General features: G+C 39.4%; 1 protein-coding gene across 14 annotated transcripts; it reads left to right on the plus strand.

The window, feature by feature from the left end:
* The first annotated feature begins 98,470 nt into the window (after positions 1 to 98,470).
* MAGI1 (membrane associated guanylate kinase, WW and PDZ domain containing 1) lies at positions 98,471 to 726,299 on the plus strand. 14 transcript variants are annotated; one of them, XM_053669019.1, is made up of 25 exons: positions 98,471 to 98,812; positions 485,544 to 485,660; positions 595,219 to 595,338; positions 612,605 to 612,811; positions 617,478 to 617,679; positions 628,656 to 628,738; positions 632,603 to 632,641; positions 637,876 to 637,933; positions 640,284 to 640,426; positions 642,885 to 642,977; positions 647,537 to 647,719; positions 648,269 to 648,889; positions 681,725 to 681,756; positions 690,999 to 691,215; positions 695,314 to 695,397; positions 699,368 to 699,459; positions 701,472 to 701,664; positions 704,203 to 704,493; positions 707,367 to 707,570; positions 714,767 to 714,860; positions 714,993 to 715,053; positions 715,921 to 716,064; positions 718,596 to 718,734; positions 720,753 to 720,841; positions 722,706 to 722,854. In XM_053669019.1, the coding sequence occupies exons 1-25, from the start codon at positions 98,500 to 98,502 to the stop codon at positions 722,760 to 722,762; spliced, it is 3,876 nt and encodes a 1,291-aa protein (XP_053524994.1). In that variant the 5' UTR covers positions 98,471 to 98,499; the 3' UTR covers positions 722,763 to 722,854. The 14 variants fall into 14 exon arrangements, with proteins under 14 accessions (XP_053524994.1, XP_053524995.1, XP_053524996.1 ...); XM_053669020.1 differs by having other exon boundaries at positions 632,606 to 632,641; XM_053669021.1 differs by having other exon boundaries at positions 632,606 to 632,641; positions 707,370 to 707,570.
* Positions 726,300 to 1,153,433: the final 427,134 nt, after the last annotated feature.

The raw sequence follows: 1,153,433 nt of genomic DNA on the forward strand, positions 1-1,153,433 counted from the left end.
TTAAGGGCCAGGCCTTAAAAAATAAAATTCATCTTAGGAAGATTTCTCCTTTAAACCTCAAACTGTCATAAGACTGTCGATGCATTATATTTTAAATTTTCTTTTACTGTGTTAAGAACACTTAATATCAGATCTACCCTCTCCACAAATGTCTGCAGGTACAATGCATTACTGTTGACTGTAGGTTGACAATGTTGTAAAGCAGATCTGTAGGGCTTATTTAACTTAAAGAAAACTTTATTCTGGTTGATTAGTAATTCCCCATTTCTCCTTCCCCAGCTCCTGGAAACCACCATTCCACTCCAATTCCATAAATTTGACTCTTTAGATACCTCGAATAAGCAGAATCAGGTAGTATTTGTCTTCCTTTCACTTAGCACAATGTCCTCAATGTTGTTGCATTTTGCAGATTTATTTTTTAAGGCTAAATAGTACTCTCTTGTGTAGATGTAAGTGTATATAAATATATGTGTGTGCATACACACACACAACATTTTCTTTATCCATTCTGTCAATGGACATATAAGTTTTTCCCACAAATTGGCTATTGTGAATGATGCTGCCATGAATATGGGAGCACTAATGTCTTGCCAAATCCCTGTTGTAATTATTTTGGCTAAATACTTAGAAGTGGATTGTTGGATCACAGGTTAGTTCTACTTTTAACTTGTCAAGGAGCAGCTACAGTGTTTTCCATAGTGGTTATACCAGTTTGCATTCCCACCAATAGTGTGCAAGGGTTCCAATATCTCCACATCCTTGCTATCCCTCATTTCTGGGGGGGTCTTTTTTATAATAGCTACCTTGACACATGTGAGGTGATATATCACTGTGGTTTTGATTTGCATTTTTCTGATGACTAGTGATGCTGAACATTTTTTTCATATATCTGTTGGTCATTTGTATGTCTTTGGAGAAATGTCTAATTGAGTCCTTAGCCCAATTATCAGATCATCACTACTACTACTACTACTAGTACTACTAAAGTTGTAGGAGCTCCTTATATATTTTGGAGCTTATCCTTGTATCAGATAGATGGTTTGCAAATATTTTCTCCCTTTCCATAGAATTCCTTTTCACTCTGTTGATTTCCTCCTTTGCTGTGCAGAAAGTCATTGATGCATTTAATACAGCCCCTTCCAGCACACACAGCTTATTCACTGAGAATGGTGCAAAACCTGAGCCTTTCCCTCAACATCTGTGATCTTATTTTTCTCCCTCTTTTCTCAACTAAGCAGAGTATACCAGCATAGTTTGGCATGTTCACACCATTCTTGTTACTTGTGGCTGACAGGCAAAATGAAGCAGTAGGTCAGGCTGACCTGGACTGAAGAAGTCTCTACATCTTTGCTGCAAGGGCCACTGGAGCTAACATCATTACTACTTGACTCTCAGCACTTTGGGTCACACACCTTGGCCCAAAAAGGAGGTCATAATTAGTATCTGTTGGCTGAATAACCTAGTTCAGGTTCCTTAACCACAGTGATTTTCAGTTTCCTTGTCTGTAAATAGGATAATGATAGTACCTGCGTCCTAGGTTGTGTTATAGAGGTGACTGTGTGAGTGCACAGCACAGTGCAAGGCACATGCTGCGTTTCCCCCACCCCACACACAAATACATGCTCTTGAGTGTGCGTGCACGCGCACATACACATACAGGAGATCCCAAAGGAAAGATAGGATGAGCAGCTAATTCCCACCACCAGCTACAGTGATCTAAAACAGAGAGTCTATTAAATATTATCCAATAACTTTTGGATAATCCAGATGGTTTTGTGAGTGGATGAAAAGATGTCCTCACTTACTACTGTCTCATAGTCTCTGACTCAGTCTTGAATTCAGTCTGTTAATAGCTGCTCTTCTAGGTGCCATACACACTTTTAAAAAAATTCATACTTCTATCATTCTAGCAGCTCAAAAACTACCTTTTAACAAATTTATCTTTGTACTTTAAGTTCCTTTGGCTTGGAGATAAGCCTTTGTCATAGCCTGAACCTTGATCTCCAGTGCCTCTGTATGGATCCATAAATGAGGAGGCTATGAATCTTGAAAAGCTTTGGGTTGGGTCTAGACAAGACACAGATGTGGCTAATGGTCACTCTCCTAATTCTCCTCCTCCCTAACCGTAGAGCTCTGACAGGTGCTAGCATGTGACCTTGGATAAGTTACTCAACCACCGCATTTCAGTTCTTCGAACAGTAAAACATTGATCATGAGAATTATGGTAGAATGGTAAAGAGACAGGTGGACCCCAGTTGAGTTGGGGCAGTCCTGGTTTGTGTCTATTATTGCAGTGTCACTATAAAAGTGTTCTGGCCTAGCAGTTAAATTACATAGTTATTTTATTAAAAGCACAGGTTTTTGCCCAGACTGGCATAGCTCAATCAGTTGGGCATCATCCAGTAAAGCAAAAGGTCACTGGATCAATACCCAGTGAGGGCACATGCCTGGGTTGCAGATTCAGTCCCTGGTTGGATGTGTACAAGAGGCAACTGACTGATGTTTCTCCCTTACATCAGTGTTTCTCTCCTCTTTTTCTTTTTCTTTCTGTCTCTCTCTCTCTCAAAAACACTTAGAAAGCACAGGTTTTGCAGTTGAGCCAACTAAGATTTGAATGACAATTTAGTACCTTAGTATTGTTAGCAAGTAACCTAACATCTCTCTACCTCAGTTTGTTTATCTGGTAGATGGCAATAATAATATTACTTTCCTCAAAGGTTATTATAGAAATGAAAATAATATAGGTAAGAACACAAGGAACAGTAGTTGTCACCACCCTCATCCTTTCATTGGAGACTGGTCTTCAGGACTCTTTTGGTTTTAGTGTGAGAAATGCATCTCAAAGTCACATAAGCAGAAAAGAGCATTTAAACATAACACAGATGTCCAGGGGTTTTGCTAGCTTTATGTCTGCAAGGCTCAGATGCTAAATGATGTCATCAGGAATTTGTGTTCTTCCTCCGTCTCTTAGTTCTCTTTTCCTGTGTGTTGGCAATGTCACCAAAGGCTTGCTTAAATGGTAGAACAGGTAGCTGCTGAGAGCTCCAGATCTGGTGTTTAGAGTTCCTGATTTTAGAAGGAGAAAGAGCCTTTATTTCCAACTATTCATGTCGGTCCTTAGAAAAGAGGACTGATTCCCATGGTTCCCATGGGGTGGTTCCCATGGGGTCCTGTGTTCACTTAACCCCATATCCAGGGAGATGGAGCATGCCGATTGGCCAGCCTGGGTTACATGCCCATCACATGGCAAAGGAAATGGACACCATTGATTAATTTTTTCATCATGCACAGTTGGAGAGAAAATGTTCCCCAGAAGGAATGGAAGATAGACAAAAAACAGATGCCTAACATAATATCTTTAACAAAGTGTTGTTAAATTGCACTCAACCCCTAACGCTTGTTGAGAGAGTGGTCTCTGATATAGACACATAGAATTTATTTCAATTCCATAAAGAGCAAAATGAAGAAAATAATGGATTTGAAAAAGTAATTTTGTTCAAAATAGTGAAACCATACAAGAGAATGTAGCCCATAGCAGACAATGTATCTTTATAACCTGGTTGGTCTTGCTGCTGCTTCTCCATTTGTCCAGGGCATCCCTCATCCTCTGCTCTCTGCCCTGCTTGGGGTCTTGAGACTGATCCTTTAGGAGTGCTGAACCTGGTTTCCACTAGGTTCTGATCAGGGGCAAAAAAGCAAGGCTAGGTAATGTACTCAGACTCTGCTTCGCCAAGGCCCTGGCAGTCTCAAGCTCTCCAAGCTCTGGAATCATGTTCCCATCCCACTAATTGTTGGGCCCTGTTGCTCCCTTAACTCTTGTCTGCTTCTCTCCACAAAGGGATTAACTCAACTCCACTCTCCTTGTTTAAACTCTTGAGCATGCCATCTGTTTATGGGCAAGATTTGAACCCACAGTTTGCCTACATTCGTTTTCTATTTTTTCCCCAGTTGATATGTATAAAAATAATACATATCATTGTAGAAAAAGATGAAAATACAAAAATAAAAGAAAAATTATACCTAATCTTACCGCTAGATGTGATGATTACTTATATTTTGAGCTATGACCATCTATATTTTATTCTTTCCATGTAAATATATACAGAGTGGGGGAAAAGTAGGTTTATAGTCATGTGAACATGAAAGTGTTTATTCTTGTATTATTATTTATTATTATCTTATTTTCCATATGAACAACCTTAAAATTACTTTTGCCCCACTCTGTATACATACACAGATTTTTTTTAAAAAGTGGAATAATTATTAGGTTTAAAAACTTTTTAAAAGATTTTATTTATTGAGGACTTCCACCAAGATGGAGGTGTAGGTGGGAACACTTTTCATCCTCGCACAACCAAATCTAAAAACAATAAAGTTTTAACAATAATAAACACAACCAAACCACACAGAAAATCGAATACGGAGTCCAGAAACAACGGACCACTCAGCTAAACCCGTGAGAGGGGCAAAACCAGCAGTGGAGCCAGTCGGGCAAAAAAGATCCAGGCGGTGCACAGGTGACCAGGGGCGCGGATCCCAGGTGCGGGCTAGCTATGGGCAAAACCCAGGGAAGAGGTGCTGTTGGCTGTCTGCAGTCAGTCGCACATTTGCACACAGATAAACCAGTGAAGAGGCGAGCACTGAGAAGATCTCGCAGGCCTCAGCGACTGGCGCAGGGCAGCAGACTCGCACATTTGCACTGGGATAAGCAGGCAGGGGCAAGCGGTGAGGCGGGCAGAGAGGACCGCCATTGCTCCCTCTCTGACCCCGCCCCCACATACAGCATCACAAACCTGCCACCTGGGTGGCCCTGCCCCGGTAAACACCAAGGCGCCTCTTCTCATATGTAACAGGCACGAACAGATCAAAACATGGCTCAAGAACAACTCAGAGCCCCAGAACCAATAAATCTAAGTGATGAAGAAATAGCCAAACTTTCAGATGCACAGTTCAAAACTCTGGTGATCAGGATGCTCACAGAACTGGTTGATTATAGTCACAAATTAGAGGAACATATGAAGGCTAAACTAGTTGAAATGAATGGAAATGCACAGGAAACCAATAGTAATGGAAAGGAAAGTGGGACTCAAATCAAAGGACTGGACCAGAAAGAGGGGAAAAAAAGACCAAACAGAAAAGAACGAAGAAACAAGAATTCAAAAAAATGAGGAGAGTCTTAGGAACCTCCAGGACATCTTTAAACATTCCAACATCCAAATTATAGGGGTACCAGAAGGGGAAGAGGAACGCCCACGAGTGGAACACTTATTTGAATAAATAATCAAGGAGAATTTCCCCAGTCTGGAAAAGGCAATAGACTTCCAGGAAATCCAGGAAGCTCAGAGAGTCCCAAAGAAGTTGGACCCAAGAAGAAACACACCAAGGCACATCATCGTTACATTAGCCAAGATTAAAATGAAGGAGAGAATCCTAGAAGCAGCAAGAGATAAGGGGACAGTCACCTACAAAGAGGTCCCCATCAGACTGTCAGTGGATTTCTCAAAAGAGACCTTACAGGCAAGAAGGGGCTGGAAAGAGGTATTCCAAGTCATGAAATCCAAAGACCTACAACCAAGATTGCTCTATCCAGCAAAGTTTTCATTTAGAATGGAAGGACAGATAAAGTGCTTCTCAGATAAGATCAAATTCAAGGAGTTCATCATCACCAAGCCCTTATTATATGAAATGTCAAAGGGACTTACCTAAGAAAAAGAAGATAGAAAAGATGAACAGTGAAAGGACAGCAAACTCACAGCTATTAACAACCACACCTAAAACAAAAGTAAATTAAGAGGACAGCTAGATCAGGAGTGAACCATAGAAATGAAGATCACATGGAGGGTTAGCAACAGGGGAGTGGGAGAAGGAGAAGGGGGGAGAAGGTACAGAAAATAAGTAGCATAGACAGTAGATAGAAAATAGATAGGGGGAGGGTAAGAATAGTATGGGAAATATAGAATCTAAAGAACTTGAGACGTGTTCATGAACTAAAGGGGGGCGAATGGTGGGATAGGAGTGTGCAGGGTGGAGGGTAACGGAGGAAGGGAAATAGAAAAAATGTAATGGCATAATCAATAAAAAAAGTAAAAAAAAAGATTTTATTTATTTATTTTTAGACGGAGAGATGAAGAGGGAGAAGGGGTGAGAAACATCAGTGGGTGGCTGCCTCACTCATGCCCCAGACTGGGGACCTGGGCCACAAGCCAGGCATGTACCCTGACTGGGAATCGAACCAGTGACCCTTTGAGCTGGCACTCAATCACCTGAGCCACATCAGTCAGGGTAATCATTATGTTTTCCAATGAAAAGTTCTCAAAAGACAAAATATGTAAAAATAGTTTACTATTCCTGTAAAAAAATAGGTAATAGGAAGCTAATGTTTTCAGATTCAATACAATTGTATAAAAATTATTTCATGTTTGTCAAACATTATTATTAGGATTATTATAACTTCACCTTTTCCCAAACAATTACAAATAATTACTTTAAGAGTTCTCTCATAAAGAAGTGATTTAACTTTTGAATTTTACTCAGGCTAGAAAAAAATCAATGTGGGGAATTTTTTTGACTTGACCAGTTTTCCATGAATTTCTTTTACTATGAAAGTAGAGGAAAAAAGAGAATAGAAAATGAGATGGAACATTATCTAATTTCTGCTTCTATCTGGAGGTGTTATACTTAGCTGTAAATGAGAATATAACATTTTTCCCTAGGTATTTCACTTTGAAAGAATTAAAAAAAAAACTTGCCAAGTGATGATGAGTATTTTTAAAAACACAAAAGTTAGGTATTGCACACTGAATGAAATGTTGATTCAGCTATGCCTGTTAACCAGGAAAAAGGATCGGGGACTCTGTATCCTGGCAAGAATTGTCTTATAACTAGACCCCCAAGCATGGCTGGAACCACTCACAGTGTTCTCAGCAATCAGTAGTTCCACAAAGTCAATGACTGTGAAGGCCACTTCAGACTCTGGTGTGGACTGAATACTTGTGTCTGCCCAATATACATAGTGAAGTTCTACCCTCAGTGTGATGGGCAGAGAGACTTAGGAGATTATCAATTTATGAGGTAGAGCACAGATGAGTGGGATTAGCACACTAATAAAAAGAGACCTCAGAGTTCTCTCCCACTCTCTTTCTGTCACATGAGGGTACAATGAGAAGCTGGCTGTCTACAACCTGGAAGAGGATTTTCGCCGGAACCTGACCATGTGGCACCCTGATTGCAGACCTCCAGCCTTTATACTGTGAAAAATTAAAGTTTGTTATTTGAGCCACCCAGTCTATGGTGGTTTGTTGCAGCAGTGCCAAGTGACTAAGACAGTGTCCTTTAAAATGAATATGACCACATTTATAGATCCAAATTATGATCTAAGATGAAGTGTTTATCCACCAGAAAGAACTGGGAAAGATTTATTCATGCAAAGCTTGTGGAGCATTTAGACTCCCACGCAACCATTTCTGCAATCTGTTTTCTTCACTTTCTTCTTTCAGATGACACACATTGTCCACCTCATAGTTTCTAATACTGCTTGGAGATGACATGGTGGATATAGATTCTCCCCCTTGCTAATATACAGTCTTCAGCCCCATTAATTCAGTTTTTTTTAACCATTGATTTTACAGTAATTCCTAAGAGATTCCTTCTGGATTGCATCATCTCTCTGACTCATCCTCCTCTGGCCTCATGGCCCCAGAAAAGTCTTGGCCTAGGTGTATACCCTACTTCTTGGACTGGACCCTTCCATCTTACACAGTCTTTGTCAATGTTGTCTGGAGCAATGCTCTTCATATTCTTCCAGTTCCCATAATTTGATCAATAGTAGGGCTTTAAGAAGATATGCTTAAAGAGATGAAAAGACACAGAGGCATCAGCAGTGATTATGAAGCAGTGTCTGCTCCAGCTTAACAATATCTGGTGGTATCTACATAGTGTGCCCCAAACTTCCTCTGTTCTCTTGGCCTCAGTTCCACCTCCTACCCTTCATGCTCCCAGAAGCCCACCTTCTCTATGCACCCCAGTAGCCAGCCTTCAGGACTGTGCTGACATCATGGCATGCTTCCCATCATTCAGAAGCTTCATGTTGTTCTCCACATGCACCACCTTCAGCCAGCCCTCAGCGCATCATGCCTAAGATACTGGGTGTTCTCCGTTGAAGCATAGTAAATGTTACACGTTCAGCAAAATCTGGGGTCCACCTGGAAAGTACCTGGGAACACCAGTGTCCTGCTCATTGAGAACCATGTGTCCAGAGCCTGAAATGACCAAGACAACTTCATTGGCTTCATTCAGAAGAACAGGCCCCCATATTCATTGATTAGAAATGTAAAAGCTTGGGTGCCTTCTTCAAGGAGCATAATGGTAGAAATCATACTGGGACTCAGGCTGAAGACAGCTAGGATTAGCCACACTATGGCCAGGATCTGGCCTTGTTTGCTTGTTCTGGTTCCCTAGCCACACCAAGCACATCTACACCTGGAAGGCTTTGTTCAGACTGTTTCCTGTGTTTGTGTACTCCGCCCCTAGATCTTGATAAAGCTGTTTTTTATCATCCAGGTCTCAACTTCAACATGACCTTCTCAGAGCCCTTTCCCAAGCAGCTCACCCAGTCCCAGTGTTCTGTTATGTTACCTCATCCTGTGTCCTTGCAGGTGCCCGGGTGCCTGGCACCTGCAAGTACTGTGTTTACATTCTTGTCGTCTAGAGCACTTCAGGATAGGTGATATGCAGTCTCTCCGGAAAGGGTCTTCCATGTGCTTTAATGTCCTGTTATTGCCATCTTAAAGTTTAGAATAATAATGCTTTCCCACAGAGACCCACATTTTCATTTTTCACCACAGGTTAGGTGCCACACCTGCTCACTGTTTCTCTTCTCTTTGCTATTAGAGCATAAGCCCCAGGAGAGCAGGGATTTTCACCTCTTTGGTTCAATATTGTGTGGTCAGCACTGAGAACACTATAGGAAATATTGTAGGTTCTCAATAACTATTTGGTAAGTTAAATACAGGATTATCATATAACCCAACAATTTCACTTCTAGGTCTACTCCCAAAAGAATTGAAACATATATTCCAACAAATAGTTGTATACTCATATAAACATTATAGTAGCATTGTACCAAAATGTGGAAACAACCCAAATCCATCAACTGAAAAATGAGTAAACAAAATATGCTATATTAGGTAACAGTCTTATTCAGCCATGGGAAGGAAGGAAGGAAGGAAGGAAGGAAGGAAGGAAGGAAGGAAGGAAGGAAGGAAGGAAGGAAGGAAGGAAGGAAGGAAGGAACTGATATATGCTCAACATGGATGAACAAATTCCTTAACAACATATTATGCTAAATTTTAAAAGCCATACATAAAAAGTCATTATATGATTCCACTTATATGAAATATCCAGAGCAGGTAAATCTATAGAGATAGGAAGCAGGTTGAATGTTGCCAGAGGGGACAAGGGGAGGGGAGAGATGGTAAGAAGCTGCTTGGTGGGTACAGGTTTTTATTTCCAGGGCATGATACTGGAGAGAGATAGCAGTTGCACAACATTCTGAATGTACTAAATGCTGTGGAATTGTTCACTTTAAGTGGTTCATGTTGTGTTTTAAAATAATAAATTATATGTTATGTGAATTTTACTTTGACTTTAAAAAAATAAATATTTGTTGAATGAATACTTACTGAAAACTTGTTTTGGAACTCTTCCCACAGCTCAGTGCAGAGTGTTCTTCCCCCAGCCCAGGGCTTCAGCAACCTCAGCCCAAAGCTTTTGAGTCAGCATGAAGAGCACATTCAACCATTACCTGGAAAAACATTTCAAACATTTGCTTCCACCAAAATGACACAGGGCATTGTTATCATCACAATGCCAATCCTAGAACTATTTTTTTGGTTGTTTTCATTTATTGGTCTTACGCTATTTTACAATAAAATTTGAGACTATTTTAGATGCCTTTGCAGTTATAAAAAGTTATACAGAGAGATCTGTGTTCCCTTTACCCAATTACCACAATTGATAACATCTTGACAAACTATAGAATAATAATGCAACCAGGAAACTGACATTGACACCATCTATCTATCTCATTCAAATGTCAGCGGAATCATATGTACTCATCTGTGTGTGTGTGTGTGTGTGTGTGTGTGTGTGTGCGGGGGTGCCCTGTTTCTGTATTGAAGTGTAGCAACAGTTCCTCTTGGTATTATAGTCTGTTGACTGGTGAAAATTCCAGAGAGATCGAGAGTAACCACAAGTAAATGTACCCAAGTACAAGTTAAGAGAAACATTTCTAAAATAGTGAGAGGGGTTTTGCAGTCAGGAACCAGTTAGTTAACCACACCTTTTACACTCCCTTGACCCTTTCGGGGCCAGGATTCTCAGATTAGCTGCCCAGCATTTTGTTTAATTCAACACACTGAAGGATGTGATACAGTAACATTTTCTCCTGTCACTTGAGAAAATGGGAAACTTGAAATTTGGTAAACATAGAGCATTTAAGGGTACCAGTAAGATTGTTTTTACTTACAAAGAGCACATGCTCATACAGCCTCCTAATAAATGTAACTTAGAACTGGAACCTCAGGTGAACAAACAGACTTGAAGACACTTTCCAGTGTTTACTGTAGGGTCCATTCTATGTGTTAAATGAGACTGCTCCTTTCTAACCTGCATTCATTGAAGGGTTAGGCCTTCCTTACCTATTTGGCATCTATTCCACAATCTTCTGCTAATGGCATGTAGATTTTCGTCTTAGTCTAGCTGTTTTGATGGTGCTATCCACAACCTGCCTCGTCTCTTCCCCCTCGCACACACACTCATGGCCCACAGCATCATGCACGACTCAATCAACACATTCCATTCCTCAATACACAATGACTGGTTCAGAAAATGTGAAAAGGAGTGCAAAGCAAGGGGATCCCGAAATAGGAGATATTCCCCACAGCTCATGGGTGGGGGAAGGGGAAATGCAGATGATATGGCTTAAGATACTTTTCATAACAATGGCAAGGTGATAGCAGTGTCTTTCCCGAAAGGAAGCAGGCCACAGTCCCAGGCAAAAGGCATATGTGACTTCCAGAGAGTATTCGGGGACTCTTGACTCAGCCAGGGGTGTTGTACAGTGCCTGCCTGAGAGGCAGGGGGGTGGAATCCTGAGGGTCACTGAGTCACTCTTGCCCTGACTAAATGTGGAAGCTGAAAGAATATAAATGATATGGGGGAACTGGCAAATGTAGCACATTGTGGGAGGAGCTGGATAAGAGGTCACATAGGAAGCTCTGGGTCAGGATTTAAAATAAGGGTGGTCTGAAAGAAAAAGAGATTCTGCCATGCTGCCTATAGTGAGAGAGGTGCTCCTTCTGCTTCTCTGAGAATTCCACCATAAGGGCTGGTCCTCCATGGGAGAGAAAAAGATGCAGCCATGTAGTTTGAAAGAGAGGTAGCCACGAGGAGACACAGCTATGCAGGTTGTAATGTAAGAAGCAGCCATGTGGTCTGTAATAAGGAAGGAGCTGGAGTGAGAAAGAGGAGAGCCACTGGGACACCTGCCTGGAGAACCCAGCAGCAGAGCCAATGGAGCTGTGAGAAAACCGGCCACACCAAGCAGGGACTCGTGGGGGATGGCTGGAACACTGAACTGTGGCCAGGATGCTGAGACTATACTATAGACTTTTGCTTCTGTGAAGGACAAACAGAGAAGATGCTTTCTTGGGACGTGTGCCTTCCCAGACTTCATCATGATCCAGGGTAACACGGCACATGTTTTCCCAGATTATTACATGGAGGCCAAGGACAATGTACCCCAGATCCTGAAGGAGAGAGCTGCTGCAAGGAGAGGATGGAGACTTTGAAACCCACCAGTGTACTTTCCAGAGGGTGGAGAACTGTTTGTGCAGCTGGATTAAGAACAGATAAGGAGATGGGGAACTATTGGGCTTGGTTTTGATTTATAGCTTGGTGGGGAGCAAGGGAAGTGCTGGGTCTCATGGGAGAACAGAGCTCTGAGTAGAAGTGCTCCAAGACGCCTCAAGGTTGGAATCCTGTAAATAAAAACTTGTTTCCTCCAATGGTAATTGTTGTATCATGCATCAAGAATCCATGTGCATAGGTCCTGGGTTGCTGGGTTACAAATGCACATTATCTGAAAGAAGTCAGAGAGACTTCCGCCAAGATGGAGGCATAGGTGGAGACGCAGTGCTTTCTCACACAACCAAGTTTAGAGACAACTAAATATTAGCAACAGAAAACACAGCCAGAACACAGAAAATTGAACTTTTCGGAAGTCTGATAACAACAAATTCTTCAGCCTGACCGGTAAGAGGGGTGAAACCAGCAGCTGGCAGAGCGGGGTTGCACAGGAAAACTCTGTCAGACGGACTCAGGCACGCAGAATCCAGGCACAGGGTTGGACCTGGTGGGCAACTCAGCAAGCAATCACGGGGAAACAGCAAGGGAGCAGGGCTGTGGGTTGACTGTGGTCGCGCATTCGTGTGTGGATAGACAAGCGAGGGAGTGGGCGATTGGACAAGAGCCAGCAGCCCCAACTGCGAGCGCGGCAGCAGAGGGGGCCGCCATTTCCCCGCTCTGACCACGCCCCCACATACAGCGTCACATCCCAGCCACCTGGGAGTCCAAGGCTCCGCTCCACATACTTAAAGGGCCAGAACAGACCAAAAATGGCTCAAGAAGATCTCAAAGCCCCAGAGCCTATAAATCTAAGCGATGAAGAAATAGCAAAACTCTCAGACGCACAGTTTAAAACACTGGTCATCAGGATCCTCACAGAACTGGTTGATTATAGCCACAAATTAGACAAACATGAAGGCAAAACTAATTGAAATGAATGGAATTGCACAGGACACCAATAGCAATGAAAAGGAAACTGGGACTCAAATCAATGGAGTGGACCAGAAGAAAGCAAATAATGGCCAAACAGAAAAGAGTGAAGAAGCAAGAATTCAAAAAAATGAGGAGAGTCTTAGGAACCTCCAGGACACTTTTAAACATTCTAACATCCAAATTATAGGGGTACCAGAAGGGGAAGAGGAATGCCCATGAGTGGAACACTTATTTGAACAAATAATAAAGGAGAATTTCCCCCATCTGGAAAAGGCAATAGACTTCCAGGAAATCCAGGAAGCTCAGAGAGTCCCAAAGAAGTTGGACCCAAGAAGAAACACACCAAGGCACATCATAATTACATTAGCCAAGATTAAAATGAAGGAGAGAATCCTAGAAGCAGCAAGAGATAAGGGGACAGTCACCTACAAAGGAGTGCCCATCAGACTGTCAGCAGATTTCTCAAAAGAGACCTTACAGGCAAGAAGAGGCTGGAAAGAGGTATTCCAAGTCATGAAATCCAAAGACCTACAACCAAGATTGCTCTATCCAGCAAAGTTTTCATTTAGAATGGAAGGACAGATAAAGTGCTTCTCAGATAAGATCAAATTCAAGGAGTTCATCATCACCAAGCCCTTATTATACAAAATGTTAAAGGGACTTATCTAAGAAAAAGAAGTTAAAGAAACATGAACAGTGAAAGGACAGCAAACTCACAGCTATTAACAACCACACCTAAAACAAAAGCAAACTAAAAGGACAGCTAGATCAGGAGTGGAAACACAGAAATGAAGATCTCAAGGAGGGTTAGCAACAGGGGAGTGGGAGGAGGAGAAGGGGGGAGAAGGTACAGAAAATAAGTAGCACAGACAGTAGATAGAAAATAGATGGGGGGCAAGAATAGTATGGGAAATATAGAATCTAAAGAACTTGAGACACATGGTCATAAACTAAAGGTGCGGTAATGGTGGGGACAGGGGGTAGGGTGGAGGGGAATGAAGGGGGGAATAGAACAACTGTAATGGCATAATCAATAAAAAAATAAATTAAAAAAAAAACTAAAAAAGTAAAAAGAAAAAAGAAGTCAGAGATACAATCCCTGACCTTTTGCTAGGATGATTAGGAATGAATCTCTTTCGGTGGACTTGAATGTGTTAATATGTAGACATAGAACATCAGCGAACACCAGCAGGGACAGCACACTGTGAATGAAGCCAACGTGGAAGACAGCAGACCTGACAACCCTACCTAAGCATTGTTGAAAAAGTGACAACTGGCCCAAAATGAAGTTACTGATGCTAGGCCCACGTCATCAAACCAAGGCTTAATACCTAATCTAATTGCAGTTTTAGCCTCTCTCAGGAATGTAACCTTTAACCAGCCAATCTGGAATCACCTGGTCAGCCTGGTGAGGCGATCTGCCCGATACACCACTTCTGGAAACAATCCACTCTTCTCGAGAAACTTCCTTTTTCCGCCCTCTCTTATTTTGTACAGGTCTTTGGAGCTCTTTCCTGTTTGCTAGATGGGATGCTGCCTATTTCATGAATTAAACAAAGCCAATTAGATCTTTAAATTTACCCAGTTGAATTTTGTTTTTAATAGCTTCTAGAAACAGCTATATCTAAAGCTCTAAATTTGTTACATGAACCAACAAGATAATAAACTACCTTTTTGTGTGTGCTTAAACATGAATCGATTTTTGTCACACTCAGTGAGAAGGATCAGTGGCAAACAACATTTATTAGGTTAAGCTTGGGGCCACAAATCCTTAAGTTATTTTAGTATTTTTCCTCTCATCATTCAAGAATCCCCCTTGTCTTCTCATCTGTCTGCATTACTGCCAGCAATAATTGGCCTGACCCACGGCTTTGATGTTAGTGTAAAAGAAATACTCAGGTAGAGTAAATGAATGGCACTGTGAATCCACTAATGCTTCTGACCCTCTACTGTCATCTTTTTTTTCCCGATCATAATATTTATCTTTATTATATTTTTTCCATTACCATTTTCATCTTTTAAATAGGTTGTGCAACTGCACAGCAGTTGGCCATCTCTACTGCTTATTTAAGTTCGGTGATGAAGTGGCCCAGGCCTTCATTGTTTATTTATGTGATGCAGACAGCCTCTCTCTAAATCCCAATTCAATCTCCAGTCACTGTTTTGAGGCTAGGAGGTCTAATGACTGCAAAAGAAATGCTTGCCGCTTCACATGGTACTATTAAAAGAAAATTGTTTCCAAAGAAATTCTTACCTCCTGACTGGGTCGGGGGCACTAAATCACTATAAATTATGGAAAACGAAATTACAAATGTGCCTTTCTTTTTATTGGAGGCATTGTTTTATCACAACTGTCAAGTTGAGCATGCACCTATTTTTGAAAAGCTTTTTACATCTTCGAATTAAGCTCATATGGAGAGATAAGAGGTTGCCTAATTATAGGAGCTAACGGAGCTCTGCTTTGCAAGGCAAAGGCAGGATTTCACTGTTACTTTTTTATTCACAAATGCACCAGCAGGGGGTGGAGGGTAGCAAAGACAGTTAAAAAAAAAAAAGAGAGAGAGAGAGAGAAAAAAAAGCAACGGCAAAATACAGTTAAGAGAAATAACCAACAAGATCATGGAGACCTGGCAAGAAAATAATAAGAATCTTGAAAAGGAAAGCTGAAACTTTTAGAATTTCATTCCCCTGGGGCAGAGAAAAAGAGAAAGAGACCAGGAAGGGGTAGTGATCTCGGATTCTAGTTTGTTTCAACTAAATAAGTACGGTCAGTCCATCCATGTTGATGTAAACTTTGATGTTTAAATATTGCACAAAACTGGCTGTTTTTTTTTCACTCCATCACCGGTGATTTCAATGGACTCGGTTCCTGCTTAGTCAGATCTCACCCGGTGGATGTGCCTGCGAGGCCAGCAGGGGGAGCGCAAGATTAATGGGTGGGTTGCAAGCTTTGCAAGGCCACCTCTTCCCTGACGGAGACCTCCCAACACACCTTGTGTTGGGGAGGTTCTTTCTCCATTACTCTTCATCGACCCACCTCCCTTTTTCTCCCTCTTTTTCCCTAGCCTCCCCCCAAAAGAGCCATACTCCCCAAATCCAAATAGTCTGATTGGTCCTTTACCAAAGGGTTCACAGGGTCACGTTCTTTTGGTAGATCCCATGATGGAAGGGAAAAAAAGGCCCTTGTGTGGATCGAGCATTAAATATTATGTCGAGTGAACCCTGTCTGGTGTAGCTCAGTGGATTGAGTGCTGGCTGCAAACCAAAGGGTCACTGGTTCCATTCCCAGTCAGGACACATGCCTGGGTTGTGGGTCAGGGTTCCTGGTGGTGGTTGTGTGAGAGGCAACCACACGTTGATGTTTCTCTCCCTCTCTTTCTCCTTCCTTTCCCCTCTCTCTAAAAATAAATAAAATCTTTAAAATAAAAAATTATGTTGAATGAAAGAATTATGAAGGCCAAGTCAAAAAATCTATGATCTAAAGTTAAATAAAAATAACAGGTTATAAAACTGGTAATGGTAGCATCTCAATGTATAAAGATTTTTTTTGAATTACAGCAAAAATAAAAATTTGTCAAATTAAAAGTGGTTGACTTTGAGGTGTGATGTGTGTGTATGAAGATGGCATTTCAGGAATTTTTTTGCTTCATTCTGTATTTCATATGTGTGTGTGTCCCTCCTCCCCCCACACACTGTATGCAATCAGTGCAGAGTACACAGCTTTGATAATCACAGGGAAAAATGGAAGATTATAAGTGCTTGTGTATATTTCATGTGTTCTTATGCAATATTCTCTGCTTTAAAACACGATAGGAAAGTTCAGGTGACCATGTTAGGGAGCACCACAGAAGGAAAGAAAGAAACCGAGCTCTTACTGAATCCTGTGTGCTAAGGACTGTACTAGAAGCTGAGGAATACACAGATAAATTAGACACACTCTGTGACATCAGGAAACCTACAGTCACTCACCTTGTCACAATGGCTCCATGAAGTAGATAGCACAGTCATGCAGCACTGAACTGTGGGGATACATTTGAGGTATGCATCTTTAGGCAATTTTGTTTTTGTGTGAAAAGCTTAGAGTCCATGTACAAATACCTAAATGACATAGCCTACTACTGTAATTGTATGGGCTACACTTCTATATGACTCACAGTGCAGAAGGCTTGTTTACACCATCATCACCACAAATACACGAGTAACTCATTGTACTGTGGCCATCATGTCACCAGGTGACAGGAATATTTTGGCTTCATTATAATCTTAGGGGCCACTGCTTTATACATGGTTCCTCACTGACGAAAATGTCATTATGTGGCACTGTCTACAGGATCCTCAGTTTGACAGACAGATTCCTATAGGTAAGTGACCCAGGGTCACTTAACCATTACCTGGTTCACTGGAGTAGCCCGGGATTTTCACTTCCAAAGACTCTCCTCCTTCCCAAATTTGAGTCATCATAAGAGTCATAATTTTTGCTATCTTCTACCTTATAACTATTACCTGGGTTATTTAATTAATGTTGTTCTTTATTTCAATCTATTTTTAACTAAAATTTATTTTAAAAGAAGCTTTTTCCTGCTAATCTAAATATAAAACAGAATTGTGTTCCATAAATAAAAGATAACCATGAAATAAGCAAAACAACAAAAAAAGAAAATTATATACTGACCCTTCTGGGGAGGCTTTGAAGCTCTCTCTTTGTTATATAATAGCAAATGGCAAGTTCAAGTGAGAAGTTAAAGACACACTGCCACCCTACTGAAGCTTTCTCCTAGACATAATCAGAAGGTCTGAACAAGTGCTGGAAGGGAGGAGCTTTGTGTGCAATTTAATACATATTTTAATTGATACCAACCTTAATTTCTTGATGGCTTCAAGAAATTTGGTATTTGATGCAAAGCCAAGAAAAATATTTCAGCCAAAGCAGAACAGAGAAACTTAGCAGTCAGAAAGACAAGACTGAGTTTGAAGACTATGTAAATCAAATTTCACTACCACGAATCTCAATATTATGGGAGTATCCCTTTTTTAATAACAAATACCTTGAAACATCAGCATTCACTGGAACATGAAACTAAAAGCAATTTCCTTGAGAATAAAGAAGTATTTCTCATGTTTGAGAGGCATTCCATGAGAAGAGAGTGCATTGAGAGAGAAAGAACCTCAATTTAGGAACCAAGTACATGTGTACTCACACCTACTCAGCAGTTTGTTACATGTACATCATACAGGCTGGGTGTCTCTGGGCTTCCATTTGTTTCATCTATAAGCTTGGGAAAAGGCGTGACTGGCTTTCTATCATGCAATGGCCATCTGCATAATATCTTAGGTTAAAGGGTAATTTTATCAGAAAGGTAAAGTAATGACTCCCATATAAATATAAATGAATACCTGGTGAATATTTTATTTAATTTATCAGTAAAAATTACAACTCACTCAAAGGAGAGTTCAAAGAACAGAGACGTAGGTAAATGGGAATGCTAAAATAAACGTTCCACTGAGAGACGAGCCAGTCATTTATTTTGTTTACTCCAAAGTCTTAATTTTTCCTTGCACTTCCAATCAAGACCTGGTCTGCAGAAATTAACACAATTTTTGAAAATGGCAGATTTATAATATAAGTGAACTAGAACAAATTATTCTCCTTTAAAATATTACCAATGTCAATGATTCTGTAGTAATCATCTCAATAATGGAAATGATGGGACAGGAAAAGACTCTTCTAATTTTAAAATTGTAAGATTCTGTCATCTGGCAGATTATAATATTTATTTCTATTTTACTAAAGCTTAGTTTCAAAAGGTCAGGAGTAAATTGAAAATCAATCTGTAATAAAAGTAAATGATTTCTGAAATTAAAATGCAAGAAGAAATGAGTTGATAATAGAAAACCAGAAGTAAAGCAATTTTCAGTAAAATTTGAATTATATAATCCCGGTTTTCCTTATTCAAGAAATGCTGACAAAAAATGACATGACCAAAGGTGAAAGATGACAAAAGCTCCAATTCAATGTCCTGATCAATGGTAAGGTAATTTCTGAGAATTTCTTCAAAGTGACCTACATGATTTTTAACTCATTTTTTCCAAGTTCTTAAACAAAGAGTGTCATTTTATACAGTAAATAAGGTAACTGAAAGTGCACTTGCTAAGCAATTAAGTCTGTTTGTGAATGTTTGGAAGTTGATTTCTCAATTTCATTTTGCACTCAGATTTTCAATGAATCTCTGTAATTCTCCTAACACGTCAGCACTGCCCCTAATTTGGCTGGTGTTTAGCGTCTGTGTAGGGCAGCTCCCAGTGACAGACCAACAACTCAACAATTCTGTCTTAGCCGCTAGCACCCCCCAAGCCCTCCAATAAATTTAGCTAACACAGCAAAGGAATATAAATGACACTTCCTTCTATTCACATAAACTTCAATTTTTATGTTTAGTAATTAATGGCAGTGTTTAACTAGGATTGGAATTTTAAATAGGGCAGTTGTTATTTACCACAACCATGTAATAAAGTGTCAAAGGTCATCAGAACAGGATATCTGTGTTTAAATGAAAAAAGATAAAGGTTTTGTTTTCCAACTGGAGGGAAGCCTGCTAAAATAGACTTCTAAGTACCTAAAGCAGCCCTTAGCACAAATGGTGATTTTCACGTTCTAACCCTTCTTTCCTTTCTACTGTGGGTGACAGAAACAAACACTAAAATAAAACAATTCTGAGTGCCCACAATGTGTGGAAGCTTACCGGCATCTTCTTATGATCATACTACACGTATGCATTTTGTAAGATATGTATGCATATCTTACGGGAAAAGGGTAGCTGCTGTCTGGAAGTGCTATGACCCTGGAATGGTGAGCCTGTGTTGATTGTAGTTTGGGGGCCTGGGTGACATCAGGGCTTCACTCTGAACACGTTCTCTCAGTGTCCCATCTCATGACCTTTCTTTCTCACAGACTCCTCTATCACATTCTCATTATGATTCTAGCACTGTCATTTCAACCTTTGTCTTTGTATTTATTGGAAAAGGCATGACTTTGGAGAAATACTCATCCCTCTCCCTTACAGAAAAAGAGATATTGGAGCTTAGAGAGATTCAGGTTGCATATATAATAAATAATCAGTTGAATTTGAATTCACATTTACTCAGTTCCTGAGCCAGTGTTCTTTCTTCCTCATAAATTACTTCCCCACTAAAAAATAAATTCGTAGTCTTTTTAAAACTGATTTTTGCCCTGGCCTGTGTGTCTCTGTAGATTGGGTCCAGCCTGCGAGGCAAAGGGTCACTGGTTTGATTCCTGGTGTAGGGAACGTGCCTGGGTTGCAGGCCAGGTCCCTGGTGGGGGGCATGTGAGAGGCAACCACACTTTGATGTTTCTCTCTCTCTCTTTCTCCTTCCCTCACCCTCTCTAAAAATAAAAAAAGTTTAAAATGATTTTACATGTTCATTGTAAAAATAATGCAAACTATGTAAAAAAATGCAAAATAACAAAGTAAAATTTACTCAAATTCCTACCATACAGTGACTAATACTCATTTTCTAGTTTTTTAATGCATCTTATGAAATTGTACTCATCCAGTAATTACATTATTCTATATCTTTTTATGTTTATTCAACATGATACTAACACCATTTCTTTTTTTTAAGAATTATTTATCTCACTATTTTAAAAAAAATTTATTTATTTATCTTTAGAAGGGAAGGGAAGAAGGGAAGGAGAGAAATATCAATGCATGGTTGCTTCTGGTGCATCTCCTGCTGGGAACTGGCCCCTGCTGGGAACTGGCCTGCAACCCAGGCATGTGCCCTGACGGGGAATCGAACCGCGATCTTTTGGTTCGCAGGCTCGTGCTCAATCCACTGAGCTACACCAGCCAGGGCCCTAACACCATTTCTTATTAAATACTTTAATAATATGGTTGCTAAACAGAATAAAAACAAAGACACTGAAATAGAGAACAAGTGGGCAGTGACCAGAGGGGAGAGGGAAGGGAATTTAAGGGGAAAAATGGGGAGGGATTTTGAGGAACAAGTATGAAAGACACAGGGATGAGGACTGGGGTGGGGGGGGAATGGGAGGGAGGTGGGGAGATGGGGCGGGGGGGCTGGGGTGGGAGAAATAGACAAAAAACTGTACTTGAAAAATAACTAAATAAAATTTAAAAAAATAATATGGTTGCTCATCATTGTAAATAATTCCTCTATAATAATGTATAAGTTTATTTAGACCACTCAAGTGACATTTTAAAACAATCTTGATTATCAAAATCTTTTATCTTAGATATTTATTCCATAAATAGAGTTATTCTATGAACAAGATATGAAATTCAGAAATTAAGGATATAGGGTTTAATTATTAGCAGTTGCAAAGGGAACAGTATAAACAGCAGGCACTCCTTATACATAGAAGATAATTACTAAAAAATTTATATGTAATAAAAACATTAACAGTATCTGAATCCATCATAATATAAGTCTCTTGCAATTAAAAAGAAAAATTTTCCACTTAGGCAACATTTACACTGTACTGAATGTCCAGATGAAAAACACAAAGTCACCTCATTTGGATGTGGCTGTCTCTACAGTGTTGAGTGCAAGCATTGGTGATCTGGGCTCAGAGCGGGCTCAGAGCGGTTCATCTCCAAAGTGAAAGGAAAAAGCAGTCCCACAACACTGTAATCTTAAAATGATATGCAATGGAAGATGCTTTAAACATCTGTACACGAAGTGTAAAAAACCACTGGTACCTGTAACATGACGTGGTCTGTGTAGACTCAAAGCGCTCACTGACACTTTTCCACTCTCCTCTCTGTTGATTCTCATGAAAGTGGACTTGAAGTCACCTGCTGTTTCCAGTCTAACCAGGATTTTGAGGAGCCGCAAGTTACCAACTTGCACAAAGGTATTTCTGTCTGTGGCTATTAGATAAAGGATAACAAATTGTGCCATAAAAGCACTGGGGGAAAAGAGCTGACAGCAAGTTCTCAGCAGTCTCAAGAAAAAATAAATGCAGTGACATCTGAACCCTTATTGTGGCCAGCAAACCTCGCAGATGTAAAAATCACATTTCTCTGTACAGCTAACTTACAATCCACGAGCACTTGAGAACCATGCGAACACTCTGTGTGAATTAGGATGTAACCCTCAGGCTGACTGTGTCATTCAATGCCACTGACAGTCTCTTGAAGCCAAAACATCAAGCCCTCACAATGCATCTTCTTTAATAAAACCTACCTTCACTAGACTGGTGTATGAGGTGAACACACTGTCTCTACAATTTCTCCCTCTTTTATAAATTGCCCTCATCTGGCTAATTTCCCTGAATTTTTTTACATTAGACTTTGCCACACTTAAAAAAAATAACCAAAATGCTTCGCCACCCCTTTACCCCATGATCATGTCCTTGTTATTGCCAAGGAACAACATCAACTTGTGCTGTGTGTGTAAGAGAGAGGAGAGGACAGGAAAAGAGAGAGAGGAGCCTCAGAAGGAGAGAAGGCCCCATCACAACTTTGAGAAAATATTTAGGAAAAATAAGGATGCTTTATTCCACATCTAGAAAGCTGGATTTTGTAACACTAGGCAGACACTGTTCTCTTGTCCCGAATTAAGTTATAACCAACAAAGGATCAGCAAAATTGCTATTGATCTTGGCAAGGTTGCCTTTGTTTGTCATTCAGATTTCGGCATCAATGTCACTTCAGCAGCAATGTCAGAGAGCAGCCTCTGACTTCTAGGTGTAACTAGAATCTGAATTACTGTAACCACTCCCTTCATTTCACTCCTTGCACAGCTCTCATGGCTAATGGCACTTTCTGCAAGTGGGTATGTATGTGTAAGTGGGTATGTGCTTGCTTTCTGGTTTTCTGTGTGCCTGCACACCAAGGACAGCTTCAAGAGAGCATGGCGCTTATCTGTCTCACGGCAGCAGCACGGCAGGTATTGCTAGTGGCTTACTCAGGGATGCATTTAATTGTCCCCAATTTGGTTTCCACAAGCAAGTAGCCCATTAAAGGAAACAAACTAATCACAAAAATGCTACGTTTCTTAGCTCCCTTACTGCTAGGTGGCCAAGAGATGGGTAAGAAGATACAAGTAGGAATTGTTGGGTGGACTTTTCAGGAAAGAAGATCACAGGGTAAGGTATTTTCTGGAACATGTGTTTTCCCTTCCTGTCTGGAATGCAGGCACCGCTGAAGGGGAGCAACAAGCCTGGAACCACAGGGGAAGGTAGACTCAGAGGGGTCCCTGAAGAGTCCTTGGAGCCACTGTATGTGTGTAGGACTGCCCGCATCTAGACTGCAAATTACATGAGAAAAATAAAATCCTTATTTGGGCCAAGTCATTGCTTTTGGCGTTTCTATCTCTTGCTACCAAGTCATTCCTAGCGGATATATAGCCTATATATCTCAGCACAGTTCCCAGCACACAGTAGATGTTCAACCTTTATGGGAGCAAAAGGAGAGCCATTTAAGGCCTTTCATAATCAAGTCGCAATAGGTACATGTTGGTGCTTACAGATGCCAATCATACTTTTCATCTCTAAGGATTATAAATCTATTGACAAAGACATAAGAGAAAAATGGAAAAGTTCATTTTATTTTATCTTTTTTTTAAAGATTTTATTTATTTATCTTTAGAGGGGAAGGGGGGAAGGAGAGAGGGAGAGAAACATCAATGTATGGTTGCCTTTTGTGCGTCCCCTGCTGGGAACTGGCCTGCAGGGAACCGGCCTGCAACCTAGGCATGTGCCTGATTGGGAATCGAACCGCAATCGTGTGGTTCACAGGCCTGCACTCAATCCACTGAGCTACACCAGCCAGGGCCAAAAAGTTCATTTTAAAAATGAGCTTTAATTCACTCATTTAGTGTTCAATGAACTCCCACTATGTACCAGGCACCAAGCTGGGGAGTGGACATAAAGCAACACACATACAGACTCAAGTTCCTGTGCTCCTGGTGCCTCTCTTTGGTGAGGGAGGAAAGGCAATACACAAGATACCTGTGTGTGTTAGAAGCTGGGTGGCAATTTAAAGAAGGCAAATAATAGAAAAGGCCTTCCTAAGGTGTCATCTGAGTATAGATCTGAAAGGGTGATGTGCCAACATCAGGGGACAGAGTGCTTTAAGCAGAATGAACAGCAAGCCCACATGCCTCAGGTTACCATTTTAATGACAGGCTGAAGTCGGATTGTCAACATCCCAATCCTTTTTGCGTAGGGCTTTTCTCTGGGCACTGGTGCCTGCTTTGCTCCTCCACATACTCCATGCACATACGCTGACTCTCTGGAGGGCTAACACCAAGGAGCCTATTGCACACTGGCTCCCAGACTTTGCCAGTGGATGAGGTCAGCCTCCCACAGGGGAAGCTGGCTGGCAGCACAATTTTATTAGCCACCTTCCCTGTCCTAGCTCCCTCCCCAATGTCTTAGTCAGGGGTGTCCAACCTGCAGCCCACGGGCCGCAGGTGACCCAGGATGGCTATGAATTCGGCCCAACACAAAATCGTAAATTTACTTAAAACCTTTGTTTTGCTCATCAGTTTTCATTAGTGTTTCTGTATTTAATGTATGGCCCAAGACAGTTCTTCCAGTCTGGCCCAGAGACACCAAAAGTTTGTACACCCCTGTTAGAGCATTTCCTTCACTTTTCAAATAAAGGATTTACGCTCCAATCCTTGTCTCCAAGTGTGCTCCTGCAGGGACAAACTGAGAAAGGCCCCAAATTTTGGCATGTAAGGAGGCCCATACAGCTGTAGCTGAGGAGGGAGGTGGGGAGGGAAAGAAGTGGTAAGAGAGGACGTCAGAGAGTAAGAAGGTCACAGGGCACAGGGCTGTGGGATGCTCAGACTGGACACCAGGTGGGATGGAAAGCTACTGTATGTTTGCAATGACCGTATCCTGTCCTGTATTTTCAATGCTCATTCTAGCTGCTCTGCTGAGAACAGTTTGTAAACAGTGGTAGTGTTAGAAGCAGGAAGATTTCTAAGGAAATTATCACAAGCAATACAGGTAATAGATGATGAGGGCTTGCACTGCAGTGGTGGCTCACGGCTGTGAAGCTGAACAGAACACGGCCTAGACATGAAGCCAAAATGATCTTCCCATCCCTCTGCACCTCCGATGAGTTTCTCCTCCAGAGAGAGCAGCTGAATCATTGTGTAATCTTTTGTAAAGTATATTAAACATCAGTTGAATTCAATATGTATGGTGCCAACAATGTGCAAAACATTGCTGATGCTACAATTTTGAACAGATATAGCCAAGTAAACAGATTTGTAAGGCAACTATATCGGGACCCGACAGAAAGACATACACACGTGAACCAGAGCTCATGTTTGGAAGTGTTCAGAGTAATCCTATTATTCAGAGCCTCAAACTGAAAACCTCCCAAATATCCACCAGTAACAAAATGAATAAATTTTACCACAGGCATACTATGGAATAAATGGCAATGAGATTGAATAACTACTATAAACAATAACATATATAAATCTCACAGGCATAACGTGCAGAAAAAGAAGCCAGATACAAAACATAATTCCATTTATTGACATTTAAGAACCAGCAACACTCATCCATGCTGTTCTAAGTAAGGGGAATTCTCTCTTGGATAATAACTACTTGAGCAAGAGAGGAGCACTCAGGTGCTAGTCAGGTCTGTTTCCAGGGCTAGGTGCCGACTAGCTGGGTGTGAACGTGTTGTGGGAACAAAAGTTCACTGAGCTGTGCACTTTTCTGCAAGTATACTACCTATCAAAAATGTTTCAAATTCTGAAGTTCTAGAACATTTCTACACACACCTAAGTATGCATATATAAATGCAAAACTGACTTTGTATTAGGCAAAAAAGTGACAGCCAGATTACGCCATTTACTATAAAATTTTGTCTATTAAAACTTTATGCCAAGCAAAACAATCAACAGGTGATTTATTCTTTGGATCTTGCATGTACTTGCAATCAGAAATAACATTGAATAGGAAATAATTACTTTATTCTCCTTTTCTTTCCATTAAACCTGCCCTCCCCTGAAACACACATCTACACTGTGCGCTGAAGTATGCCCCCCACACAATGAGGACCCTGCTGCAGGTGCAAACCACTGCGGGAACACAGCAGAAGAAACCACCACTGCTGCCTGGGGGGTCTGGAGGATACTCACTGTGAAGTGCGAGACCAGTAGTTTCCAGCACAGGGACCCATAGTTCAGGGGGTTGGTTAATAGACAAAATAAGAGTGATGAACTAGAGGAGAGCTCACACTCTGGTGGGATTCTGTTACTATGAACATGAGTAAAGTTCTCTTATTATTTATGCTTCAATTTATCAAACTTCTGGTCATTTCCCCCAGCTCTGTAACAGTGTTAGGGGCTGAGAAGACTGAAATCTTCTTCAGAAAGGCCCAACCCTTTCTTCCTACACAACACGGTAACTTCTTTTCATCAGCTCTTACCTGTGTGGTTGCAACAGTAGGTTTACATCTCTCCACACTGTCTGTATCAGTTCATCCACCAGCTGAATACCATCAACAGACCCCCAGCTATGCCAAAGGGATCAGAAGAGTCACCCAGCCCAGCCCACGTTCTGTACCCACAAGACCATGAGATATAATAAAATGTCAGTGTTTTATGTCCCTATGTTTTGGTAAACAATAGCAATTTGATTCAAGTAGTGAATAATTGAAAGGAAATATACTGACTTTGTAGATCTGGGAAAAGACTGAGAAACTTATTACCCTCATGAGGCTTCCTGAATAAGATAATGGAAGTGAATCATAAAGAACCATTGGGATAAACATTCAACTTTAAACTTTGGTGATCCTGAGGCTCAGTCCTTGGGCCTCAGTCTTTGGTCCTCTGCTCTTCTTTAAACCCTCACTCCCTTAGTGACTTTGTTTTTCAATTTCATGGCTTTAGACATCTATATGCCAATAACTCCCAAATTATGCATGTATCTCTAGCCAAGACCTTTCTCCTAAAGCCCAGATTCACTTTTCAACTACCTCCTCAATTTCTTCCATCTGATATCTAATAGAAATACTAACATTAACAAGGCAAAACCACTCCTGTTCCTCTCCTCTACCCCTCACTGCTTGCATGTGCAGTCCTCCACATCTCAGCGAATTCTCACTTCCTCTAGCCAGTTGTTCTAGTCAGAAACTTTGGAATCATCCTTGCCTGATCTTTTTATCTTACTGTCCATATCCTATCCACCAGGAAATCTGTTGGCTGTACTGCCAAAATGTATCCATGGTCTTGAAACTTTTATGTGATAGTCAGGCAGGGGTGGCCACAAAGAGACACAGGAGAGGTTCAGAAAAACAAAGTCAAGGTCCTAGGAGCACAAGGCATGACGCACCACACAGAGCCCTGTGAAGAACCAGGTTCTGGTGTAAGGGCTGAAGACAGAGGTATAAGGGAAACATTTAGGCCAGAGCCTTTATTAGAGTTTCTGCAAGGGATGAAAGGCAGGGAAGGATAAACAGTTTGAACAATTTTTTCAGGCTTCAAACTACAACAGTAGTCTCTAGTTGCCAGGTATCTGATCTTGGGATGATTTATTTTTATTTTTTCTATTTATTGATTTTAGAAAGAGAGAAGAAGTGGAGTGGGGGAAGAAAGAGAGAGAGAGAGAAACATCAATTTATTCCACTCATCTATGCATTCATCAGTTGATTCTCTTATGTGCCCTGACTGGGGATCGAACCACTCTCTTGGTGTATTAGAACAACTCTCTAACCAAATCAGCTATTCAGCCAAGGCAGCATTGGGATTATTAAGTCAGAGGAATATTACCTTCTGGGGTGCAAGGGCCAGCTAGGTGAGGAGAAAGTATGTCTCTGGATTGGTTAGTTTACATCAATGACACGTTGAGCCCTTTACTATCCCTAAGAATTGATTAGTGTAAAAGGAACAGTACCTCTGTGCCAGAAAACTTTTTTTTATCATCATAGCTTTCAGAAAATAAAACATGTTAATAATGCAATCCAGACTCTAATCACTTCTAATACTTCTACTGACAATACCGTGGTCCATGCCATCATCATCACTCATGTGGATTAAGCCAATACTTGGAGCCCCTGGTGGATGGATGCCCCTCTAAGTAAATGGGAACTGGGCAGGGTGCCAATAGCACCAATCACAGTGACATCACACAGAGTTGCACCTATCACCCATATCATCTGACCCATATCACCAGAGTTGCACCCATATCACCCATGTTCAAGTGATTTCCCTTGCAGCACAGACTACCCACTCATTCAAGAAATATAACATGATCACCTATTCTATGTCATGCACTTTCCAGGCATTGTGGACACAGGGGTGAGCAAACAGGCTGGTTTCATGGAACTCATGAGTATGCTCCCCTCATAATTTAGACAGGGCTATGACAAGCCTGGAATTGGCAGTGACCAGATCAATTCTTTGCCTTAGTCACACATGACTCTTCAAGTGTGACTAAAAATTGCTTTAAGTTCTTTCTTTCTACTTTAAAATATTCAACCAGTCTCCAAATGAATAGGCAAATATATAGAGAGTATAGGCTCTGGTGCCAATTTTAGTTTTGGGAGAGGGGGTTAGTTCCTCACACCAACCAATTCTCTGTAATAGCAACTGGGGGTCCTTCAATTGAACTCAATTCTGGCACTCTGCCTAAAGATAGCATCTGATTCCACAGGTTAAGTGCTCAGTCTCATAAGTCTGACCCTCATCTTTCAGATGCTGATTGTAAGCCCATGTTGTGCTTCTGACTGACTAGCTACAAAGTGGGGGTGCCAACAATTCCTTCCAACTCAGGATATTGGTTACAAGGCCAGGAGGTCATTACCTGTACTTAGAACCTACTGGCTATACATCAGAGAGGCTCATAATGCCCTCCTTAGGTTTGATTAATTTGTGAGAGTGGCACATAGAACTCAAGAGAAACATTTTTCTTTCTAGATTGCTGGCTTATTATAAAAGAATATGATGAGGGTATATCCAGATGGAAGAGCTGCGCAGGACAAGTTATATGGGAAGGGGCATGAAGCTCTTCTGTCCTGTCCTGGTTTATCACTCTCCCAGCATCTCCACATTCACCAACTTGGAAGCACTCCAAACCCCATACTTTCAAGATTTTATGGAAGTTTCATCATGTAGACATGATTGATCATTAACTCCATTTTCAATACTTCTCCCTTCTCAGAAGAATCAGGGTGGACAGAAAAGCCCAAGTTTCTAATGATGGCTTGTCTTTCTGGTGACCAGCCCTCACCAACAGTGCATCCAGAGTCCCCTCGCTGGAACAAAAGATACTCCTTTCCTCCAGGAAATTACAAGGGTTTCAGGAGCCCTGTGTCAGGAATCAGGGTCAAAGACCAAATATTACAGTAACAGATGCTTTTAGTGTTCTTATCACTTAGGAAATTACAAGGGTTTTAAGAGATCTGTGCTAGGAACTGGAGGCAGAGACCAATATATATTTTGTATTAGCTCACAAAATATAAATATACACATATATGTATATGAGGTCTGTCTGAAAAAAGTAAAGTCATTGTTAATATAACAAGAACAGTTTGCATGATATCGATGCAACTTGGCAGCCAAGGAGAGTGGACTGGAATGTACATGTGTGAACAATGACAACTTAATTGTACTAGTCAATGGGGGCAGTACATGCTGTTGAGTGAGCATGTGTGCTGTGTGGCCATCACATTCAAAATGACTGAGTAGACCAAAGAATCTGCATCAAATTTTGCATTAAGCTTGAACATTTCTCCATGGAAACTATTTGGATGACTCAAAATGCTGCAGCTATGGCCAACTGGTGATTGGCAGCTTCATCACAACAATGCACCCACTCAAGCATTACATCTTGTGAAGCAACTTGATGGCAAAACATCAAGTCACCCAGGTGACTCTGCCCTGCTACAGCCCAGATTTGGCACTCTGCAACTTCTGGCTTTTCCCAAAACTAAAATCATCTTTGAAAGGGAAGAGATTTCAGACCATCAATGATGGGGCAGCTGATGGCAATTGGGAGAATTATGTGAAGTCCCGAGGGGCCTGCTTTGCGGGGAACTGAGGCGTCATTGTCCTACGTACAATATTTCTTCTATCTTCTTCAATAAATGTCTCTCTTTTTCATAGCACATGGCTAGATACCTTCTGGACAAACTTTGTATACATATATGTATATGTATGTATTTATACACATACGTATATGTATATGTATTTACACATATGTATATATGCACGTAAGAGTATTCATGTATAAATAAATATGTTTCCGGTTTTCTTTCTTTTCCATCCCACCTTAAGTCTTGAGGGGACTCAGGGTGGAGCCTATCCTAGCTTACCATGTTTTCTTCTTTCTTTATCTGCATATTTCTCTGGCTGATTTCACTGGATGTCATGGCTTTAAAATCCACCTATTTATTTATGGACAGCTCTTGGTGAAAAAAAAAAGGAAAAATGGTAATGAAATCACTTAGTTCTACATACTAGAAGTGAAAGAGAATATCAATTCAGATTCCACTTGAGGGTACAGTCTCATTCATGAACTTAGAGCAGAAATTAAAAAGCCTTTATCCAAAGTAAAGTCTCCACATTGAGTAAGTGGCCCAGGGTAACAAATTGATTATCCCATCTTTTTTTATTTACACAGAGACATTTCCCATGGGAAGAATTAAAAAATATAAATGTGCTCCACTGGCCCACATGTAAGATAAGGCTCTCTAGCCCCCTTGGGCTTCTGTGAAGTAACACAACCTTTAAATACCCCTCAGGTTAGGGCTGTTGCTCTCAGCTGGAACTCTTTTATCTCCAGGAGATATTGGCAGTGCCCAGGGACATGTTTCTCCTTAGAGCTGGAGGGGAAGTATCACTGCCCTGTATTGGGTAGAGGCCAGCGATGCTACTAAATATCCTAAAATGCACAGGACAGTCCCCAGCAACACAGAAATAACTGGCCCCAAATGTCAAGATTGCTGAGGTTGAAAAAGCCTGGGCCAAGGATAAGTACCTTGTCTTCTTCCCCCAACCCTCTCCATCCTCTGAATGGAGCTTTCATCCCTGCAGTGACCTTCTAAATTACAGTCAAGATGCTAGTAGCTTGTACAACAAGCTTTCAGTATAGGTCTCAGTTTCCGTAGGAGTAAATCTGCAAAGACTACCCCTGATAAAGCACACCATCTGGTATTCATACATTTGCATAGCCCTCTGCTCTTGAATCTAAATGGCCCCATGACTCACTTTAACCAGCAGAATATCACAAATGTGACACTGTGCCAGACCCAGGCCTACGCCACAGGAAGGCCTGGTTTGGTCTGAGTGAGGTGCCATGTAAGAAGCCCAGACTCCTGGCTAAGGAGACCAAACAGAGAGGCTTCCATAGAGAGGCCATGTGGACAGAGCTTTGCCACTGAGGGGAAGGACAGAGTGCCCCAGCTGAGCCAAGGGATCCTGTTCCGGTTAAGACATTAGCCAAGTAAGCCTGCTGAGCACCCAAATAACCAGCCCAGTGCATGTTGCGGAGCAAAACTGCCCAGCTGGGTGTAGTCAGCTCACAGAATTGTAAGAAAATTTTTAAAAGGCTGTTGTTGAAGCCACTAAATTTTGAGGTAGTTTGTTACACAGCGACAAATAAAACTGTTTCTCTATCCTTAAAATGAGAAGATGGGACAAGATTGTGATATCTCAAATTCTTTTTAGCTTCAGAATCTTTGATCTAAACAAAATCTTATCTGGAAGCATAATATGTGTGTTAAGAATGCCTTTTTTGCTTGCAACTGACAAAAACCCACTGAACTAATTTAGACAAGAGTGGATCGTTTCCTCACATGGCAAGAAGTGTGGAGCCAGATGTTTGCTGAAATTAGTTCAGTGGCTCATTGAGGTCAGAATCAATGTTGTTGTGACTCCAGGCATTCATTTCATACTTATGGCCACATGCTCACAGGGTTACTAATGTACAGTAGTGATGCACATAATGTTGGCCTTGAAAGGAGGAGGGAAGAGGAAAGGCAAGGTCAGTATCAGCCACAGGTGTCCCTTTTTAATAAGTCAACATTTCACAAAAACTTCAGCATCAAGGACTTCCCACGTTGCATGAGCCAATGCTGGGTCATATGCCGATCCATTACCTGCCAGCAAGACTGAGAAATTGAGAGACAGAATTGTCATGAATGAACATACTCCATAGCTTGAAGGTGGGCCATTACCATTGCACACAACATCAGGGTAGAGGAAGAAAAAATTGGGGTATAAATATTGAGCAATGAATACCTAGCTTCTGAAACAATGTGAAAAGCACAAAAATTGAGCTGATCGGACTGAATTACAGGAGGAGGGGTATGATTTCTGTTCACTCAGCCTCCCCTTTCTTCACTGTTGCCCTTATCACAATGAGACCCCAAGGGGGCCTCCAAGAAGACCACAGAACTTCAGACAACCAAGTCTAAAAATCACGTGAGTGTATCTCGATAGATCTTCCTGCTCTTACATTCTAGAATCTGTACAGCCAATTGATTTAATTTGTGTCAATATGATCACATTTCTGTTTTTATGGACTCTTTGAAAATAGAATTAGATGTTTCAAAATCCACTGAGGCTGTTTCTCATTGGAGATGAGTCTTTTAGTTATGTTTTGATTTGGTTGTATTTCCAAATTCACAGACTCACAGTAAACAAGTACGTCAAGCTCAGTTAAAGACCACCTAAATTATATACTAATTTGGTTGCCTAACTGATCATGTTCTATGCCATTTGGAGAAGTCAATTTGCACGTTGCTTTTTTTTTAAATGCCACAATGGAGTTTAACCTTTTTAACAAAACAAAAATAATCACACCTAAAGCTTTCATTTGGATTGGCAGATGAAAGAAAGGGAGGTAGAAAGAAAGAAAGAATGGATGATGGATAGGACAAAGGATAACCTCTCAGAGCATCCTGACTGACATCCAATGGGGAGAGAGCAGAAAAAGGAAATGATCATTTAGGTTCCTGAGGTGAGAAAAATATTCCTATATTAGGAGAGCTCTTGGCCAAAGGTAAAAAAAGGCTCTTTTCTACCCCATCAGCTTTTTTTTTAATCAATTGGCTCATTTTGTTAAATACCAAGCAACAGACTCAGAACTATGAGAGACAGTTTTTGTTAGAGCAGTTTATAACAACATCCCTTTTATTTTCCTCTCAAAATGACGGTAAATAATGTATTGAAACATAGATCTTACATACCTTCTCAGAGTCTTCTAACTGCCCCTTCCTCTTTCTCTGCTAGTGCCTCATTCACTGGGGTTATTCTTCCACTTCTAGAGAGGCGATCACTTCTGAGCAGATGCCAAGGGGTTAGATTTTACAAAAGGAAGAGAGAATTAGGTTCCCATGAGTGTGGGCCTTGGCCAGTAAGAAATGGGACTTGGTGACAGAGAAACAGATAACTTTCCCTCTTTTTCCTCACTACTACTTCTAAGCATGCTACCTCCATGTAACTCTTGCAGAAAAGTACTGTGTGCAAAGCCAACAAATCTGATGAGTGATCCACATGACTCTCCATGACTGGCTCACTGTGCAAGGCATCACAATGTTTCATATCTTTCCTTGCCTGGCTTCACTTTTCCCTCAGCATAACTTCCCTGAGTTTGAACCTTCTAAATCAAAGTTTTAGTGCCTTACACATGGCTGCCCAGCTAGAGATCAAAGCATTGGAGCTTGGTGCAGCTATTTGACTAAGTTCTTGCCAAGGGGATGTGAGTAGAAGGGCTATATACAAATTCTAAAGTCTTGTTCTTAAAAACAATTTAGTATACAGTTTCCTTTCACTCTCTTGCCTCCCTTCTTTTTCTCTCTCTCCATCACCCACTCCCCCCAGGCTGGGAAGTAGCAGCAATTCAAATAGTTTGGGAGTATACAAATCAGTGATGGCTGAGCTGTTATGCCAGTGTTGGATCATTCATCACGGGGGTTTTAAGTGAGAGAGAAATAAACTAATATATTTACAATGAAAATAAATTGGGTGCCTCAAACTTTGCCTCAGGCTGCCTAAAGAATTCAAGCCAAGACCAGTAATAATCAGATATCATCTACATTTTGTTTGCCAGCTTTCTTCTTATGAACATTTTCCCCTTAAATTATACTAAATGCCCTGACTGAACAGAAGGTGCTACTCTGCCTTAGAGGGTTGCAAAATTCTCTATATGCAGACAAGCATAGTCCATTCTGATTAAGCAAGTGATGGTCTAGTGTGCATCATCCGGGTTTAGTCATCCTGATTTCCTATCATCATGACTTCACATCATCCTGGTTCCGTGGCTGAAAGTCAGAAAATCTCCCAGAATTGGGATGCCTGAAGGTCAGGATCTATATCTTTTGAAGTTAGTTCCCGGGATTCTTATATAAACACACTGTTCATCTACAAGCTACATATTAGTCAGAGTCAGCACTTACAGAAACAATATCGGAAGAATGGTGGGGTGGGTTACAACTTCCCACCATTACAATTTTCCACTGTTACATCAGGAGGGTAGATACATCTGAAAACCAATTATTTTTTAAAGTATATTTTATTGATTATGCTATTACAGTTTTCCCAATTTTCCCCCTTTTATTCCCCCTCCACTCTGCACCCCCCAACCCTGCAGCATTGAACAAATAATGAAGGTGAACTTCCCCAATGTGGCAAAGGAAACAGACTTCCAGGAAGTCCAGGAAGCTCAGAGAGTCCCAAAGAAATTGGACCCAAGGAAGAACAAACCAAGGCACGTCATAATTACATTAGCCAAGATTAAAGATAAAGAGAGAATCTTAAAAGCAGCAAGAGGAAAGGAAACAGTTACCTACAAAGAAGTGTCCATAAGACTATCAGCTGATTTCTCAAAAGAAACCTTACAGGCAAGAAGAACCTGTGCTTTCATGGGTCAAGCACCCACAGCTGTAATTCAGACCCAGCTTTTCCCCTTCAGGGTAACTTTCTTTTATATCCAAGGTGATTGACAGATGACATCTAAATGCAAGCATTGATCTTTGGAGCACTGAGGAGCTGGTTTTCTTTATTTAAAAAAATGTAACAAATAAAGCATGCTCAAATTCTCATGCTATAGAGAAACACAGACTTAAGAAGCTTTCTGGCATCTATTCATTTCCTCTAATAAAAATGACTAAATGAACTCTCTGGAATGGACTAACCTATGCCTGGCAGTGCCATGGTCTTCTGTTTTCAACTCTTTTAATATAAAAGAAAGACTACATACAGTAAGACAAATGGCCAAGGTCTTGGCCTGCTGAGCAGGATCAGCCTAAAGTCCTCTGTCAAAATACAAAACCTAAGGACAATATATCTGGAAATATACAGGGGTATCAAACTCATTTTCAGTGGGGTTCACATCAGCCTAATGGTTGCTTTCAAAGGGCTGAAATAATTTTTGGACTGTACAAATGTAACTAGTCCTTAACTGCTAAGGAGTTGAAATTACATTCCGCCCTTTGAAGGCAACTAAGAGGCTGATGTGGCCCCTGATAAAAATGAGTTTGACACCCCTGGATTAGAGGGATTATGGAGCTAATATAACAAGGAGAAATCCTGGCCCTGGTTGGTGTGGCTCAGTGGATTGAGCACTGGCTTGCAAACCAAAGGGTCACTGGTTTAATTCCCAGTTAGGGAACATGCCTGGGTTGCAGACAATGTCCCAAGTAGGGAGGGAGTGTGTGAGAAGCAACCACATATTGATGTTTCTCTCCCTCTCTTTCTCCTTCCCTTCCCCTCTCTAAAAAAATAAATAAAATCTTTAAAAATATATGAATTTTTAAAGAGCATGTTGATAAAAACAATAAGATGGTGTCTATATTCTAGAACACTTGTTCTCTGATAGTGATCCCTGGACTAACAGCATTAGCATCACTAGGGAAAGTGCAAATTCTGGACTCTAACACAGCCAGACCTATTGAATCAGAAACTCTTACAGTAGATTCTACTAACCTGTTGTAATAAGTATTCCAGGTGATTCTAATGCACGCTAAAGACTGAGAACCACTCGTCTAGAAGAATCAGGAGGTTGCTATACATATTTATAAAGCATAAGTAAGAGCAATGTTTCCCCTTTGTTATTCTACCACAGTCCAGGGTTATTAGTTTACAATTGGCCAGTAATGGAAAAACCCAGCCACAATGGTCTTAGGCAATTAGAGACTATTACCTCTCAGAAACTTGGATAGGGCAGGTTCCAGGACCTATGGTGAAGGCTTGATCACCACGTCTTATGATTCTTTCTTGGATGTGCTGTGTTTTCAGCCTGGCTGTCAGGCAGATGATGCTGCTCCATGGATCATATCCAGATATAACACATCAGAGGCAAAAAGGGCCATTTCCTCTGGTATCTTGTCTCTGCAGTAAGAAAACCTTTTCTAGGAGCCTCCTAGCCCCTAGTAGTCCTTCCTCATTTCTCACTGGCTAGACCTGGATGCATGATCATTCCTCAGCTAATTATGCAACAGGAACAAAAAAGCCATGATTAGCTTAAATTAATCAGGACTTCCCCCTGAGCTGAAGATAGGTTCACTATCCCTGAAAGACAGGGGCTGAACAAAATTGAGGTCCTGCTGGTAAAGAAGAGAGGAAGTGGCTTATGAATAGGCAACAAATTGCTACACTGAATCTAGGCTAATAACCACTTTTTTAATACTTTTTTATAAGATGAAATTATTCATTACTGCCATGAGTAACTTATTAGATGTGTTAAAATGGGGCCTACTGTGCTTTGTTTGTGTTTTTTTTAAGGGAGTCCCTTGCTTTGGAAATGGCTTCTGAGTTTCAAGAGGAAGAATTATTGTCATGCAAGGTTTTTCTTTCTTTTTAAAATATTTTGAATTTATTTCTTCTTTAACTTTTAAAACACTATTATAGCTGAATATTAAAACAAAACACTAGCAGGTAGTGAGCATATTATGATTATAGTCCTACTCTCTTTTACTACTGCATATAAAATGCCAGCAGTAGTGGGTGTCATTCACTGGCCCCACTTAGAGGTCTGACATTGAACACCACCCCTAGGATGATGTTCATCATCCTCATATGCTTCTCCATTGTAATGGTGCCATCCTTCTTGATTTGGATCAAAGTCTACCAGTTCTGCCTGGTCCATGTCATCAGTCTCTTCTATGTTCTTCCTTTCAGGTAGAAGTTTTTTCCTTAAAAGATTGACAATACTGAGTGCTGACAAGACTGTCGAGAACTAGAAATATCAACCATTGCAGGTAGGAGTATAAATTGGTGCAAACACTTTGAAACACCATTTGGTAGTATCTACCAAAGCTAAGCATACACTTGTCTTATGAGCAGCTCAAACTGGAAGCAATCCATACGTCTAACAACAGAAGAATGGACAAAGCATTTGCTGCATAGGCACATAAATCAATACTACACAGCAGTGAAAACAGCAAGCTTCTGATACTTCCTACTTCATGGATATACCTCACAGATAAAAGATTAAATGAAAGCAGCCAGACAGAAAATATAGTTCCATTATATGAAGATTAAAGACAGCCAAAATTAATCTACAGTGATTGAAGTCAAAATAGTTTTTATCTACACTGAAGAAGAAAAACTTCATCATTCTACCGGGCAAATGGAATTAGAACAGTATAGTATTTTCAAATGAAAAGAAAAGCACATGTATAAAATAGAACAGAGTCTAGAAATAGACTCAAGTATATATGAAAAGTTAGCATGTGATAAAGGTGGTATTTCAAATCACTGGGGCAAAATACTTTAAAAAATATATTTATTTTTTAATTTTTTAAATATTTAAATAGTTTTATTTATTGAGAAAAAGACATTGATTTGTTTTCCCACTTATTTATGCATTCATTGGTTAATTGTTGCATGTCCCCTGACTGGGGCTTGAACTCCCAACCTTGGCTTATCCAGATGATGTTCCAACCAACTAAGCAACCCGGCCAGGGCCAGAAGAAAGACTTTTAATAAATGGTGCTGAGATAACTGGCTAGCCAATTCTGAAAGAAAAAAATTAAATGCATAATTCATACCATACACAAAATAATCTCCAAATGGACTAGGCAGCCAAATAGAAAATGGAAAAATGAAACCACAGAAGTACTAGAGGAAAACATGGGTGAATTCTTCATTAGCAATAGTGTAAGAAAAGGCTTTCTAACAATGACTCAAAATCTAGAGGCGATAAAAGCAGTATCAGTAAATGTAAATATAAACATAAATATATTTGACTATATAAACATTTTAAATTTGCATGACCAAAAACATGATAAACAGAGTCAATAAGACAACTGACAAACTGGAAGAAGATACTATCAATACATATCACATAGTTCAATATGACTAAAACATAAAGAACATTTAAAAATTCACTTTAGAATAATATAACAAAAGAAGGCAAAAGACCAAATGAACAGACCACACACACAAATAGCCCTTAACCTTATGAAAAAATGTCCAAACTCCATCATAATTAGGTAATTAGAGAAATGTAAATTAAAACAACATTGAAATATTCTTTCTTACCTATCAATTTGTGAACATTAAAAATTATGAAAACTCATTCTGTTAGCAAGACTGTGGGAACAATGGCTACTGCCATACATTGCTGATGGAAGTGCATACTGGTGCAAGCCCAGTGGATGGGATTTTGGAAATATCTAACAAAACTCTGTATGCACTTACCTGTGACCCAGAAATCTTTCTAGGAATTTGTACTGAAGACACCTCTTCAACAATACAAAAATATACATGCGCATTTTTACATTACTTTTGTAGTTGCAAAATACTGGCTAATTACTTACATGCCCAAATATAAAATGGTTGAGTACCCAGGGTACAATATATCACAAAGTAAAGTGCTATGTTGCTGTTAAAAAAAAAAGAGAGGAAGAATGAAGAAAGCCTTAATGAACAGATAAAAAGTGATTTCCAGAGTATGTTTTTAGTGAAAAGAGCAAAGTACAAAAGAATATCTGTATATGCCATCTTTCATGTAAGAAAGAAGGAGGTAGAAGAAAATATATGTGCATCTGCTCACTTCTACAAAAAGAAATACATGACAGGTAAAATGGAAACTAATGAAAATAGCACCCTATGGCAGATGCCCATGCATGGGGCGGAAAGAAAGGAGAAAGGGGGTGGAGGTGGAACAGATGCAGGGGGAGTGACCCTTCTGAGCAGAGTGCTGGAGTCTAGAACCATTTTCATGTTTGCATTCTCAGAATATAAATACATAATTGAAATCAACAAGGATGTGGAGGGAAGCTGGTAGAATACAAATAGTAACAAATGGACCTGTGTTACTCCTGAATAACAGAATGACTGGAGGTGAGAGGCACACCAATTTTTTTTAAAAGTAACTTCTAGAAAACAGTACCTTCACTATGTGTTATATAACACTAAAGAACTGTCTTAAACATTGGAGGCTATCTTATATGTATTCCAGGACTGAGCAATATGTTATAGATGAAATATGGGTTTCTCACTGTCAGAGAAAAGAGTTATAAATAAGAAAATGAGGCCCTGGCTGGTGTGGCTTAGTGGATTGAGTGCCAGCCTGTGAACCAAAGGGTCGCCGGTTTGATTCCCAAGCCAGGCACATGCCTGGGTTGCAAGCCCAGTCCCCAGTGGGGGATGCATGAATGGCAACCACACATTTATGCTTCTCTCCTTCTCTCCATCCTCTCCCCTCTCTAAAAATAAAGAAATAAAATCTTTAAAGAAAAAGGAAAGTGAGGAAGAATAGGATGAATGTTATGGTATTGGATTGGCATTAGAATCATCAGTATGGACCCATGATTATGTATTACATTTGCACACACACACAAAGCTACACACAGATAGATGTAGAAATAAATGTAGATGTGTGTTGTATACATGTATATATTTCCTAGTGCATTCTGGTGAGAGGATTCAGAGCAATGAAAACAATGACAAAGGTAGAGAATACGGAATACAGTCAATGATACTGTAATAACTGTGTATGGTGTCAGATGGTAGGTACTAGAGTTATCAGGGCATCGCTTTGTAAGTTACATAAATTGTTTCATTGCTATGCTGTACACCTAAAATTAATATAATATTGTAAGTCAACTGTAATTTAAAAAGAAAAAGAGACTTCCAGCCAAGATGGAGGCATATGTAGATATACTCTGCCTCCTCTCATAATCAAAGAAGAAAAACAAAACATTTAAAAATAAAAATTAACCAGAACTGTCAGAAAATGGAACTGTATGGAAGTCTGACAACCAAAGAGTTAAAAGAGAAACATTCACTCAAACCTCTAGGACAGACAGTTATAGGCAGCTAGAGTGGAGAGGACTTGTGGCAAGGCGGCAGCTAGAGGAGTGACTGAAGCAGCAGCTGGTGGAGTGGGTTATCCCACATGTGTGTGCAGATAAACCAGGAGCAACAACTGGGGAGCGAGACAGACCACGCAACCCAGAGTTACAGCATGGGGAAATAAAGCTGCAAAACCTCTGACTGGAAAAACCTCTGGGGGTTGAGGCAACAGGAGAAACTCTCAGCTTTACAGGAGAGTTCATCTAAGAGACCCACAGATTCTGAGAACACACACAAACCCACCCACCTGGGGCATCAGCACCAGAAGGGCCCAATTTGCTTGTAGGTAGCAGAGACAGTGACTGGAAGCTGAGAGCCGAGCAAGTGGCATTGTTCCTTCTTCAAACCCTCCCCCACATTCAGGGCCACAACACAGCAATGTGGGTTGCCCTGCCCTAGTGAATACCTAAGGCTCCACCCCTTATTACATAATAGGTGTGCCCAGACAAAAAAATGTAGCCCACATGAAAGAACAGATCAAAGTTCCAGAAAAAATACAACTAAGCAACAAAGAGATAGACAACCTATCAGATACAGAGTTCAAAACACTGGTAAGCAGGATGCTCACAGAGATAGTTGAATACGGTCATAACACAGGACAAGGGGAAGGCTCTAAAAAGCTAAATAAAGGAAAACGTACAAGAAACCAACAGTGAAGGAAAAGAAACCAGGACTCAAATCAACGATTTGGAACAGAAGGAAGAAATAAACATTCAACCAGGACACAATGAAGAAATAAGAATTAAAAAGAAATGACGAGAGGCCTAGGGGCCTTTGGGACAACTTTAGACATTCCAACATCTGAATCAAAGGAGTACCAGAAGGAGGAGAGGAAGAGCAAGAAAAGGAAACTTTATTTGAAAAAAAATAATGGAGGAGAACTTCCCCAATCTGGCAAAGGAAATAGACTTCCAGGAAGTCCAGGAAGTTCAGAGAGTCCCAATAAGTTGGACCCAAGGAAGTTGGACACAGTAAGGCACATCATAATTACATTACTCAAGATTAAAGATAAGGAGAGAATCTTCAAAGCAGCAAGAGAAAAGGAGACAGTTACCTACGAAGGAGTTTCCATGAGGCACTCAGATGATTTCTCAAAAGAAATCTTACAGGCAAGAAGGGACAGGCAAGAAGTAGTCGAAGTCATGAAAGGCAAGCACCTACATCCAAGATTACTCTATCCAGCAAAGCTATCTTTTAGAATGGAAGAACAGATAAAGTGCTTCCCAGATAAAGTCAAGTTAAAGGAGTTCATCATCACCAAGCCCTTATTATATAAAATGTTAATGGGACTTCTATAAGAAAAAGGAGAAGATCAAAACTATGAACAGTAAAATGACAACAAACTCACAACTATCAGAAACAAACCTAAAAGAACATAAACAAACTGAGCAAACAGCTAGAACAGGAACAGATTCACAGAAATGGAGATCACATAGAGAGTTATCAGTGGGGAGGGGTGTGAGTGGGGAAAAAAGTATAGAAAATAAGAAGCATAAATGGTAGGTAGAAAATAGACAGGGAGAGGTTAAGAATAGTATGGGAAATGGAGAAGCCAGAGAACTTATATATATGGACACATATAAGTTCTCAAACTAAGGTATGGACACAAACTAAGGTATGGGGATGATGGTGGGAAAAGGGGTACAGGGTGGAGGGGAATAAAGGGAAGCAAAAAGTGGGACAACTGTAATAGCATAACCAACAAAATATATTAAAATTAAAAAATTAAAATGAAAAGTTAAGAAATAAATAAATAAAAAGAAAGACAAAAGAAAGGAAAGAATGACGTTCTAGTGGCAATGAGTGTATGTCATTAACAGATCATGGTCTCTCTGCCATTCCCCTATAAAAGGAACTGGGAGTTTTTAAAACAATGATTGATTCCAGGGCTAGAGGAGAGAAAGCATGAGATGAGCTTGGAACTGCTCAAAAAGGTGATGGGGCACCTTGAATGGGCACAGGAGCCAACATGAAGGCGCTTCCAGTAGCCAAAGCTGGGACAATTTGAGCTGTAAAATAAATACTGATAGTAACGCATTATAACACATAGAATAAAGAAACTTCCATTCATATATAAACTGATATTATTTTAAAATTAAATAAAAAATATAGGGAAGGGGCACCTCTTCCTTAGAGCAGAATTCCAGTTCACAAATGTAGAAGGAATGATGAAATTAGACAACCACCTTTGCCAAACAGTAACAATGGATGCTAAAACTAGTAGGCAAATGTGTGATAAGTAATGAGATAGTGACATAGTCTCAAAATATCTACTAATGAGATATTTATTAATTAGAAAAGAGAAAATGATAGCTTTACAGTTGAGAAATCTGGCAGACAGCACCTTTGTCATGTGTTCAAGAATAATATCGGTAATTATCATAAAATTCCAGATATGTGGCACAAGAGGGGCACAATATCATTTCTGTGGCATCACTTTTAAAAAGGCATGACCTGAATTTAATCATGAGGGAACATCACACTAACCTAAATTGAGGAACATAATACAAAACAATGGACCAGCCCCTTAAAATGTCAGGAAGGGTAGGAAAGAGAGGCACTGTCCCAGAGTGAGGTGGACTAAAGAGCTATGACAACAGGATACAGTGTATGAACCTGGCTTGGATCCTGGACTAGAAGAACACTAGTGGAATAATTGAGATCAGGTCTGTAGGATAGTTAGTAGTATTTTATCAATTTTAATTTCTGGGTTTTGACAATTGTTCCATAATTAGAAAATATGTTAACACTTGGAAAAAGTGGGTGAAGTTGGTAAGCAGGAATTTTTTTGTTAAACTTTCGAGATTTTTTTGGTAAGGTTGAGACTATTCCAAAATGAAAAGTTACAAAAGACAGAAAAAAACACTGGTTGCCCTTGGGTACCAACTGGGAGGCATGGGAGGAAACCTGGGGTACCAGAAATATTCCCTATCTTGATCTAGCTTGGAGATCAAGCTAAATCAAGATAGGCACATGAACACTTAAATTTCAGTGAGCACTGCGGTTAAGATTTATGCACTTTGCTGTAGGAATGTTATTCCTCAATTTTTTAAAAAAAGTGTTTAAGAAAAAAATGAAATCAGCTTTGATCCAGAAAAACTGATGAACAAGCTCAGTGTTTGCATTGACTAGGCTCCTCATAAAAACTCAGAAATGTACTATTTACAGTCACGGTGCTGTCAGTGGTTATTGCAATTCCCAGGACAATTCTCAGATGTGATATTCGCAGCCCAAGTCAGCACTTTGAGAGTGCTTACAATTGGCAGATGCTGTGTGAAGTGATTTTTTTTATTTCATTGATTTTTCATGAGAAAATAGTGGAGATTTTAGTATCCACCCCGTTCCCCCGCCCCTCAGCCCCACTTTTTAAGATGAGGAAACTGAGTCTGAGACATGGGAAGACATTGACTACCCAGGCAGGAGCTGGCAGAGCCAGCATTTAAAGTCAGATGTGTCTGCTTCTTGGTCCTGGATGCTTCCTGCTACCCCACACTGCCTCAAACATGATAATTTTGACTTGTATTTAAAAAAAAATGAATTCCAAATCATTTCCATGGTTATAGTTGTTCAACCTGTACTATGGTCATGATTTCATGATTTTTAGCTGCACTATATCCAAAAAAGAAAAGTCTAATTAAAGAAAAGTTTGGGGACCTCAGTCTTTCTAAAGAAATGTGCTTTCAAATGTTTGGAAAAAGTCTTTAAGTTTAGTTTTTTATCAGCTTGATTTATTTTTCTTCTTTTGCTAACTTTTAAACTTCACTTCATTAACTTTCCTTTGAATTTAAGTTGAATGCCCATCACTAATCATAGTAAAATAATAGAACAAGTTCAGACAGACTCACTTTCAAGTCAGTGGGTGATGACAAAGTAAGTCCTTTGCAGAGTGCTGCTTTGTATCTCTTCCCCCCACATATTAGAGACTGGCCTATCGCACCTCCAACATCTCCTATTCCAATTAGTCCAGGAATCCTGAAATCATCTCAATCAAGCCACATTGTTTAGTGGGGCCATCTGTGGGCAATACAATCTGGTGTTTAAGACAACAGACCTTAAATCTGAAATACCTAGGTCAATTCCTGATTTTCTCGTTCTTTCAGTGGTATGACCTTGGGCACGTTATTTCAGTTCCTGAAAGTCCAGTGTCCTTATCATTAAAATGAGATGACTGCTGTGACTACTGCTGCTACTACCACTAGCACTGCTACTATTAGTACTGCCACTAGTACTGCTAATACTACCACCACTAGTACTGCCACTACTATTACCACTAGTATTGCCACTTCTACTAGTACCACTAGTGCTATAACCACCACTAGTATTGCTACTACATTACTGCATTATTAGTAGTAATGCTACTACAATCTATTGCTCTTGAGTTGTAGGAGTGGTAAACAAGGTCAGGCAGGTAAAACACTTTGCATATTCTTTGGCACATAATTGTTGTTAACTATTATTGATTGCTGGCACTAATTTAAGCTAACTGATATTCTACTCAGTGTTCTACTGCTCACCCAGGTATTTGTACTGAGAACCCATAATGCACAAAGCACTCTGAGGGACACAAGGAATGATCCTTTCTTTGTGTCGAAGTAAAATGATTTTTCCCTGGAATTCATTCTAAAGATACTTGATATGCATCTACAATGTGCTAGCCATTTTATCAGGTTTTAGGGAAACAGTGACGTATAACAGTCCCCACACTCTTGAAACTTAACATTTTATTGGGAGGAAACAGACAATAGACAAGTGAAGAAAGACCCAAGAAGATTGCAGGTAGAGCAGCAAGTGAAGCAGATTTGTGTGACAGAGTACCTGACAGAGCCACTGGTGGATTTGGCACCGCCTCCTGCTCCTTGCCTTCTTTCTGCCCTGACCTGTCTGATTGCTCATGTGCCCACAGAGCCAGAGCAGGCACTTCGGACAAAATGTGGATGTGGAAGGTGCAAGGTAGAGGGGCCTCCAACCTGTCACCATGCTGCCGAGCTTCTCTGGCCCTAGCCACTGCTTTTTTGTGTTTTAGTCACTCACAGCCAAGCTTAACAATACCCCAAACAATTACTCATTCTCTTCTGAGGACTTCTCTGCTTCCAACCTTATTAAATATGAAAATCTGGAACAAAAACTCATAAAAGTAGAGGGAATGCCATAAAGTACAAACTAGTAGTAACAATTTAGACTTATTTTGTATACACATTTTTATATTTATAGTAACCTGCGAATCTTTATTCCTATTCATAAACATCAAAGTAACTTGATGGATTATTTACCTCAAGCCTCATTCAAAAGATGGAAAATCGCAGTCCCAGTAGTCAAGCAGCTTCTTAAATAACTGGCCCTGCCAAACTTTAACCCAGGTGTGAGAAAGCCTCAAGTCCGCTCCTTCCCCTCCCCCTTGGTATCTCAAGGGTCAGCAGGAAAGCAGAGAAAGTGAACAGGAAAGTAAAGAGAACCATGTCACATGACAGGAAAAGCATTAAATAAATGGCTTACGATTAAACAGAGACAAAAGCAGGAAGAATGATGAAAATAAAAACTTGGTGGAAGCCCCACTTCCATGGTCCTCTTGGTGGCATCTAATTCTGTTTGTATGGGTGGAGGTAGTGCCCAGAGCAGGATCCCTTACCTAGGGAAGAAAGTTCTCATGCCTTGCTGTATGGCTGTCTGACCAAGTCTGCCCAAGTCTGACCACTGCTGTTATTATTTTAAATAAAGTTTTATTGGCACAAAGCCATTTCCACTCATTTATGTGTTGGCTATGGCTGCACTACAATGGCAGAGGTGAGTAGAGACCCTAAAAGCCTTATAGATTTACTTTCTGGCCCTTTACAGAAAAGTTTGCCAACCTCAGCTCTGTGGTGTGGCTACAGCTTAAAAATGTTCCTGATTCTACTATAGCAGCTCCCCTATCCCATCAAGCTAAAGCACTGGGAACAATACTAAAAATCCATTTCCAAGATTTTTTCTATTTCTGAACATATACATTCAAGGGAAATGCTGAACCTCTGTATGCTAAAGAAAACTTTAAATGCTCAGCTCAACTAAACTTGACTTCCCTTCCTGTTATGAGTGATCAGTCTATACACCAAGAGACGCCACCAAGGATCTTGCTAGCACATGCCCTTGAATGTGCCGGCTATGTTGCGTAAAATATGACAGTAGCTTTAATTAAGTTTAAATCCACTGGATTCATACTTTACTGAGTCACGATAAACTACAGTGAGAGAAAATAGAGCCACTTGCCATAAGAAAGATGGCTTTTGGAACACAATTGGTAAATAGAGTGGAAAGGGCATCTCGGCTCTACTTCTGAACCAACAGGAAAGTACAGTGATTCCATTACTCAAAGCAATATTCTCATACACTTACTCTTGGAGGGGGAACCCAGGGTTTTAATCATCTGGTAATGCACTTGCGTCACATCTTGCAGATTTGTCAAAGGCCATAAATGACCTGTGGTTTTATCTCTTTTTCTATTTGGGGCCAGCTCTATTTTTCATCCACAGGACAAGCAACTTGAAACGGAGAGCACACCTGGGAGGAGAAATGACCCTTCCTAAGAACCCTGAGCTCTGGGTGCAGGCCCACGCTGTTTAAAAAATAACTAGGTAAGGGACTCCAGATGCTGCCTGCAACCAGGATTTCCCTGAAACTTCCTTCAAAACAGCAGAAGCAGAGGAGCTGCAACATTCAGTGTTTTTCTGGGGAGCCACTTTTGGGTCAAGTTTGGTTTCTGCATTGGTTCACGGTGGCCACACACTGTGATGCCTGACACTGTGTAATCCTTTTTCTAGGTAAATTCAGCCACTTGTCATTTCTGTTTCCTCTCGGCTTCAGTTGTGTGGTGGAGAGGCTTTCCTAGGGGGTGCACAATCAATCTCCTGTGAATTATTCACTGGGTGGATCATGCCAGGCGTGTTTCTAATCCCAGCTGGGCTTCCGAATGCCACCCAGCAGGATCTCAGCAAAGCCCTTCTCTGTCATCTTGTGTGCTTGGGAAATGAAAGCCAGTTTGAATTAGTTAACTCTGCTCTCTACCTAAGAAAAAGAGTAGTATCAGATGATTAAGAAGAAAGTCTTTAGGAGTGAGACAAATTTGGATCTGAGCATCAGTTTTGCCTCTCACTGGCTATGTGGCCTGCAGTCAGTTACTTAACTGCTCTGAACCTGTTTTCTCATTATTAAAATGAGGTGGCAATACCCACCTCCCAGGCTTGCTGCAAGGATTAAAGAAATGCACATATAAAGAGGATTTAGCTCAGATCCTTAGAATAAATGTTCATAAATGAGAGTGAAGTTTCTGCCTAGAACTGTGAAGAAAATAATATCAACAAAGCAATAGAAATATGATCAAGAAACATTAACAGACAGCTCAAAGAAAAATAAATGTCTCTTACCCATGTGAAAAGATGTTTGGTCTCACTTATAATAGAATAATGCAAGTCAAAACTATACAAGGATATCATTTTTCACCTATCAAGTTGGCAAAAATCCAGTTCAAAAATTGCACAATGTGTTCTGTAATAAATAGTGGAATTAGGCACTTTCATGCATTGCTGGCAAGAAAGAAAAATAGTACAACCCTTTGGGAAGCTCATCAGCAAATCCTATCAAAATTAAAAATTCATTTACTTTTTTACTCAGTGATTTCACTCCTGAGATTTTTTTACAGCCCTACTTAAACTAGCATGAAGTAAAGTAATGGATAAACTCCATTATTGATTGCAGAGTTGTATGCATGTGTGAACAAGAGGCTGGAAATATCCAAGTGTCCATGTGGAGAGGAGCAGATAACATAAACCATGGCATTTTTACACAGTATTACACAGCTGTGAAAAAGAGAATGCAGTTCTCCATGCCTTGTGAAAATATTTCAGGACAGCTAGTACATGAAAAAGGCAGGATGCAGAAATAATCCACATAGTATTCTCATTTCAATGTACAGAAGGGTAAATAAAAATATATTTATAGCCCTGGCCAGGAGGCTTGGTTGATTAAGGCATTGTCCTGATGCCCAGAGGTTGTGGGTTCAATCCCTGGTCAGGGCACATGCAAGAATTAACCAATTAATGCATAGATGAGTGGAATGGCAGGTCAATGTTTCTATCTCTGAAATCAATAAATTTAAAAGATTTTAGTGAATATATTTATATTTCTTATATCTGCATAAAAATTAACAATGGGAAGCTGTGCAAATCATAGGAATGGTTATGAGTAAGAAGCTAACAGTGGGAAGTTGGGTAGGTGGGAGTCAAGAGTTAGAATAAAACTTCTTGCGATTTTGTTTTCGATCATGTGACTGTATCACCAACTCAAATATTACAATCAAAATAAAGAAAACGCTTAAAAATGTCTAAAATAAATAAGCACTTCCAAAATCAGAAGCTATAGTTAAACTTTCTTTAATTTTGAACATACTTCTGGTCCCATTATGGGTGGTAAACCTTGAAGACAGGGCATGTCCGTGCAACACTATGACCTGGATGGCCAGCTGTGTGTCTCACTCTCAGTCAGGTAATTAAATGCACACTTTTTACTGAACCAGTGAATCAAGGAATAATCTTGTTGATTTCAAGTACAAAGACGATGATCGTTAGTTGACTATTAAAAACAAAGAACCAAGGAATGACATGAAAACAGGGACATTTTTATTTTTAAGACAGGAAGTAGAAAGTTGACTACTAAAGTAAGAACTCAATGACCTAAAAGGGAAAAAATAAAACTATAAATGTATTGCTCTGTGAACTCTATGGGTTACTTTAATGCAGCTTCCTTTTAGAGATTTACATTTGAAACTGAAACATGCTCTCTCAACAGGCTGGGAAGGAGACACTTACCTCCCCCATCATGTTAAACCTGAGGGGAAGCCTGTTAGGTCGAAGAACATGTTTCTCCACAGAATGTTCCACTCTCCTCATGACCAATTCGTCCCCTAGGAGGAGGGGGTAAAAGATGCCCCAAACAAATGACTGATAAAATAACTTCTATGCCAAGAAACCAATAACAATGTGTTCATCCACAATTTTACTTCCTTGGTCTACAATAATTTATGTAAAATGCCATCTACCTTAGCACAGGGCTCCTGCTTGAGAGACTGGGCATCTGTTTCAAATAAAAGGCCCAAATAGAACAACAATCTGTGTTCTAACCAAACAGAAGAGTCCTTTCATAAATCACTTTCAACCTATCAGATACTTTATACTGAGTTTCTTTTAAACCCAGGCACATTCTTCTTTTCCCAGAGTCCCTGTCCTGATTGTTGCTATAAAGACCAGAAAAAGACTCCAAAATAGCCATAATAAGCCTAGTGATCAGTCTACTTCTCTCTCATTTCATCCTATAACACCCTTTCATAAATGTTTTCAGGAGGAAATATTTAAAGTAGCCAATGTCCTCAGAGCCTCTAGCCCGGGAATTGGCAAACAAATGGACTGGACGTGGTCACCCCTTGTTATCTGGCCCAGAGCAGGCATTACTAATTGATCAACTCTCTCCCTCTGAGCTTGCCTGAAGTCCTGTCATACTTCTCAGTCTAAAGTTTCAGGTGACCTCTGTTAAGGAACAGCAACAAACATGCAGGATGCAATAGCCCAATCCGATCACTTTTAAAACAATGCAACTGAATCACAGAGGGAAAGAGACTTGGCCATGGTCACACAGTGGGTTAGGGATGCACCTGAAACATATTCCTCAGTACTGTTCTTTACCTACACCAACACGTGACTTGCACTCAGAAGGTGAATTATGAGTTTGTTGTATTTGTGTGGTTTCCTTTTGTTTTTCAACAGAGCTATCTCTCTTTCCTTAAAAAAAACTTGCACATCAAAATGATTCTGATTAACTGTTTTTGAAATAAAGAATTTATTAATCATTCCAATACAAATGATTCAGAAGTTCCTCATATCTGCTATTTAAATATAGTTTTGTTTTAGTGATAATGAAAATCTTTTCCCGTCAAATGTGCTTCCTCCTCAGTGAAGAAAAGGTAATTGTTATTAAACAGGAAATTACTTCTCATCTGGGCTGACACAAGGACTGTATGATGAGCTCAGACACATGAATAACGCCCTCCGTTACAGCTGCACAGTGACATGGTAAAGCCACGGTGGCTCTTCAATCAATTTGTTGTGGTGTTTATTACATTTCAACTGGGTTTTAGTTTTTCTTTTGCTTCTGCAAAATTTCTTAGAATTATAGAATGTCAGAACCAGGTGGGACTTTACAATTCATCTAATTAACCAACAGTGAGAGAGCAGGAGAGTCCTGGAAATGATTTGCCCAGGGTAACAGAGAGGGCCCAGGTCTCATAATTCTCAGCTCCTTCTAACTCAGCATCCCACAACCCTGAAATCAAAATGAGCAATTCTCTGTCTGGCTGATAATCCAAAGCACACTCAGTTCACTAATCAAGCTTCTCATACTATTATGTGCATGTGAATCAACCTGGGGATTCTGCATTTCTAACAGCTCCCAGGTGACGCAAATGCTGCCAATCAGTCTCTTTAGTTGAAAGAGAACCATCTGCTCTTTATCAGATTCCAAACTAATAAACCACATATGATCATGGTGTCAGTCAGGTTATCTCAGGCTGTTAAAAACTAGAATATAAATATTTATTTATTTATTTAAAAGATTTTATTTATATATCTTTAGAGGGGAAGGGAAGAAGAGAGAAAGAGAAATATCAATGTATGGTTGCCTCTCATGCATCCCCTGCCGGGAACTGGCCTGTAACTCAGGCATGCACTCGGACTGGGAATCGAACCATGATGCTTTGGTTCACAGGCCCGCCCTCAATCCACTGAGCTACACCAGCCAGGGCCAATTTTTTATTTATTATGATTATTGCTTGTTAGAGATGAAGGAGGAGGAGGAGGAGTAGAAGGAGAAGAAGAAGAAAAAGGAAGAAAGAAAGAGAAATAGAAAGAAGGAAGGAAGAAAGAAAGGAAGGAAGAAAGAAAGAAAGAGAAGGAAGGAAGGGAGAAAGATCCATTTGTTCTACTTATTTACACATTCATTGGTTGCTTCTTACATGTGCCCTGACCAGGGTTAAAACCCACAACCCTGGCATATTGGGACAATACTCAACCAATCGAGCTGCCCAGCCAGGGCTGGGATACTGTTTACACAACAATGAAAACCTACAGGTGAAACTGGCTACTTAAATGAATTAGACTTGACGAGATACAGAAAGAAGCAAATTCATTTCTCCCACTGCTGTTTTCAAACCTTGTTCACTGACTTCTTCTCTCCTACCCCAGGTCAACATCTAGGACAGATTCCACAGCCTGTTCAGGAATAGTAAAGTCTTAACAATCTCATATTCAGGCATTAAAATGTACAATGCAGTTTTAATGTCAGAACTTTAGTGTATCATCCAATGTAAGCTTTTCTCTGCAGTAGTTGAGTTGTAACTCCAGATGGGAAAGCAGAATCTTTGCTTCTCTCCTTACTGGGCCTCCAATTCTAATCACTCTCAGCTATTGGATCATACAGAGTTGGGGCACTGAAAGGGAGAAGAGTTTATAAAAAGAGGACAATATTTTCTTGCTAAACTGCTAACATACAATCTCCAACTCTGGCCTTTTCCCTTTTGGGACAGTTTTATGTTCCTTAGAGACTCACTGCCCCCCTCACCAGCCCAGAACTAGGGACTCTGACAGCACCCTATTTTCTTAGTCACAGCACTCTTTCACCAAGAGCTTGTGTGTCCTCTCCTGGTCTGCTCTGGGCTACAGCCCATACTGCGCATTCTGCCACATTCTTCTTTGGGGAGGGGGGGTCTTTAATGAGATTCAAACAAGGTTACCAGTGCCTGTAGGCACCCACACTCCTGGCTCACAGTTCCCTCTCTATCTGCAAGAAGGGATGGCCTCTCACCTTAAGGCATTCTCATGTAAGTCAGGTTCTGCCCCCCACCCCTACCCCCACCTCCAGGAGAAACTAGTCAAGTTGTTCTAAGTACATTTCCATTACACTCCAGTAGGTAACATTTTTGCCTTTTTAAAAAAAGAAAATCACATGAAGAACTGTATAGTATAGAATGTTAATCTACAGGTCTTAAATCCCTAGAGGTGTGTATTTTAGACTGAAGCATGTTTCCTGAGAACAGAATGGTTTTATATTTCTAATACATTATTGCTAACCTTACTGGCATAAAGTTTGGGGAGATAGAATTGAATGATTTTTCCATTCAGTTAATTATAGCAATTGAGCACCCACTAATATCTAGGCACTCCTTGAAGAGTTAACACCCTACAATTGCTATGAATTAATAACAAAAGTACTATTGGAATTTTAGTACGTAACATTTAAATTTTTTCCATGAAAAAATGTATTTTATGGAACATTAATCTTATGAACCATTCATATAGTAAAACATCAAATTATATATTATTACAGAAAGAAGCCCATAATACATTTAGTGAAAATGTTTATAGAAGAGATTATATACAGTATGTATGTATATATATCACTTGTAAGAGTATAAGCCATAATGTTAACAAAAATTATGATTCTGATTATGGGAGAGATTTTGCTTACTAATTGATTCTTTCCTATATTTCCGTATTTAAAAAAAAACTATAATACATTTATAATCAGAAAAAAAGATGACTAAGAAACAAATAATGATGCCATGGAATTAAATCTCCAGTTTTTTCCTTTGTAGGTGCGTTTCTGAGAACCTGCAATATCACCCTATCCATTGGAAATACAATGTGAGCCACAGGTAAATTTTTATTCTGGTAATAAATACTCAACCCAATATGTCCAAAGACTATCATTTTAATATATGATCAATAAAATACCACTGATGTATTGACATTCATTTTTCCCCTAAGTCTTATATATGCACATGTTGTTGTGCCACATAATAACAGGACAGCCAATTCTGTTTTCTGGAACCTTTCCGCTAGCTTTTATACTTCAAACAGACAGCAAAATCATTAAAACATAAACAAACAAAAGAAAGACATGCCCACGAGTTAACAGCATTTATTTTTGGAGAGCCTTTAGTTTGCAGGTTTTTAATTTCTGAAGTTGTTTGATTCTATTAAAGTGGTTGCGTATACAGAAATCTTTTAAAGATTGAACACAAAGGACCATTGAACAAAAGACAGTTGTTGTTCAGTTTTTGTTTGCTTAAAAAAAACTGTGGCTCCAAGGGTGCTTTTCCCTGGATAAACACACGTTGGGCAAACCCTTACCTCTTACTCTTTTCGCTAATTTCATTCTCTCTTGTTGGGTCAAAAATCAGAATCTTCAGTAGCTACAGTTTTGGCTGATCTCTGGAAGCAGTGACAGTGAGACAGCAATAAAAATTTGGGTGTATCAGAGCTCACTTACTGCACCCTTGAAGAATGACCAGAATTATTATCAAGCTTCTCCAAATAATCATAATGACATATCTCAAAGGTCTGAATCATTCTAGGGTTACTTCGCTCTTTCTCTTTCTTCCCCCTGGCCACAGTAATACCTCCCAGAAGATATATTTATTGCATGGCCAGCAACGAGAGGGATGGTGTAATGTGGACCTCACAGTACAGTGTAACATGTGGGCCTGGGTTTGCTGTCTATGGGCTTCCATTTCCCCTGCTGTAAATTAGAGATTATAATATACAACTTACTTCACAAAATCATATCATGATTTTATGATAATACCTTGTATTATTGTACTGATATTTTGTATCAAGTATCTTATACACAGAGGAAAGTATACCCATCCTAAGTGCAAAGCACAATGAATCTTCAGAAATTAAAAATATACTCATGTGACAATCACCTAGATCAGTGCCCCAGGAGCTCCCTTCCAGTCTCTACCACCAAGATTAGTTTTCTCTTGCTGTGTAACAAACAAACTTAGTGCATTAAAACAACACAAATTTTTTATCTCAGTGTCCTTAGGACTCTGGGAATGGCTAAGCTAGATCTTCTGCTCATAAGGTGGCAATCGGGGTGTGAGCCAAGGCTTGTATCTCATCTGAGGCTGGACTCATTCAGTTTGTTGGCTGGATCCAATTCCTCTTGGCTGTATGACTACAGTCCCCGTTTTCTTGCTAGCTGTTGGCTGGAGAGTACTCTCAGCCCCTACAGGCTGCCCCCAGTTCTTGCCACGTGACCTCTACAGATAGTTCACACTGTTGCTTTCTTCCAGGCCAGCAGTAGCATGCCTCTCTGACTTCTGTCTCTGACTTGAAATGCTCTTCTGAGAACTTGCCTGATCAAGTCATGCCCACCCAGAAAGATCTGCTACATGTTTAGGGATCTTAATTAAAGCAGTGACATCTCATCAAATCACAAGTTCCACCTGTATTCAAGGGGCAGGGATTAAACAAGTAACACTACTGGCAAAGATCACGTGGCTACCTTAGGGTTCTGCCGCCGCTCCATTCTCTAAAGGTAACCACTAACTGATGTCTAACACTGGAGTTTTAGCAATTTTTGAACTTTATAAAATGGAATCATAGTTTTCCTTTTGTGTCTGCCTTCTTTGGTTCAGCATTATGTTTGTGAAATATACTCCTCCTTCTGCGTGTAATTGCAGATGGTTTATTTACATTGCTGCAAATGTGAATATACCATAATTTACTTAACTGTATAAAAGTTGACGGGCACTGGTATTGTACCTATCACTAACAATGTTACTATTTTTTGGTAAGCACCTGCACACATCTCTGTTGCATGTATATTGAGGAGTGGATGGCTTGGAAACTGCCAAGCAGTATTGCAAAGTGGCTTTACCAAGCTGTATAACCACCAGTAAGGCTGTTTTGTGGGTTATAAAAAATAGGATCATGATAGAGAACATAGGAGAGGACATAGGATATAGTAACAACTAAATAAAAACTAGTTTTCTCAGTACTTACTCAGACTTTCGCCAAGATGGAGGCATAGATGGAGACACCGTGCTTCCTCACACAACCAAGTTTAGAGACAACTAAATAATAGCAACAGAAAACGCAGCCAGAACACAGAAAATTGAACTTTTCGGAAGTCTAATAACAACAAATTCTTCAGCCTGACCGGTAAGAGGGGTAAAACCAGCAGCTGGCAGAGCGGGGTAGCACAGGAAAACTCGGTCAGACGGACTCACGTGTGCGGAATCCAGGCGCAGGGTTGGACCTGGTGGGCAACTCAGCAAGCAATCTCGGGGAAACAGCGAGGTAGCAGGGCTGCGGGTTGACTGTGGTTGCACAAGCGAGGGAGTGGGCAATTGGATGAGAGCCAGCAGCCCCAGCAGCTGGCGGCTGCGGAGGGTGCAGCCATTTCCCCGCTCTGACCCCGCCTCCACATACAGCGTCATAATCCAGCGACCTAAGGCTCTGCTCTTCACCCAGCTGCTGGAAACTGCAGAGGGGGCCGCCATTTCCCCGCTCTGACCCCGCCTCCACCCAGCGACCTGGGAGTCCAGGGCTTCGCTCCGCACACTTAAAGGGCTCGAACAGACCAAAAATGGCTCAAGAAGATCTCAAAGCCCCAGAGCCTATAAATCTAAGCGATGAAGAAATAGCAAAACTCTCAGACGCACAGTTTAAAACACAGGTCATCAGGATCCTCACAGAACTGGTTGATTATAGCCACAAATTAGACAAACATATGAAGGCAAAACTAATTGAAATGAATGGAATTGCACAGGAAACCAATAGCAATGAAAAGGAAACTGGGACTTAATGGAGTGGACCAGAAGAAAGCAAATAATGGCCAAACAGAAAAGAGTGAAGAAGCAAGAATTCAAAAAAATGAGGAGAGTCTTAGGAACCTCCAGGACATCTTTAAACACTCCAACATCCGAATTATAGGGGTACCAGAAGGGGGAAAGGAACAGCCACCAGTGGAAAACTTATTTGCACAAATAATAAAGGAAAATTTCCCCAATCTGGCAAAGGAAATAGACTTCCAGGAAATCCAGGAAGCTCAGAGAGTACCAAAGAAGTTGGACCCAAGAAGGAACACACCAAGGCACATCATCATTACATTAGCCAAGATTAAAATGAAGGAGAGAATCCTAGAAGCAGCAAGAGATAAGGGGACAGTCACCTACAAAGGAGTTCCCATCAGACTGTCAGTGGATTTCTCAAAAGAGACCTTACAGGCAAGAAGGGGCTGGAAAGAGGTATTCCAAGTCATGAAATCCAAAGACCTACAACCAAGATTGCTCTATCCAGCAAAACTTTCATTTAGAATGGAAGGGCAGATAAAGTGCTTCTCAGACAAGATCAAATTCAAGGAGTTCATCATCACCAAGCCCTTATTATATGAAATGTTAAAGGGACTTATCTAAGAAAAAGAAGATAAAAAAAAAAAACATGAACAGTGAAAGGACAACAAACTCACAGTTGTTAACAACCACACCTAAAACAAAAGGAAACTAAAAGGACAGCTAGATCAGGAGTGGGAACATAGAAATGAAGATCTCAAGGAGGGTTAGCAACAGGGGAGCGGGAGGAGGAGAAGGGGGGAGAAGGTACAGAAAACAAGTAGCATAGACAGTAGATAGAAAATAGATGGGGGCAAGAATAGTATGGGAAATATAGAATCTAAAGAACTTGAGACACATGGTCATAAACTAAAGGGGAGGTAATGGTGGGGTTGGGGGGTAGGGTGGAGGGGAATGAAGGGGGGGAATAGAACAACTGTAACAGCATAATCAATAAAAACATTAATTTAAAAAAGAAATGTAAAAAAAAGAAAAAATAGAATAAAATAAAATGTACTTACTGAAAAAAAAAACTAGTTTTCTCCATACTAATTAATTAATGCTGAGTGTTCTCTTCTGTTACACTATTAAAGTCTTCAATGTGTGTATATATGGTTTATTGATACGCCCTAGTGCCTCACCGAAATGTATCAAGTAGCCCAAGAAATACATCAATGTTGAATAGCTTCCTGATCAAGAATAGCTTCTTCAGACTTGCATTAATTTTCTTTTCCCGGCCCTGGCACCGAGGTACATAAGAGGGTTCTGAGGGATCCCCATTGCTCAGAACTGACATAGGCCCCACTGAGGAGAAAGTTTCTTTGAACAACAAGCAAGCTGGTGAGATTAATACAAAGCACCACAGTGCTTTTGCATACAATAGCTATTTCTGGAACAAAAATACACAGGTTGTGTCTTTGCAGGAAGAGATTTAAAGACAGGTAGTTCAGTTGGTGGGATCATCAAAGCGCAAGAAATACTTTGCTGTAAAACTTTGTCTAGGGCCCTGGCTGGTGTGGCCCAGTGGCCTGAGTGCAGGCCAGTGGACTGAAAGGTTGCTGAGCACAAGCCCAGGTTGCAGGCTAGATCTCCAAGTCGAGGGCTTGTGAGAGGCAGGCAATCTGTGTTTCCCTCTCACGTGTTTCCCTCCCTCCTTTTCTCCCTCCTTTCCCCCCTCCAAAAAAATAAATAAGTAAAATCTTTAAAAATCTTACCTAGGGTAAGATTTTTGTCTTAATTAAGACAGAAAACTCAGGCTATTAGCAGCAAGGAAATGCTAATTTTCTGTACTTATCTTTTTAATTATTGGTTAATCTTTTATTAAATCCAATATTAATGTAGTTTATACACCAAATGTCAGTGAATAAATACATAAAAGGGTGCATAAATGGATTTTTAACGAATTTTTCTTAATTTTTTATTGATGAAAGACTGACTTTTGTTGTTCCACTTATTCATACATTTATTGGCTAATTCTTGTATGTACTGTGACTGGGCATCAAACCCACAATCTTCGGGCATCAGGATAATGGGCTCACCAACTGAGCTACCCAGCCAGGGATAAGTGGATTTTTTTTTTTACTGTAGATAAAAACACTACAAAAAAACTAACCAAAATAAACATTGTTTTTTTTTTTTTATGGTAGTCACTAGAGATAAAAAAGATGAACAAGAAAATCTATTTGCAAAGTGGAAAATATTTTTAATGGTAGTCATTCAATTTCTGGCATGCTAAGTAAGGAAACCAGATCAATAGTATCCCTTAAAGCTAAACAGGTAAACTACTTAAATACATAGTATCATACACAGCATCAAATGCAGGCATGCCATGAGCCTTCTTGCTGCACCTTCACTCTAGAGTGCTTTACATCTCATTTTTCAGGTGATATTCACACAATTATATAACACCCACAGAACTTTGCTTTCTGGTTGTGAGATTCTATCTATCTATCTATCTGTCTATCTATATATCTATCTATCTATTTATCATCTATCTATCTTTTTTAAAAGATTTTATTTATTTATTTTTAGAGAGAGATGAAGGGAGGGAGAAAGAAAGGGAGAGAAACATGCATGTGAGAGAAACATCGATCAGTTGCCTCTTGTATGCACCCTGACAAGGGACCTGGCCTGCAACCGAGGTATGTGCCCTGACCAGAGATCAAACTGGTGACAGTTAGCTTCACAGTATGGTGCCCAACCAACTTATTCACACTCATCAGAGCTCTATTTCTTTCAAACTTATTACTGTCTCTCATACTTCTTATCTTAGTTTTGATGGTAAATTCCTCATTTTTCAACCTTATTACCTTAGTTTTGATTTTTCCACAGCTCCTTTTATTCTTCAGGGTTATTGAGAAATAATTGGCATATATCACTGTCTAAGGTTAAGGCATGGCTTTGGCCAGGTAGCTCAGTTGGTTACAGCATCATCCCCATATGCCTTAGGTTGTGGATTCACTCCCCAGTCAAGGCATATACAAGAAGCAATCAATGAATACGTAAATAAGTGGAACAACTAAACTTCTGGTCAAGATGGTGGTATAGGTAGACATTCTTCACCTCCTTGCACAAACACAGAAAGAATTACAACTAGATCTAAAACAAATAACACTCAGAACCATCAGAAAATTGAGCTGTATGGAAATCCAACAATCAAGGATTTAAAGAAGACACATTCATCCAGATGGGTAGGACAGGCAGAATTGTGGAGTTAGGTGGAGGGACACAGAGTTGTAATGTGGCACAGAGAGGCAGCAATGGTGGAACAGATGGTCCCACATTCACATGTGGTGGGTAAAAATCAGAAGGCATACCTTGGGAGTCAGTCATCCCAGCCCCAGGCCAGACAGCACAGCCCAGAGTTCCAGCACTGGGAAGATAAATTCCCATAACTACTGGAGGTAGAAACCGGTGGGAATTGGGGAATCAAAAGAAACTGATGGATTTTTCAGAGACTCCATTTAAAGGACCTGCATGGACTTAAAAGGTATGCAAACTCTGGGATTTAGCACCAGGACAAAAACTGGAAGGGTGCCAGTCACATATGGGAAGTGGATAAAGTGACTAGAAATGGGGCAAGTGTCAGGAAAAACTCGAAGAGCCAGGCAGCAGCATTTTCCCCTCTCTGAGCCCTCCCCCATACAGAGCCACAAGCAGTGAAGTGGGTTGCCCTGCCCTGGCAATTACCTAATGCTCTGCCCCGCATAATTTACAGGTGCCTTTTCTACAATAGGCAACACTACTAAGACAGAGAGTCAAAGCAGCTCTACCCAATACACAGAAACTAACACAGGGAAGATACCAAAGTGAGGAGAAAAAGAAATATGGCCCAAATGAAGGAACAGATCAAAATTCAAAAAAAAGAACTAAGTGACATGGAAATAGTCAACCTATCAGATGCAAAGTTCAAAACACTGGTAATCAGGATGCTCACAGAAATAATTGAGTATGGCCACAAAATAAAGAAGTGAAGGCTACACAAAGTGAAATACAGATACAGGGAACCAACAGTGAAGGGAAGGAAGCTCAGATTCCAATCAATGATTTGGAACAAAAGGAAGAAATAAACATTCAACCAGAACAGAAAGAAGACACAAGAATTCCAAAAAATGAGGAGACGCTTAGGGACAACTTTAAACTTACCAAATCATAGGGGTGCTAGAAGAAGAAGAGCAAGATGAAAAACTTATTTGAAAAAATAATGAAAGAAAACTTTCCTAATTTGGTAAAGGAAATAGACATAAAAGTTCAGGAGGCTCAGAGAGTCCCAGACAAGTTGGACCTAAAAAGAGCCACATCAAGACACATCATAATTAAAATGCCAAGGGTTAAAGATGAAGAATCTTAAAAGCAGCAAGAGAAAAGTAGAGAGGTACCTACAAAGGAGTTCCCATAAGACACTCAGGTGATTTCTCAAAGAAATCTTGCAGGCAAGAAGGGACTGGTAAGAATTATTCAAAGTGATGATAAGCAATGACCTATCATCTAGATTACTTTATCCAGCAAAGCTATCATTTAGAATGGAAGGGCAGAGAAAGTGCTTCCCAGACCAGATAAAGCTAAAAGAGTTCATCATCACTGAACTATTATTACATGAAATATTAAAGGGACTTATTTAAGAAAAAGAATATCAAAACTATGAACATAACAGTGGCAACAAATTCACAATTATTGACAACTGAAAAAACAAGCTAAGCAAACAAGCAAAGCAGAAACAGAATCATAGATAGAGAGATCATTTGGAGGGTTATCAGTTGGGAGGGGAATGGGGAAAAGGTGCAGGGATTATGAAGCATAATTGATAAGTACAAAATAGAGAGGGGGAGGTTAAGAATAGTATAGGAAATGGAGAAGCCAAAGAACTGATATTCATGAGCCATGGACATGAACTAAGGTGTGGCAGGGGGAATGCTGGATGGGAGGGGGTACTGGGCGGAGAGGGACAAAAGGGGAAAATTGGGACAACTCTAATAGCATAATCAATAAAATATATTTTAAAGAAACAAATGGATGTTTTTATCTCTCTAAAAATCAATGAAAAAAGATTAAGACATACAGCATGATGGCTTGATTTACATATACTGTAAATTGATTAATACAGTAAGTTAACTAACATCCATCTTGTATAGCTAAAAAGAAAAGAAAGAAGAAAAGGAAAAATAGATTTTTTTGTACTTAGTTTATTTTCTTATCCAAGAGTTCAGGCATGCTAATTGACTCTTTGTAACTGTTTGTCATTATTCCTAATAAGGGTGATGAGTCACCAGGTTCAGCTGCTTGCTGCAAGTCCTAGGAGGCCAAGTCAAATCAAAAGGAGCAGCACTGTGGAACTCTGCAAAACCATCCACTGGCTAAACCCAAGCTCCTGCCCAGACCAAAGCTCTTCAGAGGTGGGCCAGACTTTAATCCAGGGTTAGTTAAGCCCCTTTAAACTTACAGTTCTCCTTTTGTAAAATAGGGCAAATAAAGGCATCTATCTTATCGACATTGATAGATTTAACAAATATTTGATTCCTAATACTGCCAGGCTCTGTGTCAGGAAATTAATACTTATTAAATGTATCATGTATTAGCTATCATTATTTTCAACACTTAATTATTTACATATCAACTATCCACTTTGTGGGAAAGTATCTGAAAGATTTGGAGTCTCTGGCATCCTTCATGCTCCCCCTCTCAAGCTCACACACACACACACACACACACACACACACACACACACACACACACACACACACACCGAGGACCCCTGGTGTGAATCCAACTGCTCAAGCCCATGTCCTCAATTATTGTGGTCTGAAAATGCAACTAATTTTATGATCAGCGTAAGTGCTTCCCAATTAGAAAGCCAAATATGTCACATTTCAAAATCAGAGGGAAGTTTTAGGAATTAACTGTCATTTTGATTTTCTGCCCTGCATTTTCCCTTTTGCTGGTTAAGAACATTAGGAGGCAGATCACTAGACACATCTGAAAGTAGACATTCATTTCTACAGCAAAGGTTCTTATTCTCTTCTGTTCTCCTTCTCCCCCATCTCCTGTCCCCACCCCACTCCCTAGTTCCTAGGACTCTAGATGAGACTATTAGTGAGAAAACATTTCCAGAATGCTATTTTTTTCTTTGATAAAGGAGTCTTCAAATTTGCTACTGGGTTGCCAAATAAACTACAAGACACCCAGTTAAATTTAAATTTCATATGAACAATAAATACATTTTTAGCAAAAATATGTCCCAAATCTGCATCTAAGATACATTTGTGCTAACAAATGATTAGTTGTTTATTGGAAACTCAAATTTAACTGGGCGTCCTGTACTTTTATTTGCTAAACCCAGTAACGCTTCTCCAGTTAGTAGTTTTGTGACCTACAGCAAGTTACACAAACTCTGTGTTTCAGTTCTCTCATCTGTAAAAGAAAAAAAAAAGGAATAGTAAAGGCACATTCTTCATGGAATGGCTGTAGTAGTATTTGTATTGTTCAATAAAATGTGTCTGCTTCTCTTCCTTCCAGAAACCTGGTAGGACAGCCTTTTCTTTTCCATGCAGTTAGTTAGGTGAGCCAATGGAAAGTGAGCAGAAGGAATATGTCACTTCTAGGGCAGAGTCTTAAAGAACCAGTCACAATCTGCAGCTGTTTTTTCCTCTGCCACAGCGGCTTGCTATTTGCCAGGTACAGTAGGGGTACCTAAGAGTACATGGAAAGGAGGCCCCCCCCCCCCCCACGCTGACCCAAGGAAGACAGGATATGAAGGAGAAATGAGCACCTACAGATTTAAACACTTTTATTTGCTAAACCCAGTCATGCTAAAACTTGGGGATTATTTGTTACTGCAGCATAATTTAGCTGATTGAGTGTTGTTATGCAGATTTTGTAAGTAAATAATTGTTAAGCATTGAGACTATGCATGACACATAGTAGGCATGACATGATTACTTATTAGGTTAAGAAAAAGTCAGAAACAGTCTTTTGACACTAAAAAGAGATTGAGACAGGCCTTGCTTGCTGTCCAAGTTTTGGTAATAAACATTTATTGTCCAATTTTTTTCTCCAGGCCTGAGAAATCAAATCCCCCCTTTCTCTTCCACAGCATTGGGTAATAAACTTGGTAAAGTCAGCAGCATTTAGCTTAGGGAATTTCTTTAATCATTAAACAGAATTTTTATGTCTAAAACACTCTTGCTATGGGTCTGCTCAAATTGCAGTGTGGGTTGTAACAGAGCTGTAGACTCGATTGCAGCTGACCAAGGCTGAACAGCCTGCAGGGGCCAGCCACATGCACAAGGATTCAGAAAGGGCAGAGGCACCCGGTCCAAGGCGAGATGGCTCGGTTAATGAGTGTCAGATGTGTGTAATTCAGGCCGCAGTGCTTGTTCTGATCTCTCAGCACAGGGACTCGCATCCATAAACAGACCAGACTTGATTTGATGCAGCACTTTCAATCCCCAAAGAATTCAGGAAGTGTTCCGAAAGAATGCTCTTTACTGGCAACTCAGCAATGTGGAAGGCAAACAGGGGGATGTCGTGTGTCCGTAACTCAGGCTTGGAAGCTTTGTTACAGTCCCTGCCATCCAGAATGGGCTAGCTTGACTGGAATGCCAGGTGACTCTTCCCTGTTACAACAAATATATACATTTTTTTAATCTTTCAGATGAGAAGAAGTACAGAGTTCATGTCAGACTCACTACAGTGATATCTAAGTATATGTGGATATACATTTTCTTTCATACACAACTGAAATAAAATTTCACAAAATATTACTTACCCTTATATAATATAATCAGAAGTTATCTATTTAATTTTTCTTATTTTAAAAAGCTGATCACGATCCGATATGTCAATTTTACAAACAACTTGTGTGTAGGATTTTAAATTTTGAAAGATATTTCACTAAAAGATAGTGAAAGGGAAAGACTCAGAAACCGTGGCACTTCAATCATACCATATCTTATGACCCTGGGACAGCCACTTCACCTTGCTAGGTCATAAACCTGGATTCTTTAGATTTTAACTGGATGAAATTTTAATGTGTGCTACCTGTGTCTAGATAAATACAAAAATATGCTGAAACCATCTTTATGTGCTAAGACTATTTTGCTATTTCTACGTTCATTCAAAGTTGGGGATAAAAATAGAGAGAAAGGTCATTTCCCTTCAGTATACAGGTTTGGTGGACGCTAAACCAAACCAACCCCCCTTTTTGGTTGCGTGTAACAAAACCCTCCCTCCACTCAGATACATACACAAGAAATTACTGGTTTAAAAAGAAGACTGGCCCACAGGCTGAGGCGGCTCCAGCACAGTTGGCTCGGAATGCTGAGATGATGCTGTGGTAACCCATCATCTCCCACCTCTGGGCTTCACTTTCCTCTCTGCTGTCTTCATTCTCTTCTGTTATAGACAGGCGCCCTCTGTGTGGCCTGAGAAGATATTCATTAGCAGCTCTAAATTTTGATTCTTCAAGCCTACTATCCCAAAGAAAAAAGTACCTCTCTCCTGATTGTTTCAGCAAAAGCCCTAGGCGCCTTGTTATCCCAACTTGGGTTACATGCTTATTCCTGAAACAATCACAGTGACCAGGATAAGACAGCTCTTCAACTGGTCAAGTAGGGGTCACATGCCAACACCAGGGACCCTGTGATGATGTCAGATCAACCAAACTGCATGAACTTGAGAATGGCAAAAAAAAAAAAAAAAAAAAAAATCAAGGGGCTTTTTCCAAAAGTTAGGGGCAAGAGTTTTAAGTAGATAATTAAAAAAATGGCCACTGCTGATCTTTACCTACACATACCACCAATCTCTATCTCCTCCTCAGCCTTAAAGCACAGAGAAGAAGCTGGCCTTCTACCGCTACACTTAGAGAATACTTTTCATCAAGAGAAAAGAAATCCTGATATTTTTCTCTCCAATCACTTTCAGAAGTTAAAAGCAGTCACAAAAGATTCTCTTTAGTTTTCAAGTGGAAAATTTAATGTCCCATGAACTTCTGGTCAGTGGCCTAAGAAGTAAAAACTCTCTTTGGGTCTTTAGAAATCATCTCTCCAACTTCATGTCCATGGTTTATAATGTCGTAATTGCCTTCATGGTTGTACTGCAGCTGCCTCTGCAAACACAGCTTAAACATGCAGGTCACCTTGGATTAACTAATGTATTGTATTTTCAACCGATTGGCTGAGCTGCTGGAGTCTTGCACTGCAAAACATACAGAGGGAAAACACATGCACATGAAACAACTTTGACTAAACCTGACAAAAAGGAAGAAAGCACATTGGAGAAAGATGACTTGGGTGTGATTATTTTTCTGCATTATGCTGAATGCTATTTGTCTTCTGTTTTGCACTGTTTTTGGAAACAAAACAGAGGCTTTGGGAAACAAAGCTGGGGCTTCTGGACTCTGCAGACATCATGGCTGTGCATGTGAGGAGATTAACTTGCTGAAAAACAGAAAAAGACAATGTAAGCAGTAGGATAGACTCTTTCTTTTGGCATATTCCCTTCTCAGACCAGACCATCGGGGCCAGAGTTTTGGCTTTTGTTTGTTTGCTTTCTCTTTGTTTTCTTTCTAGTTAGCTTGGAGTAGCTGTGGGGCTTTTTTGTTTGTTTGTTTGTTTGTTTTGTTGTTGTTATTTCTCATAGAATACTTCAGTGCCAATGGAGATAAGGCAACCTTGCCATGGCACAAGCACATTTATCACCTCTGGAAATTGACAGTTTTGATTTGACAACATTGTTTTGCCTTGGGCTTAAAATACAAAATGAAATAATTATCACTTTATCGGTGCTACATATGAAACAAAGACACTAGTGCTTTTCCCACTTTTGAGAACATTGCTCCTTCTTTCTCTTTGGCTTCTTACTTTTTTCAGCCTTCATATCTTGGCTTAAATGTCAGACCATAGTTTCTTAAAAATTAAACATAAGCAAAAGTAAACAAAATTACCATACAACCAAGCAATTCCATTTTTAGGCATGTGTCCAAGAGAAATAAAAATGTATGTCCAGACAAAATCTTGTACATGAGTGTTCACAGCAACACGATTCATGATAGCCCAAACTGAAAAATATCCGAAGGTTTGGATGAAAAAATGATGCCGGTGTGGCTCAGTGGACTGAGTGCCAACCTGGGAATCCGAAGGTTGCTGGTTAGCTTACCAGTCAGAGCACATGCCTGGGTTGTGGGCCAGGTCCCCAGTTGGGGGCATGTGAGAGGCAACAGATTGGTGTTTCTCTTGCACATCAATGTTTCTCTCCCTCTTTTTCACCCTCCCTCTCTCTAAAAATAGTTAAAATCTTTTTAAAAGTGTGATATAGCCATATAATGGGATATTATTCAGCCATAAAAAGGAAAGAAGTACACATAGATGCTACTATAGTAGGCAGTTAGAGATAAATGTGAGCAGAGCAGGAAAGATGGGCCAGGTGCTAAGGGTCACCAAGGTGAGAGCCCTAGGTGTTGAGCAATGGGTAGGGCTACAAGCCCTTGCATGACCACTCCCTTAAGCATTAATCCCTGGAGATGACATTGAGGCCTCAGCTGTGTTTCAGCTTCAGGCCCAGAAAAGCAACAAAACCAGGCAGAGCAACAGATGTGGCTAACATGAACCAGCTGTGATGACTAATGACACACTCCCTTGGCATCAACCAATCAGTGGAGACCATGACCCTGAAAGGACACACCTGGAAAGCTAATGAATATTCTATTGAGATCTTCCCTTGAGACCTCCAGATAAAAGCCCACAGGATGCAGGACTGAGTACCTGGAGGGGCTCTCTCTACGGAGCATGCCTTTCCTCACCCATTTCTTTCCCAGGGCATTCTCATTCTCTCCTGCTCTTGCTCCAAAGGCCTTTCTTTTTTTGTAACTTGTTTCCTGAGCCCATTCTTCCTATGGCTCACTTATTCCTCTGTAACGTCCTAAGTAAACTTTCTCTTATAGTTTGAGTCTTGGCTCTGAGCCAGAACTGAACAACTGAAGTTGCTGAACTGAGGTTAACGCCTGGTGCCATCTTTCCACCAGCAACACTATAACATGCATGAAACTTTAAAAAAAATTATGCTACATGAAAAAAGCCAACAAATGTGAAATTGTGCACCTAAAACCCGTATAATTTCATTAACAAGTGTCACCCCAATAAATTCAATAAAAAGGAGATAAAAAGTAGATTAGCAGTTGCTCATGGCTGGAGATAGAAACAGGAATTCACTCTAAATGGGAATGAGAGATATTATTGGGTTTATGAGGATGTTCTAAAATTGGATTTTAGTGGTAGTCATTCAACTCAGTAAATTTAATAAAAATTACTAACTTGTATAATAATAATACCAAGCACCTACTTTAGAAAGATTCATTACACTTCACAGCATTTGAATTTGGTCTCAGACACAGGCGGGTTCTAGTCTCAGCTGTGCCACTTCTAGCACAATCTTGGACAAGTTGCTTGCCTTCCTTAAGTTTTTATGACTTCAGGAAACAAGTATATCAGTATTAAATTATTTTCCATAGTTTCAAAATCTTGTCTATGTTTGTGTCTTTTCTACCTGACTGCACCACACACTTAGGACCTATTCTTTCATCCCTTCTGCCCAGTGGGACAGCACAGGTCTGTGGGCACTGCAGCATTGTGGTAAGGACTCTGGAGCCAGGGTGCTTAGGTTTGAATCTGCTCCCCAGCTGTGGGACCACTGGCAAGTTATTTACCCACACTGTCACATCATTGGAAAATGATTGTGTGTGTGTGTGTGTGTGTGTGTGTGGTGGGGGATATGAAGATTCTTGTGAAAATTCAAAGAGATGATGCACATATATGATGTAACACAGGAGCTCCACAACAGGGAACTGCTCTCGTGTTCATGATATTCTGAAAAACACCCGGAGGACCAGCAGGTGCTGACATGCTGTGCACATGCCGTCTACTACTCATGTTACAGGGCAGTGCACCCACGGCAGCAGATCAGTGCCAGAGAGACTGTGCCCCACTTCCAGTCTTGGTGCTACTTACAGGGTTAGGGAGGGAGTAGTATGTGAAAATTCTACACTTTGGTGATAAACACAGTAGCCGTGGGGTACAGGGGCCTTGAGGGGGCTGGGACATCCAGATACAGACTATTTTCCTTGTACCCGATGGCTGCTGGGAGGGCATCCACCTGTTCTCAGAGGTGGAGGGGCCATGTCTTCAGTTACCCCCCCACATGCCAATACACACACACAGTGTTTAGAATAGTGTCTGGCCCATAGAAAGTGTTATGTAGGTGTCAGCTATTATCTGTATGCCCTATATCTAGACAGCTACAAATAACATACATCTGCTTTGCTCTTTACTTCCCAGAAGTGTTTGTGTTTATTTTACACATGCATTATCACCAGCCAGCATTGGTAACACTCTTCAACAGCAAGTACTCACCTCCATCTCTGAACAACCTGGTTGTCTGTGCTTCTCTCAACAGAGTCTTTAATCTTTCACCTCAGATTCTCATCAAAGTAGGTTTTCTTTTAATAACAACTCAACAAACTCTTTTGTACTAGCATTAATTCTATTAATTTATTCAAACATATATTTCTATACACTTGACCCTTTTTTTAAATTTAAATATATTTTATTGATTATGCCATTACAGTTGTTCTATTCCCCCCTTCATTCCCTTCCACCCTGCACACCCCTCCCCCACCATTCCCCCCTTTAGTTTATGACCACATGTCTCAAGTTCTTCAGATTCTGTATTTCCCCTACTATTCTTGCCCTCCCCCTATCTATTTTCTACCTACCATCTATGCTACTTATTTTCTATACCTTCTCCACCCTTCTCCTTCTCCCATTCCCCTGTTGCTAACCCTCCATGTGATCTTCATTTCTATGGTTCTGCTCCTGATCTAGCTGTCCTCTTAGTTTGCTTTTGTTTTTGGTGTGGTTCTTAATAACTGTGAGTTTGCTGTCCTTTCACTGTTCATCTTTCTTATCTTCTTTTTCTTAGGTAAGTCCCTTTAACATTTCATATAATAAGGGCTTGGTGATGATGAATTTCTTGAATTTGATCTTATCTGAGAAGCACTTTATCTGCCCTTCCATTCTAAATGAAAGCTTTGTGGATAGAGCAATCTTGGTTATAGGTCTTTGGATTTCATGACTTGGAATACTTCTTTCCAGCCCCTTCTTGCCTGTAAGGTCTCTTTTGAGAAATCCACTGACAGTCTGATGGGAACTCCTTTGTAGGTGACTGTCCCCTTAGCTCTTGCTGCTTCTAGGATTCTCTCCTTCATTTTAATCTTGGCTAATGTAATGATGATGTGCCTTGGTGTGTTCCTTCTTGGGTCCAACTTCTTTGGGACTCTCTGAGCTTCCTGGATTTCCTGGAAGTCTATTTCCTTTGCCAGACTGGGGAAGTTCTCCTTTATTATTTGTTCAAATAAGTTTTCTACTCATGACTGTTCCTCTTCCCCTTCTGGTACCCCTATAATTTGGATGTTGGGACATTTAAAGATGTCCTGAAGGTTCCTAAGCCTCTCCTTATTTTTTGAATTCTGGTTTCTTCATCCTTTTCTGTTTGGTCATTTTTTTCCTCTTTCTGGTCCACTCCTTTGATTTGAGTCCCAGTTTCCTTTCCATTACTATTTGTTTCCTGTGCATTTCCATTCATTTCAATTAGTTTAGCCTTCATATGTCCCTCTAATTTGCGACTAAAATCAACCAGTTCTGTGAGCATCCTGATCACCAGTGTTTTGAACTGATGCACTTGACCCTTGAACAACATAGATTTGAACTACATGATCCACTTCTATGTGGGATTTCTTTCATTGTATACTATAAATGTATTTCCTCTTCCTAAGAATTTTCTTAATAACAGTTTCTTTTCTATAGCTTACTTTATTGTAAGAATACAGTATATAATATATATAACATAAAAATATGGGTTTTTTTAAAAAATTGATTTTTAGAGAGAGAGGAAGGGAAAAAGAGAAACATCTATTTGTTGCTTCAACCACCCATGCATTCACTGGTTGATTCTGCAACCTCAGTGCATCCGGATGATGCTCCAACCAATATAGAGACCCAGCCAGAGTTACAAAACATGTGTTAATGGACTTTTCATGTTACTGGTAAGGCTTCTGATTAACAATAGGCTATTAGTAGTTGAGTTTTTAAAAATATTTTAAAATTTATTTTTAGAAAGAGGGAAAGAGAAGGAGAAAGAGAGTTAGAGAAACATCAATGTGAGGTTGCCTCTCATGTGGCCCCCACTGGGGACCTGGCCTGAAACCTAGGCATGTGCCCTGACTGGGAATCAAACCAGCAGCCCTTTGGTTTGCAGCCTGCACTCAATGCACTGAGCTACACCATCCAGGGCAATAGTTAAGTTTGGGGGAGTCAAAAGTTATACATGGATTTTCAAATGAACCTCAAATTATTCAAGGGTCAACTGTACATTAATTGAATGTCAAATATATGCCAGTGTGCTAGGAAGCGGGCATCTGTATCCTTAACAATATTCCCAGAGTTCAACTTACAAACCTGCTTTCAAGGACCACTGCTCTGAGTCACATGTGGCAGGGAGGGAGAATGGATTCAACTAAAGGCAGGGAGACAAGCTGGGAAGTAAGGGATGAGGACAGGGCCAGGCAAGGAATGCATGGTGAACAGAAACATAGCTCCCAGGATATTCACATTCTAAAGGATCTTGAGAGGCAGAGGCTGTCCTGCATTATACAGGCGGGCCCAAATTGTAATCACTGTACCCTTATAAGAGTGAAGAAGAGGAAGATTTAAATGCAGAAGAGGAAGATGATATGATTATGGATGCAGTGGGGTGAGGGGAGAGAAAAGGTGATGTGGTTGGAGGAAGCTGCCATGAACAACAAAATGTAGACAGCTTCCAGAAACCATAAAGGATGAAGAGATGGATTTTACCCTACAGCCTAAAGAAGGAACTAGCCCTTCTGATACCTCGATGTCAGACCTGTCAGACTCATTTCAGACTTCTGGCTTCTAGAATTATAAGATAATAAATTTGTGTTGTTTTAAGTCATTACACTGTTGGTTATTTTTCAAAACAGCCATATGAAATTAATACAGAGGATTTTAACAAACTAATACAAAAATATGTAGGAGTGAAACCATTAAGTTTTAGCACTTTATTAGTTATGCAAGGTAGAAAATAAAGAGTAAGAGAGAAGAGGAGGAATCAAGAATGAGTGTATAGCCCTGGCTGGGTAGTTCATTTGGTTAGTGCATCATCTCCATCATCTCCATAGGTCAAGATTGTGGGTTTGGTCCCAGGTCATGGCACATACAAGAAGCAATCAATGAATGTATAAGTAAGTGGAACAGTAGACTGACGTCTTTCTCTCTCCCTCTGCCTTCCTGTCTCTCTAAAAGCAATAAATTAAAAAAATTTTTAATGAGTATAGATTTCTAATCATGGGTGGTTGCTGCTGACATCAATATTGTTGTTAAAATAACCACTAATATCAGCTCAGGCTTAAGTGCCTTATAAAAAAGTGTCTCAGTTGGCTACAGAAAAAGACACAGACTAATGCAACAGTAAGTATTTCCTAAATGAGTAAAGCCTCATTAATTGTGACAGAGGCTCATCTCAAATTTATGTTTTCCTCTTTTTAAGGAGAGTTTGGGAAGCAAATGAAGAGTTTAACAAGATTGCCACAGGGAATATTTAAGCTGCTAAGAAAAACAAACTGCTTTTAATCACCTTCAAACACTTGATAAGCACTATTTGCAGTCCAACTGATTTGTCAATTGCAAGTCATTCTAATTCTTTATCAAACAAGTGCTGGGGCAGACCAGGGAATGCTTTTATAGCCTGGTTCTACTTCCTGGAAACAATAAAACTGTTTCTGTTAAAATATTTTATCATTCTAACCTTCCATTGATCCTGGCTAGCTTTCCTCTAACAAGGTGTCAGACAACTACCCTTTGATGGATCTTTTGCTTCAGAGCTGCTCCCTCACCATCTACCCTTGCCATGTATTTTGGAGTTCCCAAACCCAATTCCAATGTATGGATGTGTGTGTGAGAGAGAGGGGTTTCCTCACATCATCAAGCAGTCTCAGGACACCAACTGACTGTTCTACAATTCAACTCATTTTTGACACTATCTGCCTGGAGATACCATGGGGTTCACAAGTTAAGGGTTCATCCCACAAGTTTGGCCCCATTCCTCTTCAGATACCAGTCACAAGCCCAAGTTGTTACCTGTGCTTCTTACTAACCAGCTAGAAATCAATATTTCCCATATCCTCCTCCTTGGGTCTCATTAATTTTTTAGAGTGGCTCAAGAACTCAGAGAAACATATTACTTACTTGGTTATTGGATTATTATAAAAGAGTATAACTCTGGAACAGCAAGATGGAAGAGATGGGTAGACCAAGCATGGGGAAGGGGCATGGAGCCACTGCATCCTCTGCAAGTGGGTCACTCTTTCGGGTACCCTCACATGTTTGCCACCCTGAAGGCTCTCTGGACCCTGTCTTCCTGGGGCTGTTTATGGAAGCTTCATGACATAGGCATGTTTCATTAAATCATTGGCCACTGGAAAATGATTCAACCCCCAATCTCTACCCTCCTCCCCGCTACAGAGGTCACGAGTGGGACTGAAAGTTCCAACCCTCGAGTCACATGGTTGTCTCCCCTGGCAACCAGCCCCCTCATCCTTACTTGGGGCCCCCAAATCACCTTATTAACCTAATGAATGCACCAAATTTTTAGAAGCTCTGTACAAGAAGTGAGGACTACGATCAAATATATATTTCATACCTTATCTGGGAAAACCCAGGGCTGATCTTCAAAACTACCTGTCTCCCATGTCCCAATCCAATTCATCACCAAGATCTGACCATCTCCATCCACTTTCCTTTAATGCCACCCTCAAAATTCTAGTCCAAGCTACCATTAACCATTACCTGGACAGGGAACAGGTGAGGAAACTGTACCTAAAACGGTTCCTTCTCTGGTTTCCTGACTCCATTGAATGCCTTGTAATTCAGCCTTCTGACAGCTGCCAGTGAGGTTTATCAAAACAAGCTGTAGCTTCTAGACTAGAGTCACATTGAATGGGTTTATTAGCTATACAGGGGCTTTAGCTCAGCCATACTCTCTCTGAGCCTCATTGCCTTCACCTACAAACCCAATAGCAGTCACTGCCTCTGAGGTTTCAGGTGAGGATTAAGTGAAAGTAAAGTGCTTCCCTTGGTACCTGCAAATAACAATACTCAGTAAATACCAGGTGTGGTTACTATTACTACTTGGTTTGTGTACCAGCCAGTGAATTAGGACAATCTCACCCCAGTGATTATAAACATACGCAGGTTTAGTGTACAACACTCATTCATCTGTTTGTGTAGGTAAAACACAAATGGAGGTTTATGTCTTCTTTGCTTTCCCATATTTTTTGAGGCCAGCACAATTATGAGTAGATGAAACCAATTATATTATAACCAGTCTAAATTACACATATAAAAGCAGTATTTAAAATACGGGTAAGCCCTGACTGGTGTAGCTCAATGGATTGAGCGTGGGCTTGCGAACCAGAAGATCGCGGTTCGATTCCCAATCAGGGCACATGCCTGGGTTGCAGGCCAGTTCCCAGCAGGGGACGCACTAGAGGCAACCATACATTGATGTTTCTCTCCCTCTCTCCTCCCCTTCCCCTCTAAAGATAAATAAAACCTTAAGAAAATAAAAATAAAATACGGGTAAGTGAACCATTTCAAGATTCTTCCTTTAGCTCTGGCTGAGTGGCTGAATTGGTTGGACCAGGTTGCAGGTTCCATCCCTGGTCAGGGAACATAGGGGATTCAACCAGTGAGTGCATCGATGAATGGAACAGTGGGTTGATGTTTCCTTCTCTTTCTCTCTACTTTCATCTTCCTCCCTAGGATCAATAAATGAAACATTTAAATGATTCTTCTTTTAAGGAAGTTAATGAAATTTCTTTCATACATCTAACATACTGTTTCTTCTTATTCTATGGCCCCAGTTAAAAAAATTAAAGAAATAAAAATTCAACCATACATAGAGTGAGCTACTAAGTATTCAGAAGAGGACTTAATCAAAATGTTAAGAAAGAATTTAATTTTTTAAAGGTTTTATTTATGTATTTTTAGAGAGGGAAATGGAGGGACAAAAAGAGGGAGAGAAACATCAATGTATGGTTGCAACCCCCACAACCCCTACTCAGGACCTGGCCTGCAACCCAGGCACATGTCCTGACTGGAAATTGAACCTGCGACCCCTTGGTTTTCAGGCCAGCCTCGATCCACAGAGCCATACCAGCCAGTGAGAAAAAATTTAATTTTTAGCTGACCAGATATAAACAATGAAAAGTCAAAAAAGTAATGGCTACCCTGAAATCTCCATTAACTCCTGCTAAACACAGATGAGTACCTTTATCTCACAGCAGTTCTAATCACTCAAAATGTGCGTCCAGTTGAGTAATTCAAAAGCAAAGTCTCAGACTTCCAGCGAAGATGGAGGAATACATACATATACTTTACCTACTCAAACAACAAAAACAAGGACAACGACAAATTTAAAAACAAAATATAACCAAAACTTCTAGAAAACCAAACTGTATGGAAGTCGGACAACCAAGGAGTTAAAGAAGAAACATTCGACCGGACAGGTAGGAGGGGTGGAGACGAGCAGCAGCCAGGATGGAGAGGACTTGTGGCGAGGCAGTGGCTGGAGGACAGAGGTGGGCAAAGCAGCACTGGCATACAGATAAACGGGGAGGAACAACTGGAGATGAGACAAATACGCAACCAGGGGTTCCAGCATGGGGAAACAAAGCCTCAAAAACCTCTGACTGAAAAAACCTCTGGGGGTTGAGGCAGCAGGAGAAACTCCCAGCCTCACAGGAGACTTCACTAGAGATGCCCACGGGGTCCTAGAAGGTATACAAACCCACCCACCTGTGAATCAGCGTCAGAAAGACCCAATTCACTTGTGGGTAGCAGAGGAAGTGACTGAAAGATAGCCCACAGCTGATCTAGCAGCATTGTTCCCTCTCCAATCCCTCCCCCACATTCAGGGCCACAACACAGCAATGTGGGTTGCCCTGTCCTAGTGAATATCTAAGGCTCCACCCCTTACTACATAACAGGTGCACCAAGACAAACAAATATGGCCCAAATAAAAGAACAGATCAAAGCTCCAGAAAAAATACAACTAAGCATTGAAGAGATAGCCAACCTATCAGATGAAGAGTTCAAAACACTGGTAATCAGATGCTCACAGAAATGGTTGAGTATGGTTACAGAATAGAGAAAAAGGTGAAGGCTGTAAAAAGTGATATAAAGGAAAATGTACAGAGAGCCAGTAGTGAAGGGAAGGAAACCAAGACTCAAATCAATGGTTTGGACCAGAAGGAAGAAATAAACATTCAACCAGAACACAATGAAGAAATAAGATTCAAAAAAAATGAGGAGAGGTTTAGGAACCTCCAGAAAAACTTTAAACATTCCAACATCTGAATCAAAGGAGTACCAGAAGGAAGAGAGGAAGAACAACAAAAGGAAAACTTCCCCAATCTGGCAAAGGAAACAGACTTCCAGGAAGTCCAAGAAGCTCAGAGAGTCCCAATAAGTGGGACCCAAGATTAAAGATGAGGAGAGAACCTTCAAAGCAACAAGAGAAAAGGAGAGAGTTACCTACAAAGAAGTTCCCATGAGACACTCAGCTGATTTCTCAAAAGAAAACTTACAGGCAAGAAGGGGCAGGAAGGAAGTATTTGAAGTCATGAAAGTCAAGGACCTACATCCAAGATGATTTTATCCAGCAAAGCTTTCATTTAGAATGGAAGGGCAGATAAAGTGCTTCCCAGATAAAGTCAGGTTAAAGGAGTTCATCATCACCAAGCCCTTATTATATGAAATGTTAAAGGGACTTAGCTAAGAAAAAGAAGATGAAAAATAGGAACAGTAAAATATGAACAAACTCATAACTATCAACAACTGAATCTAAAAAAGCGAAAACAAAAACAAACTAAGCAAACAACTAGAACAGGAACAGAATCACAGAAATGGAGATCACATGGAGGGTTTTCATCGGGGAGGGGGAGGGAGGAGAATGGGGAAAAGGTACAGGAAATAAGAAGCATAAATGGTAGGGACAAAACAGAGAGGGGGAGGTTAAGAATAGTATGGGAAATGGAGAAACCAAAGAACTTATATGTATGACCCATGGACATGAACGAAGGTGGGCAGATGATGGTGGGAGGAGTGGGACAGGGTGGAGGAGAAGAAAGGGAAGGAAAAAATGGGACAACTGTAATAGCATAATCAATAAAATACATTAGAATTTAAAAATTAAAAAAAGCAAAGTCTCTCAGAATCATATTTTGCAAGAAAACCTCATTAAATCAATGCGCGGGAAGCTTTGTCCAAAGTAAAGAATATTTTGTTTTTTAAACTATTTACTTCCCCCTTCAAAAAAGAGATTTTATTTATTTTTAGAGAGAGGGGAAGGGAGGGAGAAAGAGAGGGAGAGAAACATTGACTGGTTGCCTCTCACAAGCCCCCAATGAGGAACCAGGCCTGCAACAGAGGCTTGTGCCCTGACCAAGAATCAGACCATTAGAACTTCTGTTTTGTGGGACGACACCCAACCCATTAAGCCACACCAGTCAGGGCCAAAGTAAAGAATAGTTTTCAATGAAACGCCATTTTATTACTTTTGAAGGACCCAGGCCTGGAGTTAAAATTTAAAAAAACTCAAAGGACTGAAGAGATTATGATGGCTACTCCCCTCTATTCCATTTTGTATTTCAAAATAAAAACAAGCAAATCGAAAGAAGTAAAAAGAAGACCAAAGTTTACTTTCCCCACAAATGCTACATTATTGATTTTTTCCAAATATTATACATTAAATAATTTTTCAAAAAAAGTTGTAGTGCATCTGCTTTGCTGGTGCCTGAGCACATTTGGTCTGCTGACCAGGGAATTGCAACTGTAGGGAACTGCACCTCTAAAACAAATCTGCTACAGGCTAGACCAGGATTCAAATCCCAGCTGCATTATTTACTAGCTGTGTAATGCTAGGCTAGTTCCTAGTCTCTATCAATCATCTTGTTTGTGATTGAAATGTGGTTGTGTGGGGATTATAACAAGTGAACAGAAACAGTGTCTCCTAAATTTGGTAACTAAATAATAGTATACGGCTCTTTGCAATTAACCCATCACCTGTATGTAAATGATGCCTAAGCAAACTACTATCGATTTCATTAAGTAGATGAAACAGGCACCCTTACAACTGTTTATTTTGTAAAAATTTGCTTAGCATGTTCAGACAACAGAGAACTTTAAAAAAAAACTTCACAAATTTCAATTCAGCAGATTTTAAGTTCATTAGTTTTTGGTATCCCAAAGTGTGAAGAAAAGGAATGAATAAAGAAGATAATTCTATGTGACAACCATTAAAAATAATGGAACATAACATCATGTCTGTGGATTTTAAGCATTTGGGAAGTAAACAAAATGTTCTTTCCAGGAGTACACTTGATGCCTTTTGGGAGAACCCACTGTCCTGAGAAGGTGAAGGCTGTCAACTGCTCAATGATTTCATACCCTGTCACTACATTGAGAGGATTAAAAGGGGGAAAAGAGGAGATGCTGCCATTTAACACACATGAGTACACTTCCTGTCCCTTGTGATGGTCATTTATTTAACAAACTCTTTGCTGAATATACTGAATACCAGGCCATTGTGTTAGAACCAGGGGTGTCCAAACTTTTGCTGTCTCTGGGACACACTGGAAGAAGAGTTGTCTTGAGACACACATTAAATACATCGTGACACATAATCACAAAAAAATCTCAATGTTTTATGTAAATTTACAGTTTCGGGTTGGGACACATTCACAACCGTCCTGGGCCACATAAGGTCTGCGGGCCAGGGGTTGGACAACCCTGTGAGGACACAATGACCAACAAGACTCATCTACAATCCTCACTCACACAGAGCCTACGTATGTGGAGGGGCAGAAAAGGTGCCTTTGGGCCACTTCCTGGGCAGCAGCGGGTGCTAGGCACTGCTTACACACATCACACGTGCATGGACTTCCCTGTGGTGCTGAGTCAGGCACCATGCAGTCCTCATCTCTCCTTTTCTTTTGGTCACCATCAAAAGCTGTTTATTGGAAAACAATAACAACAAACATAACACCTACATTTCTCAAATTTTTTTCCATGTAATCTGTTTAAAAGTGTACCTGTGTTCTCCAAAAATGTTAATGTCATGAAAGACATAGAAACGGTAAGGGGTTGATCAAAATTAAAGGGGAACTAATAATGAAATAGAATATGCAGTCTTGGTCTGAATCCCATACTGGAGGGGAAAAATGCAGTAAAGGTCCTTACTGGGTCAGTCAACAAAATTGGAATATGGCCAGTAGATGAAATAAAAGTACTGATCGATGTTTAATTATGTGAAGTAGATATATGTGCAGTGTTTATGTAAGAGGATGTCCTGGTGCATAGGGAAAAAACACCGAAGAATTTAAGAGAAAGGTGGCAAGGTGAATACAACTTAATTGAAAGTGGTTTGGGAACCAATTTATATAAGACACACGAAAGGGGCAAAATGTTTGCAATTGGTGAATCTAGGTAGAGCTATATAAAGCTTTTTTTGTACTATCTTTGTGCGGTTTCTAGATACTTGTATTTATTTACAAATAAAAGTTGTAAAATTTTGTAAATTTAAAATGGAGGGTCCCTCATAGCAGCACAAAGGTAGGGCAGAAAATTCCAAGCACACACTCTGCAGCTGGCCATCATTAAGGATGATATCCTGTTGTGACCAGATATTAAAAGTTTGCTCTGCTATAGTGAATTTCTATGGATCTGGGCAATAAAATGAAACATTCTTCCAGTCTAGGATTTTATTATCATTCCTCTGAGAATGTATGCTTGGTCAGATATTCTTTATTTTGGCTCCAGGTCACCAGTAATTTCAGAATGTGTTTTGAAGCCCATTCATCTCTGAGCCCGTGCAAATATTAAAAATGTCATTAAATTATGAAGTAGAACTGAAAAGATTTTTTGTCTTGAAATTCTTTGAGTCCATTTCCATTTTCTCTCATCACTGGGAAATTTTTATTTGATATCTGAAATCCCTAATGAGCTTAGTCTCTTGATAGCTCAAACATAACTGCCCTGATTTAAAGTTTTTCTTTAAAAATGTGATTTATGTGCTCACTTACACACATATCTCAGCAGGTAAGGGGTTCGAAGAGCAGTCATGACTTAGGACTTTGTTAGAAATAATTTTTTGTAGGCTCCATTATAAATGAGGAAAACAATTCTTACCTCAGAGGGGATGATGTAAGAAATAATTATCATTTGCAAAATGCCTCAAGGTCTTGAGATGGAAGGGCCATTTTGGCGTTTCAGATTCTCATTTGTATTATGGGCTTACATTTCTTTTATAGTACATAGAGCACGGTCATTTTAAATGAAGTATTTCCTTAGAATCCTGTGAAGGTGGTTGCCTCATTTCACCAATTAAGCAACTTCATTTGTCTTTGGCCACAGGTGGTGTTCCTATCAGTAGAGGGAACACATTCCTAGCCATGTTGCTACTCACTGGCTTACTAAATGAATTATGCTAATTTCACTTTACTATTTTACTTTTACCCTCATGTTGCTATTTTAATTTCATTATACAAACTACTCTTGCTTTAGTTCATTTTAATAATAAGAGCATTGCCCAATAAATTCAATTCTACTGTCTTACTTTTCTCAGGCTGCTATAAAAGTATAGACTGGGTAACTTATGAACAACAAAAACTTATTTCTCAAACTTCTTGAGCCTGGAAGTCTGAGACCAGAGGGCCAGTATGGTTAATTTCTGTGAGGTAATGCCTTCGCATAGCAGAAAGAGAGGAGAGAGCTCTCTGGAGCCTTTCCATAAGGTCATTCATCCCATCATGAGGGCTCCACCCTCATGACCTATTTACCTCACAAAGCCTCTACCTCCGAATTCTTTGGGGGTTAGGATTTGAAATATTTAGTCCAAAACATCCACTAATATTTCCTGAGCACCTGTCATGTGCTAGTCCCTGAAAATTGCTTGACAAATAGACCTAGTCACTGATCTCATGAAGCTTGGAATCAATCCAGTGGAGAAGAAAGACAAGACATAATAATATACTAAATATTCCATTTTAAAGTTTGACATAAGACAAATAGGAAATAAAAGAAAATACCTGAGATTATAAAGATGGGACCTGACAGCAATGAACTTCTGTGAAATCTTTCTAGTTCTGTTTGTAATAAATGTGATCAGATTTCCTCATAGGTAAACATTCTAATAACACGCTCATTTGTCAGAAGCAATGTGTCTAGGCCACGGAAAAAGTTCAGTCTCATTTGGTTAGTAATTGTTATTTTCTTAAAGTTTTAATTTTTAATTAAGTGTATTTTAGTGATTATACTATTACAGTTGTCCCGTTTTTCCCCTTTGCCCCCCTCCACCCAGTACCCCTGCTCCCTCCAGCAATGCCCACCCCCATAGTTCATGTCCATAGATAGTACATGTAAGTTCTTCGGCTTCTCCATTTCCTATACTATTCTTAACCTCCCCCTCTCTATTTTGTACTTATCAATTATGCTTCATAATCCCTGCACCTTTCCCCCATTTTCTGCCTTCCTCCTCCCCACTGATAACCCTCCATGTGATCTCCATTTCTGTGATTTGATTACTGTTCTAGTTGTTTACTTTGTTTGCTTTTTTTTAAGGTTCAGTTGTTGATACTTGTGAGTTTGTTCTTATTTTACTGTTCTTATTTTTGATCTTATTTTTCTTAGATAAGTTCCTTTAACATTTCATATAAGAAGGGCTTGGTGATGATGAACTCCTTTAACTTGATCTTATCTGGGAAAGCACTTTATCTGTCCTTTCATTCTAAATGATAGCTTTGCCACATAGAATAATCTAGGTTATAGGTCCTTGCTTTTCATCACTTTGAATAATTCTTACCAGTCCCTTCTTGCCTGCAAGATTTCTTTTGAGAAATCACCTGAGTATCTTATGGGAACTCCTTTGTAGGTACCTCTCTACTTTTCTCTTGCTGCTTTTAAGATTCTTCATCTTTAACCCTTGGCATTTTAATTATGATGTGTCTTGGTGTGGCTCTTTTTAGGTCCAACTTGTCTGGGACTCTCTGAGCCTTCTGGACTTTTACATCTATTTCCTTTACCAAATTAGGGAAATTTTCTTTCATTATTTTTTCAAATAAGTTTTGCATCTTGCTCTTCTTCTTCTAGCACCCCTATGATTTGGTAAGTTTAAAGTTGTCCCTAAGCGTCTCCTCATTTTTTGGAATTCTTGTGTCTTCTTTCTGTTCTGGTTGAATGTTTATTTCTTCCTTTTGTTCCAAATCATTGATTGGAATCTGGGCTTCCTTCCCTTCACTCTTGGTTCCCTGTATATTTTTCTTTATTTCACTTTGTGTAGACTTCACTTCTTTATTTTGTGGCCATACTCAATCATTTCTGTGAGTATCCTGATTACCAGTGTTTTGAACTTTGCATCTGATAGGTTAACTATTTCCATGTCACTTAGTTCTTTTTTTTGGAACTTTGACCTGTTCCTTCATTTGGGCCATATTTCTTTGTCTCCTCAATTTGGCATCTTCCCTGTGTTAGTTTCTGTGTATTGGGTAGAGCTGCTTCGACTCCCCAAGTGGGAGTCACCTGGTACGTTATAAGGGGCGGAGCCTCAGGTATTCACCAGGGCAGGACAACCTGCTTCATCACTTTGTGGTGCTATACTCAGGGGAGGAGTCAGAGAGGGAATCATGTCCCTTGTTCAGCTCTGGGTCACTGAACATGACCCATTTTCAGTCACTTCCCCCACTTCCCATAAGCGACTGGAACCCTTCTAGCTGCTGCCCTGGTGGCAATTCCATGAGTTGGTGAGCTTGTGTATGTTCTAGGACGCTGTGGGACCTTTAAAAGGACTCTCCTGAGAGATCGGCAGTTTCTTCCCCCCACCCCCAACCCCAACTGGTTTTTACAGCCAGCATTATAAGGCTTTACTTTACCTGAAATTCTGGGACTTGTGGTCTGGCCTGGGGCTGGGATCACTCGCTCCAAAATTGTCCCTTCCAGTTTTTATCTGCTGCATGTGAATGTGAGACTCCCCATTTCACTGGCTGCCTTGCCACACCACACTGCATCCTCTTTGCCCTGGCTGCCCATCTCTGCCCCTCCTACCTATCTGGATGACCATTTCTTCTTTAATTCCTTGGTTGTTGGACTTCCATACAGTTTGATTTTCTGGCTGTTCTGGATGTTTTTTTGTTTTTAGGTTGGTTGTTATCCTTTTCATGGTTGTGTGAGGAGGGGAAGCATGTCTACCTATGCCTCCTTCTTGGCCAGAAGTTTAGTGTTTTAATATTTTTGAGAATATGATGGGATTAAACAGTGCAACTGTAGAAAAAATGCAAATGCTGAGCCAAAATTGGTTCTTAAATACTTCATTGGTAAGATTCAAGAGGAAATTAAACATTTTTCAAAAAAAAAAATAAAGAACCCATAGTAATGAATTTAGGGACACAACATAAGACCTACTGTAGTCCCTAACAGAAAATCTAGTTATTTATTGAATACTTTCTATATATAGGTACTTATTACTATGTCCTATTTGTTGGGCTCATATTGTGGTAAGGACTTACTTAGATTAGTTCAAATAATGTGGTGATGTTGTAAGGCCCTGCAGAGAAATTTGGCAATCAAGAATTTTGGCTCTGTGGAAGAGTGATCTTAAAGGGATCCAACAAACAGAATACTCAGCCAGAAAGGTAAGAACAGGACCCATAAAGACTTGGAGTTGAATGAATAGAAGATTTCTCTAGAGCAGTAGTTCTCAAAGTGTGATCCTTCAATCACCCCATCAAAATCATCTGGGTACTTATTAGTATTGCAAATTCTTACCTCCTCCCACCCCATCCCCAATGAATCAGAAACTCTGGTGGTAAGACCAGCATCTGTTCAAGTTTGAGAACAAATACCCTAGAATGAAGGCCACTCCCTGACCTGGGTAGCCATTGGATTTGAAAACCTTGACTAGGTGTTCAATGGTTACACGACTCCGCTACTACTCTCTTTTGGTTCTGCTTTGTTAGCTGCCAAGTATGTTTTCTCTATGTCAATTCAAAAAGAGAATCTGATTGGTGAAACGTTGTTACCATCATTCCTATTGCACAAAGCTCTGGAGCTAGGCCTGCTCACTGGCCACCAGCCAACTTATAAAGTGGTTGCCTCTAGGTCCCATGCCCATGTCTGGTCTAGTCAGCCATATCCAGAGAGCTAGGGCTGCAGGGAACCTACATGGGCACAGACACTGGGTGAATGATGTGGAGCTGTGTCTTGCAGTAAGAGATTGTTGGAAAGGACTGTTGGTCCCTTGTGTCTTTTGCTTACAAATATTAAATGATCCCTTTCAACTCAGAAAGGACTTTTGATCCTCCCCCTTTCCTGCCCAAGAGATTCAAACAAAGAAAGCTGCTTCAGGAAGGAGATGTTAGCATTTTGCCTTAGTCTAATTTGAATTAAGTATGGTAAGCAAGAGAAAGTCAGGCAGGTATCTGTTAGCTAGACACAACATTCTCCCCCTGGGCCCCAGCAACCATGTCCCATTGTTCCTGAGCTTTCTAGCAAGGATTTTTCTGCCAGTATATGTTTCTGCCAGTATATCTGCTCTTCCTCAACTACCTGCAAATCACCCATTCTCATGTCTGAAATCTGATACCCTCTTCCCTCCCCTTCCTCTTCGTTAAAAAATACCTTACATACCCAATGTTGGGTCACTGTCTTTGGAATTTTCATGGAATATCCATGTTTATGTGAATTCCCCATGCCCATCTATTAAACTTTTATTTTCTCCTGTTAAAATATTTTAATTACAAAAAACAGATATGACCTTTTCCAAGACAGTCCAAGACTAGCTGGTTTGCACTGAAACAACGGTAGAGCTGTTACAGTTAAAGTCCTTTGACTACTAATGTGCGTAAATAACCACAGAGGATGGAATAGTCCTTCTTATTAGAAGTCCTATTACCTTCTCAAATAAACATGCAATATTAGGCTCTCAAGGTAAGAATCAGCACCCAAATGTTCCCTGGCACATAGTGGGTGCCGAATAAATATTTTTTGAATAAATGAATGGATGTATTCATGAATGAGAAAAAGGAGTCCATCTATTTGTAGGGAAAAAGAGGTTTAAGTGCCAAAGAAAACTAAAAAATACCCACCCAATTTTTGAATTATTTTCCTCAAGGTCTGAAATTTAATACTTTTGTTTCCACATTCTCTATTTATATAGACTATTGTTGAGAACATGTTATTCAGCTTTCAAACAAAGGAGCATAGACAACACTTATTGTAGCTTTGTATGTAATTGCTAAAAGCTGTAGCCTAAATGACTTTCCATAGAATTTTTTTAATTTGTTAATTTGAGGGGGAGGCGGGAGAGAGTGAGTTGTTATTCCATTTATTTATACATTCATTGGTTGATTTTTGCATGTGCCTTGACTGGGAATTGAACCTACAACCCTGGCATGTGAGGACAATACTCCAACCAATTGAGCTATCAGGCCAGGGCTCCATAGAATCTTGATTAAATAAATTACAAAGCCAAAAATGGGATGGTTTGGAGCTATTTCATAATTTTAAATGAATTTTCACAGAAGCCTGTGAAGGTGTTGACTAATGTTGCTTCATTTTACTGGTTAAACAAACTATTTCTGGCTCCTTTTTGCAGGTAGCAATGAAATGAAGAATTAAAATTTCCAGCCATGTTGCCATATTTAAGAAGCAGCTAAATATTTTCTGATACAAATCAGCCTCTGAGATTTATTTCTAAGCCAAAAAAAGCAAGGGGCTAATGGCAAATTAAAAGAGAAATCTGCCCTGGCCAGGTGGTTCAGTTGATTGGCGCATTGTCCCCTACACCCAAAAGTTGTGGATTCGATTCCTGGTCAGGGCACATGCCTGGGTTGTAGATTTGATCCCCAGTTGGGGCAGGTATGGGAGGCAACCGATGAATGTTTTTTTCTCTCTCTCTCTTCTCCTTCCTCTCTAAAATCAATAGACATATTCTCAGGTGAGGATAAAAAAGGAGAGAAGTCTATGTATAGAATATTTTAGGAAGTATACATGTGAAACTGTGTAAAGTAGTTAAAATGTTGCTTTTGGGAGGGAATGTTGAAGAGCATTGAGGAGTGGGATGAAGACCCTCTTCTCCCTGTGTGCCCCTTTTGAATTTTGGCATTTAAAAAATATATATATTTTTACTTAAAAATTCATTAATATATTTAAGGAATTAACTCTTAGAAGATTTCACTTATAAAATTTAAGAGAAGATGTCATGGAGCAATTCCATCCACAGTCTGATTTCCTGTATGTGCTACTAAATATAAATATAAATATAAATATAAATATAAATATAAATATAAATATATAAATATGAATATAAATATATAAATGTATTTATATTTATATTTATTTATTTGTTTGTTTATAATGGAATTTAGTGGGGTGACCTGCTATATTTTTAGAGAACAGAAAAATTTTCTGAATTGTTATTACCCTTACATCCAGGATGATTTGACCACTAATTACAGAAGTCTCAATTTAAACAATGAACAGAATGTCTGGGCTTAATGAAGGAGTCCAGAAGCAGGGCAGGAGCCAGGTGTCATTTGATTATGAGCTTCACAATGTTTTGGGGATTTCACTGCTCTTTCCCTTTAATTGTCTTAACTCAGGCCTCTTTTGAATTCATGATGGTTCCAGGCTGGTGTTCTGTATTGGTGGCAAAAATGGCCACCTCTGCCTTAGGCCCTATAACAGTCTAGAATGAAGGGAGCATTTGTCCCAGCATTCCAAGTTCAATAACCAAGGTTCATACCAATGAACCAGCCTGGGTCATCTATGCAGTGCTGAATCCATGACTTGGACAAGGTGAATAAAATGAGCTTAGAAGCTACACCCGAGATAACTTGCTTCTGTTTTGGGGAGGGAAGACTCGCTTCCCCAGAACCACAGGTATCTTCCAATGGAAGCTGAGGGCTGCGGAGAAAGAGGAAGGGGAAGTGGAGGTCTGAAGACAAGTGTCAAGTCTGTTACCCTAGTCCCAAAAGACATATATGATGCCCAGAAGGCTGATCTTTCATCCTACAAAATGAGGACTTGCCCAATCTCTGCACTTTGTCCCAGAGCTATGTTATACTTTCTTTTCTCTCACAGTGAAGATGGCTAGGCAATCAGTTTACTGGGTGGACAACAGGTATCTTAGGTAACACCACACATGTTCTGGAAACGAAAGGACAATGTTGTTTTCATATCTGACAGTTTTGCTCTTTATTACTTTGCAAATGAGCACCCATCCAAGAAGGGCACTGTTGCCTGGTAATGATGAGAACTCTGCTCCATTCGAATGTAGCCAAGTTTTCAAGGTGCTATGTGGATGCTGCTTCTCAGTGGGACGAGTTCTCTGTGGTCACATTCAGCTTTCATCTATGGTTCTTCTAATTAACTAATTTATTTATAAAATCCTCACCTGAGAATATGTATTGATTTGAGAGAGAGAAAGAGATGCGAGAGAGAAACATTGATTGGTTGCCTCTTGCATGCACCCTGACCGGTGATGGAACCTACAACCCACCTGGGATGTGTATGTGCCGCATTTGGGAATCAAACCCACAGATTTTTGGTGCATGGGATGACACTCCAACCGACTGAGCCACCCATCCAGGGCTATCTATGGTTTTGAAAGAGAAAAATACAGCTTTGAATACTGCTGAGTCTACTGGCCTTTTTAAAAAAATTTAAATTGATTTCAGAAAAATAGAGGAAGGAGGGAAAAGAAAGAAAGAAAGAAAGAAAGAAAGAAAGAAAGAAAGAAAGAAAGAAAGAAAGAAAGAAAGAAAGAAAGAAAGAAAGAAAGATCAACTTGTTTCATTTATTTATGCATTCATTGGTTGGTTCTTGTGTGTGCCCTGACCAGAGACTGAACCTGCAATCTTGGTGTATGGGTAGACACTAACCAATTCAGCTTCCTGGCCAGGGCCCTGGCTTTTTCTAAATCCAGAAGTTGGCAGACCAACTATTCATAAAATCCAAGCTGCAATTTCATTATTAGGGTTTCAGATGGATGTTAGGTGTCTTGAGATGTACACCAAGCAGGTAAATGCACCAGGCTGAGCCGTTGCTGTGGACCTCACGCACACTGGGCAGGAGGGATGCAGTGGTGACCAAGGCAGGGGCCTGTCCCCCAGGAGCCCGCTCCAGCACAGAAGATAGACTGTAGACATATTTACTGAAACAGTTACATAAATACAAACTGTGGAGTCCCTGTGGGATGTGTCCCCTACACACATCTTCTGGCTTATCAAGGTTGCTTCCCCGTCATTCCCTGCAAGGCAGATGCCTGGATCTTTTATTTCTTAGAACTAGCTCCATTTCTTTCCACCCCTTTAAACACGCACTGTCCCCTTTACAGGAAATACCCCACTGTTTCATTCTCCTTCACCAGATTAACCTCTTCTTTGGATTTCAGTTTTAAACTATGTTTCGGAAGATTGGATCAGATATCCTTTCTGGGGCTTCAGCCCCAACTGTGTTTCTCTCTTGGTACCTAGACACCTCAGAACTAGATATTTATTTGGGAGATATCTGATTACCATGTGGCTCCCCAAGCAGACTGCATGATCCGTGAAGCAGAGAGTCTTGTCTGTTGTTTTCAACCTTGTGTTCCCATGCCACACCAAGCACACTCCCACCCAGGGCCTTTGCCTTTGCTGTTCCCTCTTCCCGGAGCACTGTCTCCCAGAGAACCACCGGGCTCACTTTCTTTTCCTGACCTCCTTACACACAGTAGCAAATCCCACTTTGGGCATCACGGTTCTCTTTTCCCCCTTCATACCACCTATGCTATTGCTATTTAAAGACTATTTTCTCATTTCCATATTACAACACTAAAACGTAAGCTCTGTGAGAACAAACCTCTCTCAATTTTTTTTCTCTCATAGCTCAAATGACCAACAGGTATTAGATGTTCAACAAATATTTATTCAGTGAAAGGCTGAATGAATCAGTAATTAGTGCTTGGCAAATGATTAGCACATAGCAGGCACTCAGTAAATGTTTTTGAATGAACGAATGCCTGAATGAAGACATACATACACTACTAAAAAAAATATAGGGTCTTTACCCTAGTTAGAGGAGTCACATAAAATACCCAGAAGAATAAGTGGCTCTCAGACATTTTGATTGTGTTAATCCAATAGGCCAAATGTCAGTCAAACTTTGTTACAGTTGTGGTAAGTCTAGAATGCACGAGCAGGAATGGGAACTCTTCTAAAAATGTGCACTCCCCAGATCTGCATCTGACCCATTCCGCTGCTCTTCAACGTATAGCTATTCACTCAGCTGGCAGCCTTTGTCATCCCGCAGTTTCTTGCCAGGAACAGAGATTAAAAGTGTCCTATCCAGAAATTAGTGTCAGGGTTGACCAATTGGAAACCAGACCCTAAAGTTGTTTCTCAGCATTCCTCAACTCCCAGGAGAGCCAGAGAGGATGAGGAGCAGGGTTAGAGGGCCGAGTTCTAGAAGTGTTCTCTTACTTAACAAAGGCTGAGTTGCATGGGGGGAAGAACCGTATATGGTATAGAGTGGAGGGAGAATCCTGTGTCAGCCTTTTGAAAGATGAATTTCACTTGCCTCTTTAAACGTTTTGGCCTTTTGGAAACTAATGATACTAAAGCAGCTTCATGGTTTCTTTTGGAGCTGTGTTAGGATTTGCTCCATAAATTACCTAAGAATATGCCATATGCAAATACCAGAAGAAGTAGCAGTCTGGATATTTGTGGCAACAGCTGAGTTATCCTCAAGGGAAAGGGTAGAGTAGGAATCTTTTTTATTAATTAATAAGGTATTTCTTATTAGCTCCTAGATTCAATACCCATTTTTACTTGGGAATAGGTTGGGGCTGGCCTAGAAATTTCAGTAATAGCAATTTAACATAAATTTTATTATAACTTCACATAATAGTTATAGTGGATTGCTATCCTTCTGTGGAAACTATTTTAAAGACCTGTTCACAGTATCATTTTCCTGGATTGTAGAAAGCCACATACAGAGATAAAAATCTGATTATCTCCCCAGACCAGACCACTTTACTTTTAATGTAATGATCACTAGGAAGATTAACACCACTCTTTTACATACAAAGGAAAAATATAAGGAGTTAAATATTAGTCATCATCACTGTTATGCTAAGTAACAACTTACATAAAGATATTTCATCACAGCCCTGACTGCTGTGGCTCAGTTGGCTGGGTGTCCTCCCAGAAAACATAAGGTCATGGTTCACAGGTTGGCGCACGTGACTAGGTTGTGGGTTTGGGCTGGTCAGGGTGCGTGAGAGGCAACTGATCAATGTTTTTCTCTTGCTTCCATGCTTCTCTCCATCTCTCACTCCCCCCTTCCCCTCTCTCTAGAAATAAGTAAATAAACACTTAAAATATATATTTCATCACAATAACAGCAGTAATACACAGTTAATGGATGAGGACAGTGAGCGTCAGACACGTTATAACGCCTGCCTGAGGACACGGAGCCATTCGTTACGAGAGAGCATGAAGCTTTGGTTCCAGAACTACCAGTTAAGAACTGCCATGCTCTAAACAAGATGCTGTACTGGCACCATCATTTCCTGTGATATTTCGATTTTTTCCTGTGTAAGTTACCTTGTTCACCTCAGAACATTTTACATTTTTTATTATATCACAATTTTTTCACGGTGTTAGAGTGTTTTATATTGAATTTAGATTAAATTTGCATAACATAAAGTTCACCACTTTAACCATTTTAAAGTATACAGTTCAGCCCCGCCCAGCAGGGCTCAGCTGGTTGAGTGTAGTTCTACAAAGAGAAAGGTCAGTGGTTGGATTCCCAGCCCAGGCACTTGCCTGCTTCTGGGTCAGCACTAGGTGGGGGCGCATGTGAGTGGCAGCAAATCGATGTTTCTCTTACACATCAATGTTTCTCTCCCTCTATTTCTCCCTCCCTTACTCTCTAGAAATAAATAAATAAAATCTTTAAATTATACCATTCAGTGGTGTTTAGTACATTCACAATGTTATGCAACCATCACCACTATTTAGTGCTCTGGATATTCTGTATGTCCTCCTTGGAGAAATGTCCAAGTCCTTTGCCCACTTTTTACTTGGGTTGCTTATTGTAAAGATTTAATGAGATAATAAATGCAAAGATTTAAGAGTGCATGACATTGTAAATAAATATTACAATATAAATATTATTCTTCGATTTGTTTTTCAACCATTTGAAATGTAAAATCATTTTTAGCTCATTGGTTAGTCACAAAGAGAAAGGTTAAGGAATGGATTTCACTGTGGACCATACCACCTGGCACAGTGTGTCGCACACAGAAAGAACAAATATGGTTTCATGAAACTTTTGTTTCCATAATATGTATAGATGTGTAAGTGTGCTGGGTAGAGAAACAAACTCATTTCTTATTCTGAACAGCAATCACAAGAATTTGAAAACACTAACCTAGAGAAGGATGTTAGCTATCTGGAGAGCAGCGTCAGGACACAAGTTTTCCTGAGTAAGGGAATCACACGGCTTTGGTCATTTTAGTCTCTAGTGGTGTCCATTCAAAAAGTAAAGTCATAACAAGTAGTATGTCAAAATAAAATTAATAACTGAAAGGGAAATTGAGTCCACTCTAAAACAGAGTAGTCTAGGATTTAAGCTGAAAAAAATAGCTGTCTGTCCAATTTTTGCTCCCATCACTCAGCTGTGAGTGTTCCCAGCACTCTCAGGACTCTAGAGGAAAGGTCAAAAGAATAAGGTCAAATATCTGAAAAATGCAGATGCTATGAGTTTGGGAGCAGAAACATTCCCAAGCCTATGCCAGCTTGTGTATTCACTAAGGCAGAGGGCTAACTTAATAATTAAAACTGCCGTGTCTTCCAACACTTAGCTTAATTCAGCAGTTCCCTGCTGCATATAAAATCCTTGGGGTACCCAAATTCAGCATGCTGAAGTTCTCAGCCAGGAGTGTCAGGACTGTTCAGAACACAAAGATGCTAAATTTGGGCATTGACTTCACGGGGATTTTGCTCTTAACCACTCTGGGTTTGCCTAAGCCTCCCCTCACTTGGGCAATGGGCTATAAAAATAGGTTTAAAATTCTAGGAATGTGCTAAATCTGAAAAATGAATTATACATTTTCGGAAGTGGTTCCTCATATATTTACCTATCAGATTTTGTGGGGAACAATTTTCCAAAGATGGCACAGTTCAAGGATCAAGGTTGTACAGATTCCAGATTGAATAATCATCCTGAGTCATTTTCCAAAACTACCTAGTATTTGCTGGATCAGCTTTGTATCAAGAAAGTGTTGTGTTTTATGGAACCATGTATTTGCACTGTAGGTGACTGAGCACTCTATGAATGGCTCCAATAAAATACACCTTTGAGTACCATAATGTGATCACAAAACTGGACTTTGTAGTTCACTTTTTTAAAAAATTTATTTTAATTGTTGTTGAAATACAGTTTTCTGCCTTTTACCCCCATCCCATCCCACCGGCCCCAGCCCTCCCTGACTTCTTAAAATACTATTAAAATAAATTGGAGAGGGAGGAGGCAAGACTTTCTCCTAACAATGGTACCTTTAACAATCCTCCCTAATGAGATATCCTCCAGGATCACCCCAGACTCCCTGTCATTGAACTTAGCAAACACAATTGCTTTCTTATCTGAGTACCCAATTAGCAGGTAAACTTCCTCCAGAAACAAAAGTATGTCCTTTAGTTTTGAACTATCAATACCCAGTAGGAATTGATGAAATAAGAATTTAACCAACATTAGTTGAATGAATGAATGAAAATAATATGTTGAATGAATGAATATCAACTGTCATGTGCCATCTTGGTATATTTAATTTTCTTTTCTGAGATAGCCTCAGAGAAACTAAAACTCATTTCAAAACATTTGAAATCTGTCTTATGTAATTTAACACAGCGTCTGTGTTAAACAAGTAAAAACACTTGACTGGCCGGCCCCCTTTGTAAAGGGTTTGAACCTGAACAGTTGCCAGCCTCAGCAGATCTTCAAAATATCTACCAAAACGTGGCCCAACCACTGCAGCTTTGACTGAGATCAAACTGGCACTACATTTGAATTCCTGGAACTCTTTAACTATAGGAAACGTGACCACGATAAAAGCCTACAGAGGACTCACCTTGCTGGGGTTTCCCTGAGTCTCCCCAAGTCCACACATACTCAGCCAGGCTTGACCAGGCAGCTGATGTTGTTTGTGACATGTGTTTATTGTCAAAGCCACTGAAAAATAGGTAAATTCTACCCCTGCCCTCAACAATTAAAACTGAAAGCTGTAATACTGATTGAGCTTTCTCTATTGTTTTTTTTCTGTTAGTGATGATCTACTTTCTCCTGACATTGTTAAACCTGGATGGTGCAAGGTGCTTGTGGCTATCTATCCCGGTTGCCTGGAGAAGGCCAACCTGGACGTAGTGGGAGAGCATGAGAGCCACAGAGCAAAGCAGGGACTAGAGTTGGGGAGTGGAGGGCAGGGCCATGCTGAAAACTAGTTTCACTTCTAATGTGGACAGTTACACAGAGTGATACATTTCCTTTTGTGATACATTGTGATGTGATACATTGTGATACATTGTTGAGCCATGGAAAATGATAAATATAGGTCTATATTTATAAATAGGAAAACTGATACTATATTGGTGAGTAAAAAGGATGATTTTATTCCATGTATTAGCTATAAATCTTAAAAGGTATGTGTGTGTACGTAGAGAGATAGATAACTGTGTGTGTATTTGTTTTGGCCAAAGTCCAGGAAGAGATAATACCCAAATGTAAAAAGTAGATATCTCTAGCTAATAGAATTTTGAATATCTTAATTTAATGCTGCCTTTTACTTACATATTTTAAAATGGTTTGAGAAAAACATATCAGTAGGGTTTTTAAAAAATATGCTTATTCCATCCTTTGTTTCCGTGTGAATTCAGTCCTGTTTTGGTGCAATAACTTGTTCAAGGTATACAATAAGGAAGAAGAGAGATACATTCAATAATAAAATCCTGTATTCTTTTCTAAATTTTATTTATTTATTTTTAGAGAGAGGGGGATGGAAGGAGAAGAGAGGGACAGAGACATCAGTATGTGGTTACATCTCACATGGCTCCAACTGGGGACCTGGCGTGCAACCCAGGCATGTGCCGACTGGGAATTGAACCAGCGACCCTTTAATTTGCAGCCTATGCTCAATCCACCAAGCTACGCCAGCCAGGGCAAAAATCCTGTACTCTTTAAGCACCTATCATGTTCAAATTACTGGTGAGAAATGGAATAAAAGAGATATAAAAGTCCATAATCAAGAAAAATAAATGTCCTATTCTCAAGGAAATTAACAAGATTAACAAATATATTTTCAGTAGAATTATACAGGATAATATGGGATACACAGGTTTTTTTTTTATAGTTTTATTTATTGATTTAGAGAGAGAGAACCACGGATCCACTGATACAGGCATTTATGCCCTCACTGATTGACTTTTGCATGTTCCTGACCTGGAATTGAACTGCAACCCTGGTGCATCCAGACAGTCCTCCAACCAACTGAGCTACCAGGCCAGGGTGGAATACATAGTATTTTATGCAGCTTAATCATTTGGGAAATTTTAGGAGAGATTCCCGTAATAAATTCTTGGGTTTCTAAAATTTCAAATCTTCTAGTTCCCAATATTCATTTTTCCCATGGAAGTGAAACAGAACATAAGTCAAGATTAAATTCTCTTCCTGGAGTTCCCCTCTGGGGTATTAAAATAACAGTGTACGTGGGTTGTCTAGGATGGTCATAAGAATTAAGATTTCACTTATTCTTGCCTAGCTGAAAGTACTAAAAGGAGAAAGAAATACTGTGGTCAGAGAAAACTACCCAGCTGCCTCCTGTGAGGTACAGAACAAGTTACCAAGTGAATCATAAAAATGCCCTCACTGCCTGCTGTTTACCTTCTATCTGAACCAATGGCATCAACCTTCTCTTTTTCTAAACCACCAGTTTGGAGTTAGTTACCGTACAACATAATTATGTTGATATCTATAATATATGCCTCTTAATGGCATTTTCTAGAAAAATCATGAAATGATAATCAATTTATGTGTTCTTCTTTGCCTCACAGCTCACCAACTTATTTTCCATCCTCACATTTTCAGAAAAATGAGGTAAAACACCACTTAAAACTGCAAATATAAATTTCTTTAATCACAAATGGAGAACTTTGAGAAGAAACATATTTGGGAAAAAGAGAAGAAATGCACACTTTGTATTTGTACATTTTTCTCTTCCCCTTAGTGGAACTAGCTATATGAAAATAAGATTTTATGTGTAGAGTTACAGTTTAGTTCTTATCTCAATCGACTGTGCTTATTAAAAGTTCACTGTTGAAATGCTAATGTAGTAAGAGTATAAGAATGTTTAGCACATCACCAGTACCACATCCTATAGATCTCCAAACACTTTAGAAATGTTTGTAAATCAGTCCTGCTTATATTCCAGTAAATTATTCAATCATCAGAGCCCACAGATGGGGAACAGGAGATTGGATTCCCAAGTGGAACACTGTATTCATTCACATTAAAGGGAAGAGATAGGAAAGAGACTTAGTGTGCCCACACTGTGACAGATTCAAGAGCCAAAAAAATGCTGTTAGCCAAATATGCTACATGGCAGGAGGCCACAGCCAACACTCTCATAGTAGTGTTCTGGGCACAGGTTTTGGGTCATGCCTCTGCGTTGACGTACTAGCTTTGTTACTTCGAAACTCTTGAGCAAGTTTCTTTACTTCCCTAGCTTCACTTTCCTCAATTGTAAAATCAAGGTCATTCATGTAAGATCAAGGTCATTCCTACTTTACACAGTTGTAGTGATGATTAAATGAAATAATGCACTTAAGTATCCTGGCACAAATGGTAAGCTTCAAAGTTTGGTATTTTATGGCATTATTTTCCCCACTGGAATGTATTACCAAAGTCATAGCCTAAGTGAGAGAAGCCAGACCACTAGGATCCCGCTTCACATCTTTTCAAGAACAATGTACTTAAAAAGGAGATAACTATAAGCTCTTTCAAGAAAACAATTTGTAAATACCTTTGGTTCTAACCACCAAAGGTATTTACAGAGACTATCTAACTAGGCTTTGTATCAAAGGCCACATATCCTGAAGTTTAACGTCACTTTTCATCTATGTCCTCATGTATTCGTTCAACAAAATATGTATGGTGCACACTCCACACAAAGCATGGGTTTAGGTGCTGAGCATTGAAAGGTAGAATTGGACATATATTTCTGCCCTGAAGTTGCTTTGGATAATGGGACATGGGAAACGGACCAGGTGAAAAAGAGTAGACAGAAGAGGTCAGAGAAGGGGAGTTTTCAAAAACGTAGTGCCTGAACATTGGCAGTCTTAGCTGCTTTGGAGCATCAACATACTTGTGTTCTTGGATTCTAATATGTCTCTCTGTGCATCTCTCCCTCTTGGCCTCTGTACCCTCAGGTATCCCTTCTTGGCATTATTCCACATCTAAAATCTGAACTGTGACAAATTCATTCTAAGTTCTTTCCCCTTTTCAGCTACAGGACAGCTGCAATCCTAGAGAGGGAAGATGATGTGCAGTGGGAGGAATCACAGAACTCTTGGTCTTGCTCATCCTTTGGACTCCTGCTGGTGGGAGTGAGAGTGTACTGGGGAAACAGAGAGGAGGCCAGCAGTCCTAGGCAGGTGGGGGGCTCCTTGGCAAGCAGACTACTAGAATATGGAGCTGTGGAGAAGTAAGGTTTAAAGCTTACTAGTGAGTGATTTGTAGGGGAATCTGAGACTCCATTCTAAGGTGGTATGCAAACATGTGCTTTTATTGTGGGGGGGGGTTCAATTCAACCAAATTGTTCATTAACTAAGTACCAAGCACAGTTTCAGGAAATAGGAATATATCAATAAACCAGATTGCCTATGTTCTCTGCCCTCCTGGAACTTACACTCTAGAGGAAGATTTGCAACAGGTTTATTCTCCCAAAGCATCTGTGATGTAAAAAACGTTCAGGAATCAAAATGCTAGTTCTGTGGTTCTCAATGTTGTATATCAGCACCACTTAAGAGGAACCTTAAAAGTCCTTAGTTTCTGATGGGCTGGATGGTAGTTTGGGCTTGGGAAGGAATGTTTTGAAGCTCCCACTCATTTTGGTCCAGTCAGGTGTGAGATAAACTGATTGCTTCTGAGAAGAGCATGGCAATGAAATTTTCCTCACCAAGAAGAACCAAGAAAAACTGGCCAGTTCCTCCTTTGACAAATACTACAAGGCAATGGGATTTTCAGTTCTGGATATCTCAAGAGAGAAGCATCAAAGTTCTTTCCTTATATTGATTAGCTTAGGTATCCCCTTCCAACAAGTACTTTAAAAATATTTAAATGTATTTCTATATACTAATTTAAGCTTTAGAAAGGAGAGGAAGAATTATCATCATCATCTAATTTGAAACCCCCAATGATTTCCCAATTCCCTTTCCATATATTGTGATATGATTACTAATAGTATCAGTTTTGATTATACGCCACTTAAAAAGTATTCGCTTTACATGCTGGGCACTTCACAAGTGTTCGCCCATGTATACTACTAGAAACCATGTGAGGTATTGTGCTGCTCACTCGACGAAAGAAACGAAGGCTCCCGGGGTCTAGGAGCTCGCTCAAGGACACAAAGAGATGGACCAGTGGGAACCTAAACCCAGATCTCAACCCTGGCTGCTGCAGCATCCCACCCTACTGAGAGTCCGTTCCACTCACCTCCGTTATTGAGCACTTGGACTCTCTCCGGTGACCAAAGATAAACAAACAAGTTATAAATCACGGAGTAAAAATTTTGCTTGGGAAAATGTACTGCCCAGGCCGATTTGGGGAGTACTGGGGGAGGGCGGGCTTCGGGGGCAAGATATTCTTTGTCGGCAGCTCCCCAGCTCGGACAGAATCTCACTGTACCCTTCCCCGCCTTCCCCCGCCGCCCCAGGGCGGTACCCACCCCCGGGCTGCAAATTTCAGGAGGTGGCTGCCGCGTCTACGCCCCCGCGGGCGCCAGGACGGGAGTGCAGATCCTAAACCCGCGGGTGATCCTTATCTCCGGGCCCCGGAGCGGGTCTGCAGCCTTCCCCAGTCCGTCGGAAACTTGAGACCGACTTCAGAAATCGTTTCTGGAAGGGCATTTAAAAAGCCCCCAATCCACTATCACCATCTGGCTTATGTCCCTCGTCTGTAGTTTTCCCTCTGTCTTAAAAAGTTGGCCCCAAAGTTTAAGGGTGCGGATATCTGTGTGTGGGAGTGTGAGACGCGGTCCCAGAGGACCCCCGCCACCCCCACCACCTCTGGCCGTAGAAAGACCCAGCTCCAGGACCCGAACCCTCCCGCGCGGCGTGGGCAGCAGCAGACACCGGCCTCCGCGTAGGGCACAGGGGTATTGGAGGGAAATGTGGCGGGGTTGTGGGGCCGGGCGGTGGACGAGCTGGGCTGGGAGACCCGCAGCAGGGCTAGCCCACTGGCCGAAGGCGACTAGGAGGTTTAGGCCGGGGACCGTGTGTGAGTGTGAGGGTGAGGTGTAAGTCTCCCCCAACCCCCACCTGTTTGAAATGGTTTTAAAATGCCCAAACCAGATTAAACTGTTTCAAAAGTTGCAAACGGTTGGAGTAAAACTCGTGCTCGTCCCCCTAGCTCCAAAGGGATTTGCTGCATCCAGGGCACTGAACGAAAGGGGGTGATAAGAGGGGTGTGTGAGAGAAGGTAACTTGCCTTTCTCTGGAGAGTCGGTTTTAGGACCCAAAGGGAAGCACATTGGAATCTCGCTTATTGGGAAGGAGGGGTGGGGCGGGCTGGCCGGCTGGCGACCGCGGGGCGCATGCGCGCGCGTCTCCTCCGCCTGCCGCTGCGCTCCGCGGCGCGGAATAGAATGAACTGTAACAAAACAAGCCGAGCCTTTGTATCTGCTTAAAGGGGCCGCAGGCACTTCCCTCCTGTCCCCCACCCCCCACCCCAACTCTGCAACAGCGTCTCCCGGGCTCCCAGCAACTGGCTGGAAGGGCTTCCCTCACCCTCGGGAACAGCCCGCCAGCGAGGACAGGAGAGCCAGGCTGGAGGTAAAGAGGAGACTTTGCATTTCTAAGAGGCAAGAAAGAAAGGAAGGAAGGAAAAAAAAATATAACACAAGGGGCGCAGAGTGGACTCTGGTCCCGAGGAGCACGATCCGGCGCCAGAACGTGGACCGAGAAGCACCGGAATGCAAACAAAGCTCGCGGGCGCCGGTGCAGGGCTCGCGAGGAAGCCCAGAAAGTTTGTTTTATGATGGCTTGAGTGCGCGAGTGTGTGCAGGGGAGAAAGGCTGCCAAGTTTCTCTCTCTCGTGGCGTTATTTGGAGGGAGATGTCTCTCCCATGAACCAGTGGGGGTTTGGGGGCTGCGCTGTGGGGGGGCACCTGTCTCTCATTTCATTTTTTTTGGGGGGGGAGGAGGGATATAACTCGTCATGTCGAAAGTGATCCAGAAGAAGAACCACTGGACTAGTAAGGTTCACGAATGCACCGTGAAGCGGGGACCTCGGGGCGAGCTGGGGGTGACGGTGCTGGGGGGCGCGGAGAATGGGGAGTTTCTGTATGTCGGAGCGGTAGCAGCGGCCGAGGCGGCAGGGCTTCCAGGCGGCGGCGAGGGCCCTCGGCTGGGCGAGGGGGAGCTGCTTCTGGAGGTGCAGGGGATCCGGGTGTCCGGCTTGCCCCGCTATGACGTGCTGGGAGTCATCGACAGCTGCAAGGAGTCCGTCACCTTCAAAGCCGTCAGACAAGGTAAGACTGGACGCGCCTCGGGTTTGCTTCCAGAAAAGGGGAGCGGCCTGCGGAGTGTCCCTTCCCGCAATCCCCATTTAGATTTCCCTCTTAGCTCCTCTGAGGGCAGCTTAGGGGGGAAATTGAGGCTGTGCGCCCAATGGTAGGTTAAATACACAAAGTTGTGGAGAGGTTGCTGGTAGTTTGCCCACCTGTGTTGGGAAGAGGGGGTTGGACTTGCGCCGGGGAGCGGGGGGGACTTTTCCCCAGCTGGTTTGCCAACCTGTTATCTCAGCCACCAAGTGCAACGCAGCTACGCCTGCGCCTGGAGGAGAGTTGGGAAACTGAGGCTGGGGCCGAGTGGAGGCTTTCATGGCTCTTTGGGGGTGCGCTGCAGCCTGCGCAGTGCTGCGTTCTTTTGCCAATTGTCTGAGACCATACCTAGAGAATGGGTATGCACAAGGAGAGGATCTGTGATTGTTGGACCTCCTCCATTAGAAAATCGTTTTTACCCTGCAAACCTCCAGGTGGGTCGGGGTGCCGGATGTTCTTGAGCCAGCCTCCTGAAGATCCTGCACTCACCCCACAGCTGGATGACGCATGTGTCTCCTCCGTGTGGCTCAGCACCAAGGCGTGGGGGGTAGACTGGGGGAGGAAGAGGAGGATTATTTCCTACTTAGCTCGAATCAAGCCCCAGTCGATGCTGCTGCCACTACTATAGGCACCAATCACCATCAATGATGGTGATAAGGGTAACCACTATTCCGTATTAACTGCATGCCAGACTCAGTAAAAGTCGTTTCTTGCATTATCTTGTTCTGAGTCACAGCAATCCTGAGGGCGAGTTGTTCTTATAAATCCCATATTCCAGATAAAGAAACTGGGACTGACTTTGGTTAGGTTACTTGTCTAAGATCACAAAGATATGGAAATGAGGGTTTGAGCCCTGCTGCACAGCCTTAAGCACTGAGAAGGAAAAAGTGGGGAGCTGACCTTTGGGGAGGGGAGGGGCTGACTCGTGAGGAGGGAGTGGAAACAAATTCCTCTCAGAAGTGTGTAGAGGAGTGATTGCCTCTTTGATGGCTGCAGGTCATGGGGAGCTCCATACATCTCATACGTACAGGCAGGGGGTTATTCCTTTATCAGCAGTAAAGGCCTGCCTGGTACTATCCAGTGCCATGACACAGTTTCTCTCCTTAAAAGGGCTGGTGGAGGTGGCAGAGTGTGGCAAAAAGTTCCCATGTGTGCCTGGTATGCAGGGGTAACAGCAGCTGGAGGAACATGTCTAAGGAAAAAAAGGCTGGCTGGTCCTGTCTTGGAAACTGGCCTGTTCCAGATGACAGAGGAGACCAGGTGGAGTAGACCTAGCTTTTTAGCTTTGGGAGCTGAGGGGCTGACACTTAGCTATGGAAAGCTCCTTCCATTTATGTTCTCAGTTTCCACTTGAACACCTCCTTTAAGAAGAAGCTCTAGAGCAACCAGCCAGGGTGAACAAATCCTTCTTTCTCTGGGGTCCCATAAATGTGTGCCTTGTAGTTTTTCTTTATTTTAAACTGTGAGTTAGATCTCTTCTTGCCTCATTTGCATACAAAGTAGTAAGTTCACCAAAGGAAAGGGTGCTTCATTCATTGGTTATCTCCCCAGACTTTGCTTGAGGGCCAATCCCTGGCCTCACTGGAGACTATGTCCTCACAGCCAGCTGTAAACTGGCTTTCTTGAGGTTATTTCATAAACTGATAAGTGGAAAGTATGTAGAACAGTGCCTGGCACATAGTAAGTGTCCAATAAAAATTAGCTGTTATTGTTATATTTAAAATGAATTTGAGCAGTTATTTATTTCTAAGTCTAGCTTTTAGTGTTAGAAACTTGGCTTATAAGTTTCTTGTTGGAACTGTAGAGGAAATACTTGGTAAAATCATTTGATGGGAGTAGCTATAGGTCTCAGTTCAGAGCCATTTCTGGAGAAAGGACTGGAGGAAGGACAGCCAGGGGTACCTGGCTGTCTAGTGGGGGACCTCCAGGTGTCCATTGGGTTTTGTGTGGGAGCTGGTGTTCCACATCAAGATGCTGCGTGTGCTGATCCTCTTACACCAGTTATCAAAGATCTGAGAGGCATTGTCCCAGGGCTGCCTTGTCAATGAACTTAGGAAGGTTTGGTCAGATAATCAAGTGCCTTTGGAGTCAGACACCTCTGGGCTAGAAGGACATGGTAGTGTCTCCAAGTGTTATGTTATGTTATTCCCTTTCCCTGGAACCTTCGTACTGCACAGGAATGTTCACAGCAGGTGTGTGTGTGTAAAGCAGCTTGTCCGGTTTGTAGTGGGATAGAATAAAGGTGTGGAGGGAGACACTTAAACGGCCTGGAATCCACTACAAAATGAAAGTTACTATTTCACATGATAATTACATGGGCATAGTTAGCTCTTTAACGTTTTCATTACAGAAACATGGCACTAGAAAGCATTTTACTGGTCTTCTGTTCCTTCTTTTACATTGAGAATATAATTTAAATTATGACAGAATTGCTTTTACCGTGTCATTACTGTGTTTTAATCGTATTAGATAGTTTCTTACTTGGTACATAGTAAAAGAAAATGTTACTTTGGTGTTGTCTGCTCCCTGAGCTAGCTACTCCCAGGGACCTGGGTCACTGTGGGTGCTATCTATATGGAAATGTCATGGTCTTCTTCTGGGAGAAAATTTTGCTGTTTCCATTTAATGGCAGGCCTCTAGAATAATGCACACACCAAAATAGTCTATAGTAAATGGTATTACATGAAGCAGGATTGGATTGTAAAGGAATTAAGCTAAACGGATCTACCAGGTTGGAGTTGATTCATTTTAAAGGGAGAAGACAGTCTTTTGTCACAAAGTACCTACAAAAATTTATATATGTGTGTGTGTATATATATGCTATATAAATGTTATTTTAAATATAATAAAGCATATATGTATACTTTATATAGTTACCTATGGTAAAATGCACAATCTTAAGTATATGGTTTGCTGAGTTTTGCCCATGTATATGCTCATGTTACATTCACCCGGATTAGGATATAGAACTGCAGAGATTTCCCTCATGTTCTTTTGTCAGTTCCCCCCACGTCCTCCAGGGGCAAAGGCTATTTGATTTTTTTCCACCATCAATTACTTGTTTTTGATATTATTTTTAATTGAATTTATTGGGGTGGCCTTTGTTAATAAAATTGTATAGGTTTCAGCCCTGGCTGGTGTGGCTCAGCGGATTGAGTGCCAGCCTAAGAACAGAAGGGTTGCTGGTTGGATTCCTGGTCCGGGCACTGTCTTGGTTGTGAGTCAGGTCCCTGGTTAGGGACCTGTGAAAGGCAACATCACCTTGATGTTTCTGTCCCTCTGTTCCCTTCTCTCTAAAAATGAATAAAAATTAAAAATTTATACAGGTTTCAGAGAAACAATTCTATAACACATCATCTATATATTGTGTTGTGTGTCTACCACCTGAAGTCACATTTCTTTCCATCAACATATATTCCCCATTTCTGAGTTACTTTAGTTCCCTGTTGAAAGTCATGCAAATGAAATAATGCAGTGTACATGTACTCTTTGTGTCTGGCTTTTTTCACTCAGCTAAATATTTTTGGAGATTTCTTATTGTCGTGTGCATCATTGTTCTTTTTTATTATCGAGTAGTATTTCCTTATATATGCACACCAGTTTGTTTATATATGTATATATGTTTGACAGACTTTATTTATTTATTTATTTATTTATTTATTTATTTATTTATTGAGAGAGGGAGAGAAACATTGATGTGTGTGAGAAATACTGATCTGTTGCTCCTCACACTCGTAACCAGGGTCCCAGCCTACAACCCGGGCATATGTTCTGACCCAGAGTCTAAACCCAGAGTCTAACTGGGGACTTTTCAGTTTGTGGGACGGTACTCCACTCACTGAGCTGCACCGGTCAGGGCTGTCTGTGTGACTGTGTTTGTATTTAAATATTTTTATTTATATATTGTTTAGAGAGAGAGGAAGGAAAGGAGAAAGAGAGGGAGAGAAACATTGATCTGTAAAGGAAATATGGATTGGTTTTCTCTGTCAGGTCACATGGCCTGCAACCCTTCTGGTTTTGGGGATGACACCCAACCCACTGAGCCACACCCATCAGGGCAGTTTGTTTATGTTTTTGCTCATCAATGGACATTTGGACTGTTTATCATATTTTGGCTATTGAATAATAGCTAGGTGAATAAAGCTGCTATAAAAGTTCCATTTACTCCACATCTTTGCTAATCTTTTATCTTGTCTGATTTTTTGAATTTTAGCCATTCTAGTGTATGTGGAAAAAGAAAAAAAAACTAAGGAAATTTTGCTATAGGATGTAGCTAGTTTTTACTAAGCACTTGCTTTAGAATGTGCCAGGTCCTTGGCTAAGCTAATGCTGGATGGGTATTTTGTTCTTTTTTCCTCATAACCTAGATGTTGGAAACTAAGGTCCAGAGAGTTTGGATGGCTTTCTCATGGGTTGTACAAGTGGCAGAACTAGAGGTGGAACTCAGCTGTGTTAGATTCAGAAACTCATACTCCTAAATTACTGGGTCAGTGGGTCTCAGAGTACAGTCCCCAGACTACTGGCATTATTATTGGGTTGGCCAAAAAGTCTGTTTAGTTTTTTTCTGTAAAATAAAAAACAATTTTTTCATTTTCACCAATAACTTTATTGATTTGAAAATTTTGAGTATGTCGGCTATCTCCTGCTATTGGCCTCTAGTGGGTAGGGGCTGGGGTGCTTCTAAACATCTTCCAATGCATAAGACAGCCCCACAGCAAAGAATTATTTGACCAAAATGTCAATAGAACCAAGAAGCTTTGCAAACCACTTTTGACATGTTCAATCAGTCACAGGACCTTCTCCATACATTGCACAAATCTTTTTTTTTTTTGCATTTCAGTTGTGTTTTTCCTTTCTTTAAATACTAAATCATAATATACCAAAAATGTTGCATATTTTCTTCCATCTTCAATAGTAAAATGGCTGCACAAAAATTCACCAATTTTGATAAGTTTTTTTTAAATGCATACTGATATGACAGCTGTCACACTAATCTCTCAAAATTGTTTCAAATGAAGTTACAACTGAGCATGACTAGAGACATCATATGGAAAAACTGTAATGGGCTTTTTGGCCAACCCGGTATCTTCTGGGAACTGGTTACACGTGCACATTTCCTGGCCTCACCACATCCTCACTGATTCTGAAGCTCATGGGGGTGCAGCCTGTGGGGCGTTTTAAAGAAGCCCTTGGGTGATTCTGATGTATGTTTAATTTTGAGTACCACTGCTCTAGGTGGTACAGACTGACAGTGAGAAAATGACATCATCTGAGGCAGAGGACCTGGCTTCTAGGTTTGCCGGCTAGCACTGTAACTCTGGCATGTCACCCTCTTTGGGCCTAAGTTTCTTCTTACCAGAAAGAAGTGTGTTTGCCCCTTCAGGTCTTTTGCAGTAAAAATGCAACAATTCCATGAATAATGCAGACTTGAAAAGTTTAAGATAGTGTGATTGTAGTTTCCCAAACTGGTAATATTATAGGTCATGCTTACATATTTTTATAGGTGAATTTTGTGGTTTTCAAATTACCCAGGAACCAAAATGGTCTTTCCACTTTCTTTTGTGACAGAATGGAGGAAATAAATAAGACACAATTTAAAAACCACAGCACCACCACCTGGCCCTTCTCTTGCCATAATGAGGGAATTATGACCACACACAATTGAATATAGCTCTTTGTGCTTTTTTGGTTTTGTTTTGATGTTATGTGTTTATTTTGACTCATTGGAATATATTACAATAGTTCTGTAACAAAATTCTCTTCTTATCTTAAAATATAGTGCCTTGTCTTTCTTGGTTTCCCATAAATTCTGCTTCAGTGTTTTTGGGCTTGCTTTTTCTTCCCCCTAGAATGTCACAAGATTGACTCCTCTCCTGGTGTCCCTTCAGGGAGACCTTCGTTGAACTCCTTCTCCCAAGCTGTTCTGCTAAATGCCTACCAGCCAGCTCTGGTAAAGGGGAGGTCCTGCTTTGTGGCATCACTGAGTTGGGAAGAGCTGAGAGTACTCAGTTCTGCGAGAGTGAGCCCTTGGAAGACAGCTCCTGGAACCCCATGCCATTCTTCTACCTGTTTGTGTCTTTATAGCCTTGCCAAAATTTCCCGGTATCTTCTGTTCCTTCTCTATTGTCTGTCTCCCCTCCCACTGGAATATAAGGTCCAGGACAACAAGTAGCTTTACCGGCTTGTTCACCCCTCTATTTCCCATTGCCTAAAATAGTACCCATCAAGTCATAGGTGCTCACTAAAATTTCTTGGTTGTGTGAATGAATTTTCCAGTGTCGCTTCTTAGGTAAGTGCAGACTAGACCATCCACAACATATTTCATATTTTTCTCCCTATTTATCTTTTATTTCTTCTCATTTAGGAACATAGTATGTTCATTTTCTCATCACCAGATCTTCCAGTTAGCTGGTTTCCTGTGTCTAATAATTTAGACTGAGCTATAGATAAATAAATGACTGAGAGGCTTAATAAATTATATTTATGTATTGCTGTGTTGACTCTAACTGGACTTTATGAAGTGAAAATTCAGATGTTCAGCAGGCAGGATGATGAGGGGTTTTTCTGTTTTCTGATGATGTGGGACTGGCTGTATGTTAAGATCCATAAGAATAATACTGTACATGTTCTTCCTTGTAGCATTGTCTCTCTCTGTACAATTTTCCCAACCAAGAGCAAATCAGATCTTTGGTACAGAAAGTCTGATTTTTTTCCTTTCCTGCTCTTAAATTGCTTTGTTTGTCTTTTTTTTTTTTAACTTAAACTTTCAAAAATCAATCCGTTTTTGTTCTTAGTGCCAAAAGACCACTCTCTGAAGGATATTTTTGGGTTATACTTTGGAACATTCCATGGCTTTTACAAAAAATAATGCAAGGACAGGCATCTCAACTTGTGCATTGTTTCCAGGGGCCACCGTTGGCCAATGGCTGTGTTATTTAAAAATAGATTAACTTGACCTTATGATGCAACGGCATACAGTTGGTTCACTGCGTTTGTTGGCATTCATTCCCCAGCTAGTTTTAGATGGCAGAATTGATGATATCCACCAAGGGGAATTAAGTGGTTTATAAGCAAAAACATTCTGACATCTCCTTACCACAAGGGTTTATGCGAAGGATGTTGCTTTATAAACGATGGTTATTTAATGCAAAACACCCGTCTGTGTTGTTAGTGGTCTCTTCCTTGAGTTTGTATATATGTGTAACAGGATATACTGAGTTTGTATACACTGAGAATAAAGGCTGTCAAATTTGTTAAGGACTGACAGTGACATCCTAAAAAAGTAGGTTACTGCGTTCCTGTCTGTCTTCATGCAGCTCATATGTGAGATCTGTAACCTTGAAAAATCCCTAGTAAGTACTGGAGCTACGCTATACTGCATCCTGTGGAGGTCTGCATTCGTGTAGTATTTTTTATGAATTTGTGATGGTGTTTCCACAGCCAAACCCCCATGACGTCAAGGACACGCTTGTTATATTGATGACTTCTACTTTATAGTCAAGTGTCCTGGGTTGGGTCCAGTGTATTTTGTATGTCAGCTTTTCTGGGGGCACATAGCAAAATTAGAAAATGTAATTTAAACAATGTCTTCTATGATGAAGTCTTTTCTTTTTATAGCTAAGTAATTAAATAATGGAATAACCCATTATTTATAGTCACTTCTATAGTCCCTATCTCAGAGTGAAAGGCCAAGTCCTTTCAGGGACTAGCCAGGGCCCTCCCCCCCCCCCCGTGATATGGCCCATGACATTCCTCCTCTGTCCTGTCCGTGGCCTGCTCTTCCCCACTCAGACACGTCAAAGGTTTGCTTCCTCATTAAGTTCAAGTCTTTTCAAATGTCATCTTCTCAGTGACACCTCCTCTGACCTCATTATTTTAAAACTGTAAGTCCAGTGCCACTGTCATTCCCTATTCCCTTTCTCTGCTTTGTTTTACTGTATATTTGTAAATAATTTCAAAATAGGTAAGTTCCTTCTTTTGTTTGTCCCTTCGAAAACAAGCTCTGAGAGGGCAGGGATGTGTTTGATTCTCTTCCCTGCTGCCTCCCCAGCACCGAGAATAGTGCCTAGTGCATAGTAGTTGTTCAAGTATTTCCTGACTTCCACTGTCAAATTTAGAACTAGAATAAATCTTTGCCAAGCTCAGTTGCCTCTAAAAATTTCCAATATTTGAAAGTCTCTGACAGCTTAGGTGATTCATGATGGATCATGTTCAACTTGCTAAGGGTTTAGCATTTGCAGCCTCTGACTGGAGCAAAGTAGAGCTTAGCTGATTAACATAGACAATGAGGACTTGAATATTCTCGAAGACAATGAGTGTGGCTGGCCCCGTGTGCTGAGTGTCAGGGCACTTTGCAAACTCCGTCAGCCTCAAATGGACTGTGAGAGGTTCTTCTGGGACCGTCAGTGGCTGTGTGTATAGACTTTTCATCTTCAGTGTCGTGAGAACAAGTTACGTAAGAGAATTACATTCTTGCATCTAAGGTGTCTTTACCAGCAGTGGAGGCATTTGTTGTGCATTTAATGGGATGCAGTTATGTTTTCCACAATAAGGCAAATCTTTCAGCCCATTATGAGACAAGCTTCTAAGCACTCTTTATGGACAGTGGCTTGATGGTGCAATTAAGAAGCAATTACACCCTGATTATAAGCCATGTTTCAAAATTATTGCAACAGACAGTGTTAAAAGGACTGCAGTACTGTTTATAGGACTGTAAGGTAATCCACAAATATCAATTTCTCAATGTTTTGTAGATTCACGGATTTTGGACTCAGGCTGGCCAAGGTTAGAAGGCAGGCTTTTCCAATCATTAGCTCCGTGACCCAGGGTGAGAGTCTTCACTTTTTTGCACGAGGATTTATCCCTCTGAAAACAGGGAAAATAATGATACCTACTTCCTTGGGCTGATGGAAGAACATCATGAGATTTAAGTAAACCACCTGGCACAGGGCCCGGCACATAGTGAGTTCTCAGTAAATGTTGGATTCCATTATTATTTGAATGTTCCCTGTCTGAAAGCATTTAGAAGAGAAGAATTTCTTAAGAGATGGAGATTGTGGTACACAATTCTCTGGAGAGTGTTTCAAGTTTAGAAAAAACCCTCATTTTTCCTCCTGATTCAGATGCTGTTTTTTAAAAAGGCCAGGAGTAGAGTAGTTCGGATAAGTAACCAGGGAACCCCTAGACCTCGTCAAGCAAAGGTAGAGTTCTCAGCTGCCTGAACTTCTCCCACATTGTCGCTGGCGACAATTGATTCAAATAATTGTCATCAGGTCCTAGGTTGAGGTGAGGCATGAAGGAGGGACAAGTTCTCTCCCTATTTTCTGAAGGTCCTGGGCAATAACCCCCAGATGATCCTTGAGAATGTCCTTTGTTCTTTCTGGCATCATTCCAGGTTCCCAGAGCCTAGGGAATGGCTGGGGAGACAGTGGAGCTTGGGGTTATAAGGGTTTGGAATCCATCTGACTGGCTAGGTTCAAGTTCAGGCTCTGCCATTTCCCAGCTGAGTCACCATGGACACGTTAATCTCCCAGGACGTCAGTTCTTTTAGTTGAAAATGAGAATACTATCTACTTTATTTGGTAGTTGTGAGGATTCAATAAGAAAATGTGTGCAAAACAGTCCTTTGCTTGGCGCCTGATAGTGCTTACTGAAATACCTCCATAGTAAGTAACAGCTGTGATAATTTTCATCGGTGAGATGGAGACTCATCAGTGAGTTCCTCTAAAGCAGTGTTCTCACTAGGGGAAATTTTTGCCCCCAGGGGACATTTAGCAATGTCTGGAAACATTTTTGGTTGTTAACAACCAAGGGTGGGAGGTGCTACTGGCATTTAGGGAGTAGAGGCTAGAGATGCTGTTAAGCGTGCTACTGTGCACACTATAGCCTCACGCCAGAGAATTATTAGCCCCAAATGGCAATAAGGCTGAGGCTAAGAAACCTGCTCTATGGTAAAGCTGCGTGGTTAAGACTGGGAATCTGATTTACGAGTCATAAACTAATAATCAAAGTATTATTTGTTGATCTTCCTTTTTAATTTAAAATTTAAACAAACAAACAAATAAATAAATAATTTTGGAGAGAGGGGGAGGGAGGGAGAAAGAGAGGGATAGATACATCAATGTGTGGTTGCTTCTCGTGCTTCCCCTCCTGGGGACCTGGCCCACAACCCAGGCATGTGCCCTGACTGGGAATCAAACAGGCAACCCTTTGGTTCGCAGGCTGGCTCTCAATCCACGGAGCCACACTGGCCAGGGCGAAACACTTTTTTTTTTTAGTTAAAATCTTTTTCAATTACAGTTTACCTTCAATATTATTTTGTATTAGTTTCAGGTGTGCAGCTCAGTGGTTAGACAGTCATACACTTAACAAAATTTTCCCCCTGATATTTCTAGTAACTACCTGGAACTATGCATAGTTTGTCAATATTATTGACTGTATTTTCTATTCTGTACTTTATATATCCCTGTCTGTTTTGTAATTACCAATCTGTATTTCTCAATTTCTTCACCTTTTATATCTAGTCTCCCCCCCCCGCCACCCTCCTGCCCCTGATCTTCTAACATGTCATTAACATCCAGTTAGGGTTTCACTTGGGTAGATGAGGTTGGTCTCATTTTAGCCATGAGAAAATTAGCTGGAGAGGTCAGTGATATATCCTGGCCCCCTGGCAGTGACATAGGTGAGATTCCTGGTTCTAAAATTCGTGTCCTTGGTTTTGTCCAGGAAAAGGACCAGGTCCTGGGGCATGTAGTCTAGACCACCAGTGGTAGGGCCAGGTGGAGAGGACAAATATGTCCACCATCCTGGGTTCTTTTATAATGAGTTTGGAGAAAGAAGACATAAGTTGTTTTGAAAGAATTTGCATTGGGGTGGGAGAAGGTGAAGCAGAAAAAGCTCTGGGCCAGATGCATAGTAGTGAACTATTTGCTGCCTCTGGATTGGTTGTGGGCAACAGTCTGGAAAGTTCATGCATAAGCAAGATGTGGTGTCATCTGGTGGTCGGCTAATCCTGTTAGATAAGAACTGAAGTAGCTGCCTGGTAGTTGATTCAACGTTTAAATAGACATTCAGGTATGTGAGTGCACTGTTGTTTTGGGCCCGTGGCTGCTAACTGATTAACTCTCCTTATTTCTTCTTCCCACCTTCAGCCTGCTGTAATTTAATATAGGACATTTCAGACTTTTTCTCTGGTAAGTTTCTACATCAGAAATGTGTTGACTTCGTGTCCTTTGACTGTTGCAGTCAGTGCGGATGCACTTCTTAGAGGCTGTCTCATTGTTGCATGAGTACAGCATGCCAGGTGGTCCCACCGAAGACTGTTAGAAGTACAGCATTGATTCCTGAAGTATTTATCTGCTAGAACACACAGCGTGCTGGTCCCGAGTTTCAAGCAGTTCTGCTCATTCACTGTCTTCTTTTTCCCCTGATCTCCCTCCCAGTCCTGCCGACTCCTTCCTCTCTCTTTTTCCCCCCACAAACATTTGATTTCAAGAGTCACAGGAGGGTCTTGGATATAATTGCAGACTTGCCGCTCTTCTGTACTGGATTACATGTTTCTTGAATTCTTGAAGCCAGCATCCCTGTTTTTGAGCTCCTTGTCATCTCTGTCCTCAGTAGGAGCTCAATTAATATTTGTCGAATTGAATTCTTTTGAGGGTAACAAGTAGGCATAACTTTTAAATTTAAAAAAATTCTTGCCTGAGATCCTGTTGGCTAGAAAAATCCATGGCTTATTTTTAAGTCATATTAAATATACTTAGCCATATGTGTGACTTTTCTGTGAAGATTTAAGATGGTTGTGTGCCAGTTGTAGCATTTTGAACTGCAAAGAATATATTTAATTAATTGTGTTGAAGGTTGCAGAGGGCCTTTATTCTGGCCAGATGTGTTCAGTGATTGAACCTATTGCTTATGTAATGTGGCCACAGAAGGCATCACTTTTGGCTTGATTTAAGTAGAGTCAGTATTTTACCACCTGGATTCTTGGCCAAGCTTTATGATTTACATCTGATAGGGAAAGCCTGTTTGTTTCTTCCTCTATTAGCCTGTTGAAGTCTGTGTAACTTAGTTGAAAATTCAAAATTCAAGGTCAAGTTGTTAAAAAAGAACTTACTTTGGTTTGGAGCATATGAGTTTTTGTATTTTATTTTATTTTTAATTAAAGCATAGGCATCTAGATTACAGTTTCTCATCCTTTTTAAAAAACCTTTTAAATATTTTATTTATTTATTTTTTAGAGAGAGGACAAGGGAGGGAGAAAGAGAGGGAGAGAAACATCAGTGTGTGGTTACCTCTCATGTGGCCCCCACTGGGGAACTGGCTTGCAATCCAGGCATGTGCCCTGACTGGGAATTGAACCAGCAACACTTTGTTTCACAGCCTGTGCTCAATCCATTGAGCTACATTGGCCAGGGCAGTTTTTAATCTTTTAAAAACTCAAATAGTATTGTGACCTTGTGTAGCTGTCAATCACTACCCATAGTTGGTCTGTGCTTCCATGGCTTATGTTTTTTTCTGGTGAAATTTAATTTTGTTTCTTCATTTAAACAATGTGTGCTGTATAGAAAGATGTGAATATGAAAGAAAAATGTATCCCCATTGCTCATCCACTGCAGAGAAATACAATGTGTTAACACTATTTATATACACATATGTAAATCACACACAAACGTATATTAGATATGGTTTCCTGATAGACTTTTTCAGGGTCTTTTTCTTATGAAAATTGGATCATACAATATATGGTTTTTTAGTGGGATTTTTCTTTGTGCCTAACAGTACAGCATGGATATTTTTTATTTACTACCTATATAACTACCATTTCAGTGACTGTGGAATCAATTTTTGCTTGTACGATGACATCTTAAACCATGTTTTGGTTGCATTATAATATATTAAACCATTATATTTACTATATTATAATATATTAAAGGATGAACACAGGCTATTTTCAGTTCTATTTTTCACACACATTGATGAATATGCTTATACATATATTTTAGTGAGTTCTTTAGACATTTTCTTTGGATAGATGTCTAGGATTCTTGGCCCACATGAATTTTATCTTTTTAAGACTTAAATTCCTACCATTATAGAGCTCTTCAGAAAACATGCTAGCTTGAGTTTGTGAGAGTCTTATATTTCTTCACTAATCTCAGTTATAATAGATTCTACCTAATAATAGTCATCACAAACTCAAATACTGAGTAGGTATGTTAAAAGACATTAGGGAGCAGTGGGGCCTGTGGGGAACTGGAAGGCCATGTTTTGTTCAAAGAGAGCAGTTGCCGCTCAGCTTCAGCTTATTGCTGTCATGTGAGAACACTGGCCCAGTGTTGCCAGCTTTTTCAAATTTTCAAGAGAACCCAGGAACGTGAATTTGTTAAAAAATGAACTTTGCCAGTTTCAAAAGGCTGGTTCAAAGTTATTTCAAAAGAATGGATGAACCAAACAAAACACATCTGGGAGCCATATTTGCTCCTCAGGCGACAAGCTTGCAACCTCTTATTTATGTATTTGTCTCTCTCATTTGATGTCTCTCACACTTCATCTCTTTAAGAGCAGTGATCACGTTTCTTACCCTTGTCTGTATTCTCAGGCCTCAGGAGAGCGACCAGCTTGCAGTGAGGGTCAGTAAGTGTGTGTCAGAGTGCATATTAAGTTCCAGAAGTGGTCTAGTTTGTCACTCAAGTCCATGGAAATTTATTTGGGGCCCACCTGGTGGTAGCTCCTCCACTTTAATTGTGAGGAGCTGGGGAGAGGGTATAGTTTGACAGCTGATCATAATTCTTGGAATACTTTATCTCATGGTTCTGGTCTTCTGACTCTTAAAACAGGGTGCAAAGTAGCATCCTGATGATGACATTTATATGAATATGTACTGGAAATATATAAATATGTGTGTATATATATTTATTAAGGTGTATATATATATTTTTTTCTCTGCTCTTAAGTGATTTTACTGTGAAGCATGTGACCTTACAAATAAAAGAATTAATGAATTTTATGTACACCTTTTAGGGAAGTTTGGTTTTAAATATAGTAGGAAAGTTCCTAGTAACATGACTTGTTTGGATATTCTACAGATAAATAAGGACCCTAACCTTTATTCCAAGAGTGGATGTTTTCAGAACTTGATTAACCTCTAATATCAGTGGGCATCTGTTTTTCAGGGACAGCATTATATGGTAGAGTTTTGTTCCTTGAAAACCGATACAGCCCTTCTTGCTTCCCTGTCTGTATCCTGGACTGTCCTGCATAATTCATGTTGGGCACTGGGTCCGCAGCAGTGGGATGGCAGAAGGGACTCAGGTAATTCATGCCAACTTGAGTTTAGTCACTGCAGTTTGTCTGCCAAGGAGCCAAGCAAGGAAGGGCCTCTGTAAAATGAAAACTGTATACTTGGCAGCAAAATCTGGAATTCTATGCTGCAGTGAGAAAAGGAGCTACTACCCTTTGCAACAACATGGATGGAACTGGAAAGCATTATGCCGAGTGAAATAAGCCAGGGGTTGAAAGACAAATACCATATGATCTCACCTTTAACAGGAAGCTAAATAACAAAACAAACAAGCAAGCAGAAAAAAAACCAAAAAACAAAGACACTGAAATAGAGAACAAGGGGACAGTGACCAGAGGGGAGAAGGAAGGGAAGTTAAGGGGAAAAGGGGGGAGGGATTTGGAGGAACAAATAGGAAGGACACAGGGATGAGAACTGGGGGGGGGGTTGGAAATGGGAGGGAGGGGGGGAGCAAGGGGGGGGGGAGGCTGGGATGGGAAAAATAGACAAAAAACTGTACTTGAAAAATCACTAAATAAAATTAATTAAAATTAAAAAAAAACACACACAAAAAACAAAATCCCAACATGGACTTTTTATTTTGCTTGGTTTGGATTTGTATTGTGTTTCTATTCTCCTTCCTTCTATCCATACCAGACAGAATAAGAACATTCTAATAGGCTGTCTAGGAACTCAAAGTTTAGATAAGATATTCTGTATGTAATTTGGGACTTTGGATATGAGACAAAGCTCAGGACAGTTTTCAGGTTTCAATTACTGTATACCTGGATCCACTTCCTTTATTATAATCGCTTTTGGGGTACCCACAATTCCCCTAAGTTGGCCTGAACTTTGCCTTTTGTTTCTCTAAAATGCTTCAGGATAAGATATAGCCGGAGAAGCTTATATTCCATGGTATTTTAGTACTGGTGATCCCTGATAAAATTCCTGAGCTCTGGTCTTTGGTAAAGAGTAGAGTCTGGCCACAGTGAGTCATGCTGTAGTGCAAAGCTGTAGTTGGCCCTTCCACGTGCATATAAAAATTCTTCAGAAAGCACAGGTTGTTTCTTTCAATAGTAACATATTGTACACATCTAATTAGTTAGAAGAGAGAAGTCAGAGAGATAGGATGCCCAACAAGGAAAAAAATTCACGTAGCTATTGTCTATTTCTGCCTCTCTAAACCTGTGGGAAAATACTGCTGTAAGTATGAAAGGGCCTGGCTTTCATAAGGAGTGTGAATCTGTTTCTGAGGTTCATTTCACCTTAAACTGGAAGCTTAAGCAATTCTTGGTGAAATAATTATCTCAGAGGAAGATGATTGTGGGAAGGAGGCATTAGTGGGGGTATGAGTGCTGGTTAATATTGAAGTCTTTTTTTGGTGGAAGGAGCCTATCCATGGGGTTTAATAAAACATGATGAGTCACCCTGTTGCCTGACTTCCTGAGGGGAAAGAGATGTTTTTAAAAGGCATGGGGAACTTTATGACCCTGTGTACCTGTTACCAGGCACTTCTGTGCACCTGGTGGCTGCCAGCACATTGCAGGCAGAGGTACTTGGCAAAGATCAGCTTCAGAAAAGGTGGCCCACAAATTGGGTTTGCATGAAAGGAAAGTGTACCAGAATTACTACCTCGGAGTTTTCAAGCTGTGGGCGTCTGGGGGTGACTTTATGAGTGGTGCAGAGTCATGTTTCCCTGCCCTGTACAGCCTGATGCCCCAGCTCCAGAGAATGATCCACAAGCAGCCACTGACTCAGAATCATCCAGGTGTTTATTGAATATGGGGTCACCAGGCCCCTGCCCAGACCTGTGGAATCAGAATCCTTGGGCGATGGGCCCTGTGAATACATTGTTTAAAACAGTTCTGGCTGATTATGGGAAGTCCAAAGTTTAAGGCTCTGGGCCCTAAACTATTGGCTTTTTCAATTCCAGCTACCTAATAAATGATGGTAAGAGACTGTACTTTCTATTCAAATGACCACTGATTGAGGGTGACTATAAAGAAGAGAAAAAGTAATTGAGTGATTTGAGCTACTAGTTCTAGGGCAGCAAATACCGGGTGTGTGCATATGTGTAGGTGGAAGGTCAGTTTCTTGCTTCTGGATCCTGGCAGTAGTCTGTTAATTTAGAAGGACCTCTTCCTCAGCACCACACTTGTCTTTTTAAAAATAGCAAAGGGACGCTGGAGGAAAAACTGTACTATCCAATACAACATTCTGCCGTAATGGAAATGTTCTTTATCTCCTCTGCCCAGTGTTTTATCCACTAGCTACATGTAAAATGTAGAGATTGTGTACTTTTAATGTGGCTAGTGTGGCCACATTTCATTAGTCACAATACAGAAATGAATATTTTCATTTTCTTTGCATAAAATGAATTTAAATTTAACTATAATTAGCCACATGTGACTGCCTAGTGTCTGCCAAATGGAAAAGCACAGGACACAGTGCCATTACAAATGGTGAGGACAGGCATCTTCTTTGCTGTCATATTTAGGTTCTCCATGAAGAAGAGGCTGGAGTGACACTTTGGGTTGATGCTTGTTAAATGAGAAAGCTTGGGATAGGTAGTTTTTGAGTGTTCCTTTTAACTTTTTTATCAATGTGTTTACTGATGACAGTTTCCTTTAAGAAGCTCAGTGTGTGGAGTGTGCTGCTTCTCCCAAGTGAAGTAGCTTATTCAGAACAGATATGTTCTACGTGGGTCGGCATGATGTTTCTGGGGATTGCTTTGTCTCCAGCAGCTGATATAATGGATGATTGCATAAATGATTTTAGTTTGAGTATTTTGTACAGAGGGGGAGATTTTAAGTTACCATATTTTTCAGGCTATAAGACGCACTGTTTCCCCCCCAGATTTGGGAACAATAATGATTGTTAATGCTGCTGTTGAGTTCTGTTTACATTTACATTGGTGAAATATTATGTTATTTATGTTATTAAATATTTTACTACCTTTTTTACTTTAAATTTTTCCCTATTTTCCTCCTCTAAAACCTAGGTGCGTCTTAAGTCCTGAAAAATATGGGAACTTAGACTATAAACTATTTTAACTATTGGTTGCATAAACTATTTTAGTCACCTTGATGCTTTTGGTTAAAAGTAATACATAGCTGGCTTAAAGAACTAAGGGGATTAGGCCCTGGCTGGCGTAGCTCAGTGGATTGAGCGCGGGCCTGCGAACCAGAGTATCGCGGTTCGATTCCCAGTCAGGGCACATGCCTAGGTTGCAGGCCAGTTCCCGGCAGGGGACGCATGAGAGGCAACCACACATTGATGTTTCTCTCCCACTCTTTCTCCTTCCCTTCCCCTCTCTCGAAAAATAAATAAAGAAAATATTAAAAAAAAAATTTAGAAAAAAAAAAAAGAACAAAGGGGATTAGTTAATGCATGTAACTAAGACTTTCAGAAAAAAGCGGGAGCTTCAGGTAGGGTTTGATCAGGACATGGGTCATGTTTCTCATTTGCTTCAGAACTGCAATTAGCCCATATGGTGCCCTTGTTCAAACTAGACAGTACCTTTTACATATGTTTCTGGAGCAACACATCCCAGCAGGCCTGGATTTCAGCCCATACTTACCACCTGTGAGAACACAACCCAGATATTGTCAAGACAGTCTGGATTCTCTCAGTGCTGCACACTGCACTGCTGGCTTTGGCCTTAGGACAGCTTCTCTTGTTTGCAGATGGGTGACTGTGGCAAAAGGGGTGATGTGCTTGCCTATTTACAAGGAGGCCTAGAGTAATGACACATGCTGTGTGCTGAGTGGCTTAGGCCTGCAATCTCTACACCAGTCATTAAAGCTTATGCAAATCAGTGCTCACTTGCAGTAGGGGTAAAGTCAATTTTCATCTGGGCCCTGTGACTGTTACGGTGGGGGAGACAAGTAGGCTCTGTTAAGAAGGGACAAGACATGGGGTGGATGCTGGTAACTGATGCCTAGTTCTTTTTATTTTAGAAATATTTAATTTATTTATTTTTAGAAAGAGTGGGAGGAAGGAAGAAAGAGAGGGAGAGAAACATCAGTTGGTTGCCTCCTGTATGAAGTCTGACTGCAGACTGAACCAGCAACCCAGGTATAGGCCCAGAATGGGAATCAGCCGGTGATCTTCCACTTTGTGGATGACGCCCAACCCAGTGAGCCACGCTCATCAGGGCCTGATGCCTAATTGTTGCACCGGCCCCTAACGGGATGGTGAATATAGAGGGAGTCAAATTGGACAAATGCCGTGGGAAATTCAATTGTAACTGAGTATAAATGAGGCAAGAAAGGAGTCCTTGGATAGGAGTTCAGCTGGTGGATTCAAGAAGGGTAATAGCTCCATTTAGTCACCCTTTGTTATTGCAGCTCTGCTATGGACTCTACAGAAAATGTGTATTAGTCTGCCTGGACTGCTGTAACAAAATGCCACAGATCAGGTAGTTTAAACAACAGATTTTTTTTCATAGTTCTGGGCTAGAAGTTCATGATGAAGGTAATGACAGATTTCAGTTTCTGGTGAGGGCTCTCTTCCTGGTTTGCAGATGGCCACCTTCTTACCTTTGGTATCCCTTTTTTATAAGTGCACTAATCTTTTTGGTTTAGGGCCCCATCCTATAGTCTCATTCAACCCTAATTACCTCTTTTTTAAATTAATTTTAATTTTATTTTATCGATTATGCCATTACATTTGTTCTATTTCCCTCCTTTATTCCCCTCCACCTTGCACACTTCTCCCCCACCATTCTCCCTTCTTTAGTTCATGAACACGTGTCTCAAGTTCTTTAGATTCTATATTTCCCCTACTATTCTTACTTCCCCCCTATCTATCTTCTATCTACTGCCTATGCTACTTATTTTCTGTACCTTGTCCCCCCTTCTCCTTCTCCAACTCCCCTGTTGCTAACCCTCCATGTGATCTTCATTTCTATGGTTCACTCCTGATCTAGCTATCCTCTTAATTTGCTTTTGTTTTAGGTGTGGTTGTTAATAACTGTGAGTTTGCTGTCCTTTCACTGTTCGTCTTTTTTATCTTCTTTTTCTTAGGTAACTCCCTTTAACATTTCATATAATAAGGGCTTGATGATAATGAACTCCTTGAATTTGATCTTATCTGAGAAGCACTGTCCTTCCATTTTAAATGAAAGCTTTGCTGGATAGAGCAATCTTGGATGTACGTCTTTGGTTTTCATGACTTGGAATATTTCTTTCCAGCCCCTTCTTGCCTGTAAGGTCTCTTTTGAGAAATCCGCTGACAGTCTGATGGGGACTCCTTTGTAGGTGACAGTCCCCTTATCTCTTGCTGCTTGTAGGATTCTCTCTTTCATTTTAATCTTGGCTAATATAATGATGATGTGCCTTGGTGTGTTCCTTCTTGGGTCCAACTTCTTTGGGACTCAGCTTCCTGGATTTCCTGGAAGTCTATTTCCTTTGCCAGAATGGGGAAGTTCTCTTTTATTATTTTTTCAAATAAGTTTTCCACAGGTGGCTGTTCCTCTTCCCCTTCTGGTACCCCTATAATTCGGATGTTGGAATGTTTAAAGATGTCCTGGAGGTTCCTAAGCCTCTCATTTTTTTGAATTCTTGTTTCTTCATCCTTTTCTGTTTGGTCATTTTTTCCTTCCTTCCAGTCTGCTCCCTTGAGTTGATTCCCAGTTTCCTTTCCATTGCTATTGGTTTCCTGTGCATTTCCATTCATTTCAATTAGTTTAGCCTTCATATGTTCCTCTAATTTGTGACTAAAATCAACCAGTTCTGTGAGCATCCTGATCACCAGTGTTTTGAACTGTGCATCTGATAGTTTGGCTATTTCTTCATTGCTTAGATTTATTGGCTCTGGGGCTCTGAGTTGTTCTTGAGCTATGTTTTGATCTGTTTGTGCCTGTTACATATGAGGAGCAGAGCCTTAGTTGTTTACCAGGGCAGGGCCACCCAGGTCGCTGGTTTGTGATGTTGTATGTGGGGGCGGGGTCAGAGAGGGAGCAATGGCGGTCCTCTCCAATTGCCTAGTCCACCTCACCACTCACCCCCGCCCGTTTATCTGAGCGCAAATGTGTGAGCCTGCCGCCCTGCGCGGTCTGTCTCAATGCTTGTCTCTTCACTGGTTTATCTGCACTCAAATGCACAACCTCAGACAGCCAGCTTCGCCATGCCTTCCCCTAGCTAGGTCGTACCTGGGATCTGCGCCCTCGGCTACTTGCGTGCCGCCCCGGTCAGGGGATCGTTTTTTGCCCGACCCGCTCCGCTGCTGGCTTCGCTCCTCTCACTGGTTTAGCTGAGCAGTTCGTTACTTTCGGACTCCGTATTGTTCGATTTTCTGTGTGGTTTGGTTGTATTTATTGTTGTTAAAACTTTGTTGTTTTTAGATTTGGTTGTGTGAGAAAGCAAAGTGTTTCCACCTACGCCTCCATCTTGGCGGAAGTCACCCCTAATTACTTCTTTAAGAGTCCCATCTCCAAATATAGCCACACTGGGGGTTAGGGATTCGATATGTGAATTTGGGGTGGAGGGGACACAAATATTCAGTCTGTGACAACAGGTATTATTTTTCTTCACAGTAACTTTTAATGTAGATATTATTTTACCAATTTTACTGATAAGGAAACTGAAGCTTAAATTAACTAATTTGCCTCAACTCAAGAGCTAATAAGCAGCAATCCTAATCTTATTCTAATCCCAGAACTGGTGCTGTTAAACATCATTTCAGATCAGTGGTTTCCAACCCAGGTGGTTTTGCTCCCATCCTGATCAGGCAATGTGTGAAGACAGTTTTGGTTGTTACAGCTGGGGAAGGCTTACTAGCACATAGTGGGTAGAGACTAGAGAGGATGCCAAACATCCCACAGTGCACAGGACAGTCCCCTACAACAAAGGATTACCTGGCCCCAAACACCAAATACCAACCAAGATCTAGAAACTTTGGTCTAGACTCCTGTTACCTTCTCATAGGACTTCCCCCTGCAGTCACTCACCACTCTACTTTCATCTTAACACTCTTCGCCATCTGAGATGATTTCTTCTGTACCACTGGGGCGTAATTACCCTGAGGACAGGAACCTGAGTCCTATACTCTGTTGTTATTATGACTATGCAGTATCTGGCACCTGGCAAGTGAGCAGCCTAATGAGCGAATGAATCAACCCAAATGGCTTCTTTCTTGTGGTGGGTAGGTACTTTCAGATATGGTTCAGGAAAGATACAGCAATTAGCCAGAAGCTTTGAACAGTGTTGGTTATCTTTGGAGACATGCTGCATTCCTGAAGGGCAGAGTGAGAGAAGAGCAGACACGGTTTTGTTTTGCTGGTCAAACTTGAGAGGCAGAGATGTGAAGAGGGGAAAGGGAGATAAGTAACCAGAACAACCCACGTGGTGCAGAATGAGGTGAGAGACTGAGCTTGGGCTGCTGATTAGACCCTGAATGCTCAGAATGCAGGGAGATGCAAAGAAGGTCAGTATCCCATCAGTGGTCACCAAAGGCTTCAGCGGGTACACCTGGAAACCTGGCCACAAGGGACCATGATCCCTATGAGCTGGGATAGCTAAGTGGTTACAGTGGGCTGCCCTGATTTTAATTACAGCTCCACCCCTTACCAGATGTGCAACCTTGAGCACTCTACTTAGTCTTTCTGTGCCTCAGTTTCTTCACCTATAAAAGTGGTGATAATGATAGTGTTTATCTGGAGGCCACACAGCTCAGTGCTTAAAGAGTTTTAGAAGTGCAGACAGAGTTCAAATCCTGGCTATAATACTCTGGTGGTTGGAGAGGGGAATGGATGGTGTCTTTTGGGAAAGAGAGCCAAAGTCTGTGGAGGAAAACTGTCTGCTTTTACATCCCCCAACTGGTGATAGCAGAAAGTTACACATGTGGAAATATGCAGAAGCTGTGTGTGTGTGTGTGTGTGTGTGTGTGTGTGTGTGTGTGAGGGGTGGTTAAAGGTATTTTGCTAGACTTGTAAAATATAACAACATGAAATGTGTGTGCACACACACACCAGTGTCCTAACCTTTGCTTCATAGTTGTGTGTGTGTGAAAAAGAGAGTACAGCCAGTAATAATTAGGGACCCCATCTATGACCAAGGTGTAAGAAGGAAAAATAGATGAATGCAATATAATACAGCAATTTATAGATACTAACTCCCAAAGAAGAGTAAAGATTTTTTGCTTTTTCTTTTATCATTGCTTCCTGGCATCCTCACTGTTTGCTCACTGGCTTTCTCCCCTACTGTGTGGGCCTAAAAGTCCTCCTTTCTTGTCAACAGTGGGCGGCCTTCCAGCTGCCACCTTCTCACCTTTGTTGTGTCATCTGCCTGTTGGGATTCAAGTGTGGGAGTGAAAACCTGGGGGACAGCTTGGCTGGTATAGCTCAGTGGATTGAGCACGGGCCTGCGAACCAAAAGATCGTGTTTCGATTCCTAGTCAGGGCACATGCCTGGGTTGCAGGCCAGTTCCTAGCAGGGGACACATGAGAGGCAACCATACATTGATATTTCTCTCCCTCCCTCTTTCCCTTCCCTTCTAAGGATAAATAAATAAAAAATAAAAGGGTCCAAGCAATTCTCTTCTTAAAAAAAAAAAAACCGAGGGAGAAGACAAATATGGATGATGCTAGCAGTAGTGGAACTCAGTTCAGTGCTTGTCAGGTCAGGCCTGGCTCCAAGCACCACAGGAGATAATCTTTCATCCTCAGCTCAGTTGTGAAGAATGTGCACCATCCCTCCATTGTAGAGGTCAGGACACCGAGGCTTTTAAGGTACTCAGCTGATGAGGTGACAACGATGGGTTTTCCCACACCTGGAGACCCTCCGGGCTGTCAGCAGAAGCCGCATTGTTGCCTTACGGCACGTGGTGGGACCCCCTCAGACTGCACCACACCATCTTGTGAATTCAGGGTGTGGAAAGTTCCAGGTGTGGTCCAGCAGCTGCCACCCTTTCTTGCACTGGGGTGGGCCACAGTCCTTGTGCCTTCTGAGGGGAAGGAGATGTGTGTGCCTGGGTGGTAGGTGTGGACATTCACACCTCAGAGCTCCCGTTTGTCTATCTGCAGCTGTGCCCTGCGCAGGTCCAGACACAGTGCCTGTGTCCTCCACACCGATGATAGCAGCTGTCTCTCCAGACATAGCCTGAGGCCATGGGACTTGTACTTCATGGATACAGCAAGGTTCCGTTTGACTTTTTAAAAGATTTTGTTTACTTACTTCTAGCAGAGGGTAAGGGAGGGTGAAAGTGAGAAAAACATCAATGTGTGAGAGAGAAACATCCATCAGTTGCCTCTCTCACACCCCCCTCCCCAACCTGGGGACTTGGCCCACAACCCAAACAGGTGCTCTGATGGGGAATTGAACCAGTGACCTTTTGGTTTGCAGGCCAGCATTTAATCCACTGAACAACACACATCATGGCTTTATTTGACTTTTTAAAAAATTGTGGTAAAATATATATAACAAAATTTACCATTTATACTATTTTAATTGTATAGTCCAGTGGTATTAAGTATGTTCACCTTGTTGTACAACCATCACAACCATCCTTCTCCAGAACATTTTCATCATCCCAAACTTGGTACCCAGCAAATACCAACTCCCCTCCCCGATCCCTGGCAATCACCGTCCTACTGTCTGTCTGTAATTCAGACTACTCTAGGTACCCATGTAAGTGGATTATATAGCACTTGTCCTTTTCTGGCCTGTTATTTCAATTAATATATGTTTTCAGGTCTCACCCATTTTGTTGCATGTGTCTGGATATCCTTCCTTCTAAAGGCTGAATAATATTCCGCCCTATGTATGTGGGGTACTTGCTTATCCATTGATCTCCCAATGGACATTGGGGTTTTGACCTTTTCTGTTTGACTTAATCTTCTTTCCACCCTCAGAAGCAAGGGCAGTTCAATTTTCTCCATGTCTTGGCTTCCCTTCTGCTTTTCTCCCTCTTGCATGGCTGTGTCCGCCCTTCCCAGGTCTCCCAGGGCCACCGAATGCCTGATGTCTCTAGCTGTGAGGATGGGGAATATTTTCTTGTCACCTCTTTGGAACTTAGAGCAGTTTGGTAAGGGTATGGATGTGGTCATCTCATTTTAGAGGCTTTAATCCCACCATCAGCTTTGACCTGGCCAGTATTCCACCTTGCTGGTTCGAGGCATATGATCAGTAGTTATGCTCACAGGCTTGCATTTCAAGTAGCTGGGCTCAAGCCCAGTCCCACTGCTCACCTGCTCTGTGACCTTGGGAGCGTGATTTTCCTGTGACACAGTGGTAAGAACACACCTGGTATGGATTAGGGAAATGTTTACAGTAAAACTCTCAGCATGGAACATAGAGCAGAGGTAGTGTCGAATAAATGGTAGCTGTGAGAGTCCATTGGTCAGTTTTTCTCTTTCAAATCTGAGAACTTTAAATTTCTTTTAATGTATTGGCTTTAGAGAGAGAGAGGAAAGAAGGGCGGGGGGAAAGAGAGAGAGAGAGACAGAGAGGCAGAGAGGGAGAGGGAGAGAAACATTGCTTTGTTGTGCCACTTATTTATGCATTTATTAGTTGATTCTTGTATGTTCCCTGGCTGGGGATTGAACCCACAACCTTAGTATATCGGGACAGCATGCTAACCAACTGAATCTGATAACTTTTGATTTTAGGTTTGTGGAGGCACTGAACTGACTGTGTAATGGATTCAGAACAGTTCTGTTTAATACGCTGGGATTTTATCTTCTTTCCTGGCACTACCACCTCCTTTTAGATTTTATGCAGCTGAATTTGTTGGGCCAAATTATATGGAGCAGATTTGATAGAAATGCATTCTAAGTATACTAACTGTATGTCTTCATGTTATTTCCCTTAGTTCTCTTTCATAAGGTCTGAATTTAGTTACCACTAAATTTAAATGATTAGTGTACAATTAAGTGATTTTGGAGTCTTTAGAATTGTAGAGTTGATTGGTGTCAAGACAGAAGGGTAGCAAATGCACATGGGCATTTTGCAATAAACTGGATGCATGATTGGGTCAGTTCTTTTTTAAATTGATTCTTAAAGCTGTGAATGAGATTAAAAGGGAACAAGTAGACATTTATTGCTTATAAGAATTTATGTATGCTTTAATCTCATTTAATCCTTAATGTATGCTGTGCCTTGCTGTAAGTGCTCAAAGAACTCTATGAAGTGTAGGTACTATAATCATCCTCATTTTGCAGATGAAATTTGAGGCTCAGAAAAGTTAAGATGTTTTCTGTGCCTGCTGGTAATGGCAGAACAGGGATGCAAACCAGGTTCCAATGCAGGAATGATGGATGCACTTTTCAGCTGTGGGAGGTGATTGGCCGTGTCTTCACTAATCAATGAGCAAGTGGACTTCCCTGAGATCAACAGAACCAGAACTTTCTGCCCAGGTCTTTGATGCCATACTCCAAGCTGATTTTGATTTACCACAGCCATCTTCATTGTATCACTTAGTACATGTCCAGTACATCTTTCCTTTTACATTTTCCCAAACCATTTAGGAGAAGTCCTACAAATGATGCAGCAAATCAGTGTGGCTTTTGTGGGGAAATATTGTGCTTACTGGCAGTCCCATTTTATTTCTACTTTCAAGTGACCCAGGACCATGCCTCAGTTTCTTCATCTGTAGAAAGAATACTGTGCCATATTCATAGATGTGAAGACACACTGCTGGATTCAGTGAAGTTACCCCATGAAGATCCAGCCATCATGAGGATGTTGCCTCTCTGCTCATTGTGTGTGTCCCTGGGGAGCGAGGATTCACAGTAACCCACAGTGGGGCCAGGAGTTCCTAACAGGGTGGGCATATTCAAGACTCACTTTGACTCGCTGCCCAGACTGTTAGAGTGCCTGCTGTGTTTCCTCTCTCAGGGCAGTGTGCTGCCGTAGAATTGCAGGAGTATGTTTTTGGACCTGAAGGTTACAGTGTAGGTCAAGTACAGGATCCCCTTGACTGGAAGGACATCGGTTGAATCTGGCCTTGGAGACCTGAAATTTGTCCTCTATAGGATTGTTTCATTTGTCCTTGCCCTAGGGGCTCATTTTATTTTTAAAGTAAATACAAAGTGAGGCAAAAGGAGATTTACAGTTGTTCATATAGAAAAATAATACAATAATACAAATAATAATACAATAAACTATGTTGCATGTGCTCACAACCGTAAACCTACCTTGCCCCACCCTGTATTTGATTTCATTGGTGGGGTGGGGTGGTGAGGGCTGGGTGGATAAGGGATAGGCATACCTGAGTAGTGATTGCACTAGGTCACAGGATTTTTCCCCTCTGAAAATCCAGTCTGCACATATATAAAGGAATTATATTTTAGGAAAGAATCGGTATGTAAATAAGACTACGAGGTTTGAAGAATCTGCTGACTTCTGTCTCTAAGGTGCATATACTCAGGAATGTGTTAAGGGGCCTCTAGAGTCAGGCAGTTGTGGTTCTGAATCCCCTCTTTATCCCTGGCATTGGTGAGATTTATAACTTCTCAAAATCTCAGTTTTCTTATCTGTAAAGCACCTACCTCACAGAATGTTTGTGAGGATTACATAAGATGATGCACGAGAAATATTCATCAGAGTGCATAGTACATACTGAGTGCTCAGTACCTATTAACTTTCACTATTATTATTTGATTCAGTGAGCGATGGAAATTAGAGGCTCCATTTAACAAACATGAACACAGACCTAGAGGCAGGAAAATTCCTAGTACACCCATGGCTCACACTATCTGGAGATGAGGGAACATGCAAAAAAGGAATGGAATGAAATAATATGCTCCCTTTATCAGCTTTGCAGAATTTCAGATGTATTTATTAACTGTTGTTCTTGATATGAATTGTAAAGTCTTTTTGGAGAGCATTTGGTAAGCATCCATCATAAATGGTAATGTTTTCACCTTGCCATCACTAGAAATCTGTTCTCTGGAGATACTCAAGCCTGTTGAAGGTGGGTGTAGTGCTATGTTCTCTGTAGCTTTGCTCATAATGACACAAAATATAAAGCTGACTTATATGAGGTCTATCTGGAAGATATATAGCCATGTAATATGAAAATAGAGACATGTATTGAAGATACAAGATACGAGAAACATTGTACACAGGACAATGACATCTTAGTCCCCTGCAAGGTAGGTACCTCACACACTTCTCCCAATTGCCATCAGTTGCCCCACTGTATTTTCCTTTATCTCATCAATGGTCTGAAACCTCTTTCCTTTCAAAGGTGATTTTAGTTTTGGGAAAAGCCAGAAGTCTTAGGATGCCAAATCTTTGCTGTAGGAATCTGAGTCAACTGGGTGATTTTATGTTTGGTCAAAAAATTCTTTACGAGATGTGATGCACAAGCGGGTACATTGTCATGATGAAGCTGCCAATCACCAGTTGCCCATAGCTGCACCCTCTGAATTATACAGATAGTTTCCGTGAAGGGGTGTTCAAGCTTAAAGCAAAATTTGATGCAGATTCGTTGCTCTAGTCACTCAGTCATTTTGAATATGATGGCTACACAGTATACATGCTCAGTCAGACGCATCTACTGCCCCCACTGACTGGTACAGTGAAGTCATCATTGTTCATGCATTTGCATTCCAGTCCATTCTCCTTGGCTTCCAGGTTACATTGATGGCATGTTGTGCAAACCACTCTCATTATGTTAACAATGGCTGGACTTTTTCCAGACAGACCTCGTATGTGCTATGGGTGATTAAAAATTATGGCATCTCCCTATAGTGGCATATTCTGCTGTGAATTAAAAAGAATGAGGTTGATCATGTAGACATCTTTTGGGATATGTATTAAATTAAAAAAGCTAGAGATAGGGCAGCATTTATAGGATAATTGCACTTATGTAACTGTTCACTGAGCTAGGTGGGTACATTTTTGTGTGCAGAGAACTGTGCCCTTGGCAGCCTCTGAGTAGGGTGGCCATATGTTTGCTTGAGAAATACCCTATTTACACGTGTTGTCCTAGCCTAATTATTAATAGTGACTTTTTCAGTCTTCAGTGTCTTAGTTTGGATAATGAATCATATGGTTACCTGGCTTTCCTCTGAGGATTGGGATTGGGGCAAAAGTAATGGAGACTGACTGTTACACATGTGACTTGTTGGTATAGTTTATAGCAGACACATATTATTTTTATAAGGTAAACTGAGTATTAGTGCCCTGATACATTGTGTGGTGGTTGACTATTGAGCCACCCTATGTGGTTATCAATAAGGAAAAAGTTACCTTTTTTTTTGTGGGGGGCATCAGATATCTGAGCATCTACTTCGTTCTATTTAAATGTCTTCAGTTAACTCATTAAATATATTTATTGTCTGAGAAAAGTACTTAACATTCCACATTAATGTGCTTTTTTAAAGAACTAGTGGGGATTTTTGTATTTCCTTCTTTCATTTGGCTCCCAGGTCATTGAATTGAAGTTCTTCTTTAGAAAAACAACACACCTTTCTAAAAAATGTAGAAATTGTGGCCTTCCCCACCCCCAGGTTCCTCAAACATAAATTTAGACACAATGGGAGTCAAAATTATTAAATGAGCCACATGCAAACCATTGACTTAGATTGGGATTTAGAATTGGCTGGGTTCCCCATTCCTTTGCTTCCCAGTAAAACCCTAGAGGAAATGGGGATGGGCGGGAAATAGCGGAGTTAAAAAACAGCAGTGATTCACATTTACCAGACTTCGTAGACACCTTTGATGTGCCAGGCACTATGTAGGTGATTTCTTATCTGTAACTCTATTTTTCTTTACTAAAACTCTTGAAGAGTATTATGAGTACTATTTTATACGTATGGAAACTGAGGCTCAGAAAAGGTAAGTACCTGACCCCAGTATTTGGGAATCAAATCAAGCTTCTTCAGTTTGGAATTTTAATGTTCGATTCTCTCCACTAGTGTTTCTCAACCTCAGCACTGTTGCCATTTTGTGCCGGGTTATTCTTTATTGTTAGGAACTGTGGTGGGTGTTGTAAAATGCCAGCCCCCATCTCCACCAAGTTGTAATAACCAAATAATTTCTTTAGACATTGCTAGAAGTTCCTGGGGGGAGGAAGACTGAGTAATTCCTGGTTAAGAATGACTTTACCATACCAAAATTGAAGAATGTCGTAGAATCCAGACAAATCAAGATTTAAGAGTAGTCAGGCAAAGTGAAACAGACCCTTATATTTGGCAGTTTGTGTTCTCTTCCAGGTCTAATTTTCTTACTTCTCATTTTTGTTCAGTTCCTGGGGAAGTAGAAAAAAGTAGCTGAAAGAACAACTCAAAGCCCCAGAGCCAATATTTCTAAGCAACCAAAAGATAGCCAACCTATCAGATGCACAGTTCAAAACACTGGTGATCAGACGCTCACAGAACTGGTTGATTTTAGTCACAAATTAGATGAGAAAATGAAGGCAACACTAAGTGAAATGAAGCAAAATGCATAGGGAACTAATAGTGGTGGAAACAAAACTGGGACTCAAATCAATGGAGCAGACCAGAAGGAAGAAAGAAACATCCAACCAGAAAAGAATGAAGATGAAAGAATTCAAAAAAATGAAGAGAGGCTTAGGAACCTCCAGGACATCTTTAAACATTCCAACATCCAAATTATAGGGGTACCAGAAGGGGAAGAGGAACAGCAACAAGTGGAAAACTTACTTGAAGAAATAATGAAGGAGAACTTCCCCAATCTGGCAAAGAAAATAGACTTCCAGGAAGTCTAGGGAGTTCAGAGAGTCCTAAAGAAGATGGACCCAAGGAGGAACACACCAAGGCACATCATAATTATATTAGCCAAGATTAAAATGAAGGAGAGAATTCTAGAAGCAGCAAGAGATAAGGGGATAGTCACCTACAAAGGAGTTCCCATCAGACTGTCAGTGGATTTCTCAAAAGAGACCTTACAGGCAAGAAGGGGCTGGAAAGAAGTATTCCAGGTCATAAAATTCAAAGACCTACATCCAAGATTGCTCTATTCAGCAAAGCTTTCATTTAGAATGGAAGGACAGATAAAGCGCTTCTCAGATAAGGTTAAGTTCAAGGAGTTGGTCATCACCAAGCCTTTATTATATGAAATGTTAAAGGGACTTACCTAAGAAAAAGAAGATAAAAAATATGAACAGTGAAAGGACAGAAAGCTCATAGTTACTAACAAACACACCTAAAACAAAAGCAAACTAAGTGGACAGCTGTGTCAGGAGCGGAACCATAGAAATGGAGATCACACAGAGGGTTAGCAATGGGGGAGTGGGAGGAGGAGAAGTGGGGAGAAGGTCAGAGAATGACCTTCTCCCCACTTCTCAGAGAATGAGTAGCATGGATGGTAGGTGGAAAGTGGACAGGGGGAGGGGTGAGAATAGTATGGGAAATATAGAAGCTAAAGAACTTGTGACACATGGACATGAACTAAAGGGGGGGAACAAGGGGAGGGAGTGTACAGGGTGGAGGGGAAAGAAGAGGGGGAAATGGGACAACTGTAATGGCATAATTAATAAAATATATTAAAAAGAGTAGCTAAAAATTCAATTAGTTGATGAATGATGCTCGGCAAAATGTTGAAGGGGTTTAAAGTGCTAAACCAAGAAAACATTTCTTAGTTTATTATTTTCGCCCCTTTTTGTCATATATTACTTTCTTTTTGACCTGGTCAGTCAGGGATGTGCCATAACCATAGAACTCCATTCAGAATTATAGCAAGAAGCTTAAAAAATGCTGCTTAGAACATCTGGTGATATATTAGTAGTATTTGGCTATTATGCCACACAGTGGTCTATTTCTCAGATACTTCAAGGCTCATTCCCGGGAAATCCTTTTTAAGTGAATTAAAGTAGTTAACAAAGGCTCACCATTTGTTTTTTATTTCTCATCCATGCCTGCCTCTGCTTTTCTGTAATTAGCTGATTATTACTGAGCTTTAATATCTTTTCTTTGTGTTTCAAAAAAAGGCTGGTGATTGGCGACTTCTCATGCTATCTCTTTCTGTATTTATATTTGTAAGAACAACTTGGAATGAGTGTTTTCTACATAGAGTATAGTGTGTATTATTCAAATTTAGTGGATTATGGAGTAATTTGTTTGCCCTATGCTAAAAAATAGTTTCTAATATATTATTTGTTCAAGAAAAGTTTTAGTTAAGCTTTTGAGAAATTAAAGCCTTTATGCATTTTAAAGTTGGGTGTTTCAGGTTAGCCCATTGTTTTATTTGCTGTCATTCTTTTTAATTTCAAAGATAAAACTTTCAAACACCTACTTTGCTCTTATCCTAATTAAAACAAAAACAAATCTGGTGTAGACAAGTTGGTATGATGTAGGGAGAATTAGAGCTAAGGAAAAAGGAAAGATTTAGTGTCTGTTGGGTAGCATATCAACTCTGTAAAAAGTTAAGTCATTTTTTTTTCACATTTGCATATTACTTGGTAAAATGACAAGCCAAGTGGTATAGTACTATTTCTCCTTCCAGTATTTTGGTGAAGTATATGATTTGGATCACCAGAAAGCAAACCGAGATGGAGATTTGCAGACAGGACATTTGTTAGGGAATGCATAGGAGTCAGCCCGTACAGAGGGGCTGGTTGAATTGTGGGGGAACTCAGCGGAGGCCCAGGCCGACCCGCAGGAGCTCCGGAGTTGAGATGGTTCTGCAGCGTTGTCCTGAGTTGAGATGAGAGGGCCAACTTGTCAGGTCAGCTAACCCTTGGGTGTGGGCTGTTTTGGGACGGGGATGTGACCTAGGAGGACGATGCTCTCTGCAGTCATTCCTGGGGACCCTGGAGGCGTAGCACAGTGTTCATTGCATATGAGCACAGAATGCAGGCGTATGTGTGAGTGTTTGTATTAATTTAATTGACACTGTCTTTAGTAACTTGGCTGAAAACACACATCTGGGAAGTGGATTTGTTTCATTTTCAATTCACGTTTGACTAGTTTCCAGACCTCTGCTTCTGTTGCCGTATAACTGTTGGAATGTTAGTTGCCATAGAAAAGAGTACTTTGGTCAGGTCCTTTCATTTTCCATGTTGCTTTCCATGTGTCTGGTGCAGTGTGGACACCCTTGAAGTTTGCTGAATTGACTTTCTCCAAGATACTTTTTGTCACAGGTATGAAAGGAAAGGTAAAATCATTTGTCCTAAATAAGTCATCATCTGGAATAAAAGTCTGAACTCTAGCCCTCTATTATATTCCCCAGCCAGGGGTGACTTTGAGCAAATTGGTGTCTCTCCAATTCCCTGGGGCAACACTTGACTCAGGCTCTTTACCATTTAAATGCCACAGGTAACACTTGGCTTCCTCTGAGAAAGCTAACTCCTTGGCCCTGTGCTTTACAGCTAGCTGGCTGGCATTGTGCACCCCCTACAGCACTGGAATAGGACCAGCCACACACCACACACTGTTTCCTTGGTGCTTTAATCACTGCCTGGAAATCCTGAGGGCAAAGGTGTTTTGTAAATACCAAGTTGGTGCTGTCTGTGGTGTGCACAAAACAGAAGGATAGACAGTTAGTGGTTGAATAAAGCAGGGATTAGGCAGTTCCTCCAACTAGTCCAAACAGGAAATTCAGAAGAGGAAGTTACTGTACATTTTACCAAAATTTAGTCCTTAGGGATTTTAAGGTAGGTGGCCACTAAGGACACTTCAGTCCAGCCAAGCCATGTGTAAATGGGAAACTTTTATGAAGTCCACCTGTTTCAGCCTTTCTTACCCTTTACCTCTTCTACCCTTGGTCTAGGGGTGGGTTCCTTCATTCCAGCTTTAACTCAGTGAGGATTTGAGTGCACCAGGCCTTGTTGGGAATCAGTGAGCATCACCATGATATTACCATGTTTCAAAGAGCTGAAAGTGAGTGGGGGAGCCCTTTGGGAACTGCCAGCTTGCCGTATAGGGCAGTGCCCACTGGGGGCCCTGGGGAGTCAGAAGCCTGCTTAGAGCTGGAGGCACAGTTAGAGCCTGAGCAAGTGACTGATCCCCCTTGTCCTTTGTTGTAAACTGGAGTTAATAACGGCACTCACTTCACAGAGGTACTGTGACAACTTAACAAAATAGTAAATGTGAGGAGAGGGCTTAGCATTGTTACATGCCAATGATTATTCTTATTTAATAAAATTTTTTTTTTAGTTTTAAGAGTTAATATTCTCATGAGGACAGGTTGAGAACCACAGTGCTGGGTAGAGTTCATATCTCTTTTACTGAAATGAAATTATTTGTTTGACTTTATGAGAAGTTTTAAAGACTATAAAACTCTGGATAAAATTCTTGGCAATTTTCTTTCTTAGAAAGTGGAAATTTGTGTTATTTCACATTCATCAATGGCTCTAACAGTTTTCCAGTGTCTTGCGAGGTAATTCTCATTGGCTGATATTTTTTTGTGTAGTAGCAACATAAATGCTGTATGTTGGTTGTGGGTTTTGGCCTGCTGCATAGCTGATTTCTTATGACCCTTTGGTGGTGATGGCTGAATGACTCTGTATAGATTTTTGTTTACTGGCAGTGTGATAGTGGCAAGTCACTAACCTTAGTGACAAGTGGAATCGAGCAGTTACTTTCCCAGTTACTGACCTCTCTGAGTCTCATTTTCATCAGCTGCATAGAACCCATGCATATCTAGGGGTCCTAACTGACTGACTCTCGGAGCATTTCTCATTCAAAGAAATAAAGTCCAGGATCCAGCAGAAGCGATTCCAATCTTCTGCCTCTCAAAGAACATTTCGAGGAACTCGGGTGAATGCCTTCTGCAAGTTTTCCTACTCTACCTGTTTGTCTTCAGTTCAGTTCTTGGGATTCGATAGATGCCTGGAAAATGTCACTGTATGTTCCTCCTTCTACCAACTCTTTCCCGGCACCCTTCCTGTGTCTCTTCTTCTCTTTTTATTTATCCTCCAGCTGCTCCTTTCTTATGTCCCTTTGCTTTTCCCTCCTCTACCCTCACGCATAGGTTGCCTCTGTCTGCAGAGTAAGACACAGGGGAAGGAGTAGAAGGGGAAAGCAGTTAGGAATGGGGCTGATGCTGAGTGGGCAAGGCCAGATATTTTCTTAGCAGGTGAGGAGAGGCAAAGAGGTTGTGAAGATTTGATTCTTGAACAACAGGAGTGGAACTCTTATAAAATAAGCATATTAGCTTAATATCTGATGGTGATCGTGGTTAGTGATAGAACTGGAAACCTAAAAGATGGTCCTGTTATGTCCTTAAAATAGAAGAAGAGGCTGGGTTTTTAGGTTTAAGAAGGGGAAAAAAGGTACTGAAAACCAAGGTATGGGATGCTCAGTGCTAGCCACCTCCTCTGCCTGTCCTCCCCTCCTGTCCCCAAGAGCAAGACTGCTATGACATTATGCTGTTGCATTATTGAAGACTAAGGTCTCTTCTGCAACATGTCCAAAAGTCATAGGTCACATCAGCTGCAAATTAAACCAAATCCATGGCTTTGCATATGGGGCTGCTTTATAAACAGCTGCTCTCTGTATTCCATTAAAAATAAAAAAAAACTATTTAACATGACGAATTCATAGTTTCATAGATTTCATCTCAGTGTCTTCTGAACTTTGGAATTATAATTCAGCAGATGTTTCAATACCCTTGTACATTTAAATCAAATGTCAATGGGGTACAGACGGAACTAAGCTGTAATAAAACAACAAAGGTATGTGTGTTGAGGACCCTTCCAGTTGTTACCAGGACTAGTGTTTGTAATCATCACTTCAAAGGCAGGTTGGTGGAGTTCTCATGCTTCTAGCTCTGGGCAGTGATCTTTTGCCTACAAAGTGTTTGCTTTAAATCTGCAATAGTCAAAAATGCCCGGGACCCAGATTTTTGCACTCAACCTTGTTGAAAGGGTTCTTTGTCCGTGGTGGTGCCACATGGCAGATTGCATTTTCCAAAGATGGCTGCAAAACTATCTCCCATTCCACATGCTTATCTTACAATATGACCTTGACTGTCCTCCCCACATATTCCTCCTCTTGAACCTGGGAAGACCTTTGTAATTGTCTCAACCAACAGAGCACAACAGAAATCAGTCACACTGTATAACATTTGAATCAAGACCATAAAAATGCCATGTATATCTGCATTGCTCTCTTGGGGTATTATTCTTGGAACCCAGCCTCCATGCTGTGAGGAAGCCTGAATTAGACCATGCAGAGACCACGTGGAGGGTCCTTTTGTAGGTGTTGCAGATGATAGCCAGTGTTGACCTTTAGGCATGTGAGTGAAGATGTTTCCTGATATTCCAGCACCCAGATGTGAGGGCACCCCCAGCGGAAGCCAGAGACACCATAGAGTCCAACCTTTTCCACTGCAATCCACCTGAATCCCTAAACCCCAGAACAACAAAATGGTAGTTTTATACCCCAAAGTTTTGGGGTGGTTTGCTTTGGAGTGTTAGTAATGAGAGAAAGAGAGAGAGAGAGAGAGAGAGAGAGAGAGAGAGAGAGAGAGAGAGAGAATGAGAGACAATGAGAATGGATAGAAAAAGGCATTTCCTTCAGAGGAAATCTGAATGGTATCCCCCATACCCCAGTTTGCTTTTGGGGAGCATAGAGCAATACCTTATGAATGGTTTCAGCTTGCCTCTTAGGTATGAAGGAAGTAAACATTGTCAGCTTAGAAAGAGGGTAGAGGAAGATTATTGTGTTGTACTCGCCTTTTCTTGGTACCGTTCTATTATTAGAAACAAAAAAGTGAGAATTTGCTTTAAGTGGTCACCAGGTTAGCCTTAAACACACGAAGCATATTGGTTTCTTGATATCCCATAGACCTGCTGTGTTCCCAGTTCCTTCATAACTTCCTTCCCGTGATGAACTTTCTAAACCAGATTTAATGGATATGTGGTAAAGAATATTTTCTAGTAAAGAGTCTTGGGCAAGAAGGGACCTTAGAAGTCACCTGGTCTGTTACCTTTATCTTACAGAAACCCATGTCCAGAAAGAGTGGCTAGCCTGAGCTCACCCAGTTAGGTGGAAGGTCCAAGTTTAGGCCCTTGACAGTCATTGTATAGGTGGCTTTTTGTTTTACATGCATGAGAGCTAGGAAGTGGCAGAGCTTAGACAGGGACTGTGGTCTCCTGGTTCTCAGGTCAATGCTTCTCCCAGACATCACACTGTCCGTCAGGACGAGTGGCCTAAAGTAGGGCTTTGTGTCAATAAAGGCTCTATCTACATTCACACAAAGATTTCCTGGGAACTAATACATTCCTTTCCTAGCACATTAAATTTTTTATCTGCCCGTGAGTGATAGGAAGAAATAATCCGACATAAATTTTTCCTTTTTCTGTAATATCATAGTTTTCTCTTGTGCTTACTGCCCCTTTAACCTTAGGAATCAACTAGGCAAATCTGTACTTGCCATCACACTGTGATTAGGTGGACATTGCTGTCCTGTGTTCTGTCTTCACACACAGTGCCCATAGCTGGTGGGAAAGGGGACAGCATGGGAAGAAGAGCTAGAATCAGCATTGATGGTCTTCCTGTGATGCTGCTGTTCAAGTGGGAAGGTCTTTGCAGGTTTGCATCAGGGGTCCTGTTCATCTTCACAGTTTTACAGATATCAAAGGTATCATTTGTCTGTTCATCCTGTTTATGGCAGACAGGTCAAAGTAGTTCAAGGGGAAGTTTTGCCTAATATATGAAAGAGATTTAATATTGCCTCTGTGTGTGTGGTTATCATTAATTCCAGTCCTATACTAATTCTCCTTTTAGTGTCACTCATTAGATGTAATTTACCCACCTGGACAAGTAGCCCTTCTCATGCCATGTAAGTCTCAGAGAGGCAAACTTTGAAGTGTAGTGAGTCAGTTGCACCACTTAAAACATAGTTCTATTGATATGGGTGAGTAGTACCCGATCATTTTGGAGAAGACGCAAGTCTTCCTGATCATCAAAATGTCTTAAAAGTAGGCCCTAATTCTTGCCTAAGACCTATATCCTTACAAATAAAATTAGAGATCCCACGTTCTCTTCTGTATATTTGCATTAAAAGGAAGCAAAATATCAAGTGATTAAAATTGATAGCTTAGGGGATTCTTTATTATAGACATTTAACAAAGTGAGGTCTCACCTCACCCATCAAGACATTTTTTTTGCCAGTTTGCCCTTTGTTTCCAAAAATGCTAATTATAGATGTTTTATTTCTAAGCTAATTATTGTCTGAGGTGAACTAATGGGAGTCCCTTTACTGCCCAGCTCCTTGTATTTCTTTATGAGACTCACTCTATGAAATAGAGGCGGCAGCCTCACAAACGGCTTGCGAGGGTCTGAGCACCCTGGGACTCACAGGAGGGACCGAGGCAGGAAGCGGTTCCGTAAGCCTGGGCTTCTGTTGGGGACTAGGACAGAGTCTAGGGGAAGGTTTGGACCTTGAAAGTCATCTCTAGGTAGCTTTTTGTTTGATGTTCATATGTGGTTCCAATGTCCACTTTTTTCTATGAGCTTTCACAGTTTGGCTTGTGGGCAAGTGATTATTTTATTAAAATTGGCACATATGCCCCAAATTTTCCATTGTTCTTCAGACTACTTGTTTTTGATTAGGCAAACACATTATTATGAAATGGACAGGAAACAGAATCTGAAGGGCAAGTAGGAGCAGCCTCGAAGGTGCTGATCGTGTGAGTCATGCAGCAGTAGGAGAAGTCATCTTCTTGTCTTCCCCATGACTGCAATGCTTGGAGCCTCAGTTTCCTTCTTGCCCCCTGGACCATTGGGATGAGTAAATGAAATAGAGGGTGTGCAGCCCTTTAGACAGGGCCTAACATGGACTGGATTCTCACTGAGGTTGGTGAACTGAGAGAATAAACATTTGCTGACCTTTTATAGAGCCTGCTGTGGAAGGTTTAGCCCGTGACGTGAAGTATCGTCCTGTTGCTGATAGGAAGTGACATTCATCAGGAGCCCAGTGCATGCCAGGCCCTTGTGCTGTTCAGCCCCTGCAGAGGAGGCCCCGGGTCATGAGCCAAGTTCTCAGCCCACCTGCTTCCTAGTTGCCGTACTCCAATTTGAACACCTTTCATCTTGTCTGCCTTTGGATGTCTTATTCCCCACAAAGCCCATCATGTGCTTCTATTTAGAAGTATCAGAGTGTGTGTACAGAGCATATTTTTGCCTCAGTCATATTAAGGTTTTTCGAACCTACTTTTATTTCAGTAAGAAAATTTAGTTGGGGTCGGAAGAGAGAGAAGGGAAAACGGGGATTAAAACTGAACATTACCTCCCACCTCGTTCTCTGACTCTCTTTGGAGTCCTTAGAAGGCTTTCAGGGAAGGGATGTCAAGCTGTTTTCATTACTAAAAGAGAACAAAGCCCACTGGACAGGAGTACATTTTCTGAAGATATTGTTACTTAGGTTAACTAAGAAGTCAAGTTTTTTTACTTTTAGTTGAAATTATCTCCACTCTGTTGGTTACACTGGCTATCTCGGGCAGATAAGTTACTCATTAGTTCATTAGTGTAGTGGGGAGCTCAGACTTCTCACAACTGGGTTGTATTTTTGAAACATGAAGCTATTAGTTCTTGATAGCAAAAGGATTGTGGACCACTGGAATATCCTGTCACGTCTTAAAAGGGCACTTAAAAACTTGGTAAAAAAAGAAGGGAATAATACAACATTATTACATGCATCAAGAAATGATTTGAGCTTTCTGACATAAGAAAAATTATGGACTTTCCATGTGGCCTGGAAAACATTTTGAATTAATCTGATTTTAGGTCATTAAAATATGTATTAAAACAGACTTGTTTTATTCATTGAATATTTCACCATAAGGTTCTGGGTACTCTGTTAGGTGCTTCCATATATTTTCACGCTTGGAGGAGGGGAAGGCATTGATAGATTATAACCATCTGCTCACATGAAATTTTGGTATTTCATATGTTTAGCACATTCAGATTGAGAATATCAATACCGTAGATGGGAAGCACATTGGTCTCATATTTACTGGTCCTATCCCCTTTCTGTCTGTCTGTCAATCCACCCCCCCAATCTCTGTCTCAGTCCAATTGTTATTTCATTAAAAAGGGATTCTTTTTATAGCCACTGCCTTGAATAATAAAGGGTGAGAATGAAAAGGTACGTATGAACTATAACTGGGTTTTACCCCATTTAGATGTGATTCTGTTCTCTGCTAAGAAATGAAATAATTGTAAATATGAGATGTAAGTGAACTGTAGACCTACTTCCATTAAATGTTTCAAATACTGGGAACACATCAGCAGTAATCCTATGAAGCTATATTCCTTAAACATTTATAGCCTCATTTTTATGAGCTTCAAGGCTTTTTGCACTAGATGAAAGGAATATGACTGCCCTATAAAAATTGGTATCTTATGAGCTTAAAACTTTCACTAGCATTTCAAGAAAAGAGAGGGTAAAAACCCCCCAAAACAAAAACCCAACCGTCACTGGTTTTAGTATAATCTACAAATGAAGAAGTGGTTGTTTTCTTTTGGCTTCAGTTTCTGATCATGTTCTTTATTACACAAAGGGGTGTATTCCAAAGCAGAAACCAGGCTTAAAACTTTAAATATTGCAGAATTTCACAATTAATGGATTTTAGAAGTACTTAGTGAATTTTTCATGGTTAATTCCTTTGTTAATTTGTTGATAACAAATGAATTTGTTTCACCTGTGTAGCAGGTATTCCTTGAGCGCTTGCTGTATCAGTCATCTATTGGCATAAGAATGTTTTGGAACAAATCACCAAAACTCTGTGGCATTGAGCATTAAGTATTTATTCTCACACTCCTGGTTCTGCAGATTGGCGAGGGAGCTCTGTTCTGTCTCATTCTGGGGCCCAGGCTGGACTGGGCAGTGATATGTGGGGCAGGTTCTTCCGGTGCCCTGATGCAAAGCTCCCAGAGGGGAAAGCAGGTAGACAAGGAAACCTGGTCTTGGAGCTGACAAGACGCTGCCACTTCAGTGCACGTCCAAGGCACATCAGTGGAGTAAATTGCTTCCACAGAGGTTGGAGGAGCAGGGGGTAGAATCTTTGTCAAAAATAATCTAATCTACCACAACTACTATTTGCCATTTCTTGTGAGACTAGAGTTATGGTGGTGAACAAAATTGAAAAAGTCCTTCCTCTCATGGATTCTCAAGAGTCCATCCTCAAGAGTCCTTCCTCTCAAGAGTCCTTCCTCTTATATTCTTATTTTGGAGAGTTGGGCAGAGAAAGAAACAGTTAAACACATTAGTTGAACAAGATAATCACATCAACTACCACATTAGTTGATGTGGTAGAACATGACTGGCTAAGATGTAGTTATATCATGTTTTGTCATTTTTATTGAGTTCTTTAGGGCTGATGTTCTTCCCTTTCTAGTATGACATTGCTATAGTTCTATATAATTTTTGGCAAATCTGAGTTTTGGTCTGTGGATAAGGTGGTGGAGGTTTTGGTAGTTGGGATTTTCTGTGAAGTGTTGTACATGCTGGTTGGTGTAAGTGAGGATGTCTGATGTCCATCCAGGGGGAGATCTGTACAAACATACATTTTAAATACCTCCTAGATCAGACACTGTGGCCTAGAGTGTGTAAAGTGCTGCAGGCTACATAACCTGCAGAAAAAAAATCTAAGAAATCATACATACCCCAATTAAATCTCTTCTTTTGTTAAGCAAAATGAGGAGCCAACAGGCTACTGGCTTTTCAGCTGTGAGAAATTGGGACTAGAATAGCCAACAAGGTGTACATCAGAGATGATGTCATTGGAACTGTGTGGTAAAACAGGAGTTGCTTGTTAGGATGTAGGCAGGCTAGACACTTGATGAGTGAACTTTTACCCTGACTGACTGGGGCCCTTTCACAGTTTAGGGTTGTTGATACCATCAGAAATAACCCAGAAATAATGGGAGAAAGCTTCCTGAGCCCCCAGTGCTCTGAAGGTCCCAGCTGTCCCATGCAAGCTGGAGTGTCTCTTGCTTTACCTGGCAGAGTGCTTCTGGCTCAGAACAGGAAATGTGGGAGTTCTCCACCCAACCTTGACAGACGGGAGTGGAAAGGAGCAAAGCTGGTGGAAGTCTAACTTCATTTCTGGTTTCTAGACTGTCAGACTGGGAGGGTAACTTTAAGCTGGGGATTTTTTCCCTTAGTTTTTCATTTATAGTTATCACTAAATATATTCTAACGACGGAAAATTATGGCTTTTTACTTGCCATTTGGCAGCTGTGCCTGTATCTTTTTTTAAGTTTTTTTTGTGTGTATATTTTAAATTCAGTAAGATTTGAATGGAATGGAATTATGAGACTTAAAGTTGTCTCACTGTTAATTTAGGGTTAGCTGTAGTATAAAAAGACAAGTTATAATAGTAGCTAGCAATTATTGAGAGCTTATTGGGTGCCTTGTCCTGGAAGAAGCACTTGACAGACGTAGTATCATTTTTTTTTCTATCCTTCTAACCACCCTATGAACTGGGCGCTATTATAGTTCTCATATCATAAATGAGGAAGCTAAGGCTCAGAGAAGTTCAGCAGTTGCCCAAAGTTACCTAGCTAATGAGTGGAAGGTCCCAGATTCTAAGCCACCCCTGCATATTCCAGGGCCCAAATTTTTAGAACTCTGGTTATTTTATTTTACTTTTTGAAAGAAGAAGAGCCTTTTAAGTTGGTGCACAATCTTTTGTCTGAAAGAATCTATTCTCAGGCTTCCCAGAGCATGGACTTAGGTAGACTTGAGTACTATGGAAACGATCGCACCTGAATAATTACGAGTGGGAATAGGAGGGCCCAGCTGTGCAGTGCGTTCTCAGCTGGAAGAAATTATGGGAGGTTAAGTTTGCTGTTTTAGGAATGTGCTTGCTGGTTCTTTTATTTTCCCTCCTTTCCTGACTATAGCTGGAGTAGGATTTGAATTAATTGTTTGGGGCCTGGTAACAGACTTTGGATCTGACCCCCATCTTTAAAAAACCTTAAGGGAGCTATAAATCCCTACATGGAAAGTGGGCGAACAGTGTGTCCTCTTGTTTCTATCAGTGATACTGTTTAAAAGTATTTTTAATTTCTAATTAACTTGACCTTTCACTGGGACCAAATCTGTTTTTTATTTCTTGGTTCCCCTGTGTTGGGACAGCTCTAGCCACTTACCTACTAATGACTCATTGTAATTATTGACTATCGCTGAACCCCTCCAGACAGGCCCTGTCGGGTAGCCAGTCCATCCGAGACCATATTGCATTTGTTATTTATGTTGCTGCTTATCTCAGCGCCTTTATGGAAATGTGTTTCTTATTGTCTCTCTGCACTACAGAGAAGCCAAAGCGAAGTGACTCATAAGAGGATCATGGTTCCTTCCGTGTTTGTCTGGGGCCTGCAGTGTGTAAGCACTGGGGATATGTGGGGAACAAGGCAATATTCTTGTTCCCCAGAAGCTTATGTAATCGTCCTTCCTTGTCCATGGGGATATGCCTCAGGACCCCCAGTGGATGCTTGAAACCACAGATAGTACTAAACCCTATATATATATAATGCTTATTCCTATACATACATACATACATGCATACATACCTATTTTAAATTTTGGTTTGTAAGTTAGGCACAGTAAAAGATGAACAACAGTAAGTAAAAGTAAAACAGAACAATTATAAGAGTATACTGGAATGAAAGTTATGTGAAGGTATCTCTCTCTTTCAAAATCTTATTGCAATGTACTTGCCCTTGTGATGATGTGAGATGATACAATGCCTATGTGATGTGATGAATGAGATACTCAAAAAGGCAAGCAATTTAAAACCTATGAATTGTTTATTTCTGGAATTTCCATTGAGTGTTTTCGGACCATGGTAACCTTAAGTACCTGAAACTGTGGATAAGGAGGGACTATTGTATGTTAGTGAAGGAGCATCCTGTCCAAAAACTCCATGCCTCTCACATTTAGCACCTGACAGTTGAACCCTTTGTAAGCATCACTAATCAGCTTTAGCTGTGCAGGCCATTCTAGCTGGGACCCCAGACTTGGGAGTGTGCGAGGCATTTTGCTTGGATGCTCCAGCCCAGTAGATAGCATAGGGAGCTAAGACGAGCAGCCTGCCATTCGCTGTCCAAATTCCTACCTGAGAATTTTGAGAATTGTGAGAAATAATTAAATGGTTGTTGTTTGTTCTAAGTCACTTAGCTTTGCATAGTTTGGTATACCAAAGACAACAAAAATGTATTTGGGGGATGTTTAGCCAGCACCAATCGTGGGCGCATCACTGGGCTGGTCTCTCTCCCTCAGGGAGCTTAGAGTATGGGTAGGAAGAAAGATGTTTTTTTGTTTTTTTTTTTTTAAAGATTTTATTTATTTATCTTTAGAGGGGAAAGGAAGGAGAGAGGGAGAGAAACATCAATGTATGGTTGCCTTTCGTGCGTCCCCTGCTGGGAACTGGCCTGCAGGGAACCTGCCTGCAACCCTGGCATGTGCCCTGACTGGGAATCGAACCGCGATTGTCTGGTTCGCAGGCCCGCGCTCAATCCACTGAGCTACACCAGCCAGGGCGGAAGAAAGATGTTTGATACATTTTTCCAAGTATTTTGGAAAGGGTAGTGGGCTCTCCCTGGATGCTGAGTTCTAGAGCATTTTGTGTCGGAATTGTTCACTTTGTTTACCACTTACTATTTTGTTTGTTTAACTACCTCCCAGCTGTGGGCTGTTCTCTTTCTTTCACATGATGGATGATACACTTCTGGAGAACAGGTAGGGAGTTGCTACTGTCCCCTGAGAAGGGAGCACAGACTGGAAACTAAGACCATGGATCTTGCACTCAGGTGGGATTTGATTGGCATTTACTAGTTGTGTTATTTGGGAGAATTTTACTTAACGACCTCGAGAGGGGTGTATGTGTGTGTGTGTGTAAGCTATAGATAATGTTTACCACATGGAGTCTGAAAAGTATGTCAGATGATGTAGTACAGGGTCTGATGAGGTTATGTTTGTTGTTTTTTAAAAAAATACTTTATTTTTAGAGAGAGGGCAAGGGAGGGAGAAAGAAAGAGAGAGAAATGTGGATGTGGGAGAGATCCATCAATCACTTGCCTTTCACATGCATGTCCCCACCTGGGGTCCTGGCCCTCAACCGGGCATGTGCCCTGACCGGGCATCAAATCTTTGACCCTTCGGTCTGCAGGCGGGCACTCAATCCACTGAGCCACACCGGCCAGCACTGATGAGATTATATTTGAATTTAGTAACTCACAGGCTTGCTGTGATCAACTTTCATTGAATTTGATTAGAAAAATGAAGTGTCTCCCAGAGGAGTAAAGGCTGCAGTGGTAAACGGTGTTTGGGGACAGACGGTGGAACCTGGAAGAGTGCTTGGCACTGGTTAACACGCATCAGGCATTTGTTGAGTGATGACTAATGTGTGGTCTATTTCTTGGTCAGTAGGTGTTTAGTCAGGCTCATTGGTTCTTCTAATTGCCAGTGGGTTTTTAACATGACACAGCAGCTACCCGGGTTCTTGTTCTATCAATGTAGGCCTACATCCTGTGGGATAACAGGCAGAACTGTTGGTTCCAAGTGTCATGGGGAAACTGCCATCAGATGGGTAGTCAGTAAAATCATGTGAAGTAAGCAAATTAGTAATGTGTCATTATAACCAGCTCCATAAGGTCTGTTGCAGTGACGCTTCATTAAATGGGATTTTCACTTAGACATTTCATTTCCTTTCTGGAGCATCTGGGAATAAAGCTGAAATGATGGTCAGACTCTTGGAAAGAGAAGAGGATTTGTGAAAACCTTCCTTCCATTGGTCCCCTTGCTGGCCTGTAAGGTGTTGCTGTTGGTTAAGGTTTTGCTATTTAAAATGTCATCCATGGACTGACCAGTAGTGTCAGCATCTCCTGAGAGCTATTATTTTATTTATTTATTTTTAGAGAGGGAGGAAGGGAGGGAGGGAGGGAGGGAGAGAAACATCAATGTGTGGTTGCCTCTCAAGTGCCCCCTATTGGGGACTTGACCCAGGCATGTGCCCTCACTGGGAATTGAACCCGAGACCTTTTGGTTTGCAGGCTGGCACTCACATCACTGAGCTGCACCAGGCAGGGCTCCTGAGAGGTTATTAAATAAAGAATCTCAGTCCTCTTCCCAGACCTACTAGATGAGAATTTGCTTTTTATCAAGATCCCCAGGTACTACCTTGAGGCAGTAAACTTATGTTTGGGAGGGTGATTGGGAAGGTTTGGTTAGAGGATCCTGGTATTGAAGGGAAGAAATGCGGTGACTGTTAAAGAAAAAGTGTTGCTTTTAGGCAGGTGAGATACAATCGCTACTACACAATGAACTTTCATCACAGAGCTCTTCGTTGTTTTGGCTCAGGTTTTCTTCACTACCCAGTTCACGTTATTTCATTACGGTACTCAGGGTTCCTGGGGATAGAGAGCAAGTACTTGTGTTGAGTTACTCATGGGATGAATGTCTCTGTCAGGATACTGATGAGGTAGTATTTCCTTAACTGCATAACTGGCTGGGTTATTCCAAAAGTGACATTTATGAAGTGCCTGTTAAATGTCAGTTAGTGTATGAGGCACCTTCTGCACATTGTTTCATTCAGTCTTCTTAAACCTTCATGAGAACATGGAGGTTTTTTATAGGGTTAACTTGCCCGATAAAATGCCACATCTCTGTGGCACCCAACCCTTCTGCCATCCTCCTGCACACTTCTTTCTCATGGCATTGGGAGTGATTTTTAAAACTGGTGTCAATGTACGATTTAGGGAAGAATCTAAGCAAGAAAAGAGTCTACACCAGAACTCACATTTGGTCCATCAGAGCAAAGTCTGAAATGTAGTGGCTAGTAAATATTTGAATTTCATTGCATCAGAAGCAGGCCCTGAGGCAGTCTGCTAGAATGAGCTTTTCTAAGCTATTTCTTCAATTTCCCAGGAACGAGAAAAAGTGGTGTCTCATTCTGCATTTCCAACACCTGCATTTCATAAATACAGTGAAGTCGCAGAGAAACACTTTTACAGTACCACCAAAGAACAGTAAAAATGGCATGTGAAGCAAAGGCCTCAAATGTGAGTCACTTGGAAACCAAAGTTAACAATTTTTTGCCACATTTGCATATTATTTCTACAGGATTGACTTGTTTTTCTGTGACCATGTCACTTGAAAATTAAGTTTATAAGAAAACTTTATATCACAGTCATAAATGGAAACCCACACTGTTTGCCGTGTGTGTAACACACACGAGCCCAGGCTTCTGAGCCTGAATCCCGTTGTCTCCTCATTAAAGTGTGCAGTTAACCAACAGTGGTAGGTGACAAAACCCCTGCAGTTCCAGACTGAGACCTTCTGAGGTACATGGGTGCTGAATTCTTCTGCACATGGGTGAATGTGACTGAAGATAAATAAGTTTACACTGTTGAAATTCTTTCATTTTTAGTTTTTTAAACATAAATATTTATTTATTTTTGGAGAGAAGGAAAAGAAAGGGAGAGAAACTTTGATGTGCGAAAGATACATCAATTTGTTACCTCTTGCACACCCCCAACTGGGGGGTCCTGGCCTACAACCCAGACATGTGCCCTGACTGGGAATTGAACCAGCAACCTTTTCATCCTCGGGCTGCCACTCAGTGCACCGAGCCACACTAGCTAGGGTGGAATTCTCTGTCTAAAACCATCTCTTAGCAAGTTGTCCAGATGACAACACTTAGGCTTCAGGAGAGTTTACTGTACTGAAGTTCACATTTATCAGGTGTCTGTGTTAGGATCCAAACTGGCTCAAAGATCCCTAGTGCCCTGGCAGGCCCAAAATTTGAAGAATGAAATGTGAAGCATATACCTGAAAATGGCCTGACAGTTATGTTCTTATGGGTCTAGGACAGGGATGTCAAACTCATTTGCACTGGGGACCACACAGCCTCATGGTTGCCTTCCAAGGGCTGAATGTAATTTCAACTCCTTAACAGTTAAGGTGTAGTCACATTTATACAGTCCTAAAACTATTTTGGCCCTTTGAAGTCAACTGTGAGGCTGATGTGGTCCCCAGTGAAAGTGAGTTTGACACCCCTGGTCTAGGAGTTTTCAGCTAAATAAGGAGGGTCTCCCTTACCACAGGCCATTCTTTGGCAGGCAACCATGGTAGGTGGCACCATTTATAAGCGACTTGTACATCAGTCAAATGAAACAATCCTGAGCAGTTGATTGTGATGTTGTTCTTGCATCTGTAACCTTCTTGGCCTTTAAACTTTCCATTTCTGCCTTTGGTGCAATGCTTATTTCCTACTTACCAGGTGTTGGTAGTACTTGGAGCAAGATGCAGAACTTGGCTTTGTCCTGGTTGACTCCTGTTCTCTCTTTCTCTTCCCTGCTTCACTCAGGTCACTGCGAAGGTCCTGATGCTTCTCCCTCCTATGCCTGCTCCCTGCTACCCTGGAACCCTTGCAGCTTTCCTCATTAGAGAGCTAGACTTTGGTCATCCTTGAACTAATCTGTGGACCACCTGCACTATTTTTTTACTTATATTTTTTTAATCAAACGCCTTTTAAAGTTCAGTCCGTAAAAATAAGTAGCACTAAAAAAATTGTACCTTGCCCATGTACTATTGGGAGCAACCTTTGACCCCTAGCAGTGGTTCTTAGCTAAAGTGTAACATTAGTCTCGGGGGTGGAAGAGATTAAAAAATCCTGATGTACGAAGCTACATCAATTAGGTCAGAATTTCTGGGAATGGGATATAGGTATAGAGAATTTTTCTAAAAAGTTTCTTGGGAGACTCTAATGTGCAACCAACCAAAACTGAAAAACACTGAGCCCAGAATATGGTCAAATAGTGCTACTATCTTTAGTCTCTACCCATTTTGATGCATGTTTTACTCTATTTCTCTGTTAATCCCCTTAAAAATGTCTTTTTTGAGACTTACTGGTTAGATAGAAATTGTCATGGTGCTCTGAATAGTGCCAGCACTGGGGACATTTTAAATGTATAGTTTTGTGATACAGCGTCAGAATGAAAGTGAGGACACTTGGGTTCTAGGCTTAGTTCTGCCACTTATTAACTTGGCAATGACTACATCATCCTGAGCCCTGGTTAAGTCTGTTGTCAAACGGTCGATGTTTCCCAGAGCTGAGTATGGGTCAAATGAGAAAATGTATTTTCAGCATGTTCTGTCAACTTTCTTAAGGGCATCATGGCATATAACTATTATTAATTAAGGCTGGGGGAAGATTAAACAATAGGGAAGGATTTGAGAATGTATTTCATGCTAGTGGTGATGATTTAAAAAATGACTTCTTACTGATTATCATTATAGAATATGGCCCATTTTTTCACTTTGGACTGCTCACAGTCCTCAGAAAAGGACAGCTGGGCTTGTCTGAAGGCTTGTTGAACAGCTGCTGCTGCCTACAACTAAAACAAAAACACAGCCTGACTGCAACATCTAGAGGTTCGATTCCCTTTCCCTGTTGTTTCCATGTGTTTATTTGTTTTTACCAGTGTGGGTTACTTGGCTCTGGATTTGCCCTCATTTGTGGGCAAAGTCCTTGGAAGTTGCATGTTTCTACGTTATTGGCAGAAATCTTGCTTTGCAGCAGACGCTGGCTCCGATGGAGTGATGGGGGGAAGAGAGACATCACCCTCCCCATCTCCCCCTGGACTTAGGGGCTGCCTGGATCCCCCCTATACCTCAGCCAGTTGCTAACATTGTCCAGAACACAGTTATGCCTAATTTAACCTTCAACTTGAAAATAGCTGGCTACTTTGGCTTTGGGAACCATAGGCTGAAAAAAAAAAGGAGGAGGCATCTCATAGACATAAATGAATCCTTGAACTTTGGAATGAGTGTAGATTTCAGTGACTTGGAGAGAGTTCTGAATATTTCCAATACTTACTGACCTAGGTTTTTTATTTGATTGGAAAGTCATACGTTCACAATAGTAAACTGCAAAGTTGAGAAGTTTTTGGTGTCGTTTTTCAGACTTTAAAAAAGTGTCCCGATAATAACTTACACCTGTCTCATGTCGTCAGTGCGTTTTCAGATCCGTGATCTCACTTCATTTTTATAACAATATGAGGTCATTGGGAAAGGAATTTTCTTCATTTTATACAAGTAAATGGTGGTGGCAGGTAGGGTTCAGCTCTAAGGAAGGGAGTCAGAAGGTAAATGTTTTGAGTCCTGGCTCCTGCCAGTTGTTAGCTATGTGACATGGGGCAAATTACTTACACTCTCTGAGCCACATTTTATGGACTGTAGTAATACAGTTCATGGGTCCATGATTGAAAGGGTAATGTAGGGAGAGCCTGGTGGCTTAGCACAGGGTTGCTACTTAATAGCTGTGGTTCAGACTGGTTAAATGACGTGTGTGGAGGACTGGCCCACAGGACTCCTGCTGTCTGACCCTGTGGAAGGGCACCTGCCCCCACCCTCCTGAGAGCTTGCTGGCTGATTAGCGTCAGTGCTTACCCTCTCCTAAGTTTACGATATTTAAATTTAAATAATTAAAGTTATAGGAATTTAAGTGAAATGAAATAATAAATTTAATTCCATAGTCATGTTAGCCACATGTCAAGAGCTGAGCAGCCACATGTGGCTGATGGCTACTATATGTATGGGATAGCTTGGCTAGATACAACACATTCATCACTGGAAGTATTACTGGACGGTGTTGCTCTAGCAGGTAGGTGCACCAGGTGGCCCATAGTTTGCCTTTTGGAGGATTTGGTAAAATAGGGCCACAAAGATGATCTTGGAGTTATGCTGACTAATGGTTCTAATCTTGGCTTTTTCACAAATTATCTGATTGACAATAATAGCCCCCTTACAGACTTCTTGTAAATCTTATATGAGATATTGTGTGTAGTAAGTGCTCAAAAGATGGTATATATCTTTTATGCATAGCTTAGCACTTGTCGCAGGTCTTGTAGGTGGAGCATCTAGGTCTGCCCTAAGAGTCCTAGCTCTTTAAATACTACTGCATTGCAGCATCTCCTGACCTTGCAAAAAGGAGACCTTAATTATGCCATTCAAAACAAGCAAGTAAAGGGATATTTTTCCTGCAGTGCTGTTTTGGCTGGAGCTGGGTTTAATCAACAGACAAGTGCCTGCACTTCTTGGCCCACTTCCCTGGGCATCCGGCCTTTTTTGAGTGGTTTTGGGAAGAGGTCATGACTTAGGGAGAGGGTTTCCACGACCACTTCAGCCTGAGATCAGCCTGTGGGTTAATTCCCACCCTCTGCTTGTCTCAAGGATTAAACTTGGCTAAACTTGGGCAAGCGGCATGTTCCTTCTCTTGTGTGATATTTCATATGCAAGGTGCAGCTTCAGAAAGAAGGCAAATTTCTGTTCTGTTGCCCTTCTCCTCGCCAGTGAGACAGTTCCCCTCCCCCCAATCATGGGCAGGGTTTGAGACACTTGAGAAATTTCCGTGGTGTATTTGTACAGGGAAGACAAGCCAAAACACGGCTATAAAAGTGATGGTATATTTTAAATAGTTATGTCCAATAAATTAGTAGTTTTAATGCATACATAATGTGCCATGTGGACTGACCACCATTATTGGATAGTTATGACTTCATAAACAGTATTAATTATCAATGTCTTGGAGCATGTATAGTCCAGTAATGGGGCTCGTGTGTAAAGTTGTCATGACTGCAGTGTAATTTCAATCTAGTCAGTAAGTCAGAGTCCCGGTGTCTAAGCTTAGTATGAGAATTTGCCAGATATCTGTGGCTGAGAGGCCCCAGGACTAAAAGCTCTCAGAAGCTCTCATGATAGGCCTTGTGAATGCAAGGTTTATATTATAAAATATTTTGTAAAAAAAATTTAACAGCCAGCAACATGGATATTTTCATGTGTGGGGTTCCATAAAGAAGTGGGGGTCAGGAAGCATATAAAAAAAGCTGCTTGCTTCCTCACATGGACAGAGTTGGCAAAAGTAGGTTTTCAAGTTGTAAGTATGTGAAACAGTTTATTCTTGTATTATCCTTTTGAATTAACAAAGCTATTGTAATAATCAGAACCTGCATGTCTTTTTCCATAGAAATAACTGTAACCCTACTTTTGCCCACCCCTGTACTTCCTTTCTTTGTCTTTGTTATGTGGATTGGTGATTTATATCTCTCCTCAGCTTCAGGAGTCACTGACTTATGGGCCGCCTGTTGTCTGCTAGTCTCTCCTTTGAAGCTTTGAAAATTAAATGAAGTCCTTTTATCCAAAGAATGTAGAGTATAATTTGGCTCTCCAAGGTCTCTGTGAAATGACTGTTAAGCCACTGAAATTTGGGACTTTGCTGTCTCTTAAATTGCTCACATAATTTGGATTAAAAGATTTTATTTTTATTTTGGATTAAAAGAATTTGAACAGACAACTAGACTTAGATAGCATGATTCCAAATTTGAATCCACTTCTCTAAATAAATTTTCTTTTTAGATAAATATTGTGTTTTAAAAAAATCGAACTGACGGATTTGGTGGGCAGTCTTTTAAATGAATTACTTCCTTGTCCCTCCTCCCAGTTAATCTTATTATTCCTCAGGCCCTAAAAAGGTGGTTTTTTTCATTCATGGATTCCGAACCTAGCATTTACTTACTTTTTACAAAAGTTTTCTTTACTTTTTGAAAGTTTTCTTCACTAAAATGGGAAGTGTTTATTGAAACTGCAGTGGCCAGTTTTCATGCTTATATCCCTTTTACCCCCTTTTTGGTGCCCCCCTTTTAAAAATTGCCTCCTTTAAAAAAGTTTTAAATAGTTTTCTCAAAATATGCCATTTTATTCTCAGATTAATGTGCTGTGGAGAGGAGGAGGGGTTTTCCCTGTGTTTTGCAAATGGAGCAATTTGAGGACAGAATTGTGGTTCACAGTCAAGGTCAGAGTGGGGCTGAGGCCCAGGCCTTCTGCCTCTGAGTCCAGTTCTCTGCAGCAGCCCTTCCGACCTCATTTTTGGTGCTGATGGCAACCTCAGTGTTTCCTCATTTCTTGAGCAGGTGTCACTGTTGAGATGCTTTGTGAACCCCTTGAGTTCTGTGATGAATTGGGTTGCCTTACTCTTACTGTGAGCATGTAACTAGAGGAATGCTGAGAGTGTTTTAGGAACATAGGACAGGTTGTTCTTAACATTATCTATATTGCAGGTGGCAGGTCAAGGAAGCATTCAAGTTGAGACTTTGTTCATGAAGTTAATCTCTTCTAAGGTTGGCCAAAATGACCATAGTGCCCATTTCGGTAGCCTGATCATTTGGTCATATGCAGGGATATTCTCAGTGCCCAGTTTGAGCCAACTGATATTCAGTCACCTCCTTGTCGGAAAATGTACACGATACACTATTTGGTAAAGTTGCAAATGTATATCTTTCTCAAGTCTCTTTGAAAATTCCTGTAGATAGTATATTCCGAAGGGCTCAGTAGAATCAGAATTATAGTAGTATAACTAATAAACTGTCTTAAGTAGGACTCTCTTATTTTTTTCCTCCCTGGTACTTGGGAAGCTAAGTAAACTTCATTTCCAGTATTTGATTGTTTGTTTACTAACTCTTGGTTTTGGACAAAATGTCCTATTGTCTCAGGACAATAGGAGCTATGGTCATAAGAAGGCAGTGAGTTCAGACAGTGAGTTGGGATGAACCCAATTTAGCTCACATTTTTTGCATCTCTGAGATGAGCTGAAAGGGATAGTGATATTCTGGAAAAACCAAGAGAGGGTGGAATGGAAGGTCGAAAAAATTAAAACTAAAACAGTTAAAATAGTGCCCATTTGAACATGCTCTGTGACTTGCCTTAGAACCTTAGTCAAGAAAAATGTAGTAAATGTTGCATATATTTGTAAAGATACCTACCCTAATTCATAGAGTCTTTATTCTTCATTGGCTTTTGGATAATCAGCTCAAGGGCAAGGGCATAGGAAAGGGGGAGCAAATATGTTAGATGAACATACATCATTGGTCATTGACTCCCCATCTGGGCAGACATAGCTGCTCAGTCATGGCATCTTTTCCCACAAAAGGTAGATTTGTTTGCAAAGTTATTCTCACATGTAATTGGCACATGAAATGCAAACTGTATGCTATTTATGACATGACATTTTTTAATGATGTGGGCCAGATTTTACTCATATTAAATAAAACTTTTAAAATCCTCACCTGAGGATATGTTTATTTATTTTAGAGAGAGAGAGAGATTAATTTGTTGTTCCACTTATTTATGCGTTCACTGGTTGATTTTTATATGTGTCCTGACTGAAGTTCAAACCCACAACCTTTTAGTGTACAGGACAATGCTCCAACCAACTGAGCCACTTGGCCAGAGATATTAAATTAACTTAAAAAGAATTATCGCCTACCTTGACCAGTGTGGCTCAGTTGGCTGGGTGTCCTTCTGCAAACTGAAAGGTTGCAGGTTCAGTTCCTGCTCAGGGCACATGCCTGGCTTGTGGGTTTGGTCCGCAGGTTGGAGTGTGTGTGTGAGAGGCAACCCTTTGATGTTTTTCTCACACATCTATGTTTCTCCCTCCCTTCCCCTCTCTCTAAAAATAAGTAAAATCTTTAAAAAATTATTGCCATAGTAGAAGAATTAATATTTGCAGAGATCCTTAGGTTCAGCTGAAAACGTTCTATAAATACATTTATAACCTATACTAATTTTATCCATAGATGACTTGGGGGGTGCACCTGAATTTGTCTCTTTCATCTGAATCTGGGTGAATCTCTAAGCTCTATTAGCAGAAATATATAATTAAGGTAAAGGAATTCTAACAGGATAGCCAGTGCTAAAATTAGATCTTGCTTTGTTGCTCCCCAGGTGCAAATGCACACTTCCTTGCTCCTTCCACCTCGCACGAGCTCGATTTCTTTTTCTGAGGTGTGTGTATCCCTTACCAGGACTTCAGCAAGTTTGGTTCTGGCTCATATTCGGGAATTGAGATTGTTTTCTCCTGTGGTTCATTAGCCATATATGAAATGTCAGTTGGAACCTTAGAAACTTGTTTGTTTAGATAGTCTTTTAAGGATAAGTGTTACAGTATTTATATTTAGCTTATGATAGCCCAACAGGCTTTTTCTTCTTTCCAGCTGTTTTTGGGTTTACACTTTGAGTATTATGTTGTATTCATCAGCTGCCCTTTCTTTAAGTGAAAGTAGGCAATGCAGGGAAGGGGTTTTAGGCTTACCTGTCAAGGAATACCAGCACAGCGACAAATTCCACTCTGGCTGCTTTGGGACGGATCCCTGAGAGTCTCTGCTGTCACTAGCATGCAACCTGCCTTGTGCTGTAGTATCCTGAGCAAAGTGGAGGTAATAGCAGATGCCTACCTCATAAAGTTGTCATGAGGATTAAATTGAATAACATAGCAGAGATGAATAAATCAACTGCCGAATGAAGTTTGGGATGTGAGCAATTAATCCAAAGAGATGGAATGTCAGGGCAGGGACTAGTGTACGGCAGGTAAGGCACTTGCCTTGGATGCAAAAGTTAAGGGGCACCAACAACCCCAATAATCAAGGTCACATATTTTAAAAGAGTTTATATATTATTTTTCAAGAGAGATGGGAAGGGAGGGAGAAAGGGAGGGAGGGAAACATCGATCATTTGCTCCTAAGTGGGGACTTGGCCCGCAACCCAGGCATATGCCCTGACTAGTAATTGAACTGGTGAACTTCCAGTTTGTGGAACAATGCCCACGCCACTGAATCACACGGGTCAGGCCTCAAGGTAATATTTTTAAAACTCAGAATTAATGGAAAAGTTTATGATGAACAAAATATCAAGTTTTTAATGCAATCAGGGTCCAGCCCTGCATTTGCACGTCCCTGCCTTAGTCTTCAGACTGTAATCCCAGTCCTGGTGGTTGCTCAGGAATGCTCCTGTTCAGGGCCAAGGGCTTGGCAGCCTTTTTTAGAAATGGTAATCAGTTTGTACTAACCCACTTTGTAGGCCAGTTAATTTTGAGTCACCAGCACATACTTTCAAGATGACTGTCTGGGACCAGTAGTGCAGTTGAACCCTGGAGTATTGCTGAGCCCGCAGTTTGTAAGGAGACTGCTTCTGAATCCCTGGTTCCATGGCCTGCTGCCAGAGCCATAGAAGCTGGGCCACCCCAGACAGTGGAGAAATTGGCATATCCTATTAACACATAAGCTATTCACTTATTAAGAACCTCTTTGGACTCTGCATCATCAAGGTAAGGTATAGTTTTCAGTTCCTAAGCTGACCTGCATTCTGAAAACAAAGTAAGGACCAAGGGAGAGAAAGACTATTCCAGAAGAGGTATCAATTTTTGTTCATATTCCTGTGGATATTGTAAGGCTGTTGTGAAACAAAGGTGTGTCATTAAAATTCCCTGAAGTGAAGAGAGCTATGAGTTTTAGGAGCATATCACCAAAGAAGTTATTCAGGTTTCCATGGGGTTGCTGGGCTACATTGCTTTGAGGAAAAATAGTACTATCCTGAAGCGTAAGAATAGCTAAAACCGCACCTCCCATTGAGCTCTCAGCCAGCTGCTCCTGGAGGAACCCTTCTCAGCCACTAGAAAGGTTTTTGTTGGATAGCAGCTTGATTAAGCAACAGGCTGTTCTTTCCAGCCCTGGGAATGTGACCTCTTGAAGATAGAAATATTATGGCCCAAATAGAGGCTGGAATAGCAGGATGGGCTTTGTAAGTTGAGGTTGTGCCTTGCTGGATAAATTACTATAAGAAAATTGATCTGGGCTTAATGTTATTGATTGTTCCAGAGATCTTGAAATTTTTGTGTATAGCTGTGGTAAAAAACAAACAAACAAACAAACAAACAAACAAACAAACAAACAAACAAACAAACAAACCCTGGCTATTCTCTCTATCCTGACTCCTTTCTCTGTAATTTAAGAAAATGAGTAACACAGTGAAATGGATATTTGAATGAAGAAAGAGGTGCTTTTTGGATCCTTCCCATCATTGCTCTGTGAGTGAAGTGAGGTAGGGCTGAGTCACTGTGCGGGATGACTTCAGATTACACTTGCAGTGAAGAAGCTGGGAACCCTGGAGGAGGGTGGTGGAGGATAGGGTTCCTGGGCTGGAGGTATTTGGGGATGATAGGAGGGAAGAAAGTGGGCCTGGTGTAGGAGATGAGTGAGCTACTTCCTCTTGCTGTTCTTCCAAGTGCTGAGCAGAACAGAGAAGGTCCCTGCTTAGATGGGGAAGGCAGATAGAGGTGAGAGTTAAGAGCACAGATTCTGGGGTCATACACTTTGGATTTACATCCCAGTTTTACTCCCTAGTAGCTGTATGTTCGGCAAATTGCTTAACCTCTGTGGGCTTTAGTGTTCTCATTTGTAAGATGGAGCTAATGCTTTTACCTGCCTTTTTTGGGGGGGTTGTTATGAGAACTAAGGTGCTTGGAACTGTCCTGGCACCCCATAAGTCTTATATAAAATATAAGTCTTAGTTTTTATTAACTGTTATAATTATAGAGCTTACCTTCTTATGCATACCCATATGATAGATAATAGGCATGTTAATGAATAAATGCAGATGAAAATAGCAGTTGGCGATAGGGGTAGCAGGAGGTGCAATATTAGATAGAATGGTCAGGGAAAGCCCAGAGGAGCTGATATTTGACACAGGACCTAGATTCCAAGGATTTGCCCTATGAAGATGTGGAGCAGAGGGAGCAACACCAACAGAGTCCCTGAGGCAGAAAAGAAGTCAGTGAGTGAGGAAGAGCTGGAGGACCAGTGTGGTTCCAGTGGCACAAAAATGGGCGATGGCTCAAAGACAAGGCCACGGCCAGATCATGCTTGGCTTTGTGGATTGTGAAGATGAAGTTGGAATTTATTGTAAGGATGGTGGGTCTTCAGCTGAGCAGTGATCTGGTTTTGAAAAAGCTACTTTGAACCCATGCCTGAGTGTGGTCTCAGGATGAAGTCAGGTGGAGTGTTGGCAGGCTGAGGGCAGCATCCTTCCATGTACGGTACTGGGGCAAGGGGTGTCCGCACACCACAGGGCTAGACTGAGTGGTGAGCTCCGGGGTCCTTTCCAATGCTGAGATGTCTAAAGCACAGATTAAATGGAAGCAGACCTTATAGTACCACGACGACTTTTAAATAAGTATTGAGCATCTCTAAAAAGGTCCAAGGTTAAGTGCTTTAATTGACATTTTGGTTTCCTAGAATTGAAATTTGAAATATTGCCTGTTGGAGTGGTTTCCGTTTCTTGTTAACTTGAAATGTGCAATTGATTTCTACTTGAAAATACCTGTAAGAGATACTGCGAGAATGTTTGAGGATGCCCTCTCTCTACCTGTTGTTGCTTTTTAACAAAGCAAGTGTGAAAGTGTGAGATTTGATTAGTGCAGGTAATAAAGCTTCTGCTAATTTAGGATTATGCTAAATGATCCTACATTTTTTCCTCAAAGATTTATTTTTTCCTCAAAGATTTTATTTATTTATTTTTAGAGAGAAGGGAAGGGAAGGAGAAAGAGAGGGAGAGAAACATTGATGGATTGCGTCTCAAATACCCACAACTGGGTACCTGACTCGCAACACAGGCATGTGATGTGCCCTGACTGGGAATTGAACTGGGGACCTTTTGGTTTGTGGGACAACACCCAACCCAGTGAACTGTACCAGTCAGGACGTGCTGCACAACTTCTAATACTTCTTCATGGTTACTTGTCCTTTAAGCTAAGTGTGTTTTGATTGATTCTTGTATGTAATTAAGTTTGTTTTAAAAGAGTAACACAGTCAAGTGCAAGAATAATTAACTGTAGTTCATGATAATTTATTTTTTTACCATCAATAAGCTCCTCAGTGAGAAAGGTTTTTAAATTAAATTTTGTAGGGTTTACATTTTAACACTGCCCCTACCCCCCCACACTCTGTTTAAAGGTAGTCATGTACAGTAAATTCCATTATTTGAAGGTGTTAGTACTGATTTGCTTTTTTTTAAGTTGATTTTGTAGAGAAAGGAAGGTGGGGGGGGGAGAAAGAGAAAGAGAGACATGGATTTGTTATTCCACTTACTTATGCATTCATTGATTTTATCTTATATGTGCCCTGACCAGATACCAAACTCTCTCAGCCTTGGTGTCTCAGGGGTTGTGGGGAGGGGGGAGCAGTGCTCTAACTGACTGAGCTACTCGGTCAGGGCCTAGTGATGATTTGCTTTAATTGTGAATAACTATGACTCAGCCGCTCTTACATGATCACATATGGGCGGACTAGGGAGGACCAGCCAGGGAGGGGTAGGCGGCCCACACAGAAAGATGTAGTTGAGTTCACCAAACACTCTCTTCTTAGCATTCAGAGTAGAACTATGATGAAACACTTGCAAAGGGCAATTTGGAAGGAACCAGGAAGGGAAGCAGCCATAAAAAAAAGTGTGCCCTTTGCAGTAGAGGGCAAAAGTATGTCCATCTATCATTCAGCTGTAACATGTTCAGCCTGGCATTTGTTTCTCCTTAATTCTAGTTCAAAATTATAATTTGAGGTATTTTGTATTAATCCATGCCGCCTATTGTCACCATCGTCTGGAAGTATTTAAAACGAAGAAGAGTGTGCCAAGTAAAGTTACCCATGGGCTTGGTCCAGTCATGCAAGAGCGCCAACTCAGAGGAATCAACATCTGTCAGTTAGGACTTGAATTTAGTCCAAGTCTGAGTGACATTTAATTACAAGTGAAGGAGAAGAGAGAAATCATTGCAAAACTTTTTATGGTGTAAAAATCCATCTTTCAGTTCAGACTTGGATAAGATGGTGTTTCAGAAAAGTGTTTCCTTCTATTTTATGCCTTACTGAAGTGTTCTGCCTATACACAGGCTAGGGGTGACAGAGCATTTTGTGGTTTAAACTCTTTTTTTTTTTTGTCATTTAGGCCTAGCCTTTGCTCCAGAAAGAGAGAGGTGATTTGGAGAATTTACCATCTGGGCACTGTTGTGTTTGCTGAGCCAAGTCCTGAATTTTTAGCATGGAAATCAAGATTCCCATGAGTAGAAGTTAGGTAGCAAGAACATTTCAATCAGTTTTGGTATAGGAAAAAAAAGTTGATATTTCTCATGGATAATTCTTTTTTCATTTTCTAGATATTTCTATTTTTATCTTTGTGATATAACATGGATGGTTTGTATAAGTTTTTGCAGCTGAGCAAAAACAACTCTGCTTACGGTGCTGTGTCCATTTTTCATTGTCTGAGTTTGGCTCTAGGATTAAGGAGATTTGATTATTTCAAACTTTACAGCCTGCAGAGATGTCGCCCAGTGATTCCTGCTTCCTGTGATTCACACCCTTACACAGTCTTTTCTCACACTCTCCTAGATGGTCCCTGTGACCCCTAGTGTAGTGACAGGCAGAAGTGATGGTATACCACTTCTGAGATTGTTAATAAACTAAAAGACTGCCTTCTGTCCTGGGCAGTTTTTCCCTTCCCCCCTCTCTAAGGTCCCTCCGTTTGGGGGAAGCTCCGTGTTGTGAGCATCCTAGTGGAGAGGCCCATGCGGTGAGGAATTACATGCAGGCCCTGTCAACAGCCTTGTGAGTGAGCTTGGAAGGGTATTCTCCAGACCCTGCCAGCTGAGGCTGACTGCATTCCTTCCGACACTTGGGAAAGGCGTGAGAGATCTGACCCAGAACCACCAGTCTGAGCCTCTTGGATTCCTGACCCACAGAAACTGTGAGATAATATTTTTTAAACTCAAACAAATTGAGATACAATTGACATACCACATTATATGCTCATTAATTTCAAGTATACAGTATAACAGTTTGGTATTTGTATACATTGCAAAATGATCACCAGTTTATGTATGTTTCTTCTGTTAATTCTCACCAGGTGATACAATGATCATCCCTATTTTACTTGTAATGAAAGTAAGATTAAGCATAGTCCAGAAATCCATGAGATTTAGAGGTGAGTTTCAAACCCAGATCTCAAGGTCTTAGTTACTCTGCTATTCATAAATGTGTATATACTTAGGTACAGTTGCATAATATCATGCTGCATGTTTCTGCAGTTTTATAGTTTTGCCAGGATACATTTAGTTTCACTGTTTTCTATGTGTAAACAAAGCCCTTATGACATGGTTCGGCCAAATTGGTATCAGAGTATCACGTAGGCTGCAATAGTCAGAACTTTAAATGGAGTATCTTATAAAATTGTGGGTGACACAAATGAACTTTTTGGTGGTTTATTTATGAAGGTGCTGAAGATAAAAAAAAAAAGTAGGAGGAGGAAGTGAGGATACAGGAAGAGAAAATACCAGATTAGAGGCCTCATGAAAATGTACTTCATCTCATTAAATTTTAATCAGTGTTAAGACAGGGGGCTGAGATAAGTGGGCTGATGTCTCTGGGAAGGGTACCAATTCCATTACCTCTTGTCTTCATAAAGGTGTTTGGCACCTACCTGGAGGGCAGGATGCTAGTGACTTTGTTCAGAGAACAGGACTTTAATCCAAGCACCTCAGATACCACATATCTGGTAAACAGTATCTTAGGCCTCAGTCAAGAAGCCTAAGCACTTTTGAGCTTATTTTCCCATATATGAAATTAGAATAATTTAACAGGCTTATGTTGTTTTGAGGATTGAGTACATACATATACTTCTATGTGCTTAATAAATGCTAACCATTAATAGTTGAATATAAGATCTCTTGCTTGTCTGATTTTCCCTTCTCTTCCCCTTCATTATTTTCATCATGAGCAGCCTCTCTCACCCAACCCTAATCCTCCAAAGAGGTCATAACAATTTTAGCAGGAATACGTGATATGTCAGGCTGACTAGAAACTTTACATAAAAATTAGGGAACAAATAGTTCTGGGCAAGTAAAGTTCAGACAGTGCTGACTGCCCAGGAGGATATATAGCAGAAAGTAACTTAAAAGGAGTAACTACTTAATTAATTAAATTGCAATTTAAATTTAAAAAAAAACCAAATGTGTTTGTTATATGCATATGACATACACATTGGGCAATGGAATGTTACTGCAAAGGTTTAAAATTGCTAAGGTATAATCAAAATTTCATCATTTGGTGAACATTTAAAAAAAAACTTCACCGGAGGCCTTTTTTTATTGCTTTCAGAGAGAGAGAGAGAGACAGACAGACAGACAGACAGACATTGATTATGAGGGAGAAACATCGATCAGTTGCTGTTTCATATGCATCCCAGCCACGAATCAAACCTGTGACCTGGGCATGTGCCCTGGTGGGAAATTTAATCTGTGACCCTTTGGTCTATGGGATGACGTTACAACCAACTGAGCTACACAGGTCAGGGCTGGTGAACATCTTTCTAACAATAGCAATTTGAATTTTTTTTTTACAGTAGCTAACCTTTTAAATTTACAACAATGGGTTTGTCATAAATCTCACTCTTAATGGTCTTCTGTCTTTCACGTCTTTCTCTACCACTGTTGTGTGTGTTCCCACTACCTGCTGCCTTATGTCCTGCTGGTTTTCCAAACAAGTGATGGATCCACTTTGTCATGTGATGTGGCAGATTTAGGGATCAGTCAGGCTGCTGGGATGGGGGCAGTGGGACTGAGGGAGCCTTGACTCGATCCCCTTGCCTTTATTCCCTTGAGTCAGTGTTTTCTGAAGTGTTCTCCTCGGTCCCATAGGATGTTTTCCCATTTGACCCTGTATTTTCCTTCTGCTCCTTCTTGCTGGATACAGCATGATTATTGAGTGTGCTCAAGAGGAAGCTGTGTTGAGCTTGGGCCATAGTAGGGTAGGAAGTTTATTCCCTGGGGGGAATAAAATTTCAAACCATCTCCCTCCTTGGCCACTTGGTGCAGAGGGGTAGGGAAGCTGGGATTGGGCGTGGAGCTGTTTTAAAACCCAGGCAAGCGAAGTGTCAGGAGCTGGGCAGGGCTCCCCCTAGCAGGTTACAGGGAGGCATACTGTCCTGTGGAAGTGAGGGTGCCCCGAGTCAGCTTCACAAATCTCTGCGTGATGACAGAGCTCCTGTGAGCCCACAGAGTTTCCCGGGTTTGATTTTTTTGAACTGCATACAAACATGTGCTTGACTTGGATGCAAATTTAATTCCCTCTGTGGGTGAAGGGCCTCAGATTAGTAGAATATGTTGGCTGACAGCTCCGAGTGACTGCCAGGGGCTGCTGAAAGAAATTTTAAGAGGAGAATATTTTTTAAATTTTTTAATTAATTTATTTATATATTTTTAAATTTATTTTAATTGTTCAAGTACAGTTTTCTGTTTTTTACTCCCATCCCAGGCCACCCTAAGAGGAGAATGTTGAGTGAGGCCTGAAGTGCTTCAGAGGGCATTTGATCCTTTTACACTTAGATGGTCTCCAGGGACGATAATGAGTTTTGAGGGGTGCCAGGGTGTGTTTGCCTCAGGTTCAACACCACTTAAAACCATAAGCCACAGCCCCTTAAGAATGAAGCACAATTCCATGTTGGACCCACCTTCTTTAAGGCTCTGAGTCCTAGTGGGCCTTCTAGATTATGATTCATAAAAGTACATGGTTCAGGGCATTGTATTTAAAAGAACTAATATATCTGTAATTCTGGAATACACCTGATTCTTAACTGCCCTGGTGGCAAATATTCATTATTCTTTGATCATTCTTTTGGTGGCAAAGCCATAACCGTTGCAACTCATTGTATCAGGTAGCCCTTGCTATAAACTTGCTGTGCAACAAACTGCTTCCCAGGCCTGCAGCCTACAAAGATGTCTTTCTGTCTGTCATAACTTTGTGGGTGACTGCGTTAGGCTGGTCTTTGCTCTAGAGTATGGGGTTGGGTCGGGGTCTGCTCTATTTGTTTCTTCTTTCTTCTCTGACTAGCAGCTGCTCTGATGTATTCTGCTCATGGCGAATCACCATAGGGAAAGAGGGCTAGCAGACTACAAAAAGCACATTTGAAGCCCCTGCTTGTGTCTTGTCATGTCCAGGAACGTTCCATTGGCCAAAGCAGAATCCCAGAATGCATGTCAGTCCTGGGATTCACAGTGCAGGGAAGTGTACTCCATCCATCTGGGAAAGACCTGAGCAGTTGCGTGGCAGAGGGCATGGATGTATAATTTTAACACAGGGAAGGCATGAAGAACCTCGAGGTTCTGTTTACTGTACTGCGTTAGGCTTTCCCAGTTTGTTTCTTCTCCCTCCTTCCCTCATAATCCCTCCTTTTCTTCCTTCCTTCTTTTTTTTTTTATAGTAAAATACACATAATATTAAAATGGCTATTTTCACTATTTCTGAGTGTACAGTTCTTTCTGTGGCATTAATTACATTTACATTGTTTTGCAACCAACATCGTCATCATCCATCTCCAGAATTTTTTCAGACCGATACTATGTATCCAAACACTAACTCCCCACTTCTTGCTCCCCCATCCCTGGTACTGCCATCCTGCTTATGCCTCAATGAATCTGACTACTCTAGTTATTGCATATAAGTTGACTCATACAATATTTATCTTTTGACTATCTTGTTTCACTGAATGTAATGTCTTCAAGATTCATCCATGTTGTAGCATGTGTCAAAATTTCCTTCCTTTTAGAGATGTATAATATCATTATAAGTCTATGTCAGTGGACACTTGGGTTACTTACATTTTCTGGATTCTTCCTTTAAAAATATTTTAAATATTTTTTTTATTTTTCAATTATAGTTGACATACAATATTATATTAGTTTCAGGTATGTAACATAGTGATTAGGCATTTATATTACTTAAGAAGTGATCACCCCAATAAATATATTACCCTTCTGATATTCTACATCATTATTACAATATCATTACTATTTTTATTTGTTGATTTTAGAGAGAAAGGGAGAAAGAAACATCAATTTGTTGTTCCACTTATTTATGCAATTGATAAGCATATAATGAGCCCTGACCAAGATCACATAGAAGAAGCCAGGATCGAACCTATAACCATGGCATATTGGGACAACGCTATAACTAACTGAGCTACCCAGCCAATACTATAGTATTACTGACCATTTTTTCCCTGGTGTATTTAACATCCCCATGACTATTTTGTAACTGCCTATTTGCACTTCTTAATCCCTTCACCTTTTTCACCCATCCCCACAACCCTCCTCACATCTAACAACCATCAAAATATTCTCTGTATCTATTTGTTTCTGTTTTGTTTATTTTATTTTTTAGATTCCACATGTAAGTGAAATTATGTGGTGTTTGTCTTTCTCTGTCTGACTTACTACACTTAGCACAATACTACTGCTAGGTCCATTCATGTTGTGGCAGATGGCAAGATTTCATTCTATTTTTTATGGCTGAATCATATTCCATTTACACACACACACACACACACACACACACACTCCTTTATCCATTCATCTTTTGAGGGACACTTAGGTTGCTTCTGTATCTTTGGCTATTGTAAATAATGTCGAAGTGAACATATGGATGCATATGCCTTTTTGAATTAGTATTTTGGATTTCTTCAGATGAATACCAAGAAGTGGAATTACTGGGTCTTTCTTTGTCCCTTGTTATATCCTTTATTTTTTAAATATATTTTATTGGTTATGCTATTACAGTTGTCCCAATTTTTCCCCTTTTGTCCCCTTCTCCCCAGTACCACCATTCCCTCCATCAACCTCACCCTTAGTTCATGTCCATGGGTCATACATATAAGTTCTTTGGCTTCTACATTTCCTGTACTGTTCTTAACATCCCCCTCTCTATTTTGTACCTACCAATTTTACTTCTTAATCCCTGCACCTTTTCCTCCATTCTCCCATTTCCCTGTCCCAACTGTTAACCACCCAAATAATCTCCATATTTATGAGTTTCTGTTCTGCTTGTTTGCTTAGTTTGTTTTTTAGATTCTGTTGTTGATATTTGTGAATTCATTGCCATTTTAATGTTCATAGTTTTGATCTTTTTAAATAAGTCCTTTTAACATTTCAGATAATAATGGCTTGGTGATGATGAATTCCTTTAGCTTTACCTTGTCTGGGAAGCACTTTATACCTTTCCATTCTAAATGATAGCACTGCCGGATAGAGTAATCTATGTCCTTGCTTTTTATAACTTTAAATATTTCTTACCAATCCCTTTTAGCTCACAAAGTATCTTTTGAAAAATGAGCTGACAGTCCTCTGGGAACTCCTTTATAGGTATAACTCTCTGCTTTTCATATTCCAGGGTGTTATTTTGGATATGGATATCATTATTGCTATCTAGAGTTATACTTTTAACCCATAAGCATAAATAAAGGAATTAAAAACATTTATATAGATACAGAATTAGTACTACCCATGTATAATGCACATCCTTATTTTTCCCTAAAAAATTTGAGTAATGAAGTATATATTATGCATGGAAAATGCTGTAGTTGTCATTTTGATCTAGTTCTGGGAGGAGGTGAGCACACTGTTTACCTCCTCTCCTTCTTGACTGGCCACTTTCCTATTCTTTGTTGTTGAGTTGTCATTCTACCTAGACTGGAGCCATCTGACTTTGTTTAATAATCTTTTCCTTGTTGCTTTCTGGGTACAGCCTTGTTGATTCATGTACTCATTAATTCAGCAAATACTTACTTAGTACCTATGGGGGGGTATGGCGCAAATAACGCCCTTTTTATTACAAATCATAAGCATGTGATTGTCTTATTAAAAAATCATAAGCATATAATTCTGTAAAAAATATATCACACTCAAGCACACCATATGACATTTTAGGTGAAATGTTCAAATTAAAACTATAAATTATTACACCCATATTATTACTGTACCAACCACACTCAAGCAGGCATTACTTCTGCCAGACCCTGTATGTCTCGGTAGCTGTTCTAAAGGAAGCGGAACTCTCTCAGTACTTAAAGTTGTGCTGCCCTATTTGGTAGCCAATATTTACATGTAGTTATTTAAATATAACATAATGAAATGAGATGAAATTTCATTAGCAGTGGTAGAATGAGAACTCTCTACTGCTGAAAACTGTCTCCTTAAACCCACAAGTCTATCAAGGTGTCACCTTGTGAGTTCAAGCTTGCCATAGTTTGTCAGCAAGCCAGCCAGTCAGCACTTGCCCTCCCTCAGCAATTTGGAAGGCAAACTGGGCAGGTAGGTTAGCTTCTGTAGGTCATTGGCAACTTTACTTCCTAGAGGCACTTGGCAGTGGCTGGAGAGGATGTGATTTTCACAGCTGGGGAAGAGGGAGGTCCACCAGGCATCTCACCTAAACATTCTATAATGCACAGGACAGCCCCCCTACAGCAAAGAACTCTGTGGCTCCAAAGGCTCCTAGTTCCAAACATGAGATATGTCCCTGCTCCTGATGAAATGGTTACAAATAAGGACAGGGGACTAAGAGCCATGCTTTTGGCATGGAGAAGAAGCTGGTGTGCAGTGGAAGAAAATGAAGCCACGGGACTGGAGATACTCTTGACCAGGTTCCCGTCTCCACTTTCTTTTGCTGGGGTTCTGTCAAGAACCTTAGTGTTAGAAACCTTTACTCTTTCACTTGAAGTACTTTGAATTGGGTTTGTTTAGCTTTTTGCTAAATGCTTCCAATAGAACAAGTTATTTAGCAGTTCTGTTCTTTAGTTACATCCTATGTAAATTGAGTATTAGATTTATGGGAGTCCTGTGAAGCATTTAATACATAGTAGGCATTTAATTGCAGTAGGCTCACAGGCATGTTTTGACTAAATATCAAATAAACTTAGATTCTATATGAATCAAATATTTTAAAAAAGCAGTGAGGCCTCATGGTATCTTAATAGTGGTCTCTTGGCTAGTGATGATCTTAGTCCTACATGTTTTTACTGGTAACCAAAGGGCACCAGTAAAATGTCTTTTCAGAATCTTACCATCTCAGCATGTAGATGCGGTATCTGAGGAATTTCTGCATTGCATCACTTGAAAGATCTATATGTACTTAAAAGGGAGACCTATGATTTTAAAGAAGACTGAGTTTTAATTATTTGGAAACTGTGAATCAACTTTATTTCCAAAAATCAAGAGTCTGAGACTTTGCTTTTTATCACTCAACAGTTCCTTGATAGAATGTCCATGGAAGTGACCCATTTTTTTTCCTGGAGATTTTAATCAAGAGTAGTCAATATATATGAAAGTTAGCTTTAAAGTCCTACACTAATGTACAGTAGTTTATGAGATACTACTGATTGTCACAGCCCCTTAGAAAATAATTTGGTACAAGCTCACAAACAATACAATAAATGCACTGTGAAGCTATATGAAATATCCTTTCAGTGGGCTGCTTTGGAATATCTATATGTAATTATGTTTTTAAAAAGATTTTATGTATTTATCTTTAGAGGGGAAGGGAAGGAGAGAGGGAGAGAAATATCAATATATGGTTGCCTCTTGTGCGTCCGCTGCTGGGAAATGGCCTGCAACCCAGGCAATGTGCCTGACTGGGAATCGAACCTCGATCCTTTGGTTCACAGGCCGGTGCTCATTCCACTGAGCTACACCAGCCAGGGCTGTAATTACTTTTATTTAAAGTAAAAAAGGGAGTATAGATGTGGAATAGAAAATTCAAATGTTAGAAAAGAGTGAAAAGTCTTTGACCCCCTGACTTCTAGATGTTTTTTCTCTAGAAATTGTTTATACTATTGTAAGTATATTCTTTTTCCTCTTCCCTTTCCCTCCTTTCTTGTAATAAAGTACACAGAAAAAATAGAAAGCAAAATATATGTATATGTGTATATATATGCATATATACATTATGTATCTTTTGGTGACATGTATATATCAGTTTCCACTCCTTATTATTCTCAGTTAATATTTACAGCTGTGTTTCGGGGCTCTTTTTCCATTAGCACTGAGATTGGCTTTATCTTTTCAGTGACTTAGAGTGCCCCTTCATGTCACTGTTCCATACTCGATTCATTTCACCAGTCCCCTGCTGATGAGCATTAGGGTCCTTTCCGGCTCAGGACCTGTTGTTTTTAACAAATAATGTGGCAATGGGTAATATATTCCTGTGCCTTGATCTTTATGCAAAGGGAATTGTATTTATAAGGGAAAATCCCAGTAGTAGACTTTCTGGTTCAAAATGCAAATTCATTTTATGGTTTTAGTACACTGCCAAATTGCCCTTCCAAAATAAACCATTTTCTACTTTTACTAATGTATGTGGACATGCCTGAAACTTCATTCCCTTGTTCCTCATCATCCTTTCCTTCCCACGTCTGTCTTCCCTTCCACGCCCCAGCACCAGTCTAGAAGGTGGGAGGCCTTCAGTAGAAGATTTTTCTCGAAGAGGTATTTGAACGCAAGTCGAGGGCACATTTTGGACAGATGCAAATCTGTCCACTTTTTGGGCACTGCTAGGACTTTCTGGACACACACTTCTGTTCTCCCTGTTAATTGCCAGCTCAGCTGCATCTGGGTGAACCCCCTTCCTCACCCTTCCCTCCCTTTCATTCCATGGGAGGCTTTTAAGAGCTGGTATTTATCTCTAGCACCTGAGAAGTTGAAATCTTTTCACTTGTCTTGGGTATTTGCCAGCACTAAAGATAGCCATGGTCGGCCCACTGCATTCTTAGCCATTTCAGGAGAAGCAGAGTCTGTTTGCATGTACAGTGTCCAGACACGGTTTCCAGATGATTGCTTTGGCCCGGCATTTCCATCGACATTTTCACGGGGGAGATGGTTTCTCTGGCTAAGCTGGCAGGGGACCTGGGTTTCCAGCCCACATGGTTCTCTATCTTTCCTAGCCCTTGACCCCAATTGGAGTCACCTGTAACTTGATTCTGTGGCCTGTAGAGTTTAACTGGGACACGGTCTTTTTAATCCTCTCACCGTGACATTGTTGGCAGAGCCTGTCTTGAGCGGCCTACCATTTTTGAGGACGAAGTGATATTCTGAGCTCTGCCTTGCTGTCCGCCCAACATTTTATTATGAAAAATTTTAAACGTACAGCAAAGTGAAAATAATTTTGTAATGAACAGCCGTATGCCTACTAATAGATTCTGCCATAAATATTTTACTCTACTTGCTTTATTACATAGCTCACCCTCTAGTCAGTATTTTGGGCTTTTTTAGTGTTTTTTCTCTGGCATTTCACAGGCATTGCAACATGGGGGAGTGAGCTGTCGAGCCAGACTGCCTAGGTTTGATCCCTGTCTCCACTGTTTAATCCTGTGGTCTTGGGCACGTTACCAAACCTCTTCGTGCCTCATTGTTTTATTCTGTTAAATGGTAATAATACTAGTGCCAACTTCACAGGGTTCTGTGAGATTAAATGAAGCTGTATTTCTGTAACACTTAGAACACAGGCTACCCATATTAACCAGGTAGTACATGCCATAAAGTAAGTGCTAAATTAATATTAATTGAAAAGATTTTTGTGGGTTTTCATGGATTTTAGGGGAGAAGCCACTGCGTGTCTGATACTATGCCCGATATTTTAAGTCCATTGTTTCATTTGATCCTCAAATGATCTTCATTTTCAGATGAGGAAACTGAGGCCTTATACGTGGCAGCACTGGGATTCAGTCACAGGTCTATTGCACTTCAGCCATAATCTCCAGGATTTTCCCTTTGTCTTTTAACCTCACAGTGGAGACATTTCAGGAATTGTACAAGGTGGCAGTGATTTCTGTTGTTGGGGAAAAAAGAATCCTTTCATCTGAACTCTGGGAAACAGGTACAAGCACCCAAGGTTTTACTACTTTGCTGTGACCTTGAAGGTCAATACTGCCGGAGAAAGAACGCCTTGCTGTTTTTGTATCTCGCTAACACACTTTCCCTTCCATTAGCATTTCCAGTTCCAGGTCCTGCTGTCTGGAGTTCTGGCTGACCTAGCCAGTCGGAATTTCCTCGGGGTGCTTGGCAGTGCCTTCCTCTGCCAACTGTTTCACGTCTCAGATGCTAGAAAATTACTGCTAGTTTGCTGTCCAAACTCTTTTGTTGAAAATAGGAAATAGAAAAATAATATCCCTACTGACTCTCTCATAGACCTGGATGTTTTGAGGAGAAGCCTTGCCCCAGTTGGTTATGTTAGGGCAGGGGTGTCAAACTCATTTTCACCGGAGGCCACATCAGGCTTGCAGTTGCCTTTGAAGGGCCAAATGTAATTTGAAGTCCTTAGCAGTTAAGGAGTAGTTACAGTTATACAGTCCTAAAATTATTTCAGCCCTTTGAGGGCAACCATGAGGCTGATGCGGCCCCTGGTGAAAATGAGTTTGAGACCCCTGTGTTAGGGTGAAAGTTTTGGCCTGGGGAAGTAACATCAGTGTCTCTGAGAAGTGGTCCACTGTAAGCTATGTTGAGCGTGTACATCCGCGGTGAAGAGGAGATTGAAATAAAGCCCTCACATTTTGTCTTCTCACCGGGGTTCCTGCCTCAGTTCAGGTTCAGTGCTTTGCCCTTTCCCATTAATTCCAGGTGCCAGTACGTCTTTAACGCTCCTCGGAGTTTACTAATTTCCCTTAATACTTGAGAGGATATAGGTCTTAATGTCATTTGGCTTTCATTGTATTTTCTTTGAGTTACCTTATTTTTGTGGCAGCTAATTCTGTATGTCTCCTTAGAAATGATAGAAGGTTTTCATTTAAAGTACATTTCATTACAAAAAAGAAACTTTTTAAAAAGTTTGGATGGAATAGCAGAGTTAGTACTGAGATGTGGCAAAAGTCATGAGGATGGGGTGCAAATGATGGGAGTTTTTAAATACCAATCAAGGGCATCCAACCTGTGGCCCGTGGGCCACATGGGGCCCAGGATGGCTATGAATGTGGCCCAACACAAAATTGTAAGTTTACTTAAAACATTGTGAGACTTTTTTTGTGATTACATGTCACAATATATTTATTAATGTGTGGCCCAAGACAACTCTTCTTCCAGTGTGGCCTAGAGATGCCCAAAGGTTGGATGCCCCTGCACCGAATGATCCCCAAGGTTGTCTGTCTAGTCTCCATTAACTGGATGCTTTTTTGGACAGAGGGGACATTTATCAGATATGAGGGGGGATACCCCACAAAAGACCGAATTGTCTTCTGGAGGGCAGGACCCTTGTAGAACAGGCTTCCTCAGCTAGATGACTGTTCTAGGAACCATCTGTATCGGTGTACTAGCTGGTGTTGTTGTGAGAGGCTGTGTTCGGCTTCAGTGAATTTTTTTGGAAGACTCTTTCAATGTACCTGCTCATACCTTGCTCAGTGTTCAGCAGTTTTTGACCAAAAATGGCATGACCCCCATGTCCCAACCTCCCTGTTCACCCAATCTCTCCCCAGTGACTTTTTTTGTTTCACCAGATGAAAAAAAAATCCTCAAAGGGAAACATGGAAGAGGTGGTAAAAAAATGGCAGAAGCACTAAAAGGCATTAAAATAGATGAGTTCAAAAACTGTTTTGAGCAATGGAAAAAATGTCTCAATAAGTGTATTATTGCATCAAATGGAGAAAACTTTTAATATGACTGAAATTAAAATGTGTAAGAATAAATACACAATTTTTATAAATAAATTCTGTTATTTTATGGGTCCTCCTCATAGTTGCATCTATTTTGGAGATGCTCAGTGGAAAATCATTATATCCTGCATCTATTTCTTGGCTAAGGAAAATATATGTAGTAAGTTCTGGCCTCCTTGGAAGGTTTTAGAGCAAGGCTAATTATGCCCTGGGGCTTTGGCCAAGCAGGCTTGTTTTCCTGAAGCAGTCCTTAGTATAATCAGCACCCAGAATAGGTGAGTTGGATGTGGATGTTTCCAACTTCTTAGTGAAATTCTTTGCATTTTTTTACTTGGCCATACATCCAAGAAATGGGTACTATAAATCTACCAGACTTGGGTGTCTTCAGAAGGCTGATGAAAATCAAAAAGTGACATCCTCAGGGAGTCCCCTGAAAGAGAATGCAGGATAAGCTTGAGGGTGCACTGTTCTTAGGGATTCCATTTAGGGAGATAAAGGTGTGCTGCTACTCAGAAAATCTGTCTGGGCTGAGTTAGTGCTACATAACCTGAAGTTTGGAAAGGAGGGAAGGTAAGGGGGAGATCCTGGCCTTGGAAGGAGAACCACTCACTGGTATGAAACTGTTGGCAATTCATGGAGCCTCTTAAGAGTGGGAGCAAATGGGAGGGGGTGGAGTGTGGGGGTGAGGTATATATATACACCCCATATATATACCCCATATATATATATGGAGAGAGAGAGGTTGAGATTGAGGGATTCTCAGGTGGCTGTAAAGAAACTTCTTCTCTCTCAGTTACAGAGGAGCCAGTGACTCAGGCCCCTTCTCTGTGAAGAGTTCTCTTTCTCTGATTGACTCCCTGACCTAGAGACCTGATGCCTCTTGGGAGGCTGAAGGTGATTTACAGGAGCCTCTTTTTCGTTCTTCCTGCTCCTGTTGTCTGATGTTGACATCAGCATGGTGGGGAGTTCCTCCAACAGTATGTAGCTGTGCTGTCAGGTCAGTGGTTTGGCTCCTCTCTAGTCCTGAAGGTCTTTAGGTTTTCCCATGGGTCTCTGACACTAAGGTAATTACTGGGGACAGAGTTTCACTTTGTAAAAGGGAGAATGAAAGGACAGTCAGGGCCTGGTCATGGCAGTTACTGGGTTAATAGGTGAAAAGTGTTTGTTTCTGTCTACAGGGTGGTGGTCATGGTGGCTTTTCTGAGATGTGACGTAATGAGGGCTAATGTGAACACTCTTAGAAATGCTATTAAAAGAACTCAGGAATCCACTGTGTTTCATCAGAGGCCAGGCTCAGCCACTGGCCAGCCTTATGGTCTCAGACAAGTTGCTTAAGTTTTATTAATGGCATTTGTCTGACATATAAAAAATGTTGACCTTGAGTTAACAAATTTTACTAAGTACCTACTGTATGCATGGCAGTGTACCAGATCTTGAGATAAATGGGCAAACAAGGCGGACAGAACTCCTGCCTTCATGGTCTTTCCCCCTCTCGTCTAGGATGACTCTGAGATTTAAATAAAATAGTGCCTGTAAAGAGCTTGGCATAGAGCTCTTCTCAAAACTGTAAAGTAATCATTCTGGAAAAGTTTTGAACTGCTCGTTCTACCTTGGGTTGTCATTATTTTAACAACAGAAGTCAGAACAAATTACTTATTTTATACATGGTGTTTTATTTATTTTATTTTATTTTTTCTTTTACTAATTTTTAAAATATATTTTATTGATTATGCTGTTACAGTTGTCCCATTTCCCCCCCTTGACTCCCCTCCACCTCGCACACCCCCTCCCACCCACATTCCCCCCATTTATTTCGTGTCCATGGGTCGTACATGTAAGTTCTTTCGCTTCTATATTTCCCATACTGTACTTAACCTCCCCTTGTCTATTTTGTACCTGCCTTTTATGCTTCTTATCCCCTGTACCCTCTCCCTCCATTCTTTCCCCTCCCTCTCCCCACTAATAACCCTCCATGTGATCTCCATTTCTGTGATTCTGTTCCTGTTCTAGTTGTTTGCTTAGTTTGCTTTTGTTTTTGTTTTTGTTTTAGATTCAGTTCTTGATAGTTGTGGGTTTGTTGTCATTTTACTGTTAATAGTTTTTATCTTCTTTTTCTTAGATAAGTCCCTTTAATATTTCATATAATAAGGGCTTGGTGATGATGAACTCCTTTAACTTGACCTTATCTGGGAAGCACTTTATCTGCCCTTCCATTCTAAATGATAGCTTTGCTGTAAAAAGTAATCTTGGATGTAGGTCCTTGCCTGTGTTGACTTCAAATACTTCTTTCCAGCCCCTTCTTGCCTGTAAGGTTTCTTTTGAGAATCAGTCTTATGGGAACTCCTTTGTAGGTAACTGTCTCCTTTTCTCTTGCTGCTTTTAAAATTCTCTCCTTCTCTTTCATCTTGGGTAATGCAATTATGATGTGCCATCATGAGTGCTTCCTTGGGTCCAACTTCTTTGGGACTCTCTGAGCTTCCTGGACTTCCTGGAAGTTTATTTCCTTTGCCAGATTGGGAAAGTTGTCCTTCATTATTTGTTCAAGTAAGTTTTCCTTTTCTTGCTCTTCCTCTTCTCCTTCTCAAAGCCTTATGATTTGGATATTGGAATGTTTAGAGATGTCCTGGAAGTTCCTAAGCCACTCCTTATTTTTCTGAATTCTTGTTTCTTCATTGTGTTCTGGTTGAATGTTTCTTTCTTCCTTCTGATTCAAACCATTGATTTGAGTCCTGGTTTCCTTCTCATAATTGTTAGTTCCCTGTAGATTTTTCTTTATTTCACATAATGCAGCCTTCACTGCTGCCTGGGTCTTTTTTATGCTGTTGAAGTACCCAGTGAGTTCCTGGAGTATCCTGATAACCAGTGTTTTTAACTATGAATCTGATAGTTTGGCTATCTCTTTGTTGCTTAGTTGTATGTTTTCTGGAACTTTGAACTGTTCTTTCATTCGGGCTTTTTTTTTTTTTGGTCTCAGTACACCTGTTACGGTAAGGGGTGGAGCCTTATATTTTCACCAGGGCGGGGCAACCCATGTTGCTGCTTTGTGATGCTGTATGTGGGGTTGGAGTCTGAAGGGGAACAGTGCCGCTTGCTCTGCTCTTTGCTGGGTTTAAGTCACTTCCCCCACTACTTACAAGGAAATTGGGCTGATTCCCAGGTGGGTGGGTTTGTGTATATTTAGGACCTTGTGGGTCTCTCCAATGAGCTCTCCTGTGAGGCTGGGAGTTTCTCCCACTGCTGCCTCAACCCCCACAGGTGTTTTCAACCAGAGGTTTGAGGCTTCATTTCCCTGGACTGGAACCCTGGGTTGTGAGTTCTGTCTCTCTCCCCAGTTGTTCCTCCCAGTTTATCTGCATGCAAATATGGGATTGCCCGGTCTGCCAGCCACCACTTTGCCTGCCCCAGTCCTCCAGCTGCTGCCTGTTCTCGAGTCCTCTCTGCCCAGCTACCCATCTCCACCCCTCCTACAGGTCTGGATGAATGTTTCTTCTTTAACTCCTTGGTTGTTGGACTTCCATATGGTTTGATTTTTCTGTCAGTTCTGGTTGTTTTTGTTTTTAAATTTGTCATTGTCCTTGTTTTGGTTGTATGAGGAAGCACAGTGTTTCTACCTATGTCTCCATTTGGCTGGAAGTCTAGAAAGACTATACACAGTGTTTTAAAAAATGATACTCTTTTAATGTTCTTTTTTGCCTGCTCAAAAGATGAAATGTAATTTCACTGCCCATTGTGTCATGATTCTTTAATCAATGTGTTGATATAACAGAGCTCATCCTCCTAAATAACTGATTTGGAAAGTACATTTGTGTGTGTGTGTGTGCATGTGTGTATGTGTGCATGTATATCCTGAGAAAACATGAGTACACTTGAATAATGTAGTTCACAGTGGTGTCCATAAGAACAAACAAGCCACAAGTTCTTATTTCTTATCCTGAAACTACCGAGATGGGAAAAATAGAAGAAAAACAACCCTTTGATGAATATTATGCTAATTCAGATCATGGAAACTGCCCCAATTGGAGGAATAACCTTTTCCAAGTAGCTTAGCTGATTGCTTAGGTGCCTCCCAAGCTCTTAGCTGTAACCCAGCAATTTCCTGTATTCTTTTTTCTGGCACAATTGAACATTCATGGTGTTTATTGGGTAGAAACTTTAGTAAGGGAAGCCTGACGGGAAGGTCAGGGGGGAGAGGGATGGAGTCTGTCCTCATTGGAAAGTTTGTTTTCTGAAATATGTAAAATGACATGATTGGATGCAGTTCTGGATTTATCAATTCACCTCCTGACTGTATGGGAGATGGGGTTGCCTGTTTTCCACACAGTGCCTTCTGGGGCATTATCTAGTCCCTTGACCTTCCTTATCTCATTGGGATCTGCAAAACGGCTCCTTTTAACATTATTTCCTAGCATACCCAGCATAGTACATATACAAAGGTATTTTTGCTATTAAAGCCAGCTATGCAGAATGCCACAAAGCAGTTTTTCAGTGGAAGTTTTGTTTTGTATGGCTTCTTTAAAATTTTTTCTTTTTTCTTTTATTGATTCTAGAGAGAGGGAAAGGAAGGGAGCAAAAGAGGGAGAGCAACATGGATATGCAAGAGAAACACGCATCAGCTGCTTCTTGCACACCCCGACAGGGACCAAACTTGCACCCCAGGCATGTGCCCTGACTGGGAATTGAATCCATGACCTTTCTGTTTGCAGGATGATGCCCAGCCAACCGGGCCACACTGCGCAGGGCTGCTTTGTATTTTTACTTAACTTACATCAGGAATCTTCAAGATCCTAGTCAAATACCTAGTGCTGACAGCACACAGTTCATGTGTTCATGTTTAGTGTTGCTTTGAGGACCTAGACTTGAGAGTAACAATATACATAAGTACCACACAAGAAGGAATTGGCTTAAGCACAGTAAATTCAGAGAGGTAAGAGGAGATGCATACTGGGTAAGTAGTACCAAGCTCAAGATGACTTTGACTTCTATACATTTGGGTTGAATAGTTTGTTTTTTAATACTCATCCAAGGACGTTTTTTATTGATTTTAGAGAGAGAGGGGGGAAGGGAGAGACAGAGAGAAAGCAATATTGGCGTGAGAGAGAAACATCAATCAGTTGCCTCTTGCACTTGCTCTGGCTTGGGATTGAACCTGCAGGCTAGGTATGTGCCCTCACTGGGAATCAAACCTGTGACATTTTGGTGTGTGGGACAATGCTCCAACCAGCTGAGCCAGCTGGCCAGGGCTGTGTTGAATAATTTTTTGACTGGACAGAGACCGCTTAGTTTTCTGTTTTTCCTTTCTGAAGTAGAAATAGCCTGATGCTGATATGCTAGATGGAGGGAGGAGTAACTGCACTGTTTTCGTCCCTAGAAGCATGGTGTCATGACAGTTCAAAAGTTATTCTAGGATTTCATGTTATTTCAAAGCATAATAGGAACCTGATTCATCCACCTAGCACACCCCAGCATCACACTCTTTGCCATCTATCACTATTTGCAGGCCTCTACTGCCAGGCTGGCCTGTACTCTGAGCTACCTATAACACGGAAAAGATACATGAGTCCCTGCCCACCAAGAGCAGAAGGTCAGCAAGAGTGATGGGTTATTAACTGAAAACAAAGGAGTGCATGTAAGTGGAGCATTTAAGCCAATTTGTCAGAATTATTTTTCATGAAGCCACATAGGAGGAGGGATAGGGAAATGATGTGGAAACACAGTGAAGAATTATAGGGAAAAGTGAGAGAACTGAAATGGGTGAAGGTACAAAGAACCACCTTCCTGCCTAGTTCTGCTCAAGGGCAATCTTGTATTTTGTGGACGAGACCCACAATTCCAGCTTCAGACCTAGATGATTTTCTCCTCTATGATTTCCAGGTTAAATATTATACTTACATCATGATTAGGTACTTTTCACTCTTCAGCATCATTCCATAGGACAGACTTGCTTTTTGTTTGGCAGCCTCGCTTGATAAAGGGACCAGTGACATCCTAGTTGTCCTAGAATTGTTTGTATTCATTACTTTGTTAGAAACCACTCTAAAGACAGATGTTTGCCCACCCTTCCTCCAGCTGTCTTCTCCAAAAATGCCAAAACCCTCATGAGGAATCTGTGAAATGTAAACTCTCACTTGGTTGTATGAGGTTCAGTGGGGTAGCTGGAGGTTTTCCCAGAAGAAGGCTAAAGCAGAATTGTTCAGACATCACTCTCTCCTTATCTAGGTGAGCCTTTCTAGGAGCTTTTCTGCCTGGGAAACGAGGCTTACAGAAGAATCAGCTTGCCTGTCAAAAACTACTCTGGGATGAGTACAGATCTCTCCTGAAATGCACTGTGCTGTGGCTGTTGGTTTGGGAAGAATGGAAAGATCTTTGACTCTGTTTTCATTGTTATAAGAGAATTTATTCATTTGTCCACTAAGACTTTATCAAGTACCTAATAAGCACAGACACATTGATTGCCCTTTGTTTTAGAGAATCAAAGATGGGCAGAAAAGTGATGCTCTTTGTGATTAATCAAATAATTGTGCAGATAAGGGTATGATAATTTGAGTAAAGAGTTAATAGGAAAGGATCAACAGTCTAAAGAAGCAGAAGATGAAGGGACCCAACACAGGGGAAAGAGAGGCCAGGCAGCAAAGCTTGGACGCAGTGAGCTGGAGGTAAGCCTGAGGTCTTTTTGAGAATTAACCAGATGAAGGGGCTGGAGAGGAAGCAAGTTAGTTTAGTCAGTCTCAGGGTCTGTATCTTTCAGAGCCATCGTGCCCTTGGGTTTCTGGAGAGTTCTGCTTTGGAAACTGTAACAAGCACTGGAATTCTTTCTACACTGATCAAGGGACAAAATGAGTAGTTTTGTTCACTAGGACCTTGGCCATAAAACCTCAAACATATGGGCCATATTGTATAGAGCCCTGTCATCTTCTGTAGGACTACTGCAAGTAACACTGTGATGGACAGAGAATACTCAATTTTACACTCGCTCAGTGTATTTTGTGCCAGAACACTAAATGACTTCATCATTGTGACAAGAGTTATACTTTCAAACTCTAGGCACTGTGTGTGGATGGCTGTCCTTGAAATGGATTGCATGTGTGTTGATACCATAGTAAGCAGGTATTTATTGAATACAAACATAGTTTAAAATACTGTTGAAGTAATTTCTCTGTAGAATTGTTTCTGCATGTTAAGAATATTGAGCTAGTGTAAGAATGTCTCTCATTGTACTACTTTTTTTGTTGTTCAGATCTTAAAAACTTTGTTTAGATTTACAGGATTTAGGAATGTCTTGTTTTTAGGAATGTCTTGTTTTTTAGGGAGGAGGTAGAGTAGTCCCCCTTTATCCACGGGGAATATGTTTCAGGAGCCCCAGTGGGTGCCGGAAACTGCATGTAGTACTAAGCCCTTAAGTACTATGTATGCACTGTTTCCTATGCATACATACCTATGATAAAGTTTATTGTATTTAACTTTTAACTTACTTTAAATAAGTCACAGGATGAGATTAACAACAATAATTAATAATAAAATTCAATAATTACATTAATAATATACTGTAATAAAAGTTCTGTGAAATGACCTCTTTCTCTCAAAATATCTTACTGTACTGTGTTCACCTTTTCACTAAAAAGAAGGGCTTTCTGGCTCTTTTTTGGCATGTTGGGGTTGCCAGCATCACTACTCTTGCCCTTGGGAACATTAAGTGAAATAAGGGTGACTTGAACACAAACACTGCAGTACCTCGACAGGTGATGTGATAACCGATGTGGTAACCAAGACGGCTACTCAGTGACTAATGGGTGGGTGGCATCTGCAGTGTGGAGATGCTGGACGCAGGGATGCTTCACGTCCCAGGTGGCATGGAGATGGTGTGGTGTGAGATTTCATCATACTGGTCAGAATGACACACGATTTAAAACTTATACATTGTTTATCTCTGGAGTGTTTCTTTCACGTTTTTGGACTGGGTGGTTGACTGTGGGAAAGTGGAACCACCGCGAGTGAAACTGTGGATGAGGGAGGGCTGCTGCGATAGGAAAGAGGCCACAAAAATCGTAAGAATGCAGTGGATATGTCAAAGTGTCAGCTCACCAGGGTAACACAGGCCCAATCTGGAACTAGAACAGGACAGCAACTGAGAATGTCCCGTGGGTCCTGACTGGTGTGGTTCTTGGGTCGACGCTGTCCCTCGAAGCAAAAGGTGGCCAGTTTGACTCCTGAGTTGCTGGTTTGGTCCTTGGTTGGATTGGGTACAGGTGGCAACTGATCAATATTTCTCACATTGAGGTTTCTCTCCCTTTTTTTCTCCCTCCCTTTCCCTCTTCTAAAAATAAATAAAATAATTGGTAATAAAAAAGAAAGACCCTCAGGGCTCACTCCACCCCCCTTCCCCCATCCCTCAAAGTAACTGCTACCCTGACTTCTGACCCTGCTAATGAGTTTTATTTGTTTTGGGACTTGGTGTAAATGGATTCATTCATTCATTATGTACTCTTTTGCACTGGTTTTATTTCCTCAATGTTATGCTCAACACAGGTTTGTCCATGTTGCACAGTTCACAGCTATAGTTCATTCATTTTCATTTTTGTAGTGTTACGGCATGAAGATAGCAACATTTGCTCACATGTTTTACTTTTGATGATATTTGCATTGTTTGGAGTTTGGGGATATTATGAATGATGTTACTATCATTATGACTCTACATGTGTTTTGGTATTCATGGAATATCCTTGCATTTCTCTGGGGTCATAGAGTATGATTTGTCTAATTCTAGTAGATAATTCCAAAGAGTGTTCCCAGGTGGTGGCTCCAGTTTACACTTGCACCAGCAGGATATGTATTTCCATTGTTTAACATTCTCAAATCTTAAAAAAAAAGCAACTCTGGCTACTGTGGTTCAGTGGGTTGGGCCTCGTCCTGCAGACCAAGGGGGTTGCTGCTTCGTTTCAGTCAGGGCACATGCCTGGCTCGTGGCCAGGTCCCCGGCTGGGTCATGCGGGAGGCATCTGATCGATGTTTCTCTCCCTCTCTTTCTCCCTTCCTTCCCCTCTTTCTCAAAATGAAGTTTTTAAATCTCAAAAACAATTCTCATCAGAACTTAGTACTGCTAATCTTTTAATGTTAGCCATTTAAAAGTATGCCTACTTTAAAATTAATCATTATGGTGTCCTTGTCTTTTGTTGAAAAGAAGTGAATCTGAGCTTTGGAGCCCAGAAACTTTGAATGAATTTCGCTTGTACCCTGGTTAAAAGACCACTCAGGGACTGTTTGTGACCTTAACTGAGTGTAGGGCAGTCTTCTTTGACTTCAGCTTCCAGAATCTGACCAGGGTCTAAAAGCCAGTGGCAAACTATGTGAACTTACATAGTTATTTAACCTTTGTGAGTTACTTAACCTCAGTCTCCTCATCTACAAAATGGGAATAATTTTAAGTCCCTCGCAGAGTTCGTATACAGAGGATATAAGTAAATCCACTGAAAAGCACGTAGTTCCTGCCCCAGAGTCATTATAGGAAAGAAGTCATGAGGCTGCTGTGAGTCACAGGAGGGAGGAAGTAGCTGGCTGCACTGCTTTGGAACACTCTGATATTTATTTTAGTTTCTCTATTTTTAGGGGGAACACAGTTATTGCACTCAGAGCATTAGACATCAAAACCCAATATATCCTTTGTGGAACTGCCCCATTTGTTTGCTGTTCGTGTGGCTCCGTGTTGTTTTGAAGGATGGCAGGTTTATGGCTCCGAGGGACCGTCAGTACTTCCGGAGCCCAGGGCCACTCTGGATTGCTGCGCCGCTGACAGGGCCGCTCGGAGAAGGAAATCATCTTCAGCCCCCGTTTTGACACAGAGGAGTTTGTTTTTCCTTTGTCAATTCTCTGCATCCTCCACCGAGGACAAACAAACTTTCTATCCCTGGTAAATATTGTGACTGGCAGCCCGTGTCCTTGTTTTTTCCTCTTTTACCATTGCACGGTGACCGTGGGTGGCATTCTGAAAGATCAGTGATTGTCATTCCTATATTTGAAAGAGAGTTGTTGCAGTTCCAGAAATGGAAAAGTGATGTCCAGAGAAATAAGAACAAGATAAAACTTTTCTTGTGAGGGAAATTGTGAGGCATTTCAAGGAGGAAAAAACAGAAGAGTCGTGAAGGTTGTTCACATATGCTCCCCTGAGTACCCAGGTTTACCATTTGGCCCCCTGAGCCTTAGCAGAACTGCATCAAGGACACGGGAGCTTCGGTTCAGGTGGCCAAATTCCTGGCTTCCCTCTGCCGGCCTCACTGTCCTTCGCCTGCTCATCCCGGGACACTCAGCTTGAGTCCAGGTGCAGGGGGTGGGGGGTAGGAGAGGACTAGCCCTCAGCTTGCAGCTTCCCAGAGTTTGACCTGGTGGACTTTCATTTGTAATTAGCTAAGGTTATTTTTATTAGTTGAAAAAAGTGTATACCTAGTATTTTTCTTTACTTATTCCTCATCTTTCTTTTTTAAGAGAAGGTAAGGTAAGGAAAGAAAAGGCAGACAGGAGTCTAGAGGGCAGCGCCGCACCACTGGAATTTACACTCAGGGTGTGCCTCCCTCCATGTATCTCTTAATTACCTACAGGGTTTCGGGCAGGTTCCTTAATTTCTCTCAGCCTCATTTGTTTCATCTCTTCATGGAGATGGTTATGTTAAAATGATAAATGATACAAAGCAACACTTGACAATTGCAAAAATAATAACAGCTGCAGTTACCTAAAGTGCTTGCACACATCAGTTCTTTTAATCCTCACAACAGCCTATTGTTCATGTGCTCCAATGTATAGATGAGGAAACTGAGGCAGAGCGTGTTTACGTAACTTGACTAAGATTACTCAGGTAGTAAGTGGCAGAGCTGGGATTTGAGTGGGGGGTAGTTCAGTTGTAGAATCTGTCCTTAATCGCCACATTGTTCTTATTCCACTGTCCCTCCAAATGACATCTCTCTAGAGATAACCATTTCATAGTTTGCCAGAACTCTCCCTATGTATTTTGAAAGACACCTGGGATCCTGCCACTCACTGTACATGTGGTCCACCTGCTGCATGATACACTATGTCACAGACGTTCTTCCGTGGCAGCACCTATAGCTCTCTCAAGGTAACAAATTAACCTTCTTGGCAGGAACTCGCCCTCTGGCCCAGCCTTGGCAGGGCTGGCTTTCTTTCAGAGCAGCCCCACTCTGGCTGGCGTGCAGCCTGGGGACTGGCTTTCTTTCCCACAAAGTAGCTTCTGAGAAAAACTGTGGGAAACAAATGACTTCAGAGGTTTTTAGAAACAAAAGTGCAAGCTCTAACAAATTTCATCTGGCCCAAAAATGTTATTACACAAAATCTTTAAAATATTTTCTTACAGGATTATTCCCCCAAGGTTGTTAATCTGAGAATGATCCAGGCCTATTAGTCCTGACTTTTTGCCCCTGGTATTGGAGTTTTTTGTATTTGAGTACCAGAGCGTGGGGGTTGAGGTAAAAATATTTCTCTGGAGGAAATGAGGTCATTTTATTTAATATTATAGCTACCACCGGGACTCTATCATTCCAGAAAGGGGATGGCAGTTCACACAGCCAAGATAAAGCTTTTAAATTAGTAGAAAAGACTTTTAAAAGGTAGCAGCAGATTTTCAAACCCACAATATTTATTGATTGTATCTGCCCTAAAGATTCTTGCAGTAGTTAAATTTTACCTAACAAGCATTGTCTTTCTAGATAAATGTTACCGTAATATTATCTGCCTCTTTTTTTCCTGCGGTTGGCATTTAAAGCCATTTTACTTTCAGTGTTAAGAGTGGCAGCTAGCGAAAATGTTCCTGTGTTGAGATTACTGGGTGAGAAAGGGAGGCTTCTCTGGCCCCAAGCAGCAGGGAGACAAACCTTCATTTGTTCTGGGGAGGAAGGAATGTGGCATTGTGTACTTGCCTCCCTGGATACACCTGTAGGGCTGGTTTCGCTGATTAAAACCTCACTGCTCAGCACTTGACACAGGTTGCCTGGGCCCTGGCAACGGAGAATCAACAGTGACTGGATCGAGGAACAGAGGTTTCTGTGTCCTCTTGCTGGTTAAGTCCCGAGTATGTGTGTAATCTCTCTTAAGCTGGTGTGGTGAGGTCGAAACTTGGCTTATCACTGGGCCTAGATTCCCCTGCAACATATTTCAGATAAGAGTGGAAAAATGCCAGGCCCAGCATTTGCTGCCCTAAGATACAGAGGAACTTTTATTTTTCCTTACAGACAAAGAAAGGCATTTGTTTTAGTTTTGAAAGCTGCTTGTGAATAGGCCAGAAGGCATAAAGGTGGCCCTCCTTACCCCATCTAGGTTGAATTTTTCAGCAAGTAATTTAGGAAAGGAAAGGTGGGGCGCTAATCCCCTTTGCTCACTTGCAATCATTTAGCCTTCAGGTTCCATTGTTTGGTATCGCCAGGCTCCTTGAAAATACCATAGGCAAGCTAGCTGATCTCTGTTGGAAGTCCGCCTTGACCTTGGGCAAGTTGCCTAACTTTTCCCTGGGTCTCAGTTTTCTCATCTGTAAAAAGGGGATAATAATAAAAAATAATGGCCCTGGCTGGTGTGGCTCAGTGGATTAAATGCTGGACTGCAAACCAAAGGGTCACCAGTTCCATTCCCAGTCAGGGCACATGCCTAGGTTGTGGGCCAGGTCCTCAGTAGGGGGCACTCGAGAGGCAACCACACATTGATGTTTCTCTCCCTCCCTTCCCCTCTCTAAAAATAAATAAATAAAATCTTTAAAAAAAAGTAATGAGGTCGTAGGCTGTGTTAAGGATTAAGATTGTAATATTTGTAGTTCTTAGAATAGTACCTAGCACAGAAGTGTTGTAGAAGTGTTTGTAAATGAAAATGAAATGGTATAATTATACGAAGTGCCACCGGAATTTCTGTGGTCATTCTGATTGCTGATCATTTGGACACACAAATTAATCACTAGATTAAAATAGTTGGAGGGTGGTTTTTTTTTTTGTATGTTGTTAAAACTTTTTCCTTTTAAATGTACATTCTTTACTGCTGTTCCTGTCCCTTTGGAGGGCAAAAGTATGGGGGAAAAAACAAGTGCAGGCGCTTCCTCAGAGTATTGGTTTGGTCGTAGTCAAAAACAGGAATTATGAGTCATGAGCTCCAAATTAACAGGAATGAGCCAAGGTAAAATGACACCTCAAGGATGGGGTTCATCTTTGACAAACAGACTCCGAAACTCACCAGGTATTAAAACAACCCTCTTAACCTGGAGCCCATGTATCCCCCAGGGGGCCTGTGGATAGAGTGAGGGCATCACACGTTTGGGTGGGGGGGTGGAAATGACATCTCCTTTTTCCCTCACCCCTAACTGAACTTGAGCATTTCCTTCTATTATGAACGTAGGCAACAAACCACAGCAGCATAAACAATTCCCAGGACTTTGTCATCAATAGAAATCTTAGCTATTTTAGCGTGGCATTACAGTTTGGTTGTGTGTATCAGTACTTAGAAGTTACACTAGTTGTTAGATTTACCACTGCTTATTGGTATTCAGTGCCTTAACTTAGAAAAAGCACAGTTATAGTTGTAAACGTTTTTAAACTGTATTTCAGTATAATTGGTTTCCTCTGTACCCTCACATATATTATTTTATTCATTTATAAACATCATTCTGAAAGGCCCACAGATTTCATCCAGCTGTCAAATGAGTCCCCGCACAAAAACACGGTGCAGGGCGTTTTCAGGGAAAGTTCTAGCTGATTGAATCTCTGAGTGGGGCTGTCTCAGAGGAATATGATGGAAGCAGCATGCAACTCAGAATTTTCTTTTTTTTTTTTTTGAGGATGAAAAAGATGATATTTTATTTATCAAAGTTTTTTTAAAGAGGGATAGAAAAAGAGTATGTGGATGAATTTGAAATGAATTACATCGTATCTTAGAGGATATCACAGATAAAACAAGAAAAAAGTAATTATCGTGCTATGGAGTAATGATATTTTGAAAGTATCTTTATGTCATTTTTTTCAATGTTCAAGATATCCTTTTAAAAGAAAAGGAAAATTTTATCCCCACTTTCCAAAGTAGAAATCAAATATCTAGAAGTGGGAGAAAACTTCATAATTAGTATAAATGAGCAGAGATTAAACATGGTGCTTTGGAACATTGTTTTGTTACCATTTTCACATTTTCTTTTCCTTCCAAGGAGAGAATTTTCTAATAGCTACTTTAAGAAGAATAAATGGAACAAGTCACATGAATACTAATAATTTTATTTTAATAAAATTAATTTTAATTGATTAAATACATTTAATAATCGGTTCAACTGAATCTATTGAAAATGTCATTTCAAGAGGTAGTCAATATTAAACTACAAATGAGATATTTTACATTTTTCTTCATACTAAGTCTTTGAAAGTAGGTGTGTGTTTTTTACTTAGAGTACATCTGATTTTGGATGCTGTCAGTTTCCTTGGTAATACTTGGGTCTGTATTCACATTTAACAGAATTTAGTTGGCAAAGTAGATTCAGGTCCAAATACAATGAAAAGTTTTCCATTAACTTTTGAGTCATTAAACTTTAAGTTAGTAAAGTTTAAAGCCCTGACTGGTGTGGCTCAGTGGGTTGGGCAACCTCCTGCAAACTGAAAGGTCACTGGTTGGATTCCTGGTCAGGGCACATGCCTGGGTTGTGGGTCAGCTCCCTTGTTGGGGGTGTGTGAGAGGCAACCGACTGATGTGTCTCTCACACATCTATGATTCTCTCCCTTTCTTTCTATCTCCCTTCCCTGCTCTCTAAAAATAAATAAAACCTTTAAAAAAAGTCCAAAAGATAAAATTATTTTAAAAAAGATTAAATACAATTTACAATTCATTTTGACAGTCACCCTGGCCCCTGCATGGGGCCACAGCAGACAGCTGAACTCCCCAGTCGGACAGGAGAAAGCAGGGAAGGAGCTTCCGGGGGCACTTCAGTGAGACTGCAGCGTGATCCTTTGTTACCTTGTATAGTGAAGCGGGAGCTTGTTGGGGTCCTCTCCCTACGCTGTCCTCAGCATTCTTCCTGCCCCCGGACTCTCACTTCAATAAAGATAACACAGAGTAGACTCTGGCTGGGGCTTTGTGTGACTCAAAGAAGGCTTTTGCAGATCAGCAGGGGGTGGAATTTTATAATTTCCATTTTAGGCCTTTGAAGAGGGATTTACAAATTCTTGGAGAGGAAAGAGTCTATTTTTTTCCTCTTGAACAGGCTTTGGCATAATAATAGGATTTAATTTACACATGAGTTTTTAGGGCTTTGTTTCTTTTACCCTACCCCCACCTACTTGGTGTCCTGCAGGACTTGATTTCATCCTGTGCCCTTCCTTTCTGGATTCCAGGTTGACCTTCCTTGACTGTCATTCACTAGCTAGGTCAGGTGTGGGCCAGGTCTTAATAGTCTTTTAGGGGCTCAAGAGGACCTGCAGGTCCGCGTGGGGGACCTTTCCCAGGAAGGTTCTCTGAGGCTCCATGCTTCCCACTGGCTCAAGTTGTTAAAAACGCCTTTTCCTTCCCAGAGGTGAGTTTCCAAAAGCAAGCTAGGTGATTTCAGCCAACAGTAAATTAGTCACTTGGGCAGTGAGCTCTACTTTCATTTGCTAATGCGTGGGTCAGATTTGGATACTAGATGTGGCTTTTTCATTTCCTTTGATAAAATTGACAAGTTCCGAAAAGATGATGAACCAGTAGAGTTGCTACTCCTGATCCAGTTTGCAGTTTCCTAGATGTCAGAGTGTAAAAACTTGGGGTGAGGAAGATGTGGAGGGCGTTCTGATACTGCCTGTGGGTGAGTTCTGCCCACCAGTGGTAACTCCTGGGGTATTCTACACTTTGGAGAGAATGTTAAACCTTTTGGCCCTTAGAAACCTGGATACATGCATCATACCTCAGCTGAATATTATACTGTGGTAGGACTTCTGAAACAGAGTAAAAGACACATTTCCCAATCTTTAGGAGTTGTAGTCTTTGTAAAATGAAGCAGTAAACTTGGAAAAGTCTAAATGCTGATTGAGACAGGTTTGTCCATGGATTCTGGTTTTTTGTTTTTGTTTTTTAATTCTACACCTAACAGAAACTTAGCAATTTCCATCTAACTAGTAGTAATAACAACGGAAATAAATTTATTTATTCCTCCCAGAAATGTTTAGTGGGTGTCTGCTGTGTATGAAGCACTGTTCTAGACACAACAACCAACACAATGGACACGCAGTTTGCCTTTGTAGGTGTGGAGATCTGATGTGGCACTTGCACACTGGCATGTTAGTGAGTTGAGTGGATACATTTTAAAGGTGTATGTTATCATGGCTGCTCAGGAAGTGATCAGTGCTCTGAAGAATACAGGTAGGTCAAATGAGGACAGACTTGAAGGAGTGACAGTGGCCTGCCTTGCTTATCTTTTTCTCTCTTCTTCATTCATTCTGGTCTTGGCATCTTGGGATGGTTTCTGGGCCCTGAAAGGAGAGTGGATGATGCAGTTCAGTCACTTGCTTTGGGACGTAGAATTCAGGTGCGTGATTCATTGGTAGTTATCATACCATCATCTTTGTGCCCTGGAGACTTTGTAATTAAAGGGCTGCTAAGAGATGTTATGATGCTAAAATCAAAACAGATTTTAAGTAGTAAAAACAATTTAAAGCAACTTAAAATTGAAGCGGTTTATACAGTTGCTTAAATATTATTTGCAGGCATTGTCAATATAGGAAATTCTCTACTGTAAACCTGTAGAGAATTTTTATGAGTTTATTTGAGCCAAACTGACAACAATTCTGGGAAGCAAAATCTCAAGGGATTGATCAAATGCCCCAGAGAGTGGCAATTTTGCAGTTTATTTTATACATTACAGTCAAAGGAGGAGGCGTAAGGGGTTACATGAAATCCATTGGCGATAGATGAGGGGAGGGGGAAACAAAGTGGGGAAACCTCTGGGATTGGGTGAAAAGTAAAAGGAGCAGACACATGTTTTCTTTACAGAGGTGGCTACCGGATGGTTACCCATCACAATGAACATGACAGCCACAACAATGAGGGGATTTGTGCTCTTTGCTTTAGTGGTTGTGCTCTGAGGGGTCAGAGGAAAAAGAGGAAATTACCCTGACATTCCAAAGGTGTGTTACTGTGGATGCTGAAAAACAACAGACAGGCGCAGTTAAGGTACAGATTGGCCTTTGTCAGGGGAGCAGCAGGCCTAGGACAGGGCTACACCCATGGCCTGCTTTTAGCCAGAACAGTTTAATTTCAGACCATCTGTGGCTGGTTACTTGGGGTCTCTGAGTTTGTAAGCCACCATGGCTGGGGATAGATGTCTTTGCTTGTGGCATGCATATCGAGTTGTTTTTTAAATATATTGAATAGTGTGCCCTTGTTTTTTTAAAGGGAAGATTTCCAAAATTCAAACACGGATTTTGATTTGATTTCTTTCTTCCTTTTTTTTTTTTTTTTTTCAGTTAGGCCTTAGCAACTTTATCAGAATTTTTGGGCTCTTGACTCTAACACAAACTGTAGTTTAGTGAGGCTGGCCAAAAGTTACCGTCAACTATAGTGGGCAGTTTAGATTCTATTGTAATGAAAGGGCAAAGGCAGAGGACATTTTCTTCAGGCTGTTGCAATAGGGAGAACTTGCATTAATGAGGAAAGTCTTAAAGTAGAGAAAGAAAACATGGGATTTTATAAAGCAAGGGGATCACTGGGAAATGGTGGAGACAAACAGTGTGGCCCTTCGCGGTCAGTCCTCTCTCTGAAGACACAAGGGTCTCTCTCTAAAGGGAGGGTGCATCTCTAGCAGGCTCCTCTGCAGGAGCTCAGGGCTTAGATCAGGTTCAGCATGGTCAGAGCGTCGCTGCCAAAGATTTTAACAAAGGTTTCACTGACTAAAAGCTTTCCCTTAAAAGCCTCAACAATTCAGAAATGTGCATTTATAATTAATGTAATATGAGCACAATCATTTTATGATAGATTTCAGTGTATTCATTTGATAATTTTTAAAATAGAAATACAGGATTTTTAATCCTTACAATTCATCTTATGCCTGAATTTAGAGAAATGCTATTGTTTATTCACCCTGTTACCCCATCTTACTTTGATCATCTGGTTTGCTGTTCTTTTGGGGGTTTTAGAAATTCCAGTCCCAGAGTTCCTTTAGATACAGCCATGAATGTGTAGTGTTATCTTTGCATTTGTCAGTTTGCTTTCAGGAACTGTTTGCTGTGGCTTATGGTTCTAACTCCTGCAACAGTAGGATTCTGTTTCCTTTGGGGACTGAAGGCAGCAAAAGCTGGGGAATTATTTTACATAACAATCAGGATAAAATGTTACTTATGTTTAAATTACTAGGAGCCTAAGGGCCTTATGGCACCAAATGTAACATAATAGAGAAAGGAACCAATTTTCCTTGACGTTGAATTGTAAATTGAAATTAATTCATATAAAATACCTGAGATGAAACACTTTAGTGGCAGAATTTTGAGTATAGTTTGGCTTTTATGGTTTTGCCATTATGGGTTTAACTTCAAAAGTGTCTTCTGTAAAATTATTTGCTAGATAAAATTTTCTAGCTGTTGACTTTGTCCTGTAGTTCCCTACTTTGTAGGTGAAAAAAAATGTTAATATTTAAAATTCTTATGTGTTTGGCTCGATGTGGCTTGTATCTTTTGTTTTTTTATTTGCTCGCGCCTGGTCTTGTTGCCTTTGGAGTCAGAGCAGAGGGGTGGTGTGTGTGTTCGGGATCCCGTTCTGGGGACTGCAAAACAGCCAGGCCTGCCTGCTTGGGGCAGGTGACATAACCAACAGCTCACCGGACACCTTGCCAAGACAAATAGGATTGAGCTGTCCTTGTTGGTGGCAGCTTGTGCCCGTGCTGGATTTCATTCCACCATTGGCTCTACCTTTCTCTAACCTGGAGAAGCTTGTTGAAACTTGTATCCAAAGGAAAACAAACAAACAAACAAACACCAAAATATGAGGTAGTGGAGTTTTAATATTCCAAGTCTGGAAATACATGATAAAATTCAGGAAAGCTAGGGAACCAATTGTACCTGGCACAGAGTTCAGAGGTCAGTGTCAACAACCAGAAAGAGGCAGAGGAGGAATTGCAGTTTCTAAATGTCCCTTCACTTGTGTTTTTGGAAAGGTGAGGTAACACATTTTGCGTTCTCTTTCTCCACCTTTTCCGACTTCCAGTTCTTGCCCTTAGTCCCCTGGGAGGGCATGCAGGCTTGGCAGGAAATGCTCGGGCCTCATTTTTGGAGCCCTCTCCAGGTGGCTGCTGGCCCTCCGCAGCCAGCTAATTCCACTCCCTTCCAGGGCCCCAGCCGCAGGCTGACCCCAGGGTCAGCCCAGAGAGCTGTCACATGTGTTTTTCCTCTTATGTAAAAAATAAATTAGACAGTGGGGGCATTTTGGCCCTTGATTTTTTCCAAATTTATTTGAGAAATTGAATTTTAATTTAAAAGAATTTTTAAAAAATAATTCCCACCCTAATGCTTATTTTACAAGTGTGGCTTTAGTCACTGCTGTGTTTTAGCACCTAGAGCAGAACTTGGCACATACTAGGTACTCAGTAAATTTTCACTGACTGAATGTATGGTCCACAGTCCACTGGCGCAGAAGCTTTGGGGTGGTCATTGCAAATGCAGATTCTCAGGCACTCCCTGGGCCTGCAGGATCAGAATGTCTAGGAGAGAGGCCAGAGAATATGCATTTTTTAAACAGTCTTCTCCACTTAGTATGTCTCCAAATTTGAGAACAGCTGACCTAATACACCATTTCTAGTTTCACTGTTGCTTTTCATACATGTATTGCAATGTGACCATCTTAGTGCCCATTACCTAGTCCACTTTCCCTGCCTCACCCCAGTAATGTGGTGTAATGAATATACCAAATATAACAAATGAATGCCAGTACTGTGACTATTTACCCAGTTATTATATACTTTTTGATTATCCAACAAAATTGGCACTCTCTATATTTAACCAATTCCCTATTGTTGGATAACCCCCAAATTTGTTATTTTTTGAATCCTACAAAGAATAAGAAATGTAGGCATATAGTTTTTCTTTTTGTGAGCAGGCAGTATTTTTCTAGAAGTTTCTTGTAGAAAAGAGGTATAAATATCCAAAGAACTTCCTTTATGGTTTTAAAATGTGTACTTATTTATTTAAAAGACTTGAAAAAGTTCTAAGTGAGATAATGACTGTTAACTAAACTTATTGTAGTGATCATCTTAAAGTATATACATGTATCAAATCATTGTGCTGTGCAGCTTAATGGGTCCAATGTTATATGTAAATTATATCACAGTAAAACTGGGGGGTTAGGAATGCCAAACATCCTCCCACCCCCAAACACACACACACACACACACACACACACACACACACCATCCAGTGCAGTGTCTGGCACATAGTAGATTGTCAATAAATGTTTGTTGAATAGATCAAAAATAAATGCGTGACTGGGACAAAAACAGGAAAGACTCCTAAAGCTTTTAGCTTTTATATAGCACTCTCAATGCCTGCTGTCTTACTTGTGTAACTAGTACATTTCTTTTAAACGGAAAAACATTTGGGACCTCTTTTTGTTTAACGTTCACCAAGAAATTTTAAAACAGCTCAGTGGAGTAGAGCAGGGATTCCTAGGCACTTCCCTTGGGTTAGGCCTAGGTTGGGCACTCTGAGACAAGAAGTGTTTCTCCTGGTACTCTTTTTTTTTTTTTAAATTTGAGAAATAAAATTTAGCTACAGTTTCTTAAGCTGGGTGATGCTTTGCTAATCTGTTGTAATGGAAGAAAAATGTTCCCAGGTCATAGGTAAGTTCGGAGCCTTTGGAGTAATATGTAATTACTAGATTTCTTAAATACAGGATTTCTTAAGACTTGTGTTGTTTTGGGGGTATGTGAAATAAACTGTTTCCCAAACTTGTTTGGCCATGGAACCCTTTCTTGAATGTCTCCTGATGTCACTTCTCTATAGAATACTCTTTGGGGAATAATAAAGTGCTATTTTTCGAATTGTAGGACAAGATTCATGATTTCTGGTAGTGAAATCCATACAGTGGGTTACAACCAGAATTTACATATACATAAACACACACAGGTATTAGTGCCTCACATATGGTAGGGTATCGTTTCCCAAAAGGTGTTTTGTAGGTGTGTGAGAGTGTTCTGAGAGTTCACTTGGACATTTTGAAAGTGTTCAGACAGAAGAGGACATTTCAAAAGACTTTCTTCATCTCCTCCCATCAAAAGAAAAACAAAACAACATGAAAAGACAGCCAATTTGACATGAAGAGTTCAAGCATGAACTCTGTAATTTCTTCTTCAAATATCAGCAATATTAATTTTATTTATTCAGCAAACATGTAGTACTCACCATGTGGCAACACCATTGTGAACATTTTACAAATACTAACTAATCTGATCTGCGTAACATCTCTGTAGGGTGCATGTACTTCTGTTATTATCCCCATTTTATGGGTTGAAAAAAGTAAAGTACTTGCTAGCATTCTTTATGATATAATTAACTATAAAACAAGAAAGTGAAAGTAGTAATTACTCTAGTATGTATAACTTTGACCTCCTATTTAGTCATGGTAATTAAAAATCAAAACCAGAAGCCTACCATGTTACAGTAGAGTCCTGATCACGGGCAATGTTCTTTCTGGCCCCGTAGTAATGGGGCTGGGGGACAAAGCAAATTATGTTTAGACCCTAGAACAATTAACAGAAAACCATTTAAAAGAAGACGGTTCTCTAGAATGAATAGAACTTCTTCAAAACTGCTTGCTCGTTTCTGGCCACTGCACGTGTTAGCCAGTGATCCTCAGTAAGGAATATCCATCCATCAGTGTCAGGATTACTCCTTATGTTGATTTTATACCTATCTTTCTTGCAGGTGAGAGTAGAAGTGACGCTTCTCAGTAATTATAACACAGTGTAAATAGTGACATGCTGAGTGGTAAGGTTCCCAGCCACAGGAGGTGAAGGTGACGGGGTTTAAGATGCACTACCCACAAATATTGCACCTTGGCTTATGTTTCAAGCTGAAGGAGTTTGGGAAATGGCACTTGCAGGAAGGACTCTCTGCCCTTCCCTTGAAGAAGGTCATCTGACCCATACCTGGGGGAAAGGAGCATCCTTATCTTCTGAGATGAAGGGGAAGACACTGAGAGGAAAGAACAAGTCTTAATGTGCCCTAGTTTGCTACCGTTTGCTCATATCCTTCTGTCACAGTTTCCAGGACTCCACTCTTCATCAAACCTAGTGTTGCCGGTGGAAATGGGGTTCTTCCATGGGGTTGCAAGAAAATTTTTTTAGGAATTCAAGTATAGGAGGATGAGGTGTAATAATAAGTTTTTTTGTGTTAGTCCAAGCTAACACAAAGGACTGTCCCCAGGTGCCCAGTGTCTCATCCTTGACCAGATGGCTCGGCTCTGTCCGCTGTAGCAGAAGTCCAGCCTTGTCTTCACCAAGGCCAGAAGAAGGGCCAGGATCCGGAGATGTTGTACCATTACTGGCATTGGCAGGGTATCTGAAGCTGCTGTAGTTCAGTTCAGAACATACTAAAGCTGTAATAATACAGCTCGGTGTCTGTCCCTGTCTGGCTAGTTTAGTTTCTGTTCCCTGCTGTGCTCTGGCTGGTGCCATTTTTGTGCACTCAGGGCCATGCTTGGAGCCTCACAACTGCTATGAGAAAGAATGCAAAACCTCATGAACTGAGTGGCAAACACATGCTACTGATAGGGGCCTTTCTTAAACTTTGATTATATTATCTCAGGCTTGGGAAGGAGCTGGTTGTCTTTCAAACTAGCCAATCTCTTTCCCAATCCTTTGCCTGCTGGTGCTGAGACCTTCTTGTAGCCAATCCCTTTCTTAGATCTTCCAGGGTTCTGTGTCCCTTATCCAATCCGATCCTTTTCCCGGGCTAGATACCCTTCCTTTCTGGTCATCATCTTGGCTCTTGTGCATGTGCCCAACCTAGGAATTGCATTCCTTTGTAATCCCTCCTAATGGCTATTAGTGTGCCTCCCCACACTCCACTCCAGCTTGGAAAACTGGTCTTGGGGGTTGAGAAGTCCCCTTCGGTGGAAGATGTGACTGTCCCCTTGGGGTCTGAAGCTTTTCCTTGGGGTGAAGCTATAACTTCAGACTTGATCAGGCTTAGGCTTAGCCAGTTTTGTTCCCTTCTGTTTTGTTAATAGTGTTTGCTAACACTAGCATTTAAAAAGCTCAGGTTGAACCACTTCCTTAGGAAGGGTTTTAATTTCCTTAGGAAGGCTCCCACATCACTTAAAATTTATATGAGCCCTGGCCGGGTTGCTCAGTTGGTTAGAACATCCTCCCAATTGGCCAATGTTGTGAGTTCTATCCCTAGTCAGAGCACATGCAAGAAACAACCAATGAATGATAAATAAATGGAACAACAAATAGATGTTTCTCTCTTTCTCTTCTGCTTTCCTCTCTCTCTAAAATCAATCAATAAAAGAGACTTACATGAAATAAATTTGTATGCTTTTCTCTTGTTAATATTTATCTGTCTTTTGATCCAGATTCCTGGCTGAGAATTGAGAAGGGTAGAAGTAAAAGATTTTCTTTCTTCCACCAGAAAGTGGAATTCTCTGAGAAAGTTAATGCTCTTCCTTTAATGCCCCATAACTACTGGAAAACATGGTTGACTCCTAAAGAGATTATTTTATCTGCTTATGAGAGAAGCCAAACTCAAGAGCTTCTGACTGTAGAGTTGTGGCTCTCATTTCTTGGTGTTAGAGTAGCAGTTGTTCTCAACTGGGTCTGTTTTGGTCCCCAGAGGACATTTGGTAATATCTGGACACATTTTTTTTTTGTTGTCACAACTCAGAGGGTACTCCTGGCACCCAGAAGGTAGAGGCCAGGGTTGCTGCCCAAACATTCTACAATGCACAACAGAGAATTATCTAGCCATAGTGTGAATTGTGGAAGGTTGGGAAAGCTTGCTTCAGAGCCATTCAGTGTAGTTCTGTCTTAGTAGGCTGTCTTGGTTTTTTAACTAGGAGGGATAGAATTCTGATGATCTTGTCCTTTATTTCATTAAAATTCTTTTTGTTGGTTGGATATTGTTTCATGTCCATTTGCAAGTTTCCTGAGGCAGGGGCTGCAGTGAAGAGAAGAGGTAGGAGGTGGTGTCCTTGGACAGGAAAATTGTTGAATTTGGACTGGGCTGTTTCCGGTTTGGTGTTTGTGAGATGTTGAATGATCAATGCGGAAGCGTGTGCTATGAACAAACTAAATTGTGGTAACATATTTCAGGTTGTCCCAGGTTGGGCAGTGTGATAAGCACTTTGCATATGTTTTGCTTACTCATGCTATGCAATAAAATTCAAAATCTCACCTATTTTAAAGATCAGGAAAGAATCCCAATAGACTCCCTAATTCTTTATTTAAGTGTGGCATAAATAGAAAATTCTTTGACGGGGCATTCCTAGTGTTGCTCTCCTTATGAGCTGTGCTTTGTCTGGAATAAAGAGAAGCGAGGTTTGGAGAACTCCTTCCCAAGTGTGACTCAGGTGAGGTAGGGCCTTCCCTCCCTGCTGGTCACCTAGCCCAGCTCTTGGCATTTGGTTGCTAATGATGTAGATTCTGTTATTAAAAGCCAAAGGGGCAGGAGAGATAACGGGCAACCTGCAGCCTTTCACCATGATACTCAAAAAGATTCCTTTCTCAAAGATTTTTTTTTTTATTTTGGTCACGTAAGATTCCTCTTTCTCACTTTGTTTTTCTCTATGTCCACAGATTATAAAATGATCGACAAACTAAGTAATATTATGAACAACCATTTATCAGTTGGCCACACTGTGCTCACTGATGTTCAAAGAATATGAGGAATGTCAGCTTTGCTTCCAAATCCTCATTAGCCCCAAACTTGACACCATCACTGCTTAAATCTTTTTACTCCCCAGAACAATCATCCTCTGTTTTTACAGGGTTTTAGATGCAGATGACACATTTTAGGGAAGATCAGAGGGGCTGCTCTGAGTGGTGGAGAAGGAGGAGTTGGTATTTTATATAGCCCATTATCACTCCGACTTAATAATTTAGATGGGCTCATAATTGAAAATTCACTATTGAAATATTTTCTGTGAAGTTAGAAAAAAGAACCATCTTTAAGACCATTTGATAGGAGTAAAAGACAAAACTATACTTGAACAACAATTATAATAAATAAATTAAAAAAAAAGAATGAGGTACTGATACATGCTACAACATGACAAACAACATTAATTAACCTTAAAAGCATTATGCTAAGTAAAAGTAATGAGTCATAAAAGGCCACAGATTGTATGTGGTCATTTATATGAAATGACCAAAAAAAATAAAGACCATTTGACAGTGTTTCTTTGGAATGCTTTTAAATGATTCTGTGCATCTGTAAGAAATTCTGCATTCTATAGTTGTCTACATTTAGCTGTTTGTAATTTGTCCAGAATTAGTATTGGTAATCTTTCTGGTTATTGATTGTTTTCCCTCTCACTATAAACATGAAAGAGTATGAAATAATCTTGGTAGTAAAATGTAGTTTTTAAATAATAAAATGTAGTTTTTATTATTTAAAAACTACATGTAAAATGTAGTCTTATTATTTAAAAACTACATGTAAAACTATATGTAAAATGTAGTTTTTGCATGTTTTTAAATAAGAAAGACTGTACATTTTGCTATTAGTCTTCCTGCTCATAGTAGTAGCAATGTGGAAATATTCAGGACTTGCAAAAGGCAATTAAAAAAAGAAATAAATTCAACAGAGTGGTGATCTGAATAGCCCATTTGCATGTGTGATTTGTTAATTTAAAGAATAAGTAAATGGGTTTATTTGTTCTCTTTAGCAACATAGTCAATGAAATGATTTGAGGGATAGTCACAAAAGAATTCCTAATGGCTAGTGTTTACTCCAGCAGCTTAGAGTCGCTTGACTTAATGAGTTGAAGAGGACAGGATGTAACAGCAGGAAAGAGTTCTCCCTGTTCACCTACAGTGGCTGCGACCTCAGTAAAAACATGCCCCTCCCTCTGCTCGAAGACTCAGGCAGAACCTTCTACTTCTAGTCTTTGAGGACTGCTGTCCCTTTGTCCTCTGACATCTTAGCACAATAAAGTGAGTTCAGTGAATCAGTCTCATTTCAGGAAATGCTTACTGAGTCTTGGGAAAACTATAAACAAATCTTATGTCACTGTTACACTGAAGAACAAGTACATCTTGAGGCATTAGATAATTAGGTTGTCCTACCTATGTTTAATACAAGCAGTCTGCCTTCAAAGGTGCATGTTTGATACTTTTTATTTTATTTTATTCTGGGCTTTAAATTGGCCTGTCTAAATGCAGAAAGGCAAAAAGCATCAAGTCTCACAGAATATAAGTAGTGGGGAGCTTGTCATTTTGACAGTGTCATAAGACTGAAGGCAGCATTCGGAGGTTGGTCACCCTGTCACAGGCTCTGTGTAACACTTGAATTGCCTTGAGCAGATGAGTGAAAACAGAGCCTTTGTTAAAGGTTTTTAAAGAAGGCTGTCTCAAAATCTAGCCCCCCATCATCATGTAACACTTCAGGTAACTAAGGTAAATTGAAAGAAATTATTCCTTTCCACAGATCAACTTCATTTCTCAGGGAAGCACTGTTTTTATTTTCAACTTGGATAATTGAAAAAATGCTCAGTAGCTTGAAGTTTATCTTCCTTGTACATATGTGAACTTGAGAGGAAAGAATGATTATATTGACATTTAATATGAAATATACTTCTTAAGGTTAGGGCACATGATAAAATATTTCATTCTTAGAAGAGTATTACTTTGTTCATACTCTTGATTTTGACAACTTTTTTCTTAAAAACCCTAAATAAAAATAAAGTTAAATGAAAAATAGAAGAATTGCAATATATATGTATATGTACATACATGTATACATACATGTATACATACACACATACACATATATATTTAATTAGATTGACAAGGCCTGATTTCAGTAAAATAACTTCTGGGCTAAAGTAACCATCTAACAATTTCATGCAATTTTGTTATTTATCTCTTTCCCCATCTTTGAATTAAACATCACCCTTTGCAATAGCTGTCTTGTTTGCCAGAAGTTGATCAAGTTGGAAGTAAAAAATAGATAAATAAAATCAAATAAAAGTGTGGCTTAAAAGTTGTATTTAGCAGGTGAGGGACAGTGAGTTGTGGGTGTGCTCATCCAGAACAAGCCCTATAGAAACACAGGGGCACAGGTGCCTCCGGTTGCCATGGCTGCCTGTGGCCATGTGTACACCCATCACCACAAACTGGCCTCCAGGGGGTGTGTTCTTAGCTCTTTCTCTCCCTGCGGGCCATCAGATCACCTCCAGGAAAACACTGACTTCCAGTTTCCTGTGAGCCAGCTTGGGAAGGAGGGGATTTCCTCTGCTGAACACTGTGCACTCTCATTCAAAACAGACGAAGACAGCAGGCCTTGGAAATTCGAGGGAAAAGGGCAAGGGAGATGTGACCAGGAAGAGCAGGCTGAGATCTGCAGACGGTCTGAAAGCATTTTCAAGGTATTAGGCTGCCATTCTTCTGACAGCTCTTGAAATCTCAAGCAGTAATACCTTGCTATTGGAATTTAGATGGCAGAACATGGGACTTCCTCCCCCTTGCTGGTTTACTTTCTTGATGAGATTCTCTTTGTAGTATCACCACACTGGTGGAGGCTGTGCTTTTGGTAAGCTCTACAAACTTGTTCATCTTCAGGATGAAAGATGCTGTCCACAGAGAAAATTAGATATATATTTTTTAGCAGTTAGATTCAAATTTTGCTGAATTTTCTTGATTTTATTTTTCATTGGTCAGGTAAATATTATTCTTTCCTATATTGATGGGCCCACCCCTTGGTCTCTTCACTTGCTCCCCTAACTTCTGAGTCCCCTGTGTTCCATCTTTGCTATTTGAAGACAGTCAAGGAACAGGGTATTTTGGAGAATCCTCCCTCCATGACTAATGAAATTAATTGAAATGTACCCACTTCTCAAGTGAAAGATAACATATATATCTACATAAGAATTGATTTACAGTTGACCTGCTATGGATCGCAGATCTCTGCTGAAACATGGATGGATTCCGAATGCTACTTTTGCCCTTTTAAAAAATACATAATTATTATATTTTTTCCATTACCATATAGTCCCCTTATATTCCCCTCCCCACCACACTGTTGTCCATGTGCATGAGTCCTTTTTCCTTTCTGCTCAGCCCCTCCACCCCCTAATCTCCCCCTGTACACTAGCTGTCATCTGCTCTCCATCTATCAATCTGTCTCTCTTTTGCTTGTTAGTTCAGATTGTTCATTAAGATTCCACATTATGAGTGAAATCATTTCATATTTGTCTTTCTCTGACTGGCTTATTTTACTTAGCATAATGTTCTTCAGGTCCATCCATACTGTTGCAAAGGGCAAAATTTTCTTCTTTTTTATGGCTGAGTAGAATCCCATTGTGTAAATGTCCCATAGTTGTTTTATCTGTTTATCTATTGGTGGACATTTGGGCTGCTTTTATATCTTGGGGATTGTAAATAACACTGCAGTGAGCATAGGGGTGCTTATGTTCTTTCAAATTAGGTTTTGGGTTCCTTCGGATATATTCCCAGAAGTGGGATCACTGGGTCAAAAGGCAGATCCACCTTTAATTTTTTGAGGTATCTCCATACTGCCTTCCACAGTGGCTGCACCGATTTGCGTTCCCACCAACAGTGCAAAAGAGTTTCCCTTTCTCCACGTTCTCTCCAGCACTTGTTGTTTTTTGATTTATTGATGATAGCCATTCTGACAGGTATGGGATGGTATCGCATTATGGTTTTTATTTGCATTTCTCTGATGATGAGTGATGTTGAGCATCTTTTTATATGTCTATCATCCATTTGTATGTCCTCTTTGGAGAAGTACTTTTCAGGTCTTTTGCCCATTTTTTAATTTGTTTGTTTGTGTTTCTGGTATTACATTTTGTAAGTACTTTATAAATTTTGGTTATTAACCCCTTATCAGATATATTGGTGAATATGTTCTCCCATTCAGTGGATTGTCTTTTTATTTTGTTGATGATTTCCTTTGTGTGTAAAAATATTTTAGTTTGATAAAGTCCCATGTGTTTACTTTTTCTTTTGTTTCCCTTGCCTGGGGAGATATATCTGATAAAAAATTCCTATGAGTAATGTCTGAGAATTTGCTGTCTATGTTTTCTTCTAGGATATTTATGGTTTTGGGTCTAACATTTAAGTCTGATCCATTTTGAATTTATTCTTGTGTGTGGTATAAGAAGGTGGTCTAGTTTTATTTTTCTGCATATATTTGAACAATTTAACCAACACTGTTACTATCTTCTTTTTGCCCTGCCTCAGAAACAATTACAAAATTTGTAGACCCTTGGAAAACTTGTTGGCCTAGGCATAATGTCTGTGGTGCTGATGGATTATGATAGTTTTTCTTAAAACCTTTCTATGGCTCTTCATTGATTTCAGGATGAAGGTCAACATCCTTAACCTGGTTCTGTATGATCTGACCTCTTTGTTTTGCTGCCTAACAAAACCACCAAAGCTCTGTGGCTTAAAAAAATAAAAACAAGCCCTGGCTGCTGTGGTTTAGTGGATTGAGTACAGATCTGCAAACCAAAGGGTCGCAGCTTTGATTCCCATTTAAGGCACACACCTGGGTTGCAGGCCAGGTCTCCAGTAGGGGGCGCCTGAGAGGCAACCACACATTGGTGTTTCTATCCCTCTCTCTTCCTCCCTTCCCTTTTCTCTAAAACTAAATAAATACAATCTTAACAATAATTTCTTATTTCTAATGATTTTTTTGATTGGCCAGATAATTCTTGGGCTTGTTTTACCTGGGCCGACTCATCTTTTATGTTCAATAGGGAAGGTCACTGAGCTAGATGGTCAAGGTGGTTTACCTCATTGCCTGGCCTTTGGTCCTGGATGTTCACTGGGGCTATCTTGGTTCTTGTCCACATGGTGTTTTTACGTCCATTATGGCTAGACTGGCTGGCTCTCTTACTTGGTGGTGGTGTAAGCACTGCAGAATAGTGAAGGTAGAAGCAAGGACACTTGAGGCCCATGCTATGGCTGTCACACTGTCACCTTTTTTACATTTTATTGGTCAAAGCAAGTCCCACGTCAGCCAAAATTCAAAGGGTGAAGAAACAGACTCCACCTTGTGATGGTATTTGCTGTAGAGAATTTGGTCTGCCAAGCCATGCCTCTGGATCTTTCCATAAGTCCCCTTTCACTGCCTATTCTGGCCACTAAGTTTTTTTCAGTTCCTTAAACTCAGCTTGTTCTTCAGCTTTTGGCCTGAAAAATAAGTATTTCTCACCACCTGGGATATTCTTTCTCACCTGTTTTTTTCCAGCTAACTGCTGCACATACTAAAGATCTCAGCTTCATTGTCACTTAATGAGGGAGCTCTTGCTTGCCCATGCCCTAGGTTTAGGGAAATACAATTCCTCTTCTATGATCTAATGATTCCCTTTGCTTTCCTTGTCATACTATCACTCATCACTCTTAAGAGAATGATAATAATAATAATACTATAACTTTATTATTATTATTTTTATTGTTATATTTTTAATCTTTCTTGGTAAACTTAAAACTGTAGGAGGCAGGGCTGGTATCTATATTGTTCTTATTGTGTGTGTAGTACCCAGCCCAGTGACTGGCTTATAATGGCTGGTGTGAGAGAAATACTTGTAGAATGCTGATCAAATTGGTGCAGACTCATTATGAGCGTTTGCTCTCAAGATGATTTTGATGTTCCCTTCTGGAATATTTCATTCCATCCCCGCCATCCTCCTTTATCCCTTTCTGCTCAAAGAAATAGCCCAGTAGAAGAGGAGTTGGTGATATAATTAGGGTAGAAGCCTTTCTCTTAGACTTACTAAGCCATTAGACCTGCTAAATCACTTGCTAACATCAAATGACTTCGGAAAAAAATCTTACCTGTACTCTATAAAATAGGTGGTTACAGATACTAATTTAAGAAGGACTTTCCCTTAGCTCATCCACCCTATTATTTCCTCCTTTTCTGCACCTATATTGCATTTAGAATCAGCTTGTCACCCTAATTGCTCTCTAATTATTCCATGTGCAAGTCTCAGCTTCTCACCTAGATTTAACTCTTTGAAGAAAAAGGAATATGTTTTATACCTCATTTCTTTCTTTCTTCACAGTGCATACCATCATAATTAATTAGTAAACACTGGCTCATCCAAGATGTCTTCCTTCTTTTTTTACTCCAAGCACTGTATTTAGTGTTTTATTTCAGAGTTTCAATGAGTGTATATTCCAATCTACTTGGTAGAGGTAGCCAGCCTTCAGGAGCTCTCCACCCTCACTCCCACCTCCACTGCTTCTCATTTCTTGCATTCATGCCTTGTATAGTTCATTCTCACACTGAAGAGGACTGTTTTTTAAAATAAAACTGCATCTTCTTTATTTTGCATACTTTAACTTAAGAGCAAAATAAAGAATAGCAACAAAAATCTCCACAATATAAGAGGACTGACATTTGAGTCAGTGAAATGTGGTGGAAATGACAGCACACCACTCCCAAGGCTAGGTCATCAGAGGTATTGTGGCTTCTGCTTTGCTCTTTTGGATCACCTGCTCTGGGGTAAGCCAGTTTCCCCATGATGAGGACGTGAAAGCAGCCTTTTGGACTTGTCCACATGGTGAGGAGCCCGGGTCTCTGGCCAACAGCCATATTATGAGCTTCCTCTAGCACCTATGAAGCCTTCAGGTGACTGTAGCTCTGGCCAGCATCTCGACTCAATGACATGAGAGCCTCTGAACCAGAACCATCATGCTGAACTGCTCCCAAGTTCCTGACCCACAGAAACTGTGTGAGATAGTAAAGTGAGATTGTTGTTTTAGGCTACTACACTTTGGAGTAATTTGTTACACAGCAATAGAGAACTAATGTGTCAACCATTTTGCATTCTCAGTGGACTCTTAAGAAAAGAAGTTAGCCTTTGTCTGAAACTGGATTGGCTGAGGTTAGCCCTGGAAAAGGTCCTCCCAGCCATGCATATTTATACAATATAACTAGTTATTGAGAGAAGTGTGACTATAATCTTTCCTGGAAGCCCAATTTTCAATGGGACATTTAGTCAGATGCTACTTAGAGACAGGTAGGATGGTCTCATCTCTCATGTTATTCCTACGTCATAAGATTAAAACTTTGAAAAGATAGAATTGTTAAGTAAATGAAGCTGCTCTAGGATAGTATAGAATAATGCTTTACCTATACTTAATCATGAATCAACTTTGGTTGTGAGTAATAGCATGAGAAGGAAGGAGAATTTATTATATAGAAGAGGAATGGCTCATGAAACTCAAGTGTAAGGATGGAGTAGGGACTCATGAAGGTTCTGGAACTGGAATAGAAAGTTGCAAGGACTCTACTTTATCTCTTCTTGCCTTGTATGTATTTCTGTCTAGATCTTTGATTTCCCATCTTCGAGGTGAAATTTGGAAGCACTGCAGCCTCCTAACTTATTATGTGACAGTTTTAGTCACACAGAGGTTCTGGGTTCTAGTTATCCCCAAAGAATTTGGTGGCTCCTCAGCCAGATGGTCATTCCTGAGCCAGTCAGCCATTGTGCGTGGGGGCAGGTAGAGATGGGAGGGTGTTGGGGGTGAGGGATGGGCTACCAGGAGCACATTCCTGTTGATGGAATGTGTATGTTGAGGGGAAGATGGTAAAGGTGATAAGGTTCTAAATCAGGAGCCTGTGGGACTGACAGGCACTTGGAAAGGTATCTGCTACCAGAGGAGAGAACTGGGTTTAGAAAACATGATGTACTATCTCAGCTTTATAAAGCTGCAGGTTTTCAACCCATTGTTATGCAAAGCAGTGATCACTGAGAAAGCCTATCCTTTCCCCCCCTCACCCTCTTCCTCCTTCCTCTTTCCTCCTTCCTCTTTCTTTCTTCCTCCTTCGATCCTGGGTTTATACCTTTTACAACCAAGAGCTTTAGTATTTGGGAGTAAAATAATACTACACACCCTAAAAGCCAAAATCAAAGACTATATTGATAGTGTACTTTTATGATATTTATAAGGGAAGTTAGTGTTGTTGACCAGTTAAAACTGTCACCTGTAAATACGCATTTGAAAGAGTAGAGAGAATCAGAACAAATATTGTTCTGTTCATTTTGAACTTTCGCATCTCTTGGAGTTTGGGCTGAATACCTGAGATAGTTCTGATGTTTTTATTTGGGTCAATAGCCACATAGGACTTAGGGTCAAGATATCTGAAATATTTCCTCATGAACAATACAGCAAAGTAATTTCAGTACAGCACAATTCCATCAGTCTCTGTCAAGGCCTTCTTTGCATTGTTTTAGGAAGAACAGAAGAGAAGATGAGCAAGAAAATGATGTATGGATTAGATGTAAAATGTGCAAGTTTTGAAGTGTTCTTTACTGAAAAATAAACATAATGAAAGCTTTTGAAGTGTTTGTAAATATTTCTGTCCACAAACAGGTAATTTAATGAGATTCCAAAATGCTTAGATTCCCAATATCTTACTTTATTTCTGTGGTTTATTTTCTGCAATGTTTGGCAACTCCAAGCTTCAATGAAGTCTTTTTATATGTGATGGTATTCCAGTTGGGAGTGTGTATTTTAAAACACATGGTTTAACTTGTGTCATAAGGCTTTTCTATGAGTGTACATCTATGCTAATTATAGGGCTATGAAATTCAATTGTAAGAAAATACATGTGGAGATTTTCACTGTGCTGGACACAAAATTGTGTGTAAATTCACACATCATAGCAGGTTTCCTTGTGCCCTGGGAATAATGTGTAAGTTTTTACCCTGTAATATAACTTGAAAAGAAGTTGAAGAAAACCTAAGAATGGAAGTGGTGTTTTGATAAATACTCCATCTGATTAGAGGAAGCTAGTAGTAAGGACCAAAATAAAATGGGAAAAACTTAATGCTACCTTTGGATACAAGCATATTTTTTGTTATACAGAGTTTGTTTATAACAAACTTACTTTTACATACTTGAAGTGATTTACCCTTCTAGGGCAGGTTTGAGGTACACAAAAGTTTTCTTTTTGCTGATGAAGGAACTAGAACTTGGTCTGACTTCTTGCCCAGTCAACATCAGTTTTAGGATGTGAGAGAATGGACTAGAGCTTAGCACTTATGACCCAGCCCATTTCCCACTTAGAGCCCTTTGGTGCCCTCAGCTTCTTACTCCAAATAATTACCCTGAGTAGGTTTGCTCTGAGTCCCCTTGTGTGTGGGATTGATTTTAGTTTTTCACTTTTACAGCTTTTGGAGCATGAAGAGATCTCAGCTGCTGTTGCCTGTAATTCTGTTCTCAAATTGTAGTCTGGGTATGCTGGTTAATGGTTAACAACCTGCTCTGGGCAGGGAGTGGTGATTTGCAGTGTTTGTGCCCATTTCCATTGTGTAAATACTCCCACAAAGGTCAATATGAAGTGACTAATGTACAGGTACAGAACACAGAGCTGGGTAGAGTTGCATACAATTGGCTCTTTGGTGTCGTTAATACAGGCGGCTCCTGCCACCACTGAGTTCCATACACAGTAAAGTATGATGACTGATATAATAACCATAAAGGAGGGCGGGTAATGGTTCATTGGGATTAGGAGTTTTACAAGCTCTTTTACACACATTATTTACGGAGCACAGTCTGAAATAAGTACTGTTACTCATCCCAGCCTTTATTTCTAAGTACTTGGAGTCTCATTCTCGTTAGTCATCTCGGTAAGATCTGAGGTTATCCAAAACCTCAGAGTGGAGTTGGTTCTCAGTGGCATGTCTGAGATTCAAACCCGAGTCTTTCTGATTCTAGGGTCTACATTTGTAATTACTGTAAAATATAAGTAATTATTTAAATGTTTAAAAGTCAATTGCATTTCCCATAAGCTTTTTCTTTTGCAGTGGTAAATATCCACAATTCTTATGAAATAACTCACTAATTTATTCAGGTGAATGAGCATCTGTTAGGTGTCAGGTGTTCTCTGCACTAGGGGTGTGTCAGGGACCAAAACAGTAAAATATCCTTGTCTTGGTGGGGGGAGGTAGACAACAAATTCATGTAAAAATAATGAATGTTGCTGTTAGTAGGTGGAAAAAAAACTTTAAAATTAAGTGATACTACCCCCTTAGATCACTTCATTTTCAGACCTTCCTCCTTTGCTGACCGCCTCTCCTGGAAAGGATGTGCTGTGTTCAGTGGTGTTTCCTGAGCACCAGGTGTGGTCTGCCTGGCTCACTGCAGGCAGGGCTTCCCTTCCCCTTCCTTCCCTTGGTTTGGTCCTTAATGGGTAAAGCCCCTTCCCTGCCCTTGGAACCATGTCACATTTTTGGCTGGTGTTGATCTTGTGGTCGGCTTAAAACACACATCTGTTTCCAACAGGGACACCTGCCAGCCAAGCTTGGTTTTCCTCAGTGTATCATTTTACCATTGATTGAGTGAACCTAGAATCAGTCCTTTATATTTATCTCTGTGGTTTCTCATTATGTAAAAACCCTGCAGGGGCAGCTTGATTTATTGGCAAACAAATCTGCATTTGTGGCATCTCTGTTTCTTAATGCTCCTTGAAGCAATGTTTTCTATTGCTTCAAGGGTAGTGGGACTACCCATTATACGTGCGGGATTGGCATCGAATGGCATTGAATCTTGCAGTGAGGTGGTCACTCCCCCTTGTAAGTGGGTGTGATCAGGTTGATACGGTGTTATTTGGTGCAAGTGGGTCTTTAGTACCTTTAAGCCTTGCTCATCTACCTGTTCAGAAAAGGCAAACAGAGTGAGAGGGAAAGGATGCCAATCTTGGACCTTCTGCAGATGACAGTTTTTAGCTAGAAATCAATAACATTCTATTTCTTAGGGCTTCCTTTTAGTTAGAGTAGGTGATACTGATTTTCATTTTGCAATAGTGAAATAAGATTAAATCTATTCATATTAAAATGTGCCATTTAAGCAAATGTGCATAAATGATAGGTGTTTTCCAAGCATGACACATTATAACGTTGACTTTTCAATGTCTGAAGTTTGGTTAATATTTGTCTAATGCTGCAGGGTCAGAAGCAGACATAAATCCTTTTACTAGCCCAGGTCAGAAGATAAGAAACAACATTTTAAAACCTAAAAATATTTCACTATAATCATGTAGTTGGAATAGGGGTTAAGAGCATAAACTTGGAGCCAAACTCTTGATTCAAATCTCTTTTTAAGAAAAGATTTTATATATATAAAACTTTCAGACCTTCCAGACCTTTATATATATATATATATGTGTGTGTGTGTGTGTGTATACACACACACACATACACACAAATACATACATATATACGATCTTTCAGACCTTATATGTTTTATATAATAAATACACATTTATTTATTGGCATGCTGGGTATGCTGGTTAATGGTTAACAACCTGCTCTGGGCAGGGAGTGCTGATTTGCAGTGTTTGCCCATTTCCATTGTATAAATATATATATTTTATATATTTTTTTAGAGAGGGGAAGGGAGGGAGAAAGAGAGGGAGAGAAACATCCCTTGGATGCCTCTCACATTCCCCCAGCAGGGGACCTGGCCTTGCAACCCAAGCATGTGCCTCCACTGGGAATTGAACCAATGACTGTTCAGTCTGCAGGATGATGCCCAGCCCACTGAGCCACACCAGTCAGGGTTTGAATCCCTCCATTGCTAGTTGTACGATCTTGGGTATGGTACTTAACATTGTACTTGGTGCCTCAGTTTGTTCATCTGAAAAATAGGGATATAAGTATTTACCTCAGAGGGTAGTTGTAAGCATTAAATGAGTTAATGCATTAAGGATAGTTATACCTATATAAGTGTGAGCTATTATTATTTTTATTATTATTTTTAAGGGCACGATGTTCTTTATTCATTTTCATCAGTCTAACCAACATGTCCTAGCTTTTAAAAGGAGTATCACTTAGTGTTCTAGGTCATGTAAATTGAAAAAGAAATAAGCCATATTGTGTTAATATTATGAACAAAGTTACCATTGTTTTTCTCCCAGTTTCTTATTGGAGAATTATGTTTTCGCTGACCCTGGGTTGTTTTTACTTGTTCTTGTTGGGTCAAGGTGGGCTTTTTTATACAAAGTCTGGGCAAGGTGCCCTTCATTGTCATTTTGTTTGACCTTTAAGCCAATTTCTTATGGATAAGTAATAGGCAAAAGCACCCCTGGGACTGAGGCCTTTTATTACTTTGGTATTAAATTTCAAAGGAAATTTCAAAGATGATTCAATAGATGAGGAACTGGAAATTTAAAGGTGGCTTAAGTATGGATTGGCTTTCTCTTCTTCTGCCATCTCTTGGGTTAAATTAAAAATAAAATCTCCTGGATTATTGGGTAAGTACTTGGAAGGAGGCGGAGAGAGACACAGGCTTGAGGTGGCTTATCCCAAGGTAAGCTGTGTAGGGCTTGAGGTCCTCTAGTGATAGAAAGTGTCTTATGGGACAGTGTGGGTTGGTGTGGGGAGGTGGGCAGACAAGTGTAGGAAAGGCTGGAATACATAAAGCTCAATAGATTTTTCTGTTTGCATGTCTTCTCAGAGGATTTTATGTATGCAAATCTGCCATAATGCTCTAGAATGTTAAATAATAATAACAGTTAACTTTAATTTAGCACTTACTTAGTATGTGCCAAACATGGTTCTGAGCACTTCACATGTACTGACTTGTTTTTTAGTATATGTGCTGCCGAAGTGAGCACACGTGTACTGACTTGTGAGATCCTCACAACAACCTTCTGAGGAGGCATAGGTACGTATTCTCATTTGATATATGAGTAAACTGAAGCATGGAGTGTAGGAGGTAGGGTGTCCTGAACTTACCTGATCAGAGACAGGTTCTGTGATGCACCTTGTGAGATTAGAGACCTGGAAAGCTGCTCCGATGCTCTAGCAAAGTGACTGTCACTTAGATAATTTTGGATGTAGGATGGCCTCACTCTGACCTCACAGTGCTAGGCCTCTGGTTTCTGCTCAAGAAATGATGGCTTGTCTTAGAATCCTTGCACTGCATAGATTCGTCTCTCATGATAGTCTTGCTTGATTTGATGCTAGAAATTCTTGAAGTGGGACTCATATATCTTAAAGTGGCAGGTTTAATTTTTCAACTTGACAATCTTCTGGATGGAGGGAACAGATCCCATTTCTGCACACCAGCCCTTCTTCATTTGAGAACTTCAGTAGTATCTCTTGAAGGTGAGGATTTGATATGTAGAAAGGAAAGACAGGTTTGAATAGGGCCTGTGATCCTACTTAAGTTAATTGAAAGGACATTGGATTGATAAGCCATTTAAATTTTCCTTAAATTAAAAGAATGCAAAAAGGTTACACACTGTACCAGTTTTTAAATGCATGCTAATTCATCAAGAATCAAAATGGCATTTTAACAGATGGTCTTAACTTCATTTATTTATATATTTCCTTTTATTATTTTGGTATCATACAAGTGATGAAATCATGTTGGGTAAATTACTGCCTTACTTCCCTCCACAGCTGAGTCTAATACTTAAAAATCTCTTCGGTGATTTCCTATTACTCTTAATACAAAATCCAAATTCATTAATGCTGTCTGCAATATCTGGCCTCTGGCCACTATATCTTCAGGGCTGACGCTAGTTCAGATTGCTTCTTTGTGGTAATGAGAAAATAACACATGGAGAGGGCTGCACCTTCGCCCCAACACATTTCTTGGCCAGGTGCCCTTGTGTGGTGCGTGGCCTGCACAGCTGCACAGGACTGGCCAGCCTCACCTCATATCCCTCACAAATCCTTCATGCCCCCTGGGTAATTCTCATCACGCTCAAAAGGACATGGTGAATGTCTCATTCTTGCTGGAGGGTAACCCCATATTGTCATCCTGGCAGCTGCTGTAGCTCCAAGAACTGGCAAATACTGGGTACCTAGTAGGCTCTTTATCATGTTTATTGTTTATGATGGGTATTGAATGCAGGCTTGACAGTTGCATGCATGGGTTGGAGGATGGGTACAAATGGAATGGATAGAGCAAGCATAGGTCTTGCATTAAAGAATTAGAGATCTTTTGCGTGGAACACATGGACTTAGGATCTTAAAATCAAACTTGCAGACTGGTATGGAGAAATCAAGTTTTATCTGAGTGCTTCTCAGCCTTCAGGGAGGCTGTATTTTGCAAATCTCTTCTGTTGTGAATCTCTTGTGTTCTATGTAATCAGATGTTCCTGCTAGGAAGAAAAAGTGTTATGTTTTATTATTATCTGCAGTGCGACCAGATCTCAGCATATACATATTTGCACACTGGGGCTTCTTGTGACTGTTGGAAGTGGCTGGGATTACACTAGTGGTTATTTGACACTAACCTGGTGATCTTTTGACATGTGGTTACTATTACTATCTTCCTGTTTACAGACTTTCTTCAGGCTGTAATATCGCATCATCACATTCTCTTCCCAGGTGTATTGGTTTCCTGGGGTTACCATAACAAAGTAGGTGGCTTAAAACAACAGAAATTTGTTTTCTCACAGTTCTGGAAACTATAAGACTGAGACCAGGTGTCCACCCGGGCCATGCTTCCTTTGAAGGCTCTGGTAAAGACCCTTTCTTAGCTCTTCTTAGCCTGGTTGCTGGCAGTACTTGGCATCCCTTGGTTTGCAGCCTCATCATGCCAATTACGCCTCCCCATGGCTGCCTTCCCTCTGGGTCTCTGAGTGTCTTCTCTCATCTTGTAAGGGCAACAGTCACACTGGGTTTAAGGCTAACCCTAATCCAGTGGGACCTCACCTTAATGGACAATGTGTGCAAAGATTTTATGTGTAATTAAGGTCACCTGAGGTTCCAGTTGGACATGAATTTTAGGGGGATGGGGACACTATTCAATTCAGTATACCAGGTCTCACCTCTTTTCCATAGTGGCCAGTCCATGAGTTTAGGTCAAGGCTCGGTCGTTTTTTGTGTGATCTTGTGCATTCATGTCATCTCCTACAGTCTCAGTTTCTGTAAAAGGGGACTAGTAATAGTACCTGTTTCTTAGGAGGTTTTGAAGATTAAGTGAGGTAATGCAGAAAGCCATGTAAAATGTTGCCAGTACATGGGAAAAGCATTTAATATACTTTTGTTATTATTTCTTTCCTTTATCAGAAGCCAAATCTAAAGATATTTTCTGATTTTCTTTTTACTGATTTTCCAAATCAATTCTGATTTTCTGTTTTGATCTGTTAGCTTTTATTAGTAGGTTGCAGCCAATGATCAATTATCTTGATTGATTCTTCTTTGATTGATTGGGTGGATCGATCACTCCTTTAGGAAGGTTTCAATAGAGGTAAGAGCTTCTGTGTTGATTAGAGATTATTCCAGTATGGTGGTAAAGTTTTTAAGAAAATTGTAAGTCAGTGCTAAAAGTACAGACTGACTTAAGAAAATGGTCTTTTCACATCAGATTCTTTTGGCTGAACATTGGCTTGAGTTGTGTTTGGGTTTTTCCCATTTGGCAAAACCATGTTAAGTAATTCTGCAGTGGGTACAAATGGTAATAAAAGTTAAAGAAATATGTTTGCATTTTTCATGCAATTATAATCTGAACTGAACTTCATTTGCTAGCCCAATTCTATTTCATACTTAGTAAATGTAATATAAATTAAAACCTGTTTATCACCTGTGATCATTCAAGTTAATGTTCATTTTCATTTGTTCTGAAATGTGAAACTGAATACATGTTGTTAAGAATCTGTTTAAGAGGAAGCAAAATAGACAAAAATTAAGTATACCATATTGTTTAAAAATATTTTTAAGTTCCAGGAGAGAATGAAGCTTGTAAATATGGAGTGGCTTGAGGTGCTTAAATATAGGAGAACAGAGATTAGGGTTCCACCTGATCTAGGTCTTATAGCCTCAACAAGAGATGGTTCAGGATTAGAAATTCATATGGTGTTTGTATGTGACTGACAATATGGCTGAAGATCCAATATGTAGCTTAAAACTACAGAGAAGGTCAATGTGGGAGCCCTTGTTCTTGAATATCACTGTTTTTAATGACTATGACAGAGGTCTTGGAGAAATGAAGGGCATGGTCTGAAGTGCATAGTTAGAAGAAAATAGCACTGCAGAATGGAGTTGGGTGGAGGGTTAATAGTAACTGGGTGAAGAGTCAGCATGTGTAAATGAATGCAGTTTGTTTCCTGCAGTTCTCTTCCTGTGGCCCGAAGAGATGTAAGCAGAATTCTGGGGAGTAATTGATGACATGCAAAGCTCCCGAAAATGAGATGTGATCACCTAGAAATGTGGTTCTTTTACTGATAACTGAACTTCCCAAGCCCAGGCTGGGTCATTCCAAGCAGAAGTTTAGAGTGGACTCAAAGATTGGATTCAAAATTGGGCCAGGTGACCACCTAGATACTGAATTTCCAGGGTGATGACCAGTGGGGTACAAGTGGAGAAAGTGAAAAGGGGCACAGTTATCGAAGGTTTGGGGTATTTGTCTAAGAAGTAAGAGTTTTGATGTACAAAGCAGTAGCTGGATTTTAGGGAGGAGGCCAAGAGTGGCTATGGGAAAAATTATTCCCGCAGTATTTAATGGTCATTGTTAATAAGACTAAAAATGGTGGGAAATTGCATTTTTTAATAAAATAATTAAATATATTCTCTCTCGGGAGTTGGGAGCATTTTCTAACTTGACACAATGAATAAAACATTGAGGGGAGGAGGTAGAGAAGGGGAGAGAGAGAGAGAATGAGAATGAATGAATGAAGGAATGAATGGGATGGACGGGACATACAAGTTACCTCCTGGATGTCTTTTCTTGTATAAACATTATGGGGGTTAAGAAGTGGAAAATCAGGGATTTGCTACATACATAATTCTATTTTATTTAATTAATTTATTTTTAAAATATATTTTATTGATTATGCTATTACAGTTGTCCCATTCACCCCCTTCTTACCCTCCACCCTGCTCACTCCCTCCCACCCACATTCCCCCTCTTTAGTTCATGTCCATGTGCCATAAGTTCTTTAGCTTCTACATTTCCCACACTACTCTTGCCCTCCCCCTGTCTATTTTCCACCTACAGTCTATGCTACTTATTCTCTGTATCTTTTCCCCCTCTCTCCTCTTCCCACTCCCATGTTGCTAACCCTCCATGTGATCTCCATTTCTGTGGTTCTGTTCCTGTTCTAGTTGTTTGCTTAGTTTGCTTTTGTTTTAGGTGTGGTTGTTAATAACTGTGAGTTTGCTGTCTTTTTACTGTTCATATTTTTTATCTTCTTTTTCTTAGATAAGTCCCTTTAACATTTCATATAGTAATGGCTTGGTGCTGATGAACTCCTTTAACTTGACCTTATCTGCAAAGCACTTTATCTGCCCTTCCATTGTAAACGAAAGCTTTGCTGGATAGAACAATCTTGGATGTAGGTCCTTGCTTTTCATGAGTTGGAATATTTCTTTCCCTCCTCTTCTTGCCTGCAAGGTCTCTTTTCAGAAATCAGCTGACAATCTGATGGGAACTCCTTTGTAGGTGACTGTCCTATCTCTTGCTGCTTCTAGAATTCTCTCCTTCATTTTAATCTTGGGCAATGTAATGATGATGTGCCTTCGTGTGTTCCTTCTTGGGTCCAACTTCTTTGTGACTCTCTGAGCTTCCTGGACTTCCTGGAAGTCTATTTCCTTTGCCAGAATGGGGAATTTCTCCTTTATTATTTGTTCAAATAAGGTTTTCACTCGTGACTGTTCCTCCCCTATAATTCGAATATTGGAATGTTTAAAGATGTCCTGGAGGTCCCTAAGCCTCTCCTCATTTATTTGAATTCTTGTTTCTTCATTCTTTTCTGTTTGGTTGTTCCTTTCTTCCTTCTGCTCCACTCCACTGATTTGAGTCCCCAGTTTTCCTCACATCACTGTTGGTTCCCTGTACATTTTCCTTTATTTCACTTAGTGTAGCCTTCATTTTTCATCTAATTTGCGACCAAAATCAACCAGTTCTGTGAGCATCCTGGTCAGCAGTGTTTTGAACTGTGCATCTGATACGTTAGCTATCTCTCGGTTGCTTAGATAGACATTGGCTTAGATATCACATTGGCTGTGGGGCTTTGATCTGTCCTTTTGTTTGAGCCTCTTTTTTTTTTTTTTTTTGGTATGGTGTCACTTGTTATGTAGTAAAGGGCAGACCTTAGGTGTTTACTGGGGCAACCCAGTCGCTGGGTTGTGACGCTGTGTGTGGGGTTGTGGTCAGAGAGGGAACAATGGCCCTTGCTCCAGTCTCTCTCGGATTTCAGTTCCTTCTGGTGCTGGTTCCCAGGTGGATGGGCTTGTGTACATTCTAGGATGCTGTGGGTCTTTCCTACAAACTCTCCTGTGAAGCTGGGAGTCTCTCCTGGCACCTCAACCCCCACAAGGTTTTTCTGTTGGTGCTTTTAGGCTTTATTTCCCTGTGCTGGGGCCCTGGGTTGCATGGTTTGTCTTGCTCCCGATTTTTGCCTGGTTTACCTGCATTTGAATGTGTATTCATGGTCGGCCAGCAGCCTTAGATACCTCACCGGGTCTACCCATTGCCACCCTGCGCCTGGGGTCTGCCAGCCGCCACCTGTGTGCCTAGGACCACCAAACACTGCTTTTTCCTGCTGCAACCCCCCTCTATCGCCACCGACTCTGCCCCTCTTACCGGTCTGGATGAACGGTTGTTGGACTTCTGTACAGTTCAATTTTCTGTCAGATCTGGTTGTTTTTTTTGTTTCTAAATCTTTATTATTTTTAATTTTGGTTGTGCAAGGAGGCACAGTGTGTCTACTTATGCCTCCATTTTGGCTGGAAGTCTCATAATTTTAGAATGAGAAGTCAGCATTTCATCTCCTGGGATGAAAACAAAAATCTCCTTCAAATTCAGTGAATTAATTTACTCTTCTCCAGAGGAAAAGCTGATGAAATCCTGTGGAGCAAGTGTCATAGAAACTGATAGTCTTCCCAGATCAGTGTTCATCATATTACCTGGTTTCCTGTGCAGTGAAGGCCCCAGTAGATACTCAGCTGTCTGCAGAATAATACGGTACTCAAATTTTATCCCTTTTCAGCTAGTTTTCATTTTGTTTTGGAAAATGAGGAGCATTATTCTTCCTTAAAAAAAACAGATCTGCTTGTGATAAAGTTTAACACTTCAACACTTTACAAGCATTCTCCTTATCTTACATTTGTTTGTAGGTGTAGCAATTTGAAATGGAGACTATGTTAAATATTCTGATTTTAAGCAATTAAATTTAAGCTGACACGTTTAGCCACCAAGCATTAGAATGAGAGTCGTCGAAGAATGTTGTGGAGCTAGATATTTTCATAGATCCTAAGAAGGGAGCAAAGAGCAGGTGAACGTTTTCAGCCCCAGATTTGTAATCAAGATAAGCAAGAGTAAAGAGTGCTGAAAATGGACTTGACTTAGGGTGGTGAACACATAATACAATATACAGTTGATGTATTACAGAACCGTACACCTGAAACCTATTGGCTAATTTTATTAGCCAATATCACTCTAATAAATTAAGTTTAAAAAAAGATTACAGAAAATTAACCTGATATAATTACTTAAGTTTATGTTTAAATTGTTGGTGTCTTTCTGGGCATTTAATAAAAGTGCTTTAAGTATAGGAATTTATTTGCGATGATTCAGTGTTGTCACTGTTCTGGATTTTGGCCACTCTAATATATGTGCAGTGGTAACTCACTGTTGTTTCTCTATAACTTTTTATTTTCCAATTTTAAAAGTGATAACATTGCAGAAGGATAGAGAAAAAAGCAAAACCTCTTAACTCCTCATCCTTAGAGTTAGTGGTCTGATGTATATCTTTCTAGTTATTTTTTAGTATATATAAAGAAATATGTTTGGCCAAGTTTACAAAATAAGAATCAGATAATATAAACACTTTTGACATTAGTAATGAAATGTAAGAAAACACTTGGCAGTCCAGATAAATTTTTAAAGTCAAAGATAAATTTTCAGGGTGATTAATGTATTCATTAGGTATACAATTTTGAAAAGATAAAAAGAGTATTAAATAAAGAGATAAAGAGAAAGTAGTTCCTCCCTCAACCAGCTAGCTTCCCCTCACTTTTATCAGTGGGCTCTTCTGGAGGCTGTGTGTGTATAAAATATATATTGCATCATGCATTTGAAATAAATGGTAACATATCCATAATTTTGCAACTAGCTTTTTTCTTCCACTGACAGCACACTTTGATTCAATATAAATGAAAGCTTGATTTGCTAAGCTCTGAGCCTCTTGCTTCCAGGATGCTTAATTATTTTTAGAATTCAGGAAACAAATGAACTGGGATGTCCATAGGGAGGAAAGACAGGAAGCAGAAAATACCATTGCTTACCTGATAGTCATCATTTTACCAAACGAAGAGAAGGCAGTTTTCAGGAAAGCATATGGAATATGGCTCCTGATGGAGCCGCGTGCCTCTTGAAGGACACGTGTGGGTGACCACAGGGGTGATTCACGGCCAGGGCAGCTGTAAACTTCTCTGTTAATTAGGGAGGAAGCACCTGTGTGTTCTTGCTTGCTAAGTTTTCCTCTTCCCAGTCCCGTGTCTTCAGGGATTAAAAAAAAAGGCCCAACACGTTGGAATTGAAATGTTCTGTAGTGGAGAGTATTCAATATCTTAAAAAGGGCAAGAATACAGATGATCTGCTGGAAGACTAGGTGAGAATGGTGACATTAACGGGTATGAATTATGGAGAGCAAGTGACTGTACATATTGCCTCTTGTGTGTTTTGATCTGTGCTTTTGATTCGAGTGTTTATTTTACAGAATTATTGCTAAAGGTTTGCAAGCTCTTGATCAATGTTGAAGATGTTATTCAAATTTGAACAGTATAGGGTTGGGTTTTGGGGTTTTTTTTTAAATTGTCTCCTCTGGGCTCTGGGCATTTCCTAGAGATGGCACCAGCATCTCTTCACGACTTCTGAAAAGTAGCTGAGATTGGCCACACGATAAGGAGCTTTTTCCAAGGGAGTTTTCAGCATCATTTACCCAACAGTTTGCCTGTGAAGTTCACTCTACCCTTACCTGAATTGTTCTAAACATCACTTGTAGTAGTAACTGAAATATACCTTGTAAAAACAATGATTAACTACTATTTAATGACGTGTCTGCTATATGCTAAGACTGTGTAAGATGTATTCCTGTGTAACCCTCACTACTTCCCAAAGGATCTGGCTGGCATTATTATCTTCATTTTTTAGATGAGGAAACTGAGGCTCAGAGAGGTGACACACCTTGCTCAAGGTCATTGAGCAGGCATTCAACTCAGTTATGCAGTGTTGAAAGCCTGTTATGTTTGCACATACACCTTGCAAATATTCATCCCCTATAAGCAAATATATTTGACACAACTGGGTGATACTTTCTACTCAACTTGGTGATTTATAAATTTAATGTGCTCTTCAGGCATTTGTAGAAAAGTAGGTTCAGACCACCTTAAGGATGGTAGCTCTCGCACAGTCTTAAACTAGCATTCCCGTGGGCAGAATTTGGACTGTACCTGTTCTGTTTTTTTTTTGGTTGGGGCAGTGAAAAAGGGAAGCACTGTGTTTTAATTGAATTGAGCACAAATGCCTCAAGGCTTGGCTTGTACCTTCAGGTTCCTCCTTAGTCCCCATAAGTCCTCATTTTCTTAGGCCCTGCCTACTTCATTCACTAAGTTTATCTGCACGGCTCATGATGGAATTTGAATTTGCGATGGCAGAAACCATTAAATTGGGAAATATAACAGTTAATGAGATTTATTTGTTGGTTCACATTAACATTAACTAATCAATTTTTGTCCTGAAATAACCATTACTGGTATTTACATTGATCAGTATTAAACAGTGGGTTGACTTTACTACCAATTCACTTTTAACATTTTCACAGAAGGCCTTTTGTTTGTAGCATTTTCCAACTTCTTTAAATTTGTTGAGTGTCTTGTCTGCTGACCTGTGGATAGAGTCATATGGTGCATTTTGTGAAGACTGATGTTTTATTCATTCTAATAATGTGCCCTGAGGTGACTTATCATCAGGGCATCTCCTGAAGAAAAAAAAAAAAAGCAAGTTGGTTGTTTGTTTATAAGCATTAGTTGAAAAAGGAGGCTCTGCAATTTTTTTTCCTCTCCTCTCTCCAGCCTTTATTTCTTTGCCAGTTGATTGTCCAGCTTAAATAAATTCCATTCTGGCCCCACATGATTATATTCTAAATTGTCAAGGTTCCTCAAGGGCTCTGGGACTCCTGGACTGGGGAACCTGGGGTACGGGGTCAGTGGTGGGACTCCCCACACCACTGTTTATGGACAATGACTTCTCTAAATGTGATATGTTTTGAAGAAATTTCTGTTCCATGTATTTTCTTTAAAAACAAAGCAAAACCGATTTTACCTACTTATTTTTAGACAGAGGGGAAGGGAGGGAGAAAGAGAGGAAGAGAAACATCAATGTGTGGTTGCCTCTGGTGTACCCCCTACTGGGGACCTGACCTGAAACCCAGGTATGTGCCCTGACCAGGCATCAAACCGGCAACCCTTTGGTTCACAGGCCTGTGCTCAATCCACTGAGCCATACCAGCCTAGGCTGTTCCTTGGATTTTCATCCTTAAATATCTTCTGCCACATTATTAGTGTCTTTCCTGTGGAATACTTGTCCATAGGATGCACTATACAAATATGTTTGGGAAGTGCTTTTTATTCTAACACGTACTTAGGAATTTGAAATATATAAGATGTTAAAGGCTCTGAGCAGAAGCATATTTAAGGAACATATTTGGTTTTGCCTAACACAGTGTGACCCAAACTTAATTGACCAGAGAATCTGTACTTCCTGTACACCACCTCCTATCCTACAAAACAACCTGTACCTATTAGCTTTCTACAGCACATGCTTTGACATGGCCTCTCTGTAGAAATTGCCTAAGAGCATGAAACCATGTCTATTTTTTTTGAGGGGGCAGTGGCCTAATTCCAGTTTGATTTCAATGGGCTTATTTTATGAAGTGCAAGTTTGTCAAATATGAACCACTTTTTTTTTCAGCTAAGAAATTGAAGGTTTATTTTTAAGGAAATGGTGCCAAGCCTGGAGTCACAGGTGAGCGCATGCTCAAGGACCTGGCTCCTTGACGGCTTCCAGGGGATGGGTTATAAAGGGGAAAATCATAGTCATAGTGGCTAAATGAGTCAGGGTTGTGGGCTCTGTGGGTTGGCTGGGGCAAGGGTAGGGAGTAGTTGATCATTGTATCAGGTCTTGATGTCAGCCATAGCATTGTTCTGTCTGGTTTCATGAGTGTGTGGTCCGTAGGGTCTAGGGTCGTTCTGCTTTCTCAGGTCTGGGGCTGAAACACAACTGAAGTCAAGATGTACCTGAGGCTTTGTTCTTAAGACAGTTTGATGCTGATCAGAATCGGATGTTTTAAGGGCTTAATGATTAAGGAACAGAGTGGATGAACAGAAAGGAGAAAGAGTCATGTTAAAGAAAGGAGTTTCTGAATGGTTACAGTTGCCCCATTTCTTTTGGTCATTCCTTACTCTTGAAGATTATAGGATGACTGGGTACGACTGGTTCAATCACGGGTGAGGGTTAGTTTGTAGATCAAGTCAGATCTGTCTGCCCATCATGCCTCTCTTATCCTGCTTTTACCATCTCACTGTGGTTCCTGAGCCTCAGAGGGAGCATTGTAGGTGTTTAGTTTAAAATATGAACAATTATTAATGAAGAATTGAAATTAAAGGCTTGGTAGATTGACAATGTCTATGCTAAATAAAAGCTTGTATCATTCATTCCTCATGATGTCTGGTGGGTGACATCACCAGGTGATATGGGGACTGTGTTTCTCTTTTGATGACTTGTAATGACTGATGCGGCAGTGTATGGCATGTTAGACACACTTGTGTAAATGTCAACTTAAATGGACCTTTTCTACCTCCTCTGGGTATATTTGTTCTCATGGTTGTAAATCTTTCCCACATAAAATACTTTCTTTTGAGTCTCATTGTAATCCTGTGAGGCAACTAAAAAAATGTTTCCCCATTTTGTAAGGAAACGGGTCCACGGAGATGAAGTAACTTGGTGTGTTAGTTCAGTGAATTAAGTTTTCTAGCTGCAGGTGCCCATTCTCTAAACTAACTCGACTTGTGTGAGTTGAAAAATACATTTATGTTACCCAATTTTTAAAAAGCCACAAGTCAGAATTTGTTACTTTTGGGCACTTGTTTATTAGACAGAACAAGGAGCTTGACTAAAACCAGATGTGAGTTATTTGTAAGCATATCCAAATCCAAATGATCCAATATGAATTATTCTCCACTTGCAGTAGTTTTTAATGCCTGGCTGCTGGGTTCTTCCCTCCCTGCTGTTTCTGTCTCTCTGACTCTACCACCACCTGGTCAGAGCAGCTTATAACCCAGCCCCAAAGTCTGGGAACATGGTATGTATGATTCAGGCAGCACAACTCTCTCTTTCTCTCTCTTTTTAAAAAGAGGACAAGTTTTAAAAAAATTTTTTTAGCTGAAATAATGGACTGTTGCATTTAACTCTAAATAGTTTCTAAGACAGGCATTCAAATAGGTAGAGTTTCATAACCAGACCCAAGAGATGATATGGTTTTGGTTATTAATGGCCAATCAAGAAATAAAACTTCCCAAGATACAATTGCCTTCAGCCTACCCCTCCCCACTCTCTCCCTGCACCAAGTATTATCATTATAGTGGTTAGGAATTTAGGTCTTTTAGGGGTTTGTTCATTTAGTAGCTGTGTATGTGTGACCTTGGGTAAGTAATCTCTTGGGTGAGCCTTGGTGTGCTCACCTGTGAAATGGAACAACTCTTCCTATCTTGTGTGCCACTTAGCACAGTGCTTTACATATAGTAAGTACCTAGTAATGGGAAATAAAAAAAACCCTTTTATTACCATCTAGGTGGCAAATTCAGTGCTGGAAAGTCACAAGTCAGTGGGCTATAAAAAATTATGCTTTTGGCCCTGGCTGGTGTAGCTCAGTGGATTGAACATGGGCCTGCGAACCAAAGGATTATGGTCCAATTCCTAGTCAGGGCACATGCCTGGGTTGCAGGCCAGTTCCCAGTAGGGCACGCACCAGAGGCAACCATACATTGATATTTCTCTCCCTCTCTCCTTCCCTTCCCCTCTAAAGATAAATAAATAATAATAAAAAATCTTTAAAAAATAAAAAACATTTAAAGAATCATGCTTGTGTATTTTATTTGGAAACATAGAGTAAATGAAAAGTAAGAGTACATGATAGGACTTACACAGTTTTGGGAAGAGAGGGTCATGGTGTTGGGTTAGTAGCTTTGAGGGGCTTGAAAATAATCAGGGGCTGGGCTTTTGTACCTAGTACAAGAATGACCTTGGTAAGATATTTTGGTTGCAAGCAGCCCTGAAAAATCTACCCTGGATCTACTTTAAATAAAAAATAAATAGATGTGTTAAAAACAAATAATAGGAAGAAAGGATAGATTAAAGAATCTGAGGGACACCGAAAAATGGGAGCAGAAAGGTAGAGAGACTGGGCAGCATTAGTCTGCTTGGTGGAGGGGAGCTGATGTACCACCTCTGTTAAGTGCCCCCTGGAGGATGAATCTATGCTAACCATTTTCTATTTGAGATTAAAAATACATGAACAAATGTTCAAATTGTTCAGCTTGTGTAAAACTCCATGCAGAGCAGCCTGCCTGCTGGTCCCACAACCCATAGCTAGTGAAGAAAGGATATTTTCTTTGAACAACACTGGCTTGCTCCCACCAGGAGAAGGGAAATGGGTGATGGATAGCAGTGGTCCACCATGCATGAAAGAAACCTAAAAGCAGAGATTCACCCACTATGGTGGATAGATGATGCACCGATATTTCATTCTTGATCAGGAGGTTTGTGTCTAGAGGATGATAGAAGGATGGAGAGGTAGTTTGAGGGGGATTATGTCCTGAGGATAATGGGAAGCCATTGTAGGGTTTTGGTGGAGGTTAAGGGTCATTTCCTAGTTTTTATAGCAAGCTATTTTAAATAGTTTTAATGAGCAGTATTCTTTTCTTAGATTGGTTATCATTTTCCCTAGCTACCTCATATCTCTATGTCCCCTGTCATACTAGTTTTTGCTGATTTACTTACTGTTTTTCATGAATTTATTTCTTTTAAAAATCCTCACTCTATGATATGTTTATTGAGATGCTTATTTTTGTTTTGTTTTAAGAGAGAGGAAGGTGGCAGGTGGGGAGAGAGAGGGCGAAAGAAAGGGAAACATCCATGTAAAAAAGAAACATCGATTGGTTGTCTTGCAGCCTAGGTATGTGCCTTGATGGAGAACTGAACCTGCAACCTTTTGATGTATGGGACAACATTCCAACCAACCGAGCCACCTGGCCAGGGCTGCACAGATTTTTCTTTAAGGGTGTTTGTTTTTACCCTGGATAGTGCATTTCACAGATTTGTATATTGTCAGTATAACATTGTCATTTTTTTTACATACTGGTTTTGAAATAGCTGATATATTTTTTTCATGGGGATAAAAATCTCCTTCCAACTTTGACATTCCTAGTTGTATCTCTTGACAAAAGTAGTCCTTAAGTCTTCAGATTTATCTATTGTTTTATATTGTTATTCAGTATATAATTTCTCCAAACACAGACCTATGGTTATGAGTTTTGTTGTGTAGGTATTATCTGGCTTTGTTTATCTTGTTTGGAATCCCCAAACTTCTGAAATCTGACAGCAGCTGCTTTGAGAAGAGGTGGGCTGTATAACATCATTTCCACACTAGCACTTCATTGCAGAAAAGAGATTTGGTGCTTGTGAATAGTTAGAGGGTTGGTCTCACAGAGAGGGCAGGCACAGCCATCAGAAAACATCCTTCAGTAAGAATTCACAGGCTGGCTTTGGAAACAGTCACATTTGAATGTGCTTTCTAGTTGTGCATGGGGTTGGCGTTGTAGACGGCCATCTCTAGAAAATGGGTCATTTTGTCAAAGCTGGAAGTCATCCTCTATATTTTAAAATCATAAGCTTGCCACTTTCATTAAAACATAGATGTGCATCAGCATAGCATGCTGGGGAAGGAACAGGCTCTGCATTTCAGCTTGTGTGTTACAGACGGAAATGAGGGGCCTGTGAATGGCCATTATGGCCAGTAACTGAGAGAACCTTCTAATGATAAGGCACCAGGAGACCCTGAAGAGTCTGTTGGAAAGACTAATCCAAGGTTTCTGGAGGGGGACTTGCACTGGGAGTCCTCATACACTTTATGTTGGACAGCTTAGTTATCAGTTTTCCTGTTTCATAAGGGGGGCTGTACTGGAGATAATTTGTAGCCACAGTTAAAAAGTCATTCCTTTTAGAAACATTAAAGTTTGTCATGGAAAATATTGGTAGAGGAAAGAGTGTTAAACAGCAGGAAGAAGGACTGGTGTTTTGTTGTTTGGAGGACATTTTCTGTGTGCACTGCCTTTGAGTGCTTCTTACTGTTTGCTACACGTGCGCTAGCAATCTCACCAATATTCAGTCTCTTATTTTAGCTTTATTTACTTCAGGGTATATTTGTTTATGATATGTGTGGCATCTGGTTTATTTATTGTGTTAATTTTGATTCTTTTTTCCTTTAAGTTGGGCTCATGTGGAGGTTGCATGTCCAATGGCTAAGAATCTCAGGTAGTGGTACACATTCGGGAGCAAGTAAAGCAGAGGGTATTCCCAGAAGGCCTCTCTGAGGAAGTGCTGTTTGAGTTGAGACACAATTACAGTTCAAATCCAGGTACACGGACATTTGAAGGAAGGGTGAATGCAAAGCAAATGGCAAGTGTCAAAGCTTTGAGACAGGGACAAGTCTGAAAAAGCCACTGCATGTTTGAGGAAAGTTAATTGTGGTGGAGAAAGAATAGCTTGAGTCAGGCTTAAAGGACAGTGAAGTGCAGTTACCCATTAAGAGTAGTGGTGATGCTGAATGAGGGCTCATGACCATGTGAAACACCAGATCTGTTGAAGACTTCAACCTGAAAAATGTCAAGCCTTTTGGTTGACCGTTTCCACAGAGCAGAGTAGTCTAGATTTTAAAACAATATTTGTGCTTGCTTTTAATATGTCCTCTTTGCTTTAAAATATGCTTATATTTTGTTAGCCGAAGCTTGTCTGGCAGATCTGTTACAAGATCTAGGAAGGCAGCAGAGTGAAAGCAGTTTGCAGGCAGTTTGCAGGTGGTGACCTTCAAAGGATTTGGTGCCAGACACCAGGGTTGGAGTCTGACTGCTGTCACTGACGACCTGTAGGACTTCTGACAAGTAATTTGACCTTTCTAAGGCCTCAGTCTGTAAAAAGATACTGACATCCATCCACCTACACTGGTTATCTGAAAGAAAAATGGGAATAACTTATATAAAGTGTTTATTATTAACAATATTACACAACATGCCATATCGGAAATCAAAGGGAGATAAGTAGTAATATTCTTAGCAGTTTGAAACATATGATTAAGGACCCTCTGTAGAACTAATATTATTTGTAATCAAGTTTTTTAAAAAAATCCTTAACCTTCATCAAGTGGAGACTGTTCCCGTGGTTTTGTTTCATTTTAAGGAAGCAAGAAACAAGACTCACCGTACTGAATTTGTGGGTCAATGCTAGAGACAATGGGGGAATCTCATTTTCCTCACCACAGTTCTAGTGTGAAAGTACATTATCAAGTTCTCCTTTTTAAAACATAACTAGGAAGACCACTTTGGCTTAAATCATACTTAAACTTTTCTTTGTTTTTGGTATTTCCTTTGAGAGCTTAATGAAAGCATTGTCTTCTGTGGGTGCTGAAGCGGCAGTAGGGGGCCTGGGGGATGTGGTTCCTTCTGCCCGTGCACCTCTCCCTCGCTATGCAGAGCCCTGTGCCACAACTCTCTGGTCCTCTTGCTGTCCTTCAGACTGGGCCGAAACCTTTCCTTCATTCCGTGTCTAATCCTAATGCCTCTTTAAGCCTGCCCCTGGTGCTTCCATCTTCATGAGGCCCTCATTTGCTCCTCCGATCCACCCCGATCACTCCCATTCCTGAATTTATTTTAGGCCGTGGGTCTCCCCTTCCTACTCACTTCTACATCAGTGATGTTTTTCTCTTAATGTAAGATCCTATCATTATTAACACATGCCTTCAGGATAAGAGCATATTTTCAGGGAGAAGAATGACATACCTCTGCATTATCAGGTAATAACAAGTGCACGTTTCAGTACAGCGACATAAAAAAAACCAAGTGAACACAAGTAAGGTTATGTTCTTAATCAGGAAATACTTTGTGCACAAACCACTCCAGAAATTTTGTCATTGTAAGAACTCTCCAAGAGCTCTTCCTTGTACCAGAAGCAGCAGTAGTTGGTACACTACAGTTGGTGCTTTCCCTACACCCTCTGGGCAGCGTCATGCTAAGCATCTCTGTAGGTCTGCACCAACTGTTTTTCTTACCTGTGCACAATGGTATAAATACAGAAATTGAGTGTCAGCATTTAGGAATTTAATAATAGTTTTACAGAACAATTGTATATCTGTTGACTTTAATAATAAAAATAATTATGAGTTTGTGTTTTCATTTTTCTAGTAATTAATTTTTACTGTATATTGATACTTTTGAAAACAAGAAACAACTGGTTCTTCCCCACCAATAGTTTGAGAACGAGTTGTCTGAAGTGGTGGTTTTCAACCCTGGCTGCACATTTAGGCTCGCCTGGGGGAACTTGTCGGCTCTCCCTGTGCCAGGGGACTTACAGCATGTTAATGAAATCAAACCTTGGTGATGTGTAACCCAGGCATCAGTATTTTTTTCTCTTAAAGTATCTTTTTCAAGCTCCCCTTCTTACTGTAATGTGTAGTTAAGGGTGAGGTTCTCTGTATAGTGTACCTGACATTTTGCTTAGGGTTGTGTATTCTTGCTGCTTTCCATAAAAGATGGAACTTTCTTTTTCCTGTTACTTGCTTAAGCTGTGTCTCAGAATGCTATCCAAAGAGGAGATGGGAAGCTTCTGGAGATGGTCCCCACCACCTTGCCTGTCTCTTCACCCTTTATCATGTGCCGGCTGCTTCATATACACTTGGGAATCAGTTCATGTGCCTGCCCTCATGGGGCTTCTGGTGTAGGGGGATAGGGAGATGGGCTGTAAACCCGGCGTGAGCCACATGGCTGTGGGCCTGTATGAGGCAGGGTGGTGTAAGACCTGGAGAATGAGAAAGAGCTAAAGATGGGAGTAAGAAAGAAAGGGCGCTCTGGGCTGAGGGAGGGTGGGAAGAAAATCTTAGAAGTGGATGGACCTTGGAATGTCTCATGAGGTTGGGCTCAGGGAGAATGGTGGAAACTGGATTAGGAAGAGCAATAGAGGACAGACCACAGGGCCTTGAAGGCCATGCTAAGGGGTTTGAAATTTGTCTGAAGGGCGGTGGTCAGCTGTTAGAAGACGATAAGCAGGCAGTGAGCTTCTCGTTCCCCCAGGTTGTTATCTCCAGAGGTTGAATAACCCTTTGGAGATGTCGTAGGTGAGAAGGGCCTTGAGACTGAGTGGCCTCGTTGCCCTTCTAATCCTGAGACTCTGATTTCAGGTCAAGCAGGCTGAATAGAAAGCAGTGCAGGTCACTCTGGCCCTCACCAGCTCTCTTTGCTGCGTACTTTGTAGAACTAAAAGCCATCAATGTGGTTGTGTTTCTGCGCTGTCTGGGATTAGTTGGAAATGTGAGAGCTGACTCCAGAAGCTCTTACACAATCTAGATGACTTCCCAAAGACTCTACTTCTTTCTAATTTGCTAGATATACATAGTTTCACAGAATTTTACATTATTTTCTGATTTTAGGCAAATGGAAAACTAGGCTATTTATAAAGGACATTTAGGAACTTTGAATAAAGCAAACCTATTGGCAAGGAATAAAAACAAAAACCTTTTAGGAAGTACCAGATGTCCAGGGAAGGGTATGTGTGTGTGTGAGTGTGAGTCTTTGTGTGTATGTGTGAGTGAAGAGTTTCCTAGATTGCACTGTGCTTAATGATGACATTTCATGACTGTTTCCTTTATGCTAGGAATTTAATTCTTACTTTGTCCTGTGAGGTAGGCACTGCTATTATCCTATTTTGTGGATGAGGAAACTGTACCCTAGAGAGAAGTGACTTGCCCAGGTCACACCCAACTAGGGAATGGCATAGTCAGAATGCAAACCCAGGTCCCACAGTTTGAACTCTTACCCACTCTTCCTGCACTATCTTTAGACTTCAGTTAAAGTGACCCTGGCTGAATGTGGACAAATTCCATGGCTGTTGTTACCCAATTGGCCCTGTGGCCTTGTTGGACCCATTTAGTGACCCCAAAGACCCTTTGGCTCCCTTCCTTTGATCTTTAATTTCTAATTGTCATAAAGCTCCTTAGGGAAATTTTAGTTTTTACTCATATTTTTCTAGGTTAATAGTAATGTTAGCAGGTGGATAACTGCTGGTCTGTTCTAGAAAAAAGAAATGAGTGTGATTCTCCCAGGTTGGGGAGCATGCTCAGTTTGCTCTACTCAGGTGCCAACAGAGGTCAGACAGCCCCGCCCCTTTTGCAGAGTTGCTGGGGGTGCCCAGCCCACCTCATCCTAATTGGAACAAGGAAGAGGGAGCCACAGGCAGGTGCAGGTAAGAGATTCGGAGCTCTGAGCTGGAGCTCCTCTGTTTTTTTACAGCCAAACTTGGCCCTTCTGCCTGTGATTACTGCGGCCCTGGGTGCTTCCTACAGGAATGAATTACTTCATAGGGGGTTTATTTTACTTAGTCAAGGGGCCTGATCTACTTCTGCCTTCTGAAGTCTCTAGCCTGCTGATTCCCTGCATTGTTAGGAATTTCATTGTGAAGGAGCCATCTTGGTTTCTTCGGTTGTTTTTCTACTCTTTTAAAGTTGGGCTTCATTTAGAGGGCATCAGTCTGTGGCTTCTGTCCTTGTTAGGCACTGTGGGGGTCTGAGCAGTGTTGGGGAGACCAGTACTCTGGGGAGATCAGGTCAGAGCTGTGGGGGAGTTCTCTCCTTCAACTTTGCTTGTCTGCTTTCCTTTTGTATGTGTAGTACTAACATTCCAACCTGTGAGATTGTTCAGTAACAGAAGCAAACTGAAATATCCATCCCCTACTGTCACTATATTAGAAGTTGTCACTCATTCATATCAGAAAATTCTCACAAAGGAATTTATTGTTGTATTCCTTTATATTTAGTATCTTAGTGAAAAATTTGGTATGTTGACCTTTTGGAGGGAGGTCTTGGGAGTTCTTCTCTGTGGGAGTTACTTCTTGGGAGTAAAAGTGTTTTTTTTTATTAGGAAGAATGACTTTTAAAACTCAGTAGATATCTCTTGAAGTAGAATGAGGATGCACTAGTAAAAGGAATAATAATTGGAACTCTGTGGGATAGCAGGCAATTGTGGGAAGTTTTAGGCATTCTTGGATATATAAATGCAAATTCGTGGAGGTTGCTTAGGAAATGAGAACAATAGAATTAGTTTATACCAAATTTACCAGTTTTCCCAGAAACTGAGGATTGGACCAGAGCCCTGGTATAGCCTGAACAGCAGTTATTTGTGTATATATTTAGATGATTTTTCCCATTCTGAACTTAACAGAAATATTTTTCAAAATGAAGAAATACTTGCCATTGCAGTTCTTTGTATTCCATGGCGTTAGCAAGCGGTGAGTGAGAGAATGTTTTTAATCGAAATCTCAGAACTTTATCTCAGCCAACTTTCAATTGCTTCCCTGTACAGCATTTTGCCAGAGTTTCAAACAAGACTGTACAAGGAAGGAAGAGAATGTGGTATTCGCAGATACTGAAACACTGTGAAAACAACTGATATTCTTGCCAGTTTAGTCACTCCTCTGACATTCCACGGAGGATGAACAGAACTGTAATTTGTACGTCCTCTCTGAGTTTGCATTTCTTTGGTCCGGCCCTACATGGTGCGTTCCTCATCTGTTCGGGGCCATCCTGGGTTATTTGCCCTTCCTCTTCCTATGGCCTCATCTTGTTTTTTTCTTCTCTGTTTATTATTTTTGTTATGGAGTCTCCTGTGTAGGACTTATTATAGAGTCTTCAGTGAGTTGCAACTTGTGTAATGCTCTTGAGCCCAATAGAAAGAGGGTGTATATGAGTGTTTTATGGATATACGATACTTCATGGATACCCAAGCTCAGGGATATAGTCAAGCCTTAGAAACACCCTGGGACCCAGGACTTTGGCCTTATCAGTTTTTTCTGTAGGTATCTGTCTTTTCCGCCATAATGTGCTCTTGCTTCATTCTTCTATTGTTTTTTCTTAATTTTTAAAAAATTTATTGAGTTGAGAGAGAGAGGTGAGAGAGAGGAGGGGGAGAGAAAGAAGCACCAATATGTTGTTCCACTTGTTTTTGCATTCATTGGTTAAATTTTCTTCTCTTAAGATAGACTACCTACTGTAGCAGCACCTGGCTGCCCACAGCTCCCAGCATACATTTCTTCCTCTCACGGTCTCAGCCAGACTGAGACTGGGAATCTTTTAGTCCTAGTTGTAAATTTCAGGGGAGGAGCTCTGATTGGTCCATAAGGGCCAGGATCAACAAACTGCCAGTATAGTGAGTTCCATGTAAATATGGTGGCTGGATGTGTGTCTGTTGGAGATGTGTGTGTCGTACCCAGTAGATAGGAGTGAGACAATGGCTGAAAAATTGGAGCATGGGGCATCTGCACAGGAACACTGGTTTTCCACAGTTGGGTTTTATCCTTGCTTATTGGACCTCTTACTAAGTTCCTTCCCATCCCAATTTCTACTTTAGAACCTAGTCAAGCAATAGTATTTATGTGCATGGTGTTGGGCAACCAAATATGGCAAATTGATTGTGTCCAGTATACTATCACTAAGTGAGCATTTGTTGAGTGTCTACTATATGCTAAACCCTGTCTCAAGTCTAAAATTAGACAACTAATTCATGCCTCATTTCATTTTCATCCACCCCTTTATAACTTCTTTCCAGTAATAACCCTGTGTTTTCTGTCTACTTCTCACTCATATTTATTATAGTTAGTGAGAAGTCATTTGCAGTCTGGTGAGTGATATTTGATTTATACCTTTCTTTTCCTGGGTAGTGGGTATGATTTTTAAATAGTTATTGAATACGAAGCTGATCTGAAATTCTTTTGGACCTATATTTAATTATTCTCTTTTATCTACGCATAAAGCTGATTAACTCCAAGGTATGTGAAAAACCTCCCTTCCTCTATTTACTTGAAAGCAAGATGTGGATTTCTGTGGCTTTAGGGCCATTTCAGTCTTTGGACTTGACCAAACCTTATATAGTATCTAGAAAATTAATGCATCAGGGATAATCTGTTTCGATTTATATATTTTAATCCAGTTTTAACTTTAATCTGCCTTTGGAAGTCTAATTCAAAATGAAAGCAAGTTAAGTGAAGTATACTATAAATTGTATTAGAAATCTCTGTGGGTCATTGGTGTTTTTAAGGAGAATCAACATTGGTACCAAGGTCCTTGCTATAAATTAATTTTCCAACTTAAAAAATAAGGACAGCCTTTAATTATTTCTTCCCTTTCCAGCCTTCTCCATTGTATTCCTCTGGTGCTGCTGTTCGAAAGGGATTTTAACCCAGTCATGTCAGAGGGTTGGTGGTTTTGGCACGAGTGACATTTCTGTGATCTCGCAGCACCTCGGGAAGGATCCCTTTTTTCCCTGAGGTTGACATTCCTTCTTTGTCTTCCTGTGATCTGTTTTCATTTCTTGGTAAGCCTGATTTCTTCAGATGAATGATTATAAAGGTACATATTATTAGTAAGAGTTATGGAGAGAAAATTGACTTAATGATTGTGAACTTCCTGCCTCTAATGATTGCTTTCTTGGAGCTGAATCTTTTCAGTGGGATTTCACAGTGTGAATGTGTTTTCTGTTTTTGAAAGACATATCGATAATGTATGGCTTTGTCATTGGCTGCTGTTGTTTTTATTTGTTTTTCTAGGTCAGTGTATTTTGGGGGACTATGCATAATAAATATTTCAAAATAGTAATAGGAACTTCTGCTGAAATGAATCATACAAAGGAAGGAGCCATCAACTCATTCCTATGTTTAGTACTTACCAACAATTTGAATTTCAGGTTATCTTTTTGTTTTTGTTATATTATCACACACACACACACATATACCTATATGTTTTTACATACCAATGTTTGTATTTAATTTTTACATGTAAATGCCTACATTATACAATGCCACACTAAACTTGTATTTTATTGCTTTTCCTTAGGTGTGTGTAGTAAAGTAATATTTATCCTCACCTTTTCTCCCCACACCCTTTTTGAAAAAGAGTTTTCGATGGGCTATCATTTAGGAAGGATAAGAGTTTGATTTTGTATGGGATAATCAGCATGGGATTTCTGGCTGAAAACACATGGCAAAAATAGATATTTTGAGGATACCTTCTGAACAGGGATTCTATAGAAAAAAATCATTGCACTGACTGGTATAGCAAACGTTCTGGATGATGGTTAGGCTATCTGAAGCATTCATTCTTAAGAGTTCTACAGAAAGAAAGAGCTATTGATGGCTTTTATTGAGTTAGATATTTGGATTTGGGCTCCTGAAAACCGTACACTTCTACAAGCGCTCTGTGTGAAAGCATGTTGGTGAAATGCTCAAATCAGGGGTGTCAAACTCATGTTCACGGGGGGCCACATCAGCCTCGAGGTCTCCTTCAAAGGGCTTAATGTAATGTTAGGGCTGTATAACTGTAACTACTCCTTAACAGTTAAGTGAGAGCTTGGTGCTGCTGCTGGGTAGAAACAAGGTGCCAGGCTGGATAAAACAAGGTGGACAGCAGGATTTGGGCCGTGGGCCTTGTGTTTGCCACCTGTAGCTTAAATGCTTTCTATTAATTTTCTAATACAAAACAGTACTGCATGTTTATTACAGAAATATTAGAAAGAATAGATAAAAAATCACCTGTAATTCTACCAATCAAATATAACCAGTGTTACCCTTTTGGGATATGTTATTCTAGATATATTATGTATGTGTGTAAAAATTTAAATCAAAATATGTACATGTGCTACCTGAACTTCTGTTTCCTAATATCATGCATATGTGCCTTGTTAAAAAAGAAACCCAAGTGTTTTTACACCATCATTTTTAAGGGTTGCTTAGTGTGCCGGGGTGTGCACATACTGTGTAACTACTTCCTTAGTGTTGGGTATCTTAGTTGTTTCAGGTTTTTATGTTTTAAGTAACTTTGTGATGAACATCCTTGTAGCTAAATCTTTGTCCAACATATTAGTAATTTTCCTGAAAGAACTTCCTAGAGGTGGGATTTCTGAGTCGAAGACTTTGATGTGTGTGCTGTTAATAACTTTCCCATCAGCACTGGGCATGGTTATGCTGTCATCGTAGTGACTCTTGTTGTCATTATTTAACATCCTGATGGCTTCACTTTTGTGACCGGAGCCTCAGTTTCCTTCTGTGCCTAAGTGTGGTTATTACTCATGTGCTAATTTGAGATCTGTTGCAACATTTGCTTTTTGTCCACTGACTTTAGGGAGACAGATACCACAGCTGGTAGAGATGTGGTCTGTGTGCAGCTTCCCGCTGTCAGCCAGGCTGTTGGGTGTCGTTGACCTGAACCCCTCTGAGCATCAGTTCATGAGTGTTGCAGTGGGGGGTGAGTCTGTGGTCCTCTCTGCCCCAGAGGCGTCCTGAGCAAGTGTTTCCATCTTTGAATAGCCTGGGCATCACTGGGCTTCAAGGCAGCTAGGGAATGCTGAATAATTAATTGGTTTCCAGGGAGATATTCAATGCTATTGTTGAATATTCTTTTGGGCTTAGTACCAATTATTACTGAAGAACTCTTTCAGAGGATAAAAGTGTTTAGTGTTTTGACAGCAGGGATGGGCATTGTCTTTCAAGGTTAACATGAAGAGAGATTTGGCATAATTTTGGAAGAAGCTTCACCATCTAGATGACTTTGTTTTGATTTTAGTCATTAACTACCCATGTGGCACTTCAAACTACATATAATTAATTTGGGTTAGGTTATTTCCATTTATAAAGAAAGGCATAGGATAGGTGGTCGTTAGTCATATCAAGATTCTTGTAGGGGTTTGGAAAGAAAAACATGATTAATGTTTAAAGACAAAGTGAGTATTTACTATGCCTTGCCTTCTGGAATGACCAATAGTAATTTTGAGAATTCTGGTCTCTGGCTCTGAGGTGGCATTTTATTCTGAATCCTCAAGATGTTACTTGATCAAACCCAGACCAGTAAATGCTGTGTGTGCTTCATGTTGTATTCTTTAATATCTTGGTCAAGGTGTTGGCTGGAGAAAAAAGGGATTGAAAAGAGGCACTGGGTTTTTAAAGAAGCAATTCTGCCTCTTCTACTTGCTGTGGACCCATTGAGGGAGACAGAGCTGGTGCTGGCACTGTATTCACTCCAATGGTGAAATAAAGGATGGATGGGCTTATTGTCAAATTATGAAAGGCTTGTACATACTGCTCAGTTCCCCCGGAACATCACAGATACCTAAAAAAGAGGTGTCTTGACTTGTTGTAAGAAATACATTATGAAATGTCTCTGTTTCTCATCATTGTGATTACCAGTTCCATTTGGAAATGTTACAATAATGGGTGCGTGTTATTTTGACCTCATGTGAAGGTTCCATGACAACAGTAAACATTCACGTTGCAGGGTTTCAGAAGGCAACAAATCTGGGTGAGGTAAGCGTCCCTGGCCTGCAGTAAAGATGTGTTGTGAAATTTCCTGTACCAGAAGAGCCTTTCATAGCTGGGACTAGCACTTTCAAGGCTGCCAGTCGTGACGACTGAGAACGCCCCTTTTTGACTTGTCGTCAGACCAGTTGGCTCATGGGGTCATTCAAGCATGTCCTGGTTGGGCTTCAGTGGATGATGGCACTGCTGTCCTCGGTGGTTCCTGTTCATTCCAAGGACTTTAGGTGCAGAATTCTCTGGGTATTTATTTCTCTTTTATTACACTAATCCTCAATTAAAAACAAATAGGCTTAGTATTGATAAAGCTAAGTATATAATAGGATTTCTGATTGCTAACCTTCCAAAATGTGGTAATTCATATTTGGATATTCTTTAAACATAACTTTTGTGGGATGATTTACTTTTCTTTATTTTTTAAAAAAACATGCATGTGTCCTGACTTTTACTGAAGTAGAGCACGTTTTCATTGACATGTTTTACAAATGGTGTAGTGGAAATCCTACAGGATTTGGAGTCCCACAGGCTTGGTTTAGCATCTTAGTATTGTGGCTTATTAGTTGTGTGACCTTGGGCAACTCACACAGCCTCTGAAACTAGATTTCTTCATTCATTTTTAGGAATCATATTGCTTTTTTAGGAATTATGGCAGGAATTGAGTTAAGTGACATAATACTCTTCTTACAGAGTGACTTGGGCACTGCTTCTGGGGATGAACGGGGTGGTGGTGTCTGTTTTTTCTCTTTGAATCTGGGGGTTTGTGGCTATGGCGTAAGTGGCACTATGAAAATTCCAAGAGAGGATTGTACAAAGGGACATGCCTTCTACCTGATGGTCTTGGGACATTTGCTCTTGGAACATAGCCAGCAGGCTGTGAGGAGGCTGAAGCAGAGTTATGGAACACACTGCCACTGAGGGGTTTCATTGGCTATCGCCTGCTGAGGCTCTGGAGGATTCTAGCCCTGGCTGTTGAGTTGCCTCTTCTTCACAGTGGATGCTCCAGGCATCAAGGAACAGAGACAAGACACTTCCACTGTGCTCTGTACAAAATGCTGACTCAGAAGTCATGAAAGATAAAATGATTGTTGTCTTTGAAAATCATTGATGTATAATTGACACATAATATGATAATTTTATGTGTACAGCATAATGATTCCATATTTGAATATAATGTGAAATGATAACCACAATAAGTGTGTGTGTGTGTGTGTGTGTATGCATGTAGTTACCATAGTTTTTAATGAACCGCACAAGATGGGCATTAAGATTAGAACCTGTTGAAAGCTATAAAGCTTATTGGCACATTTGGCTTTTATAAGAAACATTGTAGTGCACATCCATATACATGTGTGAACATCCTCATACCTATTCCTATGATTGTGTGTCCATAGATTTACATTCTACTTCTGCTTTTGGTTTTAGCTCTGGTGGCACCTCCTCCAGGCAGTCTTACTTGACAGCCTGTTCCAGACACTCCTGTATCTCCTTTCTTCATGGTTCAGCGCCTCTTTTCATGCTTTTTTTGGTTCCACACATATTTTTATTAAAATATGTCTACTTTATTTTCCGGCCCCCCACCAAGAATTCTTTGAGGGTAAACATGGCTTCCTTTATATTTATAGCACCACATGACACATTATAGATGCTCAGTACATATTAGTACATAGTCATTCATTTGTATGTGATTCATACAGCCTGCATATGAGTGTATAGGTGGATGGACAGATGGACATTTACTAAAATCGAAGTCTCCGTGTCTAACTTTGCCTCCTGGTCCTTCTCTCGTATAACATAAAGTTTAATCAGAACCTTACAGGCAAGAAGGGGCTGGAAAGAGGTATTCCAAGTCATGAAATCTAAAGACCTACAACCAAGATTGCTCTATCCAGCAAAACTTTCATTTAGAATGGAAGGGCAGATAAAACGCTTCTCAGATAAGATCAAATTCAAGGAGTTCATCATCACCAAGCCCTTATTATATGAAACATTAAAGGGACTTACCTAAGAAAAAGAAGTTAAAAAAACATGAACAGTGAAAGGACAGCAAACTCACAGTTATTAAGAACCACACCTAAAACAAAAGCAAACTAAGAGGACAGCTAGATCAGGAGTGGAAACATAGAAATGAAGATCTCAAGGAGGGTTAGCAATAGGGGAGTGGGAGAAGGAGAGGGGGAGAAGGTACAGAAAATAAGTAGCATAGACAGTAGATAGAAAATAGATGGGGGGACAAGAATAGTATGGGAAATATAGAATCTAAAGAACTTGAGACACATGGTCATAAACTAAAGGGGGGTAATGGTGGGGACAGGGGTAGGGTGGAGGGGAATGAAGGGGGGAATAGAACAACTGTAATGGCATAATCAATAAAAAAATAAATAAAAAAAAGAACATGGATATTGCATCTTGGGGTTTATATTTCTCTTTTTCTGGCTTTATTTTCCTCAGCTTATATGTTAAAATTCAGGGACGTATTTCTGATACCCTTTCACTAGATTAAGGGAAAATGTAAATGTGGTTTGAATTGTTCAAAGTTGTATAGTTTTTTGATAGTGTATTACTAGGAAAGTGAGTAATAAAGTATTTTAATGTCGGTGTTAATTTGTTAAATCCTCACACATTTTATTTGACTTAGCCATTTCTGACTGCCTTTGGTATGTGTTAAGAAGTGTATATTTATTTTATTACCAATTTAATGAGATAAAGTTCAAAAGGGGTGGTACTCCATAATTGTTATCCAGTGACTTTGAATAACCTACACCTTTGTTTTCTTCTGGTTGCATAGAAAACAGAATGTTGCCCATTCTACTGATTCCAAGGCATGCATTAAAAAACCGGAGAGCTCAGTGGTGTGTTCCCTGGCTTCTGGAGCCTGTTGCCCTGTGGAGTTAATGAATGTAAATTTACCCAATACTTTAGCTCTCAATAGATGGTGATGGCCATTATTATTTTTCTTTTCTGATTTTGAATAATTTTGCATTGTTGTTGTTATTTAAGGCCTCGCAAGTTAAACTCTTATGTTTTCCTGACATTGAAATATGACGTTTGTTTCAAGTTGCAGCTCCCTGGTGAGTGTTACTCCTCTGCATCACTTATGTTTAAAATTGGTTGGCATATGCTTGCAATTTGTTGACAGTCTCTAGCGGTATTAAAAATAGCCCTTATTGTAGATCATTATGTATGTGAGTAGCTGAGAGGACAGAAAATTAAGACTTTGCAGTGAAAATGCTGCAGGTATTCCTAAGCCCAGAAGAGAATGGAAGGTCTCTGCTGATCCAAAATCTGCAGCAGAAACTGCACCTCTAATTGCCTTTTTACATTGATGGAACTTTCTCCTCTTGCACACATTTTCCAGTACATAATCAGGTACTTGTTTTCTATGCTTCGTTAATGTAGCCATTTCCCTCTGACCTAGGGCTAATTTAGTTGCTCTCCCACTCAACCAGGCATTATATTATCTAGGTCAGTGGAAAGATCACTCTGGATAGGATGGTGGTTTCCAGTCTTGTAACATCTATGGAGTGTATATTAAAAAAACCCCCAAAATTCAGATGCTTACTTAATATTACTTGTACTTTCAGAATCTGTTAGTTGTGTGAAATTACTATGAATCTAGTAATGCCTATTATGTATTACATCCATATGATATCTATTACATATGTATGTGTGTATACAATATTTATGTTTTAATTACATTATATATTTAGCATATAGATAATTTTTAGCATACATATAGAATCCCATACCCCTTGGAATAACTTTTTTCTCCATCAGATTTTGTGACCCACAGTCTATGGGAGCATTGGCTTTTAATGTCTTGTGTATCTTGGGCAAACTCATGTTCTCTTGTATTACTATTATTTTTAGAATGGGGGAATGAAAAGCTTTGGAAACATTTTAAAATTAAATGTGCGTGTGTGTTTAAGAGTTGTAAATTAATTATTGTATTTTGATAGGTTCTAAAACTGGTTTAATTGATATTAGAATTTTTATCTGATTTACTGCTTGAATGATTTTATTTTCTTCTGCCATTAGCAACTTTCAGTGTACACTAGCTTAGCCTCTTAAGGATTCATTTGGATCTTCTGAGTTATAATGGGTTTCTTGAATTCTCTGGTTGCCAGTATTAGACATGTATTAAGTCCCTGCTATATTCTCAACACCTTCCTTGGTTCTGCCCTTGGAGATGAAAGATAGAGTCCTTCCTTTCTCTGCCTATCTTTGAATACCCTTGTGCTTTTGTAAGGTTGCTGAGATTAATTGTAGATGTTTAATATGGCTTCTTAGATTGTAAGTTCCATGAAGATTAGGAGCACTCTTTTCTAGGAAAATGTAAAGTTGATGATGTCACACAGTTATGTGGCTGATCTTTTACCATTACAGTGGTGAGAATGTGATTTAGCTGATCACCTGGGTGTACCTTTATAAAAATTGGGTATTACTAATCTAAAGAAGTATTATTTGATGGTGTTTTTCATGAAATGCAATATACTATATTGGACTAATGGCAGCCGGAATGATATAATCAGTTACTGATACTGTATTATACAAACTCTCATGGTTGCTAATGTTCAGTGTATTGGACATTAACCTATGTTTGATGTGCAGTATCTTTCAGTATAGTGTAGTTATATACTTTTCTGTGGCAGTAAGTCCTCTGCAATGGATGAATGCCTAAGTTTGATAATGGGCTGCCTGCTAGTGGACATCCTAATAAGGTCTTGATAAAATTCAGAGTTTGACTGAGGCTTAAAGATGGGCTTAACATCCAGGTTGAAAACACTGTCCTTAGATGCCAGTGGTGACGTGTGATCCTGTGTTTAATGTCTTAACCAGACAAGGAATGCTTGTTTTTCTGTCCCTTTAATTTTTCATGTTTTCATTTTTCCTGTTTACCATCTCTAAGAGAAGTTAAGGTATCTGTTAAAGTTAAGGAAGTTAAAGAAATAGATTTATAGTTTCGGGTGTGCTATAGTTTTTTTAATGTATAATAGAAGTTACAAGTTTATGAATTTATTTCATTGAATTCAGAAGATTGTGGTTTTATTTATAGATAGAAATTTCATTGCCTTTCCTGCCCCTGTCATTTTTAATTTCAGTATAACTTACAGAGTTTTAAAATATGCTTTTTTGGTAGTTTTAAAATATTAATAAAGTAATACATGTTTGTTACAAAGGTATATAAAGAAGAAAATTACATTTTCTGTTACTTCTCTCTATCCCCAACCAAAAATTCTAATCCTACTGAGCTAAATGATTTAAGGTATATTTTTTAGTTTTTTATACCTATACCTATACCTATACCTATACCTATACCTATACCTATACCTATACCTATACCTATACCTATACCTATACTCTTTGGGATTTTTTTTTAATGGCAGATATTTTACTCTTGTCTGAAAATCTTGCTTTTAAGTTAGACTATCCTTAATCAGTATTTTATTGTAAGTATACCTAGTATTTTTATGTGTTGTAGAAACCTTTGATATTAACTAGGTACTTTATTAAATGATTAAGAAGTGACAGCTCATTTTGAGATTTTTTTTTTTGTATGAGATGTATGAGATCAGACTGGAGAAATTAAACAGCTGACTGGTTCCATTGTAGTCAAGTTTTCTGTTTATCTGCCAAGGTATAGGTTTGACTGCATTAGCAGATGACCCCAAATTATAGTGGCTTTAATATTATGGAAGTTGACTTCTGTTTTATATAATGCTCCAGTCCTATAATAGTCCATGGCTAATGTGGTGGTTCTGTGGAGATGGGAACTTGGGTTCTATTTCATTTCTGCTCTGTCATTGAGAGAGTATTACTGTCTTTTTTAGCCTTCACATTCATGCGAAGGGAACAGGGAGGGCAGGTCTCTTCACAGACATGTTTTGGAAATTATACACGTCTCTTCTGCTCACATGTCATTAGGCAGACCTCGTTCATATGGCCATAACCAGATGCAGTGGAAGACTTTAATCAGGGCAACCATATGCTCATCTGAGGATTTGGAGGATGGAGAGAATGCATTTTGGTTGGCAACTCACAGACTTTGCTGAAGAGTATGACTTTATAATTTTGTTCAAAAGGAATCTTGAAATATTAACATTTTGCAATTAAGTGAAAATTCCATTGACGTACTAAATAGAGGTGAAAGGAAAAGATTTTCTATTTTTTTCTTTGTTTTTGTCAATTTATGTAGTTTGTCAAAAGATATAATTTTGCTAATAATGAGACTTTCACATGTGAATAGTTTCTGCAGAATAGATGAAAAGTAAGATTTTTATTAGGCAATGAAACTATGTAAAAATAGGGAGATTTGGAATACAGCAGTTTATTTCTCAGTCTGATTGAAGTTTGGCCTGTTACTGTTCTAAACTATAAGTATGACACATTATCTTTCTAAAGTATCTTTGCTTTAGTTTATCACTCTTGCTTGCTCTAGTTAGAAAATATAGATAAACTAAACGGTGATACCTCTACTCAAGATAACCCTTGTGCAATGTTTGGTTTTTAAATAGCATATGTATATATGAATGTGTGTATATAAATGTATATGCAAATGTGTGTATATGTTTATAGGTACACACACACATATATGACCTACAACTGCATGAATGTTTGTCCGGTAAGTGTTAACTGTTGCACAGTTTGAATTTTTTTAACCACATGAGATATGGAATGACGTCCACAGTACATGTAAAGCATCAACTTTTTTCATCACTATTCAGATATTTATTTTACCAGTGTTTTGTAATTTACTTATTGAGTTTTATTGGTGAATATTTGGATTTTCTTTGAACTTCTGATTTTATAAACAATACCATGGTGAATAGGTATATACAATGCTGTATATTTATCTGAATATTTCCTTGAGACAGCTATTCCATGCAGTTTTGCTTGGTGATGGAATTTATATTTTTTAAAGGTTTTTAGTACATATCATGTTTATACAAATTTACTTACATTCTCTGCAACCCTGGAGTTTTATTTTTTTATTTAAATCTTTGTTAACCTGATAGCAAAATTCATTGTATGATAGTTCAGTATTTTCATAGTGAATTGATTCAAATTGTCTTAAATTTATTCTTTAATTTTATCCCATACTTTGAAACTATGGCTTTTTGTGTTTGAGGGAGGTACTTTTGTTCACTGTTCACCGTTTTCATGTGTTTCTAGATGGTGACGTAGTCAAGTTCTCCTTTTGTTCTTCCACTCCGTGTCATACAGTGTGTCCTTCTGTGGTGAAAATGAGCCTGCACTCAGATACCTCATGTTCTTATGTTCTGTCATTAGCTTCCTGTGGTATGTAATGGTAGACAGCAAATGGCAGGGGGTGGGGAGAGGAGGCTGGTAGGCTTAATTTGGGCAGGTCCCTCTTTCAGTTTTACTGTGAATTCAGGAATTGCATTAGTTGCCCATCAACTTTAGATCCCTTTGATAATACAGCCTTTGGTTCTTGTTTTCTCCATTTACCTTCCTCTTTTCATTCTCACCCTTTTTCCTATCTTACTTGCTATTATAATCTCATTTTCTTTCACTTATTTGGGAAACAATTTTGAAAGAATTCTTTCCTTCTTTCTTTTTGGTAGTCTGGGGAATTAAGACTGAAAGCCTTATTTCTTCTTAATGAACAAGAGATGTACTGTCTCCACTTGGTTTACTTGGAGAAATCATATTTTACCAAATGCCCATAGGCTATTTATGTATTAAAAAAACCCAAGATGAACTGTTGTTAAAATTGCAGCTACCCTTTCTCCTTCTGTCTGAGGGTGGGAGATGGAAAATAAGAACATGGAAAGGGTTAGAACAGTAGCAGTCCTGATGTGTATCATGTGTTTTACAAATGGATATTCTAATACCAGTGTTCAAAGCAACAAATCTCTTCCAAAGAATATCTTTTGAAAAGTGTGAATATTAGCAATTCAGTAATTGACACATTCTGTTTAAACTGAATGGTCTTACAGTGGTAGAATCTTTGAGCAAATTGCCAATATCAGCGGTATTCTAGACATAAATCTTTGTTATAATTGTTCCAGATACTTATTTGTCTAACAAGTATTAAAGTTTTCCTTCCTATGACCCACCTGGCTTGTGAAAGAGATAGCCTTGTCCTTTGGGTCTCATTTCAGAATTATTTGATTTTACTATTCTTTTTGACAAGTGCAACTTCTGCATCTGTGTGTTTTCTGAAAGGTTATTTTCAACTCATTGAGGTATCACAAATCGATCTTCAATAAAGGTTATGTAATGAAATAACAGAATCCTTTTTTATGGCTCTCCCTGATTTTTTGGCCTTTAAAAAAAATCCTAACCCAATGATAAGCATATTGATTTTAGAGAGAGGGGGAAGAAGGGAGAGAGAGGGGGAGAGAAACATTGATGTGAGAGAGAAACCTCTATTAGTTGTCTCTCATATGTTCCCTGTCTCTCATATGTTCCCTGACCCAACATGCAACCTAGGTGTGTGCTCTGACTGGGAATCATACCCACAACCTTTCAGTTTACGGAATGACACTCCAACCAATTGAGCTACACTGTCCAGGGCTTCGTTCATTTTTGATATACGTGTTTTAACTATGTTTTTCTCATGAGAGGCCATTGTATTTTCAGACCTGAACTTCAACCTTTTTAATATATCTTGATTCACTAAATAATTGGAATGTGAAAGAAATTGGGAGGATAAACAGTTATATAAGTTGCTGTTGTGGGCTCCCTGAATGCTTGTAAGATGAATGTGCGCATTTTCTGCATGGAGGGGTCAGTGCACGTTCCCTTTCCTTCCTCCCCTTCCCCTCCTATTCATCCTTCCTCCCTCCCTCCCTTCCTCTGTCCCCATCCCTTTTACTGGAAAAAGTCCCTTTCAGTCTTCATAGGATGGTCAACCAAGGTTCTCTTCCTTCTGATAAGAGAACATGTGACTTAAGCTAAGCCAATCAGACTCACTCTTCCTGAAACTGAAATGAAACTGAGTATGTAAAAACTACTGACCCAGAGGTGAAAAAAGGCTTAGCTCCTCCTGATCAGATCTTTAAAAATATTTTGGTTCCTGTCCTTTTTAAGGCTGTTTCTTTAGCTTTTTATTTTATTTTGTGGCCACATAAGAAACTTATTTTTTTAGGTTAGCGTTTGTTTCTATTGCTAGCAGAGAAGCCTATCTGGAATATATATCTCCTGATGGTTCAATGGAGCTTTTGCAGCAACCAGGGACCCTGGAAAGGAGTATTCGCCCTGGTGCCTGGAGCAAACTCACATTACTTCACCTTACAGAGAATGACACACAAATTAGAATGATCATCTAAGAAGTTAAAAAATCAATCACTGGGATGGGATGCTTCTTGCAGCATTTTAATGCAGTTGTTTCTTGTTGTCAAGCCAGTTGGGAAGTCTGTCCCAAACAGAAGGTCGTTTGGTGAATAGGATGAGTTATTTGTATGATCCATGATTGAAACCTGGTGTCCCGTTGCCAGTGCTTGGATGGCACTGTCGCCTATCGCCCATTCCTCTCCAGAGGCTCTCATATGCCTTTTTGACCACTGCTTACTCAGGTAAGAAGAATTTTGAGCTTTCACTCCCATTCAGCTCACCTGCTAGGAAATGGATCTGGATGAATTCAGAACACAAGGGCTGCACCATACATTTGAGAACACATTCTCCTATATACCTAGACTTTCATTAGGCTAAGTACAATCATTTGATATGAGCATACTACAAATGTGAGATGAGCTCATTAAACCCACATGTTAGTTCTGACTTTCTAAAATCACAACCAGATTGTCTGGGTTGGATCCTGAGTGCTTCTGAATTTTCCAGTACACTTTAGAGACAACCTCATGTTCACACTACAGAATGGCCTTCATAGCCCTTGGCCAAGAGGAACAGGGCTGTGTTCCTCTTTATTCCCTGCCCCTTCCCCCAATTTTTCTTTTTCTGCTAAGATTTTGGAGGATACCTGATAATAGACTAGAGGGTGGCCAAAGGATCCAGCTTTCCTGAGAAATACAGCTGGACTTGATTTCCCCACATGTTTTATGTCATGTGTCTGAGTCTGGTGTCTTTGGAAAGCTGGTCCCCTTGATGTTTATTTTCTTTCCTATTACCTTCACTTTCCTCTGGGGTAACCTAACAAGCTTACCTGGTTTCTCTGACTTTAGTCTCCTTCATTCAATTTTGTTAATATGGCCCAAATAATTTTTCTAAGAAAATTCTTTGATCATAATATTCCTATGGCGAAGAATAGCGAGTGACTCCCTCTTTGTCTTCAGGGGCAGCATATCCTAGTAGTCAATGACACAGGCTCTGGAGCTTGACTGCTTGGGCTGACAACTGTTTACCCCCTCAATTTACATTAATCTATAAAAGGGGAAACAATAATAGTACAAGTTTGGCTATTGAGAGAATTAAGTGACTTGATACAGGGTGGGGCAAAAGGAGGGTTACCTATGTTCATATGGAAAATAATACAGTAATTAATAATGGTACAAGGATATATTCTGTGTTTCACATAGTTATAGCTGTAAATCTAGTTTTGCCTTATCCTGTACATCTTGAGGATTTTAATTATTATTTGTCTTGACTATTGTATCTGGGACAATGAGAGCTATGCATGTGCTGGATATTTAATCAGTAGTTGTTGGTTATCAAAGTGGCCTTCCTTGTTGTAATTTCTGAGGTTAAGTTGGATTGGCACTTGCTCAGCATCTGGTATGTGCTAGTGGAAACATAGAAATGAAGATCACATGGAGGGTTAGCAACCCTCGCCATGGAGGGGAGTGGGAGGAGGAGAAGGGGGGAGAAGGTACAGAGAATAAGTAGCATAGATCGTAGATAGAAAATAGATGGGGGGGCAAGAATAGTATGGGAAATACAGAATCTAAAGAACTTGAGACACATGGTCATAAACTAAAGGGGGGTAATGGGGACGGGGAGGTAGGGTGGAGGGGAATGAAGGGGGGGGAATAGAACAACTGTAATGGCATAATCAATAAAAAATAATAAAAAAGAAAAAAATAAATTTTGTTAATAGTAAATTATGAAGTTGGTTCTCTGCAGTAGCTGCCAGTTAAGGTCATCTTGAGCTCCATTTACTCTAGGAGGAACATGAGTCTTAGAAGGTTAAGCCTCAAAGTCATGCTGCTTTGCTGGTGAGGTGAGGGAGGAAGAATCCAAACTGAGATCTGCCATCTCCAAAGTGTCACTCTTTGTTCTTTGTTTCTTTTGCACTGTTCAAGTGCTAACATGTGGGGCCATGGCCATTTGGCCTGTAGTGTGTCTACTTTCAAATTTCCAGTTGTTGCATAAGAATTGGGCCATCTATTGTTTTTCTAATTAATGTAAAAGCTATAGTGTAGACTTCAAACAATTCAGAAAAAAAAGACACAATCTTTTGGAATAAAATTCCTCTGCATCAAAAGAACACACAGCTTTTAAATACTTATAAATAGTTTTTTGAATTGACTAAATTATTGAATCATTTTAAAGCAGTGGTACATCTTGGTATATTCAGTGGTATATCCAGTGGTCTATCTTGGCAGATAGTGTAACACTGCAGTGTTTTAAAAAAACAGGGTCATTCTGGATAATCATTTTATAGGCACAGAATGGAAGGCAGAAGGTTGTGTATTGACTTGTAAAAGGCCACCTGGTATATTAACCACACAATTGGCATTTAAGCCCAAGTTTTTCAACTCCTTCTGTGCAATGTGTGCCCTGTGACCATCTTGTCCTTTAAGACAAGAGTGATTTTAAATTTATATGTGATGCTTCTCGGGAAATGAAACCTGTCTGAAATGGTGTTTGGGAGGAATCGACATGTCAGGCTGGCAGCATCAGCCTGCTGTGTTTGGTTGGATTCTAGTGGTGGAAGAAGAGATGAAGGAACCTAAAGATTGGTTACTTTTATAACCATTGGATGCCTATAGTTTGTGGATTATTTATAATTTTCAGGCTTGATATAAATCTGCTATTCCTTCCACCTGGGACAATCCATAACCTTTTTTGGTTCTCATCTCCTCAACCCACCTACCTTAGTCTTAGTTACAGTTTAGTTCTCAGCTTAAAGCTCTCCCTTGGGGAAACTCTTTTTCACCACTCTGATCTTCTTCTCATTTGATCTCAGCAGTGTTCTTTAGAAATTTCCTCCAAAATCCCCCTTCATTTTCTCCTCCCTTGTTTAGTCCCAAACACATCAGAAGTCGACTTTTAATTATTCCTCTTGGCTCTACTGCCCAAGACATTTTTTTATTGGTGCAGTCATGATCACCAAAAATTTCAGATTGAGTACATTCTACTACTGGTACAGAAGATGTAGAATGTCCCCAAATATGCCTGTCTACATAGAGACCCTCTCTCAAGTAGAGGGTTTCACTTGCTTGTTACTTACCCCCACCATTCCTACCCACTTAAATATAGTACCTTTTTTCCTGATCAGTCAGTACTACCCTTCAGTATTATTTGAATAATTCTGTAACATAACTCTTCCCTTTTACGAGTGAGGAGTGCATGAGGGTCATCTCCAGTGCAATGTGTGGAATGAAGTAGGATCTTAGTAAATATTTGTCAGATAAGTTAACATTTTGATGAGTACATGCAAATGTGCAGGGCGTGGAAAGCTGTGGGGGAACAGGAGAGTAGAAAGGTGAATCCAGCCAATGAGGAGCTTCTAGTCCAGTGGACAAGTAATAAATGATAAAGTTCATTACAGGATTGACTGAATTGAAGGTTTATTGACAGATCAAGGAAAGGGCTGAGTTGATGACATTGACTAAAGAGTGACTGATTTCAATTGGGCTAAGGGAAGAGGAGGTGGACCTCACAGAGGAGATTACATTTAGCTTGGCCTTGAAAGGCAAACTGATTTAGTTTGTGGGAGCTGGGGAAGGTGCCACAACATGACAAATTACACTTGTGTTTTTGCAGCCCCGGCCCTCTCATATGGTCTCTGTCCAATCAGGGCCATAGAAAGATCACAGGGTTGGGAATCAGGAAACCTGAGTTAGCTTTTCTGTATCTCACTGGACTTCCTCCCACTGGACTTCCGTATTGCTCTGGACTTCAGTTTATGAGTAACAGGAAGGTATTGCACATGACCTTGAAGGATGAGCTAAGATCACAGAGTGTGTAGAGGAACCACAACCTCTTGGGCTCTGGGTGTGTCACCCACTGCATGAAGCCAAGGCTTTGTCAGGGTGGGTTGGGCCTGCTTAACTTGGGTGAGTACTCATAGTGAATAACCACACTTTACCCATTGACCTGCCCTTGAGGCTTTGGTCTTTGTTATCTCTTCCTAGATGTGGATTTGGGGATGCCCACTGGCCTGCAGCTGAAATACCTTCTTGTACACACAAGTTCCTAGGAGAGATGTCAAGTTATAAGATACTTGGAAACTGGGGAATGAAGAAAGGAACAAGGCAGAAATGGAGTCAGAACTGCATATATTTACAGTGGTGTCAATGGCCTTTACAGACCTCAAATTAGTTTGCTTTAATTATAATACGTTCTGAGAACATTAAATGTCCTGAGTATAATGTAGTTTCCTTATGAAATTGCCACATCTCTTTTCTTTCTCTGTTGGGAAAATGAAAAGTTTAATCATTAGATAATCTTTGATTTTTTTGTTTTAGTTATAAAATATTATGGTTTTTCAGTGGAAGTCGGAGTAGGTGTGAATAAGTAACAGAAACATCGGTATGGGAAAGCATCTCCTTTTTGTTAAAACATTATTGTCTTCCCTTTCAAAAGAGGTCTGTAATAAACTTAGGTTTTTAATTTTACTATTTGTCTCTTTATCTGGCCAACTGAAGTAGCAATCTTGGATTTTTCTCTTTTTCACTTTTTGCCCTCAAGGAATTTGCTTTCTGTTGGAAGAAAGGAATCAAAGTGATAAGTTTCCAGGTTATAAAAAGCAGCTGTTTGGTTAATTACTTTTTTCTACTGTGTAGATTCTTCTGTCTTCTTAGGAAGGAAGTGTTGAGTATACGCACAGTAAATTGCAGGAGTTTTGTGTGTATTTATGTGTCTCTGTGTGTATGATTTTGGTTTGATTTAAGTTCTCATTTATGATGGCGGGGACCTGCTTAGTGGCAAATGTTCATATTTTTCTCTGTGTATTCACGAAGCACTTGTTGAGTATGGACTTTGCATTTAAGGCTTGAGAATTGTTGGGATTCAAGGAAGTAAACTGGTCCTTCTGTAGAGAGAAATAGAAAATAATGGTAATCAGCACCTATTTAGTTCTTAGTGTTTGCCTGTTAAGAGCTTTAGAAACATCACTTATGCATTTAGCCAATATTTATTAATATATTTACTTTGTACCATGTACTGTTGTGGATACTGGGTATACAACAGTGAACAGCGTCCAGTCCCTGCCCTTGTAGAGATTAGGGTACAGAAGAGAAGTTAAAATTAGACCCAGAGATGTTTCATTATGTGAAAGAGGATGAAAATGTGCCATTGTTAAATGTGTCCCTGGCCAAGAGTACTATCTTGATTTTTTTTTTTAATTTAGGAGGTTACAACTATATTTTTGAATTTTCCTCTCAGTATAATGACTTCACTGTGATTTTTTTCTGGCGGAGACAAATTCAGGCCCTTTGTTCCCACCCTGGCTGCTGTTCAGTCAGGACCATTTCCCAGTGGTCTGTGGTTGCCAGCTGTCCATCAGCTCCTTAGATGTGATGTCTGTAATGCCTGCTTCTATGCCATGGCCATTGGCTATGCTGGTCCTCCTCCCCCTTTGGTCAGAAGGTGCTTGTTTTGGGACTGTTCAGCAATAGTTCTTGTTTATTATCATCCTGCCAACACATCTCTCTCCTTCAGTGCTTCCACTTCCAAATACCTGATGTTTTAGCCGAATTGCAGTCTCTCAAACAGAGGAGATGAGATTGTGTATGTACACACCGTAGCCCATAGTGGCAGCCAGGGGTCACTCTTATATTGAGTACTACCACAGCGGTGAAAACCCTCCTGTTACTACTATTACTACTATATGGCTTTTTAAGGAAGTTTAATTTTTCTTCCAAGACTTTTTTTTTATCACATACACAAGCCAAGAGATGGTTTCATGTATCCCTTAAGGACGATAAAAGGAAGAGTAGAGGGGAGAGGAGAGACTGTAATAGTAATAAAAGTGATCTCCGCAGTCAGACTCATTTCTGCCACTTAAGTTCTTTGTAACTTGAGACAAAATTGTGATCCCTTCTTGGGCTGCTTTCCTTATCTGTGAGATGGGAATAATGATGTTCACTTCTTAGAATGTACTAGGCATCTACCCACACTGTCCACTTCAAACCCTTTAACTGTCCTTTGGGAATCATCATTATTCCCAATTTACAGATGATTCTGAGTTCAGAGAAGCAAGAACTTTGCCTGAGTACAGCCAGCGTGCAGGGGGGGCTGTGACTGGGACACAGGTGGTCTGGTTGCCCAAGGTTGTTATAACATGGGATGCTTTGAGCCTGATGTCACTTGCCACATTGGAACACTTATTCCAAGTGTAATAACATGATCACAAGCTAGTCTTTAATCATCAAAGAAGCCTGCTTCTTCCTTCGTGGAGGTCACCCTGACTTCCCTCTGCACAGCACTTTTATTCCCATCTTGACATTCTATTTGCTGCAGCTGGAGATCGATCTGGTCTTCTACGGTCCTCGAAGCAAAGGTAGAGTGGTTGCTTTTTGGAGGGTTGATTGTTGATCCTGGGACTCCCGGTGAACTTAAATTGCTTCTATTCATTCTCTGCTTCTACCTCATTTTTCTGGCTTTGCATCAACAAGTTGAGAAATGTTCAAGGAGGTTTCAGCCAGTCTCTGGTGCATTGGTGGAGCTGACTCACCTCCAATTAGGCTGCGGGCCTGCCTGGTGGGGATACTCTTGTTTACTTGAGGAGCTTTATTTTTTAAGGTGGATTGATGGCAAGGAATCCATTCTGAGTGAGGTCTGTATTGACTTTGGTCAGTCCAGCCCCCAGCTGGTGGGGCTCTGGCTACAAGGAGCAGGCGAATGCAGCTTAGATAGGATGAATGGTGAAGCGTTGGAGGAAGAAACTGCCAAATGCAAAAACCAGTTCCCACCTTCAGCCCCTCTGCCTGCCCCACCTTTTCCATAGATAAATTGAAGGCAGCTTCTGCTTGGAGCTGGCCATTAAATCAATCCAGCAGGTTCCTCTTGGCTGTGATTAGGAGCAGGGCTCTGGGCTCTTTGTAACCAGGCTGACAGTGTGGAAGCTGAGCACACTGTTTAAATGGTCACAAATGCATTGTGCCGCCACGGCAGGAAAACTTCCATTTGTCTCCGGTGTCACTTGTCTGTTGCTTTTATTTCTTCCTTCCTTCCTTCTAATTGCAGATATAATAAACACTTATGTGAGGACTTGAGAGAATAATACTTTATTTTATCTTTATTTGGGCAACCAAAGAATGGACCTACAGTCTTATATTTCATCTGTCACCTTGAAGCCTCAACACCCTGTTAGTGGAGAATTTCCCCCACAGTCAGGTGGTTCTGTGTATGCGTGGTCCTGTTCTGTGACCAGTGATTGTGTTCTTGCGGGAGATCAGATTCTTTTCTGATGACCGGAAAGCTTCTGAACAGTAGTTAACTGGAAAATCCAGGTGGCTGTTTTGGTGGGAAAATGTTTCTCCTTTTTCTGACCTTACTAAATCTGTGCCTGAGAGCTAGGGCACTTATTCCAGGGGTGAGGCCTGCACTCTGTATCTGGTTATACCCTAAGGGCATTTCTGGGGAACCGTCCTGTGGTTGGAAGTGGAGAAAAACACATTAATGTATCTGTGGGATTTTTGAGAGCTGCTCACACTGCTGCCAGTGTCTATGGTTCTGCCTTCATTACAGTGTGCCAGTTAAGTGCTGTGTAGGTTTGTTGGTGATTATGTCAAAAATGACTTAATTTGTTGAAGGGCATTTTCTAAGTCATCTCTGAGAGCATTTTACATATATCTCTCAGGGATAATGAGCCCATGGTACGGATTGTGCACTCAGGCCTGTGTTCGAATCCCAGCTCAAACATGGACAAGGGTTTTCATTTTGTTTTAACTTAATTCTATTTAAGTAATACATGTAAATAATTTTAAGAAGCTTGAAAAAGTATTTTTAAGATTTATAACAAAAATAGGAGTCCCCAACATCACCCCTCTGCACGAGCGCCCTCTTTAACTCTGTAAGCTGCTGCTTCTGGTATTTTCTTCCAGATTTACAAACCAGTTTCAAATGTAGGTATTACCTACTCTTGTCCCTAGTAAGAAGTTGAGGATTCATCTTCTTACTCCACCTAAAACGCACACTTTTCTTTCTTTACCCTGCTAATAATATCTACATATCATTACCAGCGTATCAGCATTTTTGGGTAAACATTCACAGCCATGTGGTATAGTGGAATGACTTTGTATGGCACTGATAAGTTCTTTGCTTTTCTGTTTGGTTTTCCTTGTGTTTTTCTCTAATTTTCCCCATGCTTTACAGCAGGACTGAAAAATGCTTCCAACATAGCAAAAATAATAAAATAATCCTTCAGTTCCTTAAAAAAGCAACACACAAAAAACATGCTTGGAGGCTTTACTCCTATTGTTTTCTGTGCTCTTGTTCTGATCTGCACTGGTGTTTTTCTGTGTCCATTCCACATTTGTTTCCCTGAAGCTTCCCCTGGCAAAAGCCTTGAAAGGCAAAGGGCCTGGACCCCTCTCAGTCAGCATTCCTCATCTGCACTCTGGGGATGTCACCTGTCTCAGGGAGTTATTGTGAGAATTGAGTGAGTTAATATAGGTAAGCCAGCAGCATGTAGTAGAGCTCAGTCAGTATTCGTTACTGTTACTCTTTTTCTTTTTTATTATTCTCCTCTTCTCCATCATGTTATACTGTGATCACTAATCTGCAATGCATCTATAATAATGGGGAAATATTACAGCTGGGAGACAGCTACAACGGAACCCTTCTCTTTACAGCGAGACGGAGAGGAGAGATACGTGTCTCTGCCAAGGTCATGGGGCCAGTCTGGCACAGAGAGGTAGAGCAGAAAGAACTAGACCACTGCCCCTCTTACTTTAGTCACAGTCAGGTATTTTTTCTGTTTTCTCATGCTGCCTCAGTAGCCTGCAGGGTATTTCGTTTTCTTTCTGTTTTTTAAAAATGTCATAGCCATTTCTTCTCTTCTAATTTCTTTCTTTTAAAAAATAGAGAAGAGCTTCACTAAGGTATAATTCAAATACCATAGTGTTCACCCACTTAAATTTTATAATTCTATAGTTCTAATATATTCACAGAGTTGCAGTTATTACCAAAATCTAACTTAACATTTCATCATCTCAAGAAGACATGCTGCACCCTTTCGCTCCTACTCTACTAATTCCCATCCCTGTGCAACTACTCATCTACTTCCTGTCTCAACAGGTTTGACTGTTCTGGACATTTACATGTAAATGGAACCTACAATATAGGCCTTTTGTGACCAGATTCTTTTACTTAATATAATGTTTGCAAGACTCATCTATGTCAGCCTTGGCTGGTGTGGTTCAGTGGATCGAGCACTGAGCACGAGCCTGCAAACCAAAGGGTCACTGGTTTGATTCCCAGTCAAGGCACATGTCTGGGCTGTGGGCCAGGTCCCTGGGTAGGGGTATGCTAGTGGCAACCACACGTTGATGTTTCTCTCCCTACCCTCCCTCCCCCTTTCTATAAATACCTAAACAAATAAAGAAATAAATTACTAATCTTTTAAAAAAGACTCATCTGTGCCAGTGATTTTTCAATCTTTTTCATCTCATGGCACACATAAACTAATTATAATTCTGTGGTACACCAGAAATGTATTTTTTGCCATCGGACCAAATAAAAAAGATAATTTTGATTCATTTGCACCAGGGGGCTATTGTTGTGTTGTGTTGTGTCATTTTCTACATTTGACACTTTAAGGTAAAGAGGTCGGTCTCCCTGGCTGAATAGTCAGGTATTGCATGTTTCAAAAATTCTTGCAACACAGAGATTGAAAACTGCTAGTCTGTGTTGTAGCATGTATCAGTACGTCATTCCTTTTTATCGCTGAGTAGTTTTCCATTGTAGAGATATACATTTTGTTCACTCATCAGTTGATGGACATTTTGGTTATTTCCATTTTTTGCCTCTTATGACGGTTCATGTACAAGTTTTATGTGGATATATGTTTCCATTTCTCATGGGGATATACCTAGGCCTGGAATTGCTGGTTCACACGGACACTCTACACCTAACCTTTTGAGGATCTGCCAGACTTTTCTGAAGCAGCTGCTCTATTTTACATTCCTGCCAGCAGTGGATGAAGGATCCAATTTCAAGCATTTGAAGTGGTAGCTTGTGGTTTCTGTTTGTATTTTTCTGGTGGCTAATGATATGGAACATCTTTTTCTGTGCTTAATGGCCATTTGTATATTTTCTTTGGAGAAATATTTACTCAGATGCTTTCCACATTTTAAAATTGTGTTCTCTATTAATGAGTTGTATAGTATTAATGAGTTGTATATAACTATATACCCACATAGGTATATATATATATGTTATTAATATATGTGAATGACATAAGTGCCTTAATGGTTGGTTGTATGATTTGCAAATATTTTCTCCTATTCTCTGGGGCAGCTTTTCACTTACTTGTAGGTGTCATTTGCAGCACAAACATTTTATTATCTAGTTTTTGTGTGTGTGTGTGTTGGCACTTTTGGTTCATATCTAAGAAGGCTTTGCCTAACTCTTAGTCTTGAAGATTTATTCCTATATCTTCCTGAGAGTTTTACAGCTTTAGGTCTTATACAATACTTAGGTCTGCGATCTATTTTGAGTTAGCTTTTGTGTATGGTGTGAGGAAAGGGTTCTGTTCTGTTTTATTTGCATGTAGGTATGAAATTGTCCCAGTACCATTTGTTGAAAAGACTGTTGTGTTTTCATTGAATTGTCTTGGCACCCTTGTTGAAAATTAATTCTGCAGGGGTTTTCACATACTGTTACACTATCCTCCTGTCCCTCAAAGTGTGGGTGACTAATATAATAATGTGCCTGATAATAAAATGAATGGGTTCTAACAATCTCCTCTGTGTGAAATCTCTGTGAGCAGAAGGGATAATCATCTTGGGGGATGCATTCTAGGTCAAATAAGGAAAAGATAGAGAACCAATGTATAATATTGTGCCAACTAAAAACCATCAGCTGTGCCAGAAAATATGAACTAGGATTCAATTTTGAGGATTACCAAAAGAACATGATGTAGCATAAGCACAAGCTGCCCAGCTGCGCATGAGGTTTGCGGCAAACCTACGTAGGCCTGAGGGACTAAGATGCAGAAAGCAGCAGATGCACCTGGCTGTGACCCCACTGGGTGTGTCCTGACCCACACTGTTCCCATTCCTGTATACAGGGTTGTCTCAGGTCTTAGCCAGGGACAAGTCAGCACTTCGTGCAGAGCACCAAAGCCCACCATCTTGGCTACTGCCCCAGAGGCCTCACCACCTCTGCAGTGAAATGGATTTAGATATTTGTATTACCTTTGTTCTTTTTAAAATTGAGGTCTAGAATACATAAAGCACACTAATATCACACGCAGCTTGGTTACCTTTTAACCCATGCATTCTTTTGTTGCCATGGCCCAGAGCAAGGTCTGGAAGTACCTCTGAAGCTTTCCTTGTGCCTCTTCCTTCTCAAAGCTCCCCTCCCAAAGAGGTCACGTTTGTTTGCCTACATTTAAAATTCAAATAAATAAAAACTGTATAGGAAGAGGCTACACACTTACACTCATACAGTGTAATTAATATTCCTCGATATGAATGTACCATAATATTTATTCTTCTGCTCATAGGAACCTGTGTAGCTTGTATTTTGGGGCTATTTTCAGTTAAAGTGCTGTATTTCTTCTTGTCCTGGGACTTCGGCAGACACAAGCACTCCTTTCTTTTGTGCATTTACACAGGAATGGAAGAGTTAGGTTGGATGGTGGGTATGCATTTGGCTTTAGAAGACACTGAGAAGTGGATTCTGGTTTTTGATTCTCTTCTCCTGTTCACATCCCTCTCTAAGCTCTGGCCGAGAGTATGAGTGTGTTGCCAGGCAAGTATAGGTCACAGAGGGGAAAGAGGAAGAGAATTCGATAGAGACAGAAAGGGGTGGAAGGTCGGGTAATATTAAAGAAGACTGTGGCAGTTAAAATGTTAAATGGGAGAGTATTAAGGAGAGAGAGTGAAGAGAATGACTTGGAGACAGTAAAAATTATGAGTCAAGAATACAAGTTTTCAGTCTGGGTTTAAATTTGAGATCTTCCACCTACCACTTGTTTAACTTCAGGAAACGTACTTCACCTGAGGCACATAATTCTCATCTGTAAAATGGAACAAATAATAAGAACTTGTGTCATAGAATGAATATGAGCAGTAGATGAAGCATTGCCTCAAAGTCAAAGCTGACATTTATTGAGCGTTTCCTAGGTGCTAGTCACTGTGCTGATGTATTGAATCATTAGGTAATTTAATCTTCACAGCAATCTGTGAATTACAGACTTTTATTTCCCAGTTTATCAGCTAGGAAGCTAAAGGTCTGAGAGGCCCAGTAATGTGCCCCCTGGTCACGGAACTGGCAAATTAGTGCAGTGGGAAGTCTGATGGGTTGACATCGATGTATTTATTGATCGCAGAGACTGTGGGACTACACTGACACATACTTGCTTTTAGACATGAACAAGTGAGGAACCATTGTGGATACAGGCAGGATAAATCACCACGTGATTCATCCAGGCTTTTCTGGAGTAGTCCAAGAAGGAACAGTGACTGTTGAGATGAAGGAGAAAGGAACATTGGCAGATCTCTTTCCATAGTATGTAGTCTCATCTCTAGGGCAAGGTTTTGAGGGTTTTTTTTTTTTTTTGCCAGCATTCACTAGAAAAGTTGGCATTGAGGTGATGTTGAACAGTCCGGACCCCCCTCGTGCCACTTCTGCCTAAAGTCCCCCAGCCTGCTTCTTTTATAGTGTGCTTCCTGAGAATGGTCACGGATAAACGTGCTTTTCTTTTCCTTCCCATTTCTCTCCGTGTCAGCTATGTTGTGGGCTGTCCTGGTCTCACACCACCCTTTGGCTACTAACTGCTTGGCCTCTGAGATCTAGTACTGGTCTCCTAGGAAGTACCCAGGATTCCATAGTTATTTTTCTTTCTTTGCCCTTCAGCAGTTCCCCAAGTCTCTTCTCTTCATGCTGTGCTCTCACTGGGATGGACCTACTGTGGTCACCCAATCCCAGTACTAGAGCGAGTCAGACATTACAGAGGTGCATGAAGAAAATGTTAACGTGCCCTGACTGGTGTGGCTCAGTGGTTTAGTCATTCCGCAAACCAAAAGGTCACTGGTTTGATTCCCAGTCAGGGCACTTTCCTGGGTTGCAGGCCTGGTCTCTGGTTGGGGAGCGTGTGAAAGGCAACCAATCGATGTTTCTCTCCCTCTCTTTCTCCCTCCCTTTCTCTCTGTCTCTCTAAAAATAAATAAATAAACAAAAATTTTTTTAAAAAACCTAAAGAAAATGTTAACACATCTCCCACCCTCTAAAATCTCAGTGCTTCCTTGGTCTTACCCCAGGTGCTATCAGGTGGCCATTTTTTCACACCTATAGGAACATATAAAAGAATAACAATCATAGCCTAAAATCTTTTTCCCCCTAAAATGGTAGTGCCATTATATACACAGTCCTGTCTCCCGTTCCCTCCTCTCCTCTTCTCTGTCCGCCTCCGCCCTCCCCACCCCCTTCCCAGGCAGCTGCCCCGTGTGTTCTTACTTCCTGGTTCCTTCCCTTCCTCTCTTCCCTCCTCCCCTGCTCATTTCAGTGAGGTGCTAGTCTGGTCCAGTCAGTGTGCCCGGGACAAGGGACGTGAAGATGCAAGCAGACACTGCCCTGTCACCCTGGGCGATCAAGGTCTTGTGGGGAAGTCAGATGTGAATTGTTAATTGCCACAAAGGTTTTCTTTTGTTTGTTTTGCTTTGTTTTTATCTGTACAGTTTTTATTTGTACAGTCCTCCTCATTCACTTAGAATGAAACAGAAGGGTCAGTGGAGGCCCAGGCCTGTTGCTCCAATACTGAATTGAGCTTGGCTTCTGGGAATTAAAAAAAACCAACATATCCTAGTGTTCAGGCAACCTATTAAAGTAAGTTCAGTTCCTACTTTCCTACTTTTCCCGTGTTTGTTTACTGATAATTCCAGATATCTGTCACCATTATAGGCTCCTGCCTAAAATAAATAAATGCTCAGCATTTCTTGCAGAATAAATAGCTACTTCTAAGAGGAATTGCAGCTAATGAAAAATGGCTTTCCTCATCTCAGAATCGGCTTGATCTGCTGGAAGGTTAGCAGTCTATGGCTCAATATATGAAGCCAAGTACAGTCTATAATGTGGATTTAATTTTATGGGTTAAAGAACAGTGAAGCTCAGGAACAACTATAAAGGACACATGGACAAAACCAAGGGGAGGGTAGATGTAAGGGAGGGAGGTGGGTTTGGCTGGGGTTGGGGGCCAGTGGTAAGGAATAAATGCAGACAACTGTAATTGAACAATAATTAAAAAGACAAAACAGGGAAGCTGCACTGAAGGCTTTCCCTGTGCCGGGCGTCACACCAGGTGCTCCATGCTGTGTCTGGCCCTTGTATGCTCGTGACAATATGTGGAGTCGGTAGCACTGAAATGACTGATTGCAGGTAAGGAACATGAGACAGCAAGCAGTGAGAACCTGCATTTCAGTTCAGCTCAATTAGAAATATTTGTGGCATGCCTACTATGTGCAAAGCTGTCTTATAGGTACTTGGCATGCATCAGTTAAAAACAGAGTCTTGCCCTTGTGTAGTGTGTATTCTAGTGGGGGGTGGGCGAGTGGCAGAGGATAGATGATAAACTATAAAGGTGATCAGTGAGTGAATGAAGTATGTTAGAAGTTGGTAAGGGCTGTGGAATCAAGAAAAGTAGAGCAGGGTCAGGGGATTAACAATGTCCAGGGTTTAGTAGATTATGGTATTAAATGGAATAGTCCAGGTGACTTCACGGGGAAGTGGCAAATCCAGTAAAAAGTGCAAAATAGTGAAAAGACCACTCTGTCCTCATTCGACAAGGCTTTGTTGAGCTGGGTAATATAGGAATGGCTTATCCATCAGCAGTTTTTTGAAGATCATTTAGCCTCTGTGAAGTAATTAGTCACTTCAGGGAATGGTGTGGACAGATTTCTGTGGAATTCAGAGGAGGAAAGACTGGCTGTCAGTCACCACTCTCCCAGAGATGTATACTGAGCATGTGCTCCACGGGTGGCCCAGTGACACACGAGATTCTGAGATGTTTTCCCAGAGCACCGAGAACCTCTCCATGAGGTACAGTGAAGTGATTAAAGCCTCCTCTTCAGAGTCAGACTACCTTTTGAATTCTTCTTCTGTGAAATGGGAATCTTAATGCTTGCGCAAAGGGCTGTTGGTATGCCGATGTAAGGATTGTGGACAGTGTTGAATGTGGAGTCTGACATGTGTTGTCACAACAGTGGTCATTGTCTGTCCTCATCTGCAGGATCATTTGAGATTTTACTCCTGACAGGATGGCTTGGGTGACAGGTAGTGGCACAAAGCTTCCACACTGAGGCCAGGTGAGAGGAGCGTAGTAGCAACACTCTGGCACTTCTGCTTCCTCCTCCCAGCATCGGCCAACTTTCCAGAACAGCATATGGACCAAAAGAACCCCCGGGGATTTTTCCCGGCAGGTGGATGTGTAAACAAATGACAGGGCCTGGGAGAGTGGCTTGCGGGTTCCTGATAGATCAGCAGTCACAGGAGTCATCCCTGGGACTGCCATCTGTTCCAGTCATCCCCAGACTTGCCGTATCTCGAATCTACAACCCTAAGTGGAATTCAGAAAACAAGAGTAAAGGGCAGCGGTCCCTGGGGCCGGGGTGTGGGCAGTCTTCCAGGGAGGCTGCTTGCTGTACAGCCCAGTCACATCCTTTGAGATCACATGGGTCTGATCTGGTGAATGGAGAGGTCTTCTTGGATCCAACTCCTTAGGATCATCCCATGATTAATTCACATAACCGGAAAACACGGCTGCCAACAGTGTGCAAGCTACTGTGCAGTGCTCAGGTGAATGCAGCTGGCAGAGGCCTTGTCCTCAGGTTGCTCCTAGCCAGTAGATAGTGGTAATTCAGGGGTCACCTGTGGGAACTCATGGTTGGGTGACCATAAGCACTAAGTGCTTACGATGGGTCAGGTGACTTTCTAAGCGCTTCGTATGGGTTAAGTGATTTAAACGTTACAACAACCCCGTGAGATAGATACTCTTATCTCCAATTTACAGATGGGGAGTAAGGCAGAGAGCACTTATGTAACTCTCCCAAGGGCCTACCCATGTAATAGTGAGCACTTAAAATATCAGGACATTTTCCAGACATCTGAGTTTTCAGCTTCTTTTTAAAAGGACCTGAGATGGATGGACACGGCTGGGCTCTGGTCTTGCCAGTGACAGCTAGTGGCAGTTGGGTGTCTGCTCTTCCTGTTGATGGACCATCCCCACCATCAACTGCTCTGTGATGCCTCTGTCTTCTTCGTGCTGATCACCTGGCCTCGTTCTCATGTAGTGAGCAAACTTGAATTAATTGTTTTTCAAGTTTATTTGATGAATGTGGTGGCACTCCACCCTTACAAAACAATCAACTTCAGAAAACAGTCAAGTTCAGATGCCTGAGAGGACGGGGAATGTAGGACAGATGTAGTGAGCAGTGCCCACATGGGAAATACCATCTTAAACATACAGACAGGATGCCACATCTGTTCAGTCCAGAGTCCAACTTGCGTGGGCTATTCTGTTGTGACCTGGTCTTTCTCAGCTGGCTCTTCTCTACCCTGCATTTTTTTAAAAATTAAATCACATACCTCATTCTTAAAGAAAAAAGGAAATAAAAATTTAAAGATAGCCAATATCAACCACAACTACTTTTCTTTTTCTTTTTAAAGATTTTATTCATTTATCTTCAAAGAGAAGAAGGGGGGGAGAAAGAGAAGGAGAGAAACATCAAATGTGTGGTTGCCTCTTGAGAGCCCCCTGCTGGGGACCTGGCCGTAACCCAGGCATGTGCCTTGACTGGGAACTGAACTGGTGACCCTTTCATTCACAGTCTGGCACCCAATCCACTGAGTTACACCAGCCAGGGCCACAACTACTTTCTTTATAGATAGTATACATTCATTTTACATGTCTCATATAGTTTTATATTCTGTAAAGTATTTATATTTTAATAGAATTTTTGCATGTTTATACATATAAGGTATATGTATATATTATAAAATTTGAATCAAACAATATATAGTGTTTTGAAACTTCTTTTCTTCTCAGTAATGTATCATGAACATTATTCTATGTAAGCAGTTGCATTTGTGGGTTTAAAAGTTTGTGAAGTGCTTTCTTTTTGGTGTACCATGATTTCTTTAACTGTTTACGATATTTTCAGATTTCTATATTGGCACACATCCTAGGATATTTATTTGGTAAATTTACAGCAGAAAACTGTACCACCAAAGGGTATTCAGTTTCCCCAACTTCTGTTTTTTTTATAAACATCCCTATATACAGTCAAACCTCAGTTTTCAAACATCTTGCTTCTTGAAGAATTTGGTCCTGACCAAGTTGTGGAAAAAAGATCTCGGTTGTCTTAACAAAACTTTGGGTCTTGATTCTCAACCCGACAACATTTTCATGCCAGTACCTGTATGATCAGTCATGTGTCTTTCAGGCAACAAAAAAGGGAGATATGGTTTTTGAATAAATCTCTTCTTGAACAGTTTAATGGAATGAATTAAATTTGAGAACTGAGGTTCCACTGTATTATTAAAGCGTCTATATATGTATGTTAAATGTGTGTGTATGTATAGATGGTAAAGTTACAGATGCTTTTATCTGATGTGTTGAAGGGATGAGCTTATGTCCATTATTATCATAATTAGCATATACTCTTTTATTGTTGCCATTTTGTGATGTAGTTTGGATTTTAATAGAATATGTAGATAGGGCCTTCACATTAGTCCAATATTTCCAGTGAATTGATATGAAAAACCACCTGGTTTTCTATATAATGGACTGGCTGACACTGGGAAACTGGAGTGGAAAGTGCTGTTTTTCCCAGTCTGACATAGCTGGGTAGTGCTGGAGGTGGCTGGTCTGGCCACAGGCCCCTGCCCTGGGCTCTGCTGCCTTGCTGTGGCTTATGGACAGCCAGGACAGTCCACACTTGGGCATCACAGCTGCATCAAAGCAAAGAGGCAGGCTTCTCCTCCACCTGCTCACAGAAATTGTCCATTTTATCCATCACTTGTTGGGGGAGAGTGCCCTGGACTGTATCAGGGAGAAAGATGAGCCTGGAATTTTCTGAGTGGGGTCATAATTGCCCCCCATATAGATACTTTTAACTTTGCCTGGAAAAATGCATTGTTGATATTTTGTGTAGTACCGTCCAGGAGAGAGGAAGAGAGAGAGAGAGAGAGAGAGAGAGAGAGAGAGAGAGAATGTGTATGTGTGTGTGTGTTGATAGGTGGGCACATTTTTCCTCCACAGAATAGGATTATGCTGAAAATGCTATTGATATTATGTAACCTAATTTTTTCAATTATAGGTATATTATTTTTTCATGTATATGTTCTGTTGAGTGTTCATTTGTTCATTCACTAACCTATTTAATAATAAAAAGGAAGTACTCTACTGTCATTCATTTAATATTAGTAGGAGATATAGATAATAATCAAATAATTATACTGCATCATACCAGCCCTGAAGGAAAGTTGCTCTGTGAGTGAATAGCAGAGGGGACTTCATCCCTGAGGGCTGGCACTTTATCTGTGACCTGAGGTACCCAATGTGGCGGTGGAATTGGGATGGAAAAAGAGGGGACTCTACCCACTTTTTTTGGTTATAACATTCCATTTACAGCTGTGTCATGATTTATGTGACAGCTTGTTTGGTGGAGGAAGGAGTAATGAAGGCTAACATCCACCAAACACTCACTGTGTGGCAGAAGTTTCAGCTACATGTGACAGGTGGTGCTCTTGCCCAGTTTTACAGAAGAAAAACTTGAGCCAAGGGGGTCATTTGCGGAAAACTGGAAGAAACAGGGTTCCAACCCAGGCCGGTCTTAGCCCTGCTCCTGAGCTCTTAACCACTACTGCCTGCCTCTTGCTAGCCAGCCATGCTGTTATTACAGGGATGCAGAAGGAAAGAGAAGGTGAAAAGACAGCCATGTCCGAAATGAGGTGAGGAAGAGAGGAATCAAAGATGAGAAGATGTCATGCTTGGGGGCTTGCTGGTGCAAGGCACGGTCATGTGACTTGGTGCTCGAGGTCCACATCTGCCACCACACAAGGCCAGGCCCTGGTTTAGCACAGGTATGGCACATGCCTGTTAATCCTGCTCTTTAAGGGTTTTCACTGGTTCCTCTGTGTCGGTTGTTGAAGGAAAGTTGGATGCACATTTTACACAGACAATGTAGGCACAGTCCCTGTGACTTAGCCATTGAGCCATGTTACTCGTCACTGCGTGAGCATCTTCGTTGCAGGGTGCCCTTCCCCTCTGCAAGCAAGCTTCTCCTCACCTTGAAGACCAGGTCGGATTGTCCCCCACTCTGAAACTTGCCCTAACCTCCTGATCAAAGGTGGTTTTCCCTCTTCCCTGTTCATGCTGTGCTGTTGACTCTTTTTATTGTGACTTGTTCTGGGGTCTGTTTCCTCAGGGTATTAACAGCCCCCAGTGTCTAGGGCATATTTATATACAAGAGAGGTTAGGAGAGGTACATACTTTCTGTGGGGATGAGTTGTCCATCATTTCCCTCTGAGTATACAAAGCTGGGTTTGCGAACACTAAGTGTTTAGAGGTCAGAGAGGTGACACAAGGATGACACTGGCCTGGCTGAGTCAGAATTTTTCAGAGCAAGTGGGGTGGCAGTTAGACAAGTGAGTTCACACCTGGTCTGAGGAACTGTTGACTCCATTTTATTTAAAAAAGCCCTTTGTGTTGGCAAACAAAATATTTACAGGGGCTGTGCTTCTTGGGCCCCAAGTTTCTACTTTGTGACCTCTGCTAAGGACTATAGCATGCTGGAGAAATCTTTGAAAACTAGGGGTAGCGTAGACAGGATGTAGGCATCCCCAGATCTCCCTGCAGTTGAAAAACTAGGGAGAGGAGAGCTTGCTTTCTGTCACCTTTAAGCTGAGGGTGGTGTCGGCCCCATGGTCACAGTGCTGTGGCTGAGTCTCTCACCTCCTTGGCAATGCTGCTGAAATGAGGATGTTCATGGAAGCACAAGCGGTGCCCAGGCTTGGATTCTGTATGCTACTTTGGAAGTAATGAGAAAGTGAGGGGAAAGTAATGATTGTTGTTTGATACTTTGAAAATGCTCAGACAATATATTTGTCATGTCAGACCCAGTTCAAATTTATGAAGAACAGTCCCCCTCTCAAAGCAGCTGATGCTAGTGGAAGAAGAGAGAAAATTACCCGCTCTTAGCCCAGTATACTCACACACATCCTGCTTATCTCCCCTGAGCATTCTGTTCAGTGGCATCATTGGCCTTAGGGAGGGCCAGCTCCAAGCACAGTCCCAGAGGGCCCTTGCCTAGGACACCTGGCTGAGGATGCCATCACCATGGCAAATCCCCACAGCCCCTGTTAGAAATGGACCCAGATCCCTGTAGTCTCCCCCGAGGACTTCGTCCCCTTTTGGGGTAGTGTGGAGGGATGGCAAGCCTGGAGGCTGCAGGCCCACATACACTGGAGGCCCACTGCCCAGCTCTTTGACTTACAGTTCTGTCCTGCCCCATTGTCTCCATCTGTAAAGATGGCTCTGTCAGTAGTGCACTTGTCTACAGTCATGGTACAAGGACTAAATAAAATGACATACTTAAAGCCTTTAGCAAGCAGCTGGCACATGGCAGGCATTTAACATATAATTGATCTCTTCTTCCCCTTTCTTGACTTGGTATGAATTTCTGGCTCTGTAAGTTTGAAGAGTCCAATTGCATTTGTGATAGATGCAGAGAAACTTGGTGTTAGCTCATGCAGAAATGGAAATGGATTAACTCTGAAATAATTGTACAAGTCAATGAGAAAACAGGATTTGATTTATAACTGTTTTAGTGTAGGTGCAGTTGGAGATTGCATATTTGCATAAAATAATTCTTGAAAATTTTCATGTTTGTCCCCTGATCACAGGTAAGGGTTTTCTTGCAGAGATGAGAAAAGCAGGTTTTCGGTGGTTTTAAAAAGTGAAGCTTCAGGGTCGTAATGTAAGTGTTCTCCTTTTTCCTCTTCTCAAAAGACAGATTGTCTTAAATATACCCCATGAAAAGATAAGAGTACAGTAGAGTTCAAAGTAAAGAAAATTTTTATTCCTGTTGGGAAGAAGCAATTATTTAATTATCTCATACTAGAACCTTGTTCTTATTATTTCATATTTATTAATAGCATTGCCCAGCCAAGCAGACTCACAGATCAACAAGATTAGAAATTAGTTGAATGCAGCAGAGACCCATTGATGTATTATCTCCATAGCAACTGGCTTGTGTCATAGATGTGAGCCAGGACGTTTTTCCTAGTCACACTGTTTAGCTCTATAACTTACAGCGTCACATCTTCTCACGTGGACATGGAGCAATGGGTTCCTTCTGTAATCATCTAGGAGCTTTTGGTACGAGTTTCTGTTCAATGGTAATAATCACACTTATACTTAGGCCACTGTTAAAATACTGAACTTGTTATCATCATTTTAGAATTAGCCCTGTTGAAAACACTACATTTTCATGAACCTTTATTTAATCATCAAAATGTGTGTAGCTAGGCCAATTTGTTCCCTCCTTCCTTCCCTTTCTATCTGCTCTGAAATGCCTAAAGGGGTGTTGTCTATGTTTCCTTTGTGAAAAGAATCCAATACAGGTAAAATGAAGCAGGACCCACCTGTATCCATCCCATCCGTGAGGGTGGCAGACTGTACCACCACCTATCTGGGTTCTTACTGTAAAGCACTGTCCCAGAGGGCCTTTTCATGCTATTTCGTGAAAGGCAGCATTTCTTGTTTATGGCTTTTTAGGTTTGTAGGAGAAGAAAAATAATTTTCCCTCTACCCTTCTAGACTTTTGGCTGAGACCCTCCCTTTTGTAGTAAAAGACAGATTCACAGCAGAAAAACAAACAAGTTTAATACTTTCATATACATGGGCAATACCCAGGAAGGCGGAGTAACTCCATGAAATGGCCCAGGCTGTCACCTTCAAAACCGTCTCCAGCTGAAGACAGAAGAGCCACGCTGTGGGTGGGGAGAAGGCCAGGAGACGAGGGTATGAATATTTGCGTCTGGGCTCCTCCACTGATGTGGATAGTTTTAGTCGTCTTCCTCTTCCTGGTACACAGAGTGAGACACTTACAAATGGAAATTTCCCTTGTAAATATAAAGGTCTTTTATAAAAGGGTAACTTTTACTCAGTTTTCAGAGCTTCTTATGTGTCTGTCATTTCTTAAAAATAACCAGTTCAAGATAATTCTGTGCCAGAGAGGCGTATTTAGGGAGGCATCTGCTGTCCTTTTCAGGTTCTTCCTTGGTGGAAATACTAGACAAAAGAGCTAAAACCACAGCCTTGCTGACCCATGTCCTACAATATATGATCAGTCAGAAAGCCCTATGGGGAAGTCAGTGCCATTCTGCCCTGAACTCTACTTTCTCCCATGTGAACTGGGGGTGGTGACAATGACTTTGGCTGAAGTCATTCGAGGATTAGCAGGTTTAAATTAGAAAATAGCCGTGATAAAGTGTTCTGATTTACAAAGAATCTTAGGGTGATAATGATATAATTTTATACATTTTTAAGCAGTTAAATGTGAAAAATAGGACATATCTGAAATCATAGATTGCTTCACACCATATTTGTATTTTGTTGTTTCTTGAACTCCAAAAGTCTTAGATTCTGTGCCATATTTCCACGTTGCTCCCTCCAAGAAACTGCTTGCCAACCCACACACAGACTTGTTCTACTTGCAGCTTAGAACGCCACTGACCGTGACTCCTGCAACTGACCCAACGAACCAAGGCCAGCTCTCACTGGGAAGTAAGGGCTGCCCTTCTGCCAGGCGCATCTTGTGCGTGTGCAGCGGCCAGGAGCCCCACTGAAGCTCATCACCTCTGTTTTGGTTCACTGATTCCTGTCAGGTGAACAGAGCAATCAGGTTATATTGTTCTTCTTGTGAGCTCTGTATTTTTGGTAGACTACTCGACAATTTCTAATTATGTCACTTGGTTTCAAGAGAAGGAAGGCCTGCCCTTTGAGCAATTTGCAGTCCCCTACCATTGGCATCCTTGAAACTCCAGCTCACCTCTGAACTCCCCTGGAGGGAGAAGGTGCTATTCCTTCATGCTGCTGATTGTGGCGGCTGCTGGCTGTGGCGAGAATGACTCCAGCTTTGCAGAGCTGTGGAGACCATCAGCCCTCTGTCCTGTGCCCCAGGTGTCAATACAGTGGGGGCAAGTTGATCTTGAAAAAGTGCTATTGACATAATGGCTTAACATATAATATCCTCACTTATTCATCAGAAACACATAAGAATGGAGAGGAGAAAAGGCTGGTGTGTTTTCTGAGGCTCCTGGTTTTCTATAGTACTACAGCATTTTTGTCACCTGATGGGAAGGTGACCTTGTCATTCTCTTTGCAGGGAAGTATGGGAAGGGAGCAGCCCCAGGCTGCATGCAGTCAGGACTGAATTGGACGGGGCACCCGAATTCCTCAACTCAGTCCTTCGGTAGACAGTTCCTTGCAGAGGGGCACCTTCAGTGTTTGTCACCATCTGCCATTCATTTTTAGCTTCTACCTGGGAAGGCATGTTTCAAGGTTGGAGGAGTTAGGAACGAAAAAGCTGAACCCATGAGGTATCTGATAGGTACAGAAAGTTATGAGGATGTGAGGGGTGTTGAGGGAAGACCTGCACTCCATTCCTCTGGGTCTTCTGCTCTCCCTCCATTTCCTCCCTTCTCCTCAGGCTGAGGGCTGTTTCCTGCACACTCTGCCTAGATCTGCAGTAGCCATTAGCCACATGTGGCTATTTAAATTGAAATACCAATAAATGAAAATGGAATACAAGAGAAATCCTCAATCTCTCAGTCATAATGGCCAAATTTCCTGTGCTCTATAGCTACTGTAAAGGCCAATGCTGATCTAAAATATTTCTGTCATGGCAGAAAGTTCTGTTGTCCTGCACTAGAGACAGTAGACCCTGAATAGCAAAGCCTGTGTGTATGCATGCGTGTGTTTGTGCTCACTATCAAGGCTTCGGTGCCGAGGCACGGGTCCCTGGCCCCTGAGAAGCTCCCGGTGACTGTCTGTGGCACGAGCAAGTGAAGGTGTCCACGCCTGGTTCTTACAAGTTTACATGTGCCATCTGCCTCCTTCTGACTTCATTAACTGGATTACATTTCCTCACAGTTCTTCGATGCCTTTAATCTCTTGTCTGCAGATCTCAAAGCATACATTTCAGAAGCCCTTTTCCATTTTGTGGACCTACCCAGTCTTCTACTCCCTTTGACACCTTCTACTGAGCGCATCCTGTGTGCTGGCTAAGGGTGGAAAGTGCTTCAGGTAAACAATTCAGTGCAGGCTAGGTGTTCTTCCTGAAGGTAGTACTACTGGAGGTCCTGGTGGGAAAGTTGGGGCCTGCTGGTTTGTCTAAGTTAAGACATTTGCCTAAGAAGAGCCAGCTCTCAAGAATGCAGCAGAGCCAGTGGACACACCTTTCTCAAAACTTCAAAGCCCCCAGATGGGTGCCCTCTCACCGTGTCCTTACTGCTTCCCCGTGAATCAGTGTTCTGACTGACCTTAGAAGCCCCTAGGGCTCTGTGTCAGTTAGAAATTGTGTTGGGATGATAATATAAAAACTCTAAAATAGTAGCCTAAACAAGATCGACATTTCTCCCAGGAAATGAAAAGTCCAGGGGATGTGGTCCAGAATGTCAGGTGCACGATAGCATTACCACATTTGCTTTCTGTCCTGCCATCCCTCTATCAGGCCCTTATCCTTACCTCACAGGAGGCTCCTAGAAAGAAACAGGAAGGGAATATGGTCTTTTAAAGAATTTTTCTTCAAGTTTCACCCAATAGCTGTGCATACACCTCACTGTGAAGGACACTGGGACATGCAGTCTATTAGCTGGCCACTCTGCCTCCCATGAAATTTCCGCTGCCCTCCACGAGCACTGAGAGGAGAGTGAGTTCTGGACTGTCGCCTGCAGCCTGTCACAACCTCGTGGTGATATGTTCCTTCTAGAAGCTGGGAACACACGCCCCTGTGGATTTGGGCAGGTTTTACTTGATCAGTCCAGAGTTAATTATTAATTTTTATCCTTCAGGTGTGGCATATCCCCTCTGTTAGTGAAATCCCAATTTTTTCTTGGGGTTTGCATTGGCACAAAGAAATGTACAGAAAGGAGTTTGTAGTATGGAAAGAAAACTTGTGTAATATTGGATTGGCCAATATAGAGCTCAAGCTAATGTGCATAAGATACAGGTTATGTAGGGTAAAATCACAAGAGACCATGGGTTAGGGGCTCGGGGTTGTTCTGGGAGCTGACCAGTGGGGATGTGAGGGAAGGGTAATGAGTTATTTCTTGACGGCTCCCTCTGTCTGGTCTCTTGGGAAAGTAGCCAGTTCCACCTTAGGGCTCAGGAGCTGAAACATAACTTAGGTTGAGATGTTATCTTTATGGGGCCAGAGGTCGAGACCCTGTGACTATTAGACAGGGCTGGGTTCCTGTGTTCTGCCACCTTGGGGGTTGCTGATTACCTGGGGGAAAGGCTAGGTCTCTGGGGAGTTAAGACACACAGAGAGATGATTTCTAGAGCTAGGATTTAAAGCTAAATTTGGTGAAAGTCATAGGTACTCTCAGTTTCATCTCCAGCTGCAGCCAGCATGTCCCCTCTTGTGTGATACCCAGCAGATGGGTGACCCACATTATGTTCCCTTCCAGGCCCCTGACCAGAGGGTGCTGTTCAGACTGTTGAGGGGCCAGATTCTCCCTCAGTTGTGGGCTTTGTGTATTTCCTTCTTCTGTACTGAGGTCCTGGTAGGTGTGGGAACTGTAGGTTGTGGGTCCAGTCGAGCCCCATGACATAGCACCCCATTTAGTTGGCAGAGATTAGCTTTGTTTTCAAGTCTGTGCTTCATTTGTAGAAGCCACTTCACTGGGTGCCCTCGGGGAGGAGGTCCAATGCAAATTCCCCCAGGAAGGGCTTCCTGAAGTGGGGTTCGTAAGACTAGCTTTGAGGTTTTCTGTGACCATATTTGAAAATTGTTCATTTTGCAGAAAGGGTGGTCCTTCTAAATCTGACCTTTGAAGTCAGTTTTTATTTATCTGGTAAGCTCTTTATTTAAATTATGTGGAAATTGTGGTTGTGGAACTGCTGGCATAGGGATTCCTGAGCTTCATGAATAGAGAAAGATGCATATCATTCACTCACTCACTCATTCATTCATGTATTTAAAAATAGTTGTTTTATATATAAAGCACTAAGTTACAGGAATGGCCTACATTTTCCTTTTTTATTGAATTTATTGGGTGACATTAGTTAATTATATAGGTTTCAGGTGTACAATTCTATAATGCATCATCTGTATATTGTATTTTTTGTTCATCATCCAAAGTCAAGTCCCCTTCCACTTTTATTCATTTATTCCACCTTTACCCTCTTCTACCTCCCCCACCCCTTTCTCCCTGGTAATCACCATACAATTGTCTGTGTCTATGAGGTTTTATGTTTGTGGTTTTTTACTAATCCTTTCACCTTTTTCACCTTGCTCTGCAGCCCCCTTCCTGTCTGATAGCTGTCAGGGACGGCATGTTTTGAATGAAAAGAGAAAGTGTGTTGCATTTGTGTTTCTTTGTTTCTGTATGCTTAAAAATATGCATAGTTTTAAATAGGCTAGAATTTTAACACAACCAAACTGTTTTTGTCAGGTATCTCAAAGGGTTCTGCTTTTGTTTCCTTGACATCCAGCCACCCTTTCTGGACAAGTCTGAGTTTCATTTATTGATCCAGAAATGCAGCCTACATTTCTCTAATATTAACCTGAGGGGGGAGGCTAGTGTGGGAAGAGCAGAGAAATGGATAAGACACATCAGAACACCCCAGCAGCTGAGAAAAGTGTGGTGTGTGTTTTAGATTTTTGGTATTAAGATATTTGAGAGAGGGTACTTGTGTTAAAAATTTTATCTGCACAGTGTAGCCATACAAGAATGAGCTAAGCTTTTGACCCTGTTGAAACTGGAAAAGGCACAGGCATTCGGACTGCCTGTCACTACCAAACCCAGTAAGCAACGACAGCGGTTGAATCTTTATGGGCACTTTGTTCAGATGATAGGTGATCTGAGAAGATGGCGGATTCATACCCTAACAGACCATCTTCCCTTTTCTTTCCAGGCCAACATTTTTATAGCTGGGAATAAACAAGGTGCAGTGAGGGGTTTTGAAGTTCACAGAGGATTAGGTGAAAGAAACTGCAACATTCCTGTCCTGGGCAGTTAGCTGCTTCCAGTGGCGGGTGGTATCTGTCTCTCCCTGGAACACAAAGGCCTGGATGCCTTCCACTTGTCCCCAGGCAGTCATCTTCAGTAGTGCCCCAGGAGGTTGGCTGTTTTCCCAGGAGCCAGTATGGGCCTTATCTGTAGTTTCTGAAACAAAAGTTTTAACATACACATTACTTACTAGGCTAATAACTTAACTTAAACCAAAATTTTCCAACTTTTGAGTCCCTTATCACTGCCAGGAACTCACTCATCAATGCATTACAGAGTGCACTTGTGAACCTGTTCCTTCCTGTCACCCAGGCCAGGCAATGTTTATGGTTTCCATTCAGTTGTTTGCTGCACCCGTGTCAGGTGGGGCTATCTGGGGAACATCATACATCTCAAGAGTCCTTTTTGAACCTTGAGTTATGAATCAACACAGGATGTTGATGATGTGTCTCAACAACCACAAATATTTTCCAATACTTTGCCAATAATTTCAAATATGTGTGTCACACATGTTTTCTAACAGTTTTTTAAAAAATGGTAATGGTAATGGATGTGTTTATGTACACATGTCTAGTGTTTGGTTTCACCTGTTAGGTAGAGTTTCACATTTGATCCACGGTCCCAAACATAATGCTGGAACAGTGGTTAAACATAAAATTTGTTTTCTCATTGTCCTCCTCTTCCCTTTCTGGGCAGGCTCAAATCTGATATCCATCCCAGACAGCGGGTGTTCCCATTACTAGACGCTGTGTCACCTGAGATAACCTTGGCTAGGATTTCTTCCTTATATGAAGGACAAAAAAGGAAGGCAGGTATAGGTAGCACTGACCCAGGAATGCTTGGTGTTTAGGCTGGTCCTAGCCCCACCAGGTGGAGGAGTGGAGATCTCGCCCTGGGCCAGAAGCTCTAGGGTCCTCCCACCGTGGCTCAATGTTCTCTTGTTTCCCTGTGTAAAAACCTTCCTCACACTATCTCAGCTTTTGGCCTTTTGGAGGACAAAAGGTAATTTTCCTCTTACCTGTTTAAGTTCTTCTGTTTGGGCTAATAATCAAATTAACATGAAACAGATTAACAGGAGAAAATGTCCAAAATTTAGTATGGATGTACATGGTGGGGGCACATGAGAATATGAGATCAATTTACACATGGGGCTGTTGAGTTTTATGTGCCATCTGGAGCTAAGGAGAAATGGGGGGAAGTTATCTGGGACTTCAGAGGGCAGGGAGGCAGTTCACATGAAGGTGGAAAGCAAATGTTGCAAAGTAAGTGCTTGCTGGGCCATCTGGAACAGGGAGACACAGAGGGGACTCTCTCCCTGACTGTCACACAAGAGTTCATGTTAAACTATAGTTCTAGTGCTGGTCCTTTATCTAAACTCCTTTTAGGCACTTAGGGAAGAGATCAAAGGCTTTTTACTGAGTCTTTGTTTCTTAAAAATAACTAGCTTACAACCATCAGTATCCCAAAAGACATATTTTGGAGTGGTAAACTGTGGTCCCCCTCAGCCTTCATTCACATGCCTCTCAAATTTTTCTCCTTTCCTCCTTTTCTTGTAGGTCAAACTGCAGTTTCTTCCTCCCTATGATGCACATGTCTTCAAACTTTTTGAGTAAACTTTGTTTGATATTACTGAGTGTAAACATTTGATTTCTGCCAGTATATTTTAGAGAATATTTCCAAACATACATTGCCTCATAAGTTTAAACAATAGTCCTGCCTTGTCTGTGGGAGATAAGGCTTCAAGACCCCCAGTGGGTGCCTGAAATCACAGAGAGTACTGAAACCTGCATATACTATGCTTTTTTCTATGCATACATTCCTCTGTAAGGTTTAATTTATAAATGAGCCACAGTAAAAGATTAGCAACAATAACTAATAATAAAATAGAACGGTTATAACAACAAAAATTCTGTGAGTGTGCTGTCTCTCTCTCACTCTCTTAAAATATTGTATTGCACTCACCTTTTCACTTAAAGGAAGCTATTTTGGCTTCTCTTTGGCCTATAATTCAGATTGCCAGCATCACTACTCTTGTGCTTTGGGTCATTGTTAAGTAGAAGAAAGGTCACTTGCACCAAGACTGTTATACCGATACCTGAGACTGGAGCTAATGACTGACAGTTGGGGAGCATTAACAGTGTAGGGACACTGGACAAAGGGATGATTCACATCCTGGGCGGGACAGAGATTCACATCCTGGGTGGGACAGAGCGGGATGTGTTGAGATTTCATCATACCACTTATAACGGCGTGCAATTTAAAACTTATGAATTGTTTCTTCCTGGAATTTTTTATTTAATATTTTTGGACTGTGGTTGACTACAGACAACTAGAGTCGCTGAAAGTGAAACTGCAGATAAGGAGAGATTACCATGATGTATAATTTAGCCTAACAGATTTTCCCTGACTGAAGTCTGCAAATTACACCCCATCACGACTACTCAACAAAATCCAGCAGTCACTGAATGGAGAAAGAAGATAATAAAGAGCTTTGTAAAAGTAATAGAAATTACTTTCATACTGCCCTTATTACCATGCAGAACACTTCTGCATATATAATGTTGGAGAATGTCAGTGATGCTCACATGGCTGTTTATCAGTGATAGAGAAATGTAGGCACTCACTAAACACACCACACAGTGAGCACTTCCTCTGTGCCAAGCCTAGTGCCAGGTCCTGGAAACAACAGCAATGAACAAAGCAAAGTCCCTGCCTCCTTCTGGGCAGGGTTTTAAAATTAAGGAGCCATGATCGAGACCTAGAGAGATTAAATGTTGGGGCTGACTTGATGCAGCCAAGTAGGGAGGGCGTGAACATTGCACCCTCCGTGTTTCTGTGTCTGTGGCTCTTCCGCAGTCTTGCTTATCAGTCTTTTCCACCTCTGTGCCCCTGTAAAAACAGGCCAGAGTGCTCAACCTTAATTTGGCCACCTGAGTTTTCTCCTAAAAGTTGACCCTGAATTTATATAGTAATCTGTTACATATATTTGTTTTAAAGTAAAACTCTTTTAGATGATGTAATGTCCCTCCCTGGTGTCTTACACCCCCGGAAGATGTGTCTTGCTTATTTTGTGCTTATGGCTGTCTCTGCATTAGGGTGGCAGACTGTGCTGGCTCTTCCTGGGGTGAGAGTGCTTCTGGGATGCAGACTTATCCAAAACTGAGAGAGTCCCGGATTGTCTGGTTTGTGGGGACTGAGTAGTTTTCCAGGTTTGCAGGATTTCGGGCGTTAAAACTGGGTAAGTGTCAGACAAAATGGGATGAGTTAGTCATCCTGATTACACACTGGCAGTGAAGGGGCCATTCACTGTAATGGAGAACATGACAGAACACTAGTATCTGAGGACAATTTCCAGGTAGGGAATTACAATCAGCATTATTTTTGTACAGAAACTGGGTATCCAGATGAGTTTGGCTGGTAATATTTTATTTCACTTCTAATTTCAGTCATTTTATAAGAAAATATCACATAGCTCTCAACCATCATTTATTAATTTTTGATGTGTGTTCTTGCTTTGTACCAAGCTAGTAAAGTAACTTATTTATCTATATTGCAAAGAAGTTCCCTATTTTGAAGCTGAATCCTGTGGGGGAGAGCTGGTTTCCTTGGCGTTAAATTTTTATACTTTTCCAAAAACCAATGTGGAATCTTCAGTGGAACCTGAAGAGAAGGAAAGAAAATGCTTATTGATTTATATTTTAGTTCAGTTAAGTTCCTTCTCTACTAGGTGTAAAGTAAAATATACCTACAGTGTACCTTTGCAGTACTAACCATGTTGTACCCATCTAGGAGAAGCGCTTGTTCCTTAGGAAGGAAGAAAAAAGGAAAGATGAAGAATGGGAGGGAGGAAGGAAAGCAGGTCACTCATTGAATACTTATAGACATCTTAGTATTATTTCATTTACTCTGTATAAGCAGCTTATGAAGTAGTCAGTCGGCATTATGTGCTGTAACAGACACAGCCACCTCACAAATACCAGGGTTGTAAAAAAAAGGTTTGTTTTTGGGTCAAGATGCATGTGCACCAACCATGTCAGTGGGTGGGGAGTAGGCCTACTCATCCTAGTCACTCTGACTGACATAGAGGCCTCTTCCAACATTGCTCTGCACAAGGGAAAAGCACGCCCTGATTGATCTTGAACTTGTGGTTCTGTGTTTAGACTGGAAGAGACACACCACACCTCTGCATATAACTTATTGACCAGAACTAATCACACAGCCCCAGCTTACCTATCAGAGAGGAGGCAGAGGTGTGTTTACCTTCCCTGTTCCTGAAGGCGGAATCGGAGGGCCAGAGTGCAGGAAGTCTTTTGCATTTTAAGGTAGGGAACCTGATGCTCAGAGGATTAAGTAATTTGGCTCTGAGCATTCAATGTGTGAGTGGCAGGGCTCAAATTCAGGACTCAAACTTTGGTCCAGCAGTCAAGCTCTTAAACACAAGCTACCCAGCTGCATTCCCCCCACCCCCATTCTCTCCACCACAGGTGTATTTATCTCAATAAATTTCAAGGTTAATTTCTTCCTTTATTTTTAAGATGTTTATTGATTTTAGAGAGAGAGAGGAATGGAGAGGGGGTGGGGTGGGTAACATCGATGTGAGAGAGGAGTATTGATTGGTTGCTTTGCAGTGTGCCCTGACTGGGTTTTAAACCTGCACCCTAGGTATGTGCCCTGACCTGGAGTTGAAGCTCTAACCTTTTGGTGTATGGGATCATGCTCTAACCAACTGAGACACACCAGCAATGACAATTTCTTCCCTTCAATAAAAACTTCCAGCCTAGAAGGAAACCATACACACACAAACTGAATACAACATAAACTTGGTAACTCTCCCGAAGAAACTGTCATTTTCTTTATGCAAGTCCTTCATTTCCAGTTCATTTTGCCTAAAGATTGCCTGTCAGCTCTCTGTAAATGTGTTATGGTGAAGCTGAGCAATAATGGGTCTCTGCGTGAGGGAAAATGTACGAAAGTAATGAATTGCGTTGCCAGTCTAGAGGACGTCAGTCGGAGCATCTAATTAAGATTGTCCAGAACCAACAGAGGCTGTGAAACATTTTAGGTCTCTTCACTTTGCCTACCTTCAACTATCCCTGCTGTTACCCATTTGGTTTTCTTTACTTGAAGTTTCATTCCAGATAACACACAGTTTCCACATTTACTACACTTCTCGTAACTCAGAGACATGTGGTTGGAAAAAGTGGATTTCGTCCAGCTTTTTTCTTCTTCTTGATGTTGGTCATAAATTTGACAAGTGTCCTTTCTACCCTTTGGATAATTCTTACCCTCTGGTTATCCCTTTGTGCTTCCATAAGGGAAGGACATTTAGTGCTTCAGAGCTACCCAAGGTCAACTGAGCTTAAACTAAGAAATCAGCAGTGTTTGAGCACCTGGTATGTGTAAAGTAAAACTGCACCTTGACTCACTAGCACTGCCAGCAAAGGAGAATTTTAACATGAGTTCAAACGTTCATTAGAACTCACCCATTTTCATGTACTATGTGAGGGTTAGTGGGCATCGTGGCCATCAAGGCGAAGCAAATCACAGCATAGCCAGGACTGTGCGAACAGACAAAATGGCACTTAAATCTTAGATATGCTACTTATCAGTCCATCCTAGTTCTGGGACAGGTTCCAAATTCAGGCTGAGTCTCGGTGTCCTCATCTGTAACATGGTGAAGAGCTCAGTACCCTGTGGCATTGCATCAAAGTACATTTAACTTATAGGAAAGCATCTTCCCGTCTTCAACCTGATTGAATGCATGATGTTGGTGGTACCCAGGCTGTGTGTAAGTCCAGGGCATTCACACTGTCCTGGGTATGAGTCTTGGGGATATTTTCTATTTTTTTATCCTCACCCAAGGACATTTTTTTCTATTTTTTTATCCTCACCCAAGGACATTTTTTTCATTGCTTTTAGAGAGAGAGGAAGGAACATAGGGAAGGAGAAGGAGAAACAACAATGTGAGAGAAACATCAAGTGGTTGCCTCCCTTATATTCTCGGACCTGCAAGCTAGGTATGCGTCCTGACTGTGAATCAAATCCACAACCCTTTGGTTATAGGACCATGCTCCAACCAACTGAGCCACACTGGCCAGGGCAATATATTTTCTCTTTTTAAGGGAATGCTCTAGAGGTGAGAATATTTCTATTTAGATGAAAACTAAATTTGTTCGGCACTTCAGTTAGAATTACATGAATGAATTATAAATTAACCATTGACTGCTTTCTTACATAAGGTCAGTTTCTTTGACAGCAAGAATATTACTCAGATCTTAGTTTTTTTGGCTCATGGGGACTTAGATTTTTAGAGGAAAAACCACCAGGGGGTGCCAGCCATTTTCTGATCAAGGGAGAAGAAATACAAACCCAGCTAAGTAGTTTCCATCCCGGATAACCTTAACAACTTGGGATTTCTTAAGGCATTCTGCCATCTGTCTCAGATTTAATGTTATTAAGTACATTGAAATTCTTAAGCTTTAAATCCTCATGTCAAAGGTTCTGTCTCTGATTTGTGATTTGTTATGCTATACTCTTGTAGCTTATAGGATTTTTGTATTTATAAAAAAAGTTGCCTGTAGTGACCAGCTATTGCTTTTTGGACCCTCATGTCATTAAGTGGCAGTGTTTAAATAAATATCCACCCTTGGGTAGTAAAAATTTGGTTCAAGAAGTAATTGTCTTAAAATCATTGTAAAGAAATGTGTTTAGTATTTAGTAAGCTGCTCCTCTTTTTAATCTGCAAGGAGAACAAATCAATGTTTTCTTCCTTTGGAAAAAAGAAAGTGCTACTGGATAAAAACCAAATAAGTATCCTTGACAATTCATCCTTCCTTTCACAAATATGTATGAAGTGCTTCCTCTGGGAGGCAGTGGGCTACAATGGCTAGGACCTTGGATTTGAATCCTAGCTCCAGCCATTTCCTAGCTGCATGAATAAAGTCGTTTAGACTTTCAGACCTGCTGTTATCACATCTGTTGTGGGAATAATAACAGGACCTAGTCAGGGTTGTGATGAGGGAGAAAGCATGGCACACATGTTTTTACAGAGTAAATGCTCGGAACATGTTGGTGACCATGGAGGTTGGTACTTTAAGCCAGTTGCTACTTGGGATTAATATAAGGACCCTTATGGAGCTGTCCTTACATATGACATTAGTGGCAGAGCATCATTTATCACTGACAACCTACATGGTCCAGACCATGCCTCTGGTTTTATAAAGAGAAAGTGTTGCTTAGAGAGCTTACATGCCTTCCTAAGGTCACTGAAAGGTCAAGCTGCATTGGCGTCTCAACCTTGATGTAGGTTTGCCATGTTGCAGAGTATATGGTGAAATTTCCCTTTCCAGCTGTTAATTCACTGGAGACCACATTACCTCATGGCTTGCATCTCAGAATGACACTCATTCCAGACAGCCTGTAGTCAGCGTTAGAGCTTCTAGTGAGCATGTTGAAAACAGCACTTTTAACCATTGCCTTCTGTTACTGTTAGCACGGAGCTGGCAGATGCTGCGTGCACAGCCACCTGGTCTTCCACACACCTGCTCAGTTCCCCTGGTCTTTCAGCTGGTCCAGCTCGGGGCTGAGTGTGGCATTGTCACTGCTTTGTAGCTCTGATCTCTAAATTTAGTCAAAGAATTAAGCTTTTTATGCCTAGTCATCTACCTACTTTTCATCTCTGAACTAGATTAGGAGGACAAAAGGCTCTGATAGGCCTTGCAGGTTAATCTGTCTTCTAGACCAGATTGGGTGGCATTATGAATGATATTGGAAGCAAAACAGCAAAGCTTACCTTTTGTAAACGACTATGAAACTTCTAAAATTGAAGTGGCTATTATGACATCGCCTGCAGTTGGAAACTAGAGAAGGCTGAGACAGGCGAGGGTCAAGAGCTAAGAGCTACCATGTGAGAGTGAAGGTAAAGCATCACATTCTTCCATCTGGCAGTGCAAAGACATAGCAAGGACATGGCACCTGTGTAATCGTGAATGACATGGTTGGGACATGTTGGGATGTTGGGGCTCCGTTAGAAAGTTAAAGTGGGTAATGTAAGATCTGATGTATTTATTGGGTGATGATAACGGCACCGAACAGGTGACATGTATTGAGTGCCTACTCTGTGCTAGGCATTGTGCCAAAGTTAAACACAAATATCCAATCCAGTAAGGTAGGTCTTGTTATCCACATTTTATATTAGACAAAGGGGTTAGTTGACATATATAGTAAGTGATGGAGCAGAAATAAAATTCGGAGTTACTCCAAGGCGCATCATCTAACTGCTGCACTGTGTTCCCAAGGATTTCAATTGGCAGAAGAAAGAAAGGGCTGAGCAAGTTTATACACAGCCACCTAGAATGCTGATGTCTCCCTAACCTTGAAATCTGAAGTGAGAGTGGACTCATAGCTTCCCCATTGTGTCCTTTAGAGAAAGAGTGGTAAATAATAATCAGTATCACTCTATTCACCATTTGGTTTTCATGTGTTTAGAATAGGCTGAGATCTGCAGTGGGTAGCACCCTGTCAGATAAGACCAAGACCTGTGTGAAGTGTGTTTTCACTCACTTTTAAAGCTGCACTTTGAGAACTGCTGCTCTGGACCTCTGTTCCCTGAAGTATGTCATTTATACTGGTTCAGGAGGACCTTTGTAGGAGATATTTGGTGTGTGGAGAGTGTTTTGAAGTTTAGCAGAGCTCCTTTGCAGGATTCTCAGAGCTTTCAACATGGTAAGAAACCCTAGCGTTCTCCAGGAAGAGTGCATAGCTTGTCAAAATATTTTTGACTCTGAAACTCTCTTACAGAGCTCCTCTGAGACAAGTGTTGAAAACATGTGAAAAATTTGAGCTTTAATTCCTTTTGCTTCCATTACATTTTGGTTGCTTTAATGTGAAAAACATTCCACAGAGAGAAGTCATGGTGATGACTTCTACATGAGGAACCTGATGAGTAACCCGATGAGGAGAGCTAGAGTGAAGGGTCTTCTGCAAACAGAGGCTCTTGGAAATGAGTGAGTTCAGTGACAGCTGACTGAGTCTTATTTTGGTTGTGGAGGCCTCTAGCTGGGCAGATTTATTAGTTATCTACCTCTGTATAACAATTGACGGCCAAGTTTATCAGCTTACGACAACAAACATTTTGTATTTCACAGTTTCCGTGGGTTAGTAATCTGAGCATGGCTTAACCTGCTGCCTCGGCTCAAGGTTTCTGCTAAGATCGCAGTCACACCGCCGTCTGCTGGGGCTGCAGTGTCAGCTGAGGCCCGACCGTGGTGGCTCAGGACTATCCTTCCAAGATCATCTTTGTGGTTGGCACGCCTCAGTCCCTGGCCACAAGGACCTTTGCACACAGTGGCTGTGTAATGTGGCACCTGACTTCTTCCAGAAAAAAGGATGGGAGAGCATGAGGGAGAGAATCTAAGATGGAAGAGACGCTCTTTTATAACCGACCACAGAAGTGAAAATAGGGATGCATTTTTCTTGGTAGAGGAGACATGCTTCAATTTTCATTTGTGGCGAAGAGACAGACAGTTGAACAAAAAGCTACTGTCTCTCACTGTACATATTTCATGGTCCATGAGTAAGCAGAGAATAATAAGGCATATATGGAAATAAATCAGGAGCAGTTGGCCAGCATGATTTTGCACCCCTGTTGCCACCCTAGGAACCCTGTGGGCTCTGAAGCTTAGTAGAAGGAAGGAATTACATAGCAGCATTTTGCTATAGTACATTTTTTTCTTTTAGCAGGAAACAATAATAGGTTAAAACCACACATTTATAAAATGCAAGGGAGACAGAACTAAGGAAAAAAAAACAAGAGAACAGGTGTGAATTTATTTGCTTGATTAAACCTTTCCTACTTCCTCCGTTACCAGAGTGTAAATTATGGTGTTACGAAAGGTGGTATTGTTTATTTGCTATCTCTTATCACACCAGGGAGGGAAAACTCAACTTCTTCCTGCTCTCTAGGAAACTGCTCCATATCTCAGAGCTGCAACATCTGTTTCGATGTTAATGAAATGGCAGTAAATTTTCATTGAGGCCAAAATTTCTGTGTAGGGAGGTCTGGAGCAGGAAGTGGGAAGGTGGAATGATAAAAATGCTTACAGTGATATTTAAATATTTAGTTATTTAAATATTTCATGACTGGGACTGGCTTCCCTTGTGTCTACATTATCAAAATAGATGATGATCCTGTTTTTGAAATGAACTGCTGATGTCCCTCCTGCTGTTGGAGTCGGCTCATTTTAGGTCAGTTGTGATCTGCATCATTTGTTCCCCAAATGTGAGGACCCCACTCTCCATGCTGGGTGTATTGTGAAATGTCTGGAGAACTTTTTGATTGTCACGGGGGAGGGCCAGGGATGCTGCTAAATGTCCTACAGTAAGTACACAGCAAAGCCACAGTGCTAAAGAATCATTCAGCTCTAAGTGTCAAGAGTTTCAGTTTGAGAAAACCCTAGGGAAGCATGAGATTCAGGGTTAAGGCATCAGATAATATCAGACAGGACCTGATAGATGAGCAAAGTAGACCAACCTAGATTAGATTGCTGACAAAACCCTGTGAGTCTAACGGAGAGAAAAGTGTCGCATGAGAGAGAGAAAATGGCAAATTTGAGTTACTTCATGCTTTATGTTTATATGTGTTTTTTATACCATGGGGAAAAATGGACACTGTTACCAGGAATCAGGAGCCTGGCTGGAGCTTGGCTGTGCCTTGGGTGAGCGGCTGGTTGCAGTGGCTGTGTATTTGACCTAAGCAAAAGACTAAGGCACCTACTGGTCGTGGGTGAGCTGCAGGGATGGATATTGTGGTGGCGTGATGTTGCAGATGTGTGGGCATTGCAGAATGTGTTGGGGAGAAATCCAGGAGCCCTGTCCTGCCTCTGGGAGGGGGGCCAGCTGCTTGCAGAGACGACGACAGACGGGGCCCAGCATGGAGGTGTAAGGCCAGGGAGATGTGCACCCGCCTGGGAAACTACATTTTACTTGGGATTATTTCTAGCAGGAGTATCTCCCACATCCCACCTGTGTCCCCATGGAACTGAGCTATCACAGTGCTTCACAAAGAAACTTACCTGATTCTGTCTTCCCTGGTCTTTCTCATATTTTTTTTTCTTTGCCTTCCCCATCACTTAGCCAGTGGGCCTCACCCTCTGTGTCTTAGAAATCATTTAAGAAACTAGTGAAACTGCAGAAGCATTACACCATGCATGCACAATTAGATCAGCTTTTTTGGTGACCATTCAGCCTATTGCTAAATAGAGCTGTTTACTCTCCTGATTCATGGAGTCAAGTTTTCAGATTTTCCAATGAATACATCGTCTTCATTCCACTTTGTGGTGCTGTGTGCTCTTACTCAGGACTGGGCAGGCCTCACTCCTGCCTGGGTCTCACACTCTGCTCCCGGCGATACTGAGCTGGTAGACCACAGCAGTGTGTGCCTGAGGTAGTGTGGGTGACAGGGAGAAGCCACCAAAGTACAGTGTCCTCATGCTGGTCCTCGGGTTGTGTAGGCAGTGCCCCGCTTGTAGCGGTGGGAACTTCAGCTCTGCTTCCACCTATTCTCCATCATACCAATTTATAATTGAAGCAGGAATGAATAAAAAGCTTAATGTAATCCACAAGGGAGAAACCGGGCTGTTGAACAGAAGGGCTGAATTCTGGTTTCAAGCACATGACAGGAGAGTCTATATATGGTGCAGTGGGTACTAAAATTGTAAATATAAATCATTAAACCTGCCAAATAATGGCCTATAAATACTTAGTGTGAAATAAGAATGTTCTCATTTACATTTAAATATTTTAAATTTCTTAGTATTTCACCATAAAAATGTAGTATTAATGCAAATTTTATTTGGCAATAAAAGTAAATACACCAGAGTTATTGATTCCTTATACACAGTCATCTATTTTCAAATATTGGCTTACCATGAATGGCTTTTATCATATTCATGAATTCTGTTTGTTAAAATGGTAAGAATCAGAAAGTCAGCAAATGCAAATGCATGGAATTAGAAAATACATTGGCTTTGGGTTGAAAGTGAATCTTTTCTCTATTGCTTGATATAAATTAACTTGCTGGTACATTTATTGTTGCTAGTAAGAGGCCCTTCTGACAGTTCTCTTCCTTCTAGACACATCTACCCAGTAAATTTTAAAATATCCTTATGATGTAACTATAATCTCTTGTTTCCTTGATGTGAGTAAAGTGATTACATAGTATCTAGCACATAATAAGCCACTGGATAAAAATAAAATCAATATTGTACCAAAGAGATGCCCTCAAATACTATAGACATATGAAAATGGAATTCTAAAAATATTCAGGTAACCCACGGGAAGGCAGAAAAAAGAGAGAAAAAACAAATAAAAAATAAAACAGTAGACTTAAGCCCTAACACATCAGTAATTTCATTACATGCAAATGGTCTACGTGCATAGATCAGTTTCGTAACAGAGACTGTCAGGTGGACTAAAATAGAACCTAACTACACAGGTGTTCAAGACACTCATGCCAAACATAGTGGCATAGCCAGGTTCAATGTGAAAGGATAGCTAAAGATATATCTTGGAAACACAAATAGAGAAAGCAAAGGCGGCTATATTAATATCAGATAAAGTATACCTCAGAGAAACCAAAAAAGGGTCATTCCATGAAGTTGACATAACAATTCTAAGTGTTTATGCACCAAACAACAGGTCTGCAAACGATGTGATGGGGGAACAAAGACAAATCCAGCATAATTACAGCTGGAGAGTTCAGCAACCCTTTCAACAAGTGATAGAACAACCAGAGAGATTTTAAGGGAATTGATATTGAATAAGAACATCACCAGCCATGAGGATTTATATAAAACACAGTAAAAGTTCTTTTGAAACACAGGTCATATACCAAGAGTGTCCATACCCTGAGCCATAATGCAAACCTCACTAAATTAACAAAAAACAACTGCATCATACAGAATCTGTTCTCTAATCATAGTGGAATCAAAGTAGAAATCAGTCAGGGAGAGATAGCTCCAGCTACTTGGACTTCCTGTATTGTGTCTTGAATATAGTAAGACCATTCACACCATTTGTAGTTTCTGTCCAGAACGTTCTTCCCTTAGATATTTTCCTAATTCTTATTCATTCTGAGCACTAAATTCAAAACCACCTCAGAAACTTTTGTATTTACCTTATGTTAAGTAACTTCTACATGGCATTTTCTTCTCAGCTGTTATTACTACCTGAAGCTACCTTTTTTGTTTATTCACTTATTTATTAGCCACTATTTTGTGCAAGAAAAGTAGGAAATACTGTGCTACACAGTATCTCCAGCCCCCAGGGCAGAAGGTGCTGAGTGGACAGTGGGTTTGTGTCACCTGGGTAGTCGCGTATACTGTAGTTACCTAAAGATACTCTCCTGCTATAGAAAGCCACAGGGGATCATCTTGTGCAAGTTACTAAACAAACACTTTCCTGCATGCAAATGAAACACAGGGGACTAGCTTCTCTGATTAGCTAACATTTAGTTTCACATATTTGATAACCCCAACAAAGGACACTCTCATGGAAGCATGGATTGAAATAGGTTGGATATGCTCAAAAGCATTCAGAAGTCTGCAAACTTAACTTGTGGAAAAAGGCACGTAGTTCCCTAACGTTTGTTGTAATAGTGAAATAAAGATCTACACCAGTGACTTTTAAATTCGTTGGCATTTAGGAATGGATATTCTTTAGTTCATATGGCATAGCAAAAAAATGCAAACAGATAAATGATTAACAAATAGTGGTTACCCTGTTAAATAAGTATTTGAACATATAAATGCACATTAAGTGGAAAGTCACCTTCAAGGTTTTGGTTTTTCTGTTTTGAATAGGAGTTGAACATATGCTGCTGGGTGAGTTGGGGAGGCTGTAAATCACGGGTGTTGGAAGCTTGACAGGTCTAGTCCTGGCTCTGTTACTGACTTTCTCACTGGGAGATGTTGGAAAAGTCAGTTCCCTACCAGCACTACTTATCTCACCCATAAGGATGGGAACGATAAGAGCACCAATGTAGAGTTGTTGCGAGGATTTTAAGAAAAAAAAATAATGCATGTTTCATTTGTCTCTTTGACATAACTATATACTGGGGAAAAGCGGTATGTAGGCTTCAAGCCACCACCACAGTGTGTAATGATCAGACTTGAAAACTCAACAGTATTCGTAATGGTGTTACATCTTCATGGAAGTAGGTAGAGATCCTGCTGGTTACATTTAAGGCAGATGCTTTGCCTGCTTGGTAGTCATTGCAGTAAATACGAAGTATCTCTCGTGTGTCTGGGTGGGGCCATGCTGTGGAGATAGAGAAATGAACAAGAAGCTCTGGTCTTGTTGTTCAAAACCAGAGAGAGATGGCCAGAAAAATGAACAGCTACAAAGCACATGGTTATTTCTGGAACAGAAAGTCTAAGTTCTTGGGGCAAAGAGAGAGAGGGGAGCATCTAGCTTTACCCAGAGGTCTGGAAGAATGAGCGATGTTCCCCTGATCAAGGTCAGGCAACCAGGCAGAGTACACATGCAGAGCAGGTGGGCATGGAAGCTCCCTTGTCCAGAGAAGTGCCAGGAGTTTGGCTACAAAAGATTCCCTTCAAGCCTGTTATTTTTTACACTACTAGGAATGAATAAGCCCATCCCTAGTAGTTTCATTTTCTATGTTTAGTCTTTTTTAAGCAAAATATTATTTTTTAAATTTTATTTTAATTGTTCAAGTACAGTTTTCTGTCTTTTACTCCTATCCCAGCCCTTCCCTGTTGTGCTTCCCAACTCCCTTCCATTTCCAATACACCCTAGTGTTTGTCCAAGTGTCCTTTATATTTGCTCTTGTAAACCCTACCCATTTTCCCCTGAAATTCTCCTGAAATTCCCTCCCCTCTCTTCTTTGGTCACTGTCAGCCTGTTAATCTATTTCAGTGCCTTTGGTTATATTTTGCTTGTTTGTTTGTTGTTTAGGTTCCTGTTAAAGGTGAAATCATATGGTATTTGTCTTTTACTGCCTGGCTTATTTTGCTTAGCATAATACTTTCCACTTCTGTCCATGCTGTTGCAAAGCATAGGAGCTCCTTCTTTCTTTCTGCTGCATAGAATTCCACTGTATATATGTACCATAGTTTTTGGATCCATTCATTTACTGATGGGCACCTAGGTTGCTTCCAGCACTTGTAAATTGTAAATTGTGCTGCTATGAACATTGGGGTGCACAGGTTCTTTTGGATTGGTTTGGAATCCTGTTTTAGGATTCTTAGGATATAATCCTAGCAGTGGAATTGCTAGGTCAAAAGGCAGGTCCATTTTTAGTTTTCTTAGAAAATTCTGTACTGTTTTCCACATTGGTCGTACCAGTCTGCAATCCCAACAGTAGTGCACTGGCATCTGCTTTTCTCCACAACCTCTCCAACACTTGTTGGTTGTTGCTTTGTTTATGACGGCCATTCTGACCAGTGTGAAGTGGTATCTCATTGTGGTTTTAATTTGCATGTCTCTGATAGCTAGCAATATTGAGCATCTTTTCATGTGTCTCTGGATCCTCTGTATGTCCTCCTTGGAGAAGGATTTGTTCAAGTCCTTTGCCCACTTTTAATTGGGTTGCTTGTCTTCTTAGAGTGGAGTCGAGTAAGTTCTTTATATATTTTGGAGATTAAACCCTTGTCTGAAGTATCATTGGCAAACATGTTTTCCCATACAGTTGGTTGTCTTTTTATTTTAATACTGTTTTCTTTAGCCATGTTTCCTTTAGAAGCTTTTTATTTTGATGAGATCCCATTTGTTTATTCTTTCCTTTATGTCCCTTGTTCTATGGGACATATCAGTAAAAATGTTGCTGCATGAAATAGCTCAGATTTTCCTGCCTGTGTTATCCTCTGGGACTTTAATGGTGTCTCAGCTTATATTTAAGTCTTTTATCCACCTTGAATTTTTTTTTTATGCATGGTGTAAGTTGGTGCTCAAGTTTCATGTTTTTGCACGTAGCTGTCCAGTTCTCACACCATTGGTTGAATAGGCTACTTTAACTCCATTTTGTGTTGCTGCCCATTTTACTGAATATTAATTGACTGTAGACACTTGGGTTTATTTCGGGGCTCTCTGTTTTGTTCCATTGGTCCATGTGTCTGTTTTTATGCCAGTACCAGGCTGTTTTGATTACAGTGGCCTTGTAATACAGCTTGGTATCAGGTATTGTGATCCCTCCTACTTTGCTCTTCTTTCTCAAAATTGTAGCAGCTATTCAGGGTCATTTATGGTTCCATATAAATTTTTGAAGTATTTGTTGTATGTCTGTGAATTATGCCATTGGTACTTTAATAGGTATTACATTGAATATGCATATTGCTTCGGGTAGTATGGACATTTTGATGATGTTAATTATTCTGATTTATGAACGTGGTATATGTTTCCATTTATTTGTGTCTTCCTTGATTTCTTTCTTCAGTGCTGTGTAGTTTTCTGCACACAGGTCTTTTACCTCCTTGGTTAGGTTTATTCCTAGGTATTTTATATTTCTTTTTGCTATATCGAATGGGATTTTTTTCTTGATTTCTTCTTCTGCTGTTTCATTGTTGGTATACAATAATGCCTTTGATTTCTAGATATTGACTTTGTAACCTGCTGTTTTGCCAAATTCATTAATTAGTTTGAGCAGTTTTGGGGTAGAGTCTATAGGATTTTCTATGTACACTATCATATCATCTGCAAACAGTGACAGTTTTGTTTCCTCCTTTCTGATTTGGATGCCTTTTATTTTCTTGTCTGATCGCTGTGGTTAAAACTTCTGATACTATATTGAATAGAAGTGGTAAAACTGGACAACCTTGTCTTGTTCCTGATTTTAGTGGAAAAGCTTTTAGTTCTTGCCCATTGAGTATGATGTTGGCTGTAGGTCTCTCATATATGGCCTTCATTATGTTGAGGAATGTTTCCTCTACTCCCACTTGGCTGAGTGTTTTTGTCATAAATGGGTGCTGTACCTTATCAAAAGCTTTTTCCGCGTCTATTGATATGATCATGTGGTTTTTGTCTTTGCTTTTGTTTATGTGATGTATTGCATTTACTGATTTGCAAATATTGAACCGTCCTTGCATCCCTGGGATGAGTCCCACTTGGTCATGGTGTATGATTTTTTTAATGTATGGTTGGATGCAGTTTGCCAATATTTTGTTGAGGACTTCATTGTCTCTGTTCATCAACGATATTGGCCTGAAGTTTTTTTCTTTGTTGTGTCTTTATTTGGTTTTGGGATTAGGAAGATTCTGGCTTTGTAAAAAAAGTTTGGGAGTCTTCCCTCTTCTTGTTTTTTTTTTGACTAGTCTGTGAAAGACAGGGGTTAGCTCTTCCCTAAATGCTTTGTAGAATTCTCTTGTGAAACCGTCTGGCCCAGGGCTTTTGTGTGATGGGAGTTTTTTTGATTACTGCTTCAATTTCATTTGCTGTTATTGGTTTGTTCAGGTTTCCTGTTTCTTCTTCATTGAGTTTTGGAAGTTTATATTTTCCTAGAAATTTGTCCATTTCACCTAGGTTTTCAAATTTCTTGGCACATAGTTTTTCATAGTAATTTCTTACAATCCTTTGTATTTCTGTGGTATGAGTTGTAATCTTTCCTCTTTCATTTTTGATTGTGTTTATTTGGGTCCTCTCTCTTTTTTCCTTGATGAGACTGCTTAAAAGCTTGTTGATTTTTTTTTTTTTACCTTTTGCAAAGAAGCAGCTCCTGTATTCATTGATCCTTAAAATTGTGCTTCTCTACGTCATTTAATTCTGTTTGGATCTTGGTTATTTCCTTCCTTCTACTCACTCTGGGCTATCTTTGTTGTTGTTTCTCAAGTTCTTGTAGACGTAGGGTTAGGTTGTTTGAAATGTTTCTGTCTTTTTTAGTTATGCCTGTATTGCTGTGAACTTCCCTCTCAGGGCTGCCTTCACTGTGTCCTATAAGTTTTGTGTTGTCATGAGTTCATTTTCATTTGTTTCCAGAAACTTTTAGATTTCTTCCCTAATTTCATTCTTGATCCATTCATTGTTTAATAGCATGCTATTCAATCTCCATGATTTTGAATGTTATGGGCTTTTTTTCTTGGGGTTGGTTTTTAGTTTCAGTCCCTTGTGATCCGAGTAAATGCTTGGTATAATTTCAATTTTCTTGAATTTGTTGAGGCTTGTTTTGTGTCCTATCATGTGGTCTGTTTTTGAAAATTTTCTATGTGCATTTGAAAAGAATGTGTATTTAGCTTTTTTGGGATGAGGGGCTCTATATACATTAGTTAAGTCCATTTCATCTAGGGCATTGTTTAATGCCACAATATCTTTGTTGATATATTGTTTGGAAGATCTGTCCATTTTTGACAGTGGAGTGTTAAAATCCCCTACTATAACTGTGTTGATGTCAATATCTTTCCTGAAGTCCCGTAAGATTTTCTTTATGTATTTGGGTGCTCGTATGTTGGGTGCATATATATTTACAATGTTTATGTCTTCTTGGTGGATTGTTCCCTTGAGTATTATGAAGTGACCTTCTGGGTCTCTGTGGCCCTTTTTTTTTTTGAAGTCTATTTTGTTTGATATGAGTATTGCTATGCTGGCTTTTTTCTTCTGTCCATTTGCTTGGGAAATTTGTTTCCAGCCCTTCACTTTCAGTCTGTGTAGGTGTTTTTTCCTGAGGTGGGTCTCTTGTAGGCAGCATATGTGTCGGTCATGCTTTCTTATCCATTCAGCTATTGTATGTCTTTTGATTGGAGCATTTAATCCATTTACATTTAAGGTTATTATTGATAGGTACTTATTCATTGCCATTTTTGTACGTGTGTTTCTTTCTCTCTCTCCCTTTCCTTAAAGTAAGCCCTTTAGCATCTCTTGCAGAGCTAGTTTGGGCGGGGGTGTATTCTTTTAGATTTCTTTTGTCTGGGAAGCTTCTTATGGAAAGCCTTGCTGGGTAAAGTAGCCTTGGTTGTAGACCTGTGGTTCTCATTACTTGGAATATTTCTTACCATTCTCTTCTTGCTTGGAGAGTTTCCACTGAGAATTCAGCAGCTAACCTTATTGGGGCGCCCTTGTATGTTAATTTCTGTTTTCTCCTTTGCTGCCTTTAAGATTCTCTCTTTGTCTTGGAATTTTGCCATTTTGATGATGATGTGTCTTGAAGTGGGCCTCCTTGGGTTCCTCTTCATTGGGACTTTCTGTAATTCCTGGGTTTGTGTGACTTTTTGTCTCATCAAATTGGAGAAGTTTTCCATCATTACTTTTTCAAATAGGTGTTCTATCACTTGCTCTTCTTCTCCTTCTGTTACTTCTACTATACAGATATTATTACATTTCATATTGTCTTTCATTTCTCTTAATCTCTCTTTATTCTTTCTGAGCCTCTTTTTCCTTTCTTGCTCTTTCTGTTTTTTTCTACATTGTCCTCCAGCTCACTGATCCATCTTCTGCTTCATCTACTGATTTTTATTCCTTCTATTTTGTTCCTCAGTTCAGATATTCTGTTTCTTCATTTCCTTTTGCCCCTTGTTGATAGTTTCTCTTTCCTTTTTAATATTGGTATAGTTTGCAGCAAATTCATTGTATTTTCCCGTAATTCACTGTGAGCTCATTGAAATTTCTGATAACCATTGCTTTGAACTCAATATCTGATAGTTGCATTGCCTCTATTTCATTTAGCATTCTTTCTGAGTGTTTCTCTTTTTCCTTTATTTGGGGATTGTTTCTTTGTTTTCCCATTGTTTTTGAGACTCTTCTTGTTAGTTTCAGCTTCTTACATTGATTTGTTCTGGCTCCCTGGGTATGAACTTCTGTGGTAGAATACCTGTGAGATTCAGTGGTGCAGTCTCCTTTGGGTATCCTGGTGTTCACAGCTTCTACCTACTTTTTTGGTGATCAGTTGGAGGGGGAGGGCAAAATGGTTTAAGACAGCAAGAGAGTATTCTATGATATTTACAGTAACAGCTGCTAGAGAAGAGACAGGAGATCCTTTGGCTATGTATGGTGTTACCTGTGATATTCTACCCAACTAGCCACTTTTTAGAAAGGATGGAAAGTAGATAAGACTCTTGTTGGGGAGGGAAGGATTGTGAGTTGGATCTAGAAAGCAGTGACATTGCAGGAGGTCAGATTCTGAGGTAAAGTGAGAGTAAGGTTTAGTAAATAGGTGTTATGTGTGAGAGAATAGAGTTAACCCCTATAGTGATAGAGTTCAGGAAACTGTGAAGTGGGCTAAGATCTAGGAGGGGTGTTGAGTAGCATTTACAATTGTATGGAATAGCTATTATTTACAATAATATTAGAGCAACAATCTAATATTGCTGTCATATTGCATATGACAGAATCTATGCAATCTAGATAACAGGAATTGTGAGTATAGATCCTTGAGTAGTATTGCTAATGGAACACAAGTGAAGTGTAGGACAGTAAATTAGCAATATACTATGAATGAGATAACAGGGGAAACCTGTCAAATGATACAATATAACCAGCCAAGCAAGGAAGAATACACAGAAAGAAGAATACAAAAATACTGTTAAAATAAAAAATGTAAGAATAATGAAAAAATAATATTACAAATATCCAATAACTTGCAGGTTCTCTAATAGCAAAGTCCATTTGTCTCTGCTATTAGGATGCACTCTCTTTGGGTCCAACTCTGTTCTTTTCCACAGTTCCCGGTTTTCTTGGTCTCACTGTGGTTATTTAAAAAGAAAAAAGAAAAAGGCGGGAAAAACCAGAAGAAGAGATAAAATTGGAAAGAAAGGAAGAAAGAGTAAAATAGAAAGAATGAAAGACAAGCAAAAGGAATTGAGAGATATTAAAACAGTAAGAATTAAAAAATTATAAAAAATACTTACAAAAAATCAAGCAAACAAACAAACAAAAAAACCTCTTGCTGGTTTCAAAGGGGCCAAACCAGTTTTTCTGGTCTTGCTGGCTGCAGCAGGCTAGGGGCCATTGGTATTGCTTTTGTCCCTTCCTATTCAGCACTCAGTCAGCCTCATGTGTAATCTCCCCAGAGCTAGCCTGGCACCTGTCTGCAGGGTCTTGGATGTGGGCTCTGGCCTTCCTAAACATGCACTTACCCCGGGTTTACCGGTGTGGGCTCCGAGTCTTCCACAAAGCACACTCTCTCTGGCTCGCGGGCGTGGGTGCACAGCCAGGCCGCCTCTGGTTGCACAGGTTCCCATATGCACTCTTCCTAGGGCTCTGCGTGGGTCCTCACATCCCCTGTGTGTTTGCCACTTAGTCCTTATTCCCCTCTATGCGACTTCAAGCAACCAGGTCTGTCCTGGTGCTCCTCAAACCTTGTTTGGCCGGAGAGGGAGCGGTTGACCCATCTTTCTCCCAAGAGCCCTGTGGCAGATCCAGCAAGCACCAGGCTTAGGGTTGCAGCCTCCCTGTTCCATGTGCTGATCCCTGGGTCCTTATTGTCCTGAAGCACTCTCCTTACTGTCTGGTTTTTCAACGTCCACTACAATTTTTGATCTCCTATTTTCATATGTGCTGAGGTGCTGTTGGCTGTTTGCTCTGTACTTCCGTAGATTGGCCATGTGTTGTCCCATGTGTAGGGGAAGTGGAATCTGCTCCCTCCTACCATGCCGCCATCTTCCCTCTCCTGTTTAGTCTTATTAAATGTGCTAAATGCACACTGACAGTTTCACTCTCATTTTGAAGATTCTCTCCTTGACGTAATTTTGGGCTTAGCCAAATTGTAAGACCCAAGGACTATACCCAAACGAGCTGTATTTATAGGAACTGATATGGCAGACATCACTTCTGCCAATTAAGTGTGATGGTGAGTGGGTCTTCAGCAGGGTTTATGCTGGTGGCTGAGCCCTCGTTTCCTGTGCAGCCGTGTTAAACATTCTTCTGCAGTCAGACAGAGGTGCACTCAGAAAGAGAGGTGGTTGGGAACATCACAGAGAAAAATGAACTCGGGGGGGATGACAACAAAATGTCAAAAACCTGTTGCTAAGTGACAGTCTGAAGTCTCAAGAGAGTACTGGCACAATACTCTCTTATAAGCAAGGCTGCCACAATGAATACTCAACATGCCCATAGTCCAGAAGTGAATAAAATATATAAATTAGAAAATTGTGGTGTGCTCCTCATTGCAGTGTGGGTCTTGACATCTGTGGTGACACACTTCAGATTTGCCTTTTTCAATTTAAATCTGCAACAAATACTTTAAACACCTGTCACCTTCCTTTTTTCTTTCTATCTTTTTTTATGTCAATGTAGTTCAGTGCGGGCATTTTATCTAAAATTCCATTTATGCGCATAGGCTTTTTCCAGTAGGTGCTTTCAAATTCTGCCTTGCAACAATCTTCGTGGAATTTTGTTTTGCTGTGTTTGGGGTTTTCCTGCCCAAATCTTAATAGCAGGAGTCATTTAGTTCTTTGCTTTTTTTTGTTGTTTTTGTTCAAAATCTTGGAGTTCTTTACTGTGGCTGCATGCCACATGTCAGCAGTTAGAGGACAGTCTTAAGTGTTCCATTTTGTGTACTTTGGAAAAAGAATGGTCAGATTCATCAGTCTGCTTGGTTATGGTGAGATGCTTTATCTCTGTAATTCTTTCCTTTATACAGTCTATTCTTAAAAGTGTGAATGAACTTATTAAACTCACTAGTTCTGGGTTTCAGTGCATACTTTTAGTTTTTGTAAACGGTAATGCTACTTAAATTATATTGAAATTTCTCTCCAGGTTGCCGCATTCTTCCTCATAAGTAGAGCTGAGGAGAAACTGAGGCTTGCTGGGGAAGCCACGCTTGCTCAAGGTTGTCCATGGAATTGGGGGGGGGGTTGAGAGTAGTGGGGCCGGCTGATTCTAGTTCTGTGCTAGAAGTGAGGAACATTGTCAAGCATGGAAAGTCATGGTTAGGGCTGTTGCTAGTCCATGTAGCACTCATAAATTTAGAATGCAGAATCAGGTGTGGACTTGCTCCTCAATTCACAAATGAGGGGAAAATCGCAAGTTCAGAGAGGCTCATTTACCTGGCCTAAAGATGCATAGCTGAGTATTGATAGTTTCTACATGCCAGACTACTGTTTACTTTTAAAGCTTTTGAAAGTTACTATATAACCTTCCTAAAACCATTTAATGTCAACACCTCCTCAGTATTTCCTGTTTGCTGGCTTCAATTTAATACTATAATCCTTTCACTTTTTTTTTCACCAGAAGTCACAAGTGGGATTTGTAATAAACAATGGAGGTATTGTCATCTTTTCATACATTTTTAACCTATAATAATAAATGGGAAGTACTGTTCTCTTGAGGAGCTTTGGGCAAGTGTTCCAGTGAATGACATGGAAGCATCTGATTATTTTTAATGGACTGCATAATATACTGTCACTGGTGACCTACAATGGAAATCGATTTCAGATATTAGTCAGCCTTGTTGAATTGGTGTTGGTAAGGTGTGTGATACAAAGTCAGACTGGGAGCTTGGTGGAAGTAATACCTACTGAGAGGTGATGTGTGTGGTAGCTTATTGGTTGTCTGTGATTTAATATTTAGAAAATTATTTGAATTCATTTTCTTTGCTAAAACTTATCTCATGTTTTCCATGAGAACTTTCACTGGAGACATGGTTAAATCAATCATGGATTGATAATGAACTGAACCATACCAATCACAGCTGCCCCCAGTTTTTTTTTTCTGGAAGCGACTCTTTTTTTGATAGTCATTGCTTTCATTCCTTTTACAATATATTTCCTAAGTGTGGCATTAGCAATACATAAATAGCCTCAGGTGGATTTGTAATTATGAGAAAATCAGACTCATCCTTTAGATAGAAATGACAAAAACTGTGATGCCCTTGAGGTACCCTGTGCCACATATGTACCAGGATGCTGATGGTGTATTTAGTCCATGACTCTAGCCATCGTATTATGGGTCTGGATGGTGTTTGTGGTCAAGACACAAAGGGACAGTCGCACCCACGTGTGTTCCAGGCTTTCTCTGCATAAATAATTACCTCATATGTCCGGAGTACAGTTTTTCACCTGTATGTTGATGTTGTTGTGATTAATAAGACAGCAATTCACTTACAAGCATTGGTGAATCCAGACCAGATTTGGGGGATTATGCATTTTATTAGTCCACATTACCGGAAGTACGACTTTAATGTAGGATCTGTGCCTTTTAAAAAACCATTATAAATGCTCCTTGCACTTGAAAAACTTGGGATCACAGGTCAGTGTTAATTATCATTGCCTTTCAAAGTGGTCTGGGGTGATTTAATATCAGTGTCTTTGGTAGTGATCTCTCAGAGACTGCCCAACACTGTCTGCTGTTTTCAGCATCACAAATGTGGTTCTGCAGCAACTTTTATTAAAGTGGGTTTGTAAACAGTAGAACGCGATGTAAGTATTATGGTTCCTTTTGATTTTAAAAACTAGGGCCTATATATTGAGAAATGGGTTCATTTACCCTGAGACTATCTATCAGTTTTCTATTGCTGCCGGAACAAATGACAACAAATTTAGTGGCTTGAAACAATACAAATTTATTTTATGTTTTGAAGGTCAGAAGTCTTCCATGGGTCTCACTGGGCTAATATCAAAGTGTCAGCTGGCTCTGTTCCTCTTTGGAGGCTCTAGGGTAAGATCTCTTTTCTTACTCATTTGGGTGGTTGGCAATATTCAGTTTGTTGTGACTGGAGTAGTGAGATTCTGTTTCCTTGTCAACCGAGAGCTGTTAGCTGCACAAGGCAACCCATTTTCTTTAGCTCGTGGCCGTTGTGAGTCTGTCTTTATAGTCAGCCACAGTGGGCTGAGTTCCTTTTGCTTCTGGGAATCTCTCCTCTTCCTATCCCATCTCTCTCACCAGGAAAGGCCCACAGTTTTTAAGGACTTGTGATTAGGTGGTACCCACTGGTTAATCCTGGATAATCTTCTCACCTCAAGGTCCTTTATTGTGTCTGTGAAGTCCTTTTGAAATGTCAGGTAACGTATTCACTGGGGATGTGGGCATCTTTTGGGCACCATTATTCTGCTTACTGCAGCCTATCCATTATTTGACTTTTAAACTTGAAACCATGTTAATTTGCTTAGATTTTTGCCCTTGGAATTGGAGAGCAGAGCATTAATCACTCACCACACAACAACATCAACAGTGCACACACCCATCAGGGCACTCAAGAAGAGCCATTTGAAGAGGTCCAGCCGCTGATTTGAGATTACACTGCCTCCAGAGAACAAAAACAGTGCAGGGGGTCTAGGTGTAGATAAGTTACTACTTGCAGTTTCAGCAGTGAAAAATCTTACTGCGGGATGGGCCTCCTTCCTCCTAGTTCAGCTTTAGACTTAGCCTGTGATGTTGGAACTTGATGGATAAATATGGACCTCCTGTGACCTGTTGAAGAAATCTGTTAAGATTTGCTGAGTTAATACTGAAAAGTAGAACTACATAAGAACTTCCAACTTAATATGCAGATAGAAATGTTCCAGGTTTAGCGACCCTTAAGCTGACTTGAAATCCATTTCTTCATTGCTGCCAAGAAAGCAGATGGGCCCTTGTCACTGCAGAATGATGCTGTGTTAATTAATGTAGTATGAAACCAACTCTGGTTGAGCATGCACTTTGTATGAGTGGGTAGTTACTGCTTTACCTGGAAGGAAGTGCTCAGGGAATTTTTGGAATGGATTTAAGTCTCACATTCTAAGAGTAGATGTAATGATGCTGCTTATTTGTACACATACCCTTTAAAAAAAAGTTGTACTGTAGTCAGTTGTAAGGCTTTGATGGGACATTAACTTATATGTTACATAAATGTGGGCGGAACTGTACTTCCGAGTACTGAAGTGAGATGGGAGAAGGCTTATCCCCCTGTAGTAATTATGTCAGCAGTCATAGAAACGTCCTCCATGCCAAGAGAGAACAGCTCGGGAACTAGAAATTTAGTGTGTCGTGGAGGAAATGCAGAGGAGTAAGCCTCAAAGTGCAGATGCACCTGCATGTCTGCATTCGATCCCCTTGACACAGCGTCCTAGATCAAAGGCATTTGAAGGTTTAGATGGAGGCCTGCTTTGAGGCAGAAGAGTAGTGCTTAAGAGAAAGGCCTTTGGAGCAAGGGCGATTTGACTCCACAGTTAACTAGCTCTCTGACACTTCTGCATTATTTTATTTTGCTGTGTAAATTCTAATGATAATGTCTCCTAAAGAGACCTTTTAAAAAAATAGGATTGCCTGCCCTATGCCTGGTATATCTTAAAGTGATCAATGAATGGAAGTAACTTATTTTTTCGACCATAAGACACACCTAAGTTTCACAGGCAGAAATAGGGAAAATTTTTTGAAGTAAAAAATGTGGTAAAATATTTAATAACATACATAACATAACATTTCACCAATGTAAATGTAAAGCTACATTCGGACTGTAAGTTCCAAATTTGGGGGGTGCATCTTATAGTCTGAAAAATGTGGTGGTCCCCTCCCCCCATCTCTTTCCCGCTTGCTGCCTCACCTCCCAGTTCAGTATCATGGTATTTTTTGGACTGTAAGACACACCCACCCACCACCTTCCAATTTGGGAGGAAAGGGGTGTGCATCTTACAGTCCAAATGTAGCTTTACATTGACAGTGGTGAAATATTATGTTGTTTATGTCATTAAATATTTTACTACATTTTCTTCTTCAAAATTTTTTTTACCTATTTTCCTCTTCTAAAACCTAGGTGCATCTTATGGTCCAAAAATATGGTAACTTTCTAAAGTCCGACACATCTCTTAGGCCTTTGGTCATGAATATTGCTGTTTTGTGCTTGTATTAGGGAGAAGAGAATATATGAAGGAGAAAAAGAAATAGCAATGTTAGTGGTAATGTTTAGGTTTATAACCAGCACTGAGTTTTGGGGGGATGGACTGGATAAAGAAAAGTCTTATTTTTAAATTCTTTATGTGATCAACACCCCCTGGAGCTATGCAGTGTGGTGACCCTCGAGGTGGAATACAATTGCATAGGAAATCTCAGGGTCCTTGAACTATGGGACAGACATTGAAGCTGGGAAAATATAAATTTAAGATAAATAAACTATTTCTGTCTAATGCGGTGGCTGATGAAAAAATCTAGACCTCAATTTCTCAAAAACTGTGCAGGCTGAAAATATAAATAGCAGGAAAATAAATAATGACAGCATTAGAGTATTACCCAAAAAATAAAACAAAATATTGAGTCCACAATGATAACAATAAAGGATAGAATAGATAAATAAATGAGGAAGAAGAGGCAAACTTATCTTGCAGAATAATTCCAAGTACTATAGGTTGATACTTCCACCTCTAGAGGAGGAAGCTTAATTTGCCTCCTAAAGTGCGGTGTGGACATAGTCACTAGCATGCAAAGCCTAGAACTTGGGGAATGAAAAACTGTCTCTATGTGGAGAAAGCTTGCAGACACCTACTTAACTAAGTGATCAAGGTCAGCATCATCAAGGATGGGCCATGCTGACAGCACGTACTCCTAATATGATGTTACAAAAAGGACGTCTCACCCTTTGGTATTCTTTCCAAAACATCACCCTAGTCTAATCATGAGAAAAACATCAGACAAACCCAAATGGGAGGTCATTCTCCAAGATGCCTGGCCAGTATTCAAAACTGTCAAAGTTAAGAAAAACAAGGCCAGTCTAAGAAAGTTGAATGGGAAAAAGCAATTCCTTATTGATCAGGTGATTACCCTGGATTATGGGACCCTCAAGGGTTATGGAATGTGGCACCTTCCTGAGAAGTGGGAAGCCTTGTCAAAGGGCAGGATGCAGGGAGTGGCAGCATAAATTCGGGTCCGGGTAGAGCAGGTCAGGGACCGAGAGGAGAAACAGAAGCATGTTGCCAAGGGCAGTGCTGATAGAATGGATCAATTCCTGTTTATTTATTTATCTATTTCCTCACCTGAGGACATACTTATGGATTTTAGAGAGAAAGGAGAAGGGAGAGAGAAAGGGGTTGGGGGAGAGAAACATCCACTGATTGCCTCATATACGCCCTGACCAGAACCGAACCCATAACATTTTGGTGTGTGGGCCAGTGCTTCAAGCAACTGAGTCACATTGGCCAGGGCTGCTGTTGTTTATTTTTGAAGACGTTCTTGTTGGTAATATGTTTAAAAGGCTTTGGAGAATAAACATTTGAAATGTGAAGTTGGTTGTGTGTCCTATCTTCAAAAGCTACAGAAAAAGTTTTTGGAGGATCAGCTTGTTGAGTATCCTGATGGCAAAACTGTCCACATCCCAGGGCAATTACCCTAGAGTGATTAGAGAGGGAGGGAGTTAAAAAAATCCACACTAATAAATGTCAGGTTGGTCTGTCTGGTCTTCTGAGTTGGGCACAGAATATACCAAGTCTTGAAGGATGTAATCAGTGTATATAATGATAGGAAAGCTTACTAAGAAAAAGACTCTTTTTAATTATCTATTGATTTTTTTTCAAAGTGTTACCAGACTGAATAGCCATACCTAATTGGCCCAGAGCAGATGAAGGTTCTTTTGGGCGAAAACAACTTTTGAAGAGCTACAGAGAAATCTGATACCAAATCCATTTCAGAACATTTTAAAAATAATACTCCCCTCTGTTTCTTACTACCCCAGTCACATTCATGTATAAGTAGCTCATTATGCTAGTATTGTTAGTGTGTTAATCTCCTCTTATTTAAGTTTTGTTACAGTCCCCTATCCATTATGAAATCATAGCTATTCATCCCCAAAACTTTGGAGTGTTCAGAAAAGTAGGATGAAGAAACTAGAATTCACTCATAATCCTACCACTCATCAATAATATGTTTTTACCATTTTTATGTATATTTTTTCAGATTTTTTTATAAGGGTGTGTCTGTAATTACTAAAATGGGCTCATAATATAAAATACTTATGTGAATATATGTATATAATACTAACTTTAAAATACTGTGGACATCTTTCCTCATTGGTAAATATATAGTTCTATATTACCTTTCAAAGTCCGTTGTATAATTGTGCCATGATTTATTTTTTAAAAGTTGCTTTCTGGCCCTGGCTGGTATAGCTCAGTGGATAGAGCTTGGGCTGTGAACCAAAGGGTTACCAGTTCGATTCCCAGTCAGGGCACATGCCTGGGTTGCAGGCCAGGTCCCCAGTGTGGGCCATGTGAGAGGCAACCACACACTCATGTTTCTTTCCCTCTTTCTCCCTTCCTTCTCCTCTCTCTCTCTAAATAAATACAATCTTTAAAATCTTTTAAAAATACTTAATTGCTTTTTGATGAACATTTAGTTTCAGTATTATGCTGGTGAGTATTCAACAACTGGTTCTCCGGGGGAAAAAGAGCTCCGATTCGATCCCTGACTTCCATGGTATATATACACCACCACCACGGTGGCTGTCCAGCTTCATACCAGTATGAAGTAACTGAACATGGAGTAGTGAAGAGGTGTTACTGTGTGAACCAGGACATGCCAGCCTAAGCACCACACTGCTAAGGCTAAAGTTTTAAACAATGAATTTTAAGGATAGTTCTTGAAGAGAAGTATTGTTTAGGCGCTAAACAGATTCTCAGCATATTAAGAGAGCCTGTCAGCTAGGGGGGAAAAACATGCCTGCTTTTGGCCAAAATGTTTAATTGATAACCTATCAAACTCTTTTTCTTTCACTGCTTCTTTTAGTTTTTCAAAACTAACCTTGTGCTTTGATTTCTAAAGATAATCTTTTAAAACATCTTAAACCGATATGTTGTTTTAAAGTAGTTATTGCATTTCCTGTGTCTTTGTGCATTTTGAAGACATTACTCTCACCTCTACTCCATGGACCTCATCTAGGTTGTTAGTGTGTGTATACTTGCTGGCCTGGGCCAGGAACTGCAGACCATGCTTCTCCCAGGGAGCATCTGTAAATATTCAGTGTCCATTTAATCTCAAAATATGCTTTAATATTCCCGTGGATGCTTTGGTGTCTGGGAACAAAAGAGGTAGGATGAAAAGAAGCATGGCATTTTCAGCAAAGTTAAATTATTGATAGACGAGAAGAAAAAAGCATGGCCTCTAGTAATATTGCCTGCCTTGATGAAAAACCCTAAGCTCTAAATGCTACATTAGATATGAAAGGTAATCAGGAGGAAATGGAGGGCTGATGTGTCCCTTTCTTTGTTCATGAATTAATGAATGGTGGAAAGAGGTTGGTCAGCTGACAGCAGACTGATTTTTGAGGACAGTGGTTCTTGTGCAAAACCCTTTCAACAATCCATTTGGCTTGTACATGCAACTTTCTTAATGTCTTCATGATCATTCATTTGTTTTTTAACAGCTCCAAGTGTGGGAAGTAACCTCGGGCCTCCAGACCTGCCCATCCTTGTTTTCTTCCATCCATGCAGTGGTGGGATGCGTTCATTTTCCCCTGGTAGCAAGTGCACGAATAACACGTACTGCTTTGGAACTTGCGAAGGGTCCTTGGCCAGCAAGGAAATGGAAAGTTGTTCAGATGTGACTTGCACACAAGACCCACTATTTGCACACCTGCAGCTCTGGCAGTTAATTATATCTCTCCTTCAAGATCCTGAAAGGGCTTGGGGTGAAGACAGGGCAGGGAATGTCAAAATCATGTCAAGTTCCAAATTTGCAGTGATGGTGAGCAGTCATAGGTGGCTCAACGAAATAACTTGTAATCTTATTTTAGTTAAAACAAATTCTTTAAAATTTTCCAGGGAAGAAAATTGGTACAATAGTGAGTAACTTTTTGATTTTATTGTCCTGGGCATTATGAAAGGCACTTTATGTTTAATTCTAATACCAGCTTTAGGAAACACTTCAATGTTCTTCATTTTACCAGTGAAGACATGGAGGTGAAGAAGGTTTAAACAATTTAATGCCCCACCATCTGGTAGATGGCAAACCGGACTCGTACCTGGTCACTTACGTTCTGGAACCCAGTGCACACTTCGGCCTCTGACCCGGGAACACTGGAGAAGGGGCGTGCCGGGCATATGTCCACCTTTAGAAATGCAAGGACCATCCTCAGTACCTAGTTCAGGCCTATAATACAGATTAAAAATATATATGTATAGATATAATATATACTGTGTGTGTATAGTATACACATATATTGATCCCTGTGGGTAGGGTTTTTCCTTACTTTGACTCCATTTACATAATAATGGAGATTGTGTACTAAGCTGTCTGAAGTGACAAAGAGGGTGAGAGTACAAAGATGCTTTCGACAACAGCAGAGTATGCAGTGCCTATGTCAGTACCAGCAGGCTGGAGAAGCTTTAGCTTTACAGGACCCTCCACATAGCTGCTGCTGACCTTGGACTAGTGAAATGGATAATATGAAGTAGTGGGAATGTTCTCGCCTTCATTTAACAAATATTTCTGGAGCCCTTCTTTGTCAGGAACTGGGAATGTAACAGAAAACAAAATGACTAAGACCCTGCTTTTGTGAAACCCAGTTTCTGTCTCCAGAAAATGAAATGGAACATAAGGAGACTGAGAAGTATAATGAACCCATCCCTGTGTGCCCCACCTACCCCCTCTCCTCAGTATTGTCCTTCCTATTTTGGAGCAATTTGTAGGTATTACACTTCATATATCTTTCAATATGTGCTTGTAGGAAAGAAGGATTAAAAAAAATGTAAAGTTAAAAAATTAGCTTAATACCTTAATCACCAAATATCCAGTCAATGTTCAAATGACTAACTATCAAATGTTGTAAAATAGTTTTTTCTCTTTGAATAAGGATCTAAATAAGATCTCTGTTCTGTGATTGAGTGATTGGTTCTTTATGCTTCTGGTTAAGTTCCTTCTCTATTTCCCTGCTTCCAAGTCTCCCTCTCTCTGTAGGTTAGTTTTGAAGAATGTGGGTTGTTTGCCATTTAGTTTCCCACAGTGTGGACCAGCTGGTCCCTCCTCCCATTTCAGTTCACATGTTTCTTGATTCTCAGTGTTTCCTGTAAGTTGGTAGGTACAGATAGACACTTGCTACCTTCCTTCTTTGGGTGAATGGAAAATGAAGTGATATGGTCAGGTTGAGATGATCCCCTTGAAATGAAAAAATAAAATTAGAGAAAAGAGTAACTGTCCCAGGGTTTGTTAGCTTATTACATGCCTTAGTAAACTTTGGGTCTACTTATTATGTATTATCAACTCTGTCCTCTTAGCTGCTTATCTTAAATTTTGCCCCAATCCGAATATGCTAAGGCACAGGGGCACTAAGAAAGCCCTTTGCCCAAGTAAATTAATTACAGTTTATACCATGTTTATGTTGTAGTGAAAACCCGTTTTAGCTCCACACAAGAATCAAGCCTCTTATTGTATAACTTCTGAGAAGGTTGACGTGGGGTAAACAGTGGGGAGTGGTACACAGGAGTGTTGTCTATATGGAGCTTATAGACAAGGGTAGAGGGCACCAATCATATGACCATATACACTGTAGCCAATGTATAGGAGCCTTCAATGCCTGAAATGGTGCAGGGGAATGACCTAGTCCTAGTGAGTCCATAGAAGGTCCCAGGATCCCCCAGCGGCCCTCGTCCACACTTTGAGGACCACTGGTCTAGATCATTATGTTTGTATCCTTAAATTCTGACATTCTGTAGTTCTACGATTCTGCTGCAGAAGCTTAGACTACTTAAATTCCATGTATATAGATCAGGAGTTTGTAATCAGCACCAAATTCCTTGTCTTCTAGCAAAAAGCCTCTTAGATTTATGTTGAACCACACGCCCCCACTTCTGCTGATTTGACCTCCCAGCTTCTTGGGTGGGCATGTGGCATAGGACTGGGCAGAGAATCCCTTTTCCTTGGCTGTAGTGATTGATTCAGAGATGGGCCTGTGACCCAATCAGAAGCAATTAGAGCTATTACTGTGAGTTTTGTTGATGCAGTGGGAAAAAAACGTACTGCCTCCTTTCATTTGGACTCGAGATGGTGTTGGCCTGGAGCTGCTCTCTCCACTGTACCACCATATAGCTCCTGAGAATGGAGCCCACAGAGATGAAAGTAAGACAGTCTTGATGGTGCAAACTGTACCTCCGGACTCAAGCTGTGTGATGCTGTTAAGTGACATGTTAGTTATGTTATTTGTATAAGACAGTGTAGTTCCTGGCGTTAGAGGGCTTGAGTTAGTTTGACTTTGATTTCCTGTTTCTTAGAAACCAAAGAATCCCAACTGATCTGCATGCATTTGGGGGTCCATACATGGGCTTCAGAAATTGCATTCAAGCTTTTTTGATATTCAGGAGACATGACCCTATAGCCTCATGACCCCAAAAGGTTAGAGAACCCTGATGATGTTTCTGAATTATAGTGGAAGCTGTACACTTGACTTAAAGAGATCACTATTCCATCACTACCGCTTCTGCCCAGTTCCCCCTGTGACATGGAGGATGACATCACAATGTAACTGGAGGACAAACCTCACATGTCAGTGAGCAGGCTTCTACACCTGTTTCCATCTGTGGCATTAGCACCAGAGACCCATCTCCAAGGATCTCCCAGAAATGCTCATTTTATGCAGTGCAAGCTGAAAGCAGAAAAATAATTGTTACAGTAAATAACATTACCTTCAAGTGTAGGTTTTGTTTTTTCTTCTCACTTTGAACTACTTGCTTGTATAGTAGTAAAGATTTGTTTTTGTTCAGGTGCTGATTGTTGGATGTTCTGGTGGGTCTGTTTAAAAGTTAATCAACTGATTGGTAAATTGCATGGATGATGCCCAGAGTGGTCCAGTGGGGCACTTCTTGAGTGATGTATCTGTGCATATTCGGCATGGATGCTTAAGATATGTAAATCTGCTACACAATTTCTGTATGTGTGCGCAAGCTGCCTGTATTCTTTAACTGTGCTTTTTGTGTGTAATTCTGGGGTAGACTCACATTGACGGAATCAACATTGTGAGAAAATGAGTTAACTCGGTTCAGGGGATCTCCAGTTCTGGCCTGCCACTGAGCATGTGCTGATCACTAGAATGAGGAATGTGAGGGTGTTGGGGTGGAGGTAGAGTGCATGAAACTTAGTGCAGCTAATTTAGTAATTATAAAATAGCTCAAACCCATGTTCCCTTGTTGGGGAGCATATACATTGTCAATAAAGATTGATAGAAATATATACATTTGAGTGAATTAGTGAATGGATATGTTTTCCAGCATGGATTAAGATGAATCAACATTACTGATTTTACATTGAGCTCATTAAACTGAATTCTGGGAGGCAGTCTGCAGAAGTTTTCTGCTTTCTGTCTTCCTCCCCGCTCCAATCTCCTCTCCCCCAGCTGCCAGAACAATCGTCCCATAAAACTGAAGTCTGGTTCCACCATGCTATCCAAATAAAAGTCAAAATGCCTGAACAGGAAGTACAAGGCCTCAGTGGTTACCTCTGCTCATTCTCTGGCCTCATTTTGAACACACTCCTTTCCCCTTGAGCCTACCGAACAACTTCATCTCCTCCTCCTCCCCTCCTCTTCCTCCTCTTCCCCCTTCTCCTCCTCCCATTGCCAGGTAGTAGTGCATGTCATTTTGTGGGCCAGTGATGCTCCTAACTTTTTTACCCTCTGCTCCTTCTCTTGGCTAACTTAAATTCATCCTGTGGGTCACATCATTCTGGAAGGCCATTCCTCGCTCCCACATCTGGGTGGGACCCCCACTCTGACAGCTGGGAGTAAGCTGTAAGCACCCTGTACTTACACCCTTTACTGCCTTTATCAGCCCTTATTCAGCCATAAATCTATGTTTTGTTCCATCATACCATGAAACTTAAGAAGTTCTTAAGTTTGATGGTGCTTGATAAGTGGTCCCTCAATAAATGTTTGTGGAACTAAGTGTTGCAGATAGATGTACAAACTAACTATAAAATAGTACAGTAAGTTCTGTGGTAGAAAATGTATGGGAATCCATAGAGGATAAATTAACCCACATTTTGTAGACTAGGACAGTGTTTAGGTAATATAGAATATAGTGTTAAAAGAATTAAAAGACTCCAGTTCTTTTTACATTCTAGTTAGAAAAGGAGAGAGAGACTGCCTCATAATTTCATTTAGTTGTTCTCTGATTGCAGTTATTACGTTATGTGTTTTGGTTTTCACTGTCTAACTAGAAAGGGACACTTAGAAGATATGATCTCTTGCATTGGAAATGACTATTTCAGGCCAATATCACAGTCCAAATTTGTTTCAGGATTTGCTTTTCTTAGGCCATGTATCTTGTTCTTATTTGCTACATCATTTGCTTAAAATCACAGGCAAAGTTTTTTCTTTTTATGACTGTCATAAAAATGGTACTTACCAAGACCAGAGCAGTAACCATTACTTCGATGAGATGGAATAGAATTGGCATAATCCAGGAGCGTGTGTCCTCAAAGCCAGTGATGAACTGAACCCAATGTGGCGTATTCAGTGTCACTGATCACTCTCCCTCTCACTTTTCTAAGTTACTCAGTGACTAGTCTGGCTTCATTTTGGAAAACGGGAGGAAGTTCACTTTTATTATTGAGTTAGTGAGAAGTGAGTCAGTAAGTTTTTTAAAATCTCCAGACAGTTTAATTTACCAGTTGAAGCTCTTGCTTGCTTTTAAATTGGTCCCATGCCCAGGTTTTAGCATGACTATGTTGCAGAGATAAATGTTGAGCCATAGGCAATGTTTCCTTTTTGAAAGTGCTACTCAGAATATAATGTCATTTTAAATTATGGAGGTATTCACATGTGTAATTAGCTAAGGCTTTTCTAAATTGAATTCAGATATATGATGCAAAATTCGATAAATCTGAGGCTTTCAAAAATATCATTTTATGGCAAAATTGAGGGAAACATACACATTTCTGCAATTAGTCCACTGAAATGCAGTCCGGTAACCCAAATGAAGTGCCCAGCTTGGCACACAGGCATGTAATATACCTGAGAATATACAAAAACTCTTATTCTACTAAAAGTGAGGGATATTGATAGCTTTTCTAGATGGTATCTAAGCCCTTATGTTTTTCAAGTATGATTAGCTACAATATTAAAGATACTGGATGAATATATTCATAATTACTCTCATTATGTTAACTAATCCAGAAGTTTTCAACCTTTTTATTATGGCACACATAAACTAATTGCTAAAATTCTGCAGCACACCAAAAATATATTATTTATTGTGCTGATCTGCCAAAACAAAATTAGGTATAATTTTGATTGATTGACATACACAAAAAATAATAGTGATTACCTACCCTTTTTGCTCCAAAGTGACTTTTTAAAAATTAGGAGCCTATACTTGTAAATAAGAATTTCTGGTACCAAGAATTAACCAATCATATGCAACTTTATTATACAACATGGCAAATAAGAAGCAACTCCATTATTATATGACCTATATATTTATGGTTCAAGACAAGGTATTCACTCAAATGACTATTGTTGTGTTGGCTGCTGTTATTTTTTATTTGACAGTCTAAGGCAGGAGTGTCAAATTCATTTTTACCGGGGCCACATCAGTTTCACTGTTTCCTTCAAAAGGCTGAATCTAATTTTAGGACTATATAAATGTAACTACTCCTTAACTAGGGGCAAAGAGCTCAGCACTGCTGCCAGGTAGAAACAAGGTGCCAGGCTGTATAAAGCAAGGTGGAAGGCCAGATTCGACTCTCAGGCCTTGTGTTTGCCACCTGTGGTCTAAGGGAAAAGAGGTTAGTGCCCCTGACTAAATAAATAGTCAGGTATTGCATGTTTTAAAAATTCGTTAGGCACACCAGTTGAAAATCCCTGAATTAACCCATTGAGTATATATTTAGAAAATTAAAGTAGTGTCAGAGATTTATGAGCACACAATTTCTCACATCCTAAACTCATTTCTTTGCATTATCATTATGATACAATATATATGATGGCCATGGCTAGCAGCTGGTACTAAATCTGTGGAATTAGCTTTTTACCTGGAACATTAAGAATGATCCTGAATGTGTCCTGAAAGCATACCTGGCTGAACACATTTGACCTATTTTCAAAGGCATTGGTGCTTTCGTTCCTTCTTAGCTCCTCACAGTACCTGAATCATTAATAGAGGCCCATTCTAGAGAAGTGGTTCTGTTAAATGCTGACAGTAAGAGCTCCTCAGCTTTGCCTCTTGGCTGAGAGTCGGCTCCCCTCTTCACCCATTTCAAGCCAGCCAAGTGAGGCACATGGGTGTCCGGTGCAATAGCATTGTTTTTGTGGGGCTATTTAAATTTAAATTTAAATTCATTAACATTTAATAAAATTAAAAATCCATTTCCTTAGTCACGCGAGCCAGTATAGCTACTGACTACCATTTGGACAGTGAAGGTAATTGGATATTTCCCTCACCGAAGGAAGTGTTTTCAGACTGTGCTGCTCTAGAGATTTCCAAAACCTCATTTGCTCCCTTAGCTTTTTCTATTAGCATTTAAGTTTGGCCTCAAATCCCTCCAGGTGTGTTCTCTAACTAGGACTCTACACAAACATCTCCCAAGTAGTGTTTAAAAATTCCTGTACTCAAGCCAATTGAAATCAGAATGGTTTGTGTGTGGGGGTGAAGCTCTGGCACCAAGATTAAAAAAATTCCCTAGTGATTCCAGTCACCTGCTAACACCATTCTAGATAATACCACTTTATTTCTTCGATGTACAAATTATTGTCCTTTGAACTTGGTGCACCTTTTTTCAAACTACCTCCTTTGGAACCTGCTTAGAGAGAGACAATAGAATATAATGTCTTGGGAGCCGAGCAACTCTAGGTTCTGGTTCTTACCAGCTGAGTGACTTTTGGCCAGTTACTTAACCAATTTGAGCTTTTGTTACTTCATGTGTAAAATGTAGATAATAGTAGGACTTTCTTTGGAGCATGTGGAGGTTAATTAAGACAAGGTATATAAAACAGTTGTGACAGTTCCTGGCACATAAGTCTTAATATTAGTATATTTATAATAAAATATATTTTATGACACATAGAATAAAATATTTAAAATATATTTATAATATAACTTTATAATATTCTTTCTAAGATAATACTACATGATTTGTCATCATTAATGTTGCCCTCCCTGTCAGGGAACTTTTAAATATTCTCCTTACTATATGCCCTGGGAAATCAAGATGGGGATTTGGGTACTAGTGTTAAATGATGCCCAACACTGATATCATTTAACCAGTGTTGGGTAGATGTTTGGGGCAGTTAGGCTTCTAGAGAGTCTGTTGTATTTACCACAACTTGTTTTCTCTGCTTTCTTGGTTAACATGGTAGAGCTGCTTGAACGGGTTTGAATCTGAATGCTCTTAAACAGGTGTTCTCTCTTGAGAAATGACTTGGGCTGATACCACCTCCATTCTTAAAGTGGTCAACAACTGGTTATTGGCCCTGGCCTGAGTTAAGCAACACCATCTTATTCTCAGACCAGCAGGCCCAGCCTTATCAGATTTTGAAGAGAGAAACTCCTTTCCAGTTCCTAGAGTCACTGAGACTTCCATGCGCCAGTTGCACAGAGAGGTTTGATGGAGGGGCAGATGTCAACTCCTGCTGTTTGATGCTAACTTACTGAATGAACCCTTTTGAATAGGGGCTCTCATGGCAGCAATTGGCTGGGAACTGCAGCAGGTAGGACTTAGTGATGTATCCCTGGGTCTGTGGATTGATTTCCCCAAGTCAAAACTAAAATGCAGTTACATTTTATGAGCTTCATCCATCCTTTTACTCTCTGTAGACTCTAGTATTTTCTTTCAAAAGGTATGTTTTTATAAGCTGCCTGTTGAAATGACAAGAGTCTGAGCAACTGGTTATATAAATGAACCATTTTATGTCTGTGTTTTAAAATGATCACATCATATTACTATAGAAATGAAACCCGAGTTATTGCCATTTCTCAAAGACATAAAACTCTCCAGCCCCACTTTTCCCCATAAAGGCATCTGTAACATTCTGTGATGCTCCAGTGTTCTTTGAGTGCTTCTGTGATTGGGGAAAGGTGACCTGTTGGCGTTAGTGAGGGTATGTGGTTGCTTAAGAAATGAAGTGCTTGCTTCCTTTGGAACAAAAACAAAACAAAACAGAACAAAAAGCCTGTACATTTTGAAGAGGGATTCTTTTGGGCAAGAGAGGTAATTTTTAACTATGTATCTAAAATACTTGGATTCATGGATGCCTACGAGGATGTCTGAGCTGATGTTGGTTTAAATTGTTACATCAGTGGAAGTGAGGGATGTGACTACTGGCTAGTGTGAAGCTCTAAGCTTTAGGCTGATACATATTGAAAGTACTTCCATGTACTTTCCAATATGGAAATATTCCAATATGGAATATTGTGTATCAGATATTGAGTTAAAAACTTTTACATGAATTATCTCAATTAAGCTTCATTACCATCCTAGGAGGGAGATTTTATTATTGTTTCTTTATGCAGATGGAATCGAGAAGGTTACACCATATTGAAGATTTTATTAGGGATGAAAACCTCCATGTGTATCAGGAAAATCTGTGCCTTTAAGTAGTAGGTGCTAAAGACCCACCCTTCACTGGAACCTATTAGGTCTTTGGGGAGCTAATTACCCTTTTCAGTCTTTATGGTACATAATTCATAACAGTTGCAACATAGTTTTTAGTGCCCGACCATTTTTTGCTTCTTAAGCAATAGAACAGGGGTGTCAAACCCATTTTCACTGGGGGCCACATCAGCCTCGCAGTCGCCTTGAGAGGGCCAAATGTAATTTCAGGACTGTATAAATGTATTTTAGGACTGTATACAAGTAACCACTCCTTAATAGTTAAGTAAGAGCTTGGCACTGCCACCGGATAGAAACAAGGTGCCGGGCCAGATAAAACAAGATGGGGGGCTGGATTTGGCCTGTGGGCCTTGTGTTTGCCACCTGTGCAATAGAATAATTTCATTACACATAATTTTAGGTGGATGCCTAGTATGTAATGCGTGGTCAATCTGGGATGAATGGGGAAGAGACCCATCCACTGGAACTCCCCACTCTCTGCTGCAGGAGATCTTTAGCTTGATCAGCCACTCCCTGAGCTGATCTAGCTAAAGAGCAAAGTTTGAAGAATCTGGGGCTTAAATACATGTATGTGTATATTTCTGGGAATGACTCCACCGTGATGGGATCATTAATTAGTTGGTTGCCATTTTCTCCCTGTTATAAGGCCATTTTATGGTTTTTGTTGTCTGGAACACCTGTGCTCCTCCAAGCACTCTGCATCTTTCTGATTATGTCTGTAGGGTAAATTCGTAGAAGTGGAATTGCTGGGCCCAAGATGTTGCATATTTTAATGAAGAGCACTAGAAAGTTTAAGACAAGTTACTCTTCTACCAGTCAAGCTAGAGACTTTTTCCACACCCTCACTATCACTCAGTAGTATATATTTTTTCCTGAATAACTGCCCATTTGATAGGTTCCAAGTAGACTCTCATTGTTTCTATTTGATTAGTCCACTGCCAGTGAAGGTGATTATGGAATCCTATTACCTTCCTATTCCCTTCTTTACTCCTCTATTCTCCCAAGTTGCTTTTGGTCAACTTTTGCTTGAGGGAAGTCGTGCTTTGCTGTAGGATTTCTTTGGTTGGGTCGATGGTGAACAATGAAGGGCCCTTCAGCTGTGACAGTTCTCGCTCAGCCAATGCTGGATTCATGGGAGACCTGGGAGGAATGGGGGTGTGAGTCTTGGTGCAAAAAGGAGGGGGAGCCTGGAAAGCAGTCCCAGAATGCCATACCTCTCACTCCTGGATTCTTTCAGAAGAATGAAGATGTGTTCATTTCCTGAAGTGCCATTGTGACTTTGTATTTTTTCTCTTTAATAAGTATAAATTGACATTTTTGTCTTTTAAAAAATGCAAACCAATTTTAACTAATCACTTTGTGTATTCTAATACACTTTGTATTAATTTTATGTATTCTAAAATAATTTTAGAATGTAGAATGCCAAGTGCTATGGTTGACTGATAATTATCCCATGATTTTATTTAGTCTTTGCTCACAGGGAATATTTTTATGGATTTAGAGTCATAGCATCATGTAACTTCACCTCCCCAGCTCCACTTGGGAGCACTGGGTCAAGAGCAGGTACATTATAATATTTTAATATCAATAATAACAAAAATGATCATTTCTAGAACATCTACTTCATGCTATTATATTGCACCTATGCTAAGTCAAAAATGAGAAAAGATTGGCCAGCTTGGCAATGCATTATTATTTTCTCCTTGCACTTAAAAAATGTTTGTTATTTGTCTAGTGAAAGGTTTTCTGAAAGCCCTTTGGATAGCTTGGCCTTGAGTTACAGAGATACACAGATGAGTTTCAGGCTGGATTAATTCAGAGATCATGAGATTACCATACATTTTGCCATGTACAAGGTGCAGGGTTTTTTTTAATCAAATTTTTGAGGGAAAAATAGGGATGTACATTATACATGGGTAGTGCTAGTTTCATATCTATATAAATGTTTTAAATTCTTTTATTTACACTTATGTGTTAAAAGTGTAACTCTAGAAAGCAATAATGATATCCGTATGCAAAATATACCCTGGAATATGATAATTGGTTTTGTTTCTAAGTATAAATACATAAATAATTGAATTAAAAATTAAGATGAAAGATTTTTTTCCTTAAAGTTTGGGCCAAAAATGTGAGTATTTATTATATATACATGGGAGCACATTATACACAGCAAAATATGGTAAATTTTCCCTCCCCTCTCCTGTAATGAGAAGCCAAGCTAACCATTTCCCTACACAAATAAATATTTTTTAAGTACAAGGGAAAATAATAATGTACCACCAAGCTGGCCGGTCTTTTCTCATATCTGACTCAGCATAAGTACAATATAATAGCACAACGTCTGTGTTCTAGAAATGCTAATTTCTGTTATGGCAATTTTCCCCTTCCCTCCCTCAGAGTGTCTGTGGGAGTTTTCACAAAAAGAAACAGTTTTGTGTTTATAGCTGTGTGTGAGTGTGTTTGAGCACACATGTGTATGTAAATATACAAAAGATTTTCACATTCTCAGGAAATTGGAACATTCATATTCAGTTACAATGAATGAACTAGCCAGCAATGAAGTTAGCTTAAGTAAAACAAGAAAAAGAGAGGGGATCTTTATTACATTGGGGTATCTCATGCCACTTAGGGTCAAGAATGAGCTAGTTCTTGGAAATAGACTGGAATCTAAACCTGAAAAACCATGAGGACTTTCTCCCTCTGGTCTCTGCTTTTTTGTTTTGCTACTTTTTCTCTGTCTCTGCAGAGTGGCTTTCATGAGGAAAACATGAATAACCCTTCACTCCTTATACAGTTCCAGCCACCCATGGAGCCTGACTAGCTGGCTCTCAGTTGTAGGTCCACATTCCCTGGAAAGGCTCTGCATTGCCAAGCTTGGGTCAGATGACTGCTCTTGGCCAGTGTGGAGCTGGGATTCCCAGTGCAAAGAGGACCGCCTTGCCCTCCCCATGGAGGTCTGGCAGAAAGGTTCCTGAGAAGAAGAATATCGCTTCTGGGCTTGGCAGGCAATCCAAAAGATCTCCAATATAATAATAATAAAAAAAGCAACCCAGCAATTAGACACTAATATCCTAGACTCTAAGGAAACATTAGCAAATGTAGTCTTCATTGTTTGTTCCTATCAGTAGAGACTGAATGATAAAAGTGAGGGAAAAAAATACCATAACATTAGATGCTCAACACATATTAAGAAGCCAGGGTGGAAAGGTTGCTTTGTGAAACTATGTGGAGGTAAGTAAAGTATATACATCACACTTTTGCTTTCCTGTATACACACTTAGGTATTGTAGAACATTTTCTGTTAGTTGAGTCTGCAGTGACTAAAAATCAATTATCCCTTGAGAAGAAAAGTTTTCTTTGTGTGGGATATGGACTGAATGTACATGTCCCCTCCAAATTCATATGTTATTTGGTGGTGGGGACCTTTGGGAGGTAATTAGGTTAAGATAAGGTCCTGAGAATGGGCCCCCCTTGATGGAATGTGTCCTTATAAGAGGGGAGAGACCAGAGTTTACTCTTTCTTCACCATGTGAGGACACAGTGAGGAGGCAGCTGTCTGAAAGCCAGAAAGAGAGCTTTAACCGGAAATCCAATCAGTGGGTACCTTGGTCTTGTACTTCTCTGCCTTAGGAACTACAAGAAATAAATTCTTCCTATTCAAGCTACCTGGTCTATGGTATTATGACAACTATAGTTGACTAAGACAATATGTAGGCATTCATTAAATTATTCATCAATTCTTTGTTTAAAACCAATGGATTGATGATCCGAACCAGTATGTATCTGGGTTTTTACAAGGTAATAAGGATATTTCCCAGAGCCATCGTAAATAAGTCTCACGGAGGAGTAGGGTAGAAAGAATAAGCATGTACATGAAGAACAAGACAAACATATTAATAAGATATGTAGGTGCCACGAAGAACATACACAGGTTGAGAATCAGGTGACCTGGGGAGGGAATAGGGTTGTTTTCCATGCCACCATTTACAGATTGTGAAAAAGACTTCTGTGATGAGATGACACCAGATCCAGACTGGAAGAAGGGAAAGGATTGGGCAAACACCTTTCCAGGTAGAGGGAAGGGCAGGCGGTCATACTGCTGAGTTATAATGAGCAAGGCTGATTGTGGTATGAATGAGGCTGGGAGATCAGGGCCTATGAGATGATGAGTTATTATTATCATTATTATTATTTTAACAAACCCACAAGCTTCATAATGCATTTTGTAATACAAGGCTTATATGACAACAAGCATGTATGCCTGGGGATGAGAGGTACAGAGGCCTGTGGGGTCACAGTGAAGGCAGCATCTGACTTTCTGCAGGCAGGGTGCAAAGCAAGGAAGACTTACAACTGTCCCAGGCTGGCTGAGGTGTGTCACTGGGAGGTCTGGATGCCAGAGGGATGAGTTTCACCTAAAGCATCTGGGCATATGGGGTGTCTTGTCACGACATGCAGAGGCTTGGCTTGAGAAAGTCAATGCATAGGACATACGTTGAAACTGAAGACAGATCCCAAGGTTGACATTTTTAAAAATGTGTATACTATAAGAAAATAACTGTAGTGCATGTTTAGTGAAATTGCTAGGAAGGCAGATACGTTCTTCTACTGGTAATGCTACTTGTGCGTTATCCTGAAGTTTGAGTAGCCACATCATTAGGTACGTGTGGGTGTGAGTGTGTATTTCGTGTAAGGAGGAGAGTGGTGGAATTTGAATTTGTATCACCCATATTCCATGGAAGGGGAGAGATCTTCTTGCCAGGTGTTGAGATCAGGCTACTTCCCCTTGGCTAGCTGAGGACCACCAATGCTCCAACAGAGGGCTGCTGCCATCTTCCCAGGAACTGACTGCTTAGTGTCACTGAAAGCGAGGGATCCTTGGAAATTAGAGAAGGAAAATATTATCTACTCATTTGATTCTCTCTGGGGAGCCAAGCTGGAGTTTGTTTTCCATTCGTTGAGGTTACTAGTTTCTTGTCAGGAACAGTTTCTTACTTGAGTTCCTAATCAACACTCTAATGGAATTACTCATGTTTCATTTAACAGTCTGCCTGGAAATAACCTTCTGGGAGGATGGCTAGTCCAGGTACAGGCATTACTGCTACACAGATTGGCCTTTTAGGCATATGGGGTAGAAATTGGGTATAAAAGAGCAAGGTCTCCTGCTGACTGGACTTCAGAGGTACACTTGTCTTGATGGCATGATTTGAAGGCCACTAGGAAGAAAGGTCCTCTTAGTCTCCCCAGAGTGCACAGTATCTGAAATCCCACCATTAGCACGCATGCTTTCCAGTTAAGGTGACTTTACCTAATCATTACAGGCAAGAATGATGCTGGTAGAAACTTCATGAATGAATTCATCTATTGGCTATGTTTCTGGCAGAGAGAAAATCATAAAATAATTGGGAAAAGAGATACCGAAATGAAGGAGAGTGATAGATGATAGATGGAGTGTGTGAGGGAGGGGAGCCCAGATAGGCACACAGGACAAGTGGGAGGAGAGTTTGGGGAGGGTCACACAAGACGAAGGTGTGCAGAAGGGCAATAGTGGGAAAGGAACCCAGCTGAGTTTTGAAGACTGTGAGCTTTTCTAGAAAGCAGAACGTGTTTGCCATTTTATTTGCATGACCAGACTGACCTGAATGTGCACTTTTTTTTCCTTCCTGCATTGCATCCCTTCCTCTTTACTTGTGCAGCTGGGTGCCACTTCCCCCAGGGCAATCTGTCCCGTACTGTGCTGCTCTCTTCCCTGGATCCCAGACTCCAGGCTGCACATGAGCCCAGGTCAGCAGATGAAAGTGTCCTGTCTTCAGCTTGAGTTGGGTTTTCATCATAACTGAAAGGCCCCCCGCCCCTGCCCCTGATTGTTCAGGATTTCTGCAGAATGTGGGATTGAGCAGAACAAAGTAAACAGCCATTGCAAAGTGTTTCTAAAAGACCCCCAATTAAATCGTTCTTTCCTACCTTTTGATGTCTCTTCTCTGCCACCTTTATTGCCTCCACTTCTCCCACTTGGAAATGCTCTGTGACTTACATATTGCAAGGGAACTTAAAATGGATGGCATCTGAGAACTGAATTTCTCAGACCCTGCTTAAGGTTTATATAAATTATTTCACCTACTTATTTATTCTCCCCTTGAAAATGGTAACAACTGTTCTTGTGTCCTAATGGCCTTAAATTTAAATTTATGTCTACATTTGAGCTGCAGAAGTATCTGGAAAGAAGCTTCGGGTCCCAGCGTGGTCAATTATCCCAGCTTTTAGAGCATGTCATCACTGTCTGTGATGGGAGTACCCTGTGAAACCTCACACGGCACTTTTACACCATTCTGGTATGTGCATGTGTATGTGGCCTTGTATTTTTATGTAAGTACACTTCTTAATAACAGCCCATGGGCCTGTCTGGCCCCTAATCATGGGCTCAGTTCTTTGGAATTCCCAACATCCAAATATTTCTCTCAGATTAAATGTCTGTACTTTAGATCATTCTCACCCTGGGTATTGCTCTCATTTTCCCACCATAAATCTCCCTTTGTTTCTTTCCTTCTCCCTTTGGGTTATCCATGAGCCACATTGTTCACATGTCCCTGATGAGCTTCAGCTGTGAAGTTAATACTTTTGCTAAGGGAGAATTCACTTACACACCCCCTTCCCCCAAATCTGGTTCTACTTACAGTGAGATTTGAAAAGCCAAGACTCATTCAGGACCTGAGTAAGTCCAGAGTGATAGGAGACCAGAACAGTCCCAACTGGTGAGGTGGTTGGAGCCTGAGGCTGGAATTCTGTTGGTTTTATGAGGGTCTCACGATGAAGTGGGACCCAGGGGTATTTAACTTGCATCAGGTACTGCTGATTGTATGTCAGCTGTTTACGTTATTGTTGTTCCTCAACCCACAAAGTCACTGTACCCAAAGTAATTGAGACTCAGTTGTCAAGCAGTCTCATTTTAACTCATGGGTCCATCAGAAGAGCCAGTTATGTGACCTCAAATAATTTACTCAATATCTTTGGACAGGGATTTTGTACCTGTGACATGGGAATAATGGTGTCTATCTTGAAAGTTGCTCTGAGGGTTCTTGAGATCATATGAGCCCAGGAAGCATATGTTACTAATGGAAGGCACACAAGAGTTCCCTTTCCAGCAGCGGTCTGCTTCCACTGCCTCTACACGTCATGTATTGTGTCCTTTGCATTACCATGTTCTACATTTGCCTCTGTTTGGAATAGCCTGGTGCTGTGTTGGAAGAGCAGCCTCTGTGAGGAGGTGGCAATATACAGCATGGTCGGTAAACTTGAGAATTTAAAAGTTAGATCTAGGTTTGAACCCCTGGTCAGCCTCTTACTGTTTGACTGTGAGTGGGACATTTAACTTTTGAACCTTAGTTTCTTTATCTATAAAATATGAAAAATTATAGTACTTGTCTCATAGAGTTGTTTTACAGAATAAAGTATATTTACAATCCTCAGCATAACATCCAATACAGAACACTGAATAGGTAGACATTACCAGTATGCTTTTTTCTGATTACTGCTGTGGTTACTGTCACCATCATCACTGTCATCATCATCATCTGTGGCAGTCATCACTATAAATCAGTTGTTTTTAACCAAGGTCTGTTTTTTCTTCCAGAGGACATGTCCAGACACTCCAAAGAGTCTGCACGTGTTTTTTGATAGTTTGGTGGGTATGCTACTGGCACCTAGTGGGTAGAGACTGGGGGCACTGTTAAATAACCTACAGTGCACAGGACAGCCTCCTAGTGAAAAAGAATGATCTGGCACTGGCCAGGTAGCTAAGTTGGTTAGAGTGTTGTCTCCATATGCCAAAGTTAGGGGTTTAATCCCTGGTCAGGACATAACAGAAGGAACCAATGCATGTATAAGTACATGGAACAGCAAATCAATGTTTCTCTCTCTCTCTCAAAGCAATAAATAAAAATGTAAAAGAGAATGATCTGTTTCCAAGGGTCAGTAGTGTTGAGGTTGAGAGAAACACTGATGTAAATAAAGTGTCCACACTAGTCACTGATAACATCTAGAAATCTTTTTTTTTTTTTCATTTTGATGGTTTGGCAGTACTGTGTTCCTATCTCTAAGCCTTCTGAAAAATGCTCTGTTTTGCAAAATGACAAATTTAGAACTTTCTTCCTTTTTTATCTGTGTTCTGTGCCAAGCAGAGTGTGTGTCGGGCTGTGTTGAGGAGCTGATAGTGTGAGACTTCGCTGGGCTTTTATGTCAATAAGACAGATGTTTGCTTTTCAAACTTCTTGAATGTTATATATGGGACTTGAATGTTCTTGGAGTTGTCCTAGAAGAGGTGGAAATGGATTTTAGAGATGCCTTACACAGTTTGTTCTGGGTTCTTGATAATTTAGCATTATTATCTTAATGATTTAGGTAGTCTTTATAAACCTTAGATAAACATTGTATGTGAAGCACTCGTGTTGTCATTCCTGTGTAAAAGAAGATCATGAGGTATTTTGTTGTTTGCAAAATCTGTTTAATGAATTATTTTGCCTTCTAACATTGTGATAGATTGACTAAGGTTTCATAAATGGAACAAATTTTTAAAAAATGTTTCTTTTTTTAATCCTCACCCAAGGATGTGTTTATTTATTTTGAAAAAGGTTTTATTTATTTATTTTTAGAGAGAGAGGAAGGGAGGGAGAAAGAGAAGGAGAGAAACATTGATGTGAGAGAGAAACATCTATCAGTAGCTGTACATGCCCCATCCAGGGACCAAACCTTCAACCTAGGCATTTGCTCTGACCTGGAATGAAACCGGCAACCTTATGCTTTGCAGGAGAATGTGCAATGAGAATGGAGCCACACCAGTCAGGGCCTCTGGGTTTGTTTATTGATTTCAGAGAGAGAAAGGAAGGCAGAAGGGGAGAGAGACAGAGACAGACAGACAGACATTGATTGGGTACACACCCCTATACCCGAACCCTAACGTAGGTATGTGCCCTGATCAGTAAGTAAACCTGCAACCCTTTGGTGTATGGGACAATGTGCCAACCAACTGAGCCACCTGGCCAGGGCATAAATAGAGCAATTTTAAGATGAGGATTTTGAGGTTGCACATTGTGTCTCATCTGAGTATGTTCTTAGTGTATATTCTACTTATAGTCAATAAACATGTAAATAAAAATTATTTAAGCATTGATTATTTAGAATAAAGGTATTACAATTAAATCTGTAATACATTTGCATGTTCATGATGCCCATTGTGATAAATGTCACTGATGTAATTTTAGCCCGGAGTTAAATTTTCATATTCTGATAGAATTCTGTTAGAATCCTCATACTATTTTGAGTTCATATCACTTTGCCAGATTAAAGATGTTTGCTTATCTTAATTAAAAAAGTCAGCATATGTAACCATAGTTTTATTCAAAACCCCCTTCACTTTTCAAGTAGCAGAAAACAAAGGAACAAAACAAAAATGGCTGAACGTGTTATTAAAAGGATAAAGGAAGTGATATAGCTGGAGTCTGTTGGGGGCACTGAAAATGCTGTCTCTGTCTTTACCTGCATGAGTGTGTTCAACATCAGAAAACATCCAGGCGTGGACTTGAAGTTTGTGTTCTGCATCATGGGGAAGTTAGATGTCAACAAAAGATGCGTATACAGAGTAGGTGACTTTTTGAGGAGAGTTGTGAAGAGTGTGCTAGAGTCAACATGGAAGAAAAAATAGTCAGGCATTCAGTACTAGGTCTCAGTTACCCATTCTTTCAGCCAGCTGTTCAATACTTACTTAACTGAGTGTTATTCTTATGCCAGGCATTGGGTACTTGATGGAGGCTACAGGATGAACAAAAGAAACATGGTTCCTGCCTGAGCATTGCCACCAGTTTACTAACTTTTCATTGATAGGAACAATTGGCAGAGCCACTGGTTTCTTGTACCACTATGCAGTCCACGGTACAGTGGTACCTCATAATCTTTGGAGGCCTTAAAGTCAGTGTAAAGGTCTTTTTAAATTTTTCTAAAGTTCTCTCACACAAATGCTGTAGTCCCCTTCTCCATTTAGTTTTGATTATATGAGTAATTCATTAATTCATTCATGTGGTCAAAAATTAAAACCACAAAGAAGAAGGGAAAATTGCTTCCATCGCCCTTTCTCCTTTCATTGCCTCAACCAAATAGAATTAAAAATTTCCCTCTTAGATACAACCATTTCATTCAGACCGCTTCCGAGAGAGATGGGAAGGCTCGGGGGGAAGGAAGAGAGGGTTTGCTCAAATTCTGAAGACAATGTCTAGCACATAGTAAGAGCTCAAATAAATTTGATTGAATGGTTATTTTTAAATTAATGCAGCTGCTTTGAGGGTTAGTAAAATAGAGACTCAGTGAATTTCTCGATGTTTTTTGTTTACATGTATTTTCTTAACCTACTGATATTAAAAATTTAATTACTGTCATGTTAGGTTCCACTAAACTTGAAAATGCATCTGCATATTTGGAAAAGTTGGGAGCTACTGATCTGGAGTGTAGAGCAAATGGTGAGGGAGGAATTGGAGGGTGTGGCAGGCTGCAGGGTGATGGATAGTGATTGGGGCTTAGGCCAGGCAACCCCAAAATATGCTACTTTGACATGTAATTGTTTTGAATGAAAGTTACTTGAGAAACAGCTGCTACAAGAACTCTCTGATCTGCCCTCTACCCCTGAAAGCCAGAGCTAAGTCACCCATGTGAAAGCATCCTCTTTCTTGTACCAGGAAGAACTGAGGGTGTCCTTATCAGCAGCCTTAGGGAATTCAAGGCTATGAAATCAGTATAAACAAAGTTCTTTACTTCTTCATTAATTTGCTACCCTGAACAAAACCTGTAGTTTTGTCATATCTTCACAAATAATTGTGTGGTTTTTTTTTTGTCTAAAAAAGTATATAAGCAGCCTCTCTGGGTCACTTCTTGGATCCCATTTCTATGAGATATTCATATGTATAAATATTTTTCCCTGTACATCTGTCTCGTGTCTATTTCATCGTTAGACCAGCCATTCAGAACTAAGAAGGGGAAGGGGAAAATTTCCCCCTCCCAATAATACTCAGATTTGTAGAGATCTTCCTCAGACCTTGATGATGTAGAGCTCTCTCCAGCCAAGTTTGCCTAAGATGCTACTTCAGCTAAGTGATCCACCTGCCAAGATTTTTCTCCAGATTTGTTAGTCACGTTGATGGAATCTAAGATCTCAGAGACCTGGCATTTTTCTAGAATGTTATAACTTGGCATTCGATCTCAAGTCTTAGCTAGTTTTATCAGTTCAAAGCTTTGTGCACTCTTTTTTTTTTAAACCAGTCCTGTGTGTGTTAGATCTGGAAGCTCTCAAGCCATCGGTGTTGACTGCATCAGTGCTTTTGTATGACTGGAAGCTAAACACCTGCTGTTTTTGAAACCTATTTTCCCCTTTAATTTTTATGGTAGTTTCTTGCCATTTCAAAAATGAATTTTCCGTTGGAAAATTTTAGATCTATGGTGTTAGCTCCCCCAAAAAAGCTTTACCCAGAGTTGTTCTTTATCTCTTCATAAACATTAAAATAGAAATTTTAAGGTTTTTTTGTTTTTGTTTTTTGTTTTAGCAGTTTCCAGTATATGTAAGGTGACTGAGAAGAGGAGTTTATTAAGAACTTCCAGAGAAATTTGCTTGGATGTTGCCTTTGGCCATGACTTTCATCTCATCTCTTACTTTCATTGGTATCTTCCAGCATTAGGGTGTGGTCCAGGAAGCGAAGGACATAGGATGCAAGGCATGATTTGTGTTGTGAAAATGCATTTTGTCCAACATATTGTGGCCATTTTGCTCCAAGGAGGAAGGAAATGTGTTTGAGCAGAGTGTGCAGGCACACGGAAGTATGTCATCAGTCCGAGGGGAAGGTTGGTACAATCTCTGTCAAAAGAGCCAGCATCAAATAGCAGAAATGGAGTGGATTTTGTCTGCATACCATTGGTAGAGAAATATATCTGTATAACATATTTTCTTTATCTATTCTACTGTTAGACTCTCTGTTAGAGTGTGGTATGGACAAACTGAGAGGAGAAACCAGGGGCAGACAGCTCTGGAAATCCTCCCAGACAGGTACAGGTCTCTAGCCCTTTCACTCAGCCTAGCAGTGGGGCAGGTGTTTGCTCCCATATTTTCATTGTTATCTCTTCTAGGTAGCACCCGGATTCTTCGGCTAAAGCCTTGAAGTTTGCTCACAGTAATGCCTCAGTCAGTGATGAGGTCTGGAAAATTGTTCCTCCTGTCCCACCTGTAGCATTCTGAGATTCTGGGATTCATAGTGGAAGGTGACTGGGTTAATGAGTCAGACTCTGTTGGTGAGAGCTCTTGTCATTGCCCCCATTGTGTGTAATTGACCTATTTATACACCATTCATTTTCTTTCTTGCCTGGGCCTGAGAAATTTCATTAAAGATGGTCACAGATAGATTCAGCCCATATTCCATCTGTTTTGGCTAAATGGGCTTCTTGCCTTCAGCTCAGCCCACAGGGTGCCTACATGGTATATATCCACTTGAAAATGATCAAACCTTGCGGTGATCGCTACTCCAAGCCCTGAGCCCTGCCGTCCAAAGCCCCTGTCTTCCTAAGCTTGGCTTCCCTACAGACAGTCTTCAAAGGGTTTCTTAGCCACAAAAGAAACCTGTTCCATTTAGCTGGCTGCCTGAAGAAATCATTAGGATCAGAATTTCACCTTAAAATTAACTACTTTTTCAAACTCAAGTGCAGTGGTAGTTTTTTTTATTGTGGTGTGTTTGGGTGGCACAGAGGCTGATAATACAAGTTCCAGGGCCTCACCTTAGAGGTTCTGGTTTAGGAGGATTGGAGGGGAACTTATAACACTGTTTGAAGGCACCCACAGGCAGATGTGTCGACTATGGCCCCAGCTCCAACGGTATTATTATTACAAAGGCCTTACAGAAACACCAAGGGCGGGGGCAGGGGGTGGATATAAATGTATCTATATATCTATACACATGGGTATATTTAAATGAAAATAAATTGTTTTCCTACTATGAAAGTAACATATGTGTAGAAAACTTGGTAAGTGGAAAAGCATGAAGAGAGTAAACACGACCTACAAGCTACCAATAAAAACATTTATCTTATTGTTCATTTGGGGGGAAAGATGGTAAATCCTCCATCTCTTCCTCTCTTCTTTCCCATTTCTTCCTCTTCTTCGTCCTCTCCCTCTATCCTTGTATGTTGCAAATATGTAATTATATATCTACTGGTAATTTGATAATTTTTAGAGGGCCTCATGTGTAAACTTGTTCCACTTACTGTCCCTTAAATATTGTCCAACATTAATGTTTTTAACCATGTGCTTTTTAATCACTGTCTATCATGTCACCAGGGGTAGGCTCCCTGAAGGTCTCGACCTCATTTTGTTCCCAGCTGAGCCCAATGCCTGCAGCAGCGCCCATAGATGATAGTAAATATTTGAACCATATCAGAATGTATAAATCATAATTTATGTAACCAGTCTGGTATAGCTTTCTGCCCAGTGAATGTATTTATATATAGACTGTATTATATATAGAATGTATTAGTATATTTATCCAGCCATTTTCTTGAGAAAGTTATACCTCAGGGTGGAATTACATATCAAAGTGGAAATATCAGAGTAAAGATTTTAACACAAAAAGAAACTTTACCAAAGGATCCAAGGACAGCTCTTAGAGGCCAAGAACAAGGAAAAGAGCAGGCACTGTGGGGACTTGGCCTGGTTGGTAGAAATTCAGTAACCAGGGTCCCACTTTGTATTTCTTCGTTTTCTCATTTCCTTTCATCACTTTTTGTGTCTATCCTGTTTTCCTTCTCCTCCACACCAGCTTCTCTGCTTTCACATGTACAGGGTGGAAAAATGGCCATCGCAGCCCTGGCTTTTTGGGAACTTTCAGCCACAGGGGTGTCCAACCTTTTGGTGTCTCTGGGCCACACTGGAAGAAGAAGAGTTAGTTGTCTTGGGCCACAACTACACAAACACTGATGCAAACTGATGAGCAAAAAAAAGAATTTTAAATAAATGCACAGTTTTGTGTTGGGCCACAACCATAGCCATCCTGGGCCACATGTGGCCTGTGGGCTGTGGGTTGCACACCCCTGAAAGGGCTGCAAGCCGATACTTAGCGTTGTGTCCCAATTCTAAATTCTGGTAGAGTGTCTGATGGGCCCAGCCTGGGTCACTCCCCTTTGGTCTGGGAGATCATGGGTTCCTCCTGTGGAGGCTGAGTCTGCAGTCATCAGGGGCCTAGAGTGAGAATTAGACAGGCTTGGAGGGGACAGCAAGCATAGTGAAGGGTGTCTGTGGCAAAAGCATGGCGTGTTTAAGGCATGTGGATTTGAACATTCACTTATTGCACCCATCTCTTACCGCCGTGGAACTCAAAGGCTTGCCTGTGTTCGCCAGGAAGTTGAGATTGTTAGGGGGATGTGCCATAATGCTTTTGAGTCAAGGCTACTATTTCCCCCACTTTATTAACTTAAGTTTAGCATTTTTTATCCTATAGCTAATTTAACATGACTAGTACAGTGTTATCATATCAAGTTCTAAATCTATGTGTTTTGGGAGAAATAGGCTGTGTTTTTGTCTCGACTGTCATGTCTTCTGCTTAACCAATGAAATGACTACTTAGTTTGGCTTCATCAGAAGAAGGACCATTACTAGATTTTGGAGGGGCTGGGTTAAAAGCTGGCTTGATCAAAAGCTGGCTGGATCAAAACCTGGCTGGATCTGGGTTAGTGAAGGACTAATTTAAGTAGACCTGTTCTAGGCAAATGTTTTAATAGGCTGCCTCAGTGGGCTTCCTTGTTCTTTTTCTTCTTTCCAATTATATAAACTGCTGTAATTAATAAGGCAGTAAGATAGATTAAAAGCATTTTATCTTTTGTTTTTCCTTATTATGGTCCAGAGGTTTCATAGTTTTTATTAATTTGGAATATTGCACCTTGATTTTTAATGTTGGGTTTCTTTGATGAAATTGGGCTGAGGCTAAGCTTGCTTTGGCTCTTGGGCAAGTTAGAACTACTGGTCTGGAATAAAGTAGACTGGAGTTGGAGTCCAAGTCCTGTTATTGAGTTCATGACCTTGGTTCTTTCCTTCTCCTTTTTGAACATCAGTAATATTGTTTGTAAGTCTGGAATGAGCACACTGGTGTTGTGGGATGGCTGTGTGCTTGCTGTGAAGAACCGCACCTGAAAGCTCTTTGTAAGGCTGTAAAGTGCTCTTAACATACATGTGACTTGTGAGTCTTCCCCAAAAGATTTTTGGAGAATTTCTCGCAGTTGTTTTCTGTGGACTTAACTTGGGCACAGTTGAGTGACAACATGGGCTAATTACTTTGTAAGGTTTCTAGTTTGACCTCAGAGAGATTTAGAAGGGTGTTGAAAATGTGGGGGGCCCTTCCAGGGTGGTTTTCTAAAAATCAAAATGTCCATTACATTTTTCATGATTAGCCTGGGCTTACCTCTTTAACCTCTCTTAGTCTTTGTTCCATAGTCAGTATCAACCATACTGAACTCTCTTATTTCTTGAATTTTCTAAGCTATCCTGCTTCCAGGATTTTGCACAGGCTCTTCCATCTGCCTTGGGTGATTTCCCTACTCATTTCAGTGGCTACCTCCTTCTCCTAACTTCCCGCTGTATTATTACATGTGATTACAGTTATTGTTAACCACCTAGGGTTACATTAGGAACTCATCCTCTGTGTTCCCATAGCACTTTGGGCCTACCCTGACATTCCACGCTCTTCTCTTGTTGGCCACTTGGTGGCCCATCTGATTTATAGGGCTGTGAGCTCCTAGGTGGCAGCTCATGTGCCCTGTTTGGTAGCATATCTCCAAGCACCTAGTTACATGGAACAATTTTTAGACATATAAATGAATGATGTGTGAGAGTTAGTTCCCTCATCGCTCAAGTCCAAAAGTGTTTTGGCATTCTATTTTAAGTTTCTGGGCTGCCAGGAACCAGCTAAACATGACATTTTTGTTTTGACAGTAGACTGTTCACACAAAAAAATGGCAGAGAAGACTTTTCAAGTTGTTTATTGTTTGGTGATCTGGTGTCTCATAGAGTGTGTAGCTATGAAAATGGTCTAGTGCCTGATAAATTCTGCAGCAGCTCATCCTTTCCTTGAGTCTGCAACAGCTCATTCTTCACCTACTTGTTAATCTCAAATGAAAAATACCTTTAAAAATGATGCCTAATTTTTGTGGAGATGGAACTTAGTGTCAAATGTAATTTTTGCAGTTGTAAGTGGCTTGTGTGGAGGAAATCAGGGCCAGAATTATTATTGTCAGTGTTCTGGCGTCCAGACAGTGCTCTAATGCCAGACCATTTGAAACAGGAGATGGTTGGAGGGGAATCCAGTTTCCACTAATGAAATGTTCTGTGCTTGTGGTTTATTAAGAGATGCATTGATCGAAGAACATTAAGTAGGAAGACCAAAGATAACTCATTGAGCAAGTGTGTCAGTCAATATTAAGGGATTCTTGGCCAAAAAATTATATTTAACACTACAGAATGTCTTTATAAACTTGTTTGAGAGAGATTTATTCTGTGAAATGACTACGATGTATTTATTTGCCGTATGGATGAAGGGAGATAGTTTGATGTGTTCTGGCATAGAAGATAATTTTTTTTTGAAAATTTAAGAAATGTGTATATCACTCATTTTCATTTTCTCATCCATTTGATAAATATTTATCTGGTTACAGTTATACCGGGCACTGTTCTGGGGGCTGGAAATAGAGAGCAGAGAACCAGAGACCAAGTATTTATAACGTGTTTCATCTCTTGGAATGATTCGTATTATCTTAATGAGTTTCATGCTAAATAAATAACTTTGTATAATTCGTTGTATGGCCAGAAGGAAAAGAAATGAACCCAATGTTTTTCTATCTACTGCTTATCTATTACTGAAGTTTAAACATTTACTTTTTATCTGTGTCTGTCATGATTTGTTTGGCCCGTCATCAACTAGGGTAACACTGTTGGTGTAAATGTACTGGATGGAACACGCTCATAACTGCCTCACCCCCACCCCAGGCTGTGCACTTGTGCTCACACACAAGGCTGGAAATGAGGTCAAACTGGTAAATACTCCGGTAATTTAGAACCTCCTCATTCTGTACTTATGAAGAAAGTGCCCTCTTGTGGTTGACTGGTTGTTTCACAATTCTTTCTCAAATATCTGCTTTCTTATATAAAAATTATGGATTAATTCAAGGACACAAATGGAATATATAAGTTAAATAACATTTTGAAGAACAGCTTTATGAGATATAGTTAATATACCATCCACTTCATCCATTGTAACATGTACAATTCAATTTTTTAACTTCTTTTTATTGTTGTTCAAGTACAGTTGTCTCTATTCTCCCCTGCCTCTCCCCGGCACCCCGGCTATCCAAACTTCCCATCCTTGATCCTATCCACCTTTGGTTTTTTTCCACATGTCCTGCACAGATTCAGTGTTTTTAAGAGAGTCAGAGGGTTGTGCAACCATTGCCACAATCAAATTTTAGAGCATTTTGTCGGCTCTGGAAGGAATCCCATACTTATTAGTAGTTACTCCTTGTTCAGCCTGCCCTCTCTTGTGCTAAGCCTTAGGAAACCACAAATCTATGTTCTGTCTGTATCAGTTTGGCTGTTCTGGATAAATGGACACGAATAGATTCAGACAACATGGGGTGTTTTGTTAACTGGCTGCTTTCATTTACCTTGTTTTCAGGTTTGTCTATTTTGTAACATGTATTAGTACTGTACTTCTTTTTATTGCAAAATAATATCCCACTGTATGGATATACCACATTTTATTTATTCATCAGTTGATGGGCATTTGGATAGTTTCTATTTTGGTACTATTATGAATAATGCTACTAAGAAAATCTATGTACGAGTTTTTGTGTGAACAGTGATTACTTTGGGGTATATATGCAGGAGTGGAATTGCTGGTCATATCATAGCTCTGTGTTTAACTTTTTGAACTCCCAAACTGTTTTCCAAAGTGGCTGACTCATGAGGGTTTTCATTATTCCTTTTTTAAAAAAATTTTACTTACTTATTTTTAAAAAGAAGAGCAGTAGAGCCGGCCACGATGGAGGCACGGGTAGACATACTGTGCCTCCTCGCACAACCAAAGTAAGGACAACAAAAATGTAAAAACAAAAAAACAACCAGTACTGACAGAAAATTGAACTGTATGCAAGTGTGACAACCAAGGAATTAAAGTAGACCTGTTCATCCAGTCCCGTAGAAGGGACGGAGTCAGGCAGCCGGGTGGAGAGGGTTTGCCACAAGGTGGTGGCTGGCAGACCCCAGGCCCACAAGACGGCAGTGGGTGAACCCAGTGAGGCAGCAGATTGTGGACAGGCACAGCGCACAAGGTGGCTGGCAAACCAGGTGGTCCCACATTCACGCAGAGATAAACCAGGCAAAACTGGGGAGCAAGCAGACCACACAACCCAGGGTCCCAGCTCAGGGGAATAAAGATTCAAAACACTGGTAACACTTGTGGGGGCTGAGGTGCTGGGAGAGACTCCCAGCCTCACAGGAGAGTTTGTTGGAAAGACCCAAAGCGTCCTAGAACTTACACAAGCCCACCCACCTGGTAATCAGCACCAGAAGGGCCCAGTTTGCTTTGGGCAGAGAGCAGAGCAGGTGCCACTGTTCCCTCTTAGACCCCTGCCCCCATACAGTGTCACAGCCTAGTGACTGGGTTGACCTGCCTGGGCCCCACCCCTCACTACGTAACAGGCATGTCAAGACAAGAAAAAAATGGCCCAAACAAAAGAACAGATCAAAGCTCCAGAAAAAGTACAACTAAGCAACGAAGAGATAGCCAACCTGTCAGATGCACAGTTCAAAGCACTGGTGATCAGGGTGCTCACAGAATTGGTTGAATTTGGTCACAAATTAGAGGAAAAAATGAAGGCTACACTAAGTGAAATAAAGGAAAATGTATAGGGAACCAATAGTAATGGGAAGGAAACTGGGACTCAAATCAATGGAGTGGACCAGAAGGAAGAAAGAAACAACCAAACAGAAAAGAATGAAGAAACAAGAATTCAAAAAAATGAGGAGAGGCTTAAGAACCTTCAGAACATCTTTAAACATTCCAACATCTGAATTATAGGGGTAGCAGAAGGGGAAGAGGAACAGCCACCAGTGGAAAACTTATTTGAACAAATAATTAAGAAGAACTTCCCCAATCTGGAAAAGGAAACAGACTTCCAGGAAATCCAGGAAGCTCAGAGAGTCCCAAAGAAGTTGGACCCAAGAAGGAACACACTAAGGCACATCATAATTATATTAGCCAAGATTAAAATGAAGGAGAAAATTCTAGAAGCAGCAAGAGATAAGGAGAGTTACCTACAAAGGAGTTCCCATCAGACTGTCAGCTGATTTCTGAAAAGAGACCTTACAGACAAGAAGGGGCTGGAAAGTATTCCAAGTCATGAAACACGAGGACCTACACCTAAGATTGCTCTATCCAGCAAAGCTTTCATTTAGAATAGAAGGGCAGATAAAGTGCTTCTCAGATAAGGTCAAGTTAAAGGAGTTCATCATCACCAAGCCCTTATTATATGAAATGTTAAAGGGACTTACCTAAGGAAAAGAAGATAAAAAATATGAACAGTGAAAGGACAGCAAACTCACAATTATTATCAACCACACCTAAAACAAAAATAAGAAAACCCTAAGCAAACAACTAGAACAGGAACAGAGCCACAGAAATGGAGAACACATGGAAGGTTATCAACAGGGGAGTAGGAGGAGGAGAGGGGAGAAAAGGTATAGAGAATAAGTAGCATAGATGGTAGGTAGAAAATAGTCAGGGGAGGGTAAGAATAGTATGGGAAATGTAGAAACTAAAGGTCTTATAAGTATGACACAGGGACATGAACTAAAGGAGAGGAATGTGGGTGGGAGAGCGTGTGCAGGGTGGAGGGGAGTGAAGGGGGAAAATGGGACAACTGTAATAGCATAATCAATAAAATATATTTTTTAAAAAAGGGAAGAGTGATAGAGAAATATCAGTGTGTGGTTGCCTCTTGTGTAGACCCCCCCCCCTCCCCCGGAGCTTGGCCTGCAACCCAGGCATGTGCCCTAGACTGGGAATCGAACTAGTGATCCTTTGGCCACTCACCACGAGCCACAGCAGCCAGGGTGTAGTTTCTTTTCTGTTTAACTTCCCTGAGGAGTGTATCCCATTGTGCTTTTCATTTTCCCTTTTCCCTAGTGTGTACTGCACTGATGTTAGCATATTCTTATGTGCTCAACATAAGATCACTTCTTTGAAGAAATGTTAAAATACTTCACCGAGTTTTTTGAGTTTTTATGTATTCTGCATACTACAATGGATCTTTTCAGATACAGGTTTTGTGAATATTTTCCCCATTTTCTGGGCTGTCTTTTTACTTTCTTCATATTGTTATGTATAGAACACAAGTTTTAAATTTTGAGGTAGTCCACTTTATCTGTTTTTTTTCTTTAGTTGCTTATGCTTTTGGTCATATCTGAGCAACAGAACCATTGCTTAAGTCAAGGTCATGAAAGTTAGTTCTGTGTTTCCTTTAAGGGTTTTATAGTTTTACCTATTTTATTAAGGCTTATGATCCATTAAATTACTTTTTCCTAGTGGCCCAGTAGTAATAGTATCTGCCTCATAAGTCCATGGGAGGACTTAATGAGATGATAGCTGTACCTGGATCATAGTAAACACTCATTAAATGTTTATTGTTGTGGTTATCTGACCTGAAAATATACCAGCTCTACTAAAACAGAGCCCTCCAAACCATCAAGGTTATACCCTAAACTGCAATTGTAAATATCAATTACTTTGGAAGGCAGATATTTTAAGGAAAACAATCATAATAAAGTGCAAATTTCAAGTGTTTTTTTTTCTTTTGTTAAAACAATACATATAATTCTTTTTCAAATAGCTGATATTCTTCCTGTTCCAAGAGGTTTTAGAGAAAGATTCAGTAGTTACTTCATGTATCAGTTTCCTTCTTAGTGCTGTAACAAATTTCCACAAACTTAGTGTCTTAAAACATACAGATTTATTGTCTTACGGTTCTATAGGTTAGAAGGCCCACAGGGTGTTAATGAGCTAAAGCTACGTAGTCTGCAGGGCTGTGTTCCCTTTTTGAGGCTATATTGGAGAATCTCTTTCCTTGACTTTTCCATCTCTAGAGGCTTTTTTTTTAAACTTCTTTTTTATTGTTGTTCAGGTATAGTTGTCTCCATTTTCCCTCCACTATTCTTCCTATCCCCACCAGCCACCCCCACTTCCCACCCTTGATCCTACCCCCTTTGGTTTCATCCATGTGTCCTTTATACATGTTCCCGAAAACCCTTCACCCTTTCCCCCAAATTACCTCCTCCCACCTCCCCTCTGATTACTGTCAGTTTGTTCTTAATCTTAATTTCAGTGTCTCTGCTTATATTTTGTTTGCTTGTTTATTTTGTTGAGTAGGTTCCACTTATAGGTGAAATCATATGGTATTTATCTTTTACCTCCTGGCTTATTTCACTTAGCATGATGCTCCCCAGTTCTGGTTTTTCTTTTGTTTTCAAAGCTAGCAATGTTGTATCTTTCTGTGTCTTTTTCCCCTACTAGTGTCTTTCTCTGCTTCTCTTTTATTTTTGAGGGCCCTTGTGATTAGATTTGTCCCACCTAGATAAGCCAGGATAATGTATTTTAAGGTCAGCATAATTAGCAACTTTAGTTCTCCTTTGACATATTGTAACACATTCACAGTTCTGGGGATTAGTACGTGGACATCTTTGGGGGCTATTGTTCTGCCTGCCACACTTCTTTTTTTCTTTTTAATTTTATTTTAATTTTTGTTCAAGTACAGTTTTCTGTCTTTTACTCCCATCCCAGCCCACCCACCCACCCACCCACCCACCCATCCCTCCCCACACACTTCTTAATTATAATTTCTGTCAGCTATGATTGCAGAGTTTTGATCGCCAGGGGTTATCTGGACTAAAGTGATGAATGACTGACATGAAATGTATCCCATGCCAAACTCCACGAGACTGAAATCTACCAGTCCACCCAGAAAAGGTTCTCTTTATGTGTCTCTGTTTCTACAGAGCAGTCAGCTAGCTCAGCTTCCCACTGATCCCTGTGACTTTAAGAAAGGTAGCTAAACTAATTTTGTAGCCTCAGAGGGGGCGGAGCGAAAGAAATGGATGAGAATTGAGCTAAAGTTATTAGAAGGTCCCTGTCACCGGAGTTGTTATTCGGGGTGTTGCCAACGTTGGCTGAAGCTGTTATGATCCCATAACAGCTTTTCAGTCATGAGATGAAACTGAATTATCTGTGAGTTTAATGTCCAGTCAATTTCATTATATCCTTGGTCTTTGAAAATTTGCAGTTGCTATATAATTTCTGTAATAACTCATTTAATGAACCTAGTTCCATGAAACCGATTTTTTAGTTAAAAAGAGTCTACTCCAGTCCCTGATCAGGGTGGATAAGGCAGTTGTGAGGAGGAAACAAGGACTCAAATGATCAAGGAAGCCTTAGCCCAGGGCCTGGCACTTAGAATTTCTCCAAGAATGCTCTGAAGTAGCGTATGATGTTCCAGCATTTGTTCTTGATGCGCTTGGCAGCACTGTTCCTTTTTCCGCCCAAATTTTTAAAAATAAAAAGTGGTATCACTAAAACATAAAACACTAAAAAATACTGAAAAAGGTAAAAATCACCCATAGTCACAGCCCTTACAAAGTGTTAAATAAGCAGTGTTTGCACACCTTCTGCCCATGTGGGCTAGATTCTTTTCCTCCTATCTTCTCAAAGCACTGTTAACAATTTGGTACTCATCCTTCCTTAATTTTACTAAGTTTTACAAACAGTCCACACATGCTCTTAAAATATGTATACAAGGTTTTTTTTTTCATTCAGTTGATCACAATAATGATTTTTGAAAAATTATTAGAGTCTTTTTTAAAAATGGATTCTTCCTCCAAGCGAAAATATGAGTTCAGGTGTTAACACCTGGTGGCCCTGAGTTACCTTGAACCCGAGCACTAAAGCTCCCCATGAATAAATGTGTGACTTAGCCCTCCAGGGTTCCTGTTTCATTAGTTTCAGATCTGCTTTCTCGTCCTTTCACTGTCCTTAGTATTGTGGTTGTAGAACTTTTGCTTTAAATTTTCTTCAGTGCTTTTTCAGGTCCTTAGAATAAGTCAGTAATTTTAGAATTAAATATTGACTTAAATTAATCTGTATGTGTTTGATAGGGGGAGTCTTTTTGCCTTCCTGCTTGCGTATTGGGTGGCAATAACATAGAATAGACTGCCCTTCTGCCTCCCTGCCTGTTATTACACATTAAGGTGACAACACCGTCACAAACAGCGAGTGCCACCCCTTCTCCAAGTTTATCAAGTGTATTACAGCTGCCATTCTTCCCATTCTTAAGTGCTATGATTTGCATGAAAATTCATGCTCTCCTCACATGTAATAGGTAACAGATCTAGCCAGTAAGGAAAAGGTTAGAGTTACTTGTTACTGTTTGGCCTAACAACATATACTTGTCACTTTCAAAAGAGAGATGGCTTTTGGAGACCTTCAGGAATCAAGAGCTTTTCCTCCACCGTATGAGTAAAATTCATTAGATTGACTTTCAAAGGCTTGTGTTCCCACAGGAGAACCATAAATCCTAAGCTGAAATTTTCTGGGAAGGGGCAGAGGCTATCAAATTAGGGGATAAATCTATCAAGTGACTTCAATTCTTTCTCTTAACAGAGTCAACTTTACCTTCCAAAGTTCATTTTAAATGGTCTCACAGTTTTTCATGCCAGGAAACACAGGCAAAGAAGACCACAGTGCTGGGTTGAAGATGTGTTACATCTGGAAAAACGTTGAGTGCAAATATATGGCATCGGAAAGATCCCCCTCCTGACTGTCTTTACCTTGGGCTGAACCCTTTTACAAGCCAGTTGGGAACCTTCTGCATCATTGAAACCATCATCAGTCCATTTGTCCACATCTGCATGGAGAAGAGGGCCCCCGCCATGCATGAATGCTGGCTGAGCTCAGGGGGTGATGGCTAAGGTCATCTGAGCAGTAAGGTGTGCTGAAGCATAAGCTTCATAGTGGGGAAAGGGGAGCACACTGACTGGTTATTCCTGTGGAGTTCTAGAGCATGGCCAAGCACTGGACAACTTTATGGAAATTCAAAGATTTGCATTTTGTTGCTGAACACGGGATTTCTTAATATCAGTGTTATTGACGTTTTGGACATTGTTGTCCGCGGCTGTACACTGTAGGGCATTCAGCCACGTGTGCAGCCTCTGCCCCTAGATGCCAGTGGCTCCTCCCTAGTTGTGACCACCAGTACTGTGTCTGGATATTGACAGTGCCCCCGGGGGCATGCTCATTCCTGCAGGGAGTACGTTAGACTCTTAGGAAATTTGTTATGTCAGCCTGAGCTGAGATGACAGTTTGTCTTTTTAAAGTTACTGAAAATAAAGATAAATTTTGACTGATTTATTTTTCTGTTTGGCAAGTTTTAAAGAGATGGGCATAAAGTCTGTCGATCTGAGTTTGAATTCTGGCTCTGTGACTTGTGTGGTCCTGGCAGGTGAAGTGGCCCACCTGCTGCGTGTCTTCACCTGCGTAGTGTAAGTGATGGCATCAGTCTTCTTGGTGCTGTACGGGGATGAAATTAGATCATGTAGGGGAAGGGCCTTTGATGGGGCCTGGAATACGTTGGGTCTTTAGTCAATACTCTCTTTCTTTTAATCCTCTCCTATATTTTTCAAAAGGCTTTTCTTTTAAAATTAATGTTTTTTTAAAATTTTTTAAATGAAGTTCATGCCATAAACTGCCGCATGTGGCTATTGTGGGTTTTGCAGATTATGATATTTGAAATTGCTTGATATGATGTAAGTGCTCCACGAGCATTAGATGCATGAAGGAATGATACACACATTGATTAGTATGCACCACCTATTTAATCATGGTGTCACCAGATCCTCAAATGACACTACGGTAGTGCTAGCTAAAATATATTCATTATTAACTATGTGCCAGGCTGCCCGATAAATTCTTTATACATACTATTTAATCTTCACAAAATCCCTATGAGATGGGAACTGTTTTTACCATGGCTGTTTAAAGATGGCCTCCAGAGTCCCACAGATCACACACCACCCTGATGAAGCAGGCAGGATTTGAAGCCTGCTGCGTACATTTGTTCCCCATCTTTGAGGAGGCTAAACATATTTTTCGAATCCTTTGGTATTTATGCCAACCATGGGCTCTGTGTTTTAATAGAATAGTGATAGTGCATAAGATGTTTATTTGCTTTTATTACTTTTTTCTGGACTTGTAGCATTCTGTTCCAGTCACTCTGTGAAGTATTTTACAAACAGAAAGTAATTTAACCCTACCAACAATCCCAAGGCAGATACTGTTATGCTTTCTATTTTATAGGTGAAGAAACTGAAACACAGAGGGGGAAAGAATTTCCCTGAAGTAACACAGCTGCTGAACATGTTATCTGTATGTTTGCTGATGAAAAGTAGAATATTCGTTTTTATGAATTCAGCCATTTTATTCTTAAAATTTTTTTGATGAAAATATAAATGTGTTTATTTTAGAACAATATGGCAATATATCCATTTTATTTATTTTCAGTGATGTTTAAATTTTTATTTACTTATTTTTAAAATATATTTTATTGATTATGTTATTACAGTTGTCCCATTTTCCTCCTTCATTCCCCTCCGTCCTGCACACCACCCCTTCCACCCGCATTCCCTTCCCCCTTAGTTCATGTCCATGGGTCAAATATATAAGTTCTTTGGCTTCTCCATTTCCTATACTATGCTTAATCTCCCCCTGTCTATTTTGTACTTACCAATTATGCTACTTATTCCCTGTTCCTTTTCCCCCAGTCCTTCCCTCCTCTGCTGATAACCCTGATACCCATTTCTGTGATTCTGTTACTATTCTAGTTGTTTGCTTAGTTTCTTTTTTTTTGGAGGTTTGGTTGTTGATAGTTGTGAGTTTGTTGTCATTTTACTGTTCATAACTTTGATCTTCTTCTTATTCTTAGATAAGTCCCTTTAACGTTGCATAAAAATAAGGTTGTGGTGATGATGAACTCCTTTAACTTGACCTTATCCGAGAAGCACTTTATCTGTCCTTCGATTCTAAATGATACCTTTGCTGTATAGAGTAATCTTGGATGTATGGCCTTGCCTTTTATGATTTCTTTCAATACTTCTTTCCAGCCCCTTTTTGCCTGTAACTTTTCTTTTGAGAAATCAGCTGATAGTCTTATGGCAACTCCTTTGTAGGTAACCGTCTCCTTTTTTCTTGCTGCTTTTCAGATTCTCTTCTCATCTTTAACCTTGGGTAGGGTAATTATAATGTGCCTTCATGTGTGCTTCCTTGGGTGCAAATTCTCTGGGATTCTCTGAGCTTCCTGGACTTCTTGAAAGTCTCTTTCCTCTGCTAGATTGGTGAATTTCTCCTTCATTGTGTTTTCAAATAAGTTTTCCATTTCTTGCTCTTCTTCTTCTCCTTCTGGCACCCCTATGATTCGGATGTTGGAACATTTAAAGTTGTCCCGGAGGTTCCTAAGGCTCTCTCCATTTTTTTTGAATCCTTGTTTCTTCATTGTGTTCTGGTTGAATGTTTCTTCCTTCTGCTCCAAATTATTGATTTGAGTCCCAGTTTCCTTCCCATCACTCTTGGTTCTCTGTGTATTTTTCTTTATTTCACTTTTCATAGCCTTCCCTATTCTATCATGTGACCATACTCATTCATTTCTGTGAGCATCCTGATTTCCAGTGTTTTGAACTGTTCATTGGATAGGTTGGCTATCTCTTCATCACTTAGTTGTATTTTTTTTGGAGCTTTAATCTGTTCTTTCATTTGGGTCACTTTTTTTTTTTGTCTCTGTGTACCTGTTATGTAGTAAGGGGTGGAGCCTTAGGTGTTTGCCATGGTGGGACAACTCATGTCACTGTTTGTGGCACTGTATGTGCAGGGGGTCTGGGAGGGAACAGTAGTTCTTGTTCAGCTCTCTGCCGGCTTTCAGTGACTTCTTCCACTACCCACAAGTAAATTGGCCCTTATGATGCTGCTTCCTGGGGTGGGTGAGTTTGTGCATGTTCTAGGACCCCATGTATCTCTCCAATGAACTCTCCTGTAAGGCTGGGAATTTCTCTTGCCACCTTAACCCCCACAGGTTTTTTTCCGTCAGAGGTTTGATGCTTTATTTCCCCTGCACTGGAAACCTGGGTTGTGCAGTCTGTCTCACTCCCCAATTGTTCCTCCCAGTTTATCTGCATGCAAGTGTGGTACTACCTGCTCTGTCAGCTGCCACCCCACCACACATCCTTTTCACCTGGCTGTCTGTCTCTGCCCCTCCTACCTGTCTGGATGAATGTTTCCCCTTCAAGTTTTTGGTTGTCAGACTTCCATACAGTTCGATTTTCTGCCAGTTATGATTGTTTTTTGTTTTTAAATTTGTGTTGTCCTTCTTTTGGTTGTGCGAGGAGGCACAGTGTTTCTACCTATGCCTTCACCTTTTAAAATGATTTTTAGTTGTCATTTTTCCATTGCTTTTTAGCTTTGCCACCTTTCTCTCTCTGTACTGACCGCCCTCCCCTCACCCCCACCCATCACCACACTGTTGTCTATGTCCATGAGTCCTTTTTCCTTTTTGAAATGAAACCACTTTAGAACTAGGGAAAGCCTTTGGTTTTTGATGTTTGCTTTTTGTTCATACATTCCTGATTCATTCACACACTCATTTGTCCCTTAGCGCATCTACCCAGTGTTTGGTGGAGTGTCTGCTCTGTTCTGGGCACTGTGCTGGGCTCTGCATTTGTGGGAGCTTAGGAGCAAGGGGAAGGCACAGGCCTTGTTGGAACCAGTGGTGGAAATCAGGAGCACAGCTCAGCACAGAGAAAACCAGGGTATGAATGAAGCAGCCAGTGCTGGGTGTAAACAAAAGTGGCTGGAAATGCAGCAATGGTCTGAAAGGAAGAGATCGAATGACTCTTTGTTCATGAATCACACAAATGTCTTTCAGCTGCTCTAGGCTGGAGGCCGTGTGGATTCATGTTTTACATTAAATCTCTGTGGTTATTTTTTTGGGGGGGTACCATTTTTTGTTACTGTCATGAATTTTTTCATCATTGTGCCTGAAAGCTGGCATTAATTATTTTAGTTGTATGTCTGCCCAGAGATTTCCTGTTGCTGCCAAGAAAACCAAATATTCAAGGAGAGTCAGAAAATCACCCAGATGTGTTCCATTATGATTTAGAAATCAGCCTTTACAACACTGATATCCAATTTATAATTTAATATGTTCGAGAAGGGGATCTTTTTTCCTGTGTGCGTGTGTTTAAATAAGGGCCACCATTTTCAACATGATGTTTTCTGGGACTCAAGAGACCTTGAAAACTTTTTGGAACTGTATCTTCCATTCTTTCACCTCATCACTTTTTTTGACGTTAATGTTTTTGTGGCTTTTTACAAATAATTTTAAGTAGGATTTAATTAATGGAAGTTAAAACATTCAGAAGCCATAAAACCCCAGCTGTCTGATGCCAGTAGTGTTTCATGCAGCAAGTAGTAAAGAGTGCTGCACTGGTTTCTTTTATTCTTTGGGTACCACCTGTGGAGAAGGCCAGGGACTAGTAAAAACTGCAAACTGTGTAGTAAGAGTGACAAAAACTGTATTCCTGTAATTTATTCTATTAGATTTGGGTTGTAAGTTCTATTTCTTTAACAAAACAAATTCTGTTTACTTTCTTTTTTTTTTAAGATTCTATTTATTTATTTTTAGAGGTGAAGGGAAGGAGAGAGGGAAAGAAATATCAATGTATGGTTGCCTCTTCTGCGTCCCCTGCTGGGAACTGACCTGCAACCCAGGCATGTGCTCTGACTGAGGATTGAACCATGATACTCTGGTTCACAGGCCCACACTCAACCCACTGAGCTACACCAGCCAGGGCTAATTTCTTTATTTCAGAAGTAATTTGTGTCATCAGAAAACAATTAGAAAATGCTGCTAAAAAGACCTATACTTACCAACTGTTAGAATCGCAGTGAACACTTTGGTAATTGCAGATTTTCTCTATGCATATCCTTTCATATATAGACTGTGAGATCTTTATTATAAGAGACTGTCTATTGTGATGTTTGTTGTTGTTCACCAATGTAAGCAGCCGTAGTTTTAAAGGGTGGGGGGAGGTGGGGAAGGACAGAATTATTACATCACAGATTTTGAAAGCTAATAATAAAACATGCACTTTGGATCAATAAACTGTATTCATGCTATATTAATATGACCCTTTTTGATAATAATAAGAGTGATTATGATAAAAATTTATGGATAGTACTATTGAGTTCTTAACTATATGTCAGGCACTATGGGCTTTATATATGTTGTCACATTAGATTTTCACTACTGTCCAATGTTAATGTTTTTATTCCGAATTTGTGGAGAAGAAACTGAAGGTTAGAAAGGCTCAGAAATTGACTCCTCTAGATCATCAATAGCAGATGCAGAATTCAAAGCCAGGTGGTTTACCTGGTTTCAATGGCCGATTTCTTACTATTATCTCCCGGCCATCTAAGCTGAGCCCTGGATCTTGGGGCCCCTTATTAGGTAAGGATATATGCTCAGTACTACTTGGCTTTTTGGTTGAGTTTCCTGGCTGTTTCTTCCTTAACATCACTTGTGGTCTTTAAACTCAGTGTAGTTGTTCATCACTAAACGGAAAAGTATTTTAAGCATGCTGTTTCTCTTCATGAAGCAGACCAATGTCAAGGTGAAGAATGGGTGCACAGTCCATCCATAGACCATGGGAACAAAAGCTTGGCAGACTCTGAGTTTTTAGGGAACAAATACTAGCAGACTTCTGGGAAAGTATGTGAGCACTTATGAAGGGTAGTTTCTACCAAAACCCAGACATTCAAAATAAGAGGGAAGTTTTGCCCTGACATTTTAAATGTTGGACAGATTTTCATCTCAGAAACTAATTAATTATGTAGGAAGCAGTGCAGGAAAAAAAACTGGGCTCATTTCATGTTTTGAATAAATTCATGGGTGAAAAAAGTCACAGATAGATCATATAGGGATCAATGATTTTGTGATAAATATATTTCATGTCTTGAAAGTGACACCACAGATGATAACGACTATTTTATTCTGCTCAGGACTTCTGTGTTCGTCAAAAACAGAATTTTTTGCCTTGGCTGGTGTGGCTCAATGGATTGAGTACTTGCCTGTAACCAAAAGGTTGCTGGTTGGATTCCCAGTCAGGGCACATGCCTGGGTTGTGGGCCAGGTCCCCAACTGGGAGCAACCAATCTCTCACACATTGATGTTTCTCTCCCTCTCTTTCTCTCTCCCTTCCCCTCTCTAAAAACAAACAAACAAATAAACAAACAAATATTTTTTAAAACCCCAGAATTTTGGTTCAGCCAGAATTTTATGTTGAAAGTAGACATTTATATAACAATGGGAAGTTAACTCTGATGTTAGACTAAATCTTTATTAAATACCATTTTTTTACTTTTGTTTATTAGCTGGAGACTCTGAGGCTGTAAAAAACAAATCTCTACGTGCCAAATAATTATTGGGCAGTTACATGATGGGATTCTGGAGTGTGTAATATCTGCAACAGAGTTATTTATCTTTTGGAGTTTTCTCTTTTCCTGTGAACTCTTCTTTCTGTTCTTTGAAAGAAATTACTGTAATTTATAACTCATTGAAAAACCACAAGTAATTTGTTTTAAAAGCAAGTACAATGGGATACAAAAATTCTAATCTTTGTATCTAATTACAAAAATGTCATTAAAATTAATGACAAGTATAATCAATGCTAATCAGCCTAGTCAAGGCAATCTGAAACCTGAGAAGGGCAAATTAGAATACAGTTACATTTTCCTTATGAATTCAACATATTCCCCAGAAGGCAGTCTTGTGACTGTGTAGATCAAGGAGAAAATTGAGGGTGATTACAGCATATTAGAACTCCAAGTCCTGCTCACGAGCACCACAACCCCTGGAACTTTAGAAGCCAGGAGCTGACATTCACCGATCAGGGTGATGTGGTTAGACCTGGGGCCAGAGTGTTCTGAGTGAATCTGCCAGTGACCTTTCCCTACTCATTCAGGCCATTAATCTTTGGAGGTGTTGGTTGTTGTTTTAATATATTATTCCTTGGTCATAATGCTTCAGGACTGGTGAGAATGTGGGAGTTCACAAATATTTTTTAACTTTACATTTTATGGGGGTAAGACATTAATAACAGCTAACAGCTAACATTAATGGACTATTCCAGGCTGGTACTTTTCTGAAAACTTCATACATATGATTTCACTTATTTCTTATAGTAGCATTGCCATGCTGGTAGCCTCTCTATTTAACATGTGAAGAAACTAGGCCCTGAAGGGTCCAGTCACTTTACAGATGTTTCAGAGGTGGGAGGCTGTGTCTGGTAGGAGGAGTCTGTATCCAGGGCCAGTTCTGCAGACCCTGTAACCTCCCAGGTCCCACCTCTCCATGTTGTTTTTCCTCCCTAAATTCTCAGGTCATTAGCTGCTTTCTGCGCACTTTTTCTGTCATCCTTGCAGGCAAGAAATCCCCACCAGGCTGTTCAACAATCAGGGCCTGGGTCACAAAATCAGTTCCCCGCACAGGTCTGTCCCAAACAGACTGGTGTACAAAAGCTACCCCTGGCTCTTCTGAAGGCTGCCAGCCTCCTGGTTTGGGAGGCTTTCCAGGACTCACCAGCATTCTGTTCTCTGCTTCCTGTTCGTGTCTGTGTTTGCGTCAGTCTCAGAAGAGTGGTCGCCACATGATGGCTCGTGACTCGCTTCATTGTCACATCTAGTGGTCCCAAGGCAGGAGGTGCCCTTCCTTCCAGCACGGTTGTCATTCTCTGACTAGAGCGCAGTTGGCTCAGTCAGGTCCCACGTGTACATCAGGGTCGATTGGCCGCCCTGGCTCCTGTGACAGGAATAGCCAGGTCCCCTGACGGATGGCTGTACTGGGTCCCGTGGGGTCCCACGAAGAGTGGATAGAGGCAGGGAAGGAATAGATCCTCCCCACAGTCTGACCTTCCTAATGGGTAGATCTTTGAGTGTAGAATCATAAAGTAGAGTCACAAAGTCTCTATTTTGATGAGGAAAGAGGAAATTGACCCCTACAGGGAAGGAGTCCAGTCTAGTATGTAAACTTTCTTTTAAAATATTCACAACCATAAATTATGATAGAGAATCATAAAATGTACTTCAGACACAATCTGTCCACTGCTTCTTAAAGCTTGTTCCAAGCAGCATTGGAAATTCATGATTAAGGTTGAAATAGAATAAAATAGGCATAGTCTTATTGAATAAAAAATTAAGTTTATTAAGCTATTCCTTTGATCAAAGTTTTAAAAATATTTGATTCTTACTCTAGCTTATTTACTTTTGAATGCTAGAAAAAGAAAAAAACTAATAGCAAACAACTATTAACCAGCACATTTTTAAAAGGTTGGCTATATCTTTTTTGATTTAATGAGGTTTTAAAAAACTTTGCAGATATGTAATGTAATACTTATTGTTTTATAGTATATTGTTATAAAATTTTCCCTGTACTTACGATGAAATAAAACTTCTCATTATTTCCCTATATCCTCATAATAGATGCTCACCTCTGAGTGCTCTGCCTCCTGAAAGGATTGAAACCCATCTTCAAGATTTTTTCCTCACATTGACATATCATCTGAGCTGATTTTTGCTTATTAATAGTCTTTAAGTTGACTTCCTTAATAATAACACAATTTACTAAAAAAGAAGACCCATCTATGCACAAAGAACCAGTATTTTTCTAATACTGAACACCTGTTAAACTCATCTTTTACAGTCCTTTTCCGTTCCCCCCATGGGAAGTGAACCACACTTTGAGACACACTCGAGGCAAACAGGTGTTACTTACCCAAGAGTGAACTGGGACGCGTGGAGTGACTTGCTTGTGTCAAGGGCTACTGAGCATGCTCAGAGAGAGGACTGACCAGCAGGCTTCCTGTTTCTTATTCTACCTGGCAAGATGGATCAGAGATTAAATTTATCCAAGTGATGTCCCATGATAACTAAAGGGCAGCGATGGTCAGCATGTTACATACTCCTGGTCATTAGTTTGATCAATTTTGATACAGAGATTGGAAATCCTGATAACAGTTTATCAGGAGGCAGTCTTCTTTAGAATTGGGAGCCGGTATAGAGTCTGGGAAAAGTTGAGTGACCTTAAAGGTCTTGCCCCAGGGTCACATTTCTGTAGGCAGGAGTTTAGCCCAAATGCATGGTCATCACAGAGAGCAGTTTGCCTTCTGATGTGTCAATATTTTCTCCTGTCTCCCTCACCTTCCTGAATCCCAGTAATAAGGTGCGCGAGAGCTGCAACAGTGGCATGAGTCCCAGCTAGCAACCTCCTGAACACTACATAAATCTGCAACTTGAAACTTTCATTGGGCATTTTAGATGTGAACATCTTTGCCTGAGGACCCTGTTGGTGGACACAGTGACTTTTGTCAGAGGTTGTGACAGGAGAGTTCATTTCATGGATGGTGTTTGAGCCACATCATTAGAGAACTGATGCAACGTGGGGAAGCTGTTGCCAAAGGCCCTCCACCCCCTAGAACCTGAACTTGAAGGCTCCCTTTATGCTCATTCTGCTCCAATTTCTTCACAAGTCAAACATGGATATGAAATGGATTGCACCAAGATCAAATGAGATGAATAATGAGATTAGAAAATTGCTTACAATGGCTGGAACTCAATGTTTTCCTTAAATTTAATTTTATTTACTTTAATTTTATTTTGCTCTTATTTTCACAACAGTTCAGTAAACAGTAAATAAGACATTATCCTGTGTGGATGTGCTCTTAAAAATAAAGATGAGCATGCTGGTTTTGGAGGCACTGTTGTATAGAGACAGCAACTACATCTTTGGTTTCCAGTGATGTGTGTTAGCAACATCAGTACTTGGATCTTCCCATCAAAGAGGAATCGGATTGGTGCTTTATAATCATTCTATACCCAGGGCTTTTTTTAACTTTCATTTGCATATGAATCCCCTTGGAATATTGTTCAAGTGCAGTTTGTACCTGAGATGGGGCCTGAGCTTGTGTATTGTGTGTGTGTTTTAATCCTCACCTGAGGATATATTTATTGATTTTCGAGTGAGAGGAAGGGTGAGAGAGACAGAGGCATTGATGTGAGAGAGAAACATCGATCAGTTGCCTCTCATACATGCCCCAACGGGGGACCGAAACCCCAGCCTAGCTCTGTGCCCTGGTTGGGTGTAATGGAAAACAGGTCCAACTGCCTGTGGCTATGAAAGCTAGTGCTCGAGAGGCAGGTGCTGATGTGAAGGAAAGTGGTTTATTTTCATATACTGGCCATTTGGAAGATGGGGCACTCATGCCTCAAAGCCCATCTCCTGGAAGATGGGGGACTCATGTCACAAAGCCCATCTCCACCTTTCAGTGGAGGCAGAGGCTTTTATAAGGAGGGAGAGGGGAACAGAGATCAAGGAAGGAGGTTGCAGGGTCCTCTACGTGCAGACGAGCACGGTCCATTCTGATAAGGCACATGATGGGCCGGTGCGCTTCACCCCGCTTTAGTCATCCTGGCTCCCCGCCATTCTGGCTCCATGGTTGAAGGTCAGCAAATCTCCTGGAGCTGGGATGCCTGAAGGTTGAGGTCTTTATCTTTTGAAATTGGTTCCTAGGATTCTTACCCAAACATACTGTTCATTTACAAGCTAACATATTTGTCAGAGTGAGCACTTACAGAGACAATGTCAAAAGAGTGAATGGGGGCGTGGGTTAAAATTCCATGTTGCAATTTTCCACTGTTACACGAGGATTGAACCTGCAACCTTTTGGTGTATGGGATGATGCCCCAACCAAATGAGCAACCCAGCCAGGGCAATATTGTGTAGTTTTTAATAACCTCCCTGAGATACTGACGCCTTTTGAGCAGCAAAACTAAGGGCATCTACCATGTGAACTCATTCTGCAAAAAGATCAAAAGGAAACACACACATGTGAGGATTCATTCTATACACCTATGTAATCATTTGGCCTTGCTTATATATCTTTTGTCATAAAAAAGATTTGGCAACTTTTAAAGAATATTTTCTTCTTTTGTTTGATGGTAAAGCAAATTTTGACTTCAAGTTTTGCCAGTTTTTCCCAAGGCGCTTCTTGTTAAGGAGTTGTTGGCTGTAAAACAGAAATACATCAGTTTATCTAGAGCTGTCCACTGGTTTAAGTCCCAAAGTGTTCTTAGCACTGAGTTTGGATAGACATGCCGTCTCAGAATCCAGTGGCTTCCAGTAAGATGGAAAATCTACTTTGCCCTTGGAGTTTAAAAGAAAATATTCCTCATGCCGCACAGCTTTTATCTTTTAAAAACGTGTTTCACACAGTTTTCAGAAGATAATGATTTCTTATGTAATGCAGTGTAGTGTGGTCTAAAGTAGAGATATAAAAATGAAGCTCCAGGAAGTTTCAAAGGCACACTCCTGGGCGCTCTACCTTAACTGGAACAAATGGGCCTTCACTGCTGCATTTCATCTTTGTCATTTATTTAATAGATGTGGCTAAAGTCATCCTCGCCCACAGCGGGGGTGATTATGTGAATCCTGCAGGAGTGATTAGGTTTTTCAGAGAGCATTCTAGCTTTCTCCCGTTCGGTTTCAATAGTGTGTGTGTGTGCATGCTTTAGTAAAGCAAAAAAACTAACTAAATTAAAAAAATTGCAGCAAGTGACCTTTGTTTTACCAGTTTTTGAATTTGATACAGTGGAACCAACGTTCCTAAGTAATTGTTGCTGTAGTTTGTTTTAAGGATTCTGGTGGGAAGAAGATGCTTGCCTAATTCTGTTGTCAGAGCTTTGTTCCTGGGTGTGCTTTCCTTGGTGGGAGGAATGGATGGCTTTGAGCTTCCTAAACGATATAAAAATACTGTTCATGCTGGTCAAATAGAGCATGTATGCACTTGGTGTTGCCCGCTTCCATTCTGCCACCCCTGTGACGTAATCCAGACCAAACACTGGAGCAGAGACCAGAGACGGAATCTTAGAGAGCAGATTAACTTGCTCAAGAGGGTGGTCTGTTACCAACCAGAGATGGATTAGAACTCGGGCATCGTTGCCTTGAGGCTAGTGTGTTTTTCCATTGCTTCATCACAGCAGTAGGTGTGATGATAATTTTTTTTCACTTTAGCAAGCCACATCCCCCATATTTGCATTTTATCCAGAGAATTCCTTTGTCCTTCTGTTGTCTTCAGGCTCTTGCTGGTGAGCAGTAGTTGCTATAACTGTGGTGTCATAGATATCTAGGCCACGGTAAGAAAACACGCGTAAAACTTTAGCATCTATTCCCTGAACATATTCATTAGAGTATTAGTATTTTTCAAATTCAAAGTGAAGGATAAAATGTGTAACATATCAGTTCCAACCACTTGACTATAAGGCCCCCCAACCCAATTTTTTTAGGGGTGTATCTCATTAAATTTATGCGTTGAGCTTATTTAAGGAACATTGTTTTAAGTATATACCCAACACTCTACTGCTTGAGACAACCATTGAACCTCTTCCAACCTGGTTTTAAACCTGGTTTCAAACCTGGTTTTTGTCCACCTCTCCTTTGCATCAATTCAATTTGTGTCCCTCTTAAAATGTGGCTTCAGCGTGGATTGCAGTAGCTCAGGTGTAGTCTACCTATCGCCCACCAGAGCAGGACACCTCCTCCCTTTATCTAGACCATATACTACATTGAATGCAAACAAAGCTTATTAAAATCCCCACTTCTGAGTTGAAGCAGTTATCCCCCCACTTACCCCGATGTTTTCTGAGGAGTAACTTGTGCTGTGTCTTGTAGAAAGAGCTGTGGCGCATATGTGAGGTTTAATTAATAGTAAATATGTTAGGAAAACAAATGCAAATATCCACAGCTGTTAATTATACAAGCAGGAAAATGTTAGGCATAGTTCAGCCCAACCTGTTCTTCTCAATTTAATAAGTAGCAAGAATTAAACCACACATGGGACTGAGGGTTGAGATAGTCAAGCCAAATTATTTAGTTAAGGGTGGCAAATACTTTTGTTATACAGTCAGGATCATGTACTTATTAACAATTTAGGTAGATATGGCAGAAATGTGAATTATTTTGTATAGGCGTTGCTTTGTCTACAAACGAAGTTGACAAAGACAGAAATTCTGAAAAATTTGGAGATCGTCCATTGATTTGCATGAGGAAGAACTGAATTGATTTTACAGGGAAGGAATCACTGTCATTGCCCAAACAGTGATTACATTCTCTACAAAATTAGCTCTAAAAAGCTATACAGCTTCTAGCTGAGTATTTCTAAAGTCCAATCTCAATAATTCTTCAAGCAACTTTTTAGACAAGTTAAAAGATGGTGGTACAAAGACACTTATAGCTTAATGGATTTGGTGTGTTTAGGCTGTCCTGGGCTTTGAATCCTGATATTAAAAAAAAAAAGATTTTATTTATTTATTTTTAGAGAGGGGAAGGCAGGGGGAAAGAGGAGGAGAGAAACATTAAGGTGTGGTTGCCTCCTGACACCCCCCCCCCCGCTGGAGGGCTCAACCCCTGCAACCCAGGCATGTGCCCTGACTGGGAATCCAACAGCAACTCTTTGGTTTGCAGGCCAGCACTCAGTGCATTGAGCCACACCAGCCAGGGCTGAATCCTGACACTTCTAATTCTCTAGCTGAGTGACTTTGGGTAAAGTACTGAAATATTTGAAAATTCATTTTTCTTTATTATGTGAAATTGAGTTAATAGTACACTTTCTAAGGTTGTTAAGAGCAATAATGTGACTCTTGATCTTAGTGTGCAATTACTGGTAAATTTATAGTTGTCACCATTACCAATTGGTGTGATAAAGTTGAGTACTGGGGCTATGTCAAATGCAAATCCAGCCTCCTCGTAGCAATCCTGTTATGGGACTTACCCGTCACTGTCTGTTCATTTCCTAACACAGGAGCTATAAATGGAACTTAACCATGTTTGCCAAAGATTTTCATTCTAATGGAGTTGATGTCATATTATACTTCTAAAAGGGAACAGATAAGTCAGGTAACGTTTGTTACTAATTTCTGTAGCACCAAGGACACAGTGTTAGTGACAGAAAGTATGCACTGTGTGCCCAGGGCCACAGCCCCTTTATGAAAACCATCCTCACTGTTTGGTTGACTTAATTAAGTTCATAAAATTTCTTTGGTGACTGTGTCCATTTTTCTGTCATATTCTTGCTTCATTGATGGAATCCCAAGGAGCTAGTACACAGTCTGTTACCATGTTATTTTGTGAGCCATGTAAGAAAGACATGAAAATAGAACAAGAGGTGATATGTTTTTATGTCTAGAATAAATCAGTAGGCCCTGGGCATGTTCTGAATCTCTGTGCATACTTATGCTTATCCCAGAAATAAATTAATTTCTGAAATCCTTTAAAATTTCATGTTAAATACTTTTTTCCTCACCTTATCCTAAAGAGGACACTTAGAAAAGAAAAGCAAGTCCCCAAACCTCTGATCTGTAGTTGATGTCTGCTATCTGCAAACTGTACGACTTTCCATGTTTTTTTTTTTTGCTAGGTATTCTGTCAAGTTAGGTGATCCTTTCAAAAGGCCTCTGTTGTCAGACCTTCTTTAAAACTTTAAGTAAATTGAACTTTGACGTAGAACACACGTGGCAAACACAAGGCCCACAGGTCAAATCCAGCCCTCCACCTCGTTTTATCTGGCCTGGCACCTGGTTTCTACCTGGTGGCATCACTGAGCTCTTTGCCCCCAGTTAGGAGTAGTTACATTTATACAGTCCTAAAATTATATTCGGCCCTTTGAAGGCAACCACGAGGCTTATGTGGCCCCTGGTGAAGATGAATTTGACACCCCTGATTTAGAATATTGACCTTAAGGAGATAGCCAGATTGTTCTCAAGCAAAATGGCTTTATTCAGGAATATGAATAATTGCAACTCAGAACATTTGGTCTAATCGTGAACCTAGCACGAGTCTACAGGAACAAGGGAGAGGAATGCTCTTTTATGGAATTGGGAGGGGCTGTTGTAAACAGAGTCCATCGGGGGAAACCCAGGGCTCCAAGTGGTTGGTTGTGACAGTCTCCCGTTGGCTGAGCTGTTACTGGGCAAGGAGGAGTCCTTCCTCCCTCCTGCCCTTCCTCCTGCGGGAGTCAAGTATTACCCCTTCTGACCGGGACTCAAGGCAATCTCTTCCTTTGGGGGAAGAGTAGTCTTTGTTGAACGACGCGTGTGAGGTTTCTGTTACTGGTTTTTACAGCAATAAAAAGTGGAGAACCAAATTAAATAAAACTGACATTCCCTTTCAAAAAATACTTGTTTTTTCAAAAACATAGTAAAGCAGAGTACAGCAACCCTTGCAGTGTCAGAGCTAGACATTCAGATTTTCCTCTCCCTTTTGAATAGTGAGGGAGGGAGAAGGAGAGAGGAGAGGCAGAGAGGAGGAATCACAACAGTGAGTCACGCTGTGCGGGCTTAACATTAACCATGTAGCCGAGAAGATCTTGATAATTCAGTGTCATGCCATTTTGACATCTCTATCATTTTGGGGGGGATGTAGAAATTTTGCTAACTTTACTGTGGTGTTTCATGTTTATTATAAAAGGGAAGAGAAAGACCATCTTACTATCCAACTATAACGTTGTTCACAATCAGGGTTCTTTTTGTTTGTTTGTTTGTTTGTTTTTAATTTTATTTAGTTATTTTTCAAGTACAGTTTTTTGTCTATTTCTCCCATCCCAGCCTCCTGGCCCTGTGCTCCCCACCTCTTTCCCATTTCCACCCCCCTTAGTTCTTGTCCCTGTGTCCTTCCTATTTGTTCCTCCAAATCTCAGGGTTCTTTTTTTTCCTAAAAAGTGTGTGTGCGGGTGTGTGTGTGTGTGTGTGTGTGTGTGTATAAAATTAAGGAATATGCATACACTCCCAACATGGAGATTGTGCTGTCTTGTTACCTTAGTGGAGGGTCATGTTTAAGAACATAGACTCTGAAGTCAAGCAGCCAGGGTTGGATTTTTGGCTCTTGCACTTAGTGACTATATAATTGGGCAGGTTACTTTGTTTCTCTCTGCCTGTTTTCCCCTCTCCGCACTGGGGTTCTGAGGATTAAATGAACTAATATATGAAAAGTGCCTAACAAGTAGAAGCTACTATATAAAAGTTGTCGTTGTCATCACCTCACTTAGCTCATTTTTCCTTTGTAATGACTGCAGATATCCCATCGTATGGCTTTTCTGTTGTTGATTGAACCACCCCTACTTTTTGGTTCCTAATTGTGCTGCAGTGAATATTCTTGTACGTTCACTAATTATGTCTCCATTTACACCACATTTTGGAGGTGGTAGTATGGTGCAAACTGCATTAATAACATACAGAGAATGCTGCTCTTGTTTCTTTTTCTTACTGTAAATAAGAGTTAAATCCTATCTCAGCTGCTTACTAGCTGTGTGACCTTCAGTGAGATATTTAGTCTCTCAGGATCTCAGTTTGCTTTTCTATGTAATGGAAGGAAACAATAGTACCTACTTCAGTGGGTGGTTAAATGGATCAAATGAGAAAAGCACTTAGCAGAGTGCCAGACCCATAATACATATACTAGACATGATGTAACTAACCAAAGAAACGGAAATAGAGTTGTTATTGTTACTGATAATGTTGCTTCTGCAGAGCCTGCTCATGGCTGTCTAGTGAATGAACAAATAAGCTGTGAGCGATTCAGTCTTTTTTCGGGATTATTATGAAATAAAATAACCGCGGTGTCCTTTCTGAGAGCTGCACATTTTTGCTGTTTGGGTTTCTTCCTCCTACTCTCCGTACCTCCTGTGTCCATCTGCTGTCCAGTAAGGAATGAGAGTCCTGAGGGAGGCTAGATTGTGTTCCAGGAGCCTCCTCTGCTGCCTGTGTCTCTTCCATCATCTGAGGTCTGCAGCCACTGTGCAGAATTTCTGATTCAGAGCAGAGAGAGATGGATGTTGAAGGAGCTGCCAGTGGGAACCCCTCCTGGGACACATTCCTGGTTCTTTCTGGAGAGGGAAAAAGTGGAGCCACTTGAGCTGTGATTGCTCATGGGTTGCCTGCCTGAGGGGACCTGGGTATTTGTAGCACTTTTTACCTGTTGAAATGCAGTCATTCTGGGGTCTCATGAGCACTGGGTAAATGACAGCGAGTTATTGTAAAGATCCCACACTGCCCTGTTGACCTCACAGAACTTTCTGGGCTCATGTTCCATTGTGCTCTATGGAGCCATGGGTCCAAAGGTTTAAGCAGCCCTCATGTCATGTCTGTCTAGGCCTTTAAAACAAGATGAGAAATGATCCGGACCATTTTTCATTTCTGTAGCACTGTCCCCACACCTAACTTCTTTCCACAAACACTTGGAGGTCTAGCAATTTGGAAGGAAGGAATCCCCTACCAAGTGGCACCGCGAGGCAAACACATGAGTTTTACCTGCAGCCACAGACATCTGCTTTCCGTGATTACCACGGCATTGTGAGTTCTGGGCTCTTTCTCGGCTGGATAATGATCAGGTTGGCTGGCAGCATAAAGACTGCTTTTGCAGCATCATGCATTTGGTTCGTGGCTTGTGTTCAACAAAACAGTTCTCTCCTCTTAACCTCTGCCTTTGCCACTAGAAAACAGACTTAAAAGCATTTCAAGAGGTTAGAAATGAAACCTCATGCAATTATTGTAGGAAATGGCTTGACAGTGTTAGGAGTTGGTATTTTGCTGTAGTTCTGCAGAGTCCTTACTGACAAGACTGCCCCTAGTTTACAAGAACTATGATTTAGTCTTACAAAAATGTCTGGTTTTAATCTGACTCCATATGCCTTCTCTTGCTGCACAGGAGTCTCTGTTATCACCTCACATCTAATAATTATTCCTCTGATTTAGTTTGTGATTGGATGGCGGAGTTGTATGGCTGTGATGTCTAAAGCTGGTTTTTTTTTTTTTTTTACAAATATACCGTCTTTTGCCTTCTATATCTCAGGGACACTCTGGAAATTGCACTTGCCCAATGAGAGTCCAAACAAGTTGAGGGTGTCGAATCATGTGTTGTATTTGGCTGTGTCTACCCTGTGGAAAAGCTCTGTGTTTTCATCCCCAAATATGTGCCAATGTCAGTGATAGTGATCCCAGGTTACAAGAAATTTCTTAACCTCGTTTACTTACTTCCCTCCATAACAAGGCGGTGTCTCGTGCTAGGCCAGCCTCGCAGCCTGGGCTTAGACACCAGCTCTGCTACTTTGTGGCTATGGGACCTGGGACAAGTTTCTTAACCTCTCTGGTGTCCAGTTTGTACTTTGTAAATATAAATAGTAATGACCCCACAGAACATTGTCCGACACATCGCAAACAATGATTAAATGTTAGCTGTTATTAAGCAGCAGACATTTATTGTCAGTCTGCCTTGAGCTGGGCATAGAGCGGGGCCTTTTGGATGATGGTGATGACGATCACAGCACCAGTAGCAGTGATGATGGTTCAGGTTTACATGTGCAGTATGCCAGGCACCGTGTAAAGAGTTTGACATGTGTTCTGTCATTTGAATCTCAACAATTTCTGTGAAGGAGGTACTGTTGTAATCTTCAACTTGCCAGGGAAGCTAAAGGTGAGAAAGGTTTCTGACTTTTCACTGGTCACAGCTAGTAAGCGGTAGAGCTGAGATTCGAATCCAGGCTGTTTCTAGGACCTTGAGTTTTAATCTTAGTGCCACATTACTCACATAAAAATGAACTCATGCCCCAACGACATGATTTTCTCTCCCTCTCTCTTCCCTTCCCCTCAAATAAAATAAAATAAAAAAAAATGAACTCTATTTTGGATCTAATTCACCTGTTCACTATCCCCGTAAGTAAGGAGACAGGTACTCAATTTAACTGGCGCACAGATGTCCACACGTTTGTTAGCCACACTTTGCCCGTGCCTTGTCTTTTGTAGCAGAAAAGGAAATGAAGGCAAATGCCAAAGACTTGTTTATTCAACCCTGTGTCCCATCTAACCTGGAAGCGGTCTCTCCTGTGGCTTACTCTGCTCATATGCCGCAGTGGACTTTTCTGGTGTTGGCTTTCCCCTCTCAATTTTGGGTTGCTTACTCAAGTATCATTCTGCTGTAATTCCACACTTTGGCCCGTGATCTCACTAACAGCAGCAGCAGCTGTTTGTACTTGAGAGTTCATGGTATGCTTAGTTCAGACCTGAGAGTGCTGTCTCATTTATTCCCCACAGCACACCCCCACTCCATAGGTCAGGAAATGCAGACCTGCCCAGCTTAGGTAACATCTGTGAACATTTGGCCTTGATGACGAGGGCAACAATTTTAGCAGCTCACTTGCATGTCACAAAACCATTCTGGAGCAGAACCTCATTCTGCAGGAGGAAAAACCAAACTTAGGGACGAGACTTAATTCCCTGCTGTCCTTTGCAGACACTGGGAAAATCCAGACAAGCCACTTGACTTCCTTCACACTCACGTTCCTTCTTCCACAATAGGCGTGACACTTCCCCTTTGGTGGGGCTGAGGTGAAGCACACGGCGTAACATACAGGAAAGCTCGCAGGTGTTTAGTGGGTTTAAGATGTGAACTCTACTAACGTTCATAAGCACATGTGTTTATTGAGTGTCATAAGTGTGGAACTATGTAAATACTTGCCCATTTTCAGACTTATTGAAGGTATATGTTAAAGTTAGTGAAAAGTTGTAAGTCAGAAAGTTTACTTTTTTTGAAACCCTGCTCTCAATGAGTGAAGGCAACAAAAATGCTTTTGATTTCTCCAGGGCAGTTTCTCACCCTTGATACTGTAGAGACTTCGGGTTGGGTACTTCCTGTCAGGAGGGGTCTGTGTGTGGTAGGAGGGTTAGTGATATCCTTAGCCTCTGTCCATTACATGTCAGCAGTGCCCCCCTAGTTGTGATAACCAAGAATGTGTCTAGACCTTGCAAATGTCCCCTGAGGAAGATAGCAACCCCAGTTGAGAGCCCTTGGTCTGGGATTCTTTACTGGCAAAGAAGTAGCTTAAAAGTAAATATACTGCACACTGGGTAAAATGTGACAAAATGTGACAAAATGTGTCCACACTGGGCTGGTGTGGACAGTCTGTGAAATCTGGCCCACTGTGGACCAGAGGGACTTTTCCCCTCTATTTCAAGAGTGCCTTTCTTGGGAAGGAACTCCATGTGATTATAGGAAAAGGACAGTGAGACAGACTGGCTGTCTAATGTGTGGAAAGTTTTCCATATAATAAAGTCAGTAGCAGGACACAACTTTGAAAAAGATGAATAACCTTTCTTTTTCTCCCTTCCCTTCGTTTATATTCTGCCCCCTCCCTTCCATGCTCTGCCTTATTTTCTTTTTTAGAAAATAATTCTTAATTTTTCTATTATATTTGACATACAATATTAGCTTCAGGTGTGTACCTCAGCGGTTAGCCAGTTATATACTTTACCAAGTGTTCCCTCTGATAAATCTAGTACCCACCTGGCCCCATACACAGTTATAATAGCATTGGCCACATTCCCTATGCTGTACTTTACATCCCCATGACTACTTCATAACTACCAATCTGTGCTTTTTAACCCCTTCATCTTTTCCAATGAGGTCCCCGAGTCCCCTCCCCTCTGTCAGCCGTCAGTTTGCTCTCTGTGTCTATGAGTCTGTTTCTGTTTTGTTTGTTCTTTTATTTCGTTCTTTAGATTCCCATATAAGTGAAATCATCTGGTGTGTCTCTTTCTCTGTCAGACTTATTTCACTTTGCGTAGCATTCTCTACATTCATCCACGTTGTTGCCAGTGGTAAGATTCCATTCTTTTTACGGCTGAGTGGTATTCCACATATGAACCACATTTTTATCCATTCATTCATCTATTGGTGGACACTTACGCTGCTTCCGTGTCTTGGCTATTGTAAAGAATGCTGCACTGAACACAGATGCATATGTCTTTCTGAATTAATGTTTTTGGCTTCTTTGGTTAAAACCCAGAAGTGGCATTACTGGGTCCTTCTTTGTCTTTCGTTATAATGGCCTTTGTTTTAAAGTCAGCTTCATCTGGTGTACATATTGCTATCCTAGCTTTTTCCCCCCATTTTCATGAAAAATCTCTTTTTCCCACCTTGCTTTCCTAGCATAAGAAGGTGATTGGTTCAACAATTCCATTTTAGTTGGTTCTTTCTGTGCCTGTCTGAGGGACTCAGTGAGGACTGGGGGATTCATCTCCTTGAGAATCAATACACTCTTGAAGTCAGCAAGTGTCCTTTTTCGGGTTAGAACCCACTTCATTACACTGTAGGATCTCAGGCGACTAGGAGCTCCGTGTGTGTAGGGTGCTGAAACATCACAGAAACTGGCCTCGCAAGCCAGCTCCTCCTGAGAGGAGTTTCTGGCAAGAGAAGAAATGATCTGAAGTATCTTCCTGAAACAGAATGTTTATCTCTATTTTTCAAAGGAAATTAGATGATTCATTTAGTTAAAAGTCATGTGTTTTTGTTTCAGTATCAAAGATGACAATTGCAACTTGACCAGAGAAATGAGTATATTTTCTTTTCTCCCCTCTTTTTAGTTTCTAAAACAATTTATTTGAGAATTCCTTCTTATGGATTAGGTGGCAGAGAATCTGACAGAGAAACCAAAGTACAAGTAGTTAGTTGCCCCCGCATAATGCGAACCAGTTCTGAAAACATGCTTTAAGTCACTAGGAGGGTATGGTTTTATTTATAGAACTTTCATTTGTACTACATTAACAGATCAACTGGTTATACTGTTACAGTGCCACCTCCCTCCCTCTCTCTCTCCAGCATGGTTTCTTTGTTTCCATGTTTCAGAGAATCTCTTTTCCCCAAATTCCTCTCCCTCATCCCAGCGTTGGCCCTCTACAATGGTTATAAATTAGAGCTTGTTTCAGCTCAGACTCAGTGAAGATTAAATGAGTCAGTGTAGACAATCAAATATGTTTTTATGTCTAAGTTACTGTTAAAAATTGTCAAATGGAAAGCTACAAGATTTGAGAAGGGCTTTAAAATGATTTTTATAAACTTTTCATTGAAAAGGTATGGTACTCAAAGCTATGACATATAATGAGATTTTAAATGTATCTTTTTCAGTGTCTTAAATAGAATTGTTTCATTATGTTTTGTTATTTTTTTAAAAAAAACTTTATTTATTGATTGGGGGATGTTGAGAGAGAGAGAGAGGTTGTCCCACTTATTTATGCATTCATTGGTTATTTCTTGTATGTGCCCTGACCAGAGACTGAACCCACAACCTTGGCATATCAGGACAAGGCTCTAACCAACTGAACTACCCAGCTAGGGCAAGAGTTATTCTCTTGAATTGAAATGCTTTCAAAATCGGCTATCCATGTAGAGGTTAGGTATAGGGTACCCATTACCAAAGAACTCTTCTTTTCATCAAGGGTAGATAATAGAGTTAAGTACCCTTTGTATGATGGTATGTTCATGTATGTGAGTATTATGTTTTAGTTAAGACTTAAGTCTAGACATTGTGTGTAGTTTTTATTTTAGCTCTCTTCTCTGAGTATTCTGTACTTCAGATAATATCTACCTCAGAATGTGTCACTTGGGAATATGACCACGATTTTTTATAAATGTCACTTATAGGAAGAGGTTATGCCACCATAATTCACTTTGCAGTGTTTGTAGTGGGCCAAGGACATGTCCCAGGATGCACAGAGGTGCTTAGGAAAGGCTTGACAGCGGGTGCTGCCGGCTAGCGGCCAGGTCATGTTCATAAGGCGTGCTCATGCTGTCTGGCCCTGGAGTACTGTTGCATTTAAGAGAATAGTTCCAACAAGAATTTTGTCTTTCCCCCATGTTTTTTGTGATATGGAAGGTGGTCCAAAGTTACTGACCACATGACAACTCTCACTGAAATCTTTTGGCCTCTACTCTCTCTCGTTCTCCACACTTGAGGACTTTACTCTCCGCCACACCGCCATGCACCACTCAGTCAGGCTGCCCGAAGGTGTGCGTGATTTTGCCCGACAGTTGTGTTTCTGCAGCCTCCATTCTAACTTCTTTTTCCCCTTCAAGGATCCAGTAGTGGACAACGACGTCAGATCATCCTTTCTCTTTTCAGCAAGTGAGGGTCAGGGGAAAACCCAGTTGAAAAGAGGGAAGGAAACTCCCCTATTAATGTTCTTACTCCATGAATACTGTGCAGGTGTTCCCAAATTTAGAATATCTTACATCGTGAAAGTTGGAAGTATTTTAAAGATTTAAGAGGAGAGCTTATTCATAAGTAGAGACGTGATAATGATAAAACTATATGAATTTTAAATGAGAGCATTAGAAATGACAGATTTCAAATTATCCACATTCAGATTATTCATTGTTTGTATTACAGCATAATAATGCATGAAGTTGCCCTGTGGGTAACAGTATTCTCAGAGTGGTAGTATCTGAAATAAGTTGGCACAGGGTTAGTGAGATTTTATTTTAATAATTATGATAAGTTTGAAGAATAGCCGTTGTCTTAATTTTAAAAAGACCTAGTTGATGGCGGTAAGTTAATTTCATTATTCACATGAGCAAATATTAAAACATTATGATAACCTTCCTGCAGGCCACAAATGGATATAGTTGTATCCTTGGGTCTCATTTACATTTTCATAGAAGACATTGATTTTTTTATGCCTATATGTAAATTTCGGCCATCTCATGCTGAATTCTTTCACACGCTGGAGGAAGTGAATTCTCATATCACCTGCACTCTTCCCTGTGTGACTCGACACAAAATGATGATTTTTATCTCAATAAACTTCCACGTACTTGTGCATATATGCCAACATCAGAGACTGCTGACATATGGGAAAAGTATGGGCCAGACCTGGTCAGAAATGACCACAACTCCATCGAGTTACTTAATCTTTTTAAGCTCTTTCTCTGTAATTGTCTAAAGGAGATAACTACCTCATTGGGTGAATTGTTGTTAAGAGTTAATTGAGATGATGTGTAAGTTGGTGAAGCTACTATGCAAAACAGTATGGATGTTCTTCAAAAAATTAGAAAAGAACTGTCATATGATCCAGCAGTTCCACTTCTGGGTGTATGTATACCCGGAGGAAGTGAAATCACTGTCTTGAAGAGATAGCTATACCCCCACATTCATTGCAGCTTTCTCTGCAATAGCCAAGACATGGAGAGAAACCTAAGTGTCTCATTGGATGAATGGATAAAGAAAATGTGATATATTCATATATATTACAATGAAATACTATTCATCCATAAAAAGAAGAAAAGCCTGCCGTTTGTGACAGCATGGATGGGTCTTGCAGGCATTGTGCTAAGTGAAATAAGTGAAACAGAGAGAGAAATACTCTCTGATCTCACTTATATGCGGGACCTACAAATACTTGATTCATAGAGACAGAGCCCCATGTGGTGGCTGTCAGAGGCTGGGGCCTGGGGGAAGTGGGTAAAAAATGGAGAGAATGTAAATTCATTATGTTTTGGTGTATAATAGGTGCTGAACAGGTACCCCTTTTTTTCATATGGAAGATACTCTCTTAAATAAACAAACAAAAAACCCCAGCAATCAATTCATTCGTACTCCAAATTGGTTTAGCCTCCAAAATACTCCCCAAACTGGTTGACTAGGAATTTGCCATACCTTTATCTATAACTTCGCATACTTGGTTGCAAATAATGAGAGTAAAGAATTGGAAAACCAGAGGGACTTCTCTTAAGTTTTGCTTTTTTCAGAGGCTTGGCACTGACACTGCCCAGGGGTAGAGGGGTTGGTGCTGGTTGGCCCCACACTGGCTTCCTTACGGCCGTCCTTTTACAGTGGAAAAGGCAGACTGACAACACCAAAGAGTGCACGATATACATCCAATAAAGTGTTTGTTTGGGATGCTTGTGAAATAGCTTTCTTGCTTTTGAGAAGTGATGGTGAGTATAAATGCCTGAGGACCAACACAAGTGAGTGAGCACAAACCTGGGTGAACATGTGTGTGCGCCCTGAGGATTAATGTCTTTGATAGACGTCTTAAATAGTTCATTGTTTTCATTTCATCCCAAATTAGCTTTTTATTTTTTTCCCCTCTTGCAACTGTCACTTTAATGGGGATGGACATTAATTTTTAATGTGCCACTGTTTTTACATCAGATCCTGGCATATTTGCTCATTCACTCTCTTCATGGTGATGATCAAAATTACCTATCACAATAGGCAGTGCTCTCTGCTTTTATGCTTTAAAGTAATTGGTAAAAAAAAGTGTTACTGTATTATAGCAATAGCCATCACTGATAGGTTTCAAGTGAACAGTAAATGGGGTATGGAAGAGAAGAAAAGTTCTCTGGGAGGAATATTTGAAGAATAATTAGAAAGAGTTTGTGTGATTATAACTAATGAAGAGGGCAAACTAACTTATTTGTTCTGTTAGACATTAAGCACTTGCTCAAAAATTGCCCGAATCCCTGTGGCCATGGTTCTCTAACTCCGGGTCCCCCACTGCTCCTGGAATTTCAATTTTCCCAGTCCTCTTTCCTCCTGAATATCACTCCCAAGGAGGCAGTTCTGTGTGGTGGTGAAAAGAATGGTCTTCAGAATCCACCAGCCTGTGTTTGATCCAGGCTTTGCTACTTGCTAGATGTGTAACTTGGCACAACTTACTTTACCTGTCTAATTATTAGTTGTTTCACAAATAAAATGGGGATAATAATTATCCCTATGTTAGAAGAGAGACTGAGGATTAGTAAAATTTTGGGGAGTTTACTTGAGCAAAAGTGAGTTCAATTTGGGCATAGCCAACCTGAAAGTGGCTAGGAGTACGCCATCCACAGGAGCCTGGGTGAGCCTTCTATGGAGAAGAGGTTGAAGCAAAGCCAGGAAACTGATTGGCTGTAACTTAAGCAGTTGCCTTATTTAGGGAAGCTATTTGGAATTGTTTTTCCTTTGCTTTCAACTTCTCAATCTTGAGGCATTCCCAGCTTAGGTTTTGAATAGCTTATGTAGTCTAAGTCTTCAAAGCAATCTCAGTTTAAAGACTCCCTTGTTTAATTAATTTACCCTACTTCTGTGAAGAGTCAGTGATAAAATAGACACAAGAGTGCTTCATCTTAGTATTTTTTTCTTGGTTTTTCTCCTTGGGTGATGATGGCAGTGTGCCTGGACCATGACATATTTCAATGACTCTAGACAGTTTAGAGAGAGGGAGGGAAGGGAGTGGGGGAGAGGAAGGGGGGGAGTGAGAGAGAGAGATCAAATGTTTCCCTGTGATTTTCAGGCACTCCATTTCAATTCAGGATATATGGGTTTTTCCCTGGTTTCCTTGTATTTATTTATTTCTGTCATCTTTGTCAGTGTCCTATGGCATGAGCTCATGCTTTTTCTATTTTTCTTTTGCAGACTGTTAAAGAGAAAATTATTGACTCTTGTCAAAACAGCACTTAAGACTGTTCAGGATGATTACAATGAGGGTTTACAATAGGGGAGAGCGTTAGGGCTCACCTCTGACGACTAGAAGGACAATGGGCATTCATAACCAGTGAGCGGAGTTGGGGGTGGTCAGTGGCTGGAAAATTACTCAGAGGAAACTTCATGGGTAGGTGGGGCTTCATGATAAACAGACTTTGTATTCTGGCTGAAGGCAGGCCAAGGTGCAGACTTCAAGGGTTGGGGAATGACAGGAGTCTTTGCTAAAATGGAGCTGGGAAGGCCAAGGACAAGACCAGGCCAGGATCATGGCCTGGCCGAGGAGAGTCTTTGTCAGTACACAGAGATACAGGAAGGCCTGCTCGTCCGTCAGAAATAGATGCCTGCTTGTCCCCACCCCCTTGCAGCTTCGTGTCGTATGCTAAAAACCATACCTGTGGGCTTGCAGGGGTAACTGTTCAAGGTCATTTCCAAATTTTGTGGAGAGCAATCATTTTGGATTAATTACATTGTTTAATTTTGACTTTAAATTCCATTTATGTAGTTGCCATTTGTAAAGCACTTTACCATACGTTATTTCACTTATCAGAAATCCAGGTGGGCATTTCTGCTACCTTAGAGAAGAAAATTGAAGCTTACAGAGGTTGACTTGCCTAACGTTATATTGAAGTGAAAAAAGATAAGTTTTAACTCCAGCCATTAAAGATACCTTTAAGCCTTTAATGACTTCTTTAAATAATTTTAAAAAAATTTTAAAAAATCCTTTCATTAGGAATTCTTAATTTGTGAAAGAACAGAATTAAAAAAATATAAAAATTGGTTAGTGATCAGGTCTTTTGACTCTAAATATTATACATCTTATTTTAAACTGTAAAAGTATTACATGAACTTGAGTGTAGGATTTTTATATATTTCAATTAGGGAGAGAAAAATTATACGTAATACACATGTGTATATAACAGATGCACATACACATTCTTACATGCATACCATCCACATCTGACTCAGCAGTACCCTCAGAGACAAGTTTCCAGTGACCTTTGGAAACAGCCTTTGTCATCTGTCTCTCTTTCATAAGGCCACTATTAAATGGCGTGATCATCATCTTGTTCTCTTGGTAAGAAGTACAGCTAGGAATGTTTTTTTAGAAAGCAGCTTATCAGAACTGTGTGGAACAGTGCCCTTTTCTCCAAAGGTCAGTGTAACATCATAATCTTAGATTGAAAAGGGACATCAAAGTAGACAAAGGGAGACACTGTTCTTTGAATCTGACCCTGTCACATAATGAAAACACTGCAGCCAGGCTGTGGTGATACATTTTTCTTTCTCTTTCTGTTATTACTCCATTGCCCAGCAGGGGGCAGGACAGTTTCTTTCTTCATGAGCCATTGCTAGCTGAAGATCCTTATTTTTATTTCAGAGCATCTCTGAGCTGGTTAGGGCAAGTGTAAAGGCAGAAGTGTAATGCACATTCATTTTTTCTTTTGAATGAAGAACTAGTATGTCATTTTAACCAATGTTATATACTCATGGTTTATATTGTATAGTTCATAGCTTTGCATGTGTGCCTGACACTGTGTACATAGTAAACGTATTATCTACATCAGTCTTCGTAACAGATTCATGATGTTATTTTTAATCCCCATTTTAAAGATAAGGTAACTGAGGCTCAGAGACGTTACATAACTTGTCCACTGCATCTTATATAAAGAAAGGTTCAGAGATTTTCTATAAGCGTCTTTGATAATTCATTTCAATGTTCATTGACACCTCCTGTTGTGAAAATCTTTGGCTACACATATTCCAAATGGTACTTTATTTGTGTTGATTGAGAACAGTGAAGTATGTAAGAGCCTTTCCTTCATGGTCTATTTGCTTACCCCTGGGGACTCTCAACTTTTAGTATATGTCAATAATCTTAGGGAGCTTATAGAAAATCCACATTCTGTGACCCAAAGATTCTAAAGCAAAGTATCTGAATTTGGTCCCAAGGATGTGCATTTTCCACAGATACCTCAAGTGAGACACATACAGGCTGTCCATTGACCACATGTGGAGAAACTCTAATCTACATAGCAAATTCTGGACTACTTCTGATGCTCAGAGGCACTAGTTATATTGCATGGGTTTCTATAATGTTTATAAAGCAGCATTTGTTAAATTGACCACAATTTAGAAGACCCATGTCATGAGGTCTTTTATAAGTTTTATGAACTCACTCTCTTGTTCATCTGTTAATGCCAGATTTTGTCTTGATGATGCAGCACTACTTGAGAGGCAGTATTAAAGATTCGTTCCTCGTCTCTCTAGTTCTAAATCCCAGTTCTTCGATCACCCTTTTAAAGGCTATTTGTGGCATGTGTACCTCCAGATATCTGGTCCTGTGTCTATCAGGGACATTTGACAGAATTACAGGATGGTTGCTTTCCATCCCTGACCATCATTTTGCCAGTTGCCCATTCCTCTTGCTCTGGTGTTTGCCTGAGGGCATTGCCTTCTGACCTTAATTGGTGGCATGTGTCCTGGTTTCAGCAACCACCGGACCCCTTCCTGTTCGGCCTGCCCCTAACCAGAGCCTTGGCTTCTCTGAGACTGGAGTTCCCTGTGTGCTGTGGACCTCCCGACCCTGTCTGTGTTCTCTCATCATTTTGACTTTAAATGCTCCCCCTAAAGTTATGGAGCAGATGGAAAGATTATGGTCCATCTATATCAGCTGGACCTTACCAGATTGGGGGGGGGAACAAAACATTTTGAAATAAAGATTTGGAATATAACTTGGTGCCTCCCCTTTGATTTTTGTGGCCAACATTTGATTAAGTAATATCAGCTCTTCCTGGATATAACCTTTAACCTCACTTATATAATAGATGATTGGCCAAGAACAGAGCTTTACAGCTGATTTTGGTCATGATTTATATAAACTAGAGTCAAAGTCATCTTATTTATTCGGTCTGATGCTCAGTTACAAGGACAGCTATGATAATAGTAACAATAGGTCTTTTTAACTGCATACAGGCATTCAGTATTCTTTTATTTAATCTGCACCACTACCTTTGCTAGGGTTTGCTGGCCACCAACTTCTACTCTTATGTGACTGAGTTGTAGAAGCCCATTAAGATTTCCATGATAGAGATTTGGTTGTTTACATTGTGCTTCTCCCTTTTATTCCATGCATCCATATATTCCCAAAGCCCATCAGTGCCGTTCCAAAATATCTCAGAGCCTGTTGACTTCCCTCCGCCCGCTGCTGCTGGCCTAGCTCAGGACGCCATCAGGACTGCTGTCATCCCTCCTGCCCACTGTCCGGCCTCTGCTTTGTCTCCCTTCTCAGAACTTTTTTGAGATCCTCTGTTGCTTCTGCCCCTTTGTACATGTGGTTCCCCCAGTCTCAACACTGTTGTGCATTCCATCCTTCTACTCATAATCTGGCCAAATATTACTTGTCAGCCAGGCCTCAATTTTGACAGCAGCTCCTCCAGAGAGGAGGAACACGTGTTCCTTGTGTCCTTCCTTTGAATGCTAATAGTGTCCTTTATCTCTCTCATAACATACCAAACTCTTTCTTTTTAACCAGTTTCTTCAGATTGATCACCAGGTCCTTGATGTCAGGTGTGGCATACAGTAGGGGCTTAATAAATATCATTTGAATGAATGAACAGCCAAACCTAGCCTGTCTGTATTGTATAGCAATAGAAAGCAGTAGGTAGAAATTTATAAATATATCATCCTGTGTCCAAAATGACACATAATTGCATTTGCCTTGCATTCTGCACTCTTTGGGGGTTACTGCTCAGTTTTTCAAATTCCTAACCCAGAAGAGAGTTGGATGATCTGAAGGCTTATACCCTGCTTTTGGCTCTGCATTGGTCATTTCCAGAAGACTTGAACTTGAGAATCGAGATGTCTTTGCACTCATGGCCTCAGTTTACTTCTCTTTGCCATGGGAGAATGTAACTTAGTGGACATGAACTGGCTTAGTGCTGCTCCTCTCTAATTCTTTGAGAATGCTTTTTGAATTACCTGGTGTATATGTTTTCAAAGATCTTAATTCTCCTAAATTTGGTCGGAGCAAGTATGGACAGACTCAATGTCTAAATTCTGCTACTAAGTTGCATCAGCCCTTGCTTGTAGCTTGACTGTCTCTGAGACTTTCAGTGTTTTCTTTGTCCCTCTTAGATGTCATTATTTGAGGACAATGGCATCCTGTTACTGGCAGTAATGCTGGAAAACAGTGCATTGTGAAAAGCTTTCTGACAGCCACACCTTTGCTTTAATTACCACCGCTTCTCCTTGTGATTAGAGGTCTCTCAGCCTCCCTCCCTCCCCAGCTTCAGTTCTGCTTTCCTGTGGGTCAGGGGTTCTCAAATTTTTTGATCTCAGCACATTTGTACTTTGTCTTTTAACAGACTTCAGTTTTTAGAGCAGTTTTAGGTTCACAGAAAAGTTGCACAGAAAATACATAGAGTTTCCCCATATATCCCCCACCCAACAGTTTTGTATTAGTGTACACTTGTTACAATTGATAAATCAATATCAATATATTATTTAAAGTCCATAGTTTAATTCCGTATACTCATAAATATATTTGAGAACAAAAAAGGGCTTTTGTGTTTTGTATATCTTTTTAGAAATTGAAACTGATAAATTATAAATTATAACTGGCATTTCTTTACATTTTTGCCAATCTTTATAGTATGTTCTCATTAATTGAAGACAGCTGGAATCTAATACTTGCTTCTGCTTCATTCTGCTGTGATGTCACTAGTCATAGACCTTTTAGAAAACACTGTGTACTGGTGAGAAAATGAGAGTGAAAAGGTCGTGTATGTGTTAGTATTATTAGGAAATGGTTGGAGCTTCTGAATCTTCCAGAAGGGCCTCGGGACCCCCTGAGAACACACTGAGCACACACTGAGAACTACTTCCATACACTGGGTGGTGCCTCCTTTAACTCCTGTTCATCCTGTAGGTCGCAGTTGGGATATGTGTTATCAAGGAAGGAGGCCTCTCTTACCTTAGACTAGACCGCTCTGTTCCGCCTTTCCATCACACACTTGCTTGTGTTAGAATACCTGTGTTTGCTGAGACTGTGAGTTCCCCAAGGGCAAGGATTGTTCACTGCTGTGCAGTATAGTCCTAGCACAAATGCCCTTCATATCCTTATTGAATCAATGATTGACTAGGCAGAAGAAATGGAAACTAATATATGTATTGTCCATTTGCAATTTACTAGTAAAAAGGGAAAAAGAAGCTTGCACATAATTTATTTCTATACTAGACTGTAAAGTCCTGGATGACTGGAATCATGCTTTTCCTCTGTGTATCATTAGCAGGCATAGTTCATACTCAGTAGATGTGCTGAGTGAATGGATGGATATTGAACTAGTAAGTGGATGGGTTTAGGAGTTAGATGGGATTTCAAGAGGGAGTTGAGGGTCCATTTGATTATTTGAGTATTGTGTCCTGGAAATGACTAATTACACTGTTAATAATTGCTGTCAGCTCTGAGTTATGTTTGACACAGTGACTTCACATACTTGCATTAGAAGCACTTATCGAATATACATCCTAGATGGGGATATTACAGCAAAACAGTCTGGACTCAGGGATAAATGTGTATTGAATTAAGAATTCTATCTCCATGTGCCATCGCCAGCCTGCCATGAGAATAAGAAATCACTGATTAAACTTGTGGCTTAAATGACTAAGAAAGACATAGAATTATGCCAATTGAATTTTAATGTGTGTTGTGTGTTTATGTTTTTCAGGTAAGGAATTACATTTCGTTCTGCCTGGTTTCCTAAAGAATTTGACAAATGCTGTCTTCTTGTATTTGTTCGCAACCTGCCAAATCATGCAAAATATGCTCGCCTGCAAAATTAGGGCTTCAACTGTAAGTAAAATGCTCAGTGCTTTTTTTTTTCAGTGCAGTGGAACTTGAGGTAAGAGCTATGGGAGATACTTCGGACTATATACATTCTCTGTTAGGCTGGTTGCAGAGTGCAGTCTGACACACTGAGCGCTGCTTGTCAGCACTCATCCCCACATGGCGTGAAGGCCCGCGTCTGCCCACTGCACCTGTGTCTGCCCTGTTCAACCTGTGGCGATGCCTTCCCTCAAATCCCACCCCTTGTTTCAAACACAAAGCCTGACAATTTGCCATATATAACATTTTCACTATAAAAAGTCACTTATAGAAAAATATATTTTAAAAGTATCAGTTATAGATGAACCTTGAAAACATTTTGCCAATTGAAATATGCTAGACACAAAGGCACCAACAGTATATGATTCTACTTACATGGACTCTGTAGCGTAGGCCCATTCATAGGGACAGGTTAGCAGGGTTTGGGAGAAGGGAGAGAATGTGGAATTATTGCTTACAATGATAGAATTTCTGATTTAGGTCATGTAAAAGGGCTTTCCCACCAGTTTTATTGAGATATTATGGGAAATATTTTGCTAATAAATAGTGGTGATGGTTGCATGACATTGTGTATATAACTACTGCATGTAAAAATCCAGCCGATTTTGGTATATTAATTTTGTGTCCTGCTACTTTTATGAATTCATTTATCAGTCCTAGTAGTTTCATGGTGGAATCTTTGGGTTTCTGTATGCACAGTACCGTGTCCTCTGCAAAAAAAGACCACTTTTTACTTCTTCCTTTCTAATTTGGATGCCTTTTATTTCTTTTTGTCTGGTTGCTGTGGCTAGGACTTCCAGTATTATATTGAATAAGAGAGGTGAAAGTGGACATCCCTGTCTTGGTCCCATAAGTATTTTTCTATACCATTGAAACCTTTGCATCAATACCATCAGCTACATTCTAATCAAACGCATTCATTAAAGATCAAGTACCACCACGATCCTTCTCAGCCTATGTCTGTTTATGCTGATATCTCCCTTTCCTTCATTACCAGGTAGTTCCTGACCACTCATCGGGTGCCACACACCTGCTGGCACTCTGAGCATAGGGAAGCGAGGATTGCACCTAAGTAGTCGAGTCACATCCTCTGACCTATGCAAAGTAGTTTTGTGCAGTGTATTTTGGGAGATACTGGGTGGATGGTCTAGGATTCCATAACATTCCTCTGGTCCTAAAAATCCTCTGACATAGGACATTCAATTCTGATACTTGAAAACTATCTGAAAGTAAGCTGGCCATGAATAAACTACTGTATTTTCCAGAGTTAGCTCTCCTTTTTTTCTATTAGTGGATACTCATAGTTTTGACCTCTCCTAAAAGGTAATTTGTAATATAATGAACAACTTGAAAGAGGTGTTAAAAAAACACAACAAAAAACCAAGTGCTTCTCCTTACCAGAATTCTGGGGAAGAAGTATGAAGTATCATTTTTTTAAGAAGTAGAAGAACAAAGCCCACACACAATGACTGTATCTTCTAAATTTATATTTTTCTTATGTGTAAATTAATTCTCCCCAGCCTTTCTTTTCTTATATTAAACTGCATCCCACTCAAGATTTGAGAACTAACAGAAGAAAATGAATATATACTAAATATAGATACAGAAAAATTATTTCAAGAAAAGCCTTAATGAGACAAGTGGAAATGTGTTTTAGATTTTTTTAAACACTGGAAGAGAAAGTATTAGGACTGCTTTTGAAATATTTTCTTGGTTGATTTAGAAGGGGGATGGTAGAATATGAACTGAGTGGATAAATTCTTAGGAATCTTCTACTATCTCCTCACCGTATAGTACTAGGCACATAGTAGAAATTTAATATGCAGTTCAACAGATAAATAGGTTGTGAAAGAATAGAACTTTTACACTAGGATATGAATATTATCACCACGGGAATAAACGTATTTTACTACATGATCTGGAGAAAATCGGAGCGGTGGCAGTGGGATGGGGTGACTCATGTTTGATGCATGTATGTATCTAAGCAGCCAGGAATGCATGCAAATAGCTTTGTATATAGAGCATTTCGGACTTTTTTCAGCAGTTGATAAAATAGGGCTTACTTTATACTACCTCTCATTTACTCTCCTTTCTTCAAAAGCTAATCTTCATGTCTGTTTTCAAACATTTATGTGAGCAGATGTTTCAGGGTTTGTTTACAATCATTTTCCAGACATATTGTCAATCAGCAGGTTTCTTCAATTAACAGCAGATTCTTAAGCCTGTTTTCTGCGTTCTGACTGTATGACAAGTTCTGTTAGGTTTTCAGAGATGCAGGGGCAGAGAAGCTTAACCGACTCAGCAGAATCCAGTGGAAATCTGGTAATGAATCTCAGGACAGTTCTTATAGAATGGAATTCCTGAAAAGGGTGAGAGCACATGAAACAGTTTGGCTGTAGGTATTTTCTTGAATAAGATGATGCTCAGCCATTGTGCAACTACCATTCTGGGTACTGAGCAACGCACACACATTTACTCACACATGGCATTTTACATAAACCTCTGAAGAGTTCTGTGAAAAGACATTGTGATCTTTCTAGGTGAGAATAGTTTCAGAGACCATAAAATTTGCCAAAGTCCACTTGAAAAATTCATGGTACAGGTCACAGTTCACACCCTGATGCATCATGTTCCAAAGCCCTACTTGCTGTCTCTAAAAAAAGATTTATTGAAATGAGAAGCATGTTTGGGATATGTTGGATTTTTCTAAAAGGAAAAAAAATACACTCATTGTTTCAAAACAAGGACACAAGCATTGTGAGAACCATCTCTTTAAATGTGATGATGTAGAATCTTTGACATGGTATCTGATGCACCCTTATTGCCCCCTGGGCAATACCTATTGTTGCTGTTGTTCTTCTCATTGGTACATAACAACAGAGGCCTTTGAAGAACAACCTTTGTTGTTCTTACACTTGATACAGTGAGCATGGCATTCAGAAATGGGTGGGAGTCAGGCCGTCCAGATCCAGGTCTCAGCATCATAGTGGAAGTGTGACCTTTGGCCAGCTCATTAACCACTGAAAGCATCCCTGGGACAATGGGGATAATTTTCCTAACTTCCTAGTATTAATGCTGGGATTAAATCAAATGTTAGGGTGATGTACGAAATGTACCTTGCACAATGTGTAGCACATAGAAGATGTTTTTAGTGTCATTATCTGTCATTGCTGTCATTACTGTCATTATCAGTTGATCATTATAAAAACCTTAAAGGCTCCCCCAGTGGAAGCTGATCCATGGTTTTTCCTGGCAGAAATAAGAATATGGGCTGTTAGTTGGTTGTGTGTGTGTATGTGCATGTGTGTGTGTACAGAGGTGGGAGTGTCTCTGTTTTATGAGTGTACTATCAAGGCTTTGGATAAACACAAAAATCATTATAAGTCTTCTTGGAGGATATTGACAGGATGAGTGCTGGTTTCAGTGTAAACTTGTGATTTAAACACTTTGGTACTGGAGTGAGGAGATGTGGCCTGAAGCCATTGATGCAAAGGAAAAAGAAAACTCGAGGGCTTTTGAAAACACTATTGCTTGCAGTGAGTTTTTCTCAAGTTAGAAAATTGTAAGGGAATGCAGAATCTATTTTTAGGAGGTCTAATGAGGCTGGTTCCATGGGCTAATGTAAGTGTGTGTTTTCAGTAACCGGTTCAGTGAAACTTCAGACTTGTACCTTCACCCATCTCCAGCCTGTCACACGGAGCTGGAGTGAGGTTCATAAGCAGAATCAATGACCTCACTTCCTTGTTTAAAACCTTTTATTAATTCTAATTTGACATGACCTCAGCTGGTTATTCATCTTAAGTCTTCAATTCCTGCCTTTCTGAAGAGCTGGGAGGCCTGGCCACATGTGGCAGCAAGTGGCTGTGAAACAGTAGCTGAAGCAGGAATTCAAGTCCCTGATGCCACTCAGCTGGAGCTGTAGACATTTGCCAGCTGTGAGGGAAGGTGACCTTGGTGTCTTCAGGACAGGGTTCTAACACCCCCTTGCCATGGTCCCACAGTACTCTGCTCGCCCCTACTGGAGCTGTTCAATTGGAGAAACTTAACATAATTGTCCTGGGGTCATTTGGATTTCTGGTGAGTAGCGCATTACTGGGTGCTAACTCAGGGAATACTTGGCGACTGAGTGGATTAGTTCTAAAGGTTGACTTGTCCCTCACTGACAGAAATTGCTTTCGTTACTCATTTTGGACAGTCTGTCCATCTGTTCATCCATCTACACACATTTTAAAAGGCTTGAAGCGATAATCAGGTGTGTGTAATGTTTGGTGCATGGTGTTGTCTTTGAAATTAATAGTATCCTATTAAATGGGAGCTCTGTTCTTGTCACCTGGAGCTCTATTGGTCTAAAAATCACCACCTGCAATTCCCAGATAGGTGAGGCTTCTTCTCTTTCTGAGAACTTCTCTTACACATTCGAGATACAATGATATAAATGAAAGTCCTCTTGTGATGAGGATTCAATTTAAAAACATCAGTGTTTATTCTTGAAAACTCTGTGTGTATGAGTTCCAACTGTCAGAGCATCTTGGCTAAAGATGTAGGTTTGGTTGCAGCTTGGTACTCACTGGTAGGGTGAGCTCGATCATGCCATTGAATCTCCAGGGACCTCCGTGAAATCTGACCATGAGGATACGAACCGTAGCCTCGTAAGACATCTGGAGGATTTACTGACATAGTGCCTGTAAAGGGCCTGGCACAGTGGCTTTAACATTCTAAATATTTAATTGATGGTTAAATAGTATCTTTATTTGTATGGAAATGTGTGATTTCTTTTGTTGTAAATAAGAATTAGCAAAGGAGGGCTCTCTAATTGTGGGGTCTCCTTGGTCAGTATGTGTTACCAGTGTTTGGTCTTCACTGGGCTGTTGACAGTAATCACTACTGATTTTGATGTCCTGGTGCCTGACAGTTACTTCTTACAGCAGTTCAGGGAGTTTCCACTGGGTCAGGATGGTCCCTAGCAAGAGAAGTGGATGCCTACCAAGTTCAGCGCTGTCTGAGAGCACCAGTGGAGTCATCATGTTGCCCTTGTCCCTTTGACAACATTCCTGATTCTTCTGATGTATAATTTCTGCATGATATAGCAAGCCCATGGAATCCCAGTGTCCCACACTTCTGATTGGCACAGTTTTCCCCTAACTGCCCACCTACCCTTAGGTATTACTTCCAATATTTATATTTTCCATTGACCTCCTGTCCTTAAGAAAATCAACAGCACTTTAAAAAATGGGCTTTATCCACTTTAAAAAAAGAGGCTTGAACAATATAAATTTCTGCTTCCACTTGCCTATTATTAGAATATTTCCAGACAGCAATTGATACAGTGAAATTTTAAACCAAGCAGTCCGTATGGCTACCATTCATTCCTTTTCGGGGCAGGGGTAAGAAATGCTGGGAATATAGCACAGTTTCCAGTGGGAATCTGAAGAATTCTTTGGAGGTTAAAGGATATCCATAGGTCTTTAACTTTGTATCTCCTTTAGGAGTATTTTATCATTAGATAATCAGTAGAGATTTGGCCAGATTTTCAAGTAAATTACATGTACATGTACATGCATTCTTTAATATATATAGAGAGGAACTCTCATGTGAATTGGCAATGGTCAGTAGGATCATTTTAGGATTTGTTCTCTTTCCCTTACGTGCTTTGTCTTTCTTTTTTACAGCTGTTAATCTAGATTTAATACTGGATTTAGCACCCCAGAAATTTCTAATAAATGCATAAATATATTAAAAGGGATTGGGTATTTTCATTAGATTTTAGGAAGTCTCCTTCCTTCAGGAGTCTTCAAAGGTCATGTATTTAAGTTGGGAACAGTCAGTAAGGAGTTTTTAATGCTGAAATAGAGATTTGACTAATGATAACCGAGGTTATATAGATAAGACAATCTATTTAACCTGTAAGCGAAAACAATTTGGCATCTTGTCAACTTGTTCTCTTTTGCTGAATCTATTCCACGTCTATCTCATGGTCTGTTGGCTGTAGAGAAAATGGACTGAGCATATGCACTTATTTTTTTTTAAAGTTAAGTGGATGTAAGAAAGAGCCATTAGGAAGGATAGATTGGAGTTCAAATCTAACGCGAGATGGGAAGAAAGTAGCAGTGGGCACTAAGGCTGAAACAGGTGTAACCAGGCCTGGACTCGCACTGGTCTCCCTTCCCTGGGGGAGGATTAATGACAGCTGTGGGGACAGGCCTCCTGCACGATGTGACTCTGTTCTGTTGCCTCCATGTCTTCCTTGGGAACGTCCATCTAACTATCTGTCTTCTGAGATTTGGGACTGAGCCATGAGGAGAAGAAATGGCCCAGAATATTAGAGCAATTAATTTATGCTTTACTATGCCATAGAAAGCTACTTTGTTTCAAAATTAAAATGAAGCACGCAAATGGAGGGACTGTCTGAAGATTTAAGCGCTCTTCAGATTACCATAACTGCACCATCTATCCCTATTCACCAGATGTCTTTTGATAGGATGGATCTCATTGTAGGAGACATGGTTGAGTTTTCCTTCTCTGGTTTTTCTCCTGGTTTGCAGTTGCCATCCATAGATAATCTTATAACAGATATGTCTGCTCTGGTGAGCTGAACCCAATCTATTGCCATGACTTCTTTTTCCCAATACAGTTATGAGGTCATTTAAACATATGAAAATTATTATGTAAAATTTTTTACTTTTCTTCTTTAAAAAAATTAGATGATTTGCAACAGTGGGTCCACATAATCAGCAAAAATCTCTTTCATGGATGTGAGATCTCCCAGTTTGCCACAGTCCTTATTATCCCCTAATGTTTTATGTTTTTAGATTTTATTTATTTTTTAGAGAAAAGGGAAGGCAGGGGAACAAAGAGGAAGAGAAACATTGATCTGGTGCCTCTGGCATGCCCCCCAGGTGGGGACCTGGCCAGCACACCTGCCATGTGACCTGACTGGGAATCGAACCTGTGACCAACCCACTGAGCCACACCAGTCAGGGCCTTCCCTCCAGTGTTTTATACCTCGTTTATTTCTCTCATTTGAGTTTCTAATCACGGAATTTAAGAATTACTGAGTCATGAATTTTTTAGGACTTAGAGACACTTTTTAGAGAGCAGATAGTCCAGTACCTACATGTCGTGGATGTGTAAACTCCAGGAAGCAGACAAAATATGGGGCAATGGGCTATTGGGTTAATTAGGCTTAATTGTGATGTACAGTCTGTGGCAAGATTTTTGCATGATTTTATTATAATAGTTGAAATGTAAAAACCTACATCTTAAGAGTTCAGAATCTTATGTGCAAGAAATCCTGATTTTAAATCAATTTCACATTCTTCTTTGCTCAATCATCAGTGAATAGGAAGTGTACAATGATGTGAAAATTGAGCAGTCCCTCTTTTCCTGCTATAATATTGACACCCTCCAGAGGGAAATAGAGAGTAGCTTGAGGATCGAGTCTGGGGCTTAGCTACTGGTTTGGAATAATTCAGAAACCTTTTTCTTCCTGTTTTCCTTGCATGATAATCCTGGGAGTAAAGAGAGTTCTTGGAACATATGGGAAGAGGGGTGAACATTGTATTTTCTACTAGGATTGTTTATTAGGACCCCTAGGAATGAAATAAGAAGTGCGTGTGTCTCAACTATTTTTGCAAGTCTCTGTGTTTAAAAAAGTTTTTTATTGTTGTTCAACTACAGTTGTCTCCATTTTCCTGCCACCACTCTTCCCTACCCCAGCCATCCCCACCTCTCACCCTCAATCCTACCCACCCTTTGGCTTTGTCCATGTGTCCTTTATACATGTTCCTGACAACCCTTCCCCCTTTTCCTCCCATTATTCTCTCCTATCCCCCTCTGGTTACTATCAGTTTGTTCTTAATTTCAATGTCTCTGGTTATATTTTGCTTGCTTGTTTGTTTTGTTGATTAGGTTCTACTTATAGGTGAGATCATATGGTATTTGTCTTTCACCTTCTGACTTATTCACTTAGCATAATACTCTCCTATTCCATCCATGCTGTTGCAAAGGGTAGGAGCTCCTTTCTTTCTGCTGTTCAGTATTCCATTGTGTAAATATACCACAGTTTTTTTGATTCACTCATTTACTGATGGGCGCTGAGGTTGCTTCCAGCACTTGGCTATTGTAAATTGTGCTCGTATAAACATTGGGGTGCATAGGTTCTTTTGAATTGGTGTTTCAGGATTCTTAGGGGATAGTCCCAGCAGTGGAATGGCTGGTTCAAAAGTCAGTTCTGTTCTTAGTTTTCTGAAGAAATTCCCAATTGTTTTCCACGGTGGTTGTACCAGACTGCATTCCTACCAACAGTGTACTGTGGTTCCCTTTGCTCCACAACCTTGCCAGCACTTACTGTTTGTTGCTTTGGTTATGATGGCCATTCTGACCAGTGTGAAGTGGTATCTCATTGTGGTTTTAATTTGCATCTCTCTGATGGCTATCGATGCTGAGCATACTTTTTCATATATCTCTAGGCACTCCATATATCCTCCTTGGAGAAGTGTTTCTTTAGGTCCTTTGCTCATTTTTTTAAATTGGGTTGTTTGTCTTCCTGGAGTGGAGTCGTGTGAGTTCTTTATATATTTTGGAGATCAAACCCTTGTCCGAGTATCATTTGCAAATATGTTTTCTCATGCGGTCTCACTTCCATTCTCTGAAGACCTGTGGGATACACTACTTCCTGGCCTCTCCAGCAGCTAACCCCACCGAGTTCCTACAATCAGAACCCTGACTTGTGCTTAGTCAGCACAATTACTTTGTCTCAGGTAAAGCAGGCCAGTCCCCAGTGCTGCTTGATGAGTCATGATTGGTCTCAGCTAGTCTGCTTAACCCATTTGCTTCCACAGCAATTGGTCTGGAGTTGTTTATGTGACTCAAATCTGGCCAGTTAACACGTAAGGGAAAGTGGGAGCCAGTGCCTTCCTGGAAAAAAAAAAGACAGGGACCCACGAAAATAAATTTTTTTGCCTCTCTTGTTTCTCCTTTTGAAGGAAGATATGTTGCTTTATAATACAGCAGCCACATTGTAACAACGAGGAAACAAGCTTGAAGAAAAGTAGAATGCTGGGATGGTGGAATAGAAGGTTAGAGCTGCGTCTTTGAAAACATTGTTGAGTAGCTGTGTTGTCCTTAGGGACCATCTCCTTCCAGATTTCTATGAGAAAAATAAACCACTCATTATTTAAGCTACTGCTATTCAGGGATTCTCTTATTTGTAGCCAAAAGCATTCGTAACTGACACACCATCTAAAAGGCAAATTATGTAATCGAGATGTTTACCAATTCAACTAGATGAAAAGACAGCAGTATTTTTTGCCTCAATATGCTATTCTGTAAATATTATTTTTCTTTTGGCTTAGAATGAAAGACAGATGTTGAGAAATGTAATTAGACTTGGTATGTGTGGCCAAGTTTTAATTTTTAATTGAGCATGCGGCCCTAAAATACTTGGCAACAGAAAAAAAATAATCCGGGATTTCTTATTTAATTGAATCATCCTATGCCACTGAATCACCGAAGATCAGAGCTAGCACGATTACATTGCATGGTGATTTTAGTTGCTGTCTTTGTTGCTAACCACTTGTTTTAAAATCTAGTCCAGTCTTCAGCTTAGACTGTAGTACTGTGTATACAATAAATTGACTCAGAGGTTCTCACAGGAGACTCTGGTTATGGCTGGAGCAGCTGAAAAGGTCAGGGGGTGCAGTTCACTTTTGTTAGTGCTGGGATCCTCAGCCGGGTTCCAGAGCGGGCCAGCACGGGCTTGCTCAAGGACTGTGGCCTTGCTGGGGAGGGGCTCCCCTCAGCAGTGGATTCAGGATCATTCATTTCTAAACCTGAGTGGCTGGAGCTTAATCCACTGATAAGTTTAGGAAAAAAAATCTGCAAGTGACTGGATAAAATGTCTGACTTATATTGTTTGTTGTATACGCTGTTATACCCAAAATGTTAAAAATACTGATTTCATGTGATTTGAGCCAAAGTCAAACTTTTCTACAAACTATATTCTAAAACTAGGTAGAATTACTAAAAAAATTTCAACTAGGTAATATTTAAAAATTAATACATTCATTTACTAAGATATATAGGTACCTCAAAGTAGTCTGATAATGTAATAGAAATCTTTTGGTGGCCTCCTATAATAAATAGATGAGCACTTTGTGATTAGTGTGTTGGTTCTGTATATTTCTGTATAGTTCATTCTCTTCATATTGAAAGTGCTCCCCCATCCCCACCAATTGTTATGTTTTTTTATTTTATTTTTATTTTTTAAAGATTTTTTTCATTTATTTTTTAGAGAGAGGGGAAGGGAAAGAGAAAGAGAGGAAGAGAAATATCAATGTGTGGTTGCCCCTCACATACCCCCAGCTAGGGATCTGGCCCACAACCCAGGCATGTGCCCTGACTGGGAATCGAACCAGCAATCCTTCGATTTGCAGGCCTGAACTCAATACACTGAGCCACACCAGCCAGAGCCAATTGTATGGATTTTTTAAAATTATATTTTATTGATTATGCTATTACAGTTTTCCCAATTTTTCTCCTTTACCCCTCTCCACTTTGCATCCTCCAACTCTCTAGTATTCCCCCCCCCTTAGTTCATATCCATGGGTTGTACATATATGTTATTTGAGTTCTTTGTTTCCTATACTATACCATTTTTGACCTTTCCCCATCTATTTAATGCCTACCAATTATGCTTCTTCTTCCCTGTACCTTTTTCCCCCATTCCTTCTGTGCCCACCCCAAAAATCCTCCGTGTGATGTCCATTTCTCTGATTCTGTGCCTGTTCTAGTGGTTTGCTTAGCTTTTGTTTTCATTGTTTTTTCTTTCTTCTTTTTAGGTTTATTTGTTGATATTGTGAGTTTGTTTCATTTTACTATTCACATTTTTGATCTTCCTTTTCTTAGGTAAATCCCTTTAACATTTTATATAATAATGGCTTGGTGATGATGAACTCCTTTAACTTGACCTTATCTGGCAAACACTTTATCTGCCCTTTCATTCTAAATGATAGCTATGCTGGACAGAGAAATCTTGGATGTAGGTCCTTGCCTTTCACGACTTCAAATACTTTTTTCCATCTTCTTCTTGTCTGCAAGGTTTCTTTTGAGAAATATGCTGATAGCCTTATGGGCACTCCTTTGTAGGTAAATTTCTCCTTTCCTCTTGCTGCTTTTAAGATTGTCTCTTTGTCTATAATCTTGGGTAAGTTAATGATAATGTGCTTTGGTGTGTTCCTCTTTGAGTCCAATTTCTTTGGGACTCTCTGGGCTTCCTGGACTTCCTGGAAGTCTATTGCCTTTGCCAGATTGGGGAAGTTTTCCTTCATTATTTGTTCAAATAAGTTTTCAGTTTCTTGCTGTTATTCTTCTCCTTCTGGCACCCCTATAATTCAAATATTGGAACATTTCAGGTTGATCTTCAATTTCTTAGGTAAGCCCCTTTATAATTTTTTATAATAATGGCTTGGTGATAATTCCTCAGCCTCTCTTCATTTTTTTGAATTCTTGTTTCTTCATTCTGTTCCCATTAGATGTTTATTTCTTCCTTTTGTTCCAAATTGTTGCTTTGAGTCCTGGTTTTCCTCCTGTAACTGTTAGTTCCCTGCATATTTTGCTTTATTTCATTCATTTTTTTTGAACAAGCTCAATCAGTGCTGTGAGCATTTTGATTGCCAGGGCTTTACATTCTCCATCACATAGGTTGGCTGTATCCACCTTGTTTAACTGTCTTTCTGAGGTTTTTACACTGTTCTTTCGTTTTGGCCCTATTTCTTTTTGGGGTCCCTGATAAATTGTAAGGGGTAGGGATTTTGGTACTCACTGGGGCAGGGCAAATATCCTTGCTGCACTGCAGCGCTGCCTGTGAGGGCATGGCCAGAGAGGAGACAATGCAGCTCGCCTGCTTTTTTAAGGAACTCTCCTGTGAGACTGGGAGTTTCTCCCTGTGCAGCAACCACGTAGGCCACAGTTACCTCTGAGTCTCCGTTTCCCCTTAAGTCAGCCCTGTCCCCACGGTCTGCTGCCTTACTGCAGTTTCTCTCCGTCTGCCAATTACCGATCTGGTTGTTCTCTTTGTTTCTTTAATTCAGTGGTTGTCGGAGTTCCATGCAGTTTGATTTTTCTGGCACTTTGGGTTGTTTATTGATTTTAGATTGGTTGTTTTTCTCCTTTTGGTTGTGCAAAGAAGGGAAGGGTTTCTACCTATGCCTCCATCTTTGCTTGAACTCCAATCATAAGTTAATTGCTAATTTGTAGACCAGAATTTTTTTATTGGATAAAGCAGAATACAGATTCAGATTACCAGTTCTAAATTTTTACAAGCTCTGATTTAATAGGGCCAGAATTGATTGTTTTACTGTTGCTTCTTTTTAAATCTCAGGAGTTTTTAAAAATAGTAAGTTATTTTGGGAGGAGTTATTGTCATGTGGGTATAAAAACCAAGGTAAAGCATTACTGTTTATTTTAATAATTGGCTTTGATACACACTTGAGTTCTACTGGAGGAATCGTGCTTATGTAGTTGAAATTGTAAGTTTTATCACCAAGGTTTTTTTTTTTTTCTTTAAGATTGAAAAGAAGGTTGTTGAGAACAGTAGCACCCTAGGCAAAATACTATTAAAGCAGATGTGTTTTTCTTTGCATTGTTTCTTTGGGAGGACTGCATCTCTTCTGACAACACTGTGTGAAGGGTGAAGTGCATCTGTGTGACATACACACAGATGTTGATTCCTTAGCTGGTGCATCCTGAGTATGACTCCTTCCCCCAGGATTTGGGTTTTGAGAACCTGACTTTTGAGGAGGTGTCTGCCATGTTTAGGTGTGAACTACACCTCTTTGTTGCTGTAGCATCTTTCCTGCTGTAGCCTCTTTCCTGCTGTTTTTCATATAAGAGCACCCACTTGTAACAATAGAAATCATGGCATGGCCTTTTCCTGCTAAAACCTGCTGAGTAGATTTCCTTAGATGAACATCCAAGTTTGTTACCCTTGAGCTGTGCAGCCCACCTGGTCTCTTCCTGCCTGGGCCTCTGGCCTTCTTGGACAGTACTCCAGTTACAGCTGCCCTGCTCTCAGCTTCCCTTCCATTCATGTCTATTCAGAGCATTTGCATCAGTTTGCCTGGTGAGGAAATCTCTTTTCCCAGATCTTTGCCTTGCTGTCTTTTTCTCTTGGCTTTGAACTTAGCACCTATATCACCTCCTTAGAGTAGACACCCCATCTTCATCACATTACCCAGGCTGATATATCACACTTAAAAGCATAACATAATTTTAATTCTGAATTTATTTTATATATCAGCATTTCTGTTGTCCTTCTCCCTCTGTGGAAATGGGAGTTCCAGCTTGCCTACTTGGTTTATTCATCTTGTTTGTCTGCGAGGGAGATCAGGTTTCCCAGTGCCTGGAGCACCTGTATACAGTCATAAATACTCCTTGAATAAAATGAAAGGAAACACAAGCAGTGTACATATATACCTGGGATATTTTAGAAGGGAAATGGGAGAATTAATTTAGGCCATCCAACTATATTATTACTTCTCCTGGCCACAGTCAGTCCACTCTATTATAAAACATCTGTCTCATTAGGAACTCCATCTGGAATGACTCCCCTTTTCTTTTTAAATCTGCTTTAAAAATAATTCAGATGTAACGGAAGTGTTTATTGAAGCCCCTTCATTCATCAGGTAACACAAGTTAAATGCTTAAAGCAGCCACTCCCAAACTGTTTTGCTCATTATTAATCTTGATGAGACTTCATGAAAAAGAGTGTGCTGCCAAACAAGTTGGTGAAGTACAGTGGTATTATAATCCTATAGTAGATGCCATTAGCATGTTAAAGAATTTTTCAGATTTCCTCAGTGATGAAACCTCTATTACTTGTTTCTCAAAGTTTACATTATTTGGCCACAGAATCTCCTCTATCCCTGTGTATTTTGTTTTCTTCCAAACTCCTGTTAACATTGTGTGGAACTAACTATATTCCCTCAATGTGCCTTCAACTTTTTGCAGAAATACACTATGGCCGAAATACATAGTGCTGATATCTGCATGGTCCTGGGAGGGAATTTAGAGCCCAGACAAGATGCACATAGAATCAGACTGTTCCAAGGCCTTAAGCTGCCTGTCTACCCAGGACCCTGAGGGCTAAGGGTATCAGTTTATCTAGGAACGTTGGTTGAGGAGCTGTGCACGCTTGTGGATAATGACCTATAGAATTTATGCCTTCTTTCACATTGGTGTATCTAGAAGACTAATTTTGTCTATTTTTGAGATATTATGTACAAACTGAGAATTGCATTATTCAGAGATTTCTAGGCTTTGAATGCTGCAGAAACTTGGTGCCCCTATAAGAAAACATAGCAATTTATGCCTGCCTTATGGTCAGGTTATCAAAGATTTGGTAGCGTTTCTAAACGCAATTTCCAATTGTAGGAAAATGTACATTGCAATAGTCATCCAGTGCGGGAGATTTAGTGTTTTACCAGATTGATTGACTAGCATCCCACACACTGAATATTCTTTTCTCCTAGACTCCTGTTTGGGCATAAATTAATCCAAAAGCAAGCCTTCTCATTGTGAAATACTAAGCTAAGGTATTTTATATAAAATGCATTGAATTATTTTATTCTCCAGGTGGCATAGTTTAAATAAGATGGAAGTGCAAATCTAATCAACCACAAGGCTATGTCTATTTTATACTGTATAGCTTCTTTAAAAAAGACTGGTTCATATGCTACAGTAATTCATTTAATCTCAACAAGCCTTTGCATAATTTTATATTTCTGTACTATACTATTTTTGCCAAGAATCTGTTCACTTTTCTTCTGCTAGACTGATTTCAGAAAATTTTTGAAAAGCAACTAGTCTGTTAACCCTTTACATAATAGTTTTTCTTTTCCTTTTTATATTACTAATTAAATTACCTAGAATCAAGTTTTTTGAGATGAGTTTCCACATATTTCCATTATGCACAGACTTTTCTAGTGTTGGAGCAACCACTTTGCAGGGTTTTGGTAAGTTACCTAGGTGACAGATCACTTGTGTATGATCAGCGGCTAAGGCTGTGCCACGACCATTTAAGTCGGATGAAGTGTGGTTCCACTCATTCCCAGATCTGTTCAGGGAGTGAAGGATCCACTGATTCCTGCTGCTGCACTCCTTTAGCTTGTCCCACTGAAGTCCCTGTATTCTTCCTTTTCCATGCTATGCCAGAGGATCAAAAAGCTAGCCCCTATGTTTGCTTTCCAGCCTTTGTTTCAGAATAGTTAATGATATAAACATAATTGTTGTGGTATGATCTTCAAAGATTTGGTGGAGTTTAAAATCTGCTCCCTAACTGTTGGAAGTTTTACACCAGCTTTTGCTGACTTGAGACAATGGAACACATACAACAAGATGTATAACACCATGTGGGTGGTACTGTAATAAACACTTCGGATGTTTATTCATCTTTTTATCTATGGTGTAAGCTCAACTATAATACTAACATTGAGGTAGATCCCAGTACTCTCTTTGTTTTTCATACGGAGACAGGGGACACACAGAAGTTAAGCGATCTGATCTCTTCAAAGTCGATCGAGCCACGTTTCAAACCCAGGCATTGTGGTTACAGAGTTCACATACTTAACCATTGTATTATCTCATCTCAGTTGAATGACTTAATGATAAATTGGAAGGGACACATTATCGAGCTGTGTTATATTGAAATCTTATTTGAAAGGGTTTTCTTTTTTTAAGTAGATTGAAAAACTGAGTTCTTTGACTCAAATCCTGGGCCTTGAGATTTTAAAATAAAGTATGGAGATTTGAGCTGTGGTTTTCATTAGTGCTGTGTTTTTCATAGTGATAATTTATTTAACAGATATTGATTGAACACCTAGTATGTGCCAGGCATTGTCCTAGATAGTGGAGATTCAGTAAAAAACAAAAACGGGGAGAAATTCCTCCTCTCAGGTAGCCTGTACTCTGGTGGGCAGTATTGATTGATCTTCTGAGCCAGGTATGCAGTAAATTCCCTACCCAAAGACTTTGTAACTATGACTGTACTCAGATGATTCAGAACAATCAGAGTCCAGTGCCTAAAGGACTGTCCTCAGGTCTGCTGAAGGGTAACTTGTGCAAGTCATTCTGGCAAGGACCACAGAGATGAGACAGAATCACTCAGACATCTCCAGTGTGGTGGTGATTTTTTTTGTTGCTATGGTAACTGCTTTTCTTAGCATCTCTCTCCACCACTACATCATAATTTTGACAGGAAAATGTGAGTTTATGTATAAACACATGTGCTTTTATAAAGCCTGGTTGTGGTAGAAGCTCTAATTTGTGTATTGTCTTATTTTAAGATCCATAGTGTTCAGACTAATTAAAGCTATCTATACAGGCTTATGCTTGTCAATGCTTTGCTTGGAGTATCCAAATTGCTTTGTTTGAAATGATGGTATGTCTGCAACTGATGGCATTTTTAAATATATATATATATATATATATATATATATATATATATATATTCATAGGTACACCTAGCAAATTTTCACTTTTTCTGATCCAAAACACTGCTTTTCACACAAAGTTCTCTGACACACTGCAGCTCACTGAGGATGAAATACTCAAAGCTCTAGTGAGGCCCTCCTATATGACTAAGACTTTATTATTCTCAGTTTAGCTCAAGTTCTCTGCCAAAACTGTGATTATGATGTGCATTTTAGATATCGGATTTACTAACTTTGTCATTTTGTTGTTGTTGTTGTTGTTAACTTCTAACGTTAATGAGAAATCACTGCTTAAAGAGGAGGTGTGTGTCAGAGAGGCACCTGTTCCAGTTTGTTATGTGTGATGGCTGAAGTGACTGGGTGTGTCACAAATACAGCATCTACAGAATCCAGGCCCCTGTGTAGCACTGGTTTGAAGAGCATGCAAGGGGTCCTGAAACTTTGAGGGCTGCTGTTCCACGGCTTTCCACAGCCAGAGGGGTCAGGATATGCCCCTGCTGTGCTTTCTGCTTCTGCAGATTCTCAGCTTTCTTTCAGGGCCACCTTGGGGTGTGGGAACACTAGATACTGGACATTCTGCACCAGTGGTCTGGTATTCAGGTTTTTGGAGATGTAGCTCTTTGTTACACATACACACATACACACATATATGCACAGTCTTCCTTCTATGGTGCAGTCTCAGTGCTGTAGGGGGTTTCACTGCTAGCCATAGTCTAGCCTGTCCCATTCCTTTCCTCAGTGCATCTAGGCCTTGTTGATCGTTAGTCCCTAGTCCAAACTTTAAGCTTAGTTTTTTGCCTGGGTATCCCTGACATTCTTTTCTGATTCATGACCACAGTCAACCTCAGTCCATTGGGGATGTCCTAATAGTCATCATTCCTGTTCAGGGATCTTGGGGCTCCAAATCCTTGTTTACAGCCTTCCTCAAGAATAATGGATACCGGCTTCCAGTATCTAACAAGTCAAAGATATCATTCCGCCTCCCCGCCCCCAGGACCCAATTCTAGATGCAGCAGTGTCAGGAAACTCACATGGCGATGCTGATGTTTCTTTCCAGAAATGTGGCCATCTGGAGGGCTGAATTGTGTTTGCTCATGTGAGACTTTTGCTAACATTTAATTTATTAAGAATTTCTTGAGGCTTTTGATACCATGTTAATGTTTTAGCATTTAGATAAAATCTAGTCTTTATTATCCAAGACTTTAACATTCAGATAGAAAAAGGTGAGCCTAAAGTAATTTTTTATATTTGCTCACCTCCTCAACTGTTTCCAAGAGCTTTTACATTCAATAGGTCATTTAATCTTTAAAAACCTAAAACATCAACAGAAAACCAGGTGAGATACACAGTGTTCAGTAAATCTTGGTGAGAGTACTTGTACCAGGACTTACTAAATTCAGTTTCCTAGTCTGCAAAATGGTAATAACTCTACCTACCTCCATTACACAAATTGGTTGATGAGTTCCTAACTTGTGGGAAATACTCTCATGTGCAGTAAGACAGGAGAAGACTGTGAGGGAGCCAGTGACTGAGAGTCGGGAAGTTTTAGGAGGAGGATGAAGGACAGTCAGTAAAGGCTTCACCATGGAGGGGAGGAGGCGATGGTAGGAGGGCATTGCAGGGAAAAGAAACAGCATACCAGAGTTGAGAAGCACTATGTAAACAGGAAGTTAAGTTGTTTAGTAGGCTTGTGGCATGTTTCTTTTTTCCTCTCAAGCCTCTTCAGTAATTATTGAGTCTTTGTAAGCCCAGTTCCTTAAAATATGCATAAGAAGATCATGGAGCTAGTATGCCATGATGTAATTCCATGAGTGGCCATTGCTACATTGATTAGAAAACATCAGTAGAGAGTGAATCGTTTTGAGTAAACTAATGTTTTTTCTTCTATATTTCTGTTCATGGAACCACCTTCCTCATCACTCAGAGGTGTGCATTTGCCTCAAGAGATAAGGATTCTTAGAGCAGAAAGGAAGAATGAGGGTTCAACTTTTGACCAAAGTAACATTTTATGAATCCCTTAAGCCTCCATGACCATTATCAAGAACTAGGACTAGTGGACTCGAGTGTCAGGTTCAGTATAATTAGAGTGACCATACTTGCCACTTTGCCTAGGAAGGCTCTGTTCATGCACATTGTCCCGCCCTATTACCAATAGTGCCCCCTTCACTCTCAGATGTTTTCTGGTTCAGTTGATAAATTACGGGGAAATCTTTGCCACAAAGAATGTGGAACGAGAAGGAGTTGAGCCCTCAAGCCCCAGTGAACATGGGAAAGGAGAGGGCAGTTGACATATTTATGCTTTCTTTACTTTCTCTCCAAAGTCAGAATTCCAATGATTGTGTTTTGGAGTGCAGTTGGATACCTTAGCTAAAAGTGGTGACAGTATTTTTGGTCTCACTGTCCTTGGAACCCTAGGAAGACTACAGTATAGGGTCACCTCATGGAGACAGGTTGGCAGCCACATGATAAGAATGGTATGGTGGGTTTAGGCTGAGAAAGCCTCAGAGATCCTGTCTGTCTTGAGCGTCCTGGGCTCCCACCTGATGTGAAAGGCAAGTTGACGTTCTTTGGGGGGATAGTTAGAAAACCAGAGGATCTCTCACAGTTTAAAGGGCCAGAACAGACCAAAAATGTCGCAAGAAGACCTCAAAGCCCCAGAGATAAATCTAAGCGACGAAGAAATAGCAAAACTCTCAGACGCACAGTTTAAAACACTGGTCATCAGGATCCTCATAGATCTGGTTGATTATAGCCACAAATTAGAGAAACATATGAAGGCTAAACTAATGGAAATGAATGGAATTCCACAGAAAACCAATAGCGATGAAAAGGAAACTGGGACTCAAATCAATGGAGTGGACCAAAAGAAAGCAAATAATGGCCAAACAGAAAAGAGTCAAGGAGCAAGAATTCAAAGAAATGAGGAGAGTCTTAGGAACCTCCAGGACATCTTTAAACGCTCCAATATCCGAATTATAGGGGGTACCAGAAGGGGGAAAGGCACAGCCACCAGTGGAAAACTTATTTGAACAAATAATAAAAGAAAATTTCCCCAATCTGGCAAAGGAAATAGACTTCCAAGAAATCCAAGAAGCTCAGAGAGTACCAAAACCAGAGGATTTGTCATGCGGGAGACTTAGGGAACATGAGATAATAGCCTGGAGGGTACAGCCTAAGTAGGCTATACAGAGGTTGATTGGAAGGTAGGACTAAGACCCAGACAGTTCACCAGAAGCTGGAAGAGTTCAGGTAGGATGGAGTTGGGAAAGGGAGGCACAGGGCTCTGTCTGTGCTTGGAGAGCAAAGCTGAGTCACCTGGGGCTGAATTCAGTGTCCAGCTGTGGGTAAACCTGGGGAGGTAAGATGCTTCAGGGCAGGCAGCAGGGGACCCAGAGCCCTGCACAGGGCCCTACTCCTCACTGCCCCAAGATTCCGTAATCCTGCCCTGCACCAGGCTGTCTCCCTGGGCATTAGAAGGCATCAGAGGGCAATGGAGAGCGTGCGGTTTGCATTCTCATCAATGAGATGGATTTGTTCTTTGAAAATGTATCCCTGCACCAGGCACTGATCTGCATCCTGGGGACACATCAGTAAAAAAAAAAAAAAAAAGAAAGTGGAAGAATCCCTTCCTTTGTGGGAGTTACATTTGATGGCTTTACTCAAGGACCTCGTTCAGATCATGAGAAATTGAAATATTGTTAACAATAAATTAATGCTACTCAGCTACGGGGTGGGGAAGGGAAAAGGAGAACTTTAAAGAAGACTAAATAAACTAAAGGAAGTTAAGAAACTGCATTTAGTCTTGCTGTCTGAATAGAAACATTAAAAATTTGACACTAAAATCATAAAATTAACAAAAAACTAAATATGTAAAAAGGAGTTGAGTAGGTAAATTATGGTATATCTTCAATAATACTGTGTAACACAGTGATGTCATAGATTAACATTAATTGGAATAGAACAGTATTTACAATGTGTAGCATTCGTTATAAAAAGCTAGTTATAAAATAGAACAAAGTATTCTATTGCTTATTAAAATATTTAATGTGTATTAAATATAGTATATTCTAAAAAGTGGAACTATATATAGTAAGTCCAGATATGTGTATATATTTATACATAGCATGTGCTTTATATAACACATTATATAATCCACATGTACCATATATGCAGTCTGAACAAATCCATAGCAGCGTGTTTATACAGATTAGCTTCATATGGATACACTGCTCTTTGTGGATCTCCTTGTATTTAGCTGTCTTCTGATGTTTCTCTTTTGAATATATAATGCTTTGCTTTAAAGTTATTTTTCAGAGGACTTCTAAAGAACATTTTTAGTGTCCAGCCGTTGAGGGCATTTGCATTGTGTTCTTTCTTTGTAGGTCTGTGTGCTGCTGGGTGGGCATTTGGTGAGGAGGCCAGGGCGGAGGAGCAGAGAGAGGGTGGGGGAGTGGATCCACACTGTCTCTTAGGGGATTGTTGGAGGAAGGAAGGAAAGAGGAAGGAAGGAGAAACAAAACAAAGGAAGGAAAATACTGTGGCTCAGTCTTAAAGAACAGGCGGAAGTCTTTGAAGGATGCCTAGTGATATCTGACCTGGGAAACATGAATCCTGGAATGACCAATATGTTGTTTCTGGGAGAGCCATGTTAAAAAGATTTCAGCCCTGGCTAGTGTAGTTCACTGGATTGAGTGCGGGCTGGGAACCAAAAGGTCACAGGTTCAATTCCCAGTCAGAGCACATGCTTGGGTTGTGGGCCAGGTCCCCAGTAGGGGGCATGTGAGAGGAAACCACATACTGATATATCTCTTTCTTTCTCCTTCCCTTTCCCTCTCTTTAAAAATAAATAAATAAAATCTTTTTAAAAAGATTTCACTTTTTATGTTGTCCTTCTTAGTGCTATGTTCATTTCCAGGTTCATCTACCATGTTTATATGTAAATCTCATAATGGTTTGACCTCAGTATGTGCACAGAATCTGTATCCTTGATCAACAGGCCACTTTGACTGTGAAGAAATGTGAAGTCAAGGCTCATTACTGGTGCCCATGCTTTGCAGAGAGACGTGTGATAGAAGCGATTTGAATAATAAAGCAGATACTCAGCATTGCAGTTGATCCAAGATTTGTTCATCCCTTTCTCCTTCTGGACGGGTGTACTGTGAAGAGAATTGTATCAGGTTCTCAACGTGATTCTTTTTTCCCACCATTTCAGGAAGCTACATCTTACACCCAGCCACAGTGCTCCTGGCAGCGCTGTAGAGCTTGCCTCTATTTGAGTGACTGCTCACAGCACTCTTAAAAGGCAAGTCTGCATTGACCAAATTCATGTCACATATCAGACAACACAGATATATCAATTATATTTTACTGTGACCTCCTGAAAATCACCTTGATAGGGTGTTAGATTAACATACCAATCAATCCATAGTTTCGTGTGGCGGTGCGGAGGTGCAGAGACCTGTGCGTGGAAGGTGTTGTTATGCACTATTCATAAAACCCTCCAGAATAGCGTCTTGTCCACTGGGTTAGACAGAATCTACTGCTACAGCAGAAACATGAGAAAGTTCTTTCTTGCATAGTTTCCTTTTTGGTGACTGCCTTCCACTATTGCATGATATAGTGTATGTGGAGCTGGGGCTGACTCAGCCCAGGGGTGGATGTGTGACCACACTCTGCCAATAGTATAGTGCTCCATCCTCATGGCGATTAGACTCATGAACTGCAATTAGTTCATGAGTCAGCGTGTGATCCAAGCTGGCCAGTCAGAATCAATACAAAGACTTTTTGCCAGACCTGTCAAAGAAGGGGTTTCTGAGATTGAAAGTTGTTACTTGAAGCCCTGTGCAGCCACATTGCTACCATATTGGGAGCTCTTACCTGAGAATAAAGCCAAGCAAAAATAAGACATGTAGAGAAAATGTGAGACAGAGCACACCTGACATTTGGGCCTGGATAATTCTTCATTGTAGGGGGTGTCTTATGCAATGTAGGATGCTTAGCATTCTTGTCTCTGCCCACTAGATGCCAATAGCACGATCCCCGTGGCACAAGATATGATAACCAAACATTTTTCTAGGCTCTGCCAAATGGCCTTTGATGGACAGCATGGTCTCTAGATGAGAGCTACTGATTGAAACCCAGATCTCTTTGGATTTGAAGATAACTCATTAACTTCTTAGTCATTTGTACTATATTAATTTTCTGTTGCTGCCACCTCTGTGACCCTGCTTCTGTCATCATATCTGTGGCTAAAGTCTGGAAAGGTTCTCCTCGTTTAAGGATTTATGTGATTAGATCAGCCCATCCACATAATCCAGAATCATCTTGCCATCTCCAGGTCCTCTGCAAAGTCCCTTTCACCATGTAAAGTGACATTCACAAATTTGGAGAGTAGACCTTTGGGTGCGGTTATCCTGTCTGCCATATATACTGAGTTTATGTTTTCTGGAACTAGTTTGACTTGACTTTCAGTTACTGCAACTAAGAGTTAACAATGAAATGTCTGAGACCTAGTATTTGAAACCTCTTTCTCAATCAGGTTGCAGTTTTTAGAATCAGATTTTTTTTTTACCTCCCTATTCCCTCCCCCCTCCCTCCACCCTTGTCCCTGAGAGAAAGCCTGGTACACAGTGTCCCTCCATGTGGACTCATTACTTGTGGGTTTATTCTTTCCATTTGTTTTGGGTCCCTGGAGGAGAATTATTAGAAGTTCCACTCCATGAATTGTTAGGCAGGGCTCTGGGAAAGAGAATGCAGAGAAAGGAAGTAAACATTTCCTGCAAAGATAAGCAATTAGGTGATTTTAAAGAGCTGGGGATTTCAGAGTCAGGTAGCAAGGAACAACTGTAGTTCCCCACTGTTCCTACCACTCTGTGAAATAAGGTAATCTGTTTCCGCGTTGGCCTATTGCTTCTCTTGGGTTTTTTGTTTTCTGTGCATTGCACATTGAGGCAGGTGGCTGATAAATCAATCCTGGGTTGAGAAGAATGTATTATTTTTATTGTCCTTCTCAGATCAGTTTCTCAAGATTAAGTATTCTGTGTTTTTGCCTTGTGTGTTCTGGGAACTGGGTTTTCTAACAGGGAGATGGCACTAATTCCTTTGGGATTACAGTTCACTGGCCTATAGTGTATCTGGCTATTTCGACTACACCTTTCATGTCCTCAGAAACCCTCCCAGATCTCAGGCTGGTCCTGCCTGTGACCCTGCCTCACTGCCGGGTAGACAGTGTCTGTTCCAATAGCACTGAAGGTAAGGACCAGAGGATGCCTTTAATTTAAAACAGTCCTAGGGAGCCTGAATGGTTTAGTTCAGCAGATGCTCTCTTGGAACTTGATTTTTTGTTTTTGCAGGTACCAGAGGATAGAGACCCAAATCTCACGTACGTTTAGTTGAAACGTGGAACTTTTTGAAATCTGCACTCTCACAAACTGCTTCTAGCACCTTTGGTTGCTTGAAGGACATCTCCAGCTGATGGGAGCTGTTCTGGCTTTAGTTTACAAAATTTACAAATCCAAGCCAGAACAAATCCTACAACCTAAACGTTTCCTGCTTTTTCGCTTAAGCAGCACAAAGTCTTGGTTATAAAATGGAGTGTTTGCCTCTAATAAGTGCACATAAATATTTCATTGATGCAGTTATCTTTGATGTGATAAAATTTCACAGCATTTCACAGCAGTTAGTGTCTGGCACAAGTGATAAATATGCTGCCTCTCTCTAGATGATTTCTTTTTTAAACAAATAAACCATGTGCCTGAAACTGTGGTACATGTATGTACAAGTCTCTTTGTACCTGCCATTTCATTCCCTGGATGGGCCACGTGACCCTAGGAGTAAGTGGCAATGAGAGGAGAGAGTGGTGCTGCTTTTTGCTGTCAACATGAAAGAGAAAAATGCTGGTCCAGTTGGAATTTCCAAATTCCCTGCCGTACACTTAATTAAAAGTGCATTTCAAATTCTGAGCTTTTGCCATGTATAAAAAGAGTTAGCAAGTTCCACTTACACCTTTGCTCTTAACAAAAACTGGCCAGGAGAGAAGAAAGAAAATAGTACAAGGGGACCAAGAAATCCTTTATGACCTGCTAAAAATTATACCTGCTGCCTGTGCACTTTTTACTTCTACTTGGGTTATATGATATCATCTGATAAAAGTGGTATGTCCTTGACAAAGTGCCTTTTGCAAAGCATTGCTGATTAAAACTTACTTGTTTGAGATCATTTTTATTTTTAGGTAAGTCTCTATTTTAGTGCAAATCTATGCTCTATACCATATTTGCAAATTTGCCCGTCTCTTTGTTTTTGATTCTTTGGCTCTTCCTCCCCTCCATCCCTTTTTCTCTCTCATCATCTTTTATCTTGTTCACCATCCTCTGTGCTGCTTCTAAAGCTGTGTCTGTGGTCACAGCTCTTTCTGGCTTTGTGGGAAAATAAAACATCATTAATATCTATAATCTCCAATGGTGAGGAACAAAAGAAACTTCTAGGCTTGGTGTAATCATGAACAGAAATTTGGCGTGATTTAGATTGGTATCGTGTGGTGATGATATCTACAAACTGTCATTAAAAGAGATTACTGTTAGAGAGTAAGTGACTCAAGACTTAACTGTAGAAAACTAAGCTAAGGGTCACTGGTGATTCTTGAAGGACACTATTGGAATCTAGGATTTTATTCTACTGACAAGCTAATGTTTACCTATTATTGTCTTATGCATGTTGACAGAAACCATTAGACTCTTGGGTCAGAGATAAAGGACTTAATCACCCCCAGCACCGAAAGCAGAGTGAGCATCATTTTGTGTCTGCTTTCAAGCTCCCCAAATCCCAAGGGGGTTGATGCAAAGGGGCCCCAGTGGGTATTGTACATACTGGGTTTGCTTCAAAGCCAAGGAACAAGGAGCTTGGGGAACCCACTTATTTAATGGAAAACCTGCTCTTGGACCTGGAGCTCTTGGCCTTGGCCTTTGACCTTATCCCTCAAGACTGCTCACTGCAAACACAATTCTGCATGATAGCCCAGGCAAACAGTAGTCAGGGCTTAGCATTCTTAACAAGGACAGTAGGAGTTCAGGGCCCATGGTGAATTGCTACGCCCAGGAGTCCCCCAGGTTACTTTCGTATGTTATATCAGTAACACCACCTGCCATTCACTGCACATCACTGCATACCAAGAACAGTGCATATACTCTGCACGGGTTAACTTGCAACAACCCAGTGTAGAAGTAAGTCACTTTATAGATAGGCTAACTAGGACCTAAAGAGTGTAAACACTATTGACCACTGCCCTAAAGTGAGACTGTTTCTATTATTTTCTGCTTTTAGTCCTTTGTATATCTCTTTTCATTTTTCCTCTCATGATATGTCTTGTTATTTAAATGTTCTTTATCTCTGCCACTGAAGTGAAAGCTCTTCAAAGGCGAGGACTTTATTTTGTTCGCTTTTGCTTTTCCTACAGTTAGATTAGTACCTGGTGGTATGTGGGAGGCATGGGGTACATATTTTGAGACTGTGTCTGTTTTGAACCTGAGGGTTTTCTCAGTGTTTAGCAAAGTGCCTGTGACCTAGTAGATGCATGGAAAAATTATTGAATGAATAGATAGATGAGTGAATGGGTTTGCCCTAATACTGAGTAATGGAATCAGGACTTGAACTGAGGTCTGTCTGGCTCTGAAGCCTTGTTCTTAACTATTATTATTCTCTGCCCTCTTCAGTTAGTAGTGATATCAGCCCAGTGCTCAAACATTCTTAGGGCTTAGGATTTTGTATGGATTGTTCTAGTATTTCCTACAAGGCAGGCAGTTAACATTATTTTTGAAGCAGTTAGAAATGAAAGAGATTAATTTATTTTTATGTTTTTAATCTCTCTTGCAGCTTGATAGGGAGAAAGCAATGCCCCTACTCCCCCCAAAACCAGTGGGTGCCTCTTAGAATAAAATACAACCATTTTCCTTAAATACTAGTCTCTCTCTCTAGCTCCCTGTGGGTGACAGCATAGAAGGTTTGACCAAGAGTGATGAGTTTCTTCCTAGCCTAGTTTCCATGGTGATGGTTGCAGCTTTAATAGAGCTGGTGTGGCAGGGAGAGGAAGCGCGAGACAGGGTGATGATGTTGCATTACCAAGTAATGAAACCCTTTATGACCACAAACAGTAGGGTTTGCAGCCAGTAACAGTGGGCAGAACTGGCTCATGGGTGGAAGGAATGGGTCCTAAAAAGCTGTTTTTGTTGTCTGTGATGCTTTCTTTCCTCATTGCATTTTTGAGAGGGTTGCCTTTATTAGGGCCCAAGAGTTGACAGTAGGATTAATGCTGTGACTTTGACTTTCCTGAATGCATGTTTGGTTGGGGAATCCACCAGTGTCAGCCTGGAGGTAGAACGACATTCACCTGCTGAGGTTCCCAGGGACAGCCAAAAGCACTTACGGACAATATTTGTAGAAATATCGTAGAAAGAATTTCACTGAACAGACATTGTTAGAGTGCTGTTTAGGTAATATATTGCTAAATAAGAAACCATTCCAAAACATGTGGCTTACAACAACAATTTTATTATTATCTCTGTTGATTCAGGGGCAGTTAGTTCTTACTTCTGGTCTCTTATGTGGTTGTACCTCAGAGGGTCACTGGGGCTGTGGGTTTGTCTGGTGGGACCACTAACTCACACATGTGGTCTTGGTATGGCTGTTTGGACTGTTGGCTGGAGCATGTGCTCACAGCCTCACCATGTGGCCTGAGTTCTTCACTGCATAGTGGCCTGGTTCTAGCAGTGAGTGTCCAGGAGAGAGGAACTGGAAGTCTCTGTGCTCTCAGCCTGGAAATGGGCACAGCTCACATTGCAGGGGAGGTAGCATAGATCCTACCTTTCAGTGGAGAAATTTCCAAAGGCTTTTTAGGTTGTGTTTTTAAACCACCACAAGTGCGAACTGTGTACTGGACAATTTGAAGAAACACACCCTCTTTCTGTCCTCATGTAGTTTATAATCTAGGAAATAGACTTCAGTCTAAAAACATCAAAATGAAAAGTAAATTGCAGTATGCCAAGGGCCCTGATAGGGCCATAGTCTGAAAGCCTGTAATATGGGGACCAAATTAGTTTGCTCAGGCTGCCCTAACAAAATACTGCAGACTGGAAATCTAAAGCAACAGAAATATATTTTCTCACAGTTCTGGAGGCTGGAAATCCAGGATCACTGGTCAGCAGGTTTGACTCTCCTGAGGCCTTTCTCCTTGGCTTGCAAGTTCTGCCTTCTCATGTGTTCTCACCTGGTCTGTATTCTATGCATACACATCTGTGTTCTAACCATCTTTTTTTATAAGAACTTCAGTCCTATTGGCTTAGGGCTCACTCATATGACCTAATTTTATCTCCATTACTGATGTGGATGCTGGCCTGCAGGGTCCATGTGTTGTGGCTGTGAAAGACAAATTCATAGGAACTGCAGAAGTCCTGTGGAGAAAAAGGGACAACATGGTCACTTTCTAAGAGAGAGGACCCCAACCCCTACCTGGACAGGCTTTTATTGCTTTTCTGGGTACATTATATTGAGGATGGTCCTCATTTACTATGCACAGGTTCACCGTAGGTGATTACCTTTTACAGATAACAAAGGAAAGAATGTTGCTAATTACTTCAAAGAGAAGGATGTTGCAGACCAAAGGAAAGAGTGGTTGAATGAGTTACACTTCATACTGGGGAGGTTTAGCACAGACTTTAGGAAGTTACAGTAGGCACTTTCTGCCTCAATTCAGGGTGAGGGAGTTTTAGGAAAAACAAGTCTCATAGCAGCCTAGGTACAATGCAGGCCTGATTTCCCAAGGGAGAACCTATCCATGAGCGTGGCTTCTCTGTGCTGGACCTCACTTTCCACTGGCTTTTCCGAGTGGGAGCTGGGCTATATTCCCACACAACTTGGAATGGTTCCTTATAGATTACCTCTTTAAAGATTCTGTCTCCAAATACAGTCATATTTTGAGGTCCTGTGAATTAAGACCTCAGCATTTGAATTTTTGGAGGGACACAGTAGAGCTCAAAATAGGGATTTGACTGAAGTTTTTTTGCAGGTTTTTTTGTCTGTATCTTGCTATGGATGTAAACTCAAATTTCCCAGTTTTAAATTTTTGGGACTCTCTGTTTTTAGGGGTTTCTTTTAAATTTTGTTTTATGTTGAAATAAAATGTTTACATTGTTTCAAAGTAAAATTTATGAAGTGTATTTAAAGAAGTCTAGCTTCCAGATTTTCACATCATTTCCTCTGGCAGTCACTACCTGATGGATCCCATCTCTGTGCTCAAAAAGAATTTATGTTCAATGATCATGGCATTATGGAGTTTACACTAATTGTTGTACTAAGAATTGTTTCTCCTTTGCTAGACTGCCAGCTCCAATGCAGGCAAGAAATTCTCCCATTCATTGCATCATCCCTGAAACCTGTTACTGTATACAAAGAACATAGTTGGCATTTGTTGAATGAATATATATACTGGGGTTCAGGATATAGACTAAAACCAAAAGATTTGAAAATCATCTGCATAGAAGTCATGAAAATAGGTGGGAACATTAGGAGGAATATGTATGAAGAGAAAGTGCAGAAGTTCCGTTTATATTATTCAGAGTTCTCCAGAGAGGGGGACGAAAAGGGGTGGGAGAGAATGAATGAATGAATGAATGAATGGGAACTGCCTCGCATGGCTAGGAACGCTGAGAAGTCCAGTGATCTTCTGTCTGCCTGGACAACCAAAGCTGGTGGTATAGTAAAGCTTGAGTTCAGACGTCTGAGAACCAGGGGTGCTACATTTGGTGTTACTCCTGGTCTGAAGTCCTGAGAAGCACTGATGTAAGTTCCTGGAGTCCACAGGCTCAAGGACCAGGAGTGTGGATGCCCAGGGTGGGAGAAAATGGATGACCCAGCTCAGAAAGAGAGAGGGAATAATTTCCCCTTCCATTGTCCTTTTGTTCTGTTGGGCCCTCAACAGATTGGATGATGCCCACCCACACTGGGGAAGGGAGATCTTTTTTATTCAGTGTATTGAGTCAAATGCTAATTCTTCCAGAGATACCCTCATGGATATAACCATATAATGCTTTACTAGTTCTTGGAGTATCACTTAGCTCAGTTAAATTGACACATAAAATTAACCATCATACCATATTTAAGGGATACAGCAAGGAGAATGAGAAAAAGAAAAAGCAGTAGTTAGAGGTCAGGGAGGTAGGACTTCAAGAATGTCTGTGTCTTTTGACGCCTAGGAATAACACACTCAAGTGCAAGGTGAGAAATTAGAAAATGTTAGTACCAGTTTGCTTCTAATGCTTGATTAGTTGTGTGATCTTGGGCAAACTGGTCTCTAAAAATCAGTTTCTTCATAGTTGAAATTAGAATAACTGTGTCTCTGCAACTGTCTACCACACAGGGTGTGGGCACTTCAAAAGCAGTCAAGGTATTGAGACAAATCTAGACACTACTGAGTGCTCTAGAAAAATGATAGTCAAAATCAAGAATTGTTTAAACTTACCTGCTTTAAGACATGTCTTTTAAATTGTGACTCAGTTGTCTCCCTCCTGTTCTGTCATATAGTAGTATTGGGTGGGCCAAAACGCTTGTTTAGTTTTATTCTGTAAAATAAAAGACACATTTTTCATTTTCACCAATAACTTTATTGATTTGGTTATTTTGAGTATGTTGGCTATCTCTAGTGTGGTAGATTAGTTACTCCCAGTTAATGTCTGGATTTGGTTGCTATCACTTCAACTGGTCTACTCAGCTGTAGAACATCATCCAGTGAGAAATCTCTAGCAGGAAACTTCGCAAACCACTCTTAATATGTTTGATCAGTCATAGCACCTTCTGCATACACTGCACACATTTTTTTGCATTTCAATTGTGTTTTTACCTTTCTTGAAATAACAAAGCATAATATATGAAAAATGTTGTCTTTTCTTCCATCTTCAATACTAAAATGGCTACACAAAAAATTCACCAATTTTGATCATTTTTTAAGTGCATGCTGATATGACAGCTGTCACAATACAATTTAACAAAATTGTTTTAGATTAAGTTAAAGACAACTTAAGCACTATCAGAGCCATCTTACAGAAAAAACTAAATGGGCTTTTTGGCCAACCCAATATTTTTTTTCTAAACCATGATGAAAATGCTTGTGGAACCTTGGGGAATAACTTCTTAACAAACTTTTAATGATGAGGTGATCTACAAACAGAATGTTCAGAAGTTAAAAAGTTAGGATTTTATTTGCCACAGTTCAATGTTTTCCTATCAAGTAGGCTTTTCAGACAAGCTTTAATCATAAGAACATCAGTTTTGGACACAGTTATTTTCATAACTTAAAGCATACCAGCTATTTCTAGGCAACTGCTATATTAGTTATGGTGTATATTTCAATTAATATAGAGGTTTGAGTCATTCAAATTTTAAAAAAATCACTTGACCAAAGCAGATCTTGAATATTTAATCTGTTAAATACACATGAAGTGAACACTCTCTTATACGCTGAGTTAGGGGTCAGAATTGGTCATCAGCTTGCTTACACAGTCTCTCATGGATAAGACAAGGGAAAGTAGGTGATAAATGCATCTGGTCTTACTAAAAACTCACATGGCAAAGAAATGCAGTAAGACTGCTGATGTTATTTTTTCTTTTTCTCTAATTTTGCATCTTTATTTTCCTAAAGCTTGTCTATGATATTTGTAAAAGAGACTTAACTATTTTGTCCTCAATTTGGCCCTTTCAATGGCTCTTAAATATGGAGGGAGACCTCAGAAGTATTCATGGATGGGGATGAACCAAGTCACTTTTAAAGACAGAAACTTGTCAAAAGACACACCTTCAAATAAAAGTTTTCTTAAAACATCTGATGGCCCTGTAATCCAGTGTGCTAAGCATCAGACTGGAAACAAAGAGAAATAAGGTTTTCATTTTCTGGAGTATTGCTAACTGTCCTGCCTTGGAGATTGGGTGAAGAAATCTCTCTCGCTGCACATTTTTTCCTTGCCCTTTTCTTTACTTGGAAAAAACTGACCAGTGTTAAAGTGAACGCAGAACAAATTTATGTCACACAAAAGGGAACATAAATCTATTATATGTGTGTGTGTGTGTGTGTATGTATATATATATACACACATCTTTGTTTGAAAATTACTGACCAGTTTTTTTTAAAGATTTTATTTATTTATCTTTAGAGGGGAAGGGAAGGAGAGAGGGAGAGAAACATCAATGTATGGTTGCCTTTTGTGCGTCCCCTGCTGGGAACTGGCCTGCAGGGAACTGGCCTGCAACCCTGGCATGTGCCCTGACTGGGAATCGAACCGCAATTGTCTGGTTCTCAGGCCCGTGCTCAATCCACTGAGCTACACCAGCCAGGCTGACCAGTTTTAAATTTAATTTCTATTCTGTCAAAGCTGGGGTGTGTGGGCCTATCTGATCTTTTGGGTTCTTTTTAAATTAGAACAATTTGTTGACTATTAGGAAATCTCTGACTTCTTCCTTTAAGGCTCCAGGGCCCACTGAGCATTGAGAAAGAGGATGAGAAGGTGGGACATTATTCTTCTCTGCTTGGCTGCACTTCCCCTCCCTCCTTTTTCTTCATATGCTTCAGACAACTTGGCCTCTGGTTACAAGAGGAGAAAATAGGGAAGGGCTAACTGAAAAGAATGGCAAAGCCTCTGTGGAAGCTGCCGCGAGAAAGAGTGCTATCTCCTGTGTATTCTTTCTCTTTCCTTCCACTTCTTTCTCTCATTTCTCTTCTTTCTTTTATCCCCCTCTTCTGTACTCCCAATCTTCTATTCTTCTGTCCTCCCTTTCTCTTTTCTCAATTTATCTTCCTCCTTTTTTTCTCCTTTTCCCACTACCAATAACTCCCTTGCCAGCCTCACTGTTTACCAAAGCTCTAATTAGAAAAAATAAGTGATTGAGCATTTCTCCCCAAATTTATTTTTTTTTAAGGTAAAGCTTTTCTAGATCAGTGACAAAATGGCATCTCTCAGCGAGTCTCTCTTTAGCTCATCTATGACCGGACTCTCCCCATCCCTGCCCCTCCCTGCAAGTGAGCACCCATGGCTGCCCTTCTGAGCACATTCTCTTTCTTCCTACAGGGACAGAGAGCTTTGCCCACACTGCTCACTTTTATTTGTAAGGGGCCAGAGGATTAGTAATGTCAGTGAAAGTGGGCCTTTCTCCCCTTGTGACCTTCATTACCTTCTCTTCATTGGCTTTGTTCATTTTTAAACTACTTCCATATTTAATTGAGATTGGTTTTTTTAAGGAGGAAAGCTAGGTTGAATCTCATCTGTAAATGGTTGAAGCAGTGTTGAACCTCAGTTTGCAGAAAGTTTAGGTGTGGGAGAGGCATTGATTTTTGTCAAGGCTGCTTCTAAAGATTATTTTTCAACTTACAGAAAGTGGGTTACATTTATAGGTTTGATTATTTTGGTCAAGAGCATATGTACAGAATTATACCCTATTTCATGCTCCTTAATAATGAAATGCTTTTTAAATATGTATCCATTGATGGTCTATCAAATGATGCTTAACTCTTTGTACATATTTGGTTGTATATTCTTCATACAGTTACCACCCCAGGTTGGATTGGCATGACCATAACCTTGGATCTTAACAAACCTTCTAATTGTCAATATTTTAGTGATTTGCTTTTCTCTGGTTCAACTATTGATGTAGTTTAAAGGCTTTACTCAGAAAGAAGCTTGAGAGGGAAGTTTCAAATCCCTGGCTGGTGAAATGTCTTTTTATCTTTGTGGCTTAATAACTCTCTCTTTTCCAGGGATTCTTTACCATCTTGATTTCCTATTTTGATTATTTTCAAATTGACTCTGTGTGGCATAGCATTAACCTTACAGCATATGAGTAATGAAATATTTATATAATTTGGAAGTATGAAATGGCAGGTTTAGTGTGAAAGTTCTACCTTAGCAGCCCTGCTGGTCAACAGTGGAGAAAAGTTTCCTACATCTAAGGTTTAGTCCAACTGTGAGGGCTAGAAATTCCTGCAACATCTATAGTAACTGCAGCAAATACACTCACGTTTGATCAGTGAGCTTCCATCTTCCAGAATCCTTCACCAGGTCTTTAGTTTATCATACTGCTGTGCTGAGACACAGTGGCACACTTGAAATGATTAATAAAACCCATAGGTGATCTTGGTGTGTAAATTTTTTGTTTATGCCATGCAAAGATGGAATTATAGGACTGGATTTGAAGAAAATTGAGCATCTCAGATCAAAGCCATAAGTGTCTTCCTGTTGAAATTATAATAAAGTGCAGATAGTTATGACCATGGTCAACAGGCCCTGTGTTATCTGGCCTCTTCGTGCTTTTCATCCCCATCTCATGCTGCTCTGACACCAGCCATCATCACACTGTAGTCAACAGAAAGTTACGGTGCTCTTGGACTGACTTTGTCTCAGGATCCTTGCCTTCCCATTACCTTAGTCTTGAGTCTCTCTTGTCTCCCCCAAGCCTGGATCCTCCTCATCTTTAACTCCATCCATGTAAGGCTGTACTAGCCTGGACACCTGCTGACATCCCCTGCTCCCCTCTGCCTGTATCATATGGCTGATTCTATCCTAGCTGACACTGCTTTATGGCTCCTGGAAACAGGGGGGCCTTGGCTCATTTTTGACAGTTTCTCCATTTGTAGCACTCTGCTTGTTGTGTGGAAAGACCTCAGTGCACGTTTGTTGAGTCAGTGAATGGAGCCTGGATCAGCTGAGGAAAGACAAAGGTTCTAATATGGCTCCTTGTTCCTTCTGGAATATGTGCTAAGCACTCCAGTGAGGCTTTAAAAATTCTGCTTGGATTTTGCTCATTCATGTCAACAGTTGCCATGGTTTTGCTATTTTAGAGCTTTGCTTTTTTTTTTTTTAAACAAATTTTGTGCTTTCAGACAGAGGCATCAATTTGATATAAAGTTAACAATATTTTGTTTTAAATCCTATCCGCAAAGCAAAGTAAATGTTAAACTTGCCTGTGTATCATCCATCATACCAATGGACTTTCCAAAAGAACGTAACAGAAGTGCTACTATTTCCATTACATCTATTAGGAAAAAAAAAAAACCACTTGGAGAACTTTGTTTGGTTCTGCTGAACTCTTTGTTTAATAGAATGTGCTGGAAGTCCTGTCCTTTATAAGCATGAGTCTAGTTTGTACTTTTAGAGAAGAATTTGTTACCTCATGGTCTTGGGATACGTTTTATGCTAAAACTACGATTCAAGTAGAAACATGCTGCTGTAAGGAAATAATCTCTTCACCATAAGATTTTCATTTGTTAATTGATAAGAATATCAGTGCTAACTTCCCATTAGATTCCTTATTAAAAAGACAGTAGCCCCAAGCCTGTTAGCCCTATGTGAACAAGAAAATAGGGTGTGAAGATGTCTAAAATCTATTATTCAAAGCTGTAAATTGGAGGTTCTGCAATTGAATATGATAGTCACAGGCTGCTCATGTAACAAAGAAGCATCACTGTCAAGGTTGTTTAGATGGACTTAGCACCTTGCACAATTGCTTTTTTAAAAATTGAGCTGAAGTTCACATAACACAAAGTTAACCATTTTAAAGTGTATGCACATAATTGCTTTGTAAGGGATTAGGTATATATTTGGTATTAGTCCTTTTAGGGGTTTTCAAGACATACACTCTCTCTCTTTAAATGGTATTTTGGTAAATTTCTGAAGTTCCGCATAGCTGGCTTTGGTATGCCATTGAATGCTAGCTGCTTCATGAAATTTCAAAGAGCAGAAAAAATACTCACTTAAGCTAACATATTCTAAAAACATTAAAGTACTTAAAATAACACTTTATTACCCAAATATAAGCTTAGAAATCATAATCTCTTACTTCAAGTTGACCTTGATAAGAACATAGCTTGACTTAATACCATGAAAATGAGAACTTTTGTAAAATCTACTGAAATTCTCTGCATCATTGTCCTACCCAATATTTGAGCAAAAGTAATGTGAGATGAATTGTGACTGATCCTTAACCTCAGCAAAGGTCTCCAGAAATTTAGCCAGGCAGAGACATTTTTAATTGAGTGGGGATTTGGGAGGGTCCCTGAGGAATCTGTGCAACAGCCAAAAGCCGCATTTTGAGTTTCGAAGGAAAGGAATAGGGATTATTGGGAAGGGCAGGTAAGTATGAGAAAGAGCTCACAGGGCAGACTACCTGCAGAATGGAATGAGAGGGGGTCTAGTGCATGACTAACATTGAGGAGAAATAGTCTCACCGTTGAGAAGCATCTCCACAAAGTGTTTACTCTGTAATGCTTCTTGCAGCATGAAAAATGAATCATTATGTGGTCAGGAATTCAGGAAGTACTGATCAGTGAGTACTGATCAGAAAGTACTGGTGCACAGGAATTCTCGGGAACTGATTGAAATAACTATTGAAAAAAAAGAAAACGGACCTACAATAGCATCTCTAAATTTACAAACTGCACAAGCCCCATTGACTTAATTTGTCAAATGTGCAAGTTCTTGGTGCCAAGTCAGATGAGAAAAAAATCCAAATCAAAATAATCTGCCTATACCAAGATAATGGGAAACAGGAGACCATGGGCAGGAGAAACCTGGCAAGTGGTAATGTCCAGAAAATCCCGAAGAAGCATGTGCAAATGAGGCAAGATAGGACAGCCAGTCTGGTTTGAGCCTCCCACTGGGGAGCAGGGTTGCTCGTCCCTGGGTGAGTAGGCTGAGTTGAATCCTGGGGCTGGTGCTCCTTTGGCAACAACTATGTCTAAGAAAATTGGAAGGTGTTGAAGCTTGCAAACAAACTGCAAATAGATGACACAGTTCTGTTCAGGAAGGGAATAATTTCACCTATTCATGTCGATGAGCTAAAACCTAAAAGAAATGAGGCAGAACACAGAGCCAGCTGGACTTGTAGAAGGTTGCTCCAGAAATGGTATGTTCCTGTGAGGATTATTATTGGTGACCCTCTTTCTTCTTCTACACTTCCTCATCCCCTTTGCAGGGAGGTATTTCATTACCCGAGACTCTTAAAAAGCAAAGTAAGCAGTAAAAGGCTGTTCAGAGATTGCACCAGCCCCCACAAAACCCCACAGCTTTCTAGGCAAGCGAATTTCTTGAAACAACTTCTAGTCTGTTAATGTGTAAGAAATCCCCAGCTACCACTGACATTAATTCCCGGGTTTATTGGAGGTTAGGTAGCATTTTACTGACAAACTTCACTGTCATTACCAACCTAGAACTCATTTCCCTGAGGTTCATTTACCAAAGCAATCAGTATGTCACACCCTCCCTTTCACTGTCCTATAGGCATCTCCATCGATGGCAGGGCGGAGGAGTACTGTATATTCCTTGGTGTCATCAAAACCTGAAATAACCTGCCACTTTATATCAGCATTACCTTAGGCAAGTTTTGCACCACTCTGAGTTTGAGATGCCTGCAAGATATCCAACTAGCAGTGTCCAAGTGGCAGTTGGTATGTGACAGTTTCTCAGAAGAAAGGTCCAGCCTGAAAGACGTATCAGCATAGAGATAATTGAAGACTTGGCCTTGGCTAGAACCACTTAAAGGCATTGCCTCTAATGAAATGAGAAAAAGGGTGTTGGGAGTATATTTAAAATTTCTGGGGCAAATTTTTATTGGATTTTTATTCTAATAAGTGAGAGAAGTTGAGCAGGGCAGTCTTGCTAGCATTTGAATAGATAATTGACTCACCAGTTATGGGTCCTCACTTTCACAACCCACTCCTGAGTTCAGTGATTGTCCTCATGGTGTTCATTTCCCTAGTGAGACTTTCTCAGCATTAGAGCAGCTGTTGGATTTTCTCATCTACTAGTTCATTAGTGCAGCAGCAAAAACTGAAAGCCAGCCACCCTCTGGCCCAACAGTCTGGAGCCCATCATGTATGCCCCTTCTCAGTGCCTCAGGTCCAGATTCTGCTTGAAAGTATGCTTTGAAGGCAAGTTCCTTCCATGATCTTAGAGGATGGGGTGAGCTCTGCATCGCAGAGAGCTAAAAAAATGAATTTCCTCATTATCATATGTTGAGCCCCAAGCTTTTAGGAGTGGAAAATAAAAAAAATCAACAACAACCAAAAAAGGGAGACGCTAATCTATTCATGTATTTGACAAGCATGTATTAAAGACCAAAGCTGTCTGAGATACCCTGGTGGCCAACACAGATGAGGTCTTTGCCTTTAAGGTGTTCAGGTCTGGAAAAGATGTATAGATAAAATAAATTAAATAATCACAGATGATTTATAAGTATTCTGATAGAAAATAATTAGATAGTCTTCGTTAGAGAAGGCTTCTCAGAGAAGGGTTTGTTGAAATGAGTCCTGGAGGGTGCAAAGGGCATAGATGAAGGAGAATAATCAAGAAGAGTTAAAGAACAAGTGAAAAGGCCAAGGAGGAGAGGGCCTCATAATTCTAGAACTGACAGGAATGTGCCGTGTGAGAGGTGTCTCCTGGGGTAGCCTGCAGTTGTCCTATGACTAGTTACAGCAGTGACCTGAAGCCATGGTGGCATTGGACTGCCCTTCTTCCCATTACAACCCTTATTTCAAAGGCCTAATGGGTACTCCCCCAAAGTGGTTTGTTGTGTGTGTGCCCTGATTTTTAAAGAAGCAGGGTGGCAAATGTCTGCTCGTAACGGGGCTGAGGGCTTTCAAACTGACACCTAACAATATTTCTGTATAAATTCTTCTTGACGTTTGGATTTAGTGCTGCCTCTTTTAGGAGATCACTGGGCTTGTTTGTGAACATATGTACTGAATACTGATCAAAAACCTCCCTGAGATTTGTCTTCTCCACTACAGCCAATGTTTCAGCCTGAACACTGAGTCAGGAGGGTGATCAGAGCTCTGTTGTTTGTATTTAGATTTCCCGAGAGCCACATCCTAGGGAGGGGGAAAAAAGAAATAGAAAATAATAGGCATGGGGAATATATGCAGGCCCTGTGTGTGATTTTCACAGCACTCGATAAGGTGAAATCTGGTCTCAGAAAATGTTCAAGTTAAAATTTTCTCATGGAGACCTGTGTAGCCATTTTCCCCTCTGTTTTATTCTTTTGCTTATACTGACTATAATTTATATATTTCTTTTTGTTGGAAATGTACAGCTGTGATTCAGAGCAGAGCATCAGTAGAAAAAAAAAAAAAAGGAATGTCTGCGTCCACCAGAGACCATTTCTTGGCAAATGAAGTTTGCATTCTGGCCCTTCCTCATCCATCTTTCTTAGTCCTGTAGTAAAAGTGCCTTTATTTGGGGCCTGTCTAGGAAGCTCATGGGAACTATAAATATGATAGGGAAAAAAAGTAAATCTTGCATTGATTGCTACCTGGATTCAAGTTCAGGCTTTATTCTTATGAATTGTAGATTTTTCGTTGTTACTTTGTCTATTGAGACCTCAGTTATTTGTAACTGGAAATAAATATAAATGTCATAGGCTATTGTGAAAATTAAACAAAAGGTACATAGTACTTAGCACAAGGCCAGTGATTACTACTGCTACCTGTTCATATAAATTGTCCTCAAGCCACACTGTGGGCATAATTTTTGTCTCTGGAATTTGGTAATGAGTGCCTTGATGGTGGACAGTTGACTAAGTGATTGGGGACCCCAGGTGTCCCCTGTTCTGTAGACTTGGGGAGTGGCTAGAGCACTTAGGCTCTGCAGAGCTTTGCTGCATGTTGTGAGTACTCACATTTGCACTTAATATTTAATTAACACATGCACTGACTTCATTAGAAGCAATTAAAGAAACAGCTTCAGGTAAAGACTTTTTTGAGATTTCTGTACATGGGGCTGTTAGACTTTCACATTTTCTATCCTTCAAGGGTTTCTTATACAACATTTTATTGTCATTTTTTAATTTGCTGATTCCTGCTAATTATCAGAAAGGCTACCTGAAACAATCACAACATCAGGATGAAATTAGATATGGTCATTCAGTTATAAGTACACCCGGGGCAGCCATGGAATACAAAGCTTGATTTTAGAAATTATTCCAAACATTAGATCCATTTGTGATAGTTTCTAGCTGAAATGAAAATTCCTTTTAGATGCTAGGGTAAAATATGCTGTTTATTATTTAAGGGCTGTCTCACCCACCTTATAATCATGTTTTTAATTTACCAGCCTAAAGAGTAAAGTTATACCTACCTAAAATAAATTTCTAAAATCTCACAACTTCCTTCAGGGCAATAGTTCTCAAACTTGAGTGTGTGTCAGAATCCTTTGAAGGGCTTATAAAAATACAGATTTCTGGGCCTCCACTCTCAGAGCTTTTGATTCAGGGTGTCTGGAGTAGGGCCCAAGAACTTGCATTTCTAGCAAGTGCCCAGGGAGTCTGTTGCTGAGTGTAGGGACCACACAAGGAGAATTACGGCTTCAGGGAAAACTTCTAAGGGGTTACATGGGAGAGCCCCCTGCCCATCTTGTTTCTTTATTACGTGTGTTTCATGATGAGGTACATTGCTTTTTGCTGAGAATCCAAATGTGTATTTCTATTTGGCTTTGTACCCACAATTGTTTCAAATTGCAAAATTAGGTTTATGGTATCTGGCAGGAGACTAGCAAGGTGTTAGGCTCATTACCCGTTTTAATTGGTGCATAAGCTGTTCTTTGGGTGAAAATAGGCATTAATCACTTTTATTATGAGTGGGAATTCATTCACTCACTCACTCATTCATTCATTCAACACATTTATTGGGGACTCCATGCACCAGGTATATTCTAAATGTTTCAGCTACTTCGTGAATAAGGAAGATAAGATTCCTTCCCTAATGTGGTCTAGGTGCTAGATGGGACGCAGGAGGGGTGGAGGGAGGTAGCTGACAATGACTACAGTACATGTCAAGAAGAAAATATAATAAAGAATAAACTGGATGGAATTACAGGTGACAATGAGAGAGGGCTATTTTACATCAGATGAGCAAGGGAGGCCACCAGGTACGGTGATAGTTCCTGCATGCAGTGAGGGGTCTGTGCTCATGGATGTTTGGGGAAGGAAGCTATTTCTGATGGAGGAAAGCCTTTCAGGATAGGGAGGCAGGAGTGTCCTTGATGTATTTGAAGACTATCAAGGAGGTCAATGGAGTTGGGACCCTTTGAGGGGAGAGGGAAGGGGGATGATGAGGATCCATGGGTTTTCTTCTGAGTGAGACGGGGTATTGTGGAAGGGTTTTGAGAAGCACAGTGATGCCCTGGCCAGCGTGTGTGGCTCAGTTGGTTGGATATACCATCCCACAAACTGAAATGTCACAGGTTTGGTTCTGGTTAGGACACATGCCTAGGCTGACTGTTTGGACCCTGGTCAATTGCATTTGGGTGCATGTAAAAGCCAACCAATCGATGTTTCTTACATCGGTGTTTCCTTCCCTCTCTTTCTCCTTTTTTCTCCTTCTCTCACAACCCCCTCCCCTTTCCTCTAAAAGCAATGAAAAAATGTCCTCTAGTGAAGATAAAGTACAGTGAAAAGGTCTGCTTTATCTTTGGAAGAAGGAGCAGTCAGGCTTCTTACAGTGAATAGAAGTAAGGCATCCCAGGTGATGTAGGATGAGTGCTGTGTGAGTGAAACACTGGCAAACTTGTTGCTTTGCACATGGCAGACATCACAAATCAATGGCAGAGTCCTTTCCTGGTGGTCTAGATGTTGATGGGAATGACCTCTCAACACAGCCTGCGGGCAGCTCTGAGCCTGGAGTGTGCACATGAAATGAGATCTCTGTCCGTCCCAATAGTTCACATGTCAAATGGCTTATGAATGCATTATTTATCCTTAGAAGAGGTCCCAGCATCTGTTCCAGATTCATTCCATCATCCACAATATATGGGGTCCAGCAGAAGTAACACCTGCTTGAGTTGGGCTGGTAGGATAGCAATATGGGTGTAATAATTTATGGTTTTAATTGGAATATTTCACCTAAAATGTTATATGGTGTGCTTGAGTGTGATATTGTCATGTTACAGAATCACATGCTTGTGATTTTGTAATAAAAATTGGGGGTGTTATTTGTGCCAGACTCTATATATTGAACACTGTGAGGCAGACAATAAAAAGTCCATAAGTCAATAAACAGTCATTTCAGATCCTAAGTGCTATGAAGAAAAATGGTGTGATGGAGAGCTGAAAAATGAGATCTGGCCATTTAAATCACGGGAAGGGCTTTTGTGTCAGGGAGCAGCACGTAGGAGGTCCCAGGGGCAAGGCGGACTGGAGGGCAGGGTCTAGGGCCCATTTCCTCTTTCCTTGGTCCATGCTGAGTATGAGCTCTGCAGTGCGTTCCCTGTGATGTGATTGGCAAGGCTCTGAGTCATTCGGTGGGGGTGATGCCTCCATCAGTTTTGGACCTCCTAACACTCTCCCACCCCAAATACCACTTGTCTCCTTATTTCCACTTTGTCTCCTTCCCTCTAATTCAGTTCTCTTTTAGCCTCCTTTTCCCATCTTACCAGTCACCTGTGTTGAAGAGGATTTTCTGGGGGAAGATATGAAAATAGGTTTCACATCACATTTATGTAGTAAAAAACTTCTTACTTCGGGGACCTTTTTTCTTCCCCTTTTCCTCTATAATTATTTTTTGTGATAAATACCCATCTAATATACTAAAGTTTTCCTTAAGCACAAGTAACCTTATATACAAGATACATTTCTCATTTTGTACCCTGATGTAGTAGCTGCTAAAATATACATGCAGAAAATCTCATTCAATAGGAAAAATATATAAAGGAAACCAATTATTTCATGTTCAGAGAGTCATTCATCCAGAGTAGCAAGGAGTAATAGAAGTATTTTGTCATGGAAGTCTGTGGTTGAAAATAATAGATTTCTGCTTTTTCGTACACTAATTTTATTGGACATTGCTTTGACAAGTACAGCTGAGGGGTTAGTCACAGGAGCAGGAATTAAGGGGAAGCATCAGAGCACCTGCTATTTGCAGGGTAGGAATTTCCAGGTGTGACTGGGCAAGAGCAGAAAACTCAGCTGGAACCAATTGTCAGTGTTGTCTGTAACTGTCTGAATTAAAGGGACTTTCAAGTAAGTCCTCTCTGCTCTCTAGCCCCCGAGGATGGCTCACCAAGCTGTGGTTTACTCATCTATAAAATGGAGTTGATTGAATTCACCTTACTGGGTTGCTATAAGGAGGAGCCCAGGGTGGTGGTGGTGATGAGAACAGTTTACGTTAGGAGCATTTAAATGACCCGCCAGGCATTTTCCAAAGCACTTTACAGATATCAATTCAGTTACTCCTCACTATAGCCTTGTGGGTGGACACTGGTATCCCCATGTCTCCTCTGAGGAAACCATGATACTAAAAAGGTAAACAAGTTGCTCAGGGGCACCCAGCTGAGTCCAGTGCCAGACATACATCAAGTGTTCATGCAAAGGAAATAACTGCAGTTGCTACTGTTTAAATTTGACTTTAAGAAAAACATAGTTAAACTACATTCCAGAGTATAGGAGGTCCAGTACTTAATCCCTCTTGTTTTTTGTATGTTTAGTTTTCTAGCTCCATTTCCCAGCACTAATTTGCATCTTTGTTTTTCTGCTGGTAAAAAAAAAAAGTTTATTTTTACTTGTTTTAAACCCCTGTTTTCCCTTAGAGCATAGCATCTGCTGTCCTCTTGGGCCAGGCTTCTTGGGGCCCTTCAGGAAGACTCACCTTGATTTCCCTTTGGTGATGGGGGAGTAGACATTTCAAATACACGGCAGAAGATCCTCCAGGACTTTATGATCTTGAGCAATCCCTCCACTTCTCATTTTCCATGTTTTCAGAATCTCTCTTGGCTTTCTTGAAAACATGGCCAATTCATGAGTTATTTTTTTGCTCCAGACGCCTTGGGTCCTAGTAGTGTGTGGGCAGTTAAGACAAGGGTCCAAGTCTTAGCTTTGCGTTTAAAGGTCTCGGCCCCCATGTTTACAAAATGGGGGTGGTAGTGATGATGATGATGTCGATGGTGATACTAGGTTTCATACATTTATGTGGATCTCATCTTATAGAATCTCTTACAGTTATGTGAATTATACAAAACTATATAGGGTAATTCAAATCTTCTCAAATAATATACTTCAATTTCTATGTAGTCTACTTTTCCCTCAATATGTAGTTTTCTGCATGATGTTAATTCGTACCCCCTCTTCTTCCCCTTTATTCTGTGTATCCAGCAGTCCTTTCACCCACCTACCTACTCACCCATCTTTCCATCTGTTCATCCCTCCATCCTTCTCAGCCTTGAGTACTACCTTTATCAAATGCCCCCTGAGCCCTAGGATACAACAAGACAGGGACAGTGCTGCCTAATTAGAGCTTACATTCTTCCCCACTCAGCCCCCCTGTGCCTAGTAGTTTAAACAAGTTTTTCATCCTGTAGGTTGGGGATCAGAATTGGGAGAAATGATGGCACATTGCATGGTTTTCCGAGAACGGTGTGTGGGGTTGCATACAGAGTTCTCTGCATGCCACTTCAGAAGGAGGTGCTAACTCATTGCCTGGCTGAGAGGTTAAAAATAGAGGATGAATTTGTCCAAAGGATACCAAGCACACAAAAACATATTTGCAAAAGAGGGAAAATAGAAGAAATAGAGACAAGGCATCACTGTCAGAGGTATTTAAAATAAAGATATGATAAACAAATGGTAATGTACTTAGAAGAAATAAAAAGAAAACAATGAAGTTATGATAAAGAGAAGAACATCGGATGTAAAAAAAAATCAAGAAGGTGTTCTAGAATCTCATCAATATCAGGCTGTGCCAAGAAGCGAGACAGGCTTGTGACAATTTACAATGTTATGGCCATATAGGCATTAATCTAGATAATGATGATATACAAACATGTCATTTACATATACATTTCCCTTATTTTGTTTGTTTTGTGTCCCATCTGCCCTCTAGATTTTTTACTTACTGCTATAAGTGTGTTTGTATCCTCAGTGTCTAGGACAGTGCCTGGCCCAGAGTAGCACTCCGGACTTTTGAATGAATAAATGAATAAATGAATGAATGAATGATGAATCTTTGCTGAAACTTAACATGTAGGTAAATTAAAGAATGGATGATCCTACAGTTTGTAAGAACCTGGGACTATTTAACAGTCTGGGCAGTTTCAGAATTATTCTATCAGAAGATAACTCTGAACAGTCCTTCAAATTATGGTCTTTGTTGATTCGGGAGTTTCTGATAAATGTGTCAGAATTGATTTTCTGGGAGAAGAGAAATGCTGAGCTGGTGGGACTGGGCTTGCACACCTAACTTCAAGTGATGCTGCTTTTATCTGCTTTATGTATCTGACTTCTATTTAAGATCTGATTTGAAGAATGGTTTTCTCTGCTGAGTAGTATAGTGTTAGATTAGAAAATTCTTTAACTGCCACACTGCTGTAGGAGTTTCCTGTTTGGTCTCCTCTCTGAGCCTTCTCTACGTTGGAGCCATAATGAATGATCTTTCAAAGTTTGGACCTGGCTGTCACCTGCCCCCACCATGGAAAGAACCTCAGAATGCTGTTTTTAACTGCACAAAATAACATAGGATTACAAGGAAAATAGTTATGTATAGTTAGCTAAATATTTTAAATAAACTTGTAGCATAAGGATCATAGACGTAACATATGAGCTTCTTTAAATGGCTTAAGTAACCAAATCTAGAGCCAGGCATAATAACTCTGTAATTTCAAAGTAGTGATGAACACAGATTAATTTCAAGGTGTCTGCAAGATCCTCAACATTATATGAAAATACCACTAATTTCTGTTGGTGAAAAAGTTGCTATAATACTACCATGGCTTGTTGCCTACATTCATAACAGAAGAAAATGCTGAATTTTAGTTAAAGGTAGTGAAAACAAGAGTGTGATTTTTTTTTCTGTTCAAGTGCCCAGACCTTGGAATATGATCTTATTAATAACTCCTTCCTTGTCTTATACACTACAACTTGGCCTCTGATTTCCTTGCTGGCCACAAGTCTCCTGTCACACCCCCTTGCTTTCTGCTCCATAACCACACAGCTTGCCTCTGGTCTTACATTGTTTGTTCTTCCTCACAGGGCATTCACACATACCGGTTCCCCTGCCTCGAATGTACTTCCCTCCCTCCTGTCATTCCATCTCAGTTCAAGAATCACTTTCCCAGGGAAAATCTCACTCCTTCCCCTATGAGGGCACTCTCTTCTGCTATTAAGTACCTATTGTTGAATCTCATGCACCAACTCAGAGCTACAGGTCTGGGTTTATTTGTGTGGATACTTGATCAAGGTCTGTCTCCCCAGACACAGTTCAGGCTTTATGCATGTATGAGTTTGTCAGGGTTGTCATAATAACGTATCCCAGACTGGGTCACTGAAAACCCAGAAATTTATTTTCTCACAATTCTGCAGGCTGGCTGTCCAAGATCAAGGTCTCAGCAGAGGTGATTTCTTCTGAGTCTTCATTTGTTGGCTTGTGGATGACCACCTCCTTTTTGTGTCGTCATGTGGTCTTTCCCCTGCGTGTGTCTCTGTTCTAATTGCCTCTTATAAGGACAAAAGTCATCTATCTTGATGACTGCATTTTAATTGAATCACCTCTCTAAAGACCCCATCCCCAGATACAGTCATGTTTTATAATATTGGGACTTAGGCCTTCAACATAGGCATTTGGCAGGGGTAGGGGTGAAGGCACAGTTCACTCAGTAACATGAGGGAAGGAGAGAAACCTGATTTTGCTAACTGTTCTTTCCCCATCATGTAGCACAGCACTAAGCTCAGAGTAGACCATCAAGAAATAGCTACCAGATTAATGAACATGCATGCGAACATGAGTGAATGATGCCATACTTGGCTGACCATTGAAACATTTAAAACATGCATTTGTATCATATGTTCTAATACTGAGATTATTCTTTGAGTTCTCTTTTTCTGTGTTCCCAAGTTTATACGTTTGATCTAGGAATGTCCAGGTTACATTTTAAAAAAGAAATCTCATGTGCCTATACTTATTTACTTGATTCAGCACAAATGATGTTAGAATCATGTAATTAAATCACAAGTACAGAATATTTAAATTTTGAATCTGGAGTGATTAGTTAACAACTTGAATTTTATTCTGTTCTGAAACGCAACACTTTGATTTGATAATAGCTATTTGATTATATAAAGTAGGTTTTCAGCTTTGAGGAGAAACTGATTAGGTTGGAATTGGTTTGCATCTGTTTTCTGGGTTGGTTTCAATCTGGTTACACTTACCTTTTTTCCCCCCCTCACATATAGCAGAAGCAGCCACAGCAGTCTCAAATACAAAATTGAGAAATGCCACACAGTGCTGATGGCAATGACTGCTGGAAGTATATTATCTTGGGATATGCTGTGGTAGTAGGATTCAAATTCTGTTAGTGTTTGGAAGTCAAGGTGCTTGCATTTTTATCAATGCAGCCACAGACTGGGGAGAACAAGAATAGGGTTGCGCTTCAGATGGAGCTGGTCCCAGCTTGTGTGCAGTGCTTCCCTAGTGAGATGCTCCTGGGTATTTCTAAGAATAAATAAAAATTATAATAAAAGAGGCCCTGGCCAGGTCCATTGGTTAGAGCGTTGTCTCCACATGCCAAGGTTGTGGGTTTGATCGCTGGTCACAGGGTGCATGCAAGTAGCAACCAATGAATGCATAAATAAGTGGAAAAACAAATAGGTGTTTCTTTCTCCCCCCTTTTCTCTCTCTCTCTCAAAACCAGTAAATGAAAAATTTAAAATATAATAAGAGAAAGCTATATAGTGAAAGAGCACTGGAAAACAGGTTTATAAAATGCAGAACTGCACAGAGCCCTGAATATGCCAATGTGCATTGTCACTTTCCAAGTGGGGACTACACTATGCAGGTTTTTACACACATTTTCCCCAGACTTTTTTTTGAGAGATTGGAATCCTGAGAAACAATCTCTGAGATGGTCTTTCTAGACCATCTAAAATAGCTCACAGATCTTGTTGGTTTGGCAAATGTGGTATTTTTATCAGAATGTTGTCTTTTACCATTCAGGATATTCTAGTGTTGTATCTTGGTATTTCACAGGCGTCATTCCAAATGTGTTTTTAAAATAGACCATTATAATGGTTAAAGTTTTATAGATCTGTCTGTAAGTTTACTACTAAACTCAGCAATTAAAAAGATAAAACATCTGTTTTTTTTTGTCACAAATGTCAGATAGCCAATTCCTGTTGGCTTTAGTCAAAAATAGTATATGAAAGCATCAGGAGAGAGTTGTATCAATGAAGACTGTGTCATCAGGATTCAGCCCCAGTCCATCTGCTAGATTTTCTTTTGTCTGTAGTCATTTGATTCTTCAGGAAGAGCTTTGCCTGTGTAGCAAGTGGACTTAGCAGGTCTACTCATGTAGCTTTTGCAGTGCAAATCAAACTTTTTTGCCATCTTCTAACAAAGTCCAGACTGAAATCCCATTGGCCTGGTTCCGTCCTGTGACTGTCTTCCTCCCACCCACTCTCAGCCCTCTGCTGGGCAAGGCTGGGATGTGTGCTGTCTCATGCCAAAGTGTAGGGCCAACCCCACTGAGACCACAGGCGCTGAGCCAGGGTGAGGACCTGGGAGATGGATGCCCAGAAGTAAATGGAGATGCTGTGGCCCGAAGAATATATGTCTGACAGGACAAGACAACAGGTATTTCATTCAGCTGCCACTTTAGTTTGATGACTGGTCAAAACCTCTTTTGCTTCATGTTGAAGGGAAAATATTTCAGTTAATTGACATCCTAGTTAGCTAAGCTGCAGCTAATTAAGTTTATTAGGTAATTAGGTGTGATGGAGTCAACAGACGGGAGAGATGTCACTGAAATAAAACCACCTGGACCTGATGATGGATTCAGTGTGGGGACACATGGGAGGGAGAACTCAAGGTGACAAAAATGGTCCCTGCAATGACTGGACCAGGAGCCTCCTTGTCTGTGAGCCCGTCCACCAGGGTGACTGTGTCTCTTTCATGTTGGTGTCACCATGACCTGGCATAGTAAATTCTCAATGATTATTTTTATTTTTGTAGAATTAGGGGATTGTTTGTTGTTGTCGTTGTTAGGAGGGTTGTCTCCAACTGAAATAAGAGAACAAAGGAGAAAGAGCAGATTTAGGAGAGAAGATGCTGAGGGTGACTTTGCAAGTTAAATGCATTGGAGCTGCTGGTGGGACAGTTGGCATTTGGGACCATGGGCCCCAGGCCCATTGCTTGTGTCATAGGAAAGTCCAATTTCATCTACTTCAGTTCAAGACTAGAGCTTTCTTTCATTAAGTGTAGGCATGTGTCCTTATGAGGGGCAGTAGGTGGGATGCTTTATGCTGTAATGACACAGTTCAAGGGAAGTGTTTTCGGAACATTTGTTTTCACTTCAAGGTCTCAGCGGGATGATGGGTTTTAAATATTTCCATTTGTCAGTGGCAAATTGCTTTCAATGTCCTATTTAAGTGACATAGCATCACATTGACTCAATGAAGACAATTTGGGGCCCAAAAATTGTAATCAAGGAAAATTCACATTTGCTATTTTTTGTAGTCAGCTGTAGTTCAGCAATTTTTCCAGGGCTGGGGATTTTGTAGAAAAATTACAAACAGAGCTGGCAACGTGTAAATAATTTCTTACTCAGTAGTTCTCAACTCTGACTTCCTGTTTTAAAATAAATACATTTAGTGTTCCTTTTATTATCCTCAGGTGAAATTAATAAATAATGCTAGGGGAGATCTGCCCCAAACCCCAGAATTTATTTATAAAAAATTGTGTATTTATTCTTACATAAATACACAAATAAGTTTAAACTTAAGTCACCTTCAAAGTACTCTCCATTTGATGCAGTGCACCTATCAAGACTTTTTTCCACTGTTCAGAAGGGTTTTTGAACTTGTTGACTTTGGTGCCTTTTAGTGCTTTTGCCGATTTTTGTTTCAAAAATGTTTCCCCTTGTGGACTTTTTTCATCCTCAAAAACAAAAGAAGTTGCTTGGGGCAAGTTGGTGAATAGGAAGGGTGGGGCATGGGGATAATGCTGTTTTTGTTAAAAACCGATGAACACTTAGTGTGATGTGGGCAAGTGCACTCAGAAATCACCCATGATGAAATGGGCAAATGTGTCACAAAAAAATTCACTGAAGCTGAATGCAGCTTCGCACAACAACTGCAGCTGGTGCACTGATACAGATGGGTTCCTAGAACACTAATCTAGTGGGCGAAGCCTGTACCACTAGGCACCCACCCTCCAGAAGATAATTCCAGTTTTTTGAGGGGGATCCCCCCCATACATCCTTCAATTGACCTAAATCTTAAAGTCATACAGTGACCTAATTAATTATAGAAAGTAAAACAAGGAAAGTAATTTATAATAAATGATGCACATGTAGTACGTGCTTCAGTCTAAGTTCAGAAGAGTCCTGGTGAAATGCAGATTATGACTAGCAGCTCTGGCATGGGACCTGAGAATCTGCATTTCCGACAAACTCCTAGGTGACACCAGAACCACAGGTCTTGGACCCCACTTTGAATGGCAAGGTGCTGGAGGATGTATTAAAATACCAGCTGCTTGCACCTCCACACAACTCCTGTGAGTACTCCAGCTGTAAAACGAACTGCTGCAGGTACATGTGGTGGGTTACTGAAAAGGGGAGTGGGTAATCCCATTTTCTGAAATGGTAAAGAAACCTTGGTGAAGTTCCCAACAAAGAAGAGTAGCAATTCCTTCTCACGTTATACAATTTTGCATATATTTTATTTGAAACTGTAAAAGACATGTTTTGCATTTATGTGACCCAAAGGAAGGTTCCAGGCTCAGATGCTTGGCAGTCCTGACACGTCATAGCACAGTTCTTTGAGACACCCTAGTCACCGAATCCCAGGTTGCCTCCCCATTGCTGAGGCAGCTCCCTTCCTCTTCCATATGGAAATCCTCCAGGTTTCCAAGATGCCTCCCAGGAGGACCTACCATTTGTTGAGAACTTTGAACCCAAAGACCAATAAAAAGCAGATAGGCCACAGGGAGGTTCATGGGGTGATGTGAAGACCTATAGTTTATTTAAGCAGATTGTCCCACAATCCAGGAAATGCCAGCCCATGTGGCACGCAGAGTGGTACATTCTTTTCGGTGGTGTTTTCTCTGCTGTTCACTTTGTTGCCTTAGTAATGGGGGAAAAGTTGCTATGGCCATATTTGCAGCTGACAGATTTGTTTGGCACCACATTGTGAGAGGTGTTAAGTGGAGGCCTGTGAAGCATCTGAAACAAATGAAGATAATTTGGGGGAAGAAGAAAGTGAGTGTTAACTTTCTGGTAACCACAGACTGATTGGTGCTTTTCCAGGTCAATCTCCACGGGTCCCAGTGGCCCTGTGTTCCCAACACCAGAGGCCCCACGTCTCCTGGCGGAGAGGGCAGTTCTCAGGGCTGCATTGTCCTTAAAGACGGGCACTGAGAGCCTTATTTCTAAAGTAGAAAAGGCAGATTAGCTGAATGTGAATTCGAATATGTAGAATGGGTTTTATGAAGTTGCATCACAAGAGGTAGTTTTATTCAAGGGACGATCTTTTCTAAATTCAACTACTTACTGCCTCTCATAGTTTCTAAAATATTTAAACCCTCAGACAAACCACATTGTATGGTATTGTGCTCGATAAGAAATATATATGATAGGGATGATTTCTCCCCCTTTGTTATCAAGCATTTTTAAAACCACTGAAGTGTAAAAATAATTTACTAATTGTAGACTATTTGAAAAATAAATTAGAAATTTGAGAGTAAAATTAAAAAGCAAGTAACAAGCTAGGCAGTGAAAGAGAAATACCACGTAATCTCACCTAAAACTGGAGCCTAATCAACAAAACAAACAATCAAGCAAACCAGAGAAGTTGAAATAAAGAACAATCTGACAGTAATCGGAGAGGAGGAGAGAGGTGGGGAAAATAGGGGATAACTGGGAGGAGGGGATCAAGGAACATGTACGAATGATACATGGACAAGCCAAAGTGGGTGGGTTCGAGGGTGGGTGGCAGGACAGGGTGGGGGGGAGGTGGGGTGAAAATGGAAACACATGTACTTGAACAACAGTTAAACCAAAAAAAGCAAAGTAACAGTATGTATAGTCTCACCACCCGGAAATGACAACCACTATAAGTACAATCTTAATCTTTGTATTTAAAGCATAAATATACAGGCACAAGCTCACATTTTAACAAAATCAGTGTGGGTCCACTAGGTTTTGTATGTTAGTATTTGTACTTAATATTATGTTATACTATTAAGATACTTTATTGTTAGCAATTATTATTTTATTAATGGAAGAACTTTAGTTAAATGTAGATTTATATGTAGTTTTATGAAATAGTACAGGAAGATCTCTTATATACTTTGCCCAGTTTCTATCAATGTCATATTTCACTAAACTGTGGTATAATACAGCACCCGGGACATTAATGGTGATTCACTCTACCAGTGCTACGCAGATTTCTCCAGTTTTACTTGTACTCATTTGTGTGGGTGTGTGTATTTAGTTCCGTACAGTTGTATCACCTGCATAGATTCCTGTGTTCACCTCCACAGGCAAAACACTGAACTGCTCTAGCACCAAAGACCCCTCCTGTTTCCCTTTATAGCCCTTCTCACCTCTTGCCTCCACCCATCCCCTGACAATTGCTAATCATCTTCCCTCGAGTTCTAAAATATTGTCATTTCAGAAATTTTCAGTTAATGTAATAATACATATTAACATTTTGTGAGTGGCTTTTTTTCACTCAGTGTAATTATCTGGAAATTCATCTAGGTTGGTAGGAGTGTTTACTTTGTGTGTGTGTGTGTGTGTGTGTATATATTTTATATATACCACAGTGTGCTTAACCACTCATCTGAAAGACATCCGGGTAGATTCTGCAGGGTTTTTTCCTTTTCCCTTTTTGAATAAACATTTTCCTATTTTTCTGGGATAAATTCACAAGTGTGCGATTTTGGTCATAAGTTTAGTTACAAGACACTGACAAACTGATTCTGAGGTGGCGGTGCCGTTCTGCATTCTCACCTGGAACGCAGGGGCGTAACGCAGTGTTTCCGCATCCTAACCAGTGTGTGGTGGTGCACCTGTTTCATTTCATCCATACCGGTGTGTGTAAAGTTCTCTCATTGTGTTTTAAGTTTGCATTTCCCAATTGCCTAATAACATGGAACATCTTTTCATGTGTTTAACATGTACATATTCTCTTTAGTCAGATGTTTGTTCAGGTCTTCTTCTAATTTTTTAATTGGATTTTTTAAAAAAATGTTTGAAGTGTGAGAGTTCTTTGTATGTTTTAGATACTAGTTTTTTGTTGTGTGAGTTGAAAAAATATAGACAAATGGAGCCCCTTTAAAATGGAGCCAGAGCTGCCAGGCCAGGGGACCTGCCTTGCATGACTGAGGCCTCAAACCTTTGGATGTTAAAACAGGGCAAAATATCTTTGGACTGTGCCTAAAGCAACCTCACGTCCCATAGAACTGTTTACAAGGATAACAAGAAAGCAGAAATATGACTACCAGACTAATGATTTTGGACTGAAAATTTTAAAAAAACGTTCAGAATTAGGATCACTGTATTATGTAATCTGCACCAATAGAAATGCCTTTCTTCCATTGATGTCATTGTTCCCTTTCTCATAAATGCCCCTTGCCTTTGTCTCCTGATTAGAACACCATGCGGGCTTCCTTCTGAATCAGTGCTTGCTGTATAGCTTTGATCTCAAATAAATGCTTGTTGTCTCTCACTTTGAAAGGTCTTTTATTTTTAGGTTAACATGTGTATCATTTTCAAATATTTTTTCCCAGTCTGTAGGTTGCCTTTTTTATACTTTTCAAATGGGCTTTCACAGAGTAAAAGTTTTATATTTTGATAAGATTCAAATAATAAATTTTGCCTTTTATGGCTCATGCTGTTGGTGTCAAACCTAATATTACATTTTACCTTTAAGTTCATGATTCATCTTGAGTAATTTTTGTATGAACTATGAGGCTTAGGTCAATATGCACTTTTTTTGCCTATGGATGTCCACTTCTAGCACCATTTGTTGAAGAGTATCCTCTTGCCATTCAGTATTTTTGTGTAGCTTTGTCAAAAATCAGGTATATTTGTATAGGTATATTTCTGTGTTCTGTTGATTTATCTGTGTCCCTCTGCCAACACCACACTGTCTTGATTACTGGAGCTTCATAATGGACCTTAATATTGGGTAGAGTGATTCCTCCTACTTCATTTTTCTTCGTCAGCATTGTTTTAGCTGCTATCAGGCTGGATTACTTGTGGTGAGGGGTCCTCTTTTCGGGTGTTGCGTGTCTGTTCGTGATGCTGATTTTCAACCCTGGACTCATTTTCCAGGTTTCCCTCCAGAAGGCATTTTGTTTTACTAAAGGGGCATTTTCCCTTTCCTGGGGAATCCTGTCTTTCTTTTTTAATCTGAGTGTTCTAAAAATTAAATTGTCAATGATTTTATTTATGCCTACCAAAACTTGCCAGACTTTTAAACAACTTGCCATGGGCTTGTTCTGCTTTTGTATGATCTGCTCCCTTGGGCATCCAGTTCTTAAGTTCTTTTTATTTTGTTCAAGTTTATCTACATGATTGGGATTTGGGATGATTACCCACTGGCCATCTAATAGTGTTCTGTTCAAAAAACAAGATGGCTTTGAGTTGGAGTGTCAGTGAACTTGAGCATAAGTATAAGGGCTGAGGGTCAGCCAATGCTGACTTAAGTTTTAGGGAGTTATCTTCTTTGGGAAATATTTCTGAACAGTGTGGAAGCAAGTGATAGTGTTAATTGTAATGCCTGCCTTCATTGAATATATAAACATATGAAGAGGCTTCTTCCTAAAAATATTTGGGTTGTTCATTTAAAGTGAAAATGGTATCACTTGCATTCAAAAATAATGGCAAGGTAAACTCATAATTTTTCTCTCTCAGAGTCGTATAGGCTCTTGTTACTTTTCAAGGTGCCTGAGGGAGTAGCTAGTGTGGAGATGTTTCTAGATTGTGGTTTACAAGCGAGACCCAGGCTTTTGGAAGAGAGAGGGAATAAATTCAGGGAGAAATGATTTAGAATTATTCTTTGTATTATAAATATGGAATTGATGCTGTGAAGTGTCTGTGATGGTGTTTTAGCCAGTAGACCAAGGAGTACCTGCACTTTGTTCTCAAAGTCTCTGAGATACTTAAGCACAGGTGATGAGTCAAAATATAAGAACATAGATGCTTTGCTATGAAGCCCCCCTGCAGGTCTTGATTATGTACATCTGGACCTATGAACTTGTGAACTACTTTCCTGAGCCCCGCCGGTGCTCCAGAATGGCTTAGAGTAAGCCCATACCAGTCCTTTGTCCTTCCCAAAGCCCAAAAGCAAATATCTGATCTTTTTACAGATTAAGGTAAAAAAAGTCATACCATAATTTTTCTGGTTTGCTTGGAAAACCGATGGTGTACATCTCTGTGTGTCCCAGTCTAATTACTTCATTCTTGAGTATCCCTATTTGGATGATAAATTTTGTGGTCACTATAGTCATAGGACATTCAATTAGAGACAACACAAGGAAGAGATGAATAATAAGAGTCTGCCTAGTGCTTGGTGGAGACCTACTCCAGCCTACTGTCCACTGCTATGTCTTGAACAAGGTGTTTGGGGTAGGGCACGGGAATCCGAGGGAGAGACCTGCAGACCTCTTCTGCCTAATTGCTTGTAAGAGTAAGAGTGTACAAGAAAAAAATGAGATGCAAGGCCCTTTTCTATAGGAAGACCTTGCTGCTTTTTTACCTATATTAGGAAGGGAGAAAGCTTTAGGATCTACCTTCTGCCCACTTCATCAAGAGAATGAAGAAGGCCAGAATATCAGAGTTGTCTGGGCATACCCTTGTCCTGCTTCCCAAGAGCCTCCTGTAAACTTGGGTGATGGGAAGGGTTCGGCAGCCTCGCGCCATCAGACTTCTGATGAGCAGGTGAAACCTCACCTAGCATTAGAGACTGCTGAAATGCCCTTTACTCTCTCCAGCCATCACAGCACTCTTCCTGGAGGGTGGTATGAAGATGAGAAAGAGGGGCTTTCTTCAAAGCCACACCTATCCTGCTCATGATGCATGTTTTTTGGACCTGGTCATTCTTCTGCCTCTAAGGAGTGTGCAATGACATAATTCTGAGCAGAATTAGGGCAACTGTAGAAGTTTTGGTATAGAATTTTTAGCAATATTTTTGAAGCTCCTAAATAATGATATGAGCAATTTATAATATTTCAAAAAGTGTCATTTTAGAAGGAAATTAAATTGAAATCTTAAAAATTTTTATTGAGAAGTATTTGTTACTGTTTGTTCCAGCAGAGCTCAGGGCTGGGTGGGATGTTTGACATTTTAGGTATAAGTTCACACACTTCTCATTTAACTCAAGAAGACATATTAGAATGCAGGTCTGAGAGTAACTTTCTATAAACATGCCTCCAATTCATTCTAGTTTATGAGAAAAATAGAAAATAATTTGCAAACCTGAACATTTGATTATTTTCTTGTGACATTCTTCTACCCTTGTGGGCAAATAGTGGGGTTTGAGAATGACTGACCAGGAGTGGGGATGTTACTTGGTGTGAGCCTTGAGTCATCTGTACAAGTAACATGCAGAGTTTCTGAAGGAAGACCCCCATGATCCTGTGCTTTGGACTTGTTCTCTTCTTTTCTGATGGATTTTCTGGTTGGTTTTCATTAAGCTGTGGGAATGCTGTTAAGGAAATGATAAGATTTATCAAAGAATCCCCAGGGAAACCTCAACGACAGTTCTTATCACCCTGGATGCCTGTGAGAAGATGGTCCTAAGATGAAGTAACTGATACAGGGTGCAGACAGGGGGGCCCCCCCAAAAAGATTTAGAAAAGTGTCCAGAATTCAAAGTGTATAGGAATATTGGAGAGACATATAAGATGTCCTCACCCCCCCCCCCCCCCCCCACAGGGGGAAGAAAGAATGGAGCCAGGCCATTGAGAGCTATTTTGCATAGCAACAGTTTTGGAGCTAACCTCCGGAGGAATGGTTATTCAACATATCTATAACCTTTAACTGGTTTCATAGATATGTTAAATAGCAGTGGCCAAGTTTGGAGCCAGGCAGAAAAGAGAAGGAACTAGCAGGGACTCAAGATGGAACTAGGAGCTGCTCTCCGGAGTGAGAAGGGCTTGGACTCAGGATGTAACTAAGGGCTGCGCCCCTGAGGGAGGGTGCCGCTGTGTGGGAGCTTGGAAAAGACTGGCTCCGAGACATGAAGGGTCCCCGCTTGGCCAGATGGAGAGAGAGCCACGCGGTTTCAGCAGAGTGAGGACCCCCTGTTGGTGAGGTGAAAGAGGGAGCCACACGGTTTTGGCAGGGTGTGGACCCCCTCTTTCCCAGGTGAAAGGGAAAAACCACGCAGCTTGGCCAGAATGGAGATCCCTGCAGCCAGGTGAAGAAGACAGCCACATGCTTTTGGTGGAGTGTGGACTCCTGCAGCTTTGGTAGAAGAGGCCCACGCGGCTTTGGGGTGCCCCCTTTGGCCGCGGGGCCTGAAAAGCAACAGAGACTTTGACTGGAACTGGGTACAAAGGACTCTTGCCAGTGGACCATGAGAGGGTACCACAGTACTTTGGATTAACTCGAGATCCTGCCTGCACAGTGACACAGCTGACGGTGCCAGCGGCCTGCAACACAGACGTGTGCTCTTTTCCTGATTTACGGTACCCGGAGTTGGGACAGAGGGAAGGGAGCGCTGTGTGGGTGTAGGTGTATACATAAAGGACTTTGATATTTTAGTGGAGGCATTAGGTCTGAATAGCATTAAATAAACATTTTGTTTCCTTTTCACAAATCTCTGGCATTAAGAGATGTCTGTCCAATTGGCGGCGGACAGAAGGGCCCAGTAGATTTTAGTATTTTGTTTTTGGGAGGGGCCCCTGTTGTATAGCAGTTTTGGGCATCCCTAGGTGGGCCAAATATTGTATTGCCCCTCCCTCGGACCACCTCCTCTTGTTCGGTAACATAACCACTAAGGATTCAATTTTAAGACATGGCTCACTCTATGTAATTCACGTATCAAACACAAAGCAAATGCAGAATATTTGAGACAGTTAAGTCTACCTCATTCTTCTTTTTGAGCTCAAGGATGTAGGCAGGTAAATAGAAAACATTCCCTGCAGAAATGACATACTGTAGGGGAAAATTGCTTTATTAGTCCAAACATAGGCTTAGCTGATGAGACATTAAACAACATGATTGAGGAGGAAAAGCTGAGCAAATAAACATGGACATAAAAAAAAAAGAGTTCTGTAACCACTTAGGCCATTATTCATGTTGAAAGCTTGAGTGGCTTCTAATTATTTATTTGGGTGTCAATAAGGATAGAAGGTAACTATCTTTGAAGTGAAAAGGTAAATTGAAATCAGTAAAAGATTCTCAGAATTTCTAGAATAAGTAAGCATGTGTGGAATTTTTCAGATTTTCACAAGTCTGTTGAATTTCAATGTTGGAGAGGAATTTTATACCCATTGACAGTTTTCTTATTCAAAGTGTTAGCACAACAGGCTAACAAAATATGAAAAGAACAGAACTGCCGAGCAAATTAAAAAAAAAATGTCTCTGAGCTTCCTCCTTATAGCAAGGCAAGCTGTGAGTTAGTTCCTGTCAGTGTAACCAAACAAGAGTGGATTCCCTGTGTCTGCAGAAAGTCCACGAACAGAACGGACTTGACGAAGTGTCTGTCGTCTCTCCCTTCTGCTAAGACTGAAGGATATTTGCATGTTTCCCTAATCCTATTATATTGTTACAGGACCTCAAGTAATACTAGCTTTTCTTTCTCTCTTTTTTAAAAATTAATTATTTTTTTAAGTTTTATTGATTTGAGAGAGAGACCGAGACAGAGACACTGATTTGTTGTTTCCACTTACTTATGCATTCCTTGGTTGATTTTTGTATGCGCCCTGACAAGGAATCGAACCTGCAACTGTGGTGTATGGGAACAATGTTGTACATCAACTGCGCTATCCAGCCAGGGGTAACACTCACTTTCTTTTATTAGCAAGGATCATTGACTTAGTTTCTGGGGCTGCAAGGTGGATACTTAACGAAAATTCCAAAATACTACCATTTTTTGCAGTAATGAGATGCAATTTTTTTTAGTAAGAGGGAACATATATGGCTACCAGTAATTAATAGGGTGATGTCTGTTCTCTGGTGCATTCTTTTGTGATTGCATTAGCCAGCGGTGCCTGCTTGGCACATGAAGAGATTTGCCTTTGGACGTGTGTATAGAAGAGTACGAGGTAGTGGAGTTGCCACTAAACTGTGCCGACAACTGCAGAGAGCTGTGAGGTGCACAAAGTGGAGAGGCATTAAAGCAATGATTGTTGTATGTGATGAATCTGGGTCCAATTCTGACTCTTGAGACGGCCTTTCTGTTTCTAGTCCTGACAGTTTCTTTACATGACCTTCAGCACCCTTCTCAAATCAGACACTTTTCTTCTGTTTCTGTCAGTTGCAGGAACTGCCCTTTCTGTGTTCAGTCATCAAGGCTGGTCAAGTCTTCTTTCACTTGTCTGGGTCACCGTGTCCCCCAGCTGTCCTTGCTGGCTGCCTAATGACCCAAAAGCCTCTGCCTTAGCCTTTCTGCCTCCAACTGGCAGGGCGCCCTGGCCCGACCTTCACAACTCTCCTCTCAGACCTTATTCCACCTTGCTGGCAAATAATATATCTAAAAAAAAAACCTTTAAAAAGGAAGACAAAATAAAATAGTAAATTTTAAAAGGTCATAAAAGTTGTCTCTTTACCCTGTTTAGCCTTGCTTCAACTCTAAAGATCTAGTTTATGCTTTAATAATAATAATGACATGAGTGCATTCTCCTCATTAACTTAAAACCATCCTGACTAATTTATCTCCTTTTCGTCATTTTCTCCTCCCCACCATGAAATTTTTACTTTCTATAGGACCCTTTGTAACTCACAATAAAATACAAAGTACATTGAAGACACTGAATTAATAGTTGTTGAATGAAAATACATCCAGTAAAATCCCTTTGAATAGCTCATTAGTAATGAAGTCTGGTAAGTTTCTGTGTGAGGAGCAAAGTGGGACGTGCCATTCTGTATTGTCAACACAACAGTATTGTCTCTTCAGAAGAACACTTGGTTTTCTGGGGTTCACTAACAAATTCAAAGGATGGTGTGACCATCTGTTTTTTATAGCTTCTGAAGGAAGAACAAAAGGATTGGCTTCTGAGCTAGGATAAGAAGAAGGGGGGTAGATAAAAGGAAAACTTTTTTCACCATTCGGGCTGTATAACAATTGACTGGATTACATGGGAACCCTGCCACCTCCTTCCCTGCAGCCTTCACAGAAGGAGCGTCTGTGTCGTCTTTGATGGAGATGGTGCACGTAGCCCTTCCTAGGTCGTCTGGGCTGCTTCCAATTCTGTGTTTTTCATTCAAGGGTTACTTTCTTATTTTCTAGTTTTATTAATTACAAAATAATTTTTAATGTGAGTTTTCAGAAAGTTATAAAGTAAAAAATGAAAGCCTCTGCTTAATATCTTTCCCTAGAGGTAACCATTATTAATGATTTGATGTATGTCTTTTCATACTTTTTACTTTAAGTGTGAAAACATATGTGTGTACATGTCATGACTTTAATAAAAGTGCAGCTATACTAGTTTCCATAATTTCCTTTAGTTTGCCTTTTTCCTCTCATTATTGTGTGTATATCTAATTTTTTAAATGGTTACTCAGAATTTGTAGTATAAATAAATGTACCATAATGGTTTTTTTTGGGGGGGATGTTTCCAAAATTTACTATTAAATAATAATACTACAAATTCCTTTGTGCTTTACTAAAAGTGTATCGAGAATATGTGCTCAATTTTATCACTTACTTTCTTTACACTATATGCTGGGGTAATGATGTGGGTTTCCCTCCCCCTTTAAACTATTGCTGTGTACAGGGTATCAAAGTTTAAAGTCATTGAACAAGGTAAAAATTGACTATTGCTATAATTTTCTTTGAAAACCCATTAAATCATCCCCATTTCTGTTTTAGCATTTCTCGGTGAGAACAGCTCACTCAGATTTTCCTCCACTATTGGAAGGGATTATTGTTTCTTTGATTGAACCAGTGAAATGGTTGGCTTGTGTTACAGACACATCCTTCATCAAAGATGATTGATACTCTTGGCTATGTTGTTTTTTTATCTTTTGTTTTTAGTTAAGTTACACAGTTAAAATTCTTAAGTTAGATGTATGTATGATGCTCTGCCATTGCATTGAACTACTTTAATAGATCTATTGTCTCGCCTTAAATTTGTGGATTGTCCCTACTTGGTCCATGGTGTGTTACTTTTGTGTTCAACATACTGTTGAATTCACTGTGCTACATTTTTACATGCATGCATATGAGTTTATCTCTGTATTTTTCACATATTCTTTTTAGAATAACTTTTATATATGTTCTATAATGTACTATTAATAAATGTTCAAGCAATAGTTTTTCTAGCACCCCCCTCCATATTTATATTGTCATTTATGCTTTGGCAGAAATTACTTTGAGACTGATGAGTATAGCTTTCCAAATTGATTTATTCTGACCAAGCAGCTTTTGTTATCCTTGAAGTTTAGGGGGTTCTGTTTCTAAGGCCGATATGCTGCTGTTTTAAATTATACTGAAAACTGCAAACATGTGGAGCTTTGCACCGACCCTTGTATCACGCACGTCAATGACTATCATAATTTTATTTTTTACTGGCCTCATGAGTCTCAGTGGCCACACAATGTGACTGAGACCAGGGTGTGGTTGGAGGTTCCTTAGGGAGATGAGAAGGCAGCAGGTCAAATGTTTCTCGTCTTCCGATTCTTTTGTCTTCTGAGATTCTGCAGAGCCAGCAGCTACTAGAAGAATCCTTGGGCAGTGCAGCCTCAGCATCTCAGTGGAGAGCTCTCTATCAGGAACCGGGCACAAAAGCTAATTGGGGATTCACTTCACAGGATCTGCAGGAAGTTTCAGGTTTATTTATTTGTTAACACTAAACACATCTGTTGGGCTGCAGTGATGAGGTTAATTCTCACTTTTAACATTTGATTTGCAGCTGATTATTGCTTGAAGCCGTCATCATAGTACAAATTTAGACTACTGATGTGCCTGGGAAGTGCACCAGGTCGGAATTACATCCCTGGCGGGGTGCTGGGCGGGGGATGAAGTGGGGATATGGTAAGGTGAAGGGCGCACTGGAAATTGTATCTATTTTTTTAGTAGTGACTCCAGGAGCAAGGCTATATTGAAACTTGCCTGAGAACGTAAAGCCTTGGAAATAGCTGCTGCAGAAAGTAGAGAAAGTTGAATTTTGTCAGTAACGGAGAAAGAAGGGGTTATTCTTGTGATACTCAGCCTCTGACACTGTGACCTTTTTCCTGAAAATATAGTTCCCATATGTGGAGTGTCACCAGTCCCTCAGGGGACTGGGAATGTCTGTCACCATAGGGAAGAAATGAAATGACTGGTCTTGTTCTGGAAAACTTGAGAGCTTACCGTCTTCTCTTTTCAGGAATTGACACTGAACGCCTCATGCCCGTCAGGCTGTGGTTGGTTCTCTATACTGGTGTGTAAGCTTGTTTGGCTTGTCAGAGTATAAAAATCCACAGGCCACCAAGTGGGGAAACCTTTTTCCTTGATATATGTACATGTAAAGGGAAAAATTATGTTTGGAAGACTTAATTTTCTTTTAGAACAGTTTTAGGTTCTCAGCAAAGTTGAGAAGATAGAGTTTCTGTATGTCCTCATCCCTCCCCACCCCACAGCCTCCCCCACCAGAGTGGTACATTTGGTTTAATTGGTGAACCTACACTGACACATCCTTGTAACCCAGAGCCCATAGTTTATGTTAAGGTTCACTCTTGGTGTTGTGCATTCTGTGGGTTGGACAAATGTATGGTGACATGTGTTCATCATTATCATGTAATACAGAGTATTTTCACTGCCTTAAAATTTTTCTGAGCTCCACCTGTTTATCTCTCTCCCTCTCCCTCCTCAAACCCCTCACCTTTTTAATGTCTTTATGGTTTTCCCTTTTCCAGAATGTCATATAGTTAGTTATACGGTACGTAGCTTTTCAAATTGGCTCTACTTAGTAATATGCATTTAAGATTCCTTCATGTCTTTTCATAGCTTGATAGCTCGTTTCTTTTTAGTGCTGACTAATATTCCATTTTCTGGTTGTATCACAGTTTATTTATCCATTCACCTACTGAAGGATGTCTTAGTTGCTTCCATAGTTTGGCAATTATGAGTGAAACTGGTATAGACATTAGTGTGCAGGTTTTTGCATGGATGTATTTTTTTAAAATATTTTATTTATTTATCTTTAGAGGGGAAGGAAAGGAGAGAGGGAGAGAAACATCAATGTACGTTGCCTTTTGTGTGTCCCCTGCTGCGTCCCCTGCTGGGAACTGGCCTGCAGGGAACTGGTCTGCAACCCAGGTATGTGCCCTGACTGGGAATCGAACCGCGATTGTCTGGTTCGCAGGCCCGTGCTCAATCCACTGAGCTACACCAGCTAGGGCTGCATGGACGTATTTTTTAACTTCTTTGGGTAAATACCAAGAACCATGGTTGCTGGACTAATGATAAAGAGTACAGTTAGTTTTGTCAGAGACTTCCAAACTGCCTTCCAAAATGGACACATCATTTTTCATTTATATCAGCAATAAATGAGAACTTCTCTTGCTCCACATTCTCATCAGTATTTGGGGTTGTTGTGTCCCAGATTTTGGCCATTCTAATCACTGTGTAGTGGTACCTTGGTTGTTTTCATTTGCATTTTCCCGATGACATATGATATGGAGCATCTTTTCATATGCTTATTTTGTATCCATACCTCCTCTTTCATGAAGTCTCTTAAGTTCCTTGGCCCATGTTTATTTTATATGTATTTATTTTTTTTAAGTTTTATTTTTAAATATTTTATTGTTTATGCTATTACAGTGGTGCCAATTCCCCCCTCCCTTTACTCCTTCCACTCAGCCCCTCCCAGTCTCTCAGGCCATCCCATTTTCATCCATAATAATGGGTCAAGCAGTTATGTTCTTTTTTTAAAGTATATTTTATTGATTATGCTATTATAGTTTTCCCAATTTCCCCCCCTTGATCCCCCCTCTGCCCTGCACCCCCAACCCTCCAGCATTCTGCATCCCCCTTAGTTCATGTCTATGGCTTGTAATATAAGTTCTTTGAGTTCTCTGTTTTTTATACCATTTTTGACCTCCCCCATCTGTTTAATGCCTACCAATTATGGTAGGCATTTCTGTGTTACTTTTCATTTGTTTCTGGGTAATTTTTAAAATATGTTTTCTTGATTATGCTATTGCAGTTGTCCCATTTCTCACCCTTTATTCCCCTCTGCCCTGAACACCATCTCCCACCCACATTTCTCCCTTTAGTTCATGTCCATGGATCATACATATAAGTTCTTTGGCTTCTACATTTCCTGTACTTTTCTTAACCTTCCCCTGTCTATTTTCTACCTATCATTTATGCTACTTATTCTCTGTACCTTTCCCCCCTCTCTCCCACTCCCACTTCCCTGTTGATAACCCTTCATGTGATCTTCATTTCTGCAGTTCTGTTTCTGTTCTAGTTGTTTGCTTAGTTTGGTTTTGTTTTCGTTTTAGGTGTGGCTGTTAATAACTGTGAGTTTGTTGTCATTTTAGTGTTCATATATTTTATCTTCTTTTTCTTGGATAAATCCCTTTAACATTTCATATAATAAGGGCTTGGTTATGATGAATTCCTTTAACTTGACCTTACCTGAGAAGCAGTTTATCTGTCCTTTCATTCTAAATGAAAGCTTTGCTGGATAGAGTAATCTTTGGATGTAGGTCCTTGCCTTTCATGACTTGGAATACTTCTTTCCAGCCCCTTCTTGCCTATTAGGTCTCTTTTAAGAAGTCAGCTGACAGTGTTATGGGAACTCCTTTGTAAGTAACTGTCTCCTTTTCTGTTGCTGCTTCTAAGAGTCTCTCCTTATCTTTAATCTTGGGTAATGCAATTATGACGTGCCTTGGTGTGTTCCTCCTTGGGTCCACCTTCTTTGGGTCTCTCTGAGCTTCCTGGACTTCCTGAAAGCCTATTTCCTTTGCCAGATTGAGGAAGTTCTCCATCATTATTTGTCCAAATAAGTTTTTAATTTGTTGCTCTTCCTCTTCTCCTTCTAGCACCCCTAAAATTTGGATGTTGGAATGTTTAAAGGTATTCTGGAGGTTCCTAAGCCTCTCCTCCTTTTTTTGTTTCTTCATTCTTTTCTGGTTGGATGTTTCTTTCTTCCCTCTGGTCCACACTGATGATTAGAGTCCCAGTTTCCTTCCCATCACTATTGGTTCTATGTACATTTTCCTTTATTTCACTTAGCGTGGCCTTCATTTTTTAAATCTAATTTGCGACCAAATTCAACCAATTTTGTGAGTATCCTGATTACCAGTATTTTGAACTGTGCATCTGATAGGTTAGCTATCTCTTTGTCAATTAGTTGTATTTTTACTGGAGCTTTGATTTGTTCTTTCCTTTGGGCCCTTGTTTGTCTTGATGTGCCTGCTACATAGTGAGGGGGTGGAGCCTTAGGTGTTGAGCAGGGCGGGGCAATCCATGTTGCTGCATTGTGACGCTGTGCGTGGTGAAGGGGTCTGTGAGGGAACAATGGCGCTTACTCCACTCTTCTGGATTTCAGTAACTTCCCCCACTACCCACAAACAAAGTGGGCCCTTCTAGTGTTGATTTCTGGGTAGGTTGGCTTATATACATACTAGAACCCTGTGGGTCTCTCCAATGAACTCTCCCCTGAGGCTGGGAGTTTCTCCCGCTGCCACCTGAACCCCGACAGTTGTTTTCATTTAGTGGTTTAAAGCTTTATTTTCCTGAGTTGCGAGGTCTGCCTTGCTCCCCAGGTGTTCCTCCGGGTTTTTCTGCATGTGAATGTGGGACCACTTGCTCCACCAGCTGCCGCCTGGCCAGGTCTGCCAGCCGCTGCTTTGCTGGCCAGCTGCAGTCTTGTCCAGCCTGCTCTACTATCTGCCCCCTTGCTGAGTCCACCAGCCACTGCTTTGCTTGCCCCCGTTTTCCACCTCCACTTTGCCTCGAGTCTTCTCTGCTGGGCTGCCTGTCTCCACCCCTCCTACCAGTCTGGATGGATGTTTCTTCTTTAACTCTTTGGTTGTCAGACTTCCGTACAGTTTGATTTTCTGTCAGTTCTGGTTGTTTTTTTGTTTTTAAATTGTTGTTGTCCTTTTGGTTGTGCAAGGAGGCACAGTGTGTCTACCTGTGCCTCCATTTTGGCTGGAAGTCTCTGTTTCCAGGTAATTTTTTATTTCTTCTTTGATCTCATTGATAACCCATTCATTATTTAATAACATGCTTTTTAGCTTCTATGTATTTGAATGTTTTTGAGTTTTTAAATTGAGGTTGAGTTCTAGTTTCATGCCATCGTCATCTGAAAAAATGCTATGATTTCAATTTTCTTGAATTTGTTAAGACTTATTTTGTGTCTTAGCATGTGGTCTGTTTTTTAGAATGATCCATGTGCACTTGAGAAGAATGCGTATTCTGTTTTGGGATGAAATGTTCTGTAAATATGAATTAAATCCATTCGATCTAGTATGTCATTTAAGGTCACTCTTTCCTTGTTATTTTTGGTCTCAAAGATCTACCCATTGATGGCAGTGAGGTGTTAAAAATCCCCTATGGTGACCGTATCATATTAATCTCTTCCTTAACGTCCACCAAGATTTTCTTTATATATTTAGGAGCTCCTATATTTGGTACATATATGCTCACCAGGGTTATATCATCTTGTTGGACTGATTTCTTTAGTATTATGTAGCAACCTTCTTTGTCTCTTGTTATGGCCTTTGTTTTGAAGTATATTTTGTCAGACGTAAGTATTACTACCCCAGCAGGGAGTGTTTTTCCATATTTTCACTTTAAGGCAGTGGAGATCTTTTATTCTGAGGTGGGTCTCTTGTTGACAGCATAAATATTGGTCATATTTTCTTATGCATTCAGCTACCCTATCTCTTCTGATTTCTTTAACCTGTAGGGGTTTTCCGGGGGGGTATTGGCAGCTCTTTTTTTTCCACCTTCAATTTTAAATGAGAGCCTTGCTGGATAGAATAGTCTTGGTTGCAGGTCCTTGCTTTTCATCACTTTGAATACTCTAGCAATCCTTTCTGTTATAAAGTGTTTCTGTTGAGAAATCAGTTCACATCCTTATGGGAGCTCCCTTGTAGGTAATTCACTGTGTCTCTCTTGCTGCCATTAAGATTCTCTCTTTGTCTTTAAACTTTGCCATTAAAATTATGATGTGTCTTGGTGTGAGTCTCTATGTATTAAATAGGTCTGTTTTGACTCCCCATCTTCATGCATTGACCGTATATGGTAGGAGTTCTGTGGGATCCTGTGGTGTAGTCTTCTTGATCTCCTGAGGTAGATGCTGAAGGAGTGGAGTGTCTCTTGTGTGGGTTAAGTGGGCTCTCCTGTTGTATTTTTTGTTGGTCAGTTCTTTGGTAGGATCTCTGCCCTGGCTGGCTGGCTAAGAGGTTTAATTTCTACCGCAACTTGAATGCTGTTGTAGAGCTGCCGACAGAACATAACAAAACTGAACTGCACAAAAAACAGTTGAAAAATAAGTAAAAAAATACCCAACAACATCAAAGTCTACAACAAAAGAGAAAAAGAATAAAAAGAAATAAAAAGAATATGAGAAGATTAAAGGAAAGAAAAATGATTATGAGAGGAGAGAAGGAGAGACAAAAATAAGGTATACAAAGAAAAACAGTGGGAAAAAAGGACAAAGAAGTAGAAATAAAATAAGGGCAAAAGAAGAAAAAGCAGAGTAAGGAAAGTAGAAGAAAAGGAAAGAAAAAATAAAAAGGCAATGAACAAGATAAAAATAACAAAAATAATGGAAAGAAACAAAATGGAATTTGTCTCAGCAGAGTTTAGTGCCTGCCTGCTGTGAGCTCCCTTCGGGTGCTGCCCCAGTGTTGTCTGATGCTGGTGTCAGCCAGTGTCAGCTCATGTCCATGTCTGGCCCTCCATTGCATGTTTGAGGCTACAAGTGATTCACAGCTTGTCGCTGCCTTGCCAGGCTTGGTTGGCTGCTTCCAGGATGGGCCAAGCTGAGATCCAAAGCTGGCTCTTATCAGCACAGGGCCCAAGGGTGGGCCAGCAAACAACCCAGGGCACTGCAGGATCTGCCTCTGCCTGCTGGACTGACACTGACTGTTTCTGAAATGGCTTCTGGCTGAGTCAGGAGCTGGGTGCCCTGGATCTCCTGTTGTTGGGGGAGGTGCCTTTCATACTTCAGGGAAGATTGTGGGTATGTTACCCTGCCCTCAGGGCTCACCTCTGAATCTGTCCCGGATTATTTCCTTTTATTTGTCAGGGCAGAGCTCCTAGTAAGCAAGAGGGTAAAGCCTGGAGCCCAGACTTTGGAGATCAGGAGTGTGTTTGTAACAGGTGTCTCTATAGGTACGCCTGTGAGAGAGAGAAGCGCTAGTCCAGTTCCCTGGAAAGTATAGAGAATGTCTGACCACAAAGTTGGTTTCTGACACCCCTCGAGTCTGCTTATGTTGCTGTCTCCTCGGCAGGGATTGAGATGCAGAGTGGGGGGAAAAGCTGCAAGATGAGGGGAGCAGGATTCCAGAAGGCGGAGCAAGTGGTATCCCCCAGTATGGGGTAATTGTTTTCCCTAGGCTGATTCCCCCGGGAGGAACTTGTTCTTTTTAAGAAAAATGGCTGCTGTAATATTGGAAGATGACCCCTGACAGGTATCCCAGCAGCCACTCCACAACGTCTCTCCCTAGTGCCTCCCACTCCGGACTCTCCTCTGGTGACTCCAGTTTGAGTCACTGCCCACCCTTCACAGGAACCCAAAAGGTGATTGGCTGAGAATGAAAAGCCTGTGCTTTGGCCCCTTAAAAAAGTGAGGCTTTGTTTCCAATGGGCTCCGTCCCTCCCTGTTGGGCAGAAACCTCACTGCCTTTCACCACTGAACACTACATGGACTGCTGATTCTGCTGTGGTGCTCCATGCTAGGGAGCCTGGTCTGGGGTCCAGGCTTCACTCCTTTCAGGGGGCAGTTTCCCAGCTAGTCTAGTCATAACCTCGGCCTGCTGCCTGAGGGAGTGGGCTGGCCCCTTTCTCTGCCCTGCCCTCCCTACCGGTTTCGAGATGGTTTCTGCCCATGCGTGTTTAAAAGTCTCCTCTTTAGGTAGTCTTCTTCAGGTTGGTAATTCTGGGTGACTATTCCCCTCTTTAGTTTTATTTCCAGTTTAGTTCTGGGAGGAAAAACAAGAATCTTTCTACTCTGTTACCATCTTGCAACCCCTCATGGCCCATTTTTAATTACTTTTTTTTATTGTTGGGTTTTAAGAATTCTTTGGATATTTGGATCTTAACATTACTTTTGAGACTTCTTTTGATATGGTCACTGCTTATGTCTCTAGTGTCACCTTTTGCTCCACTCCTGAGTTCTAGCCAACTGAGTTGCTGTGTATGCTTAAATATGAGGTGACCCCACATGCAAGACCTTTTCCTATCTTGCTAATGACAGGAATTGGGGAGGAACTTTAATTTTTCCACCTTGTATACAAGAGCTTTTAGGAATATAGATGAAATAGGAAATGTCTATTTATAATGTTTAGTAATTTACGTGTGTATTATATAACATAATAGAATTATTACATTTTCTGTGCCCACACTTTATAAGAATGTGCACCAGAAGATCACCTATAGAGAGAGGAGTGAGGCTTGTGTCTGGAGGTCTGATGGCCATTGATGCAGGGAGCATCCTTCAAAATCCTGTCCAAGGTTCTTCCTTGCTAATAAGGAAACTGAGGCTGAGCATGGGCACTGCAGGCTGTGGCAGAGCTGAACTTAACTTCATTCAGATTTGCTTCAAACTGGGGCAAGACTGTTTTGGGAGATCATTAGTATCCAGGATTACTTTGAAACCAGAGGCTAAATATGGTTAACCAATGACTCATCAGTTTAACCTGAATATTTGGTGAAAAAACAAAGCAGTCAAACTGTGAATACTCTTTACAGAGGTATTCTCTGTAAATACCTTTACAGAGAATCAGTGGCATGGATTACTCTGGTATATAGCACAAAATTCAGATGAAATTTCAAGCTAAAATATATCAGGGAATTAAAGTACCATTTACTTTAGACTTTACCTCCTGATCATTACAGGGAATCCATTCAGGGTCTAGCCATGTTAGAAGTACAAACGTTAGGAAAGACGTTTTAGACTTTCTGCAGTACATTATTAAGAATAGTCAAAATACGCATCTCCACATGGAAAACTTGAGTGAAGGCACTTTGATCCAATGTGAACCAAGAAATGTAAAAGTGCAATACTGTCTACCAGCAATAGATGGCGGTAGTGGTTTGTTTAGGTGATGCCCTGTTGGGCTTGGGAACAAGTGTTTTTTAACACCTTTTCAGAACCTGTCTAACCCATCAATTAAGATAGGATAGAAGAAAGCAATTATTCATACTTGCTGGCAGCATATCGCTTAAAATCAGTTGATTCCTTATGTTATTCCATACTCACTGCGAAAGTAGGAATAATTTCTTTAATACTTTAGTATTAAGTAAAGTCTACCCTTGACAGAGCGTATTGGTAGTACATGTTTACAGGAATGGATCTGTAATTACAGCTACTAATCCCCTTCTACTAAGTTGATTTAGTGGTATGTGATCATCTCTTAGTTAATCAATAACGTAGAGAAGAGGTTCCCTTCTATTAAACATTCTTGCAGGGGTTATTTACCCCTCCCACTTAAAGAATGGTGGTTGTCATTGTTTCTTCAACAACCTCAGACACTTTCAAATGTAACCACTGTATTCCATTTCCACACCTGGGCGTATAAAGTAAAAGTGACCTGAATTCATGTAACCTGCAGATTATCCACAGACTGGTGCAAGCAGAGAAAAATGCCTTCTCTCAAGCTGTTGCTATGGTCCATCAGCAGTTTTCTCAGTTGGGGCTTAACCAGTATTTACAGATATAGTGATTATTGTTTGACTCTCTAAAGTACTTTCCCGTCGTGGAATGAATTTTGTCAGGGCGTGGATAGGACCCAGAGATTGTAGACTACCCATCCATAGTGTATAGTATATTCCTACTTTTTCCCTTTGGCTTTTATTACACGAAGGACATGAATGTGTTTTGTGAATCTGAAGGCATGAGCATGGAATCTCCAGTCAGAGAGTTCAGGTTCATCCAGTTTATGGCAATACTGATTGTTGTTTTTTTTTTCTTCAGAAATGTAGCAGACACTTTGCATGGTGGAATGATGCGTTACTAATTTGGGATTAAATTTTCACATCCCTCAGATGTGAAGTAGAAACCAGCCTTTTTCTGGCAATGATCCTGACCCAGTTTGTGTCTCTGATGAAGAGATCGTAAATCTGTCAAAGAATTTGTCTTTTGTCAGGTTGTCTCATAGTTATGTGAAGACTGGAATTGTACAAACCGTTTTCCTCTGTGGATTTCAGCCACTGCGTGCAGTGTGGGGTGGAAGTCTGGCCAGGAATAAAGCCGTGGGTATCAGGCGGCATTACAGATGGATTGGTAGCAGGGAGAGGCCTCATTCACAGTCTGGCTCTGTCTGCTCAGCTGGTAGATAAGGGCTTTGAGGCACAGAGAGGGCAAGTAGTTCCCCAAGATGATGTAACTCATTGGTGGCAGATGTCTCCTCTAATAGTTTTCCTGGGCCATCATGCTGAACCCCTAGAAATCCTGATTCCCTGAGTCAGTAGTAGGGCCTGACATGTCCATGCCTAATCTTATTTTTAAAGGTATCCCATGGCATTACTAATATACAGCCATGTTTAGGAATTCCTCTATTCTGCTTCCTTCATTTACAAAAGGGGTTCTCAACCCAGTGCAATTTTGGTCCAGAGGGGACATTTGGCAAACTGGTTAGGGTGGGTGTTTCTTATGGGTGACACCATTCATTGTCACAAATGTGAATGGCTTCTTTTATCTTGTCAGTGGAGGTCAGAGACGATGCTAAACATCTACGGTGCATAATGGTGCACAGCAAGGGATTACCCACGCCAATGCTAGTCATGCCAGTCTTGAGAGGCGCCCAATGTGCATTTCTGGAGTTTGCCAAACTCCAGGTCAAATTTCAGTTCTTCTTGCTTCTGTGACCCTAGGCAAATTACTTCATCTCTTCAAGCTCTTGAAGTATTTCCATTTGTAAAATGGGGATAGTAACAGGATACTTCACAGGCTTTTGAGGAGTAATGTAAAGTGCTTAAAAGAGTGTGCGTCTGCCAGGACATTCTTAGTAAACATTAGGTGTTATAATTGACTATCATTATAGTGCATGCCTTTTTTGTTTTAATACACATCATGTAATGCTTAGCTAAAATAGTGAAAAAATAGCTCCCAAATGTAGACATTTACAAAAAGTCCTCTGACACCTTCTAAGGACTTAATGTTGACTTGTTATTTTAAATTGAAAAATGTGTTTGCCTGCCTTCCTTCCTTCCTTCCTTCCTTCCTTTCTTCCTTCCTTCCTTCCTTCTTCTCTCTCAGTATTTATCTGTAAAAGGGATGAGTAGCAGATGTGCACAGCTTCAGGGCAATGGCTCTATTTATCCACATTAACTGTGGAGATAACTGAATTCTGGGAACAGGAGTAAAAGCAGGTAAAGTCCCAGCGATGCTCAGAATGATCACAGGGAACGCCGTGTTCACCAGGTACCAGATTCGCAGCTTCTCTTCCTTTCATCCTGTGAGAAATGAAGACAGGTGAAGGGGCAGGGGCACTGGGTGAGTTTGGGTCTTATTTCTGGTATTATCTTAACTAAGTTGTAAACAGCTTACGGGCAAAGACCTTTGTTGGGTCTCTTCTATAGGCCATAATGACTTGCCTGTGCCAGAGATGTTGCTGGCACTTCATGAACATTGAGGATTTGGGGGCAACCTCAGAATTTTTATGTAACATGCATAAAAACCAGGAATTCAAAAGACCTAGTTTCTACTTGAGTTGCATTAAAAATATATTAGTAATGTTATAATAATGATGGCAATTACACATGTGAGGTATGTCTGGAAAAAGTCCAGCTGTTGTTAATATAATGAGAACAGTTTGTGTGTGACATTGATGTAACCTGGCAGCCAAGGAGAGTGGACTGGAATGTTCATGGGTAAACAATGAGGACTTCACTGTACTAATCAGTGGGGCTGGTAGGTGCCGTTGAGTAAGCACATGTACTGTGTGGCTGAGACATTCAAAATGACTGAGTGAATAGAACAATGAATCTGCATCAAATTTTTCATTAAGCTTGAACATTCCTCCATGGAAACTATTCGGATGATTCAGAAGACCACAACTAGGGACAACTGTTGATTGGCAGCTTCATCACGACACTGTGTCCACCCCTGCATCACATTTTGTCCAGAGTTTTTTGGCAAAACATCAAATCACCCAAGTGACTCAGCCCCACTATAGCCCGGATGTGGCACCTTACAACTTCTGGCTTTTCCCAAAACTAGTATCACCTTTGAAAGGGGAGAGATTTCAGACCAGTGATGAGATCCAGGAAGATACTACGGGACAGCCAATGGTGATTGGGAGAACTACATGAGGTCCCAAGGTTCCTAATTCTAAGAGGACTGAAGTGTCATTGTCCTACATACAGTGTTTCCTGTATCTTGTATCCTCTTCAGTAAATGTCTTTATTTTTCATACTACATGGCTGCATATCTTCTGGACAGACCTCATGTGTGTGTGCCTATGTGCATAGATAACATGCATGCATATATGTATGATATGCTGGTAAGTGTTTAACAACTGACTCAGGCTTTGGTGAGCCTAACATCACTGAACACAGAATTGGGAACAGAGTGGCTGTCATGAACCAGTACAACTAGCTTCAGTACGTGACTGCTTAATAGCACTTGCATGTGCCAGGTACTGTGCTAAGAGCTTAAAGTGGATAGCTCATTTAAACCTCATGTCAGACCTTTAGAGGTAAATGTGCTATCATTACCTTCATTTTGCAGATGCGCAGAGTTTAAGCAACTAGCCCCAGGTCACACAGCTAGTAAATGGCAGAGTTAGCATGGGGATTCAGGCATCCTGGGTTCAGAGTTCATTCTCTGTACCTCAGCATTACACTGTTATTGCTCAGAAATTCTAATGTTATTCATTTATATTTTCCTTCAGGGTCTGAAATTCTGATAAGATGCTCCCTCCTCTCGGCTCCATTTTCTAGCACACATGGGGTCCTTCCTTCCCCATCCAGTGCCAAGTACACATCACAGTCCTCATGCAGGCATGTCTCCAGTGGCCTTGGAGAGTCTAATTAAGTTTTACCTTCTGGCTGCTTTTCTCACAGGGTTGGCCACTGTGGAATATGATGAACTGAACTCTTCTCTGTGTTATGTTTGTTCTTCTATTTAAACCACTTTGAAATCTTTCCACACCTTCCTTGCCCACCTGTCATACATACCACAAGTCCCACTTACCATTTTGAGTTGTCCCTCAAGGGACAATAGTCCACTGCTCCCTTGCTCATGGAATCTCTCCTGGTGTCACTAAATAATTTAGATAAAGGCCTTTGAAAAATGAAAATGTCTTAATTTGAAGACTATTCTCCTCTGTTCTTATTCCAGGCAGAGGGAAGTCATTCTGCATTTTTCTGGTATGGGAACCTTCTTTTCTCATGCTCATCTCTCCCAGTGGGATAGCCAAAAGCTTATGTATTTCCAAAAGCTTCTCCTGAGCTACATTGCCTATGTGGGATGAATATTGCCATGGAAGAAAGGGGAGTGGATCCTAGTGCTCGGCTCCTCCAAAGGGCAGCCCTTAACTGTGGTCAGGCAGTAAGTGATTGTAGCTGTGGAGTTTCTGAAGGGGCCCGAGGCTGTGTGGCAATTTGTTGCTGTGAGTTTTCCATGGGAGGGAGGAGAGTGTGGAGTCATGGAGGGTCTGAGAGCACTGAAAATGCCATTAGTGGTTGATTGTTTTATCGTTCTCTGTGGCCTCTGTTCTCTGGAATTTATAGGTGTCTAAGCCTGGGAACGGCTCACTGAAACATATTTTAGATATGTTTTATTCCAATCTTGCCTTCAGGGCTTCTCAGAGCTTTTATTACACTAATATGTGATTGAGTGTGTACGAGATTTCATCCAGCATTTTCCAGACTCACCTGCCATAAAATTCTTTCTTCTCAGAAAGAATGTGACTGTGTTCAGTCACACTCTGACTGTGTTCAGCAGAACCACCTCTGGGGAATTCTGTGTCAGAGATAAATACTGTTGGACATTTGGGAATGATCCTAAGATCTACCCTGAGCATGGGTCAGTCATTGTTCTCTTAAGAAAGTACATTTCTAAATCACTATTTCCAAGTATGAGTATCTTTTAATGCTATTTGTACATTGCTCCATTACTAATGTAATAGTATATGGTAAACAGACATACAAATGGAGAGTTTTAAAGGGGTGGGATATTAGAACAGGGAGTTGATAACAAATCCATGAATTGACCAACATGAGTCAGTATAACCATTGTTAGTACAGAAAGACTTCTACCTCAGCAGGTAAACCTCTGGTTAGAATTTGGGGTGGGGTCACTTTTTGAATGACCATATAGAAGGCATTTGAATTTTTTCTCTTAATAGTTTAAGGAATTGTTGCCTTGGAGCAAGTGTGTAAGCCAAATAATTTCACAGCATGAGCCTTGTATGACTGTGGGCAATGCTCTTTGTCATACAAATCAAATTCAGGGTGATGCTAAAAGCCAGGGTGATAGTTCAGTTTTGTTAGAAAGCATCATATGTCACTCACAGCAACTTACAAACATAGGTCTGTGGATGAAGAGATATAAAAAGTTCTGATTTCTTGGCTGTACTACTGAAAACTTTATATCAGGAGCTGTGAGATAAAGCCCATGCATATGCAATTTCTAACTATGACCCAGTTACAATTGATCCTTTTTTTTTCTTTCAGTAGTCATATTCTGTAAACTTACCAGGAACACTGAATTAGCAAATACTAAGCCATTGCTCCTAGGGGAAAAAGAGGGATAAGTTCCTGTGAGCTCCTGGACACAATGTTATCATCACTCAATACATATCCTTGTTTTATTTGTGAGTCTATTTAAAGATACTTTATGTAATTTGTATTTCATACAAATCATACTTACAGTATTTCTTTATAATAAAACCATAAATGAGAAAAGATTTAACATTATCCTGACCCTAGATTACGTGGCTGTACATTTCTTTGGCCTTCAGTCTCATAACACTGTCTACTATACTTTTTTTTTTTTTTACTGTTTATTATCTGAAGAATCCACAAGTTGGCAGATTTTCTCTTGCTTTTCCTGGATGTACTTTCCTGTTGAAAACATGGAACTTATGGCCAACATAGCATAATTCATGCCTGAATGAAGGTTATTTACTGTGTGCTCTCTCTGAAAGGCTCATCACAGTTTTCTCCACTTAGAAACTTGAGCCTTGTGCTTGAGAACCATTTAAAATAGACCAATCACAAAAAAACCCCACAAAAATGTGAAAACATGCTATGAAAAAGATACGAAAAGGACACTTGATAATTGAAAAGCTGAAACAGGAAAGCAGAATTGGGCTTTATTTGATCTCACTAATAACGTGCACATTGGTTGACTACATTTTTTAATTGCTCTGTCTGGGTCTGTAGATGGCCATAAAAGTGCCACAAGTGTTGATTTTGGGGGTTACAAATAAATTTTAGTGGCTTGGGGTTACGAGTAAATTTTAGTTTAGTATGCACAAATACATACTAGATAGTAATTAGGATTGACTATTTCTCCATACAAAGCTAAATTGGGGAGCCACTGGTGAGACAGAATTGAAACCCTCTTCTAACACTTGAGAGTGGTGTGACCTTGGGCATGTTTTTCACCTGTGAATTGTGGCAATGTCAGGTGCCATTTCATAGGATTGTTATGTATGTAATACATGCACACTGGATACATTGTTACCTTTCGTGTTGTTGGCAGTAATACTAGACTTGGAGACGGTAAATCTGATGTGGTGTCTGGATCTCTGCTTTTCCTTCCATGCAGTGCATGCTGTAACACTTGGCAGGGCGGTTGTGAGTGTTCTGTGTCATTCTACAGGTGAGAGGATTCGGTCCTCTCTGACGCCCATCACAGGCCCTTTGGCAACAGCACAGAGCAGTATGAGTACAGTCTACCCTTTTCCTAATGATGATAACTATCACTTAGTTTGGATTTACATTTTATAATGGATATGATTTTTCTGAGGATTTAACATTTTGAGTTTAAAACCTCTTCTGCACCATTGGCATGTTCCAATTTTTGTTAACTGTAGTCATCATTCCCTTGCTTTAGGCCAGTGGATGTGGTTTTGACGCTGGGGGTGCATTTGGTGATGTCTGGAGAAATTTTTGGTCAGAACTGGGGGAGGTGCTACTGGCATCTAGTGGTGGAGCCCATGGACACTGCTCAGCAGCCCGCAATGCACAGGACATCTGTCCGCAGCAGAGAATTATCAGACTCTAACTGACAGGGGTTCCAGTGGTGAAGAACCCTAAACTAAATTTGAAGGTTTCTTTCTTTTTTTAAATTCATTTTATTTAGTTATTTTTCAAGTACAGTTTTTTGTCTATTTTTCCCATCCCAGCCTCCCCCGCCTCTTGCTCCCCACCTCCCTCCCATTTCCACCCCCCTTAGTTCTCTTCCCTGTGTCCTTCCTATTTGTTCCTCCAAATCCCTCCCCCTTTTTCCCCTTAAATTCCCTTCCTTCTCCCCTCTGGTCACTGTCCCCTTGTTCTCTATTTCAGTGTCTTTGTTTTTTTTTTTTTTCTGCTTGCTTGTTTGTTTTGTTGTTTAGCTTCCTGTTAAAGGTGAGATCATATGGTATTTGTCTTTCAGCACCTGGCCTATTTCACTCAGCATAATGCTTTCCAGTTCCATCCATGTGAAGGTTTCTTGAAGGCAGGCTCTGGGGCTTCTTCGCCCTCCTGCAGGCTGACCCAGGAGTGGATACCCAGTGGGCCCTCAGCTCAACCTCTTGAATGGATCTGCAGCACACTTAGCCCTTTGGTTTAGGCTGTATGACCTCCACACTTTAAGATTCAGCTGTTTGACTAATCTCTTCTTTATGATTGTGTTATTTTAAAAGTATCAGTTGTGCCATATTTCCTGTGTAAGGAGAACACAAAAAATAATATAAGCAGTGTACTAAGGGAACTGGGGCCAGGGTGCAGACTGGTATCAGTTCTCAGGAGGCCAGTAAAGACGGTGGGAGTAAGAGTTGAGACATTTATATAGTGACTGGGCAACACTGTGATGTTTGTCTTGTAAGTGCAAGATATTGGTCTGCAGCAGTGTGGGTGCTTTGAACCCTAGTTGGCTACCTGTGGTGGTTTGAGAAGCCCAGGTAACCAGCCCTGGGACTCCCACTTCCAAGATTTCACAGATGTTGACATTTTGTTATATAAATTCATGTTTGGATCTCTGTTTCAATCTCACTCTGTCACCTTTTGCTCTTTTTTTTTTTTTAAGGAATAAAACATCCTGGATGTACTTATTGAGCTTCCAGGATATGCTAGGCACAGGCAGGTGCCCTGCCATAGGCCAGGCTGTTCAGTGCCCTGCCCAGCCGCCCACTGTGCTCCACCATCCACTCCCTGCCCCTCCCAGATGCTGGAATCTCAGGAAGTAGTCAGGAGCAACTAGTAGAAGAACTATCAACTGGAAGATAGCTACCACACGGACCTCCAAAAAACCCTCTTAGATCAGGGGTAGTTTCAGTCAAGTTTTATTGGCACACAGCCATGCCTTACTGTCTGTGTTGCCCCCGGCCACTTTCAAGCTGAACAGCTGAATTGAGGAGTTGCTGTAGAGTTGCCATAGTATGCAAAGCCTGAAATAATTACTGCCTTGCCTTTTACTGAAAATGGTTGTTTTTCCCTAGATTAAAAGAGTACTTTTTCATCTAAAACCAGGCTAGGCTGCTCATTTGCATTTGCCTATGTAAATAATTTGGCTTCTTGGAAGTCCAACTTGTTAAAGATGGGGGTTGGGAAGGAGGGATATAATCTTTTTTTTTTTTTTTTTTATCTTTAGAGGAGGAGAGAAGGAGAGAAATATCAATGTATGGTTGCCTCTTGTGAGTCCCCTGCTGGGAACTGGCCTGCAACCCAGGCATGTGCCCTGACTGGGAATCGAACCTCGATATTCTGGTTCGCAGGCCCACGCTCAATCCACTGAGCTATGCCAGCCAGGGCCCAATCTTTTGATTTAAAAAGTTTTTCCTCCTTTAATTCACCTTTTAGTTTGATCTGATTGAGCATCTATCCTAATCTGGTTAGCGAAGTTCTTGGTAATGCCTGTTTTTTCATTATGTTAGTGCCCTGTTTTTTTTTGTTGCAACAATAATGAAATGCAAAGATGATTATAAGAATAGTAACAACAGGTAAAAGTTGTAAGTGCCAGGTGCTGGCTATAAACTTTATATGCTTTGCATCATAGTAAATCTGTCATCTCCTATTTTCAAATGGGGAAACTGAGTCTCAGAGAAAATGGGTAGTTTGCCTAAGTCTACCAGTCAGGAAGGAGCAGAGTGGAAGTTCTGACTTGACCTGAGTCAAGTTTTAATTCTTTACACAGCAGGGCCTATTGACTATTGATGTGTGATGTGGCTTATGTTTCAATACATATTTTAAAATGTTAACATTCAGGGGTTTTTTTCCTGAAAAACCACCATGTCATTTTAAATGGCTGTTTTCTGTAGAATTTATCCTTGTTTATTTATGAAAATAACTTGTGTATTAATAAGATGCTACATCCATAGCAACATATAGAATTTTTATTTTGTTGACAGGAAATCATTTACCCTGTAATTTACATATGATAATGGAGTTATTTTTGACATTTGCTTCTTTCCCTACTCATTCCAGATTTCTAGAATGGAGATCTGGAAAGGCTATTTCTGCACCAATTAATCTAGTTGCAAACCATCCAGTGAGCAAATGTGCACAAGAATATGAGTTTGGGCTTTCAACTTGTTTTGAATTTTCCAGAGCTCTAAACTGATGTCAGGGAAGATGGTTCTTTGTCCTGAAGGTATCTAATTTACTTGAGGAAATGAGGATTCATGCTGGAATCTTGGGGTATAGTTTAGAATTTTGTTTGATGTGCCTATGAGGTACCAGTGTGATGAGTGTTTTTGTTTGAATTTGATGCTCTTCTTGCTACTACTAATCTTACTCCCATAATTAAATTCTAGTAATAATTGGTCCTTTGGCCTCATATAGATGATTCCAATGTGTTGTAATAGCTTATTACAGAAAACTAGATATTGTGGCCTCCAATAGAGATGGTGCTCCTTGTTCATTGTGTTTCATCAGAGAAAATTCATTTAATTGAAAGTGAAAAGTATTGCTGAAAGACAGATGTCAGAAAACTTTTCAACGGCCTTTCTGTGACTTTAAGCATGGTTTGAAGTAAATATCTTACTAAGGGCAGAAATCTGGCTCATTTTCCCCTAATGAAACCTGAAAACTTTTCCAAAAGACAATAATGTTCTTTGTTCCCAAGAATGTGCTAATTTCAGAGTTGTCAAAGGGACAGTCATTTTGTGTAGTTAGACCAAAAACAAACAAACAAACAATGAGTAATTATGAGTATTCAAGTATTCACCTTGTCTGAGTTTTCTAGGATGTCTTGTCTGTGCCCCTTGGCTAGCCCAGGACTTCCCTAGCATCTTGTACTTGACTCTGGTAGCACTTATCACAATTGTGATTATTTGTATTATATAATTGTTTATTTAATGTCTTTCTCTACTGCTTAACTATGAACTCAAAGAGGGTGAAGCCCTCATCTGACATATTTACCTTCATGGCCCTAGTACCCTAGTACAGAAAGTACAGTCACTAGTGAATTTTTGTGAAATGAATGAAAACCGTGAAGTCTTACCTCACCAAAAACATTAGATGCCCTTGTAGGCTAACAGCCTGCCATCCTCATTTCCCTTCCTTTCCTTCTTTTTTAAGTCTTTTTAAAAAAAAATTAGAGTTGCCATAGAGTATTACATTAGTTTCAGGTGTACAACATAGTGATTAGATATTTATATACCTTATGAAGTTGTCATGATAAATCTACTACATATCTGTCACTGTACATAGTTTCCTATGCTGTACAACACATCCCCATGAGTTACTTTACAAGTGGAAGTTTGTATTTCTTATTTATCTTCACCTTTTCACTAATCCCCTCTCCCCCTCTATCCTCTGGAAGCTATCAATTTGTTCTCTGTTTTGTTTTATTGTTTATTGTGTTTATTAGATTCCACATGTAAGTGAAATCATATGGTGTTTGTCTTTCTCTCTCTAACCGCCACCTCTTTCTTGTGCTTACCTCACAATACAGCATTAAATAAATCATTTTATGATTTAACCAGTTAAATGGGATAGCTGAGTGATTTCTGTGTGGTCAGCTTAGAATTGGTGTCTTTCAGTGTTGCTCTGGGCAGGCTATAAACCATGGGCTCCATGTAGCACAAGGACAGACTGCAGCCAAACTCTGGTAACCTGCCTCCCTCACCATGCAACCACTTGGAGGTTTAGGATGTGAGAAATGGAGAGCAGGGGTGAAGATCAGTGTGACACAGGGGGTGAGTGATTTGGTACCCTTTATTCCAGATGGAGAGTGGAAAGGTCTGGGACAATTGTACCTCACAACAATGTCTACAAGCTCCAACTTGGCATCAGTCAAACAGACAATGAACTTCCTGTCTGGATGACATGAGCACATTATATAATCTGGTTGAGCTTCACTCTTCTTTTTTACAAAATAGAGATAAAAATAGAACCTACCTGGTGGTTGTTGGTATTAGATCAACATGAAAGACTGGCATGAAACATGTAAAAAAAGAGCAGTTATCATTAATCCTTAAAGAAAGGAGGTGTGGATATAAAGTCTGGTTGATTTCTAGTGTTGTGTTTTTATCCTGTTGTGGTTATATCAAGGTACAGGGCAAGAAAATCTTGGATTAGACACCCCCAAAATTTTGTGTTTTGTAGGTATTTTATTTGGTTTTGACATTGGAGAGGAACTTCTTCTGTAGTAGGAGGACAAAAAAATGGCTTCTGGGTTGATTTAAAAAATGTGAAGCTAGGGGTGGGGAAGGAGAGATGACATGTCTCACAGCCTTGCTACTCAAAGGGTGGTGGTCCATGGGCCAGCAGCATTGGCATCACGTGGGAGCCTCTAGAAATGAAGAATTTCAGGGCCATCCTGGCCCTACAGAACCAAATCAGCATCATAAATAAATGCCTACATGACTGAGAGGCACATAACGTTTGAGAAGATCTGTCCTGAAGAATTCATTTGTTCATTATATTAATTTGATTACTATCGCGATGGTGTTGGAGGACAGAGAAGGCAAAATCTTTAAAATTAATTTCGATTATTAAAATAATAGCATTTTACTTGACCACTGGGTTTTAACTGAATCTCAAACTGGAACTTGTATTTCTACGCTGATACTTGGTTTATCATGTCCGTATTAAAAGTCAACAGTGACATTTGTAAAGAGAACTTTACAATTCTCTACAGCCCAACAGGAAGGTTTCATAAGTGAATTTGAGCTCCTCCCTCAAAAAAACCCCAAAGAAAACTAGAATCAGTTACCATATTTTTGGGGCCGTAAGATGCACCTAGGTTTTAGAGGAGGAAAATAGGAAAAAAATTTTTTTAAAGCAAAAAATGTGGTAAAATATTTAATAACATAAATAACATAATATTTTACCAGTGTAAATGTAAACAGAACTCAACAGCAGCATTAACAATCATTATTCCTCCCAAATGGGGTGTATGTCTTATAGTCCAAAAATAAGGTAATTTTAATGACCCATTACCTTATTCTAACTTCTTATTACAAATTGTTCTTTTTAGCATTAAATCTCTTTCCCCAGGAACTTATGATGAAGTTGGTGATTTTCCTTGATGTGGCTTCTATGTCATTTTAACATCCTGGCATGTTGAATTAATGCTAACTCCCAAATTATTCCCTGCTTGTATGCAGTGATTTGCTGATCAATACGGTGCTAAAGCATTTTACATGTATTATCTCAATTAGCAATGACCCATTAAGGAAGGCAGTGTTAGGCTCGTTTGATAGATGAGGAAATTACTCTCGGAGAATACAAGTGTCCTTCCCAGTAATATGCAGCTGTTTTCAGTGGCAGAGTCAAGATTTAAACCAAGGTTTTAGTGCTGCTCTCACTTCTTTTGGGTGGAGGGGGAGAATTGTGCAAGGGGGCTTGATTTTTATTGGACTTGGCACCAGGCTTGGAAGCAAGTGTCTTTGCTCTCCGATTTTGGCTGCACAAAGCTTAGGCTAATTAGAATGCAGCCAAGTAGAGATTGTAATAGAAACCCGACTTCAGCCAGGCGGTGAAGCCAGGTGGGTGTCACTGCACTCTCATTCCCCGGTTGCTCAGGGGGCGGAAGCTGGGCTCCAACTTATTCTTTCCTTTAACAGAGGTGTTCATTTGGGAAATTAGTATGTTTTGCTCCCTAGATAACTAGCAGCAGATGGCTTCCACATTTCTTGGTCTTGTATATACAAAATTGAGGGCACTTTCCCTACCCCGTTATGCTATTTTCTGTTTGTTCTGTCTGGATCCGCACACGCTGCTCTGGAGTTTAAATCCCAGCTCCAAACTCACCATGCACCTTTGGCAAGATTCCTAGCCTGCCTCTGCCTCTGTTTCCTTCTCTTTAAATTGGGGGTAAAGGTAGTATTTAGCTTCTAGGAACATTGTGGTGTTTGAAGGCAGGGATACTTATAAAGCTCTTAACCCAATATTTGGCACGCAGAAGGCATTTGATTAATTATTGGCCATTGATATTATTGTCCTTATTCTCACTATCATCATGTTTGCTGCTGTGTCACTTTTTGATACTTCCTGATGTTTCCCATGTTTGTTGTAGAACACACAGATAGTCTTTCATTGATTCCAGTTTTTATTAGATAACGCTGCTTCATTGTTCTCGGGAATAAGAATTTTGTACAAAATGTTTCCAGGGTCTTTTTACCTTTGATGGTTAATCTTAAATTCTGTTATCCTATTTCATATTCCATAACATTTTATATGCATGGATTTGGAATTGAAAATCACTTAAAGATGTATATTGTTCTGTGTTTAATGGTGGTTTGGCATATAGGATTTGACCCCTGTGAATGTGAAATATTCTTTGAAAACTTACATCAGACTTCATTTATCTCATTTCCAGTGTTAAACCTTCTGGCTGGCCTACTGGAAACATGAACAGAGCAGACACTTGTCATATTGTCATATGCAGTTTAAGAGACAGTAGAATTCATCAGAAGCCCAGGGGCTTTGGGAAGGATGCATGTTTTCCAGCTTTTGATTAAGAAGAATGAGTTTTCTCAGTGTATTACCTAGAATTTCCTTGATAATATTAAGGGAAACTTAAAAAAATTAAGCCATTAAGTTTAAATTCTCTTGCCCTGGTGCAGACTTGGCAACATTAGAGGATTATATTTGTATTATAAATTGAAATCTGGAATGGTTAGCTGAAAGATCCACACCTTTATGGATAGATAGTTCTAATGTTTTGGACACAAAAGCTTTTTGGGTTATCAGTGAACGCATGGTATAGCCAAGCTTTGAGAAGAGACCAAAAAAAAAAAAATCCCAGACCCCAAACGTAAGAAGATTATTTCTTTGTTAAATAACAAGACTTTTCACACAGAATGTGCAGGAGCCAGAACACTAGACTTCAACTGCATAAATTCAAGCACATTTTTCTGTCTTACTAAGTTGTATGAACTTGGGCAACTCTCTCAACTCTTCTGTGCCTTATTTGTAAAATAGCAATAAGGATAGTTCTCATTTCAGAGTAGAGAGGATTGAATTAAATAATATATGTGAGTGCTTAGCATAGTCCTGTAATAAATTGTTGTCATTGTGGTAATGCATGATGCCAACTCAAAATTCTCTTCTACATGTCAAAGTGAACAAAATAGAAAAACTCTTTGTATTAATAAATCTGTATGAATTCTTTTGTTCCATTAGTAGATAGAGAAACAAAAGAGCTCTCTATTTTCTCATGTATGTTTTGCTAGAGTTTGACTCTGCTCTAATTCAGAAGTCATGGTTAACTGCGTATGTAATAGTCTGTACGCTAACTCTGTATGGCTGGATGTAGATCTTGCCTTTAATTAGCGCACTGCTTTATATGTTGTTAAGCTTTTATGGGTTTTCAGTGAAGTGTTTTTCACTGGTGGTGAGATGTTCCCCCCAACCCCCTTCCCGTGTTTATACTCCCAGTGGTCATACTGCTAGAATGCCAGGGGGTTGAGCGAGAACCCCCACCCCCCAAACACACACATACCAGCCATCACATTCGTAGGGGAATGCATGTGTGTAACGGATAGAACTTAGAAAGGCTCCTGTAGTTATTACAACTGGTCTTGCTGTTCCAAGACAGCAGTTTCATCTTTCGAAACTGATGTGAAAGGAATGGGGTAAAATAGTGAGTCTTTTTCCTGTTTAAATTTAAGTTATTTGGAAATTGTGAAATTACATATAACTTAATTGCATATAATTACTCCACATGCAATTTTACATTTATAAAACCACTGGGCAGCAAATTTCAGTGTAGTTGATATACTTACACTCAAAGGCCCAACACTCAGAAACTTGGGGAGACAAATTCAGTGGCCAGGAGGAGACTGAGCAGTTGGTGGTCTCTATACATCTGTTCATTTTGCCCTGATCAAGATTCATGCTGTGGCTTTGCAGAAGTAGAGGTGTGAGTAGGTAAAATTTCTCACGGGGGTACATCTCCATACCCATAATGAAAAAGACATTCTTCAGGGCAAAAATTAGACAGTCACTATGCATGTCACTAGCACACAGAAAGAGTCCTAATCGTGCTTGTCAAATGATGCTGTGAATTGGAAGCTTTTGTTATTCACGGAACCTTGATTTGAAAGTGGCGGGAAACCTTTGCACAGATTGTCATAAGGCATCCAGACTTTAAAACTGTTCTCCATTTGTTTATGTTCACAACGTCCACATCCCTCTCTCCATCTTTAACATGCACGCTAATGTCCTATGGCAACCATTAACATTTTTACCAGAAATTTTTGTGCTCTCACTTTTGTTTATCTTTGTGTGGGTGTTAAACACTTTAGGGACGATTGTTTTGGGAGGGTAACTTGTGAAAACAACAAATGACAACATTTTCCATCCTGTGCTCCATTTTCTAGACACAAATACCTATAGCTGAGAAGAATAAGGGCAAATGACCAGTCTTTTCATTCTAAAACAATTTGATGCTACCTTTGTGTCTGTTCTATATCTAGGTCTGCATATAAAACTTTTTTTAAAAAGTAACTTTTTAGAGTTTTTATTTTTCTCATTTCATTATCGATAGTATAGAAACTACATGGAAGTATTGAGCATCAAATTAATTGTCTCTAGTCTCACCATCCAGAGATATTCCTGCTAACCTATGGCTGTATTTCTTCTTAGCTCATCTGTCTATCATAAAAGTCTGTGTGTAACAGCCCACTCTACCTCCTCCCACCCATGGAAATGTGATGCGCATGTGCATGTATATTTTGAACATAGTTGGAATTGTGTTTTACATTCTGGAGTCACATTATAAATAAAGTTTATCACCAATGTAACTTCCCCAACCTCCAGTCCTGCCAGATTTAAACTAACCTTAGCCTAGCTCCCTCTCATTGTGTTGGGGAAAGGAAAGTTACAATAGAAATTCAAAGAGAAACTAGAGAGGTTGATTATTGGGCTTTGGGCTCCCGAAAGTCCAGGTGCTGGCAGTGTGGAGTCATTTTTTTAGGTGTAGTTTCAATTATCAATGATTGTGGCTTCGTAAACTCCTTTAGTATCAAACTCTGCATAGAGTGTATCCCATTGCACATGCCATTCTGTTTCCCTCCTCACCTTCAGTTTATATTGAATCCAGATACACAGAAGCTCAAAAGTGTTTGGGTTTCTTTTAAGCACATTGGGAATATAAGCCCATGAAGGAATATAAGCTGGAGAAAATCAACCAGATTTGTGCTTTAAAAATATTATACACACACACACACACACACACGTGTGTGTGTGTGTGTGTGTGTGTGTGAATATATATAATTATTTTTAGAGAGAGGGGAATGGAGGGAGAAAGAGAAGGAGAGAAACATTGATGTGAGAAAGAAACATTGATCAGTTGCTACTCTTACATGCTCTGACCAGGAATTGAACTTGCAACCTTTCACTTTGCAGGGTGACACTCAACCAACTGAGCCACAGTGGTCAGGGAAGATTCATGCTTTTGAAAGATTGCTTTCTGTCCCATGGAAGAGGATAAAACTGGAAGCTAGGTAGCTGTTTAGGAAGCTTATGGTATAGTCCAGAAATGAAGGGTGTGATAGGCAGACTGGGCCTGTTCAAGAGAAACATAAGTGGGTTTGGGAGAACTGGGCAGTGGATGCGATGTGGGGGAGATGGAAGGTGGAGGGAGTCAAAGATGACTCTCAGGGACAGAAATATGCTCTTTCCTCCTCCCTAAGTTATGATTTTAATGTAAATTTCCATTGGGAAAGAAAAAAATAACATACAGGGTTGTTTATTCCCATTGAGGTTATTCTGAAACCACAGGTGACCCCTGGATGCTTGCTGAATGAGTTGGCTTACCTGACGATCTCTTCCTGACTACCCGAGTTTCTGGATTCCAGCAATTTAGGCTAATAGGGGGTCATATTTTTGAGGATACCTTTGGCCAGGGCTACAATATGTTTTCCATATTTGGGAACAGAGTGACTTTCCAGGTATTCCTCCTACCAACTTTGGTCATTGGCTTTAGGCTTTGGAATTATACCTTCATACTCTAGAAAACCAATGACCAGTTATCATTCCAGTCCCTGTAAAGCTGAAGCTTCTACATGCTTGGCCTTGCATTGCATGGAATGTGCTTATTTTTGGATGATTCCTAAAATGTGGTTGTAGGAAGCTGAGTGGTGATAATCATTCTATTGGATTGGCAAACCACTGAACCCCTGGAGGCAAAGAGAGAGTTCAGTTACATCTCAGAATTCAAGTAGGTTGCCCTGTTGCTTAAGTTCAAAAGGTGGTTCTCAGCTAAGGACAATTTATTCCCCAAGCTATGTTTGGCAATATCCGGAGGTGTTTTTGGTTTTCTCCGTTGGAGGGAAATAAGTATTGGCATCTGATCTCTAGTGGGTAGAGACCAGTGATGCTGCTAAATCTTCTGCAAAGCTCAACACAGCCCCCCACAACAAGGAATTATCTGGTGCCATCTGTCAACAGTGCTGAGGTTGAGAGCCCTGAATTGAAGTAGTATTTCACTTCTCCAGGTGTTAGGATATTGTTTCTGCTCTCTGTTACTCACTTTGAATGACCGTGAATCTTACTTTCCTCTTGGTCTTAAAAAATGACAAATGACTTCGTATTTAGAAATGAAAACAAGTTTCTTAGAAGAGTGTTTAATTATCTACCCTTTGATAATCAGATTTTTAAAATAGTTAGATAATGAATTCATAACATGAGTGTGACTAGTATAGAAACAATAATGAAACTCATTTAGTTCTCATTTTGGACGGCATTCGTATAAATAATTGTTGGAGTTTGGAAGTAGATATTGTTCTGTTCAGACAGCTTAGTACTATCCCTTTAATTAAAGTGTTTCCCCCCTCAGTGTAACAGTTAAAGGAGGTAGATTTTTAGATGTTTGTATATAAATACTTCCAGGACATGTTTGAACTGGAGCACTACATTCTCTAAAAATGAGCTGAAAAGTTCATCTAAATACAGTCATTTTTAAGATGAGAGGACTGGGAGAGTTGGCTTTTAGTATGAATCATTTGAAAAATTAACTTTGGGTTTGAGTGGAACATATTGTTACTTTCAAATATGTGAAAAAGATTATCTCTTGGATCCTCTGAAGATCTGTTGGTGTTTTTGTGGTGCTGTTTGCAAGGTTGGCACACCTGGGACATCTGCCTGCAGTGAGAACAAGACTCATTGCCAACAATCAGCTGCTTTTATCCTTTGGTGTTACTGATTCTGTGTGGTTGGAAAAGTGGGTTTAACGTACAAGTACATACTTAGGCCACAGTGTCCAGGCACACGGTTGACCACCATTGCACTGAGCATTCCTGGTGGACAGTGGGCTCTTGCTGCCAGATCGGCATCTGGGAGCAGATAATCCCAAACTGTGGCCATGCAGGGAGTGTGACTACACTGGTCACTTGAACCTCACCTGCACAGCCTGTTGGAACCACTTTTGGTGGCCCTTCAAATGAGCATGCTATGGACCACAATTTTGTTTTGTTCTTCTTGCAGGCAGCTGCACTGCTTAAACCCACTCCAGGACCCTCATAGTCTTGGTTGTTAATGAGCCTGGGTAAGCCCATATGTGGGATTGTATTCCACCAGTTATCATGGTTCTAGGAGAGCAGTGAGCAAAAAAAAAAGCAAATATTGATCCCTGTATAAGCCTGTATTGGCCTTACAAATGAGCACAATTATGAACAAAGTGGGAGTTTGAGGGGGAAGGATTTCCTGTTTCTCTCCTCCCCCAAAAGCCATTTTACAGTTATTTCCATCCTGGCCTTCACACAAACAATATGGAATTTCAAATGTGTTCCCTACTTATTTTACATACATCATATCATAAATGCTTTCGGTGCTGGTACTCATTCATCAATATGATAGATTAAGAACTGTAGTAGTTTATATCATTGTTCCTCAAACTTGAACTGCGTTCCCATCACCTGGGAACATTGTTTAAATGCTGGTTATGATTCACTATGTCTGGGTCAGGACCTGAGAATCTGGATTGCCAGCAAGTTCCTAAAGGCTGCTGATATGGCAGTTGTATGAGTTTCCTGTGGCTGCTATAACAAATGACCACAAACTTGGAGACTTAAAAACCACCTCCAGAGGATGTAGGAGAGAATCTCTTCTTTGTATGTTCCTGCTTCTTGTCATTTCAAGAATGTTGTATAAATGAAATCATATGGAAAGAAACCATTTGGGATTGGCCTTTTTCACTCCTTTTAATTCTCTCGAGATTCTGCTAGGTTGTTGCATGTATCAACAGTTCTGTCCTTTTTATTGCTGAATTTAACCATCACCCACTGAAGGGAGTTTTCTCCTTTTTTGGTCATTAAAAGTGAAGCTGCTATAAACATTCACACACAGATTTGTGTGTGAGCATGGTTTTAATTTTTCTGGAATAAATGTCCAGGAGCACAGTTGTCAAGTCATATGGTAGTTGCCTGTTTAGGTATTTAAGAAGCTGCCATACTTTTCCTGAGTGGCTCTATCAGTTTGCATTTTCAACCAGCAGTCTGAGTGATCCAGTTGTCATTATGTTAGTGCTTCTGATAGGTGCGTAGCAATAGCTGATAGTTTTAATTTGCATTTCTGTATTTGCTAATGACGGTGAATATCTTTTCATGTGCTAATTTTCTATATGTAGATCTTCTTTGGTAAAATGTTCATATTTGGTATCTGGTATCTGATCATATCTTTTGCCTATTTTCTATGTAGCATATTTGTTATTATTGTGTTTACTATTGAGTATTGAGAGATCTTCTGTTCTAGATATTAGGTCTTTGTCTGACACATGGTTTGTAAATATTTTCTCATAGTCGTTTCATCCCTTTTATGGACTTTTGCAGAAAAACAACTTGTTAATTTTGATAAAGCCCAATTTATTGTTTTCTTTTTGTGGATTGTGGTTTTGGTGTCAAGAATAAGAAGTCTTTACCTTATTTTAAATATCAAAGATTTTTATTATTTTCTCCATAAATATTTTATGGTTTTTACATTTTACATTTAAGTTCACCATTCATTTTGAGTTAATTTTCATACAGGGTGGGAGGTGTAAGTTAGGATCCATCTTTTTTCCTTAGTGATCCAGTTGTTCCAGCACTATTTGTTGAAAGGTTGTCCTTGCTCCACTGAATTGCTTTGGTTGCTTTGTGAAAGGTGAGGCATATTTGTGTGAATATATTTCTGGGTTTTGTATTCTGTCCCATTGATCTACATGTCTAGCCCAATATCAGTATTATACAGGCTTGGATACTTAGCTTTATGAAGTCTTGAAATTAAGTATCCTGATATCTCTTGCTTTCTTCTTTTTAAAAAAATTGCTATCCCATTTTCTTTGCCTTTCCATATGAATTTTAGAATAATCTTGTATATATCTACAAAATACCTTAATGGGGTTTTGATAGGAATTGTATCAAACCTGTATGACAGTTTGAGGAGAATTGATGTCTTTGTTATGTTGATACTTTCAGTCTATAAATTGCCATATATCTCCTACTACATTTCTTTAGGTTTTCTTTGATTTATTTCATTGCTGTTTTCTAGTTTTCAGCAAACAGGTCCTGTACATGATTTGTTTGAACAACTGTAAATTATATTTTAAATTTAGATTTAATTGTGTTCATTGCTAGTATATAGGAATATAAATGATTTTTGGATGTGTTTCTTGTATACTGTGGTCTTTCTAAAGTCACTTATTCATATCAGGAGTTGTTTTTATTTTTCAGTAGATCCCTTGGGACATTTTATATAGAAAATTGTGTCATCTGCAAATAAGTATGGTTTTATTTCTTCCTTTCTGATTTGTATGCCTTCTTTGTCCCTCTCTGGTCTCTTTTGCAACACTCTTGCCAGACCATCTAGCACTTTGTTGAATGAGAGGGTAACATCAGCCTTGTGCTGTTTCCCATCGGGGTGAGGAGGGGTAGTTAATTAGGCTTTTGCCATTGAGTACAAAGTGGTTGTGGGTTTTTTTACATGCTCATTATCAACTTAAAGAAGTTTCTCTCTTCATAATTATCTGAGAGTTATTGTCATGAATGGATATTGAATTTTATCAAATACTCTGGGATCTCTTGATATGATCATGTGAGTTTTCTTCTTTAGCATATTATGTATTGTGGATCATAGTGACTGATTTTTGAATCTATAACCGACCTTGCATCCCTGAAACCTCATTTAGTCATGATGTATAATTCTTTTTATATATTGCTGAATTGCTACTGGGAATTTCTTTGTCAGTTTTGCTAGAAATGTGTCAGTTGTTTGATCTTTTCAGAGAACTAGCTTTTTAAAGTTTTGTTGATATTTTTTCATTGTTTTTCTGTTTCCAATTTCATTGATTTCTATCTTTATGTTTGCCTTTTTTAGGTTTGTTTTCCTTTTCCTTTTGTAGTACGTAAGGAAATAACTGAGATTTTGATTTGAAATATTTCTTTTCTAATATAATCCTTTAGTACTATATATTTTTGTTCTCAACAGCGATTTAGCTAGTCTCACAAATTTTATGTTGCACTTTTATTTTTCATTCAGTTTACTAAATTTTATTTTCCTTGAGACTGTTTTCTGTTGGTTCATTTTTTTTAAAGAAGTATATTGGTTTGTAGTTTTTAGAGGTTTTCTTATCTTTTATTGATTTCAAGTTCGACGTCCTTGTGCTTAAAGAATGTACACTCTATGTATGATTTCAGTTCTTTAAGGAGTTCCCATAAGATTATCGGCTGATTTCTCAACAAGAAGGGTCTGGAAAGAAGTATTCAAATCATGAAGAGCAACAACCTACATCCAAGATAACTCTATCCAGCAAAGCTATCATTGAGAATGGAAGGGCAGATAAAGGGCTTCCCAGACAAGGTCAAGTTAAAGGAGTTCATCACCAAGCCATTATTACATGAAATGTTAAAGGGACTTATCTAAGAAAAAGAAGAAGATCAAACCTATGAACAGTAAGATGAATGTGGGGGGGGCTCCGCCCACAGGCCCCCCCCAGCCATCAAGGATGAGAATAAGTCTACCAAGACATGATCTGCTTGGGGAGGAAACATGGCCAATTTCTCAAATGAGAAGGGCCAAGAGCCTTTTCCTCAATGGGCTTTTATTGTGTTCCTTTTGCACAAGAATGCAGGTAAAGCTCATTAATCATTGTCAGGCAATAAGGATCAAACAATAGATAACAAAGAACTCTGAGGGCCTATTTTGAGTCAGGGTCAGATAGCTAAAGAACTATAAAACTTTGAGGAACAAACTTACTTCTTGCTTGGACCCTTATTTAATTGAGAGCATTCTAAACAAAGCAGGTTTCACAGGATTTTACATATTCTTTCTTAGGCCTGATGGTCCTAGGGAACCCACCTATTCCAGCACAGGGCGGTACCCACCACCAGCATTGTTTCAGGCTTAAGTCAGGCAGCCAAGAAATTAGGAGACAGAATGAAGACTCAGGTTATGTCATAGCTGAAAGGCAGGGGTCTGTCACCCCCTTTTGCTGTACCCCCCCCAAGTCCTTCCTTGGGGCACCCATGTGATCATGCCTGTCTTAGGTCGTTCCCCCCCTCAGGAAATCTTACTTGTCATTAGCTAACTGATCAAGCATTGGGGGCCAGTTATGAATGATGTAAAAGGGGCCAAGGCCATGCCCCTGCCAGGGAGATAAGCTTCTTCTCCTCAGTGGCTTATGATCCCAAGGTCACTCACTCAGCCTTAGCCATGGAGGGATTACAGCTTCTGAAACCAGGCAGGGCGGTTCCCAACAGATGACAACAAATGCCCACCTATCAACAACTGAACCTAAAAAGGCCAAAATAAACTAAGTAAACAACTGGAACAGAAACAGAAGCGCAGAAATGGAGGTCACATGGAGGGTTATCAGCAGGGAATGGTGGGGGGAATATGGGGGAAAAGGTATAGGGAATAAGAAGCATAATTGTGCCTTGGTTGGTTTGGCTCAGTGGGTTGAGTGTTGGCCTGTGAACCAGAGGGTCACCAGTTTGATTCCCAGTCAGGGCACATGCTTGGGCTGTGGTCCAGGTCCCCAGTAGGGGGCAGGTGAGAGGCAACCACATACTGATGTTTCTCTCCCTCTCTTTCTCCTTCCCTTCCTCCTTCCCTTCCCCTTTCTCTTTAAAAATGAATAAATAAAATCTTTTTTTAAAAAAAAGAAGCATAATTGGTAGATATAAAATAATATTATAGGAAATAGAGAAGCCAAAAAACTTATATGTATGACTCATGGACATGCACTAAGTGGGGGGCATTCTGGTGGGAGGGAGGGGCACGGTGGAAGGGGATAACGGGGGAAATGGGATAACTGTAATAGCATAATGAATAAAAATATACTTAAAATAATTTAAAAGACTTGTTGAGGCCCTGACTGGTATGGCTCAGTGGGGCAAATGTCTAGGTTGTGAGCTAGGTCCCCAGATGTTTCTTTCCCACTCTTTCTCCCTCTCTTTCCCTCTCTATAAAAATAAATAAATAAAATCTTAAAATTTCTTGAGGTTCATTTTGTCATCCACAATAAGACCTATATGGACACTTGAATTTGCATTCTGCTGTTGTTGGATAGAATGTTTTATAAATGTTCATTTGATCCTGTTGCTTAAAGGTGAGTTTTTTCATCTTTGACTTTCTGTTTAATTCTATCAGTTGTTCAGAGAGGGATGTTGAAGCTTCCAACTGTAATTGTGGATTTGTTCTTCTTCCTTTCAGTTCTGTCAATTTTGCTTTCTGTATTCTGCAGTACTCTTGTTTGGTGCATACACATTTATGATCGCTGAATCTTTTTGGTGCTTTGGCTCTTTTATCTTTTTGGTGCTTTGACCAGTTTGTCATTACACGATGCTTTTTTCTGTCTATGTTAACTTCTTTGTTCTGAAGTATATTTTATCTGATATTAATATAGCAGTCCTGTTTTCATTAACGTTACACAATATAACTTTTTCCATTTTTTTTTACTCTCAATGAGTTTCTTATAGCTGGAATACAGTTGAACTATGTACATTTAATGTAATTATTGACAATATAGAGCTGAAGTCTGGCACTTCTGTGTGTGTGTATGTTTGGTCTCTCTCTTACTCATTTGTTTTTCTTTCTTGCCTTCCTGTGAGTTATTTTTAACATTTTTTAGCATTTTATTTTGATTTGTCTGTAATGTTCTTCAGTGTTGCTTTAGCTACAGAATTGTTACACAGTGTACTATTGTCACTTTATCAGTTCAAGTGAGTGAACTATTGAAACTTTGTCTCTTTTACATCCTTGTTTACAATATCACTGTCTTAAATATTTCCTTCATGTACACTTGGAGCCACATGAGAGAGTGTTATACTTTTTGTCTTGACCATCAACTGTAACTTAGAAAACTCAAGGGGAGTAGTGTCTATATTAATACTGTATATGGCATCTATTGACATTTTTGCTCTTTCTATTTTTTTCTTTCCTCTTATTCCAAAATACCTACTTTTACAACTCATTTTTTTCTATTTAGACAACTTCTTTATTTAGTTCCTTATAGGGAAGGTCTCCTGCCTACAAAGTTTTTTTAATTTTCCTTCATCTGAGAAGGTCTCGATTTCCGCCTCATTCCTGAAGGAGATTTTCATCTGATGTGAAATTCTAACCTGACTATTCTTTTTTCCCCAGCGCTGGAAAATTGTTGTACCTTTATTTTCTGTTCTCCATAATAGTTTCCTATGAAAAATCCACTGTTATACTAATTATTTCTCTTCTAGGTAAGGTGTCATTTACCACTATGTTCACATGTTTTCCTTTAGTTTTCCAAAATTTGATTATGACATATTTTGGTGTATATTTTAAAAACTTTATTCTGTTTTGGAGTTTGCTCACTTTGAATCTTTACGTTTGTGTCTCTTGCTAAATTTGGAAGTTTTCAATCCTGATTTCTTCAATTAAGTTTTTAACGCTACCTTCTTTCTCCTTTCCTTCAAGACTCCAGTGATACAAATGTGAGATTTTTCATTATATTCCCACAGATATCTGAGACACTGTTTCTTTCTCCCCAGTCATTTTTGTACTGTTTCAGATTGGATGATCTGAAATCCAATACACCTTTAAAATTTCACCTTTAAGCTGAGTAATTATTTCCTCTGCCCCCCTTTATTATTCATTGATTTTAATTTGTAGTTTTAAAATTTCTCTTTGTTTTACCTTTATAATGTCTCCTCTGTTGTTTTGGTGAGACCTTAATACCTTTTCATTGTTTCAAGTATATAATTGCTTCTTGAATCAATTTTACAATGAATGTTTTCAAATATTTGTCAGATATCCCAACATCTCTGCCTTCTCAGTGTTGGCATCTACTGATTATTTTCATTCTGGTTGAGATTTTTCTGGATCTTGTTATGATGAGTGATTTTCAATTAAAATCTGCACATTTTGGATACTATGTTATGATACTCAGAACCTTTTTTTTTTTAATCTTTACCCAAGGACATTTTTTCTTTGCTTTTAGAGAGAGAGGAAGGGAGAAAGGAAGGGAGAGAGAGAAACACTGATGTGAGAAGAAACATCTATTGGCTGCCTCTTGTATACACCCCGACTGGGGATCAGACCCACAACATGTGCTCCCACTGGGAATTGAACTTGCAACTTTTAGATTACAGGACAGCACTGCTCCGATCTGAGCCACACTGGCCAGGAAACTCTGAGTCTTACTTAAACTTTCTGTTTCCCATAATTTGACAGAAGAAGGGGCTGAAGCCTTGTTTCTTGAATGGCAGTCCAGGCAGGGTCTTTACTCTTCTTCCTTTGACGCTCAGTGTGGGTGGAGAGGCTTCTTACTACTTTGGGTGGGCAGAAGTTGTGACTTCCCATGGGACATATGGGGGAGAAGGGAGGGAGGAGAAATGTTCGTTTCAAACCAGTGGCTTGAAAATTCTGTTTCTCTGCCCTGTGTTCTATGACAGCACCCTGATGTGGAGTGGGGAGATTGGACACCCCATTATAGCCTGGAGAGCATGGGTATCTAGGCTCCCTGCTCCCTAATTTCTGGGTTGGGTATTGCTGGGACCGTAGTGTATTTTCCTGCCGTATTTGGCTGGAGGAGAGCAGTTATTATTTTTTGTGCTTTAGTCTACATCTTTTCTGGTTCTTTAGCCAGAGAAATCAGGCTTTTCTCTTCTCTTTATGTCTGATTCATTGGCATTTGTCTCTTGCCAGCTCTTCACTCTAAATCCTGGGATATCTGAGGCGTAGAAAAAACCCACGGAACTTGCCTCTATGCTGAAGTATTTCCCGGAGGTTCCTAGCTTGTCTGCCTTTCTCTGTTTACATTTCGAGACTTCTTGCTTGTCTTACAGGTGACATCCAAGATCTGTTATTGCACTCAGGAGAAATAGGCAAATGTCTCTCTTCCCCATCTTCCCAGAGGGAAGATATGCAATGGGCAGCAATTCCCCTTTACCTTTTATAGGCAGCAGGTGAGATATCAACTTGACTCTATAATCCAGAACATCCAATAATGAGAATTATTGAGATGGCATTAGACATTGTTATCAGCATGGTTTTAAAGGACATAATGACTAAGAAAGTTAGTTGTTTGTATTTCTGCAGTTATTTTCTTCCCAGCCCTTTTCTTTCCAGTCCTTCTGAGCCTCCAACTGGGAAATTGCTGGTGGAAGGGCACAGAGGATGCAGAGCCTGGTAAATGAATAACCAACCCGCTGTCTGGCCTGTGCAGTTCAGAAAGTCATAGGACATCACCGAGTTTGTTCTTCTTCTCTGTGTTTACTCTGTGTACCAGATGCTGTATTTAAGCCAAGAACTGATTTTGAAAATATTTTTCTGCTTCTGTTGTGCCAAACGTGTTCTTGACATATTGTTAGGCCTTGTTCTACTGAAGCTTCGCAGAGCCGTCTGTTTCTTCCGGCTGGCTGGGCTTGTACCAGTCAAACATTGGACCCTTGTTTGGGAACAGAAGGCTTCTCTGAGATAGCACAACGGATGTTTTCGTTTCCGGGCAGGTAGCACCTATCAAGTGAGAGCTGGAGCTTTTATTCTTTAATTGTTATTCCTTTATATACAAGACTTCATTTTTGGCTATGTTCTGCTCAAGCCTGTTTGACTACATTTTCTTTCCAGAATCTTTCTAATTATGAGGAGAAAAGCAAATGTTAAGCTAGTCTTCTTTCAACAAGTAAAAAGAAGAGAAGCATAACAGCTTTATTTTCATAATTTGATTTTGCTTGAACTTTTAAGTTACCAGTGTGTTTTCAGTATATATAAATACAACATATCAAGGTTATAGAGAGCGTGGATGTTTAGGTAGGCCTGAATATAAACAGTTTACAGAAAATTTTGTTATCTGGATGAGGAAAGGGTTTTTTGTTGGGCTTAAATATTTTTAGTTTGCTGATGGAAAAAAAATAAAGCCTTTCATTCATTCCCTGGGAGTCTTTTGGGGAGAGGGCCCAGCTATATAACAGCTCCTGTACTCAGGACCAGTGGCAGAATCATATCTCACTGAAGGAAATTGACCCTCTGCACACTGAAGGTACATCAGCATCTGGGAGTGGCCCAAGGCCACTCAATTGATGTTGCTCCTTGAAGAAACCTTTTGAGGTAGTACATGTTCAACGTTACCTCGAGTGTCAAATCCATCAACATAAGAATTACTCAATTCACATCAGACACATTTGAGTTATATTTCATTTGCTGGAGCCTTCTGTGTGTTCTTTCATCTTCTTTAGCTATTTCTAAATGTGTTCAGCCTCAGCCTTGGAGGTCAGCCTGTGCCACTTGAAGTCATCAGAGGCAGCATTTCAGTGAGGGAAAGCCCCCCCCACCCCTTTGTGCTCTCATAGCCCTTCTCACCTCGCTGTTTGTCACCGATCACAGCCAGGGGGTTGGCTTGTGGCCCCCCCACCTCACCCCCATCCCACCCTTTACATTTGATGTATGTTCTTCAAACTAAATGTAAGTATCTTACTGCTTTTCTCAGGGAATTGGTGTGAAAGCGAAAAGGTGGCTGAACCACAGTGGGACTTCAAAGTCCAGGCCACCCAGGATCCCCTGATTCTTGGAAATGAATTTTCTACCCAGCTAATTTGTGTTTTCTTCCTCAGGGCTAGCAGAAACTTCATGTAAATTCCCAGGATCGTCACTCTAAGAGGATGTTTGGGGTTTTTTAGTTCCCTTTCCCCTTGATGTTCTTCACTCCCATCCATCCCATCCTGCTTCTGATTCAGAGTCATATTCCTTCTGCTTTGAAGGTCAGGGCACTTCATCCTAGGAGATCTGATAGGATGCTCTATAAACAGCATGTTCTGAGTAGATATTCTCACACTTAGGGGATCCACTGAGAATCAGGACCAGAGAAGGAGGCTTGGCTTAGAACCCTGGCTGTTCACTGGAGTTACTGGGGAAGATGCCCCACCCTGCCCTATGTCCCCAGAGGAAAAAGAGCCTAGTTTCTCTCCACAGATTCTTAATTGGTTGGAGATCCAGGCCTAAGCAAGTGCTATTGCAGATGTGCTCCAGGTGATTCCAGTGTTCAGCCAGGTTCAGACTCCTCCCTTGTAGGCAACGCCCCATTACCACTTAAATTCTGAATAAACTTGCCTGGTACCTTGTTACTAGAACGTTCCAGGATCAAAGGAGTGAGCAGCTCTCTGCATTTGTTAAAGCCATGTCAGGGAATCCAGGGAGCTGAATTTCTTCAGGTTCTTACTACAACTCTCAATCATGATCACCTAATTTTCTTTTTTAATATGAATTTATTACAAAGTAAGAATTCTCAATTTTGGTTTGGCATCTCTCTAGAGTATAGGCTGGTCTCAAGAGGCATTGTAAAATTTACTTAATTTTATTAAACAGAGTTAATTTATTTAATTTTATTAAATTTATTTCATTTCTAAAGGTCAGTTTCTCTCTGGAATTTCAGGGCGGGTCTGAAACAAAGCAGGGAAGAGTGGGTGTTACAGGTTCCCAGAGGCTGAGGTGTTGACATGCTTGTTTGTTCCTCTGACAAATGTCGGACCCCTTCTGTGAATTGGTAACTCCAGAGTGCAGGGGAATTGCTTGCCCAACAGTGGGTCAGTAACTGGTTTTATTAGCTCAGCTGGAATCTTTGTTGCAGTTTAAAAATTGTTATTTCAGAAGTGGGGTGAGTACGTTTCTAGATGGACAATATATTTAAAGGAGGAACTTGAAAGAATTCACTGGCTACCACCCCTATTCAGAGTAAGCAGGCCAACTACTTAGTGTGAGTTAGCTTTGCTCCCCCACATGGGAGAGCAAGCTGGAACAGGATGCTATAGAGCAGGGGCCTGTTAGAATGACTGATGAGTCGATTAAGCTAGGAGGGTGCTTTGTCAGTTTTTCTGAGAGGCACCGTCAAATTAATTTTGGAAGAGGACACTCCAGGGAGAAGGCGTTGCTGGAATGGAAAGGTGAGACCAAGTATGAGATTTTCAGAATGGGAGAGACCTGTGAGATTGTGAAATCCCATTCATTCATTTCCAAACATGTGAACCAGGCCAATTTATTAGAGATTCCAGCCACATTCATTAAGCACCTATTAAAATGCTCCGTGCTGTGCTGGAGCTAGAAAGAGGCAGACGATGTATTAGTGTTCCAGAGAAACAGAGCCAATAGAATGCCTGTGTGTATATGTATATGTATCTATATTTAAAGAGATTTGTTGTGAAAAATTTGCTTATACCGTAATGAGTAAGTCTCCAAATCTGCAGATGGCAAGCTGGAGATGCACAAGAGCTGATGGTGTAGCTGTAGTCAGGGTGCGAAGGCCTGGCAACCAGGAGAGGCTGATACTGTAAGTTTTAGTCCTAAGCCTTGGAAGACTTGAGACCCAGAAAGAGTTGATGTTTGAGTTCAAAGGCAAGAAAAAGCCCAGCTCCTTAGCTCAGGCAGGAGGAGTTCCCTCTTGCTCCTGGGAAGGTCAGCCTGTTTGTTTTATTCAGGCCTTCAACTGATTGGTTGAGGGCCACTCCACGCCTGGGAGGGCAATCTGCTTTACCCATTATATCATTTCAGTGTTAAAAAAGTATAGCCACAGAAACATCCAGAGTAATATTTGAGCAAATATCTGGGCACTCCATGGCCCACGTACCTTGACACTTAAAATTAATCCTCACAAATGACTTCTCCAACACAAATATGACACAGATTTAGGTGTTAAATCCAGGTATCTTAACGCTCACCCATTAGTCTTCTATCTGTTTTATTATGGTGTTTGCTGACTCATCTGTAATAAATGAATAATACATAGAAACACTCATGAAACTTGATAAATTAGACTTCATCAACAATCAAAACTTCCACTTATCAAAAGAACATCATCAAGAAAGTGAATTGACAAGACACAGACTGGGAGGAGATATTTGCAAAATGTATTTCTGACAAAGGACTAGCTCACATCTAGGGTACACAGTACATGACAAGATGTTTCACAGCATTAGTCATCAGGGAAATCCAAATTAATATAACGAACAAACAATGTACTACATATGTGAAGGACATATAAATAAATGGTTAAGTAAAGAATGAATGCCAGTTACCTTGATGCCTGGTCTAGAGGAAGGAGTGCAGTTGTTTGGTCCTCTGCACCATCGGCATAGTTCACTTGAACCTGGAAATCCAGTCTTTTCGTTTGCACGCCTTTGGCCATACCGAGTACTACCAACAGAAGTGGGTGTGTCAAAGCAATGTGGTGATAACATTTAGGTTTTAGTTAATTTGCCGTCTAGTGATATGGAAAGGCTGGTTTGTCTAACTTGTTTGTTTTATAAACTTAGTCACAATCACAAATCTTCAAAAAATATCTCACCTTGAGAGCAAACCAAATTTCATGACAGTTTTTAAAAAAATATGTTACTTTCAAGTTAGATGACGAAGGGGGTACCTAACATTTGTGGAGCATTATGTTGTGTCTCCTCAACTCCTCCTCATGAGAGCCATGATGGTGCATACTGTCAGTAACCCCATTTTACTGACCGGGACTCCTAGTGATTAAGGCATCAAATGGCAAAGGTGAAAACATAAAGGTTTTGGTTTATCTACTGCTCGTATTATTTTAATTAGCATTACCATTCTTTATTCATCCAGTCAGTTATTAAGTGTATGCCAACTCCTCTAAGTGGAGATGGTCTCAGCTCTCATGAAAACCTCCTCGTGGGGAAGTGACAGATAACAATATAAAAAAAAAGAAAAGAAATTATTTCAAAGAAAATGGCTCTGAGCGCAGTCGGCCAGAGCAACAGGACAGTCACTGATGGAGGGCCCCGTGCAGCAGGCCTTGTCAGAGAGGCCTCTGTTGAACCGCTGGAACATGAGCTCACACCTCGGATCCTAGCACTGAGCTCCCCAGCCTCGAAATCAGCAGCCATGGACCAAAAGACATGGATATTCACATGAGCCTATGCATTACAAATACGGTTTTCACCAATATGGACCCTTTTGTAATACTCTGTTCTAATATGCCCTGGGAACTAAATGAAAAAAAGAAATGAACAGTTAACCGATAACTGTCTCTGACTGCTGTTCATTTACCTACCTCTCAGTATGGGACTGACCCACTAGGGTTGTCACAGTAATTGCGTGGTCTGCCAAGAACAGGGCTGCTGATGTCTGGGAGGCTGTAACAACATAGAATTGTTTGTGCCAAGATGCCCATGGTCCTGTTGAAAGACACTGAGTGAGTCATGCAATGGGCTTACGCTTGTGTACTGAAGTCTTGTGTGTTGAGGGCCAAAGATTGTTTGGCCAGGTCTGAGTTCTTTAGTCCTTTGATTCCACTTGGGTCTCCGCTGTTCTATGACAAAGGCCAGGATTTTGCATTGATTCATTACATTCTGTGCTTTCTCGCCTGTCCTCTGGATGTGTGGGATGGCAAGACAGGAAATAGTTCAGTTTGTTTTTCTCTACTTGCATACAAACTTTAAAAAGCTGAAGCACTTTGGCTTGCTGGCCTGTTCGCCAGTCAAAAAATGAAACACTCTTAAGAGTGATGTTGATGAGCAACTGAAGAGCCTGTCAGAGGGGAACCCAAATGAACTGAGTGATTGAACTGCCTCACATGAATCACTTCTGTTGTCACGGTGGGCATATGGCCAGTGAGTGTCCTGATTACTGAATGGCTTTTATAGCCCCATTATTTATAATCACTTTTGAATAGCAGCTGAAAGACTCCAGTGAGATAGAATGAAAATAGAATGTGAAAATGATCATTGCTTATGGAATTATGGAGATTAGAAATATCTGATGATCAATCTATGGGATGAAAACTCTCTCTCCCAAATATTTTTTAGCCAGATGTACTGTGCACTACACTTTCTGAAAATGGGAACTATGGTGAATCCAGAGAGATGAATCTCTAAGAATTCTTACCTTAGTGGGTTTGCAACATATAAAAGAGCCTGAGAACCCTGCACACAGGCACATTTATGTGTTCAGTGCACCATATATATATTTTAAAATATAAATGACTATTTTATGCCCTGGCTGGTATGGCTTAGTGGATTGAGTGCCATTTTGCAAACAGAAAAGTCACTGGTTTGATTCCCAGTCCAGGCACATGCCAGGGTTTTAGGCCAGGTCCCCAGTTGAGGGTGTGAGAGAGGCAACTAGTCAATGTATCTCTTGCACATATAGACATTTCTCTCCCTCTTTTCCCATCTCTCTAAAAATAAATAAATGCAATCTTAAAAGAAATAAATGACTCTATTTTGGAATACTTAAGATGGAAAAAAGTTGCAAAGATAGTACAGAGTTCCTGAATCTCATTCTACTCACTTTTCCCAATGCTGGCATTTTGGTGCTATGGTACATTTGTCAAAAGTAAGAAGTTTACATCAGTGTATTAGTAACTCTGCTCTTAACTCAGATTTCACCACTGTTTTCCACCAACGTTCTTTTTCTGTCCTTGATCCAGTGTAGGACTCTGCGTTGCATTCATTTGTCATGTCTTCTTAGACTATTTTAGTCTGTACTAGGTTCTTATTTGTCCTTCATCTCTCCATGACCTTGATAGTTTTGAAGAATATCATAAATGGATTGAACAAAACCGAGTTTCACTCTTCACTGCTGGATGAACCTCTTGTTTGGAGTTGTGCAGGTGAAGCGGGAAAAATGTAGAACTTTGGGAGGAACACCTGGGTTCTGATCCTGCATCTGAGTGCTTCAGCACTGAGAGTCTCATTCCCCGCATCTGTTTAAACATGGGAATAATGCCACCATTCTCATTGCGTTTTATTAGGTATAAATGAGATAACACTCATAAAACCAGTTTATGATAAGGGACCAATTTATAATCATCAAAGGGAAATTTGTATTTATAACGTAGGAGTTTTCTATTCTGCATATTTGTATAAACTGGAGATTGACCCCAGTAACAAATTTTATTCCAGGAGTCATTCGATAGATTTCCTTGAAGGCTATCCAGGCCTTTAAAATTAAATTAGGTAAAATTACCTTCTAGAGGATGTGGGGAAGGGGTATTTTTAACATGGTCAGTATTTCTGTGAAAGTCTCTTCAGTGCAGACCTGTGGTTCACTTTCCCACTCCTTTTCTAAGGGAATGGTTTTCACACCTGGAGCTTCCTATACATGTGCACACACGAGCACACCCTGGCAATATTGGGAAAATGTGGCAAGTTTTTGATAGACACAGTCCTCTAGAATGGGGTGGCACAGCTTGTGGGCCAAATTGGCCTGGTTTTATAATATCATTTTATTACCATAGAGCCATGTGGTCATTTACATATTATTTAGGGCCGATTTCCTGCCAAAAAAGTAGAGTGGAGTAGTGGGAACATAAATCTCACAGCCTGCTTGCAAAGCTTAAAATATTTAGTATCTGACTGCACAGAAAACTTTTGTGTGTCCCTGCTCTAGAATCCTACTGATGCTTGGGATGTTTTTGTTTGCATTCTTGCTGGTCTGGGACCATGCGATTTCCTCTTTTGTTTCCCTCTTTGAAAGATGTTTAAGAGGGGTCTTGTGCTAAGAATAAATTCCTAAGGATGCTCTGCTGAGGGGAACTGGTCTCACCTTTTTTGGACCCATTAAATGGTGTGGATATAGCTGGTTGTCCCTGTTCTCATAATCAGCAGATGTTCAAGCGTACTGTATTGTAACCCTGTTTGTATGAGCTTGCCCAGGTTGGGTCAGAGTGCCTGATAGGGTCCCAGCCTTCTGTTGTGTAAATGATATCAGACCGTATTAAAATAGTTTGTGATCCAGATTATCCATAGCTGTCTGAGAATAAATTAGGGTGAGGCTAGGTGGCCAGGGCCACAGCTGCATCAATTGCTATGGGTATTCCAAGCTCTGGAATGTCAGTGGGATCCCAGCATGCATTTGCATGAAACCATTTAAAACATCTTATTTGTCAGCAATGTCCCTAAGGCCTTGATGGTTTCTGGGAAGGAACCTGGCTTATGTAATATCCCTGCCTGGTTGTTCTCTGCAGGCCAGAGCTGTTTAAATGTGACTTTCTCCATTTCTGCAAATATTAGGTGTTGAGAAGGATATTGGGACAACGTTACAATGTGATGGTTTGGATGGGAAGTCAGTTTTTGGTTTCTATATTGAGATCCACATAGATATTTTCTGGTGGCATGGTATATATGAAAATACTTTTATTTTACTTTTTTTTATTTTGAAAAATTCAAATCCTACTGCTGTTGAAAGAACAGCACCACTGTCACCAAGGCTCACCAGCTATTCACTTCTTCATATACCCGTTCCATCTCTCTAAATTCGTACACTTTCATTTGGCCAAATTACCTGGGTGGTAGGACAATCTGCAAGCCTTGGTTTCTTCTTCTGTAAAATGGAACTGGAAATAGAACCAACCTCCTGGGTTGGAGGGAGGATTGTGAAGTTGTTGCTGAGCACAGTGTCTGGTCTGTCAAAAGTGCTTAAGAAATGTTCACTGTTATGACTGAGTCCAGCAACACATCTGAGGAGAGTTTTCTTTAGATCTCAATGGACTGTCTTAAACATTGGATTTTCTTTTTTTAAAGAGTTATATATATTTTTAAAGATTTTGTTTATTCATTTTTTGAGAGCGGGGAAGGAAGAGAGAAAGAAAGGGAGAGAAACATCGATCAGTTGCACACACCTCATCTGGGAACCAAACCCACATCCCAGGCATGTGGTCTGACCAGGAATTGAACCAGTGACTTTCTGTTTTGTGGGATTATGCCAGCCAATTAAACCACACTGGTCAGGGCACAATGTTTTCTTGAAGGGTACACACACATGCAGAAATGGACACACTCACACACACACGTGTTCAGACCTCACTCACTGTTCTGAGTGTAAAGATGGCTGACTTGAGCTTTCAGTGAGGCCACTCAGCTGGTAGTTGATTAAGGCTGGTCATAAACTCATGTCACCTTTGTTACTTTGCCAATGTTGCTTTCTGATTTCTCTATGTAAATCTATATTTCTATTTACTTTTGAACAGATATTATTCTACTACCCTAGCATAGTTGGAATAAATATAAAAAGCCCCTGAAAATAATTAAAAAACAGAGGTGATAGAATTTAAACCTTGCATTTCTTCCTGTGCATAATTTGTTATAAAAAGATTCTCCAGTAGAAAAAGAACAGAGAAGACAGTCAGAAGATAATAAAGTGAATGTCCTGAAGTGCTAGCAGAATGTTTTGTGCTTGTCCATGTGGGGAGTTCAAGGTCAGTAGTAGTTTCTAGAGCTTCATCAGCACACACAGATCTGTCCTGCAGTCCCTATTTCACATCATAGACTCACTGCACAATTTTTTTTCATTTTATTTAAGTTCTACAGAAACATGCCTGAAAGAATAACTGTCTTTGTAGCACTAGGGGAATGAACAGATTTAATCTCTGCATGTCTGATTAGGTACCACCTGCTTGGAGTCATTTCTGCCATACCTGTTATTATAAGGTGTTATTATTAGCCCAGTAGTAGGATGACAGTAGTGAGGTTTGCCAGAGATGGGAAACATATGTGAGAAATTGGCCAATAGACTCATTCTCAAAGGGTAGCTGCGCACGTTTTCTTAGGGGGCTTTGCTGTGGCTTAGACCATTGGTTTGCCAACTTCGGGATCTATTAGAATCACTTGGAAGGCTTGTTGAAACGTAGATTGCTGAAAGGGACCCCCAGAAGTTCTAATTCAGTAAGTCTGGGATGGAACGTGAAAATTCGCATTAAACAACTTTCTGGGTAATGCTGCTTAGGCTAACCTTGGAGACAGTGAATATCCACCTTTAAGAATTGCTTAAGGCAAATTGCTCATCTGAAGATGCAGGGCCAACATTTAGGCCAGGTGTTAGCCTAACGATGGCTTGTAGGCCACATATGCTGCCTGTTTCTGTAAATAAAATTTTATTGGAAAACAACCTTGTTTACATATAATCTATGGCTGCTTTTAAATGACAAAGGCAGGGTATAGTAGTCAGACAGAGTCATGATGTGCTCCCAAAGCTGGAAAATATGTATCTGGCCCTTGGCCCTTTATGGGAAAACTTTGCTGACCCCTAATCTAAACCAACACTTTCATGTCATTTGAGAGAAGGGGGCTTGGCAGTAATTGGGTAAGGAACTGGCACACTGAGTGCCCCCAATCTGTGTGTTTTTAGAAGCAAGGGCTTTTTGTTTGTTTGTTTCTCTTTATTTTTTTACTTAAATATATATGGTAATGGAATTTCATTCATTACTTCTCAAAAGCCTATCTCAAAATTAATTTTCCTATTGGAATCAGCAGTTTCTCAAAATGAAAAGCAGCATAGTTTTATCATCCATGTTGCCTCACTAATACAGTGTTGGTATACATTTGAAGTATAGGTAGAAAATTTAAAAAATTGCACAATTAAAAGGAGAAAAATCGTTCTCATTTTGACACTGTAATTGTCAGATTAGTGATATTGTATTTTTTTTGACTTTAGAAACTGGCATAATAACCTTTTTGGAAAGCAATTTGTAACTGTGTGTTGAGAATATTTAAAATTATGTTCATGCTTATTGCTCTAGTAATTCTTATCTTAGGAAATTTGAGCAAAAGTTTATATTCAAGATTTTTCATGACAGCATTGTTTATACTAGTTTTTTAAAGGAAATATATGTAAATGTCTATTAACATGAAACTGATAATATGATGAACCCACATTGCTACTTTTAACCATTTAAAATCAAGCTGGATGAAGGAAAGCTGATAAAAATTTTTTGGAAGGAATTTGTATCAAAAGCCTAAGATGTTTTTATCTTTTTAGTCTCAATATTTTCATTTCAGGAATCATGAGAAAAATAACCAGAAATACAGATAGCACTTATACAAGAAGATTAATCACAGGGAATGTATGCATAATAATTGGTAATAGGTAAATAGGCTGTTATGTAATGAGAAAATAAAATAGTATATAGCTAATAAAACTGTATTTTTGAGGCACTAGTAGTATATTGGGAATGCTCTGAATTCGATGTTAGGATATTTGGATAAAAATGCATGTATACAGCACGAACCTATACATCTGAACATAATAGCAACTCTGTGTTCCCTCAGACCTATTCATCACCAAGTAAGCACAGACATTGGATTCATTTTGACCCCTCCCTTGCCTTTGCTATTGTTCTCCATCACATTAGCAAACCCTATCAGTTCCAGCTTTCAGTGACACCTCCTCTCTGTCCCTTCCTGCCCTCTTCCTGGAAGGGGCATCTCCTTGCCCCACTCCAGGTCTGTGATCAATTCCATTGGCTTCATCCTGTCAGTTGCCTTTACATCTGACCCACCGCACAGTTGTAAAAGTCATCTCAGAATTTAGACCACACCTTCCCCCATCCCTGGCCAAACTCCCTTCAGTGGGTTTCTACTGAGCTTGGAAGAAAATGCCAGCTCTTTATCATGGCCTGTGAGGCACAGAACTATCTGGCTTCCATGCCTCCTTTTAGCTTCAGTCTGTGCCACCCCTTGTCTGAGCCTCCTGCTGTTCCTCCAACATGCTGACCTTCTTTCTGCATCCAAACCACTTGCACATGCTGTTCCCTATGTGTAAATGCTCTTTCCCTGCATTATGCAGAGCCAGCCAGCCAGACTCTTGCCTTCCTTCAGTTCACATCTTAAGTCTAGAGGCTAGCCCTGTCTGCCCGCCAGTCCCTGCTCAGGGATTCTGCATTGTCCTCTTGGATCTTAAGGGCTGGACACAATAAATATTTGTTGAATGAGTGAATGGATCTCCTCAAATGTCTAAGTGTATTGTAAGTATGTACAATATGTGTATATACACACACAATCAAAATGTTAAGGGTGATACAAATCAAGTTACATTTGGCTTAACTCTCTTTGTACTTTTGTATACTTTTTAAATATTCAGTAATCTATATTACCTTTTTATTGTGGCAATGTATGCATAACATGAAATTTATCCTGCTAAGCATTTTTAAGTTTACTGTTCTGTGGTAGTAAGTACTTTGTTATGCAGTCATTGCCACCAGCTGTCCTCACAATGTTTTATTTTTCCTAGTGGAAACTCTACCCATAAATCACTAACTCCTCAATAATTTATATTATTTTTACAGTTAGAAAAATGTATCATAAAGAAACAAGTAGCAAAAATCTTTTTCAAACAATGCTCATTTCAATAGATTTCGGATTGCAAGTTTGAGTGACTATAAAACTAGTTAATTTGGACTTCAATTTATAGTCTTGGCTTTAAAAAATTATTCTCGCCCTGACTGGTGTGGCTCAGTTGGTTGGGCACCATTCCACAAAGCGGGTTGCTAGATCAATTCCCGATCGAGCACATGGCTGGGTTGTGGGTTTGGTCGCTGCATGAGGCGTGTGCAAGAGAAACTGATCGATATTTCTCTCCTCTTTCTCCCTGCCTTCTCCATCTCTAAAAATAAATAAAATCATTAAAAAATGTTTCTTTCTAAACTTAAACTGCTAAAGTGCAATAGCTTCACTGCAGTGCAAACTATTTGTTGCCTCAATAAATGCCTTTCCTACAACTATAATCATGTCATGAAGAAATTGTGTGCTAAAGCAGAATCTTCTGGAAGTATAATTAGTTTAATATTCATATGCAAGTCTTCCCCAACATTGCAAATGTGAAGTGTATTAAAGTCTAAGTTTTAGTTGTAATGAAACACTATTCTCTGACCAAGTAGAGGTGGGTCCTCTGGAGCTCGCATGGCACAGGGAGAGTTGTGTTTTGTCTTCTTGGTCAGAACTGGATGAGTTAAGAGGGCTGAAAAGTGTTCTCACTGAAAACCCAGTTTCTTGACCATGAAGATTATTTCTACTGACTTACATTCTCTCTTAGGAGGCAGATGTCAGGTCAAGCAGAGTCCCCTCAAAACCCGTCACCTCGAAAATGATGCTTCTGTTTGATTTGGCAGAAAACTGTGTAGCATAGGAGAGGAAAGGTTGGGAAAATGGCACCCCTCAATTTTGTTAGGGGATCCCTTCATGTTGAAATAATGACAAGCAAAATTTGCAACCTAAATAATTGACAAAGGAATCATATCAAATTCTTACTAGGAATAACAAAACAACTCATTAGGAAAATGCACAAAGAATATGAACAGGAAGTCACAGGAGAGGAAATAGACACACACAAAAAGATATAATGGTCAATTTCACTAGTAATCAATAATTGTAAATTAGTATAACACCAGGTTGCCATTTTATCCTTATTAGGTTAGAAAGATTTTTAAAAGGTGGACTGTGCAGAGAAGAGTTAATGACTGTTTACGTGAAAGCCTGCTTACCAAGTTGGCTTTTGGCTGGAATCTGGGAGGTTGGGTTTTGGAGGGATTCTCTCCATTGACTCAACTGTGCTTTAACTTTTTGGGCAAAATATACAGTTTATGCTTTCCTTCTAAAAGTTTAGTTTTGTTTCATGTCAGGCATATGCTGTCTACCTGACTGGTTCCTAGTAAAAACTGTGGGTTTTTACTGAGTGTCTAATGAGCTTCTCAGAGTGTCAAATGAGCAACACTTCGCAGTTTGTTATAACTTCTTGTACTGGGAATTGAGTGTGTGACTCCCATTGAAGAGGACACTGGGAAGCTGGCATCTGAAGGCCTTTGAACTTTGTTGCCCTGCAAGACTTTCCCTTTGCTGCTATTGCTGTGCACATTTTTGCTATAAAAATCATAGCTCTGAGGCAATCCTGTACTGAATCCTGTGAATTCTGATAGTGAGTCAGCAAATCTGGGGGTGGTATCAGGGACCCCTGCTACACTAATAATTGTAAACGTCACCCTGAGTGTGGGGGAGCAGGACCTCCAAAAATTGTTGCTGAAAGGTAAATTGGCACCACCATTTTGGACAAGAATTTACCAATATCTAGGTAAATTGAGGATGTTTATGTCCACTTCCATATTTTGATAGTGTAGAGAAAAAAATTAACACATTGGTTTTTAAAAAAGGCATTACAATAATATTGCAACAATGGGGATAGCCCAATATTCTATGAAGGAGAAATATATAAAGGAGTACTTTTTAAATAAAATATTATACAACATTTAAAATAACGAAAATTGCATCTATTGACATGGTTAAATTTCTGTAAACTAATGCAGATTTTAAAAGCAGCAATATATTGATTTAAATGTAAAAACAGAAGTCCAGATGTATACATAAAATATAAAATGGTAAATCGATGGTTGTCTAAACCCCATTTTCCCATTTATAATAAGACATATTATAAAATGTCTTAAATTAAGCTCTGAATCCTTTTCCTGGAAAAAGTTCCTTGTATTGCTGACCTACGTTTTCCATTTGCAAAACAAATCTTGAATTTCAAAGAGTGTAGATGCATGACAAACTCTGTCTTGCAATTTATTATTTCATTGGCTCACTGCCCTTGACAATTAGGGGAAGATTTATAGACAGGTCCCCTAAATAATTGGCAATTAATTTGATATTAGATGCCAAAAAGTACAGTGTTGATAACGTAATGGAAAGGTTGAGGCTTTTCGCTTACAAATGTCAGGAAACATAGAGTAAATGTTAACGGTCAACATAGTTAACCCTGCCCTTTGGCACATTCCTGGTAGAAAGGAGTTTTACTTCAAGGATCATAGACTATAGCCGGCTTGGCTAGTTTTAATGTAAAGCTCAAGTGTAAACCAAGTGTGTATATGTCTTAATGCCTTCCAACCTGTAAGTCCCTGGTTTATCTTGATAGGAATGTCCTGGGTGAGCCTTCAGTATATATAGGATGAAGAGATAGTGTATCCAGAATCATCTTTAGAATTTTGCTTTCAACTCAAGCAGTACATTTGGATCCCATAGACGTCTTTGGTATTCAAGGCTCAAATGATAACTGTCACTGTCTTTTTAATGTCTAGCACTCTGGTCTCCTAAAGGGAATATAAAACCCTAGATTCTAGGTAATAGAGATTTTGCTGGTAAACATTGTTATCCTTTTGGTCAATTCCAGAGTGCTTTCTACCTGGAGGTAGAGTTGGCAGATATGGCTATCAAATACCAGTGATTTACTAGTTGGTTTCATTTCCTGAACTTCAACTCCAGAACAGTGCCTGGGATATATCATGTACTAAGTGTTTCTTAACCAGTTTACAAATGTCCAGACCACTTGAGCACAAGTAGTATTTTATTCCCTTTCAGAAACTCAAAAATATCATGCAACCCATGTTTCCCTAGGCCTGTATTCTGTTTTTCGCTATTTCTAAGCTAACAGGACCGGTTTTATGTTTAGCTGAAATTTTGTTTTTTAGGTAACAGTCTACCTTTGGACTGATACCAGTTCTTTCTCTCTTGCCTCAGTTGTCCATGCTATATTCTCGTAATGGTAATTTCCATCACTTAATGAGTGTTTTCTCAGTGCCAACTTCTGTGAGTCTCATTTAATCCTCACAACAGTCTTGTGATGGAACTACTGTGATACTGTGCTCCGTTTGTGCAGATGAGAAGAGTACAGTTCAGAGGTTAAGCAGTGCTCTGGGCTTACTAGCAATAAACAGCATGTCCAGGATTTAAACACAGGGCTGACTTAACTACCAAGATTTATTTTCTTTCTTGTAGTTCAGTTTTCTAATAATTTGAAAACTAAGTATTTAGAAGAGTGTCTACCACATAGTCATGTAATAATTATGTGTGTTTAAAAATTTTGAAATAGATTTTATAATATAATTTGCATATTATAAAATATACTTGTTTACATACAAATGTATAGCTCTGTTAAGTTTTGACAAATGTCTAAACCTGTGATATCACTGTCTTACCAAGATATATTTTACTGGCATTGCCTCCAAAAAGGTTTTTTATGCTCCCCCCTTTTATTTTTTATTTTTTTATTGATTATGCCATTACATTTGTTCTATTCCCCTCCTGGTTCCCCTCCACCCTGCACACCCCTCCCCCACCATTCCCCCCTTCAGTTCATGAACATGTGTCTCAAGTTCTTTAGATTCTGTATTTCCCCTACTATTCTTACCCTCCCCCTATCTATTTTCTATCTACTGTCTATGCTACTTATTTTCTGTACCTTCTCCCCCCTTCTCCTTCTCCCACTATCCTGTTGCGAGTGGAAACCTTATTTGAACAAATAATAAAAGAGAACTTCCCTGTTCTGGCAAAGGAAATAGATTTCCAGGAAATCCAGGAAGCTCAGAGAGTCCCAAAGAAGCTGGGGACAGACCAAGAGAGTCCCAATGTGATCTTTGGGATCCCAATGTAACCCTCCATGTGATCTTCATTTCTGTGGTTTACTCCTGATCTAGCTGTCCTCTTAATTTGCTTTTGTTTTAGGTGTGGTTCTTAATAACTGTGAGTTTGCTGTCCTTTCACTGTTCATCTTTTTTATCTTCTTTTTCTTAGGTAAGTCCCTTTAACATTTCATATAATAAGGGCTTGGTGATGATGAATTCCTTGAATTTGATCTTATCCGAGAAGCACTTTATCTGTCCTTCCATTCTAAATGAAAGCTTTGCTGGATAGAGCAATCTTGGATGTAGGTCTTTGGATTTCATGACTTGGAATACTTCTTTCCATCCCCTTCTTGCCTGTAAGGTCTCTTTTGAGAAATCCGCTGACAGTGTGGTGGGAAGTCCTTTGTAGGTGACTGTCCCCTTATCTCTTGCTGCTTCTAGGATTCTCTCCTTCATTTTAATCTTGGCTAATGTAATGATGATGTGCCTTGGTGTGTTTTCCTTCTTGGGTCCAACTTCTTTGGTACTCTGAGCTTCCTGGATTTCCTGGAAGTCTATTTCCTTTGCCAGAACAGGGAAGTTCTCTTTTATTATTTGTTCAAATAAGGTTTCCACTCGTAACTGTTCCTCTTCCCCTTCTGGTACCCCTATAATTCGGATGTTGGAGTGTTTAAAGATATCCTGGAGGTTCCTAAGCCTCTCATTTTTTTTTAAATTCTTGTTTCTTCATTATTTTTTGTTTGGTCATTTTTTTCTTCCTTCTGGTCTACTCCCTTGATTTGAGTCCCAGTTTCCTTTCCATTACTATTGGTTTCCTGTGCATTTCCATTCATTTCAATTAGTTTAGCCTTCATATGTTCCTCTAATTTGTGACTAAAATCAACCAGTTCTGTGAGCATCCTGATCACCAGCATTTTGAACTGTGCATCTGAAAGTTTGGCTATTTCTTCATCTCTTAGATTTATGGGCTCTGGGGCTCTGAGTTGTTCTTGAGCCATGTTTTGATCTGTTTGAGCCTTAGTTGTTTACCAGGGTGGGGCCACCCAGGTCGCTGGTTTGTGAGGCTGTGTGTGGGGGCGGGGTCAGAGAGGGAGCAATGGCGGTCCTCTCTGCTGGCCTAGTCCGTCCCACCGCTCGCCGCCCGTTTATCTGAGCAGAAATGTTCGAGCCCGCCACCCTGCGCCCTGCAGTCTCAATGCTCGCCTCTTCACCGGTTTATCTGCTTGCAAATGCTTGATTGACTGCAGACAGCCAGCTGCGCCTCTTCCCTGTGTCCGCCCTAGCTAGCCTGCACCTGGAATCCGTACCTTCCCCTGCTGGCACAGCACCCTGGTTGGGGGATCTTTTTGGCCAACCCGCTCCGCTGCAGGCTTTGCCCCTCTTACCAGTTTAGCTGAGCATTTCGTTGTTTTTGGACTTGGTATTGTCGATTTTCTGTGTGGTTTGGTTGCATTTATTATTTTTAAAACTTTGTTGTTTTTAGATTTGGTTGTGTGAGGATGCAAAGTGCTTCCACCTATGCCTCCATCTTGGCGGAAGTCCACTACCCCCTTTTAAAATATTTTATTTTGCCTGGCTGGTGTGGCTCAGTGGATTGAGCACTGGCCTGCAAACCAAAGGGTTGTCAGTTCAATTCCCAGTCAGGACAGGCCTGGGTTGCAGGCCAGGTCCCCAGTAGGGGGTGCATGAGAAGCAACCACACACTGATGTTTCTCTTCCTTTCTTTCTCCCTCCCTTCTCCTCTGTCTAAAAATAAATAAAAATCTTTAAAAAATAAATGTTTTATTCTGTAATCAGTGTGCATGCAGAGGTCCCATGTACCCTTCACCCAGTTTTTCCCAATTATAACATAACTGTAGTACAATTGCAAAGCCAAGAAATTGATGTTGATACACTTCATAGATCTTAAGTCCCTTGTGCCCATTTGCAGTCTTTGTCTACCAACCACTTAACTGCCCTCTGTCACTCTCAATCCGGCTAGCCTTTACTAAAACTGTTTGTAGAGATAGAATTGTACAGTATGTTCCTTTTTGTGCCCAGCTTCTTTGCTAGCATTATGTATTTGAGATTTATTAATATTATGTATATATGCCTTTTAATTGTGGTATAGCAACGTATTGTTTGAATACAGTGCAGTTTGCTTATTGGGTTATTGGGTTATTTCAAATTTGGAACTATGGCACAATGAATAAAATTGCTATGAAGTTTCATTTACAAGTTCTGTGTGTGTGTGTGTGCGTGTGTGTGTGTGTGGATTTGCTTTCATTTTGCTTGAGTGGAGTGTAATTGTTGAGTCATTTGGTTAGTTTGGGTTTAACTTTATAAGATGCACTTAAATTTTTTCCCAAGAGAATGAACCATTTTACATACCCACCAGGAGTATGTAAAAGTTCCATTGCTCCACAATCTTGTTAACATATGACATTGTCAGTCTTTAACTTTGCTATATTAGTGGGTATGCCGTAGGATCTTACTGTGGTTTCAATTTGTCTTTCTCTGATAATTGTGGTATTGAATATCTTTTCATGTGCTTAATGGCCAATCATATATATTATTTTGCAAAATGTTTGATTAAACCTTGTGCCCATCTTAGAGGGGAGGAAGTAGGGTGTGTGGGTGTTTGTCTTCTTCATTCAATAAATATTTGATGAGGCCTGCCTGGTGTGGTTCAGTTGTTTTGGAGTATTGTCCCATAAACCAAAAGGTCATGGGTTTGATTCCCAGTCAGGGCACATTCCTAGGTTGTGGGTTTGGCCACCAGTCAGGCATGTGCAACAGGCAACTAATAGATGTTTCTATCGCACATCGATCTGTCTCTCCTTTTCCTTTCTTTCTTTCTTTCTTTCTTTCTTTCTTTCTTTCTTTCTTTCTTTCTTTCTTTCTTTCTTTCTTTCCTTCCTTCCTTCCTTCCTTCCTTCCTTCCTTCCTTCCTTCCTTCCTTCCTTCCTTCCTTCCTTCCTTCCTCCCTTTCTTCTCCTTTCCTCTCTCTCTCTCTCTCTCTCTCCCCCCTCTGTAAAATCAATAAACATCTCCTTGGGTCAGGATAAAAAAACATAATAAATAAACAAACAAGCAAATATCTGATGACTAATTAAATATTTATTGAAAGACCTAAGCTTAACTCAAATATATGTATCTTTTTTTTAAATTTAATTTTATTTTTTTTAAATTTATTTTTCAAGAGAGGGGAAGGGAAGGAGAAAGAGTGGGAGAGAGATATCAATGTACGGTTGCCTCTCAGGCGTCCCCTGCTGGGAACTGGCCTGCAACCCAGGCATGTGCCCTGACTGGAAATTGAATTACGATACTCTGGTTCACAGGCCCACGCTCAATCCACTGAGCTATGCCAGCCAGGGCTATGTATCTTCTTTTTAGCCACTTGAAACTGTAGGTATAATACAACTCAAATAAAATAGTTCAAATTTTTTATTAGTATCTTCTAAAATGATCAACCATAGCAGGAAACCTTGTTTTGAACATGGCATTAGAGTAAAGGTCAGTAGTTTCCTGCCCTAGGTAAGATATATCATCATCCTAACTATTCCTGTCATTCTTGTGACTTACTTTTTTTGATCATGGGGAAGTTATTATCTGAAGACATGAATATTGTGGTTTACATGGATACTGAATTACTGCATTGTTTCTCTAAGGCTAGAAATGCTCTTACCTAATTTTTATCTTGTCTAAATTTGGAAGGACAATCTGAGCCTTGTTATTTTTAGCTGTCACTGAAATGTCATTCTCCATAAGAATGAATGTTATTTAGGTTGATATACAGGCCTTCTGTAGGTGCTGTAGACTATAATTTGTATTTATAATTAAAAAAATTAGTTACCTTCTTTATGTGGCATATATTTGTAACAATATAATTTTTTAGCTTTATTTTTGTTCTTTTACTGTGGGGAATTACAAAGAAATAAACCCAGAGCACCACCCAATTAACTATTGCTTAAACAGAAACATTAATAAAAAAGAAATATGTATTTAGTGTTTGTAAATCAACACAGGATAGTGAGCTCTCTATATTTCTATCTGTCTATATAAGGAAGAGTGATATCTCCTTTATTTCCCATGCCCAAGACTTTCTCCCTAAAAGAAACTGTTGTTAAAACTTTCTGATGAGAGAAACATTGAGGCTTCCAGCCAAGATGGAGGCATAGGTAGATATGCTTTGCTTCCTTCCACAAACAAAAGAAGGATAACAACCACTTTTTTTAGCTTTTTAAAAAAGATTTTATTTATTTATCTTGAGGGGAAGAGAAGGAGAGAGGGAGAGAAACATCAATGTATGGTTGCCTTTCGTGCATCCCCTGCTGGCAACTGGCCTGCAGGGAACCAGACTGCAACCCAGGCATGTGCCCTGACTAGGAATCGAACCTTGATTGTCTGGTTCGCAGGCCCGCGCTCAATCCACTGAGCTACACCAGCCAGGGCCACCACTTTAAAAACAAAAGACAACCAGAAGTGCCAGAGAATTGAACCGTATGGATGTCCAACAACCAAGGAGTTAAAGAAGAAACATTCATCCAGGCCAGTAGGAGGGATGAAGATGGACAGCTGGGACAGAGAGGACATGTTGCAAGGCAGTGGCTGGTGGACCAGGTGGTCTCACATCTGAGTGCGGATAATCCAGGAGGAACAACTAGGGAGTGAGACAGACCATGCAATACAGGGGTCCAGCACTGGGAGAAGAAAGTTTCAAAAACTCTGGCTATAAAGACCTGTGGGGGTTGCAGTAGTTGGAGAAGCTGCCAATCTCACAGGAGAGTCTATTGGAGGGGCCCACAGGGTCCTAGAATATACACAAACCCCCTTGGAATCAGCACCAGAAGTGTGCAATTCAGTTGTGGGTAGTGGAGGAGATGAGTGAGAACAGAGCGAGAGCTAAGCAAGCAGCACTGTTCCCCGTCCGATCCCTCTCCCACATACAGCACCACAACAAAGTGAGGTGGGTTGCCCGTCTTGGCAAATTCCTAAGACTCCACCACTTACTACATAACAGGTGTGCCAAGACAAAGAAAAATGGCTCAAATGAAAGAACAGAGCACAGCTTCAGAAAAAGAAATAAGTGACAAGGAGATAACCAGTCTATCAGATGCAGAGTTCAAAACACTGGTAATCAGGATGCTCACAGAAATGACTGAGTACAGCTGCAAAATAAAGGAAAAAGTGAAGGCAATACATATTGAAAGAAAGCGACATACACAAGGAACCAACCGTGAAGGGAAGGAAACTGAGACTCAATTAATGAGCTGGAATAAAAGAAAGAAATAAACATTCAACCAGAACAGAATGAAGATACAAGAGTCAAAAAAATCAAGGAAAGTCTTAGGAACATCTGGGACAACTTTAAACATAACAATATCTGAATCATAGGGGCACCAGAAGGGGAAGACAAAGAGCAAGTAATTAAAACTTATTTGAAAAAGTAATGAAAGAAAACTTCCCCAATCTGGCTAAGGGAGTTATACAAGTTCAGCAAGCTCAGAGAGTCCCAAACAAGTTGGACCCAAAGAGGAACACACCAAGACACATTATAACTAAATTACCCAAGATTAAAGATAAGGAGAGAATCTTAAAAGCAGCAAGAGGAAAGGAAAGAGTTACTTCCAAAGGAGTTCCCATAAGAATATCAGCTGATTTCTCGAAAGAAACCTTGTAGGCAAGAAGGGGCTAGAAAGAACTATTTAAAGTCATGAGAGGCAAGGATCCAAGATTACTCTGTCCAGCAAAGCTATTATTTAGAATGGGAGGGCAGAGAAAGAGCTTCCCATATAAGGTCAGGTAAAAGAAGTCCCTCACACCAAGCCCTTAATATTTGAAATGTTAAAGGGACTTATCTAAGACAAAGAAGATCAAAATTGTGAACAGTAAAATGACAACAAACTCACAACTATCAACAGCTGAACCTAAAATAATAAGAACTAAGAAAACAAGTAGAACAGAAGCAGAATCACAGAAATGGAGATCACGTGGAAAGTTATCATTGGAGAGGTGGAGAGGGAGAATGTGGGAGAAAGGTACAGGGAATAAGCAGCACAATCAGCAGGTACAAAACAGACAAGGGAAGGTTAAAAATGGCACAGGAAATGGAGAAGCCAAAGAATTTACATGTATGACCCATGGATATAAACTAAGTGTGGGGCATGCTGGAGGGAAGGTGGTACAAAGCAGGAGATGGTAAAGGGGAGAAAAAATGGGACAACAGTAATAGCATAATCGATAAAATACACTTAAAATGTTCCGGTCTCCTTTTCTGAATTTTATTTGTGCACAAAAGGGATGAGGCAGCATGCACTATTCTACATATTTTCCTGCACTATCCATACATAGAGATCTAGCTTTTGCACAGCACTTACTATTAGATGAACTACTTTAACTTGTTGATCCCTGGTGGTTGTTTCCATGTTGTTTTTAATTTTATTTATTTGCTGTTATAAAAATGCTGCAATTAATACTGGATATTCTGGCAGACTTTTGCAAGTATATCCATAGGGCACATTTTCACCAGTTGGATCCCTGAGCAAAGAACACTTTTTAATTTGTCATCTATTGTGAGATTGTCCTCTTTAGGGTGTTGGCCATTTACTCTCTGTAATAGTGTCTGCAAATGTCTGTGCCACATATTTTTAATGTAATAACCTAGGGTAAATTCATAGGCTTATAGTGTTATGTGAAATGGGCCCCCAAACTGATGCTGTCTTTATGCTGCTTTATCATTGTTACATTCTTGCTTCCTCTTCTGCAGAGAAAAACCTCCAGTTAGTCCTCCTCATGACTGAGGGTGGCTGAATACAAGGGCTTCCTGTGGCTTCCCCACATAGCTCTCAAGCTGCTTGGTCTCTGGGAAGCCCTGTTGTTGATGTGTTTTGTCTGTTTTATACATTTCCTGCAGGAGGAAAGCTGAACAAGGACCTACGACACTTTCTCAACCAGAGGTTCCAGAAAGGGTCTCCCGATCACGAGCTCCAGCAGACAATAAGGGATAATCTGTATCGCCATGCTGTGCCTTGTAAGTAGCCAGTTTGGGCACCTTACTGATGGGTGGGTGTGTGAAAAGTAGAGGGAGAGAGGAGAGCTGGTCTGGAACACGTGATGCTCACTCAGTGGCTCTGTAAATCTAGGAATCATAATCAGCAATGGGATGTACAGAACAGGGCAAGGTGAATTACATGGCTTTCAAGTATTGGCTCTGTCACTTACTGGCTTACAATGCCAGGCAAGTTATTTCTTCTTTAAGGTTCAATTTTCACATCAGTGAAAAGGGTATCTCAGTCATACTAATAACTTCATAGAACTGATATGAGGAGTAAATGAGATGAGGTATGCCAATTTTGTTTAATGTGGGCAGGGTGTAAGCTTCCATAAATGTTAACCATAATTGTTATTCATGGCGTGGACCAGGCCTTTGGACTAAGAACCAAAGGGAGGGGGTACCTATGAGGTAAATTATTGGCAGCTCAATTGTGGTGAAGTGTTATCATGTGCTACTAAACTTCATCCCTGTACAGCCAGTCATAAGGTAGGAAACCTGCAAAGTCATAAAATTATTTGATTTCATTTAAAAGGGAAGAAAGAATGATTCTGGAAGTTTTCTTGTCTCCTCTCTATTACCCCATCCTTTAAAGTTTGAAATGTCTTTTTAGAAATATTGTATTTTAACCAGGAAAAGAAAGAAAGAATAAATTGAAGTTCAAGGTACCTTGCTTATTGCTGTGATTTCATTTTCTTTAAAAGATAACATTTCACAAGTGCAAATATTTCCTGATACCACTGCAAAACAATAAACATAACCTAATCGAACGTATCCCACAACTCTGCAAGGACTTGGACCATGCATCTAGACTGGGACCTTCAGAGATCAGATTCTAGAATAGACCCCTGCCCTCCATTGTACTTATTGAAAGAACTGAGGCTCCAAGAGGAAGTGAGGTTGACTTCAAGTGACCTGGATCAGTGCTCCAGAGTCGCCCCTTTCTGCAGAGTAGCAGAGCTGTACTGAACAGAGAAATGTCATAATAAATTAATGGGAAATTCTGGCTCTCATTTATCTTGGGATTTCAACATTGGAATTGAAAACTACAATCCTAATAGTATCCTAATAATAATTCCTTACACTTGGATTAGTAATAATTTTTTAATATTAGTCACATGGGTAAAGCAGGATTATCATGCTATTTCTATAGATCAAGAAACCAAGACACTACTAAGATAAGACAATAAAAACAGGCCTAACGATGACCAGGGCCTCAGGCCTCCTGCCTCGGACATACTGTCCAATTTTACTCTTAGAAAAAGCTTTTGAGACCCTGGTATTTTTAATACCTATTTTATATATGAGGAAACAGTCGTGGAGAGATGAGGTAACTGTTAAGTGGCACCTCTTTAGCCATCAGGGCTGTTTCTGTAGCTGTACTGCAGCCGTCTCTAAAGTTCTAGATCTTCAGTCTAAGTACAGTTTTGCAGAATCATGATTGTTCTCTGTGTAATTTTTTCTCTACTTAGATTCCAATTTAAGAAATGGGAAATGAAGCACACGAGCACACCATTTCTTGACGCATCTGTGGTGTTACTATGGTTACATTTTTGGCATGCTTTCCCATTTGTGTTTTCCACTGATTTTATTGCACCTGACTGTGAGCTAAATGGCTTGGTTTTAAGCTTACCACTATGTAGGAACTGGAGCAGAAATGATCTTGGCTTTTTAAAAACTGTGAAAAGTCATGTTTTATCTTTGCTTGCATGAAGGCCTTGGTGTTGATGTCGCATTTCTGTGACACCAATAAATTAGGAATTTGGAACATGGAAATGGTCTTCCTACTGAAAAAAAAACAATTAGCATTTCATTTTACATTTCCTTCATAAAATGGAAAGGAAGTTCAGAAGAGGTCTGTTTCCGAGTCCGGCACAGTGTGTGTGCCTTTGAACATGAGGAGGCCAGGCGGGACTTCGGATTCTGCTGTAGGCTTTATATCTCCAGCCACTTTTGTGTTTATTTGGGTTCTTTGACCCATGTGACTTGTAAAGCAGAACCTCTGTACCAACCTGTCGTGATAATTGGTTAGGAAGCCACCAATCTGGAGAATGGATTTTCCTGGTATAACCATGCCATAGGGAAACAAGTACGTGTAATCTCTGTTTCCCAGAACTTCCTGTTGCTGCTACTTCAGCGACTTCGGTACTTTGAAAAGGGTTAACCTCATGAACAGGTGCTTGCCAGTCGGGCTAGCATTCTTTATTTATACATTTTAGGAGGCTCACATATCATTAGAAATTAATAAATAAAGCCCCTTTGTTCTCGAGTTCTTTTCAATGTCCTCTAGTGCAGTAGAGCCTTATGCGCACCATGATGGGTTTACCATTGAGGCTCCATTTCATCCTCATCCCTAGGCAAAGACAGGGCAGGTAATGGTAGCCCCATTTCACAGGTGAGAAAATGAAGCAGCACACATGATTTCCTCAAAATCAAACCTCTTCTAAAGGCCTCAATACCCACATCTCACTTAGTGCTATTTTAATTGCTTTACTGAGATATAATTCACATACCATACAATTCACCCATTTAAAATATTCATCCAGTGCTATTTTTGTTAGTTATTATTCTCCACTCCACCTTTTATTCAAAAACTTTTTTCCCACAGTATGAAAAAGGTCATTACAGTTGACATATGATTATACTTACCATTGAAAATCACCACACCCCTAAAATAATTAGGACAGAAAAGAGAACTAGATGCAGAATGAGTCAGAAGTCCTGATGTGAAGGCTGGGGCTGCTGTGTAGCTGTGTGGCCCATGCAATCACGTAAGCTCTCTGGTCTCATTTACGCTTCAGTAAAATGGAAATAGAAACACCCATTGCAATCACCATCTCCCCAGACCCTGCCTACAACCCTCAGAGATGGGTCCGTCACAGGAGTCAGGCTCAGGTAAGTGAATCGCTTGCCTAGAGTCACTTAGCTAGCAAGTGGCATGGTCAGGGTTCAGACAGTTCTAAGTCTCGTGGGGGGTATAATAAATAACACCAATTAGAGCAGTAGAATGTGGATCACTGAGAATGGAAGATAAAAGGAAAGAAGCTCCCCATTGCTGAATTTTATAGTTCTGGCTGTTTAAAATGATGGGGTTTTATGTCTTGGGGTGGGGGCTATGTAAGACACTCTATCTTAAAAATAAGTGTCTTCTTCCTGAATTTCAAGTAACTTACTTGTATGTACAATGGAGTTTTAATAATTACTAATGATTATTTAGCTTTTAAAAATCATTACAGGATTCTCTTGAGATATCTAAGTTTATCTTATTTTTCATTAGGTATCTTCTTAGTATACTTGTGGAAAACCACCTTTAAATAAATAGACTTGAAATGTGTGTAAATGTCATCTGTGTTGCTCACTTATCTGATTCCTCAGAGCCATCTGGATAATACTCCTGTCTCCTGCTCCTTAAAATTATTTTAAGTTCTCAACCTCCTCTCCCTCAGTGTTCAGCTGTATGAACTTCATCAACTCCCCAAACATAACTGGTGTCTTTTTATAACTGGGTACATATTATTTCTCTTAACTTTCCATGTGATCAATTCACAGCCTTCTTTTAAGCTTTAAGTTAGATACCACTTCCTCCATGAAGGCCTCCACGGATTGCATCTAGTGCCTTCCTCAGTACTCCAGGAATCATCTTCTGTGACTCCCATGGTACCTTCTACATGCTTGTCTGTTCTATTACAATCCGACTCTTCTGGGGTTGGGGGCTGTAGCTACCTCAATGGCCAGCCTGTACCTAGATTAGTGACTGGACCATGGGATAAGTATTTGTTGAATGAATGAACAAATGAAGAAATGGATAAAGATGCTCTTTGTTTTTCTGTGTTTTTTTTTTCTTGGCTACTTTGCATTTGGGAGAAACAGCAGGGCTGCTTCTGCCATAAAGGTTTTAGAATAAAAGGCAGCTCAGAGGCTTGAGCCCCTAGATGGCTAATAAGGCCTCCACTGATTACTTGGCTGGTAAGCCAGGCCCAGAGGGAAAGTCAAGGCTCCTGTGAGCATGGAGCTGCAGTGCCCATTCACACTGCTTTGATTACAGTCTGGACACTCCGCACCTCCTGTATGGATAGCCTTCCTGCTTTGTGACTTCTTGTCTAAGCTGGTATGACATCTGAGATGCTTGCTTTGGAATTGCTGCTTTTCCTGTGAAGATAAATGTGTCACCTGACAGGGCTTGTCATTTACTACATTGTGGCTGTCGAAACGAGCTACTACTCATCCTGTAGTACTGGTTCTCTGGAATGCTGAATGACACCCCGCCCTGCTCTCCTCTCTTCTCTTCTCTGGGCTCTACTCTAAGGAACTCTCTTTCTTTTTCATTTTTGAAATTTTTAAATTATTGTTCAATTACAGTTGTCTGCATTTCCCCCCACCACTTACCCCCAACCCAGCCAAATCCCCCCTCTCCCTTGTTTCCACCCTCCCCTTGTTTTTGTCCATGTGTCCTTTATACTAGTTCCTGAAAACTCTCCCCACCATTATCCCCTCCCACTGCCCCTCTGATTACTGTCATATTGTTTTTACTTTCAGTGTCTCTGGTTATATTTTGCTTGCTTTTTTCTTTTGTTAATCATGTTCCAGTTAAAGGTGAGATCATATGGTATTTGTCCCTCACCACCTGGCTTATTTTACTCAGCATAATGCTCTCTAGTTCCATCCATGCTCTTGCAAAGGGTAGGAGCTCCTTCTTTCTCTCTGCTGCATAGAATTCCATTGTGTAAATGTAGCAAAGTTTTTTGATCCACTCATTTACTGATGGGACCTAGGTTGCTTCCAGCACTTGGCTATTGTAAATTGTGCTGCTATGAACATTGGGGTGCATAGGTTTCTTAGGATGTAGTCCAGCAATGGAATTGCTGGGTCAAAAGGCAGTTCCATTTTTAGTTCTCTGAGGAAATTCCATACTGTTTTCCATAGTGCTTGTACCAGTCTGCATTCCCACCAACAGTGAACTAGGGTTTCCTTTTCTCCACATCCTCTCCAACACTTGTTTGTTGATTTGTTTATGATGGTATCTTTATTTTTCAACCTGAGTTCATCTGAAAGAGGAAAGGATAGATCACTTTTGTTCTGTAGCTTAATACTTTGTTGTTGATCAAGGCTCTGCCTGACACTTAAGTCCATTGAAACCTATGTAAGAGGCATTTGTCATGGACTTAAAGGAGTTTTGAAAGGGATTAAATTGCTTAGATCTACAAGACAATTTAAATTTCATGTGATGGTAAACATAAAGGATCCTAATTTTATTTGTGCCATTTCTAAACATATTTGAACCTATTCATTCCTCTTAAGCATAGCTATTTCCAACACTGCTTGCCAAAAGTCAACCCATTCTTGAATTTGAGCTGATGACATGAGCTAGACCAATTTATCAGCAGGGGGCCAGGATAAAGAACTGGGCACTGGCACTACTTCTCTCCTGGAGTGTGTATTCCCGTGTTCAGGTTGTGTTTGATATGAGTGGAATGCTTCAGGTTGTAATTCATGAACTAGACAGTTCTACAAGCATCCCTGGAACTGATCAGATAAAAGTCTCTGGGAACATCTCCCTGTGTGTACTGCTCTGGTCCCCTAACAAAACGCAGTGCTGTCAACAACAGGTATTGCTTCAGCCTTTACAACGCCTAGCCTGTTGTAAAACTGTCACCAGCAACAGCAATAATAGCTCTTCAGTTTTGGCCTCTCCTACTGTGTATGAGGTACCCTGCCGTGATCCTTATATATGTGTCATCTCTAACTCTGGCCTCATGGACGGCACACAAACTATTAGAGGTCTGAACTCAAGCCCATTTGTCTCTTCAATTCTGCCTCGTTTCTGTTCAATTAAACATGTTTGTTGCCTATAACACAATCAGTACGTGTCTTAATTAATTCTCCATCGGTTCTTAACTCTTCTCTGCCCTTAACTTTACCCATCAGTATTGTATTTTCTTCTGTGCTCTGGCTGGTCTGTGATCTTGAGATTCTTCTTAGTCTCTGACTCACTGCCTTACTACCTCCACCTAGCCTTTCCTTCCTTCTCCATCAAAACATACTTGTTCTGCATTGGATTCCCATTGGGTTGTCCTCAAAGGAGCCAAGACTTAAAGAAATGAGTGGTTCATACTGTGGTATAGGGTTCTTGTCCTACATGATATATATATATTTTAACAGATGACTTTAAATGTGATGCTGCTAAAAACACCCAATATAATGGGATGTTCTGCCAACAAAGCAGATCCATGGGTAGCGTTGAATTCTTATCCTTTTCACTTGTTATTGTACCTGTTATAGTGCTTGGCCCAGCATTGTATAAAGAGAAAACAGTTTAAACACAAGATTCCTGTATCAAGGGAATTTTCCCCTCTGTTTGCTGGATCACTTCTCATACAGTTTCCTGTTCCACCAAGTATAAGCTGGAGTATGATTTGTTTTACAGAGTAACACAGTAGTGTAGGCAAGGAGTTTTATGCCAAATCAAGAGAAACATGATATTAGAAAACTTATTTTTTATTTAGATATAATTTGGAATTAGGATCTGGGCTCAGGTAACTATGAACAGATTTTCTTCCACATGAATGTTGGGAGGGACACTAAGGTTTGTGAGGGAAGCGGGAAAGTTCTCTGTTCCTCTCCTAATAAATGCCAGATAAATGGCAGGAGCACACTCCGTGTTTGTGACAACCCAAAGCACAACAGCACTTCTCATTTCTAGACTGTCCCTTAAGGAGCACTGAAGCACCAGGGTAGAATCTATACTGAGGTATGCCATAAGTGAGTCCATGAGGAGGATTTGTCCATTCCTGAATCAGACTCTTCCTCTTTTCCTTGGGGCTAGAACATTCAGGTGTGATGGACTTTCAGGTATGGTGGGTTAGAGTGGTTGGCCGGCTCAATCACTTACTGGTTTTGTTGCTTGAGCAAGTGACAGACTTTGTGGGACTCCATTTCCTCATCTCTATTACTGATACTGATATTTATGAGAAGTATAGAAGCTCCCAGCAGTGAGCACAGCACGTCATAGGTCCTCCTTTAGATCAGTCATCTTTCTTTCATGCCTCCTTTCCTTTCTAGCATGACTCTTTAAGCCCACATTCTCCCTTTTTTCTTTTAAAGTTCTCACTAGGCTTTTGTGCCTTATTTATATGATTCTCTCTTTTTAATGATTTGTATGATTCTTTTTGGGGGGAGCAAGCTAAGTTTAAAAAATGATTTTCTCTAACATTTGTTGAATAACAACCTAACACTACAAGCCAGGCAAGAACATATGAAGATTAATACTTGGATGATTTAGCCAAGAGTAGGCAATGCTTGAAACAGCACTTTCACTGCATTTTCCCAACATCAGCTAATTCCTCAGTGTTCTTTTTCTTTGTGTTTCTTATTATATGTTGTTACCCTAATTGCCATTGTATATTTGCTGAGTAGATTAAGTCATTGGGGAAAAAAGAAAGAAAAACTACAAACTTAAGAGCTCCTAACAGTGGATTTGATTTATATGTCCAGTGTTAATAGACTCATACAAACATGGTTTGCCTGGTGTTCTTTGTTCTAAGGTTCCCAGGAGTGGAGAAAAAGGAGAAGACATAGGAGTTTAGATTTAAGTATAATTAGAGATGATGTAATTTATAATCTTCTTACGAAAACATGTTAGACCTGCCTCATTGCTTAATAATAATATCTATCATTAATTGAGTGGCTACTCGATGTGCCAGGCACTGTGCTAAGTGATTTACAAATCCTGCCCCTTTCAATCCTCTCCAAACGTCAGAGGCATAGTGTTATCGCCCTGTATTATGAGTGTGGCAGTTGAGGTGTGGGGAGCTCAGGTAAGTGGCTCATTCAAGGATGCAGCTTACTAATGATGGAACGCAGATTCAAATCCATTTAACTGCATCCAAGAGTCCAAGCTCTTGGTAAATTTTTTTGTGTGCAATTCCCTTAGAAATTAATGTGTTAAATTTTAAAAAGAGTCTTAACAACCTATAGATTAGTCATTGGTTGAGTCTAAGATACTAAAATATCTGTGTGGTAGTCACGTTTAATTTATTTAATTGCCTTATAATTTTAGCTAACATTTTTCATCAAGATTGGTTGCAATTATAGAGCAATTTCCATAGCAATTTATGTAGGGATATGGACATTTTCACAGTACCCTTACCCTCTATTATTTACGAGATAGTTTTACCGTGTTTTAGCTTTCCAAGAGTCATTTAAATAAAGGGAATAAAATACAATATATTTTAAAATAAATCTTGTATCAAATATGTTTGATAAAACATTATAGATAATTTTCCAGCTTCTGTAATGGATTATGCACATTTATGCTAAGGTCCAACCAGGGACACTTCACCGGCTATATTCTGATGGGCTTCCAGAATGTTCCATGGGAATGCACTACCCCAAATTATCACCTTAAGTTTAAATAAGAATATGTCACTCGTGTTACTTCAGCCATAATATGAGTAGACTTCACTCAGTGACATATTTCCTATTGCATGGAAAAATAAGCAATTACATGTCCCTATTTTAGGAAATACACTCTAATGTATTTAATGTAAAGGGCCATGGTAAATGCAGCTTGCTCTTGAATGGCTTTAAAACATTAAAAATGGTTAAAAATGTATTATGTGTGGGGGGAGAAAAGGAGAACAAATGACAAGCCAATAGGCTAAAAAGTCAATATGAGGTGAATCTGGGTGAAGTGTAAACAGTATTCTTTGTACTGTTCTTATTTTTACAGCTTTCTGTAAATTTGAAATTATTTCTAAATATTTTGAAAATAAATCCATACAAGACATTAAAAAGCAATTAGTATAATTTGGAGAAAGGGATTACATGTGAGTGTTATCTTTTTATTTTCCCCCATTATTCATTATCAGTGTTTTTAGCCTATAATTGAGATTTTGTTATTGAAATATAGAAAGACTAGCCTGAAAGACATTGTACATATATTATTATTATTTTAACTTTTATTTCCTGATTTGAGAGACAGAGACAGAAAGAGACAGACACTGATTTCTTGCTCCCCTTATTTATGTATTCATTGGTTGATTCTTGTATGTGCCCTCACCGGTGGTTAAACCTGCAACCTTGGAGTATCAGGATGATTCTCTAACCAAATAAAATACCCAGCCAGAGCCAACATTGTACATATACTGAAAAAAAGATTGGCCACTTATGGAATACCAAGTATATGCTAAATATTTTAATTATATTTTCTTACTTGGTGAGGAAACAGAGGCATAGTAGTGTTCAGTGAGTTGCCTCACAGGTGTGGAATGGAACTGGAATGCACATCAAGAATGGACTAGAGCTCCCACTAGTAACCACCACCTTTTATTTGCTCAGACCGTGTATGTGTACATCTATATTTATAGATATATATGCACATACTATTTTTAGAAAGAAAGAAAGAAAAAATATTTTAAATGGATCCAAATATCTGCTAATGAGATTCTAGGTGAATATAAAAATATAATAATTATTATTACTAACATATTGAGCACTTGCCATGTGCTGTTCTATTCCATATTAGCATAGCAACTTATACAGTCTTTCCAGTGGCTCTGTAGTATAGATGGTATTGCTCTCCAAATTTAAGGAAACTGAGGAACAAAAAGGTTAAGTAACTTGCTCATGATGTCACAGATGTTAAGTGCTAGAGCTGTGGTGTATTGTTCTAGAAGTTTTACTCTTAACCAGTGACTCATGTTGCCTATTTTATAGTGCCAGAAAAGATTTTTTTAAAAAAAGAGGAAAATATATACCTCTTCTTTGAGGTGGTGTCTTCTCTTATTTTTCTACATATTTTCTAGTCTTAGATCCCATGAAAGGCACTATATTGTACAACCCAGAGGGCACCATTACTTCACAATCTGTGTGAATGGTGCCCTGGCGGCAGCACCCTGATTGGTGGTTTTATTGCAGTGGCTGAGTTCTCACTGTAGATACTCAGCTAGATGTAAAGCCTGAGAGACAGAATCAAATTTCGTTCATATGGGAGTTAGGAGCCTCAATCATGCTCTCCAAATATGGTGAAGTGATATTTTACCCCAGTAAGGCTACTATCCACTGGGTCTGTAAACACCAGAAGCCTAATCCAATCAATTTAGAAGAGCTCTCCATTCTTTGTTCAGCCAATTAAAGGCTGGAGACAATATTAGAATTGGATCTTATTGAGTAGTAACTATTATTTCTTTCATTTTTATTTCTGTCAATCAATTGATTCATGTAAGTTACCCTGCTGTTCTACGTTTCTTCCATTTATTTGTCCATTCGACAAATATGTAGTAAATACTAATACAAGCAGGTAACATTGCTGGCTCTCAGAGAGTTCTCAGTGTAGTGGGGAAGACAAAGAGGAAGCAGTTATACGAGAGTAAGGTAAATCCCATCCATGATCAGGTAAGTCCAGGATGGAATGACATACAAGGACCAGCACCAACATCTTGAGACCAGTAACTCAGTGTGACCAGGAAGTTATATAAATACCAAAGGAGAGGTGAAATGAAAACAGTGGAACCTCTTTTCCAGGGAGAATCAGGAAAAGATCTAACCATGTGATTGTGGGCAAATTAACATCTCTAAGCGTAACTTCTCTTTAAAAAGGAATTTGTTTATTAGGGGTATAATAGATACATTAAGCAACCTGATTTTCAGGCCCAGTCTCTAGAAAATGAAGTCCTTTGGATGATTCTTGCTCCTGATGACCTCTTAAGGCTTGAGAGACCACTTAGGTTTTTTAGTCTCTCGAAATATGAAAGCAACAAATACCAAGGCAATAGCACAAGTTAGGACATGGTTTTAATGTTTGCATTTAATTAATCCTTTTACCATTCACAAAACAATGCAGTATAATTGTATTATTCACTGATTGCAAGATGTATAAGACATTAACTTAAGGTGCGGTGAAATCAGTAAGAGTTTGGTAACAGACCCCAGGTTTAATTATCTTTTATTCTTTTTAGTGTGTCTTTGTAGCTGCGGACATAACTTTATTTGAAGAGAATGAAAGTCTAAATTGGATGCCCTTCATGCCCAGGAGACCTGGGTCAGATGACTTTCTTGCCCCTTCCTTTTCTTGGCAATGTTGAGGGATAGGAAGGGCGATGGGGCGACATCTCTGAACCAAGGCTTGGCTATTTCACACCTGGCTTCTGCCGCTTGTTAATGGAAGACATCTAATCAGGGCAAGTGACAGTTCTCAAGGACTGTCTAAGCAGGCAAGATTGGTGCTACCAGAATGCCAGTGTTGCCAGGGCACAGCCTTCTCCTTGCCTCTCTCATCACTCCTGTCATCAGAAGAAAACTCTTTATTCCTGGCCCATGTCTTCTGAGGTTGCCACATTTCTAGTTGGGACTTCTGTGCTCCCGTGACCTGCCTAATTGAAGTGGAGCCATGCGATTGCCTTAAGTGCTTTGCTTTGAAAAGTGAGTCAAAATTTGGTTATGCTAGAAATGAAGTAATTTCCAAGGTCAACAAGCTGCTGACCTGTAAAAGATTTATTACTTTGGCTTTCTAATTGCAACTGCTGTACATAAATGAACTTGACATTTTTCTCCTTTCCCGTTTAATAGGATGACATCATTACAAACAGATCTTATACAATTGTTAGGAGCTACAGCATCTGTCTTCTTTGTTTTCATCATCATTTGATCTGAGGAATGTACATTTCCTATGTCCGTCTTCAAGTGGTTTTGCACAGTCTCAACTTCACTTAATTAGTGATTTGGGGGGAAAAAGATACCACACCTACTTCAGTGGAATTTTGAGGAAATGTTGCCTGAGTTGTGGATAAAATGTTCTTCGTGTGTATGAGACGACTTGAAAATGAAACGTCATATAAAAGCATCAGGGCAACTGAAATTCGGCCTAAGTTCTGGCAGTGTTGCTTGCTTGACCATAGCTAATTCCAGGAATCTACAAGAAGGTCTTTAACCCAGCTCTCCCAGTTTTTTCCCAGGGGATAGAAAGTTGTGGCTAATAGAGGTCTGACTGAGTTTCATGTTTGCTGCTGAATCTATCCTCTGATAGGCCACCAGCTGAACCAGTGGGCATTCTGACTCCTTTATTTCGCTAGAATTAGACACCCCATGCAAATTCTCTGTGTCTGGGATCCTGTGGGGGAATTTCCCATCTTCCCAGTTCACTGTAAATGTGGCTTATTTCAAAATTGAGAAACACTGTCAGATATAACTAAACAAGTGTGCTATCTCTAGGGAACATTGATGAGATAAAAAATAACTTGTTAATAATAGCGCTTGCTGTTTTGTTTTTTTGTTCTTTTTAAAAAAGATTTTATTTATTTTTTAGAGAGGGGAAGGGAGAGAGAAAGAGAAGAGAACCATCATGTGTGGTTGCCTCTTACCTGCCCCCTACCAGGGACCTGGCCTGCAACTCAGGCATGTGCCCTAGACTAGGAATTGAACCGGTGACCCTCTGATCTGCAGGCTGGTGCCCAACCACTGAACCACAGTAGCCAGGACATGGCTGTTTTATTCTGAAATCGTATTATATGCTTTAGGGGCTCGGCTTGCCTGCTGTACCAGTCCTTCTCTCTCTCTTCCTCTGTTCTTCCTCCCACTTCTCTCTCTCCATTTCCTTCCCCTTCTCTCTTCCTTTTCCTTCTACCACAGACTTGTGTATTTCTTCCCCATCTTTCAGACTTGGCTGGAATAGCATAACAGTTATGGCAGTTACTGGAGCTGAGCATATTTGGGTCCTAACAGAGTTTTCTTAAAACTTGAGGTATTAAATACACATAGTAAGCTCTATAAATCTTAAGTGGAGAGCTTGATGTGTTTTTACATACGCACATACATACATATGCTCCCATGTGTACACATAAATGCATCCATCCATGTAACAGTTACCCAGATAAATATATAGATCACTTGAGCTTCCAGTAGGCACCATCCTCTCTTCTCCTACAGAATATTTCTCCTTCCCAGAGGTAGCCGTGGTTGTGAATTATCACTTTAGACTAATTTTGCCTGTTCTAGAAGTTCATATAAAATGGAATAGTACAAACATGTATTCTTCTGTTCAGAATAAGCTTTTGGAGGAGAATCACATCTGTCCTGGAAGTGACTGACCTGGCAGTGAAAACTAGCACTGAGCACCCTTCTCTGCCTGCGCGCTCATTTAAGGGCTTTGCCCTGTGCTGTCTCAGTCTGCGTAACAGTCCTGTGAGTCAGGAACTCTTCGTTCCTGTTCCCTGGTGAGAAGGTGAAGGTGTGGCGTGGTAGACTCTCTTAACCCAGACTCAGGTGGGTTGGAACGAGGATCAATGGTCACACTTTCACAACATTTAATTGGCCTGATTCCTGATCATTTCCCTGATTGCTTTTGAATTGTCCAATGAGGTAAATTCTTAGAGTTGTTCAAGAATTCTTAAATTCTTAGAGTTGCCCTTTTCTTACAGTTGTTTGTTAAAAATTGCTAGTAAGGAAGTGTCTATACGTTGCTGCCATGCTAAAGTGTGCCCTGAAGACACTGCGTAGCCTGACCGGAAGGTTGAGAAGTCAGGCACCCCTTGAAGAAAGGCCAGCCCAGGACCTATTGGTTTTAATTTTTGTGTGTGTGACAAAAGAGAGTTCAGAAGAAATGCAATTAATCATCTCTCCTGGTTGATGTTGGAGACCACACAAGCTCAGAGAGGCTTGGTTTTTGAGATCAAGTATGTACTCTGATGAAAAGCAAGTAGATTTTCATGGACTCTTTTACTTCTGCTTTACTTATGCATAGAAACCTGGTCTTTAGAGCTCTGGTTGAAAATAATGTCCAAACCAAATGAGGGCTATTATTCTTCTTCTATTGAAGACTGGGGAGCTATCCTTGAATTCTACTGAATAAAACCTTCCTTCTTTCTTTCATAGAGAGAATGGCTATTGTATTTTTGTTCCTTTCCATGCAGTCTCTACGCAGCTTCCTTGCAAAAAAGCAGTTTAATTTATACCGCACAATCCTTTTCTTATGGAAAACTAATAAAATACAAATCCCATTTTTCAACATTAGGTTGTGGCTAAAGGTTTTCAAAAGTTTTTTTCTTTGTCTTTTCAATCTTCACTTGGGGATATATGCACTGATTTTAGAGAGAGAGAGGAAGGGGGAGAGAACAGGAATACCAGGGATCAAACCCAAAATGCTTTGGTGCATGAGACAGTGCGCCAACCAACTGAGCCACCCAGAGAGGGTGTATTGCAAAAGTTTTAAGTAGAATCTGCTTCTTTTCTTTTTTGTCTTTGGTAATGATTGAAAGAGTATGGTGTAAATATCCACATGTATTATGTTCATGGTTGATAAAGATACTATTCTCACCTGGCTGACGTGGCTCAGTGGATTGAGTGCCAGCCTGCAAACCAAAGAGTCACTGGTTTGATTCCCAGTCTAGGGCACCTGCCTGGGTTGTGGGTCCGGTCCCAAGTGGAGGGTGTGCAGGAGGCAGCCACACGTTTATGTTTTCCTCCCTCTCTTTCTCCCCCATTCTCCTGCCTAAAAATAAATAAATAAAAATCTAAAAAAAAAAGACACTATTCCCTTAAGGTTTATTTTTCTCCCTCAAACCAAAAATATAAGCTAAGACTTTACATGCAGCTCTCAAGGTATTTTTACCTTCCTAAAAGTAGATGTGAAACAAGCAAGAAGCAAAGGAATATGTTTTTCTTTCAAGGCCTCTGTGTTCACTTTCTCTGACAGGTTGAGTGATGCCCAGAATGCTGGTATCTTGCACTTTGCTAATTGAAGCCCTGGGAGCTGTTCCACTTTGCAGGTCTTGCAGGAGTAGAGGACGGGGCTTTCATTTTGTGGGGAGTTTACACAGAGATATGATCATAATAACAAAAGTAATAATAAGTGATAGTTAGTGAGCACTTTTCAGGTATGATGAACTATGCCAGGCACTTGGTATGCATTATCCTCACAACAAGTAGATAGGTTTTGTTCCATTTTTTTTCTTCATGGAGAAACAGGCACAGACCTGCAAAGTTACTTATCCAAAGCCACACAGCGGGGAAATGGAGAGACGGGTTGGAACCCAGTGAGTGTGACTGAGAGTTGAGTCTTTGACCCTGAGTGACCCGTAGGTCAAGGAGCATTAGAAATGCTCTGTTCCCTTGGGTGTTCAGGTAATGGGCAGTCAGACATGCACACACAGTGACTGTTTACTAAGTAATGAATGTACAGGAAAAAACTTTTCTCATCTGTGAAATCCCACCGTCTGCATTAGAGGAAAACAGCTATCATCTTCTTACTTAAACAGCTCTGCAGTCCCACCACCTTTCCACTTTCATTCTTAAAACTGCTTTCTCATCACATGGACCTCCACCCATTTTGAATCAAGGGTCTGCACTGCCTTCCCCCCTCCACCCAGAAGGAGAACTGTCTCTTGCTTCCACCTCCCTTTACCATTTTCTTATTAGTCTTCACTTCAGAGCCTCCTCCAGCCCCTTCATTTCCTTCTCTTTGAATTGTAGCAGGTACTGAATTGCTGGAGGATGGTTGCACCTGACTGTGTAGCACCTGGCTGGGGGAAAGGCAAGGCAGTGGGCTGACTTTCTGCTTTGACAGTCCGAGCATTCTCTGCCTTACAGCAAGGAGTGGCTTCAGCACTTTCCACGGCCTCCGTTCGACAACAGAGAAAGCTTACCTCTCCAAAGCCTGTCTCAATAAAGTTTTCTCATCAAGGAGGGTGAGGGGAGGGGAGGGATGTCTCATCAGGAACAGTATGGAGATAACACCTGGGATCTTACAGCTTCTTCAAAGAATGGGTTTGAATGACATAGAGATAAGCAACAAAGAAACAGCTTGATTCTGAACCAGGCTCTATCCTTAATTCTTGAAGTGGCTATTCCTTGCACGTGTATTCTTCAAATTAATATTCTAAGCCTCTCCATGAACCTTTATCTTAACTCCACAGAAAATATTATTTCAAACATGAGAGTTATTATCTTTGAAATTCCCTCCAGACTTGGGGAAGAGGCAGCATGGTAGAAGAGGCAGAAGTGGGTCCCATGGACGCTCCCTGGAAGCAAACCTGCCCCTGGTCTCCGGAAGTCAGAGTTGCAGCCCTAGCCCAGAGGGTCCTCGCTCTCCCTGACCCGCCTTTGCCCACTCAACCACGCAGCCTCCAGCGTCTTGCAGCCCATTTCCTGCCTTCTCTTCCCTGGGGCTCCCCAGAGGGTCAGGCGGGCCAGGGGGACCTGTCATGCCTGGCCCCAGACACATGCCCACCCCGCTCTGCTCCACCTGCCCCACAGGTGCGGCCTTAATCCCCCTGGCCTAGATACCGGCAGCCTCTAGGAACCCGGGCTCTGTGATGTAATGCTCTTTTTTTCACACTCCCGGCTTAAATGCAGATGGAAATTGTTGTCATGTGTTAGAAATGTCGCCAGTAATATAAAAGGCGCAAGCTTGGGCATCTTCTCTCCCTTCTCGCACGGTCAGCTGCTCCCGCTGCCAGAGCCTTCTTCCCTCGCAAACCGCTCTGTGGTCAGGTGGCGGAGGCGTCCCCTGCTCGCTGAGGAAGGGGTTCGGGTCCCACCCCCGCCCCCCGCCTCTCTTTACAGCCGCTGCAGAGCCGAGGACGATCGTGGTGGCAGGCTCTTTCAGGCTCACAAAGGGAAGGATTAATCTTGGCGATCTGGCTGGGGTTTGCAGGCAAGTACAAGTGGTCCAAGATTTCCCCCTCGCCGACCCCCGCTGCCCCTTGCCCACCTCTGGACTTGAACGCTCCGCGGCTGGAGGAAGCCTAGGGACAAGCAGGCGGCGGCAGAGGCGCCGGCCGCTGGAGGTTTGTGCCTGGACTGTGGGAACATCCATGGAGGTGAAGGTGCCGCGTGTAATGTGTGTGTGTGGATCAGGGAGGAGGGGCGGCTGGAAACCGGGCCAGCTCGGTAGGGCCAGATGGCTGAGGCTGCGTTTTAATTCACCGGGCAGGCCCCTTTGGCCGGGCAGGGCGCGAGGGGCGGGGGAGGGGTGGAAAAAGTCGGGTCAGTGGGTAGGGAGAGGCCGGGCTCCGGAGCAGATGCCTGGCGAACAATGGGGCTTTTGAAGGGGATGCTGGAGGAAGTGTGGCGCGCGCTTTGTATTGCCTCCTCCGCATTGCAGGTTGGAATTGGGCAGCTAAATTTTAATGAAGTGCATTCCAAAGTGTGCTCGTCAGCCTGGGCTTTTGGAGCGAGGGGCTCGGCTGAATGGGGACTGCGAGCGGTAGGGGGAGGGGGCCCGCGGAATGAGTTCCTGATGGATGGTGAAGGAAGAGATGAAAGCCTGCTCAGTGTAGAGGGCAGGGGAAGGAGAGGGGGGAAATCAGTCGTCCCCGTGCATATTAATAGGCTCCAGCAGGTGTTGGTAAATGTATGTTGCTGCATTGTTCGGGCCCCAGGCCGGGAAGGCTGGGAGAGGGAGAGCCGCTTCTGCCCGGCAGACGCGGTGGCAAATGCCTTGGCACTTTGGAGGGCTTTGCGAGCTGCCGGGAATTAATAAAAGAGGAAGGACCTGCATCCACACTCCCTCCCACTTCCCCCATTTTTAAAAGAAAGAATGTACTTGCAGAAGGTTTTTTAGGTTTGTTTCCTGGAAATTAACGTGTGTGTGTCAGAGCACTGTCTTATCCGTAGGCATCCAGGAAATAGGAACTGGAATCCAGGCTCTGGTTTGCTGACTGTTTGGGAGCTGACAGACCAGTCTCCCCGTCTTGTTCTTGTAAGTGAACGGGCCAAGCCAGGAAGACTGGGTTTTTTTTTAAGCCCTAAGTTCTATTGCCCTGGGTACTTGAAAGCAAGAAAGCCATCATGTCCATGGGGTTGGTAGATACACTTTGTCTCAGAAACAAAGGGAGTGGATTTATGCCTGGGTCAAATTATTGGGGGGCACATGTAGCCTATTTATAAGGAAGGATTAGGTATGTAGTGCCCATTCTCTTTCCTAGAGTTCACTGTGCTTAGGGCTCTGTCAACTGAAAGTCTGTTAGGAGACTACTCGAGAGTGCGTGCTTGCCAAATATCCCTCACTGGGTTTGTTGTTATTTGTCTGACATTCCTCGTGAACAAGTATTCAGTGCTTTAGGAAGATTCAGACATATTTGTTGGGAGTTCACTATACAACTGGAAGCTTTTTCACGAGGGCATTGTGACTTTGTTATATTAAAAAATATTTAAGTGTGGGTATATGTACCATGTACACAAACCCATGTCTATTAACCGGGTAACCCACAGAATAAGATATTGTCATCCTGGGAAAATAAATGCATTTCTTAGCAGAGCAAAGCTTGTGTTTTATTATCTGTAAGGATATTAACTTCTGAAAATTAGTGTTTTGTGATAACTTTGGAAGCCCTCAAGTATTGATTGGATATGCTTTTAGGTTCTTTTCACGATTTAACTTGCACAGTAACTTGTCAACAAGATGCAGCTCATCACTGGCCAATGAATTTTAGTGCTGTTGAAAGCTCTAGCAGATTAATGATGTCAACAGCAACTTGATTCCTCCATTTCCCAACCGAGCAAACAGAAGCAGTCTGCTCTGGCTCCCAAAGCTTTTCCTCTTCTGGTTTTGGGAAAAGGGGTGAGGCCCAGGGGAAGGGTCCCAGCGGAGGACACTTAGCTCTAACTCCCACCCCCACCCCACTGGTTTGAATTTCTATGTGGTTGTTTTCTCAGGCTACATATTTTTTTGGTTTTAGTATTTGCCTTTGTTGTGCTTGTAATAAAGAGGTATAGGGTCGGTTTTTTGTTCTTTTCACTTAATTATGGCTCTTGAATGGGTTTGTTACTACCTTTCGACTTGAGTCTTTCCTGACAGTCCTTGCTGAGCAAAAAGCATGGGCAGTCAGTTGTGTTTATTATGAGACCTCCCCCGGGGGAGACCAGAGCCTCGCTACCTTTTCAGTTAACTGTGGCATGAAGAAGCAGTTTATAATGGGCCTCAGGTGTGTCTGCTGGACCCAGGGTTTCCAAAAACTTGCAGATAACAGTTTCATTAACAGAAGGGATCTTCTTGAACCACTGTATTTTTCTCACACCTAGCACTGTTTTTTGATGAACAGCTATGCACTTATGTATAGGACCAGAAATTGTACCCATTTGTTAAAGGCACCATAAGCAATGACTCTAGCAGATATTGCTAAGACACATCTAGCAGAGGCTTCTAATAAGGCACTCCTCCTCTCCACCTTGGTTTTTATCCACTCTTGGCATATGGGTGTGGGTAGAGGAGAGGAAAAAAGAGGAGAGAGTGAGATTTCCATGTTCAAAAAGGAGCCTACCACCAGGATTAATTGAGTTACTAAAAAAACGAATTCTGACCTTGTTGCTAGGCCATGTCATATAAAGTAGGTAATGTGATACCAACTCTGATCACTTATTTAATGATCCCAGTAACAGTGTAGACACATGAGTTTTTCTGAGGTTGGCTTATTAGAGTTGCTGTAGGGAAAATAATTTGAGAGACACCTATAACTAAAGGTAAAAGGATTTCTGAAGTTCAATGTAAATGTGGAAATGATAGTTTTAAAAGATATTTTCACTCTAGTCAAAACATTTCACATTTTTTCTTTGCAACCATATATTAATAGCAAGAGCTAGTTAGTTTGGTAACCACCATTTTGTCAGCATGTTTGTTCCTTCTTTTAAAAAATGTTTCTTACGTTGCTAATCAGACCCCAAATATTTGACTGTAAGCACATCCCTTGCAATCACACTGACACCCTCTGGCACCAGAAAAACTGTCACAGCATTTCTGAGAAGTCTGGTAGGAAGAAAAGGCAGCGATGCCAATCATGAGTTCAGTCACTCTGTGGCTGGCTGTGTCTGAAAGCAGGTGTCAGCCCCGGTGACTTTCAGGCCTTTGAAGTGGTATAAACCCTAAGTGCGAAGATCTTGCTGGCCTTCCTTTACTGATCAGGCCTTGATGACACATTGCTGCCATTACTGGCCACCAACATGTCTACATGGTAAATTTAGGGGCCCTAAGCCAGGAAGATGATGCCCAAACCATGCTCATTACTAGCGTGGGGGGCTGCTTTGCATTGGTAAAACCATTTGATGTGTGGTTCCGTGTCACCAACAATGGTGCTAAATCTGTTCAGTCCCCTGTCGTCTAATGAGTTGATGCCTAGACACTATCTAGGTGTCTGGGTTCCCACCCTCCATCCAATACAATCCTTGAACTGTTCTTATTGATTTTTATTCCTCCTCATAATGAGGTTGACATCCCTTAAACTTTCAGTATGCTGTCAGATTCAAGAGTAAAAATAGAATGGGGAAAATATCACTTAATTTTTACTAAGATGTTTGACATCTTAAACATGAGAGTAAAGGGGAAGTGTGAGCTTGAAAATGAATCAATCACTAGGTGCCCTCATGCACTAACTGTTTTGGAGCATCACCCTGATATGCCAGGATTGTGGGTTCTGTCCCCTATCAGGGCACATACAAGGAACAACCAGTGAATGCGTGGGTGGGTGCAACAACAAAGCAATGTTTCTTTCCCTCTCTCTTTTCTCTCTCTCACTCTTAAAAAGCTCAATACATAAATTTTTTAACAAAAGAAAGAGAATGAATCTGAACTGCACTGAACTCTCTTGAATGAAAAGATGTTTACAGTTTTAATGTTTGCACTTATCTGATTTGAAAGGGCAGCAGAAGAATGTAGTGCATGTAACTCTATTTTGTGAGTATTGACACCTCTGTAGGGTGGGGAAAAATAAAAATTAAAAAAAATTGCTATTTTTCTTTCTACATCCCAGTTCTAAGCGCAATGCTTATTAGCTAGCACATAACGTGTGTTCAGTAATTCTTGAATGAGTGGATGAATTGAGAACTTTGCCCAGTCACTGAGAAGTTGGGGCTTGTTCCTAGAGTGGAGTTGCTATTACCAAATAGAGCAAAAAGTATAACCCCATGAAAAATTGTTTAAAAAATAGGAAAAAAGGAAACAGATTTCCCTTGTATTTAATAATACACATTCTTTTGTATAAACTAGTTTATCATGTAGTTCTGCTGGAATAAAAATCATTTAGATTTCTAGTCACTGTTTAATTGATCTTAAAGGTTGATGCTGTTCTTCTGATTAAAGAATCTCCTTTTCTCACTACCTTTCTTGAATTATCACACTGGGTCTATTTCTTTGCTGCAGTAAAGATTAGATCAGTGGGAATCTACAAATTTAACAACTATATGAAATACTTGCCTATAAGACAGTAAGTGCCATAATTTTTTAAAATACTTTATTTTCAGAAATGGGGGAAGCGGGGTGAGGGGGAGAGAAACAGTGATGTGCAAGAGAAACAATGATCACTTGTCTCTTGCACTGCTTCAACTGGGGACCTGACTCTCAACAGAGGCTTTTGCCCTGACAGGGAATTGAACTGGTGATCATTAGGTTCGCAGGCCGGTTGCTCAATCCACTGAGCCACACCAGCCAGGGCTAATTTTCTAATTAATTCTGGCACAGTGCTTTAAAAAAAGAGCTGCTTTAAAAATACCCACTGATTGTACATAGAGATCTGAGGGGAAGCAAAAAAAAAATCTAAAACATTTAACTCCTTTTTATGAGGCTTAACATTGTAGTTTACTGAGTTTACTGAGGCCTTTGCTATTTCTTTTTATAGCTTTTTGGACCCTTGAATTCACTACTTATGTTTTTACGTGAAGTTGGTCTCATATAAAAACTAACTTTCTTTATAAATGTGTGAGTGCTTACTATGTGCCAGGCACTTTTTAGGTATTAAGGATAGTGCAGGAAACAAAACAGACACCCCCTTGCTCTTCATACCGCCATGCACCTTCTTAAAACTTGCATTAAAAATTCATGTTAATTTAGTCTTAATAAGATCAGGGAATAGGGAGTAAGGTTGAAGTGATTAGTTACAATGAAATCTTTCAGTTGTGTGAATTTTGTTCCTGAAATTATTGTGGTTGGCAAAACTGAAGTTTGCTTGATTGCTTGCAAAAATAGTTAAGCAAAATGGAATAATATAGAATAAAATTAAGTACTAACCCTCACTCCTCGAAAGTAACTATTACATATATTTCATTTGGTTTCTCTCTAAACCTTTTTGCATTAATATGTACAAAGATTTTTCTTTCAAAGAGAATAGTATCACACTCTACTTCCTATTCAGTCCATGAGTCACTTTTCTCTCCCACCTAAAATCGTTATCTGAATACAATAATGTAATTCTGGGTAACAACTGCCTGGTATCCAAAGTGTGGAGGCGAGGGTTGGTATAATTTAATTAACCATTCCCTGGATGGAGAGATTATAGATTGTTTTCATCTTCTCAGTATTACCAACAATTCTGTAATAACTACTGTTGCACCCTAGTCCACCTTGGTACTTCTCATTGCCATTACCTAAGGGACGTTTCCACATTAGGATATGTATGCCTATTTCATTCTTTCTAATAATAACTGGAGCCTAAATGGATTAGATGGCTGTTTGCTGGGGCTGGTTCATTTTGGTTTCACAAAAAGTCTAATATATATGTATTCATTCAGCAAATATTTATTTAGCAACCTTTATGTGGGATAGTGTTGGGCAAAACAAATGAAGATCCCTTGTGGGGTTTATATTCTGGCTAGGGGGACTGACAATAATTAGTAATATACTAAATAAATAAATAATTTTTTTTATATTAGAAACTGGTAAGCCCTGACTGGTGTGGCTCAGTGGGTTGAGTGCCAGTCTGCAAACTGAAAAGTCACTAGTTTGATTCCCACTCAGAGCACATGCCTGGGTTGTGGGCCAGGTCCCCAGTTGGTGTGTGCAAGAGGCAATCAGTTATTTCTCTCCTTCTCTTTATCCCTTCCTTTCCGTCTCTCTAAAAATAAATCTTAAGAAAACAAAACGTAAGTGATATTAAAGGTGGGGAGAAGAGCAGAGTTAGGTGGTTAAGACTGTAGAGATAGGGTATGTTGCCCCAATTTTAAATAGGGTTATCAGGATAGATCTCCTGGGGAAGGTAGTATTTAACCAGAAACTTGGATGAGTAAAGGCAGGAGCCATGTGTGTACCTGGGTGAAGTACAAATGCCCTGTACTTAGGCAGAAGAGCAAAGGCTCTGCTCAAAGGCCCTGCAGTGGAAGTGGTTTTTGCATTGTGTGAGGTGCAAAGGCCCTGGGGCCTGGAATAGGGAGAGCAATGCCAGAAATATGGAAGGAGAGGTCAGAGTGTAACAGAGCAGACAGATTATGCCAAGCATTTTAGACCACTTAAACTTTACTCAGAGAGAAATGGAAACCATTGCAGGGTCTTGACTGGGATAATGACATGCCTCAACATTGGAAAAGTCTAACCTTAGGTAATGTGTTAAGGACGTATGGAGGGTTAGGAGCAAAGGACACCATTAGGAAGCTGTTACCGATGGTGGCTAGATCAGAATAGGAGTGGTAGAGATGGTGTAAATAGGGGTTACATTTTGAAAGTATATCCCAAAGAATTGTCTGATGGATAAGATGAAGGCCGTGCAAAGAGAGGCATTGAGAATGACTCCAAGGTGTTTTTAAACCTGGACTACTGGAAGGGCGGAGCTGCCACTCCCTGCACGGGGAATGCTGTGCTGTGCCATCTTTTGGTTGAAGATCTGGAGTTTCATTCGGACTTTGTGAGTTTAAAATGTCTATCTATTAGACATGGTAGTGGGCTGTCAGGAAGGCAGCAGGCTGAAAGTGTGAAGCTCGTGGAGAGCATCACTGTAGCCTGGTTCTGGTGGTCATTCCCCAGTTTGGGAGTACCAGAAACAGTGCTGAAAGCTGCGTCCTTACACACAGGGCTGGGTGCCCAACTGTGAATCTTTCCACAGGCTAAAGTCCTGGAAATGGCATCACCAAGTTTAAGAGGTTGTGCATTTTAGGAGTAGAAAGTACTTCCAAATTACCCCCCAAAGGAATTGTATAATTTGCATTCCCCTCAATGTGTACAAATTATTCATTTCCCTTTATCTCTACCAAAACTGAATATAATCCTTTCAAGTTTTGCCAGCTTGATGGGTGAGAGATTTTTTTAATAGTTTGTACTGATGAGCTCATGTATCTTCTGGCCTCAGGCTCCATTTGGGTTCTGGAAGACACAGGAATTTTCCCCGCTCTGTGAAGTTTTGCTCATTGTGGGCAAGTGGTGACCAGGTCACACAGGTACGCCTCAAAGATATTGCAGGTCCAGTTCTAGACCACCCTAATAAAGCTAATAACTCAGTAAAGTGAGTCATGCAAAATTTTAGGTTTCCCAGTTCATATGAAAGCTATGTTCACATTATACTGTAGTTTATTAAGTGTGCAATAGCAACATGTCTAAAAAATATACATACCTAATTTAAAATGCTTTGTTGCTAAAAAGTGCTATCATCTGAGCCTTTAGCGAGTCATAGTCTTTTTGCTGGTGAAGGGTCTTCCCTTCACTTTGTATAAAACACAAAAAAGTGACATGCAGTGAAACAAAGTATACCTGTGTTTGGTGGGACAAACTATTTGCTTGAGGACTTATGCTCTCTGCAAGAGGATGGATTATATTTACCATTGTTCAAGAAGCTAATGAAAGACTAATGGGGAGACAGCTAAGTAGCTGTTTTTAAAGTACATCTCCTTTAAAAGAGGAAATTTTGAGTTAAACATCCTGAGAAAGAACAATTCATTCTGACATTTGCAGAAGTTTTAATAGCAGGTATTGAATTTAAATCATTGGCATAACCACAGTAGTTAGAATGTTGAGAAAAATCAGATTTAAGTTATACAAGGTCAAATGAGAACCAGGTTGGAATATTCGTGATTTGTTTTTACAGATTAATGAAACAAATAGTTGCTATGACCCAGCTATGTGCTACATTTTGCTAGATCCAGGGGATACACAGGTGTGCAAAATACAGCCTTTACCCTTATTTAGGGTCCAGTGGAATTGATGGTGGTGAGAAACGTATACCTGGCAATGGCAGTCCAAGGTCACATGCACCGTAAAAGAATGTAAAGGTCTTTGGGGAATAGAGACTGGCCTGACTGTTCAGAATTTCAGTCAGCAAAGGTTTTGTAGAAGAGACGTTGATTGGTTGTAGGTTTGAAGGACAGGCAAGGGTTTGCCAGATGGACAAGTGGAGACCGTGTATGAATAGAACCCAAGCATGTGCAATTATGGCACAAGAGGCTAGTATTTCTGGGAAGCATCAAGTTCGTTGGTTGTTGAATGTGCAGTGTAAGAGTTGAAGCGACAGGCAGCGGGACAGACACAGAGGTCCTTGTATGTCCTGCCAAGGACCCTGGAACTTATCCTGAGGGCAGTGGGAGTGTTGAAAGAGTTTAGGCAGGAGAACAGCATGGTTCTATTTGTATTTTTTGTAAACCACTGTGGTACTGTGGTAGTTATCTGAGGAGGGGGCATCAAACTGTGGTCCTTGGTCAGAATTCCACTTGCTGCCACTTTTTGTTAAAAAATTCTATCAGGACACAGTTCTTTGCTTGCATACTGTTTATGACTGTTTTTCAGCAACAATGCTAGTGTTGAGTAGGTGAGACAGAGACTGTATGACCTTCAAAGCCTAAGCTATTTATTACGTGGCCTTTTACAGAAAAACTTTGTTGACCCTTGATGTATGGGATAAAATCCTTACGGGCATCAGGGAACCTATGGTCAAAGTAAAAGTACAACTTAAGGCAAAGGAGAAAGGGAGAAACCCAAGAGGTATTCAGGAGAGAGAACTTGGAGTGGAATTGGAGGTAAGAGAGGAGTCCAAGATGGCACACGGTGTCCTGGGAAGAGTGATCAGGTACAGTGGAAAGGTGTAGGGGCATCTACATGGAACTGTGTGGCAGACTGTGGGGTAAATGAACCTGAGAGTAGCATAAGTGGATGTTCAAAATGTGGAGTTTAAGTTTGGACCTGCTTCCACCGTATCTTGTTAATACTTAAAAGTCCAGAAGCACCTTATCCCAAAGCCCGTATAGTAACCTGTTCTTGACATGAACCCCATCTTTGCCATTTTTAATGTTTCTTGACCAGTCAGGTAGGCTTGGCCTCATGTCTGTACACTCCAGGAAGCCTTCTCTCTAGACTGCAGGCTGTGCACTCTGCACTGTGACCTATCCCTGCTCTGAACCATTGCATAGTTTCAGTGCAGACTCTTTACTGTCAACATTGTTCTTTGCTCAAGTAAACATTTCTTATTTCCCCATCTAGAGCATCAAGGTTAAGTTCAGGGTCTCATACTCTTTTCTGTGCCCACCAGGTTTGCCATGAAATCACAATTTAGGTATATAAATACTGATTTCTTAATTACAGAACCTGATAGTCAAGTGATGGGGCAAAGCAAACTTATCCTGCCTTTTATATCACTCATTCAGGCATTGAACAAAAATTTACTGGGTACACTGTATGTGCCAGGCACTTGTGCTAGGTACTAAGGGTACCAGGATTGTCCTCATGGAAGTTGTATTTTAAGAGCTGAAGACAGACAATATACTGCCCTCTATGCTTTTCTAATTTCTAAAGCTATGAAGCATAATACTGCAAGAGAACTATGAGATTTTGTTCTTGCTCAGCTCTCTTATTTTACAGATGTTTAAATTGCACAGAGCTAGAACTTGAGAGTCACCAAGAGAGTGGTGAGACTTTCATCTGGGTTGTTCAGATTGAACCATGTGATTGATTCCCAGTCAAGAGTATAGTAATTCATTATTTTAATATACCTTTATATACAGGGAATTGCTTGTCATCTTTACTCTGGTGAGTGTTGATTCTGAAGTTTTTCTTTTTTCTATTAATATAGCCCTATTGGACTTGTCTTTACTACAAAAGCACTGCCTTAATGGCTTCTAATTTAGGGAGGAATGCTTCACCCAGTCCATATTCTTATCTTATATAACATGCTGGTAACTGTCTTCTTGAAAAATGACATGGAAAATGAAGGAACACAGGCTCTGGCAGCTTCCTGTCTTCATCTTTACAGAAGTTCTTGAGAGCATCACTTTTTATTTCATGCTTTGGATTGCTTGTAATACAGGGTTTTGAGTGAGTCTTTGGGGGACAGATGAGCCAGAGCTTGAGGGCAGTTCTCAAAGGAACCTCTAAGGAGAGCAGGAGAACAGGCCTTGGGGCCCCACGGGGGAACCAGGTGTGTGCTGGAGAGTAGAGACCTAGGGGTCTTGCTCTCCCAGTACTGACTGCCAAGGTGAGCTCCTCCTTCAGCCTGCCAGATGCTTGTAAAATGACTGGCTGACTGATTGGTGTCCTCTGTTAGTTGTCCTTGTGTTATAATGTGTCATGCAAAGAAGTGGGGTAGATGGTGTGGTTAATGTCCAAGTGACAGTAAAAAAGCACATGGTAAGGAAATATTTTGAGCACAATATCTTATTGGGGAATGACAAAGGATGACAAAGGATGGATGACAAAGGGATTGTAACCAAGACTTTGACCGCAGAGCACTTACCAGCAGTGGATAAGGATAGAAACTCCCAGGCAATTGACCAGGTTATTCTTACAATGTGTGTCTCTCTCCCTGAGAAATCAGCAAGGTTTTGGAAAATTACAGCTTCTTAGCAGTTTCTCCTCTGTGAAGACACATGTTCGCTATAGCTGATTTTGGGACTTATTACAGGCTAAGGAGAAACCTGCACCCCTATTCCAGAAACGCCCCACCCGCTGTTTGCATTCCCCTGCATGAAGAGTGAAGGTGTTGGAGCAAACTGAGCTGCTTGCCAACCAGAGAGGTGTTACCAAAAAAAGTCAGTTACTTGCCAGTTGGAAAATATGCATGTTTTAACATTTTGTCATCAAGAAAACTTCTTGTAGTTTGAGATGATTTGAGCTAGATGAGTTTTAAGTAGTTTAATGTATTTATGAGAGGTGTTTAATTTCTCACATTAAAAATCACAACTTTTGAAATGAATTTTATTCATGTTTTGAATTTAATTAAATAAAATTTGCTCATTTTACTATACAGTTCTGAGCTTTAACAAATGCATACAGAATGGTTTTGTCAACCCCACCCCACCCTGCATCTCCCACCCCCAGGCAACCACCTCAGTTTTCTATTCCTAAAAATTTTACCTTTTTCTGAATGTCATGTAGTCAGGATCATATAGTATGAAGTTTTTGCATTTAGGTTCTTTCACTTTCAGATTTATCCATTGTTTTTTGTTTGTATGATTAGTTTGTTCTTTTGTATTGCTGCATAGTGTCCTATTGTGAGACTGTACTACAATATGCTTATCCATTTGGACAGTTGAGTTATTTCCAGTTTGGGGAGATTATGAACAAAGCCACTAACGGAGCTTCTAAAAAAGGCAAGAGAATAGGCTCAAACCCCCAGGGAAAGAACCGAGTGTATATTGGACAGGTTTGTGGTAAATGGTTTTCATTCTCCATGGGTGAATGCCTAGGAGTGAAGCTGCCATGTTGTACAGTGAGTATGTTTAACTTTATAAGTGTCAAACTCTTTCCCAAACCAATTACCATTCTGGACTCTCCCTTAATGACACTTAAGAGTCCAGTCACTTGCACCTTCACTAGCACATTCTGTTGTCAACTAAAAAAAAAATATTCCCCCTAGACTTTCTAATAGTATTGTGGTATTTCATTGTAATTTTAAATTGCATTTTCCAAATGATTAAACATTTTGAACATCATTTCATGTGCTTATTTGCTATCTATATATCTTCTTTGGTGAAGTGTCTGTTCAAGTGCTGTTTTTTTGTTATTTTATTATTTTTTAAGAATTTCTTTATTTTTAGAAGGAGGGGAGGGGAAGGAAAAAGAGGGAAAGAAAAATCAATGTGTGGTTGCCTCTCACATGCCCCCTACTGGGGACCTGGCCTGTAACCCAGGCATGTGCCCTGACCAGGAATTGAACTAGTGACCCTTTGGTTCATAGGCTGTCACTCGATCCACAGAGCCACACAAGCCAGGGCTTTTTTTGTTATTTTATTTTTTATTTTAGAGAGAGGGGAACAGAGGGAAAGAAATATTGATGTGAGAGAGAAACATCAGTTGGTTGGTTGCCTCTGTACACACTACAACCAGAAACTGAACCCACAACCCAGGCATGTGCCCTGACTGTGCACTGAACCAACAACCTCTTGGTTTTTGGGACAACACTCAACCAACTGAGCCACACTACCCAGGGATATTCAGATTCTTTATGCATATTGTAAATTAATTGCTGTTCTTCAATTAGGAATTTTAATGGCATTAACAAATGCTCAATTCTCCTAACCATTGATTTGCCTAATTTGTTTAAAATATCATGATGATATTTTCAACATTGTATTTTTTAAAAGATTTTATTTATTTTTAGAGAGAGGGAAGGGAAGGAGAAAAAGAGGGAGAGAAACATCAATTGGTTGTCTCTAGTATGCTCCCTCATAGGGACTGAACCCGCATCCTGCAACCCAGGAATGTGCCCTGACTAGTGACCAGCAACCTTTCACTTTGCAGGATGAAGCCCAACCAGCTGAGCCACTCCAGTCAGGGCCAAACATCTTATTTTCAAACATTAAGCTTATGATAGGAGTTAGACAAATCTGGGCTTATATCCTGACTCTGTCATTTACTATCTGGATGACCTTGGCAAGTCCTAATACTCAGTTACCTTATCTCTGAATTGGTCTTAATACTTATTTGTTGATGGTTGTTAGGTGAATGCCTTGCATAGAACCCAGTGCATATTAGGCATTCACTAAATGACAATCCTCCTTACAAATATTATCAGTATTACTGACTCAGGTGAATTTATGTAGCTATGTCTGCCTTTCTCACCGTGGATGAGTAGGATTCATGAGGGCAGGTCTATGTCAGGTTTAGTTTACCATTGTGATACCAGTGTCTGGCATAGTACCCCACATATGAAAGGTTTGGATGGCCTGGTTGAATGAATACATGAACAAAGGAAATGATTCCTGTTTGTGCTTGACTCATCAAAAATATCACAAATACAGTGTTATAGGCACTGTCCAGAATCTAGGAGTATTTGTTGAGTTGTGCCTTTATTACATTTTCCATTAATTTTATTGCTGTAGTCATTGATATCTTTTCATTCACACATTTCACATTTATTTCTGGAGGCTGAAGCCATATGGATTTGTGATGCCATGTGCTTCACTCTTCTCTCTGCTTTTGTATGCATTTTCAAAGGCCAAAAGGGCCATGGTCCATGACAAGTTCTTAGCTTTCTCTTCCACTTCAAGGTGATATCTGCAAGTAATTGCAGAACAAATCAATTGCTTCCCAGCTCTTTGCCAAGCACTGAGTATCAATCATTTCTACTGGAGGTTGCTGCCAATTATTTCTTGGCTATTCTTAGAATAAGGAATATGTTATAGGCTGGTCTTTTCTTCTCTCTAAGAAACCAGGGCTGTAGATACAGCATCAGGGTTCCTATAATGTGACCTCATTTTTAAGAAATCACCAACTTCAGCAAGGTACTTTCAGAGTCTCACCAATTTCAGCATTGGTCTCCTGAAAACCATTACTGCAGCTGGTCTCTACTGAGTCAGGTGTTAGAACTGGGCCAGAATATCTCATGCCATAGGCTGAGAAATACTTGAAACCAATTTTGCACTGAAAGTTAACTTTAATCCAGATTGCTTTCTTTTGCAAAAGTAGCTTTCTGAGGTCATGGAAAATGGAAATAGGGGATTGAGAATGTCAGAGTGTGTATGCTCTGATATGTTAATTATCTTATGTTCCACTTAGCTACCAACTTCACACTGCTGACCCTGTGGAAAGCTCTCCAAATTGAACTGCCTTTCATATGTAATCCATTTCATCTCTAAGAAACTACTAGAAACAATATTCTCATCTTCAAGGAAAAAAATGACCAGAGCTCTTCTTGATACAGATTTTTAAAGCAACTTTTTCACCTGGTGAATTACCACCTAACTTGAAGGTGTTTTTAGTTCCTCTTTATTAAAAACTTGGTTAGAACATTATGCCAAGTCATTAAAGGGCCCTGTTATTCTTAAGCCTCATCTTGGTTGTACCTCTTAGAACACTAGGAGCTGGAATACAGCAGTGCAATTACAATGAGAAGGTGAATACCCTTCAACTTCCTCCTGCTTCCAGCCTCCTTTTTGTTTCTGTTCAGTTTACCATTTGCTGTTGTTATTGGCATAGCTGTTTCAAAATACCTTGTAGTCAGCACATACTTGCTCTGTCATCAATAAGAAATACCACATAAAAAAGGTAAGGAAGTCATTGGAATTCAATAAAATGGGTTCAAGTTAGAGGTCAGAGAAACACACATTATTTGTAAGTGAGGGAGAAAGGCTAGTTTTGCTGTACCAAAAAGCCCTTTCCTACTGTGATGCTACCTTATTTAACTGCCTTACAAGAAGCTGTTTTGAAGCTGAGAATAATGAAAGTGATGTCAGTATAGCTTAGAAGACTTTTAAAAATTAGTTATAACATCTTTCAGTGGTATTGTTACAGAACAGACCTGGGGGTGAAGTGAATGATATACTATTACTGAATGGACCCCACCTTGTGCTCCGGGGTTCCCCCACTTGGTACTAGGTTTGCCTTGCCTGCCACCAAGGAAAGACATCTCTCAATGGCAGAGATTGGTGAAAAGGAAAGGGTTTATATATTAAAAGAGTTATACAAACTTCTTAAGAGTAATGACTTAATATCTTCACTGAGATCCCAAAGTCCTTTAGAATACCCACAAACACACAGTCCTTTCTCCCCCTCTGCCCAATCCAGGGTACCATCTCTCAGGAAAAGAAATAGAAGTCCATGGTTCTTCTCTGCCCAAGCTGAGTAATCCCCAAAAGACCCCAGTTCTTCTTTGCCCAAGCTACAGAGTCCCAACCAGACATGACTGCTATGCGTGGGTTTAAATCCCAGAGCCAGTCTTTCTCTGCAGCCCCATTTCTGACTCCTCCCACAATCAGTTACCTGCCAGCATTCCCGTATTCATCCAGCTTTACTGGGCTGCCATAGTAAGCCTGGGCAGGCATGGCCCCTTGGCATGGAACCAATCATCTCCAAGCTCTTATTCAGGCTCCGTAACCAAGGGGAGTTGCCTGCCAGTTACATGGGTTGAAGTCACTCCAATACTTCTGGCTCAAAGCATGGCCACAGCTGTTTAACATAGCTATGGACTAGTTAAAGGTTATAGATATGTTAAATAACCATTCTAGAGGTTGTCTGCAAAACTTGCTATTCAAAACAACTCTCAATGGCCCTGCTCCATGCGTCCCATCCCCCAGCTCAGACTTCTGGGCATGAGGACATCCTATATATTTTTTTTCTAATATTTCCTGGACACCAAGTTCTGGACCCCATTACAAATCCCTATTTGCATTCCCCACTGGCTGCACCCTGGTACAGTATGAATCTGAGAACAGCAGCATCCTGAAAAAGAAGGAGCATACTGCTGTCAGTATGGTCTCCATGACCATAGGCGACTGTTGGAGTGTCTTACATGGCCGGTCTGGACTGGGACTGTCAGAGTGACATAAACATATGCTAGATTTAAAACACTAAGTTTGGAGAAAGAAGGTAAAATATATCACTAATATTGTTACTTCATATTGAAATTATAGCAGTTTGGATATATTGAGTCAGTAGATATATTGTTGAATTAATTTCACTTGTTCCTTTTTATTTCTCTTTAATGTCATATATGTAAGTTAAAATTATACCTGTTGTTCAGAATATGGGTTTACTGAGCAGGGCTGAAACACTGCATGTGACTGTGGTTGTGGAACTTGAAGTAATATCTTAGGTGCTGTTCACTTGCCAGTGAGTCATTTCCATCTTTAGAAAATTCACATTCAGGGATGCAAAGCCTTTGAGAGTTCCAGTGGATCAGAGGGCCTTGGGATAGATGATGCCTGAGGTTCCTTTCCTGGATTTTTGGGCTCATGGTGACTTTGTTGTGAAGTTTAAAGATGAAGAAATGAGGTCACGAGATCTCAACATAAAGGAAAACTCAGCAGTTTCTCACTGCTGTCCATGGGCGTGTTAGTTGTTGACCTTGTTCTCATGCTCAGAACCCATGTCAACATCACTGAGCCTCTCTTTGAGGCAATATGCCCAATAGGAATTCCAAAGGGCTATCAGCTGAAATGAAGTGCTCCTTTGGCATGCTAAAAATCATCCTTCTCACTAATGTTTCCAAGAATATTGAGGAAAGTCTGTTGTGCACTGTTGCCATTAGGAGACTATGCAGAGCAGACCCAGGGTTGGGTCCTCTCTAGCTGATGTTCCTTCTGTGTGCTGGGGAGGAGCAGAAGCTCAGAAACAAGAGCTGTATTTCTTGTCCACAGGGAGCTTACTCATTCACCAGATACTGACTGAGTGCTTACTATGGGCCACACACTGTTCTGAGACTGAAGGTAGCAGCAAGAAAGCTAAGATCCTGGCTTTTGGGGAGCTTTCATTCTACTATAGCTTGTAATTTAAAACACTCGTTTGGAATGAACTTGTGAGCTGTCGAGGGAGGGGCGGCTTGGGGAGTATGTGGCCCAACCCATTTTTAAAGCAAGGATAAGTGTCATTTTACATTTGTAATCTTCTGTAGGGGGCTAGTGCATTGCCTCACATATACTAGGCACCTTTTGTGTCTGCTCATTTATTCAACTGATATTTATTAAACACATACTCTAAGCACTTTTCTAACTGTTGGTGATGTATTAGTGAACAAAAGAAAAATTATTGTTTTTCAGAGCTTAAATTCTACTGGGGGGGTGGGTAAATTGGGAGTCAGACAATGGCCATAAAATATAAGTAGGTCAGTTATATGGAATGTATGAAATTGATAAAAACTACAAAAGAACAAGGAACATTAGAGCAAGGTAAGAGCTATTGGGAATGCTGATGGGAGACAGGTGGCATCTTCAAATAAAGCACAATTGGGAAGGTAACATTTTTTCAAGAGATGGAGTGGAAGGTGTGAGCCTTGCATGTATCTGGGAGGTAGGGTAGTGGGGGGAACACGTTCCAGGGAGAGGGGACAGCCTGTGTACTAAGTCACTTGTCTGAGGAGCAGCAAGGTGTCAGACTCTTGGATCAGAGTTTGTGAAGAGGAGAAAGGGCATTAGAAAATGAAGTCAAGGATATAACAGAGAATTGGGTCATGTACAAACTTCACTTTTACTAGAGGTTTTTAACAGAGAACTTAAGTAGTCTGATTTATGCTTTTGGTTTAATTTTTTTAACATATAAGAAAATTTCTCCTTATTGGTATATAGTTCTGTGATCTTTAACAAACATACACAGTTATTTAACCACTATCATAGTCAAGATACAGAGTCCATCATCATTTTATTTCTCCAGAAAATTTCCTTGTGCTGCCATTTTGTTGCCTTAACATTTTAAAGGACAATTCAGAATGGTCTGTGGCTATTAGTGAGAAGACAGGCATGGGTGTGGAAAGACCAGTTGGGATGTCCATACCGTCATCAGGGTGAGCAGTGATGGCTGCCTCCCCAGAAAGTGTAGGAAGTGCTCAGATTCTGGGTCAGTTCTGAAGGTAAAGGTTTGGTGGGAGGTATGAGAGAAAGAGGAGAAAAGGATGACATCACGATTTTTGCCCTGAGACAATAAGAAATTTGGAGTCATTTACTGAGTTGGGTGCATGGGTTGCAGGTTTGAAGGGGAAGATTATTGTTCAACTACGGAATTTGGGTCTCACTGTATATTAGGTATCCAAGTAGAGATAGTGAAAGGGAAGTCTGTTGAGTTGAAATGCACAATTCGTATTTTAGAAACCAACGTGCACATTGTGAAACAGTTGGAAACAAATCTGTGATTCTTACAGTCTTTAGGACTCAGAAGTGCTTGAGTAATCTTATCCACAGGATTGCTGTCTTCCACATATTTGCTATTGTCCTTAAGTTCTATTCTTTAGCTATACATTAGTAGAAAGACATACATCTTTTCTATGCAAAGAATACTACAAAGTTGAGTGTGACTATAGTGGTCCTGGTGTTTGCTTGACTTATTAACTGAAAAAATGACCTGTGTTAGGAGTGAGAAAGAACTGGTTCTGAGTGACTCTTTACTCCACCAAAGCCTTTAACTCTAGCAACTTCTGGTACTTGATGACTTTAGGGTACTGTATACTGATTTACTTATTTCTGGGGTCTTTAGCTATGAATTCTTTAACTTGAGTTGAAGAAAAGAGACCCAAAGGGAAGGCTAAAATTAAAAGCAAGATGTGTTAGTTGACAACAAAAAAGGGATACAAAATTCTGTGTATGGTCTAATCTCAAATTAAGTTGAATACATTGTGAACAGAATATGGTAAAATGTAATTGTAAATGTAGCTAAAATGCAAATCTTTGTTTTGCTAAGTGATGGGAGAGTTTTGTTTCATTTATAATACTTTCCCATGTTTTGGGGATTTTACCAGTGAATATATTATGTGTGTATATCTATATCTATCTATATGTCCATATCTGTATATATCTTTTCACTTATTCAGGAAATGTTTATTCAGTGTTAGATTCAAATCTGGGTGGGGAATAGACAAATGAACAAGACAGAAAGTAAAAGGTTTTGCAATGTTAGGGAGCTAGTAGCCTTGTAATGTCATTATAGTTTTATAATTATAAAAAAGATACATTGATTAATGAAGAAAGAATGCCGTTGAACTTGTGCCATTGGGTTTTTTGTGTACCAGTACTGAGTGAGTTTTTATGGATCACTCCGCATCCACGTTTCTCCCTGTTGTGGTCTCAGAGGAGCAGGAATTTGTGGCTGTGTGACTCCCAGCTGCGTTTTTAGAGCCACTCATCATAGCACATCTTGTCGCATTGGGGAAAGGGGTCTCACTCCCCTCATCATGGGGAGAGGCTGCATGAGGAACATGTGCCATGGTTTAAGTGGTCCTACCCCAGGGCAGAGGAACTCATCATGGTTCCTTGGCAAACGCTTTGGTTGGGGGTCGCACCTGCTGTCAGTGTGACCTAAGACAATTCACCTGGCCTTGCTAAGCCTGTTACCTCACCTGTTATCTCCAGGAAAGCACCTGGAAGAAACATGCGGAATCTGATACTTGGTGCCTCCCGCATCTGCACAGCAGTGGTGTTGGGCAGCACCTGACCACGACTGCAAGATTGTTCACCTAATAGATACTTACATGAATGTGGCTATCGGGCCTGCCTTCCGCCAGGGCCTGACCTGTGCCAAGTCCATGTTTTATGTCAGCGACCCAAAGAATGAAGCTGATTTCGGAGAGCTTGCGCGGAATATCTGTTTTCACTGAGAGACTGGGACAGGGAGACCTTTCCTCTCATGACTGTCTCTCCATTTAGGTTTAAATGCGTGTAATGGAATTGGCACCCAGCTCTCATGTTAATTGGTGACTGGCTAGATGCCATAGTGGGAACAAAGAGAAATACGAGTGGGTATTTGGTACCTCAAGATTTGGAACCTTTAAGGAAAGGGATGTTTTCTCCTATCTTTCCTGTACTAGGTCTCATAGCTGGTTGAGTTTTACTTTCCTCTTTTCCCCCTTTCTTGTTGTGTGAAAATGTTGATATGGTGACTTCCTTTTAAATTTCATCAAATACAGTATGTCCAGAAGCAAAGCGAAACCGTTTCCATGTGTGATTCCTGGCAGAAATTGTGTGATTTCATCTCAGGATAAAACTGTGAATTTGTGGGAAGCAACATGGTATGGGAACTTAGGGAAAGCAAGAGGAACACATACCCTGGCTGCCAGAGTCGCCTTTGTCTTGGCAGCTGGAGGGAATCAGTAGCAATTTGCGGGAGCTTTGTGGGAGCTGAGGCTCCTGAGGACAGTCAGTTGGTCAGCGAGCAGGCGTGCTGGGCAGAGCCAACGGGGTTTCCATCCGAGTCACATTGTTTATCCATCCACATCACACAGGGGTGTGTGTGTGTATGTGAAATAGAGAGGGGCAGAGAGACAGAGGAATAACATAAGCAAGAATGAACATAGATGAAATAGTGTAGTGGGTCCACTTGCTTCAGAGGCCTTGCCAGGAGTAAGGGTGACATGGGACGCATGATTCTGCTGTTTTCAGTGACCAGGAGAGTCTTAGCACCTCCCTGAGCTGAGGGTGGCTTTGCTGACTAAAGACGCACATTTTGTGGATAGCACGGCTCCTTCAGTGTAAGCCAGTGTCTTCATCCAGAACTCACGTGAAGAAATGGTGAGCTGTTCCACCAGGAGCCACAAACTTGGCTGAGCTGAATTTATGAAGAATAGAAAGTTATATTATTTCATGAACAGTCTAAAAGATTTTCAAGGGCAACTTGGACTGTTGTTCAGGGCTGGGATTAGGGGAAGCAAGTGAGACACTCACTGGAGACAGAGAATTTCAGGGGGTGATAAAAACTTGGTAATTGAGAGAAATAATATTTCCATGTGATATTTAAATTCTAATTATTTTAAATAACAATAGGATCCGTGCTACTGATTTTCCCCCCTTTGCATCAGGCTTCACCCCGGCTCAGCACGGTGCTGTTAACTGATCTGGGTTTGGTTTTAAACTGATTTTGCTCACCATGAAATTTTTTGTATTAGTTTTGATTTTTATAAAATATCGCATGAAAATACTATTTCTCTTCATTGCTCTGTTTTACTGGCACTTTAAATTTTACACACCAGGATTGTGTCTTACTTTTTTACTCTAGTCTGGCTCTGTTTGTGGTATTTGCCTTAATTTCTAACTTTAGAAGCCCTGGGTAAAATATGATTCCAGGGACAGATAGAGGACCTTGGGCAATTGTGTTCAAGCAGCTCAATTCCCCTGAACAGTGATTTTCCACCCATGTGCTGTGACACACTGCTGTGCCACAAGAATTTTTAAAGCATGCAGTATCTGACTATTTAGGCACTGGCCTGTTTTCCCTTAGGTTGTCAAATAAAAAGTGACAACACAACAATAGCTGTCTGGTGTGAATAAATAAAAATTGTAACTACTTTTTGTCAGATTGGCAATAGATATATATTTTTGATGTGCTGCAGAATTTTAGTATTTTGTGTGCCATGAGATGAAAATGGTTGAAAATTGCTATATATCGGGTTGTCCAAAAAGTCCACTTAGTTTTTTTCTGTAAAATAAAAGACATTTTTCATTTCCACCAATAACTTTATTGATTCGGTTATTTGAGTATGTCAGCTCTCTCCCACATGGTATAACATTGATTGTTCTCAATTAATGTCTCAATTTGATCACTATTAACTTCGACTGGTTTACTGAACCATGGAGCATCATCCAGTGAGAAATCTTCAGCATGAAACTTGCCAAACCACTTGTGACACGTTGAATCATTCACAGCACCTTCTTTGTGCACTGCACAAATCCTTTTTTGTGTTCCTGTTGTCTTTATACCTTTCTGGAAATAATAAAGTATAATATGCTGAAATTTTTGCATATTTTCTTCCATCTTCAATATTAAAATGGCTATACAAAAGTTCACCAGTTTTGATGAGGTTTTTTCCCCCTGCATTCATTTATCTATTTATTTATCTATATATAAATTTTAATTGTTCAAGTGCAGTTTTCTGTCTTTTACTCCCATCCCAGCTCACCCACCCAGCCCCCCTCTCCCATTTCCACCCCTCCTAGTTTTTGTCCATGTGTCTTTTATACTTGTCCCTGATGAGTTTTTTAAATGCACACTGATATGACAGCTGTCACAATACAGTCTAACAAAATTGTTTGCAATGAGGTTAAAGACAACTAAGCATGACTAGAGCCATCTTTAAAAAAAAAACAAATGGACTTTTGGCCAACCCAATAGAATATTAACTATGCACATGAATTGAACTCGTTTTTATGTGCCATAATATGTAAAAAGCTAGTTACACATTCACTCACTGAATAGCTATTTATTGAACACCTGCTCTTTACTCGGCATTATTGTAGGGGTTGAGGTTACAGTGTTACGCAAATTAGACAAAATCTAGATATTGTAGAGCTAGCATCCCAGTGGAAACCACACATCTTCTCTAGTCCTCACAACTCTGCAATACAGATACAGTCTCACAGTTTGGCAGGTGAGAAAAATGAGGCTCAGAGAGTAACCCTAGCACCACAGAACTGAGTTCACCATTGTTTAGCGCAGAATATTGGGATGAAAGGATTCAGAGAAAGTCAAACTTAGTATGACATGGGGCTTAATGAATAGGAAGCTTACTGCAATATATGATCTGTATATTTGTTCTTAAAAGAGAACAGTACGTATACATAAAATTCAAATGCAAGACTAAATACAGCCAGCAATACAGAACTCATTTTTTTTTTTTTATTTTGGCAAAGCAAAAAATGGCAGAGAAGGCTGGGCCAAAAAATAAAGGTAAAAACATATTGCCTACCTTAATCAGCAGCATCCATCAGACCTCTGAGATGTTAAAGAGGGTACTAGCTCCAAGCTACTTTAACTCAAATCCTTTATCCAGGCTCATTGAGGAAAGTGCAGTGACCAAGGCAATGTCTGCATGAGGTTGCTGTAGATCATCACTAGTTCCATGCTCGTATGTCACATGCATCGCTGTGTTGATGTCACTGTATAGGTTATTCTAGTGCCTTTAACAGAATTTCCAGAGGGCCAGTGTTAGGATGTTTAAACATTGTTGAGTGGGTTGTTAATAATTGCTACTTGATTGATGGAAGAGTTTGTCCATTTCTACAAAACAGTATGGTGGAATTTTTATTAGGATTGGATTGAATATATATAGGTCAATTTGGGGAGAATCAACATTTTAAAAATATTAACCACGAACAGTGCATATCTTTGTAAATTTCAGTAAATTTCTACAGTTTTCATGTAGTTTAGTCACATCTCTAATCAGATTTTCTGTATTTGTTACGATTTGGTGCTATTATAAATGTATTTAAATGTTTAATTCCTCATTACAAATTGTAAGTATATAGAAATATATGCTTCTACTTGGGCTTTTGTATATTGATGTTATAATCTGAAATACTTATAAAGTTGCCTATTCAGTTATATTGCAGGTTTTGTCAAATTTCCTACATAGATCAGAAGTCAGCAAACTTTTGTTTAAGCCAGATAGTAAATATTTTTTATTTGTGAATCTTTGTGGCAACTCTTCAACTTTTCCCCATTGTTGGTGGGGAGGCTGTGAGGGCAGCCATAGGCAATACATATGTGAATTGGGAGTTACTATGATTCAATACAACTGTATTTACAAAACTGCCACAGTTTTCCAACCTTTGACGTAAATACATGTGCTTTCTGAAAACATAATACAGTTGTACATCTTTCTTCTTTAGTCTGGATGCTTTTACTTCCTTGCTTTATTACACTGGCTAGAATCTCTAGAAAATGTTGAATGGAAATGGGGAGAGAAGATGTCTTGTTTGCCTTATCATCGTTAATTATGATGTTAGGTTTCTCATAGATTCCCTGTATCCAGTCGAGAAAGTGTCCTGATATTTATAGTTTGCCAAGGTTTTTTTTTACTTTATCAGCAATCATTGTCAAAGTTTGTCAAATGCTTTTTCTGTGTCTGTTGAGGTGATAGTATGGTTTTTCTTTTTAAATTATCACTGTGGCAAATTATATTAATAAATGTTTTTATGTTAAACCAATATTGCATTCCTGGGATAACCCCCTTGGTCATGATTTATTATCCTTTTTACTTATTGTTGGATCTGGTTTGTTAATATTTTATTTAGAATTTTATATAAATATCTGTGAGATATGGTTGGGCATTAATTACAGTTTGATTCTATTTGGTTGAAAGGAATAAGAAGAAAAACTATGTTTATATAGTTTTGTATGAAAGGAGTGAATATAAACACCAGCATATTTACATTGGTTATTTTGGGATGTATTTGAGGAAAGGGGACAAGTAATATGTATAATTTTAAAAATATGGAAGGCTAGCCCTGGCTGGTATGGCTTAGTGGATTAAGTGCTCACCTGCAAACCAAAGGGTTGCTGGTTCGATTCCCAGTCAGGACACATGCCTGGGTTGTGGGCCAGGTCCCAATTGGGGGTATATGAGAGGCTACCATACACTGATGTTTCTCTTCCTCTCTTTCTCCCTCTCTTCCCCTCTCTCTAAAAATAAATAAATAAAATCCCAAAAAGCAACCTCATCACTTCAAAAAATTTTGCAAGCTTAAATTGAAATTCATGGGTAGGCTAAAATTCTGGGAACCATGTAAGTAGGAGGGAAACAATCTGGTTTTTGGCTGGCATTGGATCCTCCCTAAAGCTGTTGAACAAATCCAATACACACATGGTCTGGTTTTCCTGTGGGAAGGAAAGTAGCAGTGTGGGCATGGGGTTTTGTAACTAAACACGTCTGACCTTGGATTCTGACTTGCTATGGGCCTTTGATTTTTCTGCATTTAAAATAGGTACAATAATGGACAATTATTGTTGTAAGGATAAAGGGTAATACAAAGAAAATAGCACATAGAACATTTTCTAAAAATGTAATCTCTCCTACCACTATTGCTGCTCCTATTGATAGAATCAAAGAGATTCCAGGTCTCTAATTTAATTTTACAATCACTGCCAGAGTCCAGCCCCCATGTTTGACAAGTGATCTCTTATGTCTGCTTAACCACTTTGAAGGATAGATATTTATGGACTTGAAGTCTTCACTCTTCCAGTGGTGGGGTCAGTAATAGCTTCCCGGCTGTTTGTCTAGCTTCCCCTCATTTTGTCCCGCACGCCATGCACCAGCAACACTGGCTTTCTTCCTGTTCCGACATCTTTAGCTTGTTCTTAATTTCTTGTATTTTCATTACATTTCTCTTAGTGTGGGAAGCAAATCCAGCTCTCAGTTCATGTAACCTTAGATCATTCTTTAACCCGCTCGAGTCTTAATAATGCTGTCTCCTTGTATAATACTTGTAAAGTGTTGAGGATGGTACCTGGCACATAATAAGTACTCAATGCTATAAACCCATCTGATCTATCTCGTCCTCACATGTCCAAAATAAATGGGATCAGTACCTTCCTTGTTTTATACATTACTTCTCTGTAATAGGATAATTTCCTTCTGTCTCCTTTTTTTCCTAAACGTTCTTTTTTCAATTTGTGTATATGTGAAATTTTTTTCTTTTTACTCACCCCCAAAATAGGACTTTCATTTTTTAATCTTTTCTTGTGAGGTTGGGTATTTTTGTCTAAGGCAACAACATGATTTTAAATCCTCCCTTTATGGATCAAATTATCGGCACTGTCTTAGAGCTATATTTGATCAGCATGCCATTTGTGTTTTCATTTAAAACCTGCATACATCACTGAATGGGACAAAGTCAAATCTGGAGATTGGTGACATCTCTGAAAACTGACCCATTAATTAATACCCTTTTGGTGCGATTATCTATTCACCATGGCTCCTCCATTCTTGGGGATATCATAGGAAAACCCGACCAAATGCCTTTTGAAATCTAGATACTCCACTATATTCTTTGACCTGTGGTCTATAATGCAGAACCCTAAGAATTACTCAAAGAAGTTGATTGTTTACAATTTTCTCAGTAATCCCAAGGTCTATCCCAATAGTCATTAGTTACTTTTGAAGGGTACATTTCACATTCTTATTAAATAGAAAGTAGAAAGTTCTATTTTATAACCCTGGCTGGTGTGGCTCTGTGGTGAGCCACTGATGGTGTGCACACCAAAGGATCACAGGTATGATTCCCAGTCAGGGCATATGCCTGGGTTGTGGGCCAGGTTCCCAGTTGGGGGCATGCAAGAGACAATTACACATTGATGTTTTTCTCCCTCCCTTGCCCTCTAAATAAATAAATAAATAAATAAATAAATAAATCTTAAAGAAGGAAAAATTCTACTTAATAAAGCTCTCTGAAATGTTACACATTGATGTTTTTCTCCCTCCCTTGCCCTCTATAAATAAATAAATAAATAAATAAATAAATAAAATAAATAAATCTTAAAGAAGGAAAAATTCTATTTAATAAAGCTCTCTGAAATGTTACACATTTAATTGAACATTATCTTAGTGCTCTTATAAATAACACTACATAATTTTCCTTCAGTGATAGGCCTTCATTATATGTATTCGTAATTTTAAAAAAACATTTAAAGGACATTTATTTTCTTTTTATATTCTCCAAATACAAATTTTTTATTTTATTTTTTTATTTAATTATTGTTCAAGTACAGTTTTCTGTCATTTACTCCCATCCTAGCCCACCCCCCAATACTCCCCACCTCCCTCCCATTCCACCCCCTTTAGTTGTTGTCCATGTATCCTTTATACTAGTTCCTGTAAATCCCTCCCCCTTTTTCCCCTGAAATTCCCTCCTCTCTCCCCTCTGGTCACTGTCCCCTTGTTCTCTATTTCAGTGTCTTTGTTTTTATTCTGCTTGCTTGCTTGTTTTGTTGTTTAGCTTCCTGTTAAAGGTGAGATCATATGGTATTTGTCTTTCACTGCCTGGCTTATGTCACTCAGCATAATACTTTCCAGTTCCATCCATGCTGTTGCAAAGGGTAGTAGTTCCTTCTTTCTTTCTGCTGCATAGAATTCCACTGTATAAATGTACCATAGTTTTTTGATCCATTCATTTACTGATGGGTGCCTAGGTTGCTTCAAATTCTTGGCTATTGTAAATTGTGGTGCTATGAACATTGGGGTGCATAGGTTCTTTGATATTGATGTTTTAGGATTCTTAGGATATAATCCCAGCAATGGAATTGCTGGGTCAAAAGGCAGGTCAATTTTTATTTTTCTGAGAAAATTCCATACTGTTTTCCATAATGGTTGTACCAGTCTGCACTCCCGCCAACAGTGAACTAGGGTCCCCTTTTCCCCACAACCTCTCCAACACTTGTTGTTTGTTTCTTTGTTTATGATGGCCATTCTAACCGGTGTAAAGTGGTATCTCATGGTGGTTTTAATTTGCATCTCTCTGATAGCTAGTGATATTGAGCATCTTTTCATGTGTCTCTGGATCTTCTGTATGTCCTCCTTGGAGAAATGTCTGTTCAAGTCCTTTGCCCACTTTTTAATTGGATTGCTTGTCTTCTTGGAGTAGAGTCGTGTAAGTTCTTTGGCAAGAAAATCTCAGGTATTTCACGCAGCAACTTTTTTACTGATATGTCCCCTAGAGAAAGGGACATAAAGGAAAGAATAAATAAATGGGATCTCATAAAAATTAAAAGCTTTTGCACTGCTAAAGAAAACAGTTTTAAAATAAAAAGAGAACCAACCGTATGGGAAAACATATTTGCCAGTGATACCTCAGACAAGGGTTTAATCTCCAAACACAAAATTTGAGGGAAAATTCCTATTGTATGTTTGTATTGCCTCGATCAAAAGTTACACAAAATACTTCATGGGCAGATGATTAAAGAGCAAAACATAAGATAATGCCCCTTAGTTTCAAACACTGTGATTTTTGAAATGGAATTTTCCAAACAATTAATCTCTAATGTGGGTTGGTGCATTGGATTTTTTACTTGCTGGAATATATTTCACATTTAAAATTTTAATGCTAAACAATAAAAAGCAAACCGGTTTATAAGTCTCAAGAGGTAGAGATGACCTTTCTGTCTGCTGTATTAAAGGAAACAAAATTAGTAAATGCACCTGATTTTTCAAAACACATGAACCTACCTTTCCACAGATACAGTTGGCAAACTCAGATTTGTTATTCAGTAGTGAAAAAGTTTTGTGTGCATACTTTAAAAAAATTAGTTGTTCTTTTGAACCCCTGAATTAAAAATAGACATCAACAACTAGACAGCTAGAAATGGAGTGTGATGGTGGTAAAGTTGAGTCCTCATTTGTATCTTGTTCTGTTTTCTGTTGTTAACTTCATCTGTTCCCACCCCCTCTGAAAGTAAAAAGAATATGATAATCTAGATGTACCCATCCCCTACTTTAACAGTCATCCACTCTTGGCCACTCCTCTTGCATCTGTACATCTCCTCCAGTTTACTCCTCCGCTCACTCAGTTATGCTGAAACAAGTTCTGGGTCTCATATGATTTCATTTGTGAACATTGGGGTGTGTTTGATACGGTGTATGACTCTACAGCTAGAAGGGCTTTCGTAATATTTGGTATTCTTTATTTTTTAGTATAGCCTTTTATTCTATTCAGTTCATAATGTTTTTCTTTCATCATTATATTTTTAATTTGATTTGATTAAGTATGTGTTCCTTAAAAAGTATTGTAGAAGTGACAGCTCACCTCCGTGTCGAGAGGGAGAATTGCCTCTCACCTTCCTTCTAATGCTGCTAATCCCTCCTTGTGTTGTCCCAGTTGAATACTCCAGTGAAAATAGTACAAGTCAGTATTCACCACATATGTCTGCTTGAACATTTTTCATCTTAAAGGATCTTAAGAGAAAAAATCCTGGGATGATATGAACCAAAATAATGAGTGTGATTATTTGAGTTATGAAAGGATATATATTTTGTTTTACTTACCTGTATTTTCCGATTCCACTATGCTCATATATTCGTTTTTATAAACGAGGAAGGTTTTTTGTAAACTTTTTGTTGTGTTTTACCACTTTAATCATTTTAAGTGAACAATTCAGTTCCATTAAGTGTGTTCACACTGTTGTGCAAGCACTACCAGCATCTGTCTGTAGAACTTCTTCATCTTCCTAAACTGAAACTGTGTACTCATTAACTAACAATTCTTGTTCCCTTCTCCCTCAGCTGCTGCTAACCACAGTTGTCCTTTCTGTCTCTCTGAATTTGATGATTCAGGGTACCTCATATGTGTAGAATTTTGTGTTTTATAGGGGCTTAGTGAACTTAGCATAATGTTCTAGATGTTAACCCTTAGTAGCATGTGTCAGAATTTCCTTCCTTTCAGGGGCCAAATAATATACACTATGTACATATTTTACCACATTTTTTATTCCACTCATCCATTGATGAACGTTTGCACTATTTCCATGTTTTTTTAAAGTCTTCTATTAAATGGGTCCTTTGCTTTATAGTTAAAAACCTTTGCTATCCATGTTTTATCTGAACCTCCAGAAAACTTTGAAGGTGCGCAGGGGTCACTGGCCTCATTTTATAGATCTGGAAACTGAGATTGAGGAAGTTTATAGGCCTGCAAGTAGATATAAGGTATTTAGATTTGCAGACAGACCTCTGGACTTCAGCTCTAGTGTTCTGACAGTGGTACACCAGTTCTGCATCCTGGGTTACATGCTAGAGGGCTACCAAAGCCAGCATGGTTTTCTCTTTACTTAATGTAAGGGTCTTATTGGCCATTTAGATGGGAGAGTTCCACTGTGTGACACTGTCACAAGTATTGGGTATCATTCATTATCTGCCAGTGAAAATCATATCCACACCTTTTATGACTGCTTCCTTGCTGAGGAGGTGAAAAGGGAGGGGAGGCGAAAAGGGAGGGGAGACAGAGTTAGTAGGCATTACTTTTCTATTGCATGTGTGGGGTCTAAGACCTGCAAACTGCTTTACATTCACTCCCCCAATTTAGATGTAAAGTAATATGGACACTGCCCATAAGTAGTGTTTTCAAGTAATTTCTATTATTACAGAATTATTCAATACAACAAAAAATGGTCTGCAAGAAATGAATCTGTCTAAAAGAAATCTTCCTATATACACACCACACACACAATCCTTGGTTGGGGCGGAGGTAAGTAGGCTACCAGACATTATCTCTAGATGGATGTCTGCCGTGGTCCATTAGTCACCATGGAGAGGGAGGAGGATGTTTGTTCCTAGCGAACACAGGAATCATCACTGTGAACTGAGTCTGGTATGCCCTCTGGACAGAGCAAGGCTCGGAACCTCTGCTCAGAGACTGGACCTTTCGTTTTAGGAGAATGGAGGGCTCCATTCACCCTTGCAGAGAGAGCCCATGTCATTGAGCTGGGGAAGTTCTGGGCTTTTCATCCTTAGTGATTACCAATCTGCTGGTCTTAGAGCTGTTGCCCAATCTGGCTCTCTAACTTCCATCCATCTAGTGTTAGGCTTCGTGTGTTCATAGATCAGGCAATCCTAATATTCTGGCCCTCGTAAGAGGTGGTGCCCTTTGTTGGCTACAGCTGGCACACTCCTGCTGGGAACTCCTGGCATGAGACATGACGTGTGCAGTGGAGAGTGACAGCAGGGACGGTGGGGACTTGGAGCACTGGGGCACGAGCAGCTGTGCAGACCCATGTTGCCGGGTCTTCTCCATTTTTTTAAGGCAACTAATTACTTTTAATTGAATTAAAATACATATAATATAAAATGTACGGTTTTAATCATTTTTAAGTGTACAATTCAGTAGCATTACATTCACACTGAGTATACAACCATGTGAGATACATTTAACTATTTTACCAGGAATCTCCAGAACTCTTCATCTTGTAAAACTGAAACTCTCTACCCATTCATTACTCAGCTCTCCCTTTCCCCTCCACCAGCACCTAGCAACCACCATTCTACTTTCTGTCTCTGAGAATTTGACTCCTCTATGTGGCTCATATTAATGGAATCAGATAATACTTGCTGTTTTGTGACTGGTTTATTCTTCTTAACATAACATTCTCAAAGTTCATCCATGTAGTTGCATGTGTCAGAATCTCCTTCCTTCTTTAGGCTGAATAATGAATGTTCTATTGTGTGTATATTCGGCATTTTGTTTATCCAGTTATCCACTGATGGATACTTAGGTTGCTTGGCAACTCATTTTTTTTCACAGAATTGAAAGCACTTTGTCAGCCAGACAAAAAACTTCTCAGCTGGCTGAATTTAGCACACACACTGCCATTTTGTGTTGGCTGTGCTACATAGATAATAAAATTATATGTAGGCATTATTATTAACTCATTGCTATAAGTCATAGAAACCTTGGAAGCACAGAGGGTAAAGTAACCCTGGAAATGACACTAATGGGACAGGCCTCCGTCTACTTACTTAAAGGCTTGGCTAATTTTCTAAGCAAAATTTATGGAGCATTATCAGAGACTTTTCAAGACCCCCAGCACTTACATTTCATACTCAATGTGGTTCACGTTCTAAAGGAAATTTGGCAGCAGTCCTCCTCCTCTGGGAACCACCGCACAGAACCTCGCACGGAGCTTTGCCCAAAGCGGGCGCCGTGCAGGTGCACAGTGAATGAACGGACACGTTGCAGTGCTGGGAGCGCAGTCCCATTACCCAGTACACTGTTGGCGAGTCACCAATCTGAGTGGAGCCTGGGCATAATCAAGCCACAGCTCCCACTCATGCGCTGTGCTCCCTGACTTGAGGATTTCCAAAGATGGCTTCATTCTGTGCCCTGATTTGATTACAGTTAAGGATTGACTTGAGAAACCAGAGCAAGGCACTACCTAGATTGCTTGGATTGATATAACAAGGCCTGTCTAACCTCCATTAAAAAAACCGAGAGGAAAAAAATTGTGTTTTCCCAGTTAAAAATTATTTTGTTTTCACTGCCACAAACCTTGGAATCTGAACTGGGGAGAGAAGAGGGAGTGAGATGGGGAAATAATCCCTGCTTTACAACCAATAAGAACACTGCTTGCTACCTACCCAGATGGGCAAAGAACTTTTGAAGAGTTGGTCTTACTTAGGGGGTTGACTTTCACCAGGCTTTCGCTTTCATGTTAATGCCCTCTGATTGTGTCGCTTCCCTGGGAAATAGGTTCCCTTAGAAAGGTGCTCTTAAAGATTCCTGTGTTGGTGTTGATGAGGAAGCTGATGCCAGGATTTATATCCTGACATCCCTTTGAAGGAAACATTCAGTTGCTAGAGCCTCTGGCCATCTCGCTAGTGGAAATATGACACCCAGTGGACCCGGCCCCAGCAGAGTGTGAAGTCCCAGCAGTCTGAGCAGTGTTCGCTGCTTCCCACCCTCCTCTTCCTGCTTTTCTTAGACTCAATCAAAATGTTAAGGACATAATTATAGAACTTGCTATGAAATGCTTTTAAAATATATATTTTTAATTTTAGCATCAGCTTTGGGAGGCAGGCATTCCTTTTTCCAGTATCAGGGTGGCTGTGGAGGGATAAGGGCCTCACATTTAGACTTCTTACATTATCTCCAAATGCAAGGGGACATATGAGCCACATACGTGTAGTCACAATATATCTAAAGACAAACCATGATTTTTATAACCATTTATGGATATTTTTGTACCGAAGGCCTGAAAAATTGTATGCATCCTGGGCCTCTTCTGACATGTCAGACACCCTATTGATTTTGTCTGCTTTCAAAGAAACTCTGCTATTCACACTGCCTATATCTTATGTCGGGTTGCTTTTGGGTAAATGCCTAAACTCTTTTGTACAAGCATATGGTCCGCACTCCAAAACAAACAAACCACAAACCTCAGTAACATTAACCTGGGAGAACTGACCTCTGAGTGAATTTGCCATGTTAGCCAATGCCTTGAGAACTGTGGAAAACAAGATTATCGCAGGTTGTTATGGAAAACAAGATTATCGCAGGTTGTTAGTACGAAGTGTGTACTTTTTTCTTTGTTACCATTGGCAGTTAATGTGACTATCACAGAGATCATTTGTGTTCATTATAGAAAGAAATTACAGATAAGCAAAACAGGAGAAGCCAAAATCACCTTGAATCCCACTACTTAGTCCCTGTTAATGACCCGTTGCTGCTGTTTTTCCCATCTTTCTTCTGTGTGCATACAGGTGGCATGTAGATATGTAATATATCTGTCTATAGTGACCAAAATTGCTTTTTTGTCCTTTTTTTCTATGTAAAATATTGTGACATCTTTCTTTCCCAGTTCCTGTGACTGCCACATGATTGGTAAGGGCTCCCTCTCATTCTACCGAGTGATGGATTTTCACTTTCTGCTGGAGGTGATGTAGGTTCTTCCACAAATGTTTCCTAATGAGAGTAGCAATGCCCAAACAACCACACTGTCAGGCTGAAAGGTAAGGATCTGGAGATGTAAAATCAACCCAAACACTCAGACCTCACAACCATGAGTGCAAATGACTATGGTATGTTTTTATTCTTTTAAACTTGTGGAGTATTTGTTGTCTGTGCCTGTTCCTACATATTTTTTAATTAGTATTGGCATGCTGGATCCGGCTATGTGTTATGGTTTAACAGCAAAGGATATGATGGGCCATCGATAAAATATTCATTTCTCTATTGGAGTTAGTCTGCATCTGATATAGGTCACAGCATCTGATAATAAAAAAGAAAAAGGGAGAAGTTGTCTTAAATCAAGCATACTTTTTCTCGTTTGTCGTTAGAGATGTGTTTAACCCTATAACAAATTGCTTCTGCATGTGTGTGTACATGTGTGCATGATTGCATACGGGCTTGTATTGATGCCTGTGGGTGTCTTGGTTTAGAAAGAGCTAGACAGTATCTTGGCAGTTCCACTGGTCTTGACGGAAGGTCTGTTGTTATGTTCTCTGGGGAACCAGTAGTCTGGGTATGTAGGCTTCTGGCTCATCTTTGTTTTTAAGTTCTTGTCCCACTTGGTCTGAAGCCTTTGGAAACATATTGTGTTTCTGCCATTGATGAGTTGGTTGGCACTGAGGGACCAGTAAATTTATTCTCTCACAGGCATTTAATGATAAAACATTAATGCTGCCATTTAAGAGCATTTTTGACAAGTAGTCTCTGCTAAAGACCTTGGCTGCAGGTTAGAATGCTGTAAGGCCTTCAAAATGTTAAGCAAATAAATCTTTACGTTTCTATTGAACAGGAGACAAGGATATGCCCATTTTTAATTGTCCCAGGGGATTCAGGTGTAGCCATTACTTGGCCTACTCTTTGTTTCCTTTCTTTCCTTTTTTGGGGGGGGTATTCATGTTAATATTGTAAATTGCATGACAATTCTTATCTATTGTTATTTCAAAATATTATGGGGGGTCTTTATTTTAAAAAATAAATCTCATTCATTCTTATGCCATCTAGTCCTTTGCCTTGGCTAGATCTATTCAGCGAACAAGAAAAGTCAAAATTAGATGTGGAAGACAGCCAAATGCAAGGGCAGAGATGGCAGTGGAAATACCAAAATCAGGGCACTTGCGAAGCCCGTTGTGATTGTAAAAGGAAGGAAAGAATCTTTAAAATAGATTTGTTCTGCCTTTTTTTTCCTTAAAAGATTTGTTATCTATTTTTGTAGTCTTGTCTAAGTCAGAGGAGCTGGTCCAGGATTCATGAGGTCACTTTCCAGCCCTGCACACTAATGGTATTTCTATTGGTTTTTACTGATCTAGTCAGGAAGGTGACTTTGGTAGGGAAGAAGGAATGGAAAGGGATATATGCAGGAGGTGGGGCCATCCATTTGGCCAGTCAATACTTGTGTCTTGTTGCAGCCCAGTCTGTAGTTGCAGGAGTGCTTACTTACCACATGTGTTATTGCTGGAAGCTGCCTTTATGAAGTACTTCCCAATGCTGTGCACTAGTACCTACCTGGCAGGTGAGACGATAAGGACTGTGAAGGCTTATCATCATAATAATGATTGTGAATATAAAGGCTTGGCCCAGTGTTCTGACATAAGTATGTATTCAGTAATAATTTCTTGTTAGCAATGTTTATATTGAATTTAACAACTCATGACAACCCAATGAGTGGACACGATGGCCAACCCCATTTTACTGGTGACAATGTTGATTCTGAGGAAAGTGGAGTACCTCATCCAAAGTTACCTAGTTGGTAAGTAGCTGAGTCTGGATTGAAACCCAGGTTGGAATGATTACAAAATTTGTGCACATAGGCACCGATAATATTAGCGATTAGTACCGTTTGTTAATGGGTGCTTGGTTTTTGCAACTATTTTATAGACATTTTCATTTAAACTTATGACAACCTGCTGATGTTAGTCTTATCTGACTTAACTCAATATTCACACAGCTTACAAGAAGTGGGGCTGAATTTTGAATTCACTTCTAGAGTCTATATTCAGTGCTGTGTTAGTCATTTAAGTCCCAGAGACCCAGGAATTGAAGAGGGCATCATCTATATTTTTTTCCAAAATCAAGCTTCTAATTTTGAAGTGGAGTTTTCAATTGGGAGGGAAATCAACTGTGATTTTCCTGTTGTTCAGTTCTCTCTGAAACCTTTCTACTCTCCTTACACCTGGCAAAATTGGAGGCTAGTTAGAGGGAATTCACCACCATGTCAGAGAGTGAGCAGCTTGAATGCCCCTGTTCTGACCAGTGCCTGAGGGAGAAAGGATGGGAAGAGAAGTGTCCACGTATCAGTTGCCCCTTCTTACTGTCAGCAGAAATAATGGGTATACTGAAATTAAGCTGACTATGATTTTGGGGGTAAATTTTTAATCACCATGACCTGTTTTCTTATCTGTAAAACTTGGATGGTAAGATTGCCTTTATGGGGTAATTATAAGAAATAAAGTATATCAGGGCACCTGAGACCCATGGCATTTATTTCTCTTAATGCCAGTCAGAACCCATTCTTGTCCTTCTGTGAATTTTGAGGTCTGCTTCACCACACACATGTTCATAAAATACGTTAGCCTACTTCTGTATTTCACAAAACATATTTATTTAGCTAAGCCTTGACTGTGGGATTTTACTAGGATGGCAGTTGTTCCTGCTAATTGATTTTTATTTTGCCTACAAAGATGAACTGGGTAGAATATTTGGAAATGTAGGTATTTTCTGGATCACTTTTTTCTTGGTTGTGATGCCCTTGATTTTGTTTTGTTGTAAAATAGACTAGTCTGTGGGCTTCAGAAATCTATTCTTTCAAGCCTGACAGTTCCCAGGGTCAGGCTGTCTTGGATGTAGACCCTTGGAGGTGGGATGTGTTTCCTGCAAGAAGAGCGGGAAGCAAGTGGCACTGAGGTTCATGGCTGGACACCTCTTGGCAGTGTCAAGGTGGTATGCCTGGCTGTGGGTACCGGTTGCCATCGCAGAGGCAGCGAGTACAGGGAAGGTCTGGTTTTCTGGTATCTTCTCTTCTTCCCAGCTTTTTTTTTTTTTTAATGTACAAGGTTTATTCATCTTTAACCCAATTCTGTGGCTGGATGGTGCTATTATCATACTTCCTTAATTTATTACTCATATTTGTAAGAATACGAGTAACAGTATTACTCATAATTCCCCAGTGGGGAATTAGGAAAGGATACAAGAGCCTCACCTGTAAAGGAATATTTGGTAGCCTTCGTGAGTCCAGAAATCCAGAGAATCTTTCTTATGGAACCAGCTTACTCTTCATTCTAAAAGGTGCCCACAGCCTGCTGAAGTGTGATATCAGCTAGTAAATTGCCGTATTAGTTATCACTTTTATGTAGCAAACTGGTGGTGGCTTAAAATAATAAGCATATGTCACCTCATACAGCTTCTGTAGGTCGGGAGTCTGGGAATGACCTAGCTGTGTGGTCCTGAGCCAAGGTGCCATGAGACTGTGGTCTACATGTCAGCCTAAGTTGCTGCGGTCTTCTAAAGGCTGGCCTGGCCTGGCAGTCCACCTCCAAAGTGTCTCACTTTGTGCCTAGTTAGTTTGTGCTGGTTGTTGGCAGAGGGCATGTGAACTTCTCCATAGGGTCACTTGAATGACCTCATGACATGAGAGCTGGCTTCCCTCTGATGAGAGACCAAAGAGAGAGCTAGTGGCAAGTTGTAATGTCTTTTATGACCTAACCTCAGAAATCACACTTCATCATTTCTGTAGTATCAGAATAGCCCTGTTCAATGTGGGAGGACATTACACAGGAGCTTGAATACCTGGGGGCAAGAATCAGTGAGTGCCACCTTGAAAGTGGGTACCTGCACACTTCTCTTCCTACTGCATGCTTTCCAGTAGTCACTTGTTTATTCTAGAATGTGCTTATACTTATTATATTGTTAACATAGTGGCATATACTTAAATATACATGAACCAATGAAATATAAGTGAAAAAAAAGAGATGTTTCCTTGAAAACTTACTTGACAAAGTTTGGTTGCTTAAAAATTGTTAAATCATGTTTAGGAAGGACTATAATAAATATAAAGAGAAGTCATTAAAAATCTAAAGCACTCAAATTGCTTTGTAAGTGTCTTTCCATTATTTCAATTTGGAAATGTTAGACTCTGAATTGTAAGTATACTAGTATATACCAAGAAAGATTCTTTAGAATCCCAAAAGAGGAAAGTAGGTTCAAAAAATGTTCTTAATCTAATTTAAAAGATGGGTGAATTAATGAATGCTGTGTGCGTTAAAATAAGATACTTTATGTGCCAAATATTTTGGAATGTAAAACATGCTGGACCGTAAGGCACACCTAGGTTTTAGAGGAGGAAGATGGGGAAAAAAAATTGAAGCAAAAAATGTGCTAAAAAATTTCATAACATAAATAACACAGGCTGCTGCCATCCCTGCCCCCACAGCAAGCCAGGTAAGCTACATTCAGGCTACAATACTCAGCCTCCCTTTTCTCCCAAATTGGGGGGTGGGGGGTGGGGGAGGGTGCGTCTTATAGTCCGAAAACCACAGTATATATGAATAATTTTTACGATTTCTTTTGTGGAACTCTTTTGATTAACTTACTATATGCTAGTTTCACACTTTTTGGAAAGAAGGCTTTTAATGTATAAGATGTTCTACAGGCTCTTTCTTACCTATTATTACAGAAAGAAATTCACCACCTTCTTCTTCTTTTAAGAACCATATAAATCAAGGCATTGCAAGAAAGTTCTTGCAATATCATATTTCATCAATTCTGAGATTTGTTTTCTGCATTTTAATGTTTGAGAAATTGAAATGTGTTCTGTCATCATGGCATGTTGTCATTTAATTGGCAGTATTTTTCTGCCTTACTGCTTCATAAACTATAATTGTTGTCTTAAAGTTGATTAAACATGGTCGTCTTTATGGTTTTATTTTCTTGAGAACATGTTAAATACATGTGGATTCCTTGGTTAGAATTGAGGTGGGCATGTCTCCCCAGATGTGGTTTGGATAACTTCATCTGTCTAAATTTATTAATGAAGTTTTCTAAAGCAGTGATGTGATTTAAAAAGTGAAAAACTCCGTTCTACCTTTTTAAAGTGAAGGTAGTAAACATCACATCTGTGTGTCTAAGTTTTCTCATGTGTAAAATGAGAAAGTTGAAATAAATTGTGTCTAAAGGCCCTGTCATCTTGAACATTCTCAGATTCTGGGTCTTTTTTAGAGGAAAATAGAATTTAATTGTTAATGTGTTGGCGGTGGTCAGATGTCTTTTATAACAGGATGAAGGTCATCAACCCTCTGCAACACACAGTGTTCATAAGGGCGTATTCCCAACATTTGCTTGTGATTTCAGGAGTTAATTGACCACCCAGAGCCTGTTCCTGAACAAATCAGGCTAAGCATCTGCTTGAATTTTGCTTATTGAGTTTGCAGTTTTCTGTATTAAGATTTTTTCTTCATTAAAAGTGTGTAAAGTAGAACTCTCTTAATTCTTCTGAGTTTGCGGATTATTCATTAAGGCTCAGACCTTTGCTAATATCCTCTGCCTTAATCCATCTGGAGTTCTGACTTGCGGGTTCCCTGGCCACAGTCTGTTCAGGTCCTAGTACAACTAGTGAAGGCAAGAAGCTCTCAAAATACTTTAATAAAGGGATCTATAGTTCAAAGCTGTGTCAAATAAGGAAGAGTTATGGAAAGAAAAATCATCGTTATACTGTACTTTGAGTTTTCTTAGTAGTGTTTGAACATTTATAAAAGCTTTACCTACTTGGAGATCCAAAGACTCAATAAAACCCCCATTTATAGAGTCCATTAAAGAAACAGGAAAGCAGAAGATCTAACATTGAAGTGCCTTGAACAGCTTGTACTTGTCTGTTCTCGACATATCAGCCATAGTAGTTGTGTTGTGCCCATAAGAATTACTGAAGGAACAATGTACTGGCATGTACATCTTCAAAAAGTGGGCTTGATCTGTACCGATGTAAACACTTACCTCAGTGGGTCACCTTCTTTGGTGCTCAAATCAGCAACCTAAGCAGTTGCCACCTGGATTAATCACAGCAGCATTCACCTTAGACTCCCCAGGGTTTGGAGATTGGACATGTGTCTGTCACTGTCTGTAAAGGTCACCATGACAGGAAGCTCTCCCCCAGGGAAAAACCTCAGCACTGTGGCTCTGAACTTAGTGGCTTTCCTTCCTTTTTCGTGCACAGGGCCATTTTTTTTAATGTGTCCATCTTTCCATATTGCATAATGTAGGGAATAGGAAACAAGTCGCAGTTCCTCTAATCGTATTGAATTAATTTGCAGGTGGCTGGCATTTCTAGACTCCAAAAGTGCCTTAAGAATTCAGTCTAGCAATGTAGTCTACTTATTAAAGGGCAGAGTAAGTGACAGGGATCCATTTTTCATTGCACCATCCTGATGTACAATTTTAATTTAAAAGAGATTGATTTAGTAACAGTGTTGTATCACTTTCTCTGGAGTAAAAGAAAACACTGGTATAGGCCAGGGAATCCCCTATCTACTTGTCTTAAATCAGTCTTTTCAGTGTCACAATGGGATGGTATTAATTATTTTTATTCTGCACATGAAGTTTGGTATTTTGCCAAAAAAATAGGCTTGATGTCAGATTTATTTTTAATTTTTTCAAGATTTACTGAGGTAAGATCTGCAAATACAAATTATATATATTTAAGGTGTACAACGTGGCATATTGCAGTATGAACTGATCACTAAAATCAAGTTCAAACATCCATCCCCTCACATAGTTACTTTTTGTGTGGGATGAGAATACTTCAAAAAGAGCCACTCACTTAAAAATTTCGGGCACATGCAACAGGGTGTTAACCACAGTTACCTTGCTGCACATTAGATCTCCAGAACTTACTCATTTTATAACTTAAAATTTGTACCTTTTGACCACCCTGTGCACATTTTTCCCCGTCCCTCAAGCCCCTGCAAAGCACTATTCTAGTCTCTGGTCCTCTGACTTCTGCTGTTTTAGGTTCCACATGTAAGTGGTCCTACAGTGTTTGTCTTTTGTGCCCAGCTTCTTTTATTTAACCCGATGTCTTCTGGTGTATCACGTTTGTTACTGGCAGGAGGATTTACTTTTTTATGGCTGAATAATATTTATGTAATAATTACATAATGTAATAATGTGTACATATATATTATACATTGTATATACTTTTTCACATTTTCTTTATCCATTCACCCATGGATAGGTACTTACTTAGGTTGTTTCCATATCTTGGCACTGTGAATAATGCTGCAGTGAACATGGGCATGAGTACAAATATCTGTTTAAGGAACTGATTTCACTTTCTTCAGATATATACTCCAAAGTGGGATTGTAGGATAATTCAAATTTGTTTAAAATCCTGGTTCATCACCCATGAGCTGTGCAAACTTTTATAAGCACTCTGAGCCTCCATTTTCTGATCTATATAAAGGGGAAAAATTCCTTTCTTGTAAGAATTTGGGGCAGATTAAAATAAATAATGGGTTAAATAACAGTGTAGCACCTGGTATACACTAATTAAGCACCCAAAGAATTTTGGAGATAATTTTAACAAAGAGCAAAGGAAAAACATTTTTAAACTAAATTTAAAGTAGATGTAGACAAATGTTATCATATAGATAATTGGTATTCACATCACATGGAATCAGCCAATCACATGGAAATGTCCCTCAAATTTTTAGGTAGGGTTGTTTAAAGTAGGTTGGAAGTTCAGGTAAAAAACCAGCTTCTTATTCATGATCCCTGATAGGATAAGAAAGAATGGCTAAGAAAAGTGTAAAGATGCTTAAGTCCTCTGCCTTGGAACACAATTAATTTTAATAGAGATAAGTGACAAAACAAAACCTTTCTGGTAATTTTCCTCAGGTAAAATCCTCAGAATTTACCTTCTGAAGGAGGTATCCTCAAGGAGATATTAAAGTTGGGATTCCTCACATATGACTTCATTCATGAAAGTGAACTCCAAGAACAGTGCTGTTACTTTCATTGTTGTATGACTTTTTTTTACCCCCACCTGCCATGAAAAGAATTTGAGCTCTGTAGTGTGCAGTGTGTGTGTAACTTGATCCTTTAGTTTCTTTGTGAGAAGCCCAATTTACAAGAGGAGTAACACTTGAGAATGAAGTTCCTAAAGCTTTTTGCTGTCATTGTTCTCAGTTTTCTGTCATCATATTAGAGCAAATATGTGCATTTGTGAGATCATAGCCCTTTATAATAGAAGTGATTTTAGGTCACATGAGCTTGTATAGTCTATTTCTTGAGTTACTGGTTAGAATACAGATTCATAGGCTCCTTCTCTGGAAATTCTGACTGGATAGATGGGGATGGGTCCTAAATCTGTACTTTTTTTTGACATGGTAGAAAATTTAATGGCATGGAAAGATGGTCCCAATATTTTTAAGTGAAGTAAGTTGGTTACAAGACAGAATATACATTATGATTCTTAAATAAACAGCAGAGGTTTGCACATACATACACATATCCCACATGTTTGCTTTTGTTGTCTCTAGTTGGTAGAACCATGGACGAATTTTTTATATGTTTTTGCTACTTTGTGTATTTTTTAAAGCAGCACTACAGTTGAAAATGTATATTTGAGGAATGCTGGACAACCCTAGCCTCTACAGTTAATCCAGTGGAAGTACTGGCCAAGCCACTGTTTCTTGGAAGTCTTATAAACTAACCTTGAAAGTGATGTATACCATCACTTCTCCCACATTCTATTGTTCACGCAGAGCACCCTTAGTACACTGTGGGTGGAGAATACATGAGTTCAAATACTAGGAAATGGGAACCAACCAATAAGGGCTATCATGGGGGTCATCAGCTTACTGAGTTTGGGGGATTGTTCTTAGGCTTCTTTGAGAAGGCTGTTCAAGCTGAGATACAAGGGATGAGTAGGTGGAGTCCAGAGGGCATGGTAGAGAGACATTCCTGGGTGGTTAGATCATGGTATGTTTTGACACTGAATAAAAGCTGGCATGACTGGAGCAGAGATAGCTGGGAATCATGTGCTGGAAGATTATGCTGAAGAGGTAGGCAGGGACCAGACCACACATGTTCTTTGAAGTCTAAGACTTTGTTTTTTTGGAGACTTAAATTGGTGAGTGACATGATCACATTTACCCCTTTAAAAAAAAAAAAGAAGAAAACAGCATTTCTTCCTACTGCAACCCAGTGTGGAAGCTGTGATAGTTGTCCAGGCTAAAGAACATGGTAGATGAAAACATTAGCAATGGAGATGAGGGCATGATGAACATGATGAGTTCAGGGGAAAGTTTGTCAGAACGTAGAGATGCAGCTCAGGGGTCATCCAGGATGATTGCAGATGTGCCGACTTATTGAATGGGATGTATAGAGGTAACATTCACCAAGAGAGGGAACCCTGGAAGGGGACATGATAGAAATGACCCTAAACTGAGATACCACTGCATATACTGAGTAGCTGTATCAGGTTGTTCAGGTATGGAGACAAGCAGAAAGGTCTTTGCCAAGAAAAATGTAATCCTACACTGATTCACAAAAGCATGCTGCACATTTAGTACCATATGACAGGTGTTGTTTTTTGTTTTAATTTATGTGACTCACTGAAGTTTGGCAATGTATAAGGAATTCCTGGTGTTGCTCTTTTGATTATCATTCTTATTCCTTAAAGCAAGTTGTTGAAATCTTTGAAATCTGAGTTGAGCTAGTTTTTGAAATAATTTTTAGGGTATATTATGATATATTATTTCAGGTCTCCATTCCTCCTTCCCTGTATCTCCAAAACAAATTCACTAACTTGCTCCCACACACACAAACACACATATACTCTTATTTGTAAAAGAATTGTGACATGCCATAAAATTATAATGTTTGAAAATCCAGGGGGATCAGGAGCTGGTTATTCTTATATTCTAGGCAAGAAATATCTTAATTGAACACTTACTTTATGCCAGACTCTGTGTCAAGGTCTTTCATATTTTTAAAAATGGTACCTTCTCTCACCCATCAATGATTTACTGTCCAGCAAACATTGTCCTAGGAACCTGTTACATACCAGGCAATGGACTTACCAGTGCTCCTCTCCCATCCATTCCTTTGAGTGACAGAGAATAACAGTCATATCCTGCCCATGAGTAACTTGTACCAGGCCATGGGGACATGGATATGGTGTGACCATAATAGACAAGATAAGGGCCACAGGCCTTGCCTCGTAGCTGTTGTTGTCTTGTTTAGTTCATTGCTTATCCCCAAGCCCCTGAAAGGACCTAGCATGGGATAGGCCTACAGGATACAATTGTTGAAAGAAAGAATGAGCAAATCACCATGTTTTTTTTCCTTAATTTTTAATTTTGAAATAATTGAGATTTGGAGAAAAGTTGTGAAAATAGTATGGGGAGTTCCCATATATCCTCTCCCCAGCTTCCCCTGATAGGAACACCTTATGTAACCATGGCACAATGATCAAAACCAGGAAATCAGCACGGTCACAGCACTGTTCAGTGAGCTAAGGAGTATTTGTATCTCACCAGTTTTTTCTACTCATGTCTTTCTTCTGGTTCAGAATCAACTCCAGGACCCCACACACTGCCTTGATTTGTCATGTCTCCTGAAACCTGAGACACTTCCTCATTCTCTCCTTGTCTTACACTACCTTGACATTTTCAAGGAAGAGCTGCACTCCGTTGTTTTGTAAAATGCCTTCAATTTAGGGTTATCTGATGACTGAGGGCTGCCAGAGACTTCACATTGGGAAGGACCACATGATGGGCTTGACGGAAGGGTGCTACTTGACAGAAAAATGGAAAGAGGACCTTTCATGCCAGGCAAATGCTGTGCAGACACATCTGTCCTGGAGCCCTTTGGTGTTGTTGGTTCTTCTTTGCCTGTGTAAGTCAATGGGGAGCCTTAGCTGACTGGTTAAGAGTTGTAATCACTCCTTGTCTAGCCACCGTGCTCCGATCAGCAAGTAGGTCCTCTTGCTGGGGGTTCAAGCCCAGCCACCAGACTCAGGCTTTGGCTTCCTGGGTTTTAGAGATGTGCTTCATGATCGTTTCATCAGACCTTAAGACCTTTTTCATCTGGGGACATAAGGTTTTATAATTATTTTACTTTTTTATTACTATTATATTTGCTGAGATTTGGTAAGCACTAGATGCCAGATCCAAGTCCAGGCCTTTTCAGTGGGGAATGATACTACCATAAGGGTGCAGACATTGGTCCTTTGGGGGACAGGTGAAGAAATCTTACTTTTTTATGTATATGTACAGATAGAACTAAATAGACATGCAGGATATCTATAACATTAAAATTTTATGGGGGGATTGATTAGGGGAAATGAAATCTAAAAAGGCTTATTGGTAGGATTGATAAAGAAAAGAAGGTTGAAAAACATTGATTTAGGCCACATGATTTGTCTATATTATCTTATTTAAATTTACAACATTACCTCGAATTAAGTGTTCTTATTCTCTCCATTAAAACATACAAATAAGGAAATAAGTTTAGTGGAATTGAGTGATTTGCTCAAGGTCACAGAGCCCAGAGTAGACAGGGGAGATCCTAGATTCCAAAGGCCAAGGTCCAAACACTGATCATTCTTATCAATGCGTAGCCTTATTCATATTAAAAATGAGTTAGCCCTGGCTGAAAGGCTCAGTTGGTTGGAGCATAGTTCCTTTTACTGAAAGGTTGTGTTTTCTATTCCAGGTGGGGAAACATGCCTAGGTTTGGGGTTTGGTCTCTGGGGCAGGTACAGGAGGCAGTTAACTAATGTTTCTCTCTCTCATTAATGCCTCTCTCTCCACACCCCGATTCCTCTTTCTCTGAAAATCAATGGAAACATGTCCTCCAGTGAGGACTAAAAAAAAGAAAGAAAGTCAATAGAAAAAAATACACATGTATCCTAAAATCAAGGAAAACTTTTCTAGGCTTCATTATTCATTGGAATTCCTTGTTATATTACCTTATAATTAGGGTAAATAATTGCAGGTCAGCTCCGTGTACACTTGCAATGGTGTTAGGATTCTACTCAGGGACAGGCATAAAGTTACATAAAGGCAGGGCCTTTTGTCTGTTCCCTGTTGCATCTTCAGTGTCCAGAACAATGCAACAGATACAAAGTACTCAAAAAAATATGTGTTGAACGAATAAAGGGGAAAGGATGTTATAGTTTAAGAAAAAAAATTCAAAGCCAAACTGAATTAATTCTGTTTTGATGTTAGAGCTATGATGTTTGCACTTAAAAAAAAAACAAACACCAACCACCAAACTATAGAAGACTCATACCTACCACAGGGAAAGTTCAGTTCTGGGTGGCCAGTTGAGTTTAATACAGAAACCACCTCTACCAACTCAGACTCCACATGTATAACTTAATGTCATTATATCTTATTTGGCTGAGAGATTAAATCAGACTTAATTTTCCCACCCATTCTGAGGGGCTTGAAAGCACCCACAGTATTATTCTTTGAGATAGACTGTTACTAATACAATTGAGTGAGATATAAAGCAACTTCTTTTCACAGTTGAGTATTAAGGACTATTGAGCTGTTTATGTTTGAGGTGGGGACTCAGTCTACCTGAGATTTTTTCATTGTATCGGGCACATGTGCAAAACCCCAAGTTGTATGAGGATGTACAAGAACATTTGAAATTTCTTCTCCCTAAGAAATTTTACTTTAACCATCTGTGAACAAGAAACACATTAGTCAGCATATTACACAAAACTTAAAGTTCATTTTATAATTTTTACTGAGTCCTAACACATGTATCTGCTTGAGCTAGGTTGAAGATTCAGGAGTAGCTACAAAACCGAGTTAGACTTGCCAAACTACACCCTTACAGACAAGTGCAAATGTCAGTTTTCAGAGATCCTTAGCAAGGTAATTCAGAGGGTCAGGGCTCAAGAAAAGGTAGCATGGCTCAGAAGAAGCCCATTTTAATATATATGAGTAGAGACAGACAAAAGAATAGTGACATCACACCAAGTCCTCATTTTCTTGTTCCTAGTGGCATTTCCCAGCAGCACTGAGAGGGCTTGTAAGAAAATCTACCACAAGTGCAAATGAAACAAAATTTGTAGAGCTCAGAATCTGAGTAGTTAGGGATTTTGCTGGCTGCTTCAAAGGATAAACCACCCCTGTGTTAGACCAAGCTTCTTTTGCATGTGGGTTCAAATATTTCTTTCTTTAAATAACATTTCCTAGAGTTCTATTAAGTGATCTTTCCGTTTCCCTTTGCATTTAATTCTTCTTTTCCCACTCCCTTGAAGCTCATAGGCTTGGTATAGTTAGATGGTAATTTTGGGAAATAGGGTTATCTCTCTCTTGCTCTCTCTCACTATCGATCTCCCCCCTCCCCCAGCCCTCTTTGTGGAGAGGTGGGTGCTTCAGGGCTTCAATCACAGCTTTACTGCCACCTAACACTCTGCCTTCGAGGACACTCAGCAGGGACACCCTCTACTACAGACACTCCAGTCCACACATTGAATGACCTAATGTAATTATTTAAAATTGAAAACCACTCTCACTATTTTGACCCCACCCTACTCTTGAAGTTACTTAGACACTGCTTGACTGAATCTCATCAGAATCAGGGCTCTCTGATGAGCTCTACACAACGAAAATTGTACCGGCTTTGCTTTTGACACCCCCTCATGTCAAATCCTTTTCCTGTGGCAGCTTAAAAAAAAAGTACACTAGAAAAAAAAAAGAGTAGAATGTGATATTACTCTTTCATTTGGCTAATGCATTTCCACACCCTTGAGGGGAGGCCTATTTCAAACTTATATTGTGGATTTTATTGTCCTGCTTCTATAATTCACATGGAAAAATCATTTTAACATTATGTAAAGTATGTCAAATAATTGCTTTTTGGCTTTCACCTTGATAGAGAATTTGCTGTCCCAGGCAGTGATGTGAGCACGCCAGGGGCCAAAACCAGTGTAGTCAAATCAATTATTTCCCATGAATGCCCACTCACTATTGCCACAGTCCACCTGAAATTAAAACCAAAATGCTGTATGAGTCAAAAGGATGAGGTGGCCTGAGGTGACAAGTTCAAAGGGGCTGAGTTTTTTCTTTTTTCTTGTGGTACTAGGAGTCCAGTTCTTTCTTTCTTTTTGAGAGCAGGGAGGGCAGTTATGCTTGCCAAAGAAGAAATTAATTACCTTTTAAAATTCAAAAGGCATGCTCTCTTAGCCTTAGAGTTTACAAAAGTCAGTAGCAAGAGGAGACCAAGACCCAAGGCTTTGAACTGGGACTGATCTGAGACATTGCTTCAAGCACCTCTTAGTTGAGTAAACTTTGGCAATTATTTAACCTCTCTGAACCTCACCTTTCTCATCTTTCAAAAGGAAGACAAATAGTGACCCCTTTCTTGGGTTGCAGGAGGCTGAGATGCATCCATATTATGGCTGGAGCATAGTGCTAGGATAGATTTTAAGGGATCTAGGATATGAAGCTAAGGTGTTTTATCTTGTATTTCATGGATTGGCGGCCAGTGTAAGTTTCCAGAAGAGTTGAGGTTGATTGGATGTCTGTTGAACAAGGTGGGAGTGGTAGACTAATACGATCACAGTGCTTTCAAAATGGTCTGCTGCAGTAGAGAATATTTTTGGCCTATAATAATCATTTAATAAAATGGCAGGTGCTATTTAAAATTGTTATTGTAAGGAATATAACTAGGATGGTTCAGCATTATTCCTGCTTTATTATAAAGGAAAAAATACCTGTCCTGTTTGACCCTCCCTTCCACATCCATTTCCAAGGTTGGGCCCATATTTCCCTGGCCACCTGGGGCCGGGACCACGTGACCTCCTTTCCCCTGCGGGGTGCCCTGAAAGCAATATTTATCCCCCACCCCACCCCCTACCCAGACTTGGTGGCTAAGGCGGGCGGGAACCCTTGTACTCCAGAGGGACCCAGCAGCGGCCTCCGAGTGTGAATAGTGCGCATTGACGACGCCGCCACCCTAGCGAGCTCGCGGGCTGGGGACGCTGGAGCTTTGCCTCTGCCTGCGGGCCCCATAAAAGGAGCAGCTGCTGCCGGGGCCGCTCAAACGCGCGGGGATGAGGCGGGTGGCTGCTGAGTGCATTCCTGGGCTCCGGCAGTGACTGAGGCGGACCTCCGGGCCCAAGGGGCCAGCAGGTAACCGCGCCGCAGGCAGGTTTTGTCCTTGGGCTTGGAAGTGACAGCCGGAGGAGGGGAGGGGCAGGGGTCTGGCCGGCTGCGAGGAGGCTGGGCAGGGATGAGAAAGAGGGGGAAGGCTGAAAAGGGAAGAAGAGGAAGGAAGGAAAAGGCGGTGGGGGGAGGGTTGGGGAGGAAGGAAGGAAGGAGCCAAGCCGGGGAGCAGCTCGGAAGCGCTGCACTTGCAGCCACACCAGACGTGCAAGTTCCCCACCTCCAACCGCTCCCCGCCAGCAGGCGCGGTCCGCACGCCTGCCCGGAACGCTCCCTGCCCCGGACGCTCCCGCGCGCCCCGCAGGCTGCGGCCAGCCATGTTTTCTGGGCGAGCTTCCCGGCACGGCGGCGCGGGGACAGTCTTGGCGGCGCTGTGGGCGCAGGTGAAAAGAGATGGGAATGGCCAGCCTCCTCCTGGTCTGCGCTGCTAGGAGTAGGGGTCAGGGAGAGGATGCTTTACTTTGCCTCCGGTCGGTTGAGAGCCGGGCTCCATTCCCCCTCGCTGCCTCCCATTCTCGCTGTCCCCACTTGACTGGCCTGCTGCCACTTAATGAATTGTTGGCTTCCTTTCTCCCCACCCCCCGCCTGTATTTTGAGCTCCTTGAAGAGTGGTGGTTGCATAAAATTGGGATCAGCTGGAGAAAATGGAGAGCATCTCAGAAGAGGAGGCCCTTGTATGCAGAGCCCCCTTGTAGAGCAGGCTTTCTCTCCCACCCAGAGTCTCTGCAGGTCCCCCAAACAGAAAGGTGGATGTTAGGCCACCACACTCTATGGCTTGTCTGTCAGCTGCCTCATCTTCTCCCCTGTCAGGATTCTTCTTCCTCTGTGAGCCCAAGGCAGCTCTGAAGCTGTGAGGGCTCCATTTCACCTGGATACCCCCCGGGTACCCTCTGGCTCTAGTTTCCACGGCTTCCTCGCCCACTCACAGGAAATGCAACTCTCGTCTTGGCCATCATACTTTGAGCAGAGTTCCTTCCTTTAGACCAAATAGGATCCATCAGTGGGTTGCCTGTATTCTAGTCTGGGTTGGGGGTTTATTAGAGACATTTGCTTGGGGATATCTTAGGTAGGAATTTGGGAATTCCTCAGTTACTCCAGTTATTCCTCAGCTGAAAAGTGTCCTTAATTTTCTCCTAATAATGTATCTTCATGATTGGACTTTCCTACAAGTGGGATGTTCCAACCCCAGGCTCTGTCCTAACGTGGTCCAGCAGTGGTTTGTATGTGGGAGAAAACATGTAATTGTTGGACTGTTATAGAATGAATACAAGCAGTATAACCACAACAGCCAGCAGTATGGAGGGTGTAAGCACAGGCCACATACTGTTCTTGGCTCTTTACACCTATTGTACTCCTTGCTGCACATAGTCATGAAGAATCCTCAGTTAACATAAGCAGAAGTATAGGGAGATTAATTTACCCAGTGTCCACAGCTACCATGTGGTTGTACTAGGATTTGAATCTGTGCAGAGCTCATGCTCTTCACTGTGGAGTCAGATAGATTTAGGTTGTATCTTGGATTCAACATTTACAGAATTTGCTAGTTAACCTCCGACATGGCATATTATACAATAATGAGTATAAAATGCCTAGCATATAATTCATAAAGTTATTATTAGATATATTATATAGTTGCAAGAGCACAATGCCATAACTAGTTATAGATTTTAAAGCAGAGGCTAACTGTGCTTATGTTTAACTCTTTCACTTTGGAGCTAATGAACTTGCCAAAATACTGAAACCTCCAATACCGAAGTCTCCATTTTCACATCTGTAATATGAGTTGTTTTGCAACTAAATAAGAAGATGTGCTTAAAAGTTAGCATATGGCCTGGCATACATTCTGCTCAAGAAATGTTGCTTGTTGGGCTTATTATTATTATTATTATTATTATTATTATTATTTGTAAATCAGTATAGGCTACTACATTGGGTTTGTTTTTGTTTTGTAATATCTGGAGTAATATGGTTCTGCATTACTCCTTGGACTGCAGGGCATCACATACCTGTATAATACAAATCTTAGCTTAAGGAGTTTGTCGGCACACATGTGCACCCATACGCATGTTCTTAGGCGTGTGTGCCTGAGTGTGTGCATGCACACAGACCCACATGCACATCCCCCAGAATGTCTGTCTACACTTGGAATGATAAGAACATGGTGAATTCTGAGTTCTGTAAGAGCTCTATTTCTCTTGGCAGAGCAATCACTCGGACTTGTAAGGGCTAGGGAAACATCAGAGTTCATTTTAAAGTTGTCTGAAAACCAGCTGGAAGAATTAGCACCACACCCAATGGTTGCAAGGGAAAAAATGGATTGATTATGACATTTACTGTCTTCATAGATTCTTAAAATCAATTACACATTCTGCAAAACTTACAAATAACCAGTGGAAATCTTAAAACAATTCTGGAATGAGTGTCTTCTTAGATATGGTTTTATAGATATTGGTAAATGAAAAGAATTCTTTGAATGAAAGTTTGAAAAATGCATTGTTGATATAGATTAATGTGTTTTAAACAGCTGTTTAGAGTTTGACCAAGAAATTTGTTTATAAATGAAGAAGATGCTGTAAGAACGATGTTTATAAAACAGAATCTGTTGGCTAGAAAACAACCTAAATGACCATCAATAAGGTACTGGTTAAAGAAATTGCAATGCATACTTACAATGAGTTGAATAGACCCCATTGAAGTAATGAAGTGTTGTGTATGATGGTATGGAATGGACCACTGCAATACCAAATCCATGTGCAGCACCTCCTAGAACAGTGCTTGCTACTTAAAAGTTGCTCCATAAATAATTGAACAACTGAGTGAATAGTGTTCACTGAGACAAAGCAAGGTATTAAACTGTCTCTAGTTCATTGCCATGTATGTTTTTTTAAATAAATGAATTTATGTGTCTGTGTACATGTAGAAAACAGTGGTTGTTTTTAGGGAGGGACTGGGGGGCCTGAGGGGAGTGATTGTGTTGATTGGTTGATTATTTGTAACATTCACCATTATGCATATATACTAATTTTAAAAAAATCAGAGAGCCTGATTTTCCTGAATTTGTTTTTAATTTTTATTTTGTGTAACTCACCTTTCTTGGTACCACTTTACTACAGGCTGTTTAATTTCTTTGCCTTGTTTAGATACTGCAACCTTTTGATAGGATGATAAGCATGGAAGGGGCAAGGGATGTCTATAGATGGAATTCCTGTATAAGCGGTACATGGTCCTGCCTGTGAGTTTGCTCATGAAGCATACCTTATTGTTGTTCTTTGTAGTCTTTGTAAACCTGCCATGCATTAAACAGAGCCTGGTCCTTTCAGGAACTCCATAGACATTTCAAAGTGAATAGATGGCTAGAGTTTGAGTCACCCAAGAATTTATAGTTTCATAGCAATAGGGCAGGTCTCAAAGTAAGCAATTTATGCTTCAAGATGGGTACTTCCTAGCCTTTGAGAAGCATCTTACACATACTTCTAGAATTCTGACCTCTTGTATAGGTCTTTGTTCCAAAGTGCAAGATGACCCCTGAGGATGCAGGAAGAAACTATCTCAAGTTCTATGTATGTACAATTTTAAAATGTTATTTTTAAAATACCCTATGTAACCCTAATGTTAATAGTATTTGCTTTCTCTCATTGCTTGATTTGTTTTGACTGAACCATTGAAAGTTAGTTGCCCACAGTGCGCCACCTCACCTCTGCCAACGCTCTTCTTAAATTCTTAAGCTTCTTTTAAGGTACTGTATTTTTAGGTAGGTGTCACATATTTCACTTCTTACAAAATTTTAAAGAATGACATTAAAGTTTGGAAGAACTATCTATTTTACATTGTTATTTGAATTTTTAGTATGTTTGAATTCCTAAGATCTGGGTCTTTATTTCCATTATCCTTGACCATCTTGGTAAACTAAAATAATGCACACATATCTATTGTAGCCCTCCAAAAAGAGATACTGATCCTCATGTCCTAGAAGTGATCCATATAGATGACAGTGATAGTGAAGATGTTAGCAACATATTACCATGTTATGGCAGGTTATAAGTCATTCTTATGTATTACTTAATGCAGAAAGTAACCTCATACATTTGCATTATGTTTGTTATCACAGGTAACACTAATCACACTGATTTTTCCTCGTTGTTTCTAACAGCATCGTGGGTTTGGCCTGCTACCGTCGGCTAGGCTTTGGTGATAGATCAGGACAAGACCACTCATAATCAGGTCTTAACACAGATGAAAAACAAAAATACTCTAGACCACAGAAACAACCAAACATTTTCCCCTGCTTCTTTATGACTGATTTCTGCTTCTTTATTTTTGAAACTATAGTTGTAGCATTGCTTCATCCCTGCTGTGTTCCAGGTGTGATTTATTAGGATGCACAAGCATTCGAATTACCTCCATTTCTGAAAAGAAGCCCAGACTGAAGCCCTGCTTCCTTGAACTTTTCCTCAAATCACTTGAAGCAGCTGGACAGATGCCCAACTCCTATACAAGCCCACTGCAATCAATACTTCCTACTGAGTACCACCAATTCCCCATAGGGTACATTCTCCCTCTTGCAATGAGTCATTAGCCCACTCTTTCAACTATAGTATGTTCTTGGTAGTCTTTGAAGCATTTGCTACTTAGTTGTTTAGAAACAGAAGAACTTTTCAGAAGTCTTTGAGTAATATTTTTTTTGTAATATTTTATTTTTAAAGATATTTTATTTATTTGCTTTTAGAGAGGGGGAAGGGAGGGAGAAAGAGAAGGAGAGAAACATCTGTGTGTGAGAGAAACATCCATAGGTTGCACATCCCAAACCAGGGACCTGGCCTGCAACCCAGGTATGTGCCCTGACCAGGAATTGAACTAGGGACATTTTGGTTTGTGGAATGATGTCCAACCAACTGAGCCACACCGGATGGGGCCTTTGAGTAATATTTTAAAGTGAAACACAGCATTTTGTTTGTGAAGTAGTAAGTATGCATTATAAAGAATCTGAAAAGTACTAAAATTTTTCAAGAATAAAGGAAAAATTTACATGAATTCCATATCCCAGGAGTAATCATGAACATTCAGCCATATTTCCTCTACATTCACACACACACACACACACACACACACATCTACCTCTACGTCCCTCTCTCAGCATATTCACACACACACATTCTTAAATTATTCTATCTAAAATCGTCAGTTTTTCCTTGTTAACTATTGTGATCAACATCTTCATGTTTTAATGTATGTTTAAATTTTTGTTTAGTTCTTTTGGATAGATTTCTTTAGAAACATAGAAATGTAAATACTTGTAAAAAGTTCTTTTTAGGTATTGTGTAGTTATTTTTCAAACAAAGATTTTATCCCGAGATTTGATCATGAGGCTTGCGGCACCTGGGGAGCCCTGGGATTCTCAGCCTCTTTTGCGGCTCCCAGCATCTGGTTCCTCCTTACCTCTCATGCACACTGGGTTTTACATGTCACCAGCATGGCTGCCTTTGCTGTCACCATGTGAAAGAAAGAGGGACAGATCTCAGTGAAGGAGGATTGCTGTGCATCCATGCACCCCAGTGTGTACGAACTATATTCTTCCAATACCTCTCTACGGCCAGAATCTGATTAGTCAGCACCGGTTCCTCAGTACCTAGCAGGCAGCTTTGTAAAATAGGCTGTCTGGTAAATATTTGTTGTCTATGTAGATGTGAGTCCTTTTTCCAACTTAAAGCAAACTGCAATATTAAGAATTCTTTTACTAACATACGGTTCCCTTCTAAAGCCAAATATAAGAGTTTATAACTCCCTACATTTTGACCTTACATTCATTCTGTCATCCTGCAAGTACTTACTGAGGGCCCCCTTTTGCCAGGCACTCCTAAGGGTACTGGGGGTATAGCGGCAAGCTCAACCAAATTTCATGGATGCAGAAAGTAAACCTCAAGTAAATGTAAAATGCCAAGGAATGCTAAAGCTGTCATGTAAAATAACAAAGCTGGTGAGGAGATAAGAGACTCAGGGGGTTGGTGTTTATTTTGGATAGAGTGATCCAGGAAGGCAAATAAAAAGTAAGAAGTCTCTCTCCTATTGATTGTGTTTATGGGTTTAGAATATTCACTAGAGCTTCGATGTGAATGAACATCTAACTACCAGTTGTCATTGTGTGTGGCTGATGACTTTCCCTTTGATGACAAGTATTTTCTCTATATTAATTAATCTCGTATTCCTATTGCATTCATGAGTTAGTTATTATACCTCTTCAACTGAAGTGTGTGAGGAGTGAGAGAGGTTAAATTACTGCCCTAAATTCACACAACTCCTAAGTAGCAGAGTTGATGATACTCAAATCCAGACTGTGTTTCAGTCTAGAGTCAGTCCTTCCCTAGGTTCCTGAGACTAGGAAAGAATATGCACTTGTAGTCAAAACTACTGGTAATAGGTTAATTAGAAACCATTGGTATGTAAACTATATTTATATCCATGACAGGCCTCTCTTCATATGCTAACTAGCTGCTCTGGGTCTGCTGAGTATAGAGAAAGCCAGCTCTTTTTGTGTCTAGGAACAGCCTGGAAAGGCTCTGCTTTTGATCCCAGTTGGTCTAAAGTGAGTGTTTTAACATATGTTTCCTTACACCCCATTATTGAGCACATTTGCTTTGGCCCAGGATCACAAATGCGGATACAGGTTAAAAGGACACCGGCATCTTTTTTTGTGGTGCAGGTTCCCTGGAGAACTGGGGATATCCATTTCAGATGGCCCCGTGGCAGCATTGTGGGGAAGAGTTTTCTGTTTTACGGTTGTTGGTATGTGTGTCTTGCTTAATGGAAGAAAAATATTGAGGATCGAAAGGAGAGAAAGTGGCCGCTCTGGGTCTGTCTGCTACCCGCACGTCCCTGTGGCTCTGCCGTGAATCTTGCCTTCCCAGAGTTAGATGGCAGCGCGGGAGCTAGCAGCTCTTGCCAGGTGAAGAGAATGACTTTGAGACTGTAATTAATTTTTCATCTCAATTACAGTCTACTTTTGATGTGTTTTATTTTCCAGATTTCAAAGGGTTTTTGTTAATATTAAAGATAAACCCAGCCTAACTTAGCATGACTCTACCTGTAGGGGATTTCTAGATATGTGTATTTCTTTCAGAAACTGCTTAACGAATATTTCTGGATGAGAAAGGTAAATCGGTGTTTCACTGAAAGTGTAAAATACTACCTTTTAGTCTGACCAAGACATTGCCTGTTGAGTTTATCCCAGTGGAAGCCTCATACTTAGCTGAGGCATTTTGTTGATTGTATTAGACTTTGCAGGTTGTGACGCCATTGCTGTCCTGATTCCTGTAATTCTGCGCTCTGGCTTTGTCCTTATGCTCCACCTGCAGGTTAGGGAAAGTGGCAGACAGAAACAACTGTGACTGCATTTAAATGATCAGTAACTTCATTCTGTGTCTCATTAAGTGTATAATTTTCAGGGTGTGGGGAAGAACATTGAATCCTAATTTGACTATTAGTTTAACAGTGATTGTTTCCTTTGCATTTACTTAATAATCTAGTGACTCCTCAGTGTAAATTGAAAGATGAAAATGTTGTTTTGGGAAATCATACTTGAATCCAATATTCGTGTTCTGATTTTTGCTTACATTTCAAGGTATATTTGGGTCCTAAGGACTGTTGTTCAGAAAGCATCTTTTTCTTCTCTGCTCCCCCCTTCGATTCTGTTTTCCTTCCAACAGTCGTTTATCAAACATTAAGCTATGAGGAGACAAAAGAGAATAAGTTATAATACTTCAGCATGGACCATTGAGCAGGGGGAGAGATAAATGAAAAAATAACAATAATTCAGTGTGATAAATGGCATGAGATGTCATACATCATGCAGGAAATGCAAACTCCTTTCATGGAGAAAGGAGTAGTTGTTTCTGCTTGTGAAAATTGATAATGACTAACGCAGAAAGGTGGGCTTTGTAGCATCAATGGGAATTTGCCAAGACAGGTACCATCATGAGCAAAGGTATGTTGGCATAAATGTCCATGGTCTACTCATAGGCAATATATAGTGGAGTGTATCTATTGTTTAAATGCATGGAATGAATGGTGGTTGATGGCCTGTGAGCTTAGAGAAAGTAGGTGAGGTTATGTTGTGAACAATCTGAGAGTTGTGAACCTCTGCTGATCCTCAGTGACACCCATGTTTCACTTAGAACCCTTTGCATTAACATAATGAGACAGAATCTGAACTCAGGTTGACTCAAACAGAAAAGAGAATGTATAGGTTTATGTAACGAAAAAGTCCAAATATACATATCTGCCTTCAGGCATGGCTAGATCTGGGTACCCAAAGGTTGCTGTTATGAATCTGTCCTTCTACCCCAGCTGTGCCCTTTGCTGTGTTGGTTTCATCAACAGGCTTATCCCTGGTGGGATGGGATTAATCCTGGCAGCTTTAGACTTCCATCCTTGTGCTTAGCACCCTCCCTGAAAATGAGTTTCTTTCTCTAACTGGTTACAACCAGAGTTTGAGATCGAGTCCAGTTGGATTAACTGGAGTTATACCATCAGCCCTGAATACTTTGGTGGAGAAAAGACTGTGCTGATTACCTAGGTCAGGGTCATGAGCGGATCTCAGGAGCTGGGAGCTGGTTGCAGAAAAAATGGGGAACGGGGACTAGTTAGACCAAAACAGTACGTTTCCCATACTGTCAGTTCTGTTCCACACAATTAAAAGGATTGGCTCCTTTGAAAATACCCTGGAATCCTTTCCGATTTATTTTACCTTTATAACTGCTGTAAGGGGGCCAGGCAGAGATTCATCCTTTTTGTGGATATCTTTAGGAAGGGTAGGCTGTAGTAATATTTGTAGGCCTTTTTAAAACTCACATTTTATTAGCAGATCACTTACTTTTTTTTTCATTCATGTTATTCCCTACAAAGTTCCTGAGAACATGAAATGTAGGAAGCCTTGAAGATAGGAACTTTCAATATGCTAGGAATTATTATAAAAAGATGAATCCTGCACTTACAGAATTTATAGCTTGGTGGGGGAGATGAGAACAAAAATAATAATATATAGTGAAATAAGAGTGTATATAAAACAGAAAATCAACAATCTATTAGGAAAAATCCTATAAAGCTCTCCCAGTGAAAAGGAGTTAGGGCATGAATCAGCCTATTATATTTGTTTTCCATTTCCATGTGCCCCTCATGGTGTGAGTGCCTCACCAAGTCCATAAGATTTTAGTGCTTATTATGTATTTTTTAAATTCAACATAGTCCTTGAATCCAAGCCAGCTTTCTCAGCTGCTACTTAACTAGAGAAGCAGCAATCAATGTGATTTTGACTATAAGCTGTCAAGACAAAAATATTGAGGTGTCACAATTAAGATAGAGATTACCTAACTGATCTCTATTTTAAGAAATATTAATTTTAACTTTGCCAAATTTAAGCTTTAGCTGTTTCTCTTTGAATCATTCCTCCTAGTCAAATGCATAAGTAGCTTTCAGCTGAATGAATGGTGGTTGGATGTCATTGATAGTTTTATTCCATTATAAGAGAAAGAAAAGGAACATTTGGGTTACTTTCTGGATTTAAAAGATTACCATGTTCTTTGTTTTCCTTGTGTGAAACAAATGTGTATCCTGATAGAAATATAGTTGAGGTCTTAACACATCGTTACGGATGCTATTTCAAAGTCCCCCCCCCCTTCTCCTTTGAACATAAACTTCACTCATTGGGACTGTAGGATGTATAGCTTCCTTCCTCCTCTCTCCCTGTGGCTGTCTCTAGCATATTAACTGCATCAGGAGCTTGTGTCAGCTGCAAGAGACAAGGCATTTCATGTGGTTCACTTCTTTTACAGGAGAGGAGAGTGGGGTTGTTAAATTTTCTCAGCCTTAACAGTGATCTTCTCTTGAATCAGATCTTCCCTTTGAAGAGTTGTTCATGTGATGCTTTTAGGAAAAAGGAAAATTGTTTTAATGACCTGACCTTATAAATATCCACTAACATCAGACTTGCGTTTCATCTTTCAGGTGCTTTTCAAAGTCATGGTTAGGGGTGACAGTAAAATCCCTTGGGGAAGAAGAACAACCCCCCCCCATACACACACACACACAAAAACGCTGACCTGGGCTGGCATCTTCTACCAGTTGTATTGGATTTGCCAGGGTTATTTTTGCCCTTGGCAGTCTTCTTCCTTCCTAATTGCAGGGCCATATGGTGCCTTGTCCCCCACATGGAGAGTTGGCACTTTTTCTCCACTCAATCTCTGTTCTTTCTGCTACACAAATTATCTGCCATGGTGCTGTGGTTGAACAAACTCGTCCTTCCCCACCCTAGAGGCTTTGGAGACTCTGCACCGTAAAAGTCAGAGGTGAAGCCTCCTCTAAATTATGTACATTGGTTACCAGCAATTAAAAAAAAAAAACCTAAACAAGAGATAGTGAAATGAGATTGTGTTTTGGAGGTAGTCAGGCTGGGGTTCAAACCCTGGCCCACTCATGCTATTATTATGTCATCGGTCTCATTGACAAACATAATGACATGAGCAATTATGCCAGGCACTGCGATCTTACTTATTTGTCATATCGGCTCTCAGTGAACTGAGGCTTGGAATGGTTATTAAGACACTTGCTTGTCAGAGTTACAGGGCTCATGCCTGTTTCAGACTCTGTCTTTACAAATCCCATTTTCTTAACCAATAGTACATTTTCACTAAAATACTATCTACTGTTAAATTATGCTTTGATTCTGTATTCCAACTCATAACATAATCTGGAAATAGGACCACTAATGATGATGCTTTTTATAAAACATCCAGGTCTACAGTTTACTGAACTGCTGATACAAGCTTTCACAAGTGCTCTTTAGACAGTTGAGGCTTTTGGATTAGATGGATATGATATGTGGCATAGCCTCACAAGGCTTTGGAGTTTTAATTTTCAAGGCTTCCATCTTAAGTAGAATTAGACCAAGAAACTGTCTTAACCATGTAGATAATTCCTTATTCAGATGCACAGAAAATGTTTCGATGGAGGAAATTTGTTAGGAGTTGTCTCTTGTAGGAACATTTGTCCTCATTAAAAGGACTTGGTAGAATCCTACTTGTTTCTCTTCTCAGGGAGTAGTTAGAGTCTTTGAATTCTGGAGAGTGATTTTTAAGGAAGGATGGTACAATCACAGACCTTCTCAATAATTGGGTGTTTAGTGACATTTTGAAACTGTGTTTTGGGAGATGTCCATACTTTGTGATAGTCAGAACACTAACTAATATAATGATTGCGGTATGTTTCAAAACTACAGTCAAACAAGAAAATAGTGGATAATGTCTAAGCTTCTAAGTATACAGAGCACAATTTGCTATCAACTTACTATCTATCCCTTGAATATTTAATGATATGCTAAGAAATGTGGAATACATTATTGCCACATTATGAAGCCCCACCCCCACCCTAGACAGTGACTCGGTTTCAGTCATTTTTGTTTTCCAGTGTCTCCACCCAGTAGGTGTTTAATAAATGTTTAACTGAATTAAACTCACTAATTTGAGATGAGAAGGTCACCAGTATGTGGAGAAAAACACAAAACCAAGCCATTCATTCACCATGCCACCAGTCAGTCAGTCAAAAGATAAGTGTTTCATTCATTTTGTGAGCCAGGAGCTGCTCTAAATGCTGGAGGGTGCAGAGGACCCAGCCCACCCCGAAAAGCTTACCACTGGTGAAAGGAGACTGACATTAAAGAAGTAAAGTGATTTCTTGTGCTACCATGGGCTGCAAAGAAGAAAGTATGTAGTATGTGGTGGAAACACAAGGAGGCAGACGAGGGTCCTATTGAATCAGGGTGGTCAGGGAGGCCTCCCAAAGGTGGTGCTATTTGAGGGAAGACTTGACTGATGAGAAAGAGGCAGCCATGCACAGATCTGCAGGGAAAATGGTTCTGCAAAGAAGTGTGGGGAGAACTTATGTTCAAGTGTCTTTGAACAGAATAGGAGAGCACTGTTTCTCCCTCACGTTAACAACGTGGAGGTAAGGAATCCAGAGGTGATAATGGAGCTTGACCATCTCCTGGAGCCAGATTCCTTCTATGTTTGTGCTTTGCCTTCCATGGCTTCTGGCCCCTTCTGTCTTGCTGCTTTCATTTTTCCAACTCCATGCTCCAAAATGGCTATCCAAGCCTCAGCCATTTACACAGCAGCCTATCTGACCAAGGCAGTGCTGGAGGGAGATGTGCTTTGTAGATTTCAGGTCTTTTCCTGAAAGTCACACATAATGTTTCTGCTGAGATTCCATTGGCTAGAATGTAGTCCTCTGAATCTATATCTACATCTGTATCAACCATGGCAGGCTGGAAATGTAGTCTCTATTCTAGGATACCATGGGGCCATGAGAAATTGGGAGTTCCTTTATTAGGGAAGAATGGGAGAGTGGATATTGAAGGTCAAGTAGCAATCCCTGCCACAAACAGCAAGTGCAAAAGCTTTGCCATGTTCAAGCCATTGTGACTGGAGATTAGTGAGAAGAGTGGATACACACGAGGTCAAAGAAGTTGGAGTTTTTTAGGTTATTGTTAGGATTTAAAATTTTTTTTCTTAATGGAAAACCTTTGGAGCATTGGATGGAAACCAGTGGTATAGAAGATGGGATGATCTGATTCAGGTTTTAGAAAGTTTACTCTGACTGCTATGGAAAATTAACTATGTAGGAGGACAGGAATGAGAATAGAGACATATGGGAGGAGGATATGGAGATTTATGGGAATTGATGATGGTGGTGGATTATAATAGAGCTATTGGCAGTCGGGCAAGCTAAGACAAGGTCAGGTTTTGAATACATGTTGGGTATGGGTGTAAGGCACAGGAAAAATAAGGACTTTTATTATGAAAAATAAAATGTTCATAATTCTATGCATAGGTCCCATTTATTCTCATTTACAGATGAGGAAACTGAAGTATGGGAAAGTCAATTAACTTGCTCAAGGTGACTTGGCGGTCTGACCCCAGGGAATGTGCTCCTACTGCTGCTCTCTCTGTAACCTTGAGGGTGATGCTAAGTGCTTCACCTGAGTGGCTGGGTGCCCTGTGGCTCATTTGCAGAGATGCACAGGCAAATTGAGGCAGGAGAGCAAATCTCTGATTGTTCAGTTTGGGCCATATTTCTTTTGGTATTATTATTATTAATAACTTTTAATTTTGAAATAGTTTAAGATACACGTAAAGGTGCAAACATAATACAGAGAGCTCCTGTGTATAGTCCTTCAATAACAATGTCCTCATTAGGTGCTATATTAATTCTAAGATGTTTCAGAGATCTTAGGTTAAGTGGAGATTTCACATAGGCAGTTGGATAACAGGCAAGTCTGTTAGCTCTAAATTTGAAGTATAAATTTGCGATTCATCAATATAGAGATGTAGAACCATGAGTCTGGATTGGAGCAACTGGCAATCAATTTCCCGGAACCTACTTACTTAAAAGGTACCTTTGAGTACCCTACCTATGTGCCAAGCACTTGATGGGGATTATGTCATTTAATTCCCACAGTAACTCAAAGGCATGGGATTATTCTCCTTTTTTTTTTTTTGAGAGGCAAATAGAAGCTTATGGGGACTGCAAACCGTAACATGACCAGTTGAGATGCCAAGACTAGGATATCTCTCTCCAAACCTATGTTTTTAACCACTTTGATAAACCATTTGGAGAAGTTTTATAATAAAGACAGAAATCAAGGTCAGTCCCAGCATTTGCTGATTCAACAGCATAGGTGATATTGATGATAGGTATTCAGGGACCTTCAAGGTAGCACTCTGAACACTAAAAAATGCCCTTCTTTATTTTAACCTTGGATGATTATGGGGCTGATTTTTCCTTGAGTGTGCACTTTATTTTTGCTATATCCAGGGTAGTACTTCATTCATTCATTTATTCAGCAAACATTTATGGAGCCCTGAGAGGAGCTAGGCACTCTCGTGGATATATGGGTAACGAAGGTAGGTGGAACATGAAGAAAACACAGGTCATTTAAGAGATTATAAATGCGAAGGTTGAAGGGGTCAAAATCCTCTAATGATGGAGAAAGAAACAGGAAAATCCTTAACCAAACAAGTACAGTGAAGGCTTGCCACACAAGTTGCCTGCTGTGGGCACATGTGTGTTTAGTGTAACGGCCTATTAATTCTATTACCTATGTAGAGTTCAACCTTGAACAATGAGGTGATTAGTGGCGCTCACCCTCCAAGCCCCTATGCAGCCCAAAACCCATGTGTAACTCTTAACTCTCCCAAAACTTAACTACTAATAGCTGACTGTTGACTGGGAGCCTTACCAACAGCATGAACAATCGATTAACACATTTTGTATTTTATACTGTACTCTTTTACAGTATATTCTTTTGTAGAACAAATTAAGCTAGAGAAAGAAAATGTTATTAAGATCATAAGGTAGAGAAGATACATTTATAATACTGTACTATATCAATACCATAATTTTAATCATCTGATTACAAAATGAATCATCAGTATCAGTGCCTACATAAATATTCTCTTTTATGATACAAAACACTGTAGATGTTACACATATTATTAATACTAGACATCAAAAATGAAAAGATAATATGAAAAAGAAATTCATATTTATTCATTGGTATAAAGATTCATATATGGATAGTGAAGCAGCAACAACATAATTGCTTTATGGTAGCCTGGTGTAATAGATGTGACTGCTTCATGGTAGTAAGGAAATCTCAAATATTTTTGAACAAAGTCATGTAGAAGGGGACCTGCACAGTTCCTTTTTTCTTTTTCTTTTTTTAGTGTATTACTCCTAACATTTTCCCATTTAGAAAAATGTTTGCTCTCTAATATTTTAAGCAGATTTTATTGATTATGCTATTATAGTTGTCCCAATGTTTTCTCCCCTTCATTCCCCTCCACCCTGTACCCCCCACCAGTTCCCCTCGCCCTTAGTTCATGTCCATGGGTTGTACATGTAAGTTTCTGGCTTCTTCATTCCATATACTATTCTTAACCTCCCCCTCTCTGTTTTATACCTACAATTTATGCTTCTTGTTCCCTGTATCTTTTCCCCTATTCTTCCTTTAACTGCTCCCCTCTGATAACCCTCCATGTGATCTCCATTTCTGTGATTCAGTTCCTGTTCTAGTTGTTTGCTTAGTTTATTTTCTTTTTAGGTTAAGTTGTTGATAGTTGTGAGTTTGTTGCCACTTTACTGTTCATATTTTTGAGCCTCCTTTTCTTAAATAAGTCCCTTTAATATTTCATATAATAATAGTTTGATGACAATGAACTCCTTTAACTTGACCTTCTCTGGTAAGCACTTCATCTGCCATTCCATTCTAAATGAAAGCTTTGCTGGATAGAGTAATCTTGGATGTAGGCCCTTGCCTTTCATGACTTTGAATATTTCTTCCAGCGCCTTCTTGCCTGTAAGGTTTTTTTTGAGATAATCTTGTGATAGTCTTATGGGGACTCCTTTGGAGGTAACTGTGTCCTTTTCTTTTGTTGCTTTTAAGATTCCCTTCCTATCTTTAGTCTTGGGTAATGTAATTATATGTGCCTTGGGTCCAATGTCTTTAGGACTCTCTGAGCTTCCTGAACTTCCTGGAAGTCTATTTCCTTTGCCAGATTGGGGAAGGTCTCTTTCATTATTTTTTCAAATAAGATTTCCATTTCTTGCTCATCCTCTTCTCCTTCTGGTACCCTTCTTATGTGGATGTTGGAACATTTAAAGTTGTCCCAGAGATTCATAAGCCTCTCTTTTTTAAAAATTCTTGTTTCTTCATTCTGTTCTGGTTGAATGTTTATTTATTCCTTCTGCTCCAAAGCATTGATTTGAGTTCTGGTTTCCTTCCCTTCACTGTTGGTTCTCTGTACATTTTAATTCATTTCACTTTGCATAGCCTTCACTTTTTCTTCTATTTTGCAAACATATGCAACCATTTCTATGAGCATCCTGATTACCAATATTTTGAACTCTGCATCTGATAGGTTGGCTATCTCTTCATCACTTATTCTGTTTTTGGAGCTTTGATCTGTTCTTTCATTTGGGCAATATTTCTTTGTCTTCACATACCTGGTACCAACCTGTGCAGTTCAAAACCCATGTTGTTCAACTGTATTTAGGTATTATATCTATATATGTATACATACTATATGTTTGTATATATATGTTTATATGTTTTCTATATATATTTTTGTATTAATTTGTGTGTATATTTAAAATCAATTTTACTCCATAGTAATATACTCAAAATAATTTAAAACAAATGTTCAAGCAAAAACTTGTACATGAATGTTTATGGCAACACACCATTTGCAACATCCAAAAGGTGGAAACCACCTAGATGTTTATCAGCTGATGACTAAATAAACAAAATGTAGTATATTCACACAAGATAATATTATTCAGCCATGAAAAGGAAGAAAGTACTACATACTATAAGATACATACTACCACATGAGTGAACCTTCAAACATTATGCTAAGTGAAACAAGCCAGAAACAAAAGGCCACATGCGTACTGTGTGGTTTCATTTACAGGAAATATTCAGAGTAAACAAATCCATAATAGTTGTCAGGAGATGTGGGAAGATGGAAATGGGAATGAATGGGTATGGAGTTTTCACTTGGGGTAATCAAAAATGTTTTGGAACTAGGTAGTGATGGTGGCTGTACAACACTGTGAATGTGCTCAATGCCACTGACTTGAACAGTTTAAAATAGTTCAGATGGTGGAATTTTTGTTTTTATCTTTTACCAGTATAAAAATACATATTCAAAATCTTCTGCTTTAAAAATGGGAACTGAAATTTCCAGATTTCCTTTTGATTTTTAGAAAAGAGAGTATTCTAATAGGGTAATTAATGGCAATATTTTGAATAACTAAAAATAATGTACTGGGGCAGGGGTAAAATTCACCTTCGGGGAAAGAAGGAAATGTGACGTGACATTTGCTACACATTCTCTCTCTTCCAGGCCCATGTGAAGTGCCGAACTATGTTATCGATTTAAATAACCACACAGTCTTTTGTTGTGGGGGGCATTTTCTCCATGTTACAGATTCAGCAGTCGAGGTGGAGGTAGTCCTGGAATGTGTCCAGTGTCTCACAGAGTGAGATGCTGTTCCTATGAGGGTTCTGCTCCGAGGGGACAGGCACCCCTTCTCCTTGTTCCTCCATGGGGATTTGAGGCCCTGAGGCCTGCCCTGCCATGGTGTATGTATTGAATCCCGTGAATGAATGGACGAGACCTCCAGCTATGTAAAATAGCACCATGTTTCCTGGCAACTGGACCACTTTGAAAAGATCACTTTTAAGGAAAAAGATGGAATTTGTGCTGTTAGATAACTCTGTATCAGTTGACATATAGAGTAAAAGAAAAGTCAGGAGAAAAATAATGGTATTTCTGTTTTAAAAAGTCTTTCAAGCCACCTAGAAATCAACGTGTTTCAGTCCTTTTGTGATGTGAGGGGAAAGGAGAAATATGTAAGTAATTTGGGATTAATTTATGGTCCTCTTAAAGCTTTTGTATTTTTTTCAGTTAATCAAACAAGGCAGTCTATAAAAATAACTTCAGCCTTGGCCGATGTGGCTCAGTTTGTTGGGACATGGTCCTGTAAAGCTAAAGGCTGTAGGTTCAATTCCCAATCAGAGCACATGCCTAGGTTGCAGTTTCAGTCCCAATCAATGGTTCTCTCTCACATCGATGTTTCTCTCCCTGCTCTTCCCTGCCTTTTCCTTCTCTTCCCTGCCCTTCTCTCTAAAATCAATAAGCATGTGCTCAGGTGAGGATTAAAAAAATCTTTATGTGAAGATCAATCCTCCCCACATTTTGCAAAATTGCCACTTGCTCTCAACTTTGAAAACAACATTACAGATACATACATGTGAGACTCTAAGGGCTTTGGGGGTAAATCCCAAGCCCAGCACATGTGGATGCTTCCTCGAAAGTATCCTGGAAAGGAGGTGGCTGGTGCGACCAACAGTGCTTACTTTTCCCTGCAGGTTCCACCCAAAAGCAATGATTTAAGACAGCTGTTCAAGAAATCTAGAAAATCTCCAGAGGAAGGAGAGAATATGTGTGAAAGTTAGCCTTCCTGGAATATAGGGTGGGACAAAAGGAGGTTTACAGTTGTTGGTATGGAAAATAATACAACCATTGATAAATAGGAACACAGGAATAAACTGTGTTTTGCGTACTTGCAACTATAAACCTACTTTTGCCCTCCCTATACAATGATCATTCTAATGGTTTAGAACCTGCATTCTTAGCTTTATGCTTATGCTTTAGTCCTGGAATTAAGAACCTTATACTCTTTTTTTCCCTCGATTATTCCTTCCTGCTGGTGGTCTTTAAAATAAGTCCCAGGCCTTAATGTTAATGATTGATGTCAAAGCTAGGATCTAACAGCTGTGGGTTTGATAGCCATTTAATTGTTTAACCTTTAGAGGATTGTGGGAATCTTTAGTGCTCCAATTACCCATATTGTCAGTTGAGGAGTATTCCCACCACATCACTGAAAGAGTTAGGTCTGTCAAAGGTAGCCCAGAAATTCTCTTGGCTGTTCTTTAGCCTATTTACAGCAATGAAAAGATGGGTCAAAAGCAGGGTCCTGCATGTGAGGAAGGAATTAGGCTGTTCAAGTTGGTGAATGATTGCAGGTATATGCAGTGTGTTACCAGAATAACTGAATGGTGTTTTCATAAAGAGGATAGTTTCATTATCACATTCTTGTTGTAATACTGTCATAATACCAGCTGGAGCACATATGAACTAATTTGCATGCAGATAGGAATTCTGGACAGCTTGGTAGCGTAATTACTGCATAACATACGTTGTTAGCTAGAGCTGGAGCTTTTACTAGAGGTGTGCTCATGGGACCCATCTCCCTGACTTTGTTAAGTTTCAAATGATATACAGGCAAGCAGTATCCATTTCAGTGGTGCCCCATTTGTTTTACAGGCAATAACTTCCCAAGTTACCTTAATGTATGCAGCCATTTTGGCAAAATATGGCAATGGTGTCAACACCTTTACAGTGAACTGAGCATCGTGGCGGGCAGGAAAAGAAATCAGATATCCTGTGCATTGTTGGAGTGCAAAATCAAAATAAATATTAACTTGCAGTTCTACTTAATTAGGGTAATGTAAATTGTAATGAATATAGAGAATGTGAGATTAGTTTTTGAAAATTATTATATGTAACGAAAGATTCTATGTTGCTTTTGCAAAGATCAGGAAGCCTTTTTTCTATATACATTTTCTAAAAAACTGCCATCTCTGCCTGGCTATGATTTGGTAAAGTCACTGTGGTCCCCAGGAAAGTGAGCAAGCCCTGATCCCATTCCATTCTAGTGTGGCCAGTTGTGGAACTGAGTGGTGTCTGTTCGTATCGCTTACATCAGGCATCGTGACTGAACATAGTAGGTGCTCAGTAAATATTTGTATAATGAAGTGGATTCTTGTCATTGAACCTGAGGATATTAAGAATTAGGCACATTCTATATCACCGATAATTATTTTGTTTCCTTTTGCTTTTTCATAAATTTTTACACATCAGAGTTTCTTTGTGATTGAAATACTCCAGGACATTAACTTCAAAAGATAATACAATGGAGCATATAGATTTATTTCAGACAATAATCCATGTTTTAAGATGTTGTTGTATTTTTACATTCTTAGAAGCTTCTTTAGTAGACTTGAAACCTCACTGTTCTAAACTTAGTATTTACACTTCTCAGATCCTTCAGTGACAACAAAATATTTGAGTATCATGAGTTTATATTAATTGTGTAGACTTTCAAGGTATTCCTAACATTAGCTGGTGATTTTGTGCGGACAACCTCAGTATAGCAAGTAGTGTGCTTTCGCATAAAGACTGTGAGGGGAGAGAGGAGAATAAACAACTGAGTTGATGGAGTTGGTGAGGAGATCCATTGGAGCTGCTGATTGAGGGAGGTGGTCTGTTCAGCATGAGTTGGAATTTCCCCCAAAGGTTCCCCACAAATGAGGCAGCTATGTCATCAAGGCAGAGGAGCTGACTGTATCTGGAGAACTTGCCAGAACTTGTGCTGCTGAGGGTTGTGAGCTGGAAAGGGACCACGGACTTCTAGGGAGGTGACTGTTTCAATTTGAGTCTAGAGGTGCAGTTCCAAGTAGGTGTTTAAAATTATGGTCGAGGGAGGTTAGAGTCGATGGATAAGGAAACCATTTCTAACAAACAGCACAAATGAACCTCTGTTTTCAAATATTGTTTCTGGAAGACATATGTGAGGCTGCACCTTCGAGACCTCCTGACAGTCTCGAAGTTATGACAGTCTGCAGGTTTTGATGGGCTGGGCTGGGAGCTCTGCCAGTTTTCCCAGTACATTTTCTGGATCACTGCCTGGCCCTTGTGGATGGGCACTGACCTCCAGAGGGAGCCCATGCAGCTGAAAGAGTCAGAATATAAGTGACCACAGGGAATTCTGCGTGGCTGGACTTTTTGTCCAAATATCCACCTGTCATCCTCTGTTTACCTCAACTAGGTTAATAAAGTTGACACTCTTTGCTATTTGCTTGTTTTCACAGCAGGCCAAGAGAGCAGGATGTGTTGACACCTGTGGTGTGGGTCACATTGGCTCCATTTCTCTGTGTCTGTGTCATATGTGATCCCATCCCATTCTGGCAGAGCCAACTACAGAGCCGAGTAATTCTCTGAGTGTCCAATATTTGCCCTGGAACTTCGAAAGAAAATAGCTACATGCCTGTCACTTTTCTATAAGCCAGAACAGAGTAATAGAACTGGAGTCTAACGTTCCTTAAGTCCTGGGAAGGGCCAATCTCTATGCTAAAGAAACTTCCCTTTTCTTATCTCTGAGAACTCTTAGAACAATTTTATGAGCTGCTGCTTAGATGTGAGGACTTTTGTCTTACCTGTGGCACTTTGTTTTTCTTGTTAGGAATTGAGGAGACATTCTACTGTTTCCAAAATGAACACAGCAAATATTTTCCATTGGGTGGAACTATCTGTTTTCACTGTTCCCCACACTTTGTGATTTGAGAGTGTAGGTTAAAATTTTAATTATAAGTGGTTGCTTTGGAATAACAAAGCTATCACAAAAGCCAAAACTATCCTTCCTTTCTTCTCTTTTTCCTTTTCTTCCCTTTTGTTTTTCTTCTTCCATTTTTCCTCCTCTCCTGCTTGCCTTCACTCCCTTTCTCATTTTCTTCCTTCCTTTCTTAAAACTTCATTGAGCATTTGTTTTGTAGCAGCTACTGTAGTAACTTGCAGCCTGTGATTTATGTGATCTTGAAATTCACATTTCTGTTGAAGTCAGGAGCAAGAAGATATCATCAACTCTTCTGTAGTGAGATTTCCCAGGATGTGCACTCTGGAAATATTTATGCTGGTTATCTTGAATGATACAAAATTCTGAAAGGGATATTTTAGCCCCTGTGACAAATTTACGTTTGCATTTTAATTTTAGCCACTATTTCCAGTTCTTGCCAACACTGAAATTCTTTTCTTAGAATACTTAGGCAGTTCAATCCTAACTTACAAGTGAGTCCATTTCCAAGCACATAGGAAAACAAAATTGGTTAAGGTCAAGGTTTCCCTTGAAACTTGTTCAGTGTCTAACACTGTGTGGGGCAAGGCGATCACTCTGAGATGCGTGTGGAGCAGTGGCCAGTGGGAGCACAGCCTCTCGCCTCCCAGTCACTCAGGATGGAAGTTCACTGAAGTGGAGAAACAACAGCCCTTTTTACCTTGTTTTTCTATCTCATGTCCTTTCTTTTCTTCCTGCCTCCTTTATTTTCTGACTCCACTCATGAAGTTTGCACACATTAAATGGTGTATATAGTGATTGCCCTCTAACTTTTTCTTGGACCTTCACAATGATGGAAGTAGAAGCATGGTCTCATTAAACATCCAGAGCATCTGAAGGAGAATTTTCTGCTCTCGAGATTAAATGGTAGGCGTGCATTGGGTCAGTAACACCACTGACTATGTATACATTAACAATTCATTGTGGTGAAAAAGACTCTACTAGAAATGATATATATGCTAAGACCCCATTGTTAGCCCCCAGGGGATACACATGCTGGTTAAAACAAGCAAACAGGTCATTTCAGTGGAGACTGGTAAGTCATGTGGTGTGGGGAAGGAGTGGGTGCTACAAGAACCCGCAATACTGGTACCTAGCCCAGCCTTTATATATCTGCCAAGGGTTCTTGGAAGAAGTAAATCTAAGCTGAACTTAAAGCTAAAATAACATATGGAAACCCAGCTGTAATTGATAGTGTGCTGTTTTCCTATAGAGGAATAATAGGTGTAATCTCTCCAAGTGTACACAATCACAGTTGGTGCCACATTGAGCTAAATTAGCTAAGACTTCTCTGCCTCTGGGGCACTTACTTGGGAAGGGTGTGCAGGGAGCCAGGAATGCGAGAATTGGGGTCTGATTGCTGACAGACATGGCTGGTTTAGAAAAACTTTCAGGAATTCTACAGAATTTAGGTTTTTCTTTTGTGGCATTGGAAAGCCATTGGAGGACTTCAAACAGGGGAATGACATACCAGTGGGGAACCCAAGAAATGGAATTTATTTATTAAAAAAACTATGCGTTTGTTCTTACATGTTTAAACTTCAGTCACTTTCAAAGTACTCACTATTTGATGCAATATACGTATCAAGATGGTTTTTTTTCCCACTGATCAAAACAGTTTTTGAACTCATCTATTTTGATGCCTTTTAGTGCTTTTGGCGTTTTTTTTGTTTTACCTCTTCTACATTGGCAAAACATTTCCCTTTGAGGGATTTTTTTTTTCATCTGGGGAAACAAACAAAAAAGTCACTTGGGGTGAAATCCAGTGAATAGGGAGGATGAGGCACAGGGGTCATGCCGTTTTTGGTCCCAAATTGCTGAACACAGTACGGTGCAGCCAGGTGTGCTTGTAAATCACCCATCATGAAATGGGCAAACATGTTGAGTCTTCAAAAAAAATTCACCGAAGCCGAATGCAGCCTCTCATAACAATGCCAGCGGATACACCGACACAGACGGGATCCTAGAACATTCACCTGCCAGGGGAAGCCTGTACCATACGGGGCCCGTTCTCCTGAAGATAATTCCAGGGTTTTGGGTGGTCTCCCTTCATAATTAGATTTGTATTTGCTATTGCTATTGATGTCTTCTGGGTCAAGAAAGTGTACCCTACCTCATAAACCATTGTGAGATTTCATCCTAAACTTGGCTCTATGTGGAGGAAAAAATAAGAAAAACAATCTTTTCTTGACACTAAAAACATAAGTAAACTGCCTATGGGATTAAGAAAAATGGTACTCAAAACCTGTTTTTTTTTTTCCAAAATGTATGCTAGGGAACACACTAGTCTTGTGAAATGCCCAGTGAAGAAAGAGTTGGATAAAAACTCTCATTGAGTATCAGGATTTCTATGAAGTCTTGCAGTAAATATTTTAATTGGATTAAACCTAGTGCTTTCCAAAATCATTTGACTCTGATCTCTTGATGGATGAAAATATGTTAACATCAGCAGGCCACACTGTGGGAGAAGGCAAAGTTCTTTGTGAAGACCATCGTGAGAGTGGAGGAGGAATGAAACAGGTGGTTTTTTTCCTCTCTCGTAGTATGTTCCCTTTATTGCTACCTCTCTGTAGCAATAAAGGGGCTTTGGGAACTCATTTTAAGCTTACGTAGCTATAAAGAAGAATAATGGAAATGATAGTGGAACACATCCCAGATACATTAAATTCTGTTGAAATACGCAATAAGTTTAATAGCCAATACAAGTTTTTAAAAATAATAAATTTCTCATTTATGCTTCAGCAGATAAATGGTGGCTTCCTTGTAAAAATGGTAAGTTTTATGACTGTTAGTTTGTAATGAGTTTCTAACACATTTCAACATTTTGTAGTTTGAAATGAAAACTTGACTTTATAATGCTCTTGTGCTTTAAATTACTCATTAACATATGATAAGGAATATCGTATGTTCCAGCAAATAACAACCAGCAAATAGGAAGTTAAATCCCTTAGGAACTCAGGTATACATACTTACATTGAAACAGTGAATTTTCATTGTTCATTAATATTCATTATATTTTGCATATACTCACTGACCTCAAGTGAAAATATTGACCTCAAGTCAATATTTACTGAAATCTGTATTTCACAAATTAATGGCATGTTGGGTGTACATATTGAAACATTTATTAAACCAATTCTAAACATCTATTGTACTTCTATATTGTGGGGTATTGATATTTTTTAAGCAACATTCCTTTTCAGTGAACATCCTCCCAATGATGTATCTTGAAGTCTCGTTGTTTATAGAGCTATATGGTAGTGGGTTGTTCTATTTTGTTATAGCTATTAGGTCAGAATTTTATTGCTTCTGGCCAAATGCCACAGAAAGACTCTTACTGTTAAAATCAGCTCTCTGTTCAGTGTAATCTCTAATAAAGTATTTGAATATCTCAGTGATCTGTTGTCAAGCCCAGGTTAATAAAGTGGTAAAGCGATCCTTCTGCTTGAATCTTTTCCACTGTGTAGTCCATGTCAGGTCGCATATCTAGGGTTTTGGAATGATATTTACACTCATTTTCTGCAGAAAAATTTTGATGGAATGATAAAATTATGTTCTTTTATGAGTTTACAAAGTCTCATAAACTGGTGCCATTATAGTTTGATTTACTGAGTTAGCTAAAGTCTTTGCTAAAATAGATGTGAGGATGTTGAAATTGGAAGGTGTGATGAGAATTGGGACCAGTTAGCTCCTTTCATTCCCACTGAGCTCCCTAATCACCAGGGACTTCCAAAAGGCTGTTTGGCAGATCTTTTACCACATCCTAAACACTGTTCTTGCTTTTAGAATGTATGTGGGTTAAGAACTGTGGTGGTTGATTTCTCTGGGACTAATTCTTTTTGCATATGAGCTCTTAATGTAATAGGAATCAGGGAGTCATGCCACAGAACCTTCCATTGTCCTCGTATATTCAGTGGTATAGTGCCATTTTTAAAAAGGTAAAAAAACCCCACAATTCTTCTGTTAGCTCATTGTTTGTTTTAAAGAGTACTTATCATGTATCAGGCACCAGCAAAACATTTTACGTATACTACCTCAGTATAACCTCGCCTCATCTCAAGGAACCAGGCCCTTTTATGAACCCCATTCACAGAAGAGGAAACTGAAGGTCAGAAGGAAAAATCCATTAATTTGCCCAGGGTCAGCTGTTAAGTGGCACATCTGGGTTCAAATGACAAATGGTTCTAGAAGACTCGAAAGCCCAAGTTCTTAACCGTATTAATATAACATCTCCCCAATTAGTGCTTAGAACTTATCTTTTCCCTTATGGCTGGTCCAGGACCCCGTGAATTTTCTATCGCTGTGTCACAGACCACCCCAGTGCTTACTGACCCCAAACAATAACAAACACATATTTTGTTCATGCATCTGCACTTAGGCCAGGGCTCAGTGAGGTAGCTTCTGTCTGTTCCAGTGTGAGCAGACTGGCTGGTTCACATGGAGCCTGAGGGTCCACCTCTGTGCTGGTTGACTCTGGGCCTGCAGGGCTGGGCTGGCCATCGCCTGAGAGCCTGGCTGGGGCTGTTGGAGGCAGGGGTGGGTAGCTTCAGTTCTTCCTCACCTGGGTCTCTGTGGCCACCACCCAGTGTGGCAGTTAGTTCTAAGAGCAAGTGTTCTAACAGGCCAAGTCAGAAGCTGGCTGCAAGAATTATATCCCTGGAAATAATAGTGTCACTTCTGCCATATTCTCTTGGTCAAGCAAGTCACTGAGCAGATACAGATTCAAGGGGACTCCATGTTTTAATGGAAGGGATTAGTGGCTCATTGACCCTATCCCAGTCTATTACTTCAGTTACTCTAACATTCTCTTAACTCCTATTCCTCTTTCTATAGTGCAGTATGGAGTTTATTGTCAACCCAGCATATACAGTGACCTCCTTAAAATCAGTCTGTAAACTCTCATGACACTCCTGGTGAAAACCCTCCAGTGTCTTTCCATCATTTTCTGAGTAAGACCTAAAGTCCTTATGGTGGTCTGGTAGCCTACATCTCCCTTTGTTATCAAATCTCTGTTATCTGTCTGATCTAAAATTTTACTCTTACTGCATTCATTCTGCTCATTACTGTGAGTCATACACCAATCACTTTCCTGCCTTGGGGCATTTGCTTTTGCTGTTCTGTGCCCTGTCTAGAACACTTGTCTGTTCATGGTTCCCACTCTTACTATGTTTAGACCTTTGTGCACATTTTACCTTCTCAGTGAACCCTTCCCTGGCCATAGAAAAGTATAATTCTACTTCCGTCAACCAGAATTCCCGGTCACTCTTACTTTGCTTTTTCTCCTTTACATTGACATTCTACATATTTAATCATCTTATTTATTGTATATCTCCACCCATTGGAATATAATCTCCATGAAGAAGCTTTGGTGTGTTTGTTGTTCTTGTTTTGCTGTATCCCAGCACCTTGAACAGCACCTGTCACATGGCAGGTGTTTAGTAAATAGCCATTGAATGCACAGAGGACTTGATTTTAACATAGGTTTTAATTTTTTATAGTATTGATGTTTATGAAGTTTTAAAATTTATGACCATAACTTATTGTCTCATAATGCTATGTGACATCATTTGGCTTAACAAACAGCCATTTGTTTTCAGGTCACACTGAGAAGTTCCAGGGTGGGACCGTACTAATTCCTGGTTTCTCCTACTTTTTCTTTCTGGAAACATTAAAAGGGATTATTGCCTTTTGAGGTTTTTAAGCCCCAAAGTACCTTTCTATCAACAAATACTAGTGTAACTACTGCATGCCCAGGCTGTGCTAGGCACTGAGGACATAGTAGGACAGACATAAACCATGTCCTTATGGTATTAATATCATGGTGAAAGAGAGAGATAACAAATAAGTGTGTATCAATACATCAAGCCCTTACAGATAGTGAAAAGTGCTGTAAAATAAATCCACAGTGGTCTGTGAAGGACAGTTAGAGAGGACTAAGTGCAAATAGGGTCAGGGAAGGCTTTGGGTGCAATGTGGTCTGGTTAGTTTTCAGCTACTCACTACAGGGGTCACTCGTTCACTTAACATTTATTTAGAACACACCATGGCTGGATACCATTACGGGTTCTAGGGATTCGGCAGGAACAAGAAAGATGAAGCCCCCTGCCCTCATGGAGCTTACGTTCTTGTGTAAGAAGGTATTTTCTAAATGTCATTTATAATCTAAAATTAAATTATAGTGTACTATTTTGTAATATATTAGGGTTGGGTCAAGAGAATAAAAACATTAGGTATTTCAACAGATGACTCTATGACATTAAAGGGAATTGGTATTGGAGATCTCAAAAACCAGAATGGAAGCTGAGGTTCTACAGAGAAAATAACACCGTGGAGCAGCCTGCACTGTTAGGAAGGAAGGAGAAAAATGAAGTTCTTGGGGATTAACTTTACAGGCTCAGAGGAGGGCCCAGCTAACTGGGAGCTCAGACTTTAGAAGTAGCCCCAGCTACCCACAATGCCAGTACCTCTGAGATGGGGTAGGGTTGGTTCTGGGAGCTATGCCCTAAACCAGCTGCTACTACCAGGTTAAGGGCCCTTGCTGGGGACACACTGACAGCAAACAGCAGGAAGAAGCAAGGCCCTCCTCGCCTCCTGCCTCCTAATACTCCTCAGTTGGCTTCTATCGCACAAGAGTCCTGGGAAATAACAGTTTACAGATTTCCAATTCTAGCTTCGCAAAGCCGTATATGGAAGGGCAGATTTGGAGCTGAGACTGCTTTAATAACCAGAAAAAAATTGTGTTCTGTGGAGAAAGTGTAGCGGTGGAGGGGAGTGGGAGAAGGCTGTTTAAAAAAGGCATTAGGGATCTCCTTACTGAGAAGATGACTAGTCTGCTTGGGCTGCCATAACAAACTTCCTTAAACTGGTGGCTTGAACAGTGAGAATGGAAGTCCACGTTCAAGGTGCCAGCATGGTTGGGTTGTGGTGAGAGCCCTCTTCCTGGCCAGCAGATGGCCCACTTTCTTGTTGTGTCCTCACATAGCAGATGGGGGGAGTGGTGGGGGTGATAGAGAAGAGGAGAGAAGGAGAAAGGGAGAGAGAATAGGAGACAGGGGGGAGGCAAGAGCTCTTTCTGGTGTTTGTTTTTATAAGGATACTAATCCCATGATGGGCCCACTCTCGGGACCTCATAGAAACCTAATTGCCCCTCAAAATCCCCACCTGCAAATGCCTTTATATTGGGGTTAGGGCTTCAATGTGTAAATTTAAGTGGGGGGAAGACACAATTTTGTCAGCAGCAGTGACATTTGAGCAAATACTTGAAGGAGGTTTGGGAGCAGCCATGAAGCTATCTGGTGTTCCCCTGGCAAAAGTGTGCACAGGCCCTGAGGCAGGAACCTGCCTAGAATGTTTTAGGAATAAGGAGACCAACATGGCTGACACAGTGACACATGAAGCCATAAGGGAACACACTTTAGAGCTCAGGTTCAAATCAGAAAATGTTGGGTTTTAATCCCAGTTCATCTCCCTCTTTAACTATGTGATGGCCTTATGCAAGTTAATATGTCCTTTCCAATCCTCTGTTTTCTCACCTGAGAAGTGAGGATATTAAATCTATGCTCATGGTTGTGATAAGTAAGGTCTTGGGGGGAAAGAATGTTCAAGTACTTTCCCAGTGCCTGACATATAGTAAATGCTCACTAAAATTTGGTTGTACTGGTAATAATAGTAGACCTGTATTATTAATTGATCACCTGCTATTACTGCTTCTGCTCCTCCTCCTCATTACTACAGTGGCTGTTACTACTAGTAGTAGTAATAATAATAATAATAATAATACTTATTTTATGACCCAGGGCTTAATACCTAGGGTAAGAAATTGCTTCTGATAAATTTGGGGATTTTTATTATTCCAATCCCTCAACTGCACCTAAAGATTTCTGAATTGTACATCAGTCATTTTCCAATAAATTTAATGATGTTTCTTACTTTCATTTTCAGTACTCATGTAACCTAAGGCAGGTGCGTGGCAGGGGTGCTTATATGCTTTCTCCTTGCAAAGTATTGGCTTGTGGTTGAGTGTTGATTGTAATGAACCCTACAGAGGTTAATGACAATTCTGGGACCAAGAATTTCCCTGAAGACTCCAGGACTTCATCCCTGGGCCTGGAGTGGTCGCTGGGGGCTTTGGGTCCTTCACTGTTGATAGTGTCCATTCCTAGGTGGTGGAGATGCGTGTCTTCCTTATGCTTTTCTGTGGGTTCTATATTTTCTACAACATGCATTTTTTATATCTGAAGAGAAAAAAAGAAAAATTAAGTGTTATTAGTTTTAAAGTTAACCACTTCTATCCAAAATTTGATCAGGTCCAATTTTGTGAATTTATTTTCTACTGCTATTGGGGGGGGTATAAATATCATAAATTAACATTAGCTGGTGTTCATTTAAGGGTTTAGAAAACCAATTGTTTTCTCTTAAATGTTTCATTTCCTGTTTTACCTATATAAAACTAAAAAAATTCTTCTATAAAATTATGTGAAGTCACTAATTTTACAAATGAATAGCTTTAATCTCTTATTACTTGTTTCAAATGAATTATATATTGAGATTAGAAGTTTTCTGAATTTCTCAGTGGCTCATTTAAATACCCGTTTTTTTTTTGTTTCTTTTTTATTTTGGTTTGTTTTGAGAAGCCAAGCCTATAAAATGCCTTGGTGGCAGTATCTGGATTTTGAAAGACTTTGACTCTTTGGTCTCCTCTGGGAAACAATGTTGGCTTCCCAGAAGATTAGAGTATAATTGCTAGGTAAATAGGTTAGGAGGCAGGTATCTGATGAAAATTCCTTGTAAGAGCTCCAGGATCATCTATCACGTCACCTGCTGACAGGGACCTAATGGCAGTCAGACCCCACTGCCAAGTCCAAGAAATAAAGATCGTTTCTCCCCTCTCCTTGCCCTTGATCAGCAGGCGCTGTTGACAGGAATGATGAATTAGATGAAACCCAGGAGAGAACCAGTAAGCATTGTGTGATAGGACACTTAATTTATATATGTAAATTTATATATTCACACACATATTTATGTGTATATGTATGTATACATATATGTGTATATATTAAATAAAGCAGAGACAAATGAAACCACTCAATTTTTGCCTTTGAAGAATAGATTATATATATATGTCACAGCTAAAATGGTATTATCTTTTAACGACTTGATCTTGAAATTCCTGTCTCTAATAAAAAGTTGTTGATTCTTGATTTGATTTTATCTGGACTCACATTAGGTCTAGTTTGTGTAGATGACAAGGACATCTTGGGTCCTTCACTGTCAACAGTGTCCATTCCTAGGTGGTGGGACGCTTGTCTTCCTTTACTCTTCTGTGGCTTCTGCATTTTGTACAGCATGCATATTTTCAAACCTGAAGAGAAAAATAAGAGATTAAGTGTTACTAGTTTGCGTTTGTGGGAGTCCGGAGGCTTAAACTGATGTGGCCATCTTAGAAGGCAGTGCACTCACTGAACCGGCCTCTCTGAAGCAAGGCTTGTTTGAAAGTGCCAACTTCTATTAGATGGAGCCATAGAATAATTATTGTTGTATATAATCATTATTCTCAGTGACTGATAATAATAAAGATTTCTACTTGATTTTACATTTAAAAAACTGGCCACTTCAGTTCTGGCTGGTGTAGCTCAGTGGATTGAGTGCGGGCCTGCGAACCAAAGGGTCACTGGTTTGATTCCCAGTCAAGGCACTTGCCTGGGTTGCAGGCCAGGTGCCCAGTTGGGGGGCACATGAGAGGCAACAACACACTGATGTCTCTCTTGCTCTCTTTCTCCTTCCCTTCCCCTCTCTCTAAAGATAAATAAATAAAATCTTTAAAAAACTGGCCACTTGTTTTCTCATAATACACTTGATACTTCATATAGTATTCTGCTGAAATAATTTTTTAAAAGAGTGAATGTGGGTGAAAGCCAGATTTTTAACTTATCACATCAGCACAGGCTTCTTTCTATTCATTATTGTTCTTGTTTTCTAAGCATTGGTACTTTTTTAATAATTTCACCTCTACAAGCCACCTAATTTGGCTTAACAGTCAAAGTGAAAAATAATCATTTATAGGACTCATCTATTTGAAAAGTGTAGTCTGTGACATAAAATGAACGAGAGTTATGGCAAGAGAAATACTGCTTAATAAGAGAATATAATTGCTCATTGAGAAGTGAACTAATTGCAGTGAAGGCAATTACAGTTAATCGACAGGGTCTAGATCATTTTGCAATTGTTCCAAGTTCATACTTTCTGGGGTTCTGACTTACAGAGATACTTGGAAACCATTAGATGAGGTAATGGATGGTCCCAGGGTGGGGGGAGTCAAGGCAGTAATTCAGTTTTCTGGGAACCTGCTGATGTCATAATTTCAAGCATAAGTTGGCTCATGAGCAGTCGGGTTGCAAGAGTGAATTCAGCTGGCTGGGAACCCCCCACCCCCGCCTTAAGTGATGTTCAGATGTTCAAGTTTCTGTCTTTGCTCATAAAATACTTTCTGAATGGTAGGGTTTTGGGTATCAGTAAAGCCTTCTCAGGGTGAATGCTGTTATTTAACAAAAGGAAAAAACACATGTTTTAAAATGGAAAGAAACATCCAGTTTTTACACACTTCACTCAGTAACCCTTCAATGCCATGCTAAACTATAATCCTAGAAATTTTACTGTTCCTTTTCTTTTATACTATGAAAGCAGTCATACATAGCAAGGAAGCACATAAGTGATACAGTAGTATATATTTCACTGGTACAGGCTTAATATACACATTACACAATATTCCCTTTTGGTTTTTTTTTTTTTTGACATGCAGTACATATACTTGATGGGAGCCAAAATGCAATCTACAGTGTTGAATATCTGGCCGTACACCTGAGAAGGCTTCAAGAACTAGCACGCCTAGGTCAACTGGGAACCAGTGTATTTATTAAATCAACACAAACTGCTTTTCTGTTACATTCATCTTGAATTGCTCTTATGATTACATTGTTTAGTATTAGATTTATGTTGATTTCTCTCTTTATAGCCACACAATGTTTGCTGAACAGTATTTGTTGAATAATTATATATTATATCCATCCTGTTAGAAGTTAGTCATGAAGAATAATAATAACATGAAATCAAGGGACTTGAGGTCCTTAAATTGAGATATTATATTCCAACAAAGTCATTTTCTTATAGATAGATGCTAGTGCTCAATAACAAATGGTGAACTACAATTAAGGTATTAACAGAATGTGTTGACTTTGTGATTTTTTTTCTTCAGATCTCGTGATTTCTTATCAAAGGTTAACCCAAAGATTTGTAGTTGGGAATTGTGTACATTTGCATGAGAAGCTTTGGAAAATGGTGATTAAGAAGAGAAAATTATGTGAAGATAGGGAAAAAATTCCCCTCTTGGGAGCATTGAATTAGGCATTACATATAGAAAACCTATGTTCAATGTTAGCAGTAGAATAAAAGATCAATAGCTAGCTTCTTTCCTTTCTTTAACAACCATTTTCCTTCAAAAGCAGTGTGTGGTGCCTGTGATGGTGCTTTTGTTGTTACTTATGGCCAGTGTTTATTGAATTCATATTATGACCTTGCTAAGCATTTTGTATATGTTGTCTTTCATAATCCTTACGCAACCGTATGAGGCGGTATTATTAGAGATGAGGACCAATACTTGAAATGTTTAACTTGGCTATGGTTGTACAATTTGTAAATATCAGAGCTGGAATTTGAACTCTCCAAGTCTGATTTTTAGATTTTTTGTAACAATTTCTCTGTACTCATTCTGGGAAAACTCTGGAACCCTGCAGTTTTTAGGAAAATACCATAACATGGTCAGTAATTTCTCATCTCACACTTGTTCTTGGTTCATATATTAGAAGAATTAATTGGGGGAGCTACAAAGTTAGTGAAGAATGAATCATTCCATGAACATATTGTTTATGGAAATGAAACAATGTATCTACTAAATTATAATATTCTTCAAGATACTTTTTTCTGTCTCTGCATCTCTGTAGTTTAATATTATTTTTAACAGCTTTATTGATATGTAATACACATTCCATAAAATTTACCCCTTTAAAGTGCACAATTCAGTATTTTTATTATATTCTTAGAATTGTGGAGTCACTGCAGCTACCTAATGTTAGAACCTGCTCATACCCCCCCAAAAGCCATTTACAGTCACTCTTAATTTTTTTAAGCTAAAGAGAGAAAGCTGCCCAATATTAGAAACATTCAATATTGTTTATACAAAGTAACCTAATCTGTGGAAACTCGATTTCTTAATTAGCTATAGCTTTTCAACAAAATAATTCATTTTCTTTCCTATGCTTTTGAAATTATCTGGTTGAACTAATTGGAATTTGTACATTCAATTTTACACAATCAGTTTCTGTCATTAACTCAGATAAAATGAAAAGAATTACATATCAAAACAGAGGTTTATCCGGTCTTATCCACCTTTACCTAAAGAGCCTGTAGTCCAATGGTATGGCACTCCTGATTTCTGGAGTTTCTTACTGGGCAAAAATGCCTCAAGGTAACCCTCCTCAGAAGTTGATTATTGATAAGCATGTCTTTAGTGTTGGAGGATTTTTATCTTTTTTTTTTGAATACTGAATATTTGAAATGAATCAAAATGACAGCTTAAAAACTTTCACTTTCCTGTTTTTAATGAATGCAGTGGTTTCCATGAGTTAATGTGTACCAAAGTTTTCTCTCTCGTATAAAAGAGAAAGAATGATTAATAGTCAAGTTCAGGTTAGTGCTTAAGTTTCCCGTTCAATGGATTCTGGCATAATTTACCTTATTCTTTGGTTACCTTATTGCTCCGGTTAAGAGGTAGTAGGACAGTTTCTCAAAGCTTGGGTTTTGGATCAAAGAGGTCACGGGAGAGGGACATTCTCTCCCCCGTGCTCACTCCACCAGCATCCCCTTCCTTCCTTTGACAACACAGGTGATGATTCACTCACCCTCAGGTGAAATCTGTGAAGATTCAGCTGTCCTCCTCCCCCCCAGTTTGTTCCCCATTCTAATATCTCCATTGGGTACAGGAGCCTTTGCTGCTATGTGACAATATCATCCTGGGTTCACATCCTAGCTCTGCCACTTACCAGCTGGTTAATTTTGGGCAAGTCACGTCATCTTTCTATGCATGTTTTCTCATCTGTGACGTCGGGGTGGTAGTAGTGCCTATCTTATAGGCTTGCTATGAGGTAACACATATAAAGTATAAATGTTGGCCAAAATACAGATTTCTTAAATATGAACAAAATTTAAATGCCTTAAGTTTACCAGAGATTTTGTGTCTTTGCATTGGAGTCCATTTGTTATCATGTAATTATTCTGTGATATAGTCAGGGGCAATGGTTGTCCTGTGGTTTGACATATAAGGACATGTAAGTACATCAAAAAAGGAATTGTCCAAGGTCAGTGGCATCATTTAGTTAGTAGCAGAGCTGAAACTAGAACTTGAGTCTTGTTATTCAGTTCTTTTCAGTTGCTGCCTCTGTTTATTTTGGGGAGCTCTTTGCTTGCCAAAGGCTTTCATAGGAAAAATATACCCTCATTTTGTATCATAATGTGATTCACTCAGCATTCATTGGGTGGATCTCCTTAAAAGGTAGCATGTTCAGATATCTCCTAATAACAGAGGACAACTGGCTTCCAAGAAAAGGGTGTATGGGCAATTTGAACAGTTCCTATTTAGCTGCCTTCAGCTGCGTGCTTCACTGGATCTGGCACTAAAAAAATATCTCCTTCCTCTTCATTCTATCCTAAATCACAGTTGTAGAGAAAAACTGAAAACCGGGTCAGTTGTTTGCCATCCCTGATATCTACATCACTTTTCTGAATCATCAGTGTCATGGAGTAAATGCCAGGTCCTTACTTATTTCAAGTGTTTATAGGTGGGATTGGTGAATGAGATTTCTGTACCTCCATCATACAGTGTTCCTGTGTGCAACATGGAACCTGAAAGGGTTTTCTGATCCCAAGCATGTGAGTTGTAGCTGCCATGAAATAACTATCTTTACATACCCACTGTTGAGCAGTTTGGCAGTATTCCACTCAAGACATGCATAGTTACTGAGTATTTTGTGTGAATGTCCAGGATAGAAAGATAAGGGTACTGCTTCTGATGGTTTTTAGGAAGCTTGGGAGGTTTGGAGAGGGACAATACTCAGTTAGTCAAAATGGTGTTTCTCAAAAGGGTCAATTTATGTTGCCTGGATTCTTCAGAGAAACAGGACCTATAGGGTTTTGTATGTGGGGGAGGGGGTTAAAGACACTGGTTGATTATAGGAATCGGCTCACGTGATTACAGAGGCCTAAAGTAGTTCTATCGGCCATCGACCTATTGGAACACCAGGAGAGCTGGTATAATGTAGTCTGAGTCGGAGGTCTGAAAACCAGCAGAGCTGATGGGATACAAGTACTGGTCTGATTCCAAAAGCCCATGAACCAGGAGCCCTGTAGTCTGAGGGCAGGAGAAGATAGATTGGTGTCTCAGCTCAAGCAGAAAGAGCAAATTTGCCCTTCCTGTGCCTTTTTGTCCTATTTAGGCCCCCAATGGATGAGTTGACGCCCATCCTTACTGATGAGTCAGGGTGAATGTCTTTTCTCCATGGACTTCATGCGAATGTCTTCAGGAAACACTCTCACAGACACACTCAGAAGTAATCTTTTATCAGATAACCAGGCATCTTTTAACACAGTCAGGTTGACACGTGAAATTAACCTTTATACCTATGCAGAGTCCTTGGAAGTGAGGAAGTGAGAGGCTATAAGTCATGATCACCATGTGGAGCATTAAAGAACACATCAACAGCTTCAAAACTTTGGTTCTAGCACCCGTAGGATTAGGGTGCCCTTCTTCGTTTCTTTTTATTTTAATCAGTCATGTCCTTTTTTAGTTGCTTTCCCATGTAATATGAGACATCAATTCTTACTGGACACAGGCCCAGTAGACCTGAGCTCTTTGAAGACAGGGACCTTACTTCTTCAGCTTTGTTCTGCTGGAAATGCAGCGCAGCTGGGGGGTGTGTGTGTGGTGCTCAGTGACACTAATGACAGTTTGCAACACATTCATTCCTGTGACCATTCTGGGTGACACAGCTGTCACATCCAAGACCAATGGTATTATGGGTTTTCACCCCCCTCTTCTTTGCTGCCCCCTCCCTTGCACCCACACACCAAGTTAAGTCACAGAATATTTCCAGACCTTTCTGTAGCTCCATGACCACCTTGTCCAACTCTCTCCTGTTGTCCCATTGGAATTTCTTACACTCTTTAACATCCTCCTGTCACCTGGGTCTTCTCACATACAGGTCTCTTTGATGGGACCACTGAGAGCCTTCTTGAGTTTCTCCTTAACATCACTTATTGTTCATTATTGTGATTACTTGCTTTTATCCTCCCCACAGAAACTGTAAACTTTCTCAGAGAATGGTCTGCATCTGTCTTGCTGACCCCATCATCTTACACACTATGTGGCCCATACATAGTAGGCACTTTAGAAGTAGTTGTTGGAAGAATAAAAGAATGCAAGCATCCGTTAGAAAGTGGGTGATATTAAAGATTTATACTCTTACCAAGCCTCAGGACTGTGAGTTACTGAGCAATTCCCTGGCACCTAATAAGTGCATAATCAATAGTAGCTATTAATAATATTATTGTTCTGTGTTCCTGAATGAGGTGATACTTTCAGTAGTCATGTTAGGGCCAAGCCTTATGCTTCCTGTCTTTAGCTCTTTTCTCCCTCTCCTCAAATGCTTTCTGATTGTTCCTGTTATGCCCCACAGTTACAGATAGTCAGTTCAGACCCCCTTTTCCAAGGGACATGAACATGAAAGTACACAAGCAAAAAGCCAGGTGACCTTGTGTTAAACACAGACACATTCTCTTAGGAGAAAAGATCTGTTAGTCTTCTTTCCCAGTTGCCTGAGGATACTTCATGTTAACTGGCAGTATTGATGACACGAAAGCTTCAGTAAAAGTGAGTGCATTTTATTTAAAAACTCTAGGAAGATCACAAGCAGTGCACGTACTAGTGGCTGCACATGTAAATGCCAGGTGCCACATTGGAGGCACAGAGAAAATTCACTAGTGTTTTTGGTCCCTAATATGCATAAGGCTACTATGGTCAGTATTTGTAGGCATTATTTCTAAATCGCTGAGGAATAGAGAGATTTACATCCTTACTGTGATTGATTAGGCTCCCTAAGAAAAAGGCTTTTCATTTCCTTAGCACATGAATTTGAGGGTCACTGTGCATGTCTGTTGTTTGTGGAGTGGTGTTTATTGTAGGGATGCACCATTCACCAGTTTATGGAGAAGAGTTTGTACTGGACGTGCTACAAGGTTTGTGTTTCTGGGAGGATGGAAAGAGGACAAGATCATTTGTGAATTCGAGCCAAGGACTTCCCTACAGGGGGGAAACATAAAGTTTGCCTAGCTGTAGGGTGTATGCTCCCTCCATTTTTTTTTGAAACAGGATTGAAATAGTACACAGGCAGAACAACTAGCCAGAACACAAGGTTGCATTAACTGAAGGCCAGAATCCAAAGAATGATGCAGGTTTGACTTTGACGATATTTTGCGTGAATACAAAATAATACATATTATAGCTATGTCATAAGCATAGAGATTTTCACCATGATCATGTGTTTAAGAATGGTGTCGAGATTCACATCCCAGTTTTTCAGCCAGCCAAGTCAAAGTTGGCTGAATATCAACTACACCTGTTGTTTGTTTCAGATGCTTAACTACACACTGGACACTGATGGGCTCGGCAGCAGGGGAGCCTGGTTGGGTGCTTGCGCAGAACCCTGAGGTGTAGATATTTTACTAATAGGTGTGTAGCAGTTAACATTTCCTTTTTATATAAGTGAGTATATGTATGCGCGCGCGCACACACACACACACACACACACACACACACACACATATTCAGTTTATTTTGAAGGGAAGATACTGAGTAAATACCACTGCTGGTCCTGAGACTCGGCCAAGGTGTTTGAGTAGGGAGCTGAGTGAACACCATGTTCCATTGCCCTCCATCTCCATCAACTGAAGGATGAGGAGCATGAGGCCGTCCTGGGTATGTAACCATTCCAAGCAATGCAAGCACTTGTTTCACTGTGAAAAATGATCTTTTCTTACATGGAGTTGAGGTAACTATAATTTTTGGAATCTTATTGTTACATTTTGATGAGCAGGACCCAGATTAAGGTAACATCGGTGATACTGAGTATTAGCAACCTAATTAATTTTCATAGGGTAATGAGTCCTCTGATAGCAGCCTGGCCTTGACACACAGTTTGGCTGGGTGCTTGCCAGGAACCCAGCCAATACTGATACTGTTGGGAACATGGAGCCAAAGGAATAGCATGACAGCGTCTCAGCTCTAGGGTATTTTTGTTACCTCAACTCAATATTTCAAGAGAATTTCCAGTTGAATAAAGAAAGAGAGCACGTGAGCTCTGAATGTGGTTTCCTTTCTGTAGCCATGGTTTGTGGAGTTGGATAAGGACGGTCACTTTCTGATTTCCTGTGCGAGGGCCACTCAAGCCAAATATGTTAAAAGTTTATGAACCTTAAAATGAGCTTAAGAAGCAAGCAGCCACTCACATTTTAAGGGGCAGATTTTGGGGGGCATTGCTAATTCATACTGAGACATTCAGTAGGGCATAGCTCAGATTAATTAAGTTATTATCTGGGGGCTGAAAGGGTTGATAGTATAGTATTCATTACTCTGATACAAATCTTGTAGGTATTTTAAAGCTTAAAAAGAACCCTGCTTAAGTGAGTTTGAGGTTTAAAACAAAGTCAGAAAAGCAGTACCACCTTATCTCCACTTTATTTGTAGTATGTTCCTACTAATGACTATAAGCAGATATTGTTGACATAGATTCTGTCCATCTGTGAACTGGGAAACCTTGGAACATATGTTTATTTGATCCTATATTTTTGTGCGTGCTTCTGAATAGACTAAGTTATTATTGAAGATACTTGAGTAGTATGCCCAAGAATTAGGTCTGTAAAGATTCCTTAAACAATTAGTTTATTCAGTTTATAAAATGCTAAAACAACTACATACACATGATACAATTCAATGTGAGAGGTGTTTAAATAATCATTTCCTCTCTTCCCATTTCTGAACCCACACTCCAAAGGTTACCACTGTTCAAAGTTCTGGTATTATTCTACCCCTTTAACTATTTATTAACTCATAAAATATGCAGCGTCCATAGGACTTTTTTTCAATAAAACACAGTGACATTTTTGCATTTTATTCTATAATTTGTGTTACCACTCAACATCAGAGACATTCCTTCTGGTAACTGTAGATCTAACTATCCTTTTATACAGTGAACAAAATTTTAAGGGTGAAAATACCTATTTTATTCAGTCATTTCTGAAATGAATATTTCAGTCATCTCTGTAATAAAACTCAGATATTTTTTTGAAGGCTGCTTTTGTTTGGTTGTTGTTTTCTACAAACCATGCTGTCACAAATATTGAAGGAGGTTTTATTTCTAAGAGACCAGAGCCAATAGGAACCAAGTAGAATTTTTAGTACAAAACAGTTAGACTAGATCATTTTTCAAAGTATATGAGTTTTTAAAAAGAAAACTTTCCTGTGTGAGTACAAGACGTCTGCTATTTAATGTTGTAAGTATGACCCTTGCTATTATTTTGAAAACAGAAGGGCTTTGTGGGACATGAACCAGACCCAGTACAGTGCAGGCAACTTACCCATGTGGTTTAAAATCTTCACTGACCGATCCAGTTGTCCCCCAGGCACATGTGGGTCTTTAAATTCAAACTTCTTAAAATTTAGTTTCTCCGTCACAATTGCATTTATCCATAACCACATGTGACTAGCAGCTACCATGTTAGAAAGCACAGATATGGACCATTTCTATGACAGCATAAAGTTCCTTTGGACAGTGATGGTTTGGAAGGAGGAATGCCAAAGAGAATGTCTGTGTTCAAATCATTATGCTGCCCAGCTTGTTTGTTATGTGACCTTGGGCAGGTTGCTTCTCTGACTCCTAGCTCCCTCATCAATAAAATGAGTGTAATAGCTATCCTTACTTCTGCCTTTCTTGTGAAAGTTATATACAATAGTCTTTAGTGCTTAACACCTTACCTAATAGTAACTAACATAAGGAAATATCCAATAAATGGAAGTTTCTATGCTTTTCTTAGTATTTGATAATCCCTTTCCATTTTCTTTTTGAACATGGGAGGTGGACACTGTATTTATTTACTTAAAGCTAATAACGAACAAGATATTGGGCCAATTTCTAGCTAGATGAGCAGAAGGCAGTGTTGTAGGATGTAGAAAAAAACCAGTTTGCCAGCCTGGTGATTTTTTTTTAAATATGCTGTCCCTGAAAAACATGATAGAATTTGTTTTACATCTCTTCTGCCAGGAAGTAACCCTTCTGGCTTTGTTAGAAGCATGGTTTGTAATAATTGTACCCACCCCAGATGGCTTCTGAAAACCCTTTGAAATGCCATCTGCCAGGCGTGTGTCCAGCAGGCAGCCTGTCATTCTGCTAGAAGAAAAGAGGAGGCAGAGTCTCCTTCCTCTCTCACATCACTGAATGGAGCCCAGGCAGGCTGGCCCAGACCCAGGGCGTGTTGCTCAGAGGGTAACTGGGAGTAAACCTCCTACAAGCCTGCAGAGCGGGAAGGTTTTGTCCGGTAATAAACCCTGAAGGTTTTGTGGGCGGAGACATGCCCACCCCCTCCCCCCACCCCAGAGGCCATCCATGCATATTCATTTACATGGGAAAATGGTATCTGCTAGTTTCATTTTTCTGTAGCATTTTTTGAAGTTTGCCCTTATTTTGAATCCTTTCAGGAAATTAAGACTCAAGGGTGATTGTCTAGTTTGGTAAGACTTAAAAAACCCAACAAATCTTTTGTTTGGTTTTGTTCATGCTCATTATTAGGTGGGAGTGTAGTAGGGGTGGGTGGGTAAAGTTAATGGCAACATACAGAACCTATTTAGGACAGATCCTTCCTTTCACAGCAAGTTTCAAAGAGACTATTCTTGCATCGCACTGGAATTTCCCAATGTGATGTTTTCCAAGTAGCCGGCTGAACAGCCTTTCCACTTGATTCCAAGACATCACACTCCCATGCTTTGCTCCTAACTTGCGGACTGCTGCCTCTGAGTCTTCCATTGAGGATCTCCCTTCTTTGCCCAGTTTTTACATATCATAAGGTTTTAGTGTTCAACCCGAATTTTTTGGCTTCCTTGTTTCTACACTCTCTGCCCCTAAATTGGCTAGTTTTGTCTCTTGCTTTAAGTACCATTGGTTTACTGATCACTCCCAAGTTTATGTCCCTACCTTCAGTCTGATTTTCAGATTTATAAAATCAACTGTCTACAGCGCTCTACACCTCAACAAGCATCTCGAACTTTATCTAAGAGTTCACTTAAGTCTTTTCCCCTAAAAATCATTTCTCCCATTTTCTTAATTTTTATAAATGGCAGTGCCCATTTGTCCAGACCAAAATTTAGATGTTAGTCTTTATTCTTCCGTTTTTCTTACACACCGTATCCACTCCATCAGCAAGTTCTGTCAAAGATACAGACCTAGCATAGCCTAATGAGTTGATGCACTTTTAACATGTCTGTGCTGTGGACTACATTACTGCTGTTTAAGATACTCGGTAATTTATGATAGAAATCTGAGTGCTTTGTGTCACCCTCTTTCCACTGTTCTTGTCCTTGCCCTGATTTCTCTCCTGGACACTGTAAGAGCAGCTAACTGGCCTAGTTGCTTCTGTTCTTGGCTGCATGCCCCTGCCACTCTGCCCGTAGACTGTTCTCTGTAAAGCCAGGTGATCTTTTAAAAATGAATTGTGGCATCACCCTGCTCAAAATCCTCCAGTGCAGGGGTGTCCAACCTGCAGCCTATGGGCTGTGTGCAGCTCAGGATGGCTATGAATGCAACCCAACACAAAATCATAAATTTACTGAAAACATTATGAGATTTTTTTGTGTGTATGATTATGTGTCACAATGTATTTAATGTGTGGCCCAAGACAACTCTTATTCCAGTGTGGCACAGAGATGCCAAAAGGTTGGACACCGTTGTTCTAGTGGCTTCCCATCACACTTGGAATAAAATAGGAAGTGCTTTCTGTGGCCTGCACAACCTGGACCCTGGCTTTCCTTTCTAATTACCCTCTTTTCCATTGCTGGGCTGCAGTTTCTCTGGGCCTTAACTCCCTCCTGGGATGGTCTTCCCATCACCTTTACAGGGCTTTCAATTTTGATGGCACCTCCCTAGCCAGGATTTTCCTAATCATCTCTCTAAAGTCGCTTCTCTACTCTCCACCTTCTTTCATTCTTCCAAGACACTTTCCAGCCCTTTAATCTATGTTGCTCTGAAACACTTTCTAATACTTTAACCTATATTTTCTACAAAAGAATTATTTCCAGTTGAAATTAAATGCTATGTGTATTTCCATATCTATCTATTTTCAATCTTTCACAGTAAAATATAAATTCTATTAGGGTAGGGGCTTTATGTTGTTTCATGAGTGTTTCTCAGTGCCAGAATTAGTGTCTGACATCTATTGGAACCTCAGAAAATAATTATTAAATAAATGGAAAATAAAGATCTGTGTAAGGATGAATATATAAATCCTTTGAACTCGAAGATTCTACTAACTCATTTAATTCCAACAATAACATAAACAATGTTACTGTTTATAAACTATAATATCTGCTAATGATTATTGAGATAAGTCCTCTAAAAGGATTATTCCATGCAATACACACAGTAAACCGGTGGTGGGGGTCCCATTATGATCCCTATTCTGCAGGTGGGGAAACTGAGAAGTAACAGAAGCTAAGGAACTTACCCAAGACCACAAGTTGGGGAGCCAGACCATGAACCCTTTGCTCATACTCCAAACCCCTGCTAGTCTACACCACATGATACTCTTTATGTTTCTGGAGTTCCTACTAATGTGCCTGATCCTGGAAGTTGAAAAGTTGTGAGCTACCTTAAGGGATTTCTTTGTCATTGCATGCCAGGGAAGTCAGAAATGGAGACAAGCTAGGAAACAGTACAAGAGTGGAATTCTGAGTACTGCACAAGCAGGCCGTGTTACCAGACAGCCCCAGTGTGCTAGATGTGATAAGCAAAACATTTGTGATATAACCATTCTATGGAAAATTTGCCACTATTGAAAATACCCAGATTTTAGATGTTAGAAAAAATGGGCTCATTTAAAAATGTACTTATCTTGAGTAAAATATGCAAAATGTGTTGTTTTTTTTTTTACTTAAAGTTATGGGTATCTACCTTAGGTGTGTGGATATGATCAGTCATATAGGTAAGTGATCAGAGACTGCACTGTACTAGGAACATTAGAGTAACTAGGTATATACAGTTGGTTATTTAATTGCTTTAAAATTCCTAGGAATAGAAGGAAATTCCTGCCTTCCGTATACAAAAATATTGACCTTAAAGCTGCATAGGTGAAGGTGCCTTTCAAAAGAAACTACGTCAATTATATCCCCTAGCTTGAACATGGAAGTAAAAATCATGTATTTTGCTGTTCTGTGGGGTTTTTTTCGGGGGGGGGTTGGTCTTTCATAATATTTAACATAGATTTCCTTGTATGCTGTACATAATTGCTTCTTGGTTATTTTCTTTTCTTGGTTTCTGTGTAAACCACACAACTCCACATCGCTTCCACACTTTCAGTTGAGACTGAACTAAAATGATAGGTCTATGCCTAGCACCTGAGCTGGGTCACTTAACATTTTCTAGAAGCTCTCTATTTATTATTTCATAAAAGGGATTGTTCTATTTATTAGTCATTGCCAGAATAACCAGCTTAATTCAAGGGGAGAATTTTCTAGGAAAATGCAGTATCCTTTCTCTGTAGTCAAAACTATGGGTGGCCACTTTTTACCCAACATATTAATTACATGGAGAGCAGCAGCATTATTTAGTCCCCAGGAGATACCAACCACAGATCTTGGGCAATCGCATTTCCCTAGTGATGTGTTTATGCAATGGGTGTCATTTTCATCAAAGGGCTTATTACATTGGAACTTGCCAGATGTACTGAGGAACACAAGAATCTCGAAGACTGTGATAAAAATATAAATTCCTTAGGCTTTGAGCTTAAGGTGGATAACTTTTTAGTACTTACCAGAGTCCTCAAAGCTGCTGATGGTGAATGTTGTATAAAATCCAGTTCACATTCTTCACTCAGTGCATTTTTGAAAGGATAAAACTCTCCTTGGGTTACCATACTGTGCTTGGTTTTCTCCTGTCCTATTTGAGAGTCTCAGGCACTGGCTGGTGGAGGTGAGGATGTCATTCTGTTAGACATTGTCTTCACCAGGTCCCTGTCTGGGCAGATCAGTCTCAGAGTCTTCAGTACTCCAGCTTACTCAACAGGTTATTTTAATTACACCTGGATGTGGAGCTTCCTGTTTTAGGTGACTGATGGTTTCTTGTGTCTGTGACGTTCTGCTGTAGGCACAACCCGGTCTCGGAGGGAAGGAGAAGTGCCTGGCGTGGACTACAACTTTCTGACTGTGAAGGAGTTCCTGGACCTCGAGCAGAGTGGGACTCTTCTGGAAGTCGGCACCTATGAAGGTGAGCTTACGTGTGTGGCAGTGACTAGGACATCTCTCTCCTGGCACTTCAGCAGATCCAGTGCTATCTAGGCAGAAATGCTTTGTGGACTAGTGAGGTCTAAACAACTAATTTTGCAGTTCACCTTAAAGTGAGTATTAAAATGCATGAAACAAAACTTTGTTTAGCTCTTTAAAAGTAGTTTTGGGGTTTTTTTCTTCTGTGAGTTTCTGATTTAATTTATTATTTTAAATATATGTGTTTTGTTTTTTCATATGAGCATGTATAGTATTAGAAAGATGAACAAGAATCATGATCAGCCCCAAACTATGACCTTATTGGTAGTGTTGTTTTAACCTTGAAGGAATGAAATGCCATTTTTACCACTAATTGATTTTTAATGGATTTTTTGAGTAGATAATACATTTGCATGGTTCATAAAGCAAACTATTTCAAAAATATTCAATAACTAATCTTTTCCCTATGCCTGTTTTCCACTTGCCTAATTTCCAGTTCTTTTTCCCCCCAGTATTACAACCAATGTTACTAGTTTCTGATTATTGTTCTGAAATTTCTTTTTAAATACAGATGTGTGTGTGTACATACACATAGGTGTTTTACCTGTGTGTTCATATTTCTTTCCTGTTTACCCAACAGGTAGTATATAATATATACATGGCATTTGGAACCTTGCTGTTTTATTCAATAGTATGTCTTACAGATCTTTGCAATTCGGTAATAGATCACTTCTTGTTTTCTTTTTCAGTGGTTGTATAATCTTTTTGTATGGGCATATTATCATTTATTTAACTCGATCCTGTTGGAGAAATATTTTTAATATTCTAAAATACTATTGCATTGAATAACATGGACATGGATCATTTCACACAAGTGAAAATAGATCTATAGAATAAGATACCACAAATGAGATTGCAAGGTCAAAGCCAGCTGTGGGGAAAAAATTAAACTTACATTTTATGAAACAGTATTATAGCTTGATTGCTCTGTTGGGTGTTATTAGTTGAGACAGAAGGATATAATGTGATACTATTACCTAGGTCAAATTATTAACTTAGTCCAATTATTATCATATCTCTTTATGAAAGCTGGACATAGGATTTATTGGATGATTACAGGGACATTTTCAAGACTGACTTTAAAAACAAATGGTAAATACAAAGTTGACTATTATTTTATTAGGGAAATGGCCTTGATATGAGAACAGCCCCTGTTCCAGGCAGTGGCTAACAGTTAAGTGATGATGAATCTTAGGTGTGCTGCTTTCCAAATTGTGAATATATAATGGACATTGTTTAGACATTAATCAAATTTCTGATTGTGAACTCAGGAATATTTCCTTTGAGCATTGCTAATTATCAGTCGTCTTAGTATCCTTTTGGTTGAGGGGCTGGGAAGGGGATATCAGAATGCCCAAAGCAAGATGCTTCATTAAGGACTAGGAGTGAGGGGAGGGGAGGGGAGGGGAGGGAGGAATGCTACCAACATGTGGTCTTATAGCTGTGAATCTAGTTAAAAATCCAAGTGGCTGAGGACAAAACAAATGTGAATCCTCTTTGGTTAGCAGAAAATGAGTAGTCCTTTTCTGGAATCAGTTACTATGCTCACCTGAGGAGGTTGAGTCCCTCAGTATAAAAAACCATCCATTTGCATCTTGGGAGATGTTAAGACTAAGAGTGGTTGTGCGAAGCCAGAGAGTATTGGTCTGAAAGAGAAAAGAATGTGACCTGGACAGCAGCTGGTCTGGGAAAAAAGGAAAATGAACTCATTTGAGCTGTTTATGTTGCAGGTGACACAGAGGTGGAATCATTTTCTTTTCCCATTTAATTTTACTGCTCTGACAGAGGTAGTTATTATTACCAATTTTTAGATGGGGATGCTGAGACCAAGTAGTACTTAGTAATTTTCTCAAGGTTGTACTTTTTCAAGGTTGTACTTTTTCAAAGCTATACAGCTAGTTCTAGAATATTAGAGCCAGGAACCAAACCCAGCTCAGTTTGACCTTCACATCCCATACTCTCTTCTGAAAATCTTAAAAAAGGATATCCTAGATATAACTAAAAACTTGGAAAAACAAACCATTAGTAGCTTAACTTAACTTCCTGGTATGTGGCAACACAGAGATGTTTTTCAAAAAGTGTCTGATCAACTTCCCACCAAGATGGAGGCATAGCTAGACACACTGTGCTTCCTCCCACAACCAAAAGAAGGATAACAACAATTTAAAAACAATAAGCAACGAGAGCTGACAGAAAACTGAACTGTATGGAAGTCCAACAACCAAAGAGTTAATTAAAGAAGACACATTCATCTAGACCGGTAGGAGGGGCAGAATGGGCAGTTGGGCAGAAAGGGCTCGCAGCAAAGCAGGACAAGCCACACAACCCAGGGTCCCAGATCGGGAAAATAAAGCCTCAAACCACTGATTGAAAACACCTGTGCGGGTGTGAGACTCCCAGCCTCACAGGAGAGTTAATTGGAGAGACCCACAATGTCCTAGAATGTACACAAACCCACCCACATGGGAATCAGCACCAAAAGGGCCCAATTTGCTTGTGGAAAGTGGGGCAAGTGACTGAAATCTGGCAGAGAACAGAGCAAATGCTATTGTTCCCTCTTGGACTGCTGCCCAGCATACAGCGTCACAACCCAGTGACTGGGTTGGCCCACCCTGATGAACACCTGAGCCTCCACCCCTCACTACATAACAGGCATGTGAAAACAAAATAAATGGCCCAAACGAAAAAACAGTTCAAAGCGCCAGAAAAAATACAACTAAGTGACAAAGAGATAGCCAACCTATCAGATGTGTAGTTAAAAACACTGGTGATCAGGATGCTCACAGAACTGGTTGAATTCGGTCACAAATTAGATGAAAAAATGAAAGCTACACTAAGTGAAATAAATGAAAATATACAGGGAACCAATAGTGATCGGAAGGAAACTGGGACTCAAATCAATGATTTGGAGCAGAAAGAAGAAAGAAACATTCACTCAGAAAAGAATGAAGAAACAAGTATTCAGAAAAATGAGGAGAGGCTTAGGAACATTCAGGACATCTTTAAACTTTCCAACATCTGAATGATAGGGGTACCAGAAAGAGAAGAGAAAGAGCAACAAGTGGAAAAGTTATTTGAACAAATAATAAAGGAGAACTTCCCCAATCTGGCAAAGGCAATAGACTTCCAGGAAGTCCAGGAAGCTCAGAGAGTCTCAAAGAAGTTGGACCCAAGGAGGAACACACCAAGGCACATCATAATTGCATTACCCAAGATTAAAGAGAAGGAGAGAATCTTAGAAGCAGCAACAGAAAAGGAGACAGTTACCTACAAATAAGTTTCCATAACACTGTCAGCCGACTTCTCAAAAGAGACCTTACAGGCAAGAAGGGGCTAGAAAGAAGTATTCCAAGTCATGAAAGGCAAGGATCTCAGCCAAGATTGCTCTATCCAGCAAAGCTATCACTTAGAATGGAAGGGCAGATAAAGTGCTTCTGAAATAAGGACAAGTTCAAGGAGTTTATCATCACCAAGCCCTTATTATATGAAATGTTAAAGGGACTTATCTGAGAAAAAGAAGATGAAAAACATGTGCAGTAAAATGACAGCAAACTCACAGTTATTAACAACCACACCTAAAACAAAAACAAAAGCAAACTAAGCAAACTAGAACAGGGACAGAACCACAGAAATAGAGATCACTGGAGGGCTGTCAACCAGGGAGTGGGAGAGAGAAAGAGGGGGAAAAGATACAGAGAATAAATAGCATAGATGGTAGGTAGAAAATAGACAGGGGAGGTTAAGAATAGTATGGGAATCTAGAAGCCAAAGAACTTATATGTATGACCCAAGGACATGAACTAAAGGGGGGAAATGTGGGTGGGAGGGGGTGTGTAGGGTGGAGGGAAGTGAAGGGGGGAAATAGGACAACTGTAATAGCATAATCAATAAAACATATCTTTAAAAATATGTCTGATCCTCTCATATGAAACAGGCTTTCATTGAATGTTGCTTAGCTATTTTGGAGTTGAAATTCTCTTATGCCCAAGATTAATCCATTCCATTTTAAGGAATTTGACTACACTGTATTTCAGTCTTTGACCTTTTAGCTGTATAATTTACCTACCATATGAGATGGCTCATCATTTTTTGGGATGAACTGGAGTCTACAATGTTGATTCTTATAAGCTGAAAGCAAAGTAGAATTTTTATTAAATGGCAGGTGCTGTTACAAGAATAGGCCTGGCTAGAGTTTTGAGAGCTTCCTCTGCCTTTGTGTGCCTTGGACCACCCCTTCATGGTGGCTCCTGTCTGCTGGACTCTAAAGGGATGCAGACTCTCTCGCCTGGGTTTGAATCTCAGCCCCTCTGCTGTCAAGCTGTGTACCCCCACAAGTTGGGTAATGCTCCATGTCTCCATTTCTCTTTGGAAAAATGAGGATAATAATCATGCCTCATCATAGGTAGAATGAAATGATACAGTAATAGGAAAGGGCTGAGCCCAGTGTCTGACACATGCAAGCTTTCAGTCAGCATTAGCTCTTGTACTGTTTATTTACACATATGACTAGTCCTAAATTGCCACCTGGGGGCATTCCCTTCCTCTTCTACTGGTCAGTGAACCAACAGATTTGCCAGGAAAATAGCTTCATGTACTTTCCAGGGACTCACCATCTTTTTTCCATGCTCAATTTTTTTTCCTTGGCTTATCCTGGCTCCAGAGAGGAAAACTATGCCGCAACAACACAAAATGCTCTTTAATGTAACACACTCGAAACATTTTTAAGTAAGGGTAATAAATGTATGTGAAGGAATACTTCCTATTGTAAGGAACTTAAAAATCTTTAAGTCCCATTGCTTCCCCTACTCCCTGTAGGTAACCACTGTTACTGGATCTAGGGCAGAGATTCAGAGAACTTATGCATACATGACTATACATATGTGTTGTTTATTTCACTCTGTGCTTGCCCTTCACACTTACATATCTGGAAGATCTTTCCACATTACCCCATACAGTTCCACTTCATCTTTTATAAATGTGGCATAGTATCCCAGTGCATGAGAATATATGTAATTTATTTAACCAGTTGCCCTGTAGTAGCTGGACACCTAGGTGTTTTTGTAAACATGCTACAGTGAGCATTCCTATACAATATTTCACTACACTTTTGAATATGTCTATAGATTAAGTTTCTGGCAGTGTAGTTTTAAAGCAAGACCTTTTAAATAAGTGCAATTTATTTCAACAAGTATATATATTGAGCATTTACTTTGGGTCATTGTCCTGAGCCACAGAGTGGCTGCCCAGATGTCCAGGGCAGAAGACCAAAGCAGCTCTGTGTTGAAGGTGTTTAGGCATTTTAGTTATTTATTTTTGCTTACACTCGTCCATTGTATGCTATGTGCTGGGTGCTGTTCAAAGGGTGTTACATTCACTAACTGACTCAATGGCCCAACAATCCTGTGAGGTAGTTGTAATTTATTCCCATTTTACAGAAGAAATATATGAGGCACAGAAATGCCAGTTATCTTTTTTTTAATAATTTTTCATTTTTCAATTATAGTTGATATACTTATCCCTTGAGTATTTCATGCCAATCCCTTCTGGCCTGCAAAGTTTCTGTTGAGAAGTCAGCTGGAAGTCTGATGGTAGCTCCCGTGTAGGTACCTAACTGCTTTTCTCTTGCTGCTTTTAAATTCTGTCTTTAAATTTGACATTTTAATAATAATGTGTCTTGGTGTGAGCCTCTTTAGGTTCATCTTGTTTAGGACTCTCCACACTTCCTGGACTTACTTCTTTTGCCAGGTTTTCCATCATTATTTCTTCAAGTAGGTTTTCAATTTGCTGCTCTTTCTCTTCTCGTTATGGTACCTCAGTATTGAGAATGTTGGCATGCTTGATACCGTGCCAGAGGTCCCTTAAACTATTCTCATTTTTGTTTGTTCGTTTGTTGCTATGCTGAGTGGGTGTTTTCTGCTCCCTTTTCTTCCAAATCACTGATTCAGTCCTCTACTACATGTACATAATTTGCCGTACTGTTCATTTCTGAATGGTTCTTTTTTTATGTTTTCTATCTCCACTTTTATGTTTCCTATCTCTTTATTGAAGTTCTCGTTAAGTTCCTCTTTTCTTACTCTAAGTTTATTGAGAATCCTTATAACCAGTGTTATGAACTCTGCATCCGGTAGATTTATTTTTTAAAGGTTTTATTTATTTATTTTTACAGAGAGGGGAAGGGTGAGAGGAAGAGAGGGAGGGAAACATCAGTGTGTGGTTGCCTCTCACATGGCCCCCACTGGGGACCTGGCCTGCAACCCAGGCATGTGCCCTGACTAGGAATCTAACCAGTAACCCTTTGGTTTGCAGGCTGGCACTCAGTCCACTGAGCCATACCAGACAGGGCCATTTCGTTTAGTTCTTTTTCTGGAGTTTTGATGTGTTCCTTCATTTGTGACATGTTTCTTTGTCTCCTCATTTAGGCTGCCTTTCTTTGTTTGTTTCTATATATTAGGAATAGCTGCTATGCCTTCCGGTCTTGGTAGAATGGCCTGTGGGACCCAGTAGCACAGTCTCCCTGATCTCCTGAGACTGGTGATCTGGGAGTCTTGCTTGTGTGGGTCGTATGTGGCCTCCTGTTGTAGATAAGCCATGGTTGCTATTGGCACATCAGTGGGAGGGATTGTCTCTCAACCTGAGTGGTTTTGAGGACTGGCTATGACTACAGTGGAGCTATTGTTCAGGATTTGCTTTAGTGAGGCTCTGGTGCCTGCCGAGTGTACCCTTTAGGTATGTGGTTTGTGGAGGTGGTTGGGTGGTGCTCTGATGTTGTCTGAAGCATAACAATGAGTGTGTTGTTTCTGGGACCTATTTGGAGGGTCTCTGGTGCAGGCCAAGTTCAGTCATTGCCTGTGTCCTGCCCCAGGCTACTTGGTATGAGCTACAGAGTGATCTGCAAATGGTTGTCACTTGTGCTAGGCTTGGAGGTCCCTACAAGAGGCTAAGCTGCAAACTGGGGCCAGCTACTGCTAGCGCCAGGCTTGGGGCTGTTTAGCAAGAGGTTTGGGGCATGCCAAGGTCAGTTGCTGCTTGTTTGGGGTTTGTGGACCTTTGAGAGGTTTTGGGAAGGTCTGCAGCATGAGCCAAAACAGGCCATTTGTATGAAAAAGCCACCAAGAGTGCCCACAAGTTGGGTGGGGTCGGGTTTCATGGTATCACCAGGGCAGGGTGAATGGTATTAGCCAGGTTCTTGGAGACTCATAGATTTGGTGCCTACCTGTCTATTCTGTATGGGGAAGGTTCAAAAGAGGAGCAATGGCCTCTGCCAGCATTCTGTCTGGGAGAAAATTGTCCCTCCAACCCTCACCCTGAAGCTAGATAATTGCATGTTTCCCCATATGTTTCATGCACCTTTCTAGCTGCTGCCCCAGTGTTAGAGCTCAGAGCAAGTGAGCCCACCAAGGAGCAGGTCTGTGTGCAGGCTCTTTAAGAGGAATGCATGGACCTCCAGCATCTTCTGCTTTAGCCACAATTTCCCCTGGATTTCAGAGCTAAAAGTTATGGAGAATTCTGTTCCAGGCACTGGAACTCTGGGCTGGGGAGCTTAGTGTGGGGCAGGGACCTCTGCAGCCAAGTTATCCCTCCTAATTTTTAACACCACACACATGGACCACACATAGGACCAGCCCTTTCTTCAGTTCTGCCCCTTCTACCAGTCTGGTCCTGACTTCTGTGTATCCTTAGTTATAGAACATCTGTTCAGCTAGACTTCAGGTGGTTCTCAGTGATGAATGTTTTGTAGTTCAGTTGTAATTTTGAAGTGATTGTGGGGGGAGGTGAATGTCATGTTTGTGTACTCTGCCATCTGGACAAGAGGTCTCAGTTATCTTTTTTAAGTTCACATAATAAGCTCCAGTTAAAGCTGGAATCCAAACCAAGGCATTCTGGATCCAGGATCCATACTCTTCAGTCCCTCCATCTCATGAGGCAATTAAGTTTCATCAAATTTTAGACAAGTGATAATTGCTCTGAAAAGGGAACAATAGGATGCTCAGGAAGCAGGTAAAAATATTCTTATCTAATCCCAATCAGAGTAGGGTCCCTTAAAAGTGACATTTGAATTGAAGCTTGTCAAAAGATTTCATGAGTTTAAGTGACAGGCTTACGACTATGTTTCAGTTCAAAGTCAGCACTGGCCATGACACCTGAATCCAGAGAAATTAAGATGACGAACAAAGACAAGTTTAGAATGATGCGTACTCAAGAAGGAGGGGCAAGGCACCATGTCCTCTCTCTCTTTCTTTTTTTTTTTTAAAGAACCAGTGCTATCCAATAGAACTTTAAGAGATAAAAATGAATGCTCAGTATTCTGAGATGTCCGACATGAGAACCACTAGTCACATGTGGCTGTTGCAACTGAGAAACTTCATTAAAGATTTAATTTAACAAATTTCACATGTGCCTGGTGGCTGCCATATTTTACAGCGCAATTCTAGAATAAAAGCTTCTGCAAGGAAGTGCAAGGACTTCTTCAGAAAGATTTTTCCTTTCTCACCAGCTGACTTCAGAATGCTGAGTACATCTCTAAGTGTTAAGCTCCTTTAAAAAAGTATAATTTTACATTCTCCCTAAAATAATGTCGCTACAGAGGAGTAATGATCTTCCTCTGCGAATACGTTCAGCAGCATGCGATGTAGCAGACAAGGAGAGTGAACCAATGACACCTCAAGGCCTGATAACCTTTTTCTAGGCCTAATAGTTGTTTGGGGTTTGGAATTGCAAGATTGTAAGATTTTAAAGCTAGAAATGTGTTCATGTTTATTCTTCAGGTTGTAAAACTGAGATCCAGACAGACTGGTCAAGACACTGAAGGGAGTTGGGGCACAAAGCCTGTCCAAATGCTTGTCACCTAGGTCATGTCCCCGGCAGGACTTGAATGCCAGCAGTTCCCATGTCTTCTGACTGAATATTGACATGCATTTTATAGATTCCGTTACAAATTGTTCATTCATTAAGGATGAAATACTGTGCAAAACCAGGTATGCTCATTGTCCTTCTGGGTCTTGAAGTCTAGTGCATGAGGTGCATTACTTAAATAATTACAGAAATAAATATACTATTGTAAATGTTGGGAACTATAAAGGAGACTATGGGATGGAGAGATTTGATCTCAGTGGATTTGGGACAAGCTTCCCCTGTAGAAGTAATACTCGAGGTGAGCTCTGATGGTTGAGCTGGAGTTGAGTTGCCAGATTTAGCAAATAAATATATAAAAGACCCAATCTGGCATTTTGTTTGGCAACTCTAATTACAGTTAGTTTTGGACCATATTGGTTGTGATGGTGATAATCAGTCAATTAATACAGGAATACTTTCGTGATTGAAAACCTGGACTAGGTAAAGTATTGGTTGTCATAATAAGGGGGAAAGAAGCAGGTGATGATAACCCTCTGAGGATGACTCCTAGTTTCTTCTGTGCATAACTGGATAGATACTATTACCATCTGCTGAAATGTGAAACACTTAAGAAGGCTAGGTGTGGTGGTAGGGGGCAGGGGGCTCCTTGACGAAACTGGAAACTGTCCAACCCCACCAGCTATAATGCCAACTGTCATGTAGACCCCAGCAGAATTGAGGCTGTTTTTGGTTATATAAGAAACCCAACTATCACCCCTCACAGAGCAAAGAGCTCAAAATTGATTTCCACTCTGCAATTGGAATCAACTTGTCTTTCTGCCACTAGACAGAATCAGTATCAAGACAAGTCAAGGCAAAGAGGACAGGAGTAAAGTGTCTTTCCTCTTTGGTCCAATTTCCTAATGGTGGCACTCATGTATTTGACACGGTGCTGGAAATCAGTTACAGCAAGTCCATTTTGCCTTGCTTTCAGTTTTTTGTTTTTTCCTTTTGACATTTTCTCTCAGCAAGACAAGTTGCTGCCTCAGTCAGCCTGTGGGACTTCTCCAGGAGAAAGTTTACAAGGGACAGACTCTTCCATGGGGGAGGCTCCAAGCATGCAGTTTTTACAAGTACTTCTGGTTAGAAGAGGCTGATTATGCACTCTGAGCACTGCAGAGATTTTCCTTGGGCTTGGAAGTGTAATGCCAGTGTGACATTTCAAATTGAAATTAAGGGTTGCATATTTCTGCATGCTAACTAGAAGGGGAATGTCAGTATTCAATAATGTTATTGTTTTGCTTCCTAGAAGGTCTGCATAAAAGCAGCTGCATGGACATACTTTTGGGGGACTTGGATAAAGAAGGGGTGAAGAGAGTTCTTGTTTGTCATTAAGGAAAGTGAGCCGGGCTGGATTCCTGCTCTTTGGCAGGCCTTGGGAGCTTCTGTTATAATAAGCGCTGTTGGCAAACTCCACCATTGAATGGCCTCTGTTGATAATGAAAATAACCAGAGGGAATCTGTGTTGCTATTGGCTGTTCCTCTGCATAAGAAGAGGAGGAGGACTGGGGCCAGGGACATTTCACTTGCTTCCCTATTCTGAGAGCCCAGAAGATTTTTAGAGTTGAGAGCATACATGTTGAAGACACATAAACCTATGCGTAAATACCAGTCATCACTTACACATTGTGTGAATTTCAGTTTCTTTATATGAAAATAGAAATACTCATGACATTTTTTGTAGTGTTGTTAATGAAGATTAGAGTAAGTGAATATAAGTCCAGTGGCATTTGGTAGGCACATAATAAATGTAACTGGTTAATTTTCTCTGAATATGTGTTTTGATAACAACACCCTCTTCTACAGTGTAAAGCTTTTATCTGCCTCCAACACATGGTACAATTGAAGACTGCTGGGGTTTGCTACGTGCTAACTTTGTCCCAAGCACATTGCTGAGTACTTTATATGTATCACCTAATGTAGTCTTCACGAAAACCCTATTAGATGGGTGCTATTCCTGTGTTTATTTTATACCATGGGAACTGAGGCTGGGAAGAGGGAGGTCCCTTACCTGCTCAGGGTAACAAAACTATTAACTTACATTGCCCTCTTTGGTCTTATATTGAAAGCCAAATGACTCTGGCAAGAACAAACATCTAATTATAGGATGTTGGCTTATCGACCTTCTGTGCACACAAATCATAGTTCTGTAGGACAGAGCAGGTGGGAAAAGGAACAGCGAAAAGAAAGTGATGAGGATTTTATGAACGACGCCATCAAGTGTTGAGTTAGCAAGGGGTGATGGGAAGTGATGTGAATCTGAGGTGATTGACATATAATTGGACTGAAAAGAAACTACCCTAAGTCATGCTATTAAAAACCAGATCCACGGCATAGCAACTCATGGCTGTAATTTATGGGTTCTGTCTCCATGTGTTCAGTTGCTCATGCTACAAAGAAGAACTCCTGAGTGACCTGGCACCATGTTGGGTATGGGGATGCGGTGGCACATAAGAGCAGATGTAGTCCCTGCCCTCAAGGACTTCATAGTCCACAGGTGAGGACAGGTATTGATTAATCAAACAGTTTGATAAATGCAGCCAAGGGGGTTGGGAAGGAGAGGCACATAGTTCCCCGAGGACACATAAGAGGCTCTAAGAGCAGTTCTGATCCAGTGTGCGGGGTCAGATACAGTCCCTGAGGGTGAGTTTGTGACAGAAAGGAAGCAGGGGGAAGGGTATTAACCAGAGAGAGGAGCAGGAGCAAGAGCCGTGAAGTGAGGTGCGCACAGCTTGCATGTGGGGCTGAAGGAAAACCAGTGGGATTAGAGCAGAAGGAGCAGTGGAGAATGATTGTGAAAGGTGCCTGCAGAGCCAGGAAGGTGAGTTATGCACGTCCTCGGGCCAAGGTGAAAACAGACATGCTGTATGTCTGTGTCTTTACAATCTCTGTGTGGACCTGTACACCAACCCCCTGCCCAATAAAACCGAATTTTACCCCCTTGGGGCTGACATTGTCCCATTGAAAATGTATTCTCCAGATTCTCAGCTATTGGTGATCACTACCATCATATTCTTCTCATTTCCAAAAGCTTTTTCTATAATAAGACAGACAAGTTTCTTTCTCTCCCCCTACCTGGGACTGCAAAACAAAGGGCCCAAGTGCTGTTTACTGTGGACCAGTCAACTTGAAGCTAAGAAAGGCATTTCTGCTGCTTTGGGTCTCGTTGTTCTTGATCCACTGTCCTGCTCATTTACCTTACTATCAAAGGGTAGTCCATGGGCAAGCTTCATCAGCATCACCCGAGTACTTGCTATAAACTCCGAATTTCAGGCCCCACCCTGACCTACTGAATCATTTAATGTGTAACTTTATTGTTTGCACAAAGTTTATGAAAACTGATGTATACCATGCAGAGCAATTGTGAAGATAGTGTTTTAGTCCCATTTTAACATTTTATTTCTGGTGCCTAGCATCGTGTCTGGCACAAAAAGCTTCTAAGGAAATAAACGAGTGAATACTAAATTTGTATAAAGTGAGAGGTGGTATAGATTTGATTCATTCTCACTTAAAACTCAGGGTACAGTTCTCCTTAAATATTTTATCAAGCTCTAAGAATTGATTTGCAGTCCCCATTAATTTTTAAATGCATATCAGAAATTATTTTCTTTGGCTTGGTGGTGTCCAAAGTTTCTGCCTCTTAATTAAGACCACCAGTGGCTTCCCATACAATGTGCCCTGCCCTGCCCCTCTGTCCAGCTGCCATCCCTGTTGTGGTTGAGTTTTATTGCAGAGCCAGTTCTGAAAATAGCAAGAGAGACACACATATTCCCACTTGGGAGGGAGCCCAGTCACCTCTGGCAGTGTGTGTGGGCTGATGTGGAGACTGGGGGAAGTCTGGCTCATGTCTCCTAGAAACTGTACAACGTGCCAAGTGATGAACCAGATTAATTTTTAATCATTTCTAATTCTTCACATGATTTTTATTTAATACCATTAAGTGATCCATATATTCTTCACAGTGAGTCTCGAGTGCATACTCTGTAAAAATTATGTTTCTGCCTTGGCTCGTCTTGGCCTGATTATTTATGACCAGACAGCAAACTATTGCTGAGGTCTAGAGTTTTGTGGAAGGGAGGAGATATGAATTCAAATTCTGGGGAAGGGGGCCTGGGGATTTGGCAGGTAGAGTGAGAGAGGTATAATAGGGTGTGATAGGATGGTTGAGGCAGTGGAGACCTCTGGTAACTGGCAAATTTGGAGGGACTGCATAATCTGAAACATTCAGTTTTTATAATAAATTCAGTCACTAATTCATAATTATTTTTTTAAATATGAAGTTTCACATCTGCAAAGGAAAGTTGAACCCTCTGCAATTAGAAACCACTAAGCAGAAGCCTTTCTATAAAGGTTGTAGTGATATGGAAAGTGAGAAATGCTAGAGCGATTTCAATGACAGCACCATCTCCTCTTTGCCACGGCTTATAGTTTACAGGACATCTTCAAGAAGGTTACATTATTTGACCTTTGTGATAATCCTGTGAGGTTGCTAGGACTGGTGCTGTTTCAGAGAGAAATTTCCCATTTCACAGAGAAAGTATTAGATTGAGTATGAAAAACTTGCCCAAGGTTATTTGGTTATTGGTAGATTCTCTTGCTTATTCCTTTATATCAAGGAAAAATACTTCCCTACTGGGTGACAGGCACTTGAGACACATTGTCTCATTAATCCTCCCAACAAGTGTAACAAGCTTCATTTTAAAAATTAGAAAGCTACACCATCACCATTAATAAACTTTTATCAAGCCTCAGCCTAGTGGCTGTAGCCTGGGCTAAAGGCTTCAAATGGACTATCTCACTGTACCCCCATAACAGATATCCTAGGCCAAAACTAGGTACTCTTAGAATCTTAGTTTTACAAAAGAGAACACGATTTTTCCCAGAATGATGAACTATCTTTCTTGCCCAGAGCCTCACCAAGGAGCAGGTGGTGAGGCTGGAGTTTGAACTACCGCTATAGTGGTAGTACTTTGAGGACTGCAAAGGGCCCTTAGATTCGCCCACATGAAACTGATGTTGACAGCTTGTCTTCTACAACAGCAATTTCGTGTGGCTCGACCTAATGAAATGCACCTTATCTGTCTCCAATCAATCTTAAACTAATTTCCAGAAACAGGAAACAACTATGAACGGATAGATTGTTTGGGGTGTTTTTGTGTTTTTAGCTGTGCTCAAAAATCTGCTAATCATGTATTAACTTAAGAAAAACCCTGAACTTGAAAACTGAGGAAATCCATATATATTTGTTAGATTTAAGTACAACTTTTATTTTCCAAACATTTATTTCTGTCATAAACTAAGGGTTTCTAAGTTTTAATTGATGCCTAAATGACAATATTTTTATGAGCGTTATTTCAGTTTAATGCCACTGAAAATTGGTATGATTGTAAAATTATAATTATAAAATTATGAATTAAGGGACCCAACCTTCAGTCACATCTTTCAGTGGAAGACTCTTATTTACAAATGTCACCTTAGTTTAACCTGTGTATTAAAAATATGCATGATGTTTGGTGTAGTGGGAAAGAATTAGAATTAAATTCAGTAAAGCTTTGTTTCTATTTTTTGTTCGCCATAAAGATTTTTTTTAAAAATAGCTGCTTTACTTTCCTAAACCTCACTAAAGGTGTCCTGTTAATGGAAAAGGCCTGGGACGTCCTCCAGTGTCACCTCTGTGGAAGTGCAAGCCGAGTCTGGGCTCACACATGTGTGCCTTCTTCTTTGCACACACCCATTAGCTCCTAAAAATACACATCGGGTACCATTCTTCAAGCTAGTTCTGCTCAGCCCCTGTACCTTTTGAGTTGGAAGCCTGAAAGAAATTTAAGAGATTAATACATCTATCACCTTTTGCTAAAGAACTACAGTGCCTGAGTACGGCTCACCAGAATGTGTATGAGGTTGATGTCTGGTATCCTTCAGATTCAAACATGATGCCCTTTACTCTACTGCACTTTCAATTTGAGTGTTCAGCATTCCTCTACTGACGAGTATTACACCCCTTGTCCAAGAAAGTAGGTGTGTATATCCATAAATTTGGTGATTCAAAAATATTTTAGAGAAATAAAACTAATTAAACTTTTAAATTAAAGATACAACTTGATGGAAGCAAGTTCTTCATCACTTGTGTATCATGAAGGGCAGTACCTCACTGTCTTCTTACCCTTCATGCTTGTATAATAAAACGTTTTTTACATGTATGTTTTATGTTATTAGCAGAGGTTAGACAATGGGAGGAGATCCATGGAAAAAAAAGCATGTACAGGTTTTCTTATGATTTACAAATTGTTATTGAAAATAAAAAAGGGAGGTTCAGCTGCCTGCCACCTTCAAAAGCCAAATTCATGAGGCAGATCCTGGTGAAAGAGTAAAGAGGTTTTACTCAGGTACAGCATGATCTGGGATAATGACAGACACTTGTCTCGTAGCTCAGTTCCTCCATAAAACCAAGACAAAGTCCAGTGGCCAGAGTTCCTGCTTCAATTTAAAGTCCAGTCCTGCAGAGGCTGCAGGCAGCTGTTCAAGGTGGATTAGCTCGTTCCCAGCTGCCTTTCATTTCCGCTCCCTCCTGGCGGCTTCATGTGGAGCTTGCACAGCCATGGGTGATTGGGCTGCCAAGGCCACGAGGTCACACAAACACACAGGCTAGTGTGTCCCAGGTGGGCAAGAGGGAAAGAGAGACAGGTTCCCTCCCGAAGGCCATGGACCATGTGGCCCACGGAGAGAACAGACAAGTCCTCTGTGCAAGTCCAGATCACAAGTAAGAGTGATGAGCAAGAGAGTTTCTTTTTCTAAAATTATATTAACTTGGGTGTGGGATGGACCAGGTGCTTTCTCAAAATGACCAATCAACTTTCCATACTTTCATGTGCTTGGGGTGGGTCCACCTCCCATCCAATTCCTTCTTTCCCCGGACTGGACTGACAGTCTGGTGTAGCACCTCCTCCTGCTGCTATTTTGACTTCTGTGATACATGTGCCTGCCTTCCTCTAGTCCTGTCTCCAGTCTGGCCCTGGAAGGGGCAGGGAGGAAGGGCTTTTCGCAGGCTCAGTGTAAGAACCTTCCCCCACCACCAAGTTGGCCACAGGGAGACTACCTGGTTTTTGACCAACTGTTCACCAGTAACAATTCTAATTTACTAAGCACAGAATAACAGCACTGGTTTAGGATTTATTGAAGGGCTCAATGTGATTTCTTATCCTGGGCTTCTTCTAAAAGACATGAGATGGTGAATGAATCAATGGCGTTCTGATGTTGATTTTTTTTATCATCTAGTCAGGGAATTTATTGATTATAAGCTGTATTTTTTAAACTTTGGCCACCTTTATGATTTTGTCCATATCTGAACATAATATCTGTTATTAAAGTTCTCTTTGGAAGAGCTTACTTTCTAACTTAAATTTTCAAAAGGAAGTGCCTCATAATCATTGCTATGTTTTACTCAGGAGAGTAGTTTCTTATTCCATATAATTGCTTTTTTAAACTTTAACTTTAAAAACTCAATTTTTAAAAATACTGTTTGTTCACTTAACATTTAAAAATGAACTTTATTTTACTACCATAATTTACTGGTTAGATTTTTTCTAGTACATGTTAATATACACTCTTATTAAAATGCAGAAATCCACCCATGTAGTAGTACTCAGAAGCACCTTCTATTTAGACCTGAACCAATGTCTGGGGAAAAGTGGCTGAAAGAAGATGGGTAATTACTAAAAGAGTGACCCGTAAGGAGTGCCACTGTTGACACAGTTTTCTGTTAAAACTTGGCAAGGTCGAATGGCCCTCAGAGTCAATCAAGCCTGCCATTCAGTTAAAGAGGCGCCACGTGGTGGTCAGTGTCCTTTTTAGATATTGCCCCAGTTTCCTCTCGAGGAGCCCCCTTATTAAGGGAAGATGACCTCTACTTGGTTGGCCTGTAAGGCGCAGGCAGTAATGAATTTTTTATTTTCTGTGAGGCTCATTCTGAATGGGTTTCAGCTTTTGGCCAGTGTATACGTATGTAAAAAGGTGACCAATCGAATTCAAATGTAATGAGGGTGAAGTGTGCTATTCAGTGCAGCCTCCTTTGTTTTGAGCCCTAGTGAGTTCTTTGCATGAAAACAGTGCAGCTTTCCTTCTAGCTTCTGAAATCATTTTGTCTGGCTGGGTAGGGTTGACATCTTTTCCAACCCATTTCAAAAATGAGATATAGTTTGTTGGGTTTTTTTCAGTTTAAATACATATTTTCTAAATGTGCCAAGATGTTTGGATGTAAAGTCCAGAAAAAAACAAAGTATTCTTTCTGAAACATGCAAATGTGTTTTTCCATCACCTAGGAAACTATTATGGGACACCCAAACCTCCTAGCCAGCCAGTCAGCGGGAAAGTGATCACAACGGATGCCTTGCAAAGCCTTCAGTCTGGCTCCAAGCAGTCAACCCCAAAGCGAACCAAGTCCTACAATGATATGCAAAATGCTGGCATAGTCCATGCGGAGAATGAGGAGGAGGATGACATTCCTGAAATGAACAGTAGCTTTACAGGTAAAGACCAGATGACACTCTTGTCAGCGGACTCAGGGAAACTGGGCAGTGGGAGGCTTTTTGCAAAGAATTATTATTTCCTGAAAAAGAATTTGGAGGGTCACCAAAATTCTAACTCTGACCACACAATGTTGGGAGAGGTGGTCTTTTCGCCAGTCTGTATTTCAAGCTTCTTCACAAGACTATTTTAACTTCACCCAAATGTCTTAAAGAGGCCTAAGAGAAATATCTGTAGAAGGACATTGAGAATAATCGTATTGTTTCTGTCTCTTTAAAATTATATATATATATAATAGACAATGTAAATATTATATATAAATATGCACATATATATGCATATTTGTATTTTGTTCATTTATTTCATGGCCTTGACACTGTGCCATAATTATGGCTGATTGCTTATAAAGAGACATATGAGAATTTGTTTAACAGTTTAATAACAATTGATTCCATAGGGAAGGCTAACATTATCCTTTTACGTCATACCTTTGTAAGTAGAGATACAGTGGAAATATATCACTCGTTCTGTTACCACAGGCGAATTTTACTATATGCCCTATAAGGTGGAAGATAAGAAATAGATGATTATATCTTATACATGCATTCCATATTATGTAGCATATATTGCTCATTGCATTATCTATTTATATATCTTTAAGGCTCTCTACCCCCACACTTAGGTTTATATATTTTATGGGGGGATCTTCAAAGAAAGGCCTCTCTGGGTAGGACTGTATAGGTTGGGTCTTGCATATTTCCAGGAGGGACCATTCACAGAGGCGTGCTGTGTGTTCCCTGAGTTGGTGCAGTGACCGTAATTGACAATATTTTCTACAATGTGGGGGTTTGACCTTATATAGTAACTCAAAATGTAGCAACTGCGAGATATGTAAGTTTCTACAGTTTTATGACTTAGAACAATGTATTGTTTCTTCTATTTTTCTTATACTTAAATATTTTCTTTAATATTTTAGGGTTATAGTTCTCGAGGAAGTATCTATTTTCAGTGTTTGAAATCTTCCTCTCTTATAGTGGCCTCTTCTGACTTCACCATATTCAGTCATTATTTGGTTAAACTTAATTCCAATAAAGGGGAATTACTTAAATTGTGTCTTTTCTTCTTTGTACTGCCAAGTCTGATAGGATATTTAGGGAAAAGTTTGTGTTATTTGAATGCTTTCTGCAGCCTGTATAGGCTTCTTTGAGGGTTTCTCATTCTTTAAGCTCAAAAACCTAAAATTCTTCAACATGTAGAAATAATCAGAAACATTTCTTGATGGCTTTATTGTTATAACAGTAGCCCAAGCCCTCTGCAAGAAGCATTAGAAAAAGAAGGAAACCTGGATTGGTATCCCCGCTTGGTTCCTAAACATAACAGTATCTACTTCCCTTATCGCTAAAATGACTACCTAGGATTAAATCATGTCTGTGTACTTCCTTTCTAGCTCTCAGAACTTGATTCCATGAACATTGTTATTTTCTCAATTAGAATTGGGTAGGCCAGTGGCTAACCTATAGTTACAATAGCTAGAAGAAATTTGCCGTCTTTTACATTTGCCTACTGAAATCAGGTGATTTCATCCACTTAAAAATAAATATTTTAACCATTTATAGTTAGTAGCCTTCATTGGTGCAAGAGCAAATTATTTTAAAAAGTCAATATTTCTTTTAAAAATAGTGAATACTTTAATGTCTTAATCTTTCAACAAATAAGAATAATAAATTATGATATAATTCTAAACACAGATGTGGGCACAGAAGCGGAAGACCTCTGGAGTAACATGCAGTGAAATTGTTCTGCCAAGCCAGCTGAATGATCCCTAGGAAGCATGTGTCTTTATTTGTCCTTTCTTTATTAGGCATATGTCTTGATAGAAAGCACATAGGGGTTGTTGACTGTAGGTCTTGATGCTTTTCCTAGTTCTAACGAGTAAGATCTCTTGTCTCTATATGTCATGCCTCAAAAAATCTGTTGCCATAAAATCTCCACTTGAAATCCTGGCATCAAAGAAAAACTTCTGGGCCTAGATCATCTTTGCTAAAGTCAGTCCGATCCTTAGTTTCTGCACTTAGAAAGTGGCACTTAGCGGTCTTTTTTGGGTGCTTATCTTAACAACAAGAAAACTGATAGGATGCACAGAGAACTAAATGCCTCTGTCTCTCTCTCTCTCTCTCTCTCTCTCTCTCTATATATATATATATATATATATATGTGTGTGTGTGTGTGTGTGTGTGTGTGTGTGTGTGTGTGTGTATGTGGTGAGACATCCTCAGTGTATAAGGAATGTGTTGATGTAAGGCAGGGGTGTCAAACTCATTTTCACTGGGGGCCACATCAGCCTCAAGGTTGTTGTCAAAGGCCGAATGTAATTTTAGGATTATATAAATATAACTACTCCTTAAAAGTTAAGCTAGAGCTCAACACTGCTGCTGGGTAAAAACAAGGTGCCAGGCCAGATAAAACAAGGTGGAGGGCCAGATTTGGCCCCTGGGCCTTGTGTTTGCCATGTGCGATGTAAGGAATATGTTGAATGAATGCCCCCTCACTTACCAAACTACAACCAAAGACAGGTGGTAACCTGTGATACACTAATTTATAAATTCTTTCAAATAATTGATATTACCCAGTCAATGATATGTGCATCAAACTGTGTCAAAGCATTTGCACTCTGCACCACTTTAAATGGCAATCCATCAGCCACCTTGAGCATAGAGTTACAATAGCATAATGAGGTCTTGCATGTTAACAGTGTCTCCTGGTGATTCTGACATACCTTCCAAAGATACACTAGCAATGAATATGTGTTGGCTTCTAGAGAAGTAAGGATGAATCTTTTCATTCTTCCCAAGATATGAATTTATTTTGTATTGATTAGTAATTTCAAAATGTTTCTTCTCTCAGCTTAATTTCCCTTTTTCTTTAAACTTATTGTTTTTTTTAATCTGCACTCCTGGATATAAATTATAAAACCAACTCAAATTAGTTTAAGTAGGAATGGGCATTTAGGGGATCGTGGGTAACCTTGATTTCAGACATGAGATCAGAGGCACAGTCATGGTATTAGGTGATTTTCTGTATCTTTCATCTCTGCTTTCCTTTGTGTAGGCTTGTGTGTCAGGAAGGTCTTCACAAACTATGTCAAGAGGGTCACCAGCACCTCTGGTACACGAACCTATCAACATAATAACTTTGGCTTCAAGAGGCCACCTTGATAAGAGCAAAACTGGCATTTATTGGTTTGCCTTGGATTGTGTACCTGGTCCAGTCACAAAGGAAGAGTGATTGGAGCGTGACGTGGGCCCACCACCTAAGCTAGGAGTGCATTTAAGGCAGTCCCCACCTGGGTCTAGAGTAGAGGGGATGATTTTTAAAGGGAGATCTGAGTGGTGATACCAGAGGAGGGAACATGCAGAGTAAAGAAAGACCACAGACAGCCTCCTCAAAGGTTTTGTGGTTTTGGTGGCAGTGGCTGTTTCATAGGCTTGACATCCTCCATCCAACTTATGTTTACCTTTGTTCTCATATTTTTCATAGGGAGCTACTGATTAGAGAAAGATTCCATTTACAGCCCTTCATTATTCCTCAGTTTACATTCAGGAAATCAGAATGTCTATAGGATAATCACTTAGAGAGATAGAAAGAAATTGTATTTCTGATATTATGTTTTCAACCCCCCTGGAGGCTGACATTTAATATCATGGTCCTTTATAAAAATTCAACATGACGCGGGCCTGCAAACCAGACAATTGCGGTTCGATTCCCAGTCAGGGCACATGCCAGGGTTGCAGGCAGGTTCCCTGCAGGCCAGTTCTCAGCAGGGGACACACGAAAGGCAACCATACATTGACGTTTCTCTCCCCCTCTCCTTCCCTTCCCCTCTAGAGATAAATAAATAAAATCTTTAAAAAAAATTCAACATGAATGTCAACATTGCTATGGTTTGTGGATGCTTTGATGACATTACCTCTTGGTGTTTCTAGTGATAAGAAGGCAACTCATACTTAGAGCCTTCTTTTAAAACCCAAGTTAAATCCATCCACCCACATAATACTGTTCTGGAGTAACTGCCTTGGTTTTCACAGGAACATTCTCCTCACTTTTGCAAAACATACTCAGTGAGACTCACTGGTATAGCTGTCTCTAACCTCCAAGTTTTATGTGCTTTCCAGCTTGATTTGTGAGTCTTTGATCTTTGCTACTATCTACCAAAAGTGTTTTAAATAACTTATATGAAATGGATAATAATACTACTAAATCTGTGTTTTCATCATGGACTTCTTTCTTGCATTCAAAAAGTCCTCTGAGTCATGAAGCCAAATGATGCCTCCAGAATGAGAGTGCATCTGAGTCTGTCTTTTGATAACTTTCTTAGTTTAAGGGTTTGTTTTTAGTCATGATGTGTTTCTTCTTTGACATGTCCAAAATGGTGAACAATGCATTATTTAAACTTGATTTTCTCTTCTTTATTTTTAGGTAAAATATATTTGGTCCATCATTTTTATGTTTTATATTTAAAAACTCTTATCTAAATAAACAATATAGTCAATGGTCAGAAAGTAGGAAAGGGTGAGGGCTTTTAGATGCACACAGTGTTTGGGCTAAGGCCCCAGTTTGGGGTATAATCGATGATTTGTTTTTCCTCTCTCTCTCCCCATGACGAAATAGCCGATTCTGGTGATCAGGAAGAGCGCCCTCTCCAAGAAACAACGCTACCACCTGTGAATAGTAGCATCATCGCTGCTCCCATCACGGACCCTTCTCAGAAGTTCCCACAATACCTACCTCTTTCTGCAGAGGATAATTTAGGTCCTCTACCTGAAAACTGGGAGATGGCCTATACCGAAAATGGAGAAGTCTATTTTATAGAGTAACGTATACCATTGCATCTACCTGAATTTCTCCCTTTCTTTTATTCCCCTTCCTTCCCTCTCTCTAGCAGCTACAGATATAGATTTAATCTGAAAGGATGGATCACAGGCTGGTTGTAGTCTTTTATGCGATATGACAAGCTTTGCACACAAAAAAGGAATTAGCATATCATCCTAGTCATTGATCCTGACTGGCTTGATCCTGGCTTTTGATCCTGAGGAAACAAAAGGCTGATAATATACCTAAAGTTTAGAAAACTAAATTATGGTGTATATATAAATTATGGTCTAATATATAAAGAATATATTTAGCCATTAGCCATTTGTTTGTGTGAATATGTATCAATAGATACTGCTATATGTGTAGACAAATTCTGGAAGTATCTTAATACTTGAATTTGCATAAGGAATTTAAGGAATTTGTTTTCTAACCATATAATACATTTCTAGGTAGCTTAAGTATATGTTCCCATTCAAATATACAGTGTCTGGCAAAAATAATGCCCCTGTTTTATTACAAAATCTTTTCTTACAAAATCATAACTATGTCATTCTGTAACATGATATCGCATTCAAGCACACCATATGATATTTTAGGTGGAAAGTTCAAATTAAAAGTGTAAATTATTACACCCATATTATTACCCTACCAACCACACTCAAGGAGGTATTACTTCTGCTAGACCCTGTATATTTGAGCATATATTTTACAATTAGAAAAATCACGAGGATAAGAAAGTATAATTTTCTTAAAGAAGTAAGAGTGAAGGAAAGGCTTAGATTTCAGAACACCCTCTTTTAGTACCTCAAATTTCCTAGGTTGTTCTTGGATCTAAGAACAACCTAGGAAATTTGAGGTAAGTAAACTAGAGCTCTTGTGTTATCTTGCATCCAGAAGGAGGGGAAGTCCACATTTCTGCCTTCATGTTAATCACAAATACTTATTAAAGACAGAAGTGGAAGATGCGGTCCTTTCCTTGGAGCCAGAGAATCTCATCTATAAAAGATGTGAATATTATGAATTACGCCATCCTTATCAGATTGTCATGAGAATTCAATGAGATACTGGCTATAAAGTACTTGGGCTAGTACTGATTAGTTAGCATTATTGTCACAGTTATCATTTCTATCATCATCCTTTGGGTATTACAGAAGATTTTAAATATTATAAAAATGGATTTCAACTGCAAGCTTAGGATTTTGTGCTTAGCTTTTGCAATAAATTACTTTTGAAATTACATGTATTAGTAGGAAAAATTGTGTGGAGCAAGGGGAAGTACAACAGGAATTCCAGATAGAGAGTAATATGTGAAACTCATGTCCTTGGAAAAGAATGTACCAATAATTTTTGCTAATGATTGACTTCATAAGTTTGAAAAAAGTGAATTGGTTATTTTGATGCTTGGTGAGATAATTTAGTGAAGACCCAAGACTGGCTAACTTTTAGGAGACTGCAGTAATAAGTAATACGCTTACTTTTTTAAAAAGATTTTATCTATCTATTTATTTATTTATTTATTTATTTATTTATTTATTTATTTATTTTTCAGAAAGAGAGGAAGGGAGGGAGAAAGAGAGGGAGAGAAACAAAAGTGTGTGGTTGCCTCTCATGTGGCCCCTACTGGGGAGCTGGCCCACAACCCAGGCAAGTGCCCTGACTGGGAATCAAACCAGCGACTCTTTGATTCACAGCCCACACTCAATCCACTGAGCTGTACCAGCCAGGGCAATATGCTTACTTTTTATAACCTGACTTAGCTTTTTACTGATGGTAATGTTTTCTATAATATTAGACATTTACCTAATAGTTAATAGAAAAATTATGCAAAAGTGTGGCTTTTGACAACAATGGAATTTTGTCAGAAGCTATCAAATTCTGTAAATATTAAATTATTAGATATGCACCATTTATATTTTAGCCTAAATTATATATCCTGATTAATGAGTTTTCAGATGTCCTTCATTCCGAAGAGCTTCATCTTAGAATATCTTGCCTTGAATAGCAAAGTTAAATTTGTGTAGACTCAGATGTACCTGGTTTTATGTATGAGTGTGAGTATTTATAGTTTGTGAGGAATCTAAGAAATGCTGGAATTTGAAGGAATACTAAAAATGAAGCATGGGCTAACAAACCCTGGACATAATATAGAAAACAAATGTAAGAAGACTGGAATGGAAGAAAAGGCAGACTAGCTAGGAGGCTTGAGAACAAAGGAAGTTTTTACCTCATATATCCCAAACTCGGACCTGAAGAAACCAGTAACCCAGAAATACCAAGTGAAGTCTGGGCAGGGGAAGCCCCACTAAAAGCCCGCTCTCTCCAGCCAAAGCACCAGGAAAGGGTCATCCTACAAGACAGAAAACCCTCTTCAATAACTACTATAGTTTAGCCAACAACACAGAAAAACCTGTGGCCGTGTGCCTGCCAACAGAGGTCAGGTGGGGACCCTAGACCCCTACCCTACCCTCCATAGGCTGAAACTAGGAGCCCAAACTTCTCTGCCACGGTGGTTTCAAAAATGGCACAGAGACGGCTGCAACATTGCTTGTAGCCAAACAATAAAAGACAACCCCACTGTCCCTGTGTGGACTCAGTGGAGGCCATGTGGGGGAAATCATGAACCCTCACCCTGACCTAGAAGTAATGAGGCAGCCTTCTCTTCCCTATCAGGACGGTTTCAGAGGAGGTCTGGTGGAGAGACAGTACTTTTACCACCATCCAGTAGTAAGAGGCCCCCATCCCACAGAGTCAGTGGAACCAAGTTGGGAGCAGTAATGAGGCACTACTACCCTCCCAGCCATGCGGGATCAGCAGAAACCCAGAGGGGAGCTAGAACTTCCATCTTCACCCAGCAGTAATAACAAGCTCTTCTCCCATTTGGGTGTCAGTGAAGGCCAAATGGGGCCACTGTACTTTAACATCACTCATAAGTAACAGGTAGCACCATCTCTTCCCCTGCTTGAGCAGTGTCAGAAAAACCTACTAAAACAGAAGGTTTAAATGTGCTCCAGAATTCTATAGATAGCACTCTAGTGTCCCAAGTGTCCAGGTTTTAATAAAAATTCTCTTGTACCAAAATTCAGAAAAATCTCAAATTGAGCGAATAAGGATAACCTGTAGAAGCCAACACCCAGTGGCAGATATCAGCGTGATCTGGCAAATTTGAAAGCAGCCATCATGTAAGGTCTTTAATGAGCAGTTACAAACATACTTGAAATAAACGGAAAAATAGAAAATTTCAACAAAAATTAACTCTCAGGAAAGCAACAGAAGTTAAAAAAAATGGAAAAATTAAATAACCAAAATAAAAAGCTCAGTAGATAGAATCAAAGACAGAATGGAGGGGTGAGCAGAAAGAATCAGTAAACTTCAAGATAGAAAATACAAATTGCCCACTCTGAACAACAGAGAGAAAATGAACTGTGTAAAATAATGAAAAGAACTTTGGGGGGCTTTGGAGCAGTAATAGAAGATCTAATATTTGTATCCTCAGAGTCCCAGGAGAATTGAAACTTGAGTGGGGCTGAAAAGGTACTGAAAGAACAAAATTCTCAAAAATTTCCCAAAGAAATAAAACTATAGAGAAGCTCAGTGGATGCAGACAGGCTCTCTCCTCCCAAAAAACTATACCAAGATACATCATTGTCAAACTTCTGAAAACAAAGAAAAATCTTGAAAGCAATGACAGAAATAATATATTACTTATATTGGTGAAACAATTCCAATGACACTATTTCTCATCAGAAGCCACAGGCTAGCGGGAAGCAGTACAGCATTTTTCATGTACTGAAGGAAAAGAAAGACAAATGCACAGTTGTGTATCCAATGAAAATGAAAGGAAATGAAGACATTCTCAGATGAAGGAAAACTAAGCATTTGCCACCAGTAGGCTTATACTAAATGAATGGCTGAAGGTTATTTGCTAAACAAAAATAAAATTATAAGAGAAATGTTCTTGGAACATTAGAAAGGAAGAAGGAACAATGAAAGAATAAAAATATAGGTAAATAAACCCTGGCTGGTGTAGCTCAGTGGATTGAGCACGGGCCTGCGAATCAAAAGATCACGGTTCGATTCCCAGTCAGGGCACATGCCTGGGTTGCAAGCCAGTTCCCAGCAGGGGCCAGTTCCCATCAGGGGGTGCACCAGAAGCAACCATTCATTGATATTTCTTTCCTTCTCTCCTTCCCTTTCCTTCTAAAGATAAATAAATAAAATTTAATATATATATGTAAATAAAATACAATTTTTCCTCTTAAATTTTCTTATTAGGTTTGAGAGTATAGCAAAAATTATAACATTGTCTAATATGTTTTAAGTGGATGTAGAGAAAATATTTAAGACAATTTTATTATAAATGAGGGAGGGAAAGGGATATTTACGTGCATGTATTATTGTAGCAGACCCTGTCCAGCAGAGTCCGCCTGTTGTGGTTGACGACGAGAATCAGTGCACAGGAAGCAACAATCCTGTGTGGGAAAAGGGAACAGGAAGGACTACTCTCTCGAGGGGAGAGTGCCTATGGTGCCTCGGCCACTCCCTCAAGAGCGAAGCGCCTCCACCCTTGCCTAGAGAGGCTTTTATTATTTTCCTGGGGTCTTACATCAAAGAAAGATTTAATATCTATCACATAGAACATTATTGTCTACATTCTAGGTACAATCAAGGAAATAAAAATAACATGCAGAGGGGGGTGGCAATGAGATGATTAGCTCTGTCCTTGGGAGAGCTCACACAGGCTTTGGAAGTTACCTTGAAGATAGACAATATACATCTGTTGCTTTAGACCAGGGTGAGGGAGTTTTAGCAAGAGCAAGCCATAACAATCTGTATGCATTTTCTGGGCCTGATTCCCACGGGAAAACTGGGTTTGCAAGTCTGGGTACTGCCCACCACTTCACATCTGTAGGTTTTCCATACAGAACTGAGTCACATTTGCCAGGCCAACACAAACTGGTCCCCTACATACTATTTATATATATAGAAAACATATAGATTAATGGCTAGATATGTCACTATATATACTGAGAGACAATATAGTCATTTTGTTTGGGCTGTTGTAACAAAAATAACGTAGAGTGGGGGGCTTAAACAACAGACATTTCTCACAGTTGTAGAGGTTAGGAAGTTCAAGATCAAGGTGCTGGCAGATTCTGCATCTGATTAGAATTCACTGCCTAGGTCACAGATAGCTGTCTTCTCTCTGTGTTCTCACATGGTGGAAAAAACAGGCCAAATACAAAACAAAATGAAAAACTTAAGTCCTAACACATAAATAATTGCATTAAATGAATTTAAATACAACATTTAAAAAATAGAGAATGGTAGAGATTTAAAAATATGACCAAACTATATACTGTCTACCAGAACTAATTTCAAATTAAAAAGTACTGGTAAGTTGAAAGTAAAAGTTTGGAAAAATATACCTTACAACATTAATCAAAAGAAAGTAAGAGTTACATATTAATATCAGATAAAGTGGGAAAATCTCTAAACACTTAGAAATTAAACAACACACTTTTAAATAATCTGTGGGTCAAGTAGGAAATCTCAAGGGAAATTAAAAAAAATACATTGACCTGAATAAAAATGGAAATATAGCATCTCAAAATAGGTGTGATATAGCCAAAAAAGTGATGGGGTGGGGGGAGTGGTGGGAGGTAAATGGAGACAACTGTACTTGAACAACAATTAAAAAAAGAGAGAGGGAGAAAGGTAAATTTATAGCACTAAACACATGTATTAGAAAAGAGGAAAGGTCTCTAATAAACCATCCAAACTCCCAACTCAAGAACCTAGAAAAAGAATGGCAGATTAAATGTGAAATAAATAAATGGAAGGAAGTAATAAGGAACAAGTCAGTGAAATTGAAAATGAAAACAGTGGAGAAAAATCAAACAATCAGCTGATTCTTCAAAAACATTAATGGAATTGAAGTACCTCTAACAAAACTGAAAAAAAAAAGATAGAACTTAGAGAAGACACAAATTACCAATATTAGGAATTAAACAGGAAATCACCTCAGACCTTGAAACATCCAAAAGATAAAAGATAAGTTCTTTATACATAAATTTGACAACTTACATGACATGGACCACTTCCTAGAGAAACATGAATGAACACAACTTATTCAATAGATAATAGATAATACAAATAGCCTTATAACAATTAAGAAAATGACTTCTTAATTTTAAAATTAATGAAAATGAAATCTCCAGGTCCAAATACTTTCACTAGAGAACTGTTCAAAGGATTAAATTTCTACTCTCTCTTCCTGAAAAAAGAAGAGTAGGAATACTTTCCAATGTCTATGAAGCTAGTGTTACCTTGGTACCAAAAACAAGGGCAGTCCAAAAGAAAAAGAAAACTGCAGAAGCAGTATCTTCATGAATGTATTAATAGATGCAAAAATCTGTAATAAAATATAAGCAAATGGTATTCAGTAATTTAGAAAAAATTATATACCTTGACCAGATGGAAATTATCTAAGGGTTGCAAAACTGGTTCAACATTTGAAAATTTAATCAATATAATTTTCCATATTAAGAGACTGAAGAAAAAAATTATATCAGAATCATCGATGCAATAAGAGCATTTGACAAAATTCAGCAATCATTCACAATAAAAATTCTCAGAAAAATAAGAATAAAGGGTAATTTTCTTGATAAAGAACCTCTACGAAAAAACCTAATGCTAATATTATACTTCATGGTGGAAGAAAATATTTTTCTTGCAAGATTTAAAATAAGCCAAGAAATGTTAGTTAGCTCTCACTGCTCTTACTCAACATCATGATGGAATTGTAGACAGGATAATAAATCAATAAAAGGACATGAAAGACATACAATTAAAAACGAAGGAATAGAATTATTTCTCCTTGCAGATTATTGTTACAGAAAATAACATGAAATGTACAAAAATTTCTAGAATAAGCGAGTTTGGTGAAGTTCGAGATAAAACATAAGCATACAACTATCAGTTGTATGTTTATATACTAGTGATGGATATATGGACAACAAAATTCAAAATAATAAAAAACTTCAGTTTAAATCTAATAAAACATACAATATTTTATATGTTATAAACTACAACATGCTGATGAGAGAAATTAAAAGTCTATATAAATGGAGAGACATACCCTACGCATGGATCAAAAGACTCAGAATTGGTACAGTAAAAGGTGTCATCTCTCCCCAAATGAGTATACAGATTTATTGCACATCCTCCAGAAATCTCGGTGACATTTTTTTTTAGTATAGACAAGTTTATTCTAAAAGTTATATAGGAAGGCAAAGGGACTAGAATAAGTAAAACAATTTTGAAAATACAAAAATAAATCACTGTTAATCAGTCTATCTGATATACATTTATTAAATAGCCATAGACACAAAGTATTTCTGAAAATGCTGTTGATGGATAGACACATATATCAATGGAACCCAGAAACTGACTCACATATGTGTCCCGCTGATTTTTAACAAAGATGAGAAAGCAATTTAATATGGGCAAGATAACCTTTTCAATAAAGTGGCGCTAAAGCATTTGGACAGCCAGAGACAAGTAAATTAACATCAACCTCCACCTCATACCTTATACCAAAAAAAACCCCTCAAAATAGATCACCATACATTTAAATATAAAATGTAAAGCAATAAAACTTAGGTGGAAAAACTGTAACAAAATAGTACAGATTTTTCCTATATTGAGATCTGAAAATAGGCAAGGATTCTTAGTTTTACATCATACACATTATCCCTAAAAGGAGTAAATGGTAGGGGGGACAAAGAGGGTATCTGCAATAGTGTCACTGATTAAAAACAAAAATAAAAGGAATAAATGATAAATTCAGATTTATGAAAATGAAAAAAACCTTTTGTTTACGAAAAGACCCTGGTAAGAGGATGAAGAGTCAAGCTATAGACTGGGAAAAGTATTTGCAAATCCCACATCTAATACTTGACTGGTGTCAATTTAGAATATATAAAGAACTCTGAAAACTCAACAGTGTAAAAAATAAAAATCCAATTAGAAAATAAGCTAAAAGCGTGAACATAAATTTTCATTGAAGTGGATATACAGATGGCAAGTAAGTACCTGAGAAAATGTTCAACATCTTTAGCCATTAGGGAAATGCAAATTAAAACTACAGAGATATTATAATGTGCCCAGTAGGATAGCTAAAATAAAAAAAGTAACAGCATTAAATTATGGCAAAGATGCAGAGAAACTAGATCACTCATATATATTGCTAGTGGGTATGTAGAATTGTATGGCATTTTAGAAAACAGCCAGGCCAATTTTTAAAAGACTGAACAGGCAACTACAATATGGCACAGCAGGTGCACATTTGGCCAGAGAAGTGAACATTTATTTTCACTCACATGAAAACCCATGCATGAATATTTAAGTAGATCTGTTTCAAATATCAGGTTGGCCAAAGAGTCTATTTAGTTTTTTCTGTAAAATAAAGGACACGTTTCTATTTTTACCAATAACTTTATTGATTTGGATATTTTGAGCATGTTGGCTATCTCCTGCATGATATAACGTTGACTGTTCTCTCAATTAATGTCTCAGTTTCATCACTGGCAACTTCAACTGCTCTATCTGACCATGGAGCATTGTCCAGTGAGAAATCTCCAGCATGAAACTCTGCAAACCACTTTTGACATGTTCAATCAGTCACAGCCCCTTCTCCATACACTGCACAAATCTTTTCTTTATGTTTCAATTGCATTTTTATCTTTCTTGACATAATGAAGTATAATATGCTAAAAATGTTGCATATTTCTTCCATCTTCAATGGCTACACAAAAATACACCAATTTTGATGTCGTTTTGTAAATGCATGCTGATATAACAGCTGTCACAATACAATCTAACAAATTGCTTCGAATGAAGTTAAAGACAGGTAGGCGCTAGTAGAGCCATCTTATGGAAAAAAACAAATTAACTTTTTTGCCAACCCAATATCAAAAACTGGAAACACCAAGATGTCCTTCAGTGGTTACTGTGGTCCATTGATGCCATCGAATGCTACTCAACAATAAAATAAGTACTGATGTAGAGAGGTGGCCAAAAGTAGGTTTATATTTGTAATACAAATTAATAATACAATAACTAATAATAATACAAGAATGAATTCTGTGTTTCACATACTTACAAACATAAACCTACTTTTGCCAACCCCAAATGATTATATAATGTATGGTTCCATTTATATAACATTTGCCAAATGAAAAAATTACAGATTGGCAAAGAGATTAGTGGTTGCCACTATTTTACAATGGGTTTGATAAGGAGGAATTAAAAGGGCACCAGGTATGGGTGTAAGAGCAACATGAGGGATCCTTGAGATGATGGAACACATTTTGCACCTCAACTGTCTAAACATCAGTTTCTGAATATGACATTGTGTTGTACTGTAGTTTTGCAAGATGTGACCAATGGTACAACTGGGGAAAAGGCAATGCAGGAATATCTGGTGGTTGTTTTTTTCCATAAATGCATGTGAATCTGCAGTTATCTCAAAATTATTTTTTTAAAACTGTTTTTCTTTTTTTCAGTCATACACACTGCTCCCTTCTAGCAATGACCATGTATTCCTGTCTTACTGTGTGGGGATAGTGCAAACCATGGGTTCTAGTGCTAGATTCCCTGGGTTTGATCCCCAGGTATCCTTGTATCAGCAGTGTTCTTGGGCAGATTCCTTCACTTCTGTGCCCTGAGTTTTCTTATTTGTAAAGTGGGGAGTAATCATTTCAGTATTAATAATACTCCTCTCGTAGGGCTACTGAAAGAAATGAATTCTGACATGTGAAAGAACAGATTCTGGTAGTTGTAGCAAGACAAATAAGTAGTATTGGTGGTAATAGTTGTTACTAAATCACCTTTCTTTGAACCCAGTTGGGATGACATGTTACATACATTTGCACATTCTGCTTTTCACTGAAGGAATTATTTGCCAACATTCAATAAGATTTTATTCCAAGATAAAAAAATGGTGGCAGTTTTTAAAAAAACATAATTACAACTTAAACTTTAGAGTTCAAAAAACTTTAGGTTACTGCCTACACTTCAAAAATTGATCTTTAGTTTATTTTCCTTTCCGGTTTGCAGCGTGAACGCCTGGACTTGCAGCCCTCTGCCCTCCTCATTCGTGTGCAGAGTGCACTGAGCACTCAGTCACAGCTGCCCCCCGCATTGATCTGTCGGGGCCGATTCTGCCAGTCATTCTCCTGACATTTCTAAGACAATGAAGGCCAACATTCTCTGAAATGTTCCCGTATACTTCATAATTTCAAGGCCCAAATCAGTGTCTGTTCAGACATTTCATCTAGAGTTATACCTTCCAGAAGGCAGTCAGGCATAATGTTGCCCTTCTTGAAGGTTTTTCTTGGCCCACGTTTTATTTATGTAAAGTGATTTCGGGCCACCTTCACTAGATCTGAATCATAACTTGACACTGCAATTAATGATATATGTTAGCTGCTTTGAGCTACTTGTATGAATTGCGGGGGTTTCCCAATGTCATGAGAATTCTTGTGTAGTAGAATGAATGAAATAGCAGCCTTCTTTGTGAATTCCAGTATTCAAGATTTAAGTAATAGCAAATTTAAAATAAACTGGAGTTTGCTCTTCAGCAGATGCGAAGACTAAAATAAATTTAGGCAATGGTGGACAATATGGACAAGGTGTGTCATTTGGAACTCTTTTTTAAAAAACAAAACTGGTTTTACAATTTTAGCTTGCAATAATGGAGTGATCATACCTTGCATAAGTAAAAAGCCTGCCAGAGATCTCCCTTAAGCTGTGTTATAATTCCAAATTCGGGCTCTCCTCTGGTCTGGGTTTGTTGTGAAAGCATCTTTGGTTGAAGAGCAAATGTTCGAGAGTGTAAAAGTCTTTTGTCATTGCTTTTCCTCTTTGCTTTCCCTTTTCAAACATATTCTTGTTTTTGTTTCTGGATTTCAGTCATAACACAAAAACAACATCATGGTTAGACCCTCGGTGCCTGAACAAGCAGCAGAAGCCCCTGGAAGAGTGTGAAGATGATGGTAAGGGGCTCAGAAGGTCTCGGTTTACATGCATTGGCCATATGGTCACACATGCATATTTTAGAGTTGTAGCAAGATCAAACCAGTTCTAACAATGAGTTTTTAAAAGGTAATCCAGCTCTGGCTGTTGTGGCTCAGTGTATTTAGTGTGGGCCTGCAAACCAAAGGGTTGCCGATTCAATTCCTAGTCAGGGCACATGCCTGGGTTGCAGGCCAGGTTCCCCGTAGAGGGCATGGGAGAGGCAACCACACATTGATGTTTCTCTCCCTCCCTTCCCTCTCTCTAAAAATAAATAAATAAAATCATATTTTAAAAAGTTATCCAATTTCTAATACTGCATTGAGGTTTCCAAAAGCAGAAGGAAAATCAGTAGAATTGTTTAAGAGAATAATTTATTTACACAAAAAGGCAGTACATAGTCATATTTCCGTTGGAAACATAACTCTACACAGTCAGAAACTGTTTAAATTAAGATGCAATCCCTGCCTTCAGGAACTTGAAGGAAATTCTGTAAAGTCTAAGAATAAAGACTTACCTATTGAACACTAATCCTCTATTACAAAAGTCTTGAGGCGGTGGAATATCAGCTTTTCTTAAACTGTTGATATTTTATAACTCCTATTTTCCCAGTCTTGACTTGGTGTGGCTGGTGTGCACAGCCAGTTGGATTCTCTGGGCCACACTGGAAGAAGAGTTGACTTGGGCCACACATTAAATACATGGTGACACACAATCACAAAAAACATCTCAGAATGTTTCAAGTAGATTTACAACTTCGTATTGGGCTGCATTCATAGCCATCCTGAGCCGCATGCAGCCCGCAGATCGGACGCCCCTGGTAGGGAAAGCAGATGCTGACTTGTTTGGGAACCTCTGTGACTTTGAGTCTATCCTAAGTACATGAAAAGTGTATTTTTCCAAGAAGGAGGCTGAGGTGTCTACCCCCACTGTCCTTGTTAATCTCAAAAAAGAACCAACTGGCTATAAAAGTAACCATTTAAAATAGTTTATTTCAAGGCTTTGGGATTTCTAATTACTTTTCCAAAAGAAAAAAAAAAAGTAAGATGGAACACTGTGGTCCTTTTCAGTACACTAGAGTCTTGACCAAATTCTACCAAAATTACTTTTGGACATGGACAAATTAAAAGGGAAATGGTTTGCTTTACTACTTGGTTTTCATTTCTTGTATTTGAATTAGTATAATTATTGAATACATATTACACTGTAAGATAGTGAGATTTTATTAATTTACCCTATGAGGCAAGTACATTGTTATATGTATCCTTGAGGCTTGTTTGAAAATGTAAGCCAAGGAAGTATAACACTGTCAAAATGTTGTACTCCAAGATCCTCCCATTGTACAATGGACTGAAGATCACAGGAAGTGAACATGGAATTACGTCTTCATATTTACCTCATTGACTCTGAGTAGAAATACAAATCCCTTGACTGACAGGGCATGACTGAGATGCTCATTTTATTGGGGTTGCTTGGTCTGTCCCTGAAGAAGGAATGGAATAGGTATGGTCAACTACATAGTTTTGCATGTTTAAGGGATAGTGGGCTATCCTGAATATACAAATATTCTGTTTGATATATATAATATATCGGCGACTAATTTTCAAAGATCAGAACATAAAATACACTTAATCATAAAACTTCATGGAACAAAATTTAAACTTTACTTGAAGCCTGGTGGTTTAGATATCATGTGTAGGCATTCTTATTACCATAGGGTCTTTCATGTCAATGTCCAGTATAGTTGGATGGGAATATATGAAAATACCTGTTAGTATAATTTTATAAGTTGTAGAGAACTCCAGTAGTTTTTACTAAAAAAAGTATTAATACAGTGAAAGTATTGAGTAGAATTACTCAGTGGTTTTGTTACCAAATCTAGTAAGTTTTAATTCTCAGGTTTCCTATTGTTGCTATAAATGTTATTTCCTTTGAAACAAGTATGTATTCATACCAAGCATACTTAGTTTAGTAATTATCCTTTCAACATTATAATCCCTATATTCTGTTTCTAGTAGAAATCATACCTATGTTTGTGTGCCTGTATACAAAACAGTATAAATATATAACCAGATTATCTGGTTAAATGTATTAACCAGATTGTCATGGTGGAGCCTACACCGTGGCAAGTATAGGCTCCCATACCTGCATTTTCTTTTGTTGCTGACTAACACAAAGCTGCCTTGTATTATTGTTTATATCATGACACAAAGGAGAATAACACTGCTGGTCATAGTATTGTTCCTGTATCTCTTTCTACTCTCTGTGGATAACATGCTGCATGCCACTTAGATGTTCGGGTCTCTGTCCTCAAAATACTCTTACATCCTACACCTCTATATTGAGTGTCTTCTGCATATCATGTGTTCTGGGAACTTCAGATGCGTGAATGAACACAATAAACAAAAAGCCCTGCTCTCGGAGGACTTAAATTCTTGTCATTTTTCACTCTATATCGTCTTGTTAAATTTTGTCTATCCTTCAAATTTTAGCTCAGGGACTCTTCCTATGTATGATCTTGCCCCCAGATATGACTAGGTCGCTCCTTTATATGTTTTATTCTAGAGAATTTATCACAGTTTTAACTTAATTTTTATTTGTGTGAGCTCTGGACTTGTCTCCTCCTCCAGAAGGATAGAGATGTGACCGTGCTCATTTCAGTATCTCTGTCACCTGGCATAGTGACTGGTACATGGTTGGTCTCACTAAATAATGATTGATGAAATGAATAAATGCCCCCAAAGACATTATTAAATAGTATCTAAATGAGCATTTCCATGAAAGGTTTTATGTAAATCATATTCTCTCTTTGTTGAGATATAATGCCAGCATCAGAACTTACTGTTTACAGTAGTATAGTCTTTAAAAAGTGTATAAGGTATTTAGGGCCATGTTGGTTATAAGTAAATAATTGATTAATCATCAATTTGAGAAATGTTTTGTCCCTATCATATACCAAAGCCACACTGGGCATGAGCCAATTGCTTTACTGAAAACAGGCTTGCTCCCCGGTTTTGTGGGGCTTACCGTGGAGGAGACAGCTACCACTCTACAGCTGTAGAGACTTAGTATATGAAGTGATTTGTGGTGCAGGCCTGTGTTCTTTCCACAGGCAATAAAATGTTTTACTGACAACAAGAGGGGCTCTAGAATGGAAAGGATCTTGACTTGTTTCACTCACTGAAGTTACCGAGAGTATTTTCATTCGAATATTTCTGTTTGACTTAGAAATATGTAAAGTAAACTGCCTCCTTCAGGGTAGCCTTCAAGCTTTGCTTCCCTAATGCACATCATCTGACATAATTCTTTCTAACCCAGTTTAAAAGATCTTGAAGTGTAGCTCATTTTACAATCTTCATTCTCAGTTTGACCTCACCACCCATTGTTAAGGCAGCAGTATCATTTATAAGATAAGTAATGCTTTAATTGTGAATGTAATTACCTTGATGATTAGAGGATTATTGAAGTATTAAAAGGACTGATATTGAAAGGTCTAACAACTTTGTTTCCTTGAAATAAGGCCTGTAGTAAGTGGCTTTTTGCTTAAGAACATTGAAACTGCGAAGGTACTTACCATGTTTACCACCAATCAAACCCTATTTCGATACCCAAGGAAATGAGCCATATAATTTTGTTGCCAATACCATCCAGCTCCTACCCTTTTATGATTTATACTGAGGTCTTGAGTTTGTTAGCTAAGTCAATGAAATAAGCCACATTACAGGTAAGGACAAAATCAAGTGATGTACTCGCTGCTGTTTTTCGGAGAGGAGTTTCTTTCTTGGTGCTGGTGTCTGAATTTTTCTTTCTCTCTTTTCTGTCTCATTCCTGCTATTCCTTTGGAGAAGAAGGGGTCCACACCGAGGAGCTGGACAGTGAACTAGGTAAACCCTCCAGCCTGCTGCTGTTGCATGACTTGTCCTGAATGGTTTTGTCTCCAATGAATTGCTTAACCTCTCAGTTTCTTTAGTTTACACTTCTCCAATTATGATTTTCATTCCAGTTTATCCACGAAAGGTCAATCTTGCAACACGTGCCTAACTGCAGACATCATGCAGAGTTGTATGTAGTAAGTTACATCTGCAAAGAAAAAGTCTGAGTGAATTGAGAATATAATGAGAATTAGCAAATAGTTACTAGGTATTCTTGTAAGTTGAGTATTAAGAAAAAACTGAGGGAATAGACCCTTGCCTTGTCCCTTGAACTCTCTCATATAACCTATCTCGGCCTCATTTTGCTATTTGTTAGGTGTGGATAGTTATCTACATAGGTAATACCAAAAAAGCAAAGCAAAACAAGGAAAAAACTATCAGACTAATTCAAGGAGTGACAGTAATACAGTAACATCAGTGATTCTTAATTGAATAAATAGTTAATATTTTCGGTATTATGTTGTTCTTAAGTCATTGGCCATATGTTTGTAACTGTAGTGAATGGCTTGAAAACCAGATGCTGTGTTTGGTTGTGTATACCATTTTCCATAGAATGTATGTATCTATGTAAACCAAGTTTTTACTACCCTAACTATTGTAGTTGGAAAGTAATTTACATTAGCAGAAAATGCCAAACTTTTTTATCTTTGCTGTTGGAATATATTGAATGATGTTCTCTAAGTTAGCAGTTTTAGAGTTCAGCTTTGAACAATGTTAGTATTGGTTTGCATTCCATCTGATTCCTCCCCAGAAGAATAGATGAGAAAGCTCAGATTCTGGCTAAACTGTAAAAGAAAGCCTTGGCTGATTAAAAATTTACAATAGTATATTTTTTAAATAGAAAATCATTTGACGTCACTATGAATGGAACTATAATGAGATCATTGAATCAGCCTAGCGTTTTCAAGATTGCCTTAACTGAAAATATTTAATAGAGATGATTATTTTTATTCAATTTTGTTATATAGATGAAGATAATCATAGTTGACTAGAGTTATGATACACTAGAATTTAGCTCTGCTTTTCTTTATGTTTAGAACATATCCTATGGTAATTGGTGGATATGCCAGTGATGGTTGATAACCATTGATAGATCTATTTTTAAACATGATTAATAAGTTCTCCTTGTGGTCACTATAGTAGGAATGACTTGCGGTTCAACCTATGTAATAGAAAAATTTGAAACTAATTTTATTTTTTAAAAACTTTCAGTCCAGTGATATTAGATAAAATAATTGAAAAAGAAAGAACTAGGTTTCCCAGTCATAAAATGAGCGCATTAATCACCTGTTGAACCCATTGGAACCACTCTTGCTGCCTGTCTAATATGTGTGCGTGGCTGGTGGAAATAATATGGCCCAGTACTCAGCACACTTTAATTTGCTTCTGTGCAAGTTCAGATGTTGAAAGAGGGGTCTTTCCTCTTTAGGAAAGAGGTGTCTGTTTTCTTCTTTCCCAAGTAACTGTAATATTGTCACAATTTTCCTATGATCTTATGGACTCTAACAAATGAGTTTGAGCAGCTGCATAGTATCTGTCATGGCTGCAGTTCTGGGTGATGGTTTGGAAACAGAGGACTATCTCTTTAAGGTTGCCTGGCCTCAGATCTCCCCTCACTGGCTTCAGGACCTTGGGCAACTCATTCAGCTTCTCTTAACTTCCCCGTCCTTATCTGTAGAGAAGCTGAGAGAGGAGCTGCCTTGGTGCTTGTTGAGGAGACTTGATAGATGTGTTTTAATTTGTCCCTGTGATCAGCTCATATTGTTTTTACCAGTTTTTTTAATTTTTAATTATATTTTCCCATTACCATTTAGCCTTTTATACCTCTCAATTTTATTATTTATTACCAAATTCCCTCTTGTTGGACTTTTCAGTATTGCCTTATGGTACTTTTTGCCTTTAATGTGGGACAGGAGAGGAGCTTCTATACTGTAGAAATGTCCCAAATGTGTCCTTGTAGGTAAAGTAGAAAATAGGATTTTCTACTCTGATTTTTGCCTGCACATGTCTACTATAAAGAGTGGTACACACACACACACACACATACATACACACACACACACACATTTCTTTTGCATTCACTCCAGAATCTATTGATAAGCTGATTGTCCATTTTTGTAATAAGAGGATTCTAATCTTAAGGTAGGTAACTCTCAGGTTTTCAGGGAAAAATTCAATTCCAGGTGTGAAAAGGAAACCCTCTCTATACATACAGTGTTGGTTGGCATGGGTGTCAGAGAAAGATCATTTGATTATGGAGTTGTCATTTCTTAACTCTGTTGTTTGATCAGAGTCAGTAGCTCCATTATGCACTTTTGGTTTACAGAATTTATGACGTCCTCTGTGATAACATCTCCCTAGAAGTGAAAGGCACATGCAGACCTTCTTTTGGAATTATAGGGTATTCTTATGCTGAAACCAACTAGGAGAGGTTGAGAGGAGGAAATGAAGTCTCTTCCCAATCAAAACTGTGCCACAGGTTTGAAGTTTATCTCTGCTTATGAACATGACTTTCAATCTGTATGCTGACAAATCCCTTTTGAAAAGAACTTAGAACATTTGACTGCTCCATGTTTGCTTTTGTGGCGATGATTAGCACAATGCGAGGTTTACCCAGGCAGGAATAGCAAGTGGGCCATACAGACCTGTCCAGTTCCTCATCTCCTTTCCCAGACCAGCTATCTGAGCCTATGTGCCGACAGGGTGCTGTGCAAAATGTTTTACAAACATCCGTGTCATCTGCAGTCGACCTTTGTGGCAAATCCAAGAGGAAGGCCTGCTTCCAAGATGTTAAGTAGCCCAACTCCAGATCTGTGAGGGGGTGCAGTTAAGGTTCATCTCAGACCTGGGCAACCCCATGGGCCTGGCGGCCTGGCCTCTGTGACAGGCAGTTCAGTCTGACCTGATGTCCAGCAGTGAAACGAGGTAGGGAGGGCAGTGCGGCTCTTTGGGCATCTTCTGAGTGTTCAGTAAAAAAAAAATCGTGTCATCTTTTTTTAAGCTTTAATATTTTCTATTTTCAATTTTTTAGAACCAAATGGCAAATTAAAGGACAAACATTTCTATTTTAAGCAGCAGGGGACTAATTCTTATAATTAAATTAATTGACATATTGGAAGTGAGAAATCAAAATCTTCCTTTTAAATTTTAAATGAAGTTTCATTGAAAAACGGAAAAAAATTTTAGCATTTGCTAATCTGCCCCAGAAGATGTGTTCAAATTTACAAGAATCCAGAAACCCTCTTTGACCAGCCTCATTCTCTTTGTTGACGGGGTGGCAGGACAGAGTCAGAAGTGGCACCTTTCTTGTGCCCTCTCGACTGCCACTGGGTGCTCGGCATGTGGAGTTCGAGCCACCTGCTCAGATGGTACACTTGGGATTATCTTCGTGTCCTGGTGCCTAGCACACTCTCAGGCAGACAGTAGGCACCCAACAAATGTCTAACTACTAGTAATGGAATGAACTGAATTTTTACCACTTTCCCTATTTTATCTAGAGATAACAGAGCCAAATATGTAAGGCTGCAGATTTTGAGAAGAGACTTGGCTCATTAAGCAGAATGTGGACCCTCATACACACCCGTCCTTCTTCCACATGCCACAGCAAGCAAGTGACTCTGCGCCAACTCGCATTTGTTAATATTAAATTTCCTAACTTGTGGAAATGTTTTCCTGGTTCATTTTAATTTAAATGGTAATTTCCAGCTTTTTAAGGGGAAACAAGTCATTTTTCCAGTATTTGATCTGCATTAGTCCACAAGACTGGGTATAAAAATGCAAAGTTTTATCAACATCTGCAAATTGGACTTTTCATTTTTAGTAGCTTACATCTCCCAGAATTCAAAGACTTCTTTAAAATCTGCTGTTTTTTTATTTAGAAGAAAGGGGAGAAATCGTATCTCTTTGTTTGCAAAATATATAACATGGAGCAAAAAATGTGAAATTAATGTGTCTTGATGTAGAGCCAAATTTGGGCAAAACATAAATTTTCAGCAATTGTCCTGTGTGTTTGGGTGACGTGCAGGACCCCATTTCAGTTGGAACTGTTTGTGACATATGTAAGTCTTGGTGAAACAGTCACTGTTTGAAAATAGTGATCAAATGATTTCTTGAATTTAAAAAAATCTAATATTTGAAAATAAGTGACATTTCAAGAGTTTGTAATATTCCATTCAAGCTGGTCTTAATGGCTACTTCCAGGGACAGTGGTTGACTTTGGAGCGCTGTTTTATACAAGCTCGCTGTAACTATGTATCTATATATGTATCTGGGTGGCTTTCAAATTAAGTTGAGTAATTGTTCTCTGCCTGAAAGAGTTGCTTGATGACACAAAACAACAGCCAGGTTGCTTCTTTCACCAAGTCAGATTATCTGCTGCAGAGGGCCTTTCACAGTAGATTCTTGTGACAGAATTCACTGTTACCTAGTTAATCAAGTTCCAACCTTCGATATGAAACCTTACAAAGTGAAGTCTAGTAGAGCACAGTTGAGTTTACAGAAGGCATGTGTATGTGCCAATACCATTTACCACCATATTTAAAGGAAATAAAATCTAGTGAGTTCTTGGAGAGCAGGACCTGTGTTTCTGCTTTTGTAGGCAAGCTGGTGGTAAAGATAGGCCTGCCTGAGTATAGCGATCTGAGTGATGGGTGTGTGCAATTCAAAAGCCCAATGCATTGTGAACGTTTTTACTTTGTAGCATTGTAATTAGGAATAAGGAGAAGATCAGACGTAAATTTTATTTTATCACAGGAAGAGAAAAACAGCACTATTTTGTTGAACACGAAAAGAAACTAATTTTAATCGAATTTTGCTTTTGTGTTGATGTAGTCTAAAAATAAAATTAGAAAACTATAAATATTTAAAATAGCAATTAGGCATTGAAGGCAAATTTTAACTCTATTTTTATTAAAATCTAATTTAATCATTGACTTAGAACAAAGGCACCTGGGACTACATATTATTAAGTTTCATTTGCTCGAGCAAAATAGAAGTAAGTAATTGTTCTTCATATAGAAAAAATACATTGATAAAATAAAAACAATGGTTGCTTTGCTTTTAGGATACACAGTTTGTATTGTATTTAAAATACTTTTATAAGTTTCATCTTTTGCCTAACTTGTTGAAAACCCCTAGGCTCTTTAAGAATATCCTCTTCTTACTCTGAATATTCCTTTATTTTTCAGAACTGCCTGCTGGTTGGGAGAAGATTGAAGACCCTGTCTATGGTATCTACTATGTAGAGTGAGTGTCCCTTGATCCACACTTTAGTTTACGCCCTCTGTTATTATGTACATTTATGCTGTTCAGAATTTGCCATTATAAAATATAAAGTAAATAATGATAATAACATAATTTTATAATGAAAATATGTCTATTTTAATTAATGAGAAACTATTCAACTAATCTGAAGGTAGCAAATTATACTATACAATTCATGAGGGCCATAGCTGCGTCTTTTGTTTACCACTGCATTACTGAGGTCCGGCACAGTCCTGGTATATGGCAGGTGCTTAGTAAGTGTTAGTTGAATGGATGGATGAATGAATGAGGAAGGCGAAAATTTAATAGACCAAATGAGTAGGGACTACTTCCAGAGGAGGACCTGATTGCCTACATTTTGCCCTGCCCAAGTCTGGGCTTGTCAGAATTACTTATTTATTCATTTAGACTTTATTGGGTCAGACAGATCTTAATAATGTATGAAATGTTGCCAAGATAAAAAAGGAAATTGAGAACTAGCCTAACCTGCAAGATCCTGTAAGCCTCTTTGTCTCTCCTGTGCCTGAGGACCATACGTGTGGCTCCTGTGCCATTTTTCAGAGCCTCGAGCCCTCATCGTGACCTCTGTACTGTGCTCCTTATTCTAGCACCAGCCACAGACTTTGTCTTCCTCTAGCCTATGGGTTAGTAGGATGACACCAATGAAAATGAAAGAAACCCAAGGGATTAAACATTGAATAAATATGCTTTATATCATTTCCTCTGAGGAAGATGAGAAATAACTAATAAAACATCCTTTGAAAGAAACAAATGCCATATAAATGTCCTGTCATCATCATTCTACCTGCCACAATGAAATAACTGACAAGCTTTCTGTCCTGCATGCTGCTGGCAATGAGAAGTCATTTGTGTAATATCCTGGACATAAGAACATAGGATGTAAAAACATCGGGTCATAAAATGCTCGGCATCTTATTGTAAAAAATTATGCGTATAATATAGCAAGTATCCTTGGCCTTTACTCATCTTGCCCACTATTTTCCTAACAGGGAGGATTGTGATTTGGGGCATCAGAAAGGCAAGCTCAGTCATTTCTCTGACCTTCGTAAAATAAAATCCCTTTGTGCGCTCAGCAGATCATCTGTCTTGCACATGTACAGTGAGGTTCTTACCCATTTGGGGCTCATTTTGAGTGCTCCCTCAGCTGTGTATTGACAGAAGAGGAATAGGTAACACAGCTTTTGATGAAGAGATTTGGTTTTAAGTAGCCAGTTGTTTTCCTACTCTACGCCTTGCCTTCCTGTATCTTTTCAGATTCAATGCCTTGTTAATGTTAGAGCATATCTTAGCATGAAATTGCCTACAAGAATTAAGAAAGAAACAAGCAGTCCTACAATAGGAATTAAGGGTAGTCTATCCACCTTATTCAATTCTAATAATCATATAATTGTTATGTTCCCAAATTTCTAGTGAAGTATGATTTTGATGAAGAAAAATATGAATATGTTATGCTTATGTGTATTTATATAATGTGTGTATAATTACACTAAATATGGCCATGTCAAAAACCATCTATGTACTCATATTATGTGTACATGTGTGTGTTTTGCCATGGCCTTATTAGTTTTAGGACCATCTGAAGTATGTGGGTCTTTGTCACTTTGCACATATCACAGTTAGGTTAGTTACAATTTGGAGTCTTTTTGCCTAAGGCTTATACTTTTAATCCTGACCCCATGTCTATTGATCAGAATAATTGACAGATGTCGTAGAGTACTTCTTTGAACTTTACTGTTTGGATGAGTGCATATGCATCCATGAATTCTCTCATAGAAAGTTAGATGGCAGTTCTGGCATCGTATGTTACCGAATCCTCACATCTCTGTTTTCATGTCATTTTTGAATAATTCTATAATGTATGTCTTGTTGAATTAAAGCAGCTTACACCATCAGGTGATTCCTTAAACATTTGGGAGTTTTGGGATTTGAAAGCAGGCAGACCTGAGCTTGCCTGCCTCTTTACTATTTACTAACTATGTTATGTTAAGTGAGTTATTACTTAACTGCTCAGAAATTTACTTATTTTAATCCATAAAACATAAATGATAATAATAGGACCTAACACTTGGAATTTATTAAAGATTTTAAAACAAATGTGCATAAATCTTACAACCCAGTTTTGGTACATATAAGCAGTCAGTAGAGGAAATCATTGTTCTTTCCTCTACCTAACTGCACATTTGACACAAGATGGTCAGCATCTCAGACCACCTGCTTTGCCCAGGCACTAATCATGAGAGTTGGCCTGACTGGCATTTTGCTTGTGGGATGAAATGTGTTCTAACTAGGTACTGTCTGCCTTCTGCTCCAGCCACATCAACAGGAAGACACAATATGAGAACCCAGTTCTAGAAGCCAAACGGAAGAAGCAGCTTGGGCAGCAGCCGCAGCAGCAGCAGCAACAACAGCAACAACAGCAGCAGCAACAGCAGCAGCAGCAGCAGCCATCAGAAGGTTGGCTCTCTCCTGATCTGTGGGCTGAGGAGTGCAGGGCAAAGCCTTGGCACTGACACCCCCGTGTGGTCAGAACTGGCCTGCACGGTCAAGTCCTCCTGCTGCCCTAAGGACTCAATGTCCTGCTGGGAGGAATACAGAGCTGCCACAGTCCCTGCCCTAGAACCCAGATAGTTCAAGTGGGAGACCCCATTCACAGGCACCAAAATTTCCACTTTAATTTAGAAAGGACCTTTAATTTAGATTGGAGAACTTTCTGATGGTGAAAGAATTCGTTTTCCCCAGCAACCTTTGCACAGCAACTGGTGTTTAACTCTAAACCACTTTTAGCATCTTAGGGGGAAGTTACCAGGTATGAAACTGGCTTTTGCTTTTAGTGCGTTTACATGGAAATATCACAAAAAGCTGATGATTCAACAGCTTTTTAAAAATTGCAAGTTAATTCATGCTCTCTGTAAAAATATGAACAACTTATGAGTGTAGAATATGAAAATTTCCCCTACTTGCTTCCAAACCATTCTTATAGATAAAAACTGCATAGAAATTTTCAAGGGATATACAAATATGCATGTTTTAACAAAAAATAAGATATTTTATATATGTATCCAGTGGGTTGGCCAAAAAGTTTGTCATGGTTTTTTTTGTGTGTGTGTGTAAGATGGCTCTAGTAGCACTTAGTTTTCTTTAACTTCATTCAAAACAATTTTGTTAGATTGTATTGTGACAGCTGTTGTATAAGCATGCATTTACAAAAATCTTAATCAACTTTTGTGAATTTTTATGTAGTCATTTTAATATTGAAGGAAGAAGGTATACAACATTTTCAGCATATTATGCTTTATTATTTCAAGGAGGGTAAAAACACAACTGAAACACAAAAATAGGTTTGAACAGTATATGGGGAAGGTTCTGTGACTGATCGAACGTGTCAGAAGTGACTTGCATAGTTTTATGCTGGAGACTTTTCTCACTGGATGTTGCTCCATGGTTGGGTAGAGCAGTTGAAGTTGATGGCAGTCAAATTAAGACATTAATTGACAACAGTCAATGTTACATCATGTGGGAGATAGCCAACATGCTCAAAATATCCAAATCAATAAAGTTTTTGGTAAAAATGAAAAACATGTCTTTTATTTTATGGAAAAACCTAAATGAACTTTTTGGCCAACCCAATATTTAAGTTTTGTGACCTGTTTTTTTTCCACTTAAATATATTCCTTGCATATATTTCAAAGTTGGTTAATATTGATTTATCTCACAATTTTTAATGGCTGCATTATAGTCTATGATATAAATGTCACCACTTCATTTAGCCATCTGTTTGTCAATAGATGCTTAGGCTTTTCCCAGTTTTTATTTCACTCTTTCAAAACAATGGGCTTAATACACCCCCAGTATAACACATGAATGTCAAATATAACACTTTTTATAATGTTGCATATAATAAAAATAAATCATAGATGGAAATAGGCATACTTTTTGTGCACATGGGCAATGCAGTAAATTTTGCGGCCTCTGTTCATACGGTCTCTTTGCGACTCCACGTGCTGTCTGTAGCTGGTGGGAGCAACTCTACAGACGGCACGTGCACAGGTGGGCCTGCCTGTTCTCCAGTGCTGGCTTAGAGATGGACACTGACATTTAGGCTTCATTTAATGTTCATGTGTTATGAAATATTCTTCTTTCTATTTTCAACCATAAAAGTCATTTTGGACTCACAAGTTATATAAAATCAGGCATTAGGCCCAGTTTGGCCCTTTGGCTATAATTTGCTAACCACTGCTATAGACTGTTTTTTAGAGAGAGAAAAAAGAGAGAGAATGCTCACCTATTGAAAAGTTCTTTCTACCTCAATTTCTTTTCTATTTTTAAAAAATGTTTTTTTAATATTTTTCCTCAGCTGGTAAAACTTGGTAGTGTTAGTAGAGTTTGGGGAATGGGAGTGTTCAGTTGAATGTGTGAGCTGAGCTGGAAAGGAACTTCGGGGTAAGTGTCAAGGGTCACTCACTGAGTTATTTCTGGGTCTCCAAGGGGAACGAGACTATAGTGAGGGGCCAGTTTGGACTTCAGAGATGATAGGAGAGAGCACCTTAGCAGATTCACCATCACTACCTCAGCTGGCTTAGCAGCCAAGCCCATGTCTCAGCTGTGTTACAGAAGTGTCTTCCTTACTGGGCTGACTTCAGTTAACTGGATCTTTTCAGATGTTTTTGACTTGGTTTCACTTTGGAATCTTCAGCCAGAGAAAACTAGAGACTTATTGATTATATCATAATATTTCTATCCACAAGGTCTTAGGAAAAAAAGAGACAGAGAGAGAATCTTGAAATTCTTAACAGAGTAGAATCAAATACCTTTTTAAAAAAAAAGTTATTGTCCCCTGGTTTTATTGGTTTGGGCAGTTTTATAATGAAGAAAAAGGTGAATCCTAAGTGAGCTATTATTTCCTGTCTTGCAGAATGGACAGAAGACCACTCATCGCTCGTGCCTCCTGGTATTCCCACCCACCCCACAAGCAATCCGGAGCCTGCCAGAGAAGCTCCACTTCAGGGTAAAGGGTTTTTATAATCACATCACTGTTTCAGCTCAAAAACCTGATTTTTAAAGGTACTTTAAGGAGTGGAATCTTGTAACTCCCGACTCATTCTTTTGATAGTAAAAACCATAATGATTGGAATTCCAAAGATATCATTAATCAGAACTTTCAAAAAAGATTAGAAACTTTTCTCTATGAATTTCTACAGCTATTTGTAATGCTATAAAATTAATGACTACTTGTCATCAAGGATCAATTAAGCCAGGGTTTCTCAGCCTCATCACAGTTGACATTTGGGGCCAGATAATGCTATGTTGGGGCTGTCCTGTAGGATGGTTAGCATACAGGGCTCACCTCCTAGGCACCAGGACCACCCTCTCCCTGTTGTAATAATCAGACGTGTCTCAATTGTGTCATCCAGAGTGGTGAACCATTGATTTAGAGACCACAGATACTTAACAATTTTGTTAACTAAGGTAAATTGAAAACTAAGCATTAGATAGTTCAGGATTCTAGTCAACATATTTGCTTTTAATCAAAACTTTTCTGTACATTTAAAATGGTTTAATGTTTTACATTCTCATTGCTGATTCTTGCTACAGTTTTGGCATTTATACACGTTTTACAGCATTTCATGGGGGCTTACTTTTCTGTATTCACAAAACGTTTGATCCCCTAGAGAGGCTCATTTTTGAAAATTGAAAGCTCCCAAATCTTGCTACTTCCAGGCCTCATTACTCTTCAATGATAAAAAAAGGTTCTCGGGTTTAATTTTTTTTAAATAAGAATAGAACAAGCATCATATTTGATAGAGTTGAGGAATGTTTGTGGTACAGAATTGTTAAAAAGACTATAAAACGTGTTCCCCATTTTTAGAGAGATATAAATAAGTAGAATAATTATTTTCTCTAATTTTTATTCCTCCATTATAATTATCATAAGAAAGAAATTGTTTCCCTGCTAGCTGATATTGTCATGAGATTGGTATTAATATCAACTTATGTAAAATAAGTTCTGCTGGCTTGGATGTACTTTTTTATGATGATAATGGTTTTAATAAAGATATAACATAGTAAGTGATAACATTAATTAATATCAACATGATTGTGGCCTTCTTCATAGTTTTTAAATATAGAACTTCTTCAGCAACCTCATGTTGTCTTATTTCCCCCTCTCCTGGTAAGTTAGCTACACTGCCTCTTCAATTCCTTGAACCTCTCCTTAGTTCCTTAAAGCAGCAGAACTTAGACCATGTCAGAGCCTTTGCATATGCTATTCCCTCTTTAGCTGTCTTTTCCTGCTGGTGTTTGCTAACTCCTACCCATCTTAGGATATTGCTAGATTCTCCTGTTATATTCAGTCTTCCCAACTTATTCTCATTTATAGAATTTAACAGTTTATAATTGTTTCTTTGTGTTCAGCTATTTGACAATAGTTTTCTCTTTAGACTTTAAATCCCACAGAGCAGGAGACTGTTTGTTTCACTGTAGGGTATTCCAAACTAGGCAGAGTTCCTTTGATATCAATTCATTGCGGAGTGAAAGAATGTAGGTATATATGCATACATACATGCATGCATGCATACATACAAAGCAGCCCAGCTTCCTTAAAGAATTGTCTTAGAGGTTAAATAAATTAAAGCTTTAAAGGTTCAAATCTGGGTGCCTAAAACTTAGTGCACCAATGAGGTAAGGGTCCAAAGTTACTTACCTGTGTTAGGAGCTTCATCTCAGATTCCTTCTTTTTTCTAAACCTTCTTTTCTTTCTTTTCTTCTTTGACTCTTTTCATTCCCACTTGGGCTTGGCATTTGGGTTTGGGGGAGACTCACTGCACTCTCCCTGGGGACCATGCAATTCTTCCAGCCGTTCTGCTATGCGTCTCAATGCTGAGCCTGGTCTTTCAACAGTTAACTGCACCATGGAAGCTGTACTGGACAGCGGTGGTGTCCAGGGCCTTCACACAGTAGTGCCAAGAATGGTACCAACCTGACAGGGAAGCAGGCACCCAAAGGTTGTTCAAAAGTAGATTCGAGGACCAAGATGCAGAGGATTCTGATTCAGTGAATCTGGGGCAGGCCCTAAAAATGAGTACATTTAATAAAGAGCTACACAGTGAGATTCTCTCCCATAACCAGATATTACAACTGGCAGCTAACCAGGACCTCCCAGAAAATGACATGTACCAGGGGCTACAGCAGAGAGAGCTCCAAATTCACTGCTTGTGGGTAGAAAGACATTGCTTTTCCCAAGCTTCATTAACTGATGACTCTCCCATACATAAAACACGATAAAATGTGTATAGGTGTGAAACCCTCTGATCTGCTCTCCCTTGTTAAGCCTTTAAAAGGAGGTTGGTGGTCAACTTCAAACTTCAGCTTATGACTATGATAAGTTTAAAACATACTAAGGTCAAAATATGCTAATTCCCTTTAAAAATTCATTCAGATAAACTGCCAGGTACATTTTCACCTTTTCTAACTTCACCTATAATAGGAGTAGAAAGCTTAAACACACACCCACCTCCTCCAGCCTTCTCAAAGACACGTTAAATCTTATTTCCTTGTGCTGTTGTTTGTTCATTCATTCAGCGCATGTTTTTTGAGCACATAAAATGAAGGGGACAGTATTCTGCACACTGGACGTACAAGCAGAGATCTGCACAGTTTAGTAGTCCCGTGTGTGTGCACACGTGTGCTGCCCCGACACAGGGGCAGGGACAGTGAGCCAAAATGCCAAACCAGTAAGAGAGACCTAAGACTATTTAGTGGCGATAAATGCTAAGGACAACAAAAAAACAAAAGGGGATTGAAATGTTGGAGAAGGCATTGCAATTTCTCCTAAAGCGGTCAGGAAGGCGTCACTGAGAAGGTGATGGCTGCTGGTGGCCTGGCAGTGTTCCCTGTAAGCCCTTGCACAGCCTGTTCACACACACCACAAAGTAATTTGGGGGGGTCATCTCATTTGTCCTCAGTGGATGATTCCCATGGCAGCTATGGATCATTACCGTGCCATGATTCCCACAAGCCTTGGCTGCCATTTACGTGGCCTCCTGGTGCCTTGGCAGACAGCCTTACATGGGGAGCCTGCTATGTCTTTGCTTCCCTTAGCTATGGTGATGGGGCCTGTCAAGCGTCCACCAGCCTTGGGACTTCCCCAGAGAGGAGGAGCTTGAGAAGCAGACCTGTGACTCCAATTTAAGAGGCAATTTAAAGAGCCTCTGTAAGAGCCAGAAACTTTTGAAATGTGCACAACTTTTGAGAAATGATATGTGTTCCACGAGACATTTTTTAAAAAGGCCTTTTAGTTAAAGCTAACCAAAACTAACTTTCTGGGTGCCAGGCTCTGGAGCAAGGGTTTTAGAGATTTTTTTCTCCTGTTTTTTTCTTAAATAAAAGCTTTGATAGGAAAGACACAGAGCACATGGGGAAACTGTGGGAAGGACAAGACAGGAAGTATAATTAGGAGAATTGAAAGAGTCTGAGCTTTTGGGATAACCAGAGAAATACCAGTAAGTTTCTAAATTACATTGAGATGCCAACTAACAAAGCACAAAACTGTTGGTTTCTGTACAACATGTTTTTTATAACTGTTATCAAGAAAATTCAATAAAACATTACGCAGCATGTTTGGAGGTTATCTAGCTATATATCTATTAATTTATTTTCAATAAAATAACTGAATTTGGAGTTATATGACTCTTGTCAGTATTTCACTTAGTTTAGGTTTTTACTTTGTTTTATTTTTTAAAAATATTCCAAACTACTTTTCTAAACCTCTTTTAACTTTTTATTTACTTGTTTTTTGATGTGTGGGTGTGAACTTGGGGCCTCATACACGGCAAAGCATGCACTATACCACTGAGCTACCTCTCGACCCCTAAGTTTGTTTCAAACAATACATTTTAGCGGTGTACATGTCTAGACTATTTAACAGATTGTTAAAAGTTGCAAATTAACAGGAAAAATCAGTTGAGTTTGGAATTTAAATCAAAGTAAAATTATAACTCTTCTCATTTTGAAAGTAGTGATTGTACATTTTTAGCAAATTATTCTTTGTGTCCATATGTTTCTTAGTATTCTCTATGTTTTTTCAGAAGGAGTTTTCTGTTTAATTAAAAGCTAAACATTTTGCTGATTTGGTTTTACAAATGGGAGCCAACCTCAAAGCAATACATTAGAAGCTATATTGCAAAGTATGTACAATAACAACACAAAAGACACAAAGCAAAGGCCCCCTCTTTCTGTGGAGGGCCCTGTGGCAGTTCCACTGCTGTCAATCCACGTGGACTGAGACCATGGGCAGTGTCAGGTGATGGACATCAGCTTGATTCTTCTCTTATATTTCCTTTTGGATCTCCATGCTGACAGACTGTCAGTTCCATGTGCCCCTCTTAAACGAAGGGACCGAGAATCACCCCAATTATGGAAATCAAGAGAGGACTCTCTTAGACACTTATGTTCCTAAATGCCCCAGCACAAGAGCTTGGAGAATTATCCTTAAGTTGTATCACCTCATATATAGTTCACTGTTTCACTCCTCATGACTTTCTTTATGCTTTTCTTGTTTTCATCTAGGCAAACCCTTTTTTACACGAAACCCTTCAGAGTTGAAAGGCAAGTTCATTCACACAAAGCTGCGGAAGAGCAGCCGTGGCTTTGGCTTCACGGTTGTTGGCGGCGATGAACCCGATGAGTTTCTGCAGATCAAGAGCTTGGTTCTAGATGGTCCTGCTGCTTTGGATGGCAAGATGGAAACAGGTAGAGAAACCATATGACTGAACAGCATTCCTTGTGTGGTGAGACTTCTGCCCAGCACTCAAACAGGACCAAACAGTAGTGTGATTTCATGAGTTTATAAATCTCCTGTGAAAACTTTACATGAGCAGAGTTCCTACTCTATGTAAATGCATTCCCTGGTATAGAGGAAAACCTTAGAAGCCATTTCAACTTTGGGGAGCTCTTCTGGTGCTATTGAGTAGAGTAAAGCAGGAATTTCCTAAAATTGTAGATCTGTTTGAGTAAATAAATTCTGAACTTGGATTTCTGCAGTGAGAATTTGTTTTAGAAGAAAGCTCCAATGTTCTTTTCAGTGATCTTATATTCTTACTGGCAGGGAAGACACTAGACTCTAAAAGAATGCCTTATTAGCCACTAGAATAAGTAATAGAAGTAGTCTCTTTGTGTCCTAGTATATACCACCCCCAAATTCAGCTTCAGTTCAATTTCCTATTGGTAGACATTTATATTATTATGTTGATATAAATTTTCTGTGTATTGTTTTAACCCCCAAACTCTTACCTTTTGCAGGAGATGTAATTGTCAGTGTGAATGACACTTGTGTTTTGGGACACACGCATGCACAAGTTGTGAAAATCTTCCAGTCCATTCCTATCGGTGCCAGCGTGGACCTTGAACTCTGCCGAGGTTATCCATTGCCTTTTGACCCAGATGACCCCAATACGAGTTTAGTGACCTCAGTGGCCATTTTGGATAAAGAACCAATTATCGTGAATGGGCAAGAGAACTATGATTCGCCTGCCAGTCACAGCAGTAAAACAGGCAAAGTCAATGGCATGAAGGATGCCCGGCCAAGCAGCCCAGCAGACGTGGCTTCAAACAGTTCCCATGGTTACCCCAATGACACTGTCTCTTTGGCTTCCTCCATAGCCACTCAGCCAGAACTTATAACTGTTCATATAGTCAAAGGGCCAATGGGCTTTGGTTTTACTATCGCCGACAGTCCTGGTGGGGGCGGCCAGAGAGTGAAACAGATTGTTGACAGTCCAAGGTGCCGAGGTCTGAAAGAAGGGGATCTTATCGTGGAAGTGAATAAGAAGAATGTGCAGGCTCTGACTCACAACCAGGTCGTGGATATGCTGATCGAATGTCCAAAGGGAAGTGAGGTCACATTGTTGGTGCAACGAGGAGGTATGTAGGTTTATTTTGTTCTTTAATTTTTTTTTAACCCATAACCCATTGTCTAATTTAACTGGTTTTCAGTTGGCTATTTAGGACTTTTTAAATGTCTCCTTTTCTAAAGTTGTTTTTATTTAAATGTTTGGAAATGCATTCAAAATATTTTCTGATTTCTTCTAATGCTAGCATCTTTAGAATAAAGGTTGTGTTTATACATTAGGTTACATATGTGCAGCTAGAGTGATACTCTTAAATATAAATCAGATTGTATCTTTTAATTACCATTAAGATTTAAAAACTTTTATCCTTTAGTTCTCCTGAACCTGGCCTGCCCAGCATGCATGCTAAACATTGCTTCTGGCCACTCTTCCCACACCTTTCTCCCCTGCTCACTATACTTTAGTTACCTGGCTTCTTTTCTGAAGTGCCTTTTGAGCTCCAGGCCCCTTATGTCTCAGAGCCTTTGCTCTTCCTGGCCCCTCTGCTTGACATGCACTGTTCCCCACTCTTCCCTTCGCTGTCTCAGTCTCATTCACTTATCACTCCTGAGAGAAGGCTTCACGTATCACTTATCTAAAGTAGAATCCCAACACCTCCTTGTAATCTCTACTTCATTACCTCATTTCTTCATAGCCTCCATCATGATTGTCACAAGTTGTTGATTTGTATATTTATTCTTTGCTGCTCTTTTTTTCATTAGAATGTAAGATATATAAAGTCAGGGACCATGTCTGAATGTAGATAGCTATATCTCCAGCATTTAACACAATATCTGGCTCCTGCTAGGTATTCATGAATATATAGGTATTGAATAAATGAATGAGTATGTGATTGTCTATACTTGTCAGGAACCACAGCTCTGCCAATGTTATTTAAAACATATCTCAGCATACCCATGATTTAATGAAGTGGTTAAGGATCTCAGAGAAGTGGGATATGCTAAGTTTTGAGACATCTGACTTCCTCATTTCCCCTGCCTTCATGCTCCACCCTCGCTCCACCAGAACTCCCAGGACCTCACACTGAGAGATATTTTCCACAATGTTGAAGTATCTTATTTCTAAATATGTACTTGTGACTAGTCTTGATTGATCACCTCACACAATGTGCCTGAGATTGATTGTCCCCTCAGTCCTTGCCAACATGATTTGTTTCATGCATAGCATATTCTGACCCTCTGAAAAGGGATGAGGAACCAGGCTTTCATTTTCTCTTGGCTCCATTGCAGCAGTGGCACTCATTCCTGTCATAGCAGCCTGTTCTCATGCTCTTGTGAAGCCGTGCATTCTGTGATCAAAATGATGAGTGTCATTGGAAGGAAACCCAAAATTCAGAGCAGCTGTCTGTGGGAATTGAAATGCTCAATCTTTCGTGAACAGTTATAAAAGCCATTGTGCAGATGTGATTCTTAAAAATGTTTCCACCCATACAACTTTGAAGTCTCTTGTGTCTAGATCACTTGAGTGTAAGGATAATGATGATAATACCTGGCACTTGCACATAAATTAGCAAATTACAAAGCACCTTCATACTGTCACACACCTCTCATTTTTACCATGTCCCTGATAGACAGGAAGGTGCCAGCCCATGGTATGACTGAGAAGTCCACCTCCAGTCTGTAGTTTGCAGTCTGGTCCTCTGCCTTACTGCACTCTGGAAAATACTGATTTTCACATAATTGTTGATCTCTGTAGTTAGCAACTTGGAAAACTTTCAGCAATCTTTAGTTCATTGGGGCATCTCTGATCCTGCATATTTGATCATCACAAAGCACTCTGCTCTGCTACCTAATTTATTTGTCCTTCTTTTGTCAATGTGTTCAGTTTACCTTTTTTTGTTAGATTCACTTTTAAGGGGACCAAAAAATACAGTCTCATCACAGTCTACTAACTAACAGTGATTACTGGAATCATATTATAATGAATATGCCCAAACTAGCAAACAATTGATTATAAAAACATATCTCTTGATTTCAAATGTTTGCATTCTCTCTTCTTAATTTCTGAGACCTTCTTTTTGTTAGTGCCATTATATTTTATATTAATTAAATTAATATGGAAAGACCAAGAATATACTGCCTCATTAGTCAATATCTGCATAGTTTACTCCAGGACCTTAATAATTTAAGATAACTGTAACATCACCAGTCTTTAAAATATACCATATGCATTGTGTTTGATTCTCATGTAGGACAGAAAGTTTGAACATGTTCAGTTGGCAGGCCAGCAGTAGGCTACTATTAATCTTTCTGGGCAACATATAAATATATCTGTTTCTGCCACACATTAGTTATTTGTATCAGCACAGACATTTTAATCACCTGCCCTGTATGGTGGGGTGTAACTGACAAGGTTTGTTGAGGCAACAAACACAGAAGCTCAGTTAATGAGAACATAAATGGACATTTCACTGATTCTTTCTCATGAATCTCGGGTCATCATAACTCCAACTAAGCAGATTGATAAACTCAAGAAATCCACACCTTTTGTGAATCTCAGGGCTTTAGGTCTGAGGATGAAGCTTTCTTTGCTTTAAAGAACTGCCTTTTTCTACTTTGGAGTATAACTGGCTACATTTGTAATTTGTTTAAATTTTTAATCTTATAGTTCATTTTTGTTTTTTGTTCTTGTCAGAATCAGGTACATCTTGGCTTTTGGTATTTTTCATCTTTTCCACCCCCTTCTCCCAACCTAGAAATCAAACAGAGATTGAAATATCATTAATCTATTTCTGGAGTCAGTTTCCTGGGTCAGGCTTGGGGTTGCTGTGAGTGTCCATCCATATCCCTGGCAGCTGGGACCATTGCTGATTTGTTCATAAATCTCTTCTCTGTAGACATCCCCACCTACTGGTCTGCCAGTCAAGTTCTCTACAGGGCAGTGCCTTCCTCCCATGCCTGGCTCCTAGCTCACCACGCCTCTCTTTCCTCCTTCTCCCTCTGCTGTGCAGTCAGAATTTTAGTTATTTATTTTTTAAAAGCATTTGCATTCACATTGCCTGTCTAATGACTTTTTAAAGCTTTTTATTTTTTTTTCTTAATCAAATTTATTGGGGTGACACCGGTTAACAAAATTATACAGGTTTTAGGTGTACAGTTATACAACACATCATCTGTACAATGTATTATTTGTTCACCACCCTAATGCAAGTCTCCATCCATCACCGTTTATCCCCCATGCCCTCCTCCAATCTCCACATGGTTGTCTGTGTCCGTGAGTCCTTTCTCTTTTTTTTCCCTTCTTGCTCAGTCCCTACATTCCCCACCCAGCACCACCCTGCCGCGGTCCCCCTGTTCTCTATCTGTGAGTCTGACCCATTTTGCTTGTTAGTTCATTTTGTTCATTAGATTCCACACATGAGTGAGATCACATGGTACTTGTCTTTCTCTGACTGGCTTACGTTTCTTAGTGTAATGCTCCCTAGGTCCATCCATGCTGTCCCAAAGGGTAAAATTTTCTTCTTTACAGCCATGTAGTATTCCATTGTCTAAATGTACTATAGTTATTGTATTTATTTTTTTATTTCTTTTTTAAAGCTTAGCATGGTAAATTTTTTAAACGATTTTGTTTATCTTTAGAGGGGAAGGAGAGAGGGAGAGAAACATCAATGTATGGTTGCCTCTAGTGCATCCCCTGCTGGGAACTGGCCTGCAGGGGACTGGCCTGAAACCCAGGCATGTGCCCTGACTAGGAATCGAACCTCGATCCTCTGGTTCGCAGACCTGTGCTCAATCCACTGAGCTACACCAGCCAGGGCTGTATTTATTTTTTTTAATATTTTGAAAAGTTTATTTCTCTTTTTAACATTTTTTATTGTTGTTCAAATACAGTTTTCTGCCTTTCCCCTTCACCCCTCCCTGCCACCCCACCTCCCTACCTCCCTCCCCTGTTTCCACCCCCCCTTGTTATTGTCCATGTGTCCTTTATACTTGTTCCTGCAAACCCTTCACCCTTTTCCCCCGTAATCCTCCCCCCTCTCCCCTCTGGTCACTGTCAGCCTGTTCTCAATTTCAGTGTCTTTGGTTATATTTTGCTTGCTTGTTTGTTTTGTTGATTAGGTTCCTGTTAAAGGTGAGATCATGTGGTATTTGTTGCTCACCTCCTGGCTAATTTCACTTAGCAAAATGCTCTCCCGTTCCATCCATGCTGTTGCAAAGGGTAGGAGTTCCTTTTTTCTTTCTGCTGCATAGAATTCTATCGTGTAAATGTACCACAGTTTTTTGATCCATTCATTTACTGATGAGCATCTAGGTTGCTTCCAGCTCTTGGCTATTGTAAATTGTGCTGCTATGAACATTGGGGTTTATAGGTTCTTTTGGATTGGTGTTTTGGGGCTCTTAGGGTATAATCCCAATAGTGGAATTGCTGGGTCAAAAGGCATTTCCATTTTTATTTTTCTGAGGAAATTCCATACTGTTTTTCACAGTGGCTACACCAGTCTGCATTCCCACCAGTAGTGCATTAGAGTTCCCTTTTCTTCATGTCCTCTCCAACATTTGTTTGTTGATTTGTTTATGATGGCCATTCTGGCTGGTATGAAGTGGTTATCTCATTGTGGTTTTAATTTGCATCTCTCTGATGGCTAGTGATGGTGAGCATCTTTTCGTATGTCTCTGGGCCCTCTGTATGTCCTCCTTGGAGAAGTGTCTGTTCAGGCCTTTTGCCCATTTTTTAATTGGGTTGCTTGTCTTCTTAGAGTTGAGTCCTACGAGTTCTTTATATAATTTGGAGATCAAACCCTTGTCTGAGGAATCACTGGCAAATATGTTTTCCCATATAGTCAGTTCTCTTTTCAATTTAATGCTGTTTTCTTCAGTCATGCAGAAGCTTTTTAATTTGATGAGGTCCCATTTGTTTATTCTTTCCTTTCTGTCTTGCTTTAGTGGACATATCAGTGAAGATGTTGCTGCGTGGAATGTCAGATTTTCCTGTCAGTGTTTTCCTCTAGGACTTTTATGGTATTGCCGCTTATATTTAAGTCTTTTATCCACCTTGCAGTTATTTTTGTGTATGGCGTAAGTTGGTGCTCGAGTTTTATTTTTTGCATGTATCTGTCCAGCTCTCCCAACACCATTGGTTGAAGAAGCTATTTTTATTCCATATTCTTCTGTTGTTCCCTTTGTTGAATATTAATTGACCATAAAGACTTGGGTTTATTTCTGGGCTCTCTGTTCTATTCCATTGGTCTATGTGTCTGTTCTTATACTTAAATGTATTATAGTTATTTTATCCACTCATCTACTGTGGGCACTTGGGTTGCTTCAAAATCTTGGCAATTGTAAATAATGCTGCAGTGAATATAATATAAAGAGTGAGTGTATTCTTTGAATTAGTGTTTCCAGTTATTTCAGGTAAATTCCCAGAAGTAGAATAGATAGGTCATAGGCAGATCCACTTTTAATCTTTTGAGGTGTCTCCATACTGCTTTCCACAGTGGCTGCCCCAGTCTGCATTCCCACCCACAGTGTGCTCCCCATGTTCTCACCAACACTTGTTTGTTGGTTTATTGATGATGGCCATTTGGACAAGTGTGAGGTAACATCTCATGGTGGTATCTCTCTCATAATTAGTGAAGTTGAGCATCTTTTTATGGTCTATTGGCCATCTGTGTGTCCTCTTTCGAGAAGTATCTCTTCATGTCCTTTGCCCATATTTTACTTGAATTGTTTGGGTTTTTTGGTGTTGAATTTTATAAGTTCTTTATAAATTCAGATACTAACCCCTTATCAGATATATGGGTGAGTACAGTCTCCCATTCAGTGGGTTGTCTTTTAATTTTTTTTAAGACTGTATTTATTATCAGAGAGAGGGAAAGGAAGGGAGAAAGAGAGGGAGAGAAACATAGATTCGAGAGAGAAGTCGGTTGGATGCCTCTCACACAACCTCAGCCAGGGACCCAGCCCGCAATCCAGGCATGTGCCCTGACTGGGAATCAAACCAGCAACTCCTCAATTCACAGCCCAACACTCAATCCACTGAGTCACATCAGCCAGGGTGGGTTGTCTTTTCATTTTGTTGATGGTTTCTTTTGCGGTACAAAAACTTTGTAGTTTGATGTACTCCCATTTGCTTATATTTCCTTTTGTTTTATTCTCCAAGGAAATAAATCAAAAAGAAAAATATATTGCTGTGAAAAATGTCCCAAGATTTCACTGCCTATGTTTTTTTCTGGGATTTTTATGGTTTCAAGTCTAACGTTTAAGTCATTAACCCATTTTGAGTTTATTCTTGTATATTCTGTAAGGTGGTCTAGATTCATTTTTTGCATGTATTGTCCAATATTTCCAGCACCATTTATTGAATAGCCCATCTTTTACATTGTTGTATAATTTTGCCTCTTTTGTTGGATATTAATTGACTATAAAGTTATTTTGTGACTCCTATTTATTCTGTTTCATTGATCTGCATGTCAGTTTTTATGACAGTATCATACTATTTTAATTACCATGGCCTTGCAGCATAGTTTGATATCAGGTAGTTGATTCCTCCAGCTTTGTTCTTCTTTCTCAAGATTGTTGTTGCTATTCAGGGTCTTTTGTGGTTCCATGTAAATTTTTGGAATATTTGTTCTACTTCTGTGAAATACTCCATTGTTATCTTGGTAGGAATGGCATTGCATCTGTCCTTTGCTTTGGCTAGTATGTATATTTTAATGATGTTAATCCTTTCCATCCATGAACACAGTATATACTTCCATTTATTTGTATCTTCTTTAGTTTTTTCTTTAGTGCCTTATAATTTCCAAGTACAGGTCTTTTAACTCCTTTGTTGAATTTATTTCTAGTATTTTATTCTTTTTGAAGCAACTATGAATGGGATTGTTTTCTTAGTTTTTCTTTCTGATAGTTCATGATTGGTATATAGAAATGCAACTGATTTTTTGATATTTATTTTGTATCCTGCTACTTTACTGAACTCATCAGTTCTAGTAGTTTTTTTGGTGGAATTTTTGGGGTTCTCTATATACATTATTATGTCATTGGCAAATAATACAGTTTTACTTCTACCTTTGTAGTGTGAGACTTTTTTATTGCTTCTTCTTGTCTGATTTTTTTGGCTAGGACTTCCAGTAGTATGTTGAATAAGAGAGGTGAAGCCAGACACCCCTATCTTCTTCCTGATCTTAAGATAAATTCTTGTAATATTTGCCCAGTGAGTATGAAGTTGGCTATGGGTTTGTCATATGTGGTCTTTGTTACACTGAGGTCTGTTCCCTCTATTCCCACTTTGCTGAGAGTTTTTGTCATAAATGGGTTCTGGATTTTATCAATTTTTTTTGCATCTATTGACAATGATCATGTGGTTTTTATCCTTCTTTTTATTTATGTAGTATATCACATTTTGATTTGCAGATATTGTAACAACCTAACATCCCTGGAATAAATCCCACTAGATCATACTAAATGATCTTTTTAATGTATCACTGGCTCTGGTTTGCTAATATTTTGTTGAGGATTTTAGCATCTATGTTCATCAGATATATGGGCATTGGCCTATAATTTGTTTTCTCTGTAATGTCTTTATTTCATTTTGGAATTGGGAGAATGCTGGCCTTATATAATGGGCTTGAGCATCTTCTCTCCTCTTGAGTTTTTTGGAATAGTCTAAGAACGGTAGGTATTAGTTCTTGAATGTTTAGTAAAATTTCTCTGTGAAGCCATTGGTCCAGGAATTTTGTTTGTTGGAAGTTTTTTATTACTGCTTCAATTTCACTAATTGTAATCTATCTATTCAGATTCTGTGATTCTACCTGATTCAGTTTTGGAAGACTGTATGTTTTAAGAAATGTGTCCAGTTCATCCAGGTTGTCCAATTTGTTTGCATATAGTTGTTCATAATATTTTCTTACAATTTTTTGTATTTCTTTGGTGTCAGTTGTTACTTCTTCTCTTTCTCATTTTATTTATTTAGGTCCTCTCTCTTTTCTCTTTTTCTCTCAATGACTCTGGTTAAAGGTTTGTCAGTCTTGTTTACCTTTTCAAAGAACCAGGTCTTGGTTTCATCTTTTTTATTTATTTATTTATTTATTTATTTTTAATTCTAGTTTGTTCATTTCTGCTCTGATCTTTATCATGCCCTTTCTTCTACTCACATTGGGCTTTGTTTCTTGTTCTTTTTCAAGTTCCTTTAAGTGTAAAGTTAGTTTGAGCTTTTTCTTCTTTCTTCAGATAGGCCTGTAAGGCTATGAATTTCGCTCTCAGGACTGTTTTCACTATGTCCTGTAGATTTTGAGTTGTTGTGTCCTCATTTCATTTGCTTCACCCTGTTTTTTGATTCAGTCCTTGATCTCATTGTTAACCCATTCATTGTTTAGTAACATGTTTTTTAGCCTCCATATATTTGTGTGTTTTTAAGTTTTCATCTTGTGATTGATTCTAATTTCCTACCCTTATGGTCATAGAAGATGCTTGATATGATTTCAGTCTTCTGAAATTTACTGAGACTTGTTTTGTGTTCCTAACATGTGATCCATCCTAGAAAATGTTCCATGTGCACTTGAAAAGAATGTATACTCTATTGCTTTAGGGTGAAATGCTCTGAAGATACCAGTTAAATCAATCTGATCTCGTGTGTCATTTAAGGCCACTGTTATTGATTTTCTGTCTGAAAGATCTATCCATTGATGTCAACGGGATGTTAAAACCCTTTACTATGGTTGTATTACTGTCAGTCTTCCCCTTTATGTCCATCAGGCCTTGTCTTATATATTTAGGTGCTCCTATGCTGGGTGCATCAATGTACAAAAATTATACACTTTTGTTAGATTGACCCCTTTGTCATTATGTAGTTTCCTTCTTTGTTTCTTATGTAGCCTTTGTTTTGAGGTCTATTTTGTCTGATATAATATTGCTACCCCAGCTTGTTGTTCCTTTCCATTTGCATGAAATATCTTTTTCTATCCCTTTACTTTTAGTTCGTATGTCTCTCATTCTGAGGTAGGTCTCTTGTAGATAGCATATCTATAGGTCTTGTTTACTTATCCTTCAGCTACCCCATGTCTTTTGGTTGGAGCATTGAAGCCATTTACATTTAAAGTGATTATTGATAAGTATGTATTTACTACCATTTTATTCTTTTAACTATGTTACTCTGTTTCTCATTACTATTATTAAAGGTGGTCCTTTAACAATTCTTGTAATACTGATTTGGTGGTAAGAAACTTCTTTAGCTTTTCCTTATCTGGGAAGGTCCTTATTTCTCCTTCAATTTTAAGTAAAAGCCTTGCTGAGTAAAGTAGCCTTGGTTGTAGGTCCTTGATTTTCATCACTCTGAATATTTCATACCAATCCCTTGTCCCCTGAAGTGTTTCTGTTGAGAAGTCAGCTGACAGTCATATGGGATCTCCTTTGTAGATAACTGTCTCTTTCAACTTCTAGGATTCATTCTTTGCCTTAATATTTACCATTGTAATTATGATGTGTCTTCATGTGGGCCTCTTTGAGTTTATCTTGTTTGGGACTTTCTGCATTTCCTGGAATTGTATGTCTTTTTTCTTCACGTGATTAGGGAAGTTTCCAATCATCATTTCTTCATGTTCTCAATGCCTTGTTCTCTCTTTTCTTCTGCAATCCTTATGATGCCGATGTTTTAACACTTCGTGTTGTCTCAAGGTCCCTTAAATTATCCTCACTTTTTAAAACTCCTTTTTTTCCTGCTTCTCCGATTACATGTTTTTTTCTACCTTGTCTTCCAAATCACTGATTGGATCCTCTGCTTTATCAAACCTACTGTTTATTCCTTTTGTATTCTTCATTTCTAATTGGTCTCTTTTTTATAGTTTGTCTTTTTTTATGCTTTTGAGCATCCTTATAACTATTACTTTGAACTCCATATCTGATAAATAGCTCACCTCCATTTAATTCAGCTCTGTTTTTCTGTAGAATTCTTCTGTTCTTATATTGGGGCATGTTGTCTCCCCATTTTGGCTGCCACTTTTTCTTTCTATGTGTAAGGTATACCTACTATGACTCCCACTCTTGGGAGGGTAGCCTTACATAATAGGTGTTCTGAGGGATCCACTAGTGCAATTTCCTTGATCACTTGAGCTGGGTGCTCTGGGAATGACCCACGGGTGTTTTGTGGGCCCTACTGTTGTAAATGAATCTTGATTGCCATTGGCTTGTTCATATTTCAGATCCACCCTCTAGCTGGTGAGGTTCAACTCTCACCACAGTGTGCAAATTGCTGTGCAGGTGCAGACCCCATGAAGCAGAATTTGCCTCAGCAAGCCTTTGGTGCCTGCCAAGATCTCCCTTTAAATATGCTGCTATACTGTTTGTAATCTTATTGAAATCTGCACTGTTATTTCCAGAAGCCGGCCGCTGAGCAGAACAGTGTCAGGTGCCAACTGTGATTAGCCCTAGGCAACCTGTTAGGAGCTACAAAGCAATCCAAAGTTTGTGACTGCCCCTGCTGGGCCTGGGTGCATGTGAAAATGACAAAGTTGTGCACCAAGACAAGCTTTCACCAGCACTGGGCCCAGGCCAGATCAGCAAAGTCTCAAGGCAACTCAGGACTCTCCACCTGCCTGTGACTGCAGGCTGCTTATTAGACTCACTCACTTAGAGCTTCTGGTTCACTCCTTACCAGGGCATAAGATCCACAGGGTGGGACAAGAGGGAGTCCAGACAGTGAATGTATTTTATTCCCCCAGGTTAATGCCATATGGAGTTGTATGCTCCACCCAAGAAAGATGGTGTATGCGGTATCAGAGAATGACTTAGCACAGAGGTCCTAGCAACTGTCCCTTCAATTCCCTCCCCAGTCACAAACCACAGACTGTCTTCATGTGACTCTAGTCCACTCTGCCCTCCCCTTGCCAAAGCCCAGGATGAGTGGCTGCAAACAAAATTTTGTGCATTCGCCCTTTAAGAGGGTGCCTGTATCTTTAGCCATCTCTCCCTAGTAGACAGAAACTCTGCTGCTTTTCACAGCCAGATGTTATATAGTTGCCTCTTCCTGGTGCTCTAGTGCTCTGGGCTGGAGAGCCCCACTTGGAGCTTAGACCCCCACACTTCTCACAGGGAAACCCACTCCCTGCTGCAGCTGATACATCCACCCAGAACCTCAGCCACAGCCTGTGGAAGTAGAACTGCACTTTTCATGTCTCCGCCCTCCCTACCTATATGTGGCTTCTTTTGTAAATCCTTGGTTATAAGACTTCTCTTCAGCTAGTTTTCAGTTGGTTATTCTGGATGATTGGATGTTCTTTATTTTAGTTGGAATTCAAGTTTGGTCCTGGGGGAAGGTAAGTGTAGTGGCTACCTACTCTACTGCCATCTTGAGTCCCTAGAGACTTTTTTTAGGTATTTGGAAAATTATGCTAGAAGGTGATTACTGTTTTAAAATATAAGGTTGTTTTTAGTTTACTAAGCTAGAGAAGTTTTTTTTTACTTTGTAAAAGAAAAGAAAGGCTTTATATGAAGCATATAACTACCTCCGCCCTTCTGCATAAAATATTATGTGCCCTGACCAGTGTGGGCATCTTCCTGCAAAGTGAAAGGTTGTGGTTCAATTCCTGATCAGGTCACATGCCTGGGTTGCTGGTTCAGTCCCGGGTTCAGGCGCATTCGAGAGGCAACTGATCGATGTTTCTCTCTCACATTGATGTTTCTCTCCCTCTCTTTCTTCCACCCTTCCCCTCTCTCTAAAAAAATAAGTAAAATTAAAAAAAAAGTTTAAATAATGTTTTATGTATTTGGCTAATTCACACCAATTAGTAGGTAAGTCATTCTTTAAGATATAATTTCGTTTAATTCAGAATACTCTGTTTCAAGAGAAGATTTGGCAATACTTTATAAAATTGGAAAACTTATGTTTTGGTTTTGAAAGAAAGTGTGTATTGAAAAGAAAGCTGTACTGGGTGTGTCGAGAGCCAACCTCTAGTTCAGACTCTGCCCTTACCTCTCTATACCTCTGACAGGTTACTACTTCCACCTGGAGACTCATTTCTTTATAAAAAAAAAATGAGTGGTTTGAATAGATCACCCTTAGGGTAACCCCTTTGGTTATAACCTTATGCAAAGAATGACCTCATGATGTAGAAAAACAGAATTCAACTGAGTAAATTTTATGGATCTTATTCAGTTTATTCAATGATTTGTGAATTGAGCAGCATCCTGTCTAATAGCCAGAAAGGAGCTCCAAGTAGCTGTACATGGTAGAAGACTTTTACAGGTAGAGGGATCAGGGCAGGAAATTTTAATATTAAAAGTTGAGTAGTTTTGCTAGGTCACCTTTGTTTAGGGGATGCCAGGGGTCTATTCAGGCAGATCACCTCACTAGTGATAACCAGGTAATTCTGGGTTGACTGGTTTAAGATTCCATTCTTGAGAGAGGCCAAAACCATAATTAAATTATTAAAGTCTGGGTTCAGTGATGTGGGGCTTAGCATAAGTGACTCCATTTTGGACATGTTGTCTTGTTTTTAAGATTCTAGAGCCAGATGGCACAAGTTTAAATTCCAGCTCCTATCTTTACTAGCTTTGTGACCTTAGGCAAATCATTTCAAAAAATTGGAAAGGTAATACGTACTTTGCACATGCCTGCACACAATAGAGATAAAAATAAGATAGCATTGTGATGATTCCTGACAAAAAAAGTAGTCACATGATAAACTAGTGGTATTTTACTAATATTACCTAATACTAGAAGCAACTGGCTAGGGTTGGCTTTTTATTTATTAAAGAGATAAATTAAAACAGCTCTAGCCTGAACCTATCTTAACCTACAGTATCTTAATCTCCACCCTTGACCACCAGGCATCTGTATGTTTTGAGAAGCTCTGCCGGTGATTCTGATGTGCAGCCCGAGTTGTAACTAGTGTTAGGCTCTCGCCCTCATGGATCCTTCTAGTTTTGATTCTGTGACATATAACTTAGGGAGAAATAAGTTTATAAAAACAATAAACAACTACTTTCATTTCAGAGTAATATTCTTCCTTCCAAGTCCACTTTATAAGCAACATATTTCTCAGTCTTCCCTAAGGTCCATTTCAGCTCCCAAACTCTACATGTTTTGACTTCTGAGGAAAACAAAAGGGAGAACTTGATCTCAGAAATGTTCATTTTGAGCACAACCTTCCAGTCGCCTTTGCTGATCACAACAGTAATAGATGTGATATTTTGCTTTCCAGTTTGCACAAACTGTATACAGAATGTTTTTGTCAGGTCACTAAATAATTTTAGGATATGAATATAAAGTAATGAAACGTTAGCATTCCGCCTTGGACTCATATCCCTGGTACCTGAGGGGAAATAGCATGTGGTAAGTAAGGTCTCAGTAAATCCTAGCTAAATAAATTAGACTTGCTTCACAAGTCATAATAGAAAATTAATCATAGAGCTTTATAGTCACACCTCATAACTGTAGAAAGATGATGAAGAGATGCTAAAAGCAAATATTAGATATGAAAGTGGTGGTGATGGTAATGATACTGTTACTATGTCATCGATGAGTACTTACTGTGTGCCAGGCTTGTTATTGTGGTACAAGCCATACACCCACAGAACACCTCACAACACCTGTTGTTGTGACCACACCAGAACTGCTACCAGATCGCAGTGTGATTCTGAGTGGACCCCTCTGCGCAATGAAGGTGGTGATTGCTGGTCTCTATGCTAGAGGGTAAAAAATTGAGAAATTGTTTTTGTTTACAGTGTTGAAAGGGGTTTCTGGTTTGGTTGGAAAAGCATGTCTAAACCCCTTGTAATAAAAACAATAAACACTTTCACAATGTGCCAGCAATCATTGGCTTTAAACATATTTTTATCTCATAATTCAAAAGAACACTCTAAGGTAAGGAAAACGTTAACTCCATATTAGACAAGAGGACGATGAGACGAGAGGTTCAATGATTTAACCAGAATCACAGAGCTGATTATTGGCAAAGCCAGAATTTGAACCCAGGAACTTAAATCATAGAGACTGAATCCTTAACCACTATACTAAGCAGCCTTATGTGTTACAGGAAAGAAACTCCATTCCCCTAATTGTTAAGAAATATAACTTGTACATAAAGAGATGAATACAGTCTGAAGTCAATGGGCAAGTTGATACCACTTAAGGTTCATCCAGATTTAATGATGGTATTTAGTTAAATAAATCATCATTGATCCAAATAGGGAAAGCAATATCTAATCTTATCATCTAAGCCCTTCATTAGCATTAGACCCTCTTTGTGTGTGTATTTTTTCCTTCTGAAATGATGCACAACCATCATAATCAGAACCACAGTGAACTGTGTGCTAGAGATCTAAACCTGGGGGTGATCAGGTACCTCTCTTCTCTCTGCTCTTGGTCTTTGACTAGAGAATGAATTGCAAATTGCACTGCTTAAGTATTTGACTGCCAGAATCTCTCAAATTGAGCTGCAGGGCCTCTAAAAAGGGGACTGAGGTTGCTTGCAGAATGATAGCCTGACAGTTCTGTATATGAACACCAACAGCCTGTGTCAAGCCTTCCATCTCCATGTGCCCAGGCGCCGCGTGCCTCCCAGCTCTCCCCGGGCCTCCACCAGCCATCATCACGTGGCACCTGGCCTTACATGGGCCTTGCAACAGGTCTCAGTGCTTCCCACAGTCCATTCCCAACCGTAGGGACTTAACATCCACTGGATCAAGTCATTCCTCACTTCAGAATGTCTTCTCGTCATTCAGAGTGAATTTTAAAGTCTTGTGCCAGGACCTGAGTGCTTGTTCTTTCCCCCACTCTATTTTCCCTCTTCCAGAGAGCCACAGGGCTCATGCATGTTCTTCAGGATTCTGCTCAAAGGTCCTTTTCTCTGAGAAGCCTGCCCTGGCCTGTATAGAAAATAAAGTAGCATCTACCACTGTCATTCTCTGCTCCCTGCTTCTCCCTCCTGGCACTTAAACCTCCCTGTGATCTCAAGGGCAGAGGCTTGGTCTCAGCCATTTCTTCACCCCCATGACCTACAATCATGCCTGGAACATGAGAGGCATTCAGATAGTCATATTTGTTGAACGAAAATAGAAATTAATACCTGGCTTTTTGTTTTCATAAACATCAGTTCTCAAGAGCACTTTTTAAAGTGAGTGTCATCATTATAGCTGAAGGAATAGGCAGGAGAGATCGACCATCTCAAAAGCACACAGTAGAAAGTTGACAGCCTGTTTGCCTTCAAAGCCTAGGCTGTCTGTTGCAGGCTGCTGTACATGACAAGGAAATGCAATGGAGAATCACATCATGGAGTCATTGGTCCAATTAAGCTTGTTCTCCAACATCTAGCACAGCCTTCACTAGCCACGTGTGACTATTTAATTAATTAAAATTAAATGCTGAAGCCCTGGCCAGGTGGTTCAGTTGGTCGTAGTGTCATATCATACACCAAAAGGTTATAGGTTGGATGCCTGGTCAGGGTACATATCTAGGTTGTGGGTTTGATCCCTGGTTGGGGCTCATACCTAAGGTTGCTGGTTTGGTCCTTTTCAAGGTGGCAACTGAAACATGTTTTCTGTCCCATATAATGTTTCTCTCTCTCCCTTCCTTTCTCTCTGAAATCAATAAACATATACTCAAATGAGGATAAAAAATATATAAAAATAAAATTAAATGCCGTGTAAACTTCAGTTCTTCAGTCCAGCTGGCCACTTTTGAAGAGCTCAGTGTGGCTTATGGCTACCATATGGGACAGTTCAGTCACAGACCATCGCTGTCCTCACAGAAATTGCTATTGCACAGTGCTGCTCTATACAGCTTCATTATTTTACCCTCAGAAGTGAGATGGTGAATGGCTCTTATTTTACTCTTTCTCTTACTCATGCACCTTGGAATATAAGGAAAATGTGGAATAGAAAGCAACTTCATGGTGAATGGGTTTTTGTACACAGATAATGATAATAATAGGTCCTATTTATTCAATTCTTTCCATGTGCAGGCACCACTTTAAGCTCTTTAAACTTGGTAACTAAATGTTAAAGGGTCACAGGGAATTGAGACGCAGAAAACTTAAAAGACTTGTAAAGTATTAGCACTTGGGGCAAGACAGCTTATCAAGTTTTAATGGGAATTTCAGGGCCTTCACCTATATGGAAGACATTGTTCAAAATGACTTCACATATATTTTTGACACTGTTCAAAAAGCTTAATTTAGGTGATTTTAGGATATAAAATAGCTTTAATCCGAAAAGCGGGAGAACCTTTAAAACACAAAGTCCACCTTAAATTCTTACATATAAAGTAATGTATAATCTGCCACATGAGCTATCAGCCACATAAAAAGATGTTGCAGTCTCCTTGGAGTATATATCTGATTCGGTATCTCAAACCAATTGGCCGTAAGAAAACTTACGACAGTGCTTAGTTTTCTAATAATTTTGGAAGTCGAATCCTCTAGTTAGATCCACCGCTGCCTAATATGTTCCTAGCTATTATAAGTTGTTCAAGTTAAATTAGCAAACTTCTAGCCCTTTCACGGTGCTGACCAGTATAACAGTCACCTTTGCTAGTAAGGAGCCTTCTGGCTAATTACTAATGTAGTTTTCAGTTGCTATTTTTTTCATTGCATGGTTTACAGTTATCAAGGATTTTATTTCAGAATTTTTTATAGAATGTTAAGTCATATTTATATTTGAGATGACTTATAGCAAGAGATGAGACAAATATAAAATGTCTCTATTTTGGGTCTGTATTTCATTATATAACACACAAAAAGTCTCCCTCACTTTCAGCATCTTAAGAAGTTCTTGTTTTTGGTCTTCTAATTTTTAAACTGAGACAGCGTACATGAATGCACTGGGAGAGATGCACAGACAGACCTCCTGTGCACCATTTCTCAGGAAATTCTTTTTACCACCATCTTCTCAAAAATATCAGGAACTGGCTACTTTCCCTTCTTTTTTGGTTTTATTTATATATATTTCTTTTGAACAGAACAAACAAGATATTTTTTAGACTTTTTTTCTTAAATTTTGAGTTTATTTTCTGCCTTTACTTTGGTCCCGTATAAAAATTAAATTTATTTTCTACCTTTACTTTGGTTCCATATAAAAATTAATTTTGTAGTTAATACCTCCTTTGGATGGTGTCTTCCATGTGAAAAGTCTCTGGCATGAGGAACATTATGACAGCTTCTCCCTTCTCTGACACTATTTTTGCAACCTTATTTCGCTGAGTTTCTCTTTATTGCAAGAGAACATACGTTCCTAGCCTCTCCTCTGAGTATTCGTTCGGTTCTGACCATTTTAAAAACTTACCCAAGGCAGAGTTTACTGTATGTAACATTTTCTCACCTTCTTTCATTGCCCTCAAATGAAATCCCGCATTCTTTACCACCATCTGGAGTGAAGTATTTGCCATGGTTTCTACAGAAGCTGTTTTTGCACTGCCACCTGCAGATTTTCAAAGAGTTCCCCAACTTGTACCTGACCTCATATTTTCCCTGGTTGGATTCCTGCTCAGGTACGAACCATGCCCCCTATTCATGAACATAATCCTTTTTTTGGTTCAGAAATCTCACTGGTAGAATCCTAAGGGGTTTGAAAATAGTGTCGGGTCCTTAGTAGTGTTGTTTCCATTGGCAACATGCAACATGCCTTTTTTTGTGCCAGGTTGCTACCTGGCTTTTTTTCATACTCGTTTCTTTTTATGTTTCTAATGTTCTCGACATTTTTTGTTTCTCACCATATGTGATAAACACCATTTATTTTTTCTTTCACTTAACAAACGTCAGCACCATGTTCATCTTCCATTATAGATAATGGCACACAAGCAAACATCTGCAAAAGTACAGTATGGTCAATCATATCCTCCCCTCTTTCTCCTGCTTAATTATTTTCCCAGAAAGCTTACCTGATACCATGCAAATTCTAATACACCTATTTTTTTTTTAATTTTAACATTTGAGGCAAGGTAGTTTGAATGATCCTTTGCATGGTAGAGTAGCAGACATAGTAGCTAGGCAACTGAAATGTAGGCCAATAATAAGACAGCAAGGGAAGGAATCCCTTTCTATTTCTGTTGTTGGCTATCAGTTCACCTCATTCAGTCACCTGAGTGTTTATTATACTTTTATTTTGTCAGTTGGTATAGTCAGGAGGCTTGTCATAATGTACTCATCTAAAAACTATTTAAAAATGCTTTCTTACATTTACATAAACTTATTTTTTAATATTTGGGAACTAGTTGGAATTAGGTCCCTGCTTCCTTAGATATTTATGTCATTTCTAAATTCTAAAATTTTCTCCATGCTTACTTTTGCCATAAATATTATTTACCAAAATGGGAAATGATTGCATTAAAAATAATAGCACTGCCCATGAATTAAAGGGACTCATTTTTTGTGTAGTTTGCCCCTTCAAAACAACTGTCACTGAGACCTTGGTGATTGGAGGAGGAAGAAACAGCTTTTTTTTATCACAATGTCTCAAACTGGGCACTCGTGACATCCTGGACTGCGTGGTTCTCTGCTGTGTGGGCTGCCCTGCGTATCACAGCATTATCAGCAGCCTTGCTGGCCTCTCCACCCCCAACCCAGAGGCCAGTAAGACCCCCAACTTCCCCGGTAGTAACATCCAACAGTGTCTTCAGATACTGGCAGATGTCCCCTGAAGGACAACATCAAACTTGATTGAGAACCATTATTTAACCCCATTGACACCCATCTGTTTTGCTTATTAAAAATGTTATGCTCTGGTTTTTGTAGGTGCCAATGAAATCAGTGTATGGCTTATTTTTTGTAGAACTTGGATGGGAGACATTTCATGTGAGAATTCCCCCATTTCTTCAGTGGTTGCTTCTGCATCACCTCAGTAATGGAAGTAGCCATTTGGCCAGGTGACACAACCTCCTTTCTGCCGCTCACTAGCAGGGCAGGTTGGGTCAGCCACGGGCAGTGTCCCTGAGCCTCTGCGTTGTTACCTGAAATATGAGGGGAACTATACCTTCCTCTACTTTGTAGTAAGCATGGGACAAGACCCACAGTGCTACCCTGTCCTGTTGGAGGGCTTATTGCTCAATTGGCTGGGGCTCAGGAGAAAGGAGATGAGGAAATACTCAGGTATTCCTACTGTTTTAGTGTAATTTTCTGGGCTTGAGAAAAGACGAGGCAATAAGGAAGAGCCTCAGGGGAAAAGGTAGCTGGAGATGTGTTCCTTCTGGTCTGTGACGACATGATTTCCAGTAAACAGGGAAATAAGAAAAATTAGAACTGAATAGGTTTTTCATGAAGTTAGTTTTTCCAAGGTGAAGAATGCTCCTTTAGAGATGATAATCCTTCCTATCTTTTTTTTTTTTTTTGATGATATAGGCTTTTACTTATGGGAAGGTGGTTGATTATTTGCCTCTCCCTAATTTAATGTAATGTTTCCTCATTTACAAAATAAAAAAATTGACAAATTATGACCAGTTGCTTAAATCAGTTTTACAAAAATTTTCTGGTCTGTGAAATCTAAAGTTTAGGAGGCCTGTGGGAGGCTGGGAAGACAGAATAGGAGTTGGAATGCGTAGGAGTGATGTGTGAATGGGGACTGGGATCCAGAGCAGAGGCGGCAGTGAGAACTCCAGGCTTTCTCTGCCCATTGCTCCCAAGGCCTCTTAATTTAGGGAGCTGCTGAGTTTGAGTTCAAGTCCAGGATTAGATTTCATCACTTGCCTATGTGTTGCCCTTACATACTACCTTTATGGGTTTGACTCATGAATTCTTTTGTTGTGAGGAATGTTAAATCCAAAAGCAAGAGAAAAATTAGGTAAACTGCAAATTTACTGTGCACTGGATATCCCAAAGTATCTGGCTGATTTCTTGTATGTACAAAGCAGTCTCAAAACTTTATGACAACTTTTAAAAGACTATTTCTTTCTTTTTTTATTTTATTTTATTGATTATGCCATTACATTTGTTCTATTTTCCCCCCTACAATCCCCTACACCCTGCACACCCCTCCTCCACCATCCTCCCCTTTAGTTCATGACCACCTGTCTCAAGTTCTTTAGATTCTATATTTCCCATACTATTCTTGCCCTCCCCCCTATCTATTTTCTACCTACCATCTATGCTACTTATTTTCTGTATCTTCTCCCCCCTTCTCCTTCTCCCACTCCCCTGTTGCTAATCCTCCACGTGATCTTCATTTCTATGGTTCTGCTCCTAATCTAGCTGTCCTCTTAATTTGCTTTTGTTTTAGGTGTGGTTGTTGATAACTGTGAGTTTGCTGTCCTTTCACTGTTCATCTTTTTTATCTTCTTTTTCTTAGATAAGTCCCTTTAACATTTCATATAATAAGGGCTTGGTGATGATGAACTCCTTGAACTTGGTCTTATCTGAGAAGCACTTTATCTGTCCTTCCATTCTAAATGAAAGCTTTGCTGGATAGAGCAATCTTGGATGTAGGTCTTTGGTTTTCATGACTTGAAATACTTCTTTCTAGCCCCTTCTTGCCTGTAAGGTCTCTTTTGAAGGAGTTCCCATCAGACTGTCAGCGGATTTCGTAAAAGACCATTTCTATTGTACGAGTATTTGCACGCATGAAGTTCTCCATCTACCTTGATTCTAAGTTTGATTAGAGCCTCATTTACCTTCAAAAATCAACAGGGAATAGCCAGAATCAAATAGGACAGCAAGCAAAATTACCCTGGCACTTGATCACCAGTGTGAGAAACTTGTTGTGTGTCTTCCTCACTGTAAAAGCTCACTGGTCAGCACACACTTCATTGCCAGTGTGAGTTTCTTTTACTTCCCTTCCCTGTGGACAATACAAAATACTCCTTCAAGGCAGTTCCCTTGTTCCTCTTGGATATGTCTTGTTCCAGGATAAAAATTTCATTAAATAACCATGCACTTCTTGAATTTCCCCTGCATCTTAAATGTACTTGACCTGTAAAAGTTATTTTTAATTGAGATTCATCCTGACTGGGACAGTGTGTGCTGCGGTGTGTATAAGTGAAATTGATTCCCCTCTTCTGCTTGTAAGCAAATCCAATTGGCAAAATGAGTATTGACTCACTAAAACCTGAAATCTAATAGTTGAAGAGAGTATAAGCGTCTGCTTGCCATAGCTATCTGGGGCAGCGATTCATAAGAAACTGACAAAGTCAAGGAAACAGCTTTATTTCTTCTGTATTTCACATAATCGCTAAAAAACAGTTCAGATATTGTTTCAGAAAGAGGTTTTTCAAGACATTTAATATCTCCATGGGAGACGGATGGGGCCCTTCATCATATGTCCTTTGCTCTTTGGAAAAACCCGACTCCAGTAAATGGTTCTTTAAGTCTGACTTCCAGACACTTTGAATAATGCAGTGCTACAGGGTTTCCAGCATGAGATCACCTTGCCTTTGTTGGCCATGACCAGTACTTTCTAAGTCTATGATTTTCTAAATTTAAGAGATTGGGATAAAGTTTTATATGATGCCAGGGTTGGCTTCAGTGCAATTAAACAGTTTGGTAATAAAGTTAATTGAAGTGGCTAAATAACAGATGTCCTTATGGAGAAAACAGGAAAATATCCCTCCTATTTTGCAAAAGTACATCGCAGCAGAAAAGTGGTTGTCACACCGATAAGGTTGTTAAAACTCCTCAAGAGATTCGTGGATTTGGCTAGAGAAAAGGATCTGAAATGTTATTTTTCATCAGTGACATTTGAGTGAGTGTTTGCTTTTTGTGGGGAATGGTGAGGCATTTGGAGCCTTTTACCTCAGTTCTGTCATAAAAATGCTTTTCTAAGGAAAGACATGAAGGTGTCCTTAAGCTTTTTTAGACTTTCAAATAATCCCCAAGAACATACCCATTTACTGAGGCTAAGAGCTGTAGGGTCTGGGGTTTCTTTATAAGCCTTCAGTTAACTTTGGACATGAGCCATCGGTTGTGATAGGAATTTAGGACACAAGGTGGCACAGCAGAACCTTGCTGTCTCCGTGGAGGGACGCAGTGGTGAGTTGAGCGAGGCCTGGCAGCTCACCAATAAATCAGGGAGCCGCCCAAGTATTAAGAGCTGTGAAGTAGTCACAGCAGCGATAATGGTGATCAAAAGAAAGGCCAAGCTGCCCCTCCCTTCACTGCATCAGCTCTTCCTGCAGCCCTCAAGATACAAATTCACTTCATAAGCCCAACACATTCCCACATTTATTCAAAAGATGTTTATTGAGCTGAGGACTAGCCCTAGAATAAGAGACTAGGTCCCTGAAATTGAGACAGTAAACAAGTAAATAACAGTAAACAAAATAAACAATTATTTTATTTTTTAAATTTTATTAATTTTACAGAAAGAGAAACATTGATTTGTTGTTCCACTTATTCATTTCATTCAGTGATTCTTGTATGTTCCCTGACCAGGGATCACACCCACAGCCTTGGTGTATTGAGACGATGCTCTAACCAACTGGACTACCTGGCCAGGGCATAAACAATATTTTAGAGAGTACTAGGATCTGTGAAAACAAACTGGGCTGTGTGAATAAAGTGTGACAAGAAGCATCACTTCAGATCTGCTGATGGCCTGTATCCCTGGATGGTTTCTCTGAAGTGACATTTGAGGAGAGCCGTGGGTGACAAGAAGCTACCCACACCTCACTGTGCAGGCACAGTGTTCTGAGCAGAGGGAAGCGCCAGTGGAAATGTCCAGAGGAATGAAAGGAATTAGCCCAGAAGTAGAGGGTGCCAGGCTGGCTGGAGCAAATGAGTAAGGAGAAGAGGAGAAGGAAGTAGAACTAAAGAGGTAGGCAGGGTCAGATCAAGGAGGGCTTTGTGAGACAGGAGAAAGAATTTGTATTTCATCAAAACTGTGCTCAGAAGCCACTGGGACGTGTAACTAGGAAACCATATAATCTGATTTATGCCATAGAGAGATGTCTCTGGCCTCTGAGTGGATGATGAATTAAGGGTTGGAAAATAAATCAGAGAGCCCAGGTTTTAGGCTCTTGAACTTGTTTAGGAAAGAAAAGTCAGTGGCAGTAGAGATGGACAAACATGAATGGAGTTTTGGAGATGTGTGGTGGGAGAGATTAAGAATGTTCAAGAACCTGGCTGGTGTAGCTCAGTGGATTGAGCACGGACCTGCGAACCAGAGGATCATGGTTAGATTCCCAGTCTGGGCACATGCCTGGGTTGCAGGCCAGTTCCTGGCAGGGGACACACGAAAGGCAACCGTACACTGATATTTATCTCCCTCTCTCCTTCCCTTCCCCTCTAAATAAACAAAAATTTAAAAAATAAAAAAAAAAAGAATGTTCAAGAAGTGTGTATGTTTCAGGGGTTTGGTGTCCTATAAAGATAAAATTTAGTATACTCTTTCTTGGTTCTATGCCTAACTTACATTGCTAAAAATAAGAAAACAGGAGAAGGATCATCCTGAAAGTCAGTAATCCTGAAATAAAGGATCATGGCATATATATATATATATATATATATATATATATATATATATATATATATATATATATAATAAGCCATGATCCTTTATGTATATATTTTTAACCTGGAAACAGCTCAGCACCAATTATAGTGATAGGTTTCCCTTTGGGGCCAATGACCTTAAAATAAGGCCTCACACAGCATCCTGTTTTTCCAACCCCAAAAAGGAGTACTTACGGTTTTTTTCTTTCAATGAGTTATTTTGAGCTATTGTTTCATATCCTCCCCACCCCCGCAACCACCACCCATATATCCCACACAGCTAAGAATCCAACTTTCAAGTTTAGAGGAACTGACCTGGAACTTCCAGGATACAAGTTGTCTTCCCCATCCCAGGGAGACCTCAATGAACCATGGATAAGAAGAATGAGTAACAGGGCCAACCCTTACGCAGTTGCTCAGAAAGCAATTCAGATGTGAAATATAGATGGCAGGAAGTCAAGCTGTAAGCCTGGCAGCTGGGGAATCTTTCTCAGAAGACTGAAGTAAGACTCCATGCCTAAACAGCCTAATTATGAACATTTTCAACCCACATAGAGCTAGAGAGCTTTCCTGGAGCCATTTGAGAAGCTGGTTTAATTCCACTCTTTAAAAAGGTAGATATTGGTAGAAATACTCCCTAGAGAAGAAAGACTGGCCTCGTGCAGGTCCATCCTGACAAGTTAGTGGTCTTTTTCAGTGGACAGTTCTTTTCCTTCCCCTTCTAGAGAGAAGACATCGTAGCTCACCCTACTCTGTCACTCCATCTTTTCCCCACCCTTAGTTTTGTAAACAGTCCTCTTATCAGGGAGAGTCATAACACATTTACAAGCTAGAAAAAGTTACTTCCCCTTTTGAAAGAACTTCATATGGATTGGTGACCAAGCAACCTGTTAATTTGGCAGCTTTGAAGACTTGCTTCATTTCCCCTAAATCAGACACCCATGTTTAACATGTGTGGTTTTGAATAGTCAGTGACTTGGGTACTGTCATTTGGAGTAAAGTATCAGAGACATGAGAATAACTCAGCTGACTATGCTTAGACTTCCATGCCATCTATAAAAGGAAATTCCTAAGATCACATCACAACCATGGGTTGATGTCCATGGATTCTATGAAGCTGTGAGCAGAATTTTTTACGAATGCATTTACTAACAAACGCATATGTGCAAACAATGTTGTTTTAATTCCTTTATAGATGGTTATGATCCAAAACAGATTGAGCACCTTTGAAAGAGACAGTTCGGTGTTTAAAAGCACAGGCCCAGCATTTGACCAAGTCTCTTCCTAATTGCTCACCTGACTGTGTGACCTTGGCTCTGTCATTTAACCATCAGTGTCTCAGTTTCCTCATCTGTAAAATAGGGATGATGTTAGTACTTAACTCAGACAGCAGTTATGAAGTGTACACCAATGTCAAAGCTCCCAGGTCTTGCTAGTTATTTTTGCACTCAGCCTTTTCTTTTGAGAAATATAAAGAGAAGCCAAGTTTTCGACCCTTCACAGTTTACTTTACATTTTTTTGAGAGTCAGCAACAACAGGACTGTATGTTATTTCAATGACATCTTTTCACTTTAGACCATTTATCTCTCAGAAACTGCATGATGACAATTTACCCATTTTACCTAGAGTTTTGAGCAGCCCAAAGTAGTAATGACTTCAGGTGTCTCCTCACCTGTGCCAGTACAGGCCTTATGACTTTCAGGTGAAAGGTTCTGTAAACCATTAGTAACTCACCAGCTTCGCAACTCATTTGTTTCTCTTCAGGACTTATTTATTAGGCTATACATACTGTGTAATTAAGGCAGACTTCTCCATAGCTTTAAAGCTATACCGTCATATTCTTAATCTTCTTAATAAGATGCCAACTGACACAACATTGGGAGTTACTTATTTTAAACATCTGAAGTCCAACCATCTCTCTAAATTGTGATGGCCATAATATATCATAATGACCATTACAAGGTCCCCAAAGGAAATAATGTTTTCATCTTTTTGGAGACATTGGTCTGATGCTTCTATTCTTGGCACCTGGTATCATATTTACATTGAAAAATTGTACCATGGGGTTGATTATGACATTTGGCCAGAGAGAGGGGAAAAATGAAACATGTTTAAACTAGAACCATTTTTTCATTTGGTTTTATAGATTCAGTTTTGTGATATATACTGTTTGTAAGGTCCTTCAATGAAAATGTACTCTAGTTTATACTTGGCCTTGCATTTATGCTGGCACACTGATTTAGCTTTAATTTTAAAAATTAAAAATACCTTAAGAGACTTCGTCGCCATTATGCAATGAAGCATCAGTCACTGCACATTGCTTCAGTCCCCAGCCCTGTGACTCAGTGCCCGGCATCCTTCAGTGTTTAGCTCATCCCTCTGACCCTTCTTTACATTGGGTTAGCTTTCCTTCCTTGAGCTCCAGAGAGCAGTGTGCTTCTTTGTGTCATGGCCTAGGCACTGACCACACTGAATTATAACTCACTTTGCTTCCTTCTCTTTTAAAGAATATAGATTGTGAACTCGTCCAGGTCAGGGCCATGTCTGATTTACCTTTATCTCTTCAGCAATGCTTTACCTGACAAATGGCAGAGCTCAGTAAATCTTACAAGGTTGAATAGCCACAGAGCCAGTTCCTTCTCATGACTCAGGTCTTGGCTCAAATACTGTCTCTTAAACAAAGACATGCTTGAATGCCCAGTACAATGAGCTCTGCATACCAAGAACAGCCTGTTTGTTAGCCTGTTTTACTTTCCTCACCCAGGTTATCACTCTGAAATTACTAAATTGCTTATTCTCTCTTTCCCCACAGAACATGAGGACTGTGGAAAAAGGCTCTCATAGGCCTTGTTCACTGCTTTATTTCATACCAACTCTTGGCACATAGTAGGCCCTTACCACAGTTTGGTTAAATGAATGAGTGAATTTTCCCCTTTTTTCTTCCTGCCCTCAGTGGGAAAAGTTAGGACTGACTTTACCTATCTTTTCCAGTTTTCTGGACTGTCCTTAGCATTTTACTGGTAAGGTTAGGGCACTTAATATTTATTTCATGGTTTATATATTACATATAAAGCAAACAAAAAAACTACTTAGCAGAGGATAGTACACACAGCTTCTTTTTATAAGGGTTACTGGTCATTAATATTAATTGTTTAGAGCCACTGATTTGCAGTCAACCATCAATTCTGCATTTCTGGGTAAATCGTAGATTTCCTCACTGTATTTTTTCTGCACCCCTCTCTATATCTCTTCTTCACCAAATTCTTAGTATTCTGCTCCATCATCATACTCCTCCTCAATTACCTATAAGATTCATTATTTTTTATGCAGGAGCATGTTGCTGATAAATACTAGTGTCCTAGTGTGTTCTTTAATGAATTTTCTCTCTTCAAAAAATTTTTTTTCTGAATGTGCCCTTTAGATCTTTCCAAGAAAGAAAGGGAGAAGCAGGCAATGAAACATTTCCCTTTCTGCTTGATCCTTCTCATGTAGATCCTTCTCACTTCTACTTGTAGATACAGTATTTTACATATACTGCCCTTACGAGAGGCACAAACTTTGGTGATCTTGCCCTGGGAATTGCATCTAACACCATAGTGATGTCCTTGGGCAAGGATTATTTAACCTGAGGATTATGGGACCGAACAAAATGGACTTCTCAAGGCCACTGGTCAAGATTTCAGAGACTGCTTAAAATAATATGCAAAATTGTATGCTTCCGTATACCTTTGCTTGAGAGAGGCTCTTAACAGCTTCTAATTCTAATGTCTTCAATCAAGACGTGGACCAGTAATTTAGCAGCACAGACAACTGAGTAGAAATGGCAGTCACTGAGTCAAGAAAGAGCTAGAACTCAGGTTACTTGGTAATTTAGCACTGTGCTGAAGCCAGTGAGTACACACCATCGTCCAAGCACACTCAGGATGGCCGCAGTACTCAGTGCTTAGCTGTTCATGCTTCTAGCTGTGTTTTATGTAAAACGTAGAAAACTTGGAAAATACTGAAAAGACTTGAATCACCTATTAATTATAGCATTCAGAAACAGTATTTTAATGCATTTCCTTCTAGTCTTCGAGTGTATGATATATGCATGTGATTGTATATTTTTAAACAATAAATTTATGTTCTACGACAGTTTCTGTCCTGCTTTTCATGACTTATATCATTACCATTTCCCACATCACTATTCTTCTTTGTACTAATTTTTAATGGATTCATAATTTTTCAGCTTATTGATATAATAATCTGCTTAATCCTCTGTTCATGGAAGTTCATATTGTTTCCAGTTTTTAACGTCCTTTAAATAATCCTGTGAACATCTTTTTAAATTTGTTTTATTTATGGATTTTAGAAAGAGAAGAAGAGAGAGAAAGATAGAGAAACATCGATTTGTTGTCCCATTTATTTACGTATTCATTGGTTGATTCTGGTATGTGCCCTGACTGTGGATTGAACCCACAACCTTGGCATATGGGGACAGGGCTTTAACCAACTGAGCTACCTGGCCATGGCTTGCAAATCTTTTTTATGTAAATCTTTGAGACATTTTAATTATTTCCTTAGTAAAAACTCCTAACGATGACTTTATTGAGTTAAAGTTAGCTATGTGTTTTTTTTTGTCCTGCATTTAGGATTATATTTTGATAGATTATAGAATAAGAGAGAAGGCTAGGGGTCTGAGCTGAATGCACTCGGGAGTAACCTAATCCCATCCCCTCACCAAGTTCTCAGTCTTCTGCCTTTGGTGGCTTTTCGGTGGTCTCCACGAACTACCTGTCTCTTTCACGCTGTTTCTCTAAATGTATGTATGTCAGTTCCCTGCTCCTTGCACATTGCATTACCTGGTTAAGGTGCAATACAGTTTTTAATGCAACATTTGCTATGCAAAACTCTGAAATATCTCATGTGTTCAGTGACACGTGGATCAGTGACATAGACACAGTGTTTGTTAGAATGCTGAGGAGGGAACCAAAATGATAAAGTAGATTTTTATGATTTATTGATCCATTCTGCATGTGATGGTGACTTTAGAATTCACCCCTTCGAAGACCTTTGAAGAATTTTCTCGATTCTGTTAGTTAGTGAGTTTGGTAGACAGTCTCACTTTCTTTAAACCTAGAAGAGGAAGTAAGGTTCAGGAAGTCCCATCTCTTTCCAAACAACTCAGGTTTTGCTCATCTCTGTGCTCACATGGTCATGCTTGGCTTCTGTCTAGTTCCCAGGTAGCACAGCTGGGCTATCCAACATCATTCTTATTCTTCCTATTTCCATTTAATCAACAGGGAAGATGCAAGTCTTAATTTCAACAGAGTGCTGAAACTCTGTATGTATAGAAGTAATAACTCTTGGATGTAGAGATCAGTGAGGGCTGTACAGATTTTAAAGTGCAATAAAATGTCCTGAAATTTAACTTACTTAACGAGGTGGTGTAGAGCTTTGTTTATTGTGGCATCTTTGTATATACGTATATGTGTATTTATAAATGAATAAAGCTTTTCCAGTTGTAGAAAATAAAACAAGTAAAAAAGCCATCCTGGATCCCATGAGTTAAATAACAATGCTGTTTTGGTATATAACCTTTGAGTCTTTGTTTCCAAATGTGTATGTATTCTGTTATATTTTTACTGTTTTTATATAATTGTGTTTCACCATTATAGAATTTCACTAAAATAACATTTTCTACTTAATTATATGAGAACATATTCAGGGGCATAGTTTATGGCCTTGATATTTAAAAGGAAGGCGTTTTCTCCTCCTTGTGTTCATTGGTCAGATCCCAGTCACTAGCAGACAGTTAGCCTTTTGTTTCTCCAAAGGGACACCTTCTTGTAGGGAACCTTAAAAATTCAGTTCCCGGGCTTTCCTCACTTCTGTAGATCACACTTAGGTTCATGCTTTGAACATACACTTCCCTTTTAAAGTTTTCTGGGGTCCCTTTGAAGTAGCATTTGCCACCTTCTAGGCTGTCAGAGCAGACGGTGTCATCCATGAGTTCTTTCTTCTGCTTCCTTTCAAAATCCCTCTTCCTCTTCCTGGAGGGAGCAGACGAACCCATTCAGACACGTGCTGTTCCCACTCATGTGCTTCCTGTGGAACATGCGATTTATGCAAAAATCTTCCCCCTGGGAACACGAAGTGTGCCTTTGTCCTGAGGAAAACCACCTAAGTGCTGCGAAGTTCGGGACTGAGCTTCTTGCTGTCGTCCAGCCAGTGTGTGGTGGCCAACAGTTAACTCCCGCCAGACAAGAGCCACATCCTCCGATTTCCAGGCCTTGGAGGACTCTGCCAAATGGTGGCCTTTTTTGAGTGTTTTCCATTAGTCTCCCAGCTGTTTTCTATCCATCTGAATAGTTTGGGATAAAATAAATTATAAATTGTATCAGAAGCTTTGTTCCAGCATTCATATTAATTATATTATTTACATTTTAAAACCTAATGAATGCATGGACTCCAAACAAATCTTTCTTGTTGTTTTAAAGCAGTCAAATGGAGTCTCCTGAGTTTTTACTTTTAAAATACTAAATTGTGGCCTGTTTACATCCTGTAAAAAGTAGGTTTTCAATAACTAGTAAGTAAACAGGAACAAATTCCTCTTTGTGTTTTCATTGTTGTAAAATACAATTTGGGTCAACTGAGCCGGGGCCATCAGAGTGTGCTTCAGACAGTTAATGGTGGAAGGGACATTAAGTAGTTAGTGGATATTTTTAAATTAATATTTCATTGTCTTAGCCAGATGTGAATATGGTGTTTCAGATAAAAAATACGAATTTAAGGCTAAATTCTGCCTAAACTAGTTTCTGGGTCCCTGCCTTCCCTTGTGCCACCAGAAGTGTCCAGGTTACCAGTTTGGTGTGGACAGTCATGGAAGGACAGTCACTGCTGCTGCGCCTGTGTCCGAGTGCGGTTAGCACCTGTGTCCTCCCGCACCTGCCACTCTGCAGCCTGCTGTTCTCACTCAGCCTTGTGTTTAGGAACCATCCACGTTGTTACCCACAGAGATGGCTCATGTCTTTGAACCTCTGCGGACTGCCTTATAGGTTGGCTGAACCACAGTTTATTTAGGACTTCCACTGGTTTCCAGGTTCCCTTTATACCCGCAGTGCTGCAGTGAGCATCCTTACACAGGCACCTTTGAACACGTGTGTGTATGTCTGCGATAGACAAGGAAAAATGCCCTTTATTTCACGTGTGAAAATCTTTAGAGGCTGGGCATTTAAGATGACCATAGTCTTATAAATGACTAGCAAAGTGTGGGATGAAGCCATTTTCCCTGACTCCTCTTACCTAGTTGGACACACTCTATACATTTTTGTAGGGAGTCATAGGGATTCTGGGAAAAGCCAAGTTTAGTGGTGAAACCTTGTTCCCTTTAATTATTAATAAGGCCAGTCTGAATTGGGAAAAGTCTGAACTTTAAGATATAATGTTATGTAATTTTGAAATACATAACACCATGAACCACACTGATATAACTTGATAAAATTCATTAAGGATATCATATTCATGAATAAATAAAAACACTTAATAATTATTTTTAAGAATAATGGCATGAATAAATTATCCAACGCAGTTATTCTCTTCCATAGCTAAAATATTTCCCCGACAATATGTCTTATATTTTAACATGCTCGACAAGTGATTTTGGCTAGAGTAGAAAAAAAACAGAGCCACTTCCTCCCTGAATGGTGTCAGTTCGCAAAGGAAGAGAAAAGGGGAGGACGATGGAGGGCCTCCCCCTTATCAGGTACGAGGCTTTTAAAAATTCTGTCCATTTATTTACCATAACAATCTTGGCGAGGGTTACTATCTCCCTTTCATAAACTGAGACACTGAAGCTTAGAGGGCTCTAAAGCAGTTCGCTGAAAGTTGCCTCTTGAGTCTACTTGACGCAAAAGAGTCATACTCTCTATACCCTACTGTAGTTTCCTTAGATGTGGTCCTCACATCTAAGGTCCTCACATCCCCCCTGGAATATATGTTCATATGCAGATTCCTGGCCCCTGCCAGGTGAGGCCCAGGGATCCTGCGTTTCTAACACGCTACCAGGTGCATCTTAAGCCCTCCGACGTCTGAGAGCCACTCAGCCAGTCTTTGGTCACCTCATTTGGGTGATGTGATAAAGCCCTGCCAAAAGAGTGCCCTCATGCCTTTCAGGACCCATGACCCCGCTCAGGCCTAAACCGCAGTGGACGCATTCCCCTTGCTCCTTGTACGGCTTCTTCCTTCCTCACCCACTTCTGGGGCTTTGTGCTACTTGCACTGAACTTAAGATTGGCTCCTGCTTCGTCAAGTCACTTCACAAAGAATAGGCATCCTCACACTACATGGGGATCATTTTTCTTCAAAAGGTTGAAATTTCCAGTGCAAAATCATCAGATCCCAAGGGTATCTTTGGTGTCTAATACAGATGGAATCTGCATTTTGCATTCTAATCCTCGCTCAAACCAGAAAAGAAAAAAAAAGAAAAAACAAAGAAAACGAGAGGGTAGCTTGCGGAAATGTTTACCTTTGAAATGCCGTTGGATGCTTCAATTATCCTTTCTACACCTCCTTTGCTACCCCCTGGGGGCATGCTTCCCTTATCTGCCCCATCCCTCCAGACTTGCCTAGAAGTGAGGAGCTCCAAGGTCCCTTCCAGCTGTCTTACTTTCACTAAGGACAGTGTTTTGGAAGAGCCAGCCAGGTTCCGTGACCGTCTTTGTTCCCTCTGCCTTCCTCTATCTCCACTATTATCTTTTCTGTCTCAGCTCTATAAAATTTCTCTTTTTTACTCCCCAACGACCTGCAGTCCCTGGGAGGGGGTGGTCCTAGCTGGGTTCTTTCCAGCAGGCTGAATAGGAGTTTGCTTGGATGACTGCTGCACACGGAGAGGCACATCCGTGACCCAGATGGGGGTCTTAGACCAGTTCACATGTATGTTCTGTGCTGGCAAAAGAGCATTGTCTTTGTTTTGGTGTTCTCCTCATCCAAATAAAGATGGCATTTCCTCTGCTGACAGAGAAAAAAAGAAAGACCCCCCCCTCCAAAAAAAAGGAAATAAATAAATTTTAACCATGTACTCCACTGAAATTAAATACACACCCCCTCCTCTGTTCTTATTGGTCCACTTCAATCGACAAGTGGATCGGTGGAAAGGAAATATCCTGGACTTAATTGTAAGTTAAGTCTCTCTTAATCCAGAAGAGCATTTGAGATTCTGTCCAAGTGTTCAATTTCCCAGGCCGCCGAGGTCTGTGAATTCCTTTTCCCAGCCTCCAGGCTGCTGCAGTACAAGTCAGCATAGCTAATGCAGATAGATCTCCTGCCTCCCGTCTCCTCCTCCCCTGCTTTGATTCGATATGAACAGCCTGGTAACTCCAGTGCTGGGGAGGAATCTGACATAACTCTGCAGATGGCCAGGTTGCCCTGAAACACCTGGGGGTTGTTCTTTCCCGAAAAGGTAACATTTATATGCTAATGATTCTCCCCCCTACCCCACCCCTCCTTGTTGCATTTTTTTCCAGGACTGCCAGTTCCTAAGAAGAGCCCTAAGTCGGTAAGGACTTGCCAGGTGCTTATTTGGGGAGTGGGGGGCTGTTGGTGGTGGGAGGGGACTCCACTGAATGTGTGTGTTTCAGAACGGATAGATAGACAGGAGCCTGGCTCCGTAGATTAAGTTCTGGGGATCTGTTTAGTATAGAAGGTATTTGGGTTCGTCTTTAACTGTCCAGTGATTGTGGGAAGGTTGTGGCAGCCGGGATAAAGAATGCAGGATTGGAATCTTCTCTATGTAAATGCATTACAACTCCCTTTCAAATGGATGAGTTTCTCAGATGTTTTAACTTGAGAGAAATGCTATTGTTTCTTTTGGGAGGAGAAGGGAAGAAAAGCTCCATCTGCTTCCCGGGTAGCCTTGCTCTCAACTGGTGTTTCCAGTCGTTCACATAGGTAGACGCTCCCCCTGAGCTTTCCTATGCACTGGATGACTAATGATTTACAAAATTAAAAAACCTGTAGGTTTAAGGAGGAACTGTTCTGCCCTATATGTGTGTCCATGCTCACATGGAACAATGTTCACTGCCCCAGCACTGAGAATAAGACATTTCCTTGCTGTGGAAGTCCTTTGTTGTTTTGCTCGCTTTAGCAGCATTATGCTGCAGGTATAGGGTTCTTTAAAAAAAATCAATGTTTGCTGTCCTTTCTAATCTGGTTTCCCTGAAGATGCATTACCTAGTTGACATGGTAGCTAATAGCTTGGTAGAGGCTGTAGTGTTTTGATTGGTGGTGTGAGCTTCTCCCAGGGCACTGACAACAAATTAAAATGCTACTTACAAACTCAAAATCGGGGACCCCAATGCCTGTGAAATTGATCCGGGTGGAGGAGGGTTCCCAATTCATTGGCATTCAGATAAAGAGCAGCCACTTCCATGTGGCTTAGAATATTTGGGGGAGGGAAATTTTACAGCTTCCTGTCACCAGGAAAGGAGAACCTTAAAACTTTGTGGCTCATGGCACTGCAGCTGAATTCTCTTCACCTGCCTCCAAGCCTGGCAGCAGGAGGCAGAAGTTTATTAAGGAGATGAGAGAGGGAGCTTTCTGCATTCTGAAGCCCTGCTCCCAAGTTGTCCTAAGAGAAAAACTGCAATAATTGATGTGATTGCAATGGCTTAGTGTCATGGTGATTGGGACACGTGACTTCAAGGCTGCTTCCCTTGTCAGTTTGTGTTAATGTCCAGGCAGAAAAGTGCTGGTAGGTACTGACCAAGATGCCAGAGCCTGTCTCTGTGTGTGTGTGTGTATACACATGCACATGGGTCTTCCCATCCCTGGGTCATAGCCAGGAACCTGATCAGCCTGCAGAAAAGAGAAGAAATCTGGAGGATGTATCACATGAGCTTGGGTTAGCAGGAGCCACCCCTTTTCCCCCCACCCTCAGCCATGCTACATAGACTTATTTTACACACCCACATGGAACAGAGTCTTGGCCAGGAGCATACTGGGGGAGATTCAGCAGTTTTGCACAGGCAACAAGACATCAGGTGGCATGGTGTGCTTTTTGTTCTGCATCCCATTCAAACTTACTGTGCACTAGGATTTTTGTAGATTCATTTGCAACTCTTCTTCCCCAAAGTGTTTTGGAATTCCTTGCTGTGCTCAAAGGTCACAGACAGGTATAGAGCCTGCGTTCAGAGTCAGCTGAAAGAATTCCCTGTGACAGTTTATTTTTGTAGAAGCCATGTCATTAGCAAGAGCAAGCCAATTACTCAGACTGCATTCCTAGGAAAAAAAGCTCTCTCAACTGCTTTGCCCACAGTCTGCCGGCTCTTAATTACCTCAAGCCAAGAGGCTGGAGTGTTGCTGGGTTAGAGAAGAATGAGCCCCAGCTTGGGGCTTGTCCTTACCCGATATCTGTGCCAGGACAGGGATGATGGTTTTCACAGCACTGCTGGCACACTCCGGCACCTGCTGGACAAAATTTGGGGTATTGCAGCCAAGGTCTGCTGCTGCCAGTAGAGTATGGCTGACATCTGTGATCAGTTGGAGCACTGTACAGGTGGGCAGAATGCTGCTTCCCTTTGCCGGTCTGAGTGTCGGTGACTTCCTGCCAGAGAGACAGACGAGTGTGGGGTTTTTCCACTGGGGGCTGAGGGAATCCACAGGGTTGCTGCACGTCTTGTTCCTGGACAGCCATTCACGTAATGACAGGCAGGCCAGGTTTGCAGGCTGCGTAGTAAAATGCCTGGGCTGCGATGGGCTTAGATTTACCATCAGTTCTGTGAATATACTGTCTTACCCAGCAACATGTGTTTTTCTCTTTTCTTAGAGGCTCCTGACACTGTTGGCTTGCTCATGTGACCAACAGCTTCTTTTTGCCCTCATGCCTTAAAAAAAAACAGTACTTTTAATAATTAGGTAGTTGGGTTTTTATTAGAACAGAGGGATTTATCTTTTTGATCTGGGTTCCCCTCTTGGATGGCCTTGATAGTTTACTCTTAATAAGCAACTTCACCTACTAGATGTAGTTTAATTTTGACTCTATGGTTTATATACTCACTGGGAACAATAGCATTGTCTTAATGAAATTTCATTAATTTAATACTTGGACACCCATAACACCAAAGATTTTCCTGCCAAATGGCAGGGACAAGAATAAGACACATTTGCTGTCAGGTTTCAGATCTTACTAGGAAACCGATTCTGTGGCCCAGCGTAATCTCCCTGACTGGAAACTCGGGTGAGAGAGTGTTGGTCTAGATCACACACAAGAATTTAAAACCCTGCGTATCATAGAAACCTCTGGATTTTAAGTTAATATCCATGGATGTTTTCTCACTTGTTCATTTCTCACTTGTGCTTCTGTTTGTCCCTTCCTTCATCTGTCCACTTGTCCATCTGTCCAACTGCCATCTATCCATTTATCTACCAGTACATTTACCTTTTATTCATTCATTCAAATATTCATTCATTTACTTAGCAAGTAAATGAAGAACCTACTAAGTGTCAGGTTTTGTGTGCAGCACCGAGAATGCTATAATAAATAAGATCTCATGGTACCTTTGTTTTTGGAGCTTACAAACACAAAATTTATTGATTGTTACTTTCAAAAAATAGATTCATTGTCACAAATCACCAAAATGTTGTAATGGTTCTGTTCCCACAATAAGCATTAACCAAATACCTTCTCTGTCAGACCGGTGCCAGTGTGCATCAAGAACTAAAACAGAAGACAGTCCTGCCCTCCTGCCGGCAAGGAGAGACCAACAGCCACACAAAACAGTCAGATCGACAGAGATCCTCCTCACGGGGCTTAAAGTCTGATGAGCATATACTTTCACAAGTTGACAAAGCAGAACCAAGTACACAGTTAATGAAAGTCATTCAGCTCTAAATTGCAATTACCTAAGTTCAATACTCATATAAAGCCATAGAAAAGACCCAAAATTGAGTTAGGTGCTGTAGTTGAGCTGTGAAGTTCTTTCAAGTTTACTAGCAGCCTGAGCAATGTAGGAAACCACATTATTTACTGTGTCAGATCAAAGAAAGCATACCATGTTCACTAAGGAGATACAATGTTCTCAGTGACTAAAAAACTTCGCATGCAGAGTTTTCACAAGGGGGTCACTGAGTTGGAGTTAAGGCAGTCTCTCCAACAACCTCTTGCAAACGCAGCAAGTTGAAAGCTAGCTGTCGTGACAGGCTTCTGTTCCATTGTCTTCTGTTCCTTTCCCCTGGGAAGGATGCTAAGGACTTCACTGGCAACTAGTCACTGAGAGATGTCAGGGAGAGCTCTCTAAGATACTGTGCACCGTGAAGGAGCCCAGACTGGCTCGTCCAGTTTTATGTGTCCTGCCTCTTCCTGAAACTCTCCTGGTTGTCAGCAGGACTCTGATGCCACTTGTCCTTCAGCCAGAGCAGTAGTACACACCATCAAAAGTTCCTGCAGGCTGCAATGTGAGGAGTAGACGGGAGAAGGACTTAAATAAGCCTCCTTGTCTCTCACCTCCCACAGCAACTCATACCCTCCACCCTTTGCAGCCCTAGAAAATAGACTTTGCAGTTGTGTTAGATGCTTTACATTCAGTGTGAACTAAAATTCATTTTCCTATCCAGTCAATACCTCCCTTTTCTTCTCCATTAACTCCTCTTGCCTGCCTTTTTGGAAGAAGTTGTTTGACTTAGGCCTATAAATAGTAAAAGACGGAGTCAAAAACAAGGACCATCAGCTAGCTGCTTTGCCTTGTATTTGAATCTCTGATTTCTGTACAACCTTTAATGACATTGGCCTAATATCTCATCAGCACTTGGAGTTTTTCCTGTTGTCCATGTAAATTGCTGCAGTGGCCTTCAATCTTGGCAGATAAGTGAACTGCAAATAATTTTGTTTTAAAATGTATCGATTTGTCATTTTTAAGCTACACGAATTCTTTTCATCATTAAAGCTCCTAAGTGCTGTCCATATTCATTTGCTCTTCCAAGCGAATATTTTCAGCGTACTTTACAAGTACCTTCATTTTGAAATGATTCTGTGAAATACTGATGAGCTGATGTTTTCCCCATTTCCGTTTATAAAAACCATTGCATCTTCCCAATCTCCCTGGCCTGTCAGTAGTAAGGAAATCATTCATTATAGGGAGATGGATACAATTTTAGTTTTAAAAGTCTTATGGCTAGTATGTGGCCAAGGACTTGTATGGAGTTTTCAAAAATAAGCCCATTTTTTTTCTAGTTGGTTCTGATTTTATATTCAGAAATTAAACTCTTGATTCAAAAACATCAGTCCAGTGACAACAGAGCATTGGAAATACTCGCCTCAACACATGGCAACCCTTTCCAACCAGTTACTGAAGCCGGGACCTGGGAAGTGAACGCCCATGTTTGTGAGCTCTCGCCTTTCCCCTCCTGCCCCGTCCCGTGTTCAGTCTGTGAGCAGTCCCTATTGACTCTGGCAGCAAATTTCTTTTAACTTCACTTGTCCCTCTAGTTTGTCACTACCACTCCCATCGTATAGACCTCGCTGGGCTCCTCCCCGGACACACAGTAGTTTCCTGACTGCTCTCTGCTTCCACTCCCATCGCCACCAACCTTGACACCACCCAGCAGCCAAACCAAAGTTTCTGGATGCGAGGTGGCTCCTGGCGCATACCTGCTTTCCTGTTATTAATACAGTTCCTCCTCCCCTGAACTGAGAATGAAACTCAGTGTCCTTAAAGTAACCCACAAGGCCCTTTCACTGTTTAGTCTCCAAGTTCATCTAAGACGGCCCCGGACCCTTCCTGTGCCATGCTAGCCTTCTCTCTGTTCTCAAACACTCCAAACTCATTTTGCTTTGAAGACTTAGCACACGCTGCTTCCACTGATGGAATGTTCTTTCAGAGGCCTCTCGTTACCTAGCTAAAGGGCACTGCATTATGTTGTTATCAGTCTGTTACAATTATTTGATTAATATTCACCTATACATACAAACACATACAACCCTACATATACACAGAGGTTCATATTCTAACAGCTCGGCTACCATCTCTTTCTTACTTACACACTGCTTCCCTTAGAATCTGACTCGCAGTAGGTGGTGTATCTGTACTTGTTGGAGGAGGGAAGAAATCTATTGCAGCTAGTTAGTTACTCAGGAGGAGGACCCAGGCTGGGTGTCCTGTCAGTGTTGGACCGGGTGCTCCATCCACCCTGGTTCTTAGTTTGCATTCATTACTGCAACAGGCTTGAGAGTTTATCTTTGTCTACAGGTATTTGTCTTCAGGCCAGTTTTTCACCTAGAAAATGAGGTGAAAGCCAATCACATTAGATGCAGATCTGATCCTGATCTCATAACTAATTCAGCAGTGAGCGTGTTCTCATGCCCCAGGTCTTCCTGGACGTGATGCAGCCTGCTGAAGGGCACGCCGGTTGCCTGTGATTGGAGAGATAAACAGACACGGCTGGCTTTTCTCCTGGACAGTTCTGGGCTCTGACCTGAAAAAGACACCGCCAAAGCTAATTATCATGCTCACAGAAAATAAAAAGGCATACTTTTAAACTTTTGTGTGTATAGAGAACATAAAACTTCAGAAAGCCCAGAGTGCCAGCTAAATATTAAATACAGAATGCATCTTCAAATTAAGTACTTTTTGTAATTGAACTTGAGAGGAAACAAAGTGAGGTCAGTCTTACCTGGGGGAAGATCCCACAAGCATCCAGACCATTATATGCATTTAGCCTTCCACGTGGATACAAATGTGCCAGTTCACGAAAGCCCAGTGCAGCACGGCGGTTTTTAGGGCACGTTCTCAAGATGCCACTCTACTTTTCCTTTTCCAAATTTAAGAACCAAGTTTAGATGGCATTTAAAAGGGTTGAAGAAGTGCAACTTGATTGTGAGGCAGTTTTACATACTTGTTCCCAAAGGTATCTGTCATTTTGTGTTAAATTAGACCTATATGACTCATTTACTGGGGAGGTAAGAAGGGGCATTAAACTTTTAAACAAGTTTCAAACTTCTACTTTGACTGTCCACTAGACTTCATTTGCACCTCTGTTTATAGCAAAGCTACATCTTCATTTAATTTAAGGAGGTCCCGTCCTCCATGCCAGAGATTAGTTACACTAGGCCAGCTGATGAGGGGTCTGAGGGCCCACGAGGAGATGTGCAGACTCTGCGTGCATTGTGAGTGTGCGTGGAGAAGCTCCTGTGCGTTCTCAGCAGGAAGAAGGCCCAGTCTTTATCAGACTCCCTCTGGTGGGGCAGGGTCACCAGGAAAATTCTTCTCGAGTTCAGGAAGAGGGAACAAATGGAAGAGGTTACAGTTGAGGTTCCAGGGACTACAGAGTAACCCCCAGAAGGAAGAAGTGCGATGTGCCCCTCAGGTAAGCCTGCAGTGCAGCTCCCCTGGGGTCCCCAGGAGACTTTGTAAAGAGTAGGGTGAACCTGAAGGAGACCAGAGCTTCAAAGGTCAGAGAGACTTAAGGGCAAACCGAAGGTAGTGTCAGGGGGACGGACCCCACAGTGTGGCATTTACTCCTTATTGGAGGGACCAAGAGAGGGTGGGCATTTGAAGGAAGGTAAGCAACTCCCAGAATAAACTGGGAGGTCTTTTATTGAATTATGTGCTTTTACATTTAAAATCTCCTTCCTAACCCCAGAGGCGAACAAAGTACCACCAAAATGTAAAAATAGAAGTAATAATCCCCAATAGTTTTTGTTACCGAGGTTAATTTCAAAATGAAAATGGCTTTAAATTTTCTGTCAGTGATAAAAAGCATTCTCCGCATTCTAATTAAAAGTAGGCAGTACATGAAAGTATGAAGAGCACACCTGGAATTCCAAGTCTTTTGGTTTATGTTAATGTGCGTTCACACCCAAACTGGGCTGGTGCTGCTCCTGCTGGGTTTTAAAGACCACCCTGGTAAAGATCACAATGAAGAGAAAAATAATTCCTGTGTACTTGCAAAAGAGAATGGAGATTCTGTCTGCCATTGATGTTTTCTGACTGAAAGTCTTCAGCATGCCCTCCAAGGGAAGCAGGGAGGCAGGAATTGCCTTGCCGGGGGCAGAAATCAGACAGCTGGCCTGAAGAGCCGAATGTGCTGTTGGGGAGGGTGCTGTTGGGAGTTGGCAGAACCAGATTCTATTCCAAGTCTTTGGAATGCTGATCCACCCAGGTTGGAGATGAGTAGTTTATCCTCAAAGAGAAGGATGATTCCTGGGTTTCTGATGGTGTTGGTCAGCACCCAAGCCGTGCTTTTCCCAACATCCCCCGTGTGTCCCCGAGGCAAACCCCTCACACAGCCTACCAAGACCTCTCTGCTAGTGTAGAATACGGTCCTCAATGTCTGCCACAGGCACAGAGAAGAACATTTTCAGTTGTCTATCTTACCTTTATTAAATGCATGCCCGGTTTTCCTCAGCTTTGAAACCTTGCCAAAACCTGATTTCAGATTGTAAGCTGTAATTGTCAAGGGCAAATGAAGCTTTGTCCTCCCTGGGCTTTCTTCAGATACTTCTTTTAAATTAAGGACTGGGTGGAGAGGGACAGAGAGACCTGAGTTTTAAATGAAAGGGACCTTGGAAATTTCTGTCAATATGGGAAATGAAAAATGGAGGCTACCCAGGGAGAAAGCAAAGAACTGTTGATAAGATTCATTGAAAACCAAGGAGAAGATTTTGATTCTGCAAATAACTATAGAGACCCAGAATGCTCTGGGCCAAAGATCTTACAGAGTAGTTCAAAATCATAAGCTGTACAAGAGCCATAAGAGAGGACAGAGATTCCCTTTCCTGTCCTCTGTCCCTTCTGGATGCTCTTCAGCAGATAAGTGTCGGGACCTAGTATCCATCATGTGAGGGACAAGATCTCAGGGTTTAATTCTGGATGGGGGAAACCAAACAACTGGGCTTACAAATCTTTTACTGGAGAAAATAAGAACTGAAACTATTTCATATCCTCCCCTTAGTTTTTGCTCCCCATTCAAATAAAGAACATTTCATAAAATGGGAAGGGTCATTTGCTGGGCATGTTTTAAGGAACTAGGAACTGCTAATTTTGTTGAAATGTAAATGATATTCTTTTCCTTAGAATACTTTGTTCTCTCTGGACAGAGTGCAGATCTAAGAAGGCTGACCCCCTGAGGTCAACCGGTATATAAAGTACCAACAGTAGTATCAGGAGATAAAGACATGAAGCAATGCCTGCAAAATTGATCACCTAAGAGTTATGAAAGCTCTTCATATAATAGTTATCTATGTACTTATAAGTTCAAGTGCACACATAGTGATTTTTAAAAGATCTAATCTCCTTTTCTTATAGAAAAACTGGTGACAAACCCTTAGATAACAGAAGGGTATTTCATCACTGAAAGAATAATAAAAGACATGGAATCCCAAACTGTTTTTAGCACTGATTGTATTTCCTTTAAATATCATGGCCTTACATTTAACTACTAGTGGTATTTTGTGTCACAAATTTTGTGAAAAAATGAGGATGTTAAGACTGACACATCTCATCATAAATTAGCCCAGTGTCTTAGCCAAGAACCTTTGATGAAAATTGGATTTGTTTTCTGCCACAGCCCAGAGGGCAGTACGGTTTGTGATTATGTCTTTGCATCTGGCCCACCCCTCTCTGTTAGCCAATGACTTGGGGTTTTATCTGCATTCAGCATTAGCTGGAGGAAGGTGGAAGCCAGAATGTTGTTGGTATGTGTGTGTATGTGTGTGCAGAAATGCTGAACAAAGACAAATTGATGGAAAACACTCAGAGGGCCAACAATAATCTTCTCTTGCCCTTCTCACTCACTCACTTTCAGCAACCTCTGGAAAGAAAAGACAGCCAGAACAGTTCCCAACACAGTGTTTCCAGCCACCGAAGCCTGCACACGGCATCCCCCAGCCACAGCACACAGGTGCTCCCTGAGTACCCACCTGCAGAGGCTCCGGCTCCAGATCAGACCGACAGCACTGGGCAGAAAAAACCAGATCCTTTCAAAATCTGGGCCCAGTCCAGGAGCATGTATGAAAGCCGACGTGAGTAGCACCCTGGCTGCTGCCTTTCCGAGACCCCACTCCAGGGCTTCAACTTTCTCTGGAGGCTTGTTAAAAATAGATTTTCAGTGTGTAGACTGGATGGAGGTGAACCAAGGTGAGAGGTGAAAGCTACTCAGCAGTGAAAGAATCTGCTGGATAGTCGTGGGGGCTCCATTATGTCCTCAGTTTGGGGAGGGGTAGATATGGATGGCCGTCAAATAAAGGGCCTGGATAATAATGGATTTCTGGGTTTTGTTGGTTTTTTTTTCAGTTTAAAGAAGTAGCAGATAAGAGCTGCTGTCTCATTAATTCTCTCCTGCGTGGAGATTGTAGCATGCTCTTGTGAAACAGCTCCAATGTACAATAGAACATAAATATGATTGGTTCCAATTGCAGGAGTAATGAGAAGAAATTAAGTTCTTTCTTAGCAGTTTCTTAGTTTTTAAGAATACTGGTATTTTTTTTAACCAATATTATCAGTCTTTTTAAACATTCCCCTTAGAAAGAAAAGAAATTAGAGTGGTTTGTACTTTAATTATTTATCCTGTGGTTTTAAATATGTTCCTCTGGCTTTACCTTTTCAATAAATGTGAGCTAGTGATGGCCTGCATCATAACTTTTTGATTCTTATAAACAAAATATTAACTTTATCTTTTTAATTAATTAATTTATTTATTTATTTATCTTTAGAGGAGAAGGAGAGAGGGAGAGAAACATCAATGTGTGGTTGCCTTTCATGCATCCCCTGCTGGGAACTGGCCTGCAGGGAACTGGCCTGCAACCCAGACATGTGCCCTGACTGGGAATTGAACCGCAATCCTCTGGTTCGCAAGCCTGTGCTCAATCCACTGAGTTACACCAGCCAGGGCCAATATTAACTTTATTATGAAGTGATTTCCAAAGACTATTCGCCCTAAGAAATATTCATTAATTTATCACTGATGAAAGTCCCTAGAATGCTTTCATTTGGGGGCATACAAACAGGTCCTTTTTTGGCTGTTGCTATTGCTGACCTTCCTCCTGAGGATGATCAGTCAGTATGAAGCTTCTATGGAGGTCATGTGCTTCATTTTCTCTTGTTGGACTAGAGTAGGAGAGAATGTTTAAAGATGGAGGAGGCATTTAGTAAAGGGTCTGATTAAAAGGGAAGGGAAAAGAGAATTGTTTAGCCTACCCTCTGTGCCCTATCCCCCTCTGCACAGGTGTGCTACCTCTCAGGCAGAGCCCCCTGGAGAGTGAGGCGCAGAGGAGGTGGGGCAGAGGGAGGTGCCCAGCTCCGGGACACCCCCTCAGACAGGGCTAGGGAGCCTTTCCTTGGCTGGCTGGAGCAACTCCTCTGTGACCCAGACAAAACTCAAAATGGGAGCAAAGCCAGCATCCCTGTATGAGAAGGAAAGTTGGCCACACTACTGGGTGCATTTCAGCAGTTATGTGGCATGAGTCAAGTCGGAGGCTAGCTGATTATCAAATTTTAGAAGTCACTCAGGGGTCCTGCCGTCATTTCCCCCTCAGGGAAATATTGCCCTTTTCTCCTAACAATGTGTGGGATTAAATAGGCTGTTTTGGCTAAGGGTTCTCTGTGCCAACAAAAGCTACATAATTTGAGAAGGGATTTGTTTCATTCCTGGACCGGAAAGACCCCCAAAGTAACCCTGACGGTCCCTTTTGTTTTTTTTCTTTGTTTTGGTTTTATTTTTATTTTTTTAATTTTATTTAGTTATTTTTCAAGTACAGTTTTTTGCCTATTTCTCCCAACCCAGCCCCCCCCAGCCCCGTGCTCCCCACCTCCCTCCCATTTCCACCCCCCTTAGATCTCATCCCTGTGTCCTTCCTATTTGTTCCTCCAAATCCCTCCCCTTTTTTCCCCTTAACTTCCCTTCCTTCTCCCCTCTGGTCACTGTCCCCTTGTTCTCTATTTCAGTGTCTTTGTTTTTATTCTGCTGGGTTGTTTGTTTTGTTGTTTAGCTTCCTGTTAAAGGTGAGATCAGACGGTCCCTTTTAGAACGTCTCTCATTAGCAGTAGTTACTGAGTTATGGACCTGGAGTCTGTTCTCACTGTGTCTTCTCACAAACTGTAGGGAGTTCACTGAAGAATTCTTTTCCAAAGAGCATGTTTTAGAATTCTCTTCACATTTCTCTTTAACCATGTGGCTTCTCCAATCAGTGGCCCAGCTTCTGTTGGTGTTGAGATACTGCTTTATGGACTGAGCCTCTGCCTTTCTCAGTACAGCACACATTTAGGACTGAGTTCCCCATGTAGGATTCTTTTCATGTTAAAATAAATTGTATTCTGAAGTGCTGGCAGGAACATCACAATTGGCAGGTGATGCTAAGACATCCAGTTAACAGGAAACTGCAGCTCAAATGCCATTTTTATCCTGGTAGAAGGAAACTTTCTTCAGAATTAGTATTTAATCCACTTTAAAAAAAAATGTTTTCACCCCACTTCCCAAACAATAAGAACCTTGCACAGCCAGCCACCACAAGCATCAGAATTGGCAGGCAAACCGAAATGTTTGGGGTGGGGCCGGTTCTGCGGCTTCCCTTTCTTTACCATCTGAAGGATCCAGCAGCACAAATGAGAATCTGTTTCTTTTTGGTGATTGGAGGCTCGGTAATGGAGTGATTGTAGATACGCAACTGATGTTAAGAGTCCCTTGGATTTCTTCCTAGCTGCTAAATGAGAATAATGATAGACTCCCCTCCCCAATGGTAATTATTCTGAATCTGTCACAGATTTTCTACTTTTCACAGTACCTGTGATTGAACCTACATCAATCTTGCCTTTTATTTAGTATTTTGCTTCATCCCCAACACGTTTATGACATTCCCTTAGTTGTTTATCTTGTTTTTTAAAGGAAAAAAAAATGTATAGCCTAAGATGTGATTTGCTGCCCCTCCCCCCAAGACATTACAATAAGCAAAGTACTCCCAGAAAATTGAAGTCAGCCACAGTACCTTAAGTGTGCCCTTAATTTATGCCCCCTTTTATTTATATTTAACACAAGGGAAATATATTTTCCTTGTATTTCATTTTATTGGGAAGGGCGATGTGAAGATTATTACAGCCTGATCCAATTCTTTCACATGGTCTAACTACTGCACAAAATACCTTGTTCTTGATTCAGCCATCTGTTAAGACAGCTGAATCCCATGAGTCAGTCTGGAATTACAGATGTGTTAGTAAACCCCTCTGGAGGGCTTAGGTGTTTAATTAAAAACAAAGGCAAGTATGGAAGTCCTTTAAAAGCCTCATCGCTGGTTTTGTGTTTTCTCCAGGTAACATACCTACTGTACGCATGTTTGGAAAAATGACATTGACGTAATCTTACTAGTTAATGTTCAGGACCAGCTAGCGTCCACTAGTGTTTACTCTGAAAGAAAATCTAAAACTTCCAGTTGAAATTTTGCCTGTTTACAAACTAGTTTGGGAAGAAATATCCAAGCTTTCATATTAACCAGGGTAAAGCTGCACTGCTTACAAATTTGGGACTGGTGGGCTGGCTTCATCCTCAGAGTGAGTTTAAGGAGCTTGTGTGCACGTCTAGATTTTAAGAGCTATTATGACAGTTCTTATCTGTGCATGTTTAACCTTGGCCAGATCTGATGATTTGTGCCTCCAAATAAAACACCATCCTGGTTGAACCGCGTAGAATTCACCTGAACAGGTATTAGCACAGGAATGAATTCCATCAGGAATAAATAAGTGCCACAGTGTGGCAGTTAAAAAAGTATACTTAAATTTTTTTAAAGGAAATAAGTGTTTAGACAACTCTAAAGTTCATGACATGTTTAAAACAAGGTCATACAAGAATGTATACTTTGGGGCTTAATTAAATATGAAGAATCTTAGATGGTAATGGGAGTTCAATGAAATTTTCAACACTACAATTGTAAATTCTAGCTTTTTGACAAGAAACGCACCATGGGATAAAAAATAAAGCAGAATCAAACTGTAGTCTTTTAAACTTCACAGCAGCCATGACCTTTACTGTGAAAGCTTAACTGCACGTTCCTTATCAATCAAAACGAAATTAACATGAACTAAGAGAAAGCACATGCATTAAGCTTTGCAAAATTGTGAAATTAATATTCCAGCTATGTCACCTTCGCCAGCATCGGGATTGAGCAAGGGTGAAAGAGAGAGAGAAATCAATTCCACGAATTTTGGAGAATGTCAGAGTAAGGATTCACTGAAAATTTTTTCTTCATTATATCCATCCTGTTTGATGTTCCCATTGGTCTGGGGGGCTGGGGAGAAACTCAGAAAGAGAAATGCCATGAACAAAAACATTTTGCTATTCTTGTGGACCAGGCATGGACCAAAGAAAAGATGAAATAAAAAAGTGATGGGCATGTTTTTGCTAAGTCTGAAAATGTGTGTTCTGTAGTAATGGAGACACTGGGAGGTTTTTCTGCAAACCCGGTGATTCCATTCTATCTAATTATCAAAGGAAGTCTTTTGACCACTTTAGTGAGTTGTTGCTTGCATTACCAAAGGAGATTAACTGCTGAGATTGTCTACTATGCAAGGGCTTAAAAGCGAAGAAAGCTGGACAAGGTTTTCTTAGCCTTTTTTATTTAGCCTCACTGAAAAGAAAAGCAAAGTGGTGAAAACATCAGAAAGATGGTTCTACCCTGCTACTTCCTAAAAATGTAATTATAATAGAATCTGCCTAAAATCAAGAAGAGAACAAACCCTACTGGGGGAGTACTTTAGAAACCTCAGTGCCCCTGGCAGCTGAGGATGCAGAAAAAAGAAATTTTGTAATTCTCTATGTGGCAGCACCAATTTATCACCAAAATTACGTACTCACGTACCTGGCATTTGGTTGGTGAAAGAAGAGTATAACTGTTAAAATGCCAACGCTAAGGTGCCAAAAGACTTTCTTTGCAGTATCTCTGTGTGTTGGTGTATTGTGTTTGTGTCTCTTTTTCTGGCTCATCACTGGAGTCCTCAACAGTCTTGGTGTCATTGGGCATCTTGTTTTTCAACAGGAAGCTTTTTAATAAATTTGCCATTTCCCATAGAGAAAAACAAATGCTTTTTTCCTCTGGACTAATCTGTATGATAAACCCAAGTTAGTTGGCTCCAACCACCCAGACTGTGCTAGCTTACACCTAACTGAGTAGTACAAGGCAAAAACTTGCTACATTTGGTGTCATTGTGGTACAGAACAGACACACAGGGGCCCAGACTCTGAAGGATGGTATACTCATACCATCTGGACCACCTACTGGGCTCGATTGTCTGCCACCAATCGGAAAGACATCTCTCAATGCCAAATATTTGTGAAAAGGAAAGGAAATGTTTAATGTTATACAGACTTAAAGTAGTAACCTAACGTCTTCATTAAAATATCAAAGTCCTTTAGGATATCCACTTATGCACACCACCCTCCCTTCTCCCCCTGCCCTAATTCAGGGTACCTAACTCAGGAAAAGAAGCAAAAGTCTGGGAGCCAGGCTTCTGCCACTGTCTGCTGTGTCACTGCCCAGGCAGGATCTCTAATTAATCCAAAGTCATGTGGCACCTTCTCATGGTCTGCTGGCAAGAGTTCTTGTACCCATTTTTCCAGGCAAAGTCTTTCCTGCTTCCCAGGCCACATGGCCAAAGGGAGCACCCCAAAGCCATGTGGGCCTCTTCTACCAAAGCTGCAGGGGTCTGCACTCTGGCCAAAACTGCATGGTTCTTTCTTCCACCAGAGCCAAGAGGGGGTCCTCATTCTGCCAAAAGCACATGGCTCTCTCACATGGCTGCCATGTCTGGGTTTAAATCCCTGTGCCAATCTTCCTCTGTACCCCCATTTCCAAATCCTCCCACAGTCAGTTACACCTGCCAGCATTCCCGTATTATTCCAAATTTACTGGGCTGCCATTGTGAGTCTGGGCAGGTATGGCCCCATGTCCTGGAGCCAGTCTTCTCCAAGCTCCCACGCAGGTGCTATAACTCCTGTAACTCGGGGGACCCTACCCCCAGTTACATCTTTGGGACAGTGACTTCCATCCCCCTGGCTTCAAGCCTGGCCACAGCCATTTAACATATCTAACTGACCCCCCAGAGGCTATAGATATGTTAAATGACCATGCTATGGATTAGATGCAAGGCTGTGGCTGTACAAAACAGTCCTGCATGTTCCTGCTCCATGTGTCCCTTCCCCCAATTCACACCTGTGGAGGAAGGGGTAAGGACATCTTATATTTCTCTTCAATATTTCCCAGACACCTTGAGTTCTGGACCCCATTCCAGATTCCTTTTGGGGGCCCCCTCTTGGCTGCACCCTATATCAGTTGTAGGACGAGTATTCCTGGGTTAAATGATGCTGAGAAAAAATGGGTATGGATGGGCTGCAGTCTCTGCAGAGTCCCTTTTCTTGTTCACAGAAAGGCCCCACAGACTCAGGCCAACTCTACCCAGCCCCTGGTGCTGCCTGGGAAGCCCCGTGGCCTGTTTTGGTAATAATCCTCCACTTGAGTGAAACAAAGATGGAGACCTAACTTGATTTAATTTGTAGCTTCAGTGAGTCCATTATAGTAAATACCCTTTAGCCAGCTACTGAGACAGAAAGAAAATGTTGCTACCTTCATATGCTCAAGAAAATATCATTCTCAAATCATGTTTATGGGAGTGCCATAATGTAGCTTAACTCCATGTCCCATGGTGTCTTACAGCTTAGCCTCAGCAATTACAATAAAAAAGCACTGGATAAAAAGCACTGTTGAAATCCATGGCATTAAGATAGCTCAAGCAAAATTCCAGATTCGAACCTCTCTGATGTGCGTTTACCTGTGTATTTAGCTGCTTCTTTCTCGGCACATTCAGTCCCTATCCATTTAAGCTTGTGAACAAGTCACTGAAGAGGGACATCTCTCGCTAGCTTAAAATATAAACACCACTGCCTTCTCCCCTGTTCTGTCGTACAGAGTTGGAGGTGTTGAGAGCCAAATTCTCAGGCCTATCCACTGCTTCATCCCAGAATCCAATTACTTAAATAAACCAGAAAGTGTGCAGAACAGTATTTCAAATGCTTTGAGATTCACTGCCACTAAACTATATTTTTTCTCTTTAAATAAAAGATGTGTCACTTCACAGACCATAAAACACTATATATTAAAATGTTAAATGAGAATTAAATAGAAATAACTCTATTACCTTAGTTAAGTAACAGTGGTATATAGAACAATTTCATGTGCAGCAGCATGTTTTTATGAAAATTGCTTTTATTTTTTAAAAAAATTTAAAAATTAAAAAAGTGATTAAAAAATTTGAGATTAAAAAATTTTTTTAAACCCTGAACTGTTAAGTTTTAAAAGTGAAATATCAAGTTATTTGATAATAAACTAATACATTGAATGTTGAAACACTACAGCAAGTTCAGGAGTAAAGCAGTCAGTCATTTTTACAATGAAGTATGGTTCATTGATGCAGAACAATTTTGTTGTCACCATAAATCTTAGGTTATGGAATTCTGGCTACTTTTTGGTAATAGTACTGAAACTGTAGTAAACTTTGCAAATTTGGAAATTTTAGGATGTTTAAGACTAACCTTTTTTTGGCAAAGATGATCTAACAAATCAAACTACTGGCATTCCTGGTCTCGACTACCTCAAAGGAGAAAGAAATAATTCTTTTTTTTTTTTTAAGGGAATGCACTTTACTGCAAGCTTTTTGTCTGTTTTCTAGTTGCTATAACATCAGGCGACTTAACGGGCCTCCTAAATGCACTAAGCCAGCTCCTGCTTCAGAGGTCGCTAGACTGGGCATCTCTCTCTTGGACACGGGCCTCCACGGTGCAGTGCTGCACATGATGATCTTAATTAAGTCCCCTTGCAGCAGCCCCGAGGAGAGCAGTCAATGCTGATTTCTGGCCTAGTCAGGGATCATGACTTGGTCTTGATTGGGAATTATCGAACAGTTGATTAGTCTTTTGAAAAAACTTAGGGCTCCATGACTATTCCCATTGTTCACTGTCACCCAGCACCCTCCATTACTTCACATGCAGATTCTGTTGTTGCCTTGTCTGTGTTAGAAAACTGTCATCTGCTCAGCACCGTCAGTGTTGGTCCTGTAACTGTGTATGTAACCTTAGCAGTATGATTGCTTTGATCAGAGAAGTAATCTCTTTTTTTTTTTTTTTAATGCCCTCTCTAGGTCCAGATTACCAAGAACAGGATATCTTCCTCTGGAGAAAAGAGACTGGGTTTGGATTTAGGATTCTTGGTGGAAATGAGCCAGGGGAACCTGTGAGTCTTTCGTGTCCCCCTCCTCCCTTTCCCAGTGTTCTTTTCTAAGACTTCAAAGCAAATTGGCATCAGTAACAAATCACCATGATTGGAGTCCCTCTAAATGTAACATTGCTTCATCTCAGGCAGTGGAGGTTTTTCCTTAGATTTTCTAGAGATGTTTTTGTCCTGAGGGAAGAGACTAGTCTTAGAGAGTTCGTCTACCTGGTGCTAGCAGAGCCAAACACGAGACACTGAGAACTGCAATAGAGAAAGACCAGCTATTTTATCATGAATGGCACCAGTGAGGAGAACAGGAAGCTAATATTCAAAAGGCCAAACTCCCTGATGGCATGTAAGATACAGGTTATATAGGGAAAAATCACAAGACCCCATGGTTTAGGGGTTCAGGGTCATTCTGGGAGCTGATTGGTGGAAGGTGGGGTAACTGTAGTAAATCATTTCTTTAGGTCTTGAGCACAGCTCTGAAGTCTGTTCCAGCATCCCTCTGTCTAGTCTCGCGGGAAAATACCCAGGGCATCGTTCTACTTAGGTCTCAGGAGCTGAAACATAGCTTAGGTTGAGATGTTATCTTTATGGGGCCAGAGGTCCAGACCCTGTGACCATTAGTCAGGTCTGGGCTCCTGTCTCCTGCTGCCTGGGGTTCGCGGACTACCTGGGGGAAAGACTAGGTCTCTGGGGAGTTAAGACACACAGAGAGATGATTTCTAGAGCTAGGATTTAAAGCTAAATTTAATCAAAGACATACGGACCCTCAGTTTCACTAGATCCTTTCTAAAAAAGCTTATGTTCACATATGTGAAAATTGGGAGCTAATCCATCTGAAGTGCCCATCAAAGAAAATGAAACCAAAAAGCAAAGTAGGAATTGGTATCTATTAAGAAAATAATGGCCTGATCCTTTGGCCAATTCTGTTATATTTGCCGCTGCCTTTGTGTATTGAGTAGCACCAGCAGGGAGAGCACTTCACAAGGCATCAGCAGAGACTCGGGGAAAGCAGGACCCCACCCCTCTTTACAAAAGAAGAGAAAGAATCCTCAACAAGAGTCAGGAGACATTTAACCTCTCTGGGCCTCGTCTTTAGAATGAATTTAGAATTATATCACAGAATTGTTTTGAAAGGAGAAAAGATAACTAAAGAAAAGTATCAATTTCCTCATCATAGTAAAAATATTATTTATTGAGCATTTATTGTGTGCCAGATGCTATATGCCAAAGGCTTTTAACATACATTCGATCATCCTTCAAATCCATGAATTTATCCACCTGTTTCAAATCAGCAAATGGGTGCACAAAAAGATTAATTAACTTCCCCAAGATTATAGAGTTAGTAAATGGAAGGATTGGAAAGGGTCTGATTCCAGAGTCCGTATTTTTAGCCAGTGTTTTTGTCAAAATTTCTTTGTAAACGATACAGGTCATGCAAAGGTAGCTGTAGCATTATGACCTAGCGAGAAGGCAAGGAAAGCACAAATATTCCAACTAAAGTTTAGTTGATGGTAAATGCAACAGCAAGGCACGACATAAAGACCTCTTGGATGCAGGTGCTGGGAGTACAGAAATGGGAGTGTCAGACCAGACTTTACTTGATTCATTTCTTTATTTAACAGTATTTATGGTGCATCTGCTATTGCAACGCACAATGCTTGATTTTAAAGAAAGCAGTATTATAATTAGCTGAGTTTTCTGGAAGGAGGGTCCTCAGGTAGATAGAAAAGGAACAGGAATTTTGCAAACAAAAGTGATTTATTTCTGCAAAGGAGAAAAAGAGAATTGTTACCACAGATAAGTGCCAAGGAACCAAATAAAGAAAAGTTGTTTTCCCACCTTGTAAAAACTGTCCTAGTACTAGCACAGTGCCTAGTGTGCAGTAGACACTCAGTGGATGTTTCTGGCGTGGATGCAGACATGAATGAATGAGTGGATTAAAATGTTCTCAGAGATGTGAAGGCTGTCAGTACAATAGCAAACCAAAAGGTCAACATTTAATCTATCCTCCAATTACTCAACAGATTTATATTGGTCACATCGTACCACTGGGTGCTGCTGATACAGATGGCCGCCTCAGGTCAGGGGATGAATTAATCTGTGTGGATGGGACACCAGTAATTGGAAAATCACACCAGCTTGTGGTCCAGCTTATGCAACAAGCCGCCAAGCAAGGCCATGTCAACCTCACAGTGCGGCGTAAAGTGGTATTTTCCGGTATGTTTCTCACTCATTCTTTCAGACGGAGCATTGTCACTTCATGCACTTTCTGCATCTGCCTCCTCAAGCATCTGTTTTAGCAAATGTTTGCAAATATGACTAAGTTCAGGATTTCCAGATGGTTTGTTTCTCTCAAACTCTGCCAAACTACCGTCATTCAAAAGTATTTCAATGTGCCATCTGTACCTGTTCAGCAAAGACTTCCAGAAGGTTAGTTGGAACTGTATTACTTCCCCCAACACCTTGCCAGCTAGAACCTCGCTGTCCTCTTCAGCTGATGATAACTTTCAACAAAAGAGGTCACTGTGACAGGCAGGAGCATTGTAACTTCAAATTAAGAGAATAAAAATTAGGTTTGTGCCACAAAATACGCTCATAAAAATGTTACTCTATTGTTGACAGTAATATTTATTGATGCAAGATTTTTTTCTCCTCTGTAAGAAAGGTATAAAGCTGCCCCTTTCTAGGTCATACTTAATTCATTCCTCCTACAAGCTTCAAAGTACTTTAGTTCTCAAAATACTACATATCCTTTCAGGCCCAACTCAAATATAACCTTCTCTGTGACACCCTCAGATAGTCCCTCCTTCCTCCAAATGCCTCCAGATTTTAGCATTCCCTTCTTGCCATTCTTGTGAATCAGAGTTTACTCCTGTATCAGAATCAGCCAGTTAAAGACCGTGTGTCAGTCCTTGCCACTCACCAGCTTCCTGAAAGCACACTGTTGGTGGTTAATCTTTGTCTGCAGCCCCCACCTCCAAATGTCCAAGACAGAACCCAGGAGGCTGTAGAAGCCGTGTTGTATTGGTTGAGTTACTGAGGAAGTGTGATATGAAATAGTATGAATTCTCTGTATTTTTTAAAGATTTTATTTATTTATCTCTCGAGGAAAAGGGAAGGAGCGAGGGAGAGAAATATCAATGTATGGTTGCCTCTCTGGTGTCCCCTGCTGGGAACTGGCCTGCAACCCAGGCATGTACCCTGACTGGGAATCAAACTGCAACCCTCTGGTTCGCAGGCCCACACTCAATGCACTGAGCTACGCCAGCCAGGGCTGTAGATTTAATATTAGTCAAACAAATACTTATCAGATAAAATCAACTGGCACCCTGTCAAAAAAAAAAACTACTATAAGTCATGTAAATGGTATATAATGCATTACAGGATGAAGACGTCAGGTTCTAGTGGGAGAGTCCTGCCTACTGCAGCTATGGGAAACAGTGTTAATCAGTTAGATCCCTAGCACTCACTTATGGCCTCAGAATCTTTCTGCAAATAGTATTCCATGTCACCAGTAGCAGTCAGTCACAGGTAGCTTTTAAGATGTGATGAAAACGTTTTAACATCACTGGCCTAAGTAAAAATTGTAGAGCAATGTGATTTTTGTCAATTCCAGTTATTTTTAAAATCTTAAATATTTTGGGTGTTTAGCTCTGAGTCAAAGATATTAAATCTATGAAGAGACAAACTAGTCACAAAAATACAAATGTTACATAATTCGACTTTCTTGTGGTACCTAGGGCAATCAGATTTATAGAGTCAGAAAGTAGGAAGGTGTTTGCCAGAAGCTATGGGAGAGGGAGGGAGTTACTTGACCTCTAATGGGTACAGAGTTTCAGCTTTGGAAGGTGGTGACCGAGTTCTGGAGATGAGAATGGTGGCGGTTGCACAACAGCGTGACTGCTTAATGCCACTGAATTGTGCACTTAAAAATAGTTAAAAGGATACATTTTATGTTTCTATTTTACTACAATGAAGAAGGAATCTAGGAAAGGGCAAGATTTCTTGAATAAATGAAGTCTTATCCAAAAGCTGTGCACAACACATTTTGGTTTTGGCATCAAACATAAATTGGTACCACCAGCTATGTGGCAGTTTAGGAGTGTTTGACCCTGTCACCTGACAGAGCAATGCAGCTGGTTCTTTATAAAACAGGGGTGCTGAGGGAGGCTGATGGATCCACTGTGTGATCAGAGCAGATAATTGACACCCAGAAACCAGGAAGTGTACCCCTGACAGGTGTTGTCAGATTTCCCACAGGATGGCAACCTCAACGTACTGTCAGTTTACAATCTCTTGCCTGATGGAAAACTCAAAAGCAGAAACTGTTTGGAAAGCTGAGTAGGCTGAGACTTCTGGCTAATGGCAATATTAATATGCCACCCTGGGCACTTCTCTGAGGCAAGGATGGGGGTCATCCTTGGTGTGGGCCACACCTGCGCTTCCTCTGGGTTGCCCCTGATTTGCGCCGGGGAGACACTTCAGAGTGTTGCAGTTGGAGTCCAGGTGTGGATATTGACCCATTCGTGTGCTGTAGATGAGAAATGATTCAGCTGTCCTTTTTGGCATTTTTCCGTGGGTCAATGTCAGTAAATACTTTTCCCAAGAAGCTATTTGAAATTCTTCAGTGTTCTTTGAGGCCGTGTGAACCTCCTGACCTCTTGGCCGTATACAGTTGGGACAGGAGGAGGAAGGTTGGCGGGCATGCGTTGGGCCCGGCCAGGTTACTGAGAGGTACGTATCATGTTTGCACAGCCCCCAAAGCAGAGACGGAGGTGCCCTCGCCAGCCTCTTCCCACCACAGCAGCACACAGCCCACCTCCCTGACCGAGGACAAGCGCACCCCACAGGGCAGCCAGAACTCCCTGAACACGGTGAGCTCAGGCAGCGGCAGCACCAGCGGCATCGGCAGTGGCGGGGGAGGGGGCAGCGGTGTGGTGAGTGCGCTGCAGCCCTACGACGTGGAGATCCGGCGCGGGGACAGCGAGGGCTTTGGCTTCGTCATAGTGTCCTCGGTGAGCCGGCCTGAGGCAGGCACAACCTTCGGTGAGTGCTGCAGTTCTTCCCCAATATCATTAACAGAAATGCTTCCCTGCTTTTTGCTTCAGGTAATTAAAGTATTAATTGGGGGTGCAGTTTACTTGGTAGCTTTTTCCCTCCTAGAGGTCGAAAGAGTTTTTTGGTAACCATTTAGCATCCACTCTGAACGCCTGTAAACACACACGCAGCAACCTAAAGCATACGTGTAATCTGCATGAAACTTGCAGAACAACCCCTTGACAGTATAGAGAGTGAGAAATTCTTGCCAGGGAAAACCTTTTGCAAGGCCCTGGGTGAGCTATCATTGATAGCAGTAGCATTAGAAAGTCTGAGAGTTTTTAAAAGAAGCACATGGCTATAAAATATACCCTTAGGAAAAATCAGAGGTGTAAGGAATAACAGTATTATATGAAATGCCCTTTCTACTGTGTCCTTTCCCTACTCTATCCCCATCTGAAATTTTTAACTTTAATTTTAAATAATATTTTTACTGTCACCTTATTAGGAGTCTAATTGAAATCTGAGAGCCATTTGTCTTCATTGCCCTTGAATTCTAACAGGGGCGATTTCCCCGTCTCGTCCATGTGTTAGGGATTTCAGCAGAGTATAGAGAAACACAGTTGTCACCCTCTCCAAAGGTTAACTCTGCTGCGTGCACCAGCAGACACAAGGAGGAAAGCAGATGATTCCAAGAACTACTTATCTGTGAATCTGTTTCTGATTGAATGGATTATAAATATGTACTCTAAGAATGATCCGCATTCTTCATTGGCTAAAAAGTCATCTGTTATTCCCCAAGCATATTTGCTGATATAATGGGAGGCGGGAAGGGTTGTGCAGGCTTTGAAATGTACCTCAGCTCTATCCCCAAGTGACTTACCTACCCAGGAGTCTGAGGACCAGTGGCCCAGGGCACTTGCTGGCTGAGTTCAGCTACAAGTTCCATCCCTTTAGCTTTCTGCTTCTGTAAAACACCCTTGCCTCTGTCTGTTGCTTCCTGCTAACGCTCTTTTCCCTAAGGCTTATCCACAAGGAGACAGTGAGTCAGCAGGTCCTTGCATGTGTGGCTGCAGTAACGAATACCCACTACTAACATTGCTTTTGTGAGCTACTTTAATAATCCATGGATAGGTGACATGGCATCAAAGCAAGGATCTTTTGTTTTTAAAATAATTTTGGAGACTCTTCTGCTTAATTTAAAAATAAAAGGAAAGGCAGGGGGTGTGAGAACTCCCAAGTGAAACTTCAGACCCACATTTTTTAGTGACCCCATGCACCCTTTAATGTTCTTAGGATTTCAGAATTCTCAGTTTCAGTTTTTAGAAGGAAGGAAGTAGCAGGTATGTCAGGAGGTGGGAGGCTATGTGTTATTTAATGAATATTGAATGTGTTCACTCACCATCGGTTTTTGATTGTTTTCCTCTGGTTCTTACAGTGAATGAATTAAACTGTCCCTAATAGTGCACGAGACTTCTGCGTCAAGCTATGCAGAGCTTTCTGCATACCTGCTATTTGAAACCCTTCTCCTTTGGGTTGTCCTTGGAGATGGGCTAAACTTAAGACCTTGATTTTGAGTATGAAACTTTCCACCACACCTGCTTGTTGGATTCAGAAAAAAAAGTCTAACTTCCTTTTAAAATAATTCTTTTGCCATAATGTTACATCTAATAATAAAAACTCAGGCAAATACACTGAAATTCAAATGAATTACAGCTTATTTTCCCATACATTTTATCCTCAAGGTCCAAATTGTGCTGGAAGAGCCCACTCAGTTTCAGTGTCTCCCATGTTACTTTTGTTACCCTTTCCAAAAGGTGGCTCAACTGCATAACTGTCTTCACAGTCCCCAGAAAGACAAATTTCCCAAATAGGTAAATATGTGTGAGAAACTTTGAAACTAATATAGTTAGCTGAAAACTCTGCGTCATTCTTCAAAGCCAATTTTCCACCTCTCTTAGAAGTTAACAATGCTCTTGGTTGAGACATGGGATCCCTCAAAGTGCACGATAATACCTGCCTCTTCAAATGCACTCTCCCTGGTTTTTAGTATTATAGGTGGGTAGTAACTGACAATGTGAAAGGAAATGATTAAAGGAAAAGTACTCAGGAATAATTGAACCTAGCTTTGGAACACTGTCTTCAGTTTGAGTAGGAACTAGATTTTCATATTTCTTTGAGATTTTCGGGAGGGTAGAGGATGATCTGGGCCCTACCCTGAAAGCACACAAGGTAGGCTGGTTGATCAAGGGTCATAAAAGCAAAACTAGGTGTCAAGCTTCGGCTTTCTTGGCTCTTCTCGAGTTTTCTAAAGCTTTCTTCATCCTGGCTAGAAGGCAGGAAGTTTAAGTGTTTGTCCAGTAGGTGTTTTCAGATGGAATTTCTGTTGCTAGCAGACTCTCATGCCTCACCAGACTCCCAGTGATTATTTTTCTAAATGGAGAAGGAACAAAACATTGGCAAACGCTTAAACAACAGCTGGCAACAGTGAAGTGACACAAACACAGAGTGCATACAGCATCCGTCCCAGCTCTGGGTTTCACATTTGAAGTCCCAAAATAAGCCAATGGCAAGTTATCTTGGGACTGTTCAGAATCTTTGAAGTTGCTAAGTATACCAAATTTTATAACTGATTTAAGTAGGAGCACTGGAGTTTTCCCCTGGAGTCAGGGAAGAACCACAGGTCAGGGCAGTAGCTTTCTACATGGATGCCTTCCTTGAGTGTTGCCAATGTTTTGACCATCAACGCAGAGCTCTCCTTTAATAACATTTGCTTAATGCTTTAATTAATTAACAACTTAACCTTCTCTTTTTCAACCCTTTTTCTCCTCCCTGTACTATATTCCCACATAACTTAAAAAAATTAAAACTCAATATCAAAGCAGGCAATGCATGTGTGGCTATGCCTCACAAAATAGGTCGGATTATTGAGGGGAGCCCTGCTGACCGATGTGGCAAGCTGAAAGTAGGAGACCGGATCTTGGCGGTAAATGGATGTTCCATCACCAACAAGTCCCATTCAGACATTGTCAACCTAATCAAAGAAGCAGGAAACACAGTTACCCTCCGCATCATTCCTGGGGATGGTAAAGTATACCTATTGTGTCTCTTTTTCCTATATCTCTGTCTCACGATCTCTTTATCATTAGTGTTTGTGTAACTGAATAGTATTGATTTAAGGCAGCCTTGTCCATCTCTAAGGGAGCACACACATCAAACAAATGTGAGCCATTGTTACCAAACCTTACCTCACCCTCTTTACTTCATCCTCTAGCCCTTAATACCTGTCTTGCTGCAGATATGAACATTTCAGAGTCTGCAACTTTCCCCAGTTGATTTTGGGTTTGGTGCCCTTGGCTTTAAAAGAATGTAATAGTTTGAATACAGGTGGTAGAGTCCTCCTGATGTTCCATCTGGAAATCACTAAGGATTTTTCTTTAAATAATTACTAAAATTTAACTGTATACTATGGTGACATCACAAAGTCTACATAATGACAGTGCAAAGCCAGCAGTGGGGATTTTTTTGTTTTGTTTTGTTTTGTTTTTTTCAGAATAAGTGAATGTATCTAATTTTTTATTTAATTTAGAGTCTTAGGGTTTTGTTTAGCCTTGATTTGTTTCTAATTTTTGCATATGAATGACGTAGGAATTACATCTCTGTATTTTTATTTACTTACAGATTATCTCTACATTAAACTGGCCTGTTCTTGTTTGGTTAGTTGGTTAAAGTCAGATCTTTGGTTCTCTTCCAGCAGTGGTGATGTTCTCCCCACCCCACCCCCACCTCCGCTCCCTGGTATATTTGGCATTGTCTGGAGTGAGTGCTTATGGCATATAATGGGTAGACCCAGGGATGCTTCTGAACATCCTACAGTACACTGGACAGATACCCCCACAAAAGTTATCCAACCAAAGATATCAATATTCACTGCATTATTCATATTTAATGAAAATGAAGTTGATACAGTAATGTCACTAAGTATAGATTTTTCAGAGAATTAAGCCCTGAATATTGACCTCATTTTAAGTAGGTTTGGCCATTGGAAGGAAACTGATTACCTGTCCCGAAATATTTAAGATCTTTTTTTTTTTTTTCATTTTTGGTATGCACGTGATAAAATAAAATATACATTCTAAAAGTCAGTATATCTCAAGAAGTGTGGTTTTGTAGAGCTAGTGTGATAGAAATGTTATGCCACTGATGTGTAAAACTTTAAAAATTAGAGATATTTATCTAAACATAATTCACCAGATGAATGTTCTTATATGTGGATTATTAGAAAGTGAGCTTTATAATTTAACATTTGGGTAGTATAGACTATGCAGAAAAAGTAAATCCAAAATCAAACAATAATACTGAAAATTGTTGGTTCCAAGAAGAAAGAATTTTCTTTACACAAAAATACCCCATTCCAAACGTTGAGGGGAAAAAATTAGCTCCTTGAATGATGGTCTTTTCCAGACTACCTCAAATGCATGGTTAGTAAAGGACCACCTGTTCTGGAGTCCATTCCACCAGTTCACCACCCTGGAAAGCTGTTATAATTTAGGAAAGTGATCACAAGATGATAGAGCATAAGTTCCTATGGAAAGGATGAGGAAAACCAGAAAAATTAAATAAGAAATGATTGAGATAGACAAATGTAATATATAAATTTAGACACATGGAGAGATTTTAAAAAACTAGTCCAAAAGAACTGGACACAGTTGGACAGGAATTGACTTGCTGAATCTATATTGGTCAGCCTTAATGTAGAAATGACAGTGTCCAAAGGCAAGAAAGCACTTCCTTGAGGAAAGGGCTTGGCAAAAAAGTTTGAAGTCAGGAAAAACAGAAATATACAGAAGCAACTTATACTGCTGTGCACGTACTAAGCGTTGACTTGATTTTTAAAAAGTGCAGTGGAAAATACTTTAGGAAAACCTGAACAGCAAAAAATATAATTCAAGGTGAACTATCCAATAATAGTTATCAATGAAAAGACATTTTTTAAACTTGAATACTTCAAAAATGTAAACTTCAGATAGAAATATCTACAGAGAGTCTTGTTTAGAAGAAGTAAACATTGGAGTTGATACAATATAGATAAAGACTGATGCACAGCCAAGGATGCAATTTCATGATTTCATCCAAGACACTAAGGAATTTGTTGCCACAGTAATAAAACTCTCCATCAGTTATTGTGTAAGTTTTGGAGGCCAGAAGTCAGTCAAGTCTGGCAGAGGTGGGCTTGTGATACTCACCTTTGTAATTGCTTTCTTGGAAATTAGCATTGAGGCAGGGAAGTTAGATTTCTGGGCAGAGGCTGGAGCCACCCAGGAGGGTTTTGCACTTTACTGAAGGGAAATGCGTGGTGGTTCCACTTCCTCCCTGTGAAAGCAGTTTAGACATGATGGAGTGTAGGGGAAAGGGAGGTGTTCTCTGGTCTCCATCAGGTCTTTCACTCTAATGTTTTATTCATCAGGTAGCCCCAAAACAGTTCGTTTTGTGATTCTCATGAGGAGACTGAATTTCTCAGTTAGAATGATTTCTAAAGCTCTTAGAAATCCATCTTGTCCAGAGAACTGTTCTCAGAAATCCTAGGAGGCATTTCAGGAAGATGCACTCTTGGTTGGCCAGTGCTTGGAACCCCCGCCAAATCCACTTCTTTATCTTACTCATGCTGCCTAATTCTTTTTTCTTATTATCGTTCACCTCATTTTTTTCCAACTTCACTTACCTGGGTCTGTAGTTTTCCTCACTTCTTTATTTTCCATCTTGCTCTCTCCACGCTCCTCTCTCTGCCAGCCCCCTCCAACAAAAGCTTGTGACATTCAGATGTTGGACAGGCCTAGACCAGGGGAGGCCTCACCATCTCTGCTTTTACTATATCTGGGACCAGGGTGAAGGTGGAATAGGACAGATCTTTTTCTCCTATGAGATAAGGGTACGGGATAGGAAGTACATAATGGCATCACAGAAAGGCCCAGAGAAGAGCTGACTACACTGTTACTAAGCGAAGCTTGAATGGAAGTACCTGCTGAGCTAAAGCCAGCCCATGACTATACTGAACTGGAACTTGAAATCCAACAAATTGGACCACACATGCTTCCTACCACTTGTGTTGTATAGAGAAGATCTCTGAAGTCTGGATGGAAATGAGACTTTAATTAGATAAGGTAGACCCTGAGTGAGCCAGGCTAACATGGGACTATCAGACTGAGTCAAGTTCAAGATGATGAGTATATTTATGAGCTTAAAAACATATTACTTAAATTATGGTCATAAATTTGTAGTGCTTCTCACTCTGATTCAAACAAGAGGCAGGGCTTGGCAGCACAGGTATTGCTATTTCCTTGATGAAGGCACAGAATAGTGTAACTATCTTAATAGAAGACTCGGTGGACATGGTGCTAGCACAGACTCAGGCAAAGAGGACAGGGTTCCAACCACACACAGTTAAAACGTCTCCCAAAGGCTTCCTTCTGATGTTTAGTACATATTTGTTTGTGCATTAGAATATTTATGAAAGGAATGATTGTATCCTTTCTTGATTTGCTTGGCTTTGTAATATGGATTCTGTATGGGAGGCTAAGGCTATTACCATGGAAACAAGGTTAGAACTGTAATCTCTTGTTGCGGAGATATGTTCAAACCCCAGATAGACACTGTTGTCAGAAGTCAGTCCCCTGATTCAGCACAGCACTGTGACAGCACCTGGAGAGCTCGCTCATGCTTTTCCTGGTGCACAGTTGCTATGCAAAGTATAGTAATACCCATTTTCATTCCTCTGAGGGACCTAATGTAAGTGTAAACACTGTGTAATAAAGGATGTAGGGCACTTTCTGTCATTTGTCATAAAAACAGCCAATCTGGCCATCTACCTTGGAATTTTAAAAGTCAAATACATTGACACCCCTTCATAGTACTGCTGCTGGAGCCTACTCTCATATCAGGTTCTTCTTTTATATTTTTTCTATTATAGGCAATAAATTGTACTTTGGAATAGAGCTATGAGTTCATGGTAGTGGATTTCATTTCTCTATTTTAAAACACTAGAGGGAATTTCAGCACTTAAAGTCTTGGTTCATTCTAAATGAAAACTTAAAAGTTGCCAGACCTTGGACATATTGCCTGCCTTTTCTAAGCCTCAGTGTCTCTATCTATAAAATGGGGGTGCTAATTACACTTGTTTCATTGAGCTGTGAGAATTAAAATAAATAATGAAATAATGCATGTGATACAGCACCTGGCACAGTTCTTGGCACAGTGTAAATTATTAGGAAATGGTGGTTGTTCATAGATTAAGAGAAATTACAAGGAAATTCAAGAAACTCAAATAGGCATTTACATATTGATTTTTGTTTCTTTTATAGATTCTAGAAAGAGGGTAAGGGAGGGAGAAAATCATTGGTGTGAGAGAGAAACATTGATCAATTGCCTCTTGCATGTGCCCCAACCAGAGACCAAACCTACAACTTAGGCACATGCCTTGATGGGGAATTGAACCAGGCATCTTTCGGTTCATGAGAAGACACCCAGCCACCTGAGTCACACTGGCCAGGGCTGCATATTAAGTGTTAATTTTTTAAATGCTTAAAATTTAGCTTCAACCAAAACAGATTTGCATACAAATTGGTGAAAAATAGCAAATGAATTATAGATGGAAAATTAATAAAATAGTTCTGGTAAAATGCATATTGAGTAGTTATCTTTTATATCTCAGCAATCATGAAAACAGCAGAAATAGAAAAATTGTTTGAGATGTGATCTGTCTGGAGAACTCTGGCTTCCAAAACATACAAGCACTCTGAAGGGAAATCTTTACTCAACTTAGTAGTTACAATCATTGTAATTACAAGAGAACATCCTTTTTGGTATCCTGATTATGTTTTCCCTGTGGCCCACTTGGACCACCTTGTGATTTCCCAGAGTCTCCATAAGTTTAATCACAATGAGCGATACCAAGTTTTTTAAAAGGTCCAGTACAAGTGTTTATGAAATGCCTGGTGAATCGTAATGAGAGGCCGTGCAGTCTTAGTCCTTTGTACACGCACAGTGAGCATACTTTATGAAATATCTTAAATTTATCACCTTGATTGTACCAGTTAACTGCAATCATGAAAATATGCTTTTAGCATTATGATAATGGTAATAAGCACATGCTACCAGTAAAAATTGCGAAGCATTTTGGGGGCAGTTTTTATGTTCTAGGCATTATCACACACACTTTTCTTTCAGATCATCTTTGCACCAATTCTCTAACATGTATCTGTTCTTCCACATGTGCAGTAGAGGAGACTGAGGCATAAAAGTTTAACTTTGCTAAGGTCCCAGCCGGTCATTCCAGAGCTTGGAATGCAAAGCCAAATAGTCTTGACTTCAGCATCTGACCTACTACTTACTGTTATGCTAAACTGCCTCCCAGTAAACTTGAGAAGCCTCACCTCCCCAACTCAGAGGGTTGCAAGGCATAGTGACGTGATTAAAGATTTGAAGGCGTCCGTGGGAAAGAAAACAGAAGTGCAGGGACATTTGTTACCTATGATCCATCACCCTTAATTGAACACAGGTTCCTTTTCCTTTAGAATCTGCAGAAACATTTGGCAAAACAGGTTGTGAGAAACATTGTCCTAATGCAGGAGCAGGATACACATCTCAGTTCACTTGATCTAGTTACATTTTCTTATTAACGTGTACCTTAGTTGTAGCAATCGTGGGCTTTATGGCTGGAATACAGACCGTTAAAATCATATTTCAACTTTCTCATTGTGCAGAGAATTAAAATAATTTATACAAGTTCCACAGTAGTAAATGAAAAGCAGAAGCAGTGGCAAGGGCCAGCCCTTAGGAAATAAGTATTCAGTGCTTACTGTACAACAGGTACTGTACTAAACATTCCATACATTTCCAAGGGACAGGAACTAATGTTGGTGCCCCCTTCTATCAGATGAGAAAAATGAGTCACTCAGCTGATAAGTGAGGAAAGGAGGATTTGAACCTGGGTTTCAATCTCAAGCCCATGCTTTTACCAGCTGTGTGTAAGGAAAGTGAACACATAATGGAAGATAGACCACAAGTGATTGGGATTTGAGGGGTGTCTTTTCACATAGGACTACAGTGAAAAGAAATGGAGTTCAGGTATCCCAGGTGGGAATACTTAACATTTCCCCACAGAAGTTTTGTTATACATCATGCGTGATATATGTGTTTGATAAACATTAGAGTGCCTCCTGTAAGCCATAGGACTTCTAGAAACTTCTAGACTTCCGGACACACTGTGAATTAAACAGGCATTTGTGGGCTAATCTTAGAATCTAACCACCATATTTATTTAGCGTTTTCTTGAATAGAAAACTTATGCCATGTTCCAACAGTCAACCTAAAAATATGTGCAACCTGCTCATAGTTGCTTGCTGTCGGCCTTGATCATAATGAGAAATTATTCTTAAAAGAATATGTAATTATTACTATATGAATGATTACATTTTAATCTGTGCATTGGTGTGCAGTGTACAGACATGTACATGGATGTTTCCAACATCTGGGTCTCCACACTTCTAGAGATTAATGAAGTTGCATATAAATGTGGTTAGTGGAGAAGAAAGTCAATTTACATAGGAATATAATCATATCTAATTATGTTAGGGTGGCTTCATAATTTATACAACTTATATTTACAAGCTCTAGCTCTAACAAGTGCAGGTTTTAAAATTAATTTCTCATGAGTGATACCAGACGAGATCTGTCAAGAACTCCACGTTTTCTACTGTACTTCATTGAGAGCAATGGGGAAGAAAGTAGACGGTGTGTTTTTAACCAGACACTGCACATTTCTAAATTTGATATTCACGTGGGGAAATTAAAGATTCATTAAATATTGCTAATAAATTGCAGGAAATGTTTGGGAAGATATTTATTACCAGCCTGTGAAATTCTAGGAAGTAATTTTGGTGCAGTGCAGTGTTTCGATGGGACTGCCGTGTGTAACCGGTGGGGGAGGAGTGGTAGACACCTGCCTTGGCTGCAGTTCTAGGGGAGCATTTTCTCGGGCAAACTGTTTCCCTTGTTGGGATGTCTGATCGGAAGAAGGAGAATGGGGTTTACATGGCTCACATCATAGAATATCTTAAAATGGTACTTTAAAGTCTTAATTATTTACAAATTCAAGCCAGAACTGCTTGAAATGGTGACAGAAAAGCCCAATTTGTCGTTCAGACTCGGAGCTGGTGGGTACCTCCTAGTGTGACAGTGTCTTCTCTGGGGCCCACATTTCACTGTGCTCTGTCTCTTCCTACAGAGTCTTCGAATGCCACTTTGCTAACCAATGCAGAGAAGATTGCCACCATCACCACCACACACACCCCTTCCCAGCCAGGGGCCCAGGAGACCAGGTCAGACATGGCTGCGGTTTCTTTTGTTGGTTTAAAGGGGGAAAAGGGAACTGCTGGCGTGATGACACTCATCGTTCATTCTCTCTCAGTTTCCCCATGGGTTGCTTTTATATATTTCTTTCACTTTGGCAGGAATACCACCAAACCAAAGCCAGAATCTCAGTTTGAGTTCAAAGCACCCCAGGCAACACAGGTGAGGGCCGTTTCTCTTTTTTCTGTTTGCTTCGTATGTTTCCTTCCAGCTTTCTGAAGCTATTTTTATGAGATGTCTTTTACAAGGTACCTCAATGAAAATAAATAACCTTTTGTGAGGCAATGCACTAAATATAGACTCACATTTGATTGTCTAGGAAATGACATTTTATTTGACTACCTTTGAAAAATATTTCTAGATATCCTTTTCTGGGGGGGGGGGGTACAAAAAAAGGCTGTAATTGGTGACCAATGGAAGAGCAAAACAGCTGATACCTGCTCATGGTATTCCTAACTGCATTTATGCCGAGATGTCTTTTTCTTCCGGTGTGTCTCAGTCCTGTGAATTTCAGGTGGAACCCATAGAGCAAACAACTGTCCCTTACAGTGCTGATGGTGTACAAATAATAAATAATAAAGAGCAGGTGAAGCCAATTTGGGAAATATTGTATGATGCAAAGTTAAGCAGGTTCCTTTTTTTACTGGCCTTCCAAGCGTTTAGGTATCCTAATAATGAGCACTACTGGCGTTTTTCGGTCATTGGACAGGGAGGCTGAACATCCTGCAGTTTGCAAGGTGTCATGTCATGAATTTTCCTGCAGTATATGGAGAATTGCAGCCTCACTGATTTAAATTTTAATATATGCATGTTCACATGCAGTCTACAGGCACACTCATGAATGTTTTCAAATTCTGGATCTCCGAACTTTTAAGGTTAATGAATATTAATAAACAAGTGAGGATCACCAAGAGGGAGATAGTGATTATGGCTTTTGGTCAGATCATCATAATAGAGAATGTTTGGGAAGAGATGGAGAAAAATATGTGTGGATCTCCCAGAATGATTACATTTAATTTTTTTAAACAGGAGCAGGAGTTTTACACTGTGGAACTGGAAAGAGGAGCCAAGGGATTTGGCTTTAGTCTTCGAGGGGGCCGCGAATATAACATGGACCTCTATGTTCTGCGCTTAGCAGAGGATGGTCCTGCAGAAAGGTGTGGCAAGATGAGGGTAAGTTGGAGTGGGGGGGAATCGGAGTTAATGTAAATACATCATCTGTAGTGAGTTTTTGACATTATGTGGCTAGAAACTTCTTCGTGAGAATTACATTTTTTTACAGCTTTCCGGGAAGTCTAAATGCATGACTCCCACCCTAGTGTAAATCTCTCCCTGAAGCATAGTTAGATGGAGCTACCAAAGTTCGGTGAACCCTTTCAACTTTTGGGGGTTGGAAGAAGGATTAAAATTACTGACAAAATTATTAAAAGAGATATTTTCTGAATATCATTTCGTACTTGTTATACTTAATCTCATGAGGCAGACCAGTCACTTCACGGGGATTCCTGGGTGTACCAGGGTGCCTAGAGGGCAGGGACGCTCTGTAGTTCTGTGGGTTTTGGGTGGTGAGCTCCATTTGGTCGCTAGCTAGTCACCAGCCATCTTACAGTAGCTTCAGGAGCATTTGACTCTGCCTCAGCAAAGGGACAGTCACCCCATTGCATGAATATCCAGAGTCACTCGGTAGTAGTCAAAGCTACAAAATTTAAATACAAAAATCCACTCTGTTCTGTTTAGATATCTAATATATGTTATTGCATATGAATGTGTTGCCCTCCTTGGCAGATTAGATGACTAAAAAAAGAAAAATCATGTGCTTGCTATAGATATGTCGTATAGATTGAGACACACGCGTAGGAAGCAATTGGAGCAAATTTTTAAAAAATCAGGAGTCAGATCAGGAAGAGGAAAAAGTGAATGAAACTGGGCCTGGGCAGAAAGAGGAAAAAAGTGATCAAGGCTAGGGAACTTAATGCTCATACTTAAGACACAGTCTTGAATTTTAAGTTTCTTCAGATTGAATTTTTTCATGAGTATTCTTTTCCATCAGAGAAGTAGACCACACAGGTGGCTTTAAACAATTAAACAGTGAAAAGTGTTACATAATAAAAATACAGTTTCCTGGATCAAACTGTGCATCAGTTTCTTCATGCACATACATGCACCATTGGTGCCTGTGCAGGTCAATGTACAGGGTCTGGCAGAGGTAACACCTGGGTGAGTGTGGTTGGTAAGGTAAGAAGATGGGTGTAATGATTTATAGTTTTAATTTGAGCATTTCACCTAAAATGTCATATGATGTGCTTCAGTGTGATATTGTTAAGTTACAGAATTATATGCTTACAATTTTGTCATAAAAAAGGCATTATTTGGCCCTGGCTGGTATAGCTCAGTGGATTGAGCGCAGGCCTGCGAACCAAAGAATCACGGTTTGATTCCCAGTCAGGACACATGCCTGGGTTGCAGGCCAGTTCCCAGCAAGGGGACTCAGGAGAAGCAACCATACATTGATATTTCTCTCCCTCTCTCCTTCCCTTCCCCTCTAAATATGAATAAATAAAATCTTTTTAAAAAAAAGGCGTTACTTGTGCTGGACCTTGTATACTGGTATATATTTCTTTTGTTTAAACTTCAAACACATGGGATATGCTTTTTCATGTTTTTACTCACTTAAAAGAATTTCTGATTGAATGAAATACTATGATCATGATATCTTGTATAATGCCGTATAGATCACAAGACATGTTTACCTGTATTATCCAATTTTAAATCCTCAGCTTGGTAAGCATGTGATATCATCTCTTTCTATAGGAGAGGAAGTGAACTCTGAGAAATTAAAAGGACGTAGGCAAGGTCACTTAGCTAACAAATGATAGGCTCAAATTCAGGACTTTAAAGTCCAAAGCCTTCTAGAATATAAGTTTCATGACAGCAAGATTCTGGCCTGCTTTTGTTTACTCCTCTGTGTCCAGTGCCCGGAATAGAGGCTAACACATAGTAAATGCTACAGTTAATATATCAGCCAGATTGCCATCTCATCTGAAGATTCTGCTGGGGAAGGACTTGCTTTCAAGTTCATTCACAGGGCTGTCGGCAGGATGCAGTGCCTGTCAGGCAGCTAGCCTGGGCCTCCCGTACATCCTTAGCATGGACTCCACAGGGCAGCACGCACCAGAGTGAACAAGTGAGAGAACAAAAGAGGGCAACAAGACAGAGGCCAGAATCATTCTGTAACTTTATCTTTGAACTGACCTCTCATCATCTTTGCCATCTTCTGTTTGTTAGAAGCAAGTCACCAATTTCAAACCACATTCCAAGGGAAGAAAATTACATAGGACGTGAATACAAGGAGGTGGGGATGGATCGTTGGGGGCTATCCAGAAGCTGCTTACCACATCCTCCTTTCTTCAACAACTAATATTCCCTTTACTGTTTTATTCGTTTTTTCCTTAGTGCTTAATACTATCTAACATAGATGTAATTTTCCAATGTTCTTGTTACTTGTATTTCCCCCATTAGAATGTCATCTCCATCAGGGCAGGAATTTTTTCACCACTGCATCCTAAGCCATAGATTTTCTAGCGTACATTCAATAAAATATTTAGGAAATCCATAAGTGACAGAATTTTAAATAATAAAACACCTCAGTAGCTAGTAAAACTCTTTTGTGATGTTCTCACTTTGTTCTCTCTTATTTTGAGCAGATTGGTGATGAAATTTTAGAGATCAATGGTGAAACCACCAAAAACATGAAGCATTCTCGGGCTATAGAACTGATTAAGAATGGTGGCCGCAGAGTGCGTCTGTCTCTGAAGCGGGGAGATGGCTCAGTACCAGAATATGGTGGGTCAAACTATGAAAACATTCCTTCCTTCCCTGGCATGACTCCATGAATCTGTCTCCAGAACTGCAGCAGGAAAGTCTTTTTGTTTCCCCTATTCACCAGTGTCTTACCAGCCTTTTGCACCATGTGATTATTTGCCTCGCTTGTTCTGAAATCTCTACACATTTCATCCTTTTGCTTGCTTACATGGACTGGGGCATGGCCTAAGACAAGATCTCTATAGCCCCCTTTCTGATAATCAGAGAGAACATTTTGTCTAGTCCGACCAAGAGCGAAGGAATGATTGTTTGAACTGTGCCAAACTGTTTCTCAGATCCAATTGTTAGCACAAAATGACTATACTCCTTTTAAGAAGCAGGAAAGCAGGTTTCCTGAGTGATATGTTGAGGCACAATTCTTTTTTTTTTCTTTTGTGGTAACTTGATGTCTTATTTATGAGACGTGAAACTTTGAGATTATTTGGGGCCTTGCTCATCTCCTTTTATGCTCTGTATACAACACTTCTGCATCCCCCCTCTGGTCCCTGCCCCAATCCAAACCACCTGAGTCCACTACTAGAAAACAGACAAAACTGTTGATATGTTAGCCATATGATGTTAAATGATAAAGGGTGAAATAGATTCCCAGTGCTCATCATGAGGGAAACACATGACTATACCTTTCCTGTGGGGAAAGCCAGATTATACATAGATTTCCTTTGTCATATCTATAGACATGATTTGACTAAACAGCAATGATCTTTACATAGCTTAGTGCCCTGATGGCAAAATATTATATATTATAATAATTATGTCCTGTTTATTTGAGATTCTTGTTTAAAAATTTAAAAAAGAAAAAAAGCTATGCCCTAGATGTAGGGCTTTTCTTCCCAACCAAAGGTCTACAAAAGTTTCTATAGAAACTGTGATTGAATGGTCCCCATGTACATCAGTCCCCTTTATTAGGGATTGTATCTGTTACCACCGTCTTTTCTGAAAGTCATTCTGCACAATTCCCAGTTGCATTTTGGACTTGTTGAGATCCTTGATTCAGATGCAGTTCAAGGACAAGATAAGTCCTTTGAAGGATACTCTTCCCAGGTGTTGGACATCCATAATACAGGTGCAAAGTATGAGGGGCCCAAGGTGGGGATGGGTAGGTATCAGATCAGGCCCCCTCAGATATGGCCAGCCACACACGGGGAAGGTAGTCTGACAACACTGAGATGTTACAGCTGTGCGTACTGAACCATTGATAGGTATATTGATGCCACTGAAACTGTGTAACATTGTTTCCTTTTCTGTCTTCCCTATGCTTCTGTTGGATGTGATATTCCATTTGAGAGTCAACGTCAGTAACCTGTGTACCCTCTCAAAACCAATGTCTGTTGCACTGAGGATGAAAATCCAACACTAACAGATGTTCTTTGGGCCAGAAATAAAGATAATTTAAATACTTGGTTTTCCAAGAAGGGTTGAACATGTTAGGATTGTGCTGCTGTAATGTCTCCATGTGTCATTTGGACTAAATCTCTCTAATTCTATTGATTAGAGTCACAAATGGGTTATAATATGTTAAGTTCCAATATTTTTCTGACTTGATTGGAACCTGCTTCTCTGTGAGGCTATTTTTGTAATGAGTTTTTTGTACTTAATTTAACTGCCGCAGTCTTAAGGGGGGTGGGAGGGACTTTGTTCTTTTGTTGTTTATTGTTAATGCTTTCCTATGCCAGCCTGTCATTGTTCCAGTTGTTTGAAAAAAAAAAAGAAAAAAGGATGCATCTATTGTCTGGGTCCTCGAGTCACCTTATATGGCTGTCTAAAAACGTCACTGTTCTCTGATTGCGGTCTCTGCAGCCTTATTTGAGTGTTGCCTTAGACTGTCTGACTGGACAAATAAACTCTCTTTGCCCTATGTTAACAAATGCAGATTTTTTTCTTTCCTCTTTGTTATAGGGAATCTAAATGTTCAACTTTTTCTCTTTCTCTTTCTCTCTTTCTCTCTGACTGTTCTTGGTGCTGGCCCCTCCCTTCTACAGCGATGATACCTCCTAATATCGCTGCATGTATGAGAAATGAAAAGCTCGGGGAGGCTTGCTTCTACCTTATGGGCCATAATAAAACTACGGTTTGTAGCTCAATCAATACTAGGTGTTTCTGTGCTGTGGCCTAATTTCCTCATTGCTTCTGCTTAGCTCTATTTTGATATGTTTGGCAATTCATTCTGAGCACCCTGCGTTCTTTGAATTGTAAGTACACCGCTGACCCTGTTGAAGTCTTGTTGTCCCTTATCTTAAAAGTTAGGTGTAAGAAATCCCAAGGTTAGATTTATGATAATGATTTAAGCACCTCCCCTCACCCAGATCTTAAAATGACTTCTATTTTAATAGCCTACCCAGCATGTAAAAGAACAAACATTATATCACAGAGCACTCACCTAGGTATACAGGTATATAGGGCCTTGCTAGGCAAGAAGATGAGATTTCCTGCTTGATCAGTTATCTCTTGGCGAAGGGCAGCCCGTGGGCCAAAACATGCACAGCATGTTTTTGCAAGTAAATTTGAGTGACACAACACATTTTATGTGTTAAGGCTGCTTTTACACTACAGTGCCAGAGTTGAGTAGTTGTAACAAACTATATGGCCTGCAAAGCCAAAAATATCTATTCTTTGGCCCTTTACAGAAAAAGTGTGCCAGCCTGTGCTCCAGGCTATATTCCTGCTTTTGTTAACACCTACCCAAGGGTTTGGGAAGTCATTCTTGAAACAGATTGCTTATTATTGACCTTGTTGCTTCAGGAAAGGTCCTTACAAAGCATCCACTCTGTCTCTGTGACTGTCCCCCTGGTTTGCCCACCGTGCTGCAGCACAGCATCCCTGGTGCCTTGCCTAACATGGTATAGTAGTGTGTAGGACCTGTTGGGTTTAGTGGTAACAAAGCAGCCATGCTTTGAAAGAGCTCTCATAAATTCAGGTTGCTGGCTACATGTGCACTGTTATTTTAAATAGTTTAATAGTAAACAAAAGCCCATGAGTGTTGCCCTGCTTTTAAATCTGTAGATATCTTGATGTTGTAAGCAGTCCAGCAGCTCCGTGGCTCATGGGTGGAATTATGGCTGAGTATAAAGAAAAGTGCCTCTAAACTAAAGACTTTATCTGAACTCTATCTGATGTCAGCTGTGTCCCTCACAGTCTCCCTTCCACTCTTTTATCTGTCAGAAGACTCCATATTTTAAAAAATTTCTTAAACTCACACAAAACTAAATAGCTGAATAAACATGCACAAGGGCAGAGAAAATGTTTAATGGACCCTCACTTAATGTCACCTTTGCCAGTTGTCCACATCTGGTGGTGGTGGCTCCATAGAGCCAACCACCACCCTGTATTGTTATTTTCTAAATAAAAATATTTAAAAATAGACATATACTGTGCATATATTAAAATGCCTAAAGCCTAACTATACAGTGCAGTGAGTTTTCACCTGTGTGCGCCCATTTAAATACCACCCAGATCAAAACATAGGCTATTAACATTCCCCCAGAGAGTTCCCTCATGCCCAGATAATTTTTAAGCAATTTTTTTAAAGTATTCTTTAAAGGAAATATTTTCTTTCGGGGGGGGGGGGGGACAGGGGAGGGGTGGGTAAGGGAGAAGGGTTGGTGGGTGGGGGAAGAGCAAGGGGTAAAGTGGGAGCGTTTGAATACCTCTAGACAGACAGACTATTGATAAGGGCATGCCTTGAAGTTCTAAGTTCCTTTAATCATCTATGTGTTGAGTAGAGAGAACAGTAGTCTAGACCCTAAAAGCTGTGCACACTAGTTTTTAACCAAACTAGTTGCAGTTATACTTAACCGGGACTCAGCTGGCTTTGATTCTGACTGCTTTTAACAGTTGTGTGTTTGCTGTCACTAATGAGAGCTCAAGCGTGGAAGTGGGGACAAGAGCCCAAGGTTCCTCTCACCCAAATGTCGCTCTCATTTCCTTTCCTGCAGACCCCGGCAGCGACCGGAACGGCGCCTCCACCGGTGCACAGGGTGTCCCGGAAATGAGGCCCGGGCCGGCACAGGGTGTCCCGGAAATGAGGCCCGGGCTGGCACAGGGCGTCCCGGAAATGAGGCCCGGGCCGGCCGGCCGCCGGCCGCACCCGCCGTTGGAGTCCAGTTATCTACCCGATCTTCACAAATCATCACCACATGGGGAAAAGCGGGCACACGGGAAAGATTCAAAAGGCAGCCGAGAGTACGGCAGACAACCCAACGAGCATCACACATGGAACGGAACTTCCAGAACACTCGACAGCGGGGCTTGTCGACCCAAAAACCGGGCGCCCGAGGGGCGAAGAGAAACCCCACCTGAGCGGCTGGTGACCAATGGCCCCGTGAGGAGGTCCCTGGAGAAGCGGAGGGAAGGCACCCGGAGCGCTGACAACACATTGGAGAGGAGGGAGAAGCACGACAAGAGGAGAGAGATTTCTCCCGAGCGGAGGCGAGATCGGTCGCCCACCCGCAGAAGGGACAGCTCGCCCAGCCGCCGCAGGAGGTCTCTGGAACGGCTCCTGGATCAGAGAAGATCTCCAGAGCGAAGGAGGGGGGGCTCGCCTGAAAGGAGAGCGAAATCCACTGACCGCAGGAGAGCGAGGTCCCCCGAGCGGAGGCGAGAGCGGTCCCTTGAGAAAAGGAACAGAGAGGACAAAGTCAGCCACCGAGAAAGAGAAGAGGCGAGCCTGAAGCAGGATGCCAGCAGAAGTTGCAGACATCCCCCAGAGCAGAGAAGGAGGCCTTACAAAGAATGCAGCACCGACCTCAGTATCTGAGCTCTGAGTCACATTCCGACCTTTACCATGTCAAAGGTTCTATGAGGAAGGTCACAAACCTGAAATACTTTAGTTTCTTACCTAATGAAGCATCTGACACCTGGTGATCCTATGAATAGCAACAAACATTTTATGCATTTCAAATCTTATAAAAAATATATATGAAAAGTGTTGTGCCTGATGTATAATATTAAAGAACGTATTTTTAAATGCATACATTTTTGGAAATTATTTGCCAAATGCTGCCCCAAAGGGATGTAAATTTTGTTTCTACATAAACTGTAGAATTGTTAAGAATTGTTCCCTTTTTTGGGCAATCTCTTTCTCTCCTGGTTAAATAGGGCTGTTGATCATTTTCTCTAAGCAAGGGACGTTATTAAGTTTAATTAATTTGATATAGACTGTTATGTAATGATGTAGTGCTATACTGTAGTTAGGAGATTTCCTTTTAAATAGAAAGGCAAAGCTATATTTGTAAAAGCTGAGAACTCTGAGATGGGTTAGGATTGCCAATGATCCTAAAACCAAGCAAACTGTATGAAGAGACTACTATCAAAAATGAAGGATATTTATACCAAACCTACACAGCACACACGGAAACGTTGTTCTTGAGTCACAGTTGGTTCAGAAAACAGTTCGGATTCCCCCTCGCCATAGAAAGGCATGGAGAGGAGAACATTGGCCACCATTATCCAAGTGCACATGGTCAGGTTCATTAGCACTACCAACATCTAAGATCTCATTAAGGCAGTGCTGTCACAGCTTCAGTCAACTACTGGAAGGAATGGACAACAAGCACCTTGTGTGTTGTCATGTCTGATTTGAGGCTTAGGAGTAGGTGGAGTGAGGGACAATGTGCCCAGTGTGAAGGAGCCATAAAAGTCCACAATATGGAAGGTTATGTCCCCCCTTTTTAGCATAAGGCCATGGCTGCCCTTTGCCAAATTGGGGAGAAGGGAATGTGCCTTGGTGGAGTTAGGTCTTTGTTGAATTTTAGAGCTGGAGGTGCTTATTCTTAGAAATGCTGATTTCCCTTTGAATCTGTAACTGTCTCCAGAATGAATGAAGGAGAAAGGACGTGATCTCAATGGTCGTAGATCTAGTTGGCAAACTTATGTCTTCATGACCCTGTCCTTTGAATTTTGGGACAGCAGAATAAAACAATGATTTTCCTTTTTAGAAAAGACCTATTCTTTTTGCAATCCCACATAAGATGTAGTTGGGTTGGCTGTAGCCCCGGGAAGTGGTTGAAATGGATTACTGCCTAGCTGAGCCAAAATGTTTGCTTGTACTTGTTGGACCACTATAGCAAACCGCTGCTTACAATACATTGTATATTTCTGTAGTACTGTGTTGCATTTTCCATACAGACACAAAACTTTGTGAGTCAATCACTGTTGTTCTCATGGTACTGTTTGTTTGTTTTTTTTTTTAAAAAAAGGGAAAAAAATGAAGAAAACCAGCCAATCATTGTGTGTACAGAGTTAAAAATTGTAATTAATAGAGCCTGTTTTAAAAAAAAAAGTTGCCTTTTTTTCCTTGTATAAAAGAATTTATGACAAAAAATTTAGGTGTGAGGAATGTGATGTGTTCATATTTCTGAATATGGAAAAATAATTAATTGGGGTATATTTTAATGTAAACTAAATCAGGTATGTAAAGCTGTTTTAAAGTGGAAGACTGTATAAGTAATTCTCTAAAGCTTTAGTCAGTTTGAATATCATCATTTCCTCCATGGTGAGCCTGCTTGTGAATTATTAAGCACTTGTTTGCATTCTGTTCTTCACTCATTTCTTGCAATGTGCTATGGATTTAATGCTGTTTCTGTATTGATGAAAAGCAGTATGCGGGCCAATCTTTTTATAAAACACTATGCATATATAAATATTACATTGTTCATAGCTTTATTTGACTTACGGATTTATACATAACATTGGAATGAGTAGCCGTAGTTGTGTGGACATTCACAAAACAAGTTCATTTCCTGGAACAGACACAAGGAACATTCTATATCTAAAAAAGAGGGAAAAGTCTGTGACTGCTATTTTTTCAAAGTTTTCCATAGAAAGCATACATTGAGCTGTAGCAGTAAGGCTGAGAAAGAATACAACTGAATAATGATGTTCTTTTTCATCCATTTCCAAAGAGCCAATTTGGGGACTTTATTCCTAAGGTTCTATTGCTAGGAATTTTCTCACTGTTTCTAACAAAATCTTTGTTGTTAAATGATCGATGCTCTCAGTTATGGTTCAGAGTCTTAAATAAATGAAATCGAAGTAGATTTGGGGAGTTCATCCTGAAAATATTTTGATGTCTTTCTTGTCCTCAAAGATGACATTTGACATTTTAAAATCTGTGTGCTACCCACCTGCACCTATCTCAATCTGAACACTTTTGGTGTGGCAGTTTCCTCTGAATTCCACACAGATTTGCTTTGGAAATAACTGTACTGTACCAGGACTATGCACTAAGTAAAAAGATACAGTTTTCTCTGAACTACTGTAACCTTAAATTGGAGACTGATTCTTATGAGCCTACTTTCCCTGATCCCCCATTTCATGTAAATGTCTTGATGAGATGATGGATGAGTATTTTGTATGATGAAATCAAACCATTTAGAAATCTTCCTCTCACCCATTACACAGTTAATGCCTGGAAGAATGGGGGCGGGGAACTCAACACCCTACTTGTATTTTTTAAGTTTCTTTTGTGAAAGATTTTTTAATGCATTTTTAATGTAAAAATACATGGAAATGTATGCATTCCATAACCACTACTGCTTCTGGATTGATACCTTTCTTGTCTCTGTGTTGTCTCAGATGTATCAATGTCAGGTAGTCAAGTGAGAGTGTCTGGCTCCAGCTGGATGAGATAGATACACCATTCCTTTCACAGAGAAGGAATTATATACCCTTGCAGCAGCGTGGGACCCAGCTACTCAAAGTGGTCCATCGGCCAGCTGCCTCATTATCACTGCAGAACCTCTTAGAAATGCAGGATCTTGAGTCCCACCCTGAACCTATGAAGTTAGAATGTGCGTTTTACAAGATCCCCAGCTAATTCGTATGCCCAGGAAAGTTTAGCCGCATGGTAGTTCATAGAACCCTGGTAATAAGAAAAGCCTTCAAAAACAAAGAGCAGCATAACTTCCTACCTGTGGTTGTAGGCAAGTTCCTTAACTTGTTTTTAAGTTTCAGTTTCCTCATCTTTAAAAGGCCACAGCTCAGATTTGGGAAGAATAAATTCAAAACGGTTAGCACACCTCTGACAATCAGAAGAATCCTCAGTGAAAGACATTTTTAAGGAGGAGGAATTATCTGTATGGCAATCAGTATTCTATATTTTCCAATCAAAATAAAGAAATATTTTCTTACTCAAAATGGGGAGGACAGCCTTCTATTTTAATGAAAAAGTTCACAAACAATATGGCTCAAGCTACTTCACAAGTATAATTGCGCTCACCAGAACCTGTGCTGTGAAAATTAAGACAAAAATAGTCTAGGAGAATAACTCTTGGAGATAGAGATGAATGTGGAGTTAGTCATACTCCTAACTAGTCGTACTAGATGAAAAATTTAACCCATTAGTGAGTGATCTAATATATGTCTTGGTTTATCCTGTAGTTTGTAATGACATTCCAGGTTCCCTCACGCAAGTTTTGGATTTTTTTTTTCAGCAAAACTTATTAGTTAGCTTCCTACAGAACCTAAGTTCCCTGGCATTCAAAGGGGTGTTGGGTTTAGTAGCAGGCCTTCCTACAATTTGTCTCTTTTGCTGTATTTTGCTTTATTTTGTTACCAAAGTGATAATTATGGACACTGTTCGCTTTACTAGTATCTTTTCTGTTAAAAGTGGCATCTGTAAATGGGCTCCGGCTTAACTGACAGCGGAAGCTGTTTGTAAAGCCTTATGTCACACAAGTTCTTTGCCTGCCATCAATAGCCGTACAAAAAAAATTGGATATGACTCAATCATAGCTCTTGGGGATTTTTTCTGCTGGTGAGCAGTCAGAGACCACCTTTGATGATCTGCATTAATTGTGAAAGAAAGAGGCCTTTCAAGTTCCTCCAGGTGGTTTTCCTCATAATCAGGCAACATGATCAACATTGGGGGTGGGGTGTTCAGGCCAATGAGATCTTACTGCTTTGGGGATACACATCATTTCAAGCTTTGAAGCTGGGAAATGACAAAGCTGGGCACTCTCCAGCATAATTATTTGATGTGCCTTTGTAGGAATGGGCCTTTCTATGAAAAATTTTTTATTGGTTTCACCTAGTGAGGTCTTTATGCTTTGTGCTCATTATCAGGAGCAGGAGTATACTTTTTGTTCGTTTGTTTTGTTTTTCTCAAGTTGATTTTTTTAAAAAATTTTTATTGTTCAAGTACAGTTTGCTGCCTTTTCTCCCTGCCACCCCAGCCCTCCCTGCCTCCTTCCTTTTTCTCCACCCACCTCTTGTTATTATCCATATGTCCTTTGTGAAGGAGTACGGCTTTAGTTCCCTAATGTGAGGTGATCACTGCATCACCCCATCTTTTTGAAAGAAGATGGGTTTAAGCAAGGTGGTATCAACAGTAAAAACAGTAAGTACTGCATGTGACTGATACCCTCTTTCACCTTCCCACTTCATTGTGATGTTCCAGGAGGTCCTCTGGGTCTTTGCAGCCTGGACCTCTAAATACCTCACTAACAAGCACTGTCCTGTTAAGTACATTTATCCCTCAGGGAATAAAATATCTTTGACCTCAGAGGATCACACAGCTGAACAGAAAATAGCTCAGAAAGGCTACTAGTCCCTAATGTACAATACACAAGGCTTGATACTAGATTACTCATTTTTGATACTTACTGGAGGCTGACTCTGCCAGGTACTAGGTGGGACTAAACTGCTTCCTGGTTTTGAGAGCTTATCATTTGGTGGGGAAAGACAAATGCCTATAAACCACATACAGAGTCCTCTGAAGGTCAGTAATAGGGGTGTTAGTCAGATTGAGGAAGGTTATGATTCCCAAAAGTGGAAAAGGAATGAATTGGTGAAAGGGAGTCCAAAGCCCAGATGTGACAGACTGGTACAAAATGGAAGGGCTTACACCAGGAAGGGTAGGGCTGGCCTTGTTTGAATTTTAGACTTTAGAGTAACAGGAGACCTTTGAAGAGGTTAATGGGGCCGCCAGTGACCTCCGTGTCAACTCAGCCAGAGGATGGTGGCCACCTTAGGTTTGAGCTTCAGAAAGATGGCCTCAGAGCAACACAGAGGAGGTTGGGAATGAATCCAGTTAAGGCTCTGTGAGCCTAGGCAGCAGCCCTTATGAAAAACCAAGGTCAGACAGAATTTCTCAGACCCAAAATCTCCAGGCCCATGTTTACCATCCTCTGGTTTACGATGCTGTCTGGTTTTCCATAGGTTTAGAAATTACCACTTTTTTTTTCAGATCCTGGTTTCAAACATTGTAGTCTTGTTTTCACTTTTTTTTTTTTTAGATTAATGACATCTTTCTCAATCTGTAGAAGCCCAGTTATTACAGCATCTTTGTCAGATATTTGTCATGTTTGAGTACTGAGAGAGGGGCTGCTCTATGATATCCTACTTTGAGAAGCAGGGTTTTTTAATTTACAAAACTATACTTACAGTAAAATATTCAAGCATGTCAGGAGAGTATAAAATAAAAAGACAGGCTGTCCTTACCAGCTAAAATTCCTGAACCACAGAAGAATCTATTGCTAACAGTTTGGTTTTGACACTTTATATCTTTTTCTATTTATATATAAATATATATACAGTAGTACCCCTTATCCACAGTTTTTCTCTGTTGTTTCAGTTATCAACTGTGGCCTGAAAATATTAAATGAAAAATTTCAGAAATAAACTATTCATAAGTCGTAAGTTTTCAATGACAGGCCATTCTGAGTAGTGTGATGAAATCGTGTCCATCACACGTGAACCATCCCTTGGCCCAGCGTTCTGTAGACACTCCCTGGCCATCAATCAGTCACTCGGTGTCATCTGTCGTGGCGACGAGACCAGCCATTAGGGTATCATGGTGCTTGTGTTCAAGTCACCCTTATTTTAGTTAAAAATGCCCTGCATCACAAGAGCCACGGGTGATGCTGGTGATTCAGATATGCCACAGAGGAGCTGTAAAATGCTTCCTCTAAGTGAGAAGGTGAAAGTTTGTGACTTAATAAGGAAAAGAAAAAATTGTATGCCAAGGTAGCTTAGCTCTACAGTGAAAATAGATCTCTCCGTGAAATTGTGAAGAAAAAATAAATTTGTGCAACTTTTGCTGTCACACTTCAAATCGAAAAAGTTATGGCCACAGCACATAAGTGCTTAGTTAGGATGGAAAAGGCATTAAATGTGTGTGTGGAAGATGTGAATGGAAGATCACATTTATATAACTTTTATTACCAGGATATTGTTACTGTTCTTTTTTACTGTGAGTTATTGCTGTTAATCTGTTGCTGTGCCTAATTTGCAAACTAAACTTCATCATAGGTATATAGGTACAGGAAAAAACAGTACATGTAGGGTTCAATACTACCTGCAGTTTCAGGCATTCACTGGGGGTCTTAAAACGTATCCCAAGCAGATAAGGGGAGGCTCCTATACCTAGTTTGGGGTTTTGTTTTTATACCCAAAGAATGGGTCATTACGTTCAGTCTGTTGTTGTTGTTTTTTTTTTTACTCTTTTTTATTTTTTATTTTTTATATATATTTTTTAATAATTAATTTTATTTAGTTATTTTTCAAGTACAGTTTTTTGTCTATTTTTCCCTTCCCAGCCTCCCCCGCCCCTTGCTCCCCACCTCCCTCCCCTTTCCACCCCCCCTTAGTTCCGGTCTCTGTGTCCTTCCTATTTGTTCCTCTAAATCCCTCCCCCTTTTTCCCCTTAACTTCCCTTCCTTCTCCCCTCTGGTCACTATCCCCTTGGTCTCTATTTCAGTGTCTTTGTTTTTTTTTTTCTGATTGCTTGTTTGTTTTGTTGTTTAGCTTCCTGTTAAAGGTGAGATCATATGGTATTTTTCTTTCATCTCCTGGCCTATTTCACTCAGCATAATGCTTTCTAGTTCCATCCATGTTGTTGCAAAAGGTAGTAGCTCCTTCTTTCTCTCTGCTGCATAGAATTCCATTGTGTATATGTACCAAAATTTTTTGATCCATTCATTTACTGATGGGCACCTAGGTTGCTTCCAACTCTTGGCTATTGTAAATTGTCCTGCTATGAACATTGGGGTGCATAGGTTCTTTGATATTGATGTTTTAGGATTCTTAGGATATAATCCCAGCAGTGGAATTGCTGGGTCAAAAGGCAGGTCGATTTTTATTTTTCTGAGAAAATTCCATACTGTTTTCCATAATGGTTGTACCAGTCTACACTCCCACCAACAGTGAACTAAGGACCCCTTTTCCCCACAACCTCTCCAGCATTTGTTGTTTGTTGCTTTGTTTATGATAGCCATCCTGACTGGTGTAAAGTGGTATCTCATTGTGGTTTTAATTTGCATCTCTCTGATAGCTAACGATATTGAGCATCTCTTCATGTGTCTCTGAATGTTCTGTATGTCCTCCTTGGAGAAGTGTTTGTTCAAGTCCTTTGCCCATTTTTTAATTGGGTTGGGTGTCTTCTTAGAGTGGAGTCGTGTAAGTTCTTTGTATATTTTGGAGATTAAACCTTTGTCTGAGGTATCATTGGCAAATATGTTTTCCCATACAGTTGGTTGTCTTGCTAATTTAATACTGTTTTCTTTAGCCACGCAGAAGCTTTTTATTTTGATGAGATCCCATTTGTTTATTCTTTCCTTTATATTCCTTACTCTAGGGGACATATCAGTAAAGAATGTTGCTGCGTGAAATATCTGAGATTTTCTTGCCAATGTTCTCCTCTAGGACTTTAATGGTGTTACGACTTACATTTAAGTCTTTTATACACCTTGAATTTATTTTGGTGTATGGTGTAAGTCTGTGCTCAAGTTTCATTTTTTTGCACGTAGCTGTCCAGTTCTCCCAACACCATTTGTTGAAGAGGCTATCTTTACTCCATTTTATGTTACTGCCCCCTTTGTCGAATATTAATTGACTGTAGAGAGTTGGGTTGATTTCTGGGCTCTCTGTTCTGTTCCATTGGTCTATGTGCCTGTTTTTATGCCAGTACCAGGCTGTTTTGATTACAGTGGCCTTATAATACAGTTTGATATCAGGTATTGTGATCCCCCCTACTTTGTTCTTCTTTCTCAAAAGAGCAGCTGCTATTTGGGCTCATTTATGGTTCCATATAAATTTTCGAAGTGTCTGTTCTATGTCTGTGAAATATGCCATTGGTACTTTAATAGGTATTGCATTGATTGAATCTGTATATTGCTTTGGGTAGTATGGACATTTTGATGATGTTAATTCTTCTAATCCATGAACAAGGTATATGTTTCCATTTGTTTGTGTCTTCCTTGATTTTGTTCTTCAGGGCTGTGTAGTTTTCTGCATACAGGTTTTTTACCTCCTTAGTTAGGTTTATTCCCAGATATTTTATTTTTCTTTTTGCTATATCAAATGGGATTTTTTTCTTGATTTCTGCTTCTGCTGATTCACTGTTGGTATATGGTATACAAAAATGCCTTTGATTTCTGGATGTTGACTTTGTAACCAGCTGTTTTGCCAAACTCATTAATTAGTTCGAGCAGTTTTTGGGTAGAGTCTATAGGATTTTCCATGTACACTATCATGTCATCTGCAAACAGTGACCGTTTTGCTTCCTCCTTTCCTATTTGGATGCCTTTTATTTCCTTTTCTTGCCTGATCACTGTGGCTAAAACTTCCAATACTATATTGAATAGAAGTGGTGAAAGTGGACAACCTTGTCTTGTTCCTGATATTAGTGGAAAAGCTTTTAGTTTTTTTCCCATTGAGTATGATATTGGCTGTAGGTCTCTCATATATGGCCTTTATTATTTTGAGAAATGCTCCCTGTATTCCCACTTTGCTGAGTGTTTTTATCATAAATGGGTGTTGTACCTTATCGAAAGCTTTTTCTGCATCTATGGATATGATTGTGCGATTTTTGTCTTTGCTTTTGTTTATGTGATGTATCACATTTACTGATTTGCGAATATTGAACCATCCTTGCATCCCAGGGATGAATCCCACTTGATCATGGTGTATGATCTTTTTGATATATTGTTGGATGTGATTTGCCAATATTTTGTTGAGGATTTTAGCATCTATGTTCATCAGCGATTTGGCCTGAAGTTTCCTTTCTTTGTTGTGTCTCTATCTGGTTTTGGAATTAAGATGATGCTGGCTTCATAAAAAGAATTTGGGAGTTTTCCATCCTTCTGGATTTTTTGGAATAGTCTGTGGAGAATAGGGGTTAGCTCTTCCTTAAATGCTTTGTAGAATTCTCCTGTGAAACCGTCTGGTCCGGGACTTTTGTGTGATGGGAGTTTTTTGATTACTGCTTCAATTTCTTTTGCTGTTATTGGTGTATTTAGATTTTCTGCTTCTTTTTCACTGAATTTTGGAAGATTATATTTTTCTAGAAATGTGTCCATTTCCCCTAGGTTTTCAAATTTCTTGGCATACAGTTCTTCATAGTATTTTCTTACAATCCCTTCTATTTCTGTGGTATCAGTTGTAATCTCTCCTCTTTCATTTCTGATTGTGTTTATTTGTGTCCTCTCTCTTCTTTTCTTGATGAGCCTACTTAAAGGCTTGTCTATTTTGTTTATCTTTTCAAAGAACCAACTTCTGGATTCATTGATCCTTAAAATTGTGCTTTTAGTTTCTATGTCATTTAATTCTGCTCTAATCTTGGTTATTTCCTTCCTTCTGCTTGCTCTGGGCTGTCTTTGTTGTTGTTCCTCGAGTTCTTGCAGGCGTAGGGTTAGATTGTTTGTTTGAAATGTTTCTATCTTCTTTAGGTAGGCCTGTATTGCTATAAACTTCCCTCTCAGGACTGGCTTCGCTGTGTCCCATAAGTTTTGGGTTGTTGTGAGATCATTTTCATTTGTTTCCAGAAACGTTTTGATTTCTTCCCTAATTTCATTCTTGACCCATTCGTTGTTTAATAGCATACCATTCAGTCTCCATGATTTTGGGTGTTTTGGGTTTTTTTCTTTGGGATTGGTTTCTAATTTCAGTCCCTTGTAGTCAGAGAAGATGCTTGGTATGATTTCAATTTTCTTGAAATTTTTGAGGCTCGTTTTGTGTCTTATCATGTGGTCTATCTTTGAAAATGTTCCATGTGCATTTGAAAAGAATGTGTATTTAGCTTCTTTGGGATGAAGGGCTCTATATATATCAGTTAAGTCCATTTCATCTAGGGTGTGTTTAATGCCACAATATCTTTGTTGATAATTTGTTTGGAAGATCTGTCCATTTTTGATAGTGGGGTGTTAAAATCCCCTACTATGATTGTGTTGCTGTCAATATCTTTCTTGAAGTCCTCTAAGATTTTCTTGATATATTTGGGTGCCCCTATGTTTGGTGCATATATGTTTACAATGTTAATGTCTTCTTCGTGGATTCTTCCCTTGAGTATAATGAAGTCACGTTCTGGGTCTCTCTTTATGGCCTTTTTTTTGAAGTCTATTTTGTCTGATATGAGAATTGCTACCCCAGATTTTTTTTCTTGTCCGTTTGCTTGGAAAACTTGTTTCCAGCCTTTCACTTTTAGTCTGTGATAGTCTTTTGTCCTGAGGTGGGTCTCCTGTAGGCAGCATATGTGTGGGTCATGCTTTCTTATCCATTGAGCTATTCTGTGTCTTTTGATTGGAGCATTTAATCCATTTATGTTTAAGGTTATTATTGATAGGTACTTATTCATTGCTATTTTTGTACCTGTGTTCCTCTCCGTCTCCCTCTTATCCTTCCTTCCCTTAAAGCAGTCCTTTTAGTATTTCTTGTAGAGCTGGTTTGGTGGAGGTGTATTCTTTTAGACTTCTTTTGTCTTGGAAGCTCTTTATTTGGCATTCTATCTTGATTGAGAGCCTTGCTGGGTAAAGTAGCCTTGGTTGTAGGCCTCTGGTTCTCATTACTTGGAATATTTCTTGCCATTCTCTTCTTGCCTGGAGTGTTTCCATTGAAAAGTCAATAGCTAACATTGGGGCTCCCTTGTATGTTACTTCTGTTTTCTTCCTTGCTGCCTTTAAGATTCTCTCTTTGTCATGGAATTTTCCCATTTTGATGATGATGTGTTTTGAAGTGGGCCTCCTTGGGTTCCTCTTGATTGGGACTCTGTGATTCCTGGATTTGTGTGACTCTTTCATCAAATTAGGGAAATTTTCTCTCATTACTCATTCAAATACGTTTTCTATCTCTTGTTCTTCTTCTTCTCCTTCTGGTATTCCTATTATTTGGATGGTATTACGTTTCATATTGTCTTGCATTTCTCTTAATCCCTCTTCATTATTTCTGAGCCTCTTTTCATTTGCTTGCTCTTTCTATGAGATGCTTTCTACCTTGTCCTCCAACTCACTAATCCTATCCTCCGCTTCATCTATCCTACTTTTGAAACTTTCTACTGTGTTCTTTAATTCGGAAATTGTATTCTTCATCTCCTCTTGTCTCTTGCTGATAGTTTCCATTTCCTTTTTCATGTTGCTGTAGTTTGCAGAGAGATCATTGTAGTTCCCATGTAGTTTCTGGTGGTTTACTGTGAGCTCTTTGAACTTCGTAATAACCAGTGCTTTGAATTCACTGTCTGATAGTTGATCAGCCTCTAACATTCTTTCTGAAGTTTCTGCTTTTTCTTTCATTTGGGGATTGTTTCTTTGTCTTCCCATTGTTTGAGACTCTTCTTGTTAGTCTCTGCTTCTAAAATTGATCTGTTCTGAAACCCTGGTTTTATGGTGTGAACCTCTGTGGTATGATCCTTGTGAAGTTCAGTGGTGCAGACTCCTTGATGTTCTTCTTCTCCACCTACACTCACGCTGGTCCTCACGCTGGTCTCAGCGTTGGTCACCTACCACTGCTGAATGTCCCGGCTCTAGTAGCCGCCTCCTCAAGCACCCAGGCCCGTTACTACGGCAGCAGCACAGAGGCTGGGAATGTCCCAGCTCTCCCCGGCCTGTAGTCCTGTCTCTATGGCAGTGGCACAGAGGCTTAGAATGTCCCAACTCCCATACCTGATTCCCCAGTGCCCAGTCCTGTCTCTATGTCAGCGGCACAGGGGCTGAGAACGTCCCGGTTCCCGTAGCAAGCTCCTCTGCCGCCCAGTGCCATCTCAGGGGTTTGGAGTGTCCGGTTTCCGTACCTGATTCCCTGGCGTCCAGTCCAGTCACTATGGCAGCGGCACAGGTGCTGAGAATGTTTCTCTCCTGTAGCTGGCTCCTCTGCTGCCCAGGGCCGTCACAGGGGTTTGGAGTGTCCTGGCTCCCGTACCTGACTCCCCTGCATCCAGTCCCGTCGCCATGGCAGCGGCAAGGGATCTGAGAACTTCCTGGCTCCTGTAGCTGGCTCGTCTGCTGCGTCACAGGGGTTTGGAGAGTCCCGGCTTCCATACCTGACTCCCCGGCGTCCTGTCCCGTTGCTATGGCAGCGGCACAGGAGCTGAGAACTTCCCGGCTTCCGTAGCTGGGTCCTCAGGGCCCAGGCCTGTCTCTATGGCGGCGTCACAGGGGCCTTTGGTGTCCCAGCTCCTGCAACTGACCCTTCTGTTGCCCAGGCCAGTAGCTATGGCATCGGCACTAGGGCCAAGAATGTCCCCGCTCTGGTTCCTGACTCCTGTGACTCCCCGGCTCCCGTACCTGACTCCCCAGCTTCCAGGCCTATTGCTCTGGTGACAGCACAGGGGCCACGCGAAACCCAGCTCCAGTAGCTGACTCTGCTGCTGTCTGGTGTTTCAGCGTCGGTCACAATCTCTGGTCTTTTAATTTCATAAATGCTGGGTAACCGATGGTTTATTGTGCTGTTTCTCTATAGATCTGCCAGGATTTTCATCCGTGAGTACAGGAGCTAGCATCAGCTCCATCTTACTCCGTCACCATCTTCCCAGCATCCCCCTACATTCAGTCTGTTTTATGCAATGTATCTTTATCTCCTACATTGTGGGTGATTGTCCCTGTCACCATACACACACACACACGGACATTCCTATTGTGTATATAGTATCTATATTCTCATATACCAAATTTATTCTCATTCTCTGTCTGTCTCTCTCCCCTCGCCCAGATTATGGCAGTGGTTCCCTTGCTGCTCTCTTGCCCATCCACCCACAGACTCTTCACCCAGCAGCCAGAGCAATTCTTTTTAAAAGGCCCTGTGTGGTCCAGCCTCTCCTTTCCTCTCTCACCCTTCCTCTATGACCAGCTCTGCTCCAGCCATGCCCCAGGCACACTCCCACACCTCCTTGGGGCCTTTGCTTTAGCCCCTCACCCTGCCTGGATAGCTCTTTCCCAAAATGTTCTCGTCTGACTCCCTCACTTAGTTACAGTCTTTGCTCAAATCTCACTCTTCCAACGTGGCCCACCCTGGCTGCCCTGTTTAAAATTGCAACTTGATTTCCCTTCTTTGTTCTACATTTTCCCCCTCCATAGCTCTTATCTCCTTCTAACTCCCAGGATAATTTATGTACTTATCTCTTTTTATCACCTGCCTGGTCTCCCTCTGTAATCTGGGCTGGTTTACAGGCATGCCACCTCTGCAGTCACTGGAGGTCCACACTCAGAAGGGCCCTGGGTTTGGTTTCATGCTCTGTGGTCACTATATTGAAATTTTAGTAATTCTTCAACAAGGAATACTGCCTTTTCCATTTGTACTGGATCCCACAAGTTATATAGCTGACCTTATCTACAAGGTAAGTTTCACAAGGTAAGGATCTTTGTCCTGAACTCTGGTGAATTCCAAATTGCTGGAACAAGATCACATTTACAGTAGGCCGTAGTAGGCACTCAGGAAATAGAAGTATTCTGCTTGGTCTCTCATAACAGTTCATGTCCTGAAGTTGATCACCGTTTATCTAACTGGTCCCTATGGATTACAAACATGTACCGCAGTGAACAACCTCACATATAAAACTTGGTACCTATGAGTGGTTTGGTTTAAATACTTTTGAAGGAATATATTGTGGCTCCTAGTTCTTTTTTATTTCTGGTGACACCGATATTATTGAGGATTTGAATGCTTTCATTGGAAACAGCTGTTTTTAGCAAAGTACTTGCAGGCTTCAGAGCTACATATCTCATCCGATGAGAGTTACCAAGCACAGTATAGCCACTCAGCATAGTTCATAGGCATGACTACATATTCAGATCACCCAGGAGGTTTAAAAAGGCCTGGGCCCACCTTCCAGAGATTCTGATGTAATCAGTCTGGGTGTGACCTGAGTGTTTTACTTTTTTAAAGAATTTAATCTTTATTGTATTTTGTTTGCATTACCTTTTAGTCCCCTTCTACACCCTCCCCCCCAGCAATCACCACACTGTTGTCCCTGAGTCCTTTTTCCTTTTTTACTCAATCTGTCCTCCCCCTAACCTTCCCCCACCAGTCACAACTAGCTGTCATCCTGCTCTCCATCTGCCAGTCTGTCCCCACAGGTGATGGTAATAGGCAGCCATTACATTTCTCATCTGCTTTAGTCTCATAGACTGGGATTTAATGGGGCTGCTTTCTCTTTATATTGCTTACCATTGCCTGGTTCTAGTTTGCAATATAGCAGCAGCCCCAAGGATGAATGGTTAGAAAGTATTTTTCTCCAAAGTAAACTAAACAGTCTTCTGATTCCAAGAAGTTATTAGCAAAATATAAACATAATGGGCACATGTGTTTCAATTGTGAATTCTGTTCTATATTCCTGTCACCACTAAACTTATTCAGTAATAAGGATAATTGAGAGATGTCTACATTCTTGACAAGAGATCAAAGCACTATTATTTATCCAATATTTAGCCAGAGTACTTTTGTAGTAGGCAGTTAGGCAGGAGCCGAGTAGGCACAATAAGCCAGGTGAAGAGACTCTCTCTCTTTCTCTTTCTCTCTCTCTCTCTGTCTCCTGCCTGAACCTCCCCTCCCTCTTTTGTCCCCCAAGGCAAGTATTTTTCTCCCCCTAAGTTCCAAGGACTCTTCTACTATTTCTGAAACTTTCTAAAAAATATTCCCTTTATAATTTGAGTTCTTTGACTCTGAACTCTTTCAAGCTGAACTCAAGTACCGAGGTGGCTAACACCATTTTCACCACTAACACTTAAATTACTTTGAGAAATATTTTAGTGCTATTATTAAATGGGATATGTGCTGTATTAAAACCTAGTGAAAGGGGAGAATATTTAATAATTAGCCATTAGCAGCCATACAGATAAAAGATTCTTCCTAACAAGTTTTTCTGGAGTATTTGTGGTGCTGCCCCCACAACTACTTCAGCAGACAATTTTGGGGCTGAAAGTAGCTGTGTCATGGCTGAATAAGGGGGATGGGACATTCCTATGACCAAACAACACATGTGCCTTAAAATTTAAGGGAAACTAGCATTATGCTAAGTGAAATAAGCCAGTCAGAGAAAGAAGTACCATGTGATTTCATTCATATGTGAAATCAGTTAATGAACTAACAAGCAAAATAGAGACAGACTCATACATAGAGAGCAGGCTGACAGCTGTTGGGATAGTGGTTGGGAATGGAGAGATTGAGCAAAAATGAAAGGAAAAACTCATGGACACAGACAGTAGTATGGTGATTGCTCCGGAGAGGTGAGGTGGGAGGAAGGGGGAGGGGATACAGGGAGGATAAATGGTGATGGAAGGAGACTTGACTTGGAGTGGTGAGCACACAATTGAATGTACAGATGATTTGTTGTGGAACAGCACACCTGAAACCTGTATAATTTTGTTAACCAGTGTCATCCCAATACATTTAATAAAAAGGAAAAATGTTAAGAGGAACAAAAGTCTTGGGAAAAATACTGCTAGGAATAAAGGCAACCTACCTAGAATCCTGTGTGAACAGAAGAGACTCTAACATCGACACAGGCCAGTGGTGCAGAATCCATCCTGATACTTCTAGCCCTAACTCTGCACTGAAGCAAAACTCAAGAATAACGTTGAAATGGCCCTGAAATATAAGACTAGTAGTATCCCTCTTTCATTGGCTGCTAATTGTGGCAAGACCACTGAAAATTTTATTTATCTTCGCAACCCATCAGTTTTATAGCCCTCCCTATGGCCACCCCATCCACAAAAAATTTTTGTAGGCAGGCTTTTCACTTATCCTTCAAAATTATGTCTTAGGTGTTTTTAACTTATTATTATCTCCTTAAATATATAGTTCAGTTCAAAGCAGTTTGTTATTAAGTACTTGCTGAGGACTTTTGGAGCCACGGTGCTGGATACACGGTGTCAAATGAAGGCAACAGGAAGCCCAGCTTTTCTGGAGGTTAGTGTCTCGTGGGATAGACAAGCGTTAAATAATTGAGTGAAATGATGGTAAGACCTATGGAGTTGTATGTGGTGCCCATGACTGTCTACAAGAGGGAGTGTAGTCCGGGTGGGGCAAAGGAAGGAGGAGGCAGGCCTGGCTTTCTGAGGAGAAAGCCCCAGCTGGGCAATGACCTCATGCTCATTCCTGGAGGGCGGCAAGTCCCAACCAGTGGGCCTAAAGATCTAGCATGGCAAAGAAAGACAAGAGAGAAGCAAGACCTGGAAAATGTCTGAGTCTTACGGAGAGAGGCTCACTGCCTATTCCTACTGGGAGAGAAGAGACCAAAGGGGCAATTTATAGGGAACTGCCTGTGAGTTTACATTCCCAGGTCCAATCCTAAAATAACTCCTGTGACAAAAAAACAGTGAGATCAGCCCACATTCTAAATCTCTGTAATCCTAAAATCTAGAATAACCACAAACACAAGCAGGGAGAATTCTGTGTTGGTCTGTCTCCTTTGTACAAAGGAGCAAATGTTTTATTTATCATTCCTGCCAGAGCCAACATGTGGGTCAGGGAAAGCATGCCTAACATGGGACTGCCTTGGCCGCCAGTCACTCTTTCACAGGGCAGGTCTCATTGTAAACTCCCCACAGGGAAACTCTTCCTGTAGATAGATGGGCAGAATGATTGCGCAGTGTCATGGATCCCAGGAAATTACCCAGTCGGGGTTCTAATGTCTGTTCCTCTCAACCAATTCTGGTTTTATCTTAGTAATCTATTTCATGGGGGTTTTATTACTTCAGTGTATTTTTGTCTGGATTGCCTATTTCTATTTTTATTTTTATTACAAGTTTTTCTCTCTCTTCCTGAATTCTATTGAAAAGAGTTGAACGAGAGATGTCAAGGTCACATGCCTAGAGAATAAAAATATCTTCATTTTCCTTCCTACTAATGAACTTTAATTTGCATTTTGAGGAAGGGATTTTTCTTTAGTGACCCTCCCCCAACACAGCATCGCGGAACATTACATTCAAATGTCAGGAAATTGTCTGGTTCATTTATAGTATTTAGATTAAGAGGATTCCATATTCTCTATGGTTTTATGCTACTTTTAGGAGGGGCCGGGTGTGGGCATCACTGAAAACATAATTTGGGCTTTGAAAAGACTAGGACAGCAGGTGAGATTTTTTAAAAGCTTAAATTTTATTTGTTTTATGAAATAATGAACACATACTATTAGCTTTGTTTTTAAAAAGCACACATAGTATAAAAGCCCCTCATGGCCTCAAACCCCAGCCTCCTCCCAGAGTCTCTGTAGCTGGATCAGGGCTCTTCTCCCAGACACGTCATCACTGTGCCTGTGCAAACGCATATCCACACGGACAGTTTTTGTCCATGGGGTGGACAGATGACAGTGCACCATAATGTACATATGGTTTGGTGGTGGTATCTGTTTTCTTCTACTTAATACGTCTTGTAGATCTTTCCACATTAGTGAGGATTATTGTGCCTTTTCTCTCTCTTTTTTTTTTAATTCTGGATAGTATTTTATAATGTCTTATTCTGCTCAGCCTGCCATAACATGGTTCTATAGACTGGGTGGCTTGAACAACAGCGATTTATTTCCTCATAATTGTGGATCCTGGAAGTCCAAGATCAAGGTTTAGGGTTGGTTCCTGGTGAGATCTCTCTTCCTGGCTTGCCAACAGCCACCTTCTCACTATGCTCTCACATTGCCTTTTCCTTGTGCATCTGCACTCCTGGCATCTCTTGCTCTTCACATAAGGACGTCAGTCCTTTCTGACTAGGGCCCCACTCTTAGGACCTCATTTGACCTTAGTTACCTCCTTAATGGCCTTATCTCCATACAGTAACATTGGGAGTGAGGGCTTCAACCCATGAATTTTGGAGGTACACAATTCAGTCCACCCTTTTCACTTTATCTGCCATGGGATAAATTCATAATTCATTTACTTTTTTTAAATAGCTTAACTACAACATGATTTTGTCTGATTGATGTAAAAGACACCAAGATTTCCTTCATCTTTGGGGGTGCTGGAAGGCTAGAGAGAGGGAGTGGAGATGAGGAGGGATAGGGAAACAAAAGACTGATTCCTAAAAGACTGATATCCAATTATTCAATCTCATTAGCATACCGAGTTTTCAGCTTCTTCACCCCTGCTAAGAAAGTGGGAGAATCTGGCATCTGAGGATGGGAAGTCGGAGGAGGCAAGCAAGGCTGGAAAGGTCCTTTGTGGGCTACATGCCTTCTTAGAAAATTAGCATTGCCAGTAGATAACCTGGGAAGACCGCAAAACTCCGGACAATAGGGAGACATCCCCAGGCCAGTTTGCAGCCACTACCCAGAGCTGTCCAACAGTATTTGTACCCACTTACCAAAATGCAATGTTTTCAATTCTGCACACCTTTGGGAACCTTCTGTGTGCATATACCCATCACCTTATGCCATGAGAAAATCTGGAATTCTTTGTTCACTGAGATCAAAGAGTAATGACCCACTGAAGAAACAAAAAAAAATTCCTTTCCTGGTAAATCAAGAGCCCTCTGGATGTGTGCAATACTGGACAAGAATAACTTGACTTCTCTTCTAAGCCAGTGGTTCTCACCCAGGGGCAATTCTGCCTTCCAGGGCACAGTTAGCAATGTCCGGGACGTTTTGAATGTCAGAACTGGGGGAGGGGGAGGGTAGCGTGCTACTGGCATCTAGTAAGTACAGGTCAGGGATGCTTTTAAACATTTTGCCATGCACAGGACAGGCCCCAAAACAAAGAATTATCCAGACCAAAATGTACTCAGTAGTGCCAAAACTGAGAAAAACTGCTCTAAGCCACATGTTAGAAATATGCTAGGGCCTTGCAGTGGGACAAATAATTTCAAAGACTATTGATATCCTAATTTTTTAACCCTCATCTAAGGATATGTTCATTGATTTTAGGGAGAGAGGAAGGGGAGGGGAGAGAGAGAGAGAAATATTGATGTGAGAGAAACATTGATTAGTTGTCTCCCATACCTACCCTGAACAGGGATTGAACGCACAACCCAGGTATGTGCCCTGACCTGGAATTAAACCAGCAATTTTCTGGTTCATGGGATGATGCTGCAGTCAACTGGGCCACCCAACAAGAGCTTCACATCTTAATTTTGCAGAAAATATAATTCTTAGATAAGCCCAAACTCCTCCAAAATCGCTGATTTCAATGTTTCTTTGAAAGGAACATCTTAGTAAACAATTTCCTTGCTTTGCTTTCAGACTGATGCTGAAGCAGTCTGCTAAATTTCTCAGTGGTAATACACAGGATCCTTGGAGAACAGTGTCTGACATTAACAGCCAACCTGAGTTCAGTTGCATACTCAGTCACATTACTTCTCACAATCAAATGGCCTTGATTTAAATTTCAGCCACCAACTGAAGCTTCTTCACCTTGACTTAAAAAAAATAATATTACATGCTCCAGAAGGTGTTACAAGGATTAATTAGTTTACTTTTGTAAGGGGCTTTAAAGATAAAAAATTCACTTTGAGTTCTAACTATTATAATTAGGCAAATTAGAACTTTTCAGTCATTACTAATGGCTTTGATCTGCCTGTGTTCTCACTTGCCTGAGCAGTTGGTTCACTGGAAGGAAGGATAGTACAATAAACAGTTGTCTCACAATGGAAAAATGCAAACCTCTTTTGTGATGACTATTTTCAGATTCTCTTTTAGTGGTGCGATGAACAGAAAAACATCCTCAATGGAAGTTAAAATCCCTTCGTGATGATGGAGGACTTCACGGTATCACCTCTGAAATACCAATAAGTAAATTACAGAAATGCTGTGTTCTCTCACTCACATAAATTCATTCGTGCACTGTCTCTTCCTTCCCCCATGCTACCCCGCCCTCACCCCCAACAAGAGGATAACGTGATTCTGAGACTGGTAGAAATGTCTCAAGTAAACCACACTTATGTTAGGGACATCTTTATTTTCTGTGTATGTAACAGGGTATTGAGTTGGAGGTCCCACAAAATGGAGAAAATCTCCATAGCTATTGCTTGGGGGATGAGGGAAGTGGAGCAGGGCCATTGAGAACAACTTTGCTTATCTGAAAAATTTGGCCAGTGTTTTAATAACATTAAAAGCTGTGCCTGCCTTGGAGCCAGGGAGATGGGTGATATTTGGGCTTATCTAAGAATTACATCTGCAAATTTAAGATGCGAAGCCCTTGTCATATGGCCCAGTTGACTGGAGCATCATCCCATGAACCAGAAAGTTGCTGGTTTAATTCCAGGTCAGGGCACATACCTGGGTTGTGCATTCACTCCCTGTTCAGGGCAGGTATGGAAAACAACCCATGAGTGGATATAGCCAGAAGGGCTTGGAGGCTTGGAGGCAGGTCCTACATCGTGGGCCATGCTTGCCTGGACTAACAATGGCAGTTGAGAAAGGAAAAAGAAACCAGACTACTGGCAGGTGTATCCAGTGTGGGAGAAATAAAAACTAGGGTTATGGAAAAAGATCCATGCTGGGATTTAAACCCAGGCGTGGCAGCCATGCTGGGGCTTTTTACCATGTGGTTTGTGAGTAGAGAGGGGGCTCTCTTGACCACACAGCTTAGAAAGCAGGAAAGCAGGATGTAGCAGCCTTGTGGCACTTGAAGGATTTCCCAGCCCACCATGAAGATGCAGTTTGGGATTAAGAACGGGAGCCTTGCTGAGTTACAGACTTCTCTTTCTTTTCCTGAAAAGAAAGTACCGCTGACTGGCCTGGTTTGGCAAGGGGAGGCAGGACTGTGTGTGTATGTTTGTGGCTGTTTTAAAGGAGCTTTGGGATTTAACAGCAACATTACTCTAAACCTGCATAACTTTTGAATAAACAGTTCCTGTGCTTCCCCCCCCCCCCAAACACTTGCATTGAAACCCACAGTTCCTATCAGCGGCAGGCAAAAAGAATCAGAATATCAAGACCCCCCAGGGGCAGGGAGGGTTTTCTGTAACTTGTAGACATTACCTTTTAACCCCCTTGGAGTTTGCTTCCTTCTTCCCTTATGACTATCACCATTGTCACTGTTATCATCATCCTATATTTGCATATCATTTTGTAGCTTGGAAAAAAATGGAAGTCCAAATATTCCAGGCACTGTTCTGGAGGCTGAATTCAACATCTCATCCTCATGTCTCCATTGACATAGGTGCCATTATCCCCAGTTTGCAGAACTGAGGTTCACAGGGGCTGCTGTCTCGATCACAGCTGGGAATCGATCATCCTGGGACTGATTGTTTCAAAAATCAATATTGTATTCTTTCTAGAAACTCATCTAAAAGAAATTTTACTTCCCCACCTTTTTTTTCTATCCAACTTTTGTCCTCCTGGGAATCTAGTAGAGAAGGTGGCATTGTCTCTGTTCTTCAGATAAAGAGATGAGATAAGGAATTGTCCTACAAATACCAACAAGTCCACTGGTAAATTCACCTTGCTCATTTCTCACATACTCCTCAGCCCCTGCAAGTTGGCTTCCACATTGACTCCCTGTGATTCTGAGCCCATAAAAGCCCCCAGTCCTAATACACAAGCTCAGGGGAACTTCCTCACTCCTGCAGCCCCGAACACAGCTGATCACATCCTCCTTGACTCTCCCCTTGGCCTTTGCTGTTTCCTCCCTCCCACTCTGCCTTGTATCCTCACCACTCTTTGTGGTCTCCTTGATCCCATGCATGTTAAGACATGATGGCTCCCCTCAAAGAACCATCTAGTGCATTCTTTTTTACTTTAGTGATTTCATCTATTTGCATGGCTTGGATCAGTGGTTTCTGAACTTTGTTGCATATGAGAATCACCTGGGGGAGCTTAACAATATCCCAGGGCCCAGATTCCACTACAGACTGATTAAATCAGAATATTCGATCATTGGTGGTTTTTTTTTTTTTTTAGCTCTCTAGGTCATTCCAAACTGCAGCCAAGTATGAGAACCAGAGGTAAGAATCTTCTTCTTGGTGATTCTTAAGTGTGTGCCTTTAGCAGAGACCTTGCTCCTCAATGTGAGACACGTCTCTACCTGTGCCCTTTATTCCATGGGCACCCCAAATTCAGCTCTTCCAAACAGTAGCATTGCCTAATTTAGCAAGTAAAAATACAAAAAACTCCATACATTTGTATCTTAGACAAACAATAAATAGTTTTTAGCGTAAATATATTCCAGATATTGTATGGGACTTAATTATCCTAAAAAATATTTGTAGTTTATCTGAAATTTTAATTTAACTGGGTCTCCCACATTTTATCTGGCAGCTCCATAGAAGACAACACAACTATCTTTGAATCGCCTCTCTGCCTGTGTCCCTTAGCTTCACCATCCTTCTAACCACCCAGCGCTGACCCTCAGAGCCTCTTTGACCCAGGTGTTTCTCTTCCCGCCCTGCATCCAGTCACCAGCTCTTTTGACTAATCCTCTGCAATCCTGAAATGCTTCTCAAATCTTTTTTTTTCTCTCTTCTTTGCTGAAGCTTCTGCCACAATCTGCGCTCATTCTCTTGATGTTTCAGGATTATGTTAGTTTTGTAACTGGACCCCTTGGCCTCCACACTGTTTCCTCTGATCATCTGATTTCCATAATTGGCCAACATAACTTTATAAAACACAGATCTGACTGTGTCCCTCTCCCCTGTACAAGGCAGTGTGTACCCTTCAGAATCAGACCTGGACCTAACTTTCTGGAAGCTTTCCAATCTGAGCACCCCAGGCTTAAAGAAAGCATGGCCTGTTAGCACTTGCCTCTTCCATGGCTGCTGCTTGGCCCCAAATGCCATCACCTTCCTAGCAAAATAAAAACAAAGGAATCCAACAACCCACCTTGGAGTCATCCTTGTCACCTTGTAACCCATTGGTAGTTCCTTAGACTCCCTTAGAACTCTTACCATCTATCAACCACTTCTCCCCACTCTTACCACTGATGTTCTTTCAAGAGGCCAGCATCTTGAACCTGGACTAATCCAATAGCTTTCTAATTGATCTTACTGCTTCCACAATTGTTCCCTTCTAGTGTGGGCCTTCTTAGCCGTAGGTCAGATCTTGTCCCTTATCTGCCCGGGTGGCTTCTCCCTAATTCATCACACCCACTGTGCTTGCTGGTTATGTCAATCATTCCAGTGCACACCAGCTGGACCTCCAATGGTAAGAACCTAGATTTCGTTGCCTGTGAGTTTTCTCTGGTCATTGGAGCCAATTCTTACCATGTAGCTGCAGGCTGGCAGTGCCAGGGAATTAACATCCCAGCCCCAGCAAGCCCTCAACCAGTGATTGATAATCCTTGGGTTTTATGACCCACAATGTTTCTCAGAGTTGCCCAGCAGGATTAAGCATCAGTTGATTACAGTAGTAGTTTGTTAACTCACTTGTTAACTCACCATTGGTTTCTTCTGGTTGCTGTCTACTTTTCTCACTCCTGTGTTGGCGTTTCCTGGGACCACCTCCCAAATAAGCTATTTGCTGTCAAATCTTTAACTCAGGGTCTGTTGCTGAGAGGCTTCCCAAACCAAGACAGTAGTAAACACTTAGTAGTCTTTTCTTGGTGTGAGATCATTAATAGCCCTTGTGTTTGATGAGTAGGTACATAGAGAACCAAAGGGCTTCACAAAAGTAGGAGTGTTTGAATGATGCCCCTTTATGATATCACAAGCTTGACTGCTTTCCCTCTTCCTGACACTCATCCTACAGCTGGGGAGAATTGCTATGATAAGCATTTTGGACTTGACTGAACAACTACCAACTATTCCTTAAGTGCCCCCTTCACCCATAAAACTCAAGGCCCTGGAAACTATGTTTATAGTTTCTAATGCTGGTCATAGATGATTGGACCAGAATGGCCCTCTGACCCAGCCTGGATGAATCCATTCTTTCAGCAATATGGAGTTAGGACATGGGCACTTTAGATCAGCTAAGAAAAACAAAGCACAGGCACAGTGGGATAGCCGTCCGTCCATATTTTCTATCATGTGAGCCAAGTCACAGAAAAAGCTAGTTTTGCAGAGAGAGGAAGTAAATCAGGGGGAAGTAAGAAAACAGGAGGACTGTCTTGGCTAACTTTCCAGTTTCCTCCCAAAGCTCAGTGGCATCTCTGTCCATGGGTTCTGAGAGACAATTTGCATCCTTATTTAAAGCTTTTTTAAAAGACTCTAGCTAGTTCAAGTTGGTCTCTGTTACTTGCAGCCAAAGGTCTTAAATGAATACAGTTTTCATGCAGCTTGCTACCTTGCTACAAAAGAATTGAATCATCTTTGATGTGCTTTCCTAGTGGAAGACTTTTGTTCAGATTACGCAGGTGACCTAACAATATGACTCCTGCCCCAGAAGAAGACTATATGTAGGATGGTTGGGGGCAAAGTGCTTTGTATTTAGATTTACTGACAGGCTTTTGTTTTTTGGATTTCCACCCCTTTAGTTTGTTCATCCAACTAGAGAATTTGGCACCATTTTACTTCCTAAGACTTCTGGGCTTTGTTAAATACTACCTTTGGGGGAAAGAAGTATATTTTCTGGTGATCACCCTTGGAATGATAAAGTACGTCTCTTAATTGTGGTTAGAGAAAATAAGCAATGGCATCTTTTGGCTATTCTGAAAACATGATCATTGGAACACAGGATTTCAAAGACTCTGAATCAATTAATTGGTTTCTCCCACCCTTCCATGTTTAAGCAATATTATGAGGTATTCCAATCCTGCAACGGCATACCAGGAATCAGCTCGTATTGGAGTGGTCACAGTGATAAACCATCTGCACGGATAACCCAGTTAAGGGTCTTTCTGTATTCATTGCTCTGCCCTGAAATTGCATTGTTCCATTTCCATGTGATTCTGGGCTAGCTCTGTGACTTGCTTTAGCCTAAAGAATGCAGTATAGCCTTGGCTGGTGTAGCTCAGTGGATTGAGCATGGGCCTGTGAAGCAAAGGGTCACCAGTTCGATTCCCAGTCAGAGCACATGCCTGGGTTGCAGGCCAGGTCCCCAGTAGGGGACACATGAGAGGCAACCACACACTGACATTTTCTCCCACTCTTTCTTCTTCCCTTCCCCTCTCTCTAAAAATAAATAAATTATTTTTTAAAAAAGAATGTAGTATAAGTGATGGCATGACAATTTAGAGCCTGAGTCTCAAGAAGCCTGGCACACTTCACTTGCTCTCTTGCTCAGTTGGCCCTGCTTATGCTTGGACACCAGCCATGCCATGATCACCCATCCTGGCTAGTATTCTGAAGGATGAGAGACCACATGGAGTATACTCAAGTCATCCTTGTCAGGGTTATCTGAGGCCAGCCGGTCCTAGCCAGCTCAGCAATTGACTACAGACACAAAATCAAGGCTGACCAAGATCAGCAAACCAGATCCACTTGGCAGAACTATCTAGGTGATCCATAGATTTTGGAGAAGTGAAAGATGGCTATTGGTTGTATGCTACTAAGATTTGCAGTGATTTGTTATATTTCTTCATAGTAGTAACAGATATAGTTGATATGCTACCAATTTTTTTCTATTGAAATTACAAATGCTAATGTTGTAACAAAATTTGAAGAAGAAAAAACATTATAGTTCTACCTTTATGCATTACTGTAGATTTTAAACAGTGTTGAAGGATATATTCCATATGATTTTTCTCAATATGGTTGCATTGTATATGTGGAAGTCACTATACAGATACTTGGCTGTTATCTGAGAGATGTTAATCCTACAAAACAGAGGTTGGCAAAGTGCGTCCATGGGCCTAATACCACCCATGGCCAGTTTTGGGGAAGGGAGTTTTATTGAAACACAGTTACACTGATTTGTTTACTTATTGTGATTGCTTTTTTTTTTTTTTGCCACAATGGTAGTTGTATAATTTTGATAGAGACTATACGTCCTGTGATGTCTAAAATAAATACTATCTGACCCTTTAGAGAAAAAGTTTGCCAGTCTCAGCTTTAAATATCTAACATGAAGGTTCTATGTGGTAATAATTGGAAGAGACGTGCCACACAAATGAAGAGGCAAGGGCAGAGAAGACAGCAACTTGAGATGAGAAGCAGAAACCCGAAGTTGCAGAGGTAGGTTCTCCTAATGGCAGCTGCCCCTGTGGGGTGCAGGTGCTTCTCACATAGACGCATGGACACACGCTGCCCAGCGAGAAGCAACGGGGGTTATGTCATTAATGACCAGTAGCCATTTCTCTACTGAGCAACAGAAGTCTAGGTTGTTCTAAGTATAAATGTCACCCTTACACTCCTTGAAAAACCACCTTTCTCTGTAGTCAGCATCTCAGAGTCTGTAATCCTTCTCTCTAGAGTGTAACTTTTTTTGGAATGTAAGAAACCATAAAGAAAAATGTTATAAAGAGAGTGATTTCAATTAATTCTGCCACTGATTTACTGTCTAATAAATAAGTAAATAGAGGGAGAGTCATAAAGATTAACCAAGTTTCTCAGAGATGATGGATGCCAGATACTCAAATAATTTCTCCTATCAACTATCCCATGTTAGCATGGAAATATCAGAAACAAAAAGCTATGGGTAAATGACATGAATAAACTTGTCTTATTTGAAATGCATGAGGATAATGCATAATCTAAATGAACAGTTCATAAGGCTTTGTAAAATAAGTAATTCTATGTTGTGACTGTTCAGGTGCTTCTGCTTCACCTCCCCTGCCCACTTCCATACCCTCTGAATCTTCTTGCTGTATTGATCTAACTCTTGCTATGAGCCAGCACTGTGCAAAACCACCACTTGAATTCTGGAGAAGCCTGTCAAAGTCAACACGTCCAAGTTGGCCCTCTTGGTTCCTCCACCCCAATCTCCTTCTGCCCAGTCTTCCCCAGCCCAGCCCAGCCCAGCCCCACACAAGTTTCACATTTCCAACTTGTACTGTTCCCCTTATTTCTCCCATCCAATATATCATCAAATTCTGCCAGTTCTTCCAATACAATGTAGCCTAAATCTGGCAACTGCTGCACGCCCCCATGCTATCATCACAGTCTTCAGCACTAGCATCTCTCCTTAGATGCCTGAGCATCTGACAGTGGTTCCCCCCTCTAGGGTCATTTCTCCCATAGCAGCCAGAGTGATCTTTCAAGATGAAGTTAAGGTCAAATCCTAAACTTCTTCCTGCCATCACTTAGGCCCTGAATGATCTAGGCCCTCACTACTTCCCTGACTTCACCTTGTACCTGTTTCTTCTTCCCTGATTTTAGCCATCTAGCCATTGAGGCTTCTTCCTGTTCTTACAAAACACTAGTTCATTTTTACCCCTTTGCACCTGCCCTTCCTTCATCTGGAAGGTTCTACCTCTGGATATCTGGATTGCTCTCCCCCTCCCTTTTCTCCAGTCCTTCTCGATGGGGGCAGCTTTGCCCCACAAGAGGTCATTTGGCAATATGCCACCCCAAGAATGGGTCCTACTGGCATCCAGTGGGAAGAAGCCAGGGATGCTGGTAAATACCTGGCATTACCCAGGTCAGCCTATGACAAGGAATGATCCAGCCCCACGTGTCAGTAGTACTGCTAATGGGAAACCTGGTCCTACTCAGTTCTCTGCTTAATTGTTTTCTCTTCAGGGAAAGCTTTTGACATACTCTTTAGGGAATAGCTTTTCCCTCTTCTGGCCCCACTCATTCCATATTCCCTTATCTAGCATAACACTCCATTGAATTAGAGTGTATATTTATGCTTTTTGTCTCTTGCCCTCACTGGAATGTAAGCTTCCTGAGGGCAGGTCATGCATCTGGTTTACCACTGGTTCTTCAGTATCTGAGCCAATGCCTGGCACATAATAGGCCTTCGATAAATGTTAATAGATCTCTGAGGTTTGGACAGGTTAAATAACTTGCCAACATCACATGTGGCTAGTAAGAAGCAAAGCCACCCATGTGTCTATCAGTCCCTTTAAAATGCTGCAAAGACACATACAACCAACCCAAAGAACAGCTTAGTGCTGATTATTCAAATGCAGCTTTAAGATAATCTTCTCACCTCTCCCTTCTAATTTTTCACACTCACCCCATGCCTTGTTGTAAATTGTCCTACATAGAAATTCTAGATCCATTAAAACCCAAATTCTCTGACCCTTTGACAAAGGCTTATTTATTTTTTCTTTCTCAATCAAAAATGGCTAATTTTTTATTTAAATTTTTTCTTCCCAATCAAAAAATGGCTAATACACGTGAGATGTAAATTCGAGGCAGCTAGAAGCCAGATCACACCCAAGCTGTCAGTCTGTCAGCAAACCTACTGTCAATACTGGATTAATTGCTTAATTTCAAGTTCTCTGCAGCTTCTCCCTCCCAGACAAAATTACCAGTTTCCTTCAGCACCAATTTGACAATGACAGAGGAGGCTTGAAATGATTATCCTAACTTAAAGTGTGAATTTCTGGTTTTTTTATCAACAGAAAATAGTGAGTGTCTTCTGTTCATGAAAAAGTATGAGCTTAAAAAACGTCATTTATTTCTCTTTCTTGACTTTTCTGTACCATAAAATGACTTCAAAAATTATTTTTCAAAGACTTGGCATTTCTATATATTTTTTAAAGATTTTATTTATTTATAAGGAGAGGGGAAGGGAAGGGGAGAGGGAGGGAAACATCAATATGTGGTTTCCTCTCATGCGCCCCCTATGGGGAACCTGGCATGCAACCACGGCATGTGCCCTGACTGGGAATCAAACCAGTAAAGCTTTTGTTCACAGGCCCATGCTCAATTCGCTGAGCTACACCAGCCAGGGCCATTTCTATATTTTAATTTTAATTTTTTTCATTTAGGGCTTTGCCCATTTCTCTTAAGTTTCCTCCATCTCACCTCTGCTTCCCTGGTACACACACACACACACACACACACACAATGACAAATCACTTCTCATGCTGAATGAATAGCCATGGTAACTGTGAAAATGATCTTGACCCGGGAGAACCAGTTGTCACAGGGAACTCTTAGCTGGATGTCACCAAGGTTGCGAAATGGAGGAAGCCACTTCCTCCTTAAAGGAGGTCCCTGACTTTTGGCTATGGGCCTATCTCTCTGTCCTTATCAAAAGCTGCCTGCTTTTCATGGCATTGAAGTCTGTCCCTTAAAGAATTAATTTTTGGTGATCTTTTTGATGTGTGGCTGAGCACTTCAGTTTCTCATTTGGGATTTCCTGTCAACCTTGAACTCTAACAGACGCTCTGGCTGGGAAAGCAGCCTGAAGGCTAACCTGACTCCAGCCTTGCTTATCCAAATTACCTTTCCTTTAGAAGACAAGCTGCATTTGTTCCCTCTCCATAACCCCCCGAGGTCTTCCATTTCAGAAGCCTTGAAGCTCTTTGAATCACATTTAAGCAGCTGTTGTGTTGGCTGCACAATTGAAATTAGCCAAGTCCAGGAGAAAGTAACTAGGACAATTAACATTTCAAGGAGGAGGTGTATATTAAACATGAAGCAGGATGTTACAGAGTGGGAAGAATTCAAGCTTTGGAGGAGGGCCTGGTTCAAATTTTATTCTACTGTGAACAAGCTGTGTGACTCAGGCTAAAATCTGGGCTTCCATTTCCCCAACAAAATAGGATTTAGAATTTGGGGAAAGATCAAGAATAAAGTATGTATAATGCCTAATAAAGTGATTGACACATAACATACTAGGGGAATTTTGTATTTTTACTAAAAATTTTACCTATGCAATATTTGTTTTCTATGAAAACCCCAGTGTTTATGTTTTCATCTAGAGACAGTCTGTGATTGGGTTCTTCCACTACCTACCTCATGACCCTGGGCCACAAGCTTTCCCCTGAAATGCTCCTATTTAAGGAATCTGAGGTATCTTTTCAGTGTGTGCACTAATGTGCATTGCATCAACCTTGTGGCCTTGTGTGTGCTGAATCATTTGAGTGATTGACCAAGTTTCTAGTCTGATTCTCTGAATACTCTGGTCCTGCTTGTGATTGAATTCCCTCAGCCCAGCCCATTCTGTTAGACACCTGGTGGAAAGCATTTACAACTGGCTTTGAAAAACTACAGCCCCCACATTAGTACTGAGTACTAAAGCTTTGCAAAGTGCTATGAGAATAAAATGTTATTACCCACACCATTGAGAGGTATATATAATAATTTTGTGCTCATTTTATAGATGAGAAAACTGAGGCCTAGAAGCCATTTGTCCAAAGTTTGATGGGTAGAGGATTAAAGCCAGATTCCCCATCCCCATTGGCCTCCCAACTATGGTATGAGAGATGCACCATTGTCTGGAGCCTCAGAACAGTCTGACATTATGATAATGTTTGGCCTCATTAAAGCACCGTCTGCAGAGCTCATACTGGATAATGTCACCAGGCCACAGCCCTTCAAATCTGGGTAGTTTTTCTGGCTCTCTTCCAACACAAATTTGGTAATGGCTTTTTAACAGAGGACCTGAGTGCCTTTTGGCAAAGTATGAATGGATAGTAATGATGGTGATGTTGTGAATAATAGCAGCTAATACTTATTTAGGGCTTGCAAAGGCCCCAGGTTAACTGTTTAACAGAGGTGACCTTATTTAGTCCTCGTTTAATGAGTTTCATAATAATGCCATTCAGAACTTGGTCTGCCTATCCCCACATGAGAGATGAGGAAACTCAGGCAGAAAGGCAGGTTAATGTGGGTGGAAAAGCCAGCATGGGAACTTGGCTCTTCCTGATTCCAGAGCCCACACACTTAACAATTTTAGGCTGCCCTTGAAATAATAGCCTAGTCTATCAATGAACAAACACATTAAGTAAAATTCATCTGTTTGTCTGCTGGATGTCCTGTACTCTGTTAGGTGCTGGACAGATATCACCACTGACTGGATAAGCAATGAGTTTAAGGGGGAGACTAACAGGTAAGCAGGTCAGTTTAACTCCACCAATGACGTGCCATAGTAGAAGAAGCACAGTGCACAGCAGAAACTTGGAGAAGAGAACATGTAACCATTTCTGAGAATGTCAGACTGTGCCCTAGAGACACTTGAGAATGGAAGTTTATTTGGAAGAGAAGTGAAATACGTTCCAATATGATACAGTAACACATATAAAAGCATGACAATAGCATGGCATACCTCTGGAAATATTGATGTGTATGTGTGTGTGTAACACAAAGAATAGGGAAGGGAGAGGAAAGGAAAATAAAATGTCAAAAAATAACCTAAGGCAAGACAAGGAATGACATTTTGTCCCAATCTTAAAATTTGAACTGGTCACTTAAAGAAATAAGAGCACACAATGCTCTGGACAGGGGTGAGGTACAACTGTTGGGAGATCACTCCGTTGACTGGAAGATGGACAGCCAAGAGGAATGATGGTAGAGAGCCTGGTCAACAGGCTATTGTCAAAATCCAGGAAAAAATGATGTGGGCCAAATCTGAGACTGGTGTGGGGAAAATGATGTGGGAATTAGGGTGCAAAGGAAAGAAGATTGTGGGACAAGCTGGGCAGAGTTTGTTGGCCTAGAAGTTGGGTAGGGGTGATGAAGAAACTGAGGTGAGAGTCATGTGTCAGCTTGGGGAGAAAGGGCAGTGGTTTTACTATTTGTCAAAATAGCAAACAATCCACTGCTGGGTATCTATCTGAAGAATATGAAAACACTAATTCAGAAAGGCATCTGCAGTCCCATGTTCATCGCAGTATTATTTACAAGAGCCAAGACATGGAAATAACTCAAATGTCCAGTGATGGATGATTGGATAAAGAAGATATGGTATATATATAAAGTAGAATACTACTCAACCATAAAAAAGAAGGAAAACTTGCCATTTGCAACAATATGGATGAAGCTTGTGAGCTTATGCTTATAGGTCAGAGTAAGACAAATACCATATGATTTTACTCATATATAGACTCTAAAAGAAGTAAAACAAATGCACAAATAAATAAGAACAAAAAAACCCCTCATGGATACAGAAAACAGATTAGTGGTTACCAGAGGGGAAGGGGTTATGGGGTGAGCAAAATGGGTGAAGGGTGTCAGCTGTATGGTGATAACAACTAGGCTGCCGGTGGTGATCATTTTGTAGTGTATACAGATGTTGAATTATAATGCTGTGCACCTCAACCTTATTAAAAAGTAAAAAGTGTATGAGAAAAGATGAGGTGGAGAATTCTTAATAAATTACAGGGATTTTTCTTTGTATTTTGTAGAAAAATATTTTGATTTCAAATTAAAACTTAATTTTCCCAAAACTTACCATTCATTTTGTCAAGTAATTTCTTTTCTAAAAATATATTTTATTGATTATGCTGTTACAGTTTTCCCAGTTTTCCCTTCTTTATCCCCCCTCTACCTTATACCCCCCAAGCCTCCAGCATCCCCCCTTAGTTCATGTCCATGGGTTGTACATATAAGTTCTTTGAGTTCTTTGTTTCCTATACCATTTTTACCTCTTCCAGTCTATTTAATACCTACCAATTATGCTTCTTCTTCCCCTGTACATTTCCCCCTGCTATTCTTCCCCTAACCCTCCCTCCTGAACACCTTTCATGTGATGTTCATTTCTCTGATTCTGTTCCTGTTCTAGTTGTTTGCTTAGTTTCTGGTTTTTTTTCTTTCTTTTATTTTTAGGTTCATTTGTTGATAGTTGTGAGTTTATTGCCATTTTACTGTTCATATTTTTTATCTTCCTTTTCTTAGATAAGTCCCTTTAACATTTCATATAGTAATGGCTTGTGATGATGAACTCCTTTAACCTGACCTTATCTGGGAAGCACTTTATCTGCCCTTCCATTCAAAATAATAGCTTTGCTGGATAGAGCAATCTTGGATGTAGGTCCTTGCCTTTCATGACTTCAAATACTTCTTTCCATCTCCTTCTTGCCTGTAAGGTTTCTTTTGAGAAATCAGCTGACAGTCTAATGGGCACTTCTTTGTAGGCAACTCTTTCCTTTCCTCTTTCTGATTTTAAGATTGTGTCTTTGTCTTTAATATTGGGTAATTTAATGACGATGTGCCTTGGTATGTTCCTCTTGAGGTCCAACTTCTTTGGGATGCTCTGGGCTTCCTGGACTTCCTGAAAGTCTATTTATTTAGCCAGATTGAAGAAGTTTTCTTTCATTATTTGTTCAAATAAGTTTTCGATTTCTTGCTGTTCATGGTTTCCATCTGGCACCCCTATAATTCAGATATTGGAACATTTCAGGTGGTCCCAGAGGTTAATAAGACTCTCTTCACTTTTTTGAATTCTTGTTTCTTCATTCTGTTCTGGTTGAATGTTTATTTCTTCCTTGTGTTCCAAATTCTTGATTTGAGTCCTGGTTTCCTTTCTGTCACTGTTGGTTCTCTGAATATTTTGCCTTATTTCATTTTGGGTATCTTTCATTTGTTCTTTCATTTCTCAATTTAGCTCAATCAGTTCTGAGAGTATTTTGATTACCAGGGCTTTAAATTCTCCATCAGATAGGTTGGCTATCTCCTCTTCACTTAGCTCTGTTTCTGAGGTTTTGTGCTGTGCTTTCATTTTGGTCATATTTCTTTGTCTCAGAACAGCTGATATGCTGTAAGGGGATGGGGCCTTAGGTGTTTATCAGGACAGGGCAAACCTCCTTGCTGAACTGCCACACTGCCTGTGGAGGAGGGGCCAGAGAAGGAACAATGCATCTCACCTGCTCGTCTCTAGAGCAGTTTTCAACAAACTCTCTCATGTGAGACTGGGAGTTTCTCCCACTGAGGTGACTGCCAACTGCCGGAGTCCACAGCCTGCTCTGAGTCTCATTTTCCCCTTAAGTCAGCTCCTCCTGAGCAGCCTGCGGCAACCTTGCCACAGCCAGCCCCACACCCATGGTCCACCACCTCACCCATCTGGTTGTTCTTTTTGACTGTTTAATTTCTCGGTTGTCAGAATTCCATGCAGTTTGATTTTCTGGCACTTCTGGTTGTTTATTGATTTTAGATTGGTTGTTATCCTCCTTTTGGTTGTGAAAGGAAGTGAAGGGTTTCTACCTATGCCTCCATCTTGGTCAGAACTCCTCAAGTGATTTCAGCAAAAATTCTATTAGATGGTTAATCAAAACAGTAGCATGTTAACTCCATGCTTCTTTATGTAAAGCATTAATTACAACAAAAGTATCACTATGATGGTATGCAGTATTTTAAAATAGCAAAAGTAAGAGAGGAAACAGGTTCAAGAGAAAATACTGAATTTCTCTTTGATTTAATGATATCTAGATGGCGATGTCCAGAGATATCTGTAGGAAGAGTTTGAAGTTCAAGGGAAAAATCTTCTGAGTGGACACACACTAGGCTGGCTGTCTAGCTTTTCCGAAATCTCCCAGTGACCCAGTTAGTGTGACCTGCTCATACTCAGAGCTCATCAGTGTAAGACAGTGGTTCTCAGCCAGGGTTGATTTTGCATTACAGGGACATTTGTCAATGTCTGGAGTGAGTGCTACTGGCATTTTAGTGGGAGAAACCAGGATTGCTACTAAATGATCTGCAATGCACAGAACAGGCCCCATAGCGAAGTTATCCTGACAAAAAATGTCAATAGTGCTGAGGTTGAGAAACTCTCATGAAAGTGCAGAGCTGTCTTTCCCAAGTAGGGCCAATTAGAGTCTTTTCTCCAAAGAATTGGAAAACCCAAACGGTAGTACTTATAGATGGAAGACTGTTGGAGCCAAGTCATATTTGGACACTATTCCAGAAAGGAGGTGAGTGAACACTTAAAGAGGTTGTCAGCTTCTCTGGTTGTTTTGATCTTGTTATGTCTCTGTATATTATTCCTCAAAAAAATTTTTTATTGATTTGACACAGAGTGAGAGAGAAAGAGAAAGAGATTGATTTGTTGTTCCACTTATTTATGCATTCATTGGTTGATTTTTGTATATGTCCTGACCAAGGACTGAACCCACAACTTTGGCATATCAGGATGATGTTCTCACCAACTGAGCTACCTGGCCAGGGCTATAATTATTAAGACCCTCTAATACATTTTATGTATTAAGTTATTAAGTTTTATGTTTAAGTTATGCTTTTGTTGGTCCAAATTTGCTAATTACTCAAGAACTTGTATGAGTTAGTACTCATTTGCCAATGACAAAGATCAAATTTAAGATAGTACAAGTAAAAAAGAATTATTAGCTTGTGACCTAGGAAGTCAGGACTTTGCTGCCTTCAGGCACCCTCAAATCCAGGATCTCATATAATGTTACAGGGATTTCTTCCTCTTTCCTTCCCTAGATTCTGCTTGCATTTGGTGTTGGCTTAGGATCTCTGTGTTCTGTAACCAGAAGAAGACATAAAGAACATGATGGGTAAGTGCAGACTAAGCTTCCCCTCTCTTCAATAGCAACTGTTATCTTGTTAGGGGAATAATTGGTATACTGTTTTTATGTACACAAGTATTAATTGTTAAAAGTTGCAGCTGAAAGCAACCTTAGGCATGTCCTATAACCTGGTTATTTCCACCTCAGCAACCCATGATGACATACACTGCCATGGGTGCCCAGTGCCAATGATGTTGGACCAGGGACACAAAGCTGTGGTGTCATACTGGAGTCTGGGCAGGGCTAGAGAAGAGATCCTGGAGTCACTGTGTAGTTTGATAAACTGACCCAGGAGACATTCATATACTGTCCATCCATGTAATAAGAATGGTGCCAACTTCTCCTACTGACTCAGAGGTGTTGAGTTACTTTATCACTGGGCTAGTTAGTAGCTAGGTCTAGAAGTCATGGCTCTTGAATCAAATCTGGGGTTCTGAGGAAGGCACTGTTGTATATACACCACCATTTATATCATCTTCCCTCAAATGCCCTGAGACCACTAGATCAAGTTCTAGTTAATGGAGTGGGAAGGATGCATGAGCACCATGTAGGTGCTGCTGACCCACAAGCCTCCCACACACATTCCTCCAGGCTCTTTCCTTGCCAGTGGATCAAATGAAGATAGCTTCCAGGCACTCATGGAAGTCCTTTGCTGGTGATGGTAGAGCTCTTCCAGCCTGGATCCACTAACAACTGCATGAGAAGGACCCACGCCACCCTATTTACCTACTCAGGCCTGCTTATAAGCCAGAAATAAATTGTGTTATGTCTGTGCTACTATATGCTCTAGGGTCTATTTGTTACAGCAGTTAGCTCACCCTTAGCCAGAAGTTGTCTGTTACTTTGTTTTGCTATCCCAGGCTCATTGCATTAATGGGTTTCTGTAGTTTCACAAATAATCATTTCTTCTCTCAGTGTAAAATAGAGGAATTCTGACTTGATGATGTTCATATTTTGAAACAGATATCAAGCTGTTCATCTCCCTGTTGAATTTCCTGTGTGAGTTTTACTTGTCCTGATTACAAAAACAATGAGGAGAAATGACATATTTATTCAAGATCTCCAATAAGCTACAGTGAAACTTAAATTAGAAGCAAAGAGCCATGTATAATTTTTGCAAGGAAGCTTAAAGCTTAGAAAAGTTTAAAACTTCATCGCAATAGGTGTTTTCTTGTTTTACCATGGCCCTCGGCTCCCAAGGCCTATTCCTTCAGGTTTGTTAGCAGGCTGTTTCTATTTTTAGAGGACTCTCTATTTCCTTCCTTGCTTAGTGGCTCAAAGACAGACTCCATATCAGTTCTTATGATGAAAAGGGAGTTTGCTTCTGCAAACCTTCTCTGAGAGTGCCTGCCACTCAGGAAAGAGCCTCAGGAGGCCATGACAGTGGGAACAAATGAAGCCATTACATAGCAAGAACAATAACAACACAGTACAGGTTCAGTACTGCTGCTGCTTGTTGGCCCTTTCAATACGCTAGTCTGTGCATTACAGACACTGTATTGTGTCATCACAACATTATTTCAAGCAGTGTTTACTGCTTTATTTTACATGTGAGAAACTAAAGCTCATCGTCCTGAAGTAGCTTATCCTATTTAGCAGTGGCTCTGAAGCCTGGAGTTGAACTAGCTGTCCTGGCTGTAAAGCTTAAGCCCAGGGCCAGTCTAAAAGATTTCCCTCACCACTCACATATATGAGAAGGCAAATGAGGAGCTGAGTTCATTGAGGTTATGACTTTCTGTTTGAAGAGTACATGGTGGGAAGGGAAATTTGGGGTGAAGTAGAAAAATGGGATATTTTATAGGTTGGAAGAATTATGGGTACTTGCTTATGGAGAGAGGTGCTGTGTTGTGCTGTGGGACTGTCCATAGAGGGGGCACAGTGACTTTTCCAATAACTGAAGGTCTGATCCAGAGATACGCTGGAGTGCTTGAACCTGAGGTTATCTAGTCTGAGTTGCTCCCAATGAGCAGTTTGCACTTCCTGAGTTAACACTTCGTGATGCCCAGATCACATCTGTATACTGTGCAAGCCCTGTGCTTCATTCTGTGCTATTTTCCCTGTCATTTTATTCCTTCATTTTCCCTTCTTTAAGCATTAATCTTATTTGTGAGTGTCTTAGATTGTGTTCCCCAGGAGTTGACGACAAGGTCAGCCACTGAGTACAAGTAGTTTATTTGGAAAGTGATCCCAGGAAGCACTGGGAAGGTGATGAGAAAGTGAGACAAGGAATAAAGAAAGTCAATACAAGGTGCATTAGTGAACAGACTACCTCTGCTGGGGCCCAGTCCCAGGGAGACAGTGTTGGACATCCTCAGAGGTGTTCCCCAGTAGTGTCACTATAAGCTGAGTAACCAGTGCTGAGGGTGAAGGTGTGGCAAGAATGCACCTGCTTCAGTGGACGTGGTGAAGAAAACAGTGTCTTGGAATGAGGAGAGTCATGTTTATGCAGGGGGGGATGGGGCACAGCTAACAGAGCCCCAGAACTGTCTTCTAATTCCAGTTCTGACTTCACTCATATGGGTAAGCTTGGGCAAATAAATTCCCCCCTCTGGGCCTCTGATTTTCTCATCTATAAAGAAAGGACCATAGAGTGAATTATCCTGGAGCCCTTTTCAGTTCAGAGAGTTGAGGGGCCTTTGAATCAAAGTCTTGAGATGGATTCAAAGAAACACGTCAATGTTTGCCACCAGCATCTTAACCAAAAGTACACATTATAATAGTTACCTTCTACTGAACAATTCATCTGCGCCAAAGACTAAAAAGCTTACATGTGGTGTTTTATTTCATTTCCACAATAGTACTGTGGAAACAGCAACTGCTTTCATCTCTGTTTCATACAAGAGGAAAGAGTGAAGTTGACTAATTTGTCCACAGTGCCTGGATAGTAAGTGATATTGCTGGGGTTTGAGCCCACACCACTCTGACTCATAAACACTACATTCCACTGCCTCTTCCTTTGTGGTGCTGGACCAGACATCTGTGTTATAGAATCATGTCATTTGTGTGTATGTACGTGGAAGCACAATTGAAGCCTTAGTTTGGAATGTGTAATGGAACATATGGCTTATGAATGCAATCAAGATTGGCCAACATCACACGCTGTATCCTAGAATGGCATTTTATAACTAACCTTTTCCAACATCATCATCATTGTCATGACTGTCATAGCATCAACAACTTTTTGATGACATACCTCATGTCTGGTGTTATCCTTAGTGCTTTACATTTGTCAGCTTGGCCGGCCTGCACAAAAACCCCACGAGGTAGGTAGGTACATGAGAAAACTGAAGCACACAGGTGTAACTTCGCTGAGTATCATGGCCAAGTATTGCCTAACAAGTGGCAGAACAAGGAGTCTGGTTTCAGAGACCATGCTCATTCTCTGAGCATTAGTTTAGCTTTCTAGAGTCTCTAATGCTCAGCCACCTTGGCATTTGCTTTTGCATGGTGGCCTGCTGAGTTAGAGCTCAGACTGAATTTCACTGCCACTCTGAAAACCAACAGAGGAAAGTGACTGAGAACCATTTCAGAAAAGATAGTCCAGTGCCAGTATGTGGCTTAAAAGGGAGCAATTTTGGGTTTTCTTTGTTCCCTGGTACGTTCTATGTATTGCAACTATGCTTTACCTTTCTTCCCACCCATCCAGGAACATGGCATCTGTTTGAGTCTTTGTTATTGTTCAAAGTTGTGTCGCATCCCCATGTTCACATGGTATCTCTAGTTGATCTGCTTCCAGTTACTCTTGAACTGGGCCAAGCTAGATTATCCTGCATACTAGCCAAGTCCCATTGGTAAAGGTCTTTCTGACTGCAGGCCCTGAGAGCATTCTCAAAGTGAAGACACACAGGACAAGAGTTGTGATAAGTCTTCCCCTAGTTATTCTGTATTTATTCATTCATTCTCTCATCCTACACTTATCCAAGAATGGCACACCAGTTCATGGTCAATTCTCTATCAGGCACCATGAGGGACACAAAAGGTGAACAAGACTTATTCAGAATTCTCAAAGACCCACTGGTCAGCTTTCTGAAGTATGGAATGGAGGCATAGATAAGGGAAGAGCCAATTAATCATGAAAGGAAATTAGGACACAATCCTATTACTCATGAAATAACATTAAATAGTAAAAAGTCACCATGTTAAAGATTTGGCCTTCAGAAAACAGTAAGAACATTTTGGCTATGAAATACCAAAAGTATTCCTTAAACTAGAAAAAAGAAGGTGTAAAACACATAAAATGTGGCATATCTTATTTTAATTTATCCCCACCAGAGGCTATTTTTTCATTGCTTTTGAAGAGAGGAAGGGACAGAGAAACATTGATGCCGGAGAGAAGCATTGATTGGTTGCCTCCCACACATGCCCAGGCTGGTGATCCTTTGGGCTGGATCAGGGATCAAACTTTCAACCTAGGTATGTGCTCTGATGGGGAATTGAACCTGCAACCTTTCAGTTTTGAGATGCTGATGCCCCAACCAACTGAGCCACACTGTCCAGAGCATGATACATTTTAAAAATAAATAACTTTTAAGTGTAGATTAAAAGATAATCTTGGGTATTGCTTTAAATTGTTTGCTTAAAATTTTCCCTTTAGCTATTTAGCAGGGCTAAAAATTAGGTCAGGTTGTACAGGTAGCTCATTTAAACTCAACCTCTGATCTTAGCTTTGAGGGCTCTCAAGGCTTGTGTCTATCATGGGTAGATACAGTTCCTTAGATGGATATGAAGGCAATTTGTAATTAAGCAAGAAGAGGGAGAGAGACTGAGGTGGTTTCTGAAGGTGACAGTTACAAGTGTTGAAGTGCAGACTCCCTTCATCAGTGACAGATCTGTTTGTCCTCAGGCCAGGATAGAAAAAAAGGCAGATAGGGTAAAATATGTTCTTTCCAAGGATGTTTGCCCACCCTGACCTCTTCAGGTGGTTTGGCTGGATTATTTAAAGAGCATTGGGGGTATAGATGAGAGGGGTCAATAGTGAAGCAGTATGTGGGTCCCATAAGGTACTGAAAAGAAATTGATGATAGACATTCATCAATTTGTGACTTTTCCTCCTGAGTTGACAGGAATCTTCAAACTGTAAATGTATACCATGTTCCTGTACCTGTTTGTCCTATACTATGACTATCAACTATTATTGACATTACAATGTTCTGTCTGTCAGTCTTGATAATTGGTCCACTTACCTCTCCTCTGATCCCAAACACAAAGAGAACATTTTCCCACTTCTATCTTTATTTCTGATAGTTGTGTCATATGTCTGTTATCTACAAAGATTGACAAAACAGAGTTCTGAGTTCAGGGGGAAATTTTTATGTGGTAGAGGTGATACTATAGCAACTCATTGAACTACAGACCATCTACTGGGCAAATTCATCACTTTGGAACAGCAGAAAAAAAAAAGAAGCAAAAATGAAGGAAGAAAAGACTTTGAAGGATACAGTATGAATCAGCCCAGGCAAATAATCTCATGGGAAAATTTTTCAGGCCTTGACAGATACTCCTCTTGTTGTACACAGCCTTTTTTTTAGAAATTGTTTTTCCAAGTACAGTTGTCTCCATTTTCCCCCATCACTCCCCACCACCCCACTTATCCCCACATCCACAAGCTGATTTAATTGATCTCCAAATCATCAGATTAATTATATTAATTAATTTTGAGTAGTGTGAGTGAATATTTCAGAACAGTGCTGGCCAAGAGAACTTTCTGCAATGATGAAAATGTTCTACATATGTACTGTCCAATATGGTAGCTGCCAGTTACATATGGCTTTTGAGCACTTGAAATATGGCTAATGTGACTGAGGAACTAAAATTTTTATTTTACTCAATACTCATTAGTGTAAACTTAAATGTCAAAAGCTACATGTGTCTGGTAGCTTTTATAGTAGATGGTACCCCTCCAGACAGACTCACTTGCTGTAATAAAGTAACCGAAGCATTATTGTATTGGGTCACTTAGTGTAGAAACAAAGAGATTCCTAAAGTACCACAATTGCTGAGTGTGTTTAAATTATAGCTCTGACCATGTACTGTTTATCTACTCTTCATCTGATAAATATTTATTACTCAGCCACCATGCACTTGCACTTTTCTAGGTGTTGGAGATATAAAAGTGAGTAGAATGGGAAGAAATATTTGTCTTCATGAAGCATGTATTTCAGTGGGGAGATGTCCCCACTAAATAAATGATAAAAACATTAGGATATCAGCTGATGACAACTGATACCTATAAGACAGAGAAAGGGAAGGATACTGGAGTTGCAATTGTAAACAGGAAGGCTAGGGAAGGCCTCACTGAGAAGCTGGAGGAGGTAAGGGATCAAGCTGTAAAGTTACCTGGTAAAAGACCATGCCAGCTAGAGGGAATTTGAAGCTCAAATGTCTGGAGTGGGGAGGTTTCTTGGTGTTTTAAGGAATAGTATGGTGGAAAGGAGAGTAATCAGAGATAAACAAATGATGAAGGTTTGTACCTGGGTGGAAGCAGGGAGGTGTGTATTTGTTGCTGGTATCACTGTAGCATTTGCTAACAATTCAGATGTGACCTGCAACAGTAAAAGAGGAGTTTAGGATGATTCCAGAGATTTACGTCCAAGCAAATGAAATGATGGCATTGTCATTTACTGACATGGTGGACCATATTTACAATGTTATCATGACTTTTCAAGAAGAGGTTAAATCAGAGATGGTCAATACCTGGAAGTGAACCATCATTTCTTCATGCTGGATCCATGGTGATATTGAGCATGGGTTTGAATGTGGCCTTAGCATCATTCTTGACAGTTTTCCTGGAAAGAAATAGGTGTCAAAGTTGGCACTCAACATGAAGCCCTCACCGGATTCGGTTATACATGTGATTCGGTTTGGAAGCTGGGGAAAAGTGTGACTCATCTCATGAAGAGTTCTAACCAAGAAATGACTTAATTTCTACAAAATATAGTTTATCCTATTAATTAGAATACCTCAATTAATACCTCTATTCTGCACTATTCCTTACCCTAGAGATCCATGCAAGAAAATAATTGGCAGAGTTATGCAGTTGTCTCTGGAACCCTCTGTCATTTTTTATTATAATATCTTTTATTGTAGGGTGGAATCTCTTCTGATATGGGCCTGAATTACATCACTTAGCATAACTGTGTGACAGGCAGGAGACATGTTCCATTTATATCCCTCTGTCCAGTATTTGGATGATTGTCAATGATCAATAGGTTAGTAACTTGAATATTTTTGAATTAACAAAGGACCTGATTTTAAGGTGTCCTTACCACATTAAATAACAGCATTAGGCATTTATTAAGTGCCTCGGTATGCTAGGCATAAGATGTCTAGTAGTGCAATCATGAGGACACTATAAGTAATAGTTAATCATAATTAAGCCAATATTTATTAAGAATGTACTACATGTTACAAATTGGGCATTGGTACACAATGCTGTGGAAGATTTCATTCTGACCTTCAAGTAGCTCAAAGTATTACAGTAATACTCTCAATTGAATGTAATGGTTTCATTGAGTATCACAGATTTACATAAGCATGCCTCTTGAACAGAGCTCTCAGAAAGTCACCTTGTCCAGTGTTCTATTCTTAGGCATGTAGGATAATATTCTTCTCACTGTCTAGGTGAACAACTGTGTGCCAAAGAGCATTACTAACTTCCCCAAAGACACACACCCGAGCCTTTATAGATTTATATTCTCAAATGGAACAATTTTGCCCTTTAAGAGACATTTGGAAGGCAAATGTCTAGAGACATTTTGGCTGTCACACTGGGAAGGTGTTACTGGCATTCACCTCAGAGGGGTGAATTGAGGCCAGGTGCTAGTACATATCCAACAGTGTACAGGTGAGCAAGGCATCGTGGAGGCCAAAATGTTATGAGTGCTGAGGCTGAGAACCTTGGTTTTCCTCCCACCAAGTAGATCAGAACTTGGGTCTACTTGCTTCAGATCTGAAGGAGAGGATGAAGCATGAAGTGTAAATCTAAACACATATAGATGACACAAAGCCTCTTTAAGCTGTGAGGACTCCCTGGGTACACTCTGGACAGTGTGGGAATGTTTGTTTACACAGGTGCTCTCAGTGGCCTAGCTTGGCTTTCATCTTATGCAGCTTTGGACTTCATTTTGGCTAGTGTCCGTGTATTCTTAGTCAAACTGGATGGTGTTTGTTCAGACAAAAATCGGGGGGGGGGGGTTGCTTAAAAAAAAAAAAAGAAAAAATATCTCTTTGCCGTTTTGTTAGCAACTTGCTGTTGACCTCCTAGATGAAGCCCAAAAGAAAAAAGCGAAGGTTTCAGTGCAAAGGCATTAGGTTCATGATGGCGAACCCTGACATGAGTATGTTCTGTGCTGATAATTTGTCAATTCTCCTTCCTTTGAAACAGATAAAAGAAAAACTGTCGAAGTCAGGACAATGGTGACGGTCAGAGAAAGACTCAAAAAATACTTCAGTCTCTCACTACATGAGTGGGTCTTCAAAAGAAATCTTTTAACCTTCCAATGGCTTCTTGACATAAAGTAAAACACCAAAGTTCTTACCATGGCCTGCAAGGCCCTGCCAAGTCCTCTGACCTTTTCCCTCCCTTGCACCCCTTCACTCCCTTCCAGGCCTCCTCCCTGTTCCTTGAGCACATCAGGCATAGCCCCACCTCAGGGCCTTTGCAATTGCTGTTCCCTCTGCTTGGAATGAACTCTCTTCCACCATTACCTAATCTTGGAAGTACTATCCCATCACTTTTGCCACATTTCATTTGCTAGAGTAAGTCACTAGGTTCCACGCTCACACAAAGGGAGAGGGTTCCACAAGGGCATGGACACCAGGAGACGGAGGTCATCAGCACTGTTTGTGTTAGCAGCTGCCAAGGGGGCCAAATGCAGACATGCTAACATTTCCAGCAGTTTTACATGGATATCCAGTGTCTTTTATCTGCCTGAGTACACAGTTAGTGTTCTCTAGCTCCCTATATGCATCCTTTTAATAAATATGTGTTGAATGCATATAATGTGCCAAAAAGTATCCTGGGTGTTGAGGGACAGAAGGGAATAAACACACAGACCAGCCTTGGCTGGTGTAGCTCAGTGGATTGAGCACAGGCCTGCGAACCAGAGGATCATGGTTCTATTCCCAGTCAGGGCACATGCCTGGGTTGCAGGCCAGTTCCCAACAGGGGACACACGAGAGGCAACCATACATTGATAGTTCTCTCCCACTCTCCTTCCCTTCCCCTCTAAAGATAAATGAATAAAATCTTAAAAAAAAAACAAACACACAGACCAAAAAGTATAACTTGTATCGGATGATAAAAAAAGGTAAGACAATAAAGATGGATGTGGAGGGAGGAGTTGGCCTCTTTGAGCAGAGACATAAAGGAAGCAAGGGAGTAAGGTGTGTGGAGATGTGGGGAAAGGAAGTTCCATGCAGACGATTTAGAAGACTGTGGCTTCTTTTCTCACCTGCACGTTTCCTCTCTGACTCTTCTCACTTGCTCTGCAATGAAGTGAGCTGCCCTGCTCTGAGCTGCCCTAGGGAGAGGCTAATGGGCAAGGAACCAAAGGCAGCTTCAACTGACAGTCAGTGGAGAGCTGAGGCCCTCAGTCCAAGAGTCCACAAGGAAGTCAGTTCTGTCCACAACCATCAGTGGATGGTAGTGGACTCTTCCTTGTGGAGCTTAAAATGAGACTGCAGGCAACACTTGGAGTAGCTCTGTGAGAGAACATGGGCCAGAGATTCACTAGTGCTGAGATTTCTGACCCACAGAATCTGTGAAAGATAAATATCATTATTTTAAGTTGCTTAGTTTTGAGGTAATTTGTTGTGCAGCAATAGATAATTAATACACATTGAATGAGTTATTAATCAGAGTTCCCTTACCTGTAAAATGTGGACAAAAAATGACCCCTTATGTACAATTGCTATGGGGACTAAAGGAGAGAAAGATGAGTAAGAAATGATTTCTCCTATCAAGGAGGGTATAGTCCAGTGGAAGGTTTTACGTCAGCCATGGTGCACGCGTGGGGACATGGGTGGGAAAGGCCCACCTAGAGCCGAATTGGCATAAACAAAGGTGTTGTGACAGACAGTGCATGGTAAGTAGTCCGAGGCCCAGGAGTTTATGGAGGTAGAGGTACAAGGTGAGGCTGGCACCTGACCAAGGCCAAATACGTCAGAGGACATGTACATCCTGAGAAGGGTACTGAGCTGTTTCTTGGTGTGTTGATGTGTTTTGAGTGAGCACAAGAATATAGCAGTGGCAAAAGTAGGTTTACAGTTGTTCATAAGGAAAACAGCACAATAATTAATAAATAATAATATAAGAATAAACCCTGTGTTTCATGTGCTCACAACTGTAAACCTACTTTTGCCACACCCTGTATGTTGCAAGGGCCTGGGACCATAAGGGATTTTAAGTTCCAAGCCAATAGGATACATCCTTAAATTGCTTTTATTTTGTATTTTAAAAATACATGAGCAATGTGTGTATTCTCATTGTAAACAGTTAATTTAGAAAGTAAAATCATTCTTTCTACTTTTACTTTTTTGTATTTTCTTTTTTTAAAGATTTTTAATTGTTATTTTATTACAGTTGTCCCAATTTATCCCCCTTTTCTCTCCTCTGCCCATCCCATCCCCTGCTTCCACAGTCAATCCCCACACTGTTTTTATGTCCATGGGTCATTCATACCTGTTCTTCAACAAGTCTCTTCCCCTTCCTTTCACTATTATCCTCCTCTTCCCACCCCTCTGGTCACTGTCAGTCTGTTCCATGTTTCCATACCTGTGGTTCGATTTTGTTCTTTACTTTATTTTGCTCAGTAGGTTCCTCTTATAGGGGAGATCATATGGCATCTCTCCTTTTATCTCCCCAGGGGTATCCTAGTTTCAATTTGTGGCATAACTCACTGGGGCACAACAATGAGTGATATGTCAGAGCTGGCTTCTATCAATGCTTATGTTTAGGGGCATCACATTAGTAGCTTGAAATTGGCCATGTTTGTGCTATGTAAATTGTCAAAGAATACAAATTAGAGCTCCCCCTGAAAATAATTTTTTAGAAAGATACCACTTGTCATGTATATCTATTAAGACCCTTTTCTACTTATTTACATGTAAACATTCATTTTGGACTGAGAGCTAGAAAAATTAGTTAAAGGTTTAGAGCATGAATCCTGGAGTCTGGCAGCTTGAATTCAAATCCTAATTCTGTTCTCTGCTGAGTTACCTTGGCTGAGCTGAGCCTCAGCTTCCTTCTCTGTAGAATGCGCATAATAGTAGAGCCTAACTCATAGAGTCATAGTGAGGATAAAATTAGTGAGCATATGTAAAGGACTTGGAACAGTGCCTACCACCCAGTAAGCCTCCATAAAGTTTAGTTAATGTTTTTTAGCCTAAATGGGGTTATATTTAGGTGAGTTCTACAACTTACTTTTTTTAACAATGCATCTTGGAGGAATTAGAGATTATATTTTCTTTTAAAAAAATAAGCTTTTTCTTTTGAAATGATTCCAAGTTCACATGCAGAAAAACAAAGAGATCCTCTGTGTATCCTTTCACAGTGTCACCCAATAGGAACAGCTTATAAAACTGAAGTTCAATATCAAAACCCAAATGCTGACATTGTTACAGTCAAGATAGATGACCTTTCCATCACCACAGGGACTCTGTGTCAGCCTCTTACATCTGCACCTCCTCCTCTCCTGCCCCCACCCCCTTTGTAAAACCAGCAACTATTACTTTGTTCTCCATTTCCATAATTTTGTGACTTCAAGAACATTTTATAAACAGCATTTTATAGTATGTACCATCTTGGGATTGACTCTTTTCACTCAACACACCTTTCTGAACGTGCATTCTGTTGTTGGATGTATTAATAGATAATTCTTCTTTTATTGTTGCATAATGTTCCATAGTGTGGATATCCCAATATTTATTTGCCTTTGTTACCCATTGAAGGATGTCTTGCTTATTTCTATTTGGGGCCATTAAGAATGTTACAAACATTCATGTTCAGCTGGGCTGTGAGCTTCCTCAGCTCCAATTTCAGGATGTGTAAAGAGACAAGGAAACCTAAGATATTGGCTGCCATGCCATCTCCCTGATCACAGACCCCCAGTGGGTCTGCCTTCTTCATTCCTTTCCGAGTTTCCTTATGTTGGTTTTATATATAATGTCCAGTGTTTTTAGTTATATTTAGCAAGAGGAATAAACAAAAGTATGAGTCAGAAGTTACTTTTCCTGGAGGCAGAAGTTCCAGCATATCCTTTTTAATTGCTGTGTACCAGCCTGTAGTATGAATATACGGATATATCATAATTATTTCATCCATCTTCCACATTTTCCCAGATTATTACTCTAGAAACCATGTTCCACTGAATGGCCTTCTACACCCATGAAGATATTTTTCTATGGTATTAATCAGAAAGGAATGGGATTGCTTGGTCAAAAAGTATAAATTCTTATATTTAGATAGATACTTCAAAATGCGCTCCAAAAAAGACTTTCCCAGTTTACACTCCCTTCTGGATAGTACCTAGGGGGCATCAAAAGCCAGCTCTACCCTCACCTGATGTTTAGTTAATGCAGGTAGAGTAAGTAAGATGTATCTATTGTGGCCTGGATATAAACTCAAATATTGGCTCCTCCACCTGAATGTAGAATGTTTAAATGGTGGATGGAGGCCTGATGAGAGGCTTGTGTCACAGCTGTTGCTCTAGGGTACTGTTGGGGACCACTCTGCCTGGTTTCAGGAATTGTAACTACCTCCCATGGCTAAGGATAAGTGAGTGACCTCCGGAATGTGAGCCACAGGAGACAAAAGCTTGTCTCTGGTAGCAAACACTGCCTCAGTTTCCTTTCCTTGCCCCCAAAGCATGGTCGGAAGTCAGAGACAGGTAAGACTCCTCACAGAGAGGGGTGGCCTAAGCCAGACTTGATCACTTGGGAGGACATCACGGAAGGACTCGGGGGGCTGCAACAAAGAGCGAGCAGTAGACCCTTGCTCCCCCAGCTATGTGAGGTAGCCTGAGTCTCCCTGTCCTCTGGAAGAAGTGCTTCCTGGCTCTAATCCACTTACGCCTGAATACCTGATGGGGAGGGGTGCAGCTCCTTGCCTTGCTAGAGTGGATCCAGGGAAATCTAGCATAAGAAAGAATTCCTTAAAAATTCTGTGAAAACTACTTTGCTAAGAGTGCTTTCATTCATATGTTAAGGGTCCAAGCAGGAAACCCTAAAGTTTCTACAAACCCCCTTCTTGACAGACTCTGACTCAGACTAAGCCCTCAGATTTCTTTGAAATGTTATCTACTGTTTGATCCTTGCTACCCCTATTCCTGTGTATTACAACCCAATAAAAACCCATGGAGGAAGGGGCTCAAGGATTTTTTCCTCTGAGAAACTGGCCACTTCTGCTCCCCAAGCAGATTATGGCTTGGTAGTGTTTACTTTTATCCATGGCTGACAGGGGGATTTCAGGGCAGAAGTCGCCCCCACAGTGTACTAGTGGTGAGGCCTTCTTGATTGGATGAGAGAACTGTGCCCACTGATGGGAACACTCAGATTCAAGCCCTTATACCTTCTCTCAAACTTGAGACAGAGGGTTTGGTCAGCTGGGGAAATCAGCTTGGGTTCAGAGCCAAGGAAAAACCAGGTCACGGGTTTAAAGCTCTGGTCTCACTAAAGTCAGGGAGAGCATGGGGAATGCCTTTGCTGTGGAGAAAGGAAGAGAGTTGAGTGGTAGGAAAAGGAGGAGTGAGGTACCCAGGGAAACAGAACCAAAGCCATGAAGAAGTAATCAGGCCAAATGGGTCAATTATACAGATGTATATCCACAGCAACATGCAGACATATTCCTGCAAGACACCAAGGCCCAAAGTCACACATGTGGTTAAGGGACATTGGAGAGAGGCTGAAAAATCAAACTGCTAGAAAAACCCTGAAATAAATTGCCAGTTTTTAGGTGAGAATAAGATGAAGGAGAAATTTTGGATCTGATTCTTGACAAAGGGACAGGATTTCAAAGGATGAGTGAGAGAATTCTAGAAGAAGGGAAAAGTACTAATAGTATAAATTTTCTGTGTGACAAACATTTATTATCTCATAATTTTTGTGGGCTAGGGATTTGGGGAAAGCTGATGGCGTTCCTTGCTCAGGATATCAGAAGCCTGCAATAAATGTGTTGACAATGGCTGGGATCTATCAGAGACTCAACTGAAGCAGGATAAACTTTCAGGTTTCATTGAGTTGCTGGTCGAATTCTTGGGGCTATAGGTTTCATGACAGCTTGCTTCTTTAAAGCAAACAATAGAGATAGAGGATGAAGGGGGAGAAAAAGAGAGAGATATTGATTGATTCCAGTCTTACATAGAGTAATATATCCCCTTTGCCATATGTTGTTGGTTGGATGTACACACCCAAGCATAGAATAATACAAAGATGTGGATACCAGGTACACTGGAGATCTCAGTGGAAACATTGTACTCTCTCTGCCATAGTAGCAAAGAGAACTATGGAGAGATATTAGAATACAGTCGTCCCTTGCTATATTGTGGTTTACTTACTGCAGCTTCACTGTATCATGGTTTTTTAAAAAAATATATATGTAATTCTTTATTGTAGAGTTTTCACTATATTGCAGGATTTTGCAGTATATAGGTAATGTATTTATATAATATTTATTATTTTAATTATTTTTGCCAAAAATTTAAAAGAATATAAAAGGTTAATTCAAACATATTAAAATAATATTAAATCAAAATAAAATACAGTATGTATTTCATCACCGGATGAATACCATACTGTACACAATGGAAATGCAGTATGCCACTACCACCTGTGTGAATTTGCCAGTGTGAGATTGTACACAGCACACTATTGGCTGATGGAATGGAAGGCAACCAACCACAGCATTGTGTTCTGTATTCTGGTTGCTGATTGGCTCAGTGACCATAGCATCAGTCTGCTTGCTCTCCTGCACTGTGCCCATGCATTCAGCATTTCTCCTTGTCCACTTCACATTGATATCTGATCACTGCATGTAGTGTTGCTCTGAAGTGTTGTGTTTTTGTGAAATTTTTTAGAAAGTTTGAATTTATTTCAAGCCCTATGATGCCACCCAAACGTTCTGCACCTTCTAAGGCTTCTGGCAATGAACTCAAGCACCAGAGGAATGTGCTTACCATCAAAGAAAAGGTGGAACTTCTCAACATGTTAAAGAAAGGCAAAAGCTACACGGCTATAGGTCGCCATTATGAGATCAACGAATCTACTGTTCACTACATAAAGAAACACAAGAAGAATATTAGGTCTACAGCAATAATGACTTTTAACAAGATCGCAAAAAGAGTGGTCACTTCTCTCTATAAGGTTATTATGAGGATTAAGTCTGCATTGGCTCTGTGGATAAATGACTGCAGGAAGAAGAATATCTCACCAGATACCAACACCATCTGGAAAAAGGCCAAGAATCTTTATGATAGTTTTGTGGAAAGCACTGATGTTCATGACGGTGATGAGGATGAAGATGAGGATGACAACGCAGAAGCAGGACCATCGAGTGCTTCTCCCACCAGACCAACCCCATTCAGTGCCAGCAAGGGCTGGTCTGACAAATTTCAGAGACACTTTGGACTTAAGAGCATTTCTCTGTATAGAGAAGCCACCTCTGCAGATAAAAAGCAGTGCCAGCAACTCCCCATAACTATGTTCATCACTCAGATGAAGAGATCAGTTACACCTACGCCTTTAATAGAAAGAGTAATTATGGCCCAGGGTGAAGATACTGCACCACCTGATGAAGCACCTGATGAAGTGGTGCCTTCAGAAGAGCTGTGATGCTCTTCTTGGCTGTGCAGTACATTCATCTCATCGTCATCACCTTCATGGCCATCAGTACTGCACGGCTACATAATTCATGATCTTCATCATTCAAGTTGTAATATACTTCACTGATGAGTACCCATATAGAATTTTATATGTTGTTAAAATTACGTAGGTTTAAGGGTGTAGAAAGTGTTTAAGAGCATGTGAAGTGTTTATAAGAGTGTGGGAAAGGTTAATAAGGGAGTGGGAAAGGTTTGTAGGAGTGTGGGAAGTGTTTATAAATACATATAAATAATGAAATAAATATAACGCCGCTACTTCTCGGATCTTCACCTATTGCAGGGGTATCTGGAATGTAACCCCAGTCATAGGTGAGGGATCACTGTATTGGGTTCAAAAGAGAAGGAAAGAGATAAATTGGATGTTAAAGAATGTTGGAGATCAGGATGGATCTGAAGCTTAGAGCTACATTCTAGGGAGCCTGGAAGTCTAGTCTGAAAGATTTGTCTTTTAGCATCGTGGAACTTATTAAAGGATATTTCTATTCTTGGCCTCATGTTTCCTGAAGCCAGCATCCTTGCTGAGCAACCCATTTTTTTTTAATTCTCTGCTTAGATACCCATTTTTCAAGCAATCATTTCTTTTTAGATGTGTTTTATAAATAAAATGACAATTGGGACTTCTGGTTAAGATGGAGATGTAGGTAGACATGCTTCACCTCCTTGCACAACCACAAGAAGAATTACAACTTCAAAACAAAAACACCCAGAACTGCCAGAAAATTGAACTGTATGAAAGTTTAACAACCAGGGATTTAAAGGAGCCATATTCATACAAATATGTAAGAGGGGTGGAGTCACAGACTCAGGGTAGAGATTACCCACTGTGTCTGGAGAAGTGGCAGTGGTGACAGTGCAAAGGGTGGTCCCACATTCATGTGTAGTGGATAAAAATTAGGAGAGATACTGTGGTAGTGAGTGACTCCAGCCCCAGGCCAGACCACCCATGCCAGGGTTCCAGCACTGGGAAGATAAAGCCTCATAACTTTTGGCTATAAAAGTCAGTGGGGGTTGAGATGGCAGAAGAAACTGCTGGTTTCTCAGGAGGGTCTGTTTAAAGGATCTGCATGGACTTAGAACATATACAAACTCACCCACTTGGAATTATCATCAGAGCAACAGCTAGAATGGCATCAGTTGCATATGGAAAGTAGGTGAAGTGACTGAAAATGGGGCAAGTGCCAGGCAAACCCCCCAGAAGCTAGGCAACAGAATTGTCCCCTCTCTGACCCCTTCTACCACAAATAGCCATAAAACTGTAAAATGGGGTGCCACACCCTGGAAAATACCTAAGGCTCCTCCTATACAACTTAACAAACGTACTAAGACAAGGAGTCAAAGCAGCTCTACCTAACATACAGGAAAAAAAAAAAAAAACCTCACAGGGAAGCTGCTAAATTGAAGAGACAAAGAAATATGGATCAGATGAAAGAACAGAACAAAACTCCCCCAAAAGAACTAAGTGAAAATGACATAGCCAACCCATCAGATGCAGAGTTCAAAACACTGATGATTAGGGAGCAGGAAGATGGCGACGGAGTAGAAGGGAAACAGATTCCACTTCCCAATACACATGGGAGAAAAACCTGGCTGATCTACGGAGGAACAGAGAAAATAGCCAACAGTACCCCAGCATATATGAAAATAAGAGACCAAAAATTGTAGCAGACACTGAAAAACCAGACAGTAAGGAGACTGCTGTGGGACAATAAGGGCCCAAGGACCAGCACAGAAACGGGTGTCTGTAGTCTCCAGCTTGGTGCCTGGCACCTGGTGCTGGGTCTACAACAGACTCCTTGGGAGCAGCAGGCATGCCACAGAGTCCTTGGAAGAGAGCTGGGTCACCTGCTTCCTCCCTCTGTGGCCAAGCAGGGTTTGAGCAGCACCGAGAGAGACCTGCTTGCTTCAAGTTGCAGGGAGGGGAATAAGGACAAAGAGGCAAACACACAAGGGCCATGATCACCCACAGAGTCTGTGGTTGTTGGCTTGGGAGAGCTGAGAGACCCACAGAAGCACACACTGATTCTGATAGTCACCAGTCTGGCTGGAGAATTGAGCTGTGCAGAGCAGCAGGCGCGAGTATGAGGAATTTCTCAAAAAGTAAAACTTTGGTAGATTCTCCTGTGACAGCCGCTTGCCCTACTCACCACCCAGCCAGGCAGCAGCAATCCAAGGTTAGGCGGAAGCTCCTGCACTGGGAAGGGTTCACTCCCAAACTCTCTTCCACAGTGTATTGCTAATTTACTATCCTCTATGTCACTTGTGTTCCTTTAGCACACTACTCAAAGTTCTATACCCCCTATTCATGTTATCCAGATCACATAGATTCTGTCATATGATTGTTGCTATAATATTCTTATAAATAATAGCTGTTCCATACAATTGTAAATGCTTCACAACACCCCTCCCAGATCTTAGCCCACTTCCAATTTCCTGAACTCTATTACTATAGTGGTTAACTCTATTCTCCCACACCTACACCTATTTACTATCCTTTAATCTCACCTTACCTCAGAATCTGACCTCCCAAAACACCGCTGCTTCTAGATCCAACTCACAAGCCTTCCCTCCCCAAAAGAGTCTTATCTTGTATCCATTATTTCTTAAAAGAGGCTAGTTGGGTTGAAGATTACAGTTAACACTATACATAGCCTAAAAATTTCCTATCTCTTCTCTACCAGCTACTACTGTAATATCATAGAATACTCTCCTGCTGTCATAAACCATTTTGCACCCCCTCCAACTGATCACACACAAAAAAGAGTAGGTGGAAGTGATGAACACCAGGATACCTACTAGAAGAGGGAACCCAACAACAGAGGAACCACCAACAGACAACAACAGAAGAAGACAAAGAAGGAAGTGGAAACAACACAAATCACAATCCAAGACCTAACTGGAAATACAATTAAATAGTGGAGAAACTACCCTGTACAACTGAACAAGAACAAAAAAGAATCCTCAAAACCTTGTACACATGGTAGAACTAGTTTTAACACAACCTGCCCTCACTAGCACAACAAATTGAAACAGGTGGTGGACAGAGATAATCAGTTAACTACCTGGTGGGAAGGACCCACCAAAGAAAGACCCCAAAATAATCAAAACACAAAGACAAACACAGAGCCAACTTATAGGACAGCCCAAGACCATTGAGCTTGGGAGATCAAGGAGACCTCACCACTGAATCTCACAGATATTCTACCACAGAAGTTCACATCATAAACCCAGGGAGCAGAACAGATCAATTTAAGAAGCTGAAGCTAACAGGAAGAGTCTCACAAACAATGGGAAGACAAAGAAACAATCACCAAATGAAAGAAATGCAGGAAGCCTCAGGAAGAATGTTAGATAAAATAGAGACAAGTCAACTATCAGATATTGAATTCAAAGAACTGGTTATCAGGAAGTTCAAAGAACTCACAATGAGCTACCAGAAACTACAGAGAAACTGCAATGAACTCACTGCAAACTATATCCACATGAAATAGGAAATAAAAATTATGAACAAGGGCCAAGAGGAAATGAAAATGCAATTTCTGAACTGAAGAACACAATGAAAGGAATCAAAAGCAGAATCTGTGCAAGGAGAAGATTGGATCAGCAAGTTGGAGGACAAAGTAGAAAAAAAACACCCAGAAATAGCAAAAAAGTAAAAAAGGCTCAGAAAGAATGAAGAGGAATTAAGAGAAATTCAAGATGATATGAAACATAATAATATGCATGTAATAAAGATACCAGAGGAGAAGAAGAAGAGAAAGGGATAAAAAAATTTATTTGAAAACAATATGATGAAAAACTTTCCTAATTGATGAGAGAAAAAGTCACAAAAATCCAGGTAACACAGAAAGTTGCAATCAAGAGGAACCCAAAGAGGCCTGCTTCAAGGCACATCATCATTAAAATGGCAAACTTCCAAGACAAAGAGAGAATCTTAAAGGCAGCAAGGGAGAAACAGGAAGTAACATACAAGGGAGTCCCAATAAGGCTAGTGGCTGACTTCTCAATGGAAATGCTCCAAGCAAGAAGAGAATGGCAAGAAATATTCCAAGTAATGAGAACCAGAGGCCTGCAACTAAGGCTACTTTAGCCATCAAGGCTCTCAATCAAGATAGAAGGCCAAATAAACAGCTTCCAAGACAAAAGAAGTCTAAAAAATACACCTCCAACAAAGCCAGCACTGCAAGAGATGCTAAAGGGAGTGCTTTAAGGAAAGGAAGGAAAAGAGAGAGAGAGAGAAACACAGGTATGAAAATGGCAATGAATAAGTACCTATTAATAATAACCTTAAAAGTAAATGGAATAAGTGCTCCAATCAAAAGACATAGAAGAGCTGAATTGGCAAGAAAGCATAACCCACACATACGCTGCCTACAAGAGACCCACCTCAGGACAAAATACCTACACAGATTGAAAGTGAAGGGCTGGAAACAAATTTTCCAAGCAAACAGACAGGAAAAATTAGCTGGGGTAGCAATACTCATATCAGACAAAATAGACTTCAAAAAGAGGCCATAAAGAGAGACCCAGAAGTCACTTTATAATACTCAAGAAAAGAATCCACCAAAAGGCAAAAACATTGTAAATATATATGCACCCAACATAGGAGCACCCAAATATATAAAGAAAATCTTAGAGGACTTCAGGAAAGAAAGATATTGACAGCAACACAATTAGAGTAGGGGATTTTCACACCCCACTGTCAAAAAATGAAGAGGTCTTCTAAACAAAATATCAACAAAGATATTGTGGCATTGAAAAATGCCCTAGGTGAAATAGACTTAACTGATATATATATAGAGCCCTTCATCCCAAAGAAGTTAAATACACATTGTTTTCAAATGAACATGGGACACTTTCAAAGATAGACCACATGATAGGACATGAAACAAACCTCAACAAATTGAAAAAAAATTGAAATTATACCAACCATTTTCTCTGACCACGGGGACTGATACTAGAAACCAACCACAAGAAGAAATAAAACCCAAAACACTCAAAATCATGGATATTGAATAGCATGCTATTAAACAATGAATGGGTCAAAAATGAAATTGGGGAGAAATAAAAAAGTTTTTTTGGAAACAAATGAAAATGAACTCAAGACAACCCAAAACTTATGGAACACAGAGAAGGCAGTCCTGAGAGGTAAGTTCATAGCAATACAGGCCTACCTAAAAAAATTAGACACATTTCAAACAAACAAGCTAACCCTATACCTACAAGAACTTGAGGAACAACAAGAAAGACAGCCCAGAGCAAGTAGAAGGAAGGAAATAACCAAAATCAGAGCACAATTAAATGACATAGAGACTACAAGCACAATTCCAAGGATCGATGAATCCAGGACCTGGTTTTTTGAAAAGATAAACAAAATTGACAAGCTTTTAAGCAGACTCATCCAGAAAAAAAGTGAGAGGACCCAAATAAACACAATCAGAAATGAAAGAGGAGATATTACAACTGATACCACAGAAATACAAAGGATTGTATTAAATGAAGAACTGTATGCCAAGAAATTTAAAAACCTAGGTGAAATGGACAAATTTTTAGAAAAACATAATCTTCCAAAACTCAATGAAGAAGAAGCAGAAAGCCTAAAATGACCAATAACATCAGATGAAATTGGAGCAGTAATCAAAAAAGTCCCAACACACAAAAGCCCTGGACCAGATGTTTTCAAAGGAGAATTCTGCAAAGCATTTAAGAAAGAGCTAACCCCCATCCTTCACATACTATTCCAAAAAATCCAAAATGATAGAAGACTCCCAAACTCTTTTTATAAAGCCATCATCATCCTAAACCCCAAAACAGATAAAGACACAACAAAGAAAGAAAACTTCAGGACAATATCACTGATGAACATAGACACTAAAATCCTCAACAAAATATTGGCAAACCACATCCAACAATATATCAAAAAGATCATACACCATGAGTAAGCGAGATTCATCCCAGGGATGCGAGGATGATTTGATATTCGCAAATCAGTAAATATAATACATCACATAAAAAAAGCAAAGACAAAAATCACATGATCCTATCAATAGATGCAGAAAAAGCTTTCAAAAAAGTACAGCACCCTTGTATGATAAAAAACATTCGGCAAAGTTGGGACAGAGGGAGCATTCCTGAACATAATAAAGGCCATATATGAGAGACCTACACCCAACATTATACTCAATGGGCAAAAACTAAAAGCTTTTCTGCTAAGATCAGGAACAAGACAAGGTTGTCTACTTTCAACACTTCTATTCAATATAGTATTGGAAGTTTTAGCCACAGCAATCAAAGAAAAAGAAATAAAAGGCATCCAAATTAGAAAGGAGGAAACAAAACTGTCACTGTTTGCAGATGACATGATAGTGTACATGGAAAATCCTATAGACTCAGCCCAAAAACTGCTCAACCTAATAAATGAATTTGGCAAAACAGTGGGATAAACAACATCCAGAAATCAAAGGCATTTTTGTATACCAACAATGAATCAGCAGAAGCAAAAATCAAGAAAAAAAATCCCATTCGATATAGCAAAAAGAAATATAAAATACCTAGGAATAAACCTAACCAAGGAGGTAAAAGACCTATATGCAGAAAACTACACAACACTGAAAAAAGAAATCAAGGAAGACACAAAAAAATGGAAACCTATACTGTGTTCATGGATTGAAAGAATTAATTTCATCAAAATGTCCATACTGCCCAAAGCAATTTATAGATTCAATGCAATACCTATTAGAGTACCAATGGCATATTTCACAGACATAGAACAAACACTTCAAAAATTTATATGGAACCATAAATGACCCTGAATAGTAGCTGCAATTTTTAGAAAAAAAGAGCAAAGTAGGAGGGATCACAATACCTGATACAAAACTGTATTACATGGCCACTGTAATCAAAACAGCTTGGTACTGGCATAAAAATGGGCACATGGACCAATGAAACAGAACAGAGAGCCCAGAAATAAACCCAAGTCTCTACAGTCAATTAATATTCTATAAAGGGGGCATAAAATGAAGTAAAGATAGCCTCTTCAAGAAATGGTGTTGGGAGAACTGGACAGCTATATGCAAAAAAATGAAACTTGAGCACTAACTTACACCATACACCAGAAAAATTTAAGGTAGATAAAAGACTTAAATACAGGCCGCAACACCATTAAAATCCTAGAAGAGAACATTGGCAGGAAAATCTCAGATATTTCATGCAACAACATTTTTACTAATATGTCCCCTTGAGCAAGAGACATAAAGGAGAGAATAAACAAATGCGATCTCATCAAAATAAAAAGCTTCTGCATGACTTAAAAAACAGTATTAAAATAAGAAGACAACCAACTGTATGGAAAACATATTTGCCAATGATACCTCAGACAAGGGCTTAATCTCCAAAATATATAAAGAACTTACATGACTACACTCTAAGTAAACAAGAGACCCAATTAAAAAATGGGCAAAGGACTTGAAAAGACAATTCTCCAAGGAGGATATACAGAGGATCCAGAGACACATGAAAAAATGCTCAATATCACTAGCTATCAGACAGTTGCAAATTAAAACCACAATGAGATACCACTTTACACCAATCAGAATGGCCACCATAAACAAAGCAATAAACAAGTGTTGGAGAGGTTGTGGAGAAAAGGGGACCCTAGTTCACTGTTGGTGGAATTGCATACTGGTATAACCACTATGGAAAACAGTAAGGAATTTTCTCAGAAAACTAAAAATGGATCTGCCTTTTGACCCGGTAATTCCACTGTTAGGATTCTATCCTAAGAGCCCTGAAACATCAATCCACATGAACCTATGCACCCCAATGTTCATAGCAGCACAATTTACAATAGCCACGTGCTGGAAGCAACCTAGGTGCTCATCAGTAAATAAATGGATGCAAAAACTATGGTACATTTACACAATGGAATTCTATGCAGCAGAAATAAAGAAGGAGCTCCTACCCTTTGCAACAGCATGGATGGAACTGGAAAGCATTATGCTGAGTGTAATAAGCCAGGTGGTGAAAGACAAATACCATATGATCTCATAATTAACAGGAACCTAAACAACAAAACAAACAAATAAGCAAATTATAACCAAAGACACTGAAATAGAAAACAGGCTGAGAGTGACCAGAGGAAAAGGGGGAGGGAATTTCAGGGGAAAGGGGGAGGGGTTTACAGGAACAAGTATAAAGGACACATGGAGAAAAACTAAGGGGGTTGGAAATGGGAGGGAGGTGGGGAGCACCTCGGGGGTGGACTAGGATGGGAATAAAAGACAGAAAACTGTACTTGAACAACAATTAAAATAAACAAAACACAAATAAATAAATAAAATTATCACATTCAATTCTATTTCTCTCCATTGTCTGAAGGGAGAGTAATGGGGGAAAAATGAGGACAACTGTAACTGAATGACAATAAATTTTTTAATAGCTTAAAAAAACTGTGGTGATTAGAATGCTCAGAGAACTTAGTGAGTACATTAAAAGCATAAAGGAGGAAATGGAGGTTGCATTAAGTGAAATAAGAAAAAAATTCACAGAAAACCAATAGTGAAGGAAAGAAAGCAGAAATTCAAGTTAATTATTTGGAACATAAGGAAGAAGTAAACATTAAATCAGAACAGAAAGAAGAAGAATTTAAAAACATGAGGAGAATATAAGAAGACTCCAGGACGTCTCCAAAACTGCCAACATCTAAATCATAGGGATGCCAGAAGGAGAAGAAGAAGAACAAGAAATTGAAAACTTATTTGAAAAAATAATGAAAGAAAACTTCTTCAATTTGGTGAAGGAAATAGACATACTAGCCCAGGAAGCTCAGAGTCCCAAACAAGCTGGACCCAAAGAGGACCACACCAAGACTCATCATAATTAAAATGCTAAGTGTTAAAGATAAGAGGGAATCTTAAAAACAGCAAGAGAAAGGCTTAGAATTACTTACAAAGGAGTTCCCATGAGACTATCAGCTGATTTCTCAAAAGATACCTTGAAGGCAAGAAGTATGCAGAGTGAAGAAAAGCAAGGATCTACAACCAAGATTACTCTGTCCAGCAAAGCTATCATTTAGAATAGAAGGGCAGATAAAGTGCTTTCCAGACAAGGTAAAACTAAAGGAAATCATCACCAAGCCATTACTGTATGAAATGTTAAAGGAACTAATTTAAGAAAAAGAAGGTCAAAACCATGAACATTGAAATGACAACAAACTTACAACTATCAACAACTGAACCTAAAACACAAAAACAAAAACAAACTATGCAATCTGTCCCAGAAAAGGGACAGATTCATAGTTATGGAAATCATTTGAAGGGCTATCATCTGGAAGGGGGGGAGGGAAAGAATGGGAAAAAAGGTTCAGGGATTAAGAAACCTAATTGGTCGGTACAAAATAGGGGGTTCCTAAGAATAGTATAGGAAATGAAGAAGCCAAAGAATTTGTATGATGACTCATGTAAATGAACTAAGAGGGGGGTTGCTGGAGGGATGAGAAGTGCTAAGGGAGGTGTCAAAGGGGGAAAATATGGGACAACTATAATAGCATAATCAATAAAATATACTTAAAAAATAAAAGAAAATGACAATGGCATTGTAAAGTGAAGTATCTATGTTGAATTAACCTTGACCATTTTCTATGGTTTTGTCATTTGGGGAGTTGTTGAAGCCAAACACATGAACTCATTGTGTACTGAGAAACCAGATAGTGTATAACTTCTTCACAATTTTCTCTAGAACAACTTGTGTAGGGCTACTTGTAGAGAACAGAATGTGGAACTTGCTAAAAGCTTCATGTCTCTATCCTCACCTACGAGTGTTTGTTTAAGGAGCTATGTTAGAAAAGACAAGATTCTTGTGGAAATATTCAGAAAGATAAAAATTTATGGAGAAGTAGTTTATCAGGTTATGTCATAAGCAGGCCTCAAACATTAAAGAAAAGATTAAAAAATAACAGCAGTGCCAAATGAGAAAGTTCCCTGTACGAAGAATTTCTAAGCCTCTAAAGCAGTTATTCGTACCATTTTAATTGTGAAATGTTTTATCAACTTTCATGTAACAGTGGTGTATTCCTGTGAGTATCCTTAGTTGATAAGGTATATATTGGCCCAAATTAAACCTTTACAATAAATTTACAATTTACTAAAAGTCAAAACTGCATTGATGATTAAACTTTTTTTTTGTCTGTATGGTAAGAACTCCTTTGGGAGTTTTGTTGAAAGCTCTGAACTTTTCTCCTGAAAAATGTTTATAGGCAAAAAAATTACATTCAGCTTCTGGGATTCATGAGCCCCTGGGGACATCTGTGGATTCTACATTAAGAAACCTTGCATTATATATATATATACATATATATATGTATATATATATATGTTTATATATATATATGCAAAAATATATGATGGTGGGTGTACCTATTGGATTGAAAAGTAACTCATGAATGAGGGAGACATACAGAGACAGAGAGAAAGAGATGGAGAAAAGCTCACACATACAGACACACAGAGAAAGAGAGAGAGAGAGAAGAGAAAAACAGAAATGGAGAGACAGTGAGATAGATATAGAGAACAGCAGAAAGAAAGAGATGCAAACAGAGAGAGTCAGGGAGAGATTCACATAGTGACAGAAAAACAGGGAGAGAAGGAGAATTGGGAACAGTGATAGACACAGAGGCAGAGAGTCAGTTGGTCAGATTGCCCTGGACACTGACAGACAAGCATGAGGCTACTTGAGAGGCAGAGAACTTGCAAGCCCATGAGCACTCAGGGGTGCTTCTGCCTACCGACCAGCAGAAGGACCAGTGATGTGCTTTATCATCCTTACTGGGCTCTGAAGGGGTTGGTGGACAATTAAACAAAGAGGCAAGATCTGCTGTGTGAGTTACTTCCTGGGTATAAATTAGGTGGTTCAGAAAAGACATCAATCTAGGCCTTGTGCCACCATTTGTTAAACACTTGTCTAGGACTGCGCTGATGGGCTAGAAAGAATCAATACCTTTCAGCTTTCTAGGAGTTTCTGTTTAACTTCTGAAAATGTTTTGCTGAACTTTTGGAAATGTGTTTATCTCCTCTCACCATGAACAGGAGGATGAACATTTAAAACAAAAACATGCTTTCAACTCTTCCCAGAAATTTTCTGAGGTTTTTCTGAATAACTGGTCTGTGTATACTACTCTTTTTGGGGAATCAGCCAAGGCTGGTATTAACATAAAGAGAGAAATGGAAATTTTGATGTGCACAGAATTACCCACTGGTTCCCACACAGTACATAATTCATGAACTGAATGCTCAGTGCTTTTTCATGTCTTGTAACATGAAAGTACTTGGAGTTTCAGATCTTGCTCAGAAAAGTGATAGCTCACGTCTTAGTACATGTGTCCCTGATAAACATATGCTTTGAGCAGATATCCAGTCTCTTCTACCTGCTGAGTTGATGAAAAGTATAAGGAATTTATTGGAAAGCCTCCTTTTCATGTGTCATCATCACATGGCATTAGGATCTCATTTGTGTTAGAGGAATGAGTTACTGTTCAATCAAACCTTAATGCAAACAGTTTTCCAAGCACCAAAATCAAGCATCTATGCTTCTGTCTATCCTGTAGGAATAGACCCACTAGTTCGAGAAACTCAGAATTAGTGAACAGAAGAAGAAATCAAAATAAGCTTGATGAAATATAGTCTATAAATAAAGATGAAGGTTTAGTAGATACTTTGTTATGAACCATCTTGAAGGGATGAAAGTGTACAATGATCAGCCAGGAAAGTGCATGACATGAAAGGATCCAAAAGACATTTCGAATGAAACAACAGCCTTGACTGAGGTACCTGGGAATAGGAACTGTGTCTATCTTGATGATATTATTTAACATGTTAAATTCAAGACAGTAACTGGCTGTCAGTATATACTAAAATATATTTTTGATAAAAGAGTAAACAAATGAATAAAGTAGTGTTTTGTCAAAATGAAATATGAATGCCTTAAAAGTAGGACCTAGGAAATATTAAACCATACAAAAAGTGTTCATTTTAAGGAGAAGGTTAATTGAGAGATTTCAGAAAACCAGTAGTTGATAACACAAAATAGACATAGTTAATTCCATGACTTGAAAAGCATTTAAAAGTATCAGTTAATTTTTTTTCCTATACTTTGAGCCCTCTATACTATTTGCTCAAATAAAACTTTTTGCCTTAACAGAATAAAAACAAAGACGCTGAAATAGAGAACAAGTGGGCAGCGACCAGAGGGGAGAGGGAAGGGAACTTAAGGGGAAAAAGGGGGAGGGATTTTGAGGAACAAGTATGAAAGACACAGAGATGAGGACTGGGGGGGGGGGAATGGGAGGGAGGGGGGAGACGGGGGGGGGGGAAGAGAAAAAAAATGTACTTGAAAAGTAACTAAATAAAATTTAATATTTTAAAAAAAAACAAAAAACTTTTTGCCTTGATGAGAACTCAGTTTAAGGACCTTGACTCTTTGGTAGCAGAACTGTAGGTCTGTGAAATTCAAACAGACATGTGATATATAAGGCCTTTTACTTTTCTAGTGAGATTAATATTATTCCAATGTTGTGATGATTGTAGGAGCAGCTATTAATAGCATTTTCCACATACTCCGTGCTGCACACTGTGCTACATGTGTTACATGACTTGAAGCTGTTATTTAATCACCAAAGAATCTGCTTTGCTAGATATTATCTTTGTTTTCTTTATGAGCATGAGGTTCACAGAGGCTCTGCTACTTGCCCAAGGTCGTTCAGCTAGATTGGCAATGGAAGTTTATGCAGAAACACATTTCATTACATTCCCAATTACTTTTATTTGCAAATGTTAACTTCAATGCTAAGCTAATTTGTCTGTGACATAAATACTTCACTGTCTGAGAATGTCCTAAATGAATTCTTTTATTCTGTGCCATGAAATATTTGCATGTGTGTCAGTGTTAATATTAGATTATTAACTCTTACTACAGGAAGAACTGGCTCCTTGATCCTCTTTATGGAGTGCCTGGCTTTGTGTCTCCAGAACCTGACATGTAGAATGCTCTCCATAATTTATCCAACAAGTAAATGAATGAGTGAGCAAATGTCACATGTAAATTAGGACCTTTCTTTAGGCTCCTCAAATCACTTTTATTATGTAAACAAATGTGTGCCTTACATGCTCATTATACACAAATTCAAAAGTAACCGGGAAAATGATTAAGAAAAACATCATAAAAGCTTTTGTTGTAGTGATGAGGTACATGGTTCTGTTCTCTCAGAGCCAGTGGTGGAACCTGGGGCTTGTATCTCATTTCCCACTGAACACTGAGATTTCCAAACTCCTTTCAGAGTAATTATGAAGGAGGATGTCCTTCATAATTTCTCTCTAATTATTCCCCAGACTTTACTACAGCTATTCCTTGAGGGCTAGTTAACATTTCATACTACAGTAGCCCATTTCCTTTACTATTCTTTTTTTTTTAAGATTTTATTTATTTATCTTTAGAGGGGAAAGGAAGGAGTGAGGGAGAGAACTGGCCTGCAACCCAGGCATGTGCCCTGACCGGGAATCGAACCGTGGTTGCTTGGTTCCCAGGCCCGCGCTCAATCCACTGAGCTACACCAGCCAGGCCCTTTACTATTCTTAACTCCCTCAATATCTGTGTCCATGTTCCACTCCCTGTTCCCTCTTAGACTTTCTAAATGTAAAACTGTAGATGGTGGGGACACTTCATCTCCAAGCTTCTTATGTATTAAGAATAAGAAGAATGAATAAAAATAAGAAGCTTATTCTTAAATGAGATCTTGGATTTCCTTTTTCAGGTGCCCAGGACGAGGTCTGGATTGGTGTATCAGGATTGTATCTGACTGCTTATGTGATGCTTGATTTTATTGTGTGTGTCAACTTGACTGAGCCACAGGGTTAAACATTATTCTGAGTGCATCTGTGTTTTGGGGTGAGATTAATATTTGAGTTCGTAGATAAGTAAGTGGATTGCCCTACTTAATGTGGGTGGCCTTGAGCCCATTTACCAAAGGCCTGAAAAGAACAAAAAGGCTGACCTTCCTGCCAGTAAGGGGTAACTCCTCCTGCCTGAGTATTTGAGCCGGAATGTCCATATTTTCCTGCCTTTGGATGTAAATAGAAATATTGGCTTTTTTTAAAGGTCAAGGCTGCCAGTTTTTGGACTGAGGCTTACAACTTAGTCCTTCAGCTTGCTGACTGCAGATCTTGTGATGCCTCGGCTTCTATAATCATGTAAGCCAATTCTTATAATAAATATCTATCTATCTATCTATCTATCTATCTATCAATCAATCATCTATCTATCTATCTATCTATCTATCTATCATTGTCTACATCTTGTTGGTTCTGTTTCTCTGGAGAACACTGCTAATACAGCTTGTAATAAAAAAGCCTATAAACACTTAAATAAATAAGAAATCTACTTGTCTCATATGAGAAGTAGTCTGGGAGTAGGCAGTACTGGCTTGACATGGCAGCCCAGTGACGGAGACCCAGGCTCCATCTGTGTTCCCTCTTTGCCTGTCCACGTAGCGTGCTCTCATGCTCACAAGTATGCTTGTATCTGCTGCACATCTAGGAGCTGCATCTGCATTCCAGGCAGGAAGGTGATGGAGGGGTAAAAGGCCAAATGGGCTGGTGGGGAGTCTCATACAGCAGCATGGCTAATACCTTATTGGCCAGATGTATGCCACATGGACACTCTGGCTTCTGAGGGTCTGGGAGATAGACTATAAGCTCAGTGTGTGACTGCCACAGATACATTTTAGGTTCTGTTAGGAATAAGTGGGGCACATATTGGGTAGCTATGTGCACATATTGGGTAGTAATATTCTCCATAAATTGTTAGGTAACCATATTAAAATCAAAAGATTTCAGCACTTCACTGGCTTTGAAGATTATGCAGATTCACAAGTAATTTGAAATTAAATGTTCTATGCAAGTTTCTCCAAGACAAGTGCCTCAAAAAATAATTTCACTTAATAATGCAATCACACTTATATTACTATTCATCTACAAAATGCCATGCATGCTGTCACTGCTTTCTGTGTGCTATCTCTTATGATTCTATTGTCTCCATTTTACAAACAGAAAATGAACCTCAGATGGACTTCATATAAGCTGTTTAAACTGCACAGCAAGCAAGTAGAAAAATCAGGTTAGAATTTAGATCAGTCTTGCCCTTACAAAATCCTTATGAAGCTCTTATTCTTCAAGAAAGAACATATATTTTTACATGTGTTAACATGTGTATTTTAAACTCTAATGCTTAACACGGTGTTTTGTAATTGATAAGCTGTTGAAAATATCTGTTGATCATATCAGTTTTTCTAGTTGCAGACATTGAAAAAATTTTTAATTTTGGTTATTGTGTTTTCTTTATTTATGCAAGTTCAATTTGGTTCTTTTTAAATCTACCGTACACTTTTTATAATTCCCTGTACTGTTCATTTATTTTCAAATTTATATTTTATTTCATGAAATATAGAAACATAACATTTTATAACCCATGTCTGTAGTTCATTATTTTCTTATGTACTTGTCTGTATGCTGCTCACTGCCCATAAACAACTATTTGTGTGTAGAGTGGGGTGGGATGGAAGGGGTGGGGGGAGTTTAGTCCTTTTGATTGAAGAACTACTTTAATTTAAAAGAAGTTTATATGTTTTGACCATTTAGGCATTACAAAATTGGGGCTGTACATCCTTGAAAAAGCCTATCCATGGTTTACATTTTCTTAGGGACATTTCTCTTTCCTTCTTCTTTTCTCTTCGCCTGCTCTGCTCGCTGCCAAGGTACATATCTCAAAAACTCCTAGGGTGGAGAAGAGGGGGATGGATATACTCCTGATTTATCTTTTCCCTGATGCTGTAGCCTTCTGAGACATCAACTTAATGCATCTGGCAGGTGGTTTACAGACACACAATACTGAATGGGCCCCCTGCTTTAACTTTTGTTCCCTAGACCACACAGCAGTCCAGGGAAACACAGCTCAGTTTCTTCCCTATTTACAAATGGCTCCAGTGCTAAAGCAACTATGAAGTTTTCCACTTACCTACTTTATTTTAGAAGTTATCTAGTATTTCCTTTTTATTTTGTCAGCTCTTTGAGGCTGTTAAAAGGATTACAAATGTTTAATGCAGTGGTTTTAGTTTTTTTCACTATAACCTGATCTGTTATTATACTTCATTAATTTTTAAAGAATCATCTTCAATAACGTTTTCTTTTTACAATCAGAAAAAATAAGAAGTTCAGGAACTTTAAAACTTTATGTAACTTATACCCTATTCTCTCTCTCTCCTTCTCTCTCTCTCTCTCTCTTCCTTTCTTCCTTTCTTTCCTTAACTGAGGTCATTTCTAGCTTCTTGGAATCAATATTTTTTCCCAGTGTAACCATCATGTTCAGAGTGTGAAGGGGAGATGAAGTGAGCATATGGAAACCACTGCAATGAAATTTGGGCCTTAACCCTTGTCTTTATGGGATGTGGGATTGTATACATAACTACCATTTTTCTATAAAAGCAACCAAATTGGCTAACTTACTTAGCTTATTTAACATTTTTCCATAAAGAAAGTGATCTAAGCTGTATCAATCTGGTGGAAAAACCAAAGATATCCCTAAAGAGGTAAGTTGGGGAGGGAAGTATGAGCCACCCACTTCCTTATTATGAATGCAATTCCAGACTGCATAGATTTTACAAGTCTTAAAATGAAATTCTGTAATTTTAGCCTTTATTAACCTTTAGTTGTATTTTTTCATGCTTCATGAAATGCACTTAGGCCCTCTGTTTTGTTATTACAGGAAAGTTACATAAGATGTGTTGTCCTCTGTTTAATACATTTTGTAAGATTATGACTTCCTCCCTTTCTATTATAAATGTATTTTTTCTTTCTTTTTAAATTCTCTGTGGTCCTCTTTAGACATTTTACATTTATTACTCATCTGACAAATACTCAATTTACCTTTTTTTCCTAAATGGAGATAGCTTTGTTTTTATTTTCTCATTATTTGGGTAATACATCCCTGTGAAAATGCAGCAAACCAAAGTTCTTCTTTGTAGCACTTTCCATGGATAATTTCTATTGCCCTATTTATAATTTTAGTAAATACTATTATAAAGTTCTATATATTTTTCTCTATATAAGTATATAAGTTTATAAAATATATGTGTTTATATTTATTTATAACATACATATACACTTTTATGAAGTGTGTACATGTGTATGTGGATACACACATATATAGTCATAAAAATGTGACCAAACTTATTTGAGTCTATGAATATGAGAAAAACAGACTGTTCTTTACCAATTAAACATGTGTAGCCACATCTGTCTCTAAGGGTTGGCAACATTCCTTTCTAGATCAGATAACCTTTGCTTAGCAAAAGACATTAAATAGGCCATTTATCACAAAATGATGGGCTCTGTACAGGTCCTCAAAGTAGAAAAATGAAATAATGAGAACTAAATTCTGCTCATAATGAAATATGAATCTGAGAGCTCTCAGGAGCCACTGTGGAGAGAGGCAAATGGGGCTTGGAGGAAGGAGAGCCAGCCAGCAAATTGGCTAGACAAAACTGAAAGCAAATGGCAGTTGCAGAGGGTTAAAAAAAAAGGAAACATGGTGGATCAAATCCAGACTTTAGTCAGCCTCTGTGATGAGTGATAACCCATTCCTTTACCGCTGCCCCATCACTCTCTCCTAAAATATCTACAGAGGAGCTTATACATTATCTTTTGTCTTCATACTCCGTGGTGTGAAGGCACTAGGGTGTATACAATGTGGCCTGACACCCTTCAAGAAAAGTGAGAGCAAGGAAGGGATTCTGAGCAAAGCAGGAGAATTCAGCATGAGTTAAAAAAATGAAGCCAAAACTGGTAAGAAGACATGTAAGCTGGGACTCAAACTCAGACCCCAGTTCTTGATCACGAGTGTCCTGAGAATGGACGCCTCATCCTTCCCACACATCCCCACTTACCTTATCTATGTATAGTCCGTAGCAATATCATTTCCCAATTAGTATTGCATCCATAGTCATTTAGGGATTTCTCAACTCCATACTGCATCCTCATCTCATACCTGTTCTGGAACTCCCCAAAGCAGCTTTGATGGACTATTAGCAAATGCCATCTCTTTCTTTTCACATCATATAAGGTAAGACATTTTGAGTCATTCTTATCATTATTCAAAAAGTAATATTTGAGAAGATTTGGGTGATGGCAGCTTCAAATGTTAGAAATGGGACTTTCTTTTTTTTTTTTAAAGATTTTATTTACTTATCTTTAGAGGGGAAGGGAAGGAGAGAGGGAGAGAAACATCAATGTATGGTTGCCTTTCGTCCATACCCTGCAGGGAACTGGCCTGCAACCCCAGTATGTGCTCTGACTGGGAATCTAACCGCAATTGTCTGGTTAGCAGGCCTGTGCTCAATCCACTGAGCTACACCAGCCAGGGCTTTAGAAATGGAACTTTCTTAAAGTGCCTGGTATACACTAAGCCCTGAAAAACAGGTTTATTTTTTTTACTTTGTATTGATCCAAGAAGCTATTACCAGGGGAAGGGGTGATGAATGGGGTTGAAGAAACAGAGATTGGTAGAAAAAATATGTGTGGTGCTATTAGAGCTTAGATTTTCTGTTCTACTCTCTCAGTCAGAAGACCACCCTTTCCATCCATCCCTGAGAAGGGACTGGATAATTTTTTTCTGGACAAATTGAATTGAGAAGTGGCTTATTTTGTTATCATCCTTCAACTAACCTCATTCTTGTATAAAGAGATTTCAATTTGCCTTTTTACTATCTCACGTTTTAGTTGAGAAGACAAAGGATCACCACACTTTTGAGAAAAGCCTTCACCTTGATAGACAGAGACATTTTCAACAATAGCAGTGGCAACAACAGAGAGTAATCAATACCCTCAGAGATATTACAAGATATGGCATATATGATGTGAGAATAAGATGATATAAAAAGGAAAAATCTAAGACAGGGAAAAGACTTTTACAAGTTAAATGCTGAACTGAAATGAAAATGAAAGCTGAAATGAAAAGTCTTAGCCCTGGCTCTGGCTGGTGTGGCTCAGTGGACTGAGAGCTGGCCTGCGAACCAAAGGGTTGCCAGTTTGATTCCCGATCCAGGCACATGTTGGGTTGAGGGCCAAGTCACTGGTAGAGGGTGTTCAAGAGGCAACCACACATTGATGTTTCTCTCCCTCTTTTTCTCCCTCCCTTTCCTTCTCTGTAAAAATAAATAGACAAAATCTTTAAAAATAAAAAAAAGTTTTATAGAGGAGCATAACAAGAAGGGAAAAATTGACAACAGAGAAAAGATAAGAAAATTAGAGAATGATTCCAGGAAGCCCAAGATACAAATAATAAGAATTTCAGAGAGCAAAACTAGAAAAAAGAGGAGGAGGGAAAACATGAATTAATTAAGAAAAACATCTGGAAGTGGAGGCAGTGAGCTCCAGAATGAAAGGGACCCCTAAGAAGTGTTTTTTAAAAAGATATATATTTTATTAATTTAGTTTTAGAGAGAGCAAAAAGGAAGGGGAGAGAGAGGGAGAGAAATAGATCAGTTGTCTCTCGCATGCCCCAAACCAGGGACCTGGCCTGCAATCCAGGCACGTGCCCTGACTGGGAATTAAACTGGCGGCCCTTTGGTCTGCAGGCCAGCACTCAATCCACTGAGAGACACCAGCCAGGCTTCCCTCAGCAGTGTTGTAGTTTAAATAATGACCACGCAAATTTGTGTTCACGAGGAACATAAGAAAGTGACCTTATTTGAAAATACAGTCGTTGAAGATATAATTGGTTAAACTAAGATGAAGTTGTGCTGGGTTAAAGTGGGTCCTAAATCCAATGACTGGTGTTCTTATAAGAAGGCCATACAGCAACACACAGAAGAGACATACAGAAAAAGGCCATGTAACAAGAGACAGAAATTTTAGTGATAGAGCTATAAGCCAAGAATTGGCAAGGATTTCTAGCAACCACCAGATGCTGGAAGAGGGGCATAGAACAGCTTTTCCCTCAGAGTCTCCAGAAGGAACCAAGTTTTTGACATCTTGATTTCAGACTTCCAGCCTCCTGAAATGCGAGACACTAAGTATCTGTTGCTTTAAGCCACCCAACCATGGTACTTTGTTACTACAATCCTAGGAAACTAATACAAGTCCCCAGCCCTGTGTATGAAATTAGACCCACACTTAAAAATTAAAAATCACAATGTTTTAAAACCCCAAATTAAATAATGAGTTCTAAAATCTTCAAAAGGGGAAAAATAAGTTACATATAGAAAATCAGGAGTCAGGATGGCATCGGATTTTTCATCATCAGCAACACTGGAAACTCAAAGCAATGGATCAACAAAATTAATTAATGAATGAAAATAATTCTCAAGCTAAAATTCTACTCAGTCTCTCGAATAAGAATAGACAAATGACACTGTCACACTTGCAAGGACTCAAAATAAAACATTTACTTCCAGAGTAGCCTTCCCTAGGAAGATTCTGGAGGGTGTGTGCTTATCAACACTTGGGTAAACCACAACAAAAGCAAACATGCTATCAAGAATAGGCACTCCAACACAGGAGAACTGCAAAGGAAAAGACCCAGAATTTCAGTTGATCAGCAGGCCTAGATAGGAAAGTGCAGAATGGAGAAAAGGGGTGGAAAGGTCTGGGAGGAAGGTGTTTGGGGAATAAAAATATGGAACTGATGTGTTTAAAGAAATGGAAAATATTATTCATAGGTGTGTGGCAGAGATGTTGCAGCATTTGGGAAATATTAACAATTTGTACTTAGAGAACTTTTCAGCACAGGGAAAATGGTATGTTCTGGAATCACTGATAGATAGTACAATGATATTAAATCAAGTAGATTTGACTGTGAGTGATTTAGGAGATTTTTCATGGTAATTTGTAAGACAGGAAATTTTTTCCTTACCAACTAAGAAACTAACCCATGGGAGATAGTACTCTACAACAAAGGAGATTGCAGTTGCCAGATTTAGCAACAACAAGCAGGCAAGAAAGTGAGGAAACCATCAAGAAAAAAAAAACACCAAACAAAATACCCCCAAAACAAAACAAAACAAAACAAAAAAAACAAATGAGGATGACCAGTTACATTTCAATTTCAGATAAACAATACCTTTAAAAATATTAGTAAGTTTCAAATACTGCATTGAATATGCTTATACTAAAATATTGTTCATTTTAAATATGAAACTCAAATTTAATAGGGTGTCCTGTGTTTTATGTGGCAACCCTAGTAGAGGTTCAATAGATAATTGTTAGACCCCTTAAAAAATCCATTATGAGCTGTCATCCAAGAATTATCAAAACCTGCTGGCAATCTATCTCTATTTTAAAGTTCTATCAGCTTTTAGGATTAATGAGTCCCATAAGGTGATTAACCACCTACAGCTCTAGAAGAAGGTCTATCTATGCTGCTTTGTCTTACATTTATCTGTAGCTTGATAATGGCCAACTAATGACTTGGATGGAAAACTTTTTGAACAAATTCAGGTACAAGTCATGGTAAATAAATCTGATAGCATTTTAAAACTTTGGTGGATGAATAAAGGATATATGAAATTAAATATCACATCTGAATAAGTTGGCACATGCTTGGTAGAGGGTGGTGACCCTGTCTAAAGATTGTCAGATATGAAGTTGATCTTGTCCTCCCTTTGAACTCAGGCTCAACATCTTAATAGTCATGGCTGTCACTAGTCAAGCTTTTATCCCATGTCAGCCCATTTTTTTGTTAGAGTTGTTCCCTGAGACCTCTTTCACCTTTAATATAATTGCTGAGTAATTCATTCTCTTCATTGACAATTAGCTGGTCAGGATTGGTATGCCCAGTTTTCAAATTCTTTCCAGAATTCAACACTTCAAACAGCCTGGAGAAATCAAAGAAGCCGTAAAGTGGTCAATTGTGTGACTATGTTTTTCAATTATTTCCAGCATGGTAAAGATTATATCTGTAATGGACTTATGAGTATTAAATCTCTAAGTTTATAAAGTGGTGTTTTTTGGTTATCAAAGAACTTTTTTCTGAGACTAAATGTATTCCAGCATAATTACTTCCCTAGCTTAGGCTGTTCTTTTTCCCTCCTTCCTTGCATTTTTAAAAGGCAGAATCATTTTCTCCTCCTAATTTCATCTCTTTGATTTCTCAAATCTGTTCAAAATGTCAGTAAGCTTCTCTGTCCCGAGATTATTGACTTCTAAATGTTTTGTAGCTTCAGCAATATTATTCCTTTCATTTTTCAATTTAGTGTGTTTTACTTTATTTATTTTCTGATTATTCACCCCAAAACTAAAAAATGCAAAAGTTTGTTTGTTTATATGTGCATATGTTTCTAAAATAATAGGTTTCTTGGTGGAGGACAGAGATACTGAAGTGGCTGAATTTTGTTTAAAGATTGTATGGGCAGATCTGAAGGACAAGGAGATGTTTTGGAAAGTAGACAAGATTAGAGGATATAAATACAGGTACTGCATTCGTGTGTGTGTGTGTGTGTGTGTGTGTGTGTGTGTGTGTAATTCTGAACTGAAAATAATTTTTTGGTGGAAAGACCCATAAAAGTCCAATTCTAGCTTGATGATCTTCTCTCTATGTAATCAAGACTAAATCACTTTAGCTCTCCTGATCCACAATTTGTACGGCTTTAGGATAGTGACAACAGTATCTATTCTGTAGATTAGGTGCAAGTGAGATGAGCATCAACTCTTCATTGTAGCATTTTCCACAAACTTATCACATAATAAAATGTGGCTACTTAGAAAGCACTCCCACACAACAATATCATGTTTTTGGTTAGTACCATGACCACCTCTCAACCTTATGAAATTGGCAGAAAATAGCTCCATCTTAGCATAGCTGAATTACTTTATGCCTCAGGGCTTATAGTTGAAGAAATAGGGCTTAGAATTGGGGGATTTGGATGCTCTTTCTAATATACCACCCCACCTCATAACTCCAATGGTAAGGAGGTATTTTTTTAAATCATCTGCTTTCTTTGAATTAGTTTTTAAAAATCCTCTGAATTGTGCATTCATTTGATTATCTGAGACTAACAGTCTTTAAAAAATTGCCTTATACTTCTGTTGGCTTTTGAAAACCTTTCCTTTGTAAAATGTCTCTCTGGACTCTCTCTGGGCCCACAAAGAGTGCAAAATGGTCACAAAACATCACATTTGAAAAATGACGAAAAATGATTCATTCTATGCTACATGTTGATGAGTGTATCTGTGGTTTGGAATAATGAGAACATTTGTTACTGCCCACTGAGAGCAAGAACTGTTATCCTGAATTACCATGAAAGGAAACACTTTGCCATACAGTCATGTGGGGAGGGAAGTGGAGTTAGATGTGCAGGCAGTGCTAGTACACTCCAGCTGAGTTGCCAGGTGGGTTTCTTGGAGTTTATTCTACTTTATTTTATTTTTTGGTGCCCTTTAAGAGTGTCCATCAAGATGAAACCAGGTATCTCTTATCTGCTGCTTTGAGACCTCACATAAACAAGGTTAAGTGCTTCCCGTGGGCAGGTGTGCGTTTGCCCAGGGGCTTGTCTGCAGTTTTTATCTCTGACCTCTAGTAACTCTTCTCAGTTATTATGAAAGTATTTCACTCTGAATAGATTTAACCTGGTAAGTGTGAAACAAATAACCATGTTTTATAGGTAATTTTCTGTTGGGGAATTCAATGACTGTGGCATATCTGATCAATTGCCTAAGAAAGACATGAGCATTTCATTTTTACCAAACCAGAACCCAGATTTCATTTGGGTAGTAATGGGTCTAGGCCTGGGGGCAGGGGATGTATTATGACTGGTTTAAGTTATACATTTACCACTTACCCTTGTACTAAGATAACCTTTGACACAGTTCTAGCCCATTAGATATAAATGAAAGTCTGCTGAGGCCTCTCAGAAAACAGAGCTCATGGACACCACCCTTCACTCTTTCTGCAGAGTGGTTGTGGTGTCAGAAACTATAGCAGCCAACTTGTAACCATTAGCAAACAAGCATGAAGACAAAAAAAAAACACAACAAATGGTTACCATAGGGATCAAAGTGAGCAATTATCTACTTTTATGTTTGTTGTTTGAGCCAGGGAGAAGTTGGGTTTTCTATTACTTTAAGCCCAAAGCACTCTTAACAGCCTTGTCTGGTTATTACCAGTGGGGTAGTTTTTACATCTTCTTTTGACTTTACTCCCTTATATCATGCTAATTTTCTAATTCCTGCTTTGGATTAGTTTTTAAAACTTTGATTCATCCTTCCCATGGTATATATGTGGCAGCACAATTAAATAAAGAAGCTATTGAATTCAGAAAGCTTGAATGTAATTATCATTTGTTTCAGGGGTGTGACCATCACTGAGACTTTTGAAGTCTCAGTTTTCTCATCTATAAAATGAGGATGATAGTGATATAACCACATCAACAATAACGATAATAGTAATTATAGCTACTTGTAGTGCTCATTTGTGGAATGCCAGGCACTGAGCTAAAGAAATTTATTTGTATAATTTAAGTCTTCTCAATATAACTACAATAGAGATAGTTTAAAAATTCTAGTATATAGATGAGAAAACTGAAATTTGTAAAATTTAAGAAACTTGCCTAAAGTTATGTGACCTTGAGCTTACCTCTTTTATGTTATTTCCTCAATGTCAGAGTTAGCCAGCCTCCAAAAGGGGCCCTGCTGCTCCTGGCCTCCTGACACCCTTGTGAAGTAACATTCCAGCTTTAGTCCATGACCAAGACCCAACCACAGAAGGGCTGTTGTCAATTCTATGATCAAGTTATAAAAACAATGGCTTTGATTTTGGGCTTTTTCACCCTGTCATCATTTGCTGGGGTTGGCGTGGCAGGAGAAGCCAACTGCCATGTTGTGTGCAATCGCAGAGGTGTATAAAGCAAGTCCACGCAGCAAGTCCACAGAGGCACCAAAGTCTGCCACAGCTGTGACCACCTGCACCTGGAAAGCAGGTTCTCCAGCTCCAGGCAGGCCTCAGACGCCTGCAGTCCTGGTCACCAGCAACTTCATGAGAGACCCTGAGTCATAATCAGGTCTCTCCTTTATGTCCCTTGCTCAAGGGGACATATAGATAAAAATGTTACCATGTGAAATATCTGAGATTTTCCTGCCAATGTTTTCCTCTAGGACTTTAATGGTGTCACCGCTTATATTTAAGTCTTAACCACCTTGAATTTATTTTGGTGTATGGTGTAAGTTGGTGCTCAAGTTTCATATTTTTGCACGTAGCTGTCCAGTTCTCCCAACACCATTTGTTAAAGAGGTTATGTTTACTCCATTTTATGTTCCTGCCCCCTTTATAGAATATTAATTGACTTTAGAGACTTGGGTTTATTTCTGGGTTCTCTGTCCTGTTCCATTGGTCCATGTGCCTGTTTTTATGTCAGTACCAGGTTGTTTTGATTACAGTGGCCTTGTAATACAGTTTGATATCAGGTATTGTGATTTCTCCTACTTGTTCCTCTTTCTCAAAGTTGCAGCTACTATTCAGGGTCATTTATGGTTCCATATAACTTTTTGAAGTGTTTGTACTATGTCTGTGAAATATACCATTGGTACTTCAATAGGTATTGCATTGAATCTGTACATTGCTTTGGGTAGTATGGACATTTTGATGATGTTAATTCTTTCAATCCATGAACATGGTATATGTTTCCATTTGTGTCTTCCTTGATTTCTTCCTTCAGTGTTGTGTAGTTTTCTGCATACAGGTATTTTGCCTTCTTGTTTAGGTTTATTCCTAGGTATTTTATATTTCTTTTTGCTATATCGAAAGGGATTATTTTCTTGGTTTCTGCTTCTGCTGTTTCATTGTTGGTATACAAAAATGCCTTTGATTTCTGGATGTTGACTTTTTATCCTGCTGTTTTGACAAATTCATTTATTAGGTTGAGCAGTTTTTTGGCTGAGTCTATAGGATTTTCCATGTACACTATCATGTCATCTTCAAACAGTGACAGTTTTGTTTCCTCCTTTCCGATTTGGATGCCTTTTATTTCATTCTCTTGTCTGATCACTGCGGCTAAATCTATTAATACTATATTGAATAGAAGTGTTGAAAGTGGACAACCTTGTCTTGTTCCTGATCTTAGTGGAAAAGCCTTTAGTTTTTGCCCATTGAGTATGATGTTGGCTGTAGGTCTTTCATATATGGCTTTTATTATATTGAGGAATGCTCCCTCTATTCCCACTTTGCCTAGTGGTTTCATCATAAATGGATGCTGTACCTTATGAAAAGCTTTTTCCACATCAATTGATATGATCATATGATTTTTGTCATTGTTTTTCTTTCTGTGATGTATTACATTTACAGATTTGCAAATATTGAACCATCCATGCATCCCTGGGATGAATCCTACTTGGTCATGGTGTATGATCTTTTTAATGTATTGTTGGGTGTGGTTTGCCAATATTTTGTTGAGGATTTTAGCGTCTATGTTCATCAGTGATATTGTCCTGAAGTTTCCTTTCTTTGTTGTATCTTTATCTGGTTTTGGGGTTAGGATGATGTTGGCTTCATAAAGAGAGTTTGGGAGTCTTCCATCATTTTGGATTTTTTGGAATAGTGTGTAAAGGATAGAGGTTAGCTTTTCCTTAAATGCTTTGTAGAATTCTCCTGTGAAACCATCTAATGCAGGGCTTTTTTGTGTGGGGAGTTTTTTTATTACTGTTTCAATTTCATCTGCTGTTATTGGTCTGTTCAGGCTTCCTGCTTTTCTTCATTGAGTTTTGGAAGATTATATTTTTCTAGAAATTTGTCCATTTCACCCAGGTCTTGAAATTTCTTGGCATACAGTTCTTCATAGTGATTTCTTACAATCCTTTGTATTTCTGTAGTGTCAGTTGTAATATCTCCTCCTTCAATTCTGATTGTGTTTATCATAATGTGTATTCTTAACAGTCTTGCCCTTACCCTTACCTGTCTCACATGAAAAATAATATACAACAATATCTACTGAAATGTCTGGCTTTTATTTTGAATCCTAATGACCCTTTATTTAGGAGCATGCCAGTTTTAAGCAATATTTCTCTCAATATTTACCTCTATTATACATGTCATTTCAGTCTAGAAATCAATAAAATGAAAGAACTTTTTGATACGATGTCTATCATAACAAGAGATCTGAATTCTAATGCCAAACTATCTCTAATTTATTTGTGAATTTGAAAAACAAAATATTTTCCATCTTAATTTTTTCTAATCTCTTATTCAAACATGTCTTGTTATTCAGCTTTGAGTTATCCTATAGAAAAAAGAAAATCCTTTAATACTTTTCTTAATAATTGTGCCTGTTTCTTCTTCATTTATATTCTAAGTTTTGCTGCTGCTGCTGATCTTAGGGAAAAATATAGCCCCGGAAGGGGCATAATTGCTTGGTCTTGTTCTCAGGGCCAAAAGTTAAAGGACCACAGACCAAATATTTTCAAATATTTGAAATATTACAAAGCTAGCTTTCACAGCCTCACATTGACAACACAGTAGAATTTGTTGAAGAATCTACTGAATGTTTTGATCTAGAAAAACTGCCAATCTAAAGATGTTTTATATTCAAGACATTATCTGAGCTAACAAACCCTTTTCTATGGCATGTGGTAGAACTGAGTGTGATGTAACAACAGTTCAATCCAAGCTAACAGTTTTGGAAAGAAGTGTTTAAAACATACTTCTTGGCTATTAAATACCAGCTATTTCCTCAGTTCTTTGTTCTAAAAAGCTTTCATAATATTTAGGCTATTGTTTGTTTTTGTTACTATTCAGCTCTTTTGTTCTAAGTATCTTACACCCTTCAAGACTCTGAAAATGACTTTTTGTCAAGATTTTATGTTAATGGCTATCTGGTAGCTTTTGGTCTTTGGCTCACAGTCTTTCTCCCTGCCAGTCAATTTTTATACCATATCTTAGAATACAGAATTCAAGCTGCTTCAGAAAATATGTTTTCAAAAAATTTATTGGCTGACATAAGTGAAAAGTGTGGAGACAGAGCTTCAGATGTAGTTTAATCCAGAATTTACGATACCACTATATCCCCAGGTACTTTTCTCTGGGATTTGCTTGACCCTGACCCCTTCTGCATGTCAGCTTCATCCTAATATTGGTTTTCTCAGGGATGCAAAAATTGATACTGTTACTCAAGCTCCCACTTCAGCAAATCAGATATCCAGAGGGACAGTATGCACCTACTTTTCTAGATTTCAAGTGCAAACATGAGGATCTGGAATAGTTTAAGTCACATGCTGGGAAGAGGCTACTTACTAATTGACCTCTAATATCTAGTCTCCCCTTCTTTTCTAGTGATAGAATTTTAACTGGACACATATATGCCTGACCAAAGATGGTATTTTCCACCTTCTTTGCTGGTAGCATGGCCATGTAACTGAGTTCTAACCAATGAGATGTGAATGAAATTATTCTGTGCAATTTTGGTGTTTTGTTCCTAAGGTAAAGAAAAGGAAACATGGGAGCTTTCCTAATTGTAACCAGTCTTGGGACCATGCAGACAAGAGCTGAACTCTAGGAATGGAAGAGCAATAAGACAGAAGCAGCTTGGGCCCTTGATGTCCCTAAAGAGCAAAGTCATCATACCAGTTTAAGTTTTATGTGATAAATAAACTTTGATTTTGCTTAATCCACTGTTAATTTTGCATCTCTGTCCCATTTATAGCCATCTCCTTTTAAAAACACCTACGCACTCCTGAGCCAATTACTAACTGGGAGGATGAGGTGTGTAGATTGGTTCATCTGAAGTCACATGCTCCCCTACTGAAATTTGGGGTGCAGTCACCTTCACAGAACCATGTGGATTTCCAAATGCACATGGAAGGTTGTTGTAGAAGGAGAGGGAGGGAGCATGAGAAACTGCCAACAGTTGTCCACTAAGCTTTCATTTTCCTTTTCTGTTATTCTGGTTTAACTCCCATGACCAACTATGTCTGCAACTCAGATACTGTTGTTGGTTTAAGTAGCCCAAACAGATGAAAAAAACAGACAACAAAAACTAGGAGGTGGTCACAACATTTTAGAAAATGGTTACTTTCAAATGATGATTTAGTTACTTGCTCTGAAGAGAGAGCTGTTCATTTGGAAGGATGAGGGAAAGAATAAGATGAATGTCTTATTTTGATTTTAGTATGTTTTGTATGTCTAGTATGTTTTAGTATGTTTTGTTTAGTATGTTTTGTGAGTAGAAGCTATGTCTTCATCATAAATGATATGCTCAATATGTGTTTGTCAATTGAATGTGTTCAATTACTGCAGCATTAAGAATTAAATAGTCTCTGCAAAGTGAATCCTAAATGTGCCATTAACCAGGAAAAATGGGAGCAAGAAATAGATTGTAAAAATATGGAAATCACTGTTACTAAAAGAGAATAAATGTCCCCATTCGCACAAAAGTATAGGTTTTATGACACTTGAATAACAGGACATAGTTATACTTAACATTTTATTGAGAGAAACAAGAAATAGGGATAGGAAAATCTCAGAGTTGACATTCCCCAACTTCACCTGCTTCTATTTAATTTCATGGTTTGCTTGCTCATCTGGAATTCAGGAATAGGGTATTTGACATGGCCAGAATTTGTTTTAAATACATATTTCAGGGCAGGAGGTCATGGGGGATGACCTGGAAGGCAGGTCATTTTTCTGCTTTTCCACACATATCCTAAGGAGACCCATTTCACAGATTGACATCAATTGTTACCAAGTAGCATTGCTTACCTTCATACCCTTCCTCGTGTAGAAAATAAGGTTTTTTTAATTTCAAAGGACATTGTCCTCAGATTTCTTGTCTAGAGTTAAAAAATATGTTTAATAAAGTTTAAAATGTATATTAAAAACACAGGAAAGCTAATGGAAGAAGACCCCAAAAGTGCTCTGTCAGGAGGATAAAGCAAAGGAACCATACAGAACAGCCTGCAGCAGATAATGAGGAAGTTGCTGTGAAGGTGCTAGTGCTTATATTTGCGTAAGAGCTCCAACTATGTGCATTGTTTGAACTAAATATTTTATAATATGTCAGCCTTTGACTATACCACATATCAGTCAAAGCACAGAGCTTTTGTTCACTGTCTCTTTCCACTGATGTGTGAACAATGTGCTTCAAACACTTGTCTAAACGAGGTTCATTGGTGCTCCAGGCAACAGCAATAACTGCTGGGATACAGTGTCAGAAAAAGTGGAAAAGAGTTTAGCAGTGAATAGTTCCACAGCATGTAAATTCTGGGCCAGGATTGAACATTTACTGGGCACCCTTGACTTTGGATCCTGTGGATATATTAGCCTGAAATATTAATATATGGGTATCAATACCACATGTCTTGAATAGCTTGCTGGCATCACATGATGAAGTGATAGTTTTGTTTGCACTGAGCTGACAGCCACCTGCTTGCAGCCCTCAGCTCTGGCAGTTTTTACAGACTATAGGGAACAACTTCCAGTCCTGGTTAGGTAACCTTCTGAGAGCAAAGTTCATTCTCAGTGTTGTCAGGAAATCAAATAGAGTTTTTACTTCGTGCAATGAGTCTGTGCCAAACATGTAATGAGACCACTTAAGTAAGTAACTCCTGCTCTGAGCCTACCTGAGAGTTGTGATGGGAACTTTGTCTCTGGACCATGTAGAGAGTGCTCTGTCTCCTTTTCAGTGTTTAAGAAGTCATGCCTGGCATGAGCTGGATACCAGGGATGGTCATTAATGGACAGCCAAACATTTTGGAGGAAGTAAGATAAATTGAAGGAGAGTTTGATCACTGACTGTATCTGTCTAGAAAGCTCAAGACATTTAAAAAGAGTGTAGGTACACAGTACAACCATGATTTATAATGGAACTAAAATTAATATATGAATGGTTTTTAGGTTTAAGCAAAGAAAGTTCTTGACTTTGATGCAGGAAGTCAGCACATGGAATTGGTCCCTGCCTACTGAGTTATATCTGGTTCCAAATCAGTTAATACTGCAGGAAAACAATTCTTTGATAATGTGGAAAGACTCAGAATTGTCTACCTGAAGGTCACAATAGGAGGTGTGGTGGGGAGAAGGCAGCTACAGTTAACTTCCTGCCAGAGTCATCAGGGTCATGGTCATTTACAGCTGGAGCTTCTAAAATCTTTTAATCTTCAGAACCCCTTGGAAAGATTTAGGCATATTTATTCCTAGCTACCCTGCCCAACTTACTGAAAGAGGGACTTGGGTGTGAAACTTTGAAATAAAGCCTTGAAAAAAGTTTCCGTAGTGGTTCTGAAGAATGGATAATCTGACAAGCATGTCTTGAACAGCACTGCATAGTAGTGAACTTCATGGACTCTGAGTCAGACTGTATCGGGTTAATCTCTGCTTTGTTGCTTCTCAGCTGTGTAAGCTTAGACTGGTACCTTAAATTCTCTATACTTCTGTGTTGTTTCCTGTAAGATGAGGGTAGTAATAGTAACTCCTCATTGTGCTATGAGTGCAGCATAATGCCTGGAGTGGAATCAATATTCTATATAAGTTAACTATTATTATTAGCTGTTAGGGCAATGTTAGTTTTCAGGAGCCAAATCTATCTACACTTTCTACATCCATCAAGACCCAAAATAATGACACTAATGATAATAACTAAGAGTTATTTAGTATTTACTATGTACCAGACAATATGAAGTCCTTTTTGATAAATATCTCATCTTGGCATCACAACTACTTTTAAAAATAGGCAGCATTAAAATGAAACTAGACCACCAACTTACACCATAAACCAGAAAAAAATTTTAAATAAATAAAAGACTTAATATAAGTTGCGATACCACAAAAATCCTAGTGGAAAACATAGGCAGTAAACTTTCAGATTTCAGATATCTCATGAAGCAATATTTTGACAGGTATATCTCCTAGGGAAAGGGAAATAAAGGAAAAATAAATGGGAGTACATTAAATTAAAAAGCTTTCACACAACTAAAGAAATCATCATCAAAATGAAAAGGGCACTGACTATATGGGAGAACATATTTACCAATGATACATTGAACAGAGGTTTAGTCTCCAAAATACATAAAGAACTCATATGACTCAACACCAGGAAGACAAACAATACAATTAAAAATGGGCAAAGGGAGATCCAAGATGGCAGAGGAGTAAGTGGATGCTACACTAACTTCCTCCCAGGACCAATCTAGAATTACAACTACAATATAGTGAAATCATCCTGAATAACCAACTGAATGCTAGCTGGAGAGAAGCCTGATAATCAAGGACAGACAGAACAAACCACTTCACCACAATGAGACTGGTAGGGAGTATGGAGGAAGTGCAAGAGGGCTAGCAGGGTTCCCAAGGGTGGCACCTGCAGTTCTGGAGGGATATATCAGTGGCCAGGGGGTACCCCCTGAGAAGTGTGGGATCTAAACTTTGAGCTGGACTTCCTAACCTACAGAACCAGAGCCAGAAAGGAACCCAGATAACAGCCAGCTGTAAAAAGCAGCAAGGCTTCTGTCTTCCAGGGAGAAATAGCTGGAGACTCAGAGAGCCTGGTAAAGGGCCAATGCACAAAAATTCTGCTTGCAGCCACTTACCCTGGGCTCCAGAAGAGGGAGGGGAGAGTGGACTAGAAATGATTAAGGGGAGTCTGGGTTTGGTGTTTGTGGGAGGAGAACTGAAGGAAGAGCTGCCAGGATCCCTGTGATGAGTCATTCCCCATGCTGCAGAAGCACTCCTTTCCAAATGGCATCAGCATTAGGGGAAGCAATAGCGCCCCCCACCCCAGGGATTACTCTGCCCCACCCTGTGGAGTTTAGGCAGGGCTGCTGATTACAGTTTGCTGTTGTACCACTAAATAACAATGAAAACAGATCTCTGAGAGCTCTCTGAAACTTTAGCTGACTCTCCCAAGGGCCTGGTGCTGATATTAGCCAGCCTTGGTGCACAGCCTAGTTCTTTCTGCACACAAACAGGCCCAAAAGAGGGAGTAACATGCTGTGGACTGCTGATACTTACAAACCTGGCCAGGGCCAATCACAAGCAGCATTGGACAAAGGTCTGCACCAGTGTCAATCCACCTACTATATAGAAACAAATGCAAAGAAGTAGCCAAGATGGGTAGTCAGAGAAACAGACCCCTAAATGAAAGAACATGAGTATTTTCCAGAAGAAGAGCTAGATGAAATGGAGGCAAGCAATGTACCAGATAGCTTAGAGTAATAATTATAAAGACCAATAAACAGCATGAAATAAGACATAGAAACCATAAAAAAGCACCAGTCAGAAAAAAGAATGCAATATCTGAAATAAATAATACACTGGAAGGAATAAACAGTAGGTTAGATGAAGCAGAGCATCGAGTCTGTAATTTGGAACAAGGTAGAAAAAAACACCCAGGCAGAGCAGCAAAAAGAAGAAATAATTTTTTTAAATGAGGAGCACTTAAGAAACATTTTGGACAATATGAAGTATAACAACATCTACATCATGGAAACACCGGAAGGAAGAGAGAGTGAACAAGGGATCAAGAATGTATTTGAAAAAATAATGTCTAAAAAATTCCCCAATCTGGAGATAGAAAAAGACACAGAAGGTCAGGAAGCTCAGAAAGTCCCCCAAAAGTTGAACCTAAAGAGGCCTAAACCAAGACATATCATAATTAAAATGACAAGGCTTAAAGACAAGGAAAGAATCCTAAAAGCCACAAGGCAAAAGTAGGTAATTGCATACAAGGGAGCATCAATTAGATTGTCATCTGATTTCTCAACAGAAACATTTCAGGCCAGAAGGGAGTGGTGTGAAATTTTCAATGTGATGAAAAGAAAGGATCTATGGCTAAGGGCACTTTACCCAGAAGGGCTATCATTTAAAATTAAAGGGAAATCAGGAAGTTCTCAGATAAGAAAAAGCTAATGGAGTGAGTTGTCAACTAGTACTGAACAAATATTAAAGGGCTTGCTTAAAGAATAAGAAGGAGAAGAAAAGGAAGAGGAAGAGGAAGAAGAACAAGAAGAAGAAGAAGAACAACAACAACAACAGAGGAAAATAGTCTATTTTCATGAAAAATAGTCTATCTCAGGAAAAAGTTATTTCATGCAAATGGAAAGGGAAAAAAGGCTGAGGTACCAGTACTTATACCCAACAAAATAGACTTTAAAACCAAGGTTATAGTAAAAGACAAAGAAGGACACTACATAAATAGAAAGAGAACAATGCAACAAGAGGATATAACCATAGCAAAATAAACATTTATACAACCAACACAGGAGTGCCTAAATATGTGAAGCAAATCTTGGTGGACATAAAGGGAGAGATTGGCAGAAATACAGTAATTGCTGGGGATTTTAACATTTATTGACCTCAATAGATAGATCTTCAGACAAAAAATCAACAAGACAGAGGCCTTAAACAACACACTAGATCAAGTGGATTTAATTGATATCTTCAGAGCACTTCACCTTAAACCAGCAGAATAAACATAATTCTCAAGTTCACATGGAACGTTTTCTAGGATAAATCAGTGTTAGGACACAAAAGAAGTCTTAATAAATTTAAGAAGACTGAAATCATATTAACCATCTTCTCTGAGCACAATCCTATGAAACTAGGAATCAATCACAAGAAGAACACTGAAAAACACTCAAAGACATGAAAGCTAAGTAACATATTATTAAACAATCAATGGGTCAACACTGAGATCAAGGAAGATATCAAAATATATCTTGAAAAAAATAAAAATGATGTCACAAAAATCTAAAATCTGTGGGACACAGGAAAAGCAATGCTAAGAGGGATACTCATAGCATTACAGGCCTATTTCAGAAAACAAGAAAGCTCAATTAAACAAACTAACTTTATACTTAAAAGAACTTGATAAAGAACAACAAAGAAACCCAAAGTAAGTATAAACAAAGATATAATATAATTATAGCAGAAAAAACAACATAGAGTCTAAAAAATGACACAAAAGAACAATCAATCCAAGACTTGGTTCTTTGAAAAGATAAACAAGATTGACAAACCTTAAACCACACTCATTAAGAAAAAAGGAGGACACAAATAAATGAAATCAGAAACAAAAGAGGAGAGATAACAATTTACACCAAAGAAATGCAACAGATTGTAAGAAAATGTTATGAATAACTATATGCTAACAAACTGGATAGTCTGGATGAAATGGATAAATTCCTAGAAACATACAATCTTCTAAAACTAAATGAGGAAACACCAGAGAATCTGAATAGGCAGACTACATCTAGTGAAATTGAAGCAGTAATCAAAAAACTCTCAACAAAAAAAAACCCTGGACTGGATGTTTTCACAGGAGACAGCTTACTCTAAGCTATTTGGTACATTTAGATTTGGTATATTTTACCAAATATACTGAGAAGAACTAACTAACACCTCTCCTTCTCAAGTTATTTCATAAAATTCAGGAGGATGGAAGGCTCCCAAACTCATATTACAAGGCCAGCAGTATCCTAATTCCAAAACCAGATAAAGACACTACAAAAAAAGAAAATTATAGGCCAATATCCACAATGAACATAGATGCTAAAATCCTCAACAAAATATTAGCAAACTGAATACAATGATGCATCAAAAAGATGATACAGAATGATCAAGTGGGTTTCATTCCAGGAATGGAAGATTGGTACAACATTCATAAATCAATAAATGTAATTCACCACATAAACAAAATGAAGGATAAAAACCATATGATCATTATCAATAGATGCAGAAAAAGTATTTGATAAAACCCAGCACCACTTATGTTAAAAACTTTCAGCAAAGTGGGGACAGAGGGAACATACCTAAACATAATAAAGGCCATATATTACAAGCCCTCTATCAGCATCACACTCAATGGGAAAAATTACAAACATTCCCCTTAAGAGCAGGCACAAGATAGGAATGTCCGCTTTCACTTCTCTTATTCAACAATAGTACTGGAAGTCCTAGCCACAGCAATCAGAGAAGAAGAAGAAATAAAAGACATCTAAAATGGAAAGGAAGAAGTAAAACTGTGATTATATGCATATGACATGATACTGTACATAGAGAACCTAAAAGATTCCACCAAGAAACTACTAGAACTGATAAATGAATTAAGCAAAGTGGCAGGGTACAAATTAATATCCAGAAATCAGTTGCATTTTTATATGTTAATAATGAGCTAACAGAAAAGGAAATGAAAAAATAATCCCAGTCACAATTGCTACAGAGAGAATAAAATACCTAGGAATAAACTTAACCAAAAATGTAGAAGACCTGTACTCAAAATATTTTAACATGCTGTAGAAAGTAACTGAAGAAGATACAAATAAGTGGAAGCACATACCATGTTCAAGGATAGGAAGTATTAACATCATTAAAATGTCCATACTACCCAAAGCAATTTATAGTTTCAATGCAATTCCTATCATGGTTCCAATGATGTATTTCACAGAACAAGAACAAATATTTCAAAAATTTATATGGAACCACAAAATGTCCTGCATAACAACAGCAATTCTGACAAAGAAGAACAAAGTTGGAGGAATCACACTACCTAATATCAAACTATACTATAAGGCCATAGTAATCAAAACAGCATGGTACTGGCATAAAAACAGATGTACAGAGATCAATGGAACAGAATAGAGAACCCAGAAATAAATCCACACTTTTATAGTAGATTAATATTTGACAGAGGAAACATGTACATACAATGGGCTAAAGATACTTTATTCAATAAATGGTGTTGGGAAAATTGGATGGATAGATGCATAAAAATGAAACTAGACCATCTTCTTATGCCACACACAAGAATAAATTCAAAATGGATCAGAGACTTAAAAGTTAGACCCAAAAACATAAAAATCATAAAACAAAACATAGGCAGCAAAATCTTGGACATTGCTGATAGCAATATTTTTTCAGATATATCTCCTCAGGCAAGGGAAACAAAAGAAAAATTAAATAAATGAAATTACATCAAACTAAAAAGTTTTTGCATAGCAAGGAAATCATCAAGAAAATTAAAAAAACAAGCCACAGAATTGAAAAACATATTTGCTGATACACCTGACAAGAGATTAATATCCAAAATTTATAAAGAACTTCCAAAACTCAACACCAAAACCCCCAAAAACACGATGAAAAAATGGGCAAAGGAGCTGAATAGACACTTTTCCAAAGAGGACTTACAGATGGCCAATAGACTGCCAATATCAAATGACTCTCAACATCATTAATAATCAGAGAAATGCAGATTAAAATCACAATGAGATATCATCTCACACCTATCAGAATTACTACCATCAATAAATCAACAAACAACAAGTGCTGGTGAGAATGTGGAGAAAGGGGAACTCTTTTGAAATATTGGTGGGAATGCAGATTGGTGCAAGCACTGTGGATCTGCCTTTCCACCCAGCTATCCCACTTCTGGGACTATATATGAAGCAACCCAAAACACTAATTCAAAAGTACATAAGTACCCCTGTGTTCATTGCAGTTATTTATAATTGTCAACATATGGTAGCAGCCCAAGTGTCCATCAGTAGATGAGTCAATAAAACAATTATGGGACATTTACACAATGAAATACTCTTCAGCCATACAAAAGAAGAAATTTTTACCTTTTGCAACAGTATGGATGGACCTGAAGAATATTATGCTAAGTGAAATAAGCCAGTCAGAGAAAAACAAATACCGTATGATTTCACTCATATGTGAAATCTAATGAACAAACTGAACTAAAAAGGAAAATTGGAACATACTCATAGATGGAGTGGTATGACAGCTGGAGGGGTAGAGATTAAGGGATGGAAGGATTGAGCAAAAAGGAAAAAGGACCCATGGACATGGACAACAGTGTAGTAATTGCAGGAGAGAGAGGAATGTAAAGGGACTAAATAGTAATGAAACAAATACAATAATTATTAAATAAAAATATATAAAAATAAAAAATGGGCAAAGGATCTGAATAGACACTTCTCCAAGGACACACAGACTCATAGACATATGAAAAAATGCTCAAAATCACTGGACATCAAAGACATGTAATTTAAAACCACAATGAGATATCACTTCACACCTGCCAAAACAGCTATCACTAATAAATCAACATACAATAAGTGCTGATGAGGATGTGGAGAAAAGGGAACCCTAGTGCACTGTTGGTGGGAATGTGGACTGGTTCAGCCACTGTGAAGATGATATGGAATTTCCTCAGAAAATTAAAAATGGAACTACCTTTTCTCACAATGATTCCATTGCCAGGAATATACCCCATGAATCCTGAAACACCAATTCAAAAGAACTTATGCATCTCAATGTTCATAGTAGCACTCTTTGCAATAGCTAGGAGTTGGAAACAGCCTAAGTTCCCATCAGTAGATGAGTAGATAAAAAGATGTGGTACATTTACACAGCTGAAAATGGAATACTACACAACAGAAAAAAGAAAAGAATTCCTGCTTTATGTGACAGTATGGATGGAACTGGAGACTATTATGCTAAGTGAAATAAGCCTGTTGGTGAAAGGCAAATATATATTCTCACTTATAAGAAGAATCTAATGAACAAAATAAACTAACAAGCAAAATAAAACCAGAGGCATAGAATCATGAAATAGATTGACAGTGTGAAGAGAGGAGGAGGTAGGTGGGCACTGTTTGAAAGAGGGTGAAGGGATTAGTCAAAGAGTATATATATGAAGGACCCATGGACTTGGACAATGGCATGGGGATTGGCTATGGAGGTGGGTGTCAGGCTGAGAAGAGGGGACTGGAGGCAGGGTAGAAGGACTGGGACAACTGTAACAGCATAACCAATAATAAAAAAATTAAAAAGTAAAGTAAGCTGCATTATTATCTCTATTGTTTAAAAAAGGTGTATCAGTCAGAAAAGTGAAGCCACATGCCCTGAGTCCTAGTCCATACAGGTAGTATGAGCCAGTGCTAGGATGTGAACCCTGGACCATCTGATTCAAGCACTCCTGGCAAAAAAAGTGCTACCTTCCACCACTGCTGCACCTGTCCTGAAACTGTCCTCTAGAAAAAGAATTTCTACACCTTTAAAAACCCATGTTCCCTGAACACTTTTAACTGTTTTCTGTGTATCTGTGCCACCTATAACATTATTTAGTAGAGCCTTATGTTTTTTGTAGTATTTAATGCTTTTTCAAATATCAGTCATCTCCTGCTCCATTGAAAATTATTGGTCTTGAACATGGTTTGTCTGCTTCACACAATCATGCCCTTGGTAAACTGACTGCTCTTATTGTTTCATCTATACCAACACTGCAAGCCCCTTAAGGACAAGGGGTTGAGTTTTTATGGTTCTCTGTTTGCCTTCTTTAGGGCCTACCCTTAAAAAAGGAAGCCCTGTCATATATGAAAGATGAATCTGGAGTACATTATGCTAAATGAAATAAGTCAATCACAAAAGGGCAAATATTTCATGATTCCACTTATATGAGGTATCTAAAATCATCAAATTCATAGAAACTCAGAATAGGATGATGGTTGCCAGGGACTTGGGGGAAAGGGAAATGAGAAGTTTCTTTTTAACAGGTACAAAATTTCAGTTATTTAAGATAAGTTCAAGAGATTTGCCATGCATTATGCCTACAGTTAACAATACTATATTGTGTACTTAAAAATATGTTTAGAGCATAGATCTCATGATAAATATTCTTACCACATTTTTTTAAAAGGGGGATACTCTAATACGTTTAAGGTAAAACTGCCTTATCGAGCTGGCTTGATCTGCCTCACTTTGCTTGGTCTTTCCTAAAGATGACACTTCATTGTTCTCTAACATCAACAGTGTTCTTCAGCTGTAGACATTTCATAATCTCTTTTGTGTCTAGTGCTCTATATCATCCTTCTTAGCATTCATCACAATTTCTGAAAACATATTTATCTGTGTGTTTCCTTGACCGATGTCTCTCTCCACTCCCAGACTGTCAAGTCCATGTCTATTTTACACATTTCATATTCCCATTACCTATTAGAGTGCCTAGAACTCAATAAGTATTTGCTGAATAAATAGATAGCTTTAGCATTCTTATATCATGGAGAATAAACACAGAGAAAAATACAACTCATAGGGACTCAATCATGAAAAGGGATTTACTGACTCATGGAATTGAAAATTCAGATATAGATTCAGGAATGGATGAAGGAATGATTGCATCCAAGTACCCAGTAAAGATCAAATCTCTTGTCTCCATCTCTTAGTTCTGCTTCTCTCTTCCTGTGTAGGCTAATTTGTTACCTTATGGTGAGTAGACTACCACTGGCTGGCTGCAGATGACATCCTCACAATTTAGTCATCTCAGACTAAAAAAAGCTTCTTTTTCTTTATTCTTTCATCAGAAGTCCCAGACTTGAATCTCATTGGTCCAACTTGAATAGCACACACATTCTGTGAACCAATCATTACCATGTGGAAGGATTTGTCTAGGCTTTGGTCATGTTCATCCCAGGTCAAGGGAGGGTGATGGTCAGCCATACCAGAACCATGATGTCTGAGATAGAGGATGTATTGTTTCTCCTGCCATAATCCCGAGGCAATGTCTAGAAAAAGAAAGGGGGCTGGATAGACGAAACTAGCAGCTATTCACTGTGGTGTCAACATACCTCTAAGACTGATAAGTATCCATGAAGCTAAGAGGTAGAAACAGCATTAGAAAGGAAAATTAATTGGCCTGAAGGATTCGGTAGATCAACAGATGAGACCCACAGCAGCATACTCCAAATTAAAGACAAAATGCTGTGTTGATTTACTTTTCTCTTCTCTCCTAGTAAGAACCCCACTGTAGGTGTGAGCTGTGAATTATTATGGAGGAGTACATGGAACTGGGAGGCCAGCGAGGAAATACAGTGCAGTGTAGAGCAGGACTAACTAGCACCAGCCTTTGTTAAGCAGAACTGAAGATATCTTCTTCTATAATGTCAGAGTATCTCTCAAAGTCAACCTGGTGTTCTTGGAGTCTATATATCCTCCTAGCTTCTATTTTCACTATGTTTCACAGGGACCTCAAGAAGGGTCCAAGTGATGAGTGGTGACCCAGTTATTTACATTTGGGGCTTTAACTTACTCATAAATTCTATGGAAAATATATTTATCTATAACTGGGAACAGCAAATACTTGACCTTCATTTAGATCAGTAATCCTTCATCTTCTGCTATAGAAACTGATGGAGGGGGCAAGGAAAGTAGATCCCTGCTCTACCTGCTCTCTGAAAGAGTCAGAAGTTCAGCCAACCAGACACTCTCTCCTGGGACGTTAATCTTGAAGCAGTGAAATAAGTGTAAAGAAAATATTTGGATGACTTTTCACAGCCATTGATGACAATGATGGCAGTGACAAGAGCAGTGTCCCATACAATGTCTAACCAGACTAGTTCTGAAGAGAGAGAGCTCCTGTGCTTTCTGCTTCCAGCAAATCAGCTCCAGAGCCCTGGCCATTCCCAATCCTATTTCCAGCCATCAGTTGTAGGAACCATTAACATCCTTCCAATTAATTCTTCTGGCTAAAGGTGGTCACTGTTGGTTTTTCTTGCTTGCAGCCAGGAATCCTAACTGATACCTTTGTTAATCTTTTTTTGATTTACCTGTGTTTTATAGGTAAGGAATTCTAATTCCAAATTCACCCACCTTGTATACAAACTTCCACCTTAAGGTAAAGCCACTTGCCTGGAGTCAGGAAAACTACAGCCTTAGTTGGGTAGCTATTTAGCTATATGATTTCCAGGAAGTTATTTAATGTCCATATCAGTTTCTTCACCTATAAAATGGGAGTAGGAAAATTTTCTGCTCTTAGGGATGTTGTGAGTGCCAGTGAGAGAATGTGTCAGAGAACTGAAAAGCAAAAATTCCATATAAATTATAAATATGAGATAGAATTAGGTGGATCATCCATGAGTGGATGAAGTTGATTTAATTCTTCAGTGTTTCAACTTTATTTTACCTGCACTCATCACACATTACTTACTGACATTGGATTCATGCATTCATTCTGTAGATATTTATTAAATGTTCACTGTATGCTAGGCACTGGTTTCTAATTAGCATTTTGTAAGGAATTTATCATTTGTTCTGTATCTGTCATCTTCTTCCAGTTCTAAGGAACATACTACTCAGGTCTCAGCCTTTGAGAGGAAGTTATTGACTAGTTTCCAGGTGTCCTGCCTCCTTTGCCAAGAGACATTATTTCTTTTCCTGAGGGCTCACTGGTAAAACCAGGGCGACCAGGAAGTAGCCTTTCTTTATTAGTCTTTTTCCTTTACCCAAAGAAAAAAAATGTTCCACTAGGTCAGTGGCATTCTAGGTGTCCCATTTTCCCCTAGCAGCTCCTAGAGGTGTGCATGCTGGTGGGAGATAAGGCCATAAACAGTAAGACTCTGATGTCAGTGTGGATTGGAAGAGCAAGCAAGGGGCCAGATGGTAATTTCAAACATCAACACCTGCCAGCACTGCATTTTGGAAAAAAAAGAAAATCCTTGCCCTGGCTGGTGTAGTTCAGTGGATTGAGAAGCAATGGGCCTGTGAAGCAAAGGGTCAACAGTTTGATTCCCAGTCAGGGCACATGCCTGGGTTGCTGGCCAGGACCCCAGTAGGGGGCACATGAGAAGCAACCACACATTGATGTTTCTCTCCCACTCTTTCTTCTTCCCTTCCCCTTTCTCTAAAAAGAAATAAAATATTTTAAAAATTTATAACAATGTTATAAACAGTTTGGCAAATACAAAAAGGCAAAACACCATAAGAACTATTTTGAACTAATGAAATATTTCTTTTCCAGAAAAAGTCAATGAAAAGTAAGAGGATAAAGATAAGGTCTTCAGTTCATTAAATGAGCCTGTGCACATGTCCTAAAATCAAATTTATCTGACGTACATTGTGTGAGTGGCAGTGCAGACTTTCAGAAGATGGTTGCAGTCAACAATAATGGTTGGAAAGCTTGGCCAACAGGGCTTGCCAGGAATGTGTTCAGGATCCCTTATTCCTGTGGGAGCCTAAGTAGATAGAGCCTTCTTTCCCCCAAAGTGGAATCAATTTGCTGGGAGATTGATTTGTCTGCCTTAATAGAGCTACGAAACTATCTCCAAGGGCTAATATCTAGCTAATTCTTCTGATTTGGGGTAAGAGCTGATGCAAAAAAGCTACTTTTAAACGTTGACTGCTTATAATTCTTAAGAGAACACAGAGAAAGGAAAGTCTTCCTGATACAGGGTGCAGCCAGGGGGGGCCCAAAAAGGATTTGGAATGGTGTCCAGAATTCAAAGTGTATAGGAATATTGGAAAGACATATAGGATGTCCTCACTACCCCCCCCCCCCCCGCCCCAGGGGGAAAAGATGAATAGACCCAAGGCCATTGAGAGCTATTTTGCATAGCAACAGTTTTGCAGCTAACCTCTGGAATGATTATTTAACATATCTATAACCTTTAACTGGTTTCATAGATATGTTAAATAGCAGTGGCCAAGTTTGGAGCAGGGGAGAAGGGAGTAGCTGGGACTGAGGATGGTAATGAGGGGCTGCGCTCCTGAGTGAGAGTGCCGGTGTGTGGGAGGTTGGAAAAGACTGGATCTGGGACATGAGGGGATAACTGCCCAGGTGAAAGGGAAAACCACGCAGCCTTGCCAGAATGGAGATCCCTGCAGCCAGGTGAAGAAGAAAGCCACATGCTTTTGGTGGAGTACGAACTCCTGCAGCTTTGGTAGAAGAGGCACAAGCGGCTTTGGGATGCTCTCTTTGGCCGAGTGGCCTGGAAAGTAAGAGAGACTTTGACTGGAACTGGGTACAAAGAACTCTTGCCAGTGGACCATGAGAGGGTACCACAGTACTATGGATTAACTAGAGAGATCCTGCCTGCATGGCGACACAGCTGACGGTGCCAGCGGCCTGCAACACAGATGTGTGCTCTTTTCCTGATTTACAGTACCTGGAGTTGGGACAGTGGGAGAAGGGAGCGCTGTGTGGGTGTAGGTGTACAACCTAAGGACTTTGATATTTTAGTGGAGGCATTAGGCCTGAATAGCATTAAATAAACATTTTGTTTCCTTTTCACAAATCTCTGGCATTGAGAGATGTCTTTCCAATTGGTGGCGGACAGAAGAGCCCAGTAGATATTAGTGTTTTGTTTTTTGGGGAGGGGCCCCTGTTGTATAGCAGTTTTGGGCATCCCTATGTGGGCCAAATATTGTATTGCCCCTCCCTCAGACCTCTTGTTCGGTAACATTCCTGCTGCATAATTATTCATAGTGATTCAATATTCTGGCATGCCATTTCTACCCTGAGCACAGAGGAACAAGCACAACAGCTTATATTGAGAGGGGCCTTTAGCCTTTGTTCCATGAAGCCAATTACTTCCTTGGAGCTGGACAAGCCTGTTGGGACTAACTTCAGTTTACCACTTATAAGCAAGCCTTTGAAAAATACGATGCACTGAAATGTGGATTCAGAAAATGGAAGACCTATATAATGGACCTTAGAGGCTATCAAGTTAAGCCTCTTCCTCTTTTCCAGAAACTACAAGCTAGAGTACCTAACTGAGCCCTAAGATTGTGACAAATGTCACTGAAACCCAAGACTTTCAGAGTTTCACAATCCTTCCTCCTGCCAAGTTATCTATCTATACTTTTAAAACAAAAAATTGAAATACAGCACAATTGTAATGCTTGATGACAGTGGCTCTTTCGATCTAGAGGTGAGGTGTTTGCATCTCTTTTATTATGGACTACTCTGTTTATTTAAATAGATTGCTTTCTAAAGTAACACGGAGTGGAGGCAGGGAGAAGCAAAGGTCATTTTCTATAATACATTTCCTGTGAGAGCAAACAGAAGAGAAAACTGGAGAGTGGGAGAGACTGAGCTTCTTGAGAGAGGCTCAGTGGATTTGATGACCTTGATGTTCGTGCTATGGTTGTTATGGAAACGGGAAAGTGAAATTATGGTTGCTAAGGGACACTGAACTGAACCAATCTTCATCACTTACTGGTCACTTCACTCTGGAACTCAGAAATCCACCCAAAGCAAGAATAAGTCAGCAATACAAATTTTAAAGATTGAGCTAAAATTCAGCTATATTTAATAGTATTTGTTCTTGAAGAAAGTCGTGATTTTATAATCATTGGGACAATTGTTTTAAGGTCTTAAATGAGTTAAGTGTGGTAAAATCTTCCAAATGGAAGGAATGTTCATATCTCCAAGTCTGCAAACCTCCCCAGGCACCACCATGACATCATTACATCTCTAAACCAATGATTCTTGAAACAGATAATATATTCACAGTGTAAATCTTTGCCTCAAGAAAGGTCAACATAATTAGTGAGGAGAAACCTTAGGCTATACCTGAGAATGACTAATGGCTTATTAAGTGAAATGTTTCCATGTACCTTCTTGGAAAAACCATCAGTGACCATGTCACTGACCCAAGCAGTGACCTTTACTTTTCCTCTTAAAATCCACAGTGTGCACAGGATGCTTTGTTGACTGAATAGTGCTATGGGAAACATGGACACCAACTGATTACAGTACAATCAAATGTCTTGTTTCAGTCAGTGCTTAGGACAGTGACCACAGGCATAAGTCATGTGGTGACAGTCTCTTTCCATATGGCACAAGTAGGCACTCAATATGTATTTATTAACTGTTGAGTGGATCACAGGAAGGTATAAACTACTGTATACATACCAGTGGGTGGGAAGTATTGAACGGTCCCTGTCCTTTAACTCTTCCTCTTTCACTCTCTCCTTCTTGCCCTTTCTTCTTTCCTTCCTCAAACCTTTTCTGAGTGTGTCCTTTCTGCCAGAATCTTGGCAGTTGCTCAGAAATAAATAAGGTTAAGTCTTTAGCCTTCAGGGAGCATATTCACAGTGGCATCATGAACTTGTTAAACAAGTGCTAAGTGTGAATAGATGTGCTAAGTGTGCTAAGATGCAATGGAAATAGAGGAAAAATGAGACTGTTTGGGGGAAGTCACTGCCAGCCTTCAGAGGGGCTTTCCACATATGGTGTCCTCTTGGGGTATATGGGAGAACTTCTTTGTGTGTGTAGCTTTAGTGACTTATGAAGTATAGATTCTTTGGAAAACAGAGGACAGACAGAGGTAGAAGGGTAAGAGATTTATTGGGGATATTTTCCATGAAAGGTAGGAGGAAAGGAGAAAGAACAGGCAGGGAAAGGCTTCAGATCCTGAAGCCAGGCTGACACCTGTGAAAGGTAAAGAGAAGACAAGAGTTCCAGAGTACAGGGCAGCCCTGAGAAAGTCTTGGCCAGCCCAAAGGGAGCACTGGTAAAAAGATTACCTATGCCATCATTGTGATTGAACATTGGATCTTGTGTTGGTCAGTTCTGTGCTGTCATGGTGTCTGCTATTGGCTGGGGTGCCTGGGACCAGGGGCCTTTGATGAAGATTTAAAGAGTCAGAAGATACCCGCAGGTGGAAACTAACAGCTGTCTTTCCTCTTTGTCTCTCTCTCACAAAAAACACTTAAGATAAAATTTACCATCTTAATCATTTTAAATATTCATATTGTTGTACTTCGGAGCTCTAGAGCTTTCTTATCCTGCAAAATGTAAATTTGATATCTATCGAACAAGTACCTTCTTTTATTTTCTGTTTCTAAAAGTTTAACATTATTAGGTACCTCCTGTAAGTGAAATTATGCAGTGATTTGTCTTTTTTGTGGCTGGCTTACTTCACTTTAGCATACTGTCCTTGAGATTCATGCAAATTTTAACATTTTTCAGAATTTCATCCTTTTTTCAGGCTGAATAATATTCCATTATATATTTATCCCACATTTTTTGATCCATTTGTCTGTTGGTGGACACTTGGCTTGATGCTACCTTTGGCTATTGTGAAAAATGTTGCAATAAACATGGGTGCAAATATTTCCTTGAGATGGCAGAGTCTTTTGAAAGGAGAACTGAGCTGTGCACCTCTGTGACTGCGACACTGTTATAAAGTTCAAATTTCTTTATGGATGAATTGTCATAATGTGTAAATGGAAGGACCCATTGTTGAGATGCTTGGGAGAAGCTAGATGATTGAAAACTAGGCAGTCATTTTAATAGCCAAGGCTATTCTAGTAACTGCTTTTGTGCTGCTCTTTTTCTGAGAAATTGTCTGTCTCCAGACACAGAGAAGTGACAACCTGCAGTTATGATTATATTACATAACTATCCTCCTCTCTGACTCCATCAGATTGGGTGAAGATAGACATCTGAGTAAAGTGACTCATTCTATTTGTGCTTAGCCAAACAAATATAAGTTTTTCCAAATGCATTACTTCATTTAATTCTCACAATGACTTTGCAAAGTAGACATTTGTCACTTTATAGATGAAGAATTTAAGGCTCAGAAAAATTAAACAACTTGTTTAAGGATCAACCAGAAAGAAAGAGCTGAAGCCAGGACAGGGTCCCTGAATTTTTACTGGGTACTATGGTAGAAGTAAAGATGAGGCCCTAATCCCCAGGAAGCCTGGGGCAGAGTGGGGGTGGGCTGGAAGATGGAAGTGTTGGACAGAAACAAAATACATCCATGCAAGAAATACCAGGAGAACAGTACCTGATGCTCTAAATCCAGTTTAATGTATAAACTATAATCACTACAGTAGCTTAGAAAAGACTCAAAGTGGGTCTGGAGATTCTCAGAGTACATGATGGAAAAATGCACATGGATGAGTATCTGACATCTCCAGTAGAGGTCTTACTCATGAATAAAATGGGAATAAGAATACCTGCTCTGCTTTCTTCATGATAATTGTGTGTATTTAAATTGGTTAAAGTATATTACAGCACTTTGAACTATTCAAGTGCTTTTCAAATGTGAGGAATTGGTTATATAAATAAGAATAGTAGGATTTATACCAGCAGAAATAGAAAGGAAGAGGAAATTCCATGAAGGGAGAAGAACATGAGGGCAGACAGAAGTAAAATTTTTTTTGGTATCTCTTATTTGTATCTGAATCTGTATCTGTACTTGTATACCTGTACCTCCTTCTCTCTGTTCTTCTTCATCTCTATCTCCATCCCTAACATCTCTAGAGGTAGAGATAGATAGAGATATAAAAATATATAGATGAAGATATTGACAAAAGTGGGATATAGGAGGGAGAATGGGGAAGGGACAAGATGAGTGGGGTAAGAAAACTCACCTGACTTGATAGGAATTTTCTAGAATTTAAAAAATAAAACTATAAATTGCAAACTATCTGCTAATGGCAGTGTCTAATCTAACTACCATGGAGAAGTATTTGGATATGTAGTGAACATATGACATTTTATTTTGTTTCCAGTATCCAAGCCCCGTCTTCTTTATGACAGACTGTCCTATCATGGTAGTCCTTTTTGGGAAGCTAAAGAGAGCTGTCATAGTTTGAATACAGATTTTGAGATAGACATTTGCTTATAGGTGGCTCACTGGAGAGTACTTTAGGAGCAGTACCTGCAAGAAACTGAGGAAAGGACTGGGAGAGGATAACATTGAACTATGATGTAACATAGTTTGCATTAGAGACCCCGGCTGCCACCACCACTGGTGCTCTAAGTCTAGGGTGGCCCTTCAAAGATGTCCCAACATGAGGCACAGAGATCAGCCTTTGTGTCTCCGTATCAGCCAGCCATTAAATGCAGACTGCCAGTAGTAGTAGAGGGTGTACCCTTGGGTGAGGAAGCTCCTCCCAGTGGAGGGTGATTCCTCAGGAGAGACTTATTTGTAAACTATCAGCGGGCAACATCCCAGGAGATAGGGGTTGAGAAATGAGGGCGTGGGTCATACATCACAGCCCTTACCCTTAGAGCCAACTTTCCTGTTTCCTTGCTACCTGGATGCTATGGCATGTGTACAGGACCGGGCTCAGCTCATCACATTCCCTAAGGACTTGTAATCTTATCTAAGGACACAAAGAAGGTATGTTAGTATTCACATTGGGTACAACAACAGTAAGCATAATTGTCTTTTTGGGTTTATAGTAATAGTAACTCACCAAAATATTGTAACCCAGCTTCCCAGTGTCCCAGTTTCCTGAAAATTTTCCAATCCTGCTTGAATTTCTGGTTGATTCTGTGAGTTTCTGATTTGCTTCTAGAATAATGATTATCTATACTAGTAGATTAGTATGAAGAATATGTCTTTTTAACAAGATATATAGTGGTGATAAGAAGTTATTACCCAGCCCCCAGATTCCTCTTCTTTAACCCCAGAAAAGGTGAAAAAGAGATAAGATCCTGTTTTTAAAAATACATTTAAAAACACCTATACTAAATTAGCAATTTGATGGACTATGTTTGATAGAGAACTGGTATCCATTATGTATACCTCTTTCATGTCATAGTCTCAAGCATATTTGCAAAAAATAGTTTTCAGAAGATAGATCTAATTAAGTGGGTTAGCCAAATCAATTGAGAAGAAATGGGAAGCTCTCACTGGGCCTATTAAAAGTCCTTATAGGGCCAAGATGGGTGAAGTTAGATTAAGAAGTAGAGAAGTTGGTTAAGACTATTGTGGCAATTCTGTTGAGGTTTTGGGGTAATTCAGAGTTTAAGGCTGAAGGGTGTGGGCAGAACATGAGATGGGATTAGATGCCATGGATTCGGGAGGCAGATACCCTCAGGCAGTAGCACCCAAAAGTTATTCCAAGAAGTGGAACAGAAGGGTGAGGGACAGGGACGTAGCTAGAGTCTTAACGACAGCATGTTTGGGGTGCTGAAATCTTTGAATAATGGCTTAAGAAATGATGGATTAATCGGGAGATCTCCAGTGAGAAAATCAAAGTTCTCAACCAATCAACTGATACATATGTAGAGAGAGGGCTCCCTGGATCACTAAAATTTGTTAGAATGTACTCAGCAAAGCAAGTGATATTAAATGTGGGGTTAAATTGCTTTCCCTGTTGACTGGATTGAAGGCAAATTAGCTCAAGTGGTCCTAGTCATCCAAATGCTATTCCTTTTGAAGCATGCCTGCTGGTAGAGGAAATGGATCCCAGCAGGAGCAGATCTCTGAGTACTTAAATCTCTCACTGCTACTGCAGCAGCATTGACAGGCTTCAGATGACCAGGATAACAATTGGGGTTTCCGCTTCTCAATCTCTTTAAACAAGCTACAGAGGATACTGTGAAAACCACAGAAGGTGGTATCAAACTTCCTTTGGGGGAGGCAGTGTTGCATGGCATTGGGATTTGGAATGGGAAAGGAGTATTCTATGGGTAGGGTGGTAAGAGAAAGGCTTATTGAGGGGGTCATATTTAGGGTGAGACCAGTGAAATCAGAAGGAGCCAATCATAAAAAGAGGTTAGGGATGAAGCTGTGGAAGTAGGGAAGAATGTTCCAGATATAGAGAACAGCATAGCAAATGTTCTGAGGAAGGAAAGAACTTGGTATATTTGAGGAACTGAAAGATGGTCCATATAATTAGGGAGTGGGAGAGAAGAGAGTGGGGAAATTGGGGAAGGGAGCCATTATGTTTGGCCACTTAGACCATGATACAAAGTTTGGGTTTTACTCAAAGTGCAATAGGAAACTGTCACAGAACAGACCCAGGGTTGGGGGGTGAATGATGTACTATTGTTACCGAACAGAGGTCCAAGAGAGGGTGCAATACTTGGCCCACCCAGGGATACCTAAAACTGTTACAGAAAACAGGGGCCCCTTCCAAGGATGGTATACTTATACTTACTGGGCTTGTCTGCCCACCGCCAGAGGAAAGACATCTCTCAATGCCAGAGATTTGTGAGGAAAGGAAAGGTTTATTTAAAGCTATACACAGACTTCAAGTAGTGACCCAATGTACCTGTTAAAATATCAAAGTTCTTTAGGATAACCACAGACGCCCACAGTGCTCCCTTCTCCTCCTGCCCTAATTCAGGGTACTGTAACTCTGGAAAAGAAGCACACATCCATGTTTCAAGCCGCTTGCACCGTCATCTATATTGCCATCCAGGCAGGATCTCTAATTACTCTAAAGCCATGTGGTCTACTGGCAAAGAGTTCTTTCACCCTTCTTGCAGGCAAAGTCTCTCCTGTTCCCCAGGCCACACGGCCAAAGGGAGCACTCCAAAGCCGCATGGGCCTCTTCTACCAGAGCTGCAGGGGTCTGCACTCTGGCCAAAACCACATGGTTCTTCTCTCCACCAGAGCTGAGGGGGTCCCCACTCTGGCAAAGCCACATGGTGCTCTTTGCTAAAGCTGCATGGTAATTCTCTCACATGGCTGCGGGAGTCCCCATTCTGGCTGAGAACACATGGTTCTCCTTCATCCAGCCAAGAGGAGGTCCTCTGCCAAAACCATGTGGCTCTCCACCTTAATGGCTGCCATGTCTGGGTTTTAAATCCCTGAAACAGTCCTCCTTTGCAGCCCCATTTCCGACTCCTCCTATAACTGGTTACACCTGCCAGGACTCCTATATCCTCCCAGTTTACTGGGCTGCCATAGTGAGTCTGGGCAGGTGTGGCCCCATGGCGTGGAGCCAATTATCTCCAAACTCTCATGTGGGTGCTGTAACCAGGGGGTGTTGCCTCCCAATTACATTCTGGGTGGAAGTCACTCCCTTCTCCCTAGCTCAAAGCATGGCCACAGCTATTTAACATATCTATGAACCCAGTTAAAATGTTATAGATATGTTAAATGACAATTTCACAGGTTGTCTGCAAAACTGTTGGTATGCAAAACAACTCTCAATGACCCTGCTCCATTTGTCCTTCCCCCAACTGACACCTGTTGGGGGATAAGGCGTGAGGACATCTTATATGTCTTTCTAATGTTTCCCAGACACCTTGAGTTCTGGACCCCATTCCAAATCCCTATTTTTGCCCCCCCCTTGGCTGCACCCTGTTACACTATTACCAAATGACCCCCATACTACGTTTGCCTTGTCTGCCACCAGGTAGAGATGTCTCTCAATGCCAGAGATTGGTGAAAGAGAAAGAAATTATTTATTCAAAAATTTATACAGACTTAGAGTAATGACTTAATGTCTTTATTAACATATTAAAGTCCTTTAGAATACTCACAAACATGCACAGTCCTTCCTTCTCCCTCTGCCCAGTCTGGGATACCATATCTCAGGAAAAGAAGTAGAAGTCCATGACTCAGGTAGCCCCTCAGTTCCCAGCACCATTCACTGTGTTGCCGCCGTGATCCCCAGTTAATTCAAAACATTGTGGCACCTTCTCACAGCTCACCAGCAAGAGTCCTTTCAGTTCTTTTCTTCCAGCAAGGTCTCTCCTGTTTCCTAAGCAATGTGGCAAAAGGAAGCGCCCCAAAGTCATATGGTCCCCATCAGGTATGGCTGCCATGCCTGGGTTTAAATCCCAGTGCCAATCTTTCTCTGCAGCCCCATTTTTGTATGGCCCCATGACATGGAGCCAATCATCTCCAAGCTCTCACACAGGCACTGTAACCAGGGCGAGTTGCCTCGAGTTACATCATGGGTTGAAGTCAGTTGTATCTCCCTGGCTCAAACCATGACCACTGTTATTTAACATATCCATGAAACCAGTTAAAAGTTATAGATATGTTAAATGACCGTGCCAGAGGTTAGCTGCAAAACTGCTGCAAAACAGCTCTCAATGGCCCTGCTCCATGTGTCCCATCCCCCAGTTCAGACTTGTGGTGGTGAGGACATTATATATATATATATTTTTTTTTTCTAATATTTCCTGGACACCCTGAGTTCTGGACTCCATTACAAATCCCTATTTGGGGGCTTCCAGGCTGCACCCTATATCAAAACCATTGAGATTTTTTAAAGCAAGAAGTAACATGATCAGACTTCTATTCATAAAAGCCACCATGGAGAATAGATGAAGTAAACAAAAGTGGAATCAGGCAAATCAATGAGGAAGAAATTATGAAAGTGCAGGGAAGACATGGTGATGGCTTGGTCTAGGGTGGTGGTACCAATGGAAATTGAGAAAGGCTGATGGATTAAGAATATAATTAAAAGACAGAAAAAGGAGGAACTGTTGACTGATTGGCTGGTGGAAAGGGGTCATCAGAAGGGTACGAATTCAGGATAACAACCAGGTTTCTGTCTTAACAGATCTGTCTTGCTTGACTTCTAGCAATTGGCCTAATTTTATTCTCTTGAGTTCTTGCTAAGTCAAGATCTTAGTTACTGCTTTTCCTCACCTTCATGCCTTCTAAGTGTTTAGAGTGAGGGGAGGAAACAGCTATTCTTCTGATCAAGTTGTGCCTTTTACCAATATAATCGAAAAACAGCTTTTTTTTTTTTTTTTTTGGTTACCAGCTCCACATGACCAGCCTCTCTCACATGCAATGCTGAACTCTTGAATGATTTAGAACTGGCTCTTCCTACTCAGCCCTAATACAAATGCATTGCCTGTTGATTATCTCAGACACAACTTAACACTCTGAATTTAAGACTCCTTCAGTGCCATTTCAATTAATGTGTTGATGAGTGTGCACATTAGAATGGCCAAGCACAGACAGGATTTAATTGATTTAATTTGCATTTTTTTTCTGAAAGAATTATGTGTTATAAATTCACTCACTGGCAGGACTTGACTGCTGCCACTTCCTTTGTGAATGCATAATTAGCTTTTTTCAAGGTTTTCCCAAACCGGGTTGCATTTAGATCACTAAGACTCTTCGTGTTTGTTTCATCTTAGAGAAGGGTTGTGAAGCCTCTTCGGAACTGAATGCAAGCTTGGTGGAAGACTATGAGTATACCTGGATTGCTATGGTAGGATCAAGAGTCCTGGAGACAAACGTCATCTTTGAATCATCTCCAGGAAAATTACAGAAATTGTTTTGGGAGCTGAAGTCAGAGCAGATGATTCTTTGATGGAAAGTATATTGGAAAAGAGAGCTATATTATCATTCTGGGAAAAGATATATTTCTCAGAAATCTTTGTTTTTATTGTAATTTATTAATTTGTTATTGTTGTTCTATTAAAGTTGTCCCAATTTTGCCTGGCTGCTCTCCACACCCCTGACCTTCCCCAGATCCCGCAGTCAATCCCCACCCTGTTGTCCAAGTTCATGGGTCATTTATATTTGTTCTTTAACTAGGCCCTTCCCCTTCTCTTCTCCTTCTGCTCCCTCCCCTCTGGTCCCTGCCTGTCAGTTTGTTCCTTGTTTCCATGCCTCGTTCTATTTTGCTCATTCATTTGTTCTTTTAATTAGGTTCGTGTTATAGTTGAGATCATATGGTATTTGCCTTTTGTCATCTGGCTTATTTCACTTAGTACAATACTTTCCAGCTCCATCAATGCTGTCATGAATGGTAGGAATTCTTTTTTTTCTTCTCTGTAGTATTCTATTGTGTAAATGTACATCTTTTTCATCTACTCATCTATTGATGGGCACTTACGTTTTTTCCAGCCCTTGACTATTGCAAATAATGCTCCTATGAACATAGGGGCGCATAGGTTCTTCTGAACTGCTGTTTTCAGTATTCTTAGGGTACAATCCCAGCCGTGCAAGTGTCAGGTCAAAAGGCAGTTTCATTTTTAGTTTTCTGAGGAAATTCTGTACTGTTTTCAGAGTGGCTGCACGTGTTTCCATTCCCACCAACAGTGTGCCTGGGTTCCTTTTTCTGTGCATCCTTGCCAGCACTTGCTTGTGGATATGTTAATGAGGGCCATTCTGACAGGTGTGAGGTGTTATCTCATTGTGGTTTTAATTTGCATCTCTTTGATAGCTAGTGATGTTGAGCACCCTTTCAAAAGCCTATGAATCCTCTGCATGTTCTCCTTGGAAAAGTGTCTATTCAGGTCCTTTGCCCATTTTTTAATTGGATTGTTTGTCTTCCGAGCATTGAGTTGTATGAGTTCTTTACATATTTTGAAGATCAAACCCTTGTCCAAGGTAACATTGACAAATATGTTTTTCCATATGGTTGGTCCCCTTTTCAGTTTGTTGATGTTTTCTTTAGCAGTGCAGGTTTTTAATTTGATGTAGTCCCATTTGTTTATTCATTCCTTTATTTCCCTTGTCCTAGAGGATGTATTGGCAAAAATATTGTTGCATAGGATATCTGAAATTTTATTGCCTGTGTTTTCCTCTAGCAGTTTTATGGCATTCACAGCTTATGTTTAAGTGTTTTGTGCATTTTGAGTTTATTCTGGTATATGGTGTAAGTTGGTGATCTAATTTCATTTTTATGTGTGTACCATTCCAGATCTCCCAGCACCATTTGTTCAAGAGTCTGTTTTTACTCCATTTTATATTTCTGTCCCATTTGTCAAATATATTTTTTAATTTTATTGATTATGCCATTACAGTTGTTCTATTTTCCCCCTTCATTCCCCTCCACCCTGCACACCCCCTCTCTCTCCATTCCCCCTTTAGTTTATGACCATGTGTCTCAAGTTCTTTAGATTCTATATTTCCCCTACTATTCTTGCCCCTTTTCTATCTATTTTCTACCTACTGTCTATGCTACTTATTTTCTGTTCCTTCTCCCCCCTTCTCCCACTCCCCTGTTGCTAACCCTTCATGTGATCTTCATTTCCATGGTTCTGCTCCTCATCTAGCTGTCCTCTTAGTTGGCTTTTATTTTAGGTGTGGTTATTAATAACTGTGAGTTTGCTGTCCTTTCACTGTTCATATTTTTTGTTTTCTTTTTCTTAGATAAGTCCCTTTAACATTTTATATAATAAGGGCTTGGTGATGATGAACTCCTTGAATTTGATCTTATCTGAGAAGCACTTTATCTACCCTTCCATTCTAAATGAAAGCTTTGCTTTTTTTAAAATTTTATTTCAATTGTTGTTCAATTACAGTTTTCTGTCTTTTACTCCCATTCCAGCCCACCCATCCAGCCCTCCACCCATTCTTCCCATTCCCTCCCCCTAGTTTTTATCCATGTGTCTTTTATACTTGTTCCTCTAAATCATTACCTTTTTTCCCTGAAATTGCCTCCCCTATCCACTCTGGTCACTGTTAGATTGTTCTCTATTTCAGTGTCTTTGGTTATGTTTTGCTTGTTTGATGTTTTGCTGTTTAGGTTCTTTTTAAAGGTGAAATCATGTGGTATTTCACCTTTATTGGTCTTTTACCCCTTGGCATATTTCACTCAGCTTAATGCTTTCCAGTTCCAATCATGCTATTGCAAAAGGTAGGAGCTCCTTCTTTCTGCTGCATAGAATTTCATTGTGTAAATGTTCCGTACTTTTTGGATCTATTCATTCACTGATGGGCACCTAGGTTGCTTCCAACTCTTGGCTATTGTAAATTGTGCTGCTATGAACATTGGGGTACATAGGTTCTTTTGGATTGGTATCTCAGGGTTCTTAGGATATAATCCTAGCAGTGGAATTGCTAGGTCAAAAGGCAGATCCATTTTTAGTTTTCTTAGAAAATTCTATACTGTTTTCTATAGTGGTTGTACCAGTATACGATCCCACCAACAAAGAACTAGGGTCCCCTTTTATCCACAACCTCTCCAACATTTGTTTGTTGCTTTATTTATGATGGCCATTCTGACTGGTGTAAAGTGGTATCACATTGTGGTTTTAATTTGCATCTCTCTGATAGCTAGAGATAGTGAGCATCTTTTCATGTGTCTCTGGATCTTCTATATGTCTTCACTGGAGAAGTGTGTGTTCAAGTCCTTTACCCACTTTTTAATTGGGTTGCTTGTCTTACAGTGGAGTTATGTAAGTTCTTTGTATATTTTAGAGATTAAACCCTTGTCTGATGAAGTATCATGGGCAAATATGTTTTTGCATACAGTTGGTTTTCTTCTTATTTTAATACTGTTTTCTTTAGCCTTGCAGAAGCTGTTTATTTTGATGAAATCCCACTTTTTAATTTTTTTCTTTATGTCCCTTGTTCAAAAGGACATATCAGTAAAAATGTTGCTGCATGAAATATATGACATTTTCCTGTCAATATTCTCCTCTAGGACTTTAATAGTGTTGCAGCTTATAGTTAAGTCTTTTCTCCACCTTGAATTTATTTTGGTGTATGGTGTAAGTTGGTGCTCAAGTTTCATTTTTTTGCATATAGCTGTCCAGTTCTCCCAACACTATTTGTTGAAGAGGCTATCTTTATTCCATTTTATGTTCCTGCCCCCTTTGTCAAATATTAATTGACTGTAGAGACTTGGGTTTATTTCTGGGCTCTCTGTCCTGTTTCATTGGTCCATGTGCCAGTTTTTATGCCAGTACCAGGTTGTTTTTATTACAGTGGCCTTGTAATACAGTTTGATATCAGGTATTGTGATCCCTCCTACTTTGCTCTTTTTTCTCAAAATTGCAGCTACTATTCGGGGTCATTTATGGTTCCATATAACTTTTTGAAGTGTTTGTTCTGTGTCTGTGAAATATGCCATTGGTACTCTAATAGGTATTGCATTGAATCTGTACATTGCTTTGGGTAGTATGAACATTTTGATTATGTTAATTCTTCAGATCCATGAACATAATATATGTTTCCATTTGCGACTTCCTTGATTTCTTTCTTCAGTGTTGTGTAGTTTTCTGCATACAGGTCTTTTACCTCCTTGGTTAGGTTTATTCCTAGGTATTTTATATAATTTTTTGCTATATTGAAAGGGATTATTTTCTTGGTTTCTGCTTCTGCTGTTTCATTGTTGTTATACAATAATGCCTTTGATTTCTGGGTATTGACTTTGTATCCTGCTGTTTTGCCAAATTCATTAATTCGGTCAAGCAGTTTTGGGGTGGAGTTTATAGAATTTTCCATGTACACTATCATGTCATCTGCAAACAGTTACAGTTTTGATTCCTCCTTTCTGATTTGGATGCCTTTTAATTCCTTCTCTTGTCTGATCACCGTGGCTAAATCTTCCAATACTGTATTGAGTAGAAGTGGTGAAAGTGGATGACCTTGTCTTGTTCCTGATCTTAGTGGAAGATTTTAGTTTTTGCCCATTGAGTATGATGTTGGCTGTGGGTCTCTCACATATGGCCTTTATTGTATTGAGGAATGCTTCCTCTATTCCCACTTTGCTGAGTGTTTTTATCAAAAATGGATGCTGTACCTTATCAAATGGTTTTTTCACATCAATTGATATGATCATTTGATTTTTGTTTTTGCTTTTGTTTAAGTGATGTATTACATTTACAGATTTGCAAATATTGAACCATCCTTGCATCTTTGGGATGAATTCCACTTGGTCAAGGTGTTTGATCTTTTTAATGTGTTGTTGGATGCTGTTTGCCAATATTTTGTTGAGGATTTTAGTGTCTATATTCATCAGCAATATTGGCCTGAAGTTTTCTTTGTTGTATCTTTATCTGGTTTTGGGATTAGGATGATGTTGGCTTCATAAAAAGAGTTTGGGAGTCTTCCATCATTTTGGATTTTTTGGAATAATGTGTGAAGAATAGAGATTAGCTCTTCCTTAAATGTATTGTAGAATTCTCCTGTGAAAATATCTGGTCCAGGGCTTTTGTGTGTCAGGAGTTTTTTGATTACTGCTTCAGTTTCACTTGCTGTGAAATTGGTCATTTCTCCCATGGTTTTTCTCCCATGTGCAGGGGGAAGTGGAATCCATTCTGTTCTATTCCATTGCCATCTTCCTCCTCTTGATGTTGATTCTTTCAATCCATGAACACAGTAAGTGCTTTCATTTGTTTGTAGGTTCCTTAATATCTTCCTTTCATGTTCAGTAGTTTTCCAAGTACAAGTCTTTTACCTCCTTGGTTAAGTTTATTCCTAGATAATTTAGTTTTCTTTTTGTTAGTAAATGGGATTTTTGTTTCTGTTTCTGATATTTCAATGTTGGTGTACAAAAATGCCTTCAATTTCTGAATATTGACTTTGTATTCTACTATTTGGCCAAATTTACTTATTAGGTTGAGCAATTTTTGGTGTAGCCTGTGTTTTTTTAATGAGCATTACCATGTTGTCTGCAAATAATGACAGTTTTACTTCCTCTTTTCCAATTTGGGTGCCTTTCTTTTTTTTTTTTTTTTCTTATCCAATCATTGTGGCTAGCTCTTCCAATACTGTATTGAATAAAAGTGTTGAAAGTAAACATCCTTGTCTTATTCCTGGTCTTAGGGGGAAAGCCTTTAGTTTTTGCCCATTGAGTCTGATGTTGGCTGTAGGTTTCTCATATATGGCATTTATATGTTCAGATATGCTCTGTCTATTCCCACTTTGGTCAATGTTTTTATCATAAATATGTGCAGTACTTAATCAAATGCTTTTTCCACATCTATTGATATGATCATATGATTTTTGTGTTTCATTTTGTTTATGTGATGTATCATGTTCATTGATTTGTGAATATTGAACCATACTTGCATCCCTGGTATGAATCTCACTTGATCATGGTGTGTGATCTTTTTAATGTATTACTGGATGCAGTTTGCCAATATTTTGTTGAGGATTTTAGCGTCTATGTTCATCAGAAATATTGGCCTGTAGTTTTCTTTCTTTGTTGTGTCTTTTAAAAATGTAACATAATATAATTTAATTTTTTTAAATTTGTTTTCACATTTTTTATCTTATTCAAGTACAGTTGTGTCCATTTTCCCCTCACCACTCCACTCCACCTCTGGTTTGGGGATTAGGATGATGCTGGCCTCATAAGAAAAGTTTGGGAGTCTTCCTTCTTCTTGGATTTTTTGGAATTTTTGAGAAGGATAGGGGTTAGCTCTTCCTGAAATGTTTTGTAAAATTCTCCTGTGAACCCATCTGGTCAATGGCTTTTGTGTGCTGGGTGCTTTTTGATTACTGGTTCAATACCCCTAATTGGTATCCATCTATTCAGGCTTTCTGATTCTTCTTCAGTTTAGAAAGAGTATATGTTTCTAGAAATTTGTCCATTTTGCCCAAGTTGTCAAATTTATTTGAATATAGTTGTTTGTAGTAATTTTCTACAATCTTTTGTATTTTTTGTGGTATTGGTTGTAATTTTCCTGTTTTGTTTCTGATTTTATTTATTTGCGTCCTCTCCCCCACCCCCCTTGATGAGGCTGGTTGGAGGCTTGTTGATTTTTTTTTAATCTTTTCAAAGAACCAGGTCCTGGATTCATTGACCCTTTGAATTGTTCTTTTAGTCTCCATGCCATTTAATTCTGCTCTGATCTTGATTATTTCCTTTCTTCTATCCACTGTGGGCTTTGTTTGTTTCTGTTCCTCTAGTTCTTGTAGATGTAAAGTTAGATTGTTTATTTGGAACTTTCCTATATTTTTTAGGGAGGCATATATTGCTGTGTGCTTCTCCATCAGAACTGCCATCACTGTATTCCATAGGTTTGGGGCTGCTATGTGTGTATTTTCTTTTGTTTCCAGAAACTTTTTGGTTTCTTCCTCATTTTTAACACATTCATTATTTAATAGCATATTATTCAGTATCCATGAATATGAATGTGAATATGAATGTTTTTAGGTTTTTTCCTTGAGGTTGGTTCCTAGTTTCAATCCACTGTGATCTGAGAAAATGCTAGATATGATTTCGACTTTCTTGCATTTGTTGAGGCTTTTTTTTGTGACCTACCATGTAGTCTATTTCTGAAAATGTTCCATAGGCATCTGAAAATAATGTATATTTTGCTTCTCTAGGGTGAAAACTTTTATATACATCAGTTAGGTCCACTTGATAGAGAGTGCTATTCAATGCCACAATAACCTTATTGATTCTTTGTTTGGAAGAGATATTTGTTGTTGACGGTGAGGTGTTAAAATCCCCTACTAAGAGTGTGTTGCTGTCAATATCTTTCTTCAAGTCCTTCAAGATTTTCCTTATGGGTGGGTGCTCCTATGGTGTGTGCATATATGTTTACAAGGGTTATATCTTCTTGATAGATGGTTCACCTAAGTATTATATTGTATCCTTTATCTCTTTTTATAGACTTTGTTTTGAAATCTATTTTGTCTGATGTAAGTATTTTGTTTCAGGTCTGTTTGCTTGGAATATTTCTTTTTATTCCTTCACTTTCAGTCTATGTGGATGTTTTGTTCTGAGGTGGGTCTCTTGTAGGCAGCATGTGTGCAGGTCATGGTTTGTTATCCATTCTGCTACCCTATGTCTTTTGATTGGAGCATTTAATTCACTTACATTTAAGGTTATTATCGATAGGTACTTATTCATTGCTATTTTCCCCTTTGTTCTTATGTTCCTCTCTCTCTTTTTTTCTTCAACTTCTTAAATCAGTCCCTTTAACATCTCTTGCTATGCTAGTATGGTGGAGATCTGTTCTTTAGGCCTTTATTTTTCTGATCTAGGAAGCTTTTTATTTTGTTTTCCATTTGAAATGAGAGTCTTGCTGGATAGAGTAGTATTGGTTGCAGCCCTTTGATCTTTATTACTTGGAATACTTCTTGTCATTCCCTTTTGGCTTGTAGTGTTTCTGTTGAGTAATCAGTGTGTACTTTTATCTGGGCTCCCTTGTATGGTACTAGCTGTTTCTCCTTTGTTGTCTTTAATATTATCTCTTTGTCTTTAAATTGTGCCATTTTAATTATGATGTGTCTTGTTGTGGGCATCTTTGGACTCCTCCTGATTGGAACTTTCTGCTTCCTTGATTTGTGGGACTTTTTCCCTCATCAAAGTAAGGAAGTTTTCTGTTATTACTTTTTCAAACAGCTTTTCTTTGCCTTGCTTCTCTTCTTCTTCTGGTATTTCTTCAATATTACTTTATTACACTTCATATTGTCCTGCAGCTTCCCTTGAACCCTCTTCGTTCTTTTTTAATCTTTTTTCATTTTGTTCCTCTGTCTGGGAATTTTTATCTGCCTTGTTTTCCAGCTCACTGATTTGGTCTTTTGCTTTGTCTATCCTGCTTTTCATTCCTTGTACTATGTTCTTCAATTCAAATATTGTATTCTTCATTTCCACCTGGCTCTTATTTGTAGTTTCCATGTCCTTTTTCATGCTGATATAGTTCACAGTAAGTTCCTTGTAGCTTCCCTGTATTTCTCACTGAGCTCACTGAGCTTTCTTATAATGATTATTTTGAACTCAGTGTTTGATAGTTTACTTGCCTCTATTTCATTTAGCACTTTTCTGGGGATTCCTCCTTTCCTTTCAATCAGAGATTGTTTTTTTTGTTTGTATGTTTACCCATTTTACTACTCTTCTTGTTTGTTTCTGCTTCTTAGGTTGATCTGCTTTTACTCCCTGTCTTCGTGGTATAAACTCCGATGGTAGGAGACCTGTGGAATTCAGTGGTGCAGTCTCCTTGATCCCCTGAACTTGATGATCTTGGGATACCCTTTCAGTCATTAATGTTAACTCTGTAGTTGTAATTAGGTTTTGGTTTTTGTTGGGTCATTTTTTGGTGGATCCTTCCCTCCATCTTGCTGACCATGAGTCACCCTGCCAACCACATCTTGCATGCTGTTGTGCAGATGCACTGTTTTTTCTTTCTGGATTCTCCTCTGGTGATGTCAGATGGTGACCCAGTTTGGCCTTAGGCAGCCTGTTCAAGACTACCAGAGAGCTAGTCTGTGGCTGACTCTATTGTTGTTAATCTAGTCACTCTGTAATCAGCAGTCAGGCTTAAGCAATAGCATGGTGTAGAGTTATTTCTGTCGGATGGGCTATTGCTTCCCCTCAGAGTGGTGCCAGTTGGAGGGGAGTGCTCTGCCTGAGCATGGTGGTTCCTGAAGTATAGGGAATAATTCAGAACCAAGGTCCTGGTGGCAGCTCTCTCAGTTTTCTCTCCAAAGCCACCATCACCAGCCTCTCCTCAAGTGTCTCCAGCCCATTCTGACCTCCCTTTGCTGGAGCCCTGAGTAAATGGCTGCAAATGAATTTTTTTTTTTTCATTCACCCTTTAAAAGACTCTCTGTGATTCCAGACATCTGTCCCTGGTGGAGAGAAACCCTGCTGCTTTTCTCAGCTGGATGTTATCTGAGTTCCTTTTGGGCTCTGGTGATATAGGCTGGGGAGCCCAACTTGGAGTTTAGACCCCACACTTCTTAGGGGATACCCCAAACTGCTTAAATATTTATCCAGCATTTCAGCTGACACCTGTGGGAGCCCAGTCAACCGTCTTATGTCTCCTCTACACTCCGTACCAGTCATATTGTAGTGTAGTTGTTTCTTCTGTTTGTCCATGATTGTAAGTCTCTCCTATTATTTTTCAGTTCTTTATTCTAGATGATTTATCTGAAATTTAGTTGTACTTCCAGATTAACCCTGGGAGGAGGTTAATGTAGCTTCTACTTACTTCTCTGCCATCCTGGATCCAATCTGGATTAATGGTGTGGTCTTGAGACTTCAATTTTATTTACCATAAATTAATCCAAAGACCAAATCACTGTTCAGTATAACTTTGTAAATCAAATGATCACTTACCTCATTACCAGTGACTATAATATTTGGAGAATAATATGACAAACTTGGTGGATGGGCATTTGTGGTTTGATCACTCAGTATCTATATACTACCACTTGTCCTTGCCACAAAAGCTCTACTATGCTTTAGAGGACCCAGTGAAGCTACCTCCAGAATGGGTCTAAGGGTGGGTTATATGACCCAGGATGCACCCATCAGCACATCATTCCATGTGTCTTAGTTACAGCTTTGATGCAGCTCAAAATAGGCTATCATGCCAAGAGAAGCAAATCTGGGATTTTGCTTGACTATTAGGAAATAAATTTTCTCTTAGCTAGGCTTGAATGAAGAAGATGATGAAACTAAAGCTGCCTCAACCATCTGATGAACATGTGGAGCTCAGAAAGAACTAACCTGGGAATCCGTGGAGATATTGCTAAAAGCAGCTGGTTTTCTGGAGTGTTCCAAGTGCACACACCCCAAGCCAGCATCCTTCACTCCCACTTACACACACTATTTCTCAGAAATCTCCAGACTTGAGTGGATACTGTTGGAAGTTTTTAGATAGGGGAATGTATAAAATGGAAACAGATGGAAATCTTATATTTCATACATACATGTGTTTTTTAACTATATGTTCATATAAATACAAACATTTATATAGCCGATAATTACTAAGTATGCATCAGTACAACTATTTCTGCTGAGGAAATACTGAGATATCCCCATAGAACTTGGTAAATAGCTGCTGGCCTTGAGTGTTCCTCTTGTCATTCTCACAACTCTCAGTCTCCCTGTGATCCAGCAACATGAGTGGCAACACTTGACTCTTGGAGGGTTCCTCCAGACCCCTGCTTCATTCCCACAGCCAACATGTTCTTTCTGATTAGTCTGTGAATTTACAGATTGCTAACAATTTTGAGTATCATCTCTTTGTGTGTGTGTGTGTGTGTGTGTGTGTGTGTGTGTATAATTATTTGGCATCTGACCTTATGTTGAATTTTTTTATTAACTCATTCATTTATCAGAGACTAACTGAATGCCTACTGTATGTTAAATAGTATGCTAAATTCAAGGTATATGAAATTGACTTAGATATTCCTTGTGTTCAAGGAGTTCAGTAGAGGAGTAGAGAGTAACACATAAATGTGTAAGTACATGATAGAAGAAAAGGGAACTGCAGGAGTAGTGAGGACTCCTAACTCTGTCTGGGGTTATGGTGATATGAATAGTCAGGAAGACTTCTTGGAGAAAGTAATAACTGAGTAGAGTCTTACAAGATGAGTGAAGATTACATTTATAGAAGGGGAGGGTTGAGGAGGAGTATTTCTTTTGTTTCACTGGCAGAAAGTGTCCAGAGAGTTTGGAGAAGACAGTGGGGCCAGACCAGAAAAGATCTAGAACATGCAATAATTACTATTCTGTATACACAGTTTCCCTTCTGTTAGTTGAACATACCTTTTTCTTCTGGGTTACTGTACCCCTGCTCTCAGAGTGGTAGACTGGATGTGATTAACTCTCACTTTATGTTATTTGGAATGGACATGTAATAGAGGTCTGGCTAAATGTATCCTATTTCCCCTTGGCACATTGACTGTTCAGTGACAGGCAAGGGTATGAAGTCAATTCACTAAGACTCAGCTCCAAGATATATAATGAGTATATGAGAAAGAGTTTTCATTCTTTCTGCTAGTGTTCTAAGTAGATCAGCATCTGGTTGGCAGTTTGTGATTATGAGGGGAGCCAGCCAACACTTTGGAAAACAGTTGAGACCTGACAAAAACAGATTCCTAATGGATATCATCTGATCATCAGGATTTCACATGCTGATGCCCATTGACCCTTGGCTTTCAGGTAAAGTCAAGTCAAGGTGAGGTTCTGCATGCACAGGTGAAAATATCTGACTGGTGCATCTTCCAGCACAGCAAGTCACCAGGATTTGTGGACAATGCAAGTTAAAAAGCAAGTGGATGTACAGAACTTTGCCAAGAATGTGAAGACAGAAATATCATAGAAATGGAAGGAAAACCTTTGTTGCTTGTACTAAGAGCTTTCTGCCAAGGTGAAGATAGTTTATTCTTTTAAGCAAGTCTGAAAACAGAGTCATCTTTGAGTACCAACTTGGCATATAGACTCCTGTTTCTATTGAAGTTGTAATATTCAATCCATATAATCTACTTTCCATTATTTCATTTGTTTAAAGACATTTTTTAAAAATCAGTGGTTCAAAGGGAAATGCTAATGAGGCACTTTTTATAGCACTACTGGATCTGAAGTAGTGGATTTTTATTTAAGGATGTTTTATTATGATGTCTTAAGACACTGTACTGTCTTCCTCTTTGGCTAACATCAGTTTGTCTGGGGACTACTTCATTTTGTCATTTTTACTTTGGTTTTCATGGAAAGATAATTTAATAATAATGTGGTAATATCAACAATAACAATATTGATCACTTACTCTATGCCAGAGACTATTCTAACTTCTTCACATACAATTGACCTTTGAGGATGGCAACCATTACTAACCCATTTTAGAGATGAGAAAACTGATGTGTAGAAAGACTGAAATGTGTCCAAATGCATCCAACTAGTAAGCACTGAGCTCACTTTTAATCTACTTTTGTGAGAATTGTTTTTCTATTGCATAGATCCATACAGAAAAACAAAACTTCAAAGACCTATATTCTTATGTTCTCTGACATTCATCTTATATGACTTTTAATTTCTTAGTCTTTTGATTATGTCTTGTTGTTCTGTACATCATATTTATGTCAGTAATTTACAGGGTGGCTCATTAACAGAAAATAACTTTTGGGGGGGGTAGCTCTGATGACCAGCCTCTCTAGCCTTCCCCCAACCTGTTGAGAGTTACTGTTTTTCATGGGTCATTTTGCAGAATTATGCAGCTGATATTTCATCCTTGGTTGCTTAATAAATGCAAACAAATGGCAGTCCTTAGTATTTCGTCGGAACTTTTCCCAGATTTCTCAGCAATATATAATGTATCTGTCTATCAGAGGAGCAGCATGGAGGGACTCTCTTATAGACAAGAATGAAAAAAATTGTTCATAAAGAAAACCCAGGACATCTGAGGCTTCCTGGTACTACTGCATCCTGTTTCTACTCAGTGGCTTTAAGCTCTGTGCTTCTTACCCCTCAGCACAGGAGTCATCAGCATCAGGACTGAAGCAAAGGTTAAGAGCCTGTGAAGACAGCAGGCTTAGACCAGGTCAGATTTTTGGTAAGGATTAAATGTAGGCAAAAGTTCATCTAAAGGAGCATTTCTTGCAATATGCCAAAGCAAAACATATAAAATATGATGAAATCTCATATATATTTAAAATTTAAATCCTCTGTGAAACATGTCTGAGGAAAGCCTCTTTCTTAACTTTTACTTTTATTCATTTAGAGAAAATTGTTTACACCCAAAACACATATTTTTATTCCCTACCAACTAAAAACAAAATATGACAAAAAAAAGTGTACTAGGAGAACCATTCTCAGCTTGTTAGGAGTGAGGAGAGTGCAGAGTAGCTGTCGGTAATGAAGTGATTCTCCAAGCAGCAGCCTCCTGTGTGAGAACTGCCTGCCTTATCATGAAGACTGCTGCTTCACAAGAGAGTTTCCAATTACTATTGTGTTTGAGGGAAGACAAAAGTTCTTGGCCATTAACTTCCTCAAAATGGTTGGTTCATCCCTCAAGTGTATCCAGGCTGATTTTCTAAAAATAGCTGGAAAATTGTATACAAGTTTGTAATTTTCTTTTTAAATCTTTGTATAATCTGAGATAGGCTAAGTTTGAAAAGCTATTCAGGATTTCAGAATTTAAAATACCCCCTGGATTTTGGCAGATTTTGTAATTTGGAACAACCCTCTCACTTGTGACAACCAGGAATCTGGACAAAACATTATATATAAAAATTCTGTTTGAAGGTTCAAGAGAGCTAACTAGGTTATGAGAAATTATTGGACTGAGATGCCAGAGAAAGAAGCACTCTAGAAAGGGGAAACCAGCAGTTTTGGCTGCCTGAACTCCAGGGGCACTCACTGATTCTGGAAGAGGCATCGGAGGGCTCAGCACTGCTTCTGATGGCCTGATGGGACTAGGGGGACAAAAGTTGGAGTTCAGCACCTACTAAGGGTAGAGAACTAGTAAAGGGTATATATAATAGGTGGGAAACATAGAACCTGCAGTGCACCTTTGAATTATCTAAGTGGCTCCTATCAAATTGAACAGAAGTGATTTTAGATTCTCAGTGCCTCTAGTGCCCTGAGAAAAGTAAGTGGAAACTCCTCTTTGGAAGAAGATAACATGATTTCTCAAATTATTTCTGTGAATAATTTTTCAAATAAATTTATATCCACAGATAACCAGGAATACAAGGAGACTACACATGACTAAATTCAAATAGAACAATAGAAAGTAGAGTTAAGTCTTAACCCAAATGTTAAAAAATCAAATGGGTTTCAAAGTCACTATACTTGAAAAATTAAAAATTTTGTCAGGAAACGGGAAAAACGACACAATATATTTTAAAAGAACCAAACAAAAACATGGGAATTGAAAATTATAATAATCAAAATTAACATCTTAAGAGATGAGTTTAATAGAAAACAATATAAAGATGAAGAACAAATCCATGAAATATAGTATATCAAAGTAAAAAAGTGTTATCTCAAACTGTTAATGCCCATCAGTGAAAATGCAGATTACTCCACTAAGCTGTTTATGTAAAAAATTTAGAAGAAATTTCTGGATCAAGGGATTACTTTGTAAGTTGTATAAATGTCTAACCACTATGCAATATACTTGAACTAGTATACTACTGAATAGCAACTATATTTAAAAAATAAAAAGGAAGAAGAAAGTTTTTTTGAGCATTGTTCAAAAATTATGGCAGATAACAGCACTGATCTGGGTCCAGTCACAGAAAACAGAAAATAATTGACCTGATTTAAATAGAAAGGGATTAAACCTAAATAGAAGCATTTAGGTGCTTACGCCATCCTTGGAAGGACTGGAGGAGCAGGCTGTAGGCTTGGCTCTCATGGAGTGTTTCCAAAATAACATTACAAAAGTGGTTTACTGAAAGAGCTGCTACTACAGCAATGATGAGCAAGCTGTTGCCACAGCTATTGGCTCCAAGACCAGATTGTCTCAGCCATGACCCTTTCCAGCAAATTAGATGCCCTAAACTATTTTTCTTTTTGCCTATGAAGCTGGAGCCCATCTATAATTATCTCACCAAAATGCTTCCGTGACTGCATTTGCCAGGATAAACAACATAAGTTGTTAAATTTTGCATGAGTATGTCTTCTGCAGAGACTGATTTGTGCACATCTGAGCTGGAAGGGGGTTTGGGATACACAGTTTCTAGCTTTCCAGCCTCTAGCATCCATGAGGGCATGCTACCAAGGGGGTTGGAGTGGAAAGTCATGAGCAAATCTGCACAATTTACCACATCTCTTGTTCTTCTTTGCCTGGTACCACGTCATCTTATTTCTTCTGGAAACAGAATTTATTTACTTACTAATTATTCTCTGAGGGAACAATTCACTCAATGGTAGACACTGATTCAGATCTGTCAATTAGATGAGCATGTCCCCTGGACACAGTAAGAGTCTTCTCCAAAGTTCTGTGGCCAGTGCTATAAAAAAAAAAAAAAGCTTGTTATTACTACTGAGAAACCTAAGCATTCAGGATACGAATGTGGCTCTGCTAACTGGTAATTTGCTACCATGGAAAGAGGACATATCTGAAAATGAAGTCAGATTCAGGAAGATGTTAGTAATGGAGAAAAATACAGAATTCCTTAGATTTCAATTGAACCTATGGATCAAACTATGCCTGTCTACCAATCTTCTGATTTCTCAGTTATATGATCTTAGAGTTTCCCTTTTGGTTATACTAGTTTCCATTGCTTTCAGTTACTTACATTACAAAGTTCTGACTCACAATTATGTGACTCAACATATTTCGATGTGCAACCTCCTGTATATATAGACAGAAACAACCCCTTTTTGTATAAATGACCATAGAGGTTGTATAAGATTATAGCATCATATTTATTACAGAAATCCACATTTCATTGATAAAAGTTATGTGGGAGGGATTCTGAAAGGCTCACTTTAGGCATGAATTGGAGCTCTTTGTGGGTGAAAATTTGGAACATTTGCCCTTTGTGGTAGTAGAGTGAATAAATGTGGTTGTATAATTTAAATCTGGAGTGACCACATCAGCAACAAATATTAGATTATATCTTGTATTTTTCTCAGAACTCTTTGTAACAGGCACTATTTTAGGCATACGATTATTTTACTGTTTCATTTATTCATGCAACATTTTGGAATCTCAATTCTGTGAATGAGTGCAGTTACTTTTTAAACAAGAAGTGGCTGTATAACTCTACTATTTACAAATTTTAATGGCTTCACATTGCTTTGAAAAAGGTCAAATTTTGGTTCCTTCTCAATCCAAGCCTAAACTATCTTTGTTACCACAGATCATACCATTCTTTCTCAGAGTCTGTGTGGCAGATAAACTGTGATAGTTGCCTCTTCCTTAACAAGACTTGTACCTCTGCCCTTATTACCACCAGTACATTGTTCCCATGAAATCAAGATTTGGATCAGACAGCACTTATTCTAGGAACTGATTTTTACATTAAGATCATATTGTCCCTTGAGCTCCCAGTGTGTTTTTTCATATTACTCTTATTTGATTTATCATAGTATAATAAAGTATTTCTTATGTTTTTCTTAATTATACTATGAGCAATATGTATTCCATTGACTTTGTTATCTTTAGTTCTCCAAAGTAACTGGATCAATTCCTCTGTAATATCCTCACATTTCTGTGCAGTATTTATCACAATTGGAATTTTATAGCTGCTAATGTGACTTTTGTATTAATTTGTGTCTTCCTTACTAGATCAGCAGCCTAATAGGGCTAGGATCAAGACTTAATTTTGCTCACCAACATATTCCTACAGATTACTATAGTCCTTGAAACATAATAGGTGCTAAAATACTTATTGAATAGATAGGTAAAATTTTATTTAATGAATGAATCAATCATGGATCATAGAAAGTATTAAATCTCCTTTAGGAGTATTAGTAGTTTAAAAAGAGGGGTTAGGAGAAAATAAAGCTTTTTTATAGTAGAAGAATTACCAATGTCAATAAATGTGAAATTTCAGGATGTCTGGTGATTTAAAATAGAACTTATATACTACATCTTCATTTATTTATTTATTTATTTATTTATTTATTTATTTATTTATTTATTTATGTCCTCTTAAAAAATTGTTCAAGTACAGTTGTCTCCATTTTCCTGCCACCACTTTCTCCCACTATAGCTAGCCACTCCCACCTCCTACCCTCAATCTTTCCCCCACTTTGGCTTTGTGCATGGGTGCTTTCTATATGTTCCTTGATGACTGTTGGGAACTGCCCTGCCTGGTTTCAGAAGCTGTAATCCCCCACGGCTAAAGCTGAGTAGGGAGACTTTGGGACCATAAACCACTAAGGAGACAAAGCTTATCTCCTTGGAAGGGGAGCCACCTCTGCACCCTTTTACTTCACCCTGATTGGCCCCGGGTGGATGACTGGTTAGCCAATGATGAATAAGTTTCCTCAAGGGAAGGATGACCTAAGACAGGCATGGTCATGAAGGAGCCCTCAGGAAAGGACTTGGGAGGCTATAAAAAAGGGGGTGGTGGACCCTCACCCCTTGGCTTTGACATAGCCTGAGTCCTCATTCTATCTGTAAGAAGTCTCCAAATCTCTTGGCTGCCTTTCTTCCCCTGCCTGACTTAAGCCTGAAATAATAGAGGGTGGTGCAGCCCTGGGCAGAAATGGGCGGATTCCCTGCGGGCAATCAGGCCTAAGAAAGAATACAAAAAATCCTGTAAAAACTGCTTTGTTAAGAATGCCCTCAGTTTTTTGATAAGGGTCCAAGCATAAAATGAGTTTGTTTCCCAAAGTTTTATAGCCCTTTAGTTGACTGACCCTGACTCAAAATAAGCCCTCATAGTTCTTTGAATGTTAATTATTGTTTGATCCTTACTGCCTGATGATGATTAATGAGCTTTACCTGTATTCCTATGCAAATTAAACCCAATAAAAGCCCATTGAGAAACAGGCTCCTGGCCCTTCTCCTTTGAGAGACATCTGTCAACTCTCCTCCCCAAGCGGATCATGTCTTGGTAGACTTATTCTCATCTGTGGTGGATAGGAGGGCCTGCAGAGCCCCTCTCCCAAGAGATGATCCTTCCCTTTCTTTCTTTCGTTACTGCCCCACTACCTTCCCCCCCTGGTTACTGTCAGTTTGTTCTTTTCCTTATCCAACCACCTATCAAAGGACACTATGGTTGTTTTCATGTCTTGGACACCATGAATAATGCTGTAGTAAACATGGGTGTGCATATGTCTTTGAAAATTTTTTAGGTAGATATCCAGAAGAGGGGTTTCTGGGTCCTATGGTAACTCTATTCTTAATTTTTTGAGGAATTAAGAACTGTTTCCCATAGTGGTTGTACCAGTTTACATTCCCACCAGCAGTGAATGAAGGTTCTTTTTTCTCCATATTCTTTCCAACACTTGTTATTACTTGTTGATAATAAAAAAAGATGTAGTACATATATACAATGGAATATTACTCAGCCATAAGAAAAGATAAAATACTGCCATTTGTAACAATGTGGCTAGATCTTGAGAATATCATGCTAAATAAAGTCAGACAGAAAAAATTAAGAACCATTTGATTTCACTCATATGTGGGATATAAAACTGAAAGCAATAAATGACCAAACCAGAAAAACAAAGAAACAAAATCTTATAGACACAGACAACAATATGGTGGTTTCCATAGGGAATGGGGGTGGGAGATAGTAAAGGGTAAAGGGGATCAATTATGTGGTTACAGAAGAAAATTTGACTTTGAATGGTAGGCACACAGTGCAACATACAGATGATGTATCATAGAATTGTACACTTAAAGCTGATATAATTTTATTAACTAATGTTACCCCAATAAATTTAATAAAAAATAAAAACAGTGTTTAAATTTCTATCTTACAGAAAAGTTGAAGAAACAGTACAATGAACCGGTTTTCCTCACAAAACTACTTGAAAATTGCAAACACAGTGCCCAGTCATCCACCAATATGTTAGAGTACACTTGATCTAAACAAGGACATTATCTTATATAACTACACAATGACCAACACAACATCAGAAAATTATCATTAATAAATGACTGATACAGACCCCAGCTCATGGAGTCTGCCACATTGTGGATGAGGGATGAGAAATTCACATCACTACTGAGTCCTGTGGAGGAAAATGGACAGCATGGCTTCTCTCTCAAGAGAAGAAAAAAGCCTTGGCCCTTGCCATGACTGTCCTTTATTTCTTTTCTGGGCACATTACATGATGGTCCTCATTTACTATGCACAGGTTCACTTTGGGTGGTTACCTTTTACAGAAAACAAAGGAGACAATGCCACTAATCACATCAGAGAAGAAGGATATTTGCAAATGCAAAGGGAAAAGTGGTTGAACCAGTTACACTCCATACTGAGGAGGTTTAGCAAAGACTTTAGGAAGTTACAGTAGGCACTTTGCCTCAATTCAGGGTGAGGGAGTTTTAGCAAAAGCAAGTCTCATAGTGGCCTAGGTACAGTGCAGGCCTGATTCCTCATGGGAGAACCTATCCGTGGGCATGGGTCCTGTGCATCTCTGAGTGGGACCTGGGCCCACGCTATGCAGAATGGTCTCTTATAAATGACAACCATTTAATCCACAGGCCCCAAGTTTTATCAATTGTTTCATTAATGTCCTTTATAGCAAGAGGATATAATCTTGGATCCCATGTTACATTTGGTTATCATGTTTCTTTAGTCTCTTCTTATTTAACAGTCTGTTGGGTTGGCTTTATTTGGGGGGTAGATTTTTTTATTGTAGTTCAAGTACAGTTGTCTCTATTTTCTCCATACCATGCTCCCCCACCCCACCCTCTCTATTTCCCACCCTCAATTCCCCCTTTGGCTTTGTCCATGGGTCCTTTATACTTGTTCCCTGATGACCTTTCCCCTTTTTTCTCTTATTATCCTCCTCCCTCCTCTCCTTTTGTTATTGTAAGTTTATTCTTTATTTCAATATCTCTGGTTATATTTTGCTTGCTTGTTTATTTTGTTGATTAGGTTCCACTTATAGGTGAGATCATATGGTATTTTTCTTTCACTGCTTGGCTTATTTCACTTAGCATAGTGCTCTCCAGTTCCATCCATGCTGTTACAAAGGGTGGGAATCACTTTTTCCTTTCTGCTACATAGTATTCCATTGTACAAATGTACATTGATCCACTCATTTACTGCTGGGACTTAAGTTAGTTTGATTTTAAGATAGATGTATAATATGTGGGCCTCCATTTGTACTCTTGAGTCAGGCCCTGCAGATATTTGGGGTGGGCTCAGATCTCCCTACCCCACCCACTATTTAGGTAAATACTGAAATTTATGATTATCTTGAAATATAGAGAAAACTGAGACATTATTTTCAAATTCTGTGCATTGCAGAGGGTTGCATTTGTTTGTACAGTGACCACTGGCACCTCAGATGTCTCAGACAGTCTTAGGGCCTATCGGGGGCTTCTGTGAACACTATCTTCTCTCAGTGAAAGTCTGATGGCACTGGACAGTTAAAGCTGGACTTCAACAAACAAAGAGTTGAATAAGCTTGAAAAGTTAGCCCAGTGTTACCAAGAAGAGAGATACAGACTGAAAGTTGCCAGAGGAGAGGAAGGTTGGGGGACTGGGTGAAAAAGGTGAAGAGATTAAGCAAAACCAAAACAAATCAGAACTAAAACAAAAACAAAAACCAGATACCGACAGCAGTGTGGTGATTCCTAGAGGGAAGGGACAGGGTGGGGGAGGTGGAAGAGGGCAAATGGAATAAATGGTGATGGAAAGAGATTTTACTTTGGGTTGTGAGTGCATGATATAGTATGCAGATGATGTGTTATAGAGTTGTACACTTCAAATCTGTATGGTTTTATTGCCCAATGTCATCTAACAAATTAAATTTTAAAAAAAGAAAAAGAAAAGTGAACCCAGTGTTTAGAGCTGCCCAGCTTATTGTTTAATCATTTTCCCAGTGGCTGGTGTTGACCTTCATGTAGTCTGAGCTGTGGAATTTAATTTAAACAGTGCAGTTTGCTCCCTTCTCAAAGGAGCTGGCTGATGTTAAAAATTGTCTTCACTCTACCCTTCTCTCCACCTCTGCTTTGATTGAATGTGGGTTTTTTCCTTATCACAAAAGCAATACATGTTCATAGGAGGAAAAAAATGAGCCAAAAGAAGAAAACAAAAACACCAATAATCCCACCAGACAAGACAGGCACTGATAAACATATGAGTTTATATCTTTAGAGTCACTTGGGAGCCTTTTAGAAAATATAATTGTCCCTCCTTATCCATGGGGGATACTTTACAATACCCCTGGCAGATGCCTGAAATCATGGATAATACTGAACTTCATATATGCTATCTTTTTTCTTATACATATATAACAATAATAAAGTTTAATTGAAAATTAGGCATAGTAAGATATTAACAATAATATCTGATCATAAAATAGAACAATTATAACAGTATACTGTTATAAAAGTTATGTGAATGACATTTTTCTTGTTTATTCTCTCAAAGTATCTTATACTGTACTAATGTTTTCACTTATAGGAAGCACTTTATAGCTTCTCTTTGGCACGTTCAAATTGCCAGCATCACTGCTCTTGTGCTTTGAGGACATTATTAAGTAAAATAAGGGTGACTTAAACACAAGCACTGCAATACCATGACAGATCTGATATCCATGATAGCTACTAAATGACATCTGGGTGGGGAGCATGTTTAGTGTGGAGATGCTGGACTAAGGGATGGTTCATGTTCTGGGAGCGAGGGAGTGAGAGCGTAAAATTTCATGACATGACTCAGAACAGCACACAATTTAAAACTTATCAATTGTTTATTTCTGGAGTTTTCCATTTAGTGTTTTCAGACTGCAGTTGGCTGCAGGTAATGGAAACTGCAGAAAGCAAAACTGCAGATGGGGGCAGGCTAGTGTACAATTGCCTGTGTGTTACCCTGGAGATGCTGACTCAAGTGGCCTGGTGTGGGCCTGGGCTGCATCATTTTTAAATATTGTAATGTGCAGTAAAAACTGCAGGTATAGATATTTAGTATATAAAATGCATATTTTACCCAAATGGTAAATAATAAAGTACTATAGCCTAATTTTGTCACTTAACAGTTTATTACAAACATCTTTCTGCAGAAGGATGATATATCTAAGCCCCCTTTTTAGAGGCCTCATACTATGATTTAGTTTTCTTAACCATTCCCTTGTGGTTAGATAAGCAGAATGTTTTCACCTGAGCCAGGTGTGGAGTTGGGGGTTGAGAGTGTGGGGTAGGAGCAGGAAAGGCATCAGAAAGCTCAGTGGTACAGAGAACATGAAACCTAACTTGGCTTTGGTTATGACACATGACACAAAAACTGAAATTATATGGGTATAAAGTCCTATTTTTAGTGGGACTGTCTTTCAGTAACTGCTTATTAGCCATAGGCATATCTGGAAATTCACTCACTTATTCCTCATTCATTCATTCAGTCAGTCACTCAAACAACACATACAGAGAATTACTTAGGGTCTATCAAGGGGCTACAAAAATAAGTAAGATTTTGTCTTCAAGAAGTTCATAATCTAAGAAGAGGTAGACAGATACTATACAAATAGCTCTGTGGGTATTTATTGAGCACTTAATTTGCTAGATAATGTAAACTTCATTGATTAATGTTCACCACTACCTGATGAAGTCAGTATTATTATTATTATCCATTTTTATAGATGAGGAGACTGAAGTCCAGAGAGGTTACTTTGCCAAGTGATTGAGAGATCTAGGAATCTAGTCAAAGCCTCCTGACTCTAGAGTCCAAGCTCCTAAAGTCTATACCCCACTACTTCTAAGAGCATGTCAAAGGACATTTAGGTAACATACCAGGATATGTGAAGGAGGAATGATGAATTCTAATATGGGGAATAAGAAGGAGTTTCAGGAAAGTTTTTGGAGCTGAGACAAATTATTTCATCCTATAAGAGAAAATACTGTAAGGAAGCAGAATATATAAACACTTGCCATACATACACATAGTGCTGTGACTCCTGATTTGATTTTTGGCTTGTTTTATTTCTTCTCTAGATCTATATCTGTGTATCCAAGGGAGCTGCCAGAAGACCAATTGAGGTAATCTGGAAGTATCTTGCAGTATGTGTGAATACATTGATACATCCATCTCAGGTGGGACAATGGTGCTACCAGGCTGAGAAGAATGGGACACTTGCAGTGGGGGAAAGGTCGATGTGGCCCCCCATCTAGGGGCAGATAAAATTGTGCATACAAAGGATGGAGGGTGGCATCACTGAAAGACCCTTCTCTTAAAGGGAGGCCAAATGAACCAAGAGCAGAGAATATGAGACTCAAGAGAAAAAATCCAATTTATTGCTAGATCTGAGGGAACTGCTCAAAGAGTTCTCATCAATGGATGTATCTAGAGAGATATTTCAGAATGCTTAATGCTAAATCCCACATAGCTGTAGGTGTCCTTGCTGGCTGGAAGAGGGTACTGCTTAAAGAAATTCATTGGACTCATCAAGCAGAAAAAAGCACAGAAATAGATCTTGCCAATAAAGCACAGAAAAATCACATGATGAGGATCAGAAAGCAAACAACACCTGCAGAGTGTTTTAAAAATTCTAATATAGATTGGTAATCTTCTTTAATATAGTGGATCCTGGCCTTGATTCTGCAAACATCTTGATGAGTTTATTTACACAAGTATGAAAGTAGGAGTTGTAGAACTATGAATTTTTCTGTTACTTTTCACTGAAACTAACAAAAGATCTTGCCCAAAATGGGCTTAAGTATTAAGAAAAAACTGAGTAGAAGGACTTCAGAGTTGGTTGATTCAACACTCAAAAATTTGGGTTGTATCTGTCAGTGTAATAAATGCCTCATGCTATGTCTTAGTCAACTTATGATGTAACAAAATATCATAGACTGGGCAGCTTAAAACGACAAAAATTTATTTCTCAAAGTTCTGAGGAAAGTTCAAGATGAAGGTGCCAGTATGGCCAAGTTTTGTTGAGGGCTCTTTTCTGAGGGCTTACATTTCTCATTGTATACTCACATGGCAGACTAGCTCTCTAGACTCTTCTTATAGGGGCACTAATCCCATTCATGAGGGCTCCACACTCCTGAAATAATTACTCTGCAAAGTACTTACCTCCAAATACCATCACATTGAAGATTAGATTTCAACACATTAATTTGTGGGGGGAGGACACAGACATTTAGTCTATAACATGCTATAACAAACTAGTCCTGAGATCAGGGACTTCACACAATACAACATTACTGCTCATTCATGCCAACTTTTAATGGAAATGGAGGCTCCTATTATATCCAAGGACTTCAGCTCCTCTTGCACTGCAGTTGTGCCATCTTGAACATGGCTTCAGAATCACCTTGGCATGATCCAGCCTGCAGGAGGAGAAATACCAGGCCCAGAGCTATAAACATTACTCCCATCCATAATCCACTGATCTGGACTCATTTTTGTGTCATGGCCTACCTTCAGGAAGTCTGTTAACTGGTTTTCTATGTGCCTAAAAGGAAAAAAATATGGGTTTGGTGAGCTTATTATATTATCTCTTTCTCATGAGTTCTTTCCATTTTTCTGATGTGTCATTCTCAAAGTTACCTTCCTTCTCCTGATAGTAGTGCTAGGTGTCATATCCACCTAGCATGGCTGAAGGAGGAAAGAGACAGACTATTTCTGTCTTTGGTCATCTCCAATGAATAAGGATACTTTTCCCAGAAGCCCCTAGAAAACCTCTCCTCACTTATTGGCCATGGATTGCCGCTTCTATCTGCACTGATAACTGGCAGGGAGATGGAATTTATCTTTGACCAGTCAATCCTGTCACTGTATAGCAGGGACTAAAAACTTTATACTACTCTGACTTACCATGAAATGGAATTAGAAGAAAATGTACTAACAAACTGAAAAAGAACTTGCACAATGACAGATTCTTTTTAAGCATATTGCAAGTGCCAGCAGTTCTATTCCCTGCTCATACAAGAAATGGCCATGACTGTGACTTCAGGTGATGCCGATTGCCCAACTGCAGGAACGTGTCTGGCACTGACCAGCTCCAGGACGCTGACATAAAGATCCATATCAGGACCAGCAAAGACAATGCCTGTGTGTCCACAGCCTCTCTCCCTGCTCTCTTTGTCCTTCTTGCCCTTCTCCCTCCTTACAACCCCCTATTCCTGCACTGAGATGTTAAAGATAGACTTTGAGATGAGAGTACCCCATCTTCCATGTGGCTGGCACCTGAATAAAATTACTTTCCTTTACATTAGCACCTGCCTCTAGAGTATTGGCTTTTGGAGCAGTGGGCAGCCAGACCTGTGTTCAGGTTATGTCTGGAGCTGGGAGGGGGACATCCTCTGAAGCACACAGAGGTTTATACAGGGATTACAAGCATGGCCTCTGGGGTCAGAGAGTCCTGGGTTCCAAGTCCCATTCTCCTGCCAGCTTTTGATTTTGGATAGCTAACTTAAGCACTTTAATCTCAGTTTCTTCATCTGTAACATGCATTGGCCTTACTGTGCAGTTTACAAGAGATATTTAGAATAAAAGGGATCAACAGAGTTCCTGGATGATAAGAAGTACCTCATATAGTTCAGCTGATTTTGATGCTGTAATTTAGTTTGTAACACAGTAGCTATGGTGCTAGAAACTGCACTATAGGGGTGGTAGCTATAGTGTAAAGCATAGCTATACACTATGCTTTACGGTGGTATAGGGGTGATATAAGGGTGAGTAGAACTGCACACAGAGGACTGCACAAGACATTCTCAAATGTCTTTTTTAAAAGCAAATTATATCGTCATTTCTCTGGCATGGTTGCAGGCCAAAATAGAGGGAACAGTCTTTTTCTTGGGAAGAAAAGCCCTGCTTTTGAGATTTTTGACGTATTTTGTTGAGGTTTTAATGAGCACACTTTGTGACTTTGTCCCTATGTATTTAACTAAATGTATTTTAAATGACTCCCATGAATTTCATTCAGGTAAAACTTCTATATGTGTACAGATTAAAAGACTGATCTTCACATGATTTATTCATTGTTTATCTACCTGTCTGTCCATCCATCTGTTCATCCATCTATCCATTTATTCATCCCCGGCCCTGGGTAATGTCCATAGTGTGTAAATGATAAAGAATTTCTTATTCTCAAGTAGCTAACAATCTGTGAGAAAGACATCCAAGCAGATAGAATATAAGGATTAAAGTATGTATTCATGGATGCTTGAAAGCCACACAGAAGGGTAGTTACTCTAGATTGGCAGTGGACCACGAAGGCTTGGAATGCTCAGAGGAGAAAGCTGTTGTCCCTGGCTACTCCATGTGTGACTCTTGAAGCAGGAGCCTTGGCATCATTACCTGGGAACTTTTTAGAAATGCATAACCCTGGACCCCACTTCAGACCTCCTAAATCAGAATCTGCATTTTGAGAAAACCCAAGCAATTTGATGCACATTAAATCTTAGAAAGAACTTGTATGGAGTTTATTGTATGGGAGCAATACCATAAATGTTCCTTTTGGTAATGGATATGTGCTTTACCTAGTAGGTGATGGTAAGCCACTAAAAATATGTAGTTTAGGAGTGGTATGGTCAGATTTGTTTTTTAATTTGAGATATTATTTAAATATTTTTGGCCAGTATTCTTCTTGTAGTTCCCCCTTCTCTCTGTTCCAAGAAGTGGCCAGACCCTGCATATTTCTTCTAAGTCATTTCCCCCCTGTTCCATATTGGTAGACAAAGTTGCCCAAAGATAACTACTGTTTTTGCCTTTTGAAAAGCCTAAGATTTTTGAAGATAAGAGACTAAGAATCCAAGCTTGTAGGGTCAAGAATAAAGGATAAGGGAGTATTTCTAAGAATTGGGAAGAGGCTAAACATGGTGAAGCTCAGTGGGAAGCTTAGCAGATCTATCCAGGCTGTGTTCCTGAGTTGGGGAGGGGTCAGGTCTACCCAGGGAGCCCAGGGAAAGGAATATAAGTAAGTTCACGGGCTTCGGCACTAGTCCAGGATTCTCATTTTCTCAGCATAGCAAGGTAGCAATAGAGTCTGTCCTTGGGAGCAGTGTGTCACAGATGCCTAGCAAATGAACAGTGTCACCTCCAAACTGTACCCCCATGCTTCTGGTTGGGTACAGTCCCAAGGTCCATGGGACCTTCCCATGGTCCTGGGGAGCAGAAACAGCAATAATGACTGACGATTCCCTGATCCCATGGCAAACTGGAAACCAGATAATTTTATTTAAGTATATAAATAAATATAACATTTCTTTTTCGCTTGAGATTAAAGACTAGACATATTCTTGCTACATTTGAAGTATTCACCTTGATGCTTTTCTTGCAAATTTCAGGAGAGGCAAAAATTATACTAATGTAAACACAGTGTGTTTTTATTTTTTTAAGAATGAGAAAAGAAATCATAACAAATTATAGATTTCAAAAAGCTGACAAATATCACAAACATCACACAAAATCTAGAAAAATAATAATATACTTTTATTAGTTAACTGCTTGATACATCTCTGGAGTTGACCTCCTCTTTATTTAAATTTATAATATTGTTAGTCTTGTTTTTAGCATACTTTATTATCATTTCATTTCTATTATTTGTGGCTTACAAAAGTTAATTTCACCTTCACACATGTTTTTGGCTGTATTAAACATTTTTAGAATTGTCAAATTTAGAAAACCCTAAGAATTGAAAAAATATCTATATATGAGCCTCTAGCTCTATACAATTTACTTATTTTTCTTTTCTTTTTTCTTTTTTTATTGATTATGCCATTACATTTGTGCTATTTCCCCCCTCCATTCCCCTCCGCCCTATATACCCCTCCCCCACCATTCCCCCCTTTAGTTCATGAACACGTGTCTCAAGTTCTTTAGACTCTATATTTCCCCTACTATTCTTACCCTCCCCCCTATCTATTTTCTACCTACTGTCTATGCTACTGATTTTCTGTACCTTCTTCCCCCTTCTCCTTCTCCCACTCCCCTGTTGCTAACCCTCCTTGTGATCTTCATTTCTATGGTTCACTCCTGATCTAGCTGTCCTCTTAATTTGCTTTTGTTTTAGGTGTGGTTGTTGATAACTGTGAGTTTGCTGTCCTTTTACTGTTCATCTTTTTTATCTTCTTTTTCTTAGATAAGTCCCTTTAACATTTCATATAATAAGGGCTTGGTGATGATGAACTCCTTGAATTTGGTCTTATCTGAGAAGCACTTTATCTGCCCTTCCATTCTAAATGAAAGTTTTGCTGGCTAGAGCAATCTTGGTTGTAGGTCTTTGGATTTCATGACTTGGAATACCTCTTTCCAGCCCCTTCTTGCCTGTAAGGTCTCTTTTGAGAAATCTGCTGACAGTCTGATGGGAACTCCTTTGTAGGTGACTGTCCCCTTAGCTCTTGCTGCTTCTAGGATTCTCTCCTTCATTTTAATTTTGGCTAATGTAATTATGATGTGCCTTGGTGTGTTCCTTCTTGGGTCCAACTTCTTTGGTACTCTCTGAGCTTCGTGGATTTCCTGGAAGTCTATTTCCTTTGACAGATGGGGGAAGTTCTGTTTTATTATTTGTTCAAATAAGGTTTACACTTGTGACTGTTCCTCTTCCCTTCTGGTACCCCTATAATTTGGATGTTGGAGCATTTAAAGATGTCCTGGAGGTTCCTAAGACTCTCCCCATTTTTTTGAATTTTTGTTTCTTCATGCTTTTGTGTTTGGTCATTTTTTCCTTCATTCTGGTCCACTCCCTTGATTTGAGTCCCAGTTTCCTTTCCATTACTATTGGTTTCCTGTGCATTACCATTCATTTAAATTTAGTTTAGCCTTCATATGTTCCTCTAATTTGTCACTAAAATCAACCAGTTCTGTGAGCATCCTGATCACCAGTGTTTTGAACTGTGCATCTGAAAGTTTGGCTATTTCTTCATAGCTTAGATTTATTGGCTCTGGGGCTCTGAGTTGTTCTTGAGCCATGTTTTGATCTGTTTGTGCCTGTTACATATAAGGAGCGGAGCCTTAGTTGTTTACCAAGGCGGGGCCACCCAGGTCTCTAGCTTGTGAAGCTATATGTGAGGGCAGGGTCAGAGAGGGAGCAATGGTGGTCCTCTCCTCTCCTCCAGTCCACCTCACTGCTTGCCCCGCCTGTTTATCTGCACGCAAATGCACGACCCAAAGCAGACAGCCACGCCTCTTCCCCGTGTCTGCCGGTAGCTAGCCTGCACCTGGGATCCGTGCCCTTGGCTGCCTGTGCACCGCCCGGGTCGGGGATCTTTTTTGCCCAACCCACTCTGCTGCTGGCTTCACCCCTCTCACCGGTTTAGCTGAGCGGTTCATTGTATTCGGACCCATATTATTGATTTTCTGTGTGGTTTGGTTGAATTTATTGTTGTTATAACTTTGTTGTTTTTAGATTTGGTTATGCGAGGACGCAAAGTGTTTCCACCTATGCCTCCATCTTGGAGGAAGTCCTCTATTTTTCTTTTCTACATGTTTGTGGTACAGGGTACTGTAGGACAAGTAATAGTGGGATATGACCCCTGGCCTTATTCTTCATGTCACTACCTTGAAAATGACTGTAAACACGTAAATACCACCCACTAAATCCAATCAAAACATGTCCCTAACTTTAGCCTAATCCCAAAGATGCCCATTGCCATTCCAATCCCTTCAAACAAAAATAGAAGCATGATGGAGATGGAAAGGAAAGAAGAAATACTGAGTGGTTTTAGAGTTTGAGCTGTCTCTTCTTCCTCACCTTCACAGCAAGGCAGAAGCCTGAGAGAAGCAATTGGACTTTTCCTTTCACTTTGGGATACTCAAGAAAGACAATGCACATGTGGTCAGTACCACTGCCATGTTCACAGCATCATCCGCCCCCTTCTCTCTTCTCAGCGGAAAGGCTGAAAGTAACATTTTCTGTAACAACAGGATGTGCCTTTTCATTTTACCAGTTTGTAGTTCTAGAACTACAGGGTTGTACTAATTCCAAACTTGCAACAGTTTTAAGTCCTTTCTGTTTTCCACCAAGCAGTATTTTACCTTTTTTGATGGCATGTGAAATGGCTCCTTGCACATTTGTGTTTGGTTTTTGTCCTTGAGAATCTCCAAGATATCTTACAGTGGGTGGCTACCTGTCTATGCTGTTCTTGAGTTAAGAATGACCAATAATTTTGTGCTTGTCTGGGGCTGGGTATATGGATGACATCATATATATGTTCATCAGCACTCGTCTCATAACTACTTACATGTAAAATGCTCCCTCTTCTATGAAGCTACTCTTTCACTCTTTTCTTTCTTTCTTTCTTTCTTTCTTTCTTTCTTTCTTTCTTTCTTTCTTTCTTTCTTTCTTTCTTTCTTTCTTTCTTTCTTTCTTTCTTTCTTTCTTTCTTCTTTCATTCTTTTCAAGGGCAAATAACCTCATACATTTTCAAGTCCTCACACCTATTTATCTATACTAGTAGTTCTCAACTTTGGCAACACATGAGAATCACCCGAGGGTCTTTTATAGAAAATCACAAATGCTCAGGATCTTGCTCCAGACAGATGGAATAATCAGGATTGCTAGGGGTGGGACTGAGACATCTGAAATTTTTAAAATCTCCCCAAGTGGCTCTGATGTATACTGAAGGCTAAGAGCCACTGATACCTATCTCTGAAGGCACTGATTTTTCCAACCTTGTGGAGAAGTTAATTGTGTGTGTATGACTCTCCTCTTCTGAACTGAAAACTCATCAGTCTCTGGATTTAAAACCTCATCAGTCTCCATCCCCTTTCCTACGTCTTCTACCACCTCAACACATGTGTACCATCTACATCAATGCTCCATATACAAAAGGGGATTATTTATTGGGAAAATATGGTTATTACTCACATTAAATAGTAATAGATACTGCTGCAAAAGAAAAATGTACATAGTATATGATAAAGGGAGTGAAATAATCTCAATATCCAAATTTGGTTTAAATTTTTAAAGAAAAATTTTATAGTCTTGCAAGTATCCAAAACTATAAAAATTCTTTGAGGAATGTTTTTAAAGTTAAATTTTAAAAATGTGTTTTTAAGTTGCAAAAGCTTTTCATGTTCATTACCAATAGATAGGTAAATATAAGCCAGTCAGAAAAAAAAAGAAGAAACACTTCCAGTGCCCCCTCCAAGATACATACTGTACTGTCATTGTGGTCCAAGGCACACTGAAGTGGTTTATAAAGTGTGTTCCACTTAACTTCATGAAATACTAAACGTTGCTTTTCGATGTGCCAAGTTGGAGATCTGAATGTGACTCCAAGATGAACAAAAAGCATATCTCTAAACCCCTTTCCAGCTCACTCTCACCTAAAATTCTACCAGGATTTACTCCTTCTGCCTAAAGCTTTGTTCCCATGATCAAAATGCTAAGACTGTCCTGCTATGATACTCTAGGCATTATAATAAATGCTTTACTTTTACTATCTTGTTAAATCCTCAGAAAAGCTTTATGAGGAGGTGCTATTAATATTTTTACTTTACCAATGAGGAAACTGAAGGTGAGAGTGAAGCATTGGATTTAAATTCAGGCTATCTACAGATTCTATAGGCTCTGTAGTCTACCAAGACTTCAGGAACTGGTGTGACTCATGAAGCCATTGTAATCACTTCTCCATGTGACCGAGTTTTCATCAGCTGCATGGTTGAGATGTTATTTTGATGGATGGAGAGAATTGCCAGAGGTAGAACTTTGTGTGCCCTGAGAAATGGGGTACCAAGGATCAAGAAAGGGGAACCATAGTATAATGATTGTAAGAGTTCTTACTTTCTCCTAAAAAATGGCATAAAACGTACCTTTCCAGTCTTGTCACACTGTCACTCTTCTATAGTTATTTGCTTTCAACTATAATTTTATAAATTTTCCCAACACACTGAGCTCCTTATTTTAATCTGATTTTCACATTTGCATGCCTCCCATTGGGAATAATGCTCCTCTCCTTCCTTTCTCCTCTTCCCCTACCCACCCTCAGGGCCCTCTTCTTCAAGGAGAGTGAAAGTTCCTCAGGGAAACCTGCCAGACTAGGTAAGTTGACCCTCTCAGAGCTCAGGTTTTGCTTGAGACCAGGTTTTGCTGTCATGGGACCCTGATGGGGTTCTAAGTGACACAGACCAGCAAGGGGCACAATGTTGAAAATAAAACAAAGAAAAAAGAGAATAGAAGATAAAGCAAAAGGGGGATTCTTGGTAGTTTAAGACATTAGGAATATCCAGAGCTTAAGGCAAAGCCAAAACTTCTGGACTTGATGAAAAGAGATCCTCAGAAAGCAAAGTATGGCCTAAGAAGGGATGAGTAAGGGAGGGGAAAAGTAGGCATCCCTGCCATGTACCCAGTCCTCAGATATCTATTATTGGCCAACATGCCCATCTTTTGAGATAATCACAGAGATGGAAGCTAGAGTCAGAAAACCAAATGGAAATGGAACACACTTGGAAGATTTTTCCCTGCAAGAGTGAAGAGCACACTTCTGGAGGTATGTATGCAGCCCACATGTTCCACCTTATCTTAGAGATCAACTTGGCTATATTCTTTCTTCTTTGGTGATTTGTGGAATATCTAAGTATTTCTAGATAATTTTCCTTCCCATTATTTTTCCCCCTGAGTGCAGAGTAGTGGCTAGTTAAGAGAAAAATATAAGACCTAATTTGGGGGCTATAAACAAGACTCAAAAAGTGGTGATTTGTGTATTATCTGATGTTAGGTTCTACACTCATATTACTTATTCCTTGCAAGCAATTTTCTGCAAACCAGAGCCACTGATTATTGTTTTTATGAGCCATGCTGCTCAGAAATCTCTGGAGCATGCCACCATTAAAAAAATTCTCTGATCTGTCTTTTTGAGGTTGGCTTTAGGTTGTGATTGGGACTCCTAATTAATCTCTGCAAACATAAAGAGGTGGAAAGGAGCTCAGCTAAAAAGCAATTAAAGGGCTCTCTATGATTGTTTTTTCCGTTAACCAAGTCTATTGAAATCACTAAGCCATCTGTGGCAAGTCTACTTAATAACTTTCTTTCATTTCCTGATTTCTTACTCAGTTTCTCCTGCATTCCTCATTCCTGGGCAGCCTGAATTCATTGTTTGCTATTTCCGTCCATATGCTACTTTAAAATAATCACATGTGGATTTACATTGAAGTCTACCCTTAGAGTTGATTTCCATGGCGAGCAGTTATCAATGATGTAAACCAATGTGGCAAAAAGACTGAGATAAATGATGAAGGGAGATAAACAAGAAATATATCCTCTCTTTCCCATCATAATGTTCAGTAAGGTGCTGCAATTATAAATTTTGTTTTTAATTAAAAATAAATCTTTCCTCTAAAAGGCCCCTTGTGCAATGAGGCACAAGAGGGCAGTATTACTTTAAATTACATTAAATTAAACTTTATGAAGATGTTATTAGTAGTGAAAACCTGAAAAGATTAGATTAATCATGGTGTTGGAAATGAGACTCCTATGCTAGTAGCAGTGAGAGTGTGAATAATGTGAGAAGGGAGATTGGAACCAAACTCTCAGTGCTCCGATTCACTGACCATGCTTCATTTTTTTTTTACAATGGAAGAACCATTTTCTGGTTTTTCTTTTACTTTTTCCTCTTTCCTTTTTTCTTTTTGAAAAAAATTATTTTAATTGTTGTTCAAGTACAATTTTCTGTGTTTCATTCCCATCTCAGCCCAACCCACAATGCTCCTTGCCTCCTTCCCATTTCCACCCCCCTTAGTTTTTTTCCATGTGTCCTTTATACTTGTTCCTGTAAACCCTTCCCCTTTTCCCCTGAAATTCCCTTCCATCTCCCCTCTGGTCACTGTCAGCCTGTTCTCTATTTCAGTCTCTTTGGTTATATTTTGCTTGCTTGTTTGTTTTATTGTTTAGTTTCCTGTTAAAGGTGAGATCATATGGTATTTGTCTTTCACCACCTGGCTTATTTCACTCAGCATAATGCTTTCCAGTTCCATCCATGCTGTTGCAAGGGGTAGGAGCTCCTTCTTTCTTTCTTCTGCATAGAATTCCATTGTGTAAGTGTACCACAGTTTTTGGCTCCATTCATTTACTGACAAGCACCTAGGTTGCCTCCAACTCTTGGCTATTGTAAATTGTGCTGCTATGAACATTGGGGTGCATAGGTTCTTTTGAATTGGTGTTTCGGGGTTCTTAGGATATAATCCTAGCAGTGGAATTGCTGGGTCAAAAGACAGATCCATTTTTAGTTTTCTTAGAAAATTCCATACTGTTTTCCATAGTGGTTGTACCAGTCTGCAATCCTACCAACAGTGCACTAGTCATTTTAGTGTAGACTAATCTGAGAAGAGGTATAAAATTTGTCCTCAGCCACTGAGCTACATCAGGGATTTTGCAGGCCATGACATCTCTCAAATTTATTTTTGATAATCCTTGGATTTTGAGTCATACTTATCTTTATAATTTGATATTGCTCTAGAGAGTTCTTGAGAGATTTCACAAACTTTCGGGTGGGAGCTGGGGAGATGGATAGTTGAGATGAGAAAAACTTCATTATTGCAAAGATTTGCATCACAGTGTTCTAGGATCAGTGGAGTTCAGGGGTTTACTTAAGCATCTAGGCAGCTGAATGTTTGACTCAAGCTCTAAAGCCAAGAAGCACTAGTGTTTCGACTTCTGCAAAGTGCTAGCCAAGGAGTATGATTGGCCTTGAACCAAGCAGACTTCTTTATCCTTGCTTTCTCCCTATTTGCCCATCTCTTCTTCCAGCATCTTCTCCATTCCCTCTGGATACTATGCCTTTGTCTCCCCACACTGCATACTTCTAACTACCCTTTGACGATTCCTCAACAAGCTATTTCCCTGTCTTCTGTTTCATATCCACATCTATAGAAAGTAGTCAAAATGAAACTATGAAGTTTATATAGGAAATAAAATGAGGAAAGTCCCTAGCATGATGATTAGCATATTTGCTTTTTCATAAATAATATATAATTTTATTTCTACTACAATTCTAATAATCAATGATATAAATAATATTGAAAATGAGTTCAACTTTTCTTATAATTTTAAGAAATTTTCAGCATCAAAATACTCAAACTTTTTTTAATTTTTAGAGGGAATTACTAAGATTAGGTTCAGTATATATAATTTACTATTGAATCTGAGACACCTTTGAAAGTGAAAGGTAATACTAATGACAATTATACTTGGACAGTAGGCATAAAGCAGGACTATCCCAACCTAATCAAGATGTATGCTTACACTAATATCATGTTCAGGTTTTGCTGAAGCAATAAATTCATATGGAGATGCAGAGAGACTGTCCAGGAAAGCTTTTTACACAAATATGAAATGAGTTTATTGCAGAAACTGCAGAAAGAAGGATAGACAGCAATTGGAAGTGTTTTCTTAATATTTTTGGAATAGAAATTCTATTTTATGTTTTTTGTTATGAATACGTCAAATACGCAAGCCAGAAAACCATGCCTACTGGTACCTCAAGCCCCAGGCCCAAAGGCTTGGAGTCTAGGGTTTACCTGTGCCTCCCAAAGCTTTTTCTTCAGGCCAGTTTCCATAGCCCTGAAAGCTGGGTGAGGAGTTTTGCTTTAGTTTCCTAACAAGTGCAGGTAGAGTGGTGTTTGCAGGTCCTGGGCCTGTGGGAAGAATTCCATTCAAATATCAGCTCCGTAGGGTAGGAGAGCCAGACCATAAACCACCTCTTGCGTCCCTCTTCCATGGTGTCACCACCTACAATCTGGTCACATTATATTCTATGTTTTGTCTACTGAAGACAAGGAAATCTGCCTCATCCATAATTGTCACCAACCTAGAGGAAAGTGCCTGGCACATAGTTCACTATCCTTGAATTAAAGAGTAAAGAAAAGAATGACTTGAAACCTGGAAGAGTTAGAAAGAAAAAGGCTAGCCAATACACAGAAAGACACACAAGATGTCCAAGAGAGACACAAATGTTATAATTACAGCCACTAAACATTTACTGACCTTTCACTATGTGCCAAGCCTTGCTAAGCACTTTATATCTTGATTTTGTTTAATCTTTACAATAGCCTTATTCCCATTTATAGTTGGGGAAACTGAAGCTCAGAGATTTTAGGTAACTTATCCAAGAGCACATGGCTGCCAAGTGAATGGAGAAAAATACAATGGTTTCAGACACCTGCTGAAGGAATTGTTGAGAGGTGACATAGGGGGTGGGACCTCAAAGGTTGGAGTGAGCCACTCCCATGCTGCAGTCAACATGGACTCATCATTCACCAAAAATTCTGTGATCTTTTCCTGCCAAAAAATACAGGCCTATCCATCAGGCCATTTACCTATCTTTCTCTGTTCTCAGAGAATCTTTTCCACATTGAATTTGGACTCCAGGTGACTTCTTCACTTTTAAATGATTTCTCTTTGGAGAGGTCACTTCAGTTACTTTTAAAAATCCAATACTGACCTGCCAAGTGCCACTTGCCACACAAGCAATGCTTGTGGAGTAGGTGGAATGGATTTTGAGTAGTTTAGAAAGAGTTTCTCTAAGTAGTGAAGAGAAGTCATTTACTTCTTTGGTTGATATTGCTGGTGAATTCATTCTCATTCCACTCTAATATTACAACTTCTTGGAAACTTTCCAAGGGCCAGGTACATTTGCCACTTTTATTTGTCTTATAGTTAGATAAGGGCAGTGATCTGCCTTGCAATGTGCTGCTGGATGCTCATATCCATGAGCAATCAGCTAATAAGACAGACTCAGGCACTATACAAAAGTTCTTGCCTACTGCCCTGACACCATTTGGAATGCATTCTTGGAGGACAAAAAGAAAGGAAATACAGCAATTGAGGTTATCTTCCCAGTGTTATTTAACAGGACAGATATCTTAAAAGATTGAACACATTGTGTTTGGTGTTGGGCCATGATCTAACTGATCATTTTAAATAAAAACAAAATCAATATTTTAAACCCACTCAGAGTGGATGCTTAAATATCCTATTTAGGAATGATCTTGGAGTTAAAACTTTATGAGTAGTATTGTTTTTCTTGCGTAGCATCAATTTTATATTGGTCAGGATGATCTAAGTATTGCTGATATAACAAACAACCCTAGAATCTTAGAGATGGGTGACAAGAAAGTTTTATTTCCTGCTTAGATGTATACCCACTGTAGTTTGCCTGGGGTTGTTTCTGTACAGTCTCTCAGAGATCCAGGTTGAGAGATGCTTCATCTCAATATATATGCTTCCTTGATCACTGCAATAAACGTGCCTAAAGTGCTTCTTCCAGAAGTGACACTAGTCACATCTCACAGGTCAAAGCCTCACTTTGATGTGGACATCTCACTTGTGAACATCAAAATTCAAGTAAGGAGGAAAGAGTGAACTCATTATGTATCTGAAAGGCTGAGAACTGAATACTTAGTGAGTACCACTAACGACCTCCATACCTTCTTTTTCTATCAACTTTTTATCATAAAAATTATAGATGTATAGATTTGTTTAAAAATCATGCACTGAACTGAACACCTAAATACCTTCCACACCTAGATTTAATTTTTTTACCATACTTGTGCTCTATTCTATCTATCTATCTATCTATCTATCTATCTATCTATCTATCTATCTATCCTGTTCTTTCACCCTTTAAATCCTATGATTATTAGAGACTGACAACTTCAGTTATACCAAGCTCTCCTGTAGGACATGACAGAAGAGATTCTTTTTGCCCTGGCCAAATGACTCTGTTGGTTGGAGCATCATCCTATACACCAAAGGTTGCCGGTTCAATTCCTGGTCAGGGCACATATGTAGATTGTGAGTTCAGTCCATGGTCAAGGCACATATGGGAGGCAACTGAGTGATCTCTCTCTCTCTCTCTGTCTCTATCTTTTTTTCTAAAATTAAGAAAAACATATCCTCAAGTGATGATTAGAAAAAAATAATATGTGTGTGTGTGTATATATATTTATATAAATTTAAAATGTGTGTGTGTGTATATATATATATTTATATAAATTTAAAAAAAAGAGTCCTCTTTTTTCTCGGTATGGTACAATGTAAGGAGGTGATGCTGGAAACACTGTAACCATTTGAGGCCACAAAAAGAGAGGTTGGAGCCACCAAGTACCCATCATGTAAAGCCTGAAGGTAGAGGCAACAAGGTAGGAATCAGATTGAAGAGAAAGGGAGAAACCAGGTCCTTATTTGACTCTACCCTGAAATCAGCTTTACTTCTGGACTTTGTATTTAGGTGAGGAGATCGATTGCCCTTTCTAATTCACAAAAATATAAATAAAAGACTGGAGGAGAAAATCCATGTGAAGACCATGGTATCTTAGCTGCGTGAAGTAGTATTTCGCCTGTGAATGATGACAGATTCCACAAAACTCATGTGTCATGTCTACCTTCCTCATTAACCATCACAAGGTTCATAATAATAATACAGAGTTATAATTTATGTAAATAAAACTGTCCTTATAGAGACACTTGTTTCTTGTGTTTTTCAGGACACATGAAATTGGAAGTGGCCAGTGCTCAAATGAGTATAGGCCAAATGTGGTTCACTTAACTAGTAAGCCTGGTTGGGTTTCACGCTTCAGGAATGGCTGGCTGAATTCTGGGTTCAAATGATGTTTCCCTCATCTGACATGCAGGTTCTCTCTTCAGGGTGTGGAAAAATAAGCTCCAATTATTTCAGAGTCACATTGTCCTTAGTTAAGCCATTCCAGAAGGAAGAGGTACTTCTCTCTGCCATTGTCCATGTAAGACTTCAGAAATTGAGTCTGCTTGGATAAACTGATCCTTCTGGATCGATTGCTACTGCAGGGAAATTCAAGAACAATTTTGTTCATGTGACCAGAGGAGGGAGTGGACAGGATGACTGTCCACTCATGAAATTGGGGGTAATGGTAGTGGGCTCTAGTTCCGGAAATAAAGATGCTGGGCAGAGGAAAGAAACTGGGTCCTCTCCATCCACATACCTACCCACTCAGCCATCTTGCCAGCCCCCTCACCCCAAAATAGATAGACTTTTACTAAATGTCCATTATAGATGCAGCAGTGTGCTAACCCCTGTATGAGACACAGTTTAAGAGTGTGCAAGGTCAGAAGTGCTAAGTAGAGTAAGAGATATCATTGAAAGGCTATGACTTTTTAGAGGAAGGAACTATTCCCTACAGCTAGCAGAAATTGGGAATGACCTCTCTGAGGTAATAGCAGCATGCATTACTGGCACTTAAAAGACGGGTTTGATTCTTGGCTCCACTACTTATTAGCTGGGTAAAACTGTCACTCTGAACGCATTGCAGTATTTCCCAAGTGAGAATAAGTAGCATTTGCTTCACAGAGACATGGCATAGGGACTAGGCACATGTGAGTTTTCAGCATAAAGCCTCGCCTGAAACAAAAGCTCAACGAACAGGTGTCATGGTTCTGTTGTAATTGTTTTTAGAGCTTTATTTGAAAATATACACTTGGAAAAAAACGTGGCATATTTAATGACATATGTGAATGTGTGGAGAATACTGAAAGCTGGTGTGATTATAAAAACACCAGGGTTTTGTCTGCAGGAATGAGGAAGGAAAGGGTCCCTGTTTTTACATGATGGGCAGTAGCTGCATGTGGGTGGCACCTGGACTGTGTCATACCCAGTTGTGTGCCCAGGACTTTGGGCATCTTACTGAAGAGGATAAAGAGATGACTAACAAAATAGACCTGAATTACAGGCAAAGGGCACTGAGTCTGTTTTGGATTAGTGGAAATGAGATGGGTGGAAACATTTGTTGTTTGATCATAAGAAGAGCTAGTTAAAAAGCTCAAGGTCTTTGTGTTCTCCAGAATGTTTCTTCTAGTACTATGGCCAGGAAGGTTGTGATATAGGGAAAAAATGCTATCTGGACTTGGATGAACTGGCTTTAGTGTTGTCTCCGCAAGTTCCTTTTACATGAATGTGGGAGGGTTTACCTAGAATTCTCAGCCCCAGCTTCCTCATCCAGAAATCTGTGGCAGGGAAAGGGAATCAGTGACATAATGACATATAAACTGTTGGAAGAGTCATTAGCACATGGGATAATGCAAAGAGTACTGGATGCTGGGTGCAAGCAGAATGTGTGGTCAGGTTAAGAGAGCACAGGGCACCATATCACAGCATGGAGCCTTTCTAACTATGGGGCATCCCAAACTGACTGGGTATCATAGCCCTGTCTTCAGTGGATGACTACTGTGAGGGCATTTCAATACTGTATTTTTCATTTGGATGAAAATCTAACAAAAATGATATAAACATGTTTTGAATCATCTGGTTCTCCTTATAACCCAGTATTGTCATGCAATGCCAATGCCCACATTTGCATTGGTGTTTATGACAGAGTTGAAGCAAGAAAGAACTTCTTTGATTGACATCAGCTAAAGAGTGAAGGCAGACCTTGTACATAAATTATGAATTGCTGCCAAAGGAAGGCCATATAATATCATGGGATACTATGTTGGTGAGTCAAGAAAATTTGCAAGTCATGACTTAGGATCAGCAAACATCATTATGTCTTATTGTTATTCATATTAGAGTGAATTTTTAGATTTGTTTGGATTTAATTTTTATAGTGATATCAAACTTATAAGTAAAACTAATGTTTGCCTGGTTTTATATTGACATTTTATTAATATTATAATAAAATAAATGTCACTATAACTGTTATTTAAATAAAGTTCAAAGATAAGTCTGATTTTATTTTTTCACTTAAAATAATCATATTGTATTTGTTTGAAAAACACTAATGTTGAATGTAAAATCTTGCATTTGAAATAAGAATATGAAAAGATGCTCAGCACCATCAGTAGTAACTGGGGAAATGCAAATTAAAACCCCAACAAGGTATCACTACATACCCATCAGTATTGTTAAAATTAAAAAGACTAAGTCATACCAAATGCTGGCAAAAATTTGCTGCAACTGGAACTCTCCTACTCTGCTGGTAAGAATGTAAAATGGGCAGCCACTTTGGAAAGCAATCTGGAAGTTCCTTAAGAAGTTAAATACAGATAACATGTTACCCAGACATTTCACTCTTAGCTATCTACCCAAGAGAAATGAAAGCACATATCAACCCAAATATAATATTTGCTTATTATATTTGAATACTTTTAGCAGTGTTATATGTAATCATCTCAAACTGGAAACAATTCTAGTGTTCATCAGCAGGTGAATAGATAAACAAGTTGTGATACATCTGTACAATGGAATATTACTCAGAAATAAAAAGGAGTACCCTTGATACACCCAACAACATGGAAAGCAACTCACAATGGCACACATTCTAATACCATTTATATAAAACTCCAAAAATGGAAAACAAGTTATAGTGACAGGAAGGTAGTGGTTGCCTGGGTGTGGGGTGGGGGACAAGGACAGAGGAATGACAAAAGGTCAGAAAAAAAGCTTTTTGGATAGAGGCCTTTTCTTGGTTGTTGTGATAACTTCACAGATGGAGACATCTTTTACAACTCATCAAGTCATACCATTAAATGTGCATAATTTACTGTATGTCAATTATGCTTCAAAGATATTAAAAATTAAAAAAATATACTTTGCCATCAGACAGACTTGATTTTAAGTCTCAACTATGCCTCTCATTGGTAGTGTTAGCTTGGGCAATCACTTAATTTTCTGAGTGTAAAATGTGAAATGGGTCTAATGATATCTAACCCAGAAATTGTCTTAGAGTCAGATGAAATACGTGTGCCTTCTAGCAAAGTTCCTGGTACATAGTAAGACGCAGTAATTAGCAGCTGTCCTTTAGTGGGGATTTTATCTGATAGAAAGCAATCTGGGCTGTGTGTATAAGCATTTATCCTCTTGTTTCTGGGGATCACAGTACATTCTGCACACTTATGATAAGTTAGTTCAAGAAAAACATGCTACCATTTCTTTAAAATCTTGTATGTATAGCTACTAACTATTGTCTTTAGTGGCTATAGTGTACCACTGTCCAAGCTGCACCCTACATTAGAGAAATCAGGATCTCTGGGCATGAGAACCAGACATCAGTATTTAAACAGCTCCAAGGTGACTCAAATATATGGGGACACTTGAAAACTAGGGCTCTGTTGCCGTGCTATTCAAAGTATGATCCTTAGATCAGCAGCACGATATCATGTGGAAGTTTCTTAAAAATGCAGCTTCTCAGGCCTAACTCCAGATCTGCTGAATCAGAGGTGTATTTAGGAAAGACCACAGGTGATTTGTGTGCATTTAAAAAATTATTTATTGTAATTGTTGTTCAAGTATGGTTTTCTGTCTTTTACTCCCATCTGAGCCCAACCCCCAATGTTCCCTACCTCCCTCCCATTTCTGCCCCCCTTAGTTTTTGTCCATATGTCCTTTATACTAGTTCCTATAAACCCTTCCTCCCCTTTTCCCCTGAAATTCCCTCTCCTCTTCCCTGTGGACCCTGTCAGCCTGTTCTCTATTTCAGTGTCTTTGGTATACTCAGCTTGCTTGTTTGTTTTGTTATTTAGGTTCCTGTTAAAGGTGAGATCATATAATATTTGGCTTTCCCCATCTGGCTTATTTCACTCAGCATAATGCTTTCCAGCTCCATCCATGTTGTTGCAAAGGGTAGTAGCTCCTTCCTTCTTTCTGCTGCATAGAATTCCATTGTGTAAATGTACCATAGTTTTTGGCTCCATTCATTTACTGATGGGCACCTAGGTTGCTTCCAACTATTGGCTATGGTAAATTGTGCTGCTATGAACATTGGGGTGCATAGGTTCTTTTGGATTGATGTTTCAGGGTTCTTAGGATAGAATCATAACAGTGAAATTGCTGAGTCAAAAGGCAGATCCATTTTTAGTTTTCTTAGAAAATTTCATACTATTATCTATAGTGGTTTTACTAGTCTGCAATCCCACCAACAGTGAACTAGGGTCTCCTTTTCTCCACAACCTCACCAACACTTGTTGTGTGTTGCTTTGTTTATGATGGACATTCTGACCAGTGTAAAGTGGTATCTCATTGTGGTTTTAATTTGCATCTCTCTGATAGCTAGGGATAGTGAGCATCTTTTCATGTGTCTCTGGATCTTCTGTATGTCTTCACTAGAGAAGTGTCTGTTCAAGTCCTTTGCCCACTTTTTAATTGGATTGCTTGTCTTACAGTGGAGTCATATAAGTTTTTTGTATATCTTGGAGATTAAACCCTTCTTTGAGGTATCATGGGCAAATATGTTTTCCCATACATTTGGTTCTCTTTTTGTTTTAATACTGTTTTCTTTAGTTATGCAGAAGTTTATTTTGATGAGATCCCATTTCTTAATTTTTTCCTTTATGTCTGTTGCTGTAAGGGACATGTCATGAAAATGTTGCTGCATGAAATATCTGAAAATTTCCTGCCGATGTTCTTCTCTAGGATTTTAATGGTGTCATGGCTTATACTTAAGTCTTTTCTCCACCTTGAATTTATTTTGGTGTATGGTGTAAGTTGGTGCTCCAGTTTCAATATTTTTTGCACATAGCTATGCAGTTCCCCCAAAACCATTTGTTGAAGAGGCTATCTTTACTCCATTTTATGTTGCTGCCCCCTTTGTCAAGTATTAATTGACTGTAGAGGCTTGGGTTTATTTCTGAGATCTCTGTTCTGTTCCATTGGTCCATGTGCCTGTTCTTATGCCAGTACCAGGCTGTTTTGATTACAGTGGCCTTGTAATACAGTTTGGTATCAGGTATTGTGATCCCTCCTACTTTGCTCTTCTTCCTCAAAATTGCAGCTGCTATTTGAGGTCATTTATGGTTCCATATAACTTTCTGAAGTGTTTGTTGTATGTCTGTGAAATATGCCACTGGTACGTTAATAGTATTGCATTGAATCTGTTAATTGCTTTGGGTAGTATGTATATTTTGATGACGCTAATTTTTCCAATCCATGAACATGGTATATGTTTCCATTTGTTTGTATACTCCTTGATTCCTTTCTTCAGTGTTGTGTAGTTTTCTGCATACAGGTCTTTTACCTCCTCCGTTAAGTTTGTTCCTAGGTATTTTATATTTCTCTTTGCTATATCGAATGGGATTTTTTTCTTGATTTCTGCTTCTGCTGTTTCATTGTTGGTATACAATAATGCCTTTGATTTCTGGATATTGACTTTGTATCCTGCTGTTTTGCCAAATTCATTTATTAGGTCAAACAGTTTTTTTGGCTGAGTCTCTAGGATTTTCCATGTACACTATCATGTCATCTGCAAACAGTAAGTTTTGTTTCCTCCTTTCTAATTTGGATGCCTTTTATTTCCTTTTCTTGCCTGATTGCTGTGGCTAAAACTTCCAATACTATATTGAATAGAAGTGGTGAAAGTGGATAACCTTGTCTTGTTCCATCTTAGTGAAAAAGCTTTTAGTTTTTGCCCATTGAGTATAATATTGGCTGCAGGTCTCTCATATATGACCTTTATTATGTTGAGGAATGCTCCCTCTATTCCCACTTTGCTGGGTGGTTTTTTTTTTATCATAAATGGGTGCTGTACCTCCCGAAAAGCTTTTTCCACATCAATTGATATGATCATGTGATCTTGTCTTTGCTTTTATTTATGTGATGTATTACATTTACTGATTTGTGAATATCAAACCATCCTTGCATCCCTGGGGTGAATCCTACTTGGTCATGGTGTATAATCTTTTTAATGTATTGTTGTGTGGATGCAGTTTACCTATATTTTGTTGAGGATTTTAGTGTCTCTGTTCATCAAAGGTATTGGCCTGAAGTTTTCTTTCTTGTAGCTTTATCTGGTTTTGGAACTAGGACGATGCTGACTTCATAAAAAGAGTTTGGGAGTCTTCCATCATTTTGGATTTTTTGGAATAGTCTGTGATGGGTAGGAGTTAGCTCTTTCTTAAATGCTTTGTAGAATTCTCCTGTGAAACCATCTGGACCAGGGCTTTTGTGTGCCAGGAGCTTTTTTGATTACTGCTTCAATTTCATATGCTGTTATTGGTCTGTTCAGGCTCTCTGCTTCTTCTTCACTGAGTTTTGGAAGATTATATTTTTCTAGAAATTTGTCCATTTCACCTAGGTTTTCAAATTTCTTGGCATACAGTTTTCTGTAGTAATTTCTTACAATTTTATATTTCTGTGATGTGAGTTGTAATCTCTCCTCTTTCATTTCTGATTGTGTTTATTTGGGTCTTCTCTCTCTCTTTTTTTTTTCTTGATAAGCCTGTGTAAAGGCTTGTCATTTTTGTTTATCTTTTAAAAAAACCAGCTCCTGGATTCATTGATCCTTAGAATTGTGCTTTTAGTCTCTATGTCATTTAGTTGTGCTCTGATCTTGGTTATTTCCTTCCTTCTACTTGCTCTGGGCTGTCTTTGTTATTGTTCCTTGTGTTCTTGTAGGTGTAGGGTTAGGTTGTTTGTTTGAAATGTTTCTATCTTTTTTTAGGTAGGCCTGTATTACTATGAACTTCCCTCTCAGGACTGCCTTCTCTGTGTCCCATAAATTTTGGATTTTTGTGATTTCATTTTCATTTGTTTCCAGAAACATTTTGATTTCTCCCCTAATTTCATTATTGAGCCATTCATTGTTTAATAGCATGCTATTCAAGCTTCATGATTTTGAGTGTTTGGGTTTTTTTTCTTTGGGTTGGTTTTCAATTTCAGTCTCTTGTGGTGAGAGAAAATGCTTGGTATGATTTCAATTTTCTTGAATTTGTTAAGGCTTGTTTTGTATTCTATGATGTGGTCTATCTTTGAAAATGTTCCGTGTGCATTTGAAAAGAATGTGTATTTAGCTTCTTTGGGATGAAGTTATATATATATAAATATATTAGTTAAGTCCATTTCATCTAGCAGGTTTTCCAATGCCACAGTATCTTTGTTGATATATTGTTTGGAAGATCTGTCCATTTTTGACAGTGGGTTGTTAAAATCCCCTACTATAATTGTGTTGCTGTCAATATCTTTCTTGAAGTCCTCTAAGATTTTCTTGATATATTTGGGTGCTCCTATGTTGGGTGCATATATATTTACAATGTTAATGTCTTTTTGGTGTATTCTTCCCTTGAGTATTATGAAGTGACCTTCTCTCTTTATGCCCTTTTTTTTGAAGTCTGTTTTGTCTGATATGAGTATTGCTACCTTGGCTAATTTTTCCTGTCTGTTTGCTTGGAAAATTTGTTTTCAGCCCTTCACTTGTCATCTATGTAGGTCTTTTGTCCTGAGGTGGGACTCTTGTAGGCAACATATGTGTGGGTCATGCTTTCTTATCCATTCAGCTCTTCTATGTATTTTGATTGTAGCATTTAATCCATTTACTTTTTACAAAAATATTTAATTATTGTTCAAGTAGTTTTCTGTTCTTTACTCCCATCCCAGCCCACCCCACAGTGCTCCCCACCTTCTTCCCATTTCTACCCCCCTCAGTTGTTGTCCATGTGTCGTTTGTACTAGTTCCTCTAAATCCTTCCCCTTTTCCCCCTGAAATTCCCTCCCCTCACCCCTCTGGTCACTGTCCCCTTGTTCTCTATTTCAGTGTCTTTGTTTTTATTCCCAGTGCTGCTCAAACCTTATTTGGCCAGGGAGGGAGAGAGCAGTTGACCTGGCACTCTCTGAAGGACTCTGTGCCAGGCCTGAAGCTCCCAAAGAGTCTGTGATAGACCCGGCACGAGTGCCAGGCACCAAGCCCAGGCCTGGGGCTATAGCCGCAGTCCCTGCTCTGGTTCCTGGGACATTATTGTCCTGCAGCAGTCCCATTACCTTCTAGTTTTTCAGTATCCGCTACAATTTTTGGTCTCTTATTTTCATATATGCTGGGGTGCTGTTGGCTATTTACTCTGTTCCTCCATAGATCAGCCTCCATAGATCAGTTGTTCTCCCGTGTGTAGCGGGGAGTGAAATCTGCTCCCTCCTACTTGGTCACCATCTTCCAAGTCTCTTTTGTGCATATTAAAGATTGAGAAGCAACAAGGGGGATAATCTTGGAGGGTTTTTTCTTCCTTCATATACTCTGCAAAATTATGAGTGTGGTATGATAACATCATATTCTATTTTAAATCTTACTCGGGTAAATCAAAGAGATCAGAAGATTATATCTGAGAGAGAGAGAGAGAGGGAGCAGCAAGTTAGAGAAAACTTTGCTAAAGGAGATGTTGATTTCTCAGAACAGAAGGCCTTCAATTAGTCCTTTATAAAATGATAATTTGGGATGATAGGGGACAAATTGACCTCAACAGAAACTTGGTATTTATACTGACCAAAAAGCTCCATTGACATGGTTCATTTCCCACCACTTCCCAAGTGTTGCAATAGACACTTAATAAATTTTTCTTTCAGAAACTTGATTTGATGGGCCAATTTTTAGTTCAATTATAATCAGTCAAACTAAGTTGTCTATAAATCAGTCTTTGAGCAAGACCTCCTGCTACATTGTCTTATTTAAATAAACCCTCACATTAAGCCTATGAAATGGTTACCAGTGGTAAACCCATTTTTACAAATAAAGACAGTGTGGCTTAGGAAGATTTTGCCCAAGGTCTTAAACAGCTAGAAACTGGCAGCATAGGGATTTGAACCCTCTTTGTGTAGATCAAAGCTTGTATATGTACCAAGGCTAGTTGTGTTGTGACCATTCAAAGCCAGGCAGGTTCACGGAATTTGGGCAGATGGAAGAATATTCATGGAGCCATTGGGATGTGTGACATGCCTTTATTCACTGGTAGGCGAGCCACGCATGCCGAAAGCTGTGTGTCCCTCTTGTGAGGAGCCCCTACCTGCTTAAGTGCTAGAGACAAACAAAGCTGGCAAAAGCTAAAAAAAAATATATAACATAGCATGATTCTGTGCATGGGAGCCCACTTCATGTTATGGGAACCGTTTATCAGATCAAGACTCAAGGTTGTAAATAGTACTCATCATTCCTATTTAAGGTTGTGGAAAGACTGCTTCCCTTAGTTACCCAGACACTTGGGTGAGGAAGCCGGACTGCCTCCATTTACCCTGCACTATTAGAACAGAGTGGTGAGAAGTACTTGATTCCAGAGTTTGTCTATCTGAGTTTGTGTCTGTGCTCCATGTTCAGTGGAAGAATGAATGACTGAGTGACTTAGTTGTACATAACATGGCTGTGGGGTGTGGAGAAGGTCCAGAATGCTCTGGATGACTAGCCGAGAAGAGGGCAGCACAACTCCTCACACAGAGGGTAGGAGGTAAGGCATGGAGTAGAAATTAGGAATGGGGGTTGGGGAAGTAGGGTAGATAGGAAGGATGGAGTTGCAGAAGAGGTGAGGTGTAGGTCATGAAGCCTGTGTCACATCTTTGCCCGAATTAAGTGATACATGTAATTATCATGTCTGGCACATGGTCTGGCATGGCGCTTAAATGGTAACTTTCACTAGACCCAGGGATAAGTCCACTGTTACTGTTTTCTATCAAACAAGAGTCTCTGCAGGAACCAGCTGCCTCATCTGTTATTGTTCCATTATTTTCCTTTTCTAAATGAAGTTCCTTCAACTGGAAGCCCAGCCCCACCCATCTCATCCTGAAGCTCTAGTTCAAAAAATTATGAAATACTTCTTTGCAACTACTCTCCTATATTTTTTAAAAAATCTAACCTGATTTTAATATCATTTAACTTTTTAAAATATTTTTTAATTAAACAAGAGATTTTGTGGGAAAATGGAAAGTAAACATATAAGCAAAAATAAGGAAAACGTAACACATGACTCCGATGTTTTACTGTTTAGTATTTAGCTAATTGGCAATATGTTACCATTATAAATAATGCTAGGACATGACCGTCCTTGTCTGCATCTCTTTGTGCATACTTTAGTTATTTTATTAGGATAATTTGCAAACAGAACCAACAAAGCTGTATGCCACCAGTGTTAGCTGAGAGCTCTACCACTAGGTTCAGGGTGTGAACCCCAGGTAGAAATTTGGGTCTGTCATGGAGGGAAAGACTGTCTGAGTGATGAAATTTGCCCCCCACCCTGACTTACATCCAGCATCCCCCAAGGCTACAACTGCTCTCAGGTGTCTCAGTGGTAACATTGCAGAATGGTATTTGGGAAACTCAACTCAATAAGGCAATAAAAATGCCTGAGGATGGCATATTCAATTCTGCAGATTTTCCCCCCAAGGTTTTTCTGCACAGCTGCCTCTAGACTGAAAGTATAAAACACCAGTAGGAACTGTGATTTCTCCATTGACTCTATTTTAGGTAAATTCTTCACAGCTTGAATCCTGGAAAAGTATATCATTTTACCATCAATGAGGACAAAGTAGTCCAAATTGGTCATTTCGTTAATTAGTAGAAAGAGCACAGTATGGACAGAAATCAGATCTAGGCCAACTAATTGTACCTATAATAAAAAATATTTTCTCTAAAAGCAAAGTGAAAATTAGAAAGACAATCAATTCTTTTTATTAAAAAAAGGATTTCTTTTTTTTCCTTTTTCTTCTTTTTTTTCCTTTGTCATGGATTGACATTGAAAAACTTCACCTCTGCCTATCAAGACAACATGATCTCTGATGAATAAGTTCTCCACAATCTGAGAAAGAGATGAGCATTTGAAAGTCCTAAATCAGTTTGGCTATAAGGACCCTGAATCATCTGTACTACTTTCAAATTATTTATGAGAAAGGAGAGAGAGAAAAACATGGCTGCTAACTTGGAAACTAAGGATTTAAAATATTCTCCAAGTGGCTCCCAGGGGAGTTCCACAGCCTGTTTGCAATAGTAACTCTGATTTTGTGGCCCAAAATAGAACTCTAGCCTCAATGCTCCAAAGCCTAGTGTTTTCTAAGGCTCTTGTCTGTTGAACAAAAAAGCACTCTAACCACATAGCAAAATAGAATTCCTGTAGTCAGCCCTTTGTTTACAGTACTTAGTCAGCTAAAATGTTTCTCACATGAACTTTGTAAAATAATTTTGTGGAAAACTTGAAACTATAAATATGTTAGATGGCAACCTAATCTTTTTGTAACATGGGAAGACTTGTACAGGCACTTTACAAAAGAGGATAATGAAATGAACAAGCAATATTTGAATTATTTTAAAGGTAACCAAGACCATTAATTATCATACATATGTAAATTAAAACCACAATGAAATACCACTAGAAACCCATTAAATTGACTAAAATTGACTATGTTGGAAAGGTGAATGCATATATGTATTTTTATAACACTTTAACACTAATATGTTGAATATCTCAAAGCAATGTGTTCAAATGTGCATCAAAAGGATGATATAAGAATGTTCATACAAGTGCTGTTTTTAATAGCTACGGAATTGGAATCAACCCAAATTTTATTTGCAGTAGAAAGGATAAATAAATTGTGTTTTATTTACACAGAAATACAAAAGAACAAATTATTGTGTATGTTTAACATGAATGAATCTCAGAGACTTGATGTTGGGCAAACAAGCAGACAAAGTTCATGCTGTGTTATTCTACTACACGTTTTCAAAACAGGCTACACTGATCAAAGGTGTTAGAGGTTAAAATACTGGCTGGGAGGGGGCAGGAGAGAAGTTTCTAGAATGGGAGTCACATTCTATTTCTTGTCTGATTACATGAACAATTTGTAAAAATTTATTGAGTTGCACATATTTATGATGGGCAGTTTTGCATATCTATGTTATACTTTAATGAAATCATTTACTTAAAAAGGTCATAAAGGGAGAAGTCTAATTCTATCAGGCAAAGAAAAAGAATGTGATTGATTCAAAGACAATGGTCCTTATAATTTTATCTTATTTTGCTCACAAAGTGCAGGATGAGAATTTATGAGTAAACATTTTGCTAAATTGAATCTTGCTCTGAGGAGATCCTGTGATGAATCATTTTGAGAAGATCTTGTCTCTGTAATTCATCTTGTCTAAGAGTTAAGACTTTTACTCATTAATCTTATTCCCAGAAAGAATCTGAACTGCTTCAAATTTGGGTCATTTGCTGTTGTTCTCTGTGTATGTATGGATGGATGTGATGTATTTAAGTTAAGCTGTATTCTCAAATACATTCACTACTGTATTAGTTTTCTAGGTCTGCCATAAAAAATTACTATAAACTGCATAGCTTAAAATGACAGAAATGTATTCTGTCATAGTTCTGGAGGTCAGAGTCTGAAATCAAGGCTTTAGTGGGGCAGTGTTTCATTGTGAGGGCTCTGCAGGAGGAATCTAGACCCATCTAGCTTCTCATGCTTCTAGGCATTCCTTGGCTTGTGGACACAGACCTCCAGTCTCTGTCTCAGTGTCTTCATGTGGACCTGCTCTCTGTGTTGCTCTGTAATATCTCCTCTGAGAAGGGAGAAAGTGTATATTATATCCAGGATGGTTTTTTAAATCTTGAGATCTTTGAATAATGACATCTGCAAAAACTATTTCCAAAAAAGATCACCTCTGAGGTTCTGGGTGGACATGAATTCAGGAGAGGAGACTACAAAAATAGGTTTACATTTGTGAGTATGCAAAACACACAGTTAATAAAGCTATAGTAATGATTGAAACCTGCCATTTTCCCCATAGAAACAACTGTAAACATACTTTTCCCACCTCTGTATCATACAGAAAATGAATTGGGGAATCAATAAAGGTTCAATATCACCACATTACAAGTAGTAATGTCACCATGACCTTCAAGAGCAGAACCTAGTGTAGGCACTTGACGTGGGGGAGCCTAGTAGGTGGATTATAAGGCTATATCTAAATCCTGGCAAAGTTACTCATGACTTGGGTGACCCCAGGCAAGTCATTGAAAGCTCATCTATAAAATTGGGATAATAGTAATCTCCATTTTGGAGATTTGTTTTACAAATAGACTTAACATGGCACAGTACCCTGCATATAGTGAGAGCTTAATAAAGATTAGGACTCAGGATGTAGACAATAGGGTTAGAGAAGGGGATGAGGTGGTAAGTAGTTGCTAAAGCTTTTCTGCCTCCCCCTACCCATGAATACCACTAAGCATTTGACTCACCTCTCCTGCACAGAGGCAGGACCTTGTACCAACCTCACACTCAGTTTAGGACACAGGTGGCAGACACAAGGCCCACGGGCCAAATCCCACCCTCTACCTTGTTTTATCTGGCCCAACACCTTGTTTCTACCTGTCAGCAGTGCTGAGCTCCTTGTCCCTTGTTAAGGAGTAGTTGCATTTATACGGTCCTAAAATTACATTTGGCCCTTTGAAGGCAACTGCAAGGCTGGTGTGGTCCCCATGAAAATGAGTTTGACACCCCTGGTTTAGAAAGACAATGACTGATCATGAGAGAAGATAAATGCAGTGGGTTCTCCCTCTTAGAATTCTGCTTTTTTCTTCCTGATAGTTTATAGCCTTCCAAGCAAGCTCTCTTCTCATACTCTACACAATGAGGCTGTTTCCTATCACCTCAAAGCTGCTCACAGCCCAGTGGGGCCTCCCCAGCCCATTGGCCAGGTGTTGCTGGTGTCGTCTCATTGCACATCTGGGGGATGTTTGAATATTGTCCAGTCACTGGACACAGCACGCAGTTGCAGGGCTTATTTCTCTTTCTCCCCCTTATAGTGAAGTGATAGATTTCATCCCCAGAGAGCTATGTGGGCAGTATAATTTAAGGATATTTTTCCCTGCTGTGAGTAAAGTCTTCACCGATTGCCGAAACAGGTTCAGTGAATTATTTTTGCTGACTCGTGCTCCTCATTCCTCTGCATGGAGGATGCTACCTGATTTAATAAATTTCACTCTCTCCTTCCATTCATCACTGACCTTTTGTGCATGGCCAGGCAGTGATACTCAGTTACAAATGATCCTGTCAGCTCATTAAAATAGCAAAGAACCTTTCCCAAGTGTAGCCTTTCAAATGGGAAATGGTTCTTCTGCAAGAGATAGAATTGCAGCATGGTAGGGGTCACTCAGTGGCCTTATAAGCTGGTGATTTTGGCAACCAACACAGGAGCATCAGCTCTGAAAAATGCCTATGTCCAAGCTGATGATGACTTTTGTCAAGAATCTTCTTCCTTCCTTCCTTCCTTCCTTCCTTCCTTCCTTCCTTCCTTCCTTCCTTCCTTCCTTCCTTCCTTCCTTCCTTCCTTCCTTTCTTTCTTTCTTTCTTTCTTTCTTTCTTTCTTTCTTTCTTTCTTTCTTTCTTTCTTTCTTTCTGAAAGGTGGGATATCTGGATTGTTTGGATACAATGTTGACAGAGGTAAAAAATACTGGCTTAGGAATGGCTCATGTTTGAATCTTACTTATATTTTTGAAACTTTGGGCAAGTTGTTTAAACTCTCCAATCTTCAATTTGTTCACCTGTAGAATACTGCTTAATTTTTGGTGGGAGCTGGAGGTTGTTACATTGTAAGACATGTAAAATGTGGCACCTGGAACCTAGCAAATGCTCAATAAAAGCTCCTCATTGTTAATACTGTTAACTGCTATGTTAGTCTTATCATTGATGTTGTTATTTTCAACTACGCTAGGGGTTAGCCTAAGTTTGTTATTTTTAAAGCAAGTTAACCTTGCTTTCCTGGAGAGGCTGGAGAGATGGTATTTTAGAGGGGTTCCAATTTGCTCCATCTCGGCTGAATATCAGAGAAAATCATTCCAGTCAGTTAAAACATTGTGATGTGAAATATCACACATTGTGTTAAACACATTGTGATGTGAAAAAAAAAAGAACACTGGACCTAAAGCCACAAAACTTGATGCTGAAGTCAAGTTCACAACTAACTATCTGTTGGAACTTAGGCAAGATGTTCAGCTTTTAAATCTTTCTTTCCCTTCATGCCTCCTTTGAATGTTGTTGTGAGGATTAATAATAAACTATTATGCCTGTTATTGCATCATCTACTATTTATTGAGTGCAGATGCTGCAGATCACTCAGGCAGTTGCTGAAATATTTATGAATGTCAACTTATGTAATGACAAATAACTAAGATAGATATCTCCAGCTTAAGGTGACTTCAAAGCATTGTTTGATCACTCAGTGTGGTCAAAGGAGATCATGTCTTTAAAAATAAAACACTTCTTTCTTAAATATTTTTCTCAGAAAATTTTTTCTGAGAAAAATATTTCTCGAAAATATTTTGTTGTCCTGGCTCCTTAACCTGATATTTAGGGACCTTTGAATTCTGGCCCAGGTCACATTGCCATCTTCATCTTCTGTCTATACTTGGGATTCTGTGCTCCCTAATAGCCACAATTATATTACAATTTCCCAGAATGTTCCATTCTCAGCCAAGCTGCTGAGCCTTTGCATACCTGTTCCCTCTGACTATAATGTCCTTCCATGTATGCTCCAAATAGGTGGCCTTCTCTATGACCTATGACCCTGACTTCTCTTGTAGAGTCTGTGACGTTATTCTTTGTGCTTTCAAGGCACCCTGCACAAGACTCTCACATGGCACACATAATAATCTTCTAGGATTGTCTACGAGAATCTGTGATTTTCTCTATTCAAAATACTGCTCAGTAAACTTTGAACTGCCAGCATAAAACACAGTGCCTTGCACAAAGTATATGCTTAATCCTTGCCCATGGAATGAATGAATGAAATGTGCCAGCGAAATTTCTCCTTCTTAACCTTATTGACCTTCCTCAACCTCACCTGTAGTAGGGAGGATGTCTTTTTGCTCCTTTAATGTGTTAGCACTATAATGTGTGTTAGAACAGGAGACCCATATTATTCAGAAAGATGGGCTTGCCAGGCAGTTACTTTCCTCTGATGCAAAGAACACAGGCAAAATGGTTCTGGTCAGGGCTGTGGCCAAATAACACTTGGCATTATGTGTACTACAAGCTTACACTTGGCTGCCATACTCCATATCAAGAAATTTATCCTCAGAATATAATTAATACTGGAGAAAATATGTTATCTTTTTAATGTTCATAGTTATGTTTTATATCAATAAAATAGAAAACAATTTATGAAAAAATATAAATATCTCACAATGTGCAACTTGTTGAATACATTTTTTGGCAAATCTGTACAATAGAATTCAAATTATCCATTCAAATAACATTGAAGATGAACACTTTGATATGGGAAAAATATATATGCATATAGAGTTAAAAAGCAGATTACACATGTGTGTTTAACGTGATTCCTTACTTATAAAAATATATTATGTATAACTTTATATTTTTAATTTTTATCCTATATATTATACAAATATATCTATGTGTGTGCATGTGTGTGTGTGTATACATGGGATACACTTAGGTAAAGATTTGGAAGGTTATATACCAAGGTGTTAACAGTGCTTATTTCTGGTTGGTGGAATTATAGCATAAAGTTTTTTTAAATACTAATATCCTGAAGCTATATTTAATATCAAAATACATTTATATCCATAGCAATGTTCAGTAGCATTTGCTTTCTAAATGCTACTTTTCACTACATTAAAAGAAACATTTTCTTCCAAAATGAGATAGGGAATGATGCAGCTACAACTGATCAATCCCCTCTTCATTTTACACGACAAACCATTCTGTAAGAGACATCTTTCAGGCAATGCACAATTGGATTGCTTGAGTGAAAATTATTACTATTATTTTCCACATTGTTGTCCACATCCACGAGTCCTTTTCCTTCCTCCCCCTAACCACACACCCACAGCTGTCATCCTGCTCTCCGTCTATGATTCTGTCCCCATGTTCCTTGTTGGGTCAGTTTGTTCATTAGATTCCACATATGAGTGAAATCATATGGCATTTGTCTTTCTCTGAATGGCTTATTCACTTACCATAATGTTCTCCAGATTTATCCATACTATCACAAAGGGTAAAATTTTCTTCTTTTTTATGGCCAAGCAGTATTCCATTGTGTAACTGTCCCATAGTTGTTTTATCCACTCATCTACTGATGGACACCTGGGCTGCTTCCATATCTTGCCACTTGTAAATAACACTGCAATGCACATAGAGGTGCTTATGTACTTTTGAATTAGTTCTTTGGGTTCCTTCAGCTGTATTCCCAGAAGTGGGATAGCTGGGTTGAAAAGCATATCCACAGTGCCTGCATCAATCTGCATTCCCACCAATGGTTCAAAAGAGTTTCCCTTTCTCTACATCCTCACCAGCACTTGTTGTTTGTTGATTTATTGATGGCAGCCATTCTGACAGGTATGAGATGATATCTCATTGTGGTTTTAGTTTGCATTTCTCTGATGATTAATGACATTGAGAATCATTTCATATGTCTATTGGACATCTGCAAGTCCTCTTTGGAGAAGTGTCTATTCTCCAAAAGTGTCTATTCATGTCCTTTACCCATTTTTAATTGTTGGAGGTTGTGTGTGTGTGTGTGTGTGTGTGTGTGTGTGTGTGTGTGTGTTGAGTTTTGGAAGTTCTTTATAAATTTTGGATATTAACTCCTTATCAGATGTATCAGTGAATATGATCTTCCATTATGTGGATTGTCTTTTTATTTTGTTGATGATTCAAAATCAGATTGCTGTGGCAAAAAATTATCATAGTACAGGAAGAAGGACAGGGTGAATTATACTTGGTTCTTTAAATGGATTGTATGTTTAGAGTCTTAACTGACTGATTTGTGGTTGAAATCAGGCTTTCAAAAAAAGTTCCTGAAATATATTAGCAAACAAAAATGGTTAACCCACCTAAGATCCAGAGATAATATTATATTGACCCATTTAAAATAAAGATCACAAAAATATCCAGTCAAGATGGAGGTGTAGATAAGCATGCCTTATCCTCTTACACAACTATAGTGAGAATTACAACTAGACTACAAAACAAATATTGCCCACAAGTGTCAAAAAATCAAACTGTGTGGAAGTCTGACAACCAAGAATGTAAAGAAGTCACAGTCATTTAGATGGGTAGGAGGAGTAGAGATGCAGAGATGTGTGAGAGGTGCAGAAAGGTGGAAAGGCATGGAGATGTGGAACAGGTGGTCCCAAATTCATATGTGGTAGATAAAAATCAGGAGGGATACCTCAGGAGTGAGAGATCCCAGCTGCAGACCAGACCACCCAGACAACGGTTCCAGAACTAAGAAGATAAGTCCCCATAGCTTCTGGTAGTAAAAACTAGGGTCAGGGGTGAGGTTGAGGCAGCAGAAGAAACTGCGGGATTCTCAATAGACTCCTCTTAAAGGGCCCACAATGGACTTAGGACTCATGCAAACCCATCCTCTCTGGGATTCAGCACCAGGGCAACACCTGGAAGGGTACTGGTGGCATACAGGGAGATGAAGTGACTGGCAATGGGGCAAGTGCCAAGAGACAACTTCCTCCAGGACATAACTCTAGAGGCTGGGAAATGGCATTGTCTGCTCTCTGAGCCCTCACCCACACAGAGCCACAGATCAGTGACACTGGTTGCCCCACCCTGGCAACTACCTAAGGCTCTGCCCCATAGAACTCACAGGTGTGCTTTTCTACAATAGGTCATGCTACTAAGACAGAGAGTCAAAGCTCTACCTAATACACATATACTAATGAAGGGAAGGTGCCAAACTGAGGAGACAAGAAACATGGCCTAAATGAAAGAATAGAACAAACACCAGGAAAAGCACTGAACAAAATGGAGATAAACACTCTATCAGATGCAGAGTTCAAAACATTGGTTATCAGGATGCTCTGGGAATGGACTGGACACTTCAATAGCATAAAAAATATGCAGGCAAAAATGAAGGTTACATTAAGTGAAATAAAGAAAAATCCACAGGGAACCAATAGTGGAGGGGACGAAGCTGAGAATCAAATCAATGATTTGGAATGCAAGGAAGAAAAAACATTCAGTAAGAACAGCAAGAAGAAAAAAGAATTTTTAAAAAAGAGGATAGGCTTAGAGGAACTAGCCTAAAGGATACATGGACAACAATGAAGGGGGGTGGAAAGGGGAGGGAGGTGGAGGGCACAGGGGGGTGGGCTGAGATGGGAGTAAAAGACAGAATACTATAGTTGAAAAATAATTTTTTAAAAAAGAGGATAGGCTGAGGAGCCTCTAGGACATCTTTAAACATACCAATATCCAAATCATAGGAATGCCAGAAGGAGAAGAGGAAGAGTAAGAAATTGAAAACTTATTTGAAAAAGTAATGAAAGAAATTTTCCTAATTTGGTGAAGTAAATAGGCATACAAGTCCAGGAACCACAGGGAATCCCAAAGAAGATGGACCCGAACCGGACTACAGCAGGACACATCATAATTAAAATGCCAAATGTTACAGATAAAGAGAAAATCTTAAAAGCAGCAAGAGAAAAGCTGATAGTTACCTACAAAGGAGTTCCCATAATACCGTCAGCTGAGTTCTCTCAAAATAACCTTTGCAGACTAGATGGGACTGGCAATGAGTATTCAGTGTGATATAAAGAAGGGCTTACAACCTAGATTACTCTATCCAGAAAAGCTATTCTATACAATAGACAGGCAGACAAAGTACTTCCTAGATAAGGTAAAACTAAAGGAGCTCATAATCACTAAGCTATTATTATGTGAAATGCTAAAGGGAATTATGTAAGAAAGAGGACATAAAAATGATGAATATTAAAATAGCAAAAAATTCACAACTATCAATAATTGAATCTAATGAACAAACTGAGCAAACAAGAGGAACAAGAACAGAATCATAAATATAAAGATCGTTTGGAGGGTTATCAATTGGGAGGGGGAAGAGGAGGAATGGTGGAAAAGGTTCAGGGATTATGGAGTACAAATTGGTAGGCACAAAATAGTCAGGGGGTGTTAAGAACAGTATAGGAAATGGAGTAGCCAAAGAACTGATATGTAAGACCCATGGACATGAACTAAAGAGAGGATGGCTGGAGGGAATGGGGGTACCAGGCAGAGGGGGACAAAGGGGAAAATTGAAACAACTGTAAGAGCATAATCAATAAAATATATTAAAAAATAAAAATCATAATAAACTATCCAATTGTAGACACGCTTCTATCAGCAAGGCTAAAATAATTAGAGAAAACAAATTTTGTATAGTTTTTCTGGTCACTAACTTCTAGTACTTAGGTCTTTCCTTCATTTGTTTATTCAGTGTCATATTTTTCTCTTTTTGCTGTTTGAAATAAATTCTGTTCTCCTCACCCCCCTTTGATTTTCTTAAGTAAGGTTATGCCTTATACTTTGTTCTCCTAGTAAACCCACACCTCTAGAGATTTATGAGTAAAGACTAGCATATGAGGATTCTTGACTTATTTTTAGTATTTCAAAATGTCAACCAGACATGTTATATTTTCCCATTCTAAAGACAGCTAGGCCAACCAAAATGTCAGTTTTCTTGCTCTTGGCTGGAACTATATGAACAGGGTGGTAATATATGTTTTATTATTGTTTGCCAGATGGATCAGTTGGTTGCTGAGGCTAATAAAGAAATTTCTGGGATGTGTGTGGACCAGTTATCAGATCTGTATAGTTTGATAGAGAAAAAATTATAAACCATTGGCAGAGTACATAGATAAACACATTAATGTTTAATATATTATTAATTGGCTTGGATCAGGGACTCTGTTTCATCGAAATACATTATTCAATTTGTTTGACATCAAATCATGCAGATGACATAGCAGATTATTGACTGTGATTTCAAATTCTATTTCTTAGTTTCCAGAGAGTGGTTTTCCATGAGTTGAATCAGAATCCCTGGGGAACTTTTTACACTACACAGTCTCTGGCTTCCCTCTCCTCCACTCTACCATTCTCATTTAGTAGGTCTAGGGTCAAGTCTGGAAATCTGAAACCTTAACAAGCTCCCAGGTAGGTATTACACACACCTGAATTTAGGAAATGTTAATGTATATCAACATTAAGTAACTTGAAAAACACTAATCATAGTTGGGCTTAAAGTTTCTTTTTGAGTCAATGAAAAAATAAAGATACTTATGGGTGATCTATCTTGAATTCTAGTTCTTCCTGGCTTTTTTTCACTCTGACCTCATCCCAAGGACAGCTTCTGTGGAATGTTCCTGAATAAAATGTGAAGACTGTATTACCTGCCAGGAGGTTAAAGGGAAATTCTCTGTTGGTAATATAACTATTTGCCTGGATTCAAGGCTGTGGAGCCTTAAGGGCAATTAAGGAAAAAAGTTAACTAGATGGCTTTAGTGTAAATTCTTAATTCAGTAAGAAAAATAAAAAGTGTAATTTTCTTCCATATCATATTCCAATAGATACACATAACCTAACTACTATTCTCCTTTCCTTATAATATTGTTTTTCCAATCGTATAGCCAAGGCAGATTGTTATCTCGGTGGGGTTTGAATTTAGGATGTTTGAGGCTTGAATTCAGGATGTTTTTCCAGTTTGGAAGCATAACCAGTGAAAATGTTTTATTTATTATAATAATGCAGTGAGAAGTCCCACTGTTTTAAGGAAAGTCATAAATAGTTATCTAAGTCATCAAAACTGATATAGTTTAATAATGGTAAATCCTCAAATAAATTGAAAATCAACACATGGAAATCCATGTAAAGGAATATTATTGGAGTGAATACTTTTTTTTTGAAGAATAACTATACTTAAAACGTTCAAGATACAGTGCAAAGATAAAAATAACCTACAACTATATACTAGCATTAATCAAATTTTGGGGGAACCTAAATAGAAAAATAAATAGACTGTCAAGAAACACTCCAAAAATATTAGCGGTTATCTTTGAATGATATAATTACAGTTATTTTTATTTAACACATTATATTTATTGTAATTTTTCCTAAATTTACTACACAAAGCATATGATCATTTTCTAATTGAAAAACAGAACAAATTATTCTTTAAAAGAATATAGGCTTATCTAACATTTACTTATCCATACCCATACAAAGGTGTAAATCTTAGATAAAGGATACTAATCCATATTTTATGAAAGACAAGAAGTTGTGGAGTAGAATCAAATCCCTGCCTGAGGTCATGGCAGGGATTACCAGAGATTTCAGCCCTCTTTCCCACAGAGCATCAAACTAATCTATTCTTTTTTTAGCTCTGGCTGGTGTGGCTCAGTGGATTGAGTGCCAGCCTGTGAACCAAAGGATCACTGGTTTGATTCCTTGTCAAGGCAGACGCCTGGGATGCAGGCCAGGTCCCCAGTAGGGGGTGCACTAGAGGCAACCACACATTGATGTTTTTCTCCCTCTTTCCTTTCCCTCTCTCTAATAATAAATAATATCTTTAAAAATATTAAGGTTTTATTTTTACAGAGTCAGCTCATTTCACATATCAAATGAGGGCCTCCCTGTGCCTCTGATGTGATAAGACATCTTTTCCACTCTATTCTAGAAAGTTTGAGAAACAGATGAGTTGTGAGAGGATAATTAAACTGAACTCCCTTTTAGAGTGTCTGTATTGCTTTTCATTTATGTGCTGATTGAATCACTGAACAGCCTAGGCATGTAATAGACAGTGGTGGCCACAAAATAATGAATGGACGCAAGTTTTGTTGCTTCCTAATAATGGGCTATAGCTACTTTATCTTAATTTGTGAAAGCACAGCATTTTGTCACAAGGTATCATGAGGAAAACATTTCATAATTGTGAAGCCTACTTGCCAGTTAGAGGAAGAGCACAAAGGCAGAAATGAATATATCACATTATGCCAAAATGTGGAATGGCATTTTTCCAGGGTGGTGCTGGAAGTCAGAGATCTGGGGGTTCATCCCAACCTGGTTACTTACTAGTTATTTGTCCTTGGATGTTGTGGACCTTTTATTTTCCTGTCAAAGTCTCACTTGTCTCTTCTCAATAAACCAGTACCCAATTTTGATATGAGTAACTGCTCCTTCTTCATTCAGGGCACATCCCTGATTGAAGGATGGATATGAATAGGCCTGGCCAATAAGAACAAGAGTAACTGAGTGATAGATGGGAATGTGACCTAAACTGGGTCAATTACAATGAATCTCGAGACTTTGCTAGAATTTTCAGAAAAGGGGAATTCTTGTGTTAAACCTGTAGATGGCCATCTTCTCACTGTTAGTTAGGAGTGCCTGCCTAAGAATGAAGCCAAATCAGAAGAAAAGCAATGCAAAAGAAGAGAAACATATTCTAGACAAATATGATTTGATCACCTAAATTCACCCATTACCAAAACTAGAAATGTTCACTCAGACTTAAAGTTCCTGTGAATCAGTAAGTTAGCTGATTTGCTTAAACTTTGAATGAAGATTTTGTTATTTGCTGCCAGAGTTGTAACAATAGGGCAATTCCTCTTCAGGCCTTCAGGTTGCTTCTCTTTAAAGAGTTAGGTATTTTAAAAATATTCTGCTATCTAATTTAAAAACCAATCTATGATTATTTTAAAATTATGACATTATAGAAATGAATTATTTGGTTGTGTCCACACCACTGTTATTTGGTTGCATCAGTTAATGACTGCTGCATAACAAATCACACTTAAATCCAGTGGTTTGAAATAAATGTTAATTACTGCTTAGAACTGTAAATATTAGCTGAGTATTTCTGCTGATCTGATTCAAAATTAGAAGATCATACTTGAGGTTACTTATGTGTCTGTGGTCAACTTGTATGTTGGCTAGGGAATGACTAGTCTAGGATAGCCTCATTTCCAAATCTGGTGATGCTGGCTGTCAGGACAATGGCAATGGGGTGAGAAGGTTGCATCTCTTGTCACACAGCAAACTAGCCTGGGGCTTGTTCATGGTGGCTGAGCAGGGCCACACAAGAGCAAGTGGAAGCCCACAGGTGCCTGGGTTTGTAACTGACACACTTACTTCCGCTGCTTACATTGGCCAACACAAGTCACAAGATCAGCCAAGATTCAAGGGAAGGAGAAACTGACTCCACATTTTGGTTGGGGGATTTGTAATATCACAAAAGTAGCGTGCATATAGAAAGGGGAAATAATTGATGCTATTTTTGTAATCACTACGCAACTTTATTCCCTCAGAAATAATCACTGTTACTATTTTGATGTATTGTCTGCTGGGTTTATCCAAAATACTTATATTTATTTTTATTTTGGAGAATACATATTTTTCAGAAAACATATTTTATTTATTTTTATTTTTGTGGTTGTTATGTTTATGAAAAATTGGTACTATATGTATTATCTTGCAATATATTGTGTCCAACTTGACAATAAAGCTTGGATATTTTCTCACACCAGTATATATCAACCTCTTCTAAAGAGATTGAACATAGATCATTTTCTTAGCTCTGACCTTCTGAGATTCTGGGGTTCTATGACTTAATATAAACCAAATTACCCAAATCCTCAAGCTCATCTCCTTAAAGTGACAAGAGAATGGTTAGATTCCCAAGCAGCTAAAAAGATGAGTCTATAATCATGACTGAGATTATCTGTCAATTTTGTGTTGAGTAATTTCACCTTTGTTAATTAGATTACTTATTATCATTATTATTAATTATAATTACAAGACTGTGTCTAATGAAATTCTAGCAATTGATTCTCATTTGAACACAGAAGTATGTGCTGATTGTTTTGGATATACTACTTGTCTTCTGGTTTGCACCAATTCAACAGATACGCTAAAGGGAAGACAAAACAAGCTGTTAAGAATAGGTGACCAAGAAGTATTAAGTCAAATGCTCATTGCACTGATTCCACACCATCAAGTAAAGGATGATGGACTGAGTGTTATTGGGCTCTGGCTTCTTTCTGGCTGTTTGGTTTTGAGGAATCATGAAGTGTTGGGAGCTGCTAATGTTTCTTCAAAGTATGTCTTCATAGTTCTTAAGTACTTTCAGCCTGAAGACAACTTATACTGTAGTAATTGACTTTGGAATCCTGAATAGATTCTTTCCTGTGTTATGATTAAGAACTTTGGGAAAATTTTAGTTAATAAATATTATCTAAAGAATGACAGGGGCATTATGGATCCTATACTAAGTGTTTCATCTCTGAAATAGTTGTCATTAAGCATTTTTTTCCTTTAGCATAACCACAGTTTAACCATCAGTTACATTGACAAAAATTGATCAGACCGGTGTGATATGAACTAGGAGCAAGTGGACTTTTGTGTCTACTATAAGGCAGAATTTTTTCATCCATTCATTCATTTATATATTCAAAAATAGTTATCAATCACCTGCTATTTGCTATAGGAATATAAAGATGAATAAGCTAGCTTTTGTTCTCAAGGTTTTACATTTTAGTAAAAGGAGAATGATATCTACACTGTGATTTGAAGTGTTGAATGGATATAAATTGATCTAATAGTTCAAAGGAAAGTTGAGATGGCATATAATGATACCTAAAATAATAAAGTATATTATAATAGCGTATGCTTATCTCACGTTTCTATCAGTGAGGGTTCTTTAGAAAAACAAGCAATAAGGAAATATCTATCTATCTATCTATCTATCTATCATCTATCTATCTATCTATCTATCTATCTATCTATTTAATCTATCTATCATCACATTCTATGGTGAGATAAAAGAAAGAGAAGAAGAAGGGAAGAGAGAGAGGAGAGAAGGATTTATTTGAAGGAATTGGCTCACACAATTTTGGAAGCTGACAAGTCTATAAACCACAGGGCAGGCTGGCAGGCTGGAAACTATGGAAGAGTTGGTTGACATTGCAGCTCAAGTCCAAAGGCAGTGTGGTGGCAGAATTCCTTCTTCCTTAGAGGACTTTTCTCCTAGGACCTTCAGTGGATTGGATCAGTCCTCTGCCCACCGAGTATGGAAGATAACATGTATTGTTCAAATTCTACTAAGTAAATGTTAGCCACGTCTAAAAAATACCTTTATAACAGATCTGGGCTGGTGTTTGAGCAGAAACTGGGCACTGTAAAATGAACCATCAGAGTTCTGTTAGTTGGCCAAACTGACACATAAAATTAACCATTACAGTCTATCCCTTGTCAACTTGACACCTATATAAATCCCCTTAAACTATACTTAATTGCTAAATGTTGATAAAAACAAGTAGGTCATACTTCTGCTTAATATGGTACAAATAGTCCATTTAGAACAAAAATGTACTAATATTTTTCCCTGAAAAGGGTGAAAAAATTTTCAGTGATATACATTTTTTGATATCTTCTTACTTAAATATTATGATGTAAAATTAACAATACTTAAGTATGATAATGTAAAGTTAATATATATTATCTAATGTGATAAAGGGATAAGAAAGAAAAAAGTAGCAGCTTAATATACACATTTATGATCAAATGTGGAAGTAGATATAACTAGGGTCCCCATTTTTATAACTAGTCATGTGGTCGTAGCTGGTGTTTATAACTATCTTCCTTCACTACCCTTTTTATATTCCCTTCATCCTCAGTAAGCACTTTAGCTATAAGTCTTTACCTGGTGGGGTGACCCAAACTAACCTTTATTCCTGAGGGGTCTGGGCCATTCATTAGTGATTCTATCTGAACTGAGTTTTTCATTGACTTTAATCACAAAGCAAAAGAATACTAAGAGACAATAAGAGATCTTCTGTAACCTACACCTATGCATCTTTACCTACAGTGTGGAGTAGTAGTGCAATTTCCCTTGGGTGACCAGGATCAGTTATTCCAGTCAGCAAAGAAACTCATTTCTTTGCCTATTGATTTAGAGGTATGAGGAACCCAAAGTTAGTTGGTGCCATTCTTAATTTCCCACTTGATGGAATTATTATTTTGTTTCCTGGTGAAAGCATTTCCCTGTTGGGAACCACTCTGCCTGGTTTCAGGAGTTGTAACTGCTTCCCATGCGTAAGGCTGCGTGAGTGACCTCTGGAACGAGAGCCACTAAGGAGACAAAGCTTGTCTCTTGCAGTAGTGCTGCTTCTGCTTCATCCCCTGCCCCCAATGCTTGGTCAATTAGTTAGAGATGGTATGACCCCTTAGAGGAGGGGCAACCTAAGCCAGACATGATCACTTGGGAGGCCATCAAGGAAGAACTTGGGGGCTGCAACAAAGAGGGAGTGATGGACCCTTGCTCCCTGGCTATTCTGAAATAGCCCGAGTCCCCATTTCTATCTGGGAGAAGTGCTTCCTGGCTCTAATTCACTTATTCCTAAAAACATAATGGGGAAGGTGGTGCAGCCCTTTCCAGCTAGAGTGGGATCTGGGGTGATCAGGCATAAGAAAAAGTTCCTAAATTCCTGTGGAGCCTACTTTGCTAAGAGTGCTTTCATTCATGTGATAAGGGTCCAAGCAGGAAATGAGTATGTCTCCCAAAGTTTTTGCAACCCCCTTACCTAACAGACACTGACTCAGACTAAGCCCTTAGATTTCTTTGAAATGTTATTTATTGTTTGATCCTTGCTGCCTGACATTGATTGATGAGTTTTACCTCTACTCTTGTGTATTACAACCTAATAAAAGCCATTGAAGAAGAGGTTCTTGGGCTTTCTCCTCTGAGAGATTGACCACCTCTCCTCCCCAAGTCGATCATGTGTTGGTAGTCTCACTTTCATCTGTGGTGGACAAGGGGACTTTGTGGGAAAAGTTGCCCCCACATTTCCCCTTGTAGAAGTGAGAATTCTAGTTCAACAGAGGAAATGGTGCCAGGACAGAAAGCACAAAATATTCTAGTGGATTATTAGGGATGTTAGCAAGTAGATCACCCCTTGATTCCTAGACCCATTAATCTTGCCTATGAAAGAAAAGCACCCCATATATTGAATGCTGATTCAGAAAATATATAGCCTCTTGGAGAATCTTGTTCTAACCCTGCATGGAATTGCCATTTAGATGGCACCCTGAGTCTTCAAATGGTTATTGCACCAATTTGTCAGGCCAACCATTTCAGGATGGTAGGAAGTATACCAGAACAGAAATTCCATAAGCATCAGCCCATTGCTATACTTCATTTGTTGTGAAGTGAGTTCCTGGATCAGGAGCAATGCTATTTAGGTAGCATGGAAGGCAAGTCCATATCCAGAATAAATGTCTGTTTCAGTAAGAACATACTGCTGTCTCTGTCATGATAGAAGTGGTTGAATATAATCAATCTGTTGCCAGGTAATTGAGTGACTATCTTGGAGAATGGTGTCATATCAGGGACTCAGTGTTGGTCTCTGCTGCTGGAAGAGGTTAAGTTCACATAACTACTCAGGGAATGTGACTCCAAAGTTTGTGCCCCATTAAGAAAGGGCCCAAAAAGTGAGCATGGAATGAAGTAGTTTTCATAAAAACCCTGATGTCGAAGGTAAAGTACTGAATGATACTCAGGAAACCTGACTGATTACAAGTAAGCCAGTAACTTTTTATATGACTTGGGCAACTTTCTTTCTTTCCTTTACAGAGCTGCCTGGTTTGTAAAAGCACACTATCAACTTAAATCATGGATTTTCAAATAATGTTAACAATGTTTGATTTTTCAAAGGTTCTGGCTGTGAGAAACCTCTGAGGGGTAATGATAGAGGCCAAACAGGTAGGTTTCTGAGTGTCTCCCCACCACCAGCTTTACTTCAACCAGAGAAACTTAACTTTCATCCAGTTTCTTCTAGGGGAGGCTGAAGACCTCTTATCTTCAACATTATGGAGACATAAGATTGAGATTCAGCTAGAATTTACTGGAAATTCCTCTACTTTTGAGCTTTAAAACTAAAAACTATTTTCAGTTATATCTTGCTCAGTGCCTTAACATAACCATGTGTTATTTCTTATGCTTTTATCAGTTGACTGAATGGTTCTTTTGCTCCACATGGTGTTGGCAAGAGTACTTCATGAAGTTACATTTAGCTGGTGGCTGGGCAGGGCTAAAAGGCTCTAGAAATCCTGTCTCCAGAAATCCCATTTCAGTGCTGGTTGATGGTTAAGTAACTTTGGATCTTCCCCTCATGTACTCTCATCCTCCTAGGACTCTGCATGAGCCCTCTCTCACAGCATGCTAGCCTGGACTCATATAACATGGTGGTCTCTTTAAACTGTCATTTCCACCTTATTTGGCTAGTCAGTGCAAATTACAATCACAGTAAAGATTCATATGGAAAAGAAATAGACTCCCATTTATTCATGGAGAAAGCCGCGTGTGTGTCCAAAAACCAATGGATTATTGGTGTCTTATATTTAATTTTATTAATTTTCTTTACTATTTTTCTATTCCCTAAGTCATTAAGTTCTGCTCTAATATTTATTATTTCCTGTCTTTTGTTTGCTCTGGGATTAGTGTACTCTTTTTTTTTTCAAGTGTCTTAAAGTGGAAGACACTTAAAGTGAAAGTTCTTGATTTCATATCTTATTTTTTAATGTAGTCATTTATAGCTATACATTTTCCTCTTAATACTGCTTTAGCCACATCCCATAAGTTCTGGTGGCATTTTTTAAAAAATATTTTTATTTATTTATTTTTAGAGAGAGGGTAAGGGAAGGAGAAAGAGTGGGAGATAAACATCAATGTGTGGTTGCCTCTCATGTGTCCCCTACTAGGGACCTGGCCTGCAACCTAGGCATGTGCCCTGACTGGGAATCGAACCAGCGACCCTTTGCTTCACAGGCCTGTGCTCAATCCACTAAGCTACACCAGCCAGGCTGGTGGTATTTTGTCTTTATTTTAATTTATTACAAAGTATTTTCTAATTTTATTTGTGATTTTTTATACATTGGTTTTTTAGGAGTGGGTTGTTTAATTTTTACATATTTGTTAATATCAATTTTTTCCTGTTTTGATTTCTAATTTTATTCTATTGGCATCAGAAAATATATTGTATATTATTTCAATCATTTAAAATTTACTGAGGTTTATTTTATGGCTTAGCATGTGCTCTATTTTCAAGAATGGTCTATGTGTCCTTGAGAAAAATGTATCTTCTCTGTGGTTGGTTGCAGTGTTTTATAAACGTCTGTTTATCATGTTATTCAAGTTTACTGTCTCCTTGTTGATACCCTGGTTATATTCATTATCAAAAGTGAAGTATTGTTGAATTGTCTATTTTTCCTTCCAATTCCTAGTTTTGCTTCATGTATTTTGAGGCTCTGTTTTTAACTATAGTTATTTATAACTATTATATACTCTGGATTGAGTGACAAAAAGTTGTATAACTTGCCATTATAAAATGTCCTTCTTTGTCTCTAGTAATATTTTGTGGTTAAAATATATTTTCTCTAATATTAGGATAGCTTTTTTATTATTGCTGTTTGCATGGCATCTTTCCCCCATCCTCTTACTTTCTATATATTTGTGTCTTTGAGTTTAAAGTGTGTCTCCTGTAGGAAGTTAATAGTTGTATCTTGTTCTTTTACCTACTCGGACAGTCTCTGCCTTTTAATTGAATTGCTTGATTCATTCACATTTAATGTTATTACTGTAATTGAATTCAAGTGTGACATTTTACATTTTATTTTCTATATGGCGCATGTTTTTTCTCTTTTATTCTTTCTTTACTGCTTCTTTTGCAGTAAAATATTATTGCAAAATATTTTGCAAATATTGTTTTGCAAAATTTTAAGTATGTATTTACTAGTGAAACATTTCAGTTTCCTTAGTGATCTTTTTACTATATATTTTGAGTTATATTTTTAGTGGTTGCTTTAGGGCTGAACCACATACATGTGATCTTGTCAGAACTGACTTTAGATTTGTAGAAATGAAGTTCCAATGAGATACAGAAACACTGCTCTTATATATCTCTATTCCTTTTGCTCCTTTTTGTGCTGTTGTTATAATATTACATGTATATATGCTACAGACCCAACAATTCATTGTTATAATTATTGCAGTGTATAATTTATATCTATAAATAAGGTAAACAGAAAAAGAAGGCAAATATATATTTATAGTTTGTTATATTAACCTTCCTATTTGCCATTTTTTTAAATTTATTTTTTATTGCTCATGCCATTACAGTTGTTCTATTCCCCCCTTCATTCCCCTCCACTCTACCCCCCATCCCCACCATTACCTCCCCTTTAGTTTATGACCATGTGCCTCAAGTTCTTTAGATTCTATATTTCCCATACTATTCTTGCCCCCCCCATCAATTTTCTATCTACTGTCTATGCTACTTATTTTCTGTACCTTCTCTCCCCTTCTCCTCCTCACACTCCCCTATTGCTAACCCTCCTTGAGATCTTCATTTCTATGTTTCTGCTCCTGATCTAGCTGTCCTTTTAGTTTGCTTTTGTTTTAGGTGTGGTTGTTGATAACTGTGAGTTTGCTGTCCTTTCACTGTTCATGTTTTTTTAACTTCTTTTTCTTAGATAAGTCCCTTTAACATTTCATATAATAAGGGCTTGGTGATGATGAACTCCTTGAATTTGATCTTATCTGAGAAGCACTTTATCTGTCCTTCCATTCTAAATGAAAGTTTTGCTGGATAGAGCAATCTTGGTTGTAGGTCTTTGGACTTCATGACTTGGAATACCTCTTTCCAGCCCCTTCTTGCCTGTAAGGTCTCTTTTGAGAAATCTGCTGACAGTCCGATAGGAACTCCTTTGTAGGTGACTGTCCCCTCAACTTTTGCTGCTTCTAGGATTCTCTTTTCATTTTAATCTTGGCTAATATAGTTATGATGTGCCTTGGTGTGTTCCTTCTTGGGTCCAACTTTTTTGGGACTCTCTGAGCTTCCTGGATTTCCTGGAAGTCTATTTCTTTTGCCAGATTGGGGAAGTTCTCCTTTATTATTTGTTCAAATAAGTTTTCCACTGGTGGCTGTTCCTTTCCCCCCTTCTGGTACCCCTATAATTCGGATGTTGGAGCATTTAAAGATGTCCTGGAGGATCCTAAGACTCTCCTCATTTTTTTGAATTCTTGCTTCTTGACTCTTTTCTGTTTGGCCATTATTTGCTTTCTTCTGGTCCACTCCATTGATCTGAGTCCCAGCTTCCTCTTCATCGCTATTGGTTTCCTGTGCAATTCCATTCAATTCAATTAGTTTCGCCTTCATATATTTTTCTAATTTGTGGCTATAATCAACCAGTTCTGTGAGGATCCTGATCACCAGTGTTTTAAACTGTGCGTCTGAGAGTTTTGCTATTTCTTCATCGCTTAGATTTATAGGCTCTGGGGCTTTGAGATCTTCTTGAGCCATTTTTGGTCTGTTCTCACCCGTTAAGTATGAGGAGCGGAGCCTTGGACTCTCAGGTTGCTGGGTTGTGATGCTATATGTGGTGGTGGGGTCAGAGTGGGGAAATGGCAGCGCCCTCTGCTGCTGCTCGCCGTGGGGCCTGCTCAGTCCCATAGTCTCACCGCCCACTCCCTCTCTTGTCTATCTGCGCACGAAAGTGCGAACACAGTCATCCCGCAGCCCTGATCCCTCGCTGTTTCCCCGAGGTCACTCGCTGAGTCGCTTACTAGGTCCAACCTTGCGCCTGGGTTTTGCGAGCCCGAGTTCGTCTGTCCGAGTTTTTCTGTGCAACCCTGCTCTGACAGCTGCTGGTTTCACCCCTCTTACCGGTCAGGCTGAAGAATTTGTTGTTACCAGACTTCCGAAAAGTTCAATTTTCTGTGTTCTGGCTGTGCTTTCTGTTGCTAATATTTAGTTGTCTCTAAACTTGGTTGTGAGAGGAGGCACAGCGTCTCCACCTATGCCTCCATCTTGGTGGAAGTCCGCCATTTCTTTTTTTTTTACATTTCTGTGGATTTAAGTTACCATCTGGTGTTTTTGTCTTATTTCAATGCAGTTTTGCTCTGACCTTTGTGCTATTATTGTCAAATATTCCATATTTCCATATATTATAATCCTAGTAATACAATGAGATACATATTTTTGTATAGTTGCTACTTAAATTAGTTAAGAGAAGAAAGTAAAAGAAATAAGCACTCATGATATCTTTTATAATTACATAATCATCTTAACTGGTGTGTACTTTTTCTTTTGGTGTGTGTGTATGTGGAGTCAGATTACTATTTGAGAATACTTTTGTTCAGCCTAACAAACTTCCTTTAGTATTTATTGTAAGAATAGTTTGTGACCATCTTTGGAGATAATCCACCACAAATTGTAGAATTCAGCAAAGCCATGGACTGGACATAGAGGCCTTAGATGTTTCATCAATAGTATCATAAATGTATTTATGATCACCTTGATTGGAGTTTAATTGTAAGTAGAGGGAATTTTAATAATTCTGAGAAGTTTACTAAGCAAGCCTTCAGGGGGGAACCTCAGGAAGGTTTGGAGGAAGCTATCAGGCATGGACCAGGGCCTTGGAGTTGTCAAAGTGGCTGTCTTGTTGATATGACCTACAAAGCAGAGGAGAGAAGGCTTCCAACTGTGGCTCTTTTCCAAGGAAAAAAAATATTTCCAGTTATGCTGTGGCAGCTTAAAAATAGGTCATATCTACAGCTTCAGCTATTTTGTGGTGACCCTGTAATCTAAACCAGTTCTTTGTTCTCTATTTAATTTGGAAAAATCATTAAAACAAAACAAAACAAAAGCCCAATTAGGAAAGCCTTGCTGTGTAACAGATAATTACTGCTTTTTTAGAACATGAAGCTTTCACCATACCTGGACTGAGAGAAGCATTGCCAAACTTTATGGGCCAGGCACTACTCTGGATATCATCAGCAATTTCTCTCTGATGCCTCATGAAGACAGCACTGTGAGTCAGATGTTATTATCTCCTGTTTATAGAAGCAGAATATGGAGCCCTCAGAGTTTAAGTAAATGGCTCCAGTCACGTAACTAGTAAGTGGAAGAGAGTTGAAATGTAGGTCTTTGTGTTCTGGGTCCTATGACAGTTATAAGGAATAAAATGGCAAATTGGGCTGGTGAAAGGACTTTTAGTTTATCTTGGACTAGTTTTGTTAGTCAGCATCTCAGCCTTCCCCATTCTGCCTGTACCCAGTTTGTGTTTGACAGTTTGTTCTGTTTTATGTGTAGATTAATGTTCTAAATATAAGTACATTCTATTCAATAATCCAATGGCTTGGCAATTTTACAGTAATAATATTTGTTTTCTGTATTTCTTACTGATGAACAGTAATTTGCTTTCCATATTCACCTCCTCAATAACAAAAACTTATACTGTTTTTAAAAAAATTTTATCATGCAAAGTTGATTTGTAGGTCATGACACCTGAAACACTTTCATGATGATTTTATAATCAAGCTAATTAGTAAGTGATTCTGAGATGGCTGCAAAGGAAACTACACTCACCTGCTTCTGATCCCAAACCAGATTTACAGCTGAATCACAGACCAATCAGCCTGAACAACCAATGGAAGGCTACCTGGCCTGAAATATTATAATCAAGGATTTACAGTAGAAGCAACATAGAAACTAGTAAGAAAAGCAGAGACATGAAAAGGTGTGGCCCCCACACCCAGGTGTGATGGCTGAGAAGCCAGAAGGATATCATGGCTGCAAAACTCCCTCCCCCCAGGAGCATAAGTTCTCAACCCCATGCAGGGATCCCTAACCCAGAGAAACAAAGAAGGAAAGAGGAGCCTGCATAAAATTTGGTGGTGAAAATCAGTGTGGATTCAGTCCTCCTGGGAGACTCACCTTCCTAGGGACAAGTACTTCTATGATAGCACCAGCTTCAGGAGTGTACTGCTCAGTCCCAAAATGCTGGCAAGGCCACTTTGCTGTGCTTAATCTTGTGGAAGGGTCTGCTGGGCTACACCCAGCAGTCACTTTTGGGACTCTCTTCTTGTGGGGAAGCTCTTGATGGAGACTCAGACAATAACTAAACCATGTGGCTTTGGAAGAAAGGCAGGTTCCCTCAACCTTGAGTGCACAGCTGATGCCACTCCCCTCACATGTTGAATCACTTGCTGATTTCAACTGTGCAGGGGGACCAGAGTGCTGCACAGAGTGGGAACTTCTGGAGTGTGTCTCTTGGGAAAACTTTTGCCTGGGAACAAGATGGGCAGGTGATGGGTATGTGGCTACATTATAGGGGCAGAACAACTCTCACCTCCCCAGCAAGCTCAGCTCATGCTACCCTGGAAAGGGAAAGAAGTGCCCAATCCCCTCCCATAGGCTTGTAGTCATTACTTATAACAGGAGACTGTTGGAACAGTCCTGCCAAGTCCTGGATACCCTGCTACATTGGCCTCAGTTCTGCAGGGGAAAAGAGAGCTGCTCAGAGCTTAGACATTCATAATATGAGTCCTTCAGAAGCTACTATCTGGGGCTGGGGCAATGTACTTAATTCCCTCCTGTGGGCTGGGCTGGCATCACCCCCAATGCAGACTCAATATGTCTCCTTGAGTGTGGTGACTGCCCAGCTGGGATTGCTCCTGCAGAGGGGACACCTGCTTCACCCAACCTGAACTTGCTATGTGCCCCTCTTGGGGGAACTAAAGTTGAAGACTATGGCAGAAACTGAGTGGTTTGGCCACTCTGGTGTAGGAGCCACTTTCCCCTCATTGAGTGCCTGACTCCCTAACACCCAAGCAGGGGAACCACTAGTCCTGTCCTCCAAATCCCAGTTGCCCAGCCCTACTGAGCTTGCCTGTGGAAGGGTCTATGGAGTGTGGCCAGTCTGGGTCTACTCTACAGTTTTGTTTTTTTTTTGGAAGACCCTGGAGGAAAACCAGGCAACCTCAGGAAGAGGTGGAGTAGCTAATGGGTAAAGGTGGACCTCAGGGGACCTTGGTCCTTTTGTAAATCTGCTCCTAAATGTAAGCTGGAGGAAGCTGACCCTTATACACACCTTGACCCCTCCTATGCACACACAGGCTCAGTAGACATGGCCACAAACAGTGAACAGCATGGTAACTCTGTACAGGTAGCCCCAGACCAGTTACACATAATGTCTGACATTGACCTGTACCTGAACCCCACTCAGGAGAACCCAGAACCAACACAACCAGTGGTGGGCTTCAGACCACACCAAAGTTGAACCCAACTAGATACATAAGTGGCACAACCAAAGGGGGATTCCAATAGGCACCAGACCCTGCTGGGAACCTCTCTGCCTCAGGGGGCAGACCTTGCACAGTGTCTCTTACATGGTGATTGAAGTTTATCCTTATAGTCATCCAGCCTAAAGGGAACTATACCCATGAAAGGACCAACTGCATTCAAGACCCAAATACAGCAGAAGGGTGTACATAACCCAAAATAAACATTCTTGGAGCATGGAGCTCAGATGATTCAAGTGATTATGCCACTAAACCCAAGAAGACACTTTCATCATAAAGTCATCATAACAAGTTTGGGAATCATAGCAGATCTACATAATACACAGAAAGAAAATGGGGAGACAAAAAATCCCCAAATGAAAGAACATGAGAAAACTTCAGAAAAAGAGTTTTTTTCTGGATACCAGGTGCAGAGTTTAAAACAATGGTTATGAATGCTTAAGTACCTTAGGGGAAGAATGAATCATCTTAGTAAGAATTTAAATAAAGAGAACACTAAAAAGGACATAGGAACCACGAAAATGAACCACTTATAAATGAGAAATACAGTGTTTGAAATGAAGAATACACTACAAGGAAACAATAGCAGGTTAGATGAAGCAGAGGAGCGTATCAGTTATTTAGAGGATAAATAACAGTAAGAACCTAAGCAGAGCATTGAAAAGAAAAGAGAATTTTTAAATGAGAAAAGTCTAAGGGACCACTAGGACAACATCAAGCATAACAACATCTGCATTGGGGTGCCAGAAGGAAAAAAAAGGACAACAAGGGATCAAAAATATGTTTAAAGAAATGACAGCTGAAAACTTCCCTCGCCTAGTGAAGGAAAAAGTCACAAAAGTTCAGGAAGCTCAGAGAGTAGCAGTCAAGATAAATTTAAAGAGGCCCACACCAAGACACATAATTAAAATGTCAAAGATTAAATACAAAGAGATAATCTTAAAAGCAGCAAGAGGAAAGCAATTAGTTACCTACAAGAGAGCTCCCATAAGGCCGTTAGGTGATTTTCAACAGGAACTCCTCAGGCCAGAAGATATTGGCATGAAATAATCAAAATGATAACAATCAAGGATCTATAACCAGACTACTTTATCCAGCAAGAGTATCATTTAAAATTTAAAGCAAAATAAAGAACTTCTAGACACCCCCTACCCCCCCGAAAAACCTAAAGGAGTCCATTACCACCAAAACTGTATTGTGAGAAATGTAAAGGGCCTGCTTCAAGAAGAGAAAACAAAAAAAATCAAGAGAGAAAGGAACATAGGTATAAATAATAAAATGGCAATGAATAAGTACTTATAAGTAATAACCTTAAATGTAAATGGATTAAATGCTCCAATCAAAAGACATAGGGTAGCTGAATGTATGTGAAAACATGATTTGCATATATACTGGCTACCAGAGACCCACTTCAGAAGAAAAGATACGCAGAGACTGAAAATGAAGAGATGAAAAAAACTTTCCATGCAAATGGAAATGAAAAAAAAAAACTGGTGTAGCAATACTTATATCTGACAAAGTAGACTTCAAAACAAAGGTCATAACAAAAGACAAATAAAAATCACTATATAAATACTAAAAAAAAATTGATCTAACAAGAAGACATAACCCTAGTGAACATGTACACACCCAAGGTAGGAACACTTAAATATATAAAGAAAATTTTGGTGGACTTAAGGGAAGAGATGGATGCAATACAGTCATAGCAGGGGATTTTAACACCCCACTGTTATCAGTGGATAGATATTCCAGAGACAAAAAATCAACCAGGAAACAGTGACCTTAAATGACACAAAATATTGAATGAACTTAATTGATATTTACAAAACACTTCATCCTGAAGCAGCAGAATACACATTTTTCTTAAATGCACGTGCATCATTTTCAAAGATAGATCACATGTTAGGGCACAAAATAAGTCTTAACAAATTTTTAAAAATTGGGTTCCCAGCCAAGATGGAGGCACATAACGAAAAGAAGGATGATAACAAATTTAGATAAATTTGGTTGTTGACAAAAAACAACCAGAACTGACAGAAAATTGAACTGTATGGAAGTCCAACAACCAAGGAGTTAAAGAAGAAACATTCATCTAGATCAGTAGGAGGGGAAAAGATGGGCAGCCAAATGGAGAGGACTCATAGCAAGGTGGTAGCTGGTCGAATGGGAGAGGTGACAGCTTGCAGACCGAGCAGTTCCACATTCTCATGCAGATAAACTGGGAGGAAAAACTGGGGAATGAGATAGACCATACGACCCAGGGTTCCAGTACAGGGAAATAAAGCCTCAAAAACTCTGACTGAAAATACCTGTGGGTGTTGAGGCAATAGGAGAAACTCCCAGCCTCACAGGAGTTTGTTGAAGACACCCACAGGGTCCTAGAACATACACAAACCCAACCACCTGAGAATCAGCACCAGATGGCCCAAATTGATTGTGCATAGTGGGGGAAGCAACTGAAAACCAGCAGAGAGTGGAGCAAGTGGCACTGTTCCCTCTTAGACCACAATCCACATACAGTGTCACAATGCAGTGATGTGGGTTGCCCCGCACTGCTGAACACCTAAGGTTCTGCCCCTTATATGTAACAGGAGTGCTGAGACAAAGAAAAAAAAAAGACCCAAATGAAAGAACAGATCAAAGCTCCAGGAAAAATACAGCTAAGTGTCAAAGGGATTGCCAACCTATCAGATGCACACTTCAAAACACTGGTAATCAGGATGCTCACAGAAATGGTTGACTAGAGTTGCAAAATAAAGGAAAAAGTGAAGGCTATGAAAAGTGAAATAAAGGAAAATGTACGGGGAACCAACAGTGATGGGAAGGAAACTGGGGCTCAAATCAATTGTTTGCAGTAGAAGGAAGAAATAAACATTCCACCAGAACAGAATGAATAAACAAGAATTCAAAAAAATGAGGAGAGGCTTAGTAACCTCCAGGGCAATTTTAAACATTCTGACATCAAAATCAGAGGGGTGCCAGAAGGAGAAGAGGAAAAGCGAGAAGTTGAAAATTTATTTGAAAAAAATAATGAAGGAGAACTTCCCCAGTGTGGCAAAGGAAATAGACTTCTAGGAAGTCCAAGAAGGTCAGAGTGTCCCAAAGAATTTGGATCCAAGGAGGAACACACCAAGGCACATCATGATTACATTAGCCAAGATTAAAGATAAAAAGAGAATCTTAAAAGCAGCAAGAGAAAAGGAGAGAGTCACCTGTAAAGGGGTTCCCATTAGACTATCAGCTGATTTCTCAAAAGAAACCTTACAGGCAAGAAGGAGCTGGAAAAAAGTATTCAAAATCATGAAAGACAAGATCTACATCCAAGATTACTCTATCCAGTAAAGCTATCATTTAGAATGGAAGGGCAGGTAAAGTGCTTCTCAGATAAGATCAAATTAAAGGAGTTCATCATCACAAAACCCTTATTATATGAAATGTTAAGGGGACTTATCTAGAAAAAGAAGATCAAAAATATGAACAGTAAAATGTCAAACAACTCATGGCTATTAACAACTGAACCTAAAATAAAAACAGGAACAAAAACAAACTAAGTAAACAATAAAACAGGAACAGATTCACAGAAATGGAGATCAAATGGGAGGTTGTCAGTGAAGAAGTGGGAGGGTGAGAGAGGGGAAAAGATACAGGAAATAAGTAACATAAATTGTAGATAGAAAATAGACAGGGCAAGGTTAAGAATAGAATAGGAAATATAGAAGTCGAAGAACTCATATATATGACCCATGTACATGAACTAAAGGCGGGGAATGCAGGTGGGAGGGGGTATTCAGGGCAGAAGGGAATAAAGAGGGGAAATGGAAAAACTGTAATGGCATAATAAAATTTTTTTTTAATTTTAAGAAAATTGAAATCATATCAAACATTTTCTTGGATCTCAATGGCATGACACTAGAAATCAACTTCAATTAAAAAACTCCAAAACATTCAAATACATGAAGGCTAAATAGCATGTTATTAAATAATTAATGGCTTATCAATGAGATCAAAGAAGAAGTAAAAAATTACCTGGAAATGAATGAAAATGAACACACAGCAACCCAAAATCAATGGGAGTCAGTGAAGGCAGTCCTGAGAGGGAAGTTCAGAGCATTACAGGCCTACCTCAAGAAATAAGAAACATCTCAAATAAACAATCTAACACTAACCTAAAAGAACTAGAAAAACAACAATAAACAAATACTAGACAAAATAGAAGGAAGGAAATAATTAAAATCAGAGCAGAAATGAATGACAGACACTAAAAAGAAATTCAAAACATCAATACATCCAGAAGCTGTTTCTTTGAAAAGATAAATAAAATTGAGTTACCTTCAACCAAACTCCTGAAAGAGAGAGAGAGAACCCAAATAAATAAAATTGGAAACGAGAAAGAAGTAACAACTGAGATCACAGAAATACTATGAACAACTATATGCCAACAAATTGAACAACCTGGGTTAAGTGGATATATTTCTAGAAACATACAATCTTCCAAAACTGATTCAGGAAGAAGCAGAAAACCTGAATTGACCAGTAACAATTAATGAAATTGGAGTACTAATCAAAAACTCCCAGCAAACAAAAGTCCTGAACTGGATGGCTTCACAGGTAAATTTTACCAAATGGTCAAAAAAAGGCAACAACTATCCTTCTCAAACTATTTTAAAAAATTCAAGGGGAGGCAAGACCTCCAAGCCATTTTTACAAGGCCAACATTATCTTAGTTCCAAAACCAGAGAAAATCACTGCAGAGAAAGAAAATTATATGCCAATATCCCCGATGAACATAGAAGCTAAATCTTCAATCAAATATTAGGAAACCAGATCCAGCAACACATTTAAAAGATGATACACCATGATCAAGTGGAATTTATTTCTGGGATGCCAGGTTGCTATGTTATTAGAAAATCAAGAAATATGATATATATCACACAAACAAAATGAAGAATAAAAACCACATAATTATATCAACAGATACAAAAGAAAGCATTTTGTAAAATCCAGCACCTGTTTTTGATGAAAATTCTCAGCAAAGTTGGAATAGAGAGATCACACCTCAACATTATAAAGACCATATATGAAAAACCAACTGCCAATCTCATACACAATGGGCAAAAACTAATAGCATTTTTTAAAGATCAAGAACAAGACAAAAGATGTCCTCTTTCACCATTTTTATTTAACATGGATGTCTTAGCACAGCAATCAGACAAGAGAGAGAAATAAAAGGTATCCAAATTAGAAAGGAAGAAGTAAAACTCATTACATGCATATGACATGATACTGTATATTAGAGAAGTCCAAAGACTTAACTAAAAATGACCAGATATAATATATAAATTTGGCAAAGTAGCAGGATACAAAATTGATAATCAGAAATCATTGGCATTTTTATATACACAAATAATGTACTATCAGAAAAAAAATTAAGGAAACAATCCCACTTACTATTGCAATAAAAAAGTTACCCAGGAATAAATTTAACTAAGGAGTTAAAAGATCTATACTCAGAAAATTATAGGACTTTGAAAAAAAAATGGAGGAAGATACAATAAGGATAAGCATACACATATTCATGGATGGGAAGAATTACCACCAATAAAATGTCCATACTACCCGAAATAGTCTCTAGATTCAATATAATTTCTATTAAAATACTAATGGCATATTTCACAGATCCGTAAATATATTTAAAAAACATATAAAACACAAAAAGACTTCAGTAACTTTGAGAAAGAAGAACAAAGTTGGAAAAATGCTATCTGTTATCAGACTATATTATAAAGCCATTGCAATCAAAACAGTCTGGTACTGGCATAAGAATAGGCATATAGATCAATGGACTGAACAGAGAGCTCATAAATAAACACATGCCTTTATGTTCAATTAATATTTGATAAAGGAGTCAACAGCACACAATGGAATAACAACTATCTCTTCAATAAATGCTGTTGGGCAAATTGGACAGCCATGTGCAAAAAAAAAAAAAAGAGAAAGAAACAAGATTACCAACTTAACACACACACAAAAATAAATTCAAAATGAGTAAAAAGACTTAAATGTAAATCTTGAAACTATAAAAATCTTAAAAGAAAACATAGATTAAAAATCTCAAACACCTCTCATAGCAATATTTTTGCCTATGCATCTCCACAGACAAGGGAAACAAAGGAAAAAAAATAAACAAATGGGACTACATCAAACTAAAAGATTTTGCACAGAAAGAGAAACCATCAAGAAAGTGAAAAGGGAACCTACTGAATGGGAGACTATATTTGCCAATGATACATTTGATAAGGCATTCATCTTCAAAATATATGAAAAGCTTATGCAACTCAGCACTAGGAAGACAAACAATCCAATTAAAAATTGGCAAAGTGCCCTGGCTGGCATAGCTCAGTGAATTGAGCGTGGGCCTGGGAACCAAGCAACCACGGTTTGATTCCCAGTCAGGGCACATGCCTGGGTTGCAGGCTAGTCCCCAGTGGGGGACACACGGGAGGCAACCATACATTGATATTTCTCTCCCTCTCTCCTTCCCTTCCCCTCTAAAGGTAAATAAAAATATATTTTTAAAATGGGTAAAGTACCTGAAGAGGACCTAGAGATGGCCAATAAACATCTGAGAAAATGCTCAAAGCCACTAATTATCAACAGATGCAAATTAAAATCACAATGAGATATCACCTCACACCTGCCAGAATGGCTATCATTGATAAATCCACAAACAAATATTGGTGTGGATGTGGAGAAAATGGAACCTGAGTGCACTGTTGGTGAGAATGCAGACTGGTGTGGCCACTGTGGACAACAGTATGGAATTTCCTCAAAAGAATTAAAAACGAAACTGAATTTTGACCCAGTGATCCTCCTTCTGGAAATATATTCTAAGAATCCAAGAACACTAACTTGAAAGAATATATGCACACCTGTGCTCGTTGCAGTATTATGTACAACAGCCAAGTATCTGGAACCAGCCCAAGTGTCCACCAGTAGATGAATGGATAAAAAAGCTGTGGTACATTGACCCAATGGAATACTATGCGACCATAAAAAGAAGGAAATCTCGCCTTTTGCAACATCATGGATGGACGTAGAAACTATTACATTAAGTGAAATAAACCAGTCAGAGAAAGACAAATACCACATGATCCCAATTATATGTAGAATCTAATAAAATAAACTGATGAGAAAACAGCTGTCAGAGGAGTGGGATGTGGGGGGAATTGGAAAAAAAGGTGAAAGGATTAACCAAAAAACATATATACATAACACATAGATACACACAATAGTGCGGTGCTAAACTAGTGAGAAAGGAGTGTGGGGTTATGTGGGAATGAGCAAAGCAGTGGGGAAATGGGGATGGAGAGAGACTTGGGACGATGGGTACACGAGGCAATGTGTAGATGGTGTTTCTTTGAGTTATGCACTTGAAACCTGTATGGCTTTGTGAACCAATGTCAATAAGTTTAATTAATAAGCAAAAGCTAATTAGATTCTGGTTGGTGGATACAAAAATACAGTCCTGGCTGTTATGAAATTGTATTTCATTACTACCTATGCCACAAAGTGGTTGCATTGCATAATCTTGGGGAAGTCATTTCACCTTTTTGGATTGCCATTTCTTTATCCATAAAATTAGAGGATTGTACTTGATACTTTTAAATTTCTATGACCTTAGAACTAAGACTTTGTCATGGCCTCATCAGGCCCCTAGTGGATGGGAGAAGAATAACTAAAAAAAACACAGGAGCTTGTGTTTATCCTTGTCTCATCATCATTCCAGACACAGGACATGCAAACCAGTGGTCCAGCTACTGGTACATCCAAGCTCTCTCTTTCCCACCCACCTTTTACACCTACATTTGAAAAAACTTGTGCATTGTCACTCTTTGAGTGTTTTGTTTGGTTTGGTTTTTGGTTTTTGAATGCAAGAACTCACTATTTCTACAAACTCAGTGCCACCAATATAATGATGGCATTTGCTTCCTTGTATTGAACCCTACTATATTCCAATTTAATGCTATGTTTTGAACATCTACTATATGCACTATTAAAAGCACAAGATTGTCTCATTTAATCCATGCAACATGCCTATAAAGTGGATACCATAATTATCCCCAATGTGATATGATGAAAATTAATCCCAGAGAGTGTATGAGTCAGGAATAAGATTAGAGCTTAGGTTTTCTGACACCAAAATCTGTGCTCCTAGCCCCCAGGCTGTCTCCCATAAGAAATGAAAACTGGGAAACCTGAACACAACTCATCTGGGGTGGGAGTCCTGGGCATGAAGTCTATTTTTTCAAACTCTGTGTCTTCTTCCCAGTGGGGGAAAGTGAAATAAATATTTGGAGATAATCACAATGTCTAATCTGGAGCTTTAGATAAAAATGCTAACAATAATTTAAGTCCAGATAGAAAGTTTTCAGTAGTTCGTAACTGAGAACCAAGTATAAAGGCAGGGGGGCTAAAATAGAGAAAAGACAAGTGTAGCATTCCCTTGGGCAGGTGGGGAAAATAGGACTCTTCCATTGGAGTTGGAGGATCTGAGAATGAAGAGCAATAAGGTCGCATTTTTTATTCTCATGTCCCTGCCATGTTTGCATCCAATGGAATTATGTATTGAAGCAAGCCACTCCAAAACGGCTTCAAGGACAACTTCCACCTTGGAGTTCCTGGATATATGGTATGGTGTCACCCTTTTAGCCACAAGACTTGAGAACTGTTCTAACTAGCACTGTGTCCCATTTATGTGAGACGCCTTTCATGGACAACACTAAGTGAGAACACAGAGTGGAGACATGTCCTTTCTGACCTTGTTTGTATTCCTTGGGTTAAAGGGTACAGGAAGGGAGAGAAGAACTCATGCCACTTCTCATGGAAACATCCAAGTCTTTTTTTTATTGATTATTCCATCATATTTGTTCTATTCCCCACCCCATTCCCCTCCACCCTCACACCCCTCCCCCACCATTCCCCCCACTTAGTTCATGAACACGTGTCTCAAGTTCTTTAGATTCCATATTTCCTCTACTATTCTTACCCTCCCCCATCTTATTTTCTATCTACTGTCTATGCTACTTATTTTCTGTACCTTCTCCCCCCTTCTCCTTCTCCCACTCCCCTGTTGCTAACCCTCCATGTGATCTTCATTTCTATGTTTCTGCTCCTGATCTAGCTGTCCTCTTAGTTTGCTTTTGTTTTTGGTGTGGTTCTTAATAACTGTGAGTTTGCTGTCCTTTCACTGTTCATCTTTTTTATCTTCTTTTTCTTAGGTAAGTCCCTTTAACATTTCATATAATAAGGGCTTGGTGATGATGAACTCCTTGAATTTGATCTTATCTGAGAAGCACTTTATCTGCCCTTCCATTCTAAATGAAAGTTTTGCTGTATAGAGCAATCTTGGTTGTAGGTCTTTGGATTTCATGACTTGGAATACCTCTTTCCAACCCTCTTTCCAGACCTTCTTGCCTGTAAGGTCTCTTTTGAGAAATCAGCTGACAGTCTGATGGGAACTCCTTTGTAGGTGACTGTCCCCTTATCTCTTGCTGCTTATAGAATTCTCTCCTTCATTTTAATCTTGGCTAATGTAATGATGATGTGCCTTGGTGTGTTCTTTCTTGGGTCCAACTTCTTTGGGACTCTCTGAGCTTCCTGGATTTCCTGGAAGTCTATTTCCTTTGCCAGAATGGGAAAGTTCTCTTTTATTATTTGTTCAAATAAGGTTTCCTCTCGTGACTGTTCCTCTTCCCCTTCCGGTACCCCTATAATTCCGATGTTGGAGTGTTTAAAGATGTCCTGGAGGTTCCTAAGCCTCTCCTCATTTTTCTGAATTCTTGTTTCTTCATATTTTTCTGTTTGGTCAGTTTTTCCTTCTTTCTGGTCTGCTCCCTTAATTTGAGTCCCATTTTCCTTTCCATTACTATTGGTTTCCTGTGCATTTCCATTCATTTCAATTAGTTTAGCCTTCATATGTTCCTCTAATTTGTGACTAAAATCAACCAGTTCTGTGAGCATCCTGATCACCAGTGTTTTGTACTGTGCATCTGAAAGTTTGGCTATTTCTTCATAGCTTAGATTTATTGGCTCTGGGGCTCTGAGTTGTTCTTGAGCCATGTTTTTATCTGTTTGTGCCCGTTAGGTATGAGGAGAGGCGCCTTAAATGTTCACCAGGGCGGGGCCACCCAGGTCACTGGTTTGTCATGCTGTATGTGGGGGCGGGGTCAGAGAGGTAGCAATGGTGGTCCTCTCCTCTTGCCCAGTCCACCTCACTGCTTTCCCCAGCCTATTGATCTGAGTGCAAATGTGTGAGCCCGCCGCCCTGCGCCACCAGGGCCTGCAAGATCTGTCTCAATGTTCCCTCTTCACTGGTTTATCTGCACACCAATGCGCAACCAATCGCAGACAGCCAGCCATGCCCCTTCCCTGGGTCTGCCTGTAGCTAGCCCGCACCTGGGATCCGCGCCCTTGGCAGGCTGACCCACTCTGCTGCTGGCTTTGCCCCTCTCACCGGTTTAGCTGAGTGGTTCGTTATTTTCGAACTCTGTATTGTTCGATTTTCTGTGTGGTTTGGTTGCATTTATTGTTGTTAAAACTTTATTATTTTTAGATTTGGTTGTGGGAGGACGCAAAGTGTTTCCACCTATGCCTCCATCTTGGCGGAAGTCCCCCTGAAGTCTTAAACTTTGTGCTGATAGTGTTCATAGCTCACTAGGGAAGGAACATTAAGGAAGCTTGGTTACAATTTTAAAGGTCATTATCAAGTATCAATTATTATATTGTTTTTTTAGTGATGGGAAGTAGCAGAGATCTCCACTGACATGCAATTTCTTCTGTAGATCACATGTCTTGGTTTAATAATAGCCAGATGACAGGTCCTTTTTTGGATTCTTGAGTGAACTTGACACATACACAATTTGAATCAAGCTGTGAAATTCTCTATTGCTGCTTCAGTCTCTGCCTCAGTTTTGGCCTTTCCACACAGGAAACACACTCACAAGAGAGATCTTCCACCTCCTGGCTTGTGCCCATTGTTCTCCAGAGACAATCTAACACTGACTCTCACAAAGATGGGAAAATGGAGGCACTTACTCAAGAATCAGTACAAAACATACAAAATCTAGAATGTACCTCTCTATGTGGGGAAAAAAGTAACTAAAAATGATAAACAACCCCTTCGATAGATGCTTTTTAAAGAAAAGTGAAACTATTTTTAGAATAAAGCACTCTGAAGTCTGAAGCTTATTTTAAAATTCTATATCCAATAATTTTTAAGCAAATAATTTTATTCTTTTCTTTGTGCCACATAAGAACAATGATAGTCATTTTCTAAAGCTCAACACAGAGCTCTTCCAATGGTGTCAGTTTTGTTCTACAGACTCATTTAGCTGTAGGAACATGTTTACAATAGCCAACAAGATTGTATGGAGTAATCAGTGGTTAGAAAGAAGGAAGAACAAACATTAAAAAAAAAACTACAGGGGACCCAAGTGTCTTGATAAACAGATAGCTTGTGATGTTCTTCCAATTCCACCAGTTCATCTGCTCTGGACTTCAGCAGCCATTCCTACAGATCCTAATGCACCTATGTTCCTCAGCAGGGGTGAAAAGTGTGAGTGACCTTGGTGACTGAATGAGAAGGACTTGGTCCAAGGCCAGTTTTCTTTTTGACTAGAAAAACTGTGGCTTTTGTGCTATGTCTCAAAATTTTCTGATACTCGTACACCAGAGGCATAAAGAAGGTTGAGTACCATCATAACCTTCATCCACTACCCTCACTCCTCAACTTCTCACAGAAAAACTAAAAGAAAATAAAACAAATCTAGTTTTCATCTTCTAAAAAGACTATAGAACATAACCCCCCAATATATAGAAATTCTGAGCAGGCTAGGTTTGGGGAAATCCCTTCCTTCAATTTCCTAAAAGGATTTTTCTGCCATTATTCCTTTCTATTCCAAGAACTCTATCATAAGACTCTTACGACTTTAAGTTTGGTCTTAGAGCACAGAAAGGCCCTCTGTAAAGTAAGAATACCTCTGTAGAGACATGTCACTTCTAAAAGTACTCTCAGTAATCCCTGGCTTCCAGTATGCATATCCTTGTGTAAGAGTGGGCTGGACCTAATGACATGCTTCTAAGGAATGGAATAGGGCAAAATGACGGGATGTCACTTCTAGGATTGAGTTATAAAAGACTTTGACTTCTGTCTTGGTCTTACTCTCTCACACTTTCTCATTTGCTTGTTTTGATGGGGGCTGGTTACCATGTTGTGGATTGGCCTTTGATGAAGTCCACATTGCTGGGGGCTAAGGGTGTCCACTTGCCAACACCCAGTGAGGAATGTAGACTCTCAGTCCACAGCCCATGGGAATAGAAATCCTGCCAATGATTACAGAAGTGAGCTTGGACGTGGGTCCGTTTCGAGTTGAGCCTCTAAATGAGACCCCAGCTCTGGCCAACATTTTGATTTCAGGCTGAGAAATCCTTAGACAACCCAGCTAAGCTGCTTCTGTATCATTGACCCATAGAACTGTGAGATAATAAATCTCTAAACCACTAAGTTTAAGTTTTAAAGTAATATTTACACCTTAAATAAAATTATTACTCAGCCTAATACCAATGTTTATCCTGACCCTTTGTTTTGTACTTTTATTCATTTGTTTTCAGTTAGATTATGTTATGTGTATTTAAAAAATGAATTGTGGCCTGGCCAGTGTGGCTCAGTTGGTTGGAGCATCGTGTTGTAACTGAAGAATTATGGGTTTGATTCCTGGTCAGGGCACACACCTAGGTTGTGGGTTTGATGCCTACTCTGATCTTCTGTCCGGGAGCATATGGGAGGCAACCAATCAATATTTGTCTGTCTCCCTTTATCTTTTTCTAAAATCAATGAAAAGATGTCCTCAGATGGGGCCAAAAACAATGAATTGCATGTTTTGTTTTCCATAATTGTCATGTAGAATTTATATGAATAATTATAATTTTGTTTTGGTTCTTTCCTGAGCACTTCTTTTAAAAAACATATTGAATTAGATAGAACTCATTTTGCAAGTGTCAGAAGGAAAAGTCAAAGTAGTTTAAGCAAAAATGAAGCTTTATTTACTCATGTGTGTGAAAAATCCAAGGAGGTGGATCCTGCCTTCAGCATGACCAGATGCCAAGGGTTCAAATCAGGAACTGTAACTCAGTCACTTTCTCTGTCTCTCCACTTCCTCACCTCTGCTTTCCACAGATCTGTGTCTGTACTCTGCATTCTCTTGTCCCATCTATGTTTCCATGTTAACTATTTCTTCCTCTCCTCAAAGATGCCATCCCAAAGTTAGAAAACCCAGAGAAGAGGAAACATCTCTTCTTTTTAAAGTCTGCATCGATTCCCTCAAGGGTCTCTGGTGGGACTTGCTAGGACATGTGTTCCCTGTCTTGAACCAATCACTATCTGAGATATGATACTATGATTGGCTAGGTTGGGCCACACATCTGTCCCTGAGCCAGAAGGATCCAAGTTATCTGGTGGAAAATTTCATAAAAATCATATGGAATTGGGAAGAAGAAGAATTCCTAAAAAAGAAATTCTAGGTAGCTAAAAATTACTAGAGGTGCACTAAGTAGAAAGGTAACAATTTATTTCTTAGGATGTTATGATTATTTATTGCTGTAAAGTCATGCATAACTTAACATAAGGTATAAATTTTGAGAATTGTCATTGTGTAAACTTCACAGAGTGCACTTCCATAAACATAGATGGTCTAGCCTACTACATCCCTAGGCCATATGGTACAGCCTATTGCTCCTAGGCAATAGACCTATAAAACATGTTACTATACTCAACACTGTAGGCAGTTGTAACACAATGCTAAGTACTTGTGTATCTAAACATATCTAAATATAGAAAATGTATAGTAAAAGTATTTCTATAAAAGGCAGAAAATGATACACCTGTAAAAAGTACTAGGAATCAAGCTTGCAGAATTGGAAGTTGTTCTAGGTGAGTCCATGAGTGAGTTGTCAATGAATGTGAAGGCCTAGCATGTGACTGGACACTACTGTAGACTTTATAAATTCTATCCCACAAGGCTTGTGTCCTTCCAACAGGGTCAGAAGAAAAGGTCAACACAGCTCCATGAATAGGGATGTGGGCTTGACTAATTGGAAATATGGAGAAGGAACAGGATGGGTAAGGTGTAGATTACCACAGCAGTGACTATCAGGAGGGAGTGAAAGGTGTCCTGAGGATCAGTGGAAATAAGAAATCAATGTGGAAAGATAAAGGAGCACAGGGAACTGACATGGCAATGTGTTTTTGGCTATTGCATGTTGGACCAGTGGCCAGATTAAGGAACTGTGTAGTGTTCATAGTAAAAAGAGGAGGTTTAACATGGAGACAGTATAGAACTGAGGAGTCAATATTTTGACTCTGGACATTTATTTTTGGTTTCAATAACCCTATCTAGTAGAAAAGACTCTCTCTGGCATTGAATTGTTGGAAGAAATAAAGCTTACCTATGCTTTCTATCATTACAACCTGGAAATATTCCCAAAATCCAGGCTGGCCCCACACAACTACAGAAAACTTTTACTCAAGTGGCAGTGGCACTTAGTACTTGTTAAGGTAGCTCCTGTGGACCTGTGTCCTTGTACAGAATCTTAGGTCCCCAATAAGGAATTTACAGCAACATCCTCTAAAGACCATCAGGCTAGATCTGGGGGTCTGGCTCCTCTGTGCTGAAACTTGTTGCTGGCTGACTGGCTGGAATGTCATCTGTGAACTCAAAATTGAGGTGCTGTGAGTGAGAGGGGACACTATTACTATGTCTCACAGATCTAGCTCCTGTCATAGAAAAATAATTCCTCCCGAACCACATATTCTTCCATTTCTTATAGGAAATTCAGCTCCATTATAATCTTCTGGCACTACTGTCATATATGCAGTCTGTTGTCAATAACATTGTTATGTGGTATGTGACTATATAAGTCATCTCAACTTCACGGCATTAGACAATAATAATCATTTATTATTATCATGTCTCACAGTCCTGTGGGCTCACAGGCCTCAGCTAGATGTTTTTTACTCAGGTCATTGAAGCTGTTGCAGCCAGCTGGTAGCTGACCTGGAGTTATCATTGCCACTCACAGAGTTGGTGCCTGGCCTAGGAAGACTCCAATAGCTGGAATTGCTTGTTCATCTCTTTTTCTGTGGTCTCCCCAATGTGGCAGGTAGCCAGACTTATTGCAACATGTCTTGGGGCTCTGGAGATCTGTGTCCCAAGAAGAGAGGCAGACAGGTACCTTGGAGGAATCTGTCCTCAGAAATCAGACAGTATCACTTCTGCAGCTTTCTGTTCCTTAGAAGGGAACATTATTTAAAAGTAGTGGAATGGGAGCCTACATTTTTTAAATAAATATTTTGTGTTTATATTTTTTAAAGAGAGAGGAAGGGAGGCAGAAAGAGGGAGAGAGAAACATCAATGTGTGAGAGAAATGTCAATGTTCATTTGCCTCTCCCACACACCCCAACCGAGGACCAGGCCAGTGACCCAGTCATGTGCCCTGACTGGCAATGGAACAGGTAACCTTACACTGTGCTGGATGACAACCACTGAGCCACATCAGTCAGGGTGAGAATCTTCTCTTAATGAGAGGAGCTTCAAAAATTTGTGGACACATTTTTAAACCATAACATAAAAATTAAAAGATTATTTTTTGTCTTTTTTGACCTAACACTTGACATTTATTCCTACACAAGTGCAAGTTTGACTAAGATCTATGTGTGTTTAACAGAGGAAGATAGTAAGTTTACTAAATTTAAGAATTGAGGTCTTTAACTTCTAGACAAAAAATTACATATATTTTCTTAATCAGTACTCCCAATCCCAAAGAAATTCAATTTCATGCTGAGAATTTATATATGCATCGAGATGTGTATTTTTATTTGTTGACCTGAGCGATGATCCTGGTGAGGGGAAGACAGCATATTTGCTTTTTCATAAGTCATTGTATTTCTTGTGTGTACAAAATATCCTAGGGATATATTTAGAGGTTTGTTTTCTTGTGTAAATGATTATTTTTATTGAGGAAAGATATGTTAAATTGTAGAATGGCTTTTTGCTCTCTAGATTTGTCTAATCTCTTTTCATGCCTTATGTGTAGAATATTTCCTAGGGTTTCTAAACTTATAATTGCATATGTTTGTTTATGTGTGCATATAAATAAATAGTTTAAAATGTTTTATTAACTAAAACAAGTAAGTGGCCATTCTTTCCTGCCTGAGAAAAACTTTGATGGCTGACTTTGTCAACTCTATTTGAAACAAACTCAGATTATAACATTGGGAAACTCATGCCATCTTTATGTGCCCGGATTCTGTCAGGCTACATTGGACATGGGGATTCATGCATTCAGGAGCTCATGTCTAAACCCCACAAACCTTGCAGCCTGAGGTGTTCAGCCATGCACATACAAAACAAAAACCCTCCTATATATGTATCTTACCTAATTCCTGACATGCCTAAGCCCATAAATCTTAAAATGAATATGCTTGGCCTTTCAATAAGTCCCACTGTCTCTGTGTCACTGTCACATGCTTCTATTTTTCCCAGCTGATAAGGTACAGAAAGGGATGACTTTATAGTAAAAAATCAGATTGTTCTTTGTTTAAGAAGCAACATATGATATAAACCTAAGACTTTATTACAATCGATTGCAAGTTAAAATAATATCTTGATGGTGAAGGAAATTTTTAAAAAAACGAAAAAGGAGAATTATGTGAATAAACAGAAGAGTGAGCAGTGTTAAATATGACATTTAAATAATTACATGATTTTAATGATTCTTTTGATAGTAAGTAGTTCCATTAACTTCTGAAAGTCAAGGAAATGAAACCTGTGCCTACTGCAGAATTTACAGCTGAATTAGAGCTTTGTTTTCTACCTTCAGTAATTTTAATAAGAGAAATGGAAATAGCTCTAAGAACTTATAAAAATCTACCATCTACCAAAAGAAATGAAAAGGTACAGTGTAAGCACTAGGAAGAAAAAGTGAAAAGAAACATGCATACACACGCATTACACAGGAAGATACAGGAAAAGAAGGAAAAGCAAGATGAATTTCAAGATATTATTTGGGGTAACCTACTATGGGAGCAGGAGGCACTGAAACAGTAATTTATGACAGCCTGTGTGCTGAGACAGAATCCCTGCCAGCTTGTCTCTGTAGGGGAGGTGACAAGGGGAGGATGGTTCTGAGGATTCAACCTCAGGAGATGACACCCATGAGTGCTGACAGAATGTATCTAGGAAGTGGAAGTGGTGAAAGTTGTGTTCAGACAACCCCTCTGACCATATCTGAGCACAACTGTTACTCCTGGTGTTAGCGTAAATGGACGAAATAATTTCCTAAAATTAGGAGATTCTTGTGATTCATTTCTTAGACATTGAGGTCTGGCAGGCACTCCCTCAGTGCCTGAGCTGGAGTATGTGGCCTTAAGTGCAGGGAGAGCTCATGTTTGGGAATGGAACCCCCTCACCATAGGGTCTAAGCTAGGACCACCTTTGGGTCGGTTATAAGCCTTTGCCTTCAGGATCGTATTTATCCACTTCCTCGTCCAGTGCCTGCAGACAGTGGGAGCTCAATAAATATTTGTTGGAATATTTAATCTGTCCAAGTAGCAAGAAGTAGTGGAAAGAGTGTGCCTATTGGATGCAGGCAGACTTGAGTTTTATTTCCAGTTCTACCTCTTTTAAGTATGACCTTGGACATGTTACATATGGTCCCTGTGTCATTTAGGATCCAACCATAAAAAGAGAGAACTCTCTGCATTTAAAATTGAAGGATATGTTGCATTGAATTGGTCACATGGGTGATGGAAGGGAGACTGAGAAGCCAATAGGTGTTGGCAAGCAGGTAGCAACAGCAGGATGGGTACTCTGAGGGTTGAGGGACAAAGAGAAGAGACAGAATTACTTATGTTCAAGGTCTAGAATCAATTGACACAAGGCAACTATCCAAGAGGACATTGGTTGAGCTTTAGTTTCTATAGTTTATATCATGAAAATAATAGTTAGTGTACATATTTTTTAAAACTACTTATACCCACCCCCAACTTAATTCTGATGGCCCCATTCTATTAAGAGTCACTGAGATAAGACAGGTTTAATCAGTGAACAGAAAGCCTTGTTCATAGCAAGTGCTTAATAAATGTTTTAGCAAAGTGAAATTATTATACAAACAACTGTGGGAGAAGTAGCAGATTAAGTTTCTATCACCTTGGGGTGAAATAGCTTAAAAGATCCTTTCCTGAATGCTGGGTGATAGACGGGCCTGGTATTCCCTATGGCTCCATATTCAGAAGTATGTAAAGAAGTCAAAGCTTGTTAAAAAACATGACCTACTCTTTTGCCATAATTGAATTATAGATGCCTGGTCTAAATTCTCTCATCTACCCACAAGTGTTAGCTGGCAGGTAATTCCTCACTCTAAACTAAGCTTTGGTATGTGTATCTCATATGCATTTCACAGATTCACAAATCCTGTAACACCATCTCTCCCTAAAAAAAAAGAAAATACATACGGGGTGCAAGATGGAGTAACAAACCATGAATTGGAACTTAGCCTCTCTGAAGACAGGCCTCTGGGCTTTCTTTTTTAAATTCTTTTAGAAAATTAGGGCTTAGCCTGTTCACTCTGTAAACTAGTTTTTGGGGGGATTGATTAGTCAAGGTGACGGTTCATTTGCTTAGTCTCTATTTCCTAAAGAGGTTAGAGATGGACTCAGACTGGGAGAAAACATTTAAAACCCCCAGAGGCAAATCTTCCTGTGACTTAGAAGAGAAATGAATTGGCAGTCTACACTTTCTTTTCCCCAGGCATGCAGTCCTTCACAGAACACCTATTGGGCTCCACTTGTCTTACTACAGAGACTACTCAAGCTGAGACAAAAGGATTTATAAATCTATACAAACACAAAAGTTTAATCTAATTCTATCAAATATAATGAACTGTATTGGAAAGAGGGTTTTTTTTCCCCAGAAAGTGAGAAAACCAACATTAAGAAATTATTATTTTTCGTGTTGTTTTTAATAATTGCTAAACCCAGCCCTGTCTCAGAGTCTTTGTGTTTGTGTCCTGGCAGGAACTCTCCTTCTCAAGCTTGATCCCTCTGGTTATCTGGGGTCATTGAGGTCTCTGTTCAAATGTCACCTCTTCAGAGAAACCTTTGATCACTCTACCTGCAAACTTTCTGTTTTCATAAGGCCAACCTTTTTGAGAGAGATGACAAGTAAACTGATTAAAGATTAATTAGTGTTTAATATGATAAGAAACCAAGTAAGGGTAAGAGAAAAAGAAAAATCTGGGTGAGTTGCTGTGACAAGGCTGTATTGACCAGTCAGCAGAGTCCTGATTGGTGGACATCTGAATCAGGTAAGGACAGGTCTGTACTTTCAAAGTGTCAACCTAAGAAACATCCAAACCTGCGGAGAATTTTTATGAGTTTATTTGAGTGAAGCTGATAACATTTGCTAGGGAGCAAGATCTCAAATGCTCCAGAGAATAAGTTTTGAGGCTTATTTTATACATTAGAATCAAAGGAAGAAGATATAAGAAAGGTGTATAAAATCCACTGGTGATAAATTAGGGAGGCAGGGGAAAGCAAGGTGGGGAAATCTCTAGGATTGGATAAAAGAGAAAATATAAAGAAGCAGTTTTTTACATTGGTGGATACAGAATAGTTAACATTTACAGTAAATACATGTAGAATGTGGGGAAAAAGGTAACAATGAGGGGCTTTGTGGTCTCTTGCTCTGGTGGTCTTGTGCTCTTGTGTCTGCAGTTATGTCTTTGAGGGGTCTGGAAAAGAAAATTACTGTGACATTTCAAAGGTATGTTATCCTAGATGCGTAAGAACAATGGACCTCATGTAAGGTAAAGTTTGACCTTTGTTAAGGAAGCAAGAGGCCTGGGACGTGACTACTTTCTATGACCTGCTCAGTTAGGAATTTGTGATCAGACAATCCCGTAGGATTGTCATGAAGCTTTCAGTCACGGAGCTTGTCAGGGCTTCCTTGTACCCATGCCTTCCCCTCTCCTCCCACTCCCGCCAGCCTCAAGCTCATCAGATTTATTGCATAGCCCTGTTTAGTTCAGAAGACAAAAGAAAAAAGCCAGAGGTCTGGACTGAGTCATTAAGAGGGCACAGGTAGGAGATGAGATCAGAGAGGTAGCTGATCATGGGCCAGAACATGGAGGACCTGATAAAACCTTGGATTTTGTGGTCCTAAGCGGAGGGTAACATAGCCTTATTTCCATTTGCTCATCCTGGTTGCTTTATGGAGATAGACTGCTGGAGATTAGGAGAGGAAGCAGAGAAACCAGGTAGGGGCTTCCCATTTGGTGTTTATCTGTGTGTAAAGAGTTCATGTATTTGAATTCTTTTTTGATTTCTGGACTGTGTTTTGTTGACTACCATTCTCTAAACTCTAAGTTTATTTGAGTGAGTTTATCTGCTTTACATGTGCATCATGTTCCCAACATACCAACCTCAATGCCAAGCACAGGGTAAGACCTTGACAACTCATAGATATTAATAAAACCAAAGCATGGCATAATCCTGACTAGAAAAAGTCACAAGTTTTCAGATGTGCTTATTTTAGCCAATAATTTTTTAGTTCCCTGAGGCTTCTGTACTAGAAAAATAATTTAAGGGTGGGTAAGAGACTGAGCTGCTTTGTTTCTTCTTTCCTTACTCTCCCACTTGTAAAATTGTTTGTGAGACATGCACATGGCTTGGAACATTAGCAACAAGGAGGAGAAATTGGATTTATTGTTAGAATCATCTGGAAGGAACATAGAAGCCCTAGGCTCAAAGGAGTCTCTTTTTCCTAAAATAACTCATTCTGTGGGCTCTGTTAAGTGTCTGGGAGGGAGAACTTTTAAGGCCAAGTGTGAGTCTAGGCTCCAATTCACTTGAGGGAAATCCCTGGAGTTATTATTTCTAGCAGGGACACAATACCACTGGTTCAGTTTGGGGCCCCAATGTGCCAAGAGAGAAGTGTCCATGTGACCTGAATATCATTTCCAGGCCCCAGTGTCTGGCAGCCAACCTAGGAGCATCCTGTTGCCATGATACCAAGGGGATAACACTTCCTCTGACACCCAGAGATGACAGCAGGCAACAGGCCCTGCAAAGACCAAGCTATAAAAGCTTTTTAATGTTGTGTGCAGAGCCCCCTGTCTTGAGCTCATTGGAAAAAAGAAAATGAATTGCAGACAGACTTGTGAGCAAGTTGGTTTAGAGAAAATGCCTTTAGAATCTTAGAACACTCCTGTCTACCCTCCCTCTTTACTTGTTATCAACCGTTAATGAAAAGGCTTGCATTCATCTTGGGTTTTGCCTTGAATTGGAGTTGAAAGTGTCTGCAACTCTACTGGGACCAACACTGGGGAGATACGAAGAAAAAATGCCAAGAACAACAGATAAATTCAATCTGTGTCATGGTTACTCTGTTTTGCTAATGGTCTGGTGTTCAGGTTAAAATTCATTACATGAGCCTGTCAAGGTCTTAATTCTAATGTAAGCCTAGCGTCCCAAGATTTAAAGAACTGCCTTTTGTGGCTCAGTTTGCCTGGTTTACTTGCCGGTGGTAGGGGTGAAAGACAATGTCAGCAATTTGAATAATGTTAGGCCAGAAGTCTTTAGAATATATGAGATGGACATTTTGTAGAACAGGAATAATGTGTATGCTGTGAAGGAAACCAGACTATTAGCAAGACTTTGCACATTGACCTCTAAACTTAATCTCTGCCAACTCCTCTACTGCCTCCATTTTCTGTTCTGCTTTTGAAAGATGCAAAATGTAGACTCCAGCACTGGGAGTAAAATATATCTCTTAGGGTGTGACATAAACCAGATATGGCAATGTGACACCAACTACATTGATCCCAGAAGAATGTGAACAAGGGCTGCCTGTAAGGTAATTCCCTTGACTTGGGGAATGGTGCAGACTCCAATCCAGTCAATCTGGTGGTATGTAAATGTTTTAGAGCAGTAATTTTCAACCTTTCTCATGTCATGGAACACATAAACTAATTACTATAATTCTGCAGCACATAATTCTGTATTTTTTGCCAATCTGACAAAAGAAATAGGTATAATTTTGATTCATTCATACCAAATGGTTATTGTTGTGTTTGTTGTCATTTTTGTACTTGACTATCTAAGGGGAAAGAGGTCAGTGCCCTGAATAAGTAGGGTATGTTTTGCATGTTTTGAAATTTCTTGCAGCATGCCAGTTGAAAACTGCTGGTTTAGAGGAGTCTCAAACTACTCTGCCATAGTAGCATTCATTCGGTTTTGGCTTGACTTACTTCATTCGGATTTCAGTTTTCATTTGGAGTCTTTTGACCATGGATAGGATGCAGCAGGACTGCTGCCCTTGCACAATGCCAGGGCTCCCCATTCTCACTTTAGCCTGTGTCCCTGGTACTTATCTGGGGATAGTTTTGTTCCCAGAAGACATTGTATAATGTCTTGAGTCATTTTACATTTTCACAACTGGGAGAGGTTGCTCTTGGTACATAGTGGGTAGAGGCCAAGGGTGCTAAACATTCCACACTGCACAGGACAGCCCTGTGACAAAGAATCATCTGGCCCCACATGTTTGTGGTGAGAGATGGAGAAACCCTGCCCTACTAGGATGACCCGATCTGTGCACTCCTCACCTCCTCCATACAGTGTCCTTCAAGGTAGCCCAGGAGGAGTCAGGCCAGAAGATATGTATGCATTTGCTTTCCCTTTCAGAATTTGTTTTAATAGTCTGTCACATGAGGGAAGAAAGTTGTTATGGAGAGCTTTGGGCAGAGACAAACTGGATTTCCATTCTTTAGTTGTGTGTCCTTGATCAAGTAACTTAACTACTATAAAGAGAATTCCTCTATTTGTAACAGGAGGAGAATAAATATCGATGGTGAGAATTAAACAAGAAATTGGATTTAAAATGAGAACACTATGCATGACCTATAGTAAGACTTAATAAGTGATAGTTTTATGATAAAGCTATGGCTAGTCCTCTTAAAGTGAAGCTTTAACACCCACTGCTCTTAAGCATCTGTTGTAAGCAGAATAAGTCATTGTTGAATTTATTGTATTTGTTATCTGTGGTTAGGAAAATAGACAGCAGTTTTTGTGTCAAATAAAGATCCCTTGGCCATCATCCTCTCTGAGGAAAAACTTTTACTATGTATGGTATACAAAGTTTGGTATGGATTTGGGAAAATGTTCACAATTACAAACAAAAGCAACTGAGAGGAGAAGAAATGCCAAACCCATAAATATTAAACAATCACTTGGATTTTGTTGTGATAACATTTTGGAAAAACTCTAACACACAAAAAATGTTAATTTAGGGAGATGTTTCTCTAATCTTGAGTAGTTTAGCTGAATGATCTTTCCCTGTACCTCTATCCCCAACCTGACCCTTCTGAAATGATTCTGAGATATCAGAATTTTCAAGCAAGTTTCTCTGTGTTTCCATGAGGAGGGCTTCTAATAAGCATTCTGAGAATGCCTTCAACATGACTTATGATGGATGTCTGTGATGGAAGGCCCCTGTGGTTTTCATTTTGGACCTTACTTAATAAAAACTATCATGGTAACAAAAGAGGGTGGGAGGAAGTCTGCTTCTTCCAATTTTCTATTGTGTGGCCAATTTAATGTTGGACTTCTCAAAGGGCTTTAAAATATAAGACAGCAGGAAAAATAATTTAATATAGAAATGCCAGCATGAAGTAAATCAAGTAAATTTAAGTATAGTAAATCAAGCATAAAGTAGAGTGTCTTAAGGTTTTTTTTTTATTTCAATGTTCAACAGCACAGTACTATGGAGTTTGCTTTTCCATGCATGGACATAACTGCCAAGAGAAGGCTTTCATCAGACACACCCCAGTGCATACCAGAGCACTTCTTACCAGTCTTCAGCCAGTCTAATTTCTCTCTTCCTTAAATAAGATGAGAATGAAGACAAAATGCCAGCATTCCATGCCTAGAGGAAAGAAAAATTGTCTACATAATGTGATGTTCAAAATGATCAAAAATATTTTTTCTACTCAGCAACAATAGCTGAAATTTCTCTGTAAAATTTTCCTTTGAGTTAAAGCATTGTATGTCCTAAAGCACAGATAAACATCAAAGCCAGTGGTTATCAACCACGACTGCAAACTAGAATCACTGGAAAAGTCTTTTAAAAATATTGGTGCCATGTAACATCTAAAAGGAAATACAATTTAATTGGCATAGGGTAGAACTGGGCATCAGTATTTAAAAATTAAAAAATCCCTCCCATATAATTTGCTAATTTACAACCAGGGTTGTAAATGATTACAATAATGAGTTAAGCTCTGGTCCTTGGATATATATTTTTTTCTGAATCAAAACACCTAGAAATTACCATACATCTTCATCAGTCACAGTGACTCGCTTGGGCATAACATAGAATCTGAATTGGGGTAAAGGAACAGAGAAATTGGAGGGAAGGGAAGGAATGGCATATGCTGTTTGCAGAAGCTCCACCTGCAGAATGATGTTAAAGTATTTAACAACCATTGTGGCATGGGCGCTGAGCTATCAGAAGAGATGCTACTTAATATCAGGTGTGGTCATTGATACATGCTGAACTTTGAGAATCTGGGTATTAAAACACTGGCACCTACTGATTCTTGCACATTCTGAATTCACTCCATTATCAGCAGTCTCCTAGCAAAACCCAAGTCAGGGGAGGGGCAGCCAGGAGAGGGGAAGTTAAGTATGTTAGGGACCAAAGATGGAAGGCTTGCCATCTATTGGAGGAGGGGAGGGCTTAATAATAGAACAGCACTGAACAGAAGGCTGATAAGTTTGGAATACAAAAACAGATGTTACCATTTCCCAGGGTTGCCTTGGTTCAGCCAAGTTCTTGGGTGTTGAGTGGTTTTGTAAACATAGTGCCCTTTGTAAGAATACTGGAGGTGAGCTATAAAAAAACTTGGAGCTAAAAAAAAATCTACTAATGAAAATTAATGGTTCTCAATAAACTCCCAGAGTTCACATAATGCCAAACTAGAAATTGTGGGGCCTGAGACCCAAGTGAAGGGTCACCATGACTTTATGTACATCGTTAAACTAGTGAACTTCTGCTTGCCTGTTGGTGGCCAGGGGCCTGTCTCCTTGCCGACCCAATCATCTGTGTTCTCTGTGAGCCCCAGAAGTTCCAGGGAAAAGAGCAGCCTCCTTTTCAACTCCTCATCCAACCCTGGCTTGGCTTTAATCAGTATTTCATACTCTGAAACCTGCCCTCTGTCAATTTTGGTGTGTTGATACAAGGCAAAGGTTGGAAACATAAGTTGGCATATAATCGAAAGTTTATAGTTAAAAATCCAGTGTCTAATTGTCCTCTGATGTAGGAAATCTGCCTGTTCCACATTAGTCAAAGATGTTTTTGGACATTAGATGGACCACCTTAGACTCATTTTAAGTTGATTTGAAAGGTGATGAGCATTGAAATAAATATGTTCATATAGATATTGAGTGTGTTCAAGACTTTAAGATAAGAAATCTAGAAATTAGTTTATGCCATGAACCTTTAGACACATTTCTAAGCTGTAGTACTTTATTAAAATATTTGCCAGGTACTTTCTTTTTCCTCTTTCTCTACAAATGCTTAAGTACTCATTGATAAGATTTTCCTTGACAACAATAAAGCATTACATTGCTGAGCTGTTATTTATGTGATTTTTGAGGTCAAGACGGTATTTGATCTTACCATCACTACCACCTTCAGAGGAAAAAGAGTTAATCTTATTTCTTAGCAGTCTACTGTTCAGTGAAAAATACCCTGCTGGCAGAGAGGCTGTGATTTAAATGTCATTCCAGCTCCATTGTAAAACAACATTCATTTCTGGTTCAGAATCAGGATCTAATGTCTGTACAATTGATTAGGGACAGGTTTTAATAAATAACTTCAAGGAGATATCTTTAGCTTGACACCTTAAGCCTTCTGAAACTGCAGGCATGTAAGTGTTTTATTTACTTATTTAAAAAAATTTTCTGTTTGTCATTGTTGATGGATCTCCAGTAGAAAGGGTCCAGTTGAGTTCTGGTCAGTTGCCACCACATTATTGTCATTGTTTTGTGAAAAATCCTCTTTTGTTCTACTTGTTCATCATTCACCCAATTTTACTGGCACACACCCCACTGTTTATGTGAATAGTACTCCTTCTTATTCTATATTTCTTTTTTCTATTTACGATTTGCAATGACCATGAAAATGTCAACTGCTGAATCCAGTCTTCTCTTCCCTTAACTAGAAGCTGGCTGGGATTTGGGGAGATCCTCCCATCTCCCCAGCAAGGTGGGCTGCTCCCATTTTCAATTTCCCAAAAGTTTCTCCAGGTGGAATTAGCACAGACATGCAACTCCTCTGAAGAGCCAACACTATCACACGACCTATTGTGGCTCTGCAAGACAGCTCTCAGAAACCTTAAAGGGAAGGGTGGTCCTCCCACCTGGAGCACATGGTCCATGATATACTTGGCTGCTCTCTGTCCTCACAACATCTTTTCATGGGATACTGTGGTGAAGGCAACTATGTAGCCAATTTCCTGCTGCTGCCTTTTTTCTCCCTGGGACTTCTAGTCTGTCCATGTGAAGCTTACATAGTGTGTGACTAAACCCTGAATTCAGCAAAGATTTCTCATGTAGCTGTATGTAGTCCTTTGCTTCTAACTTCTGTTTAATACCCTGAGATGGGCATCCACTGAATTTTGCCTAATCTCTTCTCTCAGGTATGAGCCCCTAACTTGGTGCCACAATAAACAGCATGCAAAGAACAGCATTTTTCATATCTCTTTACAAACCTTTGTGAAATGCTCTTTGGAGTAAAAATTCTAGGAAAGGCAGAGACAATTTGCCTGAGTAGTTCTGGGTTGCTCTGCAATGAAAATGTGCCTCTCTGCTAAAAGCTGATTGGGAGTTGAAGTCCATCTGGAAATTTAAAATCAGAAAAGGTAGCCTGTCTAGTCATTTGAGTTGGGAACCCACAATCTTCAAGCCGAGGGAATGGCAGTTTCTGTCAAGCAGGCTGAGTGGTAGAGAAGGCTTTTTTTTACAGACAGAGCACCAGCACTGACTATGTAGAGATGGTGACAGACTTCATGCAGAGAGATCAAGGGATCCAGGGACTGGCTGTCCATCTTTTGGGTCTTGTGCTTCCTGAGCTGTTTCCTGCCCTTGAGTTCCAAAATGTATTCTTGTTCATGCCTCATCCCAAAGCAAGATTCAATAAATTTCTGCTACTTGGGACCAAATGAGCCTCTAACACAAAAGGGATAAATCTTTATAAAAATTGACAACAACGATAAAAACTCTAATCTGTATGTTTTTTTCTAAATTGCTGAAAGCTGTGTTGTAGAGATTTTAAAACTGAATGCTTGGTTTTGATTGAAGGTCAAGTTTAACCAGTGACTTTTTTATTAAAAAATGAGAGATGAGATTCTTCTATCAGATAAAGGCAGTTCTTGAATTTTTGCTAAGGGATTTTAGAAAATGGGATAACAGTGTACATCAGAGAAGCTTTGCAGGACCAGAACCATGTAGAAATTAAATACAAACTGCTAACATGAAGACAGCTATTTTAATGTGCAACTATCAAGTAACTTGTTTGGCATCATGTAGGCAGAGTACATAGTACATATATGATGTGGAATTTAGGTAGAATTTAACTGTTCCTATTTAAATATTTTATATCAAGTATAAATTGTTCTGCTTTTAATCATGAATTTTAGCATCACCTTAAAAATAATAGGACTTCTTTTGTCAATTGACTCTGCTCTTATCTGTATGTCCTCTAGAATATTTGGATGGTCCCATAATAAATCTAATGTCTTTTTGTAAGTCTGGTGAAAATTTTCTAGTGAGTTTGATTTCAGGGAAACTTGCAGTTTTTGGTCGGGAGTATAGGAGCTGGTGGATTTAACATCAATGAAATGGCCACCCTCTTTTATAACCAGACAGTATGCAGAAAAGAGTGGAAAGAAATTTTTGATAGCAGCACATAAAAATGTTGTTGATAAAATGCTAAGGCTGCTTCCTTTTTTGTGGGTTGCCACAACACTAAAGGTGAATCCAGCTGTTTCTTAAATTTCTTAATAAAGAAAATGTGTTATTTTAATTTAAAGTTAGCGGTAAAACCATTTTTTGTTTTGTTGGGACTACATCTTCCATCCCCATCATATTGTATTTGAAAGTTGTTTCATATTCTGTATGGTTTTTCCCAGTAATTTTTATCTTTTCTTTCCTCCCCTTGTATTTTTCTTGGTTTGTAGACCATCTGTTGTAAATCCCAGATAAAATGCAGTAAAATTTCAGATTCATGGAAAGGGAAAATCAGAATCAGGTGGCTTATAATGAAGGGAAAACAGACTTGTAATGGCAAAAATCTTGTAAAATCATATGTAAACTTAAAATATATTTAGTTCTTATTATAGAAAAAATAATAACAATAAGTGAAAATGACATTGGTTTTCATTTGAACATTTCTACATGGTCAAGGCATAGATCAACAAAAAATCAGTTGAGGTCATGGGGAACCAATAGCCTGTGAGTTGATCAAAAGGAAACTTAGTTTTTTTCAGCTTATAAGCTCTTGCTTTTCTCATGAAGATAAAAGCAGAATTTCAAAGACACAATACTCCTTTTGCTCCCAGGAAATATTTTTGTTTTCATGCTATTTTTACTAAGTTTTCCTTTCTTTCTTTTTTGAAAAAAAATATTGAACAAATGAATGGTTGGGGTTATGCCACATGTTTAAGTTTTAAAACTCTTTTAGTCTCTTAAGCTCCATGATGTGTATTAGCATAAGTGGAACTGCAGTCTCTGGCTTCTTGGTTATGTGATAGCCTTCTTCACTGGACTTGGACTTGTGTGGAGACTCTTTGCTTCTTGTGAACAGAACTTGCCTTCTGAAAGCAGAGGTCTTGGGGGAGAGACTGTGGTCATGACCTGTCAGCAACAGACTTCCTTCCCCTCTAAGGGCCAAGTAGGTGGGACTTGAGCTTCCTTGAACAATCTCTTCAGAGGCCTAAACTCAAAGCTACAGAAGAGCCAGCAAACATTTTGTTGACCTAACCTAAGGTTTCAAGAAAAATTTAAATTTCAGTGTACTCTCTACCACTCTTTTTACTAACCACAGCATAATTCATACATTTATGGCCCTTGGTTGGCCCCAGTGAGGATTTTGTGATGCCTTCCATGATAAATAAATGGCATCTTCAACTAGTCATCAATGCACAAAAGTTTATTCATTGCCTTCTGTATACACTAAGCACTGTGTTGCATGTTAAGGATGCATTAAAATATCAAGTCTCTACTGTCCAGGAACTTAGAATCTAGTACAAAAGACAGGAATTCCTCCTACAGTGTTACTGAAGGAACGGACAGTTACAAACACTTGGAAGCATATGTAAACCTGTAAAGGGAAGGAATTGGCTTTAGAATTAGGAAGGGAATGTGGTAAATGAATGCTCCCCTGAGCAAGACAATTGAGCTGGAATCTGAAAAATGATCAGGAGTTCATGGGGGTGGGGGTAAAAAGAGAACTGTGAACTGAGGGAAATTTGTGCAAAGACATGTGATGCCAAGGGCTTTGCAGGCCAAAAGGCAGTGAGATGGCTGAACACACAAGGAATTGGTGTGTGAAGTGCACAGCGGTCTTCTCTATAAGGGCCTTATAGACTAATTACTCTTTACCCTAAGAATCATGGGGAGTCATTAAAACCAGATCTACAGCATGGTACATGTTTCATAAGAGTTGCTTTGGCTGCTAAGTGAAGAATAAAGGAGAAACGGGCAACAGAGATGTAGTGAGACCAGTGAGAGGAAAGCTATTGCTGGGAGAGAATGGTGGCTTGGACTTGTGTTGTGAAGGAGACTTGGCAAGTGGGTTGTACAGCATTAGACAGGAGATAAAGTAGGCAGTCCTGAGTAATATGTGAGATGTGAAGATGAGGAGAGACAGGCATGAAGAATGATGTCTAGATTTCTGGTGATGCAGCAAGAGGGATGGCGAACCATGTCAACCGGATAGATTATTAGAGAAGAGGGACAACCCTACTGTTTCTTGGTCATTAGGGCCTAACAGGCACCCTTTGATCACCTGTGTTTTATCTCCAGGTCAGTATATACTGAATCACAACTTGAGGAAGATGATGGAGAAGAAATATTTTGAAAGGTGACAGGTAGCCAAAGGAACAACAGATTTTTATTGAGCACCTTTTATATGCTAGGCAATGAGTTAAGCATTGGGATTCCAACAGAAAAATTAGATCATGTTCCTTTTGTATTTCCCAGTCTAACTGGATGACACACAATAAATAATTATAATTACATCATTAATTAGTTTGTTTCTGTGATAAGTATCATGAGAGTAAGACAAAGTGAACTAGTCAGGTCTGGTTAGGATAGGGAAAGGGGGCAGGTTCAAGGCAAGCACCCAAAGGAATATGAGGAGTAAAAGAAAGTATTCCAAGAGGAGAAAAGAAACATTTTTGAAGGTCCCCAGGAATCAAACATGTGGAGTTGTTAAAGAATAGAGAGATAGAGATAGAGAGACAGAGACAGAGACAGAGACAGAGAGAAATCCCTCTATGTAGTAGAAATGGGAATACTGTGCCACAGGGACGTTTGGCAGACAAGGGGTGGAGCAGGAGAAGGGTCTTGGCAGCTCATGGCTGCTCTACTTTAAATTACTTAAGCATCTGAAAGTTTTTGTTTTGTTTTATTTATATTGTTGTTATGTTACAGTTGCCCCAATTTCCCCTTGCTGTTCTCCCCTGCCCCTCCCACCTCCTGCTTCCACAGTCAATCCCCACCCTGTTGTCCATGTCCACAGGTAATTTATACTTGTTAAAACTTCCCATACTTAGGACTTAAGAGAAAAAAGAAGAACCAATCTGGGTGGGGTGTGGTACTAATTAACCAAGTAGAAATTGTAAAGAGACAGGTAAGAGGGACCACATATATGTGGAAATGAGGAGGTTGGTCTTGAAGAAGAATTTTTGACTTTATATGTATTTCCAACTCAAGCTATGATACATAACTTTTCTTTTTCTCTTCTAGATTCCTTGGTTTAGTATAATTTTGATTACCCTTAGTTCCCTTTAGTTCTGAGTTACCTTTTGACTAGTTATAGAAAATGTACCATATGGACTCTGGTTGGTGTGGCTCTGTGGGCTGAGTGCGGGCCAGCAAACCAAAGGATCACTTGTTTGATTCCCAATCAGGGCTCATCCTGGGTTGCGGGCCAGGTCCCCAGCAGGGGGCATGTGAGAGGCGACCATGTTTTGATGTTTTTCTCCCTCTCTTTCTCCTTCCTTTCCCCTCTCCATAAATAAATAAAATCTTTTAAAAAAGAAAGAAAATGTACCATTTGGAAATCAGCTTCTTCATGTCACCCATGGAAGTGTTTTCTCCCTTGTACTTACCTGACCACCTTTTCCAGAAAATGAGGGTGTCATTTTTGTCCTGGATGAGAAAGGAGATTAAGATGGTTTATAAGAAATAAGATGGCACAGTGAAATAGTTTTGTGACACTGTACTCTGCCTGTGTTCTGTTCTAGGGTGTATTTTGGTATGAAGATACCCTATGATTCTTTATGTTTTATTATGTTTTCTCCATTTTCCTTTGCCATGCCTAATCAGAGCATCTGTCCATTATCTTGTAAATTCCTTTTGTGAGCTACAAGAAAAAGGGGCCTCACAAAGAGCTCTGTCTCATTTAATAACTGGCTCAAAAGTATTTTCTAGATATGCTCAACAGAACATTAATTTGAGGGACCTCTTTACAAAGGAGATCAAGGCTTTCTTATCTCAATGGCTTTCTTGATATTTAAATCGCGTTCATGTTTTGAGATTGGGAGTTTCTTCTTGGGCAGTTCTGAGGACAGAATGATTGGTTCTGCCCTGGAAATGTAATAATTTCCCACTGGTATACTTCTGCTATTACAGATGTTCAAGTAATAGTTTCTTTTGGTGTGAAAACAGAAAACATAAATAGCTTTTAGATTTGTTTTGAGGCAGATTGGGCACCCTAGATTCTGCTTGAATTGATGTGTGTGTGTGTGTGTGTGTGTGTGTGTGTGTGTGTGTGTGTGTTTAGGTAGGGAAGGTAGAAGACACAACATCATGGAAAGAGCACAGGGCAGGGGATTTGGAATTTCAAGTTAGAATCTTGGTTCTGTCTGCCCCCAAACTAGCTTTAGAACTCTGAAAAAGTCATCCCATTGTTTCGGTCTCAGTTTCTTCACTTGTGAATTGGAAATAATAATAATACTTCTTACATATTCTCATCGAAATGCTGGTTTGAGGATATGAACAAATGCTTTGAATGTATGAGAAGATTATCATTCGAATTGCTGTTCCTCATCACATGGGTTAGACATTCATTCACTGATTCATTCATTCAAAAATGATGGGAGTGCCAGGATCTGACCTGCTTGGTGGAAGGTTAGCTGGTGGGAAGCACGAATGGAGCAGAAGATATGAGTGTAATGGCTGCAGTCGTCCTGAAAAGAAATGGCAGTCTCAGAACCTGGTGGTGACTAAGAAGGTTGAAAGAAGTGGATGATCTGAGATAAGATGGAGTGGACTCACTGGAATCCTTATGTGGGAGGTAAACCTACCTAAGTTTACAATAATTTAGCAAGATGAGTTCTCGGGGGGCAAATAAGTATGAGAAGTCAGTGAGGCTTAGGCAGGAATTACTTCCTGCTTGTTCAGAATCCTTGAAGTCATACATTTAAAAAGGCTACGGATGAGTTGCTTTGTTTCTTTGAGATTTTATTTTTAATTTTTAAATTATTTTTAAGATTTTATGTATTTATTTTTGGACAGAGGAAAAGGGAGGAAGAAGGAGAGGGAGAAAAACATCAATGCGTGGTTACTTCTTGTGCACCTCCCCCTCCTTTGTACTGGGGACACCTGACCCGCAACCCAGGCATGTGCCCTGACTGGGAATTGAACAGGCGACCCTTTGGTTCATAGGCTGGCACTCAATCCACTGAGCCACACCAGCCAGGGCAAATGATGCTTTTACATTTTAAGTAACACATGGCATAAATAATTTCTTTCTCTATTAACTTCCAATTACTTTAAATTACTAAGGGTGTGGCATAGTAACCTCAAAACCCCAAAGACACTTACACCTATAGCATAGTTCAAAATGACTTCTATGTTTTATTGAACAAAGGCTGACTTGTAAGATGATCAGAATATCCTTGGAATGTGTTAAGAAACAGACTCAACAAGGGAACAGCTGACACTTTCACTTGGCTGTTACACATTCATTGTTAACACAATCACAATAATCATATCAATATCAATCTATACAAATAAGCCTTCATTATATATCTGCATAATGGTAATAGACCTATTGCTTGACTAATTTATTCTCCTTTTTTATAGTTCAGAGTGGCAAATATATAGCACATGGATATGAGTTGTGTTGGTTGGGAATATCACAACAGCTGACACTCTTTAGGGACTGTGATTGAATTGAATTAATTACAATAAGTATGTCTACTTTAATTACATCTTCTACTTCTAGATCAACTAGTATATATATATATATTCTTATTACAAAAGTTAACAAACTATTATTATTCTATATAAATAAATAAGGGACACATATTTTGTCACTCTTTATTCACATAGTATTGTATATTATTTAGCTATATTTCAGGGGAATCATTCATTTTGTAATTTTCTAATTGTTCGTGCATTTGGTCAGCACTTTTTTTACCATATGCTGGCTATCGTTCTAGGCAGGGGGATTCATGGAAGACAGGCAGACATTATTTCTGCCCTTCTGAGTAGGAAAGACTAAAACATATCCCCAAATGAAACATGCAAATTAGTAAAATAATTGCAAGTTGTAATATCATGCAGGGCTTAGTATATTGTAGTGGGATTTGAATTTTAGTCTAAGTATAATGGGCAGCCTTTGAAAGTTTTAGGTAAGATAGTATTCAACCTGGTGTAGGATAAAGAGTATAATTTTGCTACAGTATGAACAATAGATTGAGCAGAACAGAATGGCCAAATGCACAATAAAATATGCTCAACATGTAGTCATTACAGAAATGCAAATTAAAACTGTAATGAGATACCACAGTAAGATATAAGTTTACATCTGCTAGGAAGTCTATAATCAAAATAATATGTGTAATAAGTGTTGGCAAGAATGTAGAAAAACTGGCATCTCATATATTGCTGGTGAGAATGTAAAATGGTGAAGCCACTAAATTCCTCAAAATATTAAACATAAACACTATGACCCAACAATTCTACTTCTAGCTATATACCCAGGACAAATGAAAATATATGTTCACAGAAATACTTGTTCATGAACATCAATAGCCAGAAATGGAAGTAGTCCAAATATATGTCAAATGATGAATAACTATAATTGTGGTCTATCCACAAGGTGGAATATTATTCAGCCATGAAAAGAATTGAAATAATAATGGGTGCTACAATGAGGAAAAATTTTGGAAGCTTTATGCTCAGTAAAAGAAGTGAGTCAGAAAGACCAAAATTATTCTGCCCAATGCAGAATATTACATTGCCTAGGGATATTCATTTAACCATTCCTTCATTACTAGGCATTTTACAAGTTTCCAAATTTGTATTATTTAAAAAAAAATAATAGACCATCCTTGGAGCTGAATGTACAAATTTAATTTTTTTTCTTCAGATAAATCCCTAAGAGTGGAATTTTCAGTATCTGAAAAAAAACATTTTTAAAGCTTTTGGTATATTTAATGGATTTCTATTGTAATATACTATTTCTTCTAAAATGCTCTTTAAGCCTCAGCTGGTATAGCTCAGTACACTGAGCACAAGCCTGTGAACCAAAAGGCTTCTGGTTCGATTCCCAGTCAGTGCAAATGCCTGGGTTGTGGACCAGGTCCCCTGTATGGGGCACACAAAAGGCAACCACACACTGACGTCTCTCTTCCTCTCTCTTTTCTTTCCCCTCTTTCTAAAAATAAATAAGTAAAATCTTTTAAAAAATAAATATAAATAAAATGCTCTTTAATATTCTTGCCTGGAACTTGTGATGCTACAGTTCTTTATCTCACTAATCAACAGATTCTTTCTTCATTTCTGTTGTAAGATCCACATTTTCTTCTGTGATAGTAGGAAGAGCTTTCAAAACTCTGATAGGAAAGAATCCTCCTCTATTGTCCGCAATTCAATTATGAAAAAATATGAACCAAGATACTTATTGTGCAGCCTCTGGCAATAGCATCCCTGGACGTTACCTTTTCATCACTTGAAGCTCAGTGTTTTGTGTTTCATTTTTCATCTGTTTGATGCTCAGCTATAGCGAAGAGCTTCAACACCTCTTGACCATCTTTCCACTTTCCTTTTTCCACTTTCTGAACTTGTGATATTACATTTTATAGGACAAACTAAAAGTTAAAAGCATGAAATCCCCAAACTTCAACCATTTTACAAGCTGATGTTTGTGTCAAATTTCCTCTAGTGGCACCTCCTTGGAATTAGAATAAATATCAAACACACTGACATGAAGAACTAGCCCCTGGCTATTCTCCAACTGTTCTGCTCCCATTTCCCCCTTGCCTACCAAACTCTAGTCACACAAAATGTTCTTCAGGTCCTTTAACATGCCAAACAATTTTGACCTTGGAAACTGAGCCTGAGCTGTCCTGTCTGCCTGGAATAATGTTTTGCTCTTACTTGTCATTCAAAACACAGCTGAAATGACATCTGCTCACAGACCTTCCCTGGCCAATCGATCTTAAGATACCTCTCACTTACTTTCTGATATCACCCAATTTAAATCTCCGTACTGCACTTGTCATTTTTTGATCTTGAAAAACAGAAAGGACCTCAATTGTCTGGTTCCCCAATATAGCCATTGGTACTCATGCCTGGCACATGGTAGGTGCTTAATAAACATGTACTGGAAAATTTTGTTGAACAAATTATGAAAAAAATTTCTTGTTATGCCCTGCTCAAAATTGCCATCAAACTTGAAGGAGGGGAATATTGTAATGAGAATAAGGCGAACCCCGGTAAGAATAAATCTGTTATATAACTAGTTTTAGGAGACCACTTGTGAGCAGATCTATAGATATTGGATAGGATGTGACAGGTTTAGGGACTTTTAAGTGACAGAGAAAATTCTTCCTGATTGTCAAAAAGGGATGGAATGAGAAAATGAACAGGATTTGGAGAAGAGAGAAATGGAAGGTGAAGTAAAGAAGGAAAAGGGAGAGGTAATGAGCAAGGAAAAGAAAGAATGAATTCAAAGTTGATCCTTGAAGTGCTATGTGGTTGAGATCTCCTAGGCAGGGTGTCAAACTCATTTTCACTGGGGGCCATATTAGCCTTGCAGTTGCCTTCAAAGGGCCAAATTTAATGTTAGGACTGTATAAATGCAACTACTCCTTAACAGTTAAGTGAGAGCTCAGCGCTGCCACTGGGTAGAAACAAAGTGCCGGCTGGATAGAACAAGGTAAAGGGCTGGATTTATTTATTTAATGACAAGGACTTTTTCCCATAAAGCATGATTAAATAAAAAATAGGACATTCCCCCCCACCATAATTGGTGGTTAAATTGAAACAAATTAGGTTACAAAATTTCTAGTGTACTTTTGTCTTGTTCTGAACTAATATATATATATATATTAAGATTTTTATTTATTTATCTTTAGAGGGGAAGGGAAGGATAGAGGGGAGAAACATCAATGTATGGTTCCCTTTCATGCATCCCCTGCTGGGAACTGGCCTGCAGGGAACTGGCCTGCAACCCAAGAATGTGCCCTGACTGGGAATCGAACCGCAATTGTCTGGTTCGCAGACCTGTGCTCAATCCACTGAGCTATACCAGCCAGGGCCTTGAACTATATTTTTAGAAAGAAACTTCTAAAACATTAATAGTGGTTAACTCTGAGAGGTGAGATAATAAGATTTTGTCTTTCTCTTAATTTATTTTTCTTTGTCCCTTTTATTTCCTGAAATTTCTAAAGTAAATATGATTTAAAAGTTAATAATACACATCTATTGATCAAAAATAGTTCAAGATTTAACTGCTGTGTGCAGGGGCTAAAGTGCTTTATTTACCTTATCATAAATGAGTTTAATACTTATAGTCATCTTCTGAGATAGGTACTCTTGTTAATGCCAATTACTGTTGACAAAATTGAGGCACAGAGATGCTAACATACCCAAGCTACACATCCAGCAGATGCTGGTGCTGGCTTAGAATACCAGGCAATGTCTGCACTGCCAAAGAATGTACTTTTATTATGATACTATGCTTCTAGCAAAAACCTGAGCCAAAAGTAATAAGTTTCTCTGTTACCAGACATGGTATAAGAACTCTTTCCTCAACTTCATTGTTCAGAGGTTATCACCAATTCCTTAATAAGAATTGGCTAGAGGCTATTCATCTTTTATTATCAATTTTACAGAATGTAGATTTCCTTACAGAATATGGATTCTAACTACCTATGAGCTTCTCAGGTTTTGTGATTAAAGGACACATCTTGATATTTTCATATGTAGGTACTTAGATGGATCACACCAGACTTTATGAGTCAAGATTCTGATGTCTCTCCAATAGGAAAAATCAGGTAAGCTGACTTTGCCTATTTATCTTAACTAGGCTCCTATCTATCTGGATTTGCAATATGTTGCACTCAATCTATTTACTGTGACCTTGTGCCAGTTGGCTTGCGCTAGCCTTTGTCACACTCTTTACAAGGCTAGATTCTATTTTAGAAATAAGAACACACAAGAGGTACGAAAGAAGACTTTACACCAGGAATGAAACTGGGAAGTTTCAAAAGAGACTATAATGATAACTGCCAATATATTGTGGGAATCAAGAATAGCATGTATTATGTAACATGTATTGTTAATACATGCTTGATAAGTGTCAGGCATTGTATTAAGTATACAGGATATATACTGACCCTATTACTCTTGGCTCAACAACCATCTATGAGATGGGTGTTATCATTCTCCCACTCCATACAGGATGAAGTTGATGCACAGAGTGGTAAACTGTCCGAGGCCATGCAGCCGACACTAATGCTTTTAATCCCAAGGCTATTTTTGCTTCCACAAAGACAAATGGCCTTTTTCACAGCTGCCATTCTATCTCCCTGTTCTTTTCTCAAATATAAATCCTTAAATTATTTTTATTATTATTTTAGTTTTATTAGGTGATAAAGAAATTAAACTTTTTCTTTTCCTGAGCTTTCAGCATTCTTTGTGGGAGAGAGAATCTTTTCCCTGTTTATTATAAAACCTCTGCATGAAAATGTCTGTGTTCCTTCAGCCATCCCTGGGGACCCATGATCCTGAGTTGTGCTGGCAGAGAATGCAATGCTTCACCACAGGGGCCCTGGGAATAGTCTGATCATCATGAAATGATTTTAGTAGACACTGAGTCCATGTGGCTGGAAGCCTTAGGAGTCTGACAAATTCACACACTTCTATATTTACCTGTCACTCTGGCTTACTCTAGGTATTCCTAGGCAACAGGGCTGACATCCTGGTTACCCTGGCATCTGAAAATGACTGAAAGTGTTTTATGCTTTGCATCTGTGTAGCCTGTCCTCTGTGCAGCATTGGAAGCTGCCACCATGGAGCAAGCCTTCATTGTCAGAGGTTGGGGCTCTAGGCCTCCTGGAAAATCAGAGCCATGTTGCTGGGACAACCTCTCTGTCTCTGCCTGCTGCTTGCCAGAAACCCCTCACTGATGTCAGTAGTTATGCTGTGGTTCTTTAAACTAGATGATCCCATCTGAACACACTGTCATTTTAGTGTGGGTCATTTTTAGCTAGTTTTTAACTGGCATTCTGTGCTAATCTTCACTCTCATGTCCTGGAAAAAGTAAACCATATTATTTCACCTTGCTGTTTATCACATACTCTAAGACTAAATTACTTAGAATTTAAGTAATTACAATGTTTATAACCTCAGTTTTAGCATTGCTTTTTTACTTGAGTCCATTTCCAGTGAATTATAATCTATTTTTAAAGAATAATCAATATTTGCTTTTTAAAACGCAAAGAGGTAAAAAAGAGAAAATAAAGTTTACACACAAAGTGACCAGAGATTCCTATTGTTGTTATTCCAGTGTCTTCCTCTTATTTTGATGCATGTATCTTATACCTTATGAATAGAAATATACACATATTCCTACAGCTGTGGAAAGTTATAAATTGGCTGCAACTTTAGCTCATTGGTCAAGGAAGATGAACATATTTGTTTGATATAATTGTTATTTTGTTTACACTAGCACTAATTTTTTCCTTCTAAAGGAAGTTATAACATGAATATATCATAGTGTACAGTCTATAGTTGGAGAAATTCTTACCTAGGTATATGACAACCACCCAGATCAAGACAAGGTTGTCAGTCCCCATGCCGCTGTAGGTTCCCTCATGGCCCTTCTTAGACAATAACCCCTCTCCCTTAAGTTGAAACCACTATTCTGATATCTATCACTATAGCTCAGTTTTGTCACTTCTTCAACTTCATATTCATGGAATCATATAGTAATTACCTTTGGGTAACTGATTTCTTTTGATCACTCTTATGTCTATGAAAATCATTTATGTTGAATTAACAGTAGTTTGTATTTTTTTAAAAATACTGCATAAATTTCTTGTCTGATATTCTACAATTGATTTCGTTGATGAACAATTTTGTGTTGTTCCCTGTTTTATGCTTCTATAAGTAAAGAGGCTGTTCTGAATAAGGCTCAGGCTTTCTTAATGATTGCATTGTCTCCCAACTTCTCCCTCTCTTCCCAGTTCTGCTCCCCACACTCCAAGCAACCAACCTAAAAGGACGCCCTAACAATCTTCTCTCATGGTAATAATCCCCATCTAACAGTCCGCTTCCTGGGAACCTGACTTGTCACAACATCCTAGATGGATATATTACATCAAATTGGCTGTGCTATTTTATTTTGCTCTTAAGACTTGGAAAAACTAAGCCTTAGAAGGCGTTTTCATAAGGCTCTGGTCACAAAAGAGTTAGAACTGGCATGCCAGGTGCACTGTCAGATTGGATGTCATGGCCAAAGGTAATTTTCTAAACACAAATGAGCATTCTCTAGATTTTTAGGCAAAAACTTCATGTAAAATGAGAGCTATTTTAGAAGGTGTAACCAGGCTTTGTATGTACAAAATGAATTGAAGAAATCTGTTTTTGAACAATTACAATAGTTCTGACATAAAAAAGAAACAATAAGAAGGGAGGAGAGATGTGGCCGCCTTTGGGAAGGAGGGGTGCACATGGGAGGGCGTTATGACCATGTAGGACTGTCAAGGAAGAAAATGGAGATATTAATGGTGACCTCAGTGCTCAGAACCCAAATGACTGGGGTTACATTTCTCATTGCATTCATTTGGACTTTGGAGAAGAGGAAAAAATGGTATAAAGGAGCATGCTTTTGAAAAACATAGACATCAGAAGAAACGTGTGATGTGTGCGGAAGTAAATAGACACAGAGTTTAATTTAATAGCATGGTGAAACCATAACAAAAATTTATCAAGGAATAGGAGAAATGAGCCTTTCATGTAAGAATAGATTTTTAGGAAGAGAAAGAATCAAAGTTCGTATCATATCTTAGTTTTCTATTATTGCTGCACAGCAGATTTCCCCAAGATGTAGCAGCTGGAAATGGCAACATATTTATTATTTCACAGATTGTGTGTGTCGGGAATCCAGGTTCAAGGTCTTCTGGTTTTGGGTCTCTCACAGGACCACAGTCATCTCAAGGTTTAACTGAGAAGGATGAGTTTCCAAGCTCACTCATGTGTTTGTTACCTGGATTCAGTTCCTTGCACAATTTTTAACTGAGTTTTTGTTTCTCACGAGCTTCTGAGCACCCTTAGTTGTTTTCCATGGGGACCTCTCCCTGGGAAACTGACAACATGGTAGCAAGAATCAAGAAGATAAGAGAGAGCACCAGCAACCAAGAGAAAACTAGCAAGATAGAAGCTAGAATCCTTTATAACCTCACCATGGAAATGACATCCCATTACATGTGCTATATTGTTTGCTAGAAGTGAGTCTCTAGGTCCCATAACACTGATGGGAAGTGGGTTATGAAAGGACGTGAATTCCAGGCATCACTGCAAACCCTGTTAGATGCTGCTTGCTGCATTGATACAAAGAAATATTTGAGGAAATGGTGCTGATAAACTATATATAAACTTCCTAAGCATTTTTTATCAATCACTTTGTATTTAGGAATTTCCATAAGAATAATAGAAATGTTTCCCTTTGACAGAAGATCATATGTCAATGGAGGTGTTTTTGTCACTTGCTAATGCACTCAGTAACTTCATTTGAAAAGTAAACTCTGAAATACTGTATAATTTCAAACACTTTTCTAGCAAACATGTATTACCTTTAATTAGACTGATTTAAAGCTGTTAAGATTCTTGTCAGAAATACTTTTTAAGTGAATGTGTCGAGACATAAACAGTAGTTGTCAAATGAAGAAAGTAATAATTTGTGCATGTTCTGTCTGGCTTAGGAGCAGTTGGGTCTTTCAATATGGAGCATTTGTGCTTATAATTTTTTTTGTAAAGGCTCTGCTGGCAGTTAGGGATTCAAATTGTCAGAATGCTATTGTTTGTGGTAAATACTTGTCTTATGACTAGGGAGTCAAATTTGGTTCCTATCCTGTAACATAGGCAAAAGCTTCACTAAGAAGAGAAAGCATTTGAGCAATTCAACTCACCAATTAATTGGTGAAACACATAGTATGAGCAAGGAATTCTGGGTGATTACAAGGTAGAATAATAATAAGAATAGTGAAGACCACTCTTCGATGAAAGCAAATCAGGTTGCCTAATGCACTTGAAAAAGAATGAATTATATTTGCAATCTTTTAAGGCTATTGACATATTTTTTATTTTATTTTATATTTTAAATTAAACATATTAGGGTGACATTGCTAAATAAAATTATATAGGTTTCAACTGTACAATTCTATGATACATGATTTATATATTGCATTGTGTTCCCCACCCCTAAAGTCAAATAATCTTTTGTAACCATATATTTGGCCACCTTTACCCTTTACTATCTCCCCAAACCCTTCCCCCTGGTAACCACCATACTGTAGTCTGTGGCTATGGGTTTCAGTTTTATATTCCACATATGAGTGAAATTACGTGGTTCTTAGCCTTTTTTGACTGATTTAATTTCCTTAGCATAATATTCTTTCTCAAGGTCCATCCATGTTGTCACAAATGGCAGTATTTCATCTTTCTCATGGCTGCGTAGTATTCCATGATATATATATGTACCACATTTTCTTTATCCAATTATCCATCAAAGGACACTGCTTGTTTCCATGTCTTGGTCACTGTGAATAATGCTTCACTGAACATAGAAGTGCATATATCTTTGTGAATAAGTGTTTTCAAATTTTTCAGGTACCTACCCACTACCCCGTTGCTGGGTCATATAGTAAGTCCAGCCTGAAATTTTTTAGGAGTCTGCACAGTGTTTTCCATAGTGGCTGTACTAGTTTACATTCCCATCAGAAGGGAATGAGGGTTTCCTTTCTACAACCTCTCCAACACTTGTTATTAGTCGCCTAACTAATAATGGCCATTCTAACAGGTGTGAGGTGGTATCTCATTGTAGTTTTTATTTGCATTTCCCTAACAGCTAGTAAAGTTGAGCAGCTTTTCACATATCTGTTGGCCATTTGTATGTCTTCTTGGGAGAAGTGTGTGTTCAGGTCATCTGCTCATTTTTTAAAAAGATTTTATTTACTTGTTTTTAGAGAGGAGAAGGGAGGGAGAAAGAGGGAAACATTAGTGTGTGGTTGCCTTTCATGTGACCCCCACTGGGAACCTGGCCCCTGCAACCTGGGCATGTGCCCTAGACTGGGAATCAAACCGTCGACCCTTTGCTTCAGAGCTCAATGCTCAATCCACTAACCCACACCAGCCAGGGCCTCTGTTCATTTCTTAGTTGAATTATTTGTTCGTCTGGTGTTGAGTTGTATGAATTCTTTATATATTTTGGATATGATACCTTTGTCAGAGCTGTTGTTTGCAAATATCTTGTTCAGTTGGTTGCTTTTTTGTTTTTTTGGTGGTTTCTTTTTTGGTGCAGAAACTTTATAGTTTGATCTATCACACTGAATAGTTTTTTTCTAAGAATTGCTTTGGATATTTGTGGGGTTTTTTTGTGGTTCCATACAAATCTGATAATTTTTTGTTCTATTTCTTTAAAAAATGTCATTGAGATTTTGATGGAGATTGCATTAAATTTGTATATTACATTGTGTAATATGGACATTATAACTATGTGATTCTTTTGATCCATGAACACAAAATACCTTTCCACTTCATTGAATGAATCTTTTTCAATATCTTTTAATAATGCTTTGTAGTTTTCAGTGTATAGGTCCTTTATTCATCCTTTGTTAAATTTATTCCTAGGTATTTTATTTTATTTTTTGCAATTGCAAAATAAAATTTTTTAAATTTCTTCTTCTGAAATTTCATTGGTAGTATATAGGAATGCATTGAATTTGTATATACTGATTTTGTGTCCTGCAACTTTGCTGTATTTGTCTATTCTTTCTAATAGGGTTTTTTTGGGGGGTGGCATATTTAGGGTTTACTATATAAAGAATCACGTCATCTGCAAAAAGTGACATTTTACTGTTTCACTCCCAGTTTGGATGCCTGATTGATCTGGCTAGGACTTCCAGAGGACTTCCAGGACTATGTTGAATAAGAACGATGAGAGTGGACATCCTTGTCTTGTTCCTAATTTTAGTGGAAAAGCTTTCAGTCTTCTACCACTGAGTATGATATTAGCTGAAGGTTTGTTACATGTGGTCTTTATTATGTCAGGGTACTTTTCTTTTATACCTATTTTATTGAGTAGTTTAGTTATAGGTGGATGTTGTATCTTTTTTTCTTTATTTTTTATTGTTCACATTATTACATATGCCCCCATTCTTCCCCCGACCCTCGCCTGCTTCCACCCAGCTCCCATTTCCCCCTTCCCTCTGGCCATCACCTCACTGTTGTCTGTGTCTATGGGTTATACACATACGAATATGTTCTTTGGTTAATCCTTTGGATGTTGTATCTTATCATATGCTTTTTCTGCATCTATTGGTAAGATCAAATGATTTTTATTATTTGTTTTGTTAAAGTGGTGTATTACATTGATAAATTTGCATATATTGAACCATCCTTGTTCCTCTGAAATGAAGTTTTGATCATGATGTATTATTATTTTTTAAATGTATTGTAGTGTTCAATTTACTAGTATTTTGTTTAGGATTTTTGTCTCTATTTATCAGAGATATTGCCCTATAGTTTTCCTTTTTTGTGTGTTATTATTGCCATGTTTTGGTATAAGGATATGTTGGCCTTATATAATGTGTTAGGAAGTGTTTGCTGCCTTTTCTTAATTTGTTTGAAAGAATTTGGAAAGGATAGGTATCACATTTTCTTTGAATGTTTGGTAGAATTCGCTAATGAAGCCATGTTGACTTTAAAAAATAGATTTTCATTTTGGGGGAAGTTTTTTTTTTGGGGGGGGAAGTTTTTGATGGTTGTTTCAATTTCCTGACTGTCAATTAGTCTACTTAGATTTTCTAGTTCTTCATGATTCAAGTCTAGGAAGGTTGTACATTTCTAGGAACTTATTTATTTGTTTTCGGTTATTGAATTGGTGGCATATAGTTTTCTATAATATTCTAGTATGATTCTTTGCATTTCTGTGATGTCTGTGGTAACTTTTCCTTTCAGTTTCAATTTTCTATATGAGTCTTTTCTCTTTTTTCCTTGTGAGTCTAACCAGTTTTTTTTTCAATTTTATTAATCATTTAAAAAAAACATTTTTTAAAAAATATTTTGCATAGTCTTTTTGTCTGCCATTTCATTCAATTCTGCTCTAATTTTTGAAACTTTCTTCTGCTCACTTTGGGCTGCTTTTGTTCTTCTTCTTCTAGTTCTTTAAGATGTAATGTTAGGTTGTTTTTGACATTTTTCTTGTTTTTTGGGATAGTGGGATAGTCCTCTAATGATACAAACTTAGCTCTTATTACTCTTTTGCTGTATCCAAAAAGTTTTGATATGTCATATTGTCGTCCTCATTTTTCTCTATATACTTTTGACCTCACCTTTTATTTATTCTTCAACCCAGTCTTTTTTAGTAGCATGCTATTTAATCTTCACATATTTGGGGGGGTGGTAATTCCTTGTTGCAGTTGATTTCTAATTTCAAACCATTGAGGTCAGAATATATGCTGGCATGATTTCAATCTTTTAACATTTTGAAGCTAGTTTTATGACCCAACATATTATCTATCCTTGTGAATGTTCTCTGTATACTGGGGAAGAATATATAATCTGATGTTCTGAAATGAAAGGCTCTGTAAATATTAAATATATCCACTTGGTCTAATATATCATTTAAGGCCAATATTTCTCTACTGATTTTCTGTTTGGATGACCTATCTAGAGCTGCCAGTGGAGTATTAGGTCCCCTACTATCATTGTGCTTTTGCCCCTTTCTCCCTTTTGTTCTGTTAGTAGTTGCTTTACATATTTTGATGCTCCCTGATTGGATGCATATATATGGACAAGTGTTATGTCTTCCTGATGCAGTGCCACCTTTATCATTATAAAATGTCCATCTTTGTCTCTTATTAACTTTGTTAGCTTTAAATCATTTTGTCAGATAGATGTATGACTATACCTGCTTTTCTGTGGATGTTATTTGCTCCAAGAATTATTTCCCACTTTTCACTTTGACTGTACCTTTGTGTTTGCAGCTTAGATGTGTCTCTTGCAGACAGCATATGGTTGGGATTTGTTTTCAGATCCAATCTATACTCTGTGCCTCTTTATTGGTGAATTCAACCCATTTATATTTAGGGTGATTATTGATGTATGAAGATTTCCTATAGGTATTTTATCTTTTGTTTTCTGGAAACTCAGTGCCTCCCCTTCATTGGTGCTTTTCCTTTGTGTTTCTGTCTGTTGTTTTTGTTGGGTGGCATTCCATACTTTCCCCCCTCTGTTTCCTTTTATTTTTAAAATTGTGTGTCTCAGTTTTGGGTTTTTGTGTGCTGTTACCATTAGGTTTATGAAAAAAAAGTTCCACATATACAGTAGTCCTTTTTCTTTTAAATGCCTCTGATCTCCATCCTCCTTTGTAAATTCAGACCTTTATTACCCCTTCACTTTTATGTTTTTGTTGTCACAAATTATCCCTGCTTATGCTGTAACTTTGCTGCTGATCTTACTAATAGTTTTGTGACCTTTCGTTCTTTGTTTCAGGTAGAATTCCCACCTTGAATATTTCCTGAAAGGGAGATCTTTTGGTGATAAATTCCCTCAGCTTCTGTATGTCTGGAAAAGTCTTTATTTCTCCTTTATATCTAAAAAATAACTTTGATGGCTATATTATTCTTGGCTGGCCATTTCTTTCTTTCAGTAGTTTGAATATTTTATTCCACTCTCTTGTAGCTTGTAGAGTTTCTGCTGAGAAGTCCAAAGATAAGCTGTGGGGAATCCTTTGCAGATTACTTCCTTCTCTTCCCTGGTTGCCTTGAGAATTCTTTCTTTGCCATCATTTTTTTGACAGTTTTCATATATATGCCTTGGAGAAGGCCTTTTTAGGTTGAGGTAACCAGGTATTCTGTTTGCTTCTTGGATTTGAGGATCTAGCTGTTACCATAGGTTTGAAAATTTATCATCAACTATTTGTTTGAATAAGCTTTTCATTTCCTTCTCCCTTTCATATTCTTCCAGAACAGCCATTATTCTTATATTATTCTTTCTGTTAGCATGAGGTAATTCCTGTATACATATTTTATTTTTTTATGTTCAAGTCTCTCCCTTTTCTCTCTGCCTTATTCCTAGATTTCTATATTTGATATCACTAATTCTTTCCTCTATTTGTTCAGCTCTATTTCCTATACTCTTTACTTCATTTTTGGTCTTTTTTACTGAGTCCTTCATCTCCAGAATTTCTATTTGATTCTTTTTCAGTGTTTCAATCTCTTTGGTAAAATATTTGTTTTGTTCATTGATTTTTTTTCTGAGTTCCTCATACTACCCATTTGTGTTTTTTTTGCATCTTGTTGAGTTTTTTCAGAACTGCAATCTTGAATTCTCTTTTATTAAGTCACATATTTCCATGTCTTTCACTTTATTTTCTGGATATTTTAAATTTTCTTTCTGAATATCTCATTATCTTGGTAATTCATGCTATTTTGGGGATTCCTTCTCTGTCTAGGTATCTTTGTATAACTGATAATTCTCTAGTAGATTGAAAAAAAAATCTTTCTATTGCTTTCCAGTAGATGGCACTAAATCACAAAGTTGGGTTTTGTTTTGTTTTTGTTTTTGTTTTTAAGCTCTGTTGTACTTCTCTGGCTTTTCAAATCTTTGCAGTATGGTGGAATGTGGCCTGTGTTCCCTGGGAAGATGGGTGCCTCCCCTATGTTTCGATCATTCCAGTCCCAGGGGACTGTCCTTGTAGAGAAACATAGTAGGTGATGGGCCTCCAAGTTCATGAAATCCTAGTGCTGTCCCCTGTAGCCAGATGCTGCTGGCAGTGCAACTTTGATTTTTAGGGGTGGGGCAAGTTAGGGGAACCCAGCTGTCTGCTTTGCTGCTTTGCCTTGCCAGCAGTGGTAACTAGTGGACTCCTGTGGTGCCCCCCCTGCACCTCCACTGGCCTTTGGATTCCTCCTCCTCTCCCAGCTGAGCCCTCAGTGAGATCTGGGCTACAGAACTGCAGCCATGGCTTGTCTCAGCTTTTCTCCCTTACCTCCCTGTTTTCCTCTCACTTGCTCACTTTTACATGTCTCAATGGATGGATCTCTCAAATGTGTTTGTGCATTGAATAGAGAATCTATTGTTGAATTGTAGTTATTTAAATTATTGAAACTTCAAGGGGAGAGACCAAAGGATCTCTTGCATGCCATTCCTCTGATGTCACTCTGGTTATTGGTTTCTTAGGAAGCTTTTGTTATTAGGCAATGAGAAAGGAGGGGTTTTGCCTGACTGCTGTTGCGGGGTTCCTTACTAGTGGCACTATTGACATATTGAGTCACATAATTCTTTGTTGTAGGGGGCTGTGCATTGTAAGGTGTTTAGTAGCATTCCTGGCTTCTAGATGTCAATAGCTCTGCTCTCCCAACTCCAGTGTGACAATAAAATATTCTTCCAAACATTGCCAGATGTACCTGGGGGCAGGGGAATGGGGTGGGCAAAATCACTGCACTGTGGGAATTAACACAGGTTTCAGATTAGGGAATCCTAAATTAGCAACAGGTAATGTTATCTTACTTTTATACATTGCATTAGTAAATACGTTGTCTTTCCTCTTGGTCCAGAAAAGCAGTTTCATTTGCTATATAAGATAATCATTCATTTTCTTATTTAATGAGTTAATAAACATTCATTTAGTGCCTATAGCACACAATGAGCTTTATCAATGCATTATGAAAGATACAAAAAATGATACAGATTTTTGTCCTTGAGAAACTTGAGGTCTGAGGTGGGAGTAGGGATTTAGGTCATGTACACACATACCTATAATTGCAAGTAGGGAGCACTAAGTATGATGAAGGAAAGAAGTAAAACTTTAGCCAATAATTTAAAGGAGAGGAACTCCAGTTATGGGTTGTAAATTCATTCCTGAGCTGGGATTCTGAAATCTGACTTCAATAAGGTGAGGCTGACTGATAGTTTGGGGTATGAGAGCAGTTTGGAGTTGGAGCTAAACCTCTGGAACAAAACAACAAATCAAATGGGGCTGGACAGAGAGATGGAAACCCAGCCTGAAAGCAAAGATTTTCAACCAGAAATAGGAAGATGGAGGAAGCACATTTCAAAGCTGCAATGTGGAAGAAGTCTGGAGAAATGTTTTAAAACAATGATACCAGCATCTAGTCCTTTTTGTAGGAAACTGCTGACTATCACAAGATACAATAGGAGCTGTAAAAACATTAAATTGGTTTGATGGGAGGGAAGCCTTCTAATCAAACCAAAATTATTCTTCCCTTACCTGTGGTACCCAGTAACTCAGCTGTTTTGTATGGAAAATAATTCTAAGCCAAACACAGTCAGCGGAACACTAGCTGTCAGAGGGTCCTGTTTTCATGTCCCTACCTCTGGCCAGGTGAATGCCCAGTGTCTCCACAATCAGAGCTTTGTTGTTGAGGTGAACCTTTAAAAAAAAACGGAAATACTTCCAGAGATGGCATTATTATCATAAATCGCATGGTATTGTATTATAAAATTATATTCCAAAGATTATTGATAGGTATTACCTTAAAGATTTTTATCAACAAACTAGTTTTGAAATACCAGGTAAAACACATTAAATGCATTTTTTTACTGCAGAACATTATAAATGTTAAATGGAAGAATATAATATAAAACATTTTCTAAATTTATTTAATTACAAAGACTGATGTAACATCTCATGAGAACATGGTCTGTGCCACATGCTTTGTCCAATCCTGCCTGGCTGTGATTGAGTTTGTAAAATAGTGGCTGTTGTCAACTGTCTGGATTTTTAGTGAATAGGCTAAGGCTGGAAAATATTATTTAAGTGGGATCATTCACAGACCTCTTTCTCCTTCATCAGCTAAAGAAAATGTTGCCTTTGCAAGCTTGGTTCCATCATTTCTACTTAACCAAATATATTTCTTTTTTGATCATCAGCTTCTTGGGCTTTATTATATATCACTGGGAATAGTAAGTTCTGCAGACTCTAGTTAAGTACTCAAGTAAAGTCAAAAAGTAAATGGTAGGACAAATAATGAAAACATTAAGGGGAAAATGCACAGTGGAACAGATTTGGAAAGCAGCTGTCAGTCTGAGCAGGGCAGGTGACTATCTGGAGAGCAGCCTTCATGTATCTTGATGTGTGAGAAACAGCGAAAGCCTGGTACAAGAATATTTTTCCAGGTATTATAAGAATAATTCATAAATTGGTGTTTCTACTTATCAAACTGTAGCAAACATTGAAATTGCTTTTTATTTATTTAAAAATTTCTTCAAATATGAAACTGAGACTAGAAATGAGGATTTCATCAGGGAGAACATTTTGCAAAGTATATGATTCTCTAACCACTGTGCTATCCATCTGAAACAAATACAAAATAATATTAAATGCAAACTATAACTGAAAAAAATTTAAATATTTAAAAAACTTTACTAGGAGAAAAGACCAAAATAAGTGGAAAAATAGCATTAAAAAAGTGGAGGTTTCAGGTTGGACCCAAAAGGTCTGCCTTCTTACGAGTTATTACAGGGAATATTGAATGAGAAATAGAAATTGTGCATGAAGGTGAAAGAGGGTCAGAGTATGTGAATATCCTGGAAATAAAAGCTTAATGGGATGATCTGGTGAATATCTATTATTTTTGTCTTTCCATTCACCTTCTTAGTACAACAAACATCTTCATCCTCCTAGGAAGTAACTGTTGACGTTCCACCCCATGTTTTTCCAAGGAGCTGCCAATCATAAGACCTAGTCCTGTGGCCACATGAATGGAACGCAGGTAGGCCTGGCCCACCATATTGACCTGTTTTGTTGTCACAGGATGAGCTCATGACCCGATTCAGGACAATCAGAATCTTTTCCTGCTACGGAAAAGAGATGCTCTGGTGTGATTAAGCAGGAATGATGGAAGCTTGGAGTTGTCTGCATTCACAGTTCTTTTACCATTCCATCTCTCAACCTGGCCACAAGGAAAAAGCTAGTCTATAGATTAGAAGGAAAACATTAGGTAGAATCTGAGCTGGGAGATGAAGAGAGATGTTGAACATAATCATATTAAGTTACTGGGCAACTGAGTCCTGTTTACCTCTGGATTTCCCCACTATTTGGGTCATTCATTCCAGTCTAGCTTAACTAATTATAGTTTCTGTCATTTGTAAAAAAAGGAGTCCCAATGAATTACTGAGCAATGTTCTCAGTGCCTTCAGGATAGAGAGGTGTAGGTGGTAGCAATGAGGGAGAAAGGCCATGAAGATGAAGAGAGAAGGTGTTGCTGTAAACTTTGTCAGTTGTATTTGCTTAGAGCAGAGCCTGACACTGTGAAGAGGGCAGAGGAATTGTAAAGAGAATGTGGACCAAGAAATTGATTTCTTCTCCTCCCCAGGAGTTGGTTACCCTCCTGATAAGCTGGATTTCTTGGATTTTTAAAAATTCGAATCACTTAAATTTATGCTTTAAAGATAGATCAACTCCCCCTCCCCCATAAGTTTCATCACTCTAGTCAGTATACTATATTTGGGTGAAAATATACAGGCCCACATTTTTTATCAGTTGTCTGTTTTACCCATTTCTTCATGTTTACAAGAGGCTGCAGGTACAGAGAAAATATGGTGCTTCTTCATGATACATCTGTCACAGCACCCGGGCTGTGGACATGAGCATGAAGAAATAGGGGCAGTCTGCCTACATCTGGCTGAGCATGACTCTCATAGTGTCATTGCAAAGGACTGTGTTTCATTCACTGGCACCCATAGATTCTTGTACATACTCCCCCTATGATGCCTCCAGAAATTCAGTTCATGCTGCGTAAATTAATGTCTCACTTTGGATCCCTGTGAAAGGCAATAACTAAGCAGATAGTTGGGTTTTAGTAGGAAGCATTTGAGTTCTTAGAAGACAGAGATTTCAAAGACTTCTCAATGTGAGCCTGAAACACAAATGAGAATGCTATGTCAGGTGGGTTTTTTCTAGTTATTTAATTTCTCCATCTTTCTGTAAAAAGAAATTTCCTGTGCAGCTACCCCTGGTCTTCACTATCTCACTTCTTGTCACTTCCCTATACACCTATAGGGTTGATGTAGTACAAACTCAGGCTGAATTAGAAATCCTCGTGTAAGGGCAACTGAACTGGGATATTAATTTACTCTTTGGTCCATGTTCTGAACATGAGGTTTACATGGCTTTCTGGTGCCCTCCCCACAAAGGGGTAGCAGAAGGCTGTGGTTTTGGTCAGTAAACTCATGAACTTGGCAGTAGTGTTGAGAAACTTATAATCATAATCCAGGGCATGTTTTGTCTCTAAAAAGACAGTGGGCCTTACGTGCTGTGGGGACTTGAATTTTAGTTTATACTACTATGTATTGTTTGAAGAAACTTGAGGTGTGCAGCCAAGCAAATGGACGTTATGTGGGGGAGTGATATGATAATGATGATGACTAATATTTATGGAACATACTCTATGTAAGACATTGTTTGAAGCACTCTAACATATTTTCATTTAATTGCTATAACAACTTTACGAGGTTGCCCATATTTCAGATGAGGAAACTGAGGCTCTGAGATAGAGCTCACACAGCCAGGGCATAATAGAATGGTATTTGGGTCCAGATCTTTGTAACTCTTGGAGCAGATTGAAATTCAACCAGCGAATGATAATTTGGTGTGCTTATTAAGGGAAAGGTCACCTTGCCAGGCTATTTCTGGAGGTGCCCAAGCCTTCGTTGGGGGGTTATTGTCAGAGATGCTGCAAAGAAAATTCCTGTACACTGACCAAAGAAGACAAGTTGAAGACTCAGAAGGGAAAGGCAGCACATGGGGATGACCTAGGAATTTGGACAGGTAAGATAGGGTCATACATTATTAGAAGGATTTGGTGTCTTAATCCTAAAAGTCTTAGGAAACATTTGAAAGGCTTAGAGCTAGAAAGGGACTGGCCCTTTTGTAAGATTATACTGGCTTCACTGAAAAAATGGATCTAAGTGGACAAATGAGATCAGCAAGAACTTTTAGGAGGTCATTCCATTGATACTGTTGACATGGGAGAGCTAATCATGGCTTGATTTACTTGATTAAAATAAGGTTGCTGATTTAGGCAATACCACCCCCAGATGTCTACCTCACTCCTTCTCATCCCTTCTGCCTAAAATTCCCTCCATTGCTCACCAGTTTTAACTGGTTAAGAGAACTTGGGGAATTTTCTGAAGAAGCCACTCATCAAATAGGGCAGTCAGGGAGGATTAGGGCAAATAAGGGACTTAATCTTGTCCTTGGATAGGGATGTCTACGTGAAAGCACAGTTAATGTCTTTGAGATGGAGGAAGACAGGTTTGACTTCAGGTCTGCTGTAATTGGGAGGTGGAAGGATTGAAGTTATCATTTGTTTCAGGCATCCAGGAAAGTAGAAAAGCTGTGCATTGAGAATCAGGAGACTCTTATTGTAAACTATGGGAACTTGTCTATGTCACAATCTCCTGAAGCCTTAGTTGTTTTGTCTAGAAAGTGGGAATAATAATAATTCTCGTATGCCCTTTGTTTCTCAGAAATTCCTTAAAGTATCTGCTAAAATGGCATATGTGGAAATGTTTAAAAAGCTACAGATCATTTTATACTCATTAACTGTCATGTCCAGTCATTGAGATTGATGGATGCAAGGGACAACTCCAAGGAGAGAGCATGCTTATTTTTAAAAATTTAAGTTTTCTCAAGTATCTGTGTCTGTAAGTTTCATTCCAAGATGTAAGTGTATTTTTTTCATTCTAAATAGCTTTTAACAGCTGGAATTTCTATTTGTAAAAGCACTACTGCAAAGTGCTGAGCACTCTGACTTTGGAGTACTACACATATAGGTTCAATTTTACACTTGGCACTTTGTGAGATAATTTAACTTCTGTGAATCTCAGTTTCCTCCTCTGAAAATTGAGTCTATTGGTAGAACTGACCTCATAATCTTCTTTTTAGGATTAAATAAAATATTTCATGGGGAGTTGCTAACACAGTGGTTGGTTATGTAAAAAACTCACTAGTTGCTAGCTCTTGCTATTTCTGCTTTAAATTTTACAGGGCCCTCTTCAACTGTATTTTCTCATTTAATCATCCTTAAAAACATTTTATTTTTATTTTTGGAAAGAGGGGAAGGGAAGGAAAGAGAAAGGGAGAAAAATATCAATGTGTGTTTGCCTCTCACATACTCACAACTGGGGACCTGGCCCACAATCCAGGTGTGTGCCCTGACTGGGAATCAAACCAGCAACACTTTGGTTTACAGGCCCACAGTCAATTCACTGAGCCACACCAGCCAGGGCTCATTTAATCATCCTTATCAACAAGGGGCTGTGTGTGTGTGTGTGCATGCACGTGCGTGTGTGTGTGGGGGTCTAATTATTATCTATCTCAATTTATCCACGTAGGTAGGTTTTACATGGATATATAAGGGGTCCCTACCTCATCCCCATGTTCTCCGGGAAATGCTCTAGGAGAGGGACTCAAATGGGGGAGGGGAGGAGATGGCTTATTGGAAGGGATGATGATGAGAGCAAATGGCATTAGGCTACTTCAAAGTCATGTTGTTCCCAGGCCCCTGAGCACCATGACACTACAGAGAAGTTCCCGCTGGCCCTTGTCTCATCACTGTTCCCCTTGTTGAAGCCCCATGGGAGAGCTTGGGCCCTGTCCCGAGGAGATGCTGACGCACAGCCCTGTGAGGTACCAGATAGGTCCGGAGTCACACTGGGCACCGTACCAAGCTGGGACTCATGAGGTCACAGAGGAATCTCAGCACTTGGCAGACTGAGAGAATGCCTTTGCCAGCTATATCCTGGAATCAGAAGGGGATTTGGCCTCCAGAAGGCACATTTTCACTAGAGTCTGGAGCCTGTCAAAATTAACACTACTTTCAGCAGTTATAGATTCATTCTGCTGAAACTGAGGAAAATGTTAAAAGGGACATCTCCTTGTTCTGAGCACACTGCCAATCCTCTCTAAGCAAATGGACTAAGAATTCTCCCCATCATTAAGGGCAAAAGCACAGCTCTGCCTTTTTCCCATCTGACCTGAGGTTCCACTCTGCCTCCTTTGCCAAAGCCTAGAATGTGGATGGAGCAAAACTGTAGGGGGAGCTATTTTGTTTTGATTATGAAGTGTAATCTTCCTTTACAAGTGAGCAGGATATTAATATTCTCTCTATGTGTTTCTTGTGGAGAAAAACTTCACTCTCTGGGGCATTAAGAAAATGCCACAGAAGTAGGTCTGGCTCACCATATAGGATAGGTCATGTAATATGTATCAATGTAAATGTAAATTAAGAAACAAGACACATGCTCTTCCAATTACATTAAATGGTATTTGAGCATTTGGGGCATAAGGAAAAAAAGCACAGGTGTTGAAGACCTGTGGTCAGATCCCAGCTCACCTAGTGACCAGCTAAGCAACCATGGACAAGTTGATTCATAACCCTATAAAAAGAGGAAAGTCTGTCCCTCGGGTTCTTATTTGGGTTTAATTTGAGAATGCATTTAAAGATCAGCCAGTAGTAAGTGTAGTAAGTGCTCAACAAATGACTTCTTTCACCCTCCTTATTTCTCCAGGCTGCCAGATATCATACTTGTTCACACCCAATTTTGCTTCTCTAATTGTTTTTTTTTTTGCTTTTTATATGAAAGTGTGATTGATTTCACAAAAAAGGGCACATACTCAAAATTAGTTATGCTGTGAAGCTAGGTATCCTCTGTTCATATCTTTTCTAGGATGGTTTGAGGCTGGATTTTCCACAGAACAGTGTTGAATGCTGTGGGGAAACATTTGTGCTCAAGTATAGGTCATAGAGAATGTAATGACAGAATCAGTGGAGAGGCCTGGACTCTCCAGTGACTTGAAATTATTCTTGAACCAAAGTGCATTTCCTGGCATACCATGCATATACAGCTGTGGAACCCAGGGACTCCTTACTCAGAAATAACACTCTGTTCAGGTTAAGTCGGCCATAGTTACAGTAAGCCAATTTCTCTGCTTGCAACAAAACAAAGATTGCTTTGGAATCCATTTTATGTATCACAAATGGGGCTTACTACCTGGCCAAGGAAACTACTAGTAGGAAAATAATATATAGAATCAAAGAAGGGGCAAAATGCAGACCTACAAAAGACTAGTGACATATTACAAGGGAAAGTCTTCTGGATATTCTCTTATTTTCTGTAGTGCTATGCCCAGGCACCTGAGTGAGGAGCTCTCATCTCTCAGGATATCCCCTCAGTTTATAAGAAGCCTGGCTAAGAGCTTGCTTTCTGATTTTTTTTCTCCAGTCACAAGTGTACAAGAGTATTCCATATTTGACAGTATCCTGGTACTTCCTTTGTTTAACAAAGGCATCTTAATTTTTTCCATGACGGTAACACTGAAGTTAGCTCAAGTCCCATCTTAAAATAGTTGTTACACTTAGAGATATTATTAGCATAAAGCTGGAAGGAAACACGGAGACAATTACTCCAGTTCCCTCATTTTATTTTGAGGACCAAATTGAGTGCCTTCTCCAGGCAGCACAATGACTAGGATCAGGGCTGGGCCGAGAACTCAGATTAGTGTTTCCGCATTGATGCTCTTGCATATAATCATTTTAGTGCCACTTGACAGTAGAAAACTTAGAGTATTAACAGAGGTTTAAATAGAAGAGAATATCATCAAATAGGCATACTGTGAAAAATCATAACCCACTGAATGTTAGGAAGGAGGGACTGCAAAGATGATGGAGGTTACATGTTGCAGTCAAAGAAGATGCGGCAAAGAGAAATGAAGTGACTTGCAACATAGCTTACCATTGATGGAGTCAAAATTTGAACTCATATTTGGCCAGTTAGATTCTGCTAGTTAGTATCTTAATTTCTCCTAATTAGAAATTAAGCTAGAGTTGACTAAGGGTTTCACTGGACTCATTTGTTTCTAGAGAATGATCTGAGGGATTTGCTGACCCTATGTTGGTGGTCTGTGAAGAAGCTTGCGTGTTAGGAGTACATGGGAGGAGCTGAAAATGGAAATTATGTCTAGCCTGAATGAAGAGAGTTCTCCAACCTCTTCTCCATTTCAACATCACATGGGGGAATAGATTGGCATACTAGGAAGTCCTGTAAGTATCTTTGAAATATGTGTGCTATTGTGGTGGGGACTATGTTAAGCTTGAGAGGTCTATTATTCCTTTTTTAAAAGATTTTGTTCATTAATTTTTAGAGAGAGGTGAAGGGAGGGAAAAATGAGAGGTAGAGAAACATCAGTTGGTTGCCTTGCATGCTCCAAACCAGGGGTCTGCAACCCAAGCATTGCCCTGACTAAGAATCAAACTAGTGACCTTTCAGTTTGTGGGATGATGCCCAACCCACTGAGCCACACCAGTCCTGGTAAGAGGTCTATTATTTTCTTGCTACTCAACTATTGTAGAGACTCTGCCTTGCAACCCAAAAGAATGTTTATGGCTCCTCTGATTTGTCTAGTGGTAGACACAGACAGCCCCATCAGAGCCTCTCTCCAGGAATTTTCAATTAGGCATAATGATTGAATTAGTTAACTTTGGAGATGAGTTGGAAAATTATATAGACTTGTGATTTGAAGCCACCATCTTAAGCACATTTTATTGCATATCTGCAATAATCAGATATGTGTCTGTAAACCAAAAACAACTCTGTGGAAACAGGGATCGATGAATGAATGAAGGGATCACTTATTCTTTTTTCTAGTTGTAAAGGGTACTCAAGCCCTAATTTTTCAGTGTCTCCATGAGGATTCTTACCATAAAGCCAACACAGTGGAAGACAGAGCAAACAGGGAGTGAAAATCCAGTTCATCTTGAAGCCAACTGCTACCCTGGGATTAACTTGTCAACTTTTACATGAACTTGAAGCTGCCAGCAATTGCTTTGTTTTGCAGAATGCCTAGCCAAGCTACAAGAAAAAAAGAGAAGCATAAGGTTGGCTACATTTTTATTGTAGTTGTTTATTTTGTTTCGTAAAAAAATGTAAAAACTCTCAAAAGGAATTATACCTGGTGACTACATTCTGATTATTTTTAAGAATACACACCCACATACACACAGTTTTTGTGGTTCTAAAAGAATTAGACATGGAGAGAGTTGGAGAGAGTAAAACTTAAGAAAAAAAAGTCTGTAACATGAAATGAGGTATAAATGTTCAAAATAAAGAAAAAGAAACAAACAAAAAAGGCTGAAATATCCAAGTTTGAGGTTGATTTCATTTGCCAAAAGCTTTGAGCAAATGGAGAAGATGGCCAAAACCACAATAAAGAAAACCTTACTTGGGAAGGCAGCTGACATTGAAACTCATTGTCTATACTTAGCCTGAATTGAGCCCCTTTGTTGATCCCTGAACTAATCAATAATCACCATGGTCCCAGGGCTGTGAAGCTGTGATTTGTCAGGCTTGAATCATATGCCTACCTCTGGAGCCATGGAAATGATGAACACCACCCTATCGAAATTATGGAAAGGGTGGTACAAGAAAAATCAAGATGCAAAAGATGAGAGAATGGAAGTCAGGCAGATAACAACAGAAAACATCTAAGCTTGAGTTCTCTCTCAAGCCATTGCATAAAAATTCAAACTTCTTTAATGACATATTTCCAAGTGAAATATTATTACCTAAAATAAACATTTCTGTGAAATTTGTAAAAAAACATACCTGTTTCTCAATGTCAGAAATTTTACACTAACAGATAATACTGATCAACACTGAAAATGTTAGAAACCTATAGAACACTTTTGGTTCACAATGATAATTCTGAGAAAGCAATGATTGAATATTGTAAAATCATAAAGACTTCAGTTTCAGTTACCTGTTACATGGCCTTATTATGGACTCAGGAATTCCTTTAGAGTGCAATAATATAAATAATTGGCCCAACCAGAATGGTGCCTGGAATCATTTTTCCCCCTTACAGGAAGCTACCTTAAAGAGCAAATGTATAATTGTGTTTATTAAAAGATTTGGGTTTGGTAATTTTCTCATTGCATTTTTCTTATTCTTTTCATTAAATGTTATGTATAAATAACTTATTAATTTGAAAATCTTCCTTTACATCTAGAAAATGTGTTGCATTCATAGATGAAGATGAATGCTCACAATAAATATAAAGCACGTGAAAGTTAAATGGGCATTGCTGGATAAATGCACTGTTGGAAGAAAATAAGATGGTGGTCATGTCATTGACTTCCCCTTCTTCTACTTGATACTCCACCTTCACAGTTGAACATGCCATCCATCATAGCCTACATTTCCTTTGTAGTAAATTTGACTGGTTTTAATTTGTTGACATGATGTACAGTATTTGAGTCAAAAGGGGCACCAGCAACAAAAATGACATCTCTCTCTTTTTATAAGAGGTTTTTTTCTTAAATACAGGAAGTTGTAAAATCTTCAATAGCAAATTTTATGAATTCTTAAGCAATACTATAAATGATGCTATTCTGTTGAATAAATGCCTTAAACATGAACCAGGAGATTAACTTTTATAACAAATTGTCAATCTTTTACTCTTAAATCATGGCGAGTAGTGAAATTTTTTGTTTTGGCTTTGAAGTTAAATTATTCTCTTTGTTCAGTTATGTCAGTCAGAAGTAGATTTTTTTTCTCAGCTGAGCTCTGTGTGGTTTCCTTTGGGTAATTAACCTCTCTGCCTTCTCTGCCATGCCATTACTTTGTTATTATTCTCATTCATCAAGCCCTAAATATTTCTTTAAAATTCTGAGGGGCTTGACAGGTTAAATTCTATCCCATTATTGAAGATATTAAATAACATTAAATAACACATTCTAAAAACACTTCTTCAGATTTTCTGTTATATTTTCAGTAAAACATAATTACATTTGCATTTTTATTTCTTTAAGAGAGAGAGGTCATTGAGAATCACTTGCTAAAGCTCCCTACAACAGGTTTCTAGACAAAAAAATATGGTTTAAGAAAGAAGAAAAAAAGAATTGCCTAGACACATTACATAGTAGCCACTGTCAACAAGGATATGAGCTTAAGTGCACACAAATATTTGGTGAAGAATGTTCATGGTTGCCTTATTTGTAGTGGCTAAACAACAAAAATGAGAACACCTAAATTTCTAAATAGACAAGAAGTTATATAAACCATTGCATATGATAATACTATGTGACATTTAAAAGGATGAAGTAGATTTATTTGGACTCATAAAATGAAGTTCATGAGACATTATTAGCAATAAAGAAGCAATTACATAACTGTTGATATAGTAAAATCATTTTTTGTAAAATATATGTCTTTCTCTCATATACATTTGAATCCATGCAAACTGTTAACTGTAGTTACCCCTGAGTAGTGGGAGTTGTGGGCAATGAATTGGGGGTGGGGGACATTTGCTGTTACCTTGACATACCCCTGATTTTTTTCATGATAAGCATATATAAAGTTTTTTAAATGCACGTGGACAAAAGAAAATAGGTTATCAAGCTCTCACATTTTATCACTGAAAGAACTGAGCATGGGGATATGAAATGACTTTCTCATGATAACACAGCTTATTAGAGCCAGAGATAGGATTTGATTTCAGGTTTTTGGACTTCAACCTCTGTATGATTACTTCTATACCAGATTGGCCCTCCTTATATTAACTAACTGAAAAAAAATTTTTTAATCATCAACACCCACAGCTTTGAAATCAAACAGAAACAAAACCCACAATCATCTCATCACAAAAACCAAGGTATTTAAAATTGACAGTTAGAATGTACTTTTCTTCACAATATCTAGAAATGTACTTTCTTATATAAATTAGAATTTAATACTTTCCTTTAGTTTTATTATCATCTAGTAAATAGGATAACCCTAGTGCAGGGAAGAAATGTCTTAATTAACTGAAAACTTAACTTTAGTAATCAACTCAGTCTGCAAGATAGTGAGAAGGAGGATTAGGAGGAGAGAAGGGAAGACTAATTTGTGCTGCTTTGTGTAGTAGTCTAACCAGGCAGCACTAGGGAAAGTCACCGTGGCACAGTTCTTCCAACAAAGGTTCACTGTAGTGATATCTATGAATCAACTTTATGAAGACCATCATCCAGTGGGCTCTGCTGCTTCTACTTTTCACTTGTTCTCCTTCACTCCTTTCTCTTCGGTTACCCACAAAAAGTTGCTCAGATAGGTGATTCAGCACTTATTGTTTTCCTACAGTCCTGCTTAAACTGCGGATATTTGAAGTTATTACACTGTCGATACTCTCTGGGGTATCTGAACTCTGAGGGCTGAGAAATGAACATAGCAATTGAGGGGGAAAGGAGATGAGCAAAATAATAGGGAGTTTCTGAGTTAAATGTCAATGTCAGCCAATCATCAGTACCCTCTTCATTATCAGTCATCAATGTCCAAACCTATAGAGAATTTTAATGAGTTTACTTGAGCCAAACTGAAGATGATTGCCTGGAAGCAAAATTTCAAAGAATTGAGAAAATTCTCTGGAGAATGGCAGTTTTGCAGTTTATTTTATACATTAGCTTCAAAGGAAAAGGAGTAAGGGATTTACATGAAATCCTTTAGTGATAGATTAGGGAGGTAGGAGAAAGCAAAGCAGGGAAAGCTTGAAGATTGGATAAAAAGTAAAATGGAGAGATACATACTTCTTTTACATTGGTGGGTACAGGATAGATAATAATTAACATATAGAGCACATAGAGATGGTATTCAGGGAACAAGGTACCAATGAAGGGTTCTGTGGCCTCTGCTCTAGTACATGGATGTGTCCTCAGGAGTCTGGAAAAGGAGATCGCTCTGACATTTCAAAGGTACATTGTCTTAGACACAAAAAGACAATAGACAGGCTCACTTAAGGTAAACACTGACCTCTGTCAAGGAAGCTACAAGCCTAGGACATGACTACCCACCATGACTCCCTATAGTTAGGAATTTTTATGTTCAGACCATCCTGTGTGGTTACTTTCTGTCTCTGAATTTGTAAGGCCTGCCATGCTGGCCTCCCCTGAGATTGTCAGGTTTACTATGCAGCCCCCTTTTTGTCCACAAATCTAATCCTTGTCATCATCAGAGCTACCATTTACTGGGCATTGACTAGGAACCTGACACTGGATTGGGCATTTGCATAAACTTATGCTTCAGAACAACCCAATAGGTAGTTGGTATTGTTGTTATTCTTATTTGTATACAGGAAGTTTGCAGCAAATGAGGCCTAGGTGATTTGTTCAAGGTCACTTTGGCTAAGGACTTCCTTGCCTTTTTTGGAGGAAAATTGTCTTCTCTTGAGTTTCAATCTTAGTGTAGGAAAACAGGCCAAGGAACCATAAATTTATCATTGAAGTAAAATCCTCTAACACTTCTTCTCCCCATTGTGTTAAGCTTATTAATATATAGGGAAACTCTTTGGCTTTCTAAAAACATCTACTGATTTCCTTGTGTGAGGAGATTTACAGAGATAATTTGTAGGCCTCAGATGCCATTGAAACACTCACTGCCTTGTCAGGAAGAGGAAGAGAAAGTTTTTGAAAGGAAGGCCAAGTAATGTCATTATTTGGCCTCATTTGTGAAATGGATAGCTGTGTTCCCAGCACTGTGAAAGATGCCCCAAGCCATTTGAAAGATGAAAGGGATTATCTTGAAACAAGGTTTTCTAGAAGATCACAAGCCAATCATCTCATGTGTTATTGTAGATAAAATAAGAACTAACAACTATCAGAATCTTCTAACTGAAGTTATAATTCGGATTTTAACAGCATGTAGGGAAATTACCCCTGCTCTAGTCTTTGGAATTGGTTCTTCTTATAGGAAGGGGATCAAATTTTTTTATGTCTTCATTATGGACTTCAAAGATATACAGTGATTGGGGTGTTTTTTATCGTGCCCAGCCTTGGTATCCAGGCATACCTGCTAGATTCTATAGTCGAAATTCTTGTCTGTAGCTCTGGGCTAATTTTAATATAAATACCAGGGTTGTCCTATTTCAGGTGCCTATTAAAATGTCATTCAACAATTAATTAGCTGAATCAAAAAAGGAACATAATGCATCATAATTCTGCCTCCAAGCTTGTCTATATCACAGTTGAGAATCTTGCTTTGCTCCCATCTCACTGAAGCATATACTAGTTTGGTGCCTGGACTATAAATACAGTAGTAAGTGCTGCTCTGTGGATAAATCTGAAGGGGGTAACTTCTGCTGCCCTCTTGCTGATAATATCACCAACTGATTTTGGAAGTGATAAGATGGATTCGTTAGGGCCATCAGTTATGTATAATGTCAAGAAATATAATTATATTGAAATGTTGCTACTTCATACAGTAGTTTCCACAAATGTTTAAATTCTACATAATCTTGAAAGTTGAATTTTAAGTGCTCTCCTAAATTTTTAAAAAAAATCTGGACTGAAAAAAATGTATTTATTACTATTAGCAGTGAGATATTTTTCCCCTTCAGTGAATTTGGGAGTAATCCTTGAGATGTTGCTATCACACTAAAGGGTTAATTTTTTTTAAGAACAAGTCTTAAAGGGTTTAATTTTTCAACACTTTTCCTTCATCTATGGTAGCTGCCTCAACATGCTTCACTGGGGTAGCACAGCAGTTGAGACATCCTTCTGGCATGGAAAATTCACAAAAACAGGGATTCTCCCCTCTTCACTCTCAACAGTTGTTACAATAAAGAAATATAATTAAGGACTTGCATACTTAGTATAATGAAAATAATATTTCCAATTTTGTTTGGTTCTGAACTTATAGCAAGCAGAGGGAAAAGAACCTTATAAGTACGAAGATTGTGCTGTGTCACTTGAGGAAAAAATTGCCAATACCTTAGGTTAATTGGCACATTAATTTTTCCTTATTTTTTAGAATTGGAAACTACTCTACTTGCTCACTTCTTATTAAATGCATATTTCAAGGAAACTGGCTCAGGTTTTATCTTCTTTGATCATTCTTTTCAGAATTCTGGAGTAAGAATCTCATTAAAAAAAAAAACCATTGGGATAACTTCTGGAATGGTGGAATTAGGATATCCAAAATTCACTCCTCCATATAAGAAATGAGGACACTAGCAAAACTGTCTATATCAACTTTTGGGGAGTTCCAGAAATTAACTAAAAGTTTTCAACAATCTGGGAAGTGTTTATTAAAGATAAATTGCTGAATTTTGGCAAGAACAGTAAGATTGATAGCATTTTAAAACTTGCCATAATTCTACCCGCTTCTTTAGCTCTTGTAGTCTTGAGAGCTAACAACAGCCTTGTACCTTAGCAACTATGGAACTAGCAGCTTGCCAGCCTTTGGAGTCAGGGAATAAGTTGGTAGTTCCCCTAAAATTTAGTCCAGAGAGAACTTCCAATGTTTGGCCTGTCTGAAAGATTTCTGAAAAACTCCATCATTGAGGCTTGTTTTTATTAAAACTTGACTCATAACCCTGTATAAATAGCATTATATCTAGGATATTTGTTGGGACTATCAGTGGTAACTGTTTAGCATTACAGCTGCTTGAGGCACTATTACTAGCTGGGATTGACCAAAATGCTTGAAAGGAAAAATTGAAAAATGGGAGGCCCATAGGGTTTTTGTTTGCTTGTTTTTTTAATCTCTAACATATTCCTGGGCATCAAGAAGGCCACAGAAATTCTATGTAGAAAATCCTAAGGAATCCCCACCCAGAGCTAATAAATGAGTTCAGCAAGGTTGCACGACACAAGACCTATACAGCAGTCCTTATCCATGTTTTCACTTTTCACAGTTATCTACTTATGATCAACTAATTTGATTTGAGAATTTTGAAATTTTAAATAGAAAATTCCAGAAATAAATAATTCGTAAGTATTAAGTTGCATGCTCTTCTGAGCATCGTGATGAAAGCTTGCGTTGTCCCACTCTGGATGTGAATCATCTCGCTGGCATATTCACACTGCTCACATTATCTGCCCAGTGACACACTTAGCAGCCATCCATGTTATTAGATTGACTGTCTTGGTATGGCAGTGCTTGTGTTCAAAAAAACCTTATTTTGCCTAATAATGACCCCAAAGCTCAAGAACAGTGATGGTGAAAATTTTGGTATGCCAAAAAGAAGTTGTAAAATGCCTTTTTTAAAGTGAAAATGTAGGTATGTATAGAAAAAAAAAAACCAGAAAACATAGGGCTCACTGTTATCTGTGGTTTCAGGCAACCACTGGGGATCTTGGAATATATCCTCACAGAGATAGGGGAACTATTGAACACAAAAATCTACTGTATTTTTATATTTAGCAATGAATAAATTAAAAATGAAATTTAAAATGCCATTCCTTTTAAATAGTATAAAATATATTTAGGAATAAGTTTAACAAAAAATGTAAAACCTATACACTGAAAACTAAAAGCATTGTTGATTGAAGCTAACAGATACCTAAAATAAGTGGAAAGCCAGCCCATGTCTATGGATTGGAAAAATTAATATTGTTAAGAAAATGATACTCCCCAAATTGATCTATAGGCTTAATGCAATCTCTTTCAAAATTCTAGTTGCCTTTCTTTGCAGAAATGGACAAGCTGGCCTTGAAATTAATATGGAAACACAATAGACTTAGAATAGCCAAAAAAATCTTGAAAAAGAAACAAGTTAGAGAATTCACAATTCCTGATTTCAAGACAGGGTAGTACTGGCATAAAGGTACACATATAAATTAATGAAATAGAATTGAAAGTCCAGAAATAAACCATGAAATTTATGCTTAATTGATTTTTGACAAGCATACAAAGACAATTCAGTGGAGAAAGCATAGTCTTTTCAACAAACAATGCTGAGACAATTAGTTACCCACATGCAACAGAATGAAGATGTATCCCTACCTCACATCATATACAAAAATTAATTCACAATGGACCATATACATATAAATTTAAGAACTTAAATTTTTGCAACATTGAATTAGGCATAGTTTCTTAAAAATGACAAAACAATAATGAACAACAATAGGAAGTATAGATAAATTGGAATCTTCAAAATTAAAAACTTTTGTGCTTCAAAGAATACCATTGTTGAAGTAAGAATAACCCAGATAATGGGAGAATATTTGCATATCATATATCCGGTAAGAGTCTAGAATCCAGAATACAGTTTAAAAAAAAACTCTTATAACTCAACAATAAAATGAGAAACGAATTAAAAATGGACAAAGTATTGGATAAAACCTTTTCAAAAAATGATATGCAAATAGTTAATAAACACATGAAAACAAGCTCAATATCATTAGTCATTTGGGAATTGTAAATCAAAACGTCAGTGAGATATCATTTTATAACCACTAGAGTGTTTGTTATCAAAAAGAGAAACAGTAGCAAGTGTTGGCAAGGCTATGGAGAAATTGGAAATTTCTTGCTGGTGGAAATATAAAATGGTACAGCCACTTTAAATACAGTTTGGCAGATTCTCAAAAATTCAACATAGAGGTATCATATGGCCCAGAAATACCAATATTAGGAATATAATCTAGAAAATTAAAAACATACATCCATGAAAAAATGTTCATAGCAGCCTTATTTATAACATTTGAAAGTAGAATCAAGCCAGATGGTTTATCAACTAATGAATGAATAAACAAAATCTGGTACATGTATAAGTGGAATATTATTCGACAATAAAAAAGTGAACACTTCTATATGTAACAACATGGATGAACCTCGAAACATATGCTGAGAGAAGACAATCACAAAAGGCCATGTATTGTACCATTTCATTTTAATGAATTGTCCTTAGGCAAATTTATAGAGATGTAAAGTAAATTGGTACAAGGCTAGGTGGAGGACAAGATGGGGAGTGACTTTTAATGGATAGGTGAATTCTTTTGGGGGTGATGAAAATGTTTTGGTATTAGATTGTGGTGATGACTGCACAACTTTTTAATATTCTGAAAACACTGTGTTTTTAAAGTATGAATTTTATGGCAATGTGAAATACATCTCAGTAAAGCTATTACTACTTTTTTTTAAATGAATTCTCCAGCTATTCTCAATTAATGCTCTCAGGTCATCTGTTGATGAATGACTTGCAGAACTCAGTAGTTTGTAGCTTATATTTTTAAAATAGCCAAACTGTTTTGAAACACAGCAAACACATTAAGCAGAATGTAATCATCACATATCACTATTATAGACTAGAAAACTAAACAGATTTCTTCACAGACTCCATGTGGAGATGGGATTACCCATAAACACATACAAGTCACTTTGGTCATTTTACACTGAGCTTGAATTGGGCAGAGAAAAGAAGTAAAGGAGGTTCAGGCAGAATACTCCCAGCCTGATGATTCTGTTCCTGATTAACAATAATAAAAAGCCTTTTGTTAGATCCTTAACCGACTAGCCTGTTTCTCTCTACTGATTACTTTCAACAAATTAGATTGTGATATTTCACTGTGATTAAATTAATTGAAATGTCTTCTTGGAATCCTAAATAGAGCCCATATCTCTCAGACTTTAAGCATTTTTTCTTTTAAGTTGCAGTATGGTTAAAAATACACTAATGTGTCCTTACAAAAGAAAAACTAGGCTCTTCTACCTATGTCATTGTCAAAGATGATAATCAATGAAGGAGCTGGGCTTTTGGCAATGAAGATGACTTTAAACATGAACTGTTTCTTTGTATTTCTTGTTGGTTTGGTTTGTTCCCTTCCAGATAAATATCTTTGTTTATTTAATAATCACATTTTATTTTAACATTTTAATACTGACATTTTATTCCTAACCCCTTGGATGCACACAAATATATAAGTCAGTAATTTCCTGCAGGGATGTTTTAATTGCTGTTAGATATAACCAGGTACATTGGTAAGAAGATGATACACATAAGAAATTTCAACAGTTTGAGTTTCAAAATTTTAGTTTTTAGGTGTTCATATACATAAATATTTATGTTTTGCTCTGTGTTTGCTAACTTAAATTCTACATGTTTATATGTTATTATAATCTTGATGCACCAAAGATGTACAGCTGAGGAATTATAATTGCAAAATTGTATTGCAATTTAAATATCCCATGGGAGCAAACTAAAGATCCTGTTCATTTTATACATTGACAAGTTATTTCAGGGAGAGGTTTGAAACATATATCAAGTGTAACTCTTCATTCTGGTGAATGTCTTCTGCCATTGGACAATTATGTGACATTGGACATATTTATTTTAGGTTTGCCATAAGAGGACAAAGAGGAAGGCTTGGACCTGTCATCTGCAAACTAAATTATCTGATTATTTATACATTTTTAGGAATCTGGGAGCAGATCTTGTTTAGATATGATTTGTACTGTAGAGTTCCCACTTGGATATTCATATGGTAATGTTGAAGGTTAATTTAGATTTTTTCTTTTTTAATTTATAAAAAATATGTATTTATTCTTTTTAAATTTTTATTGTATTTTCCATTGCCATTTAGTGCCCTTATACTCCCCTCCCTGCTGTAATCACCACACTGTCGTCCATGTCCATGAGTTCCTTTTCCTTTTTGCTCAATATCTTCACTCTCTAACCTCTCTATCCTCCCCCATAGTTGTCATCCTGCTCTCTGTCTATGAATTTGTCTCCATTTTCCTTGTTATTTCAGTTCTTTTCATTAGATTCCACATGAGTGAAATCATATAGGACTTGTCTTTCTTTGACTGGCTTACTTCACTTAGCATAATGTTCTCCGGGTTCATCCATACTATCGCAAGGGGTAAAATTTTCTCCTTTTTAATGATTGAGTAGTATTCCACTATGTAAATGTCCCATAAAACACTAGTTTGAAAGAACATAAGTGCCCCTATGTTCATTGTAGTTGAGGTTTTCTGTTGCTTTTCCCTAGTGAATGATTTTGGCTAAAGAATAATGTAAACGACAAAATAGAAGGAGCAATATCTTTAGAACTGTGAACTTGTGTTGATAACTCAAGTTGTCTAGTATTGTCATAAACAATCAAAAGATCTACAAATGTTTCTAACCAAAGTGGAAAAGTATTGTGCCAGACCTGTTCAGCTACATGAACCCAAAAAAGAATTTATTTTCTTAATAAATTATTAAGAAATTGGGATTGGCTTAATTTTGGAACAATTCCATTCAAAATGGGAATGCATTTGCAGAATAAATCTCTGAAACTTTGGAGGAGTCAACCCAGGAATTTTAGGGTAATAGATCCCCAGCATGCATGCATGAATGAATTAGTGACAGTATTACCACGTCCCATTCAAGACAGACATCACTGATGGAACAGCACAAACTTCTCTGATAAACTCTAAGATAAAGTATGTTAGTCAGACTTCAAGATGTCCCTCAATGACCCTAGACTCCCATATCATTCTCTTATGTAGTTCCCTTTCTCCTTGTACAAGGATGGCCTGTTTGACCAATAGAGTCCTGCACAAATCAACTATAAATGCATGACTTCTGAGGTTAAGTCATAAAAGACATCATGACTACTTAGATTTGTTACTTTGGAGGCAGCCAGTTGCCATGTCATGAGGACCCTCCTGCTATGGAGAAATCCACATGGTGATGCCTCCTCCTCACAGCCAGCACCAACCTGACGATCACCTGAATGCACCATTGTGGATCCTCCAGCTTCAGTCATGCCTTCAATTGATGGCAAACTCAGGAGGGATTTTGAGCCAGAACCACACAGCAAAGCTTCTCCTGATTTTCTTCTTGACCTATAGAAACAATGAAAGATAATAAATGTTTACAGTTGTTTTATGCTGCTGAATTTGGGGATAACTTGTTAGCAAGTAACATACAACTAATGTGTAATGTTTGAAAGGTGATCATAAGTAGCTTAAGGAGGTAATGAGGGAAGTAGCTAAATGAGGGAGTGAGGAAAAGGAATCAGGGAAGAGGGATAAGTTAATAAAGAGTACGTTAATGTGGGCAACTGGGCTCAGTACCAGTGGAGAGCCTTTGAAGACTGTTTAGTCCATACCTGAGAATTTATTACCAAGGGACAGGAAAGTATGTGTATTTTTCCAGACTCCCATTCCTCATTGGATGAAGGTTGCCTATGGGGGCATTAAATCCTCAATACTTCTAGGCCAGTTTGCCCTTAGGCATACTCCTAAGGAATTGGGGAATATCCTCAGTCAGAAAGCAGATTGCTGAATGTGGTTTAAATGAGAGGCTGTCAGCATGTAAAAGAACTGTTAACTGAGGCCACATTATAGGGTGGATTATGGAGTGGGACTCCAATAATGTCTGCCACAGAGTTCCAAATTTTTTCATTGCCACACTTCGAGCAGTTCCTCCCAATCAATTATGGTAGTGCTTTGACTTTTCTTCCTGGTCTAGAGTACACTCACTACTCTTTGTTCTGTCCCCTCCACTCACCACTTTCCACCTGGTGAATTCTTACTTAAATTTAAAAGTCAAAAATTACCTACCCAGTGAACCTTCCCTAATGATGCCCCTTATGCCTGGCTAAGTTAGCATCCCTGTGTCTACTGGTCCCCTGCTTTCAAAAGTCACATGGGTTGTAATCATTTTGTTATGTGTTTATCTCCCTGACTTGTATGTTGGTGAACTTTGCTCATCTTCGTATTTATTTCTAATGTCTGGCATATATTAGGCCCTCAAAAAATGTCAGCTAAAAGAGCAGGACTAGAAGACTTGAGGTCAAGGTGCAAAGCTCCTCGAAGTTCCACAATATTCTCCCAGAGTTTATTCTCCCTACAGAGGTATTCACAGACATGTGCTTCACTCTGGGCAAAAGAAACATGTTTGTATACCTTTTTTGGATTACTTGGGCTGCTTTTTATAGAAGGAGTAATTCAAGTAAGAATAAAGATTCTGCTAAACTGAGTTTGGGAAGATAACATTTTAAAGCTCAAAACATCCAATAATTGAATTTATTTACCATAAGCATTTTAAAACAGTTGTATTCTGCTGGCATGGTAGAGAAACTTTTTGCTTAAAAAATGATTCTCCATAGCAAAGTCATGTAACAGCTATGTTGCATGTTACATGTGGCATGAGGTTTGGTTCCTATTATTAAAGTTTAAAGAATAATGTTTATGGGGGGGAGCAGTGGGTACTGACCAGCATTATTTCAAAGCTGGCATCTTTCTAAAGGTCTCTAGGGAATGTTTCCATTCCAAAACATTAACAGATGTCATTCTCCTGTCCTGGATTGACCTGAGGCCCTTCCCTATGGTTCACTTGTGTAGAGATTTAGCCCTTGTGGATTTCCTCATCTTTCCCTTCAGGGCAGGACAAACAAAGAGAAGCGAGTTTTATTTTGGCTCTTTTTGTTTTTGTCTTTATCCCAGCAGAGCCAGTCCATGGCTCTTGTTTAGAGCATTCAATAGTTGCTGCCTCTTGTGGGATGCCAGGAGTTAAGTGGATTCAGTGTATTTTCCAGGGGGCATCATTAAAGGTGCTAACAGATGTCGATTTTAGCTTTGTCATTCAAGTGCTTCTCAAAGCACCTGATGTCCCTGGGTTAGAACTTTTCTTTCAGCCTTTTCTCATTATATTTTAGCTCTGTTTTGTGAATAAACCTTTGAGGAAATGTGAGAGCTTCTTTGGAAACCTAAAGAGTAGAAAATTTGAAATGCCTAAATTCCAAAACATGCATTCGACCTTATTCTTTAAGCCCATGGTGCAGGGAAGGAAGAAGTGGACACTAAGCATTTTTCTATGCTCTGAGAAGATAGTGTTCCTTTAAAAAAATTAACCATTAATTCTGCTATAATTATATGTATACACACAACATTTTCTACTGTGGTCTTTGTATAAATCCTTAAAATTTGGTGTTAAAAATTTATATCATATTTGGAACCTTTGAACTCTTATTTATTCCAAGGGTGGCTATAGTAAATCTAATAAAATGCATTCAAATACTCTTTTTTTATAGATACCTGGATTAAAGACAAAGAATAAATGGCAATATCAGGCTTAGGATTTGCATTTTCAGTAATGGTTTTGGAACCATCTAACTTCAAGTAAAACAGAAATATTTTTATTGAGGGTTTTTTTTTTTTTTGGTATGATGGTTCTTCTAGTGTTTAGTTGTCTTTAACTTCATTCGAAAAATTTTGTTAGATTGTATGGTGACAGCTGTCACATCAGTGTGCGTGTAAAAAAACTTTTCAAAATTGGTGAATTTTTGTGTAGCCATTTTAATATTGAAGATGGAAGAGCATAAGCAGTAGTTTTGGTGTATTGTGCTTTATTATTTCAAGAAAGGTAAAAATGCAACTGAAACACAGAAAAAGATTTGTGCAGTGTATGGAGAAGGTGCTGTGACTAATCAAATGTGTCAAAAGTGCTTTACAAAGTTCCTTAGTACTATTGACCTTTTGGCCAAATAATTCCTTGGTACAGGGCTCTCTTATGCCTTGGAAGTTGTTTAGCAGCACCCCTGGCTTCTACCCATTAGAAGACAATAATGAAAAATAGCTGATATACTCAAAATATCCAAATCAATAAAGTTATTGGTGAAAATGAAATATATATCTTATTCTATGGAAAAAAATGGTCTTTTGGCCCACCCAATAATTCAGCTGGATTCACTTCACTTCAGTTCTAGCTGACACACAACCTAGTTTGGGGGGCCTGATTCACTAAGGATTGTAATATTTGACTACTCACAACAGTGAATAAAAACGTAGCATCCTGTACAGTATACCTCTGAGAGTGCCCTTTTACAGACAGTTCCACTTTCAGCAAGTAGAAAGTGACTGGATATAAACACAAACTATCAAGGACATGTCTTGTATTTGCTGACCAAGCATTCCTGCCCCTTTCCTTAGAGAACATCAGCCCAAGTGTTCACTTACAAACCACCAATCTCTGATTCTCAATCTTCCTCACTTTCCAGATGAGGATAATTCTACTCTGAAGTTCTAGTGGTAGGCTCAAAACTCAGACTGGGTTGATTCAAAGATCTCATTTCACCTGATCACAATGGTGGTTGGCTCAGGGTTGTATGTACATGTGCCCTAAATCAGGCAGATCGAAGATTTTCTGAGGGTTTTTGCTGGAATTATCAACAAGAGTTGAACTTGTCTTTAGGATCTTAGATGTCAGGAAACAAACTCAGAGTTGTCAGTTGCCACATTAGTGGAAAGAATCTGTCTTCAATATGTAGAAATACAGAGGAAAGCTCAGCCAAGAGATGGTGAGATGGAATCCTTTGGAGATTTGGCCATGCCAAGAATAACTGACTTCAGCATTTCCTTACAAAGGAGCTAGTAAGCAGGAATCCAAACTAATACACAGAACTGCCTGGGAGATGCTTGCCAGAATGGAAGGTAGCTACCTGCAGACTTAACTGTGTTATCATATATCCATGTGGGGTTATACTGCTTACCACCAATAAACTCTGGAGGCAGAGGTTTAGTGAAAAAGAAAAGGGGTTATTTATTCAAAGACAACAATTTTTAGAAGAATAATGGGCTTCTGCCTCAAAGCCCATTCCCTTTAACAAACCCAAAGGCAAATAACTTCTCCACCCCTAGCCAGCTCAGTTCAAGGAAGTGTCTGGAATCCCTTCTCTCATTTAAAAACACCATCCTTTGTGATACATCCATGTCTTTAGGATTATTATCTAGGTGGCTTGGCAGGTTCCCAGTCATAGCTTGGCTCTAGATGTCTTTTGGAGTCTGTGTGTGCTGGCATCCTTCTTGTGGTATGCTGCCTTTTCCTCTGGCCACTACTTGCCAGCCTAGCACTTGTGTTCCATCCCTCAGGCCATTGGGTCATAGGTGCATCCATGCACTTGTTTGAGCAGGATAGTGCAGCACAGCATGTGGCCACTGCTTTCTGTGCAAGATGGGCTTTGGCTTGGCACCTGGCCATGCAGTCTCCATGGCCTCCTGGCTTAGGAATGCTCTGGCCCCCAACCTCTGACCTAGCTTGCTAGGGGAAGGAAAAAGCCCAAGCTTCCACATGTCCTCCATTTTAAAAATCACACCCATGCCAGAAGACAGTAGGATGGTGTTTCCTCTGTCCAACCATTTCACTGGACTGACACATGCATCATTCATCCAAGCCAGCATCCATCACATTTTTTGCAGCATGTCTGCCCCTCCTCTGGCTGCCATCATCTGGAAGAGGAGGAGTTTCTAGCCACATGCAGGGGCACAAACATCTCAGTCTGAAGCAGGACACCGCCTTGTTTCACATATGTTGTGACCTCTTCATCCCCCACAGCCCATGCAGTCTCTGTGCAAGCAGTACCACAAGCTGTGTTAGTTGTTTGCTATTTCCTGGGGGGTATTTCCTGGGGTATAGAATCACACCCCAGCTCTGGTTTCTATCCAAGGCTGCCTTTGGCACTTTCTAAGTCCTCATAGGCATCCCTCCTTTCTCCAGGAAGGCAGGCTCTTTCACTGGTTGCTGCTTCAGTCCTCTACTTTGGGGTTTCCTCTGATCCCTCCATTCTTGGGTAGGGCAGCCTCAGGCCAGATGGGGCTTTCTTCCTGCCTCCCCAGTAAGCTGGTCAGACCATCCTGTTACAAATGCATCCTGGAAAGGGGGCTAGGGGGGTCCATAAAAAGATGTCCAGCTCTGGTTGTGACTACAATTCCTTGAATCAAACATTCTAATTTCTGGCAATTATTATTTTATTATTTTTTAAAATGTAATTATTTTATTATATTGATTATGCCATTACATTTGTTCTATTTTCCCCCTTCATTACCCTCCACCCTGCACCCCCTCCCCCACCATTCCCCCCCTTTAGTTTATGACCACGTGTCTCAAGTTCTTTAGATTCTATATTTCCCATACTATTCTTGCCCTCCCCCCTATCTATTTTCTACCTCCCATCTATGCTACTTATTTTCTGTACCTTCTCCTCCTCCCACTCCCCTGTTGCTAACCCTCCATGAGATCTTCATATCTATGTTTCCACTCCTGATCTAGCTGTCCTCTTAGTTTGCTTTTGTTTTAGGTGTGGTTCTTAATAACTGTGAGTTTGCTGTCTTTTCACTGTTCATCTTTTTTATCTTCTTTTTCTTAGATAAGTCCCTTTGAAATTTCATGTAATAAGGGCTTAGTGATGATGAACTCCTTAAACTTGACCTTATCTGAGAAGCACTTTATCTGTCCTTCCATTCTAAATGAAACCTTTGCTGGATAAACCAATCTTGGTTGTAGGTCTTTGGATTTCATGACTTGGAATACTTCTTTCCAGCTCCTTCTTGCCTGTAAGATCTCTTTTGAGAAATCCGCTGACAGTCTGATGGGAACTCCTTTGTAGGTGACTGTCCCCTTATCTCTTGCTGCTTCTAGGATTCTCTCCTTCATTTTAATATTGGCTAATGTAATTATGATGTGCCTTGGTGTGTTTCTCCTTGGATCCAACTTCTTTGGGACTCTGAGCTTCCTGGATTTCCTGGAAGTCTGTTTTCTTTGCCAGATTGGGGAAGTTTTCCTTTATTATTTGTTCAAATAAGTTCTCCACTTGTGGCTGTTCCTCTTCCCCTTCTGGTACCCCTATAATTTGCATGTTGGAGCATTTAAAGATGTCCTGGAGGTTCCTGAGCCTCTCCTCATTTTTCTGAATTCTTGTTCCTTCATATTTTTCTGTGTGGTCATTTTTTTCTTTCTTCTGGTCCACTCCCTTGATCTGAGTCCCAGTTTTTTTTTTCTTTCCATCACTATTGGTTTCCTGTGCATTTCCCTTCATTTCAATTAGTTTAGCCTTCATATGTTCCTCTAATTTGTGACTAAAATCAACCAGTTGGTTCTGTGAGCATCCTGATCACCAGTGTTTTGAACTGTGCATCTGAAAGTTTGGCTATTTCTTGGCCGCTTAGAGTTTTGGGCTCTGGGGCTTTGAGTTCTTCTTGAGCCATGTTTTGGTCTGTTCATGCCTGTTACTTATGAGGAGCAGAGCCTTACGTGTTCACCAGGGCGGGGCTGCCCAGGTCACTGGGTTACGATGCTGTATGTGGGGGCAGGGTCAGAGCGCGGCAATAGCGGTCCCCTCTGCTGCTTCCTGCCACTGGGACCTGTGCAGTCTGTCTCAATGCTTGCTCCTTCGCTGGTTTATCTGCGAGTGAATGTGTGACTGCAGTCAGCCTGCCGCTTTGCAACCTCACTGGGTCTGCCCTTCGCAACCCCACACCTGGGATCCACCAACTTCTGCCTGCATGCCTGGGTTGGTCTGGTCGAGTTTTCCTTCACAACCCCACTCTGTCAGTTGCAGACTTCGCCCCTCTTACTGATCTGGCTGAAAGGTTTGTTGTTGTTGGACTTTCGTATAGTTCAATTTTCTGTGTTTTGACTGCATTTTTTATTACTAAAACTTTGTTGTCTTTAAACTTGGTTGTGTGAGAAAGTACAGTGTTTCCACCTATGCCTCCATGTTGGCAGAAGTCCAGGATATCTGTGGCAATTATTTTTTAATCATTTTGGGGGGTGAAGGAAGCCAGGATGTTTGTAGAATATTTGTCTGTGTTCTCACCCCAACTCTGCACTAACCCACAACCTGTGAAAATCCTTTCCAGTGTTAAGAGCTTTAGCTTTCCCTTTGTGAGCTGATGTTGAGTCTAGTTCTGTAAATTTCATACTGTTTGAGGAGCCCTTGCCTTGAGTTCTTGGGGAGGGAGTAAGCTTAGGAAATAAAGGTGACCAGGTCATCCTAATTTGTGTGTCCCTACTGTATTCCCCATCCTGTTCAACCTTCAAGTAATATTGTACTTATTATATGTTTAAGATTTCATTTGGAAAAGAAAAAAAACTCTTTTTCTTGAAAATGTTTGCAAACCAGTTAGGAGGTCTCAAAGTAAGCTTCTTTCCACCTTGCTTCTCTGATATCTTCACAATATTTCTGAGTACTTCATGTTGAGGGATGTAATGCCTGGTCTGCATCTCAAATGAACTAAATCTCTTAATTACTGCTTTATGCTAAAGATGCTATATTTACCCCTCTCCTATTTCTAAATTGTCAATTTGCTTTCTCAGTTATGTTAATGATGTTTAGATCACTGACCTAGACCCCACTGAGCTTCTAAGCACGTCTGTTGGCCCCACTACATTCTGTAACTTCCCTGACTTCTTTCAGTTCTGCGAAAGTGCATACTGACTTTCACTTCCAGACCTTTGTACCTGTTGTTACCCCTTCTTCACCTTCCTAATTCCTTCTGGCCCTGCAGAGCTCAGCTGAGATGGCCTTCTCTCCCAACAGAGTCTTTGTGAGGCACAGGTATCCTCTACCTTCCTAAGCACTACCTCAATTTAATATTGTCACTTGTTTATTTACCTCTGTTTCTCATAGATTCACGATAACAGGAACAACTGGGTCTTTTTTCACCATTATACCCCTAGTCTTAGCCTTCATTGGATATAAAGTTGTTACTCAATGTAGAATGAATCAATGTTGTTCAACAACTGATTTTTTTAAATTAAAACTTTATTTAAAAAAACAGTTTTAGATTCACAGTAAAATGGAAAGAAAGGTACAGAGACATCCCATATACACCCATCCCCACATAAACACAAACCTCCTTCATTATTAACATTCCTCAACAGAGCTGTACATTTGTTAACAATTGATGAACCTACACTGACACATCAAAATCACTCAAAGTTTACATTATGGTTTACTCTTTGTGTTTGTGTAAATGTATGATGACATGTTTTATCATGATGTCATGCAGGTATTTCACTGCCCTAACATCCCCTCTGCTTTGCCTGTTTATCTCTTCCCATCCTCCTAAGAACCAGTGGTCTTTTAACTGTCTCCATAGTTTTGCCTTTTTCAGAATGTCATACAGTTGGAATCATACAGCATGTAGTCTCTCAGATTGGCTTCTTTCATTAGTTGTGTGTATTTACAATTATTTCATGTCTTCTCATGGTTTGATAGCTCATTTATTTTTAGTGTTGAATAATATACCATTGGTTGAGTGTTCCACATTTTGCTCTTGCAGCTACTGAATTGCTTTTGGTTGCTACCAAGTTTGGCAATTATGGATAAAGTTGTTATAAATGTTTGTGTGCTGATTTTTGTGTGTGTGTGTGTGTGTGTGTGTGTGTACATACATTTTTAACTCCTTTGGGTAAATATCAAGGAGCATGGTTGCTGATCATGTGTTTAGTTTTAAACTGTGTTTAGTTTTATAAGAAACCAAAAACTCTTCCAAAGTGGTGACACCATTCTACATTCACACTGCAATAATGAGTACTATTGCTCCATATTTTCCTCAGCATTTCATGTTACCATTGTTCAGGATTTTGGCCCCTTTGATGACATTTGTGGGACATCTTTCCATATGCTATTTGCCATATATATAACTTTTTTGGTGAGGTATCTGTTAAAGTCTTTGGCTCATTTTTAAATCAAGTGGTTTGTTTTCTTAATGCTGAGGTTTAGGAGATTTTTGTATATATTTGGAAAGCAATTCTTTATTGATTTGCCTTTAGCAAATATCTTCTCCTTGTCTGTGGCTTGTTTTCTTATTCTTTTGACATTGTCTTTCAGGGAGCAGAAGTTTTAAATTTTACTGAAGTGCAGCTTCTCTATTATTCTCTTCATGAATTGTGCCTTTGGGTAATATCTAAAAAGTCACTGCCATACTCAAGGTCATCTAAGTTTTTTTCCTATGATGTCTTCTAGGAATTTTGAGTTTTATACATTTATATTATGATTCATTTTGACCTAATTTTTGTGATGGTATAAGGTCTGTGTCTAGATTCATTGTTTTGCATGTGAATGTTCAGTTGTTCCAGCACCATTTGTTGAAAAGATCATCTCTGCTTCATTGTATTGTCTTTGCTCTTTTGTCAAAGATCAGTTGACTATATTTATGTGGGTTTATTTATGGGTTCTCTATTTTATTCCATTGATCTACCTGTCTGTTGTTTCACCAGTACCACGCTGTTTTGATTACTGTAGCTTCACATTAAGTCTTGATGTCAGTTAGTGTAACTCTTCCAACTTTGTTTTTCTTCTTCGATATTGTATTGGCTATTCTGAATCTTCTGCTTTTCCATATAAACTTTAGAATCAGTTTGTTTATTTTCATAAAATAATTGCTGGAATTTTGATTGTCATTGCATTGAATCTATAGATTAAGTTGGAAGAACTGACACCTGGACAGCATTGAGTCTTCCTTTTCTGAACACGGAATAACTCTCTATTTATTGGTCTTATTTTCCCCTCAAAATTGTTTTTAAGAATGGTTTGTGCTACCAGTTGAAGCTTTAGTCTTATATTAGTTTTTATCTGGTGCTCTATTAAGTATTAATGCAGTAAGAGCCATCTATATTTGTTTTAATTGCTTTCTCTTCATGCCAAGGCATTAATATCATTTATGTGTCCTGTCTTTGCTCTGTTTCAGGCATGTGCTGGGTGCTTGTCCATATATCAGCAGTGGTGTATTGTGTAGGGCCATGCAGAATCAAGAATCTTTATCACTCTTATTCACCAGGTTAGAAGTTGGAGGCTTCTAGAACATAAGTAACTTGACTTAGTATATACGATAGTTAAATATCTAAGTTGAGGTTTGAATTGGAATTCAGATGAATTCAGATACTAATCTGAATTTCAAGGTATTGCTTTGTCCTTATCATTGTTTCCTGTTCTGTAACTCAGGCCAGTCTATAAGAAGTTTTTGTTGGTCCATATTGAAGTTTTCACTAGAGTCCAACCAAATACAGAATTTGAAAAATAAAAGTAAAATTTTCTCCTAATTTAACAAACTTATCCAGAAATTGAGATTACATACACAGTGTAGTTTAAGGTTCAACCTGTTCTGATGTGGAAGATCTTTTGTTGTTGCTGTTGCTACTTTGGAAGAGGTAATTTAACCCACCTGGGTAGGAGATGTCTTCCTAGAGGATGCAAGTAAATATTTTCTCTCACTCTCCTGAAATGGAATGAAATGATTTTATTTGAATAACCAAGCCTTTCCTCTTCTAAGGGAAAAATCAACCAAATTTTTGCTTGATAAATTTAGATTCTTCTCTAAATGAGGCAGTGAATTTTTTCAAGTGATCCAAACAAAGAAAGTAGGATTGGGGGGGGGGTAGTTGAGTGGTAGTCTATGGGAAAAAAAAAAGGACAGGAATTGGAGCCTAAAGCCTGTGACTCTGGGAAGAAGTGAGTTTATGGTACCTAGGATCTCCTTAGGAGGTACCTAGTGAACTGCCTTGAAGAAGAACTGGATCAGAATGTTTATCAGCATACCTCTTACTCCCACAAAATTAGCCATCCATAGAACTACCAGTGACCTTCAGGTATTGTGAGAAACTTACCCACAGTGGCAGCCATCTGGAAAAGTATACTTTAATTTCTATGTACCCAATATTTCACCTTTAAGATTTATATCATTGTGCCTGGCATAGTGCCCAGAGCACCATTCTCATTTCGTGAATGAATTAATAAACTTGTGCATATATGCATGTGTAGTAGACCGCTCTGCCTAGTTTTAGGAATTGTATCTCTACCCCTTGTGGCTAAGGGCGAGAGATGACCTTTGGAATGCTAGCCACAGGAGACAAAGCCTGGTAGCAAACACTGCCTCAGTTCCTCTCCCTGCCCCCAGAGCTTGGTTGGAAGTCAATGATGGGTAAGACCCCTCACACCAGGGGGCAACCTAAGCCAGACTCGATCACCTGGGAGGCCTTCATGGAAGGACTGGGGGGGGCTGCAACAAAGAGCAATGGACACCACCACCACCCTCATCCCCCTCACCCCCCACTTTGACAAACCCCGAGTCCCCATATCCTCTGGGAGAAGCGCTTCCTGGCTGTAATCCCCTTAAGCCTGAATACCTGATGAAGAGAGGTGCAGCTCCTTGCCTTGCTAGAGCATGTCCTGGGAAAATCTGGCATCAGAAAGACTTGCTGATAAACCTGTGAAATCTGCTCTGCTAAGAGTGCTTTCATTCATATGATAAGAGTCCGAGAGGAAATGAGTATGTCTCCCAAAGTTTCTGCAACTCTCTTCCTGATAGACACTGACTCAGATCTCTTCGTAATGTTATCTACTATATGATCCTCGTTGCCCTGTATTCCTGTGTATTACAACCCAATAAAAGGCTATGGAAGAGGGCACTCGGGGCCTTTTTCCCCTCGGAGAAACTGGCTGCTGCTGGCCTTTGTCTCCCCTGAGAAACTGGCCACAGCCCACTCCTCCATCCCCAAACAGATCCAGCACGTCTCAGCCATATTTATTCATTCATGCGTGTCCATGGCACCGGGGGGATTCTCAAAGTAGTCACCCCCACATGCATGAATAAATAAGAAGGGGGAAACCATTCGTCTATAAATACCAAGATTAAAGTAGAAAGCTTAGAACAATGCAGTGTGAAAGAGTTATTTTCTCTAATCTGAAGAGTAGCAAATACACCAATGAGAAGCAACATTGGTAATTGCCTCTCAGGGCCCAAAGGTCAGTTCATGTCTTATCTAACCATCTCAAGCCATTTCTTCTCTTTGTCATGTCTTCTACAGGAAGGGACTGTCCTAGGCAGCCTTTGAAATAGTGAAAACCTCATTTCTCACTGTAGTGACATCACGTTTATTGCCTTTGAAATCTGCGCAACTCTAGTATCTAGTCTGGCTTCACATTTAAAGAATAAGTATATGGGGAATAAGATAGTGTTACCAGTACCATAGCTTGAATCTCTTTATTTTATCTCTTGGTTCAGAATCATTTCCTCTATAACTTCTTTTTTCCTTTAAATCAGGGCCCATATAATCAAATGTTTTATGAGTTCCTAGTGGTAAATGCAAATGACAGAAGCTTTCAGGTATAAGACAATAGAAATGGTGGTGAGTATGACAAACTAGACCACATGCCCCATCTCAAGGACAAGCCTACATTTTAGCTTTCACCATGTATTGCTGGAGAGAACATAGACAAACCTGCTTCTCTTAGAAATCTACAACTGTATAGGAAAGGATTAAGTAAAAAACTACAACTTTTGTATTTTTGCATCAAATACTTTCAAATCTTGAAAATATTTTGTGAGCTAAATGTCACACATATGACATGCTTATAGGTTCTCACTAACAACTTCCATTTAACTTGACCATGGAGGTAGGATACACAAGTATAAGTAGTGTCTTAAGTCATTCAATACTAGTCTATGCCTCTCTATACCAACACCTGAAGATAATTTCCTTTTTAAAAATACCTCATATGAACTAAAGTTCTCAGTCTAATGGTACGTTACACTCTCTTTGCCTTTGTTCGTGTTTTGTGAAGAGAAGCAACAAGGATGCTGTTTTATTCCCATACCCTTACAAGCAGAAGAGTGTGTTCAAGAGCACAGTCTCTGGAAACACTCTGCCTGGGCGTGTGACCTTAGGCAAGTTCCTTACTTAAGAAAATCTGGCCATACCTTGATTTCTTTTTTCTCATTTAATTATATTTTATTTTAATTGTTGTTCAAGTACAATTTTCTGTCTTTTGCTCCCATTCCAGACCACCCCTCAGACCTCCCCACCTCCCCCCCACTTCTATCCACTCCTAGTTTTTGTCCATGTGTTCTTTATACTTGTTCCTGTAAACCCTTCCCCCTTTCCCCTGAAATTCCCTCCCTTCTCCCCTCTGGTCACTGTCAGCCTGTTCTCTATTTCAGTGTCTTTGGTCATATTTTGCTTGTTTGTTTGTTTATTTTGTTGTTTAGGTTCCTGTTAAAGGTGAGATCATATGGTATTTGTCTTTCCTGCCTGGCTTATTTCACTTAGCATAATGCTTTCCAGATCCACCCATGCTGTCACAAAAGGTAGGAGCTCCTTCTTTATTTCTGCTGTGTAGAATTTCATTTTGTAAATGTACCATAGTTTTTGGATCCATTCATTTACTGATGGGCATCTAGGTTGCTTCCAACACTTGGCTATTGTAAATTGTGCTGCTATGAACATTGGGGTGCATAGGTTCTTTAGCATTGGTGTTTCAGGGTTCTTAGGATGTAATCCCAGCAGTGGAATTGCTGGGTCAAAAGGCAGATTCATTTTTAGTTTTCTTAGAAAATTCCTTACTATTTTCCATAGTGGTTATACCAGTCTGCAATCCCACCAACAGTGCACTAGTGTTTCCTTTTCTCCACAATCTCTCCAACACTTTTTGTTTGTTGCTTTCTTTATGATGGCCATTCTGATTGGTGTGAAATGTTGTCTCATTGTGGTTTTAATTTGCATCTCTCTGATAGCTAGTGATAGTGAACATCTTTTCATGTGTCTCTGGATCCTCTGAATGTCCTCTTTGGAGAAGTGTCTGTTCAAGTCCTTTGCCCATTTTTTAATTCGGTTTCTTGTTTTCTTAGAGTGTAGTCATGTAAGTTCTTTATATATTTTGGAGATTAAACCCTTGTCTGAGGTATCATTGGCAAATGCATTTTCCTATATAGTTGGTTTTCTTCTTATTTTAATACTGTTTTCTTTAGCCATGCAGAAGCTGTTTATTTTTATGAGATCCCATTTGTTTATTTTTTCCTTTATATTCCTTGCTCTAGGGGACATATCAGTAAAAATGTTGCTGTGTGAAATATCTGAGATTTTCCTGCCTATGTTTTCTTCTAGGACTTTAATGGTGTTGTGTCTTATATTTAAGTCTTTTATCCACCTTGATTTTATTTTGGTGTATGGTGTAAGTCGGTGCTCAAGTTTCAATTTTTTGCACGTAGCTGTCCAGTTCTCCCAACACCATTTGTTGAAGAGGCTATCTTTACTCCATTTTATGTTGCTGCCCCCTTTGTTGAATATTAATTGACTGTAGAGACTTGGGTTTGTTTCTGGGCTCTCTGCTCTGTTCTATTGGTCCATGTGCCTGTTTTTATGCCAGCACCAGGCTATTTTGATTACAATGGCCTTGTACTAGAATTTGGTATCAGGTATTGTGATCCCTCCTGCTTTGCTCCTCTTTCTCAAAATTGCAGCTGCTATTCGGGGTCATTTATGGTTCCATATAAATTTTTGAAGTGTTTGTTCTATGTCTGTGAAATATGCCATCGATACTTTAATGGGTATTGCATTGAATCTGTATATTGCTTTGGGTAGTATGGACATTTTGATGATTTTTATTTTTCCAATCCTTGAACCCAGTATGTTTCTATTTGTTTGTATCTTCCCTGACTTCTTACTTCAGTGTTGTGTAGTTTTCTGAATATAAGTCTTTTACCTCCTTGGTTAGATTTATTCCTAAGTATTTTATTTTTTTTTTTGCTATATCAAATGGAATTATTTTCTTGATTTCTGCTTCTGCTGTTTCACTGTTGGTATACAAAATAGCTTTGATTTTTGGATATTGACTTCGTATCTTGCTGTTTTGCCAAATTTATTTATTAGGTCCAGCAGTTTTTGGTTGGAGTCTATAGGATTTTCCATATATGCTATCATGTCATCTGCAAACAGTGACAGTTTGTTTCCTCCTTTCTGATTTGAATGCATTTTATTTCCTTTTCTTGTTTGATTGCTGTGGCTAGGACTTCCAATACTATATTGAATGAAAGTGGTGAAAGTGGACAACCTTGTCTTGTTTCTAATCTTAGTGGAAAAGCTTTTAGTTTTTGCCCATTGAATATAATGTTGTCTGTAGGTCTCTCATATATGCCCTTTATTATGTTGAGAAATGCTCCCTCTATTCCCACTTTGCTGAGTGTTTTTATCATAAATGGGTGTTGTACCTTATCAAAAGCTTTTTCTGCATCTTTTGATATGATCATGTGATTTTTTCTTTGTTTTTGTTTACGTGGTGTATTACATTTACTGAGTTGCAAACATTGAGCCATCCTTGCTTGAATCCTTGGGATGAATCCCACTTTGTCATGGTGTATGATCTTTTTAATATATTGTTGGATGCGATTTGCCAATATTTTTAAAAGAATTTTAGTATCTATTTTCATCAGTGATATTGGCCTGAAGTTTTCTTTCTTTGTTGTGTCTTTATCTGGCTTTGGGAGTAGTATGATGCTGGCTTCATAAAATGAGTTTGGAAGTCTTCTATCTTCCTGAATTTTTTGGAATAGTCTGTGAAGGATAGGGGTTAGCTCTTTCTTAAATGCTTTGTAGAATTCTCCTGTGAAACCATCTGGTCCAGGGCTTTTGTGTGATGGGAACTTTTTGATTACTGCTTCAATTTCATCTGCTGTTGTTGGTCTGTTCAGGCTTTCTGCTTCCTCTTTGTTGAGTTTTGGAAGACTATATTTTTCTAAAAATTTGTCCATTTCACCTAGGTTCTCAAATTCATGGCATACAGTTTTTTTGTAGTAATTTCTTACAATCCTTTGTATTTCTGTGATATCAGTTGTAATCTCTCCTCTTTCATTTGTGATTGTATATATTTGGGTCCTCTCTCATTTTTCTTGATTAGCCTGCTTAAAGATTTGTCCATTTTGTTTATCTTTTCAAAGAACCAGCTCCTGGATTCATTGATTCTTAGAATTGTGCTTTTAGTCTCTATGTCATTTAATTCTGCTCCAATCTTGGTCATTTCCTTCCTTCTCATTGCTCTGGGCTGTCTTTGTTGTTGTTCCTCAATTCTCGTAGGTGTAGGGTTAGGTTGTTTGTTTGAAATGTTTCTATCTTCTTTAGGTAGGCCTGTATCACTACAAACTTCTCTCTCAGAACTGCTTTTGCTGTGTCCCATAAGTTTTGGGTTTTTGTGAGTTCATTTTCATTTGTTTCCAGAAACATTTTGATTTCTTCCCTAATTTCAATCTTGACCCATTCATAGTTTAATAGCATGCTGTTCAATCTCCATAATTTTGATTTTTGGGGTTTTTCTTTGGAGTTGGTTTTTAAGTTCAGTCCCCTGTGGTCAGAGAAAATGCTGGATATTGTTTCAATTTTTAAAAAATTTTTGAGGCTTGATCTTTGTCCTATCATGTGGGACCTCTGGGTCTCTCTTTATGGCCATTTTTTGAAGTCTATTTTGTCTGATATGAGTATTGCTACTCTAGCTTTTTTCCCCTGTTTGCTTGGAAAATTTGTTTCCATCCCTTCATTTTCAATCTGTGTAGGTCTTGTGTCCTGAGGTGGGTCTCTTATAGGCAGCATATGTGTGGGTCATGCTTTCTTATCCATTCAGCTCTTCTATGTCTTTTGATTGGAGCATTTAATTCATTTACATTTAAGTTTATTATTGATAGGTACTTATTCATTACCATTTTCATACCTGTGTTACTGTCTCTCTCTTTTTCTTCCTTTCCTTAAAGCAGTCCTATTAGCATCTCTTGCAGAGCTGGTTTGGTGGAGGTGTGTTCTTTAAGACTTGTTTTGTCTGGGAAGCTCCTTATTTTGCCTTCTATCTTGATTGAGAGCCTTGCTCGGTCAAGTAGCCTTGCTTGTTGGCCTCATGTTCTCATTACTTGGAATATTTTTTGCCATTCCATTCTGGTTTGGAGCATTTCTTTGAGAAGTCAGCTGCTAACCCTATCAGGGTTTCTTTGTGTGTTACTTCTTGTTTCTCCCTTGGTGTTTTTAAGATTCTTTCTTTTTCTTGGAATTTTGCCATTTTAATGATGATGTGTCTTGAAGTTGGCCTCTTTGTGTTCCTCTTGATTGGGACTCTCTGTGTTTCCTGGATTCCTGTGACTTTTCTTATCACAATAGGGAAGTTTTTCATCATAACATTTAAAAATGTTTTCTATCCCTTGCCCTTCTTCTTCTTCTTCTTCTTCTTCTTCTTCTTCTTCTTCTTCTTCTTCTTCTTCTTCTTCTTCTGTCTCTATGATATGCATATTATTACATTTAATATTGTCTTTCATTTCTCTTAATTCCTCTTCATTTTTTTCTGAGCTCGTTTTTTTTTTTCTTGCTCTTTCTGGGAGCTTTTCCTACTTTGTTCTCCAGCTCACTGATCCTATCTTCTGCTTCATCGATTTTGCTTTTTATTCCTTCTACTGTGGTCTTCAGTTCAGAAATTGTATTCTTCATTACCTCTTGGCCCGTGTTGGTAGTTTCTATGTTCTTTTTCATGTTGATATAGTTTACAGTGAGTTCATTGTAGTTTCCCTGTAGCTTCTGGTAACTCACTGTGAGCTCATTGAGCTTCCTGAATACCATTGCTTTGAACTCAATATCTGATAGTTGACTCGCCTCAATTTTATTTAGCATTCTTTCTGAAGCTTCCTCCTTTCCTTTCATTTATGGATTGTTTCTTTATCTTCCCATTGTTTGTGAGACTCTTATTGTTAGTCTCAGCTTCTTAAATTGATCTCTTCTGGCTCCTTGGGTTTATGGTGTGAACTTGTGTGGTAGAATACCTGTGAAATTTAGTGGTGCAGTCTCCTTGATCTCCCAAGCTCACTGGTCTTGGGCTGTCCTATAAGTTGGCTCTGTGTTTGTCTTTGGGTTTTGATTGTTGTTGGGTCTTTCTTTGGTGGATCCTTCCCACCAGCTGGTTAACTGAGGGTCACTCTGTCCACCACTTCTTGTATTTTGTTGTGCTGGTGAGGGCAGGTTGTGTTGAAGCTGGTTCTTCCATGCACACAAGGTTTTGAGAATTTTTTTCTTGCTTTTGTTCATTTGTTTGTTCTCAGTAATTTCTCCACTCTTTAGTTATATTTTCAGATAGTTTCTGGATTGAGGTTACTGTGGCTTCCACTCCTTCCTTCACCTTCTTCTGTCGTTATCTGTTGGTAGTTCATTTGTTGTTGGGTTTCCTCTTCCAGTGGGTATCCTGGTGTTCACAGCTTCCACCTACTCTTTTTTGTGATCAGTGGAAGGGGGAAGGCAAGATGGTTTAAGACAGCAAGAGAGTATTCTATGATATTTACATCAGCAGCCAGTAGAGAAGAAATAGGAGATCCTTTGGGTATGTATAGTGTTAACTGTGATCTTCCACCCAACTACCCACTTTTTAGAAAGGATTGGAAGAAGATAAGACTCTGTTTAGGGAGGGAAGGGTTGTGAGTTGGATCTATAAGGCAGTGAGGTTGTGGGAGGTCAGATTCTGAGGTAAGGTGAAAGTAAAGGATAGTATATAGGTGTAGTGTGTGAGAGAATAGAGTTAATCACTACAGTAACAGAGTTCAGAAAACCGTGAAGTGAGCTAAGCTCTGGGAGGGGTGTTTACAATTGCGTGGAACAGATATTACTCACAATAATATTAGAGCAATAATCATATGAGAGAATCTATGTGATCTGGATAACAAGAATACGGAGTATAGGACCTTATGTAGTGTGCTAATGGAACACAAGGGAAGTGAAGGACATTAAATTGGGAATACACTATGAAAGACAGAACAGAAGAAAACTGTCAAATGATACAATGTAACCAGCCAAGGAAAGAAGACTAAATAGAAAGAAGAGAAATATAAAAATACTACTAAAATAAAAGATGTAAGAATAATGAAAAATGATAATACAAATATGCGATAACTTGCAGGTTCTCTTTGTCTCACTGTCTCAGCTGGTGGGATGCCCCTTATTTGAGTACAACGCTGGTCTTTTCACAGTTCCAGTGGGTTTTTTTTGTCTTATGTCTCGATTTTCAGTATCCGCTAAAATTTTTGGTCTCCTATTTTTATATATGCTGGGGTACTGTTAGCTGTTTGCTCTGTTCCTCCATAGATCAGCTAGGTTTTTCTCCTGTGTATAGGGGGAAGTGGAATCTTCTCCCCCCTACTTTGCCACTATCTTCCTCCCATACCTTGACTTCTTTATGCATCAAATGGAGATTCTAATAGCACCTCCTTTATAGAATTGTTGGAAAGATTTACCAAATTATAGGTAAATTGCTTAGAATAGTGTCAGGCATGTAGTAAGCACACAGTAATTTTTGCTTTTGGGGGGATTATCATGTTAGTATGACTACTGAATTATGTTAAGCCTTGGATCTACCCATTGGTCTTGTCTTTCATGTGGTTCACAGCTGAACAGAGTTGGTTGTATGTGCTGGTCTTTATAACATGTAGGCATATATGAGTTAGCAAATTATAGTCCCAGGTCTTCTCATTTGGATATTGTCTTGTGGGGATCAAAGATCCATCAGGCTATGTAGACACTGGTAAAAAAAAAAACTGGGGTGTTGAGACCCTCTAAACATGGCTTCTGAGTCAGGGATCCAGGTTGATTGATTAATTGATGTTATATTTTTCCCACTACCTTTTAGTTATCATATACATTCTCCCCACCATGCCCTCTACCCCCAAATCACCACACTTGTCCATGTCCATACCAGGCTGATTTAAAACAGGTTTTTTAAGCTAGACTGTCACAGATTTTTTATCTTGTCACCAATATGCTATAAAAACTTCAACCTCTACTGCTCTGTTGGGTGATTAGGTTCTTAGAATGTATGGATGAGAGTTCTTAAAATTTTGACCAGGGCATATTTTTCTAATTTTTATTTTTTTTTATTTAAAAATATTTTATTTATTTACTTTTAGGGAGAGAGTGAAGGAGAAAGAGAAGGAGAAAAACATCAATGTAGAAGAAAAATATCACTCGGTTGCCTCTTGCATGCCCCCTACTGGGGATTTGGCCCAAACCCAGGCTTGTACCCTGATCAGAATCATATCAGTGACCTTTTACTTTGGGGGACTACAACACCCAACCCACAGGATCACACTTGTCAGGGATCTACTAAGGCATTTTAATGTCTTTGGAGTAATTTTCTGATATCACTCTTTTTACTAACCTCAACCTTCAGTGCTAAATTCAGTCATTATCTTGTAAAATGTGTGTGCTATCTTAAAGTATATATTTTCTAGATGGTGGTATAGCCTGAAACATCTTGCTCAGGCAGAGAAACAAACCTATTTTAGGTAGAAAGGGAGTATCGAGAAATAAATCATGCAATATATTTCTTGTGTTTCTCAACAGTACAAATAGCAAGGGTATGATAGCTGCTGTGTAATATCTGGTAGTAGGAACAGTTCAAGATTTGATTTCATATACAATCTCAAAGACTTGTTCCTTATGTATCCAACCTGCAGCATACCTTTCACTTGAGGCCACTTTGCCATCTGTGGAAATCCTCTCAGGAAAGGAGCTGAGCACATCTCTCCAGGTGGCAGGCAGGTGTAATAGGAAAGGAATGGGAAGACTTTGGTGGGTTTTTCTCTTGATGTTAAAATCTCAGAGATTTCTTCCGCTAAGATGGAGGTGTAGGTGGAAGCACTGCACCTTCTTGCACAACTAAGTTTAAAAACAACAAAGTTTTAGCAACAAAAACACAGCCAAACCACAGAAAACTGAACTACACGGAAGTCTGACAACAATGAACCCTTCAGCCAAACTGGTAAGAGGGGCAGAGCCAGCAGCAGAGCAGGGTCGGGCAGGAAAGATCCACCAGACCGACCCAGGCACACAACCCAGGTGCGCCAGTAGCCCTGGGCGGATCCCAGGTGTGGAGAAGCAGGCAGACCTACTGAGGGTGCAAGGCATTGGACCCACTGAGGGAGCAAGGCGGTGGACCCACTGAGGGCTGATCGGGGTCACACATTCACGTGCAGATAAATTGGTGAAGGAGCTAGCAGTGAGAAGGACTGTGCAGGCCCCAGCGGCAGGAAGTAGCAGAGGGAACTCCCATCATCTCTCCCTGATCCCGCCCCCACACACAGCATCACAAACCAGCGACCTGGGTCACCCCGCCCTGGTAAACAACTAAGACTCCGCTCCTCATACATAACAGGCACAAACAGATCAAAACATGGCTCAAGAACAACTCAGAGCCCCTGAGCTGATAAATCTAAGCAATGAAGAAATAGCCAAACTTTCAGATGCACAGTTCAAAACACTGGTGATCAGGATGTTCACAGAACTGGTTGATTTTAGTCACAAATTAGAGGAACATATGAAGGCTAAACTAATTGAAATGAATGGAAATGCACAGGAAACCAATAGTAATGGAGAGGAAACTGGGACTCAAATCAAAGGAGTGGACCAGAAGGAGGAAAAAAATGACCAAACAGAAAAGAATGTAGAAATAAGAATTCAGAAAAAGGAGGAAAGGCTTAGGAACCTTCAGGACATCTTTAAACATTCCAACATCTGAATTATAGGGGTACCAGAAGGGGAAGAGGAACAGCCATGAGTGTAAAGCTTATTTGAACAAATAATAAAGAACTTCCCCAATCTGGCAAAGGAAATAGACTTCCAGGAAGTCCAGGAAGCTCAGAGAGTCCCAAAGAAGTTGGACCCAAGGAGGAACACACCAAGGCACATCATCATTGTATTAGCCAAGATTAAAATGAAGGAGAGAATTCTAGAAGCAGCAAGAGATAAGGGGACAGTCACCTACAAAGGATTTCCCAACAGACTGTCAGCGGATTTCTCAAAAGAGACCTTATGGGCAAGAAGGGGTTGGAAAGAAGTATTCCAAGTCATGAAAGGCAAGGACCTACATCCAAGATTGCTCTATCCAGCAAAGCTTCCATTTAGAATGGAAGGGCAGATAAAGTGCTTCTCAGATAAGATCAAATTCAAGGAGCTCATCATCACCAAGCCCTCATTATATGAAATGTTAAAGGGACTTATCTAAGAAAAAGAAGATAAAAAATATGGACAGCAAAAGCACAGCAAACTCACAGTTCTTAAGAACCACACCTAAAACAAAAGCAAACTAAGAGGATAGCTAGATCAGGAGCAGAACCATAGAAATGAAGATCACATGGAGGGTTAGCAACAGGGGAGTGGGAGAAGGAGAACAGGGGAGAAGGTACAGAAAATAAGTAGCATAGACAGTAGGTAGAAAATAGATAGGGGGGAGGGCAAGAATAGTATGGGAAATATAGAATCTAAAGAATTTGAGACACGTGGTCATAAACTAAATGGGGGGAATGGTGGGGGAGGGGTGTGCAGGGTGGAGGGGAATGAAGAGGGAAATAGAACAACTGTAATGGCATAATTAATAAAGTATATTTTTTAAAAGAAAAATAAATAAAATAAAATCTCAGCAATTTCTCTTTGAGCTGTCAAAGAGGCGATAGTGAGTTTGTATTGCAGGGTTACTCCTCCTTAAGAAAGGCTGTTTCTTCAGGTGTTCCTTCTCTGATTCTTTTTTTTTTCTTTCTTTTTTTGGTGAATCATCTTCTTTTTCAATAATCTGTTTTCTTTTACCTATTTTTTCAGAGAGGCAGCTCAATAGACAGTAGTTTCAGGAAGAAACTTACTGAGCACTCCTCCTCAGACTCTTTCATCTTCCAAACTGACATTGATGAGACAGAAAGAAGATAGCCCAGGAAGTCCATAAGAGCCAAAGTGAATGACTAAAGGGATATGATCTTACCTCAGTTAGGGGAGGTCTTGACACAGTGACTGGCAGACACTCATGGTTTATCCTAGGAACTCATTTGATGGTGAGCTTTGTCTGTGAGATAAGGCATGACTGGACAAGAAGGCCACTGGGCTTTCATGATGACTCCTTTGCATTTATTTCCAGCACATGTGTCTGCCTTATCATTTTTGTTGGTTAGGCCATTTTCTTGCTATGAAAGGCTCATTGAGACCTGAACTTCATTTTATCCATACCTCTGCCACCAGCATCATGATCCTATTGCCCACTTCTCCATGGAATTGAATGATTTCTTTAGAGTTTTAGCTTTTAACCTAAGGGTTGAGTCATATTTTTCAATATTATTTATGCTTAGTAGAAAACCAAATTTTATTTCTCTATTTTGATTTGCTTTTTCTTGAACTGTGATTTCCCCCCTTTTGACTGACTCATCAATGATTTTCTTATTGGACTCTTTACCCTTCCAAAAACTGTATCAAGATTAGAGACCTAATGGGCTGTCTCTTGAGCTATTCATTGCATAATGTCTTCTTGATAGAACAATTACAGTGAACAAAGCATTTTAGGTGACATCTAACCAGAGACTTGTAAACTATATTGTCACTTTGATTTCTGTTCTATCACTTTTTATTGTATTTTTTTGCTTTGGCTACATTCGCCCATGTGGTTTTTAATCCATCCCAGGTGCTGGACTTTAAAAATGTATTTGTGTGGTCAACATGTTACACCAGAATGGCCTCTCTTAATCTGGAGTAAATTTGGGGCTCAGTTTACATGCGTTTGTACCAATTCTTACTTCTACAATTCAAAGCCCTTTCCATTTTTATGGATACTGCTAAGGAAAGTATTCATATCCTGGTATTCAAATGATTAACACATACTCCAGTTCATGACTTCTAATATCTCCAACTACAAATGAAAAATTCTTGGTAGCTATGCATTCCATTAGCAGTTGTGATAATAATCAACTTCTATGCTTACTGATAAATGTCTAATTACTGATGCAACATTGGAAATTCTTCATAAGCTGGAAAAGAATATAACACACCCTTGACATCTCAGCCTTTATCTCTGCAAAGACTCTACCTTATGGTTCTAAATAGCAAGGGTGGTGACATTGTTTTCTGATAGAATGTTCAGCAATGCTAGAAAGGTTCTGTTCTGCACTGTCCAGTATAATAGCCATTAGCCATTGGAGGCTATTAAGCATTGGAAATGTGGCCAGTGTGCCTGAGAACTAAAATTTTTAGTTCATTTTATTAATTTAAGTAGTCACATATTACTAGTAGTTATTCATTAGCAAATTGTAATATTTAGGAACTGTAGAATGATTATTGAGACTTCTATTAAGTTCTTAAATTATTCCCTTGTGTTTAAATCTGCCTTAAAAATTAGTAATGGTGATAGTAACATTTTTGAGTCCTTATTAGGTGCTGGGTATTGTCTGTATATGTGTTTTGACAGGTATTACTTCATGTAATCTTTACCTCAAAGTATATTGGACCTACTATTACCATCTCTACTTTATTGTTGTTAAAATGGAAAGAGAAAAGAAGTAATGTGCCTAAAGTCACATGGTGGGAATTAGAGTTGTAGCTGGAGATCAAGTGAATTTGCTTGGGTGCTTTTCTCTCTCTACCAGACATTAAACTGTTTATATTTTCCTCTTGTTTATGAATTATCTAAATTGAAACTGTATTAATCATCTAGGGCAGCTATAATAAACTATACACGTTGGGTGGCTTAGAACACCAGGTATTTACTGTCTCACAGTTCTGGAGGCTAGTGCCCACAGGGCCATGCTCCCTCTGAAATGGGAGTGAGGACACCTCCTTGTCTCTTTCTAGCTTCTAATTGTTTGCTGGCAATCTTTGACATCCTTGCTTTGAAGATGCACTATTCAGTCCTCATCATTACATGGTGTTCTCTCTTTCTCTTTGTGTGTTCACGTGGCTTTCTTCTTATGAGTACAATAGTCATATTGGATTAGGGGACAACTGTACTCCAGTGTGATTTTATCTTAACTAATCACATCTGCAATGACCTTTTTCCAAATATAGTCACATTCTGAGTTACTAGCATTCAAGATTTTGATATATCTTTTCTGTGGAACACACTTCAACTCATAATAGAAACCCATTTTATTTTGTTAGGATTGGATAATTTTTGCATTCTTAGATTTCTCCTTTTTTCCTGTTTTTTTTCCCCCCATTACTATTTAGTTCTCTTACACTGATGTTTCCTGGAAGCAGAGTGTCATAAGGGAAGAACATTACAATGGGAATCAGGAGACCTGAGTTTGAATCCTGGTAGGGCCTTAGTCCCACCATTCCTTGGTTTTCCATTCTGAAAAATGGGATCAGGAAGGTCAATAGTCTACATTCCCATTTTTCTCTTCTTTTTCTTGCAGGCCTTGCTAAAGGAAGGAACTATGGAGGGTGTGGGCCTTCCCTTCACAGAGGAGCATTCCAGTTAATGGTTATGGCTATTTCTCCTACTTCTCTCATTCTCTTGCAAGTGTCAGCACATAGCCCTTCCCACAAGTTCAGGAGGATGCAGGGAAAAGTGATGACAGAAGCCAGCATCACTGCACTCACATTGGTTTTCAGGACTCCTGACGACACTGTGGTATTGCACAGTGTAATCTGTGCAGTGGAACAGAAGGAACAGAAGTAAGCAGTACTTCTGAGCTGGGTGGGGCACCTCCAACCAGCATGATGCCACAGAGAGAAGGCTGAGTGAATGACCCACTATTGAGCTAGCTCAGAAATCTCCAGCTGTGTAATTACAGGGAACTGACCTTCTCTCTCTCTGTGTCCCAATCACTTGCTCTACTGTCACTGCAGAGTTAAATGTATGTTCACTAAACCCTCTTCTGCTCTTACTTTTATTGATTGATGTAGAATCACACCAAAAACCAGTGGGGGTTTTTAAACAGTTTATTTCTTTGTTAAACCCATGACCATTTCTACCTTTCTCAGACTTAGCTATTTCCTGGGAAACATGAAAGAGAAGCTTGCTCATGACCAGATCAACAGCTGGACATTGGCACCTCCTCTGAAGTTAAGCAATAATGTGTTTGTTTTGTGTATTCTGCTCTCTCTCCCATGTCTAGAGGTGGAAAGCTCAAATGCTCCATGCAGATGTCTGGTGGCAATTCTTCTAAGCATCTCTTACTCAGTGTCCCTGCAGTAAGTGGTGTCGTATGTCTTCCATGCCTCCATCTCCTGGCAAGATTCTTGGGGTCAGTGACTCAAACCTTACACTATCTTTCTTCCTGGGTGTCACTTATCAGGCAGGTAAACACAGGGCATCTGAGGGCAAGTAATAAGAGTTTGGGACTACATCCATTCTTGTCTCCAAATTAGCTATGTCCCAAATTATAAAAAGAGTCAGAATCCCAATTTTCATGTAATTTTTCAGGTATTGAAAAGACAGAAACAAAAAGTGTCCATCACTCTAAGTTGTTAGTTCTTATGGTCTGAGTGGATCTAGTCAGATTGCTAGAAGATACTGTTTTCACCCTCCATAAGTTGGTTTGTTAAGAAACTGATTTGCTCAGTAGCATCCAGTGATTTGAAGAATGTCTTTTAAAGTAGGATTCTTTTTAAAATGGATGTGCCTTAATTAGTCAAGCAGCAAACCATTGGAAGTAAAAAGCATAGTTTAAGAAAAAATGTTCCTTGCTTAGAATTCTTGAGGGAAAATTTATCTCCCAGTTTGATTATGCTAGTTTCCTAAAATGTGCACTAACATTTTAGAGGAGTTTAATGCATTAGTTTAATATTTAGCACTGGTTTAAATTAAATTTCAATGAAAATAACAAAAAAGAAATCCCCATTTAGCAGTTATTAAAGAAGGTTGAAGTGAATTTCTTTCTCATGTTTAAAAAGCTAGTGGAAATCCACCCAGTGCTGGTATAATGGTATATGGCATTAGAAAACAAGATTTCTCTCCCATTTTTCTGTACATGTAAATTCCTTTCTCATGTACATCTCATGGTCCAATATGGCTGCTCACCTTTAGTCACTGCATCTGTATTCTAACTCACAGTAAAGAGTGGCAAAGAGCATTCTTGTGTTCTTTTAAAAAACTTCCTAAAGGTTGCACATATCATTTCTGGTTTTATCTTATAAGCCACTTAATTAACAAAGTTATATAAGTAGTTGTAAAGGGAGCAAAGGAATGCAGATTTTATTCCAGGCTGCCTTGTGCAGAGTTTTTAAAAAAGTGGTTTTTAGAGAGAAGGATAGAAATAATTTTAAATAAACAATTAGTAGCTTCTCATTAAGCACTGTGCCCCAAGCCACATGAGGTGTGAATAAGAAGGCTGCTCCAATCTGGCCTAAAATTTTCTCCATTATCTGGTGTCTACTTACCCTTTGAGCCTCATTTCCAGGGGAATATCTCAAATGTTAAGTTACTGATAACAAAGTTGTCTTTAACTAGATAGACACGGCAGCATGGCTGTCACTCTATTCCTGGTCTCCATCTGGTTCTCTTTCTGCCTGGCTCCTCCCACTTTTAGTGCAGCAAATCCCAAAGAAAGAAGGACCTCACATTTCTGTGATCTATTCATTTATATGCAGTGAACAAAGAAAGCCTTTTCCTCCACTCCTCAAAGCTTATTCTATAATTTTTGTACAATTTGTAAATAAAAATATAGAAAGATGGCTTTGAAACAAAAATGTCCTCATTATTTTTCTGTCACTTTCATCAGATATCCCTGTTATTCCCTAAAAGAAGGGTTGGCTCTATCTGGGCCTCCACTTCTCCCAACTTTTTTAGGAAAATGGGTTTGTGTGTAGACTGTTGGCTTATCTTTTCATCTGTTGTTTTTCAACTTTTTAGAAAGAGCAAATGTTATTGGACTCATTCTCCTTTCCTTTTCTGAGTAAAATATCCTTCCTCTCTCTATGGAAACCCTCCTTAAGTGCTAGCAGTATTTTTGGTAGAAGCCACTGATGCATTGAGCTGTAGTGGCTTCATTCTCCCTTCTGAAAATGTGAGGTATTATGTGATTGGGCCAGGTTCCTGGAGAATGTGCTAAAAGTCAAGTGTCCTGTGATATCTCAAGAAGAAAGTGAGAATGCAAAACTCATGATGGAACTTAAGGTGAGGGATTGTTTTCAAGCCACCCAGCTCAGAGGATGAAGCTCCACATTGAATCTGAGGAAACTCAGGGAAGGAATATCATCCCAGGTAACGTGGCAACTACCAGTATTACATGTCACGGGCACATCTTTCTGAAAATGATTAGAAGCAAAAAATGAAGGCTCTCAGGGGTGGATTGGTACATTAATCAAGGGAGTTAGGATCTTCATACTTTCTTTATGCATGTTAGAATAAATTAAAGTAAAAATCAATCCATCATGGCTACTCAAAGTTGTAGGCACCTTGCCTGGAAAATGAAAAGTGGAGGAAAGGAATTTTGTTTGGTGGTAAGGTATGTTGCTCCTTAATTACCAGCTGAATTAATGAGTGCCTGGAAGAGGTCTGACAGCCAAGTGAGTGGCTGGCTTGTCAGTATCACTCTAGCGGTTGGGGAATTTGAGATAATGAGAAAAGAGAAGGGAGCCTGGGGTATTATACACTAAGAGAGAGCAGACTGTATCGGAAGCTCATGGGAGCAGAAAGCTTAAACGTCATCATGAAAAAATGATCTGACTAGCAACAAAGATTGATGATAAGAGAAGAAAGAAAAGGGAGGGGCCCTTTGAAAGAGATTTTGCCTTGATCAAGGGAGTAATTTATTTACTGTTTAACATGGAAACAGATGCAAAATGAGACTCCTGAGTTGGAAAGGGGGATTACAGATTTGGCAATCAACTGGGAGCTTAAACTAGAGTTTCCTGAACCTGTAGGCCAGACAGGTATGGCCGTTTAGCAGTGTTCATGTAAAGACTAATTAACCTACAGCCATGTGGGAGAACAGACATCTGGGGGCTAACATTGCACATCAATTTGGAGGTAGAATGTAGAAGATGTGAAACCAAACCAAACATAGTATAGTGCCAAAAATATGATGGGGAAGGTCTCTGGGCCACAGTGTGGAATAGGTTTCCATCAAAATAATAACCCCCATTTGCTGAGATTTAACCAAGAGTATATTATTTGAATTAATCCTTACAATAAATCGAGTTAGATTGCATTACAGATGGATAGTCTAAGGCTCAGAAATGTTAAGTGATGTGACAAGACCACACAGCTAAGATGAAGGGGGTTGAGACAGAAAATACCTCACTGAGAGGTCAAGCTCTTAAGCACTGTCCTTCCCATGGAATTCCTAAGGGACAGTATATGTGTACGAAGATCAAGGTGAATGTGTCCTGCCTCAGACAAGGATTAAAGGGTGAAAAAATATGTTAAAATTCATGCTGTTTCCTTTCTTGACTCCATTACCTCAGATGTCTGGTCTGACCTTTCTTTGCTTTGTTTGTGTTTTTTCCCTTCCTTTAATTGTACCTGCCTCTTAGACTGAGGTTTTGATCTACCTTTTCATCTGCTTTGCTTTTTGTTTACATCTAGGCAGTCAACGTGGAATTGTGGTTAAAGGTGTGGCTTCTAAGGCTGGGTTGCCTGGGTTCAAATCCTAGCTTTGCAACTTGACTAGCTGTTGTGAACTTTGTGCTTCATTCTCCTTGCCTGTTTTAGTTTTATATGGTTTTATAAAAAACCACCCTACCACTTAGTGGCTTAAAATAATCACAACTACTTAGTTTCTCACAATTATGCCAAGGCTTGGCTTGGATGGCTCATCTCTGCTCCATGTGGTACTGGCTGATGGGGCTTGACTTAAGCTGGAGGAACCAAGATGGTCTATTCACATGCCTGAACCTCAGCTAGGGAGGATGGAACAACAGGGGACTGAATTGCCTCTCTCTGTCTCTCCATGATCTCTGATCTTTCAACATGTGGCTCCAACTTTTTTATATGGTGGCTGGATCCCAAGAGGGCCAAAACAGAGCCTGCCAAGTATCTTAGAAGTGTAGGCCCAGAAGTCACATAGCATTATTCCAGCTGCATTTTAATGGTAAGAGAGAGCTTTGAGGCCAGCCCAGGTTCAAGGTAAGGGGACCAGGTTCCACCCTTGGTAGGAGGAATGGCATGTGTGTCAGGGATGGGTGTAATTGTAGGAGGCTATTTTTGCAGACAAACTACCACAGAGAATAATTGGGTTGTGAGGTAGCTAGTTCCTGTTATCCTGACCACAATCTCATGAGCTCTCAGGAGAAAAGTGTAACAAGATATAGACTCTGGGATTCTCTTCTGAGATGAAACGAAGAATTGGACCAGCATGTGAATTCACTGGCAGTAAGATTTCATTATAAGCCAAGTAGATATGCTAAAGTAAAAAATTAAAACATCTACATCTATCATTTAGGTGACATTTATTTCCTTATATGAAGCTTATTATATGATGTGAAATATTTTCTCTCCAATCCTTTCTAAAAATATATTTTATTGTTTGTGCTATTACAGTTGCTCTAATTTTCCTTCTACCAGTACCTCCCCATTCTCTCTGGCAATCCCCTCTCCTTGGTTCATGTCCATGGGTCTTGCATTTCAGTTCTTTGGCTATTCCATTTCCCATTCTGTTCTTAACATCCCTCTGACTATTCTGTACCTACCAATTTGTACTTCTTAATCCCTGCACCTTTTCTCCCATTCTCCTCATTTTTCCTCACAGCTGATAATCCTCTAAATGATTTTCATATCTATGATTCTGTTTTTGTTCTGCTTGTTTAACTAGTTTGGTTTTCAGATTCATTTGTTGATAGTTGTGAATTTATTGCCATTTTAATCCTCATAGTTTTTAACTTTTTCCTAAGTCCCTTTAACATTTCATATAATAATGGCTTGGTGATGATGAACTTCTTTAGTTTTTCTTTGTCTGGGAAGCACTTTATCTGCCTGTCCACAGAATATATACAGGATAGCTTTGTGGATAGGTTAATCTAGGTTGTAGGTCCTTGCTTTCATTACTTTAAATAATTATTGCCAGTCCCTTCTAGCCTACAAAAGAGCTTTTGAGAAGTCAGCCGATAGTCTTATGGGAACTCCTTTGTAGGTAATTAACTAACTGCTTCTTTCTTGCTGCACTTAAGATTCTCTTTATCTTTTACCTTTGGCATTTTTAGTATGGTGTGTCTTGGTGTGGTCCTCTTTGCATCCATCTTGTTTGGGACTCTTTGTGCTTCCTGGATTTGTATGTCTGTTTCCTTCACCAAATCGGGGAAGTTTTCTTCCATTACTTTTTCAAATAAGTTTTCAATTTCTTGCTCTTTCTCTTCTCCTTCTGGCCCTCTATAATTCAAATGTTGGTATGTTTAAACTTGTCTTAGGGCTCCTTAGTCTATCCTTGTTTTCTTTGTGGATTCCTTTTCCTTCCTGATATTCTGATTGAATGTTTTTTCTTTCTGATGTTACACACCATTGATTTGATTCTTGACTTCATCCATGCAACTGTTGATTCTCTGTAAATTTTTCTTTTTTAAAAAATTTTATTTAGTTATTTTTCAAGTACAGTTTTCTGTTTATTTCTCCCATCCCAGCCCACCCCTCCCCCATGCACCCCACCTCCCTTCCATTTCCACATCCCTTAGTTATTGTCCCTGTGTCCTTTATACTTGTTCCTCTAAATCCCTCCCATTTTTTCCCCTTAAATTCCCTCCCCTCTCCCCTCTGGTCGCTGTCCCCTTGTTCTCTGTAAATTTTTCTTTATTTCACTTAGTGTAACCTTCATTTCTGCCTGGATCATATTTATGCTGTTGAAGTACCCAGTGAGTTCCTTGATTATCCTAATAATCAGTGTTTTGAACTCTGTATCTGGTAGATTGCTTATCTCCATTTTGTTTAGTTCTTTTTCTGGAATTTTGATCTGTTCTTCCATTTGGGCCATATTTCTTTGTCTCCTCATTTTGGCAGCCTCCCTGTGTTTGTTTTTATGTATTAGGTGAGCTGCTTTGAATCACAGTCTAAGTAGTGTGGCCTATTGTAGAAAAGCACACCCGTGAGTTGGATGGGACAGAATCTTAAGTAATCACCAGGGAGGGGCAACACATGTAAACCAGGTCGATGGAATCTCTGATATGGTGTTGTCATTTTGTGGCTTTGTGTAGGGGAGGGCTCAGAGAGGACATAATGCTGCTGACTGGCCTCTGGAATTTTTTCCCAGGAAGAATCTGTCCCCTGGCACTTTCCCTGATGCCACACACTTTAGTTTCCCCTCATATGCCACTGGTGCCCATCCAGCTGCAGTCTCAGTGCTGGATTCCAGAGTGAACGAGTCTGTGTAAGTCCTAAGTTCATTGTGGGCCTTTTAAGAAGAGATGCCTGAGAATCTTGAAGTATCTTCTGCCACCCCAACCCTCACTGTTTTTTACAGAAAGAAATTATAGAAACTTGTCTTGCTGGCACAGGAATCCTGGGATGGAGAGTGTAGTGTGGGTCTGGGATCTCTCACTCCCGAAGTATTCTTCCTGATATTTACCTACCACACCTGGGTTTTCTGCAGAATAGCTCTGCCTACAGGGCACCCACCCCACTCAGCCACCACAGATGAGAATGAATCTACCAAGATGTGATCTGCCTGGGGAGAAAAAGTGGCCGATTTCTCAAAGGAGAGGGGCCAGGAGCCTTTTCCTCAATGGGCTTTTATTGGGTTCATTTGCATAGGAATACAGGGTGTATACCTAAAGCTTATCAATCATTGTCAGGCAGTAAGGATCAAACAATAGATAACATCCAAAGAACTATGAGGGCTTATTTTGAGTCAGAGTCAGATAGTTAAAGGGCCATAAAACTTTGGGGAAACAAACTCATTTTATGTTTGGACCCTTATCATTTAAATTGAGGGTATTAGCAAAGCAAGTTTCACAAGATTTTATGCATTCTTCCTTAGGCTTGATTGCCCCAGGGAACCTACCCTTTCCAGCACAGGGCTGCACCCACCTCTGGCATTGTTTCAGGCTTAGGTCAAGCAGGGGAAATAAGGAAGCCAAGAGATTAGACTTCTTGCAGACAGCATGAGGACTCAGATTATGTCAAAGCTCAGGGATGAGTCCATCACCCACTTTTTCTATGGCCCATCAAGTCCTTCTCTGAGGGTCCCATCATGACCGTTCCTGTCTTAGGTCATCCCTCCCTTGAGGAATCTTACCCATCATTGGCTAACTGGTCAGGCTCAGGGCCAAGCAAGGTGAAGTAAAGGGGGCAGAGGTGGTGCCCCTGCCAGGGAGATGAGCATTGTCTCCTCAGTGGCTTATGGTCCCAAGGTCTCCCACTCAGCCTTAGCCATGGTGGGGTTACAGCTTCTGAAACCAGGCAGGGTGGTTCCCAACAGTTTTTGACTGCCTATTTTACTCCCTTCTCCACTCCTCCTACCTTGCTAGATGAATGTGATTTTAATTCCTTTGCTGCCAGAGTTCCATACAGTTCAATTTTCTGATGGTTGTGGGTAATAACTGATTTGTAGTTCCATTGTAATTTTTGCTATGGTTGTGTGGAGAGGTGAACCAGGTTTACCTACACCTCCGCCTTGGCCAGAAGTCTGTGACCAATACTTTTTACAAAGCTAGTGTCAGAGCATATTACATGTCATAAACACATGCACCCAGTAAGCACAGGTGTACCCATGGCCATGCTTACTGAGATGCACTACAACTTCTGGAAAGGAGTGATACAGGGTGCAGCCAGGGGGGCCCCCCAAAAAAATATTTGGAATGGTGTTCAGAATTCAAAGTGTATAGGAATATTGGAGAGACATATAAGATGTCCTCTCCCCTCCCCCCAGGGGGAAGAAATGAATGGAGCCAGGCCATTAAGAGCTATTTTGCATAGCAACAGTTTTGCAGCTAACCTCTAGAATGATTATTTAACATATCTATAACCTTTAACTGGTTTCATAGATATGTTAAATAGCAGTGGCCAAGTTTTGAGCCAAGGAGAAGGGGGACTCTGAGGATGGTAATGAGGGCTGCGCTCTTGAGTGAGGAGTGCCTGTGTGAGAGCTTGGAAAAGATGGGCTTGAGAACTGCCCAGGTGAAAGGGAAAACCATGCAGCTTTGCCAGAATGGAGATCCCTGCAGCCAGGTGAAGAAGAAAGACACACACTTTTGGTGGAGTGTGAACCCCTGCAGCTTTGGTAGAAGAGGCCCACGCGACTTTGGGGTGCCCCCTTTGGCTGCGGGGCCTGGAAAGCAGGAGAGACTTTGACTGGAACTGAGTACAAAGAACTCTTGCCAGTGGACCGTGAGAGGGTACCACAGTACTTTGAATTAACTAGAGAGAGATCCTGCCTGCTCGGTGACACAGCTGATGGTGCCAGAGGCCTGCAACACAGATGTGTGCTCTTTTCCTGATTTACGGTACCTGGAGTTGGGACAGTGGGAGAAGGGAGCGCTGTGTGGGCGTAGGTGTATACCCTAAAGGACTTTGCTATTTTAGTGGTGGCGTTAGGCCTGAATAGCATTGAATAAACATTTTGTTTCCTTTTTACAAATCTCTGGCATTGAGAGATGTCTTTCCAGTTGGCGGCGGACAGAAGAGCCCAGTAGATTTTAGTATTATATCCTTGGGAGGGACCCCTGTTGTGTAGCAGTTTTTGGCACCCCTAGGTGGGCCAAATATTGTATTGCCCCTCCCTCGGACCTCTTGTTCGGTAACAGGAGCACATGAGTGATGGGGTATATAAAAATCACCCAAGGTGGTATCAGATAGGAAGGATCTTCAGCAAATTTAGTAAGTTAAACATCTTGAATGTCATGCCTTGTTATAGAGATATGAACAAATTTATTTTTTCCTTTCATGTGGAATATTATTAATCTCTTCTGTAATGCATTCCATGCCCCACTCATCAGACACAGAATTAAACACTAAATTCTCTGGGCCATCTCCATGGAAGAACTTCATATGCCCTCCTGACTTACATAAGCTCAAGTGCATACAATAGTCAGTGGGTGAAACTGAGGCAAACATGAAGGCAAAACATGGAGGAAAAATGAGTGAATGATTTCAGGCATTTTACCAATATAGACACCGATGTCTGACACTTTGTTCAGGAAGTAGTTGAGACATCCTCAATATTCTGGAGTAATTAAAGAATAATGTAAAGGCCATTAGAAACATTGACTATTACTATATTTTCTGAGTCATTTAGAACTAATGTAGATGGTGCAAAACATTTATTTTTAGACAGTAATAATATCTTGGTAAGATCAGGCTCTACTGCTATACTTCTATTGTTGTTCCACTTAGCATAATATATTGTGTTTTTTTGTCCCTATTATTTGGATGTAAGTTAAGTTGCAGTAACAGAGAGATACTCCAAAATATGGTAGCTAAAACAAAATGCAAGTTTTATTTTTTCTCTTGGAGAACAAATAATGAATCGTCCCAAGTGTCTGTACCATCCTAAACATGGAACTTCAATCTCTGGGTCCAGGGAAGTATAGTTATACTTATCTAGTATAACTAGCTCTAGTTATAGTTATCTCTCCGAGTTACATGCATCATTGCTGCTGACATCCCATTGGCTAGATTTGGTCATATGTTCATATCTGATTAAAGGGAGGCTAGAAAAAGTAGTGTCTAGCAAAGGTAGTAAGTACATTTCCTACTGACATTTCAGTGGGTAAATGAAATTTCATTATTAATGGGAAAAAGAGGGAAATAGATACTGCAAAAATGATTAGTACTTCTACTCCTTTTATACTGTGAGATCCTTGAGGAGCAATACTTCTATTCATTTGCAAAAAGCAGGTACTCATTCAATGTCTGTTTAATTCAATCAATGCAAAATATTATTGAATCTTTTCCTGAAAGATTATGGATTAATGCTCATATGGATTAATGCTCATATGTCTTTCTTAGAGTACCACCTAAAGCTTCATAAAGCAGCTTTCACAAATTAGGCATTCATCCATAGCCAACAGATATTTATGAAGTACCCATAGTGTCACATACTTTTTCTAGGCTGAGGATACAGCAGAGAATAAGACTGACGCAATTCTCAGCTTCTAAGATCTTTATCCAGAGAGGAATACAGATATTCAATAAAGACTTCTAACTAATTAAGTATAACTAATTAACTAATTAAGTATATAATTTTAAGAGCACATAATAGCACAAAGGAAAAGCTTAGGATGCTTTGGAATATATATTAGGGATTACAATTTGGTCTGAAGAGTCACAGAGCCCTCTATAACAACAAAAGTACTCTAACATACAAATATCTCAAAGAGAATTCCAAAGCAACATCATCTCTTTAAGCCTGCAAGCCTACACTCATATCAATTCTTAAAGTGTTTCTCTATCCTCCCAGAGGCAGGCTGCTCTGAATCTGAATTAGTGACTTGAAGTAAGTGCATTTGAGCAATGTTGGATAACAGAACTTGTGGTTCATCCTGCCAATCTTTATTTGCAAATCATAAATTTTAGACAAACAGAATGGCTTTAACCCATGTTGAATCTGATTAAACTTTGCAGGAGTCTATTACATACTTGGAAAGAGAAAGCAATAATTCATGGGTACCTCTTTCCCATGGAGAAATTGCCCTTCATCTACCAGCAAGGATAGTCTTTCCTCAAAGCTCTGAAATACTGACTTTTGTTATTGGGCTAGAGGCCACATTTCAAGTACGGGGTATGAATGGTTCATGTCTCCTGACTTGATTTTCTTCTTCCTTGTGCACCATAGTGTCCCTTGGACCATGATGCTAAGGAACCCAAACTTTATGAAAGAATGGTTTCTTTCTTGAATAAGAAACTTGACACTCTATAGAGAGAATACTGGCCTCAAAGTCAGAAAACTCATTTCAGTTCTCAGCTCTTCCTCTGATTCACTCATTTTCTGATCTTTAGCCATTATGGTAATGATTCCAGCCCACTCCCAGTTCTTTCAAACTGAGGACAGGATATCATATTGTTTATACTCCCCGAGCTATTAGGAAGACAGGAGCTATGAGTAATTATGAACATGGAAGTCAATCAATCATATCTACTCATTCACTATAGCTTCTAATCTGAAAGAAAATATTAGACATAGGTTATGGAATCAGATAACCACAGGTGTTAAGGACCTGCTCTGTCACTTTTAACTGTATGAACTTGAGCAAGTTCCTTAACCTCTCTGAAACTCGGTTTCTTTATCAAAGAAGAACAGTAAGACAGTGCCTTCCTCTGATATATCATGATGGTTAGGTAAGTCCACACATGGGGAGCATTTAGCACAATGCCTGACAGCCAGTAAACGCTCAGTGAAAGGCAACTTTCAAACTTATTTAAATGAGTAATAAAGAATAATAATGTGCAACTGAGTGAGCTCTCTTATAAACATCCTGACTGACCTGGCTTGGAAGTCTCAGTGAAGAATAAGTTAAAGAGAAAATGCTGTACAAGCAATGAAGCTGTGATAGAATGAAGTGTAGATGAGAAGAAATGCCACTGTTTGGAGGGTGTGGCATGTGGAATTGCTTAGGGAATCTTTCAAACAAGGAAACTTAAAAAATGGAAATTATTTGACAGTTGCTAGAACTCTTATGTGATAGTATTTCCTGACTTCTTTCCCATGTACTGCAAAAAAAGTGGGTGGGAGAGAAACCTCTTTTTCCTTTTCAATAGAATTCCCTTTCTTCCCCTTTCAGTTTTCCTTCAGGAAAGAGAACCTTCTTTCCAGCTGAAGAGTGGATCCTAATATGTCTGAACCAACCAAGAATTCCCTTTGCCAATAAATTCTTAGTTATGGCTCTCTCAAAATGAGAGGTTGGCTAGGGGAACTTCTCAGAAAGAACTTTTCTACAAGTTTCTATTTCACTCTTAAGTTCAGGAAGAGGCATTGTCTCTTCTGCTAGATCTAGTTTCATCTGCACATGAAACCTGGAACTATGTTGCAGCATCTTGTGACCACGAGGAGAGCCCACCTGAATAAAGCTCCTGTGTTTAGGATGGTGGGGTCTGAAAACCAGAACGGAAGATTTCTCTAATACATATGCTGAGCAATTCTTCTGAAATCGGCTTTACACAAAACAGGTCCTGACATTATATATGTTTGTACCTGTTGTGCTCTTCCAATATTGATAGTATAGTACCTGTGTTATGTTATTTTTAGTCATTGCCTGCTTGAGGGCCAATCATGGAAATTATCTTTTCTCTTCAGGAGGCAAATTATCCAAGGGAGTGGAAGGTATCTTCTAGTAAATTAGCGATTGAATAGAAAGAGCAAAGTATTTTTGTATCCCGAATAACTGGATCATATGTATAGGATAATGTGATAGAGAGGATATGTATATATGTATGTGTGTGAGTGTGTGTGTGTGTGTGTGTATAGAGAGCGAGAGAGCGACATTTTGGCAAGTATGAGATCTTATCACAGGACTACGCTAAGAAGGACGCATACTGTTGACATGTTGAAGTGCTTTGATTTATTTTTGTTTTATCCCTGCAATTCACCCGAAGACAAATTCAAACTTATTTTTATTCCAGGGTAACTTAAGAAGAACAACCCTGAGGGGATAATTTAGTCTTCTCTATCTTGGTAGTATTATCTAGTAAAACCTAATAGAGAGAACTTACTCATTCCCTTTCAGAATAGGTGAGAGCTTTTGTACAGCACCAGCCCCTACTTCACAGATGAGATACAGAGAAGTTTAAGTACTTTACTGCCTAGTGATAAATGGAATCCACTGAGGAAACACAAGAAGGATACCATCCATTTTTGCATACTAGCATGACACTCTCCAGACCCAGATAACACAAGAAAGATTTATTTTTTTTAGTTTTAGAGACTTAGCTGAAGGAAAATAGAGAACACCTTATAACTTCTGCCTAAATGACAAACCATTGGATGTCTGTGGAGTGAACTAAGTTTTTGCTATTTTTCTCTATAGGTACATTCATGTGGCAGGCCATGGAATTGGGCAAGTTTCTAAGCTCTGTTCATTAGAATAGTAATTTTAGAGAATTATACTTAGAAAAAGGGATGAAAAACTTAAGGTTTGTGGTTCTAAGTTCTCATCAATGGCTCTGACAGTAGTAGCTCATCCAATCATGAACCAAACCACAAACCAATACTATGAAAAAAAGACTACCAAACCAACCAGTTAGTGTTATAGGAACAACAGTTCCCAATAAAAACACATTCCTCTAGGGGTTATGTGAGAAATATATGAGTACAATTTTGGTTGTTCCAAGGCTTAAGAGTATCTGTATCTTTTGTGCTCATAAGCACATATGAAATCTACTGACTCCTTTAATATAGATTTTAGTTTAGTGATTGAACATGCAAACATTGAAATGTGCAATATGTTGTGATAAGTGACTTTCACCTGTTAAAGCATGTGTATTTATTTAAATGATATGCTGATGTGTTATATTATCTATGAATCTTATTTCAGAATAGGAACAGGGTGTTATAAGATAAATGGCTGATTACCACTGTTTTACACAAAAAGAAAACTTTCTTATGGTTCAACAGAATTTTTTTAGTTTACAACCAGTTGATTTAGGATTGTGTGAGTACAAGCTTTCTCCTTTCAGAAAACATTTCATCAGTGCCAGCTCCTTCCAACTGAAAAAGCACTTAAATAAAAGAAAATTCATTAACCGACAAATAATTTAGTAATGAGGCAGTAGAGAACTGTTACATTAGAAGAAGAATTTAGAAAATATCTTTGTATATTTCTGTATGATTTACATATCTGTTTAATGATTTACCGCATTGACTACAAATGCGTATTTACCTCATGTGATAATTTTCCTTCTTCCCAGGTTATTTTTATTAGAGGTTTGTTTCTTAAGCTGTGCTTCTTGGTTACCATTTTTTAAATGATCTGAAATATTCATTTAATGTGCAATGCTGGGCTAGTTTTATTTTAAAAAGTGCACTGTAGTAAAAACTGCAACCCAAATCTTTTCTGTATGGTTACAAGGAAATGCTGGCCTCTTCTGGACATAGGTTTGGAGCTCACTTCTTAAAGGACTTTAGTCCCAAGGTTACAAGATTTTCTTGAGTATTGCTTTCATGAGCAAAGAAAAAGAATGCATTTCTAGGGCTGACATAATAAGGTAGGGTTGACCATTTTAGCTTTGATGTAATGAACCACAAATTCTGTATGTGCATATATGTGGGAGAAAGTCTATTCATGTAGACTTTGTAGAGCTCCCAAATGGTGTTAAAATGTAAATATATTATCTGTGAAGTATAATTCATTATGAAAATTATCCCTTAGGCTTAATGTAGTACAACTTACTTAGAAAATTAACCTTGAAACTGAATGACAAAGACTGAGCCATATTGCAGGTAAGTTGAGGTTGAAGTGAGTGTCCGTGGTCTGTCCTCTAATTGGAGGTAAATGGGAAAAAGTGGAATAAAAATCAAGAGTTTATCAAATGATGGGGTAAAGTGAGCAGTTTAAGGTGAAGACTCTCAATAGAAAACACACATTAGAGGACAGTTGCGTAAGAAAGTGCTGTGACTTTAACTTTGACAGTGGGAACTTCCAAATGCCAGGTACTTGGGGATTTCTAGGGATCACCAACCCACTCCCTTATTCTGAAATTAGATGCTACTGGAAGCATAACTAAACAGCAGCAAACTGTGGTGCATTCATGGCTTGGTGCTGCAGAGGCCCTATCACTGACCATTCTTGTGCTGTGGCACTTTTTCTCAGAAATGATGGGGGAAATACTGGGGCACTGAAACATCCCCTTCACTTTTACTGGCACCTGGTAATGTCTTCCAGAATCAGTGTATAAATTGTTTTGGTCTTAGCAGTAGGTACATGATTCACATCTTAAATGTACGCATTAATTGAATGCAAAAGTTCATTGATTGAACATTTCTATATTATTCAGTATGGTTCCTTTCTTTGTCAAGCCCTATAAATCAAGAGTATAAAGAAACTCCAACTTTACCTGGAAAGATGCCATTAAAAATACAGAAAATTGCCTACTATTTTTTATTTTTTAAATATATTTTATTGGTTATGCTATTATAGTTGTCCCATTTACTCCCCTTATTATCCTCCACCCCTCCATCCTGCAGCAAGAATTGCCTACTATTTACAAAGCTTTCATACTAGAAGGTATGTTAACCTTTTGTTACCGAACAAGAGGTCCGAGGGAGGGGCAATACAATATTTGGCCCACCTAGGGATACCAAAAGCTGCTATACAACAGGGGCCCCTCCCAAGGACAAAATACTGATATCTACTGGGCTCTTCTGTCCGCCGCCAATTGGAAAGACATCTCTCAATGCCAGAGATTTGTAAAAAGGAAACAAAATGTTTATTCAATGCTATTCAGGCCTAACGCCACCACTAAAATAGCAAAGTCCTTTAGGGTATACACCTACGCCCACACAGCGCTCCCTTCTCCCACTGTCCCAACTCCAGGTACCGTAAAATCAGGAAAAGAGCACACGTCTGTGTTGCAGGCTGCTGGCACCATCAGCTGTGTCACCGAGCAGGCAGGATCTCTCTCTAGTTAATTCAAAGTACTGTGGTACCCTCTCACGGTCCACTGGCAAGAGTCCTTTGTACCCAGTTCCAGTCAAAGTCTCTCCTGCTTTCCAGGCCCCGCAGCCAAAGGGGGCACCCCAAAGCCGCGTGGGCCTCTTCTACCAAAGCTGCAGGGGTTCACACTCCACCAAAAGTGTGTGTCTTTCTTCTTTACCTGGCTGCAGGGATCTCCATTCTGGCAAAGCTGCGTGGTTTTCCCTTTCACCTGGGCAGTTCTCACCTCATGTTCTGGAGCCCATCTTTTCCAAGCTCTCACACAGGCACTCCTCACTCAGGAGCGCAGCCCTGTTACCATCCTCAGAGTCTCTAGCTACTCCCTTCTTCCTGGCTCAAAACTTGGCCACAGCTATTTAACATATCTAGGAAACCAGTTAAAGGTTATAGATATGTTAAATAATCATTCTAGAGGTTAGCTGCAAAACTGTTGCTATGCAAAACAGCTCTCAATGGCCCTGCTCTATTGGTCCCTTCCCCCTGGAGGGGGGGGCGGTGAGGACATCTTATATGTCTCCAATATTCCTATACACTGAATTCTGGACATCATTCCAAATCTTTTTGGCCCCCCCCTGGGGGCACCCTGTATCACTTTCAGCTTGTCCATAGGACCAGTATCCTGAAATAGAGGTTTTCTTAAGCTAGCCAAAGGAGAAAAGGTTAAGTGATGTAACTTATTTAGTATGTCTAAGATTTCTGTGACAAAACAAGAGGAAGAGAGGAAAATGATATTTAAGTCTGTAACCACACACATTGACAGCCCAGTTAATCTCAGAGGAAACAAAAGTCAAAACAAAAATATGAAATCATTTTGCAAGGAAAATAACTTACCATTTGTACTTTCAGACAATATATAATGATGCAGACACAATTGCCTGATCTATCATTTCATATACAGGGAAATCAGGTTTATTATCTAACAATTAGATTTTGTGAAAATATACTGCAGTGTCAAGTTTATTGGTAGTGTTTTCTTGTAAACACCTTACAATTTGGATACTAACTGAGAAATTTCACCCTAACATGTTTTTTTTTAAGCACCTATGGATACTGCAAGTAGAAAAAAAATCTCAGTGTTACATTAGGGACATGACTATGAAATGAGAAACATCTCCCTTGCTTTACTCTATTGGAAAACAAAGCTTCTCAAAACAACTACATATATCTACAATGTCTCCTCTTGAGCTTTCTGACTCAATTTCTGAAGTGAATGGATGGTGCTTTGGTCCTCCTTCTCAGCTTTGCTGATACAAGATGCGCTACAGAAACTGAATTTTGGCATTTTGAGTAATTCAATCTTTCAGGGTAAAGGCAGCACAGGAGCACACAAAGCCTAGAGTCTTCTGAGAGAAGCAAATAGAAAATGCCAGAAGTCTACCTACCCTATGGTAGATTTACAGCTTGGTGTCTGGCGAATCTTTAGATTAACACCCTCCAAATGCTATTGTCTAGACCTGGCAAAGACAAAAGATTAATGTCAACAGGGAGTCTGCCTGTGCTGGATGTTGGAAATACAGATACCACCTTTGACTGGGTTATAGATGAAAGAAGTTTGCCATTTAGATAGACCCTGGGAGGAAATCAGCAATTTAGGGAGAGGCATCCATGCCAGGAGTGAAAAGGCAAGGCCCAGTAAAGAAAAATGAGGTATGTGAGGACTCAAGTGAATGAGACCGCAGCAATCTCATATTTTAACCTGGGCAGCTTCTGTTCTGTGAATTACAGTTAGTTGGACATGAAGGCAAGAATAGGCGTAGATTTCATGTCTGTATTACAGTCTCGTCAATGATGACAGACACGAGAGTCATCTCCAAGATCTCACAGGTAGGGCATTTATTTACCACCATTTAGTCCCCACTTGATTGTATGGGTTTGGAAATCAAAAGAAGTTTGACGGGGATGTTTGGAGAGATTACCTACCCATTTCTCCTCCTCTGAGTAAAATGTTTAGATAATTTACTTCTATGAAAGGCAGGAGAATTAAGGTGAATTGTAAAGTGCACTCTGACTATATACAAGCACAGGGCTGGCTAACATCCAGAGCAGCCGTTCACGGTCAGTTGTCCTGATTTCTGACAGGAAGGGTCAAAATGGATATGGGTGAGTTTCTATGGGCTATAAGTCATCCCTGGTTTGACTTGCTCTTCTGTTCTATTGCTCACTAATTCTTCTGAATTAATTTGTTCATTTGACAACCAAGTAGTAGTGCTTTCCCACTAGTTCTATGCTTGGTACTGGGTGTTAAAAACTTTACTGCCTGTTGAGTGGGCAGGCAGACCTGTTGCCATTTTGGCTTCCTTACATTTTGTTCTTTACACACAGAGTGAACTCCTTAAAAACACAAACCAGAACAGATGATACCTTAATTAATATGCTCTAGTGGCTCCCTCTTATTTAAAATAACATCCTAACTCCTGCTGACTCTAAAACTACCAGCATCTGGGCCTCATCCAGAGAAGCACCACACTTACTAACCCAGGTGAGTGGTACAGGATGAGTAGGGATACCAGGGAGTTAATAGACCTTAACTTTTTTTTAATCCTCACCCAAGAATATTTTTTTTCATTGCTTTTAGAGAGAGAGGAAGGGTGGGGGAGAGAGAAAGAGAAACATCTACATGAGAGAGAAACATTGATCATCTGCTTTTAATATGCACCTAGATCAAAAGGATTGTACCTGCAACCTTTTGGTTTATGGCATGATGCTCCAATCAATTGAGCCACATAAGCCAGGGCAATAAATATTAACTTTTGAGATGAAAATAAATATTAAGAAAATTAGCAGAGAGTAATACAAAATGAGTTTGGGAAGACAGCAAGACATTTTATGTCAGTGTGAAGAGTTTTGCTGTATCTTATTCTATGTGGAAGAGAAATCATTGAGGGCAATATTATTAAATTTGTGTTTTTAAAAGATCCCTTGAGCCCATGTGGAGCAGGGATTAAACAAAGGATCTAAACCAGAAACCCAGGTAGAAGACTATTGTAGTAGCTCAGGTAGTGGGAAAGGGGTGAGTACAAAATGTATTTTGGGAATAAAATTAATGGGATTGGAGTTAGACTGAACATAGGGTGGGGTGAGGAAAAGGGAGGAATCTTGCTTGATTTATGGCTACCAGCTTCTGTGTGAGATAGTCTTATGACCCAGGATTCAGATGTGCTACTTGCATTCCAAATCCAGTTCATTGTTACCATCTGTTATTACATGCAGATGTTTAGCTAGTGCTTGCCTGCATTTGGCCAAAATCTATCTAATTGTATTATAAACTCATTGGGCTTGACCTTAAGAGACTCTGTCAAACCAAGATATTTAAACATCTTTCCTTGAATGGAATGAAACACTTACTAATAAATTTCATCAATTTTTTTTCCCTACAGAAAGCATAAGATTGTCAATAAAAGTATAATACCTAGGAATAAAAAACCAAGGTGTTGATGCAGATTAGTAACCATCTTCTCTAAGAGTGAACAAATATATTGTCTTGGATAAGTAGGTATAAATAAAAGTATAAAATATAAGGTAATTGAAGACTTCAAGGTGAGAACCATTTATTGAATATAGCCAAATACACATTGAACACACCTTATAAAAATACAGGATATCAACACTAATATATCAGCAACATGTACTTGAAACTTTGACACTGTAAGAATGCTTTGAGTGAGGATCTTTCAGCTAAGAATCAGGCTGACTGAACACCATCTTGCAAAGTACAATATTTTTTTACACTTGCAATTAAAATGAGCTAATAATTTAGCCTAACAATTTGGTGCCATCCAATTGGTCCTCTTCAATAAGCTTGAATTTTGCATGTGAGCATTTGTCATTGGCCTTCACTCTGTACCACCTAGAGTTGGTCCTCATATTGTTCAAAGCAAGTGACATTACAAATTTCCCCAAGAGTCATTAATACCAGCAGTAACATACTGATTTCTAACTAAATCATGAAAAGCAAGGACCTACAACTTAGATTACTCTATCCACAAAGCTATCATTTAGAATGGAAGGGTAGTTAAAGTACTTCCCAGATAAGGTCAAGTTAAAGGAGTTCATCATCACTAAGCCCTTATTATATGAAATGTTAGAAGGACTTATCCAAGAAAAAGAAGATCAAAACTATGTACAGTAAAGTGACAACAAACTCAGAACTGTCAACAACTGAACCAAAAACAAAAACAAACTAAGCAAACAACTAGAACAGGAACAGAATCAGAAATGGAATCACATGGAGAAGTATGAGTAGGGATAATGGGGAAAAAAGGTTCAGGGGATAAGAAGCATAATTGTTAGGCACAAAGTAGACAGGGAGAAGTTAAGAATAGTATAGGGAATGGAGAAGCCAAAGAACTTATGTGTATGACCCACAGACATGAAATAAGGGGTTGAGTATACTGGAAGAAGTGGGGTGCAGGGCAGAGGGGGATAAAGGGGAGAAAATAATGGGACAACTGTAATAGCATAGTCAATATAATACACTTAAAAATAAAATGTCCTTTAAATCCTCTAGTCTTCCCCCAAAAAAGTATTGACCTGGAATTAACATTATTAATGATTTGAGTATTAGCAGCAGGAATTTTAGCCTTCTGTTTATCTTTATAAAAATATTTTTAATCAGTTTTATTCAAAATATGCTGTCAGCATGTCACAGTCATTTGGCATGAACTCCATAAGGATTGCATAAACCTTTCCTTCTTCCAAAGGAAGGTTTTAATTATACGGTTTCTCTTGTATTTATATTTCATCTAACTTGTTTTAAAGAATTACTAATAATTATCTAGTTTATGACCATCTTTTGAGACCTGAGAAACTCTATCCTCTATTGTTTTCTTTTTTATTCCTACCACATTCCTATTTTGTGGTAGGATAAAGAAGATATCCACTTCTGTCTGCATATCTTGCCCCCATTTATCTTCAAGTGGTTTATCTTCAAGCTAATGTATATGTGCTGGGCCCTTAGCTATGCATAAAGGCAGAGAAGGACTTTCTGCCAGAAACTCAAGCAATTAAATGGGGGTGACAGATTAAGAAATAGAAAATTACAATATTGGTAAAAGAGGCCCTTAGAGATGCACAGAGTATTGAGGTGGCTTATCAGAATGACTCACATCTTTTTTTCTTTTTATTCATTCAATTAACAAATATTTATTAAGACTGTGACAGACACCATACTAGTAATTTGGAGGTTAAAGCCCAGGAGAGGAGGCAATTAAAATTTATAATTGCATAGATAGAAATATAACTGCAGTTGTAGTCTATGTTATGAAAAGAGTTTAATGTCCTGTTGGATCACATTACATAGGGAACAAACTCTAGTGTGAGCATTGAAGATCAACTTCTGAGGACTTGACATTTACACTGTTACTTGAAGGATGAGGAGAGCTAGAAAGGCTGTGGGCCAGTGGCAGTGATCTGGGCAAAGCTCCTGTGGTAGGAGAAAGCTGATATAGCTGAAGAATAGAGAGCTGAGAGGAGTGGGGGCAGCATGTGCTAGAAAGATACCAGGTTGTGCATGATCAGGTAATGTATCCTAAAGATTTTTACCTTAATCCCAAGAGCCATGAAAAACCATTTAAGCAGAAGATGGACAGGATGTTATACATCTCCACATTTTATTTTTCCTTACAACACCCTGGCCTTGACTTTTGGCCAGTTTTTGCAATGGATTTGGTAACTAAGGGATTGGAGATTAGTATCTAGGATTAGTGTTTTAACTGTAATTAGAGTTCACACACTAGCATTTGAAGCTAGAAAACACTGACAGTGGAGCATATCCTGAGGGTTTAAAAGTCTACTAAGAGATACAATGCCTGTGTCTTGGAGGTTTACATAGTGAGCTTTGACAGCAGCAATCCCAACACAATTTTTTGCCAATGTTTGTACATAATCTGAAACACTTGAAATATTATAGACTTGATAAGATCTTTGAAATACACAGTCAGATCAGCAATCTCTCTCTCTCTCAACTGGAATACTTTAGTGATATCCACACCACAGTTAGTGATAATAACTCTTACAAAAATTGAGTACTCATACCATATTTTGATAAAGTTCAACACTTATTTTGCCACGAATATTCATGTGTGCGTGTGTTTAAAAGCTTCTTTCCAAGAGTTAAATATACCTTATACAGAAAGGGCACCTAGTCCCATGAAGGTCTCTGAAATTGTTCCATAGTTAAATACACAGTAACACATCTAATTCAAGCAGGACCATGTGTCACACATGCAGGTAATGCAACACCAACATCTACGCTGAAATTAAAACAGAATCCTTCATTTTGCTGTCATAAAAATCCCCAACCTTGAGTTCAAATTCAATAACCACCAAAAACAAGCAAAGAGCCAAGAAAAGTTCCTTTGCGATTTTCCCCTAATCTAAAACAATTTTAAAAAGAAATATTATGAGAGTTATTTTCTAAAGAGAACTATGACTTAGTCTCCAATACTTCGGAGGACTTTTCATGACAGCTTTTTCTATTTTATAATTTTTTGATGTGCACAGATTATACACAGCAGTCACAAACACTGGGGGTACTATATTTTATCAAGTGGTTGATAAATTTCCTTTCCATTACCACCTTCCTTTATTTAAGCTCCAAAATCAATACCCTGTTATACACATAGAAAGAATAATGGCTGTTGATGCCCAAGCAATTCACTTAGCTGATCAGCAGGACTGAAATATTCTCACTGATATTAAAGTCCCATAATCTAGAGGTTATTTTCATTTACATGAGCCTTAGAAAAACAGAACTAAAATCAGCTTTAAGGATTTATTTTGTCCCACCCTGTCTTGTAACTGATGAATTATAGCTACTTTGAAATCTAGCTTTAATTTAGTGTTATTGAAACATTCAGTGCTAAAATGGATGAAAGTCAACAAATCATTGTGAAAAAAAAAAATCCTTCCTCTGTAGAAATGGTATCGAATGTCAACTGTATTGTTCCTCAATCGTAGTTATCTTAAACTTTTATTGCTGTCCCCACCCTCCTGCCTAAAAAAGGACAAGGAAAGCTCACAAATATGTAACTCATCTAAAGTGGAGGTTCATAGTGGCCCCTCTCAACTAGTTTCGCATAGAAAATCTCCAGTCATGACACCTAAAAATAGTGAAGAAATTTAAGTCTTTTATGAAGTCTCTCAAAGAATGGCTGATGGAGATCCATCTAACATTGCAGAGCAGTACTTCAAATATGCTTTCTCCCGCTCTTTCTGTATTTACTTACAACAGCTCTCCATTTCTCTCTTTCCTGTCCCAGTCTTTCCTAAACTTCACTTACAGGCTCACCCTGCCTGACTCTGCTCATCTCTTCATTATGTAGGTCTGCTTAGCTTCTCATGTCTCTTTTAGTTCCCTTGCTATCCATTTTAGAAAAAAATCAAAGGCGAGGAGACTGAAAAGTAAGGAGCCTTTTTTCTTAATAGGGTGGGTGGGAGAGGCAGATAGAACTCAGACCTCTGCTTCTTGTATTTGAATGTCCATATGAGCTACCCAGGGAACCTTATTTAAAAAGCAGGTCCTCATTCAGTGAATCTGGGATTGGGTCTCAGATTCTGCATTTCTAATCCACTCCCAGGAGAATCTGTTGCTGTTTGTACCTGGGCTGCACTGTGAATAGTAAGACTTTAAGAGAATAGTTCCACTAGGTACTGAGAGGGAGAACATCTGTATGTTTAAAAAAAAAAAGTGGTTAGACTCTAACTCCTTGAAGACAGTAATGATGTTTGTTTTGTTTGCCACTGTGGCACATGGCTTTACACAGTTGACCATGTTCAGTAAATATATACCATATATTTTACCCGATCTTGAATATAACAAGCCCTGCATGTTTCACCCTTCCACTCCTGGCTCTTCTCTTAATGCTTGAAATGCCCAAGCAGTGCCATGTTTCTTGGAACAACTCCATTTATTCCAGACATTTATCTGGCATGTGATTTACACAGAAACCAGAGGCCCTGAAGTGCTTTTTGTCTGACCCTTGTAGCCCTCACAGATTCATTTTTTACTCCCAACTACACTCACACCCCACACTCAGCCATAGCTCACTTCTGACAAGCCGGTGTGGATCTTAAACACAGCTCCCAAAGTTATAGTTAACATACGTTTATCCATGAACTTAATTAGTAAGCTCTCCACTCTATCATTTCAGCCATTGATCAAACAACAGCCACTAAATCAGAGAGAGCCCTGGCTGATCCCTGAACACTAGGCTCATTCTTGATGCTGAGCCATTGATGGAAACTGTTTGCATATTCCTTTTTAACCACTTATATATCAATTTTATTTTAAGTGGGCAGCCTCAGAAAAACTCATAATTAACAGTTTTTAAGATATTTTTATTTAATAGCAAATACAAAACTTGTTTTTAATTTTTTAAATGAAAAAAATTGGAAGCATATAATATACATCTTCATTCATTCCTTAATCTGATTTCCCTTTTTCTAGCCCTTCCCTTCTCATTAAATGTGATTTTTCCATCAGGAGATTTTTGTTTGCCTTTTATAATCATATTTAGTGTGTTAGAAACATTTACTGCTAACTATGATATGTAAAAGGTGCTCTTCCCATTCCCACTTTCCTTGTAGCTCGGATAGGCCACGAGACTAGCTGAGACTTGTACGCTATAAACAGAGGTGACCCTGTGTCACTGCTGGGCTGATGCACATAATAGTGGAATGAGTTCTCCATGAGCTTTCTTCTTTTGTTGTGAAGACTGAGGAAGACCCATGTTCTAAATGGTGCAGATGCAAAATGGTAGAACCTCTGCCAGCCTCTATCCCTGAGTGACTATAGAGGTCCTTAGGTATGTATTAGAAGTCCTCTTTCATTCTGCACACCTGTGTTATACATGTGCCATGAGCAAAACATACCTTCACTGTGTTTAGCTACTAGGATTTCAGGGTTAATTTGTTACCACAGCAAAACCAATCATAACCTGATGAATACATACATACCTACACAATTAGTGGTTTTTTTTAAAATTTAATGAGATCAAGTTCTGCCTATTGGTTTGCAGCTTATTTATTCACCTAATATTTCTTGATTATAATCCTTGTCAATAAAGAATTATCCCAAATCTATAAAACTATAATCTTAGAACCAGATTTTGACATTTTAATAACCATCCACTTCACATAGAGTCTGACAAAATTTATGTATAAGGTAAATATTTAATATATAATTGTCTGCAAGTATATATGTTAATCTTTGCTATTGAGTCATTTGTAAATGCATTTTGTAATACTTGTGTATGAATTTAGAGTAAAATAAGATAACACGACAGGTTCTGGGAGATTTGAATAGCATTTTCAATGAAGAAAAACCACCAAAAGGATTCTTTTAATATTAAAAAATTAAGAATGCAATGAATAATGTGTTAAAAGCAACAACAAAAAAGTTGTTTGTTTTTTAGACAATGGCAAATAAAAGCATGAATTTCATTCCATGAGATAAAATTTAGAATACCTAATTCTTAAAATTAGAGGTGGGATAGCATAAAACACACAAAAAAATGTGAATATAAAAGCTACAAAATGATTGAGGGTATAGTTAATTTTAATTTTTGGGAGATGGTAAAGCTATGTTTTCCCGTTTTTAATGGAGATTTGAAGACGTCAGAGTTCAATTATTTTAGGAATTTTATTGTAGGAAAAGACTCATAGCCTAGGAAAGTTACACTGAGATTTTTGTAGCTTTGATCTATGAGGGTGGGTCAAAAACCTTATTTTTATCCTTTTTAAGACTATACATATATATATAAGTGTATATATATTCAACACATATATGATTTAAAATATATACATGTATATCTATTTACACATATGTATAAAATATATACATATGTATAAAAATATACCTATGCATAAAATATATATGTATAATATATGTGTGTATATATATGTATAGCTTTAAGTATCTCTGCTTGTCAGCTCTCTTTCATTAAATTGGGAGTGATTAGAACTAATGCAAGATAGTACCAGCTCAGAGAATCAATTCTGTTGTGGATATTGATTGTATTTTGGTTGCTCAACATCATTTGCATCGTCTAAGAGCACCCTTATTTCCTTGTGGGGGACTTCACTTCATGCTACCTTACAACAGTCTGTTTAGTAGAGACCTCATTTTTTTTTGTTCTCTTGGTGGGGCAGAAAATCAAGTTGTGTATTTATCTCATCATGGAAGTAATGGGGAGCCATCTCTTTTCCCCAATCTGGTGTGGGGAAAAAAGTATAAGAGGAAGTGGAGGCAATGATGGATCAGACATATAAAGATTCTAATGTGCATCACCTGAAAGACAGACAAAAAGCCTCTGCTTTCTCTTTTTTCCATTCCTTTTGTCTCCTATTATTTTTTCTATTTTCTATTCTTCTCTTTTGCACAAGCTTTTCTTTTTTTTAAGTCAGTTTTTATTTTCTACCACTTTCTTCTTCTCTTGGTATTTTCATTAATTAATTAATTAATTAATTAATTTACTTACTTACTTACTTATTTGCCTTCTACTATACTTTTGCTTCCTTTGGTACCCAAGAGATCCATTTCCAGAAATCCCTGTTATCCTATGTCTCTTTTTCACATTGTTACTCAACAATATTTGTCTCTAATAAAGTTTTCTCCTTCTCATTGTTCCTCCCATATCCTTATCCCTTATAACATAACATGCTTAAAGAAATAAAAAGTCACGGCTCTGTTTTCCACAACTCAAACTGGATGTAATCCCATTGTTTTATAAGAAAATATGTTACATGACTGGCAGGGGTTTCTTTGTCTGAATGTCCTACTCATCCTTGGCTGCTCTGCATGGCTGTGAGGGATGTATGCTGTGCCCAAACTATGTTATCTGCCCAAATATTTGCAACAGAGATTTGTCCTGAAGTCTCCACTCTTCTGCACATAATAGTTGTTGTGCACAATTCTCTGCATCTAATTTTTATGGATTTTTTCATTATGGCAACTGAATTTTAGCTAGAGCTACACAATCCACAGAAATTTAAATGGTTTTATCAATTATGGATACAAGACCAAATAGTTTCAAATATCTTCTAGCCCGTTCAACTAAAGCCTATACTTCCTCTCTTTCATTCTTTTTCTACTCCCTCATTCTTACCAGTGCACATTCCCATTACTGTTTTACAGTAGCAATACTGTTGTAAAAACAACGCATAGCTCCAGCTGGTGTAACTCAGTGGACTGAGCGCGGGCCTGAGAACCAAAGGATTGCTGTTCGATTCCCAGTCAGGGCACATGCCTGGATTGCAGGCCAGTTCCCAGCAGGGGACCCACAAGAGGCAACCATACACTGATATTTCTTTCTCTCTCTCCTTCCCCTCCCCTCTAAAGATAAATAAATAAATAAATTTTTTAAATAATAAAGTGATTTCTTAAAAAAACAATACATAAAAAGCATATCCTATTGAAAAGTGTAAACTACTGAGCTGGCCATCGGAAAACCAGTATCACTAGTATTATACAAATGTCTATTCTTTTCAGCAGAGAAAGAGATGACAGAAATTTTCATTCTGTACAGTATATGGAGACAATGAGGTTATACAAATGCATAGACTCAAGAAATATGATTGACACTCTTACGGTTTATGTGATCAGTTTTTGTGATGAATGGGAAGTCACTAAACAGAATCAGTTAAAGTGGAAGTAGGAAACCTCAGGTTTATATTAGATTGTGGTCCTCAAGGTCAGCTTTAGACATTTCCTTGTGCATTTCATTCTGAATCTGATTATTAGCATTTCTAGTGATGATATATTTTGGCTATCTCAGAGGGAATATTGTTCATATTATTATTGGATCTAAATAAATGAAAAGAAAGAAAATATATTTAGAAAGACATTCTAATACTGCAAAAAAAAAGTCCAAATGACCTGGTCCAACTTGCTTATTATTCAATTTAGAAGCAGAGGCTCAAAGAAATTAGAAATGTGTGCAAGTCGTGAGGCAGTTCTAGACAAAATGAGGCCCAGGATCAAGAAGATCTCTGGTGTCTACATTTGGTGCCCTTGCCACTTCTTGGAAATTTATACTTATGTAATTTTTCCTAATGGTAACCATATATATTTTTTGTTTTCTGTGGCCCTAAGTCATTTTGGTACTTGTAATAAATTCAACAAATACATATTTACTCAATTTTTACATTTTAAAGTTTACTATATGCAGAAAAGCATGATTGTAGTTTGAGTATGAAAGTGGTATAGTCGTACTCATTTTCTATTGCTGACATAACTATGAAAATCTTGGTGACTTAGAAGAGCACAGATTTATATCTTACAGTTCTGCAGGTTTGAAGTTAAGAGTTTGGGGTTCTAGGACCCAACTGGCTTGGTTTGAATGACAGCTGTGTGACTTTGGACAGCTTACCTAGTTGCTCTCTGAATCAGTTTCCCCTTTTGTAAAATGAGGATATTGGTGGTACCTGCCACTTAGGGCTATTGTGAAGAGTACAGGAGGTAATTCATGTTAAGGACATAAAACAATGTTTGGCACAATGTTTGGCATACAAGAGAGCCAGAGAGATTGATTCTTATCATTATAATTGTTATTCTGTTAAAATAGCTGACCATACAGTTGAGTTGTCAAGCAATATTATAAATGAATTATCTAATTATATAAATGGTTCTACTATTGTAATGAGGTGAGTGGGCCTGGTGTACAAGAGAAGACAGGACATTTTCAGCCAGGGGAAGTGAAAGAAATGATTGAATCCAAAAAGAAAGCTAAATTTGATTATTGTTTATCCAGCAAGTAAGCTAAACACATGTCACAAATGGACCTAGTTTGTTCATTCACATTTGCCTAGATCTTTCAGTAACTACTGTTATTTAATAAGACCAAAAGAGCTGGGTGAAGAATGGATATCTCTTTCCCTACATCTAAATTTTTGTATCAGGTGGTGGGTCATTAATGAGACAAAGAAACCAATTTTTGTGCCAGGTATGAATAATGACAGGCCTCTTCCATAATTCAGTGGCTTACCTTTTTTTCTGTTGTTTTAAGTTCTCTAAACAACACCTTGAAAGAATAACTCCAAGACAATCATGGTCAGGCTCTGATGATAGAATTACCTAACCTAGCTGTATGAGGCAGCAGAAACAGCCATGATGTGGGACTATATATGACAAACGGCACCACTGCAGTAGCACTGCTAGGCTACTAGGCTCACCAGGTTTGTTCACCCCATCATTGTAAGGGTAGAGCATATTAAATCTACTATGTATTCACCTCACCAAAGAAATAAGTACTTTGAATATCTGTTATGCTAATACATGAGTCATCTGCTGTAACTTTAGGTAGAGATATTAGAAATGTTTGCTTTGCACATTAAAGGAAACCATCAACAAATTAAAATTACAATCCATGGAGTGGAAGAACATATTTGCTGATACATCTGAGAAGGGATTAATATCCAAAACTTATAAAGAATGTATAAAATGCAACAATAAGAAAACAAACAATCCAAATAAAAAATGGGCAAAAGACCTGAATAGACACCTCTCCAAAGAAGACATACAGATGGATAATATACATATGAAAGATGCTCAATGTCACTGATCATCAGAGAAATGAAAATTAAAACCATAATGAGAAGTCACCTCACACAGGCCAGAATGACTTACACCAATAAGTAAACAAACAACAAGTGCTGGTGAGGAGGTGGAGAAAGGGAAACCCTCTTGCACTGTTGTTGGGAATGCAGATTGGTGTAGCCTCTGTGGAAAGCAGTATGGAGATACCTCAAAAATTAAAAATGGAGCTTCTTCTTGACCCAGCAATCACACTTCTGTTAAGATAACCAAGGAAACACAAAATACTGCTTTGAAAGAACATAAGCACTCTGTGTTTATTGCAGCATTATTTACAATTACCAAGATATGGAAGCAGCTCAAGTGTCCATCTGTAGATGAGTGGATAAAACAACTATGGGACATTTACAAAATGGAATATTACTCGGCCATAAAAAATTTTACCCTCTGACAGCATGGATGGACCTGGAGAACATTATGCTAAGTGAAATAAGCCAGTGACAAAAAGACAAATGCTATATGATTTCACTCATATGTGGAATCTAATGAACTGAACTAACAAGCAAAATAGAGACAGACTCATAGAGAGCAGGATGATAGCAACATGGAGGTTAGAGGGTGGATGGCTCAGCAAAAAGAAAAAAGAACTCATGGAAATGGACAACAGGGGGGCGAATACAGGGAGGAGGGGGATTGAAAGGGGACAAATAGTAATGGAAAAAATACAGTAATAAAAACAATGATTAAAAAAAAGAACTACTTGATTGAGGACTCCTGATTAGTGTTGTTCAAATGCTAGCCTGATTAGAATTCTTCAGGTTTAATCACCTGACCGGATTTTATATATATATATATATATATATATATATACACACACACACACACACACACACACACACACACATACTATTTGAGTTATTGAAATGTTTTCAAGTAAATTACATATAATGCAACAAATAGCTGTAGTTGAGGGTTTATGTTATAGGGCAATAGGCAATGAGATTACAAAGGGACTTTGGATCTTTGATGCCCCCATTCTTTCTGACAGCTCCAAATGCTCTCTTGCACAAAACCTTTAGCATAAAAACACACTCTCAAATCTCCCATCATAATAGAATCTTATGGACGTCACCTTATCCTGCGACTACTCCTCTTTTTTTCTGCTCATTAGCAAACCATAAAACTCCAATTTTCAATTTCTCTTTTTTACTATATAAGTTTTTTTAAACTTTCAAATGTATCTTGCACATACAGAAAAGTGTATAAATGATTTATGTGGCTTAAAGGGTAAAAATAATCTAAATACTTATAAACCTTTTTTCTAACAAGAAATATAACACTACCCATATTTTTGAATCCTCTATTATGTCATTCCCCACTCCCAATGTAAGCATATTATGGTATAGTGTTAATCACCCTCTTTCACATTGTTGTATGTGTTAATCTGTTGTTTTGTTTTAAGAAACTAAGAAGCAAACACAAGCTGGGCTGTGCAAGGAAAAGGTAATATTTTCATTATTAGATGAAGGGCTCAGGGCAAGGGAAGCTCAACAGCATTTCTGAGTCATAGTCTGGCTTCAACTTTCTTGAAAAATTATAGGAGTGTATTCTGCGAAGTAAGTGGGTAAGGTCAGGAGAGGATCAGGAAAATGGAGTACTCCCCACAGTTCGGCATTTTGAACAGTTCTGACATTAGCAGAATTATGGTCACAAGATTTGGGCTACTCTGTATATTCTGCTTTTAAGTGATCCATGATTTCCCTTTGTGGAATAGGTCAGAGCAGAATTGTTCTCTATGGTAAAATGTCCTCAGCTGATCCAGGCAGCTAGGACAGAAGGGGAAGCAGGGACTCCTCAGCACTTTTCTTATCCTTGCCAAGTACAGTTAAGAATCTGGGGCATTCTGTCCGAAGGTCAGGGTAAACTGGCAGCAGGTGCCATGGTGAGGCAACCTCTGGATTCTGTTTCCAGAGTCTCATTGATCCAGTCTGGGCTCACAGGCTTCTATGTATTGTGCAGAGATGTCATTCTGGGATCTCCATCACTGCCATCCGAGGATTCTTCCTTGTCTCTCTCTTGGAATTGGGTATTCCTTACCCATTTCTTAGTTTATTTTCTCATTTTTGATGGCACTCATTCTTTGGTAGCTTTAAAAGAATTGTAACACGGCAGGTACTTCCTCTTGAGGATATGCATGTTTATCTGTGATCTTCCTGTTCTTGACTTGATAGCTTAGCCAAGTGTGGTTCTAGTGTTGAACCAAACATTTTTCTTGTTTCCAGTGTTGCTTTGAGAAGTTCATAGCCATTCTGATTTTTGATCCTTTGTTCTTGATCTATTATTTTTTCTTTTCTCTATGGAAATTTGTACTTATCCTTATTTTCATCTGTTTCATGTGTTTCTCTTTTATTTTGGCCACTCAGGGACCCTTTCAGTCTAGGTACTGATATCCTTCAAGAAATCTTGAGTTATTTTATTGATGGTTTCTACTCCATTCTGTTCTTTAAGAGTGTAGAGCCCTCTTATTTCTCAGAAAGTGGACTTTCTGAACTTTTTTCTAATTTATTTTCTTCCTTCCTTCCTCTCTCTCTCTTTCTTTCTTTTTTTCTTTCTCTTTATTTTACTATTCCTTTCAGCTATTTCCTTAATTTTATCTTCCAATTTATCTACATAATTTTCATTTTTCAAAACCATGTTATTTTGCTTACAGAAGCAGCACCTTTCTTTACCATTTGAAAGGTATTAAAAATGGTACTTTTTTTAAGTTCACTTCTGCACAGTGTCTGTGTCCTCCAAGTTACTTTTTTCCCCTATATATTTTAATGGTCTCTGTCTTCTGTGTTAGAGTTGTTCTTGCATATGGTGATTCTTTACCACAAGCCTATGATTAAGAATGGCAGGAGTGAACTGATAGGATGACCTGAGTAAATTGATAAGGCTTATCAACTCTGAGTTCTACTTTAGGGCAACAAGGTGGGTTATTTTGCATGAACCCTCAACGAGAGTACCTTTAGATCCTTTTCTTTTGATTTCATTAGGTCCCCCAGGGAACTATCTTCCTATCTCTTTCCTCAAGGCCTAAGTTCTGAATTCCTGTGATCTTAGAGCCAAGCAGGAAAAAAGAGGCGCTTGTCTCTGTATTCAGCATTTCATATCATATGGTCATTTAGTCGGCTTTGTTTTTACTTCAGAATTTGCTTTGTAAAGTAACCCAGAGACCTTCTGTTTTATTTTCTATAGAGAAAAAAAATCTCTGGACTTCTGTGGGGTAGGAAAGGGAGAGTTATTCAACAAGGTGAAATGGAGGAGAAAGTCTAGAAATTTGTTTTTCAAACAACTTTCACCCAGTCCTTTTCATGTTGATGAACTTCCCAATCCTCATTGTTGTCAAGTTTCCAGCTGCTGTGTTTGTTAAGGACTCTAGTGTAAATTGGTTTGTGCTCTGATTTCCTTATGACTAGCCTGGAATTTAGCTTCCCCCAGTCTGCTAAGCCATTTATCACTCATTTATCTGCTTTCAAGATTCCAAAGTTTGTTAGTTTTTTCTCTTCTCCTGTTCTCCCCATCATTTTTGCTTATGCCTTTTTAAAAATTCTCTTATTGTAGAATTACTGAAGTTTTGGAGCGAAGTAAATTAGATGTGTGTTCAGTCCATCAACTTGGTTCAGGCAATTCCCATTATTCTTCAATTTACTTTGATCTGGTTTCTGCTTTTATTGCACCACTAAATTATCTTATTTAGATCACTAGTAGCTTCCTGTTGTTTAATTCAACATTTATTTTAGGTACTTATTTCATTCAACCTCTCTACAGTATTTGAAACTAATACCCATGCTTTGAAATCACTGACTTAAGTTCAATGGTATGTCTCTTCAATAATTTTTCTCCTATGTCTTTTTGTTAAGCTTATTTGCTGGATTCTCCACCTCTGAGCCACGCTTTAAATCGTATTATTCTTTGGTCCCTTCTGTCTTATATTTTTTTCTCTCACTGCAGTTCAGAAATCTGTTCATAATAGCACTGTTGGTTGATTCCACCCAAAATTTCATCTTTATTATTAGTCTCTCATTTGAATTTCAGTCTCATATATGCAATTATTCATTTCCTCACAGCATGTTCCATTTTATAATATATAGTATTTTGCATATATACTTATATCTTCATTTTTTCCCTAGATTTTGAAGCCTGTTAAGGAAGAAGCTATAACTGTGTGCTCACCATTATTCACCTAGCATAGCACCTGTCATACAGTAGGGGCTCAATAATATATATTGAGTTAATAAATACACATACATAAATATATACGTATATGAATATGGCTTAAATTTTTGGCCCCATAATTTTTATTCTCCACCACGTCATACCGTTTTTGTAGGACCAAATTAGAGACTATTCAGACAATTGGAGACTGGTATAGATAAGTACCCTTGTGGTTTTTTTGTTCATTTGTTTTGTTTTTATGCATGTGCCCTATCAAAGCTTTAAGAAAGATTTAGCCCTTTGGAAACATACATTTATAATCAAACACCCAAGGAAAGGTTATTAGTTATATTGGAAGAGTTGAGTAAGAGTTGATTTCTAAAACATATATTTAACTTGTGAAAAATAAACACAAAATTACCTGTACTTAAGATCTTGACCAAAAAAAAAATCCAAATTAAAAAAGAACCATGCTTTTCTCTCCCAATATTTCATAGTCTTCCATGGTGGGAAAAGTACCAGGAGATTAATCAGGTACCTAATAATGGAGTCTACATTAACTCCTAACATCTTTATTTGTAGAAATATCATTTTGGGAATCCAAGTAGAGCAGAATTGAAAGAAGGGGATTTCCACTGGCCTCCTGGCTCAGAGTTTCCCTTTTAGTTTTTCACATTGCCTAAGGATGGTAAACCAAAGATTATTGAAGAGAAAACACTGGTTTGCCAGGTAATGTGATATGGAAAGCCAATGTTGGCTATTCATAGAATTGCACCTCCCATGCTGTTGAAACAGCTTTGCTTTATCATGTATTAAAATTGTATTTTAGATTCTCAACTATGATTCCATGACTCTGGTGGCTAAGCCTATCTCAGAAATGAGTTCAACTGGGCCTACACTAAAATTCAGTTTTAGTTCAAACAAGGTTTGCCCCTATATACTAACTATACCTCATCAGTGGAACAACCCCAAGGGAATATTTTTGTTGTTATTTTTCATGATTTTAAAAGACACAATTAACTTGATAATGATTGACACAATTCAGTCATTAAAACAGTCTAAGACATTTTATTCATATACATTTTGAAGAGCTACTATGCAACGGATGCTGTTTTAGGCACTCTTAATATTGTAGTAAACAAGTCAAAAAGGTTGGATAAATATAGAAAATAGGAAAATAAAAAATATGTTGAAACTCCAAATAACATCTGAATGAAGAAATAGTGTGTTGTGATAGAAAAATGTCTTAAATATGTCTATAGGTGATCATGGAAGAACTCTTGAATGTGCTACTTTCAAGCTGGAATTTAGAGTATAATAAGGAGCCAGTCATTCAAAGGCATAGGAAACAGCATTCTATGCCAGGGAAATACTGAAGTCCAAAAATCTGGGTCATCAGAGAACTTAGTGTGCAGATAGAATTACAAGATCAGCATGGCTGAGTGTCTGGATCATCAGAGAACTTGGTGTGCAGATAGAATTAAAAGATCAGCATGGCTGAGTGCAGTGTGTAAAGCGGGACAGTGTTTGGTGATAAAGTCAAAAAAGTGGGTGAGGATTTGATCATGTAGGACAACAGGCCTCAAAGGCTCAATTGGAAATTCCCAAAACTTTTCAGGGAATCCAAAACATTAAAATTATTTTTATAATAATACTAAATAGTATTTGCTCTTTCACCTTCATTCTCTCATGAGCATATGACAGTTTTCCAGAAGATATATATAATTCTTATTGAATCTCTCAAAATTTGAGTTCTCAGGGTAAAAAAGTAATCCAAAATTTAAGGTAAGTCATGTGCTTCCAAGGAGAGAAGGTACATGAGCCACACAAGTTGACCAGAAAATTTTCAGCTAATATTTTTAAGGGAGAGCCAAAGGCTGAGCATGGCTAGTATGGAAGTGTAGAATCGTTGGGAGCCTTACACTCAAAGGGAGTTGACGTCCACTCACAGGATCTTTTTCATGGTCCTCCCTGGGTACTCTTGAGAAACACTGGAGGCAGAATGAGGTTGCAAAATAAATCTTGCTGGTAGTGCAGGCCTGGAGGAGGGGAGTAACGCTTCTGGAAAAGGCATGAAGCCCCAACCAAGTTCTTAGTTGAAACTATCGGACAAGGAACTTATAATACATGTAGTTAATATGTTAAAGGTGATAGTAGAAAAAACTGGACAACACACAATATATAGATGATTAACTTCAACAACAACAAAAAAGAAAATTATAGGAAACAAACAAAAATGCTAGAAATGTAAAACAAGTAAAGAATGTCATTGACAAGCTTATCGGTAGGGTCATTACAGCTATGGAAAGAATAAGTGAAATTAAAGGCAGGTCAATAAAAATTATCCATTCTAAAACACTTATGGAAAAGAGAGAGAGAAAAAAAAGACCAACCATCCAAGAGCTGTGGAATAATATTGAACAATTTAATATACATATTATTGGAGTCTTAGAAAAAAAGATAAAAAACAGGACAAGAGCAATACTTGAAATATATTACTGATAGTTTTCTAAAATGAATGAAGAAGGCCAAATAAGGTCTAAGAAGATTAGAGAACACCAAGAACTGATTAAAAACCAAAAACCAATAAAACAAAAACCTGCACACATCATATTCAAACTTCTGAAAACTGAAGATAAGGAGAACATCTTGAAGGCAATGCAAGAAAAAAGACACATTACTTAAACAGAAACAAAGCTAAAAATTACAAGAGATTTCTCACTAGAACTCTGTAAGCTCGAAGACAATAGCACAACATTTTCAAAGCACTGGGAAAAAAAGTCAATCCAGAATACTATACCCAGCAAAAGTACTTTTCAAAATGAAGGAGAAGTAGGAACTTTTTCAGACAAAAACTGAGTGATTCATTACCAGCAGATCTTTTCCACTAAAAATGTTAAAGGGAGTTCTTCAGGCAGAAGATTATAATATAATAAAAACTTGGATCTATATGAAGAAATAAAAAGTATTAGAAATGACATTAATGGAGGTGAATATAAAGTTTCCTTTATTTTCATTTTAAACTGTTCTAAAAGATAACTTACTCTCTAAAGAAAATAATAATACATCATGTATCTAAAGCAAATATGAAGTCTGTCCAGAAAGTGTCCAGTCATGTACTGTATTTTTCGGACCATAAGACACACCCAGGTTGTAGAGGAGGAAAATAGAAAAAAAATTGAAGCAAAAAATATGGTAAAATATTTAATAACATAAGTAACATAATATTTACCAATGTAAATGTAAACAGAACTCAACGGCAGCATTAACAATTATTATTCCTCCTAAATTTGTTGGGGGGGGAGAAAAAGGTGCATCTTACAGTCTGAAAAATATACTAATATGAAAAATAGAACCATGTGATATCAAAAATTTATTGAGACACAAGACACATTGTACACAGGACAATGATGTTCCAGTTCCCTTCAAAGTAGGCACCTTGGGACCTCACACAGTTTTCCCAATTGCCATGAGCTACCCTGTCATATTTTCCTGAATCTCTTCCCTTTCAAAGGTGATTTTAGTTTTGGGAAAAGCCAGAAGTCACAATGCACCAACTCCAGGCTTTGGGGGCTGTCACCTGGGTGATTTGATGTTTTACCAAAAAAACTGCACAAGATGTGATGCATGGGCAGACAGTGTCCTGATAAAGCTGCTAATCACCAGCTGTCCATAGCTGAGGGCTTCTGAATCACCCAAATAGTTTCTGTGGAGACATGTTCAAGCTTTACTCAAAATTTGATGCAGATTCATTGTTCTACTTCCTCAGTTATTTTGAATATGATAGCCACACAGTACACATGCTCACTCAAAGGCATCTACTTCCCCTACTGCCTAGTTCAGTGAAGTCATCATTGTTCATGCACATTCCAGTCCACTTTCCTTGGCTGTGAGGTTGAATACACCTGGCCTGCAATTTAGGTATGTGCCCTACTGGGAATTGAACCAGTGACTCTTCAGTTCACAGGCTGGTGCTCAATCCACTGAGCCACACCAGCCAGGGCTTTTTTTTTTTTTTAAACTTTCAGTTGGCTGGGATTTCCCATCATTAATTAGATGACATTCTTGATACCTGACCAGAATATAAAATATCTGCCACCATTCCTCAGTTGCCATGTAAGCTGCACATTACTATTTTTATTGTTTCATTGGTTAAGATAAAATTTACTTGATGTGACTCTGGCTATTTTGAGAAACAGACAGCATCTCTAAGCTTGGTGGCTGGGATGAGAAGGCACCTTAGCATTAGAGTAATGATAACTGATCAACAAAGACTCAGCATCCTGAGTTCTGAGTATTGACACAGGGAACTCAGACAGCCTTAAATAAATGATCCAACCATATTGTTTTGCAATGTGGAACCTCCTTCTGGGAGAACAATGATAAAAATTTACACTGTGCATCATATTTTTAAAATTGTGGTACAGCATACATATGATAAAGTACAGAATGAATTTTTACATAGGTATTCATCTGGGTAATCATCACCCAAATCAAGACAGAACATTTCCATCTCCCCAGAATCTAAGAGTAAACTAATAGTAAACAGGGGGAAATTTTTCTCTCTGGTCAGTCTAAATTAATAAAAATAGACAGAAATATAGAAACTTATAACTCTAGTTATATTTCTGCTTCCACGTATTAGATTAAAAAAAAAGCAAATTAAATGCCATCTTGCATGCCATGGGATACAGTATAATATTATTTGAAGACAGATTGATTAGTTGAACATATATATTATAAACCCTTGGGCAACCACTAAAAATTCTTTTTAAAGAGGTATAAAAGTTTAGGTAATATGTGACTACATTTAATCATTATATTTCTTGATCTTTTACATAGAAATGTATTAAAGAGTTAAAAAAGTATTTTTAATTGTCTCCTCTGAATTATTTATTTATATTTTCATTTACTTAACAACAAGTTTCATCGGAAAGAGCAGCAAAAATCAAACTTCAGCATGTATTCAGCTGAATATTTGAAATGTTCAAATTAGTGGGACCTGAGCTAAACAAGTTGTACAGATAATAATAGTTAGTTTTGTATTTCTTGTTCTCATCAGCTGTATAACACATAACCAGTGACAGTGTTCTGGAGGAAAAAGACTGTATGTTTCATCTGAGTACCTTAAGAATTCATTCACTGGTTGGAAATACATCAACACTCGAAAAATGAAAACAAGAGATGTGAAAATAATGTCTGTCCATGTTTCATTTAAAGTTAGATTTACTGAATAGTTTTAATAGCATAACCCATTTCTCCAGGAGAATACTATGTAAGAGGTTGACATGCATTACATAGTAATGTTCTTCCAATATAACAACACTTGCACTTATAAGTGACATTTAACTTTTCATTGATTTTTACATATATTATCTCATTTAAAATAATTTTATATGCCTCCTATAACACACATAACTGTTGGATTTTAATCACAGGTGAAATTTACAAATACTGATTTTGAAATAGCCATAAATCCCTGAAGATGTACCCTCAAGAACATGCCTTCAAAACCAGAACTTTATGTATCTTTACTCTGCAATGTTCAGAGGCTGACAGTTGACATATTATTGTGAAAAGCAAGCTCTTTTCCAGGTTCCTCCCAAGAATCATTTGCACGTTTCTCAGATATAGAGTATTCAGAATTGTTTTTAATTTGGAGCCAAGAACTTTGTCTTTACAGCTAACTCCTTTTCTTGTTTTTACCTGTATCCCCTTAAGCTGGGATTATAAGAAGAGTGATTAAAATCAAACAGATACGTTTTCTCTTTGGCCAGGGAGAGAACATTCTGTAAGGCAGGGAAATTGTTTGTAAAGGGAAGAATAGATTTTAAGTAAAACTTTCCAGAGTGAGATTTGGTGGGAAAGGGGTAGTAAGGGCATTACAAAGCTGGGGAGAGATATATGTTTGTAATTCCAAAAATACTGGTCAAGGAGAAAAATAGTTAAAGCTTGCATGTATGGGTCCATCTCATGTTGCTCATGGTAAGTAAGCTGACACACAAAGGCAACTGCTGATTGCATAGTCCAGTTACTGTGGTGGGGTTTAGGAGCCTGAGGTTGGTCTAAGATTGAATTATGTTTAATTCCTAGCTCACCACTCTTTGGCCTCAGTGTTCTCCCTGAAAAATGGGGATGACCTAGTCTTGACATCATATATTCACTGAAATAATTTTCATAAAGCACCTAGAATTCTATTTGGTGTACAGTAATTCCTTCACATAAATGCTACCCATCGTCAGGGCTGAATTTTAACTAGTGTTATCTGAGTGAATGCTCAGAAATTCAAGAAGTTAAAATATAAAAACGTGGAAGATCAGACTGAGTTTCTGAAATGCAAAAATGAAAGAGGAAGATTTTATGTGTTTCATGGGTAGTTGGTGTCTGATCCAGCCACAGGATTACCTCATCATATAAGGTCTGCTTTAATGAAATGGTAGAGCACTGAAGTGTGAATGTTGAAATGCTGATTCTACAAGGCACAGAAATTCTTTCAACGATACCTTAATTTTCCCATATAATCTGGAATACAGTACATTTATATGTACAAACACGATAAACATAATTTGTATTTCTAATTTTACTTCACACTTGCTTAAGTGGCCACACATTTTTTTAAAATTTAGTGAGATTAGAATTAATGAGCTTTTTGTCATAATCTATGAAATGTTATGGAGCTTTTTTTCCTAGAAAGTTTTTGGTGCCTTTCTTTCCCCCTGTGTCTTCTATTCCCCTTCCCCTAACCATCTGAATGAAATACTTCTCAGCTGGTATCCCAGGCACCATATGTGTACTGCATGAAAGCACTTTATAAACTCATGATGATAATATTGTAGTTACTGAGTGACTTCTATGTGCCAGGCACAGTGCTCAGCCTTTTAAACTAACTACTTTAATCCTTTCCACAAGTCTGCTCTGTAGGTGCTGTTACAAGTGGGAAAGCTCATCACAGAAGAGTAAAACAACCTGCCTTAGATCACTGTCAGTAAGCAGCAGTGGTTGTGTTTGAACTAGGGCAATTGGCCCCAAGTCCTAACTCTTAGATTCAATGGCTTGGTCAGGGCCAATTGTTAGCTTTTGGTAGAGAGCTTCTATGTCCCAAGTTGCCCAAAACAGTCCAGGTTATGCCTGGTATAATTAACAGTGCCCATGCTTCAAAAATTGTCCTTGCCTTGTTTGGATGACAGACTCTGTGGTTCCCCTAGTCTTTAGTTACTTTTTATCCCTCTCTCATTAGGCCTTGTACCTCAATTTATGATCACTCCCCTAGATACCATGTGCCATATGACCCCCCCAAGCTTCCTCCTCCCCTCCGTACTGGCACCTTTGAGTGCCAATGTGTCTGTAGAACTGCTCAGGCTCTTGCAGAGGCTGTGGACAAAACTCTGCTCACTGTGATACATTCATTCACCTTTGGGCTTTTATGTCCACTCTGTCACTATGGCTTGATGGTCTCTGCCCACATAGTGGTCCTGATGGAGGATGATCTTAATCACCCCTTCAGATACAATTCTTGGCCTTTGCTCTTTAAATCCATGCACTTAGTTGATCAGCTGGCCAAGATGGAGGCATAGGTAGATATACTTTGCCTTATTGCACAGCCAAAAGAAGGACAACAAATTTAAAAACAAAAAACAACCAGAACTGACAAGAAAATCAAACTTTATGGAAATTGGACAAGCAGGGAGTTAAAGAAGAAACATTCATGCAGACTGATAGGAGAGATGGGCAGCTGGGAAGAAGAGGATGTAGGGCAAGGCAGTGGGTGGAGGACTGGGCAGGGAGGCAGGGGCTGGCAGTTCCAATTTGAGTGCAGATAACCCAGGAGGATCAGTGGGGGAGCAGGACAGACTGCACAACCCAGGGTTCCAGTGCATGGAAAGAAGTCTCAAAACCTCTGACCATAAAAATTTGTGGGGCTTACAGCACCAGGAGTAACTCCCAGCCTCATTGGAGAGTTCGTTAGAGAGACCCACAGAGTCCTATAACATGCACAAACCCACCCACTTGGGAATCAGCACCAGAAGGGCCTAATTTGCTTGTGGGTAGTGATGGAAGTGACTGAAAACTGATGGAGTGCTGAGCAAGCGGCATTAGTTTCTCTCAGACCTCTGCCCCACAGATAGTGCCACAACACAGTGATGTGGGTTGTCCCTCCCTGGAGAATACCTAAGGCTCTGCCCATTACAACTTAACAGGCATGCAAAGACAAAAAAATATGGCTCAAATGAGAGAACAGATCAAAGCTCCAAAAATAGAACTAAGTGATAAAGAGATAGCAAACCTAGCAGATGCATAGTTCCAAACACTGATAGTCAGGATGCCCACATAAATGGTTGAGTATGGCTACAAAGTAGAATAAGTAAGGGCTATGCACATTGAAATAAAAAAAAAATATATATATATACAGGGAACCAACAGTGAAGGGAAGGAAACCTGGACTCAAATCAATAGTTTGGAGCAGAAGGAAGAAACAAGAATTCAAAATAATGAGGAGAGGCTTAGGAACCTCTGGGACAACATTAAGTGTACCAACATCCAAATCATTGGGGTGCCAGAAGGAGAAGAAGAGCAAGAAACTGAACATTTATTTGAAAACATAATGAAGGAAAACTTCTCTAATCTGGTAAAGGAAATAGACACCCAGGAAGTCCAGGAAGCTCAAAGAGTCCCAAAGAAGTTGGACCCAAGGAAGCACACACCAAGGCACATCATAATGACATTACCCAAGATTAAAGATAAGGCAAGAATCTTAAAAGCAGCAAGAGAAAAGAAGACAGTTACCTACAAAGGAGTTCTTAGATGACTATCAGATGATTTCTCAAAAGAAACCTAGAAGGCAAGAAGAGACTGGAAATAAATATTCCAAGTCATGAAAACTGAAGATCTACATCCAAGATGACTCTATCCAGCAAAGCTATCATTTGGAATGGAAGGGCAGATAAAGTGCTTCCCAGATGAGGTCAAGTTAAAGTTCATCATCACAAAGCCCTTATTATATGAAATATTAAAGGGACTTATCTAAGAAAAAGAAGATAAAAACTATCAACAGTAAAATGACAACAAACTCACAGCTATCAAGAACTGAACCTAAAACAAAAACAAACTAAGCAAACAACTAGAACAAGAACAGAATCACAGAAATGGAGATCACATGGAGGGTTATTAGTGGGGAGAGGGAGGGGAAAGAATGGAGGGAGAGGGTACAGGGGATAAGAAGCATAAAAGGTAGGTACAAAATAGAGGGAGGTGAAGAATAGTATAGGAAATGGAGAAGCCAAGGAATTTATATGTATGACCCATGGACATGAACTAAGGGGAAAAATGCTGGTAGGAGGATGGGTGCAGGGTGGACGGGAATAAAGGGGAGAAAAGTGGCACAACTATAATAGCATAATAAACAAAATATACTTTAAAATAAATTTTTAAAAAACATGAAAATAAAAAAATCCATGCAGTCGAAACCCCCTGATTCCACAAAATTCTCTGTTTTGGTTGTGAGACACCCTGGCTTGGCCTTGTGATTTTCTTTCCTTCCAAGCTGATGATCACAAATTACAATAAATGTTCTCAAGCTGGGCATCCTTCCTTAGAAATATGCTGCTCACTTGCTGGGGGTAGGAGAACATGTAATACTACATATTCTCTGCTGAAAGTCTACTTTGTTTAAAAATTATTCTTTGAAGAAATGTTTTTTCATATGAATGCATATGTACCTCTAAATAGGTTGTGAAAAACTTGCCTCCGATGTTACAAACAGAAGACTACAAGATTGGGACAAGGAAACTACCATGTACACCTGGTTAAAAGGGGAGAAGCACCTTTTCTTCACTGCCAGCGGGCACCTGCTGGGTTGGCTGGGACCCAGCGGCAACATGACAGCAGCCTCCCTGTCACCCCCGGCCCAAAGCTGAGTGAACTTGTGTCCCATCCACACATGGCCTGAGGCTGAAGATTCTGAGTCAGGAAAGTGTGAGTAGATCCTTTTATTGCAGTCATGTTCCGATCTTGCTTTCCCTCATCTTCTGTTATTTTGTGAATCAAAGGAACCCAATTTAGAGTGCAACTTGTGAGACCCTGAAGATTACAGCAGAAAGCAAGTGCCACACTCAGGAACCACATATGGTTTTTTCCCTAAGCAAAAGTGGAGTTTCAGGTAAGGCTCCCTTGAAACAATTCTCAACATCATTCAACAAATTCCACAAACATTTGAGGACCTTAAATCTAACCCAAGATATCTATATCAGTTAGTCTTCTTAAAGTAGTACCCCTTTATCTGCAGTTCTGCTTTCCTTAATTTCAGTCACTGCAGTATGGGAAATTCCAGAAATAAACAATTCATGTTTTAAATTGCACACTATTCTGAGTGTTGTGGTAAAATCTCAAGTCATCCCAGTCTGTCCTACCTAGGACAGGAACAATAATTTTTCCCAGGGTATCTATATTGTATACACCCCCTGCCTGTTAATCATAGATCAACCACTCTGGTATCATAGTCTTGTTTTAAATAATTCTTATTTTACTTAGTAATGGCCCCAACATGCAAGAATAGTGATGATGGCAATTTGGGACACCAAAGAGAAAGTGTAAAGTGCTTCCTTTGAGAAAGAACATAGTATACAAGGAGGACCCCCAAAAACCAGAATTTATTTATGAAAAGTTGTGTATTTATTCTTACATGTGTAAACTTCTGTCACTTTCAAAGTACTATCTATTTGGAATACACCTATCAAGACATTCTTCCTACTGTTCAAAACAGTTTTTGAACTTGTTGATTTTGATGCCTTTTGATGCCTTTTGGTGATTCACCTTTCCATATTGGCAAAACATTTCCCTTTGAAGACTTTTTTTCTCTTGGGGAAACAAAAACCAAGTCACTTGGGACAAGATCAGATCAATAGGCAGGGTGGGGCATGGGGGTCATGCTGTTTTTGGTCAAAAACCACTGAACACTCAGCGTGGTGTGGACAGGTGTGCTCGTAAATCACCCATCATAATATGGGCAAATGTGTTGAAAGAACCTTCAAAAAATTCACTAAAGCCAACTGCAGCCTCTCACAACGATGCCCACTGGTGCACTGATACAGATGGGTTCCTAGAATAATCACCTAGCAGGAGAAGCCTGCGCTACAAAGGGCCCCTCCCCAGAAGATAACTTTGATTTTTAGGGGGGATTCCCCCTTATATATAAAGTTTGTTATTATCCATGATTTCAGGCATCTACTGGGGATCTTGGACTGTATATTTCCCAGGGGCTAAGAGGTGACTCTACTTAGCTGGTCATATAAATAATATGGTTTTCAATTTTTCAGCTTCATGAGGCCAGTACCTGGCTCAAATCACACAACTAGCTAATGACCACTTGGGCCCAAATCAGATATTCTTTTACTTCCCCCCAGTTTCTCTTCACTTCTTTCCAATAGAAATCTTACAAAGAAAAAAGGTTGAAAATCTAGTGCGTGGAACAGAAAATATCTTTAGACAGCAGAAAGCACACCCAGTGCCTTGTTTAAATGAACAATCTGGGTTTCATTTACATTCACGCGATCCAATGTACAGAAGTGAAATGTAGGGCAGAGGGTGTGGCCTTTGTCATGCTGTGCTTGCCTAATGCATCTGGACAGCTTTAAAGATATACACACAAATATCTGGACAAATGTAAATGGCCTCTGACATTTACTTGCTAGGGCACCAGAGTATCTGACTTCCTCAGCTTTGTTTGCTTTATTACTGACAGTATAAGTCTACCTGTTTTTCTCCTACCCAGTTTTAAAAATTACTTTAAATTACTTCACATCTTTTTAAGTGTTAGAGCATGGGAGAGAACAACAGAACACCAAGTTTAGTAAGAAGTGTGTTTTATACAAATCAACCTAATGAATGTGAAAATCTAAAAATGAGGAAAGTGTAGGAGAAAACTAATATTAAAAACTGAATTCTTATATCCAAAAGTAAATTTGTATATTAATAAAGTATTTTTAGACCAGTTTTAGTTTCACAACAAAATGGAATAGGGAGTATGGAGTGTTTCTGTACATATCCTGGCCCCTCACATGCACAACCTCCTCATATCAACATTCCCCACCAGAGTGGTGCATTTGTTACAATCAATGAACCAACATACCATTGTCGCCCCAAGTCCATAGTTTACATTAAGGTTCACTCTTGGTGGTATACATTCTATGGGTTTAATTACATGGATCCACCACTGCAGTATTGTATGGAATAGTCTCACTGACCTAAAAATCTTCTGTGCTCCTTCTATTTATCCCTCCCACCTATACCTGTGGCAACCACTGATCTTTTCACTGTCTCTGTAGTTGTTAATGGGGCTTTAAGCCACAGAAGTGCCTCTGTGTCATAATCTCAGTGTCGAGTGAGAGTTCTCTCCTTTTCCAATTTCTTACATTTTTTTATTTCATCTTGATCAGGGATCAGGCTGATTTCTATAAAAACAAACTCTCAAGCTTGTTCAAGAAAAGAGGAAACTAAGTTAAGGATACAAACAGCAGTAAATATTTTAGGAGTGACAGCTTTGGAATCAAGAGAGAACTGGCTTTTAATCCTATTGCTACCAGTCACTAATCATGAAACATGTATGAATAAATTACTTAATTTCTCTAAGCCTCAGTTTTGTTATCTGAAATATGGGAATAATAGGCCTTCATATTTTTGTTTGAGGATGAAATGAAGCAATGTATATACAATGACTTAGGTATGTACTCAACAATAATATTATTTTATTTGTCACATATTTGGAAACTGAATCTCCATGAGACAGGGGGTGGGAAGTTAGTAGAAATGGAAGATAATACTATCTGTCTGGGGCCACAGATTCAGTATTTCTATCCCCTTCATAGTCTTTTCCCTATCTGTCTTTTGGTCTTTTCTCTCTCTTGAATGACTTCCTCAATTTTCTCTTTCTTTTTTTTTTTTTCAATTTTCTCTTTCTATCTCTTGACTTAACATGGCCAACCTGACCAGTGTCCAAAAATCTACTTGACTTCTTGTTTTAGTGCCTATCAGCAATATCTTAGTTAAAATTCTCAATAATCAGTCTGATTGCTGCTGATCAGCCAATGGGTTGACACCTTGGGCCAATTTTCACTCACAGAAATATTAAGCTAATGATCAAGTTGTGGAATTCCAATATCAAGAAAGTGCTGCAATTCATCCTATTTGAATCTCAAAATACTTTGTTCCATCATCACTAACCCTTTGGTTTTTAGGTTCAAGGCTTTTCGATTCAAACCCTGAGTATAATGCTTTTCTTGTCTAAAATCCAAATGATCTGTCACTTAATGTGTTCAGCCTTCTTGTTTTACAAATCTTTCAAAGGGACATTTCCAAAGCTTCTATCCAGACAAAGATAACTGTGTCAAAAGGGAAACAGCTGTCTCTGTATTCGCAGAGGGGATAAAATTAAACAAATAGCAAAAATGAGACTCACGTATAATTAAAGTTAGATTACTGCAGCATTTGGCTCACTAGCCAGAAGCTTGCATCCGTTTTGTCTGTACCTAGTCTCCGACCATTCCCTGACTCTCGCAGTATATTTCATTCAGTGTTTCTTGTTCATTTCACTGGAATGCTTCCCAGTGAAGGTTTTCCCAGCACATCCCCCCATTCTTACTTCTTCACCATCACATTCTTTCCAGATCCTTTTGTTCTTTTGCTTCTTGCTTGTTTAGTCTGCTTTGGGTTTTTGTTTTGTTGTTCTTTTTGTTTTATTTTATTTGCTGAGAGAAAGCTAACTTTATATTACTTTCCTTTTATTTATTTCTGAAAACAATCATTTTAACTTTTCGTGTGGTGAAAAAAGTTAAAGAATTCATTAAAGTCAGTTTGAAAAACACAGTATTAGTCTCATGCTGTTTACACGTAAGCAATTTCAGCAGGTTTTCCAAATGTTTAAATACATGCTCAGAAGCTGTGGTTTACCTCCTGACTTTGTTTGGGAAAACCAAACTAAATCAGCCAAGCTGTTTCTCTTTAGCCAGGGTTCATGACCACTGAGTTTCATCTCTGAATTGGGTTGACATTGCTGTGTTGTGTCTTGAATGTTATAAATTCACAAACTGTCTTTGAAAACCTCTAAATTCAGAAAAAAATTATACGGTTCTAAAGGTGCTAGCATTTTTACTTTTATGAAAATATGAACAACAGGTGATGAGCAGTATTTTTTATTGGTTTGCTCCACAAATATTAGCCGAGTGTCTACTAAGGACTAGAAGACAGAAATGGGCATGAGATGGATACATACAGGGTGGGGCCAAAGTAGGTTTACAATTGTTTGTATGGTAAATGATACAATTAATAAATAGTAATACAATAATAATTTCTGTGTTTTGTGTACTCACAAATGTAAACCGACTTTTGTCCCACCCTTTATTGGCAGCTGTCTAGTGGAAAAGTCAAACAATAAAGAGATAAATTGCACAATTATTTGAATTTCCCATGTTATTTTGGAATAACTATGAGAAGGGTTATTTGAAATTCTTACACATTGATTTTTATTCTTTTTTTTCAACTTAAAAAAAATAATTTTATTTAGTTCTTTTTCAAGTACAGTTTTTTATCTATTTCTCCCATCCCAGCTCCCCCCCCCCATGCTCCTCACCTCCCTCCCATTTCCACCCCCCTTAGTTCTCATCCCTATGTCCTTCATATTTGTTCCCCCAAATCCCTCTCCTTTTTCTGCCTTAAATTCCCTTCCCTCTCCCCTTTGGTCACTGTCCCCTTGCTCTCTATTTCAGTGTCTTTGTTTTTATTCTGCTTGCTTGTTTGTTTTGTTGTTTAGCTTCCTGTTAAAGGTGAGATCATATGGTATTTGTCTTTCAACACCTGACCTATTTCACTCAGCATAATGCGTTCCAGTTCCATCCATGTTGTTGCAAAGGGTAGTTGCTCCTTCTTTCTCTCTGCTGCATAGAATTCCATTGTGTATATGTACCACAATTTTTGGATCCATTCATTTACTGATGGGCACCTTGGTTGCTTCCAACTCTTGGCTATTGTAAATTGTGCTGCTACAAACATTGTGGTGCATAGGTTCTTTGAAATTGATGTTTTAGGATTCTTAGAATATAATCCTAGCAATGGATTGCTGGGTCAAAAGGCAGGTCCATTTTTATTTTTCTGAGAAAATTCCATACTGTTTTCCATAATGGTTGTACCAGTCTGCAATCCCACCAACAGTGAACTAAGGACCCCTTTTCCCCACAACCTCTCCAACATTTGTTGTTTGTTGCTTTATTTATGATAGCCATGCTGACTGGTATAAAGTGGTATCCCATTGTGGTTTTAATTTGCATCTCTCTGATCGCTAAGGGTATTAAGCATCTCTTCATGTGTCTCTGGATGTTCTGTATGTCTTCCTTGGAGAAGTGTCTGTTCAAGTCCTTTGCCCATTTTTTAATTGGGTTGGTTGTCTTCTTAGAGTGGAGTCGTGTAAATTCTTTGTATATTTTGGAGATTAAACCTTTGTCTAAGGTATCATTGGCAAATATGTTTTCCCATACAGTTGGTTGTCTTTTTAATTTAATAATGTTTTCTTTAGCCATGCAGAAGCTTTTTACTTTGATGAGATCCCATTTGTTTATTCTTTCCTTTATATTCCTTGCTCTAGGGGACATATCAGTAAAAATGTTGCTGCATGAAATATCTGAGATTTTCTTGCCAATGTTCTCCTCTAGGACTTTAATGGTGTCACGGCTTATATTTAAGTCTTTTATCCACCTTGAATTTATTTTGGTATATGGTGTAAGTTGGTGCTAAGGTTTCATTTTTTTTTTGCATGTACCTGTCCAGTTCTCCCAACACCATTTGTTGAAAAGGCTGTCTTTACTCCATTTTATGTTACTGCCCCCTTTGTCGAATATTAATTGACTGTAGAGAGTTGGGTTTATTTCTGGGCTCTCTGTTATAATCCATTAGTCTATGTGCCTGTTTCTATGTCAGTAACAGGAGGTTTTGATTACAGTGGCCTTGTAATACAGTTTGATATCAGATATTGTGATCCTTCCCACTTTGTTCTTCTTTCTCAAAAGTACAGCTGCTATTTGGGGTCATTTATGGTTCCATATAAATTTGGAATTTATAAATTCCAAATAAATTTTGAAGTGTTTGGTATATGGTTCCATATAAAATTTGAAGTGTTTGTTCTATGTCTGTGAAATATGCCATTGGTACTTTAATAGGGATTGCATTGACACTGTATATTGCTTTGGGTAGTATGGACATTTTGATGATATTAATTCTTCCATTCCATGAAAAAGGTATGTGTTCCCATTTGTTTGTGTCTTCCCTGATTTCTTTCTTCAGGGCTGAGTAGTTTTCTGCATACAGGTTTTTTACCTCCTTAGTTAGGTTTATTCCCAGATATTTTATTTTTGTTTTTGCTATATTGAATGGGATTTTTTCCTTGATTTCTGCTTCTGCTGATTCATTGTTGGTATACAAAAATGCCTTTGATTTCCAGATATTGATTTTGTAACCCGCTGTTTTGCCAAATTCATTAATTAGTTTGAGCAGTTTTTGGGTAGAATCTATAGGATTTTCCATGTACATTATCATGTCATCTGCAAACAGTGACAGTTTTGCTTCCTCCTTTCCTATTTGGATGCCTTTTATTTCCTTTTCTTGCCTTATCACTGTGGCCAAAACTTCCAAAATTATATTGAATAGAAGTGGTGAAAGTGGACAACCTTGTCTTCTTCCTGATCTTAGTGAAAAAGCTTTTAGTTTTTGCCCATTGAGTATGATGTTGGCTGTAGGTCTCTCATAAATGGCCTTTATTATATTGAGGAATACTCCTTCTATTCCCACTTTGCTGAATGTTTTTATCATAAATGGGTGTTGTACCTTATCAAAAGCTTTTTCCACGTCTATTGATATGATCATGTGGTTTTTGTCTTTGCTTTTGTTTATGTGATGTATTACACTTCCTGATTTGTGAATGTTGAACCATCCTTGCATCCCTGGGATGAATCCCACTTGGTCATGGTGTATGATCTTTTTAATGTATTGTTGGATTCAATTTGACAATATTTTTTGAGGATTTTAGCATCTATGTTCTTCAGTGATATTGGCCTGAAGTTTTCTTTCTTTGTTGTGTCTCTATCTGGTTTTGGAATTAGGATGATGCTGGCTTCATAAAAAGAATTTGGGAGTTTTCCATCCTTCTGGATTTTTTGGAATAGTCTGTGAAGTACAGGGGTTAGCTCTTCCTTAAATGCTTTGTAGAATTCTCCTGTGAAACCATCTGGTCCAGGGCTTTTGTGTGATGGGAACTTTTTGATTACTGCTTCAATTTCTTTTGCTGTTATTGGTGTGTTCAGATTTTCTGTTTCTTTTTCATTAAGTTTTAGAAGATTATATTTTTCTAGAAATGTGTCTATTTCCCCTAGGTTTTCAAATTTCTTGGCATACAGTTCTTCATAGTAATTTCTTACAGTCCCTTCTATTTCTGTGGTATCAGTTGCAATCTCTCCTCTTTCATTTCTGATTGTGTTTATTTGAGTCCTCTCTCTTCTTTTCTTGATGAGCCTACTTTAAGGCTTGTCTATTTTGTTTATCTTTTCAAAGAACCAACTTCTGGATTCATTGGTCCTTAGAATTGTGCTTTTAGTCTCTATGTCATTTAGTTCTGCTCTGATCTTGGTTATTTCCTTCCTTCAACTTGCTCTGGGCTGTTTTTGTTGTTGTTCCTCAAGTTCTTGCAGATGTAAGGTAAGGTTGTTTGTTTGAAATGTTTCTATCTTCTTTAGGTAGGCCTGTATTGCTATAAACTTCCCTCTCAGGACTGCCTTCACTGCGTCCCATATGTTTTGGGTTGTTGTGAGATCGTTTTCATTTGTTTCCAGAAACGTTTTGATTTTTTCCCTAATTTCATTCTTGACCCATTCGTTGTTTAATAGCATACCATTCAGTCTCCATGATTTTGGGTGCTTTGGGTTTTTTCCTTTGGGGTTGGTTTCCAATTTCAGTCCCTTGTGGTCAGAGAAGATGCTTGGTATGATTTCAATTTTCTTGAATTTGTTGAGGCTTGTTTTGTGCCCTATCATGTGGTCTATCTTTGGAAATGTTCCATGTACATTTGAAAAGAATGTGTATTTAGCTTCTGTGGGATGAAGGGCTCTATGTATATCAGTTAAGTCCATTTCATCAAGGGTGTTGTTTAATGCCGCAATATCTTTGTTGATATTTTGTTTGGAAGATCTGTCCATTTTTGATAGTGGGGTGTTAAAATCCCCTACTATAATTGCATTGCTTTCAATATCTTTCTTGAATTCCTCTAAGATTTTCTTGATATATTTGGCTGCTCCTATGTTGGGTGCATATATATTTACGATGTTAATATCTTCTTGGTGGATTCTTCCCTTGAGTATTATGAAGTGACCTTCTGGGTCTCTCTTTATGGCCCTGTTTTTGAAGTCTATTTTGTCCGATATGAGAATTGCTACCCCAGCTTTTTTTTCCTGTCCATTTGCTTGGAAAATTTGTTTCCAGCCTTTCACTTTTAGTTTGTGATGGTCTTTTATCCTGAGGTGGGTCTCTTGTAGGCAGCATATGTGTGGGTCATGCTTTCTTATCCATGCAGCTATTCTGTGTCTTTTGATTGGAGCATTTAATCCATTTACATTTAAGGTTATTATTGATAGGTACTTATTCATTGCCATTTTTGTACCTGTGTTCCTCTGTGTCTCCCTCTTTTCCTTCCTTCCCTTAAAGCAGTCCTTTTAGTATTTCTTGTAGAACTGGTTTAGTGGACGCGTATTCTTTTAGACTTCTTTTGTCTTGGAAGCTCTTTATTTGGCCTTCTATCTTGATTGAGAGCCTTGCTGGGTAAAGTAGCCTTGGTTGTAGGCCTCTGGTTCTCATTACTTGGAATATTTCTTGCCATTCTCTTCTTGCTTGGAGTGTTTCCATTGAGAAGTCAGTAGCTAACCTTATTGGGGCTCCCTTGTATGTTATTTCTTTTTTCTCCCTTGCTGCCTTTAAGATTCTCTCTTTGTCTTGGAATTTTGCCATTTTGATGTTAATGTGTCTTGAAGTGGGCCTCCTTGGGTTCCTCTTGATTGGGACTCTCTGTGATTCCTGGATTTGTGAGACTTTTTCTCTCATCAAATTAGGGGGAAAAATTCTTTCATTACTCTTTCAAATACATTTTCTATCCCTTGTTCTTCTTCTTCTGGTATTCCTATTATTCAGATATTTTTATGTTTCATATTGTCTTGCATTTCTCTTAATCCCTCTTCATTCTTTCTGAGCCTCTTTTCCCTTTCTGGTTCTTTCTTCAAAATGCTTTCTACTTTATCCTCCACTCACTAATCCGATCTTCTGTCTCATTAACTCTATTTTTAATACTTTCAACTGTGTTCTTCAATTCAGAAATTGTATTCTTCACTTCATCTTGGCCCTTGCTAATACTTTCTATTTCCTTTTTCATGTTGATATAGTTTGCGGTGAGATCATTATAGGTCCCCTGTAGTTTCTGGTAGCTTATTGTGAGCTCTTTGAACTTCCTGATAACCAGTGCTTTGAATTCAATATCTGATAGTTGAGTTGCCTCTATTTCATCTAACATTCTTTCTGAGGATTCCTCCTTTCCTTTCATTTGGGGATTGTTTCTTTGTCTTTCCATTGTTTGTGAGACTCTTCTTGATAGCCTCAGCTTCTTAGATTGATCTGTTTTGACTCCCTGGGTTTATGATATGAACTTTTATGGTGGAATGCCTGTGAAATTCAGTGGTGCAGTCTCTTTTGGTTATCCTGTCGTTATCTGCTTCCACCCACTCAGATATGCAGCAACTTGTGGCTTCTTTCCTGCAGCGAAGTGCAATTTGTCTCTCTGACTCTACTGTTGGGAGTCCTCTTCTACGGGTCCAGCTCTGGCCTTTTCGTATTTTCAAGTTGTTTGTGTCTCTTGTGGGTAAAAGAAAGAAAAGATAAGGAAAGAAACAAAAGGAAGAAAAAAGGAAGGTAGGGGAATGGAGGAAAGAGCGATAAGTTTGGAAAGAAAGAAAGAAGGAATAAAACAGAAAATCTGAAAAAAGAGGACAAAAGTATTGAAAGATAAAACAGTAATAAAATTTAAAAGAAATAACAGATTACTTTAAAAAAGCAAAAAGATGAAGAAAAGGAAAGGAAAAGAAAGGAAAGTTAAAAAAAGAATAAAAAGAAAAAATAAAATAAAGTAAAATAAAATTTAAAAAAAAGAAAAGAGAGAAACAACAACAGAAAGGCAACGCTGCTTGTTGGTTTCAAACTAGCCAAACCAGTTTTTCTGGCTGAGGTTGGCTGAGGGTGGATTATTGTGATTTTTCTGCTAGCCCTCTCTCAGGAGCCAGACCGTTGGTGCCTCTGCTGAGCTCCCTACAATGGGGAACTAGGACTTCCTCTCAGCGCTCTTTTCCCAGGGTTTACCGCTGTGGGTTGTGTTGCAGGGTGTGCGCAGGTGCTTGCCCCGGCCAAGTTGCCTGGTTCCCAGTGCATCAAGCATAGAGCACAGACCTGCCCCGGTTCTGTGGTTCTGTGGGGAAGCTCCAGGCCCTCTGCCCAGCCTCGGGTTCGCTGCCAGGTTGGGTGTGGTGCTGACCGGGCAGTTGTGTCTATTGGATTCAGAATCCCACACTGTACCTATCAGATCTCTGGGGCTGGCAAGCACAGAGTCCTCAGCACCCTCTCTGTAAACTCTAGCAAACAAGTCTCTCCTGGCACCCAACCTTGCTTGGCCAGAAAGGGAGAGGGTTGAGAATCTCAGCTCTTTCCCCAGGACCCCTCGGCAGGCCTGTGGCTTCCATATAGTCTGAGGGAGATTAACTGAAAGCTGGGAGCCGATCTGAGGGCTGGGCGCTTGCTCTTCAAGGTGCGCTGCAGGTTGTGTACTGATTCCCTGAACTGTGTGCCTGCTGAAATCCCTTCTGCTCCTGTCTTTATTTGGGTCCCTTGGCAGGCCCTGGCTGAAAAATCCTAGGGAGGGAGCAGCTCAGGGGACTGGCGCAAGCATGCCCGGCCAGCAATTGCCCAGATACACTGCTTGCAGGCACTGGCCCCCCAACCATGCATCAGCCGAAATCTCTTCAGCTCCTGACCTTTGTTTTGGGAGGCCGCAGCCTCCAGACGAATCCAAAATAGTGGTTTGCACGGGTCACTGGTCCAGAACGCTGGGTGCTTGTCAAGGGGCACCGTGTGCTGAGCACTGGTCGCTGGACTGTGCACCCCCCGGATTCCCTGCTGTTCCTCTCTTTGCTCCATCCCCGAGACTCTACTGTACCGCTGCTGTCTCCCTACCGTCTGGTTCCTCCATGACCATCGAGATTTCTGGTTTCTTATTTTCACATATGCTGGGCAACTGCTGGCTTGCTGGCTTGCTGGCTTCTCCTGCGCCCACAGGTTTTTCTCCCTTATGTACAAGGAACTGGAATCTGCTCTGTCCTACTCAGTCACCATCTTGCAGCTCTACCCTGATTTTTATTCTTAAAAGGGTAAAATCACTGCATAAGTGAGTTTTGAGTGTTTTTATTCATTTTAGAAAACTAAGTGAATTTCAGTCTTAACTTGACATTTCAATTTATGTTCACTTTGTATTTGTTAACATATTTAACAGATATTTTTCTGAGCTTCTGTTATGAATTAGGTCTGTGCTCTGTGCTACAAACACAGATATGCTATTTAGTACTGAGTCAGGTATTGGGCAAGTAATCACATACTTATATTTATTTACAAATTAAGTTTGATGCTACAAAGAAAAAGTACAAGGAGCTATGAAAGTATCTCAGGTGACCTAATATAGTTGGTGGTGTTGTGGTGTAGAGCAGGGGGTTGATTAGTGTAGGAGCTAAATTTAGACAGATACAGGTGTCAGTTCTGACTGTCCTACTTACTAGTTTTATGACCACAGATAAGTGACTTAACCTCTTACCCTAATCTTTGAAATGGGTACATTAATAAGCAGTTCCTAATTTAATGGCTTGTCAAAAGGACCGAATAAGCACTTAGACATCAAATAAATGCTTTTAAAAAACTAGCTTCTACTGTTAATTCTAGTCAAGCAATTAAGCACAGAAAACAAGAAGTAGGAAGGTAGCATTATTTGGAGAATTTCTACCCATAAAACCCTAGTGCAACACAATTAAGATATTACCATTATTTCTGGGAACCCTGAATGACATATTATTTAGCCTTCCTTTCTTCTGAAACTCTGTGTCCCTGTGTTTGCATGTTGTGGCTCCATTTCCTCTGGATTCTGAAGCAGGAGTGAGCCCTGTGTACGCCTGGTCTTGAATCTACCCAAGATTATGTTTTACAACGTCCAGCCTGCATTAGTTTCCATTGTTATCTGGGCATCATCCATCTTAGTACCTGACATGCCTTGAAATATTATCTTCACCTCAGTTATGCCTCTCTTTACACAAATCTAGAAACAAAATAACTGCTTTTAAAGTGTATTTAAGATTTCAGGAAGGTAATAGAGTAGACAGCCTGAGACCCAAATGCCCTACTCTGTTACAAAACACACGATTGTGAGGCAGGCAGGCCAGCTGCCTCATACTGTTCTTCACTGGGTTATGTCTAGGAGGCCCTCTCTGTTCCTCCACACTGAAGACTGGAATTTCTAACTCATGAGCAAGTGTAAGGCAGCTTCTTCACCAATCAATTTTCTCCTAGCCCTATGTCAGAGCTCTTAGATGGGAAAAAAAATAAGTAGGTGCAGAACTCTGAATCTTCACTGAATTATTATTCTGCATTAGTTTCTAGTTGAGGAACAAAGAAAACAGTAGTATTAACAGCCAACAATTTTGGAACACCTACAGTGTACCAAAGACCATGCCAAAAGGTGTCTTGGAATGAACCTTTTTTTTTCTTTTATCATTACAATGTCCTTATGGGGAAGGAACTATCAAGGTCTGCATTTCAGGGATGAAGAAGCTAAGACTCAATGAAATTGTCCCTTGACTAAGGCTACTTAGCTTGTAAACAGCTTAGGGTTCAAGCCCTGGCCCTCCTGAAGCAGAGTCTTTGGCACACAAGATAATGAGATTATATCCATACGTATTCATTTTCAATCATTCTCTCACTTGTTCAACACTGATTTGTTGAGTATCTATTGACTGCCAGATAGTTCTAGGCACCAGAGATAGACCAGTAAGAAAAAGCAAAATTCCTCCCTCATGCTGCTTCTAGAAGGAGAAGACAGAAAATAAACAAAATGTATAAATTTTATAGTGCAAAGTGATAAATGCTAAGGAAAGAAATTAAGGAGGAGGAGTTGTAATTTTAAATAAGGTGGCCAGCAAAGGCTCACTGAGAGGGGGATATTTTATATATTATAAACATAAAGCTTATCATTCAGGGCCTGGGGTGAGAAGATACTTGAGGCAAATTCTTTTCTTTCCTCCTTAGAGGGTTCCAGACAGTCTTCACCAGGATGTCTGAGCAAGTCATCTGTACACTGACCCCCAACTAAATGCACAAAGACATTTGCAACCATCCTGAATTAGTCTTTTGTTTCATACTCACTGGATATGGAATTAAACAAGCACTTAGGACTTGGAAATTCTATTAAGACCATTTTTTAGGTTTAAGAGCTTATACTGACATAGGTTTGACATGAATACAGTTCTTCTGTCTGCAATAGGTATAGGGATGCATACACCAATCAAACTGAGCCTCCAGATGAAATCTCTATTAGCTCAAAAGTCACCAGCATGTTCATTAGTGAAGAGAGGCCCTGGTCACAATGCCCATAGCTGCTCAATATACTCAAGGAGAAAACCTACAAAATGAACAGCTGGAAGCCAAATTTGCCTCCTGGAATTCAGTCTATTCAATCAAAAAAGTTATAGCAATATAAAAGATGGAAAGACTAGGTTTAACACACATACACACAAAAATACAGATACATACCTGTTTTAATTTTCAGCCACTTCCCTATTGTAACAGTAAAAACTTTTAAGATCATGGGACAGCTTCAGTATTTTGGACAATCAATACTGTGAAATTTGTCACTCTGGAAAGAGGTTTGGCTAAAATAAACTTCCCTATCATCTTTGAAGAAAATGATCACATAAATAGCATAGATAAGATAGCTGGAGATGTGTTTAGCTTTGCAACACTAAACTGTTGTACAGTGACTGATACAACTTGAGCAGTAGCCCCTGGTCTATAATGAAAGTGCCAGCTACCTAAGGTTTTACCCCTGAGTGCCTCCAGTTGGACCTTGGTGTCCTTGGAAAGTCACTTGCTGTTAGTCTTTGCCCTTGAAAGCAGAACTAATTCACCTCCTTATAAAGTGTCCACATTTCAGATTTCATGGTGATTCCAAATGCCCATCACCCCAGTTTAGTGAGATTTGCCTCCTATGGGCTTTGCTATGTTTGTTTGTAAATGAACTACAAGTGACTGCTCATAGGTCCCTTTTTTTCTTAATCATCAATGGAGGACATGCTTATTGATTTTAGAAAGAGGGAAAGGGATTGAGAAATGTCAATCCATTGCTTCTTCTGACCAAGGAATTGAATCCACAATCTTTTGGTTTATGTGGCAAAGCTCCAACAAACTGAGCCACCCAGCCAGGGCTGGTAACAAATTCTCGATGTCACCATTCCATTTCCCTCTGGTTGCCAACTTTCCACCCTACCTTCCTTTTTTTTTTTTTTAAACCAATTTTAAGAGTTAGAAAAACAGAAAATATTTCTGTTTCAATATTTCCAGCTGTTTTTGAATCACTAATTCTGTTCTTACTGCAGTGTACTTCCTATTCACTTGCAGAATAAAAATGAACATGCCTGGAGGCATTTCACATTTGTTTCACCTTCTCAAAAATTTTATTTAAGCCCATTCTGTGAACCTCCTAAAACTTAATGTATTATCTGGCTAATTCATGTCTGGTGGTGATATGCCCATTTTTCTAAAATCAAGACACATCCCAGTGTTGCTATTTCATTTAATCAGCTCAAAATATTCAAGCCTATTGAAAACAGATCAACAATCTGGACCATACTATGAATCAAACAGCAAGGTAATTCTGCATTCCTTCTGTGAAACTTATTTCCTCCCAAAGTTTCATATATTATAGTATTATATCACTCACCCAGAAACAATTAAAATTCTTATAGAAAAAAACCTTTCCTTTCACTAGTGAAGAAAAAACATGAAGTACTTAGAAAGTAATGGTGGAATTGAAGGGAGATTTTGTACATTATATAGCAGGGGTTAAAACCTCACATCTCTCCAGGGGATTGGCCAGTAACCTGAATGTGTCATCCATCCAGGCTAAAGATATTACAGAACTGTGGGTAAGTTTGCAAAGGAGAGCAAGTCTCCATTTGAGAATTTCTAGTTCAACATTTAAAGGCACAGCAACAAGAACCATGATATTCCAGTTAAACAATCACATCTATTGGTCAGATTTGGCCTACAGGGTATCAGTTTAGGAATTTGGTTACTAACAAAACTAGCTAGATTTTAATTACCTGAGCCAAGACAAAGAACAGGTAACCAGATAGCTGATATTACAGAACAACAAACTCCTAAATGACTTTCCAAATCACTTGCATTTGTCTTTAAGGTTGTATATTAATTTATCCAACTAGATATGCTTTTATAACTTTAGCACTGGCTATTTGCAGAGTATAACAAAATGACATCTTGGTGTTAGAAGTTCATTCTGCTTGATCTGGAAGGAAGATCAGCCAAATGTGAACACATGTTATTCCTTTCTGCATTGGAAACCCTCCTGTTCTATCAACTGTTTTTAAAAAATATTCCTATATCAATGTATGTATATATGTATATATATATAATTGTTCTGATCATGGACAATGCTGCTTTTTACATCCACATGTTTATCAAAGATATTGACCTTTCCAAATACTTACTTTTACTCTTGCCATGAGAGTTCATCTTTTCAATAGACAAGAAATCCATGAACCTGAAAAATTCCACTTTTATAGATAAGAATAACTTAGGCATTTTTTCAACTACATTGAAACCAGACCCAAGAAATTAGAGGCAATTTTAGTCAACATGTCAATTGAATTATTGTATATCATTATCTGTAAGAGTGAAACTGTTTCTTGAATTGATAGGTAGAAAATTCCCCTGCAGTGATTCTCTTCATGTCATTAGCATCCCAACTTTTTAGTGTCAATATCTTATTACTTTCTCATTCCTTAAAAATGTACTCAAGATATCACACTTTGGCCTTAAATTTTATTTTCCTGTCAAATCTATGGTATCAAAATTTACCTAATTTATCTATCATTCTGTTGGATCCCATGTGTGAATTGCTGCTGGTGGCTGGATGTCTTACCTATGCTAGGAAGCATATTGATGTTTTAAGACAGAGTGAGAGATACCGGTAGGCCTCAGATTATACCTATGTAGGTCAGTGACCCTTTTTTCTAAGCACAGGATTACCTATATGTACAACACAATATAAACATTTCTCACCTAACCAATGACTCTTTAGAACAATGGCCTTAAAATACAGCTCCTACCCCAACGATATCAGCCTCACCTGGGAACTTATCAGAAATGCAAATTATGGGGTCTAAACACATCTCTACAAACTGTGGATTTGAGGTCAAGCAATCTGTGTTTTAATAAGCTCTCTTGTCAATTCTGAGCATGTTAAACTTCCACACCTATTTCATTTTACTTCCCTCCAAATCTTTGTAGACAGGATGAATTTTCCCACCGACCTCCCAACCAGATTACAAATTCCAAAAGAGCGGGGATTTTATCTGCTTATTTATCAATGCCCTCCACATCCCTAGTCTCCAGTATTAACATCTGGTATTAACATAGTGGTTGCTCAATATGTATTTGTTGAAAATATGGATGGTTAGATAAATGTCTATTTCTGAGGTGGTACATGGTATGAAGGCTACTACTTTCCCAGTTCATTCATACATGCAAAAGAATGTAGGGTTGAGTGGGGCTATTCTTTGAGCTATAGTGCTTTGGTTTAAAACTTTACATTACGACCTATCAACTGTGTAAACTTTGGGAAGTTGCTTAACCTCTCTCTTTGTCCCTTAATTTTCTAATCTGTAACATGGGGATGAAAATGTGTACATCAATGTTATAGGATTTTCTTTTAATTGAAATTAGTTGTGGTGTTGGTTTTTGTTATTATTTTCTACTATGGTTCTCCTTTCACAAATGGCAGCCAAGCCACTCTCTACCCCAACCCACAAAAACTAGGAGAAAGGTCTGGATAGAGTTCAACCCTCCCCTTCATTAGCATAACATTAAGAGGACTGGATCTTGCAGATGCAGTCCAACTCCTAGCTTTCTTATCATCCTCATCATGATTTATTACATCATTTCTGACTTTAATATTTGATTACAAATAATGCATTGTGGGAATACTTAAATTGACTCTCAATCTGGTTGCATAAACAATAGTGATCTAGAGCTTCTGGCCAAGAAGCAAGTGTAGGTAGATATAGTTTGCCTCCTCACACAACCTAAAGAAGGACAAGAACAAATTTAGGAACAAAACAAAGAGAACTACCAGAAAATCAAACTAGAAGTTCAACAACTAAGAAGTTACAGAACATACATTCATCCAGACTGGTGGGAGTAGCGGAGATGGGCAGCTGGGGTGCAGAAGACATGAGGCAAAGCAACAGACCTAGGGGTCCCACATTTATGTGTGGATAAGCCAGGAGGAACAACTGAAGAGTGAGATAGACTGCACAACCCAGTCTTCTAGTGCAGGAAATTAAAGTTTCAAAACCTGTGGCTATACAAATCTGTGGGGATTGTGGCAGTAGGATAAACTCCCAGCCTCATAGGACAGTTTGTTGGAGAGACCCACAGGGTCCTCAAATGTACACAAACCCACCCACCCAGAAGTCAGCACCAGAAGGGCCCAATTTGCTTATGAATAGCAGGGGTAGTGACTGAAGGGGTGGTGAGAGCCTAGCAAGTAAGCCGCATTGTTTCTTCTCTAACCCCTTCACATTGAACCCCACAATGCAGGGAAGAGGATTGTCCCATCTGGCAAATACATCAGGCTCTGCCCATTACAATGTAACAGGTACACTGAGACAAAGAAATATGGCCTAAATGAAACAACAGATCAAAACTCCAAAAAAAAGAACTAAACAACAAGGAAATAGCCAACCTATCAGATGCAGAGTTCAAAACACTGATAATCAGGATGCTCACAGAATTGACTGAGTTTGGACACAAAATGGAGGAAGAAGTGAAGGCTACACAAAGTGAAATAAAGAAAAATATACAGGGAACCGACAGTGAAGGGAAGGAAACCCGGACTCAAATCTATGATTTGGAGCAGAAGAAAGAAATAAGCATTCAACCAGAACAGAATGAAGAAATAAGAATTCAAAAAAGTGAGGAGAGGCTTACGAACCTCCAGGACAACTTTAAATGTTCCAGGGTTCTAATCATAAGGGAGCCAGAAGGAGAAGAGAATGAGCAAGAAACTGAAAACTTATTTGAAAAAAATAATAAAGAAAAACTTCCCCAATTTGGCAAAGGAAATAGACTCCAGGAAGTTCAGAAAGCTCAGAGATTCCCCAAGAAATTGCACCCAAGGAAAAACACTCTAAGACACATCGTAATTAAATTACCCAAGATTAAAGATAAGGAGAGGATTTTGAAAGCAACAAAAGGAGTGATTTACCTACAAAGGAGTTTCCATAAGTCTCTCAGCTGACTTCTCAAAAGAAACCTTACAGGCAAGAAGGGGCTGAAAAGAAGTATTCAAAGTCATAGTAGGCAAGAACCTCCATCCAAGATTACTCTACCCAGCAAAGCAATCATTTAAAATGGAAGAGCACATAAAGTGCTCCTCAGATAAGGTCAAGTTAAAGGAGTTCATCAACACCAAGCCTTTTTTTACATGAAATGTTAAAGGGACTTATCTAAGAAAAAGAAAAAGATCAAAACTGTGAACAGGAAAATGACAACAGACTCACAACTGTCAACAACTGAATCTAAAGAAAAACAAAAGCAAAAACAAACTAAGCAAACAACTAGAACAGGAACAATCACAGGAATGAAGATCACATACAGGGTTATCAGTAGGGAGGGGGCAGGAGGAGAATGGGGGAAAAAGTACAGGGGATAAGAAGCATAAATGGTAGGTACAAAATAGACAGGGGTGATTAATAATAGTACAGGAAAGGGAGAAGCCAAAGAATTCATATGTACAGCTCATGGACATTAACTAAGTGGGGGTGGATTCTGGTGGGAGGTTGGGCGCAGGGCAGAGGAGGATAGAGGGGAGAAAAAATAGGACAACTGTAATACCATGGTCAATAAACTATACATTAAAGAAACAATAGTGATGATCTGATATAATTTTCATGGTAAATTTTATTTAGTTATTTTTCAAGTACAGTTTTTTGTCTATTTCTCCCATCCCAGCCCTTTTGATCCAGCAATTTTGGTGCTGGGATTATATCCTAAGAACTCTAAAACACCAATCCCAAGGAACCTATGCACCCCAATGTTCATAGCAGCACAATTTACAATAGCCAAGAGCTGGAAGCAACCTAGGTGCCCATCAGTAAATGAATGGATCAGAAAATTATGGTACATATACACAATGGAATTCTATGCAGCAGAAAGAAAGAAGGAGCTCCTGCCCTTTGCAACAGCATGGATGGAACTGGAAAGTATTATGCTGAGTGAAATAAGCCAGGTGGTGAAAGACAAATACCATATGATCTCACCTTCAACAGGAAGCTAAACAACAAAACAAACAAACAAGCAAAATGAAAACAAAAACACTGAAATAGAGAACAGGGGGACAGTGACCAGAGGGGAGAGGGGAGGGAATTTCAGGGGAAAAAGGAGAAGGATTTACAGGAACTAGTATAAAGGACACATGGATAACAAATAAGGGAAGTGGAAATGGGAGGGAGGTGGGGAGCACTTGGGGGGTTGGCTGGGATGGGAGTAAAAGTCAGAAAACTGTACTTGAACAGTAATTAAATACATTTTCAAAAATCTTTAAAAGACATTTTTAAAACAAATATATGCCAAAAATTAAACAACCATAAAGAAATGAAAAAATACCTATAATCATAAAGTCCCCCAACTGAATCAAGAAGAAACAGAATATTTGAGCAAACTGATTACAACCAATAAAAAAGGTAAAATAAAATAAATAAAATTTTCATGGTAAAGCTTTTCTCCAATCATTTCTTACTTCCTGACACAAGTCTATATTCCTCTTACCTTCACTAAGATCTCAAATGGTCTTCATGGTTAGACCATTAAAATAAACGAATTGTTGGGTTTCTCTTTCTCTGTCTCTCTCTCTCTCTTCCTTCTTTGCTTCTGAGACTTGCAGTAATGTGCTATTTATTATCTCCTTCTGACTAATCCTCATTTTGTTTTTAATGCTCAGCATTTTCCTTTCTATGCAGAGACACAGATTGGCAGGAGTTCAAGGAAAGGCTGAAAATGCTTTTTAGAAACTATTTTAATCTCAAGCAGTTAGCGTTTGGAGAACAGGTTGAAACATATGTAATATAGGCACCCAAATGTAGGCAATTATCTCCAAAGGGCAAGAGGGGACAGAGAATAAAGGCCTTGCTGCTCAGAGGTCAAGGGTAAAAAACTGAAGAAATGCCTTCTTTGGTTTTCCAGGAGTCATAATGTCAAGTGAAGAATGAATGATAAGACAAATGGAACAGCTTCATAACACCCAAATGAGTGTATTTATTCCACAGTTCAAGGCTGACTATTGGAGCTCCTTTCCTGTCCATTGACAGCCATTCTAAGCATGGTAACAAGATCCAGAACTTGATGTCTAGAAACCCTTAATGTTACTCTGTACAAAGTGGATGAAAGGTGACAAGGCAGAGGGGAATATTTTTGAGTTTTAGCTCAAAAATCATGTAACTTTTAGAGGCTCTTTTTGATGGCTTCCAACATTTGTACAACACAGAGATAGTAGCTCCTGCCTAAAGTTTCTGAAGATGAAAATGGGTATCCCAGACTTAGTGCTGCCTTCTCTTTAAGTAACAACAATTGTGCTGTCTTTGTAGCATTTCATGGAACATGGGATGTGACTAGCTGCCTCTGTCTTCCTTTCCCCAGTTTCATCCTGTTGTTTAATCATGTGTTCTCTCTGTCTCACTCACATACACACTCAGAGTCCTTGGTAAAGCACTGTATATTACAATATTGCTGTTTGACAGGATTAATTATTATTCAGTATCCACCATGCAACTATTATACAATGTGATTTTTCTGAAAGGAAATACACTGTTAAAAGCATAACTACATCTTGCAGAATCAGTTAGGAGAAAAATATGAGCCAAGGTGGCAGAAATCCTTGTTTAGTATTACAGAGAAAATATGACAAGCCATGAAAAGCAAGTTCCACAGGCTTTTGTAGCATTCAAATCTTCCCTTTAGGATGAACTTCTATGAAAATACTCTGTGCCTGGAATTTGCCCTGTCTGAGCCAGACATATTTTTTTAATTGAATCTTGCTCTGAGAGTAGTGAATATTTTTTTCCATCTGTAATTTGCTTTTTATGTGAGGGGAGAGATGTTCTGTTTCTCTTCTTTGGGAGGTTGTCATATTCCTGTAAAAACAATAAATGTTGGGCCATTTATCTCTTGCCTCATCTAATTGTGATGTGGGATATAGGTATGTGTATGTTCACAGTATAGGTTTTTTATTTCTGTATTTTACAGTCAAGTTATTGGCAAGTGGCCCTCATTTACTTTCCAGAATATTTCTAAGTTGATGACAACTCTTCAGTCTTTGTTTGTTAACTGTGTCCTGCCTGTCTACCTTTTCATGTAATAATTGCTTTCAGGGAATAAAACAGAAATGGGGTATTGCTTTGTTTAATACTTTTCAAATACAATATACCACAGCACAACCATCTGTGAAAATTCATTTCAGCTTTCATCAAATTCTGCAAAGGCTTTTTGGAATATTAATAATCCCTTCATGTGGGTGTGCTTCTATGGCTAATGTAATATTTTGGGGCAAAAACCAGGTTATATTTATGTTCTGACTCAGGCAAAGAAAATAAAAGGACTTGTTGAAGGGAGAAAAATAAATATTTTTACTTCTAGATTTTTGTTGCTTGTATAACAAGTGCCTTTGAAATAGAAACTATTTGCGAGAAGCTTTTCTGAATGGAAAATATGGAAGTAAAAGTCATATTCATGTTTCCTGTATGTGGAGTCCAATTCTGTGTCAAGGAAATGGCACGTAGCAGAACTACATGCACGCTAAGCAGAACGGCACTGTGTGCTGCCTTCCAGAGGTTATCTTTCTTTGGTTAATTCTGAGGAACAGGGTTGTGTCTCAATTGTTTATCTTAGCTATTGTGACCCCTGTCCTTTCTGCTCATCTTCATGCCTCATATAGCACTCTCCTCCCCACTCACCCCCAAAGCCCTGCTAACACAAAGCTGTTGTGCCTAACGTGCTGGGAGGTGGGGCACGCTGTGCTGAGACTGCTAGATAGTATAGTATGTGAAACAACTAGCATTTTGAGACACATCACTACCCTTCAAAGTTCCTTGGCAACTGCTTCCAATAGAAATTTCTCAAAGGATGTTTGGAGTTCAGGTCTGACCTCTCATCATATTCCAGAGCTCTTGTCCCCAGACTGCCCTAATTCTCTCTGTAGGTGTTTTTACGGGAAAGAGAACATATGCAGATGTGGTCGTTGAGAAGAATGCAGTGAGGTGTAGGGAAATGAACTGTGTAAGTCAGTTGTGTTATACCACTTGTTTTGAAAATGCGAATTTGTTCCGATGCCATTGATGTATTCAAGAACAATTTGAGCTTAGTTTTGCATTGGCTTATGTTAGGTTAACACAGAAATCTGTACTCAGTTAAACCAAACAATGTAAAAACACACAAAATGTGTACCCCTTCCCACAAATATGCACTATCTATCTTAGTTCACCAGGAGAGCTATATATCAGATCGTCCAATCTGCTGTGGCAACTTTCTGTGCCATTTCAAGTAAGTTTCCTGCCAGCATTTTACAAACTGCAACCTCTCTGAAGCTCTCTTCCACAAGCAAACTCCAAGTTCTTTCTCAAGGTAAAATGCAATATTTATGGTATTTATGTATTTTTAGTCATGCAGCAAGTGTAACACCATTTTTATTCATCTCCTATATTTTTGAAATGTCACGGATGCAGTTTGTGTCTGTCCCTCTAAACCCATTTTCCCATAAACCCCACTTTTTTTCTTGCACAATTTTGCACAGCATGATGTTTTTGAGGAACACATATATTACTTACAGCAGAGCTAGCTGTACATCGAAACACTCTGTGGCTGGAAATAGAAAGGAGCAATTGTACTCTTGGGTCAAAGGACAAGGAAAGAGAAGCAGTCTCTGAAACCCTAAGGGATAGAGTTGCCCAGCTTCCTACCAGCCAGCATAAGACAGCCTGTAAACAGCTTGACCTCACCCTCCTCCCACCCTCCAATCTTCAGCAATTACCTCCTATTGCTAGAACCCAGTGGGAAGCCAGTGGGCTAAGGAGCCTGTGTAATGTGTCTACAGAGAGCAGGCTAAACACAGAGCAGAGCAGAGAGGGTAAGGTATAGCCCTGAAGGCATCCCCATCCCCAGATCCATGGGGAAAATCACTTTTTCAGAAATTGTTTTTATTTCATTATGTAAATCAATTTTATTCTCTTTGTGAGTTGCTCTTATGTAGCTAGGGGTTGGTAGAGACACATAAAGGTGTTGTTCTAAACAAAGGGAAATTTTCTGCCACAGAAGAGGAACTCCTCCTACTCCAACCAAATTGAACAGTAGACAACTGAGACATAACATATTTTGCCACTTTTCATTATATATGCTCACATACTTATATTCATAGTCATTTCCACATGATCCCCTTTCTAAGGACAAGCAAGTTTTCACTGGCAATTTCTAAATTTTGTCCAAATTAGTTGGATAATGTTAACTACTTTACTATATTTTGTGCTTGATCAACACAGGGAGAAAATACTTTTGGAACTCCAACTATGTGAAAGTGGAAGAAATATTGTGTGTGTGTTTTGTGATGCAGGTTTATTTTTCAGCTGTGCCAAGGTATAAGAGAGAAATCCTAAGGAGAGTATAACTCACTTGCTTATATACCATTCCTTCAATTAGTAGGTTAATTCTTTTTAGTCACAGTATAAGGTGACTGGCTATTTCCCTGAAAGTTTGAGTATTGTAGTGGGGTTGGTGATGAGAAGTGGCTTGAAATGAGCCTCTGTAGGTGCTGCTGGTTTTTCAGATGCCCCAGCTTGACATGAGATTCAGAAGAGACCATGAGCTCATATTCTTAAGGGTAGTTATACAAAACAATATGAAAACTTAAATGAATCAATTTAGCATTGATTAGGATTTATCCTCCCTACACAGAAACAGCCTGTAAACAAGCAAAGAGACATTTTATGTGATCCTATAGAGTTAAGATATTTATCTGAGAAAATGAAATACAAAAAATTTTCACCTCAGAAGAGGAGTAAAATATGTCACTTAAAAAAATTTCCCCAAACTTTCCTTTTTTGAAAGTGGAGGCTAAAATTTTATTTTTTATAAATGAAATTTATTCCAACATTAGCTACAATTTACTATGCTTTATGATAAAGTAAAGTGAATAGTTCGTACTGGTTCACTTATGATTATGAAAAGTAATTTGATGATATTGACAATGTTAACAAGGATAATAGAGATGAAGATATAGATTCTTACAGAAGGCTCATGTACTTTTAAAATTGAGATACAATTCATACACTATGACATAAATCTTTTAAAGAGTACAATTTTGTGTTTTTAGCATATTCATAAGTTTTAAGTTCTTCTAATAGTTTTATAGTTTTATCTTGTATATTTCAAATTAATTTTGAATTAATTTTGTATATGGTGTGAAGAAGGAGTCCAACTTGATTCTGTTGCATGTGGCTATCAAGCTTTCCCAGAATCATTTGTTGAAAAAAGCTATCATTTTCCCATTGAGTTGTCTTGACACATTTACTGAAAAATCAATGGACTGTAATTATATGATTTTGTTTCTGGGCTCTCATTTATATTCCAGGCTCATAGACTTTTACAATTAGACAAGCCATTTGATCATGGAGAGTCAAGTTGTGCACTTGTCTGTGCAAATGTCTGTCAGGTGTAGTCAGTCATAAATGAGTGTAGTGGCCAGGTATACTGGGGGAACATTAGGTTTACCCAATGGTTGACCTATGGAAATACAAGATGAGGTTGGTTACACATTTTTGTTTTTCAAAAGGAGCCATAAATTGTATTTTTTCTGACAAAATGGCTTGATTTATATATATATATATATTTTAATATATATTTTTATTGATTATGTTATTACAGTTGTCCCATTTCCCCCCTCATTCTCTTCCACCATGCACATCCCCTCCCCCACCATTCCCCCCTCTTTAGTTTATGTCCATGTGTCACAAGTTCTTTCATTCCCCTGTTGCTAACCCTACATGTGATCTCCATTTCTATGGTTCCACTCCTGATATAGCTGTCCTCTTAGTTTGCTTTTGTTTTAGGTATGGTTATTAATAACTGTGAGTTTGCTGTCCTTTCACTGTTCATCTTTTTTTATCTTCTTTTTCTTAGATAAGTCTCTTTTAACATTTCATACAATAAGGGCTTGGTGATGATGAACTCCTTCAACTTGACTTTATCTGAGAAGCACTTTATCTGCCCTTCCATTCTAAATAAAAGTTTTGCGGATAGAGCAATCTTGGATGTAGGTCTTTGGATTTCATGACTTGGAATACTTCTTTCCAGGCTCTTCTTGCCTATAAGGTCTCTTTTGGGAAATCAGCTGACAGTCTAATGGTAAGTCCTTTGTAGATGACTGTCCCCTTATTTCTTGCTGCTTCTAGGATTCTCTCCTTCATTTGAATCTTGGCTAATATAATTATGATGTGCTTTGGTGTGTTCCTCCTTAGGTACAGCTTCTATGGGACTCTGAACTTCCTGGATTTCCTGGAAGATTATTGCCTTTGCCAGATTGAGGAAGTTCTCCTTTATTATTTGTTAAAATAAGTTTTCCACTCATGGCTGTTCCTCTTCCCCTTCTGGCACCCCTATAATTCTGATGTTGGAGCATTTAAAGATGTCCTGGAGGTTCCTAAGCCTGTCCTCATTTTTTTGAATTCTTGTTTCTTCATTTTTTTCTGTTTGGTCATTTTTTTCTTCCTTCTGGTCCACTCCCTTGATTTGAGTCCCAGTTTCCTTTCCATTACTATTGGTTTCCTGTGCATTTCCCTTCATTTCACTTAGTTCCCTTCATTTCCCTTAATTTGTTCCTCTAATTTGTGACTAAAATCAACCAGTTTTGTGAGCATTCTGATCACCAGTGTTTTGAACTGTGCATCTGATAGGTTGGCTATCTCTTGGTTGTCTAGAAGTACTAGCTCTGGGGCTTTGAGCTGTTCTCCAGCCATAATGTTTTGGTCTGTTCAGACCTGTTAGGTATGAGGGGTGGAGCCTTAGGTGTTCACCAGGGCGGGGTGACCCAGTCACTGGGTTGTGACGCTAAATGTGGGGGTGGGGTGAGAGAGGGGCAATGGCGCTTGTTCCACACTCCCTCTTGGATTTTGGTCCCCTCTGCTGCTTCCTGCAAGCAAATTGGGCCCTTCTGGTGCCGGTTCCCAGATGTGTGGGCTTGTGCACCCTCCAGGACCTTGTGGGTCTCTCCAGCGAACTCTCTGTGAGCCTGGGAGCCTCTCCCAGCACCTTGACCCCAAAAGTTTTTCCAGTTGGTGATTTTAGGCTTTAATTTCCAGCTTGCAAGGTCTGTCTCACTGCTTGTTTTTCTGCTGGTTTATCTGCATGCGAATGTGTAACTGTGGTCAGCCAGCCACCTTGTGCCCTCACTGGGTCTGCCTGTTGCCACCCCACACCTGGGATCTACCAACAACCGCCTGCACCCCTGGGTTGGTCTGGCCACTTTTTCATGTGCAACCCCACTCTGCCAGCCACTGGCTCTGCCCCTCTTACCAGTTGGGCTGAATGGTTCATTGTTGTCAGACTTCCATACATTTCAATTTTCTGTCTGTTTTGGTTGCATTTTTATTACTAAAACTTTGTTGTCTTTAAACTTGGTTGTGTGAGGAGGCACAATGTTTCCACCTATGCCATCATCTTGGCCAGAAGTCCTCTTGATTTATATTTAGGCAACTAATTTAGTTTTAAAATGCTAACTGGCCAAAGAAAACCCATCTTTAGATTGTACTTGATACCTAAACCATCAGTTTTGAACCTCTGGGAAAGTTCAATTCTTTTATTTGTATAGATAAGGTTGACAAGAATCAGAGAGTTTAGATGCCAAACACCTATGACAGAAAACAGGAAAGGAACTGGTAAAGTTGGGAGTGCAATCAGATGGTGAAACCATCTGCCTCATGTGAAGGAAGAGAAAAGATGGGTGGGCGGAAGCATCTTAGGTTGCCATGCTGTCTAAGGAGGGTTACTGAGGAGTTCTTGAGCCAAAGTTGGCTGTTAGAGGAGTCCCAGTTCTCCCCACTTCTCACCAGGAATGACACTGCTTTAGTATCCCCACCACACCCAGATTGTGGGAGCAGCTTGAGGGAAGTGGGGTTGGGTGCAAACATGGTGGTAGAGTTCAGATTGCAGCCTTTGGGTTTTGGTTAATTACACTCTCTGCAAGAAATCTTTGAAGTGCAGTCTCATGTCAGACAAAAATGGTGATTTTGTCAGGGTATAGATTAGCTATAATAAGAGAGCCCACAATACAATGGCTTAAAGCACAGAGAATTTTGTCTCTCAAATTGGGATTTCAAGCTGGGTATTGGGGACCCAGTTTCCTTTTTTCTTGTTGTTCTATAGTCCTAGCATATTATCATGATGCACCTTATAGGTGGTACACACAATGGCTCACCAGCATGTCAGCATTCCAGCCAACTGCACAAAAGAGAAGGAGGTCAGGAGAGCAACATCTTTCCCTTGAAGGGTATGATCCGGACATTGGAACCTCCCTTTCTGCTTATATTTTATTAGTCAGAACTGCTATATTATTTACCTATGGCTGCTATACCAAATCACTACAAATTTACTGGCTTAAAACACAGAATTTTATACTCTTACATTTCTCTCTCAGTTCCAGTGAGCTAAAACTGAGGTGTCCACATGGCTGTGGCTGTTTCTCTCCAATCCCTGCTTGCATGGTCACTGCCTTCTCTTCTGTATTTAATCTCTCTTTGCCTCTATTCTGTAAGGACACTTGTGATTGCCTTTAGGAACCTCCTAGATATGTTAACCTTATGTTGACCTTCAGGATAATGTCCCATCTGAAGAACCTTCACTCACTCTCATCTGCAAAGGGCCTGTTATCACATAAGGGAAATTTACTGGGTCCAGGGATTAGGACCTGGGAGGCCTAATTCAGACTATTAAATTTTAGGAGGTCATAATTCAGACTATCAGGTCAGTCATATAGCCACACTTTGCTACAGGGGAGCACAGGAAGTAAGAGTCTTTCGCTGACTGCTATGCACTTATCACAAACTAGGGGGTTATATTAATAAAGGTAGAGGAGGAGAAGGCAGGTGTGTGACCTAAGCAGTCTAGACTTGGTCAATTTGCATTTTCCATTGGTTTAAGATTGAGCCTGAGATCCAAACGTATTAGCCAAAGGTCATCTCATTTTAAGGAACAGTGGGGAAAGTGGTACTGTCTGCACTGGGATCGCTGAACTGATAAACTAGAAAGCAGATAACCATCATTCCACAGAATGTGAAAAGCCTGCCTACATTGGAGCTGACCTACAGGCAAAGGAGCTGAGGGATGAAGCGATAGACAAAGTCAAGACTAATATTCAGAGATCCTTCCTTTCCAGCTGTTATATTATGCTGCCTTTCCTTCATCTCACATAATGGCTGTTGACCAATTTCTTTTGATTCTGCTATAAAATGGAAGTTATTTAGTCTTTTTAGTCAATCTTGATTTTTAAAAATGGCTTCAGTTTTTATGTTATTTCCTCTTATCTGACCTACACATTTCAACAGCCTGTGGAAGGAATATTATTGACAAAGAGAATTTGTGACAATGTTGAATACCATGGCTTTGTTTGGGAAATAAGGAAGGAAAAGGGGATAATTTCAAAATACCAACAAGAAGTAAGAAAGAGATATATAAACTTTTTTGTTGTTGTTTTTAGCAGATTTATAATGCAGTAAAAATTGTTCTGCTATTATTGAGCCCATGTGGTTGATATTAAACTTTTTAGTCAAAACTGTTCATGTCTTCAAGAGGCTCTGAAGCTTTTTACTTAAGTGAAGGATGCTGCTAAAAAGTTGAACTCAACATTCCCCCTGAAGTTCTTTTAAGAATGTTATAAAGAATAGCCTAGTTTTATGAAATTCCAGATGAATTGTGCAGACCAAGATAAAAGATGAAATGCACAAGCAGCTGTGTACAATAATTATGCAGAAGTATGCAAATTTTTACCCCAGTGATGATGGAAATGTTAACCTTATGTTTCAGTAATAATAATTACTCTGATCTAATAGTGAGCCAAGAGTTGCAAAGGACACTTGAAGTTAAGATTTAACAAATAAAGAAGACCCTTTTCCCTCTATGACATCAGGTTATTTTCTGAATATCTTATTGTTCAGTACAGTTCACTATAGAAACAATAATATTAATAATCATGTTCATGGCACAAGTACTGCTCATTCTATGTAAACCTGTTTTATAGAAATTTGATTCTTAAGCTTCCATAAAACAGAGTACTGATTTTTTTTTTAGAAGCTGAATCCTTACACTTAAGAAACCTTATGATAGAGTTAGAATTTGGTGGCAAGTCTTTCTGTGTAGGGAGAGGGAAAAAGAGAAAAGAAGCTAAGGGGCTTGAGACAATGTTAGGAAGGCTCCAGAGCTGGACTAGTGCTACAAATTCTGGAAATAAGAATAGCTGTCACTAACTGAGTACTCACTATACACCAGGCACAATAAACATTTTATATAATAGTTCCATATCATTAGAACCTCAGAATAGCTGTATCCTTAGAGAAAGCAGGGTTGAAAGCTGGAAAGAGGGTGGGGCAGAATCTATCTGGGTATTGCAAAGCTCTTAACACTCTGCTATATTGTGGGTGCCCTACAACCTCATCCTGTAACACCATGCCACAATTCAGGAAGCTACACCTATCTCTTATGTGACCAACACATGTCAGTAATGACTTGGGAAAGTCCTCTTTTCAAATATTTTTCTTTTTAAATTTCTTTTCAGTTTTAAAAATCAATGTTTATTTTGTAAGCAATATGTAAGTAACTGTTAAAAATAAAATACAACACTACAAGTAAGGTTGCAGTTTTGTCTATCACCACTAGAATTCTTTGCCTGGATTTCTGTGGGGAACCCGTGATGACCAGCTGCTGAGGCTCACCCTGCTTATGTGTGACACTAATTTTGTAAGCTGGGACAGTCTTGGAAAGCTCTCCAGGGGGACTTTAACTAGGTCCTGTTTTTCTCAGAGCCTTTTAGCTTGTAGTTCAACTCTTTTCAACATGTACTTTTCATCTCAGGTTCCAACATAATTGTAAGTTCTAGGCATCTTGCTGATTCTCAGCAAATAGGAAAAGTGAAAAGGGAAGGAGAGGGCATGCTCATTCTCTTTAAAGACATGACTTGCAAGGTACATGTATTCTGCTCACATCTCCACTGTACAAAGCAAGATCCCATGGCTGCACACCCTGTGTGTTGACATGCAGTTATGGTAGTATTGTTTATAGTTGTCAAATATCTACTCTTCCCTTCTCTTTTCAGTTATGGACTCCCCAAATTTTAGCTGGACAAATGACTTCCAGGGAAAAGTCTACAATCTCCTACCTCCCTTGTAGCATCCTGGGAGCTGGCCTTTCCCTGTGCTCTCCTGGACTGACAAAGCTCTCATGTCTCCAAGCTGACTGAGCAGCCTGTATGTCTGACCACCCTGGGGGTTCTGTAACTCATTTCTGCTTACAGATTGAAGTTGGTCCATAGAAAGTTCTGGAAGAAACGCCTTGAGTGCCCTGATCTCTATCTGCTTCCAGGATATTACCACTAGCTGAAAGAGAAGCTGAGAAATACTTTTTAGTTGAGAAGTCATATGATCATCTAAAAAATCGAGTGTATTTTTATGAAAGGAAGAAGAATAGGATAGAAGTTGTAGAACAGCTGATAGTCTTTATTACATTTAGCAACATATATGCAATGCAGCTAAATCAGTGCTTGGAGAGGAACTTTGTAATCTTAAATGTATATATTAAAAAAGAAAAACAATAGACAATTAATGAGCCCAAAACTCAAGAGTTAGAAAAAGAAACAGGGTAAACCCAAAGAAACCAGAAAGAGGAGACTAACATGTATAAAAGCAAACATCAATGAAGTAGAAAACAAACAGAAATGATCTGCAAAAATAAAGGACAGATTTTTGGAAATATTAATCAAGTAGGCAAGCATCAGGCAAGACAGGGAAATTAAGAATGGGACAAAAAACAAGGGGAATAGGGAACATAATTAACTATAGAATTGTGACTTTAAATGTTGTAAGGGTTATTATAAAAAGTATATGCCAATAAACCTGAAAACTTATAAAATTGATCTTTATATAAATAAAATAGAAATTAGCAACATTAATTTGGGCAGGGGAAAGGACTTATAGAGCTGTTAAAGACCTTCGCTTAGGAGTCAAACATCAATCCATCCTCATCTCTGTTCCCATCTCCGCATGTCCCATATGGTTTTCAAGTCGAGTTTTGCCATAGTCGATGGAACACATAACTTCTGGTTTCTATGAGTTGTTTAACATGCTGAAGAAGGAAACCCTCCTGAAATCCTATTTTGAGGAAAGCATATTCTTTATCTATTATATGCATTCTATGGCAAACTTCCCAGGTGCCCCTTTCAGGACCAGGCATGCATTTAACAACCACTGAGAGTGGTGGATGCTGACCCTCAGAGCTAAGTCCCTTTCCAAGAATTGCCTTCAAGCCCATATCAAAGATTGGCAGATGCAAGGGTTCGAGAACCTGGCTCCATTGAATTAATTTGGGACAACATTGAAGGACCATCCTAGATCTGTTTGATGAGGCTTCTGCTGCAGCTGCATTTAAGTTTCACTCTTTGTTCTGAGACTCTCCCCAATAAATTTATACATAAATCTCCATCCCAGAGTTTGCTTTCCTGGGAACATGGTTGAGACAATAATAAAACCAGACAAGGATGGTATGAGAAATGAAAATCACAAGCCAAGTTTTAAAAAATGCATTATGATGAAGTAGGTTTATCTTAGGAATCTATACAATATAACATTTGAAATCTGATAATGTACTTCACTGAAAAAGAAAACTGAATAGAAAGGCTATTTGATTGTTTAACTACCAGAAAAAAGAATCCATACAATCAACTCTAATTAATGATAACTTTAAAAATTTTTACCCCAGCTTTTTAATTAAAAAAAGCCTCAGAAAATTCCAAGGGCATCATATAATACATGTATAACTGACTAGGAGTTCTCAAAACTGTTAAAGTCATCAAAAACAAAGAAACTCAAACTATTGTAGCCAAGAGAAGCCTTAAGAGACACGATGACTATTACGTATGTGGTCATGTGGATGGAAGATAAAAAGGACATTAGTTAGGGAAATGCAAAAAAGCAAACAAAAAACCCAACCCAAAAAATAACTGTGGGTTTTAGTTAGTAATATGCACTAATATTAGTTCATTAATTTTAACAAATGTATCTTAATAGCTTAAAATGTTAATAATGGAGGAAGTTGACTTGAAGTTATATGGGAAAATTTTGTACTATCTTCTCAATTTTTCTGTAAATCTAAAATTGTTCTAACAAAGTCTATTTTTTAATAGCATGCAGAGAAGTATACCAATATTAATGGCTCTTATAGCTGATTTGTGAAGATAGAATAAATTGATGTTTATAAACACATAAACTGTTTAGTTAATAAACACTTATAAAGTGTTTAGTTATTGACTTTAATATCTTCCTTACACTTTTTTATGTTAAAATTCTATCATAAGCACTTATTACTTAAATCATCAGAATTTTTTTCTAAGAAAAAACAACCTTGTACCTAATATACTATAAATTTAGAATGAGGCACTCAATAACAAGTGGAACAGCTCATCAAAATCTCACTTTGCTCCTCAGTCCTAGAAACTGATGTTTTGACAAGTGGCAGTGGAAATATTTGCTAAGTGGCCACAGAAACTCTAGTCCTTCTTGAACTAATTCTCCATCTAAAGGATTTCTCAGGAATTCATTCTCTTCAACAGACAGCATGGAGCTTCATTTTACTCCTAATGTTGATACCATGGAAAAGAAACAAAGAAGACAGATTGACCCATGGACAAGGCTGCTGTTCACCATCTTCATGAAGTCAGATACACACTATGTGCTTTGAGTCTCAAGAGTGAAGAATTTCTGAATTGGGCCTTCAGAAGAGAGAAGAATTTATACAACAGCAACTACATACATTTGGTAGGAAATTATCGGATTGGCCAAAAATTTGTTTGTTTTTTTCATAAGATGGCTCTAGTACTGCTTAGTTGTCTTTAACTTCATTCAAAATAATTTTGTTACATTTTATTGTGACAGCTGTCATATCAGCATGCATTAGAAAAATTTATCAAACTTGATGAATTTTTGTGTATCCATTTTAATATTGAAGATGGAAGAAGATACACAACATTTTTTGGTATATTATGCTTTATTATTTCAAGAAAGGTAAAAACACAACTGAAATGAAAAATAAAAAGATTTGTGCAATGCATGGAGAAGGTGTGGTCACTAATTAAATGTGTCAAAATGGGTTTGTGAAGTTGCAAGCTGGAGATTTCTCACTGGAGATGCTCCATGGTCAAGTAGACTAGTTAAAGTTGACATCAATCAAATCGAGACATTAATTGAGAACTATCAATGTTATACAACATAGGAGATAGCCAACATAATCAAATTATCCAAACCAATAATGTTATTGGTGAAAATGAAAAATGTGATTTTTATTTTACAGAAAAAGCCATACGGACTTTTTGGCCAACCCAAGGTAAAGTGATAAATAAAGCAACACCCAGGCAACTCTAAAGGTTCATTTGAGGCTGAGAGAGGAAGAGGAACTAAAGTTACAACATGTAGGTCAGGCTATAGCTGTCTGGAGCCTGATACACAAGACTGGCGACTGGGCAGATGCAGGCATGACCCTCACTTAGAAAAGGGTATGGCAATTAGTATGGCTAACTTTGAAGGGAAGAAATCAAGTGGAACCACCTATTATATATTATTTTTTTGTAATTTTTGATACACAGAATTATATACCAATCTCAAGTGAATAAGGCCATACTTCTTTAGATACCCAAAGAAAGGAAAACATCCAACCCAGAAATCTCTTATGTTCTGCCACATTTTAAGACACATTTTGGTCTCATAATACTAAAAATGAAATAATAGTGCAATACAGGCCTGTTTCCCAATAACCTAAACTCTACCAACTTCTGCTCATTACCCTGGAATGACTCCATAAAGAGGAATTAGATCAGGCTGACCTTTTAGGAAAGAAACAGAAACAAAGTGTTCTTTTTGCCCTTAATGTAACCATTTCTATCTCTTGTACTTTCTCTTCTCTTATCTGTCATTTCTCCCCTTTTTTTCACTATTACACTAAAACTGTGTTCATGGTTTGAAAGGTCTTTGCATAAGTCTTCAGAAATCTTCACATTTATTTAAGGAGGCCCTGTGTGATGAAGGTCACCCATACTAGAGAAAAGAATTCCTAGCAAATAAAAAACTATAGCAAATATCATAGTTAATGGTTAAATGTTAGAAGCATTTCCCTTAAAATCAGGGAAAAATATATAAATAATTATCTTGAACATTATTTGCATTTAATACTGAGTGGACATTTTTGTCAACTAAGTATGAAAAAAAGAATTTATATAAAAATTAAAATGAAAGACAAAATTATTTTTATTTGCATATGACTGTCAACTATGCAAATATAAAACATTCTTCAAACTATTTGATAAAAACTAGAAAGTTCAGCAAGTTTGCAGGATACAAATGTAGTAACAGTAATAATTTCCAACTCACAAATTCATAAAAACTGCACAATACTCAAAACCTGTAAAAAGAAAATAATTGAAAAATTATTTAAAGACAGAAGAAAATCCTAAGTAAATGAGGAATCATGTTTTTAGATGACAAGACTCAGTATTATCCCTATATCAATTCTCCTCAAATTTATCTATAAATTCAATGCTACATAAAGTCAAAACCAAAATGAGATTAATAAATTTCTTTACTTAATAAGGCTGACCCACTTCTAACACACTTCTTAACATTAAGCATATAATTATTATGGGTTGCTTTTTAAATGTTTTTTAAAAGGTACAAATAGATTTTCTTCTAAGACAGTGGCTTCTTATTGCCCTGTAATTATTTTTAAATAACCTATAACTATGTAGAAATATTTGTTTTTTAGATTTTGAAATTCATTGTATTGTTGGCCAAAATGTTTATTTTGTTTTTTCCATAAAACAAAAGACACATGTTTAATTTTCACCAATAACTTTATTGATTTGGATATTTTGAGTATGTTGGCTATCTCCTGTGTGGTATAACATTAATAGTTTTTAATTAATGTCTTGATTTGATCGCTATCAACTTCAACTGGTCTACCCAACCATGGAGTATCTCCAGATTTTCTCACTTAGACCTCAAAATAATATAGCATTATAATTATTCTCAATTTACTAGTGAGAAAATTGAAATTCAGAAAAATTAAGGAACTTACAACGTCACCTAAAACATAACCAATGGGGGAAACAGGGAGACTGAAAATAGATTTGGGTCTTTAGATACAGAGCAGCATAATCTCTTAACCATAACTCTACTTACATTATAACACAAGATGGGTTGGGAATTGAGAGACTTGTATCCTGATCTATATTTTATAGCAGTATACTCAGAGGGTTTGATCTGAGTTAGCTTATTCAGATAATTTATTGAGTACCTAAAATGTGCAAATACTCTTGGAGGAACTTGGGAGAAGATGCAGTCCCTATCCTCCAGGAATCTATAATCTTTCAATAGTTGTAACTACTATAGGCACTGGAGAAAAATCTATTGAAGTCTCAAAGTGTTAGCTGTGATTTTCTTTATGCACAAAATCTAGTGTGACTGTCTCATTCTGAAAGGTTGATACCTCTTTCTCTTGGCAACAACGGAATTGAAAATTCTCAAGACTCTGCCCATAGAATATATCAGTTGTTCAACACAAATGCATTGTAATTCTGCTCAAGGTACATAATTATAACATAGGAATTATTTTACAAAACATAAATGTCAGCAGATATATTTTTGAGTTAGAATTGAGTATGAAAATCCTCCAGTTAAAACATATTGTTGCATTATTTAGTATCTTCCATTTTTAGAGGAGAGTGAAAATGTACTTACTTAGACTTTTGACAGTCTGGATGTAGTTTAAAATGACCGTGATGATGAATTATATTATAGAGTTATCTTTTGAGACCAAAAAAAGAAACACATATTTGGGTTACTTACATATCTGTAAGACATCAAATTATATGATTTCTTCACCCTCCTTAAGTCAATCCCAGTCATGGTGCACACCATGCATTTGGAAGGTGGTTTCTTGCTGCAAGTACTTATTATGAGCTTAGCTCATCGTCCTGGCCAAAATAACTTTATGAACTTCCTCTAAACAAAGTGCTTCTTTTGCCAGCCTAGTCACAGATCACTGCTTGGTTATAGCTCGAGGTAGGAGATAGCACTTACTGTTCCAACCAGGCCCAAGGTCATATCAGTATTACAGACACCATGTATCATATGCTAGATCTACAGTTAACAATAGGCAACTTATTCTTCCCTCTGTGGACATTGGATAATGTCTGGAGACAGTTATAATTTTTATAATGAAAAAAATGGAAATGTCACTTGCATTTGATGGATAGAGGTCATGGATGAGGCTAAATATCCTATAGTGCATAGAACAACCTCAAAACAAAAAAATAATTGGTGGCAAAGAATTATCTTATCCAAAATGTCGATTGTGTCAAGATCAAGAAACTGATATAGAGGGAAAATATGGCACAATCGGTTCAGATTTTTTTCTCTTAGCACATATATGAAATACCTAGGAGTATCTAATATATTTGAATTCATATGTGCTTGTCTGGAGTGTTACTTTGGATTCTCTTAAAAGGAGGCACCAAACCAGGATTAGGTGCACAAGCATTTTATTTGAGGAAATGCCTGTGAAGAAAAACAGGGAAGGAGATGTAGGAGGTGGGGAGAGCTATCAGACAGCAGGCAAGTCTGACCCTGTGAGAAAAGAGGGAAAGAAAGAAGCCTGGATGCAGTGCTTTTCAGCTCAGCTCAAGGGGAATCATCAAGCCAGGGATGCCCATCAGAAGAGCTCTCTTCTCCCAGGAAACAGATCTGCCTTGGCATTCTTCTTGTGCTCAGTCCATTGGCTGGGAGTCCATGGGAAGAATGGTCTCAGTGCAGTCGATTGGCAGATCAAAGCTCAAATGCTACAAACCACGGCAAGCTGTGCTCCCTGGTGAAATAACTTCAAACCCCAAATTAGAAGGGTGTAAACTAAGGTCACTTTCCTAGTGGTCACTTAAAATTCCCCTAGGAGTATTCATTTACATTTAGATAGAGCATTCATTAATATTGGTATTATCTATTATTAAAGTGAGCTTGATAAGATTTTATTTTAACATCCTAGTGGCTACTGATCCTTGACTTAGGGACTTGAAGCTTTAAGTCTTTTAAAAAGCCCTTTAATTCAGGGATTTCATTACTTGAATAGTCTTATACCACTTTCTACTGAGAATCCTGCCCTAGGTTTTAAGCATTTGAAGGTAAGGACTACATTAGTTATCTTTTTTATTTTAGCATATCCGATACAAAGTATTCGCTTATTCAATAAATATTCATTGGTTCTATGCCTGACTCTGGGGATGCAATGGTAAATGAAAGAAATATAGCCTATGCCTTCATGGGTCAGACATTTAATAGACAAAAAGGACAATATTAAAAGTACTAAAAAATACAATGAGATACTACCGCACTCCTGATAGAATGGCCACCATCAACAAAACAAGTAATAACAAGGGTTGAAGAAGTTGTGGAGAAAAGAGAATCCTCATTCACTGTTGGTGGAAATGTGAACTGGTACAGCCACTATGGACAACACTATGAATGTTCCTCAAAAAATTAAGAACAAGAGAAGATCCAAGATGGTGGCAGAGTAGCAGGCAGCTCCATTTATCTGCTCTCAGACACAGACAAGATTTAAAGTCAGAATTCAGAGTAGAGGGTGAGTGAAAGCATCTGTGAGTGAGAGCGTGTATGGAGTGTGCAGAAATATGCAGGAACTGGCCCAAGTGTAGGGCACTCAGGAGTGACAACCCAGACTTTCTTGAAGGACTGCCACCTACCCTAGCACTGCTGGCTGCACAGAATTGGGATGGCTGAAGATTAGCTCAGTACCTTTGAGCTACCAGGGTAGAGAGAGAAGGCCGGGGAGGTGCAGGCATCAGAAACAGCACAGTGGGAACAGGCAGCTTGGAGGCTAAAGACATCTGGAGAGAGCAGGGACAGCATGCTATCATTGTCTTGTGTTATAGTAGAGCTGAGGAGATCTTCCCAATGCCATCCAGGAAAGATTCAGAGAAAAACTTTTTCTACAGTTGTCAGGGGCCCTTTAAAGAGGTGGCTAGACCTGACTGTGAGGGACTGTAATTTGTGGGGAGAGGGAGGCATATGGAGAACAGGACCCTCAGGGACCCATGCTACAGTGTAGGGGCCATAGAGACACTCTTTTAAAAGGGTAGCTGAAGTGTACCTGAGGCTTGGCAGGGGCCTAGGTGCATGACCAGCTGAAACAGCTTTGCTAACCAAAAACTCAGAGATAGAATAAACTGAAGGAATGGAAAGACCCAAGCCAACATAGCTCACAAGCAGAGGGCAGAACAGAGTGGAAAATTTGGGCTGAACCTCCTGTGAGAGAGCAGCAAGCTTGGGTCTCTCAAGAGAAAGCAGGAGTTGAATACTTGAGATTTTCCCCAGTCAGCCAGAGCTTTTCACAGTTGGGCAAATCCACCTATGGGATTACAGGCTCAGCAGAGTTGTGAAGTCAGGCCTAGAAGTTTCCAGCTGATGTATACATTCTTCAAGGGAAAAAAGGAAAAAGCCCTGCTCCAGACACTATGTACTACACAGCTCCTTGGGCCTGGATTTACTAAACCCAGCAGATCAGAGAAAATAGAGACAGGTGCAAGATGCTATTTTTCTCCAAAGCTGTTTAACATTCATTTCAGCAGTATACAAGATGTGGAGGTTGGAGTGACTCTCAGACAGTCAGCCAAAGGGAAGAATACACCAAAGAACCACCCAACAACAACCAAAACGCAATTCAACCACGTAAAAGGCATAAGGGCAGCACAAGAGCATCAAGCACAGGTGCTCAAAGAGATTCCACCGCTGAGTCCCACAGATTTCCTACCAAAGAAGATCACATCATGATGACAGTTGAGTCCAGCAGATAAATCTAACAAGCAGGAAAAAAGAACAATCATCTAAAATGGGGAGAAAAAGGAACAATCAGAAAGAAACGAGGAATCTCCAGAAAGACTGCTAAATGAAACTGAGGCAACCAAGCTATCAGACATAAAGTTCAAAATAATGATTACAAGAACTCTCAAGGAGCTCAGTGAGAACACCCAAGAACTCCAGGAAAGCTATGAGAAACTTACTCTGAAATACACCAGCATGAAAAAGGAAATAGAAACTATCAATAAGAGACAGAAGGAGATGAAAAACACAGTATCTGAAATGAAGAACACAGTACAAGGAATTAAAAGCAGGTTAGATGAAGCAGAGATTTGAATCAACAAGCTTGAAGGACAAGGTTGAAAAAATTCCCAGACAGAGCAAAAAATTTTTTAAAAACTCATAAAAAAACACAGAAGAGTTAAAGGAGCTATAGGATAATATGAAACATAATAATATCCATATAATAGGGATACCAGAAGGAGAAATAGAGAGAGACAGAAACTCGTTTGAAAAAATAATGATAGAAAACTTCCTTAACTTGATGAGAGGAAAAGTAACACAAGTACTGGAAGTGCAGAGAATCCCAATCAAAAGGAACCTAAAGGGGCCTACTCCAAGACACATCAGTATTAAAATAACAAAGTTCAAAGACAAAGAAAGAATCTTAAAGGCAGCAAGGGAGAAAAAGATAGTAACATACAAAGGAGCTCTAATTAGGCTAGCAGCTGATTTCTCCACAGAAACACTACAAGCCAGAAGGGAATGGCAAGAAGTATTTCAAATAATGAAAAGCAAAGGCCTGCAACCAAGATTACTCTACACAGCAAGGCTCTCATTTAAAATACAAGGTGAAATAGAGTTTCTCAGACAAAAGAAGGCTAAAAGAATATACCTCCAAACCAGCATTGCGAGAAATGCTAGTGACTGTTTTAAGAAGGTGAAGAAAAAAGAAAGAAAGCAACACAGGAACAAAGGGAGAAAATGACAATGAGTAAGATCTACCAATAATAACCTTAAATGTAAGTGAATTAAAAACTCCAATAAAAAGAGATAGGAATGGATAAGAAAACATGACCCACACATATGCTGCCTACAAGAGACTCACCTCAGAACAAAAGACCTACACAGACTGAAAGTAAAGTGTTGCAAAAAATATTGCAAGCAAATGGACAGGAAAAAAAAACCCAGGGTACTTAGATCAGACAAAAGAGACTTCAAAACAAAGGCCATGGAAAGAGACATAGAAGGACACTTCATAATACTCAAGGGAAGAATCCACCAAGAAGAAATTGTAAACATATATGCACCCAACATGGAAGCACCCAAATATATACAGAAAATCTTGGAGAACTTCATGAAAGATATAGACAACAACACACTTATAGTAGGGGATTTTAACACCCCACTGTCAATAATGGGTTTTCCAAAGAATCAGCAAGAATATCATGGCACTAAAGATGACCTTATATCAACTAGAATAAACTGATATGCAGGGAGAATAAAATATACATTATTTTCAAATGTACATGGAATATTTTCAAAGATAGATCATATGATAGGACACAAAATAAGCCTCGATAAATTCAAGAAAATTGAAATTACATCAAGCATCTTCTTAGATCAAAATTGCTTGAAACAAGAATTCAAACTAAAGGAAAAAACTCAAAAACAGTCAAATTCATGGAGACTGAATAACATGTTATTAAACAATACATGATTTAAGAATGAGATAAAAGTAGCAATCAAAAAGTTTCTGGAAACAAATGAAAATGAACATACAACAACCCCAAACCTATGGGATACAGCAAAGGCAGTCCTGAGTGGGAAGTAGTAAGCAATACAGGCCAACCTAAAAATATAGAAACCTTTCAAATCAATAGCCTAATCTTACAACTACAAGAACTGGAAGAACAACAACAAATGAAACTCAGAGCAAGTAGAAGGAAGGAAATAATCAAGATCAGAGCACAAAGAAATGACAAAAATACTAAAAGAACAATTCAAAGGATCAATAAATCCAGGAGCTGGTTCTTTAAAAAGATAAACAAAACCAACAAGTCTTTAACCAAACTCATCAAAAAGAAAAAAAGAGAGACCCCAAATCAATAAAATCAGAAAAAAAGAGAAATTGCAACTAATGTCGCAGAAGTACAAAGGATTGTAAGTAATTATTACAAACAAAAATATGTCAAGAAATTTGAAAACCTGGGCAAAATGGACAAATTTCCAAAAAGATATAATCTTCCAAAACTGAAACAAGAAGAAGCAGAAAGCCTGAATAGACTGATAATAGCTAGTGAAGTTGAAGCAGTAATCAAAAAACTTCCAGCACACTAAAACTCCCAGCAAAATAAAGCCCTGGACTGGACGGCTTCATAGTACAATTTTACAAGACATTTAGGGAAGAGCTAACCCCTATTCTTCCCAGACTATTCCAAAAAATTCAAGAAGAGAGAAGAATCTCAAACTCTTTTTATGAGGGCAGCATCATCCTAGTCCCAAAACGAGATAAAGCCACAACAAAGAAAGAAAACTACTCTAATATTGCTTATGAACATAGATGCTAAAACTCTCAATAAAATATTGACAAACCACATCCTGCAATACATTAGAAAGATCATACACCATGATCAAGTGGGATTCATCCCAGGGATGCAAGGAGGATCCAATATTTGCAAATCAATAAACATAATATATCACGTAAACAAAATGAAAAGGAAAAATCATGTGATCATATCAATAGACACAGAAGAAGCATATAATAAGATATAGCACTGACTTATGATAAAAGTACTTAGCAAAGTGGGAGTAGAGGGAACATACCTCAACATGTATGAGAAAGCTACAGCCAATATCATACTCAACAGGCAAAAACTAAAAGCTTCCCCCCCTGAGATCAGACATAAGACAAGGATTTCTGCTTTCACTGATTCTATTTAACATAGTATGAGAAGTTCTAGACACAGCAATCAGACAAGAAAATGAAATAAAAGGCACCCAAATTGGAAAGGAGGAAGTAAAACTCTCATTGGTTGCAGATGACATGATAGTGTACATAGAAAACTCTATAGACCCCACCAAAAAACTACTTGACCTAATAAGTGTTTTTGGCAAAATGGTGGGATACAAGGTCAATATTCAGAAATTGAAGGCATTATTGTACACCAACAATGAAATGTCAGAAACAGAAATAAGGAAAAATGTTATAGCATTTTTACCATTGCTATAGCAATGATAAAAATAAAGTACCTAGGAATAAACTTAACCAAGGAGGTAAAAGACCTATACTCAAAAAACTACACAAACTGAGAAAGAAATTAAGAAAGATAAATAAATGGAAACATATACCATGTTAATGGACTGGAAGAATCAACATCATCAAAATGTCCATACTGTCCATAAAGTGATTTATACATTTAATGTAATCCCTATTAAAATACCAAAGGCATATTTTACAGATATAGAACAAATATTTCAAAAAATACATGGAACCATAAACAACCCCAAATAGCCTTCAAGTGCTACTCCAGTGAACACATGAATAATAAAAAAGTGAAAATTCCTTATTACTGATAATGGAGAAACTTTTAGTGGTCTGAATAGAAGATCAAACCAGCCAACAATATTCCTGTAAAGTGAAGCCTAATCCAGAGCAAGGTCCTAAGTCTTTTTAATTCTGTGAAGGCTTGAGAGGCAAGGAAGCTGCAGAAGAGTTTTAGGCTAGCAGAGACTAAAGCAGCTGGTAACTTTAAATTGAAGCCTATGCTCATTCACCATTCTCAAAGTCTTAGGGCCCTAAAGAATTATGCTAACTCTACTCTGCCTGTGCTCTCTAAATGGAAGAACAAAGTCTGGATGCCAGCACATCTGTTGACAGCATGGTTTATTGAATATTTTAAGTCCACTCTTGAGACCTACTGCTCAGAAAACAAGAATCCTTTCAAAATATCATTGCTCATTGACAGTGCTCTTGGTCACCTAAGAGCTCTGAAGGAGATGCACAATGAGATTAATGTTGTTTCCATGCCTGCTAAAACAGCATCCATCTGCAGCCCATGGATCAAGGGGTAATTTCAATTTCAAGTCTTATTATTTAAAAAATACATTTCATGAAGGTATAGCTGCTATAAATAGTGATTTCTGTGATGGATCTAGAAAAGTATATTGAAAACTTTCTGAGAAGGATTTGCCATTTTAGATGCCATTAAGAATGTTTGTGATTTATGAGAAGAGATCAAAATATCAACATTATCAGGAGTTGAAAAAAGTTAATTCCAATTCTCATGGATGATTTTGAGGGGTTGAAGTGTTCAGCAGAGGAAATGATTGCAGATATGGTAAAAAGAGCAAGAGAACTGGAATTACAAGTGGGGCCTGAAGATGTTACTGAAGTGCTGCAATCTCATAATAAAAGGTTAACAGATGATGAATTACTTCCTGTGGAGAAGCAAAGAATATTAGTTTTCAATTTTTTTGTCTATTTTTCCCATCCCAGCCTCCCCCAGAAAAGTGATTTCTTGAGATAGAATCTACTCCTGGTGAAGATAGTTGAAATGACAACAAAAGATTTAGAGTATTATATAACCTTAGTTAATAAAAACACTGGCAGAGTATGAGAGGATTGACTCCAACTTTGAAAGAAGTTTTTTGTGTGTAAGGTGTGCTTGAGTCAGCTCTGACTCTTGGCAACCCTATAATGAGTGATGTCCACAATGTCTCATCCTCAACAGCCTGCTCAGCTCCTATACACTCATGACTCTGACTTCTTTTATGGAGTCAGTCCATCTCATATTTGGTCTTCCTTTTTTTCTGCTGCTTTCTCTTTTCCTCAGCTTTTTTGTCTTTTCCAAAGATCCCTGTCTTCCTTATGATGTGCCTGAAGTCAGAAAGCTTCAGTTTTCCATTTTTGCCCCCAGCAATATTTCAGGCTTGATTTGTGCTGGGACCCACCTGTTTATCTTTCTAGGGGTCAGGATATTTATGGAGCTTTCATCCAACACCATACTGCATGTGAAATAAAGATTTTTATCGTAAAATGCTATCACATAGCATCACATGCTACAAAGAAGTCATCTGTGAGAGAAAAAGTCAAGTGATGCAACAAACTTTACTGATACCTTATTTTAAGAAATCGCCACAGCCACTCCAGCCTTCAGCAACCACTACCCTGACCAGTCAGCAGCCGTCAACTTTGAGGCAAGACCCCCCACCAGGAAAAATATTAAAACTTGCTAAAGGCTCAGATGATGCTTTCCATTTTTAGCAATATAGCATTTTTAATTAAAGTATATAGTTTTTAAAACATATTGTGCACTTAACAAAGAGCAATATAGTATAAACTAGTGACTTTCAACATTTTTCATTTCATGGCACACATAAACTAATTACTAAAATTCTGTGGCACATCAAAAAATATATATTTTGCTCGTCTGGTAAAAATAGGTTTAATTTTGATATAGTCACACCAGATAGCTATTGTTCTGTTGGTTATTGTCATTTTCTTTTAATTTGACAAACTAAGGGAAAAGAGATCAGTGCCCCTGACTAAATAGTTGGGTACAGCATGGTTTAAAAATTCTTGTGGCACACCAGTTGAAAATTGCTGGTGTAAGCATAACTTTTATATGAGCTGGAAAACCAAAAAATTCATGAGCCTTGCTATTTGTTGCAATATTTGCTTTATTGTGTGGTCAGGCACTGATCACAGTTCATGATGTAAGAAACCCAATTCTTTCTCACCAAGCCTGGAACAGTGTAGGTTTACAGCTATCTAGATGTGCTAGCCATCAGAATGCACCTCTTAGATCTCCTAATGCAGGGGGCACAGGGAAGATTGACTACACCAGTGCAGCATGTGCGTATGATGGTGGGGTGTCTATAACAGAATTTCTATCTGATCTATGAAAAAAACATAGAATTTCTATGGTTTTTCATATCTTCATCTCATGGAGAAAAATCTTCTTTTTATTTGTGGTAACATATCACGACTGGTTCTCATAGAAATGACTTAACTTTTATTACTACAGAGCTTGACAGATAATGATATATTTTTACTGATTTAGTAGTAATGGGCTCTGTATATTTAGGGCACTCTTCTAGTCACTTAGAAGAGTAACTTGTTTAATCTTCACAATGACAGCACAAGGTAGGTATTTTTATTATTATCTTTATTTCACAGAAGAGAAAACTGAGATCCAGAGAAGCTAAATAACTATAACTTGTTCAGTGATGATGAGTGACAGAGGCAGAATTTGAACTTGGGTTGTCTAGCATGATGTAACCATTGCACTATCTTGCATTATATCTCTGGGCCATTGCAACAAAACACTTCTGTCCAGGAGCCACAGTGATTACTTCAGAGAGGGGATGTGCCCAACTTAGCCCAATTAGACTCTTCTGGGAATTTCACTGAAGCCAATGGAAAAAAATCACACCATCTATTCTTGAGGATCTCTAGTTATAAGAATCATGTCAGCCTCAAGCAACCCATGTTCATCATCAGGAGAACTGATCACTTTACAGAGAACAGAAATGACTGAAGAAAACAGAGAGCTGAGGATGAAGAAGTGATGACTGATTCTTTGTAGTAGCACTTAAAATATTATCTTTTAACTTATGAATATTTAAAAGTATACGTAAATATAGAGAGATGAGTAGAATAAACTTGCTGTTCTGACTTATACCCATTGTGTAAGTTTAGCAATCATCAACATTTTATCAATACATTCCTCCCTGTCCCCACCATTTCTTTCCCTTTTTTTTTCTTGCTGGAATATTTTCAAGCAAATCTTAGATATTGTTTCTCTTTTCTATAGGTACTGTATTTTGTGTTTCCAACAGAAGGTATTTTCAGAAACATAGCTACAATACAAACACACATAGCAAAATTAATAGTAATTCTCTTATACCAAGTTTGGCTTTGCTACAAACCAACCAATTCCCTTTTCTGTTTAAGACAATATTAAATGAAGTTTTTATTACTTATAACCAAAGTAGTGCATTGAATAAAACTCCAGAAGAAGAGTTCAGTTTATTTAGGAATAACACTTTTTTTTTTTTCAGAAAAAAGTATGTGCTGTATGCTTTGACAGCATACATTAATATATAAATAATAAATATGCTAAGAATCATTACCTAAATAACTAACCCACTATAGCTCCATAATCCCCCATGGTTCACAAAGGACTTTTGCACATATTCTGTTCACAGTAGCTATATGAGATAGATAGTGATTATCATTCTCAGTTTATTTGAGGATTTAAGATACAGATATGTTGAGAGACTTCTCCAAAGTCAATGAAAGTGACCTGAAGGGTCATAATCAGAATTATCTCTCTCCTAACACTACATTTGGATCCTAGTGATTGTCTCCTATGAGCTGCTGTGAGTCATTTGTTCCAGTCTGGTACAAATATTTGACAAAATTTATAAGTAAATAATATTAAGATCAACTCAAGTGTATGTTTGTGTGTGTGTATTGTATTGTATGTGTATGTGTGTGTGTTCCAGTGCAAGGTAAACAATACAAGAAAAATAACCTGATGTCCCAGAAAACACTGATGTGTAGTCTCTGTTATAAAAAAATCTGGCAAAGACTTCCAAAAGAAAATATTGTTAGTTCTTTTAAAGAGCTGCTTACCTAGCAGCATTTAGCTTTGATCTACTGATCCAAGGTAAAGTCAACACTTTTTTTCAAGAACCAGCTTCTCAAGAACTTTAAATTAGACCTCTGGTTTCCAAAGTCTTAGCCAAGAAATCCAGCGCAGTAAACTGTCTCCAGCTTCATTTATCTAATTTAGAAGGATAAAGTCCCCAGTTGACCTGGCAGGATTTGAACTCATGGGTCCAGGAAGTCTAAATGAGCCAAAGATAATGCTCAGCCATGGATCGTTATTCCTGGCAGCAAACATGCACAGCTTCAAGCTTGTTTTCACTCCCAAGGCTTTTGAAGATAAGGAATGAAAATGCTCCCTAAAAGCAGAGTCTTGGTTTCTGCCTTAATGCAACAAGTAGATACATTATTGCACAACATTTCTGAAAAAGGCCTCTGTTTTGGGATACTTTCCATGTGAAGGAATAAGCAACCTATTTATCTGTGACTAAAAAAGAAAAAAAAACAAAAGACAAGCAAAATGTTCTTCCTACTTTAACATGAGTAAAGCCAGGGAGAGAGACAATCTCATGATACGCTAAGAAACAATATAAAAAGGTAATTTTTCTCTTCCCTCAGGCTCTGCGGTAAAGCGGTTAGAGTCCAAACCAAAGAGAAAGACTAGTAGCTTCTGTTCACAGCTGAGATTAATCATTTCCTGCTTGACCTTAGGCAGATTGCCTCTTCAGTGTGAAGAGTCTTGATTAAGAGTGTCTCAATTTACCCATCTAAAATAATAGCTGTTTCATCAGAAGTATTGTGGGGTTTAATTAAAGCTTGTGAAGGGTAGTAAGATTCTCAGATAAGACCCTGTGTAAACACTAAGTAATGTGTGCATGTCTGTATACATAGTTGCCACATGCGGATATAAGCCTGGGTCTACAAAACTGAGTTATCTGACAACATTGTTTTCTTCATTACCTCAACATGCCCTATGCTGGTTTTGTTGTCCCATGCCCAGAACATAAGTTTCTTCAGGCCAGCATTCTCCAAGGATTGCCAAAGGCTTGGCTGAGTCTCCTTGGCTAAGCCTTAAAGGCCACAGCCAATTACAGTCACCTGCCGTCCTGCAACGTTTACTGAACCCCAGACATTTGGTTTCTGGCTTCACAGACTTTACTATATCTGCTTACCACTCACGTCATCATTTACTTCATATCTTTACGTTGAGATGCTTTTTGCTTTAAGAGTTTATTTAGGGCAAAAAATTTGCATGATTGTTATTTGTAGAAAATCAGTGTTTTCTAATATACATTAATGTAAACACACATCAATTACATATTTAAAGATTTTTTCATATTATTTTAAAAATATCGTGTATACCACCAGTTTATAGATACCACAGTTAGATGAGGTCATAAGTAAAGAAACTTCAAAATGTATCAAAGCTGCAGACTATTTATTATTTATATTTATGAGACATTTTGATGCTACTCTTTTGTCAACTTTATCAACGAGTTATTGCTATCTAAAAAACTTCTCAAAACTCGAACTCTTAGAACAATAATCCTTTATTATTACTTGAGAGTCTGTGTGTCAGCTGGGTGGTTCTTTTCTTCTGCTCCAGATTTGACTGATTTTGGCTGGCTTTCTCATGTGTCTGTGGTCACCTCGCTCTGGTTGGCTGGTTGAGGATGACCTTACTCACAGCTCTGGTGTTTGCCTGGTTTTTGCCTTGTGTTAATTTATTGACTGGACCACATATCTTTCATCTTCCAACAGACTATGCTAGGCTTGTTCTCAAGTTGCAGGGTTCCAAGAGACAGGAGAAGCCACAGGATCTCTTAAAGTCTGTGCTGGAAACTGGAATCACCTCACTTTTGTTTTAGTAGCCAGAGAAAACTGTAGTGCAAGCCCACATTCAAACAGTAAGAAAGTGGACTCTCACTCTTTACAGAAGGGACTATAAGGTCACATTACAGAGGCTACTGAGTTAAGGAGAAATGAAGACCTGCAGCCATTTATATAGTCAAGATGTCATATTAGCTTTAAATTCTGTTCAAATTTAGTTTAGGGAAATGTTAAAATGAATGTGCCTTTCTTGAATTCACATGAAGTTAGGAAACCTGGCTGCTGAACCCCACTATTTGTAGTGAAGTGACCTTGGAGAGGTTATTTTTCTTCCTCTGTGGTTTAACATCTTCATTTACAAAGGGAACAGTTGGGGAAGCACGAGTTACCAAATCAAGGTACTATTATGGTATACCATATGGTATATGGTATATGCTGTTGTTCACAGCTGCTGTGTTGGTGCTGAAGACTCATTAAGGAAACATATTTCTCCAAGTTTTCTGCTAAGCTATGCCTAGCCTGTGGTCCTCATTCATGTGGTCTAAGGAGCTGCTAGAGTTCCAGTCATTACATGTTGAATCCAGCAAACAGGAGACTGTCCCTCAATATGTCCATGTTCTAATCTGCAGAACCTGTGAGTGTTACCTTGTACAACAAGAGGTACTTTGCATTTGTGAGTGTCTTAAAATACAGATGAAATTAATTAAGGATCTTAAAATGAGATTATTTTGGATTATGCAGTCAGCCTTAAATGTCACCACTTGTTTCCTAGTGAAAGGGAGGCAGAGGAGTATTCTACTATAGCAGGCAGTTAGCAAGAGTTAGTTACTACTAACTTTACAGAAATAAAAACTATTACAAAAGAATATTATGAAAAACTATGCTGAAAATTATATAACCTAGATGAAATGGACAAATTTATAGAAAGATACAAACCACCAAAGATGACTCGAGAAGAAATAGGAAATCTGATTAGACCTATAACAAGAAAAGAGATTAAATTAGTAAGTAAAGCCATTTCCAGAAAGAAAAGCCCAGGGCCAGATGGCTTTAGTGATAAAGTCTAACAAAAGTTTAAAGAATTAATACAAATTCTTCCACAAAATAGAAGAGAAGAGATGTAGTCTCTAAATTTCCTGATGCAGTCTTTAAAGCCAGTATTACCCTGCTATCCAAACCTGTCAAAGACATGGCAAGGCAAAAACCTACAGTAAATATCTCTTATTAATATAGATACAAAATTCTCAGCAAAATAATAGCAAACCGAATCCAGCAGTATAAAGAAAGAAGTATATATAGCACAAAAAAGCGGGATTTATCCCAAGAACACAAGTTTGGTTTTAATATCCAAAAACCAGTCAGTGTAATATACTATATCAAGAGGCAAGGATAAAAAACACATAATCATCTCAAATGATTAAAAAGAAGCACTTAACAAAATCTAAAACCATTCATGACAAAAACACTCAAACTAGAAATAGCAGGAAATTCCCTCCACCTGCTGAGGGGCATCTACAAAAACCCTGAAGCTAACATTATACTTAAAAGCGAAAGACTGAAAACTTTCTCTCTAAGATGAAAAACATGATAAGAATGTCCACTTTTGCCACTTCAGTTTAACATTATACTTGAGGTTCTTATTAAGGAAGTTAGGCAAGAAAAAGAAATAAAGGCACCCAAGTTGAAAGGGAAGAAGTAAAAGTATCTTCATCTGTAGATAACATAATCTTGTATACACAAATCTCTAAAATAATTTTTAAAATATATAGAAACTAATAAATGAGTTTAGCAAGTTTGCAGGACTCAGATCAATGTACAAAAAATCTATTGTATCTCTATACAGTTGCAGTGGAGAAAGCAAAAATGACATTAAGAAATAAATTTTATTTATAGTATCACCAAAAAAGAATATAATATTTAAGGATAAATTTAACAAAAGAATAACAAAACTTATACTCTGAAAACTACAAAGAGTTGCTGAAATTTTGAAAGACCCAGATAAATGGAAATTCATTCTATGTTTATGGAGTAGATGACTTAATATTGTTAAGATAGTAGTAACTCCTGAAACAGATCCACAGATTCAATTCAATCCTTTTCAAAATTCAAACAGGCTCTGCTCAAGAATTGACAAGATGAATATATATTCAGGGATCCAAAATAGATAACACAAACTTGAAAAAGAACAAAAGTTGGAAGACTCAAACCAATTAAAAAACTTACTACAAAGTTAGTAATCAAGGCAGTATGGTATTGGCATAAACATAAATAAATATAGAGGTCAACGGAGTTAAATTGAGAACCTAAAAGTAAATCATCACATTTACAGTAAATCGATTTTCTATAAAGACATGAAGAGATTTCAATGGAGATATAAATAGTCTTTTCAGTATTTGGTGCTGGGACAACTTGGTGTCCACAGACAAAAGAATGAATTTGGACCCCTTACACTATATACAAAAATTAACACAAAATGGATCGGAGATCTAAATGCAAGAGCTAAAACTATAACACTTTTAGAAGTAAATATAATGGTAAATATTTGTGACTTTGTTAGGCAATGGATTCTTAGAAAAGACATCAAAAGTGCAGGCAACAACAGCAAAAAAATAGATAATTTGGACTTTATAATTACAAACTTTTGTGCTCAAAAGACACCATAAAGAAATTAAAAATGTAACCCACATAAAAGGTAGAAAATATTTACAAATCAAAAATCTGGTAAGGGGTTTACATGTAAATTATATAAAGCAATTTTATCAGAACAATAAAATAATAAACAATCCAATTAAACAATAGGTAAAGGATTTGAATAGATATGTATCCAAAGAAGATATGCAAATTGTCAAAAGCATATTCAGATCTTTAGCTATGAGGGAAATACAAATAAAAACTATGAGGTATTATTTAACACTCACTAAAATGATTATAAAAAAGACAGTAACTAATGTTGGTGAGGATATGGAGAAATGAAAATCCTCACACACTACTGGTGGAAAAAAAAGATTTGAATCCATTTTGGAAAATAGTCTGGCAGTTCCTCAAAAAAGTTAAACTTAGATTTACTAAATAGTGTAGCAATTCCACTCCTAAATACATACCCAAAAGAAATGAAAACATAAGTTCATCCAAAAACAATATTCCTGGCTACTTTGTTCATAAAGTCAAAAAGTAGAGACAACCCAAATCTTCATCAGCTGATGAATGGATGAATAAAATACGGCATATTTATACAAGGGGATGCAATTCTGTCCAACCATAAAAAGCAATTATAATATGCTACAGTGCGGAAAAACCTTGAAAGCACTGTGCTAAGCAAAAGAAGCCACAAATGTCCACACAGTATGTGATTCTATTAATATGAAATGTCCAGAATAGGCAAATACACAGACAGAAGTGAGATTACACATTGCCTAAGGCCAGGGGATTTGGCTGCGGGGGAAGGATGGGAATGACTGGTACAAGTTTCTTTCACGTGTGATTTCTAAAAGTGAATGTGATTATGGTTATCTAACTACATAAATACACTAAAAACCATTGAATTTTATATTTTAAATGAGTGAATTGTATCATATGTGAATTATATTTCTATCAGTTTATATACATGAGAAAATATACTAGCTAAAAGAGAATGACTAGTGAAAAATTACAACAAAAATCATGCCTGGAGTTATATTTAGCCCATACACGACCAATTTGTGCTACCTAAAATAGAATCTTCCTAAGATACTCTTAAACTTCAGGATCTTTATTTTATCCAGGAATGAAAGAAGCCTCACCCAGAAGAAAAATTAACATTTAACATATAGGACCAGTAGGTGGGTTCCAATTCAGGCTTGGACACACCATTCCCAGGCCTTGATTACATTATCTACAAATAAAAACAGTAATAGCTATTTGTTGAGAAGATTATAGTTATAAATATACCTGGCATAGTGGAGATACTAAAAAAAAACCACATTAATTTCCTTTCTTCCTTTGGTGTGGCAGGAAACCCAGTCAAACAGTTTAAGATGCTATAGAGTACAGGAAAATAGTTCTTTAAATTTCTTCAGTAGAACCAAATCTACCATCCTGCTACATATTGTCATTTTTTCAAATTCACTATTTTGCTCTGTTGGTATTCTGGGAAAGCATAATTTGCTATCTACATAATAGTGTATATATAATTAAGTAAGTTGTGTTATTTCATTTAAAGGAGAAATGAAAACTCCCTATCACCAACACTACCACTATGAAAAAGCATTGATCTGCTGCCTCTGGATTTCTAAATAAATTGGGTGAGAAGAATGAAGAAAATTATTTCCCCAGAAAAAGTAAAATTTATCTTTGAACCTAGAAGTGGTCCTAAAGTAGAATTTGATATAAAATTTTCTGAGTGCAGCCAAGTGCTGAAAAGAAGTACAAGGCAATCCCAAAGGATCTAGAGCAAGAGGACCTAACCTTGTCCAACTGACTCTTAAAGTGGCTGCATCGCTGTTTCTGCATCCTCCTACCCCTCCACACAAAATGGCTTGAAATGGGGTTTTTGAAGTTATTGTTTTAGACAATCATTGGCTGTCTTTAAAAAGTTTTAAATGGCCATCTCAGTAAAAGTGAAATCAATATTCTTTCAGTCTGTTCTTTTAGCAGGTAATGTCTCCCCATAAATCATGGGCATAATGACACTAGAATAATTCATCATCTCATTACATTTACATGTGATGCTCCGCATTGTTCTGAGACAAAGGTTATCTTTCCTGCCTAGGATTCCATCTAGAAACAAATAAAAGACCAAGGGAACCTGCTGATTTCATGAGCCATTTATAGAAGCCGTTGTGGATCCATTTTCTGTCTGTCAGCTACTTTTTCTTTACAGATCTTTTGGGCACGCACTACAGAGATATATCCTTCCAGCTCAAGCATTTTAATAACCTTTAAAACTTTATTTGTTAAGGAGAGGTCTGTCTAGGTTGAAGATATTTCCTCTGCTCTGGGCTTTATCTTGTATCGGTCCCAGTTCCAAGGTTATACATAAAACAGTGAAGTATTTATTGGTTACCTATTATGTTTCTAGAATGGCACTGGATGCTGGGGATACACAGGAAAGTAAATACAAGTATGGTCTGCTCTCATTGAACTTGCTATCACCTCGAGGAAGATGATCAAGGAATTCTTCAACAATAATCATGCCATCTTAGCCAGTAGTATTGTAAAAGTTCAACAAAGGATACTGTTAATAAGAGAACTTCCTACCTAGTCAGTTGCAGCATAGACTGTGAAAAGCAGCCATGGGAGTGATGTTTCAGGTAAGATTTAAGGGTCAGGTTTTGGAATTAGAGCATGCCAGAGAGAGGGAACAACATCACACCATTAAATAAATACTTGATGAAAAAAGGAATGAATAAAAGAACAACAGAAAAATGAGTGAATAAATAAATAGTTCAGATAATAGCTTCAAATGCTGGTGACATATTCCTTACCTAATCAAGTAGAGTTGAATTAGTGAGCTGTCTCTGAAGACCTGTTTAGGGCTATGGCATTACCCCTTCACCACAAACGCTTACCGTTTATATGGACAGTGGAATCCTGACCTGCGTATGTCAGGATTCCACTGTCCATATAAACTGAGAGGAAAACAGACCTGAGTGTGAATTTCAGAGTTACCTCTTACGGTTAACTTAGTTCAAGTTTTCCTGGAGTGAGTTAATTTCTCAATGTCAATTTCTTCAACTGTAAAATGGGAATTATGAGATTGTCTTAAGGCTGCTGTGAAGGTTAAAAGAGATCATATATGTCCAAGTAGAAGAATATAGGAGTTAATAAGCTAGGCTGGGTCCCTTAGCAGATTGTGTCTGACTCTCTGCTGGGACACCATAAAGCCATGTGATCTTGAGCAAGTTACAAATAGTCATGCTATAACATATCATGTGTTCCTGAAAAATCACCATGCTTTTCAAAATCAGCCATTAAAAACCACAGAGCTTATGGTGAAAATGAGGCTAGAGACACAACGCATGAAAACTTAGTGAAATATTAAAAAAGAGATAGCACCGTGGCTGGCGTAGCTCAGTGGATTGAGCGGGCCTGTGAACCAGAATATCACAGTTCAATTCCCAGTCAGGGCACATGCCTGGGTTGCAGGCCAGTTCCCAGCAGGGGACGCATAAGAGGCAACCATACATTGATATTTCTCTCCTACTCTTTCTCCTTCTCTTCCCCTCTCTCAAAAAATAAATAAATAAAATATTTTTTAAAAAGAGTTAGGAATTGAATACCCATAGTTTACATTTGTTAAATAGCTGGGAAATACATAAATGTGACAATAAATACTTCACTTTGCCCTGAAAAAGGCCTGTTGCTTGCTTGTGACCATGGGCTTGGGAAGGTGGCAGCTTGCGGGCAATTGTAAAGTGGTGGAAACAGGGTTTTCTGAAATGGGACGGGAAGTTGTTGTGCCGGATGTGGACGGTGTGGCTCGTGACACAGGCAGTGCTTGGAGATGGGTACTGGGTGACTGCAGGGTGTGCAGCCGCGCACTTTGTGTATTTCCATGCAGTACAGTTTAGCAGCGCACAGTTCTGCATTCACTAAGAGTTTCTTGAAGTGAGGACTGAATGTGGGTAAACACAAAAATCACAAATTCATAGTAGGCTCCAATGGTTTTCTAACATGTTGGAGTAAAGAAGTGTGATAGCACATTGAATGTATTCATATTTAGCCTCATTCTGCCTCAGTTCTCATCTGTAAGCAGGCAGGTTTTAGTGTTGTTGTGATCATAATTACACAAGATGGTTCCATACCAAATGTCTAGTACTGGGCCTGACATATAGGTTTGGTGGTGCCTTTTCCCTAAGCATTTGACATTGCATGTTGTGTTAAGTTGATTTGGAGATTTTGCTAGAATACAAGTGTCACTTTGTGGTGAGAGATGGATTCACCTTTTGCATAGAGCTCGACAGAGGCTCACACTCCTACGCACTCCTGTTGTATGTACCAAGTCTCCTGTTTCTCAAAAAAAACCCTTGCTTGATCAGAGAGTCTGCAGTCCATGTCTTCAGGGAGGAGGCAGCGAGAAGAAATGGCCTCAGTAGCTCTTATAAATTCAGGGAGGAGACATGGACCACAGGTGAATGCTCCATGGCCCACCTAGAGGGTAGTCCCCCCTTAGCTATGGTCTCAGATCCAGGTACTCCTGCCCATAGTGCTGGGGGTGGGTCACAGAAGCCCACGACAACTGTAATTTACTTCTTGGTGACTCTTCAAACTGAGCCTGAATTCCAGAGGTTACCCCATCAATGATAACAGTCAGCTCTGCCTGCAGTGAAAGCCAGGCATGTAATTTCATTGTCCCTCATTTTGGATAGCTGCAGAAAATTGGCTAAGGACAGATGTGAGGGGCCAGGGCATGACTCACAGGCTTTGGCTGGCTGAGCTGGAAAACAAAGGCCACAGGCTTGTGTGAAGTGCATGCAGTTTGTTTGCAGGCCACTTATGAAGCATCAGAGCAGGCGGCTGTGTGGGCTCCCCTCATTTTATCTGCTTCCAGTTGGATCTCCCACAAGCTTTTGAGTCATTCACTCTGTTTGCTCATCAGGGAATCCTACCATCACCTGTACATTTAGTGGGACAGTGCTACCTCCTTCCTGGCTTCCATCCCCAGAACGCCCTCTTTTATTTAGCATATCCCAGTCTCCCTCCAACAGTGGCCTCAACCGCTACAATTCTATTGCTGCCTCCCATCATCACTTCTGGCTCTGAACTCATTCATTATAAGGTTATTATTATCTCCCAATGCTTCATCCTGATCATCCCTGTGACCTCCACCTCTCTGATCCTTGTCTTTCTTTGTACATATATCTTCCATCATGCCAACTTGGAACAGAGGCTGATATGATTAAGAGCACAGACTTTGGAGTCAGACAGATCTTGACTGGTTTTCTGGGGTTTTTTTTGCTTATAAGTGGAAAGATACTTTACTTCTCTGAGCTTTAGTTTTCTTATCTGCAAGCTAAAGCTCAGAGACTGCAGAGAGGGGTAGCTGCCTCCCTGGGGTTGCTATAAATACTAAATGAGATAATACCTGTGGAACATTCAACACAATACCTGACACATATTAAATATTCCATAAATGTAGCTATCGTGTTGATTAGGTTTAACTTCTTGCAAACAGCAGCCATGGCCTTAATCCATATAGTGGGAAGTCACAAATATTTACTAAATAAATGATTTATCACTTGTCATTAATGTTGAGTAGTCCAGTCCCTTTTTATATGAATGTTTCATTCATTTATTCTCATGAATTTTCCAATATGTTCCAGGTCAAGTAGGGAAAGCAAGGATAGGAGATAGTAGTAAACAGGATAGACAGTACTGGGTTCAAATCCAGCAGAAGAAATGCACTGCTGGGAATTACCCATTCTTGATTTCTTTTTTTTTCCCCCAGGAATTTGTCTCATGAAGGACTTTAAGCATAAATTTATTTTTTTCAAATATATGTATTTGAGTATATTAAGAAATGAAATACTGATTTTTGACTCTCAAAATGATGCATTGAAGAGATAAAACACTGATAAATAAATGAACAAACACAAAATGCTGAAACCCTGAAATAAATTAGGGAGTATAACTAAAAGTCAACTGCTAAAATGATTCTACTCCTTGACCTTGGTCTTTATGAGATTTGTAGTCTGTAGAATGTTAAGGGTGATGTTAGAGGCTGCCTTGTCATTTTGACTGGATTCCCTACTTAATGTAAAAGTCCTATTGATATTCAAGAAGTATGGTTGAATGGTTTCATAATGAAGAAACTAGCTTTACTGAGTGGGTACATATTAGACAGAGCTGTGTTTCTCAAATGGTAGGTTCTATGAACAGCTCTAATGTTTGTTTAACAAGAATCTCCAGCTGATTCTGACACCTGAAGTATAGACAGGCTGCAGTTTGAGGACTGCTTTAGAGAAAGTAGAAGGTTTGGTTTCTGAGAGTCAAAAAATAAATTCAAAATAGGTATGAGTAAGATTTTCAGGCACTGTGAGTTGGGTTCAGATGAATTTGTACCATGGGATTGCCATTCAGGTGGTATCATGACCTGGCACTTTGAGTTACAGTCTGGATTGCTCCAAATTTGCATTCTCACAAGTCCAAAAAGTACAAAATCTACTTCCCTAGGCTTTTAGCTTTATTAACTCAGCCTTACTGCACAGTTGCCTCTACAGAACTGTGTTAATGGAAGTACTGAAAATACTGCTTTTAAGATTACAGTTAATTTAGAGAGACAACACATGTTCCTATAAAACTTTCAAAACTAAGTAAGCATGGATTAGGAGTTAATGAATTACATGAACCCCAGAAATAATCAATGGAATGGGAACTCAGAAGTAGGAGAGATGTGGTCCAAATAAAAGGGCTGGTGGCAAACCAAGTCAGAGGTAAGGGACCAACTTGTCAGCTCTAAAAGAGATAAAGGAAGGTGAGCATAGGTTGTTCCTGTGGGAACCACAGTATAAATTATGCAGGAGAGCATGGGAGGGTGTTGGCTTTGGTGTTGCTATTAGACATTGGTTCACAAATGGAGCACAACCATCAAGAGGCTTTTTAGAAATTTTTGGAAATGATTTAGGTTGTTCCATTTGGGAGGATACTATTGGCCTTTAGTGGGTAGAGTCTGGGTATGCAAGCCATTATGCAATCGATGAGATGAATACACAAAATAAGAAATTGTCCTGTGTCTTATATGACTTTGAAATGTACTTCTGGACATTCATTTGGTTGAAAAGCCTACATATGATTATCTTACAAAAAACAGACTGGATATATGATAGATATATATAGAGATAAGTGGTTTAATATCACTATATTTTACAGGAATGAAACTACGAAGAGTAGGTTATAGATGATTACCTGCAGAGTTTTACCATTGTTCATTGCTTACCATTTCAGAAAATCATGTCACCAATAACAATACCATTTATGACAATTTGGGTTTGAGTATCAGTTAGAGTTTTTTGCTGTCACACTTACAGTGATTATGTGTATGTATATACAAATATACTTAGTTAGTTCCCATTTGAAATGTGATATGGAAAGGAAAGGAATGGGAACATTCTGTGAGAACTCTAACTTCTTAAATCCCAAAGGATTTGATGTAACCAGATAAAATCTTGAGTATGATTTTAATGTAATTATGCCTAAGCACTTAAATTTTAAAATTTGTTTTTTTATTATTTTAATTTTCTTTATTTCTCTTCTATATTACAGTGAGGTTATGTTAATATTTTTCAAATTGTTTATATGGGTTGATTATGTTATGAAATATTTGTAATACAAAGAGGATACAGGGTTTGTTAAAAATAAAACTCCTGGGTTATGACATCAAGTCTGAGAATTTCAAGGTCTGGTTTGTTTAAATTCACTGGTAGTGGGATAGTTATGGAGTGGAAGTGAAACCTTGTTCAGCTGTTGATCTTACCTCCCCAATGTAAAGGTAATAACTGTTCAAATATATCAATTTTCAGTTATCTAGTTTAACAAGAGATAGGACTTTAAATTTTTTTGCAGTATTTAAATAGGTAAGTTCTATCTGATACAGATATTTATGGAATAACAAATTTGGACAAGAAAATGACTGTTGTAAGACTGCCTTATCAACATTTTTAGTGGCTCAGAAATGTTTTCCTCATGTTTAGTAACTACAGCATCAAAGGGGTATCCACTGGGAGATTGATCTAAGCAAGCCATTTTAGTGATGAGTAAAGAACACAAACCAACAGTCTCTCCCTGACCCCTACTTATGTTAAGCTCTACAGAGTGTCTTTTTCTTCTTTTTACAAGTGATGCTTCCCCTACCCCTTGACAGATGGTTGATGCTTCCCAGAACTCCATGCTTCTACAGAATTACCCCTCAGGCAATCTGAGGTCCACTTAAACCAAACTTTGGCAAGAGGGAGAAATCTCATGTTTCCTCATGTACCTAATGAAATCACAAAGCATGGGATGAAGTCTCTAACAGGTGGATCCAGAGTTGGTCATAAATGTTGTTAGAGAATTTGTGCCAGAGCAAATCCTAGTCCTGGTTTCCCAACACCTGAGGTTGGCAGCATGTATCACAGGTGCTTAGAAGATTCTATGAGGAAAAAATAAACATTGCTTTTACTTAGGAAACAAATTTTATACATTACTTTAAGAAGCATATGAGTAAAACCATAAAATAAATCAATAGCATTTGATTATAGAAACATGAATTGTATGTTATTATTAAGTGTTTAATAAAAGGACCATGTAGACCCATGCTCAAAAATCCCTTGGCCATTATTCAAGATGAGTTTCTATCTTGAGGGACAAAAAAACAGGAAACAGCAAATATAGTGCTCATTTTATTCTTGGGTTGCAGGCAGATGCCATATTTGCTCTTTTGGGGCCTGTGATATCCATTAGGAAGGTGCTGGTTATACCACAAATCTCATGCAAAATAAATAAGTAAATAAAGCAAACAACTGTGTTCATACTGAAAATGCAGCTTTGATTGGTCTGAATAAAGCGCTCCTGCATTTCTCATTGGAAGTGCTTTGTGTAACATGGTGCACCCAGGGACTTTGATCCAAGAGCCATTGAGTATGGCTGCCTGGTGCTGAGTACATCTAATGTACTAACTCATTTTGGTTTGGGTTTTCGTTTTCTAGGGATTTTTCTTGGCATCAAGTAGACCTTGGCTAACATTATCCACTGGGCAATAGTCAACACCAGGCTCAAGTTTAGGAGCTTGGGCTCTGTTCACTTAGACTTTGGTTTGAAGCCATAGGCTGTACTCATGAGCAAGATGCCTTTGATGAAGGCAATGTAAAATCAACAGCAATGATAATATTGTATGAAATACCTTAAACATAAATAAAACTAGAGAAAATAACATGGTAAGTCCTCACTTAACATTATTGGTAGGTTCTTGGAAACTGTGATTCAAGCAAAATTAACATAATGAAATCAATTTTAACATGGGCTAATTAAAAGCAAAAAGAGTAAAGTTCTTATAGCATATTTCTGGTGGCAAAAATATCTCCAAATTTCTTAATAAAGACCAAAAACATATTAAATATTAAACATTGAAATAAATATGAGCTATATAGACATTTAAGAAAAATGAATAAAACCAAGTAAGATCATTATTTTCCAGACCACCTATTCCAGTTCAGGGTGATGGGACCCAGGCCTGAACAGGACACTTTTCCATCTCAGGGCCACTCACACACTCTGATGGGAACAATTCAGACTTTATCCACCTCAGGTGCACATCTTGGGAAGGCGGGAAGAAACCAGAATCTCTGGAGAAAACCTATGCAGCTATGGGAAGAACATGCAAACAGTGTTGAAGGAAATGATACTATTCAAGGACCTGCTATACAATAAACCAAGAATTTTCAACCAGTGTGCTGCAAGAAGTTTTAAAACATGAATTACCTGACTATTTAGTCAAGGGCAATGACCTCTTTTCCCTTATACTGTCAAATAAAAAAAGTGACAACAACCAACACAACAATAGCCATCAGTATGAATAAATGAAAATTATACCTATTTTGGGGGGTCAGATAGGCCAAAAATATATTTTTGGTGTGCCACAGAAGTTTAGTAATTAGTTTATGTGTGTCATGAGATGAAAAAGGTTGAAAATCACTGCAATAAGCTTTTATGTATTCATTACTCAGCCTCAGAAATTGTCAACATTTTAAACAAGTTACTTAATGTTCTCAGCAGTAGAGTAAGAATACAGTAGTCCCCACTTATCCATGGTTTTGCTTTTTGCTGTTTCAGCAACCTGTAGTTAATGGTAGTCCAAAAATATGAAATTCTGGAAATAAACAATTCATAAGTTTTACATTGTGTGCTATTCTGAGTGGAGTGATCAAATCTCCTGCTGTTCCTTCTGTCTCACCCAGGATGTGAATTATCCCCTTGTCCAGCACATCTACGTTATACATGCCACCTGCCCATTAGTCACTTAGTAGTTGCCTAGGTTATCACACCGACTGTCTCTGTATTACCATGCTTGTGGTCAACACCCTTATTTTACTTCATAATGGCCCCAAAGTGAAAGAGGAGTGATCCTGGCAATTCACATATGCCAGAGAAGCTGCAAAGTGCTTCTGTGAAGTGAAAATGTGAATGCAGTATAATAAGATTTTTTTTTAAAAAGAGGGACCACATTAACAGAATTTTTGTTACAGTATATTATCATAATTGTTATATTTTATTATGACTCACTTTTTATTAATCTCTTAACTGTGCATAATTTAAATGTTAAACTTTATCATGGCAATGTCTGTGTAGGAAAAAGACAGTGTATATAGGGTTTGGTACTATCCATGGTTTTATGTGTCCACTGGGGGTCTTGGAACCTATTCATTACAGATAAAAGGGGACTACTGTAATAAAAATTCACACATTCAAGAGTTCCTGTAATGATTATAAAAGCAATAGTACATATGAGCTTTTAGCACAAAGACTGGTATGTAATAAAGACTCCAAAACTTTATTCAAATATAAATCAAGAATATTCTTGGTGTAAAGATACCACATCCTGCACTGAATGAAAAATAGATTCTCTCATGTTTTTACTGGTCTTCAAAACTTCACAAAGGATACACTGCCTTAGTATGAAATGATTACATCTTGTGTTAAAAAGTAAGCCCCCAAATAATGCAGAAATCCAATGCTTAGCTAATCAGCATTGTGTCTCAGTGAAAATCCAAATTAACCATGAAAGCCTGTTTTGTTGTTGTTCCTAAAAGCAAGTATTTTGTCTCTATTTTTTATTTCTTAAAATTAAGAAAAAATTATTGATTTTCAGAGAGGGAGGAAAAAGAGAGAGAGAGAGAAAAGAGGCATCAGTTTCTTGTTCCACTCATTTATGCATTTATTGGTTGACTCTTGCATGTGCCCTGACCTGGGATGGAACCTACAACTTTGGCACAGAGGGACAACTCTGACCAACTGAGTTACCCAGGGGACTTTTAATTTTATTTTAATTTAACCTAATTTTTAAAAAATCCTCACCTGAGGACATGTTTATTGATTTGAGAAAGAGATAGAGATGTGAGGTGAAACACAGACTGATTGCTTCCCATACATGCCCTGACTGGGAATCAAACCAGCAACCTTGTGGTGTATAGGATGACCAACTGAGCCACCCAGCCAGGGATGACCATGGGTTTTTAAAAAGTTCCTTAGGGAGATGACCATCTTTGAAAAAATAGTAGGAACAATACAATAACAAGTTTATGGCTAGAAAATCTTACCCTAAGGAAAATATATTTTTATTCCTTATGTCTCTTGGTCACCAACACTAGATGACCTTACCTCACAGTTAAGAACAATCCTGCTGTTTTCTTTTGGAGATTCTCAGAGAACTTCGTGTTAGTGAGTGAAAACATTCTTTTGGTGCCAGATAGTTGTTGCTCTTGGGCTGGAATGAGAAATTTTTGCTGAGCTTCAGAATTCAGAGTGATTAACCTGCAGAAAGCTCTCAAGGGCCAATCAGATGGGGCTTCCCTGCTTGGAGAAGTGGAAGAGAAAACTAATTTTGGAAGATGAAAAATGTGCTGCGTAACTAGGCTGCTTTGCAGAGCAGCTAAAAAAAGAAAGAAAGAAAGAAAGAAAGAAAGAAAGAAAGAAAGAAAGAAAGAAAGAAAGAAAGAAAGAGAAAGAAAGAAAGAAAGAAAGAAAGAAAGAAAGGATGGGGGAGGGATGCTGGAGAGAAAAAGTAATTTCACACTTGGTTTGTAAGGATCATTATGACCGTCAAAGGGTCAGTGGACAGTGTAAACAAGAATGTAGAATTTTTTAAAACTCCAGAATGAGAGCAGTTTTCTTTTGGATACAAAACCAAGTTAATTTTAAAAAGGAGAGTTATACCATCGAGCACATGCCTTTAGGTCTCAATTCTGCCCCTCAGTTCCTCCCTGACGAATTTCTTAACCCATCCTACTTTGTTTCCTTGTCTATGCAAAGGGGATAACAGTGTCCCTTCGATGAGGTTTTCTCCACTGGGGTAAAAGGGATAACATAGGAAAACACATGCATACTGCTTTAAAATACTAAAGGTAAAAGTTTGTACCATTACTAATATTATTCGTGTGGGCTGATTAGTGATGATGTTCCAAACATTTCTGCTGTCCTTAACTTGGCAACAAGTAGATAATGAACTTGATGTAGAAATATGGATGCAGTAATTTCATGGTTCCTTGTAACAAACTGCAGAAGATCCTTGCATAAATCATATCTCTGCTCCTCTCTTTGGCATTTGATCTGTTGACATTTACTTCTACTTTAAACAATGAGCCAAGGCTGTGTTGACAGGATGGGAGATGAAAAACAACAACAAAATCTGATTCTTTTTACTTTGATTCTAGCCCAGGCCCTTTTAGTAAGTGAATATTTAGGGCTGAATAAATGGATGGATGGATGGATGGATGGATGGATGGATGGATGGATGGATGAGTAGTGTACTATTTCATTGTATATTCTGGTTCCTTTCTCTAGGAAAATATGTTGAGCTTTGCTTTATTTATTTTTTTCTTATGTTTTGTGTATCTGTATATCCCTAAATAAAACCAACGGTTCAATTATTATACTTCCTCCCTGTTTTACAACTTACCACATTTTTTAATAGAAGCTAAATAGTGAACTGGGAGTATTTAATTTTAAAAAGCTACTTCAACAAGCTCTTATTTTGAAAAGAGTAAAATATTGACAAATAAGGCACAATACATAGTAAGTAAATTTAAAAGTGCAATGGATTTAAAAGTCCTTTAGAGGAACTAGTGTGTAGAAAACCCCAAATAAATACTTGGGATTTAAGGATAACATTTGGAAAATAATACCATTTTGAAGGACTGCTTTTCTTCCTTCTTTGTATTTGCTTGGCCCACCACATTCACTGTTGTAATGAGTTAATTGCTTAGCGTGTGTTAGGCACTGCCCAGAACAGCTAAACTCAGAGAGGTTGAGCATATTGCCTAAGGTTACACATCTGGTAAACTGCAAAGCCAAGGTTTGTTTCCTAGTCTAGCTGGCCCCGAATCCCAAGCTTGAAGTTTGCTATTAAGTAGGGGGTGATTTGGGCCAGGAAAAATATTATTTTCCCACATAGACACAGAATCCTCACATAAATAAAGATAGTCTCCTCACATAAGTACAGGACTTCTGTGATCTTTCACTTTACATTGCTTTTACCTTCTATTGGTCTAGTCAGCAGATCTGCCCATGATCCGCCACTCCCCAAAGGTAAGTGGTGAATAACAGAAACAGGAATAGGACCTAGAACCTTGCATTCCTAAGATCTCCTTTAATGAAAAATAGGAGATGGGTTCTTTCTTGGTAAGAGTAGGTAATTTTTTAACTCTTCTTTGGTTTGGTACACCAAATTAAAAATGGATATGTTATTTAATAAAAATGCAATGGAACTAGAAGTCAAATTAGAGTGGTGGGAAGAGTAAATAAGATGTAAAAAAAGCAAAGAGTGAATTCTTGATTCACATGGCACAAATGGGGAGACAAAAATGGGGAAGCTATAAGCGGAGAAAAAGGAAATTGAAAATAATACCAAATGAAGTTTGGGGATAAAACACTCTCTTTCCCCAACGTCTGAAGTAGCCTACTCCCAATATCTCCTCTCTTCCTTTGACAAACTCCCTTTCCTCATGGTCTCATTCACCTTCCTAAATCCAGTAGACATTCCTCACTTAGTTAGCTTCTAAACAGCACCTGCATTATTGCCTATTGCTGCCTCCCTTTCCTTGGCTTCAGGGCACAATTTTCTCTGAGTTTTGTCTGATTACTAGTTGTCTTTCTCCTTTATTGGCTCATCTTCTACTCAGCCATTAAATGTTGTAGGTCCGAGGCCCTCTTCCCTTCTTATTCTCATTCTTCTCACCAATGATCTCATCCACCACCATGGTTTCATATCACACATGGTTTCATTCTCAGATGATTCACAATTTTAATCTCTAGTCTCAATCTCGCCACTTAACTCCAGACCCATATATTTATTAATGGTCTGCTTGCCATCTTTTGAGTGCCTCAAAGTGCCTCCCACTCATCAAGTCTGAGGCTTAGCTCATGATCTCCTCCAGGCCTGGTCCTCATCCAGGTTCTATCTCAGTGAACAGCATGACTGTCTGCCTAGTTGCTTGAGCAGAAGCCAAGCAACTATTCTCTCCCTTAATTCTCATATTCATCACCAAGTCCTATAATCCCACCCTTCTAAATCTCTCTCAAATCCATCTGCTTCTCTCTAACTCATGGCAATTACCTTAGCCCAAGTTACAATGATCTCTTTTTAAATGACAATAGACCTTCTGATCTGCCTACCTGCACCCACACTGGCCTCCCCACAGACAGTTTTTTCTTTACCCTGAGGCTAGAATGACTTTTTGCTCTCTAAAGTATAAATTGGGTTATGTTACCTGGGTACTTGGAATCCTTCAAAGACTTTTTTCTCCTTGTAGGACAGAATCGGAAATCCATACCCTGGCCCACCAGGTACTATATATAGTGAAGGGCAATGGCTCTTCAGAATTCATCAGCATCACCCAGGTACGTGTTTCAAAATGCAAGTATTGGCCCCACCCAAGATCTAATATATCAGAAACTCTGGGAGTGGAATCTAGAGATTATATTTTGACAAGTCCTCCAGATGATTCTAGTGTCTACACTGAAGTTCAGAAAACCACTGCTCTAGAGCCTACCATGCATCTCTCTGGCTTCTTGCTCTTGAAGCAAGAATATTCTTACCTCATACATTTCTCTCATTCACTCATATAGCACCAGGTTTACTTTCTACTACAGGGCCTTTGCACAGCTCTTCCCTCTTTCTTTTTTTAAAAATATATTTTATTGATTATGCTAATATAGTTGTCCCAATCCCCCTTCATTCGACTCTACCCTGCACATCCCCTCCCCCACACCATTCCCCCCTTTCGTTTATGTCCATGTGTCACAAGTTCTTTAGATGTTACATTTCCCATACTATTCTTGCCCTCCCCCTGTCTATTTTCTACCTACCATCTATGCTACTTATTCTCTGTACCTTTTCCCGCACTCTCCTCCTCCCACTCCCCTCCTCCCACTCCCCTGTTGCTAACCCTCCATATGGTCTTCCCTCTTTCTTGAAAGCCTCTCTCTCTTCCTTCACTGGTTAATGTCTTAGCTCAAGAAAGCTGACCAGAACTAATTTCTCCTAATACTACATACTTCATAGCACTTAAAATAGTTATATTTTTATGGTTATTGATTAATATGTGTCTTCCCCACTAAATTATAGACTCAAAAAGAATTGGGACTGTATGTGTGTTTACTTGTTATTTTGTACAGTTTAGTACTAAGATAGACCTAGCCTGTGCTCAGATATTTGTTAAATGAGTGAATGAACAAATGAATAAACTTTTCATGTAGTATCTATATACTGTTTGAGAACACAGGCAGACTGGAGTTCTCATGGTCAGATTCCAGTCTTCTCATTTTACAAAATGGGGCTACCTACCTTATAGACTTATTGAGACAATTTAATGAGGTAATACAGGGATAAAACCTAGCACAGACCCAGGCACACAAGTCCAGTTAGCTCTGATCATCATTATTATTACAACTCTACTTTTATCATTATTCCAGTTTCCAATATCTTCCTCAATTGTAATGATTGAATGTGGTTAAAACAAAAGAGTGTATTTCTTAGCAAGAATGTACATTTTTAAATTATTAGATGAAAGTCAATTACTCATCTCCCAATATATTTGTTCCGGGAAATTCTTATTAGCCATATGTCAGTGGTTTCTAATGCCATTTATTTATTCACTCAGCAAATCATTAGGGAGCACCTAGACCCACTGTGTTAGGTTCCAGGAGGTGGTAGTGACTAAGACTGGTGTGTCCCTCACAGAGTTGACAGTCTAGTGGGGAAAACGATATTAACAGTCCAGTAGGAAAATATTTCACCACAATGCCAATAAATGCTAAAGAGGGGTACATAGTCCTAGTGTATGTAGTGTATGTAAACTGGGAGGTCAAGCTTAAGTGGAAAGGGCTTTTCCACCCCAAGCCCACCTTTGGCTCTGAGGTGGGAGCTGCCTATTTGCACAAAGCAAACCCATTAAATGGCTTTTGTGGTGGCATGTGATGTATAAACATAGGGGAAGTTAATATTTTTTCTTAGTCTCTGTGTTAATTCTGTGTTGTTCTTACAAAGAGGGTTTCCATGAAAACTAGCTAAAAGGGATACAAAGGGGAAGGCGGCAGGGAAATTTGCAATGCTAACATATTTCCCAGATGTTTTCTAGGCACATTTAGTGGCTAAGAACTATTACTTTTCAGGCCCTCTGCCTGATTTTCCTTTGGCTGCCTCTGATTTCTTTACCACCTTGAACACCTGGGGCTGAGGCTCCTTTCATAGCAGTTTGAAAGCAATTTTTTTCTTTTTCTCTTTACCCGGTTTGGTCCAGGTCTTAATTTTTGAACAGCATCAAATATTCATTGCCATTTGACAAAGCTAGCGTTGGAGGATCCAGAGTCTTCAAAAGAAGGTCTGGCTTTAACCATTGGTGATCCAATGAGCCTTTCAGCAAGACTGACTCTAAATCATCCAGGCTCAATTAGTTTATTTCAAAGAAATACCCAGGTGTTATTTGACCTTCAAACATATGGGCTGCTGGAGTCAATGAAAAAGTCTCACCTATTCCTATAATGCCAAGAGAACTGGGTGGGTTAATTCTTTTTCATATTCTCTGAGTTTTGTGTAGGGATTATTAGGTTTGGGCTGAGTTATTTACTTCAGCAATATGCTCAGTGGTGGGCTGCAATCACCTTTGCCAAGGGAACAGCCAGGTGTGAGCTGTCACTAGCCACCACTGAAATAGTGAGAGGTATGAAGAAGAATTGGGCCACACAGTAGGGGTTTGAATTCTGAGAGTTAGGGGAACCAGCTCAGGGTACAGTAAGAAACAATAACAGCAGGTGCCTAGCTGGGCTTTGTACCCATTGTTTAGGGGAGAACTGGCCCTAGTGTCCATTTTGCCCTTCCCCAGCAAGGGAGGTGAGTGCCATCCTTGCAGATTCAGACTCCTGACTTGATAACTTCAGATTTTCTTTACTCTTGTTCAGGAGGCCATTCTACTCAGAACAGTCAGAGCTTGGCACCACAGCCTATGTTTTCACAATCTAAAGAATTTCTAAGAATTGGAATAATGTTGAAAATAACTGTTATATGGCAAGAATGTGGTTTTTAGAGTTAAGAGAAACCTGGTTTCAAACCATAGCCCATCCTGCTTGGTGATTGTGTGGCAGGCAACTTAACTTCTCTGAGTTCCAAATTTCTTAAGTATAAGATAGAGCTGAAAATTTCTGCCTATGGCACGAGGTGTGTTTTAAAGGCATTTTAATATGAATTCAACCAAAAAGGGATTTAATGGTCAAATACATTTGGAGAACCTTTTGGAATCTTTCTCTCTCTTGGATTTAATAATGTATATTGTCTGAAGGACATAAATATGTTTAAGTTTATTTGATCCAACATGTCAAAATATATTTGAGTTCACAATTTTTTTCTTATGTAGAAAATGGGAATGGTGTTTCATAAAATACAAGAGACCTCATAGGATTGTTGCAAGAGTTAATTAAGAATTTAAGATAAATGCTTCCCATTGTATATGGCCCAGAGTAAGCACTCAGTAGTAGTGAGTATTATCATTAGATGATGATTATTATTAATGAGGGCTTTTGGCTCTCAAACAAGAAAATCTAAATTTGGTATAACTGGTTTATGACCACAGGTGCTGCACAGCTATCAGTGATGGCTAATGGCTATAACTTTTGAGTGCCTACCATGTGTCAGGGAATACATTAGGTACTTTAACTGAATCATCACTATATTTAATTGTCACAATTACACAACAAGGTAGTTATTCTTCCATTATTAGATGTCAAAATGGAGGCTCAAAGATGACATGTGACCTGCCCAAGCTTGTGTAGACACTCACCTGTGGAACAGGGAATTTAGCTTGGATTTGTTTGGCTCAAATCCCTTTATTATTCTCAGTGGGATTCTACCAATCCTTAGGTGTATGTGATAGTACCAGTGATCTGAGGAAAATTTATAATTTGTCTAATTGAAAGCAAACACTTGACCAAAATGAAGCATTGAAAGACTATATTGCCTACTAAAAACCTTTTCTTATGGAATTCACCTGCTCTCTCACCTTTAAACCCTGAACTTGTTGTTCCCTTTTGCCAAAGCATTCCTCCTGTATTTCCTTCCTTGCCTATCTCTCATTCTTCCTTTTATCTGTTGCTCTCCCCATCACACTGTGAATAGTCACCAAGTCCTAGTCAGCACTGTGTCTCTAGCATATAATGCATTGTATTCCATATATATTTATTGATAAATAAATGATGTCAATTCAAAACCTAGGTGAGCAAATGATTTATGCCTTAAAATAATAGAGTGGGAAAATAAGTTTATTACTTAATAAGTATCATGTGCTTGATATACAAGAGTCTCAAAAGATGGTTTCATACAGTGTTAATCAACAAAAAAAATCCCTGCATAGCATAGAACAATGCTTGCTACTAAACTGTAAGGAAGGCTTGGTACTACAGTGGAGATTGTTAAAAGTGGCAGCCTATTTTTAGCTGAGTCTTGAGGGTGTCTATGAACATTACACAGCTATGCAGATTCATAAACTCACCTTTTCACAGAACCCTGTGCTGGGGGAAGGGTAGTGTTTGCAATTCAGCTCAAGGAAACGAATTCACTCGAATGCCACTCAGTTCTGGTTACTGTCTGTGGAATGCTTTCCTTTACCAAGTGTTTCCTAGGCACATTATACTTGTCACCTCTCATTTTTATGGGACGCCTTCAAAATACTGGTTATTATTCCCATTACAAATGCAAAAGGACAGCTAACCAAGTCACACAGCTAGAAAGTAGTAGAACAAGTACTTAAATCCAGGTTGTCCCATCTCCGAAGTCCATTTGGTCCCACTAGGCCACTTTGTTGTCTCAGAGGAGAGCTCACTTTTTCTCCACAAGAGTTACTCTGGCAATGTAATTGGTACTGGGCACTGATGAGTAAGTTGCCTCTGAAAACTAACCTTTGCAGTGGAAGAATGCAAAGTGACCTTAAACTAAAACTTAAGGCAAGTGTTGCTTTAAAGTGTTGCCCAGCACCTTCATGCTCTGTCATCTTCCTTTATGCCAAAAACATTGGGTAAGAAGAAATGGTTCTTAATATCAGAACACCCATTTACTTGGCTAATTTTAAATACACATAAGGAGAATTTTGGAAGTCAAATTCTCCTTATGCTCCATTTTTTTCATTGTTTGACAGTATCTGGTGTTGGGCTTGTTCTAATTCTATCGATACATTAAATATGGTTTTGTATGCAGGGAGTCACACTAGCTTAAGAGCCTGACTCACTCAACCTATCTCAAAGGTCGATGGATTATTTCCTGCAAAGATTTCCATGGATGAATTCTTTGATGCGTTTTATTTTCATCTTACCTACTTCATGGCATTATCTGAAAGTCATGGAGGAGGTAGGAAATTTATTTCTTTGAGCACATCCTCAAAGAGTAGCATATTTGCAATCATATATTATGGTAATATATTGACAAGACAGTTGTTTCGGCTAAAATTTTAAAATATTGGGGAAGCAACACTAAAGCAAAGGGCAAATGTGTTGACTGCATGATTGAAATATCACTCAGGAATATGAAACACTTGGAAAATCCTTTTGTGAGCACAGAGCTGTATGACACTCAGATGAAAATACAACTGGGGTATTGACTAAATATTTCACTTTTCATCTAAATATTTTGATGTTATGAAATAGTTATTTCCATTGGTCTGTTTGGGTTGTGGGGTAGTGAGGAACTTTGTCAATTGTTTAGGAGTTTAACAAAGCCTAGCTTACATTTGATTGAAAGCTCTGTTTTTTTCATTTCAGAAGTACCTTAGCCTACAACATTATTTTGGAAAGGGAGGTTTATTTGTTTTTATGTATTTTTTGTAACTTAAAATCATCTTGAATTATTAAACCAGTTATTTTCCAGACCTGCAAATGTTTTCAGCATGTCGCCCTAAGTTTCCTTGAATCACCACATGGTATTGGGTCTTGGAAGACCTCACAGTCAGTCAGAGCCATTTCCTTATGATGGCATTTCTCTTGGGATGGTGATATTTGGGGTGCTCATTCTGAAAAAAAAAAAAAGGGAGCATGTGCTTCTTCCAAAATCCTCACATTCAAGGTCATAGCAAGAATTCTACTCAAGGTGAAGGGATGTGCACCACAATTTCAGAAGAGAGTAAAGAAGAGAAACTCAAGTGGTCAACTGATATTTTCCTCTGATGTTAGGCGCTTGCTTACTTCTTGCCAGGAGCCAAACCAAAAGGTAAATTCTCCAACCCACATTTTATGTGAGACAACAAGACAGTACTCTGAGTTACAACTAAAAAAATCTTTTTTTGCTTTGAAGCCAAATGTTTTTACAAGAGGCAGGAAAAAATGCCTGAGTCAAATTGATGAAAACCAGTCAAAATATGGCCTTGTTGTGGTTGATGCAGCCATCCTGGCAGGTCCCAAAACCCAGAAGGCGTCTTCAGACATGGCTCTCAGCACTGATTAAGCTAGATTTCTGTGTCAACTGCTTTAAAGCTGCAGACCCACACCACACATTTCCTGAGTACATTATTGAAAATTATCAGACCTGTTTTGTTCATTACCAGGAAGCTGAAAAATGTCCTGTAAAAAAGGCTGAAAGGCTTTCTACAGCCAGTCAGGCTGACTTTTAAACATGAATATGTCTCATGAATATGTCATGTAGGAGCTCAGACCTTGGAAAAGGTATTCTTCATAATAACCCCATGGAAATCTCTACTGAAAGCTGCTCACCCCTAGATGATGGATAGCCTCTCACCTAAGTCTGTTGACTTACTAAGCACTAGGAGCATAAGATTTGTTCTTAAAGTGCAAATGTGTTCATTCCTAATTTTTTAAAGTAATACTGATACCGAGGCTAGAGAGAGACATTTTTCCTTTTCTACGTCAAGAAATCTGAGTTCTGCATAATGAAATCATGAGATTATACGCTTCAAGGACTGAAAAGGACCTAACTCATCATCCAACTCAGTTTTATAGACAGAATCCTAAAATCCACAGGCTAATTATGTGTGAATGGGGATTAGCAGAGCCTCAGCAGAAGTCTTGCTTAATACATATACATATGACAGCCAAGGTCTTACTGTTGTTAACTTTTTTCTTTGCTGTTTTTATCTAAGACTAGACTGCCCAGCTCTTATTTCTTCCCATATTCTTAGCAGTTCATTTATAACCCCTACCCCATTTACCACATATGACTTTGAAGAACCTGTGTTGATTTAGGCTTTGATTAGTGGTGATTATTTACCTGTCAGACCCCAGCTGGACTGCATCACCAAAGCTGAGTCACAGAGACATCACTTTGCTTCTAGTGACTGCTTCCAAACAATTAAATCAGAGAAACACCTGTGTAAATATATAATATTTGCTGATAAGAAAATGATTATGTGACAGAAACTGAGCTGAACTAGTGAAAAATAGTAAATATTTCCCCCTGGGGACTTTTCACACATGCCTTTAAGCATCTTCCCTCTTAAGAACAAGATTAGGTTATTTTTCCACACCTCTTATACCTTGTTTGTTGGGAAAATATAGCTAATATGAAATCTCCAGATATGACAATCATGAACATTTAAGGTAATCATCTCATGAATAAGCGGAAAGAGAAGAGATGAAAACAAGGTGAAAGTCTAACCAGGATTTGCTTTTCCAAAGCCAAAATGCTGATTCAGTGGATGAGATAACAATTGAAACTCACCCTGGACATCAAAGTCTGTTCTTTTTTTTTTTTTTTGCATTTAGGGTTTTGTGATAGGATACAAAGGTTAGAGTAGTAGAAAGTGAGCTTTTATAATCAGATAGACCAGAATATAAATCCCAACATTATAACCTAGCAACAGTGTGATCTTTAACACATGTTGAGCCACATGTTCTAAATCTGTAGAGAGGACATAATTCCTAATCTTACATACCATGCCATATGTAAAGTGCCAATCTCAGTGCCTGCTTTGCAAACATTGACGATGCCCCACTCCATAATAATAGATCAGAAAATCCATCATCTTTGACCAGTTCAGTAAGCCACAAACTGTTGGTGATTTTCTTAAATTTGCATTCTGATGGAGATCACTTTTTAGGAGTATGAAGTACCACCAGAAACTATTCTAAAATTTCCTTATTCTATTCCAAAAGGTACCTGCCCTGATTTTGGAATTTGTTCCTTTTTTAACACAAATTCATGTAGACTAACTGTAAGAGAGATCTGTTCAGTTCTATAATTGGACATAGATACTGACTCTACCTGCTTAGGTTTTTGCTATTTCATTTCTACTGGCTGGCAATTTTAGCTGAAGGACTTTCACAGGTGATATTTTATATATCCATTCCTGTTGTGTTCTCTATGCATTTAAGGAGATCATTTTATACAGATCGCAAAACCTTGTTTCATCTCTTCCTAAGCTCTGTGATCTTGGGCAATTTAATTATTCTTTATGTGTTCTTTCAATAGCAAAATGGAAATGATACTAACTAATGCATAAGAATATTCAGAGAGCTCAGTGAGTTACATGGAAAGGGCTTAGAACAGTGACTTGAACAGAGAAAATATTGTAGTTGTGGTTGCTATTATTACTGGGACAAATGCAGGCAGCTAGCAACAGAGTTGGCGACGGCACACACAAAGAGCTCATGAGAGTAATGGAGCATTCAAACTCTCAGTCAAGTCTTCCCAAGTTAAAGAAATGACTTAAAAATTTCATTTCTGTCATAAAAGTCATTCTTAATTTTATTTAGTTCGAATGTGATATATTATTTGTGGTTTATGAATAAGACAATGAAAAGTGAAAAAACCTATGGAATGTTACTCATTTATTTACATAATCAGGTCCAATTGTCTTTGGACCTTGAATCTAAAATGAAATAATTACTATTTTTTAAAATCACAGAACACTACTTTTGTTGTTTTTGTTTTTTAATTGTTGTTCAAGTATAGTTTTCTGTCTTTTACTCCCATCCCAGCCCCCCACCCAGCCCTCCCCACTCCCACCCATTTCCACTGCCCCTAGTTTTTGTCCATGTGTCATTTATACTTGTTCCTGTAAACCTTTCCCCTTTTCCCCAAAATTCCCTCCCCTCTTTCCTCTGGCCACTGTCAACCTGTTCTCTATTTCAGTGTCTTTGGTTATAGTTTACTTCTTTGATTGTTGTTTAGGTTTCTGTTAAAGGTGAGATCATATGGTATTTGTCTTTCCTGCCTGGCTTATTTTGCTTAGCATAGTGCTTTCCAATTCCATCCATGTTGTCACAAAATGTAGGAGCTCTTTCTTTCTTTCTGGTGCATATATTTCCATTATGTAAATGTACCATGGTTTTTTGATCCATTTATTTACTGATGGGCATCTAGGTTGTTTCCAGCACTTGGCTATTGTAAATTGTGCTGCTATGAACATTGGGGTGCATAGGTTCTTTTGAATTGGTGTTTTAGGGTTCTTGGGATATAATCCTAGCAGTGGAATTGCTTGGTCAAAAGGCAAATCTATTTTTAGTTTTCTGAGAAGATTCCATACTGTTTTCCATAGTGGTTGTACCAGTCTGCAATCCCACCAACAGTGAACTAGGGTTCCCTTTTCTCCACAACCTCTCCAACACTTGTTGGTTGTTGCTTTGTTTATGATGGCTATTCTGACTGGTGTGAAGTGGTATCCCATTGTGTTTTTAATTTGCATCTCTCTGATAGCTAGCGATATTGAGCATCTTTTCATGTGTCTCTGGATCCTCTCTATGTCCTCCTTGGAGAAGTGTCTGTTCAAATCCTTTGCCCATTTTTAATTAGGTTGCTTGTCTTCTTAGAGTGGGGTTGTGTAAGTTTTTTAATATATTTTGGAGGTAAACTCCTCTCTGAGGTATCATTAGCAAATAGGTTTTTCCATATGGTCAGTTCTCTTTATTTTAAAACTGTTTTCTTTAGCCATGCAGAAGCTTTTTATTTTTATGAGATCCCATTTGTTTATTCTTTCCTTTATGTCCTTTGTTCTAGGAGACATATCAGTGAAAATGTTGCTGCATGAAATATCTGAGATTTTCCTTCCTATGTTCTTTTGTAGGACTTTAATGGTATGACAGCTTATATTTAAATCTTTTATCCATCTTGAATTTATTTTTGTGTATGGTATAAGTTGGTGCTCAAGTTTCATTTTTTTGCACATAGCTGTCCAATTCTCCCAACACCATTTGTTGAAGAGGCTATATTTACTCCATTTTATATTGCTGCCCCCTTTGTCAAATATTACTTGACCATAGAGTTGGGCTTTATTATCTCTGGGCTCTCTGTTCTGTTCTATTGGTCCATGTACCTGTTTTTATGCCAGTACCAGGATGTTTTGATTACAGTGGCCTTGTAATAGAGTTTGGTATCAGGTATTGTGATCCCTCCTACTTTGCCCCCTCTTTGGGTCCAACTCTGTTTTTTTCACAGTTCAAGGTTTTTTTGTTTTATTTGTGGGTATTTAAAAAAAATAGTCTAAGGAAGGTAGAAGAGATAAATTGGAAAGAAAGAAGATGGAATAAAATAAGAAAGAATGAAAGAGAAGCAAAAGGAACTGAGAGATTATTATTACAAAGAATAATAAAAATTAAAAAATAAAAAATTACTTAAAAAATCAAACAAACAAAACACACACACACACACACACACACACACAGACAAACCCTACCTCTTGCTGGTTTCAAACTGGCCAAACCAATTTTTCTGTTTTTGCTGGCTGCAGCAGTCTGAGGGGCGGGTTTACCTGTGCAGGCTCCTGGCTCCAGGTTTCCTGAAGCGCACAAGCTTTCTCCATGTCCACAGGTGTGGTCTTTGGATGTTCCACAAAGCTCTCTGTCTCCTGGTCGCAGGCGCAGATGCCTGTCCTGGCTGCCTCTGTTTGCATGAGGTTGGGTGCACACTCTTCCCAGGGTTGTGTGTGGGTGCTCTCAGCCAACCTGTGTTTGCCACTCAGTCCTTACTCCCCTCTCTGTGACTTCAAGCAACCAGGTCTCTCCCAGTGCTGCCCAAACCCTGCTTGGCCAGAGAGGGAATGCCACCCAGCTCTCTCCCAAGAGCCCTGTGGCCAGCCCAGCGGGCCCTGGGCCTGGGGCTGTAGCCTACCTGGTCCCTGTGCTAATCCCTGTGCCCTTATTGTCATGAAGCACTCTCCTTATCGTCTGGTTTTTCAATGTCCAATATAATTTTTGATCTCCTATTTTTGTATATGCTGTGGTACTACTGTTGGCTGTTTGCTCTGTTCCTCCACAGATCGGCCAGGTTTCTCTCCCATGTGTAGGGGGAAGTGGAATCTGCTCCCTTTTACCTAGCCACCATCTTCTCCCAATATCACTTTTTAAAGGTGCATTTTGAAACAGGAATATGGAATGTTTGAGGATATAAACATATCTCATTTGCTACACTAAACATTGAAGTTACTCAAAATTACCTATTATTTTGTCAGTTTCACAGCATCTTTTATTTTTGCTGAGCCTTTTGTTTGCAGAGGTGTTTTATACTGTAAAAAGAAAGCTTCCTAAAAACCTTCACTTTCCTGAAGTCAAGAGATAGCTTTACTGGGATGACAGAGGTAGAGTTCCAGGATGCTGTGAAGGAGTTTTAAGTGCACTATTAAAATATAAGCAGAGTCACTCTGTGCAGCAGTCATCACTCTGGAGTCATCTTTCCCTCATAATCCATTAAGCAAACTGATCAGTGTTAAATGAACAGATGTGAAATGGTTTTCTTTGGAATGGAAAAAGCACTTTTTTATTATTAAGCTTCCTATACATCTTAAAATTTACTCTGAAATTCCCATTAGATCTGGTTGAATTCCTTGAGTAATATGGCATCCTTGTTTTGTTCAACAGCTACACATTCCCAAAGGTGTTAATGACTCATTGTGTTGGAGTTGGGCTCTAATGTGCTGCTTCCCTGAGGCCTTATCACTTACCTAGTCTGTTGATTAACTCTGTTCATCGATATACCATGATCCAATTAAGTAGGCTATTTGAGAAGCATTTCAACAATAAGACCATAAAATCTAAGAAGAGAAATAGATGGGGCACTGATAAATAGAAGATCAAGCACTGAATTTTAGAAATATGTTTCCCCATTCTGCACTTTCAAAACCATAGTTTAAATACCCCAAAGTCCTTTCCATGAATCCATCATTGTATAATTCTCTAAATTTTCTATACTTATAATAAACATTTGTCCAATTTTCCTAGGAAATTGAAGAAATCATTATTCTAATGCCATACTTTTGGTCACTTATTTATAATTAACCTCAATCTTTTTTCATCTGATTTAAATATTCTACCAGCACCTCTTTCACCTGACTTCAAGGTCAATTCCCACAGTTTCTGTAGCTGCAAACTCTCAGGCAGTTATTGATTCTTTATCTCCTTGCCAAGGTTACTAACTTCATCAACGGTAATTTTACAAATTACATCTGTTAAGATCCTCTCCTTGTTGCTAGCTGACAATGTACTTTTGTTTTCTGGCTATTTAATGTTCCTGACATTCATTTTGTCTATCATTCTACAATGACCATTAAACTGAATTATTCCTAGGCACTATTATCCAGTTGACATAGTTTTAGCTTCTGGATCATGAGCTGAAATCAAATATCTGGTGGTTTTGGCAAAAAAAAATCCACAGTCTGTATTATCTTTGGTCCAAAGAAGATTTCAGATCATGAAAAGCATGTTGAGTCTTTACTCCCAGCTTCTTCCCAACTCCCTTCTCCAGTGCATAGCATTCAGGAGCAGGGCCTTGGGATAACATACTTTGTTGCACTTGGAAGAAGAAAAAAATGCAGAGTTGTTTAAGATCTGCACAAGCAATAATTATTTTAGGCATTATGGCATTCATAGGAGCAAGAAGATTGTAGGTCTATGGGTCTCAACTGGTATAACATGAGCCTTTCACAGGTATTTCACCTAATTGGAAACAGACTGTGAAGTTTTCTTTTTGTACAACAGAAGGTATTTTAGACATGACAACAGCTATCACTTATTATGTTGTTCTGCGTTTGTCATATATCGTGACTGGGGAAGGAGATGAAACTTATCAGGAGTAGGAAAGGAGAGACATAGATTAACATAAATCTGATACATAAGAAATATCAAAAAGATATCTGATTCAGAAGATGTATAGGTGGAAACCTGCAATAAGTTAACACTATGACTGTGTAAATATACACAAATTATCAAATTTATTGAAGTAAAAATTTATAAATTAGAAAATAAATGTATTCATTTCAGTTTACATTTCAATGTGTTTAATATATTCATAAATACAAATAACCATCATAGAATCAAGACATAAAATTTCCAGCACACTGAAAGACTCTCTCTACTCCTGCCGTGACAACCTCCCAATCAACTCCTCTGCTGTTGTATTTCTATCAACACAGACTAGATCCACCTTTTTCAGATCTACATACAAATGGAACTAACTGTGTGGTGTGCCCTTTTTTCTTTTTGGCTGCATTAGCTCAGCAACATGTTTTTGAGATTCATTCATACTGTGTGCATCAACTTTCATATCCAAACATACAGTCTGCATAGACGTATGTTTTAATACTTCCTAGGTTCATACCTAGCAGATGCATTGATGGATTATGTATGGTGAGTTTAACTTTACAAGAACCTATCAAACTGTGTTTAAAGACATTTATACCATTTCATACTCTCATCACCAATGTGTGACATTTCCAGGTCTACATCCTTGTCAAACTTTGGTAATGTCAGTCATTTTCACTTCAACCATCTTATTGGACATAGAGTAGTGTCTTATTTTGGTTTAAAACTTGCATTTCTATGGTGACTATGACATGTAGTCTTTTACTGTTTATTGGTCACTCATTTTTGTTTTGTAAAGTATATGTTCAAATCTTTGCTCATTTTAAAAAGTGGGTTGTCTTTTTATTATTGAGTTATGAGTTATTTTTATACTCTGGGTACACTTTTATGTTAAAATATATATTGCAAATATTTTTCAGTCTCTGGCTTAACACCTATTTTTAATGATATTTTTTCAGCAGCAAAAGATTTTACTTTTTGATGAGGCCCAATTTACCAATTCATTTTTTAGCAGTGTGTACCTTTTGTGTCCTAAAAATTCTTTGCCTACACACAATTATAGTTTTAGATTTTACATTCAGTTTTATGAATCTGTTTCTAGTTCATTTTTGTATGTGGTAAGAAGTAGGGTTCAAGGTTGATATTTTTCAACATAGACATCTTATTGTTACACCACCAGTTTTTGAAAACTGTGTCCCTGCTCTGTTTCCTGTTCAAGGTTGCTGACCTTTTCTTTTGCAGTATCAAACTGCTGTTACAATCATTTAGTGAATTTTTTGCCTCAGATAATATTCTGTTTTGGAAATATACGTTCATCGGTATTTTTTAGTTTTCATTTCTCTTACCGTACTTATTTTTTAAATATAAATAATTAAACTACTCATAATAGCTGTTTTAAAGTCCAACACCCTTTTGGTAAAAAGTAAAATACAACAGTGAACGGAGCAGGCACACCCTTTTGGTGTTTACATTCTAGTGAGGATTAGAAGCCCTTTCCTTTGTTTTATGCCCAACTGTATATTATTTAATGACCTATTCACAACAAAAGACAGCCCTTGTTCCCATCTGGTCTCTCGCCATCTTTAGAAATAAGGGTTTGCCGTATATAAAGTTAATCCAGTTTGATAGTGACCTCAGTCTAACTCACCTTAAATGTACCAGTTCTTATGATACTTTCTTTTCCTAATGGGGCTACTTCTCATACTTATTTTTTAGGCAAAAAAGGGGAAACAAGTCTCTGTTTTATGAGGAAGAGCCCATTACCCATTATAATTACGTAATTTGGAACATTTTAGGATATAGCCAGTCTCTAGTTGCAACACACATTAAAGCTTATAGATAGGTCTTTTGGTTTCTTATCTCATCTTGCTTCATGGTCTTGTTCCCACCCTATTTTCAAATCTCTTAACGTATCACCGATTCCCATGGTGTTTGTGCTCTTTACATGTATCAGTTTCTATATCATAGCTCTGTCTCCTTTCAGACCTGGAAACTCTAACCCAACCAAGCCCCTTCTGGTCTGAGGAAAAGAAGAGTGCACTCTGACATTCCAATCTTGAAAGCTAACTGTGCTCCTGACAACTTCAATGGTTTTTACAGGCACAACCATCCCCAGAGAGGCAAAAAGCAGAGATGGAAGAAATCATTCGCAATGAGTTTGGGCATGCAGTTGACTCTCTCTCTCTCTTTTCTTTTTGTCTTTAAATCAGTGGCATTAGTGAGAGCTGGTATGAACTCTTGAAATTTTCAGCCTTTGTAATTCCCAGATGTCTTCAAATTGTGATTGAAGAACACTTATTTTACAATGTGTGTTTTTTCTTAGAAAAGGAGAAAAACAGAGTGGGACTTATTAGAGGGATAGCTGAGATTTGAGAATACCTAATTCCTTTTTACTGTGGACTTGCTATATATATCCCAGGCACTGTGCTATTCACTTACATGCTCTTTTACTTTTGACCTCCACAGCAGCTCAGTGATTTTACAAATGAGGACACAGATAAAAAATCTTGGAGTGGCTACTTAGCTTCCCTAACATCAAGCAGCCAATATGTAGTTAAGTCAAGATTCAGTTCCATTTGATGCTAATGAAACCCTTCTGTAACTGATTAACATCAATATTGAATTAAAATTGTGATAAAAATACATGTAAGACACTAAGCACAGAATTTGTCCTTGTATGTTTATTTCATAGCCAAACAAACTGAGGCAGAATCTATGGGATTTGCCTCAAAATTACTAAGTGAAATAAGCTATGGTCTGAATTGGAATCATAGTCTTTTGAATTTTATTCCAAGCTTTTTCCACCACAGTATTATACTTCCAAGACAAAATTGGTCATTTTTCATTGGCTTAAGTTGTACTGTTAAAACACAGTGTATGGGTAGTCATAAAATAGAGATTTTAAAGGCAGAGGGATTTTAAGCACTGGCATTATAAAAATATTTAATTCCATTCAATTCAAAAAATATTTGTTCAAATATTTATTGCATGTCTTTTTATTGATTATATTATACTTTTTGCCACCTAAGTCCCCCAAATAAACTACCGTATTCTATTATCAAACAAAAAAAAGATAAAGTGGACTTTGAACTTCAAGGAAATCGTCTTTGTCTATCTAGATTAACGATCTCATGCTGAAAGATGTGTAGATGTGCAACAGGTGAGAATATAATAGGAAATGTCTCTTTCCTCAAAATGTCCTTTTAGAATGTGCCATTTGAAAGAGAAGAAAAATTAGTTTAATCAGAAGCACATAATCATTGAAAACAATCTTGTTTTAGTCACCATCTCTGCAAATGCAATTATGGCCAATTCTCGTGAGTCTGTACTAATGAGAAGAGGGTGTAACATGGATGGTTGACAGCTCAGATAATGCAAATAACTGATTTTCAGCATTTCCCCCACTAAACCTATTTACCAGAGTTGTTAGCAAGTAATGGAAATTGCTGATTCTAGTTTCCTTCCTCTCCTCCCCACACCCAGCACCCCCAACCCCAGTCATCCTTTGATGAAGACATTAGTGAGCAATAAAATGGCCAAAATGCACTAGGAGGAAGAAGAGAGAAGGAAAGTAGATCAATCCTTGAATAAATAAGAGCTGTTTTGAAATGGAAGGTTTTGCTCCTTGTAGAATATTCTTTTGATCAATATCCTTATCATACTTACTTATACAATAAGCACATCTCAAATACAATTTTGTTAAATTTCTATCATGTAAGTAAAATAACAATTTATTTTCTTTGTTTAAAATATTAAACATTACAGATATAGTTGAGGTTTCCTTTGACCTTATTCTCAGTCTCAGATCTGTACCACAGTCCTGATGACTATTTATTATCAAATAGAATTTCTAGTTTTTTCTCTACCTAGGTTTTTAGACATATTCCTGTAGAAATTTGTTTGAGATAAAAAGCATGCCCTTTTGTTTTACAGTTATAATAGATTATCTCTATTGTTTAACTATGTGGTAGACTCTGATGCACTGCCCAAATCCCTCTTCAATGAAAGACTCATCGTCTCAGTGGGGAAGCTGTCAGGGCCTGCCTCAGTTTTTCCTAGGCATGTCAAACCCAAATCTTATCCCTTCTAGAGGCAGCCAACATCCAATACCTCATTCAGTTCTATTGGATACCAAGGTGAAAGTTCTTATACAAGTTGAATGTAAATCTATAAATGTCTTGCCATGTTGGCCCAACTTAGGACAACTCAGAATAACCTTTCTAGATTCAGAGATTTCTAATGGAATGATCGAGGCTGCTATTGGGCTTGAATCACAGTCCAAATTCTCCCTCCCTTTGCTGCTTCCTTAGATGTTGATTGCAAAAATATTCTTTAATAAATATCCCAAACAGTAAACTTTAACTCATAGTCCATTTCCTAAGGAACGCATCCAGTGACGTGTCACTTGCTTATTTTTTCACTCAGTAGTATTCTCTGGAAGGCTCATTTACTAGTAAACAAAGATCTACCTCATTCTTTTAATATTCTTGTATCAAAGAACAGGAACTATGTTCATCAAAGCCCTGGTTCCCTTTCTAGACCATGTTGTGAATTAGCTATGACTAGGTTACTGAGTTCTGTGCAATGCATTGTGGAGAGAAATGATGGGTGATACTTTTAGGCCTGATCCATTAAAACCTCATGAGGTATTTTATCCCCTTTCTCAACCTGCCTGTGCCAGCTAGATGCAAAGGATTTAGCAGAAGATTTCAAAGTCCTAGGGGATGGCAGAGCCACAAGGTAAAAGAAGACCAGGTCACTGGTTCATCACAATAGGCTGTCTATGAACTCCACATCAAATTGGTAAGTTTTGAAATATTTGTTTAGGGTTGTTTCTTATAGAAATTAGCTTCTCTTAAACATGAAAGACCTTTGGTTGTGCTAGTTTCAAACCACACTGTTCTGACTATTTTGTACTTGTCTTCTTGGGTGTAAGCATGTCTTTAGTGTTAAATACAGTGGAATTGCTAGGTCTTGAGATGCACAAGCTTTAAAATTCAATAAATATTTTTGTACCATTTTCCAAAATGTATGAGTTTCTATTCCCACTAGTTGTATATGGAAATACCTCTTTCTAATATCTTTTAAACAGGGTATGTGAAGGGAAACTCTTAATTTAGGGATGAAAAATATTTTCATATGTAGATGAATTTTAACTAGTTTCATATCTCAAATTCCAGCATATAAAATTTTAAAAATAGTAGACACTTAACACTTCCAGTTTAGCTTCTTTGAAAGCAGTCTCTAAGATTTATGCCATAAAGTCACTCACCATTTTACTGAAGCAGGGTGTTGAACTGTATGCCAAGACTGATGCACACTATTGAATGATCCCAACAAAAGCCCAAATTCTACCTCAGACTGCTTTGCTGTTACCTATTCCTAATTCAGAGGGTGGAGGAGAAACAATCATGATACTGGTTTTAATTTATTGAGTACATAAAATATGCCAGGCCATGTGCTAAGCATTTATCTGCATTAAGTTCTTTGAGCCTCAGAGTAACCCTCTGATGTATAAGTTTCTATTACTTAGCCCTGCTTTTCAGATGAGAAAACTGGGGTCAATGTAATATAGTTTATAGGTGAAAGAGCTAAGATATAAACTTAAGATTGTCTGACCTCAGACTCAGATCTAGATCTCTTCTCTTACACTATGTTGCCTACATACAACCCTCATTCAAAGTCAAAGTGTATCACATACATTATTTAATTAAATTTTACTGTCCCTCATTAAGGGAAATTAAGGCTGTAGTCATATTTGTTTATCTGGGGATTAACTAGGTCATGAGGAGATATCCTTTAGATAGAACACACAGGAGGATTAATTCTTCTATCTCAGCTTTGAGGAAAAGAAGTATAAAAGTATATAGATCCATAAGTCATTTAAAGGTTTAAAAAAAAACAAAAACAACAATAAAATATTCATTCTGGGTGGTTGCTTGCAAAACAGCTGTAATCATTTGGCCAAATCACATCTAGCTCAGTGTGCCTCCCTGAACTTCCTTTGTCCTCAAACTGAACATAAGGCAGAGGAGGTCTGTGTGGGTCTGAGACAAGATGGAATTTGGACCAGCTGTTTTCAAAGGTTACATTAGAAACTCAAAGGCTAAAAGGGGTTGCTGTGAAAACACGCTTCTAAAGTCAGAGGCCCCACATTGTTTCACATGTCTGCACTGAGAAACTGTGGAAGGGGTAAAAACTGGTAACACACAAATCTTATAAAATGAACACAATGTTGCACCCTATTGATAAGGCACAAGGACATTTGACTTCCTGAATATTTCCCATTTTTGTGGTTTTTGAGGTTGCAGGAGAATTCAAACCTCACTGGGTTCAAGTTCATGTAGTCTTGACAAAATATAACTTCCTGTGTCAGCAAAATAAAGGTTTTGATTTTTTAAAAATGAGGATAATTAGATAAAATAGTTTCCACCAACTATAAATGAATCAAGGTTTGATTTCTCTTAAAATATACATGGGTCAGCCCTCCCTGGTGTGGTTCAGTGGATTGAGTGCCAGCCTTCAAACCAAAAGGTTGCCAGTTTGATTCTGAGTCAGGGCACATGCCTGGTTTGCAGGCCAGATCCCCAGTTGGGGGCATGTGAGAGGCACCCAACTGATGTATCTCTCACACATCAATATTTCTCTACCTCTCTTTTCCCCTTCCTTCCTGTCTCTTTCTAAAAATAAATAAATAAATATCTTTAAAAATATATATGCAGGGGTCAAAAATCTGTGAATAAAACATAAACAATGGACTGATTTGGGGTTTCCTTATGCCTTACCACATTGGGGAACCCCGAGTTCCTGTAAATCCCAAAGTTGGTTAAAGAACAAGAGGACGTATCAGAAAAGACATAGAGGGCTAAATAAGTATATATTGTCATTAGCAGAAGGCTTAAATTTGGTTTCTTCTTAGACAAATGTGTCTCTTCAAAGTTATCATCCTCTTTCTCTAATAACAAATGTTTATTCATTTAAGGAATAACTATTGCGGTTACCACATGTATGGCACAGTTAGAAACTTGCTGAACAGCAGAGAGCAAAATGGGTACCATCCGTACAGTCTTTGAGTAAAGAGATGAGGAAATGCATAAATAGACACAACTGTTTATAAACAAATATTGCAGACTGAGACATAACAAAGTAATTGAGGTATTCTGATGAAGAATAAAGTGGGAGACCTATGTAGATAAAGTCCATGGGAAAGATGAACATGTGAATGGAGACATGTGCAGAATTAGAAAGGGCCAAGTTCCCATGGCTCATGGGAAAGCTCTCAGACAGGGGAGAGCTCGGGCTCACAGGAGACTATGGCAAGAGTGAAGTGGGACATTGAGAGGGTTGCTCAAGCAGAGGCCAGATGATCCCAGAAAATGAAATGTCCCTGGAGAGTTTTAAACAAAGAGGTGACATGGTCCCATTTATGTTTCAGAAACATCACTGCAGCTACAATGCTCACACCCTATTTAGTGGAAGAGATGAACTGGGAAAGGAGTGCAATGGAAGCAGTGAATTGTGATAGCAAGTGATTACAATAGTCCACGTTCATTAGGGCAAATGAACACAAGTGAGATGTATTTAATTCATTTATTCGTTTCTTGTCATTCATTGGCTGTATTCATTTGGACCTCCATCAAAGCTGATATGGACGTGAAATGTTTATATAAGTCTAATTGTATTGCATGAACTACATTAAGCATTTTCAGGGGAAATAATAATTAGGGAAGTCAGAAACCCATTATTGTGGCTTTTTGTTGTTGCCAGAAACAGCAAGACTCCAAAGCACAATATTTGTGATTATAGCAATGTGCAAAATACTTGAACTTCTGGAGTCCTGTGATGTGTAGTGCATGTGGTTGCTGTCATAGTTAGTTCCTTGGACAAGGATACTAGAAGGTATACTTGCCCTTGGTTTCTTTTCCATTTTCTTCACATTAGAATGAGTGGAGAAGGCAGAGTATATCCAACTCAACGAGTTTTTTATTTTTCTGTGCATATGTTCAAGGAATATAAGAAAAGAAAGAAGGCATGACATCTGTTTTCAAATGGCAGTGTGTAGAGGCTAAAGAGCTGTTAATTTTAAACCTGCACTGGAGATTTTTTACTAGGCTTTACAAGGTCCACTGCTTGTAAATAAGCTCCATCAAAAACACATATTTTTTAAAGCAGTGCTGGGCCAACCTCTGCCTGTAAATTTGTTTTTATTTTTAGTATCGTCCAGCAAACGTGTTTGTGGAGTTTCTGAGATTGAACTTGTTTTGGAGAAAGCAGGGAATTAGATATTCTACACAATAGGATTGCCAGGCTCTTCTGAACATGTATGTGAGAACTGTGGCCATGAATTAAAAGTGATGTCAATCAGCACTTTTACTTTTAAGCCATCACAACTGCATTTCTTCTAAGACAAATTGTATTTTCGGTGGGAAGTTGTTTTAATTTCTTTCCCTTGGTATCTGTGGTTTGAGTCTTTTGTTTAGTAACAGATATTTCTTGAGCATATTTCTGTGAGCCAAGAAATATGTTGAATCCTCGGTAATAAGGAATGAGAAGCAAAATGATATATAAAAATATAAAAGTTAGGAGACAGGGGTGAAAAATAATTTAGGAAAAGGGACTTTAAAATCCCTCTGGTGTTCACTTCCTAGTTTGTCCTTTTCTGTTTACATGACCATGGGTAAATCACTTCATCTACATCTTTGCTGCCCTCTTAATTAAAGCTTAATTACACTATGGAGTCCTTGGTAAAGTTGTAACTGAAAATATGTGACACATATTTTATGTCTCGGATATCTCTGAAACTGCTAACTCCAAAGACTTTGGTATCTTATTTAATAGGTAGCAACACCAAGAATCTTTGATAAAGTTCTCCTCAGAGTTTGAGAATTTGGTGAAGTTTTTTGTTCACAAAAGAAAAGAAAAAAAAATACTGCTTAGCAGGCTCATTTGCTCTGATTTTTTGTTGTTTCACCTAGAAAGCAGGAGCACAGGATTATGGGGATTTTTAAAATTGTGTGTGTGTGTGTGTGTGTGTGTGTGTGTGTTATGTTGAGTTGTATGTGGACAATGTTGACTGTCTTTTTTTAAATGCCAAAAATGTAAACATTTGAAGTAGAGAATAAAATCTACCTCATTCGCTTTTACTTTTGACATTTCTGAGTCCCCATGTGATATAATCCCAAATGTTAATTTAGCCAAGTATGGCTAATCCCCTAGAAGCCTCAGCAGTCAGCCATAAAGTGTAGTGCCACTCTACAGAATCTCAATTAAGTTTCTAAGATTGGTCAAGGAGAAGGTTTAAAATGAGTTTGCCTCATAAAGCAGGAACACCACTGAAAGATCTATGCTAGTCTTTCCAACTCTATCGTCTAGAGCAGTAGTTCTCAATCTTGGGCAATTTTGCCTCCCAAAGGACATTGCGATTCTAAACACTTTTTTATTGTTATGACTCAAGGGTGGAGGTAGGCAGAGGCTGCAGATGCTTCTAAACTTCCAACAATGCACAGGACAGTTCTCACAAAAATAAATTATCTGGGCCACAATGTCAGTAGTGACAGTGGTAAGGTTGAGAAACTTTTGTCTATATCACCACTTTTGCCCCATATCATATATGCCAGTTTCCTGGGTTTGTAAGTATGCTAAGATGAGAAGCAAAAATTTAATTTAGAATTCAACATTATATATCATTATCTTTCTTATGCAAAGTGCTTTCAAGTTTTTAACATTAAATTTAAAATGAGACCATTTGTAATAAAAATGATAACCTCTTACATATTAGGCACTTATAATGTGAAAAACACACTTATATGTGTCATCGTGTTTGTCACTTGAGTCTTGTTAAAGATTTATAGCTGGTATCATAACCATTGTATACAAAAATTACTTTTGCCTATTGCATCACTTGAAAAAATTTATTTTTTAACTTGTTATAACATCTTAATTATTGAGGAGTCACCAACAAATCTGTCATATGTAAAGTACTTCCAAGAAGGAAATATTCAGGGTTTGGGTGACTTATACCTCTATACCTGAGCATGAGTGAACTCACTTATGAAGAGGAAAATGGAACATCAGGGATTGCTTCGGAAGTGATAAATTGTATGCTATTCCACAATCGCCACACATCTGATTTATAACAATTCATATTATCAGAAAGAAGCAAAAGCTCTTAGAAGTGATTTTCTTACTTTCTTTGTTTTAGAAAATCTGAAACAGAAGAGAATTATGGTGAGGAAAAATTTCTGGCCTCTTATCTACTTTTCGTATGGCTTTTCCATCCATTGACCTATACTACATCACTTGAATAGAAGAAAAGATTGTGGGGAAAGGTGGAGGGAATCAGATGCTGAGTTGTTGTCTGTGTCTCCTTGACAAGTTAAAAATATATGGGTATGAATGTATCAAGTCCACTAGACAATCAAAGGAGTATCTTTGATTCCGGAAATGTCTTAAAGACAGACAAGGATTCAGAAGAATCACTGCTGTGTATGTAATGAGTCCTTGCCTCATTCAGCACTGGCATAGAGCACACTGTTTTCGAACCCAGGTATTCGTAGTAGGTGGCAGACCTGGAGTGAAATGCTGGTTTGACCACTTACTATGTCTGTGGAATTATAGTGGTTACACAATGGGTGGGATAAGCCGAAACAGGACCTGCCTGAAGGCACCCCCCCCCACCACCCCCCCCCTCATAAACTCCCTCCAAAAAAAATTTGCGCTGACAATCCCGTCTTGTGCCATTCCCTCCTGTCCCCCCACCCAAGGCTTGATGTTCTCACCTGCTAGATAGAGATGGTACTCTCTGGAGCAGGAGAGAGGATTAAGGTGTGATGTAATGGACTTAGCACAAATGGACAAAGCCAAAGAGAGGTAGGATCCAGGGTGGAAGGTGGGACTGGGTGGGGTGGGTGGGAGTAGTGGAGGGAAATGTAGACAACTATACTTGAACAATAAAGAAATAAAGAAAGAAAGAAAGAAAGAAAGAAAGAAAGAAAGAAAAAGAAAGAGAGAAAGAAAGGAAGAAAGAAAGAAACAAGTCCTAACAGAAAATGAACTATCAACGGGGAAATGCATGTTTAGTGAATCTTCCATGAATAACAGTGATTATAATTTTTCAGGCAAAAGAAAATAAAATGGACTTAGCACAGTGCCAGGTACACTAGCAGCACCCCAGGATAGTGAATTCTTCTCAAAGGGGCTGGGAAGTTCTGGTTATTGCAAACCCTCTCTTTACTTGAAACTTTTCAAATAATCTAACTTTCTTAAAGCAGCACATCTTCCATAGCCTGCCCTTTAAATGTTGGGGAACCCCAGGGTTTTCACCACACCTCACTGCCTCTCTGTCATGCTCCCTGATGCTGTATTTTAGTAAGCTTTGTACACACTCATGTTTTTTTTACATGTCCATAGATCTTTTTAAAAATATTTTATTGATTATGCCATTACAGTTGTTCTATTTCCCCCTTCATTCCCCTCCACCCTGCACACCCCCTCCCCCACCATTCTCCCCCTTTAGTTTATGACCACGTGTCTCAAGTTCTTTAGATTCTATATTTCCCCTACTATTCTTGCCCTCCCCCTTGTCTATTTTCTACCTACCATCTATGCTACTTATTCTCTGTACCTTCTCCCCCTTCTCCTCCTCCCACTCCCCTATTGCTAACCCTCCATGTGATCTTCATTTCTGTGGTTCTGCTCCTGATCTAACTGTCCTCTTAGTTTGATTTTGTTTTAGGTGTGGTTGTTAATAACTGTGAGTTTGCTGTCCTTTCACTGTTCATTTTTTTATCTTCTTTTTCTTAGATAAGTCCCTTTGAAATTTCATGTAATAAGGGCTTGGTGATGATGAACTCCTTGAATTTGATCTTATCTGAGAAGCACTTTATCTGCCCTTCCATTCTAAATGAAAGCTTTGCTGGATAGAGCAATCTTGGATGTAGGTCTTTGGATTTCATGACTTGGCATACTACTTTCCAGCCCCTTCTTGCCTGTAAGGTCTCTTTTGAGAAATCTGCTGACAGTCTGATGGGAACTCCTTTGTAGGTGACTGTCCCCTTATCTCTTGCTGCTTCTAGGATTCTCTCCTTTATTTTAATCTTGGCTAATATAATGATGATGTGCCTTGGTGTGTTCCTTCTTGGGTCCAACTTCTTTGGGACTCTCTGAGCTTCCTGGATTTCCTGGACGTCTATTTCCTTTGCCAGAATGGGGAAGTTCTCTTTTATTATTTGTTCAAATAAGGTTTCCACTCATAACTGTTCCTCTTCCCCTTCTGGTACCCCTATAATTCGGATGTTGGAACATTTAAAGATGTACTGAGGGTTCCTAAGCCTCTCCTTTTTTTTTTGAATTCTTATTTCTTCATCCTTTTCTGTTTGGTCATTTTTTTCCTCCTTCTGGTCCACTCCTTTGATTTGAGTCCCAGTTTCCTTTCCATTATTATTGGTTTCCTGTGCATTTCCATTCATTTCAATTAGTTTAGCCTTCATATGTTCCTCTAATTTGTGACTAAAATCAACCAGTTCTGTGAGCATCCTGATCACCAGTGTTTTGAACTGTGCATCTGAAAGTTTGGCTATTTCTTCATTGCTTAGATTTATCGGCTCAGGGGCTCTGAGTTGTTCTTGAGCCATGTTTTGATCTGTTTGTGCCTGTTACTTATGAGGAGCGGAGCCTTAGGTGTTCACCAGGGTGGGGCCACCCAGGTCACTGGTTTGTGATGCTGTATGTAGGGGTGGGGTCAGAGAGGGGCAATGGTGGTCCCCCCTGCTGCTTCCTGCCACTGGGGCCTGCACAGTCTGTCTCACTGCTTGCTCCTTCACCAGTTTATCTGCGCGCGAATGTGTGACCAACATCAGCCCTCGGTGGGTCCACCATCTGGCACCCACAGTGGGTCTGCCCACTACTCCACACCTGGGATCCGCCCACAGCTGCCAGCATGCCTGGGTTGTACGCCCAGGTGGGTCTGGTGGATCTTTCCTACCCGACCCCACTCTGCTGCTGGCTCTGCCCCTCTTATCGGTTTGGCTGAAGGGTTCGTTGTTGTCAGACTTCCGTATAGTTCAATTTTCTGTGGTTTGGCTGCATTTTTGTTGCTAAAACTTTGTTGTTTTTAAACTTGGCTGTGCGAGAAGGCACAGTGCTTCCACCTATGCCTCCATCTTGGCGGAAGTCCTGTACACACTTATGTTTATAGCAGCATCATGCACAATAGCCAAAAGATGGAGGCAACCCACATGTCCATTGGTGGATGAATGGATAAACAGGATGTTGTAAATACATAGAACACAATGTTATTTCAGCCCTAAAAGTGGAAATCCTAGTACATGCTACAACATGGATGAACTTTGAAAACATTGTGCTAAGGGAGGTAAGCCAGACACAAAAGAACAAATACTGTATGATTCCACTTATGTGAGGAGTCTAGAGTAGTGAAATTCATAGAGATAGAAAGTATATTGATGGTAGCCAGGGGCTGAGGGAAGGGGGAATAGAGAAGATTTCTTAAAGAGTACAAGATGTTCATTTGGGATAAATAAAAAAAGTTCTGGAGATTGATGGTGGTGACGGTTACATAACATGAATTTTTACCTAATGCCTCTGAATTTTACAGGCAAAAGTGGTTAAAATGATAAATTTTATGTGTACATATTTTATCATAGTGAAAATATTAAAAAAATAAGTATAGTGTAATAATAACAAAAATGCCACTATTTGTTGAATATTTACCATGTACTAAGCATTAGGCTAATAATTTTCTGTATAGTCATTAATTTAATCCTTTCCATTTACCAAGATGAAAATTGAGGCCTCAAGAGGTTAAGTAAGCCCAAGATCACACAGCTAGGAAGCAGCAGAGCTGAGATGGAAACCCAGTCAGCAAGTTCCAAATTCTTAACCCTTATGTTTACCCCTTTACCTAGTCCCTGGATGTCACATTTTGAATGTCTAGACCAGAGATGAGAATAAAGTACATCGGTACTTTAGTCACATTATTTTCAGCCTTTCAAAAAATTGTGAAATAGTTTCCAACACCACAATTTAAAGGTGAAGAATATGAAGCATAGAGAGGTCAAATAACTTGTTCACATTTACTCACCCATGGAAGAGCCAGGATTTAAACCTAAGTCAGTCTAAGTTAAAGTTATATTCTTAACATAACTGTTCTTTTACTAGACCGCAAGTACTTTATTCTAAGATAACTCTTTTTTTATCCTTTCTCTTAAAGTTTTGAACTTGGTATATATTTGACTATATCAGAACAGTTTTCTCCCTATACCCCAGTATTAACTAGATGAAGGACTTTATAGAATTCACAAAATAGGGTATTTACACTCTAAATATAGTAAGTGCCTACAATAAGTTTCTTAAAGCATCATCTATCTTATGATTACCAAAAATTGGCCCTTAGGTAAAGACCTAAATGAAAAAAAAAAAAACAGAACTCAGGGAGAAGAACATGTTTGTGGACAGAATTCTCTCACACCCCTCAGTGAGATGCTTCTGAGGCGGGAAAACCTTGGCCATCCCAGGGCACACTTAGAGAATGTGCCTGTGGAATGTTTAAAAGTTCAAACCATTTTACATGCATTTTGGTCACCTCTATTATGACCACCTTTATCTACTGTCTGTGCTTCAGTTTCTTCTTAGCCAGCATCACTGCCTCATCACTAAGAAATGAGACCCTCAGTGGCCCTGGGTCTTTTCATGGGCAGTGGTATCTTGCCTCAATTCATATTGTTGCCTCTTTACCAATTTTACAATTGCTCTCAGAGATTGCAGAAAATGAGACTGGACAACTTGGAGCCCAAACACAATTATCAAGACCTAACTCCCTGACCCCTTAGGGATCCTAAGAAATGCTGTGAAATGCAAACTTCACCATCTGAAGCCAATCTGCTTTGTTCTGTGAATGAGTTTTCTAACTACCATGAATCATTAGGCATCATAAGAAAAGAACCAATTTTCCCACTGTAAAACCAGCTTTTCATAAAGATAGGCATCCTTCATGCCACAGTAGAATTCAGTGACCTGAATGCAACTTTTAATAAAGAAAAAAACGGCTAAGAGTTTCTGCCTTTTTTTCCCCTGGGGTATATCTTGCCTCTTCAGATCATGGACTGGAAAAAATTATTTGTAATAATAATTATATATTACCATGAAAAAAGATAATGTTTAAAACTGCTGGTAGTAAAAGAAATCACCTTTCAAGGAAAACCCTTTGTGAGAAAAATATATAATTTTTCAAGGCAAAAAATGTATGTTTACCTTAAAATATACTATAGTCATTCCAATTATTATTGATAATGGAAATCCCAAATGCAGTTGAAATATCGATGTCATGGAGTCATACTGAATTTCAGGTTTGACCTAACTAGTAATTGTAGATGAAGGAGAATGAGGCTGTGTTTGGAGAGGGCAGTGAACTCTCCTAGTCATCAACTACTCATGCTATAAAAATTCTGCAAAATGCTGTTTCCTAAATAAATGTCAAGAGTTAGATGACAATCAGAGAATGATTCCAGGATGAGAGCAAGCAATATTTCTTTAAGTAAAAGCAAGCAATAAGTGATGACTGATTAAATGTCATGATGGGACATGGAAGGTGCAGAAAAAGATGGGCTCAGTGGGAAACAGCGTCAGAGAACTGGGCTCTGAATTTGAACACTGAGGAGCTGGGGGCAACATCCTCATTTGCAGAGCCAGGTTCAAACAGTGCTAAGTAGTAAAATACTCTCAAAAATGACTCCACAGAAGGAGAGCCTTAGTTTTTATGTAAAGGGAAGGAAGCCACAATAAATGTAATCTGGAACATACATTCCTATTATTAAAAATAATAGTAACTAGTACTGAGTCAGTGCCTCCTCTGTGCCAGAGAGTTTGATAAACACTTTATGAACACCATCTTGCCAGGTTATGCTTCTAAATAAGTCACCAGCAAACCATAAATCCACCCAGTGTTTTGTTTTGTTTTTTGCAGAAATTGGTATTTTCCATTTCCAAAAAAGCATTGAGTTACTCTCAAGAGGAAAACCTGGAATGTTGGTGAACTACCTTTGTTCATATTTTCAATGGTATTATTTTTATTTTAAATTACATAATGGGCATTCTTTTCAATATTCAAAATCCCTGAAGCTTTGGCCCTTGTCACTGAGTCTCCCCTCCCACTCCTTATATGATTAGTTGCTATCAGGTAATTCCCATGATAAGGAGAAAAGTAGGGCATACAACTTTAAATGAGATGGGAGCCTCAGTCTCCCTACTGATACAGGGTGCAGCGGGGGGGGGGGGGGGGGCGGGGGCAAAAAAGGATTTGGAATGGTGTCCAGAATTCAAAGTGTATAGGGATATTGGAGAGACATATAGGATGTCCTCACCACCACCCCCTCCGCAGGGGGAAGGGATGAATAGAGCCAAGGCCATTGAGAGCTGTTTTGCATAGCAACAGTTTTGCAGCTAACCACTGGAATGATTATTTAACATATCTATAACCTTTAACTGGTTTCATAGATATGTTAAATAGCTGTGTCCAAGTTTGGAGCCAGGGAGAAGGGAGTAGCTGGGGACTAAGGATGGTAACGAGGGGTTGCACTCCTGAGTGAGAAGGGCCTGTGTGAGAGCTTGGAAAAGACTAGCTCCGGGGCAGAATGGAGATCCCTGCAGCCAGGTGAAGAAGAAAGCCACATGCTTTTGGTGGAGTGCGAACCCCTGCAGCTTTGGTAGAAGAGGCCCTTGCGGCTTTGGGGTGCCCCCTTTGGCCGCAGGGCCTGAAAAGCAAGAGAGACTTTGACTGGAACTTGGTACAAAAGACTTGCCAGTGGACCATGAGAGGGTACCACAGTTCTTTGGATTAACTCGAGATCCTGCACAGTGACACAGCTGACGGTGCCAGCGGCCTAAAACACAGACGTGTGCTCTTTTCCTGATTTACAGTACCCAGAGTTGGGACAGTGGGAGAAGGGAGTGCTGTGTGGGTGTAGGTGTACAACCTAAAGGACTTTGATATTTTTAGTGGAGGCATTAGGCCTGAATAGCATTAAATAAACATTATGTTTCCTTTTCACAAATCTCTGGCATTGAGAGATGTCTTTCCAATTGGCGGTGGACAGAAGAGCCCAATAGATATTAGTATTTTGGTTTTGGGAGGGGCCCCTGTTGTATAGCAGTTTTGGGCATCCCTAGGTGGGCCAAATATTGTATTGCCCCTCCCTCGGACCTCTTGTTCGGTAACACTACTACCCTGAACTTGCTCTGAGGTACCTCTTGTCCATCCTGGATACATTGCCTGTTGCAAATCCCCCTTGTTGTTTTTATCTGAACTTTGTGTCTGATTCCATATCATCACTCCCCAGGATATTTCTGCACAGGTTGAAAACACATTCTCTTCCAGGCATCTGCTTTGCGTTTCCTGGATGGCCAGTAATGTGTTTATTTAGCTCGCTAGCATTAGACTATAGATTCTGCAGTGGCCTTTTGAACACCGGCCTCAGAATGTTTGTTTTTGTAAGTTTTTGTCTTATCTCACTTCCTCTGAAAAAGCCTCACTTTTCACAGCTTGGCTGAAGCCTGAATTAGGCACTCTCTCTGAATCCTGCCTACACATATGGCCAATGTATAAAGCTAATTTGCTTGCAGTTTGAAAATCATAACCATTCTGCATTGTAGCATTTCATCAAATGGTCAGGAGAGCATTCCAAAGACAGGTCCAGTGAACTGCTTTAGCAGTAGTCTGTCTCCTTTCTCTCCCTCCCTGTCTCTTGTCTTTCCCTTTCTTTGCCTCCTGACTCCGCATCACCACCCCCCTTCTCTCTCATAAGGCGTGTAGCTAGGAGGAAGTTCAATGATTTTCAAATGCAAGGGAAACACCTGGTGAACTTGTTAAAATGCAAATTCCCAGACCACATCCTCAAAGATTCAGACTTGTAACAGCTGGGTGAGCCTTGGGAATCTGTCTTTTTAACCAACACCCTGCAGGACCAACATCCCCATCTTTTTAATGATGTAGTTTGTAGAAATGCACATGAGATCCCAGAAAAGTGGTTAAAATCCTGTACTCAAAGAGCTCAGCTCTGGCTTTGAAGCGAGCTCAGCCATCGCCTGGCTGGGTGACCTTCTGAACCCCACATTCCCTCAAAAGTAGATAAAGGGTTTTGTAAGAATTTAATGGGCTTGGCATAAAGTGGATGTTCAACAAATACTAGCTCATATTTTTAAGTTATTATATTCTAAAGAATCACAAAATAAATGAAAATAGTAGCAAAATTAATCTTAACTAATATTAGTTTTCTGTGAGGAGAAAGTGATCTTAGTCCACATAAAATTGAAGAGGAAACTTGACCAAAATTTGAAAGAAAGGAAGAGCTAGACAGGAAGCAAGCGCCTTAGCTTGTCATTAGCTTCCTCAGCCCGACCTTCACTCAGCATCCTTCAGGAGGTTTCTTGAATTGTCTTACTCAGGGAGGGTGACGTTCATGACCCTTAGGTTAAATCACAGCACTGGTCACTTCCTCTTGATGTCTTCATCACTTGTTATGTTTAATTACTGGTTTGATCTCTGCCTTTCTGCTACTGTGAGCTTCACTAAGAGATTAAGATTTTATTGCCTATCATGGCTTTATTACCAATGGGTGATGTATATCTTTTGAGGGAATAAATAAATAAAAGATTCTTTAAAAAGTCATCAGTGCTGTTCAACTATGAAATAGAATATCTTGGGGGTGCTTACTTGCCTATCAGGGTAGGTTCATTAAAGTGGACCGCATGGATATATTGCTAAGGAAATTCTTGGTGAGGACCAGTTGTCCAAAGTGTTTTCCAGAGCATCTCAAGGAAATGTTGGGCAATATCAAAAAAGATAGTCATAAGGAAGAGCTCTGTTTTGCCATTTGCAAGGAGTTAAACAAATTGCATAAGGAAACATCAGATGACAACTTCAATTTTAATTATGTCTGCATAAAACACCTGGAGGTCAATTTAAAATAATGCCCTGCTGCAGCCCACAGGGCCTCCAAACAATGAGGGGTAAATGAAATAAGAGACATCAATCTACCCCAGCTTTGCTATATTGAAATCTTTTTCTTTCTTCATATGGAGAAATTTCAGTTTGGCATTAATTTTCACTTCAGTGTTCACCAACTGAGTGAACGAAATATTCTACCACACTTGGTCTCAAAAGTTGAAAATACAGCAAAAATCAAGCATTATTTCAAGTCTGAGAAAGCTGAGCTAATATATTCTCCTCCATTATCTTTCATTTTGTACTTCTGGCCCAAAATAGAAAACCACTTTTATATTCTTTCAAATGTACTTCTTAGGGGAAGCACGCTTTCCAAGTGCCAGCAGGAAAAAAGAGAATAACTGCTGAGTTCCATTTTTTTTGGCATGTTGACTTCATTTGAATTTTACTCATATTGCTGGAGTTTCCATTACTGCAAAATAAAAGGCTACCTGGAAGCTTAGAGAAAGTGAAATAAGAAGGCTACATAATTCTTAGCCATGTTCTTAATCAATTTGGTCCTTATTACAAATTAATTAAATTCCATCTATAGGACAATCCCTCTGACTGAATATTTACATTCCATTATTTTAAAAGAAAATCAAGAGTGTCATATAGAATGACAGATGTGTGTGACAAACATTTAAGTGTATTGAGATAAATTATGGCTTTATTCTTCATAACAAGACACGTAGATGCCATTTTAAAGGTATTTGCACACATTCCTCTATTCACTTCTTTGAGCTAATTTGTTTTCTTTCTTCTGGCAAAGGAAACGCACTGAAAACAAAAATAAACTTTACTTTCTGGCAAATATTCAGCATTCCAGGAAACAGCCTACTCATTTTACAAAGGTTCTGGACTTAGTCTGATTGATCAAAATCCCTGATACTTGTTAGTAGTTTGGGCTTTGTCAGGTTTATTACTTGCCATAAATGCAAGGAAAAGCCAATATGGGACAATCATATCATCAGATAGAAAATGATTGAAACATTTTGTGGAGAAAAATTCATCCTACATCACATATTCAGTGAAACCATGCAAAAGAAGAGCATATGGTCTCTTTCCTGTGTGGGTAAAGCAGTGAGAGAGGGATTCCTTTACTGAAGCATTTCCAAAGAGTATTCCTTAGATGATATTCTACAGTCAAAAGGGTTTTACACAAGAGGAGATCCAAGATGGCAGAGGAGTGAGTGGAAGTTGCACTAACCTCACCAGTCTGGAATTACAACTAAATTGTGGAGAAATCATCTGGAACAAACAACTGAACAATAGCAAGAGAGAAGACTTACAGCAACAGACAGGCAGAAGAAATAGTTTCAACACAATGAGACTGTGGTAGGGATGCGAGAGGGCTGTCTGGGTGCTGACAGGTGGCAGATGAAGTGCATGAGGGGTATTTAAAGCAACCAGTTGGATCTCCCTGAGAAGTGTGAGATCTAAACCCTAAACTGGGATCCCCAGCCTACAACACCAGAGACTGAAAAGTATACACATAATATCCAGCTGTGAAAAGCTACAGGATTTCTCTCTGCCAGAACAGATGGCTAGAGACCCAAAGACCTGTTTAAAGAACCAACACAAAAATTTTCATTTGCAGCCATTTAACCTGGGCTCTGGCAAAGGTGAGGCAGAGTGGACTAGAGACATTTGAGGAGAGCCTGGGGACAGAGGCTTTGGGGAGAGAACTGAAAGAGTAGCCACTGGGATCCCAGTGGTGACTCATCCATCATAGTGCAGCAGCCATCTTGCTCAGGCAGACCACTCTGCTCCTCACTTAGGGACAGCAATAGCCCCGCCCCCAGGAGGGACTCTGCCCTGGCTCTGTGGTGCTTAAGCATGACTGCTGAGTGTGCATAGTGACTAGATTAACAACTGAAGAAGTCAATCACAGACAGTAGATCCCTGGTAGTGTCTAACAGGCTGCCTAAGACCAGACAGCGTCACCATCTGACATCGCTAGAAGCAGATCTATAAAGAAAAAAATGGTGATAAATACTAGATGCTACTGAGACAAAATCGACCGTTGTCTTCTCCATGATTTGTGATATTTTTTTCCCTGCATAGCTTGTTAACATTCATTTCTTGTCCAGTAAGTTTGTGCATATTGACAGCAGATTTTATACTATAGTTTATTTCAATTCTCATATTTTGCTCCTCCCTTCTCTTACCCCATTCTCCTTCTTCTTTCCTCCTATTACTTTTGTTTAAAATTTTTTCTTCCTTTCTACAACTTGTTTCCATTCTGCACTCTTACTATTTGTCCCCCATCCAGCCCCTCAAAACCAATTTGCTAGTCAATGGTCATTTCACATTCTTTTACTCACTCTTAAAATACCCATATTCTCTCTACAGCATTAGCAATCTTTGCTCGTTGGTTGTGCATAGTGTAGTTATTGTTGCACTTTTTAAATTTACCTCTAGATCGTCACTATTTTTGTATTTAAAATCTCAAATTTTACCATTACCTCTATTACTCTTTTTTCCATCTCAAATTTTATTTTTCCCTGTCCTAGCCTGTTATTTTTTAATTTATTTTGTTGCTCATGTAGAGTTGTCTAATTTTCCTGACACCACTTCCCCATCCCACCCTCACAACCATCTTCTATCCTTCCCCCATTTGGCTTTGTCAATGAGTCTTATACATCTTCCTTGACAACCTTTTCCCTTCTTTCCCCATTATCCCTCTCTCCTCTCTGTCTAGTTGCTCTGTTTGTTCTTTGTTTCCATGTCTCTGGTTCTATTTTGCTCACTTGTTTGTTTTGTTCACTAGGTTCCACTTATAGTTGAGATCATAAGGTATTTGTCTGCCACCACCTGGCTCATTTCACTTAGCATAATACTCTCCAGTTCCTTATATGCTGTCACAAAGGGTAGAAGCTCCTTCTTTCTTTCTGCTGCATAGTATTCCATTGTGTAAATGCACCACAGTTGTGTGATCCACTCATTTACCAATGGGCACTTAGGCTGTTTCCATCACTTCGCTGTTGTAAACAACACTGTTATGAACATTGGGGTGCGTAGGTTCTTTTAAATTGGTGCTTCAGGATTCTTACTGTATAATCCCAGCAGTGGAATTGCTGGGTCAAAAGGCAGTTCGATTTTCAGTTTTTTGAGGAAATTCCATACCGTTTTCCACAGTGGCTGTAACAGTCTGCATTCCCACCAGCAATGCAGTAGGGTTCCCTTTTCACCACCACCTCACCAGCACTTGTTTTTTGACTTGTTTATGATGGTCATTCTGAACAGTGTGAGGTGGTATCTCACTGTGGTTTTAATTTGTATCTCTCTGTTGGCTAGTGGTGCTGAGCGTCCTTTTACAGGTCTATGGGCCTTTTTTATGTCCTCCTTGGAGAAGTCTCTGTTCAGGTCCTTTGCCCATTTTTTAATTGGGTTGTCTTCCTGGTATAGGGTCATGTGAATTCTTATATATCTTGCAGATCAAACCCTTGTCCAAATATCATTGGCAAATATATTTTCCCATATAGTGGGCTCCCTTTTCATTTTGTTGGTGTTTTCTTTAGCCATGCAGAAGCTTTTTAAATTTGATGTAGTACTATTTGTTTATTTTTTCTTTATGTCCCTTGCTCTAGGGGACATATCAGTGAAAATATTGCTGTGTGGAATAACTAAAATTTTCCTGCCTGTATTCTGCCCTAGGACTTTTATGGTGTCATGACTTATATTTAAGTCTTCTGTCCACTTTGAGTTTATTTTGGTGTATGGTGTAAGTTTGTGGTCTAGTTTCATTTCTTTTTGCATGTAGCTGTCCATATCTCCCTAAACCATTTGTTGAAGAGGCTATTTTTTACTCCATTTATGCTCCTGTCCCCTTTGTCAAATAATTGACCATAGAGACTTTTGTTTATTTCTGGGCTCCCCATTTTATTATATTGACATAGGTGTCTGTACTGATGCCAGTATCAAACTGCTTTGATTACATGGGCCTTGTAATATAGTTGGCAATTGGGTATCGTGATCATCCTACTTTGTTCTTCTATCTCAAAATTCTGAGGCTATTTGGGGTTGCCTATGCTTCCATACAAATTTTTGAAATGTTTCTTTTATAGCTGTGAAATATGTCATTGGTATTTTAATTGGAATTGCATTGAATCTATAAATTGCTTTGGGTAGTATGGCCATTTTAATGATCTCCATATCCATGAACATTTATCTCTAGATATTCACTAATTGTGAATTTTAAATATCAAATATTGCTGGTCCTCTCTCCTACTTTCTTTTCTGTCTCAACTTTTTAAGTTTGCCCTATCTTACCCTGATTTTTTTTCTTTCTTCTAGTTCTCTTTCATCCTGCCTTTTTTTCTTTATCCTCCTTTTCCCTTTTTGTCTCAAATTTTAATTTTAGCCTGGTTTTTGGTCCTCACTCTTAGTATTTCCTCTCAACTTATCATTTCAAAATCACTTCCCATTCCTCTAGACATCTCTTAAGCTTTTCTTTGTTTCTCTTTTCCCTCTTATTCTCATACCACCTACATTAATTTTAGCTCATTTGTTGATGATAGTGCTGTGATGGATCTTTCCAATTTGGTTCTTATATTTTATCATTTAATTATTTCTTTTTTTCTCTTTCTCATGTCATATTATCTTTTAAAATTCTGTTTAAACCCAATACTATACACTTCTCTTCTCTTACTCCATTCCACATTCTTCATTCTCTTTTTAATTCATGATGTAAATTTTACTTTCTCCACATTACTCTGATGTCCAACTGATATTAGTGCTCCTCCCTCTACTCTCTCAAAATCATTTTTCTTTCAGTAGGTGATCTTGTATTCACTCTCCTTTCTTATAATAGTATTAATATCTTTACAACCTTATTAATACTGATTAATTTGCTGTTGATAGTGAGATTGCAGGGGAGAAGTTATTTTGGGGGGTGTGGGTTTGTTTTCAGGGCTTTGTGATTTTTGTTGGCCAGCACCTGCACCATAGCATACAAGACATTGTGGGTGGAGTGACCCTAAGTCGATCAACTGGAGGGAAGGACCCACCAAAGAAGGACCCAAGAACAATCAACACCCAATTACATCCAGAGAGCCAACAAAAATGGCATAAAGTGCATCCCAACAGCATCAAGTTGAAGATATCAAGGAGACTGCACCAAGTTCACATCACAAAGTCAGGAAGTCAAAACAGATCAATGTATGAAAAAGAAACAAACAAGAAGAGTCTCACAAATAATAGGAAGACAAAGAAAAACCTCCAAACAAAAGAAAAGGAGGAATCCTCAGAAATTAAATACAGGCAAGTCCACTAGCAGATATTGAGTTCAAAACAATGGTTGTGAGGAAGCTTAATGAACTCTGTGCCAATTACCAAAAACTACAGGGAAACCATAAGGAACTTACTGCAAACTATATCAACATGAAAAAGGACATAGAAAAAAACAACAAGGGTTAGGAGGAAAGAAAAAATACAATTTCTGAATCAAAGAACATAGTAGAAGGGATCAAAAGCAAGCTAGGTGAAGCATATGATTGAATCAGTGAGCTGGAGGATAAGGTAGAAAGAATCTCCCAGAAAGAGCAGAAAAAAAAGACTCAAAAGAATGAATTTGGATTAATGAAACTATAGGACAACATCAAAATAATAATATATATGTAAGAGGGATACCAGAAGGAGAAGAAGAGAAACAATAAACAGAAAACCTGTTTGAAATAAGTAATAATGGGAAACTTCCCTAATTTGATGAGAGAAAAAGTCGCACAAATCCAGGAAATGCAGAAAATCCCAATCAAAAGGAACCCAAAGAGGCCTACTCCAAGACACATCAGTATTAAAATGACAAAATTCAAAGATAAAGAAAGAGTCTTAAAGGTGGCAAGGGAGAAAAAGATAGTAACATACAAAGGAGCTCTAATAAGACTAGCAGCTGATTTCTCAACAGAAACACTACAAGCCAGAAGCGAATGACAAGATGTATTTCAAATCATGAAAAACAAAGGCCTGCATCTAAGACTACTCTACCCAGCAAGTCTCTCAATGAAAATGGAGGGTGAATGAGATTCCCAGACAAAAGAAGTCTGAAAGAATACACTTCCAGCAAACTAGCATTGCAAGACATGCTAAAGGGACTGCATTAAGATAAAGACTGGTAACAGCTGGTGAAATTGAAGCAGTAATAAAAAAACTCCAGTCACACAAAAGTTTTAGACTGGACTGTTTCACAGGAGAATTTTACCAAACATTTAAGGAAGAGCTAACCCCTATCCTTCCCAAACTATTCCAAAAAAAATCCAAGAAGATGGAAGAGTCCCAAACTCATTTTATGAGGCCAGTATCATCCTAATCTCAAAACCAGATAAAGCCACAGCAAAGAAAGAAAACTACAGACCAATCTCTCTGATGAACACAGATGCTAAAATCCTAAAAAAAAAAAAAAAAACCTCAACCTGCATCCAGCAATACATTAGAAAGATAATACCCCATGATCAAATGGGATTCATCCCAGAAATGCAAGGATGGTACAATGTTCACAAATTAATAAATGTAATTTATCACATAAATGAAAGAAAATACCAAATCACATGATCATACCAATAGATGCAGAAAAGGCATTTGATAAGGTATGGCACCCATTTATGACAAAAAAACCTCAGCAAAGTGGGAGTAGAGGGAGCATGTTTCAACATAATAAAGAGCATATAAGAGATACCTACAGCCAACATTAATACTCAATGAGCAAAAACTAAAAACTTTCCCACCAAGATGAAGAACAAGAAAAGGATGTCGGCTTTCACCACTTCTATTCAACGTGATATTGGAAGTCCTAACCACAATGATCAGACAAGAAAAAGAAACAAAAGACATACAAACTGGAAAGGAGAAAGTAAAACTGTCATTGTTTTCATATGACATAATAGTGTACATAAAAATCTCTATAGATGCCACAAAAAAACTACTTGATCTAATAAGTGAATTTGGCAAAGCAGTGGGATACAAAGTTAATATTCAGAGTTAAAGTCATTCTTGTACGCCAACAATGTTACATCAGAACCAGAAATTGGAAAACTAATATTTGCTACAGAAACAAGAAAAATAAGGTACCTAGGCATATACCTAACCAAGGAGGTAAAAGTTCTGTACTCAAACTATAGAACACTGAAGAATAAAATTAAGGAAGATACTAATAAATGGGAGCATATACCATTTTTGTGGAATGGAAAAATTCCATGTTCATAGATATGGAGATCATTAAAATGGCCATACTACCCAAAGCAATTTATAGATTCAATGCAATTCCAATTAAAATACCAATGACATATTTCACAGCTATAAAAGAAACATTTCAAAAATTTGTATGGAAGCATAGGCAACCCCAAATAGCCTCAGAATTTTGAGATAGAAGAACAAAGTAGGATGATCACGATACCCAATTGCCAACTATATTACAAGGCCCATGTAATCAAAGCAGTTTGATACTGGCATCAGTACAGACACCTATGTCAATATAATAAAATGGGGAGCCCAGAAATAAACAAAAGTCTCTATGGTCAATTATTTGACAAAGGGGACAGGAGCATAAATGGAGTAAAAAATAGCCTCTTCAACAAATGGTTTAGGGAGATATGGACAGCTACATGCAAAAAGAAATGAAACTAGACCACAAACTTACACCATACACCAAAATAAACTCAAAGTGGACAGAAGACTTAAATATAAGTCATGACACCATAAAAGTCCTAGGGCAGAATACAGGCAGGAAAATTTTAGTTATTCCACACAGCAATATTTTCACTGATATGTCCCCTAGAGCAAGGGACATAAAGAAAAAATAAACAAATAGTACTACATCAAATTTAAAAAGCTTCTGCATGGCTAAAGAAAACACCAACAAAATGAAAAGGGAGCCCACTATATGGGAAAATATATTTGCCAATGATATTTGGACAAGGGTTTGATCTGCAAGATATATAAGAATTCACATGACCCTATACCAGGAAGACAACCCAATTAAAAAATGGGCAAAGGACCTGAACAGAGACTTCCCCAAGGAGGACATAAAAAAGGCCCATAGACCTGTAAAAGGACGCTCAGCACCACTAGCCAACAGAGAGATACAAATTAAAACCACAGTGAGATACCACCTCACACTGTTCAGAATGACCATCATAAACAAGTCAAAAAACAAGTGCTGGTGAGGTGGTGGTGAAAAGGGAACCCTACTGCATTGCTGGTGGGAATGCAGACTGTTACAGCCACTGTGGAAAACGGTATGGAATTTCCTCAAAAAACTGAAAATCGAACTGCCTTTTGACCCAGCAATTCCACTGCTGGGATTACACAGTAAGAATCCTGAAGCACCAATTTAAAAGAACCTACGCACCCCAATGTTCATAACAGTGTTGTTTACAACAGCGAAGTGATGGAAACAGCCTAAGTGCCCATTGGTAAATGAGTGGATCAAACAACTGTGGTGCATTTACACAATGGAATACTATGCAGCAGAAAGAAAGAAGGAGCTTCTACCCTTTGTGACAGCATATAAGGAACTGGAGAGTATTATGCTAAGTGAAATGAGCCAGGTGGTGGCAGACAAATACCTTATGATCTCAACTATAAGTGGAACCTAGTGAACAAAACAAACAAGTGAGCAAAATAGAACCAGAGACATGGAAACAAAGAACACACTGACAGGGATCATAGGGGAGAGTGGTAAGGTATAACGGGGTAAAGAAAGGGAAGGGTCAAGTCAAGGAACCTGTAAAAAGGACCCATGTACAAAAACAACCGGAGGGAGAACTGAATGTGGGGGGTGGGGGGTGAGTAGGGCAGGGGAAAATAATGGAATAAAAATGGGTACAAGTGTAACTGGAGAATAATACAGTAGAAAAAAGTTTTACACAACAGTTTCATATTATTTTTTTATTTCAGGGAGTCAAAATGCATTTTAGTCAATTAAAGACCAAGGAATTCCTGAAACCATGTATACCCTTATTTAACTTAACTTTACCCAAATTCATTTGTTCCAATTTTACAACATACTTATTACAAATAGATTTACATTAAAAAATACTTTCACATCCACCAAGCCCATTTTTCTTCCCTACCACTAGTCCTCCTTTTTTTCAGACTTTATTTAACACATGGATGATCTATAGTAGGTTCAATACTGACCAACTTTTTCTATGTCATGACACCCATGGACAAGTATAATTCAATTTATGGAAATTGTGTGCCACACATACACATAATGGGTTTTAATGTTTTTCCACTTAATTATTTTTAACTATGTTTATCTGCCATAAAATATTCTGTGGATTCTTCTACTCCATACATTTATGAAGCACTGGCCCAGTCAGGAGACCCCAGCCCCAGGGCTGAGGTAATCAGTACCCTGGGTGAACCAGTACACTTCAGCTTACCACACAGGGATTTGATTTTGATGAGCTCAAAGGTGTGTATAGGGAGAAACCAGCCCAGAAGTAGGAATATTTGTGTACTGACAGAGGAGTCCTCTTCACTTTTCCTTCATTTGTGCTTTCAAGTACTTACAACCCTGTGTGAGGTCAGTTATGAGCTATGAGAGGTTCCCTTTCTCTTACTGCCCACCCTACCCTAATGTTTTACTGGGAGCTGGTGCTATATCACCTGAATAACTATCTTCATGTCCTGTGTTAGGTCCACTTCACTTTCCATGGCCAGGATTCTGTAAGAGGGAGCAGACCAGATGAAGGAGACCTGAAGGATGATCTATCAACTCTCCCAAAAAACATTTGGAGGATTTTCACTTCCTTTCAATTAAGAGCAGGCTGTTCTCAGAGGATACCTACCACAGTGTTTGCTTCTAAAGCATACAGGCAGAATTTGATTTTACTATCAGCTCTAGAACTCTGGGGAAAAGGTAACCTGGTAGGAAAGAGGGAACTGCAAGGAAAAGTTATAGTCCAATGGACCGATGGTAGCTGGTAGGATTCCATGTGTTTTCCAAATACACCAATTAGCTAAAACCAGGTTTCTAATTCCCATTTTGAGATTTCTAGGCTCTTTTTTTGTTATTATTTCCAAGTAGAATATATTGTTTCCCTTTTCAGTGCTTTAAAAAGTAATCTAAGAGGACGGCTAGATCAGGAGTGGAAACATAGAAATGAAGATCTCAAGGAGGGTTAGCAACAGGGGAGTGGGAGGAGGAGAATGGGGGAGAAGGTACTGAAATTAAGTAGCATAGACAGTAGATAGAAAATAGATGGGGGGACAAGAATAGCATGGGAAATATAGAATCTAAAGGACTTGAGACACATGGTCATAAACTAAAGGGGGGGTAATGGTGGGGACGGGGGGTAGGGTGGAGGGGAATGAAGGGGGGAATAGAACAACTGTAACAGCATAATCAATTAAAAAATTAAAAAAACAAAAACAACAACAAAAAACAAAAACAAAAAAATTAAAAAAATAAAATGCAAAAAAAAAGAAATCACAACACCTGTCTATAAAGTATCCAGCCAAGCAATATGAAAAATAAACACATCTATTGGAGAAGATACAAGATACAGGAAAAACACTGTACATAGGACAATGATGTCTCAGTCCCCTTCAAAGTAGGCACCTTAGGACCTCACACAGTTCTCCCAATTAACATCAGCTGCTCTAACGCATTTTCCTGAATCTCATCCACAGTCAGAAATCTCTTCCCTTTCAAAGGTTATTTTAGTTTTAAGAAAAGCCAGAAGTCACAAGGCACCAAATGTGGGCTGTAGTGGAGCTGAGACAGCTGGATGATTTGATGTTTCACCAAAAATTTCTGCAGAAGACATGATACATGGCCCTGTGTGGTGTTGTGATAAAGTTGCTAATCAGCAGTTGCCCATCACTGCAACCCTCTGAATCATTCAAATAGTTTCTGTGGGGAAATGTTTAAGCTTAACGCAAAATTTTATTTATTTATTTATTTATTTATTTATTTATTTATTTATTTATTTAATTTATAAAGAGAGAGGAAAGGAGGGAGAAATAGAGGGAGAGAAACATCAGTGTGTGGTTGCCTCTTACACACTCCCAACTGGGTACCTGGCCTGCAACCCAGGCTTATGCCCCAATTGGGAATGAAACTGGCATCACATTGGTTCACACTGCAGGCTGGCACTCAATCCACTTAGCCACACCACCCAAGGTGCTTAACACAAAATTTGATGCATATTCGTTGCCATACTCACTCAGTCATTTTGAATGCAACAGACACACAGTACACACACTCACTCAAAGGCATTTACCTCCCCCACTGACTAGTATGGTGAAGTTATTATTGTTCATGCCTGCCCACTCCAGGACAATCTTCTTGGCTGCCAGATCACATCAGTGCCATTCAAACCATTTTTTAAAGATTTTTACTTACTTATTTTTAGAGAGAGGGGAAAGGAAAGAGAAAGAGAGAGAAACATTAATGTGTGATTGCCTCTCATAAACCGTTTACTGGGGATCTGGCCGGCAACCCAGGCATGTGCCCTGACTGGAAATTGAATCAGCAACCCTTTGGTTTACAGGCCCGCACTCAATCCACTGAGCTACACCAGCCAGGGCTCAAACTGTTCTTGTTATATTAACAATGATTGGACTTTTTCTGGACAGACCAATGGGCAAATAAGCAAAACAATGAAAACAAAAATAATTCAAAAAACCACCATACAAGTTGAAGCATAGATAACATTATAGTATATTTCTCCCAGTCTTTTTCCTTGCACAAATATTAGTAGTCTATTTTAAAACATTGGAATATCTGTACATAATGTATTAGAAACATCTTTCCTATGATGCTATATACTGTATCTTGGTATCATTTCTGGAGACTGAGTAAGCTTCCCTTCTATGGTCCTGTGTGTGGTGATACACCTATTTTGCCATGTATAGTGAATGCTTTTTCCCCAAATTTTTAACACAGAACTAAGGATGTGCATTATATATGGGTATCATGATGGGTATAATAGTACCATGGGTATAATAATTGGTAAACCCGTGTATAATGAACACAAAAACATGGGTGCACATTATACATTGCAAAATACAGTATGGGATCCATTCCTTTATGTAATCCAAAGTAGTGGTTTATTTACTTTTGAAATTTACTTATATAATTCAAAAACGAATATATTGTACAAGGTGGATTGTTGACCAAAGTAGTGGTTCAATGTTTTAGATTTTTTCCTATGATAAATAGTGTTATGGTTAATATCCCTGTAACTAAATCTTTTTACATACACTCTTGAATTTGTAATAATTTTGCTTTATTTCTTGTGATTTATATATATCCATATATATAAAAAACAAATACATAGAAAAGTGTATAAGACATTTTTACTGTTAGTTAAATAACTGTACAAATGAACAGCAATGGTTATATAGCAATATGAATGTACTTAATGCAACAAACTGTACACTTAAACTTAGTTAAAACAGTAATCTTCGTTTTGTTTATTTTGTAAAAGATTTTGTTTTTGTTTACCCCATAAAAGATTTTGTTAAATCTTTTGTTTTATATATTTTGACCACAATAAAAACTTCTTTGGCTTAATATATGTGTGTAAGATTTGTCCATGTAATTTTTTATTTACATTAATGCATGGTATCCCATTGTGTGAATATACTATAATTTATTTCTCCTACTAAGACAAACAGTCTACAAGATTCTTAGAAAACATGCATCCATTTCTCTAAGGTATACATCTAAGACAGAAATCACTGAGTCATGATATAAGTACATCTTTCAATTGAGTCGATAATGCCAAAATGTGTGATTATTTTCTTGGTATCAGCTGTGTTTTAGGATTCCCAATGCTCTTGGCCAGCAATTTTTAACATGTATGCCACAGGAATATTTAAAACATGGAATACCTGACTATTTCATCAGGGGCACTCACCTCTTTTCCCTTAGATTGTCAAATTTTAAAAAATGACAACAGAAAACACAACAATAGCCATCCTGTGTGAATGAATAAAAACTATACATAATTTTGTTAGATCAGCAAAAAATATATTTTGTGTGTGATGCATAATTTTAATATTTAGTTTCTGTGTGCCACAAGAGGAAAAGACTCTCAATCCATGACCATCTCTTTAGGTCTTCTTTAATGCCCATTAATAATATTTTATAACTTAGTAGAAATATTAACTTTTGCTTAATTTAATTTTACATATTTTGGTGCTATTATGAATGCTATCTTTTTAATTTTTGTTTTCCAGTAAATGGTAGAACTTAGTGTTATATTAATGTATTATATGTCAAAAATATTTTTAATTCTCTAATTAATTCAAACAACATATCTGTAGTTTTTTTGGGTTTTATACATATAAAATATATCATTTTAAGTGACAACTTTGTTTCTTCCTTTCTAATCCTTATGCCTTTGATTTCTTTTTTCCTTTTTTTAAAATTGAATGTTCACAAAACCACATAGGTTTCAAGTTTTTTTGAACAGAGCATATTCTCCATGTTGCATTGTATGACCATTGCCCCAAGAAAATTCTCTTTCTATCCTCATTTCCCCTGTTTTTTGCCCACCTCCATACGCCCCTTACCCTCTTTTTCCCTTTGATTTTCACCACACTGTTGTCTGTGTCTATGTGTTGTATATATTTTTGGTTTAATCCCTTTACCATCTTTTACCCAGTTCCCCGACCCTTCTCTCTTCTGACAGCTGTCGATCTATCCAGTGTATCTATGCCTCTGTTTCTATTTTGTTCATTAGATTCCACAAATAAGTGAAATCACATGGCATTTGTTTTTCTCTGACTGACTTATTTCACTTAGGATAATAATCTCCAGGTCCATCCATGCTG

Source organism: Artibeus jamaicensis, unplaced genomic scaffold (assembly GCF_021234435.1).
Source record: "Artibeus jamaicensis isolate MK-2021 breed Jamaican fruit bat unplaced genomic scaffold, CSHL_Jam_final contig_519, whole genome shotgun sequence".
Taxonomy (NCBI): Eukaryota; Metazoa; Chordata; class Mammalia; order Chiroptera; family Phyllostomidae; genus Artibeus; species Artibeus jamaicensis.

What these genes read in the sequence shown, in the direction of transcription:
- MAGI1 (XM_053669009.1), top strand. Translation starts at nt 98,500, where the DNA reads ATGTCGAAAGTGATCCAGAAGAAGAACCACTGGACTAGTAAGGTTCAC. An exon ending in GGAAGAGTGTGAAGATGATG is followed by an intron (nt 628,739 to 632,602) that starts GTAAGGGGCTCA and finishes ATTCCTTTGGAG; the next exon opens with AAGAAGGGGTCCACACCGAG. An exon ending in GAGCATGTATGAAAGCCGAC is followed by an intron (nt 691,216 to 695,313) that starts GTGAGTAGCACC and finishes TTAATATTCCAG; the next exon opens with CTATGTCACCTTCGCCAGCA.